The sequence below is a fragment of the Microcaecilia unicolor genome, chromosome 5, assembly GCF_901765095.1.
Source record: "Microcaecilia unicolor chromosome 5, aMicUni1.1, whole genome shotgun sequence".
NCBI lineage: Eukaryota > Metazoa > Chordata > Amphibia > Gymnophiona > Siphonopidae > Microcaecilia > Microcaecilia unicolor.
The window spans coordinates 69,959,143-70,927,486 of NC_044035.1; the positions used below are offsets into that span (position 1 = coordinate 69,959,143).

The 968,344-nt window shown below is 42.2% G+C and overlaps 3 protein-coding genes and 1 long non-coding RNA gene across 13 annotated transcripts; 3 read left to right on the plus strand and 1 right to left on the minus strand.

Moving 5' to 3' along the window:
* Positions 1–1,819: 1,819 nt before the first annotated feature.
* On the plus strand, positions 1,820–217,233 carry JAKMIP3 (Janus kinase and microtubule interacting protein 3). 9 transcript variants are annotated; one of them, XM_030202979.1, is made up of 23 exons: positions 1,820–1,919; positions 7,816–8,059; positions 67,399–67,896; positions 99,584–99,799; positions 110,339–110,458; positions 124,608–124,754; positions 127,948–128,079; positions 129,374–129,409; positions 130,072–130,131; positions 137,931–138,059; positions 150,679–150,807; positions 159,790–159,873; positions 177,375–177,437; positions 180,002–180,100; positions 181,087–181,185; positions 189,508–189,567; positions 195,657–195,722; positions 199,560–199,628; positions 199,721–199,798; positions 201,170–201,373; positions 204,483–204,548; positions 207,626–207,698; positions 216,200–216,286. In XM_030202979.1, the coding sequence occupies exons 2-22, from the start codon at positions 7,925–7,927 to the stop codon at positions 207,674–207,676; spliced, it is 2,541 nt and encodes an 846-aa protein (XP_030058839.1). In that variant the 5' UTR covers positions 1,820–1,919; positions 7,816–7,924; the 3' UTR covers positions 207,677–207,698; positions 216,200–216,286. The 9 variants fall into 9 exon arrangements, with proteins under 9 accessions (XP_030058839.1, XP_030058841.1, XP_030058843.1 ...); XM_030202981.1 differs by having other exon boundaries at positions 189,508–189,561; XM_030202983.1 differs by having other exon boundaries at positions 137,934–138,059; positions 189,508–189,561.
* Positions 217,234–299,103: 81,870 nt separating this feature from the next.
* On the plus strand, positions 299,104–380,515 carry DPYSL4 (dihydropyrimidinase like 4). Its single transcript, XM_030204803.1, has 14 exons — positions 299,104–299,475; positions 317,290–317,378; positions 321,013–321,197; positions 323,802–323,966; positions 330,775–330,836; positions 330,933–331,013; positions 338,567–338,635; positions 341,133–341,253; positions 346,830–346,986; positions 350,009–350,150; positions 355,898–356,068; positions 369,860–370,039; positions 370,604–370,775; positions 380,424–380,515. The coding sequence occupies exons 1-14, from the start codon at positions 299,104–299,106 to the stop codon at positions 380,513–380,515; spliced, it is 2,058 nt and encodes a 685-aa protein (XP_030060663.1).
* A 39,862-nt stretch (positions 380,516–420,377) lies between these two features.
* STK32C (serine/threonine kinase 32C) lies at positions 420,378–954,785 on the minus strand. 2 transcript variants are annotated; one of them, XM_030202984.1, is made up of 12 exons: positions 954,484–954,785; positions 666,743–666,798; positions 472,056–472,207; positions 452,760–452,933; positions 444,824–444,861; positions 439,133–439,222; positions 433,763–433,866; positions 433,465–433,581; positions 430,932–431,057; positions 430,654–430,785; positions 426,349–426,416; positions 420,378–420,934 (listed from the first exon to the last, which is right to left on the minus strand). In XM_030202984.1, the coding sequence occupies exons 1-12, from the start codon at positions 954,563–954,565 to the stop codon at positions 420,754–420,756; spliced, it is 1,320 nt and encodes a 439-aa protein (XP_030058844.1). In that variant the 5' UTR covers positions 954,566–954,785; the 3' UTR covers positions 420,378–420,753. The 2 variants fall into 2 exon arrangements, with proteins under 2 accessions (XP_030058844.1, XP_030058845.1); XM_030202985.1 differs by lacking the exon at positions 954,484–954,785 and adding an exon at positions 504,617–504,784 and having other exon boundaries at positions 666,743–666,799.
* On the plus strand, positions 870,291–889,472 carry LOC115470083. Its single transcript, XR_003942118.1, has 3 exons — positions 870,291–870,304; positions 871,770–871,773; positions 889,404–889,472. It is a non-coding gene; the product is annotated as an uncharacterized LOC115470083 (long non-coding RNA).
* Positions 954,786–968,344: the final 13,559 nt, after the last annotated feature.

Here is a 968,344-nt window from a genome sequence, read left to right on the forward strand (position 1 = left end):
GCCGTGGGACGCGCTAGTGCGCACTAATCCTGTACTGAAAAATATTATTTTATTTTTAATTTTGGGAGGAGTGACTGTGGGTGGAGAGTAGGTGTGCCCTGCACTAATCGAGTAGCACGAGCACATTACCACATGCTGCCCAATTACCATGGGGTTAGCGTGGGAGCCCATAGTGCCAACAAAATAGGTGTCATTAAGAGCTCCGGCGTTAATGGTCATGCTTTAATTGTGAAATTAGTGTGCGGCCATTAAAAAATATGGAAATGCATCCATTTTACTGCTACACTAAAAGTGGCTGCAGCACATGGAAAACCCATGGGCTGACAACAGTGCTAGCCACTTTATAGCGTGGCTTGGTAAAAGGGCTCCTTAGTTTGGTAGAAAACACAAAATCAATTTAGCACATATTAATATATGAATTAATACCTGTAAAGTCAATTTGTGAATGTTAGAAAGTTCTCATGCATTAAAATGTTTTTATTAACATTAACATTAACAATATGGCTTGCATTCCGCTAATACAGTTCAAACCGGATCACAATTCAAAAGAAGCTGGACACTTGCAGGAAATACAAATTATAAACAAGAATTATACATATACCTTTTAGTTTGAAAGAAGTAGACTAAGCCAAGCTAGTTATTAGATTGTAATACAAATTTCCTAAATAAGTAGGTTTTGATGTGTTTTCAAAACTGGAAATAATTTAAAGAAGTAGATAAAATGATTTGTATTAAGGTGAGCAGCTTGGAAGGAAAAAAGGTTGTCTAACAGTCTGGATCTTATTATAGAGCCTTGTTTACTAAGCTGCACTGAAGGTGCACTAACATTTTTAGCGCACACTAAAAATTAGCATGCACTAACACTGGAGACACCCATAGGAATATATGGGTGTCTCTAGCATTAGCGAATGCTAAAAATTCTAGCGCATCTTAGTAAACAGGGCCCCTAATTTTTAAAGAAGGAAAAGTGAATATGGCAATTGATCTAGTGATCCTTGATTTTTCAGAGAAAACAAAGTGAACTGAGAGATACAGTAGATAAAATTCCAAAGAACAGGTAAAATAGCCAAAAATCTGAAAGGAAATTGCACACTTTTTCCATACATACATGTCTGATGCCTTTCTCCAAAGCACTGGTGAGTACTCAAGTAGAATATTTTATGTAGTTCTAGAAGCCATACTTGTGAAAGGATATAGAAAGGTTGAAAGCAGACCAGAGAGCGACTTCTCAACTGGAACAGGATCTATACCAAGAGCTATATGAGATAAGACTGAAGGCTTAAAACATATATACCCTGGAGGAGAGTAGAGACAGATAGATTATGATGGATACATTCAAATATGTCAAAGGTGTAAATAATGCCAAAGAAGTAAGCATTTTTCAGGGAAAATGATTTAGAACATGAGGTCATAGTATAAAGCTCCAAGAAGGTAGACTCAGGAGCAGCGTTAGAAAATATTTCTTTGTGGAAGGGATGATGGATGCATGGAATTGGAAATAGTAGAATTAGAAATGGTAGCTTAGCTCATGAAACCTTGGGATGATCTCAGAACATCCCTAGATGCAAAGTAATAAAGAAATGCCAGAGATCAGCAGAGGTCCATGGCTATGCATCGGTAATGAAGTTGGGCAGACTAGATGGGCCTTACTGTCCTTATCTGCCATCATTTTCTCTGTTTGTATGTTTCTTAGATTGAAGAGGCATTGGACAGCAGAAAGAAAAAGGTGGAAAAGAGCAAAATGAGAAGTGAAATGGGAGAGAGAATATTGTCAAGAGGTGGAAGGGGAGGGAAAGATGGAGAAAAGAGTCACATAAGGAAGAGTAAAATGGAAAAAAAAATCAAGTAAAGGATTCAGAAGACAGACAAAGGAAAGATTGATAAGCCTTATGATGGAAAAGAATCCTTGGACAACAAAGGTAGAAAAATAGTTTTCATTTTTTGTAATTATTAGCGTATGTAACAGTTTTCAGTAGTAAATTATATTCTCTTTGCAGTTTTAATTGTTTAAACCTTTGGGGCTAATTTTGAAATTGTTGAGGGAGCTTGCAGGTCCAGTGATTTTTAGGTCCCTGGACCTGGAAGCTAATTCTCAAAGGAAAACTTTCTCCATAGTTTCCCTTTGAAAGTTTGGACTTGTACGTACAGATGATACATTTGTTTTACAGAAGGTGCAAATTTACATGAGGATTTCAGAATGAAATTCCTGCTCACGTTCTATTTTCAGTGCTCAAGTACTCCTTCTTGTCCAGCCCCTTTAAGTCCATGGGCACAGTACGTGTACTGTGAAACAACATGCATACTTTTAGCCACATTGAGGGGGCAATTTTCAAATGCCCTAATATAACCATCATGGTGGTTATTAACATGGCTAGTTTGCATAGATCAAATTTCAAGTCACGCAAGCACCTTTTAAATTCCCAGACAGCATACAGCAATACTAGGTTAAAGCAATATCATCAAAGAGGACACTTCTAAGATTAATAATTGTACCTAGTAAGGAACCAAAACTAGATATTTCCATACTAAAAATGTGCATTCATCATAAACTGCTGATTCACTTCAAGATCTGCCTTTTGTATCCTCATTCATGCACTGCTGTCTTACTGCTGTGGAGATTTTTAAGCTTTTGCACAGACAGATACAAGCATGCAAGCTTGCCGTCTTTCCAAGGAACTGAAGTTCTTCAAATCCTCCCAAAAGATGGCCTGAGAACCTGAACTTTAAAATAGCTATCAATACCTCTGGATAGTAAGGATGATTGAGAAGTGTGTTGCTATGGTAGTAGGTATAGGTATGCATGTATAAAAGGTAAAGTGTACAAGAAGGGGGTCCACGTCTTCCACAAAAAAAGCAAAGCAAAGAACACAGGGGTGGAAGTGAAACAAGTCCAAATGGCCAGCCCAAAGCACAGTAGTAAGAGCACCAAAATAAAGTTTAATAGGAACCTACACGATCTGTGTTCCGGCTAAAAGCCTACCTATATATTTTTTATTCTCCTTTTATATTATGTCTTATACTTTTATATTTTTATATATTATATTTTATAGTGCACATTCATATTTTGTATTTTATGTTTTTAGACCCCTGAGGAAGGCTTTTAGCCAAAACTCGGATTGTGTAGGGTCCTAATAAACTTTCTTTTGGTGCTCTTACTACTGTGCTTTGGGCTGGTCATTTGGACTTGGTTCACTTCCACCCCTGTGTTCTTTGCTAAAAGGTATAGTGTACAGGTATGAGCGTGTGAAGTATGGCTGAGTATATCCAGAAGAGAGGGAATAAAGTTGGCTATGTAAGGAAAATTATATTTTGGTTATAAGATATAGTACATACTCTGTAGAAGAGGTTCTGCTGAGGACAATGTTTCCAATCAGGTTAATTTATTTTAATGGGATGTACCATGACAGTAATGAACTTCCAAAGACAAAGTATATTGGTATGATCTCTGTCTCTAAAACGTATTGCTAGTGTTTGCATTAATACTTGCATTGTGCTAAAAGGAGCTTTGTTCTGGAGTTCATAAGATGTAATATGTATAGGCAACTTACCAAGGAGTGCTTGGAAATTGCTTTTAATCAGGCCTGAGACACTTAGCATGATGGGAAATATTTTTCTTCCTTTCTGATATATTTCATGGTCTCTAACTGCATTTCTTGGTGTTTGTGGATCTTCTCTCTTTCCAAATGATGTACAGAATAATCACTTAACACTGACACTTTGGTTATTGATGCTGTTCTTGTGTTTTTCTCCTTTACCGCCAAATCCAGACTTCTGGCATTAAGCTCCATATTGGTTGGAATGGGAATGTCCCAGAGTGATCAAAACCTCATCATTCTTCATGGTTCTCTTAGTATCATGATGTCAGTGCTTTTTTGTTAGAGCAATATTATAGTTTTTACACAATTTCCATCAGATGAGATCCTACTTTGTGTCTTTTGAATTTTTCTCCCATCAGCACTTTGCAGCTACTTACAAGACCATTAACCGTTTCTAGCTTTTCCTTTGAAAAATTTATGAGGTAGATATTCATCCAGTGGCAGTGAGCATTTTTTAGCCACCACCAGTGTTATTCTCAGATATTCAATGCCGGACCATATCCGGGCACTGGCATTGAAAATCTGGGTTTATGCAGTCACTATCTTTTATGTGGTTAAGTGCGATATTTAGCACTGTGGGGATCTTTTACTTAGGTGTGCTGGCGTTTTTAGCATGAATTAAAATAGATGCACGATAAAGGCTAAAGATGCCAATGTATTCCTATGGTTGTCTTTAGCGTTTAGTGGACGCCTATTTTTAATGCACGCTAAAAACGCTAGCACGCACCCTTAATTATCTAAATGACACTGCATAAAGATAGCACTGACTTTTATGCGGTCTGATTTGGCCACTTAACCTAGGGCGCCTTTTACTAAGTGGTGGTAAGCCCAACACAGGCTTACCGCTCGCTAAACAGCTACCACAGCAGCCTGGCAGTACTTCTCACCCCTAGCGCTCTCATATCCAGCACTACAAAAATATATTTATTTTTGTACCGCTGAAGTGTACCCAGCGGTAATTGGGCAGTGCCACATGCTGCCCAATTACTGTCGGGTTAGGGTGGGAACCCCTACCACCACCTTAATGGGTGGTGGTAAGGGCTTCCTGCTGAAATAGCTGTGCGGCAAGTGCTTACTTGCTGCATGGCCATTTCCTGCAGGAAAGAGAGACTTCCCTTTTACCTGCTGTGGTAAAACGGGGCCTCAGCTCGCAGGCCTCCTTTTGCCGCAGCTTGGTAAAAGCGGCCCCTAGGTGGTTAAGTGCTGAATATAAATGCCGAACTGCCCACAAAATAGCCAGCTTTCAGTTTATTGGTTTGTGGTGATATTCAGTGTCACTAACTGGTTAAGTGCCTCTGAAAATCAGCGGATAGCTCCACACAATTTAACCAACCAATACAGGATCCGGCATGTAATGTAGTGCAGGTGCAAATACCGATAAGAAAAAAAAAGCTGTGACACAGCCTAGGCCTCCAAACTCCCCCTGATCCGTATGAAATCTTGAACAAGGGCGCCTTGTTTCGCTGGAGCTTGCTGCTTCTGAAAGATGTTTATATTAAGAACTTCACAATCCAAATATCCAAACCAAGATGACTATAGACCATAAAAAGACGCCAACTAATGGAACCTCCAATTGGATACCTGGAACAATTTAAAGTCACAGCACATTTTTAAAAAGTGCATTCCACTACACATTTTTATTTAGGTTCCATAGTATTCAACTGAAATATCCATTGTTGTTCTTTGTGCCAAATACTTTTTTTTAACATACCCATTATAACCTGGTCAATGACTATACAGTTCAATTGTCCAAAGCTATGTCCCAATTGATGGCAATGCTGCACCATCTTTGCTTCAGATTTATTATGTGTATTACAATATCAATGTTCTACCACTCTTGTCTTAAACATTCATGATGTATGCCCTATATTTAGCAAATCACAGGGGCAAATGAACACATATATCACAGTTTCTGACTCACAGGAAGTATGCTGTTTTAGTTGTAATACTTTCTGTCCATGTTGCCAAATTAATTCCGACCCTTCTTTTGTGATGGAACAGATCGAATGTCTACCACATTTCTGACGTCCTCTTTGTTGATGCCCATGATCAGACCACACATCAGCTCTATTTATTCTATCTTGTAGATTACTATTCTAGGCATATGATATCATGAGTCTCTGATGTTTAAATATTTCAGGGGTTTGTAGAATATTCCAATGTTTTTTAATAATTGAAGAAATTTTCCCTGACATCCTAGTAAATTTAATGATACAGGTAACTGTGTCTTCCCTTAACTTTGGGATAGTGTCCAGAAATAAATCTCTCTTATTAAATTGTGCCCGCTTTTGGGCTTGTTTTATCAAATAAATAAATTTGGCAGGATATCCTCTTTCTTTAAATTGATCTTTCACCTTATCTTAAAACATTTTTTTTCTATTTGTTAAATTGCAATCATTCACTATTTTCTGATTGGTGTTTAAAGATAGTTAGGGAGGATTTTTGGAACCAATCGTTTTTCTCCTGTTGGGATTTTTTTCCATTGGTTCCTTTTTTTCTCTGTATCATGGAAACCAGTGATAAGATTTGACTCCTGTGATAGAAGAGAGTATATAAATTCTTTGTGAATTCCCCTACTTGGGAGGTTTGAGGTTTCAGTTGGTAATTCATGGATATTTTTAATTCAGGAATAGGGAATGGGTGTTGTCTTTATTTTACAAACTGTCTTTAGCTTATGCTATAAACAATGTCCATGCAAATTACTGCTACGCTAAAATAGCAGCAATAATCTACAGCTCACTGTGAAATGTCACCCTTCCTGTCAGTGCCTGACTGGGGTTTGGCTCAGGTACTGACAAGAAGGGAGACTTTTAAAAAGAAAAACGTTGCCAGCAGTCTGCTTGGGCCCCAACCCCCCCCCCCCCCAATAAAAAACAGGTTTCCTTGGTGTCTAGTGCCATGCCCCCCCCCCCCCGACATGACCAGACCACTCCCTCCTTCCCTCTCTCCCTCTGACTTAAAATTTTGCCCCCTGGTTTTTAGTGGCACCCCTCCCTCTTCCCTGCCTGACCTGAATTATTTAGGAACCTCCACTTTTTCCCTTGAAACCAGAAAGTCCATGAGCTGCTTTGGCTCAAGCTGGGAGATTTTGAGTGAGAAATGGGATGGATAAGACACTTTTGGAAAGAAGGAAAAAAAGGTGCCAATGAAAAAGCTCTGGTTTTACACATACATTTTGCAAAATACAAAGTTATATATCAGGGGTGGGCAACCTCGGCCCTCGAGGGCTGCAATCCAGTGGATTTTCAGTATTTCCCCAATGAATATGCATGAGAGCTATTTTGTAGACTTTAAATTTGAGGCAAGTAATTTTCTTAAATATGTTTACCTTTTGTACTTAGCTTATTGATAGTTTATAAATGCAATAGGATTGTCTACAATTTGTTTTCTGTATCAAGAGTATTCATGTAATTTATTTTGAAAATGTTGATAAATAAAAACTTAAAAAAAAAAAAAAAGAACTGCAATACTAGGTCACACCAAGAGTCGATGTAGCTCAACATCCTGTTTCTAACAATGGCCAATCCAGGTCAGAAGAACTGGTGGGATCCCAAAAAGTAGCAAGATTCCAAGCTGCTTTTCCAGTGATAAGCAGTGGGTTTCTCCAGACCTACTGTAATAAGGGTTATGGACCTCTCCCAGGAATTTGTCCTAACCTTTTTTAAAATCCATTTACATTAATTGCTTTTGCTACAACCTTCAGTAGAGTTCCAGAGCTTAACTATTTATTGGAGTAACTTTGGGGCCCTTTTACTAAAGTGCATTAGACACACACACACATCAATATGAGCCTATTCAAAAAATCATTAGTTAACACACTTATCCACATACTATAGGGTTCTCTTTTTATGCTATCATTTTTATTCCATGGTAAAAAAAATGAACAATCATTAGTCTACTTGAAGCGTAATGATATCCCTTCCAGTTTGCTGTGAATGGTAATCTGGTTGATTTTGTATGGAAAATAATTAAGAACAGACAGTGCAGAAGCATGGGACGCATTTTGAAGAGTTATCAGAGATGCTTCCTGCTGTTTCAGCACAGAATGCTAAATTCTCTATCTATTGAGCTCAACATGTGCATTTTTTTAAAGTAAATTTTTCTGGAATTGTACTGAGGCCTTGTAAACTTTCAGGTGAACATGTGGGTTTTACAAATTTGATGTTCTGTATTTAAAGAAAATATGATATCCTTCACGATTTGTTTCTTTGTTTTTCAGGTGAACAAGAAAATGTAGGACAAAGGAAGGAGGAAAGAGGAGCCCCAAGCCTGGGACTGGGAGGTTCTCTCTGCTTGGGACTTCATCCTCCCAGTCATATCCTCTCACAATGTCAAAGAAGGGTGCCAGCAGCCGAGCTAAGGGAGAAAAACCTGATGCGTTAGCTGCTTTACAAGCTGCCAATGAAGAGCTCCGGGCCAAACTGACAGATATTCAAATCGAGCTCCAGCAAGAAAAGAGTAAGGTGTGCATCGGTATTTTTTAATTATTTCATTCATTTTAAAATGTATTTTCATAGGTTTTTTCCCATGCTGCCAGGTCTTCTAAGATGCAGAGCAGAGAGCTGAGTCATGTTTGGTGAATGGCGGTTCTTAAGTTCTTATGACGTTTTCTTTGGCAGGGATATTGAAATATTCAGGTTTTGACAAAGGGGAAATATTCTGTATGACACAAAAGCTGCTTTTGCATGTTATCATTTTGATGTCTGCAGAAACAACAAATATTGAAGACCTTTTACTAAAGGTCATTAAGCCTTAACACACCATTGGCATGTAAAAAACAAGCTATGGCGTGGTTTGCACATGCAGATTGCTAAATTATCACAGAACGTCACCGCAGCTTTGTAAAAGGAGCCTTTAGTAAATAGGAGCTATTTACTAACTATCCCCCCTGTTTACAAAGCAATGCTGACACAGCCTGTTGAAAGTGAATGGGCTGTGTCAACATAACCGCACTGGCAGCCGCTAGCATGGCTTTGTAAATGAGGGGGGAGGGGGGTATGAGTAATTTTAATATGTCACCTAGTTGAGAAAAACTGTAGCTTGATGCCCTTCAGGGTGTGGGCATGGTCCTACTGAGTTGGGGCAGGCATAGACTCACTCTGTTCAATCTGATTGGGACTGCTTATGGGACTCAGAAGAGGACCCTTATTATTTCTCGGAGGAGACTTATTGGATTCCTTCTGATCCCTCCCTACTTCAAGAGAGATATAAATCTCCACCTGAGAGTCTTTCTTTCACAGATTTTGTGAAGGAGATGGCTTTGGCCATCCCATTTAAGTTGGAGACTTAGGAGGAACCGAGGGCAGAGATTATCAGTCACCTCTGGATTATCAGTCACCTCTTAAGGAAGGAGTCACAGTTCCATTACACCCTTTCCTTAAAGATGCACTGGCAAAGATCTGGGAATCTCCCCTCTCAGTGCAGGTCATACCTAATAAGGTGGATGTGCAGTACCTGGATTTGCAAGAGCTCAGCTGCCTCACCACTCTGAAGTAGTCGAATCTGCCCTCAAATGAGCCAGGAGTTCCAGGACTCATGCCTTGGCTCCCCCAAGTAAAGTGGCTCAGATACTAGACTTTTTTGGGAGGAAGGTTTATCAGGCCTCGATGCTTATTGCCCGCATCCAATCCTACCAGCTCTACATGAGCATCTACTTGAAGTCTTTGCTACGCAGTACTCTTAGTCTCACAAATTTTTTCCCTCAGGAGCAGGTCTCTGAGCTTCACCAGTTGCTCGGTAAGCAGCTGGAGTACAGAAAGTATCTGGCCAGTGGTTGCATCTAGACTGTCCGCCATGGGTGTGGGGATGCAGAGACTCTTATGGCTGTATGTATCTGACCTAAAGCCAGTGGTTCAGGAGAGATTAGTGGAAATACTTTGCCTAGGAGATAATCTTTTTGAGGACAAGGTGGAGAAGGTCACTGTCCTCATCATGAAGCACACTGATACCATCCAGTACATCTCTCACAAGCATCCAACTTCATCCTCTACTAGGAGATTTTTGAGTGAGCCTAGGTGATGGATTTAATAGTCTCAAAGGTGTAGGTTTCTGCTGCTTTCTTGCTCTGCCCAGCAGCCCCAGTCCCAGTGTTCTCACCCTCATTAGTCCTGCCCTCAGAAGTATTAGCCGGCTCCCCAGTCAAAGCAAGGGATAAGCTTTTGACTGGCTCCAGGAGTATAGTCACAGTCAAAGTAATTGTCCTGGAGGTGGGTGGCTCACTTTTTTCCCATCAAAGGTAGCGCCTTGTAACCTCTGACCAGTGGGTTTTTTAAATAGTCCATATCAGTTATGCACTTCATTGACATCAATAACCACTAAATTGCCCACCATGAGCATCTTACCTCAGCTCTCCACACAAGAAGGTAATTGTAGAGGAAATCTATGCCCCTCTACAGGCCATTGTGGTCAAACCTGTGTCATCAGGGGAAGAAGGGAAGGGATTCTATTCCAGGTACTTCCTTGTGCCCAAGAAAACAAGGGGATTTTGTCCCATCCTAGACCTAAAGGCCCTGAACAGATTCCTGGTGAAAGAAAAGTTCAGGATGATTTCCATGGGTACCCTCCTCATGATTTAGGAAAACGTTTGGCTATGATCTCTGGACTTGAAGGATGCTAATTCCCACATATCAATACTTCCCAGTCAAAGAAAGTATCTCAGATTCTGAGTAGGGAAACACTACTACCAGTATCATGTTCTGCCTTTTGGCCTCTCATCAGCTCCCAATGCAGAATTTTCAGCAATGCTAAGCAGACTCGGAGTTTATGTGTTTCCCTATTTGGATGATTGGCTGGCCAAGAGCATATCACAGGAGGGGGGCACAAGAGTCAAGAAATAAAACTAATCGGGTACTGGAGATATTAGGGTTCATCATAAACTGCCCCAACTCCCACCTTCTCCCAGTACAGTAATTGGAGTATAAAGGATCTCTGCTTGATATAGAGCAAGCTTGGGCTTTTCTGCCCCAAGTAAGAGTGAATGCATTTGTTATCAATCATCTCAAAAGTCCGAAGCAGCAAGCAGATCACAGCTTGGCAGATGTTGAGATTGTTAGGCCACATGGTCTCCACAGTGCATGTCACTCCCATGGCTCATCTACATTTGAGAGAGGTCCAGTGGATCCTAGCTTCCCAGTGGTCTCAGGCAGCTGGGAATATATTGTATGCCATACAGATCCCTCCAGAGTTAAGTTACTCCCTTCTCTGTTGGACAATTCGGTTGAATTTGACTGTGGGACTACCATTCCAAATTCTGCTTCCTCAGAAGGTGTTGACAATGGATGCATGCAACCTGGCACAGGGAGCGCATGTTGACGGGCTTCACACCCAAGGGACATGATCTGCTCAGGAAACAAACCTCCATATTAACCTCCTCTAGATGAGGGCCATTTGGAACATTCTAAACTCTATCAGAGATTGGTTACAGAACCAAATTATCCTCTTCCAAATGGACAATCAGGTTACAATGTACTATGTGAACAAGCAGGAGGGTACAGGCTCCTATGCCTTGTGTCAGGAAGTGATAGGGGTATGGCAGTGGGCCCTCCTACACAGCATGGTCCTGTGAGCCATGTACCTAGCAGGAAAGGACAACAGTGTGACGGATGGACTTAGCAGGGTTATGCAACCCTGTGAGTGGTCTCTCAATATGGGCATAGCCAACAAGATCTTCTGAGAGTGGGGCACCAGAAAGACATCCCTATGGCTTGTTTTTCTACATTTGTCCATGAAAACTTCTAGCTCACAGCTCAACAACAAAGTCCCCCAGTACTGTTCCAGGCTCAGATCGCATGGCAGAGTAGCATCAGAAGCCTTTCTCCTACATTGGGGAACAGGTCTTCTGTATACATATCCTCTAATACCCCTCATAGAGAAGACTTTGCTGAAACTCATGCAAGATTGGGGAACTATGATCCTAATTGCCATTTATTGGCCAAGGCATATTTGGTTTCCTCTCTTCTGGAGTTGACCTCTGAAGAGCCATGGAGAATGTAATATTTTCCACCCCTCATCATGCAGAATGAGGGATCTCTTCTGCATCCCAACCTTGGCTCTCATGGCCTGGTTATGTAGAAACATGATGGCAGATAAAGACTATGGCCCATCCAGTCTGCCCTTCCTCCATAACCACTAACTCTTCCTTTTCCTAAGGGATCCCACGTGCTTGTCCCATGTTTTCTTAAATACTGACACAATCTTCATCTCCATGACCTCCACCAGGAGGCCATTCCATGCTTCCACCACCCTTTCCATGAATGAATACTTTCTTAGATTCCTTCTAAGCCTATTTCCTCTTAACTTCATCGTATGCCCCCTCATTCCAGAGTTTTCCTTCATTTGAAAAAGGCTCACTTCCTGTACATTAATGCCCCTGAGATATTTAAACATCTCTATCATATCTCCTTTCTCCCTCTTCTCTTCCAGCGTATACATGTTGAAGTTCATAAACCTGTCCCTATATGCTTTATGTGCAAGATCGCTTACCAGTTTTGTAGCCGCCCTCTGGACTGACTCCATCTTCCGTAGGTGCGGTATCAAGAATTGCACATAGTACTCTAAATGGGGTCTCAGTAGAGACTTATACAAGGGCACAATCACTTCTTTGTTCCTGCTGGTCATCCTTCTCCTTATGCACCCAAGCATCCTTCTGGCAATGGCTGTCGACTTTTCTACCTGTTTGGAAACTTTAAGGTCATCAGACATAGTAACATAGTAACATAGTAGATGACGGCAGAAAAAGACCTGCACGGTCCATCCAGTCTGCCCAAGAAGATAAATTCATATGTGCTACTTTTTTTATTTGTACTGTCCTCTTCAGTGCACAGACCGTATAAGTCTGGCCAGACCTATCCCCGCCTCCCAACCACCAACCCCGCCTCCCAACCACCAGCTCTGGCACAGACCGTATAAGTCTGCCCAGCACTATCCCTGCCACCCACCACCGGCTCTGGCACAGACCGTATAAGTCTGCCCAGCACTATCCCCGCCGCCCAACCACCAGCCCCGGCACAGACTGTATAAGTCTGCCCAGCACTAGTCCCGCCTCCCAACCACCAGCCCCAGCACAGACCGTATATGTCTGCCCACACTAGCCCCGCCTCCCAACCACCAGCTCTGCCACCCATTCTAGGCTAAGCTCCTGAGGATCCCTTTCTTCTGCACAGGATTCCTTTATGTTTATCCCACGCATGTTTGAATTCCGTTACCGTTTTCATCTCCACCACCTCCCGCGGCAGGGCATTCCAAGCATCCACCACCCTCTGACATTCTTCTTGAGTCTGCCCCCCTTCAATCTCATTTCATGCCCTCTCGTTCTACCGCCTTCCCATCTCCAGAAAAGGTTCGTTTGCGGATTAATACCTTTCAAATATTTGAACATCTTTATCATATCACCCCTGTTCCTCCTTTCCTCCAGGGTATACATGTTCAGGTCCGCAAGTCTCTCCTCATACGTCTTGTAACGCAAATCCCATACCATCCTCGTAGCTTTTCTTTGCACCGCTTCAATTCTTTTTACATCCTTAGCAAGATACGGCCTCCAAAACTGAACACAATACTCCAGGTGGGGCCTCACCAACGACTTGTACAGGGGCATCAACACCTCTTTTCTTCTGCTGGTCACACCTCTCTCTATACAGCCTAGTAACCTTCTAGCTATGGCCACCGCCTTGTCACACTGTTTCATCGCCTTCAGATCCTCAGATACTATCACCCCAAGATCCCTCTCCCCATCCGTACCTAGCAGACTCTCACCGCCTAACACATATGCCTCTCTTGGATTTCTACTTCCTAAGTGCATCACTTTGCATTTCTTCGCATTGAATTTTAATTGCCAAACCTTAGACCATTCTTCTAGCTTTTTCAGATCCTTTTTCATGTTTTCCACTCCCTCCGGGGTGTCCACTGTGTTACAAATCTTAGTATCATCCGCAAATAGGCAAACTTTACCTTCTAACCCTTCGGCAATGTCACTCACAAATATATTGAACAGAATCGGCCCCAGCACCGATCCCTGAGGCACTCCACTACTCACCTTTCCCTCCTCCGAGCGAACTCCATTCACCACCACCCTCTGGCGCCTGTCCGTCAACCAGTTCCTAATCCAGTTCACCACTTTGGGTCCTATCTTCAGCCCATCCAGTTTATTTAAGAGCCTCCTGTGGGGAACCGTGTCAAAAGCCTTGCTGAAATCTAAGTAGATTACGTCTATAGCACGTCCACGGTTCAATTCTCCGGTCACCCAATCAAAGAATTCAATGAGATTCGTTTGGCACGATTTCCCTTTGGTAAAACCATGTTGTCTCGGATCTTGCAACTCATTTTCTTCCAGGAAATTCACTATCCTTTCCTTCAGCATCGCCCCCAAGTCCCATTCTTCCTTTATACACAGAAGCACCCCCTATATTGTACCATCCCCTAGGATTCTTGTGACCCAAGAGCATGACTCTGCATTTTTTAGCATTAAATCTTAGTTGCCAAATATTGGACCATTCTTCAAGCTTCACTAGGACCTGGTTGTTGAAGGTCATTGAATCTACCTGGCAGTGCCTCCAGAATCTTGCTTGCTTCCAAGAAAGTATCCACTAAGAGGTGTTATTTTATGTGAAAGAGTTTTGCCATCTGGTGTGAGGACAAGGCCCTAGATCCTTATACTTGTCCTATTCAAAAGTTGCTTGAATACTTCCTGCACCTCACTAAGTCTGGTTTGTAAACCAACTCTGTAAAGATTCGTCTTAGTGCAATTAGTGCTTACCATCTCCTTTTAGGAGGTAAGCTCATCTCTGTACAGCCTCTAGTTGTTCATTTTATGAGAGGTTTGCTGTTGACCAAGCCCCCTGTCAGACCTCCCACTATGTCATGGGATCTCAATGTTGTTCTCACCCAGCTGATGGAAGCTCCTTTTCAGCCACTTGACTCCTGTCATCTGAAGTATTTGACCTCAAAAATTTTGTTTTTGGTGGTGGTCACTTCAACTCACAGTCAGTGAGCTTCAGGCCCTAGTAGCTGATCCACCTTAAACTAATTTCCATCATAATAGAGTAGTTCTTCACAAGCGCCCTAAGTTCCTTTCTAAGATGATGTCAGATTTCCATCTTAACCAGTCAATTGTTCTGCCAACATTTTCCCCCAAACCACATGCCTATCCTGGCGAAAGCATACTGCATACTTTAGACTGCAGGCAATCCTTAGCCTTCAATTTGGAGCAGACTAAAGCCCATAGACAGTCCATCCAGCCTTTTGCTTATTTTGATCCAAAGAGAATGGAGGTTTCCATTGGCAAATGCACAATTTCCAATTGGCTAGCAGATTGCATTTTCTTCACTTATGCCCAGGCTGGGCTGACTCTTGAGGGTCATGTCAAGGCTCATAATATCAGAGCCATGGCTACGTCAGTAGCCCACTTGAGGTCAACCACCATAGAGGAGATTTGCAAAGCTGTGATGTGCTCTTCAGTCCACACATTTACAACTCACTATTGCCTTGAACAGGTTACCTGACGAGACAGATGGTTCGATCAGACATTCCTGCAGAATCTGTTTGGTGTCTAGGGTCCAACTCCACCCTCTTAGGCCCAATGTTGTTATGCTTCAGTGTCACAACTGTCAGGACCAAAGCCGGAGCTTTGGCAGACAAATCACCTGGGCTGGCACAGGCAGGAATCAGAACAGACTGGATAAGGATAAACTAACAGACTCAGCAAGGCAGGACAGAGGTAACTAAACACAATGGACAACATAAGAACCGGATCCAGACGAGACAAGGAAAAGAAGACAAAGGGCCAGAACTGGAACCTAGACAGGACAAGGCAAGACTCGGAACTGGGTCCAGAAAAGGGCAAGACAAGGACAAGGCGAGGACTGGATCCAGACAGGACTAGACTGAAAGAGACAAGACAAAGCACAACTAGACAAGCAAGACAGGGTAGGAGCTGGGCAACAAGAATAACAGAAGCAAGACAATAAACAGGGCAGGATCAGGATTCTGGATTCTTGAATAGGCTTGGCTGGAACAGGATTCTGGACAGGACTCTGGAACAGGCTTGGCTTGACTGGAACAGGATACTGGAACAAACTTGGCTTGGCTGGAACAGGATACTGAAAAGGACTTGGCTTGGCTTGACTGGAACAGGATACTGAAAGGGACTTGGCTTAGCAGGGAACTTGGACAGAACTAGCTCAAACATAGAGCAGGAGCAGAACCTGGCTCAAACACACACAGGAACAGAACTTGGCAGAAACAGAGCTCAAGAGCCAGGAAACAAACATGGCAGGCAAAGGATTAAGCAGACTAAGGGAAGACAAACAAACAAATAAAGAAGCAATGTGCTTACCAGCACCCACAGCTGGATAGCAGTTAAGTAATCCGGTTTGATGCTGGCTTGTACAGATTCAGAATAAACAGACAAGAACCACACACACAGGAAACAGAACAGGGAATACAGAAACAGAGCTAGGCCAAACACAGAGGTTGGTTTAAACACAGAGCTTAACTATAGCAAGAGTCAAAAGCAGGGCTAGACTAAAAGCAGCAGCCATGGATAGAGTCAAACAGATACAGACACCAAGAGCAGGGTGTGACTCTACAGACAGGCTTTCAGGAAACAAGGTTCAAAAGCAAACTCACAGAAACAAAGGAAGCATTGAAACACAAGACTCAAAGAAACACAGATCAGACCTTCAGGAGCAAGATACTCAGGAACAAAGCCAAACAGGGAAATGCTCTAAAGAGGTAACACAAGATTAAGAGACCTCTTTCAAAGGCAACGTAGGAAAGCTCCCTGGGTCCTTATAAAGGAGTAGGCTGCTGATGTCACAAGTAGGAAATGAAGCAGAAGTAGGGAGACCAAAGCGAGGCTTGGCTAACAGAACGAACAACAGGAAATGAAGCAGAAGCAGGGAGACCAAAGCGAGGCTTGGCTTACAGGAAGAACAACAGGAAATGAAGCAGAAGCAGGGAGACCAAACGAGGCTTGGCTTACAGGAAGAACAACAACAGGGAAAAAGGCAGACTGGAGAGGTCACAGAGCTAGATACCGAGAAACAGTAGGTCTGAACAACAGTAGGCCACAACCGTGACATTCAGGCTGCACCTTCACAACTAGTATGTATATAGTTTCAGGTTAATTTACTTTGAGGCCTCAACTTTTCGAGTCCCTATTGTCCTAGCATTGCTGTTTTCAGTGAACCTGGAAGCTAGGAATTCCCACATGTGAGAATACATCTGAGCCTGCTTGACCTCAGAGAAAATGAAGTTACTCACATGTAATCTGGTGTTCTTTTTTTTTTTTTTTTTACCTTTTTTTAAATTATTTTATTTATTCATTTTATATTACATTTATGTCCAATACATAAATGGGAAAGAAAAGAGAAAATATCAATTAAAACAAACATTAAGGAAAAATATCACATTATTGTCCACAATTGGGGGATCCAAGATCAGGAAAACAATCTCAAAGAAAATAAGAAAAACACAGAATGGTTAATCTTACAATTCATATTTTCTGAGGGAGGAAGGTTAATCGGTAATTGCAGCCGGTACAGTGGTAACTTAAAGGAAGTTGCTGCAGAGGGTTCTTCATCTGCTCTTTTAACTCCACAAACTCTTATAATTTCCTGGGTTCAACAAATAAGTAATCAGGAAATAAAACACTTACAAGGGAATCGCACTAGGAAGGTCCCACCTAGGGCAATGATTCTTGGCTTAAAAGCCAAGAGTTCACACCTCCTAGTCTGCGATTCCCTTGATATGTCAGGAAATATATTTATCTTTGAACCCAAAAAAACTATCAGCCATATGTCAGAAATACAATTTCAAAACATTGTTCCTATCTAAATCAAAGGCAAAAGTCACTAATAATATAACTCTATATACAGGGTATTTTAGGAAAATTTATCTTTCTCAAGTTATTTTTCCTTAATTGGTTCTCCAGAAGTTCCAATTTTTTACAAGAAACATAATTGTCCTTCATTACCAGATTAACTGATTTTCGTAGAGAAACCATTTCCAAAATCAAAGTCTATTTTTTAATCTTGGACTTCCACTTTGTTAGATAAGTATTGATATAATCACATATTTATTCCTAAAATATTTTTGACATCTGAAGAAGAGAGTTATTCACACTCTGCAGCACTTCCCATAGTGCGTCCATTGTGACATTGTTTGGCTTCACCAGGTCCAATTTCTCCACAGAAACTGCTCCAGATATCTTCGGGGGGAAGAGCTCACTCTCCAATCCCCCAGTTGGTTTATTATCTAGAGTCAATGCTGCGCCAGGATCTCCTCGGATCACGTGAAAATCTTAACCCACTTCTGGCATTTCCACTGTCGACCTCCATAGCGAAGTGTTACCGTTTCCAGGTCTTGGAGAGGTCATGCCAACAGGGGGACTCAAAGTCACTCCCTCTCCACTGAGATTTGGCAATAAAGCCTTGCTGTTCCCCGAAGCAGGAACCGATATCCTCGACGTTATGACCCCGAATCTCTCCAAAGTAGACTGAGAAGCGGTGGGAACACCAGCCGTGTTCGAGGAGGACAACACCACGGTTTTGCCTTCCTTCTTCCCCATTCTCTGGGGAGCGCGCCTACTTCTTCAGGTATTCTGGTTTAAAACGGGAACTCAACTAACGTACATCCTCCCTTGATGCCACCTTGGATCCTCCAGTTTGGGACACTTTTTGTCTGGTTTCTCCTCAGAGGCCTGTCTGATATGGGTAACCCTTCAGCATAGCCCTCTGAGTCATTGAAACACGGAAGCCCCTCCACCACTTACAAGGTGGTGTCCCTTCAGAGGGGTAATCTGGTGTTCTCTGAGGACAACAGGCCAGGTATTCTCCAATACCCTACCACCTCCCCTAGGAGTTGGATTCCTTTAGCTATATGACCTGACTGAAGGACCTGCACTTGTGTATCAGGTGGGAAGGCACCTAAATGGTTGGAAGCTGCTAGAAAACATCTATATACTAGCCAACGTCTGCACCAGGCTCTGTCGGATGAAGTCATCCACATGTGAGAATACCTGGCCTGCTATTCTCAGAGAACATCTGCTACAGGTTAGTAAATTTGCTGTGACTAGTACATGGTTAAAATATTGGCCTCTTTGATGGAAGCTGTATTTTCATAGAGGTCTTTGGCTGAGCTTTATCTTATTATTAGACTTGCAACTAAAATTTCAAAAGAAAGGAAACCTGCCTGAGTTGGTCAACAAGGTTGAATCTTTGATCTCTAGTCCTGTTTGTAGATGTTGTCACACATTTGATTGTGATTTATTATGCACTTCCTGTGATGCATTAGTAAGTAGGGAAAGAGGGTATCAGGGAGAAGTTACTAAGGGGCCCTTTTAGTAAATCCACAAGCACTAACGCACACGTAATGTGTGTAAAATGTCTTACTCTGTTAAAGCATTTTGCAGCAATTTGCCTGTCAGCATTCACTAATCTGTGTTATTTATTTAAAAAAAATTTGGAGGGGACTTGTAATAGGTGGAAGCCCATTAATACAGGAGGCAGTAAGTACCCCACTGTTAATATTTTTGCAGGTCTCATGTACTAGTGGAAAAATTAGTGTGAGACCTGCAAAAAAACAAAACAAAAAAAAGCTCTATTTTACGGACGTGCTAGAAATGGACTTAGCGTGTGGGGAAAGTCCCACATTAAAACATTATAAGCCCATTTCGTGGCACATCTTAGTAAAAGAGCCCCTAAAGAATTGCCTTCCAATATGTCCTGAAAGATAATGATTATGGGAGATCTCTGCTTACCTCTACAATTAGATGACCTACCTATCTGATAACTTGAGCTGTTCCGGGGCAGAGGGAGCAGGGAACCAGCAGAGCCGACACCCCCCCAGCAGCGTGCACCTGGGGCGGACCGCCCCCACCGCACCACCCTTGCTACTCCACTGCAATCAATCAACTACATTTATTTCTGATAATATTTCCATTTAAAAAATACTCAAGGTGATTTTAACATCAATATAAAATATCATAAAATCATTAAAAAAAAAACCAAAATTGTCTATAATTATAATTTATAAATTATAATGTGTTAATTATCCAGTGTTCATCTTCAAGTAAAAGAGGAAAGCAACCATTTGGTAACCTGAAGCCAGGTTCTACCTGATGGCTGATTTACCTTAGAACATAATTCCTTGCTGCACACTGGACAAAATTGTGATCCTGGAGGAGATCTCAGAAAAACTAGTATGATTTCCAGATTCAGAGTATCTGCATTGAGTCTTTGCCTATCAATGAATGCCATTTTGCAAAATCTTATAGTGAAGCAATGTATAGATAAACTCTCTATTTTGTATGCACCCTAAGTCGATGGCTCCAAATGGGTTAGTTTTGCACATTCCAAGATGCTAATGAACCTGAATCTAGGGTATGGTGGAGCAGAGGAGCAGCCTACTAGTTAGAGCACTGGGCTGACAACCAGCAAAACCCATTTCAAATCTCACTGCTGCTCCTTGTAACCTTGAGCAAGTCATTTAACCTTCTATTGTCTCAGGTACAAAATTATGTTATAAGCCTTCCAGGGACAAGGAAATACCTAATTTATCTGTATGTAACTCTCCTTCAGCTACTACTGAAAACAGTGTGAGCTAAATATAAACAAATAATAACAATCTCAATCTCTTTCTTATTGTCAGTACTCATCTTAGTACTTTCATTGTCCCAAAGAGAGCTTCCTTCTGGAGATCATAGAATGTAATATGTATAAGTAGCTTATCAAGATGCAATTGAAAATTCTTTTTAATTAGGTCAGTGGTATCCAATAAAATTGTGACTATTTTTGTATCTTCTGGCCATGTTTTCTTGGTCTTTGTATTTTTTGGTACCCGAGGATCTTCTGTCCTTTTACGATACAGAATGTTAGAAATTGCAGGCTAATACATTTGGGCTGCAAACCCCCAAGAGGGTGGTATGGAATAGAGGCTGACATTCTTCAGTACATGAAAAAAAGGAGAGGGATCTGGGGGTGATTGCATTCGATAATTTAAGTTAGCCAAACATATATATATACTGTATATATAAGATGATGGCTAAAGTCATAAAGATGTTTGGATGCACAGGCAGAGGAATGTTTAGCAGGAAAAAGGAGGTGATAGTACCTTTGTATAAGTCTCTGGTGGGACCTCATTTGGTGTACTGTTCCTTCAAAAGGTTATGGAAGACATGAAGTCAGCCCAGAGGGCAGCTTCTAAAATGGGCAGTTCATAAATACATAAGCATCGCCCTACTGGGATGGACCAAAGGACCATGAACCCCAGTACCTTGTTTCTAAGAGTGACCAATCCAGGTCATAAGTACCTGGCAGGATCCCAAAAGAGTACAATTAATGTCATGCTGCTTATCTCAGGAATAAGTGGTGAATTTTCCTAATTGCACCTTAATAATGGTTTATGAACTTTTCTTTTAGGAACTTGTCCATACCTTTTTAAAATCTTGCGATGCTCATAAAGCAAGATCACAATATATATACTCTGGATAAAAGACAGGATAGGTGACACGTGGTAGAGACATTTAAATACCTCCATGGTATAAATGCACGGGAGGTGAGCCTCTTTCAATTGAAAAGAAGCTCTTTAAGAAGGGGTCATAAGATCAGGGTAAAAGGAAGTAGATTCAAATATTTCTTCAGTAATATTTCAGTTTAAGAAAGCATTAGAGAAGGATCTCTGAGAGAGTGGAAATCATAGTAGAGCTTAGTATCTGGTGTGGATGAGCGGGCTGGATAGGCTGTATAATCTTTATCTGCCATCATTTTTCTCTGTTTCTAGAATAGTTACTTAGGACTGTCTGTTAGCAGTGCTGTTCTTATATTTTTCTTCTTCACCACCACTCTATCCAGTTTTCTTATATTAAGTTTTATATCGGTTAGAACTGAAATATTACAGGTGAGCACCACCTCTTCATTTTCCATATTTGTTTTAGGCTTATGATCCAAATATTTTTCTGGCACTTCAGTATTATAGTATTTACTTTTTATCTTGCATCAGCCTTGGAAGCTTGTGGTGTCTCTCTTTCTATACCAAACATGACAGCCAGCAACAAGATGTGTAACCGTTCCAGTTCAGCTTTATGGTCTCTGCATTTATCTTACATTTTTTTCTCAGCTTGCTTGGAACCATCTTGTATAGTCCACTATTGTAAATATCAGTCTCTCAAGTTTAGATTTGTTCTTCTGTTTTCAACCATTCTTGTGTTAGATTTTGACTGATATATGAATCCTGAAATAATTCAATTCTATTCTGTGATTTCTATTCCGCTTTCAATTTGTGATTCAGAGCAGATCACACAGCAAAGAGATATCCCAAATGGATAGGATTACATTAAAATCAATAATCTAATCTTAATAAAAAATATCCAAGTCATTTTTATAAAACAGAACATTAAGAAATGAACAAATAAGTTTGGCTCCTGAAACACACTCATGGGCAGATGATCAAAAGCCCCACGTTGTTCAAAACAGCACTCTAAATGTAGCACTGGAACAGCACAGGGCTTTATTGCTCCTAAGATCAGAGATAATAGCATGCAAATGTATGCGTTCTGTTGTCTCTGATCATGGGGTAAAGTGCTAAAGGATTATACCTGACTCCTCCCACACTTGTTTGACAGGTCCAGGCTGAACCTCCAGCCCTCTAACTCCCTGACACAATTTCACCCCCCCCTCATAGAAGCCTTGGTGGCCCAGTGGCCGCAAACTCAAGAACCCCTCCAAAACCTGGTGGTCTGGAGGCCTGCCCCAGTACCTTAACGGTGGAGGAGGGAGTAGTACACTCCCTCCTCTTCAGTGCTGCCTTGAAAATGGTGGTGCCCAGCCCTGCCCAGTGCATCCTGGAATGCGCTGGGTAGGGCTTCACCACCATATAAGGGTGACAGTACGGAAGCCATGGAGAACTGAACCTGTTCCCTGAGGAAGTAACAAAACCTGGCCATGTCATTGGAGGTTCTTACAGATTTGAAAACAGCTGCAAGTTAGGTGGCACTATTATATTTTTAAATGAGTGCTGAATGTTTTTGGACTGTTTTTAAAATAAAATCTCCAAAATCTGATAAAATGTAACAAAAAAAAAACAGTTATTAAGGTGAAGGGTGAATTACTAAGTTGAAGGTTGAATTAAAAAGTAAATGTGATGGATCGAAGTTAAAGCGACGTTAATGCTGTGAACTCTGATGATCATTATAAGAACAACATTAAAATGTGGAAAAGTTGCTATAAAATTTTGTAAAACAGTTGGAAAAACATCTGAAGGAATTTTGAAATGTGAATAATTCTGTTGCTGCATTGTGTATAAGGATGTATATGCCTGGGGCAATGATCAATATATAGCAAGGGGGCATTTTGGAGGCGTGTTTTGGGAAGGACTTGTGTGGTCTTACAATCTGGACATTTTTCTGTGATAATGGAACAGAAAAAAATGTCAAGGGCAGGAAAGAAGTCCGTTTTTATCTAGACATATTCCAGTCATGACTAAGTTTGAAAAAGGTGCCCTAACTGACCAGCTGACCACTGGAGGGATGAAGACATGACCCCCTTTAATCCCCCAGTGGTCACTGCCCCCCTCTCACCTCCCAGAGATTTGATAGTGACAGTAGATACCGGACAGTAGAAAGCAGCAAGCAAGTGGATGGAGTAGCCTAGTGGTTAGTGCAGTGGACAGTGAACAACAGGACCCAGGTTCAATTTCCTCTTTAAATCTTTCATCTAAGTATAAATAAGTGAGCCCTCTTGGAACACAGAAATACTTCCTGCACCTAAATATATACAGTAAGTAATCTTCAAGTCTAAGTGCTATTGCAGTAGAGAACCTTCAGGTACAGTAGGTTTTCTCTGTGAGGGTTCACCATACAATATGAAGGGGTTTAGGTGGGATTTGTACCTGGGTCCCTGTCACAAAACACCTAGCCCTCCACCAGAGGTTACCCCCATGGCCATTTAGAGGGTCTATCTCCAGCACAATTCAGGTCTTCCTGCACTTGCTGCTTTTGTGCTCTACTCTCACCGACTGGATCACAACCACCTCTGGGTGAATCTCAAATTATCCCCAGTGATTTCTAGGTTCCCAGAAAGCACTCACAGACCCAACATACAAACCACCAGGATTCTTTATCAGTTCAGAAAGGCAGAATGAACAAACAAATGTGTTTATTCTAAGAACTTGGAACAGTGTTCAAAAAACAGCAACAAAGTACCTGAAAAATGGATCAATTAGAAAACTAACTAAACATTTGCATACTTCCTAGAAAGTACCTGGGGAGATCAGGACATATATAGCTGTTCACAGAGCTTAAGCAAAGAGATCGCTCTGTCCTTCTCCTGGGCTGAAACTGAACTCAAAACCAGTAAAGTCCAAATGAGATGAACTTGTGGGCCAATCAGAGCTCAGTCAACAAGATTTCAAATATATACTGCTTCTTGCTTCCTGTTTGTGTCAAACTAAAGAAAAAGCACTCCATTCTCTGTAACAGCTTTACAGCACAGAAACATCACCTGCTGGCCAAATAGGAGAAATACACTTCAGAACATAATCAAGGTAGGAAAATATTCAATACATTTTACAGACTTAGGTGCGTTAGCATTTTTAACATGCCTACAATTAGCATGTGCGTTAACCGTGTAGGCGCCTATAAGGATATTGTAGGTGCATACATGGTTAACATGCATACAAGGTTAACACGTGTTAAAGACTCTAACACGCCTATAATGTGACTTAGTAAACATGGCCCTTAAAGCACACTGTTTCTTCAGAGTCCCTTTATATGAAGTCCACTTAACTGACCACTAAGATGCACCTTTGCACTGCTGGGATGTATGTGTGGCCAGTTCACTAGGAATGCTGCCAGACACATGTCGCTATCGTTTGTTTTTTATATTTTTCCCTGAAAATGTCTAGCTCACAGCCATTATCAAACCAGAAATTTAGACATTTTCTGGTTCAAATGTGGCCGTGAGCTAGACATTTTCGGAAAAATGTCTCAATTTGGACTTTGATATCATATCGAAAATGCCGCTCCACATGTTAGCTGGCTCAAAAAAAAAAGAAAAAGAAAAAGCAAATAGTCAATACCAAAGCCTAGACAGGGCCCGCCATTGAATATCTGGGAATAACGCCAACGGCAGGCAGCAAAACGCTCACCACTGCTGGATGAATATCGGGGGAAAAGAAACTAAACTCCCAGCTTTACTTTCATATAGGAAACCTTGTTCTGATATCCTTTATAACAGCTGTCTCTCTCTCCCTGGAAGCTTTGCTCTATGCTAGTTCTGAACAGAAAAAGAAAAAGATAACTTACAGTTCTTTCAGTAGCCCAGGTACTCCATCCTAGAGTCTTCAACAGAATTACATAGCATTTCCCCCCATGATCCACTTCCATGTCCTGTATTAATTTCCTAGGCTGGTTGGTCAGGGCAACAGGAGATCTCACCAGTAAGTAGTTTCTTTAAGCTTAAGCTTATACTAGTTATATTATTTATTTATTTATGGTTCATTTATACCCCACAGTTTCCCACAATTGCAGGCACAACGTGGCTTACATGAATTACAAAAGTAGAGAAGTACAACACATGAATTTTACAGCAGAATAAGGAGAGAACACTAACAAAAATTAGGGTGACTAATAAGCAGAATTACTAATGGAGTAAGTTTTTTCAAAAAGGAACGTTTTCAACATCTTCTTGAAAAGGTGATGATCAGATTGAGATTTTAGGTTCAGAGGTAAAGCATTCCAAGTCTTCGGGCTGGAGTAGTGAAAAGTAGAGGCAAAAAGAAGCTTGTATTTGACACCCCGGCAAGACGGATAATGAAGTTGGAGATAGGTGCCGACTGTGTTGATGGCATTTATAGGTGGGAGGTCTATTAGAGGAATCATGTATTCCGGAGCTAGACCGTAGATAATTTTATGCGTTAAGGTGCAGAGCTTGAAAGCGATTCGCTCTCTAACTGGGAGCCAGTGAAGATTGAGACGTAGAGGTTGTGCGGGAACCATGCACGATTTGCCCAGGATGAGTCTTGCAGCAGTGTTCTGGGCAGTCTGGAACTTTCGCAGTAGTTGCTCCTGGCAGCCTGCGTAAATCCCACTGCAGTAGTCAAGGTGAGAGAGAACTAACCAGTGAACAAGTGTGCGGAAGAGCTCTCTGGTGAGACAAAACCTAATGCGCCGCAGTCTCCACATTGCGTAGAACATCCGCTTGGTGACCGCTCGCACTTGCAAATCCAGTTGAAGGTAAGGGTCCAGCTCAACACCTAGAAGTTTTAAGCTCTTTGAAATAGGAAGAGTCTGGTCTTTAAGGACAAGCAAGCATGATGAAAATCTGGTATGGATGGATGAGAGCACCAGGCACTGAGTTTTATCTTTGTTTAACTTAAACCGAAATACCTCAGCCCAATGATCCATGATGGAAAAACTTGCTTCAATCAGATCTTTGATATTGCCAAGGATACTCACTGGCTCATCTTCTCTTCTAGTTACGTGAGGAACCATAGAATCAGCATGCCTACCTTAACTTTGTGGAGCTCCTACTGTATTTTCCCACTCTGGATCCTTACAACCCTGGCCCATAGGGACCTTCCTCCAATTCCCTAACTCAGAGAAATAATGATCCCTGTTTTAAGGACCAGCCCCCAGTTCCTCCCCTCTGAGAAATGATCTTTTCTATTCCTAGGGACTCTAAAGACTGAAGGCAGCTTCAGGTCAGCCTGTCTTGGTGTTATTGCCTCTATGTTGGGTTCTAGGGACCCATGCCAGTTAAAGATACCAATTTAGCAACAAGTTGTTTGCAGGCTTCTACAATTAACATAACATAACAATTTATTTATATACCATCTCACCCAAGAGTTCAAAAAGACTAAATATTACAATAATGAAAACTTAAAAGGAAAACAGTTAACATCAGTTCTAAACAACAGAGCATACTGCCCAAACTTATACTTTCCAAAAGTAGAATAAATAATCAGTGTTCTTCCTTCCAACTTCTTTACAGAATGTTTTGAATCCTTAACTTATTTTGAACTGGTTTGAATATACTGTACTGTAGAATATCTCATGTTATTGCCCCTGGCTTAAGGGAGGAACTATGGGTACCAAAATTTTGCACAGGAAAATTTGATTGTTCATTGCTAAAAATGGCATCCTGTCTAGTTTTAAATTATATAATTTGTGGGCTAGCATGTTGTTGTTGTTCTATTGTTTACGCATGCAGAAAAACTGGGTTGGGGGGGGGGGGGATGAGATAAGTAAATTCAATGCTTCTTTCCAATTCTTTCCACCTTTCACATGTCAAACAGGTCAGCTTTTCAAGATACACCTACCTACGGATTCTATAAACAATGACTAAAGTTATGTGCGCAAATCAGCACACATGCAACTTAAATGCTTAACAAGCCAATCAGCGATGATAATTGGCCATTAACAAGCAATTATCGGCACTAATTAGAATTTGCACACACAACTTTCTAAGCATATTTTGTAAAGTGATGCATGTAAATTCTAATTTGTGGATCACAAAAGGGGGCACGGCCATGGGAGGGGAATGGGTGGGCCTTGGGAGTTCCAAAAAATTACTCACAGTATTATAGAATACGCCCGATCTGCGCCTGAGTTAGATGCAGATATTTACAAAAGGTTTTAGTTGGTGTAAATGGTCGCGCCTACATTTTATAACAAAAGAGAGGGAACGAAGTACAAACTAAAGTCCAAACAAAAAAAACAGCACCACAGGCCTTTAAAAATGGAACACAGTTCTTTAATGAATGAGCCTTGACAAAAAGACCCGACACGGGCCGTGTTTCGGTGACTAGCACCTGCGTCAGGGGTCACAGTGATGACGTGGAAAACGTGGGGAATAACTCGAATATATTCCTCTACAATATATTATTCCTTACCCCACGTCTCATATAGTAAAAGCTACAAAGCACCAAGGCACTTTCACTTTCTGTATCCAAATGTAAAAAAAAAAAAAAAAGTGAAAGTGCCTTGGTGCTTTGTAGCTTTTACTATATGAGATGTGGGGTAAGGAATAATATATTGTAGAGGAATATATTCGAGTTATTCCCCAAGTTTTCCACGTCATCACTGTGACCCCTGACGCAGGTGGTAGTCACCGAAACATGGCCCGTGTCGGGTCTTTTTGTCAAGGCTCATTCATTAAAGAACTCTATTCCATTTTTAAAGGCCCGTGGTGCTGTTTTTTTTGTTCGTGCCTACATTTTAGTCATATGGACAGGCACTACACAGATTCTGTAAACCACACCTAACTTTAGGTAAGGTTTATAGAATAGCGCTAAGTGCAGTTTTTTCTGGCACAATTTTGCATGCACCATTTATAGAATTTGGTTCCTAATGAATATGTATGAGAGAGACTTGCATGCCAAGTAACTCAATTTTATACAAATCTCATTCATGCATATTTATTAAGGATATCCCCAAAACCTGACCTGCTGGCATCCCTTGAGGACTGGGAGTGAAGACCACTGGAGTACAGGATTCAAATAGGTTAATCTACAGACTATGAGCTACACATTGTAAGGACTGAACTCATTTTCTGTCTACAGGAGAACAAACTTAGTCCATCTCGACACAAGAATTTACCTTGGCTGTTATTGTAATTGCTTGACATTCTGTAAGTATTTGAGCTGAACAGAAGATGACTTACTTTTTCATCAAATGTTTTCAGTACCAATTTTATCTGCTCAATTAAAAATTCAGTGAACCAATTCTGTGACCAGAAAGATTGCATATCTGTTTGTGAGATTTGTTGTTCTTGTCCAACATTACAAACAAATATGATTGTTTCCCTTAAATGAGTATTGAATTTAAAGAACGGTCTATTAACTAAAGTTTCATATATCATTGCATGTCTAACAGAGTCAGTAAGTAGCCACTAAATGTCAGGCAAAATGTATTTATACAGGTAATGGATCGCTAGAGTCTAAGTATTGCTGGTGATTGCATTTTAACTTTACAGCACCAGAATACCCAATGAAGTGACTCTGTAAATACTATATTGCAAAGATTCTTAGCCAGTCTGGTTTTCTGGAAATCCATAACTAGTGCATGAAAAATATTCTAGAACATAAGAATAGCCATACTGGGACAGACCAATGGTCCATGTAGCCCAGTATCCTACTTCCAACAGTGGCCAATCCAGGTCACAAGTAGCTGGCAGAAACCCAATTAGTAGCAACATTCCATGCCACCAATCCTGGGGCAAGCAGTGGCTAACCCCATGTCCATCTCAATAGCAGACTATAGATTTTCCTCCAGGAACTTGTTCAAACCTTTTTAAAACTACTACTACTACTTAACATTTCTAAAGCGCTACTAGGGTTACGCAGCGCTGTACAATTTAACATAAAAGGACAGTCCCTGCTCAAAGAGCTTACAATCTAAAGGACAAGTGAATAGTCAGTTCGATAAGGGTAGTCAAATTGGGGCAGTCTGGATATCCTGAAGGTAAGAGTTAGGTGCCGAAGGCAGCATTGATACATTAGCCTCTGCTACCACATTCTCCAGAAACAAGTTGCAGAGCTTAATTATTCTTTGAGTGAATTTCCTCCTATATGTTTTAAAAGTATTTCCTTTTAATTTCATTAAGTGTGCCCTGGTCTTTGTACTTTGTAAAAAATTGAAAAATTGATTCACTTTTACCCATTTAACTCCACTCAGGATTGTGTAGACATCAATCATATCCCCCCACCCCCCCCCCCCCCCCCAGCTTAAAAAGGCCCAATCTCTTTAGGCTTCATATCAGAGGATTTCCATCCCCCATTATCATTTTGGTCGCTCTTCTTTGAACCTTTTCTAATTCCACTTTGGGGCTCATTTTCAAAAGGAAAAAACATCCAAAAAGTGTCATAAATCAGCATTTGGATGAATTTCTTTTCAAAAGTCCAAATTGCTATTTTCAAAACCTATCTTGCAGACGTTTACCTATGCAATTAATCTATAGTGTATCCATATTTCTCCGAGGACAAGCAGGCTGCTTGTTCTCACTGATGGGTGACGTCCACGGCAGCCCCTCCAATCGGAAACTTCACTAGCAAAGTCCTTTGCTAGCCCTCGCGCGCCCGCGCGCACCGCGCATGCGCGGCCGTCTTCCCGCCCGAAACCGGCTCGAGCCGGCCAGTCTTCTTTTGTCCGCACTCGGTACGGTCGTGTTTTCGCCGTGTCGAGCCCCGGAAAGTCGACCTCGCGCGTCCAATTTGTTTTGAACGTGTTTTTTTCCTTCGGGAAAGCTTTGTCCTAGTCGGGAAGTGCTCCGGAAACCCCCCGCCGGGTTTCGTGTAAATCCTCCCCGTACTTCCAGCTTTTTTGCCCCGGTAAGTTTTCTTTCGTCGTCGGGGTAGGCCTCTTTTCGGCCTCGGTCGAGATTTTTTCTCCCTCTAAATTTGGTGCTTCAAATTTCGCCATTTCGGCTTTTGATTTCGCCGGCGTGATTTTTCCGCCCATGACATCGAAGCCTTCCAGCGGCTTCAAGAAGTGCACCCAGTGCGCCCGGGTTATCTCGCTCACTGATCGACACTCGTCGTGTCTTCAGTGTCTGGGGGCCGAGCACCGCCCTCAGAACTGCAGTCTGTGTTCCCTGCTTCAAAGGCGGACTCAGGTAGCGAGACTAGCCCAGTGGAACGTGTTGTTCTCGGGCTCTTCGTCGGCATCGGCACCGGGATCTTCGAGTGCATCGGCGTCGTCAGCGTCCAGACCATCTTCCTCGGCCGCCCCTGCATCGAGTGCATCGAGGCATCGGGCCTCTGCATCGGCGCCGAGACATCAGATAGCTGCATCGACGTCGGTGGTACCAGGACCTCGTCTGCTGATGTCGTCGGACGGTGGTGCATCGGGTGGAGTGCAGGTGAGGGCTGTCCATTCCCCTGCTGGTGGCGGTGAGCCCTCGGGTGGGTCTCCTCCTACCCTGAGGGCTCCTGCGGTACAGCCCCCCCGAGATCGACCTTCTTCAGTCTCGGCCCCGAGGAAGCGACGGATGGATTCGACGTCCTCCTCGTCGGTGCCGGGGAGCTCTGGTGACATGCTTCGGAAGAAATCGAAGAAGCATCGACACCGGTCTCCTCCCCGTGTCGGCACCGAGAGCTCTGGGTCGCCGAGGGATTCGGCACCCAGCAGGCATCGGCACCGAGAGGACCGCTCACCCTCTGTTCAGGAGGTGTCGATGCGCTCCGCTCTGGACAGCCCGGAACAGCCTCCACGCCCGGAACAGGTACTGACGTCGACGCCTGCATCGACCTCTCAGCCTTTCTCTGCAGCCGCTCTAAACGAGAGCCTCCGGGCCGTTCTCCCAGAGATTCTGGGAGAGCTGTTGCGCCCTACCCCTCCGGTACCGGCGGTGCTTGCGCCACCGGTACCGTCGAGCGTGGCGCCGGCTGGCCCATCGCCCAGGTTGAGGTCCCCGACGTCGGTACCGCGTGCGGTACCGACCGCGGCCACCTCCCAGGAAGGCTCCCCGACTACGTCGGCGGAGGGAGCTTCGCCGATGCGGGCGAGGGAGTCTACCTCTCGACGCCCCCATCGTGGACGGGGTTCCACGGAGTCGAGCAGGGCGAGGTTGCAGACACAGGTCCGTGAACTTGTGTCTGACACCTAGGGTGAGGCCTCGTGGGAGGAAGAGGAAGATCCCAGATATTTCTCTGACGAGGAGTCTGAGGGTCTTCCGTCTGATCCCACTCCCTCTCCTGAGAGACAGCTTTCTCCTCCCGAGAGTCTGTCTTTTGCCTCCTTTGTCCGGGAGATGTCTACGGCCATCCCCTTCCCGGTGGTTGTGGAGGACGAGCCCAGGGCTGAAATGTTTGAGCTCCTGGACTATCCTTCTCCACCTAAGGAAGCGTCCACTGTTCCCTTGCACCATGTCCTGAAGAAGACATTGCTTGCGAACTGGACCAAGCCATTAACTAATCCCCACATTCCCAAGAAGATCGAGTCCCAGTACCGGATCCATGGGGACCCAGAGCTGATGCGCACTCAGTTGCCTCATGACTCTGGAGTTGTGGATTTGGCCCTAAAGAAGGCTAAGAGTTCTAGGGAACATGCTTCGGCGCCCCCGGGCAAGGACGCTAGAACCTTAGACTCCTTTGGGAGGAAGGCCTACCATTCCTCTATGCTCGTGTCCAAGATCCAGTCTTACCAGCTCTACACGAGCATACACATGCGGAATAATGTGCGGCAGTTGGCGGGCTTGGTTGATGCTCTTCCCCCTGAGCAAGCCAAGCCTTTTCAGGAGGTGGTCAGGCAGCTGAAGGCGTGCAGAAAATTCCTGGCCAGAGGAGTTTATGACACTTTTGATGTTGCGTCCAGGGCCGCTGCTCAAGGTGTGGTGATGCGCAGGCTCTCATGGCTGCGTGCCGCCGACCTGGAGAATAGAATCCAGCAGCGGATTGCGGACTCGCCTTGCCGTGCGGATAACATTTTTGGCGAAAAAGTCGAGCAGGTGGTAGAGTCTCTCCACCAGCGGGACACCGCATTCGACAAGTTCGCCCGCCGGCAGCCTTCAGCTTCTACCTCTACAGGTAGACGATTTTTCGGGGGAAGGAAGACTGTTCCCTATACTTCTGGCAAGCGTAGGTACAATCCTCCTTCCCGACAGCCTGCGGCCCAGGCTAAGCCCCAGCGCGCTCGCTCTCGTCAGCAGCGTGCGACTCAGCCAGGCCCCGCGGCTCCCCAGCAAAAGCAAGGGGCGAGCTTTTGACTGGCTCCAGCAGAGCATAGCCGACATCCAAGTGTCAGTGCCGGGCGACCTGCCTGTCGGAGGGAGGTTGAAAGCTTTTCACCAAAGGTGGCCTCTCATAACCTCCGATCAGTGGGTTCTCCAAATAGTCCGGCAAGGATACACTCTCAATTTGGCTTCAAAACCTCCAAATTGTCCACCGGGAGCTCAGTCCTACAGCTTCCAGCACAAGCAGGTACTTGCAGAGGAACTCTCCGCCCTTCTCAGCGCCAATGCGGTCGAGCCCGTGCCATCCGGGCAAGAAGGGCTGGGGTTCTATTCCAGGTACTTCCTTGTGGAAAAGAAAACAGGGGGGATGCATCCCATCCTAGACCTAAGGGCCCTGAACAAATATCTCGTAAAAGAAAAGTTCAGGATGCTTTCCCTGGGCACCCTTCTCCCCATGATTCAGCAAAACGATTGGCTATGCTCTCTGGACTTGAAGGATGCCTACACACACATCCCGATACTGCCAGCTCACAGACAGTATCTGCGATTTCAGCTGGGCACACGCCACTTCCAGTACTGTGTGCTACCCTTTGGGCTCGCCTCTGCGCCCAGGGTGTTCACAAAGTGCCTAGCTGTGGTAGCAGCGGCGCTTCGCAGGCTGGGGGTGCACGTGTTCCCATATCTCGACGATTGGCTGGTGAAGAACACATCCGAGGCAGGAGCCCTGCAGTCCATGCAGATGACTATTCGCCTCCTGGAGCTACTGGGGTTTGTGATAAATTACCCAAAGTCCCATCTTCTCCCAGTGCAGAAACTCGAATTCATCGGAGCCCTGCTGGATTCTCGGACGGCTCGCGCCTATCTCCCAGAGGCGAGGGCCAACAACTTGTTGTCCCTCGTCTCGCGGGTGCGAGCGTCCCAGCAGATCACAGCTCGGCAGATGTTGAGATTGCTGGGCCACATGGCCTCCACAGTTCATGTGACTCCCATGGCCCGCCTTCACATGAGATCTGCTCAATGGACCCTAGCCTCCCAGTGGTATCAGGCCGCCGGGGGTCTAGAGGACGTGATCCACCTGTCCACGAGTTTTCTCGAATCCCTGTATTGGTGGACGATTTGCTCCAATTTGACTCTGGGACGTCCCTTCCAAATTTCTCAGCCTCAAAAAGTGCTGACCACGGATGCGTCTCTCCTGGGATGGGGAGCTCATGTCGATGGGCTTCACACCCAAGGAAGGTGGTCCCTCCAAGAAAGCGATCTACAGATCAATCTTCTGGAGTTGCGAGCGATCTGGAACGCTCTGAAGGCTTTCAGAGATCGGCTGTCCCACCAAATTATCCAAATTCAGACAGACAATCAGGTTGCCATGTACTATGTCAACAAGCAGGGGGGCACCGGATCTCGCCCCCTGTGTCAGGAAGCCGTCAGCATGTGGCTCTGGGCTCGCCGTCAAGGCATGGTGCTCCAAGCCACATATCTGGCAGGCGTAAACAACAGTCTGGCCGACAGGTTGAGCAGGATTATGCAACCTCACGAGTGGTCGCTCAATTCCCGTGTGGTGCGACAGATCTTCCAGGCGTGGGGCCCCCCCCTGGTGGATCTCTTCGCATCTCAAGTGAACCACAAGGTCCCTCAGTTCTGTTCCAGGCTTCAGGCCCACGGCAGACTGGCGTCGGATGCCTTCCTCCTGGATTGGGGGGAAGGTCTGCTGTATGCTTATCCTCCCATTCCTCTGGTGGGGAAGACTTTGTTGAAACTCAAGCAAGACCGAGGCACCATGATTCTGATTGCTCCCTTTTGGCCGCGTCAGATCTGGTTCCCTCTTCTTCTGGAGTTATCCTCCGAAGAACCGTGGAGATTGGAGTGTTTTCCGACCCTCATCTCGCAGGACGAAGGGGCTCTTCTGCATCCCAACCTCCAGTCCCTGGCTCTCACGGCCTGGATGTTGAGGGCGTAGACTTTGCCTCTTTGGGTCTGCCAGAGGGTGTCTCCCGCATCTTGCTTGCTTCCAGGAAAGACTCCACTAAGAGAAGTTACTTCTTTCATTGGAGGAGGTTTGCCGTCTGGTGTGACAGCAAGGCCCTAGATCCTCGCTCTTGTCCTACACAGACCCTGCTTGAATACCTTCTCCACTTGTCTGAGTCTGGTCTGAAGACCAACTCCGTAAGGGTTCACCTTAGTGCAATCAGTGCATACCATTACCAAGTGGAAGGTAAGCCGATCTCAGGACAGCCTTTAGTTGTTCGCTTCATGAGAGGTTTGCTTTTGTCAAAGCCCCCTGTCAAGCCTCCTACAGTGTCATGGGATCTCAATGTCGTTCTCACCCAGCTGATGAAACCTCCTTTCGAGCCACTGAATTCCTGCCATCCGAAGTATTTGACCTGGAAGGTCATTTTCTTGGTGGCAGTTACCTCGGCTCGTAGAGTCAGTGAGCTTCAGGCCCTGGTAGCCCAGGCCCCTTACACAAAATTTCATCACAACAGAGTAGTCCTCCGCACTCACCCTAAGTTTCTGTCAAAGGTTGTGTCGGAGTTCCATCTAAACCAGTCAATTGTCTTGCCAACATTCTTTCCCCGTCCTCATTCCTGCCCTGCTGAACGTCAGCTGCACACATTGGACTGCAAGAGAGCATTGGCCTTCTATCTGGAGCGGACACAGCCCCACAGACAGTCCGCCCAATTGTTTGTTTCTTTTGATCCCAACAAGAGGGGAGTGGCTGTAGGGAAACGCACCATATCCAATTGGCTAGCAGATTGCATTTCCTTCACTTACGCCCAGGCTGGGCTGGCTCTTGAGGGTCATGTCACGGCTCATAATGTTAGAGCCATGGCTGCGTCGGTAGCCCACTTGAAGTCAGCCACCATGGAGGAAATTTGCAAAGCTGCGACGTGGTCATCTGTCCACACATTCACATCTCATTACTGCCTGCAGCAGGATACCCGACGTGACAGTCGGTTCGGGCAGTCAGTTCTTCAGAACCTGTTTGGGCTTTAGGATCCAACTCCACCCCCCGAGGGCCCTGTTTGTTCTGTTCCAGGCTACACTCTCAGTTAGTTGGTAAATTTTTTAGGTCAATCTCAGTTATGTCCTCGCCGTTGCGAGGCCCAATTGACCAATGTTGTTGTTTTGAGTGAGCCTGGGGGCTAGGGATACCCCATCAGTGAGAACAAGCAGCCTGCTTGTCCTCGGAGAAAGCGAATGCTACATACCTGTAGAAGGTATTCTCCGAGGACAGCAGGCTGATTGTTCTCACAAACCCGCCCGCCTCCCCTTTGGAGTTGTGTCTTCCCTTGAAGTGTATTGTCTTGCTACATACTGGACTGGCCGGCTCGAGCCGGTTTCGGGCGGGAAGACGGCCGCGCATGCGCGGTGCGCGCGGGCGCGCGAGGGCTAGCAAAGGACTTTGCTAGTGAAGTTTCCGATTGGAGGGGCTGCCGTGGACGTCACCCATCAGTGAGAACAATCAGCCTGCTGTCCTCGGAGAATACCTTCTACAGGTATGTAGCATTCGCTTCGTTGCCGGAGAACGTGGTACGGGCGGTTAGCTTGACGGAGTTTAAAAAGGGGTTAGATAGATTCCTAAAGGACAAGTCCATAGACCGCTATTAAATGGACTTGGAAAAATTCCGCATTTTTAGGTATAACTTGTCTGGAATGTTTTTACGTTTGGGGAGCGTGCCAGGTGCCCTTGACCTGGATTGGCCACTGTCGGTGACAGGATGCTGGGCTAGATGGACCTTTGGTCTTTCCCAGTATGGCACTACTTATGTACTTATGTACATATCACAAGGGGGCATGTGTGATGCATTTTGGGGGCAAGCTTAGGGCGTTCCCAACATTTGGACATTTTGTGCAACAATAATGGAACAAAATGAATATGTCTAGGCCTGAAACTTCAACGTTTTGGTCTAGACCTATTTTTGTAATGAACAAGACACAAAAAGGTGACATAAATGAACAGATGACCATTGGAGGGGAATCAGGGATGACCCCACCACTGAATGCATCTTTCATATCCCCTGTAATCACATACTTTATTTATTTATTTTATTTATTAATTGATTGCATTTGTGTCCCACATTTTCCCACCTATTTGCAGGCTCAATGTGGATTACAGAGTTTGTTATGACATTGTCATTCCATGATATCACATACACTTAGTATTGTATAGAGATTAAGTAAGGGAAGAGAGAAGGAAGGTGTTAGGCAGGATAGTATGGAAGGTGGACTTTAAAGATTGGAAGGATACTTCCCCCAAGACCCTGCAGCCACCCCTGAAACTCACCCGGGAATCCTTCATATTGGAAGAGTGGACCAAGGAAGGAGTTGTCCCCTTTGCTGTCACCTCACCTGGTTCTGGGAGTCAAAATAGTGTAGTGATCCCTAGCAGTAGTCTTACAGTATTGCTGCTGGGGAGGAGGGGGGTCAACATTCTAAATGAGGAGAGAGGCAGGAGCAGACCCAAACGTTTTCTTCCTGTCCTCCCCTGCAGTCCTAGAACATGAAGCTCTCAGCTCCTGATCCATAAAAGTGCAGGAGAGGAAGAATAATCAAAGTGCTTATACACCCGCACTCCTACAAGATCTATAGAACTAGTGTCTACTGTATGCAGCGAGCAATGAGATGTGTAACTTTCCAGTTTTGTTTCTTAGAATCTGCATTTATCTGTTCTATCAATAGTTTCTGTGCTCCCTGTGAACCATCTTGTTCATTGTCTTGTGCTGCAACTAACTATCAGTCTTCTTTGGTTTAAATTCTCTTCTCTTTAACCATTTCCATATCATGATTTGACATGCAGCTCCTGGAACAACTCTGTATATCTCACTATATTTATTTTTCCTTGTTTGTTGATCTGATTCTTTAAAAAATACATTTTCTCTTGTTGTACCCATTTTGTTGTTGTTTTTTTCCTCATTTATGCTGGTAGATTCTTATTCTTTCTGTTCATTGGAATGCTTGTCTATGTTTAAGGGCAGAGACTACAGTAATTGCAAATGTTCACTTTCATACTTTATCATATTTTGCACTTTTTGGATGTGTTTGATGTTGTTCAATATGCTTGGAACCTTATGATAGCAGCTTTGTTTTATAGAATGTGATTTTTGATGGTTTAGGCACCATTTACACATGTATAAATAGCAATTTTAGAAAAGACACTGCATATATGGGCAGCACACAGAGATTTAAAGAAGATATGGATTTGACACATTCAAAGTATATGTGTACTCTATATTTTAAAATGGGAGCATTTAGTAGAATTGGAAAAGGTGCAGTGAAGGGCGACTAAAATGATAGCGGGGATGGGACGACTTCCCTATGAAGAAAGACTAAGGAGGCTAGGGCTATTCAGCTTGGAGAAGAGACGGCTGAGGGGAGACATGATAGAGGTATATAAAATAATGAGTGGAGTGGAACAGGTGGATGTGAAGCGTCTGTTCACGCTTTCCAAAAATACTAGGACTAGGGGGCATGCGATTAAACTACAGTGTAGTAAATTTAAAACAAATCGGAGAAAATGTTTCTTCACCCAACGTGTAATTAAACTCTGGAATTCATTGCCGGAAAATGTGGTGAAGGCGGTTAGCTTAGCAGAGTTTAAAAAGGGGTTGGACGGTTTCCTAAAGGACAAGTCCATAAACCGCTACTAAACGGACTTGGAAAAATCCAAAATCCCAGGAATAACATGTATAGAATGTTTGTACGTTTGGGAAGCTTGCCAGGATTGGCCGCTGTCGTGGACAAGATGCTGGGCTCGATGGACCCTTGGTCTTTTCCCAGTATGGCATTACTTATGTACATTTCTTTCTACCTGCTCTGAGTCACACTTAACTATCAGCTAACTTCCTATTTGGATTGAGCTATGGAGATCAGCTTTGGGAATAATTATGCTTACCTGTTTGGGATAGGTATCACTTCAAAACTGCAACAGTTTGTTATTTCAGGATGGGGCAAGATGGTACTGGAGACAGATGTGTGCATCTGAGTTCCTGTCATCTTCCGAGTATCTCCTGCTGTTTCGGCACTTCCATGAGGAAGAGGAAGGCGAAAGCTGGGGGAGTCTTCTCATGCCCCAGAGGAAGCCTTACCCAGAAGCAAGCCACCTTGGAAAAGTTTGGAGTTCGGCCGCAGGAGGTCTTTGTACATGCTTCAGTCAGGTGCCTTGGTTCAGCTTCAGACCACAGCATGGAGGGAGTGTTGAGCACTCTTCTGAATACTGCACCTCCCAGACCCATAAATGTTTCAGCGGGAACACAGTGATTGAAGACACCAAGGGGGCTTCCTGAACATCTGGTTTTGAAGGGTGCACCAATTACTGCCTCTTCCCCGTGGTGTCAGTTTCTCAGGCAAGGCACAGCTACCATTAAGGAGAGGAATATTCAGGCTCAGAAGCTTGAATATTTGGACAATCACCTCAGAAGGAATAACCTGAAGTTCCTGAACTTTTCTAAATATCCTCTAATTCCTGCATTGGATATGTTCAAAAAATATTTTCAGGAGATATTGGGGTTGCTGGCTGAAGGCTTTCTTCCTATTGTCAGAGCCTAATATTTATCAGGAGCCTCTAGGAATCACACTGATGGACATCAATCTGAATTAAATCTTACTGAATTCTTAGAAAGCTCCCCAGATGTAATAACTGAGCAAAATACACTTCTGATGATTTTTGCTGTAGAACCTGATAGGAGTAATGTATTCCATCTTTACTTCCATCATATGAAAGCAAAGTTTTTGGGCTCATCTATACAAGTGTTTCCTGATTTTGCCAGAGACACCCAGAAAAGGAGATGGGAATTCTTGACTGTTAAGTCTAGAATTCTAGCTCTGAGTACCACTTTTGATTTAAACTTTCCTTGTAGGTGTATGATATTTCTAAATAATGTTAATTATGTTTTCTTTCACCCCAAGGCATGCTGGAATTTGTTGTTTCTAAGGAAGGAGTGGAGAGTGTATCTGTTGATGGTCCTACTTGATGGTATATGCTGTAAGATTGGCTGCGAGCGTTAATTCTTCTGTTTGTTTTATTGTATATTATTTATATTTTTCCTTTCTTTTTTCTTGATATCTTGGCCCATAAAGTGTTGTGGTCTACACTGGAATCATTTTTTCCCTTTTATTGTTTTCTAAGTCTGTAATTTTTGCAGATGTACTGTTCTTTTCAAATATTTTCCATTATCATTCATGGGTTTGTTCTGTGGATGTAAGATTTTAAATACAAATGAAAGAAAAAAAAAAAAGAACTGGAACAGTTTGAGTTTAGGAGCATGGGCCCTTAATTGACTCCCCTTGGTTGTATAGTTTTGCAAAATCTGTCATTTACCTGTGTAACTCACATGTAAGTAGAAAACATGACAGTTATGGAAGTCATTTTAGAAGACTTTTATGGATTTGTAAAGTGCAAGTAGAAAGTTTACACATGTGATTGGCCTAGTATGTCTAAGCAGCAAAGTAGCAATGTTAAAAATGCCTCTAATAACACAGTCAAATGTCTGAAGCATGCACAGGTTTCTAAAGGGCCTTATTGTGGATGTGGGCCTGAAAACTATGCAACAGAAATACATATGTATATACTCTTAAAAATCTAATGGGCCATTTACAAAGCTGACAGTCACCCAGGAGTGCATAACTGAAGGATACTATTGAAACAGGACAGTTAGGGAATCCCAGTAGACAGGTTTCAACAATTCTAAAAGTAAGACAGGCATGCTTAATGAGAGAGTAGGATAAAGGATACATATTATCTCCTTCAACGTCTAAGCAGCTTGTAGATCCAAGGAAAAAGCACAATATAAAGTGCCTATATAAAATGCTAGAAGCCTAAAAAATAAGATGGGAGAGTTAGAGTATATAGCACTAAGTGATGAGGCAGATATAATAGGCATCTCAGAGACTTGTGGAAAGAGGAATCAATGGGACACTGTGTTAACAGGGTACAAATTGTATTACAATGATAGAGAGGATCAAATTGGAAGGGGTTGCACTATATGTTAAAGAAGGAATTGAGTCATATAAAATAAACATTCCATATGAAACATATAGCAGCTTGGAATCATTATGGATAGCAATTCCATGTGTGAAGGGAAGGAGTATTCTTGTAGGGCTATACTACTGGCCACCGGGACAGAACCAACAGACTGATGAAGAAATTGTTAAGATTAGGAAAGCTGGAAAACTGGGCAACGCTATAACAATGGGTGGTTTTAATTTTACCTTACATGGGGATGGGAATCTCATGGTGTCTGAAGTCTTTTTTCTCCATCGTTTGGATAAGCTGCTGACATTATCTTATATGACCCTTCTGGAGATACAGAATAAAAAAGTAGAGATTTGTTTGTGAATTGTGATTATTGACTCCATGGATTCTTTGAGTGGGGTGTGATTTTAATTACTCCAATATTGACTGGATAAATGTTACATCAGGGAGTGTCAGGGAGATACAATTTCTAGATGTAATAAACGACTGATTTTTGGAGCAACTGGTCCAGGAACCAACAAGAGGGGGAGCCATTTTGGATCTGGTCCTTGGTGGCATGCAGGGCATAGTGCAAGAGGTGGTGGTGGTGTTGGGTTCCCTGGGAACAGTGATCATAACATGGTCAAATTTGAGCTACTATCTACTGTAGCTGCATTTAATTTTTGAAAGGGCGACTATAATTGTCACATCTGTGGCCGTGACCACCCTCAGACTTACCTTGTTCCTGGGGGTCAGCTTCCTAGCTGGCTCCTGTTTCTTCTGTCTGTCCTTTCTGAGCTAGCTCTGGCTCTCTGTGCTGGCTGCATTCAGCAGCATGACACTAATTGCCTCACTATACTGCACCTGTGGGTGTTGCCTGGGTTAGCTCTCTCTCTCTCTCTCTCTCTCTCTCTCTCTCTCTATGTGCTGGCTGCTTCCAGCATGACTCTAATTGCTTCACTACACTACACCTGGGTGTTGGAAGCCTCTCTGTGTTTCACTGTGCTTTCTGCCTGCTCTGTGGTTTGTGCCTGAACAGCCTCCGTAGTTGCTTGGGGATTGCTGCAGCTGTGTCTCTGGTGTTGAAGGGCTTTATTAATCACTTAGAGACTGCAGCCTTTGCATCATCTAAGGTCCCTGGTATGTTAGAGTGCTCTGTGCACTGCTACATTGTCCAGTTCAGTGTGAGTTCTAGCTTGTTACTAGTTAGCTTGGGCACAGTTTTGCTTGTTAGCCTGTGCACAGCTTTACTAGATCTCCTGTGTTTGCTTAGTGTGTGTTTTTAGTGTATGACTGGTTAGCTTGGGCATAGCTTTCCTGTTAGCTTGTGTACAGTTTACTAGTCTTCTTGTGTTTAGCTTTCTGGTTTTCCCGTGTGTGTTTTCTTTTGCTTCTGGAGCTTCAGCCCTTGTTCTGTCTGTTGCCAGTACTCCTTGATACTGGAGCTCCAGCCATAGTCTTGCTCCTTGACCTGACCATTGCTTTGAACCTGACTACCAGGGCCGTGCCGACACAGTAAGCGAGGTAAGCATGGCAGGAGGGTGCCATCCTCTGGGGGGCACCCCGCCGCACCATGCTTACCTCGCCCTCTTCTCCCCAGATCCTTGTCCTTTTTTTTTTGTTTAAATTTACCTCTCCGGAGCGTGGCAGCGTAGCGTTAGTGAGGAGGCGGCACTCCCCCGCCCCGACGTGTCAGTCTCTTCCCTTCGTTCGGTTCCGCCTTCTTCTGACATCAGAAATGACGTCAGAAGACGGCGGGACACTGAGCGAAGGGAAGAAGACACGTCGGGGCGGGGGAGCGCCGCCTCCTTCTCACTAACACTACGCTGCCGTGCGCCGGAGAGGTAAATTTAAACAAAAAGGAAAAGGATCTGGGGAGAAGAGGGCGGGTAGTGTAGCGATCATTTTCGGGGGAGGGGGGCGCGCCAGCAGGGCCAACTGCAGGGGGGCACCGGAGACCCTAGGCACGGCCCTGCTGACTACTGCTTTGCTAGCTGCCTGCCCAGAGACTTGCTTTGAACCTGACTACTGCTTTGCTAGCTGCCTGCCCTGAGACTTTGCTTTGACCCTGACTACTGCTTTGCTAGCCACCTGCCCTAAGACTTGCTTTGAACCTGCCTACTGCCGGAACCCGGACGTTCCCTGCCTGTCTGCCTTGCTTTCGCCTAGGTGCTTGGGGGCACTTCTGTATCCTGATTCCTGCTGTTCCTGCTTGCAAGTTCCAGTTCCGGTTTTCTTGGAAGCCCTGCCGGCTGTCCAAACCTGAAGGCTCAACCCTCAGGGAACGGTGGCTAAGCGTAGGTGAAGCCTAGGTCCAGTGTGTTCCTGTCCAGCGGGTTCCGGTCCCGTGTGTTCCAGTCCAGCGGGCTCCACTCCAGTGCGTTCCAGTTCAGTGGACTCCACTCCAGTGTGTTCCAGTCCAGTGGGCTCCGCTCCAGTGTGTCCCGGTCCAGCGGGCTCCACTCCAGTGCGCACCCATCCGGTGCATTCCAGTCCTGTGTATTCCTGTGCAGAACTCCAGTCCGGGGTTCCAGTCCAGTCTTGCCTCGTCTCTACCTTGATGGTGACCTTGCCTGCCACTGCCGCTCCACGGTAGTGGTCCAAGGACTCATGAACCCAGTGCTCCTGGGGAAGAAGCCTGACAGTATGCCAAGGTCCTCGAGAATGTGACAATAATAAAATGAGGAAATGGTTAAAAATAAGCAAAAAGGAGCAGCTGCTAAGGTTAGGACATTAAATCATGTGTGGACGTTATTCAAAAATACCATCTTGGAAGCCCAGACCAGATGCATTCCACATATTTGTAAAGGTGGAAAGAAGAGAAAACGACAGCCAGCATAAGTACATAAGTACATAAGCACCGCCATACTGGGAAAAGACCAAGGGTCCATCAAGCTCAGCATCCTGTCTCCAACAGCGGTCAATCCAGGCTTCAAGAACCCGGCAACCCATGATGCAAAGCATTAATAAAGAAGGCTAAAAGAGAATATGAAGAGAAACTTGCCACAGAGGCTAAAATTCACAGTAACAACTTTTTCAGGTACATGAGAAGCATAAAGCCTGTGAGGGAATCTGTAGGACTGTTAGATCATGAAGGAGCAAAAGGGACACTCAGGGAGGACAAGGCCATAGCGGAGAAACTGAATGAATTTATTGCTTCTGTCTTTATGGAAGTAGATGTAAGAGATCTGCCTATACCAGAAATGGTTTTTAAGGGTAATGATAGGAGGAACTTAAAGAAATCTCTGTGAGCCTGGAAAATGTAATGAGCCAGATTGACAAATTAAAGAGTAGTAAGTCACCTGGACCAGAAAGCATGCATCCAAAGGTACTGGATGGCATACCTCTAAGGGTACTCAAAGAACTCAAGTATGGAATTGCTGATCTGCTGTTAGTAATATGTAGCCTGTCGTTAAAATCGTTCATAGTACATGAGGATTGGAGGGTGGCCACTGTGATGCTGATTTTGGTTCCAGGGGTGATCCGGGAAATTACAGACCGGTAAGCCTGACGTCAGTGCCGGGCAAAATAGTGGAAACTATTATAAAGAATACAATTACAGAACACAAAGACAAACATGGTTTAATGGGACAGAGTCAGCATGGGTTCTGCCTAGGGGCCTCACAAATTTGCTTCTTCTCTTTGAAGGCATGAATAAACATGTGGATAAAGGTGAGCCAGTTGATGTAGTGTATCTAGATTTTCAGAAAACTTTTGATAAATTTCCTCATGAGAGACTCCTGACATGGGATAGGAGTCAAGGTTCTAGTGTGGATTAGGAATTGGCTATTGGACAGAAAACAGAGGGTAGGGTTCAGGCAAGGTTCTGGTGTGGATTAGGAATTGGCTATTGGACAGAAAATAGAGGGTAGGGTTAAATGCTCATTTCTCTCAATGAAGGAGGATGAACAGTGGAGTGCCACAGAAATCATTACTGGGACCCATGCTATTTAACTTATTTATAAGTGATATAAAATTCGGAGCAACGAGTGATTAAATTTACATAAGTACATAAGTATTGCCATACTGGGACAGACCAAAGGTCCATCAAGCCCAGCATCCTGTTTCTAACAGTGGCCAATCCAGGGCACAAATAACTGGCAACATCCCAAAAAAGTACAAAATATTTTATGCTGTTTATCCCAGAAATAAGCAGTGGATTTTCCTCAAGTCCATTTTAATAATTTGCTGATGACACAAAACTATTCAAGGTTGTTCAAACACGTACCGTCTGTGAAATATTGCAGGAAGACCTTAGGAAATTGGAAGACTGGGCATCTAAATGGCAGATGAAGTTTAATGTGGACAAATGCAAGGTGATGCACATTGGAAAGAATAATCCAAATCATAATTACCTGATGCTAGGGTCCACCTTGAGTGGTCAACACTCAAGAAAATGATCTAGTTGTCGTTGTACATAATACATTGAAATCTTCTGCTCAGTGTGCGGTAGCGGCCAATAAAGCAAACTGGATACTAAGAATTATTAGGAAAGGGATGGTGAATAAGACTGAAAATACTATAATGCCTCTGTATTGCTCCATGGTGCGACCACACCTTGAGTATTGTGTTCAGTTCTGGTTGCTGTATCTCAAAAATGATAAAGTGGAATTAGAAAAGGTTCAAAGAAGAGCAACCAAAATGATAAAGGGGATGGAACTCCTCCTATATGAGGAAAGGCTAAAGAAGTTAGGGCTCTTGAGCTTGGAAAAGAGACAGATGAGGGGAGATATGATTGAGGTCTACAAAATCCTGAGTGGTGTAGGACAAGTAGAAGTAAATTGATATTTTACTCGTTCCATAAGTACAAAGAGTAGGGGACACTCAAGGAAGTTACATGGAAATACTTTTAAAACAAATAGGAGGAAATATTTTTTCACTCAATAAATAAGCTCTGGAGCTCTTTGGCAGATGATGTGGTAACAGCGGTTAGCTTATCTGGGTTTAAAAAAGGGTTTGACAAGTTCCTGAAGAAAAAGTCCATTGTCTGCTATTGAGATAGACATAGGGAAGCAACTGCTTGTCCTTGGATTTGTAGTATGGAATGTTGCAATGATTTGGGTTTCTGCCAGGTACTTGTGAAACTTGGAAACAGGATACTGAGCTAGATGGATCATTGGTCTGATCCAGTATGGCTACTCTTATGTTCTTATGATAAGTGGACTGCGCTATCACTAGCGTGGGGCTTTCCCGCCTGCTGTTGCCACTTTTAACACGGCTGTAAAATAGCCGCATTTTCCATTTCGCCCCTTAATGATCACATTCTAATTTCCCCATTAGCAGCGTGGGAGCATTTACTGACACTTATTTTCTAGGCAGTAAAGCCTCCATCGCTAATCGGTTGGCATGTGGTAACTGATTAGCACAGAAAATGCCTACATCCACCCCCAAACAAACTCCCAGTGCTAAAAAATAAAAAGTAGTTTTTTAGTATGTGGGAAGGATGCTCTGATTAAAAAAAACTATCATGGGATGCCTGAGTGCACCCTGCAGTAGTGGTTTTTATCCTGCAGTAAGCATGTGTTAGTTCTTATCGTAGCTTAGTAAAAGGGCCTCTAAAAGTCAGCATTTCCACGTGTAAGTGTGTCAACTAGCTATTCACATGGACCTGATGTTTAAATGAGTATTAGAGGGGGTAGTTATGCTTACCTCTCTGGTATTAGAAGTCACCTCAGAAAAACGAAACAGTTTTTGAACTCATTCAACTCGATTTGATCAATGTTTAACACAAAATAATTGCATTTCTGTCCTTCAGTTTCTTGCATCTTTCTAGCTTGTTCAAGTTTAAGGCAATGAATTACTAATTCTCAGTAATAATTCCTTCTTGTGACTCTGGGCAAGTCACTTAACCCTCCATTGCCCCTGGTACAAAATAAGTACCTGAATATATGTAAACCGCTTTGAATGTAGTTGCAAAAACCTCAGAAAGGCGGTATATGAAGTCCCATTTCCCTTTCCTTAATTTGTCTTGTACTTTAGGTTGAGTTAGATATTTGCATGGCAGTAAATGCCAGTGGAACATAGATCATTTGTACAGTTTTCTTCATCGTAAAAAAAAAAAAAAGCACTGGAAATATTTTAGATGGCAAACACTAATTGATGCTGCAAAAACAGACCACACAAATGTCTTCAATGTATAAATAATTCCTGCAAATTCCCTGTCTACTATTTTATGAGACAATTACAGTAATTGCAAGGGTTCCTGAATGTTGCATCTTTGTAACTCATTTGTAATTAACTGAATCCAAAAGCCATTAGCTGTTTTCAGCCCTTAACCTAAAACTACATTTTAAATTAGGCATTTAAGGGCTGGGTCAGCATGTTTCCGTACTTGCCTCGATTATGTGCTATACAACTCTTCCTTATTGCTATTCTAAACACCAGCCATAATTGAGTTACTAGGAAGGATTCAGAACTGTGCTTTTTTTTTCAGTCCAAAGCAGACCAAGTTCAGTGCACGAAGTATGGCAAAATTTATGGCAAAATTTATTCATTTATTCATTTAGATTCAGTGGAATAGGGGACCAAGGCTATTCTGAAATGGGGCCACAATTTTGCTGGATAACAGCGAAATTTATCCAGCTAGATTTATCTATTTAAGGCTCTGTAGAAATAGCAGCCCTAACTATCTGATTAAAGTTTAAGATAAGTATTTAGCAGTCCTACCTAAGTGGATAATGCTGCTGAATATAGGGCAAAAAGATAAGCAGATAATTCATCCACTTAATTTTATACAGTGGCCATAGCACTGAATATTGCCCTTAAGATGGCTGTCGAATAAAAAATATAGATACAGATTCAAAATACGATCATGTGGCACCAAATCTTGCTGGTTTAAAAAGTCTTTTTTAGTTATGTGGTTTGTTTGTTCCTATGTAATTACAAAATCCTTACACAGTGAATTCATGTAAAACAATATTTTATTGGATTCAAGAAATAAAATACTTTTTATATAAATGGATACATACAGGACATGTGGAGGGTTATTCCCTAAAGGGGCACCTCATTTTAGGAGCCACAAAGGTGCCTATTTGAAGCCTATTCAATAAAGGAAAATCGATGCTTGTGTTCCTTTATAGAATTGTCTTCCAAAATTTGATAAATATTATAGTTTAGGCGTGACCATTTATTCCAGCCATATGGTAGGGGTAAATCCTATGCCTAGATGGTTAAAAAACGCATGTCAATTATAGTACAGTGGATTCCTGTTAACTGGAACACCACTTAATTGGGGCGGCCGTATATTTGGCCCAAAACCCGGAGAATGGAAACAAAGTGCAGTTGTAAAGGAACAATGGTTTTGCTTATTTGGGACAGTAACATACGTCATCCATATGTCACCACCTGCTGAAGTTATATGGGTTGTCACGTTTGCATACACGTACGGCTGCAGGGTGTGTCATGTTCCATCTGTGGCGTGCGCTGAGAAAATGCCAAGGAAAGATCTAACAGTCACAGACATAATCGTCTTGCTAGAAGAACTGAAAAGCAAGTTAGAGAAGTTAGCTAGAAAACTGTACTGTTCTACTGTTGTCATGTGTACTAGCTCTTTTTTCAATGGTAACATGTTAACTTCAGTTTTTCGGGGCAGTCACTTAATTGGGGCAATATACTATAGTTCCAATGTGTCCCAATTTAACCAGAATTCACTGTATTTTATAATTTAGGTGTATAACTGTACACCGCACACATACACTACTCAGATTTTACCTTTGTATAAACCTACTTTCACTTTTAGGTGCCATTTGATAGAATTGCAAGTTGCTAGAATGTTGGCATTTATGCATGTATATGCATATATATGCACATCTATGTTGCTATTCTGGTTATTTATGTGCAGTCATGGCACCTAAATGGTGATGCTGTCCTTATAGAACTACCCCCTAAGGGGTAATTCTACAACAGCATTGAGGTTCCAGATTCCATTATAGAAAACTAGCATAACCTAGCATCAGCATTCCTAATATTTACATGCCTGTAGTTTTTTTCCCCCTCTAGTTATCCCTCTTTGCTGCCCTACCTTTCCTGTCATTTATTGTAGTTCCATTTCTTCCCTCCCAATACTGCCCACCTGTGTTCTACTTTTATTCTCTCTCCTTTTTCTATCTCGTTAGCATTGTAAACCGCTCAGATATCTTACTTGATATGCGGGATAGCAAGTGTTAAAAAGAACTTGGTTATAGCAGCCATAGATCTGGCATAACTGTAGTCACTTAACTGCAGCAAGGGCATTTGTAACCTACACTGTTCTGTAAGTTACACATGTGAGTGGCAGTTCCACTTATGCCTCTCCCATGCTCTTCCCATATGAACATCCTTTGCATTTATGCACAGAATTGTGCACCATGAAAGGACCGGTATTTGTACCTTTAGGCGTGCAAGTTTTGCATATATGCGAGCACCCAGTTGTAGAATTGCCCTTCACATGCTATAAGTAGAGGGGAAAATGTATGTGGAAGCAGATTGGTTCTGTTACTTTTATAAGGACTCCAAACCCAATCTGAAAAATGTATCAAGAAACTAATCATTTATTGCCAGAATCTTTACTTATAAGATTATTGAGAAGCATAGTTGAGACAAAGTCATGCAATGCCCTTGCTATTTTGGCTAACTATTTAGCAAGCTTTGGAAGACAATCCCACGCATAGAAAAATGATGAAAATAATGACTAATGACTGCCATTGATTTTACCACATGAAATGAATAGGATATGATCAATACTTCATTTGATGCTAATCCTGGAATGCATCAGTGTATCCAGACAATATTTCTCACCAGATAAGAAGACTATTTCAACTTCTCAATTATTTTTGAATAGATTGTATTCCTTCCCTGTTTGCTTTTCATTTATTTTGTGACTACTTATCTCTTTAATTAATCTAGTTAAATGACATGGAGGAATACCTAGAGGTGTAAAACAGTGAAGTGAGGGTCATTGATCCTGCAGAAAAGGGTTGTGACCCCCACCTCCAATCTCCTAACATGTATCATCTCTCCTGCCCCCACTAGACCCCAAGGGACAGCTACCTGACCATTCCTTCCCTTTAGAGGGTAACCAAAACTGATTTCTTCAGTTTCAGCGACCTGGCCCCTGCATGAGACAAGCAGCCACTCTCTCCCCTTACTCCCCCCCCCCCCACACACACACAGAGCCCCCTTCCCGAACACTTCCCGGGCCTACCATAATGCCCTGGTGGTCTAATAGGTAGTTAGGGCAGGAGCATAAAGTTTCAGCTCCACCAAAAAATGCACCAACATTTTTGTCTGAAATCGAAACAAAGCCGAACATGAATTTTGGGTCAGTTTCGGCACCAAAGCCAAAATTGAAACCAAAATTTGGTTGGCTTTTATTGCCCATCATCTACCTCTTCCAAAATGATGCTATGTCTGTAGTGCTAGTCTTAGCTTCCAGTGACAGCCCTCGTGACCTTGGGTGAGTCACTCCACCACTATAAATAGTCCAGGTACAAACTTAAGGCTGGATCTACTAATGTGCATTAATGTGTTAATACTACTACCACTTATCATTTCTATAGCATTACGCAAAACATGTATGAGACAGACTCAGCTCAACAGAGCATAGAATATATTTGTAATGCCCCTATACCTGGGAGCTTCTGTGTTCTGGATCCAACCCGGCTGGAGTCTTCTAAAGGCAGACTCCATCGGACCCTTTACTCGTGGCGTTCAGTGCCTCCACCTGTGGAAAGAAGCGTTAGTGGGTGGGATGACCCTCTTCTCCCTCAGGAGCTTCAAAACAGGTCCAGATAATGCTGTATGAGATATGGCTGTCTGTTAAGTCAGGTTTAGAAAACACTTATATTCTCTAGAAAGTCCAAAAACCACTCTGAAGTCAGCAGTTCATTCAAACTCAAAACTGTTTATTCTTCAACTCTGAAAAATCAGGAACATCAACCAGGACCAACTCGCCAACATTTAAGGCAAGTCTTTTAAAACCACAATCCTTCTGTCAATACAATTTAATGCAAGTCCTGTTATTGGTATAGTGTCCTATTTACTAAAAATGCACATTAAATTGTGTTAAAGCACATTAGTAAATTTAGCCTTTAGATTATAAATCCTTTGGGGACAGAAACTACCTCTTATACCTGAATGTAACTTGGCCTGAGCTACCAATGAAAAATTGTGTGCTAAATCCAAATAAGTGAAAAATAAACCTTTGGTTTACTCATAAAAACACATTTGAAATAACCAAGTATTTCCAATTTTTACACAGCTTTTCTCACTTAACTCTGACTGGATAACTTAATGTAAGTATGCATTTTAATTAGTAGATGGAATTTTGTGTCTCCATGTAGGACCTGGCAATTTGAAACACAAAAGGTGTTTCAAACACCAAAGGGCTCTTTTACTAATGTGTGATAAGGTTTTGCACCAATTGCATCTTAAGTGTAAAACTTAAGGTGTGGTAACTACAAAGCCTGTGCAGTAAATGCAGAGGGCATGCACAGCATCTGCCCTGAATTAACTGCACAGGGCAGACACTTAACACATGACACCATGTTACCTACAGTTGCAGACAGCTCAGGAGCACTCACACTCTCTGCCACTGTTTATAACACTGCATGTAAAGAGAGTGAGATCAGAGAAAAATAATTAAAAACATAAACCCACATAGAATTGCTGTGGTGGCACCCCCCCCTGACATCTCTCTCTCCTCCAACTGTGACGTTTGTGAGCCCTTGGCCCAAAGGTGGCCGCGTGTGAATCACTCAACCACCTCTGTGTAGACCGAGTCCCCTCAGAACTAAGAGTACTCCCAAGAACTGGACTGGACCACAAGTGGAGATGAACTGAGGCAGCTTTATTTGTAGCAAAAAACATAAGGCTAAAAGGGTAGCCAAACAGCACAGAAAAGAACACAGGCAGCCCAGTTATACAGTCTAACCTAGCTGAAGCAAGGCACACAGAAAACATAAAATAAGGTAAAGTAGAACAGCCTAGCATTATAGCGAAATCAAACATAAGCAGCCTAGCTGCGCATCTCAATACTAGCGGGAACAATGCAAAGCATAAAGTATACAGTAAAGGTAAAGTAGAACAGCCTAGTTGTATGGGGGAAATCAAACACAAGCAGCCTAGCTGCACATCTCAATACTAGCAGAGTAATGCAAACAAATGGCATATAGTAGAACACAATAGACTAGGCAAAGGGCCCGCCCTAACGGGACAAAGACAAACAGGCAATACTTGGCTGACAGAGGTAACACCGCTGGTGGTTAAGGAAAGGGTTCATTCTGTCAGTACACTCAGATGAGCCACTGAACAACCGCGGCAAGCTCCCTTAAAATCAGAGTGGAGCAGAAGCAAAACAAAGGAAAAAGAAAAAGTCTCTTAAGGATCTGCACCGCAGGTAGAGGCAAGAGCGGGACACACCGCTCACTGAAGACAAGGGATGTGACCTAAGACAGGCAAACAGTCACTGAGGTGCCCGAGCCGAATGCTCCCAAGGCAGGCAAGATAAAGTAACAAAGCCTGAGCCGACGCTCCCAAGGCAAGCAAGGTGAAGAAGCCAAACCTGAGCCAATGCTCCCAAGGTAGAAGACTAAATGGCCCAGCACAGCAACCAAGGGCCAGGAACAGTCCACGCGGACCCCTCCACGCTCCAAGCACTGTTCCGTCATCCAGAGATGCCTCAAGTCGTGGCCTCAGCCACTGCACCTGCAACACTCCCTGTTATCCAGACCAAATGGTCCCAAACACAGCACTCACTGCATACAGCGACCAAGAACTCACTGTGGGCGACAGGAAACTCAGCTGAGGCACAGAAGGCTCTGGACTCAGACTTGGCAGCAAGTTTCACTAGACCAAAGCAAAGATGAAAGCTGAAGGCAAAGCTTTTACTCCTTAGGACTACCAGGCTTGGAGGCAGACTTCCACTGGAACACAGCATAAGGAGAAAAGCTGTAGCAAAGCTTCAAGCCATGGCCTCGCAAAGAAACAAGTTGGAAGTAGCAGAGCCCAGGCAGGCCTGGGCCCAATCAAGGATAATTGCTAGAACACTGAGCACACTCAGAAGCCAGCTTAAGAAGTGCTCAGTGCTGATGACATCACCAGGTTGACTTCCACCACTCTACACTGACCCCACAGGTCACTGACTGGAACTGCAGGTAATTTTAGTAGGTTTAGAAGGAGGAACAGGGCACTGATGAGCAAGGCACGGACGTCGGCAACGACGACCTTGACACCAACATCACCCCCAACCTGATCTCCACCAATTTCACCCCCACAAGATTGTCCCTTTTCCAATCTGATCCCCCCAAAGACCCCTCCCACCTTATCCAATTCCCCAGAGCCCTTCTGCTCAAACACGTTTCAAAGTAGCCATGCTCCCTTCTCAAATTCTGTCCCCCCCTCCCCCACTGACCAGACAACCCCGAGAACCCCTGGGACTTACCCATGGGCCATCTCTAGTAGGCTAGTAAGATGAGACAGACTCCAGCAACAACATGACCACCCTGACCTCTACTGGTCATTTGCTCAGAGGAACTTCCTCTTCTCTCAGATCTCCCTCAGAAAAAAATATAATGCCTGTGAAACAATTGTCTCAGCCAAATCTATGACAATCTAGTTTATAGCAGTTCCAGCATAGATTTATGGTGCTTAAAAGTAGTGACAGGGTTTATTATTGAATTGTTCCATAAGCATATCAAAGTGAGTTTTAAAAATATAAAATAGTTAATTGAAAGGTGTACCAGAATAAATTTTAAAAAATGATTATCAGAAGTTAAATCTGTGGATTTGTACAGGGGCATTATTTAGTAGTTAATTTCTCCATATTGTACCATCCTTGTAAGTCTTTGTGCAATGTAGGGCATACTAGTTTAATTAATTTGCTTCAGTAATCTGATTGCTGCAGAAGAGGCAGATACTGTAGACAGTTGACAATTAACACTGAAATCATTATGTTGTGTTGCACAAGATGGCAACATACTGAGTGTGTGCATGCATGAGTTTGCATTAATGAACAAATCCAGTTCTGTTTTGCATTTCGGTAAACAATTTAATTGATAGTTGATTATACACTACAAATTTCCATCCCATTCTTAATCAATTGGAGCAAATATTACACCTAGAAGATCATTTTACATGTGTGGTCTTTTCTATATTTGCTTACCAAGGAGTTAATTCAAATGATGCATATGGCCAGTATAAGGCTTGTTTTTTCTCATTGTTATAGGCTGCCACAGTTCATCAGTCTGGCTTTTTTCTCTAAATAAAGCATGATCTTATGTCAGCTGCACAAAGAGCTTGAGTCAGATTGTACATGTTTCAACATAACTATATTTAGTTGAATTCTGCATATTGTAACTTGTCCTGAGTGCTGTGATATTGGGTGGGTAAGAAATGTAAATAAACTATAGTTTTATTTATTTATTTAACACATTTATGCCCCACATTTTCCCACCAATAGTAGGCTCAATGTGGCTTACAAAACCATAGGGCAAACTACATTTCAATTAAATAACATAGTAAATTTTATCTACTGAACATTTGCCTAAGAATATCAATTCTTACCACACAATTGCAAACTACTGTGCCTCATACAGCTTATTTATTTAAGAGGTAAGGGACTTCAGATTCCCGGTGCTATTTCCCTCAATTTGGAAAAGCACCGCTCACATAACAATGTGATATAGTTCAGTAAAATAACATAATAATGTAATAAAAAATAGTAAATGTATAGGTATCTTAAAGAACAACAGAGATAATAAGGGTGAATAATAAAGGTAAGGGTCCATGGAATTTGCTGTAACAGGAAGAGGTAAATTAAGTTGAGTCATGAAAGTAAGCCTTCTTAAACAGGGTGGTCTTCAGTAATTTCCTGAAATTTAGGTGGTTCTGAGTTAATTTTAAGATTTTAGGTAGTGCATTCCATAACTGTGTTCTTATGAACGAGAAGCTGGGTGCGTAGGTAGACTTGTATTTGAGGCCGTTGCAGTCTGGATAGTGTAAATTTAGGTAGAATACTGAATATCAGTGCCTAACTGGATAAGTCACACGATATAGCAAGTTATGAGCTAGGCACTAACTGGCAATATTCAGCGGAGATAACCGGTTTTCTCCCACTGAATATTACTTAAGTACATAAGTATTGCCATACTGGGAAAGACCAAAGGTCCATCAAGCCCAGCATCCTGTTTCCAATAGTGGCCAATCCAGATCACAAATACCTGGCAAGATCCCAAAAAGAACAAAACATTTTATACTGCTTATCCCAGAAATAGCGGATTTTCCCCAAGTCCATTTAATAACGGTCTATGGACTTTTCCTTTAGGAAGCCGCCCAAACCTTTTTTAAACTCCGCTAATCTAACCACCTTTGCCACATTATCTGGAAACAAATTCCAGAGTTTAATTACACGTTGAGTGAAGAAAACTTTTCTCTGATTCGTTTTAAATTTACTACATTGTAGCTTCATCGCATGCCCCCTAGTCCTAGTATTTTTGAAAAGCGTGAACAGACGCTTCACATCTACCCGTTCAACTCCACTCAATATTCGAGGTACGGTCGCACCATGGAGTGATACAAATATTAGTAGTTAGGCGCCAGTATGCTATTTAACTGGTCAGCGACCGTGTCTGGCCAGTTGTAGCTTTGAGTATCCAGGGGGAGGGGGGTGGTATTGATAGTATTTAGCAGATTTTACCACCCTCTGATGGAGGAGCTCATTCAGAGCAGTCTGAGTAGTAAGTAATTGGGTTTTATTATACTCCATGAGGCATACTCTGCATCTCCTCTTTTCTTTCTGTAGCTGCTTCTCCAATTTAACAATATCATTATTTCTGGCAAAAGGCAGTGATCTCTCTAAAAAGTACTGCTTTAGCTGTTTCGTAGTAAAGGACCCTCTCCAATGTATGAGCCTGATTATGATATACAAAATTATTCCATTTCTGAAAGATACATTCTCCAAATTTGGCATCCCAATAAAAATCCAAAGGAAACTTCCAGAATTTCCCCCTCACCCCATCATTCCCCAACTCTAATTCTATCCATATAAGTGCATGATCTGATACTTCATTAGGACCAATGGCTGCATCGCGTAGTCTGCGCAGGTGACTCGCTAATGGGCATTAGCCTGCAGTGACATCAGACACCAGACCACGCTGCAGTGGTGGGACATTTAACCCCTCCAGATCCAGGCTTTGACACTTTGAGCCATAGCCTCCCTAGAAGCTTGTCTTATGCTCTGTGGGTTCTGAGATGCCTCTGACTTTCATCCAAAATTGGTTGGATCTTTGAAGCCTCCAGCTTCTATCTGTGAGTGAGTTCCTGTCGCTGCCTGCTTTGTGTCTGTGTGTGTTCTTGAAAAGCTCTCTGCTTCTATGTGTGAGTAGGCTGCTGTCACGCTGCCAGCTTCGGTGTATGGGTGGTTCCTGAGAACCTTCTGTTTCTATGTATGTGTGGGTTCCTGAGAAGCCTTCTGCTTCTGTGTGTGTGTGTGTGGGTTCCTGAGGTCTCTTGCTTCTTCGTGTGAGTGGGTTCCTGAGAAGCCACCAGCTTCAGTGTGTGAGTGGGTTCCTGAGATCTCTTGCTTCTATGTGTGAGTGGGTTCTGAGAAGCCGCCAGCTTCTGTGTATGCGTGGGTTCCTGAAGCCTCCAGCTTCTATGTGGAAGTGACTGTGCTCTGGAAGCACTTTCCACCTCCATGTACATGGCTTCTGGATAGCCAGTTCCTGAGCTTTGGTAGCTTTGCCTCAACTCTACCTAGTCTAGCCCCGCTGTTGTTACCAGATGTTGTCCCTGCCTGGTTCTTGCCATGTGTTCTGCTTGCCTGAGATTGGTCTATCATAGTATTCCACTATGAACAAAGGGCTCACTATCTAGAAACATTACATTTTTCCTTTGTTATTGTTTTGTATTTTACCCTATATGTAAAGGTTTTGTTATTGTAAACCACTTAGGACTGGAAAGATTTAGTGGTCTAGAAATGCTAAAATAAGATAAGATAAATCTGGTTTATAAACATCTAAAAGGTGAATAGCACTTCTAAAATAATCACCTTTATTACTGAAGCTGTGATGAGACCTGCCCTTCTGGGGGGGGGGGGGGGGGGGGGGGACTTTTTTTCTCTCTCTCTCTCTCTATTTCATTTTTTCCCCACTTGTACACTGCACAGCTTGCATTTGTCATCCTTGGAGGGTGAACCTGTCATCTCTGCAAAAGGTTTCAGATGTTTTCTGCCCAGTGTGCGAGGACTGTTTAGAAATTAAATGTTCCATCTGCTACAGCTCTAGGATCACTAAGCAGCCAAACAGTTAGTCTGGTTAGATGAATATTGTCTATGGTTTTCAGCTTTGTCCATCTCTGCCTGTCTCCATCTTCTAAGCCTGGACATAAGTATCAATCTGTGTGCATGTATAAATGGTAGAATTCAAAGATGGAAATCAAAATACACTGCATTAAGTTACTGATTGTTATTCATCCTCTGTACATCACAATGTAATATAAATTGGATTGCATTGCAGCTGATCGTAATAAGCTCATGTTTCATTTACATTGGTATTGCAAGACCTTCCTTAGTCATTTTTGTGCACTTTAGTATCAATGCACTATTCAAACACAGAGCAGTTGTTCATAATAGAGGGTAATTGCTATTGATTCCAGTCCTTGGAAACTTATGATATTACCTTCTGTAATGAATTTTATTATATATTGTAGAAATCACCAAGTGTCATGGTTTAATGGGACAGTCAGCATGGATTCAGCCAAGGGAAGTCTTGCCTCTCCAATTTGCTTCATTGCTTTGAAGGCGTGAATAAGCATGTTGATAAAGGTGAGCCAGTTGATGTAGTGTATCTAGATTTTCAGAAACCTTTAGACAAAGTTTCTCATGAAAGACTCCTGAGAAAAGTAAAGAGTCATGGGATAGGAGGCAATATTCTGTTGTGGATTAGGAATTGGTTATTGGACAGAAAGTAGAGGCTAGGGTTAAATGAGGGTGAATAGTAGAGTGCTACAAGGATCTGTACTGTGACCGTTGCTATTTAACATATTTCTAAATGATTTGGAAATTGGAATGACAAGTGAGGTGATTAAATTTGCAGAAGACACAAAACTATTTAAAGTTGTTAAAACATATGTGGACTGTGAAAAATTGCAGGAAGACCTTAGGAAATTGGACGACTGGGCATCCAAATGGCCGATGAAATTTAAAGTGGACAAATGCAAAGTGATGCACATTGGGAAGAATAATCCGAATCATAGTTACCTGATGCTAGGGTCCACCTTAGAGGTCAGTACTGAAGAAAAAAAACCTAGGTGTCATTGTAGATAATACGATGAAATCTTCTGCTCAGTGTGAGGTGGCCAAAAAAGCAAACGGGATGCTAGGAAGTATTAGGAAAAGGATGGTGAATAAGGCCGAAAATACTATAATTTTCCCTCTATATCACCTCATGGTGCGACTGCACCTTGAGTATTGCATTCAGTTCTGGTCACCATACCTCAAAAAAGATATAGCGGAATTAAAAAAGATTAAAAAAAGAGCAACCAAAATAATAAAGGGGATGGAACTCCTCTCATATAAAAAAGGCTAAAGAGGTTAGGGCTCTTCAGCTTGGAAAAGAGACGGCTGAGGGGAGATATGATTGAGGTCTATAAAATCTTGAGGGGGTCTTTTACTATAGCCTAGCTCGAGTTATCTACAGCAGAGCCCATAGGAATACAAATGGGCCCTGCTGCAGATAACTCAAGCTAAGCTTTACTAAAAGACCCTCTGAGTGATGTAGAATGGGTAAAAGTGATTTTTTACTCTTTCAAAAAGTACAACGACTAGGGGACACTCAAGTTACATGGAAATACGTTTAAAACAAATAGGAGGAAATATTTTTCACTCGGCCAGATTCTAAATAAGGCGCCTAAAAAACCTGCTCGGTAAACATTTCCACCTAAGCGTATTCTATAAGCAGTGCCTAGATTCAGGTATGGTATATAGAATACACTTAGGGCCCTGTTTACTAAGCCACACTGTAGGCATACTAGCATTTTTAGTGCACGCTAAAAACTAGCACATGCTAATTTTTAGCACACACTAAAAACACTAGCACATCTTAGTAAACAGGGCTTTAGTTGATATCCCAGTGCTTAAAACTATGTGCCTCCATCTATATCAATGGAAACATGGCATAAATCCATGTTCGTAGATTTATGCACACCGGGCCATATTCTATAACTATGCATGTAAATTTTGGAATGCCCCTTTTGATCTGCGTGCATTAGAATTTAGGTATAGTTCATTTCAGAACATGCTTAGTGAGTTGTGTGTGTAAATTCTAATTATTACCAATTAGTGCTAATTATTGCTTTTTAAGTTCTGTTATCAACACTGATTAGCTTGTTAAACCAATTAAGTTATGTGTGCTGTTGCCAGAGGATGTGGTAACAGCAGCTAGCATCAGGGCTACCGAGAGACTAGGCCAGGCCCGGGGCAAGGCTGCCCCTGGGCCCCCCCCCCCCCCGCCAGCCCCCCCCCCAGGTCACCGCTCCCCCCTCCACACACACCCCTTCGTCCGACACGGGCCAGGCCCCCTGCATTGAAATCACAGCGCCTCTCACCTCTGTGTGAAAGCACTGCAGGCAGCAGGGCAGCAGATCGCTTCCCTTCGGGCCTTCTTCCCTCCCTTGTGGAAGTTACATCAGACAAGGGAGGGACACAGGAGGGAGGGAAGAAGGCCCGAAGGGAGGCGATCTGCTGCCCTGCTGCCTCCAGCACTTTCACACGGAGGTGAAAGGCGCTGTGATTTCAATGCAGGGGACCCAGCCCGGTGGCAGACAGTCAATGACGGAGGGTGGGTGGGACTGCGGCACCGGGGCCCCCTTGGAGGCCCGGGCCCAGGGAATTATGTCCCCCCCTGCCCCCCCCCCTCGGCGGCCCTGGCTAGCGTTTCTGGGTTTAAGAAAGGTTTGGACCAGTTCTTGGAGGAAAAATTCATAGATTGCTTTTGAGATAGACAGGGGGAAGCCACTACTTGCCCTGGGATTGGTGGCATGGAATGTTTCTACTATTTGGGTTTTTGCCAGGTACTTGAGACCTGGATTGGCCACTGTTGGAAACAGGATACTGGGCTAGATGGACCATTGGTCTGACCCACTATGGCTATTCTTACAAATACTTGCAGGATTTATGCTGATATACCTATATGCTTAGTGGATTGGTTCTATTCTAAATTGAACACTTCTTTCAACAATTAGTTTTGCAATTTGTTTTTGAATAATATCGATCTTCCTTAGAGCTGTCAGCCTGCATTTTTTTTCCTTTCAAAGAGGCCAATATACAAACCCATGGGATTTCCTGGATTAGCAGTCCATTTCCAGTGAAAGTTTAAATTACTTCCTGTGGAGTTGGCGTGAGATAAGTAAACCTCACTGAAGTATAGCTCTCTCTCTCTATTTTTTTTTTTTTTTTGCATAAACTAGCTCAAGAAGATGTGTTTGTGCACTGCTTCACTTTAGTGAGCTGCTTTGCATGATATGAGTTTTGTGCATAGGTGAACTATGCATGAAAGTTTACTGTCTGGGAAGGCCAAACCTGCATGGTTTTGTACAAATGAGGCTTTCTGTAAAAACCAAAGCCCAAATTGTTACTGTTTTTGTACATTTGGGGAGTTTTCTCTGCATTTTTTAAAATTTTGTAGCCCTCATTTGTAGAAATCAACACAGATTATTAGTACAGTGAAACCTAAATATCCCACATGTGCTCAGCACAGTCACATCTCTGCTGCCTTCTCTTTATAATTTTCTTGATGCCTTGAAGCCTGTTTTGTTTAGTTTTTAGTCCATAACACTAAAATATTCAGAATGTACCAATGTTTGGCAAGAATAACTGTCGTCCTTTCTCATCTTCCTGAACCTTCTGCTATTTTTGATCCTGTGGACCTTAAGGTGCATTATATTTCTCTTAATAGATAAACTAAGTTGGACAGTCGTTGTCAGTTCTAACTACAAGCTGAAGAAGTGAAAATACAGCATTAAAAATAATAACCAAAATTCTTTACTGCGTAGGTCTGACCAAGTGGTCCCTCTCACCATTTAATGTCTTTGTTTTTCTGTTTTATGGAATCTGCCAGCAAAGCAGTATAAATCTTTTCCTTCAATTGCTATGATCCTTCTCAGCTGTGATATATAGTTGTTCTTCTTGGTTATAGTGGCTTTGGGGGTGAATGATTTCCCTGTTGGATCATTCAGGAGAACTATTTATTGCCAGTGCAACTGAAAGAACAAGGGGTTGCTATCTGAGATTACAGAAATGAAAGTTTCATCATTTCCAGAGGAAATGTCTTACTGTGAGAGTGATAAAGCTATGTTCTGTGCTTTGAGAGGGAGTTCTATCCATGGCTGTGTTTTGAGAAGATGTATAAGTTTTTTTCATCAGCAACACAACAGTGGGTATGATTAACTGCTTCGATTTGTGAGTTGATTCAAAGAAATACTATTGTTGGGATAATAAAAAGTAATTTTTCCACTAACAGATTGGTTACTCTTTTTATGGTTCACAATTAGAGCACTGCTAGAGAGACAGCTGATAGATTTTTGGATTTATTTTTTATTATTACTATTTTTTTTAAAATAACCTGACTTCCTATATGATATTATTCCATGGGGAACTCTTGAATAAGTTCATTGGAAAAAAGGTTACAAGTGGGAGGGATGAGCCAAGAAGTACTGCGGAGAGCAAACATAGAAATATAGATATGATGGCAGATAAAGACCGTCCCCCTGATAATCAAAAGCATTTAACCGACCAGGATTGGCACTTGGCTGGTTAAATGCCCCATAATTGACTATCTGCAAATTTTTCAATGGGACATGGCTGGCCATGACCCACTGAAAATTCACAGTTATGGCTAGTGGATAGCCAGTTACATCACGTGATATAACCGGCTATCCACCGATTTTCAGCACAAGTTTGGTGGCCAAATACCAGGCCTATCATTGGCCAGTTCAAACTTAAATGGCCAGCACTGAATATTGGTTTGGTTAGTAAGTTTGAACCGGCCAAAAATAAAACGTGGAGGAGGGCCATGTATTTAAACTATGCCCTGGAGGACCAGTGCCATTGCAAGAAGGACCTCAAACAAACTGCAAGCAAAATTCTGAGCGACCTTAGAGAGCCACAAGGCCAACCTTACCATGCATTTCGCTAGAGACAAAAATTAGAGAGAAAAGAGAACCGACCCAATAACATTAATGAAAGAAGGATGGCACACTAATTTAAATCACCTTCACCCTCATTCTATGCTTCCTTGTTAGAGAGTTTTTTTCAGCTGTAAGAGGCCTACCTCCTGCAAATTTATGCCATGGAAATATTTGAATGTCTCTATCATAGCTCCTCTCTCATGCCTTTCTTCCAAAGTATACATATATATTGACATCTTTAAGGTCAGGTCAGGTCTTAAATTAGTTAACTCATTCTTGATGGACTGATCTTTTTGAGTAGTCTTTCAGTCCATTACTTCTAAAACATTCAATCCGGTTGTGGGGTTCCACAAGGTTCTTCACTTTCCCCTCTGCTTTTTAATATTTTTCTAAGTCTGCTTATAATTATTATTTCTTGAAGCAGAAAACATTGGCATTATCAATGTAATCAACAATATAAAAAACAATGACAATATTAAGCAGGAAAGCAATAAATTTGCATTATCAGTATGCATAAATATTGTCCAAAAGAATAGCTAAGCAGTGCAATGATGCGATTCTGAAGAAAATAATCCAACTCTATACATTAATCTCTTGAAGCCAAAACAATATTGGCAATATTAATATAATCACAGTATAAAAAATGAAAAAAATATTAAGTGGGAAGTAATTAAATTGCATCATCATTATACATAAATATTGTCCAAAAGGATTTTTAAGCAATGCATTGTTGCACTGACATATCACATATTGTCTTAAAATTGCTCAAATAAAATATTTTAAACCAAGGCTGCGTTAGTGGTCCTTGATGCGGCAATACTGACAAAGCCCATTCATTTTGAATGCGCTTTGTTGGCATTATCACGCGGGAACTGCTAGCGTGACTTGATAAAAGAGGCCCCAAGTGAGGTATGGATATACAATAAACAGCTGAAAAACTACATGTAGATGAAAACTGAATGGAACCTGTTTGAAAATGAGAAAAACATTTAAAAAGAGACTATATTAAGAGGTACCTGAGTCAAATAAAACGCTGTGAAACTCTGTAAGCACAGGATGATACAATCCATAGAAAACTACAGCAATATAAAAGATGAGGTGCATGGTTTTAAATTGTCTATGGAGAGCTGTGATTGTGTGATTAGTAATTGAGGGAAAACAAGCAACAACTTAAAAAGTAAATAGAGGAAAGAACAAAATAGGGGACTGTATGGTGATGAACTGTGGAAACAAACATAACATTTGAAAGTGTGCGGAGCAAGTGGAAATCGATGCTGTGGAGCAATGCTTGAAAAAGCAGCTTCTAAATAAGCAGTGAGAGAAAAACTTTGAGGTACAATAAAAATGTTGGTAACAGATGATAAACTTGAAAGTCAGAGGGGAGAGAAGTAAAGGATATCCCTGTGAATATGTGCCACTGCTGTGTTGCAGGTTAAAAAAAGGGGAACATACCTTCAGTGCTGCATTCAGCATATACTATGTCTAAAAAATTGGCGCCAAAATGAATTACTCCTACATTTAGGCGTACTTTATTGAATAAGCCTAAATTTCTGTGAGGTTTTTGGAATATGCCGAGAATCTATCCACATGACTAAATTTAGTCTAAATTACGTGCAGACTGGATGCATTGTATAACAACACGCATAAATTTTAGAAATGCCCACAACCCACCTATTCGATGCCCATGGCCACACCCCCTTTTCAACTATGTGACTTAGAATTTATGTGCATCACATTACACTTAGACAATTGTGAGCATAAATTCTAATTAATGCCAATTAGTGTCAATAGTTTCTTTTTAAGTGGCAACCATTGGTGCTAATTGGCTTGTTAACTAATAAAGTTGCATGCGCAAATCCAGAATACAACTGGATTTGTGCGCACAACTTTGGTCACACTATATAGAATCTAGGGGTAAATATGCAAATTAAGCAAAGGTTATGCTTCTCCAAAGGTACAAAGCTGTACAGGAAGCTCACATTAAGGATGGGGTTTATATGGCATTACTCCAAATAATTGTTTCAAAAGATACATTCTGTGCACGTGCAATAGTGTCTTACAGGATTCAGCAGAGTGAACGAGAATGTTTGCTGTGCATGCATCATAGTAGCAAAGTGATGTGAATAGGAATGCATCATTATGTGCTGGTTCACTGTCAGAGTACCACAATACAGAAACACGAGAGCTTTGAATTAGTGTATGGAATTGCAAAATATCTCCAAAAAATATATAAATAGATAGAGCTGTGTTAATTATAAAAAGTTACTCAGAAACTTTAAAGGGTAGTCTCTAGAAGACAAAAATGTGGTAGATTTAAAACAAATAGGAGAAAGTTTTTCTTTACTTAGCAAGTAGTTAGACTCTGGGACTCGTTGCCGGAAAATGTAGTGACAGCAGTTGGCATTGCTGAGTTTAAAGGGGGTTTGGACAGATTCCTGACAGAAAAGTCCATTGAACATTATTAATAAAACAAAAATTTTTTTTGCCGGGTTCTTGAGGCCTGGATTGGCCACTGTCGGAGACAGGATGCTGGGCTTGATGGACCCTTGGTCTTTTCCCAGTATGGCGGTGCTTATGTTCTTATGTAAAAATGGCAGTTTGCAATAACAGAATTACAAGTCATACACTTCTGAATCTGACTTGCAAGGTGAGAAAATTTGAGGATGCACACTATATTTGGACTAGCTATCTCTCTCCTTGAAATGAGTAGAATTTCCCAGTCTTCTGATAAGGCTCTCATGTATCCAGATTGTATATGTTGTTTGGGATATCCTCTTTTTTCAAATCTTTGGGTCTTAATAACCTTATGCTTGTTGAAATCCTCAAAGTTTGAGCAAATCATTCTTAGGTGGAGCAATTGGCATAGAAGCAAGTTTTTCTTAAGGTTCTGATTATGGTAGCTGGTATTAATGTAGAAAGGCATTACTGTCAATAGGTTTCCAAAATAGTGATGTACTGAAGTGATTTTCTTCTCTTTTAATGAGCAGGTCCAGAAAGCTAATCTCTTGTTGGCCGTAATACATTTTGAATCTCAAGATGTTATTGCTAGTGTTTAACCAAGTGAAAAAAACCTTCTAAAGTGTTTGTATCAATTTTCTGTATCAAGAAGATATCATCAATATATCTCTTGTAAAATAGGATGTGTTCCTTGAAAGGGTGCTTATCTAAAAAGATTTTCTCAAAATTGTCCACATATAAATTGGCCAGGTCAGGGGCCATGGATGCACCTATTGCTGTTCCCTAGATTTGTTGAAAATATTTGTTCTGGAAACAAAAAATAGTTGTTAGTTAAGACTATGCTGGCTAATGTAAGGATGAGATGGTTAGAAATGCACTTATGGGAGCTTCAGTCCTTCACAGTTTCCTCAATAATGGAACTTTAGTGTATAAGATATCAATGTAGAGTGTGACCATAAAGGTGTTAGTAAGGTCAGCATCAAATTGTTGCAATAATTGGATCATATGTGATGAGTCCCTGATATGGGATGGAATGAGTGATATATAGGGGTGCAAGAAGAAATGAACGAAGACAGACAAGGGCTGTGTCGGGTCTATCGCAGTTAAAGGGTTCTTCATTGTTCCAGTCTTGAGGGCTTATTTGTGCTTTTTTGGTGTCGTTAAATAACATACTATGCATTGTTATTTGAATATTTTTACTGCTATTGCCTATGTCTAGATTGTTCTAGCTGTATACCACCTTGAGTGAATTTCTTTGAAAGGGTGATATATAAATCCTAATTAGACCCCCCCCCCCTTTTTTTCACAAAGACATACTAGTGGCTGCCGGGCGGCAATGCCGACACAGACCATTCAAAGTGAATGGGCTGTGTTGGCCTTACTGCACCGGTAGCTGCTTGCACAGCTTTGTAAAAGGGGGCCTAAGTAAGAAGCAAGCAAGAAAGAATGAATGAATACCTTTGATATCATTCAACACTCTTAGATAATAAATTGCCTTGAAATGTACAAAATAAACCCTGCTCTGATTGAATACATCAAATTCATATATGTGGCAGACCACTTTCTAGCACTGTCCCTTCTGAGTGGGAGTCTTCCACCTATGGTCCTACCAGTGGGGGGTGCTTTTTCACTATTGCATTTTCAATAGTAAGGGAGCGGCAACCTCTGAATGTCTCCAGAGAATTTGCCTGTCTCTAGCAACTTACAGCACAACATTGAAGCACCACCACCCACTTGCAACAATACAGTGCTTAATCCAACGAGTACTCATTAACTTTTAAACTATGGATTTAACTTCAGTGCTAAATATGGCAGTGATCTACAGATATGATTCTGTATGTTATGTGTATAACTGGGATCCCCACCCGTGCTTCTCCCATGTATAGGTCCCCCTTGTAAAAACATGCAAGTATTTGCAGAACAGCGCCTAGGCATCCTGCTAACACTGTCACAGATAAGTGTACATTTACGCATTCAAGTGCTAGTATTGTGCACATTTATGCAGGCAAGGAGCATGTAAATGCAAGCATCTATAGTATACAATTGTGCTTATAATGCCAAGTTTTATTTGATATATGTATAGGCATTCCTGGGAGCAGGAAACGGGTACAGTGGTGGTAGGATCAGCACTTATGCCCATATTGGACTAGATTCTGTAAATGGGTGCCCCCCCCCAAAATTAGCACTGAGTGCTATTCTATAAATTGCAATCTGAGTTGGCTGCCATTTATAGAACAGCAATGTAGCGCCAGGATCTGCGCCCAACTTTGAACGTGAGGATTCACACCAGCTGTAACCTGGTGTAAATCCTTGCATGTAAATTAGACACAGATCCATCAAATTCTATAATACTGCATGCATCTTTAGTGAATGACTGTGACCCTCCCATGGCCATATCCCCTTTTCAGTTGCACGCTAAAAGGTTTACACGCACATCTTTAGTTCTTAGCAAGATGCATGCATAAATCCAAATTGTTGCCAAGTAATGCAAATAATTCATTGTTAGTACCCAATTATTGATGCTGATCAGTTCGTTACTCAATTAAATTATGCACACAAATTGGATGTGCACTCAAATTTGCGTGCACAATTATAGATGCCATTTATAGAATCACAGGGATAGCTGTACATGCATATGCATATTTTCTTTCTAGCACATATTCTAGAAATATTCCTGCCTCACAGCAGGTACAGCTTTGTGCAGAAGCTTGAAGGTAGGTTATTATATCAAGCAATGACATGGTTATGGGGGGCCACGGGGGCCTGAGCCCCCCAAAATTGGCTCTGGGGCCCCTGGTTTGGCTGGTGGAGGTCCCCAACCCCCGCCAGCTAAAGTGTTTGTCCAGCACTGGTCTCTGGCTCTCTGTTGCATTGCCTACCCTGCTGTCCTCACGTCATGTGCATGCTCATTTTAGTGAAACTGAGCATGCGCATGCTTAGTTTCACTAAAACGAGCATGCACATAACATGAGGGGAAGAGCAGGGCAGGCAATATGGTGGAGACCAGCTCTGGACAAATGCTTCAGCTGGCAGGGTTTGGGGACCCCCACCGGCCAAGGTATGTGAGGTGGTGACAGTGGGGGGAGGGGGGAGAGGGGCAGGGGCCAAAATATGCCGCTCCAATGTGGGCTCTGGATTCTCCCCACGTCGAGGTCTGGCTATGCCACTGAAATCAAGGCATATAGATGTATCCATTGCCTTTTTAGACCAACCCCTCTGTTTACTAAGCCATTCAGCAATGCCGACACAGCCCATTCAAAGTGAATGGGCTATGTCGGCATTAGCGCATGGCTTAGTAAACAGGAGGGTAAGTTTAAGATATGCTTCTGTGCTTTTCTTGCCTAGTTACCTTCTTATAAAATTACCCTCTAAATATAATTTTAATTTTGGTAAAAGCGCTCAGTTACTTTGGCTTATCTAATTGATAATGGCTACTACCAACTTTCCAAAACCACAAAACATTAGAACTTGTACTTCAGTTGTGAAACAATTTCACATTAATTCATGCACTTTTTAAATTCTTGTATTTTATTTTACTTTTAGTTATGTACTTATGTATTTATTTGTTTTGCAGGTCAATAAATTGGAGAGAGAAAAAAATCAGGAAATAAAACAGATCAAAGAGCACGAACAGCATAAAAATACAGTATTGGTGACAGAATTAAAAGCCAAACTTCATGAAGAGAAAATGAAGGAACTTCAGGCAGTTCGAGAAGCTTTGTTGAGACAACATGAAGCTGAACTTCTTAGAGTCATAAAGATTAAAGATAATGAAAATCAGAGACTGCAGACTGTGGTCAATGCTCTACGGGATGCTGCTCCAGACAAAGTCAAAACAGTGCTATATACTGAAGCTAAAGAGGAGGCCAGAAAATCATATGAATTTGAAAAAATAAGAATGCAACAAGAAATTTATGAGCTTAAAGGAGCTAAAAGACAAGCTGAAGAGGCTTTAAATGTGGCAATTCAAGCAGATAAAATGAAGGCTGCTGAGATAAGGAGTGTGTATCACCTACACCAGGAAGAAATCAGTAGAATCAAACGAGAGTGTGAAAGAGAAATCCGTAGACTGGTATGTGGTTATATTTTCATTTAATAGAAATAAAGTCATGATAATTGATGACAATTTATTGAACAGTGAAACAGGCTCAAAATAGACATAGTGGTGCTTGCAAGTACATTAGCGGTATCTTTTCAGCACTTTCAGTTACTAGAATATAGCTAACAATTTTGATTAATCCTTGGATTGACATTTTTCCTTTGAAAAATAACCCCACCTTTCTAGTTTTAGGTGAAATGCAGAAAACAAATTGTATTAAGTGCTTTCAACAGGCACCCTGATAATGAATTGTGTTAATGAACTTGTCTGCATCATAGTTTTCCTATGACATCGTGTTGTAGAGATGATAGTATGACAAAAGTTTAAACAGATGAGCAATAACAAGCAAAAAAGAGTCAGTGTAGCAAAATGTAATTGAGCTTCAGGGGATACTGCAAGATCATTTCATTTTTCCTTTAGGCTAGCAAGAATTTCGCTCAGAGCTGTTCATGTTTTGATTGTAGAGTTTCATCTACTTTCAACTCATTTGCTAAAGTGATACTTAGAGCTTCACAAGGTAGTAAAGGTAAAAGTTTGGAAGAACTTGAATACAGGGCTCCCAGCTGTACTCCTGCTACATTTCTGTGGCACTTATTCCCCCTGCAGATTTATCTTCTCAGTAATGACTTGGTTCAGCATAAACACCTGAGGCTAGAATTCGGAGGGAAGTGTCAAGACCCAGAAAGAATCACATCCTTGCTTTCCTCTCTTTTAAATGGTTATTGAACAGTATATTCAAGATAATTGCTTTGCTGATAATCCATCCATTTTGTGATTCATTGCTTAACATTAGCTTTAGAATCAGAGGATTTTTAGAAAACTGGGAGAGATGAAAAAAGTCCAAAGTGTGAAATTTAGATTCATCTAAAAGAAATACTGCAATTATTGGCTGCAATAAATGCTTCAATTATTGGCTGAATGCACACTAAATTTACATTTATGCAATCACTACAATAGGAAGGTACACACATAATAAGACTCCTGCCTGGTTAAACCCCGCAGATCTGGTACAGCACATGATGGGTACTGACACTGAATATATCCAGTAACCAGCTATTCCCTAACCAGCTAGATTATGAGTGGTCCAGGGATGGAGCTTGGGCGGAGCCAGCACTTAAGGCCTCTTTTACCAAGCTGCACTAGTGATCCCAGTGCGGCAATGCTGACAAAGCCCATTCACTTTGAATGGACTTCGTCGGCATTGCCACATGGGAATTGCTAGCGTGGTTTGGTAAAAGAGGCCCTTAGCCAGTTAGCAGTGATATTCAGTCTGCTAACTGGCCCAGTGAGTGCATAAATTTAGGACAACAAAAATGCTGCCCTAATTTTATGTACTGAGTTAACTAGGGACCAGTCTGAATATTGGTTGATGCCCGGTTAACTTCCGGGTCAGCGCACATACACAAATATTCAATGCTGGGAGCCACACATGTCCCAGCATTGAGTATCCAGGGTTAGGTCAGCCTGTAGCTGGAAGTGGCTTACACTGGTCTTTCTAATCTTTTGCAGGACAGTATCTACATTACTATTTTTCTTTTTCATTTATATACTTGAGTAAGTGACCCCTTTCCTGCACCTGCTATATTACATTATAAAGATTAGGTGCTTGAATTTTTATTTTGAAAGTATATCAGATGCCTAGAGAATTACACAATCCTGTGGCACAATTCAATTTTGTTGAAAAAAGGATCAAAGGAGAATTCAGTATAGGCTGTTCCCACAGCTGAATTTAAATTTCAGTGAGTTTAGCCGAAGAATGGCTCAACAGATAGCCAAGACCTGCCGCTTCTTCCTCTTTAACATCAGCAAAATTTGCCCTTTCCTCTCTGAACACACCACCCGAACTCTCATCCACGCTCTCATTACCTCTCGCCTTGACTATTGCAACTTACTCCTCACCGGCCTCCCACTTAGCCATCTATTCCCCCCTTCAATCTGTTCAGAACTGTGCTGCACGTCTCATATTCCGCCAGAACCGATATACTCATATCACCCCTCTCCTCAGGTCACTTCACTGGCTTCCAAACAGATACCGCATTCAATTCAAGCTTCTCCTTCTTACCTACAAATGCACTCAGTCTGCTGCCCCTCACTGCCTTTCTACCCTCATCTCCCCTTAGTTCCCGCCCGTAACCTCCGTTCACAGGACAAATCCCTCCTCTCTGTACCCTTCTCCACCACCGCCAACTCTAGGCTCCGCTCATTCTGCCTCGCCTCACCCTATGCTTGGAACAACCTTCCTAAGCCCTTACGCCAAGCCCCCTCCCTGCCCATCTTCAAGTCTTTGCTTAAAACCCACCTCTTCAATGCTGCGATCAGCACCTAACTCTTACCTTCATTAAATCCAGACTGCCCCAATTTGACCGCCCCTATCAGGCTCTTTGAGCAGGGACTGTCCCTCTTTGTTAAATTGTACAGCGCTGCGTAACCCTAGTAGCGCTTTAGAAATGTTAAGTAGTAGTAGTAGTAGTAGTAGTACTTAGAAAGCTCTATACATCACTCCTTGTTTTTATGACCCTTAATTTTTTGTTTCTCTTTTTATATACCGTATTTTTCGGACTATAAGACGCACTTTTTTCCCCCAAAATTTGGGAGGAAAATGGGGGGTGCGTCTTATAGTCCGAAGGTAGCGAGTTTTGGATCGCCCTCCCCTACTTACGTGACGCCATGTTCCCTGGTGGTCTAGTGACGTCGGGGTAGGAAAGAGCGCCCTCTTTCCTGCCCAGCGCGCTGCTCTCCATGCTCCTGACTGCTTCCTGACGGTCTCGGCGATATTCAAAATGGCCACCGAGATTCTCGGCGGCCATTTTGAATATCGCCGAGACCGTCAGGAAGCAGTCAGGAGCATGGAGAGCAGCGCGCTGGGCAGGAAAGAGGGGGCTCTTTCCTACCCCGACGTCACTAGACCACCAGGGAACATGGCGTCGCGTAAGTAGGGGAGGGCAATCCAAACTCGGACAAGATGCACCGGAGCACCTAGGTTTTAGAGGAGGGAAAAAGGAAAAAAATTTTTTTTCCTATTTCCCTCCTCTAAAACCTAGGTGCGTCTTATGGTCCGGTGCGTCTTATAGTCCGAAAAATACGGTATATATCAAACATATATTATACATAATATATTTTATTATAGCCAACCAGGAGTGTGAAAACTTCAATAGGCATCCGTATACACCATTCCCCAATACCGTTGACTGAAAAAACTAATCAAAAAATGTGTCCATACATAGCACAAAAAAGCATCAGAATATAAAAGAACAGAAAGGAGCAAATTTATTTTGACTTTTTTCCTCACTTTGCAGCTTAGTAAAAGGACCCCTTAGTGTACTGTTGTGCCTCAAGAAAGCCAGTGTTTAGTGGAAAGAGTAGTTTAGAATTCCAAACATTTAAATGATTTAAAATTATACATATTTTCAGCAGACTAATCAGTGTTGATGGATATACAGGTATGAGCTAGAGCAGTGTTTCCCTAGTCAGTCTTGGAGTACTCCTTTTTGTCAGTCAGGTTTTTAAGATACCTACAATGAATATGCATGAGATTGATTTGTATAGACTGCCTTCATTGTATGCAAATCTCTTTCATACATATTCATTGTGGATATCCTGAAAACTTGACTAATAGTAGGAAGCTTTCTTGCTGGGCAGTATAGGTGACAATTCTATAACAGGCTTGCAACATTTTGGCACCATATTTCCATGGATAGTGAGCTTATTTTGTGAGAACACTTACACTGTAAGCAGTGATGTAATTAGGACTAAATGGACCTCCTATAATATTATCAGACTCATTTTCGAAAGAGATGGATGTCCAAAAAGTGACATAAATCGGCACTTGGACGTCCTTCTCACAGAGACGTCCAAATCAGTATAATCGAAACCGCATTGTGGACGTCTTTGTCAGAAGTCCGTTGCAAGGACGTCCAAATCTCAAGGGGGCATATCGGAGGCATGTTCGAGGCTGGACTTGGGCGTTCCTAAGACTTGGACGTCTTTGAGCCATAATGGAACAAAGCAAAGACGTCCAGGACTAAAACTTGGACATTTTTAGCTAGACCTGTTTTTATTACGAATAAGGCACAAAAAGGTGCCAGAAATGACCAGACGACCATTGGAAGGAATCGGTGATGACCTCCCCTTACTCCCCCAGTGGTCACTAACCCCCTCCCAACCCTCAAAAGTTTGATGAACAATATTACTTGCCAACCTTTATGCCAGCCTCAGATGTCATACTCAGGTCCATTACAGTGCATGCAGGTCCCTGGAGTAGTTTAGTAGTAGGTGCAGTGCACTTCAGACAGATGGGACCCAGGCCCATACCCCCCCTACTTGTTACACTTGTGGAGGAAACAGCGAGCCCTCCCAAACCCACCACAAACCCTCTGTACTCACATATAGGTGCTCCCCTTCATCTGTAAGGGCTATGGTAGTGGTGTACAGGTGGGCGTAGTGGGTTTGGGGGGGGGGATTTGGGGGCTCAGCACAAGGTAAGGGAGCTGTGTAACTGGGAGCATTTTGTGAAGTCCACTGCAGTGCCCCCTAGGGTGCCCGATTGCTATCCCAGCATGTCAGGGGGACCAGTCTACTACAAATGCTGGCTCCTCCCACATCCAAATGGCTTGACTTTGGTCGTTTTAGACTTGGACGTGTTCGAAAATGGCCAAAAATCAAAGCTGTCCAAATCCAAGGACGTCCATGGTATTTTCGAACACAAAAGATGGATGTCATCGGTTTCAAAAATGACCTTTCCCCCGCCTCCGAATCTGGATGTTTTACAAAGACGTCCAAATTCCAACTTAGACATTTCTTTCGAAAATGCCCCTCCACCTCTCCAAGGTAGTGGGGACCGGAGCTGGAGAACCCCTTCAGAGCTCCAGTAAACAAGCCATTCAAAAACCAAAAACATTACAGACCTATATAGAAAACCTGTCAAAGTAATAGAAATAGAAACTGAAATATAAGATATCAGAGTTACACATTCCCTAAAGCTGACATATCACAAATAATAAATTCAGAAGCAAAATACTTTTTCTACTTTTGTTGTCTGATCATTGCCTTCTTTCCAGTGTCTCTCTTCTGTGGCTTTTTTTAAAACTTTCTTTTCAGGGTCCTTAGTCCTTTTGACATTTCTTCTCTCTCTTTGTCCACCATTCATTATCCCTCCGAGTCCCCTATCTGTCCTATCAAGAATCTGTCTTCTGTGTCCCGGTCCCTGTCCTTCCCCTATGTTCACTATCTTCCCCCCATATTCAGGGAGGGTTAGAGGGAATATTAAGTTGTACTAACTGGTTCGTGCTAAATGTTCTGCTAACCAGCTAAATGCCTTTGAATATCAGCTGGTCTGCATATAGGCATGTGAGACATGTTCCTCAAAGTTTCACTAATTATTGTCCAATATCAAACATCTGATTACTGGATAAACTTCTGGACCTGGTGTTTCTTAAAAAGCTTCAAGATTTTGTTATTAAGTATGATGTCCTGGATCCACATCAATATGGTTTTGTAAGAAGCTTAGCCGGTGGTGGAAGGCAGGGTTGGTGGTTGGGAGGTGGGGATAGTGCTGGACAGACTTATACGGTCTGTGCCAGAGCCGGTGGTGGGAGGCGGGGCTGGTGGTTGGGGAGCGGGGATAGTGCTGGGCAGACTTATATGGTCTGTGCCCTGAAAAAGACAGGTACAAATCAAGGTAAGGTATACACAAAAAATGGCACATGTGAGTTTATCTTGTTGGGCAGACTGGGTGGACCGTGCAGGTCTTTTTCTGCCATCATCTTCTATGTTACTATGTAAGGGTTATAGCACTGAAATGATGTTACTTTCTACAAAGGATTAATTATTCGATGCTGTTCCTGGATGTCTCTTTAGCACTTGATGCGGTAGATCATCACATTCTATTCTCATGGTTGGCGCCATTTGGATTTGACCCCCATGTAGATGGTTGGATTTCTTCCATTTTACTGAATCATAAACAGATGGCATGTGTTGGTTCTAGGAAGTCCATGTAGTTTAATATACCCATGGGCATGCTTCAGGGCTCGACTTATCATCTCTGTTATATAACCTTTATGTGTCCATTATGTGGAGTAAAGGTGAAACAGAGAAGAAATACCAATGACATTACAGAAAGAGGCAGGTTGGCAGCTTTCAGACTACCCAGTTTATTGAGCCATGATCTTTCAAGGATCAGAGTCCACTTTGTCCAATATACTACACATTATCTTGTTTTGGTATGGTGGATATTTGTTTGTTTTTTCTTTGATGTAAAGAATAGATTGGCAATTAATCTGAAGTAATTGGAGGCCCTTGTTGTAACTAAGAACATAGAGTTGTCTGAGCGTATAAATGTAGCAGACTTTATGATACCTATATCTAAGGAGGTATGTTATCTTGTTGTAATATTCAATCCGCATCTACTGTAAATATAAAGGCACAGATTTGACATGTTATGTAGTCAGTGTTTTTCAAATTTCAGGCACTGAAAAGGTTGAAGCCATTGCCTTCAGAAAATGTTTATACTGTGGTCCAGATATTAATATTATCAGTTCCTTATCCTGCTAGACCAGTCCAGATCAATGAGTTGTATTTCTCTACCAGAAGATGGAGGCAGATGGTCTTCTAGTTACATCTTTGGTATAAGGGAAGATACAGCCTGAAACTCTTCAGTATTTCTGTACCTCCAGCAGCAGGTTTTCTTTTCCTCAGTCTGACTACTAGGGATGCAGTCCATGGCATGCCTTCCTTGTGGTAGAAGCCCTTGGCTGTATTGTCTTAGGGTTTGGGCTGAGCCATGGTCCTTACCCCAGTTGAGCTTGGAGTGATATTGACCCTCCACAGCCCCAAGCATTAGCTCATGGACTTCTGCAGTATGAGCCATGCTGGCACAGGTTGTTGTTGGTCTCCTGAAAACAGGGTAGTGAGGTCATCCCTCAGCCCCTAGTGTACTCCTGCAGGATATTAAATAAAATTTGGCCTGTCATATTTTATTCCTCTAGCTGAGAGAAAAGTTCTAAAAATTAAAGAAAGGAAAAAAGAATGAGGAATTGAAACCAAGTACTACAGGTGAAGTGGCTGAGAGAAGGGCATTGGCAGCATACAGACGTAGAAACTCACCTCCTGGTGCGGTGAATCAGGGAGATCAGGACCAGTAGAAGGAGGAGCTAGTAGGCAGTTCATTCAGGATGTTTGGGTGTATGCAGTGAAGGGTCTGCAGGAGCTAGGGGTAGCACTGCTGCACACTCCTTTTGCCCCATTTGCGATGGGAATAGTCATATTTTGCCTCCACGGGTCCCAGAACCCCATCCAGAAGAGAATTATGGTGATGCTGCATTGAGTTCAAAATCACCCCCTGTCAGTCACAGTTGTAAGAGAGAGGTGGTGGAACTTGCCATTCAGCTTCTCCACCTCTGAGCCATAGGACCAGTACCTACCTAGATTAAGGCTGGGGTTGCTACTTGATCTATTTTATGGTTCCCAAAAAGTATAGCTCCTTCTGTCTCATCCTAGATCTAAAGGGAGTCAATACATCTCTGTAGGTCAGGCTTGCAAGTGGTCATGCTAAGGTCAGTGAACACCTCTGTACAGGGAGTCAAGTTCCTTGCTTCTCTAGATTTCTCAAAGGACTATCTTCAGGGAGGCTCAGAAGAGCTTCCTGCCTTGACATTTTCAGTTCAGGGCTCTGCCCTTCAGCCTGGATAGAGTGCACTGCACATTTTATAAGGTGATTGTGGTGGTAGTGGCAGCACACCTTCACTAGCAACAGATCTAGGTACACTCCTACCTGGATAAGTGGCTCATCTGGGCCAATTTGAAAAATGACTCCAAGAAAGCAACAGCAGTGGTAATTTGGCTGATAGATTGTTGTGGCTAGGTGATGAATTACATGCAGAACCTTACTGAGTTGTCAATACGTAACGCATCTAGATCTTCTAGAGACTTCCTTGTTCTTCACTTCCCAAATTGCTATAAACTTCAATATAAATCAATTCATAATGCCAGATTCTCTTGTCAATGCACTAAGCAATGGAACTCCCTTCCCAAACAATTATGTCATACAACTGACTATTTCATATTTCGTAAATTGCTAAAAACTTTCTTGGTGAGATCATCTCTCACTGAAGAAAGCATCTGATTCACTGTACAATCATTAAGATGTACTATTCTTGTTGATTCTATTTAATTCTATTCGTTAATCACTTTGTAATCTCATAAAATTCTGACTGTATATTTAATGTAATTTTGGACTTGTTGTCAGTTGTTCAAATTTACTGGGAGCCATATTGAACCCAAACTTGCTTGGGATAATGTGGGATACAAATGTCATCAATAAATAAATAAATAAATAGTCATCTGATCTTGTCTTAAGATCTGGAGTACCTGGTAGTGTGATTCAACAGCAGGAGTAGGACAGCATTCCTTCTGGAGGAGCAAATTCTGAAGATGCAGTTGCAGAAAGGGGCTCTGTGTACAAGGATCCTCAGGCCTGGGACTATATACAGCTTCTCAATTCTATGGTAGTAACACTGGATGTGGTCCAGTGAATACAGGCTGATGTATATCATATCCAGAAGGCATTTTGTTTCATAGGTCCCCTTGCTCGCAAGAATTGAGCACTTGCCTTCCCTTCTCTGGGGCCATGTGGAGGTGTCTGGCTTGGTGGGGTGTACCAGGACATTTCTTAAAAAGGGTTCTCCTGGATCCACCCAAATGGGTGGTGGTGACCACTGATGCAAGCCTTCTGGGCTAGGGGGCACTTTGTTTCAGTTGGCTATCTCAAGGTTGTTAGTTTTATATGGAAGCATAATGGTCCATCAACTGTCTGGAAGTAAGGGCCATTTGATTAGCACTCCAGTGCTTTCTTCCTTTATTGAAGGTTGCACTCTTGGTTCCTCCCTGTCTCTCGGTATAAGACACTGCTGTAGCATTATCAAAGAGTATCCGGACTGGCTGTGTCAGTGGGCGGAATGGAATCTCACAGTGATCTCTGTAGTGCACTTGATGGGGATGGAAAATGTTCAAGCATATATTCTCCTGGATCCAAGGGAATGGGAGCTGAGTCCCTTGACCTTCCAACTCCTGAAGCAGTGCTGGGGTCCTGCATGCTGTGATCTGATCGCACTTTCCTGATGGGTTCCATATTTTATAGTTGCAGGAAGGATTTTGGGTTGGCCGGCATTGGTATCCATTGAGTGGTGGTGCGGTGAATTCTCCCCCTGGAAGGCAGAATTGTCTACACTTCTCGTCTTTCTGTAGAAGGGCTTAGAGCAGATTCTTTTCTAAACTCCATGAAGGTTCAGCTGGTGGCTTTTTCCAGGGCTATGTTCGAGGGGTATCTCTGGTGGCACATTCAGATGTGCATTTCACTCCCATTCTGGTCTATGTTTATTTTATTTATTTATTTTATTTGTTACATTTGTATCCCACATTTTCCCACCTATTTGCAGGCTCAATGTGGCTTACATTGTACCGAGGAGGCGTTCGCCACCTCTGGTAGAGAAACAAATACATGGAGTTGCTGTGGCCGGATAAGGATCGTGTGTTAGAGACACACTGGGAATCATAGAGAGGAAGAGTTATGTATAGTCTATTACAGGCTTTGGTATCGTTGTGTTGCACGGTTTAGGCACTTATGTTGGGTCGATGGGGTATGCCTTTTTGAACAGGTTGTTTTTTAGTGATTTCCTGAAGTTTAGGTGGTCGTACATTGTTTTCATGGCTTTTGGTAGTGCATTCCACAGTTGTGTGCTGATATAGGAGAAACTGGATGCATAGGTTGATTTGTGTTTGAGTCCTTTGCAGCTTGGGTAGTGGAGATTTAGGTATATTCGTGATGATCCGATTGTCTTTCTTGTTGGTAGGTCTATGAGGTCTGTCATGTATGCCAGGCTTCACCGTAGATAATTTTATGGACCAAAGTGCAGATTTTGAAAGCAATACGTTCTTTGGTAGCCAGTGTAGTTTTTATCGGAGGGGTTTGGTGCTTTTGAATCGCGTTTTTCCAAATATAAGCCTGGCTGCTGTGTTTTGAGCAGTCTGAAGTTTCTTTATGAGTTGTTCTTTGCATCCCGCGTAGATTCCGTTGCAGTAATCTGCATGGCTTAGTACCATTGATTGTGTCAAGCTGCGGAATGTTTCCCTTGGGAAGAATGGTTTCACTCGTTTGTGTTTCCACATTGTGTGGAACATTTTCTTAGTTGTAGAGTTAACTTGGCTCTGAAGTGTAAGGTTACGGTCAATAGTAACGCCGAGGATTTTCAGGCTGTCTGAGATAGGGAGGGTGTAGTTTGGGGTGTTTATACTAGTGGGTTTGTTCATATTGTATTGGGATGAGAGGATGAGACAGTGTGTTTTATCTGTATTGAATTTTAATTGGAACGCATTCGCCTATGAGTTCATGATGCTTAAGCTGAGTTTGATTTCCTTGGTGATTTCTGTCAGGTTATGTTTGTAAGGTATGTATATTGTGATGTTGACTGCATAGATGAATGGGGTTAAGGCCTTGGTTGGAAAGGGACTTGGCTAGAGGTGTCATCATGAGGTTGAAGAGAGTCGGTGATAGTGGTGATCCTTGAGGTACTCTGCAGTCAGCTTTCCACGGTGATGATATGTTTGAATTTGAATGTTGCCTCAGTGAGACCTCAATCTGGTTTTCAACATCTTGGTGGGGGGTCTCCCTTTGAGCTCTTGAAATGGACATCCTTGAAAGATCTTACTGTAAGGACAGTGCTTCTGGTCACAGTTTGCTTGGCCAGGTGAGTCTCTGAATTGCAGGTTCTGTCCTGTCAGGATCATTGTTTGTCTTTATGGACAAAAGTGTGTCTCTTTATATGGTCCCATCCTTTCTACAAAAGATGGTGTCTCTCTTTCATGTCAACCAGGTTGTGGCTCTTCCAGCTTTTGTGGAACAGGGAAACTGATTTGAACTGGAAGCTCCATAAACTGGATATCCATAAGGTGTGTCTGTTGTACTTCCAGAAGTTGGATAGATTTTTTTGTTTTGATTCAGAGTTTATGTAAAAGGGAGCCTACTTCCAAGTGCTCCTTAGCTCATTGGATTAAAGCTGCAAATGAAGCAGTTTACTTTCAGCAGGAAACCTGTTCCGATGGGGCCTTGCTTGTATTCCATGTGAGCACAGGTGACCTTCTGGGCATAAGCCAGGTGATAACACTAGTGAACATTTCCAAAAGGGTGACTTGGACATCATTGCATTACTTTGTAAACTGTTATATTTGATATTGGATTTTCAGAAGGCGTTTGACAAAGTACTTCATGAAAGACTCCAGAGGAAATTAGAGAGTCATGGGATAAAATTTTTCTTCACTCAGTGTGTAATTAAATCCTGGAATTCGTTGCCAGAGAATGTGGTAAAGGCGGTTTTAAAAAGGTTTTTAAAGGAGTTTTAAAAAGGTTTGGACAGCTTCCTAAAAGAAAAGTCCATAGACCATTATTAAATTGGACTTGGGGAAAATCCACAACTTCTGGAATAAGCAGTATAAAATGTTTTGTACTTTTTGGGGATCTTGCCAGGTATTTGTGACCTGGATTGGCCACTGTTGGAAACAGGATGCTGGGCTTGATTGACCTTTGGTCTCTCCCAGTATGGCAATACTTATGTACTTCTATACTTATGTATTTCTAACCAGAGGTGAGCAGGAACAAACAAACAAGAGTCCACACTCCACATAGAGCAAACAAGTAGATAAACAACAGCAGAGTAAACGAAAATGGCTGGAGATCTTTTATAACAGTTCTTCAATATGACTCAACATGGACCGTGTTTCGGCAACAGGGCCTGCATCAGGAGTTTACAACTGCAATTGTCACACGGAAAGTATAGGCCTAGAATCATACTAGAACAATAGCATATGTATAATAAGCCTTTTCCAGTGGAGTGATCAAAGTTAAGTATCACCAGCTACAAATCCAGTTTATCATAAATAATTGCATCTAGCAATATTCCCACCAGAGATGATGCAGCCTTTGGCAGGGCTGTGATTCAGGGGGTCTTGTTTTTCCCACTCAGTAAGATATTGGTTTTGTATATTCCATTGGTCTGGATTGGTCTAGCAGGATGATAAGAAAAGTGAAATTTATATGTATCTGTTAATGTCCTTTCATTGAGTCCAGCTAGATTAATCCAGGTCCCACCTGAAAGACTTTGAAATTGGGAATTTGTCTTTGGACCTTGTTCTGCCTTCCTTTGTGCCTCATAGTATAAATAATTATTACAATTTAGGGTTTCTTAGAAAATTCTTCAGTGTTTCTCTATCTCAGGTGGCAAGATCTAGTTTCACATTCTGCTTGGTTTGGCATTTTCATACTGGGAGAGGTCCAGGCTGTACCATCCCAATACCAATACCAAAGACTTGGAATGACTTCAGTTCTCTACTTTTGTCTGCTGGTAGGGGAATACAGTCCTTTGGTGTGCACTGGTCTAACAGACTCAAGGAAAGGAAGTTAACAGGTAGAAATAAATTCCATCTTTTAGATTATTGCAATACTTTATATGTGGGCATTCCTATGAATGCATTAAAGGCATTCCAATTAGCACAAAATACAGCTTCCCAGCTTTTGACAGGATGTGATTTCTGTGAGCATGTGGAGCATAATTCTATAAAAGGGCATGTATTTTTAGGCACCAGGAAGGTCGAATATGTGCCTGTATTTTAGTCTGATCACTTACACCAGCCATGGAGCTAGTATAAATGGTGGCACCTACACTATGAATGAATGCACATAAATCACAGTACTCTATAATATTTCACACATATGATATGTGCCCCACCCAAACTCCATCTAAACACCATCTATGTGAATGCCCACTTGCAAAGTACATGTCATCAGAGATTGGCATGTACTTACAGAATTATTCATAGCTGGGCGATGGCCATTTATGTGTGAATGTTGACATAGCATTTATGCTGCCTAAATCTAAGTGGCTCCTTATAGAATTTTCCACATATTGCCAAAACATTAGTAGCTGCATTGGCTACTGATTATTTTCGTATGTGTTTTAAATTACTCTCTATAGTTTTTAGAATCATTAGATTTAGTGAACCTACATTGTTGCATGGGTTTTTTGCAGCATATGTGCCTGGGCAATGCATTCTGATCACAAGATGCATTGTTATTGGGTGTTCCTTCATTTAGAGTAAGTTGTTGCAGCGTATTTTCACCTCCTAGGTGTGGAACTGCATAGTTGTCCCATGGGCTGATGTTAGGCTGTCTTTCCCTCTACTAGACTCCTGCACTTTAAGGCTCAAACGAAAGGGCTTGAAACAACAGTCTTTATGAAAGATAAATTTCAGTATCCATAATACTTGGACAATAAGGTCCCAATACTCTTATATAGCAGCTTCATCCAGTTCTAAATCATGTGCTGACAAATGGGTTCTAACAATAAACACAGTCTCTGATTTCAATACCTGACAGCATAAATTCTTAAGCTTACCTCTTTGAAACTTGCATCAAAGCAGTCTAAGGTAGGCAACACGTTGCCTTTAAAGACTTCATTCAATCTGTTCTTTTCTTCCAGCCTGCATACCTAATGCCCTTTTATTTTAGAGCTCTTCCCATAACCTGCAATGGGTTCTTTAATCAACTGAATTACTCCAGTACTGCCGAGATAAAAAAAAATGCCAGCCTGACTGCTGCTTCAAACACAAATGCTTTTAACTTTCCCCTTCACTGGTGAGGTCTTCCAAATGGACAGCACCCCTTCTTAGGCTTCACTCAAAACCAAACATTAATAAGGTCTCTTTCATTATGTTTTTAACTTAATTTTTTATTGAAAAGAAACATTGTGTTACATATAAATTTCAAGGAACATCAACAAACAGAACAAACCCCTCAACCTGTAATCTCCCCTTCTCCCAATGCTTAAGACATTTGCAAATAATGAAGCTAGACCTCCCAATCCTCATCAAACATTTTCCTCTTCAAGTGGCGTATTCGTGAATTGCTGTCAGTCGCTCCATTAGAACTAACTGTCTCAGTTTCTGCATCTACTGCTGCAAGTCAGGTGGCTCCACACACATTCACTGAAAGGAAATCTCTCCATGAGCAGCTAATAAACAAGCTATAATAACTTCCCTGTTATTCTGTGGAAACACCTAGTTACCACAAGCCCAGTAAATATAGTTTTGGGTCTAGTGAGCATTCCAGAGTACTTACGGATTTAGTCTCCTTCTTAAGCTTAGTCAACAAATTTTAAACTGGGGCATTCCCACCATATATGAATGGAACAATCTCGGACCCTACACATTCTCTAGTATTGCCCAGAAAGTCATGGGAAACATAATTTTTAAGTCTCTCAGGGGTCTTTTACTAAGGTGCACTGAAAAATTGCCTTGCGGTACTGTAGGCGTGGGTTATGGGCGAGCGGCAGAATCATTTTCAGCGCACCTTTTTCATATTTTGTAGAAAATAGACGTGCGGGCAAAATCAAAGTTGGTGCACATCCATTTTGGGGCTGAGGCCTTACTCCAGTCATTGACCCTAGCATTAAACTCTCATGTGGTAACCGGGCGGTAATGACCTATGCGCGGCCAAATGCCACTTGGCGCGTATCCGATATGCCCATCCGAAAAAAATTATTTTCAGCCATGCATATCAGACACATGTCAAAAATGAAATTACTGCAAGAGTCATGTTGTAGTCATGCAGTAACTTCATTTTGCGCGCATTGGGCACGCATAGACGCTTACACAGCTTAGTAAAAGGGCCCCTCAGGGGTTAATATCTCAGAAATTTGTTAACTATTTTCTTGATTCAGTCAGATATAGAAATTTTTGTTTACATTTCTAATCACTTTTTTCAGCTCTTTCCCAGTAGTTCTTTTCCAGATCTGCCTCCTAAGCAAACATATCAAATGTTATAAAATTCGCTGTGCATCACTACCTTGTAAAGGGCTGAGATCAACCCTCTTAAACCTTTCTCCAAACTCAAACACTTTCTAGGGGAGACAAGCCCTGATCTATAGCCTCTTGATGTGTCTCCCCCGCAGAAAGTGCTTCACCTGCTGATAATAAAAGATGTCCTCATTAGGAAACTTATACTCTTTCTGTAATTCTGCATAGATTAATACTTTTCTTTCCTCTAAAACTGAAAAAGTTCTGAGAGCCCCTTTCATTCTCAGCTTAAGTAAGTCCTGTTTTTCAAAGCAGATGTGAATATACTATTGTACTGCAAGGTTGCAACAAAAAAGACAGAGTCTCACTTAAGTTTAGCCTTCACTTTGGTGGTTCATTTTCTTCACAGACCGTTTCTCTCTGCACAGAGTATGTCAGTAGGTTCAAAAGCCAAAGCACATAGTTTCTGAATCTGGAGCTAGGGTCTCTCAGAAGCAGAAAAGAAGTCCTCATCTTCTCCGCTATGTGTTAGAAATCTACTCCTTTTCTTTTCTGGGGCCATCATTACTTTCTTCTTGTTAGAGACCTTTTGCCTGAGACTTCCATAAGTACATTTACCTCACTGACTGGTTTGTCTATTAGGAACATGTCCCCTGTATCTTTCACCTGCTCCTTTCTCAGAGACCCATCCCTTGGGACTTTCACATTATATTTCATTGGAAGGCACTGATCTTCAGGGACATCTCCCATGGGGTTTTCAGCCATGCCTCTCACTTTCTGAGGCTCTCTTCTTTTTTTAATCTCCACATTTTTCAGTAGTAACTCAAGGTGAGTTGCATTCAGGTAAGACTGGGTATTTCCCTGTTCCCAGAGGGCTTACAAGCTAATTTTTGTACCTGAAGGAATGGAGGATTAAGTGACTTGCCTAAGATCACAGGGGCTAAAGCAGGATTTGAACCCTGGCTTCCCTGGTTGTCAGCCTGCTGCTCTAACCATTATGTTGCTCCTCTATCCAGGGATCTCATCCTGTAGGATTAAACCAGTAATCACACTGACCCCTATTGTGCAGTATAGGTAGAGAAGTCAAAATACTAAATTATGTTATGCACTCTGGAATAATAATAATAATAATCATCATCATCATAAACATGCCTCCTTACTTTAGCCATTCCAAGTTCTAACTACTAGACTAAAAACACTTAACAGAAATAATAAAGAATTTACATGAAGTATACAAATTTACAACAATAAAGGTATGCAAATTAATATAAAGGTAGAGTTTAAACTTTAGAATATCACAGAATAAAATATTGGTTCTTTAAATGCTAGAATGTATACTAAACAGATCTTAGTTGGAACAAACACCCTTCCCTAAGACACAAAATTAAGTGTCACCTGTTAAAACCACAAATGATGGCCAAGATCAAGGAACCATCACTACCCTCGAGAACAGCAGGGACCAAGGCAGTGCTCTACAGCATTCCAATGCTAATCAGTCAGTAAGATGCTGAGACGATGATGAGTCAATCAGCTGATAAGATTCTCTTCTTGTATATAGATAAGCTGAGTTGATGCCTTTTTTTTTATATATCCTTTTGTTATCAATACTGTCTCAGATGGGTTGATAAGGTTGTGACAGGTGATTGGCTGTGCCCATTATATTATGGCTTGAAAAACTACAGGAATCATTCTAAATGCTTTATGGGTTCCACGTTGTCTGGGGTCACATGACTTAATAGTTTGTTGTCTTGCATCAGCCAGATAACAGGGTCACAGGTTCCTTTCAGACAGGCATGCTTGGACAAATTTTCAATCACAGCACAAATCTGATCAGCAGTTTTTGCTATGCTCTGGCCCTAAGCACTGAATATTCAGTAATTTATAACAGGTGTCCCACAGGTGTAACATGGTCAATCTTTGTAATATACTGCTTATCTTGTGGCAGGGGCTCTTACTCCTACACCTCTATGAATTTTACCCATCTCTCTCACCTTCCTCTCTCTGAAGGCTTTTTGTTTTCTCCCAGACTGCTTGTTATATTTTCCAGTTGGGCTTGTGAAAGTTCTATGTCCCACCCACTGACCTAGTTTTGGGACAGATGTTAGAGATATCTCTATCCCTTACTTATGGACAGGCCAGGTACTGTACTTCCCAGCATTCCAGGACCTTCTTCCCTTATCAGGGTGCTTGTTTTCCTGCAGCTGTCCTTCCCCAAAGGATCATCACAACTCCTTTCCTATAACTATTATGCATTGATTTAGTTCTTTTTGTGAAATTGTTGATTATCAGAGCCTGAAAAGGGTATGAGTATAACCTTTACTACTGATGATTTTATTTATTGATTTTTATTATTTTTGTTTATGAGTATTTTATATGTTAGTTAAACTGAAATTTTCAGATGTTTTATTGTAATCTGCTTAGTATATTTAGATTGGAAGGATATAAATTATTTAAAATAAATAAATAATGTTTAAATATGAACTTACATTAGGAAATAGATTCATGAATTTCTTGTCCTATAAGGAGTGCAGAATAACTGTAAAATATCCTGCTAATTTTTGTTAATACGCAAAGTGGCAGTTTTTGTTAACACAAAGTTTCCTTGGGGCCGTTTTGGTAAATGCATATATACTTCATGTGGAAAGAAAGTGTGCTGTTAACATAGGCCCATTCTAACAGTTAAAGCATAGGCATTTAGCATAGGCTAATTCTTACATTAACTGACAAATGCAGAATGGCAGAGAACTGACAGAGGCTGCAGCTCACACTTAACACGAGGTAGATTGTAAGTTCTCTTGAGCAGGGACTGTCCTTCCCCATGTTTAAACTTGTACAGCGCTGCGTAACCCTGGCAGCGCTATAGAAATGCTAAGTAGTAGTAGTACTGTACTGCACATTAACTGTTAATACAGCAGGTAATAAAGAACATTTAACACCACCTCAATAGATGACGTTAAGTGTCTCCTCGTTATTTGTAATGCAATTTACTTGTGGTAAATGTACTATGTCAGAGTTAACCATGTGAAAAAATGCTGTGCACACCACCAACAGTTATCACAGAGGCTTTGCAGTTATTTCACAGTAATTTTGGCCATTAATATGTGATACATGCAAAATGTAAAGGTACTTTAGTAAAAAGGGCCCTCTTATCTTTCTAATTCATCTTTGGAGCCCAGATGTGAAGTTTGCCATTTTACTTGGAGTAATAAAGGAGAAAGAGGCAAAAAAATAGGTACTCATTTTTGAACAGGGAGAATTAAGAGTTGTCAAATTATATGAGTAGGGAATAATATCTTAAAGATGTTGAAGACAAATGATGAATTCAACATTGAAATGAATTCTAGTTTCTGTTGTAAACTTGCAGAAAACTTTGTTGAAGAAATCACTTGTGAGAACAAGTAAGGTGTGAGTGTCATAGATGTAATCATGTATAAGCCCTAATAAAATTCAGTCATTAAAGCAGTAAGTGCATGAGGGGGGGAGCATTTTGTGCCATCTCAGTTTCTCTAAGTATCTATTAATGCCATCTGGCACAACAGCAAAAAAACATTAGCCTCAGGAAGGAGGCAGCTTCATTACCATGGCCTTCTAGAGCATAAACAGCTGGCAGTGAACCACAAAATACATCCAAAGAGATTTCTTTCAATTTTTTGCCAAGAAAATGTCAATTCAGTTTAAGAGGAATGACATACAAAGACTCCAGTGTTCAATATTGCATGTTAGTTCTTACAAGAATACACTGAAGACCAAGTAAGAAAATACAGCATTAAAATACAATACAAATCGGCCAAGTGCTAAATGAATTACACGTGTGTATACACAAACATACACCTAGTGGCTAGAGCACTAGACTGACAACCAGGGAAGCATGGTTCAAATCCCGCTGCTGCTCTTTGTGATCTTGGGCAAGTCACTTAAGGGCCCTTTTACTAAGGCACGCTGAAAAATGGCCTGTGCTGGTGTAGGCACGTGTTTGAACATGCGCAGGTCCATTTTTCAGCACAGGTCCCTATGAAGAAAGACTAAGGAGGCTAGGGCTTTTCAGCTTGGAGAAGAGACGGCTGAGGGGGGACATGATAGAGGTATATAAATAATGAGTGGAGTGGAACAGGTGGATGTGAAGCGTCTGTTCACGCTTTCCAAAAATACTAGGACTAGGGGGCATGCGATGAAACTATAGTGTAGTAAATTTAAAACAAATCGGAGAAATTATTTCTTCACCCAACGCGTAATTAACCTCTGGAATTTGTTGCCGGAGAACGTGGTGAAGGCGGTTAGCTTGGCAGAGTTTAAAAAGGGGTTAGATGGTTTCCTAAAGGACAAGTCCATAAACCGCTACTAAATGGACTTGGGAAAAATCCACAATTCCAGGAATAACATGTATAGAATGTTTGTACGTTTGGGAAGCTTGCCAGGTGCCCTTGGCCTGGATTGGCCGGTGTCGTGGACAGGATGCTGGGCTCGATGGACCCTTGGTCTTTTCCCAGTGTGGCATTACTTATGTACTTATGTGGCAAAATTAAAACCAGCATGCATCCATTTTCGGCCTAAGACCATACCGCCACCCATTTACTTAGCAGTACGGTCTCGTGCGTTAACCGGGTGGTAATCATCAGCACCCATAAACTGCCAATTACTGTCATGTGGTAGAAAATAGAAAATATTTATTTTTGTATGACGGAGTGTATCCGGTGGTAATCAGGTAGTGCCATATGCTGCCCGGTTACCGCCAGGTTAGCGCGGGAGCCCTTACTGCCACTTCAATGGGTGGCGGTAAGGGCTCCTCCAGAAATAGCTGCATGGCAAGTGCTTTACTTGTTTCATGGCCATTTCCTGCTGGAAAGAGAAACTTTCCTTTTACCCAATGTGGTAAAAGGGGGCCTCGGCACGCATGAAAAACACACGCCAACAGCAGCACAGGCCCCCTTTTGCCACAGCATGGTAAAAGGGACCCTTAACCTTCTATTGCCTTAGGTGCAACAATCTAGCTTATAAGCCCTCTGGGGGGGGGGGGGGGGGGCATCTTGTAAATCAAGGGCGTAGTAGTTCTTTTGCAAAATAATTCATGTTCTCTCACTTTATTTTGTTATACTGTATGTGGGTAACATGTTCACTTTGGAGCCAATAGATTTTTATGGTTGAAATTAGCTTGTGGAGGGGCATAATCGAACGTGAACGCCCATCTCCATGGGTGTCTATCTCCGAGAACGGGTACGTGAAGGTGCGGGACAGACCGTATTTTGGAAAAAATGGGCGTCCATCTTTTTTCCGATAATACGGTTTGTGCCAGCCAAATGCATCGGATTTGTGTGGATTTGAGCTGGGCGGTTTCGTTTTTCAGCGATAATGGAAACCGAAGGTGCCCAGCTCAAAAATGAACAAATCCAAGGCATTGGGTCGTGGGAGGGGCCAGGATTCATAGTGCACTGGTCTCCCTCACAAGCCAGGACACCAACCGGGCACCCTAGGGGGCACTTGTAACAATTAAAAAAAAAAAAAAAAAAATACCTCCCAAGTCCATAGCTCCCATCCCTTGGGTGCTGAGCCCCTCAAATCCCCCCAAAACCCACTCCCCACAACTCTACACCATTACTATAGCACTTACGGCTGAAGGGGGCACCTAGATGTGGGTACATAGGGTTTTGGGGGCAGTTTGGAGGGCTCCCATTTACCAGCACAAGTATAACAGGTAGGGGGGGATGGGCCTGGTTCCACCTGGCTGAAGTCCACTGCACCCACTAACAACTGCTCCAGGGACCTGCATACTGCTGTGATGGAGCTGGGTATGACATTTGAGGCTGGCATACAGGCTGGAAAAAAAGTTTTTAAAGTTGTTTTTTTGGGGTGGGAAGGGGTTAGTGACCACTGGGGGAGTCAGGGGTGGTCATCCCCGATTCCCTCCTGTGGTCATCTGGTCATTTAGGGCACTTTTTTGGGACTTGTTCGTGAAAAAAAAGGGTCCAAAAAAAGTGACCCAAATTCGCGCTAAAAACGCCTTTCTTTTTTTCAATTATTCTACTGCTTTGTCACCCTGCATATCTCCCTGTCCTTCACCCACCCAGCTCTCCCTGTCTCTCACCTAATCCACCCCACTCTCACCCTGTCAGACTGTCACTAAAATGCTTTGATGTCTCACTTGTATATACTGTCATCTATCAACATTCGCTTATTTCTGATCTGACAAAGAAGGGCTACCTTCGAAAGTTAATCAAAAAATATATTAAGTTAGTCCAATAAAAAAGGTATCATCTTATTTTCTTTTCTTTGTTTTATTTTATTCTGTTTCTATTGATTACCTTTAAAAGTGGACTAACACGGCTACCACATCTCTCAACTCTTGTAAAGGTAGCAAATTTATTATGGATAGGAAATGTCACAGAAAGTAAAGAAAAATTATTAAGGATATATGTTCATTTTCAGATGACTGGGAAAAAATGGCAAATGGGGTCATTTTTTATTCATTTTGTCTCTGCCAAACTGAATGAATGGGACTGCAATTTTAAATGAATCACCATCACTGTTTTGGAAAGGTGCAACTGTGGGTATAGACATAGTGGAGCCATTCTGGGAAGGGGAGAATGGGAAGAGGGCAAGCTGCAAGTATGAGTGGCTATCACTCCTAATCACAAATCACATATCAAGATCTTCCTGGACATTCTCTCCTATTGTTCAAAACAGCTAGATATTGTCTGCAAACGCATGACATTTTAGCCCAGTCACTGCAGTTAATTCATCATATGGAATCAGAATAATATTAAATAAGCAAGGTGAATGTACTAATCTCTGCAGAACACCATACCATGTCTTCCACCCACTGACAAAACTCGACCTACCTGTTGTTCGCAATTCTTCAGAAAAGACACAAACCCATGGATTCTATATATGTATTGCCCAAAGTCAGGTGCCAGAATTTACACACAGATCAAAAGTTTATTGATTAATGGGGGATAACAAGCACCAACTAAGCACTTAATTGGTGTTAACAAGCACTTAATTGGAGTTGTGCACGGATCTCCTCTGCACACTATTCTAGTGCATGATACCTAACTATTCACATAAAGGGGCATGGCCAGGGGAGGGGCTTGGGTGTGTCATGGGAGTCCCAAAAGTTAGGCACCATGTTATAGAATAATGTCTATCTGTACCTAACGTTGGGCACCTGACATATTCCTGATAGAATCAGGCGTAAATCTGGCACCCAAAGTTAGGTACGACCTATGCGCTAGTATTCTAAAAGGTTGGGTGCCCTTTATATAATACGAGCTTCACACGGATCTTCCTGGCATCTAGCCTTCAGTGCCATATACCAAATCCTGCCTGAATTGCATAAGTACTGCTCCCCTCCAATACCAAACAGTAACCTAGTGGTTCCACCAGCAGGCTGGGTTCAAATTCTATCATAGCTCCTTGTGATCTTTGTCAAATCACTTAAGTCTCCATTACTTCAGGTATAAACTTTGACTGTAAACCCTCTAGGGACTGGAAAATACCTCTGGTATCTGAATGTAACTTACTTTGAGCTCAAACTATAAAACAAGGTATGAGTTAAAACCAGAATTCCTTTCCCCCTCCTTCACCCCCTCATGCAGGAAAATTAGAATAGGTGTGTATTGGAAAAATACTTCCCCTAGTACCCTCTAACCCCTCCCCGGCTTACCTTGTATCCTCCACTAAGTTTTGCCCTTTCAGCACTGATTATTCCTAAGTAGTAAAACAAACATACATATTTTGATGCCACATGCAAACATGGTGAGCATCCCCATGTGTAAATAGCCTCCTCTCTAAAATGACTTTGACATATGTTTTCCAATCTACATGTGTAAAAGCTGTTAGTTACATGGGGGGGATGCTTTTAAAATATGGGCCTTATTGTGATATTATATATTTATTGAAGCTGGGATATCAGAGACCCAACAAGGGCCCTATTTTGGCAACCAGGCCTGCATCAGGGGTCTGATAAGAATGACTATCTGAGTTAAAAGAACAAATGTTCCAGCTGTCGCTCGACACCGGCGAGATGCACTTTTATGGCACAGTTGTGATTAAGCTACAGCTGGACGATGCACAGACTAAAACTATATATTATTATTATTATTATTATTTATTGCATTTGTATCCCACATTCCCCCACCTATTTGCAGGCTCAATGTGGCTTACATAGATTTGATAACATTGTCATGACAGGATATCGGATACAATTAGTAATGTGTAGCGCTTAGGAAGGGGTAAGGGAAGAGGGAAGAGAGTTGTTAGGGTAATTATAGGAGGTGTGCGCTCATAGTTGAGTGGACTTGGTGAGGTTATAAGTTCTCATTGTAGGCCTTGTTGAAGAAGAATGTTTTCAGAGATTTCCGAAAGATATTCCATATCTGCGAAGATAGTGGTGTGCATCATCTTGTATTTAAGTCCTTTGCAGCTGGGGTAGTGCAGGTTGAGAAATTTACGGGATGATCTTGTGGCGTTTCTGGGAGGTAGGTCTACGAGGTTTAGCATGTAGATTGGGATGTCTGCATGAATAATTTTGTGTACCAACATGCAGATCTTGAACGCAATGCGTTCCTTCAGTGGAAGCCAGTGTAGTTTCTCTCTTAGTGGTTTTGCGCTTTCATATTTGGCTTTTCCAAATATGAGTCTGGCGGCTGTATTCTGGGCAGTTTGAAGTTTTTTGATTGTCTGTTCTTTGCACCCGGCGTATAGTGAATTGCAGTAGTCCAGATGGCTTATTACCATTGACTGTACCAGGGTACGGAAGATGTATCTCGGGAAGAAAGGTTTTACTCTTTTAAGTTTCCTCATGGTGTAGAACATTTTTTTTTCGTCGTGTTTTTCACATGGGTATCAAGAGTGAGATTTCGGTCAATGGTGACTCCGAGAATTTTCAGGTTTTGTAAGACCGGGAGAGAACAGTATGATGTGGTTATGGCGTTGAAGTTTTTTGTGTTATGTTGTGAGGTGAGTACAAGACATTGTGTTTTTTCTGCATTAAGTTTTAGTTGGAATGCATCTGCCCAGGTGTGCATTATTTATATATGTGAATATCAGACACAATTTACTACTATAAGTGCATTATTTAATATATAGTACCTGCCATTTTGTTAGAACTAAGCAGTGTTATAGAAAAACAACTTTTTAATATTTTTAATTATTAATGAAAGGAAATTTAATGTACCTGCTCTCAGTGTACCCTATGGTGTTTAATCCTTTGCACTAATTCTTATACACATCTTAATCACTTCCTCTCTGACATGTGTATGTGAAATGTTCTTCGACTGCAAAAAAGAAGTACACAAAGACCTTCAAGAGTGGGACAATCACAAAGCCTTTAATAAATGGGTTGTGTTTTGGCATGTATATGCCTGTGTCAGGGGTCATTTGTGGTCAAGACACTTGAAAACAGCCAAAGAAAAAAATTCTCTTTCCAAACACAGATAATGGTGCCTAAGCATATTGCTAATGGACATGGTTTGGTTGCGGTGAGTCAATCCAACAAAAGGGCAGTCAACACTTGTAAAGTGAAATAAGTCTGTTTGACTGCTGCTCTTCTCTCCTCTGGCACCCACATGCCCGATTTCCACCATCTTTTCTACGGGTCTCTGGTGTCTCCCGAGCTGTGCACCCTCTTTCGGATTGCTCTGCCTGCGACGATCTTCACCCTGCTCAGCCTCCAGGTCATCATCTGCGCTGTTTGTTCCTGGCATCTGTCCCTGCAAGTCGCCTGTTTTGTGCTGGGACAATGCTATGCGTTGATGGGGCCTTGCTTCCTCTTGGATTGCCGATACAAGTCATTGGTTCCTGCCTGCATCCCAGTTCACAGGATTTGATCACCTGCCTTAATGTGTCAGTGAGTGAAGACCTGATTCTGGACTTTTTTACATTTGGCACTCTCTTCTTCATTTTGCTTTCATTTTCCCTGCCAGCTTGCTTATTTGCTTAACTATTATATTTACATATCCTTCTCTGCCCTTCTGCCCTCTCAGTCATTGTAATTGTTTTCATTAGTTCATTGTAAGCCACTTTGGGGCTGCTTTACATGGCAAAAGGTGGGGTATAAATGATCTAAAATAAATAAATAAATAAATAATAAAGTCAAATGCATCTCCAGACACCATAATTTGCAGCAGAATCTGTGTCTGAGATGGTGTTTGATTTAAAAACATTTTTTAACATCATTTCCACTTTCTTCAGACTTAACCTTTTAGCCTTATATGGATGGCAGACCCTAGCAATAGTAATGCAACTCTATCACTAGAGGTCAGTGCCACCATTTTTGAACTCAGAGCTGGGTGGGGTAAAAGCGGGGGGGGGGGGGGGGGAACCACTTCTACCCCATCCCACTAAACCACCAAGGATCACCTCTGGGTAAGTATTGGTGATGGTGGTGGATCCAGGGGGTGGTGGGAGGAGAGTTGGGTGGGGACAGGTGGGCCAAGGGGATTGGAAATGGAGGGGGGGGGGTTGGAAAAAGGATTAGACAGAAGGAAGGATTAGAAATGGGTGAGGTTGGAAGAAGGATTAGGTAGGAGAGGAGATCAGAAATAGGAGGGTTTTGAGAAAGGATCAGGTACAAAGGGGTCAAATGGGTTTGTGGAGTTTGGAAGAAAGATTGGGCAGGACGAAAGGTTCGGAACTGGGAAAGGGGTGCTCAAAAGGGGATGGAGGTGCCAGAGGACCTGTAAAATAAGCTATGTGGGTACTGATATTCAGTGTCTGCAACTGCATAGCTAGGTGGCCCAAAACAGGACAGCCTTTTGTGTGATCCTATCTGGCTGCCTAGTTATGCAGGCACTGTTAATGAATACAGCCTTTGACTACATAATTGCTGGCTGCTCCTCAGTTCTCTCCTTGGACTGTCTCGGCACTTGTTCCTGGGCAGTTAGAGATGATATTTACCAGCACTGCCTGGTTAATTGCTACTCTATATTGGCATCTGGCCCACCCAGCATGGTTTAAATGGGCAGGAGCATCTCCTGCCTGTTTAAAACACACTGTATATTGACCCTTACATCACCAGAAAGGAAAAAAGTAATTTTTTGTGTGAGTGCCTTGTTTTATAATGGGTGCGGCTAGAACAAACACCTTGTTAATTAGCACATTACTGCATATGGAGAGGCGCAAAATAAAACAAATTGTCACTATCTGCTCCATCAAGCCAGATGGTTTCCTGATGAAGACTGAGTGCTAGACTTCTGCATATTAAATGGCAAGGCTTGGCTAATAGGTCTTCTCTTATTGTAACTACGGGAAAATGCAAGAGATATATGTTCATCTGAAGAAGTTCAGTATTTCATTTTTCCTAAACATGAAGCTATGTTTCTGAAATATAGGGGACAGTTCTTGGCACCTCCAGTTAGGTGCGCTGATGACGTTTACTGACTGCCAATTCTATATTGGCATTTCTTTTCCAAGATGCTGTTATAGAATACTAGTGTAAAGTGAAATTTGCATGCCTTTATTTATGCAACTCATTTAGAACAGGTCAGTAGCAGATATAACTGGGCATGCCTAAGTGTACCATGCAACATGCGTAACTTAGGTGCATAAGTTGGAGACGTGCACAACCCCCCCCCCCCCCCCCCCATGCTCTGACTATGTTTATGCTCCCTTCAGTTATGCACTAATAGCACTTAGGCCCAACCTTATAGAATAGTGCATAGCTCACTTACACACATAGGGCTGGAATCTATAAATCATGCTTAAAAAGGAGCACTAGAAAATATCAGTTCTAAGCACTGTTGTTTAAATAGCGTGCAACCTGTATAGAATTGTGCTTAGCACTGATTCCTGCACCCAAACTGTAAGCACCATACTTACGCCTGCTGAAACCTGGTGTAAATGCTGGTGCCCAAGTTGGGCGTACTGACCCAGTATTCTCTAACTACACCCACAACGTTTTGGAATGCCCCTGACATTCGCATGGCACTATGGGAGTCAGGCATGCTGTCATATAGAATAGTGCACAGCCAGATGCGAGAGCAAACACTAATTCAATAATTTGATGTTAGCTTCCAATTATTGATGGTTATGAGCTCATTATTCAACTATTTTGTGTGTGCATCTTGGGAGCATGTCCAAATTTTGGCACACAACTTTTGGGCATGATATATAGAATCTGAGGGCTAACTACAAATTTTGGCACCTTTGAGCATGTACGTTATGCATAGGTGTAGGCACCCAGTTATAGAATTGCTCTTATAATGACCATTTTGGATTACAATGCAGAACCTGTGTAGAATTTTAATTTGGTTTTTTTTTGTTAACATACTGATTATTTCTTTACTGCTTGTGCAATGTGAAAAATGATTCAGTAATGTAGAAATATTTTTGGATTCCTATAATTTATTGTTGTAAATAGAGGCCAATCTAAATTTTGGTTTTGTTTTTGGATTTGGCAGTGAAACCAGATATAAATCTGGTTTTGGATTTCAACCAAAACACATGTACATTTTTGTCAGAAACCCAAAATTCACCCCCCCCCCCCCGATCAGTGCCCCCACAACTTACCCATACACCCAAAATCCCTCCCTGGGCCTACCTTAGGAAGTCCTGATAGTCTAGTGACCTCTTCAGGGGAAGAATGAACTCCACTCGTTCCTGCCCTGTGCCATTGCTCCAACACAATGGCTGCCAAGACTTCCCACAGTCTAATGAGACTGCCGTGGGAAGTCTCAACAGCCATTGCATCAGAGCAGTAGCATGAAGCAGAAATGAATGGGTTCCTTTCTTGCCCCCAAAAGTCCACAAGACAACCAAGGGTTCCTATGGTAGGCCTGGGGAGGGCCTACGGGTGGTCAGGTGAGATGGGGGAGTGGATAGCAATCACAGGGGTGGAACAGAGAGAGAGGGGGGTTGCTGCAGGGGCGAATGGGCTTGGGAGTTGGGCTTTTTTAGTCAGGTGTGGGGTAGGGAGTGGGGGGAATTTTTATTTATTCTTTTGGTTTCTGCCAAATAACATTCTACCTAAGCTTCCATAGGTAACCAATGGAGACTTTTTGGAAGAGGTCAGATTTTGTCATATCTCTTTGCTTGACATACCATTCCAGTTTCAGTGTTTTGTAGAGTCAGCAGTCATCATGTCAATTTATGAGAACAACTGACATAAAGTGCATTACAATAATCTAATTGACTAATCACTAAAGAATGAACTACCAATGAAAAATGATCCAAAGTAAAGTAATTTCTAACTCAACAAAGTTGTTTTAGCCTCCAAAAGATTTTTTTTTTACTCAGTTGACTAACATACTTGTTAAAGGTTAACATGAGATCTAAGATTATTCCAAGTATTTTCAGACCAGGTTCATTTGATAAACAAAAGTTACTGGCTCATTTTCAAAAGAGAAAAATGTTTTTAAAAATGGCATAAAGGATTATTTGGACATTTTACTTGTCAAAACTTTCTAACTGCTATTTTTCAAACCCATTTTCTAAATGTTTTGCCAGTGCGTTCCAATTACAAGGGGGCAGGATTTGGGTGTTCCTAAGACGTGGACATTTTTTGGCCATAATAAAACAAAACAAAAACTCCAATTTACAATTACAATTAGCTACAATTTAGATTTTTTTGGCCTATACTTGTTTTTATCCTGACTGAGTCACAAAAAGGTGCCCTAAATGAACAGATGATCACAGAAGGGATTAAGGCATGACCCCTCCTTACTCCCTCAGTGGTCACTGACTCCCTCCCACCTCCGAAAGATGTGAAAAAACAATACATATCAGCAGTGTGTTTCTTCTAGCAAAAAAGGTGCCGGTACTCAAATATCAGGCCACCCTTCAGGGATGAGGTGATCACTGAGGGACTCACCCCACAATAGCCAGGCCCCCTGCAACCAGTTACAGAATCTATGACAAGGCAGAATTGGTGTGTAGAGCCTGAGCTCTTTCATTAAAACTTGGGGACCATGGGCCAATTTCAGCACACAATGGAAAAGGTGCCAGTACTCAGTACCCCCAAGTACCCTCTCAAAAAAATCCCTGCATATCAGTCTCTATGACAGCCTTAGATGTTATATATAGCCAGTCCTATTAGAGCAGCAAGCAGGTCCCTGGATGAGCCTAGTGGTCAGAGCAGAGCACTGTAGAGAAGAGAACCCAGGCCCATACACTACTCTTACTGTTACACTTGTGGTGGAAAGTGTAAGCCTTCCATATCACCAAAAACCTACTGCACCCACATATAGGTGACCCCTGCAGCAATACAAGCTATTGTAGTGGTATACAGTTGGGTACATTAGGTTTTTGGTGGGTTTTGTAGGGATCACCATACAATATAAGGGGGTAACGGTAAAATGTGTACCTGGTACCTTTTATGTGAAGTCCACTGCAGTGCCCCCTAGGGAGCCTCACTGCTCTGCTGGGATGTCTTTGTGACCAGTCTACTAAGAATGCTTCCTCCTCCTACATCCCAATGGCTTGATTTTGTGTGTTTTTCACTTGGACTTATTTTTTTGAGCGTAGTCCAAAAAGATAGACACACTGAGTACAGCAACGTCTAGCAAATTGCCATTTTCAGAACAAAAAGATAAACATTTTGCTGTTCAAAAATTGCTATATTCACCCCTTGAATTTTGAAATGTTTTGAGCAAAATGTTCAAAGAAATTCGTAGCTATAACATTTTTGTCTTATCAGTATTTAGGTTTTTTTTTAAATATTTATATTTATATTATAACATATAAACAAATAAAACCAATGATAAAAAACAGAACAAATCAATAATGTTTTACAAATATATAACCAGTTTTAAATGGTAGCATGTAGTGCAAACGCTAACTGACTTGAAACATTTTTGAATTTTATGAAGCAGAACATTATTTTTTTGTAATACAGGAATGAACAAGCAATGTCATCAGCGTAGGTGTAAAAACTGATTTCCACATCAGACAAGAAGTTTCAAAGTGTTCATAAGTACATTGAACAGAATTGGCAAAAGGGGTGAACCCTGTGGAACAGAACCGGTGGGTTGCCAGAGTTCAGAGATGATTTCTTTATGTTTCACTTTATAAATTCTTGTAGTCAGGAAACCCCTGAACCAATCAAGGACACCCCCTTCCCCCCAGTGATGCCCATCTCACTCATCGTGCAAAGTATAAAGAAGCATCTCATGCTTAGGTTAGAAATATCCAATTTATCATCAATAATAATCCCAAGAATTTTAATGGAAGTGACCACTTTAGGTGTGGCAAGATAGTCGGAGATGCTTCTTTAATTCTGGGTAAGAATAGAATGTCTTTGATTTTTCAAAAAAATAATTTTAATTTCTGAAACAACTAGTCAGATATGGTCTGAAGTTTAGAATCAAACTGAGCTATCAATTTTTGTCAGTCTCTATATATCATCAATATAGAAAGGGAATGGGACTTGATATACTGTGTGTGTATGTTTTTTTAACTACATTCTAAGCAGTTTAATATGCAGGTACTTATTTGTACCTGGGACAATGGAGAGTTAACTGACCCAGAATCACAAAGAGCTGAAGGGGGCATCAAACCCAGTTCCCCAGGACCAAAGTCCATTGCACTAACCACTAGGCTACTCTTCCATGCCTAGAAATGGATTGTAAGCTCTAGAGGATGAATTAAACTAACCCAAGGAGCCATAACGATATTGAATAAAGTTAGTGTAAATATTCAGCTTTGAGGAATTCCACAACTAACTGAAAATGAATTTGAAAGAGCAAATTTGAGTGAAACTATTGTAAAGCATGATCTCCTAAAGGCACCTGGGGTACTTCTGATTTTTTTTTTTTGTTAGAGATGTATGAAAGCAGCACCTATTCGTGCTAGAGACCAGAAGGGGAAAAAGTTTAATGCACTGAAAATTGACAAATGTTGCAGTGTTTTTGCCATTTCTGACTCTCCATTCCATTAAAATCAAAGCACAATAAACAGAAAGGAAACCAATCGGAAATGATAACAATGTTGAATAATAAGGGTCCTTTTATTAAAGCCTAGTGCATGCTAATGGACATTAGCATGTGCTAAATTCCACATGACCCATAGGTATAAAACAGGATGCTCAGAACTGAGGGGGTCTTTTACAAAGGCGCACTAGCATTTTTAATGTGCACTAAACACTAGAGATGCCCATAGAAATATATGGCTGTCTCTAGCGTTTAGTGCATTCTTAGTTTTAGCACGCTTTAAAAACGCTAGCGCAGCTTTGTAAAAGGACGCCTTAGCATGTACTAATGTCCAATAGTGCATGCTAAGCTTTATTGAAAGGGCCCCTAAGATTGCTCTTAGTATTTAACATTAAAGTCAAACAGTGAAAAAGCTCCTGAACTAGTGAATGTCATCAATTTTCTTGTTTTAGTGTAAACACTTCCATTGAATCAATGGCAAATATTTTCACAAATGTACAAATTGTTTCCCAATAGTAGCTTTGATGTCATAGATTATTGTATGTCTTCATAAACCAATCATGCATGTGCCGCCTTTTTTACTTTCTGCAAAACAGAGGACTTTTAAGGACACTAATTAAGATATTTTCAAAAAGCCAAGGCTTTCATTATAGGTCCTTATCAAGTGAAAATACTGCAGTTTGTCTTAAGATGTGATTGAAAATTCAATCTATGCCATGAAAGGGAGCTAGAGATTCACAGTAGGGATAAATTGTATTGGCACTGACAAACATTTATTGATGGAATATTCTTGCCACAAGGTGTTTTCTCCCCCGTCACTAAGAGGTGATAGACCCTTAAAAGTGTTTTTAACTTGGCTGCCTGGGGTACATGCAGCTTGGTGGTATAATGCTGCTTGTCTCTATGGTAACCAGCACTCTGTGTAAAATGGATGCCTGTGTGATTGTATTTTGTTCTCCTTGTAGATGGATGAGATAAAATTAAAAGACAGAGCAGTCTACGTGCTGGAAAGAGAGTTAGGGGTTCAAGCCGGGCATGCTCAGAAACTTCAGCTCCAAAAGGATGCTTTAGATGAACAACTGTCCCAGTTCAAAGAGTCTGATCGGCATCTGGGTAGCCCCAAACGTGACCTTCCTTTTGCAAGTGGTGCAGGAGATGCTTCAGATCATTCAGGAAGCCCTGTAAGCTCTTTCACCTGATCTTCTCCTAAGGGAAAGGAAAAAAAAAAAGACAATATCTTGATGAGCACACAATCAAGCGAGCCAGAGCTTTCCCTCAGCAGAATTGAGGAAACTAAGGAACAATCCTTAGGGTTCCCAGAAATAGCCTTAACTGTTTATTTATCTAGATGGATGATGGGAGAAGATTCACTTTTGTCTGGATTTCTTTTCTTAATGGTGGTGGTGGGAGGGATTGCCTTAGAATAAAATTAATATATTTTAAAGATGTTATTATCCATTTTTTGGCTTTGGCAAAGTCTCTGCTGGCAAATATTATATATATATATTTTTAATGAGTGGTATATGTTTATATTGACATGATTTAACTTGCTTTTCATTATTAAAACATTAAGGGTTATATCTACTAAAGTGTGCTAGTAAATGGGCATTGGCATGTGCTAATGTGGGACTTTCTAGCATGCCCAGGAAATACAGCAATTTGCATAATTTCTCTTTCAGGTCATGTGTTAATATTGGCATTAGTATAACCTGAAAAACATTGATGGGGAAGCACTTACCACCTCCTATTTAGAAGGCACTAAGGGCTCCTGTATTATGGACGTGCTAACCAGTTAGTGCATAGTAATTAAAACACACTAGTTGGATAGCACATCCATGTCCATTCTCCACCCCTTACGTGCCCCTTTCAGAAAATAAATATAAAATTAAAAAATACTGTGGGGCCTTCTTACCAAGCTGCGGGAAAAATGGCCCTGTGCTGGCAGCAGGGGCTGTTTTTCCCCACGTGCGAGGGACCTTTTTACCACAGTGGGTAAAAAAGCCCCAGCACACATGGCCATGCAATAAGAGAACTCTTACCGCATGGCCATGCAATGGGGAGCCCTTACCACCACCCACTGAGGTGGCGATAAGGGCTCCCGCACTAACCTGGTGGTAATCGGGCAGTGTGTGGCAATGCCTGTTTACTGCTGGGTTATCACCATGCAAGCCATTTCCGGGGGGGGGGGGTATTTTTCCCCTCAGAAATGTTGTGCGTTTGGGGTGGAACTACTGCTGGCGGCTGTGTTGGGCCTGCGGTGGTCCCGAAAGAGCGAGCGGTAAGCCTGCGTTGTGCTTACTGCTGCTCTGTAAGAGATTCCCTGTGTGCTTAGGGTCCTTTTACTAAGCAGCAGTAGAGCTAATGCGTGGGTAGCGCATGCCAAATCAGCACTACCACAGGGGTAGTACAGGCACCCTGCGGTAGTTTCGGTTGGCATTCGCTATTTCATGCAGTAGAAAATATTTTTCTATTTTCTACCATGGGGAACGTTCTCAGCAGTGATCGGCAGCGCAGCCACATTGGCGCATGCTGCATGATTACTGAACATGCAGCATGTGAACCATGGGTGGCGGCAAGGGTTCAGGCAGTAAATATCCACTTGCAACTTTTAGTTTTAGTGCATGGCCATTTACTGCCCCATTGAAAAATACCTTTTTTTCCCAGCTGTGGTAAAAAATGGCCCAGTGTGCACCAAAAATATGCACCCACACTACCGCAGGCCACTTTTTACCGTGTCTTAGTAAAAGGACTCCTTAGTGCACACAAACAGGTTATTTATTGCAAAACACTTTAATGCACTTTATGGTAAATGTTAAGCACACATTAAGGTTTAATGCCCTTTGGTAGACATACCCCTAATTATTTCCTTGTAGGGATGTGCATTCATTTGAAATGGCATGAGAAATGTTAAATTCCCTTACTGCTTCATATCATTTTTAACCTAAAATAGGGAACCCCCCCCCCCCCAATTTTTTTTTGTTTTTTGCATGTGTCATCAAAAGAGTTCACTGTTGTATCCTTATCCTTACCTTTACCTTGTACAATAGTGTGCACTATAGATGCCATTGAACTTGAAACAAAAAAAATGTAAAAATCTGAATGTAACAAAAAAAACCCATAAATAACATGGAAAATTAACTTTTTAGTGCCCCTGTTATTTTACAGATGATCTGATTCACTTTTCCCCTAAGGGTTAAATAAAAGAAAATATTTTGGTCTGCACACACCTATTTATTAGAGATTTAACATAGATTGGAGTACAAGCTAGAGCACACAAATTTAACAGATACTGTATAGTACAATATGTTATTCTTGTGTTGTTTCATACTGTACATGCTGAGTGCTTGTTGTCAACACCCCCAATGCATTGAATGTGCCTCACTGATATTCTCTGTACTCTGGTATCCTATCCTACAATGCTCTATTAAATGCTAATCTTAAATCACCTATTACACAGTATGGAGTTTCCATGTAACAATTCATCAAAGTGCAATGTTTTTAGTTAAAGAGACATCATCAGGTTTGGTGTAATAGAAGAGGAACTGAGTATTTAAATGTCATTGTGTAGTGGGTTGAATTTTTGATGTTTGAGGCAGAGAGGCAGAGTAAGGGTCATTATCTCAATATACTGTAAATCTGATATTCCTGGAGACTTGCCAGCTTATTTTCGAAAGAGAAGGGCGGCCATCTTCCAACCCAAATCGGGAGATGGCCACCCATCTCTCGCGGGCGCCCAAACCGGTATAATTGAAAGCCGATTTTGGGGACCCCCAACTGCAGTCCATCGCGGGGACAAACAAAGTTCCTGGGGGCGTATCGGAAGGGTAGTGAAGGCGGGACAGGGGCGTGCCGGGGCGTGCTTAAGAGATAGGCGCCCTTGGCCGATAATGGAAAAAAGAAGGGCGGCCTTAGCGAGAATTTGGTCTGCTTTTTTTGGACCCTTTTTTTTTTTAGGTCCAAGTCCCAAAAAAGTGTCAAAATGCCCAGATGACCACCGTAGGGAATCGGGGATGACCTCCCCTGATTCCCCAGTGATCACTAACCCCCTCCCACAAAAAAAAACAAACTTTAAAAACATTTTTTGCCAGCCTCTTTGCCAGCCTGAAATGTCATACCCAGCTCCATGACAGCAGTATGCAGGTCCCTGGTGCAGTTTTTAATGGGTGCAGTGCACTTCAGGCAGGCGGACCCAGGCCCATCCCCCCTTACCTGTTCCACTTGTGCTGGTAAATGGAAGCCCTCCACCCCCCCCAAAACCCACTGCACCCACATCTAGGTGCCCCCCTTCACCCATAAGTGCTATGGTAATGGTGTAGAGTTGTGGGGAGTGGGGTTTGGGGGGGATTTGGGGGGCTCAGCACCCAAGTTAAGGGAGCTATGCACCTGGGAGGTATGTTCATGTTCATGTTTTTTTTTTTTAATTTTTAAAAGGGGCCCCTAGGGTGCCCGGTTGGTGTCCTGGCATGTGAGGGGCACCAGTGCACTACGAATCCTGGCCCCTTCCACGACCAAAGGGCTTGGATTTGGTCATTTTTGAGATGGCCGGCTTCGGTTTCCATTATCGCTGAAAACTGATGGCGACCATCTCAAATCCGCCCAAATCCTAGCCATTGGCCGGCACCAACCGTATTATCGAAAGAAAAGATGGCTGCCCACCTTTTTCAATAATACGGTCTGTCCCGCACCTTCACACCCCCGTCCTCAGAGATGGGCGGCCATGGAGATAGGCGTTCCCGTTCGATTATCCCCCTCTTGGTGTATCACACTGCAAAAACTGACAATTGTTTCTTTATATGAGTGGGATCTGTCAACACTGGCCATTCTAGTTTCCTAATTTCTGTATCCTGAAGGAAGAAGAATGTAGACAAAACCTATAGAAGTGATCCAATCACTGCAAAAGCTATGAACTGTACACTAAAAATACATGTCAAGTAAATGCAATTAAGTTTGTGTATGTCTTATAAACAAAGAGATGATTTTTTCATGCCTATGCTTGAACCTCTGGTTTTACTGTCACCTTTCTTTGTGCTGCAGTTATAAAGATATGTAAATTGGAGCTTCAGAACTAGTACAAAAATTTATTGTAGGGCTAATGGTGGGCACAACAGTGGCTAACAACCAAAATGTCCCACTGAGTCAATAAGGGGTCCTTTTACTAAGGTGCGATGGAAAATGGCCTGCGCAGTTGTAGACGTGTATTGGACGCGTGCAGGCCCATTTTCAGAGCTCCTGCAAAAAAGGCCTTTTTTGGGGGAACCGAAAATGGTCGTGAGGCAAAATGAAAATTAGCGCGTGTCCATTTTGGGCCTGAGACCTTACCGCCACCCATTCACTTAATGGTAAGGTCTCACAATTCCGATTACCGCCCAGTTAGCGCTGCATGCTGGAAAATAAAATATATTTTCTGGTGCTTGTACTGGACGCACATAAAAAAATGAAATTACCGCCCAGGCCACCCAGTAGCCAGGTAGTAATTCCAAATTGGCGCACTTTGGGTGCGCATAGGCATCTATGCGGCTTAGTAAAAGGGCCCCTAAATAAATATGGAATATATGCAGGGGGAAGTTTTTTTCTTTTATCTATATTATTCGGTACAGTAAACACAACAGAGGTCATACATGTGCATGGGGTATTTTATGACCTATGATGTGGCTTTTGTGCTGAATAATTAAGATATAAGAAAAAACTTTTATGTTGGTAGCACTGCTGAGGTTTTTTCTTTCTTTTTTTTTTTTTAAATAATGGCCATATGCTAATTTTGCCATTAGTATGTGAGCCTCTCCTGCCAGCTATTGTATAAGCAGTAAGGGCTGACACTCTAATTGGTTAGGTTGCGACAATGTAGCTGCAAGAGCTGATTAGCACAGAACACGCCTACTCTCCACCCCCCAGCACTAAAAAAGAAAGGGGCCCTTTTACTAAGCTGCGGTAAAGACTAACTCGTGCTTACCGCAGGTTAAAAACTACTACTGCGAGACAAAGTCAGGCAACCCACAGTAGTTTTCGCATCTGTGCATGCTTCCCATGTGCTAGAAATACTTTTTATCTTTTAGCATTGGGGGCTGGGGGCAGAGAGTAGGCCTGGTTAGAGCAGCTACATTGCCATATGCTAACTGATTAGCAAGTGGCTAGCGCGGGACCCCTTATCACCTGGAAAATAGGTGTCGGTAAGGGCTCCCACACTAATGGCCATGTGTTAACTGGGAAATTAGCACATAGTCATTAATGGGGCCTCAGTGCACAGAAAAATCCACATGCTAATGATAGTACAGGATAAGCAGCATAAAATGTATTGTACTGTTTTGGGATCCTGCCAAGTACTTGTTGCCTGGATTAGCCACCTTTAGAAATAGGACGCTGAGCTTGATGGACCTTTGATCTGTCCCAGTATGGCAGCACTTATGTACTTTATCTATTTTTAGCACGTAAATTCGAATGCATGTAGCTGAAAAGGGCTGCGGCCTTGGGAGAATTGTAGGCATGTCGGGGGCATTACTGAAATTTAAGTACGTTATTATAGAATTCAGGGGAATGTGCCTACATTTAGGCACAGGTATTTACACCAGGTTTTCAGTAGTGTAAATGAACGTATCTGAATGTGGGCAGATTCCCTGGCCTTATGCGTTATTCTATACAATGCGCCTAACTTTAAGCGCTTTGTATAGAATAGCACTACATTATTAGACATTATTATTAAACATTATTTATGGAATCTGGCTCTAAGGGGTTAATTAGGCACCGATAAAAATCGGCACTCAATGTTACTCTATAAAGGGCACACTGGGATGAGCGAATTTTATAAAATAATGTTGAGAACTGAATTCCATGATCAACTGTGGGCACGAGGTCTTAAGCCAGCTGAAACTTGGTGTAAATCCTGATGTACAAGTTGGGCGTGGATCCCCACTATTCTATAGTACAGCACACATTTTTGTGAATGCTCTTCCCGTAGCCATGCCCCCTTTTGAGTTGCACATGATCCAATTTAGGCATCCATTGTTACAGAATAGCATGCAGCCAGATCGGCACCCAAATCATAATTAATGCCAATTAAGTGCTTGTTAACGTCAATAATTAAATAATTGGCGCCCATTAACTAATTATTGTTGGGATTCGTGCCCTTTAAAGAATTGGGGGTAAACGTGGTATTTATTTTACTTATTTACTTTTTGGGAAGGGCATGTCAGGTGTGGAGAATGGGCATGGATGCGCTATTCAGGTGTTGTGTTGACATTAGCTTTAGACTAACTGAATAATGTAGACTTAGCACGGGGGTCATTACCACCTCCAAAATAGGAGATAGTAAGTGCTCATGCGTTAATTTATTTTAAATGGATGCACGCCAATATTACCATCACATCACACAGACAGAATTCAACAGTTAGAAAAAAGACTAATTTATGGCAGTTAGAACTGGGCTTAGCATGCAGAAAAGACTCATGTAAGGGTGCATTGAGCCCATTTACTAGCATAGCTTAGTAAAAGGGTCCCTTAATATTCTAACCTTTGTATTCCTCTTCATTTTCATTTATAGGTTACAATTTTGTTTCAGGTTTTTGCCATCTGACCTTTAGAATGTTGCTATAGCCTTCGTATAGGCAATGAGATAAAGTACAATATACCTTCTCTTTCTTCTGGAGTCATTTCCCCATGACTTCTAGCTAGTGAGCTGTGATCCCCTTAAAAGCTAACTCATTATCACTTTCTACCATTGAACTGAATGAGATTACATGTAGCTGGTAAAATCAAACTCTGGGAATTAAGGCTGAATAAAAAATAAAACTGTCATTTCAAACAGTAGTTAGGTGAACTGTTGTTTAATGGAAGAATTTCTACATAACAAGAAGTTTAGGAGAGATTATCAAATGCAGGCAGAGAGCAATTTTCAACTTTTTAAAAACGTGGTCAGCAAATATTTTTCATTAAACGTTATGATGAAAAAATTGTACCAGTCATTTTTCCCCTTAAGGACTTTATTTATTATTGTGTCCTTGTTTCAAGTCATAGAAGCATAGAAAAATGGAAGATGATGGCAGAAAAAGACCACATGGCCTATTTAGACTGGTCATACTTACCAACAGCCCAGCTATACAACCCCCTTCCACTCCCCAGAGATCTTCAGAGCTTGTCCCGTGCCTTCTTGAATTCAGATACAGTCCTTGACTTCATCATTATTGATGGGAGGCTGTTCCACACATCCACAACCCTTTCAGGAAATAAATACTTCCTTTGTTTTCTCTTTCATCCTATGACAATTCATTAGCAACATTCTTTCAATGAAGAGGTTCGTTTCCTGTGTGTTTATATCACAGGTCTTTATTTTATCTCCCCTCTTCTGTCTTTTTCAAAGTATACATATTGAAATCTTTAAGAGGCCCTTTTACTAAGCCGCGTAAGGGTCTACGCGTGCCCAACTTGCACCAAAATGGAGTTACCACCCGGCTACTGCATGGCTCTTGTAATTTCATTTTTGGCACGCATTCGATACACGCATCCAAAAAATATTTTTATTTTTGAACACGCATATCGGACATGCGCCAAGTGGCATTACTGCCTGGTTACCACATGAGTCTTTACCGCTAGGTCAATGGCTGGCAATAAGGTCTCAGACCCAAAATGGACGTGTGGCAATTATCATTTTACTGCACATCCATTTTCAACAAAAAATTAAAAAGACATTTTTTACAGGTGTGCTGAAAAATGATTCTGTGCATGCCCAAAACACGTCTACACCACTGCAGGCCATTTTTCAGTGCACCTTTGTAAAAGGACCCCTAAATTTGTCCCCATATGCTTCATGATAAAGACTACTGGCTATTTTAATAGGCATCTTGCATAGACTCCATCCTATGATATACTTTTGAAGTTGCAGTCTCCAGAATTGTCACAGTACTCCAAATGATGTTTCTTTAGAGACTTATACAGAGGTACTATCACCTCCTTTTTTTCTGCTGACCATTCCTCCCTCTGTGTATCAAAGCATCCTTATGGCTTTTGAGTCACCTTTTCTACATTTTTGGCTTCCTTAAGATCATGAAATGCAATCGCCCCTAGGTCCTGCTCATTCATGCACAGAACTTCACTTCCTATACTGTACCATTCCCTTTGGTTTTTACAAGTGAAACATATGACCCTGCATTTTTTAAAGCATTAATTCTTACCTTCCAAATTCTAGATCATTCTTCAAGCTTTACTAGATCCCTTATCTTATCCACTCTTTCTACAATGTCTGCCTATTGCAGATTTTGGTATCCAAGTCACCTTCTTCCAGAGCCTTATTTTACATTTCATTACATTACATTACAAGACATTTATACCCCACACATACCTACTGAGTTTGGTGTGGCTTACAAATCAACACTGGGGTTTGCTAAGCCGCTAGCATGGCTGGCTGTTCGCTAGTGCCGACACAGCCCATTCACTTTGAATGGCTGTGTTGGCAAAGCCACGCAGAAACCACTAGCGCGGCTTCGTAAACAGACCCCCCCGAGAGAGGTAGGTAATTCCTAGGAATATTACAATAAAAATCAAACTAAGTCCACATCTCTATTAAAATACATGTTATAACAGTTATAAAAATAAAAAAATGTCTAAATAAAAAAGTTTTCAGCAATTTCTGAAAGGTAGCGCATAATTAACCTGATTTCTGATATTAATTGGTAGGCTATTCCAATAGGTAACGACCTGATATGCAAAGGTACTGACAAAAATACTCTCATACTATGGGCATTATTATAGATACATTTCTAGATGTTGCTGTTTTTATCCCATTTTTATGTTTTATATGGCTTTTCCCACCCATCCCCTTCAATCTTAGTTTAAAGCCCTCTTCAGTATGTTAGCCAGTCTGCTCTGGAAGTCATTTTGCTCTTTTTAAAATATTAGTTGGACACCATTTCTGTTACTAGTGAATTCTGCAACAGAATCTGCAGATTTATTTGAATTCTAATAGGAGCCCTGTTGGTTTAAAACCGCCATGAACTTTCACATACCCCATTGGTGGCAGGATTTGAATGATTGGTCTCGTGGTAAAATACTCTGTAGTACTATAATAAGTCCCAAGTGCCATCTGTTTTGGGGGTTACTCTGTCCCTTTGAATGCATAAAAATAAAGCATCATCAAGTAAAAAAATGTACAGTGTTAACTTTTTTTTAAAGTTAGTTCAAATCACCTTATATCTTTTTTTGTTGCCCAGTTTTTTCTGAATGCTGAAAATCTATTGGTTAATATTCAGCTATGCTGGTCAGTGTTATTTTTAAATGCCAGCTAACATGGCTTAATTAAATCTGAATACTTAGCGCTGCTATCTGGATAGCAGTTGGCACTGAATATCCGGATTCACTGGTAACTGGTACTATTATCCGGAGACCGGTGATATTGAGAACACTATCCAGATAGCAAACTGGATAAAGTTAAGACAGACGTGTTGTTATCCTAACTTTATCTTGATAGTTATCCAGTTAGTAAACCGAATATCACCACAAACAAGATAACTCCTAAATTCACGAACCACTCGGCACTATCTGGATAATGCAAGGCCAGTCTGTAAGGATACTCAGCTGCATTATCCAGATACTGCTGATTTAAAATCCATTGTTAGGCCTAACAAATCCATGTATCTAGATAATGGCAGCCGTTATCTGGATGAATAGCTTTGAATATTGCTCATTTGGCTGTGCTATTTTGCTTTTACTGTTTTTTCTTTTAATCTTCTGTAAATCTCTAATGAGAAGTCAGTGGAGCAAGAAAACCATATTGAAGTTCTCACACAATCATATTTTTATCTGCTCCTACCTTTCGGTTAGAGGCCCTCTCAATAGATTTGGATCTCATGCATTTACATGAATATATATGATATATATTAGCACACAGTTGATCCATGAGCACGATTAATTTATATGAGATGAATCTGCACACATACTACCTCCATAATGTGCAAATCCATCTCATACATATTCAATAAGGTCTTCTTGAAAACCTGATCCATTTGGGGCCTCGAAGATTGCACTTAGTCACCCCTGCTTTATACTAAATGTTTTGAGGAAGCTCTCAAGATCTTGGTCAAGAACCACTTTTTTCTATGTTAATAGAAGAGCTGCACTATTCTAAAGAATAAAACAGAATCATATCGAAAAAAGTGGTACAGATTGAGAAAAAGGTTAGAATATTATAGTTACAATATATTAGAATAAGAAGTACCTTTTAAAAGCTTATGTTACTAAAGTATTAAAATAAATCTTAATAATGATAGCAGATTTTTAAAATGCATGCTTTTCTCTGATGTAAATGTGACTAAAGTGAGTGGAAAAGGTCATTAATTCACAAAGAATTGAATTATATTTAAATTTAACTTGATTTTACATATTGAAGAACTAAAACTTTGGAGTCTGTACATCTAACACATTGAATTCAATTACTGGTCATTGAAAATGTGCTTATTATCAACATTGTTTTTCATGTCTGTCCACATTGATATTTTTCTATACATATGTACATGAACTATTCATAATTGCTTCTATATCCATGCTGAATTACATTTCTGCTCTTTCAGTTTTAATTTTGCACTTTTTCTTGGTTAACCAAGTTAATGTACATATTGCATTCTTCTGCGATCTCCAGGCTTTGTAGCTATGTTTTTTTTTAATCAGAGTCTGTCTAAGTAGGAATGAATTGCTTCAAGGTGTGATGTGCAGTTATTTGCAGTTAATCTTTGTTTCAGGAACAGCAGTTGGATGAAAAAGATGCACGTCGTTTTCAACTTAAAATTGCAGAATTAAGTGCGATCATCAGGAAACTGGAAGACCGCAATGCATTGCTGTCGGAAGAGCGAAATGAGCTGGTAAATAAAACTTCCAGTTAACATTCTTTTAAATTTGCGCTTTACAACTGTGCATCACATCTTATTTTAAAGGAAAACATTGTGGGGGCCTGTTTGCTGAAGTGTGGTAAATGGTAACTGTTATCGTATGACCATGACATTTAGCATACATTAATTTAGGCGTTAGATGTTTAACATGGAAAGTGATGGAAAATGGGTGGAGAAGGCAGGTTATGGATATGGACAGTGCCCTGTAGTTAGCATATGGTCAGTTACCATGTGCTGTCACCCCTGCAGATAGTGCAGATGTACTTATCGCCTCCTGCTGAGGTGGTGGTAAATGCATCCACACTATTTATGATGCACATACTATGGCTGGTGCCAGGGGTGTAGCCAGACACTCAATTTTGGGTGGGCCTGGGCCCAAGATGGGTGGGCAGAACTCCGCCTTGTCCCACAAGTGATATGGTCTCGCCCTCTCTCACCTGCATGCCATATGATCTCTCAAACATCCCCCCCCCCCCCGCATACCTTTTAAATAGTAGATTTTCATTAGCAGTGAGCAGCAACTAGTACACACTGCTCATGTTGGCCCCATAGCATGTATCAGTTGCTGCTCACTGTAGGCGAAGATCTGCTATTTACAAGGTATGCAGTTGTTGAGAGTTTTCAGCTGGTGGGGCTTGGGATCCTTGCCAGCCACATCATAGGTGTGCTGCTTCTGAGGGCCTGAGCTCAAAGTGGGTGGGCCTGGGCCCACCTGTGCCCACCCTTGGCTACGCCACTGGCTGGTGCAGCTACAAACCCCTCCTACCACTCTATATCCTCCTCCTCCCACTCTAGAACCTCCTACTGAAATCTGCATAAAAAGTCCCACACCCTGGGCTCCCTCAGCATCTAACCTTCAACCTATCCCTTAGACCTCTCCTGGCATTTACTGAGAATTTCCCCAGTGATCGGTGGGGGGGGGGGGGGGGGGGGGTACGAGTGATCCTCAAATGCTCTTGCAGTGTCAGCACCCAAGTTCAAAGTGATGCTTCTGACCCCTAATGGTAAATTCACAATACTATTGCTAGGAGCCAAGCTGCCAATTAAAGGGTACATGCATTTTGCTGTGCAGTTAAAGAAAGAAAATTTATTTTAACTGCACAGCAGATAACATGATGCAGTTAGGTATACCTCTTGAGGTGGCATTAACTGCTCTGCATTACCTGCCACATTAACAGGTAACAACCTCCAAGCTAACTACAAGGTGCAGTCCATGCCCATTTCTTGCCCTCTTCCATGTTAGATGTGTAACAGTAAGTGTGTGTTAATTCCTGCAATAAGTTACTACATTAACTGAGAGCATGAGCCTTCACTCTTAGAGCATGATAATTCCCATGTTAAATAGTTAATACAACTTAATAAATAGGCCTCCACATTTTCAATAAATGTCAGGGGGTCCTGAGAGGGGATCCTGAAAGGGGCATTTTGTTTTGGATCCATGTTTACAAATCAGATGGTACACACTGAGCACTAACAGCTGTTTAATAACTGTAGCCATTTTCTTTTTCTTAATTGCACAATATAATATACTAACAGCCGACACAAAATATGATAATAAGAATATAAAACAAACAGAAAAGTGGGCACACAACCAGGAGGCCCAGAGACTGGATCACAGTAAAGCTAAAACCAAATTTTATTAATTAGTATATTTGACTCGACACAACCGTTGTGTTTTGGCCAAAAGGCCTGCATCAGGAGTCTAAATACTAAAGTAGACAGCTAATGATGATCCAGAATAAGAAATACTGGCGAATAGTCTATAAATGGTCTTAAAAAAGACCTTTGTATCGAATCGTGGAACGGATCACTTGCGTGAGGGGTTCAGCAGTAAATTTGTGCCCACTTTTCTGTTTGTTTTACAAAGTATCCGTGGGTCTTCTTTGAGTTCTCCACGCTTTATGGATTCTCTATTGAAATAAGAATATAAAAACATAAGACTTGCCATACTGTGACCGGTAGATACTAAGCTGAGGTAAAGTATTGGAAAAAATAGCATGTTAGTAACTTACACAATAAACTTCATTTTGCACTGGTGGCCAGCAACGCAAAAGTAGTGGGCCCTAAGTTGTGGTTGCTGTGTTATAAAGGTCCTGTGCCAGAAAAAAAAAACACCCCATTTCCCCATCTCCTGTTTGGTATCAGGTAGATCCTTCACCCCCAATTCCCTCTCTTTCCTATAACCAGCGCACCTCTCTACCACTGGATTGAAGCCTCAGTAGCCAAGCTCCAATCTGACTTCCCTCCTAATGTGTACTGTCCTACCCCCAATGCACCCCCAACTCCTTTGTAAACCAGGCCCATTGTCTCCCAGTTGGAGCTCCTGAATGAATTATTCAATGATCTAATTCATTTTTATTGTTTGCACCTCAGTATAGGTGAATGATAGTCTGAATATCCTAGCACAGACATAGAGGCAATACATGGCCTCATTTATTTCATAGTGATTTATTTCTTGAGACCCACGCTAATCATGTTAGGGAGAAGCCATATCATGCTTATTAACTGATGTGACCTCTGGGGAACTGTGGCACAAATTACCTCTAGTGAATTCAATTTATAAATGATCGATGCCTCATCCGTGCCTATAATTTGCAGTAGGCGTTTTAAAGGGATATTTTCACACTCTCTCCTTCTTTGTACTTCATAATGTTTTTACGTGGAAACATTTTTCAGTGGGTTAAACGGTTACAACAACAAACATCTTGGGAAACACTTGTAAGTTTAACTTTTTGGATAGGAGATGTTTTCACATTGGTCCAGAGTAATGTTTTTCCTTGAGAATTGAGAGGCATATTTTGGCGGCTCTTCTTTCCCACCACAACAAGAGTACTTCGCAGAGTGGTTCCACTATGCCAGTTTACACACTAGTTTTCAGAACTTATACTGAATGCAGCATTTAACTCTTTATTTACACATCTTTGAGAGACTGCAGAGACTCCTGAGGTAGGCCAGTCAGCCGAAACATGGCAGTGTCAAGTCTATAAAGTTGTACAATAAACTTTTAGACACATAGCATTGTCAAGACATTTCTTTGAGTCATCTTTGCTTATATTATGTTCTTATAAAGGAACCCAACCTGTAGCTACACAATGCAAAGTTCCACATTAGAAGTCCCTGCTCAGGAAAAAATTCTAGGTGTCATCATTGATAATACATTAAAATCCTGAACCCTGTGAGCAGATTTATATTCCAGGAAGGAATAGTGCTAATCTGCGTTCCAATTAGGCTGGTCAGGGGGCTTTCTTTCTGAAGTCATGGGTAAATGGACAAAAGTGGGGGGGGGGGGGGGGGGGGGGACTGGAAGCACTGGAACTTGCTTCCACCTTGATAGCATAGGGCACTGGCTTCTCTCAAAACCCTGGGTAGGAGGGGTGGCCCAAAGCAATTTGCTGTCTGAGGCAAGGGATGAAATGGTGCCTCTGGCCGTCCCAGCATTATGCCCCCCCCTTCCCCGAGTCCAACATCTCTCTGTTCACACACTCTCTCTCTCCGAACTCTCTCCTCCCTCCCTGGCCACAGTCTGGCATCTCCCCCTTCCTTCCTCAACTCCAGGCCACCTCTGAGGAAACAGGAAGTTATATCAGAGAGGCGGGCTGCAGTACAGAGAAGAAGCCATTGCCAGTGGCAGGGCAGCACAGCGCATGCGAATCTGTGCTGATGATGACTTTTGGAAAACAAAATAAGAAGGTAGACTTGGGGAAAGGGGTTGAGAAAGGAAGGGAGAGAAGCCAGACCTCATCCTGTGTGGGGATGGAAAAGAGCAATGTTGGCCCGGGAGGAAGGAGAGATGCAAACAGTTAGGCTGGCTGGCTGGCGGTGGTGGCAAGATGCCACTCCATGAAGAGTGCCACCTGAGGCCCCCGCCTCATTTGGCCTAATGGTAGGACCGCCACTGTTAGGTAGCCACTCACCTTGCTCAGCTGTCCTGACATTATTGATGATACAGATTACATATGACTTCTTCTGGGGACCTAATCCTTCTTCCTCCATACAACACAGATCTGATTTGGGGTAGGTGATTCTTTTCCACCATATTTGTGGCAGAAGAACAAACTTTAAGGACCTAGCTGAATCTCCCAGTCCTATCTCACCCTTCAAAAAGAAATAAAAGAAACATGAGAACACAGGAAAAACATGCTGAGTTAGTTGAAGGTTCATTAAGCCCAGGCTGCTGGTATACTGAGAGTGGGACACATGCACCCAGAAGTTCCCAAAATATAGATTCAGTTTCTCATAGCTCATTTTAAGAAACAAGGAATGGCCTGTCTAGCTAACTTCATCCAAAGAACTTGTCCAACCCTCTTTTGAACCCAATGTTAGTTGCCTTTCTTTATTTTTTTTTTCAGTCTGCTGGTTGTTAGAATTATGGAGTGTTTCTGTAGTGTAGTTTGAAAGGTTAAATAAATCTAACCAGATGAACAGATACCAGAGTACAGTAAATATATATCATTTTAACACAATAAAAAAATATATACATAAAACTTTAATTAAACAATAGAATAATAAGCAAAGTTATCATCTATTACACAGAATCTATTATGTAAAACCCACATGGCCATGTTCCAGCATAATGCCTTCATCAGGAGTACATATAAAATGTTAAATGAAATAAAAATGGTAATGTTGCACAATGCCGCACTTAGGTCCAAATTCTATAAATGGTGCAGAAAAATCGGCAACAAGAAAAAACGCGGTAAGCACTATTCTATAAATAGCACTCAATGTTAGGTGCCATTTATAGAATAGCACTTAGTGCCAGGATCTGTGCTTAACTTTAGATGTGAGGATTTACACTAACTAAACCCTGGTGTAAATTCTCACATCTAAATTAGGTGAGGATCCCTCTTATTCAATAATAGCGTACATAAATTTAAGGAATGTCTCTCATCCACCCATGACCATCCCATGGCCATGCCCCCTTTTTGGGTCCACACGTAAAGTTTGCATGTGGATTCTGGCACCTAAAAATGCACATGCAAATTTCAATTATGCCAATTAGTACTGATAATTGATCCAAGGGAAATGTGTGTGTTAGGTGGTGATATGCACAGACAGTGAGAGGGATCTTGAGGCGATAGTATTTGAGGATCTGAAAGTGACAAAACAGTGTGACAAGGCAGTGGCCATAGCCATAAGGATGCTAGGCTGTATAGGGAGAGGTGTAACCAGCAGAAGAAAGGAGGTGTTGATGCCCCTGTACAAATTGTTGATGAGGCCCTACCTAGAGTATTGTGTTCAGTTTTGGAGGCCATATCTTGCTAAAGATGTAAGAAGACTTAAAGCATTCCAGAGGAAGGCGACAAAAATGATATGGGGCTTGTGCCAAAAGACAGATGAGAAGAGACTGGAAGACCTGAATATGCATACCCCAGAGGAGAGGAGGGACAGGGAAGATATGATACATATGTTTAAATACTTAAAAGGTATTAATGTAGAAACAAATATTTTCCAGAGAAAGGAAAATGGTAAAACTAGAGGACATGAACTAAAGTTGCGGGGTGGTAGACTCAGGAGTAATGACAGAAAATTCTTTTTCATGGAGAGGGTGATTGATGCCTGGAATGCCCTCCTAAGGGAGGTGCTAGCAACAAAAACAGTGATAGAATTCAAAAAGACATGGGATGAACACAGGGGATCTCGATCTAGCAAATGAATGGTATAAAAAACAAAACTTAAAGGGTTGTATATACGTTTGCTTGTCAAGTGGTGCTTAGATGGCAACTCTGGCTGTATCAACTAAGGCTGGTGCTGGGCTGGCTTGTACAGTCTGAGCTCCGCATATAGCAATCTGGATGTAGGATGGGCTGAAGAGAGCCTTGACAGAAACTCCAGTAACTTAGAATGTGAGGAAAGTGCCGGGCAGATTTTTACGGTCTGTGTCCCACAAACGACAAGACAGATTCAGATAGGCTGGAGTGGGCTTTGACATCAACTACAGTAGTTGGAACATAAGGACAGAGCCCGGCGGACTTCTATGGTCTATGACCCAGAAACACCAAGAAAACCATGATCAAGTATATAATATCATGTTCATTGTTGATTTAATTTTGAATTGATAATGAATGTGACCATTGGGCAGACTGGATGGACCATTAAGTCTTTACCTGCCATCACGTACTATGTTACTATCTAGCTTATTTTCGAAAGCGAAGGGTGCCCATCTTCCGACACAAATTGGGAGATGGGCGTCCTTCTCGCAAGGCCGCCCAAATCGGCATAATCGAAACCCATTTTTTTACATCCTTGACGGCTTTCCGTTGCGGGGGCGAACAAAGATCCTGGGGCTTGTCGACAGGGTAGCAAAGGTGGGACTGGGGCGGGACTGGGGCGTGATTAGGAGATGGGTGTACTCGGCCAATAATGGAAAAAAGAAGGGCGCCCCTGACAAACACTTGGCCGACATTACTTGGTCCATTTTTTTCATGACCAAGCCGTGAAAAGATGCCCAAACTGAGCAGATGACCACCGGAGGGAATCGGGGATGACCTCCCGTTACACCCCCAGTGGTCACTAACCCCCTCCCACCATTAAAAAACAGGTTAAAATACTTTTTTGCCAGCCTCTATGCCAGTCTCAAATGCCATACTCAGGTCCATCGCAGCAGTATACAGATCCCTGGAGCAGTTGTAGTGGGTGCAGTGTACTTCAGGCAGATGGACTTGGGGGGGGGGGTTGGGGGGCTCAGCACCCAAGATAAGGGAGCTATGCACCTGGGAGCAATTTGTGAAGTCCTCTGCAGTGCCCCCTAGGGTGCCTGGTTGGTGTCCTGGCATGTGAGGGGGACCAGTGTACTACAAATGGTGGCTCCTCCCATGACCAAATGGCTTGGATTTGGCCGTTTTTGAGATGGACGTCTTTGGTTTCCATTATCGGCGAAAACCAAGGTCGGCCATCTCTAAGGTCGGCCATCTCTAAGGTCAACCTAAATGTCAAGATTTGGGCGTCCCCGACCGTATTATCGAAACAAAAGATGGATGCCCATCTTGTTTCGATAATACGTGTTTTCCCGCCCCTTAGAAATGGGCGCCCTTAGAGATGGGCGCCCCCGTTCGATTATGCCCCTCTATGTTAACTATAGGTGCTAATTGGCTCATTATTCAATTAAATTGCAAATTTGTGCATGCAATTTGTTGCATCATTTATAGACATTGGGGGATCATGCCTATATACCTAGTCTGCCTCTTTATACTTAGGTGTGTTAGACTCCCAGGAAAGTAGGCAGTGCTCTATATACCTTACAGCAACAAGAAAGTGAAATACAAACTAAAATAAAAGTCAGGTGGCTCTGAAAATAGCATTGGGTTTTGTTTGAGGTCAGGAACTTGTCCAAATCTCTTTCAAGCCTTGCTATGTTAGTTGACTTGCAGGCTCATGTTCGAAAGAGATCAACGTCCAAAAAGTGACATAAATCGGCACTTGGACGTCCATCTCACAGAAACATCCAAATCGGTATAATCGAAACCGCATTTTGGACGTCTTTCTCAGAAGTCCATCGCAAGGACATTCAAATCTCAAGAGGGCATATTGGAGGCGTGTTCAAGGCGGGACTTGGGCGTTCCTAAGACTTGGATGTCTTTGAGCCATAATGGAACAAAGCAAAAACGTCCAGCACTAAAACTTGGACTTTTTGAACTGGACCTGTTTTTTTTATGAATGAGGAACAAAAAGGTGCCCCAAATGACCACTGGAGGGAATCAGGGATGACCTCCCCTTACTTCCCCAGTGGTCACTAATCCCTTCCCACCCCCCCCCCCCAAAATGTGGTAAAGAACATTACTTGCCAGCCTCTATGCTAGCCTCAGATGTCATATTCAGGTCCCTGCAGTATTTTAGTGCACTTCAGACAGGTGGACCCAGGCCCATCCCCCCACTTCCTGTTACACTTGTGGAGGAAACTGTGAACCCTCCAAAGCCCACCAGAAACCCATTGTACCAACATAAAGGTGCCCCCTTCACCCATAAGGGCTATGATAGTGGTGTACAGTTGGGGGCAGTGGGTTTTGGGGGACTCAACACACAAGGTAAGGGAGCTATGTACCTGGGAGCATTTTATGAAGTCCACTTTGCAGTGCCCCCTAGGGTGCCCGATTGCTGTCATGACATGTCAGGGGGACGAGTCTACTAAAAATGCTGGCTCCTCCCAATCCAAATGGCTTGACTTTGGACGTTTTAAACTTGGACATCTTTGTTTCGAAAATGGACAAAAATCAAAGACGTCCAAATCGCAAAATGTCCAAATCCAAGGACGTCCATGGTATTTTCGAACACAAAAGATGGATGTCCATCTTTTTCAAAAATGACCTTCTCCCCGCCTCGGAATTTGGACATCTTTGTAAAACGTCCAAATTACGACTTAGACGTTTCTTTCAAAAATGCCCCTCCATGTCACATTCTCTGAAACACATTTCATAGTTTAATGATATTCTGCATGAAAAAAAAAAACACTTTCCCTATTTTGTTTTCAGTCTGCTGGCTGTTAGTTTTATGGAATATCGTCAGCTTTTTTGAAAGATTAAACAACCATTCCCTATTAAGTATGATTTTCTAAACTTCTATCATATCTATTTCATTATAACATTTTTGAGAAGGGACTACTGGAACTACGCACAATACTCATAGATGCATACAAAGTATAATTATATTCTCAGTTTTTTTCTCTATTCCTTTTCACATAATCCCTAACATAGTAGATGACGGCAGAAAAAGACCTGCACGGTCCATCCAGTCTGCCCAAGAAGATAAATTCCTATGTGCTACTTTTTTATTTGTACTGTCCTCTTCAGGGCACAGACCATATAAGTCTGGTCAGCCCTATCCCTGCCTCCCAACCACCAACCCCGCTTCTCACCACCAGCTCTGGCACAGACTGTATAAGTCTGCCCAGCACTATCCTCGCCTCCCAACTACCAGTCCCGCCTCCCACCACCAGCTCTGGCACAGACCGTATAAGTCTGCCCAGCACTATCCCTGCCTCCCACCACCGGCTCTGGCACAGACCGTATAAGTCTGCCCAGCACTATCCCCACCGCCCAACCACCAGCCCCAGCACAGACCATATAAGTCTGCCCAGCACTAGTCCTGCCTCCCAACCACCAGCCCCGGCACAGACCGTATAAGTCTGCCCAGCACTAGTCCTGCCTCCCAACCACCAGCTCTGCCACCCATTCTAGGCTAAGCTCCTGAGGATCCCTTCCTTCTGCACAGGATTCCTTTATGTTTATCCCACGCATGTTTTAATTCCGTTACCGTTTTCATCTCCACCACCTCCCGCGGGAGGGCATTCCAAGCATCCACCACCCTCTTCGTGAAAAAATACTTCCTGACATTCTTCTTGAGTCTGCCCCCCTTCAATCTCATTTCATGCCCTCTCGTTCTACCGCCTTCCCATCTCCGGAAAAGGTTTGTTTGTGGATTAATACCTTTCAAATATTTGAACGTCTGTATCATATCACCTCTGTTTCTCCTTTCCTCCAGGGTATACATGTTCAGGTCCGCAAGTCTCTCCTCATACGTCTTGTAATGCAAATCCTATACCATCCTCGTAGCTTTTCTTTGCACGCTTCAATTCTTTTTACATCCTTAGCAAGATACGGCCTCCAAAACTGAACACAATACTCCAGGTGGGGCCTCACCAACGACTTGTACAGGGGCATCAACACCTCTTTTCTTCTGCTGGTCACACCTCTCTCTATACAGCCTAGTAACCTTCTAGCTACGGCCACCGCCTTGTCACACTGTTTCATCCCTAACATTCTATTTGATATTTTTGAAATTTGTTCATATTGAGCTGAAAATCAATATATTATCCACAATGGAGTTGATATTCAGCACCATGTAACCAGGCATTAGAGAGTCCTGTACAGCTAAATAGTGCTGTATGGTTCAGGTGCTGATATTCAGTGACACTTAACTGAATAGTTGCTGAATATTAGTTCTAACTGTCACGACACTTGCTAGTTAAGGATTGGGCAATCTGTATTGGAGTTGGGATGGACCCAGAAGTTCTCCAGCATCATTGATATTCAGTGATGGTTCCATAATAACTAATCAGGCAAGTAGAACTACATATAGCACTAAATTCAGTAAATGGCCCCCAAATTTGGATGCCAAAAAAATACATGCTGAGCACTAGTCTATAAATGGTGCTCCAAGTTGGGCACTGTTTATAGAATAGCACGTAGGCCAGGAGCCACACCCATCTTTTAGGTGTGAGGATTTATACCAATGGAACCGTAGTGCAAATCTTTGCACCTAAATTAGGCGAGGATCCCCTGAATTCTATAATAGTGCGTTCATCTTTAGTGACTGCCCCACCCATGCCCCTCCCATGGTCATGCCACCTTTTCAGTTGTGTGTTAAAGAATTTACGCTTGCATCTTTATAAGATAGCGCTTAGCAAGATGCATGCATAAATCCAAATTGTTGTCAATTAGTGCCCAACTATTGGCGCTAATGGGCTCATTAATTAAATTACACACACAAATTGGGTGTGTGCCCAAATTTGGACATGCAATTTTAAGCACCATTTATAGAATTCCACTGATAATGCTGTCCTAACTATACCTGGTTAGTTATCTGGGCAGCAGCATTTAATTTCATCAGACTAGACAATTTCTGGCAACCAACAAAGATGCAGATATTCACTGCTGGTAGCTGGATTAGGCCTGGAATTGAGTATCTGGGTCTAATTCAGCCTGTGGCAGTCAGCATTTAAAAAATTGATTTCCCCCCCCCCCCCCCCCCCCCCCGACCACACAAACCCTTTTTATAAATTGAAACTTCATCAGCCACCCTCCAGTCCAGGGCATTTTAAATAATAGGTTAAAGATTACTAATAATAGGTTTACCAATTTCATGCCTGAGCTCTTTCAGGAGTCTGATCTGAATACCTTCCAGTCCAGGTGATTTGTTACATTTAGGTTTGTCAATTTGATCCATTACATCTCTTAGATTTACAGTAATTTGTTTTAGTTGCTCTGAATCATCGTCATCAGTGAAGTTGTCTTGTGTTGATATGAATCTGACATCCTAAGGACTGAAACAAAGAATTCATTTTGTTTTTCATTTTAATAACTTGCTCTCCCTAAGTATTCTTTTGCCCATTGGTTGTCTAGCAGCCCAACACACTCTGTCACAAGCTTTTAATTTCACATATACTCAAAAATATGTGTCGTATTATTTTTTGCCTTTACAGCAAGCTTCTTTTAGACTGGCCAGCTGTTATACTTATCCTTGTTTCCTCATTTGGATCTCCTTTATATTTTCTGAAAGATGTTTTTTGTGCTTTCACTACATCTTTCACCTCTCCATTAAACCATTCTGACAGTTGTTTGGTCTTTCTTCAAGAACAGCTTTTAATAAAAATAAAAAGAGTATATTTTATCTAGGGTTCCAAAATGTTATTTTTAAAAATAATATCAAGATGGGTACTTACCACTCTGGTGGTACCCCTTTCTTAACCAGCAGAAGGAAATGAAAAGACCTCATTCCAACACCACGGCTGTACTTCAAATCAACATTCTCTGTAAGGTGGACAGTTGTCTGCTCCTCAATTGCTATCACTGGAATATTACATTTCAATCATGCAAGACAGGCAGGTCACCTGGAAGTCTCACATAACTAGTCTGTCTCAGATGATTGAAGCCATGATATTGCTGCACTACTCTTGACTATAGCAATGCGGGAAACAAACACTAGTGAACTTTAGAGAGAATTTTGCTTCAGATGGCAGCATTTCACATGATACAGCAACAAATAGCAAAGTGGGTATCAAGAAAGGGTGGAACAATTTTATTAAAGGACCTGACAAGGGCCGCGTTTCAGCAAATGCCTGCATCAGGGGTCATCAAATGCGAAAACATAAGCATAAGTGAAAGTGCTTGGTACCACAGACTTAGTCCATTTGTTCACAGTTCTACATGGAGCATTTCAAATGATATCCAGAGATACATATCAACAGTTCTGCTTCTAAAATATGCATCCAGTTTTTAAAAGACTAATTTCAAAGTACTGTTTTCTTCAGAACCCAGTGTGTAATGAAAAATGTAATTAGTATTCAAACATTTATATAAGAAACTGTATCCTTTTTTGTAGAATTGAATATAATTATTATTAAATTATTGTTATTACAGTGCAAAGACTGTTTAAATACACACAGTGCACATAGGTTTAAAACTAGATGCAGTTAAAATATCCCACAGGGAAAAATAAGAAGACATTTTCTAATGCAAACTATGTATTCATAAAGTGAGGATCATTAGTGCTTGAAATTTAATAACATTCACATGTCAAAACATGGTATAAATTTTAAAGAACTGGAGTAGTACAATATGGGACACATTCAAAAATCAATACCGATCAGATTTATGGAGGAGATTAAAGCAGCAATTCAACTGCATACAGTATGATACATGCATTTTGTATTAGATCTGGAAATTGCTTACCAGCATACACTTCTGCACCTGGCTACCAGCCTTGTCTCCTTTCAAGCTATCTGGATTTCAAGATTAGAACCTCCACATTGTCTGCAATAGACTTTGATTATTGGAGAAGCTGATCCACTTTTGATGTATCAATCTTTTTGGTTTATGAGCCATGCATTGTTTTACAAATTAAGGGAGATCTTTTAAAACTTTGCAATACTTTACCATTTTATTTTATGTGTATACTGCATAAAAACTTAATAACATTTCAGAAAATAAGTAATGCACCATCTAAATAAAATACAGCACAGTCCAAAAAAAATAAAAAACTGTGCATGATATGAAACTTGTGTAAGTATTGGGATGAACCTACAACTGTTCAGAGGTTTTATGTTGAAATATGTGATTTTATGTTTTGTTGGACATCTTGAGTGATGATTTTATTGTTATAGACAGTTTGAAATGCTTTTAGTAACCTAGTAACATTACATTGAAGTAAATCACACACATCGCATAATTTTTGCAAAAACTTCACTGGCTACTATATAAAATACTGTCTGATCTTAAAGGCCCTTAAAGGAAGTGGCCTAGAGTACTTGAAGAAAAGGATCTCCCTTTATACACCTCCAAGGTCACTAAGATCCTCCTAAAGAGTATCCCTAACCATGCCCTCTCCAAAGGACATCACATGATGTGTGATACCCACCAGCGAGCCTTCTACAGTGTAGCCCCCACCCTCTAGAATGCACTCCTTGAAAGCAGGGGCATAGCCAGACAACAGATTTTGGGTGGTCCTAGGCAAGAAATGGGTGGGCACCAAGTGTTCTCCCCCTAACACCAAAAAAATATCTCAGTTGGTGGAAAAATGTTTCTCTGCACCTTGGCAGTCTGCAGCAAGCATGCGCTGAAAACTGTTGGGTGGGCCTGAGCCCTAACTGGATGGACCTGGGCCCACCCAGGCCCACCTGTAGCTACGCCACTGCTTGAAAGGCTTCGCTTAACACAAGACTATCTCTACTTCAGGGGACAGGTGAAAGCTCGGCTCTTCACACAGGCCTGTAATGAAAGAAGTAATTAACTTGCTAGTCACACACACGCAAGGAATGACAGCGGCTGCACATACTGTAGCTGGACATATTTATCCACTTCTATCCTGAGATTATATTCATGCACCTTTATGACTTTGCATGCAACTTTCTTTAAATTAGACCTGTTATTCTGTCGTATATATCTACATCAGAGGTTTTCAACCCAATCCTCAGGGCACACCTAGCAAGTCGAGGTTTTCAGGATATCCCCATGTTTCATTTTTGTTTCCAGCCTATGCTGTCTATTAAAATGTTTTATTGCATATTGTGTTTACATTGTAATGTAGCATACTATGCCATACCTTGCATTGTTATTTGAATATTTTTACTGCTGAGATTGTCTATTGCCTATGTTTGACTTATTCTTGCTGTACACCACTTTGAGTGAATTCCTTCAAAAAGGCGACAAATAAATCCTTACAAATAAATAAATGGGCAGCAGTGAGGTAAAAGATGCTTTTGTATGACATTTCTCAAAATCTAGAAGTTTCTGTCTTAGGAAAATAATATTGCCCCCTTAAAATATCTGTTTTGGTGTATTATACTGTATCTGCAATCAGATAATAATGTGAAATGTCTCAACAATGTTGAATTTCTCTATTATTGCAGCTGAAGCGGCTAAGGGAAGCTGAAAGTCAATATAAACCACTCCTTGACAAAAATAAACGTCTCAGTCGAAAGAATGAAGATCTGTCTCATGCCTTACGTCGAATGGAAAACAAGTTAAAATTTGTAACTCAAGAGAACATAGAAATGGTATGATTCCCTCACAATTTCCTGGTAATTCCCTTAGATTTGAAAAGAACTTGAAACTTGACTGTGCACGCAATTCTAGAGGAAAATTGAATGCGACTTATAAACCCTTGGTCTTTCTTTCTAGTCCTTAAGGGCCACCAACAGGTCAGGTTTTCAGGACATTCTTAATGAATAAGCATCAGAGTTATGCATGCCTACTACCTCCATTGTATGCAAATTTCTCTTATTCATATTCATTAGGAGTATCCTTTGGCAGCTCTTGAGGATTGGGTGTGAACACCTAGGAATTAAGCACCATTTTTGAAAGTGTTGCCATACCAACAAAATGGGAACACTTTTTGGAAACAGAGACTACAAGAATACACCGAAAACTGAAATCTTTTCTTTAATAATTAGAGTTATGCAGAGATGAGAACACTATGAATTGTAATTCTTCTCCAACAAATTTGTAACATTTTTCTAAGCAATACTAAAAATGTAATATTATTTTACCTTTTTTTTAATTAGATTATATTGTGAAATATGTATCTCTCTATGTCATCATCTGAATTTTCTTTTGACATTGTATATTCTCTATACTTCTTTTTAAAAGTATATTCAGACAGGATTTTCCCTATTATTTTGATATCAAGAAATACAGATGGTTTTCAAGGAAGGTTATTGCATCATCTCTCCTTAGTAGACAAGCAGATGGTGCTCGCTATTTCTACAAACTGGCTCATCTCACATGGTGATGTGTCTGTTAACTGTCTTTATAGAATTCTTTATCTCTACTGTTATGGCTTTGATAAACAAAAATTTCAGCAGTCTTGCTAAATTTGAGTGTATTCTTTTTGCAGCATGTAGAACTCTAATTATGTCTGTCCAGTGAGCACGCTAGCTACATTCCACAATGAACAGAAAACAAAGAAAATTTGTTTACATGGAGGGGCATAATCGAAAGGGGCGCCCAGGTTTTCTGAGGACGTTCTTGCAGGACGTCCCGGCGAAGGGGTGGGGAAACCCATATTATCGAAACAAGATGGGCGTCCATCTTTCGTTTTGATAATACAGTCGGGAACGCCCAAATCTTGACATTTAGGTCATCCCTAGAGATGGTCGTCCTTAGACTTGGTCATTTCTGATTTTCGGCCGATTTGGGCGACCCTGTGAAAAGGATGCCCATCTTCCGATTTGTGTTGAAAGATGGGCGTCCTTCTCTTTCGAAAATAAGCCTAATAGTAACATATAGTAGATGGTGGCAGATAAAGACCTGTATGGTCTATCCAGTCTGCCCAACAAGATAAATTCATTACATATGATGTGATACATCATATGTACAGTGGTGGAAATAAGTATTTGATCCCTTGCTGATTTTGTAAGTTTGCCCACTGACAAAGACATGAGCAGCCCATAATTGAAGGGTAGGTTATTGGTAACAGTGAGAGATAGCACATCACAAATTAAATCCGGAAAATCACATTGTGGAAAGTATATGAATTTATTTGCATTCTGCAGAGGGAAATAAGTATTTGATCCCCCACCAACCAGTAAGAGATCTGGCCCCTACAGACCAGGTAGATGCTCCAAATCAACTCGTTACCTGCATGACAGACAGCTGTCGGCAATGGTCACCTGTATGAAAGACACCTGTCCACAGACTCAGTGAATCAGTCAGACTCTAACCTCTACAAAATGGCCAAGAGCAAGGAGCTGTCTAAGGATGTCAGGGACAAGATCATACACCTGCACAAGGCTGGAATGGGCTACAAAACCATCAGTAAGACGCTGGGCGAGAAGGAGACAACTGTTGGTGCCATAGTAAGAAAATGGAAGAAGTACAAAATGACTGTCAATCGACAAAGATCTGGGGCTCCACGCAAAATCTCACCTCGTGGGGTATCCTTGATCATGAGGAAGGTTAGAAATCAGCCTACAACTACAAGGGGGGAACTTGTCAATGATCTCAAGGCAGCTGGGACCACTGTCACCACGAAAACCATTGGTAACACATTACGACATAACGGATTGCAATCCTGCAGTGCCCGCAAGGTCCCCCTGCTCCGGAAGGCACATGTGACGGCCCGTCTGAAGTTTGCCAGTGAACACCTGGATGATGCCGAGAGTGATTGGGAGAAGGTGCTGTGGTCAGATGAGACAAAAATTGAGCTCTTTGGCATGAACTCAACTCGCCGTGTTTGGAGGAAGAGAAATGCTGCCTATGACCCAAAGAACACCGTCCCCACTGTCAAGCATGGAGGTGGAAATGTTATGTTTTGGGGGTGTTTCTCTGCTAAGGGCACAGGACTACTTCACCGCATCAATGGGAGAATGGATGGGGCCATGTACCGTACAATTCTGAGTGACAACCTCCTTCCCTCCGCCAGGGCCTTAAAAATGGGTCGTGGCTGGGTCTTCCAGCACGACAATGACCCAAAACATACAGCCAAGGCAACAAAGGAGTGGCTCAGGAAGAAGCACATTAGGGTCATGGAGTGGCCTAGCCAGTCACCAGACCTTAATCCCATTGAAAACTTATGGAGGGAGCTGAAGCTGCGAGTTGCCAAGCGACAGCCCAGAACTCTTAATGATTTAGAGATGATCTGCAAAGAGGAGTGGACCAAAATTCCTCCTGACATGTGTGCAAACCTCATCATCAACTACAGAAGACGTCTGACCGCTGTGCTTGCCAACAAGGGTTTTGCCACCAAGTATTAGGTCTTGTTTGCCAGAGGGATTAAATACTTATTTCCCTCTGCAGAATGCAAATAAATTCATATACTTTCCACAATGTGATTTTCCGGATTTAATTTGTGATGTGCTATCTCTCACTGTTACCAATAACCTACCCTTCAATTATGGGCTGCTCATGTCTTTGTCAGTGGGCAAACTTACAAAATCAGCAAGGGATCAAATACTTATTTCCACCACTGTATATCTGATCTTGATTTGTCTTTGCCTTTTATATGGCATAGACTGTAGAAGTCTGCCTGGCACTGGCCTTGTTTTAAAATTTCTGTAGTTTTTGTCAAAGCCCCTGAAAAGCTCCACTCCAACCCATCCAAATCTATTCAGCCTAGATCAAGGCACAGACCGTAGAAGTCTGGCCAGCACTGGCAGACCTCTTTAAGGAAACCTCAGACTTTTACTTAAATGAAACCTCCTTTAAGGAAACCTCAGACCTTTACAACTTGTTCTTCCTTGATTTGTTTAGAGACATAAAGCTAGAACAATAAGGAGGCCAAGCTCTTTAAATGATCTAGACCAGAGCCAAGAAGAAAGAGAAGTGGAATTTTTGAGGCTGCAAGTTATTGAACAACAAAATATCATAGATGAACTTTACAAGGTAATTAATCAAAAAGATCTCAGCATATTCTGAAACTTAGTTGAAATTTCAGAACTAAGGGACCCTATTTCTAAAGTGAATTAAGTACTTAAAAATGTGAACTATGTGCACTGTTAGTGTATGTCTACACTACTGGTTACCATGTTGGCTTGACACATAGCAGGCATTAAATCACATGTTAAGCACATAGTATGGAATGGGGTGAGAAATAGTTGAAGATAGCACGTGGACTGTGCCTTGAAAGTACTGCCCGATATTTAGCATTATTTAACCGGTCAGAATGGATGCTGACTGTTTAAATAACGCTTAACCGGCTATCTGCCGATATTCAGCGGGGGATAACCAGCTATCCTATCCTCTGCTGAATATCCGTGGTTATCAGCTGGTGGATAACTGGTTATATCACGCAATATAACCAGCTATCCGCCAATTTTTAAACTGGGTTGCGTGGTCATATTTGGCCATGTCAAACCCTGGTATATCTTTGGCCATATAGTAAGAACACCCACATTCAAGGAGAGGAAGGAAAAAGCTTCAGAAGCTCACCTCCGCTGAATATTAGAAATCGTACAGGCATAAAAAAACCTTCACTCCCTTTATGTGTACAGTTCTCTGTGCCATGGAAAAGCAAACTACAATTTAGTTATAGACAGAAAAACATATCTGCACAAATCACAAAAACAGTCCCACTGATGATGGCCAGCATCTTGCATAGTTGCTGCCTCAGGGTGTAGACATGTTAATGAGATGTGCAGGCTATCTTCACTTGGCACCAAAGCACTCTAGTGTGCATTGCTTCTACAATACATATGCATGAATTTGTGCATATATTTTAGAAAAGAATCTACATTGGAAGATCCTTTTCTGAAATACTACTGGAACTGGACATATTCCAAACTGGATATCTCAATTCCAATTTCTATATTTTATCTCAAATGGAGCTGCCCATGGAGCTGCAACCTGTCAAGATGTGCTTGGAATTTGTTTAAAATCAAGCCTGTAGCACCAATTACAGTGGGAAATAATTCTATATATTTTGGGCACATTTTCTTAGTCTGTGACTGCATTTCGTGGAACTTCAGGATCTTCTCTCTGCACTGAGTTCACAGAGTGATCTCTGTTATCAATGATGTTCTCATGTTTTTCTCTTTTGCAACTGTGTCTGTCTTGGGTCAAACATTTTAGGGGTCGGAATGGCATTGCTCCTTGCTTCCCAAAAAGCTTTTCTGTTCTGTATATCCATATAGATTTTATTGACTTAAGGTATATATGTTCTAATCTTTCTCTTTATTAGACACTTGAAACTGCAGGCTACGTGAAGAGTGTAATAGTAAGTATCTTTTTCAATTTGTATTTTTTTAAATATGTGTTTATAGACAGTTGTTTACCACTGGACAGACTTAAGGGAGGGCAGAAAGCAGGAGACTGATAGATGAGAATTTTGCACACTGTTAGAGAATCTTTCATCTTTAGGTTATTGCCTGAAATATGGCTTAGGCCAGTGATAATCAGAACTTATTTGGGGTTGTTGGTATCACTCCAGCTACCATACACTGAAATCCACATCATTAAAACAAAATCTCACACCATATCACGATTTAGCAATAATTGGCATCATTATTGGTAGTCTCAGCAGAAATACCAAAATCTACCCTCTCACCTGGGCATTGCTCCTGCCCTTTCTCTGCTAGACCACCAGATACCAGAAATATAGGCTGAGGGGAGGGCCTATAGAGGGTGGAGGAATCCTTGTTGAAGGGCCAGATGCTCTTTCAAGGGGCAGGGAGGGAGGAAGGATCACAATTGGGGGGGGGGGGGGGGGGCTCAGATGCTGTTCCCAGGGGGTTGGAGGGAGAGATGGGAGCTTGGAATCAGAGTATTAGTATTTAGTATTATATTATTGTATCATTATAATGTACATTATACTAGAATATGTTATGCAAAAGATAAAGGAACAAGACTAATTAAAGTTCATTCAACTTGTTTCTACAGGAGCGTGATAAACTTCTAAGGTTCAGAAGACAAAGAAAGAAAATGACAAAAATCCCCAAGGTAAAAAAAATAAATTAGGGATAATGTGAAATAAAAACTTTCATTTTATTGCAAAATTCAATATCTGGAATAGTGATGCAGCTGTAGGAGGTTTGTAACCATTCATATTTTTGGAATAGCATTAATGCCTACTTTCAAAATAAGGTAAAATTGTATCAAAATGGATTTTTCTTTTATTCTTTCAGTGTTAACCAGTTAGTATTGACTGTGATTTGAAACAAGAAATGAGGTTCACGATAGGTCACAACAGATCTACTGTTCCATAACGCAAAGGTTATAAAGTAGATACATCCCCCCCCCCCCCCCCCCCCCCAATATTCAGTCGGCAGTGGTCAGCATTTTTATAAACGCTGATTGTCACCAGCTAAATTATCCCCAGATATTCAGTGCCGGGCCATGTCTGGGCACTAGCACTGAATATTGGGGGATAATTGTGAGCGGGCTGGGTACTGGAACTTATGTGGGCCCGGACAATATTTAGCCCCGGCTGAATATTGCCCCCCCCCCGACAATGCCCACCTGACAATTTCCCCTCGTTTCCTCCCCATCCCCTGCCCATGTCAAGACCCTCCCGGAAGACCCCCCCCCCCAGCCGTGCAGGTAGGCCCTCCCCCTAGGCCTTCCTGCATGTACTTTGTGTATTACCGTAAGCTGCTGTTATAGCAGGTTATAGCAGCCATTTTAGAGAGGCACTGCAAGGGACAGGAGCGAGGGGACAGTACTCCTGCCACCAACGACCCTGCTGTACCATCATGGATACAAGTAGGGACCTGGCTGCATGGCTGGGGAGGACAAGTGGTCTTGATGTGGGCTAGGGGGAGTGGGAGGGAGAGAAAGAGAGGACATTGTTGGTGGGGGGTAGAAGGGGGCTCGAGGGCTTGTTTTTTAAGGTAAAAAGGTTATGTGGGTGCCAGCCTGATATTCAGAGCCTGCACCCGCTTAGCTAAGTGACTTTATTTAGAACAGCTTTTGAGCTGTCCTAAATTAAGCTGCTTAGCTACAGTGGTGGAAATAAGTATTTGATCCCTTGCTGATTTTGTAAGTTTGCCCACTGACAAAGACATGAGCAGCCCATAATTGAAGGGTAGGTTATTGGTAACAGTGAGAGATAGCACATCACAAATTAAATCCGGAAAATCACATTGTGGAAAGTATATGAATTTATTTGCATTCTGCAGAGGGAAATAAGTATTTGATCCCCCACCAACCAGTAAGAGATCTGGCCCCTACAGACCAGGTAGATGCTCCAAATCAACTCGTTACCTGCATGACAGACAGCTGTCGGCAATGGTCACCTGTATGAAAGACACCTGTCCACAGACTCAGTGAATCAGTCAGACTCTAACCTCTACAAAATGGCCAAGAGCAAGGAGCTGTCTAAGGATGTCAGGGACAAGATCATACACCTGCACAAGGCTGGAATGGGCTACAAAACCATCAGTAAGACGCTGGGCGAGAAGGAGACAACTGTTGGTGCCATAGTAAGAAAATGGAAGAAGTACAAAATGACTGTCAATCGACAAAGATCTGGGGCTCCACGCAAAATCTCACCTCGTGGGGTATCCTTGATCATGAGGAAGGTTAGAAATCAGCCTACAACTACAAGGGGGGAACTTGTCAATGATCTCAAGGCAGGTGGGACCACTGTCACCACGAAAACCATTGATAACACATTACGACATAACGGATTGCAATCCTGCAGTGCCCGCAAGGTCCCCCTGCTCCGGAAGGCACATGTGACGGCCCGTCTGAAGTTTGCCAGTGAACACCTGGATGATGCCGAGAGTGATTGGGAGAAGGTGCTGTGGTCAGATGAGACAAAAATTGAGCTCTTTGGCATGAACTCAACTCGCCGTGTTTGGAGGAAGAGAAATGCTGCCTATGACCCAAAGAACACCGTCCCCACTGTCAAGCATGGAGGTGGAAATGTTATGTTTTGGGGGTGTTTCTCTGCTAAGGGCACAGGACTACTTCACCGCATCAATGGGAGAATGGATGGGGCCATGTACCGTACAATTCTGAGTGACAACCTCCTTCCCTCCGCCAGGGCCTTAAAAATGGGTCGTGGCTGGGTCTTCCAGCACGACAATGACCCAAAACATACAGCCAAGGCAACAAAGGAGTGGCTCAGGAAGAAGCACATTAGGGTCATGGAGTGGCCTAGCCAGTCACCAGACCTTAATCCCATTGAAAACTTATGGAGGGAGCTGAAGCTGCGAGTTGCCAAGCGACAGCCCAGAACTCTTAATGATTTAGAGATGATCTGCAAAGAGGAGTGGACCAAAATTCCTCCTGACATGTGTGCAAACCTCATCATCAACTACAGAAGACGTCTGACCGCTGTGCTTGCCAACAAGGGTTTTGCCACCAAGTATTAGGTCTTGTTTGCCAGAGGGATTAAATACTTATTTCCCTCTGCAGAATGCAAATAAATTCATATACTTTCCACAATGTGATTTTCCGGATTTAATTTGTGATGTGCTATCTCTCACTGTTACCAATAACCTACCCTTCAATTATGGGCTGCTCATGTCTTTGTCAGTGGGCAAACTTACAAAATCAGCAAGGGATCAAATACTTATTTCCACCACTGTATGTGGATTCCGGCACAGGAGCCAACTTTTCAAAATTATTGGGGTTGCTAAGCCCAGTGGAAACAACCCTACCCTGGACTCATACAAGGAATTTTCTCAATATTGGGGGTGCTCAAGCACCCACAGCACCACAGAGTCGGCTCCTACCGGCACTGAATACTGCTGGTACCAGCATAACCTGAGGCTCTTCCCAGTTCCGCCCACAGTGCTGCCTCTGACTACTCATTTGTTTGGGTGGTCTATGGGTATATTCAGTGGCACTCTACAGTTAAGTGCCACTGAATATCCCACTTAAATCACAGCGTAAAGTGATTTAAGTAGGCAGGAGAGATTCCTGCCCACTTAATTTGCTCTAAATATCGGCCCCAATGTATTTCAGGCTTTTTCTTTGGGGGGAGGCCATATTTTATATTTTCTAACATTTGAAGGGCCAAAACACGTACTATAGTATTTTGTTGCATGTTTCATCAAATAGTGGCAAAATACGACAGTCATTATTTTGGCTGCAGTAAAAATAGCCTCAGTGTGTTGGAATGACCCATGTAAGTGTGCACTAAGGTCACTTTTTACCACAACTTAGTAAAAGGACCCCTTAATCGTTCTCAAATTGATCGATCAACTATGTTGGTACTTCTAAAGATTCTCACTGCTCACATGAAAGAGGTCAAATACACTGACAAAATGTTCAGAATGAGAAATTTCTGTATAGGTAGAAGCCTGAAGTTGTCACTAAAATAGGTCAGTTTCACTGTTTCTGTGATGTTTTTAGTGATAGTGTTAAAAAGAAAACAGTATGCCCCAATTAGCTTTGCAGGTACAGTAGTGAATATTGGCCAAATCCACATAACTTCTGGTCTCTGAATATCTGGGTCTAAAAAGAAAACTCTAACCACTGCTGGCTGACCACATACAATTCAAAGTAAATATGGGGGGTGGGGGGGATTCTATAAATGGTACTCAAAAATAGGTGCCATGAAAAATCCAAGCCAAGTGCTTTTCTATGAAGAGCATTCTGGGCTGAGTGTCTTACTTACACCTGCTGAAACCAGGTATAAACCCTGTCATGCAAGTTGAGTGCACAACCCCGGTATTCTATAACACTGAGCCTAACTATTTGGAATGCCCCTGACCCACCCATACCCCTCCCATGGCTACACCCCCTTTTGGGTTGCACGCAGAACACTTTGGGCATGCAGCATTTTTTTTGTTACATTTGTATCCCATGCTTTTCCCACTCGTGGCAGGCTCAATACAGCTTACATGGGGCAATCAAGGGTTAAGTGACTTGCCCAGAGTCAGAAGGAGCTCCCTGTGCCTGAAGTGGGAATCGAACTCAGTTTCTCACTTCCCCAGGACCAAAGTCCACTACCCTAACCACTAGGCCACTCCTCCACTCCATTAGAATAGCATGTAGACAGATGTGTGTGTAAATCCAAATTAGTGCCATTTATCTCTAATTAGTGTCAGTAATTGGTTAATAGCACCAAATTGTCTAATTATTTAGTAACGGACCATCCAGTCTGCCCAACAGTCACATTCATTCTCAATTCAAGATTACCTCAACAATTAACATCATATTAAATATTTGATCATGGTCTTTCTTTGGTGTTTCTGGGACATAGACTGACTGTAGAAGTCTTCCCAATCCAACCTATCCGAATCCGTCTTGTCATTTGCAGGACACAGACCGTAAAATCTGCCCGGCACTGACCTCAGGTTCCAAATTACTGGAGTTTCCATTGATGTTCTCTACAGCCCGTCCTAAACCAGAATGCTATATGCGGGACTCAGACCGTACAAGCCAGCCCGGAGCTGGCTTTACTTGATACAGCCATCTAAGCACCACTTGTGTGTGCATCTGGGCTCTGCACCCAAATTTGGGCTCAACTTTGGGCAACCTATATAGAATCTAGGGAATTATGGTCATGGCTCTCTTTCATAGTAAACAGATTTCTGGCATGTATTTTAAAATGTCAGTGGTGTCATGACCAGCATAAGGCAAACTGGCTCCTTCCTGCCAGTAAAGATTTAGGGGGCACCTTGGAGAGAGAGGCTTTGGAAGATCTGAGGTATTCCGGGTGGAGGTAGAATGGAGGTTAAACTATACTTACAGGCTCTTTCAATTTGGGCCCCATAGCATGGTGAAACCTAATGAGCAGCCTGTGTTAGCATGATTGCACTGTCTTTAATGTGACCATGGTAACACTGCCATGTTCTGTACATCCTTACTGTTGTATACTGAGTATTAAAATTCAACGAGCAGCAGGTGACTTGCTGATTTTAATGCTGTTTACTACACTGACCCCTTAATTACAGGCACAATGAACACAATGAGAAGACACAATGCCTTATCCTTTCATCGCAATATAACAAGATCAATTATTCTAATATTAATACCCCAAATCACATTCTTCCTGTCTCGGACACCTTGAAACTCCTAGGAGTCACAATTGATCGAAATCTTACTCTAGAAAGTCACGTGAAAAATGTTACAAAGAAAATGTTCCATGCAATGTGGAAACTAAAAAGAGTCAGGCCTTTCTTCCCAAGGGAGGTATTCTGCAATCTGGTGCAATCATTGGTGTTAAGCCATTTGGACTATTGTAATTCCATCTATACCGGATGTAAAGCACAAATTATTAAGAAACTTCAAACAGCCCAAAACACTGCAGCCAGACTTATATTTGGAAAAGCGAAATACGAAAGCACTAAAACCCTCAGAGAAAAATTACATTTGCTTCCACTAAGTGATCGTATTACATTCAAGACCTGTACCCTGGTTCATAAAATTATTCATGGCGAAGCCCCGATATATATGTCAGATCTCATAGACTTACTATCAAGAAACATAAAAAGTTCATCACGCACATTCTTGAACCTCCATTTCCCCAGTTGTAAAGGACTTAAATACAAATCAATATATGCATCTTGCTTCTCCTACATCTGTATACAACTAAGGAATGCAGTACCGAATGCCATAAAAACAACGCATGATCTGACACCCTTCCGGAAACTACTAAAGACTAAATTGTTCAAAAAAACTTATCAAAAAGATCCTTCAGAAATGACCTGACATCTAAACCCAATCAGAACAAGTTAACGGTGAACTCTTCTATTTGATTACTTTAATTTCTTTTTCTTTACTGAACATTATACATTACCCTTGATTTCAAATTCCTGAAATGTATTATATATCCATTTACCTCTAATGTACCTCATATCTTTTGTACTTTATTGTTAATTAAGAATAATATGTTTTTCTTCTCCGGAAATGGCTGCTGCCATTTCGGCATAATATAAGCCACATTGAGCCAGCAAAGAGGTGGGATACAAATGCAGCAAATAAATAAATAAATAAATGTATTAACTATGCATGCAATGTTTAGTATAATCTTAGAATAAATATGAAAATAGGTAGAAAATTATTCATGGATGAAGACAGATGGATCCTTTCATCAAGCTGAACTCTAGTACTGCCTCTGGTGGAAAAAGGAAGAGCATTAATCTTTTGATAACCAAGAAGGCTGTCAAAACTCTGCAAGCCAGATGATACTTCAGTTGCCATTTCTGGAATCAGTCCAGCAATGGAGAAAATCAAAAACAAGAAGGCTCCTTTGAATATTGACATATAGGGGTACTTTATACTACTACTAATCATTTCTATAGTGCTACTAGATGTATGTAGTGCTGTATACATTATATGCAGGTATTTTCAACTAGAAGTCTCATAATCCAAGTTTTTGTACTTGGGGTAATAGAGGGTTAAATGACTTGCTCAAGGTCACAAGGAGCTGCAGTGGGAATCAAACTGAGGTCACCAGGATCAAAGCCCCCTGCACTAACCATTAGGCCACTCCTCCACTCCATTCATAAAGCCTCTTTTACATGTGGGAAAGACCTTTTACAAAACTGTACAGTTGTATCCAATAAAAGTGTGTACAATGACAAGACAGCAAGTACTTATTTGAGTGTCGTGTAGTGTGACTAATTGAGACACACACATTTACACCAACTCTGAAACTTGTGCAAATGTGTGCATCAGCATTTGCCCACATGGAGGGTACTTTTATAAACCATTTTTGCAGGTAAAATGGGACTCTGACAAGTACTTGTTACCTTGTCTTGGTCACTGTGGGAAGCAGGATACTGGGCTAGATGGACCATTGGTCTGACCCAGTATAGCTATTCTTATGTTTGAAAATGAGTTCTTACAAAATTAGGTCACATCTTAAAGTATACTTGATACATGCTACCATGTACTAGTTCAGTAGGCGTGCTCAGGGGTGGAGTTTAGCATGGGCAAAGTCATGCTTTATGCACATATTTTATAAAATATGTGTGATTGCACAAATTATCCCTGGGATTCTATATATGATGCCTTAATTTCTGAAAGGAAATCGAAGTGTATTCTATAGCAGTGCACATAACTTAATTAGTTAAATAGATAATCACCACTGTTAATTGGATGTTAACAAGCAATTATCAGCACCAATTGGAATTAATTAAGATTCACGTGCCAACTTCACCTAAATTCTTAGTTGCATTAAAAAATGGGTGTGGCCACGGGCAGGACATGTGCATTTCTAAAAACTATACGCATTATTATAGACTACACCTGCTCTGCACCTAATTTAGGTGTCAGGATTTATGCCAAGTAAAACCTGGCATAAATGGCCACTACTAGAATTGGTCACGTGGAGAGGTGATTGATGTTATTCTACATACTGCGCTGAAAATTAAGCCTATTCTATAAACTTTAGGCGTACTTTACAGAATACGCCTAGGAGTATTTTTCCACATGGAATTTTCAGGCACCATATATAGAATCTAGCCCTATATGTGCAAACATTTACACCTGTTCTCAAGCAGGTATAATGTTAACCCCTTCAATCTAGGCATGATTTCAACAAGATTTGAGATGGTATTTTACAAAGACAAAAGGCCATTTTTCCAGGATGTGGCAAAAAATGGCCCAGCGTATGCCCAAAAGATGCACTCACACTGCCGCAGGCCACTTTTTACCACGGCTTAGTAAAAGTGCCCATTAGCATATTTTAATTTGAGTATGATATGAAATTGTTCAGGCAAACTCAGTAAAAATAATAGTGAAAGCTTTATACCTACATTTGTGCAGTTATTCATTAGCAATTATAAACAGTCATATTTGTATTCCTGAATGCCACTTACACAATGCCTTTTGGTCAGAAGCCAGTTGTGGAGACTTTTTTTGGATATGATGAAGAAGCTTCTCTGGATTCCGATGGCTCTTCTATTTCATACCAAACGGACAGAACAGATCGAACACCCTGCACGCCTGATGATGATGTAGATGAGGTACTAAAATACAGATATATAGTGCATGAAACCAAAAATGTTTGCTTGCTTATTTATTTATATATTTACTTTCTTACAGTGTTTAGCCTGCATGATCTGCAGAATTCTTGGGAGATAACATGTGGCACATACATAGAGGCATATTTTCAAAGCACTTAGACTTCCCAAAGTTCCATAGAAACCTATGGAACTTTGGAAGGCTAAGTGCTTTGAAAATATGCCTCAAAGTCATCAAAAAGAAGCATAACAAGAATAAAACCATACAAAATAAAATAACAGTAAACAAAAGCATACTATACCAATACATTTAAATGTGCTTCATGCAAAATATTTCCATCTAAAATTCTCCAAATACAATTATTCAACCCCAAAAGCCTGCTGGAACAAAAGAGTTTTCTTATTACTTAGTTCAATACATTTTTAAGTGGGAGATGAAAACTCATTTAATAAAATTTGAATCTTTGCTGTTCAAGCAATTTAGGTCTTAGCAATAAAGCACTGAGAATCTGTGGCCTCAATCTTGGTGGGAGAGAAGAGGCTGCTATGCTCTGAGAACACTCTTCATTGGGCTTATGACAGAAATATAGTATTGAAGAAGGCTGTCAAAGCTCTCCAAGTCAGACAATATACCCCCCCCCCACCCTTTACAAAGCCTCGCTAGTGGCTGCTGGTGTAGTAATGCCGACACAGCCCATTCAAAGTGAATGGGCTGTGTTGGAATTACCGCATGGCAGCCGCTTGCACAGCTTTGCAAAAGGGAGGATAGGCTGGTATAGATGTAGAAGTGGGAAAAATGGAGAGGAGTAATGGAAAAAAGTCAGTTCTTCAAAGTCCTAGCTCTAGGCCTCATCTCTCATCCTCTACAGAATGTTTATTTAGCTTAGGACTGAACACATTTATAATATTTTCCACTATAGCAATTTTCATAAGATATGAGCCTATTAAGTGTTGCCAGAGGTGACAACAGTGGTTAAGGACAATTTAGAGATAAAAGCTAAAAACCGTCTTAGAACTATAATATAATAATAATAATAATAACAGATGGTCAAGAAAAGTACCTGATTACTGTCTGAAATATTTTACTTCTGTTTTTTTATTTATATTAAAAAATATATTCTAGTCTTTCAGACCAAGAACTGTAGAGTGAGAAAAAGAAAGAGAGAGCCTGAAATTTCTAGCAAATAGTCCTTATTTTTCAGTTTGTGCAAAATATTTTGTATTAAAGACCTACGGCAAAAGAACACTTGATTCCTTTGACATTTGCATTTTTTACACATTACTTCTGAAGATGAAAAGTACCAGAGACTACTCAAAAATAGTGTGTAGATAATGATTTTAATTAAAATACTGTTAAAAAGTGCATTAAAACAATTACATATAACTGCAATCCTCTGGATCCAGGGGTTGGTGAGTGTGAATGGAGAAAGAACTTACCTTTCCTGCATGGCCATGTGGGAAGTGGGTAAGAGAAGGATTCTTTCCACTCCAAAGCCTTATGATTGTATAAGTTCTTTCACAGTAGCAATCACCAGAAGTCACTAGACCAAAGAAAGTCATTCTTTAGTCAGGATGTAGCCGAATAGAAAAGGAAAAATCTTCACTGGTGATTAGAAACAAAAATAAAACATTTCATGTTGCTTGCAGGCAGCAACCTCAGGTGGCAGATTTTTGGAGGTGTCAAATGTTTTCCCAGAACATTCCTCTGATGGCTTTCTCACTTTGTTTCTGGATAAGAGTGCCAATCCATTTACTAGAACAAGGGGGTGGAGGCAGAAGAACCTTAAACGCTGCAGAGATGTGGAAGCATGGCGGTGTGGGTGAAAGGCAGCATGAGGTCTTTGAATCTCTGTACATGCTCAAAGTCTTTCTGTCCTGCCTCCTCTGAACAGGAAGTCTACATTTGGAAGGAGTAGAATTGAGTAATTTTAAGTGAATGCAGGGACTCAGATCTTGCACTGCCTTTTTTTCTGGAGAAGGGAAGGGAAGTAAGTTGCTTTGGGGGGGAGGGAGGAAGAAGGAAAGAACACCGCTATATAGGGATGAGAAAGGAAAATTGAGGAAAGTCACTGCACTGAGGGGAACTGTAATGAAAATAAGGCAAGATACTGCAAGAGGCAATATTGGGATAAAAAAAGTAAGGGTGAAATCCTGGACAGAGGATCAAATATGAAAGGAAACGAGGGAGACATGCTGGACTTTGTGGTGGGGGGATGGGAAGGTAAGGCTTGGAGAGATTATGAACCTGGGGGTAAGAAGGGAAGCAGGGGAGATGCTAGACTAGGGGGAAGTGGTTCTGAGGGAAGCCTGAGGAAGATCTAGAGAAGGATGTAAGAAGGGAAGCTTGGGAGCTTGGGGTGATGCTGGGCCTGGAGGTGGGGTGGGGTGGGAACAGAAGCCTGGGGGAAATGCTGGGTCTGGGAGTGGGATTGTAAGCCTAGGGAAGATGATAGATCAGGGGAGGAAGTAGAAAGGGAAGCCTTGAGGATATGCTGGTCCAAGGGGTGTGGGTAAGCAGGGAAGCCTGGGAGAGAAACTAGAACTCTGAGTAAGGAGGTGGGGAGGGAAGAATGGGGCTGAACAAGCTGGATACTAAAGATCCTTACATAGGTACATGGGTTGATGTAGGGGAGATGCAGGGGCTAAGGGCAAACATTTGAGATGGGCCATCAAAACTATTTAGCAGGCTGTGTCTTTTTCAATTTAGGACAGAGTTAGGGTCTCCTGTGACATGGCGGCCCATGGCAGCTGCCTTAGGTGCACCTCCTTACACCAGTCTTTCATAGCAAGTATGCACAGTGAGAAGACACTGACTACTTATATACATCATAGTGTGGCTGGAATTAAGATCTACTTGTGCATATTCAGGAGCTGGGGATGGGAGGTAAGCCTAGAGGAGATGCTGGACCTGGTGGTGTGATGTGGGAAGGGAAACAGGAGAAGTTTGAAAGAGAAGCAGTGTATGTCTAGGGGGGGTGGGCAGGGGGAAGGAGAGATACCAGTGTTCTTTCTAAAGTATGCATCAGATCTACACCAGAATTCCTTCCAGTGGAATCCTGCAACAATACAGTGGTTTCAGTCGCAAGAGGCATGCAAGTTCTTCAGGATTCCCAGTGAGCCTGTCCCTTCTCAACTGAAACCACAATATTTCTGCAACACTATCATTGGTATGAATGTGGGTAGAGAACTCTTGTGCACCTTAATGGTAATATCACTGGACATGAGGAGAAATAGAGAGAGAGGGTGACCATTGAGGAACCGATTTTTTAAAAGGGTTCCAGGGGTGATCTGGTAAATTACTGATTGGTAAGCTTGATTTCAGTGCCGGGTAAAATAGTGAAAACTACTATAAAGAATAAAATTACAGAACATGTAGACAAACATGGTTTAGTGGGATAGAGTTAGCATGGATTCAGCCAAGGGAGGTCTTTTCTCACCAATTTGCTGCATTTCTTTGAAGGCGCAAATAAACATGTCGATAAAGGTGAGCCAGTTGAGAAAACTGTTGACAAAGTACCTCATGAGAGATTCCTGAAACAATTAACAAGATATGAGGTAGGAGCAGTGGCGTAGCAAGGGCGGGACGGTGGGGGCGGTCCGCCCTGGGTGTACGCCGCTGGGGGGATGTCGGCTTCGCTGGTTCCCTGCTCCCTCTGCCCCGGAACAGGTTACTTCCTGTTCTGGGGCAGAGGGAGCAGGGAACCAGCGGAACCGACACCCCCCCAGCGGCGTGCACACGGCAGGCAAGAATGCACTCAGGGTGGGCTTGGGTGATGCGCCAAGGGAGGGGGTGATGCACCGAGGGGGGGCTTAGGTGATGCGCCAAGGGGGGTGTCATGCTGCACCCGGGGGGGGATGGGGTGCACAGTGGCGAACCGCCCCGGATGGCAGCCACCCTCGCTACGCCACTGGGTAGGAGACAATGTCCTTCTGTGGATTAAGAATTGGTTATTGGACAGAAAGCAGAGGGTAGGGTTAAATGGCCATTTTTCTCAATGTAGGAGGGTGAATAGTGGAGTGCCGGTGCTATTTAACATATGTATACATGATCTGGAAATCAGAGGCTAGGGTCCACTTTAGGGGTCAGCACTCAAGAAAAAGACCTAGGTGTCATTGTAGACAATATGCTGAAATCTTCTGCCCAGTATGCAGCAGTGGCAAAAATTATTAGGAGAGGTATGCAAAATAAGACCAAAAATAGTATAATGCCTATGTATTGCTCCGTGGTGCGACCTCACCTTGAGTATTGCATTCAATTCTAGTTGCCTTATCTAAAAAAAAAAATGTAGCAGAATTAGAAAAGGTTCAAAGAAGAGCAACCAAAATGATAGAGGAGATGGAATTGTGCCCATATGAGGAAAGACTAAAGAGGTTAGGGCTTGTCAGCTTGGAAAAGAGACAGCTGAGGGGGGATATGATTAAGGTCGCTAAAATCCGGAGTGGGTGGAGGTAAATTGATTTTTCACTCATTCAGAAAGTACAAACACCAAGGACACAATGAAATTGCATGGAAATTCTTTTAAAACAAATAGGAGAAATATTTTTTCACTGAAAGAATAGTTAACCTCTGGAACTCATTGCCAGAAGATGTGGTAACGACGGTTAGCATAGCTGGGTTTAAAAAAGGTTTGGACAAGTTCATGGAGGAAAAGCCCTTAGTCTGTTATTGAGATGGACATGGGGATGCCATTGCTTGCACTGTGATTGGTAGCATGGAATGTTGCTACTAATTGAGTTTCTGACAGGTACTTGTGATTTGGCTTGGCCACTGCTGGAAGCAGGATACTGGACTAGATGGACCATTGGTCTGACCCAGTATGGCTATTCTTGTGTTCTTATGATAGTCAAGGGGGAGGGGGAGAAAAGATGTTGGGCACAGTGAGGGGGGAAAGGGAGGAATGAGAGAGGGATGAGATGCTGGACAGAGGAGGGAGAGAGGGGAGAGTATTGTAATACTTTAGAAAGAGATGGAAACCTGGAGGTAGATGTAGTAGAAAGAGGAAGCTTTAAGACTGGATGATAAGGAGGGAAGAGTGAAATCTGTGTGGATAGAGAAGCTGGAAAATAAATGGAAGAACGTTGAGAGAAAAACAATGAAACGGAGAGGAAAGGAGGGAGGGAGGGAGGGAGGGGGGCCGGGGCTGCCTAAAAAAGTCACGATTTTAATGCAGGGGGGAGCGGGGAGCAGCGGCGACCTCAGGTGGGGGGGGGGGCAAGGCCGTCCATAAAGGATGCTCCTGACGAGCGTTTTTGCCCCCTCCCGATTTTTTTTCTTCACATTGTTTTGGAAGCCGGGCAGCCCCAACGAGAGGTGCAGACCTCTCGTTAGCTTTCCCGGAGTTTTCCAGCGTTAGGGCAAGCGGAAAAGCTTAGTGCATCTCATTTCAATAGGGTTTCTACACAATTTGCTCATCTGCATTCCGTTTTCGTTTGCTGCTACCGTCGTCGGAAATTGGGCTTTAGTACATGCCAGCATTAAAAACTTGTTCATTAAAGATTCGTTAAAGGCTTGTTTAGTTTAGTGCATCTTACCCTTAGTCTTTACTTGGTGAGGGATTACCTGTGTGTACTCTATTATCATAAAGTTTCTATGGAGGGCTGGCATATGGAGTTGCAACCAGGGTAACTACCATGGGCTGCAATATCACAGTGGGCCCTAACCCTGTCCAAAACTGAAGAGGACACAGGCTGCCAAATAGTTCTGGTGCCCCCTCTAAAATGTTTGTCTTTGTCCCCTGCATCTCTAGCACAGCCCTATGTCTGCTTAAGGATCTTTAGTAGTCAGGCCTGTTTAGTTTTTTCTAATTGGTGTATTGATTATCTAGTCCCCTTTGCAATATTCAGTGCTGCCTTATCCTAGGCAAAAAGCTTGTGTAGGTATTGGGAAATAGATTTGTCTTATAGGTTCTGTATGACTTTTGTAGGGTTTTTATTGTGTTGTGATTTCTATAGAGAAATGTCCTAGTTCTGTTCTACATATAAAAATGTTTTTGAATAAAAGGTTTATGGACATGGAGGAGGTTTTTTGACTGATGATTGGAGAATTGTAAGGTGTGTTAAGCTACTGGCTGTCAGGGCTTATACCGCTACTGAGGTCTTTTTCCTCCATTGTTTTATAATTATTGGGTGCAATATTTGGGTATAAGTTCCTCATTGTATATAAGATTGGGTTTTCCTAGTTCTGCTCTACAGCCATTGTTATGTGAGGAGGTGAGAAGGGGGAACTTCTGTGAATGGAGAATATATGCTTACATTAACACCATGATGATCCAGGAAACATAATTTAACTGTTATAATATTTGCCGAGTATGACCAAGGATTGCAACATTATCCTATTTTTCTTCCTCCCTGCCTGGAGCTCCTACAGAGCCCTGCCTTTTGGGTGTTTTGGTGTGGGCACCATTTCATTCCTCACCTCAGGCAACAGATTGCCTCGAGCTGCCCCTGGTTACCTTGAATGCTTTGCAGAACAGGGTAAAATCTTGAAGCTCTCTCACCTGAGGCTCTGATCTCTGATCTTCCCTCTTGAATCTCTGTGCTTTCTTTTCTCTGGCTGACAGGTAGAATAAATTTGTATAGTAGGTCTGGATAGTAAAACAGACACTTGGGGCTGTGTATTAAAAAAAAATCCTTAGTAATTTTGGAAAAAGGCTCAGCACTTTTGTAAAACTAGCCCTAAGTTTGCACTAGAATCAATGAAGAGTGATGTAACTTGCTCAAAGTCATAAGGAGTATCAGCATAAGAAGGAGAATTTAATTGCTCTAATTACCGGGCTATTTCTTCAGTTTGAAGGACTGACCAAACCATGCCCAGAATATTCTTCCATGAAATCTTGGAATGTGGCAGCATAAGCCTCTTTCCTAACTTAACTACTTACATATGCATTCTAATTTTCACATTAAAATCTGCCATTTACAATGTAAATGAGGTGTAACTCTTCTAGCATTGCCACTCACCCCCTAATTCTATAAAGTCGTGGGCCCAACTTTGCAATGTGAAAAGTTATGTGTGTAAGTTGTAGAATAGGTTCAGTTACATGTGTAATTTAATTAACTAACAAGCTGCTAACTGACATTAACAGCCAATTAGTGGTAATGATTGTGTTAATTGGCACTAATTGGCAATAATTAGCAGCTACGCATGTAACAGCCCCTAGTCAGTATTCTATAGCTTAGGAGTGCAAATTCCAGGGCTCACAACTACAAGGGGACGTGGACCTGAGAAGGTCAAGGGCATGGCCAACAGTTACACATGTGGATCATACACACCCATATTCTACATATCACACCAAGATTTCCACATGGAAATCGAAGCGTATTCCATAACAATGCGCATAACTTAATTAGTTAAAAAGTTAATCAGCGCTGATATTGGATGTTAATAAGCAATTATCAGCACTATTTGGCATTAATTAGAATTTATGTGCAGTATTCACTAAGCATATTCTGTAATGTGGTGTGCAGAAATTCTAAATTGCATAGTTGAAAAGTGGGCTTGGTTATGGGTGTGGAATGGGCAGGTCATGGGTGTTTCTAAAATCTAAGCTTGTTGTTATAGAATACATCTGCTCTGCATCTAATTTAGGCATCAGAATTTACACCAGGTTTTAGTTGGCATAATTGATCATGATTAAATATAGCTGCTGGACCAGCACTCAGCATATCCTATAAGGTACCCCTAAATTAAAGCACACTTTAAGGAAAGGGAAATGGGACTTGATATACCGCCTTTCTGAGGTTTTTGCAACTACATTCAAAGTGGTTTACATATATTCACGTACTTATTTTGTACCAGGGGCAATGGAGGGTTTAGTGACTTGCCCAGAGTCACAAGGAGCTGCAGTGGGAATTGAACTCAATTCCCCAGGATCAAAGTCTACTGCACTAACCAGTAGGCTACTCCTCCACTGTAGATTATGCTTCTATTTCCATGTGGAAATCTCAGCGTGATATATAGAATCTAGCCCAGAATGCTTGTATTTATTTACCTACCTGCCTACAGTTAGGCGTGAACATTTTCACCTGCTATTTTCGCTGGCGTAAGTGCTCACACCTAAAATTAGGTGCATAAATGCAGACTTAACACTTGTATTCTATAACAGCAATCACATGCAAAATTGGTGTTATAGAATCCGTGCTTAGAGCACAGCATCCTGGCGCCCAACTTTGGGTGATCTTTTGAGAATTACCCCTGAGGTCAATGTCTTCAAAAAGGTGCCCCAGCTTATCTGGATAGCTATCTGAGTACCAATGCTGAATACCAACGGCACCCAGATAACTTTCAGCCACCATCTTAAACTCTGATGGTCAGCAGCATTATCTGGGTATGGCCTGGCATTGAATAATCTGTGTGTAAATGTAAATGTCGTGGTCAGTACTTGAAGTCAGTGCTGACTACAGTTTTTAAATATCAAGGGGAATAATTCTGGAACCTGCCAACATCTGTACTAAAGATCAATTTGGAGAACTTTGCTTCAACCTTATCTTCCCTGAGTGCACCTTTTTCATAACCCTAGCCATCACCGAGGATTCTTGTTTCAAACAGGTTCTTTTCCCTTTACCCTCTTACCTCTCATGTTGTAAACTCTGCACTTATGTGCAGATTTGTTTGAGAGCAGGCCATTATAGCTTTCATTTTTTTTAATAGCAGATGTACAGGTGCAGCAGTACATTGTCTGCATCTTTGAAAACAAGGCAGACTGCTTGACCTAGCATTTAATAAATCGCTGGTTCTGGGAGATCATGAGAATAGCACACACAAGCTTCACATATCCTGTTGTTCTATGCATTAGCCATCTCATCCACTCATGCACATGAAACGACAGCGAGAACAATCGTGCTTGACAAATCCATTCTTTGGGAAATCTAAAACAATCTGATCTGCAAGCTGTCTTAAACCCTACCTGAGACAGATGTCTACTGGCAAGATTTGTAAGATGTACAAAGTATGTAAGGAACACATCAGTCTTCTTCATTGATCCAACTTGAATACAACAGATACCATTGCATTTGACCTTTGAAAAAAAGGATTGCATTCTGAAGATTGTAGAAAATATTAAGCCTGACAAGTGACCACAGTGTTTAGCATGTTTTGCTATTCTCATCTATGTTTTGGCTTGCCATTAAACCCCATGATTGGTATTGAACATCTATATAAAATTTTCTTTATCTACATAAGGGGGACAGATTGTTGTTTGTTTGTTCTCCATGCATTTGAACATTGTCCCCACCGATATTCCAAAGCATTTAACTGTCCAAGGATCGGCACCTGGCTGATTAAATGCCCCATAACCGGATGATTTTGTTGTAAACTGCTTAGTTGCCTGCCCGGGATCAATTTGAAGCATATGAAGAGTCTGGAATAAAAGAATTAAAATATCTTCAAATTTTCAGCAGGACATGGCCGGCCACGACCTGCTGAAAATTTGCAGTTAGCGGCTAGCTGGTTATATTGCTCAATATAACCAGCTATCCACTGGATAAGTCTGGCAGCCATATTTGGTTGCATGAATACCAGGCTTATCTTTGGCCAGTTCAAACTTAACCAGCCAATAATGAATATAGGCTTGTCTAGATAATTTGAACTGGGCAAAAATAAACCGGATAGTCAACATAAATGGCCCTGCATTGAATATCCAGGCTCAACGCCGACCACGGGCTAACTCCAGCAATCTGAATATTGGACCTAATATAAGCACATGCATTGAAACTTTGCAAGGCTCATCCTCTCGTCCAGGAGGAGGTCAATAACTATTTTTGGTTGAAAAATCCTTGATTCCCTGCCTTCAACAGCCCACCTATCTATTTGGCCAATGAGATTGTGGCATTCCATAGAATCACAGAACTACTGAGCAGTACATTGTGAGCAAGCATAAAACATTTACCTAGGGTGATTTGAGGGCCCTCAATGGTCCATTTGCCTTGAAATCTGATTGGATGCAATACTTATTTATGTATAATTTGTTATATACCCTCTGCAAGAAAATAGAATATGCAGAGTCCCAACCAGAGGTTCTTTTATGTGACTCAAGAAGGGCAGTTACAAGGAAACATGGCAAATGAAATTATAACTATAAGAAGAGAAAGAAGAGTCTATTGTGAACCAAAATAGATTTGTATGAATACGCACCTGCAGATTAGTCATGGCAGAAAATGGAAAGAAATACTGCATAAAGAAGTGAAAAAACATTAGATCTCGGAAGAGATATTCTGAAAGAAAGGACTGCATCACAGAAGGTCTGAGAGAGCTCTGGGCCCAAAGGATAGATCAGGCGTTACTTCCGGAAAGCTTATAAAGAAGCCATCATAAAAGCATAGGGATGTTATGCAATGTAAAACATGTATGTGAATTTATTAGTGAAAACGTCTAAGATGTGTAATAAGGAATGGTATAGAATATTGATATTAAAAATGTGTTGAAAGTGTGAACATTAGATTAAAAAAAAGAAAATATGGTTGTGATGTGTGGTGGGAAAATATGTGGGGAAGTGTTGGTGGAATGGGTGGATGAACGGTGGATTGATTAGTGAAATTTTATTTTTATTTATTTATTTTCATATGTATAATCCTGCCTTAGACCAATGCAGGTTACATCGAAACATACATAAAATCATCAAACACAAAACATCATAACATTCACCCAATCAATATTCTTCGTACAACATTTCAATTTTTGAGATAACTCTCCGGGAGATATGTAAAGAAGTAAAAAAAAATTGCTTTTACCTGGCTTGGGTTTTTTTTTTTTGTAGCTCTCTGAGGCTCCTTGTGGGCATCCAGCCCATTCTGACACTCTGGGAGAGGAGGCGGGATGGGTTGCAGCGCATTAGATGGATTCCTATTTGATTAAATTGGCTACTATAGCCTTAACAAAACTTTTTTCCTATTCAAAACCCAATTCTATCAACAAAAAAAGGAGTGGCCATGGGAGCAACATGTGCTCCCTCAATAGCTTGTTTATATATGGTTCACTTTGAAAATCACTGGTTAGGAAATACCCCATGGTCCCATCATATAGCCAAGTGGCATCGGTATATAGACGATATTTTTATGTTGTGGAATGGAGATTTTGATCAATTACAATAATTTTTCGATTGGTTAAATAAAAGAGATGTGAACATATGTTTCACCATGCAACAATCAGCGGTCCAAATCAGTTTTTTAGATGTTTTAATCACTCAACATCATAATCCATTCAGTACAGAGGTTTATATTAAACCCACTGACCGTAACACATTTCTGCATTATAAGAGTAACCACCCTAAAGCGACGAAAGAGAGCCTGCCATTTTCACAATTGTTAAGGTATCTCTGAATATGCAGTCATACCTCTACTTTTAAAGATCAAGCTAGAAAGGTATTGCAGAAATTCAATGCTCGAGGATATCCTGAACATATAGTGAAAACTTCCTTTACCAGAGCTAAATACAATCATCGAAGCCAATTACTACAAGGCAATATGACAACTGATAAGGAGGAAAATTTACAAACTTGTGTACTGAGGTATACCCAAGGGATGAATGAAGTAGTGCGCATCTTGAAAAGACACTGGAAAATTATGCACATCCTACTTTTTTTGTTTACTTTCTCTTGTCATTTGTAGTATTTTTCTTTTCTTTAATGGATGGGATGGGAGGGGAGAATCGCTGGACATGGAGGGGAGGGCAGGGGAGAGAGGTGAAATCGCTTAGACAATAGCCTTCCTAGGGCCCGTTTCACTGTTCACGAAATGAGCTTTTCTGCTTGTACAACTATAAACCACTCTTAAAACTTTGAAGCAAAACCAAAAGAAACTACTTACATGAGCATGTAAATAGTTTTTTTTTTTTTGTTTGGTTTGTTTCAAAGTTTTAAGAATAGTTTGTTGTTATTTTTTGCCCCAAGTGTAGTGAACTTTCTTTTTTACACTTTAGTGCTTTTTAACCTTTTTATCTGTGAGACCAGACGTGGTGACGTTTGTAATTTTCCACCAGCTGTGTAAGCATTTGTACCTTTTCATTTAAGCTGTTTTTTTTTAAACTGTTACTTCTATCTATGTGAAGTTCTTAGTTATTTCATTTATTTACAGTATATGATTATTGGTTTATACAGTTATAAATTTATTTCTAAATGTGATATGTTTTCAATCTTTTGCATGTATCTCAGTTTTGCATTTGGTTTTACATATATGTATATATGTGTTTTTGTTTGATTTTTTAGTTACTGAGTCCCTGACACAGCCATTTCCAGTCGAAGCATGGCCATGTCAGGCACAGATGTTTAAATCTCTAAGAGCCTTTAAATTTTAAGTAAAGACTGTTTGCCTTCTTATATCGTCTGCCTCTTGCTTTTATCCTCCACGTTGGATATGTTGCACCGTTTGTCTTGTTGTTTTCTAAAATGAGAATACCAGGCCTATCTTGGGCCAGTTCAAATTTAACCGGTCAGCTCTGAATATTGGCTTGGCTGGTTAAGTTTGAAGTGGCCAAAAAATAAGCTGGATATTCTATGCCGGTCACCAGAAATGGTCTGGCATTGAATATCCAGGCTCAGCGCCGACTGCGGGAGTTAGCCCGTGGTCTGAATATCAGGCTCTGTGTTTTTCAATTAATCAAATCCTGAATGTAGTATGTTTACCATTTTAGGGTATGGTCAAAGAAGAAACAGAACTGAGATTTCGCCAGCTGACCATGGAGTATCAAGCACTGCAGCGAGCGTATGCTCTCTTACAGGAGCAGTTTGGAGGAACCCTAGATGCAGAACGAGAAGTTAAGGTCTAAATGGCTTATATTACATGAAATGAAGACTTGTTCACTTTCTAACATTTGATTTTATCAGCAATAATTTCAGAAGAAAAAGAAATAAAGGAGTTGAAGAAAAGTTTGGATTGATATTCAAAGCAAGCTATGCATTCATTCGCAGATAGTGAATGCACAACTTTCTTATACATATATTTTTAAAAATTATGCAGATAAATAGCCCAAACTTATTTATATAATTATGGACTGAGAGTTGGCACAGAGACAGTGCTAAAAACTATAGGCCCAATATTCAGCGCTATTTAACCAGCCAGCGCTGAATATTCACATAAGGGGTCTTTTACTAAAGGTTAGCTCGAGTTATCTTCACAGCTCCAATTTTATTCCTATGGGCCCTACTACTTCTACTACTATTTATCATTTCTATAGCGCTACAAGGCATGCGCAGCGCTGTACATCATATAACTCAAACTAACCTTTAGTAAAAGACCCCCATAACTGGTTAAGTTAGAGCTGGCCAAGAAAACCCTAAATATTCAGTACTGGTCACCGGATATGGCCCAGTATTGAATATCCAGGGTCAGCGCCGGTCTAACCGCGCTGCCTACTGCAAGCTGAATATTGGGAGTATCTGTTTAGCAGCAATATTCAGTGTCAGCTGTATAACTAAATGGTCAATGGTCATCATAAAGGGGCCCTTTTATTAAGCAGCAGAAAGCCCAATTCAGGCTTACTGCATGCTAATTTGGAGCTACCACTGGCCCAACATGGGCACCTACAGTTGTTCCAGCCCTAGCATGCACTATTTTCTGCACTAGGAAAAATCGGCCATGATTTTTTTAGCATGACAGTTACCCGAAAGTGATCAGGCAGCGCCGCATGCTACCTGGTTACCGCTGGATTAGTATATGTCAGTAAGTGCTCCCCCCCCCTGCACGGCCACACAGTAAGAGCAATCTTACCACATGACCATGCATTTATTTCAGCTTTTTTCCCCACTGCGGTAAAAAGGGCCTTAGTATGCAGCAAAAATGGCCCCTGCTGCTAGCACAGGGCCCATTTTACTGCAGCTTCATAACAGGCCCCAAAGTCTGTGGGAACAGACTTAAGATCTCAATAAGTACACTTTGGAAGAAAGGTGGCAGAGGGAAGATATTATAAGAGACATTTAAATACCTCTGTCATACTGTATAAACCACACAGGAGGCAGGCCTCTTCCAATTAAACAAGGGGCCATTGGATGAAAGTGAAAGGAAATAGATTTAGGAGTAACCTAAGAAAGGGTGGTGGATGCATGGAACAATCTCCTAGCTGAGGTGTCAGGGAAAAGAATTGTATCTGAATTCAAGAAGGCAAGGGAAGTACTCAGAGGATCTCGGTTAGGAAGCAGTTGTAAAGCATATCAGCTGGTATAAAAGGAGAGATTAGGTAGGGCATATCTGCTGTCATTATATTTCTCTGTTAAGTTTTACATATATATTTTTTCTATGTAATTTTGATTATTCTAGCTACAGAGCATAAGGCTATCCCACAACCTCCCAGGAAGCTGTTCTAGGAGCACAAAGCTTTATTGTAGGCTCAGCTGTGTGTTGGAAAGTTGGCAGAAAAGCAGCAATAATTCTCTTGTAGAACAATTCAACTTGAGTCAGATTTAAATGTTTTTAAAGGGAGAATATTACATTTTCTAGGGGTCAATACAATAAAACTTGTGGTGAAAGAAGTTTTGCCATATGCTTTGCAAAAATTTACATATTTGTTAGAATGGACTTAACATGTTTTAAAGAAAATGTATTTTACTTAGACCACAGAAAATCTTTCCCTTACTTCTATGGTCCTGGTTGCAGTGTGGCAGGAAACCTCGCCTTCACTTCAACTAAGCACCATCAGCCTTTATTAAATGGAGGAGGGTGAATAGAATAATGGAGTCCTGTAGGGATCTGTACTGGGACTGGTACTATTTAACATATTTATAAATGATCTGGAAATCAGAACAATGAGTGAGGTGATTAAATTTGCAGATGACACAAAACTATTCAACCTTGTTAAAACACATGTGGACTGTGAAAAATTGCAGAAAGACTTTAGGAAATTGGAAGACTGGGCATCCAAATGGCAGATGAAATTTAATGTGGACAAATGCAAAGTGATTACACATTGAGAATAGTCCAAATCATAGTTACTGATGCTAGGGTCCACCTTGGGGGTCAACACCCAAGAAAAACATCTAGGTGTTGTTGTAGACAATACTCTGAAATGTTCTGCCCAGTGTGTGGCGGCGGAAGCCAAAAAAGCAAACAGGATGCTAGGAATTATTAGGAAAGGGATAGTAAATAAGACCAAAAATACTATAATGCCTCTGTATTGCTCCATAGTGAGACCTCACCTTGAGTATTGTGTTAGATCTGGTCACTGTATCTCAAAAAAGATGTGGAGGGGCATAATCGAAGGGGATGCCCAAGTTTTGCTGAGGACGTCCTCGCAAAACATCCTGGTGGAGGGGCGGGGAAACCCGTATTATCGAAACAAGATGGACGTCCATCTTTCGTTTTGATAATATGATCGGGGACGCCCAAATCTTGACATTTAGATCGTCCTTAGAGATAGTTGTCCCTAGACTTGGTCGTTTCTGATTTTTGGCGATAATGGAAACCAAGGACGCCCATCTCAGAAATGACCAAATGCAAGCCCTTTGGTCATGGGAGGAGCCAGCATTCGTAGTGCGCTGGTCCCCCTCACATGCCAGGACACCAACCAGGCACCCTAGGGGACACTGCAGTGGACTTCAGAAATTGTTCCCAGGAACATAGCTCCCTTACCTTGTGTGCTGAGCCCCCCCCAAAACCCACTACCCACCACTGTACACCACTAGCATAACCCTTACCGGTGAATGGGGGCACCTAGATGTGGGCTCAGTGTGTTTGTGGTGGAGTTTGGAGGGCTCACATTTACCACCACAGGTGTAACAGGTAGTGAGGGGGATGGGCCTGGGTCTGCCTGCCTGAAGTGCACTGCACCCACCAAAACTGCTCCAGGGACCTGCATACTGCTGTGATGGACCTAAGTATGACATTTCAGGCTGGCATAGAGGCTGGCACAAAAGATTTTTAAAGAGTTTTTTTGAGGGTGGGAGGGGGTTAGTGACCACTGGGGGAGCAAGGGAGGTGATCCCCGATTCTCTCCGGTGGTCATCTGGTCAGTTCGGGCACCTTTTTGTGGCTTGGTCGTAAGAAAAACAGGACCAGGTAAAGTCGTCCAAGTGCTCGTCAGGGACTCCCTTTTTTTCCAGTATGGGTCGAGGACGGCCATGTGTTAGGCACGCCCAAGTCCCGCCTTTGCTATGCCTCCGAAACGACCCCGTGAACTTTGGTCATTCCCATGACGGAAAGCAGTTGGGGACGCCCAAAATCGGCTTTTGATTATGCCGATTTGGGCGACCCTGTGAGAAGGACGCCCATCTTCTCATTTGTGTTGAAAGATGGGCGTCCTTCTCTTTCGAAAATAAGCCTTTTAGTGGAATTAGAAAAGGTTCAAAGAAGAGATACCAAAATGATAAAGGGGATGAAACGCCTCTCATATGAGGAAAGGCTAAAGAGCTCTTCAGCTTGGAAAAGAGATGGCTGAGGATAGATATGATTGAGGTCTACAAAATCCTAAATGGTGTAGAACAAGTAGAAGTGAATTGAACTTTTACTCTTTCAAAAAGTACAAAGACTAGGGGACACTCATGGAAGTTACATGGACACACTTTTAAAACAAATAAGAGGAACTATTTTTTCACTCAATGAATAATTAAGCTCTGGAATTCTTTGCCGGAGGATGTAGTAACAGCACTTAGCGTATCTGGGTTTAAAAAAGGTTTGGACAAATTCCTGGAGGAAAAGTCTATAGTCTGCTATGACATGGGGAAAACACTGCTTGCCCTGAGCTTGGTAGCATGGAATGTTGCTACTATTTGGGTTTCTGCCAGGTACTTGTGACCTGGATTGGCCACTGTTGGAAACAGAATACTGGGCAAGATGGACCATTGGTCTGACCTAGTATGGCTGTTGTTATGGTCCAAGCAGGACTAAGGACTTACAGTTACAGTTAACTCATTTATAGCCCACTTATATACAAATAAAAGTTCATAGTGGGTTGGAACCAAGTTACTAGATTAATAAGACATCTAGGATGTAACAGTAAATAATCATGTAACAGTATACATTACACTATAATTGCTTTCTTATTTTATGTTTATGACACAGCAATGACTTTAAATTGTTCTTAAAGGTGGCATAACTAGGCACACAGCTTACAATAGGTGACAAAACTGACCATAGAGAAGCAGGTTGATAAAAAAACAGTCTAGTCAACAATTTCTTTGAAATAATTCCCCGAGGGCTAGGGATGGAGAAAACAGATGGTTTACTGTTATTATATTTTAAGACTGAATCGGCATAGCATATTAAAGAAAGCATATATTGAGCACTAAGGCCTAAAACAATCTTATATAGTAAATACCTTAATTTAAAAAGTACCCTAGCTTCAACTGGAAGCCAGTACAATTTAACAAAAAATGGAGTAACATGGTCATATTTTTAAGGTAGAATATGAAATGCACAAGCCTAGATAGACAATATTATAATAATCCAATTTACTCAGAATGAAAGACTGGACCACCAATCCAAATAAATCTTCTGCCAGATTTTTCAAATACTTCTCAACTTTCTCATTGTGTGGAAAGAGCTATGTACTAAAGAATTAACCTGATTTATCATACTCTTCTTGGCCCCAAAAACAAAAATTTGGTTTTCTCCGTATTTAATTTAAGATAGTGTGCTATTATCCATTCAGTGATGGTTGCAAAACAATGAGAGATAGTATTGTGTGCTTCTTTAAGATCTCAGCTAAATAGAAAATAAAGGGAAAGTTTCCAAAACAAGGAATATCCCAAAAATATAAACACTTGGAAACTATGGTGCAGGAAAACTGTTATATATTTGTAAATAGGAGGAAAAACCTCAAGAAGCTCCTCCCCCCCTAACTAGGCGGGTGAAAGGGCTAGGGCTTCTTCATCATCGGAAAAAACCTCCAAAGCTTTAATTTCAAGCATTCATCAAAATTGGATTTTTCACTATTTCTCTAAAATTGCAGATATTTGAAAAATATCTACTGAAAACTCAAGAAGGTACTTAGCTTCTCTTAGGCTCCTTCATGATTAGATCTACCATAACAGGAAATACTATTGTTATATCACCTGTATAACCTTCCTGTTCCAGACATCTACCAAAGGAAGACATAAGCACATTAAACAAAACAGGTGATAAGGGAGATCCCTGAGGTACTCCTGATAGCTGAACCCAGCTTTTTGAAAGCAACCCTTGTTTCATCACTCTGTAAGATCTATATATCAGGAAATCCCAGATCCATGGCAGCACCTTACCAGTAATGACAAAACCATCTAAGATCTCAAGTAACACCTCATGATCAACCAAGTCAAATGGACTAGAAAGATCTAGTTGCATAATGAGCACCTTTTCACCTTTACTCAAGAGGTGTCTAACATGGTTCAAGAGTGTGACCATTAAAGTTTCTGTACTGTAGTTAACCCAAAACCTGGACTGGGACACGTACAATAACTCAAACTGTTCAAGATTACTCACCAGCTGTCTACTCACCAAAGCTTCCATTATCTTAACAAAATAAGGTATTGAAGCCACCTGTCTATAACTGGCCAAATCTCCTTTTGAATTTAAAGGATTTTTTAATATTGGAGTAGGAATAATCTCAGAGAAGTGTTTTGGAAAAATACCAGAAGCAAACGAGCCTTCGATCCAGTGGATCAGGGCCTCCTTAAAAGTTTTAGGTGCTGTTTTCATTAAGTCAGTAGGACAGTTATCAAGATAGCAGTGTGATTTAGTGTGATTCAATTCCTCCTTTGAAACACTAGAGAAAGCACTCCCAGAGCGATCTGCTGGCCAATTATCATCATAATAGCATGTATAGTTTGCTGTACTTTTGATAATAGTATCATTATGCAAAGAAGCAAAAAGAACTTCAACTTTTGTTTGAAAATGATCAGCCAGCTGGTCAGCACAAGGTAATAGCTTTCCAGTCTTCTCATGAATGCGTGATGTATCAAATTATTCACTACCTTGAACAATTTGCTCACATTAGATACATCTCTGGCAGTAATAGTAGAATAATACTCTTTCTTGGCAAGAACTATAGCTTTCTTATACATATTTATTATTGCCTTCCTCCAGTTAATCTTATTCTGAGTCTATTTCTCCCTCCTCCATATTCTATCCAATAGTCTACGTTCATACTTTAATTTTAGCAAGTCTTCTGAATGCCACTTATTACCTGGTTTCTGTTATGGAGGACATCTATTTTATGCAAAACTGATTGGACCTCTCTCCTTCGTAATTGCCTTAGTGTTTCTAAATTTTCTCATAATTCTGTAAGCTTTGTTGCTGTTACAAGGTATTTTTGCGTATACCCAGTGGTTCCTCATTCAGGTTTTTCAATGAATTTGAAATGTTCTTTTTTCATGTCAGCTCAGTGTGCGCCATTTTTAGGCTCTGAGCTCCTGGCTGGTGTATTTTGTTACCATCAAATCATTTGATTTTGCTGTGGCTATTTTTCTAGAGAAAATGTTCTAAAAGAAGACCCCCAGCAGCTTCAACAGGTGTTCCTGGTACAACAGGCTAGAAAGTAGAAGAGACAATAAATAGTCATAATAGATTGCAGTCACAGAATAAAAATGCATCAGGCTTATTTTCAAAAGAGAAGGGCGTCCATCTGTCGACACAAATCGGGAGATGGGCGGCCTTCTCTCATGGTCGCCCAAATCGGCATAATTGAAAGCCGATTTTGGGCGTCACCAACTGCTTCCCATTGTGAGGATGACCAAAGTTCCCAGGGGCGTGCTGGAGGTGTAGCAAAGGTGGGACTGGGGCATGCCTAACAGATGGGCGTCCTCGAGCGATAATGGAAAAAAGAAGGGCATCCCTGATGAGCACTTGGGCAACTTTACTTGGTCCATTTTTTCTTACGACCAAGCCTCAAAAAGGTGCCCAAACTGACCAGATGAGCACCAAAGGGAATCGAGGATGACCTCCCCTGACTCCCTCAGTGGTGACTAACCCCCTCCCACCCTGAAAAAAACAACTTTAAACTAGATCCTGCAGTGCCTGCTAGATTCTATCTGTTAATGCTGTGGTACAAAGTTTTTAAAACTAAGTGGAAAAGTCTATGGAGATTAGTTGATAAAATTTGCTTTTTATATGTTTATTTTGCCTAACACTAACCTACAATTCCTCCTTTAAACCCCAATCTTTAAGTTCCCAAAGCATAAAACAAAATAGCATTCACTTACCAGAGAAATGTCCTCTTCTCTCGGAACTTCTCAGAAAGTGGTTTTTGGAAGTGTCTTGTTAAAAAAACATCTGCCCATTTCAAAAGGAAAACTTCTTCAAATTGTTATTTAATCCTCAACTGCCTTGGAAGCACTTATTATTTATTAAAGTTCAATATCAGACCTAAGAATTAACCAAAGATGGGTCCACTGTATGTACCAAAAGATAATCTGCAAATGCAGCAATTTTAAACTCATGTCTGCCCATCCTTGCTGCTTTGATATTCTCCATATCCCTAATCCCAAAAAACACCTGAGATTAGAGGCACTCCTGATGCATATCCCATTGTACTTTGAAAGTCCGCTGTCCAAACCTCATTAACAACAACCACCCTCAAATGGACTGCCTTCAGTAAAGTTTCCATCCAGGCCAAAAACAAATATTCCCAACTGACCATTTTGAAGGCCTTCTCCACATCAAAGCTAGTAAGTAAAGAAGGATTCTGCTTAAAATTATGATTTTCAATAGGTTTATCTGAGATACCTTCCTATTGGAAAAAGACGTGACTTTTTCAATAGGAAAAATAAGGTTACAAAATGTTTTTTAAATTTCATAAAACATCTTTAAAAAAACCTTTTGAACTATTTGTGAGAAGTTGTTAGAGTATTAATATTTCTAACTCTGATGTGATTGGCTTCCAGTGGTATATCAGATTCCATTCAAAATTCTTGTCCTGGCCAACTGATAATTTCATACTGGCATCTCTCGATTTCTCTTTAGCTCCCTTATTCTTTATGTTCCTGCCCATTCTCTTTGCTCATTTTAACAACACTTGATAGTTGTTCCCACCTATATGCATACTCATTTGGATTTTGTCCGTCACTCATGCTTTCAGGTCACAGTGCCCTTCTTGTGGAACAAACTGCTCATTTAAATCTGAGACCTCTTATTGTAAATTTAAGATGTCTTTAAAAACTTATTACTCTATCTAGACCTTATTATTTGACTGATTTAGGTTGAATATGCCTTTATGAATATGCCCAGCAGCAGCTTTATCCCTTAGTGAACCTTAACCCTTGCATATATGGGTCTTTGTGATTTTATTTCCCCATCTTGGTGTGTCCCCCCCTCTTTTCTATTTAATAATGAAGCGCTAGTACAGCGTATTGAATTCAGTTGTAAGTTTTTTCTTTCATGATGTCTTTGTTTATGTTTTCTTTATTTCAGGTGTTCTCAGGACAGTCCTCGGGACACACCTAGTCAGTCAGGTTTTCAGGATACCCATAATGAATATTAATGAGATAAATTTACATACAATACAGATTTATCTCATGCATATTCAATGTAGTTATCATGAAAATGTAACTAGCTAAGTGTGTCCCGAGGAGTGGGTAGAACAGTGTAGAAATATCCAGTATACCTGAATGTAACTCACTTTGAGCTACTACTGAAAAATGTGTGAGCAAAATCTAAATAAATATGAAATAACTAAACCTAAACCTGAACAGCAGTATACAAAACAGCAAATCATTTCATACTAAAAATGAATAAAAACAATGTTATCTCTTTGTAAACAAAGATCTTTGCTTTTATTTTCTTGTAGCAACAAATGACTTTTAAACAGAATTTGATATATTTTCTTTCTCATATCTTACAGACTCGTGAACAGCTACAAGCAGAAATCGTTACATATCAAACTCGAATAGAAGATCTAGAAAAAGCACTTGCAGAGCAAGGACAGGTAATGTTCTCTTGTTAATTTTTAAAATCAGTAATCTATAGCTTTAGTGCAAACTACAAGCAATAAAATGTATTTTGAACTTGTATTTCATTATTTATTTATTAGGATTTATTTACCGCCTTTTTGAAGGAATTCACTCAAGGCGGTGTACAGCAGTAAAAATATTTTACAGCAGTAAAAATATTCAAATAACAATATGGTATGATATTCTACTTACAATGTCAACACAATACGTAATTAATAGAGCATTAATAGTGAAGGGTAAAGCAAAGATGTAACATATAGATAGGTAAGACAGTAGGAAGAGTTAGAAAATAAGGTGACTGATTTAAACAAAGTTGCACATGAGTACGGAGAGATGGTTAAATATTATCTCAGCTAGGGTAGGAGTAGATAAACATTATAAAGTTACTTACCTAATATGGAGCCATGGGTGCTGATGAATGATACCATTACAGTACCGCCCTGCAGTAGAACTTTTCACATACTGCAGGATTAGACTAATACTTTAGGAAAATTAATTGAGCAGATTGTCACAAAGAAGCTTCAAGAATTTCTGCCTTCTATTATTGAATGGGACAAAAATTTGAATGCACACTTTGAGCCCTGTTTACTAAGCCGTACTGTAGGTGTGCTAACATTTTAGCGCACACTAAAAATGAGTGCATGCTAACAATAGAGATACCCATTATATTCCTGTGGGTGTCTCTAGCATTAGTACATGCCAATTTTTAGTGTTCGCTAAAAAGTCTGTGCGCCTACAACTCGGCTTAGTAAACAGGGACCTTTTTCATTACTGTGGTAACATGAAAAAATACAGCCATGCAGAGGGTTAAGTAGAAATGCTAAATAGTAGTAGTAGTAGTAGTTAAGTGTGACAAAAAATAATTTATTTTCATGCAGAGGAATAGCTGACCTGTTCCTTTCACAGATCAGGAGAAAACAAACACATAAAGTCACCCCCTTCACTACTAACTTCTCTCCTGTGGCCTGCTCCTGTAGGCCTACAGCACGCACTTCTCTGCCCCTCCAAAAGACAACCCAACCACCTTGTCTCTCTCCTGGAGTCCCAAAGTTCAAGTCCTGTCTTCCAATACTCAGCACAATTGGGCTTGGCTTGGCCCTGAATTCCAAAGCCACAAGCCAGCTTATTTTCGAAAGAGAAAGTCGCCCATATTTTGACCCAAATCGGGAGATGGGTGCCCAAATCGGTATAATCGAAAGCCGATTTTAGGCGTCTCCAACTGCAATCTGTCACGGGAACGGACAAAGTTGACGAGGGCGTGTCGGAGGTGTGGTGAAGGCGGGACTGGGGCATGTTTATCGGCCGAGGAGAGATGGGTACGCTCGGCCGATAATGGAAAAAAGAAGGGCGCCAGAAGTGAGAATTTGGGTCACTTTTTCTGGACCCTTTTTTTCACGAACAAGTCCCCCAAAAGTGCCCCAACTGTCCAGATGACCACCGGAGGGAATCGGGGATGACCTCCCCTGACTCCCCCAGTGGTCACTAACCCCTCCCACCCCAAAAAAAAGAACTTTAAAAACTTTTTTTCCAGCCTGTATGCCAACCTCAAATGTCATACCCAGCTCCATGACAGCAGTATGCAGGTCCCTGGAGCAATTGTAAGTGGGTGCAGTGCACTTCAGCCAGGTGGACCCAGGCCCATCCCCCCCTACCTGTTACACTTGTGGTGGTAAATGGGAGCGCTCCAAACCGCCCCCAAAACCCACTGTACCCACATCTAGGTGCTCCCCTTCAGCCATAAGTGCTATGGTAATGATGTAGAGTTGTGGGCAGTGGGTTTTGGGGGGCTCAGCATCCAAGGGAAGGGAGCTATGGACATGGGAGGTATTTTAATTTTTTTTTAATTGTTAGAAGTGCCCCCTAGGGTGCCCGGTTGGTGTCCTGGCATGTGAGGGGGACCAGTGCACTACGAATCCTGGCCCCTCCCACGACCAAATGCCTTGGATTTGTTCATTTTTGAGCTGAGCGCCTTCGGTTTCCATTATCGCTGAAATACGATACCGCCCAGCTCAAATCCGCCCAAATGCGATGCATTTGCCCGGCACAAACCATATTATCGAAAAAAAAGATGGACGCCCATCTTTTTCGAAAATACGGTCTGGCCCGCCCCTTCCCATACCCATCCTCGGAGATAGACGCCCATGGAGATGGGTGTTCGCGTTCGATTATGCCCCTCAATGTCAACCAGGTTCCAAGCTAAACTTGGCCTACCTCAAATAAACTTCTGCTTCTGGTAATTATAGGGTAGCAAGATCTGTTGTGGTGCTGCTCCTCTTCCCCAGGCTCCCCTCAGATACTGCAGCCAACAACCATATCCTGGAAGAATTTCTCGCCTCCTATACACTGACTCAGGGCATTTAACTCCAGCCAGGTCTGAGCCCCACTACCCTGATTCAGCCCTTGACATGACATGTTAGTGCTACCTGCTGTAACGTGGCTTAACTGTGATGGAGTGTTCTTAGAGACACCTGCCACTGTGCCACTCCCTCCCTCACAATTACTTGTTCTCCTAAATGTATCTGCTGTGTTCCACACTATCAATCATGACATTGTACTATGGTTCCTAGCAAACGTAGGTTTGGATAATTTGATACTATATTTGCATTGGTCTTACTTCACATAGTAACATGTTGGCAAAATGTAATGTTATTTGAAGAGATGTTTCCTCATGTCCCTAGCCTTTTCAATGTGGTATCCCTCCTGCAGGGTTTAGGATCAATTCAGAGGATCAATTATTGATCACTGTGGGTTAGAATATTGTAAAATATGGACTACAATATTGCATCTATGCAGATGACGTACAACTCTATATTTCATTGAAAACAGGATCAACTAAAGCTCTCACTCATCTTAATCATTGCTTGAATGATACAGTGAGATAAATAAATAATACTACTGTATATTTACACTATGCCCTAATGAAAAGGAAGCAGTCTGGGTTGGCAAAAGTCTCACAATCAGTAAATATATAGAAGTGAATGGGAATATAACCCTTCTTTGCAACCAAGAATTAGTCTAGGATTAATTTTTGATTTGTCTCTATTGCCAGATGCCTTACAACCAGTGGCGTTCCTAGGGGGGCTGACACCCGGGGTGGAACGCCGATGCGCCCCGCCCCCTGGGTGCAGTGCCCCCCCTGGATGCAGCACGGACCCCCCCGGTGAAAGGACCCCCCCACGAAGGAACCCCCCCGGGTACACGCTGCTGGGGGGGTGCCGCACGCGCCTGTCCTCCGTTCATTTCATGCTTCTTCTCTGCCCCGGAACAGAAGTAACCTGTTCCAGGGCAGAGAAGAAGGATGTAACGAACGGAGGACAGGCGCGTGCGGCACCCCCCCCAGCGGCGTGCACCCGGGGCGGACAGCACCCACCGCCCCCCCCCCCCCCAGGAACGCCACTGCTTACAACTCAGCTGTCTCAAAAAATTTCTTTTTTCCATTTCAAATGGCATAGTACTGTATCCTCTCTTCAGTGTGCATTGGCTGAAGTTACTAGGGATAGGCATTTGTTTACAATTGAATGGATGGGAAATGACGACTAATATCCAATTTGTCTTCTCACTTGCATGTAAAACTCTGCAATCACAATACTATGTAAGCCACATTGAGCCTCCAAAAAGGTGGGAAAATGTGGGATACAAATGCAACAAATAAATATACATTAGTGTAATCATGACTGGTGGTGTGGAGGCGGGGAATAGTGCTGGGCAGACTTATACGGTCTGTGCCAGAGCCGGTGGTGGGAGGCGGGACTGGTGGTTGGGAGGAGGAGATAGTGCTGGGCAGACTTATATGGTCTGTGCCCTGAAAAAGACAGGTACAAATCAAGGTAAGGTATACACATATGAGTTTATCTTGTTGGGCAGACTGGATGGACCGTGCCAGTCTTTTTCTGCCATCATCTACTATTCAAGTGCTGCTATGAAGAGTCTATTTTTACTACTGGGAGGAAGGAGGAAAAGACTTCAGATGCTCAAGTACTTCTATCAAGAGATAATATCTTGAAATTCAATGACTGCCTCATGGACAGTTATGTGTCGAGCTTTCTCGTCATGGATCTAAAAAACTTCTTCCTCTTATTATTTTTAATATTGCAAAGTTAATATGCTGCTATTTAAGCAATTTTGTTTATTTTGCATATCTGTCCCGTCTGTGGCCGTGCCAACCCTCAGACTTACCCTGTTTCTGGGAGTCAGTGTCTGTGCTGGCTTCTGCTTGTCTCTGTGTCTGTGTCTGTCTTAGGTTCTCTCTGGCTCTGTGTGCTGATTGCCTTACTGAACCTCACCTGTGTGGGCTTTGCCTCTTCCAAGATGGCTGCCGCCTCCTCCTCTTTGCCAGTATCCAAGATGGCTCCCGCTGTTCCTTCCTATGGGCTGACTGCTCTGAGTGTCAAGCCTCTGTTTGGTCACAAGGTGATTGCTGCAGCTGTGGCCCTGGTGTTGATGGGCTTTATTAGTCACTTGGAGACTACAGTCCGGGCCTTTGCATCTCATCTAAAGGTCCTGGTGTATAGAGTGCTCTGTACACAGTTTCAGTGTTTGCTCTGTGTGAGTTTCTATGTTTGTTTAGACTAGCTAGCTTAGGCACCGTGTGGCTTGTAGCCTGTGCTTAGCTCTGCTAGTTCTCTGTGTTTGTTTCCAGTGCATGACTAGTTAGCTTAGGCACCGTCTGGCTTGTAGCCTGTGCATAGCTCTGCTAGTTCTCGACGTTTGTTCCTAGTGTTAGACTAGCCGCCCTTGCTAGCCACTATCCCAAGACTGTGTTTGTTCCTAGTGTTAGACTAGCCGCCCTTGCTAGCCACTATCCCAAGACTGTGTTTGTTCCTAGTGTTAGACTAGCCGCCCTTGCTAGCCACTATCCCAAGACTGTGTTTGTTCCTAGTGTTAGACTAGCCGCCCTTGCTAGCCACTATCCCAAGACTGTGATTGTTCCTAGTGTAGACTAGCCAGCTTAGGCACCGTCTGGCTTGTAGCCTGTGCATAGCTCTGCTAGTTCTCTGTGTTTGTTCCTAGTGTTAGACTAGCTGCCCTTGCTAGCCACTATCCCAAGACTGTGATTGTTCCTAGTGTAGACTAGCCAGCTTAGGCACCGTCTGGCTTGTAGCCTGTGCATAGCTCTGCTAGTTCTCTGTGTTTGTTCCTAGTGCAGACTAGCCAGCTTAGGCACCGTCTGGCTTGTAGCCTGTGCATAGCTTTGCTAGTTCCCTGGGTTTGTTCCTAATACTTGACTAGCCAGCTTAGGCACCGTGTGGCTTGTAGCCTGTGTAAAGCTTTGCTAGTGTCTGTGTTGTTTCCAGTGCATGACTTGTTAGCTTGGGCACAGCTTAGTTGTTAGCTGGTGTATAGCCTTCCAAGTCTCCTGAGTTTGCTCTGTGTATGTTCCTGTGTATGACTGGTTTGCCTAGGTATAGCGTTCCTATTAGCCTGGGTACAGTTTACTAGTCATTGTGCTGATTCCTGCCGACTGCCAGAGCCCGGACAGTCCCTGCTTGTCTGCCTTGCCTTCGCCTAGGTGCCAGGGGGCACTCCTGGATCTTATTCCTGCTGTTCCTGTAAGTCCTACCGGCTGCCAGAACCTTAGGGCTCAACCCTCGGGGAAAGGCAGTCAAGTGTAGGTGAACCCTAGGTCCAGGGTGTTCCAGTTCCGCGGGTTCCGCTCCAGTGTGTTCCAGTCCAGCGGGTTTCACTCCTGTATGTTCCAGTCCAGTGGGTCCACTCCAGTGTGTCCAGTCCAGCGGGCCCCACTCCAGTGCGCACCCGTCCGGTGCGTTCCAGTTCCGAGTGTTGCGGTGTAGCACTCCAGTCCGGAGTTCCGGTCCAGTCTTGTTTCCTCTCTACCTGGAAGGTGATTTTGCCTGCCACTGCCGCTCCACGGTAGTGGCCTATGGACTCACAAACCCCGCGCTCCCGGGGAAGAAGCCTGAAGGTATGCCAAGGTCCTCGAGAGCGCGGCAAGCGCGAGAGACGCGACAATATCTTTATCTTAATTTATTCTTGGTATCATGAAATATATTGCAACAAATCTTGACTGAAAGATAAATATTGTAAGATAAATATTGATATGTTAAAATAAAAAAATTCCTTAAAGAGCATAGTAACTTTTCAATATTAAAATGATAAGAGGAGGAGGATTTTAGACCCAGATCGGGAGGCGGGGCTGGTGGTTGGGAGGCGGGGATAGTGCTGGACAGACTTGTACGGTCTGTGCCAGGGCCGGTGGTGGGCAGCGGGACTGGTGGTTGGGAGGCGGGGATAGTGGCAAAATGTAATTTTATTTGAAGAGATGTTTCCTCATGTCCCTAGCCTTTTCAATGTGGTATCCCTCCTGCAGGGTTTAGGATCAATTCAGAGGATCAATTATTGATCACTGTGGGTTAGAATATTGTAAAATATGGACTACAATATTGCATCTATGCAGATGACGTACAACTCTATATTTCATTGAAAACAGGGTCAACTAAAGCTCTCACTCATCTTAATCATTGCTTGAATGATACAGTGAGATAAATAAATAATACTACTGTATATTTACACTATGCCCTAATGAAAAGGAAGCAGTCTGGGTTGGCAAAAGTCTCACAATCAGTAAATATATAGAAGTGAATGGGAATATAACCCTTCTTTGCAACCAAGAATTAGTCTAGGATTAATTTTTGATTTGTCTCTATTGCCAGATGCCTTACAACCAGTGGCGTTCCTAGGGGGGCTGACACCCGGGGTGGAACGCCGATGCGCCCCGCCCCCTGGGTGCAGTGCCCCCCCTGGATGCAGCACGGACCCCCCCGGTGAAAGGACCCCCCCGCGAAGGAACCCCCCCGGGTACACGCTGCTGGGGGGGTGCCGCACGCGCCTGTCCTCCGTTCATTTCATGCTTCTTCTCTGCCCCGGAACAGAAGTAACCTGTTCCAGGGCAGAGAAGAAGGATGTAACGAACGGAGGACAGGCGCGTGCGGCACCCCCCCCCCAGCGGCGTGCACCCGGGGCGGACAGCACCCACCGCCCCCCCCCCCCCAGGAACGCCACTGCTTACAACTCAGCTGTCTCAAAAAATTTCTTTTTTTCCATTTCAAATGGCATAGAGTACTGTATCCTCTCTTCAGTGTGCATTGGCTGAAGTTACTAGGGATAGGCATTTGTTTACAATTGAATGGATGGGAAATGACGACTAATATCCAATTTGTCTTCTCACTTGCATGTAAAACTCTGCAATCACAATACTATGTAAGCCACATTGAGCCTCCAAAAAGGTGGGAAAATGTGGGATACAAATGCAACAAATAAATATACATTAGTGTAATCATGACTGGTGGTGTGGAGGCGGGGAATAGTGCTGGGCAGACTTATACGGTCTGTGCCAGAGCCGGTGGTGGGAGGCGGGACTGGTGGTTGGGAGGAGGAGATAGTGCTGGGCAGACTTATATGGTCTGTGCCCTGAAAAGACAGGTACAAATCAAGGTAAGGTATACACATATGAGTTTATCTTGTTGGGCAGACTGGATGGACCGTGCCAGTCTTTTTCTGCCATCATCTACTATTCAAGTGCTGCTATGAAGAGTCTATTTTTACTACTGGGAGGAAGGAGGAAAAGACTTCAGATGCTCAAGTACTTCTATCAAGAGATAATATCTTGAAATTCAATGACTGCCTCATGGACAGTTATGTGTCGAGCTTTCTCGTCATGGATCTAAAAAACTTCTTCCTCTTATTATTTTTAATATTGCAAAGTTAATATGCTGCTATTTAAGCAATTTTGTTTATTTTGCATATCTGTCCCGTCTGTGGCCGTGCCAACCCTCAGACTTACCCTGTTTCTGGGAGTCAGTGTCTGTGCTGGCTTCTGCTTGTCTCTGTGTCTGTGTCTGTCTTAGGTTCTCTCTGGCTCTGTGTGCTGATTGCCTTACTGAACCTCACCTGTGTGGGCTTTGCCTCTTCCAAGATGGCTGCCGCCTCCTCCTCTTTGCCAGTATCCAAGATGGCTCCCGCTGTTCCTTCCTATGGGCTGACTGCTCTGAGTGTCAAGCCTCTGTTTGGTCACAAGGTGATTGCTGCAGCTGTGGCCCTGGTGTTGATGGGCTTTATTAGTCACTTGGAGACTACAGTCCGGGCCTTTGCATCTCATCTAAAGGTCCTGGTGTATAGAGTGCTCTGTACACAGTTTCAGTGTTTGCTCTGTGTGAGTTTCTATGTTTGTTTAGACTAGCTAGCTTAGGCACCGTGTGGCTTGTAGCCTGTGCTTAGCTCTGCTAGTTCTCTGTGTTTGTTTCCAGTGCATGACTAGTTAGCTTAGGCACCGTCTGGCTTGTAGCCTGTGCATAGCTCTGCTAGTTCTCGACGTTTGTTCCTAGTGTTAGACTAGCCGCCCTTGCTAGCCACTATCCCAAGACTGTGTTTGTTCCTAGTGTTAGACTAGCCGCCCTTGCTAGCCACTATCCCAAGACTGTGTTTGTTCCTAGTGTTAGACTAGCCGCCCTTGCTAGCCACTATCCCAAGACTGTGTTTGTTCCTAGTGTTAGACTAGCCGCCCTTGCTAGCCACTATCCCAAGACTGTGATTGTTCCTAGTGTAGACTAGCCAGCTTAGGCACCGTCTGGCTTGTAGCCTGTGCATAGCTCTGCTAGTTCTCTGTGTTTGTTCCTAGTGTTAGACTAGCTGCCCTTGCTAGCCACTATCCCAAGACTGTGATTGTTCCTAGTGTAGACTAGCCAGCTTAGGCACCGTCTGGCTTGTAGCCTGTGCATAGCTCTGCTAGTTCTCTGTGTTTGTTCCTAGTGCAGACTAGCCAGCTTAGGCACCGTCTGGCTTGTAGCCTGTGCATAGCTTTGCTAGTTCCCTGGGTTTGTTCCTAATACTTGACTAGCCAGCTTAGGCACCGTGTGGCTTGTAGCCTGTGTAAAGCTTTGCTAGTGTCTGTGTTGTTTCCAGTGCATGACTTGTTAGCTTGGGCACAGCTTAGTTGTTAGCTGGTGTATAGCCTTCCAAGTCTCCTGAGTTTGCTCTGTGTATGTTCCTGTGTATGACTGGTTTGCCTAGGTATAGCGTTCCTATTAGCCTGGGTACAGTTTACTAGTCATTGTGCTGATTCCTGCCGACTGCCAGAGCCCGGACAGTCCCTGCTTGTCTGCCTTGCCTTCGCCTAGGTGCCAGGGGGCACTCCTGGATCTTTATTCCTGCTGTTCCTGTAAGTCCTACCGGCTGCCAGAACCTTAGGGCTCAACCCTCGGGGAAAGGCAGTCAAGTGTAGGTGAACCCTAGGTCCAGGGTGTTCCAGTTCCGCGGGTTCCGCTCCAGTGTGTTCCAGTCCAGCGGGTTTCACTCCTGTATGTTCCAGTCCAGTGGGTCCACTCCAGTGTGTCCAGTCCAGCAGGCCCCACTCCAGTGCGCACCCGTCCGGTGCGTTCCAGTTCCGAGTGTTGCGGTGTAGCACTCCAGTCCGGAGTTCCGGTCCAGTCTTGTTTCCTCTCTACCTGGAAGGTGATTTTGCCTGCCACTGCCGCTCCACGGTAGTGGCCTATGGACTCACAAACCCCGCGCTCCCGGGGAAGAAGCCTGAAGGTATGCCAAGGTCCTCAAGAGCGCGGCAAGCGCGAGAGACGCGACAATATCTTTATCTTAATTTATTCTTGGTATCATGAAATATATTGCAACAAATCTTGACTGAAAGATAAATATTGTAAGATAAATATTGATATGTTAAAATAAAAAAATTCCTTAAAGAGCATAGTAACTTTTCAATATTAAAATGATAAGAGGAGGAGGATTTTAGACCCAGATCGGGAGGCGGGGCTGGTGGTTGGGAGGCGGGGATAGTGCTGGACAGACTTGTACGGTCTGTGCCAGGGCCGGTGGTGGGCAGCGGGACTGGTGGTTGGGAGGCGGGGATAGTGGACAGACTTGTACGATCTGTGCCGGAGCCGGGGTTGGGAGGCGGGACTGGTGGTTGGGAGGTGGGGATGGTGGTGGGCAGACTTGTGCGGTCTGTGCCAGAGCCGGTGGTTGGGAGGAGGGGTGGGTGGTTGGGAGGCGGGGATAGTGCTGGGCAGACTTATACGGTCTGTGCCCTGAAGAGCACAGGTACAAATCAAAGTAGGGTATACACAAAAAGCAGCAAATATGAGTTATCTCGTTGGGCAGACTGGATGGACCGTGCAGGTCTTTTTCTGCCGTCATCTACTATGTTACTATGTAAGAGCATCTCAACTCTTCATATTAGCACTTGCATAGTTGTCATTTCCCAAAATGATTAATGGGAATTGACAACAAGATAGCTCATAAGTACATAAGTACATAAGTAGTGCCATACTGGGAAAGACCAAAGGTCCATCTAGCCCAGCATCCTGTCACCGACAGTGGCCAATCCAGGTCAAGGGCACCTGGCACGCTCCCCAAACGTAAAAACATTCCAGACAAGTTATACCTAAAAATGCGGAATTTTTCCAAGTCCATTTAATAGCGGTCTATGGACTTGTCCTTTAGGAATCTATCTAACCCCTTTTTAAACTCCGTCAAGCTAACCGCCCGTACCACGTTCTCCGGCAACGAATTCCAGAGTCTAATTACACGTTGGGTGAAGAAAAATTTTCTCCGATTCGTTTTAAATTTACCACACTGTAGCTTCAACTCATGCCCTCTAGTCCTAGTATTTTTGGATAGCGTGAACAGTCGCTTCACATCCACCCGATCCATTCCACTCATTATTTTATACACTTCTATCATATCTCCCCTCAGCCGTCTCTTCTCCAAGCTGAAAAGCCCTAGCCTTCTCAGCCTCTCTTCATAGGAAAGTCGTCCCATCCCCACTATCATTTTCGTCGCCCTTCGCTGTACCTTTTCCAATTCTACTATATCTTTTTTGAGATACGGAGACCAGTACTGAACACAATACTCGAGGTGCGGTCGCACCATGGAGCGATACAACGGCATTATAACATCCGCACACCTGGACTCCATACCCTTCCTAATAACACCCAACATTCTATTCGCTTTCCTAGCCGCAGCAGCACACTGAGCAGAAGGTTTCAGCGTATCATCGACGACGACACCCAGATCCCTTTCTTGATCCGTAACTCCTAACGCGGAACCTTGCAAGACGTAGCTATAATTCGGGTTCCTCTTACCCACATGCATCACTTTGCACTTGTCAACATTGAACTTCATCTGCCACTTGCACGCCCATTCTCCCAGTCTCGCAAGGTCCTCCTGTAATCGTTCACATTCCTCCTGCGACTTGACGACCCTGAATAATTTTGTGTCATCGGCGAATTTAATTACCTCACTAGTTATTCCCATCTCTAGGTCATTTATAAATACATTAAAAAGCAACGGACCCAGCACAGACCCCTGCGGGACCCCACTAACTACCCTCCTCCACTGCGAATACTGGCCACGCAATCCTACTCTCTGCTTCCTATCTTTCAACCAGTTCTTAATCCATAATAATACCCTACCTCCGATTCCATGACTCTGCAATTTCTTCAGGAGCAGAAAAAGCACAAAAATTTGTGTTTTGAGATTTGTCAATAATAGTACAGACTTTTAAGAGAATGCACAGTACTTGTAAAGAGAGCACCCATTGTGCATGCGCTATTGCCCATGTGTGAACCAGTGTTCATGTGCGCATAGAGTACATAAGTACATAAGTACATAAGTAGTGCCATACTGGGAAAGACCAAAGGTCCATCTAGCCCAGCATCCTGTCACCGACAGTGGCCAATCCAGGTCAAGGGCACCTGGCACGCTCCCCAAACGTAAAAACATTCCAGACAAGTTATACCTAAAAATGCGGAATTTTTCCAAGTCCATTTAATAGCGGTCTATGGACTTGTCCTTTAGGAATCTATCTAACCCCTTTTTAAACTCCGTCAAGCTAACCGCCCGTACCACGTTCTCCGGCAACGAATTCCAGAGTCTAATTACACGTTGGGTGAAGAAACATTTTCTCCGATTCGTTTTAAATTTACCACACTGTAGCTTCAACTCATGCCCTCTAGTCCTAGTATTTTTGGATAGCGTGAACAGTCGCTTCACATCCACCCGATCCATTCCACTCATTATTTTATACACTTCTATCATATCTCCCCTCAGCCGTCTCTTCTCCAAGCTGAAAAGCCCTAGCCTTCTCAGCCTCTCTTCATAGGAAAGTCGTCCCATCCCCACTATCATTTTCGTCGCCCTTCGCTGTACCTTTTCCAATTCTACTATATCTTTTTTGAGATACGGAGACCAGTACTGAACACAATACTCCAGGTGCGGTCGCACCATGGAGCGATACAACGGCATTATAACATCCGCACACCTGGACTCCATACCCTTCCTAATAACACCCAACATTCTATTCGCTTTCCTAGCCGCAGCAGCACACTGAGCAGAAGGTTTCAGCGTATCATCGACGACGACACCCAGATCCCTTTCTTGATCCGTAACTCCTAACGCGGAACCTTGCAAGACGTAGCTATAATTCGGGTTCCTCTTACCCACATGCATCACTTTGCACTTGTCAACATTGAACTTCATCTGCCACTTGCACGCCCATTCTCCCAGTCTCGCAAGGTCCTCCTGTAATCGTTCACATTCCTCCTGCGACTTGACGACCCTGAATAATTTTGTGTCATCGGCGAATTTAATTACCTCACTAGTTATTCCCATCTCTAGGTCATTTTATTTACCTCAATTTAATTACCTCACTAGTTATTCCCATCTCTAGGTCATTTATAAATACATTAAAAAGCAACGGACCCAGCACAGACCCCTGCGGGACCCCACTAACTACCCTCCTCCACTGAGAATACTGGCCACGCAATCCTACTCTCTGCTTCCTATCTTTCAACCAGTTCTTAATCCATAATAATACCCTACCTCCGATTCCATGACTCAGCAATTTCTTCAGGAGTCTTTCGTGCGGCACTTTGTCAAACGCCTTCTGAAAATCCAGATATACAATATCAACCGGCTCCCCATTGTCCACATGTTTGCTTACCCCCTCAAAAAAATGCATTAGATTGGTGAGGCAAGACTTCCCTTCACTAAATCCGTGCTGACTTTGTCTCATCAGTCCATGTTTTTGTATATGCTCTGCAATTTTATTCTTAATAATAGCCTCCACCATCTTGCCCGGCACCGACGTCAGACTCACCGGTCTATAATTTCCCGGATCTCCTCTGGAACCCTTCTTAAAAATCGGAGTAACATTGGCTACCCTCCAGTCTTCCGGTACTACACTCGATTTTAGGGACAGATTGCATATTTCTAACAGTAGCTCCGCAAGTTCATTTTTTAGTTCTATTAATACTCTGGGATGAATACCATCAGGTCCCGGTGATTTACTACTCTTCAGCTTGCTGAACTGACCCATTACATCCTCCAAGGTTACAGAGAATTTGTTTAGTTTCTCCGACTCCCCCGCTTCAAATATTCTTTCCGGCACCGGTGTCCCCCCCAAATCCTCCTCGGTGAAGGATTTGGGAGGGAGATTCTTTATTTGGCACCTAAAAAATCAGCACAGAAATCAGGGCAGACTAAGTGTATTCTATAAGTGGCACCTAGATTTAGGTGCAGTATATAGAATACACATAGATATCTCAGCACCTAAAACTATACACCTCCATTTACACCAACAAAAATGTGGCATAAATCCCGGCACGTTGATTTAGGCACACTGGGCCACATTCTATAACTACATGTGTAAATTTTGGAATGCCTACGAAATGCTCATTTCCCTACCTATACCCATGCCCCTTTTTGCCTTCGCACATTAGAAGTTAGGCGTACTGCGTTACAGAATGCGCTTAACGAGTTGTGCATGTAAATTCTAATTATTGCCAATTAGTGCTCATTATTGCATTTTAAGTGCAGTTATCAACACTGATTAGCTTGTTAAGCCAATTAAGATGCACATTGTTATAGAATATGCTTGGATTTTGGCATGGATCTCTAGGCATGCTATATAGAATCTGGGGGATAGTATGCACTTTTTCAGAACAGCAAGCCCTTTTTACATATGGTGCACCTTCCTTCAGAAGAGTATGCACTCAACGAGTTTGCTCCCTTGATGAACAAATTGTCAAACAAGAATGAATAAAATGACCATTCCCAGAAATGGCATGGAAAACGACACAAAGTGAAAATATTCTGGCTTCCCATCCCTAGAAGTTATTCCACCCTTTGTGGCATCCAGGTAAGACTGCATGGTGATATTTCCCAGACATGCATGTGTAAAACTCCAGGTATTGCAAAATGACTTAAGACATCCACAAAATATTGTAAACATAGTACTTCTGTTCTAAAAGGATTACATTTGCCAACAGTGGAGTAGATGTTCAATGTGTTTGTCCAGCTAACTTTTGAAGTTATCTGAAGAAAACCCTAGATTAGACTATTGTTCCTGTTCACTAGATACATGTTATCATGTCAATTAACTACCTGGTGACAAATTTTAATTAGATAAAAACAGGTGGTTTTGGAGGCATTTCTGGGGAAACAACAAAACTTTATCCAGTTAACAATGATATTCAGCACTGGTGGGATACAGGCAGGTGAACAGCGTACTCTACACAAAAGACTTCAGATATAGTGATTAAATGGTCAGAATTCTCAATGGAGAAGTGTAGATGGCAGTGTAAATCCAGAATATGACCAGATATGTGTGTGCAATTTAAGTGGAGTGGAGGAGTGGCCTAGTGATTAGGGTGGTGGACTTTTGTCCTGGGGAACTGAGGAACTGAGTTCAATTCCCACTTCAGGCACAGGCAGTTCCTTGTGACTCTGGGCAAGTCACTTAACCCTCTATTGCCTCAGGTACAAATAAGTACCTGTATACAATATGTAAGCCACATTGAGCCTGCCATGAGTGGGAAAGCGTGGGGCACAAATGTAAAAATAAAAGTTGCACTATATAGAATCTGGGGGTTTAGAACCTGTAACACTGGTATTCCATAAAGGAAAATAAGTGCCTATTTCTTTCATAGAATAGGCTCCAAATAGGTGCCTCTTTATAGAATTACCCTCTTGCTGCCTGGGGGGTCTTTCATCATCACCCTACCTGCAGGAATCAGTATGAAGGTATGAGGAGTTCTCAAAATAACCTCAGTAATATGCACCAGAAGAACCCTATAAAGTGTCAGTCAACTTGGTGGAGAATGGAATCGAGGGAAGATTTGGTTAGATGTCTTGGTGTGAGGAGCGTCTAAGGAGTGCATTTATTGCCTGGGAGCCTGTTGCCATCATTCTTCCTGTGGGAGTCAGTGTGCAGATGTCAAGGGCACTCTGGAAGATATAACATCAGCAATGTGTGCTGGAAGAGCCTTATAAAGCACCGGTTGCACTGTGGCAAATGGTTGCAGGCACACATCCAAAGGGGCATGATTAAAGGTGAATGCCTCTTTGGCAGAGGAGTATTATAAAACACTGCAGGAGAATTGTTGGAGTGACTGGAGTAGAATTTGATGGGTAAGGTTATTGGATATCTGTCTTCCTGTGTAAGAGGAAAGTTACAGCTAAATAAGTTGTTATGTCTATGACTTGTACTGCTGCCCCTAGGGGAAGTGCTCAAATAGTTTCTTCATAAGAAGGAATCTCCCATTGAAATGATCTTTCTTACCCCTCGTGGAATCACATTACTTATTTATTTTTACTACTTCTTTGGGTAATTCTGCTACTCCCACTGAGGAGAGAATGGCTGATTTGATTCCTTCTGCTGAAAGCCATCACATGTACTATACCCAAGTTTGTTCCTTTTTTTTTTGCTTCTTGCTGAGACCTTTTCTGAGTTGGTTTGTGGCTCACATGATGGTTGTGGAAAGGACTGAGTCTAAAATGTAAAGGACTTTGAATCAATTTTGTAACTTAACCCAAGAAACAGTTGTTAAGCTTCAAGAGTTGGAATTCAAACGTACTAATGTCAAGAAGCATGTTCAGAAAATGGAATCTTAGTTGCTTTAATTTCACTATAAAGTTGAAGTACTAAAAAATTTTGTACATGTTAGAAATCTTTGTTTTTAATTTTCTAGAACTCGCTTATTATCTGCATTTTGTTTGATATAATTAACTTATCTCAGTATTTGTTAAAAGATTTTGAAAATCCCTATGTATGATGAGATATTGGTTTCTAACTATCATATTTATAATAAAATTGGTCTAGTAAATGAGTCCGAAGAGAAATGAGATACTTTCCCCAGAAAGCCTACATTTGTCAGGCTTTCTCAAGAGTTCCTCCAATATGATGACAGGGGCAACCCTGATGATCTCTTTTACTAACTTGAAAGATAAGATTTTGATTTTGAAAATGTATTTTAAAGAGAAAGACCTGTTTTGTGGTTGAAAAATTGAAATCTTCCCTGATGTGGTTAGAGTAATGCAATTATAATGGAAATCTTTTCTTTCTCTGAAGTCCTGAACAATTTTAATTTGGAGAACTTTCTTTTAAAGTTTCCTTGCTAATATCTGGTCACGTATCAGGGGAATGATTATGAGGGGCATAATTGAAAGGGACGCCCATGTTTTCCTGGGGACGTCCTCGCAGGATGGCTCCAGCAAGGGGCGGGGAAACCCATATTATCAAAACAAGATGGGCGGCTATCTTTCATTTCGATAATACGGTCGGGGACGCCCAAATCAGCAAATTTAGGTCGACCTTAGAGATGGTCGTCCCCAACAGAGATGGTCGTCTCCAGGACTTGGTCGTTTCTGATTTTCAGCGACAATGGAAAGCGAGGACACCCATCTCAGAAACAACCAAATCCAAGTTATTTGGTCATGGAAGGAGCCAGCATTCAAAGTGCACTGGTCCCCCTGACAAGCCAGGACACCAACCGAGCACCCTAGGGGGCACTGCAGTGGACTTCAGAAATTGCTCCCAGGAACATAGCTCCCTTACCTTCAGCCAGATGCACTAACTGAACGGAAAAAGCCCTTCCCTTACCAATCCCTTAGCGATTTGGAAAGGAACGGGCATGCATGAAGGAAATTGCATGCAAATGAGCTGCTCGCTGTTAGCTCATTTGCAGGTGATTTCCTTCCTAAGGAGGGGAGACCAGTGCAGAGCAGCCAAGCATTATGCGTGGCTGCTCTGCGCATGCCAAAGACAGCTTCATACATGCATACAAGCTGCGTGTATAATAGCCGTCTACAACCTTAAATAAATTGCCGTCTACAACCTTAGAAAAACACAATGAGGAAGATATTTTTTCTAATAAAGGTCTAACCTGATTTTCATCAGCTGGCAATAAAGAGGACCATAATTTGTCAGTAAGTCAGATTGCCAGACCCAGCTTGCATCGAAAAATCTACCATCTTATCGAGATTTGGTGGTATTAGTGATCTGATTTTAGTTATTTTATCAGAAAAAAATGGATGCCAATTCATTGGCCAATAGTCAACAATCTTGGCTATTACAATAATGTATTCATTAAATTGTAGGGAAAAGCTGTCCTACATTATGCTGTTTTGAGACTGCATATACCAGCATCAACTATGTTTTTTTTTTAAGGATATGAAGTGGATCGAAGAAAAACAGGCATTATATCGAAGAAATCAAGAACTCGTAGAAAAGGTACTACCTGAAGAACTATAAATACTCTTTGTATTAAAGTTTCAGGTAGGTAGGCTATTGTAAATAAGGTTTGTGGCAATTGTGTTGATAACAATGCTCTGTCTAAAAACTTGTGTTTCAGTTATTGGTTTTTATATTTAGAGTGAGAGTGAGGTTTTAAGCGAGGTTGTAAGTTACCTAACCAGGGAGTAATTGCAACATACTCAAAGCGGATGGGCACCGGTGGTAGTTTCAGCCCCAGTGTGTGCCATTTCCTGTGCTAGCAGAAATATTCAAAATATTTCCATAGACGCTAACCCGGCAGTAATAGAGCAGCACCATGTGCTTCCTGGTTACTGCCAGGTTAGTGTGGGAGCCCTTACTGCCACCTGACTGGGTGGTGGTAAGTGATCCCCCCCACATGGTCACACAGTAAAAAGGACCTCAGCATACGGCAAAAATGGCCACTGCCACTACCGCAGGGCCCTTTTTACCACAGCTTGGTAAAAGGGCCCAATGAAGAGAGTTTAAGAGGGGCATAATCGAAAGGGATTTGTTAAGGACATCCTCGCAAAACATCCCGATGGAGGGTGGGGAAACCCCTATTATCGAAACAAAATGGACTTCCATCTTTCATTTCGATAATACAGTCAGGGACGCCCAAATCTTGAAATTTTGGTCGTCCTTAGAGATGGTCGTCCCTAAACTTGATCGTTTCTGATTTTCGGCGATAATGGAAACCAAGGACGCCCATCTCAGAAATGACAAAATGCAAGCCCTTTGGTCATGGGAGGAGCCAGGATTTGTAGTGCACTGGTCCCCCTGACATGCCAGGACACCAACCAGGCTCCCTAGGGGGCACTGCAGTAGACTTCAGAAATTGTTCTCAGGAACATAGCTCCCTTACCTTGTGTGCTGAGCCCCCCAAAACCCACTACCCACAACTGTACACCACTACCATAGCTCTTACGGGTGAAGGGGGGCACCTAGATGTGGGTACAGTGTGTTTGTGATGGGTTTTGGAGGGCTCGCTGTTTCCTCCACAAACATAACAGGTAGGGAGGGGGATGGGCCTGTGTCCGCCTGCCTGAAATGCACTGCACCCACTAAAACTGCTCCAGGGACCTGCATACTGCTGTGATGGACCTGGGTATGACATCTGAGGCTGGCAATCAATATTTTGAAAGATATTTTTTGAGGGTGGGAGGGGGTTAGTAACCACCGGGGGAGTAAGAGAAGGTGATGCCCGATTTTCTCCGGTGGTCATCTGGTCATTTTGGCCACCTTTTTGTGCCTTGGTCGTAAGAAAAACAGGACCAGGTAAAGTCGTCCAAGTGCTCGTCAGGGACGCCCTTTTTTTTTCCATTATGGGTCGAGGACGTCCATGTGTTAGTCCCACCCATGTCCCGCTATTGCTACGCCTCCGATACGCCCGCTTGAACTTTGGCTGTCCCTGCGACGGAAAGCAGTTCGGGACATCCAAAATCAGCTTTCAATTATACCGATTTGGAAGACCCTGTGAGAAGGACGCCCATCTTCCAATTTGTGTCGAAAGATGGGCGTCCTTCTCCTTCAAAAATAAGCCCATAAGTACCATACAATCTTTCTGGATATCTTACTGATATCTTATGAATAAATAAGAAAACTGAATTTAAAATACAGTCAGGCACAGATGATAGAAATCATTGATAATAATTATGGGGCCCTTTTACTAAAGTGGACTGAAATCTCGGCATAGCACATTCTAACATGGAACTTTCCCATTGCTAAGCCCAGATTTAACATGGCACATCTTTTAGGGCATTTTCCATTTTTTAAATTTCAGGTCATGCGCTAATGCTCATATTAATGCATCGTACCTGTGAAAAGTTAATGTGGGAGCCCTTACGCTAAATCGGCCAGTTTGTTTGTACTAATGTGACTGTGCTAGCTGGTTACCTCTTCCATATCCATTCTATGCCCATGGCACCCCTCCAAAAATATATTTTTAAAATAGCTAATGTGCCAGTTAGTGTTCACAAACAGGCGAAATACCACAATGTCCTTCAACGTATTTTGTGGTAGCCTGTTTTTCCCATCATAACCACGTATTAGGGCTTAATTCCCTTTAATAAAAAGGCTCTTGTATGACCTACATTTTGCTACATACACAGCAGATCAATACTAATATGTTAGCATACATTTAAAAAACTATCATTTTGGGGAAAAAGTTGGTGACCAATGAAAGAATAAGTACAAGTCTATGTAGAATGCCCACATATGCTAGTATTGCAGTGAGCAATTTCTTACAGAAAATGCTAATTCTGAAGCCATCATTAATATCACCACTATCAAGGAAACCATAGGAATTTGAACTTTTATCAGGCAGCAGACTGGTCACTGCTAACAAAATGAAAAATAAAAAGGAGAAAAAATCAACCTCATTTCCTACTGTTCACATTTTAAGTAGCTTATTGTTTTGAAAATAGTATAATTGGCAAAGTTTGAGAACTAGGCATCCTGAGGTGGGGATAATGATTTTTTCTGATATAAAATGCAGGTAATAGGAAAAATGATTAGTGCATGATCTACTTTTTGCTTTATAGATAAAGCAAATGGAAAGTGAAGAAGCTCGACTGAAACACGATGTGCAGGACGTCAAAGACCAAAATGAGCTCTTAGAGTTCAGAATCCTAGAGCTTGAAGTAAGAAGTTCGTAAATCCAAACTTCCAAATTTTTATCCCCTAGTGGTTGTCATTTTTGTTTAAATGCTGGCCATCACAAGTTTTTAATTCCTGGATATTCAGCACTGGAATCTAGATCTTGGCTGAATATTTGGTAATAAGTTAGCCACTGTCACTTATCTGGGTACTGGCGATATTCAGATAGGTACCCAGATTTCTACTTGAATGAAGTTAGGACAACTTTTTTGCTGTCCTATCTTTATCTGGATCATTACCTAGTTAGCAGACTGAATATTGTCACTAACTCCTGACTCCACTCAAGCTCTACCTCCAGAATGCCCCATCACTACCCAGGTACTGCCAAGGTTCAGAAGTGAGGATGCAGGGGGAGCAGAGAGCATAGGCGCTTAATTTAAATGTGACAGATCACATCAAAATAGGCGCCATCACTATCGGAAGTCAATTTGGGAGACTGGCCGCTCCCCTGGTGACCCACCTAGCCAAGCCTCTGCCAAGGTTGTAAGGTTGTCTGTCTAGATATACAATGATATTATCCAGATATGGATCTGGTCAGCAGGACTTCTCTAAATAATTAACCCCAAAGTGTTTATCCTCTGCACCTTTATGAATTGTCTGTTACAGTGACTTAATTATGATAGTTTACTTGGATATTACAGGAGCCAGTTTTTTGATATGATCTGACACAGCTGCGTTTCAGCATGTGCCTGCATTAATACACTGTGCCCAGAACTGTATGATCTGGATAATCTATCAACACATTGATGATTGCTGAGAAAGATGTATAGTACCAAGAATAGCTATCTTTTCCAACTTCTTATAAGACAATTTATGGATATCACCATAGCGCTACAGTATTTAATTTTCTAATTTTTGTTAGATACTTCAACTGCAGATTTTGTTATCGATCTGAATATATGTAAGCAGGATTTTGAGCTGGTCACCATTTGAAATATGTTGTTTGTAACCAGCATTATATTCATTACAGGAGAGGGAGAGAAGATCACCTGCTATCAACTTTCATCACATTCCTTTTTCGGAGGGGAAGAGTCCCCTCCAGGTTTATTGTGAGGCAGAGGGTGTAACAGTAAGTGCTAGGTTTCAAATTACTATAACATGTTAACACCTTACACTTCTCCTGCTTGAACCTTACTCATTCATTCAACCCTCACCCCAACCACTATAAACGATTTAACAGCTGATGCTCTTGATTTTTGTCGATGTTGAAGCCACAGCTTTATTCACCAAACACAGGTTTTAATTCACCAAATTTTACTTACTGTGCAATCAGAAAAAGTTCACTGGCTAAAAAGAGAGCACTAAACAGCCTATGAAAACTAATAAAGCAGGCTTTCAACATCTGACTGTATCATACTCAGAGAAGCCAGGCCTTGGTGTAATGGCCTAGCTGTTTAGGTTTCATTTTCCAGAGACTTCCCCAGACCCTACCTCCCTTTCAAAACACGGGATCTATCACACATCACTTTTCTTCATTCCCTGCTAACAGGGGCTAAGGGGCCCTTTTACTAAAATGTTACCACACGGCAATTGGCTTGCTGTGTGGCAATCTGGAACTATCGCCAGCCCACCATGGCAGCCAGCAGTAGTTCCACTCATAGGAGCCGACTCTGTGAGTGCTGTGGGTGGTTGAGCACCCCCCAATATTGAGAAAATTCCGTGTATGTGTCCAGGGAGGGGTTATTTCCACTGGGCTTAGCACCCCCAATAATTTTGAAAAGTTGGCTTCTATGGACTTCCACCCCCAGCGAGCGACATTTCTGGTGCTGCCAAACTTTTCCAAAATTATCACCACAGGGGGTTACCTTGCAGTAATTGGGCAGTGCCACACGCTGGGTTACACAATGGGTGGTGGTAAGTGCTCCCCTTGAAATGGCTGTGAAGCAATTGCAAACTTACTGCATGGCCATTTCTTTCTTTCTTCCACCTTTTTAGCCGCTGCAGTAAAAGGGGACTTTGTGTGCTGCAAAAACTCCTGCTTCTATTAGCACAGGGCCCCTTTTACCACAGCTTAGTAAAAGGAGCCCTAGGTTAATCTCCTCCCTGAGGACCTTTTTAATAAGACTTTCTCAGGAGGGATAGTGGTGGCATGGTCTGTGGCCAGGTGCGGTCAGCTTTGTGGACAGCAACAGTTTTTAGCTTCTATTCTTCACTTTCCTGTTTTATCAAGTTTGTAATTCTTTTCTGATTTTCACAACTTTATAATTTTTAACAGTAAACCACTTTGATTTTAATTTGAAAGTCAGTGTATTAAGCCAAATTAAACATAAACATAAACTTACCTGCTGTACACCACTTGGGTGAATCTCTTCATAAATGCGGTTAATAAATCCCAATAAATAAGTAAATAAACCTGGTTCTGCCAGCCACTCTCTGAATATTGCTAGATGTTGTTGGCCTTAGTAATCTCTTTCCTAGTCACATGTCCTTATCATTTTTATCCCAATGTGTCAATCATTTTTCCACCATGTTTTAACATACTCATAGCATAACCATGTGTTTTTCCTGTGTGTTCTTCCAGCATCATAATTAAATGGCATATAATGCTGTTCAGCACAATTTTTGCTAATTCTTTTTACTACCATCTGAAAAGCTGCTGCCCAGTTCATGATTTTCTTAAAATTACTGGCAGCTTCCTTCTATTTTTCTGAACTCTCTCCTTCACTTTTCTTCCAATCTTTTCTTTAATAACCCAAATAAAAGTTAATAAATACATATTTCCCATATTTGTTTTCTTACTTCAGATGTAACATGACCCCCCCCCCCCCCCCCCATGGACCAGGTCTACATTTATTTATCCCGCTGTCTTTAGCATTTTCTCCTCTTTACTTTCTAACCTTCCTCTCTCTAGTTATCCTTATCTGTTGCTGCCTCTATTTATTTCTTATTCTTGGTTTTACCACTATTTTTATTTTACTTCCCCACCTGCTCATCTTGATTTCTCCATGCTCCATGTCCCATTTCCTAGAAAGATGCATCTCTGTATCAGTGGCATAGCCAGACTGCCAATTTTGGATGGGCCTGAACCCAAAGTGGGTGGGCACAAAATTTTCTCTCTACCCCCCTCCCCCAACAAAATTTAGTCACGCTAATCAGATGCATTTGTCACACAGGGTAAAGTGCTGCTTTTCAGTGCATCAGATTTCAGAAAATTTATTTAATAGCCTAACACCCTTTTCAATGAGCTTTCAGAGGCCAAAACCTCCTGCCTCAGGTCAGTATAATGCTGTTACGGTATCCTCGCCTGACCTAAGGAAGGAAGTATTGGTCTCTGAAACTTCATTAACACAGGTACCATATTACTTTATCCTAAATTAAAAATAAAATTATTTTCTTTACCTTTCTTGTATGGCCATTTACTTTTTCTCATTGTGTCGCTCCCAGTCTCTAGATTCTGCTTTCCTTCGTTTTCGCTTAACTCTTCTGCCACGGTTTCCTGGCCATTTCTCATTTTTCTCTCCTTTTTCTTTGCGTTCTTCAATATTTTTCTGCCTCTCTCTCTCTGTCCTGATTTAATTCATTCTTACTATCCATTCTTTAATTTCCTTCATCTACTTATGGCTTTTCATCTTTTTCTCACCCTTGTTCTCCCCATGCCCCTTCCTCTTATTCTCCAGTCTTTCACTACTCTCCTTTTCCATCCAGCAGCTCTCTTCTTTCTCTCCCCATCCTTCCAGTCTCCCCTCTCTCTCCCCATCCTTCCAGTAGTCTCCCCTCTTTCTTTCTGCATCCTTCCGTCCAGTGTCACCTCTTTCTCCCTACCCTTCCATCCAGCGTCTTCCCTCTTTCTCTCCCCATCCTTCCATCCATCTATCCTCTCTCCTGATCCTTCCATCTAATGTCTCTCTCCCTCTTTCTAACCAGTGTCTCTGTATCACTCTACCCTTTTCTGTTCAGTGTCCCTTCTCTCTCCACATCCTTCCAGTCTCTCACCTTTCTCTGCATCCTTCCAGTCTCTCCCCTTTCTCTCCCCATCCATCCATTTTCCCTCATTCTCTGCCATCCTTCCATCTGTTTTCCCTCTTTTCTCCCCATCCTTCCATGTTTTCCCTCTTTTCTCCCCATCCTTCCATGTTTTCCCTCTTTCTCCCCATCCTTCCATGTTTTCCCTCATTCTCTGCCATCCTTCCATCTGTTTTCCCTCTTTTCTCCCCATCCTTCCATGTTTTCCCTCTTTTTCTCCCCATCCTTCCATGTTTTCCCTCTTTCTCCCCATCCTTCCATGTTTTCCCTCTTTCTCTGCCATCCTTCCATTTGTTTTCCCTCTTTTCTCCCCATCCTTCCATGTTTTCCCTCTTTCTACCCATCCTTCCAAGTTTTCCCTCATTCTCTGCCATCCTTCCATCTGTTTTCCCTCTTTTCTCCCCATCCTTCCATGTTTTCCCTCTTTCTCCCCATCCTTCCATGTTTTCCCTCTTTTCTTCGACGAGGCCCGCCCTGCATGCCAGCGCCAGCTCCCATTGCCGGCCACTGCTGCTTTTCCTGTTGAGCAGCAGGGCCGGCGCTACAAAAAGAAGAAGCGCTAACGGTGCTAAGGACCGTAGGACGAGAAATGTTTAAAAAAAAAAAAAGCGCAGCACCGGCAGGCACTGTCTCGGCAGCCTTGAGGCATTGGCTGCTGAGGCATTGGCTGCTGGCTCGCAGGCTCCTCCCGCAGACGGGAGGAGCCTGCGAGCCAGCAGCCAATGCCTCAGCAGCCAATGCCTCAAGGCTGCCGAGACAGTGCCTGCCGGTGCTGCGCTTTTTTTTTTTTAAACATTTTTCGTGCTTAGCGCCGTTAGCGCTTCTTCTTTTTGTAGCGCCGGCCCTGCTGCTCAACAGGAAAAGCAGCAGTGGCCGGCAATGGGTGCTGGGGCTGGCGCTGGGCGGGCCTGGGCTGAAATTGGGTGGGCCTGGGCCCACCCAGGCCCACCCGTAGCTACGCCCCTGCCTGTATTTTTCCCTATATGCAGCTTTCTGTTTCCTCTGTATGTGGATGGATTTACACATATAGTCTTATATCTGCTTTACAATAGATTCTACATTTTTACAGAGCCTCCTGTAAAATACTATGGGAATTCTCCACGTCTTGACTGAGATGTGTAAATTTACCCCTCCATGTACTATCTAAAATTTGCCTTAAGCAGAAGAGGAAACAATTTGTCCTGTGCTGTGGGTGGGGGAGGTGGCTTCAGAGAGGCATTTACCATCAAGGAGTTGTTGCTCTGATGGGGAGGGATGTTGACTTGGAGAGGTTGTGATTCTGTGAGAGGTTTCACTCAGGAGGTTGTGGCTGTGAAGGTTGTAGCCATCTAGGAGGAGAGGCTATGGTCACAGGGGGGTATTAACTGGAGGGAGGTTCCCATGGGTAGATTGAGGGGGTGAATTGAATGTTGGGGGGGGGGGGTGATCACAGGGGTACGGTCATCAAGACAGAGTGATTGAGGAAGGCCCAGAAATCCATATTTACAACTGTCCTTGGGTTGTTGTGAATGCTGATGTCTATGCTTTGCTGTACAGACATAGATTCCCAATGCAAGACAGGGAATTCACATCTGTATTGTAGGCCCACCCAGTACACTCCCTCTCTCTACCGTACTCACCCCCTTGACATTTAGATGAAGTAAGCTTCCTCACATTTAAACGGCCCTTGTTCTGAAATGCTATTTACACATGAAGTCCTCACCACATGTTACAATTTACAGATGGGAAATCTTCTAAAATAAAAGCCTAAACCTCTTTGTAAATATATAGGAAGATCCTTATTTTAGGATTTAGAAATAGTTTCTCTCTGTTCTTTAAAAATATTTGCCGTAATCACTCTCTGTCAGAGCACAAGATCAAAGTAATCATCATGGTAGCACAGGTTACCAATTCAGAGTCTGCGGGGGAAAGTTATAAATTTAGCTCATGTTATTTAACTGTTTACCTTGGTTATTAGTAACTAGGTCTTATTCCATAAAATGGGATATGTGCTAAAATAACATGTCTTAAAGGTAGCCCATGCTGATATCTACCTTTGAATGCCCTAAAAAAAAGCCAAGGCTTTGATCATGGTGAACTGGGTTCAATTCCCACTGCATCTCCTGGTGACTCTGGGCAAGTCACTTAACCCTCCATTGCCACTGGTACAAAATAAGTACCTGTATATAACATATAAACTGCTTTGAGTGTAACCACAGTAATGTGGTATATCAAATTCCATGCCTCCCCCCTCCCAGATAGAAAAATTCAATAACATAGTTGAAACAGGCAAAACACCTTAATACGGTTGTTTGATGGTAAGAATACTAAAAGGAAATTTTAAGACAATCCAGGAATGCAAGACCTTTGAAGTCAAAATGATGAAATGTTTTGACACCCACCAGACTGGACTTAATAAAAATCTGAGCTTTGTAGTCCATGATACACTATAAAATCCTACTGCTTTGTCAGTCTCTTATGAGCCACCCATCTTTCCCTGTCTCTCATCTAACCCACCCCACCCCACCCTCTTCCTGTGAGACTGTCATTGGAATTCTTTTGTGTTTCACTTATATATTCTGATATTTGTCAACATTTGTTCATTTCTGATCTGAAGAAAAAGGGTTGCCTTTGAAAGCTAATCAAAATGTATTAAGTTAGTCCAATAAAAAAGGTATCATCTTATGTTTTAATTTATTTCTATTTATTTCCTTTTTTTTAATAAAAGTGCATTAAGGGGTCCTTTTTCTTAGCTGTGTTAGGTGTTAATACACTTGTAATACAGCTTAAAATGGCTGTACTCAGACATCCTGCGGTAAGTGCCAAATGGTGCACAGAGTGGATGTTCCTGTGCTAATCAGTTAGCACAGCTACATTACTGTGCACTAACTGATTAGTGCAGGAATGGCTGGTGAGCTCTTACACCTACAAAATGGATGTCAGGAAGTTCATGTGCGCTAATGTTTTTAATGGCTGAGTGCTAATGGCAACATTAGCGCATGGCTATTAATACCCTCCCCCTCCCCCCCCAAAAACAGAAAAAGGCCATTTTTATAGCTGTGGTATAAATGGCCTTAGCGCATGGGGGAAATCTGTGCAAAGGCACTAAGGTTACTTTTGCTGTTGCTTAGTAAAAGGTCCTGTACTGTATGTATTGAATATATCCTGCGCTCAAGGTTACTCTTATCAGCGTTATTCTAGGACTAAAAAGAAAGAAAGATGGGGGAAGGTTTTATTAATTAAAAAAAAACTGTTGGATCGTCTTCAACGAACTTTGAGGTGTGAAGGTCTGTTTCTCTGATTTGTAGAATAGGCAGTTTGTCAGTGGTACTTCCTACTAGTTAATGTTGAGATTGATCCTATACTCTTAGTGGAAGTCTAATTGTGATTTGGTGGGAAAACTTATTTATTATTGGGTGATTCTACTTTATAGATGTTGCCAAGTCAAGTAAATTTGACATTATTTTTAATATGATACAAGATGGGATTTAAGTAAGAATTAAATCATCCATGTACGAAGTAGGTAATATTTATTTACTTATTCTGATGCAGTTAGGGGGACATTCAACAAGGTGCAGTGAAAGATCACCTTTTATGGCACCTCGATTCCCTGCGGGATTCAGTAACCTGCAGAATCCTTGCACCACAGGTTGCTGAATCCCATGGTAAAAGAATAACACTGCTTGCAAGCCACCTCACATACACCATTATTTTATGTAGCCAGCCTCAGGTATGGACTAATTATGTCTTTAAAAAATGAGAAACATTTATCAATTTAAAAAAAGGTATATTTTTTTAGAAAAACACATTTGAAAAATAGCAAATTGAAAACATCTATATCTCTGTAATCCAAAGTTGTGAAAAAAGCATAGTCCCTTTTCTACTGATCCTATGGTACACAAAACTGTCAGCAGCAGCAGGAGGGAGGAGGATTTAAATTTGGACTGGCCCATGGGGCTTACTGTGTTCAGATGCCCCTAGGCTTCCAGGGACCAGGCCAGAGCCCAGGGGTGAAGGCCCCTGAACCCTCTCCTCTCTCATGTAGTTCTGTTCTTGCAGAAGCAACTTCAATAATAAAATTCACCACAGGCCCTATGTGCCTTGCAGCACCCCACCTCTCTCACTGGTTTCCATGGTAACAGAGCACATATGCTGGAGAAGTGGACAGGGAACCAGACAGCCTGTGAACTCATGAGGGTTCACAGGCCCCATGCTGAATGTTCTTTTGAAGTTGCTGCTGCTGTTGTCACCAGCACTTCTCTAGAGAACATGCTGCAAGCTTGGATAAAAACATGCCTGCAGTGGTGACACTGCGGCACCACAAGCAGTTTCCTATAATGCTAATGCCTAAATTTGGACCTGTTCTCTTTTACTGCTGATGAAACTACTATATTACTTTCAGCCTCTGCTGCAGCTGCTTCTTTTATTTCTTGGAATATACTTCTTGTTTCTCTTTGTGCACTGCCTCCACTGCATGCAGATCTCTCTCATGAATATTAATTGTGGATATGCTGAAAACCTGACTAGCGGGGGTGCCTCCAGAACCAGGTTTGGGAACCAGTGACATGGCACCTAAGGTCAATGAAGTGCCCCCCCCCCCCCATCTCTCCTCCCTTGGTGTGTCCTGAGGTCTGGCTTGAAAAACCCTGGTCTAGTGTAGGCACATAAAGATATGCATAGATTAGGTGCGTAATTTCAGTGGTGCACTATGCATGCAGTGCTGCTGAAATGTGCCTAATTTATACATATAGGGCTAGATTCCATATATCACACCTAAAACATTGGCATCAAAAATATACACCTAGACATGTTCTATAAACCATGCCTAAATTTAGGTGTAGTTTGTAGAATACGCCTAGCTCCTGTCTGCATGACTAAATTTAGTTCTGGGCAGTTACGTCAAGTAAAACGGTGTAAATGCCAACACCTAAATTAGGCGTGGACAGGGTGTATTCTATAAGATGCATAGTTTTTAGAAACATCCATGACACACCCATTCCACACCCATGGCCACACTCCCTTTTCAACTAGGTGCCTTAGAATTTACGTGCATTACTGTACAGAATACACTTAGACACTTGTGCAAGTAAATTCTAATTAATGCCAATTAGTGTCAATAATTGTTAATTGGCAATTATCAATGCTGATTGGCTTGTTAAACTAATTAAGTTGCACGTGCAAATCCAGAATATGACCGAATTTGCGCACGTAACTAGTTCACACTATATAGAATCTGGGGAATACTTTGTCTGTCTTAAAGGATGTCACTGCCATCTGTTAGTCTCATTGAATTTGACTATCAAGTTCTACCCCAAGTCCTCCATCATAGTGAGAGATTCCAGCCTTGTTATACTACCAATCCTAATACAGTAAGGCTGACATATTTGTTATATTTTGAAAAAGTTCCTAATTTAAAGCTTCATTCTATGTATTTTTTCCTTTATTTTAGGATGTTATAGTAGCAGATCTGATGAAAAAGTTGGATATTTTAGGGGATAACGCCGTAAGTGTATGTTCCTTTTCTAAATAGTGTGTTTTTTTGTTACTGTTTGTCCATTTGTTAATTTTATAATGAAGTGCAGATTATAGGAAAGCTCTCAAACATTTTTTATTCTTTTTGAATAGGATTTGAATTTAGGTGCTTTCCTTTTCTAAATTTGAGTTCAAGGCAAGCTATGATCAAGTGCACAATTTGTTTTCCTGCTTAAGAAACATACAAGTTAAGGACTAGATTTTCTACAGTGTATCACTTGAAAGTATGCCAACGTGCATTATTTACTGCAGAGCCCCTTTATTAATAATGCGTGTTAGTGGCAGTAGCTTGCATTTTTATGGCAGCATGCTCTAGAGAATCTAGCCCTAAATTATACCTGAGAAACTAGAGGGTGAAGTGACTTGTCCACTTTACTTCATCTATGACACATTATGGAAGTGATTTTAGAAGTGTGTTTGTGTAACAAAAAAAAGTCATTTACATGTTTAACTCTGCACAAATGTATAAGTAACAGTCTTAGAAATGAATCAAAAGAGTCTGAAAATCAGAACATAGGGCAAAATAAACCATAAAGAAACAGAAAAAGATTTCCATAAGTACATTCCAAACCCTGAATGATGCCACTCTTTCTTTGTGTGTATTGCAAAATGGCAGCTCCTGTGTCACCAAATATACTTATTTTTTTCTATTCCTTACCCCTTTTATGTGTATTTTACAAAAGTTGTGCATCCAGTGAGCTTTTTGTAAAATGGTTAGAGCACAGGACTCAGAACCAGGGAGGCTCAGTTCAAATCTCACTGCAAGTCAATTAACCCTCTGATTGTAAGTCCTCCAGGGACAGGGAAATACCTAGGGGCTCAATTTCAAAAGAGAAAAAAGTTGAAAAAGTGGCATAAAGCAGCATTTGGACGTTTTTCTCACAAAAAAGTCCAAATCAGTATTTTCAAAACCTATTTTTAGATGTTTTTCTATGAAGTCTGTCAGAATTGGATTTAAACCACAAGGGAGTGTGTCAGGGCATTTCAAAGGCGGGATTAGAGCGTGCCTAACAGCCATAATGGAACAGAACAAAAACATCCAGGACTGAAACCAAGATGTTTTGGTCTAGACCTGTTTTCAGAATGAATAAGGCACAAAAAGTTACCTTCAATGAACAGATGGCCACTGGAGGGAATCTGGGATAACCTCCCAATACCACCCCAGTGGTCACTGACCCCCCTACCACCCCTAAAAAAAGTGAATAAAATATGACTTACCATCCTGTATGACAGCTGCAGATGTTACATTCAGGTCTATAAGAGCAGTATGCAGGTCCCTGGAGTAATATAATGGGGGACCCAGGTCCATATTTCCCTCTACCTGTCACACTTGTGGTGTAAACTGTGACCTCCCTCCCAAGGTCACCAAAACCCTACTGTACCCACATATAGGTGCATCCTTCACCCATAAGGGCTATTGTAGTGATGTACAGTGTGAGACAGTGGGTTTTGGGTTGTTTTTGGAGGGTTCAGGGGACAAGATAAGGGAGCAAAGGTGAGATGTGTACCTGAGATCATTTTTATGAGTACACAAGAAGTGCCCTCTAGGGTGCTGTCCTGGGATGTTTGGGGGACCAGTCTACTAAAAATTCTGGCTCCTCTTACATCCCAATGGCATGAATCTCTATCAGGCTTATTTTCGAAAGAGAAGGGCACCCATCTTCCGACACAAATCGGAAGTCCTTCTCTCAGGGTCGCCCATCGTTTTCAAATGCTTTCCATCACGGGGATGACCAAAGTTCACGGGGGCATGTCGGCACCATAGCTAAGGTGGAACTGGGGCATGATTAACAGATGGGTGTCCTCGGCCGATAATGGAAAAAAGAAGGGTGTCCCTGACGAGCACTTGGCCGACTTTACGTGGTCCATTTTTTCTTGCGACCATTATGGTCAAAAAACGGGGACGACCATCTCTAAGGTTGATTTAAATGTTGAGATTTGGGCGTCCATCTTGTTTCGATAATATGGGTTTCCCTGCCCCTTCACGGGGCCATCCTGCGAGGATGCCGTCATGAAAACTTGGGCACCCTATTCGATTATGCCCCTCCACGTTTTGCAATTAATTGTTTTTTTTTGGGGGGGGGGGGGGGTTAATGGACCAAAAAACAAAACATCCAAAGCACAAAACTTTGTTTGAAACAGGATTTTCAAAAAAAAAAGAGAGAGAGACATTTTTCTTTTTTGAAAATGACTTTCTTTTCTATTCAGATTTTGGACGTTTTTTCAAAACGTCTGAAATCAAACTTAGACGTCATATCGAAAATGCCCCTCCTAGTGTATCTGAATGTAACACCCTTGAATTACTACTGAAAAAGGTGTGAGGTAGCTACAACTAAAATAAGTTAACCAGTAGATTAGATACAGTTGATCTTAAATCCCATATCAGGACATACCGCGGCTATCTTTCTCAAAATGTTGGGAATGCCCCCAGTACTTAAGGCAGGGCTTTTGCAGGTACCATATATTAATGTTGTCTCTTACTATGTGCTAGCTGCAAAACCTGCACAGCTTAGTAAATGAGGGCTTAAATGCTGTAGTTGGATAGAAATAGCATCCACTTCAGAGAAATGTGCACCTATATCAATTTATCAGGACAAGATACTGGTTGATGTGTTGTCTGTTTCTACTGAATGGGCACATGATATTTTAACCTTCATACCTAATACAGAAATTGCATTATACTGACCAATATCAATATCTGATTACAAAATGTACAATAGAGGAATTCTATGAGCGGGTGCCTTTTTTTAGGTGCTCTGATGCTATGCAGTGAGAACCTATTCTATAATGGCATCTGGACACCCAAATTCCATTATAGAATATTAGCATAACTCAGCAAGGGTAGTTAAAATTTTGATGCCCACAGTTACACCAGCCATAACCTGGTGTAATTGTGGACTCTTAATTATGGCAAAGGCATGTGAAACATACAGTATACTGTAAGTTATAAGCATAACTGGCAGCCACACCTATATCCTACCCATGCTCCACCTACATAGATGCGCCTTTAAATTATGCATTATAATATGTGTGCCCTTATGGAATAGTGCTAATGGTCAGTAGCATAGCCAGGTTGAGGGTGCAGAGGGGAGCAGAGAGTGGACTGCCAATGGTGACGGAACATATTTTAAATGTGACAGATTGTGTGAAAAATAGGTGCCGGCACCATTGGAAGTCCGTTTGGGGGAGCGGCGGAACCCCGTATTACCCTAGATAGATATATGGAGGGGCATTTTCGATGAAACGTCTAAGTCCGATTCTGGATGTTTTGATTTGATTTATTGACTTGATGATATACCGCATTACACAAAAATGTATCAAACCGGTTCACAGAATTAATAAAATAAACAAAATACAAATAATCAAGTACACAAAAGCACCTAACCAAACACAGAATTAAAATATAAAAGCAATAAAATAACAAACAAATCAGTAAAACATAATGCATAACATTCAGATTGAAAAGTATTGCAATGTTATAAATGCTGAGCAGCTTATTCACAGCTGCCCATAGGAACTCTGAAAAAGCTAAGTCTTCAAAAGTTTTCTGAAACATTAAGGGCCTCTTTACTAAAAGATCTCAGGTATACATCTCATCATGACCCCCTTATATTGTATGGTGAGCCCTCTAGCAGAAGAAAACACCTACTATACCTCACTGTACACCACTACAATAGCTCTCAAGCTTGCAGGTGTCACCTATATGTAGGCACAGTAGGTATTTAGTTTATGTTGAATGGCTCACACTTTCCACCACAAGTGTAACAGTTAAGAGTGGGATATGGGCCTGGGTCCCCTTCTCTACAGTCTACTGCACCAACCACTAGGCTACTCATGGGACTTGCTTGCTGCTCTAACAGGAATGGCCATCATATGTGAAGCTGATCTTACTGCCTGATATGTACTGTCATTGTCACATCTCTGGGGTGGAAGGGAGTCAGTGAACACTGTGGGAGTAAAGGGGTTATGCCTTAATCCCACCAGTGGTCATTTGAGGGCTAATTTTCAAAGTACTTAGACTTACAAAGAGAAAGACGCCCATATTTCGACCCAAATTGGGAGATGAGCGTCTTTCTCCCGTGGGTGACCAAATCGGTATAATCGAAAGCCGATTTGGGGCGTCTTCAACTGCACTCTGTCGCAGGAATGACCAAAGTTGGTGTGGGGGTGTCGGAGGCGTGGTAAAGGCGGGACTGGGGCGTGGTTATCAGCCGAGGAGAGATGGGCGCCTTCGGCCGATAATCGAAAAAAGAAAGGCGGTTTTACCACGATTTTGGTCACTTTTTTTTTACCCTTTTTTTTCACAAACAAGTCCCAAAAAAGTGCCCCAACTGCCCAGATGACCACCGGAGGGAATCGGGGATGACCTCCCTGGACTCCCCCAGTGGTCACTACCCCTTTTTTTCCAGCCTGTATGGCAGCCTCAAATGTCATACCCAGCTCCATGACAGCAGTATGCAGGTCCCTGGAACAGTTTTAGTGGATGCCGTGGACTTCACCCAGGTGGGCCCAGGCCCACTGCCCCCTACCTGTTCGACTTGTGGTGGTAAATGGAAGCCCTCCAGACCGCCCCCCAAACCCACTGTACCCACATGTAGGTGCCCCCCTTCACCCCTTAGGGCTATGGTAATGGTTTAGAGTTGTGGGCAGTGGGTTTTGGGGGGGATTTGAGGAGCTCAGCACCCAAAGGAAGGGAGCTATGGACTTGGGAGGTATTTTACTTTTGTTTTTTACGTTTTACAAGTGCCCCCTAGGGTGCTCGGTTGGTGTCCTGGCATGTAAGGGGGACCAGTGCAATACGAATCCTGACCCCTCCCACGACCCAATGCCTTGGATTTGGTCGTTTTTGAGCTGGGCACCTTCGGTTTCCATTATCGCTGAAAAACGATACCGCCCAGCTCAAATCTGCACAAATCCGGTGCATTTGGCCGGCACAAACCGTATTATCGAAAAAAAAGATGGACGTCCATTTTTTTCGAAAATATGGTCTGTCCCGCCTCTTCACGTACCCGTTTCTGGACATAGACGCCCATGGAGATGGGCGTTCGCTTTCGATTATGCCCCTCCACGGAACTTTGTAAGTCTAAGTTCTTTGAAAATACTCTAGATGGTAATTTAGGGCACCTTTTGGTCACTTAACCCCTTGTTTACTAAAGCTTAGCTCGAGTTATCTGCAGCAGAGCCCATTTTATTCCTATGGTCCCTGCTGCAGATAATTCGAGCTAAGCTTTATTAAACAACCCCCTTAGTTGTGATTGAAACAGGTCTAGCCAAAAATGTCTTAATTTGGTCCCTAGATGTTTTTATTTTCTTCCATTATTGCAGAAAAATATCTATCTTTTGGGGCCATCCATGTCCCAGCCAGGTCCCACCCAAAATATGCCCCCATCATGCCCCCTTGAAATTTGGACAAACTGTGGAGCAAAACATCTAAAATCAGAGTATTGAAAATCACAACTTGGACATTTTTGAGAGAAAAATCTCCTTCAGCCACCTTATGACTTTTCTTGGTCATTTTTTGTTTTGAAAATCAGCCCCTTAATTGCTTGACACTAAAATAAGATGAATTTTAAGATGTCCAAAAGTTGGAAATATTAATTAGATGTGGTGCCTTTCCTTGAACAATAGTAATATGACCTCAAGAATACACTTCTGATAATGGGAGGGACATTGATTCACTGGCACAAACACTGCTGAGGAATTAAAATAATTCCAAAGCTTTTAATATTTAATTTGCTTCACCACAATCCTGAAACATCTCTTGAATAATTGAAAGTTTTCTAGGTGCACGTACTTGCTACATTTACAGTTTCTTGTTAAACCTATACTTGATTTAGTCCTGGTTTGTGTTTTTCCTGAATGTCAAATGTGTTTGCTGTTCATGTATGTCTTATAGTTACCATTAACCTCTGCAAGATTTTGTTTAATTTGTATAGCAAAAATCATTGATTTCTAGAAGACAGAGTGTCTGCAAATCTAGGTTACATATTTACAGGTTTTAGTAGCAGAAGGATGTTATCCGGAGCTATCTAATGCTTTCTCTTGTTTTATTTTGCTTTGGATCAGAACTTGACTAATGAGGAACAAGTGGTTGTCATACAAGCAAGGACAGTTCTGACTTTGGCTGAAAAGGTAAAAAGCATTTAAAAAATACTATAAATTTATCTACAGACTCTGACATTAGTACAGAATAGAATTTATTTATTTGAAAAATTTAGGGCCCTGTTTACTAAAGTGCGCTAGTGTTTTTATCACGTACTAAAACTTAGCATGCGTTAACCATGTAGATGCCCATAGGAATATTACGGGCATCTACACAGCGTGTGCTAATGCTTAGCATGCGCTAAAATTGCTAATGCACCTCTAGCACGGCTTAGTAAATAGGGCCCTTAATATACTGCCATTCACTTAACTAATACGCATCAAGGCAGTTTACATTAAAATTTAAAATTGGCCTAAACTCAAGACAAATCAACACAACACAAGACACAAAAAGGAAGGGACAACTTCCATATGAAGAGGGGCTGGGGTGGCTGGAGCTCTTCAGCTTAGGGAGGAGATGGCTAGAGGGGATGTGATGGAGATCTATAGGATGCTGGATAGGGTGGAATGGGTGGGGTGGGTCTCTTGTTTACTCTTTTGAGGAATACTGGGACTGGGGGGCACACAATGAAGCTACTAATTAGTAAATTTGGAACAAATCAGAGAAAATATTTCTTCACTCAACATGTAATTAAACTCTGGAATTCATTGCCAGAGAATGTGGTAAAAGCAGTTAGCTTAGCAGGGTTTTAAAAAGGTTTGAATAATTTCCTAAAAGAAAAGTCCATAAGCCATTATAAAGATGGACTTGGGAAAATTTACTGCTTATTTCTAGGATAAGCAGCATAAGATCTGTTTTACTCTTTTGGGATCTTACCAGGTTCTACTGACCTGGATGGCTACTGTTGCTAACAGGATAGTGGGCTTGGTGGACCTTCAGTCTGTCCCAGTATGGCAAAGTTTATGTTCTTATGTAAAATAGCACAACAGTTTTAACCAAAAAACAAGAATGATAATAGCAGAGAAACACCAGGGGACACCAAAAAATCCTACCTCCTGATCAATGCATATCCCCCCGTGACCACCTGCATGTACCAAAATATGAATGTGCCAAAATATGACATTTAGCACTCCAGAAAAATGAATGTCAATGCAAATGAACGGGGTAACAGATAAAATAACAAAACAAACAAATAAGACACAGTTATTAAAATAAAACACAGTAAAATAAGGTAAAAAAGACAAGAAGGGGCCCTTTTACTAAGTTGCACTATAAATGGGCTTAGCGCACCCTTACGTGGGTCTTTCCTGCTTGCTAAGCCCATTTCTAGCGCAGCCCTAAAATTGGCCTTTTTCTATTATATAGTGAAACCATTGACCACTTGTTTAATGTACGGTATGTAGCAAAAGTGCTTGGTCTACAAACAACATCATGATAGGGTAGCCCTAATGATCCATTAGAGCTTGTGCAAGAAAGTTTGACTTCAGAGTCACCAAATACTGGTATAACCACATGTAGAAATAGTCATAGAAAAATTTTCTATGACTATTTCTACATGTGGTTATACCATTTGAATTCAAAAGTCCCAAATTTTTATGGGACTTTTGAATTCAAATGGACGGACATTTGGAACATAAACACACCTGATATCACAGTAATCAAAAACAATACTGTGATTTTCATTGGTACTATGGTACCAAGAGACCCAAGCTAGGACACCAACTGTGCACCCTAGGGGGCACTGCAGTGGACGGCAGTGGACTTCAGAAATTGCTCCCAGGTGCATAGCTCCCTTACCTTGTATGCTGCTGAGCCCCCCAACCCCCCCAAAGACCCACTCCCCACAACTGTACACCACTACCATAGCCCTATGGGGTGAAGGCGGGGCTCTTTCCTGCCACTGAAGAGGTCACTAGACTTCCAGGGTGCACTCAGGCAGTTCCAGGAAAGCAGCAAAGGAGCCAGCCAGTCAGCCAGCCTACCTTTGCTGTGGGCTGGTGAGGGTCCACCGAGGCTCGTGGGCAGCGGGGTTGCCAGCCATCCTCAGAGCACAGATTCAGTGGAGAAATGCAGAATTCATAAGTAATGCCACACTGGGAAAAGACCAAGGGTCCATCGAGCCCAGCATCCTGTCCACGACAGCGGCCAATCCAGGCCAAGGGCACCTGGCAAGCTTCCCAAATGTACAAACATTCTATACATGTTATTCCTGGAATTGTGGATTTTTCCCAAGTCCGTTTAGTAGCGGTTTATGGACTTGTCCTTTAGGAAACCGTCTAACCCCTTTTTAAACTCTGCCAAGCTAACCGCCTTCACCACGTTCTCCGGCAACGAATTCCAGAGTTTAATTATGCGTTGGGTGAAGAAAAATTTTCTCCGATTTGTTTGTCTGTGCTGCTGCAGAATTCTGTACAAATTCTGCACTCTTCAGTTGCATAGAATTCCGGCAGGAGTAACTTACTTACCTATTTATAAAGTAGTGCCTAAGTGTTTTGGTGTGGATCTGAAAAACAGAGGCATAATGATGGGAGGGGCATGGACAGGTTAGGGGCACCTTAAAATGTGCATAGTGTTATAGAACAGTGCAGAGCTGCACCCAACTTGCATGCCAGGATTAAAACCTGGTTTCATTTGGTGTAACTCCTCGTGCCCAAAGTCAAGCGCAGTTCCCAGCACTATTCTAAAAAGGCCACCCATCCCAGAACGCCCATTGTAGAATACTGTTCAGTTCCAATTTTGTTCAGCACTGAATTTTAAGCGCCATTTACTGAATCCAGCTCTAACGCTGTGGCCACTAACACAGAAAGAAGTGGAGGTGTGATTAAAATTTTTGTATTATGTGCAGCTTTAGCAGTTAAAACACATTAATGAAACATATGTTAAGCACATGTCACACTTCTTCTTCTTTCTCAACCTCCTAACATGAAATTCAGCAGTTGGTGTTCAACGCAGTAGTTAGAATATGCTGTTAACATGTCACATAAACTGTTTTATGAGCTCTGCGCCAAGAGTTACTGTGAATTAAAAGCCCTTCCAATTAAGGGCCTCTTTTATCAAGCCACGATAGCAGTTCCGGCACGGCAGTGACAATGGAGCCCATTCAAAGTGAATGGGCTTTGTCGGCATTACCGCACCAAAGCCACTAGCGGCTTGATAAGAGACCCTAATATGTTTTTCTTGCTGGTAGAGGGGTTTCTAGGGTTTCCAATACATAATGTCGATATAATCTGGATGCATTATTAGTAGAAGTACAGTTCTTGCTGGAATGGAGGAGTAGCCTAGTGGTTAGTGCAGTGGACTTTGATCCTGGGGAACTGAGTTCAATTGCCACTGTAGCTCCTTGTGACTGTGGGCAAGTCACTTAACTCTCCATTGCCCCAGGTACAAAATAAGTACCTGTATATATGTAAACAGCTTTGAATGTAGTTGCAAAATACCACAGAAAGGCAGTATATATCATTTCCCTTTCCCTATCTTTTTAAGAATGTGTTCAGTTCAAAAAGAAAGAGCAACTTAATCAGCTGAACATATTGTTCTTTAACAAACAGCTAAACAGTCATTCTAGGCAGAATATGTCACCCATTAAAGATATATTACAGGGTTGGGGGTAGATCGGAGGGGAGGGAGAAAGTTGTTAAAACGGTTGTTGACAGATCTTGTCATTGTTTTTTATTTTGTGTGTTTTGCTGTTGGCATTATTGTATCTGCTGGTTCTTGGATGTACATTATGCTGTTGTCATCAATAAAAATGTTGAACTCTAAAAAAAACCCCATCATTAAGCATGTAGCATCACCTTGGTTGAGTCTCTCCATAAATCCCAATAAACAAATAAATAATTTTTAATAAATAGTGACTGATAATAAAAGATTTAGGACTTAACACTGTTAGTCCTAAACTTTGTTTTTGGGGTTTTTTTTCCATCTAGTGGTTACAGCAAATTGAGGTGACAGAATCTGCCCTGCAACAAAAGATGTTAGACCTTGAGAATGAAAAGGTAGGAGTGATCTCACAAAAGGCTAGCTTAGCTACTACATGCATGGCTAGTTTTTGATATAGGAGGATTAACATATTCCATTATATCTTTAGGAATCATTCAGTAAACAGAAGAGCTATCTGGATGATGAACTTGACTACAGGAGGCAGTCTTTAGACCAAGCTCACAAGGTAAAAATAAACTGGTCGTTATTCAAAACTATTTAACCGGACAGGAACAGCTTCTGGACAGTTAAATAGCATTTTAGCGCCTAACCGTGGATATTCAGCGGTATATAACTTATCTCCATTGAATATTTGCAGTTAGCAGCTAACCGGCTATATCGTGCAACATAGTCAGTTAGGCATGGATATTCAGCACCAAACTGGCTATCTTTAGTAGTTAAAATAGGCTGCATAAATATAAGGACTATCTTTAAGTGTTAAGCATGTAGGGCTCCTTTTATAAGCAACAGTAAGCCCAATGCGGGCTTACCACTCGCTATACAGGAAGTACTGCCAGGCTACCACAGCAGCCTGGCAGTACTTTCCACCTCCAGCGTGCTGTCATTTCCGGTGCTACAAAAATTTATTTTTGTAGCTCCAGAGTGTACCTGGTTACCACCGGGTTAACATGGGAGCCCTTACCGCCACCTCAGTGGGTGGCGGTAAGGGCTCCCCCCGAAATGGCCTTGCGGCAATGCTTTACTTGCTGCATGGCCATTTCCTGCAGGAAGGCGAGACTTCCCTTTTACCAGCTGCGGTACAAGGGGCCTTGGCGCACATGTAAAACACATGCCAACACCAGTGCCGGCCCCCTTTTGCCGCAGCTTGGTAAAAGGGGCCCTTAACCGGTTAGTGCTGAATATCAGCTTAACTGGCTAAGTTGTTGCAGTCAAAAGTGAAACCGGATAAACAATGCCAGTTGCCAGATATAGGTTGACATTGAATATCCAGTCTGAGCACCAGCGTCAGGTGGTCACTACACCACTCAATGCTGGCTGGATATCAGTGGGAATTTATCTAAGATGATTTAGAGGCCCTTTTACTAAACTGTGGCAAATACTGGGCGGTTTAAAGTGCAGTAACTGCTAGTGTAAATCCACTTTAAGAGACTTTGCAGTAAATTAGCTACAAGGTAAACCACGCATTAAGGAGGCATTTTTATAAATGCTGCTACAAATTAGGGCAAGGACATTTTCAGTTCCTGTGGTGATGTTATCTTTGATTGATTACATATAATGGAGATACCCAGATCCAAAAATGCTAACATGTAATCAATCAAGGATAAAATCACTACAGGCACTGAAAATGTCCTTATCTCACCAGCAATGCAATTCTTGACTCCTGAGGTAGGTGGTTCTTTCCGCCGAAACATGGCCCTGTGTCGGGTCTCTGTTTGGTGCAAAAAAGGTGATTTGATCAACACTTCCTGCGTTGAAGCTAGTGTTTGCACTCTCTACTTTTCTGCTTTCCTTAGAGGTGTTTTTCCTGTTTGTTGCGGACTCTGGTATTATAGAAACAGGCATGTCCCAAACTAATTAAATTGTTTGCATCTCACAGCACATTCTGGAACTAGAATCCATGCTGTATGATGCCCTACAGCAGGAAGCTGGAGCCAAAATGTCTGAAATTCTGTCAGAAGATGAGAAAGAGAAGTTGAAGAATGCTGTGGAGCAGTGGAAACGTCAGGTCATGAGTGAGCTTCGAGAGAGGGATGCCCAGATACTGAGAGAAAGAATGGATCTTATCCAGCATGCACAGCAGGTAAAACATTAGGATTTAAAGGCACTTTTACAAAGCTGTGGTAAGCACTAATGCATGCTTACTGCAACAAAAAATGCCTTAGCACAGGGCATGCTCAGGCATCCTGTGGTAATTTTGAGATTAGCACACACTACCCACCTGCTGTGGTCAGGTGTGGGGGGGGGGGGGGGGGGGCAGCTGTAATGGTCCATACCAATATTTGCATGTAGATGTGTAAATTATATATTTCTAACAACAACAAAGTATTTATGTACCCAGATCTGTCCTGGGGTCTCCCCAGAGAGTCAGGTTTTCAGGATATTCATATTCCATAGGGATTTTCATTTTCAAATAAGATTGTGGATCCATTGATAGAATGTTTAAAAATTGACCCACGATAAGAATAGTGACTTTTATGAGCACTGTTTAGCAGAGCATGTGAACGGATGTGTTTTTGTCAGCTCCCGCAAGGCCTAAATTTCATTGCATGCAATACTATATTTATTTATTACATTTGTACCCCGCGCTTTCCCACACATGGCAGGCTCAATGCGGCTTACATAGTAACAATATAAAAAATTACAAGCCATAAGAAGAATATACAATTTGTGTTAAACGTAATATTAATGGGGTTAATGGATAAGTAAATTGAACAAAGGAGGAATTAGTTGCAGAAGGAAATGAGCGTTAGGAGGTAGGTGTAGGAAGATGGAGAGGATTAGATATGGAATAGCAATAAGGATAATGGGAAACATGGCCAATATATATTCATTCCCTACTCGTATTTGCATGCTTTTCTGATGGCATCTATCAAGTTGCAATAAATTCTCTACTATACAATCAGCTAAACAATCAAAACTGGATCCTCCATCTCCGCAAAAGACCCCAAGCATGAAAGATCCCACGGGATTGCTTCTCCCTGCCTCGCCAATGGAGGAACTTGCAGAGATTAAAGAACTGCTCCAGTCCAACATTAGTTCTATAAAAAGACCTATGCTTTTTCAAACATTTAGTCTACTGGACTTGCATACAGCTGCGCTTGAAGAGAGGTCCCTGATGGTGGATAAACACAATAAGGCCATTTACCATCTACAACTGGACTATGAAGATCTAGCTAATGGCAGCAAGAAGAGTAATATTTAGATTGTTGGCCTACCTGAATATGTGAAGCCAGAGACCCCATCAGATTCTGTGTAAAATTTATTCAACATCTTTTACAATTGCACCTGGATCATTACTAGATCAAGATTTTATAAATGAAACTTTATATTTGTTATAGAATTTTTCCTTTTTAATGATCTCTCAGCAGTTTCTAATGTTACAAAATGGGATGCAATGAAAGCTACTTAAAGAGGGTTTATAATTTAATATATAGCCAAGAAATGTAAACAAACTTCTAAACTCAAAGACAAATTGGAGACCCAGATCAAGCAGTTAGAAAGTCAACATGCTTCAACTAATGACCCTCAGATTTATAATAGCCCGTTAAAACTTAAATATAGATATAATACTATCTACTAAAAGCTACGAGAATGGTACGGGATTTGCGTTACAAGACGTATGAGGAGAGACTTGCTGACCTGAACATGTATACCCTGGAGGAAAGGAGAAACAGGGGTGATATGATACAGACGTTCAAATAGCTGAAAGGTATTAATCCACAAACGAACCTTTTCCGGAGATGGGAAGGTGGTAAAACTAGATACAAGATTGAAGGGGAGCAGACTCAAGAAAAATGTCAGGAAGTATTTTTTCACGGAGAGAGTGGTGGATGCTTGGAATGCTCTCCCGCTGGAGATGGTGGAGAGGAAAACGGTAACGGAATTCAAACATGTGTGGGATAAACATAAAGGAATCCTGTTCTGAGGGAATGGATCCTCAGAAGCTTAGCGGAGATTAGGTGGCAGAGCCGGTGGTGGGAGGCGGGGCTGGTGGTTGGGAGGCAAGGATATTGCTTGGCAGACTTATACGGTCTGTGCCAGAACCGGTGGTTGGGAGGCAGGGATAGGGCTGGGCAGACTTATACAGTCTGTGCCCTGAAAATGACAGATACAAATCAAGGTAAGGTATACACAAAAAGTAGCACATATGAGTTTATCTTGATGGGCAGACTGGATGGACCGTGCAGGTCTTTTTCTGCCATCATCTACTATGTTACTTTGTATGTTACTAGCTTATTTTCGAAAGGGAAGGACGCCCATCTTCCAACACAAATCGGGAGATAGGCATCCTTCTCCTAAGGTCGCCCAAATCGGCATAATTGAAAGCCGATTTTTTGCATCCTCAACTGCTTTCCGTTGCGGGATGACCAAAGTTCACGGGGGCGTGTTGGCAGTGTACTGAAGGCATTTTTATTAACCATCAATCTCTATGGACACCAAGAAAATTATTTCATATTGGACATTTACCAACTGAATACTGTTGGCATTGCAATGCAGAGCCTGGTACTATGATACATATGATATATTCATGTACAAAACTGAAATCTTTTTGAAAGTCAGTGTGGGACACCATTAAGGATATTGTCCATCTTACAGTTGATCTTTCACCATCTATAGTTCTCTGGACGAGTAGTGCTTTCTCCACACCTCTCTCCATCGACTGTATTAAACTCTTGGATTTGCAATTAGCACTAGCTCTTAAAGTAGTAGACACCCATTGAAAACATTGCAGTAATATTCAAAATAACTTACGGTGGCATACAGTTTGTCTCTCTTATAAATTTGAATTAGCTAGTTCACGTAATACATACTAGACACTTTGCAGTTCTAAAAATGTGGTCCCCATTACTACTACTATTTACTACTATTTAGCATTTCTATAGCGCTACAAGTTGATGAAAATGTATGAATGTATTAGACGCTAATATCCCACCCTTGTGCTTTGTTCACTAGTTTTGTTAATGTTATTCTTTTCTGAAAATGTTAATAAAGAGTGTTTGAAAAAAAAAAAAAAGAGTAGCAACTTTTGGCACTTCATACATTCTTGGATATCTTTCATTGTAAATCAGTCTCCATGTCTAAACAATGCCCTCTATATTTAACTTTTTAGAGGAAAAATATTACTCATTCCATTTTTTTGAATGAACAAGATCGGTTGTTTTGTTAATGTATGTTTTTATATTCCTCAGCGAATAAAGGAGCTAGAAGAAAGAATTGAAGGTCAGAAAAGACAAATAAAAGAACTGGAGGAAAAGGTAATTAATGAATATTTTCTAATTTTATGGAGAGATTATTTCCCTTTTTTAACACCTCCAATAACTGTGTTAAATGAGTGAGTTATAAATTGCTTAAAATAAATTAATAATTTTATTCTTAACTTATGGCTTTCCTCAACAAATTCTTTGTTATGGGTAGAAAAAGAAAGCTGATCCTTATTAATTGTGCTCTTAAGGTTAGATAGAAGTACTCATACAAACTAATGACATTAAGATGAACTACATCTAGTTCAAATTTAGGGTCCTGTTTACTAAGGTGCGCTAGCGTTTTTAGCACATGCTAAAATTAGCACACATTAAAATGGTGGCATGCCTATAGCATACTTAGTAAACAGGGCCCTTAATGGGCAGTGTGGGGTTTCCCTGAATGTGCTGGGTAAACTGGAAGATCTTGGAAAGGAAAAAAATGGATTTTATTTATTTACTTGATATACTACTCAACAACAACAACAAAAAATCACATTTGAGCAGTGTACCACCGAATTACAGAAAATCAATCAGACTGATATTCAGTCTGCAGCAGTCAGCAAGGTGCTACCATCATAGGCAGAATTCGACTTACATAAGAATATAAGCATAGCCATACTGGGTCAGACCAGTGGTCCATCTAGCCCAGAATCCTGCTTCCAACAGTGGCTAATCCAGGTCACAAGTACCTGACAGAAACCCAAATAGTAGCAACATTCCATGCTACCAATCCCAGGGCAAGCAATGACTTCTCCCATATCTGTCTCAATAGCAGACAATGGACTTTTTCTCCAAGAACTTGTACAAACATTTTTTAAACCAAGGTATGCTAACCACTGTAGCCACATCCTCCGGCAATGAGTTCCAGAGCTTAACTATTCATATTCAATGACAGGCCTAATCAGGGCACCAGCATAAAATACCCGTGTCTTGGCCAGCTGCCGGAAGATATGACATGCTGGCTGATATTCAGACTAGTGCCTGGATAATTGGCTGGATAAAAATAGGACAGCTTGTTTGCTGTGCTAACTTTATCTAGGCATTTACCTAGTTTGAGGTTTGAAAACTGTACTTTGTAAATCCAAGCTTCACCCAGACTCCACCCCGGACCACCCTGACACTAACCAGATACTGCCATGATTTTCAGCAACACTATATGGTTATTTAGGGGTCCTTTTACTAAGCTGCAGCAAAAGGGGACCTGCACTGCCATCAATACGTGTTTTTTATGTGCGCCAAGGCCCCCTTTTATTGCAGTGGGTAAAAGGCTGGGGTTTTTTAAAGGAATGGTCGTGCGGCCATATCGGGGGGTGCTGGAGCACTTACTGCCACCCATTGAGGCTGTGGTAAGGGCTCCCATGCTATCCCAATTATCTGTCCAATTACCGCCATGTAAACACCAGGAAAAAGGGCCTTGCATTAGTGGCGGGGGCCGTTTTTCCCACGCACCAGGGCCCTTTATACAGCAGCGGGTAAATAGACCTCAGGCATGCGACAGGTCATGCAACAGGGAGCCCTTACCGCCACCCACTGAGTTGGCGATAAGGGCTCCCGCGCTAACCCGGCAGTAATCGGGCAGCGTATGGCGATGCCAGATTACCACCGGATAACCGCCATGCAAGCCATTTCCAGGGGGTTTTCCCCCGGAAATGGTGCTCTCAGGGAGGAACTGCAGCCGGCGGCCGCGTTGGGCCAGTGGTAGTCCCGGAAGAGTGAGAGGTAAGCCCACGTTGGGCTTACTACCGCTCTGTAAAAGGGCCCCTAAATGCTGAATATCCACACCTAACCGGCTATGTCGCGCTGTATAGCCAGTTAGGTGCAAGCTGCTAACCGCAGATGCTCAGCGTGAGATAACCAGCTATCTCCCGCTCAATATCAGAGGTTAGATGCTGATATTGCTGAGTGGAGTGGAATGGCTGTTGAGTGGAGGAGTAGCCTAGTGGTTAGTGCAGTGGACTTTGATCCTGGGGAACTGAGTTCAGTTCCCAGTGCAGCTCCTTGTGACTCTGGCCAAATCACTTAGCCCTCCATTACCCCTGTTACAAAATAAGTACCTGAATATATGTAAACCACTTTGAATGTAGTTGCAAAAACCTCAGAAAGGCAGTATATCATTTCCCTTTCCCCCTGATATGTTATTTAATCGTTTAGCAGCCATCTTCTGGCAGGTTAAATATCGTGGGGATAATCTTTATTTAAATTGGTTCAGTTATTTTGCATTTAGCAGATACATGGATCATATATCTTTCCATATACTTCAATTACTACGGAGAAAGTGAAGTAAAATATTTATATGATGTCAGTCACTATTTTATTTATGTTTCCAGCATTTGCTATAATTTGTGTTGAACAGTGGATTGTGTTTGCTTAAGGGGCCCTTTTACTAAGCTGTGTTAGGTGCTAACTTTGCCTAATACAGTAAAAATGGCCTGACATAGGACTTGCTAAAGCATTCTGCATTAGTTTTGCTAACCACACAGTTTATAATTTTGTATATTTTTTTGGGATGGGGCGTGTCGGGGGCAGGGAATAGGTGTGGATGTGCTAATCAGCTAGCATGCTGATATTACTGCTGTGCTGACTGGTTAGTGCATCCATAATGCGAGAGTCCTTAGTAACTCCTAAATAGGAGGCGGTAAGTGCTCCCGCATTAATTTTTTAAAAATGGTTATACGTTATAATATAATAGAAAAAGGCCAAATTTATAGCCACACTGGAAATGGGCTTACAGCATGGAAAAGATCTGCATAAGGATGCACTAAGCCCTCTAGTGCAGCTTAGTAAAAGAGCCTCAAAATCTCTTGCACTCAATGCATCTTGTCTACAATGACCTCAGCTTTGTACAACTGTTTGTATTATAACTCTTTTACAACTTGCCATTTTGTTGACATTGCTGCTTATTTTATATTACATTAGCTGAATAGTTCTTAAGTAAAACTTTTTTTATTTCCTCTGTAAATGACATTAGCAAACAATGCCTTGCATGTTTCCTCATTTCATTGAACAAGTGGTTCTTGTTTTTCTGTGTAGCTGCGGTCTAATTCTCAATACTGTTTCCTTCCTTTTCTTTTCTTTCCCTTTTTTTTCAGTTTTTATTTTTGTTTTTATTTTTCTCTCTAGCTTTTATTCTCTGGTCATAATTAATTCTAATACCTAAGAAAGGTAAGTTCCTTCTCATGACCTAATTAAGTCTCCCAACCTGCACTAAATCTGGGTTGTGAGAAAATGGTCAATCTTGCTTTTGTATTTTTAATGCTTACATTTCAGGCTGGAAAGTATGGACATCTGTGAATGTTTTTCTTTTTCATCCTGCTAATCTTATCCACAAAGTGGATTTGTTTCATGGCAAAGGGCACTTAGATATTTTCAGATGTTTTTAGCATTTAAATATTTATGTTTCAATCAGTAAATGTAACTGAGGCTTTTCTTATTAAAGGGAAGAGCCTTATATGGAAGGCTGACCCCTAGCAGTAGTACTACAAGACTACTGCCAGGGGTCAACAGGCAGCAGTTTGATGCCAGGATCCAATGGCAAGGGAGTGAAGGGGGACTGCTCCCAACTTGTCCAACCAGCTGATGGCCTCTGGGTACATCTCAGGGGTTCTCAAGGAGTCCAAGGAGGTGGGGGAAGATATTTGAAGGATCAGATTGGATCAGAGAGTGATCATCCTCAATCAATGGATGTGGCATCACAGGCAACAAGCTGTGTGGCATCAAAAGTAGCAAGAAGTGCAGGGACACTGCTACCCCAACATTTGTTTCAGCATTGAAAAGCAGGAACTTCTTCTCCACCAAGCCCTGACATGCTGTTTAGCATTCCTGGGGGGGGGAAGCCCAACAAGAGGGTCAGGCTGATAAAGGAAGTTGTGGAAGGTGATAGTCATAGCTGACACCAAACAGGGGGTGTCGCTCTATATTGCATGCAGACAGGAACTGAAAGAAACTATTCAGAGAGCATCTAAAATATTGCCTCATCCAGGACTGAAAGAGGAAGACCATTTATGCCATAGAAGAAAGGATGAAGTCCAAAGCCTGTAAACCAGGCTTTACAATGCCTATATGATCCTCTTTACAGTGAATCTTGATAAGTGCTGTATTCCTGTCATTTCTGTCTTTTTTCTTTCCTCTGTTTCTTTCTCACTCTTCTTTTGCTTTTTTTTCTCACTTTTTCCCTTCTTGCTCGCTTTATCCAAAATGCATCTGAACTAGGAGTCAAGTCAGATCAGTCTGCAAATCATTTTGCATGCATGTGAGTCATTTTCAGCATGACTACAATCTGTGTTTGCTCAAGGTTGAAGTACTTTTCAAATCTACAAATATTCACATTAATTGCAACTAATTTAAGTACCATGCAAGTTAGAAAAATCAGATTAGAACCAAGTCAAAGCTGACTAACTTCCCAGGCAAATTAAAATACATTGCATATTTGCAGATCTGATCCTGCTTTGAACCTGGGTTGGGAGGAAGTGGCTAATACTGCTGTTGTATTTTTATTGCCTAATTGCTTCTGTTTCAGCCTAGAAAGTATGGACATCACTGCATGTATTCACTCTGCAAATAGAAAGGAACAATGCAACTTTGTCATTTGCTACTGTATTATAATTGATACTGTGCAGAAGTATCGCTGTATGCATTAGTCTAGCTTCAGGCACTTGGGACAGTGACTTTACATACAGAAGACAATTTTCAAACACATTCGCCCAGGTAGTCGAGCAGTTACTCATGTCAAGTCACAGACTGAAAACTGCCAGGGACCAAAAGAACATGCAGTGGGAAACAGTGCAGGTACTTTTAGAAGGGGAGAAAAAGGGGCAGGATCCAAGTCAGAAAAGGCCCAGTACATACATGTCCCAAATTAACTCTGAATTTTCAAAGAAAAACTCTGTAGGTAGCTTCCTTTTGAAACTTAGATTGCCCCCATAAAGACTTAACCAAAGTGCATGCCTGACATCTACTGAACTGCATGCAAAGGAGAACGCTCATTTATTGGAGGTGCTCTTCTGTACTTCAAAGATGATCTGAAGCAAAAAACAAACAAACCAAAATCCATCTACTGTGTGAGCTTAAAGGATGCTGTTTTTCTGTAATTAAGAGCACAGTTTGAATTGGTTGTTTAACCTGATTCTACATTGCTTCCCAACTATCACTATTGTTAGGGGCCCTTTACAGCATGTTTAACTCAAAAATGAATGTACAGTAAATGCAAATTCAATGTGGTATATACAGGGGGTATGTCTAGCATCTGCCCTGAATTTACCATATAGAGCAGATGCTTACTACACTACTACCTATGGCACTGCATTACTTATAGTTGAAGATAGTGCAGGAGCACCACACTACCTGCCACTGTATGTAATGAAGTACAGGGCCAACAATAAATAATTAAAACTGTCTGGTGAGAAACACTCTCCCTCCACGCCTTCATCCCTTCCCCCATCTCCCCAAAACACTCCCGACACCGTCCAATATACCCCCTAGAACTGAATCCTGCCCCTCTCTCCCGATCACAATATGCAGATATCTCCAACAACCCAGCCCCTCAAAATGCTCTTGACACTCCCCTTACACAAACCCAATAACTAACCCAAAATCCTTTCCCCAACACCTTCCTAACATCTTCCAACACTAGCTCCAGTCCTCCCAACCCAGGATCCAATGGCAAGGGAGTGAAGGGGGACTGCTCCCAACTTGTCCAACCAGCTGATGGCCTCTGGGTACATCTCAGGGGTTCTCAAGGAGTCCAAGGAGGTGGGGGAAGATATTTGAAGGATCAGATTGGATCAGAGAGTGATCATCCTCAATCAATGGATGTGGCATCACAGGCAACAAGCTGTGTGGCATCAAAAGTAGCAAGAAGTGCAGGGACACTGCTACCCCAACATTTGTTTCAGCATTGAAAAGCAGGAACTTCTTCTCCACCAAGCCCTGACATGCTGTTTAGCATTCCTGGGGGGGGAAGCCCAACAAGAGGGTCAGGCTGATAAAGGAAGTTGTGGAAGGTGATAGTCATAGCTGACACCAAACAGGGGGTGTCGCTCTATATTGCATGCAGACAGGAACTGAAAGAAACTATTCAGAGAGCATCTAAAATATTGCCTCATCCAGGACTGAAAGAGGAAGACCATTTATGCCATAGAAGAAAGGATGAAGTCCAAAGCCTGTAAACCAGGCTTTACAATGCCTATATGATCCTCTTTACAGTGAATCTTGATAAGTGCTGTATTCCTGTCATTTCTGTCTTTTTTCTTTCCTCTGTTTCTTTCTCACTCTTCTTTTGCTTTTTTTTCTCACTTTTTCCCTTCTTGCTCGCTTTATCCAAAATGCATCTGAACTAGGAGTCAAGTCAGATCAGTCTGCAAATCATTTTGCATGCATGTGAGTCATTTTCAGCATGACTACAATCTGTGTTTGCTCAAGGTTGAAGTACTTTTCAAATCTACAAATATTCACATTAATTGCAACTAATTTAAGTACCATGCAAGTTAGAAAAATCAGATTAGAACCAAGTCAAAGCTGACTAACTTCCCAGGCAAATTAAAATACATTGCATATTTGCAGATCTGATCCTGCTTTGAACCTGGGTTGGGAGGAAGTGGCTAATACTGCTGTTGTATTTTTATTGCCTAATTGCTTCTGTTTCAGCCTAGAAAGTATGGACATCACTGCATGTATTCACTCTGCAAATAGAAAGGAACAATGCAACTTTGTCATTTGCTACTGTATTATAATTGATACTGTGCAGAAGTATCGCTGTATGCATTAGTCTAGCTTCAGGCACTTGGGACAGTGACTTTACATACAGAAGACAATTTTCAAACACATTCGCCCAGGTAGTCGAGCAGTTACTCATGTCAAGTCACAGACTGAAAACTGCCAGGGACCAAAAGAACATGCAGTGGGAAACAGTGCAGGTACTTTTAGAAGGGGAGAAAAAGGGGCAGGATCCAAGTCAGAAAAGGCCCAGTACATACATGTCCCAAATTAACTCTGAATTTTCAAAGAAAAACTCTGTAGGTAGCTTCCTTTTGAAACTTAGATTGCCCCCATAAAGACTTAACCAAAGTGCATGCCTGACATCTACTGAACTGCATGCAAAGGAGAACGCTCATTTATTGGAGGTGCTCTTCTGTACTTCAAAGATGATCTGAAGCAAAAAACAAACAAACCAAAATCCATCTACTGTGTGAGCTTAAAGGATGCTGTTTTTCTGTAATTAAGAGCACAGTTTGAATTGGTTGTTTAACCTGATTCTACATTGCTTCCCAACTATCACTATTGTTAGGGGCCCTTTACAGCATGTTTAACTCAAAAATGAATGTACAGTAAATGCAAATTCAATGTGGTATATACAGGGGGTATGTCTAGCATCTGCCCTGAATTTACCATATAGAGCAGATGCTTACTACACTACTACCTATGGCACTGCATTACTTATAGTTGAAGATAGTGCAGGAGCACCACACTACCTGCCACTGTATGTAATGAAGTACAGGGCCAACAATAAATAATTAAAACTGTCTGGTGAGAAACACTCTCCCTCCACGCCTTCATCCCTTCCCCCATCTCCCCAAAACACTCCCGACACCGTCCAATATACCCCCTAGAACTGAATCCTGCCCCTCTCTCCCGATCACAATATGCAGATATCTCCAACAACCCAGCCCCTCAAAATGCTCTTGACACTCCCCTTACACAAACCCAATAACTAACCCAAAATCCTTTCCCCAACACCTTCCTAACATCTTCCAACACTAGCTCCAGTCCTCAATAGAATAGTGACCTCCCAATCAATACCCCTACAACCCCAGAATCTGCCACCCTGATGACAGGATCTGCACCCCTGAATTGAGACCCCAGCACAAGGAGCCCATCCCCCTCACTAAGCCCTACCCTTCTGATTAAAAAAACCCACCTTGTTCAGGGCTATCCTTCTCCACTCCTGATCCCCCTGGGAGTTACCAAGGAGTCAACATTGGTTTATTTATTTTTATTACATTTGTACCCCGCGCTTTCCCACTCATAGCAGGCTCAATGTGGCTTACATGGGGCAATGGAGGGTTAAGTGACTTGCCCAGAGTCACAAGGAGCTGCCTGTGCCTGAAGTGGGAATCGAACTCAGTTCCTCAGTTCCCCAGGATCAAAGTCAACCACCCTAACCACTAGGCACTCCGGGTGGCAGTGATCATCCTTTGATGCCACCCGGGTTGGTGCCTGATTCAAAATGGTGCTGATGACACCTAGAATTTGCCTTTTCATACTACTGCTGGGGTCATCCTTCCAAATATAGAGTAAATGTCTGTATATGGAAGAATGACCCCCTAACAGTAGTATCACAATACTACCACTAGAGGTCATCAGTGCCACTTTGGAGTCAGGCACTGACCAGGCCAGCAGCAAAGGAGGATTACTACCACCAGGACCCAATTCCCCAATAATGCTCACCCCTGGGTAAGTCCCAGAGGAGATCATGGGGTGGAAGGAGGTAGACCTGAGAGGAGTAGGTTTTCTTGATTGGAGGGGCACAGCTTAGGAAATCGGGTGGACTCCTTATGTCATCACTCCAATTAAGATCAAGGAAGTCTGGCCTGTAACTGAAGTGTAGGTTTCTGGCAGTGTCTGGCTGTTCACTGGTGGGGGGGGGGGGGGGGGCATAGTTCTGTAAAAAGGCTAGAGCAGAGGGAAAAGAGAAAGAATGGATGATGGGAGAGGGTGGGAGAGACAATGAGCCCAAAGATGGAAGGAGAGATAAAGAGAGAGATATTGGACTGGGGGGATGGGCAGGGAGAGAGTGATACTGATATAGGCATGGGAGGTGCAGAAGAACAGGAAGAAAGAGGGAGAGGCTGAACATAAGGAGGGACAGGGTGATGCTGGACACAGGGATATGAGGACAAAGAGGACAGATGTGGAACTTGGGAGAGGGATAGGGACAGGGACTCAGAGGGGAGATTAAGACAGGACACAGAGAGATTGATGGTGGACATGGAGAGAGAAGAAATATCAAATTTACCAGAAACCCTGGAAACAGTACAAGATGAATGGGTCTCAGGCGTGGATAGGGGTAGGGGAACAGAGCAGAAGATGGATGGGACTTGGTGATTGTGTGGGAGAATTTTTTGGAGGGGGGGAAGAGCAGTGAATTATGGATGGGAGAGATGGAGAAGGAATTCTGAGGGGATAGGGAGGACTTGGCAATTGGTAGGTTTGAGTAGGGGTGTGTTGATGGACTAGGAAATGAGTGAGAGTGTGAAATTGGAGGGAGAAAGAGGATGAAGTGTGGGGAAAGACTGAGACATAATGTGAATGACCTGGAAGAGAGGAAAGGGGATGAAAGGCATTGAAAAGGGATGGGAGTATGGGAAGGGGGTATGAGAGGAAGGGGAGAGGACTCTGAGGAGGCTGAATGAGGGTGGACGTGGGGTTAACGTGATGATGAAAGAGTCAATAGGAGATGAGTTAGAGGGTAAGAGATAGAAGAATAGCCTGGAGGCAAGGGAAGGAAATCACGTTCGTTGTTGATTTAATCTTGAATTGATATTCTCTTGTTACTATGTAAGCCGCATTGAGCCTGCGATGAGTGGGAAAGCGCAGGATACAAATGTAATAAATAAATAATGAATATGACTGTTGGGCAGACTGGATGGACCATTCAGGTCTTTATCTGCTGTCACTTACTATGTTATGTATGAAATAGAGACAGGGATAGAGCTGGACTGGTGAGAGGATGAGAGGCAGAGGACAGTAAGTGAGGGCTGAGAATGAGAGTACTGAGGATGAAGTGGAGGACAAGAGAGTGAGTGAAAGATGGAGAGGATAGGAGACTGGAGAAGGAGAGAGACAGAGGGAGCAAAGGAAAGTACTGGAGAGGGGATGAGAGGTAGATGGGAGGTGAAAAGGAGAAGACTAAGAAGAAGATGAGAGAAATGGTGAATTAATGTAAAATCAAATGGGAGGATATAAACACAGAGAAAAGTGGAAAACACTTGAAAAATGTCAGTGGCAGAAAGATATAGAGAAGAAAAAGAAGAAGACGAGGAAAGAGAAAAAAATGGAAAGGCAAACCTGGAAAAGAATTTGGGAGAAGACTGACATAAGGGAAGTGGAAAAGAGACTGGCACCAGTCCAATTACAAATAAAGTGCCCAGAAAACAAAGGTAGAAAAGAAAGATAGTATTTCATACTTTTAAAGGATTGGAATGTCTATGCTTTGGGAAATGTACTTTCTATTTTTATGTTTTGCAGAGTACAGGAGAAAATGTATTTTTGTTTCTCTTTTACAAATACTGCAGTAGTGTCTGGTTTTCTTGGGCATGGGTTTCCATTTGAATTTTTATCTGCTTACCATTTGTAGTCCCCTGGCTTTCTTGGGTGGGGGCAGGACCGCCGAGAGGGGGGGGGCAAAATTCCCCAGGCCCAGCGCCAGGATTTCTCTCTCTCTCTCTCTCTCTCCCCTGCTCCTGCCGGGTCCCGAGTGATCGCATCCCAACAGGAGCAGGAGAGAGAAAACTCCGGTGCCACAGCCGGGCCCCCCTTGGCAGCTGGGGAGGACCTGGAGGACCAACTCCAGCACAGCTCTTCTGCCCAGCTAAGTGGCGGCTTTTCCTCTCAGGGCGCATGCTCGGTTTTGAATCCGAGCATGCCCTGAGAGAAAAACCAGCTGCAGCAGGGGCAGGCAATCAGCAGAAGACGTCTTCTGCTGGCAGGGCCTTGGGATCCCCGCCAGCCAACAAGGTATTTTGGCAGCGATCTGGAGGGGGGTGGCAGCGGCGACAATTGTGGGAGGGGCGGCCGCAAACTAGGTGGGGGGCGGTGGCAGCAGCCCTGCCCTGGGCCCGGTCCTAGGCCCAGTCCAGTCTCTCGGCAGCCCTGGATGGAGGTCTCTGTTTCAGTTTTTATCTGCATGCCTTTTGTAGTTGTCATGCCCAGGTCCAAACCACTCCCATGAGATTTTCTGGAGCTGGCAAATGTATAACCGGTTAAGTGCGATATCCAGCACTTAACCGGCAATGGGTTACCGCATAAAGATAGGACCGACTTTTATGTGGTTCTATTTATGCAGTAAACATGGCTGGGTAAGTGTTGAATATCGACACTTAATCAGCCAAGTGCCGACTCTGCCTCTGAAATGCTCCAAAAATACTCGGTTTTTATTTCGGTGCTAAACAGGTATGTTCAGCGGCACTAATCAGTGAAAATTAGTGGTTGGCCCCTAAAAGGTGATTTTTAACCAGCCAGGAGCCATTTCTGGCTTGTTAGATTGCTTTGAATATTGACCCCTGAGGTCCTAAATTTGCGTCCTATTTTCAGCCAAAATTTAGAAGCATAACTTATCAGCTGAAAATTCCTCTTGATTTAGGAGTTTAAAAGTTATGCTTATACATTTAGACCTGCCATAAGTTGCCTAGATTTATAAGCCTATTTGTTACCCTGTTACCACCTACTTTTTATGCTCCTACATTTAAGAGGTTAGTGAAATTTTGAGTAAAAGGTTATGTACTCAGCCCTAGTAAATTTTCAAAGAGGCCAATTTATGAGCATAACTCTCAAGAGTTAGGAATATAAATCCTTTGAATATCAGGCCTACTATATATATATCTATATCTACCTATCTCTTCATATTTTGAATCATCAGGTGGCTAATCATAATTTACATATTGTTTCAGATGATTTATGAAGTTAAGAATGCTGGATTAGAGCATCACCATACATTGTCAAGAAATATGAAGACAATCAAATACAGATTGTTTAACAGGGGAAATTCTCATTCTGTGACTCTTCAACAGATTAGATTTGCAGGAATTTTTTTTAAAGGAAATCTGCTGTGTCCTGCATATAGAACTTATAATTTGTTTGGAGTCAGATGTAGAACTTTCCAAGAAGAAAAGCCAAATTTTTTTTTCTGCCTAACGCTGCAGTTTTAGTTGCTTGAATTGACTACAGCTTTGTATAAAAAGCAGAATATTGATTCATATAAAATGAATATATTTTGGTTCCCTGCCAAGCAGGGGAATAAACTGCTTCTGTAAAGAAGTGCACAGTGATCACTTCCTGTTTTGTATTTCACACAATATATTTCATTATCACAATTATTTTGAATGTGTGGCTAAAGGGCGACTGGAGACTGGAATCACTGAAACTGAGGGACCTCAGAGGAGAGATGTGAAATGAATGGGAAAAAAAGTAGCAGCTCACTTCCGAGTTCCTGGTGTTCAATTTAAGGTGAGAAGTATGACCAGTAAGATGGATGCTACTGAACTAGCAGTGGTGGGATTTGTTTTTTTGTGGCACAGAGTATGCTGAAAATTTCTAAAAATGCATTGGCAACGAGCCAGAAAGTTGATCTTTACACAATTGTGAGAGTTAATTTTGTGCTGAAAGTTTAGCTAGGCACCTAAGTTTCTGCTGGTAAATGAAACAACTCTAAGCGTCCAGTCTGGAAAGCACACATTATCATTGATCAACCTTTAGAAACTGAGAAGAAATATTGTATGGAATAAAAAAAAAAAAAAATCCATGAAGACTGGGAAGAATGTAAAGGAAAGCACATCCATAGAGTTCTCCAAAAAGTAACAAAACTAACAACAAATGAATGATGTACCAAACAGTGGATGTACAAACATGTAGAATCTGGTTTCTCTCGCAAACCTTTGTGTTGCTTGTTTTGAAAGTAACAGCAACAGAAAGCAACAAATTAAGACGAAACTGTTCCCAATTGCTTATTTTGAAAGTAGCAGCACAAAGCAATGAATTAAGACAAAACTGTTCCCAATACAAGGAACACCAAGGAGAAAAACCACAGAAAGGTAAGAAACAAAGTGTGCTTGAGACAGATTCAGAGGTCGGTGGTAAAAGCAAGGCATGGGTGCTAGCTTTGTATTCGCAGTGGGTACGTGAGCATTTTCAGATACTGAGAAAACTTCTTCACTGTGTACATGAAGAGGACCATTTTCAAAAGAATGTTCCAAGTCAGAACTGGAACTTCATAACATCCAAAACCCCATCCATCTCACGCCATTTCGAACAGGAAAAAACATTGGGATTTCCTGTAAAGATTGAAAAGAATGTTCTTGAGCTGAAAACTTCCAAAATTAATAGCCATTTTCCAAAGATGAAATATCCACAATATGAACACCAAAAAACCAGGTGCAAAAATGTCTGTCTGGCATTATTTTACAAAATTGGCCATATGGGCATCTCTGTAGAGCAAAGGGTAGCCTAGTGGTCAGTGCAATGGACTTTAAAAACAATGCTACCAGGAACAAATCAACCTTAATTTCCATTATATTTTATTGTGAGCCCTCCAGGAACAGAAAAAAAACCTACTGAACCTAAAAGTAACAGCACCAAATAGCCATCACGCTTGCAGGTGACTTATAAATTCAGGTACAGTAGGTATTTCTGAGTTCCAGGAAGGCTCACATATGTATTTCTAGTTTTGTAATATTACAATATCTACCAATAAAATTATTTGACCAGGAGTTAAACTGGGAGTTACACCTGGGTCCCATGTTCAAAGTCTACTTCACTGACTGCTAGGCTACTCTTACAATAGCTTACTGTTCTATTAGGAATGGCCATAATAGCTGAAACTGGCATAGAACCTGGTGTTCACTGGCACATTCACATCTTATAGGGGTGGGAGGGGGTCATGCCTTCATTCCTTCAGTGGTCAGCTGCTCAATCAGGGCACCTTTTGTACCCTGAACATGATTGAAACGGTCTAGAAAAAAAATCCTTCTTTTTTGCCATGAATGTTTCTTCCTGTTCCAATATCACTGAAAATGTCCTAATTTTGGACCCTCCCTAGTTCTGCCCAAAACACTCCTCCAACACACCCACTTGCTATTTGGAAGAACTGTAGTGTAAGACGTCCAAATTCTGCCTTTGAAAATCATCATTTGGATGTTTTCGGCAGATGGACTTTTTTTTGGCCATTTTGAGATGTCCATCTAGTGGAAAGTAATGATAATGAGAGGAAGGACCTGGATGTTGGGTTAGAAATGCCTGATCACCGCAACCAAAATAGTAGCACTTCTCAGTCATCTTCTGGAGGCATACCTAGCCAGTCCGGTTTTCAGTATTACCATAATAAACTTGCATGAGAGACATTTCCATCCTTTGGGTCTCCAATATATACAAATAAATTTCATGCATATTCATTGTGGTAAGCCTTATTGGCTAAATGTACCTTCAGGAGAGGGTTGAGAAGCATTGCAATACACGGCCAAAAGAGGAGAAAACAATGCTGACTTGCTCAAAGCAATGGTTTTATTGCATCAATCTTCCAAAAAAGGAGGCAAGATCAACCAACACAAAGCAGTGGCAGGGCTCTGAGACATTTTGTGATATTCTGTGACATAGACAGGTTGTTAAGCTTGGGAGGATTTTGTAGCTACAACAGTGAAAACAGAGGCAACCAAGAAGACTTTGCAGGTCAAATGGTCTTAATTTGCAAACATCTACTGTATTCCCATAGATAAATATATTTAAACTTTTTAATGTGCTGTTCTAGGCAAAGTATAGAGTAGCTTCAACAGCCAGTTAAATCATCCCCAAGTAGAATCAGTAGACTCTCTATTCTTAAACAAATCTTCTTTATTGTAGTACTCATAATAAAGAAAATCTAGCTTGCAGTTCATTTGCTTAGACAGAATTGTTGCATTCTGCACAGAGTATGCATCTAGTCACTCCAGAGGCAAGGAGTTCACCAGAACCTCAGCCCAGCTGAGAGGAAAAGCTGTAACTCTCAAAGGAAATAACGGGAGAAACTCAGGGTAAATAAAAGGGGAATGATTTGGGGAAATGGTGAAAAATCTTGATGGAATTACAGTAAATTAAGGATGGATCAGCCCCTAGAACAGCTGCTGATCACAAAAGCATGCTAGCAAGACTAGGCTCTCACAAAACCCTACAGGGACAGAGAGGGAGGGCTGACCCTAGCCCAGAGCCAACAGTTAATAGCAAAAGCTTAGAAGGAGTCAATCACAGGATACTGCAAAGTATAGGGAAGGAAGCCCCAGTACACAGTGCTATCTATACACAGACAATGCAATTAAATACAAATAGTACTCAAATATGCATAACAATATACCCTGTCTCCATGAATATGGGGGCAGAAAAATTAATCTGGATATATTTTTAGGGATAAAAGTAACTTGGCATGCCAAATGAGAAAGATACAGATTACAACTTAAATAGAAAAAGAGTAGGTTTTTGTTTCATAGAAGTAATATTAAAACATGATTATCAGTTTGAATGTAAACAGTGACTTTATATGAATATGTTTACATATTTTTGACACTATAACAGTAAGCACATACATTCTTGTTGATGTATACAGGTCTTTCAAACCTCAGCTAATCTGATCATATTTTTAGAAGTTGAGGTGCTTATTTTAGAAGTGCCATTCGTGTTTTGGACATCCATAAATCGGCATTTAGATGCCTATCTTGCATAGATTCAAAGTTTCAGTTTTGCAAGGTTGGGATATGGATGTCTAAAACTGAAGCATGTCCAAATGGCATGGAGGTGTTGTCTGGGAGTGTAATGGGTGAGCCCAAAAATAAATATGTATTCCCCATTTCAGAAGGGTAATGAAAATTTACATCCAAAAAGATAGATGTTGAGAATCAGATCTGCTACCTGGATGTCCAGGTTTTAAAACAGTGCTCCTATTGAGCAGCACTTCACTACAGGGATTAGGGGAGGCCACCTCCTTCATCCCCAGTGGATGTGCTCCAACCCCCGGCAGATACTAATTTCTGATGACCGGAATTGAATATCCAGTTTATTTTTGGCTGGTTCAAATTTAATTGGCCAAGCCGATATTCAGTGCTAGCCGGTTAAGTGTGAACTGGCCAAAGATAGGCCTGGTATTCATGCGGCCAAAATGTGGCCAGCAAACTTGCACTGGAAATCAGTGGAGAGCAGGTTATATCACGTGATATAATCAGCTAGCCACTAGCCACTAACCATGAATTTTTAGCGGGTTATGGCCAGCCATGTCCCACTGGTTATGGGGCATTATACAGGCCAAGTGCTGATCCTGGCCGGTTAAATGCTTTTGAATACCGGGGCACATGTCTGTAAAATAAGGATGGGCTGTTGTTTGCGATGATATAGGAAATGCCAAGAACATATCCTATGTTGTTGCACATCATTACCAAATAAAAATTAGCAGAAAAAACACATTTCATGTTTTGTCATCTACCAATAATAGTGCGCACTGTTTCCTGATAGTGTAATTACCACACATGTGCATGTGTAGACTTGAGAAGAGTGAGTCCTCATTTTGAATTAGTGTGCCCTCTTTCCACATAATACACACTCCCATGAATTCTATAAAAATTGTGCATGCAAATGTGGGTGTTCGACCAATTTGCCTGTGCAATATAATTATATAATGAGTGAATTAGTGCCAATAATTGGCTTTTTAACAAGCAATTGTCACTAAATATATTTAATTAAAACCTACATTTGTAAATTCCCACACTTATATTTAACGCACGGCCCAAAAAAGAGGGCATGGGAATGGGAGAATCATGGGCATTTCAGGGTGGATCAGGGGCATAGTTATGAGTTACACATATAATTATAGAATATGGAGGCTCCATGTGTAAATTTAGGTATGCTCATTCAACTTGTTGCTTCAACTATTTGACTAAGTCAAATAGTTGAAGCAACAAGTTGAATGAGCAACTGTTTATTGATTGAGCCACTTCGGATGGTAAAATTTTATTTGTTTCAAAGATAGTGGTATCGTCCTAATTGTTAATTAAATTTAGGTATGGGCATTTGTACCACATTTTCGTTGGTGTAAATGGTGGTGCCTAAATTTACATGCAATCCCTGAGTGTAAGCACTATTCTATAAACCACGCCTAACTTTAAGTATGGTTTATAGAACAATGCTTTTTTCAGTGCCAATTGTTTGGCACCATATATAGAATTTAGCCCATGTCCAAAGAGTGTTCACTATTATTAGAAACAATGGACAGAAAAACCTAAATTAAATGAAAATTCCTGTAAATGATAAAACGACACGAAAAGAAACTTTTCTGACTGCCCATCTCTATTCTAAAATGGCTCACATAAACATTTACTTGTATTTTGCTCACACCTTTCTCAGTAGTGGTACACTGGGTATTTTCTTTATCCCTGGTGGGCTCACAATCTAATTTGGTACCTGAAACAATTGAAGGTTAAGTAACTTGATCAAGGTCACAAGGAGCAGCAGTGAGATTTGAACCAGCCACCTCTGGATGTTAAGAGTGGTGTGTTCTAACCAGTAGGCTACTCCTCCAGCACATAGACATCTCTGGAGCCATTTCATAGCGTAGACATTCTTACGCGTCTCTGGAGCCATTTCATAGCATAGGTATTCGTATGCTGCCACAGAGCTATTTATGTTCCTGTGTTGCCCAGTTGATATTTTAGACATATTTCATGCTGCACATCACCAGGCATATGACTGGCCATTTCACCATATATTTTAGGATAGATCTACATTGGCAGATTCTGTTTGTAAGGGACCCATTTTACTAAGGTTGCATGTTGCTGACAGAATAGCACACATAAATACTAAGAAGCTCATAAGTATAAAACGGGCTTCTTAGTATTTATTGTGCACTAATTCCATTAGCGCGCACTAAGCTTTACTAAAAAGGTTCTTAAGATAGTACACGGAATTGCAGATGTTGCAACTTGGAAGTCTAAATGCTGATTTGAACATCCTATCTAAAATGTTACTCTAAATGTGATTTGACAAGTTTATACAATTCAAGGACAGGATGTGGGATTATGATTGACAGCTTGTCCAGAACAATCTATCATGAACCCAGAACCAAGCAAAGAGGATTCTTCAATGCATGGTAAAATAGAGTGCACTCACGGCAAAATACTGCTATATTTTTCTTCATTCCCCACAGAGTTTTATTTTGTGCAACTCTGGAATCCATGATACACAATTAGACACAGCACAATTGCAGAAAGTTTCCTTTTTACTAGGGGGTCCTTTTACCAAGCTGCCGAGAAAGGGCCCTGTGCTAGTGGAGGAGACCATTTTCCCACGCACCAGGGCCATTTTTTCCGTAGCCGGTAAAAGGTCCCCCCCAAAAAAATGGCTAAGATAACTCTTACTATGTGGCCATGGCATTGGGGAGCCCTTACCACCACTCATTGAGATAGCGATAAGGGCTCCCGCACTAATCCAGCAGTAACCAGGCAGCATGCAGTGATGCCAGATTACCACCGGGTTATCACCATGCAAGCCATTTCCAGTGGTTTTCATTTTCCATGGAAATGGCGTGCGCTCAGGATAGGACTACCGCTGGGTGGCCGAGTTGGGCCGGCAGTAGTCCCAGAAGAGCGAATGAAAGGGCCCCTAGGTAGGGTTAACCATATGCTCCAGAAAAAAGAGGACACATTGATCCAGTCCAGGTTTTGCTTCCATTGAAAGCAAGGGAAGTAAACCTAGACTGGCTCAATCTGTTCTCCTTTTTCTGGAGCCATATGGTAACCCTAGCTAGAAGGCCATTTTGCTTTCCTCTCCCTCAGCTACTGCAGCGTCAGCATAGAACACTCAGGAGGTTTGACTAACTGGGGACCGCAGGAGTGTGCTTGGCCCATTATCTGGGCTGACGCCAGTAGGTGGAGCTTGTCACCCTATCAATTACATTTGTTTGGGTGTATCAAGATGGCAGTGACCTGCATTGAGGAGAATGAAAACCTCCTTGGGTGGACTGACTTCAGCTGTGTGATGTCACACTGTTCCTGTTAATCCAACCTCCTTGGCCAGAGGCTTTTAACGTCCTACTCTCTGCATGAGCCCTGCCCTCCTGATGAGACAGCCTTATGGAGAAGAAGCCTAATGGTTAGTGCAGTGGCTTGAGGACCCGGATTTGATTCCCACTGCTACTTCTTGTGACTATGGATGAGTCATTTAATCCTGCACTGCAGAGGCATAGCTAGGTGGGTAGAAAGGGAGCAGCCGCATCCCCAGACAGAGTTTGAATAAAATGCTACAATGCAGATCTGCCCTATTTTACAAAAGGTCTGCTTCCATTGCCTCAGTTACAAAATGAGTGCATTATATAATATGTAAACTGCTTTGATTGAAACCTCAGAAAGGCAGTTATCAAATCCCATTCCCTTATACCACCCACTCCCTCACACGTGAGTCCTTTTACTAAGCTGCTGTAAAAAGGGGCCTGTGGTAGTGTGGGCATGTGTTTTAGGCTCACGCAGGGCCATTTTTTACTGCATCTGGGAAAAAGACATTTTTAATGGGCCAGGAAATGGCGTGCACTAATATTAAGAGCTAGAGCTGAGCACTTACTGCCACCCATTGATTTAGGCAGTAAGGGCTCACGTGCTGCCCATTGTGGTAACCATGCAGGGTGCGCCAACTGCTGATTACTGCCGGGAATCACCACGGTAGAAAATTATTTTCTACCGCGGGATTTGGCATGCTCCAAGCTCAGAATTACCACCGGGCATGTGCACTAGCCTGATGGTAGTGCCGATTTGGCGCATGTTTTCCCGCACATTAGCCCGCCCGCGAAGGCCTTAGTAAAAGGGCCCCAAGGTCATTTAAATAAAGTACAGAGATGTCAAGTTACCCAGTTCCAGGCTTGAGATTTTGGGACAGTCCTGGATTTCTGAACAGCCCATCCTGGTGCATTATGGAACTTACAGAACTGATTTCAATGGGTAGGATACTACAAATCCCATATTGCTTTGGGGTATAAGTTCAAAACCAGGAGTGGCCATAAAGTCTCCAGCCTGGAACTGGGTAACTTGACATCTCTGAAAGTGCATCAAGCAGTTAACTCATGAAGTATAACAACTGCTGTGATGATATAACTCTTAGCATATGCTAATTTCCATACCAAGTGCGTAGCTTGGAATGGAGCAGGAAATGGTCAGGTTAAGGGCATGGACTGTACACTGTCACCACTGCAGAGAGTTGAGGAACTTACCACCTCACATTAGTTCAGAAGAAGCAGTAAGTACATCTGCATTGTCGATGTATGGTAAAGGACTTTTTCTCTGCTGTGACTGCATGGGCAGATTCTGGAAATGCCCTGAACAGTTACTATATAGGTACTATGTACAATTACTAGTTGTAATTACTATGTGTTAATTTAAGCACCATAAGGAATTGAAGTGGTTGAACTTTGCTAAGCTGCTATGTGAACCTTTATACACACATTCATATCACACTACTCTGAAAAGACTCCTGATGCGACAGTAGGTTTGGCCATTTAATCCTGCAGAATTTTTTGGAGCACTTTTACTAAACTGTAGTGAAAAGTAGCCTTTTTTCACCCTTTGGATTTTTCCTGCACACAAAGGACATTTTTACAGCAGCCATAAAAATGTTCTTGTTGTATTTTTGTATTAATGTTGCCAATAGTGCACAACCATTTTAAAAAAATGTACCACATGATCACTTACCGTCAGCAATTTTGTAGGCAGTAAAGGCTCACATGTATTGTGTGCCAATGTACAGTAGTTGCACTAACTAGTTAATGCAGGAATTCCTACTGTCTGTCCCAGACAAGCCTCTCCAAAAAGACCCATATTTTTAGTGATTGTTAGTGTCCTCACATTTGGCAGGTACTGTAGGATGCCTGAGCGCATCTAGCAGTATGCCATTTTAAGCTATGTTAGGCGCACGCTAGCACCTAATGCAGCTTTGTAAAAGGGCCCCTTTGAGAATTAATCTAATTCCATTCCACCCTCCCCTGACCCATCTCTCTTCATTTAGAATCTGCCTTCCAAAGCAGAAGTGGAATAAATATAAAAGGCTCCCTGCAGCCAAAAATATGTTGGTGATTACCTGTTGCAACCTGTAGCTAGGGAGTCCAATTGGTGAGTAATTGTTCTTCTGCTTGTCCTCAAAGAAAACCAAGTTACTTACCTACAGCAAGTGTTCTATATGGACAGTGGGATTAAAGTTGTAACATACCTGTCTTCTTTCTCAGGTGTTGTATTCTTCCCTGAGCTTTAGGAAGGATTGAAGCATCCCTGAACCATACAATTTTGGGTCATATAATTTATGGGGGACAGGAGCGTTTATGGGGGAGAGGAGTGTTTACCAGCCTCCAGGCCAGTCAACAAGCTTACCCGCCTCCATTCTGCCCTGCCGACCAATCAGCGTGAGCCTCGGCTGGGGTAAAACTGGTCGCGTGGGATAGGATACCTTTTGACAAATTGACCGTGAGTTATTTGTTTTACCATTGGTTTCCACCAAAGGTCTATAGACCCCTGAGGCAGGCCCTTGTGGCCAAAACACGATTTGTGTCGGGTCGTTTTATTTATTCTAATAAAGACCTTGTTTGGGAAACACCATTTGTGCGAGGGCCCCCCTTTTTTGGATCCACTGGTTGTACATTTGGAGAGGAGGGGTTTTACATTTGATATACTGCCTTTTGTGGTACAATCAAAATGGTTTACATAGTCTAGGGAATTCTATATATGGTGCCTAGTGTTATACACTTTCAGCACAGAAAAACGTTATAACGGAAGCAAGCACTGTTCCCCCAGAGCTGGTTGTGAGTCCTCCACCTACAGTCCTGCCAGTGGGTGGTGCTGTTTCACTATCACATTTTCAATAGGGAGATACAGGCAAGCTCTGCAGGACTCCAGGGAACCTGCCTGTCTCTAGCAATTATAAACACAATATCGTAGCACCACCCTCCACTGGTAGCAGTTAAGTTGGAAGGCTCCTGCTCAGCTTAGAGGGAACAGTGGAAGCAAGGTACTGAAGCAGCCCCAAAATAGCAGATCTGTGCAGAATTCCTGCCCTGTTATAGAATAATCCCTAAGTGTTTCCACTCAGATCTAAAAAAGGGGGCATAACGATGGGAGAGACAAGAGCGGGTGAGGGGCATTCACTTAAAATGTGCACAGTGTTATAGAATTTGGGGGATCCGTACCCAACTTGTGCACCAGAATTTACACCTGGTTCAAGTTGGGTGTGGATTCTGGTGCTACATACTATTCTATAAAGGATACCTATCCCAGAGCATCCTTTATAAAATACCATTCAGCACCGATTTTTTTTCAGCGCCATATACTGAATCTAGCCCATTATGTACAAGGACAGTAGCAGCAGGTGGAAAGTGCCACACATGTATGGTAAGCTTCTCAAAAGCTTCTAGATGTATCTAGACTGGAGAGGCTTTCTCACATTGGGCTCCATCAGTTATAGTATCCATTGATGACATCTCCCATAGATGAGGACTTGTATCCTGCTGTCCGCAGCATTCATATAAGCAAAGCTTGCAGAAGAGAAAATGGGACAAGTGCCCAAGATAGTAATAAAGTGACTCCACCAGGGCTGATGGTATTCCAGAATGTGGTGGATGCCTTCTGAAATGTAAAGGAAATTGGGGCATGCCAGTTGTTGCTAAGATGAGAAGCTGTTTTCCAATTCTGAGAACATGTTAGAACATTAAGAAAAACATGCAAAATAGGGAAGACTGGTATATTTTTCTTTTCTGTATAAATGCTGCCATCTGCTGCACATGCCTGTAAGCTGATGATATTACTGTGGAGTGGAGGAGTAGCCTCCTGGTTTTTGCAGGGTTCTTTGATCCTGGGGATCTGGGTTTAATTCCCACTGCATCTCCCTGTGACTGGGCAAGTCACTTAACCCTCCATTGCCCCAGGTACAAAATAAGTACCTGTATATAATACGTAAACCACTTTGATTGTAACCACAGAAAGGCAGTATGTCAAGTCCCATTCCCTTTCCCTACTGTGTGATGTATGTGAGAGAATTTCCTGTTTTAACAAAATGCAGCCCAATAAACATGCACTTTTGTCAATTCTGCAAACAAAAGCTATTTCAATGTCTTTGAAAGGGGGTCATCATACATCATCCTATATAATAAAAAGCACCTCCGACGTTCTGAAGCTGACTCCGTGGCACTAAACCTTGAAGCATTCGTGCTGTCTGTAACTCCATCTCCTGAATCGACGTCAGTACTTTTTGGTACTTCACACGCAAAGCTGACCAACCAGAGGTGAGAGGGCGAACACAAAATCTGACCAACCAAGGTGGGAGGGCAGGCGCACAGCGGCGAATGGATCGATCGTCAGTGGACCTGCACACTGAGCTGTGCACGGCAGTGGAGGTTGGCCGGTTGGCAAAGGGTCAGAGATTTGGCCGGTATCGTTAGGGGCAGGGGAGAAAGGAGCATCGCTGGGTGGCTGGAGGGGGGGGGGCAGAGGAGAGAGGAGCATCGCTGGGTGGCTGGAGGGGGGGCTCGGAAGAGGGGAGCATCGCTGGGTGGCTGGAGGGGGGGGGCAGGGGAGACAGGAGATTCGCTGGGTGGCTGGAAGGGGGCAGGGGAGAGAGGACAATCACTGGGTGGATGGAGGGGGGCAGGGGAGAGAGGACAACAGCTGGGTGGCTGGAGTGGGGGCAGGGGAGAAAGGAGAATCACTGGGTGGCTGAAGGGGGCAGGAGAGAGAGGAGATTCGCTGGGTCGCTGGAAGGGGGGCAGGGGGGAGAGAAGAGCATTGATGGGTGGATGGAAGGGGGTCAAGGGAAAATGGAGAACTGCTGGGAGGCTGGAGGAGGGGCAGAGGACAAAGGATAATCGCTGGGTGGCTGGAGGGGGGCAGGGGAGAGAGGACAATCGCTGGGTGGCTGGAGTGGGGGCAGGGGAGAGAGGAGAATCGCTGGGTGGCTGGAGGGGCAGGGGAGAAAGAGAAATCACTGGGTGGCTGGAGGGGGAGCAGGGGACAAAGGACAATCGCTGGGTGGCTTGAGGGGGGGCAGGGGAGAGAGGACAATCGCTGGGTGGCTGGAGTGGGGCAGGGGAGAGAAGAGCATCACTGGGTGGATACGGGGGGGCAAGGAAAAATGATAATCGCTGGGTGGCTGGAGGGGAAGCAGGGGAGAGAGGAGAATTGCTGGGTAGCTGGAGGGGGTGGGCAGGGGACAGAGCAGACACGCTTGCACCCAGCAGTCTCACTCTCTCTGTCACACACACACACTCGCATATTCACTCTCTCTCACAGTCACTCTCACACACACACTCTCAAACATACACACTCCAATAAAAACCTTGCTAGCGCCCGTTTCAATTGTGTCAGAAACGGGCCTGATTTACTAGTGTACATATAAATGGTTGCTGGGCCCACCCATGATGCCAACAAGTATTTACTGATTCCCCCCCCCCCCCCCAAAAAAAAAAAAAAATAAATAAAAATAAAAATAATCACAGTGAAGATTAAAAAATATAGTGCCCACAAGATTTATGCACAGGTCTTGTATTTATTTTATCTTAATGCATTTGTTATACTGCCCATAATCATTAGAACATCTAGGGAATTTACAGAAGTAGAAACGCATACACATAAGAGAACTAAACACACAGAGGGAAGAAGTTGCAATCTATTAAAAGCAAAGGATATATAGGACCAAATTCTATAAATAGTGCTGAAAAATTGCTGAAAAAAATGAGTGCTAAGCGCTATTCTATAAATGGCGCTCAGCATTGCTGTTCCTTGTGACCACATTTTTTGAAACTTGCAAATTAGTTGCAGCACACAATATTTTACTCTGTTGGTATTTGGTATATTTTACCAAGGACACTGTTTTTTTAGTTGGTTTTTTTTCCACATGCCGTGTAAAGTGTCTGCATGAGTTTGTGTTCACTGATACCCACACCCATCTGGATTGATTTGTTGACTCCTGAGGTAGGTGCCCCTGCACCAAAACACAGATGTGTCCAGTCCACCTAATATAAATTGCTTTTTACCTTGAGTTGGAATTCTAATGATCCTTCCCTTCTTTCTTTTTTGCTTTCTGCCTTGGTTCTTCTTCTCTTTTGTTTTCACTTCAAGTTGGGTGTCATTTATAGAATAGCGCCTAGCGCCAGGATACTCTCCTAGCTTTTAGATGTGAGGGTTTATACCAATTGAAACCTGGTGTAAATCCCCACACCTAAATTAGGCGTGGATCAGGCATATTCTATAACAGTGCACGTAATTTCTTGGAACGCCCATGACCCACCCATGCCCTGCATGGCCACACCCCCTTTTCAGATCTGCACACTAGAATATATGTGCACATCTATACAGAATATGCCTAGCAAGATGTGTGTGTTTATTCTAAATTGTTTCCAATTAGCACCAATAATTGATTATTAGCCCCCAATTATCTATGTTAATTGGTTTGTTGTTTCAATTAAAATGTGTGCAAAAATTGGGCATGAGGCCAAATTTTTACACGCAATTTTGAGTACCATATATAGAATTGGGGGATAAGGGATACAGGATGTGTTAGGCCTCTTAAGATTTAATATCTGTAAAGCCTTAATATCCTGTAGTATAACCTCGGCACACCAGCACACATCTGAAGCCTCTTTATTTTCTGAAATTTCCTTTATTGAATAAATGTAGATAGTTTACTCAGATGGCAACAGAGACTCCGTAATTCTGAAAGCTGAATCAATGGTTGGAGGTAGAAATCTGAAGAAAGGCAGCTTTATTGCAGAGGTGAGAAAATAGTTAAATGGATGCCAATAGTTCAGAGCTGGGTGGCTGGAATGTGCAATATCTTATTAGTGAGATATTAACGAGGTAAAAAAACGAGCTCATTACCAAGGGTTTAGCATTACAAGTGCTGTCTGAAGCAAGATGGAGAATGCCTCATGGAGAAAGAGAGGCCAAGAAGGGGCTCACACTGGCCCAGGGAGGAGGAGGTAAAAGGAGCAATAGGGACAGAGCCTGCAATCAGGTAACAGGGGTGGTCCCAGAGGGCAGCCCTCGATTGGAGGGAAAGGTCATACCTGGCTGACCTCTCAGGACAGAGATAGCAAGAGTGACCAGGAACTTATATCATTCAGGCAAAGGAGTCAAGCTTGGCTGAGAAAGAGAAGAAGTCTTTGCATCAGAATAGACCAATAGTAACAGTTCTTATACAGACAGGCAGGGGTGACTGTATTACATGTGAGACTACATTATACACAATGTGTTGCTCATATATCATTGCAGTGAGGACTGCAGCAGTAAAAATCCTTAGAAGTGAGAATAACAGTAAAAGCATTAAACACATTTTAGGGTCAGTGCAAGGGGCAGTGTCGGAGGACAAAACAGGATATGTGCAACAACTCTAGCCAAAACCTCATCCTTCACCAAATGCCAGGTAGAACAATCTGGTTTTGAAATCCACATGAAATTTGAGTTAGGAGGATTCAACCCTTAACGCATGAAGAAGTGGGTACATAGGCGGTCGGTGGCCCAACTGTTTGGGGAGGCTAAAGGGGGTGGGGTTAGGGGTGGGGCCAGGGGCGGGGCTTACATCCATAATTGTCTGACAACACTGAAAAAAATAAGTAAAAATAAGTCACAATTAATACCTTTTATTACATTTAGATATTAAATATGTATCATATGTCAAAGAATAAAGTGGTTGCTCAAAGCATGTACTAACCACAATTGCTCAACTGTAAAACATTATGCACAAATTTATGCAAAAACACACTCAGAACCTTACTGTACCATAACACTGGGCAGACCCTAATAAACCAATATACCACCCATACGGAAAATGCAGACCGTCAACAATATGAAACAAGGGATCATAATATCACAGTTCTCATGTAGAGCCACAAAACACCCTTTTAGGGTGGATAGTGTTCACAATGAGCTCCTTTTATGAACGACTATATGTAGATCCTTCAAGAGGTAGAGTGTCATGATTTAGGCTCTAAAACCCTTTCTGATGTTTTGGTGCCACCTCAGTGAGGCCAATACACAATCTCTCCACTGCAAAACACTATACACAAACTTGTGCAAAAACACACTCTTCATAGCCTTAGCAAACCATAACAGCACTAATTCCAAGGACAGGACGAGGTACAACCTTATGCGTGGAAAGGCAGCACTGTAATTACACTGGGCTCTAAAACACCAGTACACAACCTAGTGAAACAAAAAAAAACCCAAAATGGGCTGTAAATACTACACACTAGTAGAATACTGCACCTTGATTACACATGAAAACCACATGACACAACAGATATGAAGGCAAAACTGGAAAGTTACCTGAAGAAGTCAGACTCAGCATGGAGCAATACTAGAAAAATTGAAACTTACATGCAAAATATCACAGATGCACATTTCCAAAAGCTGACATATTCCAGTTAATACATTCTGAATAAAATACTTTTTTCTACCTTTGTTGTCTGATCATTTAGGTTTTCTATTCGCTTTGGTCCCAGTGTCTTCTGTTTTATGCAGTGTCTTCTTTCCATTTGATATTTTTTCTCTCACCAGGTCCACCATCCTCCTGTGTCCTTATGCGTCCTGTCTACCATCTGTAGCCCTGTCCCTATCCTTCAATATCCCGATCCAGCTCTTAAATTCAACAGTTTTCCCTCCATCCATATCCAGCATTTCTCCTCACTCCCCTCCATCCATGTGCATATACTTCCCTCCCCTCCATCCATGTCCAGTACCTTCCCTCTTTCTCTCCTACCATTCCATCCAGTGTCATCCCTCTTTCTCTCTCCATCCTTCCACCCATTATCCTCTCCCAATCCTTCCGTCCATTGTCTTCCTCTATCTCCCCTTCCTTCTAGTCAGTTCTCTCTCTTGACCCTTTTCCATTCAGCATGTCCTCTCTCACCCATCCTTCCAGTGTTTTTCCTCTTTACCTCCCTACCAGTTTCTTCCCTCCTTCCAGCATTTTTCCTCTTTCTACCTCCTTTCATCCAGCCAGCATTTCTCAGTCTGACAGCTAGGGTCTCCCCCAATTTCTCCCCAGCAGCTTCTCTCTCTCTCTCCTGCCCATGTCCCCTCTTTCTCTCCTCATCTCTTTTTGGCTCTCCCCTGCTTTTTCCCATGTCCCTGGCTCTCCTTTGCTCTTTTCCATGGCCCCTCTTTCTCTCCCCATCTCTTTCTGGCTCTCCCCTGCTTTTTTTCCATGTCCCTGGCTCTCCCCTGTTCTTTTCCATGGCCCCTCTTTCTCTCCCCTCCTTTTTTCTATGTCCCTGGCTCTCCCCTGCTCTTTTCTATGGCCCCTCTCTCTCCCCATCTCTTTCTGGTTCTCCCCTGCTCTTTTCCATGTCCCCTCTTTCTTTCCCTATCGCTCTCTGGCTCTCCCCTGCTCTCCTTCTCTCTCCTTCTACCATTTCCACACGTTCTCTTCTCTCCCTCCGGCCCGGGCTTCTTTACAGCAGTGCTGACAGAAGAAGAAAAAGAAGCGCGGGGCCGCAGCAGCGTTCAGACATGCGCTGTCGGCTCTGCCAGTCCTCTGCCCCCAGAACGGGAAATTGATGTCACGGGGCAGAGACTGGCAGAGCCGACAGCGCATGTCTGAACGCTGCTGCGGCCCTGCGCTTCTTTTTCTTCTTATGTTATGCTGGCTCCGAGAGTAGCGGCTGCAGCTGCCGCTGCGCTGCTCAATAGAAGCGGCGGCAGCAGAAGATTTCGTCGTCGGGAGTCTCGGGGTACATTTGGAGAGGGAGGCAGGTGGGGCCGCCGCGAAGCTCACAGCTGGGCTGGGGAGGCTTAGCTATTCAATTATAGTGTGTCTTGTCAAGCTATTGAACAATAGTGCTTGCTAACTGTTTTGGCACCAGAGCGCCTTCATAAGGAGTCTTGCAATATAGTGAGATGATATTTCCTTGTTTCGGGTTATTAATGCAAGAAACAAAGCTAATGTAGATAATCCAAAAGCTTTTTTATACTTCTCTTTGGACACCCCTGGTGGACCCCAAAGGTATATTGAATATTTTTGGATTTTCTACATTAGCTTTGCTTGTTACATTACTAACCAGGAACAAGGAAACATCATCTCACTATATTGGAAGACTCCTGAGGCAGGCGCTCTGGTGCCAAAACACAGCAGCTGTGTTGAGTTGTTTGGCGTTTTTCAATAAAGATCCTGAACTTTATATACATCTCCCTTGTGTTTTGGAAAGAGCCAGCTTACCCTACTCCTCCTTTTCGCCTGATTGACTTTCATTGGGATTCAATGCACCTCCACTTTTTTGTGGGTGCTCTTTGCCTCTTTACAAACTATCCTCCAAGCATCTGTTTCGCCTTTCTTTATAAGGGAGGTGTCATTTTTGGTACCCTTCTCTGAAAGGGAAAGGTACAGGGAATGGGACTTGATATACCGCCTTTCTGTGGTTTTTGCCACTACATTCAAAGTGATTTACATAGTATATGCAGGTACTCATTTGTACCTGGGGCAATGGAGGGTTAAGTGACTTGCCCAGAGTCACTTTTCTAATTCAAGTGTGTCCTTTTTGTAGATAATATGACCAGAACTGCACATAGTATTTAAGGTATGGTGGCACCATGGACCTATACAGAGGCATAATATTTTCTTTTCCATTTTTTAAAAAATTATTCCTCATGTTGTATTTGCCTCTTTGGCAGCCACAGCATACTGGTCACAAATTTTCAACCTATTATTCAGACTGATCTCTAGATATTTTTCTTGGGTGGTGACTCCTAAATCAGAATTCAGCATCTTGTAACTGGAATAAACTTCCTGAGCCGGTACGCCAAGCCTCATCTATGGCCATCTTCAAATCTAAGCTAAAAACCCACCTCTTCGATGCTGCTTTTAACTCCTAAACCTAAACCTAACCCTTCAACTGTCCCCTATCCCTGATATGTCCTGTCTGTCCTAACCCTTATCCCTTACTTGTCCTGACTGTCTGTCATAATTAGATTGTAAGCTCTATCGAGCAGGGACTGTCTCTCCATGTTCAAGTATGAAGCGCTGCGTACGTTCAGTAGCGCTATAGAAATGATAAGTAGTAGTAGGGATTATTTTTCCCTATATGCATCACTTTGCACTTGTCCACATTAAATTTTATCTGTCATTTAAATAGCCAGCCTGATTTTGATAGTTTCATCTCTGTGGCCTGGTATATTTTGGATTACTAATGTCTGTAGCTACATATCTACAGTACGCTGTGTTTTATGAACATGCTGCACTACAATGATCATGGCCTGTCTAACATTACCATTTCTTCTGCCTGGGGCTTCCCTGTTGCTGCCATCAAATCAAGTGTGTATATGTGGCATAGATATCGTAGTTGAAAGATTATCTTGATGCCATTTAAAAAATTATTTACTTAAAGCAGTTTAGCTGTAAACCATTGCATTAAATATCAAATTTTAGAAGCAACCACATCAGAGGTATATTTTCTAAAATGTTTTCTATAAAATTATGTGAACACACGTACATGTAAAAATACGCTCAAGGAAACTGTGCACCTGCTTTTATTCAAACTGCATGTAGGTGTTTCTGGGTCAATAATTTTCTAAAATATATAGATACATGCATAAAGGTCAGTTCTAGAACTTCTGCCTGCATTTATGCACCCCTTGTACACATACATTTACAGAACACTAGCTGGTCAATATTCAGCTTGCAGCAGTCGCCAGCTAACATAGGTTCTGACATTCAATGTCGGGCCATATCCGGAAAGAGCATTGAATATCAGCATCTGACTGGACTTGTGTGGGCCACCAGAATATATGTGGGTCCCAGACGATATTCAGCTGAACATTGGCTGAGAGCTGTGTGAGCAGGTGTGCATGTCCCCCCCTCCACCCCGATGCAGTTGCTGGACCCCTCTGACCTTCCCACTGACACAATCACTAGACCCCTAACACATTCCTGGCCTCCTTATCACCACCCAACACAATTAGTGGATCCTCCAGTTAGGACAGGTCCCACCCCTCCCCCCCGGGCCTATTGTAGTTCCTAGTGGTTCAGTGAAGTGATGAAGGCAGGAGCAAACCCCACTCGTTCCTGCACCAAAAGGCTCCTGGGTGAAATTGGCCACCACGATTTCTAGAAGTATAGGGTGTAGGGTCTACACACACATTTACACTAACTTCAGAACAGGTGTAAATGTGTGCGGCATTTGCATAGTTCTGGGTACATATTTTATAAAGGCAGATAGGCACCCATGCCTTTTTTGGACTTCTCACATAGGTGTCTTATTATAGAATCAGGTCCATTATTGATACCCTTACAATGGACAACAATCCTCATTTCTATGATGCTTTCAGGTTCATTTTTGAAAGAGAAGGACGCCCATCTTTCAACACAAATCGGAAGATGGGCGTCCTTCTCACAGGGTTGTCCAAATCGGTATAATCAAAACCCGATTTTGGGCGTCCCCAACTGCTTTCCGTCACAGGGGTGGCCAAAGTTCAAGGGGGCATATCAGAGGCATAGCGAAGGTGGGACTTGGGCGTGCCTAACACATGGATATCCTCGACCCATAATAGAAAAAAAAGGGCATCCCTGACGAGCACTTGGACGACTTTACCTGGTCATGCTTTTCTTACAACCAAGCCACAAAAAGGTGCCCAAACTGACCCGATGACCACCGGAGAGAATCGTGGATCACCTCCCCTTACTCCCCCAGTGGTCACTAACCCCCTCCCACCCTCAAAAAATATCTTTCAAAATATTTTTTGCCAGCCTCAGATGTCATACTCAGGTCCATCACAGCAGTATGCAGGTCCCTGGAGCAGTTTTAGTGGGTGCAGTGCACTTCAGGCAGGCGGACCCAGGCCCATCTCCCCTACCTGTTACGTTTGTGGAGGAAACAGTGAGCCCTCCAAAACCCACCAGAAACCCACTGTACCCTTATCTAGGTGCCCCCCTTCACCTATAAGAGCTATGGTAGTGGTGTACAGTTGTGGGTAGTGGGTTTTGGGGGGTTGGGGGGGCTCAGCCCACAAGGTAAGCAAGCTACGTTCCTGAGAGCAATTTATGACGTCCACAACAGTGCCCCCTAGGGTACCTGGTTGTTGTCCTGGCATGTCAGGGGGACCAGTGCACTACAAATGCTGGCTCCTCCCATGACCAAAGGGCTTGCATTTGGTTATTTCTGAGATGGACGTCCTTGGTTTCCATTATTGCCGAAAATCATAAACGACCAAGTCTAGGGGTGACAATCTTTAAGGACGACCTAAATTTCAAGATTTGGGCGTCCTCGACTGTATTATCGAAACGAAAGATGGACGTCCATCTTTTTCGATAATATGGGTTTCCCCACCCCTCCATCGGGACATTTTGCGAGGACGTCCTCAACAAAACGTGGGCATCCCTTTCGATTATGCCCCTCTTTAGCTCTCCTATTGTCATTTGCCAAAAAAATGTCCATAACGCCCTCTCTACAGACTGAGAAATGGAGATTATAACCTTTGATTCTCTTACAGTTCTGGAAACTGAGACAAACTCTGCTGCATCTATAAATCCATGCCCTAGACCTGCTCTGAATACAAGACAAAAATCATGTTTTACTTTAGGCTAATAAAGATATCATGGAATACCTTAATGCTGAAAAAAAGGTGAAATGAATATTTTTGTCCCTTTACTATAAGGTGTAAATGTGTATATGTATTCTATGCATGTTTATAAGTATTTTATAAAATACACGTATTCATCGTAGCTCTGCTCCTTCTCCGTCCAAATGAAGCTCTGCAAAACACATCCAAATATTTGCCAGCTTATACGTGCATATTCAGACACACAATGTTATAAGAGCCCATTTCTGTATGTAAACAATGCTTTCCATGCAGAGAATGCTTTATAAAATTATCCCCAAATAGGAAAAAAAAAAGTTTACTATACGTTAGCCCTGGAAACCTTGACAATTTGCCCCACAGACTTTAATTAACATTTAAATAGGTCTGTTGTCTGATAAACTCCTACAGATATCCATGGGTGAAAAATGAATTGCTTCCATCTGTCATCTATTCACAGTGCACTTCACTCTGTAAGACAAATGAGTCTCCATTGTCTCCCCCTCCCCCCCAGCTCATTGTTATTCTGTCTTTCAACTGGAAAACATAAAATGTAGAAAAGGAAGCAAGGAACTTTGCAAGTAAACTATTTTACCCAGGAGATTGGCATGTGCCTTTTTTCTTCAGGAAATTCAGTGAGTTTTGATTGTTGGCACAGTTCACCAACAAAGAAACTCCATCTGTGATGATAGTTCACATCAGAAATGCACAAGCAGTACCTTAATTCATCACTGTGTGGGACTTTTGATAAGAAAAGTTTTTATTAACCCAGTGATCAGCGTTTTTACAGTGACAATGTGATCCAAGAATTAGTAGCTAACTAAAAATCAGTATTTGTTATTCATTGGTGGTGGGATGGAGGGGGAAGTTAGATTTGTAATCCAACAAATATTTCAATAGCCCCAAATTAATTTAAAATTCAATTTAGTTTTTTACATGACTCCACCTCTATACTGATCGGGCACTGTGGGGTAGATTCATTAAATGCTACCCAAAGCTACACACTGGGATGATGTGCACTAAGTGCAAATTCTATAAAGACAGTATTTTTATGTGATTTTCAGGCTTATTTTCAAAAGTGATCACCGGTCATTTTCCAACATAAAACGGGAGATGGCCGGCGATTTCGCAAAAGCGGCGAAATCGGTATAATCGAAAGCCGTGTTTTTGACACCATCGCCGCTTTGCTGTCGCCGCACCGGCAAAAGGGCAAGGGGGCGTGTTGGCGGCGAAGTGAAGGTGGGGCATGGGTGGGCATGGGCATGGCTACCAGATGGCCGGCTTTCGCGGATAATGGAAAAAAAAGCGGCGTTAAGCAGTATTTCGCCTGGTTTACTTGGTCCTTTAATTTTCACGACCAAGCCTCAAAAAGGTGCCCCAATTGACCAGATGACCACCGGAAGGAATGGGGGATGACCTTCCCATACTCCCCCAGTGGTCACCAACCCCCTCCCACACTAAAAAAAAATAAAACACTTTTTTGCCAGCCTGTATGCCAGCCTCAAATGTCATACCCAGCTCCCTGGAGCAGTTTTTAATGGGTGCAGTGCACTGCAGGCAGGCAGACCCAGGTCCATCCCCCCCCCCCCTACCTGTTACACTTGTGGTGCTAAGTGTTGAGCCCTACAAACCCCCCCAAAACCCACTGTACCCACATGTAGGTGCCCCCCTTCAGCCATAAGGGCTATGGTAATGGTGTAGAGTTGTGGGGAGTGGGTTTTGGGGGGATTTGGGGGGGCTCAGCACCCAAGGTAAGGGAGCTATGGACCTGGGAGCTATTTGTATATATTTTTTTAATTTTTAGAAGTGCCCCCTAGGGTGCCCGGTTGGTGTCCTGGCATGTCAGGGGGACCAGTGCACTACAAATGCTGGCTCCTCCCACTACCAAATGCCTTGGATTTCGCCGGGTTTGAGATGGCCGGCATTTTTTTCCATTATTGCTGAAAAACAAAACCAGCGATCTCAAACCTGGCGAACTCTGGCATTTGGCCGGCCTAAACCGTATTTTGCCGGCAACGTTCAATTATGCCCCTCTTTGTGCCCTAGAATATTCATTGAGGGAGAGCCGCATGCAGTGGAGACAGTGCATGCAAATCTCTCTCATGAATATTAATTGTGAATATCCTGAAAACTTGACTGGCTGGGATGCATCCAGGACCAGATTTGGGAATCACTGCCTTGAGGTATTCTCCCAGCTTGAAAAGGTTAGTTAGCTCTTGGGTTTACACTATACATTTAAGCAGATGACATTCAACTTCTCTCCATAGTAGACCGTCTCAACCATACAGCCCTTACAATCATCAATGAAATCCTTAGCAAAGTAACAAATTGGTTACAAGAAAATTGGCTTATTCTCAATCCCGACAAACTTATGATTCTTTTATTTACTAATCATACTCCTAGTCACTTTCACTTGCTCATCTGCCTTTGTAACATCGCAGTTCCACAAAACTCAGCTACTCATAGTCTCAGTGTACAGGTGGATATCGAACTGTCATTTCAGTCACAAATAGGCCAGGTAGTAAAACATTCTCTATTCAAGTTGTGACTTATGCACTCAGTTTAATCTCTCTTACACCCCTCAGCATTAAATATTCTTACACACTCGTCATTACTGTAATTCTCCATACAAAGGTCTTAGGATTAAAGATATACACCACCTACAACTTGTACAGAACACTGCTATTAGATTAATCCACAAAGCCAAGAAATTTGATTACATCACACCTCTTTTGAAGGCATCCCATTGGCTCCCCATGACCCATCACATTACATATAAACTACTCTTATTGGTCTTTAAAACCTTAGTGTCAAAGGAACACCCCACTTTTTATCTCCATTGCCTCCTATTACAATATATTCCCCTACATGCTCTCTGCTCACAAGATCAATCTTCTCTGTTCAAGGACCGTATCTCTGGAACCTTCTACCTTCTCTCTATGACAGCAGACCTCTTTACCAACTTTCAAGATCAAACTTAAAACATTTTTATTCCAAGATACATTTAGTTAAATCCTGTCCCCTTACATGGCGCCCAGGCAGCCTTCCCTGAATTATGTAAGAGCATCCCTCCTGTTTGTCCCTTCCCCTTTCTTTTTCTTGAAAATATGGAGTTCTTCTCCCTTCCCTCACTTTCAGTCAATTGTCTATAAGCACATACTATTGTTTCTTTTCTACTTATTTTTTATTCATTGGGAACTGCCTAGATGTTATTGCACGCTGGTGCATTAGAAAATCTGAATATACTTGGAAACTTGAAGATTTTGAAGACTAGAACCTCAATTTTTTATTAAATCTTCTCCATTTATGTCTCAATAGCTGAATCCACTATATCATCAGAAACACTCCCCCCATTTGTAATCACCAGTTCCAGTATGGACCCATCCTAATTGGGTTTCATTACCAACTACTGGAACAGTTGTATCTGCAGAGAAATCAGGATCTGCCTACTTCCAGACAACCTCAAAGCAGGGACCCTCCAATCAACATCTGACATATTGAAACCACCTATTAGTAGTACTTCCCCTTTCATGGCGATATTGTGAATGTCTTCAGCTAAATTTCTGTCCAATTCTGTCTGTAGATTATAGTCCAGTATAATTATATTCCAGACATGTTTGTCCATGAACCACATATCCGTCACTGTCACTAAATCCAATTCAGCCTCTTGTATCACGTCTTCTAGATCCAGAACCTTATTTCCCATATTACAAACAGAAGCTGAAAGGGTTCCAGCAATTTCCCCTGAAGCATCTGCAGCAAAACAGGAGGAGCCCCTGTCAGGAATTGTAGAATTTATGATGTGGAGACAAGCATTTGGATCACTGGAATAGATAAGTGCCTGTGTTGTTTTCAGCTACTACATTATGAAAGTGGGGTTTTCTTGGCAACATAGGGCATGAACTAGACATTATTACTAATTTCAATAGCTGGATTCCTTTATTACAAATGTTAATTAAAATTTATGTTAGGAAAAATACTGGTTTTATACATTTATTTATGACATTTATACCCCCCATACAATTTAAAGTTCAATAGGGATAACAAGCTAAAAAGAAATCATTACAAAATATGAAACAAAATACATAAACTCACACATATCAATAAGGAAAGAATAGAAAATATGTAAAGAATTCAATAATAAGGCATAATGGGGAGAATGTAAGGGGGAGATTAGGCACCAGGATCAAGGGAGGAGTCCAGACGCTTTGACAGTCTCGTTCCATGCTGTCACACGGCTGTAGGTCCCTTTGGGAGTCTCATGATTGGGCATTTGACAGCCAGACCCACGTTTGAAGCAAAAAGCTAAGTTATTTCATGATCTGTTTTTTTGCTGAGATGATTTTTGAATCACGTTGAATGGTTATAAGCACATACAAATATAAAAATACAAAAATATTTATATACAAAAGAAAGTAAAATATGGGACTACACAGATCTGATAATGAAAGAACAGGAGGTTTTTGGTCTGTGATGAGCCTCAGCCTAGAGTGTGCCTTGAGATACATTGATGACTAAGTTTGTCCTGGCGCCTGAGCATTTTGAGACCTTTTCCTCCTAACCTTAATTCCTATATTGGATTTGGAATTTTGGTCTTTCAACTTAAAAAGTCGGGTTATCTGCAGTCAATTGTTGATATCAATATTCAAGATTCTGCAGAGGAGTTTGATACTAATAGAAGTGATCTTTGTTTCAGTGGTAATAGAAAATACAGTACATACCAGGCTCTATGACAGCTATAGATATAATGGCCTTTCTTCTTAGAGCAGCAAGGAGGTCCCTGGATTAGTCTTGTGGTTGGTGCAGTGAACTGTAGAGAAGAGGACCTAGGCCTATATCCCACTCTAACTGGTGCACCTACTCAATCCACATATAGGTGACAACTGCAGGCATAAGGTCTATTTTAGTGGTGTACAGTTGGTTACAGTGCATTTTTTGCTATTCCTTGAAGGCTCACAATACAATAAAAGGGGATTATGATGTGATGTGTATCTGGGGCCTGCTCCGCTGGGATCTCTCTGTGGCTAGTCTGGTAAGACTGCTGGCCTCCAGACATCCCAGTGGCTTGTTTTTATGCATTTTTCCATTGGACATGTTTTGTTTGAAAATGGCCTTTAAAGAAAGATACAGTGAGCAGAAAAATGTCTAAAATAGGGTGATTTCTGAACATAGGATATGGACTAGACATTATTATTATTTATTTATTTATTTGTTGCATTTGTATCCCACATTTTCCCACCTATTTGCGGGCTCAGTGTGGCTTACAATAAGACTTGAATAATAGAAATACATTTGTTACAACTAAGTTATGGATTACATTGAACAGAGTTGTGCGAGGCATTCGAATATCGTTGGTAGTATAACAATGGGACAAAACATAGAAACATTAGAAAGAGACAATGGGAAAAAAGGGCATTATTAGGCGCCTAGACATATAGTGTACATAGTTCCGAGGACGAATGTATGGTTGACTGGATAAAGGGATGATGGATCAGATGTGGATGTGTATTGCATTGTGGACAGTGAGTGGTCTCTATGTGTTTTGGCTCTTTCCATAAGTTTGTTCGAACAGGTGTGTCTTCAGTAGTTTACGGAAGGAGGCTTGTTCGTTGATCATTCTTAGGTTGCGTGGTAATGTATTCCAAGACTTCGTGCTCTTGTAGGAAAAGGTTGACGCGTGTATCGTCTTGTACTTCAAGCCCCTGCAGGTTGGGTAATGAAGGTTGAGGTGAGTTCGGGATGATCTTTTGGCGTTTCTAGGTGGTAGGTTTATTAAATCAGACACATACGCTGTGGCTTCACCGTAAATGATCTTATGGACTAGTGTGCAAGTTTTAAAGGTAACGCGGTCCTTGAGTGGAAGCCAATGTAGTTTCTCTCGTAGTGGTTTTGCCCTTTCATATTTAGGTTTTCCGAAGATGAGCCTGGCTGCTGTGTTCTGGGCTGTTTGAAGTTTCCTTAGTATTTGCTCTTTGCAGCCAGCGTATAATGAGTTGCAGTAATCCAAGTGGCTAAGGACGAGGGATTGCACTAGGCTGCGGAAGACGAATCTTGGGAAGAATGGTCTAATTCTTTTCAATTTCCACATGCTGAAGAACATCTTCTTGGTTATGTTGTTTGCGTGAGTTTCGAGTGTTAGGTGGCGGTCGATAGTCACTCCAAGGATTTTTAGTGTTTCTGTGATTGGAAGTTTTAGGTTTGGTGTGTTTATCACATTGAATTCTGTTGTGTTGTATTGGGAGGTGAGTATCAGGCATTGGGCTTTTTCTGCGTTCAGTTTCAGGCGGAATGCATCTGCCCATGTGTTCATGATGTGTAGACTTTTATTGATTTCGCTGGAGATTTCTTTGATGTCTTGTTTGAATGGGATGTATATTGTCACATCATCGGCGTATATGTACGGGTTGAGGTTATGGTTTGATAGGAGTTTTGCTAAAGGGATCATCATTAGGTTGAATATAGTTGGAGAGAGAGGTGATCCCTGTGGGACTCCACATTCAGGTATCCATGCCTTGGACGTGGTTGAATTTGATGTGACTTGATAGCTGGATTCCTTTATTACAAATGGTATTTGGCACTGTATTTTTGGACATTTATTACAAAACACCCAGAATCAGATATAGATGTCATATTGAAAATTTCCCAACACATCATAGAGCATTATTATATTTTCTCTTAAAAAACTCATCAAAATAGGCAGAGTCCAGGACAGATGTCTCGAGTTTAGGCCTTCCAGATAAATCTGCAGTCAGTCCAGACACAAATCAAATTGCTTGTTCTGTTTGCTACGTTAACATTTTTCTCAGCATAATAAAACTTTATTATAGCTACCCATTGTAATTTACAGTCTAATCTTCATGGCTCATCCATTACTTCACATCATGTCCTTTCATATTTTTGTCCATTACACTTTAGACTTTTTACCAAGTAGTAAAGTGACACATTTTTAGAGGTCATACAACCAAAAACTCCAATAACTGAAATTTTAGCAGTTTGTCATTGGGTTAACTCTCTCCACTTCCTAACAGTAATAAATCTGACTTGCCTCTAGGGTGATTCATTTTGAATATCCTTGCTTTTCTCCTAAGAAAGAACATACCAACCACTGAATAATCATTAATTCGTGATGAAAGGGTTGATGAAATATCTTCAGTTTTCAATTCTGTTTTTTTTATAAACACCTAAGTATGTCCCAAACTAAAGGATCAGTTTAGCTGTGCCAAAATAGCACTGTACACTATGTACTGCAGTTTTATAAATCTCACTGTAATTTTCCACATGTTGCCGCAGACAAGAACATTGCATTTTCCTTTTCCACAACAGCATGCAGTCTGTGCCTTGCTGGCAGATTTAAAGGGCCAAATAGACCCATAAATCCCCCTATCCTGATCTGTGACTCTAATTATAAAAACAAGAACCACAATGGAGGCTGATGATCCTTTTGTCCCTTATCAAACTTGTTGCTTTCACAACTCAATGTAATGCACAATGTGCAATACTAGTGCAGAGCTTGCTGGCAGGCAGGCAGAGTAGGTTGAGCAAAGGAAGAGGCTCCTTTCACCTTAGAGAGGAAGATGTGTGTGTGTGGGGGGGGGGGGGGGGGCGGGGGAGGGCAGGTGGAAAAAGGAGGCTAAACACTAGCAATAGTAGAAGTAGTTGATACTGGCAGATTCTGGGGTTCGAAGTGGGAGAAGGGGGCTAATACTGGGAGAAGTCTCTTATGCCTTGGTAGGCAGCAGGGGTGGGTTAGTGGCAGGGGCTAGGAATTGGGGAATGGAACTATTGTTGGAAGATGCTAGGGCTGAGGGTAGAGAAAGGGAACTGATGCTGGAGTTTGATGCTGACGCTGGAGGCTGATGCAAGGGCTGGGGTTGGGAAATAGAACTCATGGCTGCTATGGGGACAAGTGGGGAAAACAGGGCTGGAGGCTAGGGAAATGGGTCTTATGCTGGTGCAGGGAGAAAGATACTGGGGGCTGAAATAAAGATGGGGATGGGAGATGAAACTGATGCTTGCTAAGGGTAGAGAGAAGAAAGCTGCTGCTACTGCTGGAGGAGTAAAAAAAAAAGAGGAAGACAGATACTGTGGGAGAAAAAACAAGACCATATGCAGAAGAGAGTGAAGATGATGGGGCAGAAGGATGGATGCTGAGGTAAGGAGGCAGAAAGGTAGGCTAAAAGATTATTGGAGACATTGGAGCCAGCTCTGTGAGTGCTATGGGTACTTGAGCAACCCCATTATTAATAGCAAACTACTTGACCGTGTCCAGGGAGGGGTAATTTCTGTTGGCTATAGCACCCCCCAATCATTTTGAAAAGTGGGCTCCTATGATTGGAGAAGAAAGTAAGTGAGTGTGTGCTGGGGAAGAGGAAAGGACAGTATGGGGGAACAGGTGGGAGGATGGATACTGAGGATACAAGAAAGGCTGGGGCAATAGATGCTGGGAAAGGAATAGAAAGAGGCAGAGGTCTATAGAGAGGGTGAGAGACAAAGTACATAAGTACATAAGTAGTGCCATACTGGGAAAGACCAAAGGTCCATCTAGCCCAGCATCCTGTCACCGACAGTGGCCAATCCAGGTCAAGGGCACCTGGCACGCTCCCCAAACGTAAAAACATTCCAGACAAGTTATACCTAAAAATGCGGAATTTTTCCAAGTCCATTTAATAGCGGTCTATGGACTTGTCCTTTAGGAATCTATCTAACCCCTTTTTAAACTCCGTCAAGCTAACCGCCCGTACCACGTTCTCCGGCAACGAATTCCAGAGTCTAATTACACGTTGGGAGAAAAAAATTTCTCCGATTCGTTTTAAATTTACCACACTGTAGCTTCAACTCATGCCCTCTAGTCCTAGTATTTTTGGATAGCGTGAACAGTCGCTTCACATCCACCCGATCCATTCCACTCATTATTTTATACACTTCTATCATATCTCCCCTCAGCCGTCTCTTCTCCAAGCTAAAAAGCCCTAGCCTTCTCAGCCTCTCTTCATAGGAAAGTCGTCCCATCCCCACTATCATTTTCGTCGCCCTTCGCTGTACCTTTTCCAATTCTACTATATCTTTTTTGAGATACGGAGACCAGTACTGAACACAATACTCCAGGTGCGGTCGCACCATGGAGCGATACAACGGCATTATAATATCCGCACACCTGGACTCCATACCCTTCCTAATAACACCCAACATTCTATTCGCTTTCCTAGCCGCAGCAGCACACTGAGCAGAAGGTTTCAGCGTATCATCGACGACGACACCCAGATCCCTTTCTTGATCCGTAACTCCTAACGCGGAACCTTGCAAGACGTAGCTATAATTCGGGTTCCTCTTACCCACATGCATCACTTTGCACTTGTCAACATTGAACTTCATCTGCCACTTGCACGCCCAATCTCCCAGTCTCGCAAGGTCCTCCTGTAATCGTTCACATTCCTCCTGCGACTTGACGACCCTGAATAATTTTGTGTCATCGGCGAATTTAATTACCTCACTAGTTATTCCCATCTCTAGGTCATTTATAAATACATTAAAAAGCAACGGACCCAGCACAGACCCCTGCGGGACCCCACTAACTACCCTCCTCCACTGAGAATACTGGCCACGCAATCCTACTCTCTGCTTCCTATCTTTCAACCATTTCTTAATCCATAATAATACCCTACCTCCGATTCCATGACTCTGCAATTTCTTCAGGAGTCTTTCGTGCGGCACTTTGTCAAACGCCTTCTGAAAATCCAGATATACAATATCAACCGGCTCCCCATTGTCCACATGTTTGCTTACCCCCTCAAAAAAATGCATTAGATTGGTGAGGCAAGACTTCCCTTCACTAAATCCGTGCTGACTTTGTCTCATCAGTCCATGTTTTTGTATATGCTCTGCAATTTTATTCTTAATAATAGCCTCCACCATCTTGCCCGGCACCGACGTCAGACTCACCGGTCTATAATTTCCCGGAAAGGGAAGGGACAAGTCTTTGAAGTAGGTGAAAGAGGGTAGAAATAGTGGAGGCTAAAGGAGGATGGGAGCCCGGAAAGGAGATAAGACATAAGATAGGGACTAGAGGTGGAGAGGGAATGAGTGACAGGGAAGGAGCTGGGGTTGGGGAGGTGATGAGAGGCAGAGGGTGGAAGTGAGATACTAGAACAGGGGTGAAAGTCAGGAGAATAGGAGACTGATGATAGGAGGATCATTGAGGTAGGATTAGGAAATTGAAAGCTGGCAAGTAGGTAAAAGTTGATAAGGAGGAGACTGGGGAATGGAGGAATAAGATCTATTGGTAGATAAAAAGGCAAATGAGAGAAACAGAAAATAGATGAGACAGAAGGCTCAAAGGATGAGATATAAAGGAGAAAGAAGCTGGAGGGGGGCAGTGAAAAAATAAAAGAAATGGAAATGAGACCCTTGAAAAAGGCTTAGGAAGTGGTTAAAAAAAAAGAGAGAACTAACCCAATAAGAAAAATGAAATGTTTAGGCAACAAATGGGTAACTCTGTAAGGAGCCACCTTGATTGAGGTGATAAGTATGCTCATAAATCCCAATATTCTAGGTCATCAATTTCCGGCTATGGACTCTTCACTGGGAATACTATTGATGTAGATACCATGGAAAACATTGAGGGACCCCTTCTACTAAGCCGTTAGCCCTACCGCGGCTTAGTAAAAAGGCCCCTGAGAGAACATACTGTATCTGAGATGATGATTGAAATAATTGTAATAAATTAAATTGTACTCAAAAGTATAGCTCAGTGGTTCTCAAACTTGTCTTGAAGGACCATCAGCCAGTTGGTGTTCCAGGATATCTCTCATGAATATGCATGAAAAAGGTTTGCATATAATGGAGGTGACAGGCATGCAAATCTGTCTCCTGCATATTCGTTAGGTATATCCTAAAAAACATGACTGACTAATGGTCCCCCAGGACAGGTTCTAGAACCACTGGTGTAGCTGATATGCAATTGCAGTGAAGAAAGTTCTGTAGAATGCACAACCCATATTCAATGCAGTAAAGTTTAAAATATATTTTTATATTTGCTTCATATCCTATTCTGATTTAAAAGCATGAGTTACTTGCTTCTTTGATCTCATGAGTCCTTCATTGAAAATATATGTCCATTTCTTAAATATTTTATGGCCCAAATGCAAAATAAATATATACATTGGAGAGACTAGATAATGGTTTTTTGCTAAGAATTTGTGAATTAGACTTATACTGTTCTTTACCAGAAACATTTTCATTGCAGGCTTCCATCATATTTCCACAAGAATCAATTAAATGGATGGGTTTGCTTAATGATGCCATGAGCTCCAATTCACTTTTATGGCTGCTTTGTTAATAGAGTGATGTTTGTTTTAGAACCCCCAAAGGAATGCAAATTTATGGTTTACTAAAATTGTACATATCAGAAATATATTACAGCAATTGCCAATGTATTTTTACACTGAAGACATACTCAGTTTTTCTTTTCACATCTTTTGGCCTATGCATGGTAACACTTTCCAGAGAATAAACGTTTTTCTATCCAGGTTAGCGTTCACAAATGGGCATTGGCTGCCTGTTCAGTTTTGAGTGCAGTTTAAAGTAATATGTCTCATTCACCAGACCTATCTTCAGCTATCCCATGGTATATGAAACAGGTTTTGTCACCAGCCAAGTTGACAATACAATTTGAGTCAGCTATGCAATTGTTTATTCAGGGTTTACATAGGGTTCATTATGCTGATACCAGGACCGCAACCATCTGTGTAGTGGGACCACTGCTATGGAATGCAGTTCCAGGAGTTGTAAGGTTATGTAGTAGTAAAGTACCCTTTAAGAAACACTTAAAACTTATTTGTTTGTGCAAACATTTCATGCAGTGTAGAGGTAGTTATTTTATTTGTAGACAGTTTACAGGAAGATATTTGTACTTGGAGGCTATATTTTATTGTAATTTGTTTTATGTTAGTTTATTTTTATGTTTGTTTGCTATAATTTGTCTGGTTTACAGGCAGACTATAACATTAAAGTAAATACATGCATTAGAATTTATTTATTTATAACATACAGGAGGGAAAATATGCACGAACAGCAGAGAAAGAGTGTCAGCTCTTAGTCTTCACTGAGGTGTCATATATAACTGTTCCTTGAAGTGAATTTCTTTCATGAAAGAAATTTTGTCATGAGACCACAGACTGGCAGACTCCTGATGCAGTCAGAAATGCCGAAACATGGTTCCATGTTGAAGAACTTGTGTTAGGTTGATTTTGTTTTGGAAGACCCATTGGTACCTCAACTTGTTTATTCATTTATATTACTTCGACATGTAAAAATATATACTTTGACAAAAATGCATATACTTTTACATAACTTGGATATGGGAGTATTTGGGGTGGACTTTGGAGTGGAATGAGGGTAGACTTGTGATTTACATGATTATTTTGTAAAATATGTGTTCACATATACTGGTCATGCTACTATTTATGCCTGCTTCTGAGCAGGTGTAAATGTAATTTAGCCAAGATTCTGGCTGCTTTTTTGGGGCAATGTTATTAAGGCATGTGGAGCGGTATTTTAGAAAGGACATCCAACTCAGAATATGGATGTCCGAGTCAGGAACACCAAACATACTAAGAAGTTTTCCCTACAAAGGAAGATGCTGTCCAAGGGGTAGAGAAGGGATGTGGGGCGACAAATGCAGGCGAGACACCAAAAGCTGAGTAGATAAAACCTCAGGAGTCAACGTATAAGCGATATTCTTGGTACTGAGTTATTTTAGGTGTCGGTGGATGATTTAGCAAAGGTAGCTTTCCAGCTACAAGATTGCAAAACTAAAAATATATCCACAATTGACACAGATACGTTGACTTCTGAGGCAGGCATACCATTTGCCGAAACACAGAACTGTGTCCAGTCTTTTATAGCTGGTCATTGGCAATAAAGATTTTATCTACTCAGCCTAAATTGTTGGCACCAAAATGAAATTTGCTCAAGCGCATTCTATAAAGTACACCTTAATTTAGTCGTACTTTTTAGAATAAGCCTAAATTTACACATGGTGTATAGGATCTGCCGAGTACTGGTCCATGCAAATTTAGTCGCAGGCAGTTATGCCAAGTAAAATGCTGATGCCTAAATTAGGTGTGGACTGGCTGTATTCTATAACAATGCACATTGGGGCCCTTTTACAGAGAAGTGGTAAGCCTAATGGGGGCTTACTGCTCGCTATTCCGGCTGCCGGTGGTAGTTCCGGGTTGAGCGCATGCCATTTCCATGGAAAAACACTCCAGAAATGGTTAGCATGGTAGTAATCCAGTGGCAATCGCTCATCACCGTTCACTGTCCGGTTACCACCAGGTTACCATGGGAACCCTTACTACCAAGGGCTCCCTGCCACATGGCCACGTATTGAGTTTTCTTACTGCATGGCCATTTCATTTTAGAGGACTTTTCCTGCTGTGGTAAAAATGACCCTGGGTTGTGACAGCTTGGTAAAGGGGCCCCATAGATTTTAGGAACACCCATGACCTGCTCATTACATGCCCTTGGCCATATTTCTACATGAAAATTCTAGTTAATGCCTATTAGAATTAATATTTACTTGTTAATTGGCAATTACCAGCGCTGATTGGTTTGCTAACCAATTAGGTTATGCACATTGTTATGGAATATTTTTTGATTTTTGTGCTGAAATCTTAACGTGATATATAGAATCTGGGGGTTAATGTGGATTTTAATGGCACCTAACTTTGGACACTAAGCAAAAACCTTATACTGGGAAACAGAGGGTAAAATAATCCAAATCAATAAACCAGTTTTTGCATAGTATGGAACTGGTTTATTGATTTGGTCTAACTTTGGGCACCATTTACTGAATCTGGCTCTGTGTGTCTTATAAATCCCGCTGTCTACAGAAACATCTGTTACAACCTTACTTTTTCTATTGACAAGCAGGCCTGATTCTGAGTGGCTCCCAAGCTTAGGCACTTGTCTTAGCCTTTGGAGCAGCTTGCACCATCAAGTGTGAGAGTTGTCAGTCCAGAAGGACATATTGGCCATTTCCATTTGACCAAAGGCACTTTCTTCTGCTGAAGCCTGGTACAAACAGTAATATTCAATAAAAGTATGAAGAGAAGACCAAGTGGCTGTTTTACAGATTGTGTTCAGGAAGGCAGACTTCAGGAGGGCTACCATTGTTTGTAGAAGCTTTAATCTGATGAGACCTGACTTTGAAGCTGAGAGTCATATCCACTTGTTCACAAAAGAATTGTATACAGGTGGCTATTCAGTTTGCTTGAGTTCTTTGTGTAACTAGTATACCAAAAATTCTTTATTGAACAGAATGAACAGTTGAGTCAACTTTCTCAAGGCTGCTGTTCTTTCCAAGTGGAAGGTGAAAACTTGTTTACAGTCTATAGTATGAAGGATCTTCTCTCGAGCATTTGCATGAGGCTTCAGAGAGAGATGAGGTAATTCTATAACTGAACACCTATAATTAGGTGCCCAGAGAATGCCTGGTAGGAGCATATTTTATAAAGGAATATAGGTACCTATTAGTATAACAGTAAAAATATGCAACTACAATTTAGGCTGAACCACTTATGCCAGCCATACAGCTAATATAAATGTGTGCACCTTAGTTCCAGTCATAAGAACCCTTGAATAACCATACTGGGTCAGACCAGTGGCCCATCTAGTGCAGCATCCTGCTTCCAGTAGTGGCCAATCCAGGTCACAAGTACCTGGCAGAATCCTAAATAGTAGCAAAATTCCATGCTACCAATCCTAGTGGCTTCCTCCTTGTCTGTCTCAGTAGCAGACTATGGAATTTTCCTCCAGGAACTTGTCCAAGTCTTTGTTTTTAACTTAATATTTTTATTGAACGCAAACAAACAAAATGAACACCCGTATAAAACAAAATATACTATAAATACAATAATATACTAATGGCATCAGATTGTATAATTTTCTGCCCCTTCCCCACCAAAACAGTAAGAGCTAATTTAGGCATAAAGGTATTTCTGGATACGAGTCCAAAAGTGAACACCACTGTCTGTATTATTCTTCCTAAGAGCCGTTAGTTTCTCCATCAATGCAAAATACTGCAATCTCTGCCACCATCTAGTGACAGAAAATGGTGATTGTGTTTTCCATTCAGTGTCTACTACAAAGCAAGCTGTCGCTACTCGTATTTTACCATTATGTGAGTAGTGGCATCACAATCTTTAGGGAGTAAATTTGATAGACACAAGCTCACAGTGAAATCAGGTGATATCCACAGCATATTAAGTAAAGCAGAAAGGTTCTCGTATTTGGACAGTCCCACCATTTATGCAGCAGGGTACCTGTTTCTCCGCATTGTTTCCAGCATAATGAACCAGCTTTTAATCCTCTCTTGAATAACATCTGTGAGGTGACATAACAACATGTGAGAATTTCAGTCCATTCTCCTTTATGCGAGATCCAATGGAAAAAGCATCTGAACATGACCTCGCATTCAGAGTTTGTAAATGTCAATCCTAGATCATTTTCCTAGGAAATCATGTAGGGAAATTTAACAAACTTATATTGCTTAATGATGTTGTATAATTCAGATATTAATCCCCTTGAGGAATCAGATTTGCACCAGAGCTCCTTGAGTGAGGACCGTGTCATCAGCATGAGCTCACAATATGGTTCAGTGGACATCTAAACCTTTTTTAAAAACAGTATTCTATAAGTTATGCATGTAATTATGCACCCCACCCATTTTCTACCTATACACTACCCCCTGTGTATATCCAACTGTAAACTACAAGCTATGCACTTAGTTACAGAATAGCACTTATGCGTATTACTGGCATATGCTAATAATCTAACTATTAGCTCTTTTAAGTGCATTAACTTTAGTGCCTACTTTGTAAAATTAGCCCCGAAGTGGGAAGCACTATTTATTCATTGAGATGGAAAGGAATGACAGCATTAAGTAGAAACTTGAGATGTGTGCAAAGGACAATTTTGTGATGATGGAACTGAATACATAAGAACGTAAGAATAGCTGTACTGGGTCAGATCAATGGTCCATCTAGCCCAGGATCCTGCTTCTAACAGTGGCCAATTCAGGTCACAAGTACTTGACAGAATCCCAAATAATGCAAAATATACATGGGAAATGACCCACTCCAAAGGGAATAATAGCAAAAAGGGAGTAGTTTGAACATGGCAACAAAAATCAAACTATGCAAAGTAAACAGAAGAACGTAGTACTTTGCATAGTTTGATTTTTGTTGTCACGCTGTTAACTACTCCTGTTCCTTTTTGCTAGAATCCCAAATAGTAGCAAGATTCATGCTACTGATCCCAGGGACAAGCAGTGGCTTTCCCCTTGTCTATCTGAATAGCAGAATATGGACTTTTCCTCCAGGAACTTGTCCAAACCTTTTTTTTAAACCCAGATACACTAACTGTTGATACCACATCCTCTGGCAATGAGCTCCAGAGCTTAACTATTTCCCCCTGTTCATTTAAAAAATAGTACCGTGTAACTTCATTAACCAGCTTATTTTTGAAAGAGATCACTGGCCATCTTCCAACACAAATCGGGAGATGGCCGGCGATCTCCTGAATCTGGCCAAATCGGTATAATTGAAAGCCAATTTTGGCCGGCGCCAACTGCTTTCCGTCGTGGAGCTGGACAAACTTCAAGGGGGCGTGTTGGCAGGGTACAGAAGGCAGGGCAGGGGCGGGATGGGGGTGTGGTTACGAGATGGCCGGCTTCGCCCGATAATGGAAAAAAGATGGCTGGGTCTGACGAGCATTTCGCCGGCTTCACTTGGTCCATTTATTTTTATGACCAAGCCTCAAAAAAGTGCCCCAATTGACCAGATGACCACCGGAGGGAATCGAGGATGATCTCCCCTTACTCCCCCAGTGGTCACCAACCCCCACCCACCCAAAAATAAAATATTTAAACATTATTTTGCCAGCCTCTATGCCAGCCTGAAATGTCATACCCAGCTCCCTGACAGCAATATGCAGGTACCTGGAGCAGTTTTTTGTGGGTGCAGTGCACTTCAGGCAGGTGGACCCAGGCCTACCCCCCTCTACCTGTTACACTTGTGGTGGTAAATGGGAGCCCTCCAACCCCCCCCAAAACCTACTGTACCCACATGTAGGTGCCCCCTTCACCCCTTAGGGCTATGGTAGTGGTATAGAGTTGTGGGGAGTGGGTTTTGGGAAGGATTTGGGGGGGCTCAGCACCCAAGGTAAGGGAGCTATGCACCTGGGACCAATTTTTGAAGTCCACTGCAGTGCTCCCTAGGGTGCCCGGTTGGTGTCCTGGCATATGAGGGGGACCAGTGCACTACAATTGCTGGCTCCTCCCACGACCAAATACCTTGCATTTCGCCGGGTTTGAGATGGCCGGGTCCGGTTTCCATTATGGCCGAAAACCGAAGCCGGCCATCTCTAAACCCGGCGATCTCAACATTTGACCTAAATGTTGAGATTTACCCGGCCCCAAACCGTATTAGCGAAAGAAAAGATGGCTGTCCATCTTTTTCGAAAATACGGTTGGCTCCGCCCAGTTGCGGAGCCGGCCCCGGGGATGGCCGGCCATGGAGATGGCCGGCGCCGTTCAATTATGCCCCTCTAAGTGTCCCCTAGTCTTTGTGCTTTTGGAAAGGGAAAACAATCTGTTCACGTTTACCCATTCTACACTATTCAGAATTCTGTAGACCTCTATCACAACCCCCCTCAGTTGTCTCTTTCCCAAACTGAAGAGCATTAACCTCTTAAACCCTTCCCATGCTCCTCCCACGGCCAGGCCCACTTCTGAGTTTCGCACAGTAGAATTTACATGGACTACTTTATAGAATACACTTAGTGAGTAGTGCATGTAAATTCTAATTAGTGCTAATTAGTGCTGATAATTGTTTGTTAACATCTAATTATCAGCACTGATTGGCTTGCTAACCATTTGAGGTTTGCACACAAATCAGAAAACACCTAGATTTGTGCATGCAACTCCAGTCACACTATGTAGAATTTGCAGGATAGCGTGTACCCTCACTCACTATACATCAAATTTTAATTTCTTCAAGTGCCTTTTGCTGGTCTTGGGCTCAGATTGGTTTTGATATCTTTCCAGTGGCAAGCCCTATGGGAAAACCCCCAATTGAAAGAGTGGCAATTCAAGGGAAGAGAGAGGGACCATTTGGGAGGGGAATTGCAAAAGGGAGGGAGAGAGAGAGATGAATGACTGGGAATAAGAAGATGTGACTGAGACACAGAAAGGGACCACAGGGCACAAGGAATGGGGGACTCGTAGAGAGACAGAAAGATTCCTGGCCACAAGGATCTTGCACGCACATTTACCCAAGATGGTGTGATTCAAGGGAGTAAGGTAACAAAAACTGCTCTGGATAAGGGATGATATCTTATAAATAGCCATGATCTATGGCTGATAGCTGGGACATATTCTACACAGACTGGACAATAAAAGCTGTTTAGACTGGATGGGCAAGTTATTTTTTTTTCCTGCTATCATATTACTATGTTATAGCAGATTTAGATCAATTTTTGGAGATGCTAAATGACAAATATAAATGCAGTACTTTATTGTAGGTGGTGTTAATGTATATATTAATTTAAGTGCAGAAAGTCAGATAAAATATGTATTTTTCACTGAGTAGTAAAATAGTTCACTTAGAGGGGCATAATCGAACGAAAACGTCTATCTCCATGGGCGTTTATCTCCGAGAACGGGTCCGTGAAGGGGCGGACCGAACCGTATTATTGAAAAAAAATAGACGTCCATGTTTTATTCGACAATTTGTGAGCTGGGTGTTTTTGCTTTTCAGCGATAATTGAAAATGAAAGCGCCCAGCTCAAAAACGAATAAATCCAAGGCATTTGTTCGTGGGAGGGGCCAGGATTCGTAGTGCACTGGTCCCCCTCACATGCCAGGACACCAACCGGGCACCCTAGGAGGCACTTTTACAAAAACAAAAAAAAAGGTAAAAGAGTTCCCAGGTGCATAGCACCCTTCCCTTGTGTGTTGAGCCCCCCAAATCCCCCTCAAAACCCACTGCCCACAAGTCTACACCATTACTATAGCCCTAAGGGGTGAAGGGGGGCACCTACATGTGGGTACAGTGGGTTTGGAGGGGTTGGACGACTAAGCATTAAGCAACACAATTGTAACAGGTAGGGGGGGATGGGCCTGGGTCCACCTGCCTGAAGTCCACTGCACCCCCTAACAACTGCTCCAGGGACCTGCATACTGCTGCCAGGGAGGTGGGTATGACATTTGAGGGTGAAAATAAAAAGTTGTGAAACATCATTTTTTGTGGTGGGAGGGGGTTAGTGACCACTGGGGGAGTCAGGGGAGGTCATCCCCGATTCCCTCTGGTGGTAATCTGGTCATTTAGGGCACTTTTTGGGGCCTTATTCGTGAAAAAACAGGGTCCAGGAAAAGTGCCCTAAATTCTAGCTACAAACGCATACTTTTTTTCCATTATCGACGAAAGGCGCCCATCTCTGTTCGGGTGATAACCATGCCCCAGTCCCGCCTTCACCACGCCTCCGACACGCCCCCGTCAACTTTGTACGCTTCCGCGATGGAGTGCAGTTGAAAACGTCCAAGTTTGGCTTTCGATTATACCGTGTTATTCATTTTTGTGAGATAAACGTCCATCTCCCGATTTAGGTCGGAACTTGGGCATTTTTCTCGTTCGATTATAAGCAGGTTAAAATACTAATGGGTTCACATGGAAGCTTGCAATAATGCCCATTTCTTGAAAGGCCAGATGGACCATCTGCTCACTGTGCAGTGGGAATGACTACGTCCATTATCCATTCCCCTCCTGCCCTCTGTGTAAATTGTTTTAAAATAATCTGTAAGATCAGTTTTACAAAATACACGTGTACATGCATAGACTACATACACATATTTACACCTGCAACTGTAAATTTTTTTTTTTTTATTATTATTATTATTTTTTAATTATTATTTTATTTATAATTTTACATTTATTAAACAACATAAATGTAATGGAAATACAAGAAATTGTTTTAAAAAAGAAAATAAAAATTAGAATGGAAATTACACAATCACTTTGTCCACAAATAAAGATCCAGATACTAGGTAAACAGAAGGAAATTGATTATACATAAGCGTGAAGAGCAAGTTTTATCCTGCAAGCCAACTTTACAGCATATTACTTTCTTTGGGGTTCAACTAAGGAGTATTAACACTTTCCTTTGCTATTATAAATTGTTGCAGTTTTAAGGGGTCAAAGAATATATAGTTATTCGATTGAAGGGATACTAAGCATCTACAAGGAAATTTCAGTTTAAAAACTGCGCCCAGGTTGAGAAGTCTTGCCCTATATTGCAAGAATTCTCTCCTCCTCCTCTGCGTGTCCCTCGCCAAGTCAGGGAAAATTTGAACTCTCGAACCCAGAAAGACTGCATTAACATGTTGGAAATAAATTTTAAAGATATTGTTCCTGTCCATTTCAAAGGCAAAAGTAGCCAGCAGAGTGGTCCGTTCCGTCACTACATCCAAGGAACTCTCTAAAAATTCAGTTAAGTTTAACTGCAGGTTTTGCGGTTGTTGTTCATTTAAATTGTTTGTAACTCCTGTTATGTACTGAGCCTTAACAATGGGTGGAAAACCCTCCACTGGTAGACCCAGCACGTCACCAAAATATTTCCTTAACATCTCCACTGCTGGAATTAATGGAGACTTGGGGAAATTTATAAACCGCAAATTATTCCTTTGGAATTGGTTATCAAGGAATTCAGTTTTACGTGCCTGAATTTCCTTGTCTTTAATTAAGTTAGTCGTAATGTTCTTGAGTTTAGCGACTTCTCCTTCCAACAATGCTGTTTTATCCGATTGTTCTTGAATTTTAACAGTCAAAGTTTGGGAAATTTGTTTAACCTCCACAATGTCTTCTTTAAGAGAGTTTGTTACCATTTTAAGGGAAGTGTTTAGTCCTTGAATTGAGTCCCAGAGCATTTCTAATGTGACAACAGCTGGTCTTACCGTTATCCCGCTACCGTCTGGGGTGCCTCCTCGATCTGAGAGCGATTCCCTCAGCTCGCCCTCTGTTGTTCCGATCGGGGTAGAGAAGCCGACAGGTCCTCCCAACTGAACAGGTAGGGGCTGCATATTAGCTTCCTCTATCCGGTTCCTCTCCATCGGCGTCTGAACACCTCCTGGTGGCGGGGGGGCTGTTCCTGCGGAGGGGCTCAACGTCACCTCCTCTATGCTCTGACCCGTTTCCACGGGTCTCGTCGAAGCAGGAACTTGCGCTTCGAGCGGCCTCATCCCGAAGGTGTCTAATGTGGTCTGACGAACAGCGGGACCTGTAGCAAGGTTCGGGGAGGCTTGAACCTTTGCTTTCCCCTTTCTTTTCCCCATTCTTCAAACTAACAATGGGGAAATTCTGGCGTTTCGCCACAGCAACCCTTCGGAGACGAGAAAACGCCCACACAGCTCAGATCGCCATCAACTGTAAATTTGTGTAAGAACATTTGTACATTATTGAGGATAGCCTGGAAAGCCTAGACCCCTTGCTACCCTCTCACATGTATTATTTAGCAGCAGTAAAATAAGAGATTGGACTGAAATAGCAGAGGTCATCACGCTGACCATTCATGTGTATGTAGTCTGCTAACATTGTTGGAAAATAGTAGCCTTATGGAAAGTACTCAGTTGGGGAAGAAAACAATTCTTTGGGAAACTGAACACTAAATAAATACAATAGTTGGTGATGCATATATCACCAACTATTGTATTTATTTAGTGTTCAGTTTCCCAAAAGAATTGTTTTCTTCCCCAACTGAGTACTTTCCATAAGGCTACTATTTTCCAACAATGTTAGCAGACTACATACACATGAATGGTCAGCGTGATGACCTCTGCTATTTCAATCCAATCTCTTATTTTACTGCTGCTAAATAATACATGTGAGAGGGTAGCAAGGGGTCTAGGCTTTCCAGGCTATCCTCAATAATGTACAAATGTTCTTACACAAATTTACAGTTGCAGGTGTAAATATGTGTATGTAGTCTATGCATGTACACGTGTATTTTGTAAAATACATATGCACTTCCAGGGCTGGAACCAGCAAAGCAATTCCCACTGCAGTTCCTTGTGACTCTGGGCAAGTCACTTAACCCTCCATTGCCCCTGGTACAAAATAAGTACCTGAATATATGTAAACTGCTTTGAATGTAGTTGCAAAAACCTCAGAAAGGCAGTATATCAAATCCCATTTCCCTTTCCCTTTTAATGGAAAACAAAGACCAGAAAGGAAGTTCTTCATTTTATTGTGGCATCAAAGCACTGTCCATGATCAATAAACACTATAATTATGAGTATAGTGATTTAAGTATTTCTTCTTCTCTTTTATAAATTTTACAGAATGTTTCTTCAACAAATAATGGAAAGCCAGTTAAATATGTTTTTTATTCAAACCTTTCTATAAGCATTCTTCAAGCAAACTGGTCTTGCATGTGCATTCTATTACTATTGTAGAAGAGGTTTAACTAGCCCCCACTTTTAATAATACAGAGTAAATTAGAAATGTGCACGGTTCATGTTATGGTTTCTACACGTGAAAGGCAATTATATAATTATATATAATTATATAATGGGGAAAATCCACTGCTACTTCTGGGCTAAGCAGCATAAAACGTATTGACCTTTTTCAGGATCTTGACAGGTGGTATTTGTGACCTTGATTGGCCACTGTTGGAAACAGGATTCTGGGCTTGGTGGACCTTTGGTCTGTCCCAGTGTGGCAATACTTATGTACTTATGCCTTGCACACATACATGCACAGAAAAGTGTCATGCGTGTAAATGTACAATGTGCCAATTTCTATAAATGGCGCCTTAAAAATTGGTGCTGAAAAACCACTCGGTTAGCATGATTTTGAGCGTGTGCCATTTCCAGGGAAAAAGAAAACCCCCAGAAATGGCTTGCGCGGTGGTAACCTGGTGGTGATCAGGCATCACCATACACTGCCCGGTTATTGGCAGGTTACCGTGGGAGCCCTTATCGCCACCTCAATGGGTAGTAGTAGTAAGAGTTCTCTTACCGCATGGCCATGTTTGGGGGCCTTTTACCCACTGCAGTAAAAAGGGCCCTGGCTCATGAGAAAAACGGTCCCTGCCACTATCGTAGGGCCCTTTTTCCTGCAGCTTGGTAAAGGGACACCTAAGAGTACAAATGTACTTTGCACTATGCAGGCTTTGCTGTATTTTCATAGTGAACATATACTTGTACTTCTTCTTTGAAAATGACTCCAGAAATTCTTTAAAAAAAAAAAAAAAAAAAAATATATATATATATATATATATATATCCATATGTTTCCATGAACTCCAGCTAGCCATAGCCCTGGAAATGCCTCTGCAAACAGTGGGTAAATTTGCATGTTTTCAGGCTATTCACATATAGGGTAGACAATTGAATAAAAACTTATTCCCATTTGTAAAACACTTTTCCCATGGAAATGGCTTTGATAATTACCTTCTTTATGTTTTTGCTTGTGCATTTTTTAACATTTTCTTTTCCTTTTTAGAACTTATTAAAAAATTAAATCCTTGAGTAAAATATACTGGTTGAAATCTGTGCATAAAACCTGACTTGCAAAGATTTGTGCTTTTTTTGCCCTGCTGTTGCCTAGTTTCTTAAATTTGGACATAAGAGTCGCAGAAAGCCAAATGTACCTTCTATTCAGTTGCAGGAGGAACGTTCTGGGTCCCTGCTGCAACTTATTACCAAATATTATGTTGGTCTATCCTAGGAAAGTAGGCCAAAGTGATCCAAATCTGTTGTCATTTTTGAATAGTGCATGAGTGGAACAGGAGTGCCAAGGAAACAGTTATGTCTCCCTTTGGGTCCCATGGAGAGGGTAAGGTGCATTGAGGATCTGAGATGGAGAGGGGATGTGAAAAGGCCCTGGGGACTTTCTTTTAAATGTTGGCAGCATTGTTTATTTTGGTGGGAATGGAGGTGGGGGTGGGTTGCAGGACTGTCTGCTTCTACTTATTGAATGGAAAATAAAATTTTTAAAAAGGTGCCATCTTCTTTTTCTTTCATTTTTTTTCTTCAAAATAAAATTAAACAAAAATAGAAATATACCTACTTCATTTGAAATGAAAGTTCATCTCTGGATTGTATGAGTCAACGTGTTATTTGCTGTTCCAGCTCTTATTGGAGTGGAGGAGTGGAGGAGTGGCCTAGTGGTTAGAGCACTGGTCTTGCAATCCAGAGGTGGTCAGTCCAAATCCCACTGCTGCTTCTTGTGATCTTGGCCAAGTCACTTAACCCTCCATTGTCTCAGGTACAAACTTAGACTGTGAGCCCTCCTGGGACAGAGAAATATCCAGAGCACCTGAATGTAACTCACCTTGAGCTACTACTGAAAAAGGTGTGAGCAAAATCTAAATAAATAATATTCTATACTCTTACCCTGAAGTTACAGTAATATAGGTGTTTAATTTTATGTTTTCATTTATAATATTTAATTCTAGCTCACTCAAATCTCAGAGCAACATGAAAAAAGTCTTCTAATTATCTCACAAATGGTACAGTGATTAAATGATTGTCTTTTTGTATTTCCAGGGAGAAAATAGCAACATCTTGCTACATCTATTCCAGCTGTGGTTTTGGTCAACCAATACAACCTATTGACTCTCTCAAAGTACCCAAGTAAAGTGAACTAAAATGAAGCAAAATAAAGCTAAAACATCTGTGCACAGATTACCTTTGTTTACTTTCCAACAGGCATTTTGTTACCTTAAAAGCCAAAAGAAGATGTGCAGTATTCAAACTAGAACTTAAAGTGACAATATTAGTAAAATGAATATATATATACTTTTTTTATAAATCAACTAGCAGCCAAGACAAACTCATTAAAATTTGTTTGGCAGACTTGTTTTCTCATTCCTTTGCTTTTTTTTATAGTTGTGTAAGGCTCTGCTCAGTCTCTTCACCAATGATCTTCATCAGAATGGTATAGAAGTCTTAAGCTGAAACATGAAAATGATAGACATAGCACAAAATGTTTAAGATTAAGGAAAAAAAAGGGTTTTAAGAAACCTAGGAGTAGTTTCCAAAGATAAAGCAATAAAGCAATGATGCATTGGGGCTGATGTTAAGAAACATAGAAAAATGAAAACAGGTAAAGACCATATGGTTTATCCAGACTGCCCAACCATGCCATCTGCAAGCCCTTCCTTTCCCTTAGAGATCCCATGTACTCATCCCAAGCTTTCTTGAATTCAGATACAGTTTTTGTTTCCACCACCTCTACTGAGAGGCTGTTCCATGAATTCACCACCCTCCCTCTCCTGCCTTTCTTCCAAAGTAGGCTCTTGAGCAACACCAGTAGGCGACTGGTGTTGCTCAAGAGCCTACTCCTCCTACTCCCCCTTTCCTCAGATTCTACTTTTCATAGGAATTTGTGTACCTCCACCCTTGTGGTGGTTTGGCTTGCTTTTCTTCCAAAGTATACATATTAAGATCTTTAAGTCAGTCCCCATATGCTTTATGATGAAGACCATTGACCATTTTAGTAGCCACCCTCTGGACTAATTCTATCCTGTTTATGTTTTTTTTTAGGTTTGATCTCCAGAATTATACACAATATTCTAAATGTGGTCTCAGCAGAGTCTTATACAATGGCATCATCACCTCCTTTTTTCTGCAGGCCATTCCTCTCCCTATGTACACAAGCATCTTTCTAGCTTTCGCCATCACCTTTTCTACCTGTTTGGCCACTTAAGATTATCACATACAATCACACCCAAGTCCTGCTCCTCCTTTGTGCACAAAAGCTCTTCACCCCCTAAACTGTACCATTTCCTTGAGTATTTGCAGCCTAAATGCATGACCCTGAATATTCTGGGCAAGGCCAAGAGAAAACTTGGATATCAGGCTGTTTAAATGAAATCCTATACTTTGTGGAAATCTGGCAAAATGTACAAGCCAATTTCAGTACTATGGGCCAGATTCTATACACGACACTTAAAAAAATCTGTTCAGAAAACATTTCCGCCTAAGCATATTCTATAAGATTTAGGCTAGGTATATAAAATATGCTTAGTTGATAACCCAGTACCTAAAACTATGCACCTCCATTTACACCAATGAAAACGTGGCATAAATCCTGGCACATACACATAGATTTACGTGTACTGAGCCATATTCTATAACAACGTGTGTAAATTTGGGAACGCCCATGAAACATCCATTTCCCCACCCATGGCCATGCCCCTTTTTAACTGCATTCTTTAGAATATAGGCACAGTTCATTACAGAATACACTTAGTGAGTTATGCACGTAAATTCTAATTATTGCCAATTAGTGCTCATTATTGCTTGTTAAGTGCTGATTGTATTGTTATGCATGTTGTTATGGAATATGCTTAGATTGCAGTGTGGAATGCTAGGTGCCATATATAGAATCTGGCCCTATATGTGCAGTGTCTGGGTGGACTTAGGGAAGAGGGTGAGTAGTAACCCCTAACTCTATATGATACTACTAATAATAATTTCTATAGTGCTACTAGTTGTATACAGTGCTGTATACATTATATACAGGTACTTTCTCTGTCCTTAGAGGACTCACAATCTAAGTTTTTGTACCTGGGGCAATGGAGGGTTAAGTGACTTGCCCAAGGTCACAAGGAGCTACATTGGGAATCAAACCCACGTTATCAGTACCACTAACTATTAGGTTACTCTGCCACTCTACAGCAGTACTTAGCTGCTTTAGGCCTGCTGGATGTGTATATATATATATATATATATATATATATATATATATATATATATATATATATACACACAGTTACTAGTGGTCACCACATTCTACATATCTTCAGTGCTGTTTCCTAACCATGTGGCTAGCATTTAAAAAATAGATGACTGCTGAGTCTGAACATTGATGCAATTATGCAATCTCTAATTCAGTAGACAAATACAGGCAATGTGTTGCTGTTTTGAAAATGTTAATCTATGCTTAGCCACAGTCCCTGCAAGGAGAAAATCCACAGACGGGTCTTCATATGAAAAACTATCCATCTTGTAGAAGATTGTGTACAGTAAATGGCGCTCAAATTTGGGTAACCAAAAAAATGAGCACCAAGTGCTATTCTATAAAGGGCACCATTTATAGAATAGCACATAGGGGTCCTTTTACTAAGCCATGGTAGCATTTTTAGCTCACAGTAGAAATCAGCTGGTGGTAAATGCCGAGACACCCATTATATTCCTATGGGCATCTTGACATTTACCAGTGAGAGATTTGTACCATGAGCTAAAAACGCTACCACAGCTTAGTAAAAGACCCCCATAGTGCTGGGATCCAAGCCAAATTTGGGGGATGAGTATTTATACCAATTGAAACCTGATGTAAATCCTCACATGTAAATGAGGCATGGGGATCCTCTGAATTTAATAGTCATGCATCTTTAGTGAACTTTCCTGACTTACCCACATCCCTTTTCATTTGCATGCTAAAAAGATTTACATGAACATCTTTATACAATAGCACCTAGCAAGATGCATGCATTAATTCAAATTGTTGTCAGTGCCAATAATTGATTGTTAGCACCCAAGTACTGGTGCTTCTTGGCTCGCTACTCAAATTGCACAAGCAAATTGGGCACTTGTCCAAATTTGCACATGCAACTTTGAGCACTATCCCCCAAATTCTATATTTGATGCCTTAAGTTGTGCACTCTAACTTGGCTGCACAGCCAAATTGCATACACAACTTAATTGAATAACAAGCCAATCAGCGCCGATAATTAGTACTTAACCAATTAGCAGCACTAATTAGCTTTAATTAGAATTTAGGCATACAACTTTCTAGGCATATTCTATAATGAAGTGTGTATAAATTCTAATGTGCACAGTCGAAAATGGGGTGTGGCCATAGGCGTGGAATGGACAGGTTGTGGGCATTTCAAAAATGCGCAGTATTATAGAATACACCTGATCTGCTCCTAACTTAGGTGTATGTATTTGGGCCTGGTTTTAGGTGGCTTAAATGGGCGCATCTACATTTTAGGCACAAGAATGGCACTTGAGTGTATTCTATAAAGTATGCCTAACTTTAGGCATACCTTATAGAATTGCATTAACTGTATGGTTTTACAGCATGGATTTTTAAGGCAGAATATATAGAATTTCCCCCTGGGGTTTACTGTACTAGCTGACATACATACCATGGGGTGTATGTATCAAGATGTAAACGTTTGAATGGAAAACATTTTTGGTTCATTTTTTTAAATCAATTTCATGATTTTGTTTTGTTCATTTCAGAAATTAATGCATGCAAATTTTAAACTATCTGCGTAAAAATGTTTAGCACATATAAAGCAACTTTCTGGCATTCATTTGGAGGTTTTATGCAATGTAAAATTGACTTACATGCGCTACATTACGATGAATGCTATCACAGTAATCATTAGTGTACTGGCATGACAGCACATTAATTCATGTGCAAACTGTATACTCTGTTATAGGGTGGAAAGTGGGTATGCAGTGGGTGTGGGCTGTATACTGCAGTTAGCACATGGTAACTTACTGTATGCTGCCACTGTTTCTGAAGCTTCTAAATAGGAGACTGAAAGCTGATCCATAATAACTGTCAATACACTTATATAGTAATGAATTTTTCTGTGAAGTAGCTGTATAGGAAGATGCTGAAACACCCACAATAGTTACCACTCAGGCTTTGAACTTAGATTCTATATATGACCCCTGAAAATAGTTATGCCTAAGCGTATTCTGTAAACTGTATCTAGATTTAGGCATAGTTTATAGAATACGCCTAGCTGGTTTATAGAATATGTCTAGTGGCCATGCCTGCACCTAACTTTAGGCACGCCCATTTATGCTAAGTAAAGCTTGGTGTAAATACCGGCACCGAAGTTAGGCATGGAGCAGGTGTATTCTATAACCATGCAGGTAGATATTCAGAATGCCCATGGCCCACCCATTCCATGCCCATGGCCATGCCCCCTTTTTTTGCAGTGCACATTAGAATGTACATGCAACCACTTTACAGAATACACCTAGCAAGTTGTGTGTGTAAATTCTAATTAATGCCAATTACTATCAATAATTGCTTGTTAAGTGAAAATTATCAGCACTGGTTGAATGTTAAGTAATTAATGTGCACACACAAATTCAGATTACAGCCAGATTTGTGCACATCACATGGAGCAGGTGTATTCTATAACCATGCAGGTAGATATTCAGAATGCCCATGGCCCACCCATTCCATGCCCATGGCCATGCCCCCTTTTTTGCAGTGCACATTAGAATGTACATGCAACCACTTTACAGAATACACCTAGCAAGTTGTGTGTGTAAATTCTAATTAATGCCAATTACTATCAATAATTGCTTGTTAAGTGAAAATTATCAGCACTGGTTGAATGTTAAGTAATTAATGTGCACACACAAATTCAGATTACAGCCAGATTTGTGCACATCATTTTGATTGTACTACATAGAATCTGAGGATTAAGGGGTAATTCTATAAGAGTTGCCTAGATTTAGGCTGCAATGCATATAAATGATTGTATTCTAATCATTTACTTGCATATGTTCACATATAGGTGCATAAATGACCATTTCCTGACTCAGCACTATTCTGTAGGTACATGCCAATATTTGATGGCATGTACTTTGCAGGTGGATGTTCACGTGGGTGAAATTTGGGCAATGTATGGGCTGGGTGTACAATTACATTTACTTTCTTCAAAAATCTAGGTGGTTAGATTGCATTTATATAGAAACATAGTAAAATGTAGTCAGATAAAGACCATCCTGCTTATAATCGAATGAGAAAAACGCCCAATTTCCGACCTAAATCGGGAGATGGACGTTTATCTCACAAAAACGAATAAAGCGGTATAATCGAAAGCCGATTTTTGGACGTTTTCAACTGCAATCCGTCGCGGATGCGGACAAAGTTGATGGGGGCGTGTCAGAGGTGTGGCAAAGGCGGAACTGGGGTGTGGTTATCTGCCGAACAGAGATGGGCGCATTTCACCGATAATGGGAAAAAAGTATGCGTTTGTAGCTAGAATTTAGGACACTTTTCCTGGACCCTGTTTTTTCACGAATAAGGCCCCAAAAAGTGCCCTAAATGACCAGATGACCACTGGAGGGAATCGGGGATGACCTCCCCTGACTCCCCCAGTGGTCACTAATCCCCTCCCAGCACAAAAAATGAAGTTTCTCAACTTTTTATTTTCACCCTCAAATGTCATACCCAGCTCCCTGACAGCAGTATGCAGGTCACTGGAGGAGTTGTTAGGGGGTGCAGTGGACTTCAGGCAGGTGGACCCAGGCCCATCCCCCCTACCTGTTACAATTGTGCTGCTTAATGCTTATTAGTCGTCCAACCCCCCCAAACCCACTGTACCCACATGTAGGTGCCCCCCTTCACCCCTTAGGGCTATAGTAATGGTGTAGACTTGTGGGCAGTGGGTTTTGAGGGGGATTTGGGGGGCTCAACACACAAGGGAAGGGTGCTATGCACCTGGGAGCTCTTTTACCTGTTTTTTTGTTTTTGTAAAAGTGCCCCCTAGGGTGCCCGGTTGGTGTCCTGGCATGTGAGGGGGACCAGTGCACTACGAATCCTGGCCCCTCCCACGAACAAATGCCTTGGATTTATTCGTTTTTGAGCTGGGCGCTTTCATTTTCCATTATCGCTGAAAAACAAAAACGCCCAGCTCACACATTGTTGAATAAAACATGGGCGTCTATTTTTTTCGAAAATACGGTTCGGTCCGCCCCTTCACAGACCTGTTCTTGGAGATAAACGCCCATGGAGATAGGCGTTTTCGTTCAATTATGCCCCTCCATATGGCCTATCCAGTCTGCCCATCCATGCCATCTACTCTTCCTATCACTCCTTTAGAAATCCTATGTACTTGTCACAAACTCTCTTGAATTCAGACACTGTTTTCATTTCCACCACGTCCACCAGGAGACCATTCCACAAATTCACCACCCTTTCCTCAGGTTACTTCTGAATGTATCTCTTTCACCTTCATCCTATGCCCCCTCGTTCCAGAGCATCCTTTCAATTGAAAGAGACTCACCTCCTGTGCATTTATGCCACATAGATATTTAAATGTCTATCATATCTCCCCTCTTTTGCCTTTCTTCCAAAGTGTACATATTGAGACAAACATAAGAGTAGTCATACTGGGCCAGACCAATGGACCATCTAGCTCAGTATCCTGTTTTCCAAACAGTGGCCAAGCCAGGTCACAAGTACTTGGCAGAAACCTAATTATCAGCAACATTCCATGCTACCAATCCTGGGACAAGCAGTTGCCCCATGTCTGCCTCAATAGCAGACTATGGACTTTTCCTCCAGGAAGCATTCCAGAATCTGTCCTGATATGCATTATGATGAAGACCACTGACCATTTTAGTAGCCATCCTCTGGACCGACTCCATCCTGTTTATATCTTTTTGAAGTTGTGGCCATCAGAATTGTACACAATATTCTAAATGAGGTCTCACCAGAGTCTTATACAGGAGCGTTATCACCATCTTTTTCCTAGTGGACATTGCTCTCTCTATGTACCCAAGCATCCTTCTAGCTTTCACTATTGCCTTTTCTACCTGTTTGGCCACCTTAAGATCATCACATATGATCACACCCAAGTCCTTCTTCTCTTTTATGCACAAAAGTTCTTCACATCCTAAACTGTACTGTTCCCTTAAGTTTTTGCAGCTCAAATGCATGACTCTTCATTTTTTAGTATTAAGTCTAAGCTGCCAAATTCTAGACCATTCCTCTAGATTTGCTAAGTCCTTCCTAATGTTATTCACACCATCAGGACTGTCAACCCTATTGCAGATTTTGATATCATCCGTAAAGAGGCAAACATTACCAGACAGCTGTTCAGCAATATCATTTACAAACGTTAAAAAGAACTGGTCCAAGAACAGAACCATGTGGCATAACACTGGTAACACCATTTTCCTCATAATGAGTTCCATTTATCACTACCCTCTGTCACCTTCCACTCAACCAGTTCCAAATCCAGTCAGTCACTTTAGGGCCATACTGTGGGCACTCAGTTTATTTATTAGTTGTCTATATGGAACCATGTCAAAGGCTTCACTAAAATCTAAATACACCACATTTAGCACTGTCCTTTGATCCAGCTCTCTGGTCAACCAGTCAAAGAAATTAATCAGCTTTGTGTGACAAGACCTGCCTCTAGTGCAACCATGTTGCCTCAGTTTCTGTAATCCAATAGATTCCAAAAATTTTACTATTTTCTGTTTTAAAAGCGTTTCCATTAATTTACTTACCACAGAAGCCAGACTTACCAGTCTATAGTTCCTATCATCACCATCTGGTGATCACTGGATGCCAGATGATTACCTACTATGACATCAGAAACATTCACCCCATTAGTAAGCACTATGTCCAGTATGGCCTATCTCACTGTTAACCAACATTTGTAAGTGGCACGAGTTTCAGAGTTTTTCATCTGATCCACAAACTGTCTTTTTTAAGACCTTTATTGTTACACTATAACCTTTGAAGACAGGCTTCAGTGCGTACTTTACCACTGGAGACAAATTAAAATTATGAATTTCAGTCAAAGACTCCTTAGGCAGTTACATCTTTGCCAAAACATGGTACCACGTCGAGTCATCATTAAGAGTCGCCAATAAAAGGCAAAGCTTTACATTGAGCGTCCTTGGTCTGTTTCTGAAGAACCTGATCTAGCCCCACTTCTTTTTTTTTTTTTTTTTGCTGTATGCTTTCCCGTGTGACTTTGGTGTTCTATCCACTTTTATGGTTTTCCTCCATCTTGTGTGGGTTCCATTACCAACTGCTGGAATAGTTCCCCCTGTAGAGAATCCAGGATCTCTCTGCTTCTAAAAGACCCCACATTAGGAATACTCCAATCAATATCTGGCTTATTAAAATCTCCTGTTAGTAGTACTTCCCCTGTCACATCTATATGTTGATTGTCTTCAATTAAATCTCCACATATGTCTGTGAAATAGGCCTGTATATCACACCGATGTAAATACATTTGCTATTCCCTCTTTCCAGACTGACCCACAGTGTATCTTCCTTACCTTGTAGGTCCTGTAATTGTGTGGCTTTGATATTATCTTTACCATATAATGCCACTTCCCCTCCCTTTCTTCCTACCCTGTCTTTCCCGAACAGATTACAACCCAGTATAACTATATCCCAGTCATGGTTCTCTGTGAACCATGTCTCCATGATCACCACTAAATCCAAATTATCCTCTTCCATCACAGCCTCAAGATCTAAAACTTTATTCCCCATACGTTGGGCATTAGTATATACTGCTTTCCAGATGTTGCCACCTTTTCCCATTTGTGTAGAAGTATTTAATGTTTCACTTATCTGAAGACTTGTACTTACCTGGGGGCTTTGATCACCCTGCCTCAATGATTCTAGTTTAAAGCCCTTTTAAGTAGTTTAGCCAGTCTGCTGCTAAAAACATTTCTTCCCTTCTTTGATAGATGGACACCATCTCTGCTCATCAGCCCTTGGAAAAACATCCCATGGTCCAGGAAGACAAAATGCTGTTAATGACACCATCTGCATAGCCACATATTCATCTCCAGGATGCAAGATTCTCTGCCTCGGCCTTTACACTCAACAGGGAAGATTGATGAGAACACCACCTGCACACCTATCTGCTTCACCCTCTCTCCCAGAGCCATGAAGTCACTTTTGATATGTTCAGAGGGGTACCTAGTAGTATCATTTGTGCCAACGTGGATGAACAGCATTTGGTAATAATCATTAGGCTTGATGAGTCTCAGCAAGCTCTCTGTAACATCTTGAATTTTGACATCTGGTAGACAGCACACTTCCTGAGACATCATGCCTGGTCTGCATATGGAAGCCTCTGTACCCCTCAGAAGAGAATCACCAACCACCACTGCCTTTCACCTCTTAGTGGTCATTGATCCAGCAACTTCAGGGATTTCAAACTCTGATTTCCCCTCTCTCTGGGATGCTCTCACTTCCTCCACTTCCAGGGCAGCAAATCAGTTCTTCAGTTCGAGGACAGATGGAGTCATGGTATCGATCCTGCAGGGTCTCTTCATGTGAGTCCAGTTGTCCTCTTTCAGCACAGCATCTTCTTTCCCACTGGTGGAAATGTTTGATGCTTCATGAAGCATTTCATCAATGTATTTCTCATTTCATGGATGCTTCTCAACCTTGCCATCTCCTCTCTCACTTTTTTCATGAGGGATTCAAGCTGAATACATCTTGCACATGGAACCAGCCCCTGTCCTGGGATCACATTTTCTGTCTACACAGAGGCAAAAGCGGATCCCTAAATGTTTATCTTGCATATGTCTAAGTCCCCATTTTACAAAGCTGGCATATATGTATCTCAGTCTCAAGTGTGTGCAGAAGGCAAGGGGGGCATGGTCTGGGTGTGTTTTGAGTGGAGTAAGGGCATGGCAAGTTGATAGATGCTTAGTCCCCATTTCAGAAGGGGACCTTAATATCTGTCCTGAAAGGTCTAATTTGAGAGTTACACCTGCTTCCAAGCATGTTTAAAAATTTTGTTAGCAACTACTATTGAGCTGCACTCCACTGGACAAATTAGGGGAAGTTGCTCCCTTAATCCCTCAGTGGATTTTTCCCCTCCCCAAATGCAAATCTGGCAAGGGAAACTGGTCTCTGTGACAATGATGGGAAAATACACATTTATTTTTCTGTATGTGTTAACATAAACACATTTATTTGCTGGTTTTCAACCCACTGAAATGTTTTATTTTTTTTTCCAAAAATGGATGTTTATGCTCTCACTCGATGTATACGCATCCATTTCTCCTGTATTTTAGAACTGCCTCTATGTCAGCAGTTTCTGTTCTTAAACACTAGTGAAACTTGAGGCAACCTGATCTGGAAGTCTGAATTCCAACTTCAACATCCTTTCTAAAATGGGCCTGTTTATGTTTGGGAGAGCCTCTTCTAAACAGTATGGAAATTCCTCACTTCTTGGCTTAAAACATGTGGATTCCCCTCTCCATGTTTTATCTAAAATCTGCCTCCACGTTTTTCATGTGGCTGAATACCGACCACATTATCTTCAGAATTTTGCTTATTTTGTACCATTGGCAACTTATTTCAACCATGGTTCATCTTGGATATCATTGATCTGCCATTATTCTGTTGAACTGAGTGTCCTTATAAAGGCATTTTAGAAATGCTTTACAAACACTGCTTGAGTATACTAACCGAGGGCCTCTTTAACCAAATTGCACTAGTGATCCCGGTGCAGTAATGCAGACAAAGGCCATTCACTTTGAACGGGCTTTGTCAGCATTGCTGCACGGGAATCACTTGTGTGGTTTGGTAAAAGAGGCCCCGAGTGACTTACCCCCCCTGTTTACTAAGCTTCGTTAGTGGGCTGTGTTGCCATTAGCACACCACCAGCTGCTAGGGTGGCGGCATATTTTCAAAGCACTTTGGGAGGCTAAGTTCCATAGGTTTCTATGGAACTTTGGGAGGCTAAGTGCTTTGAAAATGAGCTTGAATATTATAATAATTAGTAAACAGGGGGGTTAGGTTTGCTTGGGACTTCAAATGCTGCAATTGGTGTGGTTTAGTAAGGTAGTATTTAATACACTGGTTAAATGTTCTGAATGTAAAGATATATAAAGGCAAGGAATTCTGAAGCTGCAACACATCTCATATTGTTTCAGTATTTCTGCATGCTGTATATATATGAAAAAGAAATCTGGTTTTATTTTGCACACAGAAATTGAACAGTTTTGAGCAAATATTTTAACTAAATAGCAATCATTTGTACAGGAATGAAAAGCATGTATAAAAGTTTAACAACTATTATGATTTTAATTTTCATACATAAACAAAGAAGACCACGGTATATAAAGAAAGAATAGCTTAATGAATGTTGCATGACTCACGCTTTATCTAAATACTGACTTATCTTCAGGTATACATGTTTCTTCTAGGGCTTGTTTCTCCCCATTTTCAGAGCTGAGATCTGGAGAGATTTTGGAGGGAAGTTATCAATGTGGGCTACAATTACGGGTGTAGTTATCCATTGGGCTACTGTTAAGACATACCATTTTACCACTAACTCATGCTATTTTAGCACAGCTCCCCTTTTATGCAATGAGACCTCATTATTAAAAATAGCGTAATGGGCATGGATGCCCAATTCAGCTAGCATGCTGATAGTGTGGGCTAACTGAATAATGTAGACCTAACATGGGGGACCTAAGTGCTCCCGCGTTAATTGTTTTTAATGGCCGCTTGCTAGTGAATATCTTTAGTTGACCCGTAGGGACATATTATAAGATAAGTGCTGCTTTTCCTCTTCCTTTTGGTTGTATGGAAATAGTAATTACTACAACATCCGTTAAAGACAGTTATATGCTTTGGAATCTTGTATTTTGCCAAAGAGACATGTTAGCTAAAGATATTCATATGCATTGGAACTTTATCTTTTGCCAAAGAGATGTTGTCATTATTGTAGACATTTTGAACTGAATTTTGAATCACGGATATATGACGAATCACAAGTATATGATGAAGTTACTTTGGGGTTTGAACATTTGTTGTGAATCACATATATATATATATATACAGTGGGGGAAATAAGTATTTGATCCCTTGCTGATTTTGTAAGTTTGCCCACTGACAAAGACATGAGCAGCCCATAATTGAAGGGTAGGTTATTGGTAACAGTGAGAGATAGCACATCACAAATTAAATCCGGAAAATCACATTGTGGAAAGTATATGAATTTATTTGCATTCTGCAGAGGGAAATAAGTATTTGATCCCCCACCAACCAGTAAGAGATCTGGCCCCTACAGACCAGGTAGATGCTCCAAATCAACTCGTTACCTGCATGACAGACAGCTGTCGGCAATGGTCACCTGTATGAAAGACACCTGTCCACAGACTCAGTGAATCAGTCAGACTCTAACCTCTACAAAATGGCCAAGAGCAAGGAGCTGTCTAAGGATGTCAGGGACAAGATCATACACCTGCACAAGGCTGGAATGGGCTACAAAACCATCAGTAAGACGCTGGGCGAGAAGGAGACAACTGTTGGTGCCATAGTAAGAAAATGGAAGAAGTACAAAATGACTGTCAATCGACAAAGATCTGGGGCTCCACGCAAAATCTCACCTCGTGGGGTATCCTTGATCATGAGGAAGGTTAGAAATCAGCCTACAACTACAAGGGGGGAACTTGTCAATGATCTCAAGGCAGCTGGGACCACTGTCACCACGAAAACCATTGGTAACACATTACGACATAATGGATTGCAATCCTGCAGTGCCCGCAAGGTCCCCCTGCTCCGGAAGGCACATGTGACGGCCCGTCTGAAGTTTGCCAGTGAACACCTGGATGATGCCGAGAGTGATTGGGAGAAGGTGCTGTGGTCAGATGAGACAAAAATTGAGCTCTTTGGCATGAACTCAACTCGCCGTGTTTGGAGGAAGAGAAATGCTGCCTATGACCCAAAGAACACCGTCCCCACTGTCAAGCATGGAGGTGGAAATGTTATGTTTTGGGGGTGTTTCTCTGCTAAGGGCACAGGACTACTTCACCGCATCAATGGGAGAATGGATGGGGCCATGTACCGTACAATTCTGAGTGACAACCTCCTTCCCTCCGCCAGGGCCTTAAAAATGGGTCGTGGCTGGGTCTTCCAGCACGACAATGACCCAAAACATACAGCCAAGGCAACAAAGGAGTGGCTCAGGAAGAAGCACATTAGGGTCATGGAGTGGCCTAGCCAGTCACCAGACCTTAATCCCATTGAAAACTTATGGAGGGAGCTGAAGCTGCGAGTTGCCAAGCGACAGCCCAGAACTCTTAATGATTTAGAGATGATCTGCAAAGAGGAGTGGACCAAAATTCCTCCTGACATGTGTGCAAACCTCATCATCAACTACAGAAGACGTCTGACCGCTGTGCTTGCCAACAAGGGTTTTGCCACCAAGTATTAGGTCTTGTTTGCCAGAGGGATCAAATACTTATTTCCCTCTGCAGAATGCAAATAAATTCATATACTTTCCACAATGTGATTTTCCGGATTTAATTTGTGATGTGCTATCTCTCACTGTTACCAATAACCTACCCTTCAATTATGGGCTGCTCATGTCTTTGTCAGTGGGCAAACTTACAAAATCAGCAAGGGATCAAATACTTATTTCCCCCACTGTATATATATATATATATATATATATATATATATATATATATATATATATATATATAATATGAGGTTTTTTGACCAGTAATTATAAATGGGGGTGTAGATATGGGCGTTATCGGCTTTTAATTGGCTTAACAAGCCAATGAGAACTGACAACAGCACTTAACAAGCGATCATGAGCACTAATTGGCACTAATTAAAATTTAGATGCACAACTCACTACGCATATTCTGTAACAAAGTGCACCAAACTTCTAATGTGCGCAGACAAAAAGGGGCATAGTTACTGGAAGGGAAATAGGCATTTCAAGGGTGTTCTGAAATTTACATGTGTAGTTATAGAATATGGCCCAGTGCATATAAATCTACATATTTGGATTTACGTCATATTTTTGTTGGTGTAAATGGATGTGCATAGATTTAGGCACTGAGATAACTAAGCTTATTCTATAATTGGCACCTAAATCAGTAGGCACTGATTTCAGCGCTGTTTTTTAGGCGCCGTATATAGAATCTCCTCCTCTTTGTCTGTATTACACTTGCTAATGGTAACATTAGCCCGTAGCCAGAATTGAAACAAATAGAAAAATGACAATTTTACAGCAGCACTAGAAATGAGCTTAGTAGGCAGAAAAGACCTGTGTGTGGGTAAGCTGAGCCCCTTTATTAGTGTAGCTTAGTAAAAGGGCCCTAAAAAAAGGATATGAACAGAAACATGCAAAAAATAATCAGCCATATATACCTTTTCTCAAATACACACAGCCTCTCCTTTTTTCTTTCTCATACACCAAAATGCATGTCCTTTCTGACAAATATACACTAATTTACACATTTACAGTCACCCCATACTTCACACACACTGATACAATGGCAGTATCTCATAAAAACATGATAGCCATACTGGGTCAGACCAATGGCCCATCTAGCACAGTATCCTAGTGGCCAATCCTGGTCACAAGTACCGAATCTCTGTTACCAACAACTAGAAACATACGTACATACACACAGGCAAACAAGTTGAGGCTCTTTCTAAAATACACACACACAGCATCCATTTCACAAATTAATATACATGCTAAACAACCTCCCTCTCTCATAAAAACACACCAAGCTTATCTTCCACACAAAGGCCTACCAACACAACTCATGAACACACACACATGAATAGACAAACTCAAGTTTTCCCCTCAAACACACAAACACAATCACTGTCGCTCATACATACGGCTTCCATGACTCTGGCATACACATTCTTATTTTACACATACATACACACAAAATGCCATTTCAATAACCAACATGCACAGATATGCACATACAGAGAAATTAAAGCTGCTTTTCAAATACACACATACAAGTGCTCCTTCACTTTCATCAATACATGCCCTCCCTCCCTCCCTCACTTACACAAACACACACACCCTTCCTCTACCAGAAATTATCACCTTTGATATATAGGTGCCTCACATATGGATAGGCACATACACACACACACACGCACACACGCACGCACATACACATGCACACACACACGCACATAGGGACATCTTTACCAGAATAACCTAAGGTTTTTCATCCAATCCGCTTTAACAGCCACAGTAACTAGTAAGGGCGTTCCTAGCAAATTGAGTGGGGGGTCATTTTACTAAGTTGTGGTAAAAGGGGGCCTTTGCTAGCATCAGCACATGTTTTTGACGTGTGCTGAGGCCCCTTTTTACCACAGCAGGTAAAAGGCTGCCTTTCTTCACAATAAGAAATGACCATGTGGTAAGTGAAACACTTGCCACATGGCCATTTGGGGGGGGGAGGAACACTTACCGTCACCCATTGAGGTGGCAGTAAGGGTACCTGTGTTAATCCAGTGGTAAGAGGGCAGTGTGTGGCGCTGCCCGATTACCACCAGGCAGTGGCGTAGCTACGTGGGGCCTGAGGGGGCCCGGGCCCCCGCAGATTCGCCCCTGGCCCCCTGCCGACGACCCCCCTCCCGCCACCAACCCTCCCCCACCATCGCCGCCAGCCCCGCTACCGCATGATTTACCTTGATTGCTGGCGGGGATGCCCAAACCCCGCCAGCCAAGAGTGTTCTTCAGCGCTGGAGTTAGTAAACTCCGGCGCCTTCATTCAAGAAAGTTCGTCTGAAGGATCAGCTGGTTTTGACGCCTTACGTCCTGCACCGTGCATGTAGCCCCGTGCAGGACGTAAATGCGTCAAAACCAGCTGATCCTTCAGATGAACTTTCTTGAATGAAGGCGCCGGAGTTTACTAACTCCAGCGCTGAAGAACACTCTTGGCTGGCGGGGTTTGGGCATCCCCGCCAGCAATCAAGGTAAATCATGCGGTAGCGGGGCTGGCGGCGATGGTGGGGGAGGGTTGGTGGGGGGAGGGGGGGAGTTTAAGAGTGTCGGCGCGATCGAGCGGGGGAAGGGGGTTGCCGGAGGGGGGGAGGCGGCTTAACAGTGCCCCCCCATCTCGGGCTCTGGCTCCCCCTCCTGGCAAGGTCTGGCTACGCCCCTGCCACCAGGTAAGCACTGGCACTACAAAAATAGAAAATATTTTGATAGTGTTGAAAATGGCGTGCGCTGAGGGTGGGAACTACTGCTGGGCTCCTGAAGTTGTCTGGTGGTAATTCTGGATTGGCACATGGCAAGCCTGCTGCCGCACGCCAACCCTTTAATAAAATGGCCCCTGGGAATGGTAGCCAGGTGGCTACCACACATGTTAACTGGGTGCTGATAATGTGGAATGCACTTAGCTACACCCTTACTTCTGAAGGTGTGACTAACTGCAGTGCATTACCCGCTATGTCAGTAGCTAATGTGCAGCAATGACCTCCTCACAGTCCTTGTTAAGTATTTAGGAGAGAATTTTATAAACAGCACTCAAAGGTGAGAGCTAAAAAAAAATCAGTGCTAAGCACTATTCTATAAAGATCATGCGTCCTTTATAGGATAGTGCATACCCCCAGATTCTATATAGCGTGCATTGAGTTACATGCGATTCTGCATATAAATCTAGGTGTATTCTATATCTATGTGCATAGATAAATTGTTTTAACAAGGTGTTAAGCATGGTTAACAGCTCTTAACAAACAATAACGAGCACTAATTGGCAAAAATAAAAATTTATGTGTGTACATTGCTAAGCGTATTCTGTAATGTACTGCGCCTAAATTCTAACATGTGCAGGCAAAAAGAGGCATGGTTAGGGGCGTGGAAATAGACATTTTGCGGGCGTCCCAAAATCTATGTGCGTTATTATAAAATATGGGCCAGTGCACGTAAATCTACGTGCAGGGATTTACGCCAGCTTTTCATTGGCATAGTAGATGTGTGTAGATTTAGGGCTTCTTTTACTAATCAGCGGTAAGCTATTCAGGAAATACTGCCGGGCTACTGCAGCAGGCCGGTGGTACTTCCCAACCCTAGCGTGCCGTCATTTCAGGTGCTATAAAAATTTACTTCCGGGTTAACGCAGGAGCCCTTAACGCCACCTCAATGGGTTGCGGTAAAGGCTCCCCACCCCCCCAGAAATGGCCACATACCAAGTGCTTTACTTGCTGCCTGGCCATTTCCTGTAGGAAAGAGAGACTTCCCTTTTACCAGCTGCGATAAAAGGGGGCCTCAGTGCGCATGTAAAATATCCACTGATACCAGTGCCAACCTCCTTTTGCTGCAGCTTGGTAAAAGGGGCCCTTAGTCACATGAACTATGCCTAAGCGTATTCTAAATACCGCACGTAGATTTATACATAATACACTTAGGTGTAATTGCCTACTGCGTGTTAATTTTAGGCGCCATATATAGAATCAGGCCCATAGTGCGGATTTTCACACCTAATTTTGGGTGCCAGACTTAAGCAGGCTGAAACCTGATATAAGTGCTGGCACCTAAATTAGGCATACATAACCAGTATTCTATAACTATTTGTGTAACTTTTTCAAATGCCCTTAATGTGCACATGCCTCTCTCATAGCCACACCCCCTTTGGGGATATGCACTATCATGGGACCTAGGCACTGTCTCTTATAGAATAGCACATAGCCAGATAAATGCACAAATTTTAATGAGTGCCAATTGACATCAATAATTAGTTGTTGGTACCCCAATTATTGATGATTAAGAGTTTGTTAGGCAAATAATTTGCATGCATATCTCAACAGCATGCTTCAATTTGGGTGTCATGTGTAGATTCCAGGGGTTAATGTGAAAATGAATGCATGCTAACAGTTAAAATGCTGCGTTGACAGTTAATGTGATGCTACATTTTAGTACACATTAAAATCTAACTTAAACATTTCAATAATCAGCAGACTCCAATAAGACTGGATGGAATGGGATGGGAGGAGAGGACAGGACAAAGGAGAATCGTGGGGCACGGATGGGAGGGCAGGGAAGAGGAGAATCGCTGGACATGGAGGGGAGGGGATGGAAGGGAAGAATCACTGGACATGGAGGGGAGAGCAGGGGAAAGACAAAAAATCGCTTACAAGAGAGCCTTTCTAGGGCCCGTTTCATTGTTACTCTCCCTAACACACACACACACAGCCTCTCCAGGTTTCCCACACTTACCCTTTTGGAAATTGTATTCATTGTAAAGAACACATATGAAAATTTAGTGTACACCAGGGAGTATACCTTTCCAATTCTGATAGTCTTGTGGAGTGCTAGCATTATTCTTTTTGCCCAGGCTGTGCCCTCATTTTTCTTTTTAATATGATTCTGACATTAAGCTATTCATTTGCTATTTAACATTTAACATCAATTGCTATTCAGAGATTTGAATAATATATTTCAAATGCATCAAAATGAGGAAAAAGCAAAGTTGTGTTAAGCTCTACAAATGCCTCCAAATCTTGAAGACTAAATAAAAATATATTGGAATAGAAAGCATCACACCCTAAAGAAACAGCAAGGTTATTGCAGTATGCAACAGATAAATCCTACCTGAGAAAGACTGGAAAAGAATATACAGAATCAGTTTAATGCTAGGAATTCTGTCTGTTTACCATGCAGGTAGCAAAAGATTTGGACTTCTAATATCACATGACTGTAATTCTGCTAAGTGATTATACAATATGTGATAACACTTGCTTTTAAGGATGTCTAAACTAAAATCCATTTGAATTACAGCTTAATTTGCTAATTGTAAATATGATTGAATGTTGAGTATTTCAGGTCTACTCTTTCTGTTCAAGCTGTTGAAGCACTGTGGCTATCATTTAAAGTATTCTACACTTGTAATATCTTAAGCCTTCAGAACATCCCTGAGTGCCTTACACAGCTTGGTAACATAAACCCACAGAGTCATACGAACATAGTACCTGAGAATTGTATGGAATTAAATAATGGCAAATTATTTTGGATCCACAGTGCCACCCAAAAAACCTTAAGTTGGCTAGCGTGTTTTAGCACAGTAATGGATTTAGTTTAGACTCAGGTAACTATATTGTGAATATGTGTATTAAACTATGTATTTATTATCTGTATATTTTATATTAAGAAAAAAAGATATAATGTAAATTTATAAAATTATATATGTATAAACTATATACAATATTTTATTTGTATGGCAAATATGATGAGATTCTTCTGTGCTCTTTACTTTAATTTCTTAATGACATAACCTAAATATGTAATGTTTGGTTCAGTTCTGAAACATTAATCTGGAGCCCTCAAATTGGACTGTCTGGTGATCAACTACAAATTTTACACATATTTTTATATTGTGATTCATATTAGTATTATTTATATTTATTTGTAAAGTACATAAATTATTGATTGTAAACTTTTAATAAAAATTATGTTTAAAGCTTCATGTTTTTTGGGAGAAGGGAAATTGTTTATTAAATAACACTACAATCTTGCATTTATATCTACATGGTAAATAAATCTGCTCTTGAATAGCAGAGTTCTTTTGTAGATGCTGTAAATGAGTGTATTTGTATTAGAAAAGATAAGAGAAGGCAATTCTGTGGCATCAGAGGTGTCTTAATGCCATAAATTTAGGTCAGCTGCAGGTCAAAACTACAAATAAAACTAATTTCATAGTTTTAATTCTGAACCCTGAACTTCCATACTGGCCCTCTCTCTGTGTGATATGCTACAAGCATATCCTATATAATAATTTGCACCTCCAACGTTCCATCGCTGTCTGGCTGCCTGGGTTTGTAACATCTCATGACGTCAGCCAGCCTCCAGCATTCCATTCCCCCTCACTGCCCCACCCTTGCGTCAAAACATAATGACGTCAGAGGGTGGAACAGTGAGAGGGAAGGGAACGCTGGAGGCGAGCTGACGTCAGATTGTTACCAACGGAAGGGAAGCCAGCCAGGCCAGCCAGAAAATGATGAGGTACAAAGGAAGAGAGAATCACGGTACATCGAGGGGAGGGCAGGGCAGAGCAGAGCAGAACAGAATTGATGGACATGGATGGGATGGGATGGGAGGAGAGGACAGGAGAGAAGAGAATCGCAGGACATGGATGGGAGGGCAGGGAAGAGGAGAATCACTGGACATGGAGGGGAGGGCAGGGGAGAGACAAAAAATCGCTTACAAGAGAGCCTTTCTAGGGCCCGTTTCATTGTTGAAGAAACGGGCTGGGTTCCACTAATGTTGTTAAATAAAGGTGGTAGCGGTATTTATACTGAGCTGTAATTATTTGATGCTATTTATAAAAATGATATTTTTCTGTAAATTAAGGACCATATTTAAGCTTTAAGGGCTAGATTCTATATATGGTGCCAAAAAAAGTGCTATTCTATAAACCACGCTTAAATGCACGGATTATAGAACAGTGCTAATGCCCAGGGGTTGTGCATAAATTTTAGGCACCACCACCATTTGCACCAATGAAAACATGGCGCAAATGCCCATGCCTAAATTTATACGCAGAGCTCCCATATTCTGTAATTATGCATGTAACTCAAAACCACGACCATGGTTTGCCTCAAAATGCCCATGACCCTCCCATTTCCCATTTTCCCCTTTCTTGGGCCACGTGTAAAATTTAGGCACAGATCACATGCAAATTTTATGCACATAAGTTCTAATTATATCTAATGAGTGCCAATAATTGCTTGTTAAAAAGCCAGTTATTGGCACTAATTAACTCATTATGCAATTAAATTGCATGTGCAAATTGGGCACATATCCAAATTTGTGCACACAATTTTTATAGGGCATGATAAAAATATTTTTGTAGAAGGGGTGTGTCATGGGCAGAGTGTGGGCATTCCTGCGCAGTCTTGCGTGTTCTGATTGGCACACGCTAATCAGATAATGCAATGTTAAACAGAAGCACCTAGTGCTGCCTAAATAGGAGGCAGTAAGTGCTTCTGCGGTAACCCCAGCAGGTAACACATGCACTTATTGCTACATTAGCGCATGACCTGCATAAAAATATGTTATAAAAGCTAAAATGTGCTGCATTGAATCTAGGCTTAGTGCAATGGTGTGCTGCAGCGGGCTCTTACAGACTTACAACAGCTATTTGTTAAGTTTTTAGGAATTTTGGGAGCCAGTTGTTAGAGTAGCCCCCCCCCCCCCCCCCCATAGCTACTTTAACAATTGGCTCCCAAAATGTGAGCTTTGGCCCCCTCCTGAATTCTCTTTTACTTTGCTGGTGGGGATGTTGAGCCCTGCTAGCCAAATAAATAGACTGGTGCTGCTCCCCGCTCCTTGTTTCCAGCTCTGAGCAGCAGGCTGGGTCTTCTGGTGCATGTGAGAGAAGTCCCAGTATGCTGCTTAGAGCCAGAAACAAGCGGCGGGGAGTGGTGGCAGTCCATTTATTGGCTGGTGGTGCTCGGCATCCCTGCAAGCAAGGGATGCCTAGTATGCCCACACAAGGGGGGAAGGGAGAGGCATGAGTTGCCCCTGCCAGTCCACCCCTGCCCCCTTCCAAATTTCAGGGCTCGCTACACCTGGAGTGAGAGCCCGTTGTTAAAAATTTACCAGCACACCCCTGGCTTAGTGTCTGGAAAAATCCCAAGTTACAATGTGCTATGCCTAGATTCTAGCACATTTTCATAAAAGGGCCCTTAAATTTCCTGCAGTTTAAGGAAGACCAAAAAGCATCCTCTAAAAATCTTGCACACCTGGACACTTGTGTAAATAGTGCTGAATTTAAGAACTGGGCATAAGTTCTGCAGTGCTCTGTTCCCAAGCTTTGCAGGAGTAGCATAATGGTTAGTATAGCAGGCTGAGAACTGGGAAAGCCTGGTTGAAATTTTACCCCCCCCCCCTTTTTTTTTTTACAAAGCTGCACAGCAATGTCGACACAGCCCATTTACTTTGAATGGGCTGTGTTGGCATTAAAGCACCAGAAGCCTCTAGTGCTGCTTTGTAAAAGGGGGAGGAGTTACTGTGGCTCCTCGTGGTGTTGAGCAAATCATTTAAGCCTCCATTGTCTCAGGAACAAACTAAATACTGCACATCCTATTTTATATCTATGGGCTACATGGCACTAAGAACATGCTAATATCCATTAATATGCACTAAGCTTTAGTAAAAGGGTCACTTAGATTGTAAGACCTCTAGGGATAGGAAAATATCTACTATACCTGAAATTAACCTACAACAAAAATTTACTATAAAATTGTATGGTGGGTGCTATACCAGGCTGTGAAATTGGCAAAATGTATTATTGATCTCAATAATTAAGTTATGGTAAGTAAATTGTTATTGTGTGAATACAGATTTCTAGTATATAGAGAAGGTGGTATAAAAGAGAATGATGTTTCCACTAGGTAACATCTTTGCCAGGGATGGCATAGCTGGAGGGGGGGAGGGGTGAATGGATGTATGTATGGCCATTTGCATAGTCTGATTTACATAAGTTAATAAAGTCTGAAAATCAGAGCCATGTGCAAAAAATGCAGTCACTTAATGGATCTGATACACTGTCTTTCTGTAGTAAACCAAAGCAGTCTATATTTACAGTATTATATGCAAGTACTTTCTTTGAACCTTTGGGTTCACAGTCTAAATTTTATACCTGGGGCAATGGAGGGCTAAGTGACTTGCCCAGGATCACAAGGAACTGCAGTGGGAATTGAACCCAATTCCACTGGTTCTCAACCGACTGCATCAACCATTAGGTTACCTCCTTTTTTCAACCATACATGCTATGATCTCATTTCATAAGTAGGGGTTGTTTTTTAATGTAATCCACATCATGGAGAGACAGACATGACAGGGACAGACCTTTGTTTTCATCTGTGATCCAAATATTATTATGATGCACCTTTTAGTTGCATGAATGAAAGTCTCTCTATGTGACGACTGCTAGTTAGTAACAGACAGGGCTTTTTTTGAGAGGTTACTTGGGGGTACTGAGTACCGACACCCTTTCCATTGTCTGCTAAAATTGACCCATGGTCCGGAAAGAGCTCAGACTCTACACACCAATTCTGCCTAGATTCTATGACTGGTTGCATGGGGCCTGGCTATTGTGGGGTGGGTTCCTCAGTGATCACCCCACCCCTGAAGGGTGGCCTAGCATTTGAGTACTGGCACTTTGCTAGAAAAAGTTATCCACTTTTTGCAGACCTCAGCCTAGTCCTGTTTAAAAAAAAGAAATTCATAGTGATCTCTGCAGTCCTGATCAAACAATGCACAGTCCTGATTAGCAATAAGTGGGAGAGAGATTGCAAGGTACTGGTAAGGTTCAAAGTATTAAACAGAGTATATTTACAAATTTAAACCTGATCTACTATTTCCAGGTATGTGCATTATCCCCTGGATTCTATATAAGGCATGGTGAGTTGCGTGTATTAAATTGGGTGCATGCCCAATTCACATGTGTACTTTAATTGAATAATGAGCAAATCAGTGATGATAATTGGCTAATAACAACCAATCATCACTAATTGTCAATAACTTGAATTTACACATGCTTCTTTTTAGGCTGAAGAGGGGTGCTGCCCTGCGAGGAGTGTGGACGTGTCGGAGGCATTACTCAAATTTACACATGTGGTTATAGAATTTGGGGGAATGGACCAACATTTAGGCATGGATATTTACACCAGGTTTTCAATGGCCTAATGGTTAGTACAACAGGCTTTGATCCTGGTAACCTGGGTTTAATTCCCACTGCAGCTTCTTGTGACCTTGGGCAAGTTACTTAACCCTCCATTCCCCCAGGTACAAAAACTTAGATTGTGAGTTTTCTACGGACAGAATAAGTGCCTATATAGAATGTGTACAGTGCTATGTATATCTAGCAGCACTATAGAAATGATTAACACATGCTAATTTGATTCATACATTTTTTGGGTTTTTGTTTTTGGTTTAATTACATTTTCATATTGCAAAAGACCATTCCATGCTTTGGATATATTTTTTTTTGGGGGGGGTGGAGGTTGTTTTGAGCTAGTGTGTGCTAAGAAATAGGTAATTTCTGTTCTGAATATTGATAGAGCCTTCTGGCAAAAACAATTATATTTATATTGTAAAAGAGGAAATGCTAGCCTCACTCTTATTAATGTCAGCAGTTTATTGTGAGATGGATGTGCAATGCTCTCAATTCCATCCTTTCAGGGGAATATTCCTTCCTGTCTTCATCCACCCACACACATAAATGCACCCTCTCTCACTGTGTCTTGTCGGTATCAGGACTTCAATCCAAAACAGAATAGTTTTCAGTTCTCATGATAGCACCAAACTTCACCATCTTCCTTCTGATCTTTCTATTTCCATGTCTCTCACTGGCAGTATCCTCTGTGTGTTTGACTGGCTCAACCTGAGACATTAGGGAACAACTGACTTTAATAAAGTGCGGATATTATACTGAATCAGGAAATACTTTGAAGACATTTGTCAGTTTGAACTTAACCCATATTTGCATTCAGAAAAAGGCTGAATTTTCTAGTGTTCACCACAATAAAAGGGGGGGGGGGAGGAATTCCTCTTATCTATAACTTTCAACAATGTAATTTAGGAATGAGCACAACATACAAGTGGCATCAGACAAGCAAATTCTCAAACTTCTGAAAAATGTATCAAGATTTCAGCATTAGCAGGGTTATTTTTAACTAGGTTGTTAGTGCCCATGATTTTAAAATGTGCCAGTCCAATCACTGTTCTATGTTCAGTACATTGAGATAAGGTTGACACTGGAAGAACCAATTCTACTGACTGGCATTAACAAAGCCAATGGGTGTATCAGTGGTGCACTGCACCCTTCACGCAGAGTGTGTGTGTGAAGGTCACAGCTGCATGGGAACGTTTTTTAGGTGCAGCCAGCAAATGGCAGCATTCACGGAGACATACTGAATGCTGTTCTTGCTGATTGCATGGCTGATGATGAAGTGTAGTAGGCTGGAGACTGGTGGACCAAGTGATGGTGTGGGATAGTGAGGAACTAGCCACCATTGAGTTGTGATCCGTATAAAGGAAGTGGGAGAATACAGGCTAATGTTGAATTTATCAGAGTCTGATGGACAGTCAGTAAATGATTTTGTGCCTTAAGAGTTATGCTTACTTAGATATGCATCCTTTGACTCACTAGTGGATATAGTTAAGCAAATGTGACAAATCAGTGTTCTAACTTTTGCCTGTTCATGCTGCAGATTTTCCATTGTTGGGCTTCAGGTTCTGCGACCAGTTTTATTTTGATAAGTGCATGCCAACGGGTTGTTCCATTTCATGTGCTTATTTTGAAATGTTTAGCACCTTCATGCATTGAGCAACTATGAGACTGGTGAGTTGCAATAACTTGGTCCATTACTAGGATGACGTTTTGTTTGCTGATCAGGCAGGAACTGAGAAATGCAGATGCATGGTTGGGGCCTTTTTGGATTTAGCAGCATCTCTGGGCATGCTTATTGCAAAAGCCAATTTCAAGGGCCTGTTCTGTCATCTGTTTTTAGGAGATCAAGCGGGTTCCAGGTTGCCTGCTAGCAAGGTTTGCACTGTTGGGTAGTGATGTTTTGGGAATATGTAAGGTCACTTTGTGGCCAATGCAATCTCTAATTGGCAGTCTGAGCTTTACTAGCAGGGTGAACCCAACGGCAGGATCTGAGGAGTGCATATGCAGTCTCATTTAATAAGAGTGACAGGGTGCTGCCAGAGGGCCTAAAAATCTGGCAGCGTGATATGACATTTGGATGTAGTGTATAACAACAAACTTTAGTTGTTCATGGACACTGCAGGTAGAGAGTGTTTCGGAGCACTTTTTAGCAGTGATTGGGTAGTGGCATCATGGCCAGAAGAATGGAAAGAGTCTGCTGTGGTCCAGAGTATAACAAACATAAATTGTTCCCATTAGTTGTACCATTAAAAATGTGGGGTGAGGTATTAAAAAACCCCACAATGAACTGTCTTATGTTGTGAAAATCTGGGTATTGTGGATCTAATTATTCAACAGTCGGCAAAGTATTTATTGGTTTCAGACCTCCTGCATGAATTCATATGGCAGTGTCTGCAGCTGAACATAATGGTATGTGCAAAACATGTTCTAGGTGTGTATAATTTAATTGCTAATGCCTTATCTCATTCAAAGTGGTCCACATTCCAAAATCTGGCTTCAAAAACAGCAAAGCATCAGCTACCGTTCCCAAACAGTTATGGCAGATGGAAAAAGGAGACATGGGAGGTGCTGCACCACTCTGTAATATCTGTGATGTAGGTATCCTACACGAGGGATTTCTGTAAATTTGGGACCTTTTGAAAAAGAGGTTTTGTTGGGGATGATGCATCGGATGCTTTATTGCTGGAGTTCACTAGAAGAGGCTAGGAAAGGTGGGTGGTCTTAATCAGCAATAGTTTCTGATATTTTGGGGTTTACACTCTTTCAAAGGGTCCATGGGTTTGGGTAACCCAGTAAGCAGTTTTGTAATCAAAAGAGTGCTTGCTAGTTAGGCACGTAAGACAGGCCCGCCTATCAATAAGAGAAAGCCTATTACATATGATATCCTAATAGGTTTATGGCAAGCATTAGGAAATATTAATAAAGGTGCTCTTATTAGATATAGCAGTCATAATAGCAACATATAGTTCACTGAATATGGTGAGGAAAAGGCCTCGATAAACCCCGTGACTCTTATGACAGTCACTTGGGGTTGGGCTCTCTCATCATAGGCCAGAAAAACCTCTTTAATGCAAACAAGCATTACGAAATATCTGTCCTTATGAGTTGATGCTTATCTTTTTCATATCAGCTCTTCAATAAAATATCACCCAAATAGCACACTGTGGGGACTAGTAGTCACAATAAATAATTAGTGTCCCAAACATTTATATCACAAGCAGGATTTAGCAGCATACCATTTGGTACATGGGGAAAATCAGATTAGCTGCTTCTCACAACCATATGAACAATATTGTTCTCTCGCACAGGTGAAATGGTGTGGAGCAAATCCTCATATAATCCCCTTATTTCTTTATCACTAGTCTTGTATTTTTTAATTATCAAAAGCTGTGCAAATACGCGTAAAAAATTATATGCATTCTTTCCAAACATTCACTTATCTGTAAGGCAGCAATTTAACATTAACAGGGAACCCCCGCCGACATGGCCAAGTTTCGCATAGTGCTTTATCAAGGAAGAGGCTCTCTGCAACATAAACCATATGAACATTACTACTTGCACATAACCAAAATAACCATCCACTTTCTCACATTAAAATAACATCATTACCTTTTCATCCTGCTTATAACCCTGTCTATCAGAAAATGGCCGCGGCGTTTCAACGCGAACCTTGCTTATAAATGAGCTACAGCTGATCAGAAAGCGAGCTGTGTGATTGGATCCTCATCCCCAACCAGACAGCCAATGAATTAACAGCCCATACGATTACATCATTGACCACCAATCAATTTCCGAGTTAAGCCCGTCCGGAACTAAAGTTTGTAACTTAAATATCCATTTCTGCTCCCTAAAATTTAAAGGTTGAGCAGTATTACCACCCTCCCATCCCATACTTATATGATCGATTATCCTCCATCTAAAGTCAGAGAGTAAATGCCCTTTCTCCAGCCAATGCTGTACCAAGGGCGCTGACAAGATTGAATTTTTTATACGAGATTTATGTTCATTCAGCCGTGTTTTAATCGGTCTGCTCGATCTTCCTATATATATTTTATTACAGGGACAAATTATCATATATACCACATTCTGCAAAAGACAATTTGTGTTAGAATGAGCATGTATAGGTCTAGACCTCTCTGAAGATCTCCAAGTCACCCCCTCAATGGTGGTTTCACACCATTGGCAAGATCCACATTTTGTATGACCCGTAATAACAACGCTGCTATTACTACCCTCAATGTTTCTATATGATAGTAATTCCCCCAGAGTTTTACCACGAGTGTAAGCTCCAATGGGGTGTTGTGTAAAACATTCAAAAATTTGTAGAACATGCCAATGTTGATGAATACTTGCCATAACTTTTAGACTTAAAGATGAATAGGGGAGAACAGCAGTAAGTCTATCCTCTTGCTCCTGGGATCGATATTGTAATAATAAATCCCTGTTAGCAAATCTCGCTCTCAAGTATGCCTTCCTAATCACTGATCTAGGATAGCCTCTTTCCAAAAATTTATTTGTCATCCTTATAGCCTGCTCCTCAAACATACATATATCAGAGCAGATTCTCCTAATCCTTAAAAATTGGCTGATGGGCAAACTCTTTTTGAGATGGTAAGGGTGAAAACTAGAAAAATGTAGCAAGGTATTTCTAGAAGTAGGTTTCTGAAACAATGTCGTATGTATCCCATTGGAAGTTCTAAATACCCACACATCTAAAAACTCAAGTCCTTGACAATGATGATGAAATGTAAACTTCAGATTCCCTTGTAGGGAATTTAGTCTAGACATGAATTGTAAGAGAGATTCCTTCGAACCCTCCCAGATCAAGAATATGTCATCCAAATATCTCTTCCAATAAGAAATATTCCTGAATTCCTCCAATGTATATACCAAACGATCTTCAAATCTGGCTAAATATAATGTGGCAACCGAGGCGGCCAAAGTAGCCCCCATCGCTATGCCTATTTTTGTTCATAAAACTGTCATTGAAACAAAAAATAATTATTTTCAATCACTAAGTGAGCCAATTTCATGAGGAATTCAGTAGACATACGTGAAGAAACAGATCATTGATCCAGAATGTCTTTGATGATCTTTAAAGCCTCATCCTGCGGAATAACAGTATATAAAGATGAAACATCCACAGTCACAAAAATTGAACTCTCCTTAAGTGTAACATTTTGAAGACTACATAGAAAATCCGTCGTATCCTTTAGATAGGATTTTACCTGTTGGGCAACTGGCTTCAAAAAGATATCCAGTAAAATCGATAGAGGTTCCAATACAGTATTACATAATGTCACTATCGGACGACCAGGTGGTTTAGAGGTATCTTTATGCACTTTGGGAAGAAAATATATCCGAGGGGTCTTAGGGTATTCAACATACAAAAACCTTGCTTCCCGTGGAGTCAATATCCCAGTTGCAGCACCTTCTTCTACAATGATTTTAATACTCTTTTGAAGATCCACAACAGGGTCCCCAACCGGTTTTTTATAAGTCCGTTCATCATCCAGCTGACGGTAACTTTCCTGCGTATATTTATTGATGTCCCATAGGGCCACCGCTCCTCCTTTGTCCGCTCGTATAATCAAAGCATTATGTTGGTTTTGTAATTGAGTTAATGCTTCATATTGTTGCTTAGAGAGATTCCACATCTGAAAACTATCTTCTTGTTGTTTTTCCATTAATTCTAAATCATGTAATATGCATTTCTGAAACGCTATCACAGACGGATCTAAATTTTCAAATGGCATCCAAACCGATTTTGGACGAACCAAAGAATTATCAGGAAGTGGTGGATTCACCCAAAAATTTTTTTTCAAATGTAACTTTCTAAAAAATCTAAACAGAGAAACACGCATAGCAAATGGGTCATATTTGGTTGAAGGGACAAATCCCAACCCCAGATTTAACAATTGATCTTGAAATGTAGATAGCTCAAGAGAGGAAATATTAATTACTACTGATTTTGATTGGTCCATGCCCGGGTTTGATAATATCTGCCCGGACCTGGAGTATCCCTGTGAGTTCCTTGCATTTGAAATCGTGTTTGTCGTCCTCGACGCCCCCTGAAAAAAGGGCGATGATTTTCAGTGGACCCTTGGTTTCTTCCAGACTGACCAGGTCTTCTATCCTCCCCACTCGAATCGCTATCACTGATATTGCCTGTGAATACCGTTTCTGCCGTAGTTCTTAAAGGGCGATCTTTATACATCCAAAAATACACTTGATTAGAAACAAAGTCTCTTTCATCCCGTTTAAATTTTTTGATTTTAAATTGACGAATTGATTCACGGACAGCTTTTAATTTTGCAGTCAAATCTAGCATGGATTTAGAGTATTCCTCTGCAGGAGTAATTTGTTGAAGTTGATCCGTCATCGCAGCTACTTTAAGCTTCAATTCTTGTTCTACCGTAGCTGTTGTTTCAACAATCAGCAGCATTAAATCTCTGCTGCACTTATTTAGTATGGCATTCCATTTTTTGACAAACCCTTCATCGTATGTAAAGAGAGATGGTGCCTTTTGCATTCTTAGACCCCTAGGGATCATATGGCATTTAATGTATTGCGCCATCGTATCTCCATGCAATTCAGCCTGTATAAGGCGTTTATTCAATGATTCAAGTTCAAACCAGGTACTTCCCCCTGGAACAGACGAATCACTCCCCAGTATGTTAGCACGTTGAATTAATCTGGACATTTGTTCCTCCGAATACCCAAACATTTCCAATTCAGTTGTAGTCATATTGATAACTGTAGCTCAGGTGAAACACAATAGAAGCTCTTCAATAAAATATCACCCAAATAGCATACTGTGGGGACTAGTAGTCACAATAAATAATTAGTGTCCCAAACATTTATATCACAAGCAGGATTTAGCAGCATACCATTTGGTACATGGGGAAAATCAGATTAGCTGCTTCTCACAACCATATGAACAATATTGTTCTCTCGCACAGGCGAAATGGTGTGGAGCAAATCCTCATATAATCCCCTTATTTCTTTATCACTAGTCTTGTATTTTTTAATTATCAAAAGCTGTGCAAATACGCGTAAAAAATTATATGCATTCTTTCCAAACATTCACTTATCTGTAAGGCAGCAATTTAACAGTAACAGGGAACCCCCGCCGACATGGCCAAGTTTCGCATAGTGCTTTATCAAGGAAGAGGCTCTCTGCAACATAAACCATATGAACATTACTACTTGCACATAACCAAAATAACCATCCACTTTCTCACATTAAAATAACATCATTACCTTTTCATCCTGCTTATAACCCTGTCTATCAGAAAATGGCCGCGGTGTTTCAACGCGAACCTTGCTTATAAATGAGCTACAGCTGATCAGAAAGCGAGCTGTGTGATTGGATCCTCATCCCCAACCAGCCAATGAATTAACAGCCCATACGATTACATCATTGACCACCAATCAATTTCCGAGTTAAGCCCGTCCGGAACTAAAGTTTGTAACTTAAATATCCATTTCTGCTCCCTAAAATTTAAATTTTCTGCTCAACTTTTAAATTTGAATGAGGTTATGTGCAAGTAGTAATGTTCATATGGTTTATGTTGCAGAGAGCCTCTTCCTTGATAAAGCACTATGCGAAACTTGGCCATGTCGGCGGGGGTTCCCTGTTACTGTTAAATTGCTGCCTTACAGATAAGTGAATGTTTGGAAAGAATGCATATAATTTTTTACGCGTATTTGCACAGCTTTTGATAATTAAAAAATACAAGACTAGTGATAAAGAAATAAGGGGATTATATGAGGATTTGCTCCACACCATTTCGCCTGTGCGAGAGAACAATATTGTTCATATGGTTGTGAGAAGCAGCTAATCTGATTTTCCCCATGTACCAAATGGTATGCTGCTAAATCCTGCTTGTGATATAAATGTTTGGGACACTAATTATTTATTGTGACTACTAGTCCCCACAGTATGCTATTTGGGTGATATTTTATTGAAGAGCTTCTATTGTGTTTCACCTGAGCTACAGTTATCAATATGACTACAACTGAATTGGAAATGTTTGGGTATTCGGAGGAACAAATGTCCAGATTAATTCAACGTGCTAACATACTGGGGAGTGATTCGTCTGTTCCAGGGGGAAGTACCTGGTTTGAACTTGAATCATTGAATAAACGCCTTATACAGGCTGAATTGCATGGAGATACGATGGCGCAATACATTAAATGCCATATGATCCCTAGGGGTCTAAGAATGCAAAAGGCACCATCTCTCTTTACATACGATGAAGGGTTTGTCAAAAAATGGAATGCCATACTAAATAAGTGCAGCAGAGATTTAATGCTGCTGATTGTTGAAACAACAGCTACGGTAGAACAAGAATTGAAGCTTAAAGTAGCTGCGATGACGGATCAACTTCAACAAATTACTCCTGCAGAGGAATACTCTAAATCCATGCTAGATTTGACTGCAAAATTAAAAGCTGTCCGTGAATCAATTCGTCAATTTAAAATCAAAAAATTTAAACGGGATGAAAGAGACTTTGTTTCTAATCAAGTGTATTTTTGGATGTATAAAGATCGCCCTTTAAGAACTACGGCAGAAACGGTATTCACAGGCAATATCAGTGATAGCGATTCGAGTGGGGAGGATAGAAGACCTGGTCAGTCTGGAAGAAACCAAGGGTCCACTGAAAATCATCGCCCTTTTTTCAGGGGGCGTCGAGGACGACAAACACGATTTCAAATGCAAGGAACTCACAGGGATACTCCAGGTCCGGGCAGATATTATCAAACCCGGGCATGGACCAATCAAAATCAGTAGTAATTAATATTTCCTCTCTTGAGCTATCTACATTTCAAGATCAATTGTTAAATCTGGGGTTGGGATTTGTCCCTTCAACCAAATATGACCCATTTGCTATGCGTGTTTCTCTGTTTAGATTTTTTAGAAAGTTACATTTGAAAAAAAATTTTTGGGTGAATCCACCACTTCCTGATAATTCTTTGGTTCGTCCAAAATCGGTTTGGATGCCATTTGAAAATTTAGATCCGTCTGTGATAGCGTTTCAGAAATGCATATTACATGATTTAGAATTAATGGAAAAACAACAAGAAGATAGTTTTCAGATGTGGAATCTCTCTAAGCAACAATATGAAGCATTAACTCAATTACAAAACCAACATAATGCTTTGATTATACGAGCGGACAAAGGAGGAGCGGTGGCCCTATGGGACATCAATAAATATACGCAGGAAAGTTACCGTCAGCTGGATGATGAACGGACTTATAAAAAACCGGTTGGGGACCCTGTTGTGGATCTTCAAAAGAGTATTAAAATCATTGTAGAAGAAGGTGCTGCAACTGGGATATTGACTCCACGGGAAGCAAGGTTTTTGTATGTTGAATACCCTAAGACCCCTCGGATATATTTTCTTCCCAAAGTGCATAAAGATACCTCTAAACCACCTGGTCGTCCGATAGTGACATTATGTAATACTGTATTGGAACCTCTATCGATTTTACTGGATATCTTTTTGAAGCCAGTTGCCCAACAGGTAAAATCCTATCTAAAGGATACGACGGATTTTCTATGTAGTCTTCAAAATGTTACACTTAAGGAGAGTTCAATTTTTGTGACTGTGGATGTTTCATCTTTATATACTGTTATTCCGCAGGATGAGGCTTTAAAGATCATCAAAGACATTCTGGATCAATGATCTGTTTCTTCACGTATGTCTACTGAATTCCTCATGAAATTGGCTCACTTAGTGATTGAAAATAATTATTTTTTGTTTCAATGACAGTTTTATGAACAAAAATAGGCATAGCGATGGGGGCTACTTTGGCCGCCTCGGTTGCCACATTATATTTAGCCAGATTTGAAGATCGTTTGGTATATACATTGGAGGAATTCAGGAATATTTCTTATTGGAAGAGATATTTGGATGACATATTCTTGATCTGGGAGGGTTCGAAGGAATCTCTCTTACAATTCATGTCTAGACTAAATTCCCTACAAGGGAATCTGAAGTTTACATTTCATCATCATTGTCAAGGACTTGAGTTTTTAGATGTGTGGGTATTTAGAACTTCCAATGGGATACATACGACATTGTTTCAGAAACCTACTTCTAGAAATACCTTGCTACATTTTTCTAGTTTTCACCCTTACCATCTCAAAAAGAGTTTGCCCATCAGCCAATTTTTAAGGATTAGGAGAATCTGCTCTGATATATGTATGTTTGAGGAGCAGGCTATAAGGATGACAAATAAATTTTTGGAAAGAGGCTATCCTAGATCAGTGATTAGGAAGGCATACTTGAGAGCGAGATTTGCTAACAGGGATTTATTATTACAATATCGATCCCAGGAGCAAGAGGATAGACTTACTGCTGTTCTCCCCTATTCATCTTTAAGTCTAAAAGTTATGGCAAGTATTCATCAACATTGGCATGTTCTACAAATTTTTGAATGTTTTACACAACACCCCATTGGAGCTTACACTCGTGGTAAAACTCTGGGGGAATTACTATCATATAGAAACATTGAGGGTAGTAATAGCAGCGTTGTTATTACGGGTCATACAAAATGTGGATCTTGCCAATGGTGTGAAACCACCATTGAGGGGGTGACTTGGAGATCTTCAGAGAGGTCTAGACCTATACATGCTCATTCTAACACAAATTGTCTTTTGCAGAATGTGGTATATATGATAATTTGTCCCTGTAATAAAATATATATAGGAAGATCGAGCAGACCGATTAAAACACGGCTGAATGAACATAAATCTCGTATAAAAAATTCAATCTTGTCAGCGCCCTTGGTACAGCATTGGCTGGAGAAAGGGCATTTACTCTCTGACTTTAGATGGAGGATAATCGATCATATAAGTATGGGATCGGAGGGTGGTAATACTGCTCAACCTTTAAATTTTAGGGAGCAGAAATGGATATTTAAGTTACAAACTTTAGTTCCGGACGGGCTTAACTCGGAAATTGATTGGTGGTCAATGATGTAATCGTATGGGCTGTTAATTCATTGGCTGTCTGGTTGGGGATGAGGATCCAATCACACAGCTCGCTTTCTGATCAGCTGTAGCTCATTTATAAGCAAGGTTCGCGTTGAAACGCCGCGGCCATTTTCTGATAGACAGGGTTATAAGCAGGATGAAAAGGTAATGATGTTATTTTAATGTGAGAAAGTGGATGGTTATTTTGGTTATGTGCAAGTAGTAATGTTCATATGGTTTATGTTGCAGAGAGCCTCTTCCTTGATAAAGCACTATGCGAAACTTGGCCATGTCGGCGGGGGTTCCCTGTTAATGTTAAATTGCTGCCTTACAGATAAGTGAATGTTTGGAAAGAATGCATATAATTTTTTACGCGTATTTGCACAGCTTTTGATAATTAAAAAATACAAGACTAGTGATAAAGAAATAAGGGGATTATATGAGGATTTGCTCCACACCATTTCACCTGTGCGAGAGAACAATATTGTTCATATGGTTGTGAGAAGCAGCTAATCTGATTTTCCCCATGTACCAAATGGTATGCTGCTAAATCCTGCTTGTGATATAAATGTTTGGGACACTAATTATTTATTGTATCTTTTTCATATGGCATTTACACTGGCCTTTTTAAGGGCTTTGAGACTAGGGTAGGGGATTCTAAATCAAAAGATGGATGGTCTGGTCTATTTAGACAAAAAGTGCAAATTAGAGGATATGATATTGGAAAAGTAACTGGTAGAAACCTCAGAGATAACAAGGAAATACTTCTCCACATTATGGAGAAGGGTTCCAGGTATAACTATTGACTGGTCGAATATCATTCTCAAGCCAAAATTCACAGATGAGCCATTACGGACTAAGGGTATAAAGAAAGTCAATAGACAGATAGGTGGTTGGATGATGGAACAAGGCATATTTTGGATTCACCATGAATGGCTGGATAGAGGTCTGGAAGGCCTGTTCAGAGTGAATGGGGTTCACTTATCAGACATTGGACTCAAGCTGGTCTTTCAGGACGCACTTGAACAATCTTCAGGTTTGTGAACTTACAGGTGGTTGCACTTTGTTTTTGGGGGAACTGGCCACAAGGTTGACAAGACTTTCACCCTTGGACTCCTCTGGGATGGTGGAGGGATGAAGAGAAGGGGTAGGGGAAAACAAATATGTTGAAGGTAATCGGGGACCCAGTCAAGGGAGGGTGATTAGCGATGCTGTGTCTGTGGCCAGCATATTGCCCTGGTCTTGGTGAGAAATGGAGCAACATAGGGAGGGAGAGGGGGAGACTCAAGGCAGTGAGGAATTTACTCCATCCTGTCCTGGCTCAAGTGAATTGTGGCAGGGGAAAGCAAAAAGGAGCAAGGAGGGAATTGAGGCTTCCTGAGTATCTCTGTTAGAATTAAGGCCAGCAGGCTCACCCTTGCAGCCAGCATTAACAGGGCTCATAAGAGAGCTAATGGTGTACCCTGCCCTTCATGAAGAACATGTGGAGGGGAGTGACAGCTGCATAGGGGCAGGGGTTTGGGTGCAGCCATCAAATGGCAGAATGTGCAGGAACACTTTGAATCTGCAATTGCTGATTGACAGACTGACGGTGAAGTGCAGTGGGTGGGAGACCAGTAGGACAAGTGACAGTGCAGGACCATGAGGAGGCAGCTGTGCTGTTTTGCACTATGATCCCTCCTACCCAACCTTGGTAGTAGGTAGGGTCAGAAGTGTTTTTCTTTTTTGTTTGAGTTATGTGGATGTTGTTAAGTGGTGCAAAATGTGCTAATTCATCATAGCAAAGTGGGAGGAAAACCCTAGCTAGTGGGGCAGGAGGTGGAGGAGATAGGCTTGATTAGAAGGTCTGTCTGTGTTGTGGGAAGCAGCATCTGTTGATGGTCATGAGGTGGGCAAGATTTTTACCCTTGGACTTCTCTGAGTTGTGGAGAGATCCAGAGAAGGGGTAGAGGAAAACTATATTAAACATAATCAGGGTTCCAGCTAAGGAAGAGTGACTAACTGTGCTGGGTCTGTGGCTGGATCATTGGGAAAGGGAACAACATGGGGAAATTCAAGGCAGTGAAGAATTTACCCCTTCCTTTCCTGGCTCAGGTGAATTGGTATTTACCTGGTTTACAAATAAAGCTCTGACCAAGTTTTAATCTCAGTTGCTCTGTCTATTGTATATTCGTTATATGTGATTTGGTAGGGGAGAGCTAAAAATCACCAGGAAATTTGGGGGGGGGGGGGGGGCAGGGGAGAAGGGAATTGAGACTTCCCAGGTGCCTCCATTAGCATACATGTTAGTCTTGCTAAGACCAATAATACAGTTAACACATAGATTCTTAAACTTTTTTGGTTCCAACCTCTTTAACTGACCAATGAAACCCTTGCACCCCTTTCCTTAAAGCGTGTATCCACTAGTGACTAATGACAGCTGCATATGTCTCTTTTAGCTGCAATGCTAACTGCTAACATGTAGCTACAATTGCAATAGTACACAGTTATACTACCAATAACTGTCCTAATCACTGCCTTCACTCTGTCTAGAAAGTTTCAATAAATTGACCCAGATTTTGAGAATCTTCTCTGCACTCCATTTTTGACCTCTTCCGCACCCCTTGGAGTGCAGGCACCACTGGTTAAGAAGCCCTGGGCTAACATATCCCTGACATTTCTAATTAGGTCTGAATGCCTAGTACAATAAACAGAAAATGTTATATATTGTAGTTTAAGCAAAGTGTGGCGTTTGTCACGTATTATATGGAGTAGGTCCTAGGATTCAGGATTTCAGCACCACATCGCTGAACAGCACCACAGTTGGCATTGTGTGGTTATAGGTAAAAATCCAGAGGTTCAAAAGACGTCGCTTGACAAAGAATAACCAGAGGATATTGTGACCTTGAGAGAGAAGTCACAGTCCCTTCCTTTGACAGATCCTCACAGTGTTTTTCTTCCATTGTGCGCCTCAGATTTCTACCTTCTGCAGTCTAGAATTCTAGCAGCCTACTAAAGGGAATGACAGAAAGAAACAAAAGTGAGAAAACGGAGAAGAATGACCAGAATTACTTTGCTAAACTGGGATCTGGTAGCCCGAAACCTCGGCAAAAGTACGGCGGTATGTTTTGCAACGTGGAAGGTGCTTTTGAAAACAAAACCATAGATTTTGACTCCCTGACTGTTGGCAAGAAAAGCGCCCTGAAGCTGGACGGAGGTGATCAGAGCCAGACTTCCCTGAGTTCAAGTAGCCTGACGGAGAGGGGCAGTGACAGCAGCACTTTCAGCAGCAGCAGCAGCGAGCACCAGGCACTGGGGAACCTGAACAGCCCCCTCTTGTTCATGGCACAGACTACACCTGAGCAAGAAGATCTGACTCCCGAACATATTCAGGTAACCAACACAACACGTAAAGACGTTACCAGCATGTAAGTAAATTCAGTTCATAAAGACGGTGCGCACAGCCTTTGGAAACACAAGAAAGGCTGCATTCTATAATTTGTAAAGTAAAAACATATATTTTTTAAAAAGTTAAGCGATATCTAGTTGTCAATAGAACGCTGCTGTTTTTGTGGGAAAGTAAGAGTGTACTTTAAAATCTTCAGTTACCAAGTCAGATTTATAGAAAGAAAAAAAAAACAATGCAATCCCGGAAACTTAAAAACTGACCGATTAATATTTTAAAAGAACGATTACTGAACTGAGAGGTTTTGTCACTTTCTCATGTAACGTGATGTTTATTATTTCATTTCTGGACAGCTAGAAAACATATGTTCTCCCCCCCCCCCCCCCCCCCCCTGACGTGTTTGTTCTGACTTTATATTGTGTTTCTTCTCCTGGCCTTCAGATATATAACATCCTACCCACAGATGGGCGCATGTCAATAGCAGGCAGTAACAATAAACTCTCCAGACTGAGGCATGAAGGCCTGTCCTAGTGCAAGTGTTGGACACTCACAAGAAGCTGGCGTTTGGCTCCAGCTACTGAATTGATCAGTACATATTTCTGTAATACTGTTCAGTTCATACACAATAAAGGTCTTGGAAACAGGAGTCTTCAGCCAAAGGAGGAGTGAAAGTCATAGCCATTGCAAGAAAACTGGCTGTTTATACTAGGAAACGAGCCTTCTCGACTCATAAAGGAAGCCAACCAACAAGCACGGGGGTATTACTGCTGTGCATGTTGTTGCTGTCTTTTGTACATCCGCTTCATTAATTTCAAAAATTGTTCGTTTCACATCAGCGAAGTTTCTGGAAAGTAGGGGTAACTGAAAGTTAAAGATCTCGTGAAAGGGAAGTAGTTTAGAAAAATTACCCCCATAGGAATCAACTGGTACTGGTTTCTGTAGTGTCTTCTGATTACACTGTAAAACTTTATAATTGATGCCCCCTTTTCTGTATCAATGCATTAAAAAAAACTGTGGACTGAATCTGCAAAATAATGTCTTTCCTAAGCGGGCATCTGGTTGCTTTCCACAAGGCTGGGGACAGCAAGGAGTGCTTAGTGACGACTTTTGTGGAAATCTGGAAATAAAAATGCAGGGATCAGAAACAACCTGAATTCGTATTCAGCTGTAGAATATTTATTTTTCCTCATCTGAGCAGTCGCAATCACCTCACGATGATGTAACAACAGAAAAGCTCTGTCCCCGTCTGTCCTGCATTTCTGTCGGTCGTGCAGCAAACGTTCGGTGCTGAAAAGGTGGCTTTTGTTCACCTCGTCTTGCTGCAGCCCTAGTGTAGCTGACAGGGGAAGGGCCTCGGTGGGTTGTCTACTGATGCGAGCATTAGGATGAGACTAGAATACTAATGAGGCAGTTGCTAGCCCAAGCTCCGCTGTCAGTGTGCTGAGCAAGAAGACCAGCCAAGCCCCAGACAACAACAAAAGCATACACAACCGAAAATAAAGCCAAGGCGACAGGCGAGCGCTGGCACCCCTCCCCCCGCTCCCCCACCAGCAAAGGGAAACCTCGTCTGACGTTCCTGCCTGCCTGCTTTCTTTTAGACCCGAGCGCTTGGGAGCAACTCTGCATAGCCCTATCCCTCTTGTGCGGTCTGGATATGTCGTACCAAGGCAAGAAGAGCATCCCTCGGATCACGGTAAGGGCTGGAGGATGGGAGGGCGAGAAAGAAAGAGCTCAGCACCATCGCAAGCCAGAACCATGGCAGCCATCATTTAGAGGGGGATTGAGTAGCTCAGGCAGCGACCAAAGAGCTTTAAAAAAAAAAATTATATATTAAGAGCACAAGGCCTCTCATATAAACATGGGATGAATGAGAGGGCAATCTGTTAGGATTCGTACTCAATCATAGCCTTTTAACCTTACTTTAACAGCTGCTGGTACCCAGACTAGGCTTCAGGATGCTGGCCGAAATCACAAAAATCTGTATCCTTAAAGAGATGGGCACCAGCATGCATATTTTTCAAAGTGGTATCCCAGAAATATATTGTAGGTAAAGCAATCTGGTTGAATAATGAACTCTAAGGTATGTGCAGGCGACTCCTATGTGCTTGAGGACATTTCATTACTGGTGTTAAAATTGGCCTCGAAAATATAAAGGGATGGTTAGCCAATGGCGAATTGCCTTTTAAAGGAAAACTGAAGCAGTATGACATGCTTTTGATTGGTCTTGGTTTTATTTTGGATTGAAATAATCACCCAACTGAAAGACAGAACGGCTGATCTATTCCTAAGAAAGGAATGAGAATGCAGCAGCGATATTAAGCAGAATGGATCATAGGATTTCTCAGTGGAGGAACGTATTTCCTATTAAATGCCACAGCCATCATTATAATGTTTCCATTTTCAAGGCATTGAAGTAAAATTAAAGGTTTGGGTGCCCTGTAAGTCAATCAAGAATTGACTACATGAATTACTAGTGGATACTGTTGTTTTGAAGGGCCTGCTCATCTCATTGAGCATACTGGTTCAAAAGCATTCACAGTTATTCCTGACAACAATTCCTGGTACAGTCAAACAGAATGCTAGGCATTATTAGGAAAGGGATTAAAAAAAAATAAGACTATTATTTGCTTCTGTATTGCTTCTGTATTGTTCTATGGTGCAACCTCACCTTGAATATTTTGTGAAGTTCAGGTCGCTGTATCTCAAAAAATATATAGCGGAAGTAGAAGGTACAAAGAACGATGACCAGAAAGATTAAGAGGGTAGAACTCCTCTCACACGAGGAAAGGCTTAAGAGGTTTGAACTCTTCAGCTTAGAAAAAAAGATGGCTGAGAGTGGATATGACAGATGTCTACAAAATCCTGAGTGGTCTAGAACAGGTAAACATGAATTGATTATTTACTCTTTCAAAAAGCAAAAAGCTAGGGGATATTTCATGAAGCTATGTGGTAATACTTTAAAAAAAATAGGATGAAATGTTTTTTTCACTCAGTGAATTGTTAAGCTCTGGAACTAGTTACCAACTCCAGTGTACCAACAGTAGGGTGGTGGGGGGCAGTCTGCCCAGGTGCACATTACCCCTCCCTGTATATGCTGAGCAGTTGCACGGCTGTTGGCTCTCCTGTCCCCTGCCCCAGAATAGGAAATTGGCATCAGAGGGGGCAGGGGACAGGCAGAGTCGACAGCCATGTGACTGCTTAGCACATCCCCTTGCTTGGAGGAGGGGTGTGCTCCACCCTGGGTGGCAACCAAGGTAGGTACACCACTGCCAGAGGATGTGGTAACAGCGGTTAACATATCTGGGTTTAAAAAAGGTTTAGAGAAATTCCTGGAGGAAAAGTCCATAATCTGCTATTGAGATAGAAATGATAGCTTGAAATCTTGCTATTATTTGGGTTTCTGCCAGGTACTTGTGACCTGAATTGGTCACCTCTGGAATCAGGATACCCCAGTATGGCTATTCTTAAATCATTGATCTTTTCAATTTTAGAGCTGAATCAATATTCAAAATCCAGTAGTAAAGAAAGAAAATGTTTATTAGAGAGGTTCCATCCTTGGTAATTTTACACTAGGCCCCTCCTCCACCAGTAGAGTGGATGGATGTTCTAATCAAGGCCATCCAGAGGGCTGTGTGGGCATGCACAGGGCATAAGACAGATGGGAGAGCAAAAAACCACTCCCTGTCCATTGTCTCCTTTGTAGTAGCTATGGTTCAGTGGACAGGGCAAGGGTGCTAGAGAGTGTGTTGCATAGTGCAAATTCCAGCTTTGGATGTAACTGGTTCTAATATTTTTATACATTATTTGGCTTTTTTTGCATGGAAACATTGATGTGAAATGAGAAAACATTTTTCATGTATAACATACTTGATATACCTTAGTGACTGGAGAAATATTCTTTATTCACTGCATGTTATATACCTCTTATGCCAGTTATTGGGTACCTTTCACCCAAGCAATAATGCCTGTTGTGGAAGACCCATCTATGTTTGCTTTTTCCACCTGTTCATATGCATAGGTTTGTTTGAGCTTGTAATCCAGTTAGGGGATTTCAGCTCCCACTAAGTATAAAGTGCTGTCAGGGACTCCATTTTCTGCTGGTAGACAAAGACACAGAGGCAACAACCACAGCCAAGAGCAGCAGAGCCTGCCATGGCCCACCCCATTTCCTGCTGGCAGGAAAAAAGAGGCAGTCACAGCAAAGGCCCTAACTGTATCCTGAGTCTACAAATAAAGGTTAGAAGCTTATGAAAAGAAGAGCGGAATGTTAAAGGGGATGGAAAAGGAAGGCTAGAGGGGTAGGTGAGTGGATGAGTGTCTGAGGGAGAAGGAAAGGGAGAGGTAATAGAGAGAGGGGTGAGAGATGGCTAAGGGGTGAGGGGGGAAAGGAGAGAGATCATGGGAGGGGTGGGTGGATTGAGGGGAAAGGGTGATAGTGCAACGGAGGAGGGATAAGAGACTAGGAAAGGGAGCAGAGGGTGGGGGGCAAGAGTGCAAGGGAACGGGCAGCAGAAGAAAGGCAGGAGGAGAAGGTAAATGGGGGAAGGGAGGGAAGCTTGCAAGGGGTGGGAGGTTAAGGAGATGAATATATGGGGACAAGGGGTCAAAATGACTATATCCCAAGATGTAAAACCCCACCCCCACACTACAGACACACCATATACCCCTCCCTCATTCCCACCCTTGCACCACATATACTATGATATATACAGTAAGTTGGGACCCCAGAAAAGCCCCTCTTATCTGAAACATGTGCAGTCCTATTTAGGAAAAGCCACTGAAGTCATAGCATATTTGATCTTTGGGTGAAAGGTGAAACAAAGCAGGTCTAGAGGCCTGAGAACAGGAAGCAGTCAAAAGGAAGGTAAAAGGCTTATGGGAGATGTAGTACTTGCCTATCTGCTAGGAACATGAAGGATCATCAGTTGCCCTAGCAACTGAGGAGAAGATGGGGCTGGGAATTGTTCTCAGCAAGGCAAGCAGTATATCAACTAGCCCTAGAAGAGAGAGGGCAGATTTCAGCTATAATAACCTGAACACCCAGCTTTAGAGTTGTGGGAGCAAACAGCAGAAGAAGTATGCCTTAATAAACTATGTTTTGGAAATCTGAAGATTACACATGTGAAGTTTGTTTAAACTGCTTGGATGATAAGAATCTGAATAAAGGATTGTGTTTTAATCCTCCATAGTTTATGTATACAGTAGCACTGTTTGCTTAAGGGCAGCAACCAAGTTAGGAGGACCGAACAGACAACCTCCCTGTATAATCCGGAGAGTGAGAGATTGAGTTTTGGGGGACAGTAACTGTGAATATTTACTGGCAGGGCAGCAAAGTAGTAAAAGTTGAACTGATTTATTCATTATGAGTCCTTGAAAAGTAGATACCAGAGCACCTCTAGCTGTATCCTGGGGTGAAGCAGAAGAAAAGGAAGAAAATTTCTAAGTTCCATAAACTCTCAGATGGCCGTTTGTTCAACCCCCTCCCTCTCAGTGGGTGGCAAGGTGAGGAGTGGCCTAGTGGTTAGGGTGGTGGATTTTGGTCCTGAGGAACTGAGTTCAATTCCCAGCACAGGCAGCTCCTTGTGACTCTAGGCAAGTCACTTAACCCTCCATTGCCTGCCGCATTGAGCCTGCCATGAGTGGGAAAGTGTGGGGTACAAATGTAACAAAAAATAAATAAAATACACATACACATCTCCAGCCCAGTGCCGCACCATATGTACATTCACACACACACATACACACACACACACACACACACACACACACATCCTTCCCAACCTACCCCTGCACAACACACACACATCCCATCTGTGCACCAAATACAGAACCACATTGCTCCCATGCCATACACACAACCACACACCACCTCCACATTACCCCTCCTCACATGTACAGCACACATATATACACCCCAGCCCTGCACTACATACACACTCATGCCACCATCATAACACACACTCACACATGCACACTTACCTCCTTTCCACCCACCACACATATATACATCACTCCCATACTACACACACCACCCTTTTCCTCACTCCTGTACAGGGCCGGTCAAACCCGGTAAGCGGGGTAAGCGCCGCAGGGGGGCGCCTGCCTTCAAGGGCACCGCTGCTGTGCTGCACCGCCATACCACGCCGCCCTTGGTGCTTTAAATCTTTTAATTTACCTCCGTTCCAGCAGCCGCATCATTTGAAAGCCCTGCCCCGTCTCTAGCCTTCCCTCCCTTCGTGAATTTGTTCCGCAGTCCTGCCTTCTGACGTAATTTCCTCGAGGGCGGGACTGCAGAACGAACTCACGAAGGGAGGGAAGGCTAGAGACGGGGCAAGGCTGGAACGGAGGTAAATTAAAGATTTAAAGCACCAACGGCTGCGGGGGATGGGGTGATTCGGATGAAGGAGAATCGCTGGACAGGGGCAGGGTGGGAGAAGAGAGAAAGGAGATGCTGGGGGGCGGGGGCGGGGGCGTGGGGGTGCCAACTCATCATCTGCAGGGGGGTGCCAGAGACCCTAGGACCGGCCCTGCTCCTGTAGTACATATGCACAAACCATCCCCATACCACATACGAATCCTCAACATTCCCACACCACCCCCTTACCACATACGTATTATTGCCAATCCAACATACACATTCCTCCTCTCCACCCCTGCAGCACACCTACAGTACAGATACACACCCTCCTCCACATACACACCCCACCCCAATACACACCTCCTTATCGCACTTACCCATTTGTGCATATCTATGCCCTTATACAGAAACATGACCCCTGCTGGTTGTTCTTAGAGATTATCACTACAGGTCTCTGGTGTAATTTGGGATGACAGTGTGGGCAAAGGCAGGAGTGATTAGGGTTTACTCCTGCCCAGACCACTAGGAACCAGGGATTTGATAAAGGTAGGGGGGTTTTGACAGAGTAGGAAGAGCATGCCTTGGGAGGTTTCTGGTTGGGGAGCGGACACTTCCAGATTGGGAATTTATTTCTAAGGGGGGCACTCGGTTGGGAAAATACTATGAAGGCATTGATTTGGGTTGAGGTGTTCTGGCTTAGGGTTACCATATGGTTCCAGAAAAAGGAGGACACATTGATCCAGTTTGGGTTTTGCTTCCATTGAAAGCAATGGAAGTAAAACCCAGACTGGCTCAATCTGTCCTCCTTTTTTTCTGGAGCCATATGGTAACCCTATTCTGGCTACTACTAATTCATAAGAGTGCAAGTCCCTTTAATATGCGGCCTGGGGGCATTGGGCCAAGGCTAGGCAGCTGATGCTCCCAGGCGAATGGAAAAAACACTTCTTGTGAGATGGCTGACAAGCAGCATGATACATTTACCATGGGAGTCAGCAACCTGTGGTACATGTTGGTGATTCCTGTGGTAAATCAAGTTATGGTAAATGCCTGTCTTTTACTGCACCTTGATAACTTCACTACTTCAGCAACCACTGGGGGAGTAAAGGGATGATGTCTCCTAATTCCTCCAGTAGAGCACTGCACAAAATGAAGTCCTTTCTGAAACCTAGGCATTCCATGTAGCAGGTGCAAATCCCAAGGATGATCTTTTTGGATGTGGACATTCATTCTCTTTTAAAATGTGTAATACATGTTTATAGTTTTAGCCCACCCTAATTCTATCCAAAACATGCCTGGGCCATGCCCCCTTTCCATATGCACCCTTTGTTTTACACATGTGTATTCCAGCTTTGTAAAGCTGGGATTTAAATGTTTTTGCATTATAAATGTGTAAATGCCAGTTTATGCATGTTTAAAAGATGAATTGCACTTCTAACATAATCACTATAGTCGTTTATGTTTGTAAAATACAAAATCGTGCTAAAGCCTGTCATGCATCTATTTGAAATTATGTGCATATTATGCACCCATTCTTGAAAGCATTTGACATCCTGGGTTAAAAATCATTGTATATTTGGAACAATAATATTACGTATGCCACAAAGGGAAAATGTTTTGTAATGTCTGTACAAAATGCCCAAATGGTTGATATAGATGGAACATAAACATGATACAATAAGGAATAAATAGTAGCATCTGCTCTAGATGAGAAAGGGTGAGATGGGACTGGTAATAAAAGGAGTCCTACTTTATAGCACTCTCAGTTCCCTGGGGTATGGTGGGGGGAAGGGAGCAGATTGTGCCAGATGCTGCTCTGACAATTATATTTGCCAGCCAGTTCCGAGCAGCAGGGAGCACAGCTCTGGATGAAGTTATATTTGCCCTCTGGGTCTTAAGGTATGACTGTGGCATCTGGATTTGTATGCAGGGAATTGAAAGTGCTTAGCTGAGCAAAAACACAATGACAGGGTATGATGCAGCTACAAAAAGGCTACAGCCCTGGCTGCATCTCCACTGTGACTCATAGATAATTGACTCAGTCATTGTCTCCAGATGGTCAGGCCCAATTACAAATAAATAGACTTAATGGAGAAGTCAGGATATGGGCAGAAATAAGATGCAAGAGGGCTCAACAGAATTGTCGGATGGTTGCATGGTTAAATTGATATGGTTATGTATGGAAAAATTTCTAAGAAAAGAGTGAAGAAAAATTCCAATCAACTTCCACTAATGAACTTAATGTAAGAATATTTATATGGAATATATTTAAAATTGGTGTATATGTTTTTGTTATTAACCAGAGTTTTACTTCATCATATACTTGTTTCAGTGGATTGTAACTCAGAGGAAACTAATGAAGCAAGTAGGAGAGACAGTGAAAGAAGTAGAAAGATACAATTTACAAAAGGAAGAGGGAAATATATGGACATTTTTTTACTAAAGTTCATCACACACTAATAAAATTAATGCAAACTAAATGCTATGAAGCATTTAGGGCCCCTTTTACAAAGCTGCAGTAAGCCCAATGCAGGCTTACCACGCACTAAAAAGGAACTACTGCCGGGCTACTGCAGCAGCCTGGCAATAGTTCCTACCCCCAGCATGCCGTCATATCCAACGCTACAAAAATATATTTATTTTTGTACACCAGTGTGTGTACCTGGCAGTAATTGGGCAGTGCCGCGTGCTGACCGGTTACCACAGGGTTAGTACAGGAGCCCTTACTGCCACCTCAATGGGTGGCGGTAAGGGCTCCACCCAGAAATGGCCACACAGTAAGTGCTTCACTTGCCGCACGACCATTTCCTCACAAAAAGAAAGGCCTACTTTTTACCCACTGTGGTAAAAGGGGGTCTTGACGCACGTCAAAACCACACATTGACACCAACGCAGGCCCCCTTTTGCCGCAGCTTGGTAAAAGGGGTCCTTAGGGCCTTATTCTATAAAGTTTGTGCTCCTAAATTTACGCTCTTAAAATGTATGCTCCTAAATTATGAGCCCTAATCTATGCTCCAAAATATTATGCTCATAATTTAGGAGTGTAAATTTAGGAGCATAACCTTTATGAAATAAGGCCCTTAAAATGCATTAATTCAAGTAATGTGTGCTAACCTTCAGTAAAAGGGCCCCTATATCACCTTCTTCCCAGTGGCATAGCTACAGATGGGCTGGGGTGTGATTTTGAGTTATGCATGTAATTACAAATTAAGGGTGCTCCGTGATTAAATTTAGGCACAGGCATTTGCACCGTATTTTTGTTGGTGAAAATGGTGACACCTAAATTTATGTTTGTTTGTTTTAAATCATCAGTTGACAACCTTCTAGTAGCATAGAAAGGGGTTTTCTTGACCAAGGGCAGTGGTGAGAATAGAAGATGGCCTTGATTTTTCCTTGAAGGTGAAAGACAAGTCCATAGGGATTTCTTATTCAGTTGAAGGACTGGAGGTTGATTGCAGTCCCCACTAGGGCTAGCATTGGCTGTTATATAAAGATCATATATACCCAAAAAGAAAACACTTACAATAAGCAGAAGGTTTTAAAATATTTTGGATATAAAAAGCTGAAAACAAAAACTAAACTATCTCTTCCTTGATGATCTAAACAAACAGAACTGAAAGATTACAAATCTACCTAATCAAAAACAAGCACTCACGGTGGAAATTCAGTAGTTGCTAAGGTATAACAATTGTGCTCCTTGAGAACAGGTCAAGACAAAATTATTATATACACATCTGCTCAATAGCCTTCAATGTGAAAGTTGTAAAATCAGAACAGCAAACTATAAAAATGCTTATAAAATTAAGGGGACCTTTTACTAAGCTGCACTAAGAAATTGGCTTAGCTGTCCTTTCGCATGTATTAAGCCCATTTCCAGTATGGCTGTATAATTGGCCTTTTGCTTTTTTTGGCCTTACACTAATATTAACATTAGCAAGCAGACATTAAAAAATGAATGCAGGAGCACTTACTACCTCTTACTTAGTAGGCGCTAAGGGCTCCTGTGTTAAGTCAACATTATTCAGTTAGCACGCACTCATTTCAGCACACTAGCTAAATAGTGCTTCCACATATATTCTCTGCCCCTAACGTGCCCCTCCCAAACAAAAATACAAATAAATACTGTGTGCTTAGCTCACGCAGATGGCAAAACTAACGAGGAACGCTTTAACACAGGATTCCAATATTGAAAGATAATGGAAGCAAAACAATACTTAGCGGAACTAAGATGGCCACTCCAGTAATTGGGAAATAAGGCCAGTGCCAGGCAAACTTCTATGGTCTGTGCCCCGATTGTGGCTAGATGGGCTGAAGTGGGCTTCGACAAGAAGTCCAGGAGTTGGGGAGTATGTCCAGTGCCAGGCAGACTTCTATAGTCTGTGCCTTGAAAATGACAAGGATGGATCAAAATCAAGAATATTTGGGTTTCTGCCAGGTACTTGTGACCTGACTTGGCCACTGTTTGGAAAACAGGATACTGGGCTAGATGGACCATTGATCTAACCCAGTATGGCTACTCTTATGTTCTCATTGCAACACATGCTATGAGTTTATCTTATTGGGCAGACTGGACGGACTGTGCAGGTCTTTATCTGTCATCATCTACTATATTACTATGTTAGGGATACTCAAACCTGTACTGGGGGTCCTAAGGTCATTCAGGTTTTCAAAATATCACTAATGAATATGCAAGAGAGAGATGTGCATATAATGGAAGTGACAGGCATGCAAATCTCTCTCATGTATATTTATTACTCCTTCTTTATGAGCACCCCTTATTTCACTTTAGTCACAATATATAAATTAAATAACAATCTAGTGACTACTCTTTTACAATTTCCATTCACTTTATTATTATCCACACCAAAAAGTGTTATAAAAATCTAATGCTTTCTAATTCTTTATGGTTTCCTTGCATCCATCCATTCTAACACAATCACTCTACTACTTCATCCTCTCTTCTAATTCAATTGTTCCTTGCTTACATTAGATCCTAGGGGATCACATAATACATAGAATTCAATAATGCCATATGTGTTCAGGATATAAATACAACTTATCTCATTTGTAACCTTCCTCTCGATCTTACTATACTGTATTAGAATTCCTCCTTTCCTCAGTAATAGTCCATTCAAAAGAGTACTATTTCCTCCGATGCAGAATAGTTACTCCAAACTGATAACTTTCTGGTCAGATTTTCCCAAAGTACTTATATGTTGTTGAATATAGTTCTTCCGTCCTAGTATCACACTTCTCCCTCAGTATCTCAATGAAGTATTCTCATATCATCATCCTGATCACCAACATTACTTCCATTGGTAAATAAACAGCACCTTACAGTGTCAAACCCTACGCAATCAATGTGTTTCACCCGGTGGCGTCTTCAGAGGTTTAACTATAAGCAAATAGAGACAAAACCATATATATATTTATTTATTTGTATCCCACATTATCCTACCTTTTTACAGGCTCAATGTGGCTTACAATTCATCGTGGATATGGGAAATAGAGGGGAACATACATTTATTATAACAGATAGTTTTGGATTAAATGATAGTAATAAAGCAAAAGATAGTATAAAACATTTCTGGATAAGTCAGAGGTTATATAGTTACATGTGTTGCTCTTTGTTGTATATCTTGTCTACTCTTCATACATTTAATTTTTCAAATCAAACTTGTATGTAACAATACCTTTTTTTATCAGACCGGCTGCTTGCACAGGATTGACCTCCCACAGGAGTCCTGGATTAATGGCGCTGCTACTAAAAAACGCCAGCGCATGCACTCTCTTTGAATATGGTGGAGACATAATGCAGCCAACCAGTGTCAAGAATTCATGTCACCGCCCATTCCACTTCCTTGTTCAGCTCAGTTGGAATCACCGTGTCCCCATTCATAAATCAATTTTTGTTCTTTAAGCATCATTTTCTGCAAAATATTTCCCCCATTGGCCGCAAAATCCAAATAAACATTAATGAGGTGCTTTTCTTGAATCTGCACGTGACCAGTTTTGTTATAAGTTGATATTAACATGGGCTTACAAACAAAAATGTGTAAAGTAATGTAGCATTCATGTTCATTAAAGCATACTTTAATGTACAATAACATTTGTTTTGGCATTAACACAATTTGGCTAATAGGCTCCTTGGCCTACTCGGGTTAATACTTCTTTATTTATCCCATAGTCACAGTATCTCTCAGAAACCAGTCTTGATCACTGACATGCTTCCCCTGTTTAGAAAACACTGTGATTAGTAGTTCAAGCATAAATCCTGCCATAAGCTGTTAGGTACATTTCAAAACCACTCTATGCAAAGCGCTTGTAGGGCTTTATTAATTAACACCCAGTCAGCGAATATTTGTTTTCTAACATGGAGTGCTTTCCAAACCATCTGATTACATGTGGTAATACAGAAGAGAACAATGAGAAGCAAATCAACCCAGACATCTTCACTAGCAACAACCTGTAATTCCAATTACTCATAATTTCTGTATATGCAAATAGATGCAAATGTATATTTACTTAGCTTCTCTGCTGGGGTATCATTTTTCTTTCTGGCCAACAGATGTTTTCTAATCACACTCAAAAGTACCCTTAACTGTTGCTTTGTAAGATCATAATTGTTTTCATTCTTGTATTTTTTAAACATTTTTTTCTTTTGTTTTGTAATATCATAAGCTTTTTATTTATTTATTTTTTTGTTTTAGTTTTTACTATTTCTTTTGCTTATCCAAGGGGATCAAGAATTCCTAGGAATCAGTAATCAGCATATTCAACAGCTTCACCCATCTGACAAATATGACAGGTTTCAAATTAAGCATAAATATTGCAATGCATTGTAACATTCTAACATACTGGAATATAGGGAGGTGCATGGAAAAAAGTTAGTTCATTTTTTAGTCAATTTCAGATTTTATCCTGATTTCTAGACATTTTGGGGGGTTCATGTCAACTATTTTCTATTCAAAAGGTCACTATCTTTCTCTATTTCACATAAAATATTCTCCTAAACCCTTATTATGCTAATAATTACCAAACAAAAATCTCTAACAAAAACAAAAAAAAATACCCAAAACCTTAATCTAAAAATGACTGTGTCTAAGTACTTTTAATTCCTGTGTAAGCAAAAGCAAGCACAGTTCTTGTTGACAGGATTACATATTTCATTTATCCAGAAACGGAATAATCACAAGGACAAAACTACTTAAACAGATACAGATTAAGCAAAATAGGCCTTATCATTTTTTATCTTCTTATATAGGCTGCCATCTTAAAGATCTCATAGGTTCAAAAAGAAAGTTCTTGGGGAAATGTGAAATAAGGTATCAAATTTAGGGGCCCTTTTACAAAGGCGTGTAAGGGCCTATGCATGTCCAGTGTGCTCCAAATCAGCATTACCACCCAGCTACAGCATGCACTGGGCAGTAATTCTGAATTAGGCATGCTGAAAACACATGGTAGAAAATATTTTCTATTTTCTACTGCGTGGCGCTCTCCCGGCGGTAAATGGCAGTGGACATGTGCTGCATGCCTACTGCCCGGGTAGCGTGTGAGGCCTTACTGTTAAGTCAAAGGGTGGCGGAAAGGTCTCAGGTCAAAAATGGACACATGCTGGTTTTTATTTGCCACACATCCATTTTCCAGCCCCTTAAAAAGATCCATTTTCCAGGATATGGAAAAACTGGCCCAGAGCGTGCCCAAAAGATGCACTCACACTGTTCCAGGCCACTTTTTGCCACGGCTTAGTAATAGGGTCCCTGACCAGTGCCTCAGAAACAGGCTTCTTGGTATCCTGCAGACTTCAGTATGAGGTGCCTTGTTCCAGTGTTCCTGCCCTGCCTTTCTCCAGCATTCCTGCCTGCCAGCTCTAGACTTTGCTTGCTTGCAGCCTGCCTAGAACTTTGGTCTGTTCCAGACCTCTTCTGTCTGTTGTGAGGCTTGGCCCTTGCCACTTCTAAGTTGGGTTTGCTGCAGCACCCTCTACAGTGTCATGGACATTCGTCAAGTGTTTGTGTCAGCAACTGTCAGCGAGGATCCATGCTGCACTTGTGCCACACAGGTTGAGCCAACTTCACTACAGCCCAAGGGCTTACTTTCCTTGAATCTTGACAATCGTGCAACAACCATGGTAAAGGACTTTGCAGTAGTTTGCCTGCTTCTCTGTGTTAAATTGTGTTACTGATTTTTTCTGTTAGGAGGTACGACATGGGAAGAGAGAGGATGTGGGAGCATTATCTAGCTAGTTAGTTATACTTACTGAACACTAACTGGCTAATGCACAGTTTATGCGGGAACCCTTAGCTCCTCCTAAATAAAAGGTGGTAAGTGCTTCTGCATTGTGTGATCAAGTACCATACACTAATTGTCACTTTAACATGGGATCAGCATTAGAAAATGCTGGTTTTGTCCTCACTGGGTGCCATATACAATTTACAGCTACTGTGCAAAATATCCCCTTATTAATCCCTGGTAACTACAAATGTTACCACAATTTAGTGAATGAGCCCCCTGAAGTCAATCCAGAACCAGAACCAAATTTACCTCTTCCAAAGTGAACCTTTGAGCAGTTTTGTCTCCTGAGACTAAAGCTGTCATCTTTAACCAGGCCCCATATGTAGCACCCCATCATTGCTTTGTTCATCTTCCCTGATATCTATTTTCCATTGCTTGAATTTCCTGCTGGAAATTATCCCACGTCATTCACCAACAACTCCCAAGTTTGGTCTAAAGGAACCCAAATGGGAGAGTAAACAGTGGAGTGTGAGTGACATTCTGCATCCAGCAGCTCCATGGCTCTTGATCAATTCGTCAACCAAATCCTTCTAGTTTTCTGTTTTATTTCCTAGAAAATCACAAACTACTTTCTTGAATACATTCCAAACTCTGCTTTCTACAGTGGTTGGTCATTGTATCCTCCAATTCCTGTAATGCAAGCGTCTGTTTGACCTGCAGACCAACTTACATGTCTGCAGAGACTTTAGCATCGGACAGCCTAGAAAAATATTTTGCTATTAGGATTCACCACTCTTCCAAACGGCTTGATTAGTACTAACTTGATTTGTGGTGGTGGAAGCAAGATTTTATTCACTGGAACTAAGGAATTGTATGTAACATTAAGAGCACCAAGCTGCAATTTGCCTTTCCATGGCCAGTCTCTTCTGATGTACTGCTGACCAATATCTCTACTGTCATAAAGACACAAGAAGCAAGGGTGCTTGATATAGCTACCTTGCAACCCCAGCAGAAATTCTAATGTCTCGAAATCGCCAGCAACATCCCACTTGTATTTAGCATACTTGACCTTTACAACAATGCATTTGTGTCCTGATAACCTTCTTTGAGTTACAAAGAGTAACCTACAGGAATTTACAGATGCACATTGCTATTGTGAAGCAGCATTGTTTTGAGAATCCTTCGTGAGTTGTCAATGAAGAGACACCACACATAGGCAATATTTCATAACAATTTCATCAAAAAGTGCAGAGATAGCACAATAACATAAAGAATCAGTGACTACATAAAATCCAATAAATGCTACATGTGCAAGAGAAGATTGAATATTTGGTTTCACAAGTGTTTTTTTTTAAATCTGTCAGCTTCTTGTGCTTCATTATATCCATCATGCAGAAGTAGCAGTCGTCTAGTATGACATACACTTTCTGCTACCATGAAGCCAACATTCGAGTGTTCATGGCTTCCCAAAGTAGGCTTCATACATGATATGAAATTTCATGCTTCAAGCTATACCATATTTTACAAGTTTTGGTCAATATAATAACAACGTAATAACAAAAGCAGTCAGGCAATAGTTTGCAGCCTCTAGTAGCCATGATTGTTGACTCATGTTTCAGTTGCTGTCTTCTGTTCACAAAGTTCTCCTACACCACTTCCTGCTTTATGTCACTTCTGAAACCCACATGACCTATTTCACTTAGCTTTTGGAATCTATGTAACTCTATCCACAGAACTGGAAATCACGTTGGAACCCACATAAGTGATTCTGGGAGTCCTTTTACCAAGCTGCAGTAAAAGGGGGCCTGCACTAGAATCAGCTGTGTTTTTGACCTATGCTGAGGCTCTCTTTTACCACAGTGGGTAAAAGGCTGTCTTTTTTGATGGAAAAGACGTTCAAATATACAGACGTTCAAATATTTGAAAGGTATTAATCCGCAAACGAACCTTTTCTGTAGACGGAAAGGTGGTAGAACTAGAGGACATGAATTGAGATTAGAGGGGGGCAGAGTCAGGAGTAATGTCAGGAAGTATTTTTTCATGGAAAGGGTGGTAGATGCATGGAATGCCCTCCAGCAGGAAGTGGTGGAGATGAAAACGGTAATGGAATTCAAACGTGCGTGGGATAAACACAAATGAATGCTGTGTAAAGGAATGGATCTGAATAATCTTAGCGGAGATTGGGTGGCGATGCCAGTAATTGGAGAGTAAAACCAATGCTGGGTGGACTTCTATGGTCTGCGCCCTGATCGTGGCTAAATAGGTATGGATGGGCTGGAGTGTAAATTTCAAGGGGCTTCAACGTTAGCTTCAGAACGTACTGGCAGAAACATACTTGTCTTACTGATCCTGATTCCGAAATGATTTATGTACTCTTGTTCTAGGTTATCAGAATTAGGTTTCCTTAAGTTTTCTTTTCCTTTTTTAGTGTATGACATGGGGTAGTCATGAAGCTTGGTAGACTTCCTATGGATTTTATTTGTAGTAGGCTATTTGAGGATTCATTATGAGGTACTACTAGCCCTGATGTACAATCTCTGTCCTGTGACAATGTGATAAATTATTATGCATTATTTTATTGTTATTCTTATTTCTCTGTTTTTAGTATTGTACCACAGTGTTTATATTTTATCATGGTTATTTCTATTTCTGAAATGTATTTATATACACTTTATATGCCATTTTCAGTCTTTTTAAAAAGATGCTATTTTATTATTTCCTTACTTGGTTTTATAATCCATCGCTCGCTCACTCTCCCCCCTCCCCCACAACAAGACCATTAGAACACTGTTGGTAGAGACGCAGCTCTAATATTTCAACAGTCCATTATGCCCGTGATATGGTTGTCCCATCTAGAGCATTCATACTGCCATATCCATACATCTGTGCAACCAACTACTTGCTCGTTCCATAAGTGCAAGAATGACAGAGAAAACAGCAAAAGCATCCATGGATGAATCAGGTCCTTAGGCTCATATACCTGAACCGAAATGTTTTTCCTTTAGGATCTCTTTGAATTTGAAGAGCCCTTTTATTCTGTGACATGAAGTTAGTGGGCTAGCAAGTACAAAACGCTTTTCAATCTAAGTGTCTTGATCTATATTGTGAAACTAAATGCCAAACTAATACGTAAAAGATAATGGTCTGCAAAGATAAGTAAAGAAAGGATAAATCAACAGAAGTAACTCTGGAAATGTTATTTTTCCTTTAGAGTGATCAACTCTTAATCAAAGGAGGCAAGATAGTCAATGATGACCAGTCTTTCTTTGCTGATATATATGTGGAAGATGGCTTGATAAAGTAAGTTTGAACTTAAGAATCTTTCAGTGTTATAACATACGTAAACCCCTTTCCATCTCTGAACAGGACAAGGGAACATATATGAAAAATATTGAATCATCATGCACCCTATTGGAATCCATGGGGGTTCTTCTGCAAGGGGGAAGACCTGCTTCAGGGCTCGTAGAGCTTGGGACATTTTGTAGGGATCCAGGAGGGACATTGAGACATTTTATGCAGATCATTTAATACAGACACATTGACTTTCTATAGCTCTTATTCCAAAATTATATTTCACTGAGGAACCCTTTCACTAAGCTGCGTAGGCACCTACGCACACCCAATGCATGCCAATTTGGAGTTACCACCCAGCTACTGCATGGACCATGCAGTAATTTCATTTTTTATGCATGTCCACTATGCGCACCAGAAAATATATTTTATTTTCTGGCGCATTGTGAAAATCAGGTGGTAACTCTGCCTTGATGCGCATAGGCGATTACTACATGGTTAATGTGAGAGACCTTACTGCTAAGTCAATGGCTGGTGGTAAGGTCTCAGACCAGAAAATGGATGCGCGCCAATTTTTATTTTGCCACACGTCCATTTTCGGCAAAAATTTAAAAAAGGCATTTTTTGCAGGCACGCTGAAAAATGGATTTGCGTTCACCCAAAACTCATGCCTACACTACCGCAGGCCATTTTTCAGTGCACCTTAGTAAAAGGACCCCTGAATTATTTGATGGATAGAAATAAATTGGCAAAAGGTGCATTTTCTGTGGGTTATCCATAAAAATTCAAAACAGTCACAAATACAATGAGTTGAGCAACAGAACAACAATAATAATTTAAAAATCCCCTAAAACTTCTCTTAGGCTACTCTCTGGAATTGCTTAGATTTTTAGAGCTCCCATACTTGAATTCAGCTGATGAATTTTGTATCTCCTATGAAACTCCATACCCATTCTGTTCCATTCTCTTACAATGAAAGCTTCCTCACTCCAGTGGTTTCTCCTCTGAGATCTTTTCTGACAATTCACTTTAGAAGAAATTCTTACTGTTGCTCTCTTTAGTTCAAGACTTCTTTAATTTTAGGCACACACTTCATAGAACTCATGCTGTCCTTCACACATGTCAAACTGGTCCATGAATTGCCCTGAAGCAGCGGGGATACCCACAAAACAAGGCCCTTGTTGGCAGAGGGGACCTCAGTAGTTTGGCATGACTGAATGAAACTCATGAGAAATTCTGCTTGGAGCTGCTGCTACTTTTTGCAGATAAGTTCAAAAGTTTCCTTGAACCTATTATGGACACTTTGATACAGTTTTGATATTTTCTGTACATGTTTGGATTTATTAAAATACACATAGCAATATAGTCTTACCATGGAGGTTTTGAACATAAGTGGTGGCACTTACTTATACCTGTATATCTGCAGCAGATTTTGCTATCTGTGCATGTGCCAGGTTTCACAAAACTGAAGCATGAATTAAGGAGCCGAGCTACAAAACTCCACATGTTTTGTGTCTTTAGGTGGTTTTGATCACTAGAGATGTGTACAGAATTCCCCTGCCTAACTTTTAGGCGTTGGACTAATGCCTGTCAATGTCAATATCAATGCTACACTTCTTGACAGCAGCTTTCCCATAACTTGGGTTCAGCACGGTGTACAAAAGGAGCAATATATAAATTGTACAAATACTTAAAACAGCACAGCAAAAATAAGAATTATTATTTAAACCCGACCAAAAAGATAAGTTTTCACCATTTTGCAAAATGTCAGATAATTCTGTTCCAAACAAATTATCGACAGGAGAGAATTCCATTCAGGAATTATATTAACTGAAAAAATTGAGTTAATCATCTTCAAAAAACATAAGTTTTATGATGGCCAGAGAATAAGCTGATCCCTTAAATGAGTCAAGTGATCAAATCATGAATTGGTGATCATATTTATTAATAAATATGATGTAGAACCGTAAATAATTTGAAACAAGCAAAATGTCTTAAACAATATCCTTTCGGCCTCTGGGAGCCAATATAGTTGAGCCATAAATCTTGATATACTGCTAAACTTGCTGAAATCAGGTGAAAATGCCCGTTAGGTGCACTTAAGCCAAATTCTGTAATTCCACATACAACGTTTTGGAATGCCCCAGTCATGCCCCCTTTTCAGATATATGCTATTAGAGCTAGGCGCCAAGCCGTATAAAATAGCATTCAGCCAGTTGTGTGTGCAGATTCTAATTGATGCCAATTAACTGCAATAATTGTTTGCTAGGGTCCAACTACTGTTAGTTAATGACTCGTTGATCAATTAAGTTGCTTGCGCAACTTGAGCGCACACCCAAATTTCAGCGTGCAATACTTGGGTGCCATATATAGGATTCCCCTGATTGTTTCGAAATAGCATACAGTCTTTCCAAAGAGTGCACTTTCCAAAACAGTATATACTCTTAATGGTGCCATTCCAGTGATGATGTAATGGGGGGAGGGGAGGGGGAAGCCTGAAAAAACTTTCTTAGAAATGACCAGGAAACCACATGACATTAAAATTTTCAGGCTGCACACCTCTACTGTAGGACATTCTACCACTTGAAATCCAGACAGCGATGATGCTGAGAATCATCTGGTTCAAAATGCATGTTTTTTCCAGTTGGCTTATCCACAGGCTTAATTCCTCAGTCCTTCTTGCCTTGTTCAGCTGATTTTTTAACAGTTCTAGTTTTCAATCCAGTGGGCCAGATATGAAGACCATACTAACTCCTGTGGTCGGTGCTGAGCCTGGAACTTCAATGCAAGCTATTTCTGGTGACCCGCATTGAATTATTTTTGGCTGGTTCCAACTTAAAGGGATCTTTTACCAAGCCACGGTAGGCTCTACACACGTGCAGTGTGCGCCCAAATGAGACTACCACCAGGCCAGTACGCCCCTTTGGCAGTAATTTCAGATTTGGTGCATGTTCATAATGCCTTGATGAATTATTTATTTATTTCCTCCCACACGTGCCGTTTCCGGAGGTAATCGGCAGTTGGCGCGCACTGACTGGTCACCACATGTGTAGCATGTGAGTCCTTATTGCTAGATCAATGGGTGGCATTAAGGGCTCAGGCTGGTTTTAGATGCGTACTGGTTTCAGTTTTACCGCATGCCCTTTTCCCATGATATTAAAAAAAACCTCTTTTTTGCAGACCTGGTAAAAACTGGCCCAGTGTGCACCTAATACACATGCCTACACTGCTGCAGGCCACTTTTTACCGCGGCTTAGTAAAAGGGCTCCTAAGATAGATTAGGCCAAATATATTCCACCTATTGACATGGCCAAATTTGGCTGCCAAACATAACCAGCCAGATGCTGAACATATCATGAGACATAGCCACTCATCCGGCTAGCTGCTAAGCACCAATATTCATCTGAAATAGCCAGCTATCTCACGTTGAATATTAGTGTTTTGCTAGATAAGTACCACTTAACCGGCCAGGTGCCCTTCCTGGCTGGTCAAATGTGGAGGTGATGGGGTTATTTTGTGTGGTACCATGGACATAATTTGATATGAATGCTGTAGAAAAATATCTTCCAAACCTTTTGATAGAGCTCATTTTGGCAGATGCACATTTGTCTAAACTGGCATTAAATCCTAAAACCTTTTGCAGACAAATTGGAGAAAACCTTATTGTTCCTGGTGGCATAAAAACAGTTGATGCTCATGGCCTAATGGTTATACCAGGAGGAATAGATGTCCACACAAGACTACAAATGCCTTTAATGGGAATGACTGCTGCTGATGACTTCTATCAAGGCACTAAAGCAGCCCTTGCAGGAGGAACAACTATGATACGTATGTACTGGATGCCATTAATGTGAACTAAATACTAAATAGTCAGATGGACAGAACCATGTTATTTGTCATTTCCAAAAATAAATAAATGAATTGGAATGGTGATTTTTAGCCCACGGTAGTAAGCGACTGGTAAGCAGCTTCCGGCCGTGGGCTGAATTAACCCCTGGATATTCATTGCCAGGGCATGTACTGCTCCTGGCATTAAATATCCAGGTCCAGTGGCATAGCTACAGGGGGGCCTGGGACCCCCCGAAAACTGGATCTGTGCCCCTGGTTTGGTTGGCGGGAAACATCACCAGCTGAAGCGTTTTTTCCAGCACTGGTCTCCAGCGCTGCCATATTTCCTGCCCTGCTGTCTCTTCCCATCACATCTGGCACACACATTTTAGTGAAACGAGCATGCCATACTTGACTTATGAATAACCCTTAGGGCCCCTTTTACCAAGCTGCGACAAAAGGGGGCCAACATTGGCGTTGGTACATGTTTCACACGTGAGCCAAGTCCCCCTTTTAATGCAGCTGGTAAAAGGGGCGTCTCACCTTCCTGTAGGAAATGGCCATGTGACAAGAAAAACCACTTGCCACATGGCCATTTCAGGGGGAAGCCCTTACCGCCACCCATTGAGGTGGTGGTAAGAGCTCGTGCGTCAACCCAGAGGTAACCAGGCAGTATGCGGCACTGCCTGATTACCGCCGGGTATACTCCGGCGCTACAAAAATAAATACAGTTTTATAGCACCAGAAATGACAGCGTGCTAGGGGTGGGAAGTACTGCTGGACTGCTGTGGTAGCCCACCAGTATTTCCTGTATAGCGAGCGGTAAGCCCACGTTGGGCTTACCGGTGCTTAGTAAAAGGAGTCCTTAGTTTCTTAAGAAGCAAAAAAGAATTTCTAACTATTTTAGTAACCTGCGTACTGAAGGACACCTGGCTATCCACCTCAACACCCCAAATCCTAGAGACACAGTCCAATTTCAACGTAAAACTGTCAACCTCTAACAGGATTATTTCTCAAAAAGGTTGGCAAGCTCACCCACAGAAATTTTGTTTTCTCTTATTCAGTTTTAGTCTATATGAGAGAATGCATGATTCAATTAATGATAAACACTGAAGATTAGATTCTTGATCCATATTGCTCAAAGTAAAAGTTAATAACATAGTGATTTCATCTGCATAAATAAAAGATTTGAAACTCTCTAAATATTGCGCCAATAATTCCATTAAAATGAAGGGAAGGGGGGAGCCCCGAGGAACACCACAAACAACCCTGTAAGCTTCAGGCATATTTCCATGCATCTTAACCTTATAAGAGGCAGTGTATGCAAATCAGTCTCATGAATATTCATTGTAGATATCGTGAAAACCTAACTGGCTGGGGTTCCCACAATACAGGCTTGGGGATCACTGATATAATGGCTTTATATGTTTGATTTCTATTTATCTATATTTATATATGCATATACACATGTATATAGACATAAAACATAGAAGAAGTATTTACAGAAAAGCAATATTCAAAGCAATTTAAGTGGGCAGGAAAGGCTCTTACCCACTTAAATTGCTCCTGGCCACCCAACCACCAATATTTAGCAGTACTTAACTTAACAGTACCACTGACTATTGGCTCTGATTGGCCATTTTAAAAAAAAGGCAGCTCGGGGGTGTTGGGCAGGAGCTAGTAGCTATGCAGGTGCAGGCAATATTTAATGTTGGCACCTGCATAGCTAAGCAGACAAATTTAGGACAGCTCAAAAGCTATCTTAAATTCAGTCACATATCTATATGGGTACTAGCTGAATATTAGCAGGCACCCACATAAAAAAAGAGCAGAGGCCCTACAATCTCCACTCCCTCCAGTCCTGATCCTTCTCCCCTGGCCATGCAAGACCTCCACCCCCATCCCCAACATGCATGTTAGAACTCCCAGGCATACCTGCAATCCCTGCTGGTTCCACAGGCATAGTGGAAACAGAATTGAAGCCCAATCACTCCTGACCCTAGTGGCCACCTGTGCAAAATGACTGCCACAATCTTTTGCATTTTGGACAGGCATCTACCAGGGGTAAGTGCAAATGAGCTTCGCTCCTGCCTCCACCAGTCACACTGGGTCACCAGGGATTGCAGGTAGACCTGGGTGGCCTATCCTGCATGTTGTGAGGTGGTAGTGGGGGGGGGGGGGGGTTTCAGGGTCAGGTGAGGGGGAGGAGAGCTTGGAGTCTCATGGTCGGGGGAAGGCGGAGAAGGGATTGGAACTAGAAGAAAGGGGGATCAGGGCTGAAGGAGGGGGGATTGGAGGGCTTCTCATTTGTTCGGTTTCACGGGTCTGGCCAATTTTCATCTGGGGCTCACATAACTGTATTATGTGGACCCCGTCTGAATATTGGCCAGCACCTGCATATGACCCAGCACTGAATATCCACAGCTAATTTAGCCGGCCAAGGTCAGCATTTCAAAATATGCTGACCACCGCTGACTGAAAATTGGCCCAATAATAAAAAGGTATAAATTCTGAAGTATGATAGCACTAAGCTGTGCCATGCTGAAGACTCAGGAAAATCCAAAAAAGCTAATGATCATTTCAAATACTTGTTATTTTTTTCAGTTGACCACGTAGTCCCGGAACCTGGAATGAATCTGGTTGCTGCATATGATCAATGGAGGGGATGGGCTGATAGTAAAGTCTGCTGTGATTATTCGCTGCATGTTGATATCACGTACTGGCACGAAAGCTTAAAAGAGGAGCTAGAAGCCTTAGTAAAAGACAAAGGTAGGATTGACAAAAGTGCTTTGCATCTAGCGTATAATTAACTATTAAGGACCAAATTCTATAAATGGCACCTAAACAATTGTCATAAAAATGTTCTTACTGCTATTCTATAAACCTCATCTAAAGTTAGGCATGATTTATAAAATATGCATAGTGCCTGACTAAAATTTAGGCTTGACCATTTATGCTATTTAAAACCTGGTGTACATAAGTATTGCCATTCTTGGAAAGACCAATGGTCCATCAAGCTTAGCATCCTGTTTCCAACAGTGGCCAATCCAGGTCACAAATACCTGGCAAGATACCAAAAAAGAACAAAACATTTTATACTTCTTATCCCAGAAATAGTGGATTTTCCCCAGGTCCATTTAATAATGGTCAATGGACTTTTCCTTTAGGAAAGCGTCCAAACCTTTTTTAAACTCCGCTACGCTAACCGCCTTTACCACATTCTCTGGCAACAAATTCCAGAGCTTAATTACACGTTGAGTGAAGAAAAATTTTCTCAGATTCATTTTAAATTTACTACATTGTAGCTGCATGCCTCCTAGTCCTAGTATTTTTGGAAAGCGTAAACAGATGCTTCACATCTACCCATTCAACTCCACTCATTATTTTATAGACCTCTATCATATCTCCCCTCAGCTGCCTTTTCTCCAAGCTGAAGAGCCCTAGCCACTTTAGCCTTTCCTCATAGTGAAGTCATTCCATCCCCTTTATCATTATCATTTTCATTTTCGTCGCCCTTCTCTGCACCTTTTCTAATTCCACTATATCTTTTTTGAGATGCGGCAACCAGAATTGATCACAATGTTCGAGGTGTGGTCGCATGGAGCAATACAAAGGCATTATAACATCCTCATTTTTGTTTTCCATTCCTTTCCTAATAATACCTAATATTCTATTTGCTTTCTTAGCCACAGCAGCACACTGTGCAGAAGGTTTCAACATATCATCAACGACGACACCTAGATCCTTTCTTGGTCCGTGACTCCTAACGAGGAACCTTGTATGACGTAGCAATAATTCGGGTTCCTCTTTCCCACATGCATTACTTTACACTTGCTCACATTAAACGTCATCTGCCATTTAGACGCCCAGTCTCCCAGTCTCGTAAGGTCCTCTTGTAATTTTTCACAATCCTCCCGCGATTTAACGACTTTGAATAACTTTGTGTCATCAGCAAATTTAATTACTTCACTAGTTACTCCCATCTCTAGGTCATTTATAAATATGTTAAAAAGCAGTGGTCCCAGCTCAGACCCCTGGGGAACCCCACTAACTACCTTTCTCCATTGAGAATACTGACCATTTAACCCTACTCTCTGTTTTCTATCTTTTAACCAGTTTTTAATCCACAACAGAACACTACCTCCTATCCCATGACTCTCCAATTTCCTCTGGAGTCTTTCATGAGGTACTTTGTCAAACGCCTTCTGAAAATCCAAATACACAATATCAACCGGCTCCCCTTTCTCCACATGTTTGTTCACCCCTTCAAAGAAATGTAGTAGATTGGTGAGGCAAGATTTCCCTTCATTAAATCCATGTTGATTTTGTCTCATTAATCCATGCTTTTGAATATGCTCTGTAATTTTGTTCTTTAATAATAGTCTCTACCATTTTGCCTGGCACTGACGTCAGACTCACCGGTCTATAATTTCCCGGATCTCCTCTGGAACCTTTTTAAAAAAATCGGCGTTACATTGGCCACCCTCCAATCTTCCGGTACAACGCTCGATTTTAAGGATAAATTACATATTACTAACAATAGCGCCGCAAGCTCATTTTTCAGTTCTATCAGTACTCTGGGATGAATACTATCCGATCCAGGAGATTTGCTACTCTTCAGTTTGTAGAACTGCCTCATTACATCCTACAGGTTTACAGAGAATTCATTAAGTTTGTCCGACTCGTCAGCTTCGAATACTGTTTCCGGCACCGGTATCCCACCCAAATCTTCCTCGGTGAAGACTGAAGCAAAGAATTCATTTAATCTCTCCGCTACGGCTTTGTCTTCCCTGATTGCCCCTTTTACTCATCAGTCATCTAGCGGTCCAACCGATTTTTTTGCCGGCTTCTTGCTTTTAATATACCTAAAAAAAAATTTACTATGTATTTTTGCCTCCAACGCAATCTTTTTTTTCGAAGTTCCTCTTAGCCTTCCTTATCAGCGCTTTGTATTTGACTTGACATTCCTTATGCCATTTTTTATTATTTTCAATCTGTTCCTTCTTCCATTTTCTGAAGGATTTTCTTTTAGTTCTAATAGCTTCCTTCACCTCACTTTTTAACCATGCCGTCTCTCGTTTGGTCTTCTGTCCTCCTTTTTTAATACGCAAAATATATTTGGCCTGGGCTTCCAGGATGGTGTTTTTGAACAGCATCCATGCCTGATGTAAATTTTTGACCCTCGCAGTTATTTTTTCACTGTTCTTCTCAGTTTATCATAGTCTCCTTTTTTAAAGTTAAATGCTAACATATTTGATTTCCTATGTGTACTTCAAAGCTAATATCAAATCTGGTCATAATATGATCACTGTTATCAAGCGGCCCCAGCACCATTACTTCCCGCACCAGATCATGCCCTCCACTAAGGACTAGGTCTAGAATTTTTCCTTCTCTCGTCGGCTCCTGTACCAGCTGCTCCATAAAGCTGTCCTTGATTTCATCAAGGAAGTTTACCTCCCTAGCGTGCCCCGATGTTACATTTACCCAGGCAATATAGGGGTAATTGAAATCACCCATTATTATCATGTTACCCAGTTTGTTTGCGTCCCTAATTTCCTTTAACATTTCTGCATCCGTCTGTTCATCCTGGCCAGTCGGACGGTAGTACACTCCTATCACTATCCTTTTCCCCTTTACACATGGAATTTCAATCCACAGTGATTCCAAGAAGTGTTTTGTTTCCTGCAGAATTTTCAATCTATTTGATTCAAGGCTCTCGTTAATATACAATGCTACCCCGCCACCAATTCGATCCACCATATCACTATGATATAATTTGTACCCCGGTATGACAGTGTCCCATTGGTTATCCTCCTTCCACTAAGTCTCAGAGATGCCTATTATATCTAATTTATCATTTAGTGCAATATATTCTAACTCTCGCATCTTGTTTCTTAGGCTCCTGGCATTTGCATATAGACATTTCAAACTATGTTTGTTGTTCCTTTTTACATGATACTTAGTACTTGACAGTATTAATTTGCAATCTTTTGTCTGATTTTTATTTTTATTTAAGGACACCTGATCTACTACGGTCTCTTTTGCAACCTCACTATCAGGATACCCTATCTTCCCTGTTTTGCTGATATCTTTGAAAGATACCTTATCCTGAACCATGCGCTTTTGAGCAACTGCCAACCTTCCCACCGTTTCTACTTTAAAAGCTGCTCTATCTCCTTTTTAAATGCTGATGCCAGCAGCCTGGTCCCACCCTGGTTAAGGTGGAGCCCATCCTTTCGAAATAGGCTCCCCCTTCCCCAGAATGTTGCCCAGTTCCTAACAAATCTAAAACCCTCCCCCCTGCACCATCGTCTCATCCACGCATTGAGACTCCGGAGCTATGCCTGTCTCTTGGGCCCTGCACGTGGAACGGGTAACATTTCAAAAAATGCTACCCTAGAGGATCTGGATTTGAGCTCCTTGTTACCTTGGGCAAACTACTTAACCCTGCATTGCCCCAGGTACAAAAAACTTAAATTGTGAGCCCTCTAGGGACAGAGAAAGTACCTGCACGTAATGTGTACGGCACTGCATACATCTAGTAGCACAATAGAAATGATCAATAGTAGTGGTAGGATTCCTAACTCCCAGCACAAGGACTGTTACTGCAATGACCAGCCTAATTGGGGTAATTTTATAAAGTTATTTTATGTGTGTGTGGCAATATACAGAAGTAAAATGGCTTTTATAAAATTGACATGAACGTTTACTGTAGGAAGTTGCAGGAGTACAAGTGTAGTTGTGAACTATGGTGGCAATTAATTAAATTGGTGCCAATATGTAGGCGCTACAGTGAGGAGCACAATGACAGGTTAAGGGCATGGATAAGCTCTTATAGAATATTAGTGCAAAGCCACATTGGTGTGGTAAAAGTTAGGCATGCCTATTTATAACAGATCAATGGCATAAGTGCATCATGCAACATGCACATTTGATAGTATTCTGTGTGTTGCATTGTTGCTTGATGACAGAACCATGACATGCCATGCTACACCTACATATATGTCTCCCCTCCCTTACGGTTGAATGCTAAGTGATTTAGGTGCACTGTTTATAGAATGCACAAGTACCTGCCAATGCTTTTCTATAGAATACGTGGACTATCAGTAACTAACTTAAGGTGCAAGAGTGTGGAATTACCTTTCATGTGTGTTGACTATAAAATATACTGATTATACACATAACTGCATACACCACACATGGACATTTTTGCCTGCTCTTGAGCAGGTGTAACATAGAGGGGCATTTTCGATATGACATCTAAGCCTGACTTTGGACGTTTTGCAAAAAATGTCCAAAATCTGAATAGGAAAGAAGGTCATTTTCAAAAAACAAAAAGGTCTATCTTTTTTTTCCCAAAAAATACTGTTTTGAACAAGGTTTTCTGATTTGGACATTTTGTTTTGTGGTCCATTTTCGGCCGATAATGGAAAAAAGGCCGGCCCTGATGAGCATTTGGCCGACTTTACTTGGTCCCTTTTTGTTCACAATCAAGCCTCGAAAAGGTGCCTGAACTGACCAGATGACCACTGGAGGGAATCGGGGATCACCTCCCTTTACTCCCCCAGTGGTCACCAACCCCCTCCCACCCCCCCTAAAAAAAATTTAATAAACATTTTTGCCAGCCTCAGATATCATACCCAGCTCCATGACAGCAGTATGCAGGTCCCTGGAGCAGTTTTTAGTGGGTGCAGTGCACTTCAGGCAGGCGGACTCAGGTCCATCCTCCCCCTACCTGTTACACTTGTGGTGGTAAATGGGAGCCCTCCAAAACCCACCCAAACCCTACTGTACCCACATGTAGATGCCCCCTATTACCCTTTAAGGGCTATGGTAGTGTTGTACAATTGTGGGTAGTGGGTTTTGGAGGGCTCAGCACCGAAGGTAAGGGAGCTATGCACTTGGGATCAATTTCTGAAGTCCACTGCAGTGCCCCCTAGGGTGCCTGGTTGGTGTCCTGGCATGTGAGGGGAACCAGTGCACTACAAATGCTGGCAACTCCAACGACCAAATGGCTTGAATTTGGCTGGGTTTGAGATGGCTGGCATTTGTTTCCATTATTGGTGAAAACCAATGGCGGCCATCTCTAACTCCGGCGATCTCTAAGGGCGGCCCAAATGTTGAGATTTGGGCGTCCCTTACCGTATTATCGAAACGAAAGATGGCCGTCCATCTTTTTTCGATAATACAGTCGGGAACGCCGCTTGACGGGGCCACCCTTATAGATGGCCGGCCCCATTTGATTATGCCCCTCTATGTGTCTTTATTAAACAGACTTAAAATAGGCACCTTAATGCCCAATTAACCAAGGTGCCCTCAGTGGGGCCAATATTCAGACTGTGGTAGGTAGCCGGGCTGTCTCCTGTGGTCGACACTGAGCCTGGATATTCAATGCCAGACAGTTTGTGGTGACCAACATGGAATATCCGGTTTATTTTGGGGCAGTTTCAACTTAACCGGCCAAGTCAATATTCAGTGCTGGACGGTTAAGTTGAAACCAGCCAAAGATAGGCCTGTTATTTCAGTGGTCTAATTTGGCTGCCAATCTTAGCCAGTGATGCATTGAATATTAGCAGATAGTCAGTTATATCATGCGATATAACCGGTTATCCACTAACCCCTGGATTCTATATAGCGTGCCTAGAGATCCGCGCTGAAATCAGCGAGATTCTATAACAATGTGCATAACTTAACAAGCTTAACAAGCTAATGAGCACTGATAACAGCACTAAACAAGCAATAATGTGCACTAATTGGCACTGTTTAGAATTTAGATGCACAAGTCAGTAAGCGTATTCTGTAATGATGTGCACCAAACCTAAGTGCAGGCAAAAAGGGGTGTTGTTATGGGCAAGGAAATGGGAATTTCATGGGCATTCCTAAATTTACACGCCTAGTTATAGAATATGGCCCAGTGCGCCTAAATCTATGCCCAGGGATTTACACCAAGTTTCCATTGGTGTAAATGGATGTGCGTAGATTTAGGCACTAAAATATGAACTAAGCATATTCAATAATAGAGAATGCGCTTAGTCGGTACTGATTTCAGCGCCGATTTTTTAGGTGCCATATATAAAATCTTCCCCTGAGCTCTAACTGGCAATATTTAGCAGGAGATAGCTGGCTATCTCCCACTGAATTTTGCCGGATAGCCAGTTAAGTGACATTTAACCGGCCAGAAATGGCTCCTCGCTGCTTAAATGGTTTTAAATATTGGGCAGAGTATGTTTGAGGTGGGTGAAAAAATCCTAGATAGGTGAGAATGAAAGCTCACGGTACCAGAATCGAAGCCCTGGATCCAATTGAGCTGAAGGCCCAAAAGAACAAGAGGAAACTGCCATACCAAACTGAAAGCAGTACTTCAATTTCTTTTTTTGATTACATTTTTCACTGTTGCAGATCAGGCAGGTTGATATTCAACTTTGGAACATATTTTCTACTTGGCACACAGTAACTAATTCACTTATCATATTTGTATTTCCGTTGTTTGTTTAAGATTTGTTATAAAAAAAAAAATCAATCACAGCTATAATTAATGCAGTGCTTGATGTGAAAAGATGTCTTTTTCTGCTTTAAGGTGTCAATTCATTTCTTGTCTACATGGCTTATAAAGACAAATACCAGTGCACAGATGCTGAGGTAAGATATGATTGAATTCTAGTTGATTATAAGCATTTCTGTCATTTAATCCATGACAATCTATTTCAACCACATGCCTTCTTTTTATGCTGATAGATGTATGAAATCTTCTGCATTATTCGTGATCTCGGAGCCATTGCCCAAGTACATGCTGAAAATGGGGATATTATTGAAGAGGTACTGTGCCTGTAGTCATTCTGTTGGAATACACTGGCCCTGATTTTAGGAGCATCCCTCTGTGTACATAGCAGCATTATATATGTAAATGGCATTTCACAACAAAGGGCATTTACACATGAGTAGGGGACATAGGTAGGTCAGAGAGAAGGAGTGTCCTCGGAAGGTCTAAAATGCAGACATGGATTCCCATATCTGTATGGCAACAAATAGCTGTCTCAGAGTGAGGAAGGGAGTTATTTGTGGCATCTTGTTGACTCAAAGGGGGGGAGGGAGGAGGAGTGGCTTCAATAGTTTATACTGCCCCGGGGTGGGGGGTCTTACATTAAGGGGTTGATATTACAAATGCATGGAAGTTGTTTTGTTAGGGGGGGGGGAAAGTTTGGGTTTGACATATTTTTCATTTGTATACATACATCTCAGTCATTACGGTTATTCAAAAAAAAAAAAAAAAACACACTCACATACCAGACTAAAACACTGAATATGAATATATCACAACAATGTAGATTTCTTTTTAACTGAATTGAGCCAGCACCATGAGAAATTTCTTTCATTATGCCCCCTCTCACATTCACATAAATTAGCAAGGGGAGAATGAACTTTCTCCCTCTTCCATAAGCCTAACACCAGCACCCTCCCCTTTTCTACTTCTCCAAATCCCAGTCTTTTCTCCCTTCCTCCCTCCTTACTAGCACTTCCCCATATCATGGATAGAAAAACACAGCCCAGCCCCAAACGCACCTCAAATAGGCAGAACTTTTTTTCCTGGGGTCATCTACAGACAGCACTTTTTCCTCCTCCCCTCCCTCCCACTTCGCAGGCAGCACTTTTCTTCTTGCCTTCCTCCCTCAGAGGTAGCACTTACCCCCTCCAGGCAGAACATTTTTCGTCTTGGTCCCTCCACTGACAACACTTACCCCCAGGGACAACTCAATGCAATCTGCTGCGTGAGGTGAGAGATGAGGTGGCACTCCCCCCCCCCCCCCCATGGCACCCAAAAGAGAGGGCCCCCTGAAAACTCTGATCAAGAAGGAACATGGGGAGCTCCTCTCACACTAAACACTAGCTAGACAGTTGCCCCAAGAAACAAAGAATGAAATTTATATATTCCCAAGCAATACAAAAGAAAAGAAAAAAAAAGAAAAAACACCTGGCAACATTGGTTATAGTCAACAAACATCTGGAACTCTACTATCAAAAAATACTGATCCCTGACTCTGTATTGTCACAGTGTTAAATGCAAGCATATATTCTGTATCCATAGGAACCTTCCTCATGCAACAATGGTTGCAGAGCTGAATTACAGCATTTCAACTGGCTTTATTCCCTGATATTCAATGCCAGGCCATGTGCAAGCACAGGAATTGAATATCTGGGCATACGTATCTGGATACAACATAGCTGGTTGTCACAAAATGCCTAGCCACCCACCTGGGGTTACCCCCCGGCCACTTAGAGGGTCAATCCCCAGCACAGCTCAGGTTCGCCTGCACCTGCCGCTTGTGCTCTACATTAGCACTCTTCTCCCATCAACTGGGTCACAACCGCCTCTGGGTGAGTTTCCAGTGATTTCTAGGTTACTGGAGCCACACTCCCAGTGACCTCACAGTTCCTAGAAAGCACTCACAGACCGAACACACAAATGACCAGGATTCTTTATCAGTCCAGACAAACAGGGCGAACAAACAATTATGTTTATTCTCATAACAAATATTGAACATTGGAACAAAATAGTGCAATTAGCAAATAATAACAGGTAACTGAAATAAGGATCAATCATAACACTAACTAAACAATTGTTTACTAGAAAGTACCTGGGGAGATCACAGAGCTTCAGCAAAAGATCTCTCTCTCCTTTTCCCAGGCTGAAACTAAAACAGCAGCCAGCATCTGCTGGGTAATTTCAAACTCCAGGCCAATCAGAGCCCAGAAGAATCAAGTTTCAAATAAAAACTGATTACATCACTACAGGCATTTCCTATTATCTGTATGCCAAATAAAAGAAAGAAAAGTCAGTCCTCTGTAACAGCTTTAAGCATAAACATGCACCATTTGCTGGCCAAACAAGAGAAATACACTTTAGACATATTTAAGACAGGAAAATATTCAATACATTTTACAGGCTTAAAAACACACTGTTTCTTCAAACTGGTTAACTACAATATTCAGCACTTAACTGGCTATGATGAAGCGCTTAAAGATAGGACTGTGTTAAGTGCTTTATTCCCCTTACAACTCACCAGACAAAATTATTCAAATTGTCATCATCACCTCAGGAAGGACATATGCTCCTTCCACTGCCAGACACTTTGTTTAAGCAGATGGGCTTTTGTTTACATGATGACTATATAAGATGTTTAGACAACTAGTATTAAGCATATTTATTGTAAGTGATAGGGGCCCTTGCCCCAGAGCCTGCTTTAAAATAGGGCCAGACACTTTATGAAATAACACAAAACCCTGCCAAAGACACTCAAAATGTATACAGAAAACTTAACACACCATAACAGCGCTAACTCACATTTGAAAAGACAGTGCAATAAATATTGCACTGGCCCTACAGCAATATACCTGCTACTGGGAAACTGGAACATTCCTAGACAGAGACTACATGCCAGCAGAATCCTTCACCTCAGTTGCATATGCAGAACATGGGCAGACCTCACCTGATACAAAATAGGGGACTGCAAAAACAAAAACAAACAAAAACGAAGACTGAAATGGTGATCCCCCCCCCCCCCCCCCATTCTGCCCAAGAAGCCTATAAGCAGGCCAATACTTGTAAGAGAGAAACAGAAATGTATTTTCTCCTGTACTCTGCAAAATACAAAATACAAAACTAGAAAAAAAAATGTACATTTCACAAAGCAGGCACATCTCAGTCATTTAAACATATTAAATAAAAATAATGTTTTTTCTTTTCTACCTTTGTTGTCTGAGCACTTTATTTTTCTGATTGGGTTTGTCTGAGCTCTTCCACTTTCCATATGTCATTCTTCTCAAATCTTTTCCAGGTTAGCTTTTCCATTTCTTCTCTCTCCTCTTGCCATCTTCCTTTTCTATTCTACATCTGTCTGGCGCTGATCTTTTGTTTTATGTTACCCCACCTCTACAAACACATGTTTCTCTTCTCTGTGTTTATCTCCCTTTCTCTCACCCTCTAGTCCTTAATCTTCATTTTATTTATTTATTGTATTTGTATCCCACATTTTCCCACCTCTTTGCATCTTTTTCCATCTGCCTCTCATTCCCTCTCCAGCACTCTCATTCTACCTTTTGTCTCTCCCTTCCCCAGTCTCCTACCCCTCTACCCCTATCTTTCAACTACTTCTTTAGTTCCCCATTCCCATCCTCTGTAGCAGGGCTGTGAAGTCAGTCAGAAGCAATTTTGGGTGGACTCAGAGTCAGTAAAAAATGTACTGTCTCCAACTCCAGCTTCAACATAAAAAGCTTACATTTTTATCATTATATATAGCTGTCCTATCTAGCACCTTCTCTCTGTCCCTCATCCCTATTCCCCTCCCCTATTCAGTATCTGCCCTCTATGTCCCCATCCTTCCCCCTGTGTCCATGTTCCTCCCCCTGCCTGTCCAGCTTCTCCCTCTTCTCTCCCCTTTCTCCTGTACCCCCACCCCTGGGCCAGCATCTCTCCCTCATCTCTTTTCTGCCCCTCCCCATGGTACTGCATCTCTCCCCCCCCCCCCCCATGGATCCGTCTGTCCAATCTGTCCTGGCGAATGGTAGTACAGCCCTAATATTCCTTCCACACATTGAATTTCTATCCATAATTATTCCACATTGCTATCTATTTCATGTATAATGTTTCTTTACTCAATTCCCTCTTTAACATATAACATAACCCCCCCCCCCCCCCTTCTCCAATTTGATCCTATCATTGTGATACAATTTGTACCTTGTTAAAACAGTGTCCCATTGATTGTCCTCTTTCCACCAAGTCTCTCAGTTGACTATTATATCTACCTCCTCATTTAGTGCTATATGCTCTAACCATCCCAGCTTATTTTATAGGCTTCTAGTATTATGTACAGGCACTTCAAATTGTGTTTTTTTTTCCTTGCTTCTACAAGCTGCTTAGAAGTTGATGGGGATAATGTGTATCCTTTACCCTGCTCTCTCCTTAAACACACCTGGCTTTCTTTCATCATTGTCCAAGACCGAGCTTATCGTCTTTCCACCAAAACCCACTTCTCCTCTTCCTCCACTTTCTATCTCAGTTGATAACACCCTCATCCTCCCCGTCTCATCTGCCCGCAACCTCGGAGTCATCTTTGACTCCTCTCTCTCCTTCTCTGCGCATATCCAGCAGATAGCCAAGACCTGTCGCTTCTTCCTCTTTAACATCAGCAAAATTCGCCCTTTCCTCTCTGAACACACCACCCGAACTCTCGTCCATGCTCTCATTACCTCTCGCCTGGACTACTGCAACTTACTCCTCACCGGCCTCCCACTTAGCCATCTATCCCCCCTTCAGTCTGTTCAGAACTCTGCTGCACGTCTCATATTCCGCCAGAACCGATATACTCATATCACCCCTCTCCTCAGGTCACTTCACTGGCTTCCGATCGGATACCGCATTCAATTCAAGCTTCTCCTTCTTACCTACAAATGCACTCAGTCTGCTGCCCCTCACTACCTCTCTACCCTCATTTCCCCTTACGTTCCCGCCCGTAACCTCCGTTCACAGGATAAATCCCTCCTCTCAGTACCCTTCTCCACCACCACCAACTCCAGGCTCCGCTCATTCTGCCTCGCCTCACCCTATGCTTGGAACAACCTTCCTGAACCCTTACGCCAAGCCCCCTCCCTGCCCGTCTTCAAGTCTTTGCTTAAAGCCCACCTCTTCAATGCTGCGTTCGGCACCTAACCCTTACCGTTCAGTGAATCCAGACTGCCCCAATTTGACTGCCCCTATCGGACCGACAGTTCACTTGTCTATTAGATTGTAAGTTCTTTGAGCAGGGACTGTCTCTCTTTGTTAAATTGTACAGCGCTGCGTAACCCTAGTAGCGCTCTAGAAATGTTAAGTAGTAGTAGTAGTAGAAACCTCTCTACTGGGATTCCCTGAATGTCCTGTTTCTTCAAGGATACTCCATACTGAATCATGTACTCCTGGGCGACTGTTGGCTTTCCCTCTCATTCTAGTTTAAAAGCGGCTTTATCTCCATTTTAAAACATAGTTCCATCAGCCTAGGTCCATTCCAGTTAAGGTGGAGTCCGTCCATTTAGAGCAGTCTCCCCCTTTCCCAGAATTTTGCCCAGTTCCTAACAAATCTAAATCCCTCATCCTTGCACTATCATCTCAACTACACATTGAGACTTCAGAGCTCTGCCTGCCTCTTGGGTCCTGGCTACCACGGAGGATCTGGACTTCAGCTTTCTACCTAAGAGCCTAAATTTGGCTTCCATAACCTCCCTCCCACATTTTCCTATGTCACTGGCACCCACATGTACCAAGACAGCCAACACCTTCCCAGCACTATCTAAGAACCTATCTAGGTGATGCATGAGGTCCGCCACCTTCACACCAGGCAGGCAAATGACCAGGCAATCCTCACATCCACCAGCCACCTAGCTATCTACAAGCCTAATGATTGAATCACCAACTACAACAGCTGTCCTAACCCTTCCCGCATGGGCAAAAGTTCTTGGAGACATTCTCGGTGTGAGAGGATAGTGCATCCTCTGGTGGGCAGGTCCTGGCTACAGGAGTACTTCTACTTCACCAGGGTGATGCTTTCCTTTTAGGAGACCTCGCTCCTCCAAGGAAGTATAGGAGCTGCCAGACTTGAGGTGGGACTTCTCTATAATGTCCCTCTAGGTCTCGTTTATGTATCTTTATGTCTTTCTCATGCCTCCAAGTCTGCTACTCTAGCCTCAAGAGAATGGACCTGTTCTCTGAAAGCTAGGAGTTCTTTGCATCGGGCACACACATATAATCAAAAAATGTATTCAGTTCCTGGGCTCTTCCCCCTCCCCCACTTTGGGCTCAGGCCCCCTCCGGAACTGTAGCACCCCTTTATCTTTGCTGGTGGGGGTGCCAAGAACTGCTAGCCAAATAAATACAGTGCCATGGCTCCCCTCCTCCTCACACTGCTTCCTTAAGACAGAAGTTGGTGTATACCTTCAACTTCTGACACCGGGAATCCTTGTGAATGCTCAGTTCTTGTGCAAACTCAGCATGTGTGAGAAGTCCCAGCTTCAGCTGGTGAAGGCACATGTCGACTTCTGCCTTATGGAACGTGAAGACAAGGTGAGCTGCAGCATTGTATTTTTTTGGCTGGCACCTCGGCATCCCCGCTAGCTATGGTATGTTTGTCAGGTGGGTGGGCACATGGGGGGAGGAAGAGAGGAGGAGGGAGCAATATGTTGACCCCAGTCCAACCCTGGGCACCTCCAAAATTAGAGGGATGGCTATGCCCCTGGGGAGAAGAGCCAAGCTTTTACCTTAGCTCTTTTCCCAATAATAATAAGGGGGTAAATGCTATTCATCCCTCCTGTAAAGGCTTGGTTCAAATCCACATGTGCAAGGGAGCAGCTGTAAATCTCGACATTGATATATTGTGTGTGTATTAATTGTGATTTGCCAGGAATTTTAGATCACGTGGAATGTAAATGTTGTAAATAAATAAATAAAATAAATATCGGGAAACATAAGCGCAATCAATTTCTGAAATAAAGAATACATGCACAGATTTTGGTCCCACCCAAGACCCACCCCAACTATGCCCAAACCACTTGTAGTCTCTAGTTATACACATGTAAATACTGGCTTTCTAAAATCTGGGTTTTTGTGTGTATAAGAGATACACATGTATTACACATGTAAATTGTGACTCTGGCTTCTAAAATAAGGGCACTGTCTGTCTGTGTATTTTAAATTATTATTTATTTATTTTTTTAATTTTGAAACCCACTTTGAAGCAGTGGTGTAGCCACAGGGGACCTAGGGGGCCTGGGCCTCCAACTTTGGGCTCAGGCCCCCTCTAAACCTGAAGCACCAATTAAATGCCTGGCGGGGATGCCAAAGCCCCACCAGATTAAAACATTTGCTGCCGAGCCACTCCCCTCCTCCTTGTGCCACTACAGGAAGGAGCAAGCTGGTGGCATACTTTCAGCCACCAATTCTGAGATTCCTCGCACATGCTGAGTTTGTGCAAGAACTGAGAATGTGCAAGGATTCTTGGTGTCAGCGGCTAAAGGCATGCCATCAGCTTGCTCTATACTGAAGCGGTATGAAGAGGAGGGGAGCAGCTTGACAGCAAATTTCTTTGAGTGGCAGGGCTTCAGGTAATATTTTTAATGCAGGGGTGGGAAGAAGAAATGCATTGCCCCCCCCCCTCCAGTCCACTTTTAGGTGTCCCCAAAATTGGAAGGCTGTTTACTCCTCTGTTTTGAGGACTACTAAAAGGCAGAAAAATCAAGGTTTAGTAAATAAAATAAACAAGATACTTCTAGAGATAGACCGATCAGTTTAGAGATGCCATGTTAACCTTGTCTTTCATTTGACTCTTCAACTTTGAATGATTCAGGAAAAGAAGCATTTGCTGGATCTAGGAATTACAGGACCAGAAGGCCATGTTCTCAGCCATCCAGAAGAGGTAAGTGAATTTTTCATTTTACAGAGCTCGGAGACCTAGAGAATTCTGCACCTCCCTCATGCCATCCCACTCTCTCTGACAGACTCAAGTGAGAACAATTTTCTGTTTTTTATTATACTTTTTATAAATTTATCAAATGAGCAATAAAATAAACACTTGTACAGAAATAACTTCAAGGTCTATTTTAATCCACAATATTGGGAAAATTACTGCCGGGTTACAGCCGTGAAAGCAGATATGGGAAGCAACTGCTTGCCCTGGGATTTGTAGTATGGAGTGTTGCCATGATTTGGGTTTCTGCCAGATACTTGTGACCTGGTTTGGCCACTGTTTGGAAAACAGGATACTGAGCTAGATGGACCATTGGTCTGACCCAGTATGGCTACTCATGTTCTTATGTTATGTTCTAAGCCATTCCGGGGGGGTTTCTTTTTCCCCTGGAAATGGCGTGCTCTTGGGTTAGTACTACTGCTGGTGGCTGCGTTGGACTGGCGGTAGTCCTGAGTGAACGGTAAACCTGCATTGGGCTTACCACCGCTCTCTGTAAAAGGGACCCTAAGTGACATTATCAACATTACCTATCTGAATTACTTTAATAACAGCAATTTATGATGTAACAATAAAGGAGATCTCAACTGGAACTCTTATTGGCCTATTGGCAGTCACAAAAGCAGATAGATGAAAAGGCTCAAAGAAAACATATTTCTTATTACGAAACGTAATGATTCATTTACAAAGACACGTCATATAAAAAAAATTGCACCTATTTGTGTTAACGCAGGATGGAAAAGGAGGAATTGCTTCCTCTGTTTCTGAACGTCCCTGGAGATATGAGGAAAAATACTAACAACAAAATTAAAAAATGGAACAGTACAATATAGATAAGTAACCAATCTCTATCCACTGCCAAAGCTAATTGTACAATCAAGGTATTGGTAGTTAAATCCTCAGTCAGATCTTTCCAAAAGTGCTGAGACATCTAAAGCGTCTTTTTTTAACAAGTCTCTGTCCTAACTATTCATTAAAGTCTTAATATCACTTACTTGGTTGAAGAGGACACCTCCCAAATAACTAAATAGCATCCCATATAGCTTCCAAAGAGAAAACTGCCAGTTTTGACAGGGAAAAGGTAGTTGCTTTCTTCCACTGCTTTGCTTCCCAGCTCCGCCTGAATCCTCTCAGGTCTTCTGCTGGGTCATAGCAATTTCCCATGGGGTTTTTCCACCTCCTGCCATGATTATGTCTGTGCGTCTTCCTCCTTGCTCCCCAGGGGTGTGTGTGTGTGGGGGGGGGGGGGGGGTTGTAGAAAGCTTAGGCCACACCTTCCATCCACAGGCAGCTCAAGAGTTGCTGTAAGTCGGGATTTAAGAAATCCTCCAGCCCAAAGGAGGACATCAAGTCAGCCAACAACGAGCATTCCACACCATCACTCACCAGCATCTGAAGCCAAGCCAGATGACAGTCCATCAGACCCAAGGTAACTGAGGGCCGGGAAGAGGGAGGGTCATCTCTCTGCCCTGATCTGCATTTAGGCATTTAGGGCTTCTATTACAACGCCGTGCTAATGATTGTTGTGCGGTAAATGAGAGGAAGCCCATTCAATTCCTATGGACTTCCTCTCTTTTGCCGTGTGGGAATTGCTAGAGTGGCTTTGCAAAAGAAGCCCTTAGAGAAAATTTGAAGAATGGCTTGTCCATCAAGGTAAGGCTTCCACCATCTTGGATCCCTCAAGTTCACTATTCATAGAAGTGAAGCAATTCTCAAAAGTAAATGGCCATTTGCACAAGTGAAAAGGCTACTTAAAATCTTTCTACTCAGTATGTGAGTAAAAGTATGTGCTGTTCCACAGTGTCTATGCCTTTACTTGCATTTTCATGAAGGGTATTTCGAGAGTGGGATTAGGCCATGGAAGGCCATGACTTGCATACATATCTATTTTTAAAACTCTGTGTGTTATTTTTCACAGATAAATACTAGCAGAGCAGGTGCAAATCTCTGTGGACACAGGCATATAGTTTTTCCTTTAAACTTCACTGGAAAGCTCAAGAGAAAAGGTCCCATGAAAATAACTTCTTTATTCAATGCAACATTAACCATATAACCAAATAAACCTGGAAAGGTTGTGGAAATTCTATCAATTGCAAGGCTGCCACCTGTTCAGTCCTCTACCTTAACCTTGCATGCAGTTTACTATTTACTGGATTAGTTTTCTTATTCTGTTTGAACTATTTCCAAAACATTCCATACCTTTCCACAACTTGTAAAGTGGAAAGTGATGGAAATGGTAATCAAGTTACTCAAATAAAGATGATTCAAAACAAATAGGGGGTCTTTTACTAAAGGTTAGCTCGAGTTATCTGCATCGGGTCCCATTTTATTCCTATGGGCCTTGCAGCAGATAAATCAAGCTAATCTTTAGTAAAAGACCCCCATAGTTTTGAAAATTGCTCCCAGTGCAATGTGCAGTACAGTTCCCTTTTTTTTTTTTCTGTTTCAGGTTGAAACGGAAGCAGCTTATCGTGCAATTACAGTAGCCAAACAAGCCAACTGTCCTTTATATATTACTAAAGTGATGAGCAAAGGTACTGCAGATGTGATTGCTCAGGCAAAAAGGAAAGGTAAATAGAACATTACAGTGTAAAAAATACACTAAATGGAAATACACTCCCCAGATTTCATTTCCTAGAACCACAGCAGAAAAGGATTGCTAGTCTATTACTAAACAGTTTCTTACACGGTAAGGTGTTGTTTGGCACCGCATTCCCTTGAAACTACCTGGGGAATGTCAAAGTAATCATTTTGTCATTTTTTACCCAAAACAACAGGAAAAAAACAACCCCTGTTTTTCCCTGTGTCAAAGAGTGTACATTATTTCAATATTACACACTGGCAGAGGACCCTTTTACTAAGATGCGCCGAAAAATGAGCTGCACTAGTGTAGGTGCGTGTTTTGGGCGTGTGCATATCCATTTTTCAGCGCGCCTGTAAAAAAGGCCTTTTTTAAATTTTTGCCGAAAATGGACTTGCAGCAAAATAAAAATTGGTGTGCGTCCATTTTGAGTCTGAGACCTTACCACCAGCCATTGACTTAGGGGTAAGGTCTCATGCGTTAACCATGTGGTAATCATCTACACATGTAGAATGATGATTACCGCCTGGTTTCTACTGTGTGCCAGAAAATAAAAAAAATTTTCTGGCGCACGTAGCAGACGCACATCGCAAATGAAATTACCTGCAAGGGCCACACAGTAGCTCGGCAGTAACTCAAAATTGACATGCGTTTGGCACGTGTGGAGGGGCATAACTGAACGAAAATGTCTATCTCCATGGGCGTTTATCTCCGAGAACGGGTCCGTGAAGGGGCGGACCGAACCATATTTTCAAAAAAAAATAGACGTCCATGTTTTATTCGACAATTTGTGAGCTGGGCGTTTTTGTTTTTCAGTGATAATGGAAAATGAAAGCGCCCAGCTCAAAAACGAATAAATCCAAGGCATTTGTTCATGGGAGGGGCCAGGATTCGTAGTGCACTGGTCCCCCTCACATGCCAGGACACCAACCGGGCACCCTAGGGGGCACTTTTACAAAAACAAAAAAAGGTAAAAGAGCTCCCAGGTGCATAGCACCCTTCCGTTGTGTGTTGAGCCCCCCCAAATCCCCCTCAAAACCCACTGCCCACAAGTCTACACCATTACTATAGCCCTAAGGGGTGAAGGGGGGCACCTACATGTGGGTTTGGGGGGGTTGGACGACTAAGCATTAAGCAGCACAATTGTAACAGGTAGGGGGGGGGATGGGTCCACCTGCCTGAAGTCCACTGCACCCCCTAACAACTGCTCCAGGGACCTGCATACTGCTGCCAGGGAGGTGGGTATGACATTTGAGGGTGAAAATAAAAAGTTGTGAAACATCATTTTTTTGTGGTGGGAGGGGGTTCAGTGACCACTGGGGGAGTCAGGGGAGGTTATTCCCGATTCCCTCTGGGGGAAATCTGGTCATTTAAGGCACTTTTTGGGACCTTATTCGTGAAAAAATAGGGTCCAGGAAAAGTGCCCTAAATTCTAGCTACAAACGCATACTTTTTTCCATTATCGGCGAAAGGCGCCCATCTCTCCTCGGCCGATAACCACGCCCCAGTTCCACCTTCGCCACGCCCCCGTCAACTTTGTATGCTTCCGCGACGGAGTGCAGTTGAAAACGTCCAAAATCGGCTTTCCATTATACTGATTTATTCGTTTTTGTGAGATAAACGTCTATCTCCCGATTTGGGTCGAAATCTAGGCGTTTTTCTCTTTCAATTATAAGGTGGATAGGCATCTACGCAGCTTAGTAAAAGGGCCCCTGGGTTTGTTATTTGGTGCGGTTTAAGTGGTCAGGAGAAGCTCCTGTCCAGTCATAAACCACACTGAGGGGATCCTTTGTACAAAGCAGCAGTAGGGTTAACGTGTGGGTAGTGCATGCCAAATCGGCACTACCACCAGGATTGTTTGGGTGACCGGCAGCATTTCCGAAGTTGGAGCGCACTGGTTCTCGTAGTATAAAATAATTTTCTATTTTCTACCATGGGGGGCATTTCCAGTGGTAATTGGCAGCATGCTCACTTTGGTGCACACTGCACGATTACCATATGAGTAGTGCATGAGCCCTTGCCTTTTTGGTCAATGGCTGGCGGTAAGGGTTCAAGCAGTAAATAGCCAAGTGCTACCTTTAATTTTAGCACACAGCAATTTACTGTACCATTGAAAAATGCCTTTTTTTCCCAGCAGCGGTAAAAAATGACTCATGTGCCAAAAACATGCGCCCACATTACCGCAGGCCACTTTTTACCACAGCTTAATAAAAGGACCCCTGAGTTGGCTGACTTCTGATATTCAGTGGCAATAAATTGATCAGACTGGTGACAGAGTCGGGAGGACCTGGAAAATACGTGGACACCAGCGTTATTCAGTGCTGATACCTGCATACCTAACCAGGTAAACAGTGCCACATAAAAAACAGTTAGGTATGTGGGTACTGCCACTGATTACTGGCCATCACTCACATAATTTCGAAGTCCACTGAATATTCGATGCTAGCACCTGGACACAACCTTGATTTGGACATCCAGATCTAATTTAGGGGTCTTTTTACTAAGGTATGCCGAGAAATGGCCTGCGCTCGTGTAGACACATGTATTGGACGTGCACAGGTCCATTTTTCAGTGCACCTGCAAATAAAAGGCCTTTTTTGGGCCGAAAATGGACGTGCGACAAAATGAAAATTGGCACGCGTCCATTTTGAGCCTGAGACCTTACCGCTAAGTCAATGGGTGGCGGTAAGGTCTCATGCATTAACCAGGCAGTAATTATTAGCATGCATACAATGTCGATTACCACCCGGTTAATGCCACATGCTGGAAAATTTTCGAGTACGAGTAGCGGATGTGCGTAAAAAAATGAAATTACCACCTGAGCCACACGGTAGCCAGGCGGTTGTTCAAAATTCACCCACATAGGATGCACGTATGTGCCTATGTAGCTTAGTAAAAGGGGCCCTTAGCCTGTGAGATCTGTATTTTTAAAAAAATGGTGGCGATCACTGGCTGAACATTGACCCAAATATTACAAATGGCACACTCTCTTCAGGGAGAGTGCATACTTTTCATAGATAGTGAATTCTCTTTGTGAAGAATGTATGTATTTATGAACAGTGCATATTGGGGTCCTTTTATGAAGGTGTGCTAACAGATTTAGTCCACACTAATGACTAGCATGCACTAAGACTAAGGGGACCTTTTGCCAAGTTGCAGTAAAAAGGGCCCTGCACTAGCAGCAGGGGCTGTTTTTGCCACGCACTGCGACCCTTTTTACCGCAGTGGGTTAAAAAAGACTGAAAATAGCCATGACCATGTGGTAAGATTGCCCTTACCGTGTGGCCATGTGAGGGGTAGCACTTACCGCTACCCATTGAGGTGGCGGTAAGGGCTCCTGTGCTAACTTGGCAGTAACTGGGTAGCACATGGCACTGCCTGATTACCACTGGGTTAGCGCCATGCAAAAAATTAGAACCCTATTTTCCCAGGCATGGGAAATGGCGCGCACTAGGACTGGAACTACCACCTGCACCCATGTGCGCTGAGCTCTTACCGCAACTTTGTAAAAGGGCCCCTAAATGATAAGATGCCCATAGGAATATAATGGGCATCTTATTTAGCACACACTAATCATTAGTGCATGGTAAATCCATTAGTGCACCTTACTAGAGGGACTCCATTATTTGTGAATAATGCACACTATTGAAAAACAGTGCATACTCTTCGCTGATAGTGCATATTCTTTACAGAAGTGCACACTATTTATGATGTTACCCGAAATATAATTTAAAAAAAGGAACAAAATGAAAATTTGCATAAACAACATGGTATGCTAAATGAAACATTTTTTGGACTGCACCTCCCTAAGGTCCAACTGAATCAGACTAAAGAAAACATTTCACATACTATTGACCACAAGAATGTTCAAAACGTTAAGAAATAATTAATTTATTTTTCCATGATTACATTGTTGTTCGTAATATATTCATCTATTCACACAAAAATCTGCTCAAAATTGGCATTAGAATGATTAATATTCAATGTATACAGGGACCTTATTCATACATTTTGTGATGCTTTTATTAAATTATAGTGATTAGTGCTCAAATTGGAGTGCTGATCGGAGCCCCAGGAGCCATCCCCTCTATTGAGCACTGCATATCACCATCAATGCACCTTATAACTCCTTCCTACCTCAAACAATGCAGTTCTTCTTTGATGAATAAGTGCTCATTAATGATCTAATAATATCTGTAAGTCTATCCACTTACCCTCAGTGCTGATGCAGCGCATGCGTCGGCGTTCTGCCAGGGCCTGAACAGTTGAGATGGCAAGCAGCCTCCATTGCAGTTTACGTTCTCCTGAAGACGCCGCAGAAGGTAGAACACGCCAGCATGTAGAGAGTTCTTTTGTATGAAGGTTTGGATAAAGCTGGCGCTGCTAGAACTGCTCGGGGGGACTGTCCTTGTGGCAGCTCAGATTAGAGCGAAACATATGTCGGACAACTGTAACCCCTGGGTCCGATGTTAAACGGAAAATAAGATAAGTGAAAACTTTAAAAGTTTATTAAATAAGATATATGAAAGCTTTAAATAAAAGAAAAAAAGCTGACCTATGAGGATGATGGATGTTGCGAGCATTGCCATAAAAAAAGTTTCTAGGTGGCAATGAACATCACTGAGGTCAAGTGAACATTCATGAAATATTTTTGAGATGAGAAGAATTGTGTGTCTTTGAATTGCTTATATCCTAAAGAGTTAGACACGTGAAGTATTTAAGTCTTATTGACCTGTAGTGTCTTCAACAGTTTATGCCATTGATTTAAAGCATGTAGAGAGTGACAGGAATAGGAACAGGACAGCACAGCACTTAATAGCACATTTTGTTGGGAGAGCAAGAGAAACATTTGACCATGGATCCAGGAGTACCATCATACTGCATATAAAAACTGCATCGGCATTGACGATAAGCGGATAGACTCTTACAGGTATTATTAGATCATTAATGAGCACTTATTCATCAAAAAAGAACTGCATAGTTTGTGGTAGGAAGGAGTTATAAGGTGCATTGATGGTGATATGCAGTGCTCAGTAGATGAGTTGGCTCCTGGGGCTCCGATCAGCACTCCAATTTGAGCACTAATCACTATAATTTAATAGAAGTATCACAAAATATATGAATATGGTATTTTAAGAAGAGAGAGGTCCCTGTATATATTGAATATTAGAGGGAACCAATTATAATATAGTACCTCAGTAGCATATTGAAATTAGATTGATTAATCCATATGGAATGATAAAACCCCCAAATTATTAATGATAAAATTGTTTGATCAGGGGATTTTTTTTTTTATTTTGGGAATGTGCTGTCTAATCACTGCACTTTACATGACTTTCTCCTTGTCGAGCTAAATATTACTGTACATTGGAAATTGTAAGAGTATTTAGTATTTATGAAATGTAATAAGTGAATTTGGACAAGGTGACATTAAAATCTCCCATTATTATTTATTGGGCTGGTTACAGCATAAACAGTGAAACACAAATAATTTCTATCTTGAAATCTAAAAACTATGTAGAATCACAAAACATCCATCTATTTTAATTGTATCCTTTGTTTTAGGAACAGTCGTCTATGGGGAGCCAATTGCAGCCAGTCTTGGCACTGACGGATCTCACTACTGGAGTAAGAATTGGACCAAGGCAGCAGCTTATGTTACATCTCCGCCATTGAGTCCAGATCCAACCACACCTGACTATCTCAGTTCACTGTTATCATGGTAACTAATCAGCAGTCTAAGTATGATTCTACATAACATGACAAGGTATAGCGTTTTATATGTATATCTGTAAAACTAAATACAGAGATACGACTCATAATAAACATAATTCATTATAGCTAGAATATGCCAGCAGTGGCATTTATATTAATCTCTGTGAAGGCTTATTTTAAACAGGTCTTGGATAGGGGATTTGAGACATCTAGGTCAGGATATGCTAAATTTCCCCTGTATGTTTCATATAGCTCTGTTTTGTCTATTTTATAACACAGTGCACATAAATTCTAATACACACAGTCGAAAAGGGGGCATGGCCATGGGTGCGGAATGGGTGGGTTGTGGGCATTAAAAAAAAAAAAAACTATATGCACTATTGTAGAATACACCCAATCTGTGTCTAATTTAGGTGCAGACATTTAGGCCTGGTTTTAGATGGGCCTAAATGGGTGCACAAAAATTTTAGGTGTAAGAACAGCATGTGAGCGTACTCTATAAACAATGCTAACTTTAGGTGTATTTTGTAGAATCACGCTAATTGCGTATTTTTACAGCACCAATTTTTAAGGCACCATATATAGAATTTCCCCCACTATCTATTGGAACATACACATTCTATATTATTAGGTATGATTTACTGTTACATTAAAATATGTATATTATCTATATTCCATGTTATGTCCTGTTCTAGGGAAAGAATTTAGGGGCCCTTTCACCAAACTGTGGTAAAAAGTGGCCTTAGCGTGTCCTGAGGGAAAAGTTCATTGAACATTATTAATTTTGGGGGGGGGGGGGGGGAGGGGTTGCCGGGTTCTTGAAGCCTGGATTGGCTGCTGTCGGAGACAGGATGCTGGGCTTGATGGACCATTGGTCTTTTCCCAGTATGGCAGTGCTTATGTTCTTATTTTCTTATGTCCTTACTCAGGTCATTCCTGTGCACTGAGGCCATTTTAACCACAGCAGTAAAATTCCCGGTTCTTCTATTTTGCTGTATTAATGGCCATGTACTCATTTTCCTAATAGTGTATCAGCTCCTACCACCACCTATTTTGTAGGTGGTAAGGGCTCGTGTGTTAATCACGCGCTAATTGGTTAGCATATGGCAATGTAACAGTGCTAATTGATTAGTGAAAAGCACAACCACTACTGTTAAGATGTGTTATTTTACTGCTATCCCAAGTTATTAGTAACTAGATCTCCTTTCCTAAAAAGAGACCTGTGCTAAAATAGCATGGTAGCAGCAAAATAACACATCTTATTGGTAGCCCTTATTGATAACTACTACTACTACTACTACTATTTAGCATTTCTATAGCGCTACAAGGCATACGCAGCGCTGTACAAACATAGAAGAAAGACAGTCCCTGCTCAAAGAGCTTACAATCTAATAGACAAAAAATAAATAAAGTAAGCAAATCAAATCAATTAATGTGAACGGGAAGGAAGAGAGGAGGGTAGGTGGAGGCGAGTGGTTACAAGTGGTTACGAGTCAAAAGCAATGTTAAAGAGGTGGGTTTTCAGTTTAGATTTAAAGGTGGCCAAGGAAGGGGCAAGACGTAGGGGCTCAGGAAGTTTATTCCAGGCGTAGGGTGCAGCGAGACAGAAGGCGCGAAGTCTGGAGTTGGCAGTAGTGGAGAAGGGAACAGATAAGAAGGATTTATCCATGGAGCGGAGTGCACGGGAAGGGGTGTAGGGAAGGACGAGTGTGGAGAGATACTGGGGAGCAGCAGAGTGAGTACATTTATAGGTTAGTAGAAGAAGTTTGAACAGGATGCGAAAACAGATAGGGAGCCAGTGAAGGGTCTTGAGGAGAGGGGTAGTATGAGTAAAGCGACCCTGGCGGAAGATGAGACGGGCAGCAGAGTTTTGAACTGACTGGAGAGGGGAGAGGTGACTAAGTGGGAGGCCAGCAAGAAGCAGATTGCAGTAGTCTAAACGAGAGGTGACAAGGGTGTGGATGAGGGTTTTGGTAGAGTGCTCGGAAAGAAAGGGGCGGATTTTACGGATGTTGTAAAGAAAGAAACGACAGGTCTTGGCGGTCTGCTGGATATGAGCAGAGAAGGAGAGAGAAGAGTCAAAGATGACCCCAAGGTTTCGAGCTGAGGAGACAGGGAGAATGAGAGAGCCATCAACAGAAATAGAAAACGGGGGGAGCGGGGAGGTGGGTTTGGGGGGGAAAATGAGAAGCTCGGTTTTGGTCATATTTAATTTCAGGTGGCGTTGAGACATCCAGGCAGCAATGTCAGACAAGCACGCTGAAACTTTGGTTTGGATGCAAGGTGAGATATCAGGGGTAGAAAGGTAGATTTGGGAGTCATCAGCATAGAGGTGGTAGGAAAAGCCATGGGATGAGATTAATGAACCAAGGGAAGAAGTGTAGATAGAAAAGAGGAGGGGACCAAGAACAGAACCCTGGGGTACGCCGACAGGCAGAGGGATAGAAGTAGAAGAGGATCCACCAGAGTGAACACTAAAGGTGCGGAGGGAGAGGTAGGAAGAGAACCAGGAAAGGACAGAGCCCTGGAATCCAAGTGAGGACAGGGTATCGAGAAGTATGCTGTGATCGACAGTGTCAAAAGCAGCGGAAAGATCAAGAAGAATGAGGATGGAATATTGACCTCTGGATTTAGCCAGTAATAGGTCATTGGAGACTTTAGTAAGCGCAGTTTCGGTTGAGTGGAGAGGGCGAAAACCAGATTGTAATGGGTCAAGAATAGCAAGAATAACAAAACTATGTAAGCCACATTGAGCCTGCAAATAGGTGGGAAAATGTGGGATACAAATGCAATAAATAATAAATAATAATAATAATAACTACATCCCTTAACTGCATATCTAGTTGAATACCCAGTTAAAGATCACCAATTATCGGTCCATTAAATATTGCCTAGAATTTGCCACATTAAAATTCTGTCAGGCTAGGAAAGATAGCACACAGGGCAACAGGACATGCAAATCACCAAACAATCAATGCATGGCGTCATGCAAATATTATGCTTACGCATCTTGTTCTGTTTCCAACTAGTGGAGATCTACAGGTTACAGGAAGTTCCCACTGTACATTTACTACTGCACAGAAGGCTGTTGGAAAGGACAACTTTACCCTTATTCCAGAAGGAACGAATGGAGTTGAAGAAAGGATGTCAGTTATTTGGGAAAAATGTGTGGTAAGCATAAAATATTACAAACATCATGTGAGCCCTAGTTGGTATGTGAGATTTCAAGGTCAGAACACATTTATTGCTGTAAGGGGCCCTTTACAAAGGCACACTGAAAAATGGCCTGCGGTAGTGCAGACATGTGTTTTGGGCGCGTGCAGAATCATTTTTCAGCTCCCCTGTAAAAAGTTCCTTTTTAACATTTTTGCCAAAAATGGACATTCAGCAAAATGGAAATTGCTGCGCAGCTATTTTGGGTCTGAGACCTTACTGTCAGCCACTGACCAAGCGGTAAAGTCTCACACAGTAACCGGGTGGTAATGGCCTATGTGTGTCAAATGCCACTTGGTGCATGCCCAACACACGCATATCAGAAGTGTGCCAAAAATGAAATTATCACAAGAGCCACACAGTAGCCGGACAGAAACTCCATTTTGGCACACATCGGGCATGCGTAGATGCTTACACAGCTTAGTAAAAGAGCTCCTAAGTTGGGTTAGTGTTTTTTGTTGCAATTGTATTGGATAGGACTGTAAAAAGGCAGTTCTTTCTTCTCCTGCAGAGCTATATGGATACAGGTTCGAGCTTAGAGTTCAGCTCTTCCAATCCCACTCCCATGGACTGATCATTATCTTATCCAATTTATCCTTGATACTGGAAGTGCCAAGGCTGACACCCCGAAGGTCACAGCGAAACGTAGGCCCACTTTTACCAAGCTGTGGCATGTTTTACACATGTACTGAAACCTCATTTTACCGCAGCAGGTAAAAGGGGAGTCTCACTTTTTGACAGGAAGTCACCAGGTGGTAAGTAAAGCACTTGCTGCATGGCCATATCGGGGGGAGCCCTTACCGCCATCCATTGAGATGGCGGTAAGGGCTCCCACATTAACCTTGTGGTAACCGGGCAGCATGTGGCATTGCCTGATTACCGCAGGGTACACTCTGACGCTACAAAAATAAATACATTTTTGTAGTGCAGAAAATGACGGCACGCTAGAGGTGGGAAGTACCGCTGGACTACTGTGGTATCCACCAGACCGCTTAGTAAAAGGAGCCCTTAAACATTACTTTAAAGATTTTAGAGTTGAAAAGCCCTAAGAGAGAGAATCCAGAGCATACCAGAAGGAACAACAAATCAACAAAAGCACAAGCAGCCTTCAAGAATGGGGGCATCAACTCAGTATTTTATTGAATTAGACCCAACACGGTCTGTGTTTCATTGAAACCACCTGCGTCAGGGGTCTAAACATGGAATATTAAAAATGTAAAAAAAAAACATAACTATGCATAATCTTATGTTCATAAATATAGAAATAAATATTAAAGACATATAAAAGTAAAGGTACAACCAGACTTGTCATTTTCCATAATGCTAACATGAGCACAAAAAATATATATTTATGTATATAAAAGACTGTACATGATAAATAATATGCAAACAAAAACAATAAAAGAAAAACCTAAAAAAAACTGCTGAAAGTGGTTCTGCATATAATTAACAACAAATGGAATCTGCATACGGAATCTGCATGTGAACTCGTATCTTGCAAAGGTCACAAATTCCAAGATGGTCAAACAATTGTAGCCCCGCTCAAATTCTTTTTTTATTCTCTCTTCACCCTCCTTTTTTTTAAACAGCAGGTATCACTTTGTTCACATTTTTACTATATTGTACCATTGATCACTCTGAAGAACATTTAAGTACATTGTTCCTTTGTTATATTGTATTCTCAGATTCACTTTCTGCTACATTGTACTGATGATCACTCTGAAGCACATTTAAGAACTTTCATTTTCTTTGTTACTTTCTATTCAGGTTTATCTTTAAACATTTTAACATTCGTATTCCCATGTCTTTTTTTAACTTCCTATTCTCTCATTAGTCCTTTTATTAACTAGATTCAGCATTTTTTCCTTTTACTATTAGATTTAACATTCTATAATGATTATTTGGTCATCTTGTAATTTGTGACCTTTGCAAAGTAGGAGTTCACATGCAGATTCCATTTATTCTTGTTGATTTTATGCACATCCACTTTCAGCAGTTTTTTTTTTAGATATATGTATGCTCATATTAGTACCTTTACTTTTATATGTCTTTATTTTTTTTTTTTTATTTTAATATTTCATGTTTAGACCCCTGACGCAGGTGGTTTCAATGAAACACAGACCTTGTTGGGTCTAATTCAATAAAATACTGCGCTGATGCCCCCACTCTTGAAGGCTCCTTGTGCATTTGTTGGTTTAAAGATTTTAGAGTTGATACATTTCCAGAACACTTCTCCCTCCCTTTCAACATCTTCTCAATGCTTGACTTAGACACACAAGCTACACAATGGCATACTGAACTATATAAATTGTACAATGATCTTGCACCTTTTCTTGCTTATCTCATCTAAGGCCTTTTTTAGCAAACCATGCTAGCGGCTCCGGTGCTTTAATGCCGACAAAGCCCATACCTACATAAGTGGACAGTTTGCATAAGTGTAACATAAGAAAGACTAACTTCTAGTAAGATTGGACTTTTTGCCAGGTAGAGGAGAAGCTGACTTGCCTGAGAGAAGGAAGAGAAGGCTCAAAGATTGGAACTGAGAGCAGTTCAGAGGCACCCCAGACTGATGTCAGCAAGGGCTTATCGAGGGTCTTTAAAGTCAGGGCCTACTAAAATGAGCTGGGGGAGAAGATCCTAACTAACTGAGAGGAGGTGAAAGAGGCTGTAAGATCAGAGCTGCTGGAAGTTTGGAGGCACCCCAGTCTGACATCATCAAGATTTATTGAGGGCCATCAAAAGCCGGGGTCTACTGCAGAAAGTGGCTGTGAGCACATGGCTTGGGGCCAGAGGATAAAAATGTTTTTCCAGATGTGCCCAAATCTATTCAGTCATATATGCTGGATCCTATTCATTTAGGGGCCCTTTTACTAAAGGGTTGCAAGGAAGTAACAGGCTTGCCGTATGGCAACTTGGAACTACTGCAGGCGTAACGCAGTAGTTCCACCCCAGCGTGTGGCATTTTCGGCACCACCGGAAATTCCAGAAAAATATTACTGCAGGGGGTTACCCAGCAGTAATTGGGCAGCACCACTCGCTGCTCAGTTACCGCTGGGTTAGCACAAGAGTCCTTACCGCCACCTCAATGGGTGGCGGTAAGTGCTCCCCCAAATGGTCATGTGGTAAGTGTAAACGTATCGCATGGCCATTTCTTTTTTCAGGCTTTTTACCCACTGTGATAGAACAAAAGACCTCAGCTCACTGCAAAAACAGCTGCCATCGCTAGCACAGGGTCTCTTTTACTGCAGCTTGTTAAAAGGGCCCCTTAGAAATGTTCTTGTTGAACAACTGTAACTTAATTGCTAGAATGAAGTTTCCTCTAATGAACTGGAAAAGCATCAAAGGGAAAGAGCCGCATGCTTGAAGGACAAGATAAAATGTCAGGAAGTATTTTTTCATGGAGAGAGTGGTAGATACTTGGAATGCCCTCCCGCGGGAGGTGGTGGAGATGAAAACAGTAACGGAATTCAAGCATGCGTGGGATAAACATAAAGGAATCCTGTGCAGAAGGAATGGATCCTCAGAAGCTTAGCCGAGATTGGGAGGCGGGGCTGGTGTTTGGGTGGTGGGGCTAGTTCTGGGCAAGACTTCTACGGTCTGTGTCCTGAAAATGGCAGATACAAATCAAGGTAAGGTATACACAAGAAGTAGCACATATGAGTTTATCTTGTTGGGCAGACTAGATGGACCATGCAGGTCTTTTTCTGCCGTCATCTACTATGTTACTATGTTACTAACCAGCTTATAATCGAACGAGAAAAACGCCCAAGTTCCGACCTAAATCGGGAGATGGGCGTTTATCTCACAAAAACGAATAAAGCGGTATAATCGAAAGCCGATTTTGGACGTTTTCAACTGCACTCCGTCGCGGATGCGGACAAAGTTGATGGGGGCGTGTCAGAGGTGTGGCGAAGGCGGAACTGGGGCGTGGTTATCTGCCGAACAGAGATGGGCGCATTTCACAGATAATGGGACAAAAGTATGCGTTTTTAGCTAGAATTTAGGGCACTTTTCCTGGACCCTGTTTTTTCATGAATAAGGCCCCAAAAAGTGCCCTAAATGACCAGATGACCACTGGAGGGAATCGGGGATGACCTCCCCTGACTCCCCCAGTGGTCATAAACCCCCTCCCACCTCAAAAAATGATGTTTCACAACTTTTTATTTTGACCCTCAAATGTCATACCCACCTCCCTGGCAGCAGTATGCAGGTCCCTGGAGCAGTTGTTAGGGGGTGCAGTGGACTTCAGGCAGGTGGACCCAGGCCCATCCCCCCCCTACCTGTTACAATTGTGCTGCTTAATGCTTAGTCGTCCAACCCCCCCCCCCCCGAACCCACTGTACCCACATGTAGGTGCCCCCCTTCACTCCTTAGGGCTATAGTAATGGTGTAGACTTGTGGGCAGTGGGTTTTGAGGGGGATTTGGGGGGCTCTACACACAAGGGAAGGGTGCTATGCACCTGGGAGCTCTTTTACCTTTTGTTCTGTTTTTGTAAAAGTGCCCCCTAGGGTGCCTGGTTGGTGTCCTGGCATGTTAGGGGGACCAGTGCACTACGACTCCTGGCCCCTCCCACGAACAAATGCCTTGGATTTATTCGTTTTTGAGCTGGGCGATTTCATTGTCCATTATCGCTGAAAAGCAAAAACGCCCAGCTCACAACTTGGCGAATAAAACATGGACGTCTAATTTTTTCGAAAATACGCTTGGGTCCGCCCCTTCACGGACCCGTTCTCGGAGATAAACGCCCATGGAGATAGGCGTTTCTGTTCGATTATGCCCCTCCACTTGTCCTAGATACATTTTATTTTCTCACTGCCTTCCCTGTAAAGATTTATTAGGATGTATGGATTTTCTTTTTTAAATTTTGGCTTTCTGATTTTACTTTCCCCATGATGTGAAATAGTTGGTTGTTTATAGGATATGAGGTGCATTTCTTCATTTTTATATCTTCAGGGGCCATTTTACAGATAAGTGGTAAGCAGGGGTGGGAAGAAGAAATGCATTGCCCCCCCCCAGTCCACTTTTAGGTCTCCCCAAAATTGGAAGGCTGGCTACTCCCCTGTTTTAAGGACTACTAAAAGGCAGAAAAATCAAGGTTTAGTAAATTAAAATAAACAAAATACTTCTAGAGATAGACCGATCAGTTTAGAGATGCCATGTTAATTTTGTCTTTCATTTGACTCTTCAACTTTGAATGATTCAGGAAAAGAAGCATTTGCTGGATCTACCACTCGCTCTTCTGGGACTATCGCCAGCCCAACGTGGCTGGCAGTGTTAGTCCTCACCTGAGCGTGCACCATTTCCAGGGAAAAAACACCCGGAAATGGCTTGCGCAGCAATAACCTGGTGGTAATTTGGCATTGCCGCATGCTGCCCGGTTATCACCGGGTTAGCATGGGAGCCCTTATCACCACCTAAATGGGTGGCAGTAAGGGCTCCCCGTCGCATGGTCACACGGTAAGAGTTATCTCGCTCTGTGGCCATTTTTTTCATCTTTTACCGGCTGCGGGAAAAAACAGCCCTGGCACGTGAGAAAAATGGCCCCCCCTGCTAGCACAGGACCCTTTTTCCAGCAGCTTGGCAAAAGGACCCCTCAATGTTCTTGAATTTATATATGTGAGACAAATTCACAAAATTCTTTAAAAAAGGAAACAACTAGGCTGTTGCCATTTTCAAGCATTATCATGCTGTTTTCTCTTTTCAGACCTCAGGGAAGATGGATGAGAATGAATTTGTTGCTGTCACTAGTACAAATGCAGCCAAGATCTTTAATCTTTATCCTAGAAAAGGAAGGATTGCTGTGGGCTCTGATGCTGACTTGGTCATATGGAATCCCAAAGGAGTAAACATTATTTCAGCAAAGAACCACAATCTGGTAATAATCGTAATGATCATTATCACATATATTAATTTATTTCTAGTGAGTGCACATCTTTTCAAGGGTCACTGAAATCAAGTTACATTCAGCTGTGGTATGTATTTCCCTGCCCCAAAATGCTTTACAGTTTATTTTATTTATTTATTTATTGCATTTGTATCCCACATTTTCCCACCTATTTGCGGGTTCAGTGTGGCTTACAATACATTATGAATGGTGGAAATACAGTTTGTTACAACTTGGTTATGGAATACATTGTGAGGAGTTATGCGAAAACAAGTCAAAGTATTGTTAAGGGAATAGAACAATGGAGAAGACAATAGAACAATGGAAGGAAATAACGGGAAACTGACAGGGCAGCTGAACAATAGTAGGAGAACATTCGGTATAACCTTTTTCTGTGATTAGAGGTATAAATGTGGTGAAATTACAGAGGATGGGAAATTCAGAAGGAGTGTATTTTTGTATCACTAACAGTGTGTGTGGACTTCATGTGTTTTCATCCTTGCAGTAAATCTTATCAAAGAGATGAGTTTTCAATGATTTGCGGAAGTTGGTTAGTTCGTAGATCGCTTTCAGGTTCCGTGGCAGCGCATTCCAGAATTGCGCGCTCATATAAGAAAAGGCTGACGCGTGCAGCGTTTTGTATTTTATGCCTTTGCAATTAAGGTTTAAGGTGGCAATTCTATAAAGGGATGTGGTTTGGATCATATGACTTGTTAGCAAAGAGTTTTAAACTTGAAACAGGAGAGATACTAGTAATGGAGAATCATTCCAAGGTTTTGAGGTTTTGAACTACATCTAAAGGCCTTGTCCAAGAGATTTTTTTTTCAACTGAGGCAACTTAGAGTGATTCACTCTAAGCTTCATCCTAATAGCTTTAGAGGAGTGGCACAAGAAATTTTGCTCCCATATCTTGATTACTGGAATTCTCTCCTTGGAGGTTGTAGTAGAAAGCTCTTATATAGGCTGCAGTTCTTGTAGAATATGACCGCAAGGCTGATATACGGTTTGAGAAAATATGATAGGGTGTCTCATTTACAGTAGCGTACCGAGGGCAGGGGTGATGGGGACGGTCCACTCCAATTGCACTCTGCAGGGGGTGAAGGGAGTAGCCTTGTGACTGTGGCTCTGCACCTGTTCCCTGCTTCCTCTGATTTTACTTCCTGTTCTGGGGCAGGGAACCGGCAGAGCCAAGAGCCACGCAGCTGCTCCCAGCACCCACAGGAGGTAACAGCAATACACAGGGGGGGGGGAGCAATGCGATGTGATGCGCTGGGGTAGCAGGGAAGTGGTGCGATGCGGTGGGGAGTGCGTGCTGCACCCAGGGGGGGTGCGCAGTGGCAATCTGCCCTAGGTGGCAACTGACCAAGGAACACCACTGCTCATTTATTGAAGGAATTGCACTGATTTCCTGTGAATTTAAGAATGTAGTTTAAAATTATTTGTATGGTGTATAAATAATTTTATATTGAGTGCTCCGATAAACTGATTATTTGGATTTTCCTTCTTCCTTCACCTTGGCAAGGTCAGCGTGTTGTTAAAAACATTGTTTTTTTTTTAGTGAAAATGATATCTATTAGAGTTAATGAGCCTAAGAGTTAGAATTTCACTTATTAACCTTGTTTTACTTTTCCTTGATTGAAGGAATTTACTCCCCTGTTTACAAAGCCATGCTAGAGGCTGCAGCATGGCATTGCCGACACAGCCTATTCAAAGTGATTGGGCTGTGTCGTCATTACCACACCAGCAGCTACTAGCTTGGCTTTGTAAACAGGGGGATTAATTTTTTATCCACATAGAATCTTTGTGAACTTAGAAGAATATGACAACATGTATAGTATAGTATTTAGGTACCTCAATGCAGCACAAGGAGTACCTATTCTATAAATAGCATTTTGGCACCCAAATGCGGTTATAGAATATTAGCATAAACCCACATCATTCGACTTAAATGTATGCATACCCATGTACGTCAGGTTGATGGCAGGCATAAGATCCTTGTTAAGTCCTGTCTGTTGGGTGTCAAAATATTCAATCATTCTGACTTCAAAGGTCTTATGTTCCTGTAACAAGGATCTGGGTTTTCTAGCCCATTATGGACCATAAAGTTGTATTTCTCTGTTTATCACCCTCCTCTCTCCTATCCACACCCATCCTGTTAGACTATCAATGCAATTCTTTCATGTTCCCATGCAAATCTCTTACCCACCCCCACCCTGTTAGACTATCAGTGAAATACTTGGATGTTTCACTTATAAATATACTGTCATCTACCACATTTGCTTATTTCCGATCTGACGAAGAAGGGCAACCTTCGAAAGCTAATCAAGAAATGTATTAAGTTATGTCCAATAAAAAAGGTATCATGTTATTTTCTTTTCCATGTTTTATTTTGTTTGATTTCTATTGATAACCTTTAAGAGTGGACTAACACGGCTACCACACCTCTCTAACCACAATCAGGGAACTGACGTTGAGCTAAGGGTAGGTATTACTGCTGAACTGCTGTGGTAGCCCGGCAGTACTTCCTGTGTAGTGAGCAGTAAGCCCGCATTGGGCTTACTGCCGTTTAGTAAAAGGAGCCCATAGTGTGTATCCAAAAAGGGGGTGTGGCAATGAGAGGGGCATGGGCAGGTCAGGGACATTCCAAAAGGTTGTACACAGTGTTATAGAGTATTAGGTTTCTGTTCCTACTCGGGTGCCAGTATTGACACCAGGTTTCAGCAGACTTAAGTCTGGCATGGGAACTAGTGCTAAGCATTATTCTGTAAAGGTCATCTGCTCTTTATAGAATAACAGCGCCAACAACTTTTGGTGCCCATTTTTAAGTGCAGTTTATAGAATCTGCCCCTTTATTTTCCACTCCACCTGCTATTTCGCATAAGACAAACTGTTCTGTGTATGTGGAGTCACATTTTAGTCTGTCTAAATATGTTTATTTATTTACTTTATAGCCCACTTAGCATCCAATGGCAGATGCAATTTAATGTGAACAAATGCAAAGTGATGCACATCTAAATCACAGTTACTGATCCTAGGGTCCACCTTGGGGGTCAGCATCCAAGAAAAAGAGCTAGGTGGTGTTGTAGACAATACGTTGAAATCTTCTGCCCAGTGTGCAGTGGCGGCCAAAAAAGCAAACAGGATGCTAGAAATTATTAGGAAAGGGATGGTAAAAGAGACCGAGAATACTATAATGCCTCTGTGTCGCTCCATGGTTCTACTACTACTACTACTACTATTTAGCATTTCTATAGCGCTACAAGGCATACGCAGCACTGCACAAACATAGAAGAAAGACAGTCCCTGCTCAAAGAGCTTACAATCTAATAGACAAAAAAGAAATAAAGTAAGCAAATCAAATCAATTAATGTGAACGGGAAGGAAGAGAGGAGGGTAGGTGGAGGCGAGTGGTTACAAGTGGTTACGAGTCAAAAGCAATGTTAAAGAGGTGGGCTTTCAGTCTAGATTTAAAGGTGGCCAAGGATGGGGCAAGACGTAGGGGCTCAGGAAGTTTATTCCAGGCGTAGGGTGCAGCGAGACAGAAGGCGCGAAGTCTGGAGTTGGCAGTAGTGGAGAAGGGAACAGATAAGAAGGATTTATCCATGGAGCGGAGTGCACGGGAAGGGGTGTAGGGAAGGACGAGTATGGAGAGATACTGGGGAGCAGCAGAGTGAGTACATTTATAGATTAGTAGAAGAAGTTTGAACAGGATGCGAAAATGGATAGGGAGCCAGTGAAGGGTCTTGAGGAGAGGGGTAGTATGAGTAAAGCGACCCTGGCGGAAGACAAGACGGGCAGCAGAGTTTTGAACCAACTGGAGAGGGGAGAGGTGACTAAGTGGGAGGCCAGCAAGAAGCAGATTGCAGTAGTCTAAACGAGAGGTGACAAGGGTGTGGATGAGCGTTTTGGTAGAGTGCTCAGAAAGAAAAGGGCGGATTTTACGGATGTTGTAAAGAAAGAAACGAAAGGTCTTGGCAATCTATGAGCAGAGAAGGAGAGAGAAGAGTCAAAGATGACCCCAAGGTTTCGAGCTGAGGAGACAGGGAGAATGAGAGACCCATCAACAGAAATAGAAAACGGGGGGAGCGGGGAGGTGGGTTTGGGGAGGAAAATGAGAAGCTCGGTTTTGGTCATATTTAATTTCAGGTGGCGTTGAGACATCCAGTCAGCAATGTCAGACAAGCAAGCTGAAACTTTGGTTTGGATGCAAGGTGAGATATCAGGGGTAGAAAGGTAGATTTGGGAGTCATCAGCATAGAGATGGTAGGAAAAGCCATGAGATGAGATTAATGAACCAAGGGAAGAAGTGAAGATAGAAAAAAGGAGGGGACCAAGAACAGAACCCTGAGGTACGCTGACAGGCAGAGGGATAGAAGTAGAAGAGGATCCACCAGAGTGAACACTAAAGGTGCAGAGGGAGAGGTAGGAAGAGAACCAGGAAAGGACAGAGCCCTGGAATCCAAGTGAGGACAGGGTATCGAGAAGTATGCTGTGATCGACAGTGTCAAAAGCAGCGGAAAGATCAAGAAGAATGAGGATGGAATATTGACCTCTGGATTTAGCCAGTAATAGGTCATTGGAGACTTTAGTAAGTGCAGTTTCGGTTGAGTGGAGAGGGCGAAAACCAGATTGTAGTGGGTCAAGAATAGCATGTGAGGAGAGTAAATCAAGGCAGTGATGGTGAACAGCACGCTCAAGTAATTTGGAGAGAAAAGGAAGGAGGGAGATGGGTCGGTAATTAGAGGGACAAGTAGGGTCGAGTGAAGGCTTCTTAAGTAGAGGTGTGACCACAGCATGTTTAAAGGCAGCAGGGACAGTCGCAGTGGAAAGTGAGAGGTTGAGAATGTGACAGATAAAAGGAATAAGAGCAGGAGAGATGGCATTAAGAAGGTGGATGGGAATGGGATCAGAGGAGCAGGTGGTACATTTTGAGGAAGAAAGGAGAAGTGTAGTTTCCTCAATAGTAACTTCAGGAAAGGAGGAAAGGGAATGAGGGGAAGGATAGAGAGGGGAACGGACTAGTGGAGGGAGAGGTGGTGAGGTAGAGAAAGCAAGATTTATCTTTTGAACCTTGTTGTGAAAGAATTCAGCAAGGGTCTGAGGAGATAATGAAGGGGGAGTTGGGGGAGGGGGCACCTTGAGGAGAGAGTTCAATGTGGTGAAGAGAAGTCGAGGATTAGAGCCAAGAGAGTTGGTCAGTTGGATATAATAATCCTGTTTGGCACGTAAAAGAGCAGATTGGAAGGAGGTCAGCATGAATTTAAAGTGTAAGAAATCAGCAAGGGCCCGAGATTTCCGCCAGAAGCGTTCAGCGGAGCGGGTACAGGAACGTAGGTAGCGGATATTAGAAGTCAGCTAAGGTTGGGGTTTTGTACGCCTTACAGGGCGGGTCATCAAAGGTGCATGAGTGTCTAAGGCAGAGGATAGAGTATTGTTGTAAGAAGAAACAGCCTCGTTGACAGACGTGGATGGTGCCACAGTAGAGAGGAGGTTTGAAACATGGGAGGATAGAGATGAAGGGTCAATATCGTGAAGATTCCTAGATAAATTAGATAAGATAGGACGGGACTGGGAGGGAGGAGATTTAAGTGTGAAAGTTATAAGATGGTGATCAGAGGAGGGAAGATCAGAGGCAAGGAAACTAGAGGGTGAACAGTTGGAGGAGAAGATGAGATCAAGACAGTGACCATTTTGATGAGTGGGGGAGGTGGAGCATAGTTGGAGATTAAAGGAGAACGTTAAAGCGAGTAACTTGGAAATATAAGAGTTGGAAGGATCATTAGCAGGAATATTAAAGTCACCAAGGATGAGAGAGGGGGAGGAAGGATCATGGAAGAAGGCAAGCCAGGCGTCGAAGTCACTGAGAAAGGATGAAAGGGACTTATCAGGGGGACGATAAATGATCGCTACTCGAAGAGGCAGAGGAGAGAAAAGGCGGATAGAGTGGACTTCAAAGGAGGAAAAACAGTGAGATTGAGGTGGAAGAAGGGGTTGAAATCTGGAGGAGGGAGAGAGAAGTAGTCCAACACCGCCCCCACGGCCAGCAGGGTGAGGAGTATGTGAAAATAGATAACTGCCATGGCACAGGGCTGCGACTGAAGCAGAGTCATCAGGGCAGAGCCAGGTTTCTGTTATGGCGAGCAGATGGAGGTGACGCGAGATAAAGAGGTCCTGGATATAGGCGAGTTTGTTACAGATAGAGCGGGCATTCCATAGGGTGCAAGAGAAGGGCAGAGAAGAGGAGGGGAGTAGAGAAATAGAGATGAGGTTAGAGAGGTCGCGGTGAGATCTGTAGAGTTGGGATAATAGTTGGTGTGGGGGGCCAGGATTGGGATTGATGTCACCGGCTGAGAGTAAGAGAAGGAGTAAAAGAGAGCGGAGGAGAGTAGGAGAGGTGTGGCCACGAAGGCGTCGAAGGCGAGAGGTATTTAGGTGGAATGGGGAAGGCAAAATGGATGGAAGAAAGAGGCGGAGATTAAAAGCCAAGAGGGAGGAAGAGGGTAGGAGAGAAGGTGAGGTGATGAAGTCGATGGATGGGCAGTGAGTTCCTGTAGCGGAGAGAAGTAGGGGGTGAGGGAAAAGATTAGGAAGGGCAGGGCTAGGAAGAGAATGTGAATAGGGGCCATAAATGACTGAGATACTTTAGCAACTGGGAAGTGTTGGAATAATGTATTGTATTTTACATGCATTGTCTGTCAGAAATTTTTTCTCTGTGATTACTCTGTGACCTCTGATGTGAATTGTTTAGAGAGGTCACACCCATGCAACTTCCTGTGGGTGTGATTAGGCACAGCACATGGAGCTCATGATCTCTCCTAACCTGAAGATCTATGGTGTGAGCATCCATTACCATCTAAGCACATGGAAAGAGCTGATAATCCAAATGTATAGTATTATGTTTATATAAGCCTGACTGAATATCAATCTGACTAAAACTGTGAGTAAACAGATGTTTTGTTACTTCAACTTTAAAGTGACTCAGCAGTGAATTATTCTGGGGTGTATGTGAGAGAGATGAAGAAAAGAAATTAACATTTCTAAAGCTGAAGCTGTGTGTATAAAATCTGCTAATTATTTACTACAAATAATCCAACAAAAGGGTTATGGGCCCAGCCCAGGAATTGAAAAAGGGAGAAATATTACCAGGCAGTGAAAAAGCCAAAAATTTTTCTCTTAAGTTTTAAAAGAAAGATTCAGTCTGTCTCTCTCTCCCCCCACACACCAAACAGAAGGCAAGGCTAAGAAATGGCTGAGGGAGGAAATTCACCATTTTTCTACTCTCTCAAGGTGCCTAAATTAACTGAATTTAATTATCAGCAGTGGGAACTAAGATTCAGATGTCTCCTTCAAGCAAAGAAATTAAGTATATGTTTAGACCAAAACAGAACAGCTGAAAATATGGCTGAATGGGACAATGCAAACTATTATGTGAAGTGCATGTTTTTGGAAGCTCTCTCAGAGAAACAAGCCATATTGCTGGAAGCAAAAGATACAGCAAATGAAATGTTATATAAACTGAGAACTATGTATGCAACTACATATGCAAAACAGCAACCAATTTGGTTAGCAGAGTTGAATGAAACCAAATTAAGGGATAAAAGTAAATGTAATGATCACATTATGCATCTTATGTCTTCATTTCAAAATTTAGAACTTTCTGGAATTCCCATGTGTGATGCATTGAAAAGAGCATTTCTTTTTACCTCACTATCAAAGAAGTTTGATGTTTTTAGGTCTGTAAATGAAGCCATTGAAGGGCAATCTTTTGAACAGGCAGCATCAAAACTGAGGCAGGAATGCATAATTAATGATTCTGAGGAGATGTGTTCTCAAAGACAGTCAGAGAGAAATGAAACAAATTTCTTGGCAAAGAATAGAGGAAGGCGGAGCTATGGGAAAACTCCACCCAAGGGCAAGCTGATTTGCTATTCATGTGGAAAGGAGGGACATGTATCTAAATGGTGTAAGGAAACACAAAACACCCCCTCTAGCTCACCTAAGCCAATGGAACAAAAGAATTTTCCAAGCAATGATAAACATAAGAGCTTTCTAATGGTAGAAAAATCTTTGACTATGGTAAATAATAATTCAAATGAAAGTACTTGGATTTTGGATTCGGGGAGCACATGCCATTTAACCAATTGTAAGGATTTCTTTCAGGAAATGTGTCCAGAAGAAGGTATTCTTCATACTGCAAACGCAGGGACTACTCAGATCCAAGCAAAAGGCATTGGATTCTTAAAATGCAAAGTGTCTAATGAAGTTAAAGAAATTCCTGTAAGTGATGTCTTGTATATTCCCCAAGCAGTTTGCAATATGCTTAGTGTATCTACATTAGATAAGAAGGGATTTGCGATTCATTTTGAAAACAGTAAGTGCACAATCTCTAAAAATGATGAAGTGTATGCTGAAGCTTTTATACATAATGATGTTTATAAACTGAGCATTTCAGGTGAAGCCTCACATCTGGCGCAAGTAAGGAAGAATGATGGTAAATGTAATCTGGAAATCTGGCACCGCCGCCTGGGACATCGTGATTTTAAGGTGATCCAGGATCTTCACAGTGGGCAACTAGCCACAGGCATTCAAATAAGTGCAGATACTGGTAAAATGGAGAAATGCATAAACTGTGTTACTCAAAAAGGTGTGAGACCCTCATTTCCTGCATACACAGGAAATAGGAGTAATAAAGTACTGGACTTAATACACAGTGACTTATGTGGACCGTTTAATATCCCATCATTGGGAAATAACAGATTTGTGCTAATATTCTTGGATGATTTCTCTAGATATTGTGTGGCCTATTTGCTGAAAGAAAAAAGTCAAGTCACAGACATGCTGAAGAAATACGTAGCCATGGTGAGCAATAAATTTGAAAGAAAACCAAAGGTTCTTCAGACCGACAATGGTGGTGAGTTCACTTCACAAAGCATGCGCACATTTCTAGAACAAGAAGGCATTCAGCATATCACAACAGTAGCTTATACACCAGAGCAAAATTCTGTTGCTGAGAGAAAATTTAGGTCACTTGTGGAAATGACCAGGTGTATGCTGTCAGATAGCAATCTCCCTAAAAGACTATGGGGGGAAGCCATTCTCACAGCAGTGTACCTACAAAACAGAATGCCAACTAAAGGCGCTGAGCGCACACCACATGAGACATGGCATGGTAGGAAGCCAAACCTGTCACACATAAGAACATTTGAAAGTACAGCATATGCTCATGTACCAAAGCAAAGAAGGCATAAGCTGGATTCCACAACAGAAAGGGGCATTTTAGTTGGCTATGCTCCAGGACACAAAGGATATAGAATTTTGAATCTGAAAACTGGCATTGTTGGCATAAGACATGTTACATATTTTGATGAAAACAAAAGGGTTGATAAAGGCTGGATTATCCCAGATGAGCCTTATCATCCAGAATATGAAACTAGAACCATAATAGACATGCCAGTGTATATAAATGCCATACCAAGGCAGATGTCTGAAAGCAACTCATCTGTATCTAACGAGGAACAGGCAGAGGAAGCAGACACAGAAAGGATCATTGCAGGAGACAGTACAGTTGGAGAAGGGGAATCAATTGGAGAAGGACTCTCAGATTTAGAGGATGCGGAAAGGTCAGACCAACCTGTTGTCAGACGCTCATCCAGGGAAAACAAAGGTGTTCCACCCCCAAGACTGTCTTACCTAACAAAGTCAGCAGAAGCTCAAGAGCCCTTAAAATGGGATGAGATTGAGAAAATGCCAGCAGAAGAAGCTGCTGAATGGCGTAAAGCTGCACAAGAAGAAATTGATGCATTGGATAAAAATAAAACTTGGATTCTTACAAAATTACCTCCTGGCAAGAAAGCTATAGGATGCAAATGGGTATTCAAGTTAAAAAGGAATGCACAAGGAAAAGTGGAAAGGTATAAAGCCAGATTAGTCGCAAAGGGATATCTTCAAAAATATGGAGAAGATTTTGATGAAGTGTTTGCACCTGTAGTGAAACACACGACAATTAGAACACTTCTGAGCATTGCAGTCTCAAAAGGCATGCAAGTCAACCACATTGATGTGAAAACAGCATTTCTTCATGGAGATATAACTGAAGACTTGTACATGGAACAGCCAACAGGTTTCATAAATACAAAACAAAGACAGCTAGTGTGTAAATTAAACAAAGGTCTTTATGGATTAAAGCAAAGTGCAAAATGTTGGAATGACAAATTGCATGAAATATTGACAAATTTAGGATTTAAGCAAGGTGAAGCAGATAAATGCTTGTACACTAGGTGCACAAATGGACAATATGCATACATTTTAGCTTTTGTTGATGATCTGCTCATTGCAAGCGAAAGTGAGCAAGAGTACAAGGACATTGTAAAATATTTAAACCTGAATGTTGAGATAAAAGAACTTGGTAATGTGTCATACTATCTTGGTATAGAAATTGAGAAACAAAATGATGGTTCTTATCTTCTAAGCCAGAAGCAGAAAATAAATGAGCTTATTGAAAGTTTAGGTATGCAAGATGCCCAAGTTGTAAGCACTCCCATGATCACTGATTTTCTGAAGGATGAAACAGTAAGAGAACCTTTACCAGATAACATCCAATATAGATCAGCCATAGGTAAGCTTTTATATCTGACTACCACATACAGGGCTGATATAGCAAATGCAGTAGGAATTTTGAGCAGAAGGGTCAGCTCACCTACCAAATCAGATTGGACTGCAGTTAAAAGGATGGTAAGGTATTTAAAAGGTACCATTGATTGTAAATTAAAGATTTCAGCCAATAGTAATCCAAAACTAATATGTTACTGTGATTCAGATTGGGCAGGGGATCATTCTGATTATAAATCCACAAGTGGATATGTGTTTATGTATGGAAATGTACAAATTTCTTGGGCCAGTCATAAACAAAGTATTGTGAGTCTGTCTTCTACAGAAGCTGAATATGTGGCTGTATCAGAAGCATGCAGAGAACTGATGTGGATTGAAAATCTTTTGCTGGATTTTGGAATAGCTGAACAGAGACCAATCCAGATAATGGAAGATAATCAGAGCTGCATCAGACTGTCACAGAATGACAAGGTTCAGTCACGCACCAAGCACATCGCAACGAAATATCACAACGTGCGAGAGCTGGCGAAAGAAGGGGTCATCAGTCTAGACTATTGTCACACCAGTGAGATGACAGCTGACATCATGACCAAACCGTTACCCAGAGAACGTTTTGAGAATCTGCGAATAAAGCTTGGACTTTGTATGAATTAATAATTGCATGACAGTTATGCATGAGAAGGGGTTTGTTGGAATAATGTATTGTATTTTACATGCATTGTCTGTCAGAAATTTTTTCTCTGTGATTACTCTGTGACCTCTGATGTGAATTGTTTAGAGAGGTCACACCCATGCAACTTCCTGTGGGTGTGATTAGGCACAGCACATGGAGCTCATGATCTCTCCTAACCTGAAGATCTATGGTATGAGCATCCATTACCATCTAAGCACATGGAAAGAGCTGATAATCCAAATGTATAGTATTATGTTTATATAAGCCTGTCTGAATATCAATCTGACTAAAACTGTGAGTAAACAGATGTTTTGTTACTTCAACTTTAAAGTGACTCAGCAGTGAATTATTCTGGGGTGTATGTGAGAGAGATGAAGAAAAGAAATTAACATTTCTAAAGCTGAAGCTGTGTGTATAAAATCTGCTAATTATTTACTACAAATAATCCAACAGGAAGAAGATTAGATGTAAAGAGAAAAATTATTAGGAAAGGGATGGTAAAAGAGACCGAGAATACTATAATGCCTCTGTGTCGCTCCATGGTTCAACCTCACCTTGACTATTGCATTCAATTCTGATCGCCGTATCTCAAAAAAGATACAGCGGAATTAGAAAAGATTCAAAGAAGAGCGACCAAAATGGTAAAGGGGATGGAACTCCTTTCATATGAGGAAAGGCTAAAGAGCTTAGGGCTCTTCAGCATTAAAAAGAGACAGCTGAGGGGAGATATGATTGAGGTCTACAAAATCCTGAGTGATGTAGTAGAACGAGTAGAAGTAAATCGATTTTTTTACTCTTTCAAAAAGTATAAAGATTAGGGGACATCAATGAAGCTACATGGAAATACTTTTAAAACAAATAGGAGTTTATATTTTTTTCACTCAACGAAATGTTAAGCACCTGAACTCTTCACTAGAGGATGTAATAACAGCAGTTAGCATAACTGGGTTTAAATAAGGTTTGGACAAGTTCCTGGAGGAAAAGTCCATAGTCTGCTATTGAGACAGACATGGGAAAGCCACAGCTTATCCTGGGATTGGTAGCATGGAATGTTTAAGTACATAAGTACATAAGTATTGCCATACTGGGAAAGACCTAAGGTCCATCAAGCCCAGCATCCTGTTTCCAACAGTGGCCAATCCAGATCACAAATACCTGGCAAGATCCCAAAAAAGTAAAAAACATTTTATACTGCTTATCCCAGAAATAGTGGATTTTTTCCCAAGTCCATTTATTTATTTATTTATTGCATTTGTATCCCACATTTTCCCACCTTTTTGCGGGTTCAGTGTGGCTTACAATATGAGTTAAATGATGGAAATACAATTTGTTACAGATTGGTTATGGATTAATTGTGCAGAGTTATGCGAGACAATCGAGGTGTCGTTAAGGAATGTTTCTACCAGATGCTTGTGACCTGGATTGGCCACTTTTGGAAACTGGACACTGAGCTAGATGGACCATTTGTCTGACTCAGAATGGCTATTCTTATGTTCCTATTCAAGAAGAGCCTCTTTTATCAAGCTGCATTAGCAGTTCCTGGTACAGCAATGCCAACAAAGCTCATTCGCTTTGAATGGGCTCTATCAGCATGCCGCACAGCTTGATAAAACAGGCCCTAAGTGGATACCAATAAAACATTCAAAATAAAATTAACAAAACAAATAATGAAAACATTCTGTACTGAATTCTTGCCCTTCAAGCAGCTTTCTCATCTACAATATGCTTGTATGAACAAATATGTTTTTAGATTTTTCTTAAATTCAGAAACAGCTGATGAAAAGCGCAAAGGAAGAGATTCTATATATGGCGCCTAAAACATCAGCACTGAAATCAGTGCTAAGAGTATTTTATAATCGGTGCTCAGATTTAGGTGCCGATTATAGAATACGCTTACTTGATATTTCAGCATCCAAATCTACTCGCATCCATTTACAGCAATGAAATCTTGGTGTAAATCTCTGTGCGTAGATTTAGGCCCACTAGGCCATATTCTATAGCTAGGCATGTAAATTTTGGATCACCCACGAAAGACCCATTCCCCCACCCATAACATGTCCCTTTTTTGCCTGCACATGTTAGAAGTTCAGCGCACATCATTACAGAATACACTTAGTGAGTTGTGCGCCTAAATTCTAATCAGTGCCAATTAATGCTCATTCTTGCTTCTTAAGTGCTGTTATCAGCGCTCATTAGTTTGTTAAGCTTGTTAAGTTATGCATATTGTTATAGAGTCCACTCCAATTTTGGCGCAGATCTCTAGGCGCACTATATAGAATCCGGGGGGAAAGCGCTTGGGAATTTGTTCCGTAATAAAGGCCCAATGAAAGACAAAGCACCATCCTGAGTATCTGCATTATTAATTTTTGCTAGTGAAGGCAGAACAACTTGTCGTGATCTCACAGAGCTAAGAGAGAAGGTAGGAGTTTGGCCATGTCAGTTGTCTGAAATTGTTTTTAACCACAATGAACAAAATATCTGTTTTTGTTTTGCATTGTCAGGCTGTAGAATTCAATATATTTGAAGGAGTGGAATGCCATGGTGTTCCTGAAGTTGTTATAAGTCAAGGAAAGGTTGTGCTGGAAGATGGTAATCTCCATGTCAACCAAGGGTCTGGACGATTCATCCCTAGAAAAACTTTCCCAGATTTTGTTTACAAACGAATAAAGGCAAGGAATAAGGTAAGGAAGACTTTGCATCATACAATGAAAAAGCCTATAATCATTATTAATCATAGCCTCCAGTTTCCTGTTGGAATTCTGTGGCAGATTCTGACACACAAAAAAGAGAAAAATCAGTGACAAAGTTTCTAAAATTCAATGTCAGTTATGGGAATAATTGCAGGATTCAGTGTTCAAAGGGTTCTACCTGGCTATTTGGGGGGGGGGGGGAGGGGGGATAGTTACTAAGCAGCATTAAGGCAATGCATTGTATCTGTCCCTTAATGAGCATTAAACAGTTATATTACCATAACTCGTTAATTTAGATTTCCATGGGAGACAATAATGAGATGCAAATCATTCAAATACATGTAAAACACCTTATTATGTAAATCAAATAATGATGTTTGTAATGAGTACTGCTGACTTGAAGCCTAGTTCTCCTGGGCACCATCTTAGAGGTTCCTCCTCCTCATGAACACCTCCTATGGGCCTCACTCCCAAATGGACACTGTTCCCAATATACACGTTGTACTGTAGCTGGTTCATAAACATGATTTTAAAACAAATCATTTTCCATTCAAGCTGACTGAGATCTGGGGCGTCCCAAGGGGATTGTATGATGGACCTGTTCATGATGTCACAGTGACAGCTAAGTCTGTGGCCCCCACTCCTACCTCAAGGATAACACTTTGCCCAGGCAAATTACAGGCTGCACCAATACGTAACCTTCACTGTTCTGGATTCAGTTTGTCTGGTAAGTACAGAATTACTCACCTGTAATTATGGCAACACCTATCAATATATGGAAAATGCAGTTATTACTTTTTATGAATAACTCTCAGCTACTAGAGTTTTGGAGAAGGCTCAGATCCTTCATCCTTATCAGTTAGTTTCAGGTGAGAATATGGGATGGAGTCTGTCCTTTTGGCACAGGTCAACAGTATATAATTGCTTCAGGATCAAGAAGAGACTCCCCCTTTCTGCCTGTCTGACCATATAATCCTTTCTCACTATTTGCAAGGAAATAAGTAAGAAGGATGCTGTCCTTAACTGGTTTAATACTTGTATAACTAATAGGACTCAGTCTTTATCTTGGACCGATATGTACGCCCACCTTAGAAAGCTTTCCTGTGATGTCCTTCATTACATTACATTACATTACATCAGACACTTATATCCTGCACAAGCCTTTTCTATTTTCTACTGCAGGGACATTCCCGGCAGCAACAAGCAGTGAGCTCACATTGGCGTGCACAGCATGGTTACTACGTGAGTAGCGTGTGAGCCCTTTCCGCTAGGTCAATGGGCAGCAGTAAAGGCTCAGGCCGTAAATATGCGCCCACTAGTTTTAATATTATCACAGGCCCATTTCCTGGCCCATTATAAAATTGCCTTTTTCCCAGCTGCGGTACAAGATGAACCAGCGTGCGCCTTAAGCAGAGGTGTCACATGGTCTGACCGACAAGCGTGGCAAAGTAATTTACTGGCTGAATTTTGTAAGGTTTGGATTCTCTTCAGGACAGATTTAGTTACACCAGAATAAATCACATTACAGTAATCAATCCTAGACATAAGGAATGAGAGTATCAAAGATTGAAAGGAATCGTGATTGACTCCTACAAGAAAGTTCTCCTATGAAGAAGACTTAACTTTTGAACTTTCAATCAAAAATTGGTGTTCGATACTAAAGATATGTTAGTGGCTCATTTTTGTTTCAGGCAGAGAAGTATTGGAACTCATTACCTCTCTGTATTTGAACTGAATTTTCTTACATTCATTTTAGAAGGTTGTTAAAATCCTTTTTATTTAAAAACATGTTTGTAATACTGATTTCTGTCTTTGTAGTATTAATTTTATTATTGCAACCTCCAGGGATTTTATTTGTTTTCCCTGATTTAATTCTTTTGTAATCTGCACTAAGGGGTCCTTTTACTAGGCCACGCTAAAAAGTGGCTGGCACTGCAAATAGCACGTAGGTTTCCTGCACACTCCAGCCACTCTATAGCGCAGCTCTAAAATGGCTGAATTTCCATTTGTGCCATTAATAGCCACACCCTAATTTCTAAATTAGTGCATGGCCATTACTGCATGAGCCCTTACCACCATCTATTTAGCAGGTGGTAAGGGTTCACATACTAATTGTGCGATAATTGGGCAGCGCACGGCAATGAACATGGCTAGCCGATTACGACATGGCACACCCACTCTCCACCTCTATGCTAGAAAATAATAATTTCTGTTTTCTAGCACAGGAATTAGCATGCACTGATCACGGAAATACCATGGGATGCCTCAGGGCATCCTGTGGTAGTTCTAATTCAGAGTGCACTACCAGCATGGTAGCCTTACCGCCGCTTAGTAAAAGGGACCCTAAACCTGTTGGTAATGTAGCAGTCTAGAAGTCCATTGTACTGTATTGTATCTCTTAATTGTAGGCATGTGTCTACGATGAAGACCAGGCCTGGTTGTTTTTCAGCTATCCAATCTCTGACCACACTAGTTTTATTGACTATTGATCTAGCATTAACATAATAGATAGGAATAGGAACATAAGATGATGTTGTCACCGATCCATTTAACATCTTTATCTGCCTACTCTAGAATCAATCAGGTATTCTGTAGTGAGTGTCACCTGCCTGCAGTGTAGGCTGTGGTCAAACTGATGCCATCTTCATTTCCGGCCCCTTTTACCAGGCTGCGGCAAAAGGGAAGTCTCGCTTTTCTACAGGAAATGGTTGGGCGGCAAGTAAAGCACGTGCCACGCTGCCATTTTGGGGGGGGAGCTCTTACCACCACCCATAGAGGTGGTGGTAAGGGCTCCCGTGTTAACCTGGCGGTAACTGGGCAGCATGCGGCACTGCTTGATTACTGCCAGGTACACTCAGCGCTACAAAAATAAATACAGTTTTGTAGTGCCGGAAATGACGGCATGCTAGGGGTGGGAAGTACCGCCGGGCTGCTGTGGTAGCCTGGCGGTACTTCCTGTATAGCAAGCAGTAAGCCCACATTGGGCTTACCTCCGCTTAGTAAAAGGAGCCCTTTATGTCTTTGCCATACTGAAGTAACCTTTTATTAACCCTAGAACGCATGACGTTAAAAATATACATATTAACGTCATGGGGGCCTTTTAGGCCCCCATGCACATAATGTAGAAAAACACACTTAAATAACTTTCACAAGTTTATTTCAAAATTGCTCAATAAAATATGAATAGTGGACAACATTTTAATTATAATTTTTCACAGAAAACACCAAAAAATCTTTTTTTTCCCAAATTTCACGCAAAGACATGAAAACACACAAAAATGCATAGAAATCTATAGCAAACTAGCTGCAGCTACATTTTTATTCTAACTTTCTTTTCTATTATATTAGTCTTCCAAACAATTCTGACATGTTATTTTTTCAGAAGAGTGTTCTTTGCAAACAGTTTCCTTACAAGTGGAACAATATCGCTCAGTTTTCCTCTCTATGTTTCTTGGACACATGAAACAACGCTTTCGTTTTCTTTCTCCTGGCTCTGGAGTAATCTGAAACTGTACGCCACACCGTTTCATTGCTTCTTTAGTTTTCTTTGGCAAGCATTTCAAGTCGCTTCGCTCTATCATGTGAGGTATTACAAGTTCATGACAAAGGTCCTTCAAGAATAAGCGTCTCCTGTCCTTCCTCTGTGCATGAAATTCAGGATGAGTTTCTGTATAAATAATGAATGAATTTAGGGCTGCTACATCAAGCATATTTGAAAATAGTACTACAGGCCATCGTTTTGTTTGCCTCTTACACGAATATTCTCCCACCATCTCATCCATTTTATCTACACCTCCTTTTGTTGCATTGTAATGCAGGATGATTTCTGGTTTCAATTTTTGGTTATTGCTGTCAACACTGCAATCGTGATGCATGGTACTGAGTAAAATTACAGATTTCTCCTTCTTTGCCTTGTAAGATACCAAAGTCGCTTTGTTATTGAATCCAAAGACACTCTCATAAAGTGCTCGCTGACGATTGTGTTTGAGTGCTGCTGGAATTTCTCGTCTGTTTTGCTTTATAGTACCAACAAGTGTAATAGCTTTTGCAAGCAGAAAATTGCCTAGTTCAACATTGGTGAAATAATTGTCCATGGTGATGTTTCTACCTGAATTGAATATTGGAACAGCAAGAGTTTTGACTATTTCAGACCCCAGATCCTTCTGTACTGGTGCACCAACCTCTTTGCCACAGTAGATTACGCCATTTATGCCATAATAATTTGCAGAATCACACATCCAGAAGATTTTTATACCGTACTTGGCTGGCTTGCTGGGCATGTATTGTATGAATTTGCAGCGTCGTCTGAACGGTACAAGTTGCTCATCTACAGTAACATTAGTACTAGGATTGTAAAGTTTTGTGCAATTTTTGATAAATATGTTCCAGATATAACTGATAGGGGCTAATTTGTCTGTTTCAAACCTCGCTGCACGAGTTCGCTTATCATCAAAGCGAATGATCCTTCTAATTTCCTCATATCTGCCCACTGACATTGTCGCCTTATAGTGTGGATCAGAAAGTGGGTCCAGAAATAATTCTCGTATTGGGACATCATACGATTTTTGACTCCCTGCCAGCAGGAAAAGTCCAATATATGCATAAAGTTCCTCTTTTGAGATATTTTTCCAGGACTTATTTTTGCTGAAGCGATACGTCTTCCTTCTAGGTTTGAACATAATAGGACCTCTTCTGCAATATTGTCAGAAAAATAAGTACAGAATACATCTTTAGGGGTAAAGTAACTGGGACTTCCCACAGCTCCTTGAGCCTGTCTCACAATATTGTGTATTGGAGTACGTCCGACTAATGTAGGATTACTGTCCCAAAAAACATTCGTTTTGGATGTTCTACTTATCACTTCTTGAGGATCCACTAGATTCACTTCTTCATCATCAGAAGAATCACTGGATGAGGATGTTTGATTAGCTGGTGGCAGATATTCTTCATCAGACAAGATAGTTCACTTTCATCATCGCTTTGAAACATAATCGCTTCAATCTCTTGGTCAGTCAGACACTTGGAGGAAGACTGTGCCATTGCTTACTAGATGTTAGAAAATGAAACAGATTTCCTCTCAACAGCTTATCTTATCACAGGTCCTTCAGCAATTAGCTCACAGTGTATACTGTCCTCAGTGTTCAGAGGACCTGAGGTGATGTCATGGCCTTATCACTCCCTCCAAAAATCACATGACATCCTCACATGTTATTATCCACACCCTGGCCCCTCCACCAGCATTACTGAGTACAAATAAAGGAACTTGAGACACAAACACTTCTGAGAACATGATAAAAACAGCGGGGGCCTAAAAGGCCCCCAATTCGTACAGATGTAGTTTTCACCAAACAAGCATTGTTACACCATAATGCCTATGAAAAAAAATTATATGAACAACTGGATATTATCAACAATGACATACTTGAGTAATACCTTGAGTTTCAAAATTCTAACTAAAGTAATTTTGCAGATAATAGCAAAAATGTAAGCATGGGGGCCTAAAAGGCCCCCAATATGCGTTCTAGGGTTAAAAAGACAAATAAGCCAACATACTACTAAATCCATATTGCTTGGATAAGTTCTGTGTTAGAAACTCCACAGGAAAGAAATTCTCCCAGAAATGAATCTTACAGATGTTTTGGAATCATCTTTAGACATGATCATTCAAAGGACTATCTTAGTGGTGACTTTTGCCTTGGAGCCAAACCAGAATGCAGTCTTTCCTTCATTTTTCTGTATTATGGATTCATTGTTCTTGGGTTCAAAAGTGAGGATTTTTCCTGATCTATTTAGGGCAACACAAAAAAAAATGGGCCGAGATTTCTTGGCATTGCAGCCTAGAACTTTGGCCCTGGGAGTTAATTTCTTACATTGATTTCCATGTACTTGGTTGGCTGTTTTTGAAGGTAAGAAGCAGGGATCAGGAGTGAGAAAAGGATCCAGGCACTTCAGACAGAAACCAAGGGACACCAAATATAAAATTCAAACTTTAATTGATGACATTAGATGTTGACTCGACACAGTACCATGTTTCGGCACAATCTTGTCCCATGTCGAGTCATCATCTAAAGTCATCAATTAAAGTTTGCATTTTATATTCGGTGTCCCTTGGTTTCTGTTTGAAGTGCCTGGATCCGTTTCCCACTCCTGTTCCCTGCTTTGCAGTTTCCCATAGGATTCGAGGGTTCTTTCCACACCTGTGGTGTGTTTGTTTTTGAAGGTAAAACATATTTTTTGACAGAAAGCAATTGTTGGACTTTATTTCTGCTAAAGAAGATAAAAACATTTCTGTGTAATGTGCTTGGAGGTTATTGGCAGGCTGACCTAACTGCTGAGGATTTTGGGGTCCTTTTACTAAGCGGTGATAAGCACTAATGCATGTTTAACATGCAGGAAAATGCACTAGAGCGGGGCACACTCAGGCATCCCGTGGTACTGTTGGCATCTGCACATGCTTCCCGGATGCTAAAAAATACTTACATTTTTAAAAAAACATTTTAGCGCTGGGGGCATGCCCAGTGCTAATCGGTTAGTGTAGCTACATTGCCGTGTGCCTACCGATTAGCACCTGGTTAGCATGTGAAGCCTGTCCACCTACTAAATAGGAAATTAGCGTGTGGTCATTAATTGAGGAAATGAAAACATAGCCGTTTTACAGCTGTGCTAAAGGTGGCCTCAGCGTGTGGAGAAATCCATGCGCTAGATATAGTGCAAGCTATCTTTTAGCGCAGCTTAGTAAAAGTGCCCCTATATCTTTTTTTTCTTTCTTTAATTTCATTTTTTGAACTTTGACCCTTGATTTCTACAATTCTTGATGAACAGTTAGGGCCCCGTTGACTGTGGTGCGCTAGCGTTTTTAGCACATGCTAAAAATTAGCACGTGCTAATGCTAGGGACACCCATAGTGCATGCTAAAAACACTAGCGTACCTACAGCGCAGCACAGTAAACAAGGCCTTTAGTTTGGGGGGGGGTTTTTCCATTTAGAATTGAAAAAAAATTCTTGCTCAGTATTGCTATGTTTTTCCTTTATCACAATTAAATGATGTGATTAATTTTTGTAAATTAAATTTTTTTTAAAAATTGAATCAATTAAATCTCTCTCCCATGTGTGAGGAAACAGTCACTTCTTGGGTAAAATGCAAAGCAGATGTATGAAACAATAGCCCAACCAATGTGGGTGCTGTAGTATAAAAATTGACTATAACCAATGGGGCTGATATTTAAAAGCACATCTGATTAGTAGTGCTGCTAATGTGATAAGTGACAGCAAGAGGTTTATTCAGCAACACTAACCAGAGAGTGCTGCTAAATATTCCTACTAGCCACCTCAGCAGTATCCAGACAGTGCTGGGGTGGTCTGCCCTGTTCCCTCAAGCTGAGCAGGAGTCCTCCAACTGCATTCCTGCCAGTTGGGGGTGCTGCTTCATAGTAACATAGTAGATGACGGCAGAAAAAGACCTGCACAGTCCATCCAGTCTGCCCAACAAGATAAATTCATATGTGCTACTTTTTGTGTATACCTTACCTTGATTTGTATCTGCCATTGTCAGGGCACAGACCGTATAAGTCTGCCCAGCACTAGCCCCACCTCCCCCCACCGGCTCTGCCACCCAGTCTCAGCTAGACTTCTGAGGATCCCTTCCTTCTGAACAGGATTCCTTTATGTTTATCCCATGCATGTTTGAATTCCGTTACCGTTTTCATCTCCACCACCTCCCGTGGGAGGGCATTCCATTTATCCACCATTCTCTCCATGAAAAAATACTTCCTGACATTTTTCCTGAGTCTGTCCCCCTTCAATCTCATTTCATGTCCTTTCGTTCTACCGACTTCCCATCTCCGGAAAAGGTTCGCTTGCAGATTTATACCTTTCAAATATTTGAACGTCTGTATCATATCACCCCTGTTTCTCCTTTCCTCCAGGGTATACATGTTCAGGTCAGCAAGTCTCTCCTCATACGTCTTGTAAGGCAAATCCCATACCATTCTCGTAGCTTTTCTTTGCACCACTTCAATTCTTTTTACATCCTTAGCAAGATATGGCCTCCAAAACTGAACGCAATACTCCAGGTGGGGCCCCACCAATGACTTATACAGGGGCATTAAAACTTCTTTTCTTCTGCTGGTCACACTTCTCTCTATACAGCTTCAGTATTCTGTTTTCAATTGCTAGGGATAGGCAGGTTCCCTGAAATCCTGCAGAGCTTGCCTATCTCTCATTATTGAAAATGTGATAGTGAAATAGCACCCTCCACTGGCAGGACTGTAGGTGGAGGACTTCTACTCAACTTAGAGGGAACAGTGGTGGTCTATGAATGGAGTTTGGGCACCTCCAGAAGTTTTCCGGCTAACGTTCACATTCAGACTGCTAACTGGATAACAAACCAGATAAAGGCTGCCCTAACATTATCTGGTTAGCTATCCAGTTAGCAGTGTGAATATCACCACTGACCACTTAGCACTTCTGGGTCAGTACTGAAACCAGATCTTCAGCACTGACCAGTTCATTTTAACAATGGTGGCGGGAGTTTTAGTTCACTGCTGACCACCATGGTTACATATCTGGCCAAATAGCTTAGTGGTGATGAGCCAGCACTTATTTCAACCAAACTGGAATTGATCTGTATCTTCTGTATTGTGATAGATTTAATATTCTAAATTGTACTGAATGGGTCAGCACAGGATATGCAAAAGTACTTATGGGTCCTTTTACTAAACCGCGGTAGGCTGTACGCACGTGCACCATGCCCCAAAATGAGACTACCGCCAGGCCAGCCTGCCCTCCTGGTGGTAATTTCAGATTTGGCGCGTGCACATAACGCCTGGATGAATTATTTATTTATTTCCTCATACGCGCGCCTGTTGTGGCAGTAATCAGCACTTGGCGTGTGCCAACCGATCACTACACGTGTAGCATGTGAGGCTTTACTGCTAGATCAATGGGTGGCATTAAGGGCTCAGGCTGGTTTTAGGTGTGTGGTGGTTTCATTTTTACCACAAGCCCTTTTCCCGTCCTATTAAAAAAAAAAAACATTTTTTGTAGATGGGGTAAAAACTGGCCTGGCACTCCCAATATATGCGCCTACACTATCACAAGCCACTGCTTACTAGGGACATAGCCAGACTTCGGCGGGAGGGGGGTCCAGAGCCCAAGCTGAGGGGCACATTTTAGCCCCCCCCCCGGCGCCGCTGACACCCCCCCGCCATTGCCGACCCACCCCGCCGCCGCCACCACCACCACCACCAACATCTTTGACCCCCCCCCCTGCCAACTACCTCCTTTGCCCCCCCTCCCCCGCCATTGCCTACCTTTGCTGGCGGAGGACCCCCAACCCCCGCCAGTCGAGGTCCTCTTCTTCCTTCCTTCTGTTTTGTGAGTCTGACGTCCTGCACGTTGTATGTGCAGGATGTCAGACTCAGAAACAGAACAAAGGAAGAAGAGGACCTCGGCTGGCAGGGGTTGGGGTCCCCGCCAGCAAAGGTAGCAGACGGCAACGGCGGATTGACGGCGGGTTGGCGGCAGAGGGGGGTCGAGAGGGTCATTGGCAGGGGGGTCCTGGGCCAAATCTATGGCCCCACGTAGCTACGCCCCTGCTGCTTACCATGGCTTAGTAAAAAAGGACCCTTTAATCAGGCAGTGTCACTAAATACCCCCTGTGCCACAGCAGTGTCAGTATACTGCAAGGGGAGAATCTGGGCAGAAGCAGGAGTTATGGTAAAGTTCAGTGCTAGTGGCCACATAGCTAACTGGGCAGGTAGGACACCTTTAAACAGCAGTCCTGTCTTTGCCCAGTTAACTACATGGTTGCAGCATTGAATATCAACCATACTCTCATATCTTCCCGGTACCTCTGCTGAAGTGGATATTCAGTGCCAGTGCTCAGATATGGCCTGGTGCTGAATATCCAGGACTAATGTAGGGGCTGCGGGGAAAAGGGCCCTGTGATGACACCAGGGGCTGTTTTTCCCACATGCCAGGGCCCTTTTTACTGTAGTAAAGAAGCCCTCAGCACACATTGGCAGCAGTCCCAAAAGAGCGAGTGGTACCGCTCTGTAAAAGGGCCCCTTAACCATTGGCAGTCAACATTTATAACAACACTGACCATCCCTGGCTCAATATTGGGCCACTAGTTTTTAACTGGACTGTGCAAAAACAGTACAATCAGTGAGATCTGTGAGTGTGTTCCTTCCTACCATTCTTTACATCACAAATGGAGGGAGGGTCATTTCAATACACTTTTTATTGATATTTTCAAATGTTTTGCAAACAGAGGTGGCAAAGAGGACTATCAAATTGCAATCCAGTTGAAAGGTGATAAGTTATTTTTTAGTCATTATTTAAAAGCATATTTTTTCCGATGATTTCTTTCCAGGATCTCAAGCAGATGACCATGTCCCAAGACGTCCTGCTCAGAAAATAGTTGCTCCCCCTGGTGGTCGTTCAAATATCACATCCTTGTCATAGTAATTTAGAATCCTGAATAACCTTGAACAGTAAGCCTTGATTTCCACTATGAGGAAGGATTTGAGGAACTGACTTATTCACATTATCTTTCTATTTAGCGAGAATGTTTCTTGAGATAGTGTGGATGTACATTTGTTAGCATGTGTTTCCTTGGTTAGTTGGTTACAGTTTTGGAGCATATTTGCTAAGGTGTGTTAAGCAGTTAGAATGGGCATTAGCGTGCATTTACCATTAGTGTGATCCTGCGCTAACGTCTAGTGCACGTTAAAACAGTCAGTGCAGTAAAAGTCCTTCATTAACTGCTTAGTGCAGGAAGGGATGGAGACTCAGCAGAGTATGAATGATGAATAGGAAGTTAGCACACGGTAAGCAGAGTGCACTAACCGTCAATCCCTGAATTCTATATATGGTGCTCAAAATTGTGTGTGCAAATTTGGGCATTCCCCCAATTTGTGTGTGCAATGTAATTGAATAATGAGCTAGTTAGCGCCAATAATTAAATGCTAACAATCAATTATAGACATTAATTGGCAACAATTTGGATTTGTGCATGGATCTTGCTAAGCACTATTCTATAAAGATCCACATGCAAATTTTTAAATGCACAACTGAAAAGAGGGTGTGGCCATGGGAGGAGCATTGATGGGTCAGGTGTGTTCACTAAAATTTGTGCAGTATTATAGAATTTGTATGATCTATGCCTAACTTATGTGCGGGGATTTACACCAGGTTTCAGTTGGTGTAAATCTTCGTACCCAATGTTGAGTGCAGATCCCAACTTGACGCACTGTTCTATAAACGATGCCCAACTCAAAGTGCCATTTACAGAATACTCTTCAATGTGCTTTCTTTTCAATGCCCAAATTTGGGTGCCATTTACCGAATCTAGTCCCAAATATGCAGGTAGCATGGATTCACTCAATAAAGGGTCCTTTTAGGAAGCTGTGGCAAAAGGGGGACTGTGCTGGCATCGGTGCATGTTTTTGACATGTGTCAAGGCCCCCTTTTGCAGCAGTGGGTAAAAGCAGATTTCCTTTTTCTTACAGAAATGGCCATGTGGCAAGTGAACCACTTGCCACATGGCCATTTTTGGGGGGAGAGCACTTACCATCACATATTGAGGTTGTGGTAAGGGCTCCTGTGCTAACCTGGCAGTAACTGGGCAGCTTGTGGCACTGCCCGATTACCGCCGGGTACACACTGGTGCTACAAGAATTGAAATATTTTTGCAGTGCCGGAAATAGCACGCATTGGGGGAGGGACCTACTGCCGGACTGCTGCGGTAGCCTGACAGTACTTCCCTTTTAGCGCGTGGACTTACTGCCGCTTCATAAAAGGGCACCTTAGTGATGTTAGGTGCATCCTATTTAAGAGGCGGTAAGTGATCCCACGTTAATTCAGCAATAGCTAGATTAGTACGCACTAATGCAAATGTGCCAGCTGGTTAACATTTCTATGCCCTTTTTCCACCCATGACACATCTCTCTAAAAAATATTTTACAAAAATAGTTAATGCATGCTTAGCAAGAGCACACAGGCAGAATATTCAAAACCACTTTAATATTTTGCAGTAGCCTCTTTTTCACACACTAGACTCATTAAGGCTTAATACCCTAAGGTAAAAGGGCCCTTAGAATTTTTTTATATCCTTCTAACAACCTGAAAGCATACTAACATATGTACATCCTTACACTGCTCTGGTTGAAAATTGTCCCTTTCGCTGAGGCTAAAAGTAAGCACGGCCTTTCCCAATCTGCATTCTTGATTAAAAAGAGACATTCCTGGGATGTGTTTAGAATGGGAAAGGGAATAAAAATGTGTGCACATTTTGAATTTCAAATTTGCACATATAGTTTTATCCCTGATTGTCCTCCTGTCTATGTGCTCCTTGTTTAGAAGGATGGCCCCCTAGTGGTAGTACTGTGAAACTACTGATAGGGGGTCACTGGTGCCATGTCAAATCCAGGACAGCTCAGGATATTTACTTCTGAATATTCGGCCCAAAGTGTCTAACTGGTTCAGACATCATGGAAACACTGACAGCAAACTTTAAAAAAAATTATGGTGACCCCCTTGAATTCAATGAATATGTCAAAGGTATGAGATACCTTGGACCAAGAATTGGCTGATTTGAGAGATATATGGCAGGCAGATTCAATGGGTCTATTAGAAATCAACATCAAATCTGGTCAAAGTTTTCTCAGATTTACTGGAGAAAGTGAATCAGGAAAAATTACACAAATCAGTGCCGGCTAAAATTTGACTCAGTTCAAATTTGACCTTAAATTTTTCACTCACTTGTAGTGCTAATGTATCTGTCAAATTTAGCTTGTATAGTTACAATGCAGTTTGTGAACTATTTTTAGATTTTAAAGTGCTGAGTACAATCCTCTAGCACTCCACTTGTTGCAACATTAATAGAGTATTTCACTCCTGATACAGTATTCCTTTGTATCCTGCATTTGAAAACTAGAAGTGTAATTTCAGAGCACTCTGCATTAACGAGGAATATAATAACGCAGTTATTTATGTGAATAATACAAGTTTATTATTCACAAAAATATCTTCTTTATGTTAGTGGCAATTTTCAGACTGTTCTCATTGGGACAAAGCTCATGAGTAAATTTCCCCCAAAGAATTTGCACCAGTTTTGTTTTTAATTAAAAGTAGTAGTGCATGCCTTCTTTTGCTTTGGAACTTCCTGTAGGTCCGAGGTATCTGTGAAGAATTACAGCTGCTTTTGGTGCATGCACTTTTTTCATTGAAAATAGTGTGCATACATTTGAAATGTAATTTATGGGACAGATATAGAAAGGCAAACCAAACAGAGAGGGTATACAGCATACATAGAAAGTACACAAACAAAAAGCAACACTGGGCCTTCAAAACTGAGACAACAGGAGTATTTTATTGGTAAATGACCCGACACGGGCCGTGTTTCGGCGTTAATGGATAAAGTATGTATTGTGTGTATTTATCCAATGTCCCTGCAAATCTTTAAAATCAAACATTCCTGTCGGAAAGGACTGCCGCAATGCAAGGAAAGAACTCCTGTTGTCTCAGTTTTGAAGGCCCAGTGTTGCTTTTTGTTTGCGTACAGATATAGAAAGGGAAATAACCAGGAGAGACCAAGCCAAACCCAGATACTCAGTGGTACATGCCTGGATAGTACCGCTGAATATGTGGGCAGACTGCCTTGGCACTTTCAGGCAATGATGGGACAGTCTAGGGGCAGTGTATGGAGTGGAGCCAAGAGCTATGCGCTTAGGACTGGATTCAGTATATGGTGCCAAAAAATCAGCACTGAACGGTACTCTATAAAGGGCACTCTGGGATGGGCTCCCTTCACAGAACAGCACATAGTTCTGGAATCTGTGTCCAGCTTTGTGCACGAGCATTTGTACTAGTACAACTAGGCAGTATTACTACTGGTGCAAAAAAAATAATCTAATTACAGAAATACAAAGCACACAGTGAAAGATTCAATGAACATTCTACATATATAATATAATATGAGGGAGAAAAAAAAACCTCAGAGACCTTGATGGGAGTATAGTATCTATTATATTTCCCTTACCAGGTCAGTTCTCATTCATTGGCCTATAAAAAAAACTCCCACACATTTATGTAGTGAATGGGCTGTGTCTGCAGTACTGTTCCACCAGCCGCTAACATGGCTTTGTAAAAAAGGGGCCTAAGTGCTTTAGTGTCCTTACTGGCGTTACCTGGTTATAATTTTATTTTTTAATCAATTCTTCTTCAAGAATTTTGTGTCTAGGAAAAGGATTAATGAGATTTTATTGGACTGAAATAGTATACATTTCATAACACTGGAGAGAGAGAGAGAGCGAGAGAGAGGTCTCTGAGATCTTTTCTCACCCTTATATTATATTATATGTGTAGCATGAGCATTTACACCAACTGAAACCAAGTGTAAATCTTGGCACTCAAGTTGGACGCATATTCCCTAAATTCTATAACACTGCAAGCATTTTAAGGGAATGCCCCTGACCCACCCATGTCTTTCCCATCATTCTGCCCTCTTTTCAGATCTATATAGAAACACTTAGGCACTATTCTATAACAGGGGGCATAAGTGTAATTCTGCACTGATCTGCCAGTTTTGGACTCTTTCAATGCTTTGCATCTATTATGCTTTTCCATGCCAACAAATCAGTATGGAAATAGTGTATAACGTCAGGCGCCATATATTGAATTCCCTAGTTGGTGGCAATATTCAGACTGCTAACCTGTTGATTAACCAAAACAAGTTAGGATAGCAAAAGACTGTCCTAATGTTTTCCACTTAGTTCTCTGGGTACTGGACTGAATATCGCTGGTATTTGGTGTCACGGGCAGGAGGCTTCCAACACCGATTAGCCTCTTCTCAGCATTCTTTTTCTGGCCACACCTGTTCTTCCTTACTTAAACACAGTTCTGAAGAGCCATTCCAGTCTTTAGTTTATTAAGTTTATAGTTTTTAAAACTTGCTATACTGCCCACCTGATAAAATAAAATGAAACTGAAAAGAACTACAATATATAGATAGGACAGGTTCTTCCATTCAACAGAGAGACATACACCTAGTAAGAAAAGAAAGAAACAAGAGAAAGTAAGGAACGAATGGTGGAGATCGTGCAACATACCCCACCCCATCAGCCAATTAATTTAAATTAAATGCCTGTTCAAATAGCCAGGTTTTTAAGGCTTATTAAAAAATTTTTGAAGGAGGGTTCTGACTGAATAAAGAGAGGAAGATAATTCCAGCAGAAAGGATCCTGACAGGAACACTGACTGAGGCAGACCCAGGAACAGGAACGCTGAAAACAGAAATGCTGATTGAGGCAGGTCAAGGAACAGGAACTCTGAAAAAGGAACACTGATTGAGACAGGCCCAGGAACAGGAACACCAAGGCAGGGTCAGGAACAGGAACACTGAAACAGGAACAGGAACACCAAGGCAGGCCTAGGAACAGCAACATGAATGGTAAAACAGGAACAGGATTGCTAAGGCAGGCCTGGGAAGAGGAATGGAAATGCCAAGGCAGGCGTAGAATCAGGAACAGGAATCCCAAGGCACACACAGGATTAGGAACAGGAACACTGGCTGAGGCAGGCCCAGGAACGCTGACTGTGGTAGGCGCAGCAACAGGTTTTTGACGTCATGCCATCTCCTGTTATCAAACCTCCTAGCTCATCCATGTAACAATTCATGAAATTGTTACATTTCTACTAACTGCACAGGGTAGTAGTACTAATAGTTGGCTGCCTGGCAAAATGACAGACTAGGGGCCCCTATATGTAGGTGCAGGGAAGGAGGGGGAGGGGTTGTAAAAAGATGGATACAATGTGTGGGTGCAGAGAGGGGCCCCTAGCATCCACCTTTCTATAGCCTCTTCCCTCCTGCACCCACATCTTTTTACAGCCCTCCCTCCCTGTACTTACAAAGCATCCACCTTTATACAGCCCCTTACCTCCCTCCCTCCCTCCCTCCCTCCTTCCATCCAAAGCAGGCATCTTTTTTTTAACAGCCCCCTCCCTCCCTCCATCCTTCCACCCACAGCAAGCATCTTTTTTCTAACGGACTCCTCCTTCCACCCCCAGCAAGCATCCTTTCCACCCAGGCTTACAATAATTTATGCATCACCGTGCCCTCTGTAGGACCAAGTTTCAGGGCTTCTATGTCTAATTTCAATGGGTCTAATCTCTTTCCCACTTCCTCTTGTATTCTGTCCCAGACAGTCCCTTCCAGGCCTTCCTTTGGAGCTCCTGCTAAATCCTTGTCTAGCCTCCTCATTCCAAGGCCTTCAGATCTCTGGAACCCCTTGGGCACTTCTCCTCTAATGGGCTTCATCTGTTCTCCCTCAAGAAGCACTGCCCACCTTTCTTTTTCTTCCTGGTAGCTTATTATCGCCCAGCCTTCCTGCCCACACACCATACAGTCAGCCTCCTGGACCCCTTGACCAGGCCAGGCTCTGACTTATTCTCTTTGGGATAAGGATGGTTCTCCTTCTCTGGAATTGTGCACCAATGATTTCTGGGACTCTACTTCCTTCATGGCACCCCCTGATCACTGTGGACTGAATATTCCGCCCAACCCCCTAATTCTGTAAAATTCACCAAAAATTGCATGCACGAATTTGGGTGTGTGCCCAATTTGCATATGCAATTTAAATAAGCTAATTAGTGCCAATAATTGGCTTTTAACAAGCAATTATTGACACTAATTAGATTTAATTTACATGCATACATTTAGGTGCAGGATCCATACCTAAAATTAACATGTGAGTAGAAAAGGGGGCATGTAAATGGGAGGGTCATGGGTGGAATAGGGATATTCCTAGCATTTACATGCATTGTTATAGAATAAGGGGAGATACATTCCTAATTTAGGCACATACATTTACACAATGTTTCAGTTGATACAAATGGCCATGCCTAATGCTAGGCGCAATTCCCGAGTGTAAGTGCTATTCTATAAACTGTGCCTAACTTTAAGCACGGCTTATAGAAGAGAGCTTTTTTGGTGTTGATGTTTTCAGAACCATATATAATATTCACCCCAACTGTATTATTTTCCTACCCCAGTCTAAACACACCACTGGGAATGCCTTTATAAACTGCAGCTAAAACCACGAGCAGTGTGGAACATGTCTACTTTTAGCCATGCTGAGGTGAATACCAGATAGCTGATTTGTGTGGATAAAATACTTTTTACCCACATAAATGACTTTCAAAATTGTTCTTTTCTGAATAATGATAATTCTAAATGTGATTTAAATCTACTCTTAGTAAACATAGCAAAAAGAATACTAAGATTTAACAAAGGTCAAACTCTCCCATCCTTCTCTTAGGAGAAAAGAGGTGAAAATTCCACAAGATATATCCAGTAATGTTATTAGAACACTACTCTTTATTACAAGTACTGTACTTACTACAAATGTTCAACGAAATGCATGTTAACAACTCCAAGGGCATATTAAACTGTAGTCAGTTGTCCTGTTATTGGCTGTCGCATAATCAGGACAAAAGTGTTTTATTTCCTGACCTATGTATTACTGAACTATGTATTATTCTCCTAAGAAAATATATTGCAGCCATTTATACAGAAGTTCAGCTAAGCATTTTTAAGTGTCTATCGGTTTTGATAAAATATATACATTGGTATTATTTATTTGTTGGGGGTTTTTTTTTCACTTTTTTATTACGATGTCCATATTAGATTTCATTGTGCAGGCCTAGAACATGTGTTCTCAATCACTGCCATTAAATTCCATTCTGCTAGCATTAATCTGAAAAACCAAACTGTGCTCTTTCAAAAGCTGCATTGAATTGAATCATCATATTGCTGTAGCAATGCTATTTTAAAAAGACAGCAGTTTTTAAAAATGATTATTATGAAATTTGAAAAATAAAATGGACATTTTCATATTTTAGGATTTTTGGTTAGACTTTTTTTAATGATTGTTTATACAGTTTTTAAGTGATGTCTTCTTATAACCCTTACTTAGGTACATTTTCAGGCCCGTCACATCTGACAATATTTTTGTACAGTTCAATAAATCTCTTAATTTATTATGCAAATAGTTACATAAAAGATTGTTTTATCTGTATAATTCCATACAAATATGCATGTTGCATCAATAAAATTCTCATTTTTGATTTTATTATAAATAAAATTTGTTGAAAAACATAGATGGACTATGACTTCTTAATCTGCGGTACATCATTGAGTTTCACAGTTATAGTACTTCTGTCCACCAAAGAAGTGTGGGAGCTGGGGTGATCATATTGGAAGATCTCAAGGTAGCCAAACAGGTAGAAAAGATGATGGCAAAAGCCAAAAGGATGTTTAAGTGCATAAGGCGAAGAATGGCCAGTAGGAAAAAGGAGGTGATATTGCCTCTGTATAAGACTCTCTTTAGAAGGAATTTGAAGTACTGTGAACAATTCTAAATAAAATAAATTAATTAATTAATTAATTAATTAAATAAATAAATAAATAAATACTATATTTAGAATGCAGGGCATTTCTAAACTAGACATGAGGAGGGTAATACTGGAAGGAGATACATGAATTTAGGTGCCAGAAAAGCACCTATTTGAAGTCTATTCTATAATTAGAGAACGCTATGGGGACAGGGAGCTGCAGTAATCTACTGTAAAACCATGGTAAAAGAAAACATTTGGCCTATGTACTGCGGGTTTGGCAGCAAAATTTTTTACTGCCCTGTGAGAATGGTAAAAAGCTTTCCTCCTGCAGTAAAGAAAAAGTTGCAGACAGTTACAACTCTTGTGGGTCCGGCATCTCCATGCCTGCCTGCTTGCCTTCCTCCCTCCCTCCCGCAGTAGCTCTATCTTATGCGCAGCCAGCCAGCTGAGTCAACATTGATCCCCACAAGCTTGCTTCAGGACCTTCTCTCTGCTGGGTCTTGCCTTCTGATGCAACTTCCTGTTGCATCAGAAAGGTGGGTTCCAGCAGAGATAAGGCCCTGGAACAGGTCTGTGGAGATTGCTGTTGGCTCAGTTGGCTGCTGCATAAGAGAGCTACTGTGGTGGGAAGGGGGAAGAAAGACAAAAGTGCCAGACCCAGGGAGGAGGAGCAGTGAAAGTGTGGCTCATTAGCTTAATTGGCTAATGAGCCATTAATGAGCAATAATTAGACACTAACAACCAATTAATGATTTAAATTGGCACCAATTAGAATTTGCATGTGCATCTGGCTTTGAGCTGTTCTATAACGCTAGACACCCAAATACTATAGCATGCAACTCAAAAGGGTTGTGGCCATAGGAGTGGCTTGAGCATGTCAGGGGCATTCCAAAAAGTTGCATGTGTTGTTAGCACAGTTTTTCCCAAGCCCAGTCCTAGACTACCCCTTGCCAGTCAGGTTTTTAAAATATCCACAATGAATATGCATGAAAGAGATTTGCATATAATAGAGGCAGTGCATGCAAATCAAGTTCATGCATATTCATTGTGGATATCCTGAAAGCCTGACTGGCAAGGGGTACTCCACGACTGGACTTGGGAAACACTGGGATAGCAGTGGGCTGCCACTATACAGATAAGTGCTATTAAATATCAGACATTTATCAAGATAATAGCTGCTGCTATCTGGATCAGGGCTTTTGAATATCACACTGACTAATTTTTCAGAAAAGAAAATGACTGCCTTTGAGATTTACAGAAAAAATTATGCAACTCTGCATTTAGAGACACATGCACAAAGTAGGAAGAATTATATGGAATTGTCATGGGAATGGACATGTGTCCAATTAGCACACACAATTTAATTAACAAGCCTGTTAACACCAATAAACGGGCGCTAACAATTATTGGCACTAATTGGTAACAATTTGAATCTACACACGAATCGGCGCTATTCTATAAAAATGCATGCAGGAATCCTTTAGGGTCCTGTTTAGAAAGGCACATTAGCATGTTTAGCATGTGCTAAAAATTAGCACACGCTAATCATGTAGATGCCCATAGAAATATTATGGGCATCTACATGGTTTGCATTCACTAATTTTTAGTGCATGCTAGAAACGCTATTGCGCATTTGACACTGAGCTCCCTTTTTAGTTGCAGACTAAGGGCCCTGTTTACAATGTCTGCCACACAAGTGTTGATCTCCAATACATCATAGGATGACGTTTCAACAAGGCATTGGAAATCATCAGTGTCTTGATGCTTCAGCCAAGACCTGGCCTGGGAGTCAGTAGTATAAGACATGCAGAGACTCAGATATCTCCCTTGGAGATTTTTTTTTATGAATTTCCATGTCCCCCAGACATCCCAGGAGTGCTCCTGTGACTCTGAAGAAGAGCCAGTGAATATCTCAGAGGAGGAGTCCCAAACATTTCATCAGATCCCTCCCCACCTTAAGAGAGACATAAATCTCCACCTAAGGAAATCGTGCTCATTGATTTTGTGAGGGTCGTGACTCAGGGCATACAATTTAAGATAGACATGGGGGAGGATCTCAGGGCAGAAACATTGGATATTTTCCAGTTCCTTGACCCACTCAAGCAGTGAGGAGGTTCAGATAAAAATGTTAGATATTCCCCCTCTCTATTTTTTTTTATTAATATGAAGGTCAACTCTATGTATAGAGTCCAAAAGGCTCCAGATTCAAGAAGCAAAAGCTTCCTCACTATTCCATGGTGACCGAATGTGATATTAAAAGATCCAAGACTAATTCATCGGTGCCTTTTGGGAGAAAATTCTTGCCGATGTGCAGTGCCAAGGAAAGAATCTCTTCAAAGTTAAGGTGCAGGAGGCTGCTACACCCATCATGCAGCACAGTGACAACCCTTAAAATTCTTTCAGGCCCATTTCCAATCAGGGCGTATCTGAGGTTCGGCGGTAGGGGGGGCAGGGGCTAGAGTGAGGGGGCACATTATAGCCCCCCCCGCTGACGCCACCCCCCACCGCTGTCAACTCTCCCCCGCCTACCGCCATCAACCCTCCCCCGCCTACCACCAGCGCCGTCACCTACCCCCGCCGAGATCCGCTTCCTCCTGCCGGTGCCTTTAAAAATATTCCTTCAGCCGGCAGGGGACCCCAACCCCCGCCAGCCCAGCCGAGGTTTTGTTTTAAGTTCTTCTTCCTCGTGCTGTTGAAAGCTGCAGCCTGTATCCCTTCCAGTTTCGGACGGAGTCTGATGTCGCAGCACATTGACGTCCTGCACGTACAACGTGCTGCGACATCAGACTCCATCCGAAACTGGAAGGGATGCAGGCTGCAGCTTTCAACAGCACGAGGAAGAAGAACTTAAAACAAGACCTCGGCTGGGCTGGCAGGGGTTGGGGTCCCTCGCCAGCTGAAGTAATATTTTTAAAGGCACCGGCAGGAGGAAGTGAACCTCAGCGGGGGTAGGTGATGGCGACGGTGAGGGAGGGTTGACGGCAGTAGGGGGGTCCAGGGCGAAATCTGTGGGGGCCCAGGCCCCTGTGGCCCCACGCAGATACGCCCCTGCTTCCAATTTGCCCTCCTCTTCCAGGAGGTATCAGAGCAGTGAGCAATAGGCATACATATCCTCCACCCTCCAACTTCTCCCAATCCAGATAAGGAACTCACCAGACAGCAGAGGGCCCTCAGAATAACTTATCTGGCAGATAGAGATATAAAAACATAGTTGCTGTACTGGGTCAGACTAAAGATCCATTTATCCTAGTATTCTGCTTCCAACAGCAGTTAGTCCAAGTCACAAGTAACTGGAAAAGTCCCAAAAGGTAGCAAGATTCCGTGCTACTTAACCTCAGAGATAGCAGTAGCCATCTCCAGGTCTACCTTAATAATGGTTTATAGAATTTTCCTCCAGGGAGTTGGCCAAACCTATTTTAACCCAGCTACATTTACTGTTAATTTAGCTAGTGGTTTGAAAATGTATTGTCCCAATCGAAGTCTGCATTCATTGACAAATTTCTACTGGATGTGCCTAAATACCTATTGATCCTCCATTTTTTATGTAGGGGGTACAATACTGTGGAATGCACTACCAGTCAAAATCAAGAAAATTAGCTCTGCTGCACTGTTTAGAAAACGTTTCTTTTTTGCTAAAACGCTTGAAAGCCTGATCAGAGATTTTATTACTATTATAGTTTTAAATATTTGGGGACTTTATTGTTTTAGTAAGTGCTATTTGTCTAGCACATGACATGTACATTTTTGTGTTTGTAAAGATTGTAACCCACCTAAAACTGGGAGATAGTGCGTAACAGAAATTTTATAAATAAATAAATAAACCTGTTTTTTAACACTTGCACCAACAATTAGTTATGATATATGATAGAGACATTTATGTGCCTCCATGGTATAAATGCACAGAAGGCAAGTCTCTTTCCATTGAAAGGAAGGTCTGGAAATAGGGTGCATAAGATGGAGGTGAAAGGGAACAGACTCAAGGATAACCTGAGAAAATACTGTTTCATGAAAAAGGTGGTGAATGAGTAGAATGGCCTCCCAGTGGAAGTGGTAAAGATGAACACTCTATCTGAATTCAAGAGAGCTTGAGACAAGTACATAGGATGTCTAGTGAGAGGAAGGGATAGTAGATGGTATCAACGGACAGACTGGCAAGGTCATATACCAGCCAATTTTCAAAGCAATTTAAGTGGACAGGAGCCTCACCTGTCTGCTTAAATTTTTTCCTGCCGCCTAAGTGGGAATATTCAGCAGCACGTAACCAGAGAGTGTCGATGACTATTCCCCAAGACAGCCCAACCAAAAATTGGGCAGATCAGGGGTGATGCTGGGGCAGGCACTGAGGAAGAACCTGTGGTTATGCGGGTGCCGGCAATATTCACTGCCAGCACCTGTATAGCGATGTGGCTTAATTAAGAACAGCTCAAAAGCTGTCCTGAATTAGGGGGGTATTAGAGAAGCCAGGATGGGATCAAGAAAAAAGAATTTGTTATGCCGGTGCTGAGCCGATATTCAGTACCAGCACCCGCATAACTCTCTTATGCGGCCCGAATGAACATCGGCTGGACCCGCATAAGCTCTGGCACCCAGCCTGCCCAAAATTAGCCCCCAATATTCAGTGCTGGTGCCCAGACATGCTGACTGTCGCTGGCTGAATATCGGGGGGGATAGTCTTTATCTGCCTTCATTTTTTTTCTACATTTCTATGTAACTTTCTGACAGACAACCTGAATCAAGTGCTTCTCCTTCACAAGTGGCCCCTGAATAATGAAATCGCTCAAGATCTTTTGAGAGTGGCATATACCCTCTATTGACCTTTTTGCCACTCCAATAAGAAACTGCCTCAGTTCTGCTCCGAATAGGGCTCCATGGCAAATTAGCCACTCACTGCCTTTCTCCTCCACTGGGGACAAGGTCTTCAGTATGGATATCCACATAGCAAAGCCCCTTCTGAAGCTGTGGCAAGAGATTCAACATCCTAATAGCTCCCTAATGGCCGAGACAAGTTTGGTTCCAGCTTCTACTAGATCTCTCCATCAGAAGTCCAATGAGGGTTCCAGCTTCTGCTGGATCTTTCCATCAGATATCCAATGAGGTGGAATGTTTTCTATCACTAAGAATATTGTTGCATCCCGATATTGAGTCCATAGTCCTCACAGCTTGGATCCCGAGAGGTTAACAGTGTCTTCTCTAAACTTGCCTGACAGTGAGGGGTGTTTTCAATATGATATCTAAGTCCGACTTTGGATGTTTTGCACAAAATGTCCAAAATTCAAATATTGTTTCAAACAAGGTTTTGTGCTTTGGACATTTTGGTTTTTTGGTCCATTTAAAAAAAAAAAAAAAAGAATAAGTGCAAAATGTAGAGATTCATGCCATTGGAATGTAGGAGGAATCAGTATTTTTAGTACACTGGTTCCCAAGACATCCCAGGAAAGCAATGGGGCACCCTAGAGGGCACTTCTGTGAACTTCATAAAAAATGTTCTTAGGTACGCATCTAAGAAGACAGGAGGAGCCTCCATGGAGAGTCAAAGCAAAACAGCAAAAGTAGAGGCTGACAAATTCACAAACCAATAGGGAGATAATATCAAAAAAACAATTTATTCAGAATATTCATATCAAGGACCCGACACGGTCCATGTTTCGGCACCAAAGCGCCTGCCTCAGGGGTCACAAACAACTTTCTCTGAGAAGAAGCTGATTGACTTGAATAATTCCTTTACGTATGCACTTGGTTATAAAAACAAGTTAATCCACAGAGAGAACAAAAGACCAGCCAACCGATCAGCAAACACCATGTGACAGCCTCTACTTTTGCTGTTTTGCTCAGGTACACATCTCACATTTACTGGTTTATCTTGTCCTCTGAGCCCTCCAAAACCCATCCAAAACCAACTACCCCCCCCCCCCCCCGCACACCATTACAATAGCCATAATGGGTGAAGGGGCACCTATGTGTGAGTACAGTAGGGTTTTGGTGACTTTGAGAGGGGTCATAGTTTCCACCACAAGTGTGATAGGTAGAGAGAGATAGGGACCTTACTTTAAGCATGTTTTGTAGAACAGCACTTTTTTTTTCACCAATTTTTTTGACACCATATATAGAATTTATCCCTTAGTGTATGGTTAAATCCTGCATTATCATGTATTAAGCCCAGATTCTAGCACATTTTAGTAAAGGGGCCCATAAATGGATAACTCTTTACATTGCTTTGTTTCAGAAATGTATTATGCAATTATGGAGGAAGATTTACCTTTGGCTTGCAAGCTATGTCAACACAGAAACATTTTTCAAAGAGTTTTATTTAATGAAAAGTTTTGTTTTGCACATTTGTTATCTCAGACAGCAAAGGTTTCCACATAAAACTGTGAAAAAGGTACAAGTGTTTTCCTTTACATACAAAACTGCTTTATGCCAACTGTTCCTTATTTCACTCACAGAAATGAAAATATACAGAAACACAGCATAAAAGGACTTAGAAAGTTTTGTACTTCTATAAACATTCTTTATCCGGAAGTTTGAATGATATTCAGTAATTAGGCAACCAAGCAAACTATTTTAAGACAAACTGAGACCCGCTCAAAATAGGTATGAAATTGGAAAGATATTGACATGGAGGCATAATTGCTAGGCATGGCTGTGACTTTTCTCCCTGCTACATGATCATGTCTCCATAATGACGTACCAATACTATGCTGCACTGGAGGTTCATCACATTAAGGGGCCTTTTTACTAAGCCACGTAAGCGCCTATCGTGTGCCTAACATGTGCCAATTCCGAGTTACCGCCCAGCTACCACGTGGCTCTTGTGGTAATTTCATTTTTGACACACGTCCACTACGTTCGTCCGCAAAATATTTTTTATTTTCCGGTGCACGTTAGCTACGCAGTGAAGTGGCATTTACGCGCGTAGGTCATTACCGCCCAGTTACCACGTGAGACTTTACCTCTAGGTCAATTGCTGGTGGTATGGTCTCAGACCCAAAATGGACACGCGGCATTTTCATTTTGCCGGATGTCCATTTTCGGCAAAAATTTTAAAAAGGTATTTTTTATAGGTGCACTAAAAAAATGATTCTGCACATACCCAAAACACACGTCTACACTACTGCAGGCCATTTTTCAGCGCACCTTAGTAAAAGGACCCCTAAAATACATTGGAAACCAGACATGCTAATACCTTTGAGCATTTTGGGAAAACTCCATGGAAATGTACATGTCAACTAGGCACAAGACATGCACTAAAGGAGTTTGGCACCCAAAAAGTGCATTTCAATCCTTTAATGAACACTCTCTCATGAATTACTGTATTTATAATATGACTGTGAAGAAAACGTGTAGGGTTTAGAGAAAGTTATAGATGACCAGCCTGTATTTGGAAATATCTAAGCAGAAAACAGTGCTGGGCAATATAGCTTAAACAGATATCTTGCACATGCAATTTCTGCATTGATCCACAGTGTTGTTTGATCTTCCATAATAAACGAATTACCTTAATGAATTGCTCCTAATAAAATTCCAAATGACACTAATTGGAAACTGCATTTTTGTCTTCAACTTTGAACATTTGTCTTAAATATGTTGTACATTTTTAGCATTGGTAATATGGTGAAAAAGAATGAGAATGTCTGTCCTGAAGTGCTTCAACATCCTGTGTTGGGTTCCATGGATGTTTGCTAATTGAGCAGCCATAACATCCAGATCCTCTGGAAAGGAGCTATTGAGAGTTGCAACAGATAAAGGTGTCAAACAGAAAAAGCACAATGGGCCTCCAAGAGTGAGTTTGCAGCCAAACTTTAATGAGGGAACCAACTCCGTCCATAGCCCACAGCCCAACTCTTGGTTTCAGTTCTTGAGTCGTGGCAGTGTTTTTTCAACATTTTGAAAGGACAGACTACATTGCTCTCACTTTTTTGTGTGGTGGTATTGCCTGTTGGCACGGAAATAACAGAGGACACCACCCTGACTGTGATAGTGAGATTAATGACCCCAGATGCAGGCATTCTGTTGAAACACGGCCCATGTTGTGTCCCTCATTAAGTTTGGCTACAAACCCACTCTTGGAGGCTCATTGTGCTTTTGTTGTTTGGCTTTGTCTTCTGTGCCTTGGATTCCCTCTCCTTTGTTGCACAGGTAAAGATCTGCCACAGCATGGAGACCACAGTAAGTACAGAAGAATCAGAGAAAGCCCCTGGATCCAGCGGAAGAGATATCAGGCTGTGTGCCATAGATATAGTTGCCACTTGATGTTAGTGGTGTAGTGGCCATGGAAGAAATTCTGTCTGGAGCAGCTGTGATTAGTCTTATTGTGCTGCAGCACTCTGACACTTGGAAAGATATGTGAACCAGAAAAGCAGGGGAAAGCCAAATTTTCATGTCAGGAAGTATTTCTTTCAGGACATACACAGATGCTGTTTCACTTGGTCAAACCTCAGATTTTTTTCACTGAAACTATCTGGACTCCCAGTCTTCAAGAGCTGTCAGGTCAAGTTTTCAGATACCCCTAATGAATATGTATGAGAATATCCTTGAATACAATTGAGGTAATAGGTATGCAAATCACACTCGTGCATAGTGAAAAAGGATATCCTGAAATCCTGACTCATTAGCAGCCTTCAAGGCAGGGGTGTATCTGAAAGTCGGTGGTAGCGGGGGCCGGAGCCAGAGTGAGGGGGCACATTATAGCCCCCCTCCCCCCCCCCCCGCCGCCACCATTGCTGACCCCCCTCCCCCCCCGCCGCCGTCACCTACCTTTGCTGGCAGGAGACCCCCAACCCCCGCCAGTCGAGGTCTGCTTCCTCCTGCCGCTTTTAAGTTCTTCTTCGTCCTAGGCTCCGTCACTCCGTGCTGTTCAAAGAAGCTGGCGCTGCTACCTCTATCCACTTTTGGAGTCTGACATCGCTGCATGTACAACGTTCCCTATCCATGTTCCATCCAGTAATACCCCCTAAATATGCCATTAATGCGTGACTTGCCATGCATTAATGGTATTTCTGTCTAAAAACAGTTAGTGAGTATCTGTGTTAGCTATTACTGCATGCTATACCATGCACTAGCAGCAAAAGGACCCCCAAGGAAACCTACAGCATCAGCATGTATTTGAAAGGGCAACTAAGATAAAATAAAATAAAACCTAAAAGAAGCAGCTGCTCCTCAAACGACCAAATGGCTTGGATTTGGTCATTTCTGAGATGGGCGTCCTCGGTTTCCATTATCGCTGAGAATCGGGGACGACCATCCCTAAGGTCGACCTAAATGTTGAGATTTGGGCGTCCCCGACCGTATTATCAAAATGAAAGATGGACGCCCATCTTGTTTTGATAATATGGGTTTCCCCGTCTCTTCTTGGAGACGTCCTGCAAGGACGTCCTCAGGAAAACTTGGGTGCCCTGTTCGATTATACCCCTCTAAGGGGCCCTTTTACTAAACTGCATTAGATTTTACAGTTACCCTGGTTTAATGTGGGAAATTAATGTGTGGCAACTTTAAAACTAATGAAGCAACCATTAGAAAAGAATGGAGAGGCCCTTTTACTAAAGTGCATTAGGTTGTTAACACGTGGATTAGCGTGTGCTAACAGTCATCATACAAACATGGTAATCATTTTTGTGGTATTTTTGCCTGTTACCACACACTAAACCATGTGTTAAATAGCATTTTTTGTTAAAGAGAGTAACTAGGTGGGGCATGGGTGGAGATATTATGGGGCCACTTACTGCCTCCAACTGCTACCAGGTCCCATGTTAAAAGTTCCCATAGATTGCAGTACTGAGGTAGCAGTTAATGGAGAACCACTGAACACTTTACAACTTACTATAAAAATCATAGGTCATAAGATATAAAATGAGCCTGAATTTGCATGTGTCTCCATTACAGAGACAATTTTTAATGGATTGATTCAGCCAGAGTAACTTTGGCATCAAGAGACTACAGAGTGTGAAAAATTTGGGCTTTGGCAAGTAGTAGCTACTATAAAATATTCAGTAGAAGAGAAAAGAGATACCTGGAAACCCATAAGGCTGTGAGACATGATGGGGTTCATCATCATCTATTGCTCCTTCCCTGGACTGGTTGAAAGATCTCCGGAGCATCTGATGTTATTGTTAGGTGCCGAGTCCCTCCCTACAAATTTTGATGCGGCTGCAGGCTGCTGGTAGAGAAGGGGATACATGGAAATCTGTAAGAGTATGAGACCTGGTGGGGCAAACTGTCATCTAATGCTCCTTCCCTAGACTGGTTGAAAGATCTCTGTGGCATCTAATGGCATCATTAGGCGCTGAGTCACTCTCTACAAATTTTGCTGCAGGGCTGCCCGATTACCACTGGGCATGCCCACTCCCCGCCCACCAGCACTAGAAAATAAAAAATATCTAGCTCCGGAAATGGCATATGGCAGACTCAGAACTACCACCCGCCTCTATTCATCGTGTGCAAACCCGGGAGTAGCCATAATGCCTTGTCATAAAAGGGTCCCTTGCCAGCTTATTTTCAAAAGAGAAAGACGTCCATATTTCGACCCAAATCGGGAGATGGACGCCTTTCTTCCGTGGGCGTCCAAATCGGTATAATCGAAAGCCGATTTTGGGCGTCTCCAACTGCAATCTGTCGCGGGAACGGACAAAGTTGACGGGGGCGTGTCAGAGGCATGGTGAAGGAGGGACTGGGGCGTGTTTATCGGCTGAGGAGAGATGGGCGCGCTTAGCTGATAATGGAAAAAAGAAGGGCGCCAAAAGCGAGAATTTGTGTCACTTTTTCTGGACCCTTTTTTTCATGAACAAGTTCCCCAAAAGTGCCCCAACTGCCCAGATGACCACCGGAGGGAATCGGGGATGACCTCCCCAGACTCCCCCAGTGGTCACTAACCCCCTCCCACCCAAAAAAAAAGAACTTTAAAAACTTTTTTTTCCAGCCTGTATGCCAGCCTCAAATGTCATACCCAGCTCCATCACAGCAGTATGCAGGTCCCTGGAGCAGTTGTTAGTGGGTGCAGTGGACTTCAGCCAGGTGGACCCAGGCCCAACCCCCCCCCCCCCACCTGTTACACTTGTACTGCTAAATGGGAGTGCTCCAAACCGCCCCCAAAACCCACTGTACCCACATCTAGGTGCCCCCCTTCAGCCATAAGTGCTATGGTAATGGTGTTGATTTGTGGGTAGTGGGTTTTGGGGGGGATTTGGGGGGGGGCGCAGTACCCAAGGGAAGGGAGCTATGGACTTGAGAGGTATTTTAAATTTTTTTACTTGTTACAAGTGCCCCCTAGGGTGTCCGGTTGGTGTCCTGGCATGTGAGGGGGACCAGTGCACTACGAATCCTGGCCCCTCCCATGACCAAATGCCTTGGATTTGTTCGTTTTTGAGCTGGGCGCCTTCGGTTTCCATTTTCACTGAAAAACAATACCGCCCAGCTCAAATCCGCACAAATCCGATGCATTTGCCGGGCACAACCCTTATTATCGAAAAAAAAGATGGACTCCCATCTTTTTTGAAAATACGGTCTGTCCCGCCCCTTCATGTACCCGTTCTCGGAGATAGACGCCCATGGAGATGGGCGTTCGCGTTCAATTATGCCCCTCTAAGTCACCTTTTCCCAGAGATGGTCACAAATACATCAGATTTTGAAGTTAACTTGTTTTAATGCAAATCTAACCTAGCAACTATTGGGGAGGGGGGTCCAGCATCTCCCTTGCAGATACCACATTAAAATATCCATTAGCATGTGGTACTCTACTCACAATTAGCATGGATGCATTTAGTGCCTCCTATTTAGGAGGTGCTTAATGGACCTGTCCTAACTGTCTATTGTCACCCATGCACTGCTTAGTTACTACCCTCGAACACAATGCTGTTAATGTGTGAATTTACAAATGCTAATTGCTAACAAATGTGGCAGCAGTTACTGTGCTTGTGAGTAGCAGTTACCATGTGCTAATCCACACGTTAACCCCCGGGTTCTATATAGCATGACCGAAATTGTGCATACAAATACAGATGTATTCTGTATTTGTGCATGCAATTTAATTAGTTAACAAGCCTATCAGTGCCAATATCTGCCACTTAACAGGCAATTATTGACACTAATTGACTTTAATTAGAATTTACACACACAACTTGTTAGGCGTATTCTATAAAGTCATGCACATAATTTCTATGGCACGTAGCCAAAAAGGGGGCATGGCCATGGGTGTGGAATGGGTGGATCATGGGTGTTACAAAAAAATTATGTTCGTGGTTACAGAATATCCCTGTACCGTGCCTAACGTAGGCATCAGTATTTACACTAGGTTTTATTTGGTGAAAATTCCCATGACTATGTTTAGGTGTGCATAAGGGTTATAGGTGTAGTACATCTAGACGGAAATTTTTCAGCGCCGATTTTTCAGGCACCATATATATAATCTAGCCCTAACTGCCTAACACACTTTAGTGAAAGGGTCCTATGTTTTGGTTTTAGCACATATTGTGCTAAATCTTAAATGTTTTGTGAAAGGGGCTTCACACATTAAGCAGTAGAAAAACATTGACAAATTTCTCAAAAGGAGCCATCTTTGTAGTGAACTTTATGTAAACTGTATATTAAATAGCTGATATGATATAATAGAATAACAAGTAGCTCAGTAATGTCCAATTTTGTTAAAACCAGTGCATAAACTGTTTTTTTTTTTTTGGGGGGGGGGGCTAAAAACAACAACAAAAAAAACCTTTCATGAAACACTTAGCACCCACCTAGGGCTACCCCATGGCCACCTAAAGGGTTCAACCCAGCACTGCTTAGGCCCTCCTGCACCTCTACACATGCTTCTACACTGGCACCCTCCACCCACCCTACTGGGTCCTGATTGCCTCTGGCGAGTCTCCCACCTGCAAGTTAATTCCCTGGTGGTTTCTAAGGACACTGGGGCCACAATCCCAGGGGTCCCAGTTCTTAGACAACACCCACAGACCAAAAACACAAACTACCATGATTCTGAGTCAGTCCAGGACAACAGAGCTAATAAACTAATAGGTTTATTATCATAAAAGAAGGTAGAACAGTGAACAGTGAAAAAGTATAAACAGCAAAAATAACAGGAAAAAATAAATAACAGGAATCAACATTAAAACTAACTAAACACTTTCTTACTACCTAAGTAGTACCTGGGGAGTTCAGGAAAAATAACTTCTCACACAATTTGAACAGGGTCTCAGTGCAGAGATCTCCACTCTGAGACTGGGGGATTCCAGCACATTCTGGCTGGATCTTGCACTTCAGGGCCAATCAGGGCCCAGAGCATTAACACTGAGTGTATTTGGCCAATGGCACTGCAGGTTACTTTCCCTGGGGGGGGGGGGGGGGGGGTTATCTCTTCCTGTGGAAGGTAAGTAGAAAAGAAAACAGCTGCAGTTCAAAAGCACAGGACAGGCACCACCTGCTGGCCAATTAAGAGAAATGCACTGAGTGGAAAAAGATGTCATACAGCAACATAATACATAACAAACACAAGTCCCCTGTTTTGCCATAACCCCCAATAACTATACCTCAGATTTATTTATTGAAAGACTGACCTATAAGTAGAGTGCTCATATGTACTGCTATGGGTCAGGAGTCACCATTTTGTAAGATAGCAGATCTGAGGAAGGAGTGGGTGGGAATCATTACTCCACCTTTAAGTTTAAAGTGGCTCCAGGCCACAGCTTGGAATGGGAACTTGGGGCATACTAGCCCACCAAAGATACAAGATCCCCTCCTAGGCTAAGCCTTTTACAATTTTCAAAGGGAGAGGACTCACTAGTCAACTGAGGTATTAAGATCCCCAGGGGGACACCTTTGAATCAGGGCCACCTTGAAGGAAGGGCAGTGCTTTTCAATTAAAATATTTCATGCATTGCTACAGCTGAAAGCACACAATATCCCAAGCCATGTTATTGTATGATAAATGTCTCATGCATTATAGCTAAGGGATTTAAAGAAGCAGGAACTCATTTGCATTCTATAGCCAAATTTTGCAAACTAAGCTGTATATTTTTTCATGGCTTAGAACATTGGCCTCATTATCTACCACGAACACAAATAAAACTAAACAATTTTTTTAAAAAAAAGTGTGATTAGTGTTTGTGTGAGTGTATGTGTGTGTGGAAACAAATCAAACCTGTTTCTCTGTGTTTTCCATTTTCTTTCAAAACATATGATTAATACTCAGCACAAAACATGAATCACTGCCTGAAGAAAGTTGTTTGGAGTGCTGAAGAGGAGTAACAATGAATGTTTCATTTTCCACAGATGAGTCTACAAATACCTAGTTACTCATACACTTGAGCACCCTAATCTGCCTTTAACACCCTTCACACTCAAATATATTTACACCTATTTGAAGATACTGTAAGTCTTGTGTGGAGCAGTACAGCAGCCATGTAGTGCTGAGTCTTTCTTATTAGAACAATTTAAATACATTTAAAACTTTTCACACACAGAAAAAAAATAAGAAAAGTAGTTGTACTATTAGATAAAATCCCTCAAAATATCTGTACAAACGTATTCTAATTATAAGCTCTGAACATAAGTAATTAAGAAGTGCCATGCTGGAACAGATCCATGTCTGTTGAGCCTAGCATATTGCTTCCAACAGTGGTCAATCCACATTACGTAGAAGTACCCAGTAGAACTTATTATTCAGATGTGTGCTATTCTAAAGCAAATGGTTAATGGATTTGTCCTCCAGAAATGTGTCTAAATTTTATGTAAAGTAAAAAATTAATGTGGGTGTGGAATTAGAACTTCAACTGAACAAGCTCAAAAAAAAACTAATTCACAATAAGAAAATGTTGACTGAATAAACAATGGTTATGTTAGGGAAGTAAAAGCCTCCAAGAGCTCATAAATCTTACTGATTTAGGGCTTCTTTTACTAAGCCGTGGTAAAAAGTGGTTTGCGATAGTGTAGGCGCAGGTTTTGGACGCGCAAAGAAATATTTTTCAGCGCACTTACCAAAAACGCCTTTTTAAAATTTTTGCCAAAAATGGACGTCCGGCAAAATCAAAATTGCCTTGCATCCATTTTGGGTGTCTGACCTTACCACCAGCCATAGACCTAGCAGTAAGGAATCTGTGTGGTAAGGACCTACATGTGTCAGATGCCACTTGGCATGCATCCGCTATGAGCGTCCAAAAATAAAAAATATTTCCCAGATGCACGTAGCAGACGCATGCAAAAAATGAAATTACTGCAAGAGGCACACAGTAGTTGTGCGGTAAGTTCATTTTGGCACATGTTTGGGCATGCGTAGAGCCTAACGTGGCTTAGTAAAATGGGCCCTTAAAGAGCTGGATTGATCATATTGATCGGCAGTTCATCATCGACAAAAACTTTCCCAATGAAAGCATTAGTACATAAGTAATGCCACACTGGGAAAAGACCAAGGGTCCATCGAGCCCAGCATCCTGTCCATGACAGCGGCCAATCCAGGCCAAGGGCACCTGGCAAGCTTCCCAAACGTACAAACATTCTATACATGTTATTCCTGGAATTGTGGATTTTTCCCACTCCATTTAGTAGTGGTTTATGGACTTGTCCTTTAGGAAACCGTCTAACCCCTTTTTAAACTCTGCTATGCTAACTGCCTTCACCACGCTCTCCGGCAACTAATTCCAGAGTTTAATTATGCGTTGGGTGAAGAAAAATGTTCTCTGATTTGTTTTAAATTTACTACACTGTAGTTTCATTGCATGCCCCCTAGTCCTAGTATTTTTGGAAAGCGTGAACAGATGCTTCACATCCACCTGTTCCACTCCACTCATTATTTTATATACCTCTATCATGTCTCCCCTCAGCCGTCTCTTCTCCAAGCTGAAAAGCCCTAGCCTCCTTAGTCTTTCTTCATAGGGAAGTCGTCCCATCCCTGCTATCATTTTAGTCACCCTTCGCTGCACCTTTTCCAATTCTACTATATCTTTCTTGAGATGTGGCGACCAGAATTGAACACAATACTCAAAGTGCGGTCGCACCATGGAGCGATACAATGGCATTATAACATCCTCACACCTGTTTTCCATACCTTTCCTAACAATACCCAACATTCTATTCACTTTCCTAGCCGCAGCAGCACACTGAGCAGAAGGTTTCAGTGTATTATCGATGACGACACCCAAATCCCTTTCTTGGTCCGTAACTCCTAACGTGGAACCTTGCATGACGTAGCTATAATTTGGGTTCATTTTTTCCACATGCATCACCTTGCACTTGCTCACATTAAATGTCATCTGCCATTTAGCCGCCCAGTCTCCCAGTCTCGTAAGGTCCTTCTGTAATTTTTCACAATCCTGTCGTGAGTTTGAATAACTTTGAATAACTTTGTGTCATCAGCAAATTTAATTACCTCACTAGTTACTCCCATCTCTTAATCATTTATAAATATATTAAAAAGCAGCAGTCCTAGCACAGACCCCTGAGGAACCCCACTAACTACCCTTCTCCATTGTGAATACTGTCCATTTAACCCCACCCTCTGTTTCCTATCCCTCAACCAGTTTTTAATCCACAATAGGACATTTCCTCCTATCCCTTCATGTGAAAAAAATGCTTCTTCAAAAATTTATTTCCAAGAAATGTTTAAATAATTTGTTAGGCCAGTGGTTCCCAATCCTGGTCCTGGAGGCACCCCAGCCAGTCAGGTTTTCAGGATATCCACAATGAATATTCATGAAAGAGATTTGCATGTACTGTCTCCACTGCGTGCAAATCTCTCTCATGAATATTCATTGTGGATATCCAGAAAATCTGACTGGCTGAGGTGCCTCCAGGACCAGTTTTGGGAACCATTGTGTTAGGTAGTCCTTCAAATATAATTTAACAATGTAGGTGAACACAAAAAGACACATCTCAATAAATCACAGGAGTTATGGAGTAAACATCTAAGTAGTTTCCTTATATTCTCCTCGCCTAGGGCCAATGATGGCCAGCGTTTTGCATAGCTGCTTTAGGGTTCCGAGTGGCGGGGTCTTAAGACTCATACTTTCACGGACAATGCTCACAGTCCTTCAAGCATGAAGTCCATGAAAGTTCAAGTCTTAAGACCCTGCCACTCAGGATCCTGAAGCAGCTATGTGAAACGCTGGCCATCGTTGGCCCGAGGCGAGGAGAATATAAGGAAACTACTTAGATGCTTACTCCATATCTCCTGTGATTTATTGAGATAAGTATCTTTTTGTTTTCACCTACATTGTTAAATTACATTTGAAGGACTGCCTGACAAATTATTTAAGCATTTCTTGGAAACAAATTTTTGAAGAAGCATTTTTTTCACAAGAAGGCTTAATGCTTTTGTTGGGAAGGTTTTTGCCGATGATGAAGTGCCGACCAATATGATCAATCCAGGTTTTTAAATCAGTATGATTTATGAGCTCTTTGAGGCTTTTCCTTCCCTAACATAACGATTGTTTATTCAGTCAATGTTTTCTTATTGTGAATTTTTTAGTAAATTTTATGTAAACACAGCAGTACTACCAGCTTTAAGTGCATCCTTTGGCAATAGATTTTACAGATTAATTTAGAGTCAACTGAAAAAAAAAAACACTTTCTTAAATTTATTTTAGATCTGCTAACAGATTCATGGAGTGTTCCTTGAACTTCATACAGTTTAAACAGGTAAAAACTGTCCCCCTATTAATATTTGTTCCATACTATTGATGATTTTATAAACTTCTATTATACTCTCCCCCCTTTAATCGTCTCTTCTCCATGCCAGAGTCCTAACCACTTAAATCTTTCTTTTTTCCACAAAGGGAGTTCTTACACACCATTTGATTTTTGCTCCCCTTCTCCAATTTTGCTAATTCTGTGACATCTTTTTTTGAGATGAGGCAATCAGAACTGCATAAAACACTGAAGGCATGGTCCTGCTGTACATTTACACAGAGGTAGTACGATATACACAGTTTTATCTTCTATTCTTTTATAAATAATTTCTAGCATACGTTTTGCTTTTTTTGTCTATTGTTGCACAGTGAACGGAAGCTTAATATACAGTCCATAATGAATTCAAGCATCTTATCCTGAGCGTTAATTTCTTACGTGGCAGCCAGCATTAGATGCATATGTTTAAGAATGTTTTTCCATGCATGAGTCCCTTTCTACATTAAAGTCCAGGTGCACAAAAATTTCCTTGCCAGCAATGTGTGATTTTGACTGGCTCCAGTCGGTTTAGCGAACACGATATTCAGTAAGAAATGCACAAAGGGCTCTATGTGCTTTTTACTGTTCGTGGTATCAGACGGTGAGAATCGTATATAAATAAATTAAAATGAGCTGATAACTATTTAACCATTCCACCTTTTACAACGCCAAGCGTCAATGCCAACACAGCCCATTCACTTTGAATGGGCTGTGTCAGCATTATTGCACTGGTAGCCACTAGCGCAGCTTTGTAAAAGGGGAGGGGTAAATGTGCATATCGAGTGATGCACAGCCAGTTCTGAGTGATACACAGAATGCAGCCCCTACCTCTTACCGGGAAATTTTTACAGGAGGTCAGGTGCTGTCGATGGCTCCTCGGAGGAGCAGTCTGCTGTGTAACTTGTGTACTAGCTAGGGCAAAACCTGAAGGTAAGCCAGGCATGATCAATATTTTTTCCCACATCTTGGAACAAAAAAGCATTGAAGTCAGCAGCAGAGGAACATGTAATGTTAAGGCAGACTAAGCTGCACTGCTGCAGTAGATCTTGAGCCACGACCAATATTCAAAAAGGAGTGTTGCAAAAAAAGCTACACATGGCTTTCATACACGCAGCTTGCATGTATGTATAAAAAGCTGTGTGTAGCACATGCTATTCTGAGCATGTATAGAGCAGCTAGACTTAGTGGCTGACTGTGCTTTCCCCTATCAAGCTGCTTTCAGTAATTGTGAGCAGCTCATTTGCATGTGATTTCCTCTGAGCATCGTTCGCTAATTGCAACTCGGTAGCTTTTACCGAGGATCTTATGACAACATGCTTTTTTCTGAGGACTTTTATGCCTCTGCCTCTAAGGGGTGAGTTGTATAAATCGGAAACAAAAAAACCCCACTTAAGCACCATTCTATAAGCTGAGCTTAAAGTTTGGCACAGTTTATAGAACAATGCTATTAAATTGGGTGTGCAAATTGGGCACACGTCCAAATTTGTGCACATAATTTTTGTGACTTTTACAGAATCAGGGGGTAAGGGGCCATTCAACTAAACCATGTTAGGACCTTAATGCAAATGTATAGGTTACTGTATTTTCCCCTTTTCCATGGTCTAACTGCACATTTTAACTGCTTTTTAAAATATATTTTGGAGGGGGCGTGTCATGGCAGAGAATAAACATGGAAGCATTAAGTAGCTAGTGCATTTGGATTACTGCGTTCTAACTGGAAGCACTTAGGACCAAAATCTTATATATGACGCTAAAAAATTGGCATAAAGAAAATAAGTGGTAAACGCTATTCTATCGATGGTGTTTTGAGTTGGGAACCATTTATAGAATAGTGCACTGGGAGCTAGGCCTACATTTTAGACATGAGGATTTAGAGCACTGAAACCTGGTGAAAATCCCTGTGCCTAAGGGGTCATTTTACCCAGGGGCGTAGCTACATGGGGCCACGGGGGCATGGGCCCTCCAGATTTGGCACTGCTCCCCCCACCCCCGATGCCGACCCTTTTGACCCCCTCCTTCCTGCGCCGCCAACCCTCCCCAGTAGGAACGTGCAGGACGTCAGGACAACTCACACAGAAACAGAATTCTTCCACATCAACTGTAGCAACACGAGGGCCCGGAGACCAGCGCTGAAGAGGACTTCAGCTGGTGGGGGTTGGGGAACCCTGCCAGCATAGGTACCTGGCGGCGGTGGTGGTGGAGGATTGGCGGCGGCGGGAAGGGGGGTCAAAAGGGGAGGGGCGCCGGGGGAGAGTGAAAAGTGGTGGTGGCGGTGGCGCCGGGGGGGGGGTTCAAAAGTGGTGGTGGGGGGTCAGCAGCACCAGGGGGGCTAAAATATGCCCCTCACCTCGGGCTCTGGACCTCCCTCCCGCCGAAGTCTGGCTACGTCCCTGATTTTACCAATCTGTAGTAAAAGGGATTCTGTGCTGAGGCTCTTTTTAACATAGTGAGCAAAAACGCCAAAAAAAGAAATGGCCATGTGGTAAGATTTCACTTACCATGTGGCCATGCGGGGGGAGCACTTACTGCCACCCTTTGAGGTGGCGGTAAGCAGTGGCGTAGGAAGGGGGGCCGGGGGGGCGGTCCGCCCCAGGTGCACGCCGCTGGGGGGTGTCGGCTCCACGCTGGTGCACTGCCCTCTCTGCCCCGGAACAGGTTACTTCCTGTTCCGGGACAGAGAGAGCAGTGAACCAGTGCGGAGCCAACACACCCCAGCAACGTGCAGTCGGGGTGGATCGGCCCTCCCGCCCGTCTCTCGCCACAGGTATGCCCTCCGGGGGGGGGAGGTATGCGCTCCAGGGGGGGTATGCGCTCCGGGGGGGTATGCGCTCCGGGGGAGGGGTGCGCTCCAGCGTGAGGAGGGTGCACCATGCTGCACCCGGGGGGGTGCGCAGCGGCGACCCGCCCCGGGTGTCAGCTCCCCTCGCTACGGCTCTGGCGGTAAGGGCTCCCACGCTAACCTGGCAGTACCCGGGTAGCACGTGGCACTTTCTGATTACTGCCAGGACAGCACCTGCATAAATATTTTTTGAATATTTCTGCTAGCACCGGAATTGCCGCCCGCTTGGGGTGAAACTATCATTGGCGCCCATGTTGGGCTGGCTGTAGCTCCAGCTTGGTGTGCAGTAAGCTTGCAGTAGGCTTATTGCTGCTTTGTAAAACCCTTAAATGAGGTGTGAATCTTTAATATTCTGCAACACTGTGCACAAGTCCTTGGAATGCCCCATGACCTGCTCATGCTCCTCCCATATCCACACTCCCCTTTTTTGATCTACGCACAAGAATTTATGCACAGATCATTATAGAATATCACGTAGCAAGATGTATGCGTAAATTCTAATTATTGCCAATTAACACTGATAATAGATTATTAGCGAACAATTATCAGCGCTAATTGATTTGTACATGCAAATTGGGCACACGCACAAATTTGTGACCCATATATAGAATTCGGGGATTAGTGTCTCCTAAATGGGAGGCAGTAAGTGCTCCTATATTAACTTTTTACATTTACTAGGTGCTAATGCAAACATCAGCGTGCAACCTGAAAATAATAAAATTGAATACACTAAAACAGTGCTGTGGTAAATCTGGGCTTTATCATAAACTGAAATAGGAGCTCACATTAGAACAAGCTGACCTCATATTTCAGTGCACTTTAATAGAAGGACCCATAAATTACATCTGGATTCTCAGTACTCTGGTTTTGCAGAGTTCTCTTGCAATTCCTTGCAATCTACCCATATTTTAGCCACATAGAAAACATTTTGCCAGCTGCAAACTTGATTCCCTCACTCATTGTCCCCTTTTGCCAAATAGCAGCTGTCCTAGTACAGATTGCTGGGATACTCCACTGTTTATCTTTTCCTATCATTTAACCAGTTATCATTCTCCAAGAGGACGTGGAGGCATATTTTCAAAGCACTTTGGGAGGCTAAGTTCAATAGGTTTCTATGGAACTTTGGGAGGCTAAGTGCTTTGAAAATAAGCCTCAAATTGCCTCCTATCTCATGATCTTTTAATTTCCTTTAAATGCTTTCATAAGGGACTCTACTAAATGCCTTCTGAAAATCCAGATACATACTATGGGGCCCTTTTAGCAAGCTGTGGTAAAAAGGGACCTGCAGTAGTGGCAGCGGCCGCTTTTGCCGTGCACTGAGGCCCCTTTTTACTGCAGCAGGTAAAAAGACTGCAAAAATACATGGCCATGCAGTAAGATTGCTCATACCACATGGCTATGCAGGTGGGGGGCAGCATTTTCCACCACCAATTGAGGTGGCATTAAGGTCTCCGCGCTAACCCAGCAGTAACCAGGTACACACTACGCTGCCCGATTACCGCTGGGTAACCTCCGTGCAATAAAATCAAGCTTTATTTTCCCCAGAATGGGAAATGACACACACTGGGGTTGGAACTACCACCAGTGCCCATGTTGGGCCGGTGGTAGCTCCAAATTGTCGGCGGTAACCCACATTGAGCTTACCGCTGCTGTGTAAAAGGGCTCCTATATTAACAGCTCATCTATCTACGCACAGTCATTTATAACTTCATAGAATTCTAATAGGTTAATAGGGCACAGCTTCTCCTTTCTAATTCCGTAATGGCTCATCCTTATTAGACCATGTTTATTCATATGCCCAGTCACAGACACAGTTCCAAAGTGATTGGGGATACCAAACACAATGGGGGAGATTCTCTATATGGTGCCAAAAAAATGGTGTTGAAATCAGTGCCAACTAAGTGTATTCTAAAATTGGTGTCTAGATTTAGGCTCTGATTATAGAATATACTTAGTTGATATTTCAGCACCTAAATCTACATGCATCCATTTACACCAATGAAAACGTGACATAAAATCCAGCATGTAGATTTAGGATCACTGGGCCATATTATATAACTATACAAATAAATTTCAGAATGCCCACGAAACACACATTTCCTCACACCTTTTTGCTTGCGCATGTTAGAAGTTTGGCGCATATCATTACAGAATATGCTTAGCAATTTGTGCGCCTGAATTCTAATCAGTGCCAATTAGTGCTCATTATTGCTTGTTAAGTGCTGCTATCAGTTGTTAAATTACATGTGTTATAGAATCTGTGCCGAGTTTTGCATGGTTCTCTAGACAAGCTATATAGAATCCGGGGGAATGGAGGTAATTTAATAAAGTGGCACCTAAATGTAAGTGAAACAAAGAAGTACACTTAGGGGCAGTGGTGTGCTGGGAAATTTTTAACAGGCTCTCTCCCTGAGCAAAGCCAGCTCTTCAATTTGGGGAGCCCCGAGATGGACTCTTCTCCCTCCCCCCCTATGTGGGCATGCTAGGCATGCCTTTGCTGGCACGGATGCCAAGCTCCACCAGCCAAATAAATGGACTACCGCCGCTCCCCGACGCTTGTTTCTAGGAATTCTCATACATACTTTCTCGAGAAGTCCTGGCTGCTCAGAGCCAGAAACAAGCAGCAAGGAGCAGTGGCAGTCCATTTATTTGGTTGGCAGGGCTTAGTATCCCTGTCAGCAAAGATAAGGAAGCCCTCACAGTTAAGCTGTGAGGGTGTTAACATTGACTGAAGCCAGGCAGCCAGAAGAAGAAAGGAAAGGGGGGGGAGTTGCAGGAGGGAGTTAGTTTGGAAGTAGTTAGTGTTTAGGTTAGCAACAGGAAAGGGAGAAAGGGGATTGGGTAGGAATTAAGGGATAGGATTGGCTGGAAGGGAAGTGCTAGGATAGGGAAGATTTGGGCGCTCAGAATTAGTTTTTAGTTAGGTAGGAGAGGGTTAGGGTGAATAGGAGGGAGTGAAAGACCCATCCCAGCCCGCCCTTGTTGGGGGGGTGTGGGTGGGGACAAAATTTTGAGATGGTTAAGGAAAGTGGAGGATTTGGGGGTAAAGGGTAGCAGTTTTTAAATGGAAAGGGGTGCCTGGATGAGGGGTTTAAGAGGCACCAGAAGCGGTTAAAGGAATTGTATGAAATATATGAAATGGAAATGAACTCGTGAGCGGAACCGCCATGAGTAAGAGGTGGCTTGACGGTACCGTAAGTCACCTGGGGGGAGGGGGGTAAGGGGAGGAGAAAGTGAGCCAGTTCGTTACCGAAGGGCTTAACATTATTATTAATCACACTGTGAAGTGGGGAGAAAGTGAGCCAGTTCGTTACCGAAGGGCTTAACATTATTAACCGCATTCTGAAGTTAACCTGGTGGAAAATTATATGTTACTAAGTTGATGTTAAGAAATGAATTTATTAATATTTGGAAATAAAGCTGCAGCCAAATTTTATTCCAAAAAAGAAATTGTTGTTTGAATTATTTAAAAAATTTTAAGTATGTGTTAAGGGCTGCCTGAAGTGTGAATGTCAATGTTAAGGAGTTCAGAGATGCCAAGGGTGGCCCATGTCAAAGCTGGAATTTCCCACCACTATTCTGGAGATTGAAGGCCAATGAGTGAGTTTTTTCTTGTGAGCATCTATACACATATTACAAAAGTAAACAACGACTTCTATAGAGTACATCCACAACTTAATTATTTTCTTATTTCCATCTTCAAAATTTCCAGACAGCAGATGTACAAATCAGCAGGACCCAAAGCAGTCCAAAACAAGTAAAGTCAGAAACAAAGTTTATATCTAATTATTCAACCACCCTTAGGATTCACCTAAACGATAAATGATAAATGAATTAAAACAAAGTTAAAGCAAATGCCCTTAATATATAATTATTGGTAGCAATAATGAAACAGTGATAGAATATTCACATAGCAGCCTGAGCCAACAGATTTCTTTTCCGTTGAACATAATTAAGTTTGTATGAACTTGCCCCCGGATTCTATATGGTATGCTTAGATTTAGGCACCAAAATTGGCATGGATTCTATAACACCACATGTAATTTAATTGGCTTAACAAGCTAATGAGCGCTGATAACAGCACCTAACAAGCAATAATGAGAACTAAATGGCACTGATTAGAATTTAGGCACACAACTCACTAAGTGTATTCTTTAATGATGTGCGCCAAACTTCAAATGAGCAGAGGCAAAAAGGGGTGTGGTTATGGACAAGGAAATGGGCATTTTATGGGCGTTACAAATTGTAGGCGCCTAGTTATAGAATATGGCCCAGTATACCTAAATCTACACGCTGAGATTTACACCAGGTTTTCATTGACGTAAATAGATGCACGCAGATTTCAGTACTGAAATATCAACTAAGCATATTCTATAATCGGCACCTAAATCTAGGTACCAATTATAGAATACACTTAGTCGGCACTGATTTCAGTGCTAATTTTTTAGGTGCCATATATAGAATCTCCTCCTTGGCAGCTAATAGTGGGCTGAACTGGACAATGTTGGCACATTTAGACTGACTCTGGACAGAAATTCTGCATGAAGGAAGCCCTTCCCTCATTATTCAATACCTCTCTGTGAAATAGTAGTAATAAAAATAAGCACATGCATTTTTATAATATATCCTTGCAATCTACAAAACAAAAGGAGCAAGTTCCCATGTGCCATCTTTTTCTTCTGATGTAGGCACAGGAAAATACAAAGATGTTAAATGCTCTCAGGTTTCAACCTAATTATTATTTTTAAAATTATATTTATAAATAGCAAGTCTGATTATTAAGCACCTGATTCTCATAACATGTTGTCTGTTTTATGGTCCTTTATTAGGTGAAAACATCTCTGCACAAATAAAGGGAGTCCCTATAATCAGCCCCTCCAAATGACACAATGATTTAAAATTTAGAATTAGCACTCTAACCAATGAAACCAATACTTCCTCTGTGTACATTCGTATGCTGAACAAGCTGGCATGTTTAACAATATACATGAAATCAAATAAAAAGGCTACCAACAATCAAGAACCACAACATGGATAGAGCAGCTCATAGGTCTCCTGTTTCCACCTCCCATGGCCCACCCCCAGTCCAATGCTTCCTGCTTCAAACCTGCAGCCCAGCCCACCCCCTTCAATCCCGTGGCTCAAATAAAAAGAGCTGCTGGTACAGAGCCAAATGCTGAAATAGTCACAGCCAGGCTCTGCCAGAACATCCCCCCAAGTCAGCAGGAAGTGTGTCACTGAGGAAGGTTGAAGGCCAGGGGACCCTGCCTGTGAGTGTTGCAGCATGTGGCTCTGTACTGGGCTTTATCTGGAAGGAGCTGAGGGTTTGAAGCGGGAGGGGGGATGGGTCATGGGAGGTGGGAAAGCCAGAAGAGACAAAAGAAAAGGGAATTTATGCTGGGGCACATGTGGAAGGGGAAGATGAAGGAGGCACCCAGTTTAATAGCATTGGGGGGAGGGGAAACTACGCCCATGCTTGCTTGCTACCAACAATAAAGAACCACAACGTGGATAGAGCAACTCACCGGTACCACCTTTCCTCTTCTGCCGCAATTAATCTTTTTTAAGCAGTGCTGGCACACATCAGCAAGAGCAGGCTGCTTCAGCCAACTCCAGGGACCTTCCTTCAGCCTGTCCCACTCTCAGGGGCTTTAGGAAGGCCTTGGGATTCATTGAAGCATTCTGTTCCTACCAACGTGTGCCAGCACTGCTTTAAAAAAATTAATCGCTGCACTGGCTGGCAGAACAAGAAGAGGCAAGGAGGTGTGGGGGGGAGGACAAAGAGAGTAAGTGCAGAGAGGGGGGAAGAGGAGATGCCTAAGCCACAGGGAACACCGACGCCAGGAGGGTACCCGAGCTGGTGCGAGCTGGCTCTAGCACACCACTGCTTAGGGTTGAATTGTATATATGGTGCCATTGGTGCAAAAAACCCCAGTATTCTATAAAACGTGCTTAAAGTTAGGTGTGGTTTATAGAATAGCGCTTATGCCCAGGTATCACAACTAATTTTAGGCGTAGCCATTTCCACCAACTTAAATGTGGTGCAAATGTACCCATCTAAATTAGGCATTTATCCCCTCTCATTCTATAACAATGCCCCTATTCCACCTATGAGCCTCCCGTTTCCGTGCCCCCTGTTTGAACTGCATGTAAAATTTAGATGCAGATCTCACACCTAAATTTACATGCATTTATTTCAATTAAATCTAATTAGTGCAATAATTGGTTGTTAACAGGCCAATTATTGGTGATAATTAGCTCATTATTCAATTAAATTATGTGTACAAATTGGGCGCACACCCAAATTTGCACACGCAATTTTTAGTGACTTTTATAGAATTTGGTTGTTAGCACCAAATCTATAATGGTGTTGAGGTGCACCTAAGCCATTAAAGAATAGTAGCAAAATATCACTGTAGCATGCCAAAACTTGGACTCAACAGCTTACTGCATGTATACACAGGCATAAACTGGTGCATCTAAAAATGCCTTGCAAGGCATGTATCTGATACTATTTTATTAGGTGCATGCATCGCCAGGCAAGAACACTCATGAAACACCCTGCTCCACCCATTGGTGCATCCTTTTTGCTGTTACACACCATACAACTAGCATGCCAATTTTATAGAACATATACTTGCAGGAGAAAATCATTCAAAGTATTCGCAATTGGCAACCAGGTGGAGTCTCATATCTTTTGCACGAATATTCACATCACTCCCTTGGTGACTCTATTACCGTGCATAGGTTTTAATCATCGACTGAAACCACCTCCACCCTAATGTTATAATTCCTTAAACATAACGTACCAAAAATGCAAACATATGTGAATATATATAAAAATGTACAAAAGACACTTAGCTTGCGGAGCAATTAAACTCCCTTATTCACATGGAACATGGGCTAAATGGTGTGGGTTCCCCCAGAAGAAGCATAGTGAAACAGGCACTGTCGGGGCCTCTACACACCCAGTCTGAATAAGGGAGTTTAATTGCTCCGCAAGCTAAGTGTCTTTTGTACATTTTTATATATATTCACATATGTTTGCATTTTTGGTACGTTATGTTTAAGGAATTATAACATTAGGGTGGAGGTGGTTTCAGTCGATGATTAAAACCTATGCACGGTAATAGAGTCACCAAGGGAGTGATGTGAATATTCGTGCAAAAGATATGAGACTCCACCTGGTTGCCAATTGCGAATACTTTGAATGATTTTCTCCTGCAAGTATATATTTTAGTAGCCTAGATTTCATTAGGAGTTAGTCAAGCCATTAAGTTTTTTTTATTTTTGTCAATTTTATAGAACAGCACCTAGCATATAAATACCAATTTGTATGTTATTCACATGCCTAAATGTGTTTATTCTCTAAACTAGTGCCTATATAATACTTTTTGGCAATAAATTTGTCAAATGATATAATTCAATAGTTCTCTAACAAGTTGTCTGAATAATACTAATTCCAGATGTTCTCAAAAAAGGAGGAAAAAGACTTCAAAAGCTCAGCAACCTGCCCTATAACAAGTGTCTATTAGCTGAGCAAGCCTCTTCAGCAGTCTTTAAAAAAACCCTCCTTGTGTGTCTTTTTTGCTTTATTAAAATTTTCTCAATTCTTCCATAAACACCAACATAAAGCAAATACGTGTTCTTTACACACTTGAAAATTAGGACGCTAACCTTAAGAAGTTTGAAGGGCCATATTGGATAGGATTCACAAGGAGGTTTGTTAAGACTGATGAAGAGACTTGTGCAGAGAATAAACTCTTGTTATAGGGCAGGTTGCTGAGCTTCTGAAGTTTTTCTCCTTTTTTGAGAACATCTGGACTTATTCAGGCAACTTGTTATAGAACAATAAATTTAGACACCCTTTATAGAATTGCCCTTGACAGAAAATTAATTACCCATCCCTGGACACCATAAAGGGGCTTGTTCAACATTGGGGGTGCTCAGCACTCGTTGGAGACCTGGAAGCCCTGTAATCCCATTCTTAACAATAGATTTCACCGTTTTCCTTTGGATCAACATCAGACTTACTGATCCATATTTCCAGGATAAACCTGAAACTATTTTAGCATTACACTTTCTACCTTCCAGTCTTCCAGGTACCTTGCAGATTTTAATAATAGGTTGTAGATTACCAGTAGTGTGTTGCAGTTTCATATCGGAATTTCTCTAGAACTCTGGAATGAATACTAACAGGTTCTGGTGATTTGCTACTATTAATTTTGTGATTCTATTCTAGCACCTCTTCCCCAAATTCAATATGATTTCTTCAGTCCCTTTGAATTATTAATGGTGAAGAAAAGCTCTAATAACTCCCCAAGAACTTCTGCAATAAATACGGAAGAAAAAAATACATTTAGTTTTTCTTCTTTAGCATTCACGTTACCCGTTAGTCACTTTTAATAGTCCAATTGACTCCCTCAGAGGCTTATTAGTTTTTGCATCCTAGATCAGTTTCTCCTAAAATTTTCTCATTAATGTTTGCCTTTTGGCTTTAATAATGTATTTGACAGCACAATTCAGCTATGCTGGCACTTTTTTTCCTTTTCTTCAACCTTCTTTAACATGTAATGCACTTTATTTTTAAACAATCTCCACGGTTCCTGCAGACTTTTAACTCTCACAACTTTTTTTATTTCCTCCCTTTTTCAGAAATACTTAGGGGATTGTTCATTCTCACATAAATTTGTGGGCTAATATATGCTAATGTTACAGCAGTTCTCAAAGAAAATGTATATGCTTAGATATGCTTTGAATATTTCCCTGGAAGAGCTACCTGCACACAATTACACTTGGTATTTGAGGCAGGTAGTTTTGCTTTAAAATGAACGTGCATACTTTCTAAACACTGACCACTACAGGCTCAGCATTTTTTTAAACAAATGAATATATGGGTGTCTCTAATGTTTAGCACTCACTTATTTTTAATGTGCGCTAAAATGCTAGCGTGCCTTTGTAAAAGGGGCCCTCAATTAAATCTGGATATTCAGGACCTGTTCATATCCAGCAACCAGTGCTGAATATCTAGGTCATCAGCACTCACTGGATGTTTTCTGGGCACTGCTAATATCCAGCGTCAGTACCCAGATAACAAACCATGTATAGTTAGGACTCATTTTAATCTGGTCCTACTTGCTGGTGAGATATTCAGACACCAGCAATGAATATCAGCAGTGCTCAGATAACTTTCAGAGCCACTGATATTCAATGCTGGTCACCGGAAATGGCCCTGCATTGAATATCCGGCCTCAGAGCCAACCATGGGAGTCAACCCGGCTAACTCCCGTGGTGTTAATATTGGACCCAATATCTATTAGTAAGGGGAAAATTCTATAAGTCGCACTTAAAAATGGGTGCCGGAAAAGGTTGACACTAAGCACCATTCTAAAAAGGGCGTAAACCCTTTATAGAATAGCACTTAGCACCAGTTCCCTACCCAACTCTGGGCGCCACATTTAGCCTGCTGAAACCTGGGGTAAATCTTGGCACATAAGAACATAAGTGTTGCCATACTGGGAAAGACAGAAGGTCGATCAGGCCCAGCATCCTGTTTCCAATAGTGGTCAATCCAGGTTACAAGTACCTGGCGAGATCCCAAAACAGTACAATACATTTTATGTTTCTTATCCTAGAAATAAGCAGTGGATTTTCCCCAAGTCCATCTTAATAATGGCTTATGGACTTTTCTTTTAGGAAGCTATCCAAACCTTTTTAAACCCCGCTAAGCTAGCTGCTTTTACCACATTCTCTGGCAATGAATTCCAGATTTTAATTACATGCTGAGTGAAGAAATATTTTCTCCTGTTTGCTTTAAATTTACTACTTTGTAGCTTCATCACCCCTAGTCCTAGTATTTTTGGAAACAGTAAACAAGCAATTCATGTCTACCCAAGTAAGACGCAGAAACCCAATATTCTATAAGACTGCACACAACTTTTTGGAGCACCCATGACCCACCCATGCCCCCTCCCGTGGTCATATTCTCTTTTGGGTTGCACACTATGGGATTTAAGCGACCAGAGTTACAGAATAGTGTGTGACCAGATACGCAGGCAAATCCTAATTGGTGCCAATTAACATCAATAATCGATTGTTGGCATCCAATTTTTGAAGGTTAACAGCTCATTAGCCACTTAAGTTGTGTGCACATCTTGGAAATCCACCCAAATTTAGGCACCCAAATTTGAGTGCCATAGAATCTGGGGATAAGTGTATATAGGGAAATAAAAACTCCATCCCCCCCCAAAAAAAACACATCTCCCAAATGCTGATAAAACCCCCAAAAGAACATAACAAATTAAGAAGTGCCATGCTGTAACAGATCAACTGTCTACTGAGTCTAGCATATTGTCCGCAACAGTGGTCAATCCATGTCACTTGGAAGTACCCTGTAGATCCTTATGCATACACCTTTACTCGCAAATTGGGAGGGCAAATTTATATAAGGACGTGTCCACAAATAAAGTACAGCTTTACATTATCCTCTTCCTGCACTTCTGCTGCCTGGTTCCAGTTCTGGTCAAAATTAGGAAAGTGATATTCCATATCTAAAAAGGGATATGGAGGCTTATGTATATTTTAATGAAGCTGGGCATACATTCTGCCCTAACAAAGATAAAGATAAATAAAATATTTTGGTGCTAGAAATGCTTATACTTTAGAATAACGTGAAATCCAGAAACTTAAACATAGATACAAGTGATTACATTATTCAGGTAAGTATACAGCAATAGAAACCAAGCAAAAAATCAAGGTGGTGTATCTAGACTGTATTTTCTGTGTTTGTGGGGTAGTAATATTATGAGTCCATGGTAATATGCTACTATTTGACCAAATAATTTGATATATACATCAAACATGAGTATCGGAAGACATTTTTTTCGGTCTCAAGAACCATAGGATCAACTATTTGTTTATGTCCACTGAAACCTTTGGCACACACAAAATACAAATAGTGATTTATCTCAAGTTATGACCACTTTCCAGAGGAAATCAAGTCACAATTACATTCAGAACCCTTCGTAGTGGGATCCTTGTTTGTTTAAACTAGAGTGTGAATACTGTTAAAATGAGATGCTATATACATCAGAATATTTTCAAAGTAAAGTAAATATAATGGCTGTTATTCATCATATAAAGCCAATGTAGATTTAGCCACAAAGTCCTATATAGAAAAGGCTTCTAAAGTATTTGAGAGAGCGATATTGACAGCTAGAGTAAGTTAGAGATTGCCTTAGAAGTTTAACAGTTTATGTACGTTATATTACACATCTGAAAAACAGCATAGCACAATTGACATACACTATTTTCTTCCAGTTTACCAGTAGAAATTTGGGCCTACTAAATACCTCCATAAAATAATAACCTTTCCTTGCACTGTATAAACTACAGTGAGCAAGTAAACTGGAATTCCTTCATGCTTCGTATTAATTTTTTTTTAAAATTTACAGTTTAACCATTCTGGTTCATTACAAAGTAAAGATCACCCTGTGAAAACGTGAACTGCATCATCCTGAAATCTAAATGATGCCCCATTCAGAAACTCTAGCACTAAAAATGTTAATTAAGCTATTTCCTAAGGTGTTGCATAGCAAGTATCTTTCGCCATGGTAGGGAAACCAGCATTTATTACTGGCATTCATTGACATCCATGAATTCAGTTCTTTAAGAACTACGATTCCACTTCTGCTACAGTTTAAGAAAAAATGTCACTCTAGTTTGAAACTGAGGTACTATAAGAGCAGTACCTACTCAGCAACCTGAGAATAATATCCGTGAGTCACGTGACTTTGTGACCTCCCTTCTGAAAGCAGTGCATTTAGCTACTGCTCGTAGAGGAACACACTGAGCTACACATGGCTGTATTTGAACTCTCGGCTTCAGGGTCCCTTTCTTCTTCCCCTTCAGCTTCTTCCTCAGCTTCTTCCTGAGCCTCTGCTTCTTCAGTGGACTCAAGACGAGAAAAAGATGAAGCTGTTTGTTGGAGACCTTTCTTCAACCTGCAATGAATAAAGAAGAAGCATCCCACTGTATAATTTTAAACCATTTTAATACACATAATTACAACAATTAAGTCCAAATTATAGCTCACTGTTAGTACTGAAAGAGCAATTAACGCAGAGAATCACAAAACAATGCTCTAGGGTCCAATCAGACATTTTGACTGAAAGGTTTATTCCTATTATAGTGGGCTAGACATTATGAAGTTTAATTTATTTATTTTGGTAGCTAGCAGTTGATTATTTTCAAAGAAATCTTTAGATCTCTTATAGATTCTAAACCATCTTCATTTAATTATCAGATTCGGCATGTAAAATATTCTAGATTTTTTACCTATGTTATTCTGCTGACATCTTTAAAGTTCCCATTGTCTCCTGTTCCATTACTATTAAATCAGAGCCTCGAAGGTCTCCAATGATGCCATCAGAAATAATACTCCTGAATTAAAATATGGCCTCTGTGCACTATGAAAAAATTTACTTTATCCAGCCGCTGCTGCCAAGGGCCAAGGATGATGACAGGAAGATGCAATAGCAGTGTGCATTTGATTTTAATGCATAAAACACAATCATGCTATACTTTGGGTAATAGTTACTGTTACATCAAAATTGTGAAATAATGTTATCCTGTCTACTGTTAATTTTGGGGTTGATATTCAGTCAGCAGCGGTAAGCATTTTCTTACCCACCGGCAGTGTTATTCCCTCATAAGAGATGCAGCCAGCTATCTCTTATGCAGTTAAGCGCAACACTTAGCATTTAACCACATGAGCAACACTGCATAAAGATAGGACTCACTTTTCTGCAGTACTGATTTCACTGCTAAACTTAGGCGGTTATGTGATGAATAACAACACTTAACTGCACAAGTGTCGACTCTGCCCCCAGACCACCCACAAAATAGCTGACTTTGAGTTTAGTGATCTCTGGTGATAATTAGCGGCACTTACCGGTGAATATCAGCGGACAGCCCCAATCAAGCGATTTAACCGGCCATGAACAATTTCTGGTGGTTTAAATCGCTTTGAATATTGATCCCTTTGATTTCAATGAAACATTTGGCTGGATATGAACAGATGAAATGTGATATAGATGAATCTTTACTGGTAACACTTGCTAGCTTATTTTCGAAAGGGAAGGACGGCCATCTTCTGACACAAATCGGGAGATGGGCGTCCTTCTCCCGAGGTCGCCTAAATTGGCATAATCGAAAGCCGATTTTTTGCGTCCTCAACTGCTTTACGTCGCAGGGACGACTAAAGTTCATGGGGGCGTGTCAGCACTGTACCAAAGGCGGGACAGGGCGTGGTTAAGAGATGGGCGTCCTCGGCCGATAATGCAAAAAAGAAGGGCGACCCTCATGAGCATTTGTTCGACTTTACTTGGTCCCTTTTTTTCACAACCAAGCCTCGAAAGGTGCCCGAACTGACCAGATGACCACCGGAGGGAATGGGGGATGATCTCCCCTTACTCCCCCAGTGGTCACCAACCCCCTCCCACTCTAAAAAAAAAATTAAAAACCATTTTTCGAGCCTCTATGCCAGCCTCAAATGTCATACTCAGGTCCATCACAGCAGTAGGCAGGTCCCTGGAGCAGTTTTAGTGGGTGCAGTGCACTTCAGGCAGGCAGACCCAGGCCCATCCCCCCCCCCCCCACCTGTTACACTTGTGGTGGTAAATGTGAGCCCTCCAAAACCCACCCGAAACCCACTGTACCCACATGTAGGTGCCCCCCTTCATCTCTAAGGGCTAAAGTAGTGGTGTACAGTTGTGGGGAGTGGGTTTGGGGGGGTTAGGGGGCTCAGCACCCAAGATAAGGGAGATATGCACCTGGGAGCAATTTGTGAAGTCCACTGCAGTACCCCCTAGGGTGCCCGGTTGGTGTCCTGGCATGTGAGGAGGCCCAGTGCACTACGAATGCTGGCTCCTCCCACGACCAAATGGCTTGGATTTGGTCGTTTCTGAGATGGGTGTCCTTGGTTTCCATTATCGCTGAAAACCGGGGACGAACATCTCTAAGGACGACCATCTCTAAGGTCGACCTAAATATTGAGATTTGGGCATCCCCGACCATATTATCGAAATGGAAGATGAACGTTCATCTTGTTTCGATAATACAGGTTTCCCCGCCCCTTCACCGGAACATCCTTAGAGATGGACGCCCTTAGAGAAGGTCGTCCCCGTTCGATTATGCTCCTCTTGGTCATCCTGTAAAATGAACTTTTAAAACATATGCTGAATTCTGTGATTTCTGATCAGAGTCGAGTCAGATACAAATGAATGGAAGATAGATAGATAGATAGATAGATAGATAGATAGATAGATAGATAGATAGATAGATAGATAGATAGATAGATAGATAGATAGATAGATAGATAGATAGATAGATAGATAGAGATATTCATATGTATCCACCCTGGGAGATGTCTCTGCTGCAGAGCAGGGGTGGAAGGATCTCCTGGGGGTTACTATGGCAATGGAGCTAGTAGAGCTGCCGACGGTGGGCGGAGTTGGGATACTGATAGTTGTGGATGTTATGAAAACATGATTGACAGTGTTCTTATGCATGGGGGTGGGGTTTGAATGGGATAAAAGCATCTGCATTACTGAGAGTGTGGTCTTAGGTTGCTCACACCCCCGGCTAAAACCCAAGAAATTAAAGGGGTGTTCTGTTCTGGCATAAGAAGCAGGGGGTGCAAAAAAAAAAAAAAAAAAAGATTGTCTCTGCTTAGTAGCAGGGGTGGATTGAAGAAAAGTCACAAGGACTCTGGGCAAAGGGATTGGAGACCCCGAGAGCAAAGCAGGTGGGCGACCTGTCAAAAAGAGGTGGATGGATGAGGAGGGTCCAGGCCCCTATTGAGTCCGGCAGGTGGGAAAAAACCCAGCAGGACACTAATGAGAAACAGTGAAAGCAGTCCCGGGTTGTTCTGCCCAGCAGGACAGGATTAAGCCCACTAGAACAGGGAGAAATAACTGTGGATGGGAGGACAGTGGTTAACAACTTGGATGTGCTAGCTAGACTACAAATTATAAGAACTGTTCATATGAGTTTCCCTATTAATTAAAGTTGAACTGTTTTTTTATAAAACACGGTGTGGAAGTGGAATTTGTGGAGCACAACTGATCAACAGATGAGGTGGTGGCGAACTCCTCTTCCCCTCCCCCCAGCATACTGGGATTTAGCCCATCCCTGACTTATGCCCAGTTTATCAGACACAATATCTTTTCTAAATCCTGGCCTTGGAATCTACCCCAAAGAGCTTAGCTGCCATCCAGGCCTATTTGAGTGGAACTAGGGTTCTCTCTCTCTCTTTATATATATAATATGTCAACACTTCTGTAAATTGTTGCTTCCTTTTTGACAATTCTATATTGGCACCAGGACACCCTGATGCTATTAGAGTACACTAGTGCAAACCCACATTGGTGCACCAAAAGAAGGTGTTCCCAGTTATGCCAGATCAATGACAGGCACAGGAAGGCATGTCTAGATCTTTCAATCTAGATAGTATTCTATAGGATATTCACTTTGATGAGTGACACTCTCACACCCCACCCATGCTCCTCCTACACGTACATCTGCTTTTCAATTGCCTGCTATGCCACTTACATGTAAGCTTACACAATAGGTCTTTGAGCAAGCACGCATGTAAATGATGCCTATTCTGCATTCGCAGGCATGCCTCATATAGAATTGTAACTAGGCTGTGCTTGATTATCATTGCTATCTGGTTGAGTTCTGCTCTGGAATTTCTATTTCCCCTTCCACACTTAACTGACACATTTTGGCTAGACATTTGTCAAAATGTACCTATTCTATGTTTGGAGGGTGGGGGAAGAATTGAAGTTTAGCAATTTCTGTAACTGCTGAGGTTACCTAGACACATTGCTTTGGGTTTGAATTTAGGGGAGAAGTTATCAAGGTATGGTGAAGGATCTCAGTTCTGCATGTTGCTAAATCTCATTTTAAAAGAGCAATGCTGCTTGCAAGCCCCCTCGAGTACAGGCTCCCCGCAGCTAAAAAAAACTCATCCTGGCTGAGGCCCTGCACACCTAGCACCCCCACAAGATGCAAGAACTCCCACTTCCCCCTCCGCCTATATGCCACCATACCCCTAAAAGGACTACCTTTTGAAGCATTGGTGGTCCAGGAGATCTTTGAGCAGGAGTGATGCCCAGTCTGGTGCTTTCTGTAAAATGGTGCCCCTAGTGGTAGCCTCACATGATTACTACTAGGGGTCATGTTTCCTCTTATGGAAATGGAAGAGGCTTTCATGTTGTGGGGGTGGGCGGGGCTTCAGCCAGAAGTGTCTTGAGATGGGGGGCCTGTATGCCCTTTGGAGAGGGTGATAAGGCTCGGAGGGACACTGCTCTGCTGTCTGGGAGCATCAGGCTATGACTTCAGGCAGTGAAATAACCCTAGCAAAAAGCTGTGGTTATATTATTGTAATTTTTGGGCCCTACCACAACAGCAAGTCATGTTAGGGTATCTGCATAGTAATGAGACATAAAATATGCATTTGTATATTTTGCATCTCATTACTACTTATCTTGCTGTGATTTAAATATCCATATGGTAATTTAAATCAGGTGGTGTTAGGGCCCTTTAAGTTGTGTTAAGGGGCAAATAACGTGACTTAAAGCTCTAATGCTGCTTGATAATCCTCCCCCCCCCCCCCCCTTTAATCACTTGTCTTTTTAGAAGGTGAGTTACATATTCTTTTGGACTATATATTACATTTGTATTGTGACAAACTGCTTTGAGCTACATTTACACCTGAGGCAGTGTAGAGTGAAGTGACTTTCCCAAGGAGCAACAGCTGGAGATGAGGGATTTGAACTCTGTGTTCTCTGGTTCTTAACCTGCTGCTCTACCCACTGGGCTACTCCCCCACCCAGCACATGAAGCAAACAATATGAATTTATTGACACTGTGACATCAATTATAGAAAAAAAAAATCAATGCAGGCTTTCTTTTGTTATTGAAAGAGCTACCTTTCTACTTCTTGTGAGCAGCAGTGCAATTGTACTGTCTTGAGTGATGACTCACTGGCCATGCAATGTCACTGTGGGAAGAATACTTGGATTGGCGAGGTACAGTTTCTAAGAATGTTCCAGAAGAGCAGGTTAGCCCCTAGAATGACTTAGCCATGGTGTGAGGGAGGCAAGGATAGTGACTAATATCAGCTCTCCTTTCTCTAGTATTTAATGATCAATCACATACATAAAATATGAACCATGGCCTCTATTTTGTTGATGCTCAGCTCAGATGAGTCAAAACATTTAAAACAAACATTATTGACAGTTATGGATTGATACGTTATAGCGACAGCATTTTTTGTTTAATATTATCAGTCTTTTGATTTTATCCCTCTTTAGCCATTGTTCACACTGTAGATTTTGTCATAACTCACTTTTCTCTGTTAAAAATCACAAATTCTTGTTGAAGTGCTTCCAGACATTCCTGAAGATACTCATTTTCCTGTAACAGCAGAACACAAATCAGTAACTGGCCAGATACATGCTCAGCATATCCGCCACTAGCTTTTATATTACTGATGTGCATACAATCATAAGAAAGGGGCCTTACTGGCTCTGAAAGTTTGCTTCTTTTAAATAATTTTGGGTCCAATGTTCAAAATGATTTAAATGGCTAGAAGAGGCTCCTGGCCATTTAAATTGACTGTCCGGGGCTAACTGGGCATTTTCAGTGGCACTTAACTGGATATTGCTACTGAAAATGCCCAGTTAGTGCTCAAGTTGAAACCAGCTACTTTGGAGGCGTTCTGGGCTGGGGTGGCCCAAGGCAATATGCTGCCCGAGGCAGAGATAAAATGCCACTTCCGCCCATGCCCACGCTCAAGTCTGCTCTAGCATCTCCCCCCTTCCTTCCTCAACCCTTTACCTTAATTTTTTTTCCCATAAGGTGACGGCGACAGCGGCAGCAATTCCCATAGGTTGCCTTGCCTTGGCACCAGCCTCTTCGCTGCTGCGTCCTACCTCTGAGGAAACAGGAAGTTAAATCAAGAGGCAGGTCGCAGTGGGAGAAGAGGCTAGTGCCTGTGGCACCGCAACAGGGCAGCCGATGGGAATTGCTGCTGCTGCTGCCTTTTGAAAAATAAAAATACGTGAGGACGGAAGGGGAGAGCTCTGTTCCTGAAATGTGTCACCTGAGGCCCCCATCAAGGGCAGCCTTATGTTTACCGTTGCTCAAAGTACTAGGTCAAAGTAATTAAGTAAAAGTAAAGATAAATGTATATTTCAATACTTAAGTAAAATTAAAAACTATAGTGAAGAACACATGAAAAAATTTACTTAAGTGAAAGTAAAAAGTTATTGCCTAATAAAATACTTTTTGAGTAACAAGTAAAAGTACCACAACTACAATGAATGTTATATTCACTGAATGGCAAAGCTTAAGATGAGATGATCCCCTGTTTGCCTGACAAAGTTTGCAACAGAAATCCTGCTCCATGTTTTGCTGTTTCATTTGGTTTAGAAGGAATCATCATTTATGTCTTGCTTCTGCTTCTACTTTTTACTTTTAACTGCAAGCATCAGATGTAACTGAGTAAAAGTAATAAAAAATGGTGAAATTATCACTTTGGTAAAAGTAAAAGCATAGTTGGTACTTTCCCTAAGGAGGGGTTTGTGTCCCACTATCATGTAGAGGTTTCAGTGGTCCAGAACTTGGGCACTGAGGATGTTTCACAGGGCAGCATACCTACCTTTGGACCTCACAATGGTATATACAATCAGTGTGGGCTCTGGGCCAGAAGAGGCCATCCATTTGGATGACAACTTGTGCTCTCACAGTCTTCTATAGCAAGTCTACTGTCCTCCTTGAAAACTCCTTTGTCAGGTACTTGTGTGGCATAGGGGTTAGGGCTGTGGCTCCTCCATGTGTGTGACATGCTGGCCACTTTTCTATTGGTCACAGGAGGGTGCTGTCTAATCCCTTACCCCCTTCCTTTCCATGTTATCTCATAGGTTTGGGGTTACCTGCAACACATTCTAGTAGATATGGGGATTGTGGGCACACTGTAATGATGGTACCTGCATACTCAGGTCTTGATCCAGGACAAAGCCGTTATAGGGGGTCCATTATTAGTGGTACTTACATCGGCCCTGAGGCGCTCCCTCATGTGCCGGATGAGGCCTGGGTTTCCCTGGTGTATGGCGCCTGAGCACCTCAACACCAAACAGAATGCAAAACACAAGTTGGTGGAGACAGGGTTCAGGTGATGGAGCTTTTTGGCATCACATGCATAAATTTTTAATGACATGTTGTGCAATGCTCCTCACATAGCCTGTGACAGATGGCAACAGCCATTTAAGGGGAGGAGGGTATGCAGTACACAGGCACAGGTGCTGTGTGAGCTGAGGTGACCATGGGGTCAGAGGGTGGTCTTTCTGTAGAGCATGTGAACTGTTGCTGTGAAGTGGGAATGGACAGTGGAGTAAAGCAGGTGTGCTTTTGGGTGGCTGCATGTACATTTGTGAGCTGCTGCCAACATTCCCATCAGAATGTAGGCATGGGGCAGCATGCTGGAGCTTGGGGAGGGGGGTTAGGGGGTGCAGATATATGTAGCAACTTATAGCATGTAATGGTTAGTGAAGGGGCCCATTATTACTTGTCATTGGATATCTGGCCATTCTGATTTCAGATGTTTTGTTATTATTTATAATGAACTCCCACCCAGTCAGCAGCTTAATCCAATATTTTAAATGTGGAGAAAAAAAAGCCTCAGAGTCGCCGCCCAGCCAGTCCCCCTCAGCGGACTATAAGGCATGAGCTCGGCGTGCCATCATGTAGCTTTAGAAAAAAATTACACATATATTAAATATCAATCACCAGTTCTATTATGTGAACTGCTATCTACTTTGTGTGTCCACTATAACTTCTATCAATGTACTGTATCCTCTTGGTGAAAACTCTTAAGCGACCCAAGTCCTATTACATCCTATTGAATGCAAATCTAACAAGTCTTTCAGGAAGAAGTCGCCCCAAAACCACTTAGCTCAATGTTAACGCTAAAGCGTCCTTCTCCAGGCGGCACTTCTCACTTCATGACCCGACAGGGAGCCCCCGTTTAGCGAATGCTGCGTCAGGGGTAATTTCCAAAATTATTCCTCACAGAATTGCATCCACTGCTATTACGCTCCGTTTCCTCCTAAGGCTTACTGCAAAACGGTAAGCCTCTCACGATCACAGATGCCATTTTAAAGCTATCTGGGCTCCTCCCATCTCGTCTTCAATTCCAGATTACATCACTTCCTCCAGCTCAGCCCCGATAACCTCACTTCCTCCAGCTGTATCCATTTGTGTATGTTGTTTATGGATCTCACGTACTGTGTATCAATCTCTTCAAAAGAAAGCTGACCACTCCACTCTCACGTTTAATCCTTCTGGTTCAACAGTGTTGAAATAGAAAATCCATTTTTGTTCTCTCTGACGGAGCATTCTGCTCAAATCACCCTGTCTCAAAGAAGGCTTAATTTGTTCTAACACCATGCAAGACAGATCATGAAATTTATGTTGGTATCTTTCATTATGGGTCACCATTAGTGCCTTGTGTTTGCCCAATTTCATGCAGGACCGATGTTCCATCAACCTCACTTTCAGACTCCTGGAAGTTTGCCCAATATACAATAGTCCACAAGGGCATTGAATGACATAAATTACTCCAGTGGATTCACAAATAGTTGTTGCTCTCATAATACATTAGTCCTGTTCTGGGCTGAATAAATTCACTACCTTCAGCCATTATATGGCATACCGAACAACGCCCGCATTTTTTATGATTGCCCACTTCTGTCAATAATTTTTTAGGAGACCACACATCGTTCACACTTAACCGGTCTCCCAAATTGCATCCTCTTTGGTATGGGAACAAAATATTTGATTGTGCAAACATAGCTTGAGTGTATTATTATTATTTATAATGAAACATCAAAAAAATGTATTACAACAATAAAAGGAACTCACTGTATCTGACCCTGCCTATGAGTGGTGCTGTGATAATGGAGGGCAATGCTTCACATTCACTTTTCCAGGCTGGTTCTTATGGCTCTCCATGCCCTCATGGAGACATTGTGTGGGTGTGGGGTGGGGGAGATAGTGGTGGTGCTTGAATATCTCTCTCCTTTGCCTGAAGTACAAGAGGACCAGGAACTGTGACTCCTGCATGGAGAAATTTGGCTCCTTGCACAGAGACATTCCTGTGTACACTGAGGAATGTTCTTCCAAGTACAGACATCTATATGCACATTTTGCATGTGGAGGGAACATCCTGCTATTGACCTGGATGTTTTCTCAATGTGAGGACCAGAATCGCCATTGCACATTGGCAGAGACATTTATCTCAAACCAAACCATCTATCATGTTTGCAGTGAGTCTTTTTATTAAGCATTTTAACAGTGTATTTTCGAATATTGGAAAATGTTAATTTACTTCTTCCATTATGGACTTGGATTTTTGCACCTTTTCCAATAAACATTTTTTTCACCATTTGGATGCCATATTGAAAATGCCCCTCCACATGTACAAAAGATCTGTATAATCTGCTCTTTAAAATCACCTATAACAAAAACAACTATAAACAATAATTCTGTAGACTAAAGGTTTGTGATGCTGAATACAAATCATTTTCATGAAAGGATTGTCACAAAGGAAGACAGTACACACACAATTCCAGTTCCATCAAACTGCACTTACCGACTGAGAACTGTCCTTACTGTTATCTCTGGATTTGTTCTTTGCTAGTCTCTTTTTCTTTTTATGCAGAGGCCTTGATTCTAGGATCATCTCTTCCAGTTCGAAGGTAGGGTCACAATGCAGGCGGCCTTTCTGTTAAAATGGTGCAAAATTATGAGCTGAAACTTAGCACCACCATGTTCTTAGTTACTGTAATCTTCTTGTATCATGACTTATTAGATAAACAACCTGACAACTGATGGGAGGGGGGGATTTAATCCAATCATCACTTTGCTTACATTTGGAACAAAGCCAGGGTCCACCTTTTTCTCACACATTTCCTCCCAGTTGACATCCGATAAATAGGATGAAGTTTGAACATCCACAAGACTGGAAAAGCGATGCTCAGGGTTCACAGTCAATAACTAGAATGGCAAACAGAGCAACATTGTTTAATGCTATGTGATGCCAACGAAAAGGGAACTATATATGGGATCATTTCTGCCAATTAACAGGAGGCCAGATTTAAGATTCCTCCTGTTGATCTCACCATCATAATATTTCTGATAAATGCCAGGAGCATCTATCCACAAATTAATTATTTACAAGACAAGACAATATTTCACAAAAATATGCACTTTTACCTTGTTGTACTTGCCAATTGTACTACAAGGATTATCAGAGGTTAGTAATGTTTGCACCATTAAGACGTCTAGACATATTTTGAAGAACTGTAAAAATACATTATGGCTGATTTATCAAATAAGGCAACAAACTTATGTGGCACTAATATATGCCCACTGCTTCACAGTATGGGTTCCTGTATTTTGCATCTTTTATGCGTTATAATTTTGTGTACTTAGAAACCTGGAAGCCACATTTTTCTCAGCTGCAGTCTAGTAAATATGCTTGTGAAGTTCACAATTGTTTCTAAAGAGAGGTAGAAAGTTGGGGGGGGGGGGGGGGGGGCTGTGAGGGTTAGAGGCCTGCTTAGAAAGTTACACTGCTGTAAACGTTCTTGAAATAGTCTGCTGTCCGTAAAGTGACAAGAAAGAAAGCTATACACACATAGAAACAAACAAAAAAAAAGACTGATTGATCTTTGATGTTATAGCTTTCTGGAAACTGTCCACAAGTCAAGATATTCTAAAGGCAAATTACTTTGTATACCTGTATACCACAGCATATAAAACCATTAGTCCACAGCTGGGAACTCATTTCCTATCAATTCCTTTTAACCAACATGTCTAGTCATAGAAACAGAATATGACAGCAAGTAAATACCATAAATCTCATCTAGTCTGCCCGACTCTATCCTTGTTGTAATGCCACAGACCATGGATGATCTTTGGCTGACCACAGGCGATCTTTGGCTTTCCCCTCACTTTTTTTCTGAGTGTCTCTTATGGTAATGTCTTTTGCTTTTCCGTTCAAATATTTTGCCTTTCAGTTTAACCAGTAGATGGCACGTGTGAGCTTGTAAAACATCTTTTGTGTTGCTATAAACAACTGCTTTTCACTAAAATCTAATTCTGCACGTTGCAAACACAAAGCTAGTATATGCTATGTTCCCGTATTATTATTCTTTATATTGAAAGGTTTCTTAGCTTCAGGCGTTAACTGTTCTTAAATGAATATCAATTTGGAAATCAACCACTATTCAACATAGTTAAGCCTTAGGGCCCTGTTTACTAAGCCACGCTAGCGTTTTTAGAGCGGGCTAAATGCTAGAGTCACCCATATGTTTTGTTTAGTTAACAGGGCCCATAGATTTTAGAAGTGAAGTCAAATACTGCACGCAAACACATCCCCTGCCCACATAACAAACTTGTAGACTGCAGACTGTAGCAGTTTTAGATAAAAATGTTATCACAGCAGGCCCACTAACATTTATATTTCATGCCTTAGCTGTCAGCAGTGAGAACTTATACTCCATGTTCAGCCTAGTGTACTTCACAGTGGTTTGGATCTAAAAACAGTGAGTAAATTTCCTTTACCCCTACAAATTACTTAAAGGAAAGATGAACATTTGTTGAATGTAAATGCACAACCAGCTTTTATACTCCAGAGGCAAGGGCAAGTCATTAATGAATGTGTCTACTGTGGATTATGTTTCACATTCTGGAGAGGCTTTCCACCACACACTAAACCTGTAAACATTTTTCCTCCCATTGCTTCTAATTTCGAGTGCATGCGGCTCTATTAGAGTGAGGTCGTTACCCATTATAGATTTAAACCACAAGACAGGCGGCATATCAAATCAACTGCTGATAACATAGCAAAGAGGTAAATGACTTATTCCTGCTTCAATGCGACATAGTCTTATTTCTATGAAGGAAATGGCAGATGAAGGAGAGAGTCAAATGAAGGAATGAATCGGGCATTTTAAAGGGAAATGGGACTTGATATACCGCCTTTCTGAGGTTTTTTTTTTTTTTGCAAATACATTCAAAGCGGTTTACATATATTCAGGTACTTATTTTGTACCAGGGGCAATGGAGGGTTAAGTGACTTGTCCAGAGTCACAAGGATCTGCAGTGGGAATTGAACTCAATTCCCCATGATCAAAGTCCACTGCACTAACCACTAGGCTACTCCTCTCTTCTGCAATATATGGAGGTACAGAAAATCACAGATATGAGTAAATCGCCATGGGACACACCTGGATAGTTATTAGACTGGTCTGAACATCCTTTCTATGGTATGAGAAAAAGCTGCTACCATCAAATCTACCCAAATATTTGTCCACTTCAGTCAGGTTTGCAGAATTGAAAGGCAGGTAATGTACACCTAACACAAGACAGTCACAATATTTTGAAAACTTATTTTCACCTTTCGCAATAAAGCAACCATGTCTTTGGACCAGATTGATGAATACTGAACAGTCACTGTACTGAATAACTGCACGAGAGATTCTACAGGATTACTTGAATGGATGTCGTATGGTCTCTAATGAAAGAAATAAAAGAGCATGTAAGTACGCAGAATGGCATCCTCTGCTGAACAACCAATTAAGACCTTGTAAACTGGCTGTTCTGTTCACAACTTTGAAGCTGATTCAGTTTTTTTCACTGAAAATTTATAACACAGCTCATAAATATTAAAAAAACAACAGTAAAACTAGCATTACCCATCCACGAAGTAGTTCAAAAGCCATTATTCCCAAAGACCACCAGTCAACTTCAAAGGAGTATCCTGTACCACCATTGACAAAGGACTGGAAAATTTCCGGAGCTTTAAAAGAAAAAAAAACATAAAACAATCTCAGGATTTATAAACTTAGCAGCCACCACTAAATATTCATGTATCCTATCTGTAGATTTTCAGAGGCATGAGAAGGGCAGCCCTATAGAGATGCCTATAAGTAAGCACATAGGCGCCCGGTATAGGAGGCTTGGGGAGGCTAAGCCTCCCCAGCCAAAGCGACGGTGGTGTGCTGGAGCAGGCTCGCACCGAGCCGGCTCTCCTCCCTCCCCCCTTCCCTCTGGATCCGGTCACCAACCTGACTCGTCGAATTCTTCGAGGCAGGCAGTCTTGCCTGCCAGCGCTGACTCCCCCCGCTGGCGCTGCCGGCGTTTGTACTTTAAAAATGGCCGCCGAGACTTCCAGAGGCCTCGCGAGACTTCTGTAAGTCTTGGTGGCCATTTTGATGCGCAAACGCCGGCAGCGCCAGCGGGCAAGAGTCAGCGCTCACAGCGGGCAGGCAAAACTGTCTGCCCCGAAGAATTCGAAGAGTCAGGATCCGGAGGGAGGGAGGAGAATTATCGGAACAACTCGGGAGGGGGTGGCAGGGGAGAGAAGGGAGTCGCTGGGCATGGGTGGATGGAGGGGAGAGAACCAAGGGTCACGCTGGGTATGGGTGCATGCAGGGCAGGGGAGAGGAGGGTCACAGGACATGGGTGCATGCAGGGCAGGGGAGAGGAGGGGAGAGAGAAGAAATGCTGGACATGGATGGAGGGGAGGGAAAAGTGAGGAAGGAGATGAGATGAAGGAAAAGGAAGAGAGGAGAAAAACTGCACATGGATGAAGAAAATAGGCAGAAGCTGAGGACCAGAAATGAAGAAGAAAGGCGGAAAGTAAAATAAATAAATGGAAAGGAAGCCCTGGAAATGGAGTTAAGAGGACAGATAGCAGCAGAATCGGATACTGGGCCAGCATGATCAGAAAAACAAAGTCACCAGACAACAAAGGTAGAAAAGATAATTTTATTTTCATTATAGTGTTTGGAATATGTCCACTTTGAGAATCAAGTGCTCAACATTAAAAGTTTATATTTATTTACTTATGTATGGCATTTTATCCCACATTAAACATGAATTAGGATGTTTTGTGGCTCTACATGAGAATTGTGATATATTATGATCCCTTGTTTCATATTGTTGACAGTCTGCATTTTCCGTATGGGTGGTATATTGGTGTATTAGGTTCTGCCCAGTGTAATATTTATGGTACAGTAAGGTTCTGAGTGTGTTTTTGCACAAAGTTGTGCATAGTGTTTTGCAGTTGAGTGATTGAGGTTAGTATGTGCTTTGAGCAACCACTTTATTCTTTGACATGATACATAGCTAATATCTAAATTTAATAAAAGGTATTAATTGTGACTTTTATTTTTATTTATTTATTTTTTCTGTGTGTTATCAGACATTTATGGATTTAAGCTCCACCCCTGGCCCCACCCCTAGCCCCGCCCCCTTTAGCCTCCCCAAACAGTTGGGCCACCGACCGCCTATGAGTAAACGACTACTTTCCTTTATAGAATACTAGCGATAACAGGTAAAATACACACATATAATTTAAGTGCAACCACTTTTACCAGTCATATTGCCGGTGAAAATGCCCATGCCTAGATTGCTAAAACAAATGTGCATAAATTATAGTATTCTATAATAAACATGTGTTCCTGTGTGCCTCACCTATGCTCCATCCAGTTCCATTCATGCATAAGAGCACCATCACATTTAGGTGACATTATAGAAAAGCTTGTAGCCAGAATATTGGCATTTACGTATGCATGTACAAACATATGTGCATATGCTTGTGTTCTGGTCATTTTTGAACCTTAAGAGGCCGATATTCAAAGCAATTTAAGTGGACAGGAGCCTCTCCTGCCCGCTTAAATAGCTTCTCACAGCCTAACCAGGGATATTCAGTGGCACTTAACCGGACAATGCCACTGAATATCTCCTGACACCACCCAAACAAAAAGTGAGCAGGACAGAGGCAGCATTGGGGAGGAGCCCAAGGTTATGTGGGTGCTGGCAATATTCAGTGCCGGCACCTGCATAGCTAAGTGGCTCCATTTAGGACAGCTCAAGAGCTATGTGGGTGTCAGCTCTGAAAATCAGGCCAGCACCCACATAACTTCTTTTTAAAATTTCTTTTTGTTTGTTTGTTTGCTAAAGCCCCCGAGCCCCCTCAAGCCCCCCCTCCACCAATGTCCCCTTCTTTCCCTCCCCCCTCCCAGGATGCATCAAGATCCCTCACCCCCTCAGCCATGCAGGCCCTCCCTCCAGGCCTACCTGTATCCTTACGGTCCAGCGGGGTTGTTGGAGGCAGGAGAGCAGTCCCCTTGTTTCTGCCACTTGCGACGCCAACCTAAAATGGATGCAAAACCTCTCGTGGCAGCTCATAGTACCGCAAGCAGCTGTGAGAGGTCATGGCAGTCATTCTAGACCAGCTCCACAAAAGGCAGGAGTGAGGGGACTGCACTCCTGCCCCCAATGACCCTGCTGGACTACCAGGGATAACGGTAGGCCTGGAGGGATGGCTTGCCTGCGCGGCTGGGGGGGGGGGGCAGGGGTCTTGATGCGGGCTGGGAGGGGAGAAGGAAAGAAGTACATTGGCAAGGGGGTTTGGGGGCTTTAATAAGGAAAAAAAAAGTTAGGTGGGCTGCCAGGCCCCATATTCAGTCAGGGCCGCATAATTTTTATGCAGCCCTGGCTGAATATTGGCTGGGCCTGCATAAGTGCCGGATGCCCAGCCCGCCCCAAAAAATCCTTGATATTCAATGCTGATGCCCAGCCATAGCCCGGCACTGAATATTGGGAGATAACCAGCAATGATCAGCATTTTGAAAAAACACTGACCACGACCAGCTGAATATTGAGGGGTAAATATTGGTGTCCTCTTTATAGAATGACCTAATATATGCATAGTGGTGATATTCAGTCCCCACCCTTGAGATACATGAGGTCCTTCTGCAGTTACTGCATACCTAATTACTGGTGCATTGCCATGTTTTTATTTGGGGGGGGGGGGAGCCGGTAATTAGGTATGCATTAACTGTGGAGGGAGCTCAGGTATCTCAAGGGTAGGGACTGAATATCACTGCTATACGTATGTTAGGTAGAAAGTCCTTGCTATGGACCCAGCTCCATCCAAATAGTGCCTAACAGATAGATAGATAATCAGTGACACTATCCATATAGGAGGTCATTCTATAAAGAGGACATCAAACAGCACCCTTTATAGAATAGCACATAGTACCAGGAGCCACGCTCAACTGAAACCAGGTGTCAATCCCAGCATGCAAGTTGGGCATGGATCCACACTATTCTGTAATAGTGCATTCATTTTTAGGGAATGCCCCAGACCCACCCATGCCCCTCCCATGGCTACATCCATTTGCAGATTTGCATGGAAACAATTAGGGCCTATTTACTAAGCCGTGCAAGAGGCATGTTAGAGTTTTTTAGTGCGTGCTAAATCATGTAGATGCCCATAATATTCCTATGGGCATCTACACGGCTACTGCACACTAATTTTTAGAAAGCAGTAAAATGCTAGCACACCCATAAGCACTATTCTATAAATGGACATAGAAGTGTGTTTTCACATAGATCTGCTGTTTCTGCCCGTTTGTGCTTTTCTGCACTGAAAATTCAGCATGGAAGTAGCACCTAGCATTGGGCACCATTTACTGAAGCTAGCCCCTAATGTTTTCCTTTTCCATTCCTCCTCTGGCAGCATACACACCAGACTTTTACTACTACATAACCTGACTCCTTGGCCTACTGTGTTGTTCAGTAGCAGAATTCCTGGAAAGGAAGCCTGCTGGCCAGTTTATCAGCTGGAGAAGAGGAGGGTAATCAATTTGAGTATTTGTATGTCAAGGGTGGAGGTGGAGAAATTCAGGTATGAGAGTTGGATTTTAGCCTGGATACTGCTCTAATGAGCTCTTTAACTTTTTGAGGTTAGTGTTTAGAATGGAATAGTACATAAGTACATAAGTAATGCCATACTGGGAAAAGACCAAAGGTCCATCGAGCCCAGCATCCTGTCCCCGACAGCGGCCAATCCAGGTCAAGTGCACCTGGCAAGCTACCCAAACGTACAAACATTTTATACAAGTTATTCACAAAGTACAACAATTAGGGGGACACACCATGAAATTACACAGTAATACTATTAAAACAAATAGGAGAAAATTATGCTTTCACTCAACATATTGGGATCTGTTTACGAAGCTGCGCTGGCGGCTGTCCATTTGCTGGTGCCGACAAGGCCCATTCAATGGGCCGTGTCGGCAATAGCGCATGGACAGCCGCTAGAGCTGCTTAGTAAACCGGAGCGATTGTTAAGTTGTGAAATCCGTTACCAGAGAATATGGTGAAAGTAGTTAGCATATCCAGGTTTTAAAAAGTTTGGATATATTCCTGGAGATAATCAGTTAATTTGACATATCAGTTTGGAAAACAAGTAAGCAGAAACCCCTCTGGATAGCTTAAGATGTCTATAATGATTGCATGTTCTCTGGTTATTTAGTCTGTACAAAATAATTTTGCTTTCTATAAGAGCAACATATGGACATATAGATGGAGAGGACTGCCCATTTGAAAACTAGTTGCCCTGACAAGGTTTTCATTGGGTATTTCTCTCATATATTATTTTTCTATATGTATGACTATGGTTCTGTGAAGTGCATTGCAGAATATTTTAGCTGTTAAGTTCAATGTTTCCTTTTGAAGTTAGAAGGGGGTTTTTTGGAGCCCGTGAAGATTAAACAGCCCGTTGATTTCTTTCCACCCACGTTGTTTTTCAACGTCGTTTTTGGGTGGTTGGTTGGGCTTTTTGCTGAGGCTTTTTTCCCCTTTTCTTGAAAAGGAAATATTGAACTTTACAGCTAAAATATTCTGCAATGCACTTCACATAACCTTAGTCATGCATATAGAAAAATACTTTGGTGCCAATATATGAGAGAAATATTAGAGGTTATACAGTAGTGATACTCTCTCAGATCCTTTTTTGTGATATACAAATTTCATTGGGTATTTGCCACTTAGACCTTCCACCTATGAGAAAGCAAGTAGAAAGTCTGTGGGTATCTTAAAGCCCAGATTTTGAAAGGGAAACTGTTCATGGAGTTTCTCTTTGGAAATGAGTGTATTCTGCGGCTCCCTGGCCTCTTTCAAAATTCGCCCCTGTATTTCTATTGCTATATATTTCTAATAATGAACCTAATTTATGTAATAAAAAAAGTGAAAACAGGTTTGTTTCTTACCCATATATGGTTTGGTTCCAGCTAAAGCAGTTGCTCTTTCACCATCTTTAATGATTGTTGCAACATTAAAATCTGTTAAGTGAGCATGACCTGAAACAGAACAACATCCTTAAAAATTCACACAAGACTTTATAAACCTAAAAAGATCATATAAATCCTTATCTGAAGTGCAGTGAGAAATGAACTTCTTTTGCCAACATTATAATCCACTAGAGCTTTATCGATTTGAGTTTCAACATATTTTTGAGTTCATCTACTTCCAGTATGTAATATTGGTGAACTAATGGATACATCTGTCCAACAGAAGCATGCATCTCAGCTTCTCCCTCATTCACCTTTTTACAACGTACTATTTCACATTTCAGAACACGATCAATCAATCCACACTAAATAGCTAGGTGGCTATAATAAATAAATGATATGAAATAGACAAACAGTGTTGGACTTACGCAATTTTTTTAATTATGATTGTTGAATTACAAATCAAAACTTTTGGAAGTTGGAACCTAGACTCATGACTGGCCAATGTCCAACTACTCTGTCGATCCCTTTAATTTCTTTAGATTTATATCATGCCTTTTTGTAGTAGTCAGGCATTTCCTTTTGCCTGGAGGATTTACAGTCCGTTTGATCCTGAGGTAACAGCAGACAAATTGACTCAGGGTTACAAGGAGCACTGGTAAAATTTGAATTCTAGTTTTGCTTGTTGCTATAACCAGTAGATTACTCCTCCATGCCTGCATAAAGCTGAATCTCCAATTATAACAAAAATTATGTTCATTTAACTAATATTTGTATATTTTTAGGGCTATTCTATTGCAGGTGAAGGGCAATATTAGCAGGAAATCCATACTATATGGTATGCTAATACTTATTGTCTCTTACCTAGGAAAGCATACAATAGGTGGGTTACATGCATAGGTTTGTAAATAAATTTGTACTTTTGGGGCCCAATATTCAAAACAATTTAAACAGCCAGGAGAGGTTCTTGGCTGTTTAAATCACCTGTCCATGGCTAATTGGGCATTTCAATGGTACAAACAGATAGTGCCATCGAAAATGCCCTGTAAGTGCTCAAGCCACAACTGATCATTTTGAGGGCATTCCAGAGGAGGAGTTGGCACTTAGCTGGTTAAGTTAACTGCCTAAATAGGACCCCATAAAACACAGTCCTATTTTTATGTGGTTCTTCATAGACGGTTAAGTGCCGAATATGATACTTAAGTAGCTATATTTTTACCGGCTCTATATACCCAGAAATTCAATGCCGCAACATGGCCTGGCATTAACTTTCCAGATATATCACTGGCACTGGCCTGCAATATGCTGATTGCCATATGCTGAATATTGGGCCCTTGAAGCCTATTTAAACTCTGGTCCTGCTATGAACTCGGGTATAACAAAAGAGAGGGAACAAAGTACAAACTAAAGTCCAAACAAAAAAAACAGCACCACGGGCCTTTAAAAATGGAACACAGTTCTTTAATGAATGAGCCTTGACAAAAAGACCCGACACGGGCCGTGTTTCGGTGACTAGAACCTGCGTCAGGGGTCACAGTGATGACGTGGAAAACTTGGGGAATAACTCGAATATATTCCTCTACAATATATTATTCCTTACCCCACGTCTCATGTAGTAAAAGCTACAAAGCACCAAGGCACTTTCACTTTCTGTATCATGTGGGGTAAGGAATAATATATTGTAGAGGAATATATTCGAGTTATTCCCCAAGTTTTCCACGTCATCACTGTGACCCCTGACGCAGGTTCTAGTCACCGAAACACGGCCCGTGTCGGGTCTTTTTGTCAAGGCTCATTCATTAAAGAACTGTGTTCCATTTTTAAAGGCCCGTGGTGCTGTTTTTTTTGTTTGGACTCCTGCTATGAACTCAACATTTCTTTATTACGAGGTTGTTCTGAAATTTAAAAAGTCACTGCACTACAAATTTCAAAGCTTAACTTATCATTTTAGTCCAGTCAAGTATTCAAATAACACAATGAGTGAAATTTAGAATATACTGTCATATTATAGAAATCTTAAGCAATTAACCAGTGGGATACCTGCTAATTAATTCATCACGTACATTATTATCCTCTCACCCAGTCTAGATTTTAGACTACCCACAAAGAACATACATGAGAAAGATCTTTATGTGCTGCCTTTATTGAATGCAGATCTATCTTACACATATTCATTGAGGATATCCTAAAAAACAGACTGACTGGGGCCTTGGTATTCATTCCCCATCCTCCAGGACCTCCAATGGGTCAGGTTTTCAGAATACTACCAATGAATATGCAGGAGGGAGATTTGTGCACCTATTATTTCCATTGTATGCAAATCTCTCTCCTGCATATTCATTAAGAGTATCCTGTATCCTGAAAACCTGACCTGTTGGCAACCCCCAAGGACTTGGAGTAAATACTGATACTGTGTCCGACAGAAAGCACTTTTTCTCTAAATAATTTTGTCTGCCTCTAAACTTTGAGAAAAGAAGTTTCTCAACTTGTGTCTTTATTTTCTGAAAACTCTCACACAAGTGATTGAAAGTTAAAAATATGTTCTTACAAAAAGTTAATTGGAGACAAACAGGAGAGAGAAACATTTAGGAGATATGTCACTATTTCTTTCATCTGTTTTCACATATGTCCCAATCATAGATGAAATAAACCATATCTTGGTTTCCAAATTTACACAAAGGTTTTAAAAATATGGTACACACAATTTGTGTTCAAATGCAAACATTCTTCAAAACTGATAATTGTAAAAGAAAGAGACTAATTTCATACTTATGAGGCATGTATATCAATTGCAACCGTAAGCATGAGGTCTATGTGATATTTTGCATTTGCAATCAGAAATAAGTTGAACTAAGAGGAAGGAAGGAACATATACATAGGTTATTGGTGGCTCAGCTGTTTGGGGAAGATGAAGTGAGGTAGAGCTAGCGTGGGATAAAGTTAAAATCCTTGGGGTGGTGGATTTTCTGGTCCAAGCCTATAATTGTCTGACATCATGCAGAAAAAAAAGAATAGCAAAATAATTGCAGGTAATTTCTTTTATTTTATGCAGTTATTTGATATGTAGCAAATACCAAAGTATAAAGTAACAACAAAATATAGATAGATAGATAGATAGATAGATAGATAGATAGATAGATAGATAGATAGATAGATAATGCCCCCCTTTATGGAATTCCCTTCCACTTCACCTTTGCACTGAGACGTCTTGTCTTAAATTAACATCTGCTTTCAAAACCTATCTATTCTCTCTTGCCTTTCCAGGATTGACTGGTGCATAGGACCTCATTCTGACAGCAGCCAGCCATTAGTTCTGCCATGTTGCTCTCTTCTTCCCTGTTTCTCCTTCTCTGTCCTATCTGTAATTTGTAGTTCCTTTCCTGTCATTTTATTGCTTAGCCTGTAACCCACTTTGATTGTTCCTACTGAAAGACAGCATATCATAGGGGTGTTTTCCAGGTCACCTTTGTGGGCCTGAGGCCTAAGTTATGCTCAAATTCATGCTCTGAACCATCCATAATGCCATTCTTTCTGTAAAATTCTTTGACTTGCAGCTTTTTGGAAGACATACTGCTTGGCTGGAGACATAGGCGTAGTTTGACTGTTTCATTTGGGGGGGCAAAGAATGGGCGGAGCATATTAGCATATCATTTGCATATATACATATGCAAATGAATATGCTAATATGGAGGAAGGAATTGAAATTTACAGGCAAAATATCACAGATGCACATTTCAAAAAGCTGACATTTCAATTTATAAATTATGAATAAAATACTTGTATCTACCTTTGTTGTCTGATCATTTAGTTTTTCTATTTGCTTTGGTCCCAGTGTCTTCTGTTTTATGCAGTGTCTTCTTTCCAGTAGGCTTCCCTCTGCTCCCCACCCTCCCAGTCCCATCCATCTCTTGCTCCTTCCCTCTGCTCCCCACCCCTCCCAGTCCCATCCATCTCTTGCTCCTTCCCTCTGCTCCCCACCCTCCCAGTCCCATCCATCTCTTGCTCCTTCCCTCTGCTCCCCACCCCTCCCAGTCCCATCCATCTTCTGTTCCTTCCCTCTGCTCCCCACCCTCCCAGTCCCATCCATCTCTTGCTCCTTCCCTCTGCTCCCCACCCCTCCCAGTCCCATCCATCTTCTGTTCCTTCCCTCTGCTCACCATCCCTCCGTCCCATCCATCTTCTGCTCCTTCCCTCTGCTGTGCCTGACCTCTCCCAATCCCATCCATCTCCTGGTCCATCCCTCTGCTCCCCACCCCTCCCAGTCCCATCCATCTCTTGCTCCTTCCCTCTGCTCCCCACCCCTCCCAGTCCCAACCATCTCTTGCTCCTTCCCTCTGCTCCCCACCCCTCCCAGTACCATCCATCCATCTTCCCTCTGCTCCCCACCCCTCCCAGTTCCATCCATCTTCCTTCTACTGCCCCCCCCCCCCCCCGCGAGGTCCAAGATCATGAAGCCTTCACCTATGCGGGAACAGGAACTTGAAGAGAAGGCTTTGGGGCAGAGCCGAAGGCAGCGTGTACATCGCTACCGCTGCCAGAAACGCTGAAAAAGACTGCTGCCTGCGCCGGAGGGAGGGAGGAAGAGAGAGGGGTAGACGGACACGCTCCTCTCTGTCCGCTTGGCTTCCCTGCCCTCTCTGTCTGCGTCCCACCTTCCTCTGACATCAGAGGAAGGCGGGACGCAGCCAGAGAGGGCAGGGAAGCCAAGCGGATGGAGAGGAGCGCATGCCTGCATGTGTTTTTTTTTTTAACTAATGGCACGGCGGCGCCTCGTCGTCGTTTGGGGGGGCATTGCCCCCCCTCGCCCCCCCAGTCTACGCCTATGGCTGGAGACTAAATACCATGGGAACAAGTAAGCCATTCATGAACAACCTTGGGAGGCAACACTGTATCTACACCAGTTAGAACTAGTTCTATTCAGGAAGGAGAAACATCTGGACCTCTGACCTTCCTGGGCTGGTTTTTTTTGGACTCCTGATATGGGCAATAAAGATCCAAAGTCACAGCTGGAGAAGCTGTTCTTATCCTGTTTGTCATCAGACAGGTATTCCTGAGTTGCAAGAAGTACTTTGGTGGTGCTACAGTTCTCAGACCCACTGGACTCTGTGCATTATCAGGAATAATTAAGACCCCATCCTCTCTATAAAGACTGTTAGTCACATTACAGAGAAGATACCGCAGAAGTGATTACAAGTGCTACAGGCACAAGACAAGGAGATTTATGGTTGTGCCTTTGACCCCATACACTGGTGAACTCTGACCTTCCTGACCTACTTTTTAATATAATTGAATATATATATTCTTTCAACATTCCATCTCTCAAATACCTTTTCTTCACTTTATAGGTGAGTGAGAAGAATTCTACAAGCACAGCAGCAGTAAGATTCCCTTTACTGAAAATCTTGGTTAACTATTAGAATTCAACAATGTTATACAAGATGGGGAATAACATTCAAAAGCCCTTATACCATGGCCAGTGGCACTTATCTGGGTAGCAGCTCTTCCTTCTTGGCACATATTCATATATTTATACCTGTCAAGACTTCAGATTACTATCCTTGAATAACGGACACCAGTATAGATTATTGTGGGTACATTTGGCATTCATATACTGTAAGAATTACATTAACAAGTATGACCAATATACCAAAGGACAAACTGTTTCCTGACCTTTCTCATCGAGAAGAATGTTGTCTGGCTTCACATCCCTGAAAAAAAGAAACAAGAGAACAATAACATGTTTTCTTATTGTATTGTATTGTAACATTTATACGCCGCGCTTTCCCACTTATTAGCAGGTTCAATGCGGCTTACAAATAAAACAGGTTTACAAGAATACAAAATGGATAAAACAGTAGAATATAGTATATAAAAAGGTGGACAATAAAAAGTGGGTAAGTAAGATGGGTAAGGGAGGAAGAGGAGAGGGGTGTAATCTTCAGCAGTCCCATTACTGTAAACTACACTGATACTTTTGTAGTTGGGAACCTTGTAACTAATCTTTAAAGCTGCCCACAAAATATATGAGTAGTAGAACAGGAGTCAAATATTGCTCATACATTTCAAAATGCATATATTCATGTTTGATTTACTGGCTAATTTAAACACCCCCTCCCCTCATCTTCAAGCAATGCCTCTTTTTAGTCTAGTTGTAGTTCTATATATTGTCACTTTTCTCTCTAAGCTAAGCAGGAGTCCTTCACCTACAGTCCTGCCAGTGAGGGCAGTTGATTCACTATCACATTTTCAATAGTGAGGGTCAGGCAACCTCTGCAGGACTCCAGGGAACCTACCTGTCCCTATTGATTGAAAACATAATATTGACACACTGCCCCCCCCCCCCAACTGATAGCAATGCAGGTGGAGGACTCCTGCTCAGATTAGAAGGGAACAGTGGTAGAGAGCTGCACGGCTTCCATCCCCGTGGGAATCCTGCGGAACCCACGGGATTCCCGCGGGGACGGAGGCAGTATCTGCGGGGTTCCCGTGGGGATGGAAGCAGTTCTGCGGGGTTCCCGCAGGGATGGAGGCAGTTCCTGCGGGGTTCCCGCGGGGATGGAACCAGTTCTGTGGGCTTCCCGTGGAAGTGTAAGCTGCACCTGCACCAGCCTCTCATCTACCGAATACCAATTTATTTGAGTGCTGTCTTCTCCTCCTCCTACTCTTCTTCCTTGCTTTAACAGCATAAATGTGGAAAGTCTTCCATTAAGGAGGTGGTAGAGTCACAAATGATGACGGAATTCAAAAAGGCGTGCTAACCTTAAATGGCTGCATGTGTGTGGATATGTCAAGTGACACTTAGATGGCGACTCTGGCTGTGATGAACTAGAGCTGATACCTGGCAGACTTCTATGGTCTGTGTCTCATACATGGCAATCTGGTGTAGGATGGGCTAGAAAGGGCTCAGACAGCAACTTCAGTGGCTGGACATGAGGACAGTGCTGGACAGACTTTTATGGTCTGTGTCCCACAAATGAGAACATGAATAGGCTGGAGTGGGCTTCGATGGCAACTCCAGCAGTTGGAACATAAGGATGGGGCCAGATAGACTTCTGTGGTCTTTGTTCCAGAAACACGAAAGAAAGACCATAATCAAGTATATAATATCACACTCGTTGATTTAATGATGAATTGATCATGAGTGTGACTATTGGGCAGAGTGGATGGACCGTTCAGGTCTATTTGCTGTCACTTACTATGTTACTATTAATCCTCTTTGCTCCCAGGCTGGTGCACAGACCTCAGCTCTGACACAAGCACGACAATCAGATGTCACCTGACCTACTGGCGCGTGCATGTGGCGACCTCTCAGCACACACTGCCAGTGAATCAGAGACAAATCTTACATGTGCGCACCAGAGTGTTCCAAGTTCCAACTTCCGTTCCTTCCTTGCCTACAGTGCTGTGGCTCAAATCCAGAGAAAGACTGAGGGAGCTGACTGGAACTTTCTTTTATGTACTATTAAATTCTTACGGGGATGGGTTAAATTCTTGCGGGGACGGGTGGGGACGGGTTGAGATGGTTTAAATTTTTGCGGGGATGGGTGGGGATGGGTAAGATTCCAGTGGGGATGGGTAAGATTCCAGCAGGGGCGGGCGGGGATGGGTAAGATTTCTGTCCCCGTGCAACTCTCTAAACAGTGGTAACGATGTGCATTAACTTGAACGTACATAGGAAATGTCATTTGAAATGACATTTCCTATCTCATTTCATGTCAGTTTTAGCCTAAATGTTGCCTTTTCCCTATATCATAAAAATATCCATTATTGAAAAGTATTGCACACTTTTTCTGAAGAGTGAACTTTATTTATATCGCCCTCAAAATGAACAAATAAAACTAAAAAGAAAAACAAACTCCTATAAATGACACCAGAAGCTAAACAAAATGAACATTTTTGACTACACACCCCCAATGCATTGTGAAAACCCATACATACTTTAGCTCACCCATGGTAATCTAGGCACTTGACTAAACCTCTTCTGGGATATTTTGAGCTTCAGGAGGTGATATATCCCTTACCCCTATTCCTAAGAAATCTAAAGCTAGTCTGTCGGAAGTAAGTAATCATTGTCCAGAAGCATCTATTCCGTTATTCATAATGTAACCCTGGTCTCACCAAACAACATAGTCCGAGCACCAGCTACCCTTTCGCAGGTCAGCACTTGAGACCAGGACCACAAAAAAGAAAGATTTAGAAATTTCTCGCAATCACTGAGCTGAGTGCAGACTGGGGCCGGATAAAGATCCGGTAGGTCATAGGATATTGAGCCAGGGAATTTACTCTTTACTCTATTCATTTTTCTTTGATAGTTTCAGGCGTAAACAAACTTCACTCTCATGCAAAGAAAGACTCCAGTCCATGTTTTTATATGAAAACAAACAGTAACTTTACTGAAAATGCTAAAACAGGTAGTTCAAATCCTTCTGGGATGAAATAAGTCACCTTGGGCTCATTTTCAAAAGAGAAGAACGTCCATCTTTCGATATAAATCGTAAGATGGACGTCTTTCTCCCAGAGACGTCCAATTGGTATAATCAAAACCCGATTTTGGAAGTCTCCAACTGCAGTCCGTCGCAAGGACGTCCAAATTTCAAGGCGGCGTGTCGGAGGCATAGCAAAGGCGGGACTTGGGCATGTCTAACACATGGACGTCTTTGACCCAAAATGAAAAAAAACAAGGACGTCCCTGACGAGCACTTGGACATTTTCACCTGGACGTGTTTTTATTACAAATAAGGCACATAAAGGTGCCCAAAATGAACAGATGACCACCGGAGGGAATTGCGGATTACTTCCCGTTACTCCCCCAGTGGTCACTAACCCCCCTCCCACCCTCAAAAAACATATTTAAAACTATTTTGTGCCAGCTTCTATGCCAGCCTCAAATGCCATACTCAGGTCCATGACAGCAGTATGCAGGTCCCTGGAGCAGTTTTAGTGGGTACTGCAGTGCACTTCAGGCAGGCGGATCCAGGCCCATCCCCCCTACCTGTTACACTTGTGGTGGTAAATGTGAGCCCTCCAAAACCCAACACAAACCCACTGTACCCACATCTAGGTGCCCCCTTTCATCCGTAAGGGCAATGGTAGTGGTGTACAGCGGTGGGTAGTGGGTTTGGGGGGCTCAGCACACAAGGTGAGGGAGCTATGTTCCTGGGAGTATTGTATGAAGCCCACTGCAGTGCCCCCTAGGGTGCCCAATGCTGTCCTGGCATGTTAGGGGGACCAGTGCACTACAAATGCTGGCTCCTCCCATGTCCAAATGGCTTGCATTTGGATGTTTTTGACATGGACGTCTTTGATTTTGAAAATTGCCGAAAGTCAGAAATGTCCATGTCTAGGAACGTTAAATTTAAGGATTTGGATGTCTCTGATGGTATTTTCGAAATGAAAGATGGACGTCCATCTTTTTTCGAAAGTACAGGTTTCCACGCCCCTGGATTTCGCCATTTTGCAAGGACATCCAAATCGCAACTTGGACGTTTCTTTCGAAAATGCCCCTCCATGTAATCCAACTTGATATCTTTGTACAAATAAATCACAAGCCAACTTAGGGATATTGTGTAAATCCACTAGACCAATTTGTAGACCCTACAGTATGTACATATTTACAGATTCTCCTGTCCATACCCCATCTTTTCTGGACAAAACAATATAAGGCTGGGCCTGCAGCACTGATGCAGCATGCAAATCTTCTCTGTGGATCAGACCTCCCTGTCCGTCCACTCTCTCCCCAAAAGTGTACCTCTCTGGGCTACTACTTTGGGCTCCAACAGGCTCTTTCCTGTTCTTGCTCCCAGGCTGGGTTCCCCTGCTCAAGGGAATGGGAATGACAGATACGCTTGCCAGAGGAAGGGTTAGACTGGAGCTACAGTAGCTAACAGATAGTGATCATTTAACAGAATCAGCAACCTCAACATGCACCTGGGATGTACTCTGTGAATTGCAAGACAGTATTATTGCATCCACATATCACATATGTCAGCAATTATTTGGCAAGACTATCCCATGCATATTGATTGTGGATGTCATTAAAACTAGAATAGCTGTGTACGTCTCGACTAGGTTGAGAACTGCTACCTTATGGTCAAGAAGGCAGTAGGTAGGGAGACATACTTTTCATACCTTCGAAAGAGTCAAGTCAGAGATACAGTAGACAGTGAATAGAGTTTCTCTTTTGCTCCTGCTCTCTTTATAGGTACATATAAGCCAAATAAGCATGTATTACTGATCACCCAGTCATAAGAGCTCAGGGTTTGGGTGTTATGGTCCCATTCCATAGGTCATTCATTTCCTTTGATCTTAAATCGCTACTTTGATCACTTCACCTCCTAGGTTCCCATCCCTTTCCTAAGTGGAGGTTCTTATCCTTCTAACTACAAGCATTCATTGCTCAGATCTGTTCATATTGAACTTTGGGTGCCATTTATTGAATCCCCCCCTGTATGTGCAAAGGTTTACACACAAATACTCCAAGCAATTTTATAAATGACTACTTCCGTACTCTTACCCACAGAAATGCCATTTAAAATTACCTCTATGTTATTTGACTATTCAGTTCATTGGAATTTTTTCAAATAATAGGATGCTTAGCCTCAGATACTGCACTGCATTCCATTTTACAATGAGCCCGCTAGGGACAGGGAAAGTATCCAAATGTAAATCACTTTGGTTGTGCCACATAGAAAGACACTGAGGCCATTACTGAGACTGTTGGAGATAGACTGGCTAACTCCTGCAGTCACTGGCGAACCCGGAAATTCAATGCTGGGGCTGTATCCAGCCACTAGCATTGAACTTACAGCTTTCTTTGGGCCTCTACAAATATAGCCAGTTAAGCCGATATTTGTCAGCTCACCGGCTAAGCATAGTGGCCAAAGATAGACCTGCTATTTACGTAGGTCCATCTGGCTGCTAAACTCTACCAGTCAGCTAATGAAAATCAGTGGTAATCAGCTATGTCACATGACATAGGCACTGACCGGGATAGTCAGTGGGAGATAGCCAATTATTAAACTGCTGAATATCGACAGATAGCCAGCTTGAGGGTATTTAACCAGCCAGGTAGCGTTTTCTCTGTTTTTCATTTGAATGTCTTTTTTTTTTCAAAAATGGTCCCAAAAAAATGTGCAAAGCACAAAAACTTGTTCAAAATTGTATTTTTGAAAAAAAGATACCTTCTTTCCTATTTGGATTTTGGACATTTTGTGCAAAACGTCCAAAGTCGGACTTAGACATCATATCGAAAATGCCCCTGCATGTAACTTTGTAAGTTTAAGTGATTTGAAAATGTGCCTCTATGTAGCTTTGTAAAGTCTATGAAAATGAGAACCCACGTCTCCTGCATCTCTGCAGAGTCCAGAGGAGGCTCCGCAGAGTGCAAAAAATACCTCCCCATTCTTCTTGCCCACAGAACACTCTAGCTGTTTTCCTTAAAGAAGAATTAATTGAAAATGAATAATTCTGAAGAAAAGTAAGGGTAATGTAATTTTTAATTACACAAGCTTTTTTCTTATACAGTAAAATCAAACCAAATATCTTTAAAATGCAAATTATTAGCACTGTAGCTATTTAGTTATTCAGTATTGTGCTTGATGAGTCATCATGCACCTAATATCACTTTCTAGTAATAAGCTATCAAAGCATACATTGAGACTGCTTCTCAGTAAACTACACTATTTTAATATGGATTCCCCTATATGCTCTCTCTCCCTTCCCCCTGCTCCACCAACATCTCTCCTGCCCTTCCCCCTGCCCCATCTCTGTGGCTTCTCCCCAGTGCTGTGAGGGTGGCTGGCAGAGGCAGCCCTGAAAACTGGCTGTCTCCAGCCGAAGGGGCCTTTCCTCTGTTGCGTCCTGCCCATAGGAAATTGCATCAGAAAGGCAGGACGTGGCAGAGGAAAGGCCCCACTGGCCGAAGACAGCCACATTTCAGGGCTGCCTCTGTCTCTGCCAGCTACCTGCTGCAGCACCAGGGAGATGCCATATAGATAGGTGGAGGATGGAGCGATGTCAGGCCGGTCGTGGAAGAGGAAGGTAGGAGGAGGAGGAGGAGAGAGAGAGGGGAAGGTAGGGATGAAAGACTTGCAGCTGGGAGCAGCTTCATGTTGCCTCTACCATTGGGCAACCCTGGGCAATTTGCCGAGCTCATTCAATGGTAGCTAAAGCCCTGAATATATCGTAGAGACATAGCTATCAACTTGGGCTACCATTAAGATGTAGTTATCACTAACCACATCTCACTGCACAAAATGTGGCTTGTGCTAAAAAAGCACGACTTTAGTGGAAATATAAAACATCTTAGGGGTGTAGTTATCAACATGGACTACCGTTAAGGGAGAAATTTATTAACATGGGCTACCGTTAAGACAGATTAATTTGCAGTTAACTTGGGTTATTGGCAACTATAAAATGGGACCTGTGCTAAAATAGGATAAGTTTGTGGTAAAATAACATGTCTTAATGGTAGCCCATGTTGTTAACTATGCCTCTCAGCCTCATAAAAAGTGGATAACGTCAAGGAAAGGTTTGAGTCATGGGGACAAAGTTAGTTGCACAAAACTGGTTTTCGGCATTAGCCCCAAGATTCTATATAGCGCGCTTAGAGATCCACACTGAAATCGAAGCAAATTCTATAACAATACGTGTAACTTAACAAGCTAATAAGTGCTGATAACAGCACTTAACAAGCAATAATGAGCACTAATTGGCACTGATTAAAATTTACACTTACAACTCGCTAACTTATAATGCACGCAAGCAAAAAGGGGCGTGGTTATGGGCGATTTGTGGGCATTCTGAAATTTATGCATAGATATAGAATATAACCTAATGCACCTAAATCTACATGCCAGGATTCATGCCACGTTTTCGTTGGTGTAAATGGATGCACATAGTTTTTTAGGTGTTGAGATACCAACTAAGCATATTCTATAATTGGCGCCTAAATCTTGGTGCGATTATAGAATGCGCTTAGTCAGCACTGATTTCAGTGTCATTCTTTTAGGTGCAATATACAGAATCTCCCCCTGGGCGCATAACAAACACCTAACATTAGATAAATGCATAGTAGGCAGCAAACGTCATTGCCAAAGTTCTGAAAGCTTCAGAGCTTAGTTTCAGCTGAAAATAAGTTTTCACTTTTTTTTTCCTTCATTCCTTTTTTATTAGAAAAAAAATAACAGTTCAATACAATAAAATTGGCCTTTTTCACTTATTTCATTTTCTTGCCGTATTAAGTCAATGTTACTCAGCACATGCTAATGTTAGCACGCTAGCTGAATAGTGCATCCAAACCTGTTTCTTGCTCAGGGAATGCCATCTCTAAAATAAATAAATAAATCCCAATAAATAACTAAAATAAATAAATAAAAATAAATGAATCAAATAAATAAAATGAATAAATGAATACCACATGGTTACCATGCACAAATAACAATACTAATACACTTTATCACATCCTGCATTAGGTCATTGTTCCCGCATTAATGGTGCGTTAGCACTTAACAAAATTTAGTAAAAGGGGCTTCTCAGTTTTTTTGACTCTCTCCTATCTCTACATCATGAACTACTCAAATAAGATATTAGGAAATGTGGATACTACCTGTGTATAATGTGTTGACTTCGTAAATAATCAAGAGCTAGGGCCATTTCACAAACATAAAGCTTCACCATATCCTCTGTAAACTGTACATTTTGTTGAAGATGATACCGAATATCTCCACCTAGGAGTAAATCTACTACCATAAACATGTCTTCTTCATCCTGGAATGAATACCTGGAAAAAGTAAACAAATGGTAAACAAATCCATATTATATTATGATCACATTTTACCAAAGTATACTAACATTTTGCTTGCTAATAACCAAAATTAAAATGCGGTAACTTCAAAGTCTCTACGCTAATTGATGGGGCATGATCAACATCATCCCCTACAGTTAATGCAGAGACAATGAACTTTTTTCTTTCTTTATAGTGATTTATTAAAATAAAATACATAATACAAAATAAATAATACTCAATGGTCATTTATCCACTCCATCCCGACAATGTAAATGCTCAGATCTACAGGGCAAAAGACCATGTGTAAATGATAAGAGCTTAAAATTTACTTGTGTAATTACGGGCCCATCCCTGTTCTGCCCATATGAATTCCTACCTGCAAAGTATGTGTGTCATTGCATCTAGGTGTTCTTAGGTGGAAACTGCTCATTTATTTATGTATGTATATATATGTATCTATATGCATCTGGAACCTAAATCTAGGTAGCGCCTTATAGAATTTAACTCAGTAGTGTATAAACTTGAAAATACAAGGGGCCCGATATTCAGACCACTGGAGGGAGCCTGGATAACTCCCACAGTCGGCGATTCGCCCAGATTTTCAATGTCGGGACATGTCTGGTGACCAGCATTGAATATCCGGATGTTTTTTTGAATGGTTTAAATTTAATCAGCCAAGCTGATATTCAGCACTGGCTGGTTACGTTTAAACCTGTCAACGATATTCCTATTATTCTGGCAGCCCACCAAACCTAGCTGGAGATGTGCTGAATATTAGCGGATAGCCAGTTATGTCGTGCCATATACGTAATTGGTTATCTGCTAAGCAGTAACCGGCAATATTTAGCAGGAGATAACCAGCAATCTCCCACTGAATATTGCCGGATAGCCAGATAAATGGTTTTAAATATCAGGGAGAATGTACTTTCCTTTTACCATTTTTCTTCTTTACCTGTTGCTTGCTTTGCTTCTTGCTCCCTCCCTGTGTTTTCTAATTTTCACTTGACTATGTTTTGTTTCTTGATACTGATTTTGCTAGGTTTATGTTATTTTTTTTCTTTTACAGACATGATGTATTGCTGTATAAATGGTTCTCAAACTGTGGCTGTTTTTGTACATTGTAAAAGAATAAATTTTAAAAAAAATACAATCTACATTATGTTCTAATGCCATGCAAAATACCTCCGTAACGGGAGCTAAATGCTATAATGAGAAAGGACAATTTTCAGACAGATAACTTAGGTGCATATATTCCAATTCATTCACAAATATGCAATTAAAAAACTGTCCTCACAGATAAAGATTATATGTTAAGCCACGTAAACCATTATTCTTCTAATTCTATGAACTTGTGTGTACAACTTTACACTTAGGTTTCCTTTTACTAAGCTGCGGTAAGAACTATCATGTGCTTATTGCAGCTTGAAAGGGCTTATTACAGGGCAGCTAAGGCATCCCGCAGTAAGTTTCAAATATGCACACGGTACCCATGCACCATAAAATATTTTTTAATTTTTTGCCCTAGGGGGCATATCTGGGGGCATTGCCGTGCACTAACTTCTTGGTGCAGGATTAGCATGCGAGTCCTTATACCATGGCCATTAACAAAAATTAACTATCTACTGTGCACTAGATAGAACGCACTATCTACTGCGTTCTATCTACAACAGTCGATACAGGTGATAATGAAAGCATGAATAAGAGTGTGAAATGAGGAATGGTCCAGATATAGCTGGACCATTCCTCATTTAACATTCTTATTCATGCTTTCGTTATCACCTGCATCGACTATTATAACTCTGTTTACTGTGGAATTCCCTCCTATCTTCTTCACCGCCTTCAGACTCTCCATAACTCAGCTGCACATTTCACCTCTTTTTATTCAATTACACTGGATACCAGTCCATTATAGATGTTGGTTTAAAATCTTATGTCTTGCTCAAAGGGCTTTGCATCTGGATTCTCCTTCTTACCTTGCTTCTGCCACTCTTCCTTATACTCTGGCACAGTTGTTACGATCTTTGGATTCTCATTGCCTGGTTCTTCCTTCACCCACATGTGCACACTAAGAGGTCACTCGACATTCAGCCTATTTTTTTCTTGCCCCCTCCCTCTGGAATAATTTGACTCCCCACCTGCGAGCAGAGTAGTCATTTTCTAGATTTAAGACCCTTTTTAAAGAACATTTTATTGAATTGGCTTTCGGTTGTTTATTACTTATGGTTGCAGATGGATCTGGCATTTCTGCAACACTTTCATAGTCAGTAGTGAAAATTAGGACTAGGCTGTACTCTTGGTGTGAATGTGGTTTGACTATTTTGCTCTATCCTATAAATTATGGTGTTCTTTTCTATTGATTATGATTTTAGGGCCCTGTTTACTAAGGAATGTTATAGGCATGCTAACATTTTTAACGTGCATTAACCATGTACGTGCCTATAATATCCCTATGGGCACCTACATGGTTAGCACACTCGCTAAGTGTAGGTGCGCTAAAAACTCTAACGCACCTTAGTAAACAGGGCCCTTAGTTTGTAAACCACAGAGACCTGTAATAAAATTAATGGGTTATCAAGAGCTAAATAAACATAAACAAAAACATAACTATAAAGGTGTGTGTGTGAATTTTTCAGCGTGCTACTGAAAAGGAGGCATGGCCATGGGGCAGATCGGGGCATTCACTACAGATGCAAACAGTATTAGAGAATACGGGAGATCCATGCCTATTTAGACACAAGGATTTACATTAGGGTTCAGTTGGTGCAAATCTTTGCATCCAATTTTGGATGTGGATTTCAGGGCTAAGCACTATTCTATAAACGGTGCCCAATTTGGAATACCTTTTATAGAATAACACTCAGTGCTTATTTTTTCATCATCTAAATATGGGCACCATTTATTTGTTTTCAAAACATAAAAATGTCCAAAAAATGAAAGATATATGCATTTCTCACAGGAAAATGTCTAATGTGTATAATCAAACAAAAAAATATGTCCAAGTCTACTAGTCACCGTAAAGAAGCCATTCCCAGAGGGGGCATGACGTGGGCAGTGTTAAGTGATGAACGTTTTTTTGCCAATAATGGATAGCAAAATGATTTCCTGGGGTGGAAAGAAAAACATCCAAAATCAGACCTGCTTTAAAAGCGTCTAGAGTAAATCTAAATCTGTCTTTAGACCCATGTGCGATTTTGCTGAGTTTGAGAGTGGAGAGATGGAGGAGGTTGTTTGTGAGAAATAGTGGAGAATTGCTGAGTGCTTTGCTACCTGTGTGTGTTTGCCCTAGTCTGAACTTTTTGACCTTCACATTTCCTGCCTTGTTTCCTCTGTGTCTCACCTCCTCAACTCCTTGCCCACACCTGCTAGCCCCCTCTAGCTAAACCCATCCCTTCCTCTGTATCTTGCCCCCTTCCCTCACCAGACCTTCACAGTTCCCAAACCCCCACACCTCCCTACCTGCTTGTCCTGTGTCTATCATTTTTACTCTGTTTGTCCACTCCCAATTTCTCTCTGTACTCTGTGCTGTGGCTCTGTGTGCCATCACTGTTTGCCGGTGGTGGAAGAATGAGTGCTTAGTGCTACAGTTGTGTGTGTCTGGACTGTTTGTTGGTGGTGGAAGAGTGAGTGTTTTGGGCAGCTGGTGTGTGTCTTATGTCTGTGTGCTAGGGCAGGTTCTGGTTCTGGGTCTCACAAGGTGCAGTAGGTGGAGGTGTGCACAGTGGTGTTCTGTGGTCAGTGGGTTGCACCTGTGGTGGTGGTGGGACACATCAATCATGGATGCACTGAATGCTTTGGTGGCTCACGTCTAGTTCTTTCTTTCATTATGGATTTGCTTAGGTTTTTTTTCCGATAAACATTTATTTCACCATTTGAATGTCATATCAAAAATGCCTCTCATGGTGTTCTCTAAGCTTTTTTTTTTTTTAAATTTTTTATTTATAACCATTTAAACTTTTACAAGCGAAAAAACAACTTGCCGGAAATACAGAGAAAGTAATATATAGGAATTATTTCAATCAGGTAATTCTATTCTCTTCCTTAGACCACTAAATAGGGAGAGTGAAACAAGACAAGGAGATCAATTAAACAGTAAACAGAAAAAAAAGTGGTATTAACCTGATTATCCCCAGATATTACTCGTCTAATTCATTATTCCACATTGATCATCTGGTTGGCTTCTTCAAGGCCAATACGGTGTATAGTCAAATCATTTCATTGAAAACATACTTATTGTCCAATATTAGTTAGAAATAATACATCTGATTACATTCTTTCTCTTTTAAAAACCAGAAGTTATTTAACAATACATATACAGTCTCTAATTCAACCCACTGATTAAAGTAATCCCAGTTTTCACAGGCTTCACTCCTTTTAAAGTAATAATTGAGGAAATATTTCTGAGGAAAACTTTAGGAGTCATACCCGGAACTCTGGGAAAAACAATAATCTCGATATTAATCATCTATAATAATATTCATTTTAATATTCAAAGTTTCTGGTCTATTATCATTTTCAAAATCATATCCACTTCTTGCTCATGTAGAATCATTTGTTATATCAATTTTTCACTCTCAAAGGGTTCAGTTAAATTGTCCATGTAACTCTCTAATAAAATTATATCTGAAACAAAATTATTTACTGCCACCGTTAGGTCCCGAAGCGCCTTCCAGGTGGTATTAAATGTAACCTCCACGGGAGCCAAAAACTCCAAGTTGATTTCTCTTAGGTGTTTAGCAGTGGATCCGCCGATTTGGGTTCTGCTGTAAACATCCTCCGTTTCAGTATACGCCTCTAACTCACTCCTCCACTCCTTTGGACATGGTGGTTGAATAATTCGGGAGCGATGGAGTTGATTTTTCCAGGTCCAAGAGCGTCGACGGCGCTCCTTCGCCAGCGCTAATCAAAGGACTCGCCAACCGTTTCATCTGTGGGCAGTTCGTCGCGCAGCAGTCCCGCACTTGCTGCTCAGGGGACAAAACACTGGCCATCGGCGGCTGACCGCCAGTTTTCCCCTTCCTCTCAGTTAAGGTAACTGCAATTGCAGAGAGGAAATTTACGTAAAGAATACAAAACTTCAGAGGGCAACTGGGCCGTTGGGCATACGAACTTCAGGTCGCCATCTTACCACTCTCCCAGTTTGGGACACTCTGTCTGGTTTCTCCTCAGAGGTCTGTCTGATATGGGTAACCCTTCAGCATAGCCCTCTGAGTCATTGAAACACAGAAGCTCCTCCACCACTACAAGGTGGTGTCCCTTCGGAGGGGTAAGCTTTTATATATATATATACCACCTCCAAGCCCTAAATCTATTGAAGCTGTGCTATGTATTGTGCAATATCAGTAAACAGGCCCCACTGGCAATAATGAGACCAAAATGATAAAGTGGATGGAATTCCTCTCATATGAGAAAAGGCTAAAGAGGCTAGGGCTCTTCAGCTTGGAAAAGAGATGGCTAAGGGGAGATCTGATTGAGGTCTGCAAAATCTTGAGTGGTGTAGAACGGGTAAAAGTGAATCGATTCTTTACTCTTTCAAAAAGTACAAAGGACTAGGTGACACTCAAAGAAAAGAATAGAATAGAATATTTATTTATATACTACCTTTATCCAAGACGGAAAATACAAAAGATATACATAATAAAATCACAAACAAAGGCAAATTCACACAGTGAAATAACCATATGCAGCAACAAAGTCTCAGCTTAAAATGAGGTCCCAAAAAACAGTCAAACGATCTGCAAGATCCAAAACAGCAGAAAAAAGAGCAGACCACATAAAATGATATTTTTTCCAAGTCATCAAAACAGCAAACAATTTCCTTTAATTGCCCAACATGGCCATGTCTCGCCCTATAAAGGCTACATTAGGGGCTAAACAAATAACCAGCAGGAGCAGTCCAGTGTTTTCCCTTCCTGGTTACTGCAATACAGCACTAGGCAGCCTGTATGCCAGGTTGCTGTGGCTGCTGCAACTGCTGTTTGTAAAAGCAAAACTCTTGCTGGTTTCTAGTGCTGTATTGCAGTACCAAGACAGTGTGCGTTAAGTGCCATGTGGCCCATAGGTATAAAATAGGATGTCTGTTAGGGGCCCTTTTACTAAGGCATGCCGAAAATGGCCTGTGCTACTATAGGTGCGTGTATTGGATGCATGCTGGCCCATTTTTCAGCGTGCCTGCAAAAAAGGCCTTTTTTTTTGTGGCTGAAAATGGATGTGTGGCAAAATTAAAATGAATGCACATCCATTTAGGGCCTGAGACCTTACCGCCACCCATTGACTTAGCGGTAAGGTCTCAAGCGTTGACCGGGTGGTAATCGTCAGCGCACATACACTGCAGATTACGGCCCGGTTAGCGCCAAGTGGCAGAAAATAGAAAATATTTTCTGCCGCGCATTTTGGATACGCATCAAAAATAGAATTACCGCCCGGGCGGTAGTTCTAATTTGACGCACGTTGGACATGCGTAGACCCCTACGTACCTTAGTAAAAGGGCCCCTTAGTTAGTCACTACATCAGATTTCCAAAATAATATGATTTAACACTGAACCATTCAGCTTGTATTAAGTAATTGCTGAAACTGTCTCTGCCTCTTCTGTATGGAAATATAATTTGTGTCATATCATCCTCACTTAGAAAGCATGCTATCAGCCGTTTAGCCATTATTTCTTTTATGGGCAGAGAACCTGATCAATCTTATCTAATACAAACTGTCTGCTCCTAAATATAGGAGACCTTACCCTCATCTAACGTCCATGCTATCCATCCACTTACTTATTTTGGCACACAATCAATAATATGCTTGTAAAATGTGTGATGCAGAGTATTTAATTATGTGATGAGAATGTATGTCATCATTTTAATGAGTTGTTGTAGCAGAACATGCTGCCAAGGTCCAAGAGGCTATACACAGAGTCTTGTAAAAAGTGTAAACTGCAAAATAGATCCACTTGATATTTTCAAATGATGTGGATGGGCAGACTGGTTAGGCCATATGGCCTTTATCTGCTATAATTTGCTGTGTTTCTGTAAACAGCATACATTATTCTTTCATAAAACTGGGAAAAATGTTAATTTACTAATAGCATCAATGTATATTCATTCTATAGAATATTTATCTTTAAATAAATAAAATACATTTAATCAGAGACTGGATATAAAGAGAAAACCTTGGTCTTGCCTTAATATCTGAAACCTGGTTACATTCCAATGATGACACATTATTACTTGAAATTTGTCCTCCAAGGTAAGATCATAAGAACATAAGTGTTGCCATACTGGGACAGACCGAAGGCCCATCAAGGCCAGTATCCTGTTTCCAACAGTGGACAATCCAGGTTATAAGTATCTGTCTGGCAAGATCCCAAACAGTAAAATAGATTTTATGCTGCTTGTCCTAGAATTAAGTAGTGGATTTTCCCTAAGTCAATATTAATAATGGCTTATGGACTTTTCTTTTAGGAAATTATCCAAACCTTTTTTAAACACTGAGAAGCTAAGGGGCCCTTTTCCTAAGCTGGTGTAAAAAGGTCCTTACGTTAGCAGCATAAGTACATAAGTATATTAGTATTGCCATACTGGGACAGACCAAAGGTCCATCAAGCCCAGCATTCTGTTTCCAACAGTGGCCAATCCAGGTCACAAAAACCTGCCACACATAGAAGCCTTTTTTACCGCAGTGGGTAAAAAGGCTGAAAAAAGAAAGGGCCATACAGTAGGATTTCACTTACCACATGGCAATGCAGGAGAGGGCACTTACCAACACCCACTGAAGTGGTGGTAAGGGCTCCTGCGCTAACTCGGCAGTAACCGGGTTACGCATGGTACTGTCTGATTACTGCTGGGTTAGTGCCAGCAAAAATATTTTTCAAATTTTTCCACTAGCGCTAGAAATGTTGCACCTCGGGGTGGAACTACCACCGGTGCCCGAATTGGGCCAGCAGTAGCTCCAGATTGGCAAGCAGGAAGCCCATGGTGAGCTTACCGCTGCATACTAAAAGGGCCCCTAACTGCTTTTTCCACATTCTCTGGCAACAAATTCCAGAATTTAATTACACATTGAGTGAAGAAATATTTTCTCTGACTTGTTTTAAATTTACTACTTAGTAGCTTCACTGCATGCCCCCTAGTCCTAGTATTTTTCGAAGGAGTAAACAAGTGATTCACATCTACCTATTCCACATCACTCAGTATTTTATAGACCTCTATCTTATCTCTCCTCAGTTGTGTCTTCTCCAAGCTGAAGAGCCCTAGCAGCTTTAGCCTTTCCTCATAGGGAAATTGTCCTATTCTCTTTATCATTTTTGTCACCCTTCTCTGTAACGTTTCTAATTCCACTGTATCTTTTTTGAAATGCAGTGACCAAAATTGCACACAGTATTTGAGGTGCGGTCGCACCATGGAGCAACACAAAGACATGATAACATCCTTATTTTTTTTTTCCATTTCTTTCCTAATAATTCCTAACATTCTGTTTGCTTTCTTAGCCACTGTTGCACACTGAGCAAAGGGTTTCAACGTATCACCAACAATGAGACTTAGATCCTTTTCCTGGGTGGTGATTCCTATTGTGGAACCTTGCATCACGTAGATATATTTTGGGTTTCTCTTTCCCAAATGCTCACATTAAACATCATCTGCCATTTGGATGCCAGTCTCCCAGTCTCTTAAGGTGCTCTTGCAATTTTTCACAATCCTCTTGTAATTTAACAAATTTGAATAATTTTGTGTCATTAGTAAATTTAATTACCTCACTAGTTATTCCCATCTCCAGATCATTAATAAATACGTAAAAAAAAAAAAGCAGCAGACCCCTGGAGAACCTCCACTATTTACTCTTCTCCATTAAGAACATTGACCATTTAACCCTATCTTTTAACCAGTTTTTAATCCACAATAAGATTGGCTCACCTTTATCTATATGTTTATTCATCCCTTTAAAGAAATGTAATAGACTGGTGAGGCAAGATTTCTCTTGACTAAATCCATGCTGTCTTTGTCTCATTAATCCATGTTTATGTATATGCTCTGTAATTTTGTTCTTTATACTAATCTCTACCATTTTGTCCAGCATTGACATCAGGCTCACCGGTCTATAATTTTCCAGATCACTTCTTAAAAACCGACATTACTTTGGCCACCACCAATCATCCAGTACCATGCTTGATTTTAAAGATAAATTACATAGCTCTGCAATTTCATTTTTCAATTCTATCAGTACTCTGGGATGTATACCATCCAGTCCAGGTGATTTGCTACTCAATTTGTCAAATTGCTCCTTTACATCTTCCAGGTTTGCAGAGGTTTTTTCAGTTTCTCTTACTCATCAGCATTGAATACCATTTCAGGCACTGATATCTCTCCCACATCTTCTTTGGTGCATCCATAGCTTGACCATCCACTTGCTGATGCTAAACAGTACCCCTTTTTGATATTGGTAAATAATACAATTTAATATAGGGGTAAGGGTTTTTTCTGGGTTTCCCCCCTCAAAATCTTCAATGTATATATTGAAGCAAATTTAGGAAAATTAATAATTCATAATCTAGGGATTTTAGTATCATTTTCTGATGTTTCTTTCTTTCTTCAGGTCAGTGATGTCCTTAACAAATACTACATTCAAGTAAATCATAGACTGAGTTTTAGTTTTACAAGGGAAGCAAAGAACAAACGTAGCTCCCAATGCCACTACCCTAGTTTTTAAAGCCACAAAACCCCCCAATTTTCCTTTGAGTTTGAGTGTTCCGTGGAACATTAGGAAAGACCTGAGTTTTAGCTCTAATTCTCTCTATGGTAGATTTAACCTCAGTTATCCTCCCTTGAACAATATTTAGGTAAATTCATCATCTTCTTGAACTTAAACTCCAGCACCTTAATCTAAAAGGCTAATGGGTTGATATTCAAAGTGATTTAACCAGTTGGGAATGGCTCCTGGCTGTTTAATTGCCTTTTCAGGGCTAACTGATCATTTTCAGTGGCACTTAACCAGTTAATGCCGCTGAAAATGTCCAGTTAGTAACTAACTGAAAACCGTCTATTTTGGGGGAGTTCTGGGGGCAGGTTGGCACTTGGCCGGTAAAGTGCCAATATTCAGTGCTTAACCAGCCAAGGCACCCACATAAATAGGACCGCATAAAAGCCAGTCCTATCTTTATGCAGTGTCCAATAACTGGCTCTGGAACCCCAGAAATTCAATGCCGAAGCCTGGACATGGCTCGGCATTGAATTTCTGGACATAATGCCGGTGGCAGTCTGCCGGCTAAATATCAGACCTGAAGGCTTTGCCCAAACCCAAAATTGGTTTCCATATGGATGCTAGAGTGAAATTTAGGTGGTCCAAAGTAAACTTAGTGGCAGTGAGAAAATCCATTGAAGATAAACCTACAGCAACAGCAGTCTCCCTTCTCTCAGTTAACATGATCCTTCCTCCTGTGGAAAGGCAGAAAGGGGTCACTTGCAAAGTTACTCAGCTCCAAATGCCACTCATTTCATCAACTCCAATGTCTTGGTTCACCATCTTCTCTTCCAACTCTAACTCTATCTGTTTGAACCTTCATCGTAATTCAACAGCTACTGAGTGACACCACAGTCAGGGTTGCCAAAGAAGACTTTGGATGTGATGGAGGAAAGGGCATTCGCTGCTGAGGGCTCCATGATGAATCACTCCTGAGGAACAACACCTGGCTGCTAAGCCCCAGTGTTAAAACTGCTAGCACCAGAGGACTCCTGAGACTAAGACCATATCAAATAGGAATCCATAATCCCCTGAGGTTTGCAAGCCTTTGAGAGGAAGACCATTTACCTACTCTTCCTTTTGTCTATAATCTTCATGAAAGAAAACAGTGGTCGGGAGCATGCAATGCAGAAACCACATTCTTTAATCCCCCCAAATGCGAGTATCTTTATGAGTTCAAGGTGTTCTGCATGTTTTTTACATGCAGGTCCATTTGTAAAACTACTCTGAACGTTAGCGTATGAGCCTGTGGCTGTAACTACTTTAATATCCAAATCAAACAAGAAATTGCAATTGGTAACCATATCCTCCTTATGCAATTTGACTTGTCCAGCGCCTTTGACATGTTTCATCACACCATCCTAACTAAACATTTGGACAAACTTGGGATAGGTGGCAATATCATTAACTGGATAAAAAGCTTCATCACTACAAGATCCTACCAAATCAAAGGGCCTACAAACATGTCATCCCCATGGCTATCGGAATGCGGAGTGCCACAGGGATCTCCATTTTCTCCGATTCTGTTTAACCTTATGATGATCCTTCTGGCCAGATTACTAGCCAAATATGGCCTTAATCCCTTTATTTATGCTGATGACATCACCATATTCATCCCTTTTAAATCCAACCTATCTGAAATCTCCAATAAAAGAAACACAGGCTTGACCACTCTAACCTCTTGGGCCGATGCTTTCAAGATGAAATTAAATAAAGATAAAACGCAGTGTTTAGTCATCTCATGTCAACACTCTTAGCACCCCAGAGGTCAAACTTCCCATATCAGACAAATTGAAAATCCTTGGAGTAACGATTGATAGCCATTTATCATTCGAAAACCATGCTAAATTAATCAACAAAAAAATGTTCAACATGATGTGGATTTTGAAACGAGTGAAATCGTATCTTCCCTTGGATACCTTCCAGATCCTAGTACAATCCACTGTACTCACACATGCAGATTACTGCAACAGTGTTTTTTTAGGTTGTAAGTCCCTAATTTTGAAAAAGCTCCAGACTACCCAAAACACGGCAGCCAGACTTATTTTCGGCAGGTCAAGATTTGAGAGCGCAACACCTCTCCGAGAGAAGCTTCACTGGCTCCCCATCAAATGCGCTACCAAGATCCATCCGAACAATCAACGACCTTTTGCCCTTCAGAAAAGCATTGAAAACCCATCTCTTCAAGAAAGCCTACCCTAATGATTCAACATAACTAAAGCCTGCCCACATGATTCTTACCGACGACTGTTTATACACTGACCATGTCTCCTATTATCCTATTACTATCCCTTATCTGTTCCTTCCATCTTTCTTACGCCTACCTCCTAACGCTTAATTCCTTACGACTTTGTTATTCTTTATATTGTTATGATGTAAGCCGCATTGAGCCTGCCATGTGTGGGAAAGTGCGGGGTACAAATGTAATAAATAAATAAATAAATAAACTATATGAAATGCAACTGGCTAGGTTGTCCCTGAGGACTCACTTGAGAACCACTGTTTTGGAAAATGTTATAGTTACAGTGTATAGTTAAAGACTGAATTGTAAACCAAGTACAACAGTAAGAAAATGTTAGATTCAAGTTAGGATAGTGTTGGCGGAAAGGAGAGCACCAACAGTCACCCTCATGCAGAGCATTTTGTTCTTTGGTGAGAAAGTACTGTTTTTGTCTCTATAATAAACCCAGCACATGCTGGCAGCTATTGAATACAATCCTGACACCAGCACATAATTTCTGGGAAGATTATTTTAGTATATTTGTGACAGGCATACTTTAGTGAGTTCCTCTGAGAAAACAGAGCAGTGTTGTATGATTCTGTTGAGTTTAAATATTGCTGAGTCTCAGTTTATTCATTTTATATTGATATTCAGAACCAAAACTGGATTATTAGTATAGATACAAAGGGTTTTACATTTTTTTACATTTAGGAATAATTTAATCAGATTTGTGTTGCAATTTCACCATTAAATTATCAAAAACTGTAATGTGATTAAGGGCCCTGTTTACCAAGCAGTGCAAACTAGCGTTTTTAGTGCACGCTAAACATTAGCGCGCTAAATGCTAAAGACACCCATAGGAATATATGGGTGTCTCTAGCATTTAGTGCGTGCTAATTTTAGGCACGTGCTAAAAATGCTAGTGCATCTTAGTAAACAGGGTCCTAAATGACAAAACAGCATTTATACTGTAGCAATGCATATGATTAATTACATATATGTACTAGAATATTAAACATGAATCAAGAATCTCGCTACAGGTAATATATGGCATTTTATAGTGTCCAACTGGTTAACATTGCAGATCTTATGGATTAATTTGCGTGTTCCTGTACATATTTTCAAAAACTGGAACAGAAATAATACCCTCTCCCCAACCCCACCCCTGGGAACATCTTAGCTTGGAGTAATTTTGCACATATATGAGAAGCCCAAATTTATAAAAGCCTACTTCTACAGGTAAAGCACTGCACTAGTGGAGGGTAATTTTATATAGACAGGTAGTTGTGAAATGTGCACCAGGAAATAGGGTATTTTCTAAAATACCACCAGAATTGAGCACGGCGCAATCTGCATATCTCAATTCCAATGTCTATGTTCTATATACAATGTATTAATGTGCTGGCATTTTATAAATTGTGTAGCTGGTGGAGGATGGCCCAGGTCTTAAGGACTTGTTGGAACAACCTGAAGTGAGATCAATAGAGCTACCTACTGTACTCATTGCAGGCCATTATTGTGCTGAATTCCTGGTCTTTTGCTCAGGGTTCAATGTACACATCAATGCTAGGGTTGTCCACCCATGTATATGCCTCAGTTACTTTGCATTCCTATCTGTTTTACAACTGCAGGTAGAGTACACAAATTTAGGAGCATAAATTTAGGAGCTCAGCATTTTCTGAATATTCAGCCCATCATCTTTCTACAGTTCTGAACTCAAAATTACTATTGATTTTCAGCTTTGCAGATTAAAAATGATATGATAGTGAAAAGGGTATATATAAAAGTTAGACACCCTTCTAATGGATTCATTACTACTTGTGCTTTAAAATTGTTAAATAAGGCATAAAAGTAGTACCCTGTATATAAGTACCAAGTTGTGAACAACTTATGGGGGCTGCCGCTTGTGTGATGGTTTTTTTGGCAGACTATTAGCAGGGTTGTTTTTATTGCTTCCCACGGTCATCTTTAACCCACAGCTAAGGCTGGGTACTCATTTACTTACTGAAAGTGGATGGATGGCTGATTTGGCTAGAAGTCCCACTGTGGGGTTTGAGCTCAGGTTGTGAGTGCAACATGCAAGTAACCTACTGATTGTACCACAAGGCCTTATTAATAAGGTCTAAGAGGTTCATCAAATTGTTAAGACTTTATTAGTCAGGTAAGGAAACTTCTACAGTTCCTCAAATAGTGTGACCCTTTTAGCTTCTCAGGTTGTGTCTGGTGTGCTACTGTATCTACTTTCAAACATCCATGTGCTCCTCCAAACAGATGAGCATTTGAACATGAAGCTTACAAGGCAGAAGGCACACTGTAAATAAATGTCCAACTAGCAATTTCAACCATCAGAAACTTATCAAAGGAAGTTACATCAAACTACTGAAGTCACAGCAAGATCTGGAAGGCAAGAACTGTCTGAAAACTGGTCAGATATGTAAAACAACTCACAGACCACTAAAAATGATCTACACGAGAGAGTACAATCTCATGACAAAATCATCTAAAGTAAACAAAAGGAAATCTTGATAAACCAAAAACGGTTTGGAACAAAGCACTTTGGACTGAAGAAATGAAAACTGAACTATTCGACCATAACATAAGCTACATTAGGAGAAAAAAGGATAAAGCATGTAAAGAAGAAGATTACATTTTGTTAATCATTAAGCACAGGTTGAATCTTTTATGCTTGTTTATTTATTTAATCAATTTTATAGCCCATCCTCCCGACTACACCCAGGACGGGTTACACATTTACATTCATAATTAAAAAAAACACAATATACACATAACAAATAAAATCAATCTGCCAGCTTAACAAAATAAATCAGTACATCAATTTTCAATGAAACAAATGAGTTTTTACAGCCCTACAGAAACTTAAAAGATCGTTAATAGATTTCACAGCAGGAGGCAACCTGTTTCATAACCAAATCAAAGAATAAGAGAAAGCTCAAGAACGAGCACACTCCAACTGAAAAGACCTTGAAAAAGGCAAAAGAAAATGTCTCTTACACTGGGAACATAACAACTTCTTAGATATATAATTTGGAACCATATCATTAAAAACCTTAAAAGCTAACAGTATCATCTTTAAAATACCCCATTTGCTAATAGGAAGCCAATGCATTGATAAGAGAGAAGGTGTAACATGGTCACACATTGCCAGGTTTTTCAAAAGCCGAATTGTTGTATTTTGAACACGCTGCAGCCTCTTCAAACTCTTATAAGACAGTCCCACAAACAAAGCATTGCATAGTCAATGTGTGAGATTATATAAGCATAAAGGAACTGAATAAAATCAGGCTCATAAAATTAGCCCCAGATCTTATGCAATTGGCGCAAATAGTAGAAAGAAGAAGAAACCAATTGAGAAATATGGCTATGAAAATTTAGCCCAGCATCCAAAATTACACCCAGAATAAGAACTTGATCTTTTGCTACTATGGTAGTTCCTTCCCACAACAAAAATGGGTGGAAGAATTAACAATTATCTCTCCAAATCCATAAAAATTCTGTTTTAGATGCATTTAATTGCAACTTATTGCTATGAGATCATGCAGCAGCCAGTGGCGCAGGAAATATCATGCAGATAGAAAGAGGAATGGAGTCAATTATTTGTCAATACGTCCTAGAACCTAATGCTCCACAGGAAAGGAACAGAGAAAGAAAGACTATCTTAATGCCTATGTATTGATCCATTGTGTGTTTGCACCTTCAATACTGTGTGCAATTCTGATCTCCACATCTCAAAAAAGAAATAGCAAAATTAGAAAGGTACAGATAAGAGTGAGCATAAGGATCAAAGGAACGGAATGACTCTCACGTGAGGAAAGGCTAAAGAGGTTAGAACTCCTGAGTGAAGTAGATAAATGCAAATTGATTGTTTACTCTTTCAAAAAGTACAAAGATTAGGGGACACACCAGAAAGTTAAGTAGTAAAACACATAGGAAAACATATTTTTTTTTCAATCAAAACAAAATTAAGAGGGTCTTTTACTAAGCAGCAGTAAGACCAACGTGGGTTTACCGCTCTCTAAACCGGAAGTACCATCGGGCTACCGCAGAAGCCCAGCGGTAGTTCCCACTCCCAGCATGCGCTAGGGTTTACCCGGTGGTAATTGGGCAGTGCCGCACACTGCCCGGAAGTGCGGGAGCCCTTGCTGCCACCTCAAGGGGTGGCAGTAAGTGCTCCGCCCCCAAATGGCTATGTGGCAAGTGTTTTATTTGCTGCATAGCCATTTCTTTAAAAAAAAAAAAAGTATTTTACCTGCTGCGGTAAAAGGGGGCCTCAGCACACATCAAAAATACCTCTTTTGCCACAGCTTAGTAAAAGGACCCTTAACAATGTGGTTTTTAAAAAGGCAAATCATCAAGTGTAAATAAACAAGCATATATGCATTTCCAATTGTACCACATTGCAAAAGAATATAATGTTGTTTTATAAAAACAGATAAACTATTATGTAGTATAAATTATGGGGTTAATCAATGTTGAGGCAAACAATATCTGGTTAATCATATCTATATAACTAATTCAGTTATTTTATTTAAGAAGATATTTGGATAAATCAGTGCTGTTATCTGAAATTTTTTTATCGTTATCTGGATATTCCATGCCTGCTATACCTATGGCCAACTTATCCAGATAACTTTAACTGGATAACAACTGAATATTGTCACTTTGGACTAAATTCTATATATGACACTGTAAAAATAAATTGTTGCCAAAAAAGTACACCTAGGCATATTCTATAATCTACATCTAAAGTTAGGCGCTCTTTATAGACTACATCTAGCATCCACCCACACAACTAAATTTAGTCACACTTATTTACTCCAAGTAAAACTTGGTATAAATGCCAGCAACTAAAGGCTTCTTTTATCAAGCCATGCTAGTGGCTCTTGGTGCCATAATACCAACAAATCCCATTCACTTTGAATGGGCTCTGTTGCCATTGCCATGCAGGAACCATTAGTGCGGCTTGATAAAAGAGGCCCTAAGTTAGACGCGGAGTGGGTGTATTCTATATCAGTGCGCATAGATTTAAGAAAAGCCCATTAGCTGCCCATTTCATGTCCATGGCCATGCCCCCTTTTTGGTTCTGTGTCTTAGAATTTACGCGCAGAACTTTACAGACTATACTAAGCAAGTTCTGTGCAATAAATTCTAATTAATACCAATTTGTGTCAATAAATGCCTGTAAAGTGGCAATTACCAGCACTCATTGGCTTGTTAAGATAACTAAGTTGCAAGTACAAATCAGAATATGATCTGATTTTTGTGTTGCAATTCCGGTCACACTATATAGAATCCACGGGTTTCTGTCTAACATTTGAAATCGCTTCTGCTACTCCCCCAACGTCTCCTAGTTTTAAACATATAATTTTGGTCAGAAACTGAGATGTCTGACCAAAAGTTATCTGTTTAATAGCCTCAGAACTTTGAAAACAAATATATATCTGCATAACTCCCAAAGTTAACTGATAATGTAGACCCCTATTTTTTTCAGGCTCTGTAAGAAATCAGCTCCCAAGATGATGTATCTTATCAGATAACAAATAATAACAACAACAATCACTTTCAGGCTTATTTTCAAAAGAGAATGACGCCCATCTTTCGACATGGGTGTCCTTCTCGCAGGGTCGTCCAAATCAGTATAATCGAAAGCCGATTTTGGACGTCCCTAACTGCTTTTCGTCGCAGGGACGGCCAAAGTTCATGGGGGGCATGTCGGAGGCGTAGCGAAGGTGAGACATGGGCATGCCTAACACATGGACGTCCTCGACCCATAATGGCAAAAAAGGATGTTCCTAACGAGCACTTGGATGACTTTACCTGGTCCTGTTTTTCTTACGACCAAGGCACAAAAAGTTGCCCAAAATGACCAGATGACCACCGGAGAGAATAGGGGATGGCCTCCCCTTACTCCCCCAGTGGTCACTAACCCCCTCCCACCCTCAAAAAAGATCTATAAAAATATTTTGTGCAAGCCTCAAATGTCATACTCAGGTCCATGACAGCAGTATGCAGGTTCCTGGAGCAGTTTTAGTGGGTGCAGTGCACTTCAGGCAGGTGGACCCAGGCCCATCCCCTCTACCTGTTACACTTGTGGTAGTAAATGTGAGCCCTTCAAAACCCACCACAAACCCACTGTACCCACATCTAGGTGCCCCCCTTCACCCCTAAGGGCTATGGTAGTGGTGTACAGCTGTGGGTAGTGGGTTTTGGGGCGGTTTTGGGGGGCTCAGCACACAAGGTAAGGGAGCTATGTTCATGGGAGCATTTTATGAAGTCCACTGCAGTGCTCCCTAGGGTGCCCGGTTGGTGTCCTGGCATGTCAGGGGGACCAGTTCACTACAAATGCTAGCTCCTCCCACGACCAAAGGGCTTGCATTTGGTTGTTTCTGAGATGGGCGTCCTTGGTTTCCATTATCGCCGAAAATCAGAACGACCAATTCTAGGGACGACCATCTCTAAGGTGGACCTAAATGTTGAGATATGGGCGTCCCCCATAATACGGGTTTCCCCGCCCCTCCATTGGGACATTTTGCGAGGACGTCCTCAGCAAAACTTGGGCGTCCCTTTCGATTATGCCCCTCTTTATCATCTCTGAGGCTTCCAGGAAGTCTTTTATTTTATTTATTTGTTTAATTGCATTTGTATCCCACATTTTCCCACCTATTTGCGAGCTCAGTGTGGCTTACAATACATTGTAAATAATGGAAATACAATTTGTTACAATTCATTTATGGATTAGATTGTGAGAAGTTATGCGAAGACAGAGTATATGGTCCATGTTTGCACAAGTGAAACAGCAGAAGTGGTCCAGGAAAGAACGACACAACCAAGGGCTCACAAACAGACTTTACTGAAGAATGATCCGACTTGGCCAAGTTTCGGCACTAGTCTTCATCAGGGGTCATCACAGTCTTCAATGTTAGCCCAATAGAACACAAGTTCATATACAATCTTCAGTAAAGTCTGTTTGTGAACCCTTGGTTGTTTTCTTCTTTCCTGAACCACCTCTGCTATTTCACTTGGACTTGTTTGTGCATAGGTTTTCTCCTCTTCCTTTTGCCTTGATCTATGTTTGCTTCAAGAACATAAAGTGACATCTATCAGTGAATGCATGCAGTCAAGAAAAGTGTACAACAGAAGAAGAAATATTCACCAGAGATTCACCAAGAACACATGCTCTATTTCCTGCAGGATTTCTAGTTCTCTAAATACATTCCGAACCTCATCTCTTTCAATGCACTGTTGTTTGTTCATGTACTTCATGGCATACATCGTCTCTGTGTCCTTCTTTTGTACAATGCACACCTAAAATCACAGAAAATATATAAATGCACATTAATGTTGTAAAGAATGTCAGCCTTTTTTATCCATTCATCTAAGAATAATACAATTACTTGATATTTGGTATAAACAATGCAGTCTGACTGTCTAAGGGTCTCTTTTACAAAGCTACGCTAGCGATTCCTGCACAGTAAATGAGAGAAAGCCCATTCAAGTCCTATGAGCATCCTCTCATTTGCTGCACAGGAATTGCTAGTGCAGCTTTGTAAAAAAAGCCCAAAATTAGTTTGAGAAAGAATATATTGAATGGCAAGTAGAAAATGATTTTTTTGTTTCTTAGAACTGATTAATGAATGTCTCTAAACCGAGCATTTACCTTCAGATTTAAGCAATGGGAAAGCTGAGAAAGAATCAGTAGACAGAGGCAGCATTGTAAAATTGTTGTATTTATATCCTTATGTTTTTTCTATATAAATATACAATTAAATTAAGAGAAAATTCATAAAAGCTAATGCTGCAAATGAGAGCATACATACATTTAATCAGATTCATAAAATCCTGTTCCATAGAAAGATGCAAGTTTTCAGTTATATCTTTGGGTTGACCAAAACATAATGGAAACTAAACATGTTAAGAGATTCCTAAAAATAGACCCTTGCCATGGAAAAGCTAGATTACAAAAGGGTAATTTTATAATCTAGGCACCCATTTTTACATATCCTTTGTCTTTTTTTTTCTTTCTTCTCTTTACTTCTGATAAGGCCATCTAAGGGTTAATAGGAGTTGAGGTAACCCAATATACAGGGGTCTTGTTATTGCACTGTTTGGTACACTAAAGAGTTAATGCTTATAGTGGTCAGACTCGGAGGGGAGGGAGGGGGGAGGGAAGGAGAGAATCTTGGGGTGGGGAAAGGGGGGGTGATGAGGTATGTTGTTGGGGGGGGGGGAAATCGAAAGTCATGGCAAGAATAAATATGACTATGCAAGTTTATGTTGTATCAGGCTGTATTGTCATACGGCTGGTGAGATATTGTTGTTTGTGTTTGTTTTCGTAACTGCCTTTAATAAAAACATTGAAATATATATAATAAATAACTAGAATCCACGAGAATCCATAACTAACTACAATACATCACCACATCCTCCATTATTCTGATTGTCTTTCCATATCTGCTTGATTAGATCGTCATCTTAGCCTTGATATCTTTGTAACACCAATTGTATCTTTTGTACCCTGAAATGGTGATGCCATAACAGGTCTTTGTAAGCCACATTGAGCCTGCAAATAGGTGGGAAAATGTGGGATACAAGTGCAATAAATAAAATAAAAATAGAATACTAGCACTTGCACACATAAGTATACATTTACCCATGAAAGTGCTAGCAGGGCACCTAAGAAGTAATCTTTTTTTTCCACTTTTAGAGATCTTTATTAACAAATACCTTAAAACACTCACAAAAATAATATATACAGGTAGGTTTTAATGATAATACACAGAGACCTCCTAAGCTATCAGCAAACAGGTTAATACAGCAAGGTTCAGTAACATACCTTGAAGGTTTTAACCATTTTGTAGTGCAATGATAAACTAGACACCCACAAACCCCTCACTCCAACCCCCTGCCCTCTAAAGTAAGTCAATAATGGTGCACCTAATTTACATAGCAAACAAATGCAAGTGGGTGAATACATGGGCGGAACATGGGTGGGACAAGGGCAATGCTCCCAGTTACGTGTATAACTTACAGAACACTATAAGTTAAGTATGTCTATCTCTCATTTATGTGCCTGCCTTTACACCAGGTCTATGGCTGGTGTAACTGTGGGCATGTAAATGTCAGTTACACCGATACTGGGTTACTCTATTATTCTATAATGGAATCTTGGTGCCCAGGTTCCATTATAGAATAACTTACTACCACACATCGCTGGGGCACCTAAATGGAAGTGCCCAGTTGTAGAGTTTCTCCACAGGGTGGATGCACCACTAATCATTGACCACAAAGTTCTTAGGGGCTGATTCACTAACACTAACATAGATTAAGATATATAGGACAGTGAATTAACAGTTAAGGCATGTGGTAATGATAGCTTTGGCTACCATGCTATCGTTGGATCAGTCCCTTATTGGGGGGGGGGGAACTGGCTGTTGGTTTTTTCTATTTAAGAAGTGGGACTTTTAAGGAGAAGGATTCTTTGGTCCTGGTGTAGACCTGGGAAGGAGCACTTGTCTACCAATGCTTTGAGAATCTCTAAGGGGAGATGACCCAGAGGGGAACGCTTTTTTCTCTATGCTCACGTTGGGAACCATTAGACATTAGGGATCAGATTTCTCCTGGGATGGCCCATGAGCCCTCCAATTCAGGTTTCCTGTACTGCTACAGCAACAATGGCAGCAGGCCACCAAATAAACATGAAGCAATGGCAGTGGAAGCTTTAATGCACAGTAAAAACAAAGCCCAATGTGGCCACATTTCACCTATAAGGCTGTGACAGGGGCAACTGCTAACCAGACATAAACCACATTAGTAAATCAAAATATGAATACATAGATAATAAAATTAAAATCATTTAAACAATTAAAATAATTTAAAAACATAAATAAGATCAGTATTGTTTGTAATCATTATTTAAGTATGGCATAGCTTTCTATGGGTACTTCTTGCTTCCTGCAATCTTCTGCAGCCAATGACACCACTAAAACAAATAAAATGGATGCTGGAATGCATGATATGTTTTGTCATTTTTAGCATTTTTTAAGCAATCTGAGTGGTGTAATTTAACAATTTTTAGTGATTCTAGGTGGGCACTTCAAGATCTATCAAATGGCACTTTGTGCATTTTCAAAAGGTTTTTATCAGCGTGTTTTTCAAAGTAAAATCGGGACATTAAATATAAACACATTTTAATCTCCTTTAGCCTGAGCTTTGCCTTTATTGAAGTCTGCAATGGTATTTAACTGTTTTTTTAAAGAAAAAGTTCTCTAAAAAAACTTATGAAGCTTTAATGCTTTTTAATTCCATGTAACCTCTGATCCTTTTAGCAGCACATATAAACTTTATTTTATTTATTTTATTTATTTATTGCATTTGTATCCCACATTTTCCCACCTCTTTGCAGGCTCAATGTGACTTACAATATGTCATGAATAGTGGAAATATGTAAAAATTAGACATTTGGTATTACAGAAGGATCTTGGGTAACATGATAATGATAAAACATGATAGTAGAATAACAAGTAAACTTTGTAGGACAGTTCTGGGTACATGTGTGGAAATTCACATGTGTTGGTCGTTGTGGTATGTCTTGTCAAAGAGATGGGTATTCAGAAGTGTGCGGAAGTTAGTTAATTCATAGATCGTTTTTAAGTTGCGCGGCAGCGCATTCCAGAATTGAGCAACTGCTCTGTTGAATAATCCTTGTGCACAAGTGCTGGCTGTAAATAGCAGATATCTTTATGCCTTAAAAGTTTTTGTATTGGATTTTTACTCATGTTAAAGATTTTACCTAATTATTCACATATAAACCTTGCCTATGGAGGGGTCCTTACTGACTGCACTGTTTTTTTTTTTAATTCATAGATTTACTTTTTCATATAATGCTAGAGGGAAAGTTTAAGTTTATGTTTATTCAGGACTTTCTATACTGACTTTTTTGACAAATGGATCAAGGCAATGTACAATCTAAAAAAAAAAATCAAACAGATAGGACCACCAAAACATTTGACAGGAAAGAGTAGGCATTCACACCAGTCATAAAAGGTACGAGAAAACATCATCATTCAGCTCACACAGGTATACCTCACAAGGTACTAAGGTCCCCTTTTACTACGCCGTGTAAGGCTCTATGCGTGCCCAATGTGCGCCAAAATGGACTTACCGCCCAACTACCGCATGCCTCTTGTGGTAATTTTATTTTTGGTGTGCATCCGCTACGTGCGTCTGAAAAATATTTTTTATTTTCTGGCGTATGTAGCAAACACGTGCCAAGTGGCATCTGACATGCGTAGGTCCTTACCGCCCAAATTCTTTACCGCTAGGTCTAGGCAGTAAGGTCAGAGACCCAAAATGGACACGCGGCAATTTTGATTTTGCCGCACATCCATTTTCGGGGGAAAAGAGACCTTTTTTACAGGTGCACTGAAAAATAATTCTGCGCATGCCCAAAACCCATACCTACACTACTGCATGCCACTTTTTACCGTGGCTTAGTAAAAGGACCCCTAAGTTCTTCATCCTCACCAACTCAGATACTGAATGCTAACTTGCAGACAAGTCTTTAAAAGGTGCTTAAACTTACTTAAAAATTCCTGATTATCAATTAGCACAAGAAGGTAATTCCAAAGACGAGGGGCAAGAAAATAAAAAGCCGAATTATGTGATGATTCCTATTTGACCGGCTATGGGCCTGGCAACACCAAGCGATAAGAATCTAGAGATCCAAGACAACATAAAGGGGTATACATAATTGTTAAAGAAGAAAAATAAGAGGGAACATTCCGATAATAGGCTTTGTAAGTCAAACATAAATTTTTAAACTCAGCATGGAAAAAAACCCAGGAAGCCAATGAAGCCTAAGAAATAGAGGAGTTGCATGGCCATACCGATGAGCTCAAATAAAAAGTAAAAAGTGAGGAGAATAGTTGAGGATACCAAAAACGTATATGTTTATTCACATAAAAAAACAATTGTATGTGTAAAATATAAAACATCATGCTGTTATTACCCTCTGGTTGTCATTATTTAAGACATTCTTACCAGTACTCATCATACTTTCATATACAATCTTCTCTCATTATCCTTATAGGCAACTTATACCATTTATACATATTTCATATATATCAATTACATACACATACATTTTTGAGTACTCAGTTAAAAGTAGTCCCTTTAATATTTTTCACTTTTTCTGTCTTTTCATCCAGAAATTTCATTTTTTATAAAAATATACGCTACATAATTTTTATTTATTTTCATTGGTTTATTTTTCAGTCATTCACCTATCTTATTTATTCATCAATTGTATTCCATTCACCAGGTATGTTTTTTTAAAAAAAATTCTTTTTGGTAATACAACATTTTGCATTTAAATACATTTTTAATATTTTAATATTAATTTGTATATTCAAATTTTCTCTATATTGCGTCTATATCCCATTCATATCCTATAATACTTATTATAAATAATGTTTTTTGCAATATAACACCTTGCACCAAAGAATATATACAATTTTTCGTAAAGATTCATTTGTAAATTTAATGCTTTGTTAGATCAAGTTTACATCCAATCACAATCTTACATCTAATTACATTTTATATTACTCTTTCACTATCATCATTAATTATAATTGTTGGTTACATTTCTCCTTTTATATTTTTTTTACCATGACATTATTTATTTTGCTTATGCATCCGTTATACACATTAAATAATAAATTTTATTGTTTAGAGATAAATTGGGTTAAATTATTTTTAGCTTGATTTATAAAAAATTCTTTTAAATCATACATTAGTATAATCAAATATTTCTTTAGTATAGTTCATATTGTCTGTTTCTTTTTCGCATAATTTTATTAAAAATCTAATATTGTTTAGCATTACATCACAATTTTCAACATTGCATTATAGCCATTATTTCAAAATTAGCATCCTTTTTGATTTACATCTTTATAATACACTCATTTAAATATCCTCATTAATACTCATTAATTGTGGGTTACATTTCTATTTTTCATCATGACATTATCCATTTCGTTTATGCATCTGTCACACATAAAATAGTAAACGACATATTTTGTTTAATCGTTACCATTTCCTTTAATTTGAGTATCACAACAGAAAATTTTATCGTTCAGAAACAAATTGGATTAAATAATTTCCTACTTGATTTCTTTAAAACATACATCAATATGTTAAAAAAATTTTTTCTTTTGCATAGTTTAATTCTTCTTTGCGTAATTTTATTTAATAAATTCAGTTTTTCTTAGTATCATACTATTTTATATTTACTATTTTTAAATTGTATTATAACCATTACTTCATAATTTGTAACCCCTTTTTATTCATATCTTCATTTTATATCCCCTTTTTTACTAACAGCATTTCAAAATTCAAGTAGCAGCGTTCTCATCAATCAATACAGACAGATCAACGAGTGTTTATCTGATCATTTTCTAATCAAATAATGTTAATGTTTTACTCTACTCCATATCACGTATTTGTTACGTTTAGTTTTTTATTCCACGTCTGTACTAATCATTTTTACGTTTTCTTAGCGTCATGGAACATTTTTTAACATGGTTACCTCATTCTCTACTCATATCATTCACTCGCATATCTTTTCTTTATTGCTCACAAAATTGTCGTAATTTCATCGTATCATAGTTTAACTTTATCTCATCAGTTCACCTGTGTCCTTAATTGAAACTTAGACGTTCCTTTTTCCCGCCAATTTTTGAAAAACGTCATTTCCTTCAATTTTTTCTATTTAAGAGACGCCAATCAAACTGCCATTTTTTCAATACTTTACAATTCGTAGACATCTCTCTGGAGAGAAGGTAAGCACTGAGAACCAGCATTTTTACTACCGTTTTTTGATACTATAATAAAATCTTGCTACTCAAAATAAAACTTCCGTGGTACTCACATTACACACACTCGCAGAAAGACACGCTCATTAATGTTCCAGCATTTAATAAGCAAATACATCCAGAAGTTTCTTGCAGTAGACTATTCTTGTTACAGACCTTTGATAGCTCTCTTTAGAGATTTATGAGATTTTGGTCGTATCGATTCAGGTAATGTCACAATAATATATTCAGCGTCTTTTTTATATATAACTAGTACATATATCACATTAGCAATGTCGATTTTACAAATGATAGAACAGAAGTTTTAGAGTTTATCATATTAAGTTCTTAATTCTTTCACAATACCGTGATTTTTATATCTTTCAAAATCACTTTATCATTAGTTTCCGCTCTTTTCATACAGCGTAAATCTTTTTTATCTTTCTTGCAGCATCATTTGAACGTTGTGCTTTTTAGCACATTTCTTATATATATGTTTTTTTAGAAGAGAGGAGGTAAGTTCACTCAACCTCCACATATTAATTTATCATAATCTTCACATGTCAATACATAGTGTTTTTATATATAAAAATTTATTATATTTTGCGTGCTTATTAATTTTTTATAATCTTTACATGCTAATATATAGCGTTTATACACAGAAAATTTATTATATTTTGCTTACAATATAGAATCCATAATATTTAATACTTCAAGTTATTTATTTTCTAGCCCCTTCATTTTTTACGTTCTGTTCTATATTTAGGATGTCTCACATTTATGTTTCTTTAAGTTTTTTCTGATAAATATCATCTCAATACATTTTTGTAACATCATTTGATATACTTCATTTATACAAACATCTTTTTATATCATTCTTATGTTGAAGTACATAGATCTTAAGAGATTATCGTCCTGATATTTTCCTTGGAATATACATTTTGAGAAACATCTTCCGAGGTAATCTATAGTTCATTCACCTTATTGTTAACTATTTCATAGCACAATTAATTTATTATAAAGACATATTGATTGAACATGTGCTTATATTATACATGATCTTTTCTTTATATACACATTAGTTTTCACAATTTCAATTATCATTTTTGTGTATATACAAATATATTGTCCATTTTTCATAAATTGCCAAACTCATTTCTATAAATTTTATTTTCACAAATTAATGTATTGTTTAAAATATTATTTATGGTGGTTCACAATTTATATTATTCGACGATTCCCCTTTTTTTAAAAAACAATATAATGTTATTTCCATAAATTGATGTACAGTTCAATACATTATTTATGCGACTTGATCCATGATTTTCAAATAATTTTTAATAATTATAAAAATGTTTTTATAAAAATTATTACACATATATATTATTCATTCTTAACATGCAAATGCTATGTCATTAGAACAAGTTAATGATAATTTTCTGTTTGATTGATCACTTATTAATGCTATGTATTTATCCACTATCGTTTTGTATCATTTACTTATTTCATTTATCATATTTATGTTTCTGCCATATTTGTATCAATATTATTTATTCATTTATTTTGTTTCTATTATTTAATTTAGGTTGCAAAGACCCCTGAGGCAGGCCTTAGGGCCGAAACACGGCCGTGTCGGGTCCGTTTTATATTTTATACATACAATTGTTTTTTTATGTGAATAAACATATACGTTTTTGGTATCCTCAACTATTCTCCTCACTTTTTACTTTTTATCTCACGGTTTCGTGAGGGTTTTCACCTCCTTTTTGCTTTTGTTGCATACCGATGAGCTCTACATAAAAGCCTAGCTGCAGAATTTTGAAGTATTTGAAGATGATTAATTTGAGAGGAAGAGAGACCCGCATATACCGAATTACAATAGTCTAAACAAGAAATCATGTAAGTGTACAACAAAGTGTGCATAGTATTAAAATTGATAAATTCTTGAAAAGAACAGATACAATGCAAATAAAAATAGTCAAGTTTAAGTACATTAAAATTTGGGTCCGAAAAGAAAGACCAGAATCAATGGTAATGCAACAACAGGAGTAAATCTAACACATCACCAATTACTTTATAATCTAACTGTTTTCTGATATGTTTTTTGAATTGATTATATCCATTATGTTACACCTGTTCTTTATGTAACCAATTGTTTATCTACTCTTGATTGACGCTTGCTATGATGTATTATTGTAAGCCACATTGAGTCTGCAAATAGGTGGGAAAATGTGGGATACAAATGCAACAAATAAATAAATAAAGTAATGGAAAGACCTAACTGAAGTGAGAGAGAAACCAAACAGCACTGGAACTACAGATGGTTGAGAATTAGAACCTGTAAGCCAACACATAACGGTCTTTTCTCTGTTCAAAATCAGCTTGTGCACAGACAGCCAACCAAGAAAAGCATCTAAACATTCCTGAAATGGGCAAACATTCGGATTCAGAGGTGAAGTTGGATAAGGAAGCAAAATGTCATAGGTGTAGAAAAACACTTTAATGTTAAATGACTAAATAAGAATTTCTAGTGGGCTCATAAAAATATTAACAAGCAGCGGAGAGAGGACAGATCTCTGTGGCACCCCGCAGGTGTTGAACGAGAAGTCAAACATGACACAGTAGAAAAGCGGTTTTAAAGAAATGACCTAAATCAAATTGTAAACCACACCACTCAACCCAACATCATGGAGTCATTCCAATAAAAGAGAGTGATCAATTAATTCAAACACAGCTGCCAATCAAGTGATACTGCAAGCACATGTCCATTATCCAGGGAAGTGTGAACATTGCTTAGGACAGCTAGTACAGTGGTTTCAGGGAGGCATATTTTGTTCTTTCCCTCTCTAGGCATGTGCCAGTATTCACATTGGGACCTTTTTACTAAGCCGCATAAGCGTCTATGCGCGCCAAAATGGAGTTACCACACGGGTACCGCGTGGTCCTTCTGGTAATTTCATTTTTGGAGTATGTCCGCTACACGTGTCCAAAAATATGTTTTATTTTCTGGCGCGCGTCAGCTATGCACGCCAAGTGGCATTTGGCACGCATAGGTCATTACTGCCCGGTTACCGCATGAGACTTTACCGCTAGGTCAATTGCTGGGGTAAGGTCTCAGACCCAAAATGGACATGCATCAATTTTCATTTTGACACACGCCCATTTTTGGCAAAAAGTTTTAAAAGGGCTTTTTACAGGCACACTGAAAATTGGTGAGGCGTGCACCCAAAACCCACGCCTACACTACCGCAAGCCATTTTTCAGCGCACCTTAGTAAAAGGACCCCTTTGTTATTTCACTTCATGCAAGTTTATCACTGTCTGCATATTATAATGCACTTATCACACCCTGTGTCTGCCTCTTCACTTATATTAACACTGTATGTGAATTTTCTGGCACCTAAGAGTAAGAGCTGTCTTTCAGCAAGTCTAATGCTGTGACATTATTAATCACTGTAATTGTTTTCTCTTAGTAAATATTATGCCTGTTTTTCTTAAAAGAAAATATGCATGTTTTTTATTCATATTTTCATGCTGTTACTATTGGAATGTCTTGGTGATGTGGAGAGACATTTTTGATATCGTCTAATTCTGGATTTGCAGAAAATATCCAAAAATCCAGTAGTGTCCATATTCATACCAGAAAAATGTCCAACTTTTTGTTTCAAAAATGGCCATTTGCTAGATGTTTTTGTGATCAGTGTGTCTTTTTGATCATTTTTGGAAAACAAAATGTCCAAGGGAAAAACATACAAAAACAAGCCATTGGGATATATGGAGGGAGGGGACAGCATTCTTAGTAGACTAGCCACATACATCATAACAGATCAGAGGGGCACCTTAGAGAACACTGCAGTGGACTTTGCATATAAGGTCCGAGGTACACATCTCACCATTACCCCTTTATATTGCATGGGGAGCCCTCTACAACCCACCAAAAACCTACTGTACCTAACTATACACCACTATAATAGCCCTTATGTCCACAAGTGTCACCTATATGTTGGTACAGTAGATGTTTGGTAGTTTTTGAAGGGCTCACACTTTTTACCACAAGTGCAAAAGCTAGAGTGGGATATGGGCCTGGGTCCCCTTCTCTATATTGCACTGCACTGACCACTAGGCAACTCCATGAACCTGCTTGCTTCTCTAATAGGACTGGCCACAAGATCTGAAGTGTCATAGAGGATGGTATGTACTCTTTTTTTCATGTCTTTGGGAGGTGGGGGGGGGGGGGGGGTCATGCCTTAATCCCTCCAGTGGTCATCTGGTCATTTAGGGCACCTTTTTGTGACCTAGTTGTAATTGAAACAGGTATAGACTAAAACATCTAACGTTTAGCCCAGGATGTTTTTGCTTTGTTCCATTATAGTAGAAAAACATTCAAGTTTTGGGAATGCCCAAATCCCATCCCCAACAAGCCTCTTTGTGATTTGGATGCACTGTAGAGAAAAACATCTCAAATCCAAGTTTATGCCATTTTTGAGACTTTTTTTCTTTTTTAAATAAGCCCCCTAAGTCTTCACTCATTTATGTCTGTAAGTGGTTTTAGTAGACTCATTTATGCATTTAAGTGATTTTAATTATTGACCTTATTTATATTTTTAAATGATTTTAATTGATTTGTCATTTTTAATTTTATCCCTATTTATTTGATTTACTGTAGTTTATGTCTGGTTAACAGTTGCCTCTGATTCAGCCTATAGGCAAAAGCAGCTACAGCTGGGAAATGTATACTGTGGTAACAGTAATGCCCTTAAGCCAAGCCTTGGACTTAATATATTAAGATATCGTTCTATCTATAAATATCTATAAATATCTCTATCTCTCTCTCTCTCTCTCTCTCTCTCTCTCTCTCTCTCTCTCTCTCTCTATATATATATATATATATATATATATATATATATATATATATGAAATACAAGAAAAAAAGTAGCTGATGGAGGATGATTTATCAATATTCAGTAAGCAGGAGAGATATCACAAGGAGATCATAGCCCTCATATACTAACCTATAAAAATGTTTGTGGGTTAGGAACCAGTTTTGCAAAATTTAGCAATGAGATGCAAATGGACTCTTGGCTCATTTATATCCCTAAGCTAAATTCTGTGAAACTTCCCACCTGTCACCACAGTACACAATTCCAAGCTGTAGCAGCTTATTTTCAAAGCATACGGATGTCTCAAAATGCCCAACTGGACATCCATATGCCTGAAATATCCAAATCCCAATTTTGCAAAGGCAGAAAAGGGACATCCAACACTGCAGCACATCCAAATAGCAAGGGTGTGTATGGTGGGTGTGTTTTGGGTGGGACTAGGGAGGCACCAAAATCAAGATGTCCAACAGCGATTACCGAATGGGAAGAATCGTCCAAGCCTAAAACGAAGGATGTCCTAAATTACACCTGTTTCAGTCACTTCCAGGGTACAAAAAGGTGTTCTGATTATGCAGTTGACCACTGGAGGGATTAAGGCATGACACCTCCTTAATCCTAGTGGTTGCTGTCCTCTTCTCTCTCTCCTGAAAGTGAAACCAGGATACCAGGCTCTATGACAGCTTCAGGTATTATTGATATTCTTAGCAAAACAAGCAGCAAAATTGAGGAATAATTTAGTGGTTAGTGCAGTGGACCTTAAACCAAGGGATACAGGTTCAAATCCCACTTTAGCACTTTTATTTTAATTGTGAGCCTTCCAGAAACAGAAAAATACCTACTGTACCTAAATATATAATCCGCCAGTAAGCCCGAAGGCTACTGAAGTGGTGTATATTCAGGTACAGTAGGTATCACCGCCATCAGTAAAGAGCAGGAATTTGCCCGGTGATCTTGAAGCAGAATTCGAAACGCTGGCTGTCGTTCGCTGGCTATCGTTGATCACGGACAGAAATGTTTAAAGAGAACACAGAGATTTACTTCTAAAGCTAAGTTTGTTTAACTTAATTAGTTAGCTTTATGATAATAGAATCACAAGGTTTTTGAGGCCGATGATGAGGAAGTCCAACCCCGAGTGGCTTGTATTTCACGTCACGGGGTTTCTTGAGGCCTTCTCCTCAAAAATCTCTGAAGTACTTGCTCATAAAGTAATAATTTTGAGGAGGTCCCATTTAACATATATACCTTGATCTGAATGTCGTTGGTGCCTCACCCCGATTGTTTGTTCAAATACTATTAATACTGACTGGCAGATCTAGGCAGCATATAATTCTAAATAAAAACATAAAAGAGGAAAAGAACATCAATATCTAATAGAAAAGGGGATGACAGTCACTCGAGGCATTCAGCAGATAAATAAAAATAGATCTGTTCTTAGCAGTGGAAACTGGTCATCCATATCACCAATCCTAAGGCAAGGATATACATTAAGAAAAAGCTAAAGTAAACAGATGTGTTCTAAGCAGTGTTTTAAATTTAGGTAAAGACAACTCATTACGGATGTAAGGAAGAAGGTTGCTCCATAATTTGTGTGAAAGGATAAAGAAGGCTTAATGACAAGTCGATTTATAATAAGCCATTTTGTGACTTAGGAGAACTAAATGGTTAGAATCGAGGGAACGAAGCAATCGGGAAGGCATGAAAGGAATAGGTGAGGAGGCCAGATATGAGAGCTAACCAAGGTGAAAATCTTTGTGTGTCAGAAATAGAATTTTAAAGTGAATTCAATAATGAATTGGGAGCCAGTGGAATTGAGAAAGAAGTGTGGTGATACGATCTGATTTTCTGGCTCTAAAAAGTAATCTGACAGCTGTGTTCTGGATGATTTGGAGATGTTTAATTTGAGATGCTGGTAGATGGGCATAAGTAGAATTACAGTAATCTAAACCAGGAAATCAATAGCATATGATAGTGGGATTTGAACCTGGATCCCTTGTTTAAGGTCCACTGCACTAACCACTAGAATGTGTCTCCGCTCTGTAGAGATGAATGTATAGCTAAGAATGCTACCAGACAGACATCCTTGTCCCTGATTTTTGCTGTTCATATGTTGGATGTTCCAGTTTGTAAAATGGCTGACTAATTTACATATAAGCTGGATGTCTGTTTTGGACGTTATGAGCTGGACGTCTCTATTCTGACTTGGACATTCTTTCAAAAATGCCCTTCCATATGTTTTGGGGAAACTTTGATAACTTAGCACTATAATTTAGATGTCTAGTTGCAGCATGCTGAATGCTGATTCTATAATAGCAACTGAGTGACAAGATTCCATTGTAGAATATTAGTTTTTACTGCACCTTGATTTACCATAGGAGTCAGCAAACTGTGATATAACAGTCACCACAGGTTGCTGACTACTGTGGGATATAACAGTCACTGCGGGTTGCTGACTACTGTGGCAAATGAATAACACTGCTTGTAAGCCACCTCACAAACAGGTTATTCCAGCTGCCCAGGAGCACTGGACCTTAAAACTGTGGCCTAATGTTCTCAGGCCTGAGCCTGCAGGGCCTGGAAGTGTCCTCCCCTGCCTGATTGCTTCCCAACCCCCAATCAATCCCCCCACCCACCCACTCTTCCAAAAGACTTTCATCATCTTAGAGGGCTTACCACAATTTCCTTGGTAGTCCAGTGGTCTTTAGGCAGGAGCAATCCCTAGTCACTCCTGCCATGCTAGTGCCATCTCCAAAATGGCATCCCTAGTGGCAGTCTCATGCTACTACCACTCAGGATCATGTATCCTTCTACAAAGGTGCATAGGTGCCAAGTTATACAATAAGAAGATTATCCCATGGATTCTATATAGTGCTCCTAGCGTTCCACGTGAGATAATGCAAATGGATTCTATAACAGTGCATGTAACTTAATTGGCTTAACAAGGCAATCAGCATTGTTAACAGCAGTTAACAAGCAATAATGAGCACTAATTGGCAATAATTAGAATTTACAAACACATCACTAAGAGGGGCATAATCATCGCAGGACGGCCCTGTAAAGGGGTGAGGCAACCCATATTATTGAAACAAGATGAGCAACCATCTTTCGTTTCGATAATACGGTTGGGGACGCTCAAATCATGAAATTTAGGTCGACCTTAGAGATGGTCGTCCTTAGTTCATTTTTGAAATGGTCGTCCCCGGTTTTTGGCGACAATGGAAACCGAGGAAGCCCATCTCAAAAGTGACCAAATCCAGGCCATTTGGTCATGGGAGGAGCCAGCATTCGTAGTGCACTGGTCCCCCTCACATGCCAGGACACCAACCGGGCACCCTAGGGGGCACTGCAGTGGACTTCAGAAAAAGGTCCCAGGTGCATAGCTCCCTTACCTTGGGTGCTGAGCCCCCCCAAAAAACCCAAAACCGAAAACTGTACACCACTACCATAGCCCTTAGGGATGAAGGGGGGCACCTACATGTGGGTACAGTGGGTTTTGGTTTTTTTTGGAGGGCTCACATTTACCACCACAAGTGTAACGTGGGGGGGGATGGGCCTGGGTCCGCCTGCCTGAATTACACTGCACCCACTACAACTGCTCCAGGTACCTGCATACTGCTCTGATGGACCTGAGTATGGCATAGAAGCTGGCAAAAAAGTATTTGTAAACTTTTTTTTATGGTGGGGAGTTAGTGACCATTGGGGGAGTAAGGGGAGGTGATCTCCGATTCCCTCTGGTGGTCATCTGGTCAGTTCAGGCACCTTTTTGATGCTTGGTTGTGAAAACAAATGGACCAAGTAAAGTCGCCCAAGTGTTCGTCAAGGACGCCCTTCTTTTTTTCCATTAATGGCCGAGGACGCCCATCTCCTAAACACGCCCCAGTCCCACCTTTGCTACACTGCTGACACGCCACCATGAATTATGGTCGTCCCCGTGACGGAAAGCAGTTGAGGGTGCCCAAAATCGGCTTTCGATTATGCCGATTTGGCCGACCTTGCGAGAAGGACGTCCACCTCCCGATTTGTGTCGGAAGATGGGCGCCCTTTCTTTTTCGAAAATTCACCTGTAAGTGTATTCTGTAATGCAAAGCATTTAACTTCTAATGCATGCAGACAAAAAGGGGTGTGGTCATAGGCAGGGAAATTGGCATTTCATGGGCATTCCAAAATTTATGCGCATAGTTATAGAATATGGCCCAGTGCACCTAAATCTATGCACCGGGATATGCCATGTTTTCATTGGTATAAATAGATGCGCGCAGGTTTAGGTTCTGGGATATCAACTAAGCACATTCTATACACTGTGCCTAAATCTAGGTGCTTTGTAAAGAATACGCTTAGGTGGAAATGCTTTCCACACAGATTTTTTAGGCACCATATTTGGAATCCCCCCTATATGCACAATTTTGTTTTATATGTTGGTTGTAATCTACCCAGAATTATGGATGGCACAGATTATAAATGCTTTAAATAAATAAATAAAGCAATAAAATGGCCTCAATGTACACAACATTAAAATAGGTGTTTATTAGATAAACACCAGAAAACCATTGCTTCCCCTGGTACTATCTCACCCTTTCCCGGGATTATATTGCAGCGTCCACTCAGTGTTTGTGCCTTTTCTGTATTGGCTCCTCCTAAGTGACATAAATATATATATTGGATTTAACTAGAAAAGTTACCCAGCAATAGTACCTGTAATAAACATTGACTTTTTTTTGTATCCTCATAGAACAGCTAATTAGCTGCAAAATTAGCACCTAAACTTAACAATTTATGATCACCTAGGAACAGAAGCCCTTATAGAAGCTGAATATTGGCACTATCCAGGTCAATGTTTTACCCACTTGTGCTCCATTCTTGTCAGTTGATAGAGGCCAAGTTGTCTGTAATTGGAAAAATGGACATGCAAGTACTTTACGGTCTCCTTGCTCCAGAAAAAGTTGCCAATCTAGCAAGCTGAAATGGAGTTTGAATTGGTGTCAGAGATAAAGGAACACTTTCAACGCACACAAAATATCCATGGCATGGATAGGAAAACTCAAAAGAGAAACGTACTACTCCTTTGAAATTCCATTATCAGAAACATTATCTTGGGAACACAATTCAAAGGTCAGAAAAAGAAAAATAGAATACCTCCCAAAGTTCTCAGCTAACAGTATACAAACCAAATTCAGTGTAATCACAGAAAAAGTAAGGATTCCAATACTGATGTTACAATCCACCTGGGGACAAATGACACAACCAGAAACAGCACCCTTGTAGTACAAAGAGATTTCCAGGAGCTGGAGGAAGGGCTAAAGATCCTAGTAAGAACTGTAACATTTTCAGAAGTACTACTTACCTATGAGAATGGAAAGAAGGCAACAGCATACAGACAACTTCAATATGTAGCTCAAAACCTGGTGTAAGCAAGGTTTCAGATATCTAAGGGGGTCTTTTACAGAGGCACGCTGGCATTTTTAGTGCGTGTTAAAAATAGACGTGTGCCAAAATGGAGTTACCACATGGCTACTGCATGGCTCTTGCAGTAATTTCATTTTTGGGGCACGTCCGATACACGTGGCTGAAAAATAATTTTTATTTTCTGCCGCCCATATTTTGATTTTGCCGCATGTCCATTTTCGGTAAAAGTTTTTAAAAGGGCTTTTTTTACAGGTGTGCTAAAAAATGATTCTGTGCGTGCCCAAAACCACACCTACACTACCGCAGGCCATTTTTCAGTGCACCTTAGTAAAAGGGCCCCTAAGTGAGAAATGTAGACGATACGTTGCCAGGCATTTAAACTACAGAATAGCATGACATTTGGAAGCAGATGAGTCTGGGATGTCACTCCCAGCAAAAGCATAGTGATAGTGAAGAAAAATTGTAACAGAAATGCAGTATAGCCCAGATGGAAACAAGAGGTGGATTCTTGGATCAGAGGAAGCAAATTTTATTACTGGACCCAACACAGCTCTTGTTTCAGCTGAATGCCTGCATCAGGGGTCATCTTATAAGGATGCCCTTGAGCAACTCAAATCAGAAGAACATCCAAAGTAAAATGCTACTTAGATCTAACGTGGTATTCCTAGGTTGCTGCTAGCTGCATTTTTTTTTCATTTACAGTTTTATTCATCATTACATTTCAGATAAAACCAAACAGAGTGCTAGGAATTACGGTTGCTGTCATACACTGAGTTGAGAATTTCAATGTCCTGATGGTAAGAAATAGAAATAAACCAAAGCATAGAAAAGAAAAAAAGATGATACCATTTTTATTGGACTAACAATACATTTTTGATTAGCTTTTGAAAGTAGCCCTTCTTCTACCAATAAAAAAGGTATCTTATTTTCTTTTCTACGTTTTGATCAATTTCTATTTGTTACCTTTACAAGTGGACTAACACAACTACCACACCACTTTACTCAGGGGCCCTTTTACAAAGCTGCGGGAGGGCTAATGTGCAGGTACTGCCAGGGTGGGCACGTATACCTGGCGGTAATTCCAGTTTGTCGCACGCCGAATCCCATGGTAGAAAATATTTTTCTATTTTTTACCATGAGGGGTGTTCCCAGGGTTAATCAGCAGGGTGGCCACTTTGGCATGTACTGCATGGTTACCATACGGATAGCATGAGCCCTTACTGCTAGGTCAATCTCTGGTGGCAAGGGCTCAGGCTGTAAATAGGTACGTGCTAGTTTTAATTTTTACACACACCCATTTCCCGGCCCTTTAAAAATGACCTTTTTCCCAGCCATGGTAAAAAGTGGCCCAGAGAGTGCCAAAAAACATGCCCATACTAGCGCAATCCACTTTTTACCGTGGCTTTGTAAAAGGACCCCTAAATGTCCTGATGAAAAGAGGTTAAATTTTGAAAGCTAACTTCTTTCTTAATTCTTATTTATAATGTATTGTACACAATGATTCCAAGACCAGCCTTATGTAGAGATAGTTAGGATTATTTTTTTCCCTTTGAGCCTCACTTTGTAACTATCTTAAGAAGCCTATTTACTAGATAAGAACATAAGAATAGCCATACTGGGTCAGACCAATAGTCCATCTAGGCCAGTATCCTGCTTCCAGCAGTGGCCAACTCAGGTCACATGTACCTGGCAGAATCCCAAACAGTAGCAACATTCCATACCACCAATCCCAGGGCAAGCAGTGGCTTCCCCTGTGTCTTCTCAATAGCAGACTATGGGCTTTTCCTTCAGGAACTTGTCCAAACCTTTTTTTAAACTCAGATATGCTAACTTCTGTAACCACATCCTCTGACTATGAGTTCCAGAGCTTTGCTATTCCTTGAGTGAAAAACATTTCCTCCAATTTTTTAAAAAGTGGTACTATTGGGCTAATTTTCGAAAGAGAAGGACATCCATCTTTCAACATAAATCAGAAGATGGACGTCCTTCTCACAGAAACGTCCAAATCAGTATAATCGAAAGCCAATTTTGGACGTCCCAAACTGCACTGCGTCGGAGGGACGGCCAAAGTTCAAGGGAGCATGTCGGAGGCGTAGCGAAGGCGGGACTTGGGTGTGCCTAACACTTGGATGTCCTTGACCCATAATCGAAAAAGACAAGGACGTCCCTGACGAGCACTTAGATGTTTTCACCCGGACCTGTTTTTATTATGACTAAGGCACAAAAAGGTGCCTGAAATGATCAGATGACCACCGGAGAGAATCGGGGATGACCTCCCGTTACTCCCCCAGTGGTCACTAACCCCCTCCCACCCTCAAAATGCATCTGTAAAAATATGTCATGCCAGCCTCAGATGTCATACTCAGGTCCATGACAGCAGTATGCAGGTCCCTGGAGCAGTTTTAGTGGGTGCAGTGCACTTCAGACAGGCAGACCCAGCACCATCCCCCCCTACCTGTTACATTTGTGGAGGAAACAGCGAGCACTCCAAAACCCACCACAAACCCACTGTACCCACATCTAGATGCTCCCCTTCACCCATAAGGGCTATGGTAGTGGTGTACAGTTTTGGGTGGTGGGCTTTAGGGGGCTTTGGGGGGCTCAGCACACAAGGTAAAGGAGCTATGTTCCTGGGAGCAATTTCTGAAGTCCACTGCAGTGCCCCCTAGGGTGCCCGGTTGGCATGTCAGGGGGACCAGTGCACTAGAAATGCTGGCTCCTCCCATGACCAAATGGCTTGCATTTGGTCATTTCTGAGATGGGTGTCCTTATCGAAAATCAGAAACGACCATGTCTAGGGATGTCCAAATCTAGGGATGGCAAAATTTAAGGATTTGGACGTCCCTGATGGTACTTTCGAAACGAAAGATGGACGTCCATCTTGTTTCAAAAATACGGGTTTCCCTGCCCCTGGATTGGGATATTTTGCAAGGACGTCCAAATCAAAACTTGGACGTCTCTTTCGAAAATGCCCCTCCACGAAACATAATTGAGTGTCCTCTAGTCTTTATACTTTTTGAAAGCGTTTAAAATCGAATCACTTTTCCCTGTTCTACATCTAACATGTGTGAACTCAAAACCTGCAAGGTAACTGTTGGGGATGTTCCCCAGACTTTGGGAAAGGCAGTCATATCACTAATGTAAAATGATGTTCACTTCTGTGCATTAATGGCATGGTTGCTAATGTCAAATACAAAAGCCCTTTTACAAAGTGTGGGTAAGCCCAAAGCAGGCTTACCGCACGCTAACTTGGAACTAGCACAGGCCCAACGTGGCCACTGGTGGTAGTTCTGCCTCGTGTGCGCCATGTCTAGAATGCCTTTAAAAAATATATATAGTGAGGTTCTGACCTGGCGGTAATCGAGCATCGCCACATGCTGCCCGGTTACGACCGGGTTCCTGTGGGAGCCCTTACCGCAATCTCAATGGATGATGGTAAGTGCTCTCCCCCGCATGGCCACGTGGTAAGAGTAATCTTACCACATGGCCATTTATTTAGGGGCTTTATACCCACTGCAGTAAAAAGGGTCCTGGCACGCAGGGAAAATGCCCTTGCCACTACTGCAGCTTAGTAAAAGGACCCCACAGTTAGATGCAACTGTGCAGGCATATCTAAGTATTCCATGTTATCTGTTCTGCTGTGGGCAGCTCAATAAAAGTCTAAAGGTAATGAATCCTCACAAGTCAAGGGATATTATCTCACATTTTCAATTTATGTCTGAAGCTGCAATGAAGATCTTAAAAGAATTGCAGGCATATACCTTCAGAAGGTTCCTAGAATTTATCTTTGTGTACCCCTCCCCTCCCCCTTCTTGGAAGATCTTGACAAGAAATTGGTTTTAAGTGCTCAAAGGATAATACTAGCCTACTGAAAAACATTGGTGACCTAAACACAAAAGCACTGAGTCAAAGAAGATCAGATGGAAACAGACATGAAAACACTGTAAGATTAATGTTGCGGTAGAGGCTATAAGACTCAAAGGCTTTGGGAAATGGTGTGCAATTTTCTTCAAAAATTAAGTAACCAGTTTCTGTTTATGTTTTGGGTGCAGTGACGCCTTGCTTTTTCAGTTCTTTCTTTGTACAATCTTTGCATTTTCTGTTGGAATCCATTGAGAAAGAAGGGAGAGAAGTGAAGTGGAAGAACTTGGAAGGGTAAGGAAAGGGGTTATGGAGTTTAAAGGGAAACAAGTTTGGCTAACTAATTGGGTTTTGTGATACTGATGTTTTTGAGCATCTCTTTGGCCTTCATGCTATGTTTTACTTCTTGTGCATTCTTATTGTGCCTGAATTAAAATAAAATAAATACAAGACTTAATGAAGTACGTGATACAATTTTTCATTAAAAACAAAAACAAATTAACAAACAAACAAATTCCAGGACAAAGGCTTGTAAAATAGAGTTAGGAGCAGGGAGGCTCTGAGGAAATATTAACAAATTACTTTTCTCCATCAAATCCCTTGGTGATGTTCTGAATAAAGATATTAAAAAGGTTGATTCTAGCACCAGCACTTGGGATACCCACAAATATATATTGCAGAACTAGAACAGCTAAAGAAAGATCAACAAACATGATTATCGGAATGGAATGGTTCACCTACAAAGTCAGGTGTGTAGAATCAGCGCCACATGTGATTCTATAAAGTTATGCACCCTTTATAGTAACATAGTAACATGAGTAACATAGTAGATGACGCAGAAAAAGACCTTCACGGTCCATCCAGTCTGCCCAACAAGATAAACTCATATGTGCTACTTTTTGTGTATACCTTACCTTGATTTGTATCTGCCATTTTCAGGGCACAGACCGTAGAAGTCTGCCCAGCACTAGCCCCGCCTCCCACCACCGGCTCTGCCACCCAATCTCAGTTAAGCTTCTGAGGATCCATTCCTTCTCCACAGGATTCTTTTATGTTTATCCCACGCATGTTTGAATTCTGTTACCGTTTTCATCTCCACCACCTAACGCGGGAGGGCATTCCAAGTATCCACCATTCTCTCCGTAAAAAAATACTTCCTGACAGAGAGAGTGGACTTATAGTTTAACCACAGAGTACCACTTGTCCCACATCAATATATATTAGTTATTAATATTAGATATTAAGAAAGCTATACAGTGTAGTCAGTAGGTACAGTTAGGGGGTGAAGAACTTCTGCGCACAAAAGAGGAGTGGGGCTTGGGTGTGATCATATGCTATGACCTAAAGGTAGCCAAACAGGTAGAAAGGTGATGGCAAAAGCTAAAAGGATGCTTGGGAACATTGGAAGAGGAATGGCCAGCCAGAAGGAGATGATAATGCCTCTGCATAAGTCTGTGGTGAGACTTCATGTAGCGTACTGGAGACCATACCTTCAAAAATATATATACAGGAGCAGAGCCAAAATGGATGCCTGAATAACATGCTGGTTTGGAATTCCTGCAGTGATCCCTTTCTTGATGGGGAAGCATAAGAGCCAGGTGAAATATACCAGCTCCTCAAACTCATTTTGCAGAGGTCTCCTGCTACAGTGCCGCTGGATTTCAATTGGGGTGAAATGAGGGGCTGCTGCTGAGCATATCTTCCCTCAGCATTTATGATACCTTGCTTAGCCCCAAACAGCATCTGTTTCCTCCTATGTTGAGAGGGACTTCCATATACTCACTGTGGCCCCTGAACAGGAAGCTCACCGTGCCAGGGTGCTCACGTCTGGCAGTGCTGTTGGAAGTCCTTCCTCCTCTTGTAACACCTTTCATCAAATTAGGAACCTGCCCAATGGTGCAGTGGAGTGAGATGGTAGCTGCTAATACTCCCTCCACTAGAGGATACTGGAGGAGATCAAAGTGATGGTGAGACCCTGTTGGTGAACACTGCGCCATACCAAGCAGTTATCGTTGCAAAGCCATCAGCAGTGACTTTAGATTTGATATGGGTTGCTCTGCAGAAGATGAAGACCTCTTTGGCCTCACACACTGATAACATTTTGATCTAAACATGACAATTATCTCATCGTGTGAGTGTGGTGGAACAGAAGTGTGACCAATTTGATTCAAAACTATTGGTCTTGGAGAATCAGAAAGAAGATCTTAAGACTTCTTCTACTGCTATTATTAAAAATGTGTCTGCATTTAGGAGGAAACAAGAAATCTTTGAGAACTGTACTAAAAGAATAAAATTGAGGTTTCTTAATTTTCCATGAAGTGATTGGGTTCCTCTTCTGGATATGTTGAGGTGATATTATAGAGAAGTCCTCAAAGCACCACCAGAAATGATTCCAGTAATCACCAGAGCCTTTCATCTTCCAACAAAATTCTTGGATAGAAACAAAGATGAACAGAGTTTGGATCCAGTTTCTGAGGATAGTTTGAATGTTACAGCACTGCTAGAAGATACTCAAGTAGAACCCCTTGCTAGTGGGGCACTTTGGTAACTTGTATATTAGATCCAGATAAAGTTTGGACTCAAAACCTTTCTTTAAATATAGAACTGTTTCTTTTTGGGGGTCAGCAATGTCTATTTTTCCTGATATTTGTAGACCCTAACAGGAAAGGAGAAGAGCCTTTCTTGCTTTGAAGGAGATGACATATCTAAGAGTGGAAAATATAAAAATTACAGGGTCAATGAAACAAACCAAACCAAAATAAGCTCACCCATCAAAAACAAATCAACAATATAAATGAGGGAAGCTAGCATTAATCTATAAACTCTTGTCCCAAATATATATACACACACAACAGGAGTATCAGAAACTCAAGTTTGACCTTAACAGGTTATTGGACCTCTTATGAGCCATCCTATTTCAAGTCCCAACCTCAGGTCTTAATTTCCTTGGGGGTACTTTTACTAAGCCACGATAAACGGTGGCCTGTGGTACTGTGGGCACCGGTTCTTGGTGCGCACTGGGTCGTTTTTTATTACAGCTGGAAAAGAAAAGGTTTTTTTTAAATGAGGGCAGTAAATAGCCATACACTAAAATTAAAAGTGGTCATGCTGCCAATTACTGCCGGGAACAACTCCCACAGTAGAAAATGGAAAACTATTTTCTACCGCAGGAAACAGTGTGTGCCAACTTCAAAATTACTGCCATGTGAGTTTGCTTACCTGGTGGTCGATTTAGCGCACACTACACACGCAGTAGACCTACTACCGCTTTGTAAAGGGGTCCCTCAATCATTTACCCCTTCAATGTGCTTACTAACGTATTCAAACAATATTGCTAACCCAAATTTATTCAAACTCTTCCACTTTTAAATCCACTATACAATGAATACAAAACCAATGCGCAATAACATCAGTAATATACACCAATCAGCCCCCAGCTAAGGATGAGGTGGAGGTGGAAAATGGTCAAGGTTGAGTTGTGTTGACAGCTCTGCCTGGGAAATTCCTGTGTCTGGCAGTGACCGAGACCATTTCTTTGAGGTTGGGGTGCTACAAGGCTTCTCGTGGAAAATGGTGGTGAAGACCTAGCAGTTGGCCTTCCTGTGGTGGTAGCCTGCGTCTGAAGGGAGATATGTAGTGATCAAAGCAGTTTGTAGAGGAACTCTGGAAGCAGTCATTTGATGATGCCAAAACACCATTAAGACTTTAAAGCCTAGTTTCCTGATGTGTGGGCATTGAGTGTAGTCCATTATTGAAGCAGGGAAAGTGTAACAAACATGTTGCACCCTTAGATACTAGAATTAATCCACATCCGCAAAAAGAAATATATAAACAGGATGGAATCGGTCCAGTAGATGGCTAGTAAAATGGTTGATGGTCTTTAGCATAAAATGTATGGGAGCAGACTTGGGGCCCTGTTTACTAAGCTGCGTTAGAGGTGCGTAAGCATTTTTAGCACATGCTAAGCATTAGCATGTAGATGCCTATAATATTCCTATGTGCGTCTACATGGTTAGCTCACGTTAATTTTTAGAATGTGCTAAAAACGCTAACGCACCTTAGTAAACAGGGCCCTTACGGATCTCAATATATATACCGTGGAAGAAAGGCAGGCGAAGGGAGAAGAAAGGCAGGTGAAGGGAGATAAGAAATGTTTAAATACCTTTGTGGCATAAACGCACAGCAGATGAGTCTCTTTCAATTGAAAGAAAGCTCTGGAATGAGGGGGCATAAGATGAAGGTGAAAGGGGACAGACTAGGGAGTGAGCTAATAAAATACTTCTTCACAGAAAGAGTGGTGAATTCATGGAATGACCACCTAGTGGGATGGTAGCGATGAAGATTATATCTGATTTCAAGAAAGTTTAGGACAAGTACAAGTTTAGGACAAGTTTAGGATCTCTAAAGGAGAAGAAGGGATAGTAGATGGCATAGATAGGCAGACTGGATAAGCCATATGGTCTTTATCTGCCTTCATTTTTATATGTTTCTATGGTTTCACACTACAATTTCCAACAAAGAAAATGAAATATATATCTGAATCACTAAAAAGCAACCCATCAGAGATAGGGATGTAGCTGCATGAGGGCGCAGGGGTGATAATATGAGAAGTACAAGCACATGCCTATTGGGATTATTTCCAATCCCTGTATGTGTCTTGTTGGAGTGTATGCATCTACGTTGTCTGTGTCTGTATGCATCTTTGTGTGTATATCTGTGTGTGTATTGTCTCTGTATGTGTTTGTGACTGGAAAAGTAGAGAAGTAGAAGGCAGTTTTAAAAGGAGCATTTCACTCACCGTTATGTTTCACTATATTAAAGTTTCTGTGCTCCAGAAACTGGACCTGCTTCGTCCATAAAAATACATTTGGCCATTTTTGAGATGAGCTTATTTCTCTGGAACCTCCAGTCCAATCTGACCTATTTTTACATTTACCTCCTCATTCTACAACAAGTTGCCTAAATGTTAAGTGTCATTTGCTGGTATGCCTAACCGCTATTCTGTAATTACACACTAAAATGGTTTACCACATAATTGCAAGAGGAGAGGGGCATGGGTAGGACATAGGCGGGGATGCTATTTAAACACTTTAAAACTTATATATATTGTAAATTATGCACATACTCCCGGAATCTATATAGTGCAACTTGAGTTGCAGGTGCAAATCCGATCATATTCTGGATTTGTGTTTGCAACTTAATTAGCTTAACAAGTCAATCAGTGCCAATAAATGAACTTAACAAGCAATTATTGACACCAATTGACATTAATTAGAATTTACACGCACAAATGTCTAGGCATATTCTATAAAGTGATGCGCATAAATTCTAAGATGTGGACCTGAAAAGGGGGCGTGGCCATGGACAGGTTGTGGGCATTCCTAGAATTTATGTGCAGTGTCATAGAATATGCTAGTTCTGCAGTAATTTAGGAGTTGGCATTTACACCAGGTTTTCATTGACGTAAATGGTTGTGACTAAATACAGTCGCAGAAAACAGGTGTTGAGCATGTTATTCTATAAACTACACCTAGATTTAGATGTATTCTATAAACCATGCCTAAATTTAGGCGTGATTTACCAAATATGCCTAGGCATATTTTTTTGGCACTAATTGTTTAGGTGTGATATGTGGAGGGGCATTTTCGAAAGGGACGTCCAAGTTTTGATGAGGACATCCTCGCAAAATGTCCCGCATCCAGGGGTGGGGGAAACCCATATTTTAGAAACAAGATGGACATCCATCTTTTGTTTCAATAATACGGTCAGGGGTGCCCGAATCCTAAGATTTGGTCGTCTTTAGAGATGGTCGTCCCTAGACTTGGTCGTTTCTGATTTACGGCGATAATCGAAACCAAGGATGTCCATCTCAGAAACAACCAAATGCAAGCCATTTGGTCATGGGAGGAGCCAGCATTTGTAGTGCACTGGTCCCCCCTGACATGTCAGGACACCAACCGGGCACCCTAGGGGGAACTGCAGCGGACATCATAAATTGCTCCCAGGAACATAGCTCCTTTACCTTGTGTGCTGAGCCCCCTAAACACCCCCTAAAAACCACTACCCACAACTGTACACCACTACCATAGCCCTTACAGGTGAAGGCGGGGACCTAGATGTGGGTGGGTTTTGGAGGGCTCGCTGTTTCCTCCACAAATGTAACAGGTAGGGGAGGATGGGCCTGGGTCCGCCTGCCTGAAGTGCACTGAACCTACTAAAACTGCTCCAGGGACCTGCAAACTGCTGTCATGGACCTGAGTATGATATCTGAGGCTGGCATAGAGGCTGGCACAAAATGTTTTTAAATATGTTTTTTGAGGGGGGGGGGGGGTAGTGACCACTAGGGGAGTAACGGGAGGTCATCCCCGATTACCTCCGGTGGTCATCTGGTCATTTCGGGCACTTTTTTGTGCCTTGGTCGTAAGAAAAACACGAGCAGGTAAAGTCGTCCAAGTGTTCGCCAGGGACATCCTTGTTTCTTTCGATTATGGGTCGAAGACGTCATAGTGTTAGTCACGCCCATGTCTCGGCTTCGCTAAGCTTCCAATACGCCCCCTTGAACTTTGGCTGTCCCTGCGACGGAGTGCATTTGGGGACGTCCAAAATCGGTTTTCAATTATACCGATTTAGACGACCCTGTGAGGACGCCCATCTTCCAATTTATGTCGAAAGATGGGCGTCCTTCTCTTTCGAAAATGAGCCCAATAGAATCTAGCCCATAATGTTACACTTAGTTGCTAACAATTATGCCAGTTATCAAAATGCAAGAACTCTGCTAAGGTCTAAACTCAGCATGTAGTTTTTAAAAAGTAGCATATATAACAAGGCATTAGGGAACTGCATTTGTTTGAAATGAAATTGGAAATATCAATGACATTTCCCATGTTGTTTCATGATGTTATTCCCCAAAAATGACAAGAAAAATAAAATTGTTGTTTTTTCATGTGTCATTAATAATGCTCACTCTTCCAAATTAGCACACACTTTTTGCAAAAGGGTTCGTCCTTTTTCTGAAAGATCATACGTTTTCAATAATATTGCATCTGTAATGAAAAAAAAGTCCAAATAAATAAAAAAATTCCTCTACATGACATGGGAAACAATTTAAAACAAATATTTTTTTAAAACAATTTTTTTTTTTTTTGGGGGGGGGGGGTAGCAAAATCACAATGAACTCAAGACTTTTGGGGATAACGTGGAATATAAATGATCGACACAATGATCAGTCTGTTATGGGCCACTTCAGATGTGGACATTGTAAAACCTGCTCCATCACTAAAGTGGGTAGCAGTTGCACCAATCCCACGGATCACAGGACTTATCATTCCAAAAAACGGACTGATTGTAGATCGGCTTTCATCGTGTACACTTTACAGTGCCTGTGCCACAAATTATACGTGGGGAAGACCATTAGAAGTTTGAATGTTTGTATAAACGAACATAGACACAGCATTGTCCATCAACAGGTAGGTGCTCTTTTGACAGCGCACAGTCTGGCAAAACAACACTCGTTTGATGATTATTCATTATGGGTTATTGACAGCATTTCTGCCCAGAGACATGGAGGAAACCTCGATAGAAGTTTGCTACAAATTGAGCAGTGTTAGATTCACTGTTTACAATCTGTAGAACTGCTGGGTTTGAATGCAAGGGTAGAGTTGTCTGCTTTTTTCTGACACTGGCGTGGGATAACATTTTCCATAGTAGCATTTGTCTGTTTTAACATATAACATCCCCCCCACTTTGTTCAGTTCCATTAGAAGTTTTGGACTTTGACAATTTGTGGATGTGTGCGCATGTGCTGACGTTCTTTTATAAGCAGCCGCCATGTTTAGCGCTTCAGCGGCCACAATGCCCAGCCTCAGGTATTGAGGTAGGTGCGTTTTTGCTCCTGTCTTTCTTTTTGTTTGTTAGTGGGGAACGGGGTTGGCTACCTCTCACTTTGTTCTGTTTTTTCAACAGTTATTGAACAGTAAGGCAGCACAGAGTCCCCGGAGGAAGCCATTTGGTGAAACGGGTCCCCTTAGGGCGTTTCGCTACTGTCGCATACTGTTGCCTACAAGATAAGTTGATCTGTCATTTCTGTTATGTTTTTGATAAAATTGAAAAATTAAAAAATATTTTTTGCATCACTATCCAGCTTATTTTCGAAAGAGAAAGACGCCCATATTTCGACCCAAATCGGGAGATGGGTGTCCGTTTCCCGTGGGCGCCCAAATCAGTATAATCGAAACCCAATTTTTGGTGTCCTCAACTGCAGTCCATCACGGAGATGAACAAAGATCACTGGGGCGTGTCGGAGGTGTGGTGAAGGCGGTACTGGGGCGTGGTTATCGGCTGAGGAGAGATGGGCGTTTTTAGCTGATAATCGAAACAAGAAGGGCGTTTTTGACGAGAATTTGGTCCGCTTCATTTGGACCCTTTTTTTTCAGGTCCAAGTCCCAAAAAAGTGCCCCAACTGACCAGATAACCACCGGAGGGAATCGGGGATGACCTCCCCTGACTCCCCCAGTGGTCACTAACCCCCTCCCACCAACAAAAACCCACTTTACAAACTTTTTTTCCCAGCCTGTATGCCAGCCTCAAATGCCGTACCCACCTCCATGACAGCAGAATGTGTTCTATCCTCTGACAGCCTTTCCCTGATTTTGATGTGGGTCTCGGGTGAGTGTGACACCTTTTCTGTTAAGGGCACTGCAGAGTCACATCAGCAATGCATTGTGGTGGGTGTAGGGTATTGGGCTCCGTAATTCCACTAGCTTGTGTTAAATGCTTACGATGTTGGTAGTTGGTAGGCTCTACTCCCATGGTGCTTTACCCTCTGCTTACTGGGTCAGAGTGTGCCCTGTTTTGTTTCCGGTAGTCCATGAGGTAGTGGCCATTTGTGTAACACACTTTTAGATCCCTTTCATGTATTAGCCACGTTACAGCACTGAGTTCTTACCTTGAATGTTACTGAAAGAGGGCATTGTACACCATTCTGCCAGCTCGGACCTACTGCTAATCTCAGTACCAGCAAGACTCATTGCCAGTGGGGCACAACCTCTGATCTGCAGTTAACTGTGAGTAAAGGTGCTTATTCAAATAAAGGACATTTTCAGCGAGATTAGTCTTCAGGTGTCAACTGCTGTGCCAAGGTTATACACCAGCAACAAGTCCTGTCCCTGGAGCACTTTTAGTGGGTACTGAAGTGCACTTCAGGCAGGCAGACCCAGGCCCATCCCCCCCCCCACCCGTAACACTTGTGGTGGTAAATGGGAGGCCTCTAAAACCCACTGTACCCACATGTAGTTGCCCCCTTCACCCCTAAGAGCTATGGTAGTGTTGTACATTTGTCCCTCCCACGACCAAATGGCTTGGATTGGAACGTTTCTGAGCTGGGCATTTTTAGTTTCAATTATCGCAAAAAAAAAACACGCCCATCTCAGAAGGGACCAAATCCATGGCATTTTGTCCGTCCAAACCGTATTTTCGAAATGAAAGATGGACGCCCATCTTTTTCAATAATACAGTCTGCCCCGCCTCTTCACATACCCGTTTTTGGACATAGACGCCCATGGAGATGGGTGTTCGCATTCGATTATGCCCTCCACATTATCACAGGTATCACATTGTTGAGGTTTTTGACCTATGATCAAAGCCAGCACTGTGCTACAATTGCTGTACCACATAACAGCGTAACAGAAGCACAGATGTCTTAGGTCTTTTCCACGATTTTTATAACAACTCTAATTTCTATAGCGGAAGTCACAATCTACCTGTTTTTTCCACTTGTTTCCCCACTTGTTCTGTTTGGCTTGGATGTAAATGTCACAAATAAATAATAATAATAATAATAATAATAATAATAATAATAATAATAATATAATTAATAAAATCAAACAGAAAAGAGAAAGAAACAGAAAAAACCCACTCCACCGAACCATTCCTCTGTGTTCACATACTACATTACACAATACTACTAAAATGAACATACTGTCAAGTCATATCAAAACCATGCAAAGGCAGACAAAGTTAGAAGTAAACTTAGGAACATTATCAGTTAGTAGCAGGTTAACACTAGAGGGTGCTGCCATGTTAAAAGAGAAGACTTGTTACAATCTGTTTTATGCTTCCTTTCTTATCTGCTTTTTTAGCAGTTTGGATGTTGAAAAAAAAAGTACTTCTTGTATACAGCATATACAGGATAGCTCTAATGATCTCCAACCACTGTTGCTGCTGTTTTTTTTTAACCAGATGTTCCTTTATTAATTTATTTATTTATTGTTTTTGCAATGATATTTTTATTAAGTGTAAAAAGGCAAATACAGTCAATTGCTGAATGTAACAGAAATAATGCAATACAGTACATTTTGCTAAACACAAAACACTTCATACCATAACTCTTCGGTATGATGCATGAAAGCATGCCTACAGCAAGAAGGGCTTCATAAACTACACCATCTCAACTAACCCCCTCGCCCATCCCAACCCAACCCTTAGACCTAAGCCCCTTCAACTTCCCCCATCCCCTGAGAGTAGCATCCTGAGAGATCAAAGGTTGCTAAATGATAGGTTTTTATATAGACAATCCAGCTCGCCATTATACAAAAGGATCCCAAGTATGCATGTAAGATATCATCTTGTTTCTGCGAAGTGCTGTCATGTTATTCATATTTATTTATTTGCTACATTTGTACCCCACATTTTCCCACCCATTTGCAGGCTCAATGTGGCTTACATTATATTGCAAAAGGTATAATTATGAACAGACAAAGTCCACTTTAGCTATTAAAGAGTCACGTGTAGGTATCCGGGATTGCTTCCACAAAGCCGCCAAAGCTAAGCAGGCTGCTGTCATAATATTAAAAGTCAGCTTGAAATACTTCCTCGGCAACTCCACAGGCTTAATGTGTAGAAGTCCATAGGCCTTGCTGGCTTGAATCGACATACCCAAAATATCTTGAAGGAGAGCAAAAACAATTGTCCAAAAGATCTGTGCTTGTGGGCAGTCCCACCAAATATGTATAAAGGTTCCCTGATGACCACAGTTACGCCAACACTAATCAGAAGAGGAGGAAAAAATCTTATGTAGGCGTTCTGGGGTGAGATACCACTTGCTTTATATCCATTTTCTATCATATTGCTTGCTATAGAAACCTTAAGCAACCTACTATGTATTTGTTCCCCAAATCTGAGCACACCCCTGAGTACCCTAATTGAAACTCCCCATGGCCCCAACTGAGCCTTCCAATGATCTCTCTACTTAGACCACCCCATAGCCCTCCAACTCAGATCCCCCCAATCCCCCCTTTTTTCCCTTTCCCCTCCATCATCACATAGGTCCCCCAGGGTCAAGGTGCTGTATCAGACTATCTTTAGAGGTTCATATATGAGAGCATGTGAGCAACATCAGTACTGCACCACCAACTTGAAGGGTAGCATATCAATATTCTTGTTTTTCAGGACTGCAGAAAAGTTTTGGTTGCAAAGCCAACTTAAGCAGTCATTCTACCTCCATACAGGGAGATATCTCAGCTGTAAATGATTTGTCAAAGTATCTTTCACCACATCAGTACACTCTGGCCCACATTCAATGGTGGGACTGTTCACAAAAAAAATGGATTAGTATACCGGCTACCCACAATGTAAAGTCCGTTTTCAAAACGCATTAATCTATAAATTCTCTCAACATCCATACAGGTGATCTGTAAACATTTTTAAAAAGTCCATACACAATCTTACCTAGAGCACATAAATGATCCTCTTTACTCCTCCTCAGAGTTCACCATCCGAATATCCACAATAACTTAAGATTTCCCAATACACCATATTCAAGCTAACATGCTCTGCTTCAGGGTTACATTCAATCAGGTCAGCACCACAGGTCCATCATCACTTCAATCTGCAAGACTAAAACAAACTGGCATCAGTGACCTATTTACAAAAATCAGCTGATACATTTCATTCAATCTGTAATGGAATTTCAAATTCACAATCAAAATCCAGTTCAAACAGACATCCAGCTTCCATATTTAGTCTCTCTGGATGCACCATTCTTAATATTTAAAATAAAAAATACAATATTGCTCCCTATAATTCTGTTGTCACTCGTGGTCTCCCTGTGCTAGTTTGCTATATTATTATTAGCAATCTTCAAATGTTATGTTTATTTTCCAAAGAGTAATTCATTAGGGGTGCCGAGACTGTTCTGGTATTGAGTCTACTAAGATGAAATTTAATCATACTGGTATGATGATTCACATATTCAACTGGGCATGGTCATATAATACTGTAGATCATAAAGGAGGAGCCACATGTGGTATCATATTTTGCTTTAAATGTTCTATTATCCATAGGATACATCTAATCATGCACTACCATAGTCAAATGGTGAATGAACAAGCATGGTCGATGACCTGGATCCATAGACAGGTAAGAATAGAAATCAGTTTCCCAATGGAAATTCATCATGCTGCTGTACGCATGATTTTTGGTTTAGGAAGTTTTGAGTCTGTTACTGGTGTAATGAAAACTCTTCACTGGCTGCCAATTGCTTATAGAGTTTGTTTTAAATCGTTATTATTGCTTTTTAAGACTTTGCATAAGTCAGTTCCTGAATATATTAGGAAGGTGCTGCAGTGTTATAAGCCTACACGAGTATTGCATTCTGAAAATACACAGCGCTTGATTGCTCCATCATTTAAGTGTCTGTGTTCCTCTGTTACAGCAAAGACAACACTGTCTTATGCTGGCCCCAGTGGGTGGAATGAATTACCATTGTGATTTTGTTTATTGCAGAAGTTTGACATTTTTTAAGAAGCAGCTTAAGGAATACATGTTTGCACAGGCATATTTAGGGTTTTAACTTAGGGCCCCTTTTACCAAGCTGCGGCAAAAGGGGACTGGCCCCCTTTTAAGATAGGTCTTTCGTTCTGCAGGAAATGGGGGTGTGGCAAGTAAAGCATTTGTCACATGGCCATTTTGGAGGGAGCATTTACCACTACCCATTGAGGTGGTGGTAAGGGCTCCCATGCTAACTCAGCGGTAACCGGGCAGCTCGCGGCACTGCCCAATTACTGCCGGGTACACACCTGCACTACAAAAATAAATACATTTTTGTAGTACCAGATCTAATGGCGTGCTAGGGGTGGGAAGTACTGCCAGGCTGCTGCAGTAGCCCTGCGGTACTTCCTTTTTAGCGAGCGGTAAGCTGATGTTGGGCTTACCGACACTTTGTAAAAGGGACCCTTAGTTCTTTGCTTTTATGAAGATGAAAGAGTAACATATATATGCTGATTATGTCTTTGGTAGGTGCTTTGTTATACTTAGTTTTTTTGTAACCCGCCTAGTTAATAGGTGGGCTATAAATATTTTAAATAAATAAATATTCCATACGTATAGTCAGAAACACGTTAGTATTTATGAATCACTTTCACTACATGGACTGAACCTGTTGAAAAAGGTAGCACAAAGGTCAATTTATCCATTTGATCATGATTCTTATAATTTAATATCAATTCCCTCTAGGCATACTGTGTTTTTTCAATGCTCAATTTGCTGACTACCACAGATATCCTCTTGTGAGAAACAGACTCACCCAAAATGTATCAACATTTTCATCCATGATGCTGGATTTCTTGAGAAAGGAAACTCTACTTTGAATAAATGTGTCCTTGATTTAACTACATTCAAGGTGGAAAATGACATTATGGAGGCTATAAATAGTATAGAACACCTAAAATATGGCTACCAATGAATATGTAGCACAAAATAATGAACTCCAACAGATTATCATGCAGTTCAAAGAATGTTTGCATCAAATTAAAATTAAGAAATTTAAATGGAATCAGATGAAATTTACCCATGGATAAGAAAGGATTTTATTACTATGAAGGGCAAGAAAGTTTTTAGCTGACTCTTCAGAAGAATCTGATATAAGTAATGATGACTTCAGCCGGGATAAAACATCTAACATTTCCACAGGAGTTTTTAAAGGAGATGACCAAAGAGGGAGGAACTCACATGGATGGGTCACAGGAGACCATTATATAGAGCTATGCAAATGCAAGGCCCATGTACAAGATCACAGGGTTTTAGGGATCAAGTATGATTAATATTTCATCTCTGGAGCTTTATGTTGCCCAGGAAAATGTATGAAATAAAGGTTTAGGCCTTGTTCCTATATCAAAATGAGCAACAAATTTAATAAAATTGGGAATTAACCTGTGTAGAAATGAGAAAAAAACAATTAAGAAACTTCAAAATAATTCAGCCTTGGTCATCAAGTGAACTGAAAAGGGTGCTAATATTTTGAGAGGTTAATACCATTTGGAGGCGATAAACATTTTCTTTTCAGAAAGTTAATGTTATTTTAAATTAGAATGCGGTCTAACTGTACAGCTTCAAATTGAGATAGATATTGTTCAGTAAGCATTATCAGTGAATATGTTGACCAAAGACAGGGTTATCGATCTTCCTCTAGTAGGCCAATTGTATGTACCAGAGAATCTGTTCTAAAATTGCTCCCTCCAAATATTCGTGACTGCATATGGCTTTTTACTACAAATGTGATTTCTTTATACAGTATACTCAAGGTACTCAAGATGGGGCGTTAGCAGTGGTTCGGCAAGTATTATCATATCGTCAAAGTTCCCATTGTATGTCAGTTGAATTTGTATGTACTCTGGCTTGTAAAGTTTGGAATCACAACTATTTTCATTATGAAGTGCAGTTTTTTGAAAGGCATGAGACTACCAAAGGAGCAACCCTTATTGCCATCTGTAGGTATACTTTAAGCAGCAAATTTTGAAGATAGACACATTTTTCCATCAGATACTTTTTCTAATATTCTGTTATGGAATTAATTTCTGGATGATATATTTTTTTATTTGGAAAGCCTTGAAAATGTAGCTTATTAATTGTGATGATTGGTTGATTTCACTTTATCCAAATTTGACATTTATAATGCATTGCCATTCTATTACTAATGATATCTTAGATATTCATATTAGTAAAAATCACAATCATTTGCTTACTACACTTTATGGAAAATAAGTTGAATGAAATAATTTTTTGTCTTAAAATTAATTTACTGTGCAATAGAGTTATCTGTGTACATCATTGTCGAAACACTAAAGATTTGATGGATGTGTTTCTTACAAGAGGATATCTGTGGCAATCAGTAAATCAAGCATGCAAAACAATATGGTATGTTCAGAGGGAACAATTATTAAATTATAAGAAGAATAATCAAATGGATAGATGGATAAGGGAAATTGGTTTCCTGATGAGAAGTGTCTTTTACAATGCTTCCTGCACTCATAAGGTGACCAATCCCCCTGGTCAAGGAATGTCAAAATATGATTCATGTTGGCAGCTGGTCTCTTGTTTATTTTAAAGCTAAGTTTTTCACTTCATAGATATTAGTAAAAGATACTAAAGAAACTCGAAGGCACATGTTTTTCAGATATAAAGGTGGTTATTTTAGATGCTCTAATCTTGCTTTAGATGCTGTAATTTTGTTTTGGAAATCTGAAAACTGGCATTTAGATGCCCATATTGTACAGATATCCAAATCCCAATTTTACAGAAGTTGAATATGGATGTATAACACTGCAGTACATCAATATGGCAAGAGGGCATGGTCAGGGCATGTTTTGAGTGGGACTGGGAGGCCCAAAATATGAGCACAGCAAACAGGACGAACCTCTACGAAGGAACAGCATGAGCAGGAAAAAGTATAGGCTGGACAAAGGATGATCCAACACAGGGAATGGTGCTTAAATACACTTTATTCACAGTATGAAGTTGAAGGACCCGACACGGTCCGTGTTTCGGTGGCACAACCCACTTGTCTCAGGGGTCACAATTGAACACTATGTAGGCAAGATAAGTGTGTAAAATTCTGGTACACCAAACTCTTGTAAAGCATAAGTAAGCAAGGAGATAAGCTTGTCAAACAAAGCAGCCCAAAGGCAGTCACTTTGTAAAATGTGAATAAAGTGTATTGAAGTACCATTCCCTGTGTCAGATCGTCCTTTGGCCAGCCTCTAGTTTTTCCTGTTTGTGCAGGTCCAAAATATGGTCATTCAACTCTAATCACAGAAGGGAAGGGATGGGACATACAAGTCTAAAAAGATGGATGTTGTCATTTAGACCTGGTACTTGTCACATGCAGATTACAGAAAGGTGCTCTGATTGAGCAGCAATCCACTGGAGGGATTAAGGGAGGGAGGGAAATGGGACTTGATATACTGCCTTTCTGAGGTTTTTGCAACTACATTCAAAGCGGTTTACATATATTCAGGTACTTATTTTGTACCAGGGGCAATGGAGGGTTAAGTGACTTGCCCAGAGTCAAAAGGAGCTGCAGTGGGAATTGAACTCAGTTCCCCAGGATCAAAGTACACTGCACTAGCCACTAGGCTACTCCTTCACTTGACACTTCCTTAATCCCCCAATAGTTGCTGTTCCCCTCCCTCCCTCTCCCCTGAATGTAAAACTGGCAGGGGATACCAGGCTGTATGACAGCTTCAGGTATTATGGACATTTTTAACAAAACAGCATGCAGGGCTGAGGAGTAGCCTAATGGTTAGTGCTGTGGACAGGGCATGAGGGGACCAAGGTCCAAATCTCTTTAGCTCTTTATTTATTATTATTTTTTTAATTGTTAGCTCTCCAGGGTCAGAAAAATATCTACTGTACCTGAATATATAAGACATCTGCAAACCTGAAGACTACTGAAGTGGTCTGAAGGGCTCACAATTGAAAAACAAAACTGCTGAAGTACAATTTGAACCTGATTCCACTCATTCTCAACCCACTGCTCTAACCATTAGGCTATTCCTCTGCTCTACATGGTCCCAAAAAGCAAACTGACAGGTGGTCCGCTAAGTCCAGTAGAATCGAAATCGTGGAAAACTTGGTCAAAACACGGCACACAAACATGTAAGTGAGCTCCATCAAAATATGCTACACAGACATCCATGTCCTTTGTTTTCTGTTGTTCATAATTTGGACATTTCAGGGTTTTTTTAAATGGATGTTCATTCTGGACATCTCCAGTATATAAACATATTGAGCTTGAAACACTTTAATATGCACCACCAAGTCCCAGGGAGCTCTTCAAAAAATACTTTTGATAATCTGAAAATTCCAGTGGAGACTATCCCTTATCTTAATAAGATATTCAACCTTTCTTTTAGGCTGTATCCTGTTCTAAAATACTTATGAAATGGATGCCCATTTGTGATGTTCTGACTTGACGTTCTCTCTAAAATGCCGATCCACATATAGAAGGACTGATGACAGAGTAACACAGTAAATTATGGCAGATAAAGATCTGAATGGTCCATCCAGTCTGCCCACCATGATGATTCATGATTCATGGTGAACATGTATTTTTGGTTTTAATGTAGCTCGCTACAATATTCACGTTCTGATAGTCAACTATAAAAGAAATGTTGAGATCAGACTGGAGTAGATTTAAAATATAGTTTTGCACTTGGAATTCCTATATGTAGTAGATTTGATCCACTACAATTACAAAATTGTTTTAAACTATACAACTGATTTGATTATATCCATGATTGCAGGTATCTTAAGGATGGAGGAACATTTAAAGCAAGGTATGATACTACACATGACTCCTCTTTTGTGGTCCTCATTATTATATTCTCACGCCTGCTTCTATATGTGTCTGATTAAATTTTGTCTCAGCGAACACCACAGTAGACTTACCAGAAGAGACTCAGCCCCCCCATCCCCCCAGTGAATCATCTTGTGGAACATCAACATACCTTGAAGATTGCCATTGAAGAGTCATTGACCATGTTATAGCAGACTTGCATAGGGAGACCATGAGCATCCATTGAAAAATAGATAACAATACAGCATGAATAGTGTAAACCATAAAGACAAAGGGCCCTGTTCAATAAGCCACGCTACAGGCACGTTAGCGTTTTTAGCGCATGCTAAGCATTAGCGTGCGCTATCCATGTAGATGCCTATAATATTACTATGTCCGTCTACACGGTACTGCATGCTAATTTTTAGCATGTGCTAAGAACACTAGCACACCTTGGTAAACAGGGCCCTTAATATAGAAGTTGAATAGCTGTCATTAATATAAACTGGAATTTGATTGGTAGATTTGAAATTCTATTATGGATTATAGGAAATATATCAGCCAATTTTTATAAATAGAATGCTGATACCCTTTTAGTCTTGAAATCAGAAGTGATAATGGACCTGTGGCACTGACCTGATGGAATGTAACCCTGAAGTAGAGCAGGTTTGCTCAACGGATGATGGGGAATTTTAAGTGATTATGGATATTTGGATGGTGAACTCTGAAGAGGCATGAAGAAGGCTGTTCATGCACTCTAAGTTACATCAGAATGGATCTAGACTTATTTTTACTTTTATTGCTTTCCATTAAAGATGTGAGAGAATTTATAGATTAATCCTTTTCGAAAATGGACTTTGAATTTGACCCAATGAATATTAAGATGAGAAGAGTATTGGAAGACGCAGTGAGGGAGCAGCAATTTGCAATTCATCTGAACATAAGAAAGTCCAGAGCAGAGCTGGAAGATGATCAATCTAGTTCAACGAAGAACCAGCAAGCAGATGTAGTGCCACCCATGGAGCTGGAGAGGCCTGAGATAATTACCCTGGAATTAATTCTGCAGGCTATTGTTCAGTTGGAAACCACTGTAAGCAACAAGTTTGGTGCTTTGGAGAACTCAGTGGGGACTACCACTCAACAAATAACAATGTTAGAAGAGAACTTGAAAGATCTCTTGGAGAGGTTGGGGTAACTAAAGACAGTTTGTGATTCTTTTCAACTGGTTCAAGCTAAGGTGGTACAACATTGTGTAATGTAGTGTTTCATCACAGGTTGAAACATATTGAGAAAAGTTTTAAATACTTTAATATGTATCACCGTAAGTCCCAGGGAGCTTTTCAAGAAATACTTAATTGATAATCTGAAAATTCCAGTGGAGGCCATCCTTCATCACAGTCTTAATAAGATATTTGACATTCCTTTTAGACGGAGATCTGAGAATGTTGATGAAAATGGAACAGAGAATGACCCTTTACAATTGTTAATGGACAGCTTAGATGTTACAGCAATGCTGGATGACCTGGGGAAATACTGTGCAAGAAACTTACTTGTTTCTTTTTTATTTCAGAATGATAAAAGTTCTGTGATGAGACCTTTTTTTTTCAAAATGGGAATATCTTATTTATCAGTCAGCATATTTGGTGATTTCCAGCTTTTTTTTAGGGAAATGCAGAGGAGGAGGAAGCCCTTCAAGCAAATCCATCAAGGTGTGTAAGATATGGTGGTAAATTTTTCCCTACGATATCTATAAGGTGTTTGGCTAAATTTAGTAATGTTTGATATCTATTTTTTGGCCCATTACATTTTAAAGATTTTCTAGTTAAAAAGTATTTTTGCAATCTGAAATAGTGCTTTCAGTTTGAGAAATGTGGACTATCTTACAGTAATTTCATAAGTGATGGGTAGGAATATTTCTGGCTTTTCTGTCTGGTTATTGTGTGTATTTAAAAGAAAACCTGAAGTGCTACATTTAGAGGGGCATTTTCAATATGATATTTAAGTCGGTCTTTGGATATTTTGCACTAAACATCCCAAATCTGAATAGAAATATGACCATTTTTGAAACCTCAAAACATCTAGCTTTTTATTTATTTTCAAAAATACCATTTGTAACAAGGTTTTGTGCTCTGTGCATTTACTTCTCAGGCCATTTTTGGAAAAAAAAATGTGCACATGAAAAACGTAGAAAACCAAGCTATTGGGATGTAGGAGGGGCCAGCATTTTTAGTAGACCGATCCCCCAGACATTCTAGGAGAGCAATGGGGCACCCTAGGGGCCACTGCTGTGGACTTCATATAAATGCTCCCAAGTACACGTCTCACCATTGTTCCCTTATCTTGTCTAATGACCCCTCCAAAAACCACCCAAAACCCACTACCCCCAACTGTACACCACTAGAGTAGCCCATATGGGTGAAGGGGGCACCTACATGTGGGTACAGTGAGTTTCTGGTAAGTTTTGGAGGGCTCACAATTTCCACCACAAGTTTAACAGGTAGGGGGACATACGAGCCTGGGTCCACCTGTCTACAGTGTACTGCACCCACCACTACACTGCACAAAGGACCTGCATACTGCTCTAATGGACCTGGCTATAATATCTTTCATAGAGGTAGTGAGTATTCACAATTTTTCAGAGTGGGAGGGGTTAGTGACCACTGAGGGAATAAGAGAAGTCATCCCTGATTCCCTCCAGTGGTTATCTGGTCATCTACGGCACCTTTTTGTGCCTTATTCGTTATAAAAACAGATCTAGACCAAAATGTTGAAGTTTTTGGCCTAGACATTTTCGTTTTGTTCCATTTTGGCTGCAAAACGTCCAAATGTTAGGTACGCCCTAAGTTCACCCTAATCCTGCCTTCAAAATGCCCCCAACATGCCCACCTGTGATTTGGACGCATTGCATATGAAATGCATAGATAAATGTCTGCAAAATAGGTTAAAAAATACCGATTTAGATGTTTTGAGAAGAAATCCGTCCAAATGGTGCTTTATGACATTTTAGACGTTTTTCTCTTTAGAAAATAAGCCCCATAGAGGGGCATAATTGAACGAAAACATCTATCTCCATGGGCGTTTATCTCCGAGAACGGGTCTGTGAAGGGGCGGACCGATCCGTATTTTCGAAAAAAAAAATAGACGTCCATGTTTTATTCGACAATTTGTGAGCTGGGCGTTTTTGTTTTTCAGTGATAATGGAAAATGAAAGCGCCCAGCTCAAAAATGAATAAATCCAAGGCATTTGTTTGTGGGAGGGGCCAGGATTCGTAGTGCACTGGTCCCCCTCACATGCCAGGACACCAACCGGACACCCTAGGGGGCACTTTTACAAAAACCAAAAAAAAGGTAAAAGAGCTCCCAGGTGCATAGCACCCTTCCCTTGGGTGTTGAGCCCCCCCAAATCCCCCTCAAAACCCACTGCCCACAATTCTACACCATTACTATAGCCCTAAGGGGTGAAGGGGGGCACCTACATGTGGGTACAGTGGGTTTGGGGGGGTTGGACGACTAAGCATTAAGCAGCACAATTGTAACAGGTAGGGGGGGATGGGCCTGGGTCCACCTGCCTGAAGTCCACTGCACCCCCTAACAACTGCTCCAAGGACCTGCATACTGCTGCCAGGGAGGTGGGTATGACATTTGAGGGTGAAAATAAAAAGTTGTGAAACATCATGTTTTGTGGTGGGAGGGGTTAGTGACCACTGGGGGAGTCAGGGGAGGTCATCCCCGATTCCCTCTGGTGGTAATCTGGTCATTTAGGGCACTTTTTGGGGCCTTATTCGTGAAAAAACAGGGTCCAGAAAAAGTGCCCTAAATTCTAGCTACAAACGTATACTTTTTTTCCATTATCGGCGAAAGGCGCCCATCTCTCCTCGGCCGATAACCACGCCCCAGTTCCACCTTCGCCACGCCTCTGACACGCCCCCATCAACTTTGTACGCTTCCGCGATGGAGTGCAGTTGAAAACGTCCAAAATCGGCTTTCCATTATACCGATTTATTCGTTTTTGTGAGATAAACGTCTATCTCCCGATTTGGGTCGAAATCTAGGCGTTTTTCTCTTTCAATTATAAGGTGGATATTCTCCTAAATTAGGCTCCTAAACTTGTGTTGTATTTTCAGACAAACTAATTTAGACAAGATATTCAGTACTGAGCCATATCTGAGTACCAGCAATGATTTTCCCAGTCATCAGTGGTACCTGGAAGTTATGCCAGTAAAGATGATATTCAGTGCTTACCCATACAGCAGTCAAAATTTGAACTGCCTTTTGTGCAGTCCAACTTGCTTAATTGCTATGTGGGCATGATGACTGAATTTGGCCAGTGCCCATCTAACTTCTGGCTCTGCCTTGAGTCCACTTATGGACTGCACCGGCACTAACCAGTGAATATCAGCTGCCAGTCCACTCAGAATGGTTTAAATGTTCAGGAGCTTCTCTGCCCACTTAAACTAAGTATTGACCCCATAGTTTTTAGGTGAACATTTATCTTAATTTAGGAGCTTAGAAGTTATGCTTATAAATTTAGCTTGAAGCCGTTATGAAGATGACCTCTGGACATCGCTCGAGTTATTTGAATTTGCCAGTGAATGCTTTCACTTGGTGTTAACTCCAGACAGGTTGACGATGAAGTGCTTTGATTTTTTGTGAGTGTCGAGTGTTAATATGTTTCAGCGATGAATCCCTATACAAGATAGGTGATGTTTTTCTATTTTGAATTTTGTATTTACTGGAGGGAGGGTAAGTTTGTATTTTATTTATAGTGTGCAATAAAAAATAAACATAATTGTTAATTAGGGTGGTGCAAGTTTTACAGATGGTTAAAACTTTTGCTTAAAATCTTGGAAATGAAATAGCTTTACGAATTCCTAAGGCTGTGTCATTGATGACTATGATGCCATCCTCCCTGTTTTTGTAATTCTTAGAGATATGAGGCTGATATTCAAAGTGATTTAAGTGGGCAGGAGTTAACCCCCGGATTCTATATAGTGAGCATAAAGATCGGCACCGAAATCGGCGCAGATTCTATAGCAATGTGCATAATTTGACAATCTAATGAGAACTAATTAACACTGATGAGAATTTAGGCACACAACTTACCAAGCGTATTGTGTAACAATATGTGTTGAATTTCTAACATGTGCAGGCAAAAGGGGCGTGGTTATGGGCGTTTCAAGGCTGTTCCAAAATTTACACACCTAGTTATAGAATATGGCCGAGTGTGCCTAAATCTATGCACAGGGATTTACACCAACGTTTTGTTGGAGTAAATGGATGCACGTAAATTTAGGCTCTGAAATATGAACTAAGCACATATTATGCTTAGCTGGAACTGATTTCAGTGCCGATTGTTTAGGCACCATATATATAATCCTAAGTGGCTTCATTTAAGATAGCTCTAGAGCTGTCCTAAATAAGGCCACTTAGCGATGCGGGTGCTGGCTTTGAATATTGGGCCGGAACCAGTGGTGTGCTGGAGCTGGCTCGCACCGGCTCGCAAGAGCCGCTTGTTAAATTTTGACAGCTCTTGTGAGCCGGTTGTTGTACAGGGCGAGCTGGCTCCATTGCACAAGGTAAGTATGGCAGGAGGGCGCCATGCTTACCTCCCCTCCCGCTCCCATCCATGTCTAGTGATGTCCTTCGCCCCCCCATCCTCCCCTGCCACTCCCATCTGTCAGTTCAATTACCTGCCTCGAAGCGCCGCCTTATTTAAAGCCCTGCTGCCCGTCTCCAGCTGCCTTCCCTGCTTGCTTCTCAGGCGTTCAGTTCGCGCCCTTAGTCCCGCCTTCTGACGTCATTCTGACGTCATTTCCTTTTCCCGCGGCGGGACTAAGGGCGCGAACCGAACACCTGAGAAGCAAGCAGGGAAGGCAGCTGGAGACGGGCAGCAGGCAGGCCTTAAATAATGCGGCACTTCGAGGCAGGTAATTGAAACTGATGGATGGGAGCGGCAGGGGAGGATGGGGGGGGCGAAGGACATTGCTACACATGGATGGGAGCGGGAGGGAGGAGAACTGCTGGGCATGGATGGGCAGAGGGAGGCAGGGGAGAGAATTGCTGGGCATGGATGGGCAGAGGGGGGCAGGGGAGAGATTTGCTGGGCATGGATGGGCAGAGGGAGAGAACTGCTGGCATGAATGGGCAGAGGGAGGCAGGGGAGAGAATTGCTGGGCATGGATGGGCAGAGGGGGGCAAGGGAGAGAATTGCTGGGCATGGATGGGCAGAGGAGGCAGGGGAGAGAAGAGAATTGCTGGGTATGGATGGATAGAGAGGGGGCAGGGGAGAGAGGAGAGTTTCAAGACATGGATGGAGGGGAGAGCAAGAGAAATTCTGGACATGGATGGAGGGGAGGGAAGGGAAAGAAAAGAAATGCTGGACATGGAGGGAAGATAGAGGAAGGAGATTAGATGAGGGAAAAGGAAGTGAGGAGAGAAACTGCACATGGATGGAGAAAATAGGCAGAAGCTGGATCCACTGTACAGTCAAGTCTGCGGAGGACAAGAAATGAAGAAGAAAGAAGGAAAGAAAAGAAATAAATGGAAAGGAAGCCCTGGAAACGGAGTCAAGGGAACAGAGAGCAGCAGAATCAGATACTGGACCAGCATGATCAGAGAAACAAAGTCACCAGACAACAAAGGTAGAAAAAAAATAATTTTATTTTCATTATAGTGTTTGGAATATGTCCACTTTGAGAATAAGGTGCTGAACGTTAAAAGTTTATGTTTATTTACTTATTTATGGCATTTTATCCCATATTAAACATGAATTAGATTGGAACCTGGGATCATTTAATTTTTTTTTCCTGGAGAGAGTAATGTGTTGGCCGCCGCCCCCCCCCTCCCCCCCCCCCCCCGGGTATAGCCAGCTCTGCAATTTTTTTTGGGAGGGTGCAGAGGTGGGTGGGAGCGCAGTGGTGGATGGGGGGGGGGGGGGCGCAGAGGTGGATGAGGGGGTGCCGAGGTGTACCGGGGAGAGAGCCTGTTGTTAAAAATTTACCAGCACACCACTGGCCGGAACCCACATCATTTTCGTTTCATAAAAAAACCCAAAAAATCCCCCCAACCCCCGAGCCCCATCCCATACCAGTGTCCCTTCTTTCCTTCCCCCCTCCCCCCGTGCATTAAGAGCCTCCCCTTGCTTCCCTTAGTGATTTTTGGATGGATCATACATTCCAGCACAAGTGTAACAGTTAAGAGTGGGAAATGGGCCTTGGTCCCCTTCTCTACAGAGCTCTGCACCAACCATTTGGCTACTCCAGGGACCTGCTTGCTGCTCTAATATGACAGGTCAGAACATCTGAAGCTGTCATAGAAGCTGGTATGTACTGTTTCTTTCACATCTTTGGGGGTGGGAGGGGTCAGTGACCGCTGAGGGAGTAAAGGGAAGGTCATGCCTTAATCCTTGCAGTGGTCACCTGGTCATTTAGGGCACCTTTTCGTGACTTAGTTGTGACTGACACAGGTCTAGACCAAAACATCTAACTTTTAGACCTGGACGGCTTTGTCCATTATGGTTGAAAAACATCTGAGTTTTCAGAATGCCCAAATCCAGCCCCCAACATGCCTCCAACACACCCCCTTGAGATATGGATGCACTGCAGAGAAAAATGTCTCAAATCCAAGTTTTGAAAATCGTTATTTGGATATTTTTCAGAGAAAAACGTCCAAATGCTACTTTATGCCATCTTTAAGACATGTTTCTCTTTTGAAAATGGTCGCCAATGTGTCTTTATAAAATACTAACAGCAGAAATTGCACCAGTACTGAAGCCTGCTCAAAAGCAGGCATAAATACGTGCATTTCACAAACAAAATGAGTACGTCGCAACTCTACTTGCACTTCATCCAAACTCTGCCCCTGAGTACGCATGTCATGTAAAAACATGCACTTTTTTTTTTAATCATTGTGTGTACTTTTACTTGGTAAAAGGACCCCTGAGTGTCAACATATTTTTTTGTGTACACACCCATATCTCCCCAGTAGTTACTCTCCCCACAGTCTGGCACTTATGTTCTTTGTATCAGCACACCTCTCCCATGCTCTAGAAATGTTGTGGATCATTATAATACAGTAAATAGAAGAGGCATTCAATCCTCACTCATGCTACTGCAGAAGTTCCTTTTTTTAATGCCTCCTCAGAACTGCCCTTAAACCCCAATTCTGAGCTCAACCTTTTGGCCTTCTGTACATTTATCTGCACTGAACAGCCAAAAACCTCATTACTATGGATTTAAACGTGTTGTGCATTGCGAGTGTGCTAGGCTTAGCGCATGGTTAACTTGTATACAAAACCTATTTTTGTATGAGGCACTTGCAAAATCACGTGCTAAAGCCACGTTAACTGGTGCTCCAGATCTCCAAACTGGTGCTCCATTTCTGTATCAGCCTTTGTGTTTTGACATGTGGTAAAACTGATGGAGACTTGTGGAGAGTTGCTGAATTTGGTACATGATTGAATTCTTTATTCAGCTTCACTGATTGATCAATGTTTCATTCTGGCTAAAAGAGAAACTAAGGGAAACAAATCAATTAAAAAATGGGAGGAGGGAGCCAAAATTTCTAAAAATAAACTAAGGGCTCTGTTTACTAAGCCACGCTGTAGGCGCGCTAGCATTTTTAGCACATGCTAAAAATTAGTGCACACTAATGCTACAGACATCCATATATTCCTATCCTGCTTATAATCGAAATAGAAAAACGCCTATATTGTGACCCAAATCGGGAGACAGACGTTTATCTCACAAAAACGAATAAAACGGTATAATCGAAAACCGAATTTGGACGTTTTCAACTGCACTCCGTCGCGGATGCGGACAAAGTTGATGGGGGCGTGTCGAAGGCGTGGTGAAGGCGGAACTGGGGCGTGGTTATTGGGCGATCAGAGATGGGCGCCTTTCGCCGATAATGGAAAAAAATATGCGTTTTTAGTGAGAATTTAGGGCACTTTTCCTGGACCCTGTTTTTCCACGAATAAGGCCCCAAAAAGTGCCCTAAATGACCAGATGACCACTGGAGGGAATCGGGGATGACCTCCCCTGACTCCCCCAGTGGTCACAAACCCTCTCCCACCACAAAATATGTCGTTTCACAACTTTTTATTTTCACCCTCAAATGTCATACCCACCTCCCTGGCAGCAGTATGCAGGTCACTGGAGCAGTTATTAGGGGGTGCAGTGGACTTCAGGCAGGTGGTCCCAGGCCCATCCCCCCCCACCTTACACTTGTGCTGGTAAATGGGAGCCCTCCAAACCGCCCCCCAAACCCACTGTACCCACATGTAGGTGCCCCCCTTCACCCCTTAGGGCTATAGTAATGGTGTAGACTTGTGGGCAGTGGGTTTTGAGGGGGATTTGAGGGGCTCAACACCCAAGGGAAGGGTGCTATGCACCTGGGAGCTGTTTTACCTTGTTTTTTTTTTTTTTTGTAAAAGTGCCCTCTAGGGTGCCCGGTTGGTGTCCTGGCATGTGAGGGGGACCAGTGCACTACGAATCCTGGCCCCTATAACGAATAAATGTCTTGGAGTTATTCGTTTTTGAGCTGGGCGCTTTCGGTTTCCATTATCACTGAAAAACAAAAACGCCCAGCTCAAAAAAAGATAAACGTCCATGTTTTTCGAAAATACGCATCGGTCCGCCCCTTCACGGACCCGTTCTCGGAGATAAACGCCCATGGAGATAGACGTTTCCGGTCGATTATGCCCCTTCATGGGATCTCTAGCATTAGTGCACACTAATTTCTAGTGCACACTAAAAGTGCTAGTGCACCTTAGTAAACAGGACCCAAAATTTATTTATTTATTTATTTATTGATGACATTTTTACCCCACATTAGCCTGAGAGTGACTCAGTTTCAATGTGGCTTACATAACAATTAAATGAATGATATATATAAAAATATTTCATTTTTTCATCTACACATCCCCATTGAGTATATTTCAGGATAAATAGCTATAGTACATACTGTGCCTTATATATCAAAGGATTTTACATTTTTAAGTCTATAAAGAAAATACTTTGTATATTACCATACTGGCACAGACAGAAGGTCTATCAAGCCCAGTATCCTGTTTCCAACAGTGGTCAATCCAGGTCTCAAGTACCAGGCAAGATGCCAAAACAGTAAAATGAATTTAACACTGCTTAACCTAGGTATAAGCAGTGGATTTTCCCAAGTCCATCTTAATAATGGCTTATAGATTTTTCTTTTAGGAAGTTATCCAAACTATTTTTAAACCTTTTTTTTGTAGGCCTCATAGAATTTAACTGCTTTTGCTATATTTGTTTCATTCAATGCTTTAGTAAATTTCAAAAACTGGCTAAAGTTTGACAACAAATAGCTAATTAGTCATTGAACTAAACACATTTAATGACAGATAGCATAAACATGATGTATACTTGAATTGTTTCCAGGAGAGTCAACAGAATTTAACAGGAAAAATATCAGGGCACAAGCTGCCAACTCCAGCATTTTGTATCATTTACCGCCAACATTTTTTTACTCAAAAAAAATAATGACAAAAATATAATCAACAACAAGTTCCATCAATGAACCAGGATAGGTAAAATTAAGTTTACAAAACAGGTTGCATGTGTACACACTTCAAGCACCAAAGAGATCGTTTTCAAGACTGAAATGTTTCTGGTATTTTTCATTTCATTTTCAGTTATTACCATTTATATTCTGTTCTTCTCCAGAGCAGAGCTCAATATATACACATCATAAAATCACATCAATCACAAACATATACATAAAGGGGCAGATATCAAAGTGATTTAAGAGTCTCCTGCCCGCTTAAATTGCTTCCCGCCACCTAACCACGGATATTCAGCGGCACTTAACCAGACAGTGCCACTGAATATCCCCTGAAACCGTCCAAACAAAAAGTGGGCAGTTCAGAGGAGGCACTGAGGGTGGCACTGGGGAGGAGCCCCAGGTTATGCAGGTGCCAGCATTATTCAGTGCCATCACCTACATAGCTAAGCAGCTTCATTAAGGCCGCTTAGCTATACGGGTGCCAGCTCTGAATATCGGGCCGGCACCTGCATAAGTTTTTTTTTCTTTACAAAAAGGACCCTGAGCCCCCTCCTGCCCACCCTAACAATGGCCCATTCTTTCCCACATTCCCTCCCCTGGTGTGCATGAAGGCCCCCCTGCAAGACCCCCTGCCCCCTTACTATGAAGCTAAGCCCACGTGCTTACTCACATTCCTGGTGGTCCAGCAGGGTCGTTGGGTGCAGGTTGAGGCAGCCATTTTACAGATGTGCCACAAGGCACAGGAGCGAGAGGGCTGCGCTCCTGCCCCCAATGGCCCCGCTAGATCACCAGGGATATAGGTCGGCCTAGGGGCTTACCTTCATGATTAGGGAGCAGGGGAGGGGGGGTCTTGCAGAAGGGTCTTGATGTGGGCTGGGGAAAGTAAGAAGGGAAAGAGGGGATATTGGCATGGTGGGGGCAAGACGCGGCTGGTTTTTTATTTTCTTACCAGACAATGTTATGCAGTTCCCCTACCAATATTTAGCTGTGGCTACATAACTCTTATGTAGCCCTGGCTGAATATTAGCCAGACCCCCATAAACTCCGGGTGGCCAGGTCACCCAAAATTATGCCCGTTACTCAGTACCTGTGCTCAGACATGGCCCAGCACTGAATATTGGGGGATAATTTAGCCGGCGTCGATCAGCATTTTAAAAAAAACACTGACTGCCACCAGCTGAATATCGGGGGGTGGAGGATGGGGGGGAAATACAGTCAGACTCATCACAGCACTGTGTCCCATTATACTGAAATCAGTTCTGAGTCTGCATCAAAAAATGTTTTAATGGTTTCATAAACAGAACCAAGTGGCCACATTTCCTGCCCTGCTCTCTCTTCCCCTCACATGTGGCATGCTCATTTTAGTGAAACTGAGCATGTGCGCATACTCAATTTCATTAAAATGTTCATGCCGGACATGGCTTTAGGGGAAGAGAGAACAGGGCAGGAAATGCAGGGGCACCAGAGACCAGTGCTGGAAAACGTGCTTCGGCTGGCAGGGTTGGGGACCCCCACCAGCCAAGGTATGTGCAGCAGGAGCAGCGGTGGGTGGGGGGTGGCAGGACAGTAGTGGGGGGTGTGTTGGGAAGGTGGACCAAAATGTGCCCCTTCACTTTGGGCTCTGGCCCCCTTCCACCTCGAGGTCTGGCTATACCCCTGCCGCTATGGAATAAATCCTCTTCCTTTTGGATTCCAATCGAGAAAGCCGAAAATCAGGCATCTCCAATGTACAAGAGTTCTCAGAAGTGTCCATTTTGGCTGATACCAGTGAAGACAGTCCAATAAATATTGAGATGATTCCTGATAAACACTCTGATGAACCATCACTAAAAGTTTAAACTTAATCGTATCTTGCACATATAGCCATCGCAGCTTCTGAAGAAAAGGAGAAACAGTTCATGTTTGGACAAACCATACAACAAGTGGACTTCAACACCACCTGCAAAGAATAAATATGCAGAGCAGGCACTACAACATAAACAATATTACAATAATCCAGGCCTGCCAAAATTAAATTCTGCAAAACTTGTTGAAAGTCACTTTGCGAAATCAAAGGACACAACTTGCTGAGCAGATGTAACTTAGAAAAGGTCTTCTTAACCACAGATTGGATTTGGGTTAAAAGGGACACTGCAGAATCCAAAAACATCCCCAAATTCTTCACCACAGAAGAAACCTCAATAACAGCATCAAATAACACAATTGCAGTTGGAAATTGAGCAAGAGATTCATTTGTAACCAATAGTATTTTGGTTTTATACATATTAAGAGTCAATCAATTGACAAATATCTACTGATTTAACTCATCAAAAGTAGCTTGCAGCTGAGTCACCATTATAGGGACAAGCTCTGTGAAAGGCAAAAAGAACTGGATGTCATCTACATAAACGCAATACACTAATCTTCGTGATTTTAGCACCTGAAAAATTGGTGCCATATACACATTGAAAAATATCCCAGAAAGAGCAGAGGTTTGTGGTACTATAGTAGTCATTACCCTAGAAGTGAAAGATATTGTACCTACCATACCTGCATCTTCCGACATGAAAGGTATGACCTGAACCATTCCACTACTGACCCCGAAACCCTACAGCAAGCCAATTGCTGCAATAATAACTGATGATCCAAGGTGTCAAATGCGGCTGACACATCAAAAAGTACTACAAAATACCTAATATGCTTATCCAACACTTGATAAATCTTCTCCAGTATGGCAGCTATCAATCCATCAGTACTGTGAGCTTTACAGAACCCATCCTGAAATGGATCAAGACATTGTACCTTCAATAGATGCTCCTCAAGTTGCTAGAACACCACCCTCTCAGCAACCTTTGCCAACATAGGCAATGATGCCACTGGGCAAAAATTGCTCAGTATATTAGCACCTAATGTAGGATTCTTAAACTTTGGATAAATTGTAGATACTTTAAAAGCATCTGTGACATATCCACTTTCCAAGGACTTATTAATCATTACCATCAGCACAGGTATAACCAACCTGAGAATATTTGATTTGGGGTAGTCATTGACTCTGGGATCTACTCACAACTGATTTTAAAGCTGGACTCCTTGTTTTGTTCTACAAACATCTGAAATGTAAGAAGCAGTATGTGCTAAGTATTTTCTTTTTGTAATATTGATAACTGCTATTTTACATTCTGATCTTGTTTGTTTTTTTTTTCTCTTGTAACCCTTAGCAATCTTTTTTTAAATAAACTGTTAATACAACTCAGGCCTAGTTGACTGCAAAGCAAACAAAACAAATCAAAAGGTGCTGATTACAAAAGTCCAGTGACAGTATTTGACTATAATATAGACATCTTTAATACAAAAGAACTTGATTCAGCTGTCCATGTTCTGGTGAACTCCAGAAAGATTGCTGTAATTCATTTTATGGTGGTTTACAAGTAGTTAGTTTATGGAGATCACAACTGCATAATCATTGGGAATTAACACACCTAATTAATCCCCTAAATGTTAATCTAGCCTTCACTGGCAACCAGTGGAAAGCTAAAGCAAGAGTGTGTTATGATCTGATTTTTCTGCCCCTAACACGTTATTGCCCCTTAATGCATGTTAAAGCATAATAATATTAACATTAACATTAACAATGTAACTTGTATTCTGCTAATATCTTACGGTTCTAAACGGATCCCAGTCTACAAGAAGTTGGACATTTTCAAGAATTATCAGCAATAATCAGCAAGGTTTACATACACATTTCAAAAAAAGTCTTAGATAAAATAATCCATACTAGTTATTAGATTGCAAAACAGATTTCTGGAATAAATGAGTTTTTATATATTTCCGAAATTCAAAATAACTTGAAGTAGTAAGTAAAAAAAAAAATACAGCACATTACCCCCTAATTCTATCAGTACGTGATTACGTGCTAATGTGGCCATTACTAGGGAAAATGTTAAATGGGCCATTTTACCACCATGCTAAAAATAGCCTCAGCGCGCGGGAAAGTCCCACACTGGAGATAGCACTGGTTAGCGCAGTTTAGTAAAAGAGCCCCTAAGGATATTTACATCGAGCTCATAAACATTTTTTATTTGAACAATTTAAGACATTAATCCGGATTTTTCATATATCATAATTAGATTATTGTAACATTTTACAGGTTGGTTGTTCAGGCTTAAGAAACTAAAAACACTGTAAAATACCACTGATCACTCGACCTACAAAGCTGATAAATATAATAGAGAAACCCCACTTCTGATTATGTTGCATTGGCTTCTGGTAGAAGCTCGCTCATTAGTCAAGTTATGCATATTTGTATTCCAAATTATCCATGGGTTAGCACTGGAGTACATGAGTCACTTACTCAAATTTTGTATATCTGATAAGTGCTTGCATAACCAGGGTCACCTGACTTTACACTTACTGTCAGTGATGAGAGTTTAAAAAAAATGTGTTCCTTGACAATTCCTTATCAGGCTGCCATTAGATGTAATTTTCTTCCACCAGAGGTTAGGCTCAAAACAAACTATATGAGGTTCCGGATTAGATTGTAAATTGTACTATGAAGTTATAAATCAAACAGAAGTAGTAATTATTATGTTTGTAATTCCTACCTTAGTATTGTACCCCACATTGAGCCAATTTGATGGGTAAGAGCAGTACACAATAACTTTTATTGTATAATTGCCTAGTGAAACCAGCCAACTGGATTTAACTGGTCAGTGGGAACAAATTTCACTCCACAGGATCCAGTTAGCCAACTCCTTAATTGGCTTCCAAAAACTGGATCCCCAAAAGTATTACAATTTTTCATAGATTTAAATCCATGATGACTTTTGTCTCTTGTAGCAAACATATTATACTGCTTTAATAATTCATGGGGCAAATGTCAAGTCAGGTATGTCCACCTGCTCATCTTATAGCTAATAAACAAAGTTCTACTGTCAATATAATGAATTAGAAGATTTGCCAGTAAAAATATGCTTTTAAAGCATCCATATGCAAGGTAGTTACATAAGTAATGCCATACTGGGAAAAGACCAAAGGTCCATCGAGCCCAGCATTCTGTCCCCGACAGCAGCGAATCCAGGTCAAGGGCACCTGGCAAGCTACCTACACCATTGTATCTCAGTGAAAATGAGAATAGGAACTTAAAATAGAAACAGAAATGAAAGAATTAGAAAAAGCTTATATAAAGGATAGGAAAGGCACCTCCCTCTGGGATGGTACAAAAGAGGAAATAGAAATACTATGAAGGCAACTCTACAAAATGGGACCTAAATTAAGGTGCAACAAATGAGCATGCTTTGGGCCCGAAATAGCCAGTGTACCTGAATGTAACTCATCTTGAGCTACTACTGAAAAAGGTGTGAGCAAAATCTAAATAAATAAATAAATAAATAAAATTAGTGTGCGCTAAGCAAGTACACCTAAGCATATTTTAATACCGCACATAAAGTCTGCGTGTGGTATTTAGAACACACTTAGGAGTAGTTAATGTGACAGAATCTATGTGCATCCATTTAGGCCAATGAAAAGCTAGTGTAAATCCCTGAATGTACATTTACATACATTGGCCCATATTTTATTTATTTATTTGGATTTTGCTCACACCTTTTTCAGTAGTAGCTCAAGATGAGTTACATTTAGATACACTGGATATTTCTCTGTCCCAAAAAGCCTCACAATCTAAATTTGTACCTGAAGCAACGGAGAGTTAAGTGACTTGCCCAAGATCACAAGCCACAGCAGTGGGATTTGAACTGGCCACCTCTAGATTGGAAGACCAGTGCTCTAACCACTAGGCCATAGGCGGTCGGTGGCCCAACTGTTTGGGGAGGCTAAAAGGGGCGGGGCTGTGGGTGGTGCCAGGGGGTGGGGCTTACATCCATAATTGTCTGACAACACACAGGAAAAATAAATAAATAAAAGTAAAATAGTCACAATTAATACCTTTAACAATGCAACATCAAATCCTCCAAGATATTATAAAACCATGTCTGATGTTATGACAAACAAACTAAAATTAATTTAAAGTGTTGATGTCACCTTAGTACGGCCAACACACAATCTCTCCACTGCAAAACACTATACACAAACTTGTGCAAAAACACACTCAGAAACTTACCAAACCGAAAGGCAGTACTGTAATTACACCAGGCTCTAAAACACCAATACACTACCTAGTGAAAAAAACAAAACCAAAAGGGCTGCAAATAGTACACGCTAGCAGAATACTGCACCTTGATCACACATGAAAAACACATGACAACAGATATGACAAAAGGAACTAGAAATCAAAAGATATGAAGGCAAAATATTGAACTGGAAAATTACCTCAAGAAGTCAGACTCAGCATGCAGCAATACTAGAAAAATTGAAACTTACGTGCAAAATATCACAGATGCACATTTCCAAAAGCTGACATATTCCAATTAATACATTCTGAATAAAATACTTTTTTCTACCTTTGTTGTCTGATCATTTAGTTTTTCTGTTCACTTTGGTCCCAGTGTCTTCTGTTTTATGCAGTGTCTTCTTTCCATTTGATATTTTTCCTCTCACCCTGTCCACCATCCTCCTGTGTCCTTATGCGTTCTGTCTACCATCCTTCCCTGTCCCTATCCTTCCTCCAGTTGCAACATCTGCCCTCAAAGCGTTCCGATCCAGTCCTTAAATTCAGCAGTTTCCCCTCCATCCATATTCGACATTTCTCCTCACTCCCCTCCATTCATCCATCCATCCTTGTCCAGCAACTCTCCTCTCTCCCCTGCCCTCCATCCATCTCTAGCAAATCTCTTCTCTCCCCTGGTCCATCCATCCATCCATCTAGCAAATCTCCTCTGTCCCCTGACCCCTCCATCCTTCCATATCTAGCAATTCTCCTCTGTCCTCTGCCCTCCCCTACATGTCCAGTGATTTCTCTTCTCTCCCCTGTCCCGTCTACCCCTCTCTCCTCATCCTTCCATCCGTTTTCCCTCTTTATCTCCCATTCTTCTGTTTTCCTCTTCCCTCTTTCTCTCCATATCCTTCCATTCGTCTACCCCCTCTCCCGATCCTGCCATCCAACGTCTACCCCCCTCTCTCCCGATCCTTCCATCCAGAGTCTCTCTCTATCCCCTTCTTTCCATCCAGTGTCTCTTTCTCTACCCTTTTCCATTCATCATGCCCCCCTCTCTCTCCCCATCCTTCAATGTTTCTCCTCCTGTTAGTTTCTCTCCCTACCCTTCCTTCCAGCGTCTTCCCTCTTTCACCCCCCCCCCCACTTTCTCCTCATTTTCAGCAGCTTTTCCCTTTCTCCAGGACTCCAGCCCTTCTCCATGTCCCCTCCTTCTCTCCCCATCTTCCCACTCTCTCCATTATATATGCCTAGTGCCTGTGCCTCCCGCTCCCCCTTCCACCCCGTATGAACTTGTTGGCCACTGCTGCTTCTCCTCTTCAGCAGCAGCGCCCCGAGTCCCGACACACACAAAAAAAAAGGTAACACACGTTACATACCCCCGAAGCGCAGGGACCGACACCATGCAGCTGCAACTGCATTGGAGCCCCCAGGAGCAACAGCTGGCTGCTGGAACATGCGCGGGGCTGTACTGTAGCAGCTTTCATTCAAGCGTGGGCTATTGGCACTGCAACTGCTCCTCTCTGTCCCGGAGCAGAGCAGGAAGTCAACGTCAACTTCCTGCTCCTCCAGGGGCAGAGAGAGGAGCAGCTTCAGTGGAGACAGCCCATGCTTGAAGGTTGCTACCACGGCCCTGCTCTTACTTCTTTCCATTTTTCGTTGCGCTGAAGAGGAGACTTTCCCGCTTTGGCGGGAGTGCGGGAGATGACCTGCCAAAGCGGAAGTCTCCCGACTTGGCACTGGTCTGGGTCTGTGTTGGGTGAGCGGCCTTGGGCCCTGGAGGGAAAGTGGCTTCTCCCGTGGTTTGGGGGGGCAATGTGATGGGCGGGGAAGGTCACAGCTGGGCTGGGGAGGCTTAGCCTCCCCAAGCCTCCAATACGGGGCGCCTATGCACTAGGCCACTCCTCCACTCCTATAATGTTGCGCATAGGTTTTGGAACGCCCACAGCATGCCCATTTCCATGCCCCTTTTTTCCTATGCACATTAGAATTTAGACACAGTACATTACAGAATACGCTTAGTATTGTACCTGCATAAATTCTAATTTTTGCCAATTAGTGCTCTTTATTGCTTGTTAAGAGTAATTAACAATGCTTAACAGCTTGTTAAAACAATTAATCTATGCACGTTGTTATAAAATATACCTAGATTTACATGCGGAATAGCGCACAACTCTAGGCACACTATATAGAATCCGGGGGTTTGCGCCAATTCTGTAAGGGTTTGGGTGCCCTTAGATCCTTAGTAAATAGTAGCAGTAATCTACTACTACTACTACTTAACATTTCTACAGTGCTACTAGGGTTACGCAGCGCTGTACATTTTAACAAAGGACAGTCCCTGCTCGAAGAAGCTTACAATCTAAAGGACGAAATGTCAAGTTGGGGCAGTCAAGATTTCCTGAATAGAGGTGTAGTGGTTAGGTGCCGAAGGCGACATTGAAGAGGTGGGCTTTGAGGAAGGATTTGAAGATGGGCAGGGAGGGGGCCTGGCGTATGGGCTCACGGAGTTTATTCCAAGCATGGGGTGAGGCAAGGCAGAAAGGGCAGAGCCTGGAGTTGGCGGTGGTGGAGAAGGGTACTGAGAGGAGGGATTTGTCTTGAGAGTGGAGGTTACGGGTAGGAACGTAAGGGGAGATGAGGGTAGAGAGGTAAGGAGGTGCTGCAGATCGAGTGCATTTGTAGGTTAGTAGGAGAAGCTTGAAATGTATGCGGTACCTGATCGGAAGCCAGTGAAGTGACTTGAGGAGAGGGGTGATATGAGTATATCGGTCCAGGCGGAAGATAAGACGTGCAGCCGAGTTCTGAACAGACTGAAGGGGAGATAGATGGCTAAGTGGGAGGCCAGTGAGGAGTAGGTTGCAGTAGTCAAGGCGAGAGGTAATGAGAGAGTGGACGGGAGTTCGGGTGGTGTGCTCAGAGAGGAAAAGGCAAATTTTGCTAATGTTATAGAGGAAGAAGCGACAGGTCTTGGCTATCTGCTGGATATGGGCAGAGAAGGAGAGGGAGGAGTCGAAGATGACTCCGAGGTTGCGGGCAGATGAGACGGGGACGATGAGGGTGTTATCAACTGAGATAGAGAGTGGAGAGAGAGGGAAAGTGGGTTTAGGTGGGAAGACAATAAGCTCGGTCTTGGCCATGTTCAGTTTCAGGTGGCGGTTGGACATCCAGGCAGCAATGTCAGATAAGCAAGCCGATACTTTGGCCTGGGTTTCAGCAGTGATGTCTGGTGTGGAGAGATAAAGCTGGGTGTCATCAGCATAAAGATGATATTGGAAACCATGGGATGATATCAGGGAGCCCAGGGAAGAGGTGTAGATTGAAAAAAGAAGGGGTCCAAGGACAGATCCCTGAGGAACTCCAACAGAGAGTGGGATGGGGGTGGAGGAAGAACCATGAGAGTGTAGTCTGAAGGTACGGTGGGAGAGATAATAGGAGAACCAGGAGAGGACAGAGCCCTGGAACCCAAATGAAGACAGTGTGTCAAGAAGTAAATCGTGATTGACAGAGTCAAAAGCGGCAGATAGGTCGAGGAGGATGAGGATGGAGTAGTGACCTTTGAATTTGGCAAGGAACAGATCATTGCAGACTTTAGATAGGGCCGTTTCTGTCGAGTGTAGGGGCGAAAGCCGGATTGAAGCGGATCGAGGATGGCATGAGAGGAGAGAAAATCAAGGCAACGGCTGTGAACAGCGCGTTCAAGTATCTTGGAGAGGAAGGGTAAGAGGGAAATTGGGCGGTAGTTGGAGGGACAGGTAGGGTCAAGTGATGGTTTTTTGAGGAGTGGTGTGACTACAGCATGCTTGAAGGTGTCAGGGACAGTTGCAGTGGAGAGAGAAAGGTTGAGGATATGACAGATGGGGGGGGGGGGTGACCGTAGGAGAGATGGTGTTAAGTTTGTGGGGATGGGGTCAGAGGAACAGGTGGTGCATTTCGAGGAGGAAAGAAGATGGGCGGTTTCCTCTTCGGTGATATCAGGAAAAGAGGAGAAGGAGGCCTGGGTTGGTTGGTTGAGGGAGTGGGTTGTAGGGTGAAGAGGAGGAGATGGTTTGGTGGTGAATTCGAGGTTGATCTTCTGCACCTTGTCGTGGAAGTAGTCAGTCAGTGATTGAGGAGAGAGTGAGGGGGTGGGGTGGGAGCGGATCTAAACAGCTATGCTGAAATTTAGTAACAAACAGGTCAATGGCTGGCGTAAGCTGGTATGCCTATCAGGCTTATTTTCGAAAGAGAAGGACGCCCATCTTTCGACACAAATCGGAAGATGAGCGTCCTTCTCACAGGGTCGCCCGAATCGGTATAATCGAAAGCCGATTTTGGGCGTCCCCAACTGCTTTCCGTTGCGGGGACAACCAAGTTCCCGTGGGGGTGTCGGAGGCATAGCGAAGGCGGGACTTGGGCGTGCCTAACACTAGTACGTCCTCGCCCATAATCGAAAGAAAAAGAGCGTCCCTGATGAGCACTTGGACGACTTTACCTGGTCCTGTTTTTCTTACGACCAAGGCACAAAAGGTGCCCGAACTGACCAGATGACCACTGGAGGGAATTGGGGATGACATCCCCTTACTCCCCCAGTGGTCACTAACCCCCCCCCCCTCAAAAAACATCTTTCAAAATATTTTGTGCCAGCCTCAAATGTCATACTCAGGTCCATCGCAGCAGTATGCAGGTCCCTGGAGCAGTTTTAGTGGGTGCAGTGCACTTTAGGCAGGCAGACCCAGGCCCATCCCCCCCTACCTGTTAAACTTGTGGTGGTAAATGTGAGCCATCCAAAACCCACCACAAACCCACTGTACCACATCTAGGTGCCCCCCTTCATCTGTAAGGGCTATGGTAGTGGTGTACAGTTGGGGGTAGTGGTTTTTTTTTTTGGGGGGGGGGGGTTGGGGTGGCTCAGCACACAAGACAAGGGAGCTATGTACCTGGGAGCTTTCTCTGAAGTCCACTGCAGTGCCCCCCATGGTGCCCGGTTGGTGGAGATGAAAACAGCAATGGAATTTAAAAATGTGTGGGATAAATACAAAGGAATCTTGTTTAGAAGGAATGGATCTATGGAATCCTAGGAGAGATTGGGTGGCAATGCCGGTAATTGGGATGCAAAACCAGAACTTTGCACTCTCAAGGGGAAAGACTTTTTCTCCCCTCAGTCAGATCTTTGCGCCTTGAACAGGCACATTGTTGTGCTTATTCCCATTCAATTGTTTTCTCCTGGAACAAAGTACCTTCTTTTTGTAGATCAGTTAATGATTTACTGCTCTTTAGGAGATCCATTAAACCTTTATTGTTCAGTTGAGCTCTGTTTAATTTTAGTGAAGTGTTGTATTCACTTGATTTTATGATTTTTCTTTATTGTGATGGTTTATTTATGTATGTTCTTCTGTAACCTATTCTGGGTGCTATCAGGAGGACAGGTACTAAATAATGAATTAAACGTATAAATAAGTTTGGACAGTGTGATCTGTGAGGGTTTCTTAAACAACAGGGGTCTAACTAGTAGATGTTCTAATATGCCATATATCCCAGCAGTCATTTCCAGGAGAAACATGCTGAGAAAATAATTACATTTTAGGGTAATGACCAATTTAATGACTGAGTCTTCCCAAACATTACAAATAGATTGGAAACCATCTGGTTACTAAATTCTCTACCATTTGCACTCAATGACTTTTTATTTTTGATCATTCTCTCTTCATGTGGTCTACCAAATCGTATACCTTGATATTTTATGAAATCCTGCTTCCACCAAAAAGGGATATTTTTGCAAGTACAGTTATATAACAGAAGGCACTCTGTTTTATCCCAATTTACTCTATGTTCTGATGTAGCAGCTTGAGGAATTCAGCAGTAAGGAGAGTTTGCATAAATCCTCAATGCTTCTGCTTTAATCCACAAATAGAATAAAACCCTGTGGCTGACATCATTGGTAGGCAGGCAAACTGTTGTCCTTCAGGTGAACTTTCTGACTTTCCAGAGAAAGCTGGAAGATGCAAGAAAGTGGTAGAACAAAAGAAGTGCCCAGTATAATCACTGGGAGGCTCTGGTGTTAGCAGAATCCTCCTCTGACTATAAAACAGGACTCTCCATAGGAGCTTATGCCTTAGGTTTTATTTCTTTCAGCCTTTGACCGTTCATCTTCTGGAAATAATCTTCAAGCCACGCCTTATCCACGAAGAGCTCACAATTACAGAGCATACTAATGGTTACCCAGACTATAAACTATTAGGCCACAGGAGGTAAACAGAAGAGTGCCAGAGAATGTGGTAAAGGCGGTTAGCTTAGGGGAGTTTAAAAAAGGTTTGGACGGCTTCCTAAAGGAAAAGTCCATAGACCATTATTAAATGGACTTGGGGGAAAATCCACTATTTCTGGGATCAGCAATATAAATGTTTTGTACTTTTTAGGGATCTTGCCAGGTATTTGTGACCTGGATTGGCTAATGTTGGAAACAGGATGCTGGGCTTGATGGGCCTTTGGTCTTTCCCAGTATGGCAATACTTATGTACTTATGTACTTTTGAAGCATTTGCCGCATGACCCTTTTTTTTTTTGGGGGGGGGGGGGAGCACTTACCGCCATCCATTGAGGTGGTGGTAAAGGCTCCCACGCTAACCCAGTGGCAACCGAGCAGCGTGTGGCACTGCCCGATTACCGTTGGGTACACATCAGCACTACAAAAACTGAAATATGTTTGCAGTGTCGGAAATGGCACATGCTGGGGGACAGAACTACTGCCAGGCTGCTGCGGTAGCCCAGCGGTACTTCCCTATTAATAAGCGGTAAGCCCGCGTTGTGCTTACCACTGCTTCGTAAAAGGACCCTCAGTTTGTTAATCATGAGCAAAAATGGAAACCGTTGGATCAGCATGTAGATGGTGACTCTCACTCTGCAACCCACACAATAGTCTTTATTTTCTTGCTGTAGGTAGTGCACATTTCTCTTCTGTGTTAATGTTAAAGTTTTGTGGTTGTAAGCATAGGACTCAAGTCTATAACTGGCACATCAAATTTGGGCGCTAATAAATATTTGCGCTAAGCACTATTCTATAAACAGCATTCAGAGTTGAACACTATTTATAGAATATTGTTTGGTGCTGGGATCCATGTACCTGAACTGACCAGATGACCACCGGAGGGAATGGAGGATGACCTCCTCTTACTCCCCCCCAGTGGTCACCAACCCCCTCCCACCCCCCAAAAAATGTTTTTAACATTTTTTGCCAGCTTCTATGCCAGCCTCAAATGTCATACCCAGCTCCATCACAGCAGTATGCAGGTCCCTGGAGCAGTTTTTAGTGGGTGCAGTGCACTTCAGGCAGGCGGACCCAGGCCCATCCCCCCCACCTGTTACACTTGTACTGGTAAATGTGAGCCCTCCAAAACCCACCCGAAACCCACTGTACCCACATGTAGGTGCCCCCCTTCACCCCTTAGGGCTATGGTAGTGGTGTACAGTTGTGGGGAATGGGTTTTGGGGGGGAGTTTGGTGGGCTCAGCACCAAAGGTAAGGGAGCTATGCACCTGGGAGCAATTTGTGAAGTCCGCTGCAGTGCCCCCTAGGGTGCCCGGTTGGTGTCCTGGCATGTGAGGGGGACCAGTGCATTATGAATGCTGGCTCCGCCCATGATCAAAGGCTTGCATTTGGTCATTTTTGAGATGGGTGTCCTCGGTTTCCATTATCGGCGAAAACCATGGTCGTTCATCTCTAAGGTCGCCCATCTCAACATTTAGTTCGACCATGTTGAGATTTGGGTGTCTCCGATCGTATTATCAAAATGAAAGATGGACGCCCATCTTGTTTCTATAATATGGGATTCCCCCGCCCCTTCGCAGCGATGTCTTCAGAGATGGGCGCCATTAGAGAAGGGCGTCCCCATTCGAAAATGCCCCTCTTGGTGTACATTCTCGCACCTTGAAATTTAATGTGGACAAATGCAAAGTTATGCATATTGGGAAGAACAATCCAAATCATAGTTACCTGATGCTACGATCCACCTTGGGGGTCAGCACCCAACAAAAAGATCCAGGTGTCATTGCCGAAAATATGCTGAAATCTTCTATGCAGTGTGCAGTGGTGGCCCAAAAAGCAAACAGGATGCTAGGAATTATTAGGAAAGGGATGGTAAATAAGACTGAGAATACTATAATGCCTCCGTATCACTCCATGGTGCAACCTCACCTTGAGTACTGCATTTAGTTCTGGTCGCCGTATCTCATAAGTACATAAGTACATAAGTAGTGCCATACTGGGAAAGACCAAAGGTCCATCTAGCCCAGCATCCTGTCACCGACAGTGGCCAATCCAGGTCAAGGGCACCTGGCACGCTCCCCAAACGTAAAAACATTCCAGACAAGTTGTACCTAAAAATGAGGAATTTTTCCAGTCCATTTAATAGCGGTCTATGGACTTGTCCTTTAGGAATCTATCTAACCCCTTTTTAAACTCCGTCAAGCTAACCGCCCGTACCACGTTCTCCGGCAATGAATTCCAGAGTCTAATTACACGTTGGGTGAAGAAAAATTTTCTCCGATTCGTTTTAAATTTACCACACTGTAGCTTCAACTCATGCCCTCTAGTCCTAGTATTTTTGGATAGCGTGAACAGTCGCTTCACATCCACCCGATCCATTCCACTCATTATTTTATACACTTCTATCATATCTCCCCTCAGCCGTCTCTTCTCCAAGCTGAAAAGCCCTAGCCTTCTCAGCCTCTCTTCATAGGAAAGTCGTCCCATCCCCACTATCATTTTCGTCGCCCTTCGCTGTACCTTTTCCAATTCTACTATATCTTTTTTGAGATACGGAGACCAGTACTGAACACAATACTCCAGGTGCGGTCGCACCATGGAGCGATACAACGGCATTATAACATCCGCACACCTGGACTCCATACCCTTCTTAATAACACCCAACATTCTATTCGCTTTCCTAGCCGCAGCAGCACACTGAGCAGAAGGTTTCAGCGTATCATCGACGACGACACCCAGATCCCTTTCTTGATCCGTAACTCCTAACGCGGAACCTTGCAAGACGTAGCTATAATTCGGGTTCCTCTTACCCACATGCATCACTTTGCACTTGTCAACATTGAACTTCATCTGCCACTTGCACGCCCATTCTCCCAGTCTCGCAAGGTCCTCCTGTAATCGTTCACATTCCTCCTGCGACTTGACGACCCTGAATAATTTTGTGTCATCGGCGAATTTAATTACCTCACTAGTTATTCCCATCTCTAGGTCATTTATAAATACATTAAAAAGCAACGGACCCAGCACAGACCCCTGCGGGACCCCACTAACTACCCTCCTCCACTGAGAATACTGGCCACGCAATCCTACTCTCTGCTTCCTATCTTTCAACCAGTTCTTAATCCATAATAATACCCTACCTCCGATTCCATGACTCTGCAATTTCTTCAGGAGTCTTTCGTGCGGCACTTTGTCAAACGCCTTCTGAAAATCCAGATATACAATATCAACCGGCTCCCCATTGTCCACATGTTTGCTTACCCCCTCAAAAAAGATATAGCGGAATTAGAAAAGGTTCAAAGCAGAGCGACAAAAATGATAAAGGGGATGGAACTCCTTTCCTATGAGGAAAGGCTAAAGAGGTTAGGGCTGTTTAGCTTGGAAAAGAGATGGCTGAGGGAAGATATGATAGAGGTCTACAAAATCCTGAGTGGTGTACAAAGAGTAGAAGTGAATCCATTTTTTACTCTTTCAAAAAGTACAAATAAACAGGGGGCACTCAATGAAATTACATGGAGATACTTTTAAAACAAACAGGAGGAAATATTTTTTTCATTCAAAAAATAGTTAAACTCTGGAAATCTTTGCCGGAAGATGCAGGAACAGCAGTTAGCGTGTCTGGGTTTAAAAAAGGTTTGGACAAGTTCCTAGAGGAAAAGTCCATAGTCAGCTATTGAGATGGATATGGGGGAAACCACTGCTTGCCCTGGGATTGGTAGCATGGAATGTTGCTACTATTTGGATGTCTGACAGGTACTTGTGACCTGGATTGGCCACTGTTGGAAGCAGGATACTGGACTGGATGGGCCATCAATCTGACCCAGTATGGCTATTCTTAGGTTACATTCTTAATTAGGCATGAATCTCCCTTATTCGATAAAACTATGCACTCCATGACTGAAGTGAGGGTGCTAAACTTCAAACCTCTGTGCCTAATGAGTTTTAAGCTTTTTTTTCCCATTTCCAGTGTATGACCCTCAGAATTTAAAAGATGCCTAATAAACTGCTGTGCTTTTTGCACTCTGTGACTCTGAATAAAAGAGTGGGCCCATGATTTCCTGCACTTCACTGTCTGTTAAGTATTGTGTATAAAAGTTAATGGAGCGAAGCATGAACATTCTGGATACGAATAATAATTAGTTACGGACTGTTTCTGCAGTCTGATCACTCTACTCAGTGAAAGCTTCATTAACCTTTAGATATTCCTTTTTTTGTTGTTTTCAATTCAGAATATGCCCAAACATATCTGAATTGCAAATCCTCTGTAGTCTGTGAGACTTGCTATGATCAGGCTTATTTGGCTGCAGTTCCTAAAACTTTATTGGTGGATATTTGGGTGGTAACATATCCCAGTTAAAAGTTAACTAATTAGGTGATTAGCTAGATATTCGGCTGACTTGTGCAGTTAAATCAGACCTCTGAATATGATGCTCTAATATGAAACATATAGGATATCTCGCTAACTTAGGTCACCCTAACCAGGTAATTTTCCTGAACAGTGTTGCATTTCAGCACTATCCAGTTAACTTAGACAGACCCTGGAATGCTTCCTAGTTCTCATTCACTTATCTGGATAATGTTTCACTGAATATTGAGATATCTGCTCAAAAGTAATCTGTTCAGCAGACCTGAATTTTTAAATTAAAAGACTTATCCTGTTTACTTCTGAAGTTAACTAGATAAATCTGAATATCGATCCTGTTATCTCCTTTAAGGTCCTCTATGCAAAGCCAATTCTCCAACTAACAAAATAATATTAATAGGCTACTGCAATAAAACTCACACTAACGCTTCTATTTACTAAAGTATAATAAGGTTTTGCAGTTACCTGAACAGCTTAAAATGGCTTACCGCTGGACACGCTCAAGCATACTGCAGTAATTTTGTGATCTGTACCCGCAAACCATGCACTACAAAATATTTTTTAATTTTATTACAGAGGGAAAATCCTTGTTCTAATCAGTTAGCTCATCCACATTACCACATGCTGATTAGTGCAGGATTACTGCGTAAACCATCACCACCTACAAAATAAGTGTCGATAAGTGCTCACATGCTATTTTTTTTAATAGGCATACACTAAAGCAATATTATCACATGGCCATTAATTGAAAATCAACCTTTTTACTGTTGCGGTAAAAATAGCCTTAGTGTGTGGGAAAACCCTGCATAAGGGTACACTAAGGCCACTTTCTACCGCAGCTTACTAAAAGGACCCCAAAATGAATAAACATAACTGCAAAACCTCTGTGCTAAATGTTTGGGGCATTCCCAGCATTTTTGGGAGGGATGCTGTGCAGTTAACAGAGGGGAAAAAAAAGCTGCTCTGGCACAGGTGGAGGGCAATTCATTAAGGCAGTGTTTCCCCAGTCCTGGAGTACCCCTTGCCAGTCAAATTTTCAGGATATCTACAATGAATATGCACAAATGAGATTTGCATATAATGGAGGTAGTGCATGTAAATCCAGTTCATGCATATTCATTGGGGATATCCTGAAAACCTGACTGGCAAGGGGTACTCCGGGACTGGACTTGGGAAACAGTGCTCTAAAGGATATCTATTGGGAGCCTATTCTATAAAGAAAAGTAGGCACCCACATTCTGTCGATATTCAGCTCACTTACAGGCATTCTTGGCACCTCAGTTTTGGCGCCTTCTAGAATTATCCCCTAACTATGAAGCACATAATGCATGGTGCAGTTAGCGACATCTCTTTAGGTGGCATTAATTGCTCTGTGTGAACAGCTACATCAACAGACCCTCACCAAACTCCCTGCTCATTACACACAGATTTAGGCGCGTAGGAATAGCATATGAAGTGCTATTCTATAACCTGTATCTACAGTAAGAAGTGGTTTATAGAATAGTGCATAGGCTGCAATATGCGTGCATTTAGGTGTGGCCATTTACGCACTGTAAACCTAATGCAAATGCCCGCACCTAAATGTACATGCGTTCCCCTGAATTCTAGACCAACAGGCATAAATATAATTGATGCCCTTGAAACGCCTACACTTCTCCCATGGCCATGTTCCCTTTTCAGCTACCTGCACTGCAATTTACAGGTGCCTCTTTTTTAGAATACACCTTAGAAAAGTCATGCTGAGTAGAAAATACCTTGCCTTGGTCACACATATATACAGAGCACAAATACAACATACAGAATAATGGGGGAAAGTTATTAAGATGTGTTAGGGCAATAACCCACATGCAGAAGTGTAGCTAGGGAGGGCCACCGGGGGAGTGGCTGCTCCCCCAAATGGACTCCCACAGGTGCCTATTTTTTACACGATCCTTTGCATTTAAAAAACGTGCCAGCACCATTGGCACCATTGGTGGTCTGCTATCTACTCCCCCCCCCCCCCCCCCCCCCCGCGCCTTACACTTCTGCCCACATTATTAGCTCCTTAATGCAATTTAAAGGGCTCTAACACTGGGTTTCTTTCCCTAAAACAGCACTAAATATAGTAAACGGTACATAGTAATGAGATTGAAAACAATCAAATGCAAGAAAAACACCTCAATACTATGTAAATTCCATAATGCAACTTACAGTAAACACAACAGGTTGCATTATAGCCCTACCATCACTTCCATGACCCTCCCCCCATGATCACTTACTGCCCACCCCATTGATCACCCACTTTCCCAATGATCGCCCACCCCCAATCAAGATCTCCACCTCCCCCCAATCAACCCCCCCCACCAATCTCACCCCATGATCTTATCTCATTCCTTAGTGGTTTAGTGGGTCCTCAAACAGATGCGATCCCTAGTCATTTCTGCCCTTCCGGCCCTGTCACACAAAATGCCCACCCTAGTGGGCACCACTGAGAGTCATGATTCCATTTTGAGTGTTGGTGCCAGAAGGGCTGGAATGACTAGTGATCGTTCCCCACTAAATTACCAAAGAATGGAAGTGTCCTTTAGGGGGTAGGGGCTTGCACATCAGGTGTGGAGAGGACAGCACCGCAGCCCCTAGATGATACAGCCTGAGAGCATTGGGACACAGCTTTCAGGCTCAATTCTCTCAAGGTGCTGGAATAACGCTGCTTGCGAGGTGGCTCACAAGCAACATTATTCAATTGCCACAGTAGTTAGCAACTTGAGGGACTGTAATACTGCAGGTTAATGACTCCTGTTGTAATTCAAGATGCGGTAAAAGCTTGTTTTTTACTGAATCTTAATAACTTCCTCCCTAAGTAACCACAAACTAGAAATAGAAAAATGTAGACAAATTAAGTTGAAACCTTAAGAAGCCAGATCTTGCATGTACAACACCAGAGAAATAGAAATTGATCCAAAATATAAAGATAACAAATGTCAGAGAGGGTGCAACTAGGACAATTGCCCTTGGTCCCCTACCCAGAGAGAACCCCAAGCTTGCCATAAGCTAAAGAAGGCACAGCCTGGTAGTGGGCATTGGGGTTCCCTCCAAAATTCTGCCCTGGGCCCCCATCACAAAATAGAAAATAATTTTTTTTCTATCTTTGATGTTTGGTCGTTCTATTTTTTCTAATTGTGTTGGTCCCAGTCTTTGGTTTATGCTTTTCTCTGTCTTCACGTCATTCTCTTGTCAGGATCTCCCGTCAATTTGACATATCTTCTATCTCCATGTCTACCTTCCATCTCCCTTCTCTGTGTCGCAATCCTTCCCCTATGTTCAGCATCTCCCTTCTCTGTGCTCTATCATTCTTCATGTTCAGTAGTTCTCTTCTCTTTGTCCCTATCTTCCCCTGTCCAGCATCTCTTTTGTTTTCATATCCCCCCTCTTCCATCATCAGTCCTCTGTGTCCCTATTCCTCTCTGTGTATTACATCTCCCGTCTGTGTCCCTATGCTCCCAACATGTCCATCATCTACTACTACTACTACTTAACATTTCTAAAGCGCTACTAGGGTTACGCAGCGCTGTACAATTTAACATAAAAGGACAGGCCCTGCTCAGAGAGCTTACAATCTAAAGGACAAGTGAGTAGTCAATTCGATAGGGGCAGTCCAATTGGGGCAGTCTGGATATCCTGAAGGTAAGAGTTAGGTGCCGAAGGCAACATTGAAGAGGTGGGCTTTAAGCAGAGACTTAAAGATGGGCAAGGAGGGGGCTTGACATAAGGGCTCAGGAAGGTTGTTCCAGGCTTCTATCCCCATATCCAGTATTGTCTCTCTGTGTCCATATCCCTCATCCTGCATTGGCCCTATGTGTACCTATGCCCACACCATCTCCAGCATTGCTCCTATATGTCCCTATCCTGCCCCCATTCAACATTACTCATTTGTGTCCCTGTCCTTATGCCCCCTCCATTCCCAGCATCTCCCTTCTAGGTCTCTATACCTCTCCATGTCTAGATTCTTGCCCTCCCCCCCCCCCCCAGTGGTCCAATATCTCTCTGTCTCCTCACTCCATCCAGTATCTTTCCCTCTCTTTTCCCTTCCTCCCACCCCCAGTCCAGCATTTTGTCCTCCCTCCAGCTGTGGGTTCAGCATTTCTCCTCTCCTTCATCCTTTCAGTCTGGCTTCTCTCTTCTTTCTCCTCCCAGAAAATAACCAGATAATTTTCTCACACTCTGTGGTTTGGTAACCACATATGCAGATACATAACTGGCCTATAACCATGCCAATCAATATTATGCATTGGCATCCTACAAGCTGACCAGAATTGATACACAAAATGTGACTGGTTAGCATTAAATATTGGTAGGGTAGCAACTGTACCATATCAGTCATATCTCCATAGTTTTTACAAATGGGTATCTGCTGCCATTTTCTATGGGGGTAATATTAAGCCCATGGTGTCAACGTTTTTAAGCCAATGTCAACTGCAGGTTGAATTAAGCCTGGATATTCAGTGTCAGGCTGCAACCAGGCTCTGACATTGTGTTCAAATAATTTTTATTGAAAACATTTGTATATGAACAACACTACTTATAACAGTCAAGCAACACACCTAATATAGGCACAAAACTATGAAAAGAAGTAAATATATCAGTAAATTATATGAATTACATGTATGAGTTACATTAAGGATACATTACTTTAAAAATAAGAGAAAAAACATTATGAATCAAAAGCAACACATGTGGAAGTCAAAATATTAAAAGTATCCAGCATAACCTTAGGTAATATTAGATAGGAACCAGGGAGATGAAAAACCGCCTATTTGCAACAGAAACTAGACAAGGGGGTTCCAAATTTTTTCATGTCTCTGGTGAAGTTTAGTACATTCCACCAGAACTGATTCATATTTATATATGGAACACACTGAGTTCCACCAAAACAAGAAACTAACTTTACTATTGTCTTTCCAAGCCGTAGTAACAGAGTAATAGCTAAGAGAATATCAAGTAGATTGGATTGTTCAGAAGATAATGAATGGGAGAATCCAAGAGAACAAAATATCACAATTTTATACGATACTGGTATTTGAAGGAAAAACAAATATCTGATAAACGAGACCAGACTTCATGTCAAGATGATTGCAACTCACTGCAAGAAAATAATAAATGTCGAGTGTGCCAAAATCAGTGTGACATGACCAACACCTATTCGAAGAAGAAGCATTTACCCTATTTTGATGGACAGGAGTCCATAAGGCTCTAAGGGGTCCTTTTACTAAGGTGTGCTGAAAAATGGCCTGTGGTAGAGTAGATGCATGTTTTGCGTGCATGCAGAATCATTTTTTAGCGCACCTGTAAAAATGCCTTTTTAAAATTTTTGCTGAAAATGGATGTGTGGCAAAATGAAAATTGCTGTGTGTCCACTTTGGGTGTGAGACCTTACCACCAGCCATTGACCTAGCGGTAAAGTCTCATGCAGTAACCGGGCGTTAATGACCTACGCATGTAGCTGACACACACTAGAAAATAAAAAATATTTTTCAGACGTGCGTAGCGGATGCGCGCCAAAAATTAAATTACCGCAAGGGCCACACAGTAGCTGGGCGGTAACTCGGAATTGGTGTGCATTGGGCACGCGTAGGCACTTACATGGCTTAGTAAAAGGGCCCCTTAGTGAAATAAAGTATAAAGATGTAAAATAGCAGCAGAGGATAAGGATTTATTAACTTCTGCCAGAAATATATCCATTGTTGTTCAGAGAGTTGCCAATCTGTATCACTGGACCATGTTTTTTGAAGGGAAAGTAGTGGAATGGGACATTTAAACAGTTTATAAATCTTTGAAGCAGTTTTACCCAAAACTAAAAGATAAGAGTGAAAACATGGGCCGTGTAGGGTCTGGATGTTGTATGTTACTTTAATTGGAAAATAAATTTTTATCTGAAGACATTGGATTTCTAGTTTTTCTTGGAACTTCTTCCATTGTTGTCTTCTGTTCTGATTATTGTGTAAGTATTTCCCTGATTTGGTTTGGTTCGATTTGTGTTACCCAAAATCAAGGCATCTGACAATGATTTGAAAATATCAGGTTTAATACTTAAAGAACTCAAAGATGGTATATTGGCCAAAATACAATACCGTAATTGCAGATATTTAAAACATTTAGTACAGGGTAAATGAAATCTACTGCATAAATAGTCAAAGGATGCAAAAGAGCAATCCTTCAATAAATCTTGTAGGGAACAAATGACACACTGTATCTAATCTTCCCAAAAAAAAACAGTTTTATGATTAATGTAAAAGATGGATTATTCCACAAGGGAATCACTAAGGAGGTATAAATGGTGTGTTCTAACATATTATTGAGTTTACGTATAGGTAAAAAAAGAGTACTAGAAAGAATGTTAGGATTATGATTAGACAAAGTAAATAGGGTTGAACCAAAACGGCATGTTAAAAGCAACAAGCTTGCCATAGCTTGCTCCATAGGTAACCATATAGGGGGAGAATCCAGGATTTTAGTAGAAAAACCACCAAGCTGCAGCTCTTAATAAGAAGGAAAAACTGTAATATTCAAAGTCAGGAAAATTGACACCACCAAATTGTCTAGATGCCTTTAATTTGTTGAGTAATATTCTAGGGGACTTGTTTTTCCATAAAAAAAGCTTGACAAAATTTTATCTACAGTTCGAAAGAAACTATTAGGAAATACATATGGCAACATGGATAAAAAATATAGTACTTGAGGAACAAGAACCATTCTTAAGCTGTCCAACCTCCCCCACCAGGATAAGTACATCAGTGACCACCTATCACAACTGTTTATGCCCAGAGTTTCAACCATAGAGGCTGTAAACATTAGTCCCAAATATTTAAGGTCATTTCTGCTCCAGCATTTAGGTACTAAGGGGAAACTATTGGGAACACAATGCACATTTAATGGTAATACCTCTATTTTGGACCAGTTGAAAGTATGCCCAGATAATGATCCAAATCTTTCTATCAGTGAAAAGAGATTAGGAACAGAAGTCTCTGGAGAGGAAATATATAGTAGCACATCATCTGTATATGCAGATAGTTTCATAATTTGACCAGTTACCTCAATACCTTTAATTTGCTTGGATTGCCTGATTGATATTAGTAAAGGTTCTAGTGCTAGTATAAAGAGAAGTGGGGAAAGGGGGCACCCCTCTCTGGTTCCTCTTGTCAAAGAAAAATAAGGTGACATAATGGAATTAACAAAAACACAAGTAGATAGATTTGGAATATAAAGTTTGAACCATATCAATAATTGCATCTCCTAGATTTAACCACTTTAGCACGGCAACAAGAAATCGCCATTCAATATAATCGAATTCCTTCTCAGCATCTAGGAAGACAGCACATGCTGATCTCCCCATAGCAGTCTCTTTTTAGCGTGCATAAATTTGCCTTTGATGTGCACATTAAACTTTCTTGCACAGCCCCTAAATTGGGTACTTCTTGAATGTGTAACCCGTTCTTTTGTTCACTTACTTTTCAGTAAATTCATTGGTGATATTTTTGGCACTGAAACATTTATCTACTGACTTTAATGCTCTGATCAGGACCAGGTAACTCACAATTTAGTGATAGTCTGAATATCATCAATGGCTCCATTTTCTTTCTTGGGGCCCCCTGCTGTTCCTTTAACCTTGCAATTTAAGTTCTGTACAGGTTGATTTATTATAATTGTTCTGTCTTCTTGAATGGAAAGATATCCCATTAGTGCATGACAAATAACTTACTGAAGGTATTATACTAGCATCAACAGAGCAGAATGAAAAAAGGTTATGCAGAGTTTGGTAGTACTCTCTCAGAACTGTACTGAAGCTGGGTCCTGTTTCCCATTGACAGATGTACTAAGGCTGATATTGAGAAACACTAATCAGTTGCCAGTGGAACTGAGCACATACGTGTTTTGTTTTTTAAAACTCTAGCATTGGGATGGATATTTTTAAACATATAAATAACTATATGAACAAAAAAGGGGTAGGATCTCGGGTATTCTGGGGATAAGAGGTGATATTCAGTCACTAACTGTAATTTTATAACAAGTCACCTAGATGGAGAGGGTAAGAAGGCACATATTTGTAGCTTATTTTAGACAGTTAGGAGTGGAGGAGTGGCCTAGTGGTTAGAGCACAGGTCTTGCAATTCAGAGGTGGCCAGTTCAAATCCCACTGCTGCTCCTTCTGATCTTGGGCAAGTCATTTAACCCTCCATTGCCTCAGGTACAAACTTAGATTGTGAGCCCTCCTGGGACAGAGAAATATCCAGTGTACCTGAATGTAACTCACCTTGAGCTACTACTGAAAAATTGCTTACATCTGGCCCTCCCCCCAACTCAAAAATTTTAATTCCTAAAATTTGTGTGCAAAATATATTTATCTTGAGCAAAAACTAAAGATACAAAGTAGACCTAGCACATATATCTCCTCACCAATCTCGGTCCAAGCTATCCTGGGTCAGTTCCAAATTCTGAGGTACCCCATTCTGATGCCCTGATGGTTGTGCCCACACCACTTCTTGAGGAAGGGAGATAGTGCATCTAACTCAGAGGTTGAAAAGCAGAGTATGAGAACTTCAAATTCTCCTTCAAAAGCTTCTGAAATAGATCCCTCGGATTAATAATTCTACTTTATGGAAAGTTCCAAAACCTGAGATTAGATTTCCTCAATATATTCTCAATATTCTCAAGCTTCTTATATACTTTAAGCTTATCCTGGACCACACTGGCATGGACCATCTTTAACTGAGAACATTCATTTCCAATGTCACCCAGACTGAAATTGTCTAGCCAGTAAAGTCTCATATACTCATACCTTTTCCACATTTTGAGACAAGAGCAATAGAGAAGAACAAAACTGGTGCAGAGAGGTTAACAACGTCCATAGTGGGAAGCTTGATGTGAGATTCACTAAGCCCTACTCACCTTCTCTAGAGCCTCTGGTACTCTCAACCTTTTCCTCAACTCCTTGACAATCCCATGTTTCATTCCCCTGAACACCTACAATTGCTTCTGCCATGTCAAGGACCACAATTTGGTCCTCAAACAACTGTGGGGGTTACAGCACAAAAAGTTTTCAAAACACAGCACTAGGATATTAATAAATTATACAGTCACTCCCAACCAAACATCAGTGGTGACATTTCACATGGGCTATACAGGCTCATGATTCATCAGAATCCTTCTTGGTTTGGTGAAATCAATTTTAACATTTTCTAAATTGCAATGAAAATTCCTATGGTTTATGTTCCAATGATAATTTTTCAATAGTGTCCAACTCAACAATGCAAGCATACAGCCACAAACTAGTACTTATCTTTAAAGTCGCAGCAATCAGTTTAGAACAATAGGACCTCATCCTTATGTCAAAGACTACAGCTACATCTTATTCTAGGGCCACCCCTTTGCCTACCAGGATACTCCTGATCATAGTCTCGGCTATGCTCAGCAACGCACTTCTGGTTGATGCACAATAATATCTACTAGGGCTGAATCCAAGTCCCCAGTCCAGCTGCATGAACAGAACTTAGAGTGGATGCTTTGAAGGGAGTCCAACGATGCCTATCAAGGGGTCAGGAGGAATCTTCAATTGGTCATTCTGTTAGTGTGTGGAAATTAGCACATGCTAACTAGTTACTGAAGGGTTAACATAGGAGCATTTATGACTTCCTAAATAGGAGGTGGTAAAATCCCCCATATGAATTGTTTTAAATGACTGCATGCTAATGGTAACATTAGTGCACAGCCATAAATGAAATAAATACAAAAAAAGGCTTTTTCACAGTTGTGAAAGAAACAGGCTTAGTACATATTTAAGAGTGGGCACACCAAGCCCATTTCTTAGCTACCAGCCATCAGCATAAAGACAACATGTTTTGAAATGTTTAATAATTCTACCTGAGGGCTATAAGTAAAAATTAATTAATGGGTTGATAGAAACAACAGACATGGTACTCCAGTACCAAGAAATCTGGAGGAAGAAATTTCTATCTTAACCTCATGTCAGCGTTATCTATCTGTCAGACAGGAATTTATTCACTTGAGCGCAATCCACAGGGAAGCACATCTTTAGATCAGAAAAGCATAGTCAACAAGAACAACAGAAAGGTCGAGTAATACTAAAAGCACAGACTGTCTACATGCTAAATGTACATGTACAATAAGAAAAACAAGTTGCCTCATAGGTGTTAATGTACTACTCAGCATTGCCATTACCAGTTCTTTCAGCTATTTATTTATTTTCATTTCTAAGGAGTCATTTTACAAAGCTGCAGTAAGTGCTAGTGTGTGCTTACTAGGGTTATCATATTTTGTCCCCCAAAAAGGAGGACACATGCCCCACTCCCACCACACGCCCCACCCCGCCCCCTGTCAAGCCCTCACTCCGCCCCCTGTCACGCCCTCACTCCGACCCTGTCACATTTTCCCCTCCCCCCTGCCACACACCCCGTCACTCCCCCCTCCCCGTCACTCCCCTCCCCTTACCTTACTACTGCCCTGGTGGTCTAGTGACTTCTTCGGGGCAGGAAAGAGCCTCCTCTTCCCTGCCCGGAGCGCTGCCCTGCATGCATCCTTTGTGTTGCTGAGCTTGGCGCTGATTCAAAATGGCCGCCGAGAGTTGAAGTCTCGCAAGGTCACGTCAACGCTCGGCGGCCATTTTGAATCAGCGCCGAGATCAGGAACACAAAGGATGCATGCAGGGCAGCGCTCCGGGCAGGAAAGAGGAGGCTCTTTCCTGCCCTGAAGAGGTCACTAGACCACCAGGGCAGTAGTAAGGTAAGGGGAGGGGTGACGGGGAGGGGGGAGTGATGGGGTGTGTGACAGGGGGGAGGGGAAAATGTGACAGGGTCGGAATGAGGGCGTGGCAGGGGCGGAGCGAGGGCGTGGCAGGGGGTGGGGTGGGGTGTGTGGTGGGGGTGGGGCATGTGTCCTCCTTTTTGGGGGACAAAATATGGTAACCCTAGTAAGCACACTTCCCCGAAGGCGGAAGAGGTCACTAGACCACCAGGGCAATAGTAAGTAAGGGGAGGGGAGGCTAGCAATCTGTCCATTTGATTTCTGGACAAACGGGCAGATTGGCAAAACCCACCCGGTTGCCCGGACATGTCCTCAAAAAGAGAACATGTCCAGGTAAATCCGGATGTATGGTAACCCTAGTGCTTACTGCAGCTTAAAAGGGCTTCCTGGCAGACAAGTTCAGGCATCCTGTGGTAACTCCCAAATATGCCTGTGCTACCCATGTGCTAGAAAATATATTTTGTATTTTTTTGATTGAGGGAGTGTGTCTGTGCAAATCAGCGCATGTATGTTATCAATCGCTAACTGATTAGCGCAGGATTACTGCATGAGCCCTTATCTCCTAACAAATGGGTGGTGGTAAGTGCTGGCGCAGTAATTGTTTTTAATTGCTGTATGCTAATGGTGACATTAGCACATGGACATTAAAACTGAATATAGAAAAATCAGCCATTTTACTGCTGCGATCCACATGGCCATAGAATACGGTAAGAAACGCATAAGGCTGTGCTGTGGCCATTTTCTACCACAGCTTTATGAAAGGGCCCCTAAATCACTCATCAAAAATTCTCTGTGAGGTTACATTTTCTAAACTGCATTCATAGGAGCACAAATATGATTTTCCCCTCCTTTTGACTGCCGAGTGGAGTAAGAGCAGAATAGCCACAACATGTTACATCATTTGAGGATTTCCATTTCAGCTAAAATAGAAATAGAGTAAGTACAATGGTCAAACATCAATAGAAAAGAATAAGGCAGCCTCAATTAAAGGGGGGCTGCCCACAAATGGGCCAATGGTCAATGAGGCTGTTGATAAAAAGGGAGAGAAGGAATAAGAAAAGGAGGGGAAGGGAGCGAAGGAGAGACAGAAAAGGATAGGGAGAGAATTGAAGGGAGAGAGAGAGAAAGTAAGGGGTTAAGCATGAGATAGGGATAAAGCAAGGGAAATGTAGAACACAGGTAACAATAGAGGAAACTGAGAAAGAGAAGAGGGTAGAGAAGGCAGAACAGGACAAAGCTCCCCTTCTTGCCCCCTCCCCTCCAAGCAAAGATTGTCGAAGTGAGGAGCGCCCAGGCAGTTAGTTTAAGGAAGTCAGTGCCGAATACACAGCCCAGCGCCAGTATGAGTTTGCAGTTTATGTGTAACGTACGATAATCAAGTAAAAGTTGAATTATTAAAGTATTGTTACATATATATGGATAAGTGAAGAGGAATGAACATTGGAGCATTGTTGTCTCCTGACTTGCATGGTCAGGAGGCCTCGGGCAATGGACAGTAAAATAGTAGTGGCCTTTCCTTGGAAGAGATAGGCCAGAGAACTACGGGTGCCTGTGACAGCACATAAAGAGCCAACAGAATGCTTGAACGACAATACCTATGGGAAGCGCAAAAGTGCACACTGAGCGAACACTGAGGGGCATAATCGAACGCGAACGCCCATCTCCATGGGCGTCTATCTCCAAGAACAGGTACGTGAAGGGGCGGGACAGACCGTAATAAAAAAAAAAATGGGCGTCCATCTTTTTTTCGATAATACAGGTTGTGCCGGGCAAATGCATTGGATTTGTGCGGATTTGAGCTGGGCAGTTTCGTTTTTCAGCGATAATGGAAACCGAAGGCGCCCAGCTCAAAAATGAACAAATCCAAGGCATTTGGTCGTGGGAGGGGCCAGGATTTGTAGTGCACTGGTCCCCCTCACATGCCAGGACACCAACCGGCCACCCTAGGGGGCACTTGTAACAATTAAAAAAAAAAAAAAAAGTAAAATACCTCCCAAGTCCATAGCTCCCTTACCTTGGGTGCTGAGCCCCCCAAAACCCACTCCCACAACTCTACACCAGTACCATAGCACTTATGGCTGAATGGGGGGCACTTAGATGTGGGAAGTGGGTTTTGGGGGCGGTTTAGAGCACTCCCATTTACCATCACAAGTGTAACAGGTAGCGGGGGGATGGGCCTGGGTCCACCTGCCTGAAGACCACTGCACCCATTAAAAACTGCTCAAGGGACCTGCATACTGCTGTGATGGAGCTGGGTATGGCATTTGAGGCTGCCACACAGGCTGGAAAAAAAAGTTGTTAAAGTTTTTTTTTTTTGGTGGGAGGGGGTTAGTGACCACTGGGGGAGTCAGGGGTGGTCATCCCCGATTCCCTCCAGTGGTCATCTGGTCATTTAGGGCACTTTTTTGGGACTTGTTCGTGAAAAAAAGGGTCCAAAAAAGTGACCCAAATTCGCGCTAAAAACGCCCTTCTTTTTTCGATTATTGGCTGAGGGCGCCCATCTCTCCTCGGCCGATAAACATGCCCCAGTCCCGCCTTCACCACGCCTCTGACACGCCCCCGTCAACTTTGCCCGTTTCCGTGACAGATTGCAGTTGAAGACGCCCAAAATCGGCTTTCGATTATACCGATTTGGGTGCCCACGGGAGAAAGGTACCCATCTCCTGATTTGGGTCAAAATATGGGTGTCTTTCTCTTTCGAAAATAAGCCTGACTGTGTACCTATAAAGAGTTAGATAGTATAGATTCTCCAAATTATGCATTCCTTTAAATGTAGAAGTTGTTTGAAGCATTGTGATTTGTGTTCCTAGCTGCGGCCCTAATAAAATTCCACATTATCTCACAAGAAGTCTGTTGTCTTATTTAGGAGTAGTGCCGAGTTCCCGATTTGTGCTAGGAGCATCTCTAAGGGAAAAATACTGCAACACTAAGGCTCAACGTGAAGTTGGAGAACCTCCAACAAATGTTTGGAAGATGATTCATGGGTTTTGTTGGATCATCCTTACATTTGCATATTAACTTGACAGAAATGGGAGATAATTTCTGCAAGCTCCTTCTGCCATCAATGTGTTCATAACATTATACACATAAACTACTAGGTGTAACTTGACTAGCCAAAGTACATCATGTTCATTTCACCAGAAAAACATTTGTAAAATATTATTCATGAACATTATGTATGTTTCCTTGGACAATTTAGACACACGTTTCATAAACATTTCTTAATGCAGACAGAAAATAAGCGCTTACAACTACTATGACTATTGTTTTGGCATTGTTTGAGTTTCGTAGGAGTCGTGCATGTGATCAGGACAAGAGGTACTATATTCGGAAAGAGTACATTTGTTGCTATGGCTCATCCTGCTATGATTCTGCAAGTGGGCTCTGTCTCCACACTGTTTTCCTTCGCTGATCATCGTCATGGGGATCTTATTCTTCGCTTGTATTCCATCATCCTGCAAATCCACAGTATTATGATGTGAATATAAGCATTATCTTGATCTTTTGCAAAAGGAAAAAGATATTTCAGGAAAAAATTATAAACCTAAAAGTACTTTGGTGAGGATCTTTTATCATTCGATTTCTCTATTACCCTATGCCTATGGTTTGCATAATTCTTACTTGTTATCATCTCCTTCTATAGTCATTTCCTAGACCACAAGGGCTCAAGGTTCTTTTCTGGAGTTGTAGTGTCTAATTCGGTACCCATCCTTGCACAAATATAGGGGCCCTTTTACAAAGCTGTGATAAACACTAACGCATGCTTACCTTAGCATGAAATGGGTTATTGAGAAGTGTGCTGAGGCATCCCACAGTCACTTAGGGTTATGTGCACATTACCCATACACTAAAAAATAAAATTTTATTTTTTTAGTGGGTCGGGGCAGAGTGGGCATGTTCTGCGCTAATCGGTTAGTGTGTGGGTCCCTAACATCTACAAAATAGCTATAGTAGTTGATCATGTGCTAATAGCCAGATGTGGTCACTGATAGCCATTTTATCCCAATGGTAAAAATAGCCTTAATGTGCAGGAATGACCAACACACAAGGGCATGCTGTTTGGTAAAAGGGCCCCATAGTTTGGTATGTTTTTCCATGTGCATCATTTTGTAAGTGTGCACATTAATTTTTATCTGCCTCTTAGATACCCAGTGTTCCAGATTTACATATTCCCCATTCATGTAAGTTATTTCAATTTTAAAAGAGAAAGTATGCATGCATTTTCCCTTTTAAAACTACCCCACAAAAAGTACATGTATAAATTCATACCTGCTGTTATTTTTTTTTTTAATATTTTATTTATAAGTTTTTTAAACATAACACAAGCATTACATCTTGTTTAGGAAAAACAGAGAGAAAAATTCTACTTCAATATATATAGTCCCCCATTTCAATTAAACTTCTTTCTTAGACCACAAAATTGAGAGAAGGGGGCTGGAAATTTAAAAGGAGTTAAATCAGAATAAATTTTTAACAAGAATATGGCCTGGATCACCCCATCAAACACACACATTGTGAATTACTGATCTTAAACTAGCACAAGATCTATCTGTTCACTTTTTTCATGTCTATGAAACTTCTCAAATGTCCAGGATCAAAAAAGTGATATTTGTTGTCCAAATATTTTAACTGACATTTACAAGGATAAGCCAGTATAAAACTGGCTCCTAAAGCCTTAACTTCATCTCTCATTGCCAGGAAAGACCGACGTCTCTCCTGGGTGATCTTCGCAACGTCAGAAAAAATCCAAAGTTTTTCGCCATAAAATGGTTTTGCAAAGTTACGAAAGTAAAGTTTTTTAATCATGTTCACATCTTGTTCGAAAACCATTGAGACAAGAAGAGTTCGCCTCTCAAATATCCCATCATTAGAATTTTCCAAAAAATTAGTCAAATCCTGAAATTGCTGATTCCCGTCTGTTTTCTTTTTAGGAATAGGTATATAGAATATTTTATTAATAGGAGGTATTAAGTTTGAAGAAACAGATAGGTTTTCAATTAGGTACTTTTTGAACATCTCAGTTGCATTTATTTCCGAAGAATGGGGAAAATTAAGAATCCGTAGGTTCAAACGTCTATTATAGTTTTCAAAATTCTCCAATTTTTGATGAATTATCATTTTATCTTTAATCAATGAGTCTGTTTTTTTAGTCAAAGAAGAAATGTCCTGTTGAACCTGTGCTTTATTTAATACAAACTCCTGTTTCAATGACTCAAACGCGTTTGTTAGCAAATCCAGTTTACTCACTATTGACGTTGTCTCCTGGGCAGTTTGTGAGACCATAGATGTTAAGGACTGAATCGCGAAACTAATAGATTCCAGTGTTGGCGCCGGTGGAGTTACAATTTCTCCCTTGCTGTTACCTCCCGCTTCTCTGGGGGTGTCCCCGCCGACCGGAGAACCTGGAACAACGACTTCCGAGTGCTCCTGGGTCTCTGAACACGCCCAGACTACAGCAGGGCACGGCGGAGGATTCACTTCCGGCGAGGACAACGATGTTTCCAAACCCTGTGGGCTAGATGCTCCTTCACCTGCCCATACTGCGGGTACACTTTCGCCGGTCAATCGTGGGGTGCTTGTGGCGTATCGGTCCAGCGTTGTTTGAATCTGCGTTGTACCTGGAGCGGCCGGCGGTATGCTTTTCACAACGCCCTTTCTTTTAGTATGTGGCATTTTTTAAAAATACAATCACCGTTCTGGAATACAGGTAAAACGAAAGGATTTCAAACACGCTCCGACCACCATCAAGTCTTATCCGCCATCTTGGAAACGCCCCCAACATCCCTTTTATACCTGTTGTTTAGCACACACAAATTTCTCCATTTATTTTATGACCATGTGTGTATAATTTATTTATTTTTGTTACATTTGTACCCTGCACTTTCCCACTCATGGCAGGCTCATTGTGGCTTACATATTGTATACAGGTACTTATTTGTACCTGTGGCAATGGAGGGTTAAGTGACTTGCCCAGAGTCACAAGGAGCTGCCTGTGCCTAAAGTGGGAATCAAACTCAGTTCCTCAGGACCAAAGTCCACCACCCTAACCACTAGGCCACTCCTCCACTCCATGCACGCATAAGTTGAAGCCTCACCCCTACCCACCCCTGGGAATTGCTCTGCCCAGGTTGGATAAACATGTGTATGCATATTAGTTTAGGTCAAGGGTTTTCAACCCAATTCTTGGAACACACTTAGCCAGTCAGGTTTTCAAAATATCCATAAAGAATATGCATGAGATACATTTGTATTTACCATCTTCGAGGTATGCAAAACTATCTCATGTATATTCATTGTAGGTATCCTGAAAACCTGACTGGCTAGGTGTGTCCCGAGGACTGGGTTGAGAACCCCTGCTGATTCTCCTGGTTTACGTGCATGGGTAAAATTAGAAAATCCATTTATGTGCCTAAACTGTAGCACTGTGTTACCCATGGAAATGCCTTAATTTCTCATAGACTACTCTTTTTAACTACTCTTAAAAAAGCAAAGTTACTCACCTGCAGCAGATGTTCTATGAGGACAGCAGGCCAAGTATTCTCACAGCTGGGTGACATCATCTGACAGAGCCCACTGCAGACACTGACTAGCGAGATATATGTATAAATTTCTAGCAGCATCCCACAGAATATGCACTAGTGCCTTCCCACCCAACATGCAAGCGCAGGTCCCTCAGTCTTGTAAAACAGCTAAAGCATACAATTCCAAGGTGAGGTGGGAGGGTATGTCAGAATACTTGGCCTGCTGTCTTTGGAGAACATCTGCTACAGGTGAGTAACTTTACTTTCTCCGAGGACAAGCAGGTCAGTTGTATTCTCACAACTGGAAATTCCTAGCTACCAGGCTCACCGAAAACAACAATGCTAGGACTAGAAACATCAAGGCCTCAAAGTCAATTAACCTGAAACTATTTACATACTGGTTGTGAAGATACAGGCTGGAATGGAAGAAAAGTGGGCCTAGGGAAGGAGTCGGACTCTAAACACTGAACAAATTCTGCAGGACTGTCTGACTGAATTGCCTGTCACATCAGGTATCCTGCTCAAGGCAGTAATGAGATGTGAATGTGTGGACTGAAGACCATGCCTTGACATGAACCTCTAGAATCAGCCCAACCTGGGCATAAGTGAAGGATATGCAATCTGCTAGACAATTAGAAATCATGCATTTACCAGTGGCTATCCCCATCTGGTTTGGGTCAAAAGAAACAAAATGTTGGATGGACTGTCTATGGGCTTTAGTCCACTCCATATAGAAGGCCAAGGCTCACTTACAATCTAAGGTATGCAGTACATTCTCACCAGGATGCGAATGTGGTTTGGGGAAAAATGTTGGCAGAATGATTGACTGATTAAGATGGAACTCCAACACTACCTTAGGAAGGAACTTAGGGTGCGTGCAGAGATCTCTCTATTGTGGTGAAACGTGGAGGGGCATTTTCGAATGGGGATACCCATCTCAAAGGGCACCCATCCCTGAGGACATCCCCGCGAAGGGGCGGTGCATCCCATATTATCGAAACAAGATGGGTGTCCATCTTTCGTTTTAATAATACAGTTGGGGAAGCCCAAATCTCAACATTTAGGTCGACCTAAGAGATGGTCAACCTAAATGTTGAGATGGTCGACCTTAGAGATGGACAACCTCGGTTTCGCCGATAATAGAAACCGAGGACGCCCATCTCAAAAATGACCAAATGCAAGCCCTTTGGTCATGGGAGGAACCAGCATTCGTAGTGCACTGGACCCCCTCACATGCCAGGACACCAACCGGGCACCCTAGGGGGCACTGCAGTGGACTTCAGAAAAAGCTCCCAGGTGCATAGCTCCCTTATCTTTGGTGCTGAGTCCCCCAACCCCCCCCCCCCAAAAAAAAACCCACTCCCCACAACTGTACACCACTACCATAGTCCTAAGAGGTGAAGGGGGGGCACCTACATGTGGGTACAGTGGGTTTCGGGTGGGTTTTGGAGGGCTCACATTTACCAGCACAAGTGTAACAGGTAGGGGAAGATGGGCCTGGGTCCGCCTGCCTGAAGTGCACTGCACCCACTAAAAACTGCTCCAGGGACCTGCATACTGCTGTGATGGAGGTGGGTATGACATTTGAGGCTGGCATAGAGGCTGGAAAAAATGTTTTTTTATTTTTTGGGGGGGTGGGACCACTGGGGGAGTAAGGGGAGGTCATCCTCGATTCCCTCCGGTGGTCATCTGGTCAGTTTGGGCACCTTTTCGAGTCTTAGTCATGAAAAAAATTGGACCAAGTAAAGTCGGCCAAATGTTCGTCAGGGATGCCCTTCTTTTTTCCATTATCGGCTGAGGACGCCCATCTCTTAACCAAGCCCCCGTCCCACCTTCGGTAAACTGCCGACACGCCCCAGTGAACTTTGGTCATCCCCGCGACGGAAAGCAGTTGAGGACACAGAGAGTGTTGTAGTGGTCTCATATGAGCCCTGGCCCAGGGCACTACTTCCATCGTGGCCGTCATAGAGCCCAACAGCTGCACATAGTCCCAAGCCCAAAGAGGAGAGGCTAGTAGGAACTGGTCCACCTGAGCCTGAAGTTTGACAATCCGATTGTCCGGCAGGAACACTCCAGGGACTGAGTCGGGTGCAGCTGGCTCTTCTCCCAGTTGATGATCCACCCCAGGGAGCTCAAAAGAGCAATCACCCGGTCCACAGCTTTGCCGCACTCTGCATAAGAGGGGGCTCGGATCAACCAGTCGTCCAGATAAGGATGGACTTGTACTCCTTCCTTTCGCAGGAAGGCCGCGATGACCACCATTACTTTGGAGAAGGTCCGCGGAGCAGTAGCCAACCCGAACGGGAGGGCTCTGAACTGGAAGTGTCGGCCCAGGACTGCAAAACGCAGAAAGCGTTGATGAGGAGGCCAGATGGGAATATGCAAGTACGCTTCCTTGATGTCCAAGGATGCCAGGAACTCCCCTGCCTTCACTGCCACTATAACAGAGCGGAGAGTCTCCATGCGAAAGTGCCGAACTTTCAAGGCCCGATTGACCCCTTTGAGGTCGAGTATAGGCCGTACAGAACCTCCTTTCTTTGGTACCACAAAGTAAATGGAGTAACGTCCCTTGCCAAGCTGATTTTCTGGCACCGGAACGACCGCACCCAGGCGGATCAGATTGTCCAAGGTCTGCTGCACTGCCACAGCTTTGACCGGAGACTTGCAGGGAGAGAGTACAAACCCGTCTCTTAAGGGTCAGCAGAACTCTAACTTGTAGCCGTCTCTGATGACTTCCAGCACCCAAGCGTCTGAAGTGACTCTGGTCCACTCGCCCAGAAACGAGGACAGGCGTCCTCCAATCTGCACTGGGCCATGGACCAGGACCCCGTCATTGGGTACGAGACCCTGGGGGAGGACCGGAGGGCGCACCTCCGGGACGGCGGTCTCTGCGAAAGGAATGCTGCTTGGGGGAGAAGTTCCTCTTGAAGGAAGAGGGGGCAGAGGAGCCCGACTTGCCCGGGTACCGACGGGCTTCCTGAAACTGTCCTCTGGAGATACCGGGGCGAGCACTGGCCCGAGCCCTGACCTCTGGTAACCTCTTGCCCTTAGACGTGCCGAGATCGGTCACGATTTTGTCCAGCTCGACCCCAAAGAGCAGCTTGCCTTTAAAAGGCAACTTAGCCAGGCGGGACTTAGAGGCGTGGCCAAAGCCAGCGCCGCGCAGAGACTGTCTGAGCCATACCTTTAGCCGAGGCTCTCAAGACATCATACAGTAAGTCTGCCAAATAAGCCAAGCCCGATTCCAGGGCCGGCCAATCAGCCCTCAAGGAAGGATCCGAGGGGGAAGCCCGCTGCACCATCGTCAGGCACGCCCTGGCCACATAGGAGCCGCAAACTGAGGCCTGTAAACTTAAGGCAGCCGCCTTGAAGGACGACCTTAAAGCCGCTTCCAATCTTCTGTCTTGGGCGTCCTTTAGGGCCGTGCCACCGTCCACCGGCAACGCCGTTTTCTTAGTCACCGCAGTGATTAAAGAATCCACGGTAGGCCAAATAAAGGCCTCACGTTCACTTTCAGGCAAAGGATAGAGGCGGGACATAGCCCTAGCCACTTTGAGGCTCGCTTCCGGGACATCCCATTGAGCCGAAATTAAGGTGTGCATGGCATCATGCACGTGGAAGGTTCTAGGCGGGCGCTTCGTCCCCAGCATAATGGCAGAGCCAACAGGGGCTGAGGGAGAGACGTCCTCTGGCGAGGAAATCTTCAAAATGCTCATGGCCTGCAGTAACAGGTTGGGCAAATCCTCTGAGCGAAAGATCCGCGCTGCAGAGTGGTCATCCGCTCCATCCGAGCGGGAATCCGTCTCCTCCAAGGAATCCCCAAAGGACCGTTGGGAGAACTCAGATATGCTGCCCTCATCTACATCAGAGGAAACAGCGTCCTCTAAGGCCTGGGAATCCACCCGAGGGCGTTTACTTCCGGGGGCCTCAACCCCGTTATCGGACAAGGGAGAAGGGGCAGCGTTTTGCATAAGGAAGGCCTGATGCAGCAGCAAAATAAACTCGGGGGAGAAACCCCCCAGACTGTGTATTTCAGCGGCTGGGGCCACAGCCCTAGACGCACCCTCAACCGGCACTCGCAAGAGCGGGGGAGCAACATGCTGCGCATCCAAGATGGCGTCCGGCGCGACACTCCGCGAAGGAGCCGCGCGGGAAGAATGGCGCTTAACTTTAGCCGCTTTTTTGCCGTCGCCCAAATCAAGGGCGGCCATGGCATGAACGTCTCCCAGCTCAAGGGCGGCCCAAGAAGAAGCCGTCCGAGCAGAGTGGCCGGCCAAGATGGCGGAGGCGAGCAGCGGGGGATGGGCGTTTATGGCGGGAAAAACCGCCGCGCCGGAGGAAGACCCGGGACACTGACCGGCCTCCAAACTGACACCCAACAAGGGCGAATCAGACTTTAAAACCCCCGCATCCCCGCTAGGAGCGCACACGCGGTCCGAGGAGCGATTCTTCGCGCCCTCGCCCTCCGACACCATAGGCCACGTGGAGATCAATCGGGGAACCCCTGCCCGCTATAAAAAGGTAAAAATTACCTGCTTCTCGCTCCGAGCTGTAACGACCTGGTGTCCCAGTGAGTAGCTGCAATAAACGTTTAAATAAACGTCGAAATAAACGCCCTTAAAGACGTCCAAAATTTTTTTTTTTTTTCAAACGGAGCCAGCGGAAGGGGGGAGAAAAGGAGGGACCTGGCTCCACCAGGTTTGCACTTGCTCAAGAAGAGCCCTCAACCCCAGGTACTCAACAAAACCTAAAGATTAGGCTTGGAGACCTAGCCAGAGCTGTTGCTGTGTGTGACCACCACCTGCTGAGATAGAGAACATACTGAGGAGTTTCCGGCAGCACATGACCACATATAGGGAGGCAAAAGGATTGCTCTCTATCTCCACCTGCTGGTAGATGGACACAACCCACCAGTCTATGGATTGATCAGCATGATGATATGGAATATAGAATTCCAGGGATCCGCACCAAACTTGCGTGCCAGGATTTATACTAGGTTCAACAGGCATAAGTCCACGCTCCCAAAGTTGGGTAATGGAAATCCCTTCTAAGCTCTATTCTATAAAGTTAAAAAATACAAAACCCAATATAAGGACCTTATAAAAAAATACCAAAGCAAAAAAAAGATATCCCTAAAAACGGTGATAAACTCCAATATGTGAATACTGATATATATTAACTTAAATTTAGTGATGAGAGTCCTCAGAAGCCCTTTCACCTCCCTTATATAGGAGGAATTCCAGGAAAATTACACAATATATAGGTCTAACCTGCCAATAAAGGGAAATAAAGTAACCTTAATAAAAGGCAGGTGACCCCCCTGTGTAAATTAAAGCTCACACCATCAGAGGTACTCCCCGTGCAAATGTGCTAAAGTAAATAATATGAAACAACACACATAACACACATTGAGGCACATCAACATTCAAAGAGAATCGCTCAAAAATAGAAGCAAGTCTGAAAGAACTGTAAACTTCAAAAATGTATTAAATAATAAAATCCAATGGAAACACTTCTCTTATGTGATTCAGAAACTTAATGGTCCACATGGGAAATTTAAAAAGTCCTATGATATGAGGAAATGCCCTTTTATGGATCAGAAACTGGCTGAAAGACAGAACATGGAGTTGGACTAAATGGTCAGATATCCACATATATAACATTCAGTAGTGGAATGCCCCAAGGGTATATACTGGGACCTGTGTGGTTTAACATATTAAGGATCTGGAAATAGGAATGATGAGTAATGTGATCAAATTGATGGATGACAAAATTATTCAAAGTTGCTAAAACGGCAGGGAATTGTGAGGATTTCCATAATGGTCTTGTGAGAATAGGAGACTAGACATCTATATGGCAGATGAAATTTAATGTGGACAAGTGTAAAATGCACATATAGGGAAAAAGAATCACAACTATGGGTATAAAATGTTGGATTCTGAGAGGAGATATGATAGAAATCTATAAAATCATGAGTGGAGTGGAACGGTGAATCAAGGAACAGTTAACTACTCAAACATCACAAGTATAAGAGAACACACTAGAAAGTGCCCCCTCCCCCCCACACACAATGCATAATTAAGCTGTGGAATTTATTGCTGGAGGATATGGCCAAGGTAACTAGCATAGTGGGGTTCACAGGAGTTTTGTACAAGTTCATGCAGGAAAAGTCTATATAAAATGATTAGCCAGGAAGATTTGGAAGAGCCTTTGCTCATCCATGGAAATGAGCAGTGTGAAACAGATGTATTCTTGTGACCTAGACTGCATAGGATGCTGGGCTCAATGGACCTTGGTCTTGATCTGACTCTGCATAATCTTTTCTAATGTTCTTTTTTACCCTGGTGGCAGTAGCGTCTACAAAGAATGAGGGTTATCCAAGAGCCACAGTAGGTTGCAGGTACCACCATATGTCAGTTTTTAATATCTGTTGCAAACCTTACTGCACATAAAACATTTTGCTCAACAAAGGTTCATGGAATGAGAGCAATAGAGCCCAATTTTAAATAAAACATGGAGACTGGAATTGAGATGTCCAGATCAGGGTGTACTCAGTTCCAGTGCTATTTTGCTAATACAGAGCATTTTTTGAAAATGTTTATTTATTACATTTTCAAAATATAACAAAATATGAATTAACATATAAAGGGGTCCTTTTACTAAGATGCAATAGTAAACAGGCTCAGCGTGTCAAAACATGAGTCTTTCCCCCATGTCAAGCCCATTCATAGCACGACCATAAAATAGACATTTTTTCTGTTTCCTGAGTTTCTGGCCATGTGCTAATGTTAGCATTAGCATGTGGCCATTTACCGCCTCCTATTTAGGAGGCACTAAGGGATCCTGCGTTATGGACACACTAATATTACGGACACGCTAACCAGTTGGCATGCCAGTGTTGTCGGTCTGAGTAGCGCCTCAATGCCCATTCTCTACCCCTCACATGGCACCTCCAAAAAATTTTTAAAACAGTACATGCCATGGGCTCTAAGTACGCAGATGGAAAACTAACATAGAAGGCTTTAGCACATCCTATATTAGGCCATTTTTCCTGCAGTAAGCATGCATTAGTGCTTACCACAACTTAGTAAAATGTCCCCAAACAAACTCTACAAAATAAAAATTAGGGGTCCTTTTACTAAGGTGCGCTGAAAATGGTGTACGCCGGTGTAGATGCATGTATTGGATGCGCGCAGGTCCATTTTTTCAGCGCGCCTGCAAAAAAGGCCTTTTTTTGCCAAAAACGGCTGTGCGGCAAAATAAAAATCAGTGCACATCCATTTTGGGCCTGAGACCTTACCTCCACCCATTGACTTAGCGATATGGTCTCAAGCATTAACTGGGCAGAAATCAGTGCGCACACTACTGATTACTGCCCGGTTAGCGCCACGCAGTAGAAAATAAAAAATATTTTCTGCCACGCGTATCGAATGAGCATAAAAAAATGAATTATCGCTCGGGGCACTCAGTAGCTGGGCAGTAGTTCCAAATTGACATACGTTGGATACGCTTAGGCGCCTACGCCCCTTAGTAAAAGGGCCCCTAAGTGATTACATCAATGCACCACATCACACAGGATTGCTAAAATATCTCGATTGAGTACCATCGCTGTGTGTGTGTGTGTGTATATATATATATATATATAATAGCAATACTTTGAAAAAATGCATAAAGCACAAAAAAAAGATAATTCTAGGATAACAAAGAAAAAAACAAATAATTAGGATGAATCTGTTGGTTGGGATAAATTACTTATCAAGCTGAAAGACTTCCAAGTGAGAGAGCTCCAAATACATATACTTAACACCCTGATAGGTAATTAAACATCTGCAAGAAAAAGGCAGAAAAAAAAAGGAAGCTCCAATGGCTAGGGCATGAGATTTTAGCTACAGAAACTGTTTTCTTCTTAGTTGTGCACCCCCAGATACATCCAGAAAAAGAAACCCCAATCACCTTTGAATCACAATACAAGATATCTTCTTTTGAAAAATAGGAGTGGCCTAGTGGTTAGGGTGGTGGACTTTGGTCCTGAGGAACTGAATTTGATTCCCACCTCAGGCATAGGCAGCTCCTTGTGACTCTGGCCAAGTCACTTAACCCTCCATTGCCCCAGGTACAAATAAGTACCTGTAAGCTGCATTGAGCCTTCCATGAGTGGGAAAGCACGGGGTACAAATGTAACAAAAAATATGACAAGTATAAATTTAAAGTAGAAATACTTTTTTAATTTGTCAGCTGTAAAACATTTAAAACATAATTTTGCAACACTGTGGGGCCCTTTTACCAAACATCGGTATAAAGTGGCCTGCGGTGGCATTGGCATGCGGGTTTGCCATGAGCCAAGGTCACCTTTTACAGAGCTGCCAAGGGGCCTGATTTTTGAGAGGGAGATTTTAGTACATGCCTCAGCCATGCCCACTCTGCCTTGGCTCCACTCACTCTGACTCATGTCATGTTTTTCTTTTGATGTAAGCATAGGAATAAAAAAGATATTAAATGCTCCCAGGTTTCAACCCAATTCATGTTTAATGTGGGATATAAATGATATAGAGGGGCATAATCTAACGGGGCGGCCATCTATAAGGGCGGCCATCTCTAATGACAGCCCCTTTAAGCGGCGTACCCGACTGTATTATCGATACAAGATGGCTGGCCATCTTTCGTTTCGATAATACGGTTGGGGCCGGCGTTAGAGATGGCCACCATTGTTTTTCGCCGATAATGGAAACTAATGGCGGCCATCTCAAACCCAGCCAAATCCAAGCCATTTGGTCATGGGAGGAGCCAGCATTTGTAGTGCACTGGTCCCCCTCACATGCCAGGACACCAACCGGGCACCTTAGGGGGCACTGCAGTGGACTTCACAAAATGATCCCAGGTGCATAGCTCCCTTACCATGGATGCTGAGCCCCTCCCCCCCCCAAAAAAACCCACTACCCACAATTGTACAACACTGCCATAGCCCTTAGGGATGAAGGGGGGCACCTAGATGTGGGTACAGTGGGTTTCAGGTGGGTTTTGGAGGGCTCCCATTTACCACCACAAGTGTAACAAGAGGGGGGATGGGCCTGGGTCCGCCTGCCTGACGTGCACTGCAGTACCCACTAAAAACTGCTCCAGGGACCTGCATAGTGCTGTGATGGAGCTGGGTATGACATTTGAGGCTGGCATAGAGACTGGCAAAAAATGTTTTTTAATTTTTTGGGGTGGGTGGGAGGGGGTTGGTGACCACTGGGGGAGCAAGGGGAGGTCATCCCCCATTACCTCCAGTGGTCATCTGGTCAGTTTGGGCACCTTTTCAAGGCTTGGTCATGAACAAAAAGGGACCAAGTAAAGCCAGCCAAATGCTCGTCAGGGCCGGCCTTTTTTCCATTATCGGCCGAGGCCGGCCATCTCTTATCCACGTCCCCGTCCCGCCTTCGGTACACTGCCGACACGCCCCCTTGAACTTTGGCCGTCCCTGCGACGGAAAGTAGTTGAAGCTGGCCAAAATCGGCTTTCGATTATACCGATTTGACTGGCTTTAGGAGAAGGCCGGCCATCTCCCGATTTGTGTCGGAAGATGGCCGCCCTTCTCCTTCGAAAATAAGGATAGATAAGTAAATAAATAAACAGAAACTGAATGCTGAATACCTGATTCTCATAATATGATGTCTGTTTTAGGTGCCCTTTACCTTGAGAAAAAAAAAATCTCTGCACAAATATAACAGTGCTAGGGTGTCCCTATAACCAGCACCTCCAAATAACACACACATTACAATTTCTAATAAATTACTACTCTACCTATGAAAAGTTATTCCCTTATTATACTTCCTCTGTGTACATCTATATACTGCACAAGCCAGCATGTTTGAAAATATAAGTGAGATTAAATTTAAAAAATGCTACCAACAATAAAGAATGATAACATAGATGCAGCTTGCTTTGTTTTGAAGGGGAAACAGAGACTAACCTATTGGGTTCAACTTTGATTTCATCCCATCTCCCTCCTGTTTTCTTGCAACCTCTGCAGCAGCTGCGACAAAAAAAAAAAAAGCACGGGGCGGCAGCAGCCTTCAGGCATGCGCTGTCTGTTCTGCTGGTCCTCTGCCCCCATTGACGTCAACTTCGAGTTCCAGGGGCAGAGGACCGGCAGAGCAGACAGCGCATGCCTGAAGGCTGCTGCCGCCCTGCGCTTGCTTTTTGTTGTTGTTGTTTTGCTGCTGCATTGGGAGGAGCAGCAGTGGTAAGAAAAACAGTGATTCCTCATCTCAGCGGGAGACTTTCCTGCTTTGGCGGGAGTGTGGGAAATGGCCCACCAAAGCAAGAGTCTCCCGCTGAATGCAGGAGACTTGGCAAGTATGCTTTTACCTATGTGGGTAAAAGAGCCTTTTTTCAGGAGGACTAGTAAATGGCCGTGTGGTAAGCACAATATTGCCACATGGCCATTTGCAGCTGGAGCCCTTAGGGTAAGGAATCTGGTACTAACCTGGCGCTAGAAAATAAAAATGTATTTTCTAGTGCCATACGTGACTAACAGCAAAGGCAGGACTACTGCGCTACCCCTTCCACCCTTTAGTAAAAGGGCCCCTGTCTTAGGAGAAAGAAGGTGAGTCTTGGGAAAGCAGAGCCTTTATAAAACATTTGCAGGAGTGCACATGTATTTGCTGGCATGTGCAATGGGAGCAGCCATTTTAGAAATGTACATGTGGATAAAATGAACAGCATGGTGCCGGCAACTTCGACGTACGTGCAGGACGTCACACTCAGAACAGGAAGCTTTGCTGCAACGGAAGAGAGGACCTTGGCTGGCGGGGGTTGGGGTCCCCCACCAGAAAAGATAGGTGATGGCGGGTTGGCGGCGGGAGAGGGGTGGAGAGGGTCGTTGGCAGGGGGTCCAGGGCCAAATCTACGGGGGCCCAGGCCCCCGTAGCCCCATGCAGATACGCCCCTGCCACATACCATGATATTCTCTGATATGTAGTTGGATATACAGTGGGGGAAATAAGTATTTGATCCCTTGCTGATTTTGTAAGTTTGCCCACTGACAAAGACATGAGCAGCCCATAATTGAAGGGTAGGTTATTGGTAACAGTGAGAGATAGCACATCACAAATTAAATCCGGAAAATCACATTGTGGAAAGTATATGAATTTATTTGCATTCTGCAGAGGGAAATAAGTATTTGATCCCCCACCAACCAGTAAGAGATCTGGCCCCTACAGACCAGGTAGATGCTCCAAATCAACTCGTTACCTGCATGACAGACAGCTGTCGGCAATGGTCACCTGTATGAAAGACACCTGTCTACAGACTCAGTGAATCAGTCAGACTCTAACCTCTACAAAATGGCCAAGAGCAAGGAGCTGTCTAAGGATGTCAGGGACAAGATCATACACCTGCACAAGGCTGGAATGGGCTACAAAACCATCAGTAAGACGCTGGGCGAGAAGGAGACAACTGTTGGTGCCATAGTAAGAAAATGGAAGAAGTACAAAATGACTGTCAATCGACAAAGATCTGGGGCTCCACGCAAAATCTCACCTCGTGGGGTATCCTTGATCATGAGGAAGGTTAGAAATCAGCCTACAACTACAAGGGGGGAACTTGTCAATGATCTCAAGGCAGCTGGGACCACTGTCACCACGAAAACCATTGGTAACACATTACGACATAACGGATTGCAATCCTGCAGTGCCCGCAAGGTCCCCCTGCTCCGGAAGGCACATGTGACGGCCCGTCTGAAGTTTGCCAGTGAACACCTGGATGATGCCGAGAGTGATTGGGAGAAGGTGCTGTGGTCAGATGAGACAAAAATTGAGCTCTTTGGCATGAACTCAACTCGCCGTGTTTGGAGGAAGAGAAATGCTGCCTATGACCCAAAGAACACCGTCCCCACTGTCAAGCATGGAGGTGGAAATGTTATGTTTTGGGGGTGTTTCTCTGCTAAGGGCACAGGACTACTTCACCGCATCAATGGGAGAATGGATGGGGCCATGTACCGTACAATTCTGAGTGACAACCTCCTTCCCTCCGCCAGGGCCTTAAAAATGGGTCGTGGCTGGGTCTTCCAGCACGACAATGACCCAAAACATACAGCCAAGGCAACAAAGGAGTGGCTCAGGAAGAAGCACATTAGGGTCATGGAGTGGCCTAGCCAGTCACCAGACCTTAATCCCATTGAAAACTTATGGAGGGAGCTGAAGCTGCGAGTTGCCAAGCGACAGCCCAGAACTCTTAATGATTTAGAGATGATCTGCAAAGAGGAGTGGACCAAAATTCCTCCTGACATGTGTGCAAACCTCATCATCAACTACAGAAGACGTCTGACCGCTGTGCTTGCCAACAAGGGTTTTGCCACCAAGTATTAGGTCTTGTTTGCCAGAGGGATTAAATACTTATTTCCCTCTGCAGAATGCAAATAAATTCATATACTTTCCACAATGTGATTTTCCGGATTTAATTTGTGATGTGCTATCTCTCACTGTTACCAATAACCTACCCTTCAATTATGGGCTGCTCATGTCTTTGTCAGTGGGCAAACTTACAAAATCAGCAAGGGATCAAATACTTATTTCCCCCACTGTAGCTGTCTGTTCTTGTTGCTGCAAACAAATAGTGGCAGAATCAGTACTGTACAGTTACATTATATTCATTGATTCCCAATTGGAAAAAAACCCAGGATCATTTGTCACATTTTGGAACTAGGTCATTTCTGCTGTACAAACAATATCTGCACTCTTATACTGTATGTTATGTTGAGTATTGTGACAAGCACATCACCCTTGGAGAGGAAAGAATAAGACAGCAAGGGACCTCAAGGCGGTATACTGCTCCCTGAGCCCTGGCAGGAGGGAGAGGAGAACTTATCCCTGACTGTAGAAATTCTTACTTTGGCCAGGGTAGACAGAGAGTTATGCCCTGAAGTTAGAGAAGCCTATTTTTCAAAAAAAAGAGTTAGAAGCAAGTTCCTAAGGCCAAGAGCCAATCTGAGATAGCCCATGAAAGGAGGGCAGCTCTTGCATCAGTGAAGAAAGCCCAGTAACTCTACAGTTTCAACTAGGGAAGAGGGTGTGGGTGATGTTCATAGAAGTGGCCATATGGGGGGACCTTGGGGGTCTGCCCTCTCTCCCCCCCCCCCAAATACACACACATACATTTGGGCTCAGGCCCCTCAACAACTGCAACAGCCATTGAATTGCTGGTGGGGATGCCCAAGCACTGCCAGTCAAAGAGATCCACTGCCCAAAATGCACCTCCCCCATGCTTCCTTAGCAGTGGCAAAGTCAGTGGAATGCTTTCAAGTCACTGACACCGGCACTTCTTCACTTGCTCAGTTCATGTGCGAACTGAGCCTGCATGGAGAATGCCTGCATTCACTGCTGGAAAGCATGCCACCGACTTTGTTGCTGATAAGGGAGTAAGGGGGACAGTTTGGGCAGTATAACCCTGCTAGCAAAGGTATGATTTTTAACATGGGACGAGCAGAGAGGAAATATATAATAGTCCCCCCCAGTCCATCCCTGCCCCTCCCCCCAAAATGGATTGCTGCTACACTCCTAATTCATAGGCAGTATGTCATGAAGTCCAGGAGGAAAGGATGTGGACTCCCTGAGAGTGCTCTAGGGAGGAACCTAGGGAAATGGAAAAGACACTATGGAATCCAGCAGAGGGCACAGAGGAAACAGGCTACTAAAACTATTAATTGTGGTTAATCTCTTTTGCTTTGATATGAATCTTAAGGAAGGCTGGCAGAAGGCTGGCAACAGAGAATGTTTGCTGAAGGTTGAGGCCTACCCCAATTCATCTTTTATTTTCCTTGTGCCCTGATGAGAGGTGAGGGAGGGGCAGCGTTTGAGCAAGAGAACAGTTTCAACCAGCAGTATAGGGAAGTGAATGCTGGAGAAGATTTTGTTTATCAAGTTGAAAAGCATCTGCATCCTGTTAAGCATTGGCAAGAATGAGAGTGAAGGGAGAGAAACCTCCTGTGTGTTAAGGAATCCTATATGGGAGAAGGGATGGTAAATAAGATCGAAAATACTATAATGCCTCTGTATTGCTCCATGGTGTGACCTCACCTTGAGTATTACATTCATTTCTGGTTGCGCTGACGAGCCTTAACCTCTTTAGCCTTTCCTCATGTGAGTTGAGTTCCATCCCATTTATCATTTTGGCCACTCTTCTTTGAAACTTATCTAATTCTGCTATATCTTTTTTTCAGATTCGGTGACCAGAATTGAATGCAATACTCAAGGTGAGGTTGCACCATGGAGAGATACATAGGTATTACAGTATTCTTGGTCTTATTTTCTATCTCTTTCCTAATAATTTTTAGCATCCTGTTTACTTTTTGGCCACCACCGCACACTGAGCAGAAGATTTCAGCGTTTTGTCTACGATGACACCTAGATCTTTTTCTTGAGTTCTGACTCCCAAGGTGGACCCTAGCATCAGGTAACTATGATTCAGATCATTCTTCCCAACGTGCAACACTTTGCACTTGTCCATATTAAATTTAATCTGCCATTTGGCTGCCCAGTCTTCCAATTTCCTAAGGTCTTCCTGAAATTGAAATTTTCTACATTAATTTTGGAATTTATGTGCGCTACATGTCATTATTTTTTTTGAAATTTTGTGGGAGGGGGCATCAGGGGTGGGGATTTGCTAGTGTGCGCACATTACCACCACCCCAACTGGCTAGCGTGTCCATAACATAGGAGCTCTTAACACCACCTAAATAGGAGGCAGTGAGAGTTCTAATTTTTTTTAAAATGGCCGCAAGCAAATGCTAACGTAAGTGCACAACCATTAATGAAACACATAGAAAATAAAAAACTCGGCACTTAGTGCCAGCTGATTTTTAGTGCGAGCTAAAAACGAGAGCACACCTTAGTAAAAGACCCCCTTAGTGATTTATCAGGGCATTTGGATAGAGAATTTTTCCTAATTAGTCCTATTGCCTTTTAAAAATTCTCCTGTGGTTTGTGCTTGTACCATCCCATTTACAACTGTGAATTATTGTGAAAATACAAATTAAATAATTTCTATTATTATTATTATTATTATATTCCCTTTAAATTTTTTTGTTGTATCTTTTCCTTTTCCTTTTCCTGACAAGTGTATCGTACTTTCATAAATAAATAAAAATAAATAAATAAATAAAAATATATAGGAACCAGTAAAGTTCTCAAGGGATTAAAGAAGTGACAATGCACAGTATTAAAAATTCAAAACCTGAAGCACAAGATAAAGGGATCCTTTTACTAAGCTGTGCTAAAAAGTGGCCGGCGGTATGACTAGCTTGTGGGTTTTGAGTGCACTGAGGCCACTTTTAGCTCGGCAGCAAAATGGTTGCATTTTGTATTTCCCCCATTAATGGCCACACGCTAATTTCCCAAATAGCCTGTGGCCATTAGCATGGGATCCCTTACTGCCACAGCTGTGCTAACCAATTAGCGCTGAGCACGCCTACTCTCTGCCTCCAAACACACCCCCAGCACCAAAAAAAATATTTTCTATTTTTTAGCATGTGGGTAGCACATGCTGATGCAAAACTATCACAAGACGTCTCAGCATGCCCCATGGTAGTGGATTTTACCCTGTGGTAAGCAGGCATTAGTACTTACCGCAGCTTAGTAAAAGGACCCCAAATTGTTTCTTGCCCTGTTTTTATTTGCTTCAACATTTATCTATTTAATTCATGGTATAAAACTGATTTTTAAAGGAAAATAAGCATTGAGATTGAACTCTAAACATCCCACAAGCATATAGAAAGTATAAAACAGTGATTGAAATTTGAAGAGTCTTATGACCTTGTCACTGCTGGAATCACTGTGTGATACTTTTGGAACCGCCGAAGTCCCAGCAAGGAACTTCAAGCGTATTAAGGCATGCTGGGCCTTCTCATTTCCAACTTACTGGTAATTATGAGCCTTTTCCAACTGCTGATGATATGCAGCCTGCTTTGATCCATAAATATACGGAAAATATTTTCTTGAAAAGGGTAACAAAATTATTTCTATTTAAACACTGGGGCAGAGACTCAAAGACATGTATGCAGTTAGCAGGCATTGCCAATCAGAAAAGTGTAGGCAAGAGGGATATTCAGCAGCACTAACTGGAGAGTGCCGCTGAATATGTCCTCTCACTGCCTTGGCACAATCTGGACAGTGCCAGGGGAGTACTTGGGTGGAGTCGGCATTTTTCTGGCTAGCACTAACCAGAAAACAACCTGGCTAAAGCTTGGACAACAAAACAGTTGTTCTAACTTTATCCAGTTACCTATCAGGTTAGCGCTTTGAGGGGCCCTTTTACAAAGCAGCGGTAAGCCCAATGTGGGCTTACTGCGCTCCAATATGGAGCTAACACTGGCCCAACGCAGGTGCCAGTGGTAGTTTCAGCCCTAGCGCACACCATTTCTTGCCCTAAGGAAAATAGGGCACTATTTTCTAGCACAGTAATCAGACAGGGCTGCGAGCTACCCAGTTACCGCTGGGTTAGCGTGAATGCCCTTACTGCCACCTCTCTGAAGGAAAGCATTGGAGGGGAAAAAAGTGCTCAGCACTCCTGGCCCTTGTCAGCTATTTGGATATGTCCATGATTTTGTTCTGCCACACTGATGATCGAGGCACATGTTCTTTACTCTTTTTCTTTAGGGTTGCATGGGAGGGTTCTGACTGCCTGCCTTGCCTGTTTAGGTGCTCTTGGCAGATGGCAGATTTAGTGTGGTGGTTGTTGTATTCATATGAACTGCACCTATGTGTTATTGTTTGTGAAAACCATATGGTCTGAGGACAGCATAGGAACCCTGAAGAGTTCAATACCCTGAGACACCATGGCACTGTATATTGATGGGGGGGGGGGGGGGACCTCAAGTAGGATAGTGGATCATTTATGTTAGGTGTTTATGTGCCATCACCACAATATCCCCACAGGTGGCATCCCTCTGTTATATGGGTACCTAACAGGTTTTGATGTAGGTACATGGTGGCAAATATTTGTGTGTACCTAGTCAGGGCCATCCAGATTGATTGTCAGACCTTCCTTGCCACAGCATAATAGTGTGGCCTTGTTGGAGAGCACTAGGCATACCAGGAGACTGCTCACTGCATCAGAGATATTTCTTTCCCTCCTGGATACATGCTGGTGATCTCTTAAGACTGCCCACTAGAGATCGCTGGGTAGTGTTGACCCAGAAATACATTGTTATGGCTTAACAGTGTAAGTTGTGCCATGTGCATGGAGAGTGCAGGAAGGCATGTGACCTACATGTGGACCTGCTACTTTCATGTGGATAATTTCCACGTGGAGATCAGCCATATGGCAGAACTCACTTGTTTCTCAATCTTCAAACATGCTACATATGGGTCATTCCATGTCAATTCAACCAATGGTCCCCACCTCACCATTTCAGAAATTGATATTAATCTACCAGAATGAAGACTAATATATAAGATGGAAAACTGCAAAATTTCAGACTTCAACCGTTTTCAAGATATCGGCTTTTTATCCAATGGGGAGGGGGGGTGGCACTGTTTTTGGTTGACTGAAAGTTTGGGCACATTTTAGATCTTAATAACTCTGCTTTTAAGTGTCCTACAGCTGTGAAATGTGCACCACTTATTCAGACTTTTGTGTAAATTCAGAGACTGCAACCCATGTTTAGCTGGGACACATGGTTTCTGAGATATGTAGGGGTATTTACCTGAGATCTCACCTTTGCTGGTCTTGGCCTATACAAGCCTGAAACATTCTTATAACAATATGGATTCTACAGCCTGTGACCTGAATACATCTGTTACTATCAGAATCCAGCTTTCTTGCAAAGGAAAATTACTGCTGAGCCTTGCAAGATTACTTCATCCAAGGACATATTCTTTGTTGCAAACTAGCCCAGTTATCTCCTGGGAAGAATGGAGGAGACAGAGACACGGCTCCAGGAGTATGGCCTCAGACAGGGAGTTTGCATGCCATTGAACAAAGGCTCGCTTCTTGAACATGAAGCTGGCTGGACATTATGTCACCATCTGTGATTGGTCCACAGGTATCATCTGACCCTTGGATACCAAAGGTTTGGACTGAAGAAAGTTAGTTGGAGGGAGAACACCAGTAGACAGAAACACCGGAGGACTTGCAGGTGAACAGAACGCTCGAAAGAGCAAAAGACTGTTTTTCCTAAACACCAGTGAACTGCATACCTTGTAACAAACTCAAGGTTAGCTCAGCTAACACAAGGCCCTACTGAAGACTGTGTAATCTACATTCAGATATACAAATCTTGGACCTATTCCTGGACTGGGAGGCTCGCTGAGGTTTTCAGCTCGAGACTCTAAGGAAATCCGCTTCTCTACCATTGGGAGTCTGTGACAGACGGCAAGGTGAGATAACAGGATATATTACCTATGGTCACGGGGATAATTAGTCCTTATTTTTGTCTGAGACAGATAGGTTTATGTCAGGACCTCTGGTCTGGGTATTCAGCTGCTAACTGTATTTTGCATAAGACGTGTGGTGTAACCTCTAATGCTAATCATTAGGATATCAGTTGTGATTAGTTGTATAATCTTTCATTTAGTTAGTCCATTAGGATAATCATATTGTATTATTTATATTTGGTGAGAATCTATTTTTATAGCAAGTTATTTTGTACTTTGCTTGGCATTTTGCTGCTGAACTATTTATATATATTTCTTTACCTAATAAATATAATATATTCCACCTTTGGCATTGTTTCTTTTCCAACAGCTAGCTTGTCATTCGGATAAAGAGGTGCGCCCCCTAGACACCGAGTCCAGAATGATTGCTATTTTGTAATGTTCTGTTACCTAAGAACCTCTTGTATATAAGCTATCCTACAGATATTAAATGTCAAAAATGGATTTTATTCAAGCTCACATAACAAAATGCCACTTTCAGCAAACCACTGTGCCAAAGATATTAAAGGAAAAGAGTTCATAAGTACATAAGTGTTGCTATACTGGGAAAGACTGAAGGTCCATCAAGCCCAACATCCTGTTTCCAACAGTGGTCAATCCACTGGCAAGATCCCAAAACAGTACAATAAATTTTATGCTGCTATTCCTATAAATAAGCAATGGATTTTCCCCAAGTTCATCTTAATAACGGCTTATGGACTTTTCTTTTAGGAAGCTATCATATTTTATCTGTTAGTAGCACTAGTTAAAATGAGCAGTATGTGTTAATTTCTTGCTGCTGGAAGATATAGTTTTCCTGATATGTCTTACTGAAAATTGTCATACTCTAAAAGTAAGTCCACTTTGGAGGCAATTTTCATCACATGAGGCAGGTAGTAGAAAAACAAGCCTTACATCTTATGAAAGAACAAGAAATGTACTTTCATTTAATGCCAGTTTCATTTTGTTCAGGCTTTATATCTTAATCTTATGAGCCACAAGTCATCTTGTAGAACTATATGGGCATCATGAGTAGCTGTAAAAATTCTAGCACTGGTTGCTTAAAGTAAGTGAACTTGTTTTCATACCAGGGGCGTAGCCAGACAACAGATTTTGGGTGGGCCTAGGCAAGAAGTGGGTAGGTATCAAGTGTTCTCCCCTTCACCCACCACCCAAAAAAAATCTCAGCTGGTGGGAAAACGCTTCTTTCCACCTTAGTAGTCTGCAGCAGGCATGCGCTGAAAACTGAGCATGCGCAGGTGCCAGTATCGTGGAGAATAGCGTTTTCATTACCATCAGGGGGAAGTCTTCAGCTGGCGGAGCTTGGTATCCCCACCAGCTACCGCTAAATGTGTGCTACTGTTGGGTGGCCTGAGCCATAATTCAGGCCCACCTGTGGCTACACCACTGTTTCATACAATATTTAGGTGCAATTATATGATATTTAGTTATAATTTATCTCTTTTAAAATATAAATCAGACAAGCTTTTTGCTGTAAAGTTCTCTCCCAGACCAGTTTTTGTATAAAAGGTCTAAAATTATTTTGCCTACATTGCAAAGATGTGTAGGTCTGTCTACAGACTTTCAATAACTTCTAAATAATTGCCAGGTTAAGTATTTAAAGTTTCTAAAGGTAAACCAATGTTATAAACATAAAATCCATGGGCAAATATATTATTACTAGTATATTTGGATTTAGTTTAGCAATTAGGTCAAGTCAATAAAGTTTTTATTTTTTAGAGCTTGAGAAATATGAAATTCTGACAAACGAGATGCTGATATCTCAGTGGAACATGGGTGTTATACATGTGCATTTGTTGGATATTTGGAAACATTACACATGTATATAGCCACTCCAATTATTTTTCCACATCATTTTCTTGTGGGGGGGGGGGCAGAGGGGGGTATATGTATTTTAGTTTGGCCTCCATATTCACCATTGTTTTTGTTGAATGCTGTCCCTAGACTTCACATGCAAAAATACCAGAATACCCAGATTATCCCCCTGATTCTGTAAAGGTCATCAAAAATTGTGCACAGAAATTTAGATGCATTCCCAATTTGCATGCTCAGTTTAACTGAATAACAAGCCAATTAGTGTCAGTAATTGGCTTTTTAACAATTATTGAATCTAATTCATATTAATTGGGACCAATATACATAAAGTTAGGCACAGAATCCGCGCTTAAAATTTATGTGCGTTCCAACAAAGAAGGTGTGGAAATGGGAGGGTCATGGGTGGCTCAGGGTAGAACAGGGGTGTGCCTTTGAGTTACACACATAATTATAGAATAATTGTAGAGCTCTTGGTGGATTACAGTAAGTACATTCACAGTGATAAAATGACAAATCATAATAAAAACCATCAAATACATACTACACTAAGGACTCCACACACAGGAAGCAAACTAGCATTAACTACACATTAATCACTAGTTTACCAAAACAGTTGGTGCAAATGGCCGTGCCGAAATTTACATGTAATTTCCGCTTAAGCATGTATTCTATATACTGCACTTATCTTTAAGTACAGCTTATAGAATACCACTTAAGCGGGGGGGGGGGTTTTGGTACCTATTTTTTAGGTATCATTTATAGAATTTATCCCTGTATGTGTATGTACTCACATATATGTTCTTTTTTATTTTATTTTATTTATTCAATTTAATCAAATTTACAAGAAACATCTTGGTTGGAAAAGTATCATAGAAATAAAAATAGAACAAAAGAAATCATCTTTCAATTAGGTAAACAATGATACTCAAGTCCATAAATTGGGGCTCTCACATATATGTTCTATCTAAAATGGCGTCCTATGTGATTTATGGATCAGGATAGCCTGGACACCCTATTTTTGTCTTCTTTAAAAAAAGAGGGAAATAAGCACAATTCAAACCAATCATTCTTATGTGTTTCAAGTCTTCCTATGAATGCTGTCTGCATTTTAGCAAAAAAAAAAAAAAGATTGTTTTTCTATTAATTGACATATTTATCCCATTTACATTAAATGAATGAATGTTTAGATTTGCCATGGTTATTAGTCAGCATTATAATGTGTGGATTGGGCAAATGCCACAAAAACAATTGTTATGAAACCTCAGTGCCTCACAGCCTAAAAGCCAAAGTCTGCAACTTAAATATAGTCATACTTTCAATATTCTCAGCAGTAGCCAGCATGTCCTCTTAATGGAAAAAGCTATTAAGAGAATCACCAAGTCTGACTTCACTGCTACACATGAATGCACAAAATCATTCACACCAGCTTCCACACAATAATTCAACATTTTCTTTCTCTCTGTTTCATGGTTCTGCACTCAGGAATTCATATGTTTATCTTCAGTTTTGTTCTCACTTTAACATTTATTGATCCACTCTCAAAATTCCCTCTCTACCCCCTCCTCCCCCACCACACACACCATTTACATGTGAAAACCTGTGGTTCCATTCTTGAGCCCATCATGTCTTATTTCTCCGGAATGCTCCATTCTGAGATTTCTATACGCCTATTAACTTCCCTAGTGAAAAAGAAAAATAACTCTACAGAAAACATTCATAGTGATCGGTATAATTGCAATCATAGGAGCCAGCAGTGTGGGTGCCAGTGGGTGTTGAGCACCCCCAATACTGAGCATGCTACTTCATTGTGTCCACTGAGGGATAATTTGTATTGTGTTTGGCACCCCCAATTATTTTGAAATGCTGGTGCTTTCCATGTTCATTAACAAGTACTGTTTCCTTTTTTTGTGCATACAAATCATTGATGCATGGCCTTTTTAAAGACCTTTCTTTTTCAAGTATTCAATTTTGATACTTCACCATAAGACACCTGAAGCAGGCACTTCACATGCCGAAACACGGAACCATGCCAAGTCTTGAGTTTTAAGAGTCTTCAGTTTTAACATCAATTACAATGTGAACTATTGGACTTTCAGTAGATTTACTTTAATGTACATTATTGGACTTTCGTTTTAATGTGCACATATCTTCTCTCTTTTGAATGTTTATTTTATATTGGTTTTATACAAATTTTAAGTAATACATTTTAATCATTTTAACTGTTTTGTTCCTGGGGTTTGTCAAGACTTCCTCTGTTCCCACTTTTTTTGTGTACCACAGCATAGCCACGCCATACATTATATTGTATCGAATATGTATGACCTACTCAAGATACCAAAGGTTACTCTTTCATTGCACATGTGGAGGGGCATAATCGAACGGGGCACCCAAGTTTTCCTGAGGGCGTCCTCAGAGGACGTCCCCGCGAAGGGGCGGGGAAACTCGTATTATTGAAACAAGATGGGCGGCCATCTTTTGTTTTGATAATACGGTTGGGGACGCCCAAATCTCCACATTTAGGTTGACCTTACAGATGGTCGTCCCCAATTTTCGGCAATAATGGAAACCGAGGATGCCCATCTCAGAAACGACCAAATCCAAGCCCTTTGGTCATGGGAGGAGCCAGCATTCATAGTGCACTGGTCCCCCTCACATGCCAGGACACCAACCGGGCACCCTAGGGGGCACTGCAGTGGACTTCAGAAAAAGCTCCCAGGTGCATAGCTCCCTTACCTTGTGTGCTGAGCCCCCCCAACCCCCCCCCAAAACTCACTCCCCACAACTGTACACCACTACCATAGCCCTTAGGGATGAAGGGTGGCACCTAGATCTGCGTACAATGGGTTTGTGGTGGGTTTTGGAGGGCTCACATTTACCAGTCCAAGTTTAACAGGTAGGGGGGGATAGGCCTCGGTCCGCCTGCCTGAAGCACACTGCACCCACTAACAACTGCTCCAGGGACCTGCATACTGCTGTCATGGTGCTGGGTATGATATTTGAGGCTGGCATAGAGGCTGGAAAAATATTTTAACATTTTTTTAGGGTGGGAGGGGGCTAGTGAACACTGGGGGAGTAGGGGGAGGTCATCCCCGATTCCCTCCAGTGGTCATCTGGTCATTTAGGGCACATTTTTGTGGCTTGGTCGTAAAAAAAAAGCACCAAGTAAAGTCGTCCAAATGTTCGTCAGGGTCGCCCTTCTTTTTTCCATTATCGCCCGAGGATGCCCATGTGTTAAGAATGCCCCAGTCCCACCTTTCCTACGCTTCCGACACCCCCCCCCCCCCCCCGGGAACTTTGGTCGTCCTCGCGATGGAAAGCAGTTGAGGGCACCCAAACTCGGCTTTTGATTATGCCGATTTGGGCGACCCTGGGAGAGGACGCCTATCTCCCGATTTGTGTCGAAAGATGGGCGCCCTTTTCTTTCGAAAATGAGCCCAATAATAAGTTAATGCATTGTTATATAAGACTGTAGAGAGAATAGCCAAGTGATTGTCTCATTACATATATGATAAAACTTGTGGTACAGAGAAGGATCTAATTATTTACAGTGAAAAATTTACAGCTGCCTTTGATCTGTGAACATAAATTAACACAAACATCCCTGGATACCAATGCAGTAGCACTCATTGCACCATTAAGTTGAAAGGATGCTGCCAGTTATCGGCTTTGTGATATCAGTACTTTAGAGTCTTACTGTATGTGATATCCTCATAAAGATTTGCATAAACACAGCAGAAAAGGCAGCATTAACACCTTGAGTAAATATCTGCATGAACTTATCCACAATACACAAATAACCCAGCAATATTCCTCAAATAATAACTATGGCTTTAACCTGTCTCATAAACAATTTATTTTAGAGAGCCTCAGAATTACAGAATATTCTAAGCACAATCATTTTTCTTAGTGCTAGAGATGCCTTTCCACTAACTTGTAGATACACTGACCGACTTCATTGTTGATGGTTTTGAGTAGAGTGCTGAATGGCAGTTCAAGATAAGTACAGTTAAAAATGTTTATACAAGCTGAAGTTATTTAAATATTCAGAAGAAGATGCCTTTCCATATAAAAATTGGGACCGGTGAGGAAAGGCATCTCTAGCACTAAGAAAAATGATTGTGCTTGGAGTATGCTGTAATTCTGAGGATCCCTAATTGTTTATGAGAGAGGTTCAGTAACAGTTATTATGTGTTATTTGTGTATTATGAATGAGAAAACCCTGCAGTTGAAGAATTGTCCTGTAGCTGTTGAATGCATGAACTTATCAGCATGGATCGTGCATCAATACTCTCGTAAAGCAAATCTTTGTGCTTCAAAATGTAAACTCTATATCCAAACTCTATTATCATCAAACCTAGTGTATATAGGACACACACAAAAAGCACAAAGCCATTATCTTAGCATTGCATAAGATCTCTTGGACAAAATTCTGTATATTGAGTGGTCCAGGACTCCAATCCAACAATTCCATTTGTTAGCTGACCATAATTTGGAGGCCTATTCACTTAGGGGTCCTGTTACTAAAGGACATTCAGTTAGCGCATGGGAACAGGCTACCGAATAAACACCCTAAAATGTTTTGAGTATTTTCCCTGTTTTGATGTGCTAAACTGAGCATTATTTATTTTTTCAAGAATTTTCCTCTGAGAAGCGTAACATGAGTGGAGAGTGAGCATGGAAGTGTTAACCAGCTAGCATGTTATGATTAATGCACATTAACTGATTGATGCAGGCGCATTTAGCACCTCCTAAATAGGATAAAATTAAAAACCCATGGAATAGGAGGCAGTGTTCTGTTGTGGATTAGGAATTGGTTGATGGATAGAAAACATAGGGTAGGATTAAATGGCCAGTTCTCTCAGTGGAGGAGGGTGAATGGTAGAGTGTCCCAGGGATCTGTACTGGGACCGGTGCTATCTAACATATCTATTAATGATCTGGAAATGGGAACGACAAGTGAGGTGATTAAATTTGCAGACGACACAAAACTATTCAAAATTCTTAAAACACATGCAGATTATGAAAATTTGCAGGAAGTCCTTAGGAAGTTGGAAGACTGAACAGCCAAATGGCAAATGAGATTTAATGTGGGCAAGTGAGAAGTGATGCTCATTGGGAAGAATAATCAAAATCATAGCTATTTGATGCTAGGTTCCACCCTTGAAGTCAACACCCAAGAAAAAGATCTACCTGTCATCATGGACAATACACTGAAATCTTCTGCCCAGTGAGTGGCAGTGGCTAAAACAGCAAACAGAATCCTAGGAATTGTTAGGAAAGGGATACAAAATAAGACAAAGAATATTATAATGCCTCTGTATCACTCCATGGTGCCACCACACCTTGTGTGCAATTCTGGTTGCTGTATCTTAAAAATGGTATAGCAGATTGGAAAAGTTTCATAGAAGGGCAACCAAAATGATTGAGGATGGAACTCCTCTCATATGAGGAAAGGCTTAAGAGGTTAGGACTCTTCAGCTTAGAAAAGAGATGGCTGAGGGGGGATATGATATAGGTCTACAAAATACCGAGTGGTATAGAATGGGTAAACGTAAATTGATTTTTTCCTGTTTCAGAAAGTACAAAGTCTAGAGGACACTCAAGGAACTTACATGGTACTACTTTTAAAACAAATAAGAAAAAATATTTTTTCACTCAAGGAATAGTGAAGCTCTGGAACTCGTTGCCAGAGGATGTGGTATCAGCAGTTAATAATCTGGGTTTAAAAAAGGTTTGGACAAATTCCTGGAGGAAAAGTCCATAGCCTGCTTTTGAGATAGACATGGGAAAGCCACTGCTTGTCCCTGGGAAAAGCAGCATGAAACTTGCTACTATTTGGGATTCTATCAGGTACTTGTGACCTGAATTGGCCACTGTTGGAAGCAGGATACTGGGCTAGATGGACCATTGGTCTGACCCAGTATGGCTATTCTTATATTATGTTCTTATTTAGAAGGCACTAACAGCTCCCATGTTAGCTTTTTGCAGGTACTGCATGCTAATGGGCACATTAAAAGTATGACCGATAAAAAAATAAAAACCCTAAAACTGTGCTGCATAAAATCTGGACTTCAAAAGCAGGAAAGCTCGCCCATTAATCTGCATAAGGTTAACATGTTAAACCCAGATTATAGTGCTGTTTAGTAAAAGGGCCCCTTAATTGGGCACTTGCTAATATGGGACCTAAAACAGCATGAGCTGGTATTGCAAGTATTACAGTGACTTAGAGAATCTTCTACTAAAGTGCTGTAAAGTTTTGCTGTTGATGTAAAATTATTTTTCAAACAATCCTTTTTTATATTAGTTAAATGCATTCTAAAAACAAAAATCTAAAGATGATTCTAGCAGAGGCATCCCAAAGAAGACCTTGCAGCTGTGATCTCTCTGCCAGGAAGTACACACAGAGAGTTGAACATCCATTACCCACTTTGAAAATTCCCCCCTCAAGGACTAATTGGATTACATATATCATAATGTAATTGGCCAAAAGAGCAAATCCGTGCTCCACCAATTATGTCCCATCTGCTCTCAAGATTCCCTTTGAGTTCTAATATTCAATGCTATTACACAGGGCAAAGAGAAAAAGCAGACACAACTGTCTTTTACCTATGTTAAATGAAAAAAAACCTGTGAGGGCCTGATATTTAGAATGACTTAAATGGCCAGGAGAGGCTCTTGGTTGGTCTAACTGGGCATATTCAGCAACACTTAACTTGATAGTACCACTGAAAATGCCCAGTTAGCACTATTTGGGGGGTATTCCAGAAGTGGAATTAGCACTTGGCTGGTTAACTGGGAGATGCACAAAGGTCTCCAGAAAAAAACTCCAAGTATTTTCACCTCAATAAAAATTACCAATTTGGAAATATAGAGCGATTCCCAAAGCAAGTCACGTGCAACCAAAACCAGTGAGCAGCTCGACAGGAGGGAAGCCAGTCAGTCAGCTGAGCATACGCAGAACAGCCAGTTGCTAAGTGTGGCTGTTCTGCGCATGCTCAGAGCAGCTCTTATATACGTCTTTCATACATGCATAGAAGCTGTTTGTATGAAAGCCGCCAGAGTAGCTATTTTTTTTCTTCTCAAAACTGCTATGGAGTGTGCTTCCAGAGCTGGAGCAGCGACTGACAGGCAGACTGTCATGTTGCGGCTCTGGCATCTTCCCTGCATCCCTGCTGCAGGGAGAGAGGGCGTGAGGAAATAATGGTATCCGCCTTCAATCCCACACTTCACTGCCATGGTCAGTGATTTTGCTCCAGCACGTTTTGTTTCTCCCCCGGTCCTTCTCCTTCTGCAGGAGTGGCAGAGGATCATGGAGAGGCTGTGGAGTATTTGCAACAATGAAGAAATGTCAGGACCGACAGCTTCAAACCTCCCGTTAAAATTTCCACAGTAAAGGTAGGGGCTGCTTCTGTGTATTGCTCCGAAAATGGCTGTGCATCGCTTTGAATACACATTTGAATGCTTAATAGTTCATTTAAATAGATTAGCATAGGATTCCCGTTGTCTGTTCAACCACAAGATAAAAAGCCCACAGAACCCCACTGTATATCTCTCACCGAATAACGTGCTCACTAAACTGGCTGGAACCAATTTAAAAAGCACATTGCTGACCTGACCTGGTAGGCTTTGTGCATCTGTCCCTAATTATCAATATTCAGCATTTAACCAGCCAAGGTAACCGCATATATAGGATCGCATAAAAGTTAGACCTATCTTTATGTGGTTCACCGTAGCCAGTTAAGAGCTCAATATCACACTTAATTGACTATGTTTTTGTTACCCCTGTACATCCAGAAATTCAGTGCCGGAGCCCAGAAATGGCCTGGCATTGAATTTCAGGTGATGACACCATCGGTGTGCTGACTGCCGCAAGATGAATCTCAGACCCTGTGATAATACACAACTGATTGTGGCTGGGCCTTGGGATTTTGGTAATTATTATTTCATGAAATTAGTATCGATCATAGATGGCAAAAATTAAGAAGTAGCTTTCTATTTCAAAAAGAATTTTAAAGCAGCTGAAGTGCGAGAGGCATGAGGAACAGAAAAAGTCCTGTGGATTGTCTTGGAAAAAGGAGGTGGCACTTTTATCCACACTGGTGTGGTCTACTGGCCTTTGACTCAAACAGAACTGGACTGAAACCTGATCATAATATTAAAAAGGTGGTGTGAAGGAAGAAGTGATAACCTAACGGATGTGGATTTGAGTTCCTCTGCAAACCTGAAAAAAAAGTAGAAAGATAGTGGTTGTATTACAAGAGTATTGCTCAGATGAAAGGTGATGAAACCCACCAGAGAAAAGTCAACGCTGGATTTAGTACTCACAAATGGAGAAAGTTGTGTCTAATGTTTGGGTAGGCATCCTGCTGGGCAGCAGTGATCATTACACGGAGTGGTTTGATATAAAAGCTAAAGGTAAAGTCTAGAAATGCCAAACTCAAAGTGCTGGATTTTAATCATGCTGACTTAAATAACAAAAGAGGCTGGCAGGTGGAAGGAAATAAAGGAAGTGGAAAAATGTGGGTTAAATTAAATGGGCTATGAAAAGAACAACAGATCTTTATATAAAGAAAGTAAATACAGTAAAAGTAATAAAAGCCAGAGTGACTGGAAAAATAAAGACAAAAAAAAAAAAAGCATTCAGAAAATACAGAAGATTCCAAAAGAGGACCACAAAAAAAAAGAATACCATATAAAGATGAAAGACATAAAGAAATCAGGATGGCAAAAGCACAGGCAGAATTAAAAAAAAGCTAGAGATGTAAAGCGAAGCAACAAGAATTTTTTTCAGGTACGTTGGGAAGAAGAGGAAGACCAGGGGTGGAATTACAAGATTCAAAGATACTAAGGACTGACGTGCAGAAAGTGATGAGAGAAAAACCCAAAATGCTCAACAAATATTTTTGTTTGATGTTTAAAGAAGAAAACTTGGAGAAGGATCACAGACTGAGAAAGATGCATTTAGGATGGTGTAGATACCACACCGTTCATGGAAAACATTGTTTTATGAGCAACTTGTAAAATGAAAGGGGGGCAAAACCATGGGACCTGATGGGATACTGAGGGTGCTCAGAGGGTTTCTGGTGTGTCCTCTCAAGGTTGTGCTTAATAGATCCTTGAGATGCGAGAGAAAGACTGATGTGGTCCCTCTTCACAAAATAACAGAGAAGAGGTGAGAAACTACAGGCTGCTAAGTCTTACCTTGATGGAGCAAAAAGGGAAAGGAGATGCTGGTGAAGGAAATGATAGTGAACTTCTACAGTACAATAAATTTAAAGAGTCAAGGCAGCATGGCTTGAACAAGTCACTTAACCTTCCGCTGCCCCAGGTACAAAACTTGGTTTGTGAGCCCACTAAGTACAGAAAAATTACATATATATAATATATGTAAACTGCTTTGGTTGTACCACAGAAAGGCAGTATATCCAATTTATTGTGACAAACAAATCTGATTGATTTATTTAACTGAGTGAAAAAATAATTAGATCAGGGCATAGAAGACTGAAGAATAAACTAAGCAGCCTGAAGATGGTACCCAAGGTGGCAAACTAGATCACAATTTGATTGACTGATAGTTGAGACAGAGGGCAGTTGAGCTTTATGTGATGAAATGAAGAATGAAACATTTGGGGGAGCAGATATCCAAAGTAGATGTATACAGTAGGAAGTGAGAAGATGATGTGCAGAGAGACCAGGAAAGAATTCTCAGGATGAGAGTGTCTGAAGATCTCAAGGAGACAAAATAATGTTACAAGGTGATGACCAAGGCCAGAAGGATGCTCAGCTGTATAGAGCGAGGCATAACCAAGAGAATTATAATGCTCCTGTACAACTCATTAATGACACCTTACTTGGAATACTGTGTTAAGTTGTGGAGGCTGTACCTGGCCAAAGACATAAAGAGACTAAGAAATTCAGAGGAAAGGAACCAAAATGATATGGAAAGTGACCAAATTGGTAAGGGGTCTGTACCAGAAGACATATGAGAAAAGACTTGAATATGTGTACTCTAGAGGAGAGGAGGGACACGGCAAATATGATACAGACATTTAAATACTTGAAAGGCATTAATGACCAAACAAATCTTTTTCAAAAATAGGGAGGCTATAGAACGGGATGACATGAAATGAAGTTGCAAGGAGGGGAATTTAAGAGCAACATTAGGAAATACTTCAATAGAAAACAAGTGCGGAAAACAACCTTGTTCTTTATCTGACGTCATCTGACGTTATCTGACACGAGGCCAACACAGAAAGCAACCACAGGCTTAGAAGCAGAGCTCCTGTGGGATGATCGCGAGTTTAATGTGCCAAGTGATGCACAGAGGAATTGTGTGCAAGTGTTAGCTCGCACAGGAAGACAGAGTGCAGATTGTATTAAAATGTATGACAAGCTCATTAAGGTATTCTGTGCAATGCAGAGTACACTGCCCACTTTTGATGCGTGCACAACATGAGAATTTTTCTGCAAGGGTCTGGGATAGCGCAGAAGGTTTGCAGAGAGGATTTCTTGTCAATATTTCACTTTTAAGTGCTGTTTTTTTTTCTTTTTATGAAAGCGGAAGAAAGCCTGTGCAAGTTTTAAAAGCAAATGCTAAGTAACAAAGATGTGCGCTTGTCCGACCAAAAGTAGAAGTGAAGGCACACATCAGCACCTGTTCTTTTGCACCTAATATGAGCCTCTCAAATTTTTCAAGTGCAAAGAATTTGTGCAAGGCTCATATTTAGATGCAGAAAAACAAGCACCGTTGTGTGCTGACACATTCATTTTTCGTTTGGACATGCGCACAAGAAGCCACACTTCCTGGGATACCTTATGTGCATGAGTCTGGCATACCCCCCCCCCCCCCCCCCAATACACACACAATTTGCTGCACATAAAATTTGCATGAGATTTGCTTCTTGCGTGTACAGTAGCAGCCACACACACTCAGACATCTACCCTTCTGCAACATGGCCTATGTAAGTTCATGCACTATCAGCAAAGTATACTGATATAACTAGTCTACTCTATCAAAGACTTTATCTGCATCCAGGGAAATCAACTTCCTCATCACTTGCTGTCTGCCCTCTGCTGATTTTTTTTACACAGCCTGTTTGATCTTGATGACTTTGAACTGGGAGATACTTATCTCCAGTGTGTTTCTTCTAGCAGAAAAGGTGCCGGTACTCAAATGTCAGGCCACCCTTCAGGGATGAGGTGATCACTGAGGGACTCACCCCACAATAGCCAGGACCCCTGCAACCAGTCACAGAATTTATGACAAGGCAGAATTGGTGTATAGAGCCTTAGCTCTTTCATTAAAACTTTGGGATCATGGGCCAATTTCAGCACACAATGGAAAAGGTGCAGGTACTCAGTACCCCCAAGTACCCCCTCAAAAGAAGCCCTGCTTATCTCTAACGGCTAGTACCCTTGATAATATTTTTATTTTCATTCTTCCAAAGTGAAATAAGCCAACATGACCTCCATTCTTCAGGGTCATTGTTTCCTTCCCATACTACTACTACTACTTATCATTTCTATAGTGCTACTAGACGTACGCAGCGCTGTACACTTGAACATGAAGAGACAGTCCCTGCTCGACAGAGCTTACAATCTAATTAGGACAGACAAACAGGACAAATAAGAGATAAGGGAATTACTAAGCTGGGGATTATAAAATAAGGGTACTGAGCAAATGAGTAATGGTTAGGAGTTAAAAGCAGAATTAAAAAGGTGGGCTTTTAGCCTAGATTTGAAAAGAGCCAGAGATGGAGCTTGATGTACCGGCTCAGGAAGTCTATTCCAGGCATATGGTGCAGCAAGATAAAAGGAACGGAATGTGGAGTTAGCAGTGGAGGAGAAGGGTGCAGATAAGAGAGGTTTACCCAGTGAACGGAGTTCCCGGGGAGGAATGTAGGGAGAGATGAAAGTGGAGAGGTGCTGAGGAGCTGCAGAGAGAATGCACTTATAGGTCAATAAGAGGAGTTTGAACTGTATGTGGAAATGGATAGGAAGCCAGTGAAGTGACTTGAGGAGAGGGCTAATATGAGCGTAACGACACTGGCGGAATATTAGTCGTGCAGCAAATTTTGAACAGATTGAAGAGGAGAGAGATGGCTAAGTGGGAGACCTGTGAGAAGTAAGTTGCAATACCCTAAGCGAGAGGTGATAAGAATGTGGATGAGGGTTCTAGTAGTGTGCTCAGAAAGGAAAGGACGATTTTTGGTGATATTATAGAGAAAGAAACAACAGATTTTAGCAGTCTGCTGAATATGTGCAGAGAAGGAGAGGGAGGAGTCGAAGATGACCCAAGGTTACGAGCTGATGAGACAGGAAGGATGAGAGTGTTATCCACAGAAATAGAGAATGGGGGAGGAGGAGAGGTTGGTTTAGGGGAAAAGATAAGAAGCTCAGTTTTGGTCATGTTTAGTTTCAGATGGCGCTGAGACATCTAAGCAGCAATGTCAGACAGGCAGGCTGATACTTTGGCCTGGATTTTGGCTGAGATTTCTGGTGTGGAGAAGTAGATCTGGGAGTCATCAGCGTAAAGATCATACTTAAAACCATGGGATGAGATCAGAGTACCAAGGGAAGAAGTATAGATGGAAAAAAGAAGAGGTCCCAGGACAGATCCCTGAGGTACACCAACTGACAGTGGGATAGAAGTAGAGGAGGATCCACTAGAGTATACACTAAAGGTACGCTGGGAGAGATAAGAAGAAAACCAGGAAAGAACAGAGCCCTGAAATCCAAGTGAGGACAGCGTATCAAGGAGTAGGCTGTGATTAGCAGTGTCAAAAGCAGCAGATAGATCGAGAAGGGAGGATACAATACAGAACTTTGGATCTGGCCAGGAACAGATCATTGGAGACTTTAGCAAGCACTGTTTCAGTTGAATGAAGGGGGCAAAAGCCAGATTGAAGTGGATCAAGAATAGCTTGAGATGAAAGAAAGTCAAGGCAACAGCAGTGAACAGCACATTCAGTAGCGCTCTAGAAATGTTAAGTAGTAGTAGTAGTAGTAGTATCTTGGATAGGAAAGGGAGGAGGGAGATGGGGCGATAGTTGGAAGGACAGGTAGGGTCCAATGAAGGTTTTTTTAAGGAGTGGTGTGAATACGGCATGTTTGAAGGCATCAGGAACAGTCGCAGTGTACAGTGAAAGATTGAGGATATGGCAGATAAAAGGGATGACAGTAGGAGAGATAGTGTTAAGTAGAAGGGCGGGAATAGGATCAGAGGAACAGGTAGTTAGTTTCGAGGAGGAAATAAGATGTGTAGTTTCCTATTCAGTGATTTCAGGAAAGGAAGAAAAGGAGGCAGGGGTTGGAGGGTTGAGAGAAGTGGAGGTGACCTGGTTGAGAATTCAAGTTTAATCTTGTGAACCTTATCATGAAAGTACTCAGCCAGAGTCTGGGGGAAAGTGAAGGGGGGGGGGGGTGGAGGTGAAGGCACTTTGAGGAGAGAGTTCAGTGTGGCAAAGAGACGTCGAGGGTTTGAGCCAAGAGAAGCACAAGCAACACATTTTTTCATGCCTTCCTATACTATAATCCATTGGTAAATTTCTGTAAATTTTGACCAATAGCTTTAGAGAACCTGGTTTCTCAATTTGCCCCATGTGGCCTTTGTAAATAAGAGATTTGGGGTTGCCTTCAGTTCAGACATGTTCTGCAAGTCTTGGGCATAGGGCCGGTGCTACAGTTTCTGGCACCACCTGCAGTCTGTTTAGTTGGTACCCCCTACATGTCCAGATCTCCCCTCTGTCTCTGTCCTCCACTCCCCCCCCCCCCCCCCACAAACCCTACCAGGAGACAGCAAATTTAGTTTGAGGGACCCAAGCTCTACCCCCAGTTTCATCTTCATTTCCCAAGTTTGCACACCAATTTACATTTAATCAACGGGGTGCCTAAAGTTAGGTGCCATTTGTGCACGATTGTTATAGAATACTAGCACTTATAAATATATAAAGTGCATTTACATGTGTAACCTGGGTCTCAGCGACCAGCTCAGTTCTCTCCGACCAAACTGTGTCACAACAGATTCCATCCTGCTTCAACTTTATCTTTGTTTTTTTTTTCCCTTCACACACACTCCTCTCACTTTCAATGTTGTTCGACAATCATACCTGGGCGCAGGCCAGGCCAGATAAAGTTCTGTAGGATGTTAAGCTAGGCTTTAACCTGAGCATCTTCTAACAGTCCTGGAGTAAGCTCTTCACTCTCTCTCTCTCTCTCTCTCAAGGAATGCTCGCCACACCAAGAAATTAACTGTTATGCAAAACTTTACTGAACTCTGCAACAATAGTAAATCCAAACTCCAGAAATCCTTATGTACAGGTAGCATTTGGTTTAAGAGGTTTTCTGTCCATCCAAGACTATTTGTTACAGTCTCAAATCAGGCAGGTGGCACTTCAGCACTCTCCTTTCAGTCCAGACCATACACAGTATATATTCACATTTTATTGTGGCTGAGCATTCTACAATTTATATCTATGAATTATTCACAATAGCAAGCAATTTCCAATCATTTATACATTTTACAGTAATAAACAATCAAATATATGACTCAATTTCTATCTAGAGCATTTGAGGCAAGTGGCCTAGCCTTTTTGAGTCACACAGTTCTCTCTCTTTCTGCCATAATCACGCTGTAGCTTTTTGCTCCACCTGGGGCATATACTGCCGACATGCCCAGGCACTAACATCACAGCTTTGCTCAAGGGATTGCCGTAAAAGCATCTTCCCTCTCATATCCATTGACTCTCTTTCTTGAAGCCTTCAGTCTCCCCATTTCGTCCAAGTCTGAGGTAGGCTCCGCTGCTGGAACTGGCCCCCCCTCTGTAAAAGAGGGGAACTGCCCTTGAACTTAGACATCATCCATGCCACTGCTAGCATGGGACAACAACCACATGACCTTTGACCTTGCTTTGGTCTGAAACATAGTGCTGTGTACTCTTTCAGGCTAGGACCCACAGCCTGTGGAATGCTGTGATAAGTCCCTATCTCCTTGATATGGGGCGGGTGGGGTTGGAAAGCTGTGGGAGCAGCAGGCTAAAATGGCGAATGCTCCTTGCAGGCACTGCCCTTCTTGCTCCCAGAGGTCACCTCTTTCCCCACCTCCCAGACTTCCTGTCTTGTTACCTGCCGCCCTATAGGGCCTCTATTCTTTAGTGCCTCCCCCTTACTTATCCCTTTCCTAACTTGCCTGTGCTTGCAGCTCTTCTATACTTCCCGTGCTTGCAGCTCTTCTATACTTTCCATCACCCTCACCCTCCCCCCTCCCTCCTATTCCTGCTGTGCTGGGCCACCGCCCGTTTGTGCTTGTGACCACCAAATGCTGGGTCACTGTCCTTATCCACTAAATTAACTGTTTCTTATAGCAATCCCAAAATATGTACAGTCTATCACCCATCCCTTTGGGCTATATAATCTAAGGCTGTGCTGATAGCATTGGTTGTCACCAGAAAACTCCTTCAGGATCAGACCTTCCTGCCTGTCCTCTCCTCCAGAGTTGCACTTCACTGAACTGACCCTCTAGCCTTGAATAGGCTCTTCCCTGTTCCTGCTCATGAGCTGGGCTCCCCTCCCACAGCACTCCTCTCAAATAGTTACTGCCTTTGGCTAGGGTTACCATATTTTCCCCAAGGAAAAAAAAGGACATATGCCCAGACCCCATGTCCCACCCATCCCACCCATCACATCATTGTCCCACCTACCCTGTCACACCCCTGCCCCACCCTTGTCATACCATGCCCCATTCCCATGTCACACCCCCATCATGCCTCCTGTCAGTTTGACACCTCCCAAAGAAAGCCAGATTCCCTCTCTCTCCCCCCCCCATGTTATCCCCTCCCCAATTTCCCAGCCTCCCTCCCCTCCACCCACATGACTCAATTCAATACCCCTCCCCTCCCTTCCTGTACCTTACTGTAGTGCCCTGGTGGTATAGTGGCCTCTTCAGGGCAGGAAAGAGCCTGTGGAAGTCTTGCGAGGCCACCGCTTGAACTCTCAGCAGCCATTTTGAATCAGCGCCAGGAACAAGAGAAGTCTACAGCCGTGCTGGACAGGAAAGAGGGGGCACTTTCCTGCCCCAAAGAGGTCACTAGACCACCAGGGCACCACACTAAGGTAGGGGGAGGGGAGGATAGAACACTCCTGAGGCCCGCCCATCCCTGCCCCCGCCAGCCTGCCTGTTCATCCACAAATCCGGACAGGCTGCCAAACCCGCCCGGATGCCCGGCCATGTCCTCAAAAAGAGGACATGTCTGGGTAAATCCAGACGTATGGTAACCCTACCTTTTGGCTGACAATAACTCCCCCTTGACTCAGGTTATCTGGCCGTTCCAAGATACCCCCTTTCCTCCTAGGGTCTTGGCGAGGGTGAAGACAACTAAAGTCCGTGTGCACAAGCAAGAACTTTTAACTCCACTTCTACTGTCATTCATTTACCAGAAACATTTCTTTCTGCAGCTTATCCCAGGATCCCACCCCCTTGGGCTAGATCCTTTACTGCCCACAATCTCAGATGGCTTCCCACAGCTCCAGAACCCTCCCCTCAGAGAATCTGGAGCATGTTCTCAGATGACTCTAGTAATGCCCATAATAATGGGGGATTACACATGTGTAAGTGCTAAAGCACTATTCTATCATTTAAATGCACAAGTCACCTAGGGCTAGATACGGCGCCTAGAAAATTGGCACACAAAAAAGCGCTGCTCCATAAACCGCACTTAAAGTTAGGCACGGTTTATAGAATAGCACTTACGCCCAGGAATCGCACTTAACTTTAGGTGCAGCCATTTGCACCAACTGAAATGTGGTTCAAATGTATGTGCTTAAATTAGGTGCATATCTCCATATTCTATAACAATGCACGTAAATGCTAGGAACGCCCCTGTTGCGCCCATGACCTCCATTGCTGCTCCCCTTTTTTTTACTCATGCATAAGTTCAATTAAATCTAATTAGAGACAATAATTGCTTGTTAAGACAATTATTGGCAATAATTAGCTCATTATTTAAACAAGACCTAAAATAAATCACTAATGAAATCAACCAAGGCTTCCAAATCATGCACTCCTGGGCGGATGCATTTCAACTGAAACTCAATGCAGAAAAAACACAATGCCTTATAATCACCTCACAACATAATACACACAAATTCAACACCATAACCACCCCAAACGTTACCCTCCCTGTGTCAGACAACTTGAAAATTCTGGGAGTCACTATTGATCAAAATCTCACACTTGAAAACCACGTGAAGAATACAACTAAGAAAGTGTTCCATACCATGTGGAAACTCAAAAAAATAAAACCTTTCTTCCCAAGAGCCATTTTCATGAAACTGGTGCAATCATTAGTGCTAAGTCACCTACATTATTGCAATGTACTCTTCGCTGGCTGCAAAGAACAGACCATCAAAAAACTTCAAAGAGCCCAAAACACCGCAGCCAGACTCATATTTGGGAAAACAAAATACAAAAGCGCAAAACCCCTATGAAAGAAACTACATTGGCTACCACTGAAAGAACGAACCACATTCAAAATCTGCACAATTGTTCATAAAATCATTTACGGAGATGCCACGACTTACATGCTAAGCCTCGTAGACCTGCCACCCAGAAATGTTAAGAGATCCACCCACACCTTTCTTAACCTACACTTCCCTAACTGCAAAGGAATAAAATACAAACTAACACAAGTATCTGGCTTTTCGTATATAGGCACGCAGATGTGGAACTCTCTTCCAATAAACCTAAGAATGATCAAAGAACTGACCAACTTCCGCAAATCCCTGAAGACATACCTCTTTAGTAAAGCCTACCACGAAAACCCATAGCTAACGACAACACAATACCTAACCAAAATGGTACAGAATGTAGTTTCCAACAATGACTTGTTCAAACCTACCTGTATTCCATCACCTCTTTGTAATACCAATTGTTTTCTCTAACCTGGTATAGTTATGCTATAACAGGTCTCTGTAAGCCACATTGAGCCTGCAAATAGGTGGGAAAATGTGGGATACAAGTGTAATAAATAAATAAAATAAATAAATTATTCAATTAAATTGCGTGCACAATTTTTGGCAACTTTCATAGAATTAGGGGGTTAGTGCATAACTGCAAGAGGCATACATGTAACTAAGTCATGTGCTAAAGTGTCACATTTAGGGGCCCTTTTACTAAGCCATGGTAAAAAAAAATGGCCCGTGGCAGTATAGGCACATGTATTAGGCTTGCACTGGCCAGTTTTTACCAAAAATGGTCTTTTTTTTAATGGGATGGGAAAAGGACATGTGGTAAAACTAAAACCAATGCATGTCTAAAACCTGCCTGAGCCCTTAATGCCACCCGTTGATCTAGCGGTAAGGGCTCACGAGCTACACGCGTGCTGACTGGTTGGCGCATGCCATCTGCCAGTTACCACCGGAAACAGCATGTGTGGGAGGAAATAAATAAATAAATCATACAGGCATTATGGTCGCATGCCAAATCTGAAATTACCATCATGGGGTGAGCTGACCTGGCAGTAGTCTCATTTGGGCGCACGCTGCATGCACGTAGAGTCTACCACGGCTTAGTAAATGGGCCCCTTAGCGCTGAATATCCAGGTATAAAAAGCCTGCAGCTGTCAACTTTATAAAAAATGTTGACTGCCGCAATTGTGGGGGAGGAAGGGTTCTTTTTAACTGCTTGTATTGGTAGTAAAAGCTACAGTGGTGGAAATAAGTATTTGATCCCTTGCTGATTTTGTAAGTTTGCCCACTGACAAAGACATGAGCAGCCCATAATTGAAGGGTAGGTTATTGGTAACAGTGAGAGATAGCACATCACAAATTAAATCCGGAAAATCACATTGTGGAAAGTAAATGAATTTATTTGCATTCTGCAGAGGGAAATAAGTATTTGATCCCCCACCAACCAGTAAGAGATCTGGCCCCTACAGACCAGGTAGATGCTCCAAATCAACTCGTTACCTGCATGACAGACAGCTGTCGGCAATGGTCACCTGTATGAAAGACACCTGTCCACAGACTCAGTGAATCAGTCAGACTCTAACCTCTACAAAATGGCCAAGAGCAAGGAGCTGTCTAAGGATGTCAGGGACAAGATCATACACCTGCACAAGGCTGGAATGGGCTACAAAACCATCAGTAAGACGCTGGGCGAGAAGGAGACAACTGTTGGTGACATAGTAAGAAAATGGAAGAAGTACAAAATGACTGTCAATCGACAAAGATCTGGGGCTCCACGCAAAATCTCACCTCGTGGGGTATCCTTGATCATGAGGAAGGTTAGAAATCAGCCTACAACTACAAGGGGGGAACTTGTCAATGATCTCAAGGCAGCTGGGACCACTGTCACCACGAAAACCATTGGTAACACATTACGACATAACGGATTGCAATCCTGCAGTGCCCGCAAGGTCCCCCTGCTCCGGAAGGCACATGTGACGGCCCGTCTGAAGTTTGCCAGTGAACACCTGGATGATGCCGAGAGTGATTGGGAGAAGGTGCTGTGGTCAGATGAGACAAAAATTGAGCTCTTTGGCATGAACTCAACTCGCCGTGTTTGGAGGAAGAGAAATGCTGCCTATGACCCAAAGAACACCGTCCCCACTGTCAAGCATGGAGGTGGAAATGTTATGTTTTGGGGGTGTTTCTCTGCTAAGGGCACAGGACTACTTCACCGCATCAATGGGAGAATGGATGGGGCCATGTACCGTACAATTCTGAGTGACAACCTCCTTCCCTCCGCCAGGGCCTTAAAAATGGGTCGTGGCTGGGTCTTCCAGCACGACAATGACCCAAAACATACAGCCAAGGCAACAAAGGAGTGGCTCAGGAAGAAGCACATTAGGGTCATGGAGTGGCCTAGCCAGTCACCAGACCTTAATCCCATTGAAAACTTATGGAGGGAGCTGAAGCTGCGAGTTGCCAAGCGACAGCCCAGAACTCTTAATGATTTAGAGATGATCTGCAAAGAGGAGTGGACCAAAATTCCTCCTGACATGTGTGCAAACCTCATCATCAACTACAGAAGACGTCTGACCGCTATGCTTGCCAACAAGGGTTTTGCCACCAAGTATTAGGTCTTGTTTGCCAGAGGGATTAAATACTTATTTCCCTCTGCAGAATGCAAATAAATTCATATACTTTCCACAATGTGATTTTCCGGATTTAATTTGTGATGTGCTATCTCTCACTGTTACCAATAACCTACCCTTCAATTATGGGCTGCTCATGTCTTTGTCAGTGGGCAAACTTACAAAATCAGCAAGGGATCAAATACTTATTTCCACCACTGTAGATTTTAAACCTGCAGGTTTTTCTTTTACATATTAGGGAAGGGAGGGGGTTGGGATTTGATATACCACTTTTCTGTGGTTACAATCACAATGGTTTAGATATTATATACAGGCTATCCTCTGAACTACAAGTTTAAATAAAGTTTATTGTTCTGCTCACTTGGTCGATTGTATGCAAGTCTGTCTCTATAGGCCAGTTGTCACAGAACATTAAACCAATAAGAACTGGCCTGGGAATCTCTCTTTCTCACAAACATGTTGAGCTAAGCACAGTAAGAAAAGGATCTTCACACTACTACGTTTTCTAGCTTCTTTTGTATATTCCATTGCTAAATGTATTTCTCTGTCATATAGGGGGCAATTCAATAACTGGACACCTATGGGTCAGCGTTGCCATTTTAACACCTGGAGTCAGACAGGGCAGGAGTGGAGGGGACCACTTCTACCCCATTTCACTATGATACCAAAGATGGACCCTGGGAGGGTCTGGAGGAAGAAGGGGATGGGGGAGGGAGTAGTATTGCAACCATCGAGGGGATGGGAGTTGATACTGCTGCCATTATGGAAGGGGGGATCAGGGATTTGTACTGCTGCTATTGAGGTGGAGGTCTCAGTGGTACATATTTTGGACCACTCCCACACTGGCAGACTGCTGCTAGCTTAGCTGCATGTACCAACAACTCAGTAAGTGTAGCTGTGCTATTGGCAGATGTGACAGCTGATGCATGGTACAGACCCCATGAGCCAGCTATCACAGCCAGCCACAGCAGACATGCCCAGGAGCGTGTCTAACTGCCAACACAGAATTTGGGAGCCAGGAATGTGCACTCAACTTTTGAAATGGGGAATATATGTTTCTATGTATGTCCTTCCCTAGTCCCGCCTTCATCATGCCCTAATCCCACCCAGACCAGGCCCCCTTGCCAGATGTTTGAATCCTGGCTTCCTCAAATTTGGTTCGAGATGTTTTTTACACCTTGACTTTTATGTGCCAGGATTCAAATGTCAAAATCACGAATGGGTCTGTAGGAATATTTACCTGAGATCTCACCTTTGTTGGTCTTGGCCTATACAGCCATTGTTATAACAATATGGATTACTGTTTGTGGCCTGTATGCAACAGTAACCATCAGAATCCAGCTTGGTTACAAAGGAACATTACTGCTGAGCTTTGCAAGATGACTTCATCCAAGGACATATTCTGTGTGCAGACTAGCCAGTTATCTCCTGGGAAGATTGGAGGAGAGAGTCATACATGTCTCCATGAGTATGTGAGCAGACAGGGAGGTTTGCATGCCATTGATACTACTACTACTACTACTATTTAGCATTTCTATAGCGCTACAAGGCATACGCAGCGCTGCACAAACATAGAAGAAAGACAGTCCCTGCTCAAAGAGCTTACAATCTAATAGACAAAAAATAAATAAAGTAAGCAAATCAAATCAATTAATGTGAACGAGAAGGAAGAGAGGAGGGTAGGTGGAGGCGAGTGGTTACAAGTGGTTACGAGTCAAAAGCAATGTTAAAGAGGTGGGCTTTCAGTCTAGATTTAAAGGTGGCAAAGGATGGGGCAAGCCATAGGGGCTCAGGAAGTTTATTCCAGGCGTAGGGTGCAGCAAGACAGAAGGCACGAAGTCTGGAGTTGGCAGTAGTGGAGAAGGGAACAGATAAGAAGGATTTATCCATGGAGCGGAGTGCACGGGAAGGGGTGTAGGGAAGGACGAGTGTGGAGAGATACTGGGGAGCAGCAGAATGAGTACATTTATAGGTTAGTAGAAGAAGTTTGAACAGGATGCGAAAACGGATAGGGAGCCAGTGAAGGGTCTTGAGGAGAGGAGTAGTATGAGTAAAGCGACCCTGGCGGAAGATGAGACGGGCAGCAGAGTTTTGAACCGACTGGAGAGGGGTGAGGTGACTAAGTGGGAGGCCAGCAAAAAGCATATTGCAGTAGTCTAAACGAGAGGTGACAAGGGTGTGGATTAGGGTTTTGGTAGAGTGCTCGGAAAGAAAGGGGCGGATTTTACGAATGTTGTAAAGAAAGAAACGACAGGTCTTGGCAATCTGCTGGATATGAGCAGAGAAGGAGAGAGAAGAGTCAAAGATGACCCAAGGTTTCGAGCTGAGGAGACAGGGAGAATGAGAGAGCCATCAACAGAAATAGAAAATGGGGGGAGCGGGGAGGTGGGTTTGGGGGGGAAAATGAGAAGCTCGGTTTTGGTCATATTTAATTTCAGGTGGCGTTGAGACATCCAGACAGCAATGTCAGACAAGCACGCTGAAACTTTGGTTTGGATGCAAGGTAAGATATCAGGGGTAGAAAGGTAGATTTGGGAGTCATCAGCATAGAGATAGTAGGAAAAGCCATGGGATGAGATTAATGAACCAAGGGAAGAAGTGTAGATAGAAAAGAGGAGGGGACCAAGAACAGAACCCTGAGGTACGCCGACAGGCAGAGGGATAGAAGTAGAAGAGGATCCACCAGAGTGAACACTAAAGGTGCGGAGGGAGAGGTAGGAAGAGAACCAGGAAAGGACAGAGCCCTGGAATCCAAGTGAGGACAGGGTATCGAGAAGTATGCTGTGATCGACAGTGTCAAAAGCAGCGGAAAGATCAAGAAGAATGAGGATAGAATATTGACCTCTGGATTTAGCCAGTAATAGGTGATTGGAGACTTTAGTAAGCGCAGTTTCGGTTGAGTGGAGAGGGCGAAAACCAGATTGTAGTGGGTCAAGAATAGCATGTGAGGAGAGAAAATCAAGGCAGCGGCGGTGAACAGCACGCTCAAGTAATTTGGAGAGAAAAGGAAGGAGGGAGATGGGTCGGTAATTAGAGGGACAAGTAGGGTCGAGTGAAGGCTTCTTAAGGAGAGGTGTGACCACAGCATGTTTAAAGGCAGCAGGGACAGTCACAGTGGAAAGTGAGAGGTTGAGAATGTGACAGATAAAAGGAATAAGAGCAGGAGAGATGGCATTAAGAAGGTAGGTGGGAATGGGATCAGAGGAACAGGTGGTACATTTTGAGGAAGAAAGGAGAAGTGTAGTTTCCTCAATAGTAACTTCAGGAAAGGAGGAAAGGGAATGAGGGGAAGGAGAGAGAGGGGAACGGACTAGTGGAGGGAGAGGTGGTGAGGTAGAGAAAGCAAGGTTTATCTTTTCAACCTTGTTGTGAAAGAATTCAGCAACAAAGGCTCGCTTCCTGACCAAGAAGCTGGCTGGACATTATTACACCGTCTGAGATTGGTCCACAGGTATCATCTGACCAGTGGTGTGCTGGTAAATTTTTAACAACAGGCTCTCTCCCCGGTCCACCTCGGCGCCCACCCCCCCCCACCCCCGTCCACCACTGCGCCCCCCCATCCACCTCTGCACCCCCCCATCCACCTCTGGGCCCCCCCCCACTGGCTATAGCTGGGGGGGGGGGGGCAATGCATTACTCTCTCCAGGAAAAAAAAATAAATTATGATCCCAGGTTCCAATCTAATTCATGTTTAATATGGGATAAAATGCCATAAGAGGCGGGGATAGTGCTGGGCAGACTTATACGGTCTGTACCCTGAAGAGCATAGGTACAAATCAAAGTAGGGTATACACAAAAAGTAGCACACATGAGTTGTCTTGTTGGGCAGACTGGATGGACCGTGCAGGTCTTTTTCTGCCGTCATCTACTATGTTACTATAAATAAGTAAATAAATATAAACTTTTAATGTTCAGCACCTGATTCTCAAAGTGGACATATTCCAAACACTATAATGAAAATAAAATTATTTTTTTCTACCTTTGTTGTCTGGTGACTTTGTTTCTCTGATCATGCTGCCCAGTATCTGATTCTGCTGCTCTCTATCTGTTCCCTTGACTCCGTTTCCAGGGCTTCCTTTCCATTTATTTCTTTTCTTTCTTCTTCATTTCTGGTCCTCTGCAGACTTGACTGTATAGTGGATCCAGCTTCTGCCTATTTTCTCCATCCATGTGCAGTTTCTCTCCTCACTTCCTTTTCCCTCATCTAATCTCCTTCCTCTATCTTCCCTCCATGTCCAGCATTTCTTTTCTCTCCCTTCCCTCCCCTCCATCCATGTCCAGAATTTCTCTTGCCCTCCCTTCCATCCATGTCCTGAAACTCTCCTCTCTTCCCTGCCCCCCCTACCCATCCATACACAGCAATTCTCTTCTCTCCCCTGTCCCCCTCTATCCATCCATGCCCAGCAATTGTCTTCTCTCCCAGGCCCTCCATGCTCAGCAATTGTCTTCTCTCCCCTGCCCCCCTCTACCCATCCATGCCCAGCAATTGTCTTCTCTCCCCTGCCCCCCTCTACCCATCCATGCCCAGCAATTGTCTCCTCTCCCCTGCCCCCTCTACCCATCCATGTCCAGCAATTGTCTTCTCTCCCCTGCCCCCTCTACCCATCCATGCCCAGCAATTGTTTTCTCTCCCCTGCCCCTCTCTACCCATCCATGCCCAGCAATTCTCCTCCCTCCCCTGCCCTCCCCTCCCAAACATGTCCAGCGATTCTCCTCCCTCCCCTCCTGCTCCCAAACATGTCCAGTGATTGTCCTTCGTCGCCACCCTCCCATCCATCTTTTTTTATTACCTCTCCGTTGAAGCGCCACGTTATTTAAAGCCCTGCTGCCGGTTTCCAGCCTTCCCTGTTTGCTTCTGAGTTCGTTCGTGCCCTTAGTCCCGCCTTCTGACGTATGACGTATGACATCAGAAGGCGGGACTAAGAGCAAGAATGAACTCAGAAGCAAACAGGGAAGGCTGGAGAGTGGCAGCAGGGCTTTAAATAACGCGGCGCTTCAACGGAGAGGTAATAAAAAAAGATGGATGGGAAGGTGGCGACAAAGGACAATCGCTGGACATGTTTGGGAGCGGGAGGGGAGGTAAGCATGGCCTCTGATGGCGCCCTCCTGCCATGCTTACCTCTGTAATGGAGCCGGCTCGCTCAAAGAACAACCGGCTCGCAAGAGCTGTCAAAATTTAACAAGCGGCTCTTGCGAGCCGGAGCGAGCCGGCTCCAGCACACCATTGCATCTGACCCTGGGATACCAAAAGTGTGGACTGAAGAAAGATCAGTAGTGGGGGGAGACAACCGGAAGACTTACAGGTGGATAGAAGGCTCGTAAAGCAAGAGACTGTTTGTCCTAAACACCAGTGAACTGCATACCTTGTAACCAACTCACAAGGCTAGCTCAGCTACAATATCAGGCCTTACCTAAAGACTGTGCCCTCTGCATCCAGAACTCAGATCTCGGACTTAATTCCTTGACCCAGAGACTCGCTGAGAATACAGCTCGAGTCTAAGAGGAGGATTCCGTTTCTACCATTGGAAGTCTGCTACAGACTGCAGGGTGAGATAACAGGATTTACTTCCTATGGTATGGGGATAATTAGTTCTTTGCTTTGTCTGTGACAGATGGGTTTTATGTCAGGATTTATGGTCTATGAATTTAGCTGCTAACGGTATTTTGCATAAGATGTGTGTGGTAACTTCTAATGCTAATTGTTAGGATCAGTATTGTGATTGGTTGTGTAATCACTCATTTAGTAGTCCATTAGGATAATCCAATTCCATTATCTATGTTCTGGTGATTATCTATTTTTATAGCAAGTTATTTTGTATTTTGTTTGGCATTTTGCTTCAGAACTATTTTTATATATTTCTTTATCTAATAAATAATAGTATATTCCATCTTTGGCATTGTTCCTTTTCCAGCACCACTAGCTTGTCATTGGGCTATAGAGGTACACTTTCCCTAGACATGAGTCCAGAATAATTGCTATTTAGTAAGGTTCTGACAGCTAAGTACCTCTGGACATACCTACAGACTTCTAAAATAAGCACAACAGTGCATAAATGCAAGGGGACAGAGCATGGATAGATCATGGAAGGGGCATAGATGGTGCTGCCATTTATATGTGCAACTTACAAAATACTTTACATTGTATTCATCCTTCTGGCATTTAGGCACCCACAATTATACTAGGTCCATGGCGGGTGTAACTGTGGATAGATAAAGGTAAGGCATATCGATGCCTAGTTACACTAGTATTCTGTAATGGAATCTGGACACCCAGATTCTGTTATTGAACAGAATCTCATTGCATGACATTGGGGTACCTACAAGGAGGCACCCACTTATTGAATTTCCCACTGATACATAATGGGGAGGAGGATTGTTACTTTCTACTGTATTGTAAGCCACACTGAGCCCGCAAAAAGGTGGGAAAATGTGGGATACAAATGCAATAAAATAAATAAATAATAAATACTAGACAGTTATCTTATACTCAGACTTACACGTTGTCTCTCCCACTGTGTACTCCCCCCCCCCCCCGCTTTCCTATCAATTATTATAGTTCAATCCCCTCTCCTGTCTCTTTGTCCGCCCTATCCCCCATTACTTTGACTTCTCACTCCAGTTTCTTACTTTCTTTATTAGGTGACATGTTTAATGGGCAGGATAAAACACCTCTTCTGACGTATTTCCTGTTTGCGCGAAGGCGGAGCCATGCGAGGGAAGGCTGGAGTCGAGCCTGCTTCTGCTTTTAATAATGGCGCCGCGACTGGAAGAAAAATGCAATATTTAAGGGTAGGGCAGCAGCAGGAAGCAAACAAGGGCTAGGGGGGAGCTGAGGGCAGACGGGATGGACGAGCGGGGGATCGGGAATTGGGGGGGAGGGCTGGAAGTTAACATTGCTGGATGGAGGGAGGGCAGGGGGGAGAGGAGGGTTGCTGGACATGGGAGGATGGAGGGGAGGGCAGGGGAGAGAAGAGTTATTGGCTCGACATGGGTGGATGGAGGGAAGGGCAGGGGAGAGGAGAGTTGCTGGCTGGACAAGGATGGATGGAGGGGAGGGGAGAGAAGGGTTGCTGGACATGGGTGGATGGAGGGGAAGGGAGAGGAAGGTTGCTGGACATAGGTGGATGGAGGGGAGGGCAGGGGGAGAGGAGGGTTGCTGGACATGGGAGGATGGAGGGGAGGGCAAGGGAGAGAAGTTATTGGCTCGACATGGGTGGATTGAGGGAAGGGCAGGGGAGAGGAGAGTTGCTGGCTGGACAAGGGTGGATGGAGGGGAGAGAAGGGTTGCTGGACATGGGTGGATGGAGGGGAAGGGAGAGGAAGGTTGCTGGACATGGGTGGATGGAGGGGAGGGCAGTGTTTGGAATATGTCCACTTTGAGAATTAGGTGCTCAACATTAAAAGTTTAAATTTATTTACTTATTTATGGCATTTTATCCCACATTAAACATGAATTAGGGTGTTTTGTGGCTCTACATGAGAATTGTGATATTATGATCATTTGTTTCATATTGTTGACGGTCTGCATTTTCCGTGTGGGTGGTATATTGGTGTATTAGGTTCTGCCCAGTGTAATATTTATGGTACAGTAAGGTTCTGAGTGTGTTTTTGCACAAAGTTGTGCATAGTGTTTTGCAGTTGAGCGATTGTGGTTAGTATATGCTTTGAGCAACCACTTTATTCTTTGACATATGATACATATCTAATATCTAAATTTAATAAAAGGTATTGTGACTTTTATTTTTTTTTCTGTGTTATCAGACAATTATGGATTTAAGCCCCACCCCTAACCCCGCCCCCTTTAGCCTCCCCAAACAGTTGGGCCACCGACCCGCCTATGGTCTGAGGAATTGTTTTGGCTATGAAAGAGGACAGTCAGGGGGAAAAAAGAAACAGCCTAATGTTGCCTCCTGTGACCTTAGGAAAGGACAATGCAGGTTCAGACTCAGCCAAGGTCAGTGAAGAAGTCTGGCTGTGCGCTAGAAGCTCCCCAGAGAGGCAGGGGGAGGGGGAGAACATTCTGCAGCCTAGAATTTGAGTGAAAAGAAATATAGTTTGTGAACCCTGCCTGCTGTTATGTTCAGTGAGAACTGAGTAACAGTCCTAAGTGACTTTGAGGGAATTCAGAAAGGATCTGTAAGCCTTGTATGTTCTTAAGCAGCTCTAATATTTGTGTGGAACATTAGTCAGAAGAGGGAGGTGAAACAGCAGCCATCATACCCAGAGCTGGATTAAGGCCAACTGATGCCTTATGCATAGCCTAACAATGGTGCCCCTTGGCCCTTCGATATAAGTGCTGAGAAATATCATTATTGTACAAAATAAAACATCATATATATTTATAATGATTAGAAAAACACTGAAATTCATGTTGGATAATAGGAGTGGCAAATGGCAGTGAAAGAGTTAAGGGCATGATAGCTAGGGGGGGGGAAAAACTCTGTGGTACCCCCCCCCCCCCTTCTCTTGGTGCCCTAAGCACTTGCTTAGTTTGCTTAATGGTTAAATCATAACTGTAAAAGGAAGCCCCTTGTTACCCTGGGCAAGTCAACTTGCATTACTACTGAAAAATGTGTGAAGAAAATATAAATAAATAAGTCACTTATTTTTTTATATTTTCTTCACACCTTTTTCAGTAGTAGTACAAGGTGAGCTACATTGAGGTATTTCTCTGTTCCTGGAGGGTTTATAATCTAAATTTGTACCTAAGGAAATGGAGGATTAAGTGACTTGCCCAAGATCACCAATGGGATTTCAACTGGCCACCTTAGGATAGCAAGCAGGGGTGTAGCTACATGGGGCCACGGGGGCCTGGGCCCCCATAGATTCGGTCCTGGACCCCCTGCCGATGACCCTGTTGACCCCACCCTCCTGCTGCCAACCCTCCCCCTGCCATCGCCGTGGGCTACCTTTTCTGGCAGGGGACCCCAACCCCCGCCAGCCAAGGTCCTCTTGCTTCCCGCGGAAGGCTTCGTTCTGTTTCTGACGTCAGACTCACAGAAACAGAATGAAGCCTTGCAGATCAAGGTTTCATTCTGTTTCAGTGAGTCTGACATCCTGCACGATGTCAGAAACAGAAGGAAGCCTTGCGCAGGAAGCAAGAGGACCTCGGCTGACGGGGATTGGGGTCCCTCGCCGGCAAAGGTAGGTGACGACAGCGGCGGCAGGGGAGGGTTGGCGGCGGGAGGGGGGTCGAGAGGGTCGGCGGCAGGGGGGCAAAGTTGGTGGTGGCGGCGGCGGCGGTGGTCGGCAATGGCGGGGGGTTCAGTGGCGCCAGGGGGGTTAAAATGTGCCCCCTCACCTGGGCTCTGGACCCCCCCTCCCGCCGAAGCCTGGTTACGCCCCTGATAGCAAGCCTGCTGCTCTAACCACTAGGCTACTCCTCCACTCCACCTAATCCTCTATTACCCCATGTACAAAATAGGTATCTGTAGATAATGTTTAAATTGCTTTGATTGTAACCACTGAAAGGTGGCATATCAAATACAATCACCTTTCCCTTATACCTTATCTGGTAATGAACCTTTGATGCAGGCAGGGGAGAGGAACTTCCTCCTTAAGAATGCAACTCCAAACAGATCTTCAACTAGTAAATAACAGGGGGCAGTGCAGCAAGTGGCATAGCATATCCGAGATGGTGGCAGACTGTCACAATATGTTATCTATAAATTTCTGCATGAGCATCTGTTTGCCACTAAGGGTCATTGGAAGACCCTATTCTATAACAGCATATAGGCAGCTATGTTGCCTTTAATAAACACAGCCTTTTCACTTTACACAGTTCCACTCATATAACACAAATAGTATCAGGCATTTTAATGCCAGTAATTATGATCAGTGGGAAAGCAACAAATTATTTAAGTCCAACATAGTTGTGGGGGAGTGTGTAGTATGTGGCCTGGTTCCCATAGGATCACTCCCTCATTGACACTGAGCTACCTTAGGTAGGAGGAGTTACACCTTCTGAGTCAGAGGGGCAGGGCTCAGGCAGGAAGGTGGTTAAATAGAAACAGAGAAACATGACAGCAGATAAGAGCCAAATGGCCCATCAACAGCAAATCACTATCTCCTCCTCTCCCTAAGAGATCCCACATACCTGTCCCACACTTTCTTAAATTCAGACACAGCTCTCGTCTCCACCACCTCCACCAGGAGGCGATTTCACTCATCCACCACTCTTTCTGTGGAAAGGTATTCCCTCAAATTACTCTTGAGCCTATAACCTCTTAACTTCATCCTGTGTCCTCTCATTCCAAGTACCCTGAGGTAGAACAGATCAGGGAGGCCCTGAGTGAAGAGGTTTCCAGGAAGAGGACCCAAGTCAAGAGGTCTCTAACGGAATAGCAACTGAAGCTACAGTACCTGTGGGAAGTGCCAGGGAAGAGAAGTAGCCAGAGCTAAGTGTTTCTCTGGGGTAGGAAACTGTAAGCAGTGAAGTCAGCTTCCAGGAGTTAAATGATACAAAGACAGAAGACTGCCAAGGTAGGAGAGAACTTTGCACTGCATTCCTAAAGCATATAAGTTTGGGGTGTGTCCAGAAGGGACCTGAGATGGCATTTGTTGCTCCAGTCTTTGGGCCTGGCTAGGAGCCAGACCCTGTGAAGAGTATTAGCTGGGACTATATTCTGAGAGAGAGAGACTCTGCATAAAAGAACTAAGTCTGTGATGTAACAGAGCTGACTACAGCCTTTTTGGTGTACATAAATACTTTTACCTGCAGCCTATGTGTGTGTGTGTGCCACATTTCTGTGAGGTTCTGCAGCCAGCCGTGAGCCACACTGCCACAATAGGTTAAATAAGATTAGGGATTATCATACATAAGGCAGGAAAACCTGTACATCAAATTCACAAGTTTCCTTCAACACCTTAAAATTTTAATCAACTATCCTTTTTAAACTCTGACCTTTTTATTTTGTACTAGTAAAAAAGGCCCGTTTCTGGAACGAATGAAACGGGCACTAGCAAGGTTTTCCTGGGAGTGTGTATGCTTGAGAGAGAGAGCCAGAGTGAATGTGCGGGTGTGTGACAGAGTGAGACTGTCTGTGTGACAGTGTGTGTGTGAGAATGAGAGTGTGTGGCAGGGCCCCCTCCCCGTTCCTAATGCCCCTCACCCCGTTCCCTCCCCTCCTTTTCCTCCTCCTTCCCACACTTTGGGTTCCTTAAGGCTTTCAAAAGTCTATGTACCCCCGTGGCCCTAACGCCCAGTATCCGGATACCCCACCGCTTTCCTCCTCACCCCTCCCCCAAGATGTAACACTTTCACGTCCTTCATTTTTTTTTTTAAAGTGTCCTATCTACCCTGTGTCCAAATGCCCGGCATTCAGATTGTGTTCCTCTCGTAAATTTTCCATTTCTTTCATTCATTCAGAACTTGCCCCCCCCCCCCCCCCCCCCAAACACTTTCGGTTCCTTCAGTCTTTTAAAACTCTCCTATGTACCCCGTGTGCTAATGGCAAGCATTGAGATTGTTTTCCTGTGCCAAATTTGCCTGTCTTTCAGTCGTTCACAACTCCCCCCCTCCCCCCATTTAACAGTTTGGGTTCCTTCAGTCTTTTAAAACTCTCCTATCAACCCTATGTCCTAATGGCCAGCACTCAGATTGTTTTGCTTTGCCAAATTGTCTGTCACTGACAGTGCGTGCCTGCCTAGCAGACCACTTCCGGCAGGCATGGTCCCAGGCACATCCTGTTGGAGGTGAGAATTATTATATAGGATTATTTCTATTTTTTCAATAATTTCAATTTAAAAATATTGCAAAATGTAAACACTTTTCAAGCAGATAAATGGAAAATAGCTTGTTACTTATCTTAATCCAACATTCTTTAAGTTAATTGTAGCCATTACTTTTCTTCCATGTTCCACCAAAACAGGCATAAAATAGGTGCATTTTAGAACTGTTTCTAGGTACACTCATATAATAACTCTTCTATATCTGTAATAAAAAAGCTAAGTAAAGCAGACCCTAAATGATACAATATGACATGTGACCAGTTGCTCCTGTAATATAGTGCATTCTCGCTAACCGCACATTCGATATTCACTGTTTTGCATATCCTCGAAAGTGCGAATACAAGACTCAATTCGTCATTCATGCCACCATGTTCGTGTATTCGCGGAAATATGCATTTGAAAACAGCCTTTATTCCTTTCACATTCGCTTTGCATTTTTGGCATTATTAACAAGTTGATTAACAAGTTTATTAAATCCTCCTGCTCTTAATATCTTAATTCACAACTAGATTACTGTAACTCCCTCTACTTAGGCCTTTGGATTAACGATCGACACCGCTTACAATTAGTTCAAAACACTGCCATCAGAGCCCTTTATCATCTTAAGAAATTCAACTACATTACTTCTTGTCTTAAATCTCTGCACCGGCTTCCAATTTCCCATCGTATTACTTATAAAATCTTTCTACTAATTTTTAAAACTCTTGCTGTCTCTGAACCCCTTTACCTTTTGAGATATCTTACCCCTTATACCCCTTATAGTCAAACAGGATCTCACTGCTTTCTTAAATGCCTGGCTTTCAAAATGTCTCCTAGCGCTTTCTCCTAGCTTTTTGCTCCTGTTTTGGGGAGCTGTCACAGTATGTATTTTTTTAAATAAATATGCCCATTGCGTAACTGCTGCAAAAGGTTATAATGCAGAATTTTATGTAAATGTCCCAAGGGGGTAGGAAAAGCAAAGGAGCAAAAAAAAATTACTTATGACCTCCTTCGACATTAACTTAAATGTTTATATCACACATTAATGCTACATCATGATTCTACCATGGAAATTTAGGGCTTCATCGACATCACTAGAGCGGTTTGGTAAAAGAGGCCCTTCGTTACATCTCATAAATGTAGTCAATTGTCTCCACTGTGCAGTAGTTCATGTTAGTATCTGTTATCAGCATGCATGATTGTGGTCACACTTGTGCTTTATCATAGAACAAATATTTTTCTATTAATTCACACTAAAAATCACTGTTAACTCATGCTAATGGAGAAATAGAGTGGCTTATTAAATGTATTTCTGAGTGAAGAATGGATCAAAGGTCTAGAGTAAGGACCACATGAGGTATTTGATCTTGAGACTATTCCATTGATATTATTGCATAATAATTTATGCCAGATGAAGTTCATTAATTAGAGCAAGCTAGTGAATTTATTTCTACATCAGCAGTGTGTATTTTTATGGGGTATTTTTATAATATAATTTCTAATGGGAGAAAAGCAATTACAAAAGAATCCAGTTTTTCTGGCTAAGAATGGATGCCAAAAATGCAATCATACATAGTTCTCTAATAACAGATACATTTGATTTTGAGGTTAACTCCTACAGTTGTTTATAGCTTGTCCATTGCTTTTTTCAAGTCTGCTCATCCATGCCATCTACTATCACTTCTTCTCTGTTAGAGATCCTATAGACTTGTCTAAAGATCTCGTGAATTCAGATATAATCTTTGTTTCCACCTCCTTCATTGGGAGGCTGTTCTATGAATTCACCACACTCTCCATGAAGAAATATTTTCTCAGGTTACTTCCGAGTCTGGCCACCCAGTCAAAGAAAATAATCAGACGTAACATAAGAACATAAGAGTAGCCATACTGAGTCAGACTAATGGTCCATCTATCCCAGTATCCTGTTTCCAACAGTGGCCAATCCAGGTCACAAGTACCAGGCAGAAACCTAAATGGTAGCAACATTCCATGCTATCAATCCAAGGGCAAGCAGTGGCTTCCCCCATGTCTGTCTCAATAGCAGACTATGAACTTTTCCTCCAGGAATTTTTCCAAACCTTTTTTAAACCCATAAACGCTAACCGCTGTTACCACATTCTCCGGGAAAGAGTTCCAACTGTTCATTGAGTAAAAAAAATATTTTCTCCTATTTGTTTGAAAAGTATTTCCTTGTAACCTTGAGGGTCCCTTAGTCTTTGTACATTTGGAACGAGTAAAAAAATCAATTTACATCTACTCATTATACACCACTCAAGATTTTGTAGACCTCAGTATTATCTCCTCTCATCCATCTCTTTTCTAAGCTGATTAGCTTTCTCCATAAGCAGTAGACCAATGACAGGAAACTGTCTGACTCGAGAAAACCACCAAAGAAGAGCATCATCTACCACCTCAGCTTTTCCCGCCTGTTTTCGTTTCCAATCATCCAACAGTGGCTTTGAATTCAGTTAGTCCAAGATTTTCAGCTAGCTGATTAGCTTTCTCCATAAGCAGTGGACCACTGACAGGAAACGGTCTGCTCCTGACTTGAGAAAACCACAAAAGAAGAGCATCTTCTACATCCTCAGCTTTTCCCGCTCATTTACGTTTCTGGTGTGGATTTGTATTGTTTTGCCAGTCTTCCAGAAGCTGGTCTTTCTGCTTCAAGGTACGTGAAATTTGACTAGGATTGACACCATATTCTTTAGCAATAGATGCTCAACTTTGTTTTCTAATTTTTTAAGAACTTCTATTCATTCAGCCAGTGTTAAAGTCTTACAGTTGTGCGATGACGACGACTTCAGTGTACACTCTAACAACATTCTTTCGCTTCTTCTGCCTGTGGAAGTTAACCAACGAGAGTTCAAATTTACCGCCCCTTTGTCACGCGCCAATCGACTTCCATATTCTGTGCGTGCGCTTATGCGGAGTCTTTCCTGCAGAGGAGCGGTCTTAAACCATGCATATAAGCGAACCTTGCACTTATCAGTGGTGCGCTAAACCGAAGTTTGTCCCCATAGAAATTGATGGCGCCAAAAACGGGACCAAAGTACGGCATGCACTTAAACAGAGCATGCGCTTATCCGACGTGCACTTAAATGGAGTGCACTATACTTGCATATAATATGTAAACCACTTTGATTGTACCCACAGAAAACCAGTATATCAAGTTCCGTCCCTTTCCCTTATAGAAGAGATAAGAAGCATAGTAGCAGCATGCTAGGTGTACAACTGCCAGGAAAATTAAAATCAAATGCATGCTAGGTGTACATCCGCCAGGCAAATTAAAATCAAATCTGTGCATTAGACAGCTACCCATTGATTCTATATATAGTACCTGAAGTTAGGTGTGCAAATTTGGGCACAATCCCAAAATGGATGCATATCTTAATTGGGGATTGAGGGGTCCTTTTACTAAGCCACGTAGGTGCCTATGTGCGTCATTTTTGAGTTACCGCCTAGCTACTACCCTAGACCTGCAACTGGCAGGCACTGCATCTCCCTACAAATTAACATTATATTTGCATTTATATTCGGCAATTACTTAAAGGTTCAATGCAGATAACAGTAAAAAACAAACCAGTCAATCAGACTGAGAAATTACATACAAAAACATCCAGCACATTAGATTACTATAAAATAGTTGACATTGTAAGTAGTGTGCTATGCCATACTTTGTATTATTTGAATATTTTTACTGCTGCAATTGTCTATTGCTTATGTTTGATTTATTTTCACTGTACACCGCCTTGAGTGAATTCTTTCAAAAAGGCGGTAAATAAATCCTAATCAATAAATAAATAAATCAAAACAAAATTTGATTTCCCAAAAACTGAATGAATAAACATTTTCTTCCTAAACTGTAAATTTGAGATTTCAATGTCCTAGAAACTGCATTAATAAGTGCTATCTATCACACTAAAATACAGGATTACTCTTGCCGATAGACAGAAGCGTATGTTACAGAAGGGTCAAGTCATGTACTGAACTTGTATTTCCACCCCCATAATAATAGTGAGAAAATTATAGCTTATAAATTTGTTCAGTTGATTATAGCATGTACATGAACTTGCAAGCATTTAATTAGAAAGTCATATCAGTAAGGAATTGTAAACCACTTGCAAAACTCTTAAACTTCTGTGTCTCAAAAAAAATATTCAGCTGATGGAATGAGATGAACCAAACACCATGTTTGCTGTTTTCCATTTATTTCAGTGACATGAAAAAAAGTGATGAAACTACCATGCTTAATAGCATTTAAAATTAATTGTAGATGTTTTTACAGAGTACCCAAAATGAAATGCAGTTAGCATGCTTTTTCTGCAGATGTGCCAAACCATTTGCGGTGAATGTAAGAATGGTGAAAACTAGACCTTTCCCCTTTACACAATAATGCTCAAAACTTGTTTGTGTGTATTTGAGGGCTAATCCATGCTAGTCTCAATGAGGATTAATATACATGGGTTAATGAATCATCTCGCTGAAAAAAATGGAGCAATTAAAAAGCAATTCTATAAACTAGGTGCTCACATTTACATGCATGTTATGCATGCAAATGTTTAGAATAACCACGATTATCCTACCACCGTCAAAGCATTTTTTTCAGTTCAATTTTGCACATAATTCTATCGCACAGTCTGCAACCTATTGACACACAATATTCATCTAAAAACCTTCCAAATAATCTTCAGAAACTTCAGCTGGTTTAGAATAATGGCATATATAAGCATATGTTCACACATTCCCCTGTATACTATAAATGGTGCCCAAAATTGCGCATGATCCTGAGATCTGCACACAAATAAATTAATAAGCCACTGACGGTCAATTATTGACGTTCATTGGTTCTAATTTGGATTTTTTTGCACGTATCAGTCCGCATATGATTCTATAAAGATCTGCACCCAAATCTTCTTGGGTGCAATCCAAAAGGGGGCATGGTTATGGGAGGTGCATGGGTGGGTCATGGGCTTTCCAAAAAATTACATGCAGTGTTATAGAATGTGGGGGCGCAGCACATTCAAGTTGCATGCCAGGATTTACACCAGGTTTCAATTAGTGTAAGTCCTCACACTCATAGTTGATGCCAGAATACATGATAAGCACTAGTCTTTAAAAAGCATTCAGCCCAGCGCCGAGTGCAAATTTTTCGCAACACCCATTTTTTCAGTGTCATTTACTAAATCTGGTTCATAGAGATCAATTCTATAAAATGGGCCAATGCTGGGTAGTAAGTGCGAAATGTATTACGGCATCTGGGCGCCAACATTTTGGTATGCCCACTTATGACATGTCTATGACACTTTAGTGAATAAATAACACTACTCTGTAACATGCCGCATAATTGTAGAAGACACTTTTGACCTGCCTATGCAACTCCCATGTGAACACCCCCCGGTGTTTGCCAGAAGACCAATAAGCATTCAGACTTTTATAACTCTCCACTCAATAACTCAGTTGACTCGGCAAGTTTGTTCTGAGACAGAATTTTACTAAGGTCTTTAAAGTCAATTATACTTCCAATTGTGGCAAGGCATCAACAGTAACTGTTAGAACAGTAACTGTGGCACAGGTGTATACAAAATCTCTCCAACTGTTCATTTTTGTATTTCAGCAGTGCTTTACTCCATTAAACTTCTAAGCTCTACCATGAAGGGTAGCAGGTGTCAGACACAGTTCATCTAGGGGCCCGTTTAATAAGCTGCGGTAGGCTCTATGTGCGTGCAGCACGCGCCCAAATGAGACTAGCGCCAGGCCAACATGCCCTCCTGGTGGTAATTTCAGATTTGGTGCATGGCCATAATGCATGGATGAATTATTTATTTCCTTCTTTGAGCGCCGGTTCTGGTGATAATTGGCATGTGGCATGCGACCAGTCACCGTGTGTGTAGCATGTGAGCCTTGACCGCTAGATCAATGGGTGGCATTAAGAGCTCAGGCTGGTTTTGGGCGCGTGCTGGTTTCATTTTTACCACAGGCCCTTTTCCCATCCCATTCAAAAAAAGCCTTTTTTTGTAGATGTGGTAAAAACTGGCCCAGCGCATGCCCAATACATGCGTCTACACTACCGCAGGCCACTTTTTACCACGGCTTAGTAAAATGACCCTCCAGTTCTTTCTGTCTCTGCAGGGTGCAGATAGGATTAGCAATTCCTTTAATACTTTAATTCCTTTAATCAGTGCTGTTATCAGTTAGTTATCACTTACAATAGACTGGCACTCTTGATGGCAATCCTTAGGGAGACTGAGACGCCAACGTAGAAAAACTTATGGTAGAACTGCATGCGGATGTCTGAGCGTATGGCTTCCACTGTGAGCATAATACTACAGCATGCGAGAAGCCAACTGCATGCAACTTTTATGTGCAGAAAACTGGAAGCATGCGCACAAGGTTTTGCAAATGAGTGCAGTTTCTTGTGCGCATGTTCAAAACAAAAACAAAACCATTAGCACACACCGGTGCTTGTTTTTCTGCACCTAAATGTAAGCCTTGAACAAATTATCTATACAGTACTTGAAATTTTTGAAAGGCTCATATTTAGGTGCAGAAAAACGGGTGCCAATGTGTGCTTTCATTTTCAGTTTTGTTTGAACAAGCGCACATCTTTGTTGCTTTCTAACTTCCTTTAAAATTTGCATAGGCTTCCTTCTGCTTGCACAACAAGATAGAATTAGCACTCAAATGTGAAAAACTGACAAAAAATCCTGTCTGCAAAACCTTCTATGCCACCCTGGACCCTCGCAGAAATTTTCTCACATTGTACACATGTCAAAAGTAGATGGCCTAAAAAAGAAGAAAATTAAGAACTATATAAGAGCAGATTCAGCTCAAATCACTGTTTAGTCCAATGACACTATAACTAAGGAGCAGACACTTGCCCCCTTACCCTCCAAACAGAAAAGCCCTTGTTTTATAATCAGAAGATGATTCTGCTGCTACCAGAGCCTCCTACTGATTATACTGCTACTACTACTACTACTTAACATTTCTAGAGCGCTACTAGGGTTACGCAGTGCTGTACAGTTTAACAAAGAACAGTCCCTGCTCAAAAGAGCTTACAATCTAAAAAGCGAAATGTCAAGTGTCAAGTGGGGGGGCAGTCTAGATTTCTGAATAGAGGTATGGTGGTTAGGTGCCGAAGGCAACATTGAAGAGGTGGGCTTTGAGCAGGGCTTTGAAGATGCGACCAGACTTACCCTGTGTATTGAGCTGAAGCCCCTGACGCAGCCCTTGTGGGCGAAACACAGTCTGTGTCGGGCGAATCTCTGAAAATAAAGTTTTGAACCATATCACTGATTGATCTGCTTTGTTTGTCTCCACATTGGATTTTGCGGATCGCTTGCCATCTTGTTTCTTAGGACCATCTTTGAAGATGGGAAGGGAGGGGGCCTGACGTATGGGCTCACGGAGTTTATTCCAGGCATGGGGTGAGGCGAGGCAGAAAGGGCGGAGCCTGGAGTTGGTGGTGGTGGAGAAGGGTACTGAAAGGAGGGATTTGTCTTGAGAGCGGAGGTTACGGGTAGGAACGTAGGGGGAGATGAGGGTAGAGAGGTAAGGAGGAGCTGCAGATCGAGTGCATTTGTAGGTTAATAGGAGAAGCTTGAACTGTATGCGGTACCTGATCGGAAGCCAATGAAGTGACTTGAAGAGAGGGGTGATATGAGTATAACAGTCCTGGCGGAAGATAAGACGTGCAGCAGAGTTCTGAATGGACTGAAGGGGGGATAGATGGCAAAGTGGAAGGCCAGTGAGGAGTAGGTTGCAGTAGTCAAGGCGAGAGGTAATGAGAAAGTGGATGAGAGTTCGGGTGGTGTGCTCAGAGAGGAAGGGGCGAATTTTGCTAATGTTATAGAGGAAGAAGCGACAGGTCTTGGCAATCTGCTGGATATGCGCAGAGAAGGAGAGGGAGGAGTCGAAGATGACTCCGAGGTTGCGGGCAGATGAGACGGGAATGATGAGGGTGTTGTCAACTGAGATAGAAAGTGGAGGGAGAGGAGAAGTGGGTTTGGGAGGGAAGACAATAAGCTCGGTCTTGGCCATGTTCAGTTTCAAGTGGCGGTTGGACATCCAGGCAGCAATGTCGGATAAGCAGGCCGATACTTTGGTCTGGGTTTCTGCAGTGATGTCTGGTGTGGAGAGATAAAGCTGGGTGTCATCGGCATAAAGATGATATTGGAAACCTTGAGAGGAGATTAGGGAGCCCAGGGAGGAGGTGTAGATTGAAAAAAGAAGGGGTCCAAGGACAGATCCCTGGGGAACTCCAACAGAGAGCGGGATGGGGGTGGAGGAAGAACCATGACACTCCTGACTGGACACTCCTTTTGTTCTACAAGTTTCCTGCAATGTTTTTTCCTTTCTGGAAAGTCAGGAAGTTAGAACGTTCACCTAAAGGACACCGCTCTACCTGCCTACAAATGAGGTCAACCAGAGGGTAGATTATAGTAGAAGTACTGAGGATTCATGCAGCATTCCTTACTGCTGAATTCCTCAAGCTACAATTGTGAGTTTTTATGTTTATGTTTAGTTTTAGCCTGTGATATATTACCCCTGATCCAGCCTGAAGGTGAAACGTGGCCATGTTACGTATTTTAGTAAAAACTTTGATCTATTCATGATTCTACTGGGTGATACTTGTGTTTTCTGTCTATGAGCACATAAGTACACTAATGACTGTTCTTATATGTGTGTCATATGTAGGTGCTCCCATGGGACAGAGTTGGGATGGAGTTGACAAGGTGTGTCAATAGGGATGTCAAGGACAGATTTGCAGCCTGCTATTGAAGAGATGTCTTGCAGACACAGCTGATGATGCCCTTTAATCCATCTATTAGGAACTCTAATTCAGAATCAAGGGGGGGGGGGGGGGGGGGGTCTGACACTTCATTTTCCTAATCCTGAGAGAGTTGTTTACAGAAAGTTGGAATGAGTTACCTGGATTAGGCATTAGTCGAATTATTTCAAATTTCGGAAATCACTGAAGACATTCCTGTTCACAAAGTACTTGATCTAATGTTGGAGTTGTGTTTTGAATTTCGATTTTTATTGTAATCTTCCTGGGAATACCCAGCTTCTTGCATTGTAAGCCACACTGAACTGTAAAGGTATGTGCGGGATACAAATGTCATAATGTAATGTACTGTTGGATTCCACTTAGTAGGTCATCAGTACATAAGTACATACGTGTTGCTATACTGGGACAGACAAAAGGTCCATCAAGCCCAGCATCCTCTTTCCAACAGTGGCCAATCCAGGTCACAAGCACCTGGCAAGATCCCAAAACAGTACAATACATTCTATGCTGCCCATCCTAGAAACAAGCAGCGGATCTTCCCCAAGTCCATCCTAATAATGACCTATGGACTTTTCCTTTAGGAAGTTATCCAAACCCTTTTTAAACCCCGCTAAGCTAAGTGCTTTTACCACATTCTCTGGCAACAAATTCCAGAGATTAATTACACGCTGAGTGAAGAAATATTTTCTCTGGTTTGTTTTAAATTTACTATTTTGTAGCTTCATTGTGCCCCCTAGTCCAAGTATTTTTGGAAAGACTAAACAAGCGATTCACATCTACCCATTCCACTCCACTCATTATTTTATAGACCTCTATCATACCTCTCTTCAGCCATCTTTTCTCCATGCTGAAGAGCCCTAGCCACTTTAGCCTTTCTTCATAGGGAAATCATCCCATCCCCTTTATCATTTTCATTGCCCTTCTCTGTACCTTTTCTAATTCCACTATATTCTTTTTGAGATGCGGTGACCAGAATTGCACACAGTATTCAAGGTGCGGTTGCACCTTGGAGCAATACAAAGGCATTATAACATCCTCATTTTTGTTTTCCATTCCTTTTCTAATAATATCTAACATTCTATTTGCTTTCTTTGCTGCCACCACACACTGAGCAGAGGGTTCCAACATATCATCAACAATGACATCTAGATCCCTTTCCTGGTCTGTGACTCCTAATGTGGAACCTTGCTGTCCACAATAGGTCTACAAGAGGATAGATGTTTCAGAATGCAACCTATACTGTAGCAAGAGATGAAAAGTTGTAGAGGATTCCCCTTCCCCTTCTCCGCCCCGCACCAGCTAAAAAGGTAGTAAAAAGCACAAGGTTGCAATCATCAGGCATGTAGAGGAGACTTCAATAACAGGGCACCAAGAAGGAGTCTATTTTCTAAAGGAACATAGGCATTTACTTTTCTGTATAGAAATCCAGCCTAATTAGGTATATACTCAAAAGTTAGATGTGAGTTCTTATGCCAGCCATATAGCTGGTGTCAGTGTTAGTGTCTAAGTGTCACAGATATTTGCATAACTTGCAGTGCTGTATAAGTAATATAAGTTTAAATCCTACCCATGCTTGGCCAAACTCCACCCATGTGTATACCCCCTGGTAAATACATATTATGTAAGTTTACAGAATAGTGCTTAGGCAGAATTCTAGCAGTTACACACATATGAGCACACACATGTGCGTAAATGCTATTATTCTAAAAATGTACATGTGTAATCAGTGCAAAAATATTAGCACCTATGCTATGGAATTACCTCCATAATAGTCAAAAGCCACGGAGGAATGCAAAGAGAATTAATTCTTTCATTAACAAAAAGGGTTAGCACTGACAACCTCTTAAATGAAGATAGCATATTGGCTATTTGGTGGCACAGTCAGAATTCACTGAATAAAGAACGTCTCTTACTTTGTTCTGTCAACTACTTCCATCTGATACACTGCAGGATCTCAGAAAGGGTGTGCTATAGCACCCCAAACTTGGTTTCCATAGCTCTGAGGCCCTGTCTTACACAGAGAATATGTTAGATGAGGGAATAATGATTTCTAGATGGCCTACATCACATTTTCCCAACTGTTCAAACGTATCTCCATAGATACAAGCTACTTCTCTACAGCAGTTCCTTTTCTCTACAACCCTTACTAGGCCATTCTTCCCAGGTCTTCCCAGGTCTTCCCATACTTACTAATCTTTTGACTCACTGTGGTGAGTGACACAACTAACCATTTGTGGAAGGACACAGGTGTTGACATTAATTCAGCCCCTAACCCCGCGATCTCTGATTCTAGTGAGGCCTTCCTCGGAGAAGGTCCTTAGATGACCAGTAATGGTGATGGCCCAATTACTTGGATTATGAGTATAAATGCAGTAGTGTCCTCATTACACACTGTGAGGTGATGGAGGTGCCATGGTGTTATCTCTGATAGATTTGTGAAGTTAGTTGAAACATGCATTTACAAATTGAGTCTAACAGGTCACCCTTCTAGGGCTTTGTTCCAAATGTTGCCTCTCTCACCATGAAACCCACTACCATCCACAAATTCATACAGGTTAAGCCCATTAGGGCTGAGGTGTAATGGCAACATACATCAGTTGTCTAGCCTTTCTTGGCCCAAGAGAATGTGTTACCTATTGGGCAACCTATACAAAAAGCTCACTTGTGCATTTGGTCCTGGTCTCTTCCCATGTTGCCCAGGCTACCACATGGAAGGGCCACCTGCCCTCTCTCAGATGGAAGGGGGGGAGAGCTTCCTGAGAGAGTATCAGACAGGCATGGAGAAGACTCACCTCTTCTGAGAAGTTGTTCTGCATCCCCTATGCCATTTCCTTGAAATATCTACTTCCTTTATACAGAACACAGTAACCTACAGATACATATATTTTTATTCCAGTAAAGCTGCATGGGCAAGTGCCCTGTTCTGATTAGTCAAACATTAATAGTTCAAAAGTAAGAATACTCATTCTCTCTGTTCAGCCTTACATTCAATGCCAACAATTCTTCCCTGGATAGGGTAATCCTATTCTCATAGGGGTCTTCAGGGCCATAAGAGGCAACTATCATTAGTTATTCCCTTAATTCAGGTTCGTAATTACAATCCCCTTAATCCAAATACAATGGCATGGGGTTATAATCAAGGGTAGTGGACACCTTTTAGGTTGGGTGAGCTAAATAGACTCACGTCCATCTTTGGCTCCCAAACTGCTGGTTTCTCATGTGGGGCAATAAGTTGACTGGATCATGGCTCCAGTGACCCACCCCATTCTACTATCTATGAATTTAACCCTAAATACCTTGCTGGGCTGACTGGATGGGCCATTTTGATCTTTATCTGTCATTATTTTCTGTATCATTAACCCCAATGGCTGCCGGTGCAGTAATGCCGACACAACCCATTCTTTGAATGGGCTGTGCTGGCATTGCCACACAACAGCTGCTTGCGTGGCTTTGTAAACAGGGGCATTAGTTGCTAATTTGAGATATGCACAGCCAAACAAATTTCAGTTCATTTTTGAATGATTTGTACTTTAGATCAATTTGTGGGCATTAATTTTGGCATTTTACCAAAAGAAATGTAAGGCACAATAGAACTTTACATCTATGTAAATCAATTGGGTGTGCATTAATTTGTAAATTAATGAACGTTAAATTGATTTCATGTTCACTAATTTTTTTTTACAGAACATTAATGAACTGATTGATCCTATCATTAATCCTCCATCATCATTCCAGAGTACACCAGTGTTTCTCTTTCTAGTTACTCCACAACTAGAATCGGAATCAGATGATAAAAATATTCATGGAAAAGAAGGTAGCAGTAGTGGTGTATTCACAACGTTTTTTTGTTTGTTTGTTTAATATAAAGCTGTAAATAATTAAAATCTTCAGGGGCTGTAGATAATGAAAGGAGTTGAACACAACGTGCTGCAGTTGTCACACAACTCACTCGTATCCTTTATTAAAGCACTGCAGGAACACAATTATTTCTTTTTGTTTATTTTTAGACATGTTGTACTTTATTTGTAGGCACATGCAGACAAAGTTTAAAGTTATTCAAAAAACTGACCCTGTGGTGAACAGATAATGGCATTTTTGACAGGACACGTGCTTTTTAAGCCTAATGAGAGGTGCAAGTATACAAATTCATGATCTAGCTGGGAGAACATATTCACAAAAATATTAGTTTTATTTGCACTGTTTGATATCTCTATAATTACAAATAGTTTGTTCTTGATATGCTAGTTAGCTGGGTTTCCTACAGGGAAATTGGCCTTTTAAAATCATTATATCTGTGCATGTCTGCCTCTCCTCTGTTGTAACTGTGTCTCCCCAGTAATGACTTTAGAGCCATCAATCTGATTTTATGATTATCTGCCACAGACAGTAGGGCACACTGTAATCCCCAGATCAGAATAGCCATATGCTCTTGATATAAGCAACGCCTAGAGCATTATAGTAACATAGTAGATGATGGTAGACAGGGCCGTGCCAAGGGTCTCTGGCGCCCCCCTGCAGACTACCAGTTAGCGCCCCCCCCCCCCCCCACCTGCCTGGCTCCAAGGCAGCGATTCCCCTCTCTCCCCTGCCCTCCCGCTCCCATATAGGAACTGCCCACCCTATTCTCCCCCCTAAGATCCCGTTCCTTTTTTTTTCTTTTAAATTTACCTTCCTCCGGCAGCGCAGCGTCAGTGAAGGAGGCAGCGCTCCCAGTCCCGATGTCTGTAGCCTTCCCTTGTTCGCTGCTCACTTCCCCGCCTTCTTCTGACGTCAGGTGAAGACAAGGAGTGGTTTTTGATAGAGAAAGCACAGGAGGCCACACAGTGTTCCCCACAAAAAGGTTCAGAATGGCAAGGAACTGCGCTGCCGGGTGGCGGGATGCCATGCCCGCCCAGCACATTGGAGCAGGAGGCGCCAGCCAATCGGGCTGGAGGAGCAGGGATGGCCGCAGAGGAGAATGCTACAGCGCAGGAGGATTCCCCACGTTTGGGAGAGCGAGTGGTGCTGGAGTGCGGGAAGCCACTCTTACTTGGCAAAACGGCAGAGCAGGAAGTCCCAACGAAGCAGGCCGCCAGAGGGGAGACCAGTTCCCAGGAAAAAAGCGGGCCCGCACAGGGAAAGCTGGAGCAGCACGTTGCAAGGAGGGACCCAGCACAGAGAGCAGGTTCCGGGGGGGAAGGAGGGGGGGAGGAGCGGGAGGTGTTTGCCTTGCAGTGTGCGCCAGAAGGAAACTTGACTGGTACCTTTGACTTTGAAGTTGGCCAGGCTGCAGGGGTGCGAGCCAGGGGGGAGTGTTCGGGCCGGGAGGGGAGGGTTGGCTCAGTGGGCGGGGGAGGGGGTCAGGGGCATTGGGAGGGAAACAAGTATTTAGGGGAACCTGCTCTCACTGTCTCTAGCGAACGTGTTGAAGGGGACAATGGCAGGTTTTTTGCTGCAGGGGAAATAGTACAGACGGACACTGTGAAGGCAGGGGATGTGCAAAGTCTGCTGATAGAAGGGAGAGAAGGGAGGGAGGCTGAGAGGGGGGGCAAGAGAGAGAGGGGGGGTACGGCGCAGCAGGAGAAGGGGGGTCTCAGTGTAGGCGATGGAGGAGGGGGACGGTGGGGGGTGCTCCATCCTTTGCGGCGGTAGTAGGTGGGAGGGGCGGGCGCAGGGGGAATGGGGGGGCAGGAAGCATGGGGGAAGGATGGGGGGGAGGGTGGGGGGGCCAGGTTCCCAAAAGGAGGAATGTGATTCAGTTAAGGTGGGTGGGGGAGGGGGGATGCAAAGTAGGGATGAGGCCCTGAAGTTGGTCCTGGGTTTAGGATTTTTCCCAGAGGACCTCTATGCCTGTATCCACCCGGTGAATATCCCAGAATATGATGTTAGTTTTCTGACCCAGCGAGGCATGGAGGTCTTCTGGGAGAAATACGAGGGGGTAAGGGGGAAAGGGGATTGGAGAAACTTTAGGGCTGTACCGATCAGCAGACCTGACCTGGTGCAGGTAACCCTGCTGGTCCGAAATGAATCCATCTCAGGGGCGGACCTGGCTTTCTGGCTACAGCGGTACGCAGAATTGCGTACCCCCTTGTCCAAGCTCCCTGACCCCAGTAGGGTGTGGGCGGGAGGATGGTGTGCGCAGGTTAGGCTGAAGCAGGCAGGGCACGTGACCCAGCACATTCCCTCCGCGGCGTTCATTGGCAGGGATCGGATCCTCTGCTTTTACAAGGGGCAGCCGCGGCAATGTCACAAGTGCGGGTCATTCTGACATTTTAGTATGTCGTGCCCAGTACGGCAGTGTGGGAAGTGCGGGTCTAAGGAGCATCCTACGGAGTCTTGTGCATCTATCCGGTGTAATTTGTGTGGGGGTCTGGGGCATGCATTCAGAGCTTGCCCTTGGGCCTCCCATAACGGGGGAGAGGAGGACATGGGAGGGGGCGGTCCAGTTCAGAGGGAGAGGGGGGGAGTGAATGTAGGGCGCGATCAGGTTCCCAGGGTGGGGGGGAAAGGAGCTGCAGAGGGACAGGGAGTGGGAGGTGGGGGAGGGTTGGGGGAAGGGCTCCGCGACGGAAAGCAGTTGGTGCCAGCCAAAATCGCCTTTCGATTATACCGATTTGTGTCGGAAGATGGCCGGCGATCTCCTTCGAAAATAAGCAGGAAGGTCTCCCATGCTAACCAGGCAGTAACCGGGCAGCTCATGGCACTGCCCAATTACTGCTGGACATACACAGGCGCTACAAAAATTGAAATATTTTTGCAAGCACAGGAAATAGTGCATGCTGGAGAGAACTACCTCTGGGCTACCTTAGCAGCTCGGTGGTATTTCCCTTTTAGCAGGTGGTAAGCTCGCGTTGGGTTTACTGTTGCTTTGTAAAAGTCCCCTAAACGTTTTTCCTCACTGAATTCTTAGACTTAAAACCATGAATTCTTTTGTGAAATTCCCAGTTACTATTATGTTATCAGAGACATATACCAAGCAGTGGTGTAGCTAGGACTGAATGGACCCGCTATTACACCATCAGGCCCATTTTCGAAAGAGATGGACGTCCATCTTCTGACATAAATCGGTACTTGGGCATCTATCTCTCAGAGACGTCCAAATCGGTATAATCGAAACCCGATTTTGGACTTCTCCAACTGAAGTCCGTCGCAAGGATGTCCAAATTTCAAGTGGGCGTATTGGAGACGTGGTGAAGGCGGGACTTGGGTGTTCCTAAGACTTGGACGTCTTTGACCCATAATCGAAAAAAGCAGAGACATCCATGACTACAACTTGGACATTTTCACCCAGATGTGTTTTTATTACAAATAAGGCACAAAAAGGTGCCCAAAATGACCAGATGACCACCAGAGGGAATCGGGGATCACCTCCCGTTACTCCCCCAGTGGTCACTAACGCCCTCCCACCCTCAAAAAACATCATTAAAAATATTACGTGCCAGCCTCTATGCCAGCCTCAGATGTCATACTCAGGTCCATGACAGCGAGCAGTTTTAGTGGGTGCAGTGCACTTCAGACAGGCGGACCCAGGCCCATACCCCCCTACCTGTTACATTTGTGGAGCCCTCCAAAACCCACCAGAAACCCTCTGTGCCCACATATAGGTGCCCCCCTTCACCCTGTAAGGGCTATGGTAGTGGTGCTGTACAGTTGGAGGTAATGGGTTTTGGGGGGCTCAGCACACAAGGTAAGGGAGCTATGTACCTGGGAGCATTTTAGTCCACTGCAGTGCCCCCTAGGGTGCCCAATTGCTGTCTTGGCATGTCAGGGGGACCAGTGCACTCAAAATGCTGGCTCCTCCCACATCCAAATACTTGCATTTGGACGTTTTTGACTTGGACGTCTTTGGTTGCGAAAATCGCCGAAAGTCAAAGACGTCCAAGTGTAAGGACGTCCATATCTAAGGACGTCCTTGGTATTTTCGAAATGAAAGATGGACGTCCATCTTTTTTTGAAAATACGCTTTTCCCCGCCTCTGGATTTGGATGTTTTACAAATCCCAACTTGGATGTTTCTTTCAAAAATGCCCCTCCACCTGTCTCCCAAGGTAGTAGGGATGCGGGAGGGAGGGCAGTGGAGGGTAAACACCTTCAGAGCTCCAGTAAACAAACCTTGCAAAAGCAAACACATTCTAGACCTATATAGAAAACCTGCCATAGTAATAGAAATAGAAACTGAAATATGAGATATCAGATGCACATTTCCCAAAGCTCAGGTCCAATGGCTAATTTAGTAAATATAAAGTTACGGGACCCCCAATTATGTCACAAGTCTAGAATAGTGGCCTCTTTTTCCTCTTACTTTTATTTACTTTCCTTACAAAATATTTGTTGCCCTTACAATAACTCCTTTCAGTTTTTCCTACTGCTTTCCAAATTCTTTCAGATGTTCCCATCTAGACAGCAATTCCTGTAGATAATTCCAATTGAATAAAGTTAGCTTTTTGAAGTCTAGAACCCTCAGCTTTGCATGAACCCTCTCCACACCTATCTTAATATTAAACCACACCATGTGCAGAGGTGTAGTTTGGGGGGGGGGGGGTGCAAGGGGAGAGTTCACTTCCCCAAATGGATTGTGAATGAATTGGCGCTTATGTAGATTGTTCCTTCAGCAACACACTGACGCCTATTTCAGAAAACGTCTGCTCCCCCTAATGACAAGATCTGGATACGCTTCTGACCACGTGGTGATCACTGGATGCTAGATGGTCAATTACTACAACATCAGAAACACTGTCCCCATTAGTAAGCACTAAATCCAGTATTGCCCCATCTAGTGTGAGTTCCATTATCAACTGCTGGAACAGTTCCCCCTATAGAGAATCCACAATCTCCATGCTTCTACAAGACCCTGCAATAGGGATACCCCAATCAACGTGTGGCATTTTAACCACCTATTAATAATACTTCCCCTTTCACAGCTATATTTTGAATGTCTTCAATTAAATCTCTGTCCACCTTTTTTTTTTTTTTTAACATATTTGTGTTTATTTTTGGGGGGTTTGCTTTAGTGTTCACTTTTGTATTATTTGTATGACAAAAACTTTAATAAACATATAAAACTAAATCTCTGTCCACCTCTGTCTGTGAAGGAGGCCTGTATATCTCACCAATGTAAATACATTTGCCATTTTCTCTTTCCTGATTGACTTACAATGCCTCTTCCTTACCCTGTAGGTCCTGCAATTGTGTGGAGGAGTATCCTAGTGGGGAACTGGGTTCGATTCTCACTGCAGCTCCTTCCTCTATTGCCCCCAGGTACAAGTAAGTACCTGTATATACTATATGTAGTTGAAAAAAAAAACAAAATGGCAGTATATCAAGTCCCTTTCCCTTTAACATATAATGCCACCCCCCTTCCCTTTCTTCCTATTTTGTCTTTCTCGACCAGATGATATCCCAATTTAACTATATCCCAGTCATGGTTCTCTATGACCCATGTCTCTGTGATCACCACTAAATCCAAATCACCCTCTTCCATCATTGTCTCAAGATCTAAAGCCTTATTTCCCCACACTTCGGGCATTAGTATATGCTGCTTTCCAACCATCACCCCTTTTTCCTATTTGTGTAGAGGTATTTAATGCTTCACTTTCCTGAGGGCTTGTACTTACCTGGGGGCTTTGATCACCCTGCCACAATGATTCTACTTTAAAGCCCTCTTCAGTAGGTTAGCCAGTCTGCAGCTGAAAACATTTGTTCCCTTCTTTGAGAGATGGACACCATCTCTGTTCAGCAGCCCTTGGAAAAGCATGGTCCAAGAAGCCAAAATGGCCTTGACAACACTATCTGTGCAGCCACAAATTCATCTGCAAATTGTAAAGTTTTTCTGCCTTGGCCTTTACCCTCAACAGAAAGGATCATCGAGGACACTACCTGTGCAACAGTCTGCTTCAGAATGGAATAAGGTCAATGATGATATCATATCCCTGCTAACATTCAACAAAGTATTTTCAAAATGTGCTTGACAAAAGTAAGAATCAGTTTTTGTTGTTGTTGTTGTCGGTGGTGGTGGTGTTGTACCACATTATTCAGTTTTCCATCTTGAACAAACTCTGATTTGAACCGGTATAGTGAATATGAATATCTGGATCTAGTAAACTGTGAAACTGACTCATAGGATGATTTGTTTTGTGTGTAAATAATGGAGAGATTGTTTGAATACAATTTTTATCTTTATAAATAAAAGGCTTCTGGTTTTGCAGATGTGAGGGTATCAGTCTGTTATTTGAAGAGGCAAAGCTAGAATAAGAGAGTGGAGGAGTGGCCTAGTGGTTAAGGTGGTGGACTTTGGTTCTGAGGAACTGAGTTCAATTCCCACTTCAGGCACAAGCAGCTCCTTGTGACCCTGGGCAAGTCACTTAACCCTCCATTGCCCCATGTAAGCTGTATTGAGCCTGCCATGAGTAGGAAAGCACTGGTACAAATGTAAGAAATAAGGAAGTGAGGCTGCATGATCCCTGTTTTATACACTGGAAATCAGTCTCCCCTCTACAGTTTTTTAGGTTAATTATGCCCATTGGATCTTCATATTTCCAGATCCATAGTACTAATTGCAATATATTTTTATGCCTGTTTTCTATGGACACAAATCTCTAATAGTTCATGCACACAATAGCATTTATCAGTTAAGCTTTATACTGTTTTTCTCTGAGACGTACTGCTTTAATATACAGACTCAAATGTGTATCACAGCAACATCTAGATTTCTTGCTGGCAGCCTTCCTGTAACACCTTCTTCCCCTCTTTCTTAGTTACACATGTTAGGGCGGGAGTGTGTACTTCAATCACACATTATTATTCCTCATTAGTAGCATCTACGAGAAGGAGAATAACGAAATGGAGATGCATTTGTAAAGGAGAAAGGCAGAGGAAAAAAAGGTGTCAAAGAAAATGTAAAGGGCATTAGGAAAGTGGAACTGACAAAGAAAGGGAGAGTAAAATAGGAGAGTGAATTAATAGGAAACGAAAGTGTGACAAAGAAGTTTACAGTTGAAAAATAATTTACAAGAAAGATGAGTGAAAGAATGTAGTTGTGCACATTTTACAAGAAAAATGTGAACATAAGTTAATTAATTAACTAAAATGGATATGGAACTGCCTTTCAGTGTTCCTCCTTTCCTCGTTCCTTCAGCTTTTCCAAGCATCCCTTTCAAATTCTCTCAGATCTCTCTGTTGCTCACCATATCCCTCCAATTTAATCTTCTTATTTTTCTGTAACACTTTATTTCAAATGTGTTCAACTTCACAGTGTCTTTTTTTTTTTTTTAGAGTTTAAGACTTACATGCATGTATCAATGTAGATATCATGCATGCATAGTTATTTTCAGTTTGGTTATTATAGTTATATACTTGCTCATCCATATTGTAATCAGGCTCATATAAACACTATTCACTATTCAAATCCTCCTTTGTATTTCCTTGCTACAGTGTTCTCTTTAGTTATTGTGTTTTCCAGGTATACAAATAATAAAGGGGTGGAATTTCTCTCAAATGAGGAAAGGCTGAAGAGGTTAGGGCTCTTCAGCTTGGAAAAGAGATAGCTAAGGGGAGATATGATTGAGGTCTACAAAATCATGAGTTGTGTAGAATGAGTAAAAATGAATCAATTTTTTACTCTTTAAAAAAAGTACAAAGACTAGGGGACACTCAAGGAAGTTACATGGAATACTTAAAAAAAAAAAAACAAGAGGAATTATTTTTTCACTCAATGAATAAATAAATAGTTAAGCTCTGGAACTTGTTGCCTTAGGATGTAGTAACAGCTGTTACCATATCTGGGTTTTAAAAAGGTTTGGACAAGTTCCTGGAGGAAAAGTCCATAGTCTGCTATTGAGATAGACATGGGAAGTCACTGCTTACCCTGGGATTGGTAGCATGAAATGTTGCTACTATCTGGGTTTCTGCCAGGTACTTGAGTCATGGATTGGCCATTATTGGAAACAGGATACTGGGCTGGATGGACCATTGGTCTGGCCCAATATTTTTATGTTCTTATATTCTTATCATAATTACCCATCGCCATCACTTTGATGTTATCCCTGTTGATGTGAGGTCCAAAGTCTTCAACAGCCTGATGTATTCTGTCAATTGCATTTGCAGGTGGTTCTCCCCTTCTGCCAACAGATTTATATTGTTTGAAAATCACATGTCTTTAATATGCCTTCCCTGTATTACCACACCTCTGTGCTTTTTCACTTCTGTTCTTTCCGTGATGTTCTACAGAATTCTTATGAATAACAATAGAGACATTGGATATCCTTGTTGACGTAGAATGAAAAAAATTGATTGCTTCTGTTACTGGAAATTGGACTCACTCGAAGGTTCCCTGAGTATCCAAGACCTTCATTTAATCTTTCGCCTTTGGTCTTTGCCTGCTTTTCTTATCTGCCATGCCCTATTTATACTGCTTTAATATAGAATCCCTCTTCTAAAGGTCTTCACTAAGGAACCTTCACCTCCCTTATCAGATAGTAATGTAACTGAGGAAGAAAAGTATTTTGTTTTGTATAAATGAACACATTCTGATTGGTTATCCCGGACTGGTCCTGCCCTCTTTGGGCCAGGCAGAGCAAGGGTATGGGGCAGCCTCCTACACTGGTACTGCTGGACAAACTAACACATGCAGGATGAAGTGCAAGAAAGTGGGGAGAAACAAACTCCAGCACTTTTGAGAGGCATACTTTTAAGCATACCAGAAGCTTCAAAGGCAGATGTCCCTCGTCTCATCCTGGGACTGCTAGAAGAAAGGAGTGTGTCCCCGCAGCCTGTTACACGAACATGAGCTGGGAAAGCAAATACTTCACCCCACCAGCAAAGGGAAGTGCACCCAAGAAGCAGAGCATGGAAATGGAACTGACTAGTGCAACTGAAGTCCCAGTATCAGTGCTTATCCCTCTCATTTCATTGACCATAGTGAGCTTAGAAAATGAGGCAGACACATTCCTACATAGAGGAATCCATTGCACAGATTCTATCCTGACCAAGACAGCTCAGACAAAGACAGTGTTTATATCTGTAGCAGCCTAGATCACACTGATATTGCATGCACTGATAGTCAGACATTCAATTTCAGTAATGTATAAATCAAAAAATCTTATATAATCACAAGTCCAAATGTATGACAACATGTTTCAAACTTATCTTGGTCCTGTGAGTGGTCAGTGCTTCGCTAGTTGCTGCATCAGGGTAAACAGGACAACAGATTAGTGTCAAACATGAACACTGCTTCAGTTAGAAGGCTCGGCAAAGGTTTCTAATTTAAAGTTGGTGTGATATTAGTTTGATTGCTCTTTTTGAGTTTTGTATATTTGAGGAATTCCCTGACCCCATAATCAGCTTCAGTTACCTTTACTTAATGTGTGTGCATTATTAACACCACCAACATTTATTTACCAGCTTAATAAATAATTTGCCCCAAAGCATATAAACGTGGATCATTTCTCTGCCTTTTCTCCTAGTGAGAAATTAGAATATCCAGCCCACTGTGCTGTTCTGTTCACTGAATGTATCACAATGTTATTTTTCAGAGGACTGCTGCCAGAGCAGAATGTCAGTTATAGATTGTTGTTCCTCTCCCAGAAATTTTACCTCAGCCAGACAGAATAATCTGGTTTCCAATACCATTTTAACTAAAGATTTCTTCTTTTTCTTCTGTTTCTGAAACCTCCCTTCCTTAGGGGGGGAAAGGGTTTGAAAAGTAAATTCAAGAAGATATGGGAAATTTTTAAATGAAATAGGTCAGTCTAGAAAGAGTTACAAAGCCAAAAAAGATCTAGGACTTCACCGAATCACAGTGAGTGCCATTATCTCTAGATGAGAAGATGTGCAACAGTGGTAAATCTTCCCAGGAGTGGCTGTCCTACCGCAACTATTCCAAAAGTGTAGTGACAACTCATCTGGGAAGTCACAAAACATCCCAGAACATACAATGAACTGCAGGCCACTCTAGCCTCAGTGTTGATGTCCATGACTCCAGAATAAGAAAAGACTGAGCAAAAATGTGATTCATGGGAGAGTACCAAGGTGGAAATAATCTCCACACCTTTTAGGATAATGTCTTATGCATAAATGAGCCAAAAGTGGAACTGTTTGGACAGCATAAGTCCCATTAAGTGCAATTCTATAAAGAATGCTAATAATTAGGCACCAAAAATCTAAACGCTAAACTAGTATTCTATAATGGCAAATTTGCACGCCAACTCCATTATTGAATACTAGCATAAGTCAGTAGTTATGTACTAACATAATGGTGTACCCACGTATGAAATATCTATAGCAGGCTAAACTCCACACACATACGTGTGACATCCCGCACACACAACTGACAGTATTCTATAAGTTGTATACTGTGATAAAGTCACCTCCAGGATAGTTGGGTTAAGGCAGTTTCAGTCTGAAATACAAGTCCCAGAAGGCATTGCAGGCAAGGAGCCAGAGGGTAAGATGAAGAACCCGGACTGGACTCCTAGCTGCAATCAGGGAAGACATGGGTGTAAGCTGGCAGGTTGTGTAGAGTGGCTGCCACTAGGTGGAAAGAAAGGGAGGAAACCCTGTGTGCAGGAGCTCATAATTGGTCTCATTAGTCTAATGCTTAACTCAGCTGGTTTGGCGTGTGAGGAAGCTAATGGAAGGAGAATGATTGGTTGTGGTAGCTGAAGCCAGGGATTGATTAGGCAGGTGGGAAGGAGTCCCAGCAGTGGAGTTCAGTTCAGTTCAGGAGAGAGAAGCAGAAGGAGAGAAGGAGTTACAGGCTGAAAATCCTTGGGCAGGGAGGTCCCTAAAGTACTGAAGCAGGCTGAGATTCCTTGGGTGAGAGGAAGTCCCAAAAGTATTGAATTCACTGTGAAGCTGATGCAGGGGAAAACCCTTGGGTAGAAGGAGTCCCTAAAATATTGAACTCTCCTGAAGGTAAAGATAATAGAAAGTAGAAAATGCTGCTTGGTGACTGAACTGTGATGATGAACTGAAAGAACTGTTTGTCTTGGGAAATTGCACTACTGTTTATTGTGCACTGGATAAAGAGCCCAGACTGGAGCCTGTAAGCCTGTATTGAACCCTGGTATGTGCTATGCTGCTGTTGGAACTGTGTACTAGAAACCTGCATGGAATAAAAGTCCTTAAGATTGAAAGTTACTTGTGGACATCTATTTCTTCATTGTGCTGGGAGCCTGTGGCTGGAGGAGATTGTCTATCCTTGGCTGCACAAGAGAGGTACCTGGATACAATACGCTGCTCGGTGATACCCATGCCTGCACATGTCCTTCCTACACGTACACCCCCTTTCACTTACTTGCTAGAATACTTAGATGCCAAGTCTCAAGTTTCTTTGGGGTCACTTTACTAGCCACGGTAAAAAGTGGCATGCAATAGTGTAGGCACGGGTTTTGGTCGCGTGTAGAAATATTTTTCAGCGCATATACCAAAAATGCCTTTTTAAAATTTTTGCCGAAAATGGATGTGTGGCAAAATCAAAATTGTTGCGCATCCATTTTGGACCTACGCGTGTCAGATGTCACTTGGCACGTGTACGCTATATGCTTCCAAAAATAAAAATTATTTTTCAGACACGTGTAGCGGACATGCACCAAAAATGAAATTACCGTAAAAGGCACACGGTAGTCGGGCGGTAAGTCAGTTTTGGTGCGTGTTGGGCGCACATAGAGTCTACCGCGGCTTAGTAAAAAGGGCCCTTATTACATGATAAACCGCCCATCAAATTTTGTCTGAGCGGTTTACCTACATAGCAATACAATAAAAAAAGAAGGAACAGAATTCCATTTAAATAGGAAAGGAGAAAAAAGAAGCAGTATAATAGAACTACAGTTCCCTCCAGGGCATCCCACCGCAGTCACATCTCGAACTGCTTTGATTCTAACCACAGAAAGTGGTAATATCAAATCCCATTGTCTTTCCTTCTAATTTCAAAGTGACTAACCATAAGTCTTCATATGTTTATTTGTTGAGATTTATTAACCACTCTTATTAAGAGATTCTCCCAAGGTGGTGTAAAGCAGGTACAGCCTGACATAAAAAGCTTATAAATCTGTTAACAGTAGAACAATAGTAAAATGACCAAATATTTATTTATTTATTTATTTAGTACATTTATATCCCACCTTTTCCCACTGGTGTGCAGGCTCAAAGTGGCTTACAATGTAACGATAAGGCGGTCGCCAGATCAGTTGTTATACATTTACAATGAAATGAGATAGGATAGAAGGAACAAGAGAGGGAAGAGAGGGAAAGGGCAAGAGAGTCTAAAATGGTCCAGGAAGATGTTATTAGGAAGGACTGGTGGTTATATGATGAATCCTAGGAGTAGGTTATCTGAGATAGGCTGGTCTGAGGTAGATTCCTGAAGCTGAGATGATTATGAGTGGTTTAACAGCTTTCAGCAGGACAGTCTATAATGGAGAGCTGTGGTAGTACCTTTGAGACTAGTTGAGAGAAGTTTGCCTTCAATGTCAAGGAACGAGGTGAATTGACTGGACAGACCATGCCAACCCTGCATGGTGGTAATGAAGTTGTAATCCGCCCCTCCAACTTACAGAATGGAGAAGGGTCTCAATATATATCTCGCCCTCTCTCTCAAATGCAAAGCCATCCCAACATTGTATCTCCCCGAGTCCATTTGTCCCATCTTCCAACTTATCTTTGAAATCACTCACGACAGTTACACCACAACTTTCCTGCTCCCCAGCATCCCAAACTTGAGGCAAACTTGGAGATACGTAAATTGAATTTTGGTAATAGGAATCATTAAAACAGCAATGTAGAACAATCTTATATCAGACCTATGATAAATACCAGTACAGTACAAATGATACCATAATAGGCAGCCTGGAAGAACATTCACGTAGAATAGATATGATACTCATGATGTCAGCACAAGTGAAATGACTATTATCTTGGTATGTACCACTGTACCACTGTGATCAGACTTGTCTTTTCGATATATAGAGACTTTCTAGTTGCCACAGGTGAAGCAAAATGTTTTCAAAGGCTTTTTGAATTTTCAAGATAAATGTGACAAATCTAACAATATCACACAATTCCTTATCTGTGATTTTAGGGGGAGTTCATGCTTCCAAAATGGTATTTTGAGGTCAGGTACCTATCCACTTGGAACCCGCAGAATCTCAGTTTTACTTGGGTTCAAGGAGATTTTGTTATTTTTAGCCCATTCCTGAGTGCCTGTTAGACAAGCAATCAATGTACTCAAAGCTGTGGGTAGACCTCCTACTCAGATATTGCCAATTGAATATCTGTTCTACTGTCTTTAAAGTCCTGTATCTAACAAGGTACTTCTGTTCTCTTGTAATCTCAGCATCAAAAGTATTTCAAACTGATTCAAGAACAGGCTTTTAAACTTCCTTTAAAATCAGAGACAGAGCTGTCTTCCTTTAAAACACAGCTTTTTAGAACAACAGGTTGTCATTTTTTGGTTCACACTTTTCAGTCTCTGATTCCAATGTCCCTGGATGATCCAGCTGAAGTAGGTCACTGGAGAATTCTGATTTTTGTTGTCCAGGAGGGGGAACTTTGACAACCCCCTGCAGCCTGACAGGATACTATGGAAAGCTGAAGGTCCAATATTCAGCTGGCAGTGGTCAGTGTTTATTTACATGCTGACAAGCAACAGCTAAATTAGACCCGGATACACAGTGCTGACATCTGTCCAGGCACTGGCACTGAATATTCGGCTGGTTGGTGACAAACAGAAATTATCCAGGTATGGCCAAAATTTGTGCAGTCCAGCATACCTAAGGACTCATTTTCAAAGCAAATAGACTTACAAAGTCATGTTGGGGGGGGGGGGGGGGGGGGGAATTTTCGGTATGACGTCAAAATCCAACTTTGGACGTTTTAGTCAAAATGTCCAAAATTCAAGTGGGAAATATAGCCATTTTATAAAACAGGAAAATGTGTATCTTTTTTTTTTTTTTTTTCAAAAATGGCTATTTTCCAGACGTTTTGTGCTCAAAATGTTTACCGTTTTGGTCCATTTTCGAAAACAAAAAAAACGTTCAAGTGAAAAATGTAGAAAATCAAGCCATTGGAATATATGAAAGGCTAGCATTTTTAATAGACTGCTAATCCAGACATCCCAGGAGAGCAGTTAGGCACCCTAGGGGGCACTGCTGTGGACTTCATTTAAATGCTCCCAGGTACATATTTCACAGTTGCTCCCTTATCTTGCCTGCTGAGTCCTCCAAAATCTAGGAGGCACTGCTGTGGACTTCATATAAATGCTCCTAGGCACACATCTCACTGTTGCTCCCTTATCTTGTCTGCTGAGCTCTCCAAAACCCACCCAAAACCCCCTGCCCTCAACTGTACACCACTACAATATCCCTTATGGATGAAGGGGGCACCTATATGTGGGTACAGTAGGTTTCTGGTTCGTTTGGGAGGGCTCACAGTTTCCACCACAAGTGTAACAGGTAGGGAGAGACATGGGCCTGGGTGCACTTCTCTACAGTGCATTGCACCGATCACTAGACTACTCCAGGGACCTGCATGCTGCTCTAATAGACCTGGCCATAACATCTGAAGCTGTTTAGATAGATAGAGGCCAGTAAGTCATATATTTATTCATATTTTGGGGGGTGAGAGGGAGTTAGTGACCACTAAGCGAGTAAGGGGGGGGGGGGGTCAACCCTGATTCCCTCCAGTGGTCATATGGTCTTTTAGGGCAACATTTTGCACCTTACTTGTTCTAAAGATCCAGTAGAAATCCACCGGGGTGGAGAACTCTGATATAGTAAGAGAAGAAGACAAATAAGAAATTGACCATGGACTCCAGAAATAAGAAGGACAACCTTGATACTTGATAAAAGACTCGACACAGTACTGTGTTTTGGCCTATGGCCTGCTTCAGGAGTCTAAAAAATCAAGGTAGGGAGCTCCGTTGGAGCAGATATCAAGTTAAATGTATAATTCCTATAGAAGGGCAAAAGAAAAAAAACAACCAGTTCAAAACCTATATAAGGTTGAAAAAATCCATTATTCAATGGCTAGGGAAAAAATGAAGGAGACGACATAATCATAATTTGTACTCAAAGAAACATCGATTTAATATTGTGCACTATTCGATGGTATTGAAGAGACCGGGGAGAGGAAACCATAGTGTAATTCAAGACGTGAGTCAGACGAGAAATTTAACAATGCTAATGCTTCTGTTGTGGTGCTATTAATCCTTAGTGTCCAGCACATATCTAATTTTTTTTGTTGTTTATTTTTTGTTTGTTTTTTATTTTTTTTAGCTTAGCTCCTTAGTGGCTCTTTCTGTATGCCTGGTTCAGTAAAATCCAGCATTTTACAGGTTCAGATCACCATTTGTGTGTTCCTTTGTGAAATAGTTATTCCTGGTGGACATGCTGCAAGTTATTTGTTTCTCCATTTCTTTGTACATATCTTAAAAGGTTTCATGTTGAGCAAACTTTTGTAAAATACTCAAGGAATTCTAAATATGCTGGTATAGATGGCCCATTTTCTAATTAGATACCGTATGCAAAATTGGGCTTTTAAAAAGCCTCATAAGTAGTTTCCCAAGCAAGATGCTCTAGGCGATGGCTGACAGTAATTTTTGGCAGAATCCCTCATTAGTGATGCTATCAGGTGAGCAGTATGAAATGGTGTAGCTTATAAAGCAAGCACGTAATTAAGCACTAAGGAATAAGCTATATGAAAATCTGCACATGCTGGTTCAGATTATAAAGAAAACGTGAAGGCAGAGTTAGCAGTATATTGAGCTTCAGTATTCTTACAGGAAAATGCTATGTTTTGCCCCATCCTTGGCCACCTTTAAATCTAGACTGAAAGCCTACCTCTTTAACACTGCTTTTGACTCGTAACCACTTGTAACCACTCGCCTCCACCTACCCTCCTCTCCTCCTTCCTGTACACATTAATTGATTTGATTACTTTATTTTTTGTCTATTAAATTGTAAGCTCTTTGAGCAGGGACTGTCTTTCTTCTATGTTTGTGCAGCGCTGCGTATGCCTTGTAGCGCTATAGAAATGCTAAATAGTAGTAGTAGTAGTCTAAAAACAAGTATATAAAAAACAATAACCAATACAATATAAACAATAGTATTAAAAATATAGACCAAAATATTAAAATCCAAAAACCATATGTATCTCGAAAAGACAATAATATATTATATATTCTCTATGTTCATTATTATCTTTTCGAGATACATATGGTTTTTGGATTTTAATATTTTGTAGAGTCTTATCAATAAAACCTCTTTAAGTATCAAAGTTGTCCTTCTCGTTTCTGGAGTCCATGGTCAATCTCCCACTTGTTTTCTTCTTTTGTTCTAAAAATAGGTCTAGTTTCAGTCCTAGATGTTTCCATTTTGTTCCATTATGGCTGCACAGTGTTAGAAACGTTTTAATCCCACTCCCGAAACACCCCTGACATGCCCCTTGTGAATTGGACAAACTGCAGATGAATTGCATAGATAACCGACTGCAAAACAGGTTTTGAAAATACTAATTTGGATGCTTTTGTGAGAAAAACATCCAAATGCTGCTTTATGCCACTTTTGAGATGTTTTTCTTTTTCGAAAATGTGCCCCATAGTAACCTGTGTAACTTTGTAAGACTAAGTGCTTTAAATGAGCCTCCTAGTTAGCTATCTGGGTACTAGCCCTGAAGTGCAGTGCTCAGATAACTGACATTAACTGTTGCTTGTTAACTTGGTGGAGCACTACTTATCGTTGGATCTGTTTGAACTATGATCCTCCAGGGTACCATTTTCAGAATTGCTCCCCATTCCACACACAGGGCCCAAAAGGCTCCGAAGTCTCAATGTGTGGTTGAGACGATGGTGCAGGAAAGAGGGATTTAGATGTGTTAGGAACTGGGCAAAAGACTGGGAAAGGGGAGATTGTTCTGAGAGGATGAGCTCCACCTTAAAAGGGATGGAACCCGGCTGCTGGCACTAACTTTTAAAAAGGACAAACAGTAGCTTTTAAACTAGAATGTGGGGGAAAGCAGACAGTCACCCAGGAGTGCATGGTTCTGTGTGGAGCATCCTTAAAGGATAATAATGAAACAAGGCATTTAGGGAATCCCAGTAAAGAAGTTTCAACAATGCTGAAAGAAAGCCAGGTGTGTTTAAGGAGAGAGCAGGGTAAAAGATGCACACTATCCCCGTCAAATTCTAAGCAGCTTGTAGATCTGAGGAAAAGACATCACCCATTCTCTCTGTCATCCCTGTGCTGCTCTCACTTTCTCCTTACACCAATAAACCTCCCTCTCTTTTGCCTCATGTCCCCTTTCATCCTCTTGCCTTTATCACCCCTTTTACCCTATGCCCTCATTCCTCATTCTTTACCAATCACTATCTTCAATCTTGTACCCTCCTTCCTATCCTCTGTGCATCTTATTTTCCCTTCTACCTCTCTCTTTTCTTGTGCTCCATAATTCTCAACCACCCCACTCAATCATCCGCTCCCTTTTTTCCATCCCACCCATAGAGGGCTCTTTCATTCTTTGACCCATTCTCTACTTTGCAGTCCTGGGAAAATGTGCTAGCATGCACTAAACAAAGAACTGTCTCTCTTGTGGTATTTTTAAGCATTTAATGCAATGCCTGTGTAGAGCCAAGGTAGTAAGGTTTTGGTAGAGCTCACTGGGTTCCAGAAAACCAGGAAACTGTTCCTAAGACCCAAGTTATGTTTTCTGAACCCAGAAAGTTCACGTCTTAGCTGGAGAGATTCCAGGTCTACAGATTACTACGGACAGGGGCTGATGCTCAGAAGGGTGTCTCTCATTCTTGTATCCATAGCAAGACCATTTATAATAGAGCCTTAATTATGAACGCTCATAAAACACAGCAGAAAAGGAACATAGGTTTCCACTCCACTCATAATATCACATTTATGGCATATATTTAATTGGTTTCATTATATGTATTTCCCCCTGCAAAACATCCATCATTATAGCTTCAGGAGTTATGAATAGTGCAGCATGAGTCATTTTAAGGACACATCTATACAGTGAGTCAACTTGGCAAGATGTTATTATCCAACTACAAGCTAACAGATTTTATCACCCCAAAGCTAACAAAACGCTGGCAGATTAGCTTAAAGAAAATGTATTTCAGCAGCACAAATCAAACGTGTCAGAGGATCATAAAAAGTTATAAGAGATGGTAAGAGCTGAAATTGGTTTTAAACTATTGAAAAGGGAGTAAAAAGCTGTGCTGGCAGACAAGCAAAATTAAAGATTAAAGTAGGAGAATAATGGGTATCTCTGCTCTGGGTAAACTGCATTCTTTATAGGTTGTGATATCTTTTATTGGAGCTTTTGAGACCATATAGATCCCCTTCTTCAGACGCAACTGGAAGGCATAAATATGTAGATTATTGTGAGTGAGAAATTTGTACAGGAGGGGCCTTCAGGAGGCAAATTACTCTTGATATGCTGCAAGGCTAAGCATTCTAGAAGGAGTATAAAGGTACCAACAGTATAAAGGGGCAATTCTATAAAGGATGCCAAAACGAAGACACCAATCCCCTACTTCTGTAAAAGTCCCCCAAAATTGCACATGCAAATTTGGGCACGTCCCCAATTTGTGCGTGCAATTTAATTGAATAATGAGCTAATTAGCACCAAAACTGGCTTTTTAACAAGCAATTATTGGCACTAATTAAATTTAATTGGAACGTATTAACCTACATTTTATGCACGAGCAAAAAAAAAGGGGCGTGAAAATAGGAGGGTCATGGGTGGAACAGGGTGCTCCTAGTCTTTATGTGCGTTGTTTTAGAATATGGGGGATATGAGTCCAATTTAGGCGTGTACATTTGCACCACATTTTAGCTGGTACAAATGGCTGCACCTAAATTTTGGCAAAATTCCTGGGCATAAGCGCTATTCTATAAACTGCGCCTAACTTTTAAGTGCAGCTTATAGAACTGCTTTTTCAGTGCCATATATGGAATTCAATTGTCCACACTAATTTATAGAAAAGGCACACTTACATATGTAAATGATGTCACAAATGGGCATTTATGTGAAGATGGGCTTGGCGCTGTTCTCATGCCCCCTAATTCTATAAACTTACATAATCAAATTTAGGCTTGGTGCACAAATATGTGCCTGCAATTTATAGAATAAGGCCAGTTAGGCACACAACTTAATTTAATATTGGCTGTTAATTGGAGTTTATAGCCAATGATTGGTTTCAATCTAGGTTTATTGGGACTAATTAGCACCAATTAGCAAATGCATGCAAGCTGCCCTTAGTCACTAATCTAGAAGCTGTGCAAGTGAATTCTCATCATGCACAATTTCTAGGGGGCGTGGATGTTGGAGGGTCATGAGCAGGTCAGGTGTGCAGATTGTAGAATACAGGAAGTTATGCGCGAAACTAGCCAACAGTTAAAATGTGAGCACTTACACCAGGCTTTGACGTGGCATAAGTGCTCACAGCTAAAGTTGGTGTGAAACTATGGACTTGGGCTAGTATTTTATAATGGCAGTTCTGTGTAAAAGAATTCATGCTTAGGACTAGATTCTATATATGGCGCCAAAAAAATTGGTGCCAAAAAAGTGCTATTCTACAAACCACACTTAAAGTTAGGCATGGTTTATTGAATACGCTTATGCCCAGGGGTCATGTGTAAATTTAGGCCAGCAATGTGTACCAACTAAAACATAATGCAAATACCCGCACCCAAATTTATACACACAACCCCCATCCTATATAATAATTTAAACCTCCAACGTTCCATGTCTGGCTACCTGGGTTCGTAACATCTCCTGACATCAGCCAGCCTTCAGCGTTCCATTCCCTTTCACTGTCCCGCTCTCACATCAAGACATAATGATGTCAGAGGGTGGAACAGTGAGAGGGAAGGGAACACTGGAGGCTGGCTGACGTCAGGAGGGATGTTACGAACGGAACGGAAGCCAGCACTAGCCAGCCAGAGAACATTCAGGTACAAATCGAGGGGAGGAGAGAATCACGGGACATCGAGAGGAGGAAGGGAGGAAGGGAAGGGGAGGGCAGGGCAGAGGAGAATTGATGGACATAGATGGGATGGGAGGACAGTAGAAGAGAGAATCACGGGACACGGATGGGAGGGCAGGGAAGAGGAAACAGGCATGGTTCCACTAGTATTCTATAATTCCGCATGTAACTCAAAACTATGGCCTTGATTCACCCTCGAAATGCCCATGACCCTCCCATTTCCATGCCCCCTTTCTTGGGCCATGCGTAAAATTTAGGCATGGATCCCGTGCCTAATTTTGCACATGTAAATTCTAATTAAATCTAATTAGTGACTGCTTGTTAAAAAGTCAATTATTGGCACTAATTGACTTGTTATATAATTAAATTGTGCATGCAAATTTATGCGCACAATTTTTCTAGAATTCAGGGGTTAGCGCACATCTTCCTGGCACCTAAACTGTGGCACTCTTTCTTGAACCTATCCCTAGGCGAATAACAGCAAATGGGCTGAACCAGTGGGTGGAGCATGAGAGTTCCACATCGCAATTCATGCGTCTTATAGAATAGTATCAGATGAATGTATTGTAAGGTGCACTTAGGGGCCCTTTTACAAAGCTGCGGTAGGGCTACCGCACGTGTAGCATGCGCCAAATCAACACTACTGCCCAGTAAGCGCACCCACCCAGCGATAATTTCAAAGTTGGTGCATGCTGTTTCCCGCAGTAGAAAATATTTTTCTATTTTCTACTGCAGGGGGTGTTCCTGGAGGTAATTGGCAGTGCGGCCACATTGGCACGCACTGCATGAATACTGCACGTGTAGTGCGTGAGCCCTTACTGCCAGGTCAATGGATGGCGGTAAGGGCTTACGCAGTAAATAGCTGTGCACTACTTTTAATTTTAGCACACAGCCATTCACTGCCCCCATAAAATGCCTTCTTTCCCATCCACGGTAAAAAAATGGACCCGCGTGCACCATAAACAAGTGCCCACACTACCGCAGGACACTTTTTACTATGGCTTAGTAAAAGAACCGCTTAGATATACCAACATATGAATGTCATTGACCTGGAATAAGTTGTTGTGCCTAAATGTTATTTATTTATGCATTCTTTTATCCCACTATTATCAAAGTGGCTTACAATTTACATTTGGTGGAGTTACAGTAGTGTTGAGCATGGATCGTGTGGTTGATGTTCCAAAGCCACTTTTCACTACTGTCCTATAATGAATTAGGCACACGTGAATGCCATTACAGAATTGGTGCTAAGCGCACTTCTTTGCCACGCCTACATTTAGACACCATTTTCTAGAAATTGCCCCTAAGTGATTAACATAACAGAAAAAAAAGCAGAACATTGGTATATGGACAATAAATATTAAATGATCAATTTTGATGTTTATTTTTCCAACTAGAGGTTCTTTGAGAATAGTGTTCATCAGTGTTTTTACAGTGTAGATGCCATTGCTACATGGAATCAAATACACATATTTGTGCAGCTGAAGAGTCATCAGCATGGAAAAGGCACAAAATAGAGGGGATAGACTCAGAAGTAACCTGAGGAAACACGTCTTCATGGAAAGGGTGGTGAATTTGTGGAACGGTCTCCTGGTGGAAGTGGTTGAGATGAAAACAGCATCTGAATTCAAGAGAGCTTGGGACAAGTATGTAGGATCTCTAAGGGAGTGATACGAAGAGTAGATGGTATGGATGGACAGACTGAATAAGACATATGATCTTTATCTGCCTACATTCATCTCTGTTTCTATGGATCCAAGGCAGACAAAGGGAGGGGTGAAGAAACCAGGGGCGTAGCCAGACCTCGACAGGAGGGGGGGCCAGAGCCTAAGGTGTGGGGGGGGGGGACATTTTGGCCCTCTTCCCTGCCGCCAACCTCATGCCACCACTTCCGCCACCCTCCTGCTGCCACCTCTGCCCCCCCCCCGCCCGCCACTGCAAAGGTACCTTGGTTGGCGGGGGTCCCCAACCCCCACCAGCTAAAGTGTTTGTCCCGAGCTTGCTTGTCCCATGTTTGCTATGAGCATGCTCAGTTTTATTAAACCGAGTGTGCACAGCGACTGAAAACAGGACAGGCCACCAGGCAATGTGAGACCAACGCGAGACAAACGCTTTAGCTGGCGGGGGTTGGGGACCCTCACCAGCCAAGCCAGGGGTTCCAGAGCCAATTTGGGGGGGGCCCAGGTCCCCCTCTAGCTACACCACTGGAAGAAACAATAAGAGAAGTGGGAATTTTTCAATCATCCTATATAATAAAACACACCTCCAACATTCTGAAGCTGACTGTATGGCTGAGGCATTCCTGCTCTCTGTATCCATCTCCTGAATTGACATCACGTACTTCCGGGTTCATCACAAGCAGAAGGGACCAACCACACGAGGTTTCTCGGCTTCAGAATGTTGGAGGTGCATTCTATTAAATAGGATTGGTCAGTTCCTTGAAGAACAGCCAGAGCTCAGCGTCCTGCACAGTAATGCTCAGACACCAGAGAGAGGGGGGGGGCCTGACACCAGAGAGAGGGAGGGAGGGGGGCCTGACACCAGAGATGGGGGAAGGTATCTCTGTCACACACACACTCTCTCTCTCACACACTCTCTCTCACAGTCAATGTCTTTCTCTCTCTCACTCTCACACACTGTCTCTAACACACTCTATGTCTCACACTGTATCACATTCACTCTCTATGTGTCACACAGTCACTCACACACTCTCTTGGTCTCATACACTCAGTCTCACAGAGAGTCTGTGTCTCACACACACTCTCTCTCTCTCGCACACACTGTATCTGTGTAAAACACACTCTCTCACACTGTCTCACATACGCACTTGCACACACTCTCATTCTCACACACACACTCTCTCTCTCTCACAGACACACTCGCACCCAGACTCACTCTCTCTCACACACACACACTCGCACATTCACTCTCTCTCACACACAGTCACTCTCACATACACTCTCTCAAACATACACACTCCGAGGAAAACCTTGCTAGTGCCCGTTTCATTTGTGTCAGAAACGGGCCTTTTTTACTAGTATATCTAATAAACACCTATGGGCCTCTCTTATCAAGCCACGCTAGCATTTCCCACTCAGCAGAGTCGACGGAACCTATTCAAAGTGAATGGGCTTTGACAGCATTACCGCACCGGGAGCTGCTAGAATGGCTTGATAAGAGACCCTATGTTATTAGCGTTTATCAGCTAACACCTAAAATTATAAGCCTCAAGTACACTCCACCCACAGTTAACTCAGAAAAAAAACTCAGTTTATGCCAAGGATCTTGTTTGAGGAATGTACATTTTGCATAGGAGAATACAGCAAACATCACCCTGTTTTTGTAGATTATCCTGAGATGAAGAAATGTGCTGCTTTAAGTATAATCACTTTTCCTTTTTCCCTACAGTCTCGGGAAAATAGAACAAGCATCCAGTTTTTTTGTAACACTTCGCAATATCTTATTCAGAGTGAAACTTGATCTCTAGCCACTGAAAGTGACAAAAGCCTGCAATGTGAATAAAAAAAAGAGGCAGTGGTGTTGCCGCGCCTCCATTTTGTGTAAGCTGTCATTCACAGGGGACAAGTGCACCAGAAAAGAAACTGAGAAATAGAAGGGTATGTTCTTTTGCACTCTGTTGGAAAAGCATATTGTACATACTAATATCTGCAATATTAGCATATTTACAATCAGTTGGAATCCTTTCCCCATACTTTGCTGGGGAATCTCCTCAATGCTATGTAATGTTGGATTTCAGCAACTATCCTATTTAAAAGTGGATTCCTGATAGGCTGTGATACCTTTTATTGGGTCAATGTCAAAATTATCCAATAAATGTCACTGTATATGACCTTTGAAAACATGACATTAGTAGGCATTCAAAGAATACTCTAGGGGTTTGTTCAATCATTTGTGCAAAGACAAAGGTTTTTGGTAAGTTTTCATATTGTTCAGACTTTTTTGTCAGTTCATTTTAGAAATACATTTTAATAAATAAAATGTTTTAACAGGCATTAGAATGCTTTTTTTCCATGTATAAATCAGTTCTATGCATGTTAATTTGAAGGTTAACATGTATTAAATTTATTTTGCATGCACTAAGGGGTCCTTTTACTAAGCTGTGGTAAAAATTGGCCTTAGTGCGTCCTGGAACGGGTTTTTTCCCACGTGCTAAGGCCATTTGTACCACAGCAGTAAAATGGCCAATTTTCCAATTTTTGTGTTAATGGCTATATGCTAATGCTGCCACTAGCGTGTAACCATGACAAAAACAAATTAGTGCATAAATACTTCCCGACACTATTTTGTAGGCAGCAAGGGCTCACATTCTAATCCTGCGCTAACCAGTTAGCACATGGCAATGTAGCTGCACTGAGTAGCACAGGAACGCCCACTCTCTGCTCCCCTAACACACCCCCTCCATGGAAAAAAATAAAAATATTTTTTAGCACACGGTTTGTACGTTCAGATTAGGAATTTAAGGGCCCTTTTAAAAAGGCATTGTAGGCTCTACGTGCATGCAGCACGCGCCAAAATGAGACTACCGCCAGGCTAGTACACCTGGAGGGGCATAATCGAACACGAACACCCATCTCCATGGGCATCTATGTCTGAAAACAGGTATGTGAAGAGACGGGACAGACCGTATTATCAAAAAAGATGGGCGTCCATCTTTTGTTTCGAAAATACGGTTTGGACGGACCAAATGCCATGGATTTGGTCCCTTCTGAGATGGGCGGGTTTTTTTTTTTTTTGCGATAATGGAAACTAAAAACGCCCAGCTCAGAAACATCCCAATCCAAGCCATTTGGTTGTGGGAGGGACAAATGTACAACATTACCATAGCTCTTAGGGGTGAAGGGGGCAACTACATGTGGGTATAGTGGATTTTAGAGGCCTCCCATTTACCACCACAAGTGTTACGGGTGGGGGGGGGGGGATGGGCCTGGGTCTGCCTGCCTGAAGTGCACTGCAGTACCCACTAAAAGTGCTCCAGGGACAGGACTTGTTGCTGGTGTATAACCTTGGCACAGCAGTTCACACCTGAAGACTAATCTCGCTGAAAATGTCCTTTATTTGAATAAGCACATTTACTCACAGTTAACTGCAGATCAGAGGTTGTGCCCCACTGGCAACGAGTCTCGCTGGTACTGAGATTAGCAGTAGGTCCGAGCTGGCAGAATGATGTACAATGCCCTCTTTCAGCAACATTCAAGGTAAGAATTAAGTGCTATAACGTGGCTAACGCATGAATGGGATCTAAAAGTGTCTTACACAAATGGCCACTACCTCATGGACTACCGGAAACAAAACAGGGCACACTGACCCAGTAAGCAGGGGGAAAAGCACCATGGGAGTAGAGCCTACCAACTACCAACATCGTGAACATGTAACACAAGCTAGTGGAATCACGGAGCCCAATACCCTACACCCACCACAATGCATTGCTGATGTGACTCTGCAGTGCCCTTAACAGAAAAGATGTCACACTCACCCGAGAGCCACATCAGAACCAGGGAAAGGCTGTCAGAGGATAGAACACATTCTGCTGTCATGGAGGTGGGTACGGCATTTGAGGCTGGTATACAGGCTGTGAAAAAAAGTTTGTAAAGTGGGGTTTTTTTTGGTGGGAGGGGGTTAGTGACCACTGGGGGTGTTAGGGGAGGTCATCCCTGATTCTCTCCGGTGGTCATTTGGTCAGTTGGGGCACTTTTTTGGGACTTGGACCTGAAAAAAAGGGTCCAAATAAAGCAGACCAAATTCTCGTCAAAAACGCCCTTCTTGTTTCGATTATCAGCTAAAGACACCCATATCTCCTTGGCCGATAACCACGCCCCAGTCCCGCCTTCGCCATGCCTCCGACACGCCCCCGTGATCTTTTTTCATCTCCGTGACGGACTGCAGTTGAGGACGCCAAAAATTGGGTTTCGATTATACCGATTTGGGTGCCCACGGGAAACGGATGCCCATCTCCCGATTTGGGTCGAAATATGGGCGTCTTTCTCTTTCGAAAATAAGCTGGCTGGTGGTAATTTTAGATTTGGCATGCACCCATACCGCTGGGGCAAATTAATTTTTTATTTCCTACTGTGCATAGAGTTTTCAGCATTAATCAGCAGTTAGCGTGCGCTGACTGGTCACCGCACATGCAGCACGTGAGCCTTTACTGCTAGATCAATGGGTGGCATTAAGGACTCAGCCCATAAATAGGTGTGCACTGGTTTCAGTTTTACTGCAGGCAGTGGCGTAGCAAGGGCGGGGCGGTGGGGGCGGTCCGCCCCGGGTGTCATCGGATGGGGGGGTGCTCCACTCCCGCTGCTCCGCCTTTAACATTTTTTTTTCGAAGCGCTGGAGAGTGGCAGGCAGCGCGCCTCGCGTCTGCCCTGCGCTAGTAAAGAAGATCTCGCTGACGTCGTCGCCCTTCCCACACTGAATCCCACCCGCCCTCGCGGTAGTAGGAAGTTGCCTCAGAGGGGGGCGGGACTCAATGTGGGAAGGGCGACGATGTCAGCGAGATCTTCTTTACTAGCAGGGCAGACCCGAGGCGTGCTGCCTGCCACTCTCCGGCGCTTTGAAAAAAAATGTTAAAGGCAGGACAGGGTAGGAGCAGCAGGAGAACGGATCTCGGGGGGGGGGGACTCAGAGGGGAGAAGGGGATTGGGGAGGGGTGGGGGCGCTCAGACGGGTGCTTAAAGGGGATTAGGGAGGGTGGGAGAGCATCAAGGAGGGGAGAAGGGGATTGGGGAAGGGTGGGGGAGCTCAGAGGGGTGCTTAAAGGGGATTAGGGAGGGTGGAAGAGCATCAAGGAGGGGAGAAGGGGATTGGGGAGGGGTGCGGGACCTCAGAGGGGTGCTTAAAGGGGATTAGGGAGGGTAGGGGAGCTCAGAGAGGGGAGAAGGGGATTGGGGAAGGGTGGGGACCTCAGAGGGGTGCTTAAAGGGGATTAGGGAGGGTGGGGGAGCTCAGAGAGGGGAGAAGAGGATTGGGGAAGGGTGGGGGAGCTCAGAGGGGTGCTTAAAGGGGATTAGGGAGGGTGGGGAGCTCAGAGAGGGGAGAAGGGGATTGGGGAGGTGTGGGGGAACTCAGAGGGGTGCTTAAAGGGGATTAGGGAGGGTGGGGAGCTCAGAGAGGGGAGAAGAGGATTGGGGAAGGGTGGGGGAGCTCAGAGGGGTGCTTAAAGGGGATTAGGGAGGGTGGGGAGCTCAGAGAGGAGAGAAGAGGATTGGGGAGGTGTGGGGGAACTCAGAGGGGTGCTTAAAGGGGATTAGGGAGGGTGGGGGAGCTCAGATGGCTGCTCAGAGAGAGGAGAAGGGGATTAGGGAGGGTGGGGGTGCTCAGAGGGGGGAGGGGAGTGCTCAGATGGGAGAAGGGGCCTGAAGCTGGAACTGGGCTCTGACATGGGGGCAGGAGGGAAAATGGGTCCATGCCTGGGGCAGGTGGGAGAATGGGTCTGGGGCTGAAAGGGGGGGATGCAAAACATGTGGTGGATGAAGGGGACTGGACCTGGGGGCTGAAAAGAGGGGGCAGTGAGAGAGGGGACAGATCCTGGATGGAAGGGTGGCACGTGAGGGAGGGCAGACCCTGGACGGATGGGAGAGGGAGGGCAGACGGATTGAAGGGGCAGAGAGAAAGGGCAGATGATGGGTGGAAGGGGAGAGAGAAAGAGGGCAGACTGGGGCAAATGGTGGATGGAAGGGGCAGAGATAGAAGGCAGATGTTGATGGAAGGGGGAGAGAGATGGCAGACTGGGGCAGATGGTGCATGGAAGGGGCAGAAGTGGATGGAAGGGAGAGAGGGCAGACAGTGGATGGAAGGGGCAGAGAGAGAGGGCAGACACTGGATGGCAGAGAGAGAGAGAGAGCGAAGACAGATGCTGGATAGAAGGAAGACAGTGAAAAGATGAGGAAAGCAGAAACCAGAGACAACGAACTGTAAATATATATTTTTATTTTTTTGCTTTAGGATAAAGTAGTATTGTAGCTGTGTTAATAAATGTTTATAATAGAACATGTAAATAAGGTAATCTTTTTATTGGACTAATTTTAATACATTTTACTTTCGGAGAACAAAACCCCCTTCCTCAGGTCAGGATAGGACACTGTAACAGTACTATACTGAATTGATCTGAGGAAGGAGGTTTTGGCCTCTGAAAGCTAAATGTATTAGTCCAATAAAATGATATTATTTGTTTTATTTCTATTTGTTAATTTGTAAAGTGGTGATTGGTATTTGTTAGTTTTTTCAAATTTACATCTGCTGTCTTTATATTTTGCACATTACTAGGGGACATTTTCTGTTTCTGTGGTGTTGCATTGTATGCAGAGTCTGGCATCTTGGGGGTTCAGTTTAATTTTTGTCTAAATAGAAAGTTTATGATTACTTATTCTATAGTGGATTAGGGTGTATCTATTTGTGAAAAAGACATGGCTTTCGGTTGGCATTGACTGTGCAGGATCGACGATCTGTACTAATCTGTCTGTTTTCGTTTTACAATAGGTGAATTGATGTTCTAGTGCTCACTGTAGTGTTTAAGATGCTTTCCTTTTCCTTGTGTGACTCGTACAAATTACTGCTTATGGTATGGTAGAATTGCTCTATAGGTCCTGAGTGTTTTGTATTCTCGGTATGCCTAGTACTGGATTTCGGGGGGGGGGGGGTGTTAAAAAATGACCGGCCCCGGGTGTCAACTACCCTAGCTACGCCACTGACCGCAGGCCCTTTTCCCAGCCCATTGAAAAAAAGCCCTTTTTCCCAGGTGCTGTAAAAACTGGCCAGGCACATGCCAAAAACACATTCCCACATTACCACAGGCCACTTTTTGCCGCAGCTTAGTAAAACGACCCCTTACAGCAGGACACCTGAATGTGTCCCGCAGTAAGCCATTTTAAGATGCAGTAAAAGGGTCCCTACATTTTATAAGGCACTTTAACAATTCAAATGTGTACCCATAAATGTACACCCCCATTTTTAAAAAAAATTCTATGCAAGTAGTCTGTCAGAGAGACATAACTCCAGTCACATATCCTATATGGGGATCAAACTCCCAAAGGTTGACTGGGAATCACTCATTAAAAGCACTTACTATTCACCCTGTTTACTAAGCCGCTCTAGCGGATGCCATGCGCTAATGCCGACACAGCCCATTCACTTTGAATGGGCTGTGTTGTCATTGCTGCTAGCGCAGCTTAGTAAACAAGGGGGTGTTTTCAGCTTTTCAACTTGTCTGTGTGTGGCCAAAAGTGCATAGGGAAGGGATCTTTCTAAGCCCTAACATACTTGGGAAGAATGTTATAAAGCATTTCCATTTGCAAAGTAAGTTTTACCTGCAGAAAATGGCTTTTATATTTATTTATGATATTTATATCCCATATTTTCCAGTATAATTTGTGTTCAATGTGGCTAACAGGTACAGAGAAATCAAAACAAATATAACAAATATTTCATAAATATTGCTATTCAGGAAGAAGAAACAAGATTGAGAACCTCAGATGTACAACCCCAGAAATAGTAGGATAGGCAATAGGGGAAGGGAAGCAGAGAGGAAACAGAGAGAAAGTCATTAAGCTGGAGAAAATTATGAAGCTAATTTTTGAGAGAAAAACATCCAAAAAGTGTGCTAAAGCTCCATTTGGATGGATATCTTCTCAAAATGTCCAAATCGGTATTTTCAAAACCTGTTTTGCTGAAGTCTATCTATGCATTTTGTCTGTAGTGTGTCCAAATCATAAGGGGGCATGTCAGGAGCATTTTGAAGGTGGGATTAGGGCAGGTTTAGGGCATGCCTAACACTTGGACATTTTACAGCCATAATGAAACAAAACCAGAATGTCCAGGGCAAAAATCTAAATGGTTTGAGTAGACCTGTTTTCATAATGAATAAGGCACAAAAAGATGCCCTAAATGACCAGATGAATCAGGAATAACCGCCCCCCCCCCCCCCACACACACACACACACCCCTCCCATCACCAAAAAATGTGAATAAAAATACTACTCACAAGCCTCTATGACAGCCTCAGATGTTATAGCCAGGTCCATTAGAGCAGCATTTAGGTCCCTGGAATAGTCTAGTGGTCGGTGCAGTGAACTGTAGACAGGTAGACGCAGGCCCATACCTCCCCCTGCCCATTACACTTGTGGTGGAAACTGTGAGCCCTTCAAAATTCACCAGAAACCCACTGTACCCACATATAGGTGCCCCCATTACCCATAAGGGCTATCGTATTGGTGTCCAGTTAGGGGTAGTGGGTTTTGGAAAGCTCAGCAGACAAGGGAGCAACGGTGAGATGTGTGCCTGGGAGCATTTATATGAAGTTCACAGCAGTGCCCCCTAGTATTCCCCATTGCTCTTCTGGATGTCTGGGGGGGGGGGGGCAGTCTTCTAAAAATGATGGCCCCTCCTACATACTAATGGCTTGATTTTCTACGTTTCGCACTTGTACATTTTTTTAATGGCCTGAAAAGGTAAATGCACAGAACACAAAACCTTGTTATAAATGGTATTTTCAAAAAAAAAAAAAAAAAAAAGATAGATAGATTTTTGTGGTTTTGAAGATGGTTACATTTGCTATTCGGATTTGGGCTGTTTAACACAAAATGCCCAAAGTCCAAATTAGATATATCAAAAATGCCCCTATAGACTCATAATCTATTAACAGGAATTTTTTGAAGAGAAGGACTTCAAAAGTAGGTAATTATGCTGAGATTGTACTGCTTCCAGTAAGGAATTCCACCATATACAGTGGGGGAAATAAGTATTTGATCCCTTGCTGATTTTGTAAGTTTGCCCACTGACAAAGACATGAGCAGCCCATAATTGAAGGGTAGGTTATTGGTAACAGTGAGAGATAGCACATCACAAATTAAATCCGGAAAATCACATTGTGGAAAGTATATGAATTTATTTGCATTCTGCAGAGGGAAATAAGTATTTAATCCCTCTGGCAAACAAGACCTAATACTTGGTGGCAAAACCCTTGTTGGCAAGCACAGCGGTCAGACGTCTTCTGTAGTTGATGATGAGGTTTGCACACATGTCAGGAGGAATTTTGGTCCACTCCTCTTTGCAGATCATCTCTAAATCATTAAGAGTTCTGGGCTGTCGCTTGGCAACTCGCAGCTTCAGCTCCCTCCATAAGTTTTCAATGGGATTAAGGTCTGGTGACTGGCTAGGCCACTCCATGACCCTAATGTGCTTCTTCCTGAGCCACTCCTTTGTTGCCTTGGCTGTATGTTTTGGGTCATTGTCGTGCTGGAAGACCCAGCCACGACCCATTTTTAAGGCCCTGGCGGAGGGAAGGAGGTTGTCACTCAGAATTGTACGGTACATGGCCCCATCCATTCTCCCATTGATGCGGTGAAGTAGTCCTGTGCCCTTAGCAGAGAAACACCCCCAAAACATAACATTTCCACCTCCATGCTTGACAGTGGGGACGGTGTTCTTTGGGTCATAGGCAGCATTTCTCTTCCTCCAAACACGGCGAGTTGAGTTCATGCCAAAGAGCTCAATTTTTGTCTCATCTGACCACAGCACCTTCTCCCAATCACTCTCGGCATCATCCAGGTGTTCACTGGCAAACTTCAGACGGGCCGTCACATGTGCCTTCCGGAGCAGGGGGACCTTGCGGGCACTGCAGGATTGCAATCCGTTATGTCGTAATGTGTTACCAATGGTTTTCGTGGTGACAGTGGTCCCAGCTGCCTTGAGATCATTGACAAGTTCCCCCCTTGTAGTTGTAGGCTGATTTCTAACCTTCCTCATGATCAAGGATACCCCACGAGGTGAGATTTTGCGTGGAGCCCCAGATCTTTGTCGATTGACAGTCATTTTGTACTTCTTCCATTTTCTTACTATGGCACCAACAGTTGTCTCCTTCTCGCCCAGCGTCTTACTGATGGTTTTGTAGCCCATTCCAGCCTTGTGCAGGTGTATGATCTTGTCCCTGACATCCTTAGACAGCTCCTTGCTCTTGGCCATTTTGTAGAGGTTAGAGTCTGACTGATTCACTGAGTCTGTGGACAGGTGTCTTTCATACAGGTGACCATTGCCGACAGCTGTCTGTCATGCAGGTAACGAGTTGATTTGGAGCATCTACCTGGTCTGTAGGGGCCAGATCTCTTACTGGTTGGTGGGGGATCAAATACTTATTTCCCTCTGCAGAATGCAAATAAATTCATATACTTTCCACAATGTGATTTTCCGGATTTAATTTGTGATGTGCTATCTCTCACTGTTACCAATAACCTACCCTTCAATTATGGGCTGCTCATGTCTTTGTCAGTGGGCAAACTTACAAAATCAGCAAGGGATCAAATACTTATTTCCCCCACTGTAACACTCTGATATGTAAAATTAGCAGAATGGATTAAGTTGTACACTACTTTCTTACAGCTCGGGAAATGAAGCCATAAATAACCTCTACCTCCAACGGCTTCATTGCATAATGGGAGATTAATACGGGGCTGTATGTCATCTGGGGCAATACCATATAATATCTGAAATATAGGAGCACAGAGTTTGAAAATAATCCTGGCTTTAATGGGAAGCTAGTGTAATTGAATCAGCAATGGAGTGGCTCTGCCAAAATGTGGCACATGCAGAACAAATCTGGCCACAGTATTTTGGGCTGTTTGCAATTTCTTTAACAAACATTCATTGCAATCTACACAAATGGAATTACAATACTCAAACGGAGATAGGACAAGAGATTGTACAAGACGCTGGAAATGTCAATAGAGAAGAAAGATCGAACACATCTCAGTTTCCAAAGGGAACTAAAAGATTCAGCGATAACAATACATGTATCTTAATATAAACATGTAAATGCATGTACTGATAAGATCATGCAGTCTTATACATGCACTGCATGAAGGTGTCCCTGTGGGCACTCTTTGGGCAGAGCAGGGGCAAAGCTGTAATGTATGTGTGCATTATATAACGTACACATGAACACACATACAGAACAGCCCAAACAGGAGAGACGCTCACACAGCAAAAAATTTATTAAAAAAGTAACCTGATGAGATCACGTTTCACCCAAAGGGGTAATGCTAATGGGGACTACTACCAAAGTCTTCTCTATTAGACAAATTATATCCAAATAGCAGAACAGCAACTTCTCCTCAGAGTGACAGCATTTTCACCACCTGGAACTTTTGACATTGCTTGTGGGGAAATGCTGCCACTCTGAGGAGAAGTTGCTGTTCTGCTATTTGGATATAATTTGTCTAATAGAGGAGAGTTTGGTATTAGTCCCCATTAGCATTAACCCCAATACAGCCTTTGGGTGAAATGTGGCCATGTCGGGTTACTTTTTTAAATAAATTATTTGCTGTGATCTTCAGCTGAGATCTGTTTTGTTCTTTGGTTCAAACATACAGAACATGCACGAATTTACTTCTTCTTCGGAGCAGGTATAGATTTATGCATGAGAATTTCTGGTGCTGGAATAAACACAGGTGTCTATTTTATACAGCTACATAAGTGCCTAAGTTGCCTTTACTGCTACGGGTTAGATTGTCAAATAAGCACACTTCTTTTTTAAGTGCAGCCCCTTGATAGCCCCTTTACAGGTGTCTTCTCTCCTGACCGCCTCTCCCTTATGCTAACATTCCTCTAAGAGGATCCAAGTTGCATGGGAGTCCTCTGCCAGTGTTCTTGAAAAGTAATTTGCATGCATAATTTTTTTTTTCCTGCACTGATAGGTGATGAGTAGCATAGATGCCATGTTAAACCTGTCGCAAGCTAATTTACATGCCTTGCAAGTACTGTTAAATTGCCTATACCTAGCACGTACACTCTAGCAGCTTTTTATTTTCATCATTACAACACTTACAATAGCATTAACAAACTTTAGTGCATTGATCCCTATAAAATATGTAATGCTGGGTTCCATACTAGATGTTATCAGTCAGGTAAACGACTTCAGAATCAGTCCAGAAAATATGTTGAAATCTTCAGCTCTGTGTGCAGCAGCAGTCAAAAAAGCATACAGGATGCTAAAAATAATTCAGAGAGGGAGGAACAGAGAATTAAAGTGAAAATATCACAGTGCCTCTTTATAAAAGGTACAAAGAAAGGCGACAAAATGATCAATGAAATAGAAGATGTCAACTTGTTGCTTCAATCTGCAGATGCAGTCATCTTGTCCACTTAGTCTGCTGGGAAGCTGTTTGATATATCTAGCACCCCTTTCCATAAAGAATATTAACTTAGATCAGGTCTCAACAAATTTTCATTGAATCTAGAAGCCAGTCCAAAACCTTAGGATATCCAAAAAAAAAAAAAAAGGTTCCTGCTGTATTTTTTTTCCTACGCTGTCAAGATGTCATCTTAAACGTCGTAACATATGCATAGAGGAGCACCTTTTGTTTCCTTTTGTGAACCAATTAAAATAATAGACAGATGAGTCATTTTTAAAGATTTTATGACTCCTGAGGCAGGCGTTTAGCTGGAGCTGCAGCCCTGGTACCAGCCATGGGTTCCAGACTCGCAGAGATCCCTCCTTCTTCCTTTCCACAGCCACCGGGCCTGCATGACTGAAACCTAATGTACTTAGAGCACCAAGGGAAGGGGGCACCACAGAGTTTTTTCCCCTAGCTCTCTTTCATTGCTATCTGTCACACCCATTATCCAACATGTATTTCAGTGTTTTTCTAATCATTATAAATATATATGATGTTTTGTTTCGTACAATAATTATATTTCTCAGCACTTATTGGGTATTAATGTATTTTCAGTTAACCATTGGAAGAGCCAAAAGGGCACCATTTCTGGACTGTGCTTAGTGCCTTAATCTGGCCTTCATTTACCTCTTCCCAGCAAAGCAGTATAAAAAGTTGACCTTTCTGTCTTCCTCTAGATGTATCCCCAAGTTATTTTATTTGATAATAATGCTCCTCCTTGTGATCAATGGGTGTCTTTCTTCAACTCTACCACTTTCTTGAGTATCATTTGTTTCAATACCACAAAGGCATTCTGTGTGATTGACATTTGGGTTTGAGCTATATGAGAAGGTAGGTATGCATCAGAGGCCTTATTGTACCATAATCCACTGTAATCTACATGTGCCTGTTTTTTTTTAATCCCTGAATGCTACATCTAAGGAGACGCAACTCTGATTTTAGCCAATTCCTCTTTATTTATTAATTACATTTGTATCCCAAATTTTCCCACCTATTTGCAGGCTCAGTGTGGCTTACATAATACCATAGGCGTACGCCAGCCGATAAAGAACAAATACAAAATGGTATTATGGTAGATACTTGTGTTACAGACATATTTGGGAATCGTAGCAAAGGAGGAGTTGTGTTGAGTCCAATTCTAGCTTTAGTTATTCATGTAGCAGGGTTCGGGCTTTTAGGTTATGTCAGTAAGGTATGCTTTTTTGAATAGGTAGGTTTTTAGTGATCTCCTGAAGTTTATCGTATGTTGTTTTCATGGCTTTTGGTAGTGAATTCCACATTTGTGTTCTTATGTAGGAAAAACTGCTTGCATAAGTTGATTTGTATTTGAGTCCTTTGCAGCTTGGGTAGTGAAGATTTAGGTATGTTCTTGTTGATCTGATTGTGTTTCTGGAAGGCAGGTCTTTACAGGGGCCTTTTACTATAGATTAGCATATGTTATCAGCAGCAGGCCCATAGGAATGAAATAGGTCCTGTGGCAAATAACATGCACTAATCTTTAGTAAAAGACCCCCTTTATTAGGTAGCACAGTGACATAGTTGTGCCTAAAACTCTTATTTAGTTTTAATTTTCTACTTTTAACTTTGGCTCAAGGTAGATATATTAAATACATCACTTCAGCAAATATAAACAATAACTTGTCAATATGCATATGTATTCAGTATTAGGCGCTGGCCATATAAGTGCTTTGTTTTTAAAATTCCCTGCTAGTGAACGGATACATTTTGTTCATATAAGCTGATATTTCCATTCAATTGAGAGGGGCAAGAACTGTTCTAGAGGTGGAGCCAAAAGTTACATGGAAATGGAAATATTCAGCCACTGTTATATAACTTTGTTCTGTTTAAGTGGACTTGTATAAATAGCAGTCCTAACTGTCATCCGATATAATATCTATTGAAATTTAGCATCATATGTTATATAAGAACATAAGAGTAGCCATACTGGGTCAGACCAATGGTCCATCTAGCTCAGTAACCTGTTTCCCAAACAGTGGCCAAGCCAGGTTGCATGTACCTGGCAGAAACCCAAATTGTAGCAACACTCCATACTACAAATCCCAGGGCAAGCAGTTGCTTCCCATGTCTGTCTCAATTGCAGACTATGGACTTTTCCTCTAGGAATTTGTCTGAACCTTTTTTAAACCCAGATACACTAACCACTGTTACCACATCCTCTGGCAAAGAGTTCCAGAGTGTAACTATTCATTGAGTGAAAAAATATTTCCTCCTGTTTGTTTTAAAAGTATTTCCATGTAACTTCATCGAGTGTACCCTAGTCTTGGTACTTTTGGAATGAGTAAAAAATTGGTTTACTTATACTTGTTCTACACCACTCAGTTGTCCAACTTAGGGGCCCTTTAAGCTGTGTTAGGTGATGACACACACCTAATGCAGTTTAAAATTGCATACCGTGAGGCACGCTCAGGCATCCTGAGCAGACAGCCAAACAGCAGCAATGATCGAAGGAAGGACAAACACTGTTGCTGCTTGGTTGTCTGCACTATTTCTGCAGTAGACTGTCTCCTGTTGGTTTCTGATCCCGTGGTAAATTCCAAATATGTGCAAACTAACCACACCCTCAATTTTTTTTTTGAAGGGGCATGTCAGGAGGCGGAGAATGAGTGTTCCTCGGCTAAACAGAGCATCTACATTAGCACTTGCTAACTGGTTACTGCAGGAATACGACATGAGCCCTTACCACCTACCAAACGGGAGGTGGTAAATGAACACACAGTCATTTTTTTAATGGCTGTGTGTTAATGGAAACTTAGCATATGGCCATTAAAAGGAAAAACAGAAAATCAGACATCTGACAGTTGCAGTAAAAATAGCCTTAGCACACAGGAAAACCCACATAAGGGCTTGCAAAGGCCACGTTTTACCACAGCTTAGTAACAGAACCCCTTAATCAGCCAGTCTTGCTTAAAATCAACTTAAAGATCTTCAGATAACTTATCTGGATAACTGGATAACTTTAAGCAGTGGTAACCCCACTGAATAATGACCACTGCATTTTAAATCTATCTATCTATCTATCTATCTATCTATCTATCTATCTATCTATCTATCTATCTATCTATCAAACATATAAACGGCAAGTGACCGACTCACCTGCAAATGTGCAGTACAGACTTCCCTCTCTGTCCCGCCCTCGCATCAAGACGTCATGACGTCAGAGGGCGGAACAGAGAGGGAAACGGAGTCAGACTGTCGGATGACGATGCTGCCGCCTGGAAACGAACATCGCACGAACCAACCTCCACCCTCCCCCCATCCCCGCCTCCGCTCCCGCCCCCTCCATATCGGGCCCCCTGCATTGACCTGACAGCGCCTCTCACCTCCATGTGGAAGTGCTGCAGGCAGCAGCTGGATATGGGGGGGGGGGGGAGGATCGGTGGACGGGGTGAGGCCAGGGGAGAGAGGAGGGCTGCAATACTCGTCCGTTTTTACGGGCTTAACGGCTAATTAACGTGTTAAATGTTTAGCTTGCATTAAAATGTTTAATGCGTTAATGCCATCATCTCTCCCCCACAAGCCAGCACCTATTCTTGCCTCTCCCGGCACTCCAGCAGCCCCTCTCTGCTCTGCACACTCCTTCTTCCTGGTCCTCACTGCTGCAGTGAAAACAGTGCTGCTTCTCATCCAGCCCAAAGCGTCTCTCTGTAACAGAAAATTCTGCCCCTGTTACAGAGAGACACTTCGGGCCAGGTGAGAAGCAGCACGGTTTTCACTGCAGCAGTGAGGGAGAAAGAGCCACAGAGGAAAGGGGGGCTACTGGAGTGCCGTGCCATGTCGTACCGGGAGAGGTAAGAAGTGATGGCTGAAAGGTGCTAGTAGAAAAAGACAGAGAGAAAGATGTGGACCATGGCGGGGGCGGGGTGGGGGCTGAGGGAGAAAGAGGAGAGAAGCAGGGAGGGGGCTGTTAGAGGTACAGATGCTGGAAATAGGGGATGGAAGGATCAAAGAAGGGAGATGGGAGGGGAGGAAACAGAAGGAATATAATGGTGATCACAGATGGAGGGAAGGGAGGAGATGGTGCCCATGGAGGGGAACAGAGGGAAGGAGATGGTGCCTATGGAGAGGAGGGGAAGGGAATGGAAAGGAGGAGGAGACGGTGCCCATGGAGGGAGGGAGATGGGAGGAGACAGTGCCCACTTAGATCAAGCGATTAATTGCACAATTCAAAATTTGAATCATGATTAATCGCATAAATAAAACTTTCAATCGATGTTTAGCCACTTAACCCTCCATTGCCTCAGGCACAAAATTAGATTTTACACTGGGTATTTAGGGAAATACGCAGTGTACCTGAATGTAACTCACCTTGAGCTACTACTGAATAAGGTGTGAGCAAAATCCAAATAGATAAATATTTGGTCACTTGACAACCTGGTATATGTTTGGCCGGTTTGAAGATAACCGGCTAAGTCGTAATATTGACTTAGCCAGTTATCTTGAAACCGACCAAAAATAAACCAATTATTCAATGCCGGTCACTGGAAATGGCCCGGCATTGAATTTCTGGTTTTAGCACCAACCATGGTAGTTATCTGAATAACGACCTCTAAGTGTGAAAATGATGCTTACATTTGTTATTTTATAAAGCATCCCCCAAATTACTTAAACTGAGCAAGGTTTCAGAAAGATTTGACATCTTCCCTTACAAGAGCACATGAAAAAAACAGCAATTGGTAAACAGGACTTCTGAACAACACTAATTTGTATGCTGTTTCCCCCAGCTAAGCTAATAACAGAGAGAAAGCAATTATAATTCTCTGAAACAAAACTGAAAGACACAACAGCAATAGTAGTTTAAACCAAGAAAACATCACTTTCAAATGTCTGAAGCCCAGTTTTCCATAGGTCCTTTAAGCAGAAAAAGAGGCACCCAAGTCTAGACATTCGCCATTTGTAGAATATTTTACAAAAGACTTGCTGAGGGTGCAGTCTTTTATAAGATATTTATAAGCCACAAGAAATGCATGTGTAAGGGACAGCATGTACAACAGAAAACTCATTTTACGAAGAAACACATTAAAAAAAAAGAGCTCGGGACTTTCAATGTGGAAGTAGAGGCACTTTTATATGTAAATGACATGTAAATACCACTACTTATATACTTAAGAGCTGGATTTCCTAAAACTGGACATCCAAAGGGAAGAAGTTAAGAAGCCAAGATCCAAATCTCTAATTTTTTGCTTTTTGAGTTGTTTTAAATACCAGAGAGGAAGTATAATTGCCTTCTCAAACACTCCTCCATGGCCAACGAGAGGGGGGGGGGGGGGGGTAGGGGTCCAAGATTTCCCAGGCCTTGTCTCCCAGGGGGGCCTGGTGCCAGGGTCTGTCTCTCTCTTGCTCCTTTGTGTTGGGACCTGGGTGATAGTGTTAATGCGATAACCCACCTGGGACACACGAACAGTGAGAGTGACAGACCAAGGGAGAAGAAGAGAAGATGCAGGAAAATAAGGGGCATAGGCAATCGGTGGCCCAACTGTTTGGGGAGGCTAAAGGGAATGGGGTTAGGGGTGTGGCCAGGGGTGGAGCTTACATCCATAATTGTCTGACAACACACAGAAAAAAAATAAGTAAACATAAAATAGGCACAATTAATACCTTTTATTAAATTTAGATATTAGATATGTATCATATGTCAAAGAATAAAGTGGTTGCTCAAAGCATATACTAACCACAATCACTCAACTGCAAAACACTATGCACAATTTTGTGCAAAAACACACTCAGAACCTTACTGTACCATAAATATTACACTGGGCAGACCCTTATACACCAATATACCACCCATACAGAAAACACAGACCGTCAACAATATGAAACAAGGGATCATAATATCAGAATTCTCATATAGAGCCACAAACACCCTTTTAAGGTGGATAGTGTTCACAATGAGCTCCTTTTGTTAACGACCATATGTAGATCCTTTAAGAGGTAGTGTGTCATGATTTAGGCTCTACACCCTTTCTGATGTTTTGGTGCCACCTCAGTAAGGCCAACACACAATCTCTCCACTGCAAAACACTATACACAAACTTATGCAAAACACACAACCTTACCAAACCATAACAGCACCAATTCCAAGGACAGGATGAGCTACAACCTTATGCATGGAAAGGCAGCACTATAATTACACCAGGCTCTAAAACACCAGTACACAACCTAGTGTAAAAAATAAGGGCTGCAAATACTACACGCTAGCAGAATACTGCACCTTGATCACACATGCAAAACACATGACACAACAGATAGGAAGACAAAATACTGAACTGGAAAGTTACCTCAAGAAGTCAGACTCAGCATGCAGCAATACTAGAAAAATTGAAACTTACATGAAAAATATCACAGATGCACATTTCCAAAAGCTGACATACTCCAATTAATAAATTCTGAATAAAATACTTTTTTCTACCTTTGTTGTCTGATCATTTAGTTTTTCTATTCACTTTGGTCCCAGTGTCTTCTGTTTTATGCAGTGTCTTCTTTCCATTTGATATTTTTTCTCTCACCATGTCCACCATCCTCCTGTGTCCTTATGCGTCCTGTCTACCATCTGTAGCCCTGTCCCTATCCTTTCTCCAGTTTCAGCATCTGCCCTCAGTGTTCCGATCCAGCCCTTAAATTCAGCAATTTCCCCTCCATCCATATCCAGCATTTCTCCTCACTCCCCTCCCCTCCATCCATGTGCATCTACTTCCTCTGTCTTCCCTCCCCTCCATTCATGTCCAGCATTTCTCCTCTCTCCCTTCTACTCCATCCATGTGCATCTCCTTCCTTTGTCTTTTCTTCCCTCCATCCTTGTCCAGCATTTCTCCTCTCTCCCTTCTACTCCATCCATGTGCATCTCCTTCCTTTGTCTTTTCTTCCCTCCATCCATGTCCAGCATTTCTCCTCTCTTCCCTCTCCTCCATCCATGTGCATCTCCTTCCTGACTTCCCTCCCCTCCATCCATCCATGTCCAGCAACTCTCCATTCTACCCTGCCCTCTCCTCCATCCATCCATATCCAGCAAATTTCCTCTCTCCCCTGCCCCCTCCATCCATCGAGGTCCAGCAATTCTCCTCTCTTCCCTGCCCTCCCCTCCATCCATCCATGTCTAGCAACTCTCCATTCTCCCCTGCCCTCTCCTCCATCCATCCATCCATATCCAGCAAATTTCCTCTCTCCCATGTCCCCTCCATCCATCTATGTCCAGCAATTCTCCTCTCTCCCCTGCCCTCCCCTCCCCTCCATCCATCCATCCATCCATCTGTCCAGCGATCTCTCCCCCTTGCCCTCCCATCCCATCCATGTTCAGTGATTCTCCCTGCCCTCCCTCAGCTCCCCGATTGATAGCCCTCTTCTCCTTTCCTTCCTGCCCCCCCCCCCCCCGCGCGTTTAACCCTTTTATTTTTAGTGGCAGCGAAGGCAGTGAAGAAGACAGCACTGCGGGCTCGCCTCCAGCTTCTCCTTTCCCTCACAGAGTGCCCTGTCCTCGAGGAAATAGGAAATACATCATCGCAGAAAGATAATCCATTCTCTTGCATCCAAGATTGTACCCTCTGAAAACTTAACATAGGGCCATTTATAAGTATAAATCCATTGTCTGCAAATGCACATGATGTGCAATCCTTCAAAAATGGCCTCCTTAATTTAGCATCTTACGGCAGAGACTTATTTAATCCAGGCTTTGTTTAAACAACACTTCTGCACAGAATAAACATACAGCATGAGATGCTGAGAAAGACATTTATAGAAGAAGATTCTTGCAAATTGGGTGCCTTATATTTAAAAAACAAATTGAGTGTACAAAAAATAAACATGAAACATATGCAGCTGAAAAGGAAAAGGAAACCTAGAAATAAGACTAAACAAGAAGGCATCTGAGCCAAGAAACTGGCAAGCCGATATTTTGAAGATTCTAGCAAATGTTGCTGCTTTAATAGGTATCTTGAATATTCTGCAAGGCACATTGTAACAATCCTTCATTAGTTGAACGGCTCCTTTTATTTTAGAATGCTTCTCTGAAAACTCAACTCACACTAATAACAGTGTGGCCCACACTTTGTTAACAGAAATTGATACTTAGCAGGTGCTTCCCTCTCTCAACGACTTTGTTTTACTGTCCCATTTTTTGGGTGCTGAAAGGTTGAACAATGTGACTGAAAATTAAATCCATACAATTAGGCCAAAGCCCATTCCGTGATTCACCACACAAATTACAGGTTTGAGTATCTGATTTTCCTAATCAAGTGAAGCTTCTACCTTAGTCTTTTTGGTAAATTCTGTATTAACAGAACAATTATTTTTCAGTGCTACAAGCAGCTAATTACTGTCCAGCACCAGCTGCAAGCTGATAAAATTTAAAGAACCATGTCTTGCCTCAGCTAAGAGTGTGGATGTGTTTGCGTCTATGAACATTTTTCTTAATGCTGCACTGATGAATTTTCAGTGGGGAAATATTTACATACTTTATTGTACTAATACTCACAGAATATATCTACTTGTTATGTAAAACTCATTTTACAAAGAAACACATTCAAAAAAGAGCGGTATCACTCTGGAAGTAGAGGCACTTGTACATATAAGTGACATGTAGAGGCCACTGCTCACATGCATAAGGGCTGGATTTCTGAAAACTAGACATCCAAAGGGAGGCAAATTAAGAAGCCAAGCTCCAGATCTCTAATCTTTGGCTTTTTGAGGTGTTTTAAATACCAACGAGGTAAGTATAATTGTCTTCTTAAAGACTCCTCCATGTCCAAGGAGCACTTAAGCATGACCCCAACTGACAGGCAAAACAAAAACCCCATACTCCTTTGTTTTCCCACACATATGTGCCCTACCTCCTTAACATGGGGCTCCTTTTACTAAGGTGCACTAAGGGATTTAATGCATGCTAATAAATGAGTGTGCATTAAGGGGGTCTTTTATAAAGGCATGCTAGCGTTTTTAGTGCATGCATTAAATATGCATGCGCAAAATGCTAGAGACACCCATGAGAATATATGGGCATGTCTAGAATTTGGAGCACACATTTTTAATGCACATTCTAAAAACACTAGAATGCCTTTGTAAAAGGACCCCTAAGTGCCATGCAGCCCATTTTGGTACCCTTTTACTAAGATGTGGTAAAAAGAGGCCCTAGTGCTTGCTTACATAGGTCATTCCCATGTGCTACACCCATTTTTGCCATGTGGCTGATTTTTCTAGTTCCAGCATTAATGACCACACACTAATTTCACATTAGCGTGTGGCCATTAGTGCATGAGCCCTTAACTACACCTATTTTGTAGGTAGTAAGAGGTCACGCACTAACTCTGCGCTAATCAGTTAGTAAGTGGCAATGTAGCTGCGCTAACCGGTTAGAACAGAACACACCTACTCTCCGCCCCCAGTGCTAAAAAATAAAATCTATTTATTAATGCATGGGTAGTGCATATACATGGATACATTACCACAAGATACCTGAGCACAATCTAATTCCGCCATATATTTTTTGAGATACGGTGACCAGAATTGAACAGAATACTCAAGGTGCAGTCGCACCATGGAGTGATACAGAGGCATTATAGCATTTTTGGTCTTATTCACTATCCCTTTCCTAATAATTTCTAGCTTCCTGTTTGCTTTTTTGGCCACCGCTGCATTCTGAGCAGAAGATTTCTGCGTATTATCTACAATGACACCGAGATCTTTTTCTTGAGTGCTGACCCTCAAGGTGGACCCTAGCATCAGGTAACTATGATTTAGATTATTCTTTCCAATGTGCATCACATTGCATTTGTCCACATTAAATTTCATCAGCCATTTGGATTCCCAGTCTTCCAATTTCCTAAGGTCTTCCAGAAATATTTCACAGTCCATATGTGTTTTAACAACCTTGAATAATTTGTGCCATCTGCAAATGCAATAACCTCACTCATCGTTCTGATTTCCATATAATTTGTAAATATGTTAAATAGCACTGGTCTCAGTACTGATGCCTGTGGCACTCCACTGTTCACCCTCCTCCATTGAGAGGAATGACCATTTAACCCCACCCTCTATTTTCTGTCCAATAACCAATTCCTAATCCACACTAGAACCTTGCCTCCTATCCCACGACTCTTTAATTTTCTCAGAAGTCTCTCATGAGGAACAGCCTCCCCATTTCCCAGAACGTTGCCCAGTTCTAATAAATCTAAATCCCTCATCCCTGCACCATCGTCTCAACCACGTATTGAGAAATCAAAACTCTGACTGCCTTTTGGGTCCTGCATGTGAAACAGGGAGCATTTCTGAAAATGCTACCCTGGAATATCTAGAGTTCAGCTTTCTACCTAAGCGCCTAAATGTGGCTTCCAGAACATCCCTCCCTCATTCTCCTATGTCATTGGTACCCACATGTACCAAGACAGCAGGTCCCCCCCCCCCCAGCAGTATCTAAGACCCTGTCTAGGTGGTGTGTGAGGTCCACCACCTTTGCACCAGGCAGGCAAGTGACCAGGCGATCTTCACATCCACCATCCACCAAGCTATCTGCATGCCTAATGATCAAATCACCAACTACAACAGCAGTTCTATCCCTTCCCACCTTGGCAGAAGTTTTTGGAGACATATCCTCTGTGCGAGAGGATAGTGCATCACCAGGGTGATGCTCTCCTTCTAGGAGACCTCCCTCATCCAAGGCAGCACAGGGGCTACCAGACTGTAGGTCTCTATATACCTATCTGTCTCCCTCAGTTCCTCGAAGTCTGCTACTCTAGCCTCCAGAGAAGGGACCTGTTCTCTGAGAGCTAGGAGCTCTTTGCATCTGGCAAACACATATAGCCCGCTCACCAACTGGGAGATAATCATACATGTTACACTCAATGCAAAAGACTAGATAGCACCCTCTTGCTGCTGAACTGCTGACTCAATCTTAGAATTTTTGACTTTTCCAATAAGTTAAAACTTATTAAAGTATTAAGGATATTAGTCTAATTTTTTAAAACGTTTTTAGCTTATATGGTATATTGTGTGATTTATTTAGTGTTACTTTCTTAGAAAGTAATGAAAAGTAATTAAAACTCTATAAGGGCACCCCTCCCTTGTTATCCTTATTAGAATAACTGACTATAAATGAAGAGTTGAGCTAGAGGTTCCTGCTGTGCCTTCTGTTAATGTTGTAGGCTGTGGCAGAAAGTTCAAGCTAACTCAGTAATCAGATTTCTTTTAATAATCTTTACAAATATTCAATCTGTTAATGTTGTGGTACAAAGTTCAAGTTTTAAAACTAGGGGGGAAAGGGTATGGAGACTAATTAATAAAGTTTGTTTTTTATTCTGCCTATCAATAACCTACAATTCCTCCTTTAAACCCCCAATCTTTAAGTTCCCAAAGCACAAAACAAAATAATGCTCACTTACCAGAGAAATGTCCTCTTCTCTCAGAACTTCTCAGAAAGAAAGTTTTCTAAATAGTTTTGAATCTAAGGGGACTGCTTCAAACAGACCCTTTCAAGCTAACTCAGTAATCAGATTGCCCTTAATAACCTTTTAAAATATTCTACTTCTTCACACCTTAATTAGCACCTAATTCAGGTCGGTAGCAGTGCTATCTCTCCAGCAGCCAAAGAGCAGAAAATAACTGTCTTTCAGAACAAGATTTAAGCCTTGCTACTATCCTTTTTTAATGTTCTTTGACTGTTAAGTTTCTACAAAAGTTTCAGTTTAAAACTATGGAAAAAGTGTCTACCTCTAGAGAAAGTTTCAGTTGAGAACTATGGGGAAAGGGTTGTACACTATGGAAACTAGTTAATAATGCTGTGCCAGAAAGTTCAAGCTAACTCAGTAATCAGATTGCCCTTAATAATGCTGCATGCTGCCCGATTACCCTGGGGTTAGTGTGTGAGCCCTTACCATCTGCTAAGTAGATGGCAGTAAGGGCTCAGGCAGTAAATAGCCACATGCTAATTTTAATATTAGCGCACGGCCATGTACTGCCCCATCTGAAAAAGGCCTTTTTCCTGCAGCAGTTAAAATTGTTCCAGCGAGCACAAATTTCATACACCAAAACTAGCGTGGGCCACTTTTAATGCGGCTCAGTTAAAAGGCCCCTAAATTTGGCCCTTGGAGTGTTTTAACTAGTGAAAATTCTGACTTCACTTCACTATGATTAAAGATAATAACAACAATAAAAAAACATTAAGGGACCCTTTTACAAAGTATCGGTAAGCCCAACACGGGCTTACTGCACGCTAACTCGGAATTATCACAGGCCCAACACAGCCTTAAGCGCAGCACCAAGCTGGTGGTAATCAAGCATTGCTGCGTGCTGCCCGGTTACTGCTGAGTTACCGCGGGAGCCCTTACCACCTCCATTTTTGGGGAGGGGGGGTTGTTTACCCGCTGCGGTAAAAAAGGCCCTGGCGCACAGGAAAAACAGCCCCCACTGCTACCCCAGGGTCCTTTTTCCTGCAAAATAGTAAAAACACCCCTAAACTACCTAAGAATAATTCAGCTTTCGGGGAGCCCATACCATCATAGCAAAAGTGCTACATGAAGCAGTGAGTGTCCACAAAGACTACTCAATTCCTGATAGAACACCACATTTTCTTTCCACTGTTGACTCTTTTTTCAATAATACTTTAATCCACCACATATCAGTACAAAAATGTAAATGCATATGATCATAAACACTGAATAGCTGAAATACAATTTAAGTTTGATTGTCAAGCACTTTAATTAAAAGATCAGTCAGATTGACTTACCTTTCCAAAGCTTCCTTTACCAATTGCTCGAAGTATCTGGAAATGATCCAAGTTCACTATAAAGAAAAATAACATTTTCAGTTGGGGATTTTGTTTTTTTCTTGTATTGTTTTTGCTGATTTATGGGGTCTAATACCCATATACTTCACTATTTCTACTGAAGTGATATATGTTCACAAGGAACACTTTTAGGGGTATGTTTATGTTTACTAAGCCATGCTAGCAGCTGTCCCGGTGCTAATGCCGGCAGAGCCCATTCACTTTGAATGGGTTCTGTTGGCATTAGCGGCGGGACAGACACTAGAGCGGCTTAGTAAATAGGAGCATTAACCCTTACAAATAAAATTATGCCAATAAAAAAATGAATAATTGAATAATACTATAATTCTTGGTACTATTGTCCAAGATACCATGTGGAAGTAATCTTACATAATAACACAGTGTTTGTAATTCACAGAATGCAAGTGTGCAAAGGCACCCAGCCATAGTGAATGCATATATGCTCCGCCTGCAGTGTTGTTCAAAGTACTGGGTGAAAGTACTCAAGTAAAAGTAAAAATAAATATATATTTTAGAACTTAAGTATAAAGCACATTAGCTTTATCCAACTATTTAACCACAACATCACTTACATCACTTTGTATTTGTCTACACCACAGTTCGCAAATGCCTCTCCGGAACTATGTAAGCCACACTGAGCCTACAAATGAGTGGGAAAATGTGAGATACAAATGTAACAAATAAATAAATAAAGTATAAGAAAAAGTACAGTGAGGAACACATTAAAAAATTACTTATGTGAAAGTAAAAGGGTTATTGCCTCATATAATATTTTCTGAGTAAAAAGTAATAAATAGAACTAAAACAAAACAAAGAATAGAAAATAAGATTGATACCTTTTTTATTGGACTAACTTAATACATTTTTTGATGAGCTTTTGAAGGTAACCCTTCTTCAGATCAGAAATTCAGAAATGTATTACCCTGAGTAAAAAGTAAAAGTACGGCAACTACAATGGATGCAACTGTTAACATTTTTATCCCAACAACTTTATTGCTGTACAAATCAATCCACTTTGCTTTTAGTAAAACTAACTCCCCTGTTTAATAAGCCACACTAGTGGCTGTTGGTGCAGTAATGCCGACACAGCCCTTTCACTTTGAATGGGCTGTGCTGTCATTGCCGTGTGGCAGCCACCAGCGCAGCTTAGTAAACACGGAGTAAATTTTGAAACTGACTGTCACTCATGCGAGTGCTCGTGAGTCATTAATGCAGCACAACTAAAACGGTGTTTAACAACTGCACTGGTATGGGAAGAGAAACGAGCCTGGTGCTATAGGCTTGGGTGGTGAAGGAGGAAGAAAGAGAGAAGAGAGATATTGCAGAGATAGTAAGACTAGTGGGAGGAGAAAAGCAGGTAGTGTGGATCACTGTTTCCTCTAAGCTGTGCCTGTGTGCATACACACCAGTGGCGTAGCTACGTGGGGCCAGGGGGCCTGGTCCTTGGCCCTGGACCCCCCTGCCGATGACCCTCTCGACCCCCCTCCTGCTGCCAACCATCCCCCCCCCCCCCCGCCGCCATCGCCGTGGGCTACCTTTGCTGGCAGGGGACCTCAACCCCCACCAGCCGAGGTCCTCTTCTTCTGGCGCAAGGCTGCATTCTGTTTCTGAGTCTGACATCCTGCATGTACAACGTGCAGGACGTCAGACTCACAGAAACAGAATGAAGCCTTGCAGATCAGCCAGCGGCTACGCTAGGCAGTGGCGTAGCTAGAGTAGTTGACACCCGGGGCCGGTCATTTTTTAACACCCCCCCCCCCCCCCGAAATCCAGTACTAGGCATACCGAGAATACAAAACACTCAGGACCTATAGAGCAATTCTACCATACCATAAGCAGTAATTTGTACGAGTCACACAAGGAAAAGGAATGCATCTTAAACACTACAGTGAGCACTAAAACATCAATTCACCTATTGTAAAACGAAAACAGACAGATTAGTACAGATCGTCGATCCTGCACAGTCAATGCCAACCGAAAGCCATGTCTTTTTCACAAATAGATACACCCTAATCCACTATAGAATAAGTAATCACAAACTTTCTATTTAGACAAAAATTAAACTGAACTCCCGATGCCAGACTCTGCATACAATGCAACACCACAGAAACAGAAAATGTCCTCTAGTACTGTGCAAAATATAAAGACAGCAGATGTAAATTTGAAAAAACTAACAAATACCAATCACCACGTAAGGAAAGTAAACAAAAGCAACAGAAAAATGAAACTGATATGGTTCTCAAAACAAGTGGCAAAAGAGGGAGCATTCATGAAATACAGAAGAATGCAAGAAGAGGAACACAGAAAAGAATACCAGATAAAACTCAAAAGAAGCAAAGAGAGAAATATGGCTGACAAAAAAAATACAGGCAGAAGCAAAAATAACTAGAGATGTACAGAAAGGTGACAGGACTTTTTTCAAGTACTTTAGGAAAGGAGGAAGGCTAAAAATTGAATTGTAAGACTGAAAGATGCTGAGAACTGCTATGTAGAGGGTGATGAGGAAAAAAGCAGACATGTTAAACATACTTCTAGGTTCAAGGTTCAATTTATTTGATATACTGCTAAAGTTGAGAATACATCAAAACAGTTTATAAAAGAGTTAAAAATATATAATATAGGAGAGGGTAACATTAAAAAAACATCATGGTGGTGCTCAATAGGAACAATAGGAAAAAAAAAACTCAGCAGAGAAGGTTACACAGTATTACAAGCAGTAATAAAAGTGGAAGGAAGATACATATGGAGAAGGGGTAGTCACAAAGCTCAGGTGACATGATGTGGCATCACAAAAAAATGTCGAAGAAAAAGAGCACAGAACTACTGAAAATTGAAGGCCTGAGTAAAAAAATAAGCATTTAAAATTTGTGGATAGACTTATTGGAACAAATGTAGAAAGCCGAATCACTGAAGCAAGATTGTCATGTGATATCAAAAACAGATTCAATGAAGGGACGGTATGGTTAGTCAATGATGTTGTGAGGATCAAAGCATATGAGAAGGGGGAATAAAAGATTAAAGGACTTGAGAGGAAGGAAAGTATGTCAGGCTCAAGGATCTGATGGTCATAAATGGAATGTGGTAAGCTATAGGGGGCCAGTGCTCAGCCAGAAAAAAGGGGTAGGCATGATTGAACTTTTATTTACCAAAAAGTAGTTTTGTTGCTACATTCTGTATTCAGAGAAGAAAATCCTGTAGAAGGACTGGCCTAAAATCTCCCTCCTAGAACTGAATGACTTGGTAGCTCTCCAACTCTAATCATTAAGCCACTCTATTCAAAATGCATGTTTGCCTAGTCCCCATGCTCATTCATAAACTAATACAGCCATAGTAGGCTCTGCATGTTTTACCTTGCTAGTTCTAGAGAGGTGAAATGTAAGGGGGAAACCATGAATGAAATTTGGGAGGGAGGAGTAGAGAAAGTACATATGTCTTGGGAAGGGTGAAGAAAGAAGAAAACGGGCTCCATTGAATGGGAGGGGCAATAAATGTTTGCTTGCATAGGGCCCAATATAGTATTAATCCAGCCCTGGGGGTTGATACTGGCTAGGAGATTGTGGATTAGGGAAAGAGAATACGTGAGGGAAACAGAAACAATGTTAGGGGAATGTATTGAACAAAATGAGCTGAAGGGGACAGAGAGTGCCGGAAAGGAGATGGTTTGAGGAACAGATAGTATAGGGCTGTAGATTTTTAGTTATATGAGTTGCTCTGAGTATCCAGGGCAGCCACATCATTGGAGGGAGGCCTCCTCTTTCTCAGAGCACTGTCTGGTTTGTATGGTAATAGTTTTAATGCCAAAAGTGGCCTCAATTGGAAAAATAGTGAAGATCATTGACCTATATTGAAGGTATTGGCAACTAAAATGTTTTTGAATTATTGAAATTACTGAATTATTGAAAATGTAGCATCAATTATAAAATAGCAAAACCATTTGAGGAGGCAGTCCGACTCTAGTACTCTTGCCCCACCATGCCCAATTTAAAATCAGTCTTTGCTTTCCTTTCCCAGGCTGACTCACACACAGCCCCTTGACTCCCCACTGGACCTCAGCACTCTGCTCTGTGATTTTCCTCTTTCTGGAAATTTGGCTGCCCACTGCTTCCCTCCCACTCCATAGCTCTGATTTTTGGAGCTGCCATCACCTCCCTCCCACCCCTCATTTATGATTTCTGAAGCCACCAGTTCTTTCCAAAATATACATATTGAACAGTAAAGTGTGCCTCTGGCAGTCTGCAGCACAAGAGTGTCAACAGAAATACACTATCAGTCTCCCAAACATATTTTATACATATATTTTCATGTGCTACCCTATTAAACCATAAACATAAGGGATGATTATTACTTGAATCTGGAACATGTACAGGGCAATTCTACTTCTGATCTGGATTAGCCACTGTTGGAAGCAGGATACTAGGCTAGATGGACCATTGGTCTGACCCAGTACGGCTATTCTTAGGTTCTTATGTATCAACATGCATAAACATTATCATGACTATCAATGTCCAAGGTTAATGAGATGCCAAAATCAGTGGTCAAAGTTAAAGGCTGCTATAAATATGGTGACTGATCTTTACCCGAGGAAAGTAAACAAAACATGAGAAACAGGAAGCCTATATGGTTCTCCAAACAAGTAGCTGAAAAAATAAGTGCAAAAGAGGCTTTATTCAAGAAATACAAAAGAACACAACAAAAGGATCACAGAAAAGATTATCGAATTAAACTCACTGTACAATTTAATATTAAGCTACTTAAAGATAGTGTTTGACAATAGTATCACGTAGTAGTGCAAATAAAGAGCATATATAGTGCTATTAAAGAGCATATAAAAAAGAAAGAAAAAAATTATTCAAGGGTTTCTAATAGTGATAAGCAGTTATATTTTATTGACAAGAAGTGCAGAGTGATGCACTTGGGGTTCAGAAACCCAAAAGAGAGATATCAGAAAGGAACAGATTAGTAAGTGCAATTCAGGAGAGAGACCTTGAGGTGTTGGTGTCAGAGGATATGAAGGTGAAGAAGCAATGTGACAAGGCGACGGCTGTGGCCAGAAGGATGCTAGACTCCATAGAGAGGGGTATAACCAGCAGAAGAAAGGATACAGACATTCAAATATTTGAAAGGTATTAATCCGCAAACAAACCTTTTCTGGAGACAGGAAGGTGGTAGAACTAGAGGACATGAACTGAGGTTGAAGGGGGGGCAGACTCAGGAGTAATGTCAGGAAGTATTTTTTCACGGAAAGGGTGGTAGATACGTGGAATGCCCTCCCATGGGAGGTGGTGGAGATGAAAATGATAATGGAATTCAAACACGGGTGGGATAAACACAAAGGAATCCTGTTTAGAAGGAATGGATCTATGGAATCTTAGAGGACATTGGGTGACAACACCGGTAATTGGGAAGCAAAATCAGAGCTGGCCAGACTTCTACGGTCTACGCTCTGATCGTAACTGAATAGATATAGATTGGCTGGAGTGTAAATTTAAGAGGCTTCAACATTAGCTTCAGAACTTTTAGTACAAGAACAGTGTTGGGCAAACTTCTAAGGTCTGTGCCCTGAGAATGGCAAGGACAAATCAAACATGGGTATACAAATAAAGTATCACATACCATGTAAAATGAGTTGATCTTATTGGGCAGACTGGATGGACCATTTAGGTCTTTATCTGCCGTCATTTACTATGTATGTTGCTATATATACATACAGAGATGCACTTTCTAAGCTGACTGACAGTGGCCCAAACTATCCCAGTGTGGGGGTAGGAGACACAGCTAGGTGGGCGGAATCTCTGAAGTGAGCTTCAGTAGAACTCACTCCCATAGCCACGGCCCAGCAACTAAATATTGAACGGTTAAAAGACTAACCAGTAAAACTCTAATGACCAGTTGACCTTTAATATTTTAAATTACTAGCATTAATGCACTTTAGTATAATGGCCTCTTAATTTTCTTTCTATATAAATGTGGAAAATTGTATTAATAAATTTATAACATTCCTTTGATTCCAAAAACTGTTAATTTAAAATCCGCATAATTTTTCAAAATCTCTTTAGATTGCCCTTGAGAAATTCTGTGGTAGTTTAAAGCAGTGCTGCTCAACCCAGTCCTGGGACACAACCAGCCAGTCTGGTTTTCATGATACCCACAATGAATATGCATGAGATAAATCCGCATACACTGGCTCCTTGGTATGCAAATCTCTCTCATGTATATTCATTCTGGATATCCTGAAAACCCAACTGGCTCAGTGTGCCCTAAGGACTGGGTTGAGAAGCACTGGTTTATAGGATATTAATAAACTTTGTAAAGTGAGATATGTGCAGATTTTACCTTCTGTCTGGTCAGGTTGGGTGGCTGAACCAGAACTTTTTCAAACTGCAGCCAATTTGCTTTTCATGAATTTGTCAGAAAATTGGTTGTTGACCCTTATTCTCATATATCCAAAAGGACAAACATACCAATCACAATTCTCCACAGTTAGGGAGTAATTTTATTAAGTCTTTTTCGTGTATATTTGGCCATATACATTCACAAAAGGTCTTTTATAAAATATCGACCGACTTAAAGTGTGCACCTTGTCAAGAAGGCGTGTACTTTGCTGGTAGGTGTAGCTAGGGTAATGTCTGGGTAGAGCAAAGGTGGAATTCACAACCACATATATTGATTATAAAATACTTTAATCAATGACTATACTTGCTTATGGTCCACAGCTGTATTCAAGGAGCGATTTCTGCCATGCACACTAGTATTTTAAAATGACACATTGGCATTTGTGTGTACAAAATAGCACCTACTTGGTCTCTTAACTTAGGCAGCCCATTATAAAATTACCTTTTAAAAGGCTCAGTGTGTGAAGCACAGCATAGGGACCTGTGCCATGCTGGGCACAATCAATCTCTCCCTTAGGCGGAGCATTTCTCTCCCCTTTAAGGTTTTTGTGGGGTAAGGGTGTTGTCTGGTGTCTTCTTTCTTGGTCTGTCTTTGTGTTTGTGTGTGTGTGTGTGTGGGGGGGGGGGGGGGGGGGGGTCTGTGTCTTATCTATCTTGGATGGGCCCTGCTGGGGTCAGCCCAGATTGCTGCAGGTTTATCTGCCTGGCTTGTGGACTGGCTCATTGCATCTGTTCACATTCCTGTTGGTGTTCTGGTTTGCTGCCTTGGATCCTGTCATGTGTCTTGCCCTGTTTCTCGCCTTGTTCTGGCTCCAGTCTGTTCCTGCTTCTGTGCCAGATTTCTGATCCAGTTTTTGTCTGACTTCTTGTTTTGCCTTGTCATGTTCTGCAAGCCTTGTGTTCTTGCTTCATTTAACATTCTGCTCTGGACATTTTTTTTTTTTTTTACATTTGCTAAGTCGAATGATGTGTTTAACTTGTCATTACGCCCAGGGCCAGTGATAGCGTGGATCTGTGAGTCTAGACTCGTGTTTCATTTTCTTTATATACTCTTGTTTTGTTTTTTTCTAAAGAGCCCTTTTTCATTAACTGTCCATGTTCCAACTGGGAAAAGGTGCCATATACTTTTGGCATCTCAATTTTTTTCAAAGCTTACAGGTCAACATCTCCTGAATAACTGATCTTATGAGATCAGCAGCCACAAGTGCCAGCTAGTACATGGCCTATGAGTTTCAAAAATGCTCATGGATGGTGCAGCTGACAAAGACAGGATTCTGCCACCAGCAGGCAACCTAGTTGGGAATTCTGGGAGGAGTCAATAGAAGAAAGAAGGCCTGAGCAATGGTAGTGAGATAAGCATAGAGGATTTCTAAGGGAAAGGAAGGGAGAATAAAGATTAATAGATGGTACAGATGGGCAGACTGGTCTTTACCACCATAATTTTCTATTTGGTCAATATTTGGCCAGTGGCAGTGAGTGGTCTCTAAGCCCCTGACAGCCGCGGGCAGATTTGACCCCGGATATTGAATGGCAGGCCATGTCCAGGCACCAGCATTGAATATCTGTGGTCTGCCTTTTGTGCAGTCCTATCTTCCTGCTTAACTATACAGACACCGGTGCTGGATATAGCTACAGGCTCCGTCTTGACTCTAGGACCCTGGATCTACCTGGGCAGCAGCACTGCCTGGTTAAGTGCCACACTGCCACTGAATAACATCAGCCAACCTAGTCAGTAAGGTTTAAGTGGGCAGGAGCCTATCCTGACTACTTAAACCATGCTGAACATCGAGCCCTATGTTTCCGTATGCTTTAATATCTAGGCCCCTGTGTCTCTTCTCAGTCTTTTAGTCTTTCCCAACCGTTTAGCATATTATTTGTGATATTTCCCACAGTGACTATAAAGTATTTGGAGTACTCTTGTAAGAAAGATGTTGTATTAAATAAACATGATTTCTTTCTATTGTAGGTATCTCTCTAAGGACAGAACTTTACTATGCATATGCCTGGCTTCAAAAGATGTGTGTGCTGTTTCAAATCTTGATTTTTGGAGGAAACAGGCAGAAACTGAAACCAGGTTTATAGAAAACATCTCATTCAAATACAATGTGTCAAAAATCTAAATTAAACAGTCAGGGTTTGATATTCAAAAATGGCTCCTGGCCGGTTAAATCACTTACTTGGGGCTGTCCACTGAAATTCAGTGGCACTTAACCAGTTAGTTTTGCTAAATATCACCACAGACTACTAAACTCAAAGCCAGCTACTTCGTTGGTAGTGTGTGGACAGAGTCGGCACTTATGCGGTTAAGTGTCGATATTCAGCACTTAGGGCCTTATTCTATAAAGGTTATGATCCTAAATTTACGCTATTAAATTTATGCTTCTAAATTTATGCTCCTAAATTACGAGTGTAATCTATGCTCCTAATTTAGGGCCTATTACATTCATAAATTTAGCATACATTTAGGAGCATAAATTACGATCCTAAATTTAGGAGCATAACCTTTATAAAATAAGGCCCGTAACCCCTAAGTTTAGCAGTTGAATCAGTCTACATAAAAGTCAGTCCTATGTTTATGTGGTGTTGCTTATGTAGTTAAGTGCTGAATATCAGACAAACTAAAAAGACAGGGGTAAATCAAAATATAAATACCAGAACCGTAAACTGTAACTCACAAATTTTTGTTGCTGGTAATGCATTTATAGAATATACAAAACTTTATTTCATACTGCTATAAACATTTGCATTTAAAATCCACTATCAAACTAAGAAGATGAAATGAGGGAATCTGATGCGCTAAAGATAATCTTATAAATCAATCTCTTAAGACCGAACCACAATCTATAACAGCAATGTCATTGCCCACAAAAAAGTTCCCAAATCAGTGAAGATCAAGCAGTTAGTGCTTCCAAATTCAATATCTTGAAGTAGCTTGAAACAAGCCAAAATATTGTCATTTGTTCATTTTATGGCCTTTAAGGTTGATCTGGCTGGGGTCCCTATTCTGTCCCGGGTGAACTCTGTTCCTCCTGAGGAAGCCAGGTTGTGAAATACAGATCTGTATAGTGGACAGATTTGAACCTGAGGATTTTATTGCTTATAAAAGAAGATTTGATTAATCTTTTAATCTTTGGAGATTGAAAGAGGAGGGGGTGGTATCCCTCATGGGTTTTTTCATATAGCCCTGATCAAGGATGTTTGCGTTTGGATATCCCTGAACAAATGACAATATTTTGGCTTGTTTCAAGCTACTTCAAGATATTGAATTTGGAAACATTAACTGTTTGATCTTCACTGATTTGGGAACATTTCTGTAGACTACGATTTTGCTGTTATAGACTGTGGTTAGATCTTAAGAGGATGATTTATGAGATTATCTTTAGTGCATTAGGTTGCCTCATTTCATCTCCTTAGTTTGATAGTGGATTTTAAATGCAAATGTTTATAGCAGTATGAAATAAATTTTTGTATATACTATAAATGCATTACCAGTAACAAAAATGTTTGAGTTATTGAATATCATACTTAACCTCAGAAGACAGCCAGCCAGCCACATAAATCAGGATATTTAATGCTGGCGCCAGGACATGGCCGGATATTGAATATCCAGGAATAATGCCAGGGAAGCTAAACTAACACTCACCGTCACTAGCTGAATATCAACCCCTCAGTGAACAACAATCAGTAAGAATTAGTACATCCCATCACATTATCATGTAGATATAAGCAGCCCAGATTTAACTGGCTTCCTAAATTTCAGGAAGTTGTCTATAATCACATTTCTTTCTTATTGGCATTCAATAGTCCAGGCCCAATAAAAGAGAATGGCTTTTTCGTGACCTCAACTAATCTTGCTTCAGACTGAAAATGAATTTGAAAGAGATCTTTGTCAGAATACTGAGGGTTTTCCATGAAGTATAAATCAGTAGTGGTCTCTCGGGTATTTAGGGCCAATATCATTTAAACCCTTAAAGGGGGGAAGGGAATGGGACTTGATATACCAGTTTTCTGTGGGTTTTTTGTATTTGTTTTTTTGCAATTACATTCAAAGTGGTTTACATATTATACAGGTACTTATTTGTTCCTGGGGTAATGGAGGGTTAAGTGATTTGCCCAGAGTCACAAGGAGCTACAGGGGGCATTGAACCCAATTTCCCAGGATTAAAGTCTGCTGCACCAACCACTAGGCTACTCCTCCACTCCACTTAAAAACTAAGGAGAAAAAAAATTGAACTGAGAGTGAAACAGTTTTGGTAATCAGTGAACAGTTCTCAATGCTAGAATAATCTGATCTTTTAAACATAAATCTAAAACTATATGGAATTTATTTTTGATAAATTGGTACCTTTCAATCTGCTTTTTTTTTTTTTTGGCAGCACAACATATATTACAGGGTAGCAATAATGCCACCTAGTTGAATTGAGTGCTTGTACTGCAATACCCAAGCCTTATCTGGGTAAATATTGCATCCTGTTCAAACTTCTTCTACTAACCTATAAATGTACTCACTCTGCTGCTCCCCAGTATCTCTCCACACTCGTCCTTCCCTACACCCCTTCCCGTGCACTCCGCTCCATGGATAAATCCTTCTTATCTGTTCCCTTCTCCACTACTGCCAACTCCAGACTTCGCGCCTTTTGTCTCACTGCACCCTACGCCTGGAATAAACTTCCTGAGCCCCTACGTCTTGCCCCATCCTTGGCCACCTTTAAATCTAGACTGAAAGCCCACCTCTTTAACAGTGCTTTTGACTCGTAACCATTTGTAACCACTCGCCTCCACCTACCCTCCTCTCTTCCTTCCCGTTCACATTAATTGATTTGATTTGCTTACTTTATTTATTTTTTGTCTATTAGATTGTAAGCTCTTTGAGCAGGGACTGTCTTTCTTCTATGTTTGTGCTGCGCTGTGTATGCTTTGTAGCGCTATAGAAATGCTAAATAGTAGTAGTAGTAGTAGTAAATATGGGCACAGCTATTGTACCACATGTACTTGTATAAAGGATGCATATGACCCTCACTGATCTCTCTGTTTTCACATGTAGCCCTGAACCTATCTTACTGAAACTCCCCAAAATTTCTACCTAGGTATTCAGAGGTAACCTACTAACCCTTAAAAACTACACAAACGGGATAATTTAAGTGATAGTCTCTTTATCCATAGCCACGGTCCTGGAGAGATTAAATTTATTTTGTTCCATCTAGACTGATATGTGGTTTAAACAAGCGTTTAGTTTCTGTATTGATTCCTTCCTATTGATGTCCAGCTCTGTATAAACTTGGACGTGATCTGTATACATAGGGCATCTACAACTGGCATTTCTAGTTAGATTCCCAATGGCCTGAACATCATTTATAATTAGACTTCCGCTGGACTAAAAAGTAACAGTGATCATATAACCCTGGGATATGCCACAATGTAATTCTCAGGAAACAAGAAATGAGCAGGAACCCATGATCACTCATTGAGTTCTACATGAAAAATATTTTTCCTTTGATCAGGGCTGGAACAAGGGTAGTAGATACCTTAGACAAACCTTCAGTTTAGCACTCCTTTCAATAAACTCCTAGCTTCCTCCCTAAGATTCTGATAACTGAACTCAACAATCATGATCATTGCGATACCACCCTTCTCCAAATGATCCTGTAGAATGTATAACTGGACATCAACTTTTGAATACTGAAATTCGACTCGACTATACATAATGGGGGGAATTCTATTAATGGTGCCCAAAGTTAGGCGCTGGGAAGATCTACGCTAAAGTACGTCAAGCTTCATCTCTGGCCGTCTTCAAATCTAAGCTAAAAGCCCATCTTTTTGATGCTGCTTTTAACGCCTAACCCTTATTCACTTTGTTCAGAACCCTTATTTTATCATCCTCACTTTAATATTCCCTTGTCTCTTGTTTGTTCTGTCTGTCTGTCCTAATTAGATTGTAAACTCTGTCGAGCAGGGACTGTCTCTTTATGTTCAAGTGTACAGCGCTGCGTATGTCTAGCAGCGCTTTAGAAATGATAAGTAGTAGTAGTAGTGGTAGTAGTAAAGTAGTATTCTGCAAAGGGCACTCTGTGTGGAGCACCCTTTATAGAATACTAGCTTAGCGCAGATCTCACGCCTATCTTTGGGCATAGCACTTATGCTTGCTGAAACCTAGTATAAACGCTGGTACACAACTAATGGAAATTGAGTGCGTAAATAACCCTATTCTATAACATCAAGCCTAATTTCTGGAACACCTCTGACCTGCTGATGCCCTCCCATGGCCATGCCCCCTTTTGAGTTGCATGCTACAAGATTTAGGCACACATTTTATAGAATAGTGTTCAGAGTAGATCCACACATAAACCCAAATGAGTGTCAATTAACACCAATTATTGATTGGTAACGTCTCATTAACTAATTAGTTTGCACACAAATCTGGGATCCACACCTGCATTTTGGCAACCTATATAGAATCTGGGGGAATGTGGGGCCAGTTTATAAAGGATTTTTTGCACTAAAACACTATTGTACATGTGTAAAAAGGCATGTTATAAAATGACCCCACACCTAAAGGTACTCATGATGAGAAGACAGTGCATACTTTATACAATCCGCCTGTAGGCATGTTCAGTAGTATAGTTTTGATGGAGCACAGCTAGAGTCACTAAGTATGTCCCTTGGTATAAATACATGCATTTCAATCAATTCCATTTATTCCAACTCCTGAGCAAGATATGGCATCTTTGTAGTCACAATTTTGGCTGATTTTCTGATGCCGCTTTATAAAGACATAAAGATGCCTGTAGGGGCCTTTTACTGAAGCATGTTAAGCAGTTAACCCAAGAATTACATGTGTTCTTAGCACGTGGCTGTGCCTAGAGTTAACATAGCAGTTTGACACCTAACAAATGCTAATTCCTGAGGATTTGAGTCGGGAATCAGCGTAGACTGTGCCTTGAAGGTAATGCATGGTAATTCACCATCATTAATGCACCAGGTAATGCAGAACATTTAACATCACCTTGAGGTAACATTACATGCATCTGCATTATCTGAACTGTAGCTAACATGCACTAATGTATTTTATCTGTATTAACTGCATGGTCAGATGCTGGATACACCACTACAATTAAAACAAAGGCATTGCAGTTACTGTGGAGCTGATATTTAGACAGCAGGAGGTAGCCGAGCTGCCTCCAGCGGTCAGAATTGAGCCCAGATATTCAATGCCGGACCATTTCTAGTGACCAGCATTGAATATTCGGTTTATTTTTGGCCAGTTTAAACATAACCGTCCAAGCAGATATTAAGCACTGACTTGTTATGTTTAAATCGGCCAGATATACCTGCTATTTTGGAGGCCAAATATAGCCACCAAACGTAGCCGGCATTGTGCCAAAAATCGGCGGATAGCCGGTTATATCGTGTGATATAACCAGCTGTCTCCTAGCCACTAAGCTGTGATATTCAGCAGGAGACAGCTGGCTATAGCCCACTGAATATCGCCAGATAGCCAGCTAAGTACCATTTAACCGACTAAATACTGTTAAATGTTTTTGAATATCGGGGGGGGGGGGGGATGTTAGTTTGGGCAATTACCGTGTAAACAGACATGCTAAGAAGCATTAGCCATGTGACACATGCATTTCGGCCCCTTCTCTAGCTCACACGCTTATGGGGCCTGATCTCACACATTGGCTCCCAGCTGCCCTCATGGTCTGGCAACTCACTCTCCCTCCCTTTCCTCCCATGGGTCCAGCAATTCTCTCCCTCTTCCTCCCCTCTCCTCCGACTCCAGTGGCATCTCCTTCTCCTCCTCTTCTCTCCATCCCTGGTCCTCAAAAACCAGCAAGTAGTGGTCAGTGTTAAAGACGTGCTGATATTTCCAGCTGCCGGCCCTTCTCTCTGCTTGATCCTGCCTTTTAAATGTAACTTTCTACACATGTGCCTAGCAGAGAGAAGGACCGGCATCCGGATGCAGCACCATGTCTTTAGCGCTGCCCGCAACTCGCTGGATTTTGAGGATTGGGGGGTGGAACAGATGCCAGACCAGCAGTGGGGGGAAGGAGGAATAGGGAGAACTGCCAAACCCACAACATGGGGGGAAGGGGGAGAGAAGAAGAGATTCGAAGAGATTCTAGATCCATTGTTAGGATAAGAGGGAGGGAGAGATGCTAGATCTGGGGAGGGGAACAAATGTCAGACCAACGGTGGGGGGTGGGGGAAGAGAAAGAGCTGCCAAACCTGCAGGATGGGGAGAGAGGAAGGAATATCAAATCCATTGTTGGGAAGGGAGAGAAGGAGGGAGAGGTGACAGATCCATGGGAAGAGGGGAAGATACCATACCACACCAGATGGTGAGGGAGGAAGAAAGGGAGAGAGATGCTGGATTGGGGTGGGGCATAGTGGAGAGAAAAGAGTGAGGGATTGGACTGTAGAGGGGGAGAGATCCCAGACCCATGGTAGAGGAAGTGGAGAGTGCAAGACGCTGAACCAACAAAGGGAGGTGGGGGAGAGAGAGAGAGAGAGAGAATCTGGACTACAAGGGTGGGCAGAGAAGAGAGAGGGAGAGATGTTGGTCCCAGAGTGGGGGTGCTGGAGGAGAGGAGGAAAAAGAAGGATACACTAGACAAGTGACAGGATAGGGACACAGATAAAAGATGCTGGGCATGGAGGGAGCCTAGGGACAGGGACACAGAGGTGCAATGAGGGACATGGGGAGAGGGGAGGGACAGGGACAGGGCACTGAGGAGTATAGAGGGACATCCAGAGTTGATGGATAGGACAGATAAGGGACTTTGATGGGTGGTGGGCATGGAGAGAAATGACTTGCCAAATGGACAAGGAGACTCTGGCAAGATAGTTAAGAGAAAACAGAGGAATGCAGAAACCAGAGAATGGGATCAATATTATTAGAAATATAAAATGATAAGACTACAAAGTTAGAAAAAAGAATTTAATTTTCTATTTATTGATTAGAATATATCAATTTTTTGGAATGTGCATCTGCAGGACGAGTTGTAGACATGACTGAGGCCCACAAGAAAAGCTTCACTCATTGGCCTTCAATCTCCAACATAGCTGTGGTAAATCTTCAGCTTTGGGATGAGCCACACTTGGCATCTTTGTCTTTATAGAAATGGCTTAAACAAGCATTTATCTGACCTTCCAACCTAGTGACCTGTGTGGTAATATGAGTGAGATTGGGCCTGGAGCCAGGACAAACTGCAGCCACACAACAGGTGCAGGTAAATTAAAACACAATTTATTATAAGTATCTGGTAGCAATCAAGTTCTGTTCACAGGTGTGGTGGAGAGAAAATAAACACAAAAATGTTCTTTAGATGTAAGAAAGTTCTCCAGTGGCCCACTCCTGCAGGGCCACAGGATACATTACTGTCTATCAGCACAGCAGTATACTTTACTTGTCTCTGGCCTGGTTTTCCAGAATTACCAATGTAGTTTACAGCAGTTACTTAGGTGAAAAGTCCAGTTACAAGGTTCTAAGCTGAACTTTGCCTATGTGTCTGTAGCAGTTGCAGTTCACATGTAGGTGGTAAGAGGTAAATGCAGTTGGACATTGCAGCTTCCCTCTGGGCCTGCTTAACCTAGCTGTGTCCTGGCCTTTTATACTTCCTGGACCCTCCCTTCTGGCTCCACCCCTACAGTGTTACTTTCCCCTTGGGCAGGACTATGGGTTTAAGGTGGCTCTGACACTGTGAGGGAGCATCCTTAAGGGGAAGTGGCAGGGTCTTATAGCCTCCCTCACAACCTGTTATAAAATTACCCTCTGTGAGAGCAACTGCCATAAGCCATCTAGCTAAGTAAGTGGGCTATTTATAATTTGTCCTCCTCCATGCAAGTAACAGTACACTCTGATATTTTTTTGAGTTTGCGTGGCTGTCAGGACCTATTGTCTTACTATGACTGCAGCTGCTGTTTACCTCCCCCTGAAGCTGTCACCGTAGTCAGCTGTGTAGTCTGGGTAATGATTAAGCCAGCCTTGCCTTTCATAACAAAGGTCTTACAACTGACTTAATAAAATCTAATGGTCCCCAGTATCAAAGGCAGCAGTCAAATTCAGAACCACAACTAGGGAGTCATCACCTTTGTCTCTGCTCTACTGTAGATGGTCCATCAGTAATAAACAGAACAGTTTCTGTACTACAACCAGCAAGGAATCTGGATTGACTAGAGTACATTTAATCACATACCTTCAAAGTTTCCATTCACTGAGGCTACTGCATGCTCAACCAATTTTCCTAAAAAGGAATGTTTGCCACTGGTCAGGTCTATAGTATTTCACAGCGGTGGGTCCAGTGTATCTATCTATCTATCTCTCTATCTATCTATCTATCTATCTATATTTAGTTAGTTAGTTATTTTAATAAAGGACAAACTATGATGTCTACTTTTCTAGTAAATTTCTGAACTGAAGAATTGATAATGTAATTTAATGGATCTTGCTTAACTAGCCATGACCTTGAGAGTTGTCAGTTATGATTCTGCTAATATAAATTGTACTTCTTTATTTGTAAGTAATTCAAAACATTCCAAAGTGGGGGTGTATTTTAATATAACCCATCAATTTCATTCTGAACTTGTGTGACTTTCCCAATAAAATAATTAGCAAAATCTTCAAAGTCCAAAATCATGGTCTCAATATTATCTTTGTGGTCAATACTCAGCCCGCGTAAAGGCAGCCCACATAAGTATCACGATTGGCGCTGACCCCAGATATTCAATGTGGGGATGTTTCCAGCAACCGTCATTGAATATCCACAGTTTTAGTTTGGCTGCTAAAAACTTAAATGGCTATGCTAATATTCTGTGCTAACCGGTTAACTTTTAAGCAGTCAAAGATAGGCCTGCTATTTAAGCAGCCTATTTTGACCACTCAACATAGCAGTATGGCGCTGAATATCCTCGCCTAACTGGCTATGTTGTGTAATATAGCCGATTACCCTCGGATTCTATATAGCGCTCCTGGCGATCTGCACTGAAATCCAAGCATATTCTATAACAATGTGTGTAACTTAATTGGCTTAACAAGCAAATCAGCGTTGATAACAGCTCTTAACAAGCAATAATGAGCACTAATTGGAAATAATTACAATTTACATACACAACTCGCTAAAAGCATTCTATAATGCAGTGTGCCTAACTTCTAACGCTCAAAGGCAAAAAGGGGTAATGGTTATAGGTAGGGAAATTGGTATTTCGTGGGTGTTCTGAAATTTACACACGCAGTTATAGATTATGTCCCAATGCGCCTAAATCTACACGCTGGGATTTATGCCATATTTCCGTTGGTGTAAATGGAGGTGTGTAGTTTTAGGCGCTGAGATATCAGCTAAGTATCCTATATAATAAAAAGCACCTCCAACGTTCTGAAGCTGACTCCATGGCACTAAAACCTTGAAGCATTCATGCTCTCTGTAATGCCATCTCACGAACTGACGTGAGTACTTCCTGGTATGTCACCAGCGACACTGAAAGCAGCACGAGGCACACCAACGGACTGAAAAAAACAGCCCAAACAGCGTGCCCGAACGTCAACGACACATAGCCGCCGTGAACACTGCCGGTAAAGCCGTTAAACCCACCTCACAGACACACCCAACAACACCCCTCCCCCCGGTGCTCTGTCCCTTGCCCCTCCCAAGATGCCACTGGACCACGTCCCCCAGCCACAGCCCTCCTCATCCACTCTCCTCCCCAATACACACTGCAACAGACCTCCCTCTCCTGTCCGACTTTGGACCCTCACCCTCTCCTCTCTGACTTCGGACCTCCCCCTCTTCCCCGACTGACTCCCTCCTGAATCGCCGTTCAATCCCCCATACTCTCTCCCCTCCCGTCACAACTCGCCACTGCACATAGAGGACCCCACTCTCTCCCCCCGCGTTCAAGGGTCGTCGTCCCTCTGTTACACCCTCCCTCCCTCCCTTCCAGTTGCAGGCACCCTCCCTCCGAATTTGAAAAGACATCTGCACTTACATCGTTGGTGTTACGGTGAATGGCAGCAGCTAAACAAAGCGTGCAGGCTCGGCCCTTCTCTATCTCTCTCACAGCTCTGGTCCCGCCCGTGCGGAAACAGGACATGAGAGAGAAAAGGACCAAGTCTACACGCATTGGACCGTTGCTGCCGGCCGCTGTAACACTGATGATGACAGTGAAGATGAATTCCCCCCCAAAAAACACACACTGACCCCCCTCCAAACCTCCTGCAAAACCCTCTCAGTTCACGAGCACCCTCAAAGACAACCAACAGTTCCTCCAACTTTGCCAGCACGACACATCCCTAACCACCCCCCCCCCAAAAAAAAAAAACTCACACTAATACGAGCCAGCAACAACACGGTCAAAACCCACTCCACCCCTCAACAAACGCTGACCCCCTCCAAGCACCCAGCCACATCCTCACAGTTCACCACCCCCGCCCCCCCCGTCATTGTCAGACACACACACACACACACACACACACAATATCACAAAAACACACACATTCGCCCTCAAACACCCAGACCACCCCACCCTCTCTCTCACACACACACAAACACACTGTGACACACACACAGACACACTCTCTCTCACACACAAACTACCTGTGTGACACACATGATCTTTCACTCTCACACACAGACACATAACCACCGCCCCCTTCCACTCCAAAACCCCACTAAAAAACACTAACACACACATACACTGATGCACAACATGCACACACACTCACACACTCACTCACTCACTCTCTCTCTCTCTCTCACCCCTTCAACAATAACCACATTCAAAGCCACCCGTCACTGCAAGACACTTTGCCAGCACAGGGCATCCCCCAAACCCACCCACCCCCCCTCTAAAACCAAAACCCTCTCCCTGCCCCACCCCCCTTTCATTGTGAAACACACACACAATATCACAAAAACACAGACACTCACCCCCAACCTCCCAATCCACCCCACCCTCACACACTTACACACACACGAACTCTCTGTGAGACACACACACAATATCACAAAAACACAGACACTCACCCCCCACCTCCGAATCCACCCCACCCTCTCTCACTTACACACACACACACACACAAACTGTCTCTGTGACACACACAAAATGTAGCTCTGTGACACACATGATCTTTCACACACACAGACAACAAATGCCCCCCTCCACCCCAAAACCCCACAAGAAAACACTCACACACACATTGATGCACAACATGGAGAGATGGACACTCACTCTCTCCCCCGCCACACCCTCACAGTTCACCACCCCGCCCCCTAGATATTGCACATAATACAACAATGTAAATTATTCATTACCAACACAACACAATTATCCTAAAAATCCCTTTCACAACATTCATTACAGAAAACAAATACCTTGCTAGCGCCCGTTTCATTGCTCTCAGAAACGGGCCTTTTTTACTAGTATTCTATATATCGTGCCTAAATCTAAGCACCACTTATAGAATATGCACAGTCTGCATTGATTTCCGCATCAAATTTTTAGGTACCATATATAGAATTTCCCCCTTAATGGCTAGCTGCTAACCGAGATATTCAGCAGGAGATAACCAGTTGTCTCCCACTGCATATCTACGTTTAGGTGCTTAAATGGAATTTAACAAGGTGCCATTCCTGGCCAGTTAAATAGTTTTGAATATTGGGGGATATAGCTTGTGAAAACATGAAACAAAAAGCATTACTTGAATACATTCTTTAGAAGGCTAAATAAATCTATTGGGTGATTTTAAGGTTCAGGGTGACTATAAGAGAAAATAGCCTCTTTGCAGTAAATTTTACTCCCTGAGATGTTTTCTTATCTATTTATATCTTCAGGACTCATCAATTTATACCACGTCCGTTCCAACTGACAACATAACTTTTTCATGTTCTAGGGACTATCCACCTTATAATTGAAAGAGAAAAACGCCTAGATTTCGACCCAAATCGGGAGATAGACGTTTATCTCACAAAAACGAATAAATCGGTATAATGGAAAGCCGATTTTGGACGTTTTCAACTGCACTCCATCGCGGAAGCGTACAAAGTTGACGGGGGCGTGTCGGAGGCGTGGCGAAGGTGGAACTGGGGATGTGGTTATCGGCCGAGGAGAGATGGGCGCCTTTCGCCGATAATGGAAAAAAAAGTATGCGTTTGTAGCTAGAATTTAGGGCACTTTTCCTGGACCCTGTTTTTTCACGAATAAGGCCCCAAAAAGTGCCCTAAATGACCAGATTACCACCAGAGGGAATTGGGGATGACCTCCCCTGACTCCCCCAGTGGTCACTAACCCCTTCCCACCACAAAAAATGATGTTTCACAACTTTTTATTTTCACCCTCAAATGTTATACCCAGCTCCCTGGCAGCAGTATGCAGGTCCCTGGAGCAGTTGTTAGGGGGTGCAGTGGACTTCAGGCAGGTGGACCCACGCCCATCCCTCCCTACCTGTTACAATTGTGCTGCTTAATGCTTAGTCGTCCAACTCCCCCCCCCCCAAACCCACTGTACCCACATGTAGGTGCCCCCCTTCACCCCTTAGGGCTATAGTAATGGTGTAGACTTGTGGGCAGTGGGTTTTGAGAAGGATTTGGGGGGCTCAACACACAAGGGAAGGGTGCTATGCACCTGGGAGCTCTTTTCCCTTTTTTTTTGTTTTTGTAAAAGTGCCCCCTAGGGTGGTCGGTTGGTGTCCTGGCATGTGAGGGGGACCAGTGCACTACGAATCCTGGCCCCTCCCACGAACAAATGCCTTGGATTTATTCGTTTTTGAGCTGGGCGCTTTCATTTTCCATTATCACTGAAAAACAAAAACGCCCACCTCACAAATTGTCGAATAAAACATGGACGTCTATTTTTTTCGAAAATACGGTTCGGTCCGCCCCTTCACGGACCCGTTCTCAGAGATAAATGCCCATGGAGATAAACGTTTTCGTTCGATTATGCCCCTCCACGTAAACCATGGTGAAGACTGGTCTATGGTAATATATCTCTATATCTCAAATACAAATCAACCTACTCATCCAGCTTTTCCTATATAAGCACACAACTATGGAACGCGTTACCAAGCACCGTGAAAACAACAAACCACCTAAAATTCCGGAAATTACTAAAAACTAACTTGTTCAAAAAGGCATACCCTAACGATCCAACTTAAATGCCTTAACCCTGCAACACAACGAAACCAAATCTCGTACTGGACATAACTTAACTCTTTGCCTTTACAATTCCCTAATGTGTCTGTAACACATGAACTGTACTTTACTACAACATCACTCTGTATTTGTTCATACCGATATTGGCGATCACCTGTACGGTACTATGTAAGCCACATTGAGCCTGCAAATAGGTGGGAAAATGTGGGATACAAATGTAACAAATAGATAAATAAATAAAATATCTATATCTATATATACAGAAGATAGATTTCAGAAACTACAAAAACTAGAAAATACAAGTGTATTAACATGCTAATACAATTATAGATCAATACAAACCAAACTGTTCTCAGAAGTATTTCCCCAAACTTACTATATGAAGCAACAAACTCAAACAGTTGTATTGAAAATTCTGACTTAACAATCTAAATTAAGGTGCCAGATGCTTCTGCACTTTTCCCGGTGGTTGTCATAGCAATTTACTGTAGCTCCACTGAATTCAGCAGAACTGATCAGGGGCTGCCATAGCAACCCCAAGCAAATCTACAGGACATTGTAGACTACTGGGTGTTCGAAGTAACTGGAATTGAGAATTACGTTTTCTTTTTTATTCCAATAATAAAGATTGTGGAAATACCAGTATAAGTCCTTCAGTTTTACCAACAGATATTTTTAAAAAGCTTTAAATTTAAGTATAAAAAGAGGTGTATGCAGTATGAAATCTGTATCAGGTATTAAACACTTGGGAGTCCTTTTCATTCTGCGCTAAAAAGTGGCCTGCAGTATGGCTAGCATGTGGGTCTCCCGTGAGCTAAGGTCACTTTTAGCATGGCAGTAAAAAAGCCTGTATATTTCTGGCACTACAAAAATATTTACTGTTTGACAAGCTTATATTTAAAGACACAGAAAAACAGACTCCAATGTGTGTTTCATGTTCGGGTTTGTCTGGCGCAATTGCACATGAGCTGGGCCAAGCATGCCTCCTAATTGTTTTTGCCTTAGCGCGCATACCATTTGCTTTGAACATTGGCGAGCTAATTTTCTGCATCGTTCCGACAGTATAGTTTCACTGCTGTTTGCTTACCATGGAAGTCCTGAGTATCGGGGCCTAGATGTTACAGTTGTGCAAATAACTGACATGAAAATAGAATTTACCCTGAAATTCTATATATCGTGCCTTAATTTCCTCGGGGAAACTGAAGTGTATTCTACAATAATACACATAGCTTAATTGGTTAACTAGCTAATCAGTGCTGTCAACTGGATGTTAGCAAGCAATTATCAGCACTAATTGGCATTAATTATGATGTACACGCACAACTCGCTAAGTGTATTCTGTAACGTGGTGCGCCTAAATTCCAAGTTACATAGTTGAAAAGGGGGCATAGTTATGGGCATGGAATAGGTGGGTCATGGCTGTTTCTAAAATCTATGTGCATTATTATAGAATACACCTGCTCTACATCTAAATGCACGCAACCAAATTTGGTTTCTTGGAGAAGTACTCAGTGTATTCTATATACTGCATGAAAATTTAAGCGTATTCTGTAGAATTCAGGCGTACATTAGAGAATACGCCTAGGTGCATTTTTTTTCCACACAGATTTTTCAGGCACCATATATAGAATCTAGCCCTTAGCCCATAGATATTTGCCATGCCTCTGACCCACCCATGCTCCTCCCATGTGCACACTCCCCATTGTAGTTATGCGCTACAGATTTTGAACACTAGGTTTATAGAATACCAACTGAGGGGGGGGGGGGGTGAAATAAACCATCTTAATAGTAGCCCATGATAAATTCCCGCCTAAATGCATTTATTCACATAACTACAAATCAGTGCCAATTAGTACCAATTAAATCCAATTATTGCCTATTATTGGTTGTTAGCACCAATCAGTGTCTAATTTGCCAATTAAGAGCCCTGTTTACTAAGATGTGCTAGTGTTTTTAACGTGTGCTAAAAATTAGTGCGCGCTAACTGTATAGATGCCCATAGGAATATTATGGGCATCTACACAGTTAGCGCATGCTAATAACGCTAGTGCGCCTCTAGCACAGCTTAGTAAACAGGGCCCTAAGTTATATATGTAACCGCCAGTATTGTGTAACCTATGTATACAATTGCGCATGCCAAGGGGTAGATCAGTAAATGGCGCCCAAAGGGAGTCTTTTACAAAGCCACGCTAGCGTTTTTAGCTCATGATAAAAATCAGCTTGTGCTAAACGCTGAGATGCCCATATGGGCATGCAATTTGGATGTGTATCCAAATATGTGAGCAACTCAAAGTGCCATATATAGAATCCAGGGGGTTCTGTGCAAAGTGCCCTTTACAGAATAGTAGCTTGGCACTCATGCCTGCCAAAAGCTGGTGTAAATTCTTCGGTGCGCAAATGCAGGTATTCTATAACATCACGCCTAATTTCTAGGAATGCTCCTGACCTGTTCATGCCCTGCCCATGACCACGCCCCCTTTGCAGTTGTGCATAAGAGAGGTTAGGTGCTCAGTTTCCAGACTAAGGACATAAGTCAGTTACATGTGTGACTGCTAATTAGTGCCTATTAGTGCTTGTTAACATTAATTATTGGTACTTATTGTCAATTAAGTGGTAATTTAGCAGCAATTAGCTAATTATTTGACATGCATGGCTCACCCTATTCTATAACTGGGCGTGCAATTGTGCACCCAACTTTAGGCGCCATTTTTAGAATTTGGGGGCATGTTCAGAAAAGTGTGCACAGGGTACCTGGTCAAAATAGCACTGATAAAAAGGCCCACACACAAAATTGCCCAGACAACAACAACAAAAAAAAAACAGACAAAAAAGCCCCCGACAAAATAGACTCTGGCAAAGCAGCCCCCCAAAAAATGGCCTGCCCAAAATTTGGCCCCTGACAAAAGGGATGGGCCCAAGTATTTTACCTGCTCCTGCAACTGTGTGTCTTTCTGAGTGCCGCTGTTGCTTTGAGCCAAAGTATGTCTCCCCTTTGCCCTGGAATGTTGGAGGATTGCCAAGTGGTGGAAGGGCAGGAGAGATACCAGGACATGGAGAGTAGGCTGGAGGAAGCAGGAGACATGTTGGACTATGTTCAGAGGTGGGGATAGAGGGGAGAAGAGATGCTAGACTCTGTTATATAAATACCCTTATAAAGTACATGTGGATATGCATATCTTATAAACTGTGAGACGATCAGGTATACATGTGTTGTATCACCTCATACCTTATATACTACTACTACTTATCATTTCTGTAGCGCTACTAGATGTACGCAGCGCTGTACACTTGAACATGAAGAGACAGTCCCTGCTTGACAGAGCTTACAATCTAATTATAATGAGTTTATCTTCTTGGGCAGACTGGATAGACTATACAGGTTTTTATCTGCCATCATCTACTATTTTGCTATGTTACTACATGAGTTCATTTTCCAGCTCCACGCAAGCTCCACGCTTCCTACATCTCCAAACACACCTAAAAGCAGACCATATAGAAGTGTGTACCTTCTTGTTACCATGTCTGCTTTTACTCGTGTATACATTTGGGGTAATTTTACAAGAGACATTTTACATGTGTAAAGAAGTGCTGAAAAGGAGTTGTGGCTAATGGTATTAATAAATATAAGCAACAGTCCTAAGAATAATAAAACACATTTCATTTCATTTCTTTCACTTCTAACATGATTTTTGATCTATGAACTGAAAGCACGTACTGCTCTGTGCATTTAACATATCAACCAATTATAAGTGATTGTGTAATAAAAACAGATGTCAAACTATTTTGCCAGTATTAACAGGGTGCCTGAAGGAATCTCAAGTTCCTTTCTAACATGATTCATTCTTTCATACTGGACTGCAAAACAGTAGTTTTCTTGTGTCAATCTAGTCTGAAACGTGAAAGCCGTACTTAAGTATGATAGTTCACAAGTAAGTTTATGAGTTTTGGAAGGCAGCTATTATACTTCATTCATTTTGAAAAGGGCCTTTATCAGCCACACAAAACTATTGGTTCCTTTAATAATCTGTGAAGCTAAAGCACTGCTTTCCTTTCAAGCAACATTCATTTAAAAAGACAGTTTTGAGCAGTTGTTGAATCAGCAGATTATTCTGTTTTTATTCTGAACTATCATACTTAAACAGCTATATTTAAACTGATTTACCCCCCCAAAAAAATAACCAACTATGAAGCCCTAAAAATTAGTCTTCAAAGCAATGTTTTCTCTAAGCTGTGTAAGAGTCCTCCACCTACACTCCCACCAGCAGGGGTGCTCTTTCAATATCACATTTTTAATAGCAAGAGACAGACAAGTTCTCTAGAACTCCAGAGGACTTGCCTGTCCCTAGTGATTGAAAACATGATATTGAAGCATCATCCCTCACTAACAGGAATGTGATTGGAGGACTCCCACACAGCTTAGAGGGAACATTGCTTGGAAGAAAATGGAATGAGATGTTGTAAAAAAGTCAATAAGGCCCATGTTCTTTGTTTTGTGGTCCTTTTAAAGGTACAGTTCCACAACCTAAAAAGATACTAATACAATGCTACAAATTATTCTGAATTCACTGAGTAACTGCATATTCCCTCATCCTCTGCTAACACATTTTCATCAATGTTTCCACAGTTTATAGTTCGGTATGAAACAACAGACTTTTCTCATATTCAATGTACCAAATTTAACTTGTTATTGAAATTAAAATCTATTTATTTTTAGCACACATCCATTTCAATCGTAGCTTAAGATGAGTTACATTCAGGTACACTAGGTACTTCCATGTCCCTGGAGGACTTACAATCTAATTTTAGGGAGCAATTCTATAAAGCAGATGCAACAAGGAAACACGTTTAATGCCTACTGCAGATGTTCCTTGTTGGAGGTTAGGTACCAATTTCTTTTCCTTAAAATTCCATTATATCTTGGATCTGTTCATGAGTTTGTGGACTTCTGCCATATTCAGGATAGAACTTGATTCACATATGTTTCTTATTTTCCTTTACGTTTCTTGATCTAAAATGACTTTACTGTATACATTTAAAAGGCAGTTCTATAAGCTGGTGCCTAAATTTAGACACTGACCCTCAGATTCTATTTAGTGCGACTAGATTTGCATGCACAAATTGGCGCATATTCCCTTTAGTGCACATAACTTAATTGGATAACAAGCCAATCAGTGCCGATAATTGGACTTTAACAAGCAATTATTGGCACTAATTTGGACTAATGACAATTTATATGCACTACTCGATAAGCATATTCTATAAAGTAGTCTGTGTAAATTCTACCACGCAGATCTGAAACGGAGACATGCCAAGGGGCATAACATGGCAATTTGTAGAATTGCCTTCTTATTGCTTGAATGTAATTGGAAATTTGGTATAATTTTTAAAAAATTGGAAAAAAAGGCATTTCTAGAGGTGTATTTACACTTGGAATGTAAACAAGAGTATGTAAATTTATATTTTCCAGCATATGAGCTCAATTTTACCATATTGCTCTACCCACACAGATAGCAGGTAGAAAGCAGATAGGCACTTCTGTACCTATGTGTTTTGTGACTTGTCAAAGAGAAACTAATCACACAGTTTTCCTTTGAAATTTTGTTACAAATTACAGAGGTACAAAAGTACCTATGTACGATATATCCAACTAGCTACCTGAAAACTACCATCATAATTTCTTTGCTGTGTTTCTAGCTGCTTAATGTCAGTTTCCTATTTATATGAGCCTGAAATAAGTTGTAGGTTTCATGTGTTGAGATTATATATGGTACTTGGACAAAGCTCTATTTTACACACTAGTATATACAGAAAGAGATGAACACATTCACAAGCATTTATAACTCACTTAATCCCCACAATTTGGTTCAAAGCGACTTACAGCAAGGATGATAAAACACAGCAATACAATTCAATTACAGGTCTTTAAATATTTATGAAACAGAGAATAGATCTGTTGTTGTTTAACAATTAGAGGAATATTATTCTAAATTTGGGCAGCCTGGTAGGAAAAGGAGGGTTCAAAAACTTTCTTATATTGAACACCCTTACATGAGATAAAATACAGCAAAAAGTGATTTGTTGCCTAAAGCATCGGTTTATTTAATGGTACAAAAATTAAGGAGCTCATTTTCAAAACAAAAAAAAAATACAAAAATATGTCATAAGGTGGCAGAAGGATGTTTTTCTCTCAAAAATGTCTAAGTTGTGATTTTTAACACCCCAATTTTAGATGTTTTGCTCTACTGTTCATCCAAAAATCAAAGGGGTGTGTTTTAGGCAGGCACTAGGCAGGACCCTTTAAGCTACGCATGGGAATATTCCAAAGATGTTGCACTATATGAGTTTTGAAAGGTGAATAAGTCAGAAATGACCTGTGAGTTTTCTGGACTTTTGCCAGATTCAGTATACAACTTGATTCACATATGTTTCTTATTTCCCTTTATTTCCCTTATTTCTCTCTCTCTCTCTCTCTCTCTCTCTCTGTATGTATATATCTGGGGTGATTTTACTGCACCAATAATTAGTAGTTACATGTGTAAGTGTTAGGTACTATTCTACAAACAGTGTGCCTAAATTACTTAGGGGTCCTTTTACTAAACTGGGCTTAGCGAGCCCTAACAAGAGACGTTCGACAAGCCCATTTCCAGTGCAACTGTAAAATACCACAGTTTTGAAATGTTCTTTTGCCAGCTCAACAGACATGAACCTTGTCTACAAAAGAAGTCCAGTTATCTCTAGAACTAATATAGCTACTCTGACTTTTACTATTAAAATGAATATACAGTCAAATGCTCATTAGCACAACATCACTGCACTAACAACAAAATAAAGAGATTTATAACCCTGTGAGATTCAGAGATTTTCAAAAATGTTTTCACAGGAATAAATTTCCACGAAAGAGATGGATTATTTATAAAAGTGGCAAAAAAATCATAAAACTAAAAAATGCTTTATGAAAAGTAAATTGTTTTTTATTTAAATATACATCCTTGGTATAACAATGAATTCTGCTAAAACTGGTGCAATGGAAATCTATGAATTTTGTCCAAGTACATTTTTTCCACCTCAGAGAGAAAATTTTCATTTATAAAAGCTTGATTCATTAAGGCTTTTCTCCCATTCTATGTCTCTGGGGAAACCAAAAATGTAGTGAATCAGAGCTATAAGTGTCTTATTTATGTTTAAGTACAGTATTTGTTTTTAATCCCAAGAAATCTGAGACCACAATCATTAAGAAGAAATTAGTCACTATTGTTTCGAAGTAGCATTGATTTCAGTGTGTAAGTCATTTTGTCTGTATACTGTAAAGTGCAAAGAAAATCAACATTAGAGAAAGGGGATGTCAGGAACAAAATCACCTAGGGCATAAAGCATAATTAAATTGTCACCTACACAAAAGCAGAAAATCTAACAGTGCTTATTACCAACTGGGACACCACATGTTTTACAGAGGAATTTCATAATGTGCGGGAGACTTGATGGCTTAAACAAACAGAAGAGGTGGGAGGAACATAACCTGGCCTTATACCTCTTCCTAGTACTAGCCAAGTAAAGGGACGAGAACAATAATCATGCAGTCAGCATACAGTATACTTTCCTAACAAGAGTGTCCCTCAAACCCTCAAGAGAATCATTGCCATCAGAAAGAAGAAATTCATGATGTATTCTTCAATAACTTCTAATCCATAAAAATGACAGAAACTGGCAGCAGTATGAGAGGCTAATCAATTTATTGAGGCAAGACCTTTACCTTAGGAGCGGAGGAGTAGCCTGTTGGCTAACATCCAGGTTTAAAGCCTACCGCTGCCCCTTCTGAATTTGGACAAGTCACTTAAGACTAAATTCACTAAAAGGTGCCCAAATTCAGGTGATGAAAAAGATGTGCGCTGAGTGCTCTTCTATAACTGGCACTCTGAGTCGAGTACTAAATCAAGTATGGGGATCAATCAATAAATAAACCTGGTGTCGGAAATAAATCAATACTTGATGTCACCAGTGTCCAAATCATAGATATTTTTATAAATTTTTATGCTGTGCTCAGTCACACTGTAGTGCCCATAATCCCAAAACTGACTCTGGAAAGGGTACACAGTCACCAAACATTATCGCACATGTCCTTCCTACCTTCCACTTATAGCACGAATAAAAAATATTCTGGATGTAATATGATGTAAAAGTTTATAGGAGGTGTGATAAGTATGAGGCTGTCCTATCCGGGCTAGGCCACTAGAGGGCGCTAGTAGGAGAATAGGTGGAGGTCGCTAGGACTGGGGAGAGCCCTGGGATGTCCACAGGTGGAGGAGGTTATGGGCTGGGTCCTGTGTAGCTAATTAACCACTTTATACCCCACCTGAGGTGTGAGAGGAAGAGAAGTAAGCTGGCAGCAGAAGAAGAGAGAGAGCCCCTGGAAGATACTGGTTAACCCTAGGGACTTGTGGTGGACTGTGTGTCCAAAGGAGATCAGCAGGCTGAAAATCCTGGGGTAAGAAGTCCCTAAACCATTAGTGTTTGACTGTGTGTCCTCAGTACTTATAGGCTCAGAGGAAGGACTGTGTCCAAAGAAGGAAGGACTGTGTGTCCAGGACTGTGTGTCCAAAGAAGGAAGGACTGTGTGTCCAGAACTGTGTGTTCAAAGAGGGGACTGGGTGTCCAGGACTGTGTGTCCAAAGTACTGAGAGAAGAAGGCTGCAAAGCCTGGGGTTGAGAGTCCCCAAAGTATTGATGTAGTACTGAGCCCATGTATCTGTGTGGGGAGGCTCAGTGTGAAGACCTATGAATGTATAACATATTCAGCTAGAAGAAGTGGGCCCAGGGGCTGGAATAAAGAGTTGCCTGAGGAATATGCAGTTGGTGAGACCTGTTTAATTTGCTTAGTGGGAACCAGGTCACCCTGAGCGAGAAGGGGGTAGCACACTAATTTGCATATGATTTGCATATTGAGAACCAGGTCACCTTGAGTGAGAAGGGGGATATCACAAATGGCACCCCAGATGGGACTTGACTGTGAACAACCACCGGGGCATGAGCATATCAGAGGATCCCTGCTACCCTTGGCAGTTGAATACCCTGGTCTGAAAGGTGACGCCAAGGGGAGAGCTGAGGACTTGTGTGGACCCAGGCAGTCGGTGTATCCCCAGTGAAGTGAGATGGAGGTGTCCTTGGAGGTTCCAGAGGCTGTGTTCCAGAAGCCCGTTGAGGGGGCCAACACTAGCAAAAGCACTTTGCTCACCTACCCCAGGTAAAGGGTACCTAGGGGGGAGGTGAGGGTGGATTTGTATGATCTGCATATTGAGAACCAGGTCACCCTGAGTGAGAAGGGGGATATCACAGACGATAAGACTTATCTTAATTGGCGATGTGCGCTGACCGTGGCACCTCCAGACACCATGAAAATAGTGCTTTGTAATTACAATTCTGACTCCATAATAATTCCCAATGTGGAGCCACGTTTCACTTCCAAGTTTTTTCAAGGGAATTAATCTTCAACCTATCAAAAAACAGGGGAGATGTCTAAATGTGCTCCTCCCTAATTTAACTGTAGCCATACTGGGTCAGACCAATGGTCCATCTAGCCCAGTATTCTGCTTCCAGCAGTGGTCAATCCAGGCCACAAGTACCTGGCAGAAACTCAATTAGTAGCACCATTCTATGCTACAAATCCCAGAGCAAAGCAGTGGCTTCCTCCATGTCCATCTCAATAACAGACTATGGATTTTCCTCCAGGAACTTGTCCAACCCTTTTTTTAAACCCAGATACACTAAGCGCCGTTACTATATCTTCTAGGAACAAGTTTCAGACCTTAACTATTTGAGTGAAATAATATTTCCTCCTATTTGTTTTAAAAGTATTTCTATGTAATTTCATTGAGTGTCCCCTCATCTTTGTACATTTTGAATGATTGAAAAATCTATTCACCTCCACCTTGAACTACTACAGAAAAAGGTGAGTGCTAAATCCAAATAATTCATTTTTGTAGATAAGCATGCAGACAAACCTACAAGTAGGATAAAGCTGAGCAGCAGCAGAGTGGTGGGGTGTTCAGATCCTGCCACCCCAAGAGGATCAGTGATGGCAAGCTGAAAGCAGGTGTCACAGGGATCTCATCCCCTGTGGCACAGAAACAGAATGGAATCCTCAGCAGTCCTCAGCATACTGGTACGGACCCAATCCCCACTCAGCAGAAGAGAAAAGAGCTACCTGTGGCAGTGAAAAAGTCAGCAATGTGCCAGCAAGAACCCAATCAACATCAGCAGAAATGAAGATTATCTTCCTGCAGTGACACATTGTTCAGTGGTGGAGGAGCTAAATGACCTCAAAAAAGGGAATGGAAGGTTAGGGGACAGAGAAAGGAGGGCAACTAAGTTTAAGGGGCAGGCAAAGAGAGCGTGTGGCTAAAACCTCAAAATACATGTGCTGCATGCAGTGGTGGGAAAAAGTGGCCAGACACAGGTGGAAGGAGGTAGGGTACAGCATCAGAGAATAGGATCTGGGATCAGGATAGTGAGGAAAAATCTACCAACATCCCTCCTTACTCTCTCCCCTCAGCTCTCCTGATCCCCACACACACTCTTCCTCTGCAATCCAGGTTGAAGGAGGTAGGATGGGTACACATGCAAATGGCATTTTTAATCTCTCTCTCTCTCTCTCTCTGTATATATATATATATATATATATATATATATATATATATATATATATATATATATATATATATATATATATATATACAGTGGTGGAAATAAGTATTTGATCCCTTGCTGATTTTGTAAGTTTGCCCACTGACAAAGACATGAGCAGCCCATAATTGAAGGGTAGGTTATTGGTAACAGTGAGAGATAGCACATCACAAATTAAATCCGGAAAATCACATTGTGGAAAGTATATGAATTTATTTGCATTCTGCAGAGGGAAATAAGTATTTAATCCCTCTGGCAAACAAGACCTAATACTTGGTGGCAAAACCCTTGTTGGCAAGCACAGCGGTCAGACGTCTTCTGTAGTTGATGATGAGGTTTGCACACATGTCAGGAGGAATTTTGGTCCACTCCTCTTTGCAGATCATCTCTAAATCATTAAGAGTTCTGGGCTGTCGCTTGGCAACTCGCAGCTTCAGCTCCCTCCATAAGTTTTCAATGGGATTAAGGTCTGGTGACTGGCTAGGCCACTCCATGACCCTAATGTGCTTCTTCCTGAGCCACTCCTTTGTTGCCTTGGCTGTATGTTTTGGGTCATTGTCGTGCTGGAAGACCCAGCCACGACCCATTTTTAAGGCCCTGGCGGAGGGAAGGAGGTTGTCACTCAGAATTGTACGGTACATGGCCCCATGCATTCTCCCATTGATGCGGTGAAGTAGTCCTGTGCCCTTAGCAGAGAAACACCCCCAAAACATAACATTTCCACCTCCATGCTTGACAGTGGGGACGGTGTTCTTTGGGTCATAGGCAGCATTTCTCTTCCTCCAAACACGGCGAGTTGAGTTCATGCCAAAGAGCTCAATTTTTGTCTCATCTGACCACAGCACCTTCTCCCAATCACTCTCGGCATCATCCAGGTGTTCACTGGCAAACTTCAGACGGGCCGTCACATGTGCCTTCCGGAGCAGGGGGACCTTGCGGGCACTGCAGGATTGCAATCCGTTATGTCGTAATGTGTTACCAATGGTTTTCGTGGTGACAGTGGTCCCAGCTGCCTTGAGATCATTGACAAGTTCCCCCCTTGTAGTTGTAGGCTGATTTCTAACCTTCCTCATGATCAAGGATACCCCACGAGGTGAGATTTTGCGTGGAGCCCCAGATCTTTGTCGATTGACAGTCATTTTGTACTTCTTCCATTTTCTTACTATGGCACCAACAGTTGTCTCCTTCTCGCCCAGCGTCTTACTGATGGTTTTGTAGCCCATTCCAGCCTTGTGCAGGTGTATGATCTTGTCCCTGACATCCTTAGACAGCTCCTTGCTCTTGGCCATTTTGTAGAGGTTAGAGTCTGACTGATTTACTGAGTCTGTGGACAGGTGTCTTTCATACAGGTGACCATTGCCGACAGCTGTCTGTCATGCAGGTAACGAGTTGATTTGGAGCATCTACCTGGTCTGTAGGGGCCAGATCTCTTACTGGTTGGTGGGGGATCAAATACTTATTTCCCTCTGCAGAATGCAAATAAATTCATATACTTTCCACAATGTGATTTTCCGGATTTAATTTGTGATGTGCTATCTCTCACTGTTACCAATAACCTACCCTTCAATTATGGGCTGCTCATGTCTTTGTCAGTGGGCAAACTTACAAAATCAGCAAGGGATCAAATACTTATTTCCACCACTGTATATATATATATATCTCACAGCATGTACATTTATTTTATTTATTTACTAGTAAGAAAAGCCCGTTTCTGAGGCCAATGAAATGGGCGCTAGCAAGGCGCTTTCCTTACTATCCCCCTGTTGCTGGACTTACCCTCCGTGATGATCACGGCGGATCAGCTGTTCGGACGGCACTCCGTGTGGGGGGGGGTGGAGGATCTGCGTAGGTCGCTGTTTTTCAGTGTGCGTGGGGAGGGTGGAGCGTCGGAGGGCGGTGGAACTGGTGTTTTGTTGTGTCATAGCCCCGCCCCGAACATCATCACGTTGTGACACGTGGGTGGGGCAAGCACTCATGGTGGAAAACTGATCTAGACCATGACAACTTAACTTGGAATGCTGGGTAAGTTTGCCTCATAGAACGTTGGCGGTGCATTTTATATAGAGAGATTTATTTCATTTCTATCCCACATTATTCCAGTAGATCAGGTTCAATGTGGCTAACAACTTATTGTGAGTAACAGTACAAAATGTGATGCGGGATAGCATACATTAAGTAGTAATAACAAAATAAATGAGGGTTGAGTAATTACAATACGTAATATGGAAACGAATGCTAGACACAAAAAGGTAACAATTTATAGTCATCCACGTATAATAACAATTAGAATGGAACTGAGAAATTGAATAATTGGGAGTAATATTCATCAGCAGTGGTCAACGTGTTTTCAAACAACCATCACCACTCAAATTATGCCCAGATTTTCAATGCTGGGACATATCCAGGAACCGGCAATTACATATATGGGTATGTGTAGATGAACAGCACGTATCCAGTTAAGTGAAGATATTCAGCCCTTAAACCATCCAAAGACAAGATTGCTATTTATGCAGTACTACCTAGTTGGTTAACTTAACTGGTTAAGTGCAGAATACCAGCACTTATCCAGTTAAGTGCTGACTCTGCCCCCAGACTGTTCGCTAAATAGCCAGATGCAGCTTTAGTGGTTAGAAGGAATATTCAGCAGCACTAGCTGCGCAAGTGATGCTAAAGATTCCCTCAGGGCCTGCTCAGCACCAGTTAACCAAGCAAAAGGATTTCTTCACCAGTTAATCGGCTTTGAATATTGACCCCTTTCTGTCTGCTTCAATGCTTACTTTCATTGTAAGCCCCTTGGGGCAGGCACATATTGTAGCTAACTTCTTAAAACCACTATGCAGCATTGTATACTTCCTGGAGTGCTATAAAATCAATAATATTCAGCTGGCAGCAGTCAGTCTTTCACTGGATGCTGTCAGCTGAATTAGACTGGATATTCAGTGGACGCCCCTATCAGCATTAAATATCTAGGTCTGGGACAACCATGGAGAGTTAATTTGGTACTAACATTATTCAGAGGCAGAACCTACTAGTTACTTAAATTAGGGACCCTTTTACTAAGCTGCAGTTTAAAGTAGCCTACGCTAGTTTGGACTTGTGAAATTAGCATGTGCTGGGCCATTTTGGTAAAAAGGCCTTTTTTTAAAGGGTCGGTAAATGGCCTTGCACTAATATTAAAAGTAGCACAAGGCTATTTACTGACTGAGCCCTTAATGCCACCTATTTACTTGGCAGTAAGGGCTCACACACTACTCCTGCAGTAATCAGACAGCATGCAGTAATGTGACCACGCTGCCGATTACCACCAGGAACGCACCCCGCAGTAGAAAATAGAAAATTATTTTCTAGCACGGGAAAGAGCGTGTGCTAACTTCAAAAACTACTGCAGGACACTGTGCTACCCCAACAGTAGTGTTGATTTAGGGCGAGCTAGTCACATACTAGTCCTATCGTGGCTTAGTAAAAAAGCCTCCTAAGGTATCCTTTTTGAATAGTCATCTGGGTACAGCTGCTGAATATTAGCAGTGCCCAGTTAACTCCTGCCTGTAGACCAGCTCCCCCCCCCCCCACCTGGAGTGGAGGAGCAGCCTAGTGGTCAGTACAGCAGGCTTTGATCCTGGTGAAGTGGGTTCAGTTCCCACTGCAGTTCCTTCCTTCACCTTTCCCTGATACTAACTAGACAGTGTTACAGCAGTCTACCTGGATATTCAGTATTACAATACAAATATGTGCCACTAATATCTGTAGAAATTTACACAGATAACTCCCTTTGAAAATTGACCTCATTATTATTATATCTTTATGTGTGGTACATCGAGTTTATTTTGTTGGGCAGACTGGATGGACCATACAGGTCTTTATCTGCCGTCATCTATTACAGTGTTTCCCAAGTCCAGTTCTGGAGTACCCCTTGCCAGTCAGGTTTTCAGGATATCCACAATGAATATGCATGAACTTGATTTGCATACACTGCCTCAAATATATGCAAATCGAGTTCATGCATATTCATTGTGGATATCCTGAAAACCTGATTGGCAAGGGTACTCCAGGATAGGACTTGGGAAACACTGATCTACTATGCTACTATTTTGGGTCCTACTCAAGGACCTGTGAATCAGAGATACTGGTGCAAAATTGATGCTGTTCCAAGTAGAATAGATTTTTATAATACTGATGGGGTTAAGCCCTTTAAATGAAAAGGAGTGGAATTTATTTTAATTTAAAATGTCCTAATATTTTGGGAGTTCAGTCAGTATTACTCCAAAAGCTCCATGCACAATTGTTCTTCCCGTTGATTTATTTTCTTCAAACTCTTTCAACTTCCCACAGTCACTCACATGGGAAAAACGTTCAGCATAAGGGGGCCCTACACATGCTCATCTTGAAATGTGGTATATATCATTCAATGCAAAAAGTCTGAATGCGTGTTATTGGAGAGACAAGCCAGATGCTAAATACAAGAATCAAATTACACAGACATCATATTAAACATCATAATGCCAGCCAGGATGTCACCTCTGTGGGAGAGATCTGTGCTAAACCAGAGCACTGCATCAATGATTTTATGGTGAGAATACTAAAAGGAAATTTAAGACAATCCAAGAATGTCAGACCTTTGAAGTGAAAATGACAAGATATTTTAACACCCACCAGACAGGATTTTAACAAAGATCTGGGATTTCTATACCATTATAAACCGTAAAATTATACTGCTTTGTCACTCTCTTACCACTCATCCATCTATCTCTGTTTCTCACTCACCAAGCTCTCCGTTTCTCACCTAACCCACCCCTCCCTTTTCCTGTGAGACTGTCATAGGAATGATTTTATGTTTTACTTATATATTCTAATATTTGTCAACATTTGCTCATTTCTGATCTGAAGAAGAAGGTATTGCCCTTGAAAGCTAATAAAAAAAATTATTGTTAGTCCAATAAAAAAGGTATGAACTTATTTTCTTTTCTATATTTTGTTTTATTTCTATTTATTCCACTTTATTTTGTAAATCATTGTACTTTTATTCTTTTCCATCTATTCTCCTTTCACAAGGTGTTGCCACATCTACAAACCACAGGTCCCAGAGGAGCAGTTGGATGGTAGGGGAAGAGTAGGAGTCTTGGGTGCCAGGATTTTATGTCAGGGAATGGACTTTGGCTGTCAGGTGGGGGTGCTGTGTCCAGAGGGGGTTTTAGATTGGGAGGGGAGTTCTGACTACTGGAGGGGGGAGGTTAGTGAGCAAGAATTCAAAGGATGTGAAGAATAAGGAATGTGGATCAGACATAGTTACAAAGTAGATGACAGCAGATAAAGATCTATATTGTCCATCCAGTCTACTCAACAAGATAAACTCATAGTATAAGGTATGATGTGATACTTCATATGTATACCTGAATGTGATTTGTCCTTGTCATGTTCAGGGTATAGACCGTAGAAGTCTGCCTGGCACTGTCCTTGTTCTAAAACTTCTGAAGCTGATTCTGTCCAGCCATGATCAGGGCATAGCCACAGACCATAGAAGTCTGCCCAGCACTGGCTTTGCTTCCCAGTTACTGGTGCTGCCAATTAATCACTGCTAGGCTTCTTTGGATCCATTCCCTCTAAACAGGATTCCTTTGTGTTTATCCAATGCATTTTGAATTCCATTATCATTTTCAACCCCACCACCTCCCATGGGAAGTCATTCCAGGTATCTACCACCCTCTCCGTGAAAAAGTTCTTCCTGACATTATTCCTGAGTCAGCCCCCCTGCAACCTCAATTCATGTCCCCTAGTTCTACCACCTTCCCATCTCTGGAAAAGGTTCATTTGTAGATTAATACCTTTCAAATTCAATACATCTGTATCATATCATCCATGTTTCTCCTTTCTTCTAGGATATACATGCTCAGGTCATCAAGTCTCTCTTCAAATATCTTGCTGTGCAAACCGCAAACCATTTTTATTGCTTTTCTCTGAATCAATTCAAGACATTTTACATCCTTTGCAAGAAATGGCCTCCAAAAATGAACATAGTACTCCAAGTGGGGCCTCACCAACTACTTGTACAGGGGCATCAACACCTTCTTTCTTCTGCTGGTTATACCCCTCTCTATGCAGCATAGCATCCTTCTGGCTGTGGCCACAGCCTTGTTGAATTGTTTTGTCACCTTAAGATCCTCAGACACCATCACCCCAATGTCCCTTTCTTGAGCTGAGCTTATCAATATCTCTCCTATCTGGTATATCTCCTCTGGATTTCTGCACCCGAACTGCCAGACCTTTGACCATTCTTATCATGTTTGGAGATCTCTTCTCATAGTTTCTACTCCCTCTGGGGTATCCCATCTATTGGTTATCTTCATGTCATCATTATAAAGACAAACTTTTCATTTTAACCCTTCAAAAATGTCTCTCACAAATATATTAAACAGAATTGGCCCCAGTACCGACCCCTGATGCACTTCACTGCTCATTCAGGGTGCTAAGCCCAATTGAAACAATACCTCCATGGACACATACAAGGAATTTTCTCAATACTGGAGGTGCTCTAGCACCCAGAGCACCCACAGAGCTGGCTCCTATGCTACTGCTCACTTCCTTTCCCCGAGCGGATTCCATTTACCATCACCCTCTGTTACATGTCGGTTAACCAGCTCCAATCCAATTCACCACTGTGGGTCCTAAATTCAGCCCTCTCAGCTTATTCATACATCTTCTGTGAGGGACTGTATCAAACGCTTTGCTGAAATCCAAGTAGATTACATCTAGTGCATGTCCTTTATCCTGATCTTTGGTCCCCAATCAAAAAAGTCAATCAGATTCATTTTGTCACAGTCTTAGGTTCTAAGCAAACTGTTACAGACTCAGGAACAACGTGTGCTCTTGGGCTGCTGTCGATGAGTGGCAGCAGCAGGCAAAACCCTCCGACCAGGACTAGACCAAACAAGCAAGACTGGAACAGCAGGCTGGAACTGAAACTGAAGGCAGGCAGGACTAGAACAACAGGACTGGAGCTGAAGCTGTAGGTAGGCAGGACTGGAACAATCAGGACTGGAGCTGAAGCTGTAGGCAGGCAGGACTGGAGCTGAAGCTGAAGGCAGGCAGGACAGGAACAAGCTCTAGGCAAGGCAGATTAGGCTGAGCTCTAGGCAAGGCAGACTAGGCAGAGCTCAAGGCTGGGCCACATGGCCACATAAACACACAAGAGAACAAACAGGCAAACCAAGACAGAAGTACTAACACCAACACACAGACAAGCTGAAGAACTAAGGCTGAAGTACTAACCCTAGTACACAGACAAACAGAAGAACTAAGCAAAAGTGCTAACCCTAGCACACAGACAGACAGAGAGAACCAAAGCTGAAGTGCCACACAGGCACATTAACAAGGAAACAGGGCAGAAGTGCTAACAAGCACACCAACAAATCTGGAGACTTTTGGCTTTGCAAAGGCCCAGAATGAATGTCCTCAACTTCCTTATAAAGGCCCTCACTGATGATGTCACAACTATAGGACAGAGCAGGCAACACACTGAACACCAGAGTGAGGCTTGGAGCTTACAGGAAGTGGAGGCACTACTTGAAAGAGGCTTGAAACACACTGAACATCAGAATGAGGCGTGGAACACACAGGAAGTGGCAGCAGGGGCAACAAAGCAAAGGAAAAGAACAGACTGGAGCCACCTCTGAAGCTGACCACCAGAAGACAAGGTGAGACTGAAAGAGGAGTCACAACTACAGTCGTGACACATTTGGCAGGATTTTCCTTTGGTAGAGCCATGTTGCCTCGAAACCTGTAATCCATTGGCTTCTAGAAAGTTAACTATATTTTCCTTCAACAGTGACACACAGAGAGAAGTCTAGGAGGCCACAAGGGTACACCACTGGAGCACCTACGAGATCTATAATGATGCTGACTGCCAGATAAGTGCAGTCCTAGTTGCCCAGTCCTAATTGCCCACATGGAGGGGCATAATCAAACGGCGCCGGCGAAATCGATCGCCGGCGATCTATTTTGGCAGTGCCGCAACAGCTGGCCAGAACCGTATTATCGAAAAAGATGGCCGGCCAACTTTTGTTTCGATAATGCGGTTGGGGCCGGTCAAATGCCACAGATCGCTGGGTTTGAGATGGCCGACTTTGTTTTTCAGTGATAATGGAAATCTGGAACCGGCCATCTCAAACCTGGCCAAATCCAAAGCATTTGGCCGTGGGAGGGGCCAGCATTCATAGTGCACTGGTAGTTCTGGATGTTTAGATCAGTTATGTTATTACTTACTTGTTCAGGAGTGCTGTATTTTGTGATACTGTTTTGAGAAATGTTCAAGAAAGACTTCATACAAATGAAAAAAGTCCCTGCCGTGCATTTTCCCTTGATGGCCGTCCCTGACCTGCACTTCCCTTAATAGCCGTCTTTCTCTTGATGGCCGTTTTTCTCTCCGAAAGTGCACTTCTCTTAATGGCCGTCTTTCTCCCTAAACAGGGAAATCAAAAGTTTTTGCACACTGTTTTTTTTGTAGTAACAATGGGATTTGAACCAGCCACCTCTGCATTACCCGACCAGTGATGTAACCACTTGGCCACAGCTCCACTTACTTGGGTGTCCCTCCCTTTTGATTATACCCCTCCAGGTCTCTCTCAGCCACTCACAGACAGCTTAACGCAATGTGATTGGCTGAGAGAGACCTGAAGGGGTATAATCAAAAGGGAGGGACAGCCAAGTAAGTGGAGCTGTGGCCAAGTGGTTACATCATGGCTCTTAAAATGCAGAGGTGGCTGGTTCAAATCCCACTGTTACTACTAAAAAAACTGTGAGCAAAAACTGTTTTGATTTCCCTGTTTGGCAAGAAAGCCGGCCATTAAGAGAAGTGCACTTTCGGAGAGAAAGACAGCTATTAAGGGAAGTGCACGTCAGGGACGGCCATCAAGGGAAAATGAACACCAGGGACTTTTTTAATTTGTATGAAGTCTTTCTTGAACATTTCTCAAAACAGTATCACAAAATACAGCACTCCAGAAGAAGTAAGTCATAACATAACTGATCAGCAAGATCTTTTTTTTTTTTTTACGAGCTGGCCGACTGGCTTCCCCTCCTAGGAAGGAAATGTTTTAAAGGGTTTTTTTTGGGTGGGAGGGGGTTGGTGACCACTGGAGGAGTATGGGGAGGTCATCCCCGATTCCTTCCGGTGGTCATCTGGTCAGTTTGGGCATCTTTTTGAGACTTGGTCGTGAAAATAAATAGACCAAGTAAAACCGGCCAAATGCTCATCATCGCCGGTTTTCTTTTTTCCATTATCAGCTGAAGCCGGCCATCTCGTAAGCACGCCCACATCCCGCCTGCACTACCCTGTCGACACGCCCCCTTGAAGTTTAGCCGCCTCAGCGACGGAATGCCGGCGAGTGTGTCCAAAAATCGGCTTTCGATTATACCGATTTGGCCTGTTTTAGGAGATGGCCGGCCATCTCCCGATTTGTGTCAGAAGATGGCCGGCTATCACTTTCGAAAATAAGCTGGATAGTTATCCAGATAACTTCTGGGTCTACCCTGACTCTGCCCCTGGAACACCCCAGCTCTAAGTGGGGAGTGCTGTGACAGAGTTCATATTTAGCAGTACTCTCCAGTTAAGTACAGCTGAATATCAGTGCTGGACCCAGACAGCATGGATTAACTGTATAAGAGCCATTATTACAATGTTGGGACAAAGTACATGGGAAATTCATATCTGCATTTATGTACTCCAACATGATTTTCAGAAGGAAATTAGTTCTCACAGGTATTTGGTACCTTTATAAGTATTGAATCAATAGGGAAAAGAAAAAAAAAAAAAGATTGGCTACTAGGAACTCACAGAATTTCCTTTAAGATTCTTTCTCTAGTTCATAAAACCCATTCCTTAGGCTCCCCCTCTACCTCATATCTTATTGACCCTCCAGAAATCTCAGATCCACCCATGCCAGTCACCTTGTTGTGCCATCCCTCTGAGTCATTTATTTTGACCACATACAAACAAAGATTTTCAGCATTGTTAGTCCTACCTTATGGAATGCCTACGCCTTGAACAATCTTTTACTGAGTTCAAATCTGATCTCAAAACATTTCTCTTTAAAGATGTCTTCCAACTATGACTGCCTCCACTTTAGCCCACAAGAGACAGAAACCCATGTCAGGTTGTGTCTCAGATCTGTCTAAACTAATCTATCATTCCTCTATCCTGTCACAGATTGTAGTTCCATTCTATCTTTAACAATCTTTTAGATATTGTAAACTGTTCTGAAAGGTTTCTAGAGGGCGGTAAATGAAATATTAATAAACTTGAAAAAAAACTTGAAACTTGAAAAATTATTCCTATAATGAAAAATGACAACTAGCTTCTACATGGAAATAGTAATCCATAAGGTACAAGGGCATCCTTATTTCAGAAGGACAGCTCTTCCTATCCAGCGTGTGCCTGCCTACAGGTCACATTAGAAATTCATAGAACTAATACAATGGCAGTTTTTACTCTTTTAAGTTGCGAGACATTTGAGGTAATTGCATATTATCTGTAGCCTCTCACTTTCATTCAAGAGCTATTGTTCCTTCCTTAAAATATCCTGCTGTCTGAAAATGCAATAACCTGCCACGTATGAGTTGATACTGAAGAAATGAGAGAGATAAATAGCTGGTATCCATCACACACGTTGCAATTTATGTATCACCAGTTCTCTTTATACCCTGACCTTGGATCTCAGACATAACAAAAAGAGGAGTTGATCCTATTCTATTAAAAATGCCATTCCAATTTATTCTCTTTTGTCACACTTAATTAGTTGTGAAAGACTGGCTTTCAATACAAATGAATTTCCTTCATTTGTGTACTGCATTCAACTCCATAGTTAAGACACTGCTGCATTGTGATTGAAAGATATTTTAGCTTATCTTCCATTATAATCTTGATTTAGCTGTTGATTCTTGAATAGCATAGATATAATTCAGCACTGCTGTTTGCTTAATTACTTTGGACCTACTTTGCCAAAATTGTAAAAAAAAAAAGAGTTTGACAACAATTAATCCAAAAAAAACCCTTCTACATTAAAAATATATCACTCGGTAAGAATAGGCCGTTATTCTTATGAGCAGGAAAAACCCTCAGAATGCATAATCAGCACTTCACACTTTTGTGCCTACTCATTCAGGGGGTTGTTTACTAAAGATTAGTTTGAGCTATCTGCAGCAGGACCCATAGGAATAAAATGGGCCCTGCTGCAGATAACTCAAGGTAATCTTTAGTAAAAGACCCCCTCAATCATCAGCAGAAAAAACCTTCTCATAGAACTAGTGAACAGTTCCATTTATTAATATTTCAAAAAATATATATTTCTTAATTTCTTCAAATTTCAAAGACAATCTTCATGTACTTTTACATCTATGAAAAAAGATTTTAACCTATAAAAAATGTTCTTTATGGCCTCAACTCTGGAAAAATCAAAAGTTATGTAAACAGGTTAATATATAGAGACACTCATAGCAGTTTTGTTTTTCACACTCATAACAGTTATGCTTTTCTTTTGCTTCTGTATGCAACGAGTCAGGGAGATGATAAAACGAAGCTTCGTCAATGTGAGCAGTGCTGGATCTTTAATTTGCATACAGTAGAACTGTTTGGTTTGAACTCTCATGTGGAATGGAATGCTTTCTATCTTTTTTTTTTTAGGTGATACATCATTTGCAGTTGATTCTTTTGATTGTCTTTTGAATCCCCCTCTCAGATTGGTTAATGCCAGTTGGCTTTCCTTTTTTAAAGGTGCCATGTTTGTTCCTCTTTGGTCTCAACAGTTTTTATTATTAGATTCCTGAAGCAGCCCTGGTGAAACAAGGGGCCCTTGCCGAGTTCAAGCTTGAGCTGTAGCACTGCTGTAATATTTGTGGACTAAGAGGTCTTTTTACCAAACTGCGGTAAAAAGGGCCCTGCGATAGTAGTAGGGCCTATTTGTGCCGTGCACCAGGGCTCTTTTTACTGCAGCGGGTAAAAGCCCCCCCAAAAGACATGGCCATACGGTAAGATTCTTACCACGTGACCAAGCCGGGGGGGGGGGGGGAAGGATAACTTACTGCCACCCATTGAGGTGGCAGTAAGGGCTCAGTAACTGGCCAGCGTGCGGCACTGCTGAACTACTGTCAGGTTAGCACCATGCTAGAAATTATGGAATTATTTTCCATAGCACCGGAAATGGTGCGCATTCAAGGCAGAACTACCATCAGCAGCTGCGTTGGGCCAATGGTAGTAAAAGGGCCCCATAATATCACTTATTTCTGTAAAGGCTTAGGGGTCCTTTTACTAAGCGCTGGTAAGCACTAATGTGTGCTTACTGCATACTAAAAGGCACTACCATGAGATGCACTCAGGTATTCCGCAGTAGTTCTGGTACTGACACGCACCAATCCTGCACTAAAATATATAAAATATTTTTTAGTGGGGGGGGGGGGCATGCTTGGGGAAGGAGAGTTGGCTTGTCCTGTGCTAATCTGCAACAACTGTTTGGAGCTGAGAAGTGACTGCAAGGAAGAAATCGGTTTGATGTACAGCGTGCTTTGTTTTGTTTTTTTTTCCATCAGCAGCGGACATTGCTTTAAGTGGATGACACAGTATAATCGCCTTGAGAATTTTACTGCCAACAATCCAGGAAACTTCAGAGGCAGACTTTATTGGCTGAAACACAGCTGTGTCAAGTCTTGGTTGTTGTTAATAAACTCATAGACCCTTTGAAGCATCGTCCATTCATTTTTGAGTCACCTTCGCTGTTTTCCTCAGTGAAAACTAACATTGGCCATCTTCTTGATGCAACCTTACAACGGTAAGTATCAAGCATCATATCTACAATGTCATCACCACCTTTAACTTCATTATAAGCCTAAATGACCTCTGGTTTGCAATCCTCTCTCTGAGAAAGATCAGGTTGATTGAGTTCTGTTGTGAGTAGCAAAACATTCCTTTTTGGTTTGGGAATATGTGACAACAACATAACTGGATCAGACTAAGCAAACTTTGTTCTCAACACTACCCTGCTATCATTCTTCTTCATTTCCTCAGGAATATGCAGCCGATTGGAGTCTCTTGTGGAATTTTGTCACAACTTTCTTTGTCATTCTCACCACAGGTTTCCATGTTGTCCTCTATCTGTGAAACATTCTCATTTGGCAAATAATCATTGCTATCAGAATCAGATGACTTCAAAATCACTACTATCATTGTTAGCTAAAAGAATTTCTAAGGCCTTTTTAGCAGAAAAATACTTATTACGACTGCGTGCTAATGCCATGTTTATAATAAATTGACCTCTGATGACATCACATCTTCCAAGATAAATAAGTACACTCACCAAATTAGGGGAAGAACTAGAACATCATGTTCCTTCTATTAATGAACTAAGGGAAAACTTCAGACCAAAGCAGAAATGTTCAACAGCAGGCGTCATGACCTGTTCTTGGAGGGTGGTGGCTACTACCAGCCCTTGGTAACTTTAATACCAAGTGTGCTGCATTTCTATAGAACTGTATTATGTGTATGTGTTATACATCAAAATATGTGAAAATGCATTCCCTTCAGATGCCTAAAAGCACTTAAGATAATCATGATAGGCAAATAATTCTAGCCAAAGTAATCGAGGGGGGTGGTGGTAACCACAACCCCCTTGGTAGTTTGAGGGTTAACATGGTTCTCTGTCAATTTTATCACACCTACCTGTTCTGTGGTTCCCACTTCTTTTTGGAAGTCATCTTACTCAAGACCATTTCCTCTTTTGATACATTTGTATACTTAGACTTCATTTTCCTTCTTTGCCACAGCTTGTTCCTCCATCACTCTAGCATATGCCTTTGGGTTACATGACCCTACTGAGTTCCTGTTCCCCAGTTGGACCCAAATTCCAAATGTGATCTTGCTATTCTCCAGATCCTTTTTCCTTACTATGCTCTTACTGCATTCTCCTCTGGCCTCCAAAGAGGCCCTCACATTGTGAGTGGGTTCAACTGTACCTGTCTTCATGTCAACATTTTCATTGTGTTCACTATCACACTCTCCAATTGCTGACTTTGTGTGTCAAGGGTCTGGCAGCTGCCAGCACCTTAGAGCTCAACTCACAGAGATGGTGGCTGCTTCAGGCATGTCCTCATTCTCCTTGTTGTGGAGACTGGGGCACTTCTTTCTATGGTTCTTCTTGCCTATCCATGGATTTTGGCCAGCTACCCATCCCAGGGTCCCTTCTACTGATAAGAATCATCACACTGAGCCTCACAAGCAGAATATGCAAAACTTAAACACCAGTTTATTAAATGGAGTAGAAGTTTGTATACCAGAGCATTAATATCAAAGGCAAAGATTTGTATTCATCTCTGAATAAAATAAAATCAGCAATTATTCTTAAAAGTTACATTTGAGGAAACTCCAGCTGATACTAGTTCTAATTCAATAAAATGAGAAGCAGACAGCAACACAAAAGCAAAGTTTCAGAAAAGAAAAGAATTAGAATTACAGAAATCAAAGATGTTCACAGTACGCTAATTTTTAAAAAGTGCTACAGGCAAGAATCAGCTGAAACTAGACACAATACTGTTCTATTGGACACAAAGCATTACGCTTAGCTAGCAATTAAAATTACCTTCCCTTCACACAAATGAACACTGCTGACTTATATGGGAAGTACAAATGTTTTCTTTTCATGTATTTCACTATAAGACTTACTAGTGCTATAAATAAATACATATCACAAAAATTAGACATCTTTTTGTTAATGTCCAAATGAGACTAAATTATCCATTTCAGCAGACATTCAGCTTTGCTTTCATTAGGTGCAGATTGAAACTCCTAAATGAACTGCCATTGATTTCAGTTGAAATTACACAAGGCATGAATTCTTTTTAACTCAATTGTCTATGCTGGCAATCAATGAATATCATACAACTACAACTGTTCAAAAGTTCTTTTGTACGTTGGCAAGGGCTTTGATGTAATACATAACATTTTCTTTAGTCTGACAAACTGTAGACATACATTTTAACGTGATAGAATATTGCCCTCATTCACAGATGTTTTTACTAATTTAACTCAAAACTCTACAACATCTTTGAATGTAATCTGTCACTAATGTTTGAATTGGTTCCTCAGAGATTACTTCATCTTCTTTTGGCCCTCCATGCTATGCTTTGCCTTCAGGATAATCCATCATTGAACGCAAGTGTGTCCCCCACTACAAATATGGGAGAGAATATTCTAATGTATTATTAAGGTCACTTTCCAGTGTAAAAACCCCAAGTTGGGAATGGTGTAATAGCGTGTCAAGTTTTCAAGAGTAGAATGCTTTGATTTCTGGAAGGTAGGTCATGCACAAGGAAAAAGGGAGGTAGAATAAGCTAATGGATTCCCTGGGATGTGGGCCTTGGGCCAGGTGGCCTAGGATTCAGAAGAAACACACCATTGTTACCTCTGAAAACTTTCTTGTGATGGGTCAGAGCTCATGAGGAGGACTGTCTGAACTTCCAGGAGAGGGTTCTGAGCACCAAGGTGGCCTTTAAACTGAATAGGAGTGCACTTTGTCCCAAATACCTTAGTGGCTCAAGAAGCCTTAAAGAGAAATGTTTAATTGTTTTTTGGTAAGAGAGGGGTCTATCCACCTGAATTCCCTATTGATTCTGCGAGCCTGAAGAAGTGAAGAAGCAAGGAGTGAAGAGATCCTGATATGAAGAGCTAAAAAGCTGGAGTGCCTATTTTGGGGAAAGCTGTCTGAAGTCCCTGGAAGCTCTCAGAGGCTATGAAAAAGGGACCAAAGGTCTGAAGAGAGAAAAAATGAGAAAAGAAGAAGAAGAGGAGTCTTTTATTATGTGCTGATTAATTTGGTATACCATGATCCAAAGAATACCATCATAGTGATTATCATTTATTGATTTACTGTACTGCCTCTAGTTATAAATAAATTGAAGTGGTTCCCTCTCCATCCCCCACATGCTGGGGGGGGGGGGGGTGGGCAAGTGCATTGAGTAGCAGTTACAACTCTAAATAAAGGCATGAAGGAGTATCCTGCATAGAGTGACTATTACAACCCTACCCAATTTGCCGGGCAGACTAAGTAGACCATACCAGCCTTTATCTGCCATCATTTACTTTCTTATTGCATTACTGCCTGCAATGAATAAAAGGACTACATCCAATAACAGACCGAGATGGCATCAAAATCACCGCTTTTGAAAGATCGCCGGCCATCTCCCGATTTATGTCGAAAAATGGCCAGCGATCACTTTCGAAAATAAGCCTGAATGTGTATTTGGGCACATATCTTGCTACGTGCTACAAATCTATGAATGTTTTATTCAACACCCTATTGGAGCCTATACTCGCAGTAAGACCCTGGGGGAATTATTATCCTTTAGAGAGATTGATGGTAAGAACAGGGATGTTGCTACTTTGGGTCATACAAAATGTGGGTCATGCCAATGGTGTGAAAATACGATCGAGGGGGTCTCATGGAGACATTCTGAAAGGTCTAGATTTATACATGCGCATTCAAATACAAATTGCCTGTCGCAAAATGTGGTATACATGATAGTTTGTCCTTGTAATAAATTATACATAGGAAGATCTAGTAGACCGATTAAAATACGATTGAATGAACACAAATCTCGCATCAAAAACTCTATTCTGTCAGCACCCTTGGTACAACATTGGGTGGAAAAGGAGCATTTATTTTCTGATCTTAAATGGAGGATAATTGATCAGGTGAGCGTGGGGTGGGAGGGTGGTAACATTGCTCAAACTTTAAACTTTAGGGAGCAGCAATGGATATTCAGGTTACATACTTTAGTTCCTGACGGGCTCAACTCGGAAATTGATTGGTGGTCGATGATGTAATCGTAAGGGCTGCGATTTTATTGGTTGTTTAGTGTGGATGGTTGCTCCAATCGTATTGCTCCTTTCTTGATCAGCTGTAGCTCTTTATAATACGAAGGTTCGCGTAGAAACGCCGCGGCCATTTTTTGAAATACAGGGATAGATGCAGGATGAAACGGTAAGAAGTTTACTTTAAAGTAGAATAAATGATGGTTGTTTTTGTTTTATTGTGAGCAGTAATATGCATTTGGTTTGTGTTGCAGTGAGCCTCTTCCTTGATAAAGCTTTATGCGAAACTTGGCCATGTCGGCGGGGGTTCCCTGTTATTGTTAAATCGCTGCCTTTTACAGATAAGTGACTGTTTAAAAAGGATGTATATATTTATTGATGTGAATTTGCACAGTTTTGATATATAAAAGATGGATGTATATCGATAAAAGAAAAAAGAAGTAAGGGGATTTATATGAGGATTTGCTCCACACCAATTCGCCTGTGCGAGGGAACAACATTGTTCATATGGTTGTGGGAAGCATTCTAATCTGATTATCCCCATGCATTAGACGCATTAGATGATATGCTGTGAATTCCTGCTTTAGATATAACTGTTTGGGACATCTATTACTTGCTTGGATGACTAGTCCCCACAGTGTGCTATTTGGTGATATTTAATTTAAGAGTATTCAATAACAATGTGCACCCAAATCACATTGCATGCAACCTAAAAGGAGGTGTGGCCATGGAAGGCACATGGACAGATCAGGAGTGTTCCTAAAATTTGTGCTCAGTGTTATAAAATACCGGGGGATGTGCACCCAAATTGGGCATCAAGAATTACATCTGGTTTCAGCAGGCATCCTAGTGCCCAAACCTGGATGCCAAGATCAGCACTCAATGCTATTCTATAATGGGAACTCATCTTTGAGTGCTCATTATAAATTTAGCATTGAGCGCCGATTTTTAAGAACTCTTTACTGAATCTAGCCCTAAGCAATCAGGGGCCCTTTTACAAAGCGGTGGTAAGCCCAACGTGGACTTACTGCATGCTAATCTAGAGCTACCACCGGTGTGGGCACCGGCAGTAATTTCAGCCCCAGTGCATGCCATTTCCCGCGCTAGAGAAAACAGGCCCATATTTTTTAACATGGCGCTAACCTGACAGTAATCAGGCAGCATCGTGTGCTACCCGGTTACCGCCTGGTTAGTACGGGAGCCCTTACTGCCACCTCAATGGGTGGTGATAAATACGCCTTCTTGCATGACCATGCAGTAAGACCAATCATACCGCATGGTCATGGCTATTTACGACCTTTTTACCAAGCTGCGTTAAAAAGGGCCTCAGCGCACAGCAAAAACAGCCCCTGCCACTAGCACAGGGTCCTTTTACTGCAGCTTAGTAAAAGGACCTCTTAATGAAGTATTTTTTACCATACGTTTTGTCTTATTGCATGGTAAATGTTAGTGTGGGTTGATGCTAACTTTAACCATGTGGAAACCCACATTAGCTGCTTTGTGCAGCTTAATAAAAGAGTCCCATAAAGCTCTGGAATTTGTTGTCAGAGAATGTAAAAAGCAGTTAGAGTAGCTGAGTTTAAAAAATATTTGGACAAGTTCCTGGAGGAAAATCCATAAACCATTACTAAGGCCGACCTGGGGACACTCACTGTTTATCTGTGTGGGGAAGCAGCATGGAATCTATCTGTTTATGGGGTTTCAGCCAGATCATTGTGACCAGAGCCAGTGCAAATATATTAGGCACCCTACGTGAGCCTTCAGCTTGTGTCCACCCTGCCTTTCTACTCACTGAGATTTTGATTAATTAAATATAACAAGTATAATCATCCTAATAACACCCCTTATACTGCATAATTAGACGTCATACTTTTGAACATTAAACTTTGTTTCATAGATAAATACTTAATACAAATTTTCCAAAGACATTTACCCCATTTGAAAACTGCCCACTGTTTATGCAGGTAAAAGAAAGCACTGACCACTGAGTTTCTGTGGCTGGACCTATTGTTTTGCTTTCACTGCAGTTGCTCTTTAGCTCCCCTTATATTGAAGCTGTTGCCATAGGTGGCTGCCTAGTCTGTCTAATGGTTAAGTTGTCCCTACTTGTGACCTAGCTTAGCCATTGTTGGAAACACAACACCGGGCTTAATGGACTTTGATCTGACCCAGTATTATATTTCTTAAGTTATTATGTTAATCTTTTTCCCACTCTCCTCCCTAACACATCTTCTGAATTATAGAAAATGATCTGCAAATGAAAATCACAAATGGTTCAGTGTGAATTACAAGCTTAGATCAGAAAAAAAAAAAAGGTGGTTTACAAATCTCTAGTAGGGAGATGTACATATTCCACTTTTCAGATAATCCATCTCTGCTAAAGCGCTGCAGCCAATTTGCAATATCATTAAGCTTTGCCTTCTCATTATTTATCACTGCAACACATCAGACGTTGCCAAGAGTGCTGTTAACTAAATACTAAAATATCTGTAATGCCAAGATAAAGGTAAGTGTAACCCTCCACTTTTTCTTTACAAAAGACAATACGTTGAAAAATGACACAATGGCACGTTTCCCCACTGAGGCATGTCTGTGGGGAAGACTTGGTTGAAACAGCAGTAAGGTAGCAGGAGATGTATGGGTTGGTAGGGATAGCTGGTGTGGGGTGTGCTCTATGTGAAGTCTCTGTGTATCAGTGTTATGTTGTGTACATTTTTCTACACAGAGCAAGTTGCGCTGGAGTTATGTGGGTTGGATGTTAGGGTGTGGGGTGATATGTATCTGTAGCATGTGAAGGTACTGGAGGTGTGTGAGTGTGTGGAGGAGTGGAGGTATGTTTAGAGGTGTACATGAAGGTGTTGATGGGGGTGTCCATAGGGAGATGGATATGCTGAGGGGTATGAGTGAGAGGTGATGGGTATGTTAGGAGTGTGTTAGTGTGTACATTAGAGGAGATGGGTACATTGGGGAATCTGAGTATAAGAATGGGGGATGGGTATGTTTGGGTCTGAGTGTGTGCATGGGGATAGATATGTTGGGAAGTGTGAATATGTATTGGGGATGTGTATGTTGGGAGGTATAGGTTTGTGAACGGGGGCTGTGTGGCGGCAGGGGTTGGGGGTGTTTGTGGGGGAGATGGATATATTGGGGTAGTTGACTGTGTTAGGGGTATAAATATGTGAAGGATATATATGCAGGGGGATGTTGTGGGTGTGAGGGGATGAGTATGTAAGATGTGTGTATGTGAGGGTATGTGGGTTAGGAGGATGTAAACTTTTATCCCCTATCCTCTTGCACTCATTCTGTTCCTCCAACCCTTATGAACTCTTCTCCCTCTCTCTGTGGCGGTCTCCCTGCTGCTCTCTCCCCTCCAGGGGCATAGCCAGACTTTGGCGGGAGGGGGGTCCAGAGCCCGAGGTGAGGGGGCACATTTTAGCCCCCCCCCCCCACCGCCGCCACCACCACCAACAACAACTTTGACCCCACCCCTGCCGATGACCCTCTCGACCCCCCTCCTGCCGCCAACCCTCCCCTGCCACCGCCGTCGCTTACCTTTGCTGGTGGGGCACCCCAACCCCCACCAATCGAGGTTCTCTTCTTCCGGCGCAAGGCTTCATTCTGTTTCTGTGAGTCTGACGTCCTGCACGAACAACGTGCAGGACGTCAGACTCACAGAAACAGAATGAAGCCTTGCAGATCAGCCAGCAGTGCGGCCGCTGGCTGATGTGCAAGGCTTCGTTCTGTTTCTGTAAGTCTGACGTCCTGCACGACGTCAGACTCACAGAAACAAAATGAAGCCTTGCGCCAGAAGAAGAGGACCTCGGCTGACGGGGGTTGGGGCTCCCGGCAGCAAAGGTAGGCGGCGGCGGGGGAGGGTTGGCAGCGGGAGGGGGGATCGAGAGGGTCGTCAACAGAGGGGTTCAGGGCCAAATCTATGGGGGCCCAGGCCCCCGTGGCCCCATGTAGCTACGCCACTGCTCCCCTCACTCCCCTGCCCTCACCCTTGTTTTCTCCCCTTCCCTTCATTGTCTCATGCATTTCACACCCTTCCTCTCCCTTTTTACACTCTCTCCTGTCATGAGAGTGTATACATGTTGGCAGCGTGTGTGTGTGTATGTATGTGTGTGTGTGTGTGTGTGCTGGAGGCAACATAGGGGGAATTTTATAAATGGTGCTCAAAAATTGATTCTCCAAAATAAACAATCTGCAACGAGTGTGTAGTTATAACAAAGAAACTATCAAACACATCACTCCAATATAGTGTCACACTGGGGATTCAGATCTGAAAGGTAAAATATTTTAAATTTTAAAATATTGAGGCTATTTTTTAAAATTTAAACTATTTTACCTTTCAGATCTGAATCCCCAGTGTGACACTATATTGGAGTGATGTGTTTGATAGTTTCTTTGCTCAAAAATTGATGCCAGAAAAAGCAGTGCTAAGCACGATTCTATAAAGGCTGCACACCCTTTAGAGAATTGCACTTAGCACAGATTCTCACACCTGACCTTTGGTGCCAGATTTACACCTTCTCAAAACCTGGCGTAAATGCTGGAGCACCCTGAGGTATTCTGTAAGAACGCATGTAATGTTTCAGAATGCCCGTGCACCCCACATGGCCATGCCCCCTTTTGAGTTACACACTACTGGAGTTAAGCACCATGCCTTATTGAATAGTGCACAGCCAGATGCATGAGTAATTTTAATGACTAGACTGTCAATTACTGTCTATAATTGGTTGCTAGTACACAATTATTAATGTTAATTGGCTTATCTGCTAATTTGCACATGCATCTTGGAATTGCGACCAAATTTTGGTGTGCATATCTAGGCACCATATATAGAATTCAAGGGTAAATGTTTACAGCTCATTCAGAGCACCACAGTCATAACACTTAAACAAGAACACTTGCTGCCTCTCTCAGTAAGGATTCCTAATAAAATCTTAAATCTTGTGCATAAAATACAAAATTCGGGTTTGCCATCATTCTTATCCTGACTACTGATACCTTATGCACCTATCAAACCAAAGAAGTGGAGAAAGTCAACCAAAATGTTCAGGATGACCAAAGTTTATTCTTCAAAATAAATGCTGATAGAAAACCCAACACGGGCTATGTTTCGACAAACACAGTCTTCATCAGGGATATCTTTGAAATCAGCAAACAATGTGTTGTCATATTCGAATTGCCATAAAAGCATTCTTTGGTGCAGAAAAACAATCGTGCACAACGTGTCCTAAGTTGGGGAAGACAGTGGCACTGCACGATTGGTTTTCTGCACTGAGGAATGCTGTTATGGTAATTCGAATATGACAAACAAGAAGACGATCTATTACACCAATAAAGATAGAGTAAATCTACAACATACACTGGTATAATGGTGGAAAATCACAGGAAATATAAAATAAACTTAAATCATTTCAAATATGACAACACGTTGTTTGTTGATTTGAAAGATACCCCTGACAAAGACTGTGTTTGTCGAAACATGGCCCATGTTGGGTTATTTTATCAGCATTTATTTTGAAGAAAAAACTTTGGTCATCCTGAACGTTTTGGTTGACTTTCTCCACTTCTTTGGTTTGATTTGTGTGACTGTGTGGAACTCATCAGTGCCCTCTGGTATTTCACCGTATGCACCTAATCAACCTCTAAGATCATTGCTTCAGCATTTACTCGTCATTCTCTCTTTCTGTCAAGTCTGTTTTAAAAACATTTGCTTATCCATATTTAGTATAGCAGGACCTTCCCGTGGAATAATTTGCCACTTGACTTGTGTGCTGAGCCATCTTATCAAAAGTTTTAAAATGCCCTGAAAACATTTTTTTGACAAATCCTTGGAAGGCTGAGCAGTGCAGAGCACAGAGATAAATATATATTTTCTATCACTTTATTGTATTTCTTTTCTGTTAATATTATTATTATTATATACTACTACTTAGCATTTCTATAGCGCTACTAGACGTATGCAGCGCTGTACACTTGAATATGAAGAGACAGTCCCTGCTCGACAGAGCTTACTATCTAATTATATGTATTCTGTAAACCGCCTAGATGGTATTGCCAATGTTGAGGTATATGAAATAATAAATAAACTCAAGAACTATCAATACAAGATTACAAAATTAGAAAAACAAAGAGAAAATTGCAAGATATGCAGTATCAGGCCCACCCACAGAGCCAGTAACACCCAGCGAGTCAGTAAATGCCAGCTCAAAGAAATAAGTTTTTCAACCAGTTTTAAATCTAGACAAGGATGATTCCAACCAAAGATACTTTGAAAAGGAATTTCATAATAAAGGGACCAAAATACAAAATTCAGAATTTTGTGTTGCAGCCAGCTGAGCATGTAAGGGAGAGGGAATGGTTAAAAGCCTATCAGAGCGAGAGCACAAAAGCCAGGGGGAAGCCTGGGGAATAAACACACTGGATAACGGAAAAGGAAAAGCTGTTTTCAGAAACCGAAATGCTATGATTAGAATGTGTTAATGTGTTGTGGGGTAGAATACATGTGTGTGTGTGTTTGTTTGTTGGGGACAGCCTGTGTGTGTGTTGGATGATGCGCGAATGTCTGTGGGTGTGTAGGCTTCTCCTTTCTTTGCATTTTCCACTGTCTCCCTTCATTCACTCCCTGTCTATCTCACCTTCTTGCACTGCTCCCTCTCTCTAATCTTCACCAGTCTCCCTCCTTTCTTGTCATTGACCCATGCACATTCCCTCTCCTCCTTTCTCTGCCATCCAGCCTTGCGCTCTGTTAGCTTTCCCTGCTTCCTCCTTTCATTCTTTCCCCTCTTCTTTGCACTCTTCCTACCTTCTCTGTCCCACAAGCACTCTTCCAATTTTTTCTCCTTCCCCTCTACTCTTCTCTCTCTCCCTGCAGTAACCCCCTTTTATGCCTACATTCTATCCCTTATGCTCCACTCCTCTCTCCTTGCCTTCTTGCTAACCCCACCCATTCCTTTATGCTCTGCCCCTCACTTCTTTCCTCCACTGTAATACAACCAGTTCCCTTAAGCTCTGCTCCCTTCTCATTTCATCTAGCCCCTCCTATCTCTTCAGCTCCATCCCTCTTCTCATATTCTCCTCTCTACCCCCCTCCCATCTCCTTATGCTCAGCCCCCCTCACTCACACCTTCCTTTTACTATCAGTAGCTGGAAATACTTGTCAGCATCTTAAACCCACTGCTCTTTTCTTCATGTCAGCTGGATCTGGGGACTCCTGTAGGCTCTTCAGGCTGATGCTCTGTGGGGGAAGTAATGCCATATGCATTTGTTTGTGCTAAGTGAAACGTGCCTAAATATAGGAAATGTATTTGAGTTTCAAGCTTATTCCCAAACACTCAACAAAAATATGTCAATCATCCATTCATCTAACATCCGCCTATGCACTTTGTTTGCATAGTTCATTGTTTTTGCATTGAGTGGAGAAGGAAGGCAGAAAAGCAAAGAAGTTATTCTGATAATAGGAGTAAAGTACCTATTAGGGTATTTAGCTGTTGATTAATTCAGAAAGGCAAAGAAGTCAGATAGGTTAACACAGACTAGATTATGTCTAAAAAAGACAAAAAGGCTGAAAAAGCTATAGTTTATGAGGCGCAAAGAACAGCCATCAAAATTTCTTGCATTAAATAGCAAATCTTTCATTTAAAAATAGTTCATTTTAGCTAGTAGCTACTTTAAAAATCAATAGTTAATTTTGTTTACTCATGAAATGATAAACAGCAAGTGAAATCCATTTCATGCAGTCTTACAGGAAATTGATAATGCTACATTTAATTTAAGTCTTTGTTCTTGAATTTAAATAGTGTGCTTCCGTATACCGATTATACTGACTGGAAGTTTCAAGTTCAATATAGGGTCATTTTACTAAAGGGCATTAAGCCCTTAATGGAGCGTTACGTGGGAAAACAGGTTACCGCAAAATACATTAAACTCTTTTGCAGTATTTTGCCTGTTCTCATGCTCTAAGCGCATATTAACTATTTTTTTTAAAACACTTTGGGGAGGGGGTGTGTCATGCGGAGAGTGGGCATCCTTGCGCATTATGATTAGCCTGCGTTAGCCAAATAATGCAGAGTAAACACAGGAGCACTTAGTGCCTCCTAAATAGGAGGTAGTAAGTGCTCCCATGTTAATTTTTTGCAGGTCTTGCATGCTAATGACAACAGTAGTCCATGACCTGCAAAAAATAAAACAAAAAGCTCTAAAAAGTGCCACATTAATTCCCCTGTTTACTAAGATACACTAGTGGCAGCCGCGCAGCAATGCTGACACAGCCCATTTAAAGGGAAAGTGAAATGGGACTTGATATACCGCCTTTCTGAGGTTTTTGCAACTATATTCAAAGCGGTTTACATATATTCAGGTACTTATTTTGTACCAGGGACCATGGAGGGTTAAGTGACTTGCCCAGAGTCACAAGGAGCTGCAGTGGGAATTGAACTCAGTTTCCCAGGATCAAAGTCCACTGTACTAACCACTAGGCTACACCTAGTGAATGGGCTGTGTTGGCATTAGCGTGTGGTTTAGTAAACGGTGGGGGGGGGGGGGGGGGGTCAATCTGGGCTTAGTGCACGAGAAAGTCCTCCATTAGAATGTGTTATGCCCAGATTTCAGTGCACTTTAGTAAAAGGCTCCCAAATTTGATATACTACTCAATAGAAAACTGAGCAATTTACATATTTTAAAAAATTATGTATAAACAAGAAAAGAAAAGAAAAGAAAAGAAAATGACAATTTCCTTATTTTAAAGAGAGAAGAAAAAGTAAAAGGAACAGTTCTTGTGTAATTCAGAAAAGACTTAAAAACCTACTTATTCAATAAATTTTATGGTTAAATGTATTCGTAACTGATGTTTCCATACCTGCAACTTTTCCTAACTGTAATATATATAAACCACATTGAACCAAAACTATGTTTTTTGGATAATTGTGGATTATAAGAATGAATAAATACATACATAAATAAATAAATAAATAAATAGCTAAATAAATAATCAGTTTAGCAGCAACCTCTTCTGAGTCCTCCCACTTGGAGGGTACTTATTAAGGGGGGAATTCATCAAGGTACGGTAAAAGATCACTTTATATTGCACCTTGATTTACTGCCAGATTCAGCAACCTGTGAGATCTGGGTTGCTGAATCCCATTTTAAAAGAATAATACTGCTTGAGAGAAACTACATAAGCAATATTATTTGAACAGCCCAGGTGCATCGGGCCACAAAGCCACAGGTCTTCAGACAGGAGCAATGAGCAGTCACTCCTTCCCAGTCTGTTTCTTTCAGTAAAATGTCACCCCTAGTGGTTGTCTCGTGCGACTACCAGTAGGAGTCATGTTTCTGTATAAGGAAACATGACCTCTAGAAGTAGTTGAGCCATTTTACTGAAGGTGCTAGACTTGGTAGGCATGACTGGGCATCGCTCCTTCATGAAGACCACCCTAGACCACCAATGCTTCTAAAGGTTGCCCCTTAGAGCTATGGCCATGAGAGGGATGAAAGTAGTAGAGGGGCTTCTACCGAGTGGGGGAGTACTGCATCTTGGGGGGTGGGGAGAGTGGGGGCCCTTATATCTTGGACAGGGCCTCAGCCTGGGGGCTTGTTCCGAGGGGTCCCTACTCTGCCAGACTAGGTTTATTTTACAGTGATTTTTGGGTCCTAACGTGACTTGCACTGTATCACCTCAAGTCACATTAAGGTTATTTGCATAGTAATAAGATGCAGAGCATGGAGGAGTAGCCTAGTGATTACAGCAAATATCTTGACATCCCAAGGTGGCTGGTTCAAATCCCACTGCTGCTCCTTGTGATTTTGGGCAAGTCACTTAACCCTCCATTGCCTCAGGTACAAAATTAGATTGTGAGCCCACCAGGGACAGAGAAATACCCAGTGTACCTGAATGTAACTCAGCTTGAGCTACTACTGAAAAAGGTGTGAGCAAAATCCAAATAAGTAAATCTGCAAGTTTTGCATCTCATTACTAGTTAACCCTCGCCTTAGTAATTTTAGTTAGGCGCTGTTAGAACCATTTGAATCACATTAAAGGACAAATAATGGACTTAAGGCCCTAACGCTGCTTGATTAATTTCCCCTAAGGGCCAACTGCATCATGAAACAAAAATGTCTTTATTACAGTTTCAAACTTCTAAAATGAACACTCTAGACAAAGGTGAAGACAGAGAGTATTCCACAGAGTAGGGGGCTGTAACACTAAAAATAGTGGTCCTAAAAGTATCAAGTTAGATATGTCTGATAGAAGGCTCTGTAAGGCAGTTTTGTTGCAAGGACCTGGGCTGTCTGATACCAATATATGGTAACAATAGACATGAGAGAAATAATGGCAGCCCAGAGTAATGAATTTTATGTACAAGTGTTAAAATTCAATAGCTTATTTAAATAGAGATTGAAATAGATGAAAATATGGAGCTAACGACCTTATTTAATGGCTTTCCAGTCTCTGTGCTCTCCACCTCACTTCAACCTTCCTTTCAGTACCTTACCCATATCATCTAACTTTCAAGTCATTCCTCTTTTCAATTCTCTTCCCAGTTTTTCTTTCATGTTTCTTCTTCCCCATCTCCTTCCCATCTTTCTCATGGCACCTTACAAACAGAGCTTCCCAAACAGTGGGTCAGGACCCCAAATTGGGACACAAAACCTGTGTTTGGGGTCATGACCTAGATGGACTCTCCACATGTGAACCATTATTCTGCACCTCCGGTGGTCACAACCACAAAAAGATTGGGAAGTACTGCCTTATATCTTACTTTCTCCTCACCACCTTTCTCTCTCCCCTGAATGTCCTCACTTCCTCTCTCTCACCATATACTAGATCCATCAAATTCCACTTCTCCCATTTCCTACTCTTGCTCTTTAAGGAATGGACTTGCATAATAAAAGTGCCCATGTAACATGCTAGCCCATACCATCTCAGTCTGAGACCTGGAATTAATGCATGCTGTGGAAAACTTGGCAAACAAGTTCATCATCTATGGCAGTGTTTCCCAAGTCCAGTCCTGGAGTGCCCCTTGCCAGTCAGGTTTTTCAGGATATCCACAATGAATATGCATGAACTTGATTTGTATACACTGTCTCCATTATATGCAAATCTCTTTCATGCATATTCATTGTAGATATCCTGAAAACATGACTGGCAAGGAGTACTCCAGGACTGGACTTGGGAAACACTGATCTATGGATAGCAGTATATTGGACTTGGGAAGATATATCCAAATTTCCTGTTGATGGTTCCTTTCACGCCTAACTTTCCCATCTCATATTCTACTAATAGAACTCTAATTACCTTTACAAAACAAAGGCTACATTTGGGTATGGGAGGAGTCCAGTTTTCAAAGGAAGTTTGTGCATAAAACAGTATTTTATGCTGAAACAGGGCTTTTAAAAATTGCCCAGTACATATGCATGTACCAGGGAGATGTTCATTGGGGGCAGGTTTGTGGTGGAGAATGCACCTACAATCATTTATTTTATTTATTTTATTGCACTTGTATCCCACATTCCCCCACCTATTTGCAGGCTCAATGTGGCTTACATAGATTTGTTGACATTGTCATTTCAGGATATCAGATACAGTTAGTAATGTATAGCGAACAAGTAAGGGAAGAGAGAAGAAGGAAGAAACTGATTGGGGTAGTTACAGAAGGTGGGCGTTCATAATTGAGCGGGTTGGTGAGGTGACTTAGTGAGGTGGTAGGCTCTCATTGTAGGCCTTGTTGAAGAAGAATGTTTTCAGAGATTTTCGAAAGATAGTTGTTTCATTGATTGCTTTCAGGTCTGTGGGTAATGCATTCCATATCTGCGTGCTCATGTAAGAGAAGGTAGTGGCATGCATCAGCTTGTATTTAAGTCCTTTGCAGCTGGGGTAGTGCAAGTTGAGAAATTTGCGGGATGATCTTGTGGCGTTTCTGGACGGTAGGTCCACTAGGTTTAGCATGTAGATTTGATTTCCACAGATAAAGTATCCTTACAAACAATAGGTTTGTGATGTCTAATAGCACCCCAATCCCCTAAGGGTGTACCTTCAAGAGGCAGGAAAGATGCACAGTTGCTCCTGAATCAGCACCACCATCTTAAAAAATGTGACCCCATGCAGTGGGATGTACCCATGGGTCACTGCCAAATAAAGGAATTTTTTTCTTTGTTTTAGTAGACTGGGCAGATTAGCAACTAAGGGAGAAATTCCCTTATTTAGTATATTGACCCTATAGAGTGAATCCCAGGATGCACTGTGTGAAGTCTGGCACTACCATTTTCCACGATGGTAGTGCTGAAGCAGGAGCACGTAGGCTTTGCTCTTGTCTCTTAAATGTACACTCTGGGAAGGGGTCTGGGAAGCTATGGGTAGGGGTGGGGGGGGGTGCCACTAAACATCAGATATTTGTTTTTTTTTAATGGCAAGGCAAGGGGATCAGGTTGTGGGGAGGCAGGGTGGCCACTAGACTACCAGGTCTCTTTGGTTTTATGTCAGGAGCAGGGGAGGGGCATCAGACTGGATCAGGTTGGTTCAGGGGAAGAGGTTGTTAGAGTACCAGGGTATTTTGCTTTTATGTCAGGATTGGTGAGGGTCATATCATTTGGTTCGGGGGAGGGAGGGGGCTGCTAGATTACCAAGGGAAATGGTCCAATGCAGATCTAGAGTCTTTTTTTAACTCACCCTTCCTGTCAGTGGATGAGCCACTCATCACTCACTACTGACAGGAAGAAGGATGTTTTGCAATGAGCTGCAGATCATTGCTACAATTTTAATGCAGCAGTAATTTGCATGCTCAATGTTTCCTGCATCCTGGTGGTAATTATTTGCAGGAAGCTTACATCAGATGCCGTACGGTCAGCGGTTCTAATGCACAGCTTTCTGCACTGGCCCCTTTGTTTGAAAGTTGACCCCTTATTTCTTGCTGACATATTAATTCTCTCAGTGTGACTATGGTAGTAGTCATTCATGCCATTAGTAACGCTACCAAGTATGTAATAAAATTATAGGGCCCAATATTCAGAAAATGCTGAGCTCCTAAATTTATGCTCCTAAGATAAAGGGACATTTTCAAAAGAGCATCCAAGACATTGCTCCTTGTGACAACGTAATGAAAAAAAACAAAACAGAAAAACAAATATTCCCAGATTGATACAGGAAACAACATGACACACTCCTTCTAGACAGTAGAATGTATAAGGGTGGTTCTGATGTCTCTTCTTATGAATTTTCTAGTGTGTACAGAGCAAGCCATTAAAAGAATACTAAATTGTGAGCAATCTGTGCTGGCAAAAACTCCATTGCTTTATGTACAACACCTCATATATTTTCACAGAAATCCATAATGTTTTATAGATCTGAGAAGTAATATAATGTGTCACTTAAGATTTGTCTTTCCAATTTACAAAACTGAGCTAACAACTTTATTTCTGAAAATTAACAGAGCTAAGAGCCAGTTATCCTAAAGGGTTTTTCCCATTGTAACCTATCCTAAAGAGTTTTTCCCATTGTAAGGAACTGTCTACATGCATTGCTGTTGTGACTGCTTCCTCCACACTGAGCCCACATCCTCAGATATAACCTCCAGAGGAGGCGGAGCTGGCTCGAAGGAAGCAGTAGCAGCAGTAAAGCATGCAGACATCCCCAGTACCACACGGCTTTGCTGTAGAATTAATACCACTGACCGGCAAAGATATTAAGGGAGGGAACAAAACTTGCAGCATGCTGGCAGGGTGGGGGGGATCTGCAGTATGCCAGTGGGTGGCTAGGGTGAGAGAGGGGGGGACACGAATCTGCAGCATGCCGGCGGGTGGATGGGGAGGTGGTGAGAGAGATGGGGGTAATGCTAGGTGGGGTGGAAGAATAATTGTTTGACATGGGGGGAGAGAGGGAGAGATGCTGCAGGGGGGGGAAAAAGAGGGAGAATTGCTGGATATGGGTAGGGTCGGGTGGTGAGAGGGAGGGAAAGGCTGCACAGGAGTGGTGAAGGATGAGACAGGAAAAAAGTATTGGACATTGCAGTGGAGGGAAGGGAGGCAGAGATGAGAGGGGGAAATGTTGAACATGGCTGGCAGGGAGGGGAGGGAGAGAGAGACAGAGAAAGACCACAGGCTCAAGGCAGGGAGAGAGAGAGAGAGAGAAGGAGACAGAGAGAGAGATATTGGACAATGGGAGAGAGGGAGAGATGTTGGACATGGAGGTGGAGAGGGAAGGAGAGATGCAGCACAAGAGGGGGGGAGGGAGATGTTGGATCCAAGGGCAGAAGGGAGTGAGCGAGAGATACTGGACAATGGGTTGGAGGGAAGAGAGAGGGAGAAATGCTGGGCAATAGGGAAGGGGTGGATGGGACAGGGAGAGGGAGATGTCAGGCTACAAGGGTGAGGAGGGGATAAAGAGAGAGCAGATGCTGGGCTAGAAGGGTGGATGGAGGGAGGGAGGGAGGGAGACACTAGGAATAGTGAAAACCATGTGGGAGAAGCCAAGGGAGGGAAGATGACAAGGAAATGAATGAGAGGATAGTGATTACAAGGGGTAGAAATATGGTAATAGCACATAAATTGAAGATGGAAGGAAATGGAAGGCTGGGAAGGAGTGAGATGGGGAATGTGAAAGCTTGTGGGTGAAAAGAGATGGAAATTTGACAGATATCTGAAAAGTAAAAAAAAGAAAAAGGTTTAGAAAGAGGATGAATTTTGAGTGGACACAGGCAGAAAATAAAATAAAAACAGAAAGAGCTAAAATGGAAAGATCAATATTTCAGAGGCAGGTGTAGTGAGGAAATGGAACTAGAGGACAGAAAAGACAAATGGACAGCAGCTGCTAAGAATTAACAGAAGACAGACAGGAAAGCTGGAAAGAGAAACTGAAACCAACATGACAGAAAAATAAAATGTCCAGACAACAAAGGTAGAAAAATAATTTTATTTTGAGTGTTTTAAATGGAATATGTTAGCTTTGAGAAATGCGCATAGCGGATGTCTTTTTATTGTGTTCAGTAGAAAAGGAAATACATTTTTGGTTTTATTTCTCCAGTGTTCCAGGTTCCCAGTTCAATTTTTGTCTACATATTTTTATTTCTAATTTGTGATCCCTTGTTCTGTATTTGGTGAGGGTCTGCCAGTGTGACTGTAATGGCAGATGGGGAGATTAGAGAGAAGAGGGTTTATTTTCTGCCCTGGGCCCCAGAATGGCTAACAACAGTCCTGAACCTTGCTGTAGCTAGTGGGGATCCCCAAGCCCTGCTAGCTAAGGACCTCCTCTGAAGGTGTCCAGAACGCCCTTCTACTGAGCTTGGCAGATGGGGGCAGTATCCTTGAGCCACTGACTAAGTATGCATGGGGTGCCGGCATTGGTGGCTTATGGAGTTGCTGCTGCCTGCCAAGTTTGGTAAAAGTGAATTCTGACCATCTTTGGTAGAAGTCTTCAGGTGACAGTGCTTGAGGATCCTCATCAGCTAAAGTATATTTTGAGTTGAGAAATGCTGGGGGGGGGGGGGGGGGGGGGAGGGAAAAATGTTGTGCCCACCCACTTTGGGCTCTGGCCCACCCAAAATTGGCTGTCTGGCTATGCCACTGAGGGCACTTTTCAAAAAGGGTATGATAGGCACAACAAGGCATGCACTCTTTCCCATATGTAGATGGGTAGATTCTTAGTAAAATAGCCCTCTCTCACATTCTGAACCCATCACAACTAGTCAAGTTCCCTATCACCCTACAAGACCAGGAATGTTGTGGGTCTTTTCCCTTCTCTTCATGAACAGCCGCCTTGGTGACTCAACTGAAGATCCAGAAAGTTTCAGTGAGGTCTTGGGATAGAGGGACTCAGTGCTACTAAAGATGTTATTCATAGAGGTAAAGGAGGGGCACTGGCCAGCCCTGACTTTGTTGGGGCCTGGAGTCTTGATCGGGGGGGAGGGTCACTCCCATTTAAGAGAAGAAATTATCTATTATTCTAAGGACATGAGAGTTCTTAAAGCAAAACGTAAATAACATTTTAGTTATTTACCATACTCTGTGAACTATTAGGGGCCCTTTTACAGTGTGGCGATAAGCCCAATGCGTGCTTACCACTCGCTCTTCCAGGACTACCACGGACACCAGTGATAGTCCTGCCCCCGAGCGCATGCCATTTCCGGAGGGAAAAAAACCCTGGAAATGGCTTGTGCAGCAGTAACACGGTGGTAGTCAGGCATCACCATGTGCTGCCTGGTTACCGCCAGGTTAGCGCAGGAGCCCTTATAGCCACCTCAGTAGGTGGAAGTAAGGGCTCCCCATCGCATGGTCATGTGGTAATAGTTCTCTTATGGCCATGTGTGCCTGGGGTCTTTTTACTTGCTGCAATAAAAAGGGACCTGGCACACGGGAAAAATGGCCCCCGCCGCTAGCGCAGGGCCATTTTTCCTGCAGCTTGGTAAAAGGACCCTTTAGTTCTTCAAAGAAACCGATACAATGGATTATGGCAATTTTACTAGATCAAAGGTTTCCAAACATGTCCTGCCCTCCGCCCCCCCCCCCCCAAGTTAGTCAACATTTCATTCATTAATTTATTTCACTTACTATACCACCCTTACTAACTATCAGACCAAGGCGGTGTACAGACTAAAATTTACAAACAAACAAAAACATTAAGAAAAAAGCTACAATGTTGGGTAGGAACGAAAAACTCATACACTGCGAAAGTCCTGAAAAAGAGGAACAAAGGGGTAGTAGATGGATCACGATAGAAGGGGCTGCGGGAATCAGGGGTGGAGAAGGGGATAGAAAGGGGCAGGGTAACCCAGACAGATAGACACCACGCCTCTAATGCAGAGTTAAAGGCAAGGGTAAAAAGTCAGGTCTTCAAAGCAATTTTAAATTGTTCCAGTGATAGGTCAGCAGTATAGCTAAGGGCATGGTATTCTAAAGGAAGGGTGCAGTGAAGAAGAAAGCTCTGTGCCTGGTCGATTCAAGATTTGCCTGTTTTGGACCTGGAAGAACCAGGTGATGATCATTCATGGATCGAAGAACAAGGGATGGGGAATAGGAGATCGTTAAAGAGGATAAGTATTCAGGAAGACCTACCAGAAAAGGTGAGAAGCAGTGTTTTATAAATAATGCACTGTTCAACAGGAAGTCAATGATGACCTTGGAGAAGAGGAGAAACATGGACAAAGCAATGGCTGTGGCATAAAAGTCTTATGGCAGTGTTCTGGAGTGTTTGAAGTTTTTTTTAAACAGAAGTGGGGACAGCCAAGATAAACGATACTGTATATCTGCAATGAATATGCATGAAATAGATCAGCATGCAGTACCTCCACTGCTTGCAAATTTAGCTCATCTAAATTCATTGAACTAAGAATTCCTGAAAACCCAAACTGGCTGGCATCCCCCTGGACAGGTTTGAGAACTATTGTACTACATTATCTGGATATAATGATTATAGACCATTTTAATATTCCAATGAGCATTGCATACTACCCACCAACTAATTATTTTAATCAACTATAAGCATTATGGGGATAGTTCTATAAGATGGTGTCTTCATTCATTTATAAAATTTGTAACCCACACCATCTACTATTCTAGGTGGTTTAAAAAAAATCACATTCATAAAAGTTTCCATATAAAAACACATTACATTCATAATAACTCCATCACATTAACTAAATAAACATACAGATCACAGTACACAGTAGCAAAAGCTTGCTGGAATAGAAAAGCCTTTAGCTGCTTCCTAAAAGAAAGAATCTGTTGAACATCACGCATTTAGGTGCTATTCCACTTATATGTGCTGTAACAGAATAGACCAGCTAGCATCAGGGAACAATTACCCATAACAATGCTAGTATTCTGTAAATTCACACATACAAGGGGCACATAATTGTGGGCTCCCAGTTATGGAAATGCCCTATACAGGTGTAAGGCTGTCACAACTGTCAGGAATGGTGAGCCCTTGGACCAAAGCCGGAGCTTTGGCAGACAAATCATTGGGGCTGGCACAGGCAGGAATCAGAACAGACTGGACTAGGATAAACAGACTCAACAAGGCAGGACAGAGGTAACCAAACACAATGGACAACATAAGAACCGGATCCAGACGAGGCAAGAAAAAGAAGGCAAAGGGCCAGAACTGGATCCAAGACAGGACAAGGCATGACTCAGAACTGTATTAAAACTGGGACTGTGACCCAGAAATGCAAGACAAGGCAAAACAAAACACGGAAGTAGATTAAAACTAGGTCCAGAAAGGGGCACGACAAGGACAAGGCAAGGACTGGATCCGGACAGGACTAGACTGAAAGAGACAAGACAAAGTACACCTAGAGGCATATTTTCAAAGCACTTAGCCTCCCAAAGTTCCATAGAAACCTATGGAACTTAGCCTCCCAAAGTGCTTTGAAAATATGCCTCCTAGACAGGCAAGACAGGGTAGGAGCTAGGCAACAAGAATAACAGAAGCAAGACAATAAACAAAGGAGGCACAGGATTCAGGATTCTCGAACAGGCTTGGCTGGAACAGGATTCAGGATTCTGAAACAGGACTGGCTGGAACAGGCTTCAGGATTCTCAAACAGGATTCAGGCTTGGCTGGAACAGGATTCAGGATTACTCAACAGTACCAGAGTTGACTTGAAGGAGGTGCCTCATGACAGCAGTCACATCTAGGTATTAGTGCGCCAAAACCATTTTGCACTAGTATTCTATAACGGGATAAGCGTGTCCTAATGCAGCTATAGAGTTGGCGCTTTTGTGGCGCCTATATTCTGACATGACTTTCAACTTTAGTGGACCATAAGACCCAGCTCTGTGGGAGTAAGGAGTAAGGTCCTTCATTTTGACCAGGGAAGGGTACTTTGTATTGTGTTTGGCACCCCTCCCCTCCCCCACCAATCATTTTGAAATGTTAGCACCTATTAGTGGATTCCAGTGAAAGGAAGAAGGAAAGAGTGATTTTGCTAAGCTGAAGAAGTTGTGGAAAGGAAATTCAATTGATGTGAGATGCCTAGGATACAATTTTAAATGTTGTCAATCATTTGGAGGAGTAGCCTAATGCTCAGTGCAGCAAGCTTTGATCCTGGCAACCTGTGTTCAAATTCCACTGCAGCTCCTTGTGACCTTGGGCAAGTCACTTAACCTTCCATTGCCCCAGGTACAAAAAACTTAGATTGTGAGCCCCCTAGGTACAGAGAAAGTATGTCTAGTAGCGCTATAGAAATGATTAGTAGTAGTAGCAGTAGATTTTTAAATAACACTACATAAACACAATATCCACCACCCATAGCCAGAAAAAAAATAGGATACCTAGGACACATTTGAAACAATGTATCCATCATAGGGAAGAAAAACTTAAGGTAGGCTTTGAAAGCATTCTCCTGAAAAGTTAGCTACTTGGACATCTGAACTGTTCAGACCAACTCCTGAAAATATACGGCCACTTTGTAGATACTGAATATCAAAAACTGTTCTCTCACAGAAGACACTATGCATGTCCTTGTTTTCTGAAATTAGAAGGCTGCTTCAGATGTTTCCACCTACTCTGCTGAAGAAATGTTTTGATGATGATGACTTCAGTGCGACGTGCCTCTGGCACATGTACACTTTCATGTACTCTACTCCTACACTGGAAGAAGTGAAACCACTGCGGGAGTGATGGAAACAGAGCTCAGTGAATTGAATTCCTTATTGATTGTGAGATCCAGCACTTCATGTCTCAGAATGTCAAGAGAATGCTGACCTTCGGCTAGACACAGAGTTTACAACATAAATTAGAGGGTGACTCATGATTCTCATGATGGAAGTAGTAGATGAACAGTCTTTATTAAGGCACCAAAGTAAGACCTGACACGGGTCCGTGGTTTGGCGGACTCGCAGCTTGCCTCAGGGGTCACAGGTCTTGGTTAAGCCACTGTTCTGTGTATGGTACCTTATGTAATTTGTGTGTAAGTATGTAAACAGCAAAAGGATACTGCCAGCAGCATTGTCTTTGCACCTTGCTATATTCTTTGACGGAACTTGCCTCTGCTGGCGGTATGCTTTTGCTGTGTATACACTTACACACACATTACATAACTACTTTGTGTTGCATCCTGTGTTCTTCATAGAGGTTTTCTCTTTCTTGTGGATTTAGACACAGAGTATGACATATTCTGTGGCAGAGTGCAAACTCTATAAAGGAAACCCGATGAATTACCAGAGGGCGTATAACATTGGCATCGCTCCTGTTGGAGTTGACACATGTATTTTGTCAGAAGATGGGGGTACCTGGATGGGGGGGATGGGATAGGAGTTATAGTGAGGAAGTATTCTTACTGGATAAATAAATAAATTAGAATTATATTTATTTAATTGTGTCAGAGGTAGTTAATAATTGACTGGGTAGTGGGGGCAAGTTTTAAGAAATAAATTAATGGATTTGGTTATTAAGTAGTGCTGGGAGGAAGGAAACTAGAAATTGGAGCAGCTGAAAGGGAGAATATGATGGTTGCTAAGGTAAATTGAGGGGAGCCATATGGTAATCCTATATATGAGCAATGCATTGTGTGTAATGTAATCACACATGTACTGCAGCCACCCCTGCTTGTTTGTATAAAGTGCATTATTAGTGGCCTATTCTCCTGCAAAGGCCGCCTGCCTTTCTCAACTAAGCTAGACTCTTTTGTCCACTTGCTGTCATTTCCTGATTATTCCTGCCATCTTTGTTCTGATGGGTCAGCAGGGTATGACCTTTCTCTCCAATCAAGGTCTACCCTCTGTGACCACCTCAACTATCTGATGTCAGGCTCTGTCCCTATTGGTCCTTGTACCCCTCCCTCCCTGGGATTATGTGTGCCTTTTCTTGACCTGTGTCTTCATGAGCCAGACATTCTCCATCTTGCCAGGGGATTGGCTTGGTAAAGTTTAGAGGAGATCAGATAGGGAAGGGTGACAACAGGGGATTGATTCAGCTTTTCTGCTTATGCATATGAATGAGAGGGAAAGGATTGGTTAATACAAGAGAGAGAATTGATGCCAAGGATTGGTACTAACATAAAATACCAAGGTTGGACATACAAGGGAGAGAAACAGGGATAGGGATGGAAGCAAAAGAAAAAACTTAGATTGGGGAGGGGTAGAAAGAGAGAGGGAATGCGAAGAGCAGCAGGAATATAGAATGAGGGATTATTTTTCCCCTCCCAATCCGTTTTCCCTTGAAATTTTTATTACATTAAATTCTTCAGTGAAAGGATAACTAGAAAAGGTTACTTTGTGACTAGGAATGTTTGTGAGTTACAAGTAGCAGCTAAATAATGCAGAATTCTGGCAGTCACCAAAAAAAAAAAAGTCTCAGATTCCTTTTTCCTATATATTACTATATATGGGATTTTAAGAGCATATAGGTTCCTCCTTCTGTGCCTACATAATCCTATGTTTACCCAAAATAGTTTATTAAAAGGTTTTTGTTCAGAATCCTGATATAGATAATAAAAAAATGAAAATAAGAGGAAAGAACTGTATTTTTCAAGAGAGAGATATTTTTGTATAAACAAAATATATATTTTTGGAAAACAAAACATATTCTAGAGAGTCAGTTTCACAACTGAGAACGCTGCTGTTAAAAATAGGCAATTATAATTCTTGGATATACAGTGAGTGGGCTTAGTGTTTTCATGGATGTTATTTTTATGCACAAAATCAAAGAAAATGTTGGAGAGCTAAAATTCCTATGGTTTTATAACCACAAAAAAAAACAACAAAAAAAAAACAACCTACTCTACATAAAGGGACCCTTGTACCAAGCTGCGGTAAAAGGGGCCCTGCACTAGAACCAGCATGTGCTTTTGCCACATGCCGAGGCCTCTTTCTGCAGAGGATGAAAAGGCCAAAAAAAGAAATGGCTGTGCGGTAAATTCAAACTTGCCATGCGGCCATTTCAGGGGGGTGGTGAAGCACTTATGGAAAGGGCTCCCACACTAACCTAGCAGTAACCCCAGTGGTAAAAATATGGAAATAAATTTCCATACCGCCAGAATCACCACCAGGCTACCATGGCAGCCCGGTGGTAGTTCCAAATTGGCACACACCGAGCTTATTGCCGCATGCCAACCCTTTAGTAAAAGGGCCCCGTAGAGTCCAAACACAACAACAAAGTAAGGATAAACAATGGCCTTCCAACTGAGTGCAAGAAAAGGTTCCAGTGGTATCCTCAACTGTAAAATGACACAACATTTATTGGAGCACCAACTGAGGACAGGAGACTTGACATGGAGCTGTGTTTTGGCATACAGAAAGCCTACCTCAATAGTTACGCAACCTTGTTTGTTCCTTATCTATATGTAGGGAATCGATTTAAGGTAATACAGATACCACTACAGCAAATGGTGTATTGCGAAATACCCAAGGATTTGAGTGGTTGTGGCGCCCTGCAAGAATGCTGTTATGGAATCTTCTATCTCGTCTCCTAAAACAAAAACCTGTTCTAAGCCACTTGAGAGAGAAGATTCCATAACAGCATTCTTGGTTTATTTAGAAGAATGCATTAAAATTAGTCCAATAAAAAAAGATTACCTTATTTACATGTTCTATTTATAAACATTTATTAATACAGCTACAAAACAAAAAAAACAAAAAGGCACACAACTGCTTACAAAACAGTAGATGAAAAACAACAAAGCAGTGGAATCAAATGTATTTATTGGAACAATACCCGACGTGGCCACGTTTCGCCCTCAGGCTGCGTCAGGGGTATAAACTATCAAAAGTGTATGTAAATATATCATACACACTAGTAGTTCCAAAATCTAGTTCCATTTATCTGCTACTTCCAACTGAACATATCAGTTCAGTTGGAAGTAGCAGATAAATGGAACTAGATTTTGGAACTACTAGTGTGTATGATATATTTACATACACTTTTGATAGTTTATACCCCTGACGCAGCCTGAGGGCGAAACGTGGCCACGTCGGGTATTGTTCCAATAAATACATTTGATTCCACTGCTTTGTTGTTTTTCATTTAATACAGCTACAATACATCTTTATCCTAAAGCAAAAAAAATAAAAATATATATTTTATTTACAGTTTGTTGTCTCCGGTTTCTGCTTTCCTCAAGTTCTTTTCACTGTATTCCTTCCATCCAGCATCTGTCTTCGCTCTCTCTCCGCCATCCAGTCTGCCCTCTCTGCTGTTCCCTCCATCCAGTGTCTGCCCTCTCTCCCTGCCCCTTCCATCCACTGTCTGCCCCAGGGGCGTAGCCAGACAACAGATTTTGGGTGGGCCTAGGTAAGACGTGGGTGGGTACCAAATGTTCTCCCACCACCACCACCACCACCACCAAAAAAAATATCTCCGCTGGCAGGAAAATGCTTTTTTCCACCTTGGCAATCTGCAGCAGGCATGCACTGAAAACTGCGCATGCGCAGGTGCCGTTACTGTGGACAGTAGAATTTTGTTATCATCAGGGGAAGGTCTTCAGCTGGCAGAACTCAGGATCTCCACCAGCTACCGCTAACACTACTGTTGGGTGGGCCTGAGCCCTAAGTGGGTGGGCCCTGGCCCACCTCGGCCCACCTGTGGCTATGCCACTGGTCTTCCCTCTCTCTCTCTCTTCCATCCACATCTGCCCTCTCTCTCCCTTCCATCCAAATCTGCCCTCTCTCTGCCCCTTCCATCCACCACCTGCCCTTCTGCCCTCTCTCCTCCCCCTTCCATCTACTGTCTGCCATTTCTATCCCTTCCATCCTCCGTCTGCCCGTTCTCTCTGCCCCTTCAATCCACCATTTGCCCTCCCTCTCCCATCCATCCAGGGTCTGCCCTCCCTCTCACTCCCCCTTCCATCCAGGATCTGTCCCATCTCTCTCTGCCCCCTCTGTTCGGCCCCCAGTTCCAGCCCTATTATCCCACCTGCCCCTAGTTCCAGCCCCAGCCCACATCTCCCACCTGCCCCCCTTTTCAGCCTCCAGTTTCAGCCTCACTAGCCCATGTCCCCAGTTTCAACCCCAGCCCTTTTCTCCCACCAGTCCTGAGCTTCAGCCCCGCCACTTCTTTCTGTCCACTTTTCAACCCCCAATTCCCACAGTTTCAGCCCCTGCCCCTTTTCAGCCCCCAGTTCCAGTCCCCTTCATCCACATGCCTTGCATTAGGGCCCTCCTTTTCAGCCCCAGACCCATTCGCCCTCCTGCCCCCTTCTCAGACCCAGTTCCAGCTCCAGGCCCCTTCTCCCATCTGAGTCACCCCTCCCCGACCCAGTTCCCATCTGCCTACCAGCTCCGTTGACAGACGACCCTCTTCTCTTGCCACCTGGCACCCAGCCTTTAAAAAAAATCTGTGAAGCGGTGGCACAGTGCCTCGCATCTGCTCTGCATGTAAAAGAAGCAAATCGTCTCGTCGCGTCGGCTCTTCCCTCACTGTGTTCCGCCCTCACGGAAATAGGAAGTTAAATCAGAGGGTGGGACACAGTGAGGGAAGGGCTGATGCGACAAGGTGATTTGCTTTCTTTTACACGCAGAGCAGACGCAAGGCGCTGCGCTGTACCGCTGCTTCACAGCTTTTTTTTAAAGGCTGGGTGCCGGGTGGCAGGAGAAGAGCGTTGTCTGTCGACAGAGCTGGTAGGCAGGTGGGGACTGCGGTGCCAGCGGACCACCTCCCACCTGCTGACACTCAGGGCGAACCGCCCCCACCACCCCACTCTTGGTACGCCACTGGGGATACCCCTAAACACTAGAGATGGGCACCCAGAAATTTTTCATTTTGTTTATTTTTTTACCATTACTTTAATATACATTAAAACAAAAAGAAAGAGGGAGGAAGGGGGGGGATCCATTATTTGATAGGAAAGAACAAACACACTAGAGGCTCAGTCAGTTCTAGACATAGACATTCATACAAACTGTCAAACTGCACATCATTTGTATAAAAGGGAAGGTTCACAGTTAATCAGTCAAAACATTCACACAACAATCAGTAAGTCATTAACTCCAGCAATCATGCCCCTTTCAGGGACTATTAATAGAATCTCAGAGTTCAAAAGCTACCTGGAAAAAGTGAGTTTTTAAGGAGGCACGGAAGTGAGTGTACGATTTCTCCAAAGGAAGAGACTGAGGGAGGGAGTTCCAAAAGGCAGGGGAGGGAAAGAAGAAAGCAGAAGTGGGAGTAGACTCCCACCTCGCCTTAGATGGGTGGGGGAGAACAGACCGATTGTCAGTCAGTGACCTACAAGTACAGGAGGGTGTCTAGAGCCAGATCCCATATATGGTGCCTAAAAAGAAAACGCCTAGATTTAGCTATGGTATATGGAATATGCTTAGTCGATATCCCAGCACCTAAAACTATGTGTGTCCATTTACACCAATGAAAATGTGATGTAAATCCAGGTATGTAGATTTAGACATGGGGGTGTCATGTGCCAAGGCCTCTTTTTACCGCAGCAGGTAAAAGGAGGGTTTTCTTTAAAGAAGGAAATGGTTGTACGGTAAGTTAAGCACTTGCCATGTGGCCATTTCCAGGAGATCCCTTACCAGAAATGGTGCACAGTACACACCAGAAATCCTGCTGGGCTGCTGCAATAGTCCGGCGGTAGGGCCAATTTGCCATACACCATTGCTGTGGTAGCCCTACCTCGGTTTTCTAAAACGGCCCCTAAGTGCGAGTTGGAGTGGCCTAGTGGTTAGAGCACCGGTCTTGCAATCCAGAGGTGGCCAGTTCAAATCCCGCTGCTGCTCCTTGTGATCTTGGGCAAGTCACCTAACCTTCCATTGCCTCAGGTACAAACTTAGATTGTGAGCCCTCCTGGGACAGAGAAATATCCAGTGTACCTGAATGTAACTCACCTTGAGCTACTACTGAAAAAGGTGTGAGCAAAATCTAAAGATATTGAGCATTTAACCGCCTAAGTGAAGCCAATTAAAGATAGGATGGTGTTATATGAGGTCCGATTTGACTAGCTATCTAAGGCAGTTAAGTGCTAGATTCTATATATGGCGCCTAAAAAATTGGCACGGAACAATATCCACTTAAATGCTATTCTATAAGCCATGCCTAAAGTTTGGCAAGGTTTATAGAATACACACTTACATGCTTAAGTGTTGTGCATAGCCGTTTGCACCAACGAAAATGTGGTGCAAATGCCTGCACCTAAATTTACATGTGGAGCACCATCTCTTCAACAAAGCCTACAAAGAGAACCCTTAACAACACAAAATCACCACACCAACCCACCCAGATATCAAAATTCACCTCTTACACTACCCTATCTAACACCTTGTTCTCTACTTCCTCATCCAACCTCTGCTTATTACCGATTGTATCTAAGATCCTGTCATGACTATGTCATAACAACACTCTGTAAGCCACATTGAGCCTGCAAATAGGTGGGAAAATGTGGGGTACAAATGCAATAAATAATAATTATTATTATTCTATAATTACATACATAACCGGAAATCACACCCCCATTCCACCCTGAAATGCCCATGACCTTTCCATGCCAACCTTTTTTGGACCCTACATAAATTTTAGGAGCGGATCCTGCGCCTAACTTTACGTGCGTTGGTACCAATTAAATCTAATTAGTGCCAATAATTCCTTGTTAAAAAAGCCAATTATTGATACTAATTGGCTCATTATCCTATTAAATTTTGCACACAAATTGGGAATGCACCTAAAATTGTTCAAGCAATGTTTGGTGATCTTTATAGAATCGATGGTAAATGCTGAATATTGGTACTTAACTCTACATATTGACTCTGCCGAAAAAAATATATAAAGCACCATTCTAGAAACAGTGCTGAAGGTTTGCTGCCGTTTATGGAATACGCTTAGCGCCTAACTTTAGACAAGAGGATTTACACCAAGTTAACCTTACATCTAAATTAGGCACGGATCCTCCTTTTTCTATAACAGCACAAATAAATTCTAGGAATGCCCCTGATCTGCCCATGGCTGGCCCCCATTTTCAGACCTCTGTGACTAAACATGCGTGTAAATTTCAATTAAGGCTAATTAGTGCTAATTGGCTCATTATTCAATTAAATTGAGCGCACACCTAAATTTCCACACACCATTTTATGCACAATTTATAGAAGTGTGGGGATTTTGACTTCAATAATAAAGACCACAACGAAATCAAATCTAGTCTGCCTTGCTTAAACATAAATACAGGCCTTATTTTTTAAACATTAGCTGAAGAATAAAATGTGTGAATAGTTTTGCATAAATAAAATATGACTCATTCTAATTTACTAAATGGAGGAGTTTTTCTAATTCATTTGTAAACCCCCAAATTTCAGTTCTCAGTCCTCTGGTCTGCTTTCTAGGCTATCCCTAATACATAGGTAAAATATGAGATTTTGTTTCCCACTGGTGTCCCTGATCCAACACATGCCCAAATCTCTTTCTCATACATATTCATGTATGTATTTGAAAAATTAGATCAGCTTGGAGGGAGAACTGAGAATCATTTGTTTAAGCAAATGCATCTATTAATATTAGCATCCCTGCTGCATTTGGAAGATGCTCTTTTCAGCAGTACTGCTCATTTTTCTAGTAACTCCTAACCTGTATTACTTTTCTGTTTATAGATCTATAAGTCCATATGAATTACTGCTGATTCCTTTGCATTTTTGTTGTGCCTTATATGAAAGCAACAAAGTCATAAACAAATAACATTCTGAAATGCCAAAAGAAAGTTGATATTTTTAGGGCCCTGTTTACCAAGTCGTGATGTAGGCGAGCTAGCGTTCTTAGCGTGCTCTAAAAATTAGTGCATGCTAACGGTAGAGACATCCATATATTCCTATGGGTGTCTCTAGTATTAGCGCGTGCTAAAAATGCTAGCGTGTCTAAAGCGCAGCTTAATAAACAGGGCTCTTAGGGCCCCTTTTACCAAGCCGCAGCAAAAGGAGGCCTGTGCTGGCATCCGCACATATTTTTGATGCGCAGCGAAGCCCCCTTTTATCGCAGCGGGTAATAGGTAGGTTTTTCTTTTTTTCAGGAAATGGCCATGCAGCAAGTGAAACACTTGCCGTGTGGCCATTTCGAGGAGGAGTCTTTACCGTCACTCACTGACGTAGCAGTAAGTGCTCCCACACTAACCCAATGGTAACCGGGCAGCACACAGTACAACCCAATTACCACCTGGTACACACTGGTGCTACAAAAATAAATATATTTTTGTATTGCCAGATATGACAGCGCTGGGGGTGGGAACTACCACTGGACTGCTACGGTAGCCCAGTGGTACTTCCTTTTTAGCAAGTGGCAAGCATGTGTTGGGCCCTTAGTTTGATAAATCTTAAGAAGATCCTGGAAATAAAAATACAATAAAAATATAGGGAAACAAAAAGTAAAATATATTAAACTGCTCATTTTGGCCTTGTCGCATACAAAGATTTTCACAGCATACATTTTTTTTGCAAGTTAAGGCTGCTGATTATGGGGCTCTTTTACTATGCCGCGTAGGCACCTACGCTCGCCCAACACGCACCAGTTCGGAATTACTGCCTGTCTTCTGTGTGGCCCGGGCAGTAATTTTATTTTTTATGCGTACCCACTACTCATCTACTGTATCACAATTTGGCTCTCTATGTACAAACCTTGAATTCATGTCTGCCATTTTCTTTTCTTGCTGACTTCAAAGCGTCAACAATGACGCTATATAGGCACTCCATTACCAATCAGCAGCGGCATGTAAATGAGTAAACTTGTACATGTTTCTTGCTTTTTATATGCTGGTTTTTTTTTTTAATTTGCAGCACTGCATCCTTGATGAAGCCTGAGTGTGAAATGGGCTCTGTTGGGTACAGATAAGTGCACTGCATGTTGCATATGGTTTTATATATAAAAGAATTCTGAGAAACATTTTAAAAACATTTTGGTGGAATAATTGGCAAAAAAAGTTTTTGAAATGGTTTTTGCCATGATAGATTGAGGTCTAGTGTGGATAGTTTTAAAAGGGCCTTAATTGAACACTAAAGGAACATTCCACAGACCAGTCTGCTAGGGAGTTGTATTACCACAGACCTCTGAGGCTTTTCCCTTTCTTTTCATATAAGTTGTCTGAGCAAGCTGTTTGGCATCAGTTATATTATCCATTTGGGGTTTGGTACTTTTGTGACTATATATGTGAATTGAGAGTCAATTTTGTTAAAAGTGCAAATATATCTCATACATATTCATTTTGGATATCCTTAAAACACAACTGGCCCGGTGGTCTCCAAGGACTGGGTTCAGAATCACTGCCCTAGACAAGACTCCTCCCTATATGAGAGCAGATCCAGAATTTAGCTGAAGCCCAAAGAAGTAATACTGAGAAATTTGCTAGCACCAGGAATAAATGCATAGCTAGCTTGTACTTTGCATAGCTAGCTTGTACTTCATCTTCCAGTACCAGAAGTGCTATGGAGATAATGAAAGAAGAAAACCAGTGGCAGTTATATGCACACTGTACACATGTTTGTCTTTATTCTAGCTATATGTAAGCACATGAATACCTGCTAGGTAGGAATGGTTTATGGCTTATGATTTAGTATACTTGATATACCACCTCTCCTGTCAGGTTAGCAAAGCAGTTTACAATAAGAAGAAAAAGGGGGGGGGGGGGGAAGGAACTCCATTGACAGAGAAAAGGGGGAGAAGAGAAGAGAAAGGGAGTGGAGGAACTGGAAGGGATACTAAAGGCACAGTCAAGGGAGCAACACATCATGGCAGCTGCCTAATGATGCTTCTGCTCACCAAAAGCTTGCCTGAAGAGATAAGTTTAAATACTACTTTAAATTTGGGGAAAAGGAAGGAGGGTGTTCCAGGATAGTGTAGCTGCAGAAAAGAAGGCAGACTGTCATGTGGCCAGGGCCGGTCTTAGACCGAGGCAATCGAGGCGGCCGCATAGGGCCTCGCGCTCAGGGGGGCCCCGCATGGCGCGCCTCGACTCCGCCTCCTCCTCCATCCTGCTCCGGCCTCCGGGTGCTGCCTTCAGTTCTGCGGCGCTCCGAGTCCCGCCACTGCCAGACCCAGCCAGATGAGACTGCTCTGTGCCTCCTGGAGCCTGAATTCTGCGCTCCCAGCGCCAAGACGCACTCTGTCACCCTGTGACACCTCCTGACCGCGCTGATGTGGCACGTGATACCGCCCACCCCCACGACGCGCAGCCTGCCCGCGACGCGCAGCCCACCGTGACACAGTGAACTTCCTTCCTCAAGGGCGGGCCGCGTTGTAGTGGAGGGCTGAGGGCACACCTACAGCCTGGTTCTGCTGCGGTGGTCTGATGGACTAAAGGGAAAATAGCAGCAGCACCAGCAGCAGCAGCCGGTAAGTCCTAATTTCGCAGTGATTTTGAGAGAGAGAGAGATAGGGGAAACAGAGGGAAGGAAACAAGGGAGACCTGCTGGAGCAAAGGGGAGGTGGAAGATGTGGAGAAATGCTGGTCTGAGTGGATTGGTGGAGAGAAGAGACAGACTGGATCAGGAGGAGAGATGCTGTACTATGAGGGAGGGAGAGAGGCTGGACCAAGGGTGGGGGTACAGAGGGTAGAGAAGAGAGAAAAGCTGGACATGGAAAGGAACAGGAACATAAACAGGAAATGCAGACCATGGAAGGGAGCATAGGGCAAGCGGAGGGATGCTGACTATAGAGGAAGGGTAAAGACAGGGACACTGAGACACTGGTGGAAAGGGTGAATAAGAAGAGAGAGACAGGGGAGAGATTGAAGGATAAAGAGAGAGAAAACACTGAATGGAAGGGGGATGGAGTGGGAGATGTTGGATGGAGGGAAGAAAGAGAGAAACACTGGATGAAAGATCATGTGACAGAGGGGAGAGAGGGGACATGCTGGTTGAAAGGAGGAGAGAAGACAGAGAATGGGAGACACGGAAGGGGGAGAGAGGAGACACATTGGTTGGAATGGGAGATTGGGGGCACTGGATGAATGGGGAGAGGGGGATACACTAGATGGAAGGGGGAAAGAAGAAATGCCTTATTTCCATTTTTTCCTTTATTTTTATTTGTTAATTTGTAATGTGATTGGAATATGTCATATTTTAAAATTTACATCTGCTATCTTTACATTTTGGCATATATTTTAGTATTGCATTCATTGGAAAGTCTAGTTTCTTGGGGTTTGGTTTAATTTCAGAAGTTCTTAAAATCATATTAGTGTATTTTTAAGAATATGGGTTCAAGAAAATGTAAATACTTTACATATGACTGTACATCTGAGGTATGCCTAGTTATATTGCTGTAAATTAATCCATAAGTATTTTTGTCTACATATTTCTATTTTTAGTTCATGGTTACTTATTCTATACCTGGTAAGGGTCTATCTGTGTTCTGTATGTGTGAAAGACCAGGTATTCTGTTAACACTGAATATCTATGTAGGGCTGATCTGTTCTAATCCGGCTTGTTTAGTTTTCCAATATTGATATTGCATTGTTTACGTTGCTGCCCTTGCTGTGTGATTCCTGGAAGTTAGTGCTATTATGGTATTGTAGAATTGTTCTTTAGGTCCTAAGGACATTTTTTGTGTTTTATATCACTTTATTATGTGTGGTACTAGTCTTTGGGATGTGATGTTAGAGCGCGCCTTTCTCAGCAGTAGCTCAAGGCGAGTTACATTCAGATACAAAAGTCAATCCTTCATTCTTCATGGAAGCTTCGCGGCAGTAGGGGGAGCTGATTTCAAAGCAGCACACCCAGGAGCAGGAGGACTAGATTTAGGACAGTCAGTCTATCTCCAATATAGCTGATTTATGGAAAAATTTGCTACTGTAAATGTGTTTTGGTTTTGTCTTTAATAGGAACCTATGTACTTACTTACATCTGTTTTGGCTACTTGGGGATCTCAGTGTTGCCTCTCTGTTTTGATGGGTTACAGAGTAATAGGGGAATCTGAAAGTACTGGATCTTTTCTTAATTAATATTTTTCCTTTATTCTCCTTTGTTATGAGAATTGGAACTACTAATTGTAGTGGACTTGAACTGAATAATTTCGGGGGGGGGGGGGGGTCATGATAGCATTGTGCTTATTTCAATCAGTTTTTACAAGTTTAGCTTCATTTGTCTTTATTTGAAATTTTGTAGATAAAAAAGTTTCTAAAAATTGAATAATCTTATCAATGGGGCGGGGCTAGGGCAGGGGCGGGGCTAGGATGGGGCCCCACCAAATTGGTCTGCATAGGGCCCCGCACTTGCTAAGACCGGCCCTGTATATGGCGTCTAGACAAGTACAAGAGACTGGTGGAATAAACAGGTGGCCATCACAGAGAGCAAAGAGCTCTGCAGAGATGGGGTCATTACTTTTTAAAAGCAGTTAAGTAAAAAGTAAAAGTACTGGTTTCAAAAGTAGTGAAGTAACAGTAGAAAGTCCTATCCAAAAAGATAAAAGTAATAAAGTACAGTTCTTAAAATGACTTTTTTTTTTACTGCAAAGTAAAAAGTATTCTTAATAAGTTGGACCACAAAATCTAGTATGTTTACCAGCAGTAATCAAGTTACAAAAATACATTATATCAATTTACTGGTTTACAATGGTTTTGTTTATTTTCTTTTAACATGATTTTTACACTTTCTGCTTTGCTTACATTCCTAAGCACTATAAAAGACCTGATAGCCTGTTAAACTGATTTATTTCTGATGCCTCCAGTTCCTTTTTTCCTCTTTTTCTTTCACATCACTTTTCCTTTTGTTCCTATTTATAATACTTTGAAAAACCAAATACTTTGAGAAACCCAAATGGTCAATCCTAATTCTTGTTATTCCCTCTCATAGTTCACCTTTTCACACTTGTAAATTACATCATTATGTCCTTCATTCAGTGCAATATATGTTCTGCTTTAATCCTAAGGCAAACTATCTGGAACCTTAGAGCTTGTCCTATCTGTATCCAAATATCAGCCTTGAAAGAAAAGATCAACAAACTCAAGAAGGAATTAACTATGATTAAAGAAGCATCCAGGATTACTCATTTCCCAGCTAATTTACCACCACCACAGTAGGCTCTGGTAGACTAAGATCTGTGACACAGAAACACTCGCCCTTCCAAGCTTTGCCCCTGTCAAATTCTTTTGCGGAGTTGCATCATTATGATGGCGAAAAAAGGAGCACTGTGGTAGAACCAGAGGCAATGAAAGTAGCACAACCCCAGAAACATCCCCCAACTAATGACATAATTGTGAAAAGCAGAAAATTATTACTGATTGGAGATTCCATTATCAGAGGCATAAACTTAGGAACACAGTGGGGAATCTGGGGAAAAGAAGAAGCTTTATGGATCGTCCTGGAAAGAGAAGACAGAACCTGTATCCACGCGGGGGTTATCTACAGACCTCCTGTGCAAACGGAAATGTTAGACAAGGATCTGATAGAAGATATTCAAAAGATTGGTATGAAAGGGAGGTGCTACTGTTGGGAGATTTCAATTTGTCTGATTTGGATTGGAATGTTCCATCTGCGGAATCAGAAAGAAGTAGGGAGATTGTGGATGCCTGTCAAACTGTTTTGCTCTGACAAATGGTGATGGAACCCACGAGGGAAGGGTCGATGCTGGATCTAGTGTTCACGAATGGAGGTAGTGTTTCCGATATCTGGGTGGGTGCCCACCTATGTAATAGTGATCATCACACCATATGGTTTAATATAAGGGCAAAGGCGGAGTGCGGACACACAAAACTCAAAGTACTGGATTTCAGACATACTGATTTTGATAAAATGGGGAAATACCTGAAGAAGGAGCTGTGGACTTTTCATCAAATTTTTAAGTACAAGGACATATCAAAGTATGTGTGGTCACTTACATATGTTTTTTTTTGCAAGCAGCTTTTTCTTCGAAATTTGCATTAAGATATAAGAAGGTCACAGGGGACACCAAGCCAAGAGAAAGTAAGGCCGAATAAGTGTCTATGCACACCCAATGCATGCCAAAATGGAGTTACCGCCCGGCTACCGTGTGGCCCTTGTGGTAATTTCATTTTTGGCGTGCGTCCGCTATGTGGCATTTGGCACACGTAGGTCATTACTGCCTGATTACCGTGTGAGACTTTACCGCTAGGTCAGTGGCTGGCGATAAGGTCTCAGATCCAAAATAGACGCGTGGCAATTTTCATTTAGCTGCACGTCCATTTTCAGCAAAAAAATTTGTGAAGGCCTTTTTTATGGATTGATGCATGCCTAAAACCCAAACCTACACTACAGCAAGCCATTTTTCAGCGCACCTTAGTAAAAGGACCCCTTAGACTGCATCCTTCTCCCGGTTCTCTTTGGGAGGGGACTTCTGATGGATGGGAGGAGGATGTCAGAAGGCTGGATTGCATCAGGTAGGCAGTCAGCAGCCTGCTTCTCTTCTACATATAGAAACAATCCCATATGAGAGATTATCAAATAATCATAACACACAAAAAAACCCTACTTACACATGAAAAGTAGTTTTGGAACCTCAGATATAACACATGCCATTGGGTAATATGGTACTTGGGGATATATCGGTGGGAGTAAAGAAGAAAAAGTCAGTGCAACCATGCTTTAAGGGTGGACTAAGATTATATCACTGGATAGAATGAAGCTGATGTCTAAAGTATTGCTGGAATGTTTAAGATCTAGTAGATCTAGGCTTGAAATCATCACTGGTTCCACTCTTCCATCATGAAAAATAAAGTTCACCTTTTTATGTTATAATTTTGATGCATTAGAAAATGAAAGATAACTTCCCTGGCTGAAGAAAGACAGAGTCCATCTTGCAAGTCTGTATAAGATGAGTGTACTATTGATACTAAGAAAATGAACAAGAGTTAAGAGTGAAAGAGGGCATATGTGTTAAGTAAAAGCTGCTTGTGTAGGATTCAATCTGGCAAAGAACTTTGAAAAAGACGAATGCCACAATCTGCTGCAGAAAAGAGGGTGTTTCTCTCTATATATAAATTTTGCTATGAGAAACCGCAGCCAGTGCTTTTTTACAGAGATGTACATTTTGGTAACTTTTATTCTCATGGCATGTGACAGAGCGAAATAGTGCAGCTCATCCAAACTGTGTTTACCAAACTGGCCACCAACAATAATAAAAGTAACAAAAGCATTCCCATAGCCTAAAAATAGGATTACATCAAGAAGTCTGAAAATACTCCATGAAGGTTACCAGACAAGATAAAGGAGTGACATAGTGGTTAGGGTGATGGACTTTGGTCCTGGGGTGCTGAGGAACTGAGTTCAATTCCCACTTCAGGCACAGGCAGCTCCTTGTGACTCTGGGCAAGTCACTTAACCCTCCATTGCCCCATGTAAGCTGCATTGAGCCTGCCATGAGTGGGAAAGTGTAGGGTACAAATGTAACAAACAAAATGGTGTATTTTGGGGTGCATAACCCCCTGTGGGCACAGCAGAAGTTGTTAATGGAGCTTACATGGTGGCTCTGCACCCTGAGATACATGTACTTTTTTTTTAAGAATAGTGGTTTTCAACCCTCAGGAAACACACCCAAGCTAGCCAGGTTTTCAGGATATCCATGATGAATATGCATGAAATAAATCTGCATGTAAATTTATCTCATATTAATTTTGGATACCCTGAAAACTTGTGTCACAAGGACTGGGTGAACAACCTCTGCTCAGTCCTCGCATAGTCCGATTTACAAGATGTCCACAATGAATATGTATAAGATAGATTTGCATTTAGTAACGGCAGGGAATGAAAATGCATCGCAATCAGATTTGTTGTACATTACTAAAAATCTGACTGGCTGGGTGTATCCTGAGCACTGGGTTGAGAACACCAGCCTTAGAGCTGTGGTTCTCAATCAAGTCCTTGAGACATACCCAGCCAGTCAGGTTATCTTGATACCCACAATGAGCATCTATAAAACAAATTTGCACGTAACAGAGGTAGTGGATATCCTGAAAACCAGAGTAGCTAGGTATATCCTGAAGACTGGGTTGAGAAATCGGCTCTTGAGTATCCCATAAGTTCCTCATTTAACTTTCTTGCAAGTGAGTTCAAATGCATTTGAAATATAGGCACATTGAAAACACAAACATAATAAATCATGTGTGGGAAAGCTAAATTAGGATTATACCATATTTCTTGTGTCTAAATACCAAATGCACACCCTATGTTCTTTTTTAGAATTTAAGATTAGTTTTAAAATCAATAGTTATCAAAAGAACAGTAGGACCAAGTCTACATTTAAGATTCACAGGGGGTTTCCATAGATCTCTGGTATTTATTCGTCACTAGTACTTTCATTAGTAAATGTTATGAGAGGACTGTTCTTTTTACCTAAGAAGTTGGATATACAAACCCCACAGTGAAGGCAGTCATCTTAACATAGGGAACACAGAACTGGGCTCTTTCACTAGCGAAGATCTCTCTTCATAGGAAAGCCTTCCATTCTACTTGGCTGTTTAATCCTGCTGGGGTCAAAGACCCTAGTCTGTATATCCATCTCTGTTTCTTTTGTATTAATCTTCTATCTCTGTCCCCTCCTTGTATTGAACTAGGGATGTGATCAATCACCACACATTTGTAATCACTAAAGTCATGGGACTTATCTATGCTATGACTTACAATAGAGGTGCCTCTAGCCGTTTGTATTTTAGGTTATGCTTATGATCACTCATTCTTAATTTTAGCGATCTCTTAGTTTTTCCGACGTAGATTTTTGGGCAAGAGCAGATCAGTATATACACCACATGTGTTGTTTCACAGTCTGTCGCAAACCTCAGCTGGTATTTCTTGCCATCTAGAGGGTTAAATTTATAGTTCCTAAGCATCTCCTTAATTTTTTTTATTCTGTTGGTGGACTAAAGAAGATGCACTGAGAATTCAAGCAAACACTCCTCACTGTTGAATTCCTCAGGCTGGTACACCTACTCTACAGAGCTGCCAAGGGGGTCAGTCTCCCAAGTGGGAGATTTAGGGCCCGCTAATAGCTCTGCCCCACCCTGCCCATAGAGCTGCCCAGCCTGTCCATAGCTCCACTCAGAACCACCCACAGCTCCGCCCACAACCACCACAGTTCTGACTCCGGCACAGCCTCCCTTTCCAGTGACTGCAGGAGACACCTTGTAAAACATCATTTGCTGCTGCTGCGAGGCGAGCAGCAGCAGGAGATGACGTTTAATGAAGGCATGTCCTGCTGTCCCTGGAAAGTGGAAATGGAGCTATTCAGCGGGAGATCCCGGCACTCCGGTGGGAGATGACTCGCAAAAGTGGGAGTCAGGTCTGACTCTACCTGAATGCATATTGCTTCAATATCTTGCAGGCAGTATATAAGAAAATAAATGACTCTCCCTAGATTTTGGACAATTTATTTTGTGCCCTTTTATTTTTTAATGTGTTTTGATTTAAAGCTGATATTTTCATCATTCATTTGTTCTTCCTGTCATGGCTATACATCATGTGCTGTCATTTGTTCAACTCTATATTCTTGCTGGAGGTTGGCACCATTTACTCCATTAATAAGTTTTTGGGGGGTTTTATAAGTTTCACTTTCTACTGAATAGATAGCACATACCTTCCCCTTTTCACTCCTGAGCTCACCTCTGATTTTCCAGACTTGCGGCATAATGGTCATTTGGCTTCTATGCCGTGCGACTCATCACTTCTAGAACTGCATGAAAATAAAGGTGGAAGGAAGGCCAAATGACCACAGGCATAGCCAAAGATGAGGTAAAAGAAGCTATTATAGCCAAAAGAACATTTTTTTCAAAAAACAGAGAACAGATCCAAATGAAGAAAATAGGAAACAGCATGAGCACTGGTAATTTACATGCAAAGCACTAATAAAGCAGGCAAAACATTTTTTTGAAAAGAAGCTTGCCATAGAGGCAAAATATAATAATAAAAACTGTTTTAGGTATGTTATATGATATAAGGGTGATATCCATACATCCATACCAGAAGTTGCTCTTAATGGTGAGAATTTGGAAAAACTCAAACAAATCTCAATAAACCCAGAAGACGTAATAGAGCAAACAGACAAATTACAATAACATTTGGACTGAAAAGTATAAACATAAGAGTGCTGAAAGACGTCAAAAATGAAATTGCAGACCTACTATTAATAATTTGTAAACTGTGCTATCTGAAGATTGGAGATGACCAATGTTGGACTATTTATAAAGAATTCCAGGAATGATCCAGGAAATTACAAACCGGTAAGCCTATGATCAGTGGTATTCAAAATGGTAGCAACTATTAACATAAGAACATAAGAGTAGTCATACTGGGTTATACCAATGGTCCATCTAGCCCAGTATCCTTTTTCCAAACAGTGGCCATGCCAGGTCACAAGTACATGGAAGAAACCCAATTAGCAGCAACATGCCATGCTACCAATCCCAGGGCAAGCAGTTGCTTCCCCATGTCTTTCTCAATAGTAGACTCAGCTCCTCAGTACCTTTCCGCTCTCATCTCTCCCTACACTCCTCCCCGTGAACTCCGTTCGCTGGGTAAATGTCTCCTGTTGTCCCCCTTCTCCCCCACTGCTAACTCCCGGCTCCGTTCCTTCTATCTCGCTGCTCCCTATGCCTGGAATAGACTCCCTGAGCCAGTACGTCAGGCTCAGTCTCTGGCTGTCTTCAAGTCTAGGCTTAAAGCCCACCTCTTTGCTACTGCTTTCGACTCCTAACCATGACTCTCTTACTCAACACCCTTACTTATCACCCCTACCACTGCAATTTCCCCACCCCTAGCTGTCTGTTCGTCTGTCCAATTTAGATTGTAAGCTCTGTTGAGCAGGGACTGTCTTTTCATGTTAATTTGTACAGCGCTGCGTAAGTCTAGTAGCGCTATAGAAATGTTTAATAGTAGTAGTAGTAGACTATGGACTTTTCTTCCAGGTATTTGTCCAAATCTTTTTTAAACCCAGATATGCTAACCGCTGTTACCACATCCTCCGGCAATGAGTTCCAGAGCTTAACTATTCGTTGAGTGAAAAAATATTTCCTCCTATTTGTTTTAAAAGTATTTTCATGTAACTTCCTTGAGTGTTCCCTAGTCTTTGCACTTTTGGAACGAATAAAAAAAATTGATTTATTTCTACTTGTTCTACACCACTCAGGATTTTGTAGTCCTCAATCATATCTCCCCTCATCCATCTCTTTTCCAAGCTGAAGAGCCCTAACCTTTTTAGCATCTCCTCATACAAGAGGAGTTCCATCCACCTTTATCATTTTGGTCGCTCTTCTTTGAACCTTTTCTAATTCTGCTATATCTTTTTTGAGATATGGCAACCAGAACTGAACGCAATACTCAAGGTGTGGTTGCACCATGGAGCAATACAAAGGCATTATACTATTTTCAGTCTTATTCACCATCTCTTTCCTAATAATTCCTAGAAGAAGATTTCAGCGTGTTATCTGCAATGACACCTAGATCTTTTTCTTTAGTGCTGACCCCAAGGTGGTCCCTAGCATCAGGTAACTATGGTTCGTAGAGCAAATTACTGAACATATAAAGAGTCATGGTTTAATCGGACAAAGGCAACATGCATTTAGCCAAAGAAAGTCTTGCCTCACCAATCTGCTACATTTCTTTGAACAATATACAGAACCCTCAAGAAAGTAAGGCAAAATACAAAATCCAAAAAATACTCTCAAACAATCGTATAGTAAATGTGGATATCAGAGAAGTACATACAAATAAGAAAACAATAATTTGTATAAATAGTTGGGAAATACAGATGATGCTCTTCCCTAACTTACAGCTGAGCAGAATCAATGTTCACAGACCTGCTGAAACTTCACACTATCATCGGACGCAACTGTGTATGAATTAATGTCAACACCCCTGGTGTTCCAAATGTAACCTGTATACCTCCCAGAACCAGATGGTAGCAGTCGTGGCTGTTCTGTGAAATATACTACGGAACTCCGGGAGTATTGCAGGAATCACTAACCACATCTTCCGTCCTCAAAGGGCAGAAGAGGAAAAATAATCTAATTACAGTATTCTTTCTCAAATTTTCCAGGATCAACACAACACTTCAGTTCTTCTTTAACAAAGTAACAGGCTTTATTTGTAACACTTTACGTTGGAAAGATGCAAAACAATGGTAATTTTCATGTAACAGAATTCACTATTAGTAAATATGTTTCCTATTAGAAATGACCTTTGTGAATAACTTCAATCCCTTTCCTTTTACAGGAATCTCATCCCTTCAACAGAATCACTGTCAGATAAGTATGATACCTCACTTCTCAATTTTATTCAACCCAGCATAACATGTTTGTACTTCGTCTTCAAATATTAATCCCAAGAATTTGATTCTTTGTGTTTTTTTTTTTTTCTCTTTCAGGTTTAATCTCAACACCACCCGCTATCCAGGAGCAGAAAGGTAAGTATTTTCTTTTTCCTCTATTCCCTATTATCTCTCCCCATTCCAAGTGTTCCCGTATCCCACACAGTCACTTACAGTGGTGGAAATAAGTATTTGATCCCTTGCTGATTTTGTAAGTTTGCCCACTGACAAAGACATGAGCAGCCCATAATTGAAGGGTAGGTTATTGGTAACAGTGAGAGATAGCACATCACAAATTAAATCCGGAAAATCACATTGTGGAAAGTATATGAATTTATTTGCATTCTGCAGAGGGAAATAAGTATTTGATCCCCCACCAACCAGTAAGAGATCTGGCCCCTACAGACCAGGTAGATGCTCCAAATCAACTCGTTACCTGCATGACAGACAGCTGTCGGCAATGGTCACCTGTATGAAAGACACCTGTCCACAGACTCAGTAAATCAGTCAGACTCTAACCTCTACAAAATGGCCAAGAGCAAGGAGCTGTCTAAGGATGTCAGGGACAAGATCATACACCTGCACAAGGCTGGAATGGGCTACAAAACCATCAGTAAGACGCTGGGCGAGAAGGAGACAACTGTTGGTGCCATAGTAAGAAAATGGAAGAAGTACAAAATGACTGTCAATCGACAAAGATCTGGGGCTCCACGCAAAATCTCACCTCGTGGGGTATCCTTGATCATGAGGAAGGTTAGAAATCAGCCTACAACTACAAGGGGGGAACTTGTCAATGATCTCAAGGCAGCTGGGACCACTGTCACCACGAAAACCATTGGTAACACATTACGACATAACGGATTGCAATCCTGCAGTGCCCGCAAGGTCCCCCTGCTCCGGAAGGCACATGTGACGGCCCGTCTGAAGTTTGCCAGTGAACACCTGGATGATGCCGAGAGTGATTGGGAGAAGGTGCTGTGGTCAGATGAGACAAAAATTGAGCTCTTTGGCATGAACTCAACTCGCCGTGTTTGGAGGAAGAGAAATGCTGCCTATGACCCAAAGAACACCGTCCCCACTGTCAAGCATGGAGGTGGAAATGTTATGTTTTGGGGGTGTTTCTCTGCTAAGGGCACAGGACTACTTCACCGCATCAATGGGAGAATGGATGGGGCCATGTACCGTACAATTCTGAGTGACAACCTCCTTCCCTCCGCCAGGGCCTTAAAAATGGGTCGTGGCTGGGTCTTCCAGCACGACAATGACCCAAAACATACAGCCAAGGCAACAAAGGAGTGGCTCAGGAAGAAGCACATTAGGGTCATGGAGTGGCCTAGCCAGTCACCAGACCTTAATCCCATTGAAAACTTATGGAGGGAGCTGAAGCTGCGAGTTGCCAAGCGACAGCCCAGAACTCTTAATGATTTAGAGATGATCTGCAAAGAGGAGTGGACCAAAATTCCTCCTGACATGTGTGCAAACCTCATCATCAACTACAGAAGACGTCTGACCGCTGTGCTTGCCAACAAGGGTTTTGCCACCAAGTATTAGGTCTTGTTTGCCAGAGGGATTAAATACTTATTTCCCTCTGCAGAATGCAAATAAATTCATATACTTTCCACAATGTGATTTTCCGGATTTAATTTGTGATGTGCTATCTCTCACTGTTACCAATAACCTACCCTTCAATTATGGGCTGCTCATGTCTTTGTCAGTGGGCAAACTTACAAAATCAGCAAGGGATCAAATACTTATTTCCACCACTGTAGCTGCGGCGAATTTTTTTTTCTCTTTCCAAGATGAACGATTCACTTTCTTGCGATGGGGCCCTTTGACGTCGGCCGAATGCCATTGATCTTCTGTAATTCTTCTCTCTAAACCTCTCTCTTAATTAAAGTAATGGTAGGCAAAACCCTGACTGCCTATTGTTGCTGCAAAAACCTTACTCTGGATGACATTTTTAACAAAGACTGTGGCCAGAAACTATATCAAATAAAATTAAATAAAATTCCCTCCTCTTCCAGGCCTATGCTTGTTAATTACTGTCCCTATACTGTACAGAGTGGCTGGCTTGCTCTCACTCATTGCACATCCTCACAACAATCCGTTCTCTGCACCATACGCTCACATTCCACCCCATTTCTCACTATGTAAGCCCTCTCAACATACAGGTTCTTTTTCTTCAAAAAATAAATTTAAACCCCTAAGTTTAACACCCCTCCTATGGCAATGCCTTAGATAATACCTCCCCTTAATATTTCAAACCTTTTTGCTTATTTATCTTTCTCCTCATATACCAGAACTGCAAAGTCAACTAGACTTTAAATAAAACTCATCCCACCAATCCATTCACTATCATACTCGCAACAGTACATTCTTTATCACTCAAACCCTCTCTTCAAATCATTGCTTTACCTCAAATCTCTCCTTATCTCTCTCACACCCTGCTCAGCACATCCACTCACTCCAGCAGTCCAACTCACTCTGCCAACTGCCCCCAAGTCCTGTTACCCTGGAGACTGGGCTTCGGCTTGGGATTCCGCTTCCCTTTAGCCAATCACCAGCCTATTCCCACATTCCGCTGACAGGCGGAATGTTGCTCAGCACTGCTCCAGCTCCATTTTAATTAATCCAATCCCATAGAAATAAATGGGAAATATTCCTAATTAACCAAAAACTACATAAAACTTGAATTAAATTACCCCCAAATTTCAATAAACATTAAACCCTCCGTGCCCTATTAACCTATAATTTCCAAATTTAAAATTCCCTAAATTTACTGTCTGCCCCACTAATTTCTCCTCAAATACCCCTTTAAAAATCCCAAATTTAATTTTAAAACATCCCAAAAATTCCATCACCTCCCTCTTTACCCGCTGCGTCAAATAAAACTTTTAAACATTTTTTAACCCTTCAAAATCCACTCCCCTCCCAAAACACCCCCTAAAAATATTAAAATTCAAAAACTGACCCACCCAAAAAAAAACAGAAAAATTCCCCGATCACGAATATGCCACCCAAATTTAAAAAAATTCAAACCTCATGATTTTTTAAAAATAAAAAACGCTATTTCTACAATTTAAAAATAAATAAATTTAAATTTTAGGTTTAGAAACCTCTTACCTTATTGTAGATTTTCCCCTCACATGACGACTACCATCCGTTCCTGTCCCGATAATCCTGGTGCCAAAACGGAGGTAAAAAGGAAAATCGCCCAAAAACCGCCTTTTTGTCCGAAGCTCCGATTCAAAATCGAGGCCCAGGCTTCTAGGCCTCACTGGAGCTCCGAACAAAACTCGAGCAGGCGCACTCCCGATTAGTGCATGAGGCTCGCTGCCTCATGCACACTCGCGATGTCTCTTCCTTCCTCCTTCGCTCCCGCGCCAGACCTGCTGTTCTTTAAAAAAACAAATTGTGGCGCTGCCTTCCGCAGGTACCTCTCCTGAAGCTCTCCGATTTCGATCCAATACGAGCCCGCCAATGGCAGCAATGCCTGGAGCACTTCCTCACACCCAGGAACATATCCACCCGTTCCCGGGTTTCAGACTTTTGCAGCACCCCCGACGACCCGACAGGCTTCAAAAACGCCGGCACTGCCCAATGCAAAACAAAATCGCGGTGGCGCTACCCTTCATCACCACCACCTTCCTGACCCCCGAAAACCCCAATCGGGCCTCGGATCAGCCCCAGAACAACCCCAAAATTGGCCCCAACACAGACCCCAGGAATGTATTTATTATATTTTTAATTTTTAACCCTATGTTACATTAAGTGCACCAAAAAATAAACAGTGCTAAATAGTGAAAAAGGTGTATGTATATAAAAATCAATATCTCTGCAATCAACACAGACTATAACAAACAGTATCAAACTGCAGTCGCTAGTAAGGCAATCCTCAAACAGTTCAACATTCATATATGTCCATAAGAAGTCTCAGTTCAAAATCAAACTTATAGCAGTCAAGTGAAAAACTTATCTTAGTAGAAGAATGAATCCAGCAGGGTTCATTTTTTGAACAGCAGGAACAAACATGTGGATAAAAGTGAACTGGTTAATATAATGCATCTGGATTTTCAAAAAGTATTTGACAAAATCCCTGATGAAGGCCTACTGTTGAAATGAAAGCATCATGAGATAGAAGGAAATGTCCTATTGTGGATTTCAAGCTGGTTAAAAAGTAGAAAACAGAGTGCAGGGCTAAATGGCTATTTTGTCCATAGGGAAAGGTGAATAGTGGAGTGTGTAGGAATCTGTACTGGGATTGGTGCTTTTAAACATATTAATCAATGATCTGGAAATGGGAATAATAAGTGAGGTGATCAGATTTGCAGATAACACAAAATTATTCAAGGTTGTTAAATCACAAGAATACTGTGAAAAATTGCAGGGGTACCTTCTAAAACTGGGCATCCAAATGGCAGATAAAATTTATTGTGGACAAATGAAAATTGATGCACATAGGATAAAATAACCCAAACGATGGCCACATAATGCTAGGTTCCAAAATAGGAGACACTACCCAGAATTGTGAACAATATGTTGAAATCCTCTGCTATGTATGCAATGGTGGCCAAAGAAAGCAAATTGGATATTAGGAATTATTAGGAAAGGAACTGAGAATAAAACAGGTAAATATCATAATACTTCTGTATCATTTCATGATGTGGCCACACCTTGAGTATTGTGTGCATTTCTGGTTTGTATTAGTTATCATTATGTTTGTTTTTGCATTTGTTATTAACCATTTTTGTTAAGTTGGATTTTATTATGTATGTATGTATTTTATGTTCCCCCCTTAGATTGCTGAGAGATAGTGGGCTATAAATAAAGTTTTATTATTATTTCATTATTATTAATAACCAAAGATGAGATATTGGAAGTCATGAAGGGACTTTTGATTATCTAAGGAAAATGTACATCATGCAGTTTACCATACTTTTCTAAAAAGTCTAATAATTGTCAATCCTTAGAAAGGGAAGAATCCAAAACAAGCAGCCTTCTACAGATCAATATCATTACTTAGTAATATTGATGTTAAGATGTATGCTAAAGATAGCTACTAGTGTCAATAAAATCTTATCCTTCAACCTTGAAAGGGTAGGTCATGTTTGTACAGAGGAAAACTGTGGTTATGAATGCTGGAAATTGGTGCAGAAGGTAGTATAATTCTTCATGATAGGTTTTCATATAGAAAAAAACTTTAACCATGTGTCTTGGGACTAGTTATAGTTTGTGCTGCATGTTTTGCTTGGAAGGAGATATAGCAGATAGAATTTAAACATTTTTATAATGTTTCAATTCTATCTCAACTCAGGTTATCACAAATGGATTAGTCTCAGATTTCCTCCCTGAAAGAGGAGCCAGACAGGCATGTCATAGTAATAAATAAATAAATTAGCACTGGATAGCAGGAACATTATTGCACCCTCCAACCCCCCATATTAATAGCTTGGAGAATACAGACACACATCCCCTGATTCTACAAGTTGCCACAAACTGCACGTGTAATTGGACATGCACCAATTTGTGTGTGCAATTTAATTGAATTTAATTAGCACCAATAATTGGCTTTTTAACAAGTAATTAATGTAGCTAATTAAAATCAATTAATATGTATGCATGTGAATTTAGATGTGTGATCCACGCAGTGGCGTAGCCAAGGGTGGGCACACCCACTTTAGGTTCAGGCCCACCCACTTTAGATTCAGGCCCACCAAGTAGCAGCACACCTATAATGTGGCTGGCAGGGACCCCAAGCCCCACCAGCCAAAAACTCCCAACAACTATTTGCTGCCGGTGAAAATCTGCTATTTAAAAGGTATATGGGGGAGAGGGGATGTTTGAAAGACCATATGGCATGCAGGCAAGAGAGGGAGAAACCAAATCACTTGTAGGAGTTCTGCCCACCCACCTTGGGTCCAGGCCCACCCAAACTTGAGTGTCTGGCTACTACCCTGGATCCACGCCTTACTTTTACACGCGTCCTGAAAAGGGGGTGCGGAAATGGGAGGTCATGGACATTTTGGGGTGGAGCATCGGCATGGATTTCAGTTATGCATGCAATTGTAGAATAAGGGGGTTCCACACATAAATTTTGGTGCAGGCATTTGCACCACATTTTTGTTGGTGTAAATAGACAGGTCTAAATTTAAACATGACCTCTCTGCTTAAGTGCTATTCTATAAACCATATCTAACTTTAGGCATGGGTTATAGAATAGTGCTTAAGTATTTTTTTTAGGTGCAGATTTTTTAGGCGCGATTTATAGAATCTAGCCCACAGTGTAGTGAGGATGAAAGGCTGTCCATGAAGGACTTGAGTCTGTATTATGTGGATAAAAGATCTCTTATAAAATTATTCTATGGCTTACACAAGTAAAAGTATGAACAATGACAAGAATGCATGTACCTTTAAGTAATTCAGGGGTCCTTTTACTAAGGTGTACCAAAAAATAGCCTGCGCTGGTGTAGACGTGTATTGGATGCGAGCAGGTCCATTTTTCAGTGCACCTGCAAAAAAGGCCTTTTATTTGGACGAAAAATGGACGTGCGGCAAAATAAAAATTGGCACATGTTCAATTTGTGCATGAGACCTTACCACCACCCATTGACCTAGCGGTAAAGTCTCATGTGTTAACCTGGTGGTAATGGTCTACATGCATACAATGCTAATTACCGCCCAGTTAGTGCCGCGTGCCGGAAAATTTCTGGCGTGCTTAGTGGACGCATGAAAAAAATGAAATTACTTTCTGGGCCACACGGTAGCCGGATGGTACCTCAAAACTGATACGCATAGGACATGCGTATGCGCCTACATGGCTTAGTAAAATGGCCCCTCAGGTGTTAGTGTATTCTGGAGTGGAATTTGGGAGGAGCACGAGTAGAGTCAGAATTTATGCATGGAGTTCGTAAAGCATGTACATACATACTTTACATGGAAACATTTACACCTGCTTCAAATAGGAATAAATGTCCTTGCCTTCATTTAATCAACAGATGAACCTAGTACAGACAGGTTCACTGCTCCTGATTTGCCTCAATGTTTGACGTGGCTTCATTTTAGCTATGATTTCTGTGGTAGTGTTAGGTTGTAGGTTTATTTACTTGATATTCCGTCTTTTGTAACCAACAACAAGGCAGTGTACAACAGGGGCGTAGCCACGGGTGGGCCTGGGCCCACCCACTTTGGGCTCAGGCCCACCCAGCGACGATGCAGAGCGAGAAACAACAAAAGAATTGATCCCCCGCCGGCACACAGGCCTTCTTTCCCCTCTCTCCCTCCCTCCCCTTCGGGCAGCGCCGCAGTCTATCACTATAGCTGAGCAAAGCTGCACCGCACCGGGTTCGTCTCCGTCCTGCCGCTACTTCTGCCCTCTGGCTCCGTGATCTTTGTTTGCTCTTCTGCAGCTTATCTGCAGCGGTTCCGGATCTGTGCGCTCCCAGGGCTGTCTGTGTATGATGCCTGCGACTGATTCCTCTGCGCTGGGCCCCGCCTCTTCAGAAGAGTAGGCGGGGCCAGCGCAGAGGAAGCAGTCGCAGGCAGCATACAGACAGGCCTGGGAGCGCACGGATCCGGAACCGCTGCAGATAAGCTGCAGAAGAGCAAACAAAGATCACAACGGAGCCGGAGGGCAGAAGTAGCGGCAGGACGGAGACGGACCCGGTGCCGTGCAGCTTTGCTTAGCTGTAGGGATAGACTGCAGCGCTGCCCGAAGGGGAGGGGAAAGAAGGCCTGCAGCCAGGTGCCAGACTGTCACTGGGGAAAGGGAGGGAAAAACGTGTGTGTGTGTGTGGTGGTGTGTGGTGGGGGTCGGGGAGAGACAGGAGCACTGTTGGGATGAGGGAGTGAGACAGGGTAGAGCTGGGGAGGGATGGAGAGATGCTGCAAAGGGAAAGAGAGGGAGACTTGTTGGATATGGGTGGGATGGGGAGAGGGAGAGAAAGGGCATGAGAGAAAAAAACATTTTGGACATGGAAGTGGAAGGGAGAGGTGAGAGGGGAAATGTTGAACATGGCAGTGAGGGAAAGGAAGGATGGAGAGATGATGATGGTGGGGGGGGGGGCAGAGAAAGAGATGTCAAACCAGGGGCTCAAGGGGAAAAGTTGGACATGAAGGTGGAGAAGAGGAGAGGAAAGGAGAGGTGCACAAGTGAGGGAGGGGAGAAAGAGGGAAGATGGATCCAGGGAGAGAAGATAGACAGTGGATGGTAGGGAAGAGAAAGGGAAAATGCTGGACAATGGGGGAGGGGAGAGAGATGGGACAGGAAGATGCTGGTGGTGGGAGGTAAAAGGGATAGGGAAATATCAGGCTACAGGGTAGAAAGAGGGAACAGATGCTGGGCTGGAAGGGTGGAGGGAGGGAAACACTGGGAATGGTGGAAAGCATGGGGGAGAGGCCCAGGGAGTGGAGAGATGGCAAGGAAAAAATGAGAGAATAGTGATCACAGGGGGTAGAAATATGGTAATGGCGCGTAGATCAAAGATAGAAGGGAATGGAAGGCTGAGAAGGAGAGAGACGGGGGAATGGGAGAGCTAGTGTGTGAAAGGAGATGGAAATGTGATAGATATCTGAAAAGTAAAAAGAAGGAAAAGATTTAGGAAGCGGATGAAATTTGAGTGTACAGAGGCAGAAAAGAAAAAAAGGAAGGAAAGAGCTAAAATGGAAGGATCAAAATTTCAGAGGTAGGTGTAGTGAGGAAATGAAACGACAGGAGAAAAATGACAAATGGACAACCGCTTGAAGAATTAGCAGAATACAGAAATTGGAATCAACATGATGGAAAAATAAAATGTCCAGACAATAAAGTAGGAAAATCATTTTACTTTGAATATTTTAAATGGAATATGTTAACTTTGGGAAATGTGATGTCTTTTTATTGTGTTAAGTAGAAAAGGAAATGCGCTTTTGTTTTGATTTGGGGGTTTTTTCTCCAGTGTTGCAGTACATGCTGAGGTTCCCAGTTCAATTTTGTCTATATATTTTTATTTCTAATTTGAGGGTCTGTCAGTGTGACTTTAGCGGCAGATGAGGAGATTGGAGAGGAGAGGAAATTGGGGGAGGGGCTTTATTTTCTGCCCTGGTCACCAGCATGGCTAATGGCAGCCCTGACCCTTGCTGTAGCTAGTGGGGATTCCCAAGCCCTACTAGCTGGGGTCTCTTCTGAAGCTGACCAGAGATGCCTTCTACTGAGCTTTGCAGATGGGGGCAGCATCCTGGAGCCACTGACAACTAAGAATGTATGGGGTGCTGGTATCAGTGGCTCGAGGAGTTGCTGCTGCCTACTGGGCTTGGTGGAGAGGAGTTCTGGCCATCTACTGGAGGCCTTCAGCTGACAGAGATTGGGGATCCTTATCTGCTAAAGGATTTATATTTTGAATTGGGAAGTGCTGGGGAAGAGAGAACATTTTGTGCCCACCCACTTTGTGCTCAGGCCCACCCAAAATTGGTTGTCCGGCTACGCCACTGGTGTACAATATAAAGAATAAACAAAACCTCAGACACATAATCACCATATTTAATAAAGAAAAAAAGAAAAACTAATTATAATACTTTCTAGACAAAAACATGGAGGAAATAAAAAGAAAGCAATTCAACTAATAGCATGTAAAACTGTTACCTCATCTGCAGTTCAGAATGAACCCAAATGCCAAGGAATACAACCAGTCCTTAACTTTGGCACAAAATACACAGTATGTGACATGTGCCCTAAAACATTACGTAGAGTTTCACACGAATGAAGCTTGATAGCTAAATGATATTCTGCATGTAGCTTCCAGTCATGTCTTACCTGGAGATGGAATTATCAACAAATTCATTTTAGAAGACCTCAATGAATACAGTGGCAAATATGGACAATTGGTTACATAAATCAAAGTCTTAAAGATAGTTGGAAGAACTTTAAATTGAATTCTGTCATTTTATAAAGACACATAGGGGAATTCTACATTTGGGCAACTATAAATAGGCACCTATAGGGCACCTGGTGGGAACCTGTTCCATAAAGAAATGTAGGCACCTACTTTGTTTTATAAAATATGGAGGGGCATAATCAAAAGGGACGCCCAAGATTTGCTGAGGACGGCCTCGCAAAACATCCCGATGGAGGGGCGGGGAAAACCTGTATTATCAAAACAAGATGGACGTCCATCTTTCGTTTCAATAATACGGTCGGGGACGCCCCAGTCTTGAAATTTAGGTCGTCCTTAGAGATGGTCGTCCCTAGACTTGGTCGTTTCTGATTTTCGGTGGTAATGGAAACCAAGGACGCCCATCTAAGAAATGACCAAATGCAAGCCCTTGCATTTGGTCGTTTCTGAGATGGGCGCCCTTTGGTCATGGGAGGAGCCAGCATTCATAGTGCACTGGTCCCCCTCACATGCCAGGACACCAACCGGGCACCCTAGGGGGCACTGCAGTGGACTTCATAAATTGCTCCCAGGTACATAGTTCTCTTACCTTGTGTGCTGAGCCCCCCAACCCCCCCCCCCAAAAAAAAACCCCACTACCCACAACTGTACACCACTACCATAGCCCTTATGGGTGAAGGGGGGCACCTAGATGTGGGTACAGTGGGTTTGTGGTGGGTTTTGGAGGGCTCACATTTACCACCACAAGTGTAACAGGTGGGGGGGGGGGGTATGGGCCTGGGTCTGCCTGCCTGAAGTGCACTGCACCCACTAAAACTGCTCCAGGGACCTGCATACTGCTGTGATGGACCTGAGTATGACATCTGAGGCTGGCATAGAGGCTGGCACAAAATATTTTTTAAGATTTTTTTTTAGGGTGGGAGGGGGTTAGTGACCACTGGGGGAGTAAGGGGTGGTCATCCCCGATTCTCTCCGGTGGTCATCTGGTCAGTTCGGGCACCTTTTTGTGCCTTGGTCGTAAGAAAAACAGGACCAGGTAAAGTCATCCAAATGCTCATCATGGACGCCCTTATTTTTCCATTAGGGGTCGAGGACGTCCATGTGTTAGGCACGCCCAAGTCCTGTCTCCGGCACGCCCCCGTGAACTTTGGTCGTCCCCGTGACGGAAAGCAGTTGGGGACGCACAAAATCGGCTTTCAATTATACCGATTTGGGCAACCCTGTGAGAAGGATGCTCATCTTCCGATTTGTGTCGAAAGATGTGCATCCTTCTCTTTCGAAAATGAGCCTGATAGTGTAACAATGAAATACCAACCATACTGAAAATTTTTGCTCTGCATATCCCTAATTTCTTCTCTGACTGTCTAACCTCATTGACAAACTGCAGCCATACAAAGATTATTTTCCATTCTCTATCAGAAGAAGAAAAGCTTAGTAAATCAGGCCTGGGTGGGTGGGGAATTTTTCCATATGATGTCCAAATGGAAAAATAAATGTTTATCAGAAAACGTTTAAAAACTGAAATCCATAATGATAGAAAAAACGTTTTCTAATATTCGAAAATACATACAATTTTGAAAGAGGACATTTGGAGATAAATATTTCCACTAATCGAAAATACGCTACGCAAAATGTGCAATGGTTGTACTGGTCCCCACATCTAAAAAACGTCCACGGCACCAGCAGGACATTCCCTCCATTTGCGAAACGTTCATATATACCTCTGCACATAGAGGAATGTTCCTCAGAGTGCCCAGCTATATCTCTAAGAAGGGAGCCAAATTGTTCTATGGAGGACACAGATCTAGTGGTCCTCCTGTGCCTCAGACAAATAATGAAACACCACCACCACCACCTGTTCCCACGCAATGTCTCCATGAGATTTGTAAGAAACAGCTTAGAACGGTAAGTGTGAAGCATTGCCCCCCAGGCTCACAGCATCACTCATGTGCAAGCACCATACCTAGGCAGGGTCACATGCACTGAGGTCCCTTTGTTGACTTGGGCATCACACATGACCTGGGTGGTCTGAGTGTGATGTGTGTGCAATAAATGACACCTATGACTGAAGGGAAGCAGTCTATGGCGTAGAACTAAGCCATGTTGTTCTGGAGTGCTTTGACAGTAGTGGGGTATCTAATAAAGTGTGAGGTGTGGGTGAGGAGGGCATCAAGGAACTGGGCAAGGCAGTTGGAGACAGAAGGCTGGATGAGGCCTGCAATGACTGCTAGCACTGACTGGAAGATGCTGGTGGCCAGGGCCGCCGAGAGACTGGGCCGGGCCCGGGACAAGGCCGGGCCAGGGGCCCCCTCCACCCAGGGTCACCGGGGCCCCCCTCCTCCACCCGCCACCGGCTTTCTCCTTTCTCCAGCCCCCCCCCCGTCTTACATGTTTCGCCCGCTCTACCGTCCGCGTGATGATTTTCACTGCCCTCCTGCATATACTTCTGTCTCTTCCGCCCACTCTCTCCCATCCGCATGGTCGCTCGTTTTTAAAGCCCTGAAGACTTCTCCCTCTGACACCGGTGATTGGCATAGCCAGCCTTCAGCTAGCATCGGAGCCTCTCCTCAGGCACATCCCGCCTCCTCTAATGCAACTTCCTGTCTTCCGCAGAGGTGGGACGCGCCTGAGGAGAGGCTCCGACGCTGGCTGAAGGCTGGCTATGTCAATCGCTGGTGTCGAAGGGAGAAGTCTTCAGAGCTTTAAAAACGAGTGACCATGCGGATGGGAGAGAACGGGTGGAACAGACAGAAGTATATGCAGGAGGGCAGTGAAAATCACCACGCGGACGGTGAAGCAGGTGAAACATGTAAGGGGAGGGGGCTAGAAAAGGGAGAATCGGAGTTGAGCCGAGGGAGGGCGGGTGGGACTGCGGCGCCAGGCCCCCCAGGAGGCCCGGGCCCGGGGAATTTTGTCCCCCCTATCCCCCCCTCTCGGCGGCCCTGCTGGTGACCAGAAAGGCGAGGGAGGCGGCGACCTACAGATGGACAGGCACAGGATTATTCCTGTGTGTTCTGGCTGGAGGAGGGGTTGTATCTGGTCACAGAGGTGCTGAATAGAAGCTCTGTTGAAGGGGATCCTAGTCAGGCATTCATGGTCAGTGAGGTCCAGGAAGCAGGTGCGGGGCCTGAAGATTCTCTGATAGGGATATCTCCTCCGGGACCTCTTCTCCAAACTCCACCAAGGTGTGAGCCATCAAAGCATTCAGCACATCCGTGATTGGTGTGCAGGAGTCCCCTCACCATAGGTGCAACCCACTAACCCCAGAAACATCACTGTGCACACCTCCACCTTCTGCGCCTCTTGAGACCCAGCACCAGCCCCCACACCAGCACACAGTTGTGAGACACACACCAGCTACCCAAAACACTCACTCTCCTACCACCAATAAACAATCCAGACATGCACAGCGGCAGAATGAAACACTCACTCTCCCAGGAACAGCATACAGCCCTCACAAAAACAGCAGCAGCATACAGCACAGTGACAAATTGGGAGTGGACAAAAAGAGGAACAATGAAGACAGAAGACAAGCTGGTAGAGATGTAGAATAGGAGATGTGGGGATTTGGGGACAATGAGGGTTTGGTGAGGGAGGGGGCAAGATACAGAGGAAGGGATGGGTATGGCTGGGGGGCTAGCAGGTGTGGGCAAGGACTTGAGAAGGTGAGATTCAGCTCAGACTGGGGCAAACAGACAAAGGTAACAAAGCACTCAGCAACAACACCAGGACCACAGAGAGAAAAAAGTCAGGCTCAGGGCAAACACTCTTAGGGCCCCACCCCCACTCCACCACACCAACAGCCCGATGATCAGATTAGAAGCAAACACAAGCACTAGAGGCTGTTAGCGTCATACTAGCACCCGTGTTTGCTACTGCCCCATGATCAGAGCCCCCAAACTCATGGGCTCTGAATGCAACTAGAATGCAAATGCATGCAAAACAGGGCTCTTAGCGCAAATAGCATGCAAATGCATGCTAAATCTATTCATCCCCAATGATCAGCAACCAGCGCGCCAAAGATTGGCACACTGCCTGCAGCAAACTCGACGCCAGCTTGAAGCTGGCATTAGGGTTTGCATACCATTGGAGAGGAATGGTGAGCCCTGTACAGCATGCATTTGCATGCTAGCAGGCCCCTATTCCCCCCAATGAAGCAACCCCCCGTAGGAACTGACAACCCAATCAACGACCCTCCCCCAGGAAATGACAACCCCCCCCCCCCAGCAACAGGGGGCTGGAGGTCTGGCAAACCTCAGGTCCCCCTGACCCTCACAACACAGGTCCAGGGGAGGCTGGAGATCCTTATATGTTGTGAAACCCTGCCCAGTGCATCCCATGATACAATGGGCAGGGCGCTGCCATTTTGCAGGTGGCGCCAAAGGAAGAGGAGGGAGGCCACCTCCCTCCTCCAACTCAAGGTGGGGGGTGGGGGATTGACCACGGCCCACTGGGCCACCAGGGACTTCATACAATGCTGGGGAGGGGGTAGGGGGGGCTGGAGACCCACATGATCTCCAGCCCTCCCTGAACCTGTGTCATGGGGGTCGGGGGGACCGGAGGCCACCTCCCTCCAACTCAAGGTAGGGGGGTGGGGGGATTGACCATGGTCCACTAGGCCACCAGGGACTTCTTACAATGCTGTGGGGGTTAGGGGGGCTGTAGACCCACTGGATCTCCAGCCCTCCCTGAACCTGTGTCACATGCTCAGGCATAATACTTCTGCACTTCTACCCCATGATCAGAGATAATTGTGTGCTTAAATTTGCATGTAATTATCTCTGATCATACGTCCAATAACGCCCGCGCTGTTCCAGCGCAGTTTTTAGAGTGCTGTTTGGAATAGCGCGGGGCTTTTGATCATCTGCCTTCAAATGCAGGGGCACAGCCAGCAGCCTATGAGGGGAATGACTTTGGAACCACTCATTCCTTTTTGCTCTCTCCCCAACTCCATTCCCTCCCCACCCCATTTAAAACTTTACCTTTGCTGGCAGGGATGCTCAAGCCCTGCCAGCCAAATATCTCTGCAGCCCGAACCTCCCCTGATGAAAGGAAATCAGCAGCATGCTTTCTAACCAGTGATGCCCACTCTCGGCGGGCCTGCTCTCCACTATTTCTCACAAACGACCACTTCCACCTCTCCACTCTGCAACTCAGCAAAATCACAAATGAGCCTAAAGACAGGTTTGCCCTTACCCTAGATGTTTTAAAACAGGTCTAATTCCAGACATTTTTCTTCCCACCCCCAGGAAGTTGTTTTGCTATGTGTTATGGGCAGAAAACATTTGTCATGTAACACCACCCATGAAACACTCCCTATGGGAATGTTTTCTTTTAAGCAACTAGCAGACTTGAACATTTTTTTTTGTTTGATAATATACTTTAGACATTTTTCTGCAAGAAAAACGTATAGCTTCCTGTTATGCCATTTTTGGACTTTTTTTCTGTTTGGAAAATGAGCCCCTTAGTGTCGTTTCTTATTTCAGAATGTATTGTAATTTACACCATTTTTATATCTTTCTTGTATGGTACTGCTAGAGGTTAATTGACAGTACAGCACATCTTTCTCAGTAATACACTACATATATTAAAAAGAAGTCACTCATCCTTTATGAGATAATGGGTGTGGCTTTTATTATCTATCTGGGAGCCTTGATACAGATTTGAGGTACTTCAAAGAAAAAGCTCCGTTAAACCATGATAAGGTCTTAAAATAGCAACATCAGAGAGCCTTCCCTGTGCGTGCTGTGCATTTTAACACAGCAGGACTGGTATCTGATGCTTCTTGATGTTATCTGCTAATGTTTTGCCAATAATGTTAGGCTCTTTTGATCACTTGTGACAACATATTAATACACAAAAAAAATTATGCATTCTTCATTTCTCTACCTTAAATAATAAATATTACTATCAAAACAGTACCTTCAGATACCGCAGAGGCTACTGCACCAGCTAATATAAATCTATATACAGTGCTTTATTTCAATGCTATATACAGTAGTTCTATGTTCTATTACATTTATATCAAACAAACATAGCATCTACCTCCATACAACTGGATATAAGTTCCAATCTTAATGTTTTCAAACAATTTATTTATTTATTTATCGTGAACATTTATATCCCGCATAATCCCACAAATCATTTTAAATGAGAGGAAAAAGCCTCAACGAGCCCGGCTTCTATTTTCTATTCTGCTGACAAACTCTAGTTTTATCATAGGTACAAAAAAAAAACTTTATTAGATTAACATTTCTTACTTTAAACAATTGTTATTTAACTTCAAAGCCATTCTTGTGGTAGCTCTCCTAGTAAATTCAAACAAATCTTTTGTTGCCTATGTCCAACGATGGCCAGCGTTTTGCCAAGCTACATCAGGGAATCATAGACTATACTCAAGAGGTTCAGAACAGAGTTGTTTGAATTTACAAGGAGAACTACCACAAGAACGGCTTTGAAGCTAAGTAGAAATGGTTTAAAGTACAATGCACTGTACAATGGTCTGACTACAAAGGGTTTGCACCAGCTCCTATTGATTCAGAATGCTGCAGCAAAACTCATAGAAGGTTGCAAGCGATGTGACCGCATCACAACATTTTTGCAAAAACGTCATTGGCTAACAGTACAATACAGGGCTAAATTTAAAACTCTATGTCTGATCTTCAAGACCCTTAAAGTAAATGGCCCTAAGTACCTGAACAATAGGATGATCCTCTACACACCGCAAAGGACACTAAGGTCCTCTCAAGGACTATCAGTAACCACACCCTCTCCAAAAGACATTACACGATGTGATACCCGCCAGTGAGCCTTCTCCAGAGTAGCCCCCACACTCTGGAATGCACTGCCTGAAAGGCTCCGCTTAACACAAGACTATCTCTACTTCAGGAAGAAGGTGAAAGCTTGGCTCTTCAATCAGGCCTATAATTGAAGAAGTAACTAACTTCTTAGTCTAACATACACAAGGAGCGACTCGGGCTGCACATACTGCAGAAGGACATGTTTATCCACTCCTACCCTAGCTGAGATAATATTTAACCATCTCTCTGACTTCATGTGCAACATTCTTTAAATTAGTCACCTTACTTTCTAACTCTTCTTACTCTCTTACCTAAATATATTTTTCACTTTTGCTTATACCCTTCACGGTCAATTAAAATGTTCTATTACGTATTGTGTTGACATTGTCAATACTATGCCATACTTTGTATTATTATTTGAATATTTTTACTGCTGTAATTGCCTATTGCTCATGTTTGATTTATTCTTACTGTACACCACCTTGAGTGAATTCCTTCAAACAGGCAGTAATTAAATCCTAATAAATAAAAGAAAATAATTTAATGAGAGCTTTTTTTTTTGTGCCTATGATATGAGTAGAGCTGGTCAGCAGACTGAAAAATAGAGTCTGAGCTCATTGATGCTTTTTCCTCTCATTTAAAATGATTGTTTAAAAAAATTAACCCCCCCCCCCTTTTACAAAGCCACACTAATGGCTGCCAGTGAAGAATGCCGACACAGCCCATTCAAAGTGTATGGGCTGCGTCGGCTTTACTACGTGGCAGCCGCTAGCGAGGCTTTGTAAAAAGGGGGAAGGTAAGATTGGTACTTATATCCAATTGTGTGGAAGTAGGTACTATGTTAGTTTGATATTTGAGCATTCCACTCCCTTCTTTATACTGGATTTAGTGAAGACTATTGTATTTATACCCTGCCTAATCAATTCTTAAAATGCATTTTTAAAGCTGTGGTAAAAAATGGCCCCTTGCCATGTGAGAAAGACCTGCATAAAGGCACACAAAGACCACTTTTTACCACACCTTTGTAAAGGAACCTTTTATATAGTTACCACCATCACCACGTACTTGTGCACTTTTTAATACATTAGTCCAACAGTAATTTAACTATAATAAAGCCAAATTGATTACAGTTAAAGTATATGGAATAAAGACCCCCCTTTTACCGCAGCCACATGGCCATTTCCTGGGGTAGCCCTTATGGCCTCCTATTTAGGAGGTGTTAGGGGCTGTGGTGGTAGCCTGGCAGTAACCTGGCATGCCCCCTGCGCTAGAAAATACAAAAGTATTTTCTAGCGCCCTTATCACCAGAAGCTGGAATTACTGCCTGGTTCCTGAGCAAGCCCGGCGGTAAGATTGCTAAAAAAATTAAGTCTTCAAAGCAATTGAAGGGCCCTTTTCCTAAAACTTAGCATGTGCTGACATTAACATACGCTAAGTGCAGCATGGCCCACAGGTATATAATAGGTTGTGCAAAATTTAGCCTGCACTGAAGTCTGTTAGCGCACACTGGAGATCTTTTACGAAGCTGCGGCAAAAAGGGGGCCTGCGCTACTGTCGGTGCGTGTTTTTGACATGTGCTGAGTCCCCCTTTTACCACAGGTGGGTAAAAGGGAGATCTTTCTTTTTTTGAAGAAATGGCCATGCGGCAAGTGCTTCACTTTCCGCACGGCCATTTTGGGGGGAGCACTTTCCGCCACCCATTGATGTGGTGGTAAAGGCTCCTATGCTAATCCAGCAGTAACCAGGCAGTGCACTGTCTGATTACTGCCAGGTACACTCCAGTGCTACAAAATGGAGTGGCCTAGTGGTTAGGGTGGTGGACTTTGGTCCTGAGGAACTGAGTTCGATTTCCACTTCAGGCACAGGCAGCTCCTTGTGACTCTGGGCAAGTCACTTAACCCTCCATTGCCCCATGTAAGCCACATTGAGCCTGCCATGAGTGGGAAAGCGCAGGGTACAAATGTAACAAAAAAATAAATAAATAAAAATATTTTTGCAGAGGCAGAAATGGTGCACATTGGGGGAAGGAACTACTGCCAGGCTGCTGCCGTAGCCTGGCGGTACTTTCCTTTTAGCAAGTTTTGTAAAAGGGCCCCACTAAACTTTAGTAAAAGGGTCCCTTAGTGATGAGGAAGGCCCTAATACAGATCTACAAGGTTCAAAAATTGCTGTAGTCTAGTTTAAACACAGCAAATTATTCCTGCCCATCACACAAACAAAAAGCTAATGAAACCCTATCTTTCAGCAACCCTGGCCATGATTTTTACTACAACTTTCCTTCACTTATGCATTTGGACATAGCTCACATCTTTTCAGTAGCAGTTCAAGGTGAGTTACATTCAGGAACAGTAGGCATAAAGCTTTATCATTTAAAAAAAAAAAACCTGCTTTTTATCATACTTTCACAGAGAAGAAATATAGACATTTGATATTGCAATATTATCATAACATGAATAACAAGCATGAACAGTCATTTGTAAGGAAAGTAAATAAAAGTAAGAGGAAAAGGAGGCAGCTTTTGTTCTCAAAAGTAGTAGCTGAAAATGTAAGGAAAAAGATTATGAACCACAACAGACCGTAGAAAGAGGAAGACAGGCAACAATGTCTGGAAAAGCTAAAAGAAGCTGGTAGTCAGGAAAGCAAAGTTGTAAATGGAAGAAAAAAAATACCAATAAGATAAAGTGGGGAGGAGAAGACATTTGTTTTAGATATGTTTGTGATAGGATGAAGTGCAAAAGTGACATTGTGAGATTCAAAGATGAAGGGGATGAATATGTAGAAGCTGATAAAGATAAGGCGAAATTGCTTAACAAATATTTCTGTTCTGTATTCACAACTGAAGGGCCGGGAGCAGAACTGGAGAAGACAAAGAATAGTTGAGTTCTGGAACTTGTTGCCAGAGGATGTCGTAACAGCGGTTAGCGTATCTGGGTTTAAAAAAGGTTTGGACAATTTCCTGGAGGAAAAGTCCATAGCCTGTTATTGAGACAGACATGGGGAAAGCCACTGCTTGCCTCAGGATTGGTAGTATGGAATGTTGCTACTAATTGGGTATCTGCAAGGTACTTGTGACCCAGGTTGGCCACTGTTGGAAGCAGGATACTGGGCTAGATGGATCATTGGTCTGACCCAGTATGACTATTCTTATGTTCTTAAATAGGAAAGGAGGGATGGTAGTCCTTGAACAATTTTCATAGGACTGTGTTCGTGAGGAGCTTGGCTCAACTAAAGGTGGACAAATTGATGGGGATGGATGTCATACATCCGAGGGTACTGAAGGAACTTAGGGAAATTCTAACGCCTCCGCTGGCTGACATTTTCAATGCTTCTCTAGAGTTGGGAGTAGTCCCAGAGGACTGAGGAAGAGAAGATGTGGTCCCTCTCCACAAAAGCAAAAGTAAGGGATTTGGAACTATAGTCCAGTAACCTGCTTATAATCGAACGAGACAAACGCCCAAGTTCCGACCTAAATCGGGAGATGGACGTTAATCTCACAAAAACGAGTAAATCCATATAATCGAAAGCAATGTTTCAGTGCGTCCGTGTCGCTCGTACGTGGACGTAAAAACGTCCAAATAAGAGGCGTGTCGGGGGCGTGTTAGGGGCGGTGATACGACGTGGACGGGTACAACGTATAACGAATAGCGAAATGGCTCTGGTTGAGCGGGAAGATGGGCGTAATATGATGGACCCGAAATAAAAGCGACCAGAGCAAGGGGGAAAGCGTCTTTAGACCCATTAGCGATTGTGTGTAGTTGGAGAGTGGCGATATTGTTGGTGGAAGAGCTGAAGTGGTGGTTGCAGAGAGAAAGCCGAGCGTGTTGAGTACCTGTGACGGTCGTCTGTGTGCCCTGCCTCTTTTTGTGTCTTACCCTTTGACCTTTCCTTACTCCTTCTCCTTTGCTCCATCGCCCCCTTCCCCTCCCCCTATCCCTCCCCATTCACTCTTCCCACGTGTATACTCTATTCCCTGACCTCCGTTTGTCTCTGTGTTCCTGTACTGTTTGGCGAGTGAGTGGCCAGAGGGCGTGGTGGCTGGAAGTGAAAGATCTGTGTGTGTTGCTGTTTGTTTGACTACTAGTCCTAATACTTGCACTGGTGGTGGGGATATGGATGCACTTAATGCACTTGTGGCATGCATGCTACACGAAGAGGCCACCCACCGCAGGAGGTATTCACGGCCCCGAGTGTTTAGGCCCCGCACCACCTTCCTACAACTCACTGACCAGCAGTGTCTAACAAGGTTCAGGTTTGATAGGGCCACCATTTGTCAGCTGTGTGAGCAGCTGACACCCCTCCTTCAGCCCCAGACACGTAGGAATAACCCCATCCCTGCCCACCTCAAAATCACTTCCGCTCTCTCTGTCCTGGCCACTGGCAGTTTTCAATCCGTATTAGCTGCTAACACAGGCCTCACCCAGGCTTCTATTTCACACTGTCTCACCCAGTTCCTGGATGCCTTCATAACTCACACCTCACACTACATCACTTTCCCCACCACCCCCCAGGCCCTGCACAACAACATGGCCGCCTTCTATGCTGTTGCTAGATTCCCCTCGGTCATCGGTGTGATAGACTGCACACACGTAGCCCTCAGACCCCCCCGGGCACACGAAGCCACCTACAGAAATAGGAAGGCATTTCATTCTATGAACATGCAAGTTGTATGTGATGCCCAGGGGGAGATATTAGACGTGTGTGCCAGGTACCCCGGCTCCAGCCACGATGCCTACATCCTACAGCACTCGGGCATCTTCCGCAGGTTCGAGCGAGGGGAGTTCATTGGTGGATGGCTACTAGGTAAGTGCAACATGCATGTACCACCCATACTAGACCTCCTCCACTGGGCAACCCTCCGCCCTGGCTTCCTCCACCACAACCCACTATCCAAATCCCCCCGCCCCCCCTGTACCTGCTCCAAGCGATACACACTCATCTATCTCATTCTGCTTTTCTGCAAAGGTGACCGAGGCTACCCGCAGAGGACATGGCTCATGACCCCCCTGATCCACCCACAACCAGGGCCAGAAGAAACCTACAACAGGAGACATCGCAGCACCCGGGGGATCATTGAGCGCACCTTTGGTTTATTGAAAAACCGCTTCCGCTGTCTGGACCGGTCTGGAGGAGAGCTGCTCTACAGTCCAGAAAAGGTGGCCAAGATCTTTGTGGCGTGCTGCATGTTACACAATTTGGCCCAGCGCAGAGGACAGCCTCTCCCAGAGGAGCCACAGCCACCACCAGAAGAGGCCCCAGATGAGCTGGAAGAGGAGCCCCCTCCACCCCCAGCCCACAGAGCAGAGCTCAATGCCTACCAGCTTGGCGTAAGAGCAAGACAAAGACTCATTGAAACAAGTTTTAGGTGAAAGTAAGTGAACATTTATTTTTTACATTCAGTGCATGTGTGTGTTCAACCCCACTACCACCACCACCACCACCACCCCCCTCCCACACCCACCCCCCTCCCACCAACCCTCACCCTACAGCATGTCCGATCATTTTCCCCTTCCCTTCCCCCGTCCCCTCCTACCCCTCCCACGCCCTTCCTTTGCAGCTGGTGCTGCACGGGAAGTCTCTTCACCCTCTTCTGAGCTGCTGCTCCCAGTGTCCTCCTCCCTATCCCCACGGCAGCCTGCGGCTTCGGCTGCACCGTAGAAATAGGGCCACCTTCTTGGTTCTAGTGGTCTGGCCACAGGACCCAGAATGGGAGCAGATTTGGTGGGTGCTGCAGGAGTGGGTGCGGAGGCTGAGGATCGCAATGCCCACCTCTTAGCTGGTGGTTGCTGGTGGTCAGTGGAGGAGGATGTTGATGGCAGGGGCTGCTCCAGCAGCACGGGGGCTGGAGTAGGCGCGGTGCCCTGAGGGCGCAGGTGTTGGATGCTCTGCTCCAGCCGTCTCAGTTGCTGGAGCACCTCCTGGTGGCCTTCACGTTGCGCCTGGAGGAGTTCCTGGTGTGCTCGCTGCTGTGCCTCCAGTGCTTGGCGCTGCAGCTCCAGTTTCTGCTGCCGGTACTCCTCCAAGCGCACGTTGTGGCGGAGTAGTTCCGTGGCCAGCCGCAGGAGTTGCCTCCTTTGGCCGGATGGCCTCTGGCGGGGAGCTGGGCCCTCCTCCTCCTCAACAAAGTCCTTCGGTGCTGGAGGTGCGGCCTCTGCTGGTGCAGGTGGTGGTGGTGGCAGAGGCTGGACAGCTGGTGGTGGTAGAGGCTGGACAGCTGGTGCAGGTGGTGGTGGACGCAGAGGATGCACAGCTGGTGCAGGTGGTGGTGGACGCAGAGGATGCACAGCTGGTGCAGGTGGTGGAGGCTGGACTGCTGGTGCTGCAGGCTGTGGAGGTTGAGGCTGGACTGGTGGTGTAGGGCGTTGGCCTTGCAGGCCACTAGGGCCAGCCTCCTCTGAGTCATCACCTGTATAGCACAAGAGTGAGGAATAGTGTTGGTGCAAATAACCCACTTTTGTCTTTCAGCATTCATATACATTGGTATGTCCCCCAACCTGATGACCCAGCAAAGAGATGGTGAGGAGGAATGGAATTGACATGGGTACGAAAGAGAGAGCCCCGCAGGCAGCTGGGTAGAGGTGGTGGATGAGCAGCCAAGAGAAGGACACCACTCACAACGTTGTGCTCAAGCTGTTAGTTGTATAATTGTTAAATTGAACAACATTGCAGCATGTGTTGTGTTACTACTGACTTGCTAAACTGCATAGAACTGCTTTATGACCCCCATTACAGGCTCCTTCAGTTGAATGCATGTGGCCCACACTCAGTAGAGCACAGAGGTCACAGGAGGAACTAGGCACAGTTTGGTAATGGGAAAATAGGAGGGAGTAGTAGGGAAGGACGGCCCCCAAAGTTCTGCCACAGTAGTAACCTACACACACCCATAGGAGCCAACTGGAAAGTAGCATTGGGGGTGCTAAGCCCAGTGACCAACACTCCTCCCTGCACAGCTACATGATCTTTCCTCAATATTGGGGGTGCTCACACACACACACAGCACCCACCCTGTCTGCTTGCTCCTATAACACACATGACCACTACCACTACTCAAATAGAGCTTACAATTAATTCAATAAATATGGGCACACAGGACAAGTAAGAGGAAACCCAATGACAACGGTAGGGATAGGGAGTAAGGGTAGAGAGCTAGTGAGTAGGGGTTACCAGGTCACAACAGCATCATAAAGGTGGCCTGTTAATATACATAAAGACAGCCAGAGATACTCCCTCCCCCCCCCCACCTACCTCCCTCCTCCTGCCCCCCACTCCTCACCTCCCTCCCCCTGACCCCAACTTCTATAACACAAGTGTACTGCAGCACAACAGATACCCCAACTGCATAATGAAACACCTACCTGAATCCTCAGCCTGGCCCGAGGTGTCCAGGGAGCCAATCCCGTGGATGCCCTCCTGGGGTAGGAGGGAGTACACCATCAGCTCCATGGGCGTAAGGTTGGCAGTGTCATTGCCTGGGGGATTGGCCCCCGCCTTCCTCCGAACATCCCTCCTCAGCTTCCGCCACTTCCTCTTGCAATCCTCCACGTCTCTCCCAGCATGGAAGACAGCATTCAGGCTGTCCCGTACTGCCTCCCATTCGCGCTGCTTTAATGTTGCTGCCAGCCTCTGCCCTGTGGGAGCAAACAGACTCCGGTGCCGCTGTACTATTTCTTGCACCAGGAGCTCCACCTCTGCTTCGACAAAATTACCCTTCCGGGTCGGCGGCATGCGTGGTGGCATTGTACCAATGGGGTTTTCGAAAATACGGAGTGGGCGTTTATATAGGTGCCAAGAACGCCCATTGAGACGGGGGAATAGGCGTTTCTGATATGGGCGTTTCTTTTTCAATTATACACATAATTCCTAAGCGTGCCCAGCTCAGATAGCGATTAGGAACACATGGTTTCGATTATGAGTAGATAAGTATGGGCGTCTCCACCTGCCTTCCCTTTCTTCATTGCCATTTTACCTGCCATTTCCTGCACTTAGACCTTGCCCGTTGTTCGTAATAATCATTTACAGGGTTTTACCCTCACTTATATGAAGGTATGTGTTTAGCAATGTATGCTTGGGTACACCTGTGTATTTAGGGGGGGGGGGGAATTATTGTTGGCCCTCAGCCACCACGCCTTCCGTTTCCTGTCTTCCACATCCCCTGATGCTCCCTTCCTTTCTCCCATTCTCTCTGCCTGGTTGTAGCAGGCCGTGTGTGGGGGCCAAGAATTTAGTACAGTCGGCCCAAATCAAGCACCCCTCGGTAAGGGTCATTTCAATCAGGGAGATGTGCAGCTAATGTTCCAGAAGATAAAAGGCACACTACACAGTCTTGAAACAGACGTTCATGGTAAGCTCTCATTTGTCTGACACCTCTTCTCTTTGTGCTCATAGTCAAGGAGTGTGCATTCACTGTATGTATGTAGTCTGGAGTCAGATGTTAGGTAGCTCTCTTTTCACCAGGTTCCTGTGCACTGTACTGTGGGGTTGGCAGGTCCTCAGTGGTGTGGGCCAGCTGTTGGAGGTGCTGTATTGGTTCCCGGTAGCTTCCATCTTCCTTGTTTATGTGGTATACCCCAGTCCCCATTTATGAAGTGGCCACCCATTCTCAAGGTCCATAGGCGGGGGAGGGGAGAATGATTAATGCAATGGATGTGTATAGCACATTATGGAACACCTTCCTAAATTGCTCCATAGGTAGTAGGGTAGGGAACATGCACATTACATTGTTTTTAATCGGTAGCCTGGACAAAATGATCGAGGTGGCTACAGGTAGTGCCACTGAGGCCTATGACGTGGTGGTGAGGGAGAGGGGGGTGTGTACAGGTACCAACCCAAAGTAACTGGTGGTGGCTGGAGCCTGGTGGCTGCTGTGGCCTAGTGGTTAGAGCACCAGCCTTATAATCATAAGGTTGCTGGTTCAAAGTCACTTCAGGGACAAAGTTTGACACAAACCCAGAATACTTGAATGTAACACACCTTGATGGACTACTGGAGAAAGTGTGATCACACCTGCAAATAATGAGCACCATTTTTATTTGTGCCCTTCCCTAACACAAGTATTACATTGCAACTGTGATGAAGTAACCATCCATCTATTGGGTGTCCCATTGTTTCCCTTTTGCTCCTCAGCATTATATACCATAGCTGATGTATTCAATGTGAAAATATGAGCCAGCTGTTTGTAGGTCCTTCTTGGCCCCCCCCCCCCCCCCCCCCACCAATGTGGCTTGTGGGTAAGGATATGTGTCCATCAGACAGCAAACACTGTGTATGTGGTACCTGGAGTTATGTGGAAGTGTGTACCTGGCAGATCACACGTGGTACACTATTAATCTCTTATTGATGGCACTCTGTATTGTGGGTCAGTATGGTGGAGGGGAGGGAGGAAGGGAGAGAGAGATGCTGGCTGGCCATTTTTATTCATGAACACAAATATCCATCCAGCCTCCCCGGCCCAACCCCCCTGCACATATGGCCATGCAGGTTGGAATGAACAGGTGGCGTTCTGTATGGCCAACATTCTCAGACATACATCACCTTCTCATTCACACAGCACATTTAATGCTATGCATATTGCTGCCTCCTTCCTCTCAACTCAACAGCACCATTTGGTGATATGTAATGCACAAGGGAGACAAACACACACACACACCCTGATAGTTATATTGTAACAGAAACATTTATTTCCCCCCACCCCCACCCCTACAAAATAAGCCCCAACAATGCCCTCCTCCCCCCCACAACTCCCCACACACCCCAACAATTCCCTCCCCACCCCCCACAGAACCCCCAACATTTCCCTCCCCCCACACACACAACCCCAACAATTCCCTCCCCCAGCCCCCACAGAACCACCAACATTTCCCTCCCCCCACACACACAACCCCAACAATTCCCTCCCCCACCCCCCACAGAACCCCCAACATTTCCCTCCCCCCACACATACAACCCCAACAATTCCCTCCCCCACCCACTCCCCACACCCCCAACAGGCCCCCCCTATTTAAATTAAGGGCGGCCACGCCCTCTGAGCAAGGCCCTCTGTAGCAGGGCAATGAGCAGCCCCAGCAGTACCCTTAGTGGGCCCTGGAGCTGCTCATTGCCCTGCCGTACGGCTCTCACCTCCTGCAGCAGCTGGTGCTGGCCAACTATAAGCTGCTGCTGGCCATCTACCAGCTGCTGCAGGAGGCGCACCACAGTAGCAGGGCCAAAGACTGGAGGTGGGCCAGGGGACACTGAAGATGGCCCAGGGGATGGAGGTGGGCCAGGGGACACTGAAGCTGGCCCAGGGGATGGAGGTGGGCCAGGGGACATTGAAGCTGGCCCAGGGGATGGAGGTGGGCCAGGCGATGGCGCTGCCTGAGGGGAGGGAGAGGCCTCATACGGAGCTGCAGGTGGGGAGGGGTCCTCATTAATGTCCTCATCCTCCTCATCTATGATGAGGACTCCCTCCTCCGAGTCCTCCTCCTCCTCCTGGTGGGCCGCCTCCTGGCCTGGCTGCTGCTCCTCCTCCTCCTCCTCATCCAGGTGCCCCTTCTCCTGCTCCTCCTCCTGCTCCTCCTCCTCCTCCTGCTCCTCCTCCTCCTCCTGGAGGTGGTGGCCCTCCTCATCCTCGCGCTCAGCTTCCTGCTGGTGGAGCCCTGTGTATGTAAAAGGAGTGTGATTGAGATCAGTGCATACACCATGGCTTGCATAGTGCAGTAGCTGGGTGGCGTGAGGCAGGGGATGGGGCAGGGTGTGGTAAGGCGTAGCCTATGCCCATGGGGAATGAGCTGCATCAGATGACATGAAACAGAACCCTGGACCCTCCTCTGCCACACACCACGCAGGACATGTTGCCATACCAAATTCATTGCTGACCAGCATGTTTGCATTGTGAGATGCAACGAGGGGTTGATGGGCAGTTGTTGTAGGAGTTATTGGGGGGGGGGGGGGCAGTGGGAAGGGTGTTGAGCACAATTCTTTTATGTGATTTAGGCCATAACATGCAGTAAAAGTAGGGCCTCAGGCAGCTGTACCAGGACACAGTAATCAGCCACCACAATAAGGGGAATAGTAAAGTGTGGCATATCATCTCATTCATCTCGGGGGGATGGTCGGACGTTGCAGGCACGCTCATGGGAGAACCCCTGCAACCTGCATCCTTGATCTGGGACAGATATGGTATTACTTACTAGGTGGCTATTAGGCACATGGGAAGTGATATTGTACAACACATTTGCTTTATTCATGAAATGTATGTAGTAATCTGTACAGGTGTCCTGTTTTTGAATACTTACGGCGAGCCCTGAGGTGCCTTCGCACCGCCCGGATGAGGTCGGGCCTCTCCCGCCTCACCCGGCGGAACCGCCTCCTCAGGGACTCCAGGTCCCGGTGGACTCCAAAGTGTCTGTAAGATATAAGTTTGTAGAGCAGGGGTCAGGGGTGTTGGTCCTTTTTGTCCTCTGCACACATTCATTTGCTATTCACATACCAGAGAGAGAGGGTCTACAGTGTTGGGGTGGGGGGGCACCTCCATTGGTAGTGAATCATAGGAGCCACCTTTTTACCATTTTGGGGGGTGGAACCCCCAGTGGAGATGACCCCTCCCTCCATACATATTTGATATTGGGGGTGGGGTGGTGAAGCACCCACAGCAGCCACCGAGTTGGTTCCTATGCAGATGATGCCAGAGAGGTGGGCATGAGGCCAGACAGTACTGTTTGTATACATTATAATGTATGCTTGTTAAACTACTTTATATGTGTTATCATGACCATGTTATAAAGTATGGTATAGGTTTCATTGGTCTCATGCTTCCACTATTCGGAGGCGTTGTAACCCACTGGCTGCAAAGAGGGGTTGGAAAATGTGGCCTTCACATAACTAACGAAATTGTCACATAACACTAATAGCATAGTCACATACCTAACCTAACGAAATACATTCTTGTAGGGATGTGGGAATGGTGGTCGTTTCAATAACATACAAATTATTAGTGATTGTGCATGTTCCTATATTACTCATGATCCTTGCATGGACACTCCAGTTACTGCTGGTAACATTGATGACGGAGCTGTTATATGTGTAGGTACAGGAGGGGAGGGGGGTTGGGCCATAACCTTACCTTTCTAGTCTTTCCCGGATGCGGGACCAGGCTCGCATGGCCTGCAGCCTGGGGGGCAGGTGGTGGTGCTGGATAAACAGCCTGTGCCGGTGCCTTAGGCAGAGCCGGACAAGCAGCAGGCTCTCCTCCTGTCCGAAGTTGGGTTCTCTTCGTTGTGCCATTTTTCCACGTGTTGGAAAAGAAGTGCCTTATATAGACGACCTTGCGTGAGGGACTTCGTTTCATGCACAGCTCCATATATGGATGACCATTCCATATATGGCCCCTATCAGCACGTGGACGCCCTCGTAAGCATAGACGTCTTTGACGTGCACATGCCTGCAGGAGTGTGAAACGTGCCTTATATAGATGAGTATGACGCACCCCACCCGACCCTTTTCACATATACACAATATGCATTTACTGCATGTTCAGTAGGTGTACAGTGCATGCAGATCCGGACATTCAGATGGGCACATATGATGAAAGTATGGGTGGAGCAGCATGATATGTCTGTAGTTGACACATATATGCGTTCCTCATATATTTCCGTACCTGGATGGCCTGAACAACATGTATTGTACTTGCGATACACCTATGTACATTATTTTACACACCACGTGATTTGGTCGTTTGCACCTGCAATAGTCGACCATCTTAGGGCGCCCAATTTAGTCACGCTTATGCGCTCGTCATTTGATTGTTTTCTTACAGAGATAATCGATTATCGAAAAACGCCCACACTATTTTTCCATTATACAGGTCTATTTTTGGACATTTTCGTAAGAACGTCCTAATTCGTACTTGGACGATCTTTCCATTATGCCCCTCTAAGTCTGTCTTCTGTGGTAAGTAAATTAATAGAAATGCTTTTAAAACAGAGAATAGTACAATATTTGGAATCCAATGGATTACAGGATCCGAAGCAACATAGTTTCACTAGAGGCAGGTCTTGTCAGACAAATCTGATTGATTTCTTTGACTGGGTGACCAGAGAGTTGAATTGAGGGAGAGCTCTACATGTGGTGCATTTAGATTTTAGCAAAGTCTTTGACACAGTTCCATATAGATGACTAATAAATAAACTGAATGCCCTCGGCAGAGGCCCTAAAGTGACTGATTGGATTAAGAATTGGTTGAGTGAAAAGCGACAGAGGGTAGTGGAGCCCATTCTGAGGAAAAGGATGTTATCAGTGGTGTGCCACAAGGTTCGGTTCCTGGACCGGTTCTTTTTAATATTGCTGAAGGACTGTCTGGTAAAGTTTGCCTCTTTGCAGATGATACCAAAATCTGCAATAGAGTAGACACCCCTGATGGTGTGGATAACATGAGGAAGGACGCAAAGCTAGAGGATGGTCTGGAATTTGGTAGCTTAGATTTAAAACTAAACAATGCAGGGCCATGCTTTTGGGCTGTAAAAACCCAAGGGAATGGTATAGTTTAGGGAGTGAAGAACTTTTGTGCACGAAAGTGGAGCAGGACTTGGTTGTAATCCTATGTGATAATTTTAAGGTGGCCAGACAGGTAGAAAAGGCGATGGTAAAAGCTAGAAAAATGTTTGAGTGCACAGAGAAAGGAATGGCTAATAGGAAAAAGGAAGTGATGATGCCCCTGTATAAGGGAAGGGAAAGGGGAAATGGGACTTGATATACCGCCTTTCTGAGGTTTTTGCAACTACATTCAAAGCGGTTTACATATATTCAGGTACTTATTTTGTACCAAGGGCAATGGGGGGTTAAGTGACTTTGCCCAGAGTCACAAGGAGCTGCAGTGAGAATTGAACTCAGTTCCCCAGGATCACTGTCCACTGCACTAACCACTCTGGTGAGACCTCTTTTAGAATATTGTGTACAATTCTGGAGACCATACCTTGAAAAAGATATAAACAGGATGGAGTCAGTCCAGAGGGTGGCTACTAAAATGGTCAGTGGTCTTCATCATAAAACATATGCAGACAGACTTAAAGATCTCATTATGTATACTTTGGAAGAAAAGCAGGAGAGGGGAGATATGATAGAAACATTTATTTATTTATTTTTAATTGAAAGCTCAAAAGTTGCATAACAAGAATAAAATATAGGAGAGCAAAGAGACATATAATAAAAGAGGAAAATAACAAAGTAATCAAACAAAAGTAAATTACCCTGACAATACTACACCTGTATTCATTAAGACCTAGAACTTCACCTAGCTGATAGTCTAAGGACATTTTATTTCACCTCTTTTTCTATCAAAAACCATTCTAACTGAGAAGGATCAAAAAAGGTATAACTTCAATCAGAAATTTTTATCAGACGCTTGCAAGGGAACTTTAAGAAAAAAATTATTCCTAATTTAAGCATACGTGATAGAGCCATTTAAATACCTATGCGGCACAAATGCACAGGAGGCATTTCCCTTTCAATTGAAAAGAAGCTATGATGAAAGTGAAAGGGGACAGAAACAGAAGTAACCTGAGGAAATACTTCTTCAAGGAAAGGGTAGTATATTCATGGAACGGCTTTCTGGTGGAAGTGGTAGAGACAAAAACAATATCTGAATACAAGAGAACTTGAGACAAGTACATACAATCTCCAAGGGAGTGATAGGAAGAGTAGATGGCATTGCTTGGCAGATTGGATAGGCCATATGGTCTTTATTTGCCTCTATGTTTCTATCTATCTATTTTAGAAACTGCAGCATTACATGTTAAAAGTAAGCGAGAAAGGCTAATGTAAGACTGTTAGTCCTGACCATCTCTGAACTTTCCAGGGCATTGAGTTTTAATAGGTAGTTAACTTTAAATGAACTGTGTATTCTAAACTAATCTAACTAAACTATTATCCTTCCAAAGACTGCTGGTTGCATATTAAGCCAAGCTTGACTACTTCTTTAGCAATTATATGTACGTTGCCATAGTTTCATGACTACCAGAAGTGTGGCATTAATGGAGTTACTTCCAATGCAAAGAACATTGTTAAAGCACCTAAACCTTTTTTTCAAGCATGGAAAACATTAACTTTCACCTACTAAAAAAAGAATGTGAACAATCTCCACCACTCTACACCCTAGCATAATATTTCCTTTCACAAGACTCATATTGCTTACCAGAGATTACAGCATGATATACATAGAAACAGAGAAAAATGAAGAAAGACAAAGGCCATATAACATAGTAAATGACGGCAGAAAAAGGCCTGAACGGTCCATCCAGTCTGCCTAACAAGATAAACTCACTTTACATGGTATGTAATACTTTATATGTATACCTGAGTTTGATTTGTCCCTGCCTTTCTCAGGGCACAGACTGTACCATGAAGTAGACACGAGTGAATGCCCCAGCCTAAGCGTGAGATCACGCTTGCAAATGCCACTGAGTCTCAGCATGCATCATTCCCAACAACTTTACTGACATCATTTACTCCACCAGTAAATTGATTTTGCTACCATGCATGTTGATGGCCCATCTTCAAAACTCCCCCCATCATAATGTTGGTAACATGTAGCCCTTCGATACAGGCCATTCACTCTTCCTTGATATCCATGAAATTTGTACCATTCAAAACCAAGAAACTTTGAGGTGAATATTATCTATTTTAGGATGAATTCCCATTTAGCTACCTTTTACAGGCACGTTTACCTCCTCTCAAAAAAAAAAAAAAACTGGATACAAATGGAGATTCACCCAAAGCATGGGGAAGGTTCACACTAAAAATCTCTGCATATACAAGAACCATAACAAAAATTGAACAAGAGTGAATGCCCCAGCTCAAGTGTGGGATCACGTTTGCAAGTGTAACTGCGCCATTCCCAATAACTTTACAGAGAATACTCAGTAATTCTCAGATTACAAAATTACTTATTCCATCAGTAATTGATTGTGCTGCCATGCTTGAAAATGGCCCATCGTCAGATCTCCCACCTTTTTTAAGCTGGTAACATGCAACCCCTCAATACTAGCCAAGTACTTTCCCTTGATGCCTCTAAAATTTGCACCATTTAGAACCAAGAGATTTTAAAGTTAATATTAACAGTGTTAAGGTGAATTCAATGAAGCTACCTTTAACAAGCACTTCCAACTCCTCTCAAAGAAAAAAAAACACATATTTTGTTTGACAGAACCTTGTACTCCGGAGAGTATTGCACTTCAAGTCACCTTTCTGATCAGTTTCCTGAAAAATCTCAAAAGTCCAGTGCCCCATTTCTCACCATATAGTCCAAGTTCCTGACATTATTACGCGCCTTGCACTATACTCGCAGTCCAGCCTTCCTCTGGCACATCGCAGACATCTTCTTATCCATCTCCTGAAGGGGTACTCGAGTACCTAAATCCCAAATTCTCACTTTGTATTTGAAGCCCATAATCCATTGCGTCCAATCCACTCCTATGCTACCAGGCTCCTCCCAATGCTGTTTGTCGCTCGCAATCTGGAAACCACATTAAGCCTCCTATAGAGCTCCTTGTCTGCAATCCGCCATGCTTTATAATCCACGCCTCAATCTCTGCTTACGTGTCAAGAGCTTCCATCTCTTGGCGCCGGAATCCCCCAGAGAAGTAAGAGAAAAAAAAATCTGTATATTAGTCAATGCTGTCCATAGTTGGGCCATAGCTACCCACTTTTACAAGATATTTCCTCCCTTCTGCCATTCATTGAGAATTTGTACCGTTAGACCAATGTCTGCATCACATTTCCTCAGAAGTCCCATCGCTGCTAGCCTCTGAAGTAATTTTAGCCATAAACTTTGCTGCCATCTCCGGTGATGTAAAAATTTGTTTTTTATTGCTATGCGTTACATGAAGCCTTGCCGGATACAACAAAGCAAAGGAAATTTTCTTAGAGTATAGTACCTTACAAATTGCTGAAAACGCCCTCCGCTGTGAAGCTACTGCTGTGGAATAATCCTGGAAGCATAGTATACGCTTAGTTTCATAGATTAGCGACCCCACTGATTTAATGGCCCGCAAGATCTCCATTTTCTGCCATCTTCTATCTATTCCTCTCCCTTAAAGATCCTATGCACTTGTCTCAAGCTTTCTTGAATTCACCAGGAGACCTTTCTACAAATTCACCACCCTTTCCATGATGAAGTATTTCCTCAGGTTACAAGCAACGGATTTAAATATTTAAAACAAAAATGTCTTGAAAGGGAAAAGAAGGTTTTGAGACACCAGCTAAACAACTATATAAATTGTAATCTATGGTTTTCCGTTTTCTTTGAATTCAATCTCAAAGAATATTTGGCTTTTAGTTATGTCAGCATCCATAAGAGATGAAGGAGAGAATGTGATGGCAGGTAAGTGCTGAACGCCCTCACAGGCTGCCCTATTTCTTCCTGGTGAAATTCCATAGACCTCAGTTGTTATCTACCTGACCCTTCACTTTTTCACAGCTGAGGATCTACGGTGCTTATTCCACGAGTTCTTGAACCCTGCTACTGTTTTTGCTTCCATCATCTCCATTAAGAGGCCATTCTACTGTATATATCCACTACCCTTTCTGTGAAGAAACATATGGTAGTATATCTACCTCAAAGTCAGTTACTTTGGATGGTGTTTGCCACGGTATCAATGCTTATTTGAGCGGCAGTTCAAAATCCCCAGAAACAGGTCTTTTGATCAAAATGCTGCATTTTAAATGAGCATCAGCGTCGGGTGTCAGAAACCTTTCAGCCTGCAAATGCAGGATAAGTAATCACTTATTTTCTTTCTTTTTTAAGATGTATTTATAAGAGAATTTTAAATAAAAAGTTGATGTATAAAACAGAGGTGTTGGTCCCTGGGGGCAAATGATTGATTACATGCAGTAGGTTCAAGGATTTGGAATAGCTTTGTGCTATAGGAGACCTAATAGCCTGGCCACTGATGGACATCTGATGCCTCCAGGTCTTATTTTCCTCTTTTTTTCTATAAATGTCACAGTTTTCTTTGTTCCCTTTGGGTATATAGTACATCAACATCTAGCAGTAATACCACAAGACTACAACTAGAAGTTATGCTGGCTATTTACAATTAGGAACCACATGGAGTAGCAGCGAGTGAGATTTGCTCATGCCATGATGACTACTAGACCACCAGTCCTGTTAAGTAGGCCTGAGGGGCCTGAGGGGCCTACTGGAAATTGGAGAGATTGGACTGTTGTCAGGAGGGCCGGGGGGGGGGGGGGGGATCAGACTGCTATGGGGGACTGGGAGGAGGAAATTTGGATTCTTATAGAGGTCCTGATGAGAGTGTGTTATGGTGATGGGGGGGGGGGGGGGCAAAGCAAGGTGAGAGAGTGAGAGTGTACTTTGGGAATTGGTGTTGGAGCAGAGCAAGGTGAAAACATGCCATGCAGATTGGGAGGACAGAGTTGGGATTCGGCAGGGGAGAAGAGAAAGGTAGGAGTGTGCCATGAGGATTGGGAAAGGGAAGAACAAGGTGAGAGTGTGCCATGGGGATTGGGGAGAGGGCAGAGCAAAGTGAAGGTGTGCCATGAGGAGGAGGGCAGAGCAAGGTGAGATTGTGCCATGGGGGTGGGAGCAGCAAGCTGAAAATGTGTCACTGGTGTGTACAGGATCAAAACTGAGGGTGTGCAGTGGGAGAGGGTAGGGGAGAGATGCAATGATAGCCAGGAAGGAGAGGAGAAAGAATTAGAGGTGGGGGTGTGCCTGTGGGAAGGTAAGAGGTGGAATAATGCATGTAGAAGAAGACTTTGGAGGCAGACAGAATTAAGAGTTTTGATGAGAGTTAGAAGGAGAGAGAACTGCATTTGGAGTGGGAGAGGGAACTGGGGAAGCTGGAGCCTGGGAAAGGAACAGACAGCAATGGATTTCATGCCTTATGGTGGGGGAAAATCTTCAAAAATATTTTTTAAAACCCCGCTACAAATAAACTATGCAGAATTTTTCAGAATTTTAAAACATTTTAGGCAACATTTTAATAATTTTTGTGCAGAATTCTCCTAGGACAGAAATTCCCCAGGCCCTATACTTTACAACCCCTTAGGCTCAACCTGGAAGCCTTAAATTAACAGAAAAACTATCCAACACTAGTGTCCACACCACACCACACCTAGGAATGCCAAAAGATCATCCCGCACATTCCTCGATCTGCACTTCCCCAGTTGCAAAGGAATGAAATACAAACTAATGCACGCATCAAACTTCACCTACCTCAGCACACAGTTATGGAACGCACTGCCGCACAGCTTGAAATTGATCTACGAAAGAACGAACTTCCGCATATTACTGAAGACGCATCTCTTTGATAGAGCATATCAAAAAGATCAACCCATGTGAATATGCACAACTCGCCTATCTAATTTCAGAACTGTTTCTTAATATCTGCTTGTATACTAGTACTTTGTTTTTTATCATCATGCTGACCAAGATCATGCAATACTACATGTTTATTTTACTAACACTCTTCCACTACTCATGATGTATTGTAAGCCACTTTGAGCCTGCAAAGAGGTGGGAAAAGGTGGGATACAAATGCAACAAATAAAATAAATAAATAAATGAAAATACTGATAAACAATTTTTAGTACCCTTAAAAAAAATCTAATTAGATGGAAAATAGCATCTAAATTTATAGTTTACAAATGCCTAAAAATAGAAGCCCTGTTTATAACCCATAAACGATCCAAATGAAATGCAGGTCCTGAAAAGCTACATATGCATTAACTTTCCGTTTCAGTGCTTATTCACTTGCCTTTAAATATAGAGAACAAATGCACTGAATAGTTGGTCCAATTGAATCAAGTGAGCCAATCTAAAATTAAGTTCAGACTGCACAGTTTCTCCCCGCCTTATTGGAAACCTTTTTACTCTTCCAGTGATAAACTTAGCCCAAAGTATCAACAGAGAAAAATGTTATTCAATAAATTTACCCTGATAAGTAGGCTTGTTTCAAAATACAAATGTATTTTGTTCCTGGTGTTATCTCCCTTTTTAACCAGTTCTCTCTCAGCTGCGGTAATGGCTCATGTTGCCATAGTAACTGAGTAATTGAGAGTAACCTAAATGTCGATGCCTTTTACAAGGGACGCACGGCAGCTGTACAAGTCAGATAATACAATGATGCTACCGTTTGTAAAAGTAATATCATACTGATTGATCAATATTTGTATCCTGTCATTACATAGGACAAAAGAGATGTCACTTTATATGTTCAATAAAAATGCTGATTTATTGTTGTCTCAGTAACATATCACAAATGAGTACGGCCATAGTTTTAAAAAAAACACCACTTTCTTTTCAAGCAATAGAACTAATTTGTTTTGCCTTACATTTATTTTCTCAGATTACAAAATGACCTCAATCCTGACAAAGAGAACTGAAACAAGTCATTTTCCCCATAAATGATTGACTAGATGGTAGCATGGTATAGGGAAATGCAGTCAGTTTATCAGTGATTCAGTCTGCATGTTCTATAATCCAGGCCGACAGCTAGGGACAGAGCTAAAAGTGTCCCTACTGCACTTCAAGAAAACCTGAGATGTTTTATTTTCAGTTTGACTGTTTCAACATGCTCCTGTGAGATATAAGATTTTTTTAGGGTTTGACAACTGAAATTTCAAATGACATAGCTCATCAGAATCCGAATTTTCATAAAACACACACGTTGAGGTCAATATTCAAAAGACTAGGGGGTCCTTTTACTAAGACAAGGTAAAAAGTGGCCTGTGGTAGTGTAGGTAGGTTTTTCTGGCGCATTCGGGGCTATTATTTACCATGGCTGGGAAAAAAGGCTTTTTTCAATGGGGCAGTAGATGGCCGTGCACTAGAAATAAAAGTAGCTATTTACTACCTGAACCCTTACCACTCATGCAGCTCGTGCCAACGTGGTTGCACTGCTGATTATTGCCAGAAATGCCCCCCATGGTAGAAAACAGAAAAATATTTTCTACTGCAGGAAACAGCATGCACCTACTTCAACATTATTTATTACATTTGTACCCTGCGCTTTCTCACTCAAAGCAGGTTCAATGCGGCTTACATAGTAACTAGCCATTAAGCCCATTAAAACAGGCGAGATTTCCAGCTACCCTCCTCGCCGCCGCTCCCTCCCCCCTCCGTGCTGGGCCCCCTGCACTGACCTGACAGCAAGGTGAGAGGCGCTGTCAGGTCAGTGCAGGGGGCCCGATACAGAGGGGGGCGGGAGCAGCGGGGGGGGGGGGCTGGAGGTTGGTGCGCGCGATGTTCGTTTCCAGGCTCCAGCAGCATCAGCAGCGGCAATGGCAGTGTCCGACAGTCCGACTCCATTTCCCTCTCTGTTCCGCCCTCTATCATCACGTCTTGACGCGAGGGCGGTACAGAGAGGGAAGTCTCTACTGCGCATTTGCAGGTGAGTCGGTCACTTGCCATTTATATGTTTGATTGGGATTACAAAGTATTGGTGATGAGAAATAAGTTGAGTATTATCGGAGTAATAAAAGAAATAAGAATGTAGAAATGCAGGGATGAGGGGAGTGGGAGAAGTGTGAGCAAGGGTAAGTGAGCAATTGGAGGGTAGATGAGGCGGAGGGGAATGGGCAAGAGTGAAGGGAGTAGGAGAGGTGTAAGGGTAGAACTGCTGGTTGGGCCAGTGGCGTAGCTACGTGGGGCCAGGGGGCCTGGGCTCCCGTAGATTTGGTCCTGGACCCCCCTGCCAACGACCCGCCCGCCCCCCCCCCCCCCCCGCCATCAACCCGCCGTCGCCTGCCTTTGCTGACGAGGACCCCAATCCCTGCCAGCCGAGGTCCTCCTCTTCTCGCAAAAGGCTTCCTTCTGTTTCTGTCGTCCTGCATGTTGTACGTGCAGGTCATCAGACTCACAGAACGAAGCCTTGCAGATCAGCTGATCTGCAAGGCTTCGTTCTGTGAGTCTGAATCTGACGTCCTGCACATACAATGTGCAGGACGTCAGAAACAGAAGGAAGCCTTCTGCGAAAAGAAGAGGACCTCGGCTGGCGGGGGTTGGGGTCCCCTGCCAGGAAAGGTAGGCGACTGCGGGTTGGCGGCGGGAGGGGGGGTCGAGAGGGTTGGCGGTGGGGGGGGGCAAAGTCTGCAATGGCTGGGGGTGGGGGGGGGGGGGTCGGCGGCGCTGGGGGGAGCTAAAATGTGCCCCCTCACCTCAGGCTCTAGACCCCCCTCCCACCGAAGTCTGGCTACGCCCCTGGGTTGGGCATGCTACCCAGGCAGCAGTGTTGATTTGGTGCACGCTACACGCATTAGCCCTACTGCCGCTTTGTAAAAGGGCCCCTAAGTAACTTTGGGAGTTACCTAGACATATTTTTCTTTTTCAATTCCCCCCCCCCCCCCCCACCACCACCACTCCACTCACTAGATAAATTTGGTTCAACAAACAAAATTTATCCAAATAAGTGTAGGCAATGATTGGGGCATACTGAAAGCACTAATATTCAATGCTGTTTGCTTAAACTCAAGCAGGAAAGCTAGGCCACCCAAATACTCATAGCCAATCTGAAGTTATCCATATAACTTTAACCAGTTATATTCAATAGTCAAGACTTATCCAGCTTATCTGGACACTAACCCACTGAATGATTGGCCCCTTTGAAACTGTGGGGTAAATTTTCAAGATCATAATCAAGAATGTACTTACATAAAAATAAGGAATTCCCATCCCATCCGCATGTTTGTTCTTTCATATCATTCCTCAGAGACATGAGCTTCAAATAACCGATTAACTTTCCAATGCATCTAGTGAGTCACACTTTGGACCTTGTCATTCTTCCAGATAGTTTCTCTGTTTCGAAAGGTGACTTTGGTTCAGTACCTTTGCCCTGGAATGATCATTACTTAATATTGAACCTTTTTATTTCTACTGAGGTTTCACCCTCCTCTATGATAGGCTCAGCCTCTTTACTTACTTCTAGATTTATTAGCAAAGATCATTCGAGTGGTCCACTTTTTTTTACCCTGTTTTCAGACAATGTTCTTAACCGAAATAAGTGTTTGCTGGAATGAAACCTTACGTAATTATTTCTCGTCATTAACAACTCCCACAGTCGTGCGAGGTACATCTCACAGTGTGAGCCATGGTTTCATGAGGGCCTGTGACTACTTAAGCAGCAAACCCGGAGGGCAGAACGTCATTGACACACATAACGTACTCCAATGCTTTTTTATGCCTTTAAAATTGCTAACAGATCTTATAATTTTCAACTGAAGGCAGCTAAAAATAATCATTTTTCAGGACTCATTAATAATTCTAAGATCCCAGGTAAGAAGTTGTTAATATTGTTGCTAATCTTACACATAAAGATTCTGTCACACATGACACCTCTATTCCCTCTAGAGATCTGATAGCTTCTTATTTCTCTCCCAAAGTAGAGGAGTGTGGTAGCTGTGTTAGTCCACTCTTAAGGTTATCAATAGAAATCAAACAAAATAAAACATGGAAAAGAAAATAAGATGATACCTTTTTTATTTGGACATAACTTAATACATTTCTTGATTAGCTTTCGAAGATTGCCCTTCTTCGTCAGATCGGAAATAAGCAAATGTGCTAGCTGACACTGTATATAAGTGAAAACATTTAAGCATTACTATGACAGTCTGACAGGGTGGGAGGGTGGGGGTGGGTAGGAGGTATGCATGGGGACATCAAAGCATATCATTGATATTCTAACAGGATGGGTGTGGATAGGTGAGGGGTGGGGTGATCAACAGAGACATACAGCTTTATGGTTTATTGGGCTAAGAACCCCAGATCCTTGTTAAGTCCTTTCTGTTGGGTGTTAAAATATTCAATCATTCTGACTTTAAAGGTCTTACGTTCTTGTATGGTTTTAAAGTTACCTTTCAGGATTCTCACTGTGAAGTCACTGGTACAGTGTCCTGGTCCTGTAAAATGTTGACCAACAGGTGTGGGAACCCTACTGGCACCAGCATTGTTCATGTGATGTCTATGTAAATTGAATCTTGTCTTAAGCATCTGGCCTGTTTCTCCAATATAGCATCCTTCGTTACTTTTTTTACACTGAATGATATATACCACATTGGAAGATGAGCAAGTGAAAGCTCCCTTTATGTTGAATATCTTTCCTTTGTGGATGACTTTGGGGTCCAAAGTACAATCACTTCAAAAATTTCTAACAAATTTACTTAGGGGGCCCTTTTACTAATGGGTTGGCATGCAACAACAGGCTTATCGCGTGCCAATCCAGAACTACCGCCGGAGCTTGGCGGTAGGTCCCACCCCCGGTGTGCGCCATTTCCAGTGCTACAAAAATGTTTTCTCTTTTTGTAGCGCCAGTTACAGCAGGGTTAGTGTGGGAGCCCTTACTGCCAACATTCTTACTTCTCGAGTGGGATTCTCTTCTTCCCCACCTCCCCCAAACAGGATCCTTCTGCCTTTCTCCACAGAGTTCTCCCATTCTTCCTGCTGCCCCGACAGCGCTTGTGTCGTGATGTGCTGTTGCAGACTTACTTGCAAGTCCCGCTGTTCCAACTCCAGGGCCCTCTGGAACTGTGCTTGAGTCCTCTGAGGTTTTTCTTGGACCTGTTCCTGAATCTTCTGGGACTTACTTTTGGATTTTGGATCCTGTTGTTCCTTCTCCAGGCCTCTCTCTTCCAAGCCAGAGATACCTGGGCCCTCCAGCCTCATTTCCTGGGGTTCTTTTCTGGTCCTACCAGGCCCTGCAGCCTGAGACTTGCCAGTTCTTCTTCCCCCAGGACCCATCCTGTCCCCTAGTTGGGAGACAGGCTGAGCTTCCCTCTCCTCCACCTCCACTCACAGAGCCTACCAGCAGAACTCCTCCCTCCTCAACTGCTCAGCTCAGACTGACTGCAAGAGCCTCAGCCTGAGGCACCCCCTAGGGTCCACCTTAGGAGTCAGCACTCAAGAAAAAGATTTAGGTGTCATTGTAGACAATACACTGAAATCTTCTGCCCAGTGTGTGGCAGCAGCCAAAAAAGCAAACAGGATGCTAGGAATTATTAGGAAAGGGATGCAAACTAAGATCAAGAATATTATAATGCCTCTGTATTACTCCATTATGCCACCTCACCTTGAGTATTGCATTCAGTTCTGGCCACCTCAAAAAAAGATAGCGGAATTAGAAAAGGTTCAAAGAAAAGTGACCAAAATGATAAAGGGGATGGAACTCCTCCCATATGAGGAATGGCTATAGATGTTAAAGTTCTTCAGCTTGAAAAATAGATGGATGAGGGGGGATATGATTGAGGTCTATAAAATCCTGAGGGGTGCAGAACAGGTAGAAGTGTATCGATTTTTCACTCGTTCAAAAAGTGCAAAGACTAGGGGACACTCAATGAAATTACATGGAAATACTTTTAACACAAATAGGAGGAAATATTTTTTCATTCAAAGAATAGTTAAGCTTTGGAACTGTTTGCTGGAAGATGTGGTAACAGCGCTTTGCGTATCTGGGTTTAAAAAAGATTTGGACAAGTTCCTGGAGGAAAACTCCACAGTCTGTTATTTTAAATGGGGGAAGCCATCGGTAGTATAGAATGTTGCACAAATTGGGTTTCTTCCACGTACTTGTGACCTGGATTGGCCACTGTTGGAAGCAGGATACTGGGCTAGATGGACCACTGGTCTGACCCAGTATAGCTATTCTTATGTTCTTATGGGGGGGGGGGGGGGGGGGGAGGGGAAGGGAGGAACGAAGGGAGTTGATGAGAAAAGAAAGGAAACAGAGAAGAGAGAAACCAGAGCCAGTGCAAGTAAATGAAATGTATAAGCGGAATACTGTCACACTGCTGGAAATAAAACATCTGAATTAAATCAGACTCACAGACAAGTATAAAGTAGAAGCCACATTATCACAAGAAGGTGAGAGATACATAAAGTACCAGTGAATCAGACACCAAAATTCAGAGTGCAGAACATATTAAGTCCTAACAAGATTTTAAGGAAAATGGTATCACAGTGTACAAGTGACAGCCCAAGTGCACACATTACTTATGAACAGTACCTCTGTAATCTCAAAATGTGAACATGAAAACTCAAAGAAAAATCACGAACAAAGAGAACAGTCAACGAACTGTCTGTAAACACTAAAATGGTAATAAGAAGAATAAAGTCAGCCATCAGCTTTCAATGTAATAATGATAGCAATAATAATAGCTAAAAATCTATATATAATATGAAAATTGTGAACAAAAAGAACAGTAGGCAAACTGTCTGTAAAACCTAAAATGGTAATTACAATAATAAAGTTGGCCATTAGCTTTCAATGTGAAGATAGCAATAATAACAACTAAAACTCTATATATAACTTGAAAATGTCTGGTGGTGAAGGCACTATTAGACACAGATTGAACACGCCATAATTGCAATCACAGATCGGAGAGTGAAACAAAAAAGAGGAACTATGCATTTTTTAGATATTTTTTTTCAAATGCCTTAGTTTTCCAGCACCAAATGAAGACAACAAAAGCCAACCACATAATTCAAAAGCTTGAAAGAACTTACCTCCAACTTACATCAATATCTGTACACCACAGTACACACTAATTTCGAAAAGTAACTGTGCTCAGACATAGCCAACTTAAAACCAGGAAGCATAACCAGGAAGATTACACGTAGGATAATGATATGGAAATATTTGCATTTATTTATTTCATTTTTAGAAAATATATATATCACCTTATTGGTAAACTAATCCAGAGCAATTTACCTTTTTTAAAGAAACAATATATTTGCCAATAACAACGAAGGTAACATGAACAGAAAATTATTAAATGGGAAATAAAAAGTAAAGAAATAGAAATAAATTTCTCATCTAGCCCACATCATGAGATGAGAGTGACCTACATTATTAACCAACAAAACCTGGCTACAAAGAAAATAAACACATAAAAATAAATAAATAAAGATAACTTCCTAATATATCAGAGTCAATATCAATATTATTATAACTACAATACTTTAACCAGGTTAATCATTTTTCATGTTACATAGTAGATGACGGCAGAAAAAGACCTGCACGGTCCACCTAGTCTGCCCAACAAGATAAACTCACGTGTCATTTTTTGTGTATACCTTACCTTGATTTGTACCTGTCTTTTTCAGGGCACAGACCGTATAAGTCTGCCCAGTACTATCCCCACCTCCCAACCACCAGCCCTGCCTCCCACCGCCAGCTAAGCTTCTGGGGATCCCTTCCTTCTGAGGAGGATTCCTTTATGTTTATCCAACGCATGTTTGAATTCCGTTACCGTTTTCCTCTCCACCACCTACCGCGGGAGGGCATTCCAAGCATCCACCACTCTCTCTGTGAAAAAATACTTCCTGACATTTTTCTTGAGTCTGCCCCCTTCAATCTCATTTCATGTCCTCTCGTTCTACCGCCTTCCCCTCTCCGGAAAAGGTTCTTGAAGAAATTTCTCTAACTGCCTAGGTTCAAAGAATATAGAGCCCCCCAACCCAGTTTTGACTTGGGGGGGGGGAGGTAATAACATTGACTGAGGCTGCCAATCTGGTTTATTTGGTTGGAATTATAGGGTCGAGATGGGGATAGTTTTGGGTGGGTTTGAAAATAAAGTCAGCAGGAATGAGGGGGATTTTATCGTTCCGATGGGGTTCATCTTTTGGATATATTGATAACTTTTTGGATATATTACAGGATATGTTTGAGGGCTGCTTGAGTGGAGTTTTAGCCACAGCTGAGGGTGGAGTGGTGACAAGATGACGTCTGTCACCGCTTTTGGCCCAATATTTGAGGATAAGGAGGCACCAGTTACGGCTAATATAAATTTGTTTGATTGTGGTCTGATAGATTAAGTAAGTCATAGGCGGTACTGCCATGGGTAAAGGATGATGTTTGAGGGATAAGGGTAATTCGTGGGCAGCACCGCCACGAGTGAAGTGTGGCTTAACAGGACCGTAAGGCACATGCACAGAAGAGGTGGGGGTGGATTTGGAAAAGGAAGTGAGCTAGTTTCGTTACCGAATGGCTCTGATTTGTTCTAAACTGCTCTGGGTGCCATTATAATATTGAAAGATTAAACTATATTTGTTCAATGATTTACTAATATATATTCAAATATTTAATAAAGCTGCAGCAAAATTATAATTCCAATTAGAAGGATTGTTGAAGGTTTTATTTAAATGTGAAATTTTATGTCTAGTTGAGACTGGCTGAGTATGCAAATGCCAATGTTTAGAGCCCACCCCTAGTTTTGACTTGGGGGGGGGGGGGGTAATAACATTGACTGAGGCTGCAGTCTGGATAATTTGGTTGGAATTATAGGGTGGAAGGGTGGGGATAGATTTAGGGTGGGGGTTGAAAATAAAGTCAGCAGGAAGTAGGTGATTGGTGGATAAATGGAGCTCAGTGATTGGAGAAAGGGAGAAGGGATTTGGATGTTTACTGGAATTTTGCAGGGCTGAAAATCATTAGTGGGTGGATAGGAGCAGGTGAGAGTAATGGTGTGGTGTGGGAATTATATAAGAATATAAGAGTAGCAATACTGGGTCAGACCAATGGACAATCTAGCCCAGTATCCTGTTTCCAACAGTGGCCAAGCCAGGACACAAGTACTAGGAAGAAACCTAAATCGTGGCAACATTCCATGCTACAATTCCCAGCAGTTGCTTCCTGTCATGAAGCACCTAGCCACCCGTCTGGGGTTAACCTGCAGCCAATTAGAGGGTCTATCCCCAGCAAAGCTCAGGTTCGCCTGCACTTGCCACTTGTGCTCTACACTAGCACCCTCCTCCCACCGACTGGGTCACAACTGCCTTTGGGCATGTCTCCCTTTCTCAAATTATTCCCAGTGATTTCTAGGTTACTGGAGGCCACACTCCCAGTGGTACCACAGTTCCCAGAAAGCACTCACAGATCCAACACACAAACCACCAGGATACTTTATCAGTCCAACTCTAGGCCAATCAGAGCCCAATCAACAAGTTTTAAAATTATTACTGCTCACAGTATTGTAGATTCACTTCTTCGCTAAGTGGAACTAAAAGAGGGCTATAACAGCTTTTAACATGAAACATGCACCACCTGCTGGCCAAAATAGAGACATGCACTTCAAGATTTAATAAAGGCAATTTTAACGTTTAACTGTTCTGTCACACTTCCCCATGTGTCTCAATAGCAGACTATGGACTTTTCCTCCAGGAATTTTTCCGAACGTTTTTTAAACCCAGGTATGCTAACCGCTGTTACCACATCCTCTGGCAGAGAGTTCCAGGGCTTAACTATTTGAGTGGTCACATCATGGAGTGATACAGAGGTATTATAGTATTTTTGGTCTTATTCACCATCCTTTTCCTAATAATTCCTAGCATCCTGTTTGCTTTTTTGGCCACCGTCGCACACTGAGCAGAAGATTACAGCGTATTATTTACAATGACACTTAGATCTTTTTCTTGAGTGCTGACCCTCAGGATGGACCCTAGGATCAGGTAACTATGATTCGGATAATTCTCCTCAATGGTCATTACCTTGCATTTGTCCACATTAAATTTTATCTGCCATTTGGATGTCCAGTCTTCCAATTTCCTATAGTCTTCCTGAAATATTTCACAGTCCGCTCGTGTTTTAACAACCTTGAATAGTTTTGTGTCATCTGCAAATTTAATCACCTCACTCATTGTTCTGATTTCCATATCATTTATAAATATAAAAAGCACCAGCTGCGGCACTCCACTGTTCATCCTCCTCCATTGAGAGAAATGACCATTTAACCCTACCCTCTGTTTTCTGTCTAATAACCAATTCCTAACCCACACCAGAACCTTGCCTCCTATCCCATGACTCTAATTTTCTCAGGAGTCTCTCATGAGGAACTTTATCAAAAGTTTTCCTAAAATCTAGATACATTATTAATTTTTTTTTGAGGGGGGGGAGGAGGGGTTTGCAGGTTCTTGAAGCCTGGATTGGCTGCTGTCGAAGACAGGATGCTGGGCTTGATGGACCCTTGGTCTTTTCCCAGTATGGCTGTGCTTATGTACTTATGTCCATCAACTGACTCACCTTTATCTACATGTTTATTCATGCCTTCAAAGAAATGAAACAAATTAGTGAGGCAAGACTTCCCTTGGCTGAACCCATGCTGACTCTGTCCCATTAAACCATGTCTGTCTACGTATTCTATAATTGTATTCTTTATAATAGTTTCCACTATTTTGTCCAGCACTGACATCAGGCTTACCGGTCTGTAATTTCCCAGATCACCCCTGGAACCCTTTTTAAAAATTGGCATCATATTGGCCACCCTCCGATCTTCAGGAACTATGGATGATTTTAAAGGTTACATATTACTAACAGCAGATCAGCAATTTCATGCTTGAGTTCTTTGAGTACCCTTGGATGCATGCCATCCAGTCCAGGTGATTTACTATTCTTTAATTTGTCAATTTGGCTCAGTACATCTTCCAGGTTCACCGAGATTTCTTTCAGTTCCTCTGCATCATCACCCTTGAAAACTATTTCCGGTACAGGTAGATCTCATATCTTCTTCCTTAAAGATTGAAGCAAATAATTAATTCAGTTTCTCTACTATGGCCTTGTCCTTCCTGAGTGCCCCTTTTGTTCCTTCATGACCTAATGGTCCTACGAATTCTCTCACAGGCTTTCTGTTTCTGATATACCTGAAAAAGTTGTTACTGTGAGTTTTGCATGTGGTGCAGTTATTTGGGGTAAGTTCTAGTGAGTCGCGGATTCTTTACCTTCATGTTTGCTGCTTCTGCCTGTGGTGAGTTTTCCAGTTCTATTCTGTGTTGAAAGTTCATGTAGAATTGCAGGATTGGCTGTATTGTGGGGGCCTTTGGGTTGTGTTGTTACATGGAGCCCGGTCCTGCAGTTGTGCAGGAGCAGAAGTTGGAGTCGGGTGGCGTTGACTGTATACAGAGCGTCAATGCTCTGTGGCCCATTGGAAGCGTGCATGTTGAGTTGACATTAGTGGCCTGGGGCTTCTGATTCCATTCTCTTGTTGGCGGGGTGATAAGTTTTGTGTTTGGGGCTTTATCTTGCAGTGAGTTGGTTTAGTTCTACTTCCCTTAAATTTAAAAAAATGGAACAAAAATAAGCAGTTTGCATGACGTTTTCTGTTGGGGATGGCTGTTGTGCTGTTTGGGGAATTTAGTTAGTATTTTTGCTAGGTTTCTGTGGGCTATAGCTCAGATGGGGTCACCGCCAAAAGTAAAGGAAAGGGTCATGGAAAAGCTATGGGAACCAATACTGCTGATGGACAGTGTGGTGCTAGTGTGTCAACTACCCGGTCTGTGGTGGGAGCAGTGGCCCTACGTGCCATTTGACAACAAAGCAACTACCAGGTTCTCAGACTCAGGCTGTTATTAAAGGGACTCCAGTTTCTGTGCTGTCAGCTGTTCTGCCTATGACTCTGCAAATTTCTGGTGCTGCCAGTGAAGAAGTGCCATTTGGATGATACTTTAGAGGGACCTTCTACTCGGAGAGAGCATGGTAAGTTGTTTAATGATTTCCTGCAGGTTTTGGGTTAGAGGGTGGTGGTGGGTGAGGGTGGGAGTGGGGAGGGTAATGAGTAAAGAAGTTGTCATGTACTGGAGAAGGTTGAGAAAGAGTTTGATGAAAAGTTTTTGCGTAATCTTAGACATGTGGTTAAGCATTTGGAGTTGGAAAAAATGTCAGTGGCGGGGGTTTCTGAGGGCCCTATGAGTGATTGGGAGTCTTCTGAGTCTTGGCACTCATCTAATTCCTCTTCTTTGTCATCATCTGATAGTGGGCATTGGCCATATTGTTAGAAGGGAAAGCATTGGTAGCTTATGCTCATGGGAGCACACCCGGTGTTTTGCACTAAGGGCATAAATTGTGTGCTATCACCCCATTAGATAGTGCTATTTCTCAAAAATAGTGTCAAACACTTTTGTGGGGTAAATACATAGATTTGTTTGCCCTTTTTGGCATGAGATCAGGAGGGTGTTAAGAGTAAGGATTTTTAAAAAGAGGATGGGAAAAGGAAGTTGAGGTGAGTACTTAAGGCAATTATTAATTGGTTGATGAGTGTCCAGGTTTTCTCCAGTGTGTTAGGGTCAGAAAAGCCTGTACTATTCCTGGATTTATTAAGTTATTTGGCCCTCATTATGAAAGCATATAAGACTTATGGAGGATGGTCCTGGCTCAATTACAACGACCAGTTTTGACGACATATGGCCAGAGATAAGTCTGATAATTGGGGCATCATGGATGTTGATTTATGGATAGCAAATTTGACTCCTCCGTATTTAATTCCCTTTCATGCAGGTGCCCTTGCTGGATTCCCTGCCTTGGGTTCTGGCCCCTTTTCTGGATCAGGGGAGCTGGGGGTCGGTCTGCCTTTCCCATGGCTCTGGGCAGACTTGGATTCAGAGTGGGTCAGACAAGTAATATCTATTTAATGCTGGAAGATGAAGCCACCCCTCATGCCAATTTTGACAATGTTGTACGCAATTTCAGGGGATGCACCCTGAATTTAAATGCCCTAGTAGAAGATCATAAGTACATAAGTAATGCCACACTGAGAAAAGACCAAGGGTCCATCGAGCCCAGCATCCTGTCCACGACAGCGGCCAATCCAGGCCAAGGGCACCTGGCAAGCTTCCCAAACATACAAATGTTCTATACATGTTATTCCTGGAATTGTGGATTTTTCCCATTGATCCATTGGGAGTGGGCAGTGGTTGTGAGGAGGGACGTCAAGTGGATCTGGGATGGGGATGCAAGGCACCTTCCCCATTAATTTGTCAGTTTTGAAGTTGTGGCTGCCTAGATATCCTACTGATGGAGATGATTATTTGCTGTGAGTCGATTTCTCAGAAGAGTTCCCTATTCTTTATGAGGGTCCTCCTTTGTCACATCGGTATTAGAATGCTTCCTCTGTGTTTTGGCACCCTGAGGTAATATGGGATAAATTATTAAAAGAGTTGTGCCTTGGGCATATTGCAGGTCCATTTTTACATTCACCTTTGTTGAATTTTGTGGTGTCATCACTGGGTGTGATACCCAAAATAGAGCCAGGTTCTTTCCAGCTTATTCATAATTTATCTTATCCAGAAGGGGCCAGTGTTAACTTTTCATAGACCCACAGCTGTGTACAATTCAGTATTCTTCCTTTGATGAGGCGGTGCAGTTATTGCAGTGTCTTGGAATGGGCACATTGATAGGAAAGGCGGATATCGAGACAGCATTTTGCTTATTACCAGTACATCCCACTGTTTTCTTTTGCTTGATTTTCAGATTCAGAATCGTTTCTTCTTTGACAAATTTATGCCCATTGGGTATTCCATCTCATGTGAATATTTTGAAGTGTTTGCCTGATTTTTGCACTGGGTGGTAGTGCAGGTGAGTGGGATGGATATGGTTGTCCATTAGCTAGATGATTTTTTGTTTGGTGTTCCAGTGGACTCAGGTGTGTGTGCTGCTTTGATGTTTGCTTTTCACTTTGTGGCAGCGGAGTTGGGTGTTCCGTTGGCAGCAGAAAAATCTACTTCCCTGGTGTTCTTAGGTATTGAATTGGATTCCGTTTGGATGGAATCTAGGCTTCTGATAACTAAAGTGCAGGCTTTGCAAGCTGAAATTCAATCTCTGTCTCAGAAGCATAAGATCATACTGAAGGAGATTCAATCTTTGGTTGGGCATTTTAACTTTGCTAATCTGTGATACCAATGGGCTTCATTTTTTTAGGGTGACTTGCTTTGATCTCAGTGGGTCTGCACAGACTGCATTTCTCTGTGTGTTTAACTAAGGGAGTTCGGGAAGACTTGAGGATTTGGTCTCAGTTTTTGTCTACGTTTAACGGGGTCTGTGTCTGGCAGGCACTGGTTGTGACTAATCAGGATTTGCAGTTTTTTACTGACACTTCGGGAGGTGTTGGTTGTGGTATTTATTTTGGGGTGCATGGTGTGCTGAATCATGGCCATCATGGTGGAGGTCAGCTGGTCAGTGTGACAATATTGATCTTCTCAAATTATTTCCTGTGTGGGTAGCTTTGGGAGTGTGGGACAGTAGATTTTGTAATCGCTGGGTTATACTGTGTTCAGATAATATGGCAGTGATGTCGGTCATTAACAATCCACTAAATGTCCATTATTAGTGGAACTTTTGCAGTTAATTATTTTATGATGCTTAGATCTGAATGTTTTCTTAACTGCTAGCCATGTTCCAGGGGTTTCTAATGAAATTATGGATCATTTGTCTCCTTCACAGTAGACTCGTCTCCAGGTATTGGCCCCGGTGGAAGTACTTCCCGTCCTCTATCTAAAGTAAGATGGATGAAGCCAGTTATGGCAAGTAAGGCATGTTTGGTACAAAAATGCAGTTAAAAATAATTTTGGCATGGGTGTAGTGCATTTATTTCATCAAGAAAGGTTGTCAACTCCTGTGCTTCAATCTTTTCTCTCATCTTTGAAAGAAATGGTAGCTGAGAAATTGGGTGATAGTTTGTTGAGTCAGCAGCATCATTCTGGGAAGCCTTCAACTGTGGAAAAATAGAGGCCATTTTCTAACAAGAGGAGGAAAGGCCAGTGGAGACATTGGTGGTAATTATGATGTGAATGTATAGAAGAAATGAACTACTGATCTGCTTCAAAAAATAAGTTGGATGGGAATCAGAGCTGTAGAAGAATTAGAAGAAGAAAACTATGTCTGTGTGGTAAGGTAATTTGAAGTTAGAGAGGATACTTTGGCCAACAGTACCACATGCAGATAGTAAATTGGTATTGGAAGAGATCGAAGGTAATATGGTAGCCTGAGTATCTGTTAGTTTTCTAGTAAGAGCTAATGCAAAATCATTCATATGCAATGTGGTAACTGAGGGTTGCATTTGGGAGGAGTTGGTAAGCTGGCGGAGGATTTTAAAGTCTTGTAGGGTTGGAGACTCTTCTCTGCAGTGGCATAGCCAAGAATTTATGACAGGGGGTGCAACAGTGAGATATTCCAATCGAGAGCCCTCTGGTTACTTCTCTGTGTATTCCAAGCCTCTCTCAAGGAACTTCAAGTCTCATTCTGATACTCCAATTGCCTGTATCAGTGTATTCCAAACCTCATTCTGCTGTTTCCAGTGCGAACAAGCCTTACTGTGACATCCACACTGAGGTAACAGGGGTGCATATGCAACAGGCCACCTTGCACAGATATGCCACTGTTTCTAAGGAGAGATGGGTAGTAATCCTTTTTTCCACAGAGATAATAGATTTCCTACAGTGAGGCACTGCATTTTAAAATTCAGTGGAAGAGGACTGCTACAGGTACTACAAAGAGTAGAACAGGAGAAACAAAGCCTTACAACTCTTCTCCTGTCCTCTGGAACTGCTCTTGTCTCAAGAGAAGCATTGAAAAGGTCGGACAGTTGAACCTAAAAAAGGAAGCCACATGAAGTGTGGAGGTGCACTTAATCCCCACGAAACAATATAAGGAGAAAAAGAGAAGAGTGGGGGAAGATAGGCTCTTTCCAATCAATAGGGGAGACGTATATTTAAAAAAAGGTATATTTAATATAACAGGTTGACTCAACACAGCTGTGTTTCGGCGCCGTAGTGCCTTCTTAAGGAATCTACAAAACCAAATATAAAACATAAATAAATCTAACTATAAGTTGTGAACAACAATAATCGTAAAAGAATATTATAGACATATTAGTATAAAAGACATCTATAAAAGCATAGATTATAACCGAGAAAAAACATCAAATAAAGTTATAAATACAAAAATGCATGAAATGTTTTCACAAAATCAAATGCAAATCAGCAAAAATTAAAAACATGAATAAAACCAAACAAGATGTTTTTTTTAATATACGTCTCTCCTATTGATTGGAAAGAGCCTATCTTCCCCCACTCTTCTCTTTTTCTCCATACAGTTGAACCACCATCTCTACTCAGAAGCCCTTAGAAAATCATCACAGAGTCCAAGAAGCCAAAATACTCTCGATGACTCCATCTGTGCAGCCACGCCTTGATCGCCAGGCCCTAAGGGGCAAAGTTACAAACGTGCTACTCTTAATATGTGTTATTTTACTACAGGTCCCATTTTATGCCATGAAACCTAGTTATAGTGATTGGAGTTAACAGTAAAATAGCAAGTCTTCATGGTAGCCTACATTAGTAACTATGCCCTATATAACGTGCCTAGAGATCTGTGCCAAGCTCCAAGCATATTCTATAACAATGTGTGTAACTTAATTGGCTTAACAAACCAATCAGCATATTTAAAAGCACTTAACAAGCAATAATGAGCACTAATCAGCAATAATTAGAATTTACGTGCGTAACTCGATAAGCGAGTTCTGTAATGAACTGAGACAAAATTCTAAAGTGCACAGTTCAAAAGGGATGTGGTTATGGATGGGGAAATGGGCATGGGCATTCCAAAATTCACGCATGTTGTTACTGAATATGGCCTAGTGCGCGTAAATCTATGCGCTGGGAGTTTCACCATGTTTTCCCTGGCATATAGCTCGTAGTTTTAAGCACTGAGATATCAACTAAGCATATTCTATATAACGCGCTTAAATCTAGGTGTCGCTTATAGCATATGCTTAGGCAGAAATGTTTACTGTGCGGATTTTTTAGGTATCATATATAGAATCTGGCCCTTTATATTTAGTGGGGGAGTAGCCTAGTGGTTAGCGCAGAAGACTTTGATCCTGGGGAGCTAGGTTTGATTCCCACTATAGATCCTTGTGACTCTGGGCAACTCCATTGCCCCAGTTATAAATAAGTACCTGTATATACTATGTAAACCACTTTGAGTGTAGTTGCAAAAACCACAGAAAGGTAGTATATCAAGTCCCATTCCCTTTCCTTTATGGGTTATATGGTACTTAGTGCACACTAATGTCCATTAGTGTGCACTAAGCTTTAGTAAAAGTATCCCAAAGTTAGGACCCTAAACTTTGAAAATTGACTTCATAGCATTTACTGTATACCTTTTCAATCATAAAAGAAAAAAGTTAATTTAGAATGACCATGGGAATGGAAGTGGTATGATACACAATTCTCTAGTCTTCTCAGATAGGGATCTTCCCACCCAAAATTAACAATTGATTATCATGATCTATGACTAGTGAACCATGCTTTATTTTTGAGTTTTTACCATCTCATAAGAGATTAATTTTTAGAAGGAAAATCCCTTTGAAAAGTATTCCCCCTAATAAGTGGGAAAGATGACACTGAAGTAGAGATGGGATGAACTCCTGAAAAGTATATTTAAGGATACATTTTTTTACCCTGTGTACTTTGAATCTGATAAGTAAGCAGAATGAATAATCCTTTCAGCATCAGCCTACCACAGGTAGGCTTATAGGCCCATGGACACAAATTACACAAGGCCTGAAAGCAGCCAATAAAGTTTCAATGTCCCCACTCCCAAAATCAAAAAATGATTTCTAGACCATATTTTATGGCTCACCAATCATCTCCAAAAGTTTTTTTTTTTTGTGATCTACTTACTGAGAAGTAAGCTTGTGGAATTGCATGTTGTAGAATTCTATAGAGCACAAATATGGTAGGACAAAAATTAAATACTTTTTAGGGCTTCAAACAAAGGAACTGAAAAATAAACCTAGTGAGCCATGAAAAACTCCCTGCTACCAAGTGATGTTTCATATTTGTTATTACAATTCCACTCAGAGGATTCTGATTAATGCCATGTAATTTGGCCATCTCTGTTCTTAAATTACCTCTCTCTCAATTCCGTGTTAGTAAATCATGCTATTTGAGTGCTGCAAGGGTAGACTAATTAACTTTCCTCCTTCTGTTAAATTACTGGGTAATCAATAAAGAATCTCAATTTCAACTTTTAGAACACTTAAGACAATAGCTTGGAATTCAAGACTAAAGCAAAATGGTGCTCTACATTTATAAAATCATTTCAGTGGAGGAGTAGCCTAGTGGCTAGGGTGGTGGACTTTGGTCCTGGGGAACTGAGGAACTGAGTTTGATTCCCACTTCAGGCACAGAGGCAGCTCCTTGTGACTCTGGGCAAGTCACTTAACCCTCCATTGCCCCATGTAAGCCGCATTGAGCCTGCCATGAGTGGGAAAGCGCGGGGTACAAATGTAATAAAAAATTTCAGAACAGATTTGTTAAAATTGCAGATCTATTCCTAGATATTCACAACTAGAGAAGTCAAAACGTTTCAAGCATGTTAGTATTATAGGCATTCCAATACATGTATCAGATAAATTGTGATTGGTCAAATTGCAGAACCAAGAATGCATAACAATCTCAGTGCAGGTACATACGTACAATGAAGTTGTCTTAAAATAGTACATAATGGAAGGGACCTAATATGTGTTCTATTGCTAATAGTTGTTTATTTCAACTGATGATTCCATAGAGCAGGCAATTCCCAAATCCAGTCCTTGCAGGTGCAACCCAATCAGGTGTTCAGGATTTCCACGCTATGCAGGCACGAGATAAATTTTGTATGCGAAGCAAAGTTGCTTAACTGAAGTGGGAGTCCTTCATGAATAGCAGGATAAATAAGACATATTTCTGGGTGATGTCATCTGCTGATGAACATTACTAAACCTCTCAGAAAAACATAAAAGGGGCGATATTCATATGGCAGAAGGAACTCCCCCCCCCCCCCCCCCCCAGTTTATTTTTGGATGGTTTAAACTTAAACGGCTAAGTTAATATTCAGAGATAGCCGGTTAAGTTTAAAAACGGCCAAAGATAGTCTAGCTATTTACTCAGCTCGATGTGACTGCTTACAATATTCAAGGATAGCCCGCTATATCATGCGATATAGACAGTTATCTCCTACCCACTAACTGGGAATATTCAGCTGGGGATAGCTGGCTATCCCCCTGCTGAATATAGTCGGTTAAGTGCCATTTAACCAGCCAGGTGTCGTTCCTGGCCGGTTAAAAGATTTTGAATATCGGACAGAAAGGGGACAATTCTAAAACTGGGCGCCTCCATTTAGGTGCCCCAAGGATGTATGGAGAGATCCTATTCTATAATGACATCTGGGCACCCAGATTCCATTACAGAACACTAGCATAACCTGATAACAGTGTGCCTAATTTTATGGACCCAAAGTTAAACCAGAGAGACGAAAGGAGTGGGAAAAAGACCAGGTTGACCAGGGACAAACGAGGAGACTTCAAATGTTGGTAAAATGTTTATTGGTAAAAGACTCGACACAGCACTGTGTTTCAGCAGAAAGCCTGCTTCAGGAGTCTTTGTATGGTATGTGTAAGACCATCAAAGGATAAATAACGTTGGTACAAGCAGATGTAGAAATAAGTTCTTTAGAAGGACCTTTGTTAGAAAACTGCAAATCCGATATGAGGTAAGCTGTCACTGCCCTAGTTAAACCATCCATAAACTTGCAGTAACTGTGGTCGCATAAATGCAGCAGAGATGTGTGTGACTTACACATGTAAGTTTTGCACATAAGTGGGAACCTCACCCCAGTGGCGTTCCTAGGGGGGCTGACACCCGGGCCGGATCGCTGATGCGCCCCACCTCCTGGGTGCAGCACCCCCCCCCCCCCCCGGTGCAGTGCAACCCCCCCTCCCAGCGAAAGACCCCCCCCTGGTGCACGCCGCTTGGGGGGTGCCACGCGCCGGTCAGCTTCATTCATGTCCATGCTCCCTCTGCCCCGGAACAGGTTACTTCCTGTTCCGGGGCAGAGGGAGCATGGAAATCAGCGAAGCTGACTGGCGCATGGCACCCCCCCCCAGCGGCGTGCACCCGGGGCGGACCGCCCCCACTGCCCCCCCCTTGGTACGCCACTGCCTCACCCACGTCCCATCTATGTATATGCTCCTTTGCATATACAGAATAGTGCTTAGGTGCTCTACTAGCACTTTTGCAAGTAAGTGTACGCTTAAGCATGTAAGTGCTATTCTAAACCTTTAATTCCAGTCACGTGGATAATATTTTTCAATGCGGGGATATCATATCAACTATATCATATGGTCCTGGCATAACCCATCATTTATATCTACAGGTCACTATCTACACTTTTATAACCTCAAAAAAAATTTTTTATGACCATCAGAATATGCCAGGCAAAGAAGAGTTTGTTCATCATGCTTGGACTGCTACCCTGAGGAAGGACTGAAACTTGGCCATGTCTGCAGCAAGTCCGAATATGGACAGCAGTGCTAAACCTTAAGCACTTATTATGAGAAGATTTAAGATATAAAGTATATTGAAGAAAAGTTTAGAAAAAAATTTAACTTGAGACTGATAACGATTCGGCAGTTACTGCATAGTGTAAACTCCCTCCTTCCACAGCCGGGCTGGGTCACCTTTCCCTCCGAGCTCAGCACTCCACTCTCAGCCACAGCCAAGAAACCTCTCCACAATGCCAGTTGAGGAAAAGAATCCCTTTTATTTCAGTCCATCTTCACAGTTCATGAACAAGTTTAGGTACACCCCTCCCTCCACAATCTCAGCCTGGGAAAGCAGGCCCAGTACTAAGAGTTCTCTGCCCTCCTGTAAGCAATGGACAGACTTCTCCTCTTTCTTCCCAAAATAAACACTTTTACCTCCAGTTATATCAGTCTTTAGTCCTCTGCAGTAACAGCTCAATGCTGTCCTCCCCCAGCCAGGAACCTCGGTCCTTGAGGTTCCCTGCCAGAGCAGTGCTCCTCCTTCTGCACAGCAACAAACAACCCTGTGGCCTCCCACACACTGCTCTTTTCTTTATACAAAAGTCTGAACTCCTCCACCTCCATAAGTTCCTCTCCATCCGGTGTAACAGCAGGTAGCTTTGTCTCACTCGCCTCCCAGTCCATGTCTTTCCTTTCCTCTTTCTCTTCCCCCTCCCTTCTCTTCAAAGACTCCAGAAAAGCTGCCCTCTGTTTCTCACAGGTGGAAGGAATTATGTATTGATTCTTAAGCCAGGGGAACTGATTTCCCTGGTTCATGCGCCCCCTTCTGGTAACCACTGCCTCCCCATTCCCCTCACTGCTGCTGCTGATGCCGGCTCCTGGAAAGGGAATCCGACCCGGGGTTTGGGTTCCACCTCCCCTCTCCTACTGAATTCTGGGTATGGTAGTTCCAGCTCCATTGGCATCAAGGGGCGTTCCCAGGGTCTCATCTTATTACAATAGAAAACTAAAATGCTCTAAGTCTGTCATATTCTGATGGTCATAAAAAAATTCTTTTGAGGTTATAAATGCATAGTGACCTGTAGATATAAATGATGGGTTCTGCTGGGAATATATGATAATGTTGATTTTAAACCTACGCATGCAAGGGGCACGTAAATGAGGCATCAAGTTATAGAATTGCCCTTAAAAGGTTTTTCCAAATATGCATGGAGTCTCCTGCACAGCTGCTACTTGACATGCCTTCTAAGTCTAAAATACAGCTGATGAGTCAACTTTTAAGGTGAATGCTTATTTGTATCTGATTTATCCTGTTGTCTGCAGACAGCCCCCGTTACAGGTTAGCAAAGTTACTTTTCCTTCGACATGAAGGATGAATCAGCCACAAAAGTGGCCAATTCCAACCTGAGGGTTGTAATATTTGAGTTCAGATTTTGGATATGGCATGAAATCCAGAAAACATGTCTTATGGGGGAAGCTGACCATTAAGTGAAAAGGCTATTAAAACTGCTTGCCCAAATGCACTCTCTTTTGGAGACATTGGCCAGACAATAAAGAGATGCAAAAGTGTGATGGAAAATTAGAGCAAAACTAGAAAATGGAGAGCACAAACATGTCCAAGCAACAGCACAGATGAAATTAAACTGAGGGGACTCCTGAGGTAGATGCTGCACAGGAAATCCAATGCACGCTCAGAAAATCCTAAGAAGGTTTTCTGAGATCCAAGAGAGCAAACGGTGTCAGTGCTGTCACTTGTACGGATGATTTATGTAGTTTGTTGATGAAGGGTAGAGGTAATACATACAAATAACTTCATGCATATTCATTATGGAAATCCTATATACCAGACGGGTTTGGGAACCACGGCTTATTATCATTCATGAAGAAAACCATCCCCATACATAGTTAAAAATAGTGCTGCTCATAAGGTGAAAGAGCATCAGAGCACCCCAGAGAAAGTGAGAGAGAAAAATATAAAACAGCCAAGAACATGGACGCATTTGTGCAGTAAAGTCACAGAGACAAGAATGAGGCAGAGCATTTGGGTAGCAGAGAGATTTTAAGTAAAGTGGAAAACCTCAAAGACAAGGTCAATAAGGAGCTGATAATGACTGAGGAGCTGATTTACTAACGCCTTTCTTATATTCTGTCTATAGGAAAAAGCTAACTGAATTTTACATTGAGGGATTTATGACATAACATGATGAGAGGCACTATCTTTATCCTTTCTTACAAAACCTTTTTTTTAGTCTACTTAGTGAAGTGAAAACAGCTTATGAGCGTGCCATGTCCATGGGTGTCTGTCTTGTCTGCCTTCCCCTCATCTTCCCACCTTCCATCCCCCATAATTGTTTTGTTTAGTATCATATCCACAAGAAATATTCAGCGCATGTCAGGGGGTCTAAGACAATTCTGGCAAGGGTTTTTGTTTTTTTTTATTTTGATACATGTATATTGAAGAAAAGTTACCAATACAGTTACCAATATCTTTCTAGATTTCTTCTTCACAAGAACTTTTATAATCAGTAAGACAAGATACAGCTCGGAATAGATTTCCTTGCCTTTTTGCAGCTTTCCCTTAACTCCTTCGGCTTTCCACTGAATCAGAACTAGAATTACCGAGGCTCTGGTATATCATTTATGTGCAGCTTGTTAGATTTGTGGACTTCTCATCCTGTTTCACCACTATATTATCTAGTCCTACCATCCTAGAAACAAATCATTGCCCAAAGACTATAGGCCACAGCTCCCTAGCTCCCTTTGGAAATCGGTGCATGTGTACCTTGTCTAGACAGATGTCACCTGGAGGCAATGTCTCCAATTGGGTCATTTTGCACATACCATGACAGTAATGAACTTCACTCCTAAGTCAGGGTATATATAGTATGACCTCAATTTATCAAAGTTACTGCTAATGCTCACTGATGTCACTGTTGAGGGATATTTGAGACTGTTTCCTAGCTAGGAGCTCTGAACGCTGCTTCTGTGGCATCCAAGAGCAGAGGTTAGTGGAACCTGCATCAGAAACCCTACAAGGATCTTAGGCATATGAGCAGAGCCAAAATAGAGACATTCAAGTGCCTGAATGTAAAATAGAGACATTAGTACTAGAAGAAAAAACTGTTCTAAGAATATGAATGTTCTAGAAAGGGGGTTCCCAAGCCAGTCCTCAGGTTATCAGGATATCCATAATGTCTATGTATGAGACAGATTTGATATGATTTGAATTATTAATTTGATATATCACTATTAATAATAAAATATCACATGTTTTACGTAATCAAAAATACATAATTAAACAATACATGCAGTATCATATCACAATAACACCCCAATCATAAAACTTATTTCGCTCTCAATCATATGCACCTCACCTCCAATTACATGGATAAAAAACTAAGCCTTAAGAAGATTACGAAACCAGGGATGACTAATTTCCTCTCTAAGATTTTGCAGTAGTTCATTCCCTCAAATAGGTCCTATATAGCTAAAACTACAATTCCTAGTTGAGAAAAGATGAATCTCAGCTTCTGGGGAGGTGAAAGAGCGCGAAATATGGATCTGCGGTCATTCCTTCGTGCATTGGGCTCATAGGAGGGCAGCAGTACGGCCCCACGGGGAGAACTTGGGTTTCCCCAGAGGGCAAGTAACAGTCACTTGGCTAGGACTACAAGGGATGCGATGGGCACAGTTGCTGCCAACCTTGGTATGGCACCCCCCCCCCCCCCCCCAAGTCCTGATTATGCATCTAGGGGGCAATGATCTAGCACTGGTAAATAGCATCCTCCTTTTAAAAAAAAAAATGCAACACGATATGTTACAATTGGCATCCTCATACACACAATTGCGGTTGGTTTGGTCTGATATTATACCGCGCAGGGTGTGGTGAGGGGAGCGGTCCCATGCGGCCGTTGACCAGACTAGGAGGAAGCTTAACAAGTGGATGGCCAAGTTTCTAGCCACCCTGAAGGGTCATGCTGTTGTACATCCCCTCCTCACAGAAGCCTCTGCAGGGTTGTACAGACCAGACGGGGTTCATCTATCAGACATAGGGCTAGATATCTTTAATTTGGACCTACAGGATTACATTGAAGCTACAAACTGGGGGGGAGGGGCACTAGGGTTTACAGGACCGGGTATGCCACAGCCAAGGAGCACATACAGGGGGAGCCCCCGGCAAACGAGGCTTCGTTGCCGCGGGCTGTGGTGGTTAGGGAGAGGGATTAGGAAAACCTACGGCGGGTACACAGCATGGCAGCACAGAATAGTTCCTTGTGGGCGGGGACTAATAGCTGACGTTCAAGGTCAAGTTCAAGTTTACGACCGGCAAGGGGCCAGGTTGAAGTTCATTTAGCATGATCGCGTCGGCGCCTGGCTTAAACGGCTGGGGGCCCTGAGATTACGCAGGGTGCGTCCTTAAACGGGAGGCACCCTAATCACCGGGGGTGTGCTTTTACGGCACAACCGACAGCGCGAGGAGCAAGAAACGAATGACAAGCTGTGTACCCAGGGGTTTCCTATGAGTGATGAAATTGGCAACAGAAGTAAATGCGATTTATGAGATGTAATGCAAACTGCTTGGCTGCAGCCATAATAAATTCCAAATTTGTCAAAGAAGCAGCTAGTCCTGTGTCTTCTGTTGGTGGTAAAAGGAGGGTGGACGAATGAGCAGTGCCGAATGCCCCAGTTGTGGTTTCAATTTCCAAATTAACCAGAGCTGACCAAATCAAAATCATTCCACAAGATCAATTTGTTCCTTCATCTCCAGCAGGGTCTGTTCCTTCATCTTCAACAGGGTCTTACCCTGCTTAGAAGTGCAGAAATCTCTAAAGCCTCCTAATATAACATGACCTTTTATGTACACAGGCCCTTCTGGAAAAATGGATGGCCCTTCTACCCTGAGTAACAATGGTAGGAAGTCATCCCTTAGAGGGAAATCTGAGGTAATATAAATACCAAGCCCAGAGGGGAGCTTTTTATCTTTGGCTTCTGTTCCTTGGTCACTGCACCATTTATGCAAGGGAAGAGAGTGATTGGATAGCTCAGCCAGTGCATAGGGGAAGAGAAGGAGTGTGCCATGATGTTTCCTCTAAGCTGTGCAGGAGTTCTACACCTACATTCCTGCCACTGGAGTGTTGTATCGATGTCACATTTTCAAAAGTGAGGGATAGGCAAGTTGTCCAGGACTCCAGACCACCTGCCTGTTTCTAGTGATTGAAAACATGTTATTGAAGCAAACCCCCCACTGGCAGGAATGTAGTTGGAGGACTCCCGCACAGCTTATAGGGAAAATTGGTGTGTAACCAAATTCAGAGCCCTTCAAGCTACTGTTCTGATCCATGGTGAAAACTAGAATGAGGACCAGACTACCAGCACTGCCTTCACAAGAGAAGATAGAGGAGCAGTAACTTGATCTGCATGGAGGAGACAGAGGGGACTGATGAGGTGTCCCAGCAACGTATTCAAGGACATGTAGATCTGCAACAAATTCCCCTCTACTGAAGATCACATATTAAAAGGACTTTGGTGATAAGCAAATGAGTCTTGTACCTGAAGACTCATTGAGTCCTACTACAACATTAAGGGCCCTTTTACCAAAGCTTAGCGTGCACTAATGGAATTAGCATGTGCTTAATGCTAAGAAGCCCATTTTATACCTACATGCTCCTTGACATTCAGCACACACTAATTCCATTAGCATGTGCTAAGCATTAGTAAAAGGGATTCTAAATGACTTACAGCAAACTGATCATCTGATGAGTGGGCCCTCAGGTGGTATACAGCTGGAACAAGACTGCAGCAAAAGCCCCTATCCCAGAGGGGTCCCCCACCAAGATCAACTACCCACTGAGGTTAAGAAAGAGTCAAGATGTAAAACAGTTTAAGAGGGAATTAAAGACATACCTGTTGATACATGCATATTGGGAGGTGTAAGAATTGAAGCAAGAAGCCAGGAATTGTGTTATTATAGCATTCAATGTGTAGAATTGTTCAGATAAGTTAATGTGTGGGTCCTGTGAAGACTATGAAACAGGAATTTGTATGTTAATTATATGTGGTTTGTTTTATATATATTATGAATATATATATTGTTATCTGCCTAGGCATGCGGGGTAAGGAGCCTGCTCTCTCTCCTCGTGTCTGAAACAAGCACCATGTTTTCCTGAGCAGAACCTGCCTACGGTATGATCTGACTCCTCAGCCTTTCCAAGTCCTTGCGAAGTCATTGAGTTTTCATCACTATATACACATTGACAGCATTTCCAGGCAGCATGTTGCTGATTCCTCAGGCACCTTCTTGCCTGGAAAGAGATAGTTAAGAACAGACTAGTTAGACTGCAGAAGCCAGCAACTCTTATTCTAGTACATCTCAACAGTAAGTCATGATTTCCTTGTTTTTTGTTAACTGCATTAAAGAAGGCTTGGATCAAGACTTTGAGTCTACTAGTTTTGTATTGTCTATATGTCTCAACTGTACTTACCTCTCAGTTACCTATTAAGATGCTCCATTGTATTGTTTTGATATATGAATGTTCTAATGCTTGCCTATTAAGGTGTTTCATTTGTATTGTGTTGATATCATGAGTATCATATTTATTTCATATGAATGCTTGTGGAGGAGTAGCTTATTGGTTAATGCAGCAGGCTTTGATTGTGATGAGCTGGGTTTGATTCCCACTGCAGTTCTTTGTGACTCTGGACAAGTCAGTTAATCCTCCATTGTCCCAGGTACAAAATAAGTACCTGTATATAATATGAAAACTGCTTTGATTGTAACCACAGAAAGACAGTATATCAACGAACAGTCCATTGATCGTTATTAAATTTTGGGTTTTTGCCAGGTTCTTGGGGCCTGGATTGGCCACTGTCGGAGACGGAGTGCTGGGCTTGATGGACCTTGGGTCTTTTCCCAGCGTGGCGGTGCTTATGTGCTTATGCTTGTGTATCATTTGTACTCTACTAACATCATAGTCATTGCTGTTAAGAGGATTTAATTTTTTTATCACCAAGTTAATTGTATTTTATGCTTACATTTGGTCATTTTCCTATTATTACACCGATAGCACAATTAAAGCTGTTTATGTCAAGCTATACACCACCTTGGGTAAATCTTTTCAAAAAGGTGGTGAATAAATCCCAATAAATGAATAAATAAAATAGTTTAAAATATCTATTTCATCTCAGGAATGGAAATTGTGGCTTCCACATGGAATTTGTTTGTTCTCACAGTTAATGGAATACAAATATTTTTGGAAGGACTTCTGTTTTTAATTAAGGGGGTTGCTGCCCAAATCTTCTGAACATGACTCTTACAATTGTCAACATGCCTTTTGTAGTACTAGAACAGCAAGGGTGGACTAGTGACATTTACTCATCCATCCCTATAATAAGAGGGAAGAATAAACCGATGTGCTGATGGTGTCATTGTTTATGACACATAATGGATGTGTACATAATCAGTGGAGAGGCCTCCTCAGAGCAGGATCATTCAAAAACCATTTGAGTTTATACTCTGAAAATTGTTCTATATTCACATAAATACTTGTTTTTAAGACCTGTGCACTTACAGCTTTCAAAGGCAAACAGAGGTATGTCTGAGTGTGTATTTAGGTGTCTATGTTTATACAGAGAACATATGAGCAGTGGCGTTCCGTGCTTGGCTGACACCCGGGGCAGATCGCCGCTGTGCGCACCCCCCCTCCCCGGGTGCAGTGCAACACGGCGCCCCCCCCCCAGCGTGGAACGGCACCCCGCCTAGTGTGGACCCTAACCCCCCCCCGGCGCAGCGCCTCTCACTGCCCCCGACAGTCCCCACCTGCCTACCAACTGAGCGCCGGCCGGTACCTCCATCTGCAGCGCTGCTGACTTTAAATGAAGAAAACCGTCTCATCGTTGGCCCTTCACTACTGAGTCCCGCCCTCTGATATAACTTCCTATTTCCTCGAGGGTGGGACTCAGTGAGTGAAGGGCCAACGACGAGACGGTTTTCTTCATTTAAAGTCAGCAGCGCTGCAGATTGGAGGTGCCGGCCGGAGCTCAGCTGGTAGGCAGGTGGGGACTGTTGGGGGGAGTGAGAGGCACTGCACCGGGGGGGGGGGGTGGACGGAGCACCCCCCCCACCCGTTGACACCCGGGGAGGACCGCCCCCACCACCCCGCCTTTGCTACGCCACTGCATATGAGGTTTTAGGCATCTAAAACTCAGAATAAATATCGAAATGAGGGCCTAGTTAGAATCAGAACACTTCATGCAGTCACATATGAGTGATTAAGATGTCAAACTATATTCTGAGGTACTGGAAACATCTATATGACCTGTCAGAAGTTGTAACCTACTATTCACTTCTCCTTCTTGCAATACAGAAAGAAAACAATTCTATAATACTTAATCGTTTCTTAATAAGTGACAAAGGACAGCTCATTTTTCTGTCACTACTACTTCCTCAACATGTTAGTTTAATCATTGCTCAGCCCCCCCCCCCCAAAAAAAAAAAAAACTTAAATATAAACTAACTCATTTCAGTACAATAATTATCAAAAATATTCTCCATATTACTCCAGCAGTTAGAACGTAAGGACAGAGCCAGGCAGACTTCTATGATCTCTGTCGCAGAGATGCCAATGAAAGACCATGATCAAGCATTTTACATCAATTCATTGTTGATTTAATCATGAATTGATAATGATTGTGACAGTTGGGCAGACTGGATGGACTGTTCAGGTCTTTGTCTGCCGTTACTGAGTTACTAAGATGATTTAATCACCTCTCTCTTGCTATTAGTTTTTCTTCAATAACAGTTCTGTATGTATAACTAAGGGGGTCTTTTACTAATCTGGGCTTACCGCTTGCTAAACTGGAAGTACCGCCAGGCTACCGCAGCAGCCCGGCGGTACTTCCCACCCCCACTGTGTGCCATTTCCGGCGCTACAAAAATATTTTAATTTTTGTAGAACTGGTGTTTACCAAATGGTAATCAGGCAGTGCTGCATGCTGCCCTGTTACTGCAGAGTTAGCTTGGGAGCCCTTACCGCCACCTCCATGGGTGGCGGTAGGTGCTCCCCCCGAAATGGCCGCGCAAGTGCTTCACTTGCCACATGGTCATTTCTTTAAAAATAAAACATCTGTATTATATATTCTCTATTCTTCCTTTCCTTTAAAGTAGTAGTTTTCAACTCAGTCCTCAGGGACCACCTAGCCAGCCAGGTTTTCAGGATATCCACAATGAATATGCACGAGAGAGATTTGCATACTAAGAAGACAGTGCATGCAAATCTATCTCAGCCATATTCCTTATATATATCCTGAAAACTCGACTGGCCAGGTGGTTCCTGAGGAGTGGGTTGAAAACCACTGCTCTAAAGCACTAGTTCCCAACCCAATCCTTCTGACACACCTAGCCAGTCAAGTTTTCAGGACATCTACAATGAATATGCATGAGATAAATTTGCATTGAATAGAGGTATTGCATGCAAATGATGTCTCATACATATTCATTGTGGGTAGCCTGAAAACGACTGGCTAGGTGTGTCCTGAGGACTGGGCTGAGAACCCCAGCTCTAGGGTATACATATTCAGATCTTTAATTCTCTTCCATTACATCTTTTGGCACAAACACCATAGTATTTTTGTCGCCTTCCTCTGAACCACTTTAGGACCCCCTAAGGCATGCTCACGTTTTTAGCGCGTGCTAAAATTGGGATGCGTGCTAAATGTTAGACGCCAATGCATTCCTATGGGCATCTCTAACATTTAGCGCATGCCCAATTTTAGCGCGTGCTAAAAACGTGAGTGTGCTTTAGTAAAACACCCCCTAAGTCTTTTATCCAGCAGAAGCAACGATTTTAAAAAGCTGAATGTGTATGTGGGGGGGGGGGGGGGGGGGGGGGGGGGAGAGAAGTCATTCAGCATCACTGCCCACAATCAGCTTTTTAAAATCATTCTTCCTGCTATATATGAGAAGACATGAACATGATATCCTGTACCTATTGGACAACAGTCTCTGAGCCTCTTGTAAAAGTCTCTGAGCCTCCTGTAAAATGCTAAGGGAATTTTACACATCTCAGTCTGAATGTCTAAATTGCCCTGTCTATGTCCTATCTAAAAGGTTTTTTTTAATTTCCAAAGGTACCAATTAAACAATGTAATTTAGATGTCTATGAAGTATGCTCATGTTTATTAAAAAGTCAAAAAAGAGTCAGCGTACAGACATGGTCCTACAGCCATACAAATTTGAATATAATTGCACATCCAAATCACCTGATTACCAAACCAGGTTGACATCCAAAATAAATCTGAATCTCATATATTCTGAAGGGCATGAACAACCAATTGGACAATAGTCTTCTTCACATAATGCTCACTTTATTTTCAGAGTGTTCTTTTAAATCCCATTTTTTATATAAATCTCGTCTTCTTGATTTGAATGCACATTCAGTCTTGCAGAACCACTCCCCCACTCAACAGATTGCCACCCAACCCTCCTCCAAGGCACTGAAAGATCTATCATCTCTCCCCAAACAGCCAATTCCCCCAACCCCCAAGCCATCTGCCCTCCCTTGGCATGAAAAACCTTGCACCCAACATCCCATGCCCCGGTAGACCACCCACACCCAGGCAGACCACCTACCCCAATCCCTCCATCCCAGCTCCTATCAGGGTTCGATATTCCCCATTTGCTCCTGCATCTTTGGCTTCAGGTTCAAAAATAGCCACTGTAACTCCTAGTGGTAATCTCATTATACTATCTCTAAGGGGTCAGGCCGCCAAATAGAGGGACTAGGAGGGATATGTGGGGGGGGGGGGGGGGGGGGCTTCAGATGGCTTGGTAGGAAGGATGGAGATTCAGGGGAGATCAGGAGGGGGATTAACCTTGGCTATTATATTTGCACCTTCAAAGAAGGTACAAATTCATCCATATTCTTTGTCACTGATGTGAATTTCCCTTGTAAAATGAAGAATCAACTTCTATCTTGTTAGATTATGGTAACCACTTCCTCTACACACCCTTACCTTGCCTCCTGGAAAACTACACTTGGTGTGCATCACCACATGTAAATAACCCCTATTCTAACATGACATTTACATATGTAGGCCAATTTACATGTGTAAATGGTAATATTTACCCATGAGGATACTTCTAAAATATCTCATTTCCACTGAGGTGTTTGAAAGTATAGTCTTTGGTATAAAAAGGGAGATGATACTGTTGTGTTCCATTTCAGCACATAGGAAAACAGATGAGGAGAGGAAAGAGAAATTCTTATCCAGTATATGCCCCTTGTTTTCTAATCAAAATTCTTCTAGGATGAATTGAAGTAGCAGGGTCAGCCTGGCCATTAAGCAAGACTAGGCATCCACCCAGGGCAAAAGCTTCTTGGGGCAGCAATGAGTAGCTGTAGTCAAAGCAAAACAATAGATCCTGATGACCACACAAATTCAAAGAAATTTTAGCATATACTTTAATCTGATTTTTATAGGATGTTTGTGTGATGATCATGATTATTGGGTTTAATTATCAAATTCTTAAAGGGGCTGCAAGCTAGAGGCCTGAAAGTTTTTTGAAAGGGGGAGCAGAGGTTTGCCTAAGGCACCCACCATCTTTTACTAGCTCTGTAAATAGGTATAACAGTGCCAAATTGAGGTGGTTTCTTTGTTAGTACTATAGCCAGGTATGCACTTAATGTCATCACAGTGTCATTCATATTATTTCCTTTCACCCCTGGAAAAAAGAATGCTTAGATACAGAGATATAAATGAGAATATCTATATTTATCCAAGATAGAAAGATAGATAGATAACATCCATCTTTATAGCCAAAACAGTGTACAACACAGTCAGTTTAAAAGAAAACATAGGGGCCATGTGTTCATCAATCATCATCAAGACATATAAACAATAAAACATTCAAATAACATCAATAAAATATATTTTTATAAGTCAGGCTTTAAGATCCTTCTTAAACTCCATGGGGCCAATATTCAGATTGCAGGAAGTAGCTGGGCTGTCTCCTGCGGTCAGCGCAGAAACTTGATATTCAATTCCGGGCCATTTCCAGTGACCGGCATTGAATATCTGGGTGGTTTTTTGGGCCAGTTTAAATTTAACCATCCAAGCCGATATTCAGCTCTGGCTGGTTAAATTTAAACCAGCCAAAGATATACCAGCTATTTTGGCGACCAAACTTAGCTGGCGATACACTGAATATCGGCAGATAGCCAGTTATATCGCACAAAATAACTGGCTATCCACTAAGCATTAACCAGCAATTTTCAGCGGGAGATAGTGGGGTATCTGCCTCTGAATATTGCTGGATAGCCAGCTAAATGCCATTTAAATAGTTTTAAAAATTGACCGGCATAATATCAGTCACTAGGCAAAGATCTACAGAAAGATTATTCTATAACTACAGACCTATAACTCAGAAAATGCATACTTGTGCACAAACTTTCTTAGTTAATCACAAAGAAAGGATTACAAATAAATTCACATCTTACGACTGTAGTCCTCTCATTGGGTCAAATCTACTGATGGGAATTACCAATGGCAATTTTTCATATATCAGATGTCAAAAAGCCATCAGGTCAGTTTTCAGTAAAATGTGTTGGGAATAATTGCCAGGTACTTGTGACCTGGATTGGCCACTGTTAGAAGCAGGATACTGAGCTAGATGGACCTTCGATCTGACACAGTAAAGCATTTATTGTGTTATTAGGTTCTTATGTTAGGGTAGGAGGTGATTGCTGAGAGTGATATGAACCTGTGTGAGCTCATGCATCCTTCTACACTATAGCAATTGGTTGATTATAAATGAATTATTTTATTTATTTTTGTTACATTTGTACCCCGCACTTTCCCACTCATGGCAGGCTCAATGCGGCTTACATGGGGCAATGGTGGGTTAAGTGACTTGCCTAGAGTCACAAGGAGCTGCCTGTGCCTGAAGTGGGAATCAAACTCAATTCCTCAGTTCCCCAGGACCAAGATCCACCACCCTAACCACTAGGCCACTCCTCCACTGCAACAAATGCAACTTAATGTAGTATACTTTAGTAAGAGAAGGCAAAGAAGCAAGCTGAAAGAACTGAAGACCCTGAGAACATTTATGAGAATAGAATCCCCTATCCAGAGAGGACTATCAAGGGTTAAGAATGTCAGCAGAAAATAGAAAAAGAATGGCCTAAACAACTTGTGACTTGTGTATGTGATAAGCATATCCTGTACTGATGTCAGGGACAAGAACAGGGAACCAAGTATGTGATAAGCCCATCACGCTGTGGACAAAGTTGTTGTCTTCAATATAATTTTTGCTTAGCCTTGAACTAATGCAATAACATATAGATAATCAGTATCTGTTTCCTGTTACTGCTTGCTTGCCTCACAAGAATAGATGAACTGCAAATTTATATGGAACAAATGTTACAGATACTCAAATAAAAGAAATAGAAGCAAAGTAGAGGGCTGAAGAGCTCAGGTGAACATATTTAACTGGGAGAATACAATGAGCCTCTTCCAAAAGCTTTGGCCAATTAATTAAAGGTTGTCTGTGCAGTGGCGTACCAAGGGGGGGGCGGTCCGCCCCGGGTGCATGCCGCTGGGGGGTGCCGCGGCGCACGCCTACTCCCCCGAGTTTGCTAAACTTCGTTTGTTCGCTGCAGCTCCCTCTGCCCCGGAACAGGTTACTTCCTGTTCTGGGGCAGAGGGAGCTGCAGCGAACGAACGAAGTTTAGCGAACTCGGAGGAGCAGGCGCACGCCGCAGCACCCCCCCCCCCCCCAGTGGCATGCACCCAGGGGGGGGTGTCATTTCGCCGGAGGGGGTGGAGGTGTCATCTAGCGGGGGGGGGGGGGGGGGGGGCGCTGCACCCAGGGTGCCATCCAGGCCAGGAACGCCACTGTGTCTGTGTGTGTGATATATCTCTTGGCCTGTCCCAGGGATGGGAGGCAAAGAGCTGAGCAGGTGTCACGAGCAAACAGAGTAGGTAAGAATTCTGAGTATTGGCTGTGAGGAACTTGCTTTGCTGAAACTGTTTTGGGTGGTACTCACTTTATTTTTTTAATTGATCAAGGAAAAAAGTTTCTGATTTCAGCAGCCTCTCCTGTTTATTGTTTTCCTCAGAAGTTAATATTAGCAAAGGCTAGCAGTTAGCCCTTGATAATTTAATTAAAGAATGCGGAGTACTACAGACTATGGGTTACACTTGTGCAGCTCTCTTTTAGCTCCCTCCTTTCTCTGCTGCTACCCTCTTTCCTTTTCTCACCCCTTTCCTCTTCTCTCTCTCATGCTCATCAGTCCTCTTCTAAAAAAGGTTCACTGATTAAGCAAACCTGAAAATTATTACAGATGCATCAAATAACTTTGACTGCTTTTTTTTAATTAATGAAAATATTAAGCAGCTCATATTCGAAACAGAAAAACGTCCACAAAGCAGCAGAAGGTTGTTTTGCCAAAACGACCAAATCGCTATTTTCAAAACCCATTTTAAGATATTTTTCCATGCAGTTCGTATGCAGTGTGTCCAAACCACAAGCGGGCACGTTGGGGGTGGGATTTGGGCATCGCAAAACTTGGATGTTTTTCTGACATAATGAAACAAAGCAACAATGTCCAGGGCTAAAAGATAAACAGTTTAGTCTAGAACTGTTTCAATCATGACTAAGTCACAAAAAGGTGCCCTAAATAACCAAATGACAACTGGAGGGATTAAGGCATGACCTCCCGTTACTCGCCCAGTGGTTACTGACACCCTCCCACCTGCCCCCAAAGATGTGAAGGAAACAGTACATACCAGCCTCTGTGACAGCTTCAGATGTTATAGCTAGGCCTATTAGAGCAATAAGCAGGTCCCAGGAGTAGCCTAGTGGTTGGTGCCAAGGCCACTGAGAGAGGGGGGCAAAATTCCCCGAATCCGGCCCCCAGCACCGGTAAGCTTCTTCCTGCCTGCTTCCGGGTCTGTCCTGTCCTGCGTGCCACCCAGGAGCCAGATGATTACATTTAACGCGATAATGCGTTAAAGCAATCATATGGATCCCGACTCCTGGCATGGACAGGAGCAGCGCAGGAGAAGACAGAGCAAGGGAGCAGACAGAAAGGTGCAGGGGCAGCAGCCTGAGTGTGGGGGAGGGTGCGCACATGGTAGTCCAGTCCTGTCCCAGGCCTGGCTGTGTCTCTCAAAGGCCCTGGTCAGTGCAGTGCACTGTAGAGAAGGGAATCCAGGCCCATATCCCACTCTAGGGACCGTCCTTTTTGTTTATTTTGTACAGCGCTGCGTAACCCTAGTAGCGCTCTAGAAATGTTAAGTAGTAGTAGTAGTAGTAACTAATACACTTGTAGTGGAAAGTGTGAGCCCTCCAAACACCACCAAAAACCTACTGTACCCTCATATAAGTGACACCTGCAGGGCTATTATAGTGCTGTACAGTTGAGAACAGTATGGTTTTGGTGGGTTTTGGACAGCTCACCATACAATATAAGAGGGTAACGCTGAGATGTATACCTGGGACCTTTTCCGTGAAGTCCATTGCAGTGCCACCTAGGGTGCCCCACTTCTCTGCTTGGATGTCTGCCTGGCCAGTCTTCTAAGAATGCTGCCCCCCCCCCCCCCCCCCCCCCCCCCCCCATACATCCCAATGGCTTGTTTTTGTGTGTTTTTCCCTTGGACATTTTTTGTTTTTGTTTTTTCTTCAAAAATGGTCAAAAAGATAGATGCACTGAGCACAAAAACATCTCGCAAATGGCCATTTTCAAAAGCAAAAAGATATATGTTTTTTCTGGTGAGTGGAGGAGTGGCCTAGTGGTTAGGGTGGTGGACTTTGGTCCTGAGGAACTGAGTTTGATTCCCACTTCAGGCACAGACAGCTCCTTGTGACTCTGGGCACATCACTTAACCCTCCATTGCCCCAAGTAAGCTGCATTGAGCCTGCCATAAGTGGGAAAGCGCGGGGTACAAATGTAACAAAAACAATTCGCTATTGGGCTCATTTTCAAAAGAGAAGGACGCCCATCTTTCAACACAAATCGGAAGATGGGCGTCCGTCTCACAGGGTCGTCCAAATCGATATAATCAAAAGCCAATTTTGGATGTCCCCAACTGCTTTTCGTCGCAGAGACAGCCAAAGTTCAAGGGGGCGTATCGGAGGCGTAGCGAAGGCGGGACTTGGGCATGCCTAACACATGGATGTCCTCAACCCATAATGGAAAAAAAAGGGCGTCCCTAATGAGCACTTGGACGACTTTACCTGGCTGTGTTTTTCTTACGACCAAGGCACAAAAAGGTGCCCGAAATGACCAGATGACCACCAAAGAGAATCGGGGATGACCTCCTCTTACTCCCCCAGTGGTCACTAACCCCCTCCCACCCTCAAAAAATATCTTTCAAAATATTTTTTGCCAGCCTCTATGCCAGCCTCAGATGTCATACTCAGCTCCATCACAGCAGTATGCAGGTCCCTGGAGCAGTTTTAGTGGGTGCAGTGCACTTCAGACAGGTGGACCCAGCCCCATCCCCTCCACCTGTTACGTTTATGGAGGAAACAGCGAGCCCTCCAAAACCCACCACAAACCCACTGTACCCACATCTAGGTGCCCCCCTTCACCTGTAAGGACTATGGTAGTGGTGTACACTTGTGGGTAGTGGGTTTTGGGGGGCTCAGCACACAAGGTAAGGGAGCTATGTTCCTGGGAGCATTTTATGAAGTCCACTTCAGTGCCCCCTAGGGTGCCCGGTTGGTGTCCTGGCATTTCAGGGGGACCAATGCACTACAAATGTTGGCTCCTCCCACGACCAAAGGGCTTGCATTTGGTCGCTTCTGAGATGGACGTCCTTGGTTTTCATTATCGTCGAAAATCAGAAACGACCAAGTCTAGGGATGACCTAAATTTCAAGATTTGGACGTCCCTGACCGTATTATCGAAAGATGGACATCTATCTTGTTTTGATAATATGGTTTTCCCCGCCCCTCAACAAAACTTGGACGTCCCTTTCGATTATGCCCCTCCATGTCTTCCACTTGATTTTGGATGTTTTCAGAAAAACATTCAAAATCGGATTTCATCCAAACCTCAAGGTCTGGATGAAAACATCAGCCCTCTTGTTATGTGTTTGATGATGGGAACTGGAGCAGCTTGCAAGGAGGTAGAACTGCAGGGTTCTGGAAAAGAGGGAACATGTTTTGTGGAGGCCAGTAGGGTGCTATGGGAATCATTATGCAACAGCTTTGCTGAAATATGTATAGTACTCTTGAGTATGAGTGGAATTGGAGGGTAAGTGCAAAGAAACAACCAAGTCCATGGAATTGCCAGTGCATCTGTTGTGAGATGTAGCGGGGAAAGGAATAGTAGAACTGTAGCGAGGAAGTTTTACAATCTTTGCTTAAAATGACTAAAGTCTCTGCCTGGCTTAAAACAAATCTAGTCTTTCTTAATGCCTCAAAATGTGAATCCATTTGTTTTTCTCCACCACATGGCTTTATTCCTTCTCCTTCTCTCATTAATAACCAACCTCTCACTTTCAAAAAGGCCATCAAGATCTTAGGTGTCATCTTTGACAACAAACTCACTTTAAAACCACAAATCGACTCGATCATCCAATCCACATTCTTTTCTCGTTACAGTATTTGTTCGGTATGCCCATTCCTTCTAATCTCTTATTCGCCCTCTCGTCCTGGCTTTGGTTATCGCTCATCTTGACTATTGTAATTCTCTCTATGCCAGCATCTCACTTCAGTCCGTCAAGCGCCTACAGGTCATTCAATCCATATCTGTTAAGATGCTCTACAAATCACGCCATTTTGACCACGTTACCCTCCTGCTTAAGCTTTAACATTGGCTCCCAGTTACTGTTCGTGTTGCTTTCAAACTACTCATGCTAGTTTACAAATCACACTAGTATTCTGCACCTGCCTACCTTCATAAACTCCTTATCCCCTACACTCCCCTCCGTTTCCTTCGTTCTACTGACCACAACCACCTTCGGCTTCTGTCACCTTTGGAACTCAGTCTTCCTTCTTCATGCTCCACCACTTTTTGCTATGTTTGCCCAAAACTGTGGAACACGTTTCCACTTTACATTAGAAACCTACCTGTTTACTCAAGCCTTTGCTTCAGATTTTCACTAGGCTGTTTGGGGGGGGGGGGGGGGTTCTTTCTTCTCTCAATCTTCGCCTCTCTCATTGTATTCTAAACCACTTTGAAGCCTAGAACAGTCCATATGGTGGTATACCAAGCAGAAATAAATAATTTAAGGCGTTGAAAGAGGGGATCCTTTGTAAGGTCTGCAGAGTTTGTTGAGTAACTTATTCTGTGAACTGGGTATGTAAGTCTGTATTTGGATGTGGTTGGCAATCAGTCAAAGATCCAGCTGCTTCTCAGCAGGGGCAGAGAGCCTGAGCCCCGTTAAGTTTTAATGTAAAACATCATTACTTGATTGTCCAAATTACGACAAAGGAAATATGAAAGCAGCAAAGGAATGCTCATAAGGCACACAAGATTGCCCTGAGTTCCAAGTGATTGATATGAAGAATTGTCTCATATCTTGACCATTTGTGAATGTTGATTGTTGATATGAGCTCCCCACACTCAAGTTGAGGCATCTGAACTAAGGAATAATTGATACAGCCATGGCGCAGAGGAAATGTCCACTCTTAGGTTGGGTTTGTTATATCTACTACCATAATAGGAAAGGAAGTTGGGAAGGTAAGTATGGAGGAAAGAGGTGTGTATTAATTCCACTGAAACTTGAGATTGCACTTAGGATGTCACAGTTTTAGATGAGCCAATGGGGGAATGATGTAAATGATCGCAGCCATGTACCCCAGCATCTGTAAATAAGCTCAAGCTGTGGCCTTGGTTGCTGATTGTATGGTATGATCATGGTTCATGAGCATTTGGATCCCATGCTCTGGAAGAAAGGCTTTACTACTACTACTACTACTTATCATTTCTATAGCACTACTAGATGTATGCAGCGCTGTACACATGAACATGAAGAGACAGTCCCTGCTTACAATCTAATGCTTTAGGCTAGATGGTATCCAATACTGCTCCTGTAAAGGAAGTGGTGTTGGTTGGGTGAAGTATGGACTTCAGAATGTTGACAAGGAATCCCAGAGACTGTAGAAAAGTAATTTGTCTTCTGTAGGAGAACTAGTAGAAGGCAGTCATTCAAGTATGGTAGCCTTACTTGTGAAGGTATGAGCTACTACCATGAAGCTTTTCAGAAACACCCTAGAGGCCAAGGAAATTCCAAAGGGAAGGACTTTGTACTGAAAATGGTTAGATTGAAGAGTAAATTTCCGAGGTATGATTGTGTGTTTATACATCTGTCCAATCCAGTTTGCACATCCAATCTCCTTTGTTAAGCAATGGAAGAGTGGAGTGGATAATGGTAATTCTGAATTTCTCCTTGAAAACTAACAGTTAAGTTATTTGAGACTGAGTGTAGAACAAGCCTTCTGTCTTTTTTTTTGGCATGAGAAATTATTAAGTAGAAATCTCAGTTCTGGGATGGGAGAGCTTCTGTGGCCTTGGCTTGAAGAAGCTGGTAAACTTTATCCTGCAACTATTGAGGTAGTTAGAAAGAGGTTTGGTCTTTGGTTGAGAATGGGATGGGAGAGCTTCTGTGGCCTTGGCTTGAAGAAGCTGGTAGACTTTATCCTGCAACTATTGAGGTAGTTAGAAAGAGGTTTGGTCTTTGTTTGAGAATGATCTGGGTATCGCTGTTGAATCTTTGATAGTATCCTGTTGAGATAACTGATCTCCTTAAATCAGTGAAAAAAGTGAGTAAAAATGTTTGTCTTAGACCCTTGTCCAACAAATATGGTACAATTTTTACCTTTGGTAGGGCTTTATTGGCTTCAATCTCTGATCTTATGTTTTCATCAGGACAATTTCCTGCTGAGACTGGTAGTATAATATTGACACCTATTATAAAAAGACAGCTCTAAACCTATGGATCTATACTCCAGTTATAAACTGGTTGTCAGCATTCTTTTTTTGGCAGAGCTGGTGGTGGGAGGCGGGGCTAGTGGTTGGGAGGTGGGGATAGTGCTGGGCAGACTTATACGGTCTGTGCCAGAGCTGGTGGTGGGAGGTGGGACTGGTAGTTGTGAGGCAGGGATAGTGCTGGGCAGACTTATACGGTCTGTGCCAGAGCTGGTGGTGGGAGGCGGGGCTGGTGGTTGGGAGGCGGGGATGGTGCTGGCCAGACTTATATGGTCTGTGCCCTGAAGAGGACAAGTACAAATAAAAAGTAGCACATATGAATTTATCTTGTTGGGCAGACTGGATGGACCGTGCAGGTCTTTTTCTGCCGTCATCTACTATGTTACTAAGTTAGATGTCATATCAAAAATGCCCCTCCACATGTGCAAAAGATGAGTAGAAGGAGAAAACCAAGATGACACTGAGTGAGCAGCTCCAGCCCTTAAGTTTCTTTCCCTCTGTATTTCATAATGGAGAAAGTAAGGGTACAAGGAAAATCTCATCTCAAGTATGTCTTCAACACAGCTGAAGGGATCAATAGATGAATTCATTTTTCTCTAGGTAATGTCTCCAAATAGGTAAGTTTTCTGCACACCATACTCCTAAGACAGAGTATGGAAAATTGAACTAAAAATCCCAAGAAACCATTTCCTGGAGAAATAGAGCAAAAAATACATTACAGAAATACAGTGATGCACATTCCAAAAGCTGATATATTCCACTCACTAAACTGAAAATAAAATAAAGGTCTTTTCTTGACCTTTTGTTATCTGGGAATTTTATTTTCTGATTGCATTGGGTGTAGCCTCTTTTTCCCACTTTTGTTATTGTGGGCCTTCTTAATTCTTTTCCACGGTCTCTTTTACATTTTTTCTCTTATCCTATCTTCTGTTCCTTCCCTACACGTGTCTCTGACATTGACCTTTCTCTTTTCTACTACTCTCTTCACGCTGATGTCACCATCCCTTTACTCCCTCTTTAACTCTTCAGTATTCAGTCTCTCTATTTTTTGCCTCTCATTTACATAAGTACATAAGTACATAAGTACATAAGTAGTGCCATACTGGGAAAGACCAAAGGTCCATCTAGCCCAGCATCCTGTCACCGACAGTGGCCAATCCAGGTCAAGGGCACCTGGCACGCTCCCCAAACGTAAAAACATTCCAGACAAGTTATACCTAAAAATGCGGAATTTTTCCAAGTCCATTTAATAGCGGTCTATGGACTTGTCCTTTAGGAATCTATCTAACCCCTTTTTAAACTCCGTCAAGCTAACCGCCCGTACCACGTTCTCCGGCAACGAATTCCAGAGTCTAATTACACGTTGGGTGAAGAAAAATTTTCTCCGATTCGTTTTAAATTTACCACACTGTAGCTTCAACTCATGCCCTCTAGTCCTAGTATTTTTGGATAGCGTGAACAGTCGCTTCACATCCACCCGATCCATTCCACTCACTAGTGTTCCATTTCCTTATTTCAGTCCATCTCACCACGTTTGCCCTTTCTTAATGTCAGAAGGTTAACAATACCTGGTGGTCCATATACAGAGCCACAGCAAGCTATAATTGCACTCTATATGACTTCCTCGCTGTGGTGCCCCATCCCTCTAACCCCTCCCCCACCCCCACACCCCCAAACACACCAAATGCATCCATCCACCTCACGAAGAACCCTACCTCCTCATAGACCTCCGAGACCTACCTGAAGGATGCCCTGGCAGTTTAGGATAGGGCAGAGAGCAGCAATCTCCAGTCACTACTACCTATGCCAGCTCCAGGTTCAAAACGATAGCCATGACCTCGCAATCAATAGAAGAAAACAAAACCACCCCTACATAGTAATCTTGGGGCCAAACATTTTAGAGCCTCCCACTAACACTATCAAATCAAAAAAACAGTATTTTGATTCTATATAAATTATTTTACCTGAGAAAGCAGCAAAAACATATATAGCATGGCTTGCTACTTAATAATTCATCTCCTATGGTATTTTATGGAGAAATTCATTCCTAAACTTAGAAATCTGAGTTTTAGGGTGAGACTTAATCTTTTGCAGTACAGTAGGGAGATTAGGAAATCTTATTATAACCATAAAAAACTACTATTTTAAAATTAAAAAATAAAGTCAAAATTATATATTTTCGTCAGTTCTTCCTGGATAAAGGAGACAGTCATTGTGGCTCTACTGAGTATCCCCTGCAAAGAGGATTCCAACAGGTTACTAAAACTGGCCTTGTTACAGCTAGAGAAGAAATCAATATCATTCTGTGTCCTTCCAGATTTCATACAGTTCCAGGAATATACTAAGCTTCTGATATAGCCAACAGGGAATCAAGAGAGAAATGTAGAACCTGAAGTACAAATGACATTTCAAAAGGGAAGGTTGGCCTAGAAAAAGTAAACAGTGATAGATTATTGTACCATGTTCTCTATATTTGACCTGCAACATTAAATTATCTTTCAGCTCTATTACTCCAAATTATTGATAGAGTTCTGACAAACAGCCACTTAGGGTGGACTCCAAATGACATACCTGTATCAACTTCCAGAGTTCTATCTGGAAATCTTTGTGGATGGGGACCCAATCCAGAGAAAACAGATTCCAAAGCAACCTCTTCTGACCTCCAAGGAGTTCCCAGGAGATAAAATGATTACATCACTATTTTTATTAGATTGAATCAAATTCCAATCAGAGTACCCCCAATTTCCACTCTTAAGATTTGACACTCCTTGGTCCAAAGCAAAGGGGTGGGGTGACACACAGCCATCCCTATGGCTTGTTTTTGTGTGGTTTTCTCTAGGATTTTTTTTTTTTTTTAATGGTACCAAAAGATATACATACTGAGCACAAAACTAGAGTGACTTACAATAAGATAATATGATTGAAGGTTAGTAAGTGCTCTACTAAGTTAAGTGGAGGTTTTTATGCTGAGTCTTCAGGGGTACTACTTGTCCCAAGAGGGGTTCCAAACAGTACAAAAGATTACTTTTGGACAGAAAGCATTTTTCTGTTTTCCTCTTTATGTCAAGCTAACAGCCAACCGACAAAGCTCCAGTGTCAGTAGGGGCTGGATGCTGATTAAGGCCCACATAAAAGTAAAGATGGAATCACTGGATGCAGTGCTTGCTCCAAGTGGTATAGCCTTGGGAAAGAGAAGTGCTATTTAAAGAACCAGATTGGGGCTGGTGGTGCGGAGTCATGTGAGAGGACAGAGAAGTTGCAGTATCCTGAGCAGGAAGGTCAAACTGCGGAAGCAGGGTATACCACACACTATCCACCTGGTGAGTCATCCACAGAAGACTCTGTGAGTAATATATCAGAGTTGTAACCTATACACAAGACCAAGGGCATCAGTTTTGGTTAATGGGGTCAAGACAGAGGCTTTCTTTATCCAAGGAGGTACAAGGCAGGGTTGCCCCCTCCCCCCCTTATTGTTCTTATAACCATTCTTGAGGACACTTAAAAGGAACAAGGGAGTGGCTGGGGCTTACTGGAAGCATACATTGATTAAAGAATTGGTATTTGTTGATAACATTCTTTTAATTTTAACCACCCCTTAACAGGTCTTTCCTGAAGCCTTGGCCTTATATGAGGATTTTGGTATGATATCAAGCCTTAAATTAAATGTATCAGAAACCAGTGTCACTCCCAGTGCAGAGAGAGGGAGGTAAGAGACAGGTGGTAGGGTGAGTTCCCTTTGACTTGGGCTGAGGATTCACTGAAATACCCAATAGTCCATATTCCCATAGATCCCATATGCCTCTAATTTTAGGCCTTTGCTACAAATACTCAAACCAAGTTACATACCTGGCAAACATACCCTATCTCCCTAATGGGTAGCATTAATCTCTATAATAAGGTCGTTCTCCTGAAGTGACTTTATACATTTCAAATGCTTCCCCTGCCTCTTACAAAAAAGATGAACACCATTTGACACAGTTACCATACAAATATTTATGGCAAGGAAAGCAGACTTCTATTGAGAAGGATGGCTACACATAGGTACATGGGTGGACTAGGCCTCTTAAATCTAAGGTTATGCTCAACCTGGCAGGAGCCCTCAGGACAGTTTCATTGGTCCCTTAAATAAATGGTGCTGGTGCCTCCACCTGAGATCAAAGGATTTTAACAGGTAAGATTTCCCTTTCTCCCAGGAAAACTCCAACAAACACTTCTGTGAATTTAACTCTCTTAGGATTTTCCACTCCTCTGTTATCTGTGGCCTACACTCCAGACTAGTTTCACAGAAGTTTCCCCTTGAGCAGAGAAATCATTCTTTATTTATTCTGTCTTCAGGAAAGCTTCTCCCCCGCCTCTCAAGCACAGGTTGCTATGGAGAAGAGAAAAAGATGCATTTCACTGACAGCCTGTCTTCAATACACAAGTATGTCTCATCAAACTGACAGAGAAATCTCACAAACCAAAATGCCAGCCTGTTTAACACACAAACCATGTCTACTGAAAATCTCATTATAGAGGGTTTCATATATAATAGGACATGTGTTATGCGCCATCTAAACAACTGGTATAGAAATACCAGCTATTTCTTGATCACTGCCTATTTGGGGCAATAGGGACTTTCCACCTGGCACAACTACAAAAGTCTTTTGAACTTGAGTAGACAAAAGGTGTCCATGAGTTATTTTATATTCTCACTGAAGTGGGCCAATTTAAAAGCTTTCAATCTCTTTTTGATGAATACAGTGTAAACAAAAAAGATATCTGAATATCTTGGAATCCTGGATCGTAGAATTCAAACTCAACCTCAACATAGATAAGACTCAATTCTTGGTGCTCACATCCAGTTACTGCAAGGAGGCCTTCTCCAGCATTACCCTTGAAGGGACTATCTACCCAGTAGTAGACAACCTGAAAATCCTAGGAATCACACTAGACCGAAACCTGTCCTTTGAAGCACAAAGAATACCATAACCAAAACATTCCACACACTGTGGAAACTGAAGCACTTCAGATGCTACATTCTGAGAGAAGTCTTCCGGATGCTTGTACAAACTGTAACCCTTGCACATATTAACTACTGTAACAGTGTCTATGCTGGCTGCAAAGATTCAATTTTATAAAAAAAACATAATCTTTGGAAAATCACGCTTTGAAAGAGCCAGCCCACTGCTGCAAGCCTTGCACTGGCTCCATGTGTAGGCAAGGATAACTTTCAAGTTCTGTATACTAGCATAAAGAATCATCTTCAGTCTGGCTCCAGAATATATATCGAACCTAATAAACCAACAAACACATGGGAGCACAAAGCTATCTCTCACACTCCACTTCCCCAACTGCCAGGGTGTATGATACAAGACAATTTACTCATCAGGCTTCACCTACCTATGCATTAAGAGCTGGAATGCACTCCCTAAAGCATTGAGGAACCTAGATACTTACATTGAAACAACACTAGTTGGAAAATGTGGGATAGAAAGGCTCTAAATAAATAAATGTATCATATCTGAAATTAAAACATTATGTAATTGGGTTGGACTCGACCAATCTCATGGAAGAAGTATTGAACTTGGTGTTATATTTAGATCCCTAGTGAATGGTATCCATACACTATCATCACAAGTATTTGCTTCCTACTACCTGAATATGACAATTTGCCCAAAGCTTGTAGCACTGATTTGTAATGGGAAGTATAGGAAAGTTATTTACAATCCTGCCTTGCTGGTACACAGAAAACAGTAGGGATGCACGAATATTATTATCTGCCTCAGGAGTCATGTATCTTGTACAATACTTGCTTTTTCCTAATTTTATCAAACAAGCACTTCAGGTACACAATAGCTATGGAAATGTCGACTCATGTCATTAGTCTGTATACAGAAAACTTTTATCTATGGCCTTTTTGATTACTAACTTAAAAGGAAGCAGAATGCATAAGAAATTGCTAATTGCCCCCTCCTTCCCCCCCCCAAAAAAATCCTTTAAACTATAAACCAGAACATTAGCGGATTTATGAGTCTTCAATAGCAGTCAATGAAGAGGTTTTGCTATCGTACAGATGGAACGATGGAACATTGCACCTGGAGAAGCACGACTTTACACAGCCTTGTTTCGGTTCAAATGCCTGCATCAGGAGTCTAATACGTTAGAGTGCTGTGAATCCCAACTTAAGTGTGGTTGAAAAAAAAACCTCACAAATGCATCTTTAATGCCAAGGAAATCTAAGGTACTAAGCATCAAGGTAACTTCAGTGCAAACAAGACCAGTTTCATGGAAACTGGCAGAAGTATCTGCACCTATGCTCCAGAGATATGCATTTATTTCATAGTATTCTATGTTATGCACATAACTTTTCACCCCGTCCAGATTCTACCCTTGTGTATACCCAACTGCAAACTATGTACTAGTGAGTGGAGGAGTGGCCTAGTGGCTAGAGCACCAGTCTTCCAATCCAGAGATGGCCAGTTCAAATCACACTACTGCTCCTTGTGATCCTGGGCAAGTCACTTAACCCTCCATTTCCTCAGGTACAAACTTAGATTGTGAGCCCTCCTGGGACAGAGAAATATCCAGTGTACTTGAATGTAATTTACCTTGAGCTACTACTGAAAAAGGTGTGAGCAAAATGGAAATAAAATAAAAAATAGTGGAGATATGTGCATAGTTATAGAATAGTGCTTAGGTGTCTATCTGGCATATAGACACATATGTGCACCCATATATATGTATATGATTGTATTCTAAACATTTAGGTGCCCTAAATGGTGCATATGTTAGTGCCTACCTTATAGAGTTACTTCATGTGTGTGTGAGAAATGAGGGAATTTTTTGATAGTTTGTTCCAGAAGTTTCCCGCAGTATTGTTTACAGAATTCTTGAAGCATGACAAAATGTCTTGAAGCAAAATTAGTGGGAAAAAATATATATATTTCCAACAGAACAAAGTGACCTCCACTTTACTTTACACCACTGAAAAGAGACAGTTACATCTGCAGAGTTTTCTGGTTTCATTTTTTAGATAAAATGTTTGGTTCATTTCCAGATAGTAACTGAATCAGAGGGGACGATATTCAGGCTGCCTCCTGTGGGTCAGTGCTGAGCCTAGATCTATTTCCAGTGACCAGCATTGAATAATTGGTTTATTTTTTGCTGGTTTCAAACTTAACTGGCAAATTCAATATTCAGCGCTGAACAGTTATGTTGAACCAGCCAAAAATATCTCTGTTATTTTGTTGGCCAAATATGGCTGCCAAAGTTGCACTGAAAATCAGCAGATATCCAGTTATAATCGGGCAATGTAAGCGGCTATCCGCTAGCCACTAACCGGCAATATTCAGCGGGACATGGTTGGCCGTGCCCCACTCAATATCAGTGGATAGCCAGTTGTGTGGCATTTAACCCACCAGGTGCTGATCCTGGCTGGTTAAATGCCTTTGAATAGGGGGTGGGGGGGGGGGGGGGGGGGGAAGAGAGTGTCCACCAAACAGAGAACCCTGTAATTACAAAGAACAGTCCCAAGTGATTACTCTGTGAATCGCGTGGAGTGAGAGAGAGAATACTCAAGTACCAAGAAATGCAATCCAAGACCAAGAAAATGTGGCAAAAAGATACAGAAATATTTGCTATAGTTTTGGGTGCCATAGGCTTAATCAAAAAGAATTACCAAACACACTTGTATAGGTTGCCTATACATGTTACATCTTATGAACTCCAGAGGCATGATGCAAGTACCACAATGAATGTTAAATTTGAGAGACCGAGATTATACTCCACATACCCTGACTTGGGATGAGGTTCATTACTGTCATGATTTCTGAAAAAAAAAAATAATTTGGAGAAATTTCCCCCAAGAGAACCCCCGCAAATTGGAAAGAAGTAAACAAGGCTACCTATAATAATCTTGAGCAAACGTAACACACACAAAAAGACCCTATCATAAAGATAGAAAAATAAGGAAATATGTTGTAAAGATAGATTACAAAGCACAAATGAAAGACCTTTTTATCTCATGTTCACTACTGCTTGGAAAGAAACCTACCTTCATTCATCATCCCAGCAATAGAGAACATGCTTCTATAAATATCCTCACTGCTGCACACTAGGGCAGAATACTTAATCAAATCCATGTATCTAGCTAGTTTCTAAACTAATATCTAGATGGGACTGATTTAAAAACTTATTAGGTATCCAAAGTGGTAAAAATATACTGATCTACGATTTGAGAAATGGATTCCTAAAATTTTAATTGAATAACTCCAGTAGCCATCTCACTGTCAATAAACAAAGGAATAGATGGTCCTAAGGTTATATGCATGTAACTTACTGTGTACAGGGGAACAGAAATGGCAGTGGCCAGCAGGAGTAAATGAAATAGGAGTGGTAGTAACAAGGAGATTGAATGGATAAAGTGAAATACGAATTCTAACCCTAATATCTGGGAATCCATATGAGTGCTAAGTGTTAGTGCATTAAAGAGTGATTTTCAGAAAATCAAAAATAGTTGTCATGGCCATGCCTGTGCCCCCACATCCGGACCCACCTTTTTCCAGGGGTTGGGCTCCATGTCCTATTCAAGCCGTCGCCAGTTTCCCCCCTCATGTTGGAATGCCTGTGGGCCACCTCCCATGCTACCCCAACTGACACTGCCCCCCCCCCCCCAGGCATGCCTGCACATGGAAGTCAGGATTTAAAGGGGCCAGAGGCAGGAGTGTGGTTTTGGCACCTGGAGATGACATCATATTGGGGCTTTTTTTTAAGGAGCCTGGGCCTTTCCTTCATTGCCTTCACAACAGATTGCCTAGGCTTGACTTGTGTCTTGTTCCAGTCTTGTCTTTGGTACCTGTCAGTCTCCAGCTCCAGGCTATCTCCAGTTCCAGCCTTTCTTCAGCTCCAGCCTGTTTTCTGTTCCTGTACGTCATTAGCTCCAACCTTTCTTCAGTACCAGTCCACCTTCAACTCCAGCCTGTCTTCAGTTTCAGTTCATCATCAGCTTCAGTCTATCTTCAGTACCAACCTATCTCCAGCACCAGTTCGTCTTTAGTTCCAGCCTATCTTCAGCTCCAGCCTGTCTTCAAGCACCAACCCGCCACCAGCTCCAGTCCGTCTTCTGCCCAGTCTGTCTCCAGCCCCAGTCTGTCTTCTGCTCAGACTGCCTTCAGTCTCCTGGTCCTCCGTTTGCCCAGTCTCCTGCTAGTCAGACTGTGCCTCCTTCAGACTGTGTTGCATCTTGCCCAGGAGTGAGTCGTCTGCTGCCAGCCAGAGCCTGATTAACCTTTGGATTGACCAGGCAGTGTCAACTCAGCTGTGATCCAAGGGCTCACCCTTCTAGCTGCATGACAATAGTCCTGGGGCGGAGGAGCGATGGGAGACTTGAGGTGGAGAATGATGTTGGATGGGAGAGTAAAAGGTGAGCACATATTCCACATATTCACCAACAATATCTCAGCCAATAGTGAAAACACCCTCTTGCCTTTGGTCCACACAGGTTAGTGATTCCTTGTAATTCTCCTTTGACCTGTGCATAACTGTACCAACACCAGTTTCTCTCTTTTGACCAATACAGGTTGCTAAGGCTGCCAACTTCTCTTTGGCCCATGTGGGTCGGTGATCTGGCATGACCCAGCAAAAAATCACCAGTACAGTGAACCCTTTAGTACCCCATCAGGAATTTGCTTGTATCTTTACACTGTTATAATTCAATTTATGGCATTATCTAGGCAGTGCTTGACTAAATACTGCCTCATATTGTGAGCCCACTAGCGACAGAGAAAGTACCTGCTTTGGTTGTACTCACAGAAAGGTGATATATCAAATATATGACCCTTCACCCCTATTAGCTGAGTAAAGTCATTAAAACTTTCACTGTACATGAACTGGTGAAAGAGGGATGTTATGAAAGGGTACATGTTTTGGCTGTTTATGTATGTGGTTTTAGCTCACAACTTTTCAGTAGTAGATCAAGGCAAGTTATGTTCAGATCCAATAGGTATCCTGTACTACAACAGTGTCTCTCAGTTATGCCCAGCCAGCTGGAATTTCAGAATATTGACAATGGATATGCACCCTTATTTTCTATTTAACTCCACTTATTCTGTTTTATCTGTCTATATGTTTCTCCTCTGCTCACATCCTATGGTGTCTGTTAAGACCTTTTAATGTATAAAGTGGTGCAATATTTGAAGAAAATGGATGTCTCAACATGGCCAAAAAAGGTCCACCTACCAAAAACCACAATTTTCGAAAAGCAGAAGTTGGACATTTCCACTGTAGTTCATCCAACTAGCAAGGGTGCATTATGGAGGTGTGTTTGGGTGGGACTAGGGTGGGCCCAAAATTAGGACGTCTTTCAGCAATAAAGGAACAGAAAGAAACGTCCAAGGCAAAAAAGAAAGACGTTTTCATCTAGACCCGTTTCAAAGCTGATTGAGCAGCTGACCACTGGAGGGATGAAGGCATGACCCCTTCTTCATCACCTAGTGGTTACTGACCCCCTACCAACCCCTAAGAAGTGAAAGTGACAGTGAATACCAGGCTCGATGACAGCTTCAGGTATTATGGTCATTCCTAATAGAGCAGGAAGCAAGTGTAAGGAGTTGCCTAGTGGTCAGTCCAGTAGATTTTGAACAACGGGACCCAGGTGTAACTCCTACTTGAACAGTTTATTTCTGTACAAATATGTAAGCCCTTCTGGAACATAGAAATATCTACTATATCTGAATTTATAAGACACCTGTAAGCATGATGGCCAATTGTTGTGGTGTAGCTTTAGGCACAGCAGGTTTGTATCTGTTCCTGAAGGGCTCACAATAACATATAAAGGAATTTAAGGTGGGATTAGTACCTGGGTCACATTGTTTAACGTCCACAGCACTAATCACTAGGTTGTCCCTCTGCTCTGCGGGGATGTCTATGTGGCCACTTTTGTACAAATGATGCCAGACAAATGTTTTTGTGCCTGCTTTTTCTGGCATTCATATTTTGGATGGTATATTTTGGAACTTGGCTGCTCATTTTGGATGCTTTCAGTGCAAGAACATCCTTCTCACATATTTTTGAACAAGAAATGCCAATGTTTGTTTGACATTATGAAGAGGTCATCCCAATTCTAAATGCCCCTCCACACCATGTATATTGTTATTTGAATATTTTACTGCTGTAATTATCTGTTGCCTATGTCTAGCTTATTCTTGCTGTACACCAACTTCAGTAAATTTCTTCAAAAAGGAATTAAATAAGTCCTAATAAATAAATAAATAATATGAGATATATTTGCGTACAATAAAGACAGTGTGAGGAAATATCTCGTGCATATTTTTTTGTATAAACCATTCCACAAAATGAGATCCCTTTATTTCACTCTAGTTACTAATCTAAAATAATCCCCCCCCCCCCCAATTAAGTAACTACATATTATTCTGCTATAAATTCTTTATTGGATTTTACCAGGTCCTTCTAATCCTCTATGCCTTTCACATACACTCCATCCATGCATACTTTATCATAATCATCTCTATTCATACTATATTCCACCCTCAATCACTTTTCCCTTAAGGAGATATGAAGCTAACACCTCTTATCAATACACAAATACATGAAATTATTGTTATATATTGGTGTTCTGTATATCAAGTCCAAAATGTTATAAAGAATCCTCTCTATAGCTTTGACGCCAGTTTTAAGGAGTGTTCATGCTTCGGCGTTTAGAAGCAGTTGCACTGTTGCTCTGGGCACTTACAGGAGTCCCGTCCTGTGTGAGCAGCCAGAATTATCTGATAAGGTACAAAGTTATTGTGTAAATTTGGTAGAATTGTTAAGGAGGGAAAGGAAGCAGGTTTCTTCTATGGTCTATGTATGTGTTTGTATTTAGTTAAACCCCTGAAGACGCTGAAAGTGAAACGCATCGATTGCGTTGGGTTTGACGACTGCGCTTTAGTTCAAGAGAAGAGCACTTACAGGAATAAAAGTTAAGTTTGCAGATTTGAACATTACAATGGAAGAATATCACTGAGGTACCGAAGGAGAATTTGAAAACTGACTCTAGGAGGAGTCAACATAGTGCTGACAAAAAGAAAACAGCTATAACTTCCATTTAAAGAAGAGCGTTTATATAATAACATTTGGTTGATACAGGGACGTAGCTAGGTGGGACCACGGGGGCATGAGTTCCCACAGATTTAGTCCTGGCCCCTGGTTTTGCTGACGGGGGTCCGGAGACCGGCGCTGAAGAAGACTTCGGCCAGCGGGGGTTGGGGACCCCCACCAGCAAAGGTACCTTGTGGTGACGGCGGCGTGGGGAGGTCGAAGGTGGGGGGAGGGGCGGTGGATGAGGGAGGTGGGCTAGGGCTCCCGCCGAGATCTGGCTATGCCCCTGGGTTGATATACACTATTAAAGATTGCAACAAGAGAAGCTCTACAGCACAGAGAGGATTCTTTATAACATTTTGGACTTAATATACAGAACACCAATATGTAACAATAATTTCATGTATTTGTGTATTGATAAGAGGTGTTATATTGAAGTGTTAGCTTCATATCTCCTTAAGGGAAAAGTGATTGAGGATGGAATATAGTATGAATGGAAATGATTATGATAAAGTATGCATGGATGGAGTGTATGTGAAAGGCATAGAGGATCAGAAGGACCTGGTAAAATCCAGTTGTTAGTTTTATAAGTAGGTTATGATATTAATAAAGAATTTATAGCAGAATAATGTGTAGTTACTTAATGGGGGGATGCATATTTGTTTTGGATATCCTGAAACCCCAACTAGCTAGGGGCACCTAAGGACAAGTTTGAGAAGTACTGTATGAAAAACAAAACCTATATTCCAAGTTAGAGAAGTTTTTTTGTGAGTTATCTAAGCATCTCTCTATTATATGACTTGACATGCTATAATCTGATGCATTTGTCATAGAGATTTGGATCAGAAATAGCTCCCTGCCTCATTTGTGGGAAGAATGCATCATTTTCAGTGAAATATAATAACAGCAAACTGATGGGTTCCCATATTTATTAACTACATGATTCAGAACAGAGAGTTCAAAGCACTGAATCAGAACTGGCTAATAGGATTGTGAACAGATGAAAGGAGGAAACCATTTATCTTGAGCTACTTTGATTCTCATACAGATGACTGGTAGTCCCCAGAGAATTTGTAAAAGGATCTTTTGTAACTAGGAAACTGTGCATCTAAATTTAATGTGGACAAGTGCAAAGTGATGCATATAGAGATAAATAATCCCTGTTATAGGTACAAAATGTTGGGTTCTGACTTAGGAGTCACCATCCAAGAAAAATACATTGGAATCATTGTGGAGAATAGGTATAAATGTTCAGCCCAGTGTGAAGTGACTCTCGAGAAAGTTAATAGAAATTTAGGGATTATCTGAAAAGGGATGGTGTACAAAGCTGACAATATCTTTATGCCTCTATATAGATCTCTGGCGTGACTGCCATCTTGAGTGTTGTGTGCAGTTCTGGTTGTCCTATCTCATAAAGGATGCAAGTGTAAGTAGAAAAGATTAAGGGGGAAAGTTATTTATTTATTTATTTCATATTTTTCATATACCGCAAAATTGAGCCTGGATAGGCGACTAAGCAGTTTACAAGATGACTTAAAACAACAGAACAGTGCTGACAAAGTAGGCCCAGGGATAAGGGATAAGGAAATGACAAAAGGGATCTATTCAGAAGGAATGGATCCTAAGGAGCTTAGCCAAGATTGGGTGGCAGAGCCAGCCGGTGGTGGGAGGCGAGGATAGTGCTGGGCAGACTTATACGGTCTGTGCCAGAGCCAGTGGTGGGAGGCGGGGCTGGTGGTTGGGAGGCGGGGATAGTGCTGGACAGACTTATACGGTCTGTGCCCTGAAGAGGACAGGTACAAATCAAAGTAGGGTATACACAAAAAGTAGCACATAGGAGTTTGTCTTGTTGGGCAGGCTGGATGGACCATGCAGGTCTTTTTCTGCTGTCATTTACTATGTTACTATGTAAGGTGGGAAGACAGAGGAAGATGAGCAAGAAACTGAAAAGGCTGTAGATGAACCTATGCCTTAACTAACGGCTTCAGAAAATAGGTGAATTTTCAGAAGGGACTTAAATGATTGTAGAGGCATAAGTGTCATCAATGAAGAAGGCAATGAATTCTACAGTTTAGGACCCAGATAATTGAAAGCAGTATCTCAAGAAAGTGAAAGTTAAAGAGCCGAAGGGGATGGTACATGGAGGAGATTACCAGAGGAGGAACGAAGACACCGAGCAGGACAATAGGGAAACAATAGTTTGGATAAATAAACTGGAGCTGCGGCAGATCGATTCTTAAAGACAAGCATGAGTATTTTAAAACAGATCCTAATTAAGACAGGAAGCCAGTGTTTGAGTTTAAGGAAGAGGGTGACGTGATCAAAGTGGTGTGCATGATGAATAAATTGGCTACCGTTAAGACATGTTATTTTGCTGTTAATCCCAGTTATTAGAACTAGGTATCACTGCATAAAGTGGGACCTGTGCTAAAATAGCATGAGTTTATGGTAGTCCATGTTGATGACTTCCTGCCTTAGAGATGAGTGATTAAAATGATAAAGTGGATAGAAAAACGGAGAGTAATAAAAACAGAGAGGAGAGACACTATGATTGGAAGCTACTGTACAGGTGTGTGTATGTATACCTTGAATGACTGATATCTATCTATCTATCTATCTATCTATCTATCTATCTATCTATCTATCTATCCTATTTTAATTACAAAGGTCCTTTCCCATTGATTTTATACAATTGAAAACTGCCTTGGCCTGTGCTACAAATAAGGCAGTATAGCAAAATCAAATACACAATAAAAGACCTCCCTTACAAAGAGAGGTTAAAGAGATTAGGACTCTAGCTTGGAGAAAAGATGACTTGAGGGAGGGGGGACAATGCTCAAAACCTAACCTAAGAGCCAATAAGTGCAGGACTAATGCCGGTGTTAATCTGCACAGCATGTCTAGAGGGCTTTAGTGCAGGAAACATGCACAACAAAGATGGCCGCAAAATACATTTAAATACAGTCAAACAGATGTCAATAATGAGGTAATCTGCTTTGTCTTCCCAATTCTCAGAGAACAGCACACAAATAAATCCCCCTCTTACCCCTGGAAACCCACCACCAGCTGGAGTTGCGGGGGGGGGGGGGGTTGAAGAAGGGATTTCTTTTCATTTTCAGTTTAAAATCTTTCGGAAGTGGAAGAAAGCCCTTGCAAGTCTGTAAGAGGCAGTAATGAGAGAAATGAGCTCATTTTCAAAAGAAAAGGACGTCCATCTTTCGACATAAATCGGAAGATGGACGTCCTTCTCACAGAAACGTCCAAATCGGTATAATTGAAGCTCGATTTAGGACGTCTTCAACTGCACTCCAGCGCAAGGACGGCCAAAGTTCAAGGGGGCATGTCAGAGGGGTAGCGAAGGCGCGACTTGGGCATGCCTAACACTTGGACGTCCTTGACCCATAATCGAAAAAAACAAGGATGTCCCTGACAAGCACTTGGACGTTTTCACCCGGACCTGTTTTTCTTACGACTAAGGCACAAAAAGGTGTCTGAAATGACCAGATGACCACCGGAGGGAATCGGGGATGACCTCCCCTTATTCCCCAAGTGGTCACTAACCCCCTCCCACCCTCCAACAACATCTTTCAAAATATTTTGTGCCAGCCTTAGATGTCATACTCAGGTCCATGACAGCAGTATGCAGGTCCCTGGAGCAGTTTTAGTGGGTGCAGTGCACTTCAGACAGGCGGACCCAACCCCATCCCCCCCTATCTGTTATGTTTGTGGAGGAAACAGCGAGCCCTCCAAAACCCACCACAAACCCACTGTACCCATATATAGGTGCCCCTCTTCACCTGTAAGGGCTACGGTAGTGGTGTACAGTTGTGGGTAGTGGGTTTTGGGGGGCTCATCACACAAGGTAAGGGAGCTATGTTCCTGGGAGCAATTTATGAAGTCCACTGCAGTGCTGCCCCCTAGGGTGCCCGGTTGGTGTCCTGGCATGTCAGGGGGACCAGTGCACTACAAATGCTGGTCGTTTTTGACATGGACGTCTTTGGTTTTGAAAATCGCTGAAAATCAGAAACGTCCATGTCTAAGAACGTCCAAATCTAGGGATGACCAAATTTAAGGACTGGACGTCCCTGATGGTATTTTCGAAACAAAAGCTGTATGTCCATCTTGTTTCAAAAATACGGGTTTCCCCACCCCTGGATCGGGTTTTGCAAGGACGTCCAAATCGAAACATGAACGTCCCTTTCGAAAATGCCCCTCCACGTAACATACACGAGTCCGAGCAAACTCGAAAGTGAAAGCATACATTGGCACCTGTTTTCTATGCTTAAAACCTTCTAAGTAAAAAAAAATTGAAAAGCATATATTTAAAGGCACAGAACAGTGATGCCAATATGTGCTTCACTTTCAAGTTTGCCTGGCGCATTCACACGAGAGCTGCGATTACCACATTGAGCCTGCAAAGAGGTGGGAAAATGTGGGATACAAATGCAATAAATAAAATTATAATAATGAAACTCTTCTGTGCATGCACCATGAACATTCAACATTGCTTTCGCTTTTACAGTGCACATATAATTTGAATACCATTTTCTTTGGGCATTGGCGAGCTAGTTTCTGCAATGTTCTAGCGGCATATGGTGTGTGCTGTTGGCTTTAGCATGGGAGTTCTAAGCATCAGTCTCTTAGAGGGGTGTGCAACCATGCTTTACACAGGCTGCCTGTGGTATGGCAGACCATTCATCATCCCCTATCTTCTATACAGAGTCCACATTTCCTTTAAAGCACTTGAACAGTCTTTATTGGTCAGAGTTACTCCCACAAAATCAAATATAGAAACTTTTGCTTCCTTCCAAAAATGTGGGCATATCTATTATCAGGACATCCAGAGAATAAATGTATACCAAACCCCTTTTATTCCCCACTGGGTTCCTAGTTTTCCCAATAATTACAGCTTTACTGCTTTACAAATCACTCAGCCCCGCTGACTGCTTAAGCCTATGCTTTGCAGCAAGCTTCAGTGCTTGACAGACAATTTAAGCAGGCAATATCTGTACTTTTACCACTTACTTAAAAACTGCACACTTTTACTTACAATTTACCTGGGTAGTGTTGGATTATTTGTAGTAAATAATTAGCAGATTTTAGTACACACAGCTTCAGCTTTAGAAATGTTAATTTCTTTCTTCATCTCTCTCTCATTCACCCCTGAATAATTCACTGCTGAGTCACTTTAAAGTTGAAGTAACAAAACATCTGTTTACTCACAGTTTGCAGTTAGATTATAATCAGACAGGCTTATATTTACATATTACTATACATTTGTCTTATCAGCTCCTTCCATGTGCTTAGATGGTAATGGATGCTCACACCATAGTAGATCCTCTCAGGTTAGGAGAGATCATGAGCTCCATGTGCTCCATGTGCTGCATGTGCTGTGTCTAACCCCCCAACAGGAAGTTGCATAGCTGTGTGACCTCTCTAAGTAATTCACATCAGAGGTCACAGAGTAATCACAGAGAAATAATAGGTGACAGGCAATGCATGTAAAATACAATTACATTCCAACAAACCCCTTCTCATGCATAACTGTCATGCAATTATTTATTCATACAAAGTCCAAGCTTTATACGCAGATTCACAAAATGTTCTCTGGGTAACGGTTTGGTCATGATGTCAGCTGTCATCTCACTGGTGTGACAATAGTGTAGACTGATGACCCCTTCTTTTGCCAACTCTCGCACGTTGTGGTATTTCGTTGCGATGTGCTTGGTGCGTGACTGAACCTTGTCATTCTGTGACAGTCGGATGCAGCTCTGATTATCTTCCATTATCTGGATTGGTCTCTTTTCAGCTATTCCGAAATCCAGCAAAAGTTTTTCAATCCACATCAGTTCTCTGCACGCTTCCGATACGGCCACGTATTCAGCTTCTGTAGAAGACAAACTCACAATACTTTGTTTATGACTGGCCCATGAAATTTGTACATTTCCATACATAAACACATATCCACTTGTGGATTTATAATCAGAATGATCCCCTGCCCAATCTGAATCACAGTAACATATTAGTTTTGGATTACTATTGGCTGAAACCTTTAGTTTACAATCAATGGTACCCTTTAAATACCTTACCATCCTTTTAACTGCAGTCCAATCTGATTTGGTAGGTGAGCTGACCCTTCTGCTCAAAATTCCTACTGCATTTGCTATATCAGCCCTGTATGTGGTAGCTAGATATAAAAGCTTACCTATGGCTGATCTATATTGGATGTTATCTGGTAAAGGTTCTCTTACTGTTTCATCCTTCAGAAAATCAGTGATCATGGGAGTGCTTACAACTTGGGCATCTTGCATACCTAAACTTTCAATAAGCTCATTTATTTTCTGCTTCTGGCTTAGAAGATAAGAACCATCATTTTGTTTCTCAATTTCTATACCAAGATAGTATGACACATTACCAAGTTCTTTTATCTCAACATTGAGGTTTAAACATTTTACAATGTCCTTGTACTCTTGCTCACTTTTGCTTGCAATGAGCAGATCATCAACAAAAGCTAAAATGTATGCATATTGTCCATTTGTGCACCTAGTGTACAAACATTTATCTGCTTCACCTTGCTTAAATCCTAAATTTGTCAATATTTCATGCAATTTTTCATTCCAACATTTTGCACTTTGCTTTAATCCATAAAGACCTTTGTTTAATTTACACACCAGCTGTCTTTGTTTTGTATTTATGAAACCTGTTGGCTGTTCCATGTACAAGTCTTCAGTTATATCTCCGTGAAGAAACGCTGTTTTCACATCAATGTGGTTGACTTGCATGCCTTTTGAGACTGCAATGCTCAGAAGTGTTCTGATTGTCGTGTGTTTCACTACAGGTGCAAACACTTCATCAAAATCTTCTCCATATTTTTGAAGATATCCCTTTGCGACTAATCTGGCTTTATACCTTTCCACTTTTCCTTGTGCATTCCTTTTTAACTTGAATACCCATTTGCATCCTATAGCTTTCTTGCCAGGAGGTAATTTTGTAAGAATCCAAGTATTATTTTTATCCAATGCATCTATTTCTTCTTGTGCAGCTTTATGCCATTCAGCAGCTTCTTCTGCTGGCATTTTCTCAATCTCATCCCATGTTAAGGGCTCTTGAGCTTCTGCTGACTTTGTTAGGTAAGACAGTCTTGGGGGTGGAACACCTTTGTTTTCCCTGGATGAGCGTCTGACAACAGGTTGGTCTGACCTTTCCGCATCCTCTAAATCTGAGAGTTCTTCTCCAATTGATTCCCCTTCTCCAACTGTACTGTCTTCTTCAATGATCCTTTCTGTGTCTGTTTCCTCTGCCTGTTCCTCGTTAGATACAGATGAGTTGCTTTCAGACATCTGCCTTGGTATGGCATTTATATACACTGGCATGTCTATTATGGTTCTAGTTTCATATTCTGGATGATAAGGCTCATCTGGGATAATCCAGCCTTTATCAACCCTTTTGTTTTCATCAAAATATGTAACATGTCTTATGCCAACAATGCCAGTTTTCAGATTCAAAATTCTATATCCTTTGTGTCCTGGAGCATAGCCAACTAAAATTCCCCTTTCTGTTGTGGAATCCAGCTTATGCCTTCTTTGCTTTGGTATATGAGCATATGCTGTACTTCCAAATGTTCTTATGTGTGACAGGTTTGGCTTCCTACCATGCCATGTCTCATGTGGTGTGCGCTCAGCGCCTTTAGTTGGCATTCTGTTTTGTAGGTACACTGCTGTGAGAATGGCTTCCCCCCATAGTCTTTTAGGGAGATTGCTATCTGACAGCATACATCTGGTCATTTCCACAAGTGACCTAAATTTTCTCTCTGCAACAGAATTTTGTTCTGGTGTATAAGCTACTGTTGTGATATGCTGAATGCCTTCTTGTTCTAGAAATGTGCGCATGCTTTGTGAAGTGAACTCACCACCATTGTCGGACTGAAGAACCTTTGGTTTTCTTTCAAATTTATTGCTCACCATGGCTACGTATTTCTTCAGCATGTCTGTGACTTGACTTTTCTCTTTCAGCAAATAGGCCACACAATATCTAGAGAAATCATCCAAGAATATTAGCACAAATCTGTTATTTCCCAATGATGGGATATTAAACGGTCCACATAAGTCACTGTGTATTAAGTCCAGCACTTTATTACTCCTATTTCCTGTGTATGCAGGAAATGAGGGTCTCACACCTTTTTGAGTAACACAGTCTATGCATTTCTCCATTTTACCAGCATCTGCACTTATCTGAATGCCGGTGGCCAGTTGCTTACTGTAAAGATCCTGGATCACCTTAGAATCACGATGTCCCAGGCGGCGATGCCAGATTTCCAGACTACATTTACCATCATTCTTCCTTACTTGCGCCATATGTGAGGCTTCACCTGAAATGTTCAGCTTATAAACATCATTATGCATAAAAGCTTCAGCATACACTTCATCATTTTTAGAGATTGTGCACTTACTGTTTTCAAAATGAATCGCAAATCCCTTCTTATCTAATGTAGATACACTAAGCATATTGCAAACTGCTTGGGGAATATACAAGACATCACTTACAGGAATTTCTTTAACTTCATTAGACACTTTGCATTTTAAGAATCCAATACCTTTTGCTTGGATCTTAGCAGTCCCTGCGTTTGCAGTTTTAAGAATACCTTCCTCTGGACACATTTCCTGAAAGAAATCCTTACAATTGGTTAAATGGCATGTGCTCCCCGAATCCAAAATCCAAGTACTTTCATTTGAATTATTATTTACCATAGTCAAAGATTTTTCTGTCATTAGAAAGCCCTTGTGTTTATCTTTGTCCTTCATACATTTCCTGGTTTGAAAATTCTTTAGTTCCATTGGCTTAGGTGAGCTAGAGGGAGTGTTTTGTGTTTCCTTACACCATTTAGATACATGTCCCTCCTTTCCACATGAGTAGCAAATCAGCTTGCCCTTGGGTGGAGTTTTCCCATAGCTCCGCCTTCCTCTGTTCTTTGCCAAGAAATTTGTTTCATTTCTCTCTGACTTGCTTTGAGAACACATCTCCTCAGAATCATTTATTATGCATTCCTGCCTTAGTTTTGATGTTGCCTGTTCAAAAGATTGCCCTTCAATGGCCTCATTTACAGACCTAAAAACATCAAACTTCTTTGATAGTGAGGTAAAAAGAAATGCTCTTTTCAATGCATCACACATGGGAATTCCAGAAAGTTCTAGCTTTTGAAATGAAGACATAAGATGCATAATGTGATCATTACATTTACTTTTATCCCTTAATTTGGTTTCATTCAACTCTGCTAACCAAATTGGTTGCTGCTTTGCATATGTAGTTGCATACATAGTTCTCAGTTTATATAAAATGTCCTTTGGTGTATCTTTTCCCTCCACTAATATGGCTTGTTTCTCTGAGAGAGCTTCCAAAAGCATGCACTTCACATAATAGTTTGCACTGTCCCATTCAGCCATATTTTCAGCTGTTCTGTCTTGGTCTAAGCATATATCTAATCCTTTTGCTCGAAGGAGACATATGAATCTTAGTTCCCACTGCTGATAATTAAACTCAGTTAATTTAGGCACCTTGAGAGAATAGAAAAATGGTGAATTTCTTCCCTCAGCCATTTTCTTAGCCTTCTGTCTGCTGTGTGGGGGGAGAGAGAGACAGACTGAATCTTTCCTTTAAGACTTAAGAGAAAAATGTGGCCTTTTTTTCTGCCTGGTAATATTTCTCTTCTTTTTCAATTCCTGGACCCTGGGCCCATAACCCTTTTGTTGGATTATTTGTAGTAAATAATTAGCAGATTTTAGTACACACAGCTTCAGCTTTAGAAATGTTAATTTCTTTCTTCATCTCTCTCTCATTCACCCCTGAATAATTCACTGCTGAGTCACTTTAAAGTTGAAGTAACAAAACATCTGTTTACTCACAGTTTGCAGTTAGATTATAATCAGACAGGCTTATATTTACATATTACTATACATTTGTCTTATCAGCTCCTTCCATGTGCTTAGATGGTAATGGATGCTCACACCATAGTAGATCCTCTCAGGTTAGGAGAGATCATGAGCTCCATGTGCTCCATGTGCTGCATGTGCTGTGTCTAACCCCCCAACAGGAAGTTGCATAGCTGTGTGACCTCTCTAAGTAATTCACATCAGAGGTCACAGAGTAATCACAGAGAAATAATAGGTGACAGGCAATGCATGTAAAATACAATTACATTCCAACAGGTAGGTTATTTGAACAGGGCTCCTGTACTCCTAGTCCCTCTTTCCAGTTCCTTTTACCTCTGCTATAGACCATATAAACTGAGATTAGCTCCTCTCTCCTTCTCAACTGCAGGCTTTCTAATTAATCAGGCTTCTGGCTCCACGTGCTGCCAGTCTTTCCAACCCAGCCAAAAAGCGGCTTTAATTGCTTTGAATAGGTTTTAAACCTTTCTTCAAGGTGCAGCTCAATCTATCAGTTGTCTGTATGACAAAGTCCCCCTCCTGCTTTTGTCCAGCAACCTAATATTTGGCTCCTGCGGCCTGTAGATTTACCTTGCATTATTTGATAAATGCTTGAGCTATACAACTCTCCTTGTTCCCAGCCCTCCCATACCTGGCTATTTGGGCCTGTGGGTCATCCTGCTGCTCACTGACAAAAAATCGCTTCATTTATGCAGCTGCTAGCACTCAGTGTTTCTGCCATTCCTTGGGAACTGCCACCTGACAGAGCCTCTCTGCCTCTGCCCTTTCTTTGGATAACTGTCTTTCTTGCTGATAAGCTGAGGGTTGTGGTTCCCTCTAAGAAAACCCTTCCTTCCCTCCTGCTCCTAGAAAATTCACCCCCTTGCCTTTTGGGACTTTTCTTTCGCTCCAGCTTCAGGGAAACGGGCACCTCTCCTTGCCCATGGATTTCTCCCTTCTGTTGGGTTGAAGCACTTATTGGAGTGTGATCTTCAAGATTAGAAGTCCCTCTCTCCCATGATTATAGCTACTGCTTTTGGGTCTGTCCTGCACTTTTCTTAAGGTAAGCACTAGGAGTTCTTTCTTTCCTCCTCCCTAGGGTTACCATATTTTGTCCCCCCAAAAGGACACATGCCCCGCCCCATTTCACACCCACCCCGCCCCTTTCATGCCTTCGCTCCGCCCCTTTTCAAGCCCTCACTCCGCCCTGTCACACACCCTGTCACTCCACCTCCCCGTCACCTTCTTCCCCTTACCTTACTACTGCCCTGGTGGTCTAGTGATCTCTTCGGGGCAGGAAAGAGCCCCCTCTTTCCTGCCCGGAGCGCGGCCCTGAATGCATCCTTCCTGTTCGTGATCTTAGCACCGATTCAAAATGGCCGCCCGCCCGCCTGCCCGTTTGTCCAGAAATCCGGACAAATGGGCAGATCGACAAAACCCGCCCGGTTGCCCGGACATGTCCTCAAAAAGAGGACATATCCAGGTAAATCCAGACATATGGTAACCCTACTCCTCCCCCAGTGAGGAAACCAGGTGTGGATGTTCACCTCCAGGTTTTACCTTATCCTCAGTCTTACTGTCTCTTCTAAGACTTGGTTTTAAAAAGGGGTCTTTTGTCTCCTCCCCACCCTGTATTGGGGAATTGGCTGCATCTACTTGTCACAGGGAATGTGATAGAAGTTTATAAAATCATGAGTGGGGTAAACAGTTATAAATGGTAAAGAGTAAAGGGTCATGTGATATACTGTCTTTCTGTGGTACAGCACTAAAACAAGAACACTCCATGAAACTAATAAACAGTAGAGTGAAAACAAATCATCAAAAGCTTTTTTTTCACAAAGTGCGTAATTAATCTGTGGAATCTGTTGCTGGAGGATATGGCCAAGGCAACTAACATAGCGGAGTTCAAAACGGGTTAAAAAGCCCAGAATAAATTATTAGCCAGGTAGACTTCAGAGAGGCATTGCTCATTCCTGGAAATGAGCTATGATACATAGATCTACTTTTTGAGATCTGCTGGGTACTTGTAACCTGAACTGGCTACTTTCAGAGATGGGATGCTGGGCCTGATGGATCTTGGTCTGACTCGGCATAGCTTTTCTTATGCCCCTATGTGCTATTTATGCCTATATTTCTCATAGGTGTGGTTTGACTGTTTCATGGGGGGGGGGGGGGGGGGGGGGAAGGGTAGCTGTGACACATTAGCATATTCATTTGCATATATACAGGGTGAGGCAAAAAAAAGTAATGCCCTTGAGTTTTTTGCTGTGTTCTCAGCAACTGCTTGGAATTTCAATGTGAAATTTTACAGCAATATTTATTGTTACTATCTACATTTATGTGCCATGTGAAATGAGATTATCTTTAAACATGGCAAAGTTACAGACTTTTATGGTAGAGGGGCTTCCGTGTTTCAATGACTCAGAGGGCTATGCTGCAGGGTTACCAATATCAGACAGGCCTCTGAGGAGAAACCAGACAAAGAGTGTCCCAACCTGGAGGATCCAAGATGGCATTGAGGGAGGACGTACGCTAGTTGAGTTCCCGTTTTACACCAGAATGCCTGAAGAAGAGGGCGCGCTCCCCAGAGAATGGGGAAGAGAAAAGGCAAAGCCGTGGTGCTGTCCTCCTCGAACACGGCTGAGGTTCCCACCACTTCTCAGTCTATTTTGGAGAGATTCGGGGTCATAACGTCGGGGATATCGGTTCTTGCTTCGGGGAACAGCAAGGCTTTATTGCCGAATCTCAATGGAGGGAGTGACTTTGAGTCCCCCTGTTGGCACGACCCCTCCAAGACCCAGAAATAGTAATGCTTCTCTATGGAGGTCAATAATGGAAATGCACGAAGTGGGTTAGGATTTTCATGTGACCCGAGGAGGTCCTGGCGCAGCATCGACTCGGACAATAAACCAACTGGGGGATTGGAGAGTGAGCTCTTCCCCCCGAAGATATCTGGAGCAGTTTCTGTGGAGAAATTGGACTTGGTGAAGCCAATAATGTCATAATGGACGTACTATAGGAACTGCAGCAGAATGTGAATAAATCTCTTCTTCAGATGTTTAAAATTTTTCACTATGTGAGTTAAAGAATTTATATTAATACTTATCTAAAAAAGTGGAAGTCCAAGATATAGAAATAGAGACTTTGATTATGGAAATGGCTTCTCTATGAAAATCAGATAATTGGTAATGAAGAATAGTTATCTTTCTTGTAAAAATTGGAATTTCTGGAGAACCAATTAACGGAAAATAACTTGAGAATGATAAATTTACCTATAATATCCTATATACAGTGGTGGAAATAAGTATTTGATCCCTTGCTGATTTTGTAAGTTTGCCCACTGACAAAGACATGAGCAGCCCATAATTGAAGGGTAGGTTATTGGTAACAGTGAGAGATAGCACATCACAAATTAAATCCGGAAAATCACATTGTGGAAAGTATATGAATTTATTTGCATTCTGCAGAGGGAAATAAGTATTTGATCCCCCACCAACCAGTAAGAGATCTGGCCCCTACAGACCAGGTAGATGCTCCAAATCAACTCGTTACCTGCATGACAGACAGCTGTCGGCAATGGTCACCTGTATGAAAGACACCTGTCCACAGACTCAGTGAATCAGTCAGACTCTAACCTCTACAAAATGGCCAAGAGCAAGGAGCTGTCTAAGGATGTCAGGGACAAGATCATACACCTGCACAAGGCTGGAATGGGCTACAAAACCATCAGTAAGACGCTGGGCGAGAAGGAGACAACTGTTGGTGCCATAGTAAGAAAATGGAAGAAGTACAAAATGACTGTCAATCGACAAAGATCTGGGGCTCCACGCAAAATCTCACCTCGTGGGGTATCCTTGATCATGAGGAAGGTTAGAAATCAGCCTACAACTACAAGGGGGGAACTTGTCAATGATCTCAAGGCAGCTGGGACCACTGTCACCACGAAAACCATTGGTAACACATTACGACATAACGGATTGCAATCCTGCAGTGCCCGCAAGGTCCCCCTGCTCCGGAAGGCACATGTGACGGCCCGTCTGAAGTTTGCCAGTGAACACCTGGATGATGCCGAGAGTGATTGGGAGAAGGTGCTGTGGTCAGATGAGACAAAAATTGAGCTCTTTGGCATGAACTCAACTCGCCGTGTTTGGAGGAAGAGAAATGCTGCCTATGACCCAAAGAACACCGTCCCCACTGTCAAGCATGGAGGTGGAAATGTTATGTTTTGGGGGTGTTTCTCTGCTAAGGGCACAGGACTACTTCACCGCATCAATGGGAGAATGGATGGGGCCATGTACCGTACAATTCTGAGTGACAACCTCCTTCCCTCCGCCAGGGCCTTAAAAATGGGTCGTGGCTGGGTCTTCCAGCACGACAATGACCCAAAACATACAGCCAAGGCAACAAAGGAGTGGCTCAGGAAGAAGCACATTAGGGTCATGGAGTGGCCTAGCCAGTCACCAGACCTTAATCCCATTGAAAACTTATGGAGGGAGCTGAAGCTGCGAGTTGCCAAGCGACAGCCCAGAACTCTTAATGATTTAGAGATGATCTGCAAAGAGGAGTGGACCAAAATTCCTCCTGACATGTGTGCAAACCTCATCATCAACTACAGAAGACGTCTGACCGCTGTGCTTGCCAACAAGGGTTTTGCCACCAAGTATTAGGTCTTGTTTGCCAGAGGGATTAAATACTTATTTCCCTCTGCAGAATGCAAATAAATTCATATACTTTCCACAATGTGATTTTCCGGATTTAATTTGTGATGTGCTATCTCTCACTGTTACCAATAACCTACCCTTCAATTATGGGCTGCTCATGTCTTTGTCAGTGGGCAAACTTACAAAATCAGCAAGGGATCAAATACTTATTTCCACCACTGTATAAGCTACTGAATTCTTGAAGAAATATTTCTCTGATACTTTGCTAATACCTTCTGATAGCCACCTCTTGGTGACTAAAATTATATTTCCTTTAAAATTTTCTTTATCAGAGAAAAGAGATGTAAGTTTAACTGACATTTTGGAAAATTCAGAAGTTATAGATAGTTATATTATTAGTGACTTTTGTCTTTGATTTAGATAGGAACAATGTTTTGAAATTGTATTTCCGATACATGGTTGATAGTTTTTTGGGTTCAAAGATGCATATATTTCCTGACACATCAAGGGAATCGCAGACTAGGAGGTGTGAAGTCTTGGCTTTTAAGCCAGGAATCACTGCCCTAAGTGGGACCTTCCTAGCGCGATTCCCTTGTAAGTGTTTTATTTTCTTATTACTTATTTGTTTGAACCTAAGAAATTATAAGAGTTGTGGAAACAGATGAAGAATCCTCTGCAGCAACTTCCTTCAGTTAACCACTGTACCGGCTATAATAACCGATTAACCTTCCTCCCTCAGAAAATGTGAAGTGTAAGATTAACCATTTTGAGTTTTTTTTATTTTCTTTAAGATTGTTTTCTTGATCTTGGATCTTCCAATTGTGGACAATTATGTAAATATATATTGTTGAGAGAAAATGTTTTCCTTTTTATATTAATTTCTGTATTTCCTTACATTTATGTGATAAATGTGAATGTAATTAAGTAAAATAATTAAAAAAAAAAAAGTTACAGACTTTTAGCGTGACCTCCCAGCAATTTTTGAGCATTCAAAAATGTTTGCACAATAAAACTACCATTATTTGAAAAAGAAATAGGGTACCAGCCTACCATTAATCACTCCTGAGCTCGTCCTGCCAATTTCGGAGTCCCTAAAAATCTTGGGAGTCATAATTGATAGATCTTTGACATTGGAGCAGCAAGTGAACTCTGTAGTCAAACAAATGTTCTTCACTCTTTGGAAACTTAAGCGTATCCAGCCTTATTTTCCTAGAGAGGTATTCCGCTACCTAGTTCAGTCCCTAGTTATAAGTCGTCTCGATTACTGCAACAGTACCTATGGGGGATGCACATCCACGCTACTAAAGAAATTGCAAACTGCTCAGAACATAGCAGCTCAACTCATCTTCGGCAAATCGAGATTTGAAAGTTCAAGCCCATTACGTGAGAGGTTGCATTGGCTTCCTGTGAACAAAATCATCTATGGAGACGCTCCTGCTTACATGGACACTCTCATTAACTTGCCGCCCAGGAACTCCAGCAAGTCAGCTTGCACGTATCTCAATCTCCACTATCCAGCTCTCAGTGGCCTCAAATATAAGACTGTCTATGCTTCCTTTTTTTCTTATCTTAGCACTCAATCCTGGAACGGACTACCCCAAGTGGTCAAATTCACCCCAGATCACCCGACCTTTAAGAAGCGGCTCAAGACCTTCCTTTTCGGTAGAGCATATGCTTTGGGCCCTCCTAGTGTTACATCCCTCTGAGCCACGGCAGCCACATCGACAAATTGTCACCTTCCCCTCTCTCCCTCCTGTTGTTCCTCTTTCCCTTCTTTGACGCTAATTCCTGTATTTTGTATTAATGTTGCTTAATAGACTATTGTACGCCACATTGAGCCTGTCCATGGGTGGGAATAATGTGAAATATAAATGCCATAAATAAAATAAATAAATAAATACATAAAAAATTAATGATGCCACGGTTTAGACTTTTGTAAATTATAATCTGAATTTGAATAATTTGTATTTGATAATATGATAATTTACAGATAATTTCTTTTAAAAGCATGTCGGATTGGAATGGCATTCATGGCCAAGGTGTCGGTAGTGGACAAAATGACAATTCAGAAACTGCATGAACAAGGTTTCAGAGCAAAGGCGATAGTAGCCGTATAGCATCTCAAGAACTTGAAGCTCAGCACTTTGAAGAAAATTTGTTGGCATGACCACATAATTCTGACACATGTTAAGAATGATGTTATTTTATTATATTTTAGCTCACACTTTTTTAACGCACAAAAATTACTAGGTAATAATGCTAAAATGCCCAGATAGTTCTGTCATGTCCATTTCTATGATGGTCTTGTTCTTTTTTAGAACTACACGTAGAGCCATAAATATCTGCAAGAAGGCAGGTCAAAATTAAGCTCTTCACAATTAAATTGAGGACATTTTAAACTGCCAGGTTGCAGCACAAAACAACAGTGGTATGACTGCATTGGGAAGAATTAGAACAGGCTGCACATTGGAGTAACCTTCATGAAGGGGCGGTTCCAATCCTAAACAGCATTGATATGACTGGCTGCCTGTCTGGACCAGTGATTACAATCATAACAATAATGATTTCTTTTTGATCCTTTGGGCATTTATATCTCTCAACTGACATCATGAGCCTGATTCACAACTATTCAGGATGTTTCCTATATTATATATCACTTTCTCAACCCAGGTAGCACACAGTGCAGCAATATTCCTAAGTTGGTGAAACACATCAGGGCTCCTTCTTGAACTTTAATACTGTGGGCTCTAAAACCAGTCACTGGGCATTGCCATTGCTTAATGAGCTGTGAATATGGCTTCTTTTGTATGCCCAACTCCCAAGGAGTAGAAAACCTGACCCAGTAATTTAATTAGGTCCTTTACACCAGTGTTTCTCAACCCTGTCCTTGGGGTACACCCAACCAGTCAGATTTTCAGGATATTCACGATGAATATGCACGGAATAGATTTGCATACCAAGAATGCAGAGCATGTAGATCTATCTCATGCATATTCATTGTGGTTATCTTGGAAACCTGACTAGCTGAGTGTGCCCCAAGGAGCTGAGAAGAAGCACTGCTCCATTATGTAGTGAACACTGGGCTGGCCCACTTGTAGGTAGTGTTGGGAATTGAGGGGTCCCAAGCCCCCCAAGAAGGCTGGAGTGACCTTAATCTGACTCCATCTCTAAATAGCATTAGTACTGGGGTAATCAGGGAGTTGTGAAGTTCTAAAAGGAATTGCCACTGAGAGAGACGTTAGGTCTAAGGGACCCGCATTAGTCCGCCTCTCAGCACTGGCAAGGAATAGATACCAGCCTTATGACAAACTGGATTTAGGCTACAGGTTATACAATGCAGCGAATGATAGCCTGATACAGCAAAAGCATTTATACTTACAGCCTTTCATCATTAAGTGAAGCCCACAAATCATCATTTGGAATGAGGAGTTTATTTGCCAAGGTATAAGTCAAATAAGTGATTGACAACAGGCACGTACAATCAATTAATTATAGGAATATAATAAGCTGCAAACAGGTGTTAATTAGTTCCTAATCTTTTATAATTTCTCTTACCAATTAGAGGTTTTACAAGGGAAAGCAATTAGGTAATTTGTCAATTCTGCTGGACACATTGGTTTCCCTTGGAGCGAGAGTGCCAACCCTTTTCTCTCTAACTTAAACCAGGAAAAACCCTGATTTTTATAGGTGCCCTCAGGATATGGATAATATGACAGTAGATATGCCTGATTGGATCTATGCTAATGTCATGGTTGTCACTGATTGGCTCATGCTAATGAGTAGCTTCTATCTTGCTACGCCTTTCCTTTCTCACACCATAGCTGACCACAATCCTGCTCACAGGAAAGTCTCCCTCCTCTCTTGGACAGCTAGTTCCCTATTTTCTTTGCACCTGGTATGACTCACTCATTTCTCAACTTGTTTTTCTAACTTACATTAGAGAAAATTCCACTTTTTAACAGATACGGGCTTCCATTTTGTGCTGAAATCCTCCATTTTGTTTCCATATCTATTGACCTAACTTTTAGGCCTCAATCTGGGCTACAAACTAGGCCATACTTTTCCAGTAAGCTCCCAGTTATGTCAGCCATCAGATTTCTGACTCGGCCAAGGTCTGTAATGGCCTGAGCTCTATGACTGGGCCCGCCACTATTCCAGTGGGGGGGTCTCTGGCTGTACCATAATTATACAGTAGATATATTTCCTTGTTTTACTCCTGTGTCTACCAGCCTCCATGAACTTTATATCAAAACCATTGTTCTAGAACTTTCTATCCACTGAAAAAGGGTTTGCTTCTTGTGCATTATTAATACATTTGAAGTATTCAAGTATCTCTATTAAATCCCCTTTTCCTATTGTAAGGTATATATTTTTAGCTTCTCTAAGAAAAGGTTTGCAGTGTAGAAAGGAAAACATGCAAATCAGGACTTTCAATTTTGCACTCATCCACATCAATTTGTAACTGCCACGCCCCTTGCAGATAATGCAAGATGAAGTTATTTTTTCTCACCTACTGTATTTTAAAGTAGTTTCTCCAAATGTTCACATAAAGCATCCTTCAGCTCTTGGATGCTTGTCCATCCACACTCCCTGCTGGGCTTAATAAACACCAGAAGAGGTTAAGCTCCTGTCACTCCTATAGAAGTGATAATTTATCATGATGTAGTGTGCACAAACTATCAACCACAGGGAAGACAGCCTTTTAATAATAATTTTATATAACTGTTAAAACAATAATAAAGCTCATTTATGCATGGGTAGGACTCATTTCCTCTAGAGCAGGGGTTCTTAACCTTTTGTGGTACCTGCACTCCTTTAACTGATCAATGAAACCTTCGTACACTTTTCCAAAACCAAATGTCAACTAATGACTGCTGACAGCTACGTATGTCATTCTTAACCGCTCATAGTTCTGTGAATATGTCAGTAAAATCACAATAATACACAGTGATAGTATAAATAACTGCCCTAATAACTGACTTCGCTCTGTCCTGTTTGACCTCTGGTTCAAAATCCCTGCATTATGGAACAGGTCTAACATGCCAGGCATAGCGAGATCCAAGGTTAGATTCTAAGGGATTGCTATTTAACAGGACATATGTAAATGATTCTATTTTTCCCCTTCATAAGTACATAAGTATTGCCATACTGGGAAAGACCAAAGGTCCATCAAGCCCAACATCCTGTTTCCAACAGTGGCCAATCCAGATCACAAATACCTGGCAAGATCCCAAAAAAGTACAAAATATTTTATACTGCTTATCCCAGAAATAGTGGATTGTCCCGAAGTCCATTTAATAATAGTCTATGGACTTTTCCTTTAGGAAGTCGTCCAAACCTTTTTTAAACTCCGCTAAGCTAACCGCCTTTACCGCATCCTCTGGCAACAAATTCCAGAGTTTAATTACACGTTGAGTGATGAAATATTTTCTCCGATTCATTTTAAATTTACTACATTGTAGCTTCATCGCATGCCCCCTAGTCCTAGTATTTTTGGAAAGCGTAAACAGATGCTTCACATCTACACGTTCAACTCCACTCATTATTTTATAGACCTCTATCATATCTCCCTTCAACCGCCTTTTCTCCAAGCTGAAGAGCCCTAGCCGCTTTAGCCTTTCCTCATAGGGAAGTTCTCCTCTGCACCTTTTCTAATTCCACTATATCTTTTTTGAGATGCAGCGACCAGAATTGAACACAATATTCAAGGTGTGGCTGCACCATAGAATGATACAAAGGCATTATAACATCCTCATTTTTGTTTTCCATTCCTTTCCTAATAATACCTAACATTCTATTTGCATTCTTAGCCGCAGCAGCACACTGAGCAGAAGGTTTCAACGTATCATCAACGACGACATCTAGATCCCTTTCTTGGTCCGTGACTCCTAACATGGAACCTTGAATGACGTAGCTATAATTCAGGTTCCTCTTTCCCACATGCATCACTTTGCACTTGCTCACATTAAACGTCATCTGCCATTTAGACGCCCAGTCTCCCAGTCTCGCAAGGTCCTCTTGTAATTTTTCACAATCCTCCCGCGATTTAACGACTTTGAATAACTTTTTGTCATCAGCAAATTTAATTATCTCACTAGTTACTCCCATCTCTAGGTCATTTATAAATATATTAAAAAGCAGTGGTCCCAGCACAGACCCCTGGGGAACCCCACTATCTACCCTTCTCCATTGAGAATACTGACCATTTAACCCTACTCTCTGTTTTCTATCTTTTAACCAGTTTTTAATTCACAATAGAACACTACCTCCTTATCCCATGACTCTCCAATTTCCTCTGGAGTCTTTCATGAGGTATTTTGTCAAACGCCTTCTGAAAATCCAGATACACAATCCTGCTTATAATCGAACGAGAATAACGCCCAAGTTCCGACCTAAATCGGGAGATGGGCGTTCCTCTCACAAAAACAAATAAAGCGGCATAATCGAAAGCCGAACTTTGGACGCTTTCAACTGCACTCCGTCGCGGATGCGGACAAAGTTGACGGGGGAGTGTCGGAGGCGTGGTGAAGGCGGAACTGGGGCGTGGTTATCACCCGAACAGAGATGGGCGCCCTTCGCCGATAATGGATGCGTTTGTAGCTAGAATTTAGGGCACTTTTCCTGGACCCTGTTTTTTGACGAATAAGGCCCCAAAAAGTGCCCTAAATGACCAGATGACCCCCAGAGGGAGTCGGGGATGACCTCCCCTGACTCCCCCAGTGGTCACTAACCCCTCCCACCACAACAAATGATGTTTCACAACTTTTTACTTTCACCCTCAAATGTCATACCCTCCTCCCAAGCAGCAGTATGCAGGTCCCTGGAACAGTTGTTAGGGGGTGCAGTGGACGTCAGGCAGGTGGACCCAGGCCCATCCCCCCCCTACCTGTTACAATTGTGCTGCTTAATGCTACTAGTCGTCCAACCCCCCCCAAACCCCCTGTACCCACATGTAGGTGCCCCCCTTCACCGCTTAGGGCTATAGTACTGGTGTAGACTTGTGGGCAGTGGGTTTTGAGGGGGATTTGGGGGGCTCAACACCCAAGGGAAGGGTGCTATGCACCTGGGAGCTCTTTTACCTTTTTTTTTGTTTTTGTAAAAGTGCCCCCTAGGGTGCCCGGTTGGTGTCCTGGCATGTGAGGGGGACCAGTGCACTATGAATCCTGGCCCCTCCCACGAACAAATGCCTTGCATTTATTCGTTTTTGAGCTGGGCGATTTCATTTTCCATTATCGGTGAAAAGCAAAAACGCCCAGCTCACACCTTGGCGAATAAAGCATGGGCGTCTATTTTTTTTAAAAAATACGGTTCACTCCGCCCCTTCACGGACCCGTTCTCGGAGATTAACGCCCATGGAGATAGGCGTTTCTGGTCGATTATGCCCCTCAATATCAACCGGCTCACCTTTATCCACATCAGTGGCGTACCAAGGGGGGGCGGTGGGGGCAGTCCGCCCAGGGTGCACGCCGCTGGGGGGTGCCGCGGCACGCGCCTGCTCCGAGTTCGCTAAACTTCTTTGCTCGTTCACTGCAGCTCCCTCTGCACCGGAACAGGTTACTTCCTGGTCCTGGGCAGAGGGAGCTGCAGCGAACGAGCAAAGAAGTTTAGCAACTCGGCGCAGGCGCGCGCCGCGGCACCCCCCCCCCCCCAGCGGCGTGCACCCGGGGGGGTGTCATTTTGCCGGAGGGGGGGGAATGTGTAATTTAGTGGGGGGGGCGCACTGCACCTGGGGGGAGGCGCATCGGAGCTCTGCCCCAGGTGCCATCCAGGCAAGGAACGCCACTGATCCACGTTTGTTCACCCTTTCAAAGAATTGTAGTAGATTGGTGAGGCAAGATTTCCCTTCACTAAATCCATGTTGACTTTGTCTCATTAATCCATGCTTTTGAATATGCTCTGTAATTTTGTTCTTAATAATAGTCTCTACCATTTTGCCTGGCACCGACGTCAGACTCAACGATCTATAATTTCCCAGATCTCCTCTGGAAACTTTTTTTAAAATCGGTGTAACATTGGCCACCCTCCAATCTTCCGGTACCACGCTCGATTTTAAGGATAAATTACATATTACTAACAATAGCTCCACAAGCTCATTTTTCAGTCCTATCAGTACTCTGGGATGAATACCATCCAGTCCAGGAGATTTGCTACTCTTCAGTTTGTAGAATTGCCCCATTACATCCTCCAGGTTTACGGAGAATTCATTAAGTTTCTCTGACTCGTCAGCTTCGAATATCATTTCTGGCACCGGTATCCCACCCAAATCTTCCGCAGTGATGACCAAAGCAAAGAATTCATTTAATCTTTCCGCTACGGCTTTGTCTTCCCTGATCGCTCCTTTTACTCCTCGGTCATCTAGCGGTCCAACTGATTCTTTTGCCGGCTTCCTGCTTTTAATATGCCTAAAAAAAATGTTACCACGTGTTTTTACCTCCAACGCAATCTTTTTTTCAAAGTCCCTCTTAGCCTTCCTTATCAGCGCTTTGTATTTGACTTGACATTCCTTATGCCGTTTCTTATTATTTTCAGTCTGTTCCTTCTTCCATTTTCTGAAGGATTTTCTTTTAGTTCTAATAGCTTCCTTCACCTCACTTTTTAACCACGCCGGCTGTCGTTTGGTCTTCCGTCCTCCTTTTTTTAATACACAAAATATATTTGGCCTGGGCTTCCAGGATGGTGTTTTTGAACAGCATCCATGTCTGATGTAAATTTTTGACCCTCGCAGCCACTCCTCTATTTTTTTTTTTCACCGTTCTTCTCATTTTATCATAGTCTCCTTTTTTTAAAGTTAAACACTAACGTATTTGATTTCCTATGTATACTTACTTCAAAGCTAATATCAAATCCAATCATATTATGATCACTGTTATCAAGAGGCCCCAGCACCATTACCTCCCGCATCAAATCATGCGCTCCACTAAGGACTAGGTCTAGAATTTTTCCTTCTCTCGTCGGCTCCTGTACCAGCTGCTCCATAAAGCTGTCCTTGATTTCATCAAGGAATTTTACCTCCCTAGCATGCCCCGATGTTACATTTACCCAGTCAATATCGGGGTAATTGAAATCACTCATTATTATTGTGTTGCCCAGTTTGTTTGCGTCCTAATTTCCCTTAACATTTCTGCATCCGCCTGTTCATCCTGGCCAGGCGGACGGTAGTACACTCCTATCACTATCTTTTCCCCTTTTAATCATGGAATTTCAATCCATAGTGATTCCAAGAAGTGTTTTGTTTCCTGCAGGATTTTCAATCTTTTTGATTCAAGGCTCTCATTAATATGCAATACTACCCCTCCACCAATTCGATCCACCCTATCACTATGATATAATTTGTACCCCGGTATGACAGTGTTCCACTGGTTATCCTCCTTCCACCAGGTCTCAGAGATGCCTATTATATCTAATTTTTCATTTAGTGCAATATATTCTAACACTCCCATCTTATTTCTTAGGCTCCTGGCATTCGCATATAGACATTTCAAACTATGTTTGTTGTTCCTATTTACATCATGTTTAGTACTTGACAGTATTAATTTGAAATCTTTTGTCTGATTTTTATTTTTATTTAAGGACACCTGATCTACTACGGTCTCTTTTGCAACCTCACTATCAGGATACCCTATCATCCCTGTTTTGGTGATATCTTTGAAAGATACTTTATTTATTTATTTGTAACAAACCAACCATGTACTTTTTTTTTTTAAATCCCGAACCATGCACTTTTGAGCGACTGTCGGCCTCCCCCCTGTTTCTAGTTTAAAAGTTTAAGTATTGTTAAGGTGTACCTGTCTTTCTCGTTATCAGCTTTCTATCGATATATCCACAGTGTTGTGTGATAGTGTACATATGTTTAGAGTACTTCATATTGGGTACGTTTTTTATGTTGTTCACTATTTTTGTTTGCTTTTTGTTGGAATGCTTATCATTCACTGAGCTCTGTGGTACTCATGCTCTAATCATTTACATATACATATTGTAGTTTATTCACAGTAGGATTGTACTACACATTTTTAATATATCAATATATTATTATGCTCTTTAGTTCTTTAGATGGTGATCCCTTCTTTTCTTGGTAAGTTTTATTTGTATGTGTTCTTCTGTAGCACTTCTTTTCATATTATCCTCTTCACTTGTCTGTCCCATTTTTCTTCCGTATATATTTTTCTATGTTTTCCATTTATGGTTTATATATATCTTTACTTATGCTTTATCATTTATGTTTTTATTTTATAAGTACCTCTGATGAAGGCAATTTCTTGCCGAAACACTGCAGTGTTGGGTTTCCTTCATCTTCTGAAAATAGCAATTTGGATGTTTTGGCAGCAAAAAAAAAAATGCCTTTGTGCCACTTTTTGGACATTTTTCTGTTTTGAAAATGAGCCTCAGAATGTGTAAATGTGGGAAGTTTATGATATATGTGTGTTTTGGGGGGGGGGGGGGTGTATCTGTATGTGGAGGAATATGTGTGGTTGTGTGCCTTTTGGGTATTTTTGTGCAGAAGTGCATAGGTTGTGGATTTGTGTATTGGTGTCTCGCAGGGTAATATCTCCAGATGTTTTTTGTTGTTGCTGATTTTTTAAAATATATTCCAAATAAAACAAAGAAATAACAAAGAAAATCTTGAATGCAAGAGAAAAAAACTGAGGAGGTCGTCGGGTGTTTTCGCTCCTACAGATGAACTTGGTGCAGGGATTTGGGGAATGATCAAGTTGTGCTGCATGCAGTGTGAAGCATTGTACTTGGATCAGGTCAGTAAAATCCTCTTAAGCAACTGAAAGTCCAAGACTCCTGCAGAACTTTTTCCCAATACTTATGTACTGTGGACTCCCGATGCTGGCATTATAGCCCGTGTTGAGTCCCTTGTAGCAGTTGTGTACTTCTCCAATTGTGTTTATGGTAATTAATTAAAGATTTCCTAAGACACTGCTTTGGCTCCACACTGGTCTTTGGTCATCTCTGCTGTCTTTTGGAGTTGGCAGGCTTGGACCTTTTGTAGGTGGGATTGGGCAGGGCTTGAGCCTTGTGGGTGGTGGGGAGTCTGGCGCTGGAGATGACTGGAGCCTCGGGGGTGGGGCTTAAGCCAGGGGGCCTGTTCTGCTGGCCCAGAAGTATTGGGCCATGGCTTTGCAGCCCAATACTCCCAGGCCACTGGAATAATACTGCTTGCAAGCTGCCTAACAAGCAGCATTATTCTTTTACCAAGGGATTCAACAACCTGCAGGACTGAGATACCTTACATTGCTGAATCCTGTGGTAAATCAAGGTAAAGTAAAAGATTGTATTTTACCACACCTTGATATCTTCCCCCCCCTAATTGGCACTAGTTTGCAAGTATGCAAATAACTGACTTATGATTCCATTCTTTAAACCTAGGAGGAGATTCTATATATGGCACCAAAAAAATTCACATGGAAAACATTGCCAATTAAGCATATTCTGTAAGTGGCGTCTAGGTTTAGGTGCGGTATATAAAATGGGCTTAGTTGATGTTACAGCGCCTAAAACTATGTGCCTCCATTTACATCAGTCAAAACATGACGTACATCTCAGCACATAGTTATAGAATATGGCCCAGTGTGCGTAAATCTATGTGCGTAACACCCATAAAATGCCCATTTTCCCACCCATAACCATGCCCCTTTTTGCCAGAGCACATTATAATTTAGGTGCAGTGCATTATAGAATACATTTAGGGAGCTGTGCACATAAATTCTAATTATTGCCAATTAGTGCTCATTATTGCTTGTTAAGTGCTGACAACAATGCTGATTGGCTTGTTAAGCCAATTAACATGCACAAAGTTACAGAATATGCGTAGATATCGGTGCGGATCTCTAAGCATGTTATATAGAATGTGGGGGTTAATGCCTAACTCCTATAGCATCAACTACAAAGGACGCATTGATGTGGGACGGATAGGGGTGGGTCATGAGCAGATTGAACACTTATGCATGAAGCTTATAGAATATTGTACATTTTGCACATAAGTGCCAACGTTTAGGTGGGCATGTTTATACCAGCTATAGAGATGGGATAAGAGGTTGCGCCCCAACTGTATTCAGTTTAGAGGAAACTTTATTTATTCAACTAGAAATATCAATATGCAATTTATATTTATTGATATGAAAAGATCTATGTAAGCTGCAGTATATGAGTGTTAAAAAACGTGGATTAAGGAACACATCATTGCCATTAGAAATCATGATTGCATATAAATGAAAAACTAAAACTGCCAAACTTACAAATATTCAAGAGCTGGTAGGTGGCAGAATTTATTGCTGAAAAAAACACAAACGATTTTTAGACTAAATACATACGTCCAGATGGTCTGAAATCAATTGTCAGACTTTTCCTTATGTCTGTAATATAAGTTTAGAACTACTGGATGCATATCATAAGGAATTAATTAAACTGTATTTAGGAAAGTGTGGTGATTGTATAATTAATAGTTGTAGTTGGAATGATGATGGATTTTGAGAGTATTTAGACAATTTAAATTTATATTGCACAAACAAAACCAACATTTGAATTTAGGCTGATTGTAATTATTCAAGTGCAACTTGTAAATTTTTTCCTTTTTTTCTAGGATATAACATGATATATGTAATTAGCTGTTAATTTTTCATGATAAACAATTTAAGTGAATGAGGCTGTGCTATGCTACACATCCTTGAAATGAAGCTTTAGTGAAACGTGGTAGGAAATCCTGTAATTTTTCTTGTGCATACTTAGCACATAACTTAACACTTGCAAGTTATAGAATAAGGTCAGTTGCACATGTAAATTAATTTAATAATGAGAAGCTAATTTGTGTTAATGAGCAATAATAGGCCATAAGAGGACTTAATTAGAGCTAATTGGCACCAAATAGCAGTTACGCACGCAGCTGCCCTTAGTCGGTATTCTAGAAGTTACACAAGCACAATTAATTATGTGCTGTTTCTATGGCGTGTGGACATGGTAGGGATTCAGAACACTGCAATTAAGCTTATCTATCCATGGTGCTTGCAAATACAACCACGTTACACCACTACTACATGCTTCTCACTGGCTTCCTCCCTCTTACAGCATTATTTATAAAAAGTTTTACTGATGGTCTTTAAGATACGCTCCACAGGAGCACTCCCTCATTTCTCACCTATCTATTATCTCCATATGGTCTAGTTCGATCTCTCTGCTCCTTCACTCAGCATCACTTGGTTGTCCCTTCTTGTCAAGAAATTGGTCACTCTAAAATAAGAAATTCTGTTTTCTCTATGCAAGGCCCAGAGCTCTGGAAACAGCTTCTGGAACATCTTAGATTTCACACCTCCTTGGAACGGTTTAAATCTGAACTCAAAACCTATCTTTTCTCGGAGGTGTTCCACTAACCTCTGCTGCCTCAAACACGGGTAAGACATCACTTGGCTCTGAGAACATTCTCTCTACTACTGTGCTCCCCTACCCCTTTTTCCTTTTACAAATATTGTAATTCTCCCCTTCTCTCCGTGTTGTCTCTGTTGTTTCTCTCGTTTTCTCCTCTCTCCTTTATTTGCCTGTAAGCTGCTTAGTTGGTATTCCCGATAGGTGGGATAGCAAGTTAGTAACAATAAACTTGAATGGGTGGGTCAGGGCGGGACCAGAATTAGCGTTTACATTTGATAGAATACTAACACTTACCTAAGTACAGCTGTTGACAAACTCTCGTAAGTTTGACCATGTGACTCCACTGCTTTATTGTGAACACTGGCTGCCAATTTCTTATCGTATCACTTACAAGCTTATTTTATTGACATTTAAGATACTTCACTTTGGGCAACCTGTCTCGCCTGCTCATTCCATATACGCCATCCAGAAGCTTGAGATTGCTGACTCACAATCTATTAGTCATTCCTTCCATTAAGCATATTTGTTTGGACATTTACCCATTCCAAGATCTTTGATGTGAATGGACCATGGCTCTGGAACTCACTTACACTGCACTGTCGTCTCCAAACTAGTCTTGATGAATTCAAATCTAGTCTGAAGACACTACTGTTCAAAAAAGGGGACCCCTCCTCCCCCACCCCGACTCCTGTGGGAACCTAGGTGCCTGAGTCAACTCATTGGGGCTGCAATTACAGCAATTTGAAATGTAGGTGGGAGGGGGATCTTCCTTCTCTCTCTCTCTTTTGTCTTGTTACTATTGTAGTTCCTTTCATTATCTTAATATTTGGTTATTGTATATACTTATGATCTGTTATATCAAGAATACATTAAACTTGAAACTTAAACATCAGTAAGCACATGCACTTATTCCAGCCATTGAGCTGGCATAATTGCTCACACCTAAAGTTAACCCGCAGATTCTATATATGGCACATTAATTTCCACATGGAAATCGAAACATATTCTATAACAATGCACATTACCTAATTGGTTTACTAGTCAATCAGCGCTGTCAATTGGATGATAACAAGTAATTATCAGCACTAATTGGCATTAAGATTTACACGCACAACTCGCTAAGTATATTCTGTAACATGTGGGCCTAAATTTTAAGTCGCATAGTTCAAAAGGGGACATGGCCATGGATGGGACATGGGCATTTCTACAATCTATGTGCATTATTATAGAATATACCCGCTCTGCGCCTAATTTAGGTGCGGGATTTACACCAAGCAAGATAAGGCCTAAATGAAAAAGACCAAATTTGGTGGCGTCAAGGAGTGCTCAGCATATTCTATATACTGGGCAGAAATTTAAGCTTATTCTATAAAATTAAGGCGTTCTTTAGAGAATATGCCTAGGCGTAATTTTTTCCGCACAGAGTTTTCAGGTGCCATATATAGAATCTAGCCCTAAGTCCATAAATGGACACTTATGTTAGTATGCTATAATGACAATTACACATAAGTGCCATTACAGAATTCATGCTTAGCACATTCTATCAGAGCACCTAACTTTAGCTGCCCTTTCTTGAATTGTTTTTCTAGCACTACTTTGATTTGCTTATGTGGCCTGAACTGCTAACAAGATGGTAATGTTATAAAATAGGTGATTACTTGATGCAAGTAAATGATTAAAATAATGCCATATACATACATATATGCACATACGTGAATAAAGGCCAAAATTCTGCCTAAGCACTGTTCTGTAATTATGCATATATCTTAGACAGATGGGCATACATATAGGTCGAGTCTGGAAGAAGCATGGGTGGGCTCACACTTAGACATATGGGACAAGATTCTATATATCATGCCCAAAAAATCCAGCACCAAAATGAAATACGCCTAGGTGTATTCTATAAAGTATGCCTAAATTTATAGAATACGCCTAAATTCCATGCGGTTCATAGCATATGCTGAAAGCGGGCAGTTACACAAAGTAAAACTTAGTCTAAATCCTAATGTCTAAATTATGCGTGGACAATGTGTATTCTATAACAATGCGCAGAGAGTTTAGAAACGCCCATGACCAGCTCATTCCTTACCCATGGCCATGGCACCTTTTCAAATATGCAACTTAGAATTTATGTGCATCACATTGCCACGATGGTGACTGTTTCTTCGTCTGTGCTCACCTCGCCTTCTGGTGGCCAGAACCAGTGGCTGCTATGGACTGTCACATGTTCCAGACTTCAGCCCAGTCCGGTCCAGATCTTCCGGGCTGTCAGACTTGCTTCTCTTGTTTGTGCCTGCATAGCACCCGTAGCTGCCTTGTGATTCCTGCAGCTAAACTTCAGCTGCTGATGGGCTTTATTAACCACCTGAAAACTTCTATGTTTGCCTTTGCATCGTCTAAGATCCCTGGTATGTTGGTGTGCTCTGTGCACTTCTGCCTAGTTTCTAGTCTGAGTTCCTTGTCTGGTTCTAGTTAGTTTGTGTGAAGTTTAGCTTTGGTTTTATTGCTTAGTTCCTAGTCTTGTTTCTGGTCTGTATTCCTTGTCTAGTTCTTGGTTGTCTGTGTTTCTTTCTTAGTGGCTGCTTGGCAGCTTTCAGTCCTGACTCTTTCCTGTCTGTGTTTCTTTCTTAGTGGCTGCTTGGCAGCTTTTAGTCCTTGTTCTTGAGCCTGTCTGCTTTCTACCTAGTGTGGTATTGTTTGTCTGACAGTCCTAATCTAGTATTCTGCCTAGCCTCCCTTGTGTATTCTAGACCCTGTGTGTATTCTGTTGATATCCAGTTCCTGCCCTGTCCTGTAAGTCCTGCCGGCCGCCTGCACCCAGGGGCTCAACTCTTGGGGAATGGCAGTCAGGCGCAGGTGAAGTCTAGTTGTTCCTGCTCTGCCTGTTCCAGCTTGTTTGCCTCAGCTGCAACTTCAGTCCAGGGTTCCAGTCCTGTTCTGCCTTGTCTCTGGTTTGGGGGTGGTTTTGCCAGCCACTGCCGCTCCTCGGCAGTGGTCCAAGGGCTCACAAACCCAGTGTTTCTGTGAGAAGCCTAACACACGTTCTGCACATAAATTCTAATTAATGCCAATTAGTGTCAATAATTGCTTATTAAGTGGTAATTATCTGCGCTGACTGCTTGTTAAATAATTATGTTGCATGTGCAAATCTAGACTACGACTGGATTTGCACATGCAACTTAAGTTGTACTATATAGAATTCAGGGGATAACTTACAGAATTCCAAAAGTTATGCATATATCTCTAGTATTCACACCCTTGTTGCCTCTCGCTTGGAGTATTGCAATTTACTTCTCACTGGTCTTCCGCTCAGCCATCTCTCTCCTCTACAATCTGTCCAAAATTCTGCGGCACGACTTGTTTTCCGCCAGAATCGTTATACCCACACTAGCCCGCTCCTCAAGTCACTTCACTGGCTCCCTGTCCACTTCCGCATTCAGTTTAAACTTCTCGTACTGACCTTTAAATGCATCCACTCTGCAGCCCCCCATTACCTCTCCGCTCTCATCTCTCCCTACATTCCTCCCCGTGAACTCCGCTCACTGGACAAGTCTCTCTTGTCGTCCTCCTTCTCCTCCACTGCTAACTCCAGGCTTCACTCCTTTTCTCTCGCGGCACCTTATGCCTGGAATAGACTTCCTGCACCTATATGTCTAGCTCCATCTCTACCTGTTTTCAAATCTATGCTGAAAACCCACCTTTTCACTGCTGCTTTTAGCTCCTAACCACAATTGCCCTCCCCTTGTCCCTTCCTCCCTTCTCACCCATTACTTCCCTCACCCGTAACTGTCTTGTCTGTCTGTATTATTTAGATTGTAAGCTCTCTTGAGCAGGGACTGTCTCTTTGTATCAGGTGTTCAGCTCTGTGTGCGTCTGGTAGCGCTATACAAATGCTAATAATAATAATATTCATGTGCAAGCACTTATGTCAGCTCGATGGGTGACATCGAGGGGCATAATCGAACAGCGCCGGCGATCTATTTTGGTGGCGACGCAACAGCTGGCCATAACCGTATTATCGAAAAAGATGGCCGGCCATCTTTTCTTTCGATAATACGGTTTGGCCCGGCCTAATGCCAGAGTTCGCCGGGTTTGAGATCGCCGGTTTTGTTTTTCAGCGATAATGGAAAAAAATGCCGGCCATCTCAAACCCGGCGAAATCCAAGGCATTTAGTCATGGGCGGAGCCAGCATTTGTAATGCACTGGTCCACCTGACATGCCAGGACACCAACCGGGCGCCCTAGGGGGCACTTCTAAAACTTTTTAAAAAATACACAAATAGCTCCCAGGTGCATAGCTCCCTTACCTTGGGTGCTGAGTCCCCCAAATCCCCCCCCCCAAACCCACTCCCCACAACTCTACACCATTACCATAGCCCTTATGGGTGAAGGGGGGCACCTACATGTGGGTACAGTGGGTTTTGGGGTGGGGGGGGGTTGGAGGGCTCAACACTTAGCACCACAAGTGTAACAGGTAGGGGGGGATGGACCTGGGTCTGCCTACCTGAAGTGCACTGCACCCATTAAAAACTGCTCCAGGGACTTGCATACTGCTGTCAGAGAGCTAGGTATGACATTTGAGGCTGGCATACAGGCTGGCAAAAAAGGTTTTTATTTTTATTTTTTTAGTGTGAGAGGGGGTTGGTGACCACTGGGGGAGTATGGGGAGGTCATCCCCCATTCCCTCCGGTGGTCATCTGGTGAGTTGGGGCACCTTTTTGAGGCTTGGTGGTGAAAATAAAAGGACCAAGTAAACCCGGCGAAATACTGATTAATGCCGCTTTTTTTTCCATTATCCGTGAAAGCAGGCCATCTGGTAGCCACGCCAATGCCCGCCCATATCCCGCCTTTGCTACACCGCCGACACGCCCCTTGAACTTTCGCCGGCTTGGCGACGGGAAAGCGGCGATGGTGTGAAAAAAGCAGCTTTCGATTATACGGACTTCGCCGCTTTTGAGAGATCGCCGGCCATCTCCCAATTTATGTCGGAAGATGCCCGATAAGAACTCACACCTAACCACCTGCGTGTGTATATAACCAGTTACTCTCGTATTCTATAAAGGCAAGGAGGTACCTATTTTCCTTTATAGAATAGGTGCAACATAAGAGGACTCTTGGCACCTATATATTACACAGTGTTATAAAATCAACCCATACATGATAATCACAATTAATCACTTAACCCTCCATTGCCTAGAGACACAAGAAGCTGCAGTGGGGAAAAGAAAATAACATAACCTTTAATTGCACGATTAGTCGTGATTAGAAATTTTAAGCAAAATGTGGCCCTAAAAAATTACTCCCTAATATTCAGTACTATTTAAGTAGCCATTCTGGCTGATTAAATAGCATTTAGCCATATAACCACTAATATTCAGCAGGAGGTAGCCAGTTACCGCCACTGAATATTCGCGGTTAGCGCATAGCAGCTAACCAGCTTTATCACTGGTTAAGCAGTTAAAAAGGACCATGTAAATAGCGCTCTACTAGGAACTTAACTGGTTTGCAATGAATATTGCCTTAAACAGTTAAGTTCCAGTGGCCAAAAATGAAACCGGAAACGGCCAAGCATTGAATATCTGGGATCAGCGCCAACCATGGCATGTATGTGGGCTGCCTCCCACCTGCTGAATATTGGCCCCTTAAAGAATAAAAAATAATAAAAACATAAGAAATACAAAACACAAATTGAAAAATTACAAATTAAGGGGGTCTTTTACTAAGCCGCAGAAGCGTTTTTTAACTTGGCGTAAAAATCAGCTGGCCGTAAACACTGAGATGCCCATAGGAATATAATAGATGTCCTGGCTTTTACCACCAGCGGATTTCTACCTCAAGCTACGGGGATTCTTTTACCAAGCTGTGGAAAAAAGGGCCCTGCGCTAGCAGCGGGGTCCACTTTTCCCGTATGCCAGGGCTATTTTTACCACAATGGGTAAAAATCCCCCAGACAAACATGGCCATATGGTAAGAGAACTCTTACTGCATGGCCATATGGCGTGGATCCCTTACCGCCACCCATTGAGTTGGTGATAAAGGCTCCTCCTGTAACCCAGCGGTAACTGGGCACCTCGCGGCGATGCCCGATTACTGCCGGGTTACCGCCGAACAAGTCATTTCCAGGGGTTTTCTTTTTCCCCCAGAAATGGCACACGCTCATGGCAGAACTACCACCGGTGGTCACGTTGAGCTGGCAGTAGTCACGATTTAGCATTCGGTAAACCCACATTGGGCTTACCAACGCTTAAAGACCCCCTAGAAACTACCGAGGCTTAGTAAAAGACCCCAAGAATCTAAAACAGCATGCAGAATAGCTATAAACAGATTTACAGTTTTCACATCCTACGCCAGAAAAGCAAGCCCAGTCTGTATGTGTAAATCAGAGGTCTAGCATGTTAAGTGAACAGTTGTACACCATAACTTGCAGTAACCTAGACACTCTTAATTAGAGCAGTGCTGCTGAGATTTCACTTTAGATTGTCATTCATTCCACTGGCATTGTGTCCATCTTATACTCTATTTCCCTCCTCACAAAAACGCCTGGCTCTGCAAAATCTAGAGATCTGTAAAATTTATGCACAATAGTAAATGCCTGTAGGAAAGAATGAAATGCTTTAAACAAGCATTTTTATGCATGAGAATAAACTGTCATAAGGCGAATATCTACAGATTTTCATACGATGCAAAGGAGTGTGGTAGCCGTGTTAGTCCACTCTTAAGGTTATCAACAGAAATCAAACAAAATAAAACATGGAAAAGAAAATAAGATGATACCTTTTTTATTGGACATAACTTAATACATTTCTTGATTAGCTTTCGAAGGTTGCCCTTCTTCTTCGTCAGATCGGAAATAAGCAAATGTGCTAGCTGACAGTGTATATAAGTGAAAACATTCAAGCATTACTATGACAGTCTGACAGGGTGGGAGGATGGGGGTGGGTAGGAGGTATGCATGGGCACATCAAAGCATATCATTGATATTCTAACAGGATGGGTGTGGATAGGTGAGGGGTGGGGTGATCAACAGAGACATACAGCTTTATGGTTTATAATGGGTTAGGAACCCCAGATCCTTGTTAAGTCCTTTCTGTTGGGTGTTAAAATATTTAATCATCTTGTATGGTTTTAAAGTTACCTTTCAGTATTCTCACTGTGAAATCACTGGTACAGTGTCCTGGTTCTGTGAAGTGCTGTCCCACTGGGGTGGGGGCCCTACTGGCTGTATTGTTCATGTGATGTCTATATAAATTGAATCTTCTCTTAAGCATCTGGCCTGTTTCTCCAATATAGCATCCTTCGTTACATTTTTTACTCTGAATGATATATGCCACATTGGAAGATGAGCAAGTGAAAGATCCCTTTATGTTGAATATCTTTCCTTTGTGGATAACTGTGGGGTCCTGTGAAATATTTTGGCATAGTTTGCAACTGGATAAATTACAGGGATGTGTGCCCTTCTGTTCCTTTTCAGTCTGTGATGGAAATTTACTTCTGATTAGCTTGTGTTTTAGGTTGGGTGGCTGTCAGAAGGCCAGTACTGGTGGGGATGGGAATATCTCTTTCAGTAATTCATCCTCCTGGAGTATAGGTTGTAGATCTCTTATGATTTTCCTCAGTTTTTCCAGCTCTGGATTGTACGTCACTACAAGGGGAATTCTGTCTGTGGATATTTTCTCCTTGTACTGTAGCAGATTCTCCCTGGGTGTTTTGAGGGAGGAGGCAATATTCTTGGAGATTATTTGGGGGTTGTAGCCTTTGAAGGATGCAGTCAGGCTTTTAAGGTGTCTGTCTCTGTCCCCTGGGTCAGAGCAGATAAGGTCGTATCTTGTGGCTTGGCTGTAAATGATGGATCTTTTTGTATGTGAAGGATGGAAGCTGGAGTTGTGGAGGTAGCTGCATCTGTCTGTGGGTTTCTTGTATATAGATGTTTGTATACAGCCATCACTGATTGAGACCGTGGTGTCCAAAAAATTGACTTTTTCTGGGGAGTAGTCAATTTTGAATCTGATTGTAGGATGGTATGAATTGAAGGCAGAATAAAATTGTTTCAGAGTTTCTTCACCCTCCGTCCAAATCATAAAAATGTCATTGATGTACCGGTAGTATTTTAGAGGTTTGGTCTGGTGTGTATTCAGAAATGTCTCTTCCAGCTCAGCCATAAAAAGGTTGGCATATTGGGGTGCTGTCCTGGTGCCCATCACAGTGCCCATTATTTGTAGATAGATATCATTGTTAAAGTGGAAGTAGTTGTGAATTAAAAACGATGCAAGAATTTTGCAGCCACAATGTTTAATGTTACTGCATTTTTCAATAGCTAGGATGTCTGTCAGAAAGAACTCTTAACTAGACTCTAATCTATGCTCCAAAGCAGAACACAGCACTTACTGGCGATGAATGTGCTGGCAAAAAAATAACATTTCACTTTCCAAACTTGTGAAATCCTTCGTCTGCTCACTACTTACAGTTTGATTTTACACGTGTTGTTTAGCTCTTTCTGGGCTCATAATTTCAGTTAAGTATAACTAAGTGAATGCAACATTCAACAGTATGTGGTACTGCTGTCAACACAATTACAATTTCCTGTGGAAATGGAAAGAGTTTTCAGCAAGAAGCCATTAGTGCATCTTTTATGTTAAACATGTGGTGTGAGATACTTGAAATACCAATCCTATTTTGGTCTCATGAGTCTCAACATACAGTACAGGGAACATCCTTTCAGATATTTTTTTTCTTGGATATGTTTATGGGTTAATGACTCAGGGTTTATTTGAGATTTCTGTGCCACTGGAAAGCACCATTATGAAACTGACTGAAGTTTATAGTCTAATGGAGGTAACAGCAGCTTTAGATCTTTCATTGGCCAAGTGCTTCCTGGGCACTAAGGGCTAGATTCTATATATTGCAGCTCAATTTCCACATGGACATCAAAGTGCATTCTATAAAGCACACTTTAATTTAGGTGTACATTATAGAATACACCAAGTGATACTCCGTAACTATCTAGTCGCAGTCAATTATGCTAACTAAAACCTGGTGTAAATCCTGATGCAGGTATATTCTATAATAATGCGCACAGATTTTAGAAACGCCCATGACCCGCTCATTTCATTACCATAACTATGCCCACTTAAACATCAAAAAAGTGTCATAAAGCAGCATTTTGACGTTTTTCTCACAAAAACGTCCAAATCAGAGTTTTTAAAACCTATTTTTCAGACATTTCTCTATGTTGTTCTTCTGCAGTGTGTCCAAATCTCAAGGGGGTGTATCGGGGCATATTAAGGGTGGCATTTGGGCATTCCTAAGACTTGGACGTTAATCAGAGAACCTTCTTCAAGAGAAGTTGGGTTCACTGATTGATTTCCTTTAATTTTGCTTGGGATGGTGGATGTTTTTGAAGCTGAAGTCATTGATATGAGTTTAGCTCTTTGTAGGTAGGTCATAACATAAGAGTAGCCATACTGGGTTAGACCAATGGTCCATCTAGCCCGGTATCCTGTTTCCAACAGTGGCCAAGCCAGGTCACAAGTACCTGGCAGAAACCCAAATCGTGGCAACATTCCATGCTACAAATCCCAGGGTAAGCAATTGCTTCCCCATGTCTGTCTCAATAGCAGACTATGGACTTTTCCTCCAGGAACTTGTCCAAACCTTTTTTTAAACCCAGATAAGCTAACTGCTGTTATCACATCCTCCGGCAGAGAGTTCCAGAGCTTAACTATTTGTCGAGGGGAAAAATATTTCCTCCTCTTTGTTTTAAAAGTATTTCTATTTAACTTCATTGAGTATCCCCAAGTCTTTATACTTTTGGAATGAGTAAAAAATTGATTTACTTCTACTTGTTCTACACCACTAAAGATTTTGTAGACCTCAATCATATCTCCTCTCATTCGTCTCCTTTCCAAGCTGAAGAGCCCTAACCTCTTTAGCCTTTCCTCATATGAGAGGAGTTCCATCCCCTTTATCATTTTGGCCGCTCTTCTTTGAACCTTTTCTGCTATATCTTTTTTGAGATACGGCAACCAGAACTTAATGCAATACTCAAGGGGACGTCACACCATGGAGCATACAGAGGCATTATATTATTCTTGGTTTTATTTACCATCCCTTTCCTAATAATTCCTAGCATCCTGTTTGCATAATATTTCAGTGTATTGTCTAAAATGACACCTTGATCTTTTTCTTGGGTGCTGACCCCCAAGATGGACCCTAGCATCAGATAACTATGATTTGGATTATTCCTCCCTATGGTCATCACTTTGAATTTATCTACATCAAATTTCATCTGCTCAGTCTTCCAATTTCCTAAGGTCTTCCTGCAATTTTTCAGAGTCTGCATGTGTATACAAACTTTGAACAGTTTTGTGTCATCTGAACATTTAATTGTTTCACTTGTCATTCCGATTTCCAGATCATTTTTAAATATATTAAATAGCACCTGTCCCATTACTGTTGTTTTTGTAATATTCATGTATGCTGTCTTCAACACCAAAAGGCTTTTAAAAATATCGTGCAACAGGAAAATTTTGGCAACCTGACTATTCAACCTCCAGAAATCCCTTTGGGGCCCCTCGGTTAAAACGTGGTAAAATTTGTAGTTACTCATGCTTAACTCGAGATTTTAACTCAGCACTTAGTGGGGGTGTTCCCACTATTCTTTTAATGCAGGTCATGTGTTAACATTCACATTAACACATCATACCTGCTCATGGCTAACGCAGAAGGACTTAGTACCTCCTATTTAGGAGGCAGTAATTGTTCCCGCGTTAACTCTGCATTAGGCAGTAGCACAGGGAACCGCAGTGCATTAACTGCCAAATGCTTTCCATACCCACCCTCTACCAGTGCCATGCCCCCTGACGCAGAAAGCACTTAAGGGTCCTTTTACTAAGCTGTGGTAAAAGGGGGAGCTGCACTAGCATCAGCACGTGTTTGTGACAGGGGCGTAGCCATACAACAAATTTTGGGTGGGCCTAGGCAAGAAGTGGGTGGGCACCAAGCATTCTCCCCCACCACCACCCAAAAAATATCTCAGCTGGCGGGAAAACGCTTCTTTCCAGCTTGGCAGTCTGCAGCAGGCATGCACTGCAAACTGAGCATGTGAGGGTGCTGGTGTCGTGGAGAGTAGCGTTTTTGTTACTATCGGGGAAGTCTTCAGCTGGCAGAGCTTGGGATCCCCACCAGCTGCCACTAAATGTGTGCTACTGTTGGGTGGGCCTGAGTTCTAAGTGGGTGGGCCCCGGCCCACCTGTGGCTACGCCACTGGTTTGTGACATGAGCTGAGGCCCCCTCTTACCGCAGCGGGTAAAAGGCTGTCTTTTTTTCTCAAAAAGAAATGACCATGTGATAAGTGAACCACTTGCCACACAGCCATTTCAGGGGGAGCACTTACTGTCACCCACTGAGGCGGTGGTAAGGGCTCCCACGCTAAGATGGCGGTAACCAGGCAGCGTGTGGCACTGCTCAATTACTGCCGGGTAAGCACTGGCGCTATAAAAATAGAAAATATTTTTATAGCACAGGAAATGGTGTGCACTGGGGGTGAGAACTACTACCGGGCTGCTGTTGCCACTTTTCAACCCTTTAGTAAAAGGGCCCCTTTATACCCAGTTTACTGCATGTTAATCGCGGAAAAACCACAAAGTCCTTTGATATGGAGTCCCTTTACCTTATTTCTAAGCATTTATAAGAAAAGGGAAATAAACTATACAGGCAACATAAATAAAAATGGAATGTAGGACAGTGCCACTCAAAAGACATTTCTCTAGATAAAATAAGAAAGCTATGGTCAAGACAAATGAGAGAGAACATGTAAAATAGGGACTAGTTTGTGGTGACTGGAACATTGATAGACAAGGAGTCGTCAAACTTGGAACATTGCAAAAGCATTTTAGATTTGAAACAACAGTATTTCTTTTCCCACCAGTCTGTTTTTTTTTACTACTTAGGCCACACATATACAATATGGTCTTAAGATAACTTTGTTCTTTTCTTTGTTTGTTTTTAGCCTTATCTTTAATGGATGGATATACTTCTTGTGTTGTTATTTTCTTGTCATCTTTTTACACTTCCTTGTTATTTATTATTTATGTTACATTATTTTAGTGGGATTTATGTATATATATATTTTACTATAGACTTCTCTGTATCTAATGTATCTGTTTATGGTATTAATTGTGATATATGTGTTGTTTCTGACTTCTGATATAGGCTTTTTAGCTGAAACACAGTGACCATGTTGGGTCCTTTTAGTAAAGGTTGATTTTATTTGCACACCTTTTTTGCACTTTTATTCGACTCCTTGCTTTGTCTTTATTTTGTGGAGTTCTAGACTTCCCCCCCCTTTTTTTTTTCTGCCGTAAATATACTGCCAGGTTATTCATCCCAGAGAAAAGACTACATATACTTCTGAAAAAAAAGATGCCGAGATGCTTGAATGAAAAATGCTAGGTAAATCCACATTTCTATTGACATATTGTATTTACATAGCATATAATAAAAAGTAGTTGTTCATGAGAATATTTAGGCATGTGAGCTTTAATAACGGCAATTACATTTCTCACAATGAAAATCTAATTACTTAATTTGTGCATCGCTTATTCCTGAGGATTTTTCAAAAATGTAATGGTAAGCACCCACATCTAAACAAGCATGAAGCAGTAAAGGTTAAACAGGGACTCCTGATTAATGCTGAAATATACTTGTTAAGAGTTAGAGTTCTTAGTATTGCTATAAAATGCCTACATAATTAACAATGTTTTTCCTCTTCTATATCCCTCCTTATCTTTATTGATTTTTAATGGTTTCTTGTTAGGGGAAAAGTTCACATGTCTTTATTCAAAATCAAAACTAATTTTAAAAGGTCACATTGCTATAGGCTGTTCCAGTGTTCAACAAATGATAGCTACTTACTCAGTTACTGTCTCTTTACCTCCTATTATATTATTTTTTTTTTACTACATTTGTACCCTGTGCTTTTCCACTCATGGCAGGCTCAATGTGGCTTACATGGGGCAATAAAGGGTTAAGTGACTTGCCCAGAGTCACAAGGAGCTGCCTGTGCCTGAAGTGGGAATTGAACTCAGTTCCTCAGGACCAAAGTCCACCACCCTAACCACTAGGCCACTCCTTACACTTGGAGGGGCACTTTCAATATGACGTCTAAATCCGAATTGAGATATTTTGCAGAAAGTGTCTCCAAAAACATCTAACTCACAGCCATAATCAAACCAGAAAAACATCTAAATTTTTGGTTCATTTGAGCTAGATGTTTTCGTACTCAACACATCCATCTGTATGTACCATTAAAAAAAATTGTCCCAGGGAAAAACGTACAAAAACAAGCCATAGGGAAGTCTATCTGGCAACATTCCTAGTGAACTGGCTACACAGACATCCCAGAAGTGCAGAGGGGAAGCCAAGGGGTTAGTACAGTGGACTTTACATAAAGTAATCCAGGTACAAATTCCACCTCAACCCCATTATATTGTATGATGAGTCCTCCAGGAACAGAGGAAACCTACTGTATCTAAAGGTCCACCACTAGAGTCCTTAGGATTACAGATCACTTATATATTTATGTACAGGAGGTATTTCTTATGTTCCAAGAGGGTTCACATATTTGTACTGAAATTAAAGAGAAGTGGAAATTGAACCCAGGTCCCATTGTTTATAGCCACTGCACTGACTACTAGGCTACTCCATTCATTTGCTTGTTGCTTTCTTAGGAATGGCCATAATATCTGGAGCAGTCATACAGCCTGGTATCTACTGTCACTGTCACAAATATTTTTTTTTGGGGGGTGGAAGGGGGGTCAGTGACCACTGGGGGGTTGAGAGGGGGTCATGCCTTAATTCCTTCAGTGGTCAGTTGATCAGTTAGGGCACCTTTTTCTGACTTAATTGTGACTGAAACAGGTCTAGATTAAAATGTACTTCTTTTTTTGCCCTGGACTTTTCCTGTTCCATTATCTCTGAAAAATGTTGAGACTTTAAGCCCGCCCAAGTCCCGCTTAAAACTCACCTCCAACATGCTTCCTTGGGACTTAGATGAACTGCGGAGTTAAGCGTCCCAATTTGAGTTTCAAAAACCGCAACATAGATGTTTTTGAAAGAAAAACGTCCATCTGCCGTTTTGTGTCGCTTTTGAGGCGTTTTTCTCTTTTGAAAATGAGCACCATAGAGATCACCTGTTTTGAAAAAAATGTTAAACCCAAAGCAGTTTACAAAAAAAAAGGTCTATCTAGTAAAGGGCTATAACAATTATGTAGTTACTGCACGGCAACTGCAAAACTTCTGCTTTAATTGCTGGAGACATTCCCAGCATCTTTCCATATGGTTAAAGCAAAGACAACTTCTTGTATTATGCATAAGTGCATTGTAGATAACACGATGCAGTTAGCTAGACCTATTTATGTGATTTTAACTGCACCAAATTATCTACCATGTTAGGTGTAATTCTATAAATGAGCATCTATAAATAGGCACCTAGAGAGCACCTAGGAGGAGATTATTCTGTGTCCCATTACAGAAGTAGAAGAGTAGCCTGAGAACCAGGGGAACTGGGCTCAGTGCCCACTGCAGTTCCTTGTGATTCTGGGTAAGCCACTTAACCTCCATTGCCCCAGGAACAAACTAAGTACCTGTATATAGTATGCAAACTGCTTTGATTGTAAGCACAGAAAGGCAATATATCAAATCCCATCCCCTTTCCCTATTCTAGAAAGGAATAGAGGTACCTATTTTCTTTTGTGGAATACCAGTTTAACCGTGAAAATTAATGTCTATAAGTTGGGTGCAAGCACTTACACTAGCCATAGATCTGGTATATGTGTGCCTAAATGTAGGTGATATGTAACTTACAGTATTCTATTCTATAAGTTATACACTGCTCAGGCTCAGCCTATCTGTATGACTACCCATAAAATATACTGTATATAAGATAAGTGCATATTATTTACAGAACAGCGCTTAGGTGGAATTTTGGCATATACCCACATATATACCCAATCACCCCACCCACCCCCCCCCCCCCCCCGGCCCTGCTATACCCAAGCTATTGCTGGCATCATCAGATTACTCTTTGGATCCATAGACCTGGTGAATGCCAGATCAGCTACAGGAATAACTGAGATCTGGCTAGATTGAATTGGGGATTACTAATGTCTGAATCGGGCACTACAGATTTCAAAATCCAACATCAACCAAGACCAGGGAAATGGGGAGGAGAGGCACTCGGAATCCAAACTGTGCAGAATCACCATGTTCCACCTACTTGAATCAGAATCCCTTTAATCCAGATAGAAAAGGTGAGACATAATCTGGCTGCTCTTGGCATACTGACCACCTTGTAACAACGCATCACCTGTGCAACAACTCCTCAATCTGATTACAGAGGTGATCCTAATGTTCCCTAGGTTGGTGATCATGGGAGATTTTAATCTGCAGATGAAATCCCAGGTACCACCACTGCTGCCTTTCTGGACAAGATGACTAGGATTCACAAAGGTGATGTGGACTCGTATTTTCAAAGCACTGAGACTTACAAAGTTCTATAGGTTAGTCACATATTAGACTTGGTGTTTTGCAAGAGGGGTCAACATCTCAGTATACCAAGATAGCAGTGTTGAGATGAAATCTGTCATGAACAGACCACTGTCTAATCACATTGTTTCTAAGTAGAAATGAAACAGGTGCCTTCTTTCAGAGACTGGAAGGAGATTATAGACAAAAAAAATCTGACTGTTGTGAATTTCCTAGAGGCCTTAGAATATCCCCATATGTGGATAAAAAGACGACGACAGTGAGAGAGCAGGTTGATATTTGGAATACATACTTAGCTTAGCAAATGTTTTTTGAGTCACTGATTAAAGTGGCAGCTCTCAAGCCAGCCAGTTTTCACTGATTATTACAGAGAATAATTGAGAATTTTGAATCTGCTATATTGGGTCAATATTCAACAGCACTTATATGCTTAGGGGTGAAAAAAGCAGCACAAGAAAAAGCTATTCTATAAACTGTACTTAATGTTAGGCATGGTTTATAGAATAGCGCTTATGCCCGGGAATCGTGCCTAACTTTAGACTCAGCCATTTCCACCAACTGAAATGTATGTGCCTTCAATAGGCACATATCCCCCTTTATTTTATAACAACACACATAAATGATAGGAGCACCACCATTCCAGCTATGACTCTTCCATTTCTGCACCCCCTTTTTCAACTAATGTGTAAAATTTAGGCACGGGTCCCACACATAAATTTGCACATATAGTGCTAATTAAATCAAATTAGCACCAATAATTGATTGTTAAAAAGCCAATTATCAGTGTTAATTAGCTCATTATTCATTTACATTGTGTGCACAAATTGGGGGCGTATTCAAATTTGCACATACAATTTTTACTGACATCTATAGAATTAGTAGGTTATTGGCCATTTGTCTCAATGGAGGAGGGTGAATAGTGGAGTGCCGCAGGGATCTGTATGTTACGTTCCTCACCTGGTTCCAGGCCTGCGCGGCCGATTCGCTGGCGAGGCACGGTCCGGCAGAGATAGCCGGCTATTTTGGATGTGGTTTCTCCAGGATGGGTCTGTTTCTGTTTCCCATTTCTGGCAGCCGTCATCTTGGTTGGATCAATGTCCGCAGCCATCATGGATAGCTCGAGTCAGTCATCTTGGATAGATCTTATCCTAGGAAGCCATCTTGGTGTTGATTAGCTTCAGGAAGGAAGCCCATATTTGGATGTAGGCATCTCTGCTGATGAGGGTAGCCATCTTGAAAAAGCTGCACATGTTTGAGATTGATTCCAACACTATTTAAAGCCCTGCCTTCAGTCCTTCATTGCTTCGGCCTCAATTGTTCTGAGGAGTTGCTGTTGAGTGCTGTTCGCTGAATATCTTCTGTTCCTGTGTACCGGACCTTGGCTAGTTTTCTTGGATTTTGCTTGTTTGCTGCCTGCCTTGACCCTGGACTGATTTTGACTATTCTTGCCTGTCGGAGTACTGGTTCTGGACTGTGTCTGTTCTCTGCCATCCTGGTCAGAAGCTGTGCAACTCCGCCGGTTCCAGAAGTCCTGGTGGCCACCTGCAGCTGGGAGCTCAACTCTTGGTGAATGGTGGTCACTTCCCAGGTGAAGCTAGGGGTTGTCTGGCTGCCTGACCAAGTGCGGCATCACTCCATCTCAGCCGTGCTCAGGCGGGGCACAGGGGCTCACTACTACCAGGTCATAACACTGTACTGGGACTGGTGCTATTTAACATATTTATAAATTATCTGAAAATCGAAATGATGAGTGAGGAGATTACATTTGCAGATGGCACAAAACTATTCAAGGTTGTTAAAACTCATTCAGACTGTGAAAATTTGTAGGAAGATCTTAGGAAATTGGAAGACTGAGCATCCAGATGGCAGATGAAATTTAATGTGGACAAATGCAAAGTGATGCACATTGGGAAAAATAATCTGAATCATACTTACCTGATTCTAGGGTCCACATTGGGGGTCAGCATCCAAGAAAAAGATCAAGGTGTCATTGCAGACAATACGCTGAAATCTTTTGCCCAGTATGTGACAGCAGCCAAAAAAGCAAACAGGAAGCTAGAAATTGTTAGGAAAGGGATGGTAAATAAGACCGGTAATACTATAATGCCTCTGTATCACTCCATAGTGTGACCTCATTTTGAGTACTGCGATCTGTTCTGGTCACCATATCTCAAAAAAGATACAGCGGAATTAGAAAAGGTTCAAAGAAGAGCGACCAAAATGATAAAAGGGATGGAACTCCTCTCATGTGAGGAAAACTAAAGAGGATAGGGCTCTTCAGTTTGGCATCTTTAACATTTAGCGTGCCTACAATTTTAGTGCACACTAAAAACGCGAGCGCGCCTTAGTAAAAGGGGGCCAAAGTTATTCAAAGTTGTTAAATCGTTAGAGGATTGTGAAAAATTGCAAGAGGACCTTACAAGACTGGGAGACTGGGCATCCAAGTGGTAGATGTCATTTAATGTGAGCAAGTGCAAATAGCTATGTGATGCAAGGTTCCACATTAGAAGTAACTGCCCAGAAAAAAGATCTAGGTGTCATCACTGATGAAATGTTGAAACCCTCTGCTCAGTATGCAGTAGCGGCTAAGAAAGCAAATAAAATGTTAGGAATTAGGAAAGGAATGGAAAACAATTGTTATAATGTCTTTGTATTGCTCCATGATGTGACTACACCTCGAATACTGCGTGCAATTCTGGTCACCGCATCTCAAAAAAAAAAATTATATCCCTTTTGACAATACCATTTAAGACGAGCTGAATAATGTTAAATCTGGCCTTGATCTGCTGGAAGACTGGGCCTCCACCTTTAAATTAAAATTAAATAGAGAAAAAAAAAACAACTTTATATATAACCCTCTCACACTATACAGTATTATAGCCTTACCATCGATCAAGTAACTTATCCATCGGAGTCACAACTAAAGATATTAGGAGTGATAATAGACTCTTATATGTCTTTTGATGCCCAAGTTCAAGCAGTCACAGCAAAAGTATTCAGAGTAATGTGGAGATTAAAAAGAATCAGATATCTCTTCCCTAACGATATTTTCAGAACCTTGGTCCAATCATTAGTACTATCACACTTTGATTATTGCAAAATGCCATTTATGCCAGCTGCAAAGAATTGACCTAAAAAAGATTACAAACAGCCAACAACACCACAGTCAGACTTATTTAGAAGGTCACACGTTTTGAGAAAGCTACTCTTCTGCTCAGGAAACTAAACTGGCTCCCTATAAAAGTCAGAACTGCCTTTAAACTCTGCATATTCATTTTCAAAGCTCTATATAGGTTAACCCCATATTATATGCAACCTTTAATTAATCTACCCTTACATAATGCTCTTCCTGGTTCCAAACACTATCTAATTTTCCATTTTCCCAGTTGCAAAGAAATGGTATATAAATCAGGTTTCATGGCAGGGATCCTTACCAATGTACCAAATGGTGGAACTCCATCCCAAAACTAGTAAGATGGGAACATAATTATTTGAAATGTCAGAAATTTTTTTAAAACCTTTGTTTATAAGAATTTTTTTTAATGATGGACCCCTTATAAGGAAGAATCATAACACAAAGGGGTATATTTATTTATTTATTTATTTGCTGCATTTGTATCTCACATTTTCCCACCTTTTTGCAGGCTCAATGTGGCTTACAATGTTCCTTTGTGGCATTTGCCACTCCAGAGTAAAAGGTACAGTTGATATTACATAGAGACATGGTTTAACATAATGGATTATGTGACTAACATAATGGATCGTCATTACAGAGTAAAAGAGGCGGTTAGAATTACCTAAAGAATATTGATGACCTGGTCGATTAGACAGATAAATAGCACGTCAATTCCGAGTATAAATGCAATTTATTATCATTATTATTATTATGTCACATTTGTATCCCACATTTTCCCACCTTTTGCAGGCTCAATGTGGCTTACATATAACCGTTAAGGGTGTTACCGATTGCGGTCTAAACAAATACATGGTATGAATGAATACAAAGTGTTTACTAAGGTGCGTTAGCGTTTCTAACGCACCTTTAAATTTAAGCTGCGTTAAATGCTAATGTGCCTATAAATTTCTATGGGGGCGTTTGCATTTAAAGCACGTAAGCCATTTACGTGTGTTAAAAACGCTAACGCGCCCATAGCGCACCTTAGTAAACATAGGTGAAAGTGTCCATTTCCATTCTTTTTCATGTCATAATGTTATTCTTTCAAATTAATTATCACATTCTATTTAATCATTGTTTAATTCAACCCTACAAGTATTTTATACTGATGTATTCACTGAATAATTTGTATTGTTAATTTAATAATATGTTAGATACATTGAACCCAATTTGTATTGTTAATATAACAATCTTTTAGCCACATTGAACCCAATTTGATTGGGAAAATGTGGGATATAAATGAAATACATGATATAGCAGAATTTAAAAAGATGCAGAGAAGGGCAATGAAAATGATAAAGGGGATGGGACGACTTCCATATGAGGAAAGGCTAAAGTTGCTTGGAGAGGGGAATTATGATAGAGGTATATAAAATACTGAGTGTGGTGGAATGCGTAGACATGAAACACTTGTATGATCTTTCCGAGGACTAGGGGGCACGCAGTGAAGCTACTAAATAGTAAATTTAAAAGATAACCAGAGAAAATATTTCTTCAATCAACATTTAATTAAACTGTAGAATGTATTGCCAGAGAATGTGGTAAAAGCAGTTAGCTTAGCAGAGTTTTAAAAAGGTTTGGAAACTTCCTAAAAGAAAAGTCTATAAGCCATTATTAATATGGACTTGGGGAAATCCATAGCTTTTTTCTAGGATAAGCAGAATAAAATCTGCTTTTCTGTTTTGGGATCTTGCCAGATACTTATGACCTGGATTGACCACTGTTGGAAACAGGATACTGGGGTTAATAGACCTGCTGTCTGTCCACTTCTGTTCTTATGTAATAAGATTAGAGGACACTCAATGAAGTTACATGGTAATACTTTTAAAATGAATAGGAGGATTTTTCATTCAATGAACTCATAAGCTCTGGAACTCATTACCAGAGGATGTGGTAACAGCAGTTGGAATATCTGGGTTTAAAACAGTTTTGGACAAATTCCTTGAGGAAACGTCTATAGTCTGCTATTGACATAGAAATGGGGAAAGCCACTGCTATCCCTGGGATTGGTAACAAGGAATCTTGCTACTATTTGGCATTCTGCCAGGTACTTGTGGCTTGGATTGGCCACTGTTGAAAGGATACTGGGCTAGATGGACCATTGGTCTGTCCCATATATGGCTATTCTTAAATTCTTATGCTCTTACGCATTTAGGTGCAATCACATATGCCATGTGCACCTGTGCCAGGAATACATACATAATTTATACTATTTTATAAGTTGTACATATAAATGTGCTTTTTTTCCCATGTTCCAACCAGTCTTCAGATGTGCATGCCCACCTGTTAAATACATTTCATCACTGATTTGCGAGTATTTACAGAACAGCACATAAGCACATATCAATCATGTACGTGTGCGCCCATATACACGCATATCTGCTGGTATTCTGAACATTTACACATGTAACTGGCATGTAAATATTGCAACTACTTTAAATAATTGCTTCCTAAATGTACAAGTGTTTTATCTATAAATTGTCAGTGGCTCGGTATAGGGTCACTGAAAATTCTCACAGACTGCCCCAGCACTATGTCATTGAAAATTTTTTAAACCGTGCACAGAGAATTTCACGTAACACCACACAGTACTCTGAAATTTCTATAATGCTTTCAAGGACATAAAAGGGTCAAACACTGCAATATAAAACCAAACAGGTAATCATATAATACATAATAAGGAATCACTCAGTGTGTCACCACTTACGTGTACTGTACGTACGTCACAACAGCAAAATAGAGCTTAAACAGCTACTTTTGCTAAACGTGGTGACTGTTTTCACACATCCTTGTAATTCCTTTTGTGAACTAATACCATAAATGCAGTGTCAAAAACCTCAAATGTGTCCACAAAGCAAAAATTGTGTTTCAAACATGCCCAAAATATAAGAATCCAAAAGTCATATGTAATTTTCATGAAATATATATCATCAATCACTTAGTTGTGGCAAAAGGAAACCAACTGCAGCTTACTAGTATTAGTGCACAAAAGGAATTACAAGGATGTTTAAGCTCTATTTTGCTGTTGTGACATACCTACAGTGCACATAAGTGGTACACACTGAGTGATTCCTTATTATATACTATATATTATAAGATTACCTGTTTGGTTTTACTCTGCAGTGTTTGACCCTTTTATGTCCTTGATGGCATTATAGAAATTTCCGCCAGCACTGTGTAAAGCAGGGGTGGGCTGCAACCCAGTCGGGTTTTCAGGATGTCCCTAATTAATATGCATTATTTACATCCAGTAACAGTTCCACAGTTTTTTTTATATGTTTACCTTTTATTAACTTCTTTCTTTAGCTCTACATATATTTATACAAACTGACAATACTTCATTACCTCATTATCTTGCATACTACCACTCATACTCTCATTCATTCACCTTCTTGCGACGGGATCCCTTTTAACCATTATTTGTTACATTACATCTTATTACATGTTTTCTTATTCAACTCATTTCTTCCATCATATGTATTTACTAAATGAATACCAGATCTTTTATAGCAAAGTCCAATGTCTATTGATATAAACACAGTCTTATTAGATCTTCTTGATCTGATTCCACTTATCTGATTGATGTTTTGTTTTAGATCCTCTTTCTGATGTGCTCGGTTATCCGTCGCACTTTTCACAGCGTATCTCAACTAAATGTCACTCTCTGCGTTGTTAAACCATTTCTTCTTTATCAATAATCCTAGCGATTAAGTAGACTTGTTTCCTTTTCTGCTTGTAACGATTTGTCAAACTTGTCAAGACCCTACGCGTTTCGCTCTTAGCGTCATCAGGGGCATCGACTTTAAACATAAGGCATTGAAGTAATATCATAGCATTCATACCTCATACACTCTCTAATATCCCTTCTCAATGCATACCAACCTACCTTATAGCTTGTTAATATTCTATTTTGTGCCAGAATGGTCAGTCAGCATTTGTAATATATTCTATAAAATGTCCCTGCAGTTTATTCTACATAGGACAAACTGTGAAAAAGGTAAAGCACAGAATAGCCCAACACCTTAGCAATATAAGATTGCAGAAAGTAGAAACTCCTTTAGTCAAACATTGGCTCATTAAAAATCACAATGTAGAAGAAGTAAGATTTGTAGTGTTAAAACAGATGGATTTGAGCAGGGGAGGAAATGTTCTACAAAGAATGTTGCAAATAGAACAACGTATGATATATGAATGGAGAACAGTGACTCCTATGGGATTAAACAAGGAAGTAGAGTGGGTGGGTATATAAATGGGTTTGAATGCACAAATAGCGATTAGACACTGTTCACGCATGCGTAGCATTAGAAAGCAGGTAGACACCATTTCCTGATGTCCGGAGAGTGGACCATTCTACTACTACTACTACTACTATTTAGCATTTCTATAGCGCTACAAGGCATACGCAGCGCTGCACAAACATAGAAGAAAGACAGTCCCTGCTCAAAGAGCTTACAATCTAATAGACAAAAAATAAAGTAAGCAAATCAAATCAATTAATGTGTACAGGAAGGAGGAGAGGAAGGTAGGTGGAGGCGAGTGGTTACAAGTGGTTACGAGTCAAAAGCAATGTTAAAGAGGTGGGCTTTCAGTCTAGATTCTGGCATTAATAATTAATATGCATGAGATCTATCTGCATATAATGGAGGCACTGCATGCAAACAGATCTCATGCATATTAATTGAGGAAATCCTGAAAACCCAACTGGGTTGCAGCCCTCAAGGACCGTGGCTGCCCACCCCTGATCTAAAGTGAGGGAAGAGCATGGGCACTCCACTCAACTATATGGATAACTGGCAATATTCAGCCTTTATTTGTTTAACTAAGTGGTTTAATTTAGGCCAGATAAAATATCAAGCAAGGACAATCAAAAGCTGCAAGAACTTGGAAACCTACTTTGTGAACTGGAGGCAGCCAAAGCTGATACATACCTTCCAGGGCTCCACTGTTTGGACACATCTAATGGCATAAGGTCAATCACAGCAAAACTGTCATATGATCTAAGGGAGAAATAGTCTTCATATGATGCAGTGTTTAAAAGAGACAACTGGGGAATTTCCTCTCTTCCTAATCTTCTCAAAGTTTATTCAAAATCTGACAGTGAGGAGAGACAATCCTAGCTTGTCACTTGACATGTCTAAAATGAAAAAGGCCTGTTATTTCCAAAGCAAAAGGCCAGTGTCACCCACATCACTTACACATTCTAGTCTTCCACCCACTACAACAAACTAGCAGATCTAGACTAACAGTGCCCTTTACACAAGAAACCTCACCCTTTTAAGAGATGTTGATGGTTTAGAAAGAAACCCTTGGCAGGAAGAAAAAAATTGTTCAAAAAGTACTATAAATGCTGTTCTTCATCAAACCATCTTTCTAAAGACTGTAAGGCAATCATCAAATGTACAGTGTGGCAGTGACCAACACTTCCACACCCTACACCAAGATGGTCAGAATATTAACTCCCTAGAAGGCTCGGCCTCCTTGATAAGTCATGGAGAGAACAATGAAGAAAAGATGCCAGCACCTAAGGTTAGTCCCAAATGTACAGAAATGTGTGGAGAGTGCAATTGTGGAAAGTCCTGTGCTAACATAAGTCTGGTCAAAGTGGATCCCAAAAGATGTATGTCGTCATGACAACCAAAACAAGAAAAGAACTAGCGAGGTCAGAGTTTTATGATTTGCTTGGCATACATCAAGATTATTCTCACTAAAACTCAATACACATGCTGAAATTGTAAAGAAAATGGGGAGAAAACCAAGGGGAGATAAAAATGAAGCTATGGACGGTAGCATCAAGTCACATCTACAAATCCTTACAGACTGTTACCAAGTACCAAACAATAGGGATGAAATTCCTATACCAAAAGTTACTTGACACCATCCACGTTTGAAGTCTTTAGCCAGGCAACTCCCACCTTTGAACTCAGATGCTCAAATTCTACTTCTACTGGACAAAGATGTTCTAGGGTTACACAGCCTTGCAACAGCTCCTCCTATGCCCATTAAGTTGACTTGGGATGGGTAGTAGTAGGTGGGGCTTACCTCAACACAATATACAAACCAGGCATCAATACATATGCCATCAGTGTACTACAAAATGAGTGCACATCCTTATTTGAGCCATGCCCTAAATATATGTCCATTAAGAAGGCTCCTGACTGCAAAAGACTCACCAACCAATTACTACTAATCATTTTTATAGCACTACAGGATGTATGCAATGCTGTACACAGTACATGCAGGTATGTTCTCTGTCCCTAGAGGGCTCACAATCTAAGCTTTTATACCTGGAGCAAATGGAGGGTTAAGTGACTTGTCTAAGGTCAGAAAGAGCTGTAGTGGGAATTGAACCCAGATCATCAAGATCAAAGCCTACTGCACTAACCATTAGGCTACTCCTCCTCAGAAGTAATCTCCCAGACTGCTTCTCTGTCAGACTTGGGAGAACATCTGGGGAGCTCATTGCTCCAGGTCACAAGAGATGATAATAAGGCCACTCTATCCATGGAAGAGAAAGAATGCCTGATATTCAAAGAATTATTTAAGGATCAGTCAAATAGTGTATGCTGTTCTAGGCAAAGTATAGAGAAGCTTCAATAGCCAGCTTAAACCATCCCCAAGTAGAAGCTTTACCAGTAGACTCTCAATTCTTAAGCAAATCATCTTTATTGTAGTACTCAGAATACACAAAGAAAATCCAACTTACACTTCAGTTGCTCAGAAGAGAATTGTTGCCTTCTGCACATAAAATCTGTATCTAACCACCCCAGAGGCAAGGAAATGGCCAGAACCTCAGCCCAGCTGAGAGGAAAAGCTGTAACACTCAAAGGAGAATAAGGGGGAGAAACTCAGGGAAAATAAATTTGAAATGACTTGGGGAGATGGTGAAAAATCTTGATGGAGTTACAGTAAATTAAGGAGGGATCAGCCCCTAGAACAGCTGCAGATCACAAAAGCATGCTCTCTCACTAGGCTCTCTCACACAGCCCACAGGGGCAGAGAGGGAGGGTTGGCCCTAGCTCAGAGATAAAAGCCAATAGGGAAAACTCACAAGGAGCGGGAGAGCCCCAGTACACAGTGCTATCTATTACACAGACAATGCAATAAATACAAATAATACTCATGTTAAATGCACCCTTGCCTCCATGAATGTGGGAGCAGAACATAGTTTTTTGGCTCCTCTGTTATTCTGCACACCCAAACCTCAACTTCCTGACAATAGAAACCAAACTCTCTTATGGCCGGCATTAAAATTAAATATGGAGAAAATAAAGTTTTTATGGTTCAGTATGAAGATGGATATTATCCCAGAGTCTATTCAATTAATGGATGGTACCATAAGATAGACAGTATTTCTTGAGTATTAGATATCCTTTTGGATTCAACATTGACTTTTGAACCACAGGTTAATCTAGTTGTTAGAAAATCTTTCTTCAAATTGGAGGAGTGGCCTAGTAGTTTGGGTGGTGGACATTGATACTGAGGAACTGAGCTCAATTCCCACTTCAGGCACAGGCAGCTCCTTGTGACTCTGGGCAAGTCACTTAACCTTCCATTGCCCCAGGTACAAATAAGTACCTGTATACAATATGTAAGCCGCATTGAGCCTGCCATGAGTGGGAAAGCGTGGGGTACAAATGTAACAACAAATAAAACAGTTGCAGCTTGTTCAATCAAATTTTCATCAAGAGCATTGGTCTAATCTACGGTTTTGTCAATGCTAGATTACTGTAATGCTTTGTACACCGAGTTCTATTCAAAGCTTTTGAAGAAGTTATATCTCGTTCAGAATACAGCATCGGGATTAATAATCTATAGAAAATCTATGTTTGTTCATTTGAATCCTCTGCTCAAAGGTTTGCATTGGCTGCCAGTTGAAACACGGGTTAAATTTAAAGTCTGTTGTATGATTTTTAAAACATTAAAATGGTGATATCCCTGATAGCTTTCCCTCTGGCTAGTTTGTTGGGTGGTCGGTTTAGAACTCATAGTCACGAGTACTTGTTGTTATCTTTTCCACCCATTAAGGGTATTAGATATAAGAAAATTAATTTAGGATCATGCTATCATTCTGCAGTTGCGCTATGGAGTGCATTACCTATATACATTTGTCAAAGTACATTATATGGTGTCTTTAGGAAGAGTTTGAAAACATGTTCTTTTAATTATGTTTTTAATTAGTTTAAGCATTGTGCTGTGTATGTTTTACTGGTTGTTGGTTTTTTTTGGGGGGGGGGGGGGTCGGTTATATTCAGGCTTATTTTCAAAAGGGATCGCCGGCGATCTTCCGACACAAATCGGGAGATCGCCAGTGATCTCTCAATCCCGGCCAAATTGGTATTATCGAAAGCCGATTTTGGCCGGCCCCAATTGCTTTTTCGTTGCAGCGCCGGCCAACCTTCAAGGGGGCATGTTGGTAGGGTAGCGAAGGCGGGAAGGGGTCGGAGTGGGGGCGGGGTTACGAGATGGCCGGCTTCACCTTATTATGAAAATAAACCCGCCGGGTCGAACGAGTATTTTGCCGGGCGGACTTGGTCCATGTATTTTTAGGACCAAGTCCCAAAAAAGAGCCCCAACTGACCAGATGACCACCGGAGGGAAGCGGGGATCACCTCCCCTTACTCCCCAAGTGGTCACCAACCCCCTCCTACACACACAAAAAAAATTAAAGCATTTTTTGCCAGCCTGTATGCCAGTCTCAAATGTCATACCCAGCTCACTGACAGCAATATGGAGGTCCCTGGAGCAGTTTTTAGTGGGTGCACTGCACTTCAGGCAGGTGGACCCAGGCCCATCCCTCCCACCTGTTACATTTGTGGTGGTTAATGTTGAGTCCTCAAAAAAAAAAAACCACTGTACCCACATGTAGGTGCCCCCTTCACCCCTTAGGGCTATGGTTATGGTGTAGACTTGTGGGCAGTGGGTTTTGGGGGGATTTGGAGGGCTCAGCACACAAGGGAAGGGTGCTATGCATCTGGAAGCTAATTTTGGGTTTTTTTAAAGATTTTTTAAGTGCCCCCTAGGGTGCCCGGTTGGTGTCCTGGCATGTCATGGGGGCCAGTGCAGTATAAATGCTGGCTCCTCCCACAGCCAAATGCCTTGCATTTCGCCGGGTTTGAGATGGCCGGGTCCGGTTTCTATTATGGCTGAAAATCGGACCCTGCCATGTCATCTAAACCCGGCAATCCGCTGGCGATCCTATTCTAAACCCGGCGAGCAATTTGGCCGGTGCTAAGCGTATTTCGAAAATACGCTTGGCACCGCCCACTTACAGCGCCGGGCCCGAAGATGGCCGGCCATCAATTTCGCCGGTGCCGTTCGATTATTCCGCTCATTGTGACCCACTCTGAAACTGAAGTTTCTAGAGATGTGAGATATAAGATCCTAATAGCATAGCATACCATAGCATTTATCTTTGGGAAAGTTTGTGTGTTGTCTCCTCCTTTCTGGGCATTGTTCCAGGCCAAAACAATGTGACAGTGCACTCCTTACTCCCACCCTGACACATCTCTCCCCATATCTGATCCCCTCACCCAAAACCTTGATCTCCAATCCCATATCCCCTCCAGCTCAAACCCATCTCCAAATCCCCTCCCCTCCTTGGGTTCATACTCCCATCCCCAAAAAGGTCCAAAACCCTCCCCCATTCACACCCCCCTCTCACTCTTCCTCTGACCCTCACCCCCATCAAGACATACCCAGAGGTCTTCATCGGTAGTTCAGTAGGCCAACTGTGTTTGCTCCCATTATGGAATGTTAGGATTCAAAATGGCTGCCTTGATTCCTAACAGTGGTCTCATGGTATTACCACAAGGGAGCATTCTACCATATATGAAAATGTTCTTCTTATCTGAAAGGATGCCCCCTAGCAGTAGTATCATAAGACTATCATTAAGGGCCATGTGGCCATTTTGCATCCCGGTGCAGTCCCAGGCAGGAGCACAGGAACACTGCTCCTACCCAGGTTATACTGGACCACCAATGGTGACCCTGGGTAGGTCCTGGGGGAGACTGAGGGGGGTAGGAGCAGAGGTTCTGGGGGCTGGTGTCCACAGAGGAGGTTTTACACTTTGTGGACAGGGTTTGGAACTTTAAGGGCATTGGGGACAAGGGCTCTGACTATGAGTACTGGTTGTATAAGGTGTGTTGGGGGGAATTAGACAATGGGGGGAGGAAGCACCACAATGGAAACTGCTATAATAGCAGCATGCTACTGAACCACTGAAAGCATGGCTACACCTACTGCCTCCTTCTGAGGTGGTAGTATGTGCAGCCACACTATTGGCAGTCGTGACAGCAAGCATATGATATTGACCTGCACACTAGCTATCGCAGTAGCACAATCCTGTCATGCCCACGCCCTCATTAATCAGATAGCACAGGTGTTTTACCATGCTGACTGGTTTAGTAGTGTACTAATGGTTTGCTACTGCTTAATGAAGCTTAGTAAAAGAACCCCTTGGTCAAGAAAACATGTATATATTATAGCATATGAAATACTTTTTATTCCATAAAAATAAAACAATTTTAAGACTATGCAGACAGTGATATCTTTTACTCTAGACAACACTGATCCTTCTTAACCTGAAATCAAACTATAATAATACCAATATAATCTTATTGGACAGTAGGATGCGAATGATATGTACCCTGATGACACAGAAAGGATCAGTATAAGAAATAACTATAAGGTCTTAATGTTCATTCACATGTTTAATTTCAGCATCTCACATGGTGCTTTACTTAACAAATCCAAAGGCTTGATATTAGTGAGAAACTATGGGGCTCATTTTTTAAAGAGAAAAACGTCTAAAAAGTGTCATAAAGCACCATTTGGACGGATTTCTTCTCAAAACGTCCAAATCAGTATTTTCGAAACCTGTTTTGCAGTCGTCTATCTAAGCATTTTGTCTGCGGTGTGTTGGGGCGCATTTTGAAGGTGGGATTAGGGCATTCCTAACATCTGGATGTGTTAGGGCCATAATGGAACAAAACCAAGACGTCTAGGGCAAAAACTTCAATGTTTTGGACTAGACCTGTTTTTCTAATGAATAAGACACAAAAAGGTTCCCTAAATGACTAGATGGCCACTGGACGGATTCAGGGATGACCCCCCCCCCCCCCACCTCCCAAAAATGTGAATAAAAGTAGTACTATGACAGCCTCAGATACTATAGCCAGATCCATTAGAATGTATGCAGATCCCTGGAGTAGTGTAGTGATCAGTGCAGTGCACTGTAGTCAGTTGGACCCAGGCCCATACTTCCTCCTGCCTGTTACACTTGTGGTGGAAACTGTGAGCTCTCCAGAACTGACCAGAAACCCACTGTACCCACATATAGGTGCCTCCTTCGTCCATAAGGGTTATTGTAGTGGTGTACAGTTGGGGGTTGGGGGTGGGTTCTGGAGTGCTCAGTAGACAGGGGAGCAATGGTGAGATGTATACCTGGGAGCATTTATATGAAGTCTACAGCAGTGCTCCCTAGGGTACCCCATTGCTCTCCTGGGATGTCTGGGGGACCAGTCTGCTAAAAATGCTGGCCCTCCTACATCCCAATGACTTGATCTTCTGCATTTTTCACTTGTGTGGGTTTATTTTGTGAAAATGGCCTGAAAAGATAAACTCACAGAGCACAAAAAAAGATAGATGTTTTGCTTTTTCGAAAATGGTTACATTTGCTATTCGTATTTGGAACACTTAGGGCAAAATGTCCAAAATCTGACTTAGACGTCTTATCAAAAATGCCCTTCCATGAGTACTATTTCTATTTCATAAGAAATATTGTTTTTTCTTTTTTCTTTCAAATTTTTTTATGGATAGGAAATAAAACCATGAAAACAAATATATCTTTTCCATACAGATATAAATCTTTTATTAAAGTAAAATGAAAAATGCCATCATTTAGCTGTGTATCTATAATGGATTGTAGATGCATTTAGAAATGAACCAAGCTTCACAGAAGTGCTGCATTGCCTTGAAAAAAAAAACATTACAGTTCAGATGTGCTTGGACAGGGGTTCTTGCCTTGCAAATGGAGTCTGTTCTCCACCAGCTCTCTCTCCATGCAAGAGAGAAGCTGGGAGTAATTCAACATGCTGAGTAGAGATGCTATTTATAGTTTTACACTGTTGAAATCTTGATAGCGTCGCAGTAGCTTCAAGAAGGTCATACAACAAAATGCATCATAGGCAGTTTCAGTTCACAGAAGAAAATGCTGCAGACTAACTCTTACAAACCCAATGGGGAAAAAAGGGGGGGGGGGAGCAACTTGCCCAGCATGCATAGAGAACAAGGCAAACCAATAGAAAGAGTCCCAAAAGACACAGAGAGCTGTGCTCTGAAAAAGCCTACTACAATAAACTACAGGATTACAGTGATTTGTCGTTCAAGGGTACAACCTTATTTAAAGATACAGACAATGCTTAACATATATACATAAACATAAACAGCCTGCCTCCATGCAAATGGGGGCAGAGCACTGTCTGCTGCGGGCTAATTTAGAATGGATGCTCAGTGTCTGGCCATACCCAGTTACCTGTGCTGACTATCTGGTTCATCAGTGGCTGCCATAAATTATCCAGATACAGCCAATATTCAGCAGTGGTACTCAGCTGGCTGGGCAAGTTAGGACAGCCTTTTATATGGCCCGACTTGCCCAGCCAGCAGCACTGAATATTGTCAGTGCCTAGATACTTATGGCTCCACCTCTGGACAGAGCCACCGAGAGGGGGGGGGGCAGAAGGGACAAAATTCCCCGGGCCTGGGCTTCCAAGGGGGGCCTGGCGCCGCAGTCCTTGGTCTCACCCGCCTGAGGCTCCATCAGCCTCTCTCCGTCCGCCACCGGGCCCCCTGCATTCAAATCGGTAGCACCTCACCTCCGTGTACTGCAGTGGCAGATCGCCTCCCTTCGGGCCTTCCCTCCCTGTGTCCCGCCCTTGTCTGATGTAGCTTCCTGTTTCTGCGAGGGCAGGACACAGGGAGGGAAGGCCCAAAGGGATGTGATCTATCGCTGCGCTTTCACACAGAGGTGAGGCACTGCTGATTTGAATGCAGGGGGCCCGGTGGCGGACGGAGGGGGGCTGTCGACGGGGCTGGGGGTGGGCGGGTGGACACTGGGGACTGCGGCACCAGTGGACTGAGTAGCGATTGGGAGGAAGCCTTGCCCCAGGCCTGGCTCAGTCTCTCGGCGGCCCTGCCTCTGGATCACCCTAGCCCTACCCAGATAGTGCCAAGGTGGTCAGAGATGATATGAGGTATGAATATGGATAATGCATTTGATATACAACCAAAGTGGTTCACATATTATATTCAGGTACTTTCTCTGTACCTAGTGGGCTTAGAATCTAAGGGGCCCTTTAAATAAAGCTTAGTGTGCACTAAATGCTAAGAAGCCCATAGGTATAAAATGGGATTCTTAGAATGCACTAATCCTGTTCTCAATCATACTTCCATTCATAATGTAATAATTACATATGTTTAATCTTTTGTTCCACACAAAACATAATCACATACCATTGCATGTAATTAAAAGGATATCTGGAATATAAAACTGACAAGTTTCTTTCCTACTCTAGTAAGATAAATGAAATGGTTTACACAAAGATTTACACAATTGCTGGAGAACTGTTGGCTATTAGAGATTAAACCTGTATAATACATTTAGGGGCCCTTTTACTAAGCCATAGTAAAAAGTGGCATGTGGTAGTGTAGGCACATGTATTGGGTGCGCGCACGCCAGTTTTTACCGTGTCTGCAAAAAAAAGGCTTTTTTTTAATGGGACAGGAAAAGGGCATGCAGTAAAATTGAAACCAGCGCGCGTCCAAAACCAGCCTCAGCCCTTAATGCCACCCATTGATCTAGCGGTAAGGGCTCATGTGCTACACACGCAGTGACCGGTTGGCACACGCCAACTGCCGATTACCGTCGGAAACGACGCATGTGGGAGGAAATAAATAAATCATCCATGCATTATAGGTGCACACCAAATCTAAAATTATTGCTGGGGGGGGGGGGGTGTGGTAGCCTGGTGGTAGTCTCGTTTAGGTGTGCGCTGCATGCACATAGCTCATAATATGCCTTTGTAAAAGGGCTCCTTAATTAGCCTACCTATTAGGCTATTACTTTTCTTCTTAATTGAAATTCATTCTTGAATTTCATTCTTTCTTTGCAAGTATCTGTAATTTTAGAGCTTCCATTGTTATACTAAAATGACACCATGAAAACACAAACCTGTGATAACTTTCCCCAGCAGATTTTATCACCATTCACTGTAAGAAGGGAGCTGAGGAAAGACAAAGTCAGATGAACTTGATACTTTATGTAGAGGGAAGGTAATTTTAAAACAGATATATAGGGGGAAAACTGAATTTTATAATGTCATGCCTGTTCTATATGCATGTAAGCGATATTGCTGAAGGACTGTCTGAAAAGGTTTGTCTCTTTGCAGATGATACCAAAATGTGCAATAGGGTTGAGACTCCTCATGGTGTGGACAACGTGAGGAAGGACCTATTGAACCTTGAAGAATGGTCCCGAATTTGGCAGCTAAAATGTAATGCTACAAAATGCAGGGTCATGCATTTGGGCTGCAAAAACCCAAGGGAACAGTAAAGTTTAGGGGGTGAAGAACTTTTGTGCATGAAAGAGGACCGGGACTTGAGTGTAATCATATGTGATAATCTTAAGGTGCCAAACAGGTAGAAAAAGTGATAGCGAAAGCTAGAAGGATACTTGGATGCATAGGAACAGGAATGCCCAGTAGGAAAAAGGAAGTGATGATGCCCTTGTAGACTCTGGTGAGACCTCATTCAGGGCTCCTTTTACTAAGCCATGGTAGGGATTCCCGGTACGGCAAATGCGATGAAGCCCATTCAATTCCTATGGACTTCGTCGCATTTGCCACGCTGGAATAGCTAGAGTGACTTTGTAAAAGGTGTCCTTACAGTACCCTCAAAAAGCTATAAACAGGGTGGAGTCGGTCCAGAGGGCAGTTACTAAAATGGTCAGTGGTCTTCATCATAAAGCATATGTGAATAGGGTTGCAAACTAGCTCCGGATTCACCTGACAGGGTTGATCCAGTTCTGGGCATACCCCAATGCATGCAAGGACTTGTAGCCTGGCTTTTCTCATGGAATAAAATGGGGATATTAGAACCACAAGTCCCTCCTTGCAATGGGGTAAGGCCAGAACTGGATCAATCCTATTGGGCGAATCTGGATCTAGTTGGCAATCCTGTATGGGAACAGACTTGAAGATCTCACTTTGTATACTTTGGAAGAAAGATGGGAGAGAGGAGATATGATAGAGACATTTAAATACCTATGCAGCATAAATGCACAGGAGACAAGCCTCTTTCAATTGAAAGGAAGCTCTGAAACGAAGGGGCATAGGATGGAGAAAGGGGACAGATTCATAAGTAATTTAAGGAAATACTTCACAGAAAGGGTAATGAATACATGGAACGGCCTCCAGGTGGAGGTAGTGGAGACAAAAACTGAATCTGAAGTCAAGCAAGCATGGGACAAGTACATAGGGAGTAAAAGGGATAGTAGATGGCATGGATGGGCAGACTGGATAAGCCATATGGTCTTTATCTGTTTCTAGATAAATTACATATGCAGAGGTTTACCTGCTGTTTGAGGAAGCATTCCCAAGGATGAGATCAGGTTAGTTCTGAATTGTCATAAGTATTAGTGAATGCTGCCTCTGAAAAACTATCAGGCTTATTTTCGAAAGAGAATGATGCCCATCTTTCGACACAAATCAGAAGATGGGCGTCCTTCTCACAGGGTCACCCAAATCGGCATAATCGAAAGCCGATTTTGGGCATCCCCAACTGCTTTCCGTCGCGGGGATGACCAAAGTTCCTGGGGGCGTGTTGGAGGCATAGCGAAGGCGGGACTTGGGCGTGCCTAACACATGGGCGTCCTCCACCCATAATGGAAAAAAAGGGCGTCCCTGATGAACATTTGGACGACTTTTCCTGGTCCAGTTTTTCTTATGACTAAGGCACAAAAAGGTGCCCGAACTGACCAGATGACCAACGGAGAGAATCGGGGATGACCTCCCCTTACTCCCCCAGTGGTCACTAACCCCCTCCCACCCTCAAAAAAAAACTTTAAAAATATTTTGTGCCAGACTCAAATGTCATACTCAGGTCCATCGCAGCAGTATGCAGGTCCCTGGAGTTTTAGTGGGTGCAGTGCACTTCAGGCAGGCGGACCCAGGTCCATCCTCCCTCTACCTGTTACACTTGTGGTGGTAAATGTGAGCCCTTCAAAACCCACCAGAAACCCACTGTACCCACATCTAGGTGCCCCCTTCACCTGTAAGGGCTATGGTAGTGGTGTACAGTTGTGGGTAGTGGGTTTGGGGGGGCTCAGCACAGAAAGTAAGGGAGCTATGTACCTGGGGGCTTTTTCTGAAGTCCACTGCACTGCCCCCTAGGGTGCCCAGTTGGCATGTCAGGGGGACCAGTGCACTACGAATGCTGGCTCCTTCCATGACCAAAGGGCTTGCATTTGGTTGTTTCTGAGATGGGCGTCCTTAGTTTCCATTACTGCGGAAAATCAGAAACGACCAAGTCTAAGGACGACCATCTGTAGGGACGACCTAAATGACAAGATTTGGGCATCCCCGACCGTATTATCGAAATGAAAGATGGACGCCCTTCTTGTTTCGATAATACCGGTTTCCCTGCCCCTTCGCCGAGACGTCCTGTGAGGACATCCTCAGGAAAACTTGGGCACCCCTTTCGATTATGCCCCTCCACGTGTATCAAATCATAAGTGGAAATTTGTGGACATAGTTTTCCTGGGGTATTTTCAATATTTTTTTTCCTTCTTTAGTGCTTATTTTAATAGCTCTATTCATGTTTTTGGATGTCTGAAAACCAGCATTTAGGAATCAATATTGCATGAATGTCCAAATACCAATTTTATAAAACCAGGATAAGGATGTCTAAAAGTGCAGTATATCTGTATGCCAAGGAAGAGTGGTCTGGGTGTGTCTTCGGTGTGACTAGGGAGGGACCAATGGATGGATGTCCAGCTCCAATTGCAGAATGGAAAGGAATGTCCATATTCAAAAAGATGGACATCTATATTTAGACTTGATACTTGGTAAGTTTAGCTTAAAGAAAGTTGCTCTGATTGAGCAGTTCTCCACTGAATGGAGTAATGGAAGTCTCAGTAGATATTTTCCTTTTCCTGGAAGGTTCACAATTGAAAACAAACAAAAACAAAAGCAACAAAATTTTCAAAAAGCAGAAGTGGGATTTGAACCTGTAACCTCTGCATTACTCTAGTGACTCTTAGTATGCTGCATTAACCATTAGACTACTCTTTTTTAATATGGCTGTGCTTCTGTTGCCAAACAGATGTCCACATCTTTATAAAAATACCCCATGAAGTGCAAAATAATGGCAACTGTTTAATCAACATTAATTCTACAAATTCCATCCAAACATTCACAATTAAGAACAGCAATAATGTATTCAAAATCAGTGCTTTGTAAAGTTTCCAACAGCAAGTAAAATTTGCACAAATAATGATATTGAGAATAATTTTATTAAAATAGGTTAAGAATCAAAAAGGGATACATAAATCAGCGCGCAGAACTAGGAGGAAATATTTTATAAGAAGCTCAGCATGTGCAAAGCTATATAAAACATGTATAGCACTGGCTAGAGGTACACTGTCATAAGGCACCTCTCTTAGATAAGAATCGGCACTATATTGTCTATGAGCAAGACACAGGAGATTAGGTTCATGGTTTATTTATAAGCTTGTTTTCTACAGCACACTTCCATTTAGATAATACACTTACAATTCCCTTCTCATCACTAGTCCAAGGCAAGATCCAACCCTTCCCTTATGAGCTCTTGCCTTTAGGGTGTTCAGCCTCTGAGCCAGCCTCTCTCTGTTTTCTCTGAGCAAGTGGTGTGGCTTTTGAATTTCTTGGCCCTTTGCTTAAAAGGCAGGGTTGATACAGGTATTAGGTACAGGAGGCAACCCTTCAGGTTTGCTCTTCCCTACCAATTAACTGTGAAGTCTTTATCTATACTGGGTCAGACCAAAGGTCTATCAAGCCCCTAGTATCCTGTCTCCAACAATGGACAATCCAGGTCATAAAGAGGAAAACAGATTTTATGCTGCTTATCCTAGAAAAAAGTGGTGGATTTTCCAAAGTCCATCTTAATAATGGTAAAAAGCACTTTAGGCAACAGCCTCTTCCACAGATGTTAAATAGAAATGCCAACCCTCTCACATGTATCCACACACAAAACCCCAGATTCTATATATGTTGCCCAAAGTTGGGCATGGATCCCAGATTTGCATGCAAACAAATTGGCACTCATTTGGAGTTATGCACAGATCTACTCTGTGCCCTATTCTACAACATGAACGCTTGAATTTTATGGCATGCAACTCAAAAGGGGGAATGGCCATGTGAGGGGCTTGGGCAGATCAGGGGCATTTCCAGATTATAGGTGTGATAATACAGAATTAGGTCAATTACGTGCCCAACTGCCATTAGTTGCATGCCAGCATTTACACCAGGTTTTAGCAGGCATAAGTGCTAGTGCTCAAAGTTAAGCGTGAGATTCGCACTAAGCTAGTATGCTGCAAAGGACACTCCACACAGTGCGCCCGATGCAGAATACTAGTTTAACGCAGATCTTTCTGGCTGCTAACTTTGGGTTCCATTTACTGAACTCCCCCCTCCCCCCGCCCCAAATGGTAAGAACGCCCTTTAGCTCTATTCTCACCGACCACAAAAAAATCATTTCTTACTAGTAGTAGCACCTGGATCATAAAATGACAGGAGTAATCCCCAGTCTCTTCTGCTCTACTGATGCCATTACCCAAAGTAGCACTGGCTGACCAAAGGGATACTTTTGCCTTTTATGCGTAGTAAAGAGAAGGTGCCCTTTTGGAAAACAGTGCTGGCTGGATAAGAGAAATTGGGATTGTTCTGGTCTCTTTTTGACCAAGGCTCTCCAACCAGGGGAAGGGGCTTATGGGGGCCACAGCAGGGAGAAGTGGTAGAAGTCACTGCTCACCCCGGGATTGGTAGCATGGAATGTCGCTATTAATCAGGTTTCTGCTAGGTACTTATGAACTGGAATAGAAGCAGGAAACTGGGCTAGATGGACCATTAGTCTGACCCAGTATGGCTATTCTTCTGTTCTTATGAGATTCTTTATTTATATTTTGGGTTTGAAGCAGGGGATTTTGCAGGGGGGCCTCTCTTTCTTCTAAGGGGCTTTTCTGTGCTGGAGAATTCACTGCTGTGGATAGCCTTTAAATATCAGGGGTGAGCTGAAATTATACTTAATTACCAGAGCTTAGTGAATACCCAGGTACTGCATATTTTAATACATGTTAGTAAATAGACTCTTTAATTACCTAATGCTGACAACAATTATCAAAATAGCTACAAGGATCACAGGTTTGCAAGCTCACTTACCAAAGGGACACATCTCACAGAGTTTCCTAGTGCCTCTACATGGATTATGTGTCAGAATTTTGGTTTGAAAATATCTCAAAGTTTCCAGAACAAAGGCAGACACTCCTGCTAAGACTAGGAGAAAGGTGTTTCTTTTTGGCTCTTTACTTTCTTTGCCACTGCACCGTTAAGTAAGGGGGAGATAATGACTAATTCAGCCAGTGTACAAGGAAAAGGGAGGGGTGTAGAACCAGCAACACAGCCAGTGAAAACTGCTGCACTGAATCCAGGTGGAATTGGACCAAGCCCAGACCACCAGCACTACCTCACAAGAGATGATACAGAGGAGCAGTAACGCATCTGCCTGGAGGAGCCAGAGGGAACTCAGGAAGGTCCCACCTACATCTCCAAGGGTAAAGAGATCTGCTGGAGATCAAGGAGCCTTATTACCCTGTAAAAAGGACTTTTAGTCCACTGATCATCTGAAAAGTGTAGCCCAGATGGTGTACAGCTAAACCAAGACTGTATCAGACAGGAGGAGCCTATATTCCAGGAGATCCTTATATTGATTCGACTACTTACTGTAAGTGCTGAAAACCTAATTTTCCTTGAACTGTTAGCTGTATATAGTTGCTAGGGAATATAGTTCTAGTTTTTCCTGAAGGAATCCTAGTTCAGTAAACGTTTTAGTTTAGAACTTGTATGCTGGCCTGGACTACCTTATTGAGAAAAAAGAAAAGTGCTGAGTGAGTGGATTTGCAGTGACTTTCTGCCTCCCAGCTTTGCTGATCCCAGCCCTGATCTCACAAAACTGTGCAAAAAATACTTGTAATAACGCACCCTAATGCTCACTGGGCAAAAAAGGGTTACACATTTATTATAGTACAGTACAGTGACAGTCTCGATTATCCGACCTTCGCTGATCTAACCATCCGACATATCTGACAGACCTCCAGTGATGTCACACAGCTTCTCTTTCCATCTTCCAAACCCAAGACCCTACTTTTACCATCCTGCTTTTACTGCCTTTGTTTCTGCATTGTTTGAGGGATTACCATTGTTTTCCATATTATCCAACAACGGATCAGTCCCATTTAGGTTGAATAATCAGGACTTTACTGTACCTGCAAGGATTTCACAATAAAATCTACACATGTTCTTTACGGCCCCTGACCTGACCACAGGTAAAAGTATGCAGACTGGGAAAAGTATGCATACTTTGCATTGAGGAATCAATTTTCAAAACACCCTTTTCACTCTTGTAAAATCTTTTGACAATTGACTTCATTATGATCAATAACAGCTTAAGATTTTAATCAGTGTAACATTACTATATGGAGAGGGAAATGGTGCACTGAATTAATGCAAAACAAAAATACTTATATTAATATTAGTAAATTATGTTGATAAAGCAGTAGCATTCAATATCATTACATTCATTAACATCCTTCAGGTTGATATTCAAAGCAATTTAGAGGGAAAGCTATTAAGGTGAGCTACCATTGTGTTATTTTACTTTAAACCCCAGTTTTTAGTAATTAGGACTCACTGTATAAACAGGACCTATGCTAAAATAGGACGAGTTAGTGGTAAAATAGCAACGGTATTCACTCTGCAGCTCCTCAGTACCTCTCCACTCTCATCTCTCCCTACATTCCTCCCCGGGAACTCCATTCACTGGGTAAATCCCTCTTATCTGCACCCTTCTCCTCCACTGCTAATGCCAGACTCCATTTCTTTTATCTTGCTGCACCATATGCCTGGAATAGACTTCCTGAGCCAGTACATCAAGCTCCAACTCTGGCAGTCTTCAAATCTAAGCTAAAAGCCCATCTTTTTGATACAGCTTTTAACTCCTAACCCTTATTCACTTGTTCAGAACCCTTATTTTATCATCCTCACGTTATTATTCCCTTATCTCTTGTTTGTCCTGTTTGTCTGCCCTAATTAGATTGTAAGCTCTGTCGAGCAGGGACTGTCTCTTCATGCTCAAGTGTACCGCGCTGCGTACGTCTAGTAGCGCTTTAGAAATGATAAGTAGTAGTAGTAGTATTACACCCCTTAACGGGGCAGAAAAGGCTCCTGCCTCATTAAATCACTCTGGCTTGTAGGTGCATGTACAGATGACAGAAAATCACTCAGATAGTAATAACTCTGCACTCGTTTAGCAAAAGGTATGATTGCACCTAAGTAGCCCTGGGCTCCGAACTAGGCTGTCCCCAATTAAAGAATAATGCCAATGTGAAAATATATATTGCTTATTAGAGGTGATAACATAGTAACATAGTAGATGACGGCAGAAAAAGACCTGCACGGTCCATCCAGTCTGCCCAACAAGATAACTCATATGTGCTACTTTTTGTGTATACCTTACCTTGATTTGTATCTGTCTTTTTCAGGGCACAGACCATATAAGTCTGCCCAGCGCTAGCCCCGTCTCCCAACCACCAGCCCCTTGATTTGTATCTGTCTTTTTCAGGGCACAGACCGTATAAGTCTGCTCAACACTAGCCCCACCTCCCAACCACCAGCCCCGCCTCCCCCCACCGGCTCTGCCATCCAATCTCCGCTAAGCTCCTGAGGATCCCTTCCTTCTGAACAGGATTCCTTTATGTTTATCCCACGCATGTTTGAATTCCATTACCGTTTTCATCTCCACCACCTCCCGAAGGAGGGCATTCCAAGCATCCACCACTCTCTCCGTGAAAAAAATACTTCCTGACATTTTTCTTGAGTCTGCCCCCCTTCAATTTCATGTCCTCTAGTTCTACCGCCTTCCCATCTCCGGAGAAGGTTCGTTTGCGGATTAATACCTTTTGAACGTCTGTATCATATCACCCCTGTTTCTCCTTTCCTCCAGGGTATACATGTTCAGGTCAGCAAGTCTCTCCTCATATGTCTTGTAACGCAAATCCTATACCATTCTCGTAGCTTTTCTTTGCACCGCTTCAATTCTTTTTACATCCTTAGCAAGATTCGGCCTCCAAAACTGAACACAATACTCCAGGTGGGGCCTCACCAACGACTTATACAGGGGCATTAAAACTTCTTTTCAATCCAATATAAAGATATTATCTTTAGTGGACAATGTTTACTTTGTCTATTTGAAATATTTTTTGTGGAATACTGGTATGGATATGTTGGTATATCTGTTCAAAGTTTACTGTTTGTAAAAATTAAAATTCAATAAAGAAAAAATTTAAAAAAAAAAATAAAACTTCTTTTCTTCTGCTAGACACACCTCTCTCTATACAGCCTAGCAACCTTCTAGTTATGGCCACCGCCTTGTCACACTGTTTCATCGCCTTCAGATCCTCAGATGCTATCACCCCAAGATCCCTCTCCCTGTCCGTACCTATCAGACTCTCACCGCCTAACACATACGTCTCCCGTGGATTTCTACTCCCTAAGTGCATCACTTTGTACTTCTTTGCATTGAATTTTAATTGCCAAACCTTAGACCATTCTGCTAGCTTCCTCAGATCCTTTTTCATGTTTTCCACTCCCTCCCGGGTGTCCACTCTGTTACAGATCTTAGTATCATCCGCAAATAGGCAAACTTTACCTTCCAACCCTTCAGCAATGTCACTCACAATATATTGAACAGAATCGGCCGCAGCACCAATCCCTGAGGTACTCCACTACTCACCTTTCCCTCATCCAAGAGAATTGCATTAACCTCCACCCTCTGGCATCTGTCCGTCAACCAGTTCCTAATCCAGTTCACCACTTCGGGTTCTAACTTCAGCCCGTCCAGTATATTTAAGAGCCTCCTGTGGGGAACCGTGTCAAAAGCTTTGCTGAAATCTAAGTAGATTACGTCTATAGCTCATCCCTGATTCAGTTCTCTGGTCACCCAATCAAAGAACTCAATGAGATTCGTTTGGCACGATTTCCCTTTGGTAAAACCATGTTGTCTCGGATCTTGCAACTTATTGGTTTCCAGGAAATTCACTATCCTTTCCTTCAGCATCGTTTCCATTACTTTTCCAATAACCAAAGTGAGGCTTACCGGCCTGTAGTTTCCAGCTTCTTCCCTATCGCCACTTTTGTGTATAATCCCCTTCATCTCTTTTAAATTTCGCTATCTTTTGTCCATGTATTTCAAGCTTGTACTTCTCAATGTTATTCTGGTGCACTAAAAGCTGAGAATCATAATTCGAACTGCTGATAATGGCTTTCATAGCTTCTAGCTTCTAGCTTCTTATGGCACGATTTCCCTTTGGTAAAACCATGTTGTCTCGGATCTTGCAACTTATTGGTTTCCAGGAAATTCACTATCCTTTCCTTCAGCATCACTTCCATTACTTTTCCAATAACCAAAGTGAGGCTTACCGGCCTGTAGTTTCCAGCTTCTTCCCTATTGCCACTTTTGTGTATAATCCCCTTCATCTCTTTTAAATTTCGCTATCTTTTGTCCACGTATTTCAAGCTAGTAATTCTCAATGTTATTCCGGTGCGCTAAAAGCTGAGAATCATAATTCGAAATGCTGATAATGGCTTTCATAGCTTCTAGTTTCTTATGCACCTCCTGCTGTTGCTCGACCAATTCTTTCTGCAATTTATCAATAGTATGTAACATAAGATCCAGAGAACAGCATGTAACTACTCCATTTCACGGAGTGACAAACTGTCATCAAGAAACCGTGGCTCTTTGTTCCATCGTAATCCCCTCGGTACTCGCTGAACATGACAGTATTCGACTAAGGTTTTCATGTGGAATTCAATGCGGATAGCTAATTTATGGGCTCTATCTATATCTGCCCAATCAAGAGTTATGCTTTCCTCAGCAGATGTAAACAGCCTATCACCGGTCAACAGTTCTTGTATTCGTTCAGCAGGTAGCCCAGATTTGGAGTTCCAACCTGTTGCCATTGTAACCCTCTAATCTTGGTAAGCTTACTAAATATTCTGGGTTTTAGGAGAATTTTGGTTTCTAATCAGTAAAGTTGAAAAATATTAAAGAAACCATATAATCAAAACAAATGTGTTAAAATTCTTTTGTGTAAATTTTAACTGCCAGACCCTCGATCATTCTAGGAATAGCCTAGTGGATAGTGCAGTGGACTTTGATCCTGGGGAACTGAGTTCAATTCCCACTGCAGCTCCTTGTGACTCTGGTCAAGTCACGTAACCCTCCATTGCTCCTGGTACAAAATAAGTACCTGAATATACCGCTTTGAATGTAGTTGCAAAAATCACAGAAAGGCGGTATATTAAGTCCCATTTCCCTTTCTAAGGTTCAGAGATCCCTTCTCACCATTTCTACTCCGTCCAGGGTATCCACTCTACTGGCTATTTTCATGTCATCCGCAAAAAGGCACACCTTTCCTGCCAACCCTTCAGCAATATCTCCCACAAATATATTAAACAGAATAGGCCCCAGCACCGACCCCTGAGGAACTCCACTGCTCACCGAGCGGATTCCATTTACCACCACCCTCTGCCACCTGTCAGTCAACCAGTTTCTTATCCAGTTCACCACTTTCGGTCCTAAGTTCAACCCTTTCAGCTTATTCACGACTCTTCTGTGGGGGACCGTATCAAAGGCTTTCCTGAAGCTCAAGTAGATTACATCTAGCGCACGTCCTTCATCCAGTTCTTAGATCACCCAGTCAAAGAAGTCAATAAGATTTCTTTGGCAGGATTTTCCTTTGGTAAAGTCATGTTGCCTCGGGTCCTGTAACCCGTTGGCTTCTAGAAAGTTACCTATACGTTCTTTCACAAGTGACTCCATTATTTTTCATGATATAAATATCATGAAATAAAAATTGAATATCACTAAAACAGCTTCAAAAAATGTTGTAGCTGTCAGAACCAGTAATTATAAACTCTGTATTTTGTGTGCTCATTTTTCTACTCTGTTCTAACTTCAATACAATACAGATGGCCAAATTTCAGTGAGGATATCCTGTTTCCTGATGGGTTCTTCATCTTAACTTTTAAATCTGCACTGGGAAGCCTTACAATATACCACTGCAATCCACAAAACATACTATCCCCTGGCCTGTTCTCAATCTAACCTTCTTAGTCGGTCCCATGGGGTTCTGGCTGCTGTCAGTCGTCCCGACTCCCACCACCCCGTTTCAAACTGGCTCCATATTGCAGCGTTTCTGAGCTCTAAAAAGAAAAAAATAAAGCTACCTGCCTACCAGTACAGAGCCGCATGCTGCAATACTGACAGCAAGGCTCTGCTGGATCCTCCCCCCACTGAAGCAGGAAGTATGTCGCAAGGGCGGGGTTCCGGCAAGACTTGCTGCCAGTGTTGTAAGCACGGGGCTCTGTACCGGCACTGCGGCGTTCGCAACGACGGCCACTAGACCACCAGGGCGGCTGACGACTGTAGTGTACGGTGGCGGCAGTGGCGAGCAAGGGCAACCAGACAGAGCCTCTGGGCCCTCGGGCACTGCCCGAATGGTCAGTCCACCCCTGTCTGATACTGATTCAAGGTAAAGAAAAGGCCCAAATGGCTTTACAGGAGCTAATGGCAGAATATAGAAGCTTATTGGGATTCAGAGTTAACCTCACTAAGACAGAGATTTTGAAGATATCCCTTTCCAAAAGGCAGGGGATGAATCTTAGGAAATGTTTTCCCTTTTGATGGGTTTCTGGCTCTATTAAATATTTGGCTATCAAACTAGGGGTAAACTGGGAGACACTCTTCAATTGGAACCAAGATTTAGAGAGGTGGGATAAATTAATACTGTCCTGGATAGGAAGGATGGAGACAGCAAGAATGAGGGTTCTCCCTAAATTTAGGTGATAAGAATATCAAATATGGCAAGCAAGATTCAAAAATATACTGAGCACAAAATATACTATAGATATCTGGATATAATTATTTATTTAATTATTTTGAGTTAGTCTTCACTGAACCAAACTCACTTTCCTTGTGTCATCACCATCCAGCTGGATAGGCAGTGCCTTAAAAGGTAGAGGATAAAGGATTTTATTTTTTGACATTTATATCCCACATTATCCCAAGCACACTCAGGTTCAAAGTGGCTTACATTTGAAAATACAGTGAGAAAGAATAATAGAATTCAGTAACATCATGGGAGCTAGTAGATGGATATGTTTGAAACAAAGTTAAGATTAGCATGTATACCCAACTGGGCATTTAAAAGTCTGTCCTGTAATGATGCCACATGATCAGAAATCATAGCCATAAGTATAGACAGTTATTCAAACATTATCACATGCACACAGGCATCCATACACACACTGAAAAGTAAACAACAACTTCTACAGAGTACATAATTTTTACTTCCTCATTTCTCTCTTTCAAAATTCTAGACAGCAAATGTACAGATCAGTAGGACCCAAAGCAGTTCAAAACAAATAAAAGTCAGACAGGGCTGACGAGAAGGGGGGAGCAATATTCCCTGGGCCCGGCCTCCAAGGGGGTCCCGGCATCGGGGGGTCTGTCTCTCTCCTGCTCCTGTCGGGACCCGGGTGATTGCAATAACATGATAACCCAGTCCTGGCACACATGAGCTTGAGAGAAACAGATCCCCGTGCTGGGGCTCCATGGAGGCTGGGGAGGAACGGACACACTGACACAGGAAGGTAGAGTGTGGGGGATTGGTGGCGGCCTGAGCATGCGAGTGAGCAATGGGCAGCAGCAGCAGTAGCTGCATTCTGACGGAGGGGTGGTGGCTGTGTCCCGAGTAGGGGAGGGCAGTGGCTGTGGCGGCGGCCCTGCCCCTAGCCCGGCTCTATCTCTCGGAGGCCCTGAAGTCTAAAGCAACACAGTTTATACCTAATTGTTCAACCACCCTTAGGATTGGGTTTAAAAAGCAACACCATGTGCATGTAAGGTCTGAATAAATGAATTAAAACAAAGTTTAAAGCAAATGCCCATAATATGTAATACTTGGTAGCAATAATGAAACAGTGATGTGAATATTCACATAGTAGGCAGGCAACAGATTTATTTTACACTGAACAAAATTAAATTTGTATGAACTTGGCGGCTAATAGTGCGCTAAACTGGACAATGCTGGCACATTTAGACTGACTCTGAACAGAACGTCTGCATGAAGGAAAATCTTCCCTCATTATTCAATACCTCTCTGTGAAATAGTAGTAATAAAAAGAAACACGTGCATTTTTACAATATACCACTGCATTCCACAAAACAAAAGAAGCAAGTTCCCACATGCAATCTTTTTCTTTTGATGCATGCATAGGAAAAAAAGCTGTTAAGTGCTCACAGGTTTCAACCTAATTAATATTAAAAAAAAAAAGATTTGCACTTATAAATAGTATCTCTGATTATTGAGCACCTGATTCTCATAACATGATGTCTGTTTTGGTGGCCCTTTAATAGGTGAAAACATCTCTGCACAAATACAGGGAGTTCCTAAAAACAGCCTCTGCAAATGACACAATAGTCACAATTTAAAGAACTAATTACTACTGATTCTTCCTGTGTACATCCTTATGCTGCACATGCCAGCATGTTTGAAAATATAAGTGAAATCAAATAAAAATGCTACCAACAATAAAGAATGACAACATGGATGAAGCAGCAGCTCATAGGTTTGTTTGTTTTGGTTTATGGGGATGATGGCTGCGTGGGTGGGGGGGAGGAAGGAAGGGGAGATTAACTTCCTTGGCTTCAGCTTTTTGATGTCATGCCATCTCGTGTTCTCAATCTAACCTCCTTGTCTTAGGTTATGGCTGCCCCTCCCCCCCCCCCCCCCCCCCCCCCACACACATCTTTTACTTAGCATTTCTCTGAGGATTCATCTGGTGTGCCTGGAGGTTAGGTTCGCTCCCTTCCTCCTCCTATGGGGAACACGAAAGCTCACACTCTGCCCAAGGATAACAGACACACAACCCCACAGCCTCCCACCCTTTGTCATTCCTTCAGATAAGAGCATTGTTTCCTTATGGCTCCCCTTGCAGATTCTGAGGAATGTATGGAGCCCTAACCACCCTGATCTATCCCCATTAGTCTCTGGTGACACCCCTTGAGTATCACAAGGAGAAATTAGGACTTACCTGTTAATTTTCTTTCCATTACTTCTTCACACTATTCCAGGATGAGTGGGTAGTCATGTCCATCGACCAGCAGGTAGAGATAGAAAATACAGAACTGAACACCACTACATAGCTCCCTGCTAGCAATTCAGCTCCTCAGTCTCAGTCCTCAAGCTAGGAAGAAAAAACGCCCAATCAGGAGCATGGTCAGCAACCAACACATCCAGCCCCAAGAACCATCCGAAGACAAGGTCCCTGGAAAACAGGATACAAAGACCGTGCATAGAGCCACCAATCAGGGACCAACTGGACCAAGAGCAAGGCCTCAGAACCAGAGACAGAGAAAGTCTGTCCATCCACCTGCTGGAGATAGAAGATGCTGAGGAGCTGAGCTGCTAGCAGGGAGATATGTAGTGGTGTTCAATTCTGTATTTTCTATCTCCACCTGCTGGTCGATGGGCATAACTACCCACTCATCCTGGAATGAATGAACATAATGGAACGGATAATTTAATACATTTCAGCCTCCAACAGCATAAAGTACTTTCCTACTTCAGACTCAAAAGTTATTTCCTTATTAACTGGATAAATCTTGATACATCTAGATGGCAATTAACTTTAGATCCAAGAATCAAAAAAACTCAATTTCTTGAAGATTTTTTTTTAATCCTGCTTTCTCTAAATCCAGAATATCATCAATGAAGTTCTTTTTGAAACTACTTGAAATTCTATCTCTATTCCTTGAAACTAATCAAATATATTACAACTATCTTTGTTGATGGCACCTGATTAAATGGAAGACAATAGGTTTTAAGAACAGCAAGAAAAGCTTTGTTAGAAATCTTCAAACATTCAGTCAGACAAATTTTAAAGAATTGAGCTGATGAAAGATTTTCAATCACAGGAAAACTTATATTTCAACAAAGTCTCAAGTTTTTCCAATATTATCCTGACTCAGCCCAGGCTGCTCATTTTATGCTTTTCAGCAAATAAGGCTAGATTTATTTTATTTATTCATACATGTATCCCACAATTATCCAAAAACAAGTTTCAGTTCAATGTGGCTTACATTTAACAGTTGTTAAAGATTACATTGATTCAATTACATTTACAAAGTTGTATGATGCTGTGTTTTACAGTGGTTGGCATGATAACTATTAGTGCATATGGAATAGTCATTGGATTTCTTGAGAAGATATGTCTTAGTTCATTTCTTAAATGAAAAGATGCATTACAGTTACAGGTTGTGTTGTGTATTATTGTTCCAGAATGATTAGTGCATATTTTACTCATAGAATTTCCTGAAGAGGTAGGTCTTTAGGTCTTTTCTGAACTGGAGGTAGTTTGTGATGCTTCTTATGACTATGGGAATTGAGTTCCACCATTTTGAGCCCAGGTAGTCAATCGATAAATTCTATAAATCTAAGTTAGGCATGGTTTATAGAACAGCACTTAAGTCCTGGGGGTCGAGCTTAAATTTAGGCACACCCATATGCACCAACAAAAACATGGTGCAAATGCCTGCGCCTAAATTTAGGCACAGAGCACCCTTATTCTATAATTACATTCATAACCAGAAACCAAGCCCACAATCTGCCCTGAACCACCTATGACCCTCCTATTTCCGTTCTCCCTTTTTTGGGATGCACATAAAATTTAGACATGGTCTCATACCTAAATTTATGCACATACATCTTAACTGATTCCAATTAGCACCAATAATAAGTTTCTTTAAAAAGCCAATTATTGGCTCTAATTAGTTAATTATTCAATTATGATGCACATACTATTTGCATGCACATTTTAAAGCACCCTTCATACAATTAGGGGGACAGAGTATTGAAAGGAATTATGTAAAAAGCATCAATGTCCATCTGTCCAAAGGCATAATGAGAGGTGGGATTCTAGAAGGATTAGATGCCAATTACATGTGTAAAAATGTATACCTGCGACACACACAGGTTTTAAGAAGGACTTTTTTGGACAGATCATAGAAGTATACATGCATTCTGTATTTTGCATCTGAAATAATTTTTCTTCTTCCAAAAATGTAAAAGCCAGCATTAATACCCACCTTTTTCCGAGTCACACATAACTGCCAGCTAATGGATCATTTGGACTTGGGGTTTCAATAAATGATGTGGGGGGGGGGGGGGAGGATTCTGCTTGCCTGTCTGGTGTATAAAAACGTCTGAAAAAGCAAACATTTTCAGCTGTGAACCTTGGTTACTTAATCAGCTCACCTTAGATGTCCAATTATGCAAAATACTGCACTTATGGTACAAAGTGTTGCATGATGCAGCCATTTTTTTTAGACTTTTATGTAAAATGTCTGTTCCTGCTGTACAAGCTGCCAAACACATGTTTTCCCTACAGCCTTCTATGTATTTTACAAAAGGTTTTACATTTCAGAGAACCAAGCCGTCAAGAAAAATGCCTTTTACCTTCTATGGGAAATTGCTGGTGGCTATTGGAACTGTCAGATGATACTAAAAAGTGCCTTCAAACCACCTCCTCCCACACTTCCAAAGTCAAGCAGTACTTATACACCTTGCTCCCGTACAAAGAAACTATATACACCTCGCATACAACCCGAACATATACCCCTGCATTTAAACACCTCCCATTTACACACACATAATCACGCAGATATCCACCTACCCAGCACAACCATGCTTACCAAATCTTATGCCCTCTGCTCAAAGGGAGAGGAAGAGAAACTGTTGCATCTCTTCAATTCACACCTTGCACAAATATCCCTGCCCACCACACCCCATCAATCACCTCCACCTACACACACAGCCATACTCTCAAAAAACACCCCTCCCTCAAAGAGCTGGCCCAGGGACAAATCCTGGGGGCACACCACTGATAACATCCTTTTCCTTGGAGTGAACTCAGTTTACCACTACCCTCTGCCTCCTACAACCTAACAAGTTTTTAACCCAGTCAGTCACTTCAGGGCCCATACTGAGGACACTCAGTTTATTTATCAGTTGTCTATGTGGCACCAAAGGCTTTGCTAAAATCCAAGTACACCACATGTAGCGCCCCTCCTATATGCAACTGGGTTAACATGTCTTGGTTTATAAAAGGTTGGCACAAATCCCTGGAGGAAAAGTCCATAGTCTGCTATTGAGACAGACATGGGGAAGCAACTGCTTGCCCTGGGATTTGTAGTATGGAATGTTGCCACAACTTAGGTTTCTCCCAAGTATCTTGTGACCTGACTTGGCCACTGATTGGAAAACAGGATAGTGGGCTAGATGGACCATTGGTCTGACCCAGTATGGCTACTCTTATGTTCTTAACCTTGGGAGGGAGACAGGGAGGCACTCTGCAGCAGCCGGGCGGGCAATGCCCATGAACAGGGTACAGTTTTGGTGCCCCTGCCTCTTTTGCACCCTGTGTCGCTGCACTGGCCACACATACCTTGCTATGGTCCTGCCCCTTCACACAAACTCACCCTCTCTTTCACCCACCACACACTCTTACACTTCTGTACATGCTTCCACAGACACAATCATATGTACCCCCAACTTCCCATACACCCCTATTCACCCACTATCTACATATACCACTGTTCCCAGCTGAGTGGAAGTCCTCCACCTACAGTCCTGCCAGTGGGGGGTGCTGTTTCACTATCACATTTTCAATTGTGAGGGACAGGCAAGTTCTCAAGGAGTCTAGGGAACCTGCCTGTCCCTAGCGACTAAAAACACTGTATTGAAGCACCGCCCCCACTGGCAGCAATGCAGTTAGGCAGTTGGAGGTCTCCTGCTCAACTTAGAGGGAACAGTGACATACACCCTCCTTATTGTCACAGTCTTACCCCAACATATACGTACATACATCCTCATTCTCAACTCCCCCCCCCCAATGCAAGCCCCCCAATACACACTCACACAGCCGCCACACATATTCTCCAAGCTTTTATACTCCCATGCATGCCCCTGACTGAGGGACACAGCCATATATACACACACACTAATATTCATAAACCCCTACCTACCTACCTGCCATTCAGGGTTAACACATATCATGTGAGCAGCATTACTTGAATTCTTTTAGTCTCCGTGAGATGGAGCTTACAGGCTGGTACTTCACTCAGCATTGTAATATAACACTAAATGTTGGTTTCTCTATGACATCATAGTCACATAAACACTGAACTCTAAACGTTAGTGTCACATTAAGAACCCGTAAGGAACGCCTTTTAATTGATCTGGTCCATTAAAAATGCCTTTCTACTCTCCTGCCAATAGCAGGCATTCAGAAATTGTTGTGCTTGCAGTCATGAATGTTTAATACATTCACAGGTGGATACACATTTAAAAAGTAGTAATAATTCAATATTTCACTATCTGCAAGCAGAAATATTGAGCTAGTCTATGTAGCTAAAGCATCGCCTCACAATATCACATGTGAATGACTTGCTAGGGACTGCATGTAATGTGTTCAAACTATAGCGCCACATATAATTATACACATTCCAGCAAAACACTGCTAAAAATTAAAAGAAATCTTGAATTTGTTTTTATAAAGATATTACTCAGAGTACCTGACAGGTTTTCTTACATACACAAGGGACTTCTTTATTTAGCACTGCAGAAACATTGTAGGAACAATGCAGTAACTATATTTTCAAATGTTTCATCAGCACTTTTATCTGTTTTTTCAAAACATATTGGAAGGAGACAGCAATGTGACAAAACACGATCATAACATAATACTAATGAAAAACAAAGAAAAAGGCATTATGCATTATTCATTTTGAACCTCTTTATGTGTGTCTGTATTATGTTTATCACTTCCTTTAGGTGTGAGGCCTCATTGTGGCACTCTGTTTGCTACATATATTACTTTAAGAGGCATGCAGCTGCCACATAATCTGCTAATAGTATCATCTAAAAGGCCTGATATTCTAAAGGAATTATCTGGATGATGCCAGCTGTTATCCATGTAATCCCCTTAGCTGGCACTATCTAATGGATATTCAGCAGAGCTACATGGATAGAGCCACTACATATTTATATATTTACAACATTTGTATCCCACATTTTCCCACCTATTAGCAGGCTCAATGTGGCTTACATATTTCCGTAATGGTGATTACCAGTTCCGTAAAAAAAAGAAATACATAGTTAAGGTAGAGGAGACAGAATGGAGTAAGTATCCATACAGACTGGCTCAGTACTATCCAGATGGTACCTGGGCACTGCTTAGGTGAAGCAATGAGTTACCCATACAGCAACAATATTTGGATAATGATACAAAAAGTAAAAGCTGTCCTAACTTTATCTAGATGATAAGCCAGATAGCAAACGTAGTCTGAATATCACCGCTATCTGGATAGTGATGGTTCGGCCCACTCTGTCTGGATACTCATTTCCACTCGGTATATGAATAACAGCACTGAATATCCGTAATTAAACACTATGGCTGATGTTTTTAAAACATTTCAGACTGTAGAGTTTAAATATTGGCCCTTAAGTTTACTCATTTGGATTTACCTCACACCTTTTTCAGTTGTAGCTCAAGGTGAGCAGGAGATATTTCCTGTGAGTTTACAATCTAAATACTGCTCTTACAAAGTGGTGCTACCGATTAGCAGCAAACTAAGGGGTCCTCTTACTAAGCAGCGGAAGGGCTAGTGCGTAGGTAGCACGTGCCAAATCGGCACTACTGTTGGGGTAGTGCGGGCGCCTGGTGCCGTCCTAGAGGCACTATGGTTTTCAGTGTTCTCTATCTCCCCCTGCTGGTAGGTGGACACAACCCATTCGTAATGGATTCATCTGCTGCTGATGACAAGGAATGTGAAGTTGGCATGTGCTGTTTCCGAAGTGAAAAATAATTTTCTATTTTCTACCACGGGGGGGGGGGGGGGGGGGGCGTACCCAGTGGTAATTGGCAGCGTGGCCACATTGGCGCATGCTGCATGATTACCATGCGAGTAGCGTGTGAGCCCTTACTACTAGGTCATTGGGTGGGGGTAAGGGCTCAGGCAGTAAATAGCCACGCACTACTTTTAATTTTACCACATGGCCATTTACTACCTCCATTTTAAAAAACCTTGTTTTCCCAGCCACAGTAAAGAATGGCCCTTTTCATGCCAAAACCTGTGCCCACATTACCCCAGGCCACTTTTTACCACAGCTAAATAAAAAGACCCCTAAATGCGAAGAATCCTATTCAGTTCCCATGGGCTTCTTCACATTCACTGCACGCTAATCTTGCATTTCACTTATTTTCCACTTATAATTCCCATTTAAAAGCAGATCAATGTGGGGTTATCGTACAGGTTTTATGGCTACACATACATCTACTAGTGATGATCTTATTAATAAATAACATATCTATGGGGAAACTGTTTCATGGTAAAGGACCAGAGTGCAATATTTTTAAGCTATGTACTATCTCTGATTACATAACAAAATTATCATTGATCAGATATTGATCACTCATCTATTTAAAGCTGCAACCTCTAGGGGGTCCTTTAGTAACTCACTCCCACTTCAGTGGCAGTTGACAGAAGGCAATTTCTGTGTGGGCCAACAGGTAGAATGGCTGGCCAACAGGGTTGCCAACTTTTTGAAAGATAAAAACCTGCCACCTGGTACACTCCTACCCACCCCATCTTCCACCTCTGCCTTACCCCAACAACTGCAGTGTATGCGTCAGTGCCTACAGACCACATTGAGGGTTAGAGGAAGAACAAGTAATTATACTCTTCAGCCACCACTGAGCCATAGTCCCCCAATATACATATGTTTCCCCATATGGTATTAAACCAAATAAATTCTGCATCCACAGAACGACCTGGAAGCAAAGCAAAGCTAGGACATTTCCCCATAAAACTCACCATACAAACAAATTTCTGATTCTACTGAAATCTCAGTAACAACAACAAAAACCTCTTGGAAACAGGCATACTGTGAAGTAACATAAATATATTTTAAAAAGTCACTCAGAACCTATAGCAAATCTACCATGCCAGCACTAACTTCCAAAACTAGGATCCTACCTATCAAAAGGCAGTGCCCTAACTATTACAGTGAGACCCTAAAATATCATGATATCTATCAGGAAAACCGAACAAGCCAAACTACTACCTTTGCTGGTCTTGGCCTATACAAGCCGAGCCATTCTGTTATAACAATATGGACACTTCTGCCTGTGGCCTGCATACATCTGTATTCATCAGAAACCAGCTTTGCTACAAAAGGAAAATTACTGCTGAGCATACCATGATGACTTCATCCAAGGACATATTATTTGTTGCAAACTAGCCAGTTATCTCCTGGGAAGAATGGAGGAGACAGATGGCTCCAGGAGAATGGGATCCAACAGGGAGGTTTGCATGCAATCGATAACAGTTTCATTGCTATAACAAAGACCTCTCTTTATGACCATGAAGCTGGCTGGACATTTTTACACCATCTGTGATTGGTCCACGGGTATCATCTGATCCTTGGATTCCAAAAGTTGGACTGAAGAAGAAAAAGACTTGCAGGAGCATAGAAGGCTCTGAGAGAGAGAGAGTGATTTCCTAAATACCAGTGAACTGCATACCTTGTAATAAACTCACAAGGTTATTAGCTACAACATACGGCCTTACCTAAAGACTGTGCCATCTGCATCCAGAATACAGTCCTTGGACTTTATTTCTAGACTGAGAGACTCACTGAGGCTTCAGCTTGAGTCTCAGAGGAGGAATCCGCTTCTTTACCATTGGAAGTCTGCCACAGACTTGCAGGGTCAGATAACAGGATTTACTACCTATTAGGATAATCATATATCATTATCTATATTTTGGTGATAATCTATTTTTATAGCAAGTTACTTTGTATTTTGCTTTTGCATTTTGCTTCAGAACTATTTATATATATATATTTCTTTACCTAATTAACAATAGATATTCAGTCTGTGGCATTGTTCCTTTTTCCAGCACAGCTAGCTAGCCATTGGGCCAAAGAGGTACGCTTCCCCTAGACACGAGTCCAGAATAATTGCTATTTAGTAGTGTTCTGTCAGCTAAGTACCTCAGGATATTTATATTAGGACTTGTCATCCTGAATATATACCCCTACATAATATTCAAATAACATAGATATGATGCTCATAAATGTCAGAACGATACAATGACACATTTTAATAGGCAGCTGAGGGGGCAAGTGCAGTTGAAACATAGACATAGAGACTGACATTTTAGAAAGGATGTACAAATGGGACTTGAGCTGCCTAGGTTGGGACATCTCAAGTTCCACTAATCTCTTAGGACAGAATCTGCTGACGTAGAGCCTGTTTTAAAATACATGGAAAAATGGACGACTGTGTGGCAGGAACATCCATTTTATATTTACATTTACATTCACACTTATATCCCACAAGATCCCACAAGGAGCTCGCTATGGTTTATGATAAGATAAAAGTACAAGGCATTCCTTGTGAGCTACACAATTTAAAATACATTACATTACTTATTAAATAATTGGAAAAGATATGTTTTAAGAGCTTTCTTAAACCATTTAATCTGACCTAATGTTCTAATGCTAATGTAGTCTAATGAGGTAATCTCCTATTCCCCCTGATGCTCAGAGAACAGCATGGGGAACAAGGGTGCCCCCACTTCTTCAAACCTAAGCCAGCTCAGAGCTGGTGTTAGGGTGTCTACACAGTCAGCAAGCTGTGAGGGTGGACGAGAGAAGGCACCATTCACACACGGGCATTGTGGTCGAGGATGGTGTGAACCATGGACCAGGACAGGGAAAACACACTGGCTTTTGGTGCAAAACTACCAGAGGAAAGATTGGAACACGCATTAAAAACATCAACAGTTGCATGCACACTTTAAGATGTGCTGTGTACTTCTTCTAGGAAGTGATGTTTCCCATGCTCCAATTTGCACTGATTCTAAAGTACTGCCTATTAGCTAGAAACCACTCATTCTGGTAACAGGTACCCTCTTCCAGCTTAGCTTCTTCCCAACATCCCTGCATTTCCTCCCCACCCTGCAGCAGTCTCAATTTATTCTGATTCCAAAACAATTGAGTCCCGTAAACCTCTTCACTGGTTTGGAAGCCGCTGCCTTAAAAGTCCAGAGTTGGGCAACCAAAACATCTTCCTCCTCCTTCCCTCCTCCCCCCTCTGGCATTCTGGACAGGCACTGAAGAGCTGTGCTTAAGGCTCAACTCTTGAGCACATGCACCAGGCACCATCCTCCTCCTTAACTTCCAAACAACTTCCTAATGAACGCGCCTATATTAGGGAGTTGTTCTGATATGCTGCTCCAGCGCTATTTCTCTGGCGCTGTACTGAACAGCATCTAGCGTTAACAGCAAAAGACATCAGGATACGGAAGGGCAAATTTATTAAAGTCTGGAGGTCTTTGTTCTAAACTGGGGATTATAAATTTCAAAAGCCTTGATGTCTGGCACTACTGCTCACAAATTTTAAAAACAGAGTCTATGTAAGTTGCTAGACCTTTTAATCGACCAGCACAAAAGACTGTTGTAGTAAATAAGCTTTCCAGACTGCAAAGGTCAGATCTTTATGTCTGAAGTATCCCAGACTACAGAGAATCCAGTTTCTCCAGGATCAGTGCAATTACTAGAACCCCACACTACAACTTAAAATCTGTGCCTGTGTATTTTGCACAGTTGCTAAGGATGCTCCACTTACAAATTAAAGGAAATAGGACGTGTATTTGGTGAAGGCTCTAATAGTAAATTGAACTATATTTATAGCTAAATTGGATAATATGTGATCATAAACACCCTCTGCTTTCTGTCAAACAATCAATTCCTAATCCATTGCCTCCTATCCCACAACTTTTTAATTTTCTCAGGAGTCTCTCATGAAGAACTTTGTCTAAAGCTTTCTGAAAATACAGATACCCTAACACCAATCGGCTCACCTTTATCCGCATGTTTATTTACGCCTTCAAAGAAACGAAGCAAATTGGTGAGGCAAGACTTCCCTTGGCTGAACCCATGCTGACTGGGATCTGGGATCTGGGATCTGGGTGTCGTCGTCGATAATACACTGAAACCTATTGCTCAGTGTGCTGCTGCGGCTCGGAAAGCGAATAGAATGTTGGGTATTATTAGGAAAGGTATGGAAAATAGGTGTGAGGATGTTATAATGCCGGTGTATCGCTCCATGGTGCGACCACACCTTGAGTATTGTGTTCAATTCTGGTCGCCGCATCTCAAGAAAGATATAGTGGAATTGGAAAAGGTGCAGCGAAGGGCGACTAAAATGATAGCAGGGATGGGACGACTTCCCTATGAAGAAAGACTAAGGAGGCTAGGGCTTTTCAGCTTGGAGATGAGACGGCTGAGGGGAGATATGAGAGAGGTATATAAAATAATGAGTGGAGTGGAACAGGTGGATGTGAAGCATCTGTTCACGCTTTCCAAAAATACTAGGACTAGGGGGCATGCGATGAAACTACAAAAGGTAGTAAATTTAAAACAAATCGGAGAAATTTTTCTTCACCCAACACGTAATTAAACTCTGGAATTCGTTGCCGGAGAACGTGGTGAAGGCGGTTAGCTTGGCAGAGTTTAAAAAAGGGTTAGACAGTTTCCTAAAGGACAAGTCCATAAACTGCTACTAAATGGACTTGGGAAAAATCCACAATTCCAGGAATAACATGTATAGAGTGTTTGTACGTTTGGGAAGCTTGCCAGGTGCACTTGACCTGGATTGGCCGCTGTCGTGGACAGGATGCTGGGCTCGATGGACCCTTGGTCTTTTCCCAGTGTGGCATTACTTATGTACTTATTACTCTGTCCCATTAAACAAAGAAGAGACAAAGATGGATCTAGGGCTGATATGGTGATGAGATGCAGCGGAGGGTAAGTGCAGGGCAGGGCTGTGAAGTCAGTATACCAAACTTTCGTTTCCGACTCCTCTATTTTTCTACTGTCCGACTCCAGCTCCAACTCTGACTCTTACTCTTACTGATATTCGGCTTTAATGTTTTGTTCTGGCTCTAGATCTAGGACACAGAGACACACACACACAGAAGGTGCAATGAGAGTGCTGGCGAGGGAATGAAAGGGAGATGGGAAAATCAGAGAGGGAAATAAGAAGTGAAATGAAGACTAAGAACTAGAGAGTGAAGGAAAGAGAGACAAAGAAGAGAAACGAAGGGGGGAAAAAACATAAAACAAAAGATCAGCACCAGACAGATGTAGAGAAAGAAAGGAAGACGTCAAGAGATGAGAGAAGAAATGGAAAAGCAAACCTGGAAAACATTTTAGAAGACTGACACATGGAAAGTGGAACAGACTGGGACCTGCCCAATCAGAAAAATAAAGTGCTCAGACAACAAAGTTAGAAAAGAAAAAGAATATTTTTATTTAATACTTTTTAAGGACTGAGATGTGCCTGCTTTGTGACATGTACATTATTTTCTAGTTTTGTATTTTGCAGAGTACAGGAGAAAATACATTTCTGTTTCTCTTTTATCAGTATTGTCCTGCTTATAGAGTCTGGCATCCTTGGGCAGAGGGGAGGGGGGGTGTCCTCATTTCAGTTTTTATCCACATGTTTTGGGGGGTTTTTTGTTGTTGTTGTTGTTTTTGAGGGGGGGTGGTTCCCTATTTTGTATCAGGTGAGTGTCTGTCCATGTTCTGTATGCAAATGAGGTGAAGGATTCTGCTGCCATGTAGTGTCTGTGTCAGAATGTGTAACAGTCCAGCTTTTGCCAGTTTTTCACTAGCAGTCTAATAAGGAGTGGAGATGCCCTCTGAAATTTAGTGACTTTGTAGATCAATCTTGCTTCTGTATTTAATGTTGTTTGTAATTTCTTTGGTAGCTACTCTTTATTACCTGAATAGATGGCATTTATTTGTTTATTTATTTTTTATTTGTTACATTTGTACCCCGCGCTTTCCCACTCATGGCAGGCTCAATGTGGCAGGCAATGGAGGGTTAAGTGACTTGCCCAGAGTCACAAGGAGCTGCCTGTGCCGGGAATCGAACTCAGTTCCTCAGTTCCCCAGGACCAAAGTCCACCACCCTAACCACTAGGCCACTCCTCCACTAGGAGGACTATTTCAGTAGTCTATTTCTGAGAGGACTAGTGCTTAGAGTAGAGTGCAAAAAGTATCTGTTGTGAAGCATGGTCTAATTCGTTTTAGTTTCCAAAGGATTTTGAATAACTTAGTTGTTACAGAGGTGACTTGATCTTCGAAGGTTAGGAATTGATGACCCCTAGTATTTTTAACTTGGATTCTAGAGGGAAATTGATTTGATTGATTATGAGGCTATTGTAAACTGAGGAGTCGTGACGTGAGGGTTGGTTATGATTAAGAATTTGGATTTGTCTCTGTTTAAGGTGAAATGTGAATGCCCATTCTTCCATCAGATCCAAGCCTTGTTGGATGATATTTAGGATGCCAACCCCTCGAACCATTTGAGAACTTGTTCACAGATTCCTATATTGTCCAGTATTCACATTTCTATGAAATTCATCTTTTGCTTTATCTATATTAATCAAAAAGAAGAAAATTAAACCCATGCTCACAGACTCATTATGGTTTGTTTGTTTGTTTGTTTGTTTGTTTGTTTTTTGGGGGGGAGGACATGGAACATAATGGCAGATAATTATCAGAAGCCTCAATATAGCTTTGACCAATTTCATTTTTTACTCCAATTGATCTCTGGCATTTTGGTTGATTCCTCCTTTGGCATGCGGAGATGATTATTTTAGTTGAGATTTTTGAAACTGCAGATATTACAACTTGTAAGTGAGCTAGCAGAAAATAGATCATCAGTGCTACTTCATTTTTTCCACTTTAATCAAACTATCTACAAAATAAAACACTTGGCAGCTGGTCAAACAATAAACCTGTCAGCTAAATTATGTAAGAAGAGCTTCCCTGCCAAGGAATAATAGAGTAATGTTACTCAGTGTGAACCATACGCTGATGTTCCAAGAGCTCATATTCCTTACAAAGAAACCAAGTCATGGCAACATTCAGAACATGCCCACAATTCACTATGAAATTCTACAAAACTAATACTATATTCATTATGGTTCCCAGCTTAATGACTGGTTGAGCTATAGGGCATATAGTCTATAAGTAGATGCCTCCTTTTAGGTGGCCCAGTGCCACATGGTTAGAACATATTCTACAACAGCATCCAAGCACTTGGATTCCATTATGGAATACTAGCACAAACCAGTATGGGGGCCACTGTTCTCTCTAAGCTGGGTTGGAGTCCTCCACCTACAGTCCTGCCAGTAGGCGGTGCTGTTTTACTATCACATTTTTAATAGTGAGGGACAAGCAAGCTCTGCAGGACTCCAGGGAACCTGCCTGTGCCTAATGATTCAAAACACAATATTGAAGCAGTACAATTGGAGGACTCCCACTCAACTTAGAAGGACAGTGATGGGGATGTCTAAAATTTAGGTGCCCACAGTTACACCAGCCATAGTACTGATATAACTGTGTGCACCTAAATGCAGCAAGGTTGTGTGTAAATTACATTATTCCATAAGTGGCACGTGTAAAGGCAGCACCGCCCATGCCCCTCCCATTCTCCACACTTTGAATGCCCCCTAGCATTTATGCACTATATCATTTGCACGTGCCATTACAGAATAGTGCTTAACTGACTTTCTGCTACTTACACACAATTAATTTGTAGATTCATGCACGCAAATGATGCTGACATGTGGGCACCCAGTTATAGAATTGCCCTTTAATTGCCTTGACATGCAATTCCACATGGCTGGATGCTACATGTGTATGAACATCTGATCACAATGAGATGCAAGAGAGGCATGGATGGTAATGCATGCCTCATTTGCATCATATTTCCCCAAGGTTTATTATGGATATGCACCTACGTGTGAACTGCAGCCGTGAGAGTCAGGTAGGCCCAGTGCCACTGGGGACTTTGAAGAACTATATGTTGAATCCAGCCAGGGGCTGGCTGGAATGTTATTGACTGGAGACCAGTGCATGCAATGGCCTGCAGGAGCAGGGCCATAGGCTGACTTTTTGCTTATACCTAAGGACTAGTTTGTGTTATTTTCCCCTTGCCTGTAAAGCTAACAGGACCCTATACCTAGCACCTTTAACACAGTGTTATTATCTTGTTGACCTTGACTGCTGTGTGACTCTAGTTTATTCTGGCTCCAAGGCCCACCCTTGTTCATGTTACCACATGCCTATTTATGTAAAACCTTCTTGTTTACACCAGGGTTAGAGGCAAATATTGACGCTGGCTATATGAAGCAGGCTTCCTTCTCCCTTTCAGAAGTTCTACCTGTTTATGCTATGTCAGAAGAGGAAGGTCATACAGGCATAGGTGCCATAGACAGATATGTGGCCAGAGATGAGGAAATGGTAGGACTACAGAAAACATATTTCTGTTCAGTAGTCACAGAAGAAATCCTTGAAGAAAAACCACAGATGGCCAATAAAGGTACAAAAAGGAGTGGAGTAGATACTTCACCATTCACAGAATACTTCACCATTCACAGAAGATGTAACCTGCATGGCGCCCCAGTTACAACTTTATCTACCTTACTAGGCAGCCTGGATGGACATTTCAGTATTTACCTTCCTTCATATACTATGTTACTACAGTATATTTCCAAGACTGTTCCAATAGCCTGTTCACAATCAGCCACAGCATGTATCTACAGCCTTCTGTATATTTTTAAGCAGGTGGTACTATAACTGTTCATATCATTTGCAAGTGCTGTTCAGAATTTAAACATATTTTTAGAAATAAAACAGTAAAGCACATAACAGTTCATTGTACCAAGTAACTCGGGGGCATCAGAGGCATGTTTACTAGAGTGCACTAAACAGCACACGAATTAATAGATGCCTGAAGGGGCCAATTCTCTATGGATCTCCTAAATTTAGATGCCAGGATGATGTGTGCTAAGCATTTTTACTTATACCTTTTTCAGTAGTAGCTCCAGGTGAGTTATATTCAGGCATATGGGGTATTTCCATCTCCCTGGAGGGCTCACTTTCTAAGCTTGTACCTGAGGTAATGGAGGGTTAAATTGCCTAATACCAAAAGGAGATTTGAAGCAGGCACCTTGGGATATCAAGACTTGTGTGCTAACCACTAGGCCACTCCTCCACTCCATGAATTCTATATTATATGTTATGTTATAGGAGACCTATATTCTGCAGACACCAAATTTTGGTTCACTATGGATCGCAAAACTAAAAAGAAACTGGAAACAAATATAATCTAGAAAATACATTGTAAAACTAATTACAGGTAATAATTAGTAACAGTTATAACAATCAGTTTAATTATTGAACATTTGATATTTGCAAAATAAAAACACTTTCAAAACCTTATGAAACATCATATAATTAGTAAAAATATGAATCTCAGATGGTAAAGAATTCTATACCAAAGCAATTTGGTAGTGAAGGAATGAGTCAAATTGTTTTTTCAACTTAATCTGGCCCACTGAAGGAGAACATAGCAACATTCAATCTCTAAGTCTGTGTTACCACATTATTATGTAAAAAAATAAACGAAGTGCCCAAGTATGATGGAGCCATTCCATATATAATCTTAAAAATGATAGAGAACAATTTGAATTCAGCCCTACCTAGCAATAACAGGCAGCCAGTGCAACTTCCTTAATAACAGATTCACTGATTCAAATGTACTAACCAAATAGATCAATCTTGCAGCTGTATTTTGAATAAGTTGCATAGGAGCCAACTTTTCAAAATTATTGGGGGTGCTAAGCCCAATGGAAATAACTCCTCCCTGGACACATACAAGCAATTTTCTCAATATTGGGGGTGCTCAAGCACCCAGAGCACCCACAGAGTCGGCTCCTATGATAAATTGCACCTGCTTTATCAATATATAGTTATAGAATACTAGCTTAAGTCCACAGTTGAATGTCCAACTTTAGGCATAACAAAACATAAAACAGCTAGAAACTCCTACGTGTAGTCCAAAATCCAAAGCAAGAGTAGAGGATCCCACAAAACACAACCAGCCAACAGCATAAAGTCAAAGAGTCCTTTATTCAAAGCACCATCTTAAGTAGAGAGGTGTGGTAGCCGTGTTAGTCCACTCTTAAAGGTTATCAATAGAAATCAAACAAAATAAAACATGGAAAAGAAAATAAGATGATACCTTTTTTATTGGACATAACTTAATACATTTCTTGATTAGCTTTCGAAGGTTGCCCTTCTTCCTCAGATCGGAAATAAGCAAATGTGCTAGCTGAGGAAGAAGGGCAACCTTCGAAAGCTAATCAAGAAATGTATTAAGTTATGTCCAATAAAAAAGGTATCATCTTATTTTCTTTTCCATGTTTTATTTTGTTTGATTTCTATGGATAACCTTAAGAGTGGACTAACACGGTTACCACACTCCTCTACTGCAAGATGAAGAAAGATGCCATCCAACAGACTATAAGAAGCAAGCTTTATAAGGAAAAACAAGAGAAAAAGATTAGACAGCAGAGTGAACTAAAAGTGTGTGTGCACCTCCTATGCTCTAAGGCACCTGTATACCAAACCTCATTAGCAGCTTAACTTAGTAATTCCCTCATGCTAATAGCATGGGCCCATGCTAACAGTTAACATACTTTAATGGTTAACGTGCAATAATTGTGTTAAGCAGCTATGGTGGAAGGGGACAGATAATGATGAGGTAATTACATGTTGCCTGTTAATAAGACAGGTACCATGGATCTGTTAACATCACCTCAAGAGGTGTAGCCAACTGCTTTGTTATCTGGCATTCAGTTAACATGCAGCTAACCGAGGGGCCCTTTTACTAAAGGGTTGCAGCGCGGCAACCCGGAACTACTGCCGGCCCAACATAGCCACCGGCGGTAGTTCTACCTCAACTGCGCGCCATTTCTGGCATGTCTTTTTTAGAGGCTTTTTATCTGCTGCAGTAAAAAGGGCCCTGGCACATGGCATAAACAACCCTCACGACTACCTTTTTTACTGCAACTTGGTAAAAGGACCCCTGAACCAGCAAAAGGCTAGGAATGCTCTCAACCGCTAGTGTTGAGGATTTACACCTAATGCACATTAATGCTGACTGTTAATATGCACTAGGTGAGAACTCTTAGTGTAGGTCAGCAAACAGACCTATAACTGTATTTTGCTTTGTATGTAATCTGCCATGTGTCTTATCCTAGGAAAAGGTTCAATATCAACTCAATATAAATCAATAATTAAGGGAATGAAAAAGAGATAGGCTTGTGTTAAGCTCTCTGTGTGGGAAGGGGTATAATGAGAAATGAGGGCCAAGACCTAAAGCTAGACAGATGAATACAGAGCCTTGATAAAGAGGAGGACAAGTTTGAATTTAATAGGAAAGCAGATGGGTAATCAGGGAAGAGACTCAAAGAGGGGGAGGCAAAGACAGATTTACAGTAGAAGAAAATGATTTTGCAGCAACATTCTTTAAGGTTTGCTAGGAAGGAATATGATGTGAGAGATAGGGAGATCAGGAGGAAGGGAGATTGCAGCAGCCAAAGTACAATCAGGGCATGGACTAGGGTTTTAGCAATGAAAAGGAACATGCTGTAAATCGAAATGCAATTATGTTTGGTAATGGAGCTGAAAGAGAGAGCAAAAAGGGGAACTTAAATGGGATTCCTACAACAAGCCTAGGAGATGGTGTGGTGCCATCCATTGTAAAGAAGCAAACAACAGCAAAGGTGACAGACAAAAAGTCTCAAAACAAGAGGTGTGGTGGAGTTTCTTTATTGGTTGGTAGTGTCCAGAGCCATTGGAAGTGCTACGGGTACAGCAGATGTTGACCTGTACAGATTAGACGGTGTGCCATTTCTTTTATTTTTGGTGCTGAAGGAGCCAGTGTGTTTATAGCATTTCAGCGTGTTTATATTATGGCTATTGTTAATGTAAACCAAGTGTTAGGAACAGATTCTTGATGAAGGCCTTGTGGCTGAAACACGACTTATGTTGAGTCTTCTTTACCAATCAATAAATAATCTACACCACACCTCTTGCTTTGGGACTTTTTGTCTGTCACCTTTGCTGTTGCTTGCTTCTGTTTATTTGACACAAAGGTTTGTTCAACTTTGAGCTCCTGGTTTTGCCATCCATTGTAATCAAGAACAGAAAATAAAGTAGAATAAATAAAGGTAAGATGGAGTTAATTTTCTGACATATTACATTTGAGATACGATATCCATGAAGAGCTAACACAAAACGAATCAGTAACTCAAGACTAGACCTATAGTGAGAGGGCAGAGGTAGAAAATAGAGAGGTCATTGGCTGAGGTAACATTTGAACTTAAATGACTGGATAAGGCCACCAACAGAAAGAGTGCAAAGTAAAAAGAAGAGCATTGTAAAAATAAGGCAGAGAGTAGGAAGCATAAAAGAGTGACTGGATAGCTAAGAGAAGACCATGCTGAATCTCAGAAAGGAAAAAAAAGGGAGGAGCAAGAGGTGGTCAATGACATTGGAAACTTATAAAGGGTCAAGAAAGGTGAGGACAGAGAAGCAACTTGAGAGTTGATCAGAAAAAGTTAAACTGATCCTTTAGCCCTGGACACAGCTTCCATTAATGATGTACGTCAGTTGGAGGAAAAGAGTCAAGAATATAGCAGGAGACAAAAGTTAAGCATGTGAAAGTAGGAAAGGCAGTCAAGAAATTTGGAGGCAAATGAAAGAGGAAAAGGACACTAGATGGATGGAGAGGAGGGAAGGATTTTTCGAGACTGATAGAAAAAGGACATATTTGAAAGCAGAAAGGAAGAAACCAACATTTCAACTTAGATAAAATTGTATACGAGTAAGATGTTTTGGATTAGCACAGGTACAGTTTTTTAAATTCAAATAATTTATTAATACATAACTTCCTATGTCTAATTGAAAGTATTAATTGCTTTTTAATTTGTTTTGGATTTTTTTTTCAGATTATTGCCAGAATATCTTAAGGTCTCCATAGCAACGATGGTGTTCCTGCAAATGTGAGGACACCAGAACACTATGTAATTGCTCTGAACACTTTAACAAGAAATGCTTCAGTACCAGAGAGTAAATTAAATGTTAATAAAGCTGAATTGTTCTAAAGCCCAGAGCTTAAAAAGGAAAAAAAACCCAGAAGGCACTTTTTGGTCAGCAGTACAAGAAGTGACATTCAATACCAAATGTTACTGGGAGCAGTTTATACTGATATTTTTTAGTGAATGCGATTGCGAACTATGTTTAATTCCCAAAACTGAAGTCTGCATTTCCAAAGCGAAGTCCACATTCACAGCCTCTGGAATAAAGAATCAATCATTTTATACCAATGACACCTAAGTTATAATTCAACATGTGTATACACCAGGATGGCTGGATTAAAGAGAAAGTAGGGTGGGGATTAATCAGGGGAAAAAAATTTCATGACAGTGTAAATAAATGCCTTTGTTATTGCTTTTCAGCTCTCTTCCCATCACAAAAGGCACAACTGAAATGCTTGCCATGAAAAGCACTTTTGTGAAGACCACATATTGTCTTGAATGCTCTAGAGCAATGTTTCTCAACCCTCTGCTGGAGGCACACCTATTTATTTATTATTTAGATTTTTCTCACACCTTTTTCAGTAGTAGCTCAAGGTGAGTTACATTCAGGTACACTGGATATTTCTCTGTTCCAGGAGGGCTCACAATCTAAGTTTGTACCTGAGGCAATGGAGGGTTAAGTGACTTGCCCAAGATCACAAGCAGCAGCAGCAGGATTTGAACTGGCCACCTCTGGATTGCGAGACCAGTGCTCTAACCACTAGGCCACTCCCCCACTCCAATTAGGTTTTCAGGATTACCACAATGAATATGCATGAGACAAATTTGCATACTGAATAGATCCATTATCCACTGAATTCTATATAGTGCACCTAGAGATCCACGCTGAAATCTATTATTCTGTAACAAGGTGCATAACTTAATTGGCTTAACAATCTAATCAGCATAATAACAGCTCTTATTTATTATTTTGTTCACACCTTTTTCAGTAGTAGCTCAAGGTGAGTTACATTTAGATACACTGGGTATTCCCCTGTTGGGCTCACAATCTAATTTTGTACCTGAGGCAATGGAGGGTTAAGTGACTTGCCCAAGATCACATGGAGAAGCAGTGGGATTTGAACCGGCCACCTCTGGATGTCAAGACTGATACTCTAACACCAGGCCACTCCTCCACTTAACAACCAATAATGAGCACTAATTGGCACTAATTACAATTTACACACACAACTCACTAAGCGCATTCTGTAATGCAGTGCACCTAAGCTCTAACATCCACAAGCAAAAAGACGTGTGGTTATAGGTAGGGAAATGGGCATTTTGTGGGCGTTCCATAGTTTACACAGAATATGGCCCAGTGCGTCTAAATCTATGCCCCAGGATTTATGTCACATTTTCATTGGTGTAAGTGGATGCGCGTAATTTTAGGTGCTAGGATGCCAACTAAGCATATTCTACATACTGCGCCTGACTGTTAGAGCTGTTTATAGTATATACTCAGGTGGCACTGATTTCTGCGTTGATTTTTTAGGCGCCATATATAGAATCTCCCCATATGCAAATGTATCTCATGCATATTTAATGATGATCCTGAAAACCTGACTAGCAAGGTGTGCCTACAGGAGAGGGTTGAGAAGTACTGTTATAGAGAAGCTTCCTTCATATTCATCCACATCTGAAACATGCCTTATTGGGTTGATATTATCATAAAAGGGGTCTGCTGCAAGGAGATGGTAACATTATAAAAATCACCATGCTGTACTACCTACGAGTTTTGTTGATTTGAGGCCACGAGTTTCATCTGCCCAAAGCATTATTCATTTCAATGCACTGACTCTGTGCTGGTTGCAAAACAAGCTTACACATATTATAACGTAGACCTATTAATAACCCAGTATAGCTGTTTGCAACATCTGTGCTCTGAACTATCACAACCTGCATTAGAGGCCTCCTAAATGACTCTTTAAGGTATTCACAGCAGCAGATTTCCAGCGCACTGCTTAACATTTTTTTTCAGAGACCATTAAATCCTGCAACAGTACAAGACTTCCCATTAGTAACATTCATGCCATTTCTGAGCGAATGAAACATCCCAGATTGCATTAATGGTAATCAACTAAAATGAATGCAATAACATTGACCATCATAATCCCTGGTAAATTCTTTTGCAAACTCATTATTTGCAAGAGATTCATGGCAAATGCAAAGCAATGGTTGATGGATCAGGTTGTGCTAGTACAAACTCAAAATTTACCAGGGCCAACCATTGCCAAGCAAGAATGTGTATTCTCACAAACAATTTTCACTAATGTTTTACATAGATGGTAAACCCTGGACAAAATGTTAATATTTTTGTAAAGCTATTTGTGCTAACATACTAAAAATATCAGTTCATAACTAGTTCATTATTTAACTACAATACTAAGGAAAGATCGTTATACATTTCTGTTTGTTACAGTACATCGGCACTTTCCCTTTTGCAGGTGAAATTAAACCCCAGCATCTTTAGCTGTGATTATATTATATTCAGACTTCTATTGATGTTTTCATTTTTTAGCTTTAATATACTGTTCTCCTAATCATATTACTAAGAATTGATAGACTAGGTTATTAAAATGTAGTGTCTTTTGCATGGTTGTCTAGATGCTACCATAATTTATTATAATAATAGCAAACAAAACAATTTTCTAGTTCATTAGTTTATCTTATTGTCATAGTCAATGCGAATTTGTTGATGCATGAAACAGAAAAGAGGAACCACATACAGAACCCTACCTTACTAGTAAAGATCCACTACAGTCTTAGAAGTACAAAAACGGATGTGCTTTTGCAGGTCCCATAGAATTGAAGGAAACTGCCCCCCCCCCCCCCCCCCCCCCCCCAGCATACAAGAAATTGTATTTATGAAAATAACATAATATTCCCTTTACAATATACAAAAACTCATTACATGGTATAATGCAAGGTGAAATTCAGCATAAAATGAAGCTACTTCTTTCAAGTTCTTTTTAACATGCATAGTAGATCCTCACTGTCAAGGGCAAAGGAAAAGAGACTGGCATACTGGAGATGAAAGCATGGCTACATGGATGGCGTTACAAGAGTGTTTCAGCGCCCCTGAACCACGGGATGATTTTTCAAGGGCTGCTGAGCAGAGATGGCTAACTTAACAAAGAGGGCTTTAAACCAGGGATGGGTGAACAAAACCCCAAGGTAAGTAAAACATCTGGAAAGACCATAGTATGAGAAATAAGGTTCTGTATCTAGAGGCCATGATGGAAGAGGATGATTTAGATTTTGTTACGGTCACAGAGACGTGGTTCATAGAGAACTATGACTGGGATATAGTTATGGAGATCTCGAATGACCCACGGGAAACCACAAAAGTGTAAACAGAAAAGGGTGGGAGGTTGACCATGATACCAAAGACTGGAAAAAATGGACTTAAAAGCAAAAAATAATTTATTGAAAGAAGACTTGACACAAACGTGTTTCAGCCGCTAGGCCTGCATCAGGAGTCCACAAGGAAATATATATATATATATATATATATATATATATATATATATATATAGTAAAACAATATACATATATAACAATGAAATAACATCAATAGTGTCACCAATCATAAGGACTCATACAATAAAACATTGTAGTGAAAAGTGTATGGAAAGTTTGAACATATTTGCATAAATCAAATTATGAAAAATGTATGGAGAGCGTGGCAATGTATTTGGTAAAAAGTTATATGGGCATGCGGTAAAGCAATAAAACAGTATATATGTATATTCAATAGACAATGAAATACTATTGAAAATCTCTCCAATTTATATGAATCCATAATAAGAACATAATAAACCAATGTAATAAAAAACATAAAATGTACGAAGACTATTACAATATATTTGCATAAAGCAAATTGTTTATGTGTATGAAAGAGAATATATATAAAAAAATACAGTGGGGGAAATAAGTATTTGATCCCTTGCTGATTTTGTAAGTTTGCCCACTGACAAAGACATGAGCAGCCCATAATTGAAGGGTAGGTTATTGGTAACAGTGAGAGATAGCACATCACAAATTAAATCCGGAAAATCACATTGTGGAAAGTATATGAATTTATTTGCATTCTGCAGAGGGAAATAAGTATTTAATCCCTCTGGCAAACAAGACCTAATACTTGGTGGCAAAACCCTTGTTGGCAAGCACAGCGGTCAGACGTCTTCTGTAGTTGATGATGAGGTTTGCACACATGTCAGGAGGAATTTTGGTCCACTCCTCTTTGCAGATCATCTCTAAATCATTAAGAGTTCTGGGCTGTCGCTTGGCAACTCGCATCTTCAGCTCCCTCCATAAGTTTTCAATGGGATTAAGGTCTGGTGACTGGCTAGGCCACTCCATGACCCTAATGTGCTTCTTCCTGAGCCACTCCTTTGTTGCCTTGGCTGTATGTTTTGGGTCATTGTCGTGCTGGAAGACCCAGCCACGACCCATTTTTAAGGCCCTGGCGGAGGGAAGGAGGTTGTCACTCAGAATTGTACGGTACATGGCCCCATCCATTCTCCCATTGATGTGGTGAAGTAGTCCTGTGCCCTTAGCAGAGAAACACCCCCAAAACATAACATTTCCACCTCCATGCTTGACAGTGGGAACGGTGTTCTTTGGGTCATAGGCAGCATTTCTCTTCCTCCAAACACGGCGAGTTGAGTTCATGCCAAAGAGCTCAATTTTTGTCTCATCTGACCACAGCACCTTCTCCCAATCACTCTCGGCATCATCCATGTGTTCACTGGCAAACTTCAGACGGGCCGTCACAAGTGCCTTCCGGAGCAGGGGGACCTTGCGGGCACTGCAGGATTGCAATCCGTTATGTCGTAATGTGTTACCAATGGTTTTCGTGGTGACAGTGGTCCCAGCTGCCTTGAGATCATTGACAAGTTCCCCCCTTGTAGTTGTAGGCTGATTTCTAACCTTCCTCATGATCAAGGATACCCCACGAGGTGAGATTTTGCGTGGAGCCCCAGATCTTTGTCGATTGACAGTCATTTTGTACTTCTTCCATTTTCTTACTATGGCACCAACAGTTATCTCCTTCTCGCCCAGCGTCTTACTGATGGTTTTGTAGCCCATTCCAGCCTTGTGCAGGTGTATGATCTTGTCCCTGACATCCTTAGACAGCTCCTTGCTCTTGGCCATTTTGTAGAGGTTAGAGTCTGACTGATTCACTGAGTCTGTGGACAGGTGTCTTTCATACAGGTGACCATTGCCGACAGCTGTCTGTCATGCAGGTAACGAGTTGATTTGGAGCATCTACCTGGTCTGTAGGGGCCAGATCTCTTACTGGTTGGTGGGGGATCAAATACTTATTTCCCTCTGCAGAATGCAAATAAATTCATATACTTTCCACAATGTGATTTTCCGGATTTAATTTGTGATGTGCTATCTCTCACTGTTACCAATAACCTACCCTTCAATTATGGGCTGCTCATGTCTTTGTCAGTGGGCAAACTTACAAAATCAGCAAGGGATCAAATACTTATTTCCCCCACTGTATATAAAAAGGAACCAATAGAACAATATGTGTATATATACAATTAGCATTAAAATACCACCAAAGATATCGTCAATTTTATGGATTCATCATCAATGTATTTCCTTGTAGACTCCTGATGCAGGCATAGTGCCCGAAACACAACATTTGGTCAACCTCCCACCCTTTTCTGTTTACACTTTTTTGGGATATAGTTATACCAGACTATTATCTATTCAGGAAGGACATGATTGGAAGAAAGAGAAGAAGAATGCCACTATACGTTATAAAACATATTAAACCCTTCTGTACAAAATTAACAAATCTAAAATTCCATAAAGCAAATAAACTCCACATAAAGAGCAATGGTAATAGACAGGGCCGTGCCTAGGGTCTCCGGCGCCCCCCTGCAGTTGGCCCCGCCCCCCGAAAACGATCACTACACTACTCCCCCCCGAAAACGATCGCTACACTACCCGCCCTCTTCTCCCCAGATCCTTTTCCTTTTTTTTGTTTAAATGTCAGAAGAAGGCGGAACTGAGCGAAGGGAAGACTGACACGTCGGGGCGGGGGAGCGCCGCCTCCTTCTCATTAACGCTATGCTGCCGCCGGACAGAGGTAAATTTAAACAAAAAAAAAAAAGGAAAAGGATCTGGGGAGAAGAGGGCGAGGTAAGCATGGTGCGGTGGGGCACCCTCCAGAGGAAGGCGCCCTCCTGCCATGCTTACCTCGCTTACTGTGTTGGCACAGCCCTGGTAATAGAGAGGAACTAGCCTCACAACCTCTCCTTCACATTAGTCTTAGTGATAGGATTTTCTAGGTATTCCTTACAGACATAAAAAAAAACCTCCCTAAAAACACCATTTAGGTTCCATGCAATGCAAATTTTACTGGTAACACACAAAACAAAAAGTGAAAAACAAACCCACCAGTACAAATAAACACTAATTTATTTGCTTAGAACAAGAAACAACTTGCCAGTGAAACTGCACACCATTTCCAGTGTCACAGGGTCCCCAAAATGGCCATGAGATTTTTTTTGTTTTTAAAGACGCCAGAACTCCTGAAGTCACTTCTGATCTTAGCCGTGTGCTCTGTTGGTAACTTCCTATCTTCAACTAGAAAAAGCATTTTTTGTTTTGTGTGTTTTCATGAGGCACTGTTTTAATGAGAATTTTTAATGAAAGTTGTATATTTTTTAGATTACTGATCCTGATACACATTGAAACACCCTTTACGAAACTTGGGCCTTAGTTGGTGGGATCCACAGTTCATTTGTACACACTGAAGATAGATAAGTCACTTGTTTAATTGAAGGGTTACCAGTAACATATTTATTGCATAGAGCCTAAATGGTGTTTTTAGGGAGGGTTTTTTTTTTTTGTGCCTGTGAGGTCACTACCCAGAAAATCCTATCACTAAGACTAATGTGAAGGAGGGCTGTGAGGCTTTTTCCTCCCTATTACCATTACACTCTATGGGGAGTTTGTTTTGTGGAAATTTAGACTTCTTAGTTTTGTATAGAAGAGTTTTCTTTGATGATCATTATTTATCTTTTCTGCCCTTTTGATTTGTTTTTTGTATTGATTATAAAACAAATTTAAAAAGAATTTCAGGACTTGTAAAGTAAAAAGGAGGCACTGTGGATTGATCTGGGGAAAGAGGGAATGGAACATCAGGCCTCATTCACAGGCAGAAGCAGAGAATTAATTGAAGACATTCACAATACTGCTATGAAAGTGAAAGTACTACTAATAGGTGACCTCAGAATGCTGATACTGATTTGGACATCCCTGATGCAGTATCATCTAGCAGTATGGCGATCTTGGATTCTCTACAGGAAGAACTGTTCCACACATCAGAGGGGGCCATACTGAAGGAGTAGCCTAATGGTTAGTGCAGCAGCCGAAGAACCCAGAAATTGGGTTCAATTTCCACTGCAGCTCCTTGTGTCTCTAAAAAATAATCACTTAACCCTCCATTGCCTCAGGTACAAAATAAATACCTGTATGTAACCCTGGTCTCACAACACAGTTCTGGGCATCAGCTAACTCTCTGGAACAACACTTGAACCAGGGTCACCACAAAAGTTTTATTTCTAACTGAGCTGAGCACACAGGGCCGGTCTTAGGCAGAGGTGACCGAGGCAGCCGCATAGGGCCCCGCGCCTAAGGGGGCCCTGCGTGGCGTGCCTCGCCTCTGCCTCGCCGACCACGCTCGCCTGCCCTCCACCCATGTCCCGCGACGCGAGTCTCCTCATTCCTCTGCTGCTCCCCCTCCCTCCAGCCACCTGAGACATCTCCCGTCTGACCCCCCTCCCCACCCCGCCCCACCCCACCCCACCAAACAACCCTCTTCTGCCGCCCGCACCTCACCTGACCCGACCCAGCATTTTAAAAAAACCTCCAAGCGGCGGTGCCGGTGCCTCACGTCTGAGAGAAGAAAACTCGCTTTGTCGTTGGCCGGCCTTCCCTCAAGTCCCGCCCTCTGATGTAACTTCTGCAAGGGCGGGACTTGAGAGAAGGCCGGCCAACGACGAAGCGAGTTTTCTTCTCTCAGACGCGAGGCACCGGCACCGCCGCTTGGAGGTTTTTTAAAAATGCTGGGTCGGGTCAGGTGAGGTGCGGGCGGCAGAAGAGGGTCGTTTGGCGGATCGGGGAGGGGGGGTCAGACGGGAGATGTCTCAGGTGGCTGGAGGGAGGGGGAGCAGCAGGGGAACAAGGAGACTCGCGTCGCGGGACATGGGTGGAGGGCAGGGGGGACGGGGGGGCTACTGGACATAGGTGGATGGCAGTTGGCAAGGGGGCAGGAGGGTCGCTGGACATGGGGTGGATGGAGGGGAGGGGGCTTCTGGACATAGGTGGATGGCAGGGGAGGGCATAGGGGACAAGGGGGGTTGCTGGATATGGATGGCAGGGGGACAGGAGGGTCGCTGGACATGGGTGGATGGCAGGGGAGGGGGTTTCTGGACATAGGTGGATGGCAGGGGCGGGCAGGGAGGACAGGAGGGGTGCTGGACATGCGTGGGTGGCAGGGGAGGGGGGTTTCTGGATATAGGTGGAGGGCAGGGGGCACAGGAGGGTCGCTGGACATGGGTGGATGGCAGGGGAGGGCATAGGGGACAGGGGGGGTTGCTGGACATGGATGGCAGGAGGGACAGAAGGGTCGCTGGACATGGGTGGATGGCAGGGGAGGGGGGTTCTGGACATAGGTGGAGGCAAGGGGCACAGGAGGGTCGCTGGACATGGGTGGATGGCAGGGGAGGGGGTTTCTGGACATAGGTGGAGGGCAGGGGGCACAGGAGGGTCGCTGGACATGGGTGGATGGCAGGGGAGGGCATAGGGGACGGTCAGTTGCTGGACATGGATGGCAGGGGGGACAGGAGGGTCGCTGGACATGGGTGGATGGCAGGGGAGGGCATAGGGGACAGGGGGGTTACTGGACATGGATGGCAGGGGGGACAGAAGGGTCGCTGGACATGGGTGAATGGCAGGGGAGGGGGGTTCTGGACATAGGTGGAGGGCAGGGGGCACAGGAGGGTCACTGGACATGGGTGGATGGCAGGGGAGGGGGTTTCTGGACATAGGTGGATGGCAGGGGAGGGCAGGGGGCACAGGAGGGTCACTGGACATGGGTGGATGGCAGGGGAGGGCATAGGGGACAGGGGGGGTTGCTGGACATGGATGGCAGGGGGGACAGGAGGGTCGCTGGACATGGGTGGATGGCAGGGGAGGGAGTTTCTGGACATAGGTGGATGGCAGGGGTGGGCAGGGAGGACAGGAAGGGCGCTTTACATGGGTGGGTGGCAGGGGAGGGAGGTTTCTGGACATAGGTGGATGGAAGGGGAGGGCAGGGGAGGGCAGGGGGCACAGGAGGGTTGCTGGACATGGGTGGATGGCAGGGGAGGGCATAGGGGACAGGGGGGTTGCTGGACATGGATGGCAGGGGGGACAGGAGGGTCGCTGGATATGGGTGGATGGCAGGGGAGGGGGGTTCTGGACATAGGTGGAGGGCAGGGGGCACAGGAGGGTCGCTGAACATAGGTGGATGGCAGGGGAGGGCAGGGGGCACAGGAGGGTCGCTGGACATGGGTGGATGGCAGGAGAGGGCATAGAGGACAGGGGGGGTTGCTGGACATGGATGGCAGGGGGGACAGGAGGGTCGCTGGACATGGGTGGATGGCAGGGGAGGGGGTTCTGGACATAGGTGGAGGGCAGGGGACACAGGAGGGTCGCTGGACATGGGTGGATGGCGGGGGGGTTTCTGGACATAGGTGGATGGCAGGGGAGGGCAGGGGGCACAGGAGGGTTGCTGGACATGGGTGGATGGAGGGGAGGGGGTCTCTGGACATAGGTGGATGGCAGGGGAGGACAGAGGGGACGGGGGGGTTGCTGGTCATAGATGGATGGCAGGGGGGACAGGAGGGTCGCTGGACATGGGTGGATGGAGGAGAGAGAAGAAATGCTGGACATGGATGGAGGCGAGGGAAGAGTGAGGAAGGAGATGAGGTGAGGGAAAAGGAAGAGAGGAGAAAAAGTGCACATGAATATAGAAAATAGGCAGAAGCTGGATCCACTGGACAGTCAAGTCTGCGGAGGACCCAGCTTTTACTTACGGATGTAGGGCAAGAAATGAAGAAGAAAGGTGGAAAGTAAAGAAATAAATGGAAAGGAAGCCCTGGAAACGGAGTTAAGAGGACAGATAGCAGCACAATCGGATACTGAGCCAGCATGATCAGAAAAACAAAGTCACCAGACAACAAAGGTAGAAAAAACTATTTTATTCAGGATTTATTAATTGGAATATGTTAGTTTTTGGAAATGTGCATCTGTGATATTTTTCATGTAAGTTTTAATTTTTGTAGTATTGCTACATACTGAGTCTGACTTCTTGAGGCAACTTTCCAGTTCAGTATTTTGCATTCATGTGTTTTTCAGGTGTGATCAAGGAAGGTGCAGTATTCTGCTAGCGTATAGTTTGCAGCCCTTTTTGTTTGTTTTTTTTCACTAGGTTGTGCACTGGTGTTTTAGAGCCCGGTGTAATTACAGTTGCCTTTCCACGCCACGCATAAGGTTGTAGCTCGTCCTGTCCTTGGAATTAGTGCTGTTTATGGTTTGTTAAGCTTATGAGTGTGTTTTTGCACACGTTTGTGTATAGTGTTTTGCAGTGGAGAGTTTGTGTGTTGGCCTTACTAAGGTGGCACCAAACATCGGAAAGGGTGTAGAGCCTAAATCATGACACACTATCTCTAAAAGGGTGTTTTGTGGCTCTACATGAGAATTGTGATATTATGATCCTTTGCTAGCTTCATATTGTTGATAATCTGCATTTTCCGTATGGCTGGTATATTGGTGTATAAGGTATTAATTGTGACTTTTTTTTTTTTACTTATTTTTTTCTGTGTGTTGTCAGACAATTATGGATGACAGAGTCGGAGTCTTCTTGAGTCAGAGAGTTGTGGTATATATTTTAAAACAATTTTAATACCTTGGTGGTCTATATGTTTTTATATTGTACATTATATTTTACATATCACTTTATTTTATTGTATATCTTCATTTCATTTTTATTTTATTGCATATATGGGTTACAGAGTAATAGGGGAATTTGAAAGTACTGAATCTTTTCTTAATATTTTTCCTTTATTCTCCTTTGTTATGAGAATTGGAACTACTAATTGTAGTGGACTTGAACTGAATAATTTCTGGGGAGGGGAGGTTTCATGATAGCATTGTGCTTATTATTTCAATCAGTTATTTGTACAAGTTTAGCTTCATTTGTCTTTATTTGAAATTTCATAAAAAATGTTCTAAAAATGGAATAATTTTATCAATGGGGTGGAGCTAGGGTGGGGCGGGGCTACGGTGGGGCGGGGCAATGGTGGGGGTGGGGCTAGGATGGGGCCCCACCAAATTGGTCTGCATAGGGCCCTGCACTTGCTAAGACCAGCCCTGTGAGCACAGGTCGGGCCGGGCTTCATCCTGGTAGGCAATAGGGTTTTAAGCCACACTTTGTCTTTATTTCTTTCTCAGTCTGGGAACAAAATAACTTCACTATCACTCCAATGAAACTCTCCACTCCTAGATTTGTATTTTGTACAAACAGAACTTTACTGGAATGCTGCAACAGGCAGATATCCGAACTTCATACTTTTCTTGTAACAGAACAATTCACTTGATATCAAAACAGTTTACCTTGCAGAAAGAAATTTTTGTGCCAGTCCAAGACTCTTGGTGTAATTCTTTACATATTTACAGCACCACCAGTTCTCCAATACCCATCCTTTCTGGCAGAACAAAGGCTGGGCTTGCAGCACTTTCTGCAGCAAGTTGTCCTGCTGAACTTTAACCAGCTGCCGAACCCACTCTGACCAGACCTCCCTGTCTGTCCTTTCCCATCAGAGGTGCACTTCCATGAACTGCTGCCTCTGGCACCGAACAGGCTCTTTCGTGTTCTGCTCCCAGACTGGGTTAACCCTTTCTACCCACCTGGAGCACCCTCTCACTCTCTAGTTAATGCTTTTATTTGTAAATATCTCATCCTAATTCAGCCTTAGATTATTGAGCCTATCCAGGACACCCCCCCCCCCCTTTCCCCACGGGCAACCAAAGACCATGTGCTCACTAATCCTATCACCTTTACATCTTCTCAATTCCACCCCAACTATGACACCTACTGTCACTCACTCTTTCCAAATCCTCCTCCTGGACTGGGCTTCCCCTCTCCCATCCATTTACTGCTCCCTCTCTTCCCAGTGACTCTGGAGAGTTCTACAGCAGTCTAGTAATCCCCTGAGGAAATTTCCAAACTCAGTTTACCAGGGGATTACATGTAAACTGCTTTGACTGTAACCACAGAAAGGTGGTATATCAAATCCCACCCCAATTCCATTCCTTTCCTACCTAATTCATATGAATAGGGATAGTGTTTTGGATGTTATTGTTGGTGATCATCTGGCCTCCAATGATCACTAGATTGCATGGTTCAATATTAGGATAAGCATGGCGATAGTTAATTCAAAAGTCTAGGTTTCAGGAAGGGGATTCTAGACTTTTGGAAAAGTCACTTTGTCAAGATACAGGAATATGTCAAGGGGTTGTAGCTAGATGGAAATGTCTGGAGAAAGAAGAAAAGCAGTGGGCAGAACTGAAAGGAGTTATTTTATGGGTAACAAACCTTTGTGTTAACAAAAGTCAATAAAAGTATGAAGGAGGTCAATGGACGTTGAAAGAAGCAGCAGAAAAGGTGAGGAAAAAGAGGTTAGCCTTCATAAACTACAAGAGCTCAAAGAAAGAGGAAAACAAACAATATCTGAAAAATGCTGGTAAAGAAGAAAGGAAAACAAAGATGCAAATGGAATAAAAAATAGCCAATACGGTAAAATGGCGAGACATGACATTCAGATATGTTAGGTGATAGGAAGAAGAGCAAAAATGATATCATCAGACTCAAGGGTGAAGGAGAAGAATATGTAGAAGCTGATGAGGATAAAGATGAAGTGCAAATATTTCTAATCACAGATAAAGCAGCAGGAGTAGAACCACATAAACCAAACATATATAGGAATGGAAATGAAGTAGACCTTGAAAGATTTTCAGAAGATGGTATTCATGAGGAGCTAGCTAAACTAAAAACAGGCATGCGGTGGGGGATACATGGGATACATCTGAAGGTACTGAAGGAACATAGGAAAGGCCTGGTGGCTCTGCTGTCTGACCTTTTCAATGCTTCTTTAGAGTCAGAAGTGGTACCAGAGGACTGGAGAATGGCAAATGGGGTCCCTCTCCACAAAAGCGAGCATACGGAGGAAGTTGTGCACTGAAGGTCAGGTAGTCTGACCTCTGAGGCAAGTAAATTAATGGATACACTGCTAAAACAGAGGATAATGCAACAGTGGCATAACCAGAGGTGGAATTTTGAATGGGCACATTTTTCTCTTGCCCCTGCCTTCCCCCCCTCCAATGACACCCAACTCAAAATATTAATACATGAGTTGGCATGGATCCTCAAGCTCTGCTAGCTGAATATGTCCTTCTCCAATGGCCAGAACAGTCCCATACGCTCTGCAGTTGGCTGCACTGTCCTTGGGCCACTACCGCACCAGCCCCCCTGTGTGTGCTCAGTTTTTGCACGTGCACAAAAAGCACGTTGTAACAGTGCCACCGACTGCAGAGCATAGGAGAGTTTAGAGAACCTCTTCAGCTGGATGGGCTTGGGGCTGCAGTTTTGAGTAGGCATGAGCCCAAAGTGGGTGGGCCCAGGCCCACCTGTGGCTATGCCACTAGTGCAATCTCTGGAATCCTAAGGAATGCAAGATCCCAGGCAGCATGCCTTTATTAGAGAATGGCTTCTATTTTAAAAAGTCATGTATAAAAACAAATTGTGAGAATCACCTTACAAGTATTGTAATTGAATGTTAAACTTTTTTCTGCGGAGCCATTGAAGAGGATGGTGCTGTAATCCTCGTCATGCTTGAAGTTTCTAGCAATGAGTTGCACCGCTGGGGCATACACAATATAACCTTTATTGCTTTAGAAGCTACCGGTATTTGAGATTTATTAAAAGTAGGTCATATCAGATGAATCTGATTAATTTCTTTGACTGGGTGACCTGTATGTTGGAATGAGGGAGACCACTGGATGTATTTTACTTAGTTTTCAGCAGAGCGTTTGACACAGTTCTACATAGGACTTTCTAATGCCATTTATGTCCCTCTATCGCCCAACAGAAGACTTCACATCACCCAATATTGCTACTCAATGTATATTGACAGAAAAGGTAGCAATGATGCCTGGAACTGCAACACTGGACAATTTGAAGTGTTTGCTCTAAAGGTTTGCTGCTGGGTGATAGAAAGGCAGAAAACAACATTAGAAAAGTAATGAAGATTGGCTAAAACGATAAGTAAAAATACTTTACTTCTGCTTACTGTATATACAGGCAGTTTATTCATTTCATGCTGCCAATGTACGCACTTGAAAAGAAAGAGAAATCCAATGACATTGAGTATAAAAAATTCATATGTTTTTTCACATTTATATTGCACTTGAGGTACCTGTGATTGGAGTGATAGCAGCCCTGCAAAGCAGCAGTGACAAGTAGTTACATATGGCCTTGCAAAGGTTTCTGATGGCTCCTCTATTATTTATTAATATTTTTGCAGCATATATTGCTGGAAACGGATACTGAACAGTTATGGTAGTGTACTTTTCAATTTGCTCTTGTATCTGAGATCCCCTTAGGTCCAGTATGCACTCTTTTGAATGGCTGGTCTAATCCACTACACTACAAATCCAATTAGCACTGAAGGTGAACAGATAATGCACCTCTTGAATACCATTTCATTTGTTTCCTTGATATAGCATTTATAATATGTGCATCACAGAACAGTGGCAATAATAAAACACACTAATAATAAAATACAAGTAGAGGTAAAATACCAAAAGTAAAACAATAAAATATACAACAATCACTAATCGGTCTGCATGAATGATTGGGGGGGGAGGGGGGGAGAAGAGCTTTGTGTTCACTAAAGAACTGTTCTGCTATTTATATGAGCCACATCAGTGTAATAATTCTAGGTCAGGATAGACTGAAAAGTTTGAGAGATCTTGCATTTAGCCTGCTTAATGTTTGGAAGAGATGACACATGCCTTTCAACGAAAACTAGGCAAGTTATGTTAAAATGTCTCAGTGAACCTCTTTATAAGATACTTCACATCTACTGCACTGCAAAGATAACACTTTTTCATATTATATGAATGTCCGATTCACAAGCCAACCCACATAAAGAATCTCTCAGTGAACTAATCACTGGATCTGAGTTAGTGTTAAACCCGATTAGAACAGATTTTATAATTTGTCTCCCAACAGTGTTTAAAATCACTTGCACACGAAAGTTGAGATCTCTTCTTCCCTTACTGCTGTGAAGGCTACGGAGCTAAAATACGACAAAAAGAGAACAGAAAATAAACCCATGCAAAAAGCAGAACAGCGAATGGTATGTAGGTTCTCTGGTGTCCGGGACGGAGGTGTACGTATATATTAAAAAAAAAAAACCACATACACTCACCATCCTCCTTGTCATCAAAGACAGGTCTTTTGGAGGAAGTGTTCGCTCCCATCCTTTTTCGCCACTTGTTCCAGTGAAACATTTGGGCAGGGATCGTGATAGCATTCCCTATATGCCGGAAACCTGAGGGAAGCTAGGTGCTAGCGATCAGAGCACCAACAAGATGGATCTGTCTTTCTCCCTCCGCTCTCGTCTGGCTCCTGCCGGGCTGCACGTTCAGCAGCTGCACTTAGACCAGGGCTCCTGCGTCCCTGCAGGCAGAGCGCCGGGAGCTGCAGGGGAGGACGGCTGCTCTTCCGCTGCAAAAGCAGTTCTGAACAGGGCTGCACGGAGCCCAACAAGCAGTGCCTTTTTTCCCCCTGCAAAGCATAGACGAACGACAAACTGAGGCCTAGGAAGGCTTATTTATGCCACCCTCTGGCACGTTGTATAACTGCACTAAAATCCAAAAGTAGAAATCCTCCCTAAGAGAGACTAATAAACTCAACCAGGCTAGTATCAGGAATAATTCTACTTGTGTTTTGCTACTTCATATAAAGTACTTGGGATTTAGTGGGTATTTGGATACAACTAAAAATAACCCCTTTCCCAGGTGTAGCTCTCACTGCTAACCCTTAAAAAAAAACACTAAAACTAGTGACAAAAACTTGCTCTATTCTTCTCAACATTATCTAATTTTTAACACAGTTTTTAAACTTCCATCTAACATTCTTCACATAAATACGATTTCTGTCATATATCAAACGTACCGTAGCTGTGATTTTGTTTTTTCAAGCTATTGCAATATATTAGAAGGTTAAAGACCAAATAAGCCAATCCCTGTTCAGGCCCAGGCAGCAGCTCCATCAAAACCATCTCCCAAAAAAAAAAAAAGAATTCTTGCAGTTTTCAAATCTCTAAATATGCTGAACCACAGATGTCTTGCAATCAAGCTGAAAAGAAATCCAACCCTACTACTAAAGTTAACCATGCTAATGAATATAACTCAATTAGTGATTAATTCATTGAGGGAACTTTGTGCGCTAGCATGTGCTTACCATTATTATTATTAACATTTGTATAGCACTACCAGACGCACGCAGTGCTGAACACCTAACATAGAGAGACAGTCCCTGCTCAAAAGAGCTTACAATCTAAAAATAATACAGACAGACAAGACAATTAAGGTCGCGGGAGTACTGGGTGAGAAGGAACAAGGGGAGGCAATTGAGTAGTAGCCAGGAGCCAAAAGCAGTGGTGAAAAGGTGGATTTTCAGCATAGATTTGAAAACAGGTAGAGATGGAGCTAGACGTACAGGCTCAGGAAGTTTATTCCAGGCATAAGGAGCCACGAGGGAAAAGTAACGAAGCCTGGAGTTAGCAGTGGAGAAGAAGGGGGACAACAAGAGAGATTTGTCCAGTGAGCGGAGATCACGGGGAGGAATGTAGGGAGAGATGAGAGTGGAGAGGTAATGGGGAGCTGCAGAATGGATGCACTTAAAGGTCAGTAAGAGAAGTTTGAATTGTATGCGGAAGTGGATGGGGAGCCAGTGAAGTGACTTGAGGAGTGGGCTAGTGTGGGTATAACGATTTTTGGCGAAAAATAAGTCGTGCTGCAGAATTTTTGACAGACTTAAAAGGGCTTACCACGGTATGTGCTCAGGTGTCCTGCTGTAAGTTCCTAATCTGCACGCACTACCCGCATGCTTAAAAATATTTTGTATTTTCTGGCTGACAGGGTGTCTCAGGGGTGTGGAGTGGGCATTTCTGCTCTAATCAGTTAATATATCTACATTACTGCATGCTGATTAGCGCAGAATTAGCACATGAGCACTTACTGCCTACAAAATGGGTGGCAGTAAATGCTCACACGCTCATTTTCATTAATGCCCACGCGCTAATGGCAACATTAGTGCATGGCTATTAATTCATAAAATAGAAACTCAGCCATTTTACCGCTGCAATAAAAATAACCCTAGAACACAGGAAAGACCCACATAAGGGCGTGCTAAGGCCACTTTCTACTGCAGCTTAGAAAAGGACCTCTGAGTTTCCCAATTCAAAAGCTAATGCTCTTTAGAGTGGAAGAGAATCACCTCAGATCAAAGCAGAAGTTAAGAATCTAGACAGCTGCATGGGAATGGGGATTGCGGCATTCCCATGGGTATGGAAAATGTTGCCACAAGATTCCCGCAAGGCTGGAAGAAATTGCCCTGGGATTCCTGTGAGGCTAGAAGGAGTTGCCATGAGATTCCTGTGGGAGTGTAGTCAAAACTTCTGGTGACTTCAGAATGAGGCATGGAATGCACAGAGAGAGGTAATTGGAGCACCAGAACGAGGCTTGGAATGTATGGCAAGAGGCAGCTGAAGCACCTGAATGAGGCTTGGGATACCGAGAGAGGCAGTTGGAACACCAGACTGAGTCTTGGAACACTCATTGGTTGAACAGTAAATAGCATCCAAAATAAACAAGGGAGGCTGTTGGGGTTAGGAGGAAACAGAGGGCTACGAGCAAATAAATAATAGTTTCAACTTCTGCAGGTACAGGTGGGGATGGAGGAGATTCATGACGGATTTTGTCAAAATCTTTCTGAAAGTCTAGATATACAATATCAACCGGCTCCACTTTATCCACATGTTTATTCACGCCTTCAACAAAATGTAGCAAATAATGGGTAAATTTCAGATGTGTCAAACTGCAGTAGCATGTATAATTTACTCATGCATTTAAACAACAGAGGCCACCCCATTATTGACATCCTTGACATCTACCTGTACCAGAGATGGTTTTCAAGGGTGACAATGCAAAGAAACTGAAAGAAATCTCAGTGAACCTGGAAGATGTACTGAGCCAAATTGACTAATTAAAAGAGTAGTAAATCCCCTGGACTGGTAGAATACACCCAGTGATCTGTAGTGATCTGTAACCTGTTGCTAAATCGTCCATAGTACCTGAAGATTTTAGGGTGCCCAATACAATGCCTATTTTAAAAAAATGGATCCAGGGATGGTCCGGGAAATTACAGACCAGTAAGCCTGATGTCAGTGCTGGACAAAATAGTGGAAACTATTATAAAGAATAAAATCACTGAACATATTTAATGGGACAGAGTCAACATGGATTCAGCCAAGGAAAGTCTTGGTTCACCAATTTGCTTCATTTCTTTGAATGCATGAATAAACATGTCAATTAAGGTGAGCCGGTTGATTGGAGAGGCATTTTTGATATGACGTCTAAATCAGACTTTGGATGTTTTGCTGAAAATGTTCAAAAATCAAGTGGTAAAAACAGCCATTTTCAAACCTGAAAAAGTCTATCTTTTTGTTTCAAACATGGCCAATTTCTAGACGTTTTTTTGCTTAGTGTGTCTATCTTTTTGGACCATTTTTGAAGAAAAAAAAAGTGAAAAATGCACAAAATCTAGTCATTGGGATGTAGGAGAAGCCAGCCTCTACTTCTCTGAAAGTCATTCAGAGAAGTAGAGGCTTTTTTCTTGCTTTCTGTTGGACATTACAAATCATACTGGAGTTCCTGAGGAAGTTTTTTACGAAACCCTGCAGAGTTAAAAGACCCCATTGAGAGGTTGATAACAATGGAATGATATATATGTGAAGGCATTTGATTGTAGCTAAAAGGAGAGCCAATCGATGTTAATCAATACAAGATAAGTGCCTCAGTTGCTTGTTTAGACCCTTAGTGGTCATTTTTTGACATTATAGTGATAGAGGATATGTGGACTAAGAGATAGAGGTGAATGTTTCTCACTTGAAGTTATTTTTGAATTTTTGAATATATATTGGAGCATTGGTGAGTGGTTTGCATATATATAAACATTGAACAAACATTGAAAAAAACACAGAGAGATTCCATGATTGAGAAGCTCAACCACCCTTAGAGACTAGCAGTTGAGAGTCTCATATGGGTGAGTTATTACTCTCAGAACTCTCCAATAAGATAAATATAATTTATGTAAGCTCATTATACATTATAACTTTGTGAGTACACTGCCTTCTATCCCTTGTGTATACCCACTTTTTTGGAACTTCTGGTTTATTTTTTGTAATTATTGATTTTGTCCAGGGAGTTATTTGGGGATTTTTTGTTAATTAAGTTAGTTGTTATTAAAACACGTATAGACCAAAACATCCAACTTATAGCCCTGGATGTTTTTGTTTTGTTCCATTATGGCATAAAAACATCCAAGTGTTAGGAATGTCCAAACCCTGCCCTTAACATGTCCCCTTGTGATTTGGATGCACTGCAGATGAACAACATAGAAAAAAAATCTAAAAATGGGTTTCAAAAATAGCAATTTGGATGTTTTTCTGAGAAAAACGTTCATCTGCCGGTTTATTCCACTTTTTCAACATTTTTCTCTTTTGAAAATGAGGGAGAGAAGAGGAACAGAGCAGAAGATGGATAGGAAGGGAGAAGAAAAGGAACAAAGCAGAAGATGGATGGGACTAGGGGGAAAGAAGAGGGAAAGAGTAGAACATAGATGGGGCTAGGGATGGGAGATGGGGAACAGAGCAGAAGATGACTAGGACTTGGTGATTGAATGGGAGAGTGCTGGTGAGCAGAGCAGGGAATTATGTATGGGAAATATGGAGTGGGAATTTCATGCATTGGTGGGTATGAGTGGGGGTATGTTAATGGATTGGGAGAATGAGATAGAGTATAAAATGAGGGGGTAAGAGAATGGGGATAAAATATGGGGAAAGGTTGAGACGTAGTGTGAATGACCTGGAAGAACAGAGAGAGGATGAGAGGCATTGAAAAAGGATGGGGGTACTAGAGAAGGATATGAGAGGAAGAGGATGGGTCTCCCAAGGGATTGGGTAAGGGTGGAAATAGGGTTAAAATGATGGTGAAAGAGAGGCATTAGGGTATGGGGTATAGAAGAATGGCCTGGAGGCAAGGGAAGGAAGGAGAGACAAGGTTGTGAGGGGATGAGAGACAGTAAAGAGCAAATGAATACAAAAGATGGAAATGGGGGACTGAGGAAGGGAATAGAAAATGAGAAAAAGAAAGATAGCGGGGGCAATGAGATTGCTGGAGAGGGGATGAGAAGTACATAAGTACATAAGTACATAAGTAGTGCCATACTGGGAAAGACCAAAGGTCCATCTAGCCCAGCATCCTGTCACCGACAGTGGCCAATCCAGGTCAAGGGCACCTGGCACGCTCCCCAAACGTAAAAACATTCCAGACAAGTTATACCTAAAAATGTGGAATTTTTCCAAGTCCATTTAATAGCGGTCTATGGACTTGTCCTTTAGGAATCTATCTAACCCCTTTTTAAACTCCGTCAAGCTAACCGCCCGTACCACGTTCTCCGGCAACGAATTCCAGAGTCTAATTACACGTTGGGTGAAGAAAAATTTTCTCCGATTCGTTTTAAATTTACCACACTGTAGCTTCAACTCATGCCCTCTAGTCCTAGTATTTTTGGATAGCGTGAACAGTCGCTTCACATCCACCCGATCCATTCCACTCATTATTTTATACACTTCTATCATATCTCCCCTCAGCCGTCTCTTCTCCAAGCTGAAAAGCCCTAGCCTTCTCAGCCTCTCTTCATAGGAAAGTCGTCCCATCCCCACTATCATTTTCGTCGCCCTTCGCTGTACCTTTTCCAATTCTACTATATCTTTTTTGAGATACGGAGGCCAGTACTGAACACAATACTCCAGGTGCGGTCGCACCATGGAGCGATACAACGGCATTATAACATCCGCACACCTGGACTCCATACCCTTCCTAATAACACCCAACATTCTATTCGCTTTCCTAGCCGCAGCAGCACACTGAGCAGAAGGTTTCAGCGTATCATCGACGACGACACCCAGATCCCTTTCTTGATCCGTAACTCCTAACGCGGAACCTTGCAAGACGTAGCTATAATTCGGGAAATGGGAAAAGCTGGTAAGTAGATGAGAGTTGAAATGGGAACTAGACTAGAGGGTGATAGGGAGAATGAGGGGTAAAAATCATAAATAGGTGGATGCCAAGGCAAAGAAGAGAAAAGAAACATAAAAAAAAGAAAAAAGATTAGTGCCAGATGGATATAGAGAAGGAAGGGAAGAAGGACAAGAGGAGGGAGAAGAAATGGAAAGGCAGATCTGCACAAGAATTTAGGAGAAGACCAACATAAAAGTGGAACAGATTGGGACCAACTCATTTAGAAAAGTGCACAAACAACAAAGACAGAAAAATATTTTTAATTTAATTCTTTTTAATGGTTGAATGTGTCGATTTTGAAAAATGTACATCTTGAATTTTAGCAGAGTACAGGAGAAAATGCATTTCTGTTTCTTTTACCAGAATTGCACTGCATATAGAGTCTGGGTTTCTTTGTCAGATGGGGAATAGGGTCTCCATTTCAGTTTTTGTCTGCTTTTTTTTTTGTGGTCCCCTATTTTGTATTGAGGTGAGGGTCTGGAAAACATAGACCGAACCCATCTGAAGACATTACTCTGGAAGATATGAAACTACTTTCTATCACTTTCAGCCATTTTGCCTCCCCAGTACTCCATATATACATCTAGAGTGTGTGTATTTCTAAGGTCCACATTGGGGGAAGGAGGAAAGTGCTGGATAAGGAGGGAGGAAGGGAGAAAGAGCTGGGCTTTGGAAAAGGAGAAAAGGTCAAGGTGGTGGTGTCAGGCCGGGAGAAGGGGGACAGGGAAAGTGTGCTCTCCTCTTTCTAATTCACTTGAATGTGAAAGGGGATATAATGAGAGAATTTTCCCAATGTTGGCTAATTTTTGGTTTAAAAAAATTATCTATGTTCACTGTTTTGTGTAGCGACTTCCTATTCAGTTTGTATTTCTCTCTTTTTTTTTTTTGAATACCCATAATGAATATACAGTATATAAGATGTAGGTATGCAAATTAATATTCTAATGTGCCATACCCCACCCTTTGCCCCCCCCCCCCCCAGATGAAACTGTCAAATAATACCCATAGGTAGGGTTAAATGGCCAATTCTCTCAGTGGAGGAGGGTGAATAGTGGAGTGCCCAAGAATCTGTACTAGGACTGGTACTATTTAACATATTTACTAATGATCTGGAAATGAGAGTGAGATGATTAAATTTCCAGATGACATAAAGTTGTTAAAATGCACGTAAATTGTGAAAAATTGCAGGAAGACCTTAGGAAGTTGGAAGACTGGTGTCACGGAACACCTAGCACCTGCCTGGGGTTAACCCTGTGACCACCTGGAGGGTCTGATCCCAGCACTGTTCAGGCCCGCCTGCACCTGGGCATGTTCTCTATTCTAGCACCCTCCACCCCACCAACTGGGTCCCACTTGCCCCTGAGCGAGTCTTGCGCTCTCAAGTTATTCCCCGGTGATTTCTCGGACACTGAGGCCACATGCCCAGGGATCCCACAGTTCTTAGTAAGCACCCACAGACCCAACACACAAACCACCAGGATTCTTAGTCTGTCCGACATCAGAGCTAATAAACTAACAGATTTATTATCACAAAATTAGAATAGCGAACCATATAAAACAGGCGGAAAAAATAACAAGCAATAAGAGGTAACTGAATAAGGATCAATACCTATCTAACCCTTGTTAGTACCTGGGTAGCACCTAGGGAGTTTCAGGAAATTAACTGCTCACAAGTCTTGAACAGGGTCTCAGGACAGAGATGTTTCTCCTCTGTTCTCCCTAGCTGAGACTGGAGAAAATCCAGTACCTCCTGGCTAGATTTGAACTCCATGGCCAATCAGAGCCCAGGGCACTAGCTTTGAAAGTATCTGGCCAATGGTACTGCAGATTGCCTTTCACCAGGATTAATCTGAAAAAAAGAAAAAGTCTTTTCTGCAACAGCTTTAAAACATAAAACAAGCGCCATCTGCTGGCCAATTAGGAGAAATACACTTCCTGAAATAATACAGTTAAGGGTCCAAGGAAACAGCAAGGCAAACGATCCGCAAACTCCAAGATGGAAAACAATGAAGCAGATCAGTGGAAAATGTAAACAAACTTTATTAATAAAATAGCATATAGAGTATACTGTCCAGTATACTCACATATGCTATTTTATTAATAAAGTTTGTTTACATTTTCCACTGATCTACTTCGTTGTTTTCCATAATTAATACAGTTTACAGGCTTAAAAATCTACTGTTTCATCACAACTGGGCATCTAAATGTCGAATGAGATTTAATGTGGACAAGTGCAAAGTGATGCACATTAGGAAGAATAATCCAAATCATAGTTATTTGATGCTAGGTTCCACCCTAGGAGTCAGCACCCAAGAAAAAGATCTAACAGTCATCATGGACAATATGCTGAACTATTCTGCCCAGTGTGTGGTGGTGGCCAAAAAGCAAGCATAATGCTAGGAATTATTAGGGAAGGGATAGAAAATAAGACAAAGAATACTATAATGCTTAAAACTCACCTCTTCAATGCTGCCTTCGGCGCCTAACCGCTCGAGAAATATAAAATACCCCAATCTATCCACCCTATCAGATTAACTGTTCACTCGTCCTCTAGATTGTTCACTTTTCTTTAGTTTGTTCTCTTGTCTTTTAGATTGTAAGCTCTTTGAGCAGGGACTGTCCTTCTATGTTTGAATTGTACAGCGTTGCGTAACCCTAGTAGCGCTTTAGAAATGGTTGTTGTTGTTGTTGTTGTATCGCTCCTTGGTGTGACCACACTTTGAGTATTGTGTGCAATTCTGGTCACCATATCTTAAAAAAAGATATATCAAAAATAGAAAAAGTTCAAAGAAGGGTGACCAAAATGGTTAAGGGGATGGAGCTCCTCTCATATGAGGAATGGCTTAAGAGGCTAGAACTCTTCAGCTTGGAAAAGAGACGGCTGAAGGTGTATATGATAGAGGTCTACAAAATACTAAATGGTGTAGAACAGGTAAACGTAAATCAATTTTTTACTCTTTCAAAAAGTACAAAGACTAGGGGACACTCACTTTTAAAATGAACAGAAGGAAATATTTTTTACACTCAAGTGCCCTTTTACTAAAGCATTGGTGTGCGGTAATTCAGAACTACTGCAGGATCCTGGCAGTAGTTCCCACCCCCAATGTGTGCCATTTCAGCGTTACAAAAATATTTTCTATTTTTATAGCGCCAGTGCTTACCCGGCGATAATTGGGGGTTACCGCCGGGTTTGCATGGGAGCCCTTACCGTCACCTCAAAATATCATGTTATTTTCATAAATGTTTGATGTTTCCAGTTTTTAATGATATGGGTCCAGTTTATGTAAAAGACTAGCTGAGGAGGTATAAACCAATGTAAGTCTGATTTTGTATACCCTTAGGCAATACATTTAAGTCTTTGAAGACCTGGAAAAGTTCATTCTCTGGGACTATGCCAGGGGTGTGGAATAATCATCCTAGGCAAATCAAAAGCGCTACAGCATACCAGCAAGTTGCCCATAAATTACAAAACTGTTTTTGTCTAATTTATATTGGTAGATGAACTTGTGTTATGGAATGCTCATAAAGAGATGAAGGTATGGGAATTGAAGGTGAGGTAAAAAGGGGAGTCTGCTTTTTTAGAAGGAGAGGACATAGAGAAGAACATAACGATTACATTTTTGTTTTAATCAATTATTTTGTACTGTTTTACCATTATAAAGGTAAGATAATTTGTTGTACCTTGCTCCAGGTGAAGAAGCGGGTAATAAATGCACCTTGCAGGCAATGTGTTTGATTATGGACAAGCCGGGTCATTTCTGCTTTGTGAATTCATTTTTGATTTTACAGAACTAAACAAAAGGAAATTGAAAATTTTCTAGGGCTGAGTGCATACATTTTTATTCAAAATTTCACTAAACTTTTAAATTAAGAGCATACAAAATGGGTGGTAACAGGGGTAGATATAGGGTGGGGAAAAGAAGTTAGGGGCCCTTTTACTAAGCTACAGTAAAAGGGGCCTTGCCCTAGTGACAGCAGCCGTTTCTGCTGCGTGCTGAGGCCCTTTTCACCACAGCAGGTAAAAAGACTGAAAAAGAAATGGCCATGTGGTAAGATTGCACTCACTGCACGGCCATGTGGAGGGGAGCACTTACTGCCACCCATTGAGGTAGCGGTAAGGGCTCCTGCACCAGGGGCGTATCTGCGTGGGGCCTCAGGGGCCTGGGCCCCCGCAGATTTTGCCCTGGACTCCCCTACCGCCATCAACCCTCCCCCGCTGCCGTTGCTTACTTTTGCTGGCGGGGGACCCCAACCCCCACCAGCCGAGGTCCGCTTCCACCTGCCGCTGTCTTAAAAACTACTTCTTCAGCCGGCGGGGGACCCCAAACCCCCGCCAGCCGCCCCGCGGTGTTTAAAGTTCATCTACAGCCTCCGTGGCCGTGCTGCTGTTGATAGGAGGCGCTGTTGAATACACTTCGGAGTCTGACGTCGCAGCACGTACAACGTACAACGACGTCAGACTCCGAAGTGGATTCAACAGCTCCTATCAATAGCAGCACGGCCACGGAGGCCGAAGATGAACTTTAAACACCGCGGGGCGGCTGGTGGGGGTTTGGGGTCCCCCGCCGGCTGAAGAAGTAGTTTTTAAGGCAGCGGCAGGTGGAAGCGGACCTTGGCTGGCGGGGGTTGGGGCCCCCCGCCAGCAAAGGTAAGCAACGGCAGCGGGGGAGGGTTGGCGGCGGGAGGGGGGTGGAGAGAGTCATTGGTGGCGGTGGGGGCTCTGACAATGGCGGGGGGGTCGGTGGCGGCGGGGGGGGGCTAAAATGTGCCCCCTCCCTCTGGCTCTGGCCCCCCCTATCGCCGGAGTCCAGATACGCCCCTGTCCTGCACTAACCCGGTGGTAACTGAGCAGCGCACGACGCTGCTTGATTCCCGCTGGATATCTGCTGCGGTACAAAATAGGGACCTATTTTCTCTAGCACCAGAAATGGCACACGCAGGGGGTGGAACTAATGCCGGTGCCATGTTGGGCTTACCGGTGCTTAGTAAAAGGACCCTCAGGAACTTAGCACTGATTTTCAGTACTAGGCTCATAAATACAGGCAAACAAATGGCAGGTTTCAATTTATGAGCACAACATTTAAGCTCCTAAAGTAAGATGAATTTTAAGCTTAGAAGTTATGCTCCTAAGTTTGGCTAAAAATAGGCACAAATTTAGAAAGCTAATTTAGGTGCCCATAATTTGCATTAGACAGCTATTAGACAACCAATAGGCAGCCAGCGGTGGTGAGTGTTTTGCTGACTGCTGCTTGCATTATTCCTGGATAGTCAATGCCAGGCCATTTCTGGGCTTCGGCATTGAATATCCAGTTTATGTGGCTCTGTTTAACACATAGCCAGTTAAGTCAATATTCAGAACTTAACCGGCCATGGGATGCCACATACAGATAGGACTGTGTTTTATGCAGTTACCCTGACTGGATAAGTGCTGAATACCGGCACTTAACTGGCCGTGTGATGATTCCACCTCCAGAATGTCCCCAAAATAGCCGGTTTTTATTTAGGCGCTAACTACTAACTTTCATTAGCAATAACTGGCAATGTTTGTGCAGCGCTGCGTATGCCTTGTAGCGCTATAGAAATGCTAAATAGTAGTAGTAGTAGTACAGTGCTGCTGAAAATAAGCAGATAACCCCAAACAAGCAATTTAACTGGTCAGCGGCCATTTCTGGCTGGTTAATTCGTTTTGAATATCAACCAGTAGATGTTCAAAGTAAGAAGAATTTCAAATGTAATTATAATTTGATGTTCATTTGGATATTAAGAGAATCTAGCAGGAAATATGTAAGTTTACATATTTCTTAGAAATGTTAGTATTCTTAGAAATGTAGAGATCAGAAATGCCTTGTACATAGGATCTCCAGAAGCTGCTTCAGTAGTGAGGCAGCACCATTTTTGCTTTCTATTACCCAGCAGCCCTTTTAGTTCATCCGCCTATGGTTCATGTGAGCATTAGGAGTCCAGAGCATGCCCAGCTGTCCAAAGACCTGTCCATACTGATAAACCACACGATAAATAACATCAATTGCAGAAAAAAAAAAAGAGAAAGAAAGAAATGCCTTGTACAGACAATTGAAAGCTAATATAATGTAACTAACTGTGTCTTCCGATTGCAATCTGAGTTTGAACTAATGCATAGTGCTGGACAGTTAAAGTGGAGAAAAGAGAACAGAGCCATGGTATTGCTGCTAGATTTCATGATTACACAGAAGCTGTGATTTCCGTTCTTAAAGGACAGTTTTCAAAAGATTTTACTCCAGTAACTAAGCAGTTAGATGGCTAGAATCAGAAGCTGAAAATTACCTTCTTCTACTATGGTTAAAAGTATGGCAGAGCTGTGGGTAGGACAGAAATAGCAGGTAATGCACAATGATTTCATTTTGAAAAAGTACTTGCAGGTCCACAGGTACAGGGTCTGCAAGTTTCCTACAAGGTCTCAAAATTGCCCCCTTAGCCATGGGAGGGCAACAAACTTTGCAGAATAATTGTCATTATTATTCATATCTGTTACACATCCTTGGTGAAGGATTCTCTTTCCTTTTTTTAGTTTGACTATAATAGAGTGCATTACAAAGGTGCTGTTCAAAGTTATGTTTTTATCCATTTCCTTTTTTCAAAATTTATATTGACATTTGATTAGGCTTTGTCTGTCATTATTTCTTTTAGATTTCTTTTTCCTAAGTCACACTGTGTTCTGCCCCCACAGTGTGTGTGCAGTGCATTGTGTATATTTTTGTTCAATATTTAACTGTAGTTAGTTCCTTGCGTAGTGTATAATCTTTACTCCTAGTGGAAATTCCCTTGCATGTGGCCTCCTCCCCCCTCTCAGCAGAGCCTGGGTTTTTCATTGCTGTCACTTCCTCTTTGCCCTTAGAGTCTGTGCTCTTGTGGATCAGCACCTGCACATGACCTTCTCTCTCAAGTCACTAAAGCCCTAACAGATTCACGTGACTGTCTTTCCAATCACTTCAGTGACCTTGAGTGACCTTCATTGTTACTTAATCTCAGGCACTGACCCTATTGGTCCCCTTTCTTGCCCTCTAGGCTTGTGGGTCTGCCTCTTGCCCCTTCCTTTCCAAAAGGTAGACTCCTCCATCTTGTCTGAGAGCATGCTGCTCATGCTCAGCTCTGTCCTCTCCTCCTGAGACAGTGAACTCCCTTTTTTACCTCACCTTCAGTTCCTATAATTTCCTCTTTCTTCAAGCATTCCCAATCACATTTCCCTCCTTCTTCTTTAAACCCATTCTGTCAAGCACCATTCTCTACAATAAAGCAACTTGTTCTGCAAACTTTCCATACCTATTGCCCTACAATATCCATCAGTTCCTCTACAAGTGGCAATCAGGACCCTTCTAAGACAACTCTCCCCCCCCCCCCCCATATTTTATATTGAAAAATTATTTGCTAGATAGGGCGGTCAAGGAGACACTGGAGGGAGAAGAGGTGGAACAGTAGTTCCTCAATCTTATCATAGGCAACTCATACAACTAGCACACAGTCACCTGTTAGTGGATCACTTGAAGGAGGAGAAAACCCAGGAGCACATACTGGTCTGGGTTTTTTTTTGGCTGCTAGTTAAGCAGTCCTGAAAGGGTTCTACTTGTCCCTCTTGTGTCCAGGCCCATTATCGACACCCCATTTGACAGAGTGACCATGGACTTTTTGGGCCCACTCAAGTGAACCACATGGAACAGCAAATGTGACCCACTGAGTGAAAAGTTACCAATAGTGGTGTTACAAATAACAGAGATAAAGGCTATAAATGTTTGGTGGGGCAACTTTCATTTTTAAAAGCTTTGTGTACTATAGGGTCAGTAGAATGGGACAATGCAATTTTTTTCACAACTTTGTTGTTTTTTTATGTTTACGGCCTAAAATCCACAGATACCTGAAGTGGGAGTATGTGATTTCTTGTGTTAA

Bases quoted from the DNA above. Each gene is read 5' to 3' on its own strand.
- JAKMIP3 (XM_030202974.1), top strand. From the start codon at position 7,925: ATGTCAAAGAAGGGTGCCAGCAGCCGAGCTAAGGGAGAAAAACCTGAT. The intron at 129,410-130,071 runs GTAAGTATCTTT...TTGTTTCTACAG, and splicing joins GCTACGTGAAGAGTGTAATA to GAGCGTGATAAACTTCTAAG. The intron at 189,568-195,656 runs GTATGTTCCTTT...GCTTTGGATCAG, and splicing joins TAGGGGATAACGCCGTAAGT to AACTTGACTAATGAGGAACA.
- DPYSL4 (XM_030204803.1), top strand. From the start codon at position 299,104: ATGACAGAAAGAAACAAAAGTGAGAAAACGGAGAAGAATGACCAGAAT. The intron at 341,254-346,829 runs GTAAATAGAACA...CCTTTGTTTTAG, and splicing joins TGCTCAGGCAAAAAGGAAAG to GAACAGTCGTCTATGGGGAG. The intron at 350,151-355,897 runs GTAAGCATAAAA...TTCTCTTTTCAG, and splicing joins TTATTTGGGAAAAATGTGTG to ACCTCAGGGAAGATGGATGA.
- STK32C (XM_030202984.1), bottom strand. From the start codon at position 954,565: ATGTTTCACTGGAACAAGTGGCGAAAAAGGATGGGAGCGAACACTTCC. The intron at 444,862-452,759 runs GTAGTATCCACA...TCTTTTTTTCAG, and splicing joins AGTCAACACATTATACACAG to GGATGTGAAGCCAGACAACA. The intron at 439,223-444,823 runs GTCAGGAAACAG...GTTCTGTTTCAG, and splicing joins CATTCTTCTCGATGAGAAAG to GTCATGCTCACTTAACAGAT.